The sequence below is a fragment of the Aquarana catesbeiana genome, linkage group LG02 (assembly GCF_042186555.1).
Source record: "Aquarana catesbeiana isolate 2022-GZ linkage group LG02, ASM4218655v1, whole genome shotgun sequence".
Lineage (NCBI taxonomy): Eukaryota > Metazoa > Chordata > Amphibia > Anura > Ranidae > Aquarana > Aquarana catesbeiana.
In genome coordinates this window covers 368,660,650-369,814,082 of record NC_133325.1, presented here as the reverse complement: position 1 = coordinate 369,814,082, position 1,153,433 = coordinate 368,660,650, and the positions used below count along the sequence as shown (strand labels likewise).

The 1,153,433-nt window shown below is 42.1% G+C and overlaps 1 protein-coding gene and 2 long non-coding RNA genes across 3 annotated transcripts; 1 reads left to right on the top strand and 2 right to left on the bottom strand.

Annotated features, from left to right (window-relative positions):
* Positions 1 to 196,997: 196,997 nt before the first annotated feature.
* Positions 196,998 to 1,012,306, bottom strand: GALNT17 (polypeptide N-acetylgalactosaminyltransferase 17). Its single transcript, XM_073615091.1, has 11 exons — positions 1,010,921 to 1,012,306; positions 811,499 to 811,682; positions 778,092 to 778,258; positions 617,147 to 617,321; positions 564,330 to 564,527; positions 414,921 to 415,038; positions 274,355 to 274,540; positions 274,132 to 274,269; positions 248,385 to 248,480; positions 207,449 to 207,616; positions 196,998 to 206,430 (listed from the first exon to the last, which is right to left on the bottom strand). The coding sequence occupies exons 1-11, from the start codon at positions 1,011,156 to 1,011,158 to the stop codon at positions 206,302 to 206,304; spliced, it is 1,797 nt and encodes a 598-aa protein (XP_073471192.1). The 5' UTR covers positions 1,011,159 to 1,012,306; the 3' UTR covers positions 196,998 to 206,301.
* Positions 226,337 to 227,486, bottom strand: LOC141128047 (uncharacterized). Its single transcript, XR_012241633.1, has 3 exons — positions 227,351 to 227,486; positions 227,103 to 227,247; positions 226,337 to 226,970 (listed from the first exon to the last, which is right to left on the bottom strand). It is a non-coding gene; the product is annotated as an uncharacterized lncRNA (long non-coding RNA).
* LOC141128046 (uncharacterized) lies at positions 235,865 to 237,014 on the top strand. The gene is made up of 3 exons (XR_012241632.1): positions 235,865 to 236,000; positions 236,104 to 236,248; positions 236,381 to 237,014. It is a non-coding gene; the product is annotated as an uncharacterized lncRNA (long non-coding RNA).
* Positions 1,012,307 to 1,153,433: the final 141,127 nt, after the last annotated feature.

The window sequence follows — 1,153,433 nt, the reverse complement described above, 5'->3', positions numbered from 1 at the left end:
GATCCATGAGAAGGGGAGTAGAAGTGGTGGTGAATACACTAGAGCCACTTTGCTGAGTTTTTTTTTTAAACCACAGTGGACAGGCCTGGCTGCAGGTAGCACTCATAGGCAGCTCCTGAACATGATTGCTGCCAATGGGTCTAAGACAGATGTTAACACTCTCATAGGTGACAGCTGCATTAAATATTGGTTTTCCAGGCTGGACAGCTGGCCGGAGTTTACACAGTATAATGTGAAGCTTTTGGTTTGTCCCGCAGCCTGTCTGAAAAGACATTTAGTGTAGCAGGAGTTTTTTTTCAAGGAGAGGCAAATCTGCCTGTTCCTTAACAGCATAGACTGACTCACTTGCTAATTAAAATAAACCAGTCTTGGATTACCAATGACTGCAAAACCCCTGCCACTGATGCTATAGACTAAACTTTTAAGTGCCATCTGGTCATATCAACTGCTACCTGGTGTCAGGGTTTCTCTCATTTTAACTGAAAATTTTTTCTTAATGAATTGCATGAAATAAACTTTTGAGGAACTCATCACCACGGGTGTATAGGTTTGAAGAGTAAAAGAGCCTGAGAGTGTGCTGTACAAGCAAAACTTGTGAATTTCTCAGTCAAAAAACATTGGGTTGTCTCTGTACACAAACAAGCCTGGATAAGGGATACTCACTCCAAATTAAGACTACTTTTCTATGTTTACAAGACCTTCAGAAACCAGCAAGTGTTATTACTGTGAAGAGACAGAATCTATTTGCCCAGCTGACTGAGACAAGACAGTTTTGTCAATTTTGTGCATTGTTTCTTTGGAGAAAAAAATGGTAACAGAATGAGAAGGTTCACAAGAAATGTTTAACAGGTAAACCCTCTGTAATTGTGTTACAAAGTAAATTGAACTCCTGAGAATAGTCAAGCAAAAGAAGTCAAATTATATTTTTCACTATTTGATCAGACAAAGCAGTTTTACCTATGCAACAAATTTGCAAATAATGACTTTAAAATAAATTATAATTATAAATTATAAAATTAAATTATGCATACATCAGTCATCTAAAGAACCATATGATCATGCCAAGAGATATAATTTAACCCTTTCATGACTAAGCCTATTTTTGAAATTTGGTGTTTACAAGTTAAAATATGTATTTTTTGCTAGAAAATTACTTATTACCCCCAAACATTATATATATTTTTTAACAGAGAATCTAGAGAATAAAATGGCAATTGTTGCAATATTTTATGTCACTCTGTATTTTTGCAGCAGTGTTTTAAACACAACTTTTTGGGAAAAGGGACAGTTTCATGAATTAAACAAAAAACAAACAATAAAGTTACCCCAATTTTTTTGTATAATGTGAATGATGATGTTACGCCGAGTAAATAGATACCAAACATGTCACACTTTATAATCGCATGCACTCGTGGAATGGCGATAAACTACGGTACCTAAAAATCTCTATAGATCCAAAGAAAAATCTCCATAGCTCCAAAAATCTCCCATTTTTTTTTTACGGTTACCAGGTTAGAATTTCAGAGGAGGTCTCATGCTGTAATTATTGCTCTCGCTCTGACGATCGTGGCGATACCTTACATTTGTACATTTTTTTTCTTATTTATTTTATTTATTTTTATATTTATAAATTGTGTTTAAAAAAAAAATGTTTGATCACTTTTATTGCTGTCACAAGGAATGTAAACATCCCTTGTGACAGTAATAGGTGGTGACAGGTACTCTTTATGGAGGGATCGGGGTCTAAAAGACCCCCAATCCCTCCTTTGCACTTCAAAGTATTCAGATCGCTGAAAACGGCGATTCTGAATACTGTATATTTTTTTAAAACCGGCGCCATTGGCAGCCGAGTAAACGGTAAGTGACGTCATGACGTCACTTCCGTGTTTACGATTAGGAGGCTGGAACGAAGCTGCTCAAGGCTTTATTCCAGGCCGTCCCCAGCCGCTGGAGGTGGCCGATTGGTCATTGGGCCTCCCGATGGAACGGGAGGCCCGGTAAGAGTGGCGGGAGGCGGCGGGAGGGGGGGACGTCCCCTCCTGCTCCTCCGGTATAACAGCCAAGCGGCTTTTAGTTGCATCAGTTGTTATAACTGAATAGCCGATCACCAGCTCTAAAAAACAGTACGGGATAATACCTGCAGCTGTGGGCATTATCCCGGTATAACCCCAGAAAGCTGAGTATGGAAGGGGATAATATATACGTATGACATGATACAGAAAAGCGGAACTTGTGTTTTTATAATATATATTACTCAGAAGTAAAGTTATAGTGCAAGATTCATACAGAGAACTTTTGAAGAGTCATGAAATTGATCCCTGGATAGATCACGCCTCTGCCACAACACATCACATAATTAAAATGATATGAGTTCTATAAGAGTAATATCACAAATAATATCATCCACTTCATAAAATTCTGCATCCTATTAAAAGTAAGATAACATATTGAGAATAATCTAAAATATAATAGCATATTCTGTATAAGATTGGATTGAATAAAATCCAATTTTATTCTCAGAAGACCTAATATAAGGATTCCTAGTCCTAAAGCGCCATCTAGTGGACAGGTGAAACCACTGACTAAACACCTGGTTAATCTGTAATGTTACTCCCCAAACAGGAGCGAGTAAATATTTTAGAATAAACCCTCTTAGCTAGCCCTTAGATAAGGAAATTGTGGGGATAAAAAGGGAGACTGAGAGAGAAAATGGGGCTCTCTTCTAATTCTCAGCTCTCCATAGTCCATCGATTTCTCTGCTGATCGCTACAACTTAGATCATCATTCCAGATCTCGTCTGAACATCATCATCAATCCATCGATCTAACTCTTGCAACTTCAAGGATATTAGGACACACACTCTCTACCATCCTTGTTCTGCGACCTTTAAAAGTCCCCAGGCATGGTTCCAGATGCAGCACCAATAACTTTATTGATAAAGTTTTATTTGATAAATACCTTGAAAAACTTCCCTCTTATTTCTGAATCTAACTAACCACATATTTCATTATTTATGTAATATAGTTTTTGGTTTTGTTTTTGTTTGAGATAATATCCCCTTCACAGTATCATACCCATTGAGATTAAGTAATTAAATTGAAGCTGTTTTAACACAGCCTGTAGCATAGATTTGCTGTAGAAGAATCAGAGGGGATGATCTGATAGTGGCTGCTGGTTTAGTCAAATTGTTGGCACTTTGTACAGTAGTTATGATACCTATGAGTGGAAAGTAAATTATCCAATTAATCCTAGTTCCTAGGCATATATCCTTAGCTGTATGAATTGTTTTATTTATGAACCAATTGTTTTTATTTCATTTTTATTTATTCTTCTTTTGCCATAGTTCACACTTTCAATTTTATTGTGCTGAAAAATATCTACATAGAGGCACGAATTCAAGTCAGTGAATTTATATCTATTCATTTTATTTTAGGCTGCAACACTGGGGGCACTGTTGTACAGTATATTGATTGATTAAATATCCAATACTACTGATTTGATTCATCATATAAACTTCCTGACACTGTACCACAAACTGTGCTTTTGAACCGTTGTGCCAGTCGGGATGTAGGAGTTTGGTAATGTTGGGTTGCAGTTTTGAAGGGTTTTTTTTGCATTGTACACTAACTCGCACTAACTCCAATCCGGGCTCTCTATCTCACGAAATTGATCACCGGTAAAGGAAGGAGGCTTCATCTCCCGGCAGCAGAGGCGATCCCGTCACCTCTCCCTCCCACACACGTGGAGCCCCGCGCCAAAAGAGGCTCGCACAAGGCCTCTCAAACAGCAGCAATGGAAGAGCCTGATGCCAGACCTCCCTGACTTGTGGAGGTGATGGCTGTTATTGCCACCTGCCAATCTTCATTACCTGCGAAAATTGAAGCTGTTCAACTTGACATGGGCCTAATGCGGCAAGACATGGACAAGCTGTGGTCTCGCGTGACAGAGACTGAGCAGTGAGTTGGCATCGCAGAGGACGACATTCTGGAGCACTCAGCGGCCATTCGGTCCCTTCAGACCACGGTAAAGGCACTGGAATACACAGCCAAGGATGCGGAAAACAGGAACAGGAGGAACAACCTCTGCATCCTCGGCCTGGCGGAGGGAGTGGAGGGGCCCCTTCAGACTGCCTTTATTGAAGATTTGCTACACTCCCTTCTCCCGGATGCACGCCTGTCCCCCAATACGTGGTGAAAAGGGCCCCACCGAGAACATTCATACTCAAGCTCCTGAATTTCAGGGACAGGGATGAAATCCTCAGAGCGTCCCGGCCATAGGAGGCCTGCGCTTTCAAAATGCCAAGCTGCTTATCTTTCCCAATTATTCTATGGAGATGCAGAAACTCCGAAAATCATTTGATCAGGTCAAGGCAGCCATGAGAGCATGGAACATCCATTACAGCATTCTTTTTCCAGCATGCCTGAGAGTCCAAGATGGCGAATCCACACGCTTCTTCTCTACGCCTCGTGATGCTGCAGTATGGCTTGAAACCCTGCCAAGAGCCCGTTGATGCCTGAAACTGTGAGTTATACCTCTCTGAATATATAGATGCCTCTCTGGTTCCCTCTTCGGTCTGCTTGCTGCTGAAGCTTTCCCCTGTGCCTGTGTCACCCTATTGCTCTGGGCGGACTGTGAGGCGGATGGGAGCCTCAGCCGGGGGTCCCGCTCCACTCAAATATTGTGGGAATCAGTGCATTGCTCTGAGCCTCAGAATCACGCTATACCCTGTCCTCACTAAGTCCTTGGACACAGGGATGTACTATAGACTCATGATGCCAGCGGTGACTGCTTGGTGAGAGCCTAGGGGGGCCTATGAGAGAGGTTTGGTTGTGCCTGTTGTGCTAGGTTATGTTCACTTTTGCAACACATGTCTGCTCCCCTGACGGTGTCAGGAGACTGAAACTACACACTTCACCTGCATGTTGCGGTGAGAAACTGCATATATACTGTCCGTTATGCCTTGGATCACACTTTGATTATGCCTTAGCCTGGAGGGGTAGCCGAATGGTACTACATCTATCCTGGCTACATCTGACTCCCCTCCTGTGCCTCTGAACTGTCCCAGCGGAAGCCATGGAGCAAGACTTATTAGCCCACCTGTACCCTCCAGATACTTTCCGGAGGGGCAATATGGCCGCTTGCACAGGCCCCTCACTTGATGGCCGGCATGCCGTAAAGGGTTATGGGTTACAAGCCTTCCTCAGTTTCAAGGGGATGGGTGGGGGGAGGGGATGTTGGCCTGTTAAAGGTCACTCTGTTATTGGGGTTATTGACGGTTTTTATTTTTAAATGGTTTTTACCTTTTACTCAGATAAATGTCATTTCAGCATTGCATTATGTTCACTTGTGTGCACCCTGGGTCTGGGGATCATGTTCGGGTGCCGGGTTAAGTTGTCATCCTGAACCCCCTAATGACTTTGTAGCCAAAGTCTACATTTAATGTCCTTTCCTGGAACACCAGAGGGTTAAACTCCCAGACCAAATGCTCCTTGGTGTTCCAATTTATTAAATCTTACAACCCCCAAATATGTATACTGCAGGAAACACACCCCATGGGTAGCAGAATTCTCTCACTTAAAAAAACATGGGTGGGCTACCATTACCATTCCACGCACTCCAGCTTTGCCAGAGGAGTCAGTGTACTGGTGCTCAAAACTCTCCCGTTCTGGCTCCTGGACCTGGCCCTTGACCCGGATGGTAGGTTTGTCATGATACATGCCACAATTTACTCCCTAACCTGGACAATTGTGGGTCTGTATTTGCCTCCACCAGCCTCCTTATCTCTATTGAAACAAATAACATCCAAAATGGCTGAATTCGCTTCTGATAACAGTATGATCCTAGGTGACTTCAACCTTGTCCCTGACTTGGCCATGGATCGGTTGACATTTGTGGGTCATCCCTGCTCTGGGCTAGCCGAGTGGGCCGACACCTACGGGTTGACGGATGTCTGGCGGTGGAAACACCCCCATACCCGAGCTTACACATGCCACTCGGCCTCCCACAGGACGTTCTCTCGCATAGATCTGGTATATGTGGGAGGTCCGGTCCTGCCGAGAGTCACAGACGTACGAATATTACCCAGGGGAATCTCTGACCATGCACCACTGCTCATGACCCTGGATCCCTCTGTGGGCTCCCCTACCAGACTATGGAGGCTATCCAGATTCTGGATCTCAGACATTACAGTAGATAACCAATTTCACACTGAACTGACTGGTTACTGGGCAACCAATGCCGGCACAGCTGACGCCACGACGGTGTGGGACGCCTTTAAGGCCACTATGAGAGGACAGTACCAGACCATCATAGCCAGAGTCCGTAGGAAGCGTAAGGCAGATTTGATGAAAGCTGAGAGAGATGCAGCTAGTGGCGAAGAACTTTTTATTAGGACCAGGGACTCCCAGCAGTATGCCCACCTACAACTGTTGACTAGAGAGGTCCTTAACTCTGGTATCCGAATCAAGTGGGACCGAGTCAGTTCTGTTCCCACTATGCTCCACAGCACCGAGGGCCGGGGTACAATCGCAGCTTAAATGGGTGGAAGAATTCACCTATTTGGGCATCAAGATTAGCGACAACACAGGCAACTATGTGGGGAAAAATATACAACGACTTATGACCCAACTGGTAGCTAAATGTGCTGTGTGGTGCTCTCTCCTCCTTACATCGGTAGGGAGAGTCAACCTTCTAAAAATTTAAATCTATCTCCCAAAATTCCTATACTTTTTCAGAAACACCCCCTCACATATCCCTAGGTCATTCTTCAAAAGGCTAGAGAGTTTACTGATATCCTTTGTGTGGGCTGGGAGGCCTCCCTGGGTGGCGAGACAAATACTGTACTTCCCTCTGGCTGGAGGGGGATTGGCACTCCCGAACTTTCTACTCTATTATTGGGCAGCTGTCCTGGTCACTGTAAGGTGGTAGTCCTCCTAGCCTAGACAAAATCCAGCGGTCACCCTGGAGGCGGCAATTCTGGGTTGTTATGCAACCTTAAGTAACTTGCCAGTTCTGAGTCTTAGGGCCAGCCCCTGCATGACGGCCCTCATGCGGACCACAGTGGAGGTATGGCAGGAGGCCCGGACAATTTACAGGTGCCCTAACCATTTGTCACCACACATGCCCCTGTGGGGTAACCCTATGTTGCCCCACCTGAATAGAATTCTGGACCCATCTCTCTGGGCAAAGAAGGGGATCATCACCTTGAGACATATAGTACTTGAGGGTAGACTGATGCCTTTCCAAGAACTGAGATGATCTTATGCTTTATCACACTCCTTCCAGTTCAGGTACTGGCAGCTGAAACATGCCTTTGAGGCCCAATTCCCTGAGTCCTTAACATTGGAGTCGGACTCCATAGAGCGCCTCCTGATTTCTAAGGAAATGGGACGTCCTCTCTCATCCTTATACCTTTATCTTGAAGGGCTGATATTCCGTCCCTGGGTGAAGAGGATTGGGAGGAGTGCCTTTCCTCTTATATTCCATCTATGATCGCAGCGAGAGATAGATTCATACAATTAAAATTTCTTCATAGGGCCAATTGTACCCCAAAGAGGCTGGCACGTATCTACCCGCAAAGATACCCCAACTGTCAAAGATGTAAGCAAGAAATAGGTACGTTCTGGCACATGGTCTGGTCCTGTCCAAAGCTCTGACCCTATTGGGAAACTGTAGCCTGTAAACTGACAGACGTAACTGGGACAAGTATACGGGTTGACCCGAGTATTCTGTTGCTGAGCCATATGGAAGATGTAGCTGGAGATAGGTATAGTAAATTGTGCCTGACTTTTTTACTGTACTATGCCAGACATGTAATTCTCTTGAAGTGGAAATCAGAAGATCCCTCTACCTGTGCCTCTTGGCAGGGCTCAGTAAATTCGGTACTGCCCCTGTACAGAATGGCTTACAAGGGCAGACAGTGCCCCGGGAAGTTTGATAAAATCTGGTCCTCCTGGTCAAACGCGTGCTCAGATTCTGACCCCTCTCCGGTTTGACTAACATAACATCCCCACCTGCTGGTTACTGCTCCCCCCCCTCACCCCCCCCCCTTTTTTAGGATCCTGCACTATACCACGGTTAAGGGCTGAGAGAGAAACCTTGAGGAATTGCTAGTGATTGTTATTGGGTATAACTATCTCTCCTTGATTTGATTGGCACCGGCAAGCAGTTATTGGTTTGCAATCCATGGATAAGATGCACACTTTTGATGATTTGAACTATGTACTGTAAGTAATTGCTGTAGATAATTGAACTGTAATGCTGATTTGTCTAATAAATTTTTCTGTTAAAAAAAATGTATTTGAGATTCAGAGATTTGTATTAAGAGAGATATGGACTCCAGAGGGAGCGAGATATCATTTTGCCCCTGTACAAATCGTTACTAAGACCTCATCTGGAATATGCAGTTCTGTTTTGTGCACCACTTCACAAAAAGGATATCGGGGAACTGGAGAAAGTTCAGAGAAGAGCAACCAAACTGAGAAGCGGCATGGAGGAGTTCATCTATGAGGAAAGATTAGAGGAACTAAACTTATTCTCTCTTGAAACATTTATAGGTGGGGTTGATCCAGGGAATATCTGATTGCCTCTCGTGGGATCAGGAAAGAACTTTTTCCCATGCAGGAGCAAATTGGTTCATGCTTTGCTGGGTTTTTTGCCTTCCTCTGGATCAACTGTGGGTATAGGATTCTGAATATAGGATATGGTTATTATTTATTTATTTATTTATTTATTTATTTATTTATTTTAATTTTTTTATTGGTTGAACTAGATGGACTTGTGTCTTTTTTCACTCAGACTAACTATGTAACTATGTAATTTGGATGTATCCAAATTTCTGAATCACAATAGGAATGAGTTTCAATGAATCTGAAATAAATTATAACAAAACAATATAACATAACAAAATAACAAATTATCCCAATTCGAATGGGAAAACTAATTTGAGTTCAAAAATAAATTTAAATTAGAAAATGGCAATAAATACATAATAATAAACAGAATATAAGAGAATAGAAAAGAATACGGGGGCGCATGCGTGGCTCTTGATCATGGCGGACGCCTTCTGAGAGAGGTCCAGGCTCTGTCCGCTCTCCGCGACCTCCGTGCAGTGCAATTAGCATCCAAAAGCAACGGGGGTAAGCCTGATCGTACGCTCTTCTCCTAGGGCACTCCATGGGAAAGATTGGCCAGCAGCGTCACTGCTATACTCCTCTATTTTTGCAGCACCAGGGATCCAACATGGATCGTTATGTCACTGGGCTGCAATCCTCGGCCTCGAGTTCCCCCGCTGATCCGTTCGCAGCGATGGATCCCTTGCTGGGGACAGAGGACGCAGGGAATCTCCCTGCTTCTGCAATACAGGCTGCAACACAGGCCCTAGGCCTCCTATCCTCTTCTACACCAGCAATTTTAACCCCAGACATCCTGGATGCCAAATTGGATGCTAAACTGCAGCTTCTGCTCCAGCAAATTACCCAATCTATCTCAGCTGCTGTAAGCAAAATATCTGCAGAATTGAGGGGGGAAATCACTCAAATTGGGGAACGTACGGACACACTGGAACATAAATTTGACGAAATGGTGAATTATGTGCAGGCCATAGAGGATGAGAACTCCAGCCTTAAACACTCAGTCTCCCAGCTACAGTTACAGCAGGAGGACTTAGAGAACAGGGAAAGAAGATAAAATCTATGATTCCATGGTATCCCTGAAAAGGTGGGTGACTCAGCCTTATGCGCCTATCTTCTGGGGCTCTTTAACACTTTGGCTCCCTTGGTGGTGGATGTGGATTGGCGCCTAGACAGGGTTCATCGTTCTCTGGGTCCGAAACCCCCGGCTGGAGCTAGGCCCAGAGATGTAATTGTGAGATTCCACTTTTATAAAAGCAAGGAAGCCCTGACATTGGCCACATGCAACAAATCTCAGATCATGTACCAGGGGGCCAAGCTGCAGATATTCAGTGATCTCTCCCCTATCACATTGGCGAAACAGAGAAACCTGCGACCAATAACAGCACATCTGCAGCACCACCAGGTCAAGTACTACTGTGGATTCCCCTTTCGTCTCATTGTGTCCAGAGATGGGGTTCAACACAGTCTATGGGATCTTCAGGAAGGTGATGCCTTTGTGAAAAGTTTAAATCTCCCCCCATTGCCTGAAGAAGATTTGTTGCCTCCTCCTGGACAGACCCGTCCGTTTCCTACTACTCCCAGCCGCATTTGGACCCCTGTAAGGGACCAACCAAGGAAGCAAACCTCCACTCCTCAACACTCATGTTTCTCCAAACAACCTCCTTGATCCTCCTGGCAGGATTTTTTGGCTCATTTATGTCTTTTTTACTCCTGAAATTTACAGGGTCCACAAAGCTAAGTGCTGGACTTCAGGTATTTTGAGCTTTCCTGACAATTTGTTTCAGGGGCTCGCCTTTTCCATGCCCATGGGGTATTATAGGTAAAGTTACTAATATTGTTCAGTTGCTTGTTAATGACTGGTTTTTGAAGAGTTAACTTTGCCAGATTCATACCATGACTGCCAAGTTCTTAAGGGGAGCGGGCAGTCCCCTCTCCCTTTCTCCTGGAACCTCCTTGCTGGAGACCCCCATGTGCCCCTACACAGTCTCTGCCATGATGCGAGACCTCCTGAGATGCCAGTGGATCGATCTCAGGTCTCCAAACTTTGTTTTTCTTTTTTTTTTTACCTAAATATTTTGTTGCTTCTATTTTTGTTCTCATTTATATTTTTATTTTTGTTTTCCTTTTTTTTCAACATGTCCACGCCTATGTGCCAGCTTTGTAGGATGAGGTTGCAAGGCTTTGTTCTATCCCTACTGTTAAGGGTTTTTGTTCGAGAGATATATATGTTCTTTCACAGATATCATTGGGCTAGGTTCCTTTATTATGCTCCTTATTGCTCATTCAATAGTTATCATGCTTTTTATGTTTTGTTTTTTCACAGGGTCTACACACCAATGTTAGCTACCATTGACGATTTGTACTCATGGTGCTGAGAATCATGTCAATATAATGTAAAGGGTCTGGGCTCCATTCGGAAGCCTTGGATGGCTCTGAAGGAGTTCAGATCCTTGGGGGCGGATGTAGTCATGCTCCAGGAGACTCACTTTCGAGCGGGAGGTACGTTGAAATTTGATTCCAGATTTTTTCCCACCTCCTTTTTAGCTTCAGATTCCACAGGAAAAGCTGAGGTGGCAATTTTAATTAAAAAATCATGCCCTATTAGAGTTCAAAAAGTACATGCGGACCCCCATGGGAGGTATCTTATCCTGGAGTGTGGCTACATCGCCTCTTCTTTTACCCTAGTTAATTTAGATGCTCCTAATGCTGGACAGGTTGATTTTCTCAATAAGGTTTTTGACTCTCCTCAATATCGCTCTCAACCCTTTATGATTGTAGGGGGAGATTTCAACCTGATCATGTCCCCCTCTAGAGATAGACAAGCCTTAACTAGAGACGTTCCCTCACGAAGGGTCATTTCCCAGGCTAACTCTTTTCGCAAATGCATTAGGTCACACCAACTTTTTGACTCCTGGAGGATTAAAAACCCCATGGTTAAACAGTATACTTTCTTCTCTATGGCCCGCAAAATGTACTCTCGCCTAGATCATTTTCTTATTTCTGCCTCACTCATAACTTGCATTGTAGATTCTGACATACTCCCCATTACATGGTCAGACCATGCCCCTATTGTACTGGATGTTATGCTATCCCAGACCCCCACCAGGACATGTCACTGGCGCCTTAACGACCATATTCTACAATCCGAGATCTCACGCACAAAATTGGCTACAGACCTAAAGGAGATTTTTCAATTTAATCTGGGGTCAGTTTCAGATTTTTCCACACTGTGGGAGGCGCACATGGTGGTCTTCCGTGGCGCCTGTATCACGAAGGGTTCCCGCATACAAAAAGATAGAAATAGACTTCTACAGTCCTTGACGGACGCCCTGCAGAAAGCTGAGTGCTGGCTGCTGCGTGCACCTACAGTGTCAAAACTGCGTAGGGTGACCTCCCTCAGGGAACAGATAAAGTCCTTACACCTTGGTAAAGCGGCCAAATCCATACTCTGTATGCTGGTTAATAAACTGTGTCCATGCCCCTTCAACTCTTTTCCTTAATATCTTCTACGGGCAGATGGATCTAGAACGCATTGTCCCATGGAGATGACCAGGATTTTTGGCAATTACTATCACGTTATTTAATTGCCTTACTCCTGATAACCATTTTAACTTCACCTAAGTAAAATTTGACAAATTTTTCCCTGCTCTTAATCTTCCAAAACTTTCCTCTTCCGATCTGACTGTTCTAAATTCAGCTATAACTGCAGAGGAACTTCAAAATATAATTAAGGATCTCCCACTTCATAAATCACCAGGCCCAGATGGACTGCCTTATTTTTATTATAAGACTTTTTTGGAAATTTTATCCCCCCACATGCTAACTTTATATGGTACCCTACATCCCCAGTTTTCACATTCATATATCTCAGTTATCCATAAATCGGGTAAAGACCCTTCCGTCCCAGATAACTATAGGCCTATAGCCCTCCTAAACTCAGATTACAAAATATTCACAAAAATTCTGGTGTCTAGACTCTCCAAATGTATTCCTAAATTAATTAACAGGGACCAAGTGGGTTTCGTTTCAAATAGGCATGCTGGGGACAACACTCGTCGCACTATAAATTTGATCAATTTATTGAACAGATCTCCCCGCCAGGCTCTGATTCTTAACCTGGATGCTCAAAAGCCCTTCGACAGGCTGAGTTGGCACTATATGTTTTCCACCCTATGTGAATATGGATTAAAAGGCCCTTTTTTCAAAGCTTTAGAGGCCCTATATTCACAAGTCACGACTCAAGTTCAGATGTCATCCTTTTTGTCGCCTAGCCTTCCCATGACTAATAGCACTCAGCAGGGGTGCCCCTTATCCCCACTGCTCTTTATTCTGTGTCTGGAACCGCTTGCTGAGTCCATTCGTATCCATCCTGATATTCGTGGGGTGGGGATGCGACAAAGGGAGTACAAGCTATTATTGTTTGCAGATGACATCTTGTTAACTATTACGAATCCGTTGTTGTCCTTACCGTCATTACACAAACTTCTGTCCTCATTTGGTGCTATTTCTGGTTATAAGGTTAACACTACAAAAACTGAAGCCCTTCCTATACACATACAACCCCATTTTCTATCTCAACTCAAAGAATCCTATCACTATAGATGGTGCTCCACCTCTCTAAAATACCTGGGAATTCATATTACTTCCACCTACTCCTCCCTTTACTCAGTAAACTATCCTCCCTTGATTTCAGATATCAATAAGTCTCTACAAAGTTGGACTGGGTACCCCCTCTCCTTCCTTGGCATTATCAATGTATGAAAATGTCCATCCTACCTAGACCCTTATGCCCTATACACACGGTCGGACTTTCCGACGGAATATGTGCGAGCGGAGATTGTTGTCGGAAATTCCGACCGTGTGTGGGCTCCATTGGACTTTTTCCATCGGAATTTCCGACACACAAAGTTTGAGAGCAGGCTATAAAATTTTCCGACAACAAAATCCGTCCACGTAAATTCCGACCGTATGTGGACAATTCCAATGCACAAAGTGCCACGCATGCTCAGAATAAATTAAGAGACGAAAGCTATTGGCTACTGCCCCATTTATGGTCCCGACGTACGTGTTTTACGTACACCGATCGGATTTTCCGACAACTTTGTGCGACCGTGTGTATGCAAAACAAGTTTGAGCCAACATCCGTCTGAAAAAATCCATGGATTTTGTTGTCGGAATGTGCAATCAATGTCCGATCGTGTGTACAGGACATAATACTGTTTTGAAACCTTACCGGTTGCTATCCCCCTTTCCCAACTTAAAGCTATTCAGAGAAATTTATTTGGAATGGTAAGGCACATCGCATTGCAGGTTCGGTGGTCCTGGGAGCGCTGGATATTGCTAAATACTATTATGCCTCACATTTAAGGGCTATTGTCTCCTGGTCCAACCCACAGGCTTTTAGTCACTGGGCTGACATTGAGAAGGTGGTGTTGTACCTGGCTCATCCATGCTCCCTAGTCTGGTCTCATATGCCCAATATAGACCCCATTTTCAGACGCCAATGTACAGCTCCAATGAGTTTCACAATAACCATATGGCGTAAATGCCTAAAGAATTTTTCTCTTTCCTCTCATTGCTCTCCTCTTACGAATGTGTTATTTAAACCCATCTATTCCTGACAGTTTGTCCTTGGGACGTATCCTCCCTTGGATAAACAATTCCCTATTTCAGCTCCGAAATCTGGTCCACCCAATCTCCCGTAGGTTCCATTCTTTTGATTACCTTAGGGAAAAGTTTGACCTACTTCTGCACTAGTTTAATTTTTATTTGCAAATTAGGCACTTCTTCCACTCTAGGGCTTCGAACCTGTCTCTTGAGAAACCCACCCTCTTTGAACATATATTCACACAGGGCCCTTGCCAGTCACATCTAGTCTCGTCCATTTACCACATTCTCCAGGAGTCAACCTCCCTCACTGAGGACACACATTTGTATATGAGAAGGTGGGCCCACCTGATAGGTCGGCCCATCAGTTCTCAGATGTGGGATAGGATATTGTCCTCTGTTTTCAAGTCCTCTAAATGTGTTATACAGAGCGAGACATCCATTGAGATCCTCATGCACTGGTACAGGACACCAGAGGTCATACATAAATATGATCCTTAAAGCTCAGCTAATTGCTGGCGATGCGGAAAGGCTGTGGGATCTATATTTCATATCTTTTGGCAATGTGACTTGATACAGCCCTTCTGGCAAGAAGTGATGTTGTTAATACAGAAAGTGGTGGGGGTGTCTCTACCGCTTGACCCACTACATTACTTACTGGGCCTTCCTTTTTCTGGTATTACTAAAAAAAGTAATAGGCTAATCTCTTATATCTTCCTTGCTGCTAAGAGACTGATTGCTTTATGCTGGTTATCCAATTCCCCCCTACCATGGTCTAGACTTCTTCAGGTTATTGCAGAGATTCGCAGAATGGAATATATGACAGCCATTGTGCAGGACATCATACCCCAATTTGACAAAATTCGGGAGCCTTGGGACTGTTGGAATATGGAACGCAAATTCAGTCCATTGAGTCCTGAAATCTTCAGGCCCCACTCTTTGACTCTCCCTTCAGGGACCCATTTTCTTACCACTCGTCCCAGGTATATAGTAGTTTGACTTCCTCTGGAGTTTCTGACCATACTTATATACTCTAATTCAGCTTTGCTCCATATGTATGACCGCTGTATATGTTTTTGATATGCTTATAAGTTGATGCATACTCTTGTATTGAGATGTGCAGTACACTTTTGTGTCCTGCCTTTGTGGACTTTTTTTTCCTTATGTTTTGAACTTTCATTTCACTCTGTACTCAAATGTTCTGTAATCTTTTCATTGAAAAAAACTTTAATAAAAATACAATTAAAAAAAAAAAAACAGAATAGAATAGAATAAACAAAAACAGAATATAATAGAATATAAAATAATAAAGTAGAATAGAATAGAAAAATAGATTTGAATAGAATAAAATAGAACAACTATACCCATCTTCCAAAATACAAATCAATTTGAATAGAAATAAATAAAATATCCTCCCTTTTAGATTGTAAGCTCTAATGAGCAGGGCCCTCTGATTCCTCATAACTATACTGTCTGCCCTTATGTTTTAAAGTGCTCTGCAAACTGTTGACGCTATATAAATTTTGAATAATAATAATAATATTAGAATAAAAAAAATAGAATAGAATAGGATAGAATCAATATAGTCATCTTCTGAAATTCTAATCGATTTAAATTACTAACTTAACAAACAAATCCGTAAGTAAACAAATTTTTCCATCATAAACATTTCTATCCCCTGGCATTTTTTTTTTTTTTTATTTATGAGGAAACCTTACAGTAGCTTTTAGATCTGTTGTGGCTAATACTTCTAGCAGTCAATTCAGGTGTAATACTGCTTGATAACGTTGAAATATATCAGATTGGTGTGCTGCTGCTGTATTTAAGCCAAGCTAAATTTAAAAGGGAAAAAAATAATTCACATCCAAAATATGTGATGCCAGAATTTGCTTGCTATGAAAATTGTATTCTGTAACACTGCATACAGTTAACTGCATCTCCCGTGTACAGTATGCAGTTTAATGGATTGGTGTTTTTTCCATGTCACCCTTGAAGCTACATTAAAATAACTCTTTCCCGATTTTATTTTTAAATCGATTTCTTTGTTTGCTTTGTTAAATGTCCTTGATGGCAGTATATCCATGATGGCACCCTAGTTTACCTACTAGCCCAAAAATTGGTCAGACTTTGACAGCAGGAATTGCCCTCCAAAGTGGATGGTTCATCTATCACAAGTGGTGATAACTTGGATTTTTGGAGTGATGATAAAATAACATTTTTAAAGATAGATTTAGGTGAAAATAGGGCTTTCATCAAGTACATGTTCATTTCACATGATAAAAAAAAAATATTGGTGACATGTATGTTTGTAAATTGAACATCATTAGGAGATTATGATCTTGAGATAAAATTGTTAGTGGTGTTATCATAATTTATCTCTATCAGTGAACCAAGCCAAGTGTGTAAAAATACAGACATAAAAAGTATTGCCTTTGAATTTTAATCTATTCAAAATGTGCTTAAATTGTATGTCAAGGCAAAATTGAAAACAAAAAGCAAATGCAGTGCATCTCTGTAATGCATGCACATTTCCCATATGTTATCCCTTTCATGTCCCAGCAAGCACATACAATTAACTAGATACAGGAAAAAAAAACAAGAAAAGGTTGGCTAGACTCCCAGAGAAAGTCTCGAGATTATGACGAAACCGGTAGGAGGAGCTTGATCGGCTGACGAGAGAGGTACTGGGAAGTGTTACAGAGCAGGCATAGGACAGGGGGAATGCCGTGAAACCAGGGCTGCAGAACCGGACCAAAGGTGACTCTATCACCCCTCAGCACTATAGCACTTTGAAGGCAATTTTTATTTATTTGAAATGTGAGTTGTATGTATGTGGAGTTCTGTTTGAAATTAAACCTTTTAAAACGTTATCACACTATTGCATGCCTCTGTCATTTCCCACATGTGATGTATATGAGGAGAGTCTCTGAACATACCAGGAGAAAATAGCGGCCTCTGAGCTAGGCTATTATCGGGAGAGCAAGTGGCCTGTGTTCCATATCAGCGTTCCATGAGCCTGCATAGGATAAAGGAAACAAAGGAGGATCTCTGCAGGCAATTGCTATCAATTACAGGCTTATTTTTTAAGCCCCTAAGGTGAGGGTACACTGGGGGTTGTGTGCACACCATATGAAGACACAATTATCACATGGTTGATGTTAATATGGATTTTTGCTGTTTAGTTTAAATACCTCATCGAGAATTGAGTGTAAGTCACGGAGCACGAGCACTTTATTTATATATATGGACTTTTGCTGTTTAGTTTAACCACTTTAGCCCCGGAGGATTTGGCTGCTCAATGACCAGAGCACTTTTTACAATTTGGCACTGCGCTGTTTTAACTGGTAATTGTGCGGTCATGCAATGCTGTACCCAAACAAAATTTGCGTCCTTTTTTTCCCACAGCTTTCTTTTGATGGTATTTGATTGCCTCTGCGATTTGTATTTTTTCCGCTATAAACAGAAAAAGACCGAAAATTTTGAAAAAAAATTACATTTTCTACTTTTTGCTATAACATTTTTCTTTTAATAAACTCAATTCTGGTCATACATTTAGGCCAAAATGTATTCAGTCACATGTCTTTGGTAAAAAAAAAAATGTCAATAAGCGTATATTTATTGGTATGCGCAAAAGTTATAGTGTGTACAAACTAGGGTACATTTTCTGGAATTTACGCAGCTTTTAGTTTATGACTACCTATCTCATTTCTTGAGGTGCTAAAATGGCAGGGCAATACAAGCCCCCCCCCAAATGACCCCATTTGGAAAGTAGACACCCCAAGGAAATTGCTGAGAGGCATGTTGAGCCCATTAAATATTTTATTTTTTTGTCATTGATTGAAAAATGACAAAAAAAAAATACACAAAGTTGTCACTAAATGATATATTGCTCACACATGCCATGGTTATGTGTGGAATTACACAAAATACATTCTGGGCTTCTCCTGAGTATGGGGATAACTCATGTGTGAGACCTTTTGGGAGCCTAGCCGTGTACAGGACCCCAAAAACCAAGCGCCGCCTTCAGGATTTCTAAGGGTGTAAATTTTTTATTTCACTCCTGACTAGCTATCACAGTTTCAAAGGCAATAACATGCCAAGATATCACAACCCCCCCCCCCAAATGACCCCATTTTGGAAAGTAGACACCCCAAGCTATTTGCTGATAGGCATGTTGAGTCCATGGAATATTTTATATTTTGCCACAATTTGTGGGAAAATTACAATTTCTTTTTTGCACAAAGTTGTCACTAAATGATCTATTGCTCAAACATGCCATGGGTATATGTGAAATGACACATCAAAATACATTCTGCTGCTTCTTCTGAGTACTGGGATACCACATGTGTGAAACTTTTTGGGAGCCTAGCCGTGTACAGGACCCCGAAAACCAAGCACCGTCTTTAGGCTTTCTAAGGGCGTAAAATGGTGATTTCACTTCCTTATTATCTATCACAGTTTCGGAGGCCATGAAATGATAAGATAGCATAACCCCCCAAATGTCCCCATTTTGGAAAGAAGACACTTCAAGCTATTTGCTGAGAGGCATGCTGAGTCCATGGAATATTTTATATTTTGCCACAAGTTTCAGGAAAATAATTTTTTTTTTACACAAAGTTGTCACTAAATGATATATTGTTCAAACATGGCATGATTATATGTGGAATTACACTCCAAAATACATTCTGATGCTTCTCCTGAGTATGGGGATACCACATGCGTGGGACTGTTTGGCATTCTAACCACGTACAGGACACTGAAAACCATTTTTTTAAAAATGGCGTGGTGGTCCCCCTAAAAATCCATACCAGACCCTTATCCCAGCATGCAACCTGCCAGGCCGCAGGAAAAGAGGGGGGATGAGAGAGCGCCCCCCCTGAACTGTACCAGGCCACATGCCCTCAACATGGGGAGGATGTCCCCATGTTGATGGGGACAAGGGCCTCATCCCCACAACCCTTGCCCGGTGGTTGTGGGGTATGCGGGTGGGGGCTTATGGGAATCTGGAAGCCCCCTTTAACAAAGGGACCCCCAGATCCCACCCCCTGTGTGAAATGGAAATGGGGTACAAATGTACCCCTACCATTTCACAAAAAAAGTGTTAGAAATGTTAAAAAAGACAAGAGATGGTCTTTGACAATTCCTTTATTAATGTTTTCTTCTTTCCACGCTTCTTTTTCCATCTTCTTCTGGTCTTCCTTCAGATTTCTTCCTCCATCTTGTTCTTCCCCCGCTTCTTCCTCTGCTTCTTCCTCTGATCCTCCGCATCTTCCTCTGGCTTCTTCTTCCCCGCTTTATTCTCCGGACGATCTGCATCCATGGGAGCAGGGGTGTAACTGGAAATCACAGGGCCCCATAGCAAAATGTTGTATGGGCCCCCCCTGCAAACAGGCCCCGACACAAAAAATGGCGGGGCTTAAATTAAATAGTGGGCGTGGCATAAAGAGCGTTGCTCAAATGGGGTGTGGTTAGAGTCCGAGATGAATGAGGGATGGAGGAAGGAAGGAAGGAAAGAAGGAAGGAAAGAAAGAAGGGATGGAGGGACAACAGGCCCAGATCCTACACCACAATAGCAATATGTGTATTCCAGAAAGTTTAACAACAACAGATAAAGATACTCCAAACACCTAGTGTTGGTGCTTCAATCACCCTCACCTGTGCCCAATGCAGCGTGACCAGTGCCCAATGTGGCCTGTGTGTTCCTAATGCAGCGTGGCCTGCCCGTGCCCAATACAGCCTCACCTGTGCCCAAGACTGCCTCACCTGTGCCCAATGCAGTGTGGCCTGTGCCCAATGCAGCCTCGCCTGTGCCCAATGCAGCCTCGCCTGTGCCCAATGCAGCGTGACCTGTGCCCATTACAGCTTGACCTGCCTGTGCCCAATGCAGCCTGTCCAGTGCCCAATGCAGCCTCACCTGTGCTCAATGCAGTCTCACCTGTGCCCAATGTGGCCTGCCCATGCCCAATACAGCCTCACCTGTGCCCAATGCAGCATGACCTGCCTGTGCCCAATGCAGCATGACCTGCCTGTGCCCAATGCAGCCTCACCTGTGCTCAATGTGGCCTGCTTGTGCCCACTACAGCCTCCCCTATGCCCACCTGTGCCCAATGCAGCCTTACCTGTGCCCAATACTGCCTCACCTGTGCCCAATGCAACCTCACCTGTGCCCAATGCAACCTCACCTGTGCCCAATGCAGCCTCACCTGTGCCCAATACTGCCTCACCTGTGCCCAATGCAGCCTCACCTGTGCCCAATACTGCCTCACTTGTGCCCAATGCAGCCTCACCTGTGCCCAATACTGCCTCACCTGTGCCCAATGCAGCCTCACCTGTGCCCAATACTGCCTCACTTGTGCCCAATGCAGCCTCACCTGTGCCCAATACTGCCTCACCTGTGCCAACCTGTGACCAATGCAGCATGACCCGTGCCAAATGCAGCCTCACCTGTGCCCAATGCAGCCTCACCTGTGGCCAATACAGCCTCACCTGTGCCCAATGCAGTGTGGCCCTTGCCCAATACAGCCTCACCTGTGCCCGCCTGTGCTGCCTCACCTGTGCCCAATGCAACCTCACCTGTGCCCAATGCAGCCTCACCTGTGCCCAATACTGCCTCACCTGTGCCCAATGCAGCCTCACCTGTGCCCAATACTGCCTCACTTGTGCCCAATGCAGCCTCACCTGTGCCCAATACTGCCTCACCTGTGCCCAATTCAGCCTCACCTGTGCCCAATACAGCCTCACCTGTGCCCAATGCAGCGTGACCCTTGCCCAATACAGCCTCACCTGTGCCCGCCTGTGCTGCCTCCTTTGGGACAGTGATGGCAGCTGTCCATTGGGATGTACGCATTCCGATCAGTGGTTTTGAAAAAAGCAGATGTAGACAAAACCCCATCCTCAATGGACAGTGTGAGATCCAGGAAGTGTATCTGAGACTGACTCATCTCATAACTCAAACGTATGCCACGTTCGTTCAAGTTAACAGAAGACATGAATTCCTGTAGGTCATGACCATCACCATCCCAAAGGAGGAGGATGTCATCTATATACCTGGCCCTTTATTTTTAAATAATATTGGGCTTAGCCTATCGAACTATGGGGTTTCTATCTTTACTCATGGGGATGGTTTGGACCAGGCCCTCTTCTTTTCTTCTTTTTCTTCTTTTTTTAACCTTAATTTATTTTTACTCTTATTTTATAAACATAAATAGTCTTTTGGGCTCTTCTATCACCACTTTCTAACATTCACATTAATTAATCATTTGTTTTAATGAGTTCGATTTAGGTGATTACAATTCAATTGATTCCCTATTGGGCATATTTATTTTCTATTTTGTTATATTTATTTATTCATATAAGAAAATTTACTACACGTATATTTACATTTTTAATAGATAAGCAATGGTAACTACATTGTCTTATTTTATTTAATTAATAAATTATTATATATATTTTTCACTTTATATGTATAGTACTACACTTTTATTATTGATCGGTGATTTACACATTTATTATTGTTATTTTTATTGATTTATTTATCTTGCTTTCGATCACTTTTTAATTGGACACTTATTGGTCTAATACATATATATATATTTATACACAAGTGTTCGGGTTGGTTTTGAGTATTCTTTTACTCCTATTCACCACATTCACTTTGATTATTTATTGTTGTTTTATTTTTGGATAATTTTCCGTTATCCAATATTTGCAACATTCTTTAATACACTTAGTTTGTGTTACTCCTTGGCTATTATCGCATTGTCAACACTGACATTGGATACACACTGGTATTGGTTTAGTGTTGTTTTTGTTTTGTTTTTCTATTCCCTTTTTCTTTCATTAAGAAAATAAATTCTCTTTCGGTTTCCCTTACTTTCCTCGTAGATTAGGCACTGTTGCACAAGCCTAAGATGGCGCCTCGTGACTCTGTGTGCGGGACTCAGAACGAGGCTTGGTAACAATATAAAGATGGCGATTCCCATTCCCCATTGATAACGTCATCTATGACGAAACGTGTCTGGGCGAGGACACGTGTTGACGTCACCACGCTCCTACGTTAGGAGGACGGGAGTTTGTTTGCAGCCGGCCGGCTCTGATTTTATCTGTGATATTTTAACTTCATGTAAGTGCATTACTTTTTATTAAACTAGCAATTGTGACAGTATTATGCTATGGATGGTCTTTCTTCCTCTATATGTGGCTGGGTCTCGTGGTCTGTATAAGGTCTCGTGCTGCCAGGAGGAGTTTGAATATCCAATCCATTTCATCCTATATCCAACCTCCGGTCCGTCAGTGAATCTCCCCTGTGAGGAAAGGCCCCGGCTGGGTATAAGCCAACTTCCCAACTTACCTGCCAGCTGGTAAGCAGGTTTTCCTTCAGGTGGTGGCACAGTTGATTTAATTTCTGATTCACCTGGGTGATCAGCACTAGATTGAATTATTATCGTCCATCCAAGAACTACTGTATGGACTTTCCATTTGTAGCGCGGCCTTTTTTTTCCCTTTATATAGTTTATTTGTGTTATCACATTGTGAGCTGCTGCTTTTTGGACTTTATTTTTTATTTTCAGTTTATGTTTTTTTGGTTTATAGTAATGTGAACTTCACAATTATTTTTACATATATTTCAATGTATATTATTTTCTGACTTAGCGCAGTTTTTCTCTTACCAATCTTGAACTACATAGTTGATGGCAGATCAAAAGGAGATTGTATGATCAGACTGTATGGTGCATGGTGAGCTTTACAGGCTTCCAGGGACACACTTCTGTTTTCAATACTACAGCTCCGCTCCACATGGGCTCTTATATGATTAAACAATAAAGTCCATCAATTATAAAAAAACGGATTGAATCCAAATCTTCATCCAACAACAGAAAGAGTGGATAGAATAGCCACCACCAACACCCAAATCAACTGACCCTTACCGTCAGTGTGTAGGGTACACACAAAGTAAGTATTGGTAAATGGCCCCAGCAGTCCCTCTGCATCGATCAATCCACTCAGCTAGCAGTTAAGCTTAATCCTCTCTCAATGTTCAGATCACTTAAACTTCCACGGAAAGGTCAAGCATCCACATATATATATGAGGAAATAAAAATGCTCATTGCTCAGACATCCAAAGATAGGATTTATTATAAATAAAAAGAGGCTGGTAAACTCACAATATGAAAGGACCACCAAGCACATGGAAACATAACGGTGTTTCCAACCAAAAAGATGGCCGCCGCGTCTCCAATCAGCATCCCGCGTCACACGTCCTAGGCTCCACCCGATGCTTCGACATAAGGATGTGTCATCAGGGGCCCCTGATGACGCATCCTTATGTTGAAACGAATATACATTTGATAGGATGTTTGGCAGTGACATCTTGAAATTTCAAGACTAATAAAAAAAAGACAATATTTGTTGTTGAGATAACACATCAAGAAAAAGAGATGTTCAAGGATGTAGGAACATTGTCCTTATAGCCATACCAAAACTATAGCACCAATGTTCACCTTATTGGGAATCCTTTGAACACTATGTGGGACCTCTTTTATAGAGCATGCACTCTGTGTACTGCAAACTCAAGTAGGAATACCTTAGGTATACGGAAGATGAAACACATTCAAATCCAGCACCTTGCTGGAGTTTTTTCTTGACCACATTGAACCTACTTTTTGGAGGTAGCAGGGCTAACATGCAAATACATTGTAGTGATGCATGACTGGTACAGCACACTTTTAAAAGGTGCACTCGGTGTTAAAGAAAAGCAAAAGAAGGAATAGTAACAGTGCCTAAGGAAATTAGAGTCAGATAGTTAGGGTTGCAGGTAATGACTGTATACATACAGTATAAGCAGCATATATAACAGCTGTTAAGGCAGGTTGGCTGAGTGAGGCTAATTCAAATACAGATCTCACTCTAGGACTGGATGAATTTCTATATTTAAAAAATATATATATGAAGGAGCAAATTGAAGGGGGGAGGGGAACATGGCTTGCCAATGGCACTAGAACAGGCAGCATGGGGCTCCTTCCCTACCTTAGCTCTTCTTTCATCATTCATAGGCACCCCGAAAACCTGTAGTTTAGTTAGGACTGGAAGCAAAAGGAGTAGAGCAGGAGCTATCACTAAGAAACCACTGGAGGAATCTATAGGGCTGCTGGTTCAAGAGTGAGAGATGCGTTGGTTAGAATGTCAAGCGTCATGTTCATAGGAACTGGACTGTCAGATTGTGAAAGCTGCCAGAGTGGCAGGTATGTGGGTGAGAATAATGAGGGTCGTGTTCACTGGAACAGCTGGAGATGTGTGTGAGAAGTACTGTGAGTACTTAGGAGTACTGAAGGGCACTGTATTGAAAGAATATTGTGGGCACTGTGACTGCTGAGGAGTATTGTGGGTACCAAGGGGTACTGTAAGTACTGAGGAGTACCAGGGGCACTGTGATCACTGAAGAGTATGGAGGGTACTGTGAGTACTTCTGGGGACACTATAGGTATTGAAGGCAGTGTGATTACTAAGGAGTACTATAGGCAGTGTGAGTACCGAGGAGTACTGTGAGCACTGGGGGTACTGTGAATACTGAGGAGCATGGGAGTAATGAAAGCACCTAATGTATTTAGGAGTGCTGTGAGTACTGAAGGGGTGCTGTAAATGCTGAGAAGAGCTTTGAGTACTGAGAGACACTGTGAATCGTGAGGGACACTGAGTACTGAGGGGGCACTGTGAGTAAAGAGAAGGGTATTGTTTGTTACTGAGGGGCATTGTGAGTACAGTGGGGTTACTTTTACATTCTCAAAGCTTTTAAGGCAAACAAATTGTGCACAAAAGAGAGAAGAACAAAATAAATAAATCAAAGCTACTGTAAATTATTAAAAATCAGTCTATAAAAACATTTGGTTTTTCTCATTTATGTAAGTGAGTAATAAGTCTTATAGGATCGGTGATGCGACCTGATACATATCTTGCTCCATGTATACATTTCATAAACAGCCATTTAAGGGCAAATACTGCTGTGTGAGGTGTGTGCAAGTTGTTTGTTTGGAAGCTCAGATCCTGGATCTGTAGAGAATCAACTGGCAGCACGGTGAAGCATTAACAACCTGGATAGGAGTGTACACTATCTGGAAAGTGCAGACTAGGGCCAATAAAGAGGAGGGTGGTGATATAGAGGTGAAGACACCAGAGGCAGGTAGCTGGGTTACAGTTAAAAGGAGAGGTAGACGGAATAGGGTTAGAGGGATTAGTCCTAAGTTGATACATCCCAATAAATATGGTATGCCTGTATGCTAGTTGTGTAATGTTGGAGATATCTCAGGAGTGGCATTGGTGGAGCAGACTACCTCCCCTATTTGCCAGGGGAACACAGACTAGAGTAGGAATGGAGGCAAAGTTACAGGCAAGGAAAGACAAATACTGGCGGTAGGGGGCTAAATTAATAAAAGGGCAGATTGGGCAACTTACTTCAAAGACTGTGATTGCAGAACAGTATATTGGCACAAATGACAAAGTCAGAGGAAGACTGATCTTCCTGAAAAATTATTGGAGGCTTTTAGGTGCTATATTAAAGAAAAAGATGTCCAAGGTAGTATTTTCAGAAATACTGCCTGTGCTTGGAGCCACATCAAAGAGGCCGCAGGAGCTTAGAGAGGTAAACAAGTGGCTGAGGAACTGGTATAAGTAGGAGGGTATTATGTTTGTGGAGAACTGGGATGACTATGTGATTAGTTACTGGCTCTATAGCAGAGGAGGACTGCACATAAGGGGGAAGGATGCAGCTTTCAGATGTTGATGGTGCACTGGTGGTACCCTGTGACAGATGTGCATGGGGCACTGGTGGTACCCTGTGAAAGATATTGATGGGATGATGGTACACTGTGACAGATGTTGATGGGGCATGACCATTATATTCTTTTTATTTTATGCTATTGTTTTTCTTTCTATTCTATTTTTTTATTATCTATTCTATTGTATTATTTTCTATTCTATTCTATTCTAATCGTTTCTATTCAAATCCAATCTATAATAATATTATTATCTTTTTTTTCTTTTTCTTTTGTTGTTGTTGTTGTTATTGTTGTTGTTATTTGGGTTATTCGATTTTTTGAACGAGGTGGAGGTCTTGTGGATGGACACAGGCACAATTGGGTTGGTTTCAATACAGGGGGGGTGAATGTGGGGAGTGGGAAGTGGTTACTCATGAGATGTGGGATTGGAAGGGGACACTATGATATAAGTAAAAGGGTGAGTACAGGATATAACACAGACACAAAGTACGATAAATTACACTGAGATAGTAGTACAACTTAATACACTAATATATAATATAAGGTGAGACTGTTGGGGAAGTAGGAGGGGGGAGATAAGAGGGGCAGGAAAATGTAAATAGAAGAATCAATGGAGGGCTGGGAGTTGAAGCACTGGGGAGGTTTGGGGGGGGTGGAGGGTGGGAGGAGAAGGGGGGGAGATTCCCCTGGTGGGTTGTTTTTTGTTTTGTTTCTCCCCTCCTCCCTAAGTCATACTCTCCGGAGATGTAAAAAGAGGGGAAAGGGGGAGGGAAGGGAGGGAAAGTAATCCTTTTAATTTTTCTTTTTTTCTTCCCCTTTTGCCTTTAACGGTTGGTTTTCTTTTTTCTGTTTTGGTTTGTGGTCTTATGATTTTTATGATTCACAGGTTGGGTTTTTTCAGGTTAAAGTAATAAAAATGTATGTGTATATGTAGGTATACAAATATATATGAAGTATGGCTACGTAGAAGTAATTAGATATATAGTAGCTAAATAACATCATAAGGATCGTAGGTAGACTAGAGGAGCTGGCGGAAGTAAGCCGGGGACTCCCTCCTCTAGGACATGCTCAACCACATCCCCCCCAGTAGGTGAGCACTCAAAGTATAAGGAATTTAGGTTGAGTGCATAAAGCTGATTTGCTTTAGATCCCCCTGGGAGAGGTGCCCTCTCTAGGAGGACTTAGTTGACAGGGGGCTTTTTTACCTCCTGTTTAGATCTCTTTTGTGTTTTTTTTTTTTTATTTTTTATTTATTTTTTTTCCGTGTTAGGCCCTCTGAGGGTTTTTTCTCTGTGTTAGGCCCTCTGTAGGGGTGGTAATTTATTTATTTATTTATTTTTTTATTTTTTTAATTTGTAATTTTTTTGTGTTAGGCCCTCTGTGGGTTTTTTTCCGTGTTAGGCCCTCTGAGGGTTTTTTTTCCCTCCATGTTAGGCCCTGTAGGGGTGGTATTTTTTTTTTTGTGTGGGTTTTTTTCCCCTCTCCCTCCCCATCTCCTCTCTCCCCCTCTCTCTTGCCTGGGTTCCTCCTGAGTTTAGAGATTTACCCCCTTGTTGGGGTGAGAGGTAAAAGTAATGGGTACCATTTCAATAATGTCAATTAATGCTAAAGGACTAAACATCCCCGAAAAGCGACGTATACTTCTTCAGGATTTGAAAAAATCAAGGATTGACATAGCATTTGTCCAGGAAAAGCATTTTAAAGAGAATAGCCTCCCTTTTCGAAGGAACAGATCTTTTCCAATAGGCTACCACGCTACTAATCCTGTTGCTAAGACAAGGGGGTGTCTATATTGATTTCGAACAAGATTCCATGGTCATGAACAGAAACCTTGTTGGATGCCGAGGGGCAATACCTGCTCCTAAAGGGTAAGATTGGGTGGACAAGAGTAACCTTGGCTGCTTTTTATGCCCCTAATATACAACAAGACACCTTTTTTAAGACATTTTTGGATAAAACTATGAGATTTACGGAGGGTCAATTGATTATGGGGGGAGATTTGAATGCATCTCTAGTTCCAGGTGAGGATACTTCTTCAGGGGTCTTAGCTGTATCCTTGGGTGTTCGGAAGCGAATTGTTAGGTCACTTTACGGAGCAAGATTAGTGGATACATGGCACCTCTTCCATTCTGGAGAAAGAGATTACTCTTTTTTCTCAGCCCCACACAAGACATACTCTCGTATAGATTATTTTTTTACTCCGCACAGTCAATTGCATGCAATAGAGGAAGTAAATATTGGGAAGATAACCTGGTCAGACCATGCACCAATTTTTTTGAAGTATAATCTCTCAGATATTCAACTACCCGGTCATGCGATGTGCAAACTGAATGAAAGCCTCCTACAAGACCCCTCTGTGATAGAGGAGGTACGTAAAGAGGCAAGGTGGTATTTTCAGACTAATGACACTCCCGAATGTAATTCGGGAGTGATTTGGGAAGCCCACAAAGCAGTGATGCGGGGAGTTTTGATCAAGCACGGGGCTAGGATTAAAAAAGAGAGAGAAGCCAAGATAACATCTCTAATGGCAGATATACATCGCCTGAAGATGCTGCATAAACGAACCCCTACTTTAACCGTGGAACGGGATCTTTTGACGACACGCAGACAGATCATAGATTTACTTCTGTATAAAGCTAAAAGAGCAATACATGTAGGAAAAAAGCAGAACTATGAGTATGGGAATAAATGCGGTAAACAACTCGTTGACTCTCTGAGGGAACAGCAATTAAGGACCTATGTCCCAATGATTATGGGAATTGAGGGTGAAAGATATCTGCTGCCAAGAGAAATAGCGCAGAGGTTCAGGGACTTTTATTCAGCTTTGCACAATTTACACTCGAACCCCCAAAATCAGACTGCGGTAGAGGAATATGTGTCAACTTCTGGTTTGCCTAGCCTGGCGTCTATTGCAAGGCAGGAATTGGAAAAACCAATCACATTGGAGGAAGTTCATGAAGCGGTGAATTTGGCAAAGATGGGGAAGGCCCCGGGCCCAGACGGTTTTACTGCCCAATATTATAAGCTGCTCTTTCCTATTTTAGGACATTATTTGGTTAAAATGCATAATGGATTGGGAGATTCAGGTTCATTCCAGATGGAATCCCTGAAAGCGTTAATCACGATCTTACCTAAGGAAGGTAAAGCCCCATCACAATGCGGGAGTTATAGACCGATATCCCTTTTAAATGCAGATCTGAAGCTTATCTCTAAGATCTTGGCGATGTGGCGCCAACAGTATCTACCCTCCCTGGTCCATTTGGACCAGGTAGGGTTTGTCCAGACACGGGAAGCACGAGATAATACGATTAGGACTTTGAATTTAATTCATATAGCTAATACTTCCAAAATCCCATCCTTATTTCTGGGAACAGATGCAGAGAAAGCTTTCGATCGCATTAATTGGCAGTTTATGTTTGCGGTGTTAAGACAAGTAGGGAATTTTCTATTCAAATTTTTTCTATTCAAATTCATTATAATCGAAATGTGAAATTCCAAAGGTGGTTATATTCTTTATATTTTATTCTATTCTATTGTTTTTCTATTATATTCTGTTCTTTTCTATTATGTTGTATTATCTTGGATTGCATTGTTTTGGATTCTATTCTAATATATTCTATTCTAATTCAAATTTGATCTATTCGAAATTCAAATTTCTGAAGACGGTCATATTCTATTTTATTTCATTCTCTCCTATTAAATTCAATTCTATTCTTTACTATTCCTTTATTTTTACTTTATTGCTTTATTATTTTCTATTTTATTGTCTTTTTTCAAAAATCAATTTTGAATTTTTTCTAATTTGATTTTGATTCAAATTTTTTTTTTTAATTAGATTCAAATTTGTTTTGTAATTCAAATTTGAATCCAATTTCGTCCGAATTACGGTTCATTATTTCAGATTTGTTTACATTTGTTAGTATTGTAATTTGGTAATTCGAATACATCCGAATTTCCAAATAATGAAAAATTTGTCAGAATTTTGATTTGGAATGAAACAAACTGCACATGACTATTGGTACACCCTGTAAAGAAGGAGCAGGGTAGGTAGAGGAGGGGGAGGGTGTGTCTGCATGTCAAGAGTGATTTGATAGTGAATATGAGGGAAGACATTGCTAATGGAACTAGTGAGGATGTTGAGTCTTTGTGGTTGGAGTTTCAAACTGACAAAAAAAAAACGGTACATTAAAAACATAGAAAAGTGATAGCAGAAAAAGATCGAGTGGTTCATCGAGTCTGACCATTTTTTTTGTTTGTTTTTTTTGCATTTTTTTGTATTTTTTTTTGTTATTCGTTAACTTTTTTGTCTGAGTATAGATCTATAATTGTCCCTTGCTCCTGCAGGGACAAATATAGTCCCCCTCCTCAAAAAGACACATGTACAGGCCCATCTGAAGTTTGCCAATAAGTCAGCCAAGAAACCTTGGGGATTTAGAGAAGATCTTTAAAGAAGAGTGGACCAAAATCCCTCCTGAGATGTGTGCAAACCTGGTAACCAACTACATGAAGCGTCTTACTTCTGTGCTTGCCAGCAAAGTTTGTTCCACCAAGTACTAAGTCATGTTTTGCTCGTATATCAAATACTTATTTTAATCACTGAACTGCAACTTAATTTATAACATTTATATCGTGTTTTTTCTGGGTTTCTGGTTGACATTCTGTCTCTATCATTTAAAATACACTGTAGATAAAACTTACAGACCCTTCATTTCTTTGCAAACTTACAAAATCTGCAGGGGATCAAATAATTATTTTCCTCACTATATATATATATACATATATATATATATATATATATATATATATATATATATATATATATATATATATACACATAGTATCTCACAAAAGTGAGTAAACCCCTCACATTTTTGTAAATATTTTATTATATCTTTTCATGTGACAACACTGAAGAAATTACACTTTGCTACAAAGTAAAGTAGTGAGAGTACAGCTTGTATAACAGTGTAAATTTGCTGTCCCCTCAAAATACCTCAACACACAGCCACTAATGTCTAAACCGCTGGCAACAAAAGTGAGTACATCCCTAAGTGAAAATGTCCAAATTGGGCCAAATTAGTCATTTTCCCTCCCCAGTGTCATGTGACATGTAAGTGTTACAAGTTCTCACATGTGAATGGGGAGCAGGTGTGTTAAATTTGGTGTTATCGCTCTCACTCTCTCATACTGGTCACTGAAAGTTCAACATGGCACCTCATTGCAAAGAACTCTCTGAGGATCTGAAAAAAGAATTGTTCCTCTACATAAAGATGGCCTAGACTATAAGGAGATTGCCAAGACCCTGAAACTGAGTTGCAACACAGTGGCCAAGACCACACAGCAGTTTAACAGGACAGATTTCACTCAGAACAGGCCTTGCCATGGTCAACCAAAGAAGTTGAGTGCACGTGTTTAGTGTCATATCCAGAAGTTGTCTTTGTAAAATAGACATATGAGTGTAGCCAGCACTGCTGCAGAGATTGAAGGGGTGGGGGGGTCAGCCTGTTAGTGCTCAGACCATATGCCGCACACTGCCCAGCTGTCATCCCAGAAGGAAGCCTCTCCTATAGATGATGCACAAGAAAGCCTGCAAACAGTTTGCTGAAGACAAGCAGACTAAGGACATGAATTACTGGAACCATGTCCTGTGGTCTGATGAGACCAAGATAAACTTATTTGGTTCAGATGGTGTCAAGCGTGTGTGGCGGCAACCATGTGAGGAGTACAAAGACAAGTGTGTCTTGCCTACAGTCAAGCATGGTGGTGGGAGTGTCATCGTCTGGGGCTGCATGAGGGCTGCCGGCACTGGGGAGCTACAGTTCATTGAGGAAACCATGTACTGTCACATACTGAAGCAGAGCATGACCCCCTCCCTTCAGAGACTGGGTCACAGGGCAGTATTCCAACATGATAACGACCCTAAACACACCTCCAAGATGACCACTGCCTTGCTAAAGAAGCTGAGCATAAAGGTGGTGGACAGGCCAAGCATATCTCCAGACCTAAACCCTATTGAGCATCTGTGGGGCATCCTCAAATGGAAGGTGGAGAAGCGCAAGGTCTCTAACATCCACCAGCTCTGTGATGTTGCCATGGAGGAGTGGAAGAGGACTCCAGTGGCAACCCGTGAAGCCCTGTTGAACTCCATGCCCAAGAAGGTTAAGGCAGTGCTGACAAATAATGGTGGGCACACAAAATATTGACACTTTGGGCCCAATTTGGACATTTTTACTTAGGAGTATACTCACTTTTGTTGCAAGTGGTTTGGATAATAATGGCTGTGTGTTGAGTTATTTTGAGGGGGCAGCAAATCTACACTGTTATACAAGCTTGACACTCACTACTTTACAATCACTACTTTGTAGCAAAGTGTAATTTCAACCAAAAATGTAAATGTACAGTATTTTATTGGGATTTTATGTTATAGACCAACACAAAGTGGCACATACTTGTGAAGTGGAAGGAATATGATAAATGTTTTTTAACATTTTTTACAATTAAAAATATGAAAAGTGTGGCGTGCATTTGTATTCAGCCCCCTTTACTCTGATACCCCTAACAAAAATCTAGTGGAAACAATTGCGTTCAAAAGTTACCTAATTAGTAAACAGAGTCCACCTGTGTGTAATTTAATTCCAGTATAAATACAGCTGTTCTGTGAAGCCCTCAGAGGTTTGTTAGAGAACCTTAGTGAACAAACAGCATCATGAAGGCCAAGGAACACACCAGACAGGTCAGGGATAAAGTTGTGGAGACATTTAAAGCAGGGTTAGGTTATAAAATAATATCCCAAGCTTTGAACATCTCATGGAGCCCTGTTCAATTCATAATCCAAAAATGGAAAGAGTATGGGACAACTGCAAACCTACCAAGATATGGCCGTCCACCTAAACTGACAGGCCGGGCAAGGAGAGCTTTGATCAGTGAAGCAGCCAAAAGGCCCGTGGTAACTCTGGAGGTGTTCTGTCTCTAGGACAGAGAGCTAAACCTCCTTGCTCCATAAACTTCATATACCATATTTCTTTGATCTTAGATTTATTAGAACAAGCCAGGTGAAACTACAAATTGATAAAACAAACATCAGTACAATATTGCATATAATAAATAAACAATGCTCTATAACACAGAATGGGAAAACAAAAACTTACTTTTTAAGCTCGCTAAGAGGTGCTGGCAAGAGGTGGCTGACTCACGAAGTGGCTGACTCACTTCTTCTAAAGAAATCTCCTAGGATGCACTGGTTCCTAACAACTTTATTAACACATTCAAAGAAATTACAATATGTAACTATGCAAAACAGCAAGCTATACCAGAAAGGGAACAGTAGGTGGCGCCTGTGCTCTGCATAACTAGCTTGGTGCAAATCAAGAAACCCAACATGTTATGTATGTACATGACACAAGTAACTGAATAAAGGCTTGGTGGGCAGAACAGGAGGAGCTGCAGTGATCCGCAGCTCAGGTGGGAGAATCTGTCCACAGGACAACTATTGGTTGTGCACTCCACAAATCTGGCCTTTATGGAAGAGTGGCAAGAACAAAGCCATTGTTGAAAGAAAGCCATACGAAGTCCCATTTGCAGTTTGTGAGAAGCCATGTGGGGACACAGCAAACATTTGGAAGAAGGTGCTCTGGTCAGATGAGACCAAAATTGAGCTTTTTGGCCTAAAAGCAAAATGCTATGGGTGGCGGAAAACTAAAACAGCACATCACCCTGAACACACCATCCCCACTGTGAAACATGGTGGTGGCAGCATTATGTTGTGGGGATGCTTTTCTTCATCAGGGACAGGGAAGCTGGTCAGAGTTGATGGGAAGATAGATGGAGCCAAATACCGGGTAATCTTAGAAAACCTGTTAGAGTCTGCAAAAAACTTGAGACTGGGTTGAAGGTCCCCTTTCCAGCAGGACAATGACCCTAAACATACAGCCAGGGCTACAATGGAATGATTTAAATCAAAGCATATTCATGTGTTATGCCGCGTACACACGAGCGAACTTTACGGCAGACTTTGTCCAGCGGACTTTGTCCGTCGGACTTTTCAACGGACTTTCCGACAGACTTTCCGAATGAACGGACTTGCCTACACATGATCAGCCAAAGTCCGACGGATTCATATGTGATGACGTACGACCGGACTAAAACAAGGAAGAAATCTTTCCGATGGACTTGAGTCCGGTCGAAAAGTCCACTCGTCTGTATGCTAGTCCGACGGACAAAAACCGATGCTAGGGCAGCTATTGGCTACTGGCTATGAACTTCCTTGTTTTAGTCCGCTCGAGTGTACGCGGCATTTCATTTCTAGGTCCATCAAACTCCATCGTACAGTCCGGTCGTGTGTACGCGGCATTAGAATGGCCCAGTCAATATCCAGACATAAATAGAAAATCTATAGCAAGCCTTGAAAATTGCAGTGCTTAAGCTATTTTGCAAAGAAGAATGGGCAAAAATTTCACTCTCTAGATGTGAAAAGCTGGTAGAGACATCCCCAAAAAGACTTGCAGCTGTAATTGCAGCAAAAGGTGGTTTTACAAAGTATTGACTCAGGGGGGCTGAATACAAATGCAAGCCACACTTTTCACATATTTATTTGTAAAAAAAAAAAATTAAAACCATTTATCATTTTCCTTCAACTTCACAATTATGTGCCATTTTATGTTGGTCTATCATATAAAATCCCAATAAAATAAATTTACATTTTTGGTTGTAATGCCGCGTAAACACGAGCGGACTTTATGGCAGACTTTGTCCAGAGGACTTTTCGAGGCACTGTATATGGGTAGGGGATTGTTGTGGCTATAGGAATGGTGGAAGGATTTTTAGTTCAGGGAATGAGTTATTGAATATTATGCACACTTTTCATTTATGTATGTTGGAAAGGATAGGGGCTTTACTTTTTTTTAGTGAGTGGGGAATGTAATGTCTTGTATTCATTTGTGTTTTTTGTCTAGGGGCCTTGAAGAGATATTTCTTGTGGCACGGAGGGAACCTTTCACAGACAATGGCAAACTTGAGTGTGTAGTAAGTATAAAAGATGATGCATTGTATGGGAGAAGAGTGTGGGACTTGAATGAGTCTGCTGGAGGATAAAAGAGTAAACAATGAGTCTGTGAGTTTGTTTAGTGAACGTCCGCTAGGTTCACACCTATGCGTGTAGCTGAGGGTGTGGGAACCACAGATGCAGGAACCGCAGGGAAACTACATGGTCAAGATGACCATGCAATTTCCCTGAGGGCCGCATTTTGAAAAGGTGCATGCACATTTTTCTGTTGGAAACGCAGGCACAGCAGCCCATTCAAAAAACTCAAGGGTGTGAACTTAGCATAAAGAAAAGGATTATTGATTAATTTTAAGAATGTGATAGAGAGTTAGGAACGAGTGGAAGAACTAATACTTATTTTTCTTCCTTAGGAAGGAATGTGAGAGTGCTAGAAAGGAAAAAATGGTGTCATATTTATGGCAGCAGAGGTCTAAGTTTCTGAAATGTTTGAGAGATGTAGCTAAGAAAAAGTTGTGGGAGTGCATGGAAATAAGTGAAAATACATTTTTTATACGAAGTAAAAGTGGTTTGAAAAAAAAAAGACAAAAAATGTGCAAAACATACAGTATCTCACAAAAGTGAGTACACCCCTCACATTTTTGTACATATTTTATTATATCTTTTCATGTGAGAGCACTGAAGAAATTACACTTTGCTACAATGTAAAGTAGTGAGTATATAGCTTGTATAACAGTGTACATTTGCTGTCCCTCAAAATAACTCAACATACAGCCATTAATGTCTAAACCGCTGGCAACAAAAGTGAGTACACCTCTAAGTGAAAATGTCCAAATTTGGCCCAATTAGCCATTTTTCCTCCCCAGTGTCATATGACTCATTAGTGTTACAAGGTCTCAGGTGTGAATGGGGAGCAGGTGTGTTTAATTTTGTGATATCACTCTCCCTCTCTCATACTGGTCCCTGAAAGTTCAACATGGCACCTCATTGCAAAGAACTCTCTGAGGATCAGAAAAAAAAAATTGTTGCTCTACATAAAGATGGCCTAGGCTATAAGAAGATTGCCAAGACCCTGAAACTGAGCTGCAGCATGGTGGCCAAGACCATACAGCAGTTTAACAGGACAGGTTCCACTCAAAACAGGCCTCGCCATGGTTGAACAAAGAAGTTGAGTGCATGTGCTCAGCATCATATCCGGAGGTTGTCTTTGGGAAATAGACATATGAATGCTGCCAGCATTGCTGCAAGGTTGAAGGGGTGGGGGGTGGTCAGCCTGTCAGTGCTCCATACGCCGCACACTGCATTTAATTGGTCTGCATGGCTGTCGTCCCAGAAGGAAGCCTCTTCTAAAGATGATGCACTAGGAAGCCTGAAAACAGTTTGCTGAAGACAAGCAGACTAAGGACAGGTCCTGTGGTCTGATGAGACCAAGATAAACTTATTTGGTTCAGATGATGTCAAGCGTGCGTGGCGGCAACCAGGCGAGGAGTACAAAGACAAGTTTGTCTACAGTCAAGCATGGTGGTGAGAGTGTCATGGTCTGGGGTTGTATAAGTGCTGTTGACACTGGGGAGCTACAGTTCATTGAGGGAACCATGAATGCCAACATGTACTGTGACATACTGAAGCAGAGCATAATCCCCTCCCTTCAGAGACTGGGCCGCAGGGCAGTATTCCATCATGATAATGACCCCAAACACACCTCCAAGGCGACCACTGCCTTGCTAAAGAAGCTGAGGGTAAAGGTGATGGACTGGCCAAGCATGTCTCTAGACCTAAACCCTATTAAGCATCTGTGGAGCATCCTCAAATGGAAGGTAGAGGAGCTCAAGGTCTCTAACATCCACCAGCTCTGTGATGTTGTAATGGAGGAGTGGAAGAGGACTCCAGTGGCAACCTGTGAAGCTCTGGTGAACTCCATGCCCAAGAGGTTTAAGGCAGTGCTGGAAAATAATGATGGCCACACAAAATATTGACACTTTGGGCCCAATTTGGACATTTTCACTTAGGGGTGTACTCACTTTTGTTTTTATTTTGAGGGGACAGCAAACTTATACTGTTAAACAAGCTGTACACTCACTACTTTACATTGTAGCAAACTGTAATTTCTTCAGTGTTGTCACATGAAAAGATATAATAAAATATTTACAAAAATGTGAGGGGTGTACTCACTTTTGTGAGATACTGTATCTAGAGGAAAAGTGGAAATCGTGAATGTGTTGAAGGAGGATGGGAAACAAGTTGGTGGGAGAAGGAGGGTGAGAGAAGAATTACAGATGTATTATGGAAATTTATTTTCAGACTGAACCATAGAAATACATAAAGAATCTATATTAGAACCATTATTGAACTCTTCTCATGGAGTGACAACATGACAGCAGTTACAGTATTTTGTATGCAAAGTGGATTTAGCATAAAATGGACAGTGGATAGATAAGGATGTGGGTTCTAGGGGTGTTCAAGGAGTATGAAAGAATTGGGATTAAGATTTAACAACAAGTGAAAGTGTGTCTTTGTTTACACTTCCCACATTTTTGTGAATTAGTAGGGGTACTGCATACCCCTTACTCATTTACATAAGGGGTGTTATCTGGATGTCCACTTATTTTTAAGGTGGAACTTTAGCCCCAAAATTAAGTCCTGCTAGATCAGTTTAGGCTGGCCCCTTTTGCTATGTAAAACATTAGAAATAACTGTCTATATTGTTTAAAATCCAGTAATACACTGTCTCACCCTGCTCTGCACATGCTCAGTTGCTCTCTATTTGTTGGCACTTTGCCGAAAATTAGGGCCACTAGCGGCTGATCCACCGACAGTCTAAAGATTTTCTGCTGCTCAGGGGCTCTGGGCTTAAGCACAATGGAAGCTTCCATCAAGAAGAAGCAAGAGAAATGCTGAAGGCAATTTACAGCACAGACTAATTTTGGTAGTATAATTATTAACGCAGGGTCTTCCTTGCTAAAAAATATAATTTTTTTATCAAGGTGTTATGGGTAATGTTTCACTTTAATGGGGTCTTCCAGTTTCTGCTAAGCCCCTGCCTACAGACCTAAGAACCACTGGGTCAGGGCTGTGGAAAAGAGGCCATTGTCTTCATTAACCTGCAGCTATCGGGAGAGTGTGTACACTCCACAAATTGACTGTAGGCATTCTAATAAAAGTGATCCAGTGATACAGCTACCTGACCACTTTCTGAACCCTCCCCTCTAGTGCAACCCCACCATGCTTCCCAAGCTCTGCTGTTCTGGCTTCCTGAGTGGAGAGAAGGGAGACCAGCAAACTTAGTTAGCTGATCTCACCTAGCTAGAATGAACCTAGAAGTGATGCAGCCATGAAAGAAGTTAATATATAATTCAATCTGCACTCAATTAGCTTTAATCGAAGGCATTTGAGACATCAGGGACCTAAAAAAAAATATTATATCACAAAGAAGACTTTTTTTTCTCCTATGTGATATAAAATTTTAGTGAAAGGGGCAATTTCTTAGTAGGGATGGGCCAAACGGACCCCTGTTCGGTTCGCACCAGAACTTTCGAAAAAACATGAAAGTTCGGACTCAAATAACGAACCCCATTAAAGTCAATAGGACCTGAACATCAAAAATCAAAAGTGTCGATTTTGAAGGTTTATATGCAAGTAATTGAGCATACAATGGTTATAGTGATCCGGATCCTGCCCTGGGGGACATGTATCAATAAAAAAAAGTTTGTGAAAAACGTCATTTTTAAATGAGCAGTGATTTTTTGATTTTTAAAGTGAAAGCATAAAAATGAGTCTACCTGTAAAGTGGCAGATATGTAGCATGTCTAGAATCTGCTGCAGCAATAATTGCATTTATAAAGCCAAAACAAATGACATTTTCCCTGCAAGCTGCCTTTATTTTGCTCAGCAACAGCTGGGGAGCCAGTGTGTATGATGAGGCCACAATGTAGTTCACTGGGAACAAGATTAGAGATTATTAGGATACATTCTGGCATCACTTTGACTTTGGATAGAAGTAACGGGTGCATAAAAATTGGTCTTTGGGTGTTGGTGGTGCCTTCCCACCATAACCCTATAGAGGTACTCTTGATGAAAGCAAGAATTGGCCTTGCTGTAAAAAATTGCCTTGATATGCACCTGTCAAACAGGTGCTGAAAAATTGGTCTTTGGGTGTCAGTGGTGCCTTCTCACCATAACCATATAGAGGTACTCTTGATGAAAGCAAGAATTGGCCTTGCTGTAAAAAATTGCACTGATATGTACCTATCAGACAGGTGCTGAAAAATTGGTCTTTGGGTGTTAATTGTTGCCATGAAACCTATACCAAAAACATTCTTCCAGATGAAATGATTGAACACCCTCAAAGCTAGGCAGCCTCGAAGTCCTGCAGAGATTCCACATCCCAAAAAGACCTAATCAGTGATATCGCCATCAGGGGCTTCATAGCTGGTAATCCAGGACTGATTAATTTTTATAAAAGTCAAATGGTCCACAGAGTCTGTGGACAGATGCGTTCTATGATCAGTAACGAAACCTCCTGCAGCACTGAATGCCCGTTCTGAAAGCAAGCTGAATGCAGGGCAGCCCAACAACTCAATAGCATACTGGGCAAGTTCTGGTCAGTGGTCTATTCTCATGACCCAATAAGTCAGTGGATCATCAGCTGGAAAGCTCTCCACCTCTGTTTTGGCCCCCCGAGGTAATCATCCACCATGTGATGCAGACGTTGCCGAAAAAATTCCACCACACTGTAACCTACTGGAGTCAGGAAAAAGGTTCAATAAAATCCTCTTTAACGTGTCCTCAAGAGATTTTGTCTTCTTTTCTGTGGGGACGGGATGAGTTCTGAGACTTTTCCCTTATAACGGTGGTCAAGGAGGGTTTCCAACCAGTAATCATCCTTCTCCTTTATGCCACATATTCTTGGGTCCTTTCACAGGGTTTAAAACATGAGGTTGCCCATGTGCCTCAAATTTGCCGAGGCTTGATAAGCAGACTCCTCGGGGTCACTCAGGATGACAGCATCTGGAACTTCCTCCTCCCAGCCACATACTACTCCCAAGAGTGCTGGGGTTGGAAAACCATTGCTTACAGATTGACGCATGTCTTCCTCTTCTTCAAAGCCTATAAAAAGTGCCAGAATCCTCCTCCTCATCCTCTTGCCCTCTCTCCTTCTGTGTGTTCTGTGACTTAGGAATGATGGTGTCTGGATAAAGTGGGCCTTGAGAGGAAAGGAAGTCCTCCTCTTCCTCCTGCTGCTCTGCCTCCAGTGCCCTGTCCATAATGCCACACAAAGTCTTCTACAGCAGGAACAACAGGGATTGTGTCACTGATGCATGCACTGTCACTGCTCAACATCCTTGTTGCCTCCTCAAATGGTGACAATACAGTGCATGCATTCTTAATGATCAGTCATTGGCGTGGGGAAAAAAACCAAGGCAGCTTGAGCCTGAGCCTGGCACAGATACTCGTTGAAGGCCCTCTGCTGCATGTATAGCCGCTGCAGCATTCCCAAAGTTGAGTTCCACCTGGTGGGCATGTCACAAATCAGGCAGTTTATGGGCAGGTGGAATTCAGCTGAATTTCAGCCATCTGAGCACTGGCTGTGTATCTTGCTGTAGGCATGGCACATGTGTCAACTTTCCCTGTCTAAGGTCGGACAGGAGGTTTGAGCCACTATCGGACACCACCATTCCTGGCTCCAGTTGGCATGGTGTGAACCACCTCTGGGCCTGTCCCTGCAGAGCTGCAAGAATCTTTGCTCCGGTGTGGTTCCTGTCCCCTAAACACACCAGCTGAAGCACTGCATGGCACCTTTTAGCCTGGCTCTGGAAATAGCCCTTTGAACACTTAAGGTGTACCTGATGTTCATAGGACAATTCTGCAGAGGAGAACATGGAGGTGGCGGAGGAGGGGTGTAGAGCTCACAGGTCTGGCATCATCACCACCAGCTGTATGAAGATGTGGGGGCACAACAAGTTGCAGCACCGAGCCCTGTCCTGCATCCTTTTGAGTTGCATGCAGCGTTACCCAGTGTGCTGTGAACTAAATATATCGACCCTGCCCATTCTTCCTGGACCACGTGTCAGCAGTAAGGTGGATTTTACGGCTGACTGCCTTGCCCAAGGATGCCAGAACATTCCCTTCCACGTGATGGTAGAGAGATGGAATGGCCTTACTTGAAAAGTAATAGCAACTGGGAACCTGCCATTGTGTTACAGCACATTGTGTGAATTAATGGAAGGGGGCAGAATCCACCAGGCTGAAAGGCAGAAGTTGGAGAGCCAACAGCTTTGACAAGCTTGCATTCAGGCATGAGCATGTGGGTGGCAGGGACTGTATTTTTTTTTCCGCTACAGCAGATGGGGCAGAGAAATTTGCCGGCTACAGTCTACAGCTGGGGACACCCTGTGCTATACCATCATCCCTGTCAGTGGAGGCTCCTGAAAGGTAATGACTCGGTATCGCAGAGGCACACTGAAGTGGGTAAGGAGGAGGGACAGATTTGTGCCCCTTTTGTGTGGCTTTTAGGTGCTCTTGCCAACAGGCTGAGTGGTTGGACGTTAAATGCCTTGTTAGGCATGTGGTACCCAAATGGTTGGTGTTTTTGCCATGTTTGATGTGTCTGAGACACAGTTTGCAGATAGAAACAGTGCGATCTGTTGCAGATGTGCTGAAAAAGGTCCAGACAGCTGGGCTTTGGGGAGTGGGCTGGGAGATAACAGCTGCAGAATGTGATGGAATAGGGTGGCTGCTCTCTACTGTTTCTTGATGTTGGCCTCCTTGGTGTTGTACCACCTCACCGTCAGTTTCCTCCTCTGCTCTATCTGGCACCCAAGTCACATCAGTGACCTCATCATCATCATCATCATCATCATCTCCATCTCCATCTCCATCTCCATCATCTCCATTTCCATCTCCATCATCATCTCCATCATCATCTCCATCATCATCTCCATCATCATCTCCATCTCCTCCATCTTCATCATTACTACTGGAGACAACTTGACAATGCGCTGCGGCTTGGGGAACATGAATGTCAATTTGTCATCCTCAACCTCAGAACCAGCATCTGAATCCAGTAATGGCTGGGCATCATCAAGGAGCAAGTGGCTGACGCTGTGGTCAAATAACTCAGCTGACTCCTCAATGGCTGATGTTGGGACTATGGCAGGAATAGATGTGGACAAGGAGGCAAGTTAATCCACTCTGGAAGCTGCAGGGGACTGCACACTTGTCTCTACTTGCGTGACAGAGGATGAGGAGGATGAGGAAGGTTTAGTAAGCCAGTCCACCGCCTCCTCTGCATGCTGTGGCTGGATAGCACGGGCAAGCTCACTAAACAGAGGAAATGATGCCCTGCCTGAAGACTGACCACCACGTCCACCTTTGCCTGTGGACACATTTGTTGCTGGTCCCCTTACAGTTCCAAGGGAACTTCTGCCTCTCCTTGTTGTCCTCTCAGACATTATTGGGAGGGAGGGGGGCGGTGCTTATAAGCAAATGTAAAGAAGAAGTTAAAATCTGTATGTAAATGCACTTTAATCAATGTAAAGAGGTGTTTGGTGCACTTTAATTTGAGTACTCACGCTACACAGACACACTCCATGGATACACTATAATATACTGCAATATAATGTGCCAAACATACAGTGACGCACAGAACTATATGGTGTTAAACTAGCAGTAACGCACACAAAACTATATGGCGTTAAACTGCCAGTAACGCGCGCAAAACTATGTGGCGTTAAACTGGCAGTAACGCGCGCAAAACGATATGGCGTTAAACTGGCAGTAACGCACACAGAACTATATGGCGTTAAACGGGTATTAACTCACACAGAACTATATGGCATTAAACTGGCAGTAACGCACACAAAACAATATGGCGTTAAACTGGCAGTAATGCACACAGAACTATATGGCGTTAAACTGGCAGTAACGCATGCAAAACTATATGGCGTTAAACTGACAGTAATGCACACAGAACTATATGGCGTTAAACTAGCAGTAATGCAAGCAAAACAATATGGCGATAAACTGGCAGTAACGCACACAAAACGATATGGGGTTAAACTGGCAGCAACGCATGCAAAATGATATGGAGTTAAACTGGTAGTAACACACACAGAACTATATGGTGTTAAACTGGCAGTAACGCACAAAACTATATGGTGTTAAACTGCCAATAACGCACACAGAATTATATGGCATTAAACTGGCAGCAACGCAGAAAATGATATGGCGTTAAACTGGCAGTAATGCACGCAAAACTAAATGGAGTTAAACTCACAGTTATGAATGCAAAACAATATGGCGTTAAACTGGCAGTAACGCACACAAAACGATATGGCGTTAGACTGGCAGTAACGCACACAGAACTATATGTTGTTAAACTGGTAGTAACGCACGCAAAACTATATGGCGTTAAACTGGCAGTAATGCACACAAAACTATATGGTGTTAAACTGGCAGTAACGTGCACAAAAAGATATGGCATTAGACTGGCAGTAAGGCACACAAACCGATATGGCGTTAAACTGGCAGTAATGCACGCAAAACTATATGGCGTTAAACTGGCAGTGACACACACAGAACTATATCGCGTTAAACTGGCAGTAACGCACAAAACTATATGGCGTTAAACTGGCAGTAACGCACACAGAACTATATGGTGTTAAACTGGCAGTAACGCACGCAAAATTATATGTCGTTAAACTGGCAGTAATGCACACAAAACGATATGGCGTTAAACTGGCAGCAATGCACGCAAAACTATATGGCGTTAAACTGGCAGTAATGCACGCAAAACTATATGGCGTTAAACTGGCAGTAATGCACACAAAACGATATGGCGTTAAACTGGCAGTAACGCACACAGAACTATATGGCGTTAAACTGGTAGTAACGCACAAAACTATATGGTATTAAACTGGCAGTAACGCGCGTAAAATGATATGGCGTTAAACTGGCAGTAACGCACACAGCAGTAAATGACGCTAAACTGGGAGTAACGCAATCAAATATACGATGTTCAACTGTCACTACACTGATGCTATCTGAACTGTCGCTACTCTAATGTTAAGATTACTGACACGGTCTCACTACACTACACTGAAACTACAGTATCTCATAAAAGTGAGTACACTCCTAACATTTTTGTAAATATTTTCATGGGACAGCTCAGATAGTTTCACTGTATTGTAGCGAGACCGTGTCATTCATACATACATTAGTGTGGAGAAGGGACAGCTCATTTACAGTATCTCACAAAAGTGAGTACACCCCTTACATTTTTGTAAACATTTTTATTATATCTTTTCATGTGACAACACTGAAGAAATTACACTTTGCTACAATGTAAAGTAGTGAGTGTACAGCTTGTATAACAGTGTAAATTTGCTGTCCCCTCAAAATAACTCAACACACAGCCATTAATGTCTAAACCGTGTGCAACAAAAGTGAGTACACCCCTAAGTGAAAATGTCCAAATTGGGCCCAAAGTGTCAATATTTTGTGTGGCCACCATTATTTTCCAGCACTGCCTTAACTCTCCTAGGCATGGAGTTCACCAGAGCTTCACAGGTTGTCACTGGAGTCCTCTTCCACTCCTCCATGATTACATTACAGAGATGATGGATGTTAGAGACCTTGCGCTCCTCCACCTTCTGTTTGAGGATGCCCCACAGATGCTCAATAAGGTTTAGGTCTGGAGATATGCTTGGCCTGTCCATCACCTTTACCCTCAGCTTCTTTAGCAAGGCAGTGGTCATCTTGGAGGTGTGTTTGGGGTTGTTATCATGTTAGAATACTGCCCTGCATCCCAGTCTCCGAAGGGAGGGAATCGTGCTCTGCTTCAGTATGTCACAGTACATGTTGGCATTCATGGTTCACTCAGTGAACTGTAGCTCCCCAGTGCCGGCAGCACTCATGCAGCCCCAGACCATGACACTCCCACCACCATGCTTGACTGTAGGCAAGACACACTTGTCTCCTCACATGGCTGCCGCCACACACGCTTGACACCTTCTGAACCAAATAAGTTTATCTTCGTCTCATCAGACCACAGGACATGGTTCCAGTAATCCATGTCCTTCGTCTGCTTGTCCTCAGCAAACTGTTTGCAGGCTTTCTTGTGCATCATCTTTATAAGTGGCTTCCTTCTGGGACAACAGCCATGCAGACCAATTTGATGCAGTGTGCGGCATATGGTCTGAGCACTGACAGGCTGACCCCCCCCACCCCTTCAACCTCTGCAGCAATTCTGGAAGCATTCATATGTCTATTTCCCAAAGACAACCTCCTAATATGACAGTGAGCACGTGCACTTAACTTCTTTGGTCGACCATGGCAAGGCCTGTCCTGAGTGGAACTTGTCCTGTATGGTCTTGGTCACCTAGCTGCAGCTCAGTTTCAGGTTCTTGGCAATCTTCTTATAGCCTAGGCCATTTTTATGTAGCGCAACAATTCCTTTTTTCATATCCTCAGAGAGTTCTTTGCCATGCAATGCCATGTTGAACTTCCAGTGACCAGTATGAAAGAGTGAGAGCAATAACACAAAATGTAACACACCTGCTCCCCATTCACACCTGAGACCTTGTAACACTAATGAGTCACATGACACCAGGGAGAGAAAATGGCTAATTTTGCCCAATTTGGACATTTTCACTTAGGGGTGTATACTCACTTTTGTTGCCAGCTGAATGATGGTCCACCTCACTACACGCGCACTATCCCTAGACTGACACTAAACTAATATTCTACACTGACAATTGAAGTAAAATAGCACAGTATAGCACACTTACTAACGGATAGCACTGAACAGAGCCCTGTTCTATCTCTCTCCATGCCGAAATCACACTGAAAATTGCTGCCATTGAAAGAATACTTTTATACTGTGGGGCGGGAATGAGCCATGATTGAATAAAGTCATGATGACAGTGTCCAATCATGACTCTGACAGTGCTCTGTACCCTGATTGGCTGAAGCATTCCCTGCTTCAGCCAATCAGGGCTTGCAATGCACTGTTCATGCATTGTGGTCGGTTTGGGGGGGGAGAACAAACGGTCGAATGATCCGTTTGTTCGGCTGTTCACCGAACAGCCGAACAAAGAAACTTATGCTTGGGCCGAACCGTTCACCCATCCCTATTTCTTAGGTTTATTATGTGTTAAAATGTTGTTAAACCCAGGACCCTGCATTCACTATACCTGGTTTCCCACAGTACAGGAAGTTGCTACTAGCTACGTATTTAACTGATTATCATTATCACCTTGTTCCAAACTTTAACCTGACATTTTACACTCAGAACTAAAAGCATGACAGATTTAAATGCAAATGCATTAATAAAGATGTATTATATTAAAGTTATCATGGTGCTCATAATTAAATCCTTGAATGAAGAGTTGTGGGGCCTGATAAGTTTTCTGGCAAAAGAAAAGAGGGCAAACTAATTAATACTGTTTAATTAAATGTTAATAATTCTACTAGTATAAAAGCTGTCTAGTGCATGTCTTGCATTTCCTCTAAGATTAAATTGTAAAGCTAAAATGTACTGTATGTTGCTATTTTTTTAACAGTTCTCTCTTTCTTTTTTACAGTTTACTGTAAAAATATGTTGCCAAAGAGGATACATGGCTACTTAACTATTAAACACAAATACAAGGGCTAGGGGTGAGGTACCTGTGTGTGTTTTGGCAACCATTTTCAAAGTTTGGTGCCCAAATCTGAACCTCACTGAAATCAATGGAATTCAAATGCTAGATCTCAGTAATGGCAATTTTCTAGAATAAAAGTCAAGTGATTGTCAAACAAAGGGCATTAGGAGTGGGGCAGTGGCCCGGGGAACATCCACCAAAGCAAAACATATTGAAGAATTATTGTTCCATGGGTAGAGGGGCTTTTTATGTAGCTTAAATAGTAGCATTGAAAATACAAAAATCCTTTAAGTTACATGCTTGGGGATGCCTTAAAGCTGTCTGTAATTTTACAGAAGATTACAATTCACAGGGACGGTATCAGCTGTAGCAGAGAAGCAAAGACAATACACCTAAGATCTCCCTAAAGGTTTATACTTTGAATATGCTTTAAAAAATTAAGCTAAAGCTATGAAATTCATCGCAATTGCAAAACAGTGACAAAAAAGTCCCATAGCATAGTTTGTGATATACTTTTTCTATACCACACTGTATTGTGCGCAAAGTTTAACAAAATGTCAACCCCTGAGTGCACCAAGCACTAAAGCCTAAACTTACATTCCAGAGATGAGGTAATTGTTATTTCGAACTAAAAAAAAAACAGAGCCATGTTTCAGAGACAACCGCCAATGGAATGATGCAGCCCTGTGACACAAGTTTCGCATGGGTCTTTCTGAAAACCTCAAAGATTAATTTGCCCGAGTTGGTATACCCAACACCCTTGAAGCACTGATCACCCCAGCTATCCAGATCGATCGGCGACTCTGTGAGCGATCCATCCAGCAGAGCCGTCCAATAAGGATGACCCCAAGAGCCCCAGTTCCTGCCTCACACTACCTCACACCAGCCAGCTCAAGCTCTGCCAGCTCAGCACCTGACACTTCTGAGCCTATCCAATTAGGATTGATGCGACCAGCCCTGTCTCCTGAAGAGCGAGCACCCCGCCGGCAGAACAACCTTTGCCTCTACTGTGGTGAGGCCGGCCATTACGTGCGCAGCTGCCCTGCCAAGACTCGTAAGTGCCCATCTTCTGTTCCTGCTAACCTGTTAAAGTTGTCTGCCAATGCAACTCACCTTACCCTTCCACTCTCTTTCCAGCTCCCAGAAAGAATAATCTCAGTCAACGCTATCATTGACTCCGGAGCGTGCAGCTTCTTTATTGATTCAACTTTCGCCAGCCAACAACACATTCCCCTGCAACAAAAGACACATGGCATTTCTGTCTACCTGGCTGATGGGACGAGTAACCCAGGAAACATCCCATTGCTAATGAGCCTTGACGCCATCTCTTCCCCATTGTTCCCTGTGATCTTGAGCCTACCCTGGCTTCAGGCCCACAATCCCCAAGTCAATTGGATATCAGAAGAGATCTAGTTATTGTCTTCTTACTGCCAGAAACATTGTATATCAAGAACCTCTGATTCACCAGCTACACTGCTATGCATAGACTCTGATTAAGACATACTACAGTCAGTGCCTGAACCATATCACAAATTTATCAATATTTTCAGTAAACGAGGGGCAGACACACTTCCATCCCATGGCCCCAATGACTGCCCGATCGAGCTTCTCCCTGGAGCTGAGATGCCCTTTAGGCACATTTTTCCACTGTCAGAACGGGAGCACGAGGCATTAAAGGAATGCATCAACGGAAATCTGGAAAAGGGGTTTATCCGCCCTTCTACATCTCCGGCAGGTGCCTGAATATTCTTTATAACAAAAAAAGGACCAGAGTCTTCATCCATGTGTGGACTATCATGAATTAAACAAAATCAAGGTCAAGAACCGCTACCCTTTGCCCCTGATGCCTGAGCTGTTTCAGAGATTAAGGTCTGCCACTATCTTTACCAAGTTAGATCTGAGGGGAGCTTATAACCTGGTTTGCATCTGAGCTGGGAACGAGTGGAAGACAGTCTTTCATACCCGATTTGGTCACTATGAATATTTGGTCATGCCATTTGGACTCTGCAATGCCCCTGCCACTGTCCAGAATTTTATCAATGACGTGTTTAAAGACATTTTTAAGACATTTTTGTAATCATCTACTTGGACGATATCTTAATTTTCTCAGGATCACTTGACCGGCACCGAGAACATGTCTGCAGGGTGTTATGCCGTCTTCATCAACACGGATTGTATGCAAAGGCAGAAAAATGTGAGCAGCAGAGCATTCAGTTTCTAGGGTTGGTGATTTCCACGGCTGGAATTAAGATGGACCCCCAACAGGTGACCGCCATATTATATTGGCCTGTGCCTGTGGACAAGAAAGGAGTGCAACGTTTTGTAGGCTTCGCAAATTTTTACAGGAAGTTCATTAAGGGGTTCTCCGGCATAATCACTCCCATCACGCAGCTGACCAAGCAAAACTACTAATTACGCTGGAATCTGGAGGCCCAAAATGCTTTTTGAGACACTCAAGAGACTTTTTACCTCAGCCCAAATCCTCAGTCATCCTGATCTGTCACTGCCCTAGATCTTCGAAGTGGATGCATCCGAAATAGCAATGGGGCGGTTATTTCCCAGCGCCAGGCTATAATTGATTTAATGCATCCTGTGACCTTTTTCTCGCGGAAGCTTTCCCCTGCAGGAAAGAAATTATGACATAGGAGATCGGGAATTACTTGCCATCAAGGTAGCCTTGGAAGAGTGGAGATACTTGCTGGAAGGTACCATATATCCAGAACTAATATACACTGATCATAAGAATCTAGAATACTTAGGATCTGCTAGGCGGCTGAAACCACAGCAAGCTCAATGGGCCCTGTTCTTTTCACGTTTCTCCTTCAACATTACCTACCACCCTGGATCAAAGAATGTTAAACCGGAAGCATTATCTCGCATCCCCAAGGATCTATCTGCCTCAGACACTATCTTACCCGCAGGCAACTTCCTGCTTCTACAAACAGATCTCCTCTCCCGAATCAAAGAAGACTCCACTAACATTTCTAAGCCCTCTGGGATCACTCTGACATCTAGGGATGGCTTACTTTGAAGGGGGAGTCAAATCTTTGTTCCAGAAGATTTACGAGCAGAGGTTTTGAAAGCTACTTCATGGTCATCTGCTGGCAGGTCACTTTGGTGTCCATAAGACCCTTAAAGGGGTTGTAAAGTTATTTTTTTTTTTTTTTTTAAATAACAAACATGTTATACTTACCTTCACTGTGCAGCTCGTTCTGCACAGAGTGGCCCCGAACCTGGTCTTCTGGGGTCCCTCGGCGGCTGTTTCAGCTCCTCCCCGCAAGCATTTACCACCTTCATGCGAGCTCCCTCGCACGGTGGTGAGTGCTTGCGGGCGCGCTCCCGTGATACAGCCGGCGGCTATAGCCGCTCGCTGTATCACTCGGCCCCGCCCCCCGGCGCACCGCGTCATCGGATGTTATTGACAGCAGCGCGAGCCAATGGCTGCGCTGCTTTCAATCCATCCACTGCAGCCAATCAGCGACCAGGCTGAGCTGCAATGAAGCTGACGAGGACGAGGAGCGAAGATTCGAGGCGTCAGGTAAGTAAAACGGGGGGCCTGGGGGCGGCGGTACTGTCAAAAGTTTTTTCACCTTAATGCATAGAATGCATTAAGGTGAAAAAATTTTTACCTTTACAACCCCTTTAAGCTGGTACAACGCACATTCTGGTGGCCTGGTCTGGAGGAGTTCTGCAAAAAGTAAGTAAACTCATGCCCTGTCTGCACTCAAAACAAAATGGCAAGAAATCGTGCCTGGGGGCTATTGAAACCCTTACCTGCTCCTGATCTCCATGGATTTTATAATAGAGCTTCAGTTTTCTGAAGGATGTACTGAAATCTTTCTAGTTGTTGATCGATTGTCCAAAATGGCCCATTCCCTGCCGCTAAGAGGCACCCCATCTGCTATGGAAACTGCCCAAGTATTTATCAAAGAAATTGTCATATTACATGGAGTGCCTGCAAACATTGTGTCGGACAGAGAAGTGCAATTCACTTCTCGCTTTTGGAGAGCCTTATGTGAGATCTTGAAGATCTAACCAGCTTTGTCCTCAGCCTACCATCCCCAAACAAATGGGCAGACAGCGAGGACTAATCAGATCCTCGAACAATATATTAGATGTTTTATGTACTTTGTTCAAGACGATTGGGTGTCCTTACTGCCCCTAGCAGAATTTGCCTACAATAATGCCAGTCATTCAGCTTCTTTGCTAACTTTGGCTTTCACCTGTCATTTCTACGTGACTTTTTTCCAGAATCTTCAGTTCCAGCAGTCCAGAGCACCATGGACTCCCTGAGTTGCAATAACCAGGTTTTACAGGAGGCAGTGACAAAGGCCCAGGCAGACAGCAAGAAGGCTTTCAGTAGAAAAAGGAAGAGGGGAACTGAATCTGCAGCTGGGCGACCAGGTATGGCTCTCCACGACTAACCTCAGGTTAGCACCCAAGTTCATAGGACCATTCCCAGTGAAGAGGCGAATTAATAAGGTATGGTATAAACTATCGTTACCTGACTCAATAAGAGTTCAACCTGTATTTCACATTTCATTGTTAAAACCTGCAGTACCTGACCCCTTCCCTGACAGAGGTTCTAGACTACCAGAACCTGTTCTGGTTGACGGAAGTGAGGAATACGAAGTAGAGGCCATGCTAGATTGTAGGAGACAGCGAAACCAAGTACAATACTTAATAAATGGGAAAGGGTACAGTCCAGAAGACAACTCCTGGGAACCCGAATGTAACATCCAGCAAGAAGGTTGATTTGTGCTTTTTTTCTTGCCCATCCAGAAAAGAAAGGCCAGTTAGGTATCCAGAGGCTGCCCATTAGGAGGGGGCAATGTCAGGGACTTGCTATAGCGAGACTGGGGTGCGTGCGTACATGCGCACACGGGTTCCAGTCCAACGAGCTGGGCAGCAACATGTGCATGCACACGGGGGAACGCACCAGATTCGCGTGCATGCGTGCTAGACACTGCTTGGCATCAATGGGCCTTTAAAAGAACAGCAGCTGCACTTGTGCAGTGCTGTTTGATCTGCAGCTTAGTGTGTCCTGAAACCTGTACCTGCTATCTGATTACCTGTATTGACCTGGCTCTGCTGACTTACCTGATATCTCCAATCCTGACCTCGGCTTGCCTTGACTCTGCTTAATGACTTTCTGCTTGATATCCTGTTGCCAACCACTGCCTGTTCATCCGACCCTGCTCCAGCTGACTGCCTTGCCCTGTCTGATTACCTGTGTTGACCTAGCCTGTCTGACCCTGCTCCAGCCTGCTACCTTGCTCTGTCTGATTACCTGTGTTTGACCTGGCTTGTCTCACCCTGCTCCAGCCCGCTGCTGATCCTGCACCATCCAGCTCACCGGGTCTCTGACCTGCATCTCTTTCTGCTGTCTTTCGCATACTGGTCTTTCCTGGTGGTTCATCATCCATTCATCTGTGCCAGCAACTACGGATCTCACAGGCACTCCTACCTTACTGTGCTCTCGAGGCCACTGTCCCAGCTCCAGTGGCTCCTGAGCCAGGGCTGTAAGGAGGTCTCCTCCTAAAGGTCAGGCTCTGCTACAAGGTACGTAACACCTGGATGCTGGAATGAGGAGCAGGAGCACTAGATGTCCTGACATTACCCCCCTTCTGAGGAGGGGCCCCTGGACCTTTTTAAGATGAGCTGGACATCCAGCACAGGACCATCAGACCAGGCAGAGGTCAGGGGATCCGCAATGTCAGGTTGGTTAGCAGGTGACATGTCACAAGAGTCAAGTCGGATAGCTGAAACACAAGTAGAATACAGGGAGGCTTGAAAAAAATGTTGAAAGCCCCACCTGACCGAATGAGGCAGTCTATGCAAAGGATGGTTTGAACTTCTTGGACAGGTTTGAATGGATGTAGTAGTAATAGGGTGCGGCCAGGTTACAGAAAGTCCCGAATAAGAAAAAGCAGGAGACTTAATGGGCATGGGATGGACCGGGATAACTGGTCCAGAGGACGACTGAGCCGCATCGCCAGGTATAGCAAGTGACTGGACCGCATCGCCAGGTGTAGCGACTGACTGGATTGCATCTCCAGGTGTAGCGACTGACTGGATCGCATCACCAGGTGTAGCAACTGCAGAACTTGAGGACAAGTTAACCTGGATGTGCGTCCCAGGGAGTTTAGGAACAGGCAAGGGTGGGAGTAGTCTAGAGAGTTTGACTTCTGAGGACTTAGAGGAAGTTTCCAAACAGGGCTCAAGGCTGCAAGACAGCGGGTAAGCTTGGCTTCTAGGAGGAGAAGATTCAGGCTGCTGCAATTGGCAGGAGAGGTAGCCTGTAGAGAATTCAATAAACTTGTTAGTCTTTTAATATAACAGAGTTATATAAAATTAACTGGTTATGTAAACTAGTTACACTTGGAAAAATTGTCATGATCAGGATCCGAATAGGACTGTAATAAAGGCACATGACTGGTACTGGCCACACAAGAGTTATAAATGGGCAACCGGTCAGCTGTTTTAATGCAGTTCTGGATGCAGGTCTGGGACCAGGTCCTAATCTCCCCTGTAGCCCAATCTATGTGTGGGTTATGAAGTTTAAGCCATGGATATCCTAAGATAAGGGGATAAGCAGGAAATTAGATCAAGTAGAAGCTGATTCTCTCCCTATAAAATACCCCAATGGTCAGAGTAATAGGTACTATGCACAAGGTGATCAGGTCTATGGACAAGGGAGAGTTATCAATAGCTAAGACTGAAGAGGGTCTGTGCACCTTAGTCACAGGAATCTGTAAAGGGTGTGCTAGGTCCCTATCAATGAAATTACTATGCATTACCAGAATCTATGAAAGCTGAGAGATGATAAGAAAACTTGGCAGAACTAAGTTGTGCAGGAACAAATAGTTTATCTCCAAGGGAAACTAACACAGTAAAGTCTACAGAGGCAGACCCCACCCACACTAGACTCTTGGCATTTCTCTGCTTATTATAGCAGCTGGCGACAAAGTGGCTGTGGCACAGTATAAGCAGAGTCTCTGAGATCTTCTCCTAGCCTTTTCCCCAGAGGATAAATAGGTAGTGCAAATTTGCATGGGCTCATCCTCCAGGAGAGATTGAGAGGGCTCATTAAGGGTTGATGAAGAAGAAGAAGTAGGCGGCGTACGGGGGGGGAATAAAAAACCTGTCTGTACGCCTTTCTTGTAAAGCCTGTCTATACGAATGGCTACTTGCATTTCTTCTTTCAATGACTTTGGTTCAGGGTAGTGTACTAAGGAGTCTTTGATGGAGTCTGGTAAGCCTAACCTGAACTGGCTTCTTAGACCTGGGTCATTCCACCCTGAGTCAGGTGCCCAGCGGTGGAGGTCAAAACAGAATTGTTCAATGGTGCATTTATCCTGATGTAATTTCCTAAGGTTAGTTTCAGCTGAGTGGGCACGGTCAGGATTATCATAGAGTAAACCTAGTGCCTTGATAAAAGCTTGATAAAAGCTTCAACTGACCATCTGGCAGGCAGACTAAAAGCACAAGACTGGAGATCCCTCTGCAACCATGTAATAACCAGGCTGACTCGCTGTGCTTCAGAACCAGAGGAATGTGGCTTAAGCTTAAAGTATAGCATACAACTATTTTTAAAGTTGAAAAACACATGGGGGTCACCAGAAAAACAATAAGGCAGGTTAACTTTGGGCTCTGGCTCCTGCGTTACTACTGAAGGCGCTTTTACATGCACAGACATCTTCTGGGCTTGGCGTGTCAGTTTGCAAATTTCCTCAGCAAATAAACAAACATGTGTAGAGTCCATCTTCACAAAAAATGTTTTTTGTTAAAGGCTTGTGATAATGTCACATCCCAATGCAGGTGGTCAGGCACTATAGCTGGCTACTGTGTTCTTCACCTATAGCAGCCCCTTTTCCCGTAAGGCAATCAGGCCTACCAGTACTTGATTGCCCCCAGGTCTTATACACAATGCTATAGTACCTGGCCACCACGCCAGGGCAGGCGCAAACTGAACAAAGCAAACAGGTACTTGTGATTGGCAAACAAGCAGAGTGGTTCTATGACAGTCCAGGTAAAAAGGCAGGCTAAGTTCAGCGAATAGTCCAAAATCCCATCCAAGGTCATACACAGTGAAATCCAGTCTAACAGAGAAAGACAGGCAGACAGGGGGCTTTATCAGGAATTACACACATAACACTCCCTATCACAAGCATGCAAGTGAGGGTTTGGCTAGCTTATAACAGGTCTGGTTTCCAGCCAGAGACTGATCATATTATTCACCTTGCAGGTGGACAGACAGACAAGGAGAGTGCCATAGCCAAAACCCCGGATGCTGAAATGAGGAGCAGGAACACTAGATGCTCTGGATAGCGCCACAGTTTCCTGAGGACCGTAAGGTAAAGGAATATAGTTCCTTACCTCGTGTTATTTTGTAAAATATGTACTGGGGCTTTTTTTTTGGATGTCCAATAGATTTTCTGGGAGGGATGGACTCCCAATTCTATAGACCACATTTTGGTTGTTGCCAACGGGTTCTAATGAAGACAGCTGTATCTAGCTGTATGTCAAGGAGAGTTTGATGCAGAAACAGATCCAGATGTGGCCAAGAGGACACTGCAGATGAAACGTACTATCACTGTATGCAAACGGGTGCAAGCAGTGCTATCAAAAATGACCAATGAGACTGAGTTCCTTACTTATAGTCTTTAGGAGAGTGGGGATCATTGGTGGGTTTAGATACTCCCCTTTTCTGATTGGGGAATGGGGATCTCCAGAACGCATATTTTGATTTAAGCGCTACTGAGGCCAAGCAGCATATGAAATCTAGAGTGGAGCATCTGGTCCACCTCACGGTAACAACAGCCCTGAGAGAACAGATCATATTTTATTGGGCATTTATTGAGGACAATATAATAAACAAAAAAGTTGCTTCTTCAATATATGAACCAAAAAAGTATGAATTATAAAGTGACACAGTGTGAATCAATATCAGTTATTTTACACAATAATAAACTACATTGAAATTAAAACGTCCATATAACATCCATATGAATGTGATCCAGACATTGCTATGTGAGTTTGATTCCAATGGACATATTCCCCTAACACCAGCATGCTTCAGTGATCCATAGAATGCCTCTTCACTTACCTTACCCTAAGTTGTGCAGGAACAAATAGTTTATCTCTGAGGGAAACTGACACAGTATAGTCTATAGAGGCAGACCCCATCCGCACTAGACTCAGTTGTCCCTTGACCCAGGAACTAAGAAATGTGATCTCAACAGGCAAAAGTCTCTGGTAACTAAGCCAGATTGCACTACTCCAGAGAATGACAAGAATGGAAATCAAATATGTACTATTAAAGTGTATGGTTGCAAGATGACTGCCTTCCTGGACTCTGGTGGTCTGGCTGCTATGGTGCACACCATAAAGCAAGATAAAAATAATTGCGCAGGTAGACACTAGTCCTCCAGAATATAATGTACAAAGCCATTGGCATGATTTCTTGTTTCCCCTATAGATAGAGACACAGAAGCCAGTCCAGAGTTGTGCTTGACTGACCTACCCTTACCTTGGGATACTTTTGAGACAGTTCAGTTAAGGAACCCCACCCTAAGCGGTGCCTGTGAGCAGGTAAGAGTAGTTAACAGGGAGCTCTAAGAGTCGGGGGAAGAAACTACTTTGACAAATTTCTCCTTGGAAAATGACTTGTTGTACTGAGTGGGTGCAAGACTCAAGCAGCTGGTAGTACCACAACCCTACAGATACATTCATGTGTTGATAGGATATCTGAGATATGATAAAACCAAAGAATGGATGTTGCATCAGTTTTATTGGTCATGGATACATAAAGATGTGAAAATGTATTGTCCTGTCGAGTGTGCTAGAATACCACTCCCATTTGAAATTATCGCCAGGGAGCTGGTAAAGTTGCTAGGGGACACCAGCATATTCCTATGGTCTTAGAATATGCCATTGGGTACCCAGAGGTGATCCATTTAAGGAACTTCTCAGGAAAAAATATTTTTCTAAAGAGCTGTTTCTCTTGTGTAGGCATCCCTTGTGAATTATTGACATACCAAGGCAAGCCCCTTATGGCAAAGGTTACAAAGGAAATGTGTAAACTGCTGATGATCACCCAGCTGGGTACTTGTGTACCATCCCCAAACCAATAGCCTGGTAGAGATGTTCATTAAAACTCTGAGGGAGATGTTGTAGCACATGGTAGCTACCAATGGTAAATAATGGGACTGTTTGCTGCCCAATCTCATGGTTGCCATACATTAGGTAGTGGAGTCCTCCAATATATTACAACACTGGACCTCACCAAATGTTATTGGCAGATATCCCTAACAGACAAAGCCAAAGAGAAAACTCTATACCATAAGGGCACTGGCAGTATAAGATAATGATATTGGATTGCATGGGGCCCTAGCTTTCTTCCAGTGGATGATGAACAGTACTTTTAAGCCCCATCAGAACGTTGCATCCTATTATTTAGGTGATGTGGTCATTTTTAGTCCAGACTGGGAGAGGCCCAAAGTACAGGCTGCTAAAGACACCCTCTGGGATGCTGGAGAGATGGTCAATCCCCAGAAATGTGAGATTGGGTTAGAGAAAGCCTGTTCTTTGGAGTACATCATCGAGAGAGTGGTAGTGAAGGCCCTAGCCACACAAACAAAAGCCATTCAGATATAGCCCAGGCAACTTAACAAAAAACAAGTAAGAGTTTGTATAGGATTGAGTATTACAGGAGGTTCATACCCATTTTTTCCATGTTGGCAGCTTCACTCACAGATCTTACAAAAGGAAGTATGACGGAGGCAGAGAAACCATTTCAGGACCTGAAAACTGCCATATGTACTGTAAAGGCATAACATTGGCTAGAAATTTGTGGGGTAAATGTACTTATCAGAGGCAGTTTTGTCACAAGTTGTGAATGGGAGATGTTAAGATACAGAATACCTTGAGTCTGGAATTATGAAAAAACTCATGAGATGCTGATACAGAGTTCCCCCTTACAAAGAACTATGTTCTCCTAAAATATTATTTAATAATCTGTTCTAAATTTTTAGGTATTACACAACTCTGTTATTGTGTTATAGTGGACAAGGTTGCAATGTATTGCCAACATTTGTGCTAATTGGCTGTACATTGCTCTTTTTCTGGGAAAGAGCTTTTAACAACAAAACGTCCCTTTGGATAACCTCCCCTGTTTTGTAATCACAAGTTTGATCTATTATGACAAGTACCTTTACTCATAACCCAGAGGTCAAGATGACCATATGTAATGTTGAAGTAATTAGTTTTTTTTTTTCTCAAACAAAAAGGTTTTTATTTCAGCAAAAATTATTACATACAGTTCCGGAACACATATGTCAGTATACAAAATGGCGGTACAATCAGACATGAAGACAATAAATATTGCATCACTTCTCCCCCATACTTTTCCAGTAAAGCATATTATAATGTTTAATCCCTCCCATTACACCACCACCTGCGCACCTATATCTTCAGTAAAACACAATACAATCGCTTATTCTTATTTGTTTGGAACAGCACAATTAACAGACTCTCTAAAATAAACGGTCAGTCACTAGGTCTACTGGCGCAAGTCCAGGGACCTCCAGCCACTGTGCCCAAAGTTTCTCAAATTTTTTTGATGTTCCCCTGTGTTGAAAGATAATTTTTTCCAAGCGGATAGTGTTCCCCATTTGTATGATCCACTCCTGCTTTGTAGGAGGGTCTTCAGATTTCCAATGTCTAAGAATTAGCATACGTGCCTGAAACAAAGTTCTGTTGATGGCTTGCTTAAGGATGTCTCCTGTCAATAAGTCATCTATTATCCCTAACAGGCATGGTTTGGGGTCTAATGGTATCTGTAGCTGGAAGACCATATTAATGGTATCCAGTACAGTTTTCCAATATAAATGGAGTTTGGGGCATCTCCAGAGGAGATGAATAAGATCTCCGTGGTCTCTGTGACATCTTGTACATGTGGGATCTGTACCAACCCCCATACGGACAAGTCTAGCCGGTGTATAATGTAACCTGGAAAGTATATACAACTGGGACAGTTTTTGAGCAGCATTCAATGAGCACAAGGGGACCGCCTGCAGAGCCTCGTCCCACTGTTCCTCCTCAAATGTGCCAACATCCTGCTCCCACCTGGCCATAACCTTCAATGGCGAGTCCCCCCAGAACCAACTTCAGAAGCATAGCGTATCAGTCCGATATGAACCCTTTATATGTATTTATTTCAAGGAGGAAGTTAAAGACGGGTGCGCGTTCTAGAGTCCAAATATCTGGACCTCCCTGGGCATCTATCGCATGTTTAAGTTGTTGGTAATAGAAGTTCATGGAGAGCGGTAACCGGAAGGCCTCCCTGAGCTCCGAAAAGGATCTCAGCTTGCCATCTTGAAATATATGTGTCATGTGTGATACCCCGTACTGCTTCCATTTCACTCCATATGGTATTTTTGCTATTTCCATGTAGTGATTATTTTCCCAAATTGGGCTATATTTAGTATACCCTTGTACTTTCTGTAGCATCCTGGCCTTGTTCCAAATCTTTTGCATAAGAGCATAAGTTGGAAAAAGTTTGTTGGATTTGTTATATTGCAGCGCCTCCAGCCCATCCAGGGCCCCACACTTGACTGTGAAGCGAAGTAGCTGGGTCGAGGAGTCCCGCAGATTTAATTCTATTTCCTGTTTAGGCCTCAGAACTCTGGCAATTTGTTGTAGCTGGGCGGCTAAGTAATATACCCAAGGATTAGGCAGCGCTAGGCCACCGTCGTCCTTGGGACGCTGGAGTTGCTCAAGTTTAATTCTGGGTGGTTTTGATAGCCATATAAATGATCGGAAGAGTGAGTTATTAATTCTGAACTTTTTTAAAGTAATGACCATTGGGGAGTTATGGAGTATATATAAGAGTTGGGGCATAAGGATCATTTTTATTAGATTGATCCTACCAACTTGTGATAGCTTCAATTTGCTCCATACTTTGACCCGATCACGACAACGATTAATAAGAGGGGTTAGGTTTAAGTTAACATATTCTAACACACGGGGGAGTGACTTGTATGCCTAAGTACTTAAGAGATGTCGATACCGGGATGTCCAGTATACTGTTTTGAGAGGAGGATAGCTCATGATCTAACAATAGCAGGGAGGACTTGGTCCAATTAATAACTAGACCCGAGTACTGCCCGAATCGGCCAATGACTCTCATTGCCTCCGACAGTGACGCTGATGTATCTCCAAGAAGCAGCATGGTGTCATCAGCATACATGATAACTTTCTCCTGGACATCTCCGTATCGAAACCCCTGTATTAAGGGGTTACTGCGTATCATAGAAGCTAAAGGCTCTATGGCCAAGGCGAATAAGAGGGGAGACAGGGGGCAGCCCTGTCTCGTACCTCTGTATAAATTGAAGGGTGCAGAAATCCGTCCCCCCTCTCTAATAACTGCCACCGGGGAAGAGTATAATAACTGTACCCATTTAATGTAGTTATCTCCAATCCCAAACTTCCTCATTACTGCCCATAGGTAGTCCCATTCAACGCTATCAAACGCCTTATGGGCGTCCAGGGAAAGCAGGGCTCTATCACCCCTATTATCTGACTGGGAGTGGATATTGAAAAAAAGTCTGCGCAAATTTATCGCGGTCGATTTCTAGGGCATGAAGCCGGATTGGTCTGAATGTATTATGGTGGATATGACTTTGTTCAGACGCAACGCCAGTACCTTGGCGAGAATCTTCACATCAGTTTGTAAAAGCGAGATCGGTCGATACGATCCCGGGTCTAGTGGGTCTTTGTTGGGCTTTAATATCAGGACTATGCTTGCTCTGGTCATTGACTGGGGGAGGTCGCCACTTTGTTTTGCTGCATTAAATACCTTCAGCAGGTGTGGAAGTATACATTCCCCATATTGTTTGTAAACTTCAATGGGGAGCCCATCGTCCCCCGGAGCTTTAGAGTTGGGGAACAAACTGGTCGCCACCTGTAGTTCATCAATAGTGATAGGGTCATCCAGCTCAGTGCGAGATGCCTCAGATAAACCGGGCAACTGGATTTCATCTAAGTATTCGGTGAGCGAGTCCTGTGAGTGTGTTTGTTTAGATTGGTATAAGGAGGAGTAGAATCTCACCAATTCTGCTAGGATCTGGTCTGGGCTATTGGTTAGTCCTCCCTGGTGAGAGCGTAGTGCTCCAATCGAAGGAGAGGTCTGATGGGAGTGGGCAATAGTTGCTAACAGGCGACCAGTGTGCTCTCCCTCCTCATAGTGTGCAGTTTTTTGAAAAAACCTCTTTCTCTCCGCTGTAGATGATGTGACCTTATATAGTGCCTCCTGTGCCGAAAGCCATGCATCTTTATTAGCTTGGGTTGGATCAGCAATAAATCATCCCTCTAATTCCTCTGCCATATGTTCTATTCCCTCCCTCTGAGCATGTGTTTTCCTTTTAACTGCTTGGATTTCAGCGATAAAAATGCTTTGAAGGACTGCCTTAAAGGCCTCCCAGGATAAAGCAGATGAAGCTTCATTGGCATGAATCCGCCAGTACTCTGCAATATGGAGTTCTATTTGCTCATGGGAAGGGAAGAGGTTCAGCCAAAATGCATTCATCTTCCACAGAGCCTTAGCCGTCGTGGAAGGGGGACGCACCTCTAGGGTCACAATCAGTGATGAATGATCAGATACACTTCTAATAGCATATGTCACTTTTGAGATGTAGCGGTCCCCTACCCCCGAACACAGGCAAAGGTCTATCCTTGATAGAGAGGAGTGGCCCTTGGAGAAATAGGAGAACTGACGCACCTCTGGATTCCCTGCTCTCCAAGGGTCTTTCCATCCCACCTCCTCCATAAACTTACTGAGTGCTGTACAGCCCCCACCCCACCCACCCGCTGCTGGTGGGTGCTTGTCTAGAAATGGATCAGTGTAGTTATTAAAGTCCCTGAAGGCATACAGTGGAACCTCAGGATATTTAACTTGGTATGCTAGCAGGGCTCTCACTACTTGGTTGTTATACGGAGGAGGCACATACACAAAGGCTAATATACATTTAAGAGTAGATAACTTACACAAAAGGAATACATATCTCCCTTCTTGATCAATTTCGGAGCCTAGCTCCTCATATTCTATGGAACTATGCACCAACACACTCACACCACGAGAATATGAGGTATGAGTGGAATGATATGCCTTACCCACCCAACGAAAACCAATACAAGACAATAAGTCCTTGGTGAGGTGGGTCTCTTGCAAGGCGCAGATAGCCGAGAGACATTTCCGAAGTAACGATGATACCATTGTCCTCTTCAGGGGGTCATGTAACCCTCTGACGTTCCATGAAAGCATTGTTACTGTTGTCATCTCGGATTGAACCAAAAGGGGGCTGCTATGTGACATCTGGGTGGGAATGCTGGATACGTGAGTATCTTGAGGGAGAGAGAAAAGGCCACATCTTCATCCGCATGACAACTTAGCTTTACAGTTCCGGAGTAAATCTGTATAGAAGAAGAAAAACCCAAGACGCACAACGGTGCGTCAAACAAAACATGGGGGCCTCTTCTGAGCCAGGTTAGGCACCTGTAACAGCTCAACACGTAGAAGGGCCCACTTGCTTTGTAATCCAGGACTCCAACACGTCAAAGTAAATGACAAACCTTTGTGGGACAACTGGTCCCACAGGCCATCCGGGGGATCCTGGACCTCCTGCCTAAAGTACCTTATGGGTACTGACATGTACTTCATCAGGGTTTAACTTGCATCCGAGCTCGCATTACTTGATGAAGAAATCAGTGTACGTTTCCGGCCCTACCCCCATCCGGGGGAGAAATATGAAAAAGACCTGTACTGGTAGTAATGGCGTCAATCAAGTTCCATCCCTGGTCTCCGCTCTTGTCTAAATTCGTTTTCGTTGGCATCCAGCCAGTCAGAGGCCTCAGCCGGGTGTTCAAAGAAGTGTGCTTGACCCCTTAGAGTAATTCTAAGTTTCGCTGGATACAACATTGCATAGGAGGCTTGTAGCTTTTGTAAGCGTTTTTTAATCTCAGTGAATCGTGCGCGATTTTTCTGAACCGCAGCGGAGAAATCGGGGTAGAAGGAAATTCGGGTACCATTGTATTGGACATTCCTTTTCTCTCTGGCTAGCCGCAATATGATCTCTCTATCCTGGTAGTTTAGAAGACGAGCCAGGATCGGACGAGGAGGGTGCCCTGGGGGGAGGGGTCTGGTGGGTACTCTGTGCGCCCGTTCCACAGCATATAGGTGGGTAAAGGCATCCTTGCCAAACACATCCATCATCCATTGTTCTATAAACTGCGTGGGATCACAGCCCTCTGCTTTCTCAGGAAATCCCACGATGCGCACGTTATTGCGTCTGAGGCGGTTTTCAAAATCCTCAGCACGCGTGTCAGTGGCTCTTGCTAATCGTGTGGTAGCTTGGGATTCTCTGATCATATGGGGAAGCTTATCCTCTATTTCACTTATTCTGCTTTCTGCTGCAGTGGTCCGTTCTCGGATCTTCTGGATGTCTTGTCTAAGGAGGCTAACCTCCTCTTTTAAGCCCCCAAATCGTGCCTGCAAGTTATTGACAGAGGCTGTGCATTTGTTCACTGCTCTCAGTATAGCTGCAAGTGTGGGCTGTTCACCCCCCTCCTCTTCCTCACAATCATCAGGCTCCTCAGCTACATCGCTGTTAATGTCTTCCTGTGTTATAATGGCGCCTGCCCCCTGTGTTCTCTCCCCCTCCTCCTCATGGGGATCATTGTGTATACCAAAGTCACAGTGAGACTGAGCTGCCAGCAGGCCGGATTTATCATTAAGTTTCTGGGTATAGTACCTCATGTCCTTAGGGTGTTCAGCGGAGCCGTCCTTCAGGCTTTTCTGCTGTTTGTTCTGTGCCTCTTTCGTTTTATCAGCGCCACGCTTCTGTGCTGATGGCGGAGCGGCGCCATTTTGCTGATCCATCCTCGATCCTTCTCCCTTCTGTCCTCGGGTCATCATACCCTCTGCACGGACCGGAGCAAGCGGGGACTTTCCCAGGGCTGGTAAGTAGCTTTTGGGTCGGAATTAGCGCCGGAAACCGGATCAATTCAGGATAACTGTGGGAGCTCTGTGACTAAGCGTCTGCTCACATGCCGCGCTGGCCACGCCCCCGTCTGAAGTAATTAGTTAAGGATGACTCGTGCTTTGGGATCATGCCATGCATAAACAAACATTCTGTAATTTCTTTATAAAAACTGAACTCACATTTGTATGATTACCACACTTCCTTCAGCTGTGTATATTCTCGAGTAAACTTGAACAAGCAAGGATGCAATCAGATTGGCTTCGATGTCTTTCATTTCAAAGGCGAACGTAACAATGGTGACCCCCAATCGTGTCTTCTTGACTGCATCTCCACTTCCGGCTCTCGAACCACTACCCCGCCACCTCACTTCTGCACTGTCTTTGCTGTGCAGGAGTGAGGTGGCGGGGGAGGAGTGCAGTTACAGAAGGTAGCACATTTCCTTTATTTCCTTGTGCATGATTACTGAGAATAATTATTTCTAGAATATTCTGATAAATTATAAATTAAATAATTGCATGTATCAATGTGTCAGAGTACTAATTTTTCCTTACCCTTTGAAATGACATATATATATATATATATATATATGCTTTGATTAAGGGATGTACTTAAGCAGGTACCACAATTTCTAAGAGTGAATAAAAGTTGTTGAATGTTGAATTTTTTGCATGATTTTGTACATCTGTGGTCCTAGGACGAGTTGTCCTCAGTGGATAGCCACAGTAAATATATGACTTGCTGTATGTTCTTTGGAGTAGAGAGTCTAGTCAGGGACTAGCGTATTGCCACTATTGCCACTAAGAGAGGAGCCGTCCCTCTGAGAATAGAACAAGTGAGATATCTCAAGATATATTTGGTTGCTGGTACACAGTCATTGGTTTAAAGAGTGGAACTTTTGGTTCAAAACGTTGTCATTTCTTAAAGAGGTAACACAACATTTCTAAAAGAGGTAATGAAAAATTTCTTAAAAATGTAAAGAAAAAATAAACAAAAGAAAATGAGAAATATTTTTAATAAAATCATCTCACCCATACTGCCAAGCTATGGTTTAACTAGGGAAAATGCTAAAAGCCTATTAAAGATAGCAAAAGCCACAGGGCTAAGCATTGCTAAATTACACCCAAGTGCCTCCATTGTTAAACTGATGGTAAGCGGAGAGCCACAGGCTCTTAAACATCATGCAAAATGGTGTAAAATCACCTGTAAAAAATATAAAAAGGATCCTGCTAAGTGGTGGCCACCCAAAGGATCTCTAGATACCCCAACCACAAATGCCCTATTCAGTTTACTTTTTAAAGTGTCTGATTGTGGAGGTATTGAATGTCTGGCTGCATGGGAAGAGGTATCTAGAAAAGATAAAAAGCCTCCTCCTTATAAAATGTGTTCTGTAAAAGCTTCTTTGCAATTAGAGGAGGAAGAAGAACTGACAAATGCATGGGCTTCCCCTCATGTTGTATTAAGAAGAGAATTGGCTGCTGTTTCAGCAAAAGCCTCTGCCCCGGTATTAGCACAGTCATGAGCAGTGGGAGGAGTGCATGAAATCTCTTATATGCAAGGCACACCTATGCATCAAGATGTTCAAGAGATGACATATGAGACCCCTCAAGAGGTAAAAGGAACTAGATGTATGCCTGAGTGAAGGCATAGTATAGGACCATTGATTGCTACCGAGGGAAAACAGTTTTTTGATAAATATGGGGATCCATCGCAATACACTTTACCAGGGTGGAACTCCTTAGCCAAATATAAGAGATTGGATAAAACTACAAGCCCATTAGCCCAATTTTCCTCACCAGTCCTCACTTGGTATAAAGCAAAAGAGAAAGCCCTCCGAGAAGCAGGAGTTAATCTCACACCAGCAGATAAAAGGAAAGGTAGAGAATATTTTGCATCCCAAAGGCGAGATACACCCCTAGAACAAATGCCTCTGAGGGAGGTTGCTCTTCCAGGAGTGACAGATGCTGAGGGACACTATACAGCACATATAGGCAAAGTCTATGTGGAAGCCCCCATGAGATCAGAGCCATAGTAGCAGATTTGCCAAATCTTGAAAAGTGTCCAAAAAAGTGGTATAAAAAGGTAACATGCGTACAAAAGACCCAATAGGCTACCTACGGTGATATGTGGATTCTGACTGATTGTGTAATGCCAGAAAAGTACGCGGATGTCTGGAATGTGTTTGCCAAAAATAAGGGTGCTTATGAACTGGGAATATTAAAGATAGAAGTGATGAGTTAGCTAATGGTTTAATCTCTCCCAATCTGTGTGCACTGGGACAGCTAGCAATTGCAGCTGCTCCTACGGCTCCCGAAAGGGAGGGGTCAGTAGGATCTGTGTCAGTGAGTGAGAACACAGAGCAGGCAGACACTGCTGCTGCAGTTTCCGACTTTATCAAATTTATCGAACAACCAAAAAGAAGAAATAGCGTAGATGATGTGGACAAAGATTGGTGGAAATATGTTGTTATGTGGAATGTGGAAGCAAGAAAGAATGGTACTACTGAAAATGGTATAGTGAAGATAGAAAATAATCTTATGAATGATTAATGAAGGTGGTCCAAAGAAGGTATGAGGATGTATGTGGATGTATTATACCACTGGAATAGGTTCAAGGATGCGGTTAGAAAGCATATGGATTGGATTCCAGTAGATTAAACTGATTTGTCTAGACATAATATGGTTAACAGTTTCATAGGAGGATTGTTACATGAAGTAAGAGACAAAATTGAGCTTCACACTCCTGAATGGATTAAGAAGCCAGCACCAGAACTAGTGGATATTGCTCAAAGAATCTTTGAGATTAAAAAGGGAAAAATAAAGAAAGAGGATAAAAATAAAATAGTGAATGTACAAGTTCCCGTACCTGAGAAAGCAGCACTGTATAGGGAGAGTATTGAGGTGCAGGTCTCAACTATTCAGGTTTCTGTGGCTACACCCACTTACCCACCTTCAGGGGTAGGGTATGTTTCAAACTATGGAATCCCTGATAGACGGGGAATGCAAGCTAAGAATAGCAGAACTAAAATGTATGTCAGAAATGCCTCAAGGGTGGGGGCTCGGTTTCAGCAGATGATACCACAGAGAAGGGAAGCTTTGCTTCAAGTGCGGTAGGATGGGTTATCTTGTGTGTCATTTAGGCTAGGATGAGATGGAGTATGGTGATCTGATTGATGAAAATTTAATTCCTTCCCCTGAGCTTGCTGTCTTGAATATGGGACAAAATACAGAACCAATGATTGATGTGTCAGTTAATGGCTTACCTATCTTTAATAGATAAAGGCACTTCAAAGAGTTTGCTAAATATATGTGATGTCAATTTTCCCACTTCGAATCAGCAGGTATCTTTGGTCGGGGTAAGTAATTATATAATTACTGCCAAAGTCGCTGAATCTCTACAGGTAAGAATTGGAGGTCAGTATCATAAACATTCATTTGTTGTATCACCATACTACCCTGGAAGACAGAGATCTACTAACAAAAATAAGAGTAACTATAGCTTTAACCCCTGAAGGGATGGAAGTAAACATACTTGAATCAGTACAGAGGGAGGCTTCAGATTTGCTATTTATGCCAGCACTTGCTTCACCCCCAACAGGAGGGATTACAGAAGCCCACAAGGGGCTGATTGATCCAGCAGTCTGGATTACTGGAAATTATCACCAGACTATATGGAAGTTGCCACAGTGAAAAGTCATAGGGATTTAATCCTGCCAGTACCAAGAATTCCTTGGTGTCCTTTTGACCGCCCTGTGATTAAAGAATCACTGGATGAAGGAGACCCAATACAACACAAGGATATAGTTACAAGACTGTTGACAGCAATCCAGTCTCCTGCTGCGGTAGCAGTAATAAAATATAAAGCCCATACAAATGCTGATGGCCTCATTTCATGTGTAAATGCATGGGCGGATGAAGCTGCAGAAGCTGTTGTCCTGGATACACCTCCTCAACTACTCTGTATGGCAATTTTGGCACCTGTGATTGACCACACAATCCTCATTGCCCTACAGAAATTGTGTAGACGTGTGCACGTGTGGCACACTAGGAAAGCCACATGCTCTTCTGAGGGGATTTGGTTGATGAATGAAAAGCCATTGCCCCCAGCACCTTATTTCCTTCCCTTTTTCTCTTGAGCCATGGGCTTTGCAATGACATAATGTCTCAACAGGAGGGATGGTTAGATCAGTAAATCAATGTTGGTAGCCCCCAGGTTTGTGTGTAGACATTTTTTCATCCTGGGTAGAATGATACCCTGTGGTGAAAAATGATGATGCTAGAACTGTAGTGAAGTGTCTCACTAGGGAACTAATACCTAGATTGTGAATAGGACAGGTGACTTTTTCAGATAGAAGCACACATTTTGAAAACAAACTAATGACACAAGTAGTACACTCCTTGGGGTTAAAACAACAGTTGCATACGCTGTACAGACCCCAAGCAAGTGCAATTATGGAAAGTGCTAACAAAACCCTGAAAAGATACCTTGCAAAACTAAGCTAATGGAATGGGAACTTGGGTTGACATGTTTCCCACAGCACTTTCTGCTATGCAAACTACTCCAAAAGAAAAGCATGGTATGTCACCCTTTGCAATTTTGCTTTCCAGTTCAAGCTGCTATACTGAGAGACAATGTAACTCTGACTGGACAGGATTCTGTTATAGACTATGTAACCAAATTTGCAACTATATTTGCTGACACTTTTTCCAGTTCAAACAGTTCAACCGACATGAAGGCAAGGATCAAGCGCATGGACTGAAACCTGGAGACTGGGTGTATGTAAAGAATCATATACCAAAAACTTCATTATCACCAAAAGGGAAAAGTCTTTTTCTTATCATACTGATTACTCCAAGTGCTGTGAAAGTCAAGGGATGCAAGCCTTGGATACACGGATCCCACTACAAGAAAGCTGAAGAACCCCAGCGAAGGGTAACTAATAAATTGTTTTGCCCTGACGAGCCTACTGCTGTTCACTCATCCCACAGGTCCCCTCCGCTTACTCGTACATGAACTAAGGAAAAGGAGGAGGCTATACAGGCTGTTGAGCCCCAATCAGATAAAGCACTGTGGGAGTTATCCTCAGAGGAGGATTGTTGGTAATATTCATCTTCTTTGTTTTGCCCTGGCTGATTGACATTTCTGTAGGTCAGGAGAACCAATGGAACATCACTAAGTAAGTTGATGTCTTGGTGAAGACTGAAAAAAGAGTTACTAGAAAGATTGCTACACACCTTATGGTGCCATACCAAAATTACTTTGTATCTATGCACATGCATGCTGCTAAAAAAATTAAATTTGTCCAATTGTTGGGTCTGTGCACACTCACCTATTTCACATAGAGCACTACCTTTGCTGGGTGTTCCAGGGTTACTCAAGGAGATAGAAGCACTAGCCAATTTCCAGAATGTGAGTAAGGAAATTGAAAACAAAATGGAATCTCTATTCCTTTACTTTAACTTTTCCCTGGGTAATGTGCAAATGTCGTTTGAAAATGATCACAAATACTTGTACTAATACTGGTCCTTCTGAGCCCTCAAGGTCACACATGATGACTGCTTATGAGATGGTGACCCGTATACCTGAAGGACGACCTAAAGATACAGAGAAAGTCTAATGCCCTGTACACACGGTCGGATTTTCCGAGTTTGAGAGCAGGCTATAAAATTTTCGGACAACAAAATCTGATCGGTTAAATTCCGATTGTGTGAACACAAATCCGACGCACAAAGTGCCACGTATGCTCAGAATAAATTAAGAGACGAAAGCTATTGGCCCCGTTTATAGTCCCGACATACGTATTTTACGTCACCACGTTCAGAATGATCGGATTTTCCATCAACTTTGTGCAACCATATGTATGCAAGGCAAGTTTGAGCCAACATCCGTCGGAAAAAATACATGGATTTTGTTGTCTGGATGTCCGATCAATGTCCGATCGTGTGTACAGTGCATAATACCGAAGAATTTGAACTACAGGAAGGGATGTTAAAATACAGAATACCTGGAGTCTGGAATTATGAAAAAAACTCATGAGAGGCTCATACAGAGTTCCCCCTTACAAAGAACTGTGTTCTCCTAAAATATAGTTTAATAATCTGTTCTAAATTCTTAGTTATTCAAGGTTGCAATGTATTGCCAAATGACGTGTGTACTAATTGGCTGTACATTGCTCCTTTTCTGGGAAGGCGCTATTAACAACAAAAAGTACCTTTGTATAACCCCTCTTTTTTGTAATCACAAGTTTGATCTACAGTGGGGACGGAAAGTATTCAGACCCCCTTAAATTTTTCACTCTTTGTTATATTGCAGCCATTTGCTAAAATCATTTAAGTTCATTTTTTCCCTCATTAATGTACACACAGCACCCCATATTGACAGAAAAACACAGAATTGTTGATATTTTTTCAGGAACCTTAAGTGCAGTAGATTTTTTTTGTAACCTTGGCCAGATCTGTGCCTTGCCACAATTCTGTGTCTGAGCTCTTCAGGCAGTTCCTTTGACCTCATGATTCTCATTTGCTCTGACATGCACTGTGAGCTGTAAGGTCTTATATAGACAGGTGTGTGGCTTTCCTAATCAAGTCCATTCAGTATAATCAAACACAGCTGGACTCAAATGAAGGTGTAGAACCGTCTCAAGGATGATCAGAAGAAATGGACAGCACCTGAGTTAAATATATGAGTGTCACAGAAAAGGGTCTGAATACTTAGGACCATGTGATATTTCAGTTTTTCTTTTTTAATAAATCTGCAAAAATGTCAACAATTCTGTGTTTTTTGTCAATATAGGGTGCTGTGTTTACTTTAATGAGGAAAAAAAAAATGAACTTAAATGATTTTAGCAAATGGCTGCAATATAACAAAGAGTGAAAAATTTAAGGGAGTCTGAATACTTTCCGTCCCCACTGTATTATGACAAGTAACCTTTACTCATAACCCAGAGGTCAAGATGACCATATGTAATGGTGAAGAAATTAGTTAAGGATGACTCGTGTTTTGGGACCATGCCATGCATAGACATTCTGTAATTTCTTTATAAAAGCTGAACTCACATTTGTATGATTACCACACTCCCTTCAGCTGTGGTCCAGTGTACACTGTATTATCTGTATATTCTTGAGTAAACTTGAACAAGCAAGGATGCAATAAGATTGGCTTTTATGTATTTCATTTCAAAAGGGAACGTAACAGGAAGAATACCCTGCAGTCTTCCTTAGCAGAAAATTGACCCATGCAGAACATAAACATGCTATTGTGGAGAAATTGTCAGGGCTGGGCTCAGCCCTTCCTTCTCTGAGATGGCCTCTCAGTTGTTGGCTACTTGCCAGCTCCCATCTCTCTCCACAGTTACCCACAGTTACCCAGCTGTTAATGATCCTGCTCATCAGTCCTGCCTACTTAATCCATCCAGTCCAGAGGAGCTCTGTCTTGCAGAGGAGCTCTGCCTTTGCCTTGGTCACATCACAAGAAACTCTCCTGCGTTCCTGTTTAAAGACTAGCTTTGCTGACATCTCTTCTGGTTACAGATCCTGCTTGCTATTCCACTATTTTGATCCCTGACTCCTGGCTTGGCTTACTATCTGTTCTGGTTACTGAACTTTGGCTATGTTTTAACTTCATTTGTTCTTTTAACTTTTATTATTAAACAAGTGTGATTTCATTGTACTTCTGTCTCATCTGATTTCATGGTTTCTGACAGAAATATACTGGGCCAGTAGATGGCCCAGAATAAAAAAAATTCAAGATGGTTCCTGGCATTGTATAACTTCACGTTTGTGGTAGAGCACAGACCAGGGTGCTAACAAGGTAATCCTGACAATCTCTCCAGAGTTCACACTCTGCACAAATTATTCAATCGCACAGTCCTCAGCAGAAGGGGACGAAGGGAAAAAAGGAACAGACATTTTTGTTCAGTATTGATTAAGCAGGTATATTGCATATTTTTTGTATTTAGAAGACCTATAAAAAGTGCAAACACTCCAAAATGTCCCATGAACCATGTCCCATTGCAAGATGTAGGGCAGCCCATAAAAATCAATGGTCTTCCCTATGCGTGTTGTGGGAAAAACGAGACAAAAAACATGTGCTACCATTTCGCTCGGTGTGAGTGGGGTCTGAATATAAAATTGGTGTGTTTACATAAGAACAATGCAGCTCCACTCACATCTGTGCATTTCTGAACGCATGGCAGACTGTACAGGAAATGCATGCTTGGCTGTGCATTTCAGAAATATGCTGCAAATGTGCATCATGCTTGCATTATCATTAAATGTTAATGACACCCCAAGCCGTGTAGCAGGCATGCGTTTGCCGTACTACATATGAACTGCAAATGCACAAAAAAACGCAGTAAAAATGCACCACACTCCACTCCAAAAAAAGTGTGAAGTGTCTTTTGGGCATTTGTTGTGTGTAGGGCAGCCCATTCAAGTGAATAGGCTGCCCTACACATGATGATCGTAAACCACAAAAAAACATGTGTGGAGACGTGAGTCTATAATTTCCTTTAGATTTACCAAAACTATGGAAAAGGAAGACCCACTTAGCCTTTAAATAGCAATGTTCCACCCATCTTAGGACATATAGATTGTATTAGAAAGCCCAAGCTAGGCAGAGAAGTCTTTTGAATCTAAAACTATGTATTATGCATCTACTTTTCATTTTCGCTTCAGCAATCAAACTGTTACTGAACCACAATGAGTTTGAGCTTCCATGGCAGGGGGATATGTAATACAGTGTCTGAAAACCCTACTGTGCTGGCAGAAAAAGTGACGGAAAATATATTGCTCCATAGTTTCTTAAATACCTGCTTTAAGATGAAACCAGTAAAGACTCTGAAGTTAAGCAATACAGTTCTTTATTTTGCTCACTGGAGCTGAGCTGGTTTTATTGGGAGTCCAGCAGAGTTTCTGGCAGCGATAGATTCCCAATTCCATGGACTGCATTTTGGTTGTTTCTTGATGAATCCTGATGAAGACAGCTGGACCTAGCTGTGTGAGTGATGCACAGCAGTGATGCACAGCTGTGTGTCTCAGCATAGAGAGATGCACGTGGAGATGCGATACCACAGACTGTTGAATCTAAATCTGTCAGGGTGACAGGAACCCATAGATAGACTAGATAGGTGCATCCCATGATTTATAAATATAAGTACAGTGTCCAATTAAAATAATATGAAATGTGACTTACCTGTAAATTCCTTATCTTGGCGTACAGTACAGTACACTGGCCCTGCCCTTCTGTGCCTTGATCATGAGCAGGGTTATATGGTTGTGCTATAGGGGTGGTCCAAGCATTTTTTTTGCCAGTGTCTAATCATCTGAAGACAGCCTGCAAATAATCCATGGTCTATGAATACAAGTCAAAAGTGTTATTTTTAAAAGGTTGGACATGTGGTCCATTTTAAATAAAGATGTATGAATGGTTTTAGTAGCTATTATGCTCAATATAATTCTAGACTTAAACTACAATAAATCCAGACATCTGATGTTAAAGTATTGATCTAAAATAAAATTATATGATTGTTAACAAAGGAAAACCGTATTTGGTTTCCATACATTGATCAGAATTAGAAGATAGTTTATTGAACATTTGACAAACCAGAGATTGAGTGTGAACGTTGTTAATGAGCCATATAATGCAAGGTAGATTTTCCTGTATCTTAACCTATACGGTATTTAAAAAATATAAACAACTGATTTGACCTACATATTTCAGTGCATATTTGAATTTAAAAAATAACAATCCAATGCATTATGTTTTGATTTTGCTTTATTAGCATTCCTTATTGAACAATTAAAATAAAAAAGATTTATTTTAAACTCACTGATTATTTTACTGGCAGCTACATTTTGTATGAGTCATTTGTTCCATGACCAGTATGTGGGGGTAGGGCTGTACAAATAAAAAATTACTGGTTATATTTGTATGTGGGTAGTTAGAAAGATTGCATATGGTACTAAGCATGCAATTTAGAATTAATTTGTGATGGAAAAAAAAAATATTTTTTAAACCATTGAATTACTTTGTTTGCATTCATTTTGATAAATTGTTTTCATTTCACTGCCTACTTGTGTTGTCCTAACTGCATCAAATTCTAGGGAGTCATTTCTATTGTGGATATCTTATAAACTTAAATGTGCATCGATACACATGAAGACATATTTGTATAGGCTTATGAAAAAATGGTACTCCTGAAGAACAATCATGATGCTGTACAAGGGCATGCTTTGGAAGTCCTGGAGGCATAAATGCAATATATTCTGCTTAGAACTTCCATTTTGGAACCGCATATCAAAGAAAAAAAAATTAGCAGGCCAAGCTAAAAAGTTAGTTAAATCCATTAATGCAGTTTACTTGCCAACACTATATTAGTCTTCAACACTTGAAGAAATAAAACTTGCCAAGATGCCAAAAATAAACTAATGAAGAAAATGTCAGTCTTTGGAGTCAGGCTAGGAAACCAGTGGCTGTAGCAGTAGAGAGGTTTGAAAGCATTCATCTGGAAATGTACAGACAGATTCCCCTAGCAGATGATGCAGGCTCACCTGAGGAGTGGGGTCCAAGCACTAACCAATATTCAGCAGAGCTCCTACTGGTAAAGAAGGCCAACAATCCCTGGAATTATTCCTTATATTATCTAGTTAAAGCATGTGCATTTAGGAATTAAGAAATGCATTTGTTAAACAATCAACTGATCTGGCTAGAACTAGTTTCTAAGGTAGTCTATTCTGCATTTTTATAGCTCTTATTGTGAAAAGCCTTTCTGTATGCTGAAGTTAAAACTCTTTTCCTCCAGATGCAAAGAGTGCCCCTTGACCTTTGCAATGACATTAAAATGATTGACTTTGCACCAAGATAACTTAAAGTGGTTGTAAACCCCCCTAAAAAAAAAAATCCTGTAAGACAAATGTATAATGAGCTAGTATGCATTACATACTAGCTCAGTATGAAATACTTACCTTAGATCAGACCGCTGTGACCGACGACATGTCTCCCAGAGTTACTTCCTGGTTTGCGGGCTCTGCCAGAGCCTGATAACAGCACGCTGCTGAAGAAACGGCACAAGCGAGCCGTTTCTTCAGTTCGCATGTGCCCATGGTGTTGGCGCAAGGGTATATGATACATATCTCCTAAACGGTGCAGATTTAGGAGATATTTAAAGTACCTACAGGTAAGCCTTATTATAGGCTTACCTGTAGGTACAAGTGGTGTAACAGGGTTCACAACCACTTTAATGTTCCATTTATGTATATACTGTACATATATAACCTCTTGATAGCCTGTTTTGAAGCAAGAATAAATTTAGTCACTTTTTCCTCATAACTGAGGGCCTTCATGCCTCTCATCAGATTATTTGCACTTTTCTGCACTCGCTCCATTTCCCCAACAAACTTTTAATGAACTGGTACCCAAAACTGAACTGCATATTCCAGTCAACGTTCTTCTAATGCTTTGTACAGGGGCAAGAATCCCCCCCCCCCCTGGAGTCTATGCATCTTTTAATAAAAGAAAGTATTTGCTTGCTTAATAAAAAAAAATGCTGCTTGGCATTGCATGTTATTATTAAGTCTATGATCTGCTAGATTTCCCAGATCAGTCTTGATTATTGAATTCCCAAGTTTTTGAAAGGGTCTGTGGACTGTTTATATATTGGAAATAGACGTTAACGCTGCCAAAAGACTACACAACATAACTACAATTGTACACATTTTATAGTACACAAACATAACAATATCTGTATAAATAACAACAATTGAAACGTAAATAAAATATCCTCCCCAAAAGTATGGTATATTGTTTAAGCAGGTTTACAAGACTACCTCCTATTAACAACATTACAATGTGAATATAGCACATACAGTATCTCACAAAAGTAAGTACACCCCTCACATTTATGTAAATATTTTTGTCAGGGCTGTGCTCATCCCTTCCGTCTCAAAGCTGGCCGCTCAGCTGTCTGCTAATTGCCAGCTCCTTTGTCTCCATGTCATGGTTATGCAATAGAGTTTTCTCTGTCAGCTTACCTGTCTCCATGTGTTCATCTCTAAAGACCAGCTGCCTCTCACCTGACTGGTTTTATAACCTCTCCTCTAAGCATGGCCCCACCCCAGGCCCTATCAGGGAACCCTATATTAACCTGTGCACTGCAAGCCAGCAGTGCTGATCAACCATTGTGTGTTAGCCTCCATGTGTACTTGCTGTGTTTCCTACGTCTGATTCCTGTTAGCGACTTTGGCCTGTTCTCGACTCTCCCTGTCTGCTTGTTACCCTGACCTTTGGCATGTTATGTTTATCCTTGTCTGCTAGTCACACTGACCTTTGGCTTACCCCTTACTTCCCTGTCGTTCCAGTCTGCTGCCTCCTTCCTCTTCACCTGTAGTCTACGGTGAGCGTGAGCTGTGAGACCCTGGGGGCCGCGACCTGGAGCCAGACTGCAGCGCAGTCCATCCTCACCACTACAGGCTCTGGTGAACACCCGCTGACTCTTAGACTCCACGCCCTGGGGAATCTATGCTCTACTTCCCACTGACATCCATGTTAGTTATCCTGTAAACCTGCTTCCTGAACCTTCCAGGGTTCAATACGCAGCAGTCACTCCTAGGGTCCACTACCTTAGCGGTGCACTTCAGACTCCTACAGAGTGCATCTGTCACCTGGTCCCAGGTGACCTGACACCCCACAGTGACTCATCTGTTGATGATATCCTGCTCATCAGTCCTGTCTACTTAAGCCGTCCAGCCCAGATGATCTCTGCCTTTGCCTTTGTCACATCTCTAAAGACGCTCTCCTGTGTTCCTGTTAAAGACTTACTTGGCTGACATTCCTTCTGGCTCCAGATCCTGCTTGCTGTTCTACTATGCTCATCTCTGGCTCTCTGACATTTTGGCTTGTCTAACTATCTATTCCGGGTCCTGAACTCTGGCTATGTTTTGACTACATTTACCTTTTTATTACTATTATTAAACAATTGTGATTTAACTGTACTTCTGTCTCAGTCTGACTCATGGTTTCTGACAGTAGGCGAAGGCCATGAATTCAGAAGATGCAGTCAATCCACTTGTTGGTAATATTTTTTCCAGATTGGATGAGCAGGATCACCGCAGGGATCAGTTTGCCATAGCGTTACAAATGCTCTAGAGTCGCACAGCTCACCTGGAATCTTCCACTGTGGCTGCTCCGGTACAACCTGTGTTGTAGGCCGTCCCTGCTGCTGCACCAGCCTCTGTGCAGGCACCTGCCTCGAATATTACCTCTATAAGGGGTTGTCTGGTTCCACTCCGCTTCCCCAGCAATTTGGGGGTGATCCAGTCCAATGCAGATGGTTTCGCAACCAGGTTGAGATATACTTTGAGATGCTGCCCCAGGCGTTTCCCACGGACAGAAGCAAAGTAGGTTTTGTGATATCTTTGCTTTCTGAGAGAGCCTTGGCCTGGGTAAACCCTCTATGGGAGACCCAAAAACCTGTTGTCTTGAGTTACCCAGAGTTTGTGGCTTCTTTTAAAAGGGTATTTGACGTTCCCGCATGCTCTGCTTCTACTGCCAAGTGCCTCATGTCGATCAAACAGTGAACGGGATCTGTTGCCGATTATGCCATTGAATTCCTTACTCTTGCAGCAGAGGTTGCTTGGAACAATGAGGCGCTCATGGCTGCTTTTTCTCATGGTCTCTCGGATACCATCAAGGATGAGAAGGCAGCCCGAGATATACGAGCTGGAGAAGTTGATCACATTTGCCATTCTCATTGACTCCAGACTCAGAGAAAGACTTCCTCTTAAGGAGCACTTTCAGAAGCAGGCTGTACATTTGTCTCTGAACTGTGCAGTCCCACCCGTGCCTCCCTCACCTCCCATGCCTTCTAGTACTGAGTAAGTCTGTATAGATGAACCCATGCACTCAGGCTTCACGCATCTCTCTGCGGATGGAGGAGGGAGAGATTGTGCCTTTATTGTAGCCAGGCAGGTCTTTTTTTGAAGTCTTGTCCTACCCATCCAGGAAATACCCGAACCCTGAGGTCCTGTCACAGACAGACCTTAGTTGGCGTTGTTTGGTCGCCAGTTATCTTGAAGGATAAGCCCCTGGTTTTGGTTACCCTTTCTTGGGCTGGGTCATGCATCGAGATACAGGCTCTAATCAACTCTAAAGTTGCAGGCCTGTTCATTGATGCTGCCTTTGTATTGAAGCACTTGATTCTGCTGCAGCTGCTTGACACCCCACTTGCCATTGAGGCCCTTGACCGGAGACCTCCACAGCCTGCCCATGTGACTCATGAGACTGTTCCATTGTCCATGGTCGTAGGGGCTCTTCACCATGAGATAATCCAATTCTAATTTATTTTCTCACCTAAGTTTCAGCTGGTTATTGGTTATCCTTGGTTACAGAGGCACAACCCATCTTTTGATTGGCTCTGTGCTGAGGTTCTCTCCTGGTTGCCACAATACAATAAGTCATGCTTCCAGAAGGTAGTCAAGGTCCTGTGCACCTCTTCACTCTCCTCCCTGCCGGAGGAGTACCGCAATTTTAGCAATGTCTTTGACAAAGGTCAAGCCGGTAGTTTTCCTCCACACCGGTCATATGATTGCGCAATTGACCTTCAACATAGTGCTATACCCCATCGTGTCCGGGTTTACCCTCTGTCGGACTTGAAGGATAGGGCCATGGAGGAGTATGTTGCAGACGCACTTTTTCGAGGTTTCATTTGCGGATCCTCATCTACTGCTGGTGCTGGTTTCTTCTTTGTGAAGAAGAAGAGTGGTAAACTGAGACCTTGTATTGATTATAGGGGTCTCAATAGTTTCACGATTAAGAATGCCTATCTGATTCCATTGATTACAGAGTTATTTGACCGCCTCAAGGGAGCAACGGTTTTCACAAAGCTTGATTTGAGAGGGGCATTCAATCTTGTGAGGATTATGGAGGGCGACGAGTGGAAAACTGCGTTTAATACCAGAACAGGTCATTATGAGTACCTCATAATGCCTTTTGGCTGTCAGAGAGGTTACCTGGTTGGGCGCCGGGGCGCGCCGGGGCGTGTTGGCGCTCGCGTTTCTGTCCGTGCTGGGGCGCGTGTCCCTGGGGGCGCCGGTGTGTCTGGGCTGGCCGACCGTGGCGTGTGGGGTGGCGTCCGGGCGTTCGTGCGTACGCGCGTTCGCGCTAGCGCGCGTCCGCGTTAGCGCGCGTCCGCCTGTGGGCGCTGCTTGTGGCGCGACCCGGTTCGGTGGGCGTGCACGCCGGTGTCGGGGGCGCGCTCGGGCGCGTGCGGGGGCGCGGCGCGCTTTGGCGAATCGGCGCGCGCACGTGCGCGGCGTTTTGGCGCCAATCGGCCTATTTAAGGCTTGCCTCTATGCTGACCCAGTGCTGCCTGATCAAACAGCTCTGTACCTTGTCCGTGATCATCCTGAGTTCCTGTTTCCCTGTTGTGCTATCCGTTGTGACCCGGCTACCCCTTGGACTATCCTTGATTGCTGCCTGAACCCGACCCCGGCTTGTCTGACCTTGTCTTCGCCTCACCCTCTTGTACCGCTGCTGCCAGCCCGTTGCCGACCTCTGCCTGTGTGTGACCAGCCTGATCAGTTCCTGCCCAGCATCTGCTCTACCCAGTCTGAAGACCTACCGGTTGCTTGCCAGACCATTGTGCTCCAGGATCCTACTACAGGCCCTCATACCACTCCGCATTCGTGGCCTCCTGTCTACTCTATCAGGGGCCCCGAATCGGATACGTAAGGGAGCCTACCCTCTGCCCAAGCGGACTCACCTGTCTGGTAAGTGTGGGACCTGACAGTATCAGGCAGCCATGACTGAGTCCGGGCAGGGGGCCTCCCCCATGGATGAACTGTGCAGGCACCTAGCGGGCCTCACTCAAGCCGTTAAAAGTCTGCAAGAAGGCTACACTAGATTGGAAGGGCAGGTCCAGGCCCTCTCAGCCTCTCCTTCAGGAGCAGCGTCCAATTCGGCTTCGGCACCCTCTGTAGTGATGCTTCCACCAGAGCCCAGAGTACCTCCACCCGAGAAGTTTTCAGGAGATCGCAGTAAGTTCCAAGCGTTCCGCAACGCTTGCGAACTATATTTTGCCCTGCAACCCCGTACATTCTCCCTGGAAGTTACTAAAGTGGGGTTCATCATATCCTTGCTGACTGGTGAACCTCAAACCTGGGCCCACAATCTGCTGAAACAAAAGGCTCAATCCCTTGATTCCGTGAATGACTTCTTCCTAGCCATGTCCCAATTGTACGAGGACCCTCAGCTAACGGCAACGGCTGAAGCCACTTTGCACTCCCTCCAACAAGGTCGCAGAGCGGCAGAAGATTACGCCGTGGAGTTTAGGCGTTGGAGTGCCGACACGGAGTGGAATGACGCTGCCTTGCGTCACCAATATCGGCTGGGATTATCTGACCCTCTAAAGGACGGGCTGGCACGAGTGGGGGTTCCCCAGACACTAGAGGAACTCATCAATTTATCTATCCAAATTGACCGTCGCCTCAGGGAAAGACGCTCTGAAAGATCAGTTGGTCATCCACGTCTTACCTGGATGTTGCCCAGGGCCCCTAGTGCCCCGCACCAAGCTCCATTGGTCTCATCCGCTTCCGCCCAGGAAGGCTCGGAGCCTATGCAGTTGGGACTGCTCCGTCCCTCTCTGACCCCAGAAGAGAAGACCCGAAGACGCACACTCAACCTGTGCTTGTACTGTGGAGAGCCCGGTCATTTTGCAAGAGCATGCCCCAATAAGAGGCGTAAGTGTCTACCGTCTTCCTCATTGTGTGCACCTGTCCTACCTAGTACCGGTAGCCATTTAACTCTCTCCATTGTCTTGCAGTTACCTGGAAGGAGCATCCCAGTACCGGTCATCGTTGATTCCGGGGCATGCAGTGGATTCATTGACCGGACCTTCGTTGAAACTCACCATATCCCCACTCAAACTAAAGCCCAAGGACTGGCAGTCTTTCTAGCAGACGGTTCCACCCTCCGTTCCGGACCCGTCACCCAAGAAACGGTTCCTCTTTTGGCCACCATTGGCCCGGAACATCAGGAACTATTACGCCTAGATGTTATCTCCTCTCCTCTCTTCCCAATTATCCTAGGGATACCTTGGCTACAGGCCCACAATCCTAGCATCAACTGGGCTACGGGCAAGGTTCAGTTTTCCTCCGAATATTGTAGACAAAACTGCTTACGGGGAACCCCACCAATCTCTTCCCAATGTCTGTGCATGGACTCTGAAACTAAACTCTACCAAGATCTTCCTGAACCCTACCGGGATTTCCTAGACGTGTTCAGTAAGAAGGGGGCAGAAACCCTTCCAGCACATAGACCCTATGACTGCCCAATAGAACTTCTACCGGGTACCGAAGTCCCCTTTGGTAGGATCTTTCCCTTAACTGAGCAGGAGCTGGGCACCTTGAAGACTTACATTGACGAAAACCTGAAGAAAGGGTTCATTCGTCCTTCTACGTCTCCAGCTGGGGCAGGCATCTTCTTCGTAGAAAAAAAAGATCATTCCCTACGTCCCTGCATTGACTACCGGGAGCTTAACAAAATTACCATAAAGAACAGATACCCGCTACCTTTGGTTCCTGAGCTGTTTCAGAGGTTAGGATCTGCTACCGTGTTTACTAAACTAGACCTCCGTGGAGCTTATAACCTGATCCGTATAAGAGAAGGAGACGAGTGGAAGACAGCTTTTCGTACCCGATTTGGTCATTATGAGTACCTTGTCATGCCTTTTGGTCTGTGCAACGCACCGGCAACATTTCAGCACTTTGTTAATGATGTCTTTCATGATTTACTGGATTTATACGTCATCGTTTATCTAGATGATATCCTGGTCTTCTCTGCCTCTCTGATGGAGCACCGCAGACATGTACGAACTGTACTCTCCCGGCTAAGACAGCATGGGCTCTACGCCAAACTTGAGAAGTGCGAATTTGAGCTCCAATCCATCCAATTCTTGGGTTTAATCATCTCTCCTGATGGCATTAAAATGGATCCTCAGAAAGTATCCGCCATTCTGGAGTGGCCTGCACCGACTGACAAGAAAGGGGTACAACGTTTTATTGGCTTCGCCAATTTCTACAGAAAGTTCATCAGGGGATTTTCTTCAATCATAGCTCCCATTACAGAACTCATTAAACAAGGGTGCCGGTTCCACTGGACCCCTAAAGCACAAGAGGCCTTTGGAAAACTCAAAGCGTTGTTTACCTCAGCCACTATTCTTAAACATCCCAATCCTGCCTTGCCTTTCGTCCTGGAGGTGGATGCCTCCGAAGTTGCAGTCGGAGCTGTACTGTCTCAGAGACAGGGTGCCAAAGCACTCCTGTATCCAGTGGGATTCTTCTCACGTAAGCTCTCTCCGTCCGAGAAAAACTATGATGTGGGTGATCGGGAACTTCTGGCCATTAAAGCAGCTCTGGAAGAATGGCGTTATCTCCTGGAAGGTGCAGCACATCCCATCTTGGTCTACACAGACCATAAGAACTTAGAGTACCTAAGAACGGCCAAGAGATTAAAACCCCGGCAGGCCAGATGGGCACTTTTTTTTTCGCGATTTATTTTCCACATCACGTACAGACCTGGATCCAAGAATGTCAAATCCGACGCCCTTTCCCGGATGTTCCTTGACTCTGAAAGAACCCTGTCCCCAGACACCATTCTTCCTTCTGGAAATTTTCTCGTTCTACAGGAAGACATAATTTCTCAAATCAGGCGAGCTTCCTCGAGAATGCCCCCACTTGCTGAAGCCTGTGCCAAGGATGGACTGCTCTGGTTCAAGAATAGGATTGTGGTCCCTGAGGAGCTGAAAGCACGGGTACTAAGCTTGTGCCATGACCACAAACTTGCGGGTCACTTCGGCACACGAAAAACAATTGACCTTGTCCAACGCTCCTTCTGGTGGCCTCATCTTACCAGGGATTGTAAGGCATATGTGGAGTCCTGTGATACGTGTGCCAGAAATAAGACTAGCCGGTCAAGAGCATGGGGCCTACTGAAGCCATTACCAGTCCCAGAGAGACCTTGGGCTATGATCTCTTTGGATTTTATCGTGGAGCTCCCACCATCAGAGGGTTTTTCATCCATTTTTGTTGTAGTGGACAGGTTGTCTAAAATGGCCCATTTCCTCCCCATGAAGGGCACCCCCTCAGCCATGGAGACCGCCGCTATCTTCATCAAAGAGATCGTCAGACTACATGGAGTCCCGACCAATATAGTCTCGGACAGAGGCGTCCAGTTCACCTCCAGGTTCTGGAGATCCCTTTGTGGTGCCCTTGAGATCGAGTTGTCCTTTTCCTCGGCCTACCACCCTCAGTCCAATGGACAAACCGAGAGGACGAACCAAACCTTGGAGCAATACATCCGCTGTTTTTCAGCTTTTTCCCAAGATGACTGGGCCTCCCTGCTTCCCATCGCAGAGTTTTCTTATAATAACTCTTTACATTCAGCGACTAATCAGTCTCCGTTCTATGCCAACTACGGTTTCCACCCATCCTTCTTACCTGGAGCATTTCCTGAATGCCCTGTTCCTGCAGTCTCCGAGACCTTGAATTTTTTCACCAATAACAATAAATTGCTACAGGAAACCATGACCAAGGCTCAGGAAGACTATAAGAGGATCTTCGACAGAAAGAGGCGAGGAGAACTTATGCTAGAACCTGGCAATTCTGTCTGGCTGTCCACCGCAAACCTCAAGCTAGCTTGTCCATCCAGGAAACTGGGTCCCAAATACCTGGGTCCTTTTTTGATCAAAAGGAAGATCAACAATGTGGCATTTGAATTGGACCTCCCCAATTCCCTGAAAATTCATCCAGTATTCCACGTTTCTCTCCTAAAACCGGTCACGCCTAATTTCTTTCCTGGTCGTTGCATTGGTCCACCCAAACCGATCAAGGTTGATGGCGAAGAGGAGTTTGAAGTGGAAGCAATTCTTGATTGTAGAAGAAGGCGCAATCAGGTACAATATCTGGTGAAGTGGAGGGGCTACGGTCCCGAAGACAATTCGTGGGAACCAGAAAACAATTTGCACGCTAACGATCTCCTTCAATCCTTCAAAACCTCTCATCCCGCAAAGATGGCCCAGCTGGGCATCCGGAGTCTGCCCTTGAGGAGGGGGCACTGTCAGAGAGGTTACCTGGTTGGGCGCCGGGGCGCGCCGGGGCGTGTTGGCGCTCGCGTTTCTGTCCGTGCTGGGGCGCGTGTCCCTGGGGGCGCCGGTGTGTCTGGGCTGGCCGACCGTGGCGTGCGGGGTGGCGTCCGGGCGTTCGTGCGTACGCGCGTTCGCGCTAGCGCGCGTCCGCGTTAGCGCGCGTCCGCCTGTGGGCGCTGCTTGTGGCGCGACCCGGTTCGGTGGGCGTGCACGCCGGTGTCGGGGGCGCGCTCGGGCGCGTGCGGGGGCGCGGCGCGCTTTGGCGAATCGGCGCGCGCACGTGCGCGGCGTTTTGGCGCCAATCGGCCTATTTAAGGCTTGCCTCTATGCTGACCCAGTGCTGCCTGATCAAACAGCTCTGTACCTTGTCCGTGATCATCCTGAGTTCCTGTTTCCCTGTTGTGCTATCCGTTGTGACCCGGCTACCCCTTGGACTATCCTTGATTGCTGCCTGAACCCGACCCCGGCTTGTCTGACCTTGTCTTCGCCTCACCCTCTTGTACCGCTGCTGCCAGCCCGTTGCCGACCTCTGCCTGTGTGTGACCAGCCTGATCAGTTCCTGCCCAGCATCTGCTCTACCCAGTCTGAAGACCTACCGGTTGCTTGCCAGACCATTGTGCTCCAGGATCCTACTACAGGCCCTCATACCACTCCGCATTCGTGGCCTCCTGTCTACTCTATCAGGGGCCCCGAATCGGATACGTAAGGGAGCCTACCCTCTGCCCAAGCGGACTCACCTGTCTGGTAAGTGTGGGACCTGACATTGGCCTTTGTAACGCCCCGGCAGTTTTCCAGGAATTTATTAACAATGTCCTCCAAGAATTGTTGCAGTTATGTGTGGTGGTTTATCTCTATGATATCCTCATATTTTCCAAGTCCCTGGAGAGCCACCACACAGATGTCTGTTGTGTGCTTCAGAAACTAAGAGAGAACAATCTCTATTGTAAACTGGAGAAGTGCGAGTTCCATCGTGAACAGGTTAAATTCCTGGGCTATGTCATTTCCACTGCTGGTTTTTTGATGGACCCAGAGAAACTTTTAGTGGTCCTACAGTGGCCTGGACCCATGGGTTTACGTCCTCTGCAGCGTTTCCTGGACTTTGACAACTATTATCGGAAGTTTATTCATAACTTCTCATCTCTGGTCAAGCCCCTGGCTGATATGACCATGTCAGAAGCTAGCCAAGGTCCTGTGCACCTCTTCACTCTCCTCCCTGCTGGAGGAGTACCGCAATTTTAGCGATGTCTTTGACAAAGGTCAAGCCGGTACTTTGCCTCCACACCGGTTGTATGATTGCGCAATTGACCTTCAACCTGGTGCCATGCCCCCTCGTGGCCGGGTTTACCCTTTGTCGGTCTTGGAGGATAAGGCCATGGAGGAGTATGTTGCAGACGCACTTTCTCGTGGTTTCATCCGCAAATCCTCGTCTCCTGCTGGTGCTGGTTTCTTTTTTGTGAAGAAGAAGAGTGGTGAACTGAGACCTTGTATTGATTATAGGGGTCTCAATCGTTTCACAATTAAGAATGCCTATCCCATTCCGTTGATTACGATGTTATTTGACCGCCTCATGGGAGCCACGGTTTTCACAGAGCTTAATTTGAGAGGGGCATACAATCTTGTCAGGATTAAGGAGGACGACGAGTGGAAAACTGCCTTTAATACCAGATCAGGTCATTATGAGTATCTCGTAATGCCTTTTGGCCTTTGTAACGCTCTGGCAGTTTTCCAGGAGTTCATTAACTATGTCCTCCAAAATTTGTTGCAGTTATGTGTGGTGGTTTATCTCGACCATATCCTCATATTTCCAAAGTCCCTGGAGAGTAGGGATGAGCTTCGAGTTCGAGTCGAACTCATGTTCGACTCGAACATTGGCTGTTCGCAAGTTCGCCGAACAGCGAACAATTTGGGGTGTTCGCGGCAAATTCGAATGCCGCGGAACACCCTTTAAAAGTCTATGGGAGAAATCAAAAGTGCTAATTTTAAAGGCTAATATGCAAGTTATTGTCATAAAAAGTGTTTGGGGACCCAGGTCCTGCCCCAGGGGACATGGATCAATGCAAAAAAAAGTTTTAAAAACGGACGTTTTTTCAGGAGCAGTGATTTTAATAATGCTTAAAGTCAAACAATAAAAGTGTAATATCCCTTTAAATTTCGTACCTGGGGGGTGTCTATAGTATGCCTGTAAAGGGGCGCATGTTTCCTGTGTTTAGAACAGTCTGACAGCAAAATGACATTTTGAAGGAAAAAACTCATTTAAAACTACCCGCGGCTATTGCATTGCCGACAATACACATAGAAGTTCATTGATAAAAACGGCATGGGAATTCCCCAAAGGGGAACCCCGAACCAAAATTAAAAAAAAAAATGACGTGGGAGTCCCCCTAAATTCCATACCAGGCCCTTCAGGTCTGATATGGATATTAAGGGGAACCCCGGCCAAAATTTAAAAAAAAAAATGACGTGGGGTTCCCCCTAAATTCCATACCAGACCCTTCAGGTCTGGTATGGATTTTAAGGGGAACCCCGCGCCAAAAAAAAAAAAAAAAAAACGGTGTGGGGTCCCCCCAAAAATCCATACCAGACCCTTATCTGAGCACGCAACCTGGCAGGCCGCAGGAAAAGAGGGGGGGACGAGAGTGTGGCCCCCCTCCTGAACCGTACCAGGCCACATGCCCTCAACATTGGGAGGGTGCTTTGGGGTAGCCCCCCAAAACACCTTGTCCCCATGTTGATGAGGACAAGGGCCTCATCCCCACAACCCTGGCCGGTGGTTGTGGGGGTCTGCGGGCGGGGGGCTTATCGGAATCTGAAAGCCCCCTTTAACAAGGGGACCCCCAGATCCCGGCCCCCCCCTGTGTGAAATGGTAAGGGGGTACAAAAGTACCCCTACCATTTCACTAAAAAACTGTCAAAAATGTTAAAAATGACAAGAGACAGTTTTTGACAATTCCTTTATTTAAATACTTCTTCTTTCTTCTATCTTCCTTCATCTTCTGGTTCTTCTGGTTCTTCTGGCTCTTCTGGTTCTTCCTCCAGCGTTCTCGTCCAGCATCTCCTCCGCGGCGTCTTCTATCTTCTTCTCCTCGGGCTGCTCCGCACCCATGGCATGGGGGGAGGCTCCCGCTCTTCTCTTCTTCTTCATCTTCTTCTCTTCTTCTCCTCTTCATTTTCTTCTCCGGGCCGCTCCGCACCCATGCTGGCATGGAGGGAGGCTCCCGCTGTGTGACGGCGCTCCTCGTCTGACAGTTCTTAAATAACGGGGGGCGGGGCTACCCGGTGACCCCGCCCCCTCTGACACACGGTGACTTGACGGAACTTCCCTGTGACGTCACGGGGAATGCCACAGGGAAGTCCCGTCATGTCCCGTGCGTCAGAGGGGGGCGGGGTCACCGGGTGCCCCCCCCCGTTATTTAAGAACTGTCAGACGAGGAGCACCGTCACACAGCGGGAACCTCCCTCCATGCCAGCATGGGTGCAGAGCGGCCCGGAGAAGAAAATGAAGAAGAGAAGAAGAGAAGAAAAGAAGAAGAGAAGAAGATGAAGAGAAGAGCGGGAGCCTCCCCCCCATGCCATGGGTGCGGAGCGGCCCGAGGAGAAGAAGATAGAAGACGCCACGGAGGAGATGCTGGACGAGAACGCCGGAGGAAGAACCAGAAGAGCCAGAAGAACCAGAAGAACCAGAAGAACCAGAAGATGAAGGAAGATAGAAGAAAGAAGAAGTTTTTAAATAAAGGAATTGTCAAAAACTGTCTCTTGTCATTTTTAACATTTTTGACAGTTTTTTAGTGAAATGGTAGGGGTACTTTTGTACCCCTTTACCATTTCACACGGAGGGGCCGGGATCTGGGGGTCCCCTTGTTAAAGGGGGCTTCCAGATTCCGATAAGCCCCCCGCCCGCAGACCCCCACAACCACCGGCCAGGGTTGTGGGGATGAGGCCCTTGTCCTCATCAACATGGGGACAAGGTGTTTTGGGGGGCTACCCCAAAGCACCCTCCCAATGTTGAGGGCATGTGGCCTGGTACGGTTCAGGAGGGGGGGGCGCACTCTCGTCCCCCCCTCTTTTCCTGCCGCCTGCCTGGTTGCGTGCTCGGATAAGGGTCTGGTATGGATTTTTGGGGGGACCCCACACCATTTTTTTTTTTTTTTTTGGCGCGGGGTTCCCCTTAAAATCCATACCAGACCTGAAGGGTCTGGTATGGAATTTAGGGGGAACCCCACGTCATTTTTTTTTTTAAATTTTGGCCAGGGTTCCCCTTAATATCCATACCAGACCTGAAGGGCCTGGTATGGAATTTAGGGGGACGCCCACGTCATTTTTTTTTTTTAATTTTGGTTCGGGGTTCCCCTTTGGGGAATTCCCATGCCGTTTTTATCAATGAACTTCTATGTGTATTGTCGGCAATGCAATAGCCGCGGGTAGTTTTAAATGAGTTTTTTCCTTCAAAATGTCATTTTGCTGTCAGACTGTTCTAAACACAGGAAACATGCTCCCCTTTACAGGCATACTATAGACACCCCCCAGGTACGAAATTTAAAGGGATATTACACTTTTATTGTTTGACTTTAAGCATTATTAAAATCACTGCTCCTGAAAAAACGGCCGTTTTTAAAACTTTTTTTTGCATTGATCCATGTCCCCTGGGGCAGGACCCAGGTCCCCAAACACTTTTTATGACAATAACTTGCATATTAGCCTTTAAAATTAGCACTTTTGATTATTCATGTTCGTGTCCCATAGACTTTAACGGTGTTCGCGTGTTCGAACGAACTTTTTTCCTGTTCGCATGTTCTGGTGCGAACCGAACAGGGGGGTGTTCGGCTCATCCCTACTGGAGAGCCACCAGACAGATGTTTATCGTGTGCTTCAGAGACTACGAGAGAACAATCTCTATTGTAAATTGGAAAAGTGTGAATTCCATTGTGAACAGGTGAAATTCCTGGGCTATGTCATTTCCACTGCTGGTTTTTCGATGGACCCAGAGAAACTTTCAGCGGTCTAAAGTGGCCTCGACCTGTGGGTTTACGTCCTCTGCAAAGTTTTCTTGGCTTTGCCAACTATTATCAGAAGTTTATTTGTAACTTCTCGTCTCTGGTCAAGCCCCTGACTAATATGACCAGGAAGGACGGCAACCCACAGAGTTGGTCCATTAAGGCCTTTTAGAGTCTCAAGGTTGCCTTTGTTTCTGCTCCTGTGTTGGCACACCCCGATCCTACGTTGCCTTTTATCCTAGAAGTTGATGCTTCTGAGACTGGAGTTGGCGCCCTTCTGTCTCAACATCCTAACTCTGAGTGCGCTATGCATCCATGTGGCTACTTTTCTAAGAAATTGTCACCGGCAGAGTGCAATTACGAGATTGACAGAGAGCTGTTGGCGATCATTTTAGCCCTGAAAGAATGGATACATCTCCTTGAAGGTACCACCGTGCCGGTTCTCATTCTTACTGACCATAAGAATCTCACATATTTGTCTGAGGCTAAGCGTCTCTCTCCCAGAAGGGCGCGATGGGCTCTTTTCTTGTCGAGTTTTAATTACATTGTCTCATTCTTACCCGGTACTAAGAATGTAAGGGCTGACGCCTTGTCACAACAATTTTCCTCCACTTCCAAGATGGAGTCGGTTCTGGTTCCTGTGATTCCCCTTGATCGTATTCTGACTACGGTTCGCACCAGTCTTACTTCTCCTTTGGGTGACAAAATTCTTGCTGCTCAGTTCGATGCTTCTCCTGAGAAACCTTGTGACTGCTGCTTTGTTCCAGAGAGTCTCCGTACTGCCGTGCTCCAGACTTACAATTCTTCCAAGGCTGCTGGCCACCCTGGGAAGAATCAACTCTTTTGAGCCATGTTCCCAACAATTCTGGTGGCCTAGTCTACGTGCTGATGTAACCGCCTTCATAGCTGCCTGTTCCCTGTGTGCTCAGAGTAAGACTCCACGACACGTTCCAGTGGGCCTTCTACAACCCATACCCAATTGAGAGAGGCCCTGGACCCACCTGTCTATGGATTTCATTGTGGAGTTACCCAACTCCCAGGGCAACACAGTTATCCTTATGGTGGTTGACCGGTTCTCAAAAATGTCACATTGTATTCCACTCAAGAAGTTGCCTACTTCTAAGGAACTGGCTTCTATTTTTGCTCGGGAGATCTTCCGCTTACGTGGGCTATGCAAGGTGATTGTCTCAGACAGGGGTAGTCAGTTTGTGTCCCGGTTCTGGCGAGCCTTTTGTGCCCAGTTGGGTATTCAGCTTGCTTTCTCCTCTGCGTATCACCCGCAGTCTAATGGGGCTGCAGAAAGAGCCAATCAGTCCTTAGAGCAATTCCTACGTTGCTATATTTCTGACCATCATAACAACTGGTCAGACCTCTTACCGTGGGTGGAGTTTGCTCACAATAGTGCCTTGAATTCAGCTTCCCGTTTGTCCCCGTTTATGGCGAACTATGGTTTCCAACCTTCCGTGTTGCCTGCCTCATTTGTTCTGCAGAGTATTCCTGCGTTAGAGGAGCATCTCCATGGTCTTCGTTCCACTTGGGCACAAGTCCAGGAGGCTTTGTGACATGCTAACAATAGATACAGACTCCATGCTGACCGCAGACTCCTGCCTGAACATTCCTACCAGGTTGGAGACAGAGTCTGGCTGTCATCTTGCAACCTCCGACTTTGTGTTCCTTCTTTGAAGTTCGCACCTCGGTTTATTGGGCCTTTCCATATCCTTCACAGGATTAACCCAGTGGTTTACGCGTTGGACCTTCCTCCTAATATGCGCATCTCTAATATGTTTCATGTCTTCTTATTGAAACCTTTGGTCTGCAACCGCTTTACCACCCTGGTGCCACATCCTCACCCAATACAGGTTGAGAACCATGAGGAGTATGAAGTACAATTTATTGTTGACTCCCATAGGTTCTGTGGGCGCATACAGTACCTGGTGCATTGGAAGGGGTACGGTCCGGAGGAACGTTCTTGGGTCTCATCCTCGGACGTACATGCCCCTGTCCTCCTCCGTATTTTCCATAGATGTTTTCCTCTCAAGCCCGGTGGTCCTCTGAGGGGGAGGGGTCGTTGAGGAGGGGGTACTGTCAGGGCTGGGCTCAGCCCTTCCTTATCTGAGCTGGCCGCTCAGATGTCGGCTAATTGCCAGCTCCTTTCTCTCCACAGTGACTCAGCTGTTGATGATCTGCTCATCAGTCCTGCCTACTTAAAGCTGTCCAGCTCACTTCATCTCTGTCTTCGCCTTTGGTCACATCTCTGAGACTTTCTCCTGCGTTCCTGTTGAAGACTTGCTCAGCTGACGTCCCTTCTGGCTCCTGATCCTACTTGCTGTACTACTACGTTGATCTCTGGCTCTCTGACATTGGCATTGGCTGATTACCCGATCTGGTTACTGAACTCTGGCTATGTATCGACTACGCTTACTCTGTTTACCTTTTTATTATTAATAAACAAGTGTGATTAACTGTACTTCTGTCTCGGTCTGATTCATGGTTTCTGACAGACCAGAAAGGATGGTAACCCACAGAATTGGTCTCCAGAGTCCATTAAGGCCTTTGAAAGTCTCAAGTTTGCCTTTGTTTCTGCTCCTGTGTTGGCACATCCTGATCCTACGTTACCTTTTATCCTTGAGGTTGATGCTTCTGAGACTGGAGTTGGTGCCCTTCTTTCTCAATGTCCTACCTCTGAGAGCGCTTTGCATCCTTGTGGCTACTTTTCCAGGAAATTGTCACCTGCGGAGTGCAGTTACGAGATTAGTGACAGAGAGCTGTTAGCTATCATTTTAGCCCTGAAATAATGGAGACATCTCCTCAAAGGTACCACTGTGCCGGTTCTCATTCTTACTGACCATAAGAATCTCACATTTTTGTCTGAGACTAAACGCCTCTCTCCCAGAAGGGTGCGATGGGCTCTTTTCTTGTCTAGTTTCAATTACTTGCTACTCAGGTCCATGCTCCTCCTGAGAAACCTTGCTTTGTCCCAGAGAGTCTCCGTACTGCCGTGCTCCAGACTTACCATTCTCCCAAGGCTGTTGGCCACCCTGGGAAGAATCAACTCTTTTGGGTCATTTCCCAACAATTCTGGTGGCCTAGCCTATGTGCTGATGTAACCGTCTTTTGTAGCTGTCTGTTCCATATGTGCTCAGAGTAAGACTCCACGACACCTTCCAGTGGGTCTCCTACAACCCATACCCAATGGAGAGAGACCTTGGACCCACCTGTCTATGGATTTAATTGTGGAGTTACCCAACTCCCAGGGCAACACAGTTATTCTTGTGGTGGTTTTCCGGTTCTCGAAAATGTCCCATTGTATTCCACTTAAGAAGTTCCCACTTCTAAGGAACTGGCTTCCATTTTTGCTCAGGAGATCTTTTGCTTACATGGGCTACCCAAGGTGATTTTATCGAACAGGGGTAGTCAGTTTGTGTCCCGGTTCTGGCGAGCCTTTTGTGCACAGTTGGGTATTCAGCTTGCTTTCTCCTCTGCTTATCACCCGCAGTCTAATGGGGCAGCAGAACGAGCCAATCAGTCCTTGGAGCAATTCCTATGTTGCTATATTTATGACCATCATAACAACTGGTCAGACCTTTTACCATGGGCAGAATGTGCTCACAATAGTGCCTTGAATTCTACTTCCCAATTGTCCCCATTTATGGGAGCTGGCAATTAGCTGACAGGTGAGCGGCCAGCTCTGAGAAGGAAGGGCTGAGCCCAGCCCTGAAAGTGTCCCCTCCTCCATGACCCCTCCCCCTCGGAGGACCACCAGGCTTGAGGGGAGAACATCTATGGAAATCACAGAGATGCTCCTCCAACGCAGAAATACTCTGTGGAACAAATGAGTCAGGCAACATGGAAGGTTGGAAACCATAGTTCACCATAAACAGGGACAATCAGGGCTTGTCAGGGCTGGACTCAGCCTTTCCTTCTCAAAGCTGGCCGCTCACCTGTCGGCTAATTGCCAGCTCCTTTCACTCCACAGTGACTCACCTGTTGATGATATCCTGCTCGTCAGTCCTGCCTACTTCAAGCCATTCCGCCCAGATGATCCCTGTCTTCGCCTTGGTCACATCTCTAAAGACGCTCTCCTGTGTTCCTGTTAAAGACTTGCTTGGCTTACATTCCTTCTGCCTCCAGATCCTGCTTGCTGTTCTACTACGCTCATCTCTGGCTCCCTGACATTTTGGATTGTCTGACTATCCGTTCCGGTTCCTTAACTCTGTCTATGTTTTGACTACATTTACTCTGTTTACCTTTTTATTATTATTATTATTATTAAACAAGTGTGATTTAACTGTACTTCTGTCTCAGTCTGATTGATGGTTTCTGCCAATTTTATTATATCTTTTCTTGTAACAACACTGAAGAAATGACACTTTGCTATGTAAAGTAAATGTAAAGTAGTGAGTGTACAGCTTGTGTAACAGTGTAAATTTGCTGTCCCCTCAAAATAACACACAGCCAATAATGTTTAACCACTTGAGCCCCGGACCATTATGCTGCCTAAGGACCAGAGGTCTTTTTCCAATTTGGCACTGCGTCGCTTTAACTGCTAATTGCGCGGTCATGCAATGCTGTACCCAAACGAAATTTGCGTCCTTTTCTTCCCACAAATAGAGCTTTCTTTTGATGGTATTTGATCACCTCTGCAGTTTTTATTTTTTGCGCTATAAACGGAAAAAGACCGAAATTTTTGAAAAAAAATGATATTTTCTACTTTTTGTTATAAAAAAAATCCAATAAACTAAATTTTAGTCATACATTTAGGCCAAAATGTATTCGGCCACGTGTCTTTGGTAAAAAAAATGTCAATAAGCATATATTTATTGGTTTGCGCAAAAGTTATAGCGTCTACAAACTAGGGTACATTTTCTGTAATTTACACAGCTTTTAGTTTATGACTGCCTATGTCATTTCTTGAGGTGCTAAAATGGCAGGGCAGTACAAACCCCCCCCAAATGACCCCATTTTGGAAAGTAGACAGCCCAAGGAAATTGCTGAGAGGCATGTTGAACCCATTGAATATTTATTTTTTTGTCCCAAGTGATTGAATAATGACAAAAAAAAAAAAATATTTACAAAAAGTTGTCACTAAATGATATATTGCTCACACAGGCCATGGGCCTATGTGAAATTGCACCCCAAAATACATTCAGCTGCTTCTCCTGAGTATGGGGATACCACATGTGTGGGACTTTTTGGGAGCTTAGCCACGTACGGGGCCCCGAAAACCAAGCACCGCCTTCAGGATTTCTAAGGGTGTAAATTTTTGATTTCACTCTTCACTGCCTATCACAGTTTCGGAGGCCATGGAATGCCCAGGTGGCACAAAACCCCCCCAAATGACCCCATTTTGGAAAGTAGACACCCCAAGCTATTTGCTGAGAGGCATATTGAGTCCATGGAATATTTTATATTTTGACACAAGTTGCGGGAAAGTGACACTTTTTTTTTTTTTTTTTTTTTTTTGCACAAAGTTGTCACTAAATGATATATTGCTCACACAGGCCATGGGCATATGTGGAATTGCACCCCAAAATACATTTAGCTGCTTCTCCTGAGTATGGGGATACCACATGTGTGGGACTTTTTGGGAGCCTAGCCGCGTACGGGGCCCCGAAAACCAAGCACCGCCTTCAGGATTTCTAAGGGTGAAAATTTTTGATTTCACTCTTCACTGCCTATCACAGTTTCGGAGGCCATGGAATGCCCCCAAATGACCCCATTTTGGAAAGTAGACACCCCAAGCTATTTGCTGAGAGGCATGGTGAGTATTTTGCAGCTCTCATTTGTTTTTGAAAATGAAGAAAGACAAGAAAAAACTTTTTTTTTTTTCAATTTTCAAAACTTTGTGACAAAAAGTGAGGTCTGCAAAATACTCACTATACCTCTCAGCAAATAGCTTGGGGTGTCTACTTTCCAAAATGGGGTCATTTGGGGGGGTTTTGTGCCACCTGGGCTTTCCATGGCCTCCGAAACTGTGATAGGCAGTGAAGAGTGAAATCAAAAATTCACGCCCTTAGAAAGCCTGAAGGCGGTGCTTGGTTTTTGGGGTCCCGTACGCGGCTAGGCTCCCAAAAAGTCTCACACATGTGGTATCCCCGTACTCAGGAGAAGTAGCAGAATGTATTTTGGGGTGTAATTTCACATATTCACATGGCATGTTTGAGCAATATATCATTTAGTGACAACTTTGTGCAAAAAAAAAAAAAAAACATTTGTCTCTTTCCCGCAACTTGTGTCGCAATATAAAATATTCCATGGACTCAACATGCCTCTCAGCAAATAGCTTGGGGTGTCTACTTTCCAAAATGGGGTCATTTGGGGGGGGTTTGAACTGTCCTGGCATTTTATGCACAACATTTAGAAGCTTATGTCACACATCACCAACTCTTCTAACCACTTGAAGACAAAGCCCTTTCTGACACTCATTGTTTACATGAAAAAGTTATTTTTTTTTGCAAAAAAATTACTTTGAACCCCCAAACATTATATATTTTTTTTAAAGCAAATGCCCTACAGATTAAAATGGTGGGTGTTTCATTTTTTTTTTCACACAGTATTTGCGCAGCGATTTTTCAAACGCATTTTTTGGGGAAAAAACACACTTTTTTACATTTTAATGCACTAAAACACACTATATTGCCCAAATGTTTGATGAAATAAAAAAGATGATCTTAGGCCGAGTACATGGATACCAAACATGACATGCTTTAAAATTGCGCACAAACGTGCAGTGGCAACAAAATAAATACATTTTTAAAAGCCTTTAAAAGCCTTTACAGGTTACCACTTTAGATTTACAGAGGAGGTCTACTGCAAAAATTACTGCCCTCAATCTGACCTTCGTGGCGATACCTCACATGCATGGTGCAATTGCTGTTTACGTTTGACGACAGACCGCCGCTTGCGTTCGCCGTGAGAGCAGGGGGCGACAGGGGTGCTTTTTTTTTTTTTTTTTTTTTCTTTATTATTTTTTTGCTTTTTTATCTTATTTTTAAACTGTTCCTTTCATTTTTTTTTTTTTTTTAATCATTTTTATTGTTATCTCGGGGAATGTAAATATCCCCTATGATAGCAATAGGTAGTGACAGGTACTCTTTTTTGAAAAAATTGGGGTCTATTAGACCCTAGATCTCTCCTCTGCCCTCAAAGCATCTGATGACACCAAGATTGGTGTGATAAAATGCTTTCCCAATTTCCCAATGGCGCTATTTACATCCGGCAAAATCTAAGTCATAAAATGCTTGTAGCTTCCGGTTTCTTAGGCCATAGAGATGTTTGGAGCCACTCTGGTCTCTGATCAGCTCTATGGTCAGCTGGCTGAATCACCGGCTGCATTCTCAGGTTCCCTGTTGAGACAGGAGAGCCAGAGAAAAACACGGAAGACGGTGGGGGGGCATTCCCTCCCACGGCTTGTAAAAGCAGTCTAGAGGCTAATTAGCCACTAGGATTGCTTTTACATGAAAGCCGACCGCTGGCTGAAAAGAATGATACCAAGATGATACCTAAACCTGCAGGCATCATTCTGGTATAACCATTCAAAGTCATGAATGGCGTACCTGAAGACAAAAAAATGGTTAACAATAAAGCACAGTAAACGGTAAAGTATAAAAAATTGCATACCTGAAAAGCAAACATGATAAAACATAATAACAATAAAACATTGCAGAATAGAATACAGTAAAAAAGAGCAGAACAAGAGAGAGAGAATAGAGAGAGAGAGAACAATAAAACGACAACTATTTTTTTTTATTTTATATATTTTTTTTTTTTTTACACTTTTTTTGTAACTAACTTTTATAACGGTAACCGGTTCCAGGTTCGGGTCTCTCAAAATGCAATGGCATCTTGGGAGACCCTGTGAAAGTGTGCCTAGTCTGTGCAATGCTGTACCCTACGCTAATACTCAACTAATGAATGGTAGCGTTCAAAACATTCACCAATGCAAAGACCAGGATTGTCAGGACAGGAGGGACAATAATAGAGGGTGTCACGCCTATATTCGCGCTTGCTGCAGACACGACATCTTTTTTGGGGGTTCGTTGGGTAGGGGTACTCGGGAGGACATAAAGAAAATGCCTCTCATGCAGCCGACTGCATTTGGTTGGGGATGTGAATGGGGGAAGTACGGTCGCTGCAGAAGCGGTGGGTTCCCAATTAGGACTGGCGAATGCAGCAGGAAGGGCACTATGGGCACGACGGGCCTGTGTTTGTCTTCTTGGTGGCAGCGGGACACTACTTGTGCTTGCCACCTCACCAGCTTGAACTGCACTTATGGGACTCGCCACGTCACCAAGTGTTACTGCAGTGCTGGTTTGACTACGACCGGGGTGTACTAGGCCGCTGGCGCTTGCCAGTTCAATAAAAAGCTACCAAAAAAACTGTTAGCGATCGCAGGGATCAGGCCTGACTCTACGAATGCTGCAGTTATGCGTTAAGTGTTTTGTAAGTGACAGTGATCGATCGATACTGCACTTGGGTGGGCTGGGCCGGGCGGAGGGGCAAAATGCAGGTGCTAGCAGGTATCTGGGCTGATCCCGCTAACACTGCGTTTTTGGGAACCCTAAACTGCTGGGGACGCCAGTATAGATCTGATCGGATCAGATATTGATCCGTTCAGATACTATACCACTAAGGGAGGTGTACGGTGCGTGCGTGGGTGTTAGCGGTACTGGCGCTAATCTGACGCTGCTTGGGGCTGGTGCTTGCTAGTTCACCAAAATACTACCAAAAAAACTGTTAGCGATCGCAGGGATCAGGCCTGACTCTGCGAACGCTGCAGTTATGCATTTAGTGTTTTGTAAGTGTCAGTGATCGATCGATACTGCACTTGGGTGGGCTGGGCTGGGCCGGGCGGAGGGGCAAAACGCAGGTGCTAGCAGGTATCTGGGCTGATCCCGCTAACACTGCGTTTTTGGGAACCCTAAACTGCTGGGGACGCTAGTATAGGTCTGATCGGATCCGATATTGATCCGATCAGATACTATACCACTAAGGGAGCTGTACGGTGCATGCGTGGGTGTTAGCGCTACTGGCGCTAACCTGACGCTGCCTGGGGCTGGTGCTTGCCAGTTCACCAAAATGCTACCAAAAAACTGTTAGCGATCGCAGGGATCAGGCCTGACTCTGCGAACGCTGCAGTTATGCGTTTAGTGTTTTGTAAGTGACAGTGATCGATCGATACTGCACTTGGGCTGGGCCGGGCGGAGGGGCAAAACGCAGGTATCTGGGCTGATCCCGCTAACACTGTGTTTTTGGGAACCCTAAACTGCTGGGGACGCTAGTATAGATCTGATCGGATCAGATATTGATCCGATCAGATACTATACCACTAAGGGAGGCGTATGCTGCGTGCGTGGGTGTTAGCGGTACTGGCGCTAATCTGACGCTGCTTGGGGCGACGCATATCACCGCCGGGCGATCAGGGGGCTAAACCTTTATTCGGTAATAAGCGGCGGGTGCCCTGACACTATAAAAAATAAACAAACTAACCAGCGTCACCCGTAACAGTTATACGGTGATCAGTGGTGAAAGGGTTAACTAGGGGGCCATCAAGGAGTTAAAACATTTATTCGGTAGTATATGGGGGTCCCTGTCGCTATAAAACGCTGACGGCGAACCTAAATATTTAGGTCCCTAACTAGCGTCACCAGCGACACTAATACAGCGATCAGAAAAATGATCGCTTAGCGACACTGGTGACAGGGGGTGATCAAGGGGTTAAAACTTTATTAGGGGGGGTTAGGGGGGTATCCTAGACCTACAGGGGGGTAATACTAACTGTCCCAACACTGTAACTGTCACAAACTGACACCAATGCAGTAATCAGAAAAAAAAAAAAAAAAACTGCTGGTGTCAGTTTGTGACAGGGGGGGGGGTGATTGGTGGGGGGATCGGGGTGTTTTGTGTGCCTGGCATGTTCTACTGTGTGTGTGTAGTGTTGTGCACTCACATACCTGTCTTCTCTCCTCGGGCCGGAACGGAAATTACCGAGCCGAGGAGAGATGACATCATTTCCTTTGCTGCTGTTTAGCATACAGCAGCAAAGGAATGATGTGATTGGCCGGCGGCGATCGCGAGGGGGGGGCCACGAACGGATGGCCTCCCCCTCATCTCCGATCGCCGTGGGAGAAAAAACGACCGCCTCGGACACCGGGGGGGGGTCCAATCGGACCCCCCACCCGCGGAAGGCAAATCACGTATATGTACGTGATTTTGCCTGTCCGTGCCACCTTGCCGACGTAAATCGGCGTGAGGCGGTCGTCAAGTGGTTAAACCACTGGCAACAAAAGTGAGCACACCCCTAAGTGAAAATGTTCAAATTGGGCCCAAAGTGTCAATATTTTGTGTGGCCATCATTATTTTCCAGCACTGCCTTAACCCTCTTGGGCATGGAGTTCACCAGAGCTTCAGAGGTTGCCACTGGAGTCCTCTTCCACTCCTCCATGATGACATCACGGAGCTGGTGGATGTTAGAGACCTTGCACTCCTCCACCTTCCTTTTGAGGATGTCCCACAGATGCTCAATAGGGTTTAGTTCTGGAGATATGCTTGGCCAGTCCATAACCTTTACCCTCAGCTTCTTTAGCAAGGCAGTGGTCTTGGAGGTGTGTTTGGGTTTGTTATCATGTTGGAATTCTGCCCTGTAGTCTCCAAAGGGAGAGGATCATGCACTGCTTCAGTATGTCACATTACATGTCTGTATTCATGGTTCCCTCAATGAACTGTAGCTCCCCAGTGCCGGCAGCACCCATGCAGCCCCAGACCATGACACTCCCACCACCATGCTTGACTGTAGGCAAGACACACTTGTCTTTGTACTCCTCACCTGGTTGCTGCCACACACGCTTGACACCATCTGAACCAAATAAGTTTACCTTGGTCTCATCAGACCACACAGGACATGGTTCCAGTAATTCATGTCCTTAGTCTGCTTGTCTTCAGCAAACTGTCTGTGGGCTTTCTTGTGCATCATCTTTAGAAGAGGCTTCCTTCTGGGACGACAGCCATGCAGACCAATTTGATGCACTGTGCGGAGTATGGTCTGAGTGCTGACAGGCTGAACCCACACCCCTGCAACCTCTGCAGCAATGCTGGCAGAACTCATACGTCTATTTCCCAAAGGCAAACTCTGGATATGATTCTACACATGTGCACTCAACTTCTTTGGTCAACCACGGCGAGGCCTGTTCTGAATGGAACTGTCCTGTTAAACCGCTGTATGGTCTTGGCCACCATGCTGAAGCTCAGTTTCAGGGTCTTGGCAATCTTCTTATAGCCTAGGCCATCTTTATGTAGAAAAAAACGGTTGCTTGTGTAGCTGCGCTGGCCCTTTAACCACTTCAATACTGGGCACTTTCGGCCCTTTCCTTCCCAGGCAAATTTTCAACATTCAGTGCTCTTGCACTTTCAGTAAGAATTGCATGGTCATGCAACACTGTACCCAAATGAAATTTTTATCACCAAAAGAGCGGAAATTTAAAAAAAAAATATTTTCTATGTTCTGTTTTAAAAGTAATACAATACAATCTAATTTTGTCATAAATTTAAGCCAAAATGTATTCTGCTACATGTCTTTGGTAAAAAAATCCAGTTAAGTGTATAATAATTGGTTTGTGTGATCACAGACATATGTACACAGATGATGTACAGATGTACGCAGATGATCACGAACATATGTGTGCAGATAATCATTGGGACATATGATTTTACTGTTGCATATGTGGGGGACAGGTGTTTTTACTGTGTGGGGACATGTGTGGAGACATGTGTGTGGGGACAGTGTTTTGGGGACACTATTTTGGAGACATTGTGATTTTATACTGTATGGGGACACTGGGCTGGTGATCGGTGTGTAAAAAGCTGTAAAAAACAGCTCATACTCACTTATCACTGGCTGGCTTCAGTGATCCGCTCACTGACAACTTCCGTGTGAGAGGAGAGCCGATTTGCCTAGCAACTGGCTCTCTATTTACATCACATGACAGCTGTGATTGGACACAGCTGACATGTGATCAGGAGGGCCAATCACAGAGACCTCCTGCCGATCGGAGATGTGCCGTGTTCGGGTGACATGAGCGCATTGGGATCGCACCACTGTACGGGCACGCACACGTGCAATTCCCCTCCTTCTGAAGGATGTTCCTGAACATTCACTCAGAAGGAGGAAGCGCCCACCCAGCTATATATGTGCAGTGGCCAGGTGGGAGGTGGTTAAATATGTATATCAAACAGTGCATCAAAATTCCAACTCTGTCATATAAATGTGTCTTATTATGTGCTAATGATTTCCATCAAAGACCATGTTTAGCAAGCCATAAAAAGTCCCAATAAAAAAATAATTAAATAAAAATAAACAATAAAGTCCACATGAATTGATCCACCATGCTGAACAAAAGGTGACTTCCAATGCAATCATGTTGTGATTCACCACCACCATCCAATCTATGTGCTTACAAAAAATCAGTATTAAACAAGCCTGTATGATGCCTTTCTTTAATCCTACAAGCCGGTAAGTAAATGGGTTTCTACCAGATCACAGCCTATTCTCTTATATTTCACCAAATTGACATGGTTCTCAAAAAACAAAATTGGCCATTTTTGCGCAAAATTCCACACTTTAATGTTTAAAAGATCATAAAAAAGTTTGCACTCACATGTATTTGTGAGTGCAAATTTTCAGATCCCCAGAGAGTTCTTTGCCATGGGGTGCCATGTTGAACTTCCAGTGACCAGTATGAGCGAGTGAGAGCAATAACACCAAACTTAACACACCTGCTCCCCATTCACACCTGAGACCTTGTAACACTAACGAGTCACATGACCCCGGGGAGGGAAAATGGTTAATTGGCCCAATTTGAACATTTTCCCTTAGGGGTGTACTCACTTTTGTTGCCAGCGGTTAAGACATTAATGGCAGTGTGTTGAGTTATTGTGAGGGGACAGCAAATTTACACTGTTATACTGTTGAAAATAAAAAATAAAATATATATATATATATATTTTTGTTTTTTTAACTGTTTTTTATTAAGATTATTTTTGGACTACAATAGAGAGAAAAGGTGCACTGTAAAACTATAAAGGACAGTGCTCATACAAACAGCATTCAAGCATACAATGACAATTCCGGAAGGAATCCATGTGACAAGATCCATAAAACATGGTATATAGGACAGCATAGACTGAGAAATCTTACAAGAAGGTAAGAGACACAGCTGTTAAAAGCAAAGGTTTAAGAGTGAACCACTTTCTGAATAAAACATTCATAAAATACCATTGAATTACAAAAGCCACTGACGTAAAAGTGTAAAAGTGAAAAATTGTCACAGAATTAGGAATGACTAGGTGCAGCAAATAGCCAGTGGAAAGGAAAATTTATAGAAGGAAAGAAGCAAAGGAAGAAAGAACAAAGGTCAGAGAAGAAGAGGGGTAGTAGAAAGGGAGAGAGAAGAAAGAATCAATGGGGTTGATTTACTAAAGCCGCAAGGAACATTTCCACATTTATGACACTGTGCACCTGTATCAGGGGCCAAACCTACAATTTACTATTACGGTCTCGGCATACAGGAAGTTGTAAACTGTGCACCTATATGAACATGGCTTACAGCATCTCCCACTCAATATTAACAGAATATAGAGAGGAAAATGTAATGGGGTAATGCAGAGGAAGTTCATGAACAACTGCCCAAGTAATAGACGTGCTCAAAATAGGATGTGAAAGTAACTTTTGCACTGATAATCTGTTGCACCCGGAAGTACGCTTAGAAGTGCGTGAGGTTCATGTGCGCACTGCGCCTGCGCAGGCTGCTATGGCACGCATTGACATACGATTTTAATTTGAGCGCCCCGAAATCTTAGTAAAGATAGGCAACATACATTCAGCTGCATGCATTGTAAAGGTACACTTCTAATCTTGCTAGAATTACATGTAACTCAGACTTATTTTTTTTTCCAGCTCATATGAGCATGTTACCTCGCCAACATGTGACATGTACCATGTTCAAATTATGCAAAAAAAACTTTCTCCTGTAGCTCCTTTTATATATATATATATATATATATATATATATATATATATATATATATATATATATATATATATATATATATATATATATATATCTTTTTTCTTTTTTTTTTTTTAAGGCCTATATCAACATGGGCTCCCCACTCTAATCCATACTAGTTCCTTTGGCTAGCTTTTGCCTTTAAAGGGGAACTCCACACTCCACTAGATTCTCAAATGCTGTTAGCTCCCCTCCCTAATCCATACTAGTTCCTTTGGCTAGCTTTTGCCTTTAAAGGGGAACTCCACACTCCAGTAGATTCTGAAATGCTGTTGGCTCCCCTCTCTAATCCATACCAGTTTCTTGGATAGCTTTAGCCTTTAAAGGGGAACTCCACACTCCACTAGATTCTCAAATGCTGTTGCCTCCCCTCCCTAATCCATACTAGTTCCTTTGGCTAGTTTTTGCCTTTAAAGGGGAACTCCACACTCCACTAGATTCTCCAAAGGCTATGGGCTCCCTTCACCAATCAAAACCAGATCCTTTTCCAGAGCATGTAACAGGGCCAGCCAAGAAAGGGGCGAGATGAGCAAGCGCCCAACCCCCTCCTGAACCATACAAGGCCACATGCACTAATCATAGCTGTTTGGCTTTGGGGCAGGGTGGGAGCAGCCCCATACCCACCACAAAGCACCTTGTACCAACAAACTTAAAGGGGCCTTCCACATTCCGCCAAGCCTCCTGTCTGCAGCCCCCACAACCACAGCCCTGGGTTGTGCGGAAGAGGCCCTTGTCCCACTGAACATGGGGAGAAGGTGGTTGACTTTTGGGTGGCCAGAGCCCTGCCCCCAAGCATCCAACCCCCTTTCATGGGCTGGCTTGCTGTGTGTTTGGCCATGGGTCTGTTATGGGGCGTACACATGGTCGGACTATTTGGCTACAAAAGTCCGACAGCCTGTCCGACAGACTTTTGACAGACTTTCGACGGACTTTTGGCAGACTTTAAACGGACTTTCTAACGACCGGACTTGCCTACACACGATCACACCAAAGTCCGACGGATTCGTACATGATGACGTACACCGGACTAAAATAAGGAAGTTGATAGCCAGTAGCCAATAGCTGTCCTAGCGTCAGTTTTTGTCCGTCGGACTAGCATACAGACGAGCGGATTTGTGGGTCCGGCGGAGTTACGACGTAAAGATTTAAAGCAAGTTCCAAATCTAAAGTCTGTCAGATTTGTGACTGGAAAAGTCAGCTGAAAGTCCGGGGAAGCCCACACACGATCGGATTGTCTGCCGGCGTCCGTCTGACTTTTGTAGCCGAAAAGTCCGACCGTGTGTACGCCCCATTATGGTTATGGTTATGGTTTTCAAAATGTTTTACAAATAAATATATGAAAAGTGTGGTATGCATTTGTATTCAGCTCACTTTACTCTAGTACCCCTAGCTAAAATCTAGTGGAACCAATTGCCTTAGGAAGTCACCTAATTAGTAAATAGAGTCCACCTGTGTGTAATTTAATCTTAGTATAAATACAGCTGTTCTGTGAAGCCCTCAGAAGTTTTAAAGAGAACCTTACTGAACAAACAGCATCTTGAAGGCCAAGGAACGCACCAGACAGGTCAGGGATAAAGTTGTGGAGTTTAAAGCAGGGTTAGGTTATAAAAAAATATCCCAAGCTTTGGACATCTCATGGAGCACTGTTCAATCCATCATCCAAAAATGGAAAGGGTATTGCACAACTGCAAACCTACCAAGACATGGCCGTCCACCTAAACTAACAGGCCCAGCAAGTGAAGCATTAATCAGAGAAGCAGCCAAGAGGCCCATGGTAACTCTGGAGAAGCTGCAGAGATCCACAGCTCAGGTGGGAGAATCTACCAACAGGGCAACTATTAGTCGTGCACTCCACAAATCTGGGCTGTATGGAAGAGTGGCAAGAAGAAAGCCATTTTTGAAAGAAATCCATAAGAAGTCCCGTTTACAGTTTGCGAGAAGCCATGTGGGGGGCACAGTAAACATGTGGAAGAAGGTACTCTGGTCAGATGACACCAAAACTAAACTCTTGGCCTAAAAGCAAAAAGCTATGTGTGGCGGAAAACTAACACTGTACATCACCCTGAACACACCATCCCCACTGTGAAACATGGTGGCAGAAGCATCATGTTGTGGGTATGCTTTCCTTCAGCAGGAACAGGGAAGCTGGTCAAAATTGATGGGAAGATGGATGGAGCCATATACAGGACAATCTTTGAAGAAAACATGTTAAAGTCTGCAAAAGACTTGAGACTGGGGCAGAGGTTCACCTTTCAGCAGGTCAGTGACCCTAAACATACAGCTAGAGCTACAATGGAATAGTTTAGATCAAAGCATATTCATGTGTTAGAAAGGCCCAGTCAAAGTCCAGACCTAAATCCAATTGAGACTCTGTGGTAAGACTTGAAAATTGCTGTTCACGGACACTCTCCAGTCATCTGACAGAGCTTGAGCTATTTTGCAAAGAAGAATGGGCAAAAACGTCACTCTCTATATGTGCAAAGCTGGTAGAGACATACCCAAAAAGACTTGCAGCTGTAATTGCAGTGAAAGGTGGTTCTACAAAGTATTGACTCATGGGGGCTGAATACAAATGCACGCCACACTTTTCAGATATTTCTATGTAAAAAATTGGAAAACCATTTATCATTTTCCTTCCACTTCACAATTATGTGCCACTTTGTGTTGGTCTATCACATAAAATCCCAATAAAATACATATATGTTTTTGGTTGTAACATGACAAAATGTGGAAAATTTAAGGGGGTAGGCACTGTATATGTGTGGGTGTATATATACATATATACAGTGGGGACAGAAAGTATTCAGACCCCCTTAAATTTTTCACTCTTTGTTATAGTGCAGCCATTTGCTAAAATAATTTAAGTTCATTTTTTTCATCATTAATGTACACACAGCACCCAATATTGACAGAAAAACACAGAATTGTTGACATTTTTGCAGATTTATTAAAAAAGAAAAACTGAAATATCACACGGTCCTAAGTATTCAGACCCTTTGCTGTGACACTCATATATTTAACTCAGGTGCTGTCCATTTCTCCTGATCATCCTTGAGATGGTTCTACACATTCATTTGAGTCCAGCTGTGTTTGATTATACTGATTGGACTTGATTAGGAAAGCCACACACCTGTCTATATAAGACTTTACAGCTCACAGTGCATGTCAGAGCAAATTAAAATAATGAGGTCAAAGGAACTGCCTGAAGAGCTCAGAGACAGAATTGTGGCAAGGCACAGATCTGGCCAAGGTTACAAAAAAATTTCTGCTGCACTTAAGGTTCATAAGAGCACAGTGGCCTCCATAATTCTTAAATGGAAGATGTCTTGGACGACCAGAACCCTTCCTAGAGCTGGCCATCCGGCCAAACTGAGCTATCGGGGGAGAAGAGCCTTGGTGAGAGAGGTAAATAAGAACCCAAAGATCACTGTGGCTGAGCTCCACAGATGCAGTCGGGAGATGGGAGAAAGTTGTAGAAAGTCAACCATCACTGCAGCCCTCCACCAGTCGGGGCTTTATGGCAGAGTGGCCCGATGGAAGCCACATGAAAGCCCGCATGGAGTTTGTTAAAAAACACCTGAAGGACTCCAAGATGGTGGGAAATAAGATTATCTGGTCTGATGAGACCAAGATAGAACTTTTTGGCCTTAATTCTAAGCAGTATGTGTGGAGAAAACCAGGCACTGCTCATCACCTGTCCAATACAGTCCCAACAGTGAAGCATGGTGGTGGCAGCATCATGCTGTGGGGGTGTTTTTCAGCTGCAGGGACAGGACGACTGGTTGCAATGGAGGGAAAGATGAATGCGGCCAAGTACAGGGATATCCTGGACAAAAACCTTCTCCAGAATGCTCAGGACCTCAGACTGGGCCGAAGGTTTACCTTCCAACAAAGCAATGACCCTAAGCACACAGCTAAAATAACGAAGGAGTGGCTTCACAACAACTCCGTGACTGTTCTTGAATGGCCTAGCCAGACCCCTGACTTAAAACCAATTGAGCATCTCTGGAGAGATCTAAAAATTGCTGTCCACCAACGTTTACCATCCAACCTGACAGAACTGGAGAGGATCTGCAAGGAAGAATGGCAGAGAATCCCGAAATCCAGGTTTGAAAAACTTGTTGCATCTTTCCCAAAAAGACTCATGGCTGTATTAGATCAAAAGGGTGCTTCTACTAAATACTGAGAAATGGGTCTGAATACTTAGGACCATGTGAAATTTCAGTTTTTCTTTTTTAATAAATCTGCAAAAATGTCAACAATTCTGTGTTTTTCTGTCAATATGGGGTGCTGTGTGTACATTAATGAGGAAAAAAAAACAAACTTAAATGATTTTAACAAATGGCTGCAATATAACAAAGAGTGAAAAATTTAAGGGGGTCTGAATACTTTCCGTCCCCACTGTATATATGTAAATATATATATATATATATATATATATATATATATATACAGTATCTCACAAAAGTGAGTACACCCCTCACATTTTTGTAAATATTTTATTATATCTTTTTATGTGACAACACTGAAGAATTTACACTTTGCTACAATGTAAAGTAGTGAGTGTACAGCTTGTTTAACAGTGTAAATTTGCTGTCCCCTCAAAATAACACACAGCCATTAATGTCTAAACTGCCGGCAACAAAAGTGAGTACACACCTAAGTGAAAATGTCCAAATTGGGCCCAAAGGGTCAATATTTTGTGTGACCACCATTCCTCTCCTGCACTGCCTTAATGCTCTTTGGCATGGAGATCACCAGAGCTTCACAGGTTGCCACTGGAGTCCTCTTCCACTCCTCCATGACAACATCACAGAGCTGGTGGATGTTAGAGACCTTGCGCTCCTCCACCTTCTGTTTGAGGATGCCCCACAGATGCTCAATAGGGTTTAGGTCTGGAGACATGCTTGGCCAGTCCATCACCTTTACCCTCAACTTCTTTAGCAAGGCAGTGGTCATCTTGGAGGTGTGTTTGGGGTCATTATCATGTTGGAATACTGCCCTGTGGCCCAGTCTCTGAAGGGAGGGGATCATGCTCTGCTTCGGTATGTCACAGTACATACTGGCATTCATGGCTCCCTCAATGAACTGTAGCTCCCCATTGCCGGCAGCACTCATGCAGGCCCAGACCATGACACTCCCACCACCATGCTTGACTGTAGGCAAGACACACTTGGTTTTCACACATGTGAGTGCAATGGTGTGCGATGGTTTGAATTTTTAATAAATTTGCTGTACTTTATCACACTATTTGGAGCATTTTTTCATTTTCATGTGGAGCAATCACTTGGAATCTGGAGATCACAGGCGGAGCCTAGCGGAGAAGACATGCATTGTTAGAGCTCCACACCGCTGAGGAGAGAAGAGAAGGACAAAGCGGAGCCTGCAGGCTGAAAAGGTATCCATTTGAACCTTTTTGCCCCAGGGAACAAACTGTGAAACTTTGGGCATGAAATATGGTACTGGGAGGAAACCGTGGCAGAAATAAAAATCACCTCACAAAGAGCTCACAGGCACTCACTGCAGCTGAAGCAGCTCCAGTCACCTCACAAGATACAGCATCAGGGCGCTCTCACAGACAGAAAATGTCACAGCAAGACTCTCCATTTGAGTCAGATACAGAACAAATCCTCTCACAAACTTCTCCACAAGCCTCCTCAGTATCCCCAGTAATATTATTACAATTTGAAAAGATGCTTCATAAGGCTTTAAAACAAACCTCAGACCAAATAACAAAAAGCCTAACCAAAGAAATAAGAGAGCTGGGAAACCGCACCGCAGCCCTAGAAATAAAAATGGATGAAATTGAAATTACAACCCAAGAAAATATAACAGAATTGGAACAATTAAAAAAAGAGAATTTAATAATTCAAACTAAGCTCGAAGATTACGAAAATAGAGCCAGACGTTCAAACTTGCGCATAAGGGGAATACCTGAAACTGTGACAGACCTGCAATCTACTATTACTGCTCTATTACAAGAACTAAAGCCAGATATCCCTATTGAACGTTTAGAACTGGACAGAGTACACAGAGCCCTCAAAGCCAAAAAGAAAGATGGACCCCCACGTGATATAATCACAAAATTTCATTATTACAGAACGAAAGAACAAATACTAATTGCTGCAAGAGAAAAAAAGGAACTTAATTTTCAAGGACACAATTATCAAATTTTTGCTGACCTATCCCAACTTACTATTACTAAAAGACGATCCATGAAACCCCAACTAATGGAACTGCAACGCCACAACATTATGTATCAATGGGGCTTCCCCTTTTCAGTCAGATTTAACTACCAAGGTACAATTTACAGAAGCAGATCAGCAGATGAAGTACAACAAACCCTTTTAAAATTAAATCTGACAGAACCCACAAGCAGCAACACTCCCACACGCAGAAGAATGGCATCATCTTCACCTTCAGGCAGCACCCAGAAAATTTCAGAACAAAATGGGAATCATCATTCTCACAAAAGAGACCGTTATGCCACATCATAACGGTCTCTTTTGTGAGAATGATGATTCCCATTTTGGGGAATTTTGTTCAGTTATATATTATCAGGTAATAACAATAGATTTATTACTTTTAGGACAAATATGTTCAATAATCCAGAAGTAATGGAAGCTTTTTCTTTCTTTTCTTAAACAAATATATTATTACCTAACTAGTTCCTAGAATTATGTTTTTGTTTATTCTAATCTGAAGCAATACAACCTCAATTTTATGAGTTAACATATCTAAACAGTTACATATGAATAAAATATGTAATTGTTTACTCTAAAAGGGTTAAAATCCCAAAATAATTCAAACTATCTTCATCAATACCAAAGTTATTAACAGTACCTTTATAACTGAATTATTTAGCCTAGGACAAGACTAACCATATACAACCACCCTGGAATAAATAATTTCAACAAAAACTATATTCTGCACTCCAATTAATGAAACATCATTTTGATGTCTTTTGACATAGCACTTCTCTCCTGTAAGCGGAAGATCCGTGTACCCCCATTAGCCCTCCTCATTCTCCCAACCATATTATGTGGGAGTGTGACGAAGGCACTTATTCCCCTGAGAGAGATATTTATTCTCTTTCACGGGTAAATTGTGATTACTTGCAAAAAATAATTTATACAATGTATCATCTAATCTCATATGTTTTTTGTTTACTCTTTACTCCAGAATTCACTGGTTTCTTTTCTATCTATTCATCTCTTCAGTCCACACAGGTTGATCTGCGCAGTCAGCTCTGCATAACAAAAAGTAAGTCAAAACTATTTGATCTATTGCCATGGCACCACTGAATATACTTTCCCTGAATGTTCAGGGAATAAATGTCCCTCAAAAAAGGACCAAAGCCTTCCGTACTTTCCATAACAAGAAGGCTCACATAGTATGCCTCCAAGAAACACACTTCACCAAAGATTCTACTCCAAAATATATTTCTCCTTTTTATCAACAAATTTACACGACTTCTGCCTGTACCAAGCAAAGGGGAACTCTAATTGCATTTCACCGATCCACACCATTCACCTTATCATCAGAAATTAAAGACCCAGAAGGTAGATACCTGATACTCATGGGTTATATAATGGATACAGCAATCACGGTGATTTCCTACTACGCTCCTAACAAACAATCTACACCATTCCTCTCACATATATTACAAGTGATTAATACACACAAAATAGGAACAGTGATAATGTGTGGGGATTCGAACCAGGTCCTCCTCCCATTTCTAGATAAATCACCTTTTACACCATCCAAAATAACCTCTAGATTACCTTTTTCTCAACTTCTTTCCAAATACAATCTGGTAGATTCATGGAGAGAAAGTAACCCAATGAAAAAGAAATTCACTTATTTCTCGCACCCTCATCAAACCTTCACCAGAATAGATCATATTTTTCTAACAATAGGAATGATACCAGAAATTATTGCATCAGATATAATTCCGATTCCGTGGTCTGACCATAATGCAGTATACACTACTATAGCCTCAGCCATACCAAAAGCGCATGACCCAACGTGGTACTTACTGGACATAATGCTCAAACACCCACTACATCAGATGGCCATTGAACAAGCTTTAAAGGAATACATATCAATTAATAATACAACAAACATCTCCCCAATAACACTGTGGGAAGCTCATAAGCCTGTCTTGCGTGGTACAATACAAAGACAAATGGCACTATTTAAACGGGAATGCAAAAATCTAGCAAAAAAACTAGAACTCAATTTTAATGCAGCCTACATATCATTTCAAGATAATCCATCTCAGAGTACAAAATCTCATCTGGAAAAATCTAGATTGGAATACGATCTATTTCTCACTGAGTCAGTTGATAAATCCCTCAAACGCTCCAAACACAATTTCTACATGAATACAAACAAACCAGGTACATATTTGGCTCGGGCATTAAATTCAACTAACAAATCTTTCAAACCAATACGTTTGAAATTATCAAAAAATGTTTACACTTGTAATCCAGTTAAAATAGTCCATAAATTTCACTCACATCTCGCAACTTTATACAAGACAAACAATGAATTTAATCCTACAGAGGCTGAATCCTTCTTCTCAAAAATAACCTTACCTGAGTTATCTCAGAATCAAAAAAGCAGTTTGGATGAGCCTATAACTATAGATGAAGTTGCTAACGCCATAAAAGGCCTAAAACTTAACAAAAGACCAGGCCCAGACGGCTACTCGGCTTTATACTATAAAACATTCTCAGAAATACTCTCTCCCATTCTCACTGAAACTTTTAACAAACTTCTAGATGGACATTCTTTTCGGCAAGAAACACTAATGGCAATTGTTTGTATGATCCCAAAACCCCTTTCTGATGATACTTCCTGTGTGAATTATCGGCCTATCTCTCTGTTAAACCTCGATATTAAATTATTAGCAAAAATAATAGCAAAACGCCTCAATAGCATTATAGGAAAATTAATACATAGAGATCAAGTAGGCTTCATGCCAAATAGACAGGCAGGCGATAATATACGCAGGGCAGTGTTATTGACACATATTGCTAAAAAACGGAAAATCCCTTTATGTTTTCTATCTCTCGATATTAAGAGGGCATTTGACACAGTATCCTGGCAATATATGCAATATTCATTACAAAAATGGGGTTTTGGACCCCACTTTTTAACATGGATCAAAGCATTATATAATAAACCCAAAGCCTATATAAAATATGCTGGATACAAATCTGAAGTCTTTAATATCGAAAGAGGTACCCGACAGGGTTGCCCATTATCTCCCTTATTATTTGCCCTTATACTCAAACCCATGGCCCAATACATCAGAACAAACCAAACTATAACTGGCATTGAAGTAGGAGGTATTACACACAAATTATGTATATTTGCAGACGATATATTACTTTTTCTATCATCACCACAGGTCTCTGGTCCTAACTTAATACCAGCTCTTGATGGATTTGCAGCCCTATCCGGCCTTATGATTAATCCTAAGAAATGCCTAGTGCTTAATATTTCACTCACAAACATGGAATTGATCCCGGCTAGGGCTGCACTACCATTCACATGGGCAGAAAAATCAATCCCATATCTTGGAATTAATTTAACAGCATCTCATTCTGACTTATTTTCAACCAATTATCCTCCTGTATTAAGACAGATCACAAATCTAATAAAACAATGGTCGCAACTTCCTTTATCCTGGATAGGGAAGATTAATGCAATCAAAATGACTATTCTACCCAAATTGCTTTATCTATTCAGAGTCCTCCCTATTCCAATTCCTTCCTATTTTTTGAGAATAGTACAAAAAAGAGCAACTTCGTTTATATGGGGCTCTTCTAAACCACGTATACCTATACACACACTACATCTTCCCAAAAATAAAGGAGGCCTGGGATACCCTAATTTTACTAACTACTACAGAGCAGCACATTTGGCCAGTCTGTCCAAATACCATGCAAAACAGGAAATCCCATTATGGGTATTTATAGAGGCTTCAGAAAATGACCCTCTATTAATATCAAATTTATTATGGCTTGATCCTAAAGACCGCTTTAAAATTCATAATCCCATAACTAAACACTTCTTATCTCTCTGGGATAAACTAAAAACCAAATATCAGTTACAATCTCCACACAATCCTCTCCTTTCTTTTATCAGAAATCCGGCCTTTTATCCGGCATGGATCTACCCAAATTCTTTTAAAGCTTGGACAACATCAGGCATTCAGACACTAAATGACTTCATAGCATCTAAATCATTCCTTTCATTCCCATCGCTTAGAGAAAAATATGATCTACAAACTCTGAGATATTTAGATATCTCCAAATCAAAAATTTCTATACACCATTCCTAAAGGGGGATACACCATTATCCCAATTATCCATTTTTGAATCAATCTGTACAAAAGATCCATTTGCTAAAGGTACAATTTCATCACTTTATAATCAATTATATGGAGTAGCAAATCTTAATAGACCCTCTCACGTTCAGAGGTGGGAGGAGGACCTGGGACGAACTTTAGAAGACACGGACTGGTCTAACATATGGCTCACATCTAAGTCATCTTCACCCAACATCTTAGCACTGGAGACAAATTATAAAGTCCTAACTCGCTGGTACCTTGTACCCGCTAGAGTGGCAAAATATTCACCTAATACCTCAGCTCTTTATTTTCGAGGATGCCCAGAAATAGGCACATATTTACACATATGGTGGACGTGCCCAGTAATCCAAACCTTCTGGAAGGAAGTCTTCGTGATTGCATCTAAAATATTTAAAAAAATAATACAACCAGATCCATATTTAACTTTACTTAATCTAAAACCGGAATGGTTAACACTCTCTCAATTCAAACTTATGATCCAACTAATAACGGCTGCAAAACAAACAGTGGCCAAGGCATAGAAATCTCCTACATTGGTACTAGCAGAAACAATTCACAGAATGAATAATACAATGTCCCATGCTAAGATGGTAGCCATCGATCAAAATCAAATTCCAAAATTTGAAAAACTTTGGCATCCTTGGATAAAACAACAGTTCCTGTCAAACTTCAATGACTCTGTCCTGTTGCCATGGTAACAGATTAAATGACTTACAGAGACACCCATTCTAAGGCTTCAAAGAGAACTAAAAAGAATAATAAACTGACGAGCGGGACAACCTTGTGGACCATACCTCTACCTTTCAACCCTTTTTCTTCTTTCTCTTTCCTTTTCTCCACCTTACGATTAAAGCTCATTATCAGAATTTATTTGACCTATATACACTCTACTTGTAAGCAATATGTATAGTAGGTATAAATCATTTAAATACCTACAAAAGTAACTAAGGAAATGATATATATCTTTAATTTAGGTTTACGTGAACCCAATGTTTAATATTTGAAATTTCATGATATTTACCTATATAAACCCTACTGTAAAACAATGAGCTTACTTTATAGATCCTTGTAAACTTACTTTATGTATCTTTATAACATTGTATACTCAATAAACTTCTTTTGACAAGGAATCTGGAGATCACATTTTAACCCCCAATAAGTGTGGGTTGAGGTGAGTTAAGCCAAACATGAGAGTGGGCGGCAATTGTAGCTGGTGAGTGCAAATCTTTAAGTGGGAGTGGAAGCACAAACACTAAGGCGTGGCGGAAGATCACAAAGAACAGCCAAGAGTTTTCATTTATAGATTTTTTCAGATCATTCATCGTAATATTAATATTTTATGAACTTTATGTCAACACTTTATTCATTATTTTCACATCTGTCACAGGGTGTGTTGTTTTGATTATTATGTGATATGATGTGTTTGCTCACAGTGTTCACCAATAACTTTTTTTGTTAGAATATATTCACATGATATGAATTTTATGTTAAGATTTCATTTATCATTTTCACATCTGCCACAGGGTGTGTTGTTTTGAACATTATGTGATAGGATGTGTTTGCTCACAATGTTCACCAATAACTTTTTTTGTCAGATCACATTCATATTGTGACTGATTTTCAATGAGGGTATTATTGTCAATATTCTCACATATGTACTTTTACTGCTCATTTAGATTGATCATTGCTTTCATTAGCACATTTTTATTTTTCATTTTTATTTTTTCATTTTTTTAATTATTTGAGCGCTACTATTTATTCCACTTATCTCTAGAGGTTTAAATTCAGTCACGTATAAGACACACTTGTCTTTGTACTCCTCACCTGGTTGCCACCACACACGCTTGACACCGTCTGAACCAAATAAGTTTATCTTGGTCTCATCAGACAACAGGACATGGTTCCAGTAATCCATGTCCTTAGTCTGCTTGTCTTCAGCAAACTGTTTGTGGGCTTTCTTGTGCATCATCTTAAGAAGAGGCTTCCTTCTGGGATGACAGCCATGCAGACCAATTTAATGCAGCGTGTGGCGTATGGTCTGAGCACTGACAGGCTGACCCCCCACCACTTCAACCTCTGCAGCAATGCTGGCAGCACTCATACATCTATTTCCCAAAGACAACCTCTGGATATGATGCTGAGCACGTGCACTCAACTTCTTTGGTCGACCATGGCGAGGCCTGTTCTGAGTGGAACCTGTCTTGTTAAACCGCTGAATAGTCTTGGCCACTGTGCTGCAGCTCAGTTTCAGGGTCTTGGCAAACTTCTTATAGCCTAGGTCATCTTTATGTAGCACAACAACTCTTTTTTTCAGATCCTCAGAGAGTTCTTTGCCATTAGGTGCTATGTTGAACTTCCAGTGACCAGTATGAGAGAGTGAGAGTGAGAACACCAAATTTAACACACTTGCTCCCCATTCACACCTGAGACCTTGTAACACTAACGAGTCACATGACACCGGGGAGGGAAAATGGCTAATTGGGCCCAATTTGAACATTTTCACTTAGGGGTTTACTCACTTTTGTTGCCAGCGGTTTAGACATTAATGGCTGTGTGTTGAGTTATTTTGAGGGGACAGCAAATTTACACTGTTATACAAGCTGTACAATCACTACTTTATATTGTAGAAAAGTGTAATTTCTTCAGTGTTGTCACATGGAAAGATATAATAAAATATTTACAAAAATGTTAGGGGTGTACTCACTTTTGTGAGATACTGTATATATCCTGTTGTGAAGAAGCCATATTCACTTCCTCTACTCACCTTCATTTGTTTAAAGTGGATATGTCATGGCTCTGGCATCTTAGACCTGCATAAACACTCTGGCATGTCAGAGGCCTCATGCTTTCCTAAGGTGGAGGTGCCGTGTGTTGGCGAAGAGCTGTGAATTTGGGTGAGCATTCTCCTTCTCGAATGGAGAATTAGAATAATTTAATTTCACTATAAAATAAGTAATTATTAATGAATGCACAACTATCTATCTCCTACCAATTCCATACCAGGGAGCAGAGAAAGACCAAAGTAATGTTGTCAGGCGCCGCTGCCGCCTATGGAGAGATCGTCAGATCTCACCCGATCCGATCCGCCAGCGACGGATCTGGACGTAGAGCCATACGTCTGCTTTTAGCGGATCGGACGGGGTCGGATGTCAGCGGACATGTCTCCGCTGACATCTGACGCTCCATAGGCTAACATGGATCGCCCGTTCAGGTCCGCCGTCAAAACTGACAGGCGGACCTGAACGGTCCGATCGTGTGAAAGGGGCCTTACAGGAAAAATTGCAAATCAAAATAAAAGCAAACAAACTTTATTACAAGTTTAAAAACATCATAAAAAGTATTGCAGGTACATAAATGCCAAATTTCTACCGGAATTGTGACACATATCACAGCATGGCTATGAAGATGTCATAGCTCCAAAGTTACATAGTACTAAATTGGTGTGATGCGCCATTTTCAATTTGTTGACACGTGAGATCACATCTTACTTTTCAGTGGTGGTGGGACTTTCTGCCAGTGCAGATGAGGAGTTGTTTTTTAGTGGATTTTCTGTAACCCTCGGGTAGAGGATTATCTGTTTCATTCTCAAGCGAAATTATATAGAATTCACTACAGGCATACCCCACTTTTAAGTACACAATGGGGTTTATTTACTAAAGCTGGAAAGTGCAAAATCAGGCTCCCTTCTGCATATAAACCAATCAATTTCCAAGTTTTATTGCCAAAGCTTATTTGAACAAGCTGAGGTTAGAAGCTCATTGATTTCTATGCAGAAGTGAGCCTGATTTTGCACTTTCCAGCTTTAGTAAATAAACTCCATTGTGTACTTAAAAGTGGGGTATGCCTGTATTGTATTTTACAGACAATATATTTTTAAGAATTATAGAATCTGTGCTGTTGTTGGTAATAATAAGGTCCCTTAAAAATATTTGTGGAGCTATACACCACTGAAAGTATGAAGATTATTATTGTTTTATCAATATAGAGTTACATCAATGGTCATTTAATCCTGATGAAGCTACTTTTATGGTGAAACATGTACATACATGATACCTATTTAAAACTATGTGACTTCGGAGCTATTATATCTTTTTGTAGCCATGATGTGATAGGTATCATGATTCTGGTAGAAAGTTGGCATTGATGTATCTGCAATACCTATCTACTGTCTGGAGAAGTCTGGCCAGAAGTGGTCTTCATGGAAGAATTGAGGCCAAAAAGCCATACCTCTGATGTGGAAACAAGGCTAAGTGACTCAATTAAAACATAGAACTGGGTTGCAGAAAAATGACAGAAGGTACTCTGGACTGATGAGTCAAAATCTAAAATATTTGACTGTAGCAGGAGACAGTTTGCTTGATGAACGACTGGAGAGCAGCACAATAATAAGTGTTTGCAAGCAGCAGTGAAATATGGTGGAGGTTCCTTGCAAGTTTGGGGCTGCATTTCTGCAAATGGAGTTGGAGATTTGGTCACAATCAATGGTGTCTTCAATGCTAAGAAATACAGACAGATACTTATTCATCATGCCATACCATTAGGGAGGCGTGTGCAGCAGGACAGTGACCCCAAACATACAGCCAATGTCATTAAGAACTATCATCAGCATAAAGAAGAACAAGGAGACCTGGAAGTAGTGGTTAACAGAGCCCTGATCTCAACATAATTGGGTCTGTCTGGTATTACATGAAGACACAGAAGGATTTGATGCAGCCTACATCCACAGAAGTTCTGTGGTTATTTCTCCAAGATGTTTGGAACAACCTACCTGCTGAGTTCCTTCAAAAATTGCGTGCAAGTGTACCTAGAAGAACTGATGCTGTTATTTGATTTGGATTTCTCTTCTGTTCATCTACTTTCCATTTTTTAATTGATAAAATAAACCATAAACAGTTTGATTTCTGAAAGCATTCTCAATTGACAGCATTTTTTCACACCATTTTTTCACTCTACTGTGCTAAAACTTTGGCACAGCATTGTATATGAGTAGGTAAAAAGAGAGGCACAGCACTGAACAAAGTATACGGTATTATTATCTTCCAACCACACAAATATATGTAATTGGTGAAATATATCATCATATGCTGTGTTCCCCAGCCTGTGTTCAAATGAAGGTACCTTCATATACCTTCCAAATAACTAATTTGGTAATTACATTCTGAAAGTAGCCCCAACCAAGAAGTGGTAAATCAGATAAACAAAAAGGGGGATAAGCCACACACATTTAACCAAGGTGTCCTCAGCTTACATTATCCCCTCCATAGATAATATTCCACAATGTTTGTGTACCTTATTTATATATAAGAACAGGGATGCCATACTAAAATCTGTCAGCCCCACTCCCAATAAGTGAAACCTAATGGCATTTGCTGTGTGATTCCCTGCATCTACTCATGGCAGAAAGTCCTGCATTTTTACAATAATGTGATGCGATCCGTCCCATGCATATTTTTTTCATGAACAGTTTGAAATAATTAATGTTATGCAATAATTTACTTCCATGTATTGGCAATATTTATCTAAGCAGTGTAATCCCCTTTAGATAATGCATATGCAATTTCATGAAGTTTTCCCAAATCTTTTCTGTAGATGTATTTTCAATACTGAAGCTGTAATGACACCCAGAGGAGTTTTAGGTTTAAAGCAACTGTCAACACATTGCAGAAATCTTTATCTAAAAACTATGCATACAGTAGTGTATTTCACAGCATAGATGTCACATAATTATATATTTTAAGCAAAATTAAATTGTAGTTACAAACATAAGCAAACTTAGAAACATATATGAGTCTGTCCAAATATTAATACAAAAGTTGTAAATATTTAACTAGTAATAGTTAATCAAATGTATTCAGATTTGTTCTGTAATTTTAATGATGTTTAGCTACTTATCCAATCCGTATGTTTGGTTTTAATGCATGTCAGGGTCATACCCCCGCATTTACAGACACAGGGGTCACCTTTATTCCAATCGACATGGAATGTTTCAAGGTAGATTTTAATTGTTCAAGAAGATGATGGGAGGTGTGAAAATATGTGAAACTGCCTTGTTATAATTGCTATGGTACTATAAAGTTTAAGACAGGTGTTAATTGTGTATAGATGAAATATTGAATTGTTGTCCAATATCCAGGGTGTAGCTATGAATGCTAAGGTATGTTGCGCACGCACATTAAAACTGCCGTGGCTACTTGGATGAGTAGTGAAATGTCTTCAACATTACAGAACAAGCCTAGCTGAATGTCATTGACTTCTACTAGCTATGCTACAGCAAAGATAAATTACAATATTTGCATACGTATTTTAAGTATGTATATGCTCCAATAGCAATGATACTTGTGGCATTCATGATGTTGTTTTAGCCTGGCATGAAGTTCTATTTAAAATTGAGTAATATGATAATTCATATATATTTTTTTTTTTTGAAAATCTTTTTATTGAGTATAAGACATACAAACAGAAAACAACAGTAAACCCGCTACAGCATTGGGACTAGACCCACGCAGGGGCCAGTGCCAGCCGGCAACTGGGCTGTTTCCATCATTAGTGACATACAGCTGTAGCACGTCTATAAGAAAAGAACAACAAACAACCTAGTGCTGTTTTGGCTCCTGCTAAATTGAAATATCTAAGGATCAGATCATTCATTCGAGACCCAAGGGACAATAATAGATATCAAATAAACCCATATCAGTGATTACAATACAAAAGTGTCACCCAAAGTATCAAAATCACATCCACCCGTAGAGTGGTATTATGTACTTGCTCAATCAGTCTGCGGTTGCCGTGGAGGCCTCCGCCAGATTTTTTGGCCCACACTCTACGGTATTTTTTGGGGCATCCTCTATTTTGGTAGGTTTCCTTATAGAGTGGTAGTACTTTATTGACATGTGTTTTCCATAGCAATATTGACGGCGGGGCACGTTTTTTCCAGCAGAGAGTGATCATTTTTCTGGCATAGAAAATCACGAGTCCTATCAGAGTCCTCTCCGCTATCCTGAGGGCTAATGCTTCTACTAAGCCTAGAAGGCATATCTGCGGGGTTGGGGCTATATCTATTCCCACCACTTCTTTTATTACAGATATTACTTGTGACCAGTAGTTTTGAATTGCTGGGCAGGACCAGAAGATGTGTATAAAGTCGTTCGGATACCCAGTACACCTCCAACACTCCGAGGACAGGGAGGTTCTCATTTTATGCATTCTATACGGGGTAATATATGCCCGGTGTAGTATTTTGTATTGTATGAGGCGGTCACGAAGTGAGACCAGGATTTTGAAGGGGAAGTCCCACATGTCCAGTCCCGGGATGTCTTGTGTCCATCGCTGACGAAGCTTTGACAGATCTGGATAGGAAACTCTAAGGAGATGTGCATAGAGGACCGAAGTCGGTTTCCTGGTGCATTCATATATTGTGACCCTCTCCAGATAGGATTGCACTATTTGCGTGTCATTGGGTAATATTTGGGCTTTAAACGCATGAGACAGTTGCATATAGCGAAATAAATGTGAGGGGGGAACATTATTGTGGCATACTAGATGATTGAAGGCGTGTATTGCCGTGCTGGTGGTGAGGTCAGATATCAGTTTAATGCCACATTTGGCCCATATTTTGGGGTCTGGTAGTGAGTAAAGATGGGGTAAGGTCGGGTTGTTCCATAGGGGGGCGTGTGGGGATACTGCATTCCGTGGGAACTTCTCAAGTCCCAGTCCTGCCTTCCAGGCCCTTAGAGTCGTGTGCATGGAGGTGGTCAAGTCATATGGAGCCTTGGGACCTCGAAGGAGTAAATGTGTTAGGGCCTCCACAGAACGGACCACCGCAGCCTCCAGAACTGCCACGGGGTTGGACGTGTCCGGCACTAGCCACCAAACTGCCGTGACCAGCTGAGCTGCCAGAAAATATTTCTGGCAGTTTGGAAACGCCAACCCCCCTGCGACACTGGACGCATCAGTGTGGACAGTTTAAAACTAGGGGGGTTTGAGCCCCAGAGGAAGGAGGAGAACATTCGGTTCAATTTCGTAAAAAATGAGAAAGGTATCCATTGTGGGGAATTATGGAATAGGTATGTAAATTTAGGTATGATTTTCATTTTAATTAAGTTAATGCGGCCTAATAAGGATAGAGGAAGGTTCTCCCAGGCTTTTAGTTTGGCTTTGACTCCTTGGACCACCGGGTCTAGGTTAAGGAGGATAAAGCTGGATGCGTCTCTCGAGACGCACACCCCCAAGTACACCTTTTTGTCTACCCATTGCAGTTGGAGATCTGGCGGGGCTAGTCTTTTTGCCTCAGGGTTAATAGCTAGTAACTGGGATTGTGTCCAGTTCACCCGTAATCCTGTTATTTTGGAGAATTCCATCAATACTTGCAGCGCCCCTCTAAGGGAGGAGTCTGCGTCGTTCAGAAAGAGTAGGAGGTCATCCGCGTACAGAGCTACCCTCTCCTCCAGCCACGCTACTTTTAGTCCTTTTATGTGGGGCGAGACCCGCAGTGCCTCCGCCACCGGTTCCATAGCTATTGTGAACAGTGCCGGAGAGAAAGGGCAGCCCTGCCTTGTACCCCTGGACAGTGGGAAGGGGGGAGAGACGTCACCTCCCAGTCTGATGGCCGCCCTCGGGGATTTGTATATAGTTTGCAGCCACCCAATAAAAACCAATGGAAATCCCATCCTCCGCAGAGTTTCCTAGAGAAATGGCCATTCGATCAAATCGAATGCCTTTTCGATATCGAAGGGGGCAACCGTTCTAGTGCCCACATTATCGTGTATGGCATGCAAGTTGGTGAATAGTCTGCGGAGGTTAATATCCGTTGATTTATGGGCCATGAATCCAGTCTGGTCTGTGTCTATAATGGAGGGCAGAAGTGGGTTGAGTCTAACAGTAATTAATTTAGATAAGATTTTGAAGTCAATGTTGAGAAGTGCTATGGGCCTGTATGAGGCGCACTGTTTGGGATCTTTATTGGGCTTAAGGATTAGAATAACGTGCGCGTCTGCCATGGGGGGTGGGAGCGCACCCTACTCCAGACATTGGGTATACAGATATGCCAACAGGGGGGCTAGGAGGTCTGCATGAGACCGGTAGAATTGGACGGGTAGACCATCAGGGCCCGGGGCCTTCCCAGTTGCCAATGAGTTAATAATAGCATGTACTTCCTCTGCAGTGATAGGCCTGACCAGATGTGACCTCTCCTCATCTGAGAGCCACCCCAGGGCCAGGGGGTCCAGGAGAGGTGCCATCTCGCCAGGAGTCATATCCTGAGGGAACGTGGTACTGTATAGTGTCTGATAGAAGGTCTGAAACTCCTTCAGGATACCCTTTTGGGATGTAATAGATTCACCTGTAGGAGAGACCAATTCGGGGATCAGAGTCATAGGGGTGATGAGACATCATTGCTAGCAGTCTACCATTTCTATCACCCTGCTCAAAGAATCTCTGTTTGGTGTGGAATAACTCTAAACTTATGATCTCAGTGAGATGGAGTTGGAGATCTCTTTTTGTGGACTGCAGTCTATCGAAATTGGAGATTGAGGGGTCAGACCCGTAAGTGGCTGATGCCTCTTCAATCTCCCCCTCCAACCGTGTTGTGCTGGCTTGTTGATTTACCTTCACCGCCTTAATTGCTGACATATAGTGTCCTCTAGTAAACGCCTTGAAGGCATCCCAGACTGTGGGATGAGAGGATGACCCCACGTTATGTTCCCAAAATTCATGTAATGTTTGTGGGGTCTGCCCTGATATCTCGTCATGGGAGATCCAGTGGACCCCAAGGTGCCACATGGAGCCACTGCGTTTTTCTCGGGTCAGCATAGTGATCTTGAGGGGGGAGTGATCAGAAAGTCCACTAGATAGGTAGGTTGCCTCCACTATGTCAGTTAACATAAGTTGATTTGCAAATGCATAATCAATTCTGGAGGAGGTTTTATATGAGGTAGAAAAACATGAGTAAGCTTTAGTCTGGGGATGTAACCGCCTACACACCTCAGTAACCCCTGCCGAGTGTGTCCACCCCAGCAGGTCCCCCGTAGAGGACTGTAAAGGTGTGGGCCTGTCAAGATCAGGGGAGAGGGAGTTGTTGAAGTCTCCTAGGATTAACAATTTAGCTGGAGAATACAGGGTAATCCTCTCCAAAATAGTGTACAGCACTTCCGGTTTGAAAGGTGGTGGGATATAAACACCTACTATAATATACCTTTGTTGCCAGGCTGTCAATACCACAATTACAAATTTGCCATGGGGGTCTGTATGGACCGCCTCAACTTTACATGGGTAGGATTTATTTAACAGTATTGAGACCCCCCTGGCATATGAGGAATACGTGGCATGGAAAGTTTTCTGAACCCAGGGCTTTTTCAAGGCCATCAGTTTGCCACCCATCAAGTGGGTCTCCTGTAGGATCAGTACCTGCGGGTTGTGCGCCTTGACATACTGGAACATTAGTGCCCTTTTAAATTTGGAGTTGAGGCCTCTGACATTCCAGGATATCACCGACATTGTTCCCTGATCACGTGATGTCATGATCCCAGGGAGAATTGCTAACTTCAGGGTGAACGAGTCCCATCTGAGTCCCACTTGATGAGTGTTTTTAGAGCAAGAGCCAACCGCACATAACACATAGAAACCATAGAAAACAATACAACTTCCCAAGTACTGTGTGCTTTTCCTACCGGTACCCGGACCCCCCAAAAAACACTGGGGATGGGCCGGGAGCCGGTCTATACCAAAAACTGAACTCAACTTTGTAAAGCGGTAACCTGTGAATTAGGCCACACTACAGTCCTCCGCATCACCGAACAGAAGCCTCGGAGGCGAGATTGGGGGGATGTGTATCCTGTCACGGCAAGAGGGGCCTGGTGACAATTTCTCTAGTTAGATGGAGAGAACCAGGTCTCTGGCTTCTTGTGAACCTACCCAATCGTGGGGGTTCAATGTGGATCACTCGTCGAGGTACTTTTGAGGTGGCTCCGGTACTTACAGGAAGTTTTAGTAGGATGTAACGGGCAAGGATGTGGGAAATCTGTGCATCTGATATCCACATGGGATCAGGTCGTCAATGCAAGGTGGACAGCCAGTCGTCAGCATCTGCTGGGTTATCAAAGAACCGGATTGCTCCAGCATGTTGGACTCGCAGGCGGCTGGGGTAAAGCATGCTATATTTTATGTTCTTATCCCTGAGTCGTCTACGAACATCGTTGAAGGTTTTCCTCTTCCGCTGCAAATCGGCTGAAAAGGCGGGGAAAAGATGAACGGAGGTGTTACCATAACTGAGAGTGGGATGTTTGCGGGCTTCAGAGAGGATCTTGTCCCTGTCCCGATAATTGAGGAAGCAGACCAGAAAAGGTCGGGGGAGGTTCCCCGGGATGGCGCGGCCGGTGGGCACCCGATGGGCTCTTTCAACCACGTAGGTAGGAGGGACATCTGTGAGGCTCAGGAGATTTTTAAAGAACTCTTCCACAAATTCAGCCGGGTGGTCCCCTTCCTCTTTCTCAGGTAGCCCCAGGACCCTGACATTATTGCGTCTGATTCGGTTTTCGGCGTCATCTGATTTTGCGACAAGGGACTGTACCGTGCGCTGCAACTCAGCAATGGAGGAGGCATGCGTGGCGGTAAGATCTTCGGTGGCGGATACTCTGGTCTCAGTTTCAGTCATTCTCCCTCTTATTTTGTCAAGGTCATTCCTGATAAAATTGCACTCCTCAACAAGATGGTCGATGCGCACAAGCAGTGAGGTCCTACTCCGCTCGATCGCAGCGAGGATTGTGGCTGTACTATCTTGCGACAGCGGGGCTGACTCCTCTGTCACTGGAACCTCCCCGGGGCCCATCTCCATTTCAGCTAATAAGGACCGGAGTCGTCCAATCAGTATGGGGTCTGACTGCGGCAAAGAGAGTTATGGCTGCCGGGGCGATGAGCCGATCCCAGCGGCCCTGGAGTTCTTCTTCCCCTTTCTGGAGGGGGGACATCTGATGAGTCACTAAGGGGGGCCCCGACAGAGGAGCAACTCGTGCCCAGATCAGTGACCAGGAAGCAGCCGCGGTCGGCCCAATGGAGCAGTGGGTAATGAGCCAGGGAGAGCACAGTCCAGGCAGGCAGACAGCAATTCCCTGCAGCCTCCCTCTTCACAGCAATCCCCTGAGCAGAGGCAGTCCAGTAAGGGTGGAAAGCTGGGAGTGAGATCAGGAAAGGCCCAAAGCAGGGGGGACCCAGGCAGAAGGATGGCAAAGACACCAGGCCCCTGGGCACCTACACTGGCCCACACAGGCAGTCCCCACCGGTCAGCACACCAGGCCACCTCAGGGAGATGGATGGTGAGGCAGGTGGGGGCAGCAAGAGCCGTGCTCTTGATTTGAGGCCAGGCCGGCCTCGGCGCACTCCTGCAGGGTAGCCGCTCAGGAAACAGTGCCGTCAGGCAGGGTTCACTAGGCCGCAGCCGCAGCGAGTGCCCCCAGCAGACAATCAGACCAAGCCAGGCAAGTGGGGGGGCAGGCAGGAGGGGGATGGAACACAGTCTCAAGGACGGATGGCAGTCTCTTACCCCAGGCTGGGATCAGCTCGCTCCGGCTGGGTACAGGTCAGCAAGATGGCGGCCACAGGCCTGAGCAATGCACGGCCCCCGGATGACCACGGCTGAATCCCCACTCAAGATCCACTCAGGACTCAACAGGGGACAGAGAGGAACAGATTGGCAGGTTAGGTGGTCTTTTTGGGCATTTGGGTGGGTGGATGGCGAAGGATTGAGTTCAGGATACCCGCAGCTCCTCTCAGACAGTCTCCTCCGGTCAGCACACCAGGCCAAAGCTGGGAGATGGATGGATGATGAGGCAGGTGAGGGCAGCAAGATCCGCACACTTGATTTGAGGCCGGGCCGGCCGCGGCACACTCCCGTGGGGTAGCCGCTCAGGAAACAGCGGTGTCAGGCAGGCTTCACTAGGCCGCACTAGGCCGCGGCTGCCGCGAGCGTACCCAGTGGCACAGCAGGCAATCAGACCACACCAGGCAGGTGGAGGGCAGGCAGGAGGAAGGATAGAACACTGTCTCAAGGACAGATGGCAGTCTGTTACCCCAGGCTGGGATCAGCTCGCTCCGGCCTGGTACAGGTCAGTAAGATGGCAGCTGCAGGCCTGAGCAATGCACGGCCTCCCGGACGACCACGGCAGAATCCCCACTCAAGATCCACTCAGGGCTCAGCAGGGGAAGGAGAGGAACAGATTGGCAGGTTGGCTGGTCTGTTTTTGGCAGTTAGATGCGAGGATGGCGAAGGATTGAATTCAGGATACCCGGAGCTCCTCTCAGACACGTCCGCCGCCGCTCACATCCGGACACGCCCATTCTAATTCATATTTTTGCTAGTGTACAGTCATGTATTAAAATTGTCCCTTTTCATTAGAGTAGACTTAATTTTTTACAAGGAAAAAACAGAGTGGCAAGATAATAATAATAAGTTAGGGCCATCAGATATATTTTTCAGTTTTGGATAAAGTGGTTAAGGGCCAAAATTTGTATCAGAGTAAAAATGCTAACATGGTTTCTGCTCTTCTAAGTAGTCCATTGATGTAAATTTTTCCTGGTAATATCTAGATTTCTAAATGTTTTGTTAAAACCTAAATTTAGAAAAAAAAAAAGAATAAGCATTAGAAATACAGTACTACTTTTTTTCAGTAGTATGTATGCAAAGTACCCTTATCCCTGTTGCCACAATCTTCCAGTGCAGTGGGGTTAATAGAGCTAAGGGAGATGTCACATTCACTCCTCAAGAGTGCTTGACTATTCCCATCATTTCTGTCCAATTCATCCATTCATAGGAGCCAGTATTACAGCTTCTATGAATAAAACACAATCTATGAATCGAGGAGCTGGGTGGAAACGGCAGGCAATCTTGGTGACAGCTCCGTTTTAGCAACCCCTGCCACACTGGAGTTTGCTAAGGTGGGGTTGGGGGGACATCAGAGGAGGACGATTTCTGCTAATTGAGAACACAGCAGCTCTATGGACACATCGCATTGAAGGTAGTGTGAAGGAAATGTTAAATTCTGTATAAAACTGTACTTCGTTTTATATGCTTTGCTTATGTATTGCATACTGCACTTTTGTGCACACAGCAATAACAGTGTTTTGATTATGTATTTACATTCTTTGATCACAAAGATAATAAATTATCAGATTACAAAGGCTCTGATAACAACCTAGTCCACCTATGTAATGCCCCATTGTTACCTTAAAAGTACAATTGTTGTGCTTCCGGTTCCGGAAACACATGTAGCGGCAGCAAGAAACAGAGGCTCCGGCGGGAACACTGACAAATAAACCGGCTCCTTCTCTCAAGCACAGCCCAGGGTCCTCTCCTGCTCCTCGCTCTCTCCCCACTCTCTCAGAGTATGGAGTGGTTCCTCATTACAGGCCCGAGGCTCCAGAAGCTCTGTCCCTTGGCTCTCAGCAAACTAAAATGGCCAACGGCGCAACAATGTATAACAGCTCGCCTCTAGCCCAGCCAGTTCCTGCTGCCCCTGACCGTCTAGAAGAGCAATATGGAAGGATATCACAGGCGGTGGCTGCCCTGCTCTCACCCACGATCACAGCAGCTGTGGACAGGGCAGCCTAAGCTGGTATTGAGCAGCTCAGGAGGGAGATCAGAGAGCAGGCAGGCAGGATCTCTGAGGCAGAGCATCGCATCTCTGACCTGGAAAAGGAGAATCAAACCTCGCAGGCTGCAGCTCACCAAACCTCCCAAACCCAGCAATACATCCTAGAAAAGTTAGACGATTTAGAAAATCGCTCTCACAGGAATAACTTACATATAATCGGTCTACCTGGGTCTGTCAACTCTGAATCTCTGGCTGACCTCTGCTCTAGGCGCATACCAACAGCCTTCGGGCTCACAAACCCATGCACAGTGGAAAGAGCACACTGTATAGGAGCCCCATTAAATGACAGGCGGTCCCCGTGCCCTAGCATTGCATGTTACCTTAAGTATTCAGATAGGGTAGCCATACTAAAATCTTTCTGCAATGCCAAATCATTTCAACTGGAGGGTCAAAAACTATTGATCTTTGCGGATTACTCCCAAGAAGTATCATGCAGAAGAAAGGCGTTTTAGCCCATCTGTTCTGCCCTTCACCATGAAGGTGTGAAATTTACATTGGCCTACCCAACTACCCTCCGGCTCACTAACCAATCAAGGGAAATCAAGTCCTTCTCTCACCCGGATGAAGCTGCCTCATACCTCAAGACACACTTCCATATCTCTCAAGAACTAACTCCTTTGGAAACCAACCGCTATCCAGAGTGCCCTAGGGATCAACATAGCCCCCGCAAGGACTCGCCTAAAAGGTTACGCTATTCTGCCAACCAGGTACCGATCAAACACCGTTAAAACAGTTCCTTACCGGCCCCCTTCAGCTCAGCCACCTATGCATTTCAACCCAGCCAGAGCTCATGACCTCTAAATGTTTTAAATACTATGTCATTCTCTGTGATAAATATCACTGCTGTCTGACTAGTGTTATATCATACCTTTACCCGTGGATTTATTCCTTTGTTCTTATTATTGTTGCAGCCTTCAGGAGATGTGTGGCATGTTCAATTTTCAGTTTTTTGATACCTAACGGACCTCTCATAATCCTACCAATACTTCTGTCTACTCGCCTAGCAGACCTTCCCCAGCACAATTAATCACAGTCCCCTCTCTGGTAACGCTTTTATTAGATTGGTGAGATACATGTGGAAGAAAGTGAAGTCCAGGCTTCACTCTAACTGTGAGTTATCTGTTTTTCTGTTACCCTTCTACTTTATACCAAGGTTCTACTACACCCCTGTAGCTTTCTTTCTACCCATACCAGGGACCCCTCCCCTCTCCCCCCCTCCCTCCGACACCAGCAGTCTGCTCTCATATTATAATCTAACATCACCGAAGAACAGGCTACTTTCTACAACTTTTAACTCCATCCCTACCTTAACAATGAGAATCACTTAATTGAATGTTAAGGGACTACGTTCCCACCGATAAATGGATGGCAGTGCCCAGGAACTTAAAAAGACTAAAATTGGATATTGCCCTCCTACAGGAGACGCGACTTCCTATGGAAGACTTCCAGCAGATGTGCAAACTCTGGGTGGGAAAAGTGTATAGATCAGCATTGACTAAGGCAAGGCAAGGGTTCTAATCCTCATTCAGAAACATTTCCCCTTTGAGGTAATGTCCTCAGTAAACGATGCAGAGGGACATCTTCTGACTCGCCATTTGCATATCGCGTCCAGAGATCTAATTGTGACAAATGTATACGCCCCAAACTCCCCTACCAAGTCTTCCAATCAGTCTCTACCCACTTGGCCCCCTTCCTGCACTTACCCCTTGTGATAGGTAGTGACTTTAATTCAGTTATAGAGCCACTAGAGGACAAATCCGTAGTAAGACCCCTTCCTTCCCCACACCATCCCCCCATAGCACTTTCCTCCTTTGCTACTGCCCTACAACTCATTGACCCATGGCAATTGGCGCACCCTGAGGGCAAAGGCTTCACTTTTTACTCACCCCCACATCACACTTTATTGGGAATTGACTACCTACTAGTTAATGCAGCCATTTTACCATTAACCTCAAACACCCTTATCCACGCAATTGCTATCTCAGACCATGCCCCCATCTCAGCACAAATTAGAGAATTTGGTCCCTCGCCCCCTATGAAAACGTGGTGCTTCCCACAATATCTAGCCCACAATCCAGAGCTCCAAAAAGTGCTACAATAGACCTGGTCAGAATACAAACTGACAAACAATGCCCACATCACCGATACCAATCTGTACTGGGACACAGGCAAGGCAGTTCTGCGAGGCAAGATCATAGCCTTTGCAGTATCATACAAAAGAAAAGTTCTTAAACACTACAGAGAAGCCAGCGAGCCAGTTACGACACTGACAAACCCAGCTATCGCAAAACAATTCCCCAGAGCACCGTAAGTCCTGGCGTGAAGCCAAGGCTGAATTCCATCTGTGGGCGGATGCCCAAGAACAAATCTACCAGTCACACTCTGACTTACAATACCACAAATATGGTAACAAGTCGGGGAAACTGTTGGCAAGACTGTGTAAAGGCAATCACACCCCCACTCATATACCAGAGCTAAAAGATTCACAAGGTAATGTCATCTCCTCGGCGGACGGTATCAGTTCAATCTTAGAACGATTCTATACCAAGCTCTACAGCCCAGACCCCATTAATCTGACCTCCACCTAGGCCTTTCCAGCCCAACTCCCCCTTCCACAAATCGACCCAGCCTCACTGACCAACCTCAACTCGCCCATAACCGAACAGGAGATACACAAAATAATATTCTCTTTAGCAAATGGGAAAGCCCCGGGTCCAGGTGGCTACACTCCCAAATTCTACAAACTGATGGCATGCACTGTAATCCCCACACTAGCTTCAGTATATCAGGAAATATTAAAAGGTGGCAAATACCTACCTTCTGGTTACCAAGCCCACATAAAGTTGATTGCAAAAAAAGGCAAGGACCCCACTGAACCTGGCTCATATAGACCAATCTCTCCACTAAACTTGGACTCTAAAATCCTATCCAAAGTCATGGCAAATAGACTCGCTAAAATTATGCCCACCCTCATACATCCAGCTCAGGCAGGCTTCACTCCACGGCTTCTAACAGCCGAAAAGTTCTCACGGTCCTGGAATATGCAAAGTCAAATCCCAATAGGGATATAGCTATAATTTCTCTTGACGCCAAAAAGGCTTTTGATAACGTCAGTTTCTCCTGGTTATCATTAGTTTTACAAAGTTTTGTTTTTTTGGGCCCCTTTTTACACTTAATTACCACCATGTATGATTCACCCACAGCAAACATAGTAGCAGCGGGCCTTATTTCAAACCCAATCAAACTCCACAAGGGTACCAAACTGGGATGCCCCCTATCCCCACTCCTTCAATTTGGCTCTAAAACCTCTTTCACGCTACATCCTCTCTCACCCCTCACTACACGGAATAGGCATAGGCCACCACCACCTTCCTCTAGCACGATTTGCGGACAACATTCTTTTTTCCACTTCTGATCCCACTTCCGATATGGTGCTCATCCAGGAGATCTTCAGAAACTATTCCGGCCTTCGTATCAATTTCTCCAAGATTGAAATCCTCCCCCTTTTCCACTCTAGGAACCCCCCTTGGCTTAACGCCTCAATTTTTTCAATTGCTAAAAACCACATTACATACCTTGGTTTAAAGATAGGCAAGTCACTGCCCTCCTTATATAATCTCAATTTTAGCCCAGTTTTGTCAAAAGTCAAGGGTGAACTGGAGACATGGATGGATCTCGCTTCTCGGGAGGTGCCACCTGTTTAAAATGGTCTGCTTCACCAGACTACTGTACCCTCTCCAAACCATTCCACTACTACTACAACACAGTCATGTACAGAACCTACAAAAATCTTTATTCTGTGGCACGGATGGCATCCATACACAAACTTTTCCTCCCCAGAAGCGAGGGGGGAGCGAATCTCTCCAACATAAGGGTTTATATTTTGTCGACTGGCTATCTCTATGTTCTAAGTACACAAATTTTGGACTTGAATCCCACATGGGAAGCCCATACAGTTTATCTGCTCTGCTGCACTGCAAACAATGCTCTATCCCACCATGTCTCCAGCAAAACATACTAATACGGGATACATTGGTTGCTTGGAGAGAAACCAGACGAAAACTAACATTATCTCCATGGGTTTCCCGCTACCTCCCTATCCACAAGAACCCCTCTGTCCAGAACGCAAAATGGCACGCATGATACACTATATGGGCCTCCCAGAATCTATCGCACTTCGTGCAACTCTTTGACCCATCCACAGGATCAGCACTTCCGACCCATCACTCGCTGTCACACTTAAAGCTACCAGAGTGCTATTTCCTATATATTCACCAAGCAGTCCAGCTCATCTCAAGCCTGTGCCCAAATAAGCCACAAAGATTTCAACACACTTTCCTGGACACTTTATTGGAGAAACAACAATACAAAATATCTGACGTTTACAAACCTTTAAATACACATCTCAGGCTGTGTGCTGGCGTCTCCTTGTTACCTTTTTTCTCTTGGTGTCAGGAAAGCATGTCACAAATGATTCATACTTTTAGCAGAGCAATGAAGCAGCAGACAGAAATTACACTTAGTGCTCTTAATTGAGAAAAGCACATGCTCTATAGGGATATGCTTTGTTCATATATCATTGTTCATGCCTGAGGTCTACAACTACTGTAAAACTATCTGGGAATTTCTGATATTCAGCCAGCAAGGTAAGTCTGGCAGGGTATGCTCCTTCTTTGCTTACATTTGAGTTATCAGACTTTTTTTGGTAAGGACAAAGGTACAAAAGGTTTAGGACAAAAGGTACCTATTTTCCTCCTCTTAATCAAATTGTATTGATTGGTGAGTATATGTTATATTGTCACTGTCTACTCTTCATCAAATTGCTATAGATAAGGGAAGAAATAATAATGCTGTTAACAGGGTATATATAGGCCACATCTGCTGTATTATGTGTCTAGAGGCAAGAGGGTATAGGCACAAGTAGAGAAGAGAGAAGACTGATCCGTCATTATGGGCATGAAAGGGGTTGTAAACCTTCATTTGTCTGTGTCCAGAGCAGGTGCTGCGGATCCCCATCCCACTTGCTCTCTCCGCCAACTGACAGGAGCAGATCAGAGAAGGAGACACTGTGCCGTCGCTGTTATCAACGGGAAGAGGGCGCTCTGTGTTTCCTGCCCATCCCCCCTCCCTCCTCCTGTCAGAGGAGGAGAGCGAAGCAGCCAGAGATCAGAGCGGCCTTGTCTCTGAGTAAAGAGAGAGCAGCCACGGGCTCTTCTTTCCCCCTCCCTCTCCTCCTTGCGCTGCTGTACTAGTGAGTGGCGCTTGCCAGCAAAGCCTCCCACTATGTTTCTTCTCCCTCCTTCATTGAAGAGGCTTGTGGGACATGTAGTCCCGAGGACTGGCGGCCCCATTGTATAACAAAATAAAAAATACAGCGCTGTCTGAAGAATACTTCCAGGAGAGACAAGATTGTAATCACCCGTCTGTTCTAGAAGATACAAATAACGTGTTTTTGCTGCAGTTTAAAATGTGAGATACCCACAATCAGCAAAATATTAAACGAAAAAACTGAGCTATGTGGGACCAAATATAAGCTGTAATTTCACAATAGGTACTGCATAACTCATAAAAGAATTCAAATACCTAAATCCAATCCGTATACTTCGCAGTATTCTATCTCTAAAATGGTGCAAATAATCGCATCATAAAAAGGATTCACATCTTAAAGTAGCAAAAAAGTACATGAGGAGGTTATTGTTTTCAAAGAAAAGTGAGCTGGTATTACTGTTGATCAATCACTGGTCACAGTATAGGAACCTCTCTCCTTCATATAAAATAGTGACATCAAACTTGGCCCCATTGTAACCCAGAAACTGCAGCCCCCAGCATGCCCAGCTGAATGGGAGAGGGAGAGAAAGAGCCAGGAGCCTGGGAAATATTTCAGGGAAGTGCACCCAGGACTCCAGAGAGAAGACAGTGCCGAGGGGACACCATCAGAGTGAGAACCCCGCTACCCTGCGCCATAAGAGGGAAAACCAGGCAGCCTTGCACCATCCCTGGTGAAGAGAGGAACAGTCATTGCCAGAATCTAGATCTTCTGCTTTTCCCTGCCACCTCCGGCAAAGCCTTCAGGGCCACGCATGCACGGGGGTACATTTACCCACTCTGGATATACCGACATGTTTGTGTTGATGGTGGATACTTCCTATATAAAGGCAAACCTGGGGCATGAAGTACTTTACCTGTTGTTTTTTTCTTGTTTTTTGATGGTGAGCTCTTGGCACTACTTCCACCAAATAAGGATAGGTAACTACACTTTATACTCTTATTACTTTGCAGGCTCTCCTCAGTAGTGGAATATACTGGATATAGTATATTTTCGAATTTTCGGGTTTTCGGATTATCGAATTTCGAATTTATGAATTTCCGAAGTTTCGCATTTTCGAATTTCCGAATTTCCAAATTTTCGAATTTACGAATTCACAAATATTCAGAAAAATCCGTAAAATGGGTTTTCATTCATTTGGATGTTTCTGAATTAACAAATTTGTTGAAATTTAGATTATAGTCATGGACATAGAGAGGCTTTTCAAGAACACCAGACCTGTGTTAATTTGGACTGTTGTGTCTGGGTGCATGGAAGACAGGATGAATACTAGGGGTGTGGAATTTAATCGCTGCATCGATGCAACACAATTTGGGGGTCCCCGATGAGGCATCGATGCAAGCACCCCGAAAAATCTATGTCGGGTGTGACGTCATCCCGACTTGCCCCGCCCCTCCTGGAAGTGTGCTCCGAGCGTTTTTTTCAAAATGGCTTTTGTTATTAAATGCAATTGTAATCCATTAAGTGGTGATCACTGTAAGTGTTTTTTTTTAAATATATGAAGTTTCATATCTCGTTTTTAGTCTGTGTATGTAACTGTATATCCCGGTACTCATGTGACTGCTCGGTCCGGCACGCCCCTCTCCTCTCAATATCTCCTGACACCAGCCCCGCCCGCCTCTCTTCTGATCTAATAGCTACAGTTGGTGGGCGGGGCTGAGAACTCCCACTGACGTCAGGAGAGACAGAGAGACATGAGACTGAGAGGAGAGAGATGCGGGCCGGACTGAGCAGTCACATGAGCGGCTTGTACAGTTTTATACACAGACTAAAAAAACAAGGTATGAAGATGCATATATTTAAAAAAAAAACACATACACACATACAGTCACCACTTAATGGATTACAACTGCATTTATTAACAAAAGCCATTTTGAAGAGAAGAAGATGAAGAGAAGAAGATGAAGAGAAGAGCGGGAGCCTCCCTCCATGTCATCATGAATGCGGAGCGGCCCGAGGAGAAGAAGGGAAGAAGACGCCAACGCCGCGGAGGAAGATGCCGGACGAGAACAGATGCCGGAGGAAGAACCAGAAGAACCAGAAGAAGAAGAAGATAGAGGAAGAAACCGAAGGAAGATAGACGATAGAAGAAAGAAGAAGCGTTTAAATAAAGGAATTGTCAAAAACTGTCTCTTGTCATTTTTAAAATTTTTGACACTTTTTTAGTGAAATTGTACCCCCTTACCATTTCACACAGGGGGGAGGGCCGGGATCTGGGGGTCTCCTTGTTAAAGGGGGCTTCCAGATTCTGATAAGCCCCCCGCCGGCAGACCCCCACAACCACCAGCCAGGGTTGTGGGGATGCAGCCCTTGTCCTCATCAACATGGGGACAAGGTGTTTTGGGGGGCTACCTCAAAGCACCCTCCCAATGTTGAGGGCATGTGGCCTGGTACGGTTCAGGAGGGGGGGCACTCTCTCGTCCCCCCCCTCTTTTCCTGAGGCCTGCCAGGTTGCGTGCTCGGATAAGGGTCTGGTATGGATTTTTGGGGGGACCCAACGCCATTTTTAAAAAAAAATTTGGTGCGGGGTTCCCCTTAAAATCCATACCAGACCTGAAGGGTCTGGTATAGATTTTGAGGGAGACCCAAATCCATTTTTTTTTTTTTAATTTTGGCTGGGGTTCCCCTTAATATCCATACCAGACCTGAAGGGCCTGGTATGGAATTTAGGGGGATCCCCCACGTCATTTTTTTTTTTTATTTTGGTTCGGGGTTCCCCTGTGGGGAAATCCCATGCCGTTTTTATCAATGAACTTTTATGTGTATTGTCGGACAGGCAATTCATTAATAGCCGCAAGTAGTTTTAAATGACTTTTTTCCTTTAAAATGTCATTTTGCTGTCAGACTGTTCTAAACACGGGAAACATGCGCCCCTTTACAGGCATACTATAGACACCCCCCAGGTACGAAATTTAAAGGGATATTACACTTTTATTGTTTCACTTTAAGCATTATTAAAATCACTGCTCCAGAAAAAACGGCCCTTTTTAAAACTTTTTTTGCATTGATCCATGTCCCCTGGGGCAGGACCCAGGTCCCCAAACACTTTTTATGGCAATACCATGAATATAAGCCTTTAAAATTAGAACTTTTGATTTCTCCCATAGACTTTTAAAGGGTGTTCCGCGGCATTCGAATTTGCCGCGAACACCCCAAATTGTTCGCTGTTCGGCGAACTTGCAAACAGCCGATGTTTGAATCGAACATGAGTTCGACTCGAACTCGAAGCTCATCCCTAACACAGACTAAAAAATAAGATATGAAGCAGCATAAATTTTAAAATGCAGATACAGCGGTGGGCACTCAATGGATTATAACTGCATTTTTTACCACACAGGTATTTTAACAGCAGTATGTAAAGTACAAATGTGTTTGTATTCTACTTACACTGTCTCCTACACATGCTCTGTGCTGACATTATTTCTCCACCCCCCCAGTTTGCACATTCCACTGTGTTAACTCCTAGTGTGCTGGAAGGTGCAAACGAGGGAGCCCAGAGAAATGCCATCACAGAGACAGTAGTACAGGAACTTCACAGGGCTGTTTGTCAGTTGTGGATTGTAATCTCTCCTGACCTCCCAGCAGCCGTGTGTGTGAATTCCTGTACCCTGTAGTGCACTGGATTAGTGCACTACGTAAAGTGGAGTACCACCCGTTTTTTAGTTTATTAAAAGTCAGCAGCTACAAAAAGTGTAGCTGCTGACTTTTAATAATCAGACATTCACCAGTCCCACAGTCCATCGATGCGGCCACACGGAGCCTCGCTCCTCTCCCTCTCCTCTGCGCTGTCATATCTGCTGTGGGCAGTGACACCCGCCCATGACAGCTTATGACTTCACAGCCGGGCGCAGACTGCACTGCACTCTGCCATTGGCCAGCCAATCTTCTGTGACCCAGAAGATTGCTGGCAGGGAGGGGCCGCCTAGTAAAGTTTTTGTTTATTAAAAGTCAGCAGCTACAAAAAAAGTGTATCTTCTGACTTTTAAAAAAAGACACTTACCTGTCCCATAATCCAGTGGCGTGGCCACCCAAACCCTCCATTCTCTCCCCTGCCTGTCCACTGCGCTGGCAATACTACTGTGGGCATCCGGCTGTGACAGCTTGCAGCTTCACAGCCGAGTGCGCCTGTCTCACTGCGTTGTCCTACACAGCCAGGCAATCTTCTGGGAACTGTGATGTGTCCCAGAAGAGTGCAGGGAGGAAGGGCCGCCTAGGTGGCCCAAGCGGAAATGGGAGCGCATCAGTAATCGTGATGCATCGTGATGCATCGCGGAATTGAATCGTTGACCAGATAATCGTAATGGAATCCAATCGTGAGACCAGTGAAGATGCGCACCCCTAATGAACACATCCCATTTGTCTTTCCATTTCCCTGCTAGTAGTTCTTTATTGTACACACAGACTTTCTCCCCCTTTCTAAATGGGGTTTTAATGAGTCATTGGGAGAGGTCCCTGAAATTAGGTCACACAGTACCACAGTAGCCAATTTCTTTAATGAACAAAAAAGTGTCACGCTTGCATAAAAGTTGCCCACATTCAAATGGTACCCCTTATGAAAGAAGTTTGACAACAAGTCCCACACCATCTTGCCACTGCTCCCCATGTAGTCTGGGCATCTGGGGGGCTACACTTGATTGCCTTTTCCCTCATACATTCTAAAGTGGTACATATATACTGTTGCCTTCTCACAGAGCTTATACAGGTTGACCCCATATCTAGCACACTTGCGGGGGAGATATTGCTTTATTGCAAGCCTGCCAGTAAAATGTACAAGAGACTCGTCAATGTAGATGTTGTGTTGGGGTGCATACACATCTGAGAATTTCTGAGATAGGTAATTTATGAGGGGCCGAATTTTGTGGAGCTGATCATAGTCAAGGTCACCCCCGGACAACAGAGGGTATTGTCACTAAAATGCATAAAACACATTATTGTCTCATATCTTTTCTTGCCCATTGCAGCAGAGAACATGGGAGTATGATGAATCGGGTGGCCTAGCAAGGTATGAATTTGCGTTGGCAGCGATGTACTGTTGGGCATAAAGATTACTTTGGTCAACAATCAAATTATAAAGGTCCAAAAAGTAAAGGAGTATTAAGTTCTTTTTCCACCTGAACCCCAGGCTGAGCTGTAAATGGGGGGATAATGGGTGCTGCTGAATCTGAGGACAGCCAGTTAGGGTTTGCAAGCACCTCTGGAAGGCTACTATGGGCTCTACAGGCCTGTGCTTGAAATCTTGGTGGCTGTGGTTGCATTACGCTATGAGTACTAGCCACCTTTGCAGTTTGTACTGCACTGTTGGTGCTTGCCACTCCACCATGAAATTTACAGGTACCAATGGTGACTATGGGAAAAAGAGCTCCTGGCTAGCAATCAGCGACGGCTTGCAGGGGCGTAACTACCACCATAGCGACCCATGTGGGCGCTATGGGGCCCGCAGCCGAGTGGGGCCCAGTAAGGATGAGAGCACCGCCGGCATAGTCTCCCAGCCAGGGGAAGAGAGAGGAGAGAAAGAGGCGAGCTGTCCGTATCAGCAGAGAGCTGAATTTCCCGATGTAATAGCTTTCATTATAACTTCCAGTGTTCCCAGGGCTCAAGTCTCATAGCTCCACCTCTTGGCCCGGCGCCTTTGATAGACAGAACGCCGATCCAATGCGGGACATGTGACGTCATCAAAGGCATCGGGCCAAGAGGTGGGGCTATGTGACGATGAGCCCCGGGAAGACGGGAAATTCAAATGAAAGCTATTACAGCGGGCAATCCCGCTCTCTGCTGATCCGGGTGGCTTGCCTCCTACTCTGCATAGGTGAGGCTGTATGGGGCACAGGCAGACCAGGCTGTATGGGGCACAGGTCACGCTGTATGGGGCACAGGTCACGCTGTATAGGGCACAGGTCATGCTGTATGGGGCACAGGCAGACCAGGCTGTATGGGGCACAGGTCACGCTGTATGGGGTACAGGTCAGGTTGTATGGGGCACAGGTCACGCTGCATTGGGCACAGGTCATGTTGCATGGGGCACAGGTCACGCTGCATGGGGCACAGGTCACGCTGCATTGGGCACAGGTCACGTTGTATGGGGCACAGGTCACGCTGTATGGGGCACAGGTCACGCTGTATAGGGCACAGGTCATGCTGCATGGGGCACAGGTCACGCTGCATGGGGCACAGGTCACGCTGCATGGGGCACAGGTCATGCTGTATGGGGCACAGGTAATGCTGTATTGGGCACAGGTCACGCTGCATTGTGCACAGGTCACACTGTATGTGGCACAGCTCATGCTGCATTGACACTAGGGCAGCTGTGGGGGGGGGGGGTTGTTTGCAGGGGGGCCCCATACAACATTTTGCTATGGGGCCCTGCTATTTCTAGTTACACCCCTGACTGCTTGCGTGCTAAAAATAAAACAAACTGCTAGTGCTAGCAGAAATCAGGCCTGATCTTGCTAATACTATGGTTTTGTGCACAATGTATCAGAGGTGGCAGTGATCAGAAAAATTATACTGACACTGAACTTGTTAGTACAGTTCAAGATCCTGATCCGTACAGACACTATACTAGCAATGGCATTGATCAGTGACTTATAGAGTGACTGCAATAGTGTGGTGAGTAATCTACCGCTAACTGACACTGGCTGGGAGGGACACTAACTAACACTAATGCTATCTGATGTCGCTAGTGACACCAATACAGTGATCAGTGATAAATACTGTCACTGACACTGTACTAATGGCATTGGCTGGGTGAAAGCTTACCTCCCAAACTTTTGAGATTGGAATGAGGGACACCTATTAGAAAAAGTATGTATAAAATATGCAATGATATGCACCTTGGGTGAAATGTGCAGCGCTTATGTGATCATATAAACCATAACAAATAATATGAGTACAAAAAACGTGAATAATAAATGATGTGCTCAAAAATACTCCAAGCAGTCCTCTATTATGACATGCGATGTCTATAAACAGAGGAACTTGGATGTGTGATGTCCAAAAAAGAAAAACGTCAGTGACAAGTTTCAATCATGTGTGATGATAATCCTCAACCACATGTGGATATAATATAGTGACAGTCTTATACTTCAAATATGTATGAAGTAATAACAGTTGATAGTAGACCCACCACCAAAGACACCAGAAGCTGCTTACCAGAGGGATTGAACTCAAATAGGTGTACACCTAGTGAGTCAATTAAGCTTTGTGGTATAATATACCAAGGGGATCAGATGCTCTATCCAGATATGACCTCCAGATGGACCTCTGAACAGGTGTAAGGTATGGATGGACTCAGTAGATATAGGCAGTCAGCCCCACCATTAAAAGAAAGAGGAAGGCATATAGCGTAACTCCGTATGGAAATTTTAATACATGAAAAGCAAAGGAAATACACTCACGTGTTTAGCAGTAAAATCAAGCGCTTATATAAAAGAAGACAGTGGTCTCAGCATATCCTCCCGATGTGTTTCAACTTAGAAGTCATCATCTGGGGTCACAATATAGTGCACTGGGAACAAGATTAGAGATTTTTTGGATACATTCTGGTGTAACTTTGACTTTGGATAGAAGTAACGGGTGCATTAAAATTGGTCTTTGGGTGTCGGTGGCGCCTTCCCACCGTAACCCTATAGAGGTAATCTTGATGAAAGCAAGAATTTGCCTTGCTGTAAAAAATTGCAATGATATACACCTGTCAAACAGGTGCAGAAAAATTGGTCTTTGGGTGTCAGTGGTGCCTTCCCACCGTAACCCTATAGAGGTAATCTTGATGAAAGCAAGAATTTGCCTTGCTGTAAAAAATTGCAATGATATGCACCTGTCAAACAGGTGCAGAAAAATTGATCTTTGGGTGTCGGTGGTGCTTTCCCACCATAACCCTATAGAGGTACTCGTGATGTAAGCAAGAATTTGCCTTGCTGTAAAAAATTGCAATGATATCCACCTGTCAAACAGGTGCAGAAAAATTGGTCTTTGGGTGTCGGTGGTGCCTTCCCACCATAACCCTATAGAGGTACTCTTGATGTAAGCAAGAATTTGCCTTGCTGTAAAAAATTGCAATGATATCCACCTGTCAAACAGGTGCAGAAAAATTGGTCTTTGGGTGTCGGTGGCGCCTTCCCACCGTAACCCTATAGAGGTACTGTTGATGAAAGCAAGAATTTTCCTTGCTGTAAAAAAATTGCAATGATATGCACCTATCAGACAGGTGCAGAAAAATTGGTATTTGGGTGTTAATTGTGCCCATGAAACCTATACCAAAAACATTCTTCCAGATGAAATGATTGAACACCCTCAAAGCTAGGCAGCCTCAAAGTCCTGCAGAGATTCCACATCCCAAGACTTAATCAGTGACATCGGCATCAGGGGCTTTATAGCTGGTAATCCAGGACTGATTCATTATTATAAAAGTCAAACGGTCCACAGAGTCTGTAGGCAGATGCGTTCTATGATCAGTAACGAAACCTCCTGCAGCACTGAATGCCCGTTCTGAAAGCACACTGGATGCAGGGCAGCCCAACAACTCAATAGCATACTGGGAAAGTTCTAGCCAGTGGTCTATTCTCATGACCCAGTAAGCCAGTGGATCGTCAGTTGGAAAGCTCTCCTTCTCTGTTTTGGCCCCGAGGTAATTGTCCACCATGTGATGCAGACGCTGCCGATGGGATGTGGAAGCTGACAGCCCTGAAATTCTGAAATGCCTCACTTAGGCGGATGCCTTCTCCAACGCTCCTCTCTTGACCAACGCAAGGCTCAAAACAACGTTTTCCACCACACTGTAACCTCCTACAATAAAATCCTCTTTAATGTGTCCTCAAGAGATTTTATCCTCTGCACTCTCTGTGGGGACGGGATGAGTTCAGAGACCTTCCCCTTATAACGGTGGTCAAGGAGGGTTGCCAACCAGTAATCATCCTTCTCCTTTATGCCACGTATTCTTGGGTCCTTTTGCAGGCTTTGAAGCATGAGGTTGCCCATGTGCCTCAAATTTGCAGATGCTTGAGAAGCAGACACCTCGGGGTCACTCAGAATGACAGCATCTGGAACTTCCTCCTCCCAGCCACATGCTACTCCCAAGGGTCCTGGGGTTGGAAAGACATCGCTTACAGATTGACGCACGTCTTCCTCTTCTTCAAAGCTTATGAAAGTGCCAGAATCCTCTTCCTCATCCTCCTCCCCCATCCTCTTCCCCCCCTCTCTCCTCATGTGTGTTCTGTGACATAGGAATGATGGTGTCTGCATAAAGTGGACCTTGAGAGGAAAGGAAGTCCTCCTCTTCCTCCTCCTCCTCTTCCTCCTGCTGCTCTGCCTCCAGTGCTCTGTCCACGCAGAGTCTGCTCCAGCAGGAACACAACAGGGATTGTGTCACTGATACATGCACTGTCACTGCTCACCATCCTTGTGGCCTCCTCAAATGGTGACAATACAGTGCATGAATCCTTAATAAACAGCCATTGGCGTGGGGAAAAAAAGCCGAGACGGCCTGAGTCTGTCGTCGTGCCGTACTGACACAAGTATTTGTTGATGGCCCTCTGCTACATGTATAGCCTCTGCAGCATTCCCAAAGTTGACTTCCACCTGGTGGGCATGTCACAAATCAGGCGGTTTACGGGCAGGTGGAGTTCCCGCTGAATTTCAGCCAACCAACCACTTGCTGTGTATGACCGCCTAAAATGGCTACAAACTCTTCTGGCCTGCTTTAGTACATCTTGCAACCCTGGGTACATACTTAGGAAACACTGCACCACCAAATTGAGGACATGTGCCAGGCATGGCACATGTGTCAACTTTCCCTGTCTAAGGGCGGACAGGAGGTTTGAGCCATTATCGGACACCACCATTCCTGGCTCTAGCTGGCATGGTGTGAACCACCTCTGGGCCTGTCCTTGCAGAACTGCAAGAATCTCTGCTCCGGTGTGGTTTCTGTCCTCTAAACACACCAGCTGAAGCACTGCATGGCACCTTTTAGCCTGACTCTGGGAAAAGCCCTTTGAACGCTTAGGGGGTACCTGATGTTCATAGGTCAATTCTGCAGAGGAGGGCATGGAGGAAGTGGAGGAGGAGGAGGAGGAAGAGGGGGTAGAGCTCACAGGTCTGGCATCATCACCATCAGCTGTAGGGAGACATGGGGGCACAACAAGCTGCAGCACTGAGCCCTGTCCTGCATCTTTTCGAGTTGCAAGCAGTGTTACCCAGTGTGCTGTGAATGAAATATATCGTCCCTGCCCATGCTTGCTGGACCACGTGTCAACAGTAAGGTGGATTTTACAGCTGACTGCCTTGCCCAACGATGCCAGAACATTCCATTCCATGTGATGGTAGAGAGATGGAACGGCCTTACGTGAAAAGTAGTATAGACTAGGAACCTGCCATTGTGGTACAGCATATTGTGCAAATTCACGGAAGGGGGCAGAATCCACCAGGCTGAAAGGCAGAATTTGGAGAGCCAACAGCTTTGACAAGCTTGCATTCAGGCGCTGGGCATGTCGGTGGCAGGGACTGTATTTTTTTTTCCGCTGCAGAAGATGGGGCAGAGAAATTTGCTGGCTACAGTCTACAGCTGGTGGTGTGCTGCTGGTAGATGAGCTGCTAGGACCTTGGACACCCTGTGCTATACCATCATCTCTGTCAGTGGAGGCTGCTGAAAGGTAATGACCTGCTATCGCAGGGGCAGACTGAAGTGGGTAAGGAGGAGGAGGAGGAGGGACAGATTTATGCCCCTTTTGTGTGGCTTTTAGCTGCTCTTGCCAATGGGCTGAGTGGTTAGACGTTAAATGCCTTGTTAGGCATGTGGTACCCAAATGGTTGGTGTTTTTGCCACGCTTGATATGCCTGTGACACAGTTTGCAGATAGCAACAGTGCAATCTGCTGAAGATGTGCAGAAAAAGGCCCAGACAGCTAAGCTGTGGGGAGTGGGCCGGGAGATAACAGCTACAGAATGTGATGGAATAGGGTGGCTGCTCTCTACTCTTTCTTGATGCCGACCTCCTTGGGGTTGTGCCACCTCACCTTCAGTTTCCTCCTCTGCTCTGGCACCCAAGTCGCATCAGTGACCTCATCATCATCATCTCCATCTCCTCCTTCATCATTACCACTGGAGACAACTTGGTAATACGCTGTGGCTTGGGGAACATGAATGCCAATTTGTCTACCAGTGTTCCTCTCTCTCTCTAGGCTCATGTTCCTGTCATCCTCAACCTCAGAACCAGCATCTGAATCCAGTAATGGCTAGGCATCATCAAGGAGCAAGTGGCTGACGTTGTGGTCAAATAACTCAGCTGACTCCTCAATGGCTGATGTTAGGTCTATGGCAGGAATAGATGTGGACAAGGAGGCAGGTTTATCCACTCTGGCAACTACAGGGGACTGCACACTTGTCTCTGCTTGTGTGACAGAGGATGAGGAGGAGGAGGAAGGTTTAGTAAGCCAGTCCACCACCTCCTCTGCATGCTGTGGCTGGATAGCACGGGCAAACTCACTAAACAGAGGAAATGATGCCCTGCCTGAGGACTGACTACCACGTCCACCTTTGCCTGTGGACACATTTGTTGCTGGCCCCCTTACAGTGCCAAGGGAACGTCTGCCTCTCCTTGTTGTTCTCCCAGACATTATTGGAAGGGAGGGGGCGGTTCTTATAAGCAAATGTAAAGGAGAAGTTGAAATCTGTACGTAGATGCACTTTATTCAATGTAAAGAGGTGTTTGGTGCCCTTTAATTTGAGTACTCACACTACACAGACACACTCCACGGATACAATATAATATACTGCAAAATAATGCACCAAACGTACAGTGACGCACAGAAATATATCGCGTTAAACTGGCAGTAACGCACACAGAAGTAAATGGCGTTAAACTGGCAGTAACGCACAAAACTATATGGCGTTAAACTTGTAGTAACTAACACAGAACTATATGGCGTTAAACTGGCAGTAACACACGCAAAACGATATGGCGTTAAACTGGCAGTAACGCACGCAATACAATTTGGCGTTAAACTGGCAGTAACACACGCAAAACAATATGGCATTAAACTGGCAGTAACGCACGCAAAACTATATGGCGTTAAACTCGCAGTAACGCACGCAAAACGATATGGCGTTAAACTGGCAGTAATGCACGCAAAACTATATGGCATTAAACTGGAAGTAACGCACTCAAAACTATATGGCGTTAAACTGGCAGTAACACACGCAATATGATATGGCGTTAAACTGGCAGTAACACACGCAAAACTATATGGCGTTAAACTGGCAGTAATGCACACAAAACTATATGGCGTTAAACTGGCAGTAATGCACGCAAAACTATATGGCGTTAAACTGGCAGTAACGCACGCAATATAATATGGTGTTTAACTGGCAGTTACGCACGCAATACAATATGGCGTTAAACTGGCAATAATGCAATCCAATAGATGGTGTTCAACCCTCACTACACTGAAGCTTTCTGAACTGTCCCTACTCTAGCTATATACTAATGTCAAGATTACTGACACGGTCTCACTACACTACACTGAAGCTATCTGAACTGTCCCTACTCTAGCTATATACTAATGTCACAATTACTGACACGGTCTCACTACACTACACTGAAACTATCTGAGCTGTCCCTACTCTAGCTGCACACTATGAAAAGCTGAATGATGGCCTCCTAACTACACTCACACTATCCCTAGACTGACACTAAACTAATATTCTCCACTGACAATTGAAGCAAAATAGCACAGTATAGCACGCTAACTAATAGCACTGAACAGAGCCCTGTTCTATCTTTCTCCATGCCAAAATCACACTGAAAATGACTGCCATTGAAAGAATACTTTTATACTGTGGGGCGGGAATGAGACATGATTGGACAAAGTCATGATGACAGTGTCCAGTCATGACTCTGACAGTGCTCTGTGCCCAGATTGGCTGAATCTTTCACTGCTTCTGCCAATCAAGGCTTGCAATGCACTGTTCAGTGCCGCAATGCCTTGTGGTCGGTTCGGGGGGTCCAACAAATGGTCAAACGATCCGTTTGTTCGTCTGTTAAACGAATGTCCGAAAAATCAAAGTTCGGCCCGAACTTATGCTCAGGCTGAACCATTTGCCCATCCCTAGGAAGCATTAGGGATGAGCCGAACACCCTCCTGTTCGGTTCGCAGCAGAACATGCGAACAGGCAAAAAATTTAGCAGAACACACGTTAAAGTCTATGGGACACAAACATGAATAATCAAAAGTGCTAATTTTAAAGGCTTATATGCAAGTTATTGCCATAAAAAGTGTTTAGGGACCTGTGTCCCGCCCCAGGGGACATGTATCAATGCAAAAAAAGTTTTAAAAACGGCCATTTTTTCGGGAGCAGTGATTTTTTTAATGCTTAAAATGAAACAATAAAAATTAAATATTCCTTTAAATATCATGCCTGGGGGGTGTCTATAGTATGCCTGTAAAGTGGCGCATTTTTCCAGTGTTTAGAACAGTACCACAGCAAAATGACATTTCTAAAGGAAAAATTGTCATTTAAAACTGATCGCGGCTGTAATGAATTGTTGAGTTTCGGCAATATAGATAAAATTCATTGAAAAAAAGAGCATGGGATCCCCCCCAGTCCATCACCAGGCCCTTTGGGTTTGATATGCATATTAAGGGGAACCCTGAACCAAAATTTAAAAGAAAATTGTGTGGGGGTCCCCCTAAGATCCATACCAGGCCCTTCGGGTCTGATATGGAAATTAAGGGGAACCCTGCGCTAAATTTAAAAAAATGGTGTAGGGGTGACGTAATAGGATCATGTTCCTAATAGGAACACACGATCTGTCACTCCTGTTAGAACAGAACAGGGAAGTGTGTGTTTACACACACTCGTCTCGGTTCTGTGTCTCCTGGTCACGATCGATTGTGGCCGGCGGTCATCACGATCGTCGGCCACGAGCATAGGCACCCCCGCTGTGCGCGGCCTGCTATCCGGACTCCGGAAGATCACGTACAGTAACGTGGTTTCGCACAGGGGAGCCAACCTGCTGCAGTAAAACTGCGGCGTCTGGTCCGGAAGCGGTTAAAGGAGAATAAAACAAAAAGATTAGTTAAACACACAAGTGTTTTTTTTTTTTTACCACTACTATTCCTTTATACTGGCTTTTGGAATTTACAAATGCAGCTATTTAGAAGTTGGATGAAAGGTTTAGCACTGGGAACACTTTTTGAAAGATAAATAGTGCATTTTATATACAACTATATATATATCAGGCCAAAATGAGGGAAAAAATGAGGAGGATAGAGGGTCCAAGGGACTTTGTTCCAAATCCGAAACAGTCCCTCAAAATTAGGGAGCTATATTGTTAAAGGGAAATCAAAGGGTTAACTGGAGGGCAATCAAATAGGGTAAATGTGCCTAACAGGTGTACACAAGTGTAAATGTGCTGCTTTTACACTCACGGGTCTTGCTTTCTCCCCTTCCTGAACTCAAAAGGGCTGCAGAAGAGAAGAATTAGCCAGATCTTGTGTCTTGTTTGTAAACAAGTCAATCAGCAGGTTCACAGCCAAAATCATTGCTGAAACCTGCTGACAAACTTGTGCTTTTGCCAATGGAAGTGCGGATCAGCAGGGGACTAAACCCGGAAGACAGGCGGTGATGTATGGGTAGGTTGCCGAGACTGTACCTGCCGCCCACTCACAGTATATTTACTGTGAGCGGTCAGCAGGTGGTTAATATTATTCTATTAGTTTGCATTTAGTGACAAATGCAATGGGGGTTATTTACGAAAGGCAAATCCACTTTGCACTACAAGTGCAAACTACAAGTGCAAAGTGCACTTGAAATTGCACTGAAAGTGCACTTGGAAGTGCAGTTGCTGTAAATCTGAGGGGTAGATCCAAAATGAGGGGAAGCTCTGCTGATTTTATCATCCAATCATGTGCAAGCTAAAATGCTGTTTTTTTATTTTCCTCGCATGTCCCCCTCGGATCTACAGTGACTCCGCTTCCAAGTGCACTTTCAGTGCCATTTTAAGTGCACTTTGCACTTGTAGTTTGCACTTGTAGTGCAAAGTAGATTTGCCTTTCGTAAATAACCCCCATTGCATGGTAAATGGTGAATGCAAATCACAATGCGTTTGCTTTGCTACACAACCTTTAAAGAATGAAATCAACAACATTTCACCACAGGCTGCAGGAAAGAAAATTGTAAGATTCCCCCATCCACACAGCCAGTGTGGATGGAGGAATCCCTCCCATGGAGCCATTGTGTTCTCCTGGTGTGGGGGGTGCATAGGGGGTCCATCCCTGCCGGGAGAGCACAGTGATTATTGCTAGCAGCTATAGCCACTGGCAATAATCGCAAGCAAAATCTGACATGCTGGCTGTATCCAAGTTAATTGATGGATTGACTTTGGTACAATCAGCCTGCCCATAGGTGGTTAGAATCTCAGCTGGTCTCTGCTAAACCAGATTCAAACCATCTATGGCCAGCTTAACACCTCTTTGTTCATTGACTCATGCACTAACCTGGCCCAGTCCAAGAGAATTGTGTTGAGTACTTAAGAGTTTGATTCAAACCATATATGTGCAGACTTAATGTACCAAAGTTGATCGATTCATCAACTTGGGTACAACCAGCCTGCTGTTTTTTACATGCAATTATCACTAGTGGCAGTTATAGCTGCTAGCAATAATCACTGTGTTCTCCCAGCGAGTACAGCTTACTCCACCCCCCACCAGAAGAACATAATGGCTCAATGGGAGGGACTCCCCCATCAACACTGTCTATGGTTGCAGGAAAGAAATTCACTCTGTCTATGGCTGGCCTTATGTGCAACCTTTGCACAATGGAATCACCTAATTCCTCTGAAATTTACCATTTCAGCAAAACGCATTGCACTCAAAAATGAATGAAAAATAATGGTGGTTAACGTTGTTTTTAAAGATTTTAGGGTCTTTAACTGGCTCTTGAATTTTTTGTTTATATTCTAAACATAAAAAAACAAAAAAGGAGTGAAAATATTAACTTTTAACAATAGCGAATGGTTGTGTTACTGTCTCCATAAATTTAAATAAAAAAAAAACAAAAAAAAAACACACAAATGACAACAAAATAAACCAAGAAAAGGAAAATTATTTTAAATCAAAGGGACATTTTTATTAATGGCATGTCCTGTACACACAGACCATTGATTAAACACAGAAAAGGTACCGTAAATGAGGCTATGATGATTATACATCATATGGTTATTTTCCACATTGTTGATAAACAAAATCATTTAGGCCTCATACACACAGGGGGTTTTTACAGCTGCTTTTAGCAGTGTCAGACTTTTTTTACAGCTTAAAAACGCCTCTCCGTGTTATTCTATGGCCTCATGCACACACAGGCTTTTAAGAGCTGTAAGTGGCATAGGCGTTTTCAAACTATAAAAAAAACCCAGGGCCAGTGCGTTTTGAAGCAGCAGCGTTAAACTGTAAAAATGCCTGACGTGCCTAAACATGGCTAAAAGTGTCTAAAAGCGCCTAAAAGTGCCTAAAAGCGTTCTAACGCTGTATGCATCATTAAGCCGTGCCAAGCGTTTTTAAGCTGTAGTAATTGGGTTTGAGAGTGGAAAATAGAAGAGGGCAGAGAAAGGCTGCTAAACACTAATGCTGTTAAACGCGGCTAAACGCGCATTAATGCCAATGCAAAACGCTTCTAAAAGCACATTTTTACAGCTGCTCTTCCTGGCGTCAGAACTGGCTTTGCAGCTCGTTTTTGTGCATGAGGACTTATTGTTGTGGCAAAGGTTTTTCTCAGAATAATAGAGAGAAAAGTGCAATTTTGACACTGTGCTACTATGCCACTGGGCAATGGCCGCCAGTGCTTTAAGTGAAGTGTAATGCTTTAACTTCACTAAATCATAAGTCCAGTGGGTAGGGTAGCTTTATATCACATACATTTTGCTTGCAGTATTACAAGGTGAAATTAGAGGGCGGTTTTCCTGAAATTAAGTTGAGAGTTAACTCAAATTTGGTACAATTTCACTCTAATCTGTACACACTGGTATGAGGAAGGTAATGGGAGTGGACCAGGGGAAGATTTTTAACAAGCAATTACTTTTTTGAGCTTTTATTTCTGCAATATATGATGTTTGAAGAGAACACAGGTTTGCTAAACTGCTAATCCATAAGTAATTCACTGTCTCAGTGACAAAAATAATATAAAAATATTTGCACCTACTTTTCCTTTTTACTTTTAAATGCAAAATAGTACTAAGTGTGCTTTAAAATGTTACCATGCATAATTCAGTGTGCAGAATTAAACAAACCCTGCACAACTACACAGTTTGTTAAATTGCTAATCAGGTTTTTCCAAGTCTATTCAGTGATATGGAAAATGAAAAAGAATTGCATGCATAGCTTCTTTAATTTTTACAATAGTGTTTAATTACAACCTAATTATGATAAAGCACTGTGACAGAATGCAGTTCTGGGACAATTATTTAACAATTATCTTGCAAGAATATCAAGTAAAAAAATCTTCAGTTCATTATTAACAAAACGTTTCCTAGGCTGAACAAAACTTGTAAGTGTTGTTCCAAGGAGGCTATCTCATTATCATTATGACCTTGAAGTGGCTTTCAAAAGCATACTTTCATCCAACAAATAAAGCAGCTTTCATTTCTAGTTATTTCAGAGCAATTCCCCAGGTTATGCTATATGAATATGTGTTAAGGCCGCAATCTACCCATGCAGATATGCATGATGCCAGGTCAAGATGCTGAGGTCAGAGTCAGTGGTGGATCTATTGTAGCGTGACTTCTGGTCTGCTTTCTATTCATGGACCCCTCCAGTTTAATGAGTTCAGTCATAATATTCAGTGCACAAAGACAGCTGTGTTTTCCTTCTAATACAAACAGTATAGTATTTGCCAACTATTTACAGTATATGATGGCATATAGTATAGTAGCTGAGTGCCCATTTATTCACCATGCATGGATGCAGGCACAGGCCCCTTTAACTGATTTTCCCACAACTCCCTGGGGTCCTGGATACACCCACAGAAAAGAGGTTGATCAGTTTCCCTCCCTTGGTTGCTCATAGAGGCCACACCTGATAAGGCCAAAGTAGCTGTTATCTGAAGCCAGGTGAGGGGCCCTCCACCACATGTCAGAACTTCATGTGGGCAGCCTGACAAGGGCCTAGTAGTATGCAGCTTCTCCAAAAGACTAGCTATTGTGGAGAGCCACTCCTCGATTGCCAACAGAGTACTCCAGTTCCAGAGCAGTGGAACTTAATCCTTGGGCCTTGGATCCCTACAACTATGCCCCTGGTAGCTCTGAAAGCCCTAAAAATGTACCAGGGTGGGATATGGTAGCACTGGCAGTCAAGCTAAAGATGCTTAGCAGAAAAAATAGGCAGTAGTAGCACAAACCATTTTGGAAACAAAACAACCAAAATGCGACCCCATCTCCGGACCTCCAAATGATTTTTTTTTTAATTTACCTCCTCTAATGTCCTCTGAATTTTGGGATCAACTCATTATCATTACTTTAGTTTTTTCATCCTAATTATTTTTTTGTTTAAGTTTGGGATAGTGGAGTTTATTTACAAAAGCAATAGAGGCTGTTCATTAAGCAAAAAAGTGAAAATGTGTTGGACCGTCCCTTTAACCCTATAATGTCTTAATAACAAAAAATTCTTAGTGCAAATGAAAAGCTTTATATATTAATCATCAATAGTAAAAGGCTGCAATATACCAAAAAAAAAAATATGTGCATAACACGTGTTCATCAATAAATAAGTGTAAAAGCATAAAAACATCAGAGCTTTGCTCAACTTGTTTTTCCTCACAACTGACACATCTTCCAGGAGACTATACCCCTGGACAACATCAGTTGATTAGAAGTGTTGGCCAGAGCTTAGCAGTGATGTCATCATATCCGCTCATTCAAGCAATGTTTGTTGCATTGATATGCTGTTCTCATTTCATCTATGTGTGGGTACCTCTCTTATGAATAAATAGGTTATTACACACTTTACAGTATGGAGTTCCTCTGTTTTGTTCCTTAAGGCGATCATTATTCAGCCTGATTCCTATGGAGTGGTAAAAGGCTTAGACACAGAGTACATTTTTTTCTGGAGTGACTTGGTGCCATTGAGCTTTATTAGACCTCCTATTGTTTGGGATCTGAACCTCTCATAAGCTGCTATAGTATGCTATTGGTGGTGGAAACTTGTCATTGAGCAGTCACCTCACATTCTGATCATTTTTATGGACACTTTTTATGCATGTGTTTTTTCTACTTATATGTTCACTTAGCAAAGTGAATGTTCAGTTTGCAAAAGCGTATGTTTAATTAGATTAGTAAATTAAGTAAAGGTGTGTTCACTCTGAATACCAAATCATGTATCAAGGAAATACAATCCAGGATTTGTTTTCTTGAACCTGAGTGGATGATTGAAATGAACATAGAAACACATTATTTTTCTAAGCTAAGTGAACATCCATTAAAGCTAAAGTGAGCACACACTTACAAAGTTAACATTGTCTATTCCTTCATTAAATCAACTGCAATAAATACTAATCTATGGTTTTACATCACTTCCAAGATATACAAATATCCTTTTCCTGGAACACATTGTATGAATTAAACAAAAAAATATGGCATGAGTTTAGTTAAACAGAAGCTTTCTTGGCTCACTTACAGGCTTTGGAATCATCTTTTAGATCCAAGCTTCCCTATCCAGTGAGTCAAAGCATGCATATGGTAGCAATGGCATCTCCCTTCTATTCTTACAGGTTCACTATAAAGAAGTGTTAACACACATAAACGTATCAGTATAGTTTGGTTATACAGTAATTGCATCATTTGTGTTAAACTATTTGCATCTTTTAATAAAATCTGATTTGCAAGAACATGTTTAAATTTTAAACCTTGCTGCTAGTACTACCTTTAGAAACTTGCTATAGATTTATTTCCAATCATCATCTAAGGCATACTTATCCAGGCGACGCCCACTGTTTTATGTAGAGCAATCTTTCATTTTCAAAAGCTTACTAAGAATAATCATATTTCTGTGCAGAGCCTGGCAAAGATTAAGAACAAAGCAATGTAAACACAACGTTTTACCAAGGGCTTAAAGATGATTAGTGGGCTTCTGTGAAGAGGAATACCAAACTGTAAATTAATGGATTTAGTTTATATTGTGACGTATAATGCATATCCATCATGGCTAACATTTTAATAGAAAGAAAGAAATTGACATATATAATTATATATTCATATAAGTACAGTTAAAAAAATTATACGTATGCCATGTTTTGTACTTTGTACAGATTTCTAAACCATTACCACACATTCATTTTGAAATGCAATTCCAAAAATAACATTTTTATCTTATATTTTGTCATTTTAAAGTGGTTCTAAACATATAGGTTTAGAATATCTTCTGCATGAAGCATGCTGCCAGCAATTGATTTTAAAGTGGTAGTAAACCCTGTAAAAAAAAAAACAAAGTTTTCACCTGCAAGGCAATATCATATATGCACTGCATACTAGCACATTATAAAAGACTTACCTTAAAACGAAGCCCTCCAGCGGTGCGCTGTCACCAGAGTAGAAGCTTCCATCTTCACCTGGTCTTCCTTACGAGTTTGGGGACTCCAGGTGTCTGATTGGCCGAGCCACGATGCTGTCACAGAATACAGCTCTGAAAGAATGGCACGGGTATGCTGTTCCCTCAGAGCGAATGTGCTGTGGATGTCAACGGCTGCTGCTCGCAAGAATATCTCCTACTTTAAGCTTTATTTTAAGCTTACCTGTAGCTTAAAAAAAATTTCAGGGTTTACTACCACTTAAAGTGTAAACATTTAAAATATTAAATACCAAACAGCTTTTTTTAAACTTTCATTTTTGCGCTACATGATATCACAGGGCAGCAGAGGAAATCAAATCCTGGACTGGCAAGTGAGGTGGGGGGCAATAACAGGACCTGATCCCCTGTGTGTTTCTCCCTGCAGCAGTTAAAAGCTGGTGGAAGGGAGAGGAGAAGAATCCATCTTCAGCTGCTATAGAGAGAGACAAACAGGGAATCAGTTCCTGCAATTGCCCCCAACTCCCTTCCCACTGCACTGATCACCCTCTCTCCTGCCCACATCTGATTCCCCTGCCGCCAGGGCCCTCATGCTGGTTTAAGGGGACCGGTGCTACCCCCTTATCAATGGCCCTATGTTCTCCCTTCCTTTTGCATGGTCTGGGACAGGGGAAGGTTTAAGCCGAAGCAGGTCACATGGCCTGTTGACATTGTGTGTAGTGAAGTGGTCACTTTAGCATTTCATCTGCCCCACAGGAATTGTGACCCACTGCCATTCAGGACCAATCTGGTGTATATGTCTCTTGCTCAACAGATGTTTAACCCTATTGCTATTCTACTATTTTCCCCAGATAAATTATTTCCTGTTCAATTTTAACACATTTTAAATCAGTAAAATAGCATTCATGTGACTAATTTTGTTGCTTAGTATAGGGTTCTGACTTAGCATTGATTTTCATTCATTAAGTCTTTTTGCTATTCTGATTTTACATGACCAAATTGAACTGTAATTGATTGTACTTTATTTTCTCTGTTTCTTAAACAATGCCTGGTGTAAAAATAACATTGGAATGGGTGCAGAAAGTTGATCAGTCATCATGGATTATTTTAAACTATTTAAATTATTAAAGTGTGCAATAGAGAGCTAAAAGTTAGATTATTTTTCAGTTCTCTATTATATACTTTATTAATTTAAATAGTTTTAAATAATCCATAATAACAATCTTACATAATGTATATATGGAAAAATAATAAAAGATCTGTAAGTACTTTGTGGGTCATTGCTAGTTACCATTTTGCTTAACCCCTAAACCATAATAAAACCTCTATTTTTTGGTTAAAGAACTTAAACTTTCTATTGCATAACTACTGTGAATGAGGGATGTGTCTATTCAGAGCCTGCAAGATTGACTTAAACTTGAGGTCATCCTGCTGTGCAATAGTAACTGATCTGGGCTCTTATTCAGGTTTGTGATGGCCCAGATGTTGAGAATAAATGATAACATTGCATACACAGTATGATGCTTTTATTATGATACTACTTGAACCAGACTTAAAATTTAAAAGATTACTGCTCCTATGTGAACATTGTTGCATGGCAATCAGAAAGTGTAGTTATTAAAAAAAAAATCCAGCTAAAACTTTCTAGCTTTGGATAGAGTGAGTGAGCGTTAAAGCCTCTGTTAGGTATGTATTGTTCTTTTGCCCCCTTTGAAGAGATCCACTGTCACCTGCCAATCCTAAACTTTTATTCTTCCCTGTCTATTCTGTGAAAACACATAAGCTGTGGCACTCCTTCGATGCTGTCAAGGCCAAGATATATGCCAAGGCTATCAATTCAACATGATCATCTCTACCAAGCTCAGAGTGAAAGAAAATGAAATATATTGTATATAGAATAAAACAAATAAATGAATATAACAGACTGCTGCACTTTTAAAATTCCTGAATACCGGAAAATGAAATAGAATAAAATAAATTAATTCTCATCCAACTGTGCTTCTTGATAAATCAATTAAAAAGTTCAATATAAATGTAACATGTGAATGTATTGTATCTAAATCTCTTAAATAAAAAACGTTGTATCAACAAGTGTCCATTAATAAGTGTTCAAATACCAAGGTTCCTAATATGTAGCAATAAACAAATTCATAAAGTGCATCCATGCTCCACCAGTGCTCAAACAAAATTTGCCTCTTACCTGATCATCATGATATCTATATTATAGGAGATCATGAATAGCATGAGATCAAAGGTTTCCTTCTTTTACCCGAATCTCACAACACAAATCAGAAATGGATCATAGATCCATGATGTACGTCCCAACCTGCGCGTATATATGTCGGACCTCGCTGCAAGCCTTGGGTAAGCTTCGGCTTAGTCTCGAACCGCGGTATATATGTAAGAGAAGGGAAGACTCATCGTGCAATACAACAAAAAAAAACATTTTTTTTAAAATAGGGCCATTGCCCTTACAGAAAATAGGTAAAAAACAAGCAATAGAGAGAGGGATCTGACCGGCAAAATCCCTGTCTCTTCACTGAATCCTTATAAACAAGTACCCATGCTTTCTTTGTTGAGTAAACTTTTTCTTTGCTTTTCAGGGCAACATCTCCCCAAATTGTTATACATAATAAGTTGCTTGGTACAATCTTGCTTACCTCTCCATTTCTCTCTGCTCCTGTTTTGTTATGGGTGAAAACGCATCCTCTAATTCCCCAAAGTATGCAAGGCAACTGTTTGGACTTTTGTTCTTAGTATTTTTTGCTATGTTTGTTTAGCTGTAACAATCACTGCAAGTGTCCTACATTTATGCATGGATGTATTCTGCTACACAATCGGATGTGCTCTTGTCTCTGGGAAATTTGCTGCATGGATGGCTATGAATATGTTCATTAATTTAAGATTACCTAGTTCAATGTATCCCAAGTGGAATGCCCCTTCATCAGACATGAATAAGTCCTGCATGGCTCCAAAACGTTGCAATCTGCTGTAACTATGTGAACACTGAATAAAGCTCTGGACCCACTCTGAAGATCCTTGGTGCGCTGGTGACATTTGATTTCTTTGACTTGACACGGTTCCAGACATTGGTCGCTACAGCACCTGTTTATATGCACAGCCATTTCTACAGAAAAGTGTGTGTTGAGATTAGTGCGTTGGAGGAATTGATAAAATACATGAAACACATTTGTCAATGCTATCAAACAGACAGCTATACATTGTTCCCATATACTGCAATTGTCCTTTTTCCAATTACAGCATAATATCAACACTCAGTCCTGAGATCAGTAGAGTTTGTCCAGCAGGGTGCTTCCTCATACCGTATGGGAGAGTATATAATCATTCAAATACACAATTAGTGATAACTAAATCCATTATATATGTATATAATTTAATTATAGGATACGCAGATGTTGTAGCATGTGAGCATGGGAAGAGACCGCCAAGGGGATTGTAGGGGTCAAAGATGCTAGTGGAATATGCCCTTCCAGATAAAGACTAAAGTTATCTATAAAACATAACTATAAAGCTGAAAAAATGTACCTACATAGGCCCTCTCCTGTTTATTACAATTTCTCCAAGATAAGAATCTTTTACCTCTAAGTGTCCAGCTCAGCCTTAAAGGTAGGTAAAGGAGAAGTGGGATCCACAAAATCTTTGATATACAATTCCTTTTTGGGAGTTTGGTGCACTTTATAAGCTGCATTAGGAAAAAAAAGATATCATATGTTTCTTGTTCATATTGTACACCAAACTTTAGCTGCTATTATAAAGCTACATTAAAAAAAAAACTCATCCAAATACTACGTACAATAAATAAGGGTGAGCACACTCAGAGAGTGAAAATTGACTGCACTGGGTCAATATAGTTACTAAGGAGAGAATTGCAGCCATGAGCCTAAACAGCTCCCACTTCCATTTCAACATCCTAATCGTCTATTGAACAACTGCAATAGCATATACTTGCACATGGTCTATTTACAGTATAAAACATTCATTGGAGGCTGCACTTATTTTTTCCTGTATTTTCTCTAATGCCATGACTTTCTATGATGGTCAGCTCCATCTAGCAGTCAAATTGCAATATTTTCTGGTTGAGTTATTTCAGAAAAATATACAGCATTGTGGCCACCAGATGGAGCTGATGCTCATAGGAAGTCATAGTATTAAAGAAAATACTGGGATAATTCATGAGGTCTCTAAAAAAATGCTTGTGGCATTCATTTAATGGATGTCTTATAAGTAGACCCCATAGCGTTTAGTAGGTAACCCTAATGTCTGTGTCACATAAAACAGCCACAGGAGGTCAGCGTTATTACTAGAAAGCATATTAAAGTTTTAACTGCTCACATAATCCTACACACTGTGATGATCATTATATAAAACTTAAAATTATGCTTATTTTCACATCTTTCATGATACCAAGCCCAAAAGAGAAAAAGTTCCACTTCACCCCCCAACAGAAGATAGTGTGGAGGGGATCAGCCATACCTTCCTTTATCTCTCACTGCACCACTCACACCTCTGCTGAGTCTAGCCAGTGGGTGACTTCAGAGCAGTGCATGCACAGTGGGTCACACATGTGCAGTGTAAGAGTGTGCTGAAGGGAAATTCCTGCCTGCGTTCCACTGTTCTACACCCTCGCACTTCTCAGACCTACCCATCATGGAAGACACATAAAGTACCAAAAAAAACAAAACACAAAGCAAGTTCCCAGAAGCTGTATTCCACCCGTGCTAATGACAACAGAATGTGTGTGTGCAGCCCCCCCCCCAAGAGAAGCCAGTGCACATCCCCACATTATGCCATATAGCATTTATAGATGCTATAGTTATATTTTTATATGGTACTGTTACATACATATACATGTAACATGTCCAAAACAAAAAAGAATGCATGAACCATAATTTGTTCCAAAGCAGCGTTTGGTAACCTTATTTAGTCCTGAGATTTATGGTTAATCCTTTTCAGTCCTGACGTTTAATTTGTAAGAGGAAAACCTATACAGTAAGAGTAATCCTCCATAGGTCTTACTGTAGCCCTTCATTCCTGCAACCAGAGTCTAACACATTTACATAAATAATTTGTATGACAGTACCTCATTGAGGGGGTTTTGTAGCCTTTAAATACATCCTGCAAGTTTCAAGTGTCCTTATTGCCTTATTATAGTCACCTGCCCATCAGATTCTCACGTATGTGGTCTAATGTAAAAACATATGAGGGGTCAGCACTACATTACCACTTAGAGGTGTCATTATCTTACCTTTCTCAATATTATAAATATGGTAATAAAAGTGACTCCTGAATTGGGACTTGGTCTTTCCAATTTTGTAAGCGCCTCATCAGCACCACATACAATATATGATAACATGACTAAAATGTAGTAAAATGTCTTGCTCTTTTTACATTTACATTTAAAAGTATGAAAGATAACCCCTCTGCTATCTATTGGCAGTGGGTACAGGACCCACATTTAAAAGCACCCACAATATGATATAGATTCTTTATTTAAGGTGTCCGATTTTAGTATAATCTCCTGGCATACAAGGGGTCTCAATTCCAAACTTTAAGGATCATTGGTGTTTATGCATTCAAATTGTTATTCACTCCATGTATTTATACTCTAGAAATGCATTTACATAGTGGCAAGATATTGAGCCTTATTAAATCTTGGATAGCTCATCATTTTCACACTATTTTCTTCTCTCACTCTAGAGGGGCGATCATATGAATCCATGGCCTCATTTCACCTTTCAAGATGAGCCCTTAGGGGAGATTTGTTGTTCTCCATGCTAACCTATGCAATGTTGAAATGGTGATTGTCAGTTTAAATGTACCCCCTGGGCAAACCCTAGGTTTTATCTTGGGCCCCCAAAGAAATTAGATGATTACACCTAATTTCTTTGGGGGCCCAGGATAAAATGATTCCCATGGGTGACTTCATTATGACTTCTTTCTGTAAAGTAGATAGATCCCATCGTCTCCCTCAGGAGATGTTGGGTCTGTCTAAATGGGTTGAGACCCTTGGAGATGGAAGCAATTGACTGCATGTTTCTTAGCATCTAATCATTAATTTCCTAGAATTTATCTTTCCTATGCAGCCCCTTCCACCCATGGTATATTGGACCATGCTCTACTAAACCTACAACACACTCTATACACTGCTCCTACTGATACATTATGGAGACTTTTGAGGCACTGAATCACAGGCTTTAAAATAGTCCCCCACATAGAAGCTTCACCAACTAATTACTGGTCCACCAATGGTCTAAGCTGAAGTTTGTAGTCCCAATGTCCACAGTGGGTGTATCCCAGCAGATCCCAGTTATCAATTTCCAAATGATGCTAGCTCCTGGGAGTGTATTTAGTCCCCCCTCTACATTTCCCTCTTGCTTCATTGTTTTACCTGATAGCCAAATTATGCTTGCTGACTTATTCTGATCCTATATCCTGATCCTGCTCCTGCCCTGTATCTGTACCTTGTACCCTGCTGCCTTGTATTTGCTCCCCCTGTTCCCGATTCCCAGTCCTGGTTCCCTTTCACTGTTTCTTGCAACTCCAGTTTTGCCCTGTTGATCTGTGCTCTCCTTTTGTCTGTACATATTGTGTTATATATACTTTGTTAGTTAGATTTTTGGTCACTCAGTTAGGTTGCTAGTTAGGTATTTTGCCACTTGGTTTATGGTTCACTCATATCTTCATGTTTGCTGTATATTCTGCTTGCTGGTACTTGGATGTATTGTTTTGTTTCACTGTTAAGAAACTTATTTAAATTATACACAGTATCCCTGACACTGGTGCTCTTTGCCATATATTTTGTCAGAAGCAAAATCCTACTTAAACAGAAACTCCTGTCAGCCCCTTTACCATGTGGATTTGGTTACAGCACACCAGTATCAGTAGGGGTTGCCCAATTAAGTTTGATAAGGTGTGGTAAGACTTTACCTGCCCTACCCCATCTAACTACCTGTCTCTTTCTTACTGTCTGTCCTAAATAAGATCATCAATTTTGAGGGACAATAAAGAACACATGCACATGACATTTACTAAAACTGGAACACTCAGAATCTGGTTCAGCTGTGCATGGTAGACAATCAGCTTCTAACTTCAATTAAAGTGGTTGTAAACCTCAGACATGAAATATGAACAAAGCATATCCCTCTATAGTGTGAATGTATCTCATGAATCACTTCTGGCAAGTTTTCCTGACACCAAGACAAAATGGTGACAGGGGAGGGTTCTCCAGCTCATTGACAGCTTCAGCTCTGCTCCTGTGTGCTGTGAAGGGGGTGTGTCCTTTCCTCTCAATCAGCTCTCAGAGCTCTCCTTACTGAGTTTTACAGAGTGTAAAATCAGCTCTTGGCCCCCTTATTCCGGCAGCTCAGACAGGCTATTAAAAGTCTGTACTTTGAATGGATGTAGAGTAGAGTAGACTGCAGATAAACAGGTACAACGTATGTAGGAGGATTTGTTTCATCTATGCATATCACTTGAGGCCAGTTGATATACTGGATATATGTAAGGGCTTAAAACCACTTTAAAGGTTAAGTTCACTTTTTTTTTTTTAAATAATAAATGCAAACTTTTGTTGCAGGTAAGAAAATGTGCCTTTTTTTTAGCCTGTAAGGCTTTACACCAGTGATCAGCAGATTGCTGGTGCCATGCATGTCTCCTGCAGACCTGTCAGTGTATCTGTATGCCTGTACATCCTGTACAGGCAAGCAGATACACTGATAGGGAGGTCACAGGGAGGTGGAAGTTCAGGCAACAGCTGCACCATTAGGAATATGTTACATGTTCCCAAAGGTGAACCTATCCTTTAAGATTTGACAATAAATCCTGGAAGCTGATTGGTTTCTATGCAGAGCTGCACCAGATTTTGCACTCTCCCGTTTCATAAATCTCCCCCTCAGTGACATCAAACCTTTTTACTACTCTAAGCTGTACTGTATGATTAGAAAATGCTTTATCCATGTTCTTATTGTCAAGAAAATATTATTTGTATATCCTGCTGTTTTCTCCTATTTGATATGTTTCTTGCTATTCTTGCTATGTTGGTTGTGTGTCTAATGCTGTGTACACACGGGCGGACTTTTTCGACCGAACTCGTCTGCCGGAACGAATCTGTCGGACAATCCGACTGTGTGTGGACTTCCGATGGACCTTTTCGGTCGAAAATCAGACGGACTTTAGATTTGAAACATGTTTCAAATCTTTCCAACAGATTCAAGTCCGGTCAAAAAATCAGTTCGTCTGTATGCTAGTCCGATGGATGAAAACCGACGCTAGGGCAGCTATTTGCTACTGGCTATCAGCTTCCTTATTTTAGTCCGGTCGTACATCATCACATACGAATCCGTCGGACTTTGGTGTGATCGTGTGTAGCCAAGTCCGTTCATTCGAAAGTCTGTCGGAAGTCCGTCAAAAGTCCATTGAAAGTCCGTCAGAAAGACCATCAGAAATGTATGCTATGTGTATCCAAGTGTAAAAAATAAACCAACTGATTCTGCCAAGGTGCTGTGTGATAATGAAACTAATGTATACCTAACATTTACTTACCAAGAATATTGTGAAATATGCATGGATGTATGTATGTATGCATATAAAAGTGAAAATGAAAATCAAGAGTGCAAAACACAAAAAAAATGCATGGATACACATTTATGAAAGGAAAGATAATGAGCTCAACAAAAGGTGAGAGCATAACCTAAATAAAGATATACCAGTGAAAACAAGAACCACCAATTGTGTATCAAACTAATTATTTATTTATTTAAGGTACTTATATAGCACCGTCAATTTATGCAGCGCTTCACATATACATTGTACATTCACATCAGTCCTTACACCCTCAAGGAGCTTACAATCTAAGGTCCCCAACTCACATTCATACATACTAGGGACAATTTAAACAGGATCCAATTAACCTACCAGCATGTCTTTGGAGTGTGGGAGGAAACCAGAGTACCTGGAGGAAACACACGCAGACACAGGGAGAACATGCAAACTCCAGGCAGGTAGTGCCGTGGTTGGGATTCGAAACAGCGACCCTTCTTACTGCTAGGTGAGAGTGCTACCCACTACACCACTGTGCCGCCCATTGTATAATTGTATAATGTATAACTACATGACCCAATGAATCTTGTAATGGTAAGTTCTTCACTGATACCATGTGGTGTAACTCCAGCAAGAAAATTGTGCTTGTCTGCACCATACATTTACAAAAAAAGAGAGAGATCCACAAAAAAAAAAATGCTTCCTTCTTGAGTAGGAATGATAGGTCTTGAAAAATGGCTCCTACAGAGATTATCTCTCAAATTAGAGAGGGTTAATAATAGATGGTTTACTATTAGTAAACCTTCAAATTATATTTACAGTATATATCTAACAGCTGTTCCTGCATTGTATGTGATGATGTAGTAGTGCACACCAACAATCGGGCACTAGAGAGAGGAGAGCTGGATGTTTTAGGACTGCAGGTAAAATAAGCAATAATCTTTTTTCATCCCATAGAAAAATGCACAATGATTTTTGTTACTTCCTTGAGCCCAACTTTAAGTTTCATTAATAAAAACTCTCACTTATCTTTTTCTTACAGCTTACATTGTCTCTGCTTTTTTCCCAATAATGATATCACAAAAAGAAGACTGCTCCTATTTTTTTTTTAATTCATTTCAAGTCCTGCTATGCTTTTATTGTGATAGACACCCCAAAAAATCAATAAAACTACCTACAGACAGACAATCTGTATACATACTGTAATCTATATTGCAATGGAAATCAGAGCTCCTACTTTACCAGTAGATGCTGTGAAATGGTAATATGCCTATACTTATGAAAGTAAAGATACAACCAGAAATGGTATGAGAAACAATTTGGATGAAATATGGCAATCATGATTTTCTCTGAATCTCTATTGATTTCTTCTGAGAACCAAATTATGCTTCTTTTTAAATAACAAATCTTCATCTGGCATCCCTACAGTGTGGACACTTGAAGCCATCCTTGTTGGATATTCACTGTTTCTCCATTATATTTGCTGTTATGCAATAAATCTGTAAAATAAAAAATTAATAGCCCCATTGTGTGTGAAATTGAGCTGTTACAGTTAGTTTATTAAACATTTAAACAATGCCCTTTAAAAATGAAAATAAATAAAAAAACTGTTTTCACAAAAGTATGCTAATGTGAGCTTAAATATTAATCATGTTTAAGGTCATATTAATTTTACAGTTTACACTTACTTTTTAAGTTTATTCATCTCACTGCCACTAGGTGGCAGCAAGAAAGTGTTTCATTTTTCGGAAATTTTCAAGAACCTAAAATCAGCAAGGATTATGCAACAAATCTGCATTGCTTTCTTAAGGTACAGTAAAATGTACTGTAGAAAGAGAGGGACAGCACATCCATAATTAAAACGTGAGCTGCATATTGTTCTTGAAATAACATCTCAAGTTTTAAGGATTTCCAAGATATGAAAATGAATAATAAACCTGCAGCAAGAAAAGTCTTTGTTTTCCGATGAAAGCTCAAATTCAGATGATCATATGGCAATGAACTGAGATAAGGCAATGATAAACTGGTAGACAAAAATGGGATTTAAATGACCAAACCACAATGACCTTTTATGCTAATATTTTTACCATGGCACTTTTTTGCTTATAGAAAATAAGATTTATATGATGAATTACTAGATTTCTAAAAAGGTTTAAAACTAAGTATATGTGTTTTTTTTTTGTTAACAGCAAGCTTTTGCAACAAAAAATCAGTGTGGAAGGGATATCAGCCCCATAGGAGCCCTGAGGGTTTGAAGAGATGCCTGAGAAATCTGCAGACCTTTTTTTATATATATACTGTATAGATCTGGAAAATAACACACCTTTTAAAATCCAGTCTGCTCTTTCTTCCTGGAAAGAATCATGTTTATGCTAGGAATTGTGTAGTTATACACAGATTGCTTAGTTCATCTTTAATAGTAGAAGCTTTAAAGTAAAACTATCAGTACAATTCTGCAAAAATTAATTTCTGACATGTCACAATATACAGAAATTGTATGTTTTTTTTTCTTTTTTAATTGTACTGTTCACTATTAAAAATAGTTCCTGAGCAGTCCAATGAGCTAGACCTAACAGATGCATTTTGGGAGAAAAATGTCATCATTCTTTTGAAGAGGAATCATTTCCTCAGTCTGCCACAAGTCATTATTTATTGAGGCTGTTGTATAGTTTTAAGTATATTTCCCAAGGTCACCCCCCTCAGACTAGGGGGTACCTCTGAGGGCTACTGACAGCCTCTTCAGCACTGCATCACTATTTCACCCGACTGCCCCTGCTGGCATGGCTCATTTCTTTTTATGAGGTAAGCTCTGCCCCCTGCGATTCCACTCCTGGGGATTGACCTAGGCCTCCTGAATATTCCAGGCAGATCCTCCTAACCTCCACCCACTAGCTCTAGAAGTTTCTACAACCTTCTAGACCAGAGGGAGGCACTGGAGGAGCTGTAAAGAATGAGTCATCCAGCCCTGAGTCACTAATCCCTGACCCAGATGCACAGCTCAGGCTTAGCCCTGACCTAAATACATTTACTTACACCAACAGAAACCTATACTATAACTAGCACACACTAGTGGGTGATACAAATGTATAATTATTCTCGTCAGATTTTATAAAGGAAAAGGGGGTATAATAAACCAGACAATACTGTTATTAGCACAACACAGAATTTCGAATCCCAACCACGACACTACCTGCCTGGAGTTTGCATGTTCTCCCTGTGCCTGCTTCGGTTTCCCCCCCGGGTACCCCGGTTTCCTCTCACACTCCAAAGACATGCTGGTAGGTTAATTGGCTTCTGTCTAAATCTGCCCTAGTGTATGAATGTGAGTTAGGGACCTTAGATTGTAAGCTCCTTGAGGGTAGGGACTGAGGTGACTGTACAATGTATATGTAAAGCGCTGCATAAAATTGACAGCGCTATATAAGTACCTTAAGTAATAATAATGTACCCATGTGGCTAACAGAAGCCAGTGTTCAAAAAAGACTTGAAAACCTAAGCTTAGTAAATCACCATTACCATATGGTTTACACCTGAGAGTTCTTCAATGAACTCTGTCATTTTATAGCCAGACTGTTATTCCTAATATTTAAGTATTCAGAAATGGGCTGAGACCAGTAAGCCTAACATTAGCATGTAAACTACTGGAGGAGATGTTAAGGGACCATATAAAATAATTTGCTAATGAAAACAGTGTCATTACTTGTAACCATCATGGATTTATGAAAGATTGTTCCTGCCAGACCAACCCGTTAACATTCTCTGGAGAGGTGAGCTGTAATCTGGATAGAGGGAGGCCCATGTATGTGGTGTATCTGGATTTCACTAAAGCATTTGACAGTTCACTCTATAAATGGTTCATTTACAAACTAAGGTTTGGTATTGGCAATAATGTATGTATCTGGATAGAAAACTGGCTATAAGAGCTAGTGATAAATAGCAAATCTTCTGAATGGTCTGGAGCAGTGGGGTACCTCTGTCCTTCGACAAATTCTGTTTAACTTTTTTATAAATAATAATGAGGTTGGTATATATAAATCTATCTTGGTGTTTGCTGATGATACAAAGCTAAGCAGGCTGATAAATTCACAACAACAGACTAAAATGTAATTATTTAGCCACAACAAAAAGCCATATGTCAGGTGGAAATCCAAATCCAATACAGCCAGGGCCGGCCCAAGACATTGTGCTGTCTGGGCCCAAGAATGAAATGCTGCCCCCCCCCCCCCCCCCCCGAAAAAAAAATCACGCCCACCAAAAGGCCCCCCTCATTCATTATTTTATATCATGATAACTAACATTTAATTTATCAGAAAATCAGATTAAAAATGCCATAAATCTATTCCCTATTTTGTAGACGCTATAACTTTTGCGCAAAGCAATCAATAGACATTTATTGTGATTTTTTTTAACCAAAAATATGTAGCAGAATACATATTAGCCTAAACTGATGAATTTTTTTTGGGGGGGGGGATATTTATTAAAGCAAAAAGTAAAAAATATTGTTTTTTTTTCAAAATTGTCGCTCTTTTTTTGTTTATAACGCAAAAAAATAAAAACTGCAGAGGTGATCAAATACCACTAAAAGAAAGCTCTATTTGTGGGAAAATGAGGACATAAATTTTGTTTGGGTACAGCATCGCATGACCGCGCACATCTCAGTTAAATTAGCAGTGCCTGGTCATTAAGGGGGGCAAGTCTTCAAGGGCTGAAGTGGTTAATCAGGACTGGGCAAGGCAAGTCCCTCTCAGGCTTTCATGTCTCATACAACTTGTGATGTGTGACAGTGTACTTACATTACTCGGATTCGGACTCCTGCAGTCAATGCTGCTATGGGTAACTCACTGGTGGCATAATAGACAGGGTGAGGGTCAATTCTGAGCCTCCAGAACATGGACACAGTGACAGGCAGGCTGCAACACCTCAGGCAGTGGCAGGTGCTGTGCAGTTGGACTGTGGTCAGCTACTCAGCTCACACTCAGGCACAGGCAGCTCGCTTCAGACATGCTCCCTTCCCTCAGGCTCTGAGCCATTCTGAAGAAGATGGAAGAGGTGGGTGGGTGGAGGCGGAGCTAATTAACTAGGCACGGAAGCTGAGTGCTCTGAATGCTGGGGTGACCGCGGCCCTTGACGTCACTGGTTGCTGGACCCTGCTGGCAGGCGATTATAGCAACCAATGCAGTGCACAGTCGACCAGGCCCTGCTCCTGCTGACTGATCCAGCCTTCTTCTGACAGGTAGGGTACTAAGGTACAGGCAGAGGTGTAGCTTGAAGCTTGTGGGCCCTGGTGCAAAAGTTGACCTGGGGCCCCTCGACTACCTCCTGCCACTTCCACTACGCATTAAGTAACGCCCAACACCTAAACTTTATAACAATCATGAGGTATAAATATAATCACTGTGCAAATATAATAACTGTGCAAATGATGCTAGTAAACAATATAATTACCTTACCTCCATACAAATGGTATATGGCTTTAAGGTTAATGCGACTGGGGGGTCTCCCAAGGTTCACTAAAAGTGAATAGTGCCTCTCCTGGTCCTGCATTCCAAGTTCTGGCTCCCAGTTTATAAGCATGGGTGTTCACGCATAGCCGGTATATGTAGGGGATGAAAGAGAATCTCCCATAGCATAGTAACGTAGATCCCACATTGGAAATTATTCGCTGAAGATACCGATTGAATGCACCTTATGCACTTTTTGCACATTTGCACTTTTTCTTCTTTTCCTCTTTTATGGACAAACTGACCACTATCCTAGACATTTTAATAGCCTCTGATTTTGATCATCTGGGACTGAATGAACCATCCATCTGTTATTGATTAACTCAGACAGATTATTCAGTAAGAGCCATTTTATTTGTTTTGCACATTATGGTGTTATGTGCACTGTTCTGAAATTTTGCACTGAATTATTGGATTTGATTTTTTGCACAGGACCATTGGACACTGTCACACATATTTATTTAGTCACTTTATTATATTGTTTACTTGTTTACTTGCATCATTTGCACAGTGATTATATTGTTTACTAGCATCATTTGCACAGTGATTATATTTGCACAGTGATTATATTTATACCTCATGATTGTTATAAAGTTTAGTTTAATTAGTTGTGCTGATCACTTTTTATATATTTATTTGTTATGAGTGCATGGTGTACACTTTAGATCTAGCTGCAATCTTCAGATATATTATTGTCCATCTAATAGATTCACTTTGATAGCATGAGAGACTACACTTTAAAACTCCCAACACTTGCCAAGATATTCCAAGTGGCTAAAGAGTTATTTCAGATCTTTATTCACATGAAGAGAAAGTAATTCAAAAGATTCTGGAGAAATTTTCCACATTGTGTCATACCTCTCCAATTCTTTTAAATACACTGAAACAGGGGTAGGCACCCCTTGAGAGGTGGAAATCTACCTGAACAATATGAAAGAGACCAAATATCACCAAAGTTCTGCACTTTTTTTCAAAGAAATTAACTAGCAAAGCTAACTAAATAGTAAGGAAAACCTGGGAAAAATATAATAAAACAAATGTCACTGCAAAAGTCTAAACTTAGCCAATCTGAACAGTGGCTGGTGTCAGTCAGGGCAGAGCAAGGTGTCAGTAGGGCAGAGGACGGTGTTAGTCAGGGCAGAGAACGGTGTCAGTAGGGCAGAGGACGGTGTCAGTCAGGGCAGAGGATGGTGTCAGTCAGGGCAGAGGATGGTGTCAGTAGGGCACAGGACAATGTCAGTCGGGCAGGGGACGATGTCAGTGGGGCAGAGGACGGTGTCAGTAGGGCAGAGAATGGTGTCAGTAGTTATTTTATTTTTTTAAATCATTTTTTGTTTTTTTATAATTTTTTTTATTAGCCCTGTTGGGGGGGCTTTGGTTTGAGGTCTAAACAGGCCCCGATGTCTCACTTATGAGACAGAGATAGGAAATTGAGGACTCAACCTCCATCTCTGAATAAACACAGGAGTCCCCCTACTGCCTGTACACTACAAGACCCAACATGTCCAGGACTCATCCCTCCCCCATGCTAGCTCCTGTCACTCCCCCACATATAGGATGTTCCCAGTACAGGGGGAGTCAGGAGAAATCTCAGTCTCCCTCAGTGTGTAGAAGACCAACCAGCCCTGTGTCCCGCACTGCAGAATGTTCTAACATTCCCACTTCCGCCTGCCCCCGCTCCACTCTTACCAAGTCCCACTTCTTCAGCTTCAGCTAGAGAGCATGTTTATCCCCCCAGCGGGCCCCGCCATGACTGAGGACAGGTGGTGGGAGGGGCGGTTTTAAGCAAAGAGGAAGTTGAAGAGATACCAGCGGCAGCTGGCTTAGATGCAGAGGTGAGCAGAGGAGACAGGAGAGGGGGGTGGGACCAACTCACAGAGGAGCAGAAACAGGGAGGACACGGAGTTCGGAGGCAGTGGGGAGAAGGCAGGTCTGTGCACCAGGAAGGAAGAACATTCACCGCAGTACATGACCCGCCTCCTCCACTCAGCAGCCCTGTCTCACCTGTGTGAAGGGGAGTGATCTGTCCTATTACATACTGGTATCTGAGGTGATCCCCGCCACCCACACAGAGACACATTGACATTGGATCTAATGTGAGAGGGAGGCTGCACTGGTGCCCCTGGAGCAGGGGCCGGGTCGCTATGGCGACTCCACAGCTGTACCCCTTCACGCTACACCCATGGGTATGGGTACAATTTGTCACTGCTGGCTGCCGCCCCTCTAAAAATGACGCCTGAGACCATGGGCCCAGTGTGTCCCATGATAGGCCTGGCCCTGAATACAGCACACCATCCAAATAACAACATTCCTACAGTAAAGCATGGAGGTTGTAATATCCTGTTATGTGGTGTTTCTCTGTAATATCCTTTTGTGGGGTGTGCAGCAGGGACTGGAGCACTTTTCAGGATAGAAGAAAAATGGATGGGGCAAAATGCCATCAAATTATTGAGGAAAATCTGCTACCCTCTACCAGAAAGGTGTCAATGGGAAGGAGGCTTACCTTTCAACATGACAATGACCCAAAGCACACAGTAAAAATGACCACACAGTGGTTGAAGGAGAAAAAACGGAATATGCTTAATAATATGGCTTAATCAGAGCCCAGACTTAATCCCCATTGAAAATCTGTGGAATGACTTGAAGACTGCAGTCCACAAACAATCACCATCAAATTTAACTGAACTCAGGGGCGGACTGACCATTGAGGCACTCGGGCACTGCCCGAGGGCCCTAGGCCACTAGGGGGCCCCATCAGGGTTGCCAGCCTCAGTAAAACAAGGGACAGTATGTATAAATCTGTGTTTTTTTACATCTGTCTGTGTATACTGTGTGCACATGTATGTGTATACTGTGTGATTGTATACTGTGTGTGTGTATACTGTGTGGCCCCAAAATCTCTGATTGCCTGGGGGCCCCATAATCTCCTATTGCCCGGGGGCCCCATGAGTTATCAGTCTGCCCCTGACTGAACTTGAGCAGTTCTGCAAAGAAGAGTGGGCAAATACTGCAAAATCAAGATGTGCACAGTTAGTAGAGGTATATCCCAACAGACTAAAGACTGCAATTAAAGCAAAATGTGGTCCAACAAAATACTGACATAAGAGGGGTGATCCTTTTTACAATTCAGTGATTCTTATTTTGTTTTTTTTCTGACATGTTGGTATTATATATTTTAATTGGATGTTTTAAGTTGCACTACTAAATACAGCTAGATAAAACAAAAACTGTGTCTGTCTTCATTTCAGTCTGCAAAGCAACACAATGTGATTATTTTAAAGGGTGCTGATTCCTTTTTATACCCACTGTAATGGGTAGGGAGGTTTAGCAGAGATTGTGGAAGATATCATACTGTAATGTCCTTCCTCCAGGAGAAGTAGGCAGTGCAGTTGCCTTCAAACAAAAAAAATGAACTAACATCTTCTAAAACACAGGGGCTCTGGCACAGCCTCTACTCCCTCCTTTGTGTATGGAGGGAACTGGGCATCCCCCACTAAGGTAAGTCACTGACTACATTGTGTTCAGCCCAGCTTACATTCTCCTGGTAGGCTGAAGTACATCCCACACTGCAGGCTGTGTTTATTCCTCCCTCTCCTGCCCACTCTAGCGGCCGGCTTCTCCTGTTGTAAAGTCACCACTGGGGAAGGGTGTGGGTACAGTGCCTTTCCCATTGGCTGAGGAGGCAGCCGAGAGGAGGAGCAACTGTAGCCTCTGGATTTTTTAGAGGCACGGCATGATTAGCAACCCTGGTGATTAGGGTGTACCCAGGCACACCCCCTGTGCACGCCTCAGGATACAGCACACTTGTTCAACACCATAGTCAATCTGGAGATAGCTCCTGTGATTGGTACCTTTTTAAAGTATATGTAAACCCTCATCAAACAACCCATTCTGTTTAAAATAAAAATGAAAGACAAAACATTTGTGTATAGAAAAAAAACATTCTAAATACTTTTTTGTCCTTTTTTTTATAAGTAATTACATTCTCGCTGTTCTCGGCTGCATAAAAGCTAGAAGAGAAATAGAAGCACACTAGTCTTCCCGTGAATGGCTGTGCAGGAGGGTCGGGTGTCAGGAAAAGCCTGACCTGCAGGAACACCAGGTATTTCACACAAAGGAAGCAATACAAAAAAAAAAGGATTTTTTTTTACACAAGCATATGGTACAACAGGCACATATCAGGAATATGAAATGCTGTGTTTACCTATTCTTTAAATTACAAAGCAATGCTTGGTTTGGTGTTTAAGCATCACTATGCTGTAAGCTGAGCCTCTGCTGAAGTTCTTAAAATGAGCCCTCACGCCTCCTTTTTCTCCATGCCCGTACCTGGGTATCCCATGACTCCTAGCGTCCCTTTGCCTTCTTCTTTAAGAAAACCTTCCCAGTAGAAAAGTATTCTATTAGGGTTTGAGAAACGCTTGCTTTTAAATTGGCCTTGAGGAGTGGCGATAACTCCTAAAATGAATTGCCTCATTGAATCACCATTTAAATTGACCATAAGAGCCTCAGATATCTACAAAATGCCCATTATCTCAACAGCAGGCAAGCCTCTTGGTCTTTGATCTTCTCTTGTTTCAACTTTATGAATACTCTTGAACCTGGGACAACCAACTCCTGAGCTGACACACTCTCTTGTTTATTTGGTTCTCAAGATTCCAAAGCTTCTGTTGAGTTATAATATATTATTCCAACCCCTTGAATCCTGGCCCTGAGCTCTATCAATGAATCCACAATTCCTCCTGCTAAGTGCCTCTTGAGCTGGAAACTAAACACCTATATTGGGCCCATCACTCCGCATAACTCTCACATTTCTTTCCCACCTGTACTGGTGTATAGATCTCTGAAAGGATGTACAGGACTATATAACAGATTCCATTTTTGCTCAGACCATGCCTTCTACTCTTGCACCTGTATGTTCTCTTGCCCATTTCTAGAGGGCCTTGGAGCCACTTCTCTATGGATTTTATTACAAACCCCCCCTCCTTTTACTGACTGTATGGTTATTTGAGTAGTGGTAGACTGCTTTTCAGAGATGGTATGATTTGTACCCTCTCTCTCGCCACCTTCAGTAGCAGTTCTGGTGCCTGTGTTCATCAAAATTATCAGGCTTATTAGCATTGTCTTGCACTGCAAAGTCCAATTCACCTTTCACTTCTGGAAAGGACTTTTTGCAGTTTTCCTCAGGGTATCATCAAGGGAAAGTGATGTACCAGTATAGACTCTGCCCTTTGCTATGAGAGGCTGTGAGAGGTGGTAGAATCTGGTAATGGTGCAGCAGCAGGCCAGGAGAGGTGACGGTACTGGTGACAAGCTAGCTGAGGTGGCAGGAGCTGCCAGTGATAGAAGGTACGATGTTTGTTTTTGGTGGGGGGTAGATGACAAAGAATTTAGTTGGTGGTATTAGCTGAAAAGGATTTGTAATCATTACTGTACAGGACCGATTCATCTTTATGACAATGAATTGGTCCACAGTGTCAGGGGACATATTGAGTTATCTCTTTGTAACAAATTGCCTACTATGCTGCAGGTTCACTTAGACAGCCCACTGGTGGCTTGGTAAGCCAGAAGCTGTGTATTGTGCAAACACGGTCTATCGGTGTAGACTGAAGCTACGGGGGGCTAATTTTTTCCCCTTCCTAGCCAATCTATACATGTGCTGGTAGGAGGAGAGGTTCCTCTTCTTAAATAATAACCTTATCAGAAGTAATATCATCTTGTATCATCTGGTATGGTCACCTAATTATGGTTTGAAAGGTACTGAGCATACTCTGAATTAAAATAATCCTGAAATCTCTCAGAGCCTTGTCCTCATCACTTGATCCCTGCATTGCACAGTTTGTGAAGGACTCCTCAGATGCTCTGGCACCTTTTATTGCAGACATTGTCAGTATGTCTTTTGCTACCGGTATCGTTCCATGTATTCTGAAGCAGGCAGTGGTTATACCCCTGCTAAAGAAAGCTAACGTGGAGCGCACCATGTTGAGCAACAATCACCCTATTTCCAACCTGCCGTTTCTGGCAAAAATCATGGAGCGAGCTGCGGTATGGCAATTTCAACATCATCTGGAGTCTAATAAAATTTTTGATGACTTCCAGTCAGGTTTTCATCCTGGAAGAGGCTCGGAAACAGCACTGGTAAATGTCCAAGACAACCTACTCTGGGCCTTGGATGAGAATGAAGCTTCGGCCTTAGTACTTCTGGATCTGTCGGCAGCTTTTGATACCATCGACCACTCTATACTTGTGGATAGGTTAAAGATGGTGGCTGGAATGGATGGTATAGCTCTGTCACGGGTAGCCTCGTTCCTGTGAGACAGGGTTCGGAGGGTAAAGTTGGGACCATTTTATTCCTCTGATAGCTCCCTGTCTTGCGGAGTCCCACAAGGATTGGCTTTATCTCCGATCCTTTTTAACATCTATATGAGGCCGCTGCTGTACATCATTCGCCATCACAATCTCCCGTTCCATGTCTACGCTGACGAAACCCAGATCTACTTCAAATTATCCAAGAAAGGGGAGGATCAGGTTATGCTGGCCGCCTGCCTGGAGAAAATCCAATCCTGGATGGGTGCCAATTATCTAAAACTAAATGGCACCAAAACTGAATGCATCATCTTCAGTAACTAGGTGTATTCCAAACTGTTTCTGTCCTGGCCGTAATCTTTCAAACCTTTTCCCATTACGGCCACTCAGGTCAGGGACCTAAGTGTCATCTTTGACTCTAGGTTGAACCTGCGCTCTCAGGTAAATCAGGTGGTCATGCCACTTCTACCTGAGACTGCTGAGGTCGACTTTTTGCTATATTGCAGACTCTGACAAGATCGCCATGGTCAATGCCATTATCAGCAGTCGACTGGACTACTGTAATGCCCTGTATCTGGGTTTGCTTGCTTGTACCATCTACAAGCTCCAGTTGATTCAGAATTCCGCAGCAAGGTTACTGACAGGTGTTGGTTGCCGTGACCGCATCACTCCATCCCTTAGAGCCCTGCATTGGCTGCCCATGAAAGAATGGGTTCTGTTCAAAACTGGATGTCTTGTTCATAAGGCATTTCATGGACATGGCCCAGAGTATCTACCCGATCCTTGAGATCGGCGAACTTGGCCATACTGAAGATTCCAAAATTTAAAAAGAAAACATGCGGAGGGAGAACGAGTGAAGTACAAGGAGCTGAATTTCGGAAGTCCTTGCCTCTGAAACTGAGACTTGTGAATTACTTTTTGAAATTTTGAAAGAAATTGAAAACCATACTTTTTGTACAAGCTTTTGGAGTCACCTAATTTTATTTGGGGTTTGATGGACAGACTCCCTGGCTTTTATTTTGTATGTTGCCATGCTGGTTCTCTTAAGGTCTTTTAATGTCAATATCTTTTTGTTTTGCGCATTGAGGCCTTCGGGTAAGACTGCGTAGGGTAAGCATTTTAATAAATAAATAAATAAATAAATGTATTCCTAATGTTCCTCAATCAAAATAATTTTGTTAAAGGGGGCTTCCAGATTCCGATAAGCCTCCTGCCCGCAGACCCCCACAACCACTGGGCAAGGGTTGTGGGGATGAGGCCCTTGTCCCCATCAACATGGGGACAAGGTGCTTTGGGGGCTACTCCAAAGCACCCTCCCCATGTTGAGGGCAGGTGGGGGGCGCTCTCTTGCCTGCCAGTTTTAAATGACAATTTTTCCTTTAGAAATGTCATTTTGCTGTGGTACTGTTCTAAACATGGGAAAACTGCACCACTTTACAGGCATACTATAGACACCCCCCAGGCAAGATTTTTAAAGGAATATTTCATTTTTATTGTTTCACTTAAAGCATTATTAAAATCACTGCTCCCGAAAAAACATCCGTTTTTAAAACTTTTTTTTGCATTGATACATGTCCCCTGGGGCAGGACCCGGGTCCCCAAACACTTTTTATGACAATAAATTGCATATAAGCCTTTAAAATTAGCACTTTTGGTTTTTCATGTTAATGTCCTATAGACTTTAACGGTGTTCCGCAGCTTTCGAATTTGCCACAAACACTGCATAATGTTCGCTGTTCGGTGAACAGGCGAACACCCGATGTTCGAGTCGAACTTACGTTCGATTCGAACATCAGGCTCATCCCTACCAGGGAGACGTTTGCAGGGTTTGACCGCATAAAGTGGCCACACACTCTTTTTGCCACAGGATATCCTGAAAACCAGGATACCTAAGTAACAACTGCTGCACCACCAGAATCAGGACAAGTGCCAGGCTTTCTCGACCGAAGGGCGGTCAGCAGGTTCGTGCTATTGTCACATACTACATTGCCTGTAACAAGATGACATGGGTTTGGACACTTCTAGGCCTGCCCCTGAAGAACTGACAGAATCTCTGGCCTAGCATGGCTCCTGTTCCCCCTAGTTTACCAGCTGCAAAACAGCATGGTAGCGTTTTGCCTGCACAGTTGCATACACTTTGTTGTGTTCATGGGGGACTGGGCGTTCTGAGGTGTCAGAGGAGGAGGTCATTATGGAGAAGGAACTAGAGATTACTGCACTTTCAACTAGTGGTTCCACTGTTCTGCATCCCTCCCAGCCAGCAGTAGATTTACTCAGTGTGTCATTAAGAGATGTAATAATGTAATTTATTTGTTTATGCTTGCTGGACCACATGTCTGTGGTGATGTTGACCCTGCTCCCAACAGTGTGGTCCAGCAACATGGACACATTACCATCCACTAGGTTGGTGGAGGGCAGGGATGAACCTATGGAAAAAAATGGTGGCTGGGTACCTGTCACAGTGTAATACAGGTCATAAACTCATAAAAGGGACCTGAATCTACAAGCTGGTATGGGAACAGCTATAAAGCCAGCAGTTTTCCAAACTGGTGTTAAGATGTTGGGCATGGGGGTGTTGAGGGGATTTTTTTTATTCCACTCCAGTAGCTGTGCTGGGACACCTGTCTGTTCAATGATGCTGCTGGAGATAGAAGACTTTTAACAAGGTTCAAGCCTACTCTTGGCCATATTTTGCATGGACCCATGCTGACCCTCTTCCCCATTGATTGTGCAGTAAGGTAAGCATTTGAAACCCCTTGTGAGACATCCATCCCTATTTCTAGTGGTTTGCAAGTTGCAGCAGATGCACATGGAGAATCCTGTGGGGGAAGGGGGGTGGAAAGTAAGGATTCAGAAGTAAGCAGGGCTTTTGCTGGCAATCAGTGTCACTGAGGTGCTGCCCCCACTAAGCTTTGTGTTGCAGATCCAGGTATCTTCTCATGCATATGGTACATAAATGATTGGTAGTTTTACCACAGCCGATAAGCTGCAGACAGAAACTGCAGATCACAATGGTGATGTTGGCAGCAGATTTTTGAAAAAAAAAAAGACCCAGACTGCAGAGCTTTGTGTAATGAATCTGGGGATAACAACAGTCTGTACCCGTTGGTAGTGTCATCTGGTGGAATAGGATGAGTTTTCCCTACAGTCTTCTGAAAGCTGTCCTTGCTCCTCCTGGTTAACATCCTCCTTTACTGCAGTTCTGTCTCTCTCTCCCTCATCCTCTGAGTTTTCTGGTCCGCGCATATGGCCCGCCACCTTGTCATCTTCACCCTCCCCTTTGCTCTAACATACTTGCCAGTGAGCTGTAGCTGCAGTTGCATGAGCATCACTGTCAATTATTGCTTACTGCACATTGTCCTCTTGCTCTATGACTCTGATGCTCTCTCCAACATCTAATAACAGGAATTATTGTGCATCCTCCTTCAGCAAGTAAGGGGTGCTGAAATAATTCTACTAACTCCTCCATGCCACTTTGCAGGGCTATGGTGTGATTAGCAGAAAAGGAAGAATATGAAGAAGAAGGCACATTTACAGCAGTTGCAGAAAACTGTCTGCTTTGCACCTAGGAGAAGGAAATACACATGGCTAATGTGTAAGGTTAAGTCTACAGGCTTGGAAAGATCAGTTTGAAAATGGATAGAAAACTGGCTAAAAGACAGAATTCAGAGAGTAGTGGTTAATGATTCTTACTCTGAATGGTCTAAGGTTATCAGTGGTGCACCCCAAGGTGTTGGGACCTTTACTATTTAATACTTTTATAAATGATATAGGGTCTGGGATTAAAAATGCCATTTCAGTCTTTGCAGATGACTCCAAGCTATGCAGTGGAGTAATGTCCTTACAGGATGTCTCCAACTTACAAACTGACCTCAATGCACTGTTTCATTGGGCAACTATGTGGCATTTGAGGTTTAATGCTGATAAATGTAAAGTTGTGCACTTGGGGGCTAAGAATATGCATGCACCATACATACTAGGGAAAGTTCAACTGCAGAAACCCATAGTGGAGAAGGATCTGGGGGTTTTGGTAGATCTTAAGCTTTATTCTAGCATGCAATGTCAAGCTGCATTTTCCAAAGTACGCAAAGTCCTTTTGTGTATTAAGAAAGATATGGACTCCAGAGAGAGAGATATCATTTTACCCCTGTGCAATTTATCAGTAAGACCTCGTCTGGAATATGCAGTATGTGGGAATGCCACAGGGAAGTCCCGTCAAGTCACCGTGCGTCAGAGGGGGGCGGGGTCACCGGGTGGCCCCGCCCCCCGTTATTTAAGAACTGTCAGACGAGGAGCGCCGTCACACAGCGGGAGCCTCCCTCCATGCCAGCATGGATTGCGGAGCGGCCCGGAGAAGAAAATGAAGAAGAACAGAAGAGAAGAAAAGAAGAAGAGAAGAGCGGGAGCCTCCCCCCTATGCCATGGGTGCGGAGCGGCCCTAAGAGAAGAAGATAGAAGACGCCGCGGAGGAGATGCTGGACGAGAACGCCGGAGGAAGAACCAGAAGAACCAGAAGAACCAGAAGATGAAGGAAGATAGAAGAAAGAAGAAGCATTTAAATAAAGGAATTGTCAAAAACTGTCTCTTGTCATTTTTAACATTTTTGACACTTTTTTCGTGAAATGGTAGGGGTACTTATGTACCCCCTTACCATTTCACACAGGGGGGGGCCGGGATCTGGGGGTCACCTTGTTAAAGGGGGCTTCCAGATTCCGATAAGCCCCCCGCCCGCAGACCCCCACAACCACCGGCCAGGGTTGTGGGGATGAGGCCCTTGTCCTCATCAACATGGGGACAAGGTGTTTTGGGGGGCTACCCCAAAGCACCCTCCCAATGTTGAGGGCATGTGGCCTGGTACGGTTCAGGAGGGAGGGGGGGCCGCACTCTCGTGGTTAATGATTCTTACTCTGAATGGTCTAAGGTTATCAGTGGTGCACCCCAAGGTGTTGGGACCTTTACTATTTAATACTTTTATAAATGATATAGGGTCTGGGATTAAAAATGCCATTTCAGTCTTTGCAGATGACTCCAAGCTATGCAGTGGAGTAATGTCCTTACAGGATGTCTCCAACTTACAAACTGACCTCAATGCACTGTTTCATTGGGCAACTATGTGGCATTTGAGGTTTAATGCTGATAAATGTAAAGTTGTGCACTTGGGGGCTAAGAATATGCATGCACCATACATACTAGGGAAAGTTCAACTGCAGAAACCCATAGTGGAGAAGGATCTGGGGGTTTTGGTAGATCTTAAGCTTTATTCTAGCATGCAATGTCAAGCTGCATTTTCCAAAGTACGCAAAGTCCTTTTGTGTATTAAGAAAGATATGGACTCCAGAGAGAGAGATATCATTTTACCCCTGTGCAATTTATCAGTAAGACCTCGTCTGGAATATGCAGTATGTGGGAATGCCACAGGGAAGTCCCGTCAAGTCACCGTGCGTCAGAGGGGGGCGGGGTCACCGGGTGGCCCCGCCCCCCGTTATTTAAGAACTGTCAGACGAGGAGCGCCGTCACACAGCGGGAGCCTCCCTCCATGCCAGCATGGATTGCGGAGCGGCCCGGAGAAGAAAATGAAGAAGAACAGAAGAGAAGAAAAGAAGAAGAGAAGAGCGGGAGCCTCCCCCCTATGCCATGGGTGCGGAGCGGCCCTAAGAGAAGAAGATAGAAGACGCCGCGGAGGAGATGCTGGACGAGAACGCCGGAGGAAGAACCAGAAGAACCAGAAGAACCAGAAGATGAAGGAAGATAGAAGAAAGAAGAAGCATTTAAATAAAGGAATTGTCAAAAACTGTCTCTTGTCATTTTTAACATTTTTGACACTTTTTTCGTGAAATGGTAGGGGTACTTATGTACCCCCTTACCATTTCACACAGGGGGGGGCCGGGATCTGGGGGTCACCTTGTTAAAGGGGGCTTCCAGATTCCGATAAGCCCCCCGCCCGCAGACCCCCACAACCACCGGCCAGGGTTGTGGGGATGAGGCCCTTGTCCTCATCAACATGGGGACAAGGTGTTTTGGGGGGCTACCCCAAAGCACCCTCCCAATGTTGAGGGCATGTGGCCTGGTACGGTTCAGGAGGGAGGGGGGGCCGCACTCTCGTGGTTAATGATTCTTACTCTGAATGGTCTAAGGTTATCAGTGGTGCACCCCAAGGTGTTGGGACCTTTACTATTTAATACTTTTATAAATGATATAGGGTCTGGGATTAAAAATGCCATTTCAGTCTTTGCAGATGACTCCAAGCTATGCAGTGGAGTAATGTCCTTACAGGATGTCTCCAACTTACAAACTGACCTCAATGCACTGTTTCATTGGGCAACTATGTGGCATTTGAGGTTTAATGCTGATAAATGTAAAGTTGTGCACTTGGGGGCTAAGAATATGCATGCACCATACATACTAGGGAAAGTTCAACTGCAGAAACCCATAGTGGAGAAGGATCTGGGGGTTTTGGTAGATCTTAAGCTTTATTCTAGCATGCAATGTCAAGCTGCATTTTCCAAAGTACGCAAAGTCCTTTTGTGTATTAAGAAAGATATGGACTCCAGAGAGAGAGATATCATTTTACCCCTGTGCAATTTATCAGTAAGACCTCGTCTGGAATATGCAGTATGTGGGAATGCCACAGGGAAGTCCCGTCAAGTCACCGTGCGTCAGAGGGGGGCGGGGTCACCGGGTGGCCCCGCCCCCCGTTATTTAAGAACTGTCAGACGAGGAGCGCCGTCACACAGCGGGAGCCTCCCTCCATGCCAGCATGGATTGCGGAGCGGCCCGGAGAAGAAAATGAAGAAGAACAGAAGAGAAGAAAAGAAGAAGAGAAGAGCGGGAGCCTCCCCCCTATGCCATGGGTGCGGAGCGGCCCTAAGAGAAGAAGATAGAAGACGCCGCGGAGGAGATGCTGGACGAGAACGCCGGAGGAAGAACCAGAAGAACCAGAAGAACCAGAAGATGAAGGAAGATAGAAGAAAGAAGAAGCATTTAAATAAAGGAATTGTCAAAAACTGTCTCTTGTCATTTTTAACATTTTTGACACTTTTTTCGTGAAATGGTAGGGGTACTTATGTACCCCCTTACCATTTCACACAGGGGGGGGCCGGGATCTGGGGGTCACCTTGTTAAAGGGGGCTTCCAGATTCCGATAAGCCCCCCGCCCGCAGACCCCCACAACCACCGGCCAGGGTTGTGGGGATGAGGCCCTTGTCCTCATCAACATGGGGACAAGGTGTTTTGGGGGGCTACCCCAAAGCACCCTCCCAATGTTGAGGGCATGTGGCCTGGTACGGTTCAGGAGGGAGGGGGGGCCGCACTCTCGCCCCCCCCTCTTTTCCTGCGGCCTGCCAGGTTGCGTGCTCGGATAAGGGTCTGGTATGGATTTTTGGGGGGACCCCACGCCGTTTTTTTTTTTTTTTTTGGCGCGGGGTTCCCCTTAAAATCCATACCAGACCTGAAGGGTCTGGTATGGAATTTAGGGGGAACCCCACGTCATTTTTTTTTTTTAATTTTGGCCGGGGTTCCCCTTAATATCCATACCAGACCTGAAGGGCCTGGTATGGAATTTAGGGGGACTCCCACGTCATTTTTTTTTTTTAATTTTGGTTCGGGGTTCCCCTTTGGGGAATTCCCATGCCGTTTTTATCAATGAACTTCTATGTGTATTGTCGGCAATGCAATAGCCGCGGGTAGTTTTAAATGAGTTTTTTCCTTCAAAATGTCATTTTGCTGTCAGACTGTTCTAAACACAGGAAACATGCGCCCCTTTACAGACACACTATAGACACCCCCCAGGTACGAAATTTAAAGGGATATTACACTTTTATTGATTGACTTTAAGCATTATTAAAATCACTGCTCCTGAAAAAACGGCCGTTTTTAAAACTTTTTTTTGCATTGATCCATGTCTCCTGGGGCAGGACCCAGGTCCCCAAACACTTTTTATGACAATAACTTGCATATTAGCCTTTAAAATTAGCACTTTTGATTTCTCCCATAGACTTTTAAAGGGTGTTCCGCGGCATTCGAATTTGCCGCGAACACCCCAAATTGTTCGCTGTTCGGTGAACTTGCGAACAGCCAATGTTCGAGTCGAACATGAGTTTGACTCGAACTCGAAGCTCATCCCTAATCCCTAGTAACAGCTAATGCATGTGATCATAAATACTCAAAATGTGTGGGATGAATTGCAACTATGTACTGCTAGTGTAGCTCACACCATAGGAAGCGTTTGTTCAATCACAGTTGCAAGGCTAGTGTAGCCCCTTCCTAGGTAGGTGCTAGAATTAGATTTAGTGTTGGCTCACTGTGGCTTGTCGAGCTATGTTTTTGATAGGTAAATGTAGTTGCAGTGTGGCTGTTATCATACCTCCCAATTTTTTGAGATGGGAATGAGGGAAACCTATCAGAAAAAGTATGCAGGCATAGGACACACCCCTTGCCATGCCCCCTTAAAGGATAATTGTACAAAAAAGCAAGATTGGTTAAACCTACATGTGCTTTTTTTACCATCATTATTCCTTTATATTGGCTTTTGGAATTTACAAATGCAGCAATTTAGAAACCAGATGAAAGGTTTAGCGCTGGAAAACACTTTTTGATAGATAAAAAGTGCATTGTATATACATCTATATAGATTAGACCAAAATGAGGGACACATGAGGAGGAATGAGGGACAGAGGGACATTGCTCCAAATCAGGGACAGTCCCTCAAAATCAGGGACAGTTGGGAGCTATACTGTAATTGGTCTGTTTAGGTAAATTTAGTTATTCACTGTACTCAGTGCAGCTGTTTTTGATTAGTTAGATCTGCTCAGTGTGTTCAGCTGCTGACAACCTGATAGCTCCCTCTGCTTCCAGAGACCTTGATAAGTTTTTGGGTCATATGTGTGGAGTTATGCAGATGGCAGCAAGAATATTGATGCATCCCCAGCCAATCCCAGGGAGCTGGCCCTGAAGTCATGCTGGGAGAATGGCAATGCTGTGACCTGTCTGCTGTTTGAGAGGCCTTAGGACGGCAACCTGAGGGCCTGGATGCTGGGACTCTAAAGAGAGCTGACTGAGGGGCAGTCTGCTGAAGATCTGGTCTGGTATCACTGGAGAAAGGTGTCACTTGAAAGTTGGAAGGAGGCAACCAGCTGTCCTTGGGCCTTGTGTGGGTATAGAGTGTTTTAAGAGATCTTAGAGACTTTTGAGCTGCTGCCACCCATTTTATGCTAAAAAGTCAACTGTGGGTCTATTAAAGGGGACATTAGCTGGTGTCTTGAAGAGCTTAGTCACAAAAAAAGGGAAAAATAGGAAACAGACTTTTCAGTTTGCCACTATATTCCCAATAGGAAAGATAACGATCTCACATTGTAATAAAATATTAAAATTTATTGAATCACATTTAAAAATTATGATAAAAAAGAGTACATAGACATGTATTATTGGCACACTGTCCCATATGTATATATGGTGAGGCTGAACATGGAAATCCGCATAGATGGCCCATAGAATTGTATCATTGTAGTCCAAGAAGATCCCTTCTGACTGGAGGCCAAACTTGCCATGTGTGTCTGGAGATTTACCCACCTGACGTTCCGCTGCACGGAGAGGGGCCTCCTAGATTGCAGCCATTTTAGCCTATATATGGGAATTGAAGGGTTAGTCCCTGTGTACGTCTCGCACGCTTTGGGACGTATGACACAGAGCAGGACCAGCATTTTGGCTAACTCCTATTGTAAAGGTCAGTACTATGGGCTTGGATTTCTTTACCCACCCTCAGTTAGAATCACTCCTTGGGACACACTTAACTCCTTGATCGTCCCCTAGTGTTTAACCCATTCCCTGCCAGTGTAATTTACACAGTAATCAGTGCTGTATAAATGACAATGGTCCCAAAATAGTGTCAAAAGTGTCCGATGTGTCCGCCATAATGTCACAATCATGATAAAAATCGCAGATCGCGCCATTACTATTAAAAAAAAATCTCAGATTGCCGCCATTACTAATAAAAAAAATATATATAATAAAAATGTCATAAATGTATCCCCTATTTTATGGATGCAATAACTTTTGCGCAAACCAATCAATATAGGCTTATTGCGATTTTTTTACCAAAAATATGTAGTAGAATACAAATGGGCCTAAACTGAGAAAGAAATTTGTTTTTTTATATATTTTTTGGGGATATTTATTATAGCAAAAAGTAAAAAATATTGCTTATTTTTAAAAAATTTTTGTTTATAGCGCAAAAAATAAAAATCGCAGAGGTGATCAAATACCACCAAAGGAAAGCTCTATATGTGGGGAATAAAAGTACGTCAATTTTGTTTGGGTGCAATGTTGCAAGACCACGTAATTGTCAGTTAAAACGTCGCAGTGGCGTATCACAAAAAGTGCTCTGGTCAGGAAGGGGGTAAATCCTTCCAGGGCTTAAGTGGTTAATTGCCTAATTTAGTGCTCTCACGAATCAGAATTCCCTATTTAATATGTTTCCTATTTAATATGTTTTTCATCTGTATATCCTGGGCAATAGAAATAAGAGATAAAGATGAGCTAATTTAGATCCCTTGTTAATGTAAACCTCTTAGTGACATAAAACTTTAAGTAGTATGTAATTACCCATGATACATCAGGTTTTTATCAAACAAATTAACTTAATTTTCTGGCAGGCTTTCATCTATGGATAAGGCCCCTCAGGGGGCTGTTGTACATCCTTTTGGGAGCTGACTCAGTGCTCCTCTTCCTCTCCCCTATCCTTCCCTTCCCCCTACTCCTTACCTTTCCCCTCCCCTCCTTTCCTCCCCCTTTTGACTTTCCTCTCTCATGGTGCACTGTTCCATGGACTGAATGCCTTGTGTTCCTTGGATGATCTTTTAGCCATAGTACGTACAGTTTATTAGCAACTTGAAAAGTATTTAAACCATTCAATATATGTACATTTTTCCTTTTTCAAAGTAACATGTATAATGTTTTTTCTAAATTGTATACAAATCCTTAAAAGGAACTGATTATATTGTTTAGACAATGGTCGCTGATAGCATGTACTAATTAATTATGATTATATATAGAGAAAGTACATGGACATAATATGAAGTATAATGTACTCCCCAGTACCAACAGGAACAGGAACCCCTGAAGAAGCTACTGGCAAAATGTGTAGCGATCCATTGGCGCTGATACTGTGATTCTGGTCGTTTGGCCTCCAGTCAGAAAGGATCGTCTTGGACTACAGTGATACCATTCTATGGGTCATCTATGCAGTATTCCATGTTCAGCCTCCCCCTATATACTGTACATATGGGACAGTGTACCAATAAGAATCTTAAAGGAATAAAGGATAAGTACTCTTTTTTATCACATGTGTGAAATGTGATTCAATAAATTTTAATAATTTATTATAATGTGGGATCATTATTTTTCCTATTGGGATTATAGTGGCAAACTTAAAATTCCGTTTCCTATTGTTCCCTTTTTTTTGTGCTTATATAATTGGATGTGGTGCCACGCACTGCAGTATATGTCTCAAACTTTTTTCCTTGAAGAGCTTAGTGCACCTAGTTCTCTGCAATGGGACTCAGCTCTTGTGGCTGTAAGAAAGGAGTTTGCAGTTAACTACTACTGTTACCTCAAAGCTAAGTCCACTGTTTGTTTGAAACTTGGACTTTATTACAGCTTTTTCACAGAAATAATGCTTAGTCCTCAGGTTGTACATAGTTCTTGTTTTTTTCACAGTATCCCACTCAATTCCCTCAACCCTATCTAAGTTCTCCAAGAATAAAACAACAAAAGCTATAGATCATGGTCATTGGAGAAATGTGCAAATGAGCCTATGTGCCTGGCTGTGGGGTGAAGCTTTTGGGGAAGACCTGGACAGTATTCCTGTGGCTCCTATGGGAGCACTGCTACATTAGTAACACACGTTTGTTTTCTGCCTGATGTATTTTCCATTTAAATCAATAGAAACATTAAAACACTTTAAGGCTAGATTCTAATTAGTGTGGGCTGCTCGGAGGCATGTAATCACACACCTTCCTGCACCTGCAAAAAAAAAAACAACAGAGTTTAGGAGATGCGTGGAGCTACTAATGATCCTAAAAGCACTCCGATGCACTAGAAACAGTAGCATGGCTACCCACACTGGGAACCACACTGAACAATGTGGGTTCCCTGCAGATGCATTTTCTGAAAGGGTGCATGGACCATTTCCCTGCACTTTCAGTGGGTACAGCAGCCCATTCAAATGAATGAGCTGCTGTGCCCGATCAAACGCAGCTATGGGGAAACCACGTACATGTAAACCAGGCCTAAAGCACATTGTAATACATGTCAACTGAAATTTAATTGCAGCTTACATTAAAATGACACAGCAATGCATGTCAGCATGGGAAAAAATGCACCAAAAAGCAAAGGTGTGTTTCCAGTCTAAACTACTGATTTTAGTAGCATGATTGGTTTACTAAACAAAATCCTGCACTAAAGGAACTTCAGATGGCAATACAGCATTCTATAAGCATAAAGGCTAAACAGATGCTCCTGGCTATGGCAACTTATTATAACTGTGTGAGATTTGCTTTTGGGAGTGCCATAATTCATTTTAGAAGAAAGATTGCTTTTATAAATTCAAGCGTATAGTTCAGTTATGGGAATATTTTGCATGCTGTGAACACTACATTTTATGCATGCAAGAAATAATAAACCCACATATATAAAATGTAATAACAATATTAATAATAATATGAATAGTAACAGTACCGCATTCTATTTTAGGAAAGCTGAAGGTAGGACAGAAAATAAATGTCGTATCTTTGGCCCAACACAGTCAAGGATACACATTGTTGTTTGGATTCCCAGAATTAAATCCTTTCCATGTACATAAAACATTAATAAAATTAGATAACATATGGCAAATGTCTCTGTCAAAGTGATACTGCTGCAAAACTGATTATGTTTCAGTAGTGAGTATAACCATGAGCTGAACACTCTGACAGTTAATTCTCAGCTTGCAGCTGATATAAACCTTATCACAAACAGCACAGCTGTATACAGTTTTCTTAATTCTTTTCGTTTGGAGACTAATTTTGTGTTCAAAGATAGAATACATCAACAATATCAGTAACACAAAAAGGTTTGTTTAACACAAATTCTCAATGTCGTGTTAATTTTACCACACATGCTGATACATCACAGTGTGGATGCGTATTAATTATTTTACATGCATTGTTCTGTGCATATAATTGCCTAATTGATGGAGTTAAGGACTTGTACTGGAAAAATCTTTTTTTTTTTGTTTTTTTTTGGGGGGGGAGAGGGGGATTTGGGTGGGCAAACATTTGTGCTCACAGAAGGAATTTGTGCTTGGGGATGAACATGCAGGATTTTTACTAGGTGGGGGAATTTTGTTGCTTAGAGGGTAAACAAGGGAAGAGTATTGCTTTCAGGGGGGATTTTGCACTCTTCTGACCCCTACACTCTGTGTGTTAAACACCCTTAACCTCCACACTCTGTGTGTTACGCATCCTTTACTACTACACTTGCACCCCTGAAACTTGTACTCTCTACGTTATGCACTCCTGCTCCCTGAAAACTGTGTATCATATATTCCTCACCCCTGTACTCTGTGCATTTTACACTCCTGACCCCCACACACTGTGTGCTATACCCTTCTGGTCCAAGAACATTCTTGAACCCTACATTTTGAGCATTATGTAATCCTGACATCAGCACTGTGTGCATTACATACTCCTAACCCCTTCATTTTTTGCTTTATGTATTTTTAAACCTGGTACTCTGTGTGTTACTTTGTGTGCTTTAGAAGAGGCTTCCTTCTAGGGCGACAGCCATGCAGATTTTATGCAGTATGCGGCATATGGTCTGAGCACTCATAGGCTGACCCCCCACCCCTTCAACCTCTGCAGCAATGCTGGCAGCACTCATACGTTTCCTATTTCCCAAAGACAACCTCTGGATATGACCCTGAGCATGTGCACTGAACTTTTTGTATGTATGGTCTTGGCCATCGTGCTGCAGCTCAGTTTCAGGGTCTTGGCAATCTTCTTATAGCCTAGGCCATCCTTATGTAGAGCAACAATTCTTTTTTTCAGATCCTCAGAGAGTTCTTTGCTATGAGGTGCCATGTTGAACTTCCAGTGATGAGTATGAGAGAGTGAGAGCGACAACACCAAATTTAACACACCTGCTCCCCATTCACACCTGAGAGCTTGTAACACTAACGAGTCACATAACACTGGGGAGGGAAAATGGCTAATTGGCCCAATTTGAACATTTTCACTTAGGGGTGCATTCACTTTTGTTGCCAGCGGTTAAGATATTAATCGCAATGTGTTGAGTTATTTTGAGGGGACAGCAAATTTACACTGTTATACTGTTGTCACATGAAAATATATAATAAAATGTTTATAAAAATGGGAGGGGTGTACTCACTTTTGTGACATACCGTATATATTTTTTTTAAACTGTTTTTTCTTGAGATTATTTTTGGACTACAATAGAGAGAATTTGGACATTTTCAGGTCCTGAGCACTCTGGAGAAGGTTTTGGTCCAGGATATCCCTGTACTTGGCCGCATTCATCTTTCCCTCGATTGCAACCAGTCGTCCTGTCCCTGCAGCTGAAAAACACCCCCACGGCATGATGCTGCTGCCACCATGCTTCACTGTTGGGACTGTATTGGACAGGCGATGAACAGTGCCTGGTTTTCTCCACATATACCGCTTAGAATAAGGCCAAAAAGCACTATCTTGGTCTCATTAGACCAGAGAATCTTATTTCTCACCATCTTGGAGTCCTTCAGGTGTTTTTTTAGCAAACTCCATGCGGGCTTTTATGTGTCTTGCACTGAGGAGAGGCTTCTGTCGGGCTACTCTGCCATAAAGCCACGACTGGTGGAGGGCTGCAGTGATGGTTGACTTACTACAACTTTCTCCCATCTCCTGACTGCATCTCTGGAGCTCAGCCACAGTGATCTTTGGTTTCTTCTTTACCTCTCTCACCAAGGCTCTTCTCCCCCGATAGCTCAGTTTGGCCAGACGGCCAGCTCTAGGAAGGGTTCTGGTCATCCCAAACATCTTCCATTTAAGGATTTTGGAGGCCACTGTGCTCTTAGGAACCTTAAGTGCAGCAGATTTTTTTTTCTAACCTTGGCCAGATCTGTGCCTTGTCACAATTCTGTCTCTGAGCTCTTCAGGCAGTTCCTTTGACCTCATGATTCTCATTTGCTCTGACATATGCACTGTGAGCTGTAAGGTCTTATATAGACAGGTGTGTGGCTTTCCTAATCAAGTCCAGTCAGTATAATCAAACACAGCTGGACTCAAATGACGGTGTAGAACCATCTCAAGGATGATCAGAAGAAATGGACTGTGCTGAGGTCTTGCATTACACTGTTATACAAGCTGTGCACTCACTACTTTATTGTAGCAAAGTGCTATTTTTTCAGTGTTGTCACATGAAAAGATATAATAAAATATTTACAAAATGTGAGGGGTGTACTCACTTTTGTGAGATACTGTACTTCTAACTATAGCACTCTGTGTCTGTGTCAAATTTCTGCCATGTATACACTATATTGTACATTATATAGTTTTGACTGAAATCTTCATTGTATCTACAGTTGCTGGTTCTCAGCAGTCCCTGACTATTTTAATGAAGTTCAATCAGAGTTCCGTCTCCAATTCAAACAAAATACTGTAGCTGCTGCCCTTTAATATTAGGACACTTACCTGTCCTGGAGTCCAGCGATGTCAGCACTGCAACTGATGTTTCCATCGGCTGTAGGGTGCTGTCGCACCATTGCCGGTAAGAGAACCAACCCGGCAGTGAAGCCCTTCGACTTCAGGGCCGGGTCAATACTGTGCATGCAGGAAGTACAGCTGCGCTCTCCTACTAGTCCAACAGTAAGGGAAGGAGGAGGGAGGAGGAGGGGGCCGGACTTCTGACGTAACTCGCCGCGACAAAGTCCGACGGAAGTGGGGACAGGGTACCTGTCAAAAACAGGTAGCTGATCCACCCTTCCCCCCCAAAAGGTGCCAAATGGGGCACCAGAGGGCACCAAAGAGGGAAAAGAGGGAGAGGAGACAGATAAGCGAAAGTTTCACTTTTGGATAGAACTCCGCTTTAATGAAGAGGTAAACTGTGTTTTCGGTGTGTACACAAGCATATTTAAAGGGAATGTTGAATTTAAAAAAAATATTGTGCTGTGGTTTATACATGGCTGTGAAAATTTCACATATTTTATGGGTAAAGGAAGGCTTGCATTTTATGTAACCTGTAACCATACCCCATTAAGCCTCCCCCACTGTTAATGAAATGTGACCACACCACTGTTCTTCCCAGCACACTACATGTGATGGGTTATGTACATCGTTGAAGAGCCCATAAGTGCACCAGATTTTTTACAATCCTAGCAACGTCCCTGTTTGGATAAGCAGCAAAACATTTTCAGCATTACAAAACAGGTTCAAGTGAATGTGACTATCTACGTCTAGGTGTAATTGTTGGCGGTGTCTCTCCAAATAACAATGTGTGCCACCTATGTGTGCAATTGGTCTGCAGCAGCAAAAGCTGGATTCTCTTGATGTGGTTGCTAATTAACTGCAGTTTGTCCTGTCTGAACTTCTTTCAATGAAACACACATAAATAAGGAAATATTTTAAACTCCAGTGAACTCTGTAGGGCATTTGTAATTATGCCTCAAAATTTCAAGCACTTAACATTACTTTTTTGAGTGATTTGTACAAGCTTGGGCACATTCAGCTGTTCTACACTTAACCCTGCAGTAATGAGGTGGTCCATCTCTGTATCCTCTGTGCTGTTCTACACCTGTATATCTTCTTTTCTCCCACACAAAGGAGACAGAAGTCTAATGCCCTGTACACATGGTCGGACATTGATCGGACATTCCGACAACAAAATCCATGGATTTTTTCAGACGGATGTTGGCTCAAACTTGTCTTGCATACACACGGTCACACAAAGTTGTCGGAAAATCCAATCGTTCCGAACGCGGTGATGTAAAACACGTACGTCGGGACTATAAATGAGGCAGTAGCCAATAGCTTTCATCTCTTAATTTATTCTGAGCATGCATGCCACTTTGTCCGTCGGATTTGTGTACACACGATCGGAATTTCCGACAACGGATTTTGTTGTCGGAAAATTTTATAGCAAGCTCTCAAACTTTGTGTTTAGGAAAATCCTTATGGAAAATGTGTGATGGAGCCCACACATGGTCGGAATTTCCGACAACAAGGTCCTATCACTCATTTTCCATCGGAAAATCCTATCGTGTGTACAGGGCATTACAATGTCCATGTCTCTTAGCTTTAACTAGCCTAATGCCTGGTACATACGGTAGTTTCCTTTGATTCAACCCAGAGGGCTGAACAAAAAAGCTGAAGGGCTTGCGAGGAAGTCAGTGTACTAACTAACTATGCAATGTTAGTACAGCAATCTCCCTACTAAGCTATTGTGTTCTGACAGGGCCCCCCCCGGCAGAACACACCGATCAGCGCTTATAGCCACTGACTGAGAGTGCTCATGGAATACCGATCAGCTGCTGCTTTTCCAGCATGCTCATTGGACAGAAGCTGGTCATGAGATCGGCTTCTGTCAGACAAGGACCTGTACACACGGGCCGAATGTCGCTTGATTTCTACTGTACTAGCTGATTTTGCCCGATAAACGGCCCGTGTGTGCAGGCACAGGAGTAAAAAAACAGCCCAGACATAAAAAGCATAATCACCCACATCTAAACACATGAGCTAAAAAAGTTTTTTTTTGTGGTTGGACAGCCCAAGGGACTTATCAATGGCCCACAGATGCATGTAGATATAATAGTTTTTCTGGCTTATGATAACCCCCCACATTTTCTGTTATAGCCTGGTAGTACAAGTCAAATGCCTAGATTCAGTCAGATATATTAGTCACCTTTTTGGTGATCCTCTCTGATGTGTGATACATATGCATATGCATGCCTTACGCACAGGACAGCTCACAGCTGCAGTTAGATTAATAGTAATGGGATCAGCATGATAGTAGGGCATCATGTATCAGTGAAATATTCGGCCTTTGTTGAAATATTTCACCTATTATGAGTGTTATTGTCAGAATTGTAGTTATTAATTTAAGGTCAATCTTGCAAAGGGATTACTTTTTTTTGGACCGCATTTAGGCATTTCTCTGAATTCAGTAAAATGTGATCTGTAAGCTCCCTCTCTTCCAATCCAATCCAAGAGATGGTAAAACTAAGTGCATATAGCTTGCTAGCTTTTTATTATTTTCCTTGTGAATGGAAGATTCTATTCTCTTTGATGTGGATATAAAACTGTAATAGAGGAGACATTATTTGAATTTCCGTACTTTGTTATATGTTTGCCATCTGTGAGCCTTTGCTGCACTTAATTCGCTTTTGTTCATCTGGAATATATAACATGAGATGGGTTGTAGGCAATCAAGAAAGGAAAAGAATGCACGCATATACACATAACCATTCTTTATTGTAATTTAGATATAAAACTGTACAGGAGATTTTCCTGAGGGTGAACATCTTTTGAAGAAAGCTACACATATTTTATTCTTGACTTTACATTGTATTATAATAAAACTGAACTATACCCAAGATAAAATGATAAAATATTAATCTTTAAGGTGTTTGAAAGTAATATCAACTCTTGTCCATTATTTATGTCCATTAATCTTATCCCTTACCTGTCATTATCGCACAGGTCTTGCATTGCTTTATGCAGCAGCACCTGTAAATTTAAAGTGTGTGTTACCCCAAAATTACATATTCTTGGTATGTGTCTGTTGTACCATGTATTTCTGTTAGAAAGTATCCTGTTCTTTTTGCGTGGCTTCCTTTGTGTGAAATACTTGATGATCCTGCCAGTCCCCTTGCCTTCCTATTGTAAACTGATCATGCTAGGTGTGAGAGCACATCCATACCAATGTGGTCAGTTTTCTGACTGTGCTGGGAGCACAGCTTGCATATCCTGCAATGCGACATGCAATGGGCAAAATGTGTGCTGACAAGCCCCCCTGCAAAGGGTCTAATTAAGTGTCACAGAAGAAAGTCTGTCCCTATTAGGAAGAAGACCGGCAGGTTTGGTTATAGCAGCTGGGCTGAAGACAGTGGCAGAGCTCCTCTTGTCCACTCAAATAGCAAAGGTGAAAGCCTGTATTGGGGTTGAGGTGCAGGATCTAAGGACTCGCTTAGTCTTCAAAGAACTCCTGAGGGTGAGATGGGTTGGGTTGCTGACGGTTCCCAGGTTGGGGCCCTCTCACTAACCTGAGCACAAAAAGGCAGGGACAAAGTCTCTTGTAGCAAATAGACTAGGGGAACACAGGACAGATGCAAGGTGCAGGCAGGATTGCACTCGGAAACTGGAGCACTGGTAGCAGATTGCGGTGCAAGGGAACACATAAGCCTACAGAGAGCAGACTGGGATGCTGTGAGTGACACAAGGTCATTGGAAGCAGGTTGCAAACTGGAGTGCACAGTATTACACTGGAGAAGATAGTAGGCAGGGGTGCATGGGATCTCTGAAGCAGGGAGCAGACTGGCATGCACACTAGAACAGGATACAGGCTAGAAATACACAGAGAACACTGGGGTGTTGAAAGATTAAAGTCTCAGTCAGCTTTTTGTTTCTGACTGACCTTTTTTGAGTGATTCATCATCATTGTGTGTCTCCAGGGGGGACATGGGACTAATTCTGAATGTTATAGTTATCACTGGAATGGATTTAGAAAAAATGTAGACACATGTTTCAGCTACAACCAATAAAGTTGACATTACTTTTAACTTTTGGGGAGATTTTCATTATAAATGAGTGTAATAAAACATAGTTAGCACTGGGGTGGGTTTACTAATGAAGAGCAACTTGTTCTACCCCAATTCATATTTTTTGTTATGTGTACTATGTCACTGGATTTCAGTATCATTTTGAACTTTTCAAAGTTTGATTGACAGTTTAAAAGTGATTGTAGTATTTTGTAGTTAAAGTATAGGTATATGGCATTTGTAATTTCTAAATAGACACCTCTGATAAGCACATAGTGCTACTTATTTACCGATTAAAAAACTTTTTGTCAAAGCTGATAGGCTACACTTGGGCAAATAAATCATGAAGGATTACTAGTATTGACCATGAAAATGTCTGGGGCCTCTGTGGAAATCCAGCAGACAGGGATTCAGGGAGTAAAAAACATTTTTTGATGCAGAATATGGAGTAGGTAATGTTATTGTGTGAAAATACATTTTTCCCTCAGGAGGATTTTTTATTTTTGCCCTTTAGCCGATTTTCTTATGTGGAAATCAAATAATATAATTAAACACCCACATTCAGGCAGAGGAGCAATTCAATCAATACAGTGTTTCATTTTTGTGCTGGTAAAGGATGTGATCGGAGGAGTGGGCGCTCTTATGCAAGGCTCTTTGCAAGTAGACCACATGTGATGCTGAACCTCCATAACTGAAAAAAATGAAGTCTATTGAATGAAGATGTGGGCTTCTAATTCATACAATGAGAAGCTCACAGTGTGCAGGTTAATAAGAATCAATTTTGGGACAGGGGAGGAGACTGTACAAGACTGAATGTAAGACTAAAGTTCTGCTTTTGAGCTTTGTGTTGCTTGCAGAGTAGGCTTACATATGGTGTTTTTTAGGGACCAGGGTTAAAAAGAAGAGAGATAACAATTTTTATATTTATTGTGGCTGACAGGAGACTCAACGCTTCCTAAAGCTAAAATAAAATAAAAACTTTTGAAAGGTGACAGCCAGAGAAGCAAGCTATAACATGCATAGGTAACTAACTGAATGTTAATAAAGTATTGGATTCATTGTTAGCTTCTACCTGTGTTGTGTGACTTAAAAAAGAGAAACCATGGCAAAATATACATTTCAGTAGTAAGTACTGTATGAAGTTAATAGCTATGCACCTGTTTCTGGTTTTTGTTTTCAAAAGCATCCACAAAAATCCATAAAGCCTTTGGTCCTTGGAGGGAACGGAAGCCCATTTCTGAAAGCAATTTTCTTCTCCGTCTTCTGGACAATATGCAGCCATCAGTCAAAGATGCACTTTGATTTACCATAGACTCCTCCCCCATCCATTACCTTCAGTTTGGAGGATATTGATCTCAGCTAAGGTGAACACTTATTGCAAGTGTTAATGTAGCTGACAATGTGATAAAGAAACAAGGATGTGTAACATGATATTATACATTAGCTGATTTTTTTTCTATATATATATTTTATGCTTCATCATATAAGCTGATCAGTAAAAATAATTTAAATCCTAGATTCCTACTAAACTTCTCTACTGATCTTGATCTGTGATTCTCACCTTGCAGTGTTAAAACATATTGCAGATCAGACAATCTGTAGTTTTCTTTTGCAGGAAAAGGACCTTGGTTAAAATAAATTAATGGATTTAAACTGCAGGAGTGAAGTAGTAACCTGAATAAAAGGAACACAAAGCACTAAAACTATCCTTCATACTGACCTACAATAACACAATAGAGAGCCCTCATTACAAAGACACTAGAACACAGTATAGGCAGAATAGGGGAAGATGTGTACAAAAACAACATAAAATATATTAAATATATATATTAAAATTTTATTGCAGTAGATGGATACTAGTGAGCTCAATCATCATTAATTACCTTTAACCACTTCCATGCCGGGCCTATTCTGGCACTCCTCTCAAACATGTAAAAACCATCATTTTTTGCTAGATAATTACTCAGAACCCCCAAACATTATATATATTTTTTTAGCAGACACCCTAGGAAATAAAATGGCGGTTGTTGCAACTTTTGTATGTCACACGGTATTTGCGCAATTTTTAAAACACGTTTCATGAATGAAAAAATAACAAAACAGGTAAAGTTGTCCCAATTTTTTTGTATAATTTGAAAGATGATGTTACGCCAAGTAAATAGATACCTAACATGTCACGCTTTAAAATTGGGCACACTTGTGGAATGGCACTTCAATTTTTGGTACTTAGAAATCTCCATAGGCGACACTTTAATTTTTTTTACAGGTTACCACTTTAGAGTTACAGAGGAGGTCTAGTGCTAGAATTGTTGCTCTCACTCTAACACACACAGCGATACCTCACATGTGTGATTTGAACGTCGTTTACATATGGGGGCGCGACTTAAATGTGCGTTCCCTTCTGTGCGGGAGCACACGGGGACGGGGGCACTTAAAATTTTTTTTTGTTTTACTTAATTTTTTTATTTTTACACTTTGTCTTTAAAAATTTTTTTTGATCACTTTTATTCCTATTACAAGGAATGTAAACATTCTTTGTAATAGGAATGGTGCATGATAGGTCCTATTTATGGAGAGATGTGGGGTCAATACCCCCCACATCTCTCCTTCAGGCTGGAAAGATTGAGATAAAAAAAAAGAAAGATCTCTTTCTTTCCAGGTGAGCCGGGAGAAGCATCGATCAAGCAACTGAACTGCCGCTATGATTGTCCTTATGGTGCACAGAATCTGTAAAAGATAATATCTGAAAAATGCCTGCAGCTGGAGGCATCTTTCAGATAACCCCACTCAAAATCAATGATGTCATATGACATCCGTGGGCTGGAAGTGGTTAAACTACTTCTTCAGCCTTCCAGGCTGTTTCTTGCCCACTGTGATTCATTCCTCCATCTACTTTTTTATAAAATAAAATTAGCAAGAACTCTTTTATTGTGATTATGAAAGGTTAGAGGACCTGGAAATTGAGGTGCTGAAAACTCTCTGTTGGCTTGTCACAAAAACAAATAAAAGTAGTTGATATAAAATTGTTAAAGTTAGATCGATGTTCTAACTAAGATATACCTTTTGACTATTCCGACCTTTCAAACTGAGAGCTTAACTCTTAGAATTAGTGTAGTTTGAAATGTTTAACTCTCACAACCACCAATGTAGCCCTGGTAATTTGGTCAGTGAAACTTTTTATTCCTAAAGCAGAACTTCACCCTCTCATTCAACACTGACTATTTATATTCTTTATGCTGCTAGCATTAGTAAATAGATAGGAAAGTGTATCATATTTACGTGTTTATTTTTTTTTTACATTTCTTCAGTTATTTCCTGGTTTCCATGCCTAGGCAAATGATGTCATACATCCCAGGAGTCTTCAGGAGATGAGGAGGATAAGCACATTCTCCCGCAGCATGCCTGAGCTAAGGGCAGATGATTTCCAGGAAGTAAATGCTGCATGAATCATCTGTCCATACTCAAGATTGCAGAAATGGTATGTTTTTTTTTTTAATGTGATTTCTCAGCAAAATAAAGCTTGGAGACATGGATGGATGGGTGGATTTGCTCTAAATATTAAAAATGAATGAACCACTTAAGGACCAGAAAGATTTGCCCCCTTAATGACCAGGCCATTTTTTGCGATTCGGCACTGCGTCGCTTTAATTGACAATTGCGCAGTAATGCGACGTTGTACCCAAACAAAATTGATGTCCTTTTTTCCCACAAATAGAGTTTTCTTTTGCTGGTATTTGATCACCTCTGCGGTTTTTATTTTTTGCGTTATAAACAAAAAAAGAGCAACAATTTTGAAAAAAAAACTATATTTTTTACTTTTTGCTATAATAAATATCCCCAAAAATATTCTACATATTTATGGTAAAAAATATCGCAATAAGCGTATATTAATTTTTTTGCGCAAATGTTATAGCGTCTACAAAATAGGGGATAGATTTATGCCATTTTTATTATTATTATTTTTTTACTAGTAATGGCGGCGATCTGCAATTTTTAGCGGGACTGCGACATTGCAGCGGACAGATCGAACACTTTTCACACTATTTTGGGACCAATGACATTTATACAGCGATCAGTGATATAAAAATGTACTAATTACTGTGTAAATGTCACTGGCAAGAAAGGGGTTAACACTAGTGGGCGCTCAAGGGGTTAAATGTGTTCCCTGGGAGGTGTTTCTAATTGTGGGGGGATGGGACTGACTGGAGAAGGAGAGAGATCACTGTTCCTAATCACTAGGAACAGCAGATCTGTCTCTCCTCCCCTGTCAGAACGGCAATCTGTCTGTTTACTTTGACAGATCCCCATTCTGGCTCTCTGTGCAGCGATCGCGGGTGGCCGGCGGACTCGCATCGTCTCCAGCAATGTGCCTTGGGCATGTGCCCCCTAGAGCTCTTAAAGTGGCTGACGTACAATGACAGTGATTTGCCCAGGAGAGCCAACCTGCCGCAGCACAACTGCGGCGACTGGTCCTCAAACGGTTAAACAGTGTTTTTGGTTTGTGGTGCTCAGATGCAGCGTAATTCCGCTTTAAGACCACTTTAAATGAAATGTTACCCAAACTCCAAACTTTAATCCAACCTCAGAACCTAACTCTAAGCTCTCCCTTAATCCAAGCATAAAACTAAGCTATGCCCTAAAATAGACCCTTAACACTTACCAACCGTTGACCCTTTCACTGCCGCCATCACTATTATGGCTTTAGCAGCACAGGTATGTAAATAAACTTGAGTTTCTTTACATTTTTCCCCCAGGTGCCAACAAGGTAGTACTGTAGAAGCGACAGTCACCCATTCATATCTTAATGTTTGAGAACACAATGCACTTTCCCCCACTGTGTTTGAGTCCTGGGTTAATCTATCACTCCTGGGTATCTGGGATATCCATGGCAGGTGTTAGGAGGAAGATCAGCAGGAAATGTGGATAGCATAAACCCAAAAGAGCTTAGATCTGAGCAGAGAGTAGAGATGGAGTTTTATATTTTCCGCTATCATGGGTTCAAGGTGAATTTTTCGGGCTCAATTTGTGGTCAATCTGCAGGTTCAATTTGCGGTTCCAGCAAATTTTTGTGCATATTTGTTTGGGAGAATTTGTTTAAAAACCATGCCCTGCACGGCTTTGAAAAATAGCCATCAGACTTAGAAGGGCCAATAAGGGGGGTTTGGGATAAGCTAGCCCCCTTACTTTGAAAGGGGAGGCACAGATAGCATCAATGAATTGGAAGCTTTTGTAGGGAAAGCATAATGAAAGCTGACATACTGCATATAGAGATTAGGATCAGTTAGGAAATTGTAATTTAATTCTGATTGCTAGTTCTTTGGGAATTTATCTCTGCTGCTTTTTGTTCTTATTATTGGGAGCGTTTTTGTCTTTAATGTTGGTTGATTTTATTTTTGACAGATTTTAGGCCACTTTTAGCTGTTGTCCCATTACATAGTTACATAGTAGGTGAGGTTGAAAAAAGACACAAGTCCATCAAGTGCAACCTATGTGAGTAATTATATGTCAGTATTAAATTGTATATTCCTGTATGTTGCGGTTGTTCAGGTGATTATCTAATAGTTTTTTGAAACTATTGATGCTCCCCGCTGAGACCACCGCCTGTGGAAGGGGATTCCACATCCTTTGCTGCTCTTATTGTAAAGAACCCTCTACTTAGTTTAAGGTTAAACCTCTTTTCTTCTAATTTTAATGAGTGGCCACGTGTCTTGTTAAACTCTCTTCCACGAAAAAATTTTATCCCTATTGTGGGGTTACCAGTATGGTATTTATAAATTGAAATCATATCCCCTCTCAAGCGTTTCTTCTCCAGGGAGGATAAGTTCAGTGCTTGCAACCTTAATTCAAAACTAATTTCCTCCAGACCCTTTATTAGCGTAGTTGCCCTTCTTTGTACTCGCTCCACTTCCAGTACATCCTTCCTGAGGGCTGGTGCCCAGAACTGGACAGCATACTCTAGGTGCGGCAGGACCAGAGTCTTGTAGAGCGGGAGAATGATCGTTTTATCTCTGGATCTCAATATTCTGTTTGCTTTGTTAGGCTCAGCAATACCAAGCTACTGCTATCATCTACTAGGACCCCCAGGTCCTTTTCCATCCTAGATTCCCCCAGAGGTTCTCCCCCCAGTGTATAGATTGTATTCATATTGCCACCCAAATGCATTATTTTACATTTTTTTACACTAACCACTTCAATACAGGGCACTTATACACCTTCTTGCCTAGATCAATTTTCAGCTTTCAGCGCTGTCGCAGTTTGAATGACAATTGCGCGGTCATGCTACACTGTACCCAAACTAAATTTTTATAATTTTGTTCCCACAAATAGAGCTTTCTTTTGGTGGTATTTGATCACCTCTGCGGGTTTTATTTTTTGCTAAACAAATAAAAAAAGACCAAAAATTTGGAAAAAAATAAAAGTTTTGCTTTTGTTTGTGTTAAAAAAATGTTTTAAATAAGTAAGTTATCTCTTTCACTGATGGGCACTGATAAGGCAGCACTGACAGGCACTGATACGGTGGCACTGATGAGGTGGCACCAATGAGCGGGCACTGACGGGCACTGACGATGTGCACTGATATACAGCACTGATGGGCACTGGAAGGCAGCACTGATGGGTGGCACTGATATGCAGCACTGATGGGCATTGATAGGCAGCACTGATGGCACTGGGTGGCACTGGTTGGCACTGATGGGCGCTGATAGGCGACACTGATGGGCACTGAAAGGTGGCACTGATGGGCACTGATAGGGTGGCACTGATGGGCACAGATAGGCAGCACTGCTGGGCACTGATAGGGGCACTGCTGGGCACTGATGGGCACTGATATGTGGCACTGATGGGCACTGATATGCGGCACTGATATGAGGCACTGATAGGCATCCCTGGTGGTGTTGGAAGAGGTAGGCATTGGAGTGGGCACTGATTGGCAGCTGCCTGGGCACAGATTGGTATTTCCCTGGGGTCTAGGGGGCATACCTGGTGGTCCAGTGTGGTGGCCATCCTGGTGGTCCTGGGTGGCTTTCCTGGTGGTCCTGGGTGGGATCCGAGGGAGGGCTGTGCTGATAAACAATCAGCATAGACCCCCCTGTCAGGAGAGCAGCCGACCGGCTCTCCTCTACTCGCGTCTGTCAGATGCGAGTGAGGAAAAGCTGATCACCGGCTCTTCCAATTTACATCGTGATCAGTCGTGATTGGACACAGCTGATCACGTGGTAAAGAGTCTCCCTCAGAGACTCTTTACCTAGATCAGAGTTGCGGTATGTCAGACTGACACACCGCAACAACGATCACCGCGATGCGCGCCCCCGGGGGCGCACAGCAGCTTAATATCCTGATCACGTCATATGACGTTTGGTCAGGATATTGAAACCACTTTTGCCGCCATCATTTTGCTATATGGGGGGCGGCAAGTGGTTAAACCTCATTTGCCATGTAGTTGCCCACCCCATTAATTTGTTCAGATCTTTTTGCAAGGTTTCCACACCCTGCTTAGCTTAGTATGGTCCACAAATACAGAGATTGAACTGTTTACCCCATCCTCCAGGTCATTTATGAACAAAAAAAAATAGGATTGGTCCCAGCACAGAACCCTGGGGGACCCCACTACCAACCTCTGACCATTCAGAGTACTCCCCATTTATCACCACCCTCTGAACTCGCCGTTCATAGCATGTTTTTTTTTTTGCTGCAAGGCTTTCATTTTAAAAAAAGGACTTTTGTTTCAAGGGTTGGTATTTGGGGTTTTAAACTTATTTGGAGGTTTATTGGTTTTTATTTTATGTCATAGGGCCTTTATTTTAGGTTTACCCTTTTTTGGCTACATATCATCTTAAAATGTAAGCTTTGATTTCAGGGTGGTATTTTGTGACTTTTAATAATTTTGTGTTTTTTTTTATTGTATGTTGGTAAGTTTTTTCTTATGTATTTTTTATTTTATTTTTATTTGTAGTGCTTAAATGGCTTAATGCTCATTCATTAGTTACTGACCATACGTTCTTTAACTGCCTATTGTTCGTAGTACAAACGCAAACCACCTCACTTTATATCACTCACATTCAACACCCCCATTCCCATAGATAGAATAAATGTTAGACATACACCAGTCATACTGCTCCTCTAATTATTTGTTACTATGTGTACTTAGTGATTCTTGTCAAATATTAGGAGGTATGCTATTTATATTATATTATATATTTGTTTTGAATGTTATTGATATTAAATGCGCATGAATTATATGGTGTGTTAGACCAGTCTGTTCACTGTTGTACGTGGATAATAAGTCTAACTAGCATACGCCTAACGTTTATTTTATTTATAAAGATAGTTACATGAAATATTTACATTAAATCTATTTACATTAAATATACATGAAATTTATGGTATTCTGGTCCTGCCTACTTTCTGTGGTATGCTCTCGGTTGGGGCTATGAGATTAAGCCTTTTTATAGGCAGATTTAGCACACAATCATCGTACAGTGTTCTTTTACCTTACTATTTTGTAGTGTGCAAGGGAAATTCTCATTCATTTATTATCCCTGATTAAAGTTTTCTTACTACTTGCCAATTTTACACTGCTGTATACTGTGCAGTATTTTAATTTTTTAAGTAAAGTCCCAGCCTGTACTTTTTGTCTCCACTACATGGTACATTTTATAGTAATGCATTAAAAAACTGTCCTTCCCTCTGTCCCCTAATTGCACAATGCAAGGTATTGCAAGGTATTCTAAAACATAGAAGAGGCTTACGTATGAACCTTTTTCATCAAAACTGCTAGAAATGTAAGAAATATATTTTATCATTTTATAGGCATGCTGTGTGATGGATACACATACAGTAACAACATGTAGTGGGGGTTCTCAAATTTGTCTGCAAAAGGTTAAAACACTTAGAAAATTTACAAAACTGAGCTCACATAACTGGGCCAGGCAACTGTATTTGTCAAGCCCTATACGTTTACCATGCTTTAAATTGAAAAACATCAGACATCTTTTAGCACATTTAGCTTGTTTATTTTATGAGCCGTGTTTATTGTGTTCCAGTTCCACTGAATTTATTACATTTATGCATGATATGTTCATTAAAAAATGTAAAAACATGCTTAACACCACGCACCTTCTAAGCGGGCAGTCAATTAACCAAAAGCAAAGCTACCCACAGACATCAGATGATCATCCATCTGATAACAGAGATTGTGACATAATATAAGATAAATGGACAATGTATGGGGCTAAAAATAATTTATTAATGAATAATCTTGGAAGACCAAAGTAGATTGGACCTGGTTCGCTGGGTAGGATTTTTGGATCACTTCACTTCCCCTGTTTTCATCAAAGATAAGCAATGATACTCCTCCCTGAAGTTCCCAGCATGTTTCTAGATCATTTAATATACACTTAAGAGTGCATGCAGGTTTCAACAATGGTCAGCTTCATGTTCTGATTTTAGCGAATGTTTACTTATTGTTATGGGCTGGAATCTTTAAAAACATTAAAACCATTTCTTTGATGATATTTTAGGCTGCATCCATCCAGTGTAATTTACCTGGTAACAATAGTGCAAGCAGGCATTTTCACCATCTTTTAGTGGAGCATGGTTAATTCTCTACCAGGTCTTTACTGCTATTCAGGACCCTGGTAGGGAGCTATCCTTTCACCACTGGCATGACCTTGATAGGCTTAAAGCTTGGATGAAAGTTAACCTGATTATGTCAATGGAGTTCTTCATTAGATGGTGTTATTTAGGCCCTGTGCCCTCTAATCTGTGTTTGGTTCATTTTCTTTTGGGCCATGCAGTAAAAGCATTTTATTTGACAGTAAAAACCTTATTCAACTTAGTGAAATCTGTTCAGATCATTTAACTAGAATTACCACATCCCCCTCCCCCCAGAGGTCAGAGAGTGTGTCTGAGGTAACACACTTTAAGGACTACAGCTCCTGGTAATTGTTTAAAATTAAAATGTGGTGAGTGACAAGCTCCAACTTGAAAGGGTAAGAATCATCATCTTTTTCACTTTTACTGGAAAACTCTTTAAAGCTGAACTCCGGGCAGAAAATGTATTACGTGTAAATGTTGCTGTCTTCATACCTTAATCCAATATGTTCTTCTTTCCATTAACCAGGCTACTGTCACCAAGAAATCCATTAGCATTTTATGAATTGCAGATCTCAGCCCCTTAACATCCAGAATATAAGACCGATGGATGCTATTCCCACTGTCCCTCCGGGCACCGATATTCTCACTACCCCACAGCAAGCGATGCCATAATTAAGTCCATGCTTGCTGCGGTGGGTGGATCTGGAAGTCTCAGGCTCCTGGTCTGAGCTGCCCACTATTGTAGTATTTGTTTGACAGGCCAGGAGACTCCTGGTCTTTCCTGCCTCTAATGACCTCACAAAGTAACTGACAAGCCAGGAGTCTCCTAGTCTGTCTTGGCTCTCCATGCTTATCAATGGTGGGCTATGTAAAATAGCACTAAGCTCAGTGTAAGCTCCTCTCCCCACAGCCAAATGCGATATTGGTCTGTGTGGAAGAGGTAAGGTGCTTTTTGAATTAAAAAAAACAAAAACCTTTTATTGTGTTCTATTGTTAAAGATAGGTGTCATATAATTGAATATAATGTCATTTAATAATATTAATGGAATATTAAATTATTGTTTATTACTAGTTCAACTGTGGCTGACCATCGGGTGTGGGAATGAAATTTCAAATTGTGTGTCATGAGAACGATGTGGGAAAGTACACAAGCTCTTTCACTGTAATATTTTCATATATTTGCCCACAATCAAGTTCATTCACTACAATTACCATGGCATTATGGGAACTGTAGACTCTTATGGCTATGCAGTGAGAATACAGGATGGGATGTGTATGCCTGCTTTACTCCTCCTCCTGGAGCTGACAGAAGCTGTCATTTTATGAATTGGTGCTATGACATCACAGAAATTTCTTCCAATTTATCATCTAAATGGTGAGGTTTATAGCTAACTTGATAAAAGTTTATAGGTTTACTACTAAGATAGGATACTACTGATTGCTGTTTTCAGTTTGCAACCTGGAGTTCAGCTTTAAGGTATATCTATTAATATATTGATTCTGAAACATTGCACACTTTAACACATAATCAATACTTTATGTATTGAAATAAGTAATTATTGTAGATCGCTACATGTTACATTATTTTTTTTTATCTGTTTAGTTTTCCTGTTGATATTTAGGTGTGTGTGTCCTGAAAGGGTTGGTTTCATCCTTACTATTTCCCCCTTTTTTTCTCCCTTTCCAAGCGGTGTCCTACTGTAGTACCCTGCTTTGTAGTATGTGCCTAGGTCACTGTCAAAAAGGGAGTCTAGTCATCTACTGTATGTGCCTGATTATGTCTTAACTGAGCTGTAAACAGCCAACAGTCAAGATATTAAACATTGCTTTCAGTACAAGTGCAGAGATATAACTTGGGGCAGAAACCACCAAGAGAAATTAGTGAGAAGTTAAACTACAATTTACAGACATCATGACCCAGACAGCTTTACTACTACAAAAAAAAGTCCTGGGTAAAGACAAAGTGATTGAAGAGAACAAAGTATTTTTTTTTCCCATATTATACACAATTATGTTTACAACACCATAGCTATCTAATCACATTTTTTTCATGGCACAGTATTTGCCATTTTACATGTTTAAGTCAGGCAGAGTTTTGTCCTATTTTGGTCTTTCCAAGAAGGTGGCAATGCCACATTGGTTCCAAAATTAAACCATTTTATTAACAAAACACAAAGATCAAGCTTGCTTACTGTTTCATTTCATAAGTAACAATAGTCTGTTGACACATAGCGAAAAAAATCTGTAAAATCTGTAAACATAGAATTTATAGTGTTATATTTTGTGCATTGTGCCTTTAGTAATGAATGGCCATTTCCCACAAAACAAACTGCAGGCAGGTATTGCACTTGTGACTGAACAGACTACCTGTTTATTACTTTGGTGACAATTATTTTGGTGTCACTGTCTCTAGTTAAGACTCTTATAGATGGTATTACATTTTTAACATACAAAGTCATGATTTATGATAAACAGGATGTTCACATGAAGACAGAGTAAACCACGTTCAACCTTTGTGCTGCTATTCCAATTGAATTTAATAAAATCAAGCCTGGCAAGATTTTGTTTAAAACTAACCCCGAACATGCAGAATGGATGATTTGTACTGGCCCATTTAATTAATTTTCAGTGGCTCCTTTTAAATCTTGAAAGAAGTTTTGACCCGCTCCAAAGTAGAAGAATACATGACTTTTTTCTCCCAGGTTTTGGCTCCCGGTTAAATCCATAGAAATACCCAGTAAAGAAAGAGCTGAAGTCTGTACCCAATGTTTCCAAATAACATTAGGACATTGTTTCTATTTAATGAAGTTTTTAATTGTCCACCTTTGTCCTGTGCAGCTCCGAAGAATTAAGTCAATGCCTCCATTAGCTCTGCTTTCAACCTCTAGGCAACGTCCTGTGCCTTTATTCATTATTGCTCCATTCTGAAATGAGAAGAGTAACCCAAAATAATGGTAACAACACCAATTAATATTTTAATCATATGCTGAAAACTAAATTTAGACACTACAACTCCTTTATGTTCTACATATTTAAGCAGTAATTATCAATCGTTGTTCCTTGAGTAAACCTGACCTGGACTATTGCCAACCCACCTGAGTACAGATGAAATTACTTCTGTAATAAATTATAAAGCATTACATTACTGTTAACAAACAGGATTGCAACTAATAATTGGTGGTGGCAAAGTGGTTATTATCCTTTCTTCTTCACTCTTTTCACACACGTATCACTCGACTCTTAGGGTTAAAGTGGTTCCAAAGGCTGAAGGTTTTTTTACCTTAATGCATTCTCTGAGTGAAGCTCCCCTTCCCTCCCCTTCCCTTCCCCCGGCCCCCCTTATACTTACCTGGGCCCTTATACTTACTCTTGAACCAGTGCAGGCAAAATCATATACATCTACATCATGTGCGTACATTGGGTTTAGGAGTGCGCTTTGCCCCCCGTGTGACCAATGTGTATTTGTGTGAAAAAAAAAAAATTCATACAGTTTTGCATGATGGCACAATTGCCAGTTAAAGTACAGTGCTGGTCATGAAGGGGATAAAACCTTCCAGAGCTCAAGTGGTTAAAATTATAGTAATACATAATATATTACTGTAAAAATTAAGACGTTGCGATAATGCCGTTTTTGTGCTCATAAGTGCTTGGTAAGTTGTCTGTAAAAAAAAAAGATAAATATGAGGTTGGCAACTCAGTCAGTTAGGCAAAATTGGTATTCCAGTGGTAAATATGCCCCACTGGAACCTCTAAGAGATAAAAAAAAACAATGGATGTGTAGAAGATGTGATTGGAATAGGATTTGTATATTTGTAAATAAAATCTAAATGAACTATATGAATTACAAAAAAGTTATAAATAAAGAATGCTATTATATCATTCACAACATACAAGTATTTTTTCAAGCAAACAATGGATGGCCACAAAAAAAGAATTATTTACCTGTATAAAACTCCAGCGCTTGTGGAGTGTGCTTTTCACCTTATCACAGTCCATAAGCTGGGGGAATTTACTTTTCTTATTATCTACTAGACAGCGTGTATCGGGTAAGAGAATTGTGCTCCCCAGTGTTCCGAGATGGAGATATCCTTCTTTTGTGTATCTTGCAAGCTGCAAACACATAGAATTGCATTATTCAATACTATCCATTGTGCCACTGCATTCACAGGGGTATTTTAGCTTTTTCCACTACATTGCATTGTTTAAATTGCAATGCTTTCATTTTCAATGAAATTAACTTTCATTACCAGTAACTATTTATTTCATAGCTCTAATTGTGTTTAATTGTGGCCAAATTTATATTATTGTAGATATTAAACAGAGATCACATATTTTTTCTATATTTGGAGACCTTATTTGTATATAGTATATGTATTAATTTTTTTTCTTCAATATATTTTTAATAAGAATTTTATGAAAGGTTGCAAGTACAGACAAAAACACCCATAAGACAAAGAAACAGTCATAGTGTATATGACAAAGAAGAGAACTTAACTTAAGAGGTAACAGTCATAGTCAAATAGGATTGTATCATTAATAAGTACCATTATTCTTATAATGAACTAGAATACCAGTCATTCCACTTTTTTCCACCACATAGTTACCCTTTGGTAGGCGCATGGCTGATGCAAACATCAGCTCATAGGTGGCATAAGTTTGTGTGAGCTGGATCACTTTGCGCTCTGTAGAACTTTTGGAGGGTCATTTACTATAGCGCCGCAGCGCTAATTAGCACTAATTACCGCTAATCGTGCTAATTAGCAATAAATCATGCTAATTAGCACTAAAACAGTATTCACTATAGCGCTGGTAAAAAAATACTCCCAAAATCGAATTTACTATAGTTCCCTGAAAACAAATAGCGCCCAAACCCTTATGCTGCATACACACGATCGGACATTCCGACAACGAAATTCTGGATTTATTTCCGACGGATGTTGGCTCAAAATTGTCTTGCATACACACAGTTGCAAAAATGTTGTCAGAAACTCCGATCGTCAAGAACGCGCTGACGTACAACACATATGACGGCACTATAAAGAGGAAATTCAATAGCCAGTGCTTTTGGGCTCCTTCTGCTAATCTCATGTTAGTATAAGTTTGGATAGAGATGATTCGTGCTTTTCAGCCTCGTGCTTTTCAGATCATTACTGCTCTTCAGTTTGTGCTTGTAGGTTCGTATCTTGTTTTCAGTGCGTGTAGTCAGTTCACATCTGGTTTTCAGTGCGTTCTTTTATAGCAGGTATTTGATTTTCAGTGCGTTCTTGTCCGCTCGTTTCTGATTTTCAGCTCACTCTTCTCAGGCCTTTCTGAATTTCAGTGCGTTATGTTAGTTCATTCTGACCAGCCGACCGTTTTGAAGCCATGTTGTGGGTACATACTCATCGTAGAGTTCGTGCTGTGCAGGGGCTTGGTGTTGGGGTTCTTACTTTGACCCAAGCCCAGTCCATGAACAGGGCGAGGAGGAGTTCATGGACGAAGAATTGGTTGCTCCAGCGTGACCAATTCTCTCACATGCCTTTGGAGATCCGGGTGAATAAGCCTGATGATTCCAGGAATTATCTCCGGATCCCGTTTTTCACCGTTTGTTGGCTTTGCTGTCCCCTTATATTACAAAGCAGGACACCTGCATGTGGCAAGCCATCACTCCCGAACAGAGGCTAATCACCATGTTGAGGTACTTGGCAATGGGGATAAGTCTGCAGGACATCAAGTTCTCGACAGGCATCACCCTCCAGGCTCTGGGGATCATTATTCAAGAGACCTGTTCTGCCATCATACAAGTCCTGTAGAAGCACTATATTAAGGTAAGCTTTCTCCTTTAACATCACATTCTATGTATTCAATGTTTGCTAATGTATTGTACTTCTTTCATCATTCCCTAATTACCATGATTGTAATATGCTGTGAATGTCCTCTTTATCCTCCTGCATGCTGGAAGTTTGTAAAGCTCCTTTTTGTCCTTCATGCATATTTGCCTTCACTAACCTCCCCAGCATGCTATCCTGGGCCCAAACACACTTAGCCTAGTCACTTAACAATTTATTTTGTCAGCTCCATTGTACTGCTTTACCCTAAACACCCCCTAAAATGTGTCCAAGTGTTATTTGTGTGCTTAAATTCAGGCAGAGTGCCAGAGGTTTTTTTTGGGGTCCCAAAAACAATTGGAACCCTCCGTCCCCCAACCGTAAGTCAACCGATACCAATCCTCTATCTGCTGACTTTGCCAAACCCATACACACTATACCTACCTCTTTTGCGATCACATTTATGGATGAATTCACCAAAGCATGTAGTGAAAGGGCCTGCCTGAATATTTTCAAATGGTACTGTTTAAAGTTTTGCTCTCCTATTATCTTGATAGGTAATTGCAGAATGTAAAAATGTGCTTCAATTTGTACAGTGTGTATTCATATATTGTATTAGGACACTTCTTACCTGTCCAGTGGGCTGCCAATAGTATAAGTAAGGAGGGGCTGGCCAAAGTAACACACATTATTTATGCATTCAGCTCTCAATGTAGTGGAGAGGGTTACCTGTCCAAAACATCTCCCCCCTTAAATTTTTACAATGGGCCATCAGAGGGGGTGAGGAATCTGATAAGTGGACCTTAGATTTTTTTCTTTAAATACTCCTTCAAATAAATGTTATACTGATGTTGGCCAAGAATGTTTGTGTCTGATCTGCTTGCAATGTTATGTGCAAAAGTACTATTTTTTTTCTTGTTTCACTCCACAGTTTCCTTCAATGCCACAGGAATGGCAGACTGTGGCTTCCCAATTTGCCCAGTGGTGGGACTTTCCCAACTGCGGAGGGGCAATTAATGAGAAACATGTCCACATAGTCCCACTTTCCAACTCAGGGTCATACTATTACAACTATAAGGGGTTTAATAGTATTATGATGTTGGCGGTGGTGCCGGCGACATATGAGTTTCTCTATGTGGATGTGGGGAAGAATGGCCGGATGTCGGATGGTGGAGTTATTGCCCAGACCGAGTTCTACGGATGGCTCCAGAGTGGTGGCTTGGGATTACCACCTCTGGAAGATAACATGGCTGGTCTGCTGTTCGTCTTTGTCGCTGATGAAGCATTTGGGCTGGGTGATCACCTGATACGGCCGTTCCCGATGAGGACCCTCACCCCGGAGTGTTTTTAACTGCTGGCTGGCCAGAGCCAAAAGAGTGGTGGAGAATGCTTTCGGGATAATGGCCAGCCGGTTCCGCCTGTTCCTTACTTAGCCATATAATCCTTTTATGCTGCATTCTCTACAACTTTTTACGGAGAAATTCTATGAACTATGTGGCCTCAGTTGGGCCTGAGGCCGGATTTTAAGACCAAACCCTGACGGCGCTTTAAGCTGGCCCTCCTGGTTTGCCCCCACAAAGCGCCTGTGTGGTCCGTCAAAAAGTACTTTGCAGGTAGGGGGGCCATTGATATGCCAGAAAATGTTTAACCACTTCAGTACCAGGCACTTAGACACCTTCCCGCCCAGGCCAATTTTCAGCTTTCAGCGCTGTCGCAATTTGAATGACAATTGCGCGGTCATGCTACACTGTACCCAAACAAATTTTTTATCATTTTGTTCCCACAAATAGAGCTTTCTTTTGGTGGTATTTGATCACCTCTGCAGTTTTTATTTTTTGCGCAACAAATAAAAAAGACTGAAAATTTTGAAAAAAAACAAGTTTTTCTTTGTTTCTGTTAAAATTTTTGTAAATAAGTACGTTTTCTTCTTCAATGATGGGCACTGATATGGCTGCACTGACAGAAACTGATATGGCGGCACTGATGGGCACCAATGAGGTGGCACCACTGAGGTGGCACTGATGAGGTGGCACTTATGGGCACTGATGATGGGCACTGATAGGCGGCACTGATGGGCACTGATAGGTGGCACCTATGGGCACTCATAAGCGGCACTGATGGGCACTCGTAGGTGGCATTGATTGGTACATATGGGTGGCACTGATGTGTACTTATGGGTGGCACTGATAGGTGGCACTGATAGGCGGGCACTGATGGGCACATATGGGCACTGACAGGTGGCACCGATGGGCACTGACAGGTGGCACTGATGACACTGATTGGTGGCACTGAATAAACTGATTGGTGGCATTGCTGGGCATAACTGAAACATAATGGTGCCAATCTGATTGGCACAGATTGGGCACATTGGGCACATGTGGATGGCCATGGGGTACATACCTGGCCATCCACATGTTGCCCCTTCCCTGGTGGTCCTAGTGGTGATCCCTGGCGGTCCAGTGTGGTGATCTGAAGTGGTTAAGAAACCACTTATCGGGAAGTGGATAAGAAACATTTTTAAAATACATTTTTATTTTAAAATGAAATAATATTTCTTTTGATTTACTGCTTGTGTTTCTTTTAGCCGTATCCTAGGTTATCCAATGGGCTTTTCTTTTTTGACATTTTCTTCAATAGTACAAACGTAATTTCTTTGATACATGAGGTGACAATCTCTTCTTCAACTATTATGTTGTGGGTCTGCTACACACACACACACCTTGTTTTTGTTGTTAATGTATGTAATGCATTACTGATAAAAATATTCATCATTTTCAGCTCCATGAATTAATTTTTGTGACTCACGAAAATGGCCTGATTGTGGCAAATTATAAAGCACTGTGGGTGCTATTTACTAAAGGAAAATCCACTTTGCACTACAAGTGCACTGCAAAGGTGCACTTGAAACTGCACTAGTAGTGCAAAGTGGATTTGCCTTTAGTAAATAACCCCAATTGTCACTGTAAACACCAACTAAAAAAAATGCTATTGAGCATTGAAAGAAGAAGCCACACATTGTTGTGCACATTCACATGAGCATTAGAAAAGGGTTTTTGAACAAACCAACATATTTTTGGAATACATTTTTTTTTTGACATTAGAAATATCCTTTTTTGGGGTAAACAGGCATGTTTAAAACCATAAAACAATACACAACTCAGGAACTTACAAATTTCAACTTTGATAAATTGAACGCAATATCAGACATTAGTATGTCCAAACTGTGTTGATATGGCCTTCATCAGATGTGGTGATGTCACCCCTGTGAAAGCCAAATTTTTAAGATGCACACAAATTGAGAGTCAAAATGGGGATTTCCCTCCTGATCCTATGCATAATTTCAACATGCGCTAGCTCCCATCATGGGGGAAGGGGTTGCACCCACAAAACGCATACATATCCCGTGATGGCAGATAGCACATGTTGACACACTGTGTGCATCTTCAAAATTTGTCTTTCAAGATCTTTTTTAAAAAGTTAGAAAAATATAAACAAATTGAAGAATTTTGGTGTATTTTAAATTCTGCCTAAAACATCAATGATGTTTTTGAGTCTTTTTTCAACATCATTGATGTCTTCCTTGATCTTCTGTAAATCCCTATTGCACACCATGATCTCCCCGATGAGGACGTGTGCACTTGCATTGGTGAAATAAGATTCTTCTTCCACAACATCCACATCACCTAAAATTAAAAAAAAACACCATGTATTATAAATATGCAGACAATACAGCTATTTCCTGAAGCTGTGGTCTCAGACACTCACCTGTTGTGGTCACTATTTCACCCACTTCATAAACCTCTCCTTCCTCCACATCCTCAGGTTGTGGTGTGGGGATTTCCCCTTCTTTATGAGGTTGTGGGTCCCTGGTGTTCTCTGATGTCCTGAGTCTTTTCTCGTCTATGTGAATAAAAAAACAGTAAACTTAGCACACAGATATTTGAGGGCAGAAATAGTAATATGAAACATTGCTTGGAAGTGTCGAACAATTGTCTGTTTTGGCAGAGTTCCAAGCTGAAGAATTTTTTTCCCCCTTTCTTAAAGCTGGAATACTTACCTGTTTTGGTCATGTTTCACACATGGAGACACCCCTAGTATCCATTAGAGCACCTGTGTGGGACACCCTAAAAAGTTTGTTCTGGTGTCCCACACTAGTGCTCCTGCATCCAGATGTGCAAGAGCAGCTGCTGAGTGTCCTCTCCTTACGCTGAATCAAGTTTGCATTTAATTCTAGTTACAAACCCATCTAGACAACAATGTACGAAACTTCTTTTAATACAAATAGGCATGACCAAATGTGCATAGGCATGACCAAACCTGCATCTACCAAACACATTGTATTAGTGGGTGAACAAACGATGTTTACTACAAATGATTACTGTGCCCAAGAACCTGAAACTTGCCATTTTAAACTGTACAACAGTAAAGAAAAGCACATGGAGCAGCATGCAAGTAATAATAATAATAGGAACACACGACAACTACTTACTTTTTTTGCAGAACTTTCTTGATCCTTCTGTACTGATCATGCTCCCTCAATTTCAGGTCTGACCAGCGTTTTTAACTTGGGGCATCAGTGGCCTATACTGCTTAGAGATTGCGGCCTATATTGGGACAATATTATGCGAGTTTAGCCTGACATTAGGGTTTGTCTTACAGATAAAATGGATCGCTTCGACAAACATGACTTTATCCCCCTATTCATCGATAAGTACAGGGAGCTGCCTTGTCTGTGGCAGGTAAAACACACATTTTATAATACAATAAAGAGGAAGGCAGTGCTGGAATTTGTGAAGCCGCAGATCCCCATGGCAGACATCCCCTATTTGATGGCCAAAATTGGTGGCATGAGGAGCACATATAATAGGAAGTGCAAGAAGGTCCAGGATTCCCAGAGATCAGGAGCTGCAGCAGATGACATTTATGTCCCCAGGCTGTGGTACTATGACAGACTACGTTTTCTGTCAGATCAGATTGAAATAACACCATCACTCTCCACTCTTCCTTCAATGCTTCCTTCCACCCCAGCTGAGGCTTCCGACGTCCAAACTGGGCCTTCCAGCCAGGAAGAAGTGGAGGAGCCCAGCTTGAGTCAGGTATAGCATTGTTCAACATATTTATTGTCCAAAAATGTATGATGTTAACTAGATGTTATTATTGATCACTAATTTCTGATTTAACAAAATGTTTTACATATGAATAGACAGTAGTGGCCAAAAATGATTGGGACATGAATGAAAAATGCTGGGCTCAGAATGATAGTCTTTCCTATTTATTAACATTCAATTTGCAACAGTCATGAGCTGAAAATTGTGTGTGATTGATGAGCAAAAAACTAATACTTTTACTCCCATTTTTATACACAGGAAAGTCTCAGCCAGGTGGATGCTGTGGAAAGTGGCAGGCAGGAGGTGGCGAGGGGTAAGTGGCAGCCAGGAGGTGGCCGGGCCCAGTAGCCTGACCGAATCCAAGGTCCCTCCCATCCGACTTCAGAAAAAAGGCCCAGGAAGGGGAGGAACCTGGAGGTGGCAGCACTTGGGTTAATTCAGCAGGCTACTGCGGCCCTCAGAACCCCACCAATCTTCAAGAGGCCCATGCCCCCAAAATGCACAACACCTCTTCTGTGAGGAAGTGATCTTACAAGCCCTAAATAAGGGGTTGAGGGGTGAACTCACAAGCAAAAGCCATGTTTGTGAGTTTGACCATCGTCCTCCTCCTCCTCCTCCTCCACCTCCTGCCACAACTCCAACACCAGAGCCACAGTCTGGAAGCAAGCGTGGAAGAAAGCGTGGAAAGAAGACAAGAAAGTGATGGCCTGAGTTCAGTCTGGTCTGACAAAAGACACAGGCTATTGTAAGACCACAGCCTGGGGACATATATGTCATCTGCTGATGTTCCTGATCTCTTGGAGTCTTGGACCGGATTGTGCTCACTATTATATGGACTCCTCAGGCTACCAATTTTGCCTGTAAAATAGTTGATGTGTGCCCTGGGTTACAAAGGCTTCGCCAATTTCACCAGTTTATCCAGCGTTGCCTTCCTCTTTATTTTGTTATGACCCATAATAAATGTCTATTCTTTTTTCACAAATACTTGCCTATGTGTTTTACTACAAAAAGGACAGTTTGTGAGTAGGCAGGTACATTTCAAAAATACAAATTAACGTCAATTAATGTCAAATTAACAAGGGACACCAACACCAAACAACCTCCTTGAGGTTAAAAAATACAAAATAATAATGATGTTGTGGTAACGTGACACACAAAACGACAAAAAATATTATGGAGATCACTAAAAAAAAAACAGGAGATCTTGATAAAAAAATAATTAAAAAAAGATCACTATAAAAATAAAATCAAAACATTATTATGGAGATCTGATGAAAAAAATAAAAAATATTATTCAGGAGATCATGAGAAATAATAATCAGTTTGTGAGAAAAAAAACAACTTAATTATTCTAGCATTATAAAGAAGAAGAGAATGCGCTGCATTAAAAGATTAAAAACTTTGCAGCATGACGAATGTGCTATCTCCATTATGAATGCTAGTTTTACCAGACCGAGTGCTTCCGTCTCGTACTTGATTCAGAGCATGCGTGGAATTTTGTGCGTCGGAATTGTCTACACACGCTCAGAATTTACGACAACGGATTTTGTTGTAGGAAAATTTAAGAACCAGCTCTCAAATTTTGTTTGTCGGAACACATGGTTGAAATTTCCGACAACAAGCTCCTATCGAACATTTGATGCCGGAAAATCCGATTGTGTGTACGCAGCATTACTCTGCTAAAACCTGGAGTAGTGCACATGAAAATAATGTTTAGCGCATGATATAATTGCCTAAATGGTACTGAAATACACGGTATATTGTTTAAAGATAATCTGCTTTTAAACTGTGTGAAAAAGTGATTTCTACACTGAAATATCTTTAAAAGTCTGAGAAGAGATGAATTCCCCCGTCTGTACAACTAGGTGCCAACACAACTGAACATGCTCAGACCTGCAAATAGCTCTCATTTTAGCTCCAATGTCTTTTTTACAGGGCACTATAGTAAATACCAAAATGAGCACTGTGTTAAAGAGCATTTTTGGGAGTGAAAATTGGCACTATTATAGTCCAATGCAAGTTTTAGCCATTGATTCTAATGGTACAATTGTGACTTCCCCAAATAAATCCTTTTAATATTGAGATGAAATGTATCTTTCTCTGAAATAAATTTTCCTTAATCTATTTTGTTTTTAAGAATGCTAGATTGTGGAATGTTTTGATGCTTTAGTAAATTGTATTTTTCTCTGTCACTTTCACTTCTTACTCTCCATCTCACAACAATCTTTACCCAAACTCACACAGGTGGCTTTACAAACCACAAACAATACCATTGCTGATGCAAATTTAAAATGAGTCACAATTTTTGTGCTTTTTATTATTTCCAATTAATCATAATTTGAGCCCAAAAAATGTGATATGTGTACCAACCTCAGAAATCAAAATGTAATTCCCAAAAAATTGAGGGTAATATCACTATTCTACACTCACCCATAAAGAACCACCAAATATCACAGAATAAATCAAGAAGAATAACTCTTGAGTAATGTAATTCCACCACATGTATGTCCAAAGAAATGCAGTATTTATGTGTATTTACAGTATGTGTAGGAGGTTTTCACATGTGGCAGCTCAGTGGCTTAAAAGTTAGAACTTCTGCTTGGCATACCTGAGCGTTTGGGTTTGAATCCCAAACATGCTGCTTCATGTAGAGAAGTTGACTCATCTCCCAGGTCCTAAAACTATGTCTAAAGTGTAGGAGGGTTCCGCCAAGTCTTGCCAGATACACTATCTAGCCAGAAGTATTGGGACGCCTGCCTTTACAAACACATATACTTTAATGGCAGTCCAGTCTTAGTCCGTAGGGTTAAATTTTGATTTGGTCCACCCTTTGCAGCTAGAACAGCTTCTGGGAAGGCTGGGAGGAATGTCCACAAGGTTTAGTGTGTCTATGGGAATGTTTGACCATTCTTCCAGAAGTGCATTTGTGAGGCCAGGCATTAATGTTTGCTGAAAAGGCTTGGCTTACAGTCTCTGCTCTAATTCAGCCAAAAGGTGTTCTATCGGGTTGAGGTCAGGACTCTGTGCCTGCCAGTCAAGTTTCTCCACCGCAAACTTGCTCATCCATGTCTTTATGGACCTTGCTTTTAGGGATGGGCCGAACAGACTCCTCTTCGGTTCGGACTAGAACGTCCAAACACCGCGAATGTTTGGACCCAAATAACAAACCCCATTAAAGTCAATGGGACCCAAACGTCAAATATCAAAAGTGCCCATTTTGAAGGCTTAAATGCAAGTAATTAGGCATACAATGGTTATAGGGGTCTGGGTCCTGCCTTGGGGGACATGGATCAATAAAAAAAAAGTTTGTGAAAAACATCATTTGTAAATGAGCAGTGATTTTTTGATTTTTAAAGTGAAAGCCTAAAAATGAAAAATTCTTTCCAATATAGTGCCAGGGGGGTCCCCTTAGTCTAACTGTAAAGTGGCAGATCTGTACCATGTCTAGAATCTGCTGCAGCAACAATTGAATTTATAAAGCCAAAAAAAATGACATTTTTCCTGCAAGCTGCCTTTATTTTGCTCAGCAACAGCTGGGGAGCCAATGTATATGATGAGGCCACAATGTAGTGTACTGGGAACAAGATTAGAGATTTTTTGAATACATTCTGGTGTCACTTTGACTTTGAATAGAAGTAACAGGTGCGTTAAAATTGGTCTTTCGGTGTCGGTGGCGCCTTCCCACCGTAACCCTATAGAGATAATCTTGATGAAAGCAAGAATTTGCCTTGCTGTAAAAAATTGCAATGATATGCACCTGTCAAACAGGTGCAGAAAAATTGGTCTTTGGGTGTCGGTGGTGCCTTCCCACCGTAACCCTTTAGAGGTACACTTGATGTAAGCAAGAATTTGCCTTGCTGTAAAAAATTGCAATGATATGCACCTGTCAGACAGGTGCAGAAAAATTGGTCTTTGGGTGTCAGCGGTGCCTTCCCACCGTAACCCTATAGAGGTACTCTTGATGCAAGCAAGAATTTGCCTTGCTGTAAAAAATTGCAATGATATGCACCTGTCAGACAGGTGCAGAAAAATTGGTCTTTGAATGTTAATTGTGCCCATGAAACCTATACCAAAAACATTCTTCCAGATGAAATGATTGAACACCCTCAAAGCTAGGCAACCTCAAAGTCCTGCAGAGATTCCACATCCCAAAAACACTTAATCAGTGACATCGGCATCAGGGGCTTCATAGCTGGTAATCCAGGACTGATTCATTTTTATGTTATGTATTATGGACAGACGCGTTCTATGACCAGTAATGAAACCTCCTGCAGCACTGAATGCCCATTCTGAAAGCACACTGGATGCAGGGCAGCCCAACAACACAATAACATACTGGGCAAGTTCTGGCCAGTGGTTTATTCTCATGATCCAGTAAGCCAGTGGATCGTCAGCTGGAAAACTCTCCTTCTCAGTTTTGGCCCCGAGGTAATCGTCCACCATGTGATGCAGACGCTGCCGATGGGATGTGGAAGCTGACAGCCCTGGGTGGTGAGGACTAAAAAAATACAGAAATGCCTCACTTAGGCGGATGCCTTCTCCAACGCTCCTTTCCTGACCAATGAAAGACTCAAAACTACGTTTTACACTACACTGTAACCTACTAGAGTCAGGAAAAACATTCAATAAAATCCTCTTTAATGCGTCCTCAAGAGATTTTATCCTCTGCACTCTCTGTGGGGACGGGAGTTCAGAGACCTTCCCCTTATAATGGTGGTCAAGAAGGGTTGCCAACCAGTAATCATCCTTCTCCTTTATGCCACGTATTCTTGGGTCCTTTTGCAGGCTTTGAAGCATGAGGTTGCGCATACGCCTCAAATTTGCAGAGGCTTGAGAACCAGACTCCTCTGGGTCACTCAGGATGACAGCATCTGGAACTTCCTCCACCCAGCCATATACTACTCCCAAGGGTCCTGGGGTTGGAAAGCCATCGCTTACAGATTGATGCATGTCTTCCTCTTCTTCAAAGCCTATGAAAGTGCCAGAATCCTCCTCCTCATCCTCCTCCCCTCTCTCCTCCTGTGTGTTCTGTGACATAGGAATGATGGTGTCTGCATAAAGTGGGCCTTGAGAGGAAAGGTCCAGCAGGAACACAACAGGGATTGTGTCACTGATGCATGCACTGTCACTGCTCACCATCCTTGTGGCCTCCTCAAATGGTGACAATACAGTGTATGAATCCTTAATGATCAGCCATTGGCGTGGGGAAAAAAGCCGAGGCGGCCTCAGCCTGTCGTCGTACTATACTGACACAAGTACTCATGGACAGCCCTCTGCTGCATGTATAGCCACTGCAGCATTCCCAAAGTTGAGTTCCACGTGATGGGCATGTCACAAATCAGGCGGTTTACGGGCAGGTGGAATTCCTGCTGAATTTCAGCCAAATGAGCACTGGCTATGTATGACCACCTGAAATGGCTACAGACTCTTCTGGCCTGCTTTAGTACATCTTGCAACCCTGGGTACGTACTTAGGATTCGCTGCACCACCAAATTGAGGACATGTGCCAGGATGGCACATGTGTCAACTTTCCCTGTCTAAGGGCGGACAGGAGGTTTGAGCCATTATGAGACACTACCATCCCTGGCTCCAGATGGCGTGGTGTGAACCACCTCTGGGCCTGTCCTTGCAGAGCTGCTAGAATCTCTGCTCCTGTGTGGTTCCTGTCCCCTAAACACACCAGCTGAAGCACTGCATGGCCTGCTCTTAGCCTGACTATGGGAAAATCCCTTTGAATGCCTAGGGGGTACCTGATGTTCATAGAACAATTCTGCAGAGGAGGGCATGGAGGTTGCGGAGGAGGAGGAAGAGGAAGAGGGGGTAGAGCTCACAGGTCTGGCATCATCACTACCAGCTGTATGGAGACGTGGGGGCACAACAAGCTGCAGCACTGAGCCCTGTCCTGCATCCTTTCGAGTTCCAAGCAGCATTACCCAGTGTGCTGTGAATGAAATATATATCGTCCCTGCTCATGCTTGCTGGACCACGTGTCAGCAGTAAGGTGGATTTTACGGCTGACTGCCTTGCCCAGTGATGCCAGAACATTCCCTTCCACGTGATGGTAGAGGGATGGAATGGACTTACGTGAAAAGTAGTATCAACTGGGAACCTGCCATTGTGGTACAGCACATTGCGTGAATTCACGGAAGGGGGAAGAATCAACCAGGCAGAAAGGCAGAAGTTGGAGAGCCAACAGCTTTGACAAGCTTGCATTCAGGCGCTGGGCATGTGGGTGGCAGGGACTGTATTTTTTTTTCCGCTGCAGAAGATGGGGCAGAGAAATTTGCCGGCTACAGTCTACAGCTGGTGGTGTGCTGCTGGTAGATGAGCTGCTAGGACCTTGGACACCCTGTGCTATACCATCATCCCTGTCAGTGGAGGCTGCTGAAAGGTAATGACTCGGTATCGCAGGGGCAAACTGAAGTGGCTAAGGAGAAGGGATAGAATTGTGCCCCTTTTGTGTGGCTTTTAGGTGCTCTTGCCAACGGGCTGAGTGGTTGGATGTTAAATGCCTTGTTAGGCATGTGGTACTTAAATGGTTGGTGTTTTTGCCACGTTTGATGTGCCTGTGACACAGTTTGCAGATAGCAACAGTGCGATCTGCTGCAGATGTGCTGAAAAAGGCCCAGACAGCTGAGCTGTGGGGAGTGGGCCGGGAGATAACAGCTGCAGAATGTGATTGAATACTGTGGCTGCTCTCTACTCTTTCTTGATGCCGACCTCCTTGGGATTGTGCCACCTCACCTTCAGTTTCCTCCTCTGCTCTATCTGGCACCCAAGTCGCATCAATGACCTCATCGTCATCATCATCTCCATCTCCTCCATCTTCATCATTACCACTGGAGAAAACTTGGCAATACGCTGCGGCTTGGGGAACATGAATGACAATTTGTCTACCAGTGTTCCTCCCTCTCTCTAGGCTCATGTTCCTGTAATCCTCAACCTCAGAACCAGCATCTGAATCCAGTAATGGCTGGGCATCATCAAGGAGCAAGTGGCTGACGCTGTGGTCAAATAACTCAGCTGACTCCTCAATGGCAGGGCTATGGCAGGAATAGATGTGGACAAAAAGCAGGTTTACTGCAGGGGACTACACACTTGTCTCTGCTTGTGTGACAGAGGATGAGGAGGATGAGGATGAGGATGATTTAGTAAGCCAGTCCACCACCTCCTCTGCATGCTGTGGCTGGATAGCACGGGCAAACTCACTAAACAGAGGAAATGATGCCCTGCCTGAGGACTGACCACCATGTCCACCTTTGCCTGTGGACACATTTGTTGCTGGCCCCCTTACAGTGCCAAGGGAACTTCTGCCTCTCCTTGTTGTTCTCCAAGACATTATTGGGAGGGTGGGAGTGGTGCTTATAAGCAAATGTAAAGGAGAAGTTGAAATCTGTACGTAAATGCACTTTAATCAATGTAAAGAGGTGTTTGGTGCCCTTTAATTTGAGTACTCACACTACACAGACACACTCCACGGATACAATATAATATACTGCAAAATAATGCGCCAAACGTACAGTGACGCACAGAACTATATGGCGTTAAACTGGCAGTAATGCACACAGAAGTAAATGGCAATAAACTGGCAGTAACGCACAAAACTATATGGCATTAAACTTGTAGTAACGCACACAGAACTATATGGCGTTAAACTGGCAGTAACACAAAAAAAACTATATGGCGTTAAACTGGCAGTAACGCACACAAAACGATATGGCATTAAACTGGCAGTAACGCACACAAAACGATATGGCGTTAAACTGGCAGTAATGCACTCAATACAATATGGCGTTAAACTGGAAATAACGCACGCAAAACTATATGGCGGTAAACTGCCAGTAAGACACACAAAACTATATGGCATTAAACTGGCAGTAATGCACGCAAAACTATATGGCGTTAAACTGGCAGTAACGCACGCAAGACTATATGGCGTTAAACTGGCAGTAACGCACGCAATACGATATGGTGTTAAACTGGCAGTAATGCACACAAAACTATATGGCATTAAACAGGCAGTAACGCACGCAAAATGATATGGCGTTAAACTGGCAGTAACGCACGCAAAACGATATGGCGTTAAACTGGCAGTAATGAACGCAATACAATATGGCGTTAAACTGGCAGTAACGCACACAAAACTATATGGTGGTAAACTGGCAGTAAGGCACGCAAAACTATATGGCGTTAAACTGGCAGTAACGCACGCAAAACTATATGGCGTTAAACTGGCAGTAACGCACACAAGACTATATGGCGTTAAACTGGCAGTAACGCACGCAATACGATATGGCGTTAAACTGGCAGTAACGCACGCAAAACTATATGGCGTTAAACTGGCAGTAACGCAGGCAAAATGATATGGCGTTAAACTGGCAGTAACGCACGCAAAACGATATGGCGTTAAACTGGCAGTAACGCACGCAAAACTATATGGCATTAAACTGGCAGTAACGCACGGAATACAATATGGCGTTAAACTGGCAGTAACACACGCAATATGATATGGCATTAAACTGGCAGTAACGCAATCAAATAGACGGTGTTCAACCGTCACTACACTGAAGCTATCTGAACTGTCCCTACTCTAGCTATATACTAATGTCAAGATTACTGACATAGTCTCACTACACTACACTGAAACTATCTGAGCTGTCCCTACTCTAGCTGCACACTATGAAAATGAATTTGAATGATGAATGATGGTCTACCTCACTACACTCACACTATCCCTAGACTGACACTAAACTAATATTCTCTACTGACAATTGAAGCAAAATAGTACAGTATAGCACACTAACTAATAGCACTTAACAGAGCCCTGTTCTATCTCTCTCCACGCCAAAATCACATTGAAAATGGCTGCCATTGAAAGAATACTTTTATAGTGTGGGGTGGGAATGAGCCATGATTGGACAAAGTCATGATAACAGTGTCCAATCATGACTCTGACAGTGCTCTGTGCCCAGATTGGCTGAAGCTTTCACTGCTTAAGCCAATCACGGCTTGCAATGCATTGTTCAGTGCTGCAATACCTTGTAGTCGGTTCAGGGGGCCAAACAAATGGTTGAATGACCCGTTTGTTCGGCTGTTAAACAAACATCTGAACAACGAAAGTTTGGCCCGAACTTATGCTCGGGCTGAACCGTTCGCCCATCCCTACTTGCTTTGTGCACTGGTGTGCAGTCATGTTGGAACAGGAAGGAGCCATCCCCAAACTGTTCCCACAAAGTTGGGAGCATAAAATTGTCCAAAATGTCTTGGTATGCTAATGCCTTAAGAGTTCCCTTCACTGGTACTAAGAGGCCAAGCCTAACCCCTGAAAAACAACCCCACATCATAATCTCCCCTCCCCCAAATGATCTGGACCAGTGCACAAAGCAAGGTCCATAAAGACATGTATGAGTGAGTTTGGGGTGTAGGAACTTGACTGACCTGCATAGTCAAGTCCTGACCTCAACAAAACAGAACACCATAGGGATAAATTATAGCGGAGACTGTAAGCCAGGCCTTCTCATCCAGTGCCTGACCTCAGAAATGCACTTATAGAAGAATGTTCAAACATTCCCATAGACACACTCTTAAACGTTGTATACAGCCTTCGCAGAAGAGTTGAAGCTATTATAGCTGCAAAGGGTGGGCCAAATGAATTTTGAATCCTACGGACTAACGCCCCGTACACACGGTCGGATTTTCCGATGGAAAATGTGCGATCAGAGTGTGTTGTCGGAAATTCCGACCATGTGTGGGCTCCGTCGGACATTTTCCATAGGTTTTTCCGACACAAAAAGTTTGAGAGCAGGCTATAAAATTTTCAGACAACAAAATCCGATCGTGTCAATTCCGACCGTGTGTGGACAATTCCGACGCACAAAGTGCCACGCATGCTCAGAAGAAATTCCAAGACGGAACAGCTCGGTCTGGTAAAATTAGCGTTCGGAATGGATACAGCACTTTCGTCACGCTGCAATGTAAAAAATAGTTTAATACAGCGCACTCTCTTCTTCTTTATAATGTGCTGCTGACATTCACACAGACTTCTCACAAACCTCTTTCTTTATTATTTATCGTGATTCCCTCAATATATTTTGATTTGTCACATCTGACCAAATTTCTTTTTTGTTGTTTTATTTTTGTTTTTGTTTTTTTTCAAGGCTGTGTTTTTTTGTGTTTGTATTTTTTTCAAGGCTAATCTTTGTTTTATTTTATTTTTAGTTTTACCTCATAATATTTTTGTGTGTGTTTTGTGTGTCAAGTTACCACAACATCATTGATATCTTCTATTATTTAATCTCAAGGAGATTGTTTGGTGTTGGTGTCCCTTGTTAATTTCACATTGAATTTTTGAAATGTACCTGAATCCTCACAAATTGTCCTTTTTGAAGGAAAACACACATTGGCGAGTATAATTGAAACAAAAATTCCTTTATTAAGGGCTCAGAACCAAACAAAGAGGGAGGCAACGCTGGAGAAACAGCAGAAATTGGCGAAGCCTTGGACCCCCAGGGCAGACATCAATTCTTTTACTGCAAAATCGGTGGCCTGAGGAGTCCATATCTAAGGGGGTGCAGTCTGGTGCAGAAGTCCCAGAGATCCGGAAAGCAGCAGATGACATCTATGTCCTCAGGCTGTGGTACTACAAGAGCCTGCATCTTTTGCCAAACCAGACTGGACCCAGGGTCATCACTCTCTGGTCTTCTTTCCACGCATCCTTCCCGGCTGTGGCTCTGGTGTTGGAGATGTGGCAGGAGGAGGAGTAGGACCTGGAGGAGGAGGAGGAGGAAAAGTAGGACCTGGAGGAGGAGGAGGAGGAGGAGTAGGACCTGGAGGAGGAGGAGGAGGAGGAGGAGGACTATGTGTGAGGTTACAAATTTGGGTAGCACATGTTATTTGGCCCATCAACCCCTTATTGAGAGCTTCCAAAATTAAGGACTCACAAGGGAGTCGTTGGCCCTCCTCCATCTGCATCATTTTGCAGGCAGTTATGCCAGCAAAGTCCTCCTCCACACTGTGGGGGCTTCTCAGGGCCTCTGTAGCCTTCCAAAAGAGGCCTATGGCAGCCTCCTCCAGGTTACTCCTCTTCCTGCCACTTTGTCTTTGAAGGTGTAGGGGAGGGACCTGGATACCAGGCAGCCTGCTGGGCCCAGGCCACCTCCTGGCTGCGACTTCCCTGTGTATGAAAAAGGGACATGGTTTTATTTTTTGCATCATCAATCACAATCATAAATTAGTACTCCAAACTAACATCTAGTTAATATCATTGATTGGACAACCATGAAGATTTAGAGGAATGCTATACCTGGCTCAAGCTGGGCTACTCCACATGTTGCTGCCTGGAAGGCCCAGGTTGGGTGTCAGAAGCCTCAGCTGGGGGGAAGGAAGCGTGGAAGGAAGACTGGAGAGTGCTGGCCTGGGTTCAGTCTGACCTGACAGAAAATGCAGTCTGTCATAGTACCACAGCCTGGGGACATAGATGTCATCTGCAGCTCCGGATCTCTGGGAATCCTGGACCTTCTTGCGCTCCCTTAGATAAGTGCTCCTCAGGCCACCAATTAGGATCTTCAAATAGGTGATGTCTGCCGAGGGGATCACCGTCTTCACAAATTCCAACAAATTATCCAGCGCTGCCTTCCTCTTTGTTTGGTTCTTATATTCATGGTGGTTTATCTCCCATAGACAGAAAGGGAGGTGTCATCCCAGTAGGCACTGTAAGTTTCTAAAGGTGGGCCCCCATCCCAATTTCTAGCCAAACACAAGCACCCCCTATCGGAGTGCAATACCTCTAACGGGACTTTATGGCGGGGTCACCTCTGGTAAAGTAGAAAATAGTAGGAAATTTTTAAATTTTGTATAAAAGTATTAAAGTTTATTCATTAAACATTTCTTAAAACACATTACCATGACCTAACCGTATATACAGTAAAAATGGATGCGTATAATGGGAAGATACAATTGTAAAGGAAAATTGACCAATTGCAATGATACAGGTAAATAACCAATAATCATAGAAACCCAACGTTTCGAGGTATGTAAAAAAGTTGACCTCTTCTTCAGGGGTAACGATAATTAGTCAGAGTGGGTGTTTCATCTAAAAAGTTAACAAAAAAGCAGAACAGAAATAAGTGAAAGAAATTCTCAGATATTCATAACAGGAGGCAGTGGAAAGCATTTTGGTTTGCATTACAAGGTTCAGTTCACATTTCAACAGTTGTTAACATCATTGGTAAATTCTAGGCATCTATAAGCAAGAAATTCATACTGACCCCTTGAAAATTATGTAAAACTTCCTAAGGACATTTCCAGCATCCAGTGCGACTTAAACAAATTGCCGTCCGTCACGGCCACACAGGAATCGCAAGACCAAGGTTGAAGCAGATAGAGAAAAGACCAAGTAAACCGCAGGAGTGAAAGCCAGGGTGGGCTGAGGTTGCTTCACAAAGGATGTCCCCCAAAAGGCGGAACAGACACAGTCCTCCCCTTTTCCCCTATGAGGGCTGGAAAAACAGCCTGCTTGATGGAGTATGGAAGGTGGGGGGTAATAGCCCGCTGTAATAAAAATACTTCAATGAGGATCTCAGAGAAGAAACTAGTATAAGTACAATATTCATCTCCAAAGTAGAGGTAATATTGGGGTAAGCAGATACAGACCACCCAGAATTGTACATATCAGACACATACCTAAAAAGATATAAAGGTGAGTGGAATCAGGTCACGGATTCCAGTATTGAGCCAAAAGGAGATATTTTGATAAACCTCAAATTAAAGTGGGCCGAGGTCCAGAGGGGTCTGCAGGTTCCCTGGTTAGGTATAGGCCCGCATAAGTCTGCAGATTGAAAGGCACAACAGGGAAATGTTGTAAGTAAATCAATAATCAGACCTCTGCATGGTTAGCAAGAATCCCAGTCAAAAATAGTCCTCAGGTTTACCTGCTTGTCTTAGCTTCCTCCAGGCACGTCTGTGTGGTATAGGAAACAGCTGATGAGTGCAGCGTCAGCAAGGTTTAAATCTGTGTGTGCTGGAGTGGGAGTTGGTGCCCAATCAGTAGCCTGATTGGCTGAGCCAGGGGTGGGGGGCGGTCTAGAGGAGGGAGGCCAGGACGTGTCTGTAAAGGACATCCCCCGGGCGGAGCGACGTACAGCGTCATCTCCACGATGCACTCCCTGGAGTGGAACCATCCACAACAGGGCGGAGATGGACCAATGCCGAGGCGCAGCGCTCGGCGGGGGGCGGAGCCAGCGCGACGTGGAGAGATCCCCCATACGTCTAAAGGTCCCGCAGCGCAAAGCTGGCGTGCCCGCTGTCATGGAAACCCATGCCACAGACTGCCAGAGAGAGGGGAGGCCGGGTGCGCTCAGAAGAGAGCGCATCTCAGTCTCCCCCGAGTGCGCTGAGTGAGCTGACACACAGCCCAAGCCTGGGAGAATTGAAGGGGAGAGTGAGGGTGATGGATTGTAAAGTAGGAAGGGGGAGGAGCAAACGACCGACAGTTAGAGAGTGCAGGCATGAAGGAAGGAATGAAGGGAGAGATGGAGATGACAGTAAGTGAAAAGAACAAAGGAAAGGAAAAGGGGAAAAAAAAAAAAGGAAGGAACCAAGTTGGGACTCAGAGGAAAAGAAGGGAGAAAAGCTGGTGTAAGTGCAGGAGAAAAGAAAAGGGAAAAGGGAGGGTGTGTGCAGAAGAGGAAAAGAAAAAAGAGGAAGAAAAGAACCGAAGAGAAAAGGGAAAGGAGAGGAAAGAATGAAAGTGCATGCTGTGAGGATTACCAACACTTGGTGAGTTTATCTGTGTAGTCGAGAGGGGCAGTCCCACTGAATTAGAAAAAGGTCCTAAAATCATAAAACAAGGTTATTGTGTCATACATTGAACAATGTGTTACATCAAGGGCCAGACAGGAACAAGCATATTCAAATTAAAGATACAGTCCTAGTGGTTCATGTGTCCTGTTGGTTTTAAGGACTATCCCCAAGAACCTGGGGTATATTGATAGTCCCGTATAGATACCCGATTGCTATATTCTGAATGAGGGGTACCAAAGGTCCAAGTGGGACAAAGGGCTGCATCAGTTTGATTGAGGGGGTGATTTTATTATAAGGACTCTCATTCGGATCCTCCTGAGGAGAATCCCTCCAGGAAGGGTCTGAAGGAAGTAGTAGCATTAAGGCCAGGTGGCATGGTCGCATTTAAGCGAAAAATCCACCTTTGTTCGGCCTGCATTAATGTTTTATTAGTGTCACCCCCTCTTATGCCAGGATGTATTCTGTCTAGGATCAGGAAGGAAATCTTTGGAGTGATTCCTTCATGTAGATCTCTCGCATGTCTACCCAAAGGGAGGCTTGGGTTACAAGCCTGCATGGATAAGATATGTCGATAGGCACGTTGCCAGAAGGGCTGAATAGTTTTGCCCACGTAAAAACAGAAGCAGTTACATAGAAGTAGGTACACTACATTAGGTGTTTGGCAATTCGCATAGTGTTTAGGGCGGTAGCGTTCGCCATTTGGGAGTGTTATGTTGCGCGTGGTGTTCATAAACCGGCAGTAGTTACACCCACCACAGGTGAATGTACCAGGATATTTGCATGGATCCTGGTGTCCGGAATCATGATATTCACTGGACACCAGGTAATCCTTGAGAGATCTCGCTCTTTTGAATGTGAAGACAGGGTGTTTACTCACATAGGGGCCTACAGTGGGGTCCATTGAGAGAAGATGCCAGTATTTGTTGGCAATTTTTTTAAAAATTTCATGTTGGTTACAATATTTTGTTATAATCGAGATTGGATTTTTTTTATTAGTGTTTTTAGAGGATGGGTTGTAAAGCAGTTCTTTCCTAGGTCTCAGAATTGCCCGATTGTAGGCCTTTTTAAGGCAAGATTTGGAGTAGCCCCGAAGTAATAGTCTCTCTCTCAGGAGATCTGCCTCTCTTTTGAAAATTGTGTCGTCTGTGCAATTTCTCCGTGTCCTCAAATACTGACTGAAAGGGATGGATGCGATTAAGGGTGATGGATGAAAGCTGCTGGCATGTAATATAGTATTGCCCGCTGTTGGCTTCCTATATAAACTGCTGCTAATACGCCCCCTGTCGTCTTTGTAGATAATTACATCTAAGAAGGTTATGGAAGAGTTGTCAAAAGTCATTGTAAAGCTCAAGTTAAAATTGTTTTTGTTTAGGCATTCTAGGAAAGGTTTGAGTAGATCCTGTGGGCCATCCCAGACAAGAAGGACATCATCGATGAATCTGAGCCATAGGCTCACATACATCATGAAGGGGGCCATATCATCGGATTGGTTGATCATGCGCTCCCACTCCCCCAGGTACAGGTTGGCATACGATGGGGCACAGGAAGTCCCCATCGCTACCCCCCTGCACCTGGAGGAAGTGGGAGCCATTGAAAGTGAAGTGATTGTGCCGTAGGATATAGTCCAATGAGTCCAACAAAAAATCGCCCATTTTAGGATTGAATCTATTGTCTTGTAAGATAGCCTGTCTGATACAGCTTAGACCCTTAGTGTGGGGAATTGAGCTGTATAAGGCCTCCACGTCGATTGCCACCAAGGTCGACGTGGGGGGGATGGCCATTCCGTCCAAGATCTGGAGTAAGTGGGGGGTATCACGAAGATAGCTGGGAAGGTTGGTCACAAAAGGGCGGAGATGCCCATCGATGAAGGAACTGAGGTTCTCTGTTATTGAGCCATTCCCCGACACTATGGGTCTTCCTGTAGGTCTTTTAACACATTTATGCAGTTTCGGTAGGGCATAAAAGGTAGGGATCTTGGGTTGTTTAGTTCTAATAAATTCCCATTCTGATTTGCTAATCACCTGTTGTTCAAAGGCTAGATCTACTAGGGAATAAAATTCCTGTTTGAACTTGGTAATCTTATTGGCTGCGATCTTACAATACCATTTTTTGTTTTCAAGAATTTTCATGCACATCTCCATATATTGTGTATTATCCATGATTACAATGTTGCCCCCCTTGTCGGAGGGCTTTATTGTTATGTGTGGATGATCATGTAGTTTTTTGAGGGCAGCCCTTTCATCGTTAGATAGATTGTCGCTTTCCTTGGTATTGGTTCTAATCCTACAGATTTCCTTTCCTACCAATTTAACAAACGCTAGGACGTTGGAATTGGTATTCAAGGAGGGAAATTTATCGGATTTCTTCTTAAATTTTGGTATAGGGGGAGGTTCCGTATGGTCGAAACGACCTAACAGGTGTTCTAGGTCGATCTGGTCGATCAAATCAGGAGATTCGTTCTCCTCCAGTAGACTGACCAAAGTGTCTAGGGCCTTCAATTCCTGTGACTCAAAGTTAGGTTGAGCCGGGATTGACTTAGAGTACATCTGTTTAAGGATCAATTTGCGTGCAAACAATTGGAGATCTTTTATGGCTTCAAATTTGTTGATGTTATGATTGGGACAGAAACTCAGTCCCCGTGAGAGGACTTGCAGTTCAACATAAGAAAGTTCATATGTGGATAAATTTACCACATTTAGGACATTTAAACCTTGGTCAGACATCTTTAAGGCCCTATCATCTCCATTCTCATGTCATAGTGGGCCGGTATTATTACCGCCCGTTGCTCCACCGCGCTCATGTGTTGTGCTTGGCTGTGTTGCAGTGGTGCCTGTGGTCGTCAATTTAGGGAAGAGGGAGGTGATCTCTTGTTGGGAGGTTGAGGGTACTGTGTGTCTCGTTATTAAATTTTTTTTTTTTGGGTTCCCGCAGTGCCCTGATGTTGGGAGGGGGTATCATGGGTTTCCGTAATGCGTCTTTTGGGATATTTCCCGTTGGACCCACTTCCATTTGAGCCGCGTTTAGATTTTTGTGATCTATAAGGTCTATTTTGTCCTCCCACAGAGTGTGAGGATATTGAGGAGGCATCTGATAAATCAGACTCGTTAAAGCGTGGTTTGGTTTTAAAGTTAGACTTGGGTCTTGTTTGATTAGTTTTCCAATTGTAAGCTTTGTGTTCGGAGAACGCTGTGCGGTCTCGTAGGAATTTGTTTTCCTTTTTTATCAGTATGTTTCTGTTAAACTGTTCTAGATGTGCGTTTAGGTCATTGTCAAGTTGGATGAAGGAGGTATGAGTTTTGAAAGGTGTCAGAAGAGCATAGAGGGATTCCAGCTCCTTGTCCGTTTGTTTAATAATCCCTCTATATTCCTCTATAAGGAGTACCATCATTTCCTGTGAGCAAGCTGATAATTTGCTTTCCCAGGCTTGTTTGAAGAGTCGGAGCTATCTCAGATTTTCACAAATCTCAGAAGACTCCTAGAAAAAAAAATCGACAAATCATTGGCACATACATTTTTTTCAACTGTACATAAGGAACAATATTAATCCGTTTGGTTTGCGGATCCAGATCTTCCCCACAATGGAACATGTGGACCCGTCCTCTTCTGACACCTTTCAAAACTCATACCTCCTTCATCCAACTTGACAATGACCTAAACGCACATCTAGAACAGTTTAACAGAAACATACTGATAAAAAAGGAAAACAAATTCCTACGAGACCGCACAGCTTTCTCCGAACACAAAGCTTACAATTGGAAAACTAATCAAACAAGACCCAAGTCTAACTTTAAAACCAAACCACGCTTTAACGAGTCTGATTTATCAGATGCCTCCTCAATATCCTCACACTCTGTGGGAGGACAAAATAGACCTTATAGATCACAAAAATCTAAACGCGGCTCAAATGGAAGTGGGTCCAACGGGAAATATCCCAAAAGACGCATTACGGAAACCCATGATACCCCCTCCCAACATCAGGGCACTGCGGGAACCCAAAAAAATTCAATAACGAGACACACAGTACCCTCAACCTCCCAACAAGAGATCACCTCCCTCTTCCCTAAATTGACGACCACAGGCACCACTGCAACACAGCCAAGCACAACACATGAGCGCGGTGGAGCAACGGGCGGTAATAATACCGGCCCACTATGACATGAGAATGGAGATGATAGGGCCTTAAAGATGTCTGACCAAGGTTTAAATGTCCTAAATGTGGTAAATTTATCCACATATGAACTTTCTTATGTTGAACTGCAAGTCCTCTCACGGGGACTGAGTTTCTGTCCCAATCATAACATCAACAAATTTGAAGCCATAAAAGATCTCCAATTGTTTGCACGCAAATTGATCCTTAAACAGATGTACTCTAAGTCAATCCCGGCTCAACCTAACTTTGAGTCACAGGAATTGAAGGCCCTAGACACTTTGGTCAGTCTACTGGAGGAGAACGAATCTCCTGATTTGATCGACCAGATCGACCTAGAACACCTGTTAGGTCGTTTCGACCATACGGAACCTCCCCCTATACCAAAATTTAAGAAGAAATCCGATAAATTTCCCTCCTTGAATACCAATTCCAACGTCCTAGCGTTTGTTAAATTGGTAGGAAAGGAAATCTGTAGGATTAGAACCAATACCAAGGAAAGCGACAATCTATCTAACGATGAAAGGGCTGCCCTCAAAAAACTACATGATCATCCACACATAACAATAAAGCCCTCCGACAAGGGGGGCAACATTGTAATCATGGATAATACACAATATGTGGAGATGTGCATGAAAATTCTTGAAAACAAAAAATGGTATTGTAAGATCGCAGCCAATAAGATTACCAAGTTCAAACAGGAATTTTATTCCCTAGTAGATCTAGCCTTTGAACAACAGGTGATTAGCAAATCAGAATGGGAATTTATTAGAACTAAACAACCCAAGATCCCTACCTTTTATGCCCTACCGAAACTGCATAAATGTGTTAAAAGACCTACAGGAAGACCCATAGTGTCGGGGAATGGCTCAATAACAGAGAACCTCAGTTCCTTCATCGATGGGCATCTCCGCCCTTTTGTGACCAACCTTCCCAGCTATCTTCGTGATACCCCCCACTTACTCCAGATCTTGGACGGAATGGCCATCCCCCCCACGTCGACCTTGGTGGCAATCGACGTGGAGGCCTTATACAGCTCAATTCCCCACACTAAGGGTCTAAGCTGTATCAGACAGGCTATCTTACAAGACAATAGATTCAATCCTAAAATGGGCGATTTTTTGTTGGACTCATTGGACTATATCCTACGGCACAATCACTTCACTTTCAATGGCTCCCACTTCCTCCAGGTGCAGGGGGTAGCGATGGGGACTTCCTGTGCCCCATCGTATGCCAACCTGTACCTGGGGGAGTGGGAGCGCATGATCAACCAATCCGATGATATGGCCCCCTTCATGATGTATGTGAGCCTATGGCTCAGATTCATCGATGATGTCCTTCTTGTCTGGGATGGCCCACAGGATCTACTCAAACCTTTCCTAGAATGCCTAAACAAAAACAATTTTAACTTGAGCTTTACAATGACTTTTGACAACTCTTCCATAACCTTCTTAGATGTAATTATCTACAAAGACGACAGGGGGCGTATTAGCAGCAGTTTATATAGGAAGCCAACAGCGGGCAATACTATATTACATGCCAGCAGCTTTCATCCATCACCCTTAATCGCATCCATCCCTTTCAGTCAGTATTTGAGGACACGGAGAAATTGCACAGACGACACAATTTTCAAAAGAGAGGCAGATCTCCTGAGAGAGAGACTATTACTTCGGGGCTACTCCAAATCTTGCCTTAAAAAGGCCTACAATCGGGCAATTCTGAGACCTAGGAAAGAACTGCTTTACAACCCATCCTCTAAAAACACTAATAAAAAAAATCCAATCTCGATTATAACAAAATATTGTAACCAACATGAAATTTTTAAAAAAATTGCCAACAAATACTGGCATCTTCTCTCAATGGACCCCACTGTAGGCCCCTATGTGAGTAAACACCCTGTCTTCACATTCAAAAGAGCGAGATCTCTCAAGGATTACCTGGTGTCCAGTGAATATCATGATTCCGGACACCAGGATCCATGCAAATATCCTGGTACATTCACCTGTGGTGGGTGTAACTACTGCCGGTTTATGAACACCACGCGCAACATAACACTCCCAAATGGCGAACGCTACCGCCCTAAACACTATGCGAATTGCCAAACACCTAATGTAGTGTACCTACTTCTATGTAACTGCTTCTGTTTTTACGTGGGCAAAACTATTCAGCCCTTCTGGCAACGTGCCTATCGACATATCTTATCCATGCAGGCTTGTAACCCAAGCCTCCCTTTGGGTAGACATGCGAGAGATCTACATGAAGGAATCACTCCAAAGATTTCCTTCCTGATCCTAGACAGAATACATCCTGGCATAAGAGGGGGTGACACTAATAAAACATTAATGCAGGCCGAACAAAGGTGGATTTTTCGCTTAAATGCGACCATGCCACCTGGCCTTAATGCTACTACTTCCTTCAGACCCTTCCTGGAGGGATTCTCCTCAGGAGGATCCGAATGGGAGTCCTTATAATAAAATCACCCCCTCAATCAAACTGATGCAGCCCTTTGTCCCACTTGGACCTTTGGTACCCCTCATTCAGAATATAGCAATCGGGTATCTATACGGGACTATCAATATACCCCAGGTTCTTGGGGATAGTCCTTAAAACCAACAGGACACATGAACCACTAGGACTGTATCTTTAATTTGAATATGCTTGTTCCTGTCTGGCCCTTGATGTAACACATTGTTCAATGTATGACACAATAACCTTGTTTTATGATTTTAGGACCTTTTTCTAATTCAGTGGGACTGCCCCTCTCGACTACACAGATAAACTCACCAAGTGTTGGTAATCCTCACAGCATGCACTTTCATTCTTTCCTCTCCTTTCCCTTTTCTCTTCGGTTCTTTTCTTCCTCTTTTTTCTTTTCCTCTTCTGCACACACCCTCCCTTTTCCCTTTTCTTTTCTCCTGCACTTACACCAGCTTTTCTCCCTTCTTTTCCTCTGAGTCCCAACTTGGTTCCTTCCTTTTTTTTTTTTTCCCCTTTTCCTTTCCTTTGTTCTTTTCACTTACTGTCATCTCCATCTCTCCCTTCATTCCTTCCTTCATGCCTGCACTCTCTAACTGTCGGTCGTTTGCTCCTCCCCCTTCCTACTTTACAATCCATCACCCTCACTCTCCCCTTCAATTCTCCCAGGCTTGGGCTGTGTGTCAGCTCACTCAGCGCACTCGGGGGAGACTGAGATGCGCTCTCTTCTGAGCGCACCCGGCCTCCCCTCTCTCTGGCAGTCTGTGGCATGGGTTTCCATGACAGCGGGCACGCCAGCTTTGCGCTGCGGGACCTTTAGACGTATGGGGGATCTCTCCACGTCGCGCTGGCTCCGCCCCCCGCCGAGCGCTGCGCCTCGGCATTGGTCCATCTCCGCCCTGTTGTGGATGGTTCCACTCCAGGGAGTGCATCGTGGAGATGACGCTGTACGTCGCTCCGCCCGGGGGATGTCCTTTACAGACACGTCCTGGCCTCCCTCCTCTAGACCGCCCCCCACCCCTGGCTCAGCCAATCAGGCTACTGATTGGGCACCAACTCCCACTCCAGCACACACAGATTTAAACCTTGCTGACGCTGCACTCATCAGCTGTTTCCTATACCACACAGACGTGCCTGGAGGAAGCTAAGACAAGCAGGTAAACCTGAGGACTATTTTTGACTGGGATTCTTGCTAACCATGCAGAGGTCTGATTATTGATTTACTTACAACATTTCCCTGTTGTGCCTTTCAATCTGCAGACTTATGCGGGCCTATACCTAACCAGGGAACCTGCAGACCCCTCTGGACCTCGGCCCACTTTAATTTGAGGTTTATCAAAATATCTCCTTTTGGCTCAATACTGGAATCCGTGACCTGATTCCACTCACCTTTATATCTTTTTAGGTATGTGTCTGATATGTACAATTCTGGGTGGTCTGTATCTGCTTACCCCAATATTACCTCTACTTTGGAGATGAATATTGTACTTATACTAGTTTCTTCTCTGAGATCCTCATTGAAGTATTTTTATTACAGCGGGCTATTACCCCCCACCTTCCATACTCCATCAAGCAGGCTGTTTTTCCAGCCCTCATAGGGGAAAAGGGGAGGACTGTGTCTGTTCCGCCTTTTGGGGGACATCCTTTGTGAAGCAACCTCAGCCCACCCTGGCTTTCACTCCTGCGGTTTACTTGGTCTTTTCTCTATCTGCTTCAACCTTGGTCTTGCGATTCCTGTGTGGCCGTGACGGACGGCAATTTGTTTAAGTCGCACTGGATGCTGGAAATGTCCTTAGGAAGTTTTACATAATTTTCAAGGGGTCAGTATGAATTTCTTGCTTATAGATGCCTAGAATTTACCAATGATGTTAACAACTGTTGAAATGTGAACTGAACCTTGTAATGCAAACCAAAATGCTTTCCACTGCCTCCTGTTATGAATATCTGAGAATTTCTTTCACTTATTTCTGTTCTGCTTTTTTGTTAACTTTTTAGATGAAACACCCACTCTGACTAATTATCGTTACCCCTGAAGAAGAGGTCAACTTTTTTACATACCTCGAAACGTTGGGTTTCTATGATTATTGGTTATTTACCTGTATCATTGCAATTGGTCAATTTTCCTTTACAATTGTATCTTCCCATTATACGCATCCATTTTTACTGTATATACGGTTAGGTCATGGTAATGTGTTTTAAGAAATGTTTAATGAATAAACTTTAATACTTTTATACAAAATTTAAAAATTTCCTACTATTTTCTACTTTACCAGAGGTGACCCCGCCATAAAGTCCCGTTAGAGGTATTGCACTCCGATAGGGGGTGCTTGTGTTTGGCATCTCCCATAGACAGGGCAGCTCCCTGAACATATCAATGAAGATTGGCATTAATTCCTTATCTTTCAAGATATCCATTTTCACTGCAAGACACAACACAAGACAAACCCTAATGTCAGCCTAAAGTCTTCTAAACTTGTGCAAATACAGGCCTCAATCTAGAAGCAGTATAGGCCCAATGTTAAATCTTACCTTCGCAATCACGATCGGCGCCTCCGTTACTCCTTCCTCCGCTCACAGATCATACTTACTACGCACGCGTGTTACGCTTTATAGACACTGCGCATGCATGAAACTCCGCCCGCCCCTGACGTTCTTTCTAGACTATTCCCCGCCCCTTCTCATTCATCGCAGTGGGGAAGAGCACATGGCAGAGTCAGAGCAGGTGTGTGCTAATTACAGCAATGAGGAGGAGGAGGAAAGCCCAGAGGCAGAAACGTCCCGATCCAGAAGGAGATGATTTAAGGCATCAAATATGTCCTTTGGGGAGATGTTGGAGATGGTCGACATCCTGAAGAAGGCCAACTATGATGGAAAGTATGGACCTTACCCTAACCCCAATGTCCGAAAGGCCAAGATCATGGTGAAAGTGGTCAAAAGTCTGCACCGGAATTTCGGGGTACGTAGATCGAAAGATCAGCTCAGGAAGCGGTGGTCGGACCTAAAATTAAGAAAGCATGAGCAGTACAGAAAGATCTGGAGACTGCTGCAAAAAAGTAAGTAGTTGTGCTGTGTTCCTATTCTTTTTATGTTTATTACATTTGTGCTGCTCCATGTGCTTTTCTTAACTGTTATCCAGTTTAAAATGTCAACTTTCATGTTCATGGGCACATTATTTGTTTGTATCAAACTTTTTTCTTTCGGCCTATAAAACACCATTGTTTTGGCCATATGCATTTGCCCACATTTTTTAGGGCCTACTTGTGTGAAACTAATTTGGTTGTGTAGATGGGTTTGTTACTAGAATGAAATGCAAACTAGATTCTGTGTAAGGAGAGGACACTCAGCAGCTGTTTACACATCTGGACACTGGAGCACTAGTGTGGGACACAAGAACACCCTTTTTATTAGGGGGCCCACACAGGTGCTCCAGTGTATACTATAGGGGTGACTCCATCTGTGAAGCTTGTACAAAACAGGTAAGTATTGAAGCTTCACAAAGGACAAGAAAAAAGCAACATCTTGGAACTCAGCCAAAACAGACAATTGTACCCCACTTCCAAGCAATGTTTCATATTTATAGTTCTGCCATCAAATATCTGTGTGCTAAGTAGACCTATTTTTTTTTACATAGGGGAGAAAAGACTCGGAGGACACCCCTCATCTGAGGAGACCAGAGACCCCCCACCTCTGGAAGAAGGGGAAATCCACCCAAGACAAGCAGAGCCGGAGGAGGAAGACGTGGTGGAAATTGGCACCACAACAGGTGAGTGTCTGTGACCACAGGCTCAGGTAAGAGATGGATGCCGGCATATTTATAATACATGGTGTTTTTTGGTTTCTATCTTTTTAGGTGATCGTGATGTTGTGGATCCAGATCCTTTCACCTCGGAAAGTGCACAGATCCTGATCGGGAGATTATGGGGTGTAATAGGGACTTGGAAAACATCAAGAAAAACATCAATGATGTTCTTCAAAAAACGAAGAACATCATTGATGTTTTAGGGAGAGTTTAAAACCCCTCCAAATCCCTTTGTTTTTTTGTGTGCTACAAATTTTTGACATTTTTTGACAAATTTGAGAAAAGACAAATTTTGAAGAGGCACACAGTGTGTCAACATGTGCTATCTGCCTTCACGGGAGATCAATGGATGCGTTTTGGGGGTGAAACCCCTTCCTCAATAATAAAGTAGCTGTGAGGAAGGGGTTGCACCCCCAAAACACGTCCCTTGATCCCCCATGATGGCAGGTAGCACATGTTGACATTCGTAAATTTGTGTGCATCTTCAAAATTTGGCTTTTCCTGGGGTGACTTCACCCTATCTGAACGCAATATCAAACACAGATTTGTGTCTTTCTTGTTGGCTTTAAACATGCCTGTTTTATCTTAAATGGACATTTCTACTTTTTCTAATGTGACTCCAAAAATTTTTATACAACAAACATGTTGGTTTGTTTTAAAAACCTCTTCTAAATGCACATGTGATTGTGCTGGTATTAAAAAGATTGTTAATCAAGAATGTGTGGATTATTGTCTCAACGCTCCAACACTTTTGTGGTGCTCTAATTGGTGTTTTCTGTGACAATGGGTGTTATTTCCTAAGGGCAAATCCATTTTGCACTACAAGTGCAGTTTCAGTGCAGTTTCAAGTGCACTTTTAGTGCAAAGTGTCTTTGCCTTTAGTAAATAACACCCACCAGTGCTTTGTAAGGTTACACAATCACGCCATTTTCAGGACTCATCACATTTCTGTCAGGGTCAGCTAAAACAAACACAAGCAGTAAATGTTACCAAAGATTTGAGTAGTAATTTGTTTTTTTTTATTTGAAAAAGGTTTCAGACATTGTCTGGCATATTGATAGCCCCCCTACCCGCAAAGTATTCAAGGTATCTTAGCCGGACGTCACGGGTACTCAGGGGGGGCAAGCCAGGATGGCCACTTTCAAGCGCCGTCAGGGTTGTTTCATTTTGAAGTCCAGCCTCAGGCCCAACTGAGCCAGCATAGTTGACAGAATGTTGCCATAAAAAGTTGTGTAGAACACAGCATGCCAGGATTATATGATTCAGTTTATACTCAGCCATATGTATGGATGTAAGAAATAGGCGGAACCGGCTGGCCATGATTCCAAACATGTTCTCCACCACTCTTCTGGCTCTGGCCAGCCGGTAATTAAAAACCCTCTGGTCCGGGGTGAGGGTCCTCATTGGGAATGGCCGCATAAGATGGTCCCCCAGCGCAAATGCTTCATCCGCAATGAAGACGAATGGGAGTCCTTCCACATTGTCTTCTGGAGGTGGCAAGTCCAAGCTGCCATTCTGGAGATGCCTGTAGAACTCCGTCTGGGCGATGACTCCACCATTGGACATCCGGCCATTCTTCCCCACGTCCACATACAGGAACTCATAAGTAGCCGACACCACCGCCAACATCACAATACTATTGAATCCCTTATAATTATAATAGTACGACCCCGAGTTGGGTGGTGGGACGATGTGGACGTGTTTCACATCAATTGCCCCTCCGCAGTTAGGAAAGTCCCACCGCTGGGCAAAGTGGGAGGCCACAGTCTGCCATTCCTGTGGCGTGGAAGGAAACTGTGGAGTCAAACAAAGAAAAAATTTAGTCATTTTGCACATAAACAGGCTAAGCAGATTAGACACAAACATTCTTGGCCAACATCAAGATAACATTTATTTGAGGGAGTTTTTAAAGACCAAAGTATAAAGTACACCTATCAGATCCCTCCCCCATGGGCCATTTATAAGATTATAGGGGGGGACTCTTGAACAGGTAACCCTCTCCACTTCATTGAGAGATGAATTCCTAAATAATGGGTATTACTTTGAACAGCCCCTCCTTACTTACACTATTGGCAGCCCACTGGACAGGTAAGAAGTGTCATAATACAACGATATACTGTAAATACACATTGTACACATTTGAGCACATTTGGACATTCTGCTATTACCTATCAAAATAATAATAGTATACAGAAACTTCAAGCAGTACCATTTGAAAGTATACAGGCAGGCCCTTGCACTACATGCTTTGGGGAATTCATCCATAAATCTGACCACAAAAGAGATGGCTATAGTGTGTATGGGTTTGGCAAAGTCAGCAGATAGATGATTGAGGATAGATAGAGAATTGGTATCAGCTGACTTAGCAGTTGGGGGGAAGGAGTGTTAAAAATGATTTGGGGACCCCCCAAAAAAAGCCTCTGGCACTCTGCCTGAATTTAAAGCACAAATCACATTTTAAAACATTTTAGGGGGTGTTTGGGGTAAAGCACTACTATGGAGCTGATAAAATACATTGTTAAGTGACTACATGAGGTGAATATAGGGCCAGGAGACCATGCTGGGGAGGTAAGTGAAGGCAAATATGTATGAAGGACAAAAAAAATAATTACCTAAAAATCCAGCATACATGAGGACAAAGGGGACATTCACAGCATATTACAATCATGGTAATTAGGGAATGAGGAAAGAAATACAATACATTTGCAAACATTAAATACAATAAAATGTGATATTAAAGGATAAAAATCTTACCTTTATATACTCCTTCTGCAGGACCTGGATGATGGCAGAACAGGTCTCTGGGATAATGATCCCCAGAGCCTGGGGGAGATGCCGGTCGAGAACTTGAGGTCCTGCAGGCTTCTCCCCGTCACCAAGTACCACAGGGTAGCAACTAGCCTCTGCTCCGGAGTGATGGCTTGCCTCATGCAGGTATCCTGCCTGCTAATATAAGGGGTCAGCAAAGCCAACAAATGGTGAAATACGGGGTCCGTCATCCGGAGAAAGTTCCTGAAATCATCAGGATTATTCTCACGGATCTCACGGAGCAAAGGCATATGACAGAACTGGTCACGCTGAAGCAACCAATTCTTGGTCCATGAACTCCTCCCCACCCTGTTCATGGACTGGACTTGTGTCAAGGCCAGGACCCCAACACCAAGCCCCCGCACAGCACGAACTCTACGAGGAGTACGTATACGCAACATGGCTAGAAAACGGTTGGCTGCTCAGAACGAAGTAACAGAACGCACTGAAGAACAGCAAGGCCTGTGAAGAGCGACCTGAAAAACAGTAATGAACGAACAAGAACAGAATGACAAGAGTCACGCGTCACTTGCTGCACGCACTGAAGAGCAGATACAAACCCACAAGCACATACTGAACAGCAGAAAACGATCTAAAAACCACAAGTCTGAAAAAGCGCAAATCGTCTCTCACCAAACTTTTACTAACACGGGATTAGCAAAAGGAGCCCAAAGGGTGCCGTGCTTGGTTCTGAACTGGCCTTTTCTAGTCTCGTCGTACATGGTGTACGTCACCGCGTTCTTGGCGATCGGAAATTCCGACAACTTTGTGTGACCGTGTGTACGCAAAACAACTTTGAGCTAACATCCGTCGGAAATAATCCATGGATTTTGTTGTTGGAATGTCCGATCAATGTCCGATCATGTGTACGGGGAATAAGACTGGGATGCCATTACAGTTCATGTGCGTATAAAGGCATGCAATACTTCAGACAATATATTGTATATTGCTTGTGATACTGAGCATGGCTATGGACTTAGGGCTGGTTCACACCACAGAGATGCAGACAACATGTGTGAGACTGCCCGCTGGCTAAATGGGTAGCAATTCCATCTAGCAGCACTGAGGTTGCTGATTCAGTTCCCAAACATGCTAATGCTTGTGTTGAAGTTTATATGTTCTCCCTGTGTGGGTTTCTCACCACAATCCAAAGACATGCTGGTATTTTATTTGTCTACTGTCAAAATAGTCTCTAATATAAGAAAGTAAGTTTTGGACTTTAGATTGGAAACTCATTGCAGCCAGGACTGATGTTAATGTTTGTTAGCACTAACCATGCCCAGGGACTTGGACATTTAAAATTGCAGGGTTTGTGAAGAAAACTATTGCTTTGTTTAGGTGCATGCAAATGGACTTCAATCTTTGGCCTGTAGTTGGATATTTGATGCAAATAGCCAAGGGCTAACACAGTTGCAAATAGTATTATGTGTTCCTGCTCATCAGGTGCAATCTCTTTAGACATACATGAAGAGACAGATTGAAAGATACTAGTGGGCGTGTACTTCTATTGGGCGTGTGTCAGTGTGCTAACAATACAACCTATCTTATATAAAGGGCTGCAGTGGGGGGGGTTCATTTTGGCCTGATAAGGCCAGGTTTTTTGCTGTGATTTGTGGGGGAGAAGGAATGATATTGTTCATTTAGACAAACGCCTAACTAGGGCTGTTTGTTTGCTGAAATTCTTGTGCATTTTTTCCACCAAAAGTGGGTTTATGTGGCCATGCTGTCAATGTTGTGTGTGTATTGTTCCTGTCTGACCATGCAAACATGGTTTGGGAGCATCTGCAGACCTTCTACTCTTTGATCTCATTGCTTAATAATCATGTACACAGAAATGCAGCTTCCAGCAGAACATACTCACCAATGTATGTATATGTATGGATTGTGGGCTGGTGGTGGGTGTTATATTTTGAATATGTGCCTTTTTTTTAAATTATGTTGGAATGCTTTGTAAGAATAATGACTGTTAAGTATGTTTCTATAATCTTGCAGATAAAAGTGATGTGGGCGAGTAGTTGTAATATGAAATGTTACTCGTTATACACAATTTTTTTATAGACAAATTTTAGATTGTAAGCTCCTATGAGCAGGGCCTAAAACCCAATTGCTAACTGTTTTGCTAAATGCAGCACAATATCTCCTGTAGAATATTTTTTTAAGCTAGTAAATTAATGTACACAATTTTGTTTCTGTTGGCAAAATAAAAGTACATTACTGAGCTTTTTTTTTCTTTCTCTTTTCTTCTTTTCTTTCTTCTTTTTAATTAGTTTTGGGGGTGGTGGTTTTGGGGGAAGTGCACAGATGTCTCTGAAATTCCCCCTGCAGTCGGGACTGACATGTGGGAATGAAATTGTGTGAGTTCAGCTGAATTCTCACAATTTCCTCCCGCTGTCAGTGTGAACCAGGGCTCAAACTGGGCCTTTATCTTTGTAATACACTTGCTGCTATCCCAGGAACACCATTTCTTATCTAACTCTCTCAAGTTTACCTTCAAATATCATGTAGAAATACAGATGCGCATATCTGCAAATAAACAAAAATAAAAAAATGTGCTACTTCAAGTTGCAACAACTTCAGAGTAGTCCCTGTATTAATTTGGTGACTTTCATGTGACTTGAGGTACATAGGGCGCAATATTACACAGGCATTCCCAGAAGTTGGGACCAAGTTGCATCAGCAAATTGGCAGGAAAATAGTGTGACTTTCAGGTCGCAGAAATGTGAATGAGATTCATGGATAATACCTTTGAATTAGGCACTATTCTCACTTGTGCATCCTGCAAGTTGGTCAAATTTGTCCCAGCACTACTTTGGCTTGACTTTGTTGCGACTACACAGGCATTGGTCGCACAAGTGCAAATGGGGACTAATTCAAAGGTGTTATCAATGAATCTCATTAGGTTCCTTTCACACTTGGCTGACTTTTCATACAACTTAAGGTTCATAATGCCCCTTTCACACTTGTGCGACCTGAAAGTCCAGCAATTTGCAACGCTTTTTGCCGCAAATTTGATGTGATTTGAAGCAATGCCAGTGTAATCTTGAGGTCTATGGATGCAGGAGTTGCAGGACAAGTCGCGCAAATGTGAAAGGGGCCTTAGGGCCTTAGGGCTTTAGGCTTTAGTGCCCAGCACTGCAAATCACATGCGATGTCTGTGTGATGCAAACTCAGCCATACAGATTGTATGGTTGAATTTGCATTGCATTCAGACCAAACTCACACAGGACCCTTTTTTTTGGTCCGCAGCAGAATCGGATTTCACGCGATTTGCAAGGAATAGATTTCAATGGAGCCACACCAGAATCACAACTGTTGCGTTTGTGATGCGATTTTTGATGTGTTTTGCGGTTCCTATTTCAACACTTTATATAGCTAGTTGCTAACCGGGGGGCTGAGAAGCGTCCTTAATCGAGTCATCATCTGTCAGCGGCTTCCCCACTGAAATTTAAAAAAAAGCCAGCCAAAAAAAAAAAATCTCAAAAAAACTGCATAGGGTCCCCCCAGGTCTATACCAGGCCATTTGGGTCTAGTATGGATTTGGAGGGGACCCCCCCATGCCAAAATTAAAAAAAAATGGCATGGGGTTTCCCCCCAAGTTTATACCAGGCAATTGGGGTTTAGTATGAATTCAGAGGGGACCCCCCCACGCCAAAATTAAAGAAAAAATGGTGTGGGGTTACCCCCAGGTCTATACCAGGCCCTTCGGGCCTATCTTCTCGGATAAGGGTCTGGTATGGATTTTTTTTCAAATTTTGGTGCAAGGTTCCCCTTACTATCCATACCAGACCTGAGGGGCCTGGTAATGTACTGGGGGGAACTCACGCCATTTTTTTCAATGATTTTTATCTATATTGCCAGAATCTGACAATACAGTACAGCCACAAGCAGTTTTAGAAGACATTTTTTTCCTGTAGAAATGTCATTTTGCTGCAGTACTGTTGTAAACATGGGAAAGATGTGCTACTTTACAGGCATACTAAGGACACCAGGCACAATATTTAAAGGAATATTTAATTTTTAGTATTGATACATGTCCCCTGGGGCAGGACCCGGGTCCCCATACACTTTTTATGGCAATAACTTGCATATAAGCCTTTAAAATTTTGATGTTTCATGTTCGTGTCCCATAGACTTTAATGGTGTTCGCACAAATTTTTTACCTGTTTGCAAGTTCTGGTGTAAACATAACTGGGGGTGTTCGGCTCATCCCTACCCAATAGCCAATGGCACATGAGCGTGGTTGGTACCATAATATTAATGCCTCAAATGCAAAACATTATTGTATAGAATGACAAGAATCAAACATTAGTAATAGTATTTTCTATATATAATTGTGCTCAGCTCCATAGCGTAGTGGTATGCCCTGCTACCTTCAAATGTTCAAGCTTTGGGTTTGAATCCCACCAATGGTATCACCTCCTGAAAACGTACTTTTTACTCAGCAGCATGATTAGCGAATGCTAATGATGGTTTATTCCATCATTTTAACTCTTCAAATGTATGCAATGATATGTAATTATTCAATAATATTATGGTGTGGAATTCCAAAAATCCAGCCATTCAAAAATCAAGGAAAAAAACAGCGTAGCGTCTCCTCCCCCTAGTGCATACCAGGCCCTACCTACCAGTCCACGCCAAAATTAAAAAGGAAAATTGACATGGGGTCCCCCCAAAATCCATACCAGGCCCTTAAGGGGAACCCTGCTCCAATTAAAAAAAAATGGCTTAGAAGTCCCCCCAAAAATCTATACCAGACCCTTATCCGAGCATGCAACCTGGGAGGTCAGGAAGGGGGGCAAGCGAGCGCCCCTCCTCCTAAACCATACCAGGCCACATGCCGGCAACATGGGGAGGGTGCCTTGGGGTCCCCCCTAGAGCACCTTGTCCCCATGTTGATGGGGACAAGGGCCTCATCCCCCCAACCCATTCCCGGTGGTTGTATGGGTCTGCAGGTGGGGGGCTTATCGGAATCTGGAAGCCTCCTTTAACAAGGGGGCCCCCAGATACTGGCCCCCCTCCTATGTGAATGGGTATATATAACAACATATAACAAAAGACAATAGCCATTTTTTGACAATTCCTTTATTAGAAATGACTTCTGCTTTCCCCCTTCTTCCTCCATCTTCCTCCGGTCTTTCGGTATTTTCCTTCTTCCTCCAGCTTCTTCTTCCTCCACTTCTTTCGCTGGTCTTCTCCATCTTCCTCCAGCTTCTTCTTCCCCTGCTTCATCCTCCGGTCTTTCTCCTCTGCCGCTCCCGCCACCAACCTGCTGAACAAACAACAAACCTCCTCCAACGCTGCGGCCAGCCAATCTGTCCGCTTCCATAGCGCACATTTCATATATAACTATGGGGCATGGCCGCCGGGTGACGTCAGCAGGATACCACACCCCCTTGTGACATCACTGACCCATCATGCCCAGGTGGTGAAGTCACAAGGGGTGGAGTTTCAGAGTGACGTTATCCGCTGCATTGGAGGAGGTTCATTTTTTGAATGTTCAGCGGGAGTGGGAGAGGAGAAAGACCAGAGGATGAAGCGGGGGAGATGAATCTGGAGGAAGATGGAGAAGACTGGAGGAAGAAGCAGAGGAAGATGTAGGAATTAGCGGAGGAAGAAGAAGCTGGAGGCTGAAGGGGAAAATTGAAGGAAGTCCGGCGTAAAAATCTGGAAGCCCCCATGTGAATGAGTATAATGTACTTAGTACCCCTATTAATTTACCAAAAAAAGTCAACTGTAAATAAAAATACAATACAGTTTTTGACAAGTCATTTATTTTTTAAAAAAGTCCCCTGATGTACATCCATCATCAATTACATGGTCCAGCGTTGTAGGTCCACGTCATTCATGATGAACAACGGCCGCCGACCCACACAAAAAAAACCCAGCTGTCCACCGACACCTGATCTTTGTTTACTCAGCAGAGAGAAGCGGAGCTGTCATTCAGTGCTGGCAAGCTAGCCTGCAGCTTGTTAAGTCTAAACCTAAAAGCAGTGGGTGGAAGGGCTGCTCTAATTTCTGTGTGAGCTGGATCTTAACTAAGCCCAGCACAGGAGGACAATGTTTTTGCTAAATTTAGGGATCTAGGAATTTCCTATTTTTTGATTTATAAAGTGACATTTTATTTATAACCATAACATATAATATACTAGTTAACACCCCTACTTTACTGAGGTGACTTAAAACAGATACTGTACATTTAATGATTTTAAACGAATATGTTAAGCTAATACATAACTGGATTAAATAATGTTTTTCAATGTTCCCTCAACCCTTAACCTTAACAATTAACTGATAAAATTCTACTACTTATCCTAAAAATTAAACTCTAACTCTTTACTTAACATCTTTATCTCATCATTTTAACTCAACCCTAACTCTTGACCCTCTAACCATAACTTAATCATGTAACACTAAATTAACTTCTAAAGTAAGTACTTAAGATTCTCAAGCTAACATCTTCCAGTGCTGGGATTTTCAAACAAAATGCTTTAAAAAAAATGTCATGTCATACATTAAAATATTATTTTTCAGCATAAAAATTGTATTATTATAATTTACTTCTTGGTAAATTATTTTCTATATTAAATGCTATTATTTTAGCATTCCTAAATTACAAAACCTAACATCATGATGGTTTAAAATAAGGCCAGATAGTATGTCTACCATTGCAATATTTTGATGGAACTAATTAATCTGCTTCAGCTATGCCTGATAGTTGGATTAGCCAATAAAAGTCAGGAAAAAATATCACTTCAGTGGTTTTATGAAGGCTTACATTTAATAAACAAGCCCCAAAGTAATGCAATTACTGCAAGCTCATTATTCCAGAATAACAAAAACTATTACTGTTCAATTGTGTAAATCCTTCTAATGGCCTATATGTGGCTCTAACTGACGAACTGTGGGCCATAAAACAAATAGCGAAATATCAAACCTGGGGGCCCCATCCGTGACATGGGTACATTATAGCTGTATGATTCTCCTGTGGTCCTTGGTCTAGACAAACATCTTTAGCTTTATTATTCCGTAGCTGCAAAAACAAAAACATTTGTTTAGAAATGTTTACAAAACAAATGGATGAACTTTGTATTGTATTTAAAACTAAAAAAAAAATTAAAACATTAAAGAAAATGCATTTTTAAATAAAACAGTATACTGTAACAACAGAAACTATAATGATTGCTGAGATGTCAGGCAATCAGGGAGGTCTATTTATAGAACATTCATTGCACAAATGTCAGGAACATTCATGCAAAACTGAACTAAAGTTCATTGTGTTTTTGAATAGATTCATTCCTCTATCACCAGGTCCATCTAGTGGGCAAAATGTATATTTTCTCAGTGAGTTATATTAGAAAATTATACAGCATTTTAGCCCCTAGATCAGGGATTCTTAACCTGGGGGCCATGGACGGGTTTCAGGGGGTCTGCGAGATTCAGATAAAAATATAAAGTTTTTATTCACTATACAGCCCTCCGCTTTGTCCCAATAAATGGTTTACCATTAAGAAATGAAAGAAAATGCACCCTGTCACTTCTTCTGGTGCCAATCGCTAATCATCTTTTGACTCATTGTTGGCCCCTGTTTTCCATCTAAATTTGTATCATTGTGACCATCTTGTGTCACTCGATAATGGCAAGTGCTAATTCTCATTTTCTAGTAGCAGTTTGCCCCCTTAATGACCAGGCCATTTTTTGCTATACGGCAATTTAACTGACAATTGCGCAGCTGTGCGACGCTGTACCCAAACGAAATTGACATCCTTTTTTTCCCACAAATAGAGCTTTTTTCTGGTGGTATTTGATCACCTCTGCGGTTTTTCTTTTTTGCGCTATAAACAAAAAAAGAGTGACAATTGTGAAAAAACATTTTTTAAAATTTTTGCTATAATAAATATCCCCAAAAATGTTTTAACCACTTGCCATCTGTGCTATAGCCGAATGACGGCCACAGCATGGACCTTAATTTCTGGGAGGCCGTAATATGATGGTCTCCCCTGTGCACGTGCCCCGCGCGCCCTGTGAACACCGAGTCACTGAGACTTAGGTGATCACCGATCCGAGTAAGGGGCCGGCCCCTTACCACGTGATCAGCTGTCAGCCAATGACAGCTGATCACATGATGTAAACAAAAGCTCGGTAATCATTTTTTTTTCTCCTCACGCTGACAGCGTGAGGAGAAAAAAAGCCGATCACCAGCTTATCTGCAAGGGACATTGGTCCCGAAGAGGAAGAGGCAATTATGCCTCATCTGTGCCCACCAGTACCCCCTGCCAGTACCCCCTGCCATTGCCACCTGCCAGTTCCCACAGTGCCCACCAGTGCCACCTATCAATGCCCATGAGTGCCACCTATCAATGCCCACAAGTGCCACCTATCAATACCCACCAGTGGTGCCAATCAGTGCCACCTAGCAGTGCTGCCTATCAGTGCCCATTATTGCCACCCATCAGTGCCCATCACTGTCACCCATCAGTGGCCATCACTGCCACCTATCGGTACCCATCAGTGCTGCCTCATCAGCGTACATCAATGAAGGAGAAAAATTACCTGTTTGCAAAATTTTATAACAAAATATATTAAAAAAATTAATTGTTTAAATTCGGTCTTTTTGAATTTTTTTAACAAAAAATAAAAAATGCAGAGGTGATCAAATACCACCAAAAGAAAGCTCTATTTGTGGGGGAAAAAAATGATAAAAATTTCATTTGGGTACAGTGTAGCATGACCGCACAATTGTCATTCAAAGTGCCTTGAAAGCTGAAAATTGGTCTGGACAGGAGTTTAAGTGCCCAGTAAGCAAGTGGTTAAAAAACAAGTTTCTTCAGGCAGGCTGGGTCATACACAGGTGGACAAGTCAGGAACTGATGCAGAGGCTGGAGCGGAGTCAGGGTACAGGCTGGATCGGTAATGGGCTGGCAGCAAAGTAACAGAAGGAGCAGGCAGGTGCAGAATCAAAGACAAGCCAGGGTCGGATGCAGGCAGACGGCAGGAACATCAGGAACAATCCGGGTCAAACAACAGGAACAGATATCAGATACTGGTTAGCAGGGACACACAGGGATTGCTGTAGAGCAGGCAGCAATGAGTCTGGGTGCCGACCCAGTTTAAATAGCCTATTTTGGTGCCATGAACTGTTACAAGATGCTTGCGCACCTGCGGCATTCTCCTAACAGGAATTGAAGGTTCAGGATGTCTTCTGCGGCTACCATCTTGGCTGCTGGCATGCCCTTCCTGACACTGTGTACATGTCACTGGCAGGGAAGGGGTTAACACTAGAGGGTGATCAAGGGGTTAATTGTGTTCCCTCATGTGTGTTTCTAACTGTGGGGGGATGGAACTCACTGGAGGAGGAGTCCGGTTGCTGTTCCTAATTACTAGGAACAGATGACCTATATCTCCTCCCCTGACAGAACCGGGATTTGTGTGTTTACAGACTGCCATTCTGGCTCTCGTGCCTACGATCGTGGGTGGCCGGTGGGCATCGCGACCGCCGGCCATGTGCATCGGGTCCCCCACCATGCAGAGGGTGTGGATGTACCTATATGGCGGTTCATGCAGAGCTGCCAACCTGCCACAGTATATGTATGTGAGCCGGTCATACACAGGCGGACAAGTCAGGAACTGATGCAGAAGCTGGAGCGGAGTCAGGGTACAGGCCGGATCGGTAATGGGCTGGCAGCGAATTAGCAGAAGGAGCAGGCAGGTGCAGAGTCAAAGACAAGCTGGGGCCTGATGCAGGCAGAAGGCAGGGATGTCAGGAACAAGCCAGGTCAAACAACAGGAACAGATATCAGATACTGGTTAGCAAGGACACACGGGGGAACGCTGTAGAGCAGGCAGCATTGAGTCTGGGTGCTGACCCAGTTTTGCCTATTTTGGTGCCATGAACTGTTACAAGGTGTGCGCGTGTAGGCGCACCTGTGGCATTCTCCTAACAGGAATTGAAGGTTCAGGATGTCTGCTGCAGCTACCATCTTGGTTTCTGGTATGCCCTTCCTGACACTGGCCCCCCTCCGGCTGCCCAACTTGGCCAGTTTGGCAGGATGGGAATTTTTGAAAACCCGAATAAGCTCTTTTCAATGAATATTGCCTTTCTGTTCCCATGAGCTATCCTCTGGCCCATATCCTTTCCATTTTATCAGGTACTGAACCTGATTCCTCCTCTTGCTGCAATCTAAAATTGTTTAAACTTCAAGTTCTTCTTTCCCATTGACAATTACAGGTTCAGGTGGACCAACATTTTGCCCAGGAAAAGGATCGGGGATAGCAGGCTTCAGCAGGGTTACGTGGAACACAGGATGAATCATAAACGAGTCTGGCAATTCTTACTCGTAAGCAACATCATTGATCCGTCTCTTCACAGGGAATGGTCCCACAAACTTAGAGCCCAGTTTTTTCGAAGGGCAGGCTAATTTCAGGTTTGTTGTAGATAATCAAACTTGGTCACCAGGAGTTAGGATCAATTCTCTCCTTCTCTTCTTGTCAAAAACCTATTTGTTATAGGCCTGTGTTTTGGCCATTGTTTCCTGTAATGCCCTGTACACACGGTCGGATTTTCTGACGGAAAATGTGTGATAGGACCTTGTTGTTGGAAATTCCGACCGTGTGTGGGCTCCATCACACATTTTCCATTGGAATTTCCGACACACAAAGTTTGAGAGCTTGCTATAAAATTTTCCGACAACAAAATCCGTTGCCGGAAATTCCGATTGTGTGTACACAAATCCGACGCACAAAGTGCCACACATGCTCAGAATAAATTAAGAGATGAAAGCTATTGGCTACTGCCCCATTTATAGTCCCGATGTGCGTGTTTTACATCACCGCGCTCAGAACGATCAGATTTTCCGACAACTTTGTGTGACCGTGTGTATGCAAGGAAAAAATCCATGGATTTTGTTGTCGGAATGTCCGATCAATGTCCGACCGTGTGTACAAGGCATTACAGTTTGTTGTTAGTATCAAAGAAATCTATTGTTTCAAAAACAGCTGGTACAGGGCACTCTGGTATTGTATTGGACAAAAAAGAAGGATGGAAACCGTAATTGGCAAAGAATGATGACTGTTTTGTGGCTAGGTGAACAGAATTATTGTAAGAGAATTTGGCTAAGGGAAGTAGTGAAACCCAGTCATTTTGGGAAAAGGAAGAGAAGCAGCGTAGATATTGTTCAAGAATTTGATTGGTTCTTTCTGTCTGTCCATTTATTTGTGGGTGATAGGCTGATGAAAATGAAATTTCAATCCCGAGGGATTCACATAAAACCTCTCCAGAAAGAGGGGGCGGAGCCGGCAGCCAGAGCTCATGGACGTGTGAGAGGAGAGCTCTGACACATCGGGTGTAATCAGCAGCTCACAGCACACCAAAAACTGCCAAAAAGCATACCATCTGAGAGAGGAGAGCAGGGGGCACACAGCAGGCACGATGTACAAAAGGAAGGAGAGAGAGGGACCCCGAAAACTGACGGATTTCTTCCGCCCTGCTGAGGGACGAAAATTCCAAGATGGCGCCGGCCCCGGGAGCCGTTCATCTGCCTCCACAGCACAGCCACACAGCAATCCGACGCCATCCTCGGGTGAGTCACACTTTAATGACAATCCCTTGTCATCCTCCCCATTCTGCAGCCCTGTTAAGCAAAAAAGGAGGCTTGGGGAAGGAGGGGAGAATGAGGATGAGGCAGAAGCAGCAGGGAATGAAATGGAGGAATCCTCCACACAGGCAGAGCAGCTAGATGCATTCCCCACCTCAGGTCAGCCTATTATTGACACCACAATGAAGGAGATGCTGCAGACACTGAGGGGAGCTCTTCAATCTGATATGGCAGTGTTTATGAGCAACACAAAAAGGGAAATATCTGCTGTCAGCAATAGAGTGGAATATGTAGAGAATAAAATGGAGGAGTTCACTCTAGCACACAATGAACTGGTCGATGCTCACTTTGAGGTAGAAGACGAAATCAGAGCCATGCGCCTTAAAATGGCAGATATTGAAGATCGGGCCAGAAGGAACAATATCAAGTTTAGGGGGGTCCCTGAGACGGTCAAACCCGCAGAGATCACTACCTACCTGCAAAAGCTCATGATGACTGTCCTCCCCTCTCTAAGCCCAGCAGACATCACTATTGACAGGGCACACAGACTGCCAAAACCATCCTTCCTGCCTGAACAAACACCTAGAGATGTGATAGCAAGAATCCATTTCTACCACATTAAGGATCTACTCATGCGATTCGCAAGACAACTTCCCTCTCTCCCTGACCCATATGCTGGTATCGCACTTTATGCAGACCTGTCACAAGCCACCCTGTCAGCCAGACACAACTTGGTGCCTATCACTAAAATTCTGCGCAACAATAAGATCCTCTACAAATGGGGATTCCCTGCTAAACTCCTGGTTGACATGAACAACGAATCGCATGCGTTAACATCGCTAGAAAAGGGCCTGGATCTCCTCCGAAAATGGCGCTTGCTTCCCGCAGACGCAGTACCTGAGGACCCTAACCCACAATATAACAGACGCAACAACCACCGTTCAACTAAGAACTACAAGTAGCAACCTGCCTCAGTTGATACTACTTGATGCTATTTCTTTCAGTGAGCACTCTCCCCTAATAACTGTCATCTGGCTAGTTATGGTGCTTTGCAGCTCTCTAGGAAGCTGTTCTTTCTGATCAACCACCCGATGTTTGGCTGTTCAAGGATTTACCTTGTTGAACCCCCCTCGTTAGTTACGAGATGATTCCCGTGACCTACTATCCGCAATTCATGCGGCTTACATCTCATCATTTATCAACAGTTCAAGTTTGTTCAGTTAAACTGTTCTTTAACAAAGCTATGAGGACATTGCTTTCTCAGACCCCATGCATTACAACCATATCCAAGATCTCAATCTTCAATTCCTGGAACTACCACTAGATGGCACTGCTGCGCAACTTTCCACAAGAATGAATCTTAAACTGATGTCATACAATGTGAGAGGTTTGAACAGCCCCTACAAAAGGAGAGCCCTCTGGAAGTCAACCTTAGAAGAGAAATGTGACATTCTATGTGTGCAGGAAACCCATTTCGCCAGTGACAACTCCCCGAAATGTACACATCCCAAGTTTCCGCACGTATTTATGACCAAGAATACAACAAAGAAGAATGGAGTAATGATTGCATTTAGGGACACACTAACCTTCTCTCTCTTACAGGAACATATAGATCCCCAAGGTCGCTTTCTGATCGTAGTCGCAGAACTGGACCACATCACATATACTATAGTTAACCTGTATGCACCTAATGTTAGATCTCTAAGGTTTATTCGCAAAGGTGTAAGTATGGCTAAAAAGGTACAAAAAGGCAACTTAATAATATGTGGTGATTTTAACTCAATTATGAACACAGAATTAGATGTGTCCTCGATGGCCTCTAAGCGGCGGCCCTCTCTAGACACGCTGTGCCACGAAGAGAGGCTCTATGACCCTTGGCGCTGCCTTAGAACCACCGAGAGGGACTACACATTTTATTCGGCTGTACATAAAAGCTATTCTAGAATAGATTTTTTCCTCACTGACCTGTACACTCTGCAAAATGTCCAGAAAGCTGACATCCACAATATCACATGGTCTGACCACGCTCCAGTGACTATTGAAATTGTGGATGCCAACAAACACTCCCACAAACCATTGTGGCGTAACAATACGTTTCTTTTATCACACCCCAAAATCAGAGATGAAATTGCAGCAAAGATTACGGAATTTTTTCAATTCAATAATAATGCAGATTGTTCACCTATGACCATCTGGTGTGCACACAAAGCATTCGCTAGAGGCGCCCTTATACAGGTAGCCTCTAGGGAAAAGAAAAAGAAACAGCAGCGCATGACAAAACTACTTGAGAAGATAGCAGATCTGGAAGCGCAACACAAGAATCCTGCTACCTCCTCAAGTGAAATACTCAAAAGCCTTAATAGCTGCCGGGAAGAAGTAAGACAGGAAATTAGAGCGGACTATGATACTTTTTTTAAAAAACGAAAAGTCTCCTACTACTCCCAAAATAACAGAGCAGGTAAAATCCTAGCCTCCCAGCTTAAAAAAAACCTCAAAAATATCAGACATCACAGTACCAAAGCCCTACACCACAATCCCAAAGATATCGCCAACGCTTTTAAGGACTATTATGAATCCCTATACAATCTCCAGATGGACCCAAACACTTACCAACCCTCGGACATAGAGATTGACGAATTCCTACAGACTGTTCACCTTCCCTCAATAGACAAAACTTCCCTACAAAAAATGAACGCGCCCATCACACTCACAGAGGTTGAATCCGTTATTCATTCTCTACCCATGCACAAATCGCCAGGAGCGGACGGGTTCTCCGCTGAATATTACAAGTAGGGATGAGCTTCGAGTTCGAGTCGAACTCATGTTCGACTCGAACATTGGCTGTTCGCAAGTTCACCGAACAGCGAACAATTTGGGGTGTTCGCGGCAAATTCGAATGCCGCGGAACACCCTTTAAAAGTCTATGGGAGAAATCAAAAGTGCTAATTTTAAAGGCTAATATGCAAGTTATTGTCATAAAAAGTGTTTGGGGACCTGGGTCCTGCCCCAGGGGACATGGATCAATGCAAAAAAAAGTTTTAAAAACGGCCGTTTTTTCAGGAGCAGTGATTTTAATAATGCTTAAAGTCAATCAATAAAAGTGTAATATCCCTTTAAATTTCGTACCTGGGGGGTGTCTATAGTGTGCCTGTAAAGGGGCGCATGTTTCCTGTGTTTAGAACAGTCTGACAGCAAAATGACATTTTGAAGGAAAAAACTCATTTAAAACTACCCGCGGCTATTGCATTGCCGACAATACACATAGAAGTTCATTGATAAAAACGGCATGGGAATTCCCCAAAGGGGAACCCCGAACCAAAATTTAAAAAAAAAAATGACGTGGGGGTCCCCCTAAATTCCATACCAGGCCCTTCAGGTCTGGTATGGATATTAAGGGGAACCCCGGCCAAAATTAAAAAAAAAAAAATGACGTGGGGTTCCCCCTAAATTCCATACCAGACCCTTCAGGTCTGGTATGGATTTTAAGGGGAACCCCGCGCCAAAAAAAAAAAAAAAAAACGGCGTGGGGTCCCCCCAAAAATCCATACCAGACCCTTATCCGAGCACGCAACCTGGCAGGCCGCAGGAAAAGAGGGGGGGACGAGAGTGCGGCCCCCCTCCCTCCTGAACCGTACCAGGCCACATGCCCTCAACATTGGGAGGGTGCTTTGGGGTAGCCCCCCAAAACACCTTGTCCCCATGTTGATGAGGACAAGGGCCTCATCCCCACAACCCTGGCCGGTGGTTGTGGGGGTCTGCGGGCGGGGGGCTTATCGGAATCTGGAAGCCCCCTTTAACAAGGTGACCCCCAGATCCCGCCCCCCCCCCTGTGTGAAATGGTAAGGGGGTACATAAGTACCCCTACCATTTCACGAAAAAAGTGTCAAAAATGTTAAAAATGACAAGAGACAGTTTTTGACAATTCCTTTATTTAAATGCTTCTTCTATCTTCCTTCATCTTCTGGTTCTTCTGGCTCTTCTGGCTCTTCTGGTTCTTCCTCCGGCGTTCTCGTCCAGCATCTCCTCCGCGTCTTCTATCTTCTTCTCCTCGGGCCGCTCCGCACCCATGGCATGGGGGGGAGGCTCCCGCTCTTCTCTTCTTCTTTTCTTCTTTTCTTCTTTTCTTCTTTTCTTCTCTTCTTCTCTTCTTCTCTTCTTCATTTTCTTCTCCGGGCCGCTCCGCAATCCATGCTGGCATGGAGGGAGGCTCCCGCTGTGTGACGGCGCTCCTCGTCTGACAGTTCTTAAATAACGGGGGGGCGGGGCCACCCGGTGACCCCGCCCCCCTCTGACGCACGGTGACTTGACGGGACTTCCCTGTGACGTCACGGGGAATGCCACAGGGAAGTCCCGTCAAGTCACCGTGCGTCAGAGGGGGGCGGGGTCACCGGGTGGCCCCGCCCCCCCCGTTATTTAAGAACTGTCAGACGAGGAGCGCCGTCACACAGCGGGAGCCTCCCTCCATGCCAGCATGGATTGCGGAGCGGCCCAGAGAAGAAAAGAAGAAAAGAAGAAGAGAAGAAGAGAAGAAAAGAAGAAGAGAAGAGCGGGAGCCTCCCCCCCATGCCATGGGTGCGGAGCGGCCCGAGGAGAAGAAGACAGAAGACGCCGCGGAGGAGATGCTGGACGAGAACGCCGAAGGAAGAACCAGAAGAGCCAGAAGAACCAGAAGAACCAGAAGATGAAGGAAGATAGAAGAAAGAAGAAGCATTTAAATAAAGGAATTGTCAAAAACTGTCTCTTGTCATTTTTAACATTTTTGACACTTTTTTCGTGAAATGGTAGGGGTACTTATGTACCCCCTTACCATTTCACACAGGGGGGGGGCCGGGATCTGGGGGTCACCTTGTTAAAGGGGGCTTCCAGATTCCGATAAGCCCCCCGCCCGCAGACCCCCACAACCTCCGGCCAGGGTTGTGGGGATGAGGCCCTTGTCCTCATCAACATGGGGACAAGGTGTTTTGGGGGGCTACCCCAAAGCACCCTCCCAATGTTGAGGGCATGTGGCCTGGTACGGTTCAGGAGGGAGGGGGGGCCGCACTCTCGTCCCCCCCTCTTTTCCTGCGGCCTGCTAGGTTGCGTGCTCGGATAAGGGTCTGGTATGGATGTTTGGGGGGACCCCACGCCGTTTTTTTTTTTTTTTTTGGCGCGGGGTTCCCCTTAAAATCCATACCAGACCTGAAGGGCCTGGTATGGAATTTAGGAGGACTCCCACGTCATTTTTTTTTTTTAATTTTGGTTCGGGGTTCCCCTTTGGGGAATTCCCATGCCGTTTTTATCAATGAACTTCTATGTGTATTATCGGCAATGCAATAGCTGCGAGTAGTTTTAAATGAGTTTTTTCCTTCAAAATGTCATTTTGCTGTCAGACTGTTCTAAACACAGGAAACATGCGCCCCTTTACAGGCATACTATAGACACCCCCCAGGTACGAAATTTAAAGGGATATTACACTTTTATTGTTTGACTTTAAGCATTATTAAAATCACTGCTCCTGAAAAAACGGCCGTTTTTAAAACTTTTTTTTGCATTGATCCATGTCCCCTGGGGCAGGACCCGGGTCCCCAAACACTTTTTATGACAACTTGCATATAAGCCTTTAAAATTAGCACTTTTGATTATTCATGTTCGTGTCCCATAGACTTTAACGGTGTTCGCATGTTCGAACGAACTTTTTTCCTGTTCGCATGTTCTGGTGCGAACCGAACAGGGGGGTGTTCGGCTCATCCCTAATTACAAGGCTTTCTCTGCCATCCTTGCCCCTGAACTGGTAAAAATATTCAATATAGCAGCCTCTGATGGTATCTTCCTGAAAGAAATGCTCCAAGCTATCATTATCACTATCCCTAAACCTGGTAAAGACGTAGCGGACCCACAAAACTTCAGGCCTATTTCCCTACTAAACTCCGATTTAAAGATCTATGCAAAAATTTTAGCAAACAGACTTATGGAAATAACCCCCTCCCTCATAGGACTAGACCAGGTAGGTTTTGTAAAGGGCAGACAGGCACCAGATGGGACGAGGAGGATGCTAGACCTCCTGCGCATATCAGAATTAAGCAAGCAGCCCAGCATCTTTTTAGCATTAGATGCAGAAAAGGCCTTCGACAGGGTCCATTGGGGATACCTGTCCAGGACCTTACTCAAGTTTGGTCTTTCGGGAATGATACACTCAGCAATTATGTCCCTGTATTCAGACCCATCTGCAAGAGTCTACACCTCTAGCTTGTTATCCGACCCCTTTGCACTAACTAACGGCACCCGGCAAGGATGCCCATTATCCCCAATTATTTTTTCTTTGGTCATAGAACCACTAGCAGAATCTATTAGAGCTAATGACAAAATAGAAGGCATTAAAGTCGGTTCTGTAACCACAAAATAGGACTGTTTGCTGACGACATAATCCTCTCTCTATCAAACCCAGCCACTTCTTTACCCATCGTCAAAACGCTATTACATAAATTCGGACAAATCTCCTTTTATAAAGTAAATACAACCAAAAGCTATGCACTCTCGCTTCATATATCAAACGAGAACAAAAGCAGGTTGAAAAATATTTTTCCTTGCAACTGGGACCCACCTTCCATTACTTATCTTGGTGTGCAGCTGACTTCCTCTTCCTCCAAAATCTATTCCCAAAACTTTCCTCCATTATTAACAAAAATCGAAGAGGAACTACATCAAATTACCAAACTACACCTTACATGGTTGGGGAGGATAGCTGCATACCAAATGCAAATCTTACCAAAACTCCTATATTATTTCAGATCATTACCCATACCAATTCCCCAGAAATTTTTTATACAACTAGAGAAATGCCTGAAAAAATACATATGGGGGGGTAAAAAACCCAGAATAGCATTGGCCCACCTCTATAAACCTAAACATCTAGGGGGAGTAGGGTTACCTAATGCACAGACTTTCTATAAAGCTGCAATACTGGACCAAATGAAATACTGGTTTTCCTGCCAAACAGACAACCGCTGGTCAGACATTGAACGCACCGTAACACCAGGTCACGACCTCCCTGCATTGGCTATAGCAGCCTGTATACATTGCAGACCAAACACCCCACCTTACTCAACTATACGAGCAACGATAGATGCCTGGTCCTCCTTAGTGCATAAATACCTAACAGACACCCCAATTAGAAAACTAAACGTACCACTGGCATCCTACGAATACCTAATCCCAAACTTCTCAGTCCAACCATGGAAATCCTCGGGAGACAACTTCACCACACCTGCTCCACCTCATCAAAATGCGATAGATAGATATAGAGCGTACCAATTACACCACTACAAGAGCAAAAACCCAATACGACAGATAGCTATACCACAGATTCTGTGGGACTTCCTCTTAAGCAAGACTTCTAATAAGCGTAAGGGAATATCGCTCTTTTACAAATTCACCACCCCCCCTACTTACACTCCAAAACCCCCAGCATGATGAAATGGGAATTTGAATTACAAAAAGAATTTTCTATGCCTCAATGGCATGAAGCGATAAAATACAATCATAAATCATCAGCATGCATAGATCACTGGGATAATGCACAAAAACTCTTACATAGATGGTACATCACTCCGCACAGATTAAACAAAATGAACCCTAGTATTACACCTCTCTGCTGGAGAAACTGCCAAGCTATTGGTAATATCCTCCATATATTCTGGAACTGTGCAACTATAAAACCTTTCTGGCAAAAAATACAGTCACTAATTATAAAGGTGTCCAGCTCTGATTGTACCATCAACCCTGCTCTTGCTCTTCTAAGCTTAGGCATCGAAAACTATCCTCCTCTGAGGAGAAAGGTAGTCACCCACATTTTGTTTGCTGCACGTATAGCAATAGCCAAGGAATGGCGTTCTACTTCACCTCCAAAAATTGCAGAAGTCATAAGAGTGAATTCTCAATACACTATGGAAAAAATCCTAGCATATACAGAAAGAAGAACCCCGAGTTTCCACAAACATTGGGAAACTTGGAGTTCCTCTAAATATGCCTCCTCACATGTATGAAAACTATTCCTAATCCTCCACTACTGAAACACAACCATCAAAGGTCTAGTGGTACAATCCAATATTGGGTATGGTCATATATGATATGGTATTATACTAAGCACACAACATAGCAACACTACGTGGTTTACCTGTTATCAAAAGAATGAGAAAGTCTAACTAAGATGAATCAGTCATTTTAAGTTTATTATTATTGGTTAACGACAAATTTACAGGGAACTTACGTGATGGTATATTTGAGGGGACCCTCAGTAAGGTCCTCTCAAGGCTAACTTTGAAAACTTAAGCAGAAAGTCTGTTTACAGTGTGTACCCACAAGGGGGGACAGGCTTGACAAATGTACAATGCTTCATTGAGGATATTTCTTAGTAACCCTACCAGTTAATCTGTTTTACTCTATTAATGTAGTAAGATCCTGAATGGCGAACAATATGTACAAATGAGAAATGAAAAATCTGCTTGTATTTTGTATATTTTGGAAAAATACCAATAAAAATTTATTGTTTAAAAAAAAAAAAAAAAACCTCTCCAGAAACTGGAGGTGAACTGCACCCCTTGGTCAGACACGATATTTGCCGGAACCCCAAAAAGCCTTATAATCGCCTTGATAAAGATTTGTGCAGTTTCTTGGGCTGATGGTGTACCCTTCATAGGTAGGAAATGTGCCATCTTAGATAGTCGTTCGACTACCACAAAGATAGTATTGTAGCCCTCGGATGGGGGAAGTTCCACAATAAAGTCTATCAAAATCATCCTCCAGGGTCTATTCAGTACAGGTAATGGTTTCAACAGACCCCAAGCCCCGGATTTGCTGTTCTTGTTGCAGATGCAGGTAGTGCAGGATTCCACATATCTCTTACAGCCCTTCTCCATCCTAGGCCACCAGAATGTCCATTGCACCAGTTCAGAATTCTTACTAATGTCAAAATGCCCTGCTAGCATGTGATCATGACACAGCCCCAAGGTGGAAATTCGGAGATCCTCCGTTACAAAGACCTTGTCTTCATACCAAAGCAGCCCATCCTTTGCCAGTAAAGTGACTCCGGGTGGTGGGGAACTCCTCACTGAAGCTTGTTTAATCTGAGCCATCAAGTCCCCTTGTAGTAGGAGGAAGTTCCCAGAAGACAGAATGGTATCTGGAGGTGTAACTTCTTCAGACTTACTAAACATGCGTGACAACACATCGGGTTTTGTGTTCTTAGATTCAGGCCTGTACATTATATGAAAGGCAAATCTAGAAAAGAATAGCGCCCACCTGGCTTGTCAGGGTTTCAACCTCTTTGCTGTCCTTAAATACTCTAGATTCTTGTGATCTGTATAGATCAGGATTGGGTGTGCAGCCCCTTCTAGTAAGTACCTAAATTCTTCCAGAGCAGCTTTGATGGCTAGAAGTTCATGGTCCCCGACATCATAGTTTCTTTCCGAAGTTGATATTTTGCTGGAAAAAAAAGTGACTGGGTGCAACAGAGCCTTAGATCCCTGCCTCTGGGAAAGTATTGCTCCAACCGCTGCTTCTGAAGCATCTACTTCTAGGACGTAGGGCAGGGCTGGATCAGGATGCTTCAGAACAGACGCGGAGGTGAACAGCTTTTTTAGAGTCTCAAAGGCAGCCTGAGCTTCCGGGGACCACAGGAACCTAGTGATTTGTTTGGTTAGTTGTGTGATGGGGGAGATGATTGCTGAGAATCCCCTGATGAATTTTTTATACAAATTTGCAAATCCCACAAAGCGTTGGATACCTTTTTTATCACTGGGAGTCGGCCTGTCCAAGATGGTCGTGACCTTTTAGGGGATCCATCTTGATACCTTCAGTGGATATAATCATGCCCAGAATTGGATGCTTTGGCGTTCAAATGCGCATTTCTTGGGTTTGGCGTAAAGTCCATGTTGTCAAAGGCGGCCCAGTACACTCTTGACATGTCTGCGGTGGTTGTCTAGAGAAGGAGAGAAGATTAGTATGTCATCAAGGTATCACATATTTAATAAAGTGCTGGAAGGTAGCGGTGGCATTGCAAAGTCCAAAAGGCATTACAAGTTATTCGAAAATGCCAGAACCATGTGTGGAACGCTGTCTTCCATTCATCCCCCTCTCATATACGGACCAGGTTATAGGGACCTCGGAGGTCCAATTTCGTGAATATGGTGGCAGTAAGGAGTCTCTGGAATAATTTAGGCACTAGTGGAAGGGGGTAGTGTTTTTTTAAGGGTAACTTTATTAAGTTCATGATAATCCACACAGGGCCGTAATGACTGGTCCTTTTTTTCCACAAAGAAAATTCCTTCTCCGGCTGGAGACGTGGATAGACGGATGAACCCCTTTTTTAAGTTATCACCAATATAGTCCTTTAAAGGAACAAGTTCAAATTCAGTCAAGGGAAAGATTCTTCCAAAAGGGACTTCAACCCAGAGGAAAAGTTTGATTGGACAGTAGTAGGACCGATAGTGAAGAAGAGTTTCTGCCCCTTTCTTGCAGAACACATCCAGGAAGTCATGATATACTACTGGTACAGATTGGTAGGTTCAGAATCTGTGTTGAGGCACAGTAGGGAAGGTTGGTCACAAGGGATTTCTTGCAAGCAGTGTTGGAGGCAGTAGGGGGAGAGAAACTTGATTTTCTCTGTGGCCCAGTTGATATTGGGTTGTGGGCTTTTAACCAAGGCATGCCAAGGATGACTGGGAACAGGGGAGAAGCAATGGCATCCAGGCATATCAGTTCTTGATGGTTCTTGGTAATGGTGGCAGATAGTGGCACTGTTTCATGGGTAACTAATCCGGATTTAATGGTGGAACCATCTGCTAGGTGTACAGAAAGTCTCTGAGCCTTAGGTTGTAGTGGAATATGGTGTCTTGCAGCAAAGGATAAGTCCACAAAACAGCTGCAGGCTCCAGAATCAATTATACAGGAGTCTGGATGGTCCTTCCTGGAAGCTGCAACACAATGGAAAGAGCAAGATGAGCAGAATTGACAAGGTTGGAGTTGAAGTAGAAGTAACTGAGAGACACTTACGGAGTTTAGCTGGGCAAGACCTCACACAGTGTCCTGGTCCTCCACAATACAGGTAGAGATTCTGCTGGCGTTGACGTTGGCGCTCTTCTGTGGAGAGTTAGGAGCGAAGTAGGCCAAGCTGCATTGGTTCTGGTGCGTCAAGGGCGGATGCGGCAGGAGCTGGAGGAGCAGAATTTAAGGAACTGGGTGCTAACTGTGGTAGCATCCATACTGGGCGTGACTGACCAATGGTTCGTTCTGACCTTCGTTCCCTCAAACGATGATCAATCTCGATGGATGAGATATTAAGGGCCTCCAGGGTAGAGGGGACCCCTATCCGGGCTAGTTCATCTTTGAGGGGTTCAGAAAGGCTCATACAGAACTGGTAGCGCAGAGCAGAATCATTCCAGTTAGTGTCAGAAATCCAGCATCTGAATTCTGAAACGTAATCTTCAACTGCTCTGAGACCCTGTTGAAGTGTATGAAGAGCAGCTTCTGCGGTGGCAGTTTGCTGGGGGTCCTCATACAACTGAGCCATGGCTTCAAAGAAAGAGGCTAAGTCCGTTAAAGATGCAGCCTTTTGCTCTAAGAGACGGTGAGCCCAGGATTGCGGTTCTCCCTGCAGTAGGGAAATGACAAAGCCGACCTTAGTTGCTTCCAGGGAAAAAGTGCGTGGCTGTAGTACCAAAGTAAAGTTCACACGCATTGAGAAAGGCCCTAAATGTATTGAGTTCTCCAAGGAATCTCTACGAAGTTGGGACTCTGGGCTCAGGTGGTAGCATAACAACTTCAGGAGCAGAAGAGGTTCCCGGTGAGGTGGAGGGTGCTTGTGCAGATCACTGGGCGGCAGCTGAGGAAGACAAGGTCTGTATATGTCCTTACAGCTGGGTAGCGTCAGGCCTGCTAGATGCTGGCAAACTTCCACCATAGGAGAGGGTCTTCGCACAGGCTCAGACATGGCTGTCCGCTACTGTCACATACCTGGTGGTAGAGCTTGATATGCGGAGAACGGCCTCTCTTACACCTCTGACTCCAGGCTCCTGGTAGAGACAGGAGGCATGGGAGTGCAGAGTCGCACGAGTGCCTGCCAGGATCGCTGACAGCAGAGCTGGACTGGAACTCCTAGTGGGACTGTGGAGGAACACTGACACAGCGGAAGACCAGGAACAGTGGTAAGCAGGAAGCTGGAACAGACTGGTACTGGAAAACCACAGGATGAGGAGCAGATGCAGCTGCAGGTGGGATGGATGCTCCCAAAGGGCTGGAGAGAAGGCAGGTACAGGCAGGCCGGGTCATACACAGGTGGACAAGTCAGGAACTGATGCAGAGGCTGGAGCAGAGTCAGGGTACAGACTAGATCGGTAACGGGCTGGCAGCGAAGTAACAGAAGGAGCAGGCAGGTGCAGAATCAAAGACAAGCTGGGGTCAGATGCAGGCAGAAGGCAGAATCATTAGGAACAATCCGGGTCAAACAACAGGAACAGATATCAGATACTGGTTAGCAGGGACACACAGGGAATGCTGTAGAGCAGGCAGCAATGAGTCTGGGTGCTAACCCAGTTTAAATAGCCTGTTTTGGTGCCATGAACTGTTACAAGATGCGCGCGCACCTGCAGCATTCTCCTAACAGGAATTGAAGGTTCAGGATGTCTTCTGCGGCTACCATCTTGGCTGCTGGCATGCCCTTCCTGACACTGTGTACATGTCACTGGCAGGGAAGGGGTTAACACTAGGGGGTTATCAAGGGGTTAAATGTGTTCCCTCATGTGTGTTTCTAACTGTGGAGGGATGGGACTCACTGAAGGAGGAGTCCGGTTGCTGTTCCTAATTACTAGGAACAGACGACCTATCTCTCCTCCCCTGACAGAACCGGGATTTGTGTGTTTACAGACTGCCGCTCTGGCTCTCATGCCTGCGATCGTGGGTGGCCGGTGGGCATCGCGACCGCCGGCCATGTGCATCGGGTCTCCCACGGTGCAGAGGGTGCGGACGTACCTATACGGCGGTTCACGCAGGGCTGCCAACCTGCTGCAGTATATGTATGTGAGCCGGTCGGGAAGTGGTTAAAGGTTAAAAAATAAATTAAAAAAGACAAACATGTCATACTTACCTGCTCTGTGCAGTGGTTTTGCACAAAGCAGCCCCAATCCTCTGCTTTTCGGGTCCCCGGCCAGCACTCCTGGCCCCTCTTTTTCAGCCACTGACCCAAATAGAAAGCCGATTGCTCTGGGGGAACTGGTGCGTGCTCGTTCCTAAGCCCCATTATTTGCATCCAGGAATGAGAGACCCGGGAGAAGCTCAGCTCTAATGTACATTGCTGGAATGAAAGGGGGCTCAGGTGAGTATTAGGGGGGCTGCACACAGAAGGTTTTTTACCTTCATACATAGAATGTATGAAGGTAAAAAAAAAAATAAGTTTTTAAAACCACTTGTTTAGTTTAATGTGCACAAGTTGATTGTATTTCATTTTTGTAATGAGTGGCTATTATTCTTTAGATGACAAGGAGTGTTTTTTGTGTTAGGATGTTAAACTTTACTCAAAGTTTGTGTATGTCATACATGTATGAGACAATCACATTTTAATACAATAAAATACATATATTCATTGCAAGTTGTGTTTATGTGAACATTTTTGGGGAGGGGGTTCATAGCTTTCATCAGATTCCTAATAGGGTCTGTGACTAAAAAAAAACAACCGCTGCTCTAGATGGAGCTGATGATATAGGAGTTAGTCTTTTTGAAAATGAAATTTAACAATTTTCTGATATGTATATACAGTATCTCACAAAAGTGAGTACACCCTCACATTTTGTAACTATCTTATTATATCTTTCCATGTGATAACACTGAAGAAATTACACTTTGCTACAATGTAGTGAGTGTACAGCTTGTATAACAGTGTAAATTGGTTGTCCCATCAAAATAAGTCAATACGCAGCCATTAATGTCTAAACCGCTCGCAACAAAAGTGAGTACCCTAAGAGAAAATGTCCAAATTGTTCCCAAAGTGTCAATATTTTGTGTGGCCACAATTATTTTCCAGCACTGCCTTAACTCTCTTGGGCATGGAGCTCACCAGAGCTTCACAGGTTGCTACTGGAGTCCTCTTCCACTCCTCCATGATGACATCACGGAGCTGGTGGAGGTTAGAGACCTTGTGCTCCTCCACCTTCCACTTGAGGGTGCCCACAGATGCTCAATAGGATTTAGGTCTGGAAACATGCTTGGCCAGTCCATCACCTTTACCCTCAGCTTCTTTAGCAAGGCAGTGGTCATCTTGGAGGTGTGTTTGGGGTTGTTATCATGTTGGAATACTGCCCTGCAGCCCAGTTTCCGAAGGGAGGGATCATGCTCTGCTTCAGTATGTCACAGTACATGTTGGCATTTATGGTTCCCTCAATGAACTGTAGCTCTCCAGTGCCGGCAGCACTCATACAGCCCCAGACCATTACACTCCCACCACCATGCTTGACTGTAGGCAAGTTACAGTTGTCTTTGTACTCCTCACCTGGTTGCTGCCACACATGCTTGACACCATCTGAACCGTATAAGTTTATCTTGGTCTCATCAGATCACAGGACATGGTTCCAGTAATCCATGCCCTTAGTCTGCTTGTCTTCAGCAAACTGTTTGCAGGTTTTCTTGTGCATCATCTTTAGAAGAGGATTTCTACTGGGATGACAGCCATGCAGACCAATTTGATGCAGTGTGCGGCGTATGGTCTGAGCACTGACAGGCTGACCCCCCACCCCTTCAACCTCTACAGCAATGCTGGCAGCACTCACATGTCTATTTCGCAAAGACAACCTCTGGATATGACGCAGAGCATGTGCACTCAACTTTTTTGGTTGACCATGGTGAGGCCTGTTCTGAGTGGAACCTGTCCTGTTAAACCGCTGTATGGTCTTGGCCACCATGCTGCAGCTCAGTTTCAGGGTCTTGGCAATCTTCTTATAGCTTGGCCATCTTTATGTAGAGCAACAATTCTTTTTTTCAGATCCTCAGAGAGTTCTTTGCCATGAGGTGCCATGTTGAACTTCCAGTGACCAGTATGAGAGAGTGAGAACGATAACACCAAATTTAACACACCTACTTCCCATTCACACCTGAGACCTTGTAACACTAATGAGTCACATGACACTGGGGAGGGAAAATGGCTAATTGGGTCCAATTTGGACATTTTCACTTAGGGGTGTACTCACTTTTGTTGCCAGCAGTTTAGACATTAATGGCTGTGTGTTGAGTTATTTTGAGGGGACATCAAATAAACACTGTTATACAAGCTGTACACTCAGTACTTTACATTGTAGCAAAGTGTAATTTCTTCAGTGTTGTCACATGAAAAGGTATAATAAAATATTTACAAAAATGTGATGGGTGTACTAACTTTTGTGAGATACTGTATATGTGAAAAATCAAGCAGTGAAAGCTACCTCCTTTGCTGAGAATGTGCATAATGAATTAAAATAAATTGAATAACTTTACTTAAAACCTTAGTAACTGCTTTGTAAAGAGGGTTTATAATCATTTTAATGGTTTTATAAACATATATGATAAAGATCAATTAAAAGCAAATAAACTTATCAAAATGCGGCCCAGTGTACAACCGAACAATTTGAAGAACTTTCTAATAAAATATATATTACTATTTGTTAATGATGACAAGTTCCCTATTGTAAAGTACATTTCTAAGTCTACTATGTCTTACTATGAGTTCTGACTTCAGTATACTTTTTCTTATCCATATGCTTACTCTAAGCATTCATTTATAACCAAACTCCAGTATTCTTTAACACTTTAAAGATAAGTTGCCCATAGTTTAAAAATGTAGATTTTGCTCTGATACAAACCTACTCTTTGGTGATATCCCCTGCAGAATCACTGCTTCTTAATACAGTACTGGTCCTCTTCTGGGTTCAGTGATGCCCAGCATCATCCATCCCACTTTCTGTGAGTCCAGACTATTATGGGCACACCCCCAAGGGGGGCATCATCAATCTGGCCTAGGGTCAGGTTTCTGATGCACAAAATGACACTCACATGGCATACATGACTGCTTACAAGAAGAGGCTAGGACCTGTCATATTACGTTACTGGTTGTAGGACACCTTGAATTGAAATATGTATAAAGGGAATTTGTTTTTTTATAATAGGTTCAGTGGGGCTCAAAAGCTGGAGTTGTGCATTAAATGTAGCATGCAACATCAGATTAAAGAATCAAATTAAGCACTGTAAGAGGCTTCCCGACAGAAAAAGTCCGATGGGAGTTTTCAGTTGGACCTTTTGACCGTGTGTATGCCCCATCTGACTTTTTCTGTCGGCATTTCCGATGGACTCAGATATAGAACATGTTCTAAATCTTTCCGTCGGAAATGCCGATGGAGTTTAGACCCTTGGCAAGTCCAGCCGTGTGTACGCGGCATTACTTGTGAAGCCAATAAACAATTAGTAAAGTACAATAACCCTCTGCAATCAATCTGAAGCCGTCTTTTACAGATCTGATTTTGGATGTTGTTTAGGATATTTTGATCTCTATTGGCAGTGATCTCTCTTATTTATTACTGTATTTAAAATGTATTTTGTGCGGTTACTGAGGTCTAGACTATAGATTATAAATCTGAGAGACTGATGTGAGATCTTATTATATTATATCCCATAGCTGTCTTCACCAACATAACAGTACTATTAAAACCACACAATTTTAGCAATACAAAACAGCCAAAAGATACATGTTTCAAATAGAATTCTCATTACAAATTTAATGGAAAAAGCTGCAATATGCTATTAGAGTTTTATATATGCCCTACAGTGCCCTAGCTGTATAAAGCATGCTGAAAGCAGCTGTAAAATTGAATAATTATTGTAAAGTCAATAAAGGAGGCATACATAAAATATTTCTTAACCAAAGCCAATGTCTGCTATAGAAACAGTGGCAATAATATGTTCATATCTGCAAGGAATGCTGCTATTGCTACATTGTAGGTTACATTTTATCCGCGTAGAGTTTATGGTAAGTGCTTTAGGGATTAGGTTTTGAGAGGAGAGTATTATGCCCTGTACACACGATCGGACATTGATCGGACATTGATCGGGCATTCCGACAACAAAATCCATGGATTTTTTCCGACGGATGTTGGCTCAAACTTGTCTTGCATACATACGGTCTCACAAAGTTGTCGGAAAATCCAATCGTTCTGAACGCGGTGACGTAAAACACGTACGTTGGGACTATAAACGGGGCAGTAGCCAATAGCTTTCGTCTCTTAATTTATTCTGAGCATACATGGCACTTTGTGTGTCGGATTTGTGTACACACGATCGGAGTTTAACCGATCGGATTTTGTTGTCAGAAAATTTTATAGCCTGCTCTCAAACTTTGAGTGTCGGAAATTCCGACGGAAAAAGTTCGATGGAGCCCACACATGATCGGAATTTCCGTCAACACAATCCGATCGCACTTTTTCCATCAGAAAATCCGACCGTGTGTACAGGGCATTAGAGTAGAATTGTGGCCCAAACCTAACTACACTTAAAAATACTCTCTTCCCTCTCCTAACACCTATTCTGACTAAGAAAAGAAAAGAAAAGATCTGTATAGTTACCAATTTTCAGGCCATTCTGATCCAGTCACGTGATCTCCCCTATGTCAACCAGCAGTGACAGCAGGGGAATGAAGAGCACTCGACAATGGTAGGCAATTTCTATGGCCCACCTGTTGTCAATGCTCCCTCCTGTCCCCTGCCGCTGACAGAGGGGAGCCGATCATGTGACTGGACCAAAGCAGCCTGAAAATACAGTATACAACAGTATACAGTATAAGTATACTGATCATTTTTTACACAGATTAGTTAGTTAGGTGTTAGGAGAGGGGAGGGAGCATTTTTAAGAGTAGTTAGGTTTTGACTGGAATTCTACTTTAAAGTGGTTGTAAACCCTTACATTGACCCAGTGAAGTTACTGGCCTTAGGTGATACACAGAGATGAAACAAATCCTCTTATGTAAGTTGTACTTGTTTATCTGCAGTCTTCTCTCCTCTACATTCGTTCAAAGTCCAGGATTTATAAAGTTTGTCTAAACTGTCAGAAAAAAGTGAACAGAGAGCTAAAATTGCAGTCTGCAGAGCTCAGAAAGAAGAGCTCTCAGAGCTGATTGGAGGGAAGAGACACCCTCCCCCTTCACACAACACACAGGAGCAGATCTGAGGCTATCAATCAGCTGTCACTATTTTTTCTCTTAGTATCAAGGTCAGGAAAACTTCCCAGAAGTAACCCATGTTAATAGCAGAGGAATGAAGCAGCAGACAGAAATTACACTTAGTACTCGTAATTGAGATAAGTACACACTATAGAGCGATATGCTTCGTTCATATTTAATGTCTGAGGTTTACAACCACTGTAACCCTTCCATGCTGACCGCCTCCCAGCCCTTTCAGAGTTCTAAAGGTTGGGAAGGATTCGGGTCATGTGAGTGACTGCTGTGATTGGCTGTCACAGCCATTACATGATCAGAAAGTTCCCGATCGCAAGTATGCAGTTGGAGCTTACGGATCCCTGATGGCTATCATGCTGGGAGAGTGCAGGAAGAGCGCCTTCCATACGGTAAGTTGCTCCAACAAAGCCCATCCGCCGAGCAGCCACATATACTGTATGCATGGCCGGTACAAGGCAGGGGCGGAAGGGGCGGATGCCCTGGGCGGTATAATTTGTGGGAGGGAGGGGGGCGCAGGTGAAGTGCTGTCAGTGTTCTTCACAGTACACACTAGCTGGCGCCCCTGGCTGTACTGTACACTAATAAACAGCTCGGACAGGGGGCGGATCTGCTTGGCTCGGGCAGGGAGCATGTCTGCTCCGCTCAGCCTCAGACAAGCTACACAACACAAGCCGCCTCCCCCAGTCATCTCTATGGAGGGCTCCGTGTGCCGCTCTGCATGCTGGGAAGTGTAGTTTCCATCGCAGCAGTGGCAGCCCTGCAGATTCTCTTCTCACTAATATTGCAGACAGGAGGCGCGGAGGGGACGCTCGCCTCGTCCCAGGACAGCAACGAGGAAGAAGAGTCTGGCAGGGAGAACGCAGGCTTCAGGGAACAGACTACTAGGAGGAAGAAGTAAGAACCGAGAGGTCAGGGAGACAGTCAGAGACAAGTCCGCATGTGTAAGTGTCCCTCTGTCCATCCCACTGTCCCCCTCTCCCCTGTCCATCCCACTGTCCCCCTGTCCATCCCACTGTCCCCCTCTCCCCTGTCCATCCCACAGTCCTCCTCTCCATCCCACTGTCCCCCTCTCCCCTTTCTGTCCCCCTGTCCATCCCACTGTCCCCCTGTCCATCCCACTGTCCCTCTGTCCATCCCACTGTCCCCCTGTCCATCCCTCTGTCCCCCTGTCCATCCCACTGTCCCCCTGTCCATTCCACTGTCCCCCTGTCCACCCCACTGTCCATCCCACTGTCCCCCTGTCCATCCCACTGTCCCCCTGTCCATCCCACTGTCCATCCCACTGTCCCCCTGTCCATCCCTCTGTCCCCCTGTCCATCCCTCTGTCCCCCTGTCCATCCCTCTGTCCCCCTGTCCATCCCACTGTCCCCCTGTCCATCCCACTGTCCATCCCTCTGTCCATCCCTCTGTCCATCCCACGGTCCCCCTGTCCATCCCTCTGTCCATCCCTCTGTCCCCCTGTCCATCCCTCTGTCCCCCTGTCCATCCCACTGTCCCCCTGTCCATCCCACTGTCCCCCTGCCCATCCCACTGTCCCCCTGTCCATCCCACTGTCCCCCTGTCCATCCCACTGTCCCCCTGTCCATCCCATGGTACCCCTGTCCATCCCACTGTCCCCCTGTCCATCCCTCTGTCCTTCTGTCCATCCCACTGTCCCCCTGTGCATCCCACTGTCCCCCTGTGCATCTCACTGTTTAGAACCTATTTAGAAAATAAAAAACAAACCTTTACAACCCCTTTAAGCCATCCAAAGGTATGTAAGGTCTTTTACAATCCTATTGTCTATATAGTGTATACTACAAAAAAAAAATGCAGTGCGGTAGAAAAGTTTTCGGGTTTGCCTTGAACAACAGGTGGTAACCCTAATCAGGAGGTGGCACCAAATGACCTTGTCCCGGCACTGCATGCCACCGGCGCCAAGAGGTTAAGGGCTCACTGTACAAGTAAGAATAAGAGTAATGCTGCATACACACGATCGGACATTCCGACAATGAAATCCTGGATTTATTTCTGACGGATGTTGGCTCAAACTTGTCTTGCATACACACATGGTCACACAAATGTTGTCGGAAATTCCGAACGTCAATAACGTGGTGACGTACAACATGTAGGACGAGCCGAGAAAAATGAAGTTCAATAGCCAGTGCGGCTCTTCTGCTTGATTCCGAGCATTCGTGGAATTTTGTGCATCGGAATTGTATACACACTATCGGAATTTCCGACAACAAGTTTTGTTGTTGGAAAATGTAAAAACCAGCTCTCAAATTTTTGTTGTCAGAAATTCCGACAAAAAATGTCCGATGGAGCCTACACACGGTCGGAATTTCTGACAACAAGCCCACATCGAACATTTGTTGTCAGAAATTCCGATCATGTGTATGCGGCATAAGAGTTGGGGGGGTGTTAAAGTTAAAATTTTTAGTAAAAATTAGGTCAACAAAAACCTAGTAAAAACTCTTCAATACTGGCTTTTACAGGTACCCACTCCCACTTCTAGTTGGATCACTGCAGTGATTCCACTGGAAGTTCTCCCACCCGCAACCTTCTGGAACATGTCATAGGTCTCAGAAGACTGCAGGACTATTCATAAAGTGCAGCGTGGCTGCGTATGCACAGTGGGAAGCTGGCTGTGAAGCCATAAAGAATCAGAGCCGACTGGGCAGGGTTGATAAGACTGATAGTTTCTTGTAAATAAGCAAAAGCAAGATGCGAAGATCACTCGATTTCTGGCCAGATCAAGAGAATTTTCTCTGTATTTACATCATTTTTAAAGAAATTAAACATGGTGAAATGTGCATGCATTGCAAAATATGCAGAGTGCATACATCTGCATTTTTTTATTTTTGCTTAGATATACACTTTATTTACATTACCTCTCCATAAGCAACAGTATTATTGTATCGTCTCATTTCTGGATAAACATTATCCAAGTACCATTGAAAGTTCTTGCATTTCAAGCTTTTCCTTAAGGCAATTCTTTCTGATATATCACCAATATCAATTCCTGGGTTCTAAAGATAATGAGGAGAATGTTATTATACTGTCTGTTTACATGGTGATGACATACACTGTATTTTATTAGATTTCAGAATGTACCTCTAAAGGTAAATTCCATGCGATATATACATGAGATTTGTAATCATCCATCCAGACTTCAGCTACCCGTAATGCATTTCTTTTTGTGTAGAAATCAATATTATTGTTATAAGGCTTCCTTTTGCGTTCTATATGGGCCACTCTTGAACATGGGAGAACTTCCATGCTGCCTCCGCATAGCCACACCTATAAACACACAAAATAAAAGAAATAAAAGTATTATTATGTGTATATACAAATTATATTTTGTAACTAATACTGAAAAGCACATTATCAACCAATCTCTTCTTATCCCATACCTGGCCTAGATTAAAGAAACTTTGCCGAGTTCGGGGGGGTGTTATTCCTATTGGCCATTGAGGATACCTATTGTATGTGGGTGGGGCTTAATGGTGGGCTTGTTGTATCTTTTTCTGTAATAATGGCCCAGAATTCAAAGCAATAGAAGTACTGATAAACATCAATCCTCTCACTGCTGCATTACTAGTGAAAAGCTCGGTATTTCTGGATTTGGGTCATATGTGTAGACAACCTCCTGCCTTTCAAAAGCAGTGCTCAGTGGCCAGTTTCCAGGACAAACACTGTCATGTGTGGAGTGGCATCATGCGTTGAATGCTCCAAATTTACAATAAATACCAACATTTCATATCTTAGGAAAGTGGAGCTAATTAAGTCCAACTCTTTTTTGGTGTACAGAGGAAAACTGTCTCAGACAGATTTTGCAAATGTACCCCAAGCGCGTTTCAAAAGTGTTGTAGCATGAGCCAAATTCAAGTACATGACAGACAGGTACATTTGGCACATTTTTCACCACTTCTAGAATGCACAAGATTTTGCAGCACTTTTGCAAAATCTGTCTGCACCGGTCTTTCAGAATTCCAGGGATGGGTCTTGTGACAGACTCACCCGGGATAGAGGCTATTGGAGGGGACTGAACGCAAGCCTCTTGCCCACCGATTATGGGCCCTAGCATTTGGGGGAATGGTGCTCTCTGTGAGCTGTATGCCTGGGGACCCTGGGGTTGGTGTTACTTTGGATTCAGCTCCATGTCCCCCCAAAACACACAGACTCTGGAACCCTTTATATGCCATATTAGAATGATAAGACTGAATTATACTGTTGGGACACATCCTGTGAGGAGATGCTAATGTCATCAACTCCACTCACCTGTCTGATGTCAGCTATAATGGGTTTAATGTAAATAAGTTTAGTCTAGGTTCTAAGGGTATTCAACTCATTGTTGTTTGTTCTAATTAACCCTGTGTTGATGTTTATGGTAATGTATGTTAATTGAATGAGCTGATCACATTGCCCTCTATACAATGTAGGAGACGGGAGGACTCCTATTGAAGCTCATGTTAATTAGGTTAATTAGGTTAGCTTTGAGTCAGCCTGGTGTATAAATGTGTGTGAGATCTCAAATAAAGAAGTAGTTCTGATGTACTCCAAGACTGGTGTTGTCTAGTTCTTGGGGGTTCCTATAGCCAGATCCATTGGACTCGTGTTCCAGAACTTAGGAAGCGGTATACTGACGGAAGCACTCAAGCGAAGTGAGGGACGTTCCGTGACATTGGTGGCAAGCAGCGGGAAAGCTTCCTGCAGTCTGGGACATCCAAAACTTCCAACTGGATCCAAGATCAGCATAGCAGACTTCAGTCACCTCAGCGGAAATATGGACCTGGCATCAGAGTTCCCGGGGCTGCTGCGGATCATCCTTTCAACATACACCAGGACTGTGTCTAAGGATGAATACCTGGAGCTCAGGCAGCAAATTCGGGTGGAGCTCTGGATTGCAGCCCTCCGTCTCGCTGGTATAAAACAGGGCAAGTGCTTTCCAACCCAAGAACAACGGGCCAGTAACCAACGGGCATTGTGGATGGCATTCCTGGGAGAGCAGCCCCAGGAGCAATGGGTGACTGAGTTGTACAGGTTGGTCCAGCAGGAGATAGAGCTGGACAATCGTTATTGGGCTCTGCAATGGCACGCAGAGGAGGGATATTTAGGGGAGACAACAGAATGCTCTCCGGAGGGATATGACTTTGGCGGCCCTGGATTGCTGTGGGAGAGCCTTACAGATCTTTTTATGTTTGGCGATGAAGGGGAACCTGACCTTGAGGACCTGAGAGAATATAGAGAGTCTATGCTCGGTCTTGCAGGGGTCTCAGAGCTCAAACCTGATCTGGACTATTTGCTAAGGAAGGAACAGCATCTGGAAAGGGCATACAGGAAACTGCTAGAACAAGTTCAGCAGCATGCCAGAGAATCGGCAGTGGAAAATCCGGAGATTGCCGTCCCCAAACCTGAAGTGCTGACAACAGGGCAGAGCTCTGCTAACCTCTGCCCAGAAATGATAGCATCTTCTGGGTTCCATGGACAGAAGATGGTGAACCTCTATCCCCAGACATCAGTTGCAGAGACATGGGATTTGATAGACTTTTCTGCTAAGGAAGAACAACCTGATGAGCCTCCAGCAGAAGAGCTGCTATCAGGGCCAAACTTCACTGTGTTCTGCCCAGCACCAACAGTGGCTTCGGCCTTCTTGAGAGAAGAGGTAGTCGGCCTTTCTCCCACAACACTGACAGGGACATGTGATTTTCTGCCAGCAGCATCTATGGAGTTAAAACAAACTTCTCCAGCTGAAGATCTGGTAACTGAACAGAGGGTCCAAGACCTCTGTCCCACACTTTTACCAATTCCAGAGACAGGGGATTTAATAGACGTTTCTGTAGAGGAGGAACCACCTGGCAAACCCCCAGCAGAAGTGCTGGCAACCGGACAGAGGGTCCAAGACCTCTGCCCCACACCTGCAGCAATTGTGGAGGCTCAGGGTGAGAAGATGGCAATCACTTCCCAGCAGCAGAAACAGGGGGAGAAGGGAGAGGATGTGTGTGTTGTCCCTCCCCAACAGTTGGCCAGGGTGGAGGAAGCGGGCTTTCCTCCCCAGCAAAGATCCGTGCACCTGGGAGACAGTACCATCGACATGTCGTCCCAGCAGCCAGATGAGGGAATGGAAAAGGAAGCAGCCGACTCACCTCCCCAATGGCAGCTACACATGTTTGGGAGTGGAGAAAGCCAGCCTCCTGCCCCAACGGTTAGCCGGAGCAGAGGATGCGGAGTCCCCAGCAGAAGTGCTGGCAACAGGGCAGAGTGCTACCAATCTCTGCCCAGCACCGGCAACAACTACAGAGTTCCAGGGAGGTGGGGCAGTCGGCCTCCCTCCCCAACAGTTAGCTGGAACAGATGGTGTGGGGTTTCCAGCAGAAGGGCTGGCAACAGGGCTGAGGACTGCTGGACTCTGCCCTCAACTAACAGAGGATGGATTTCCTGTGAAGGTGGATAGGACTTCAGTCTCCACCGGTATACCCCAGGGATTCTGGGCAGTGGGCCCAGATCCCCAACAGCATGACAGAGTGAGCCCAGTCACCCTGTCTTCTCTCCAGCGGCAGAAAGGACTCCAGGGAGAAGGGCCAGTCCAGGCCTCTCCCCAGCGGCAGATATGTTCTCTGAGAGAGGCAGAGATTGGCTGGGTGAGTAATGCTTTGTTTGGAACAATTTATTTGGGGTACTGTGTGGGTACAGGCATTAGAGGACTGGAGCTACTTACTAACTTCGGAGTCAACCCATCTGGGGTCTCCTCCTGTGTTAGTCTCCTGCCGAAAGGGGAGAAATGTGACAGACTCACCCGGGACAGAGGCTATTGGAGGGGACTGAACGCAAGCCTCTTGCCCACCGATTATGGGCCCTAGCATTTGGGGGAATGGTGCTCTCTGTGAGCTGTATGCCTGGGGACCCTGGGGTTGGTGTTACTTTGGATTCAGCTCCATGTCCCCCCAAAACACACAGACTCTGGAACCCTTTATATGCCATATTAGAATGATAAGACTGAATTATACTGTTGGGACACATCCTGTGAGGAGATGCTAATGTCATCAACTCCACTCACCTGTCTGATGTCAGCTATAATGGGTTTAATGTAAATAAGTTTAGTCTAGGTTCTAAGGGTATTCAACTCATTGTTGTTTGTTCTAATTAACCCTGTGTTGATGTTTATGGTAATGTATGTTAATTGAATGAGCTGATCACATTGCCCTCTATACAATGTAGGAGACGGGACGACTCCTATTGGAGCTCATGTTAATTAGGTTAATTAGGTTAGCTTTGAGTCAGCCTGGTGTATAAATGTGTGTGAGATCTCAAATAAAGAAGTAGTTCTGATGTACTCCAAGACTGGTGTTGTCTAGTTCTTGGGGGTTCCTATAGCCAGATCCATTGGACTCGTGTTCCAGAACTTAGGAAGCGGTATACTGATGGAAGCACTCAAGCGAAGTGAGGGACGTTCTGTGACAGGTCTTAGTTAATCTACAGTAAATAGTTTAAATAACCTCTAATTATTAAAAAACAGTAGATAACATAAGGATACTTTAATGTTTTTCCCATCAGGATTGAAAAAACAAAACAAAAAAAAAAAAAAGAATAACTCCACCAAGTTTTCATAGCTCTATTTTTGGTTCCTGGGGGAGATTGCTTATGCTGTTCTGGGTCTTATTTTGGCAAATGGGCAAATCTCCACCAACTAGTGAAGTTTTCTATAGATTCCTATAAAGAAACCACTAGAGGTTGCAGGCTGAGAAGCTCCACTTATAAGCTTTCATAACTGACACTCATATGGGTTCCCAAACAGCAGAGAAATTTCCACTACACTCCCTCCATCCTAAAATAAGAGGTCTGCTTTCTCAAACAGAAGAGAAATTCTACCTCTCTCAATCCTAAAATAAGCAGTCTGCTCTTTGATGAAAATGTGTAAAAAAGTTTTATCAGCAAAAAAAAAAGATGATAACAATCTTAGGAGTTTCATTTTTATTTTATTTTTTGTGTGAGTGTGAAATGTTTTGTATTGATTTCACACCTGTTTTTAAAGGGTTGAAGCAAACACTTTTGTTTTCCCTCAACCTTGTTATTGAAATCTGAAAGAAAAAGACCTTGTTCTAGTTAATGCTAGAGGTATCATATGCTGACTAAAATGCTTCAAATAGTACAGACCAAATCATGGGTTTATAGGAGGCTAAAGCTTGAGGCAAAGTGAAAGCTGCATTTACAGGCAATATACAGTGCATCCTGAAATTATTCACAGCCCTTTTTCCAAATTTTGGTAAGTTACAGCCTTATTCCAAAATTCATTATTTTCCTCAAAATTCTACAAACAATACCCCATAATGACAACATGAAAGAAGTTTGTTTAAAATCTTTGCATAAAAAAAAATAAAAATCACATCTACATAAGTATTCACAAACTTTGCCATGACACTCAAAATTGAGCTCAGGTGCATCCTTTTTCCATTAATCATCCTTGAGATGTTTCTACAACTTTATTGGGGTCCACCTGTGGTAAATTAAGTTGATTGGACATAATTTGGAAAGGCACACACCTGTCTATATAAGGTCCCGCAGTTAACAGTGCATGTGAGAGCACAAACCAATTATCAATGAACTTTTATGTGTATTGTCGGACCGGCAATTCATTAATAGCCGCGAGTAGTTTTAAATGACTTATTTTCCTTTGAAATGTCATTTTGCTGTCAGACTGTTCTAAACACGGGAAACATGCGCCCCTTTACAGGCATACTATAGACACCCCCCAGGTATGAAATTTAAAGGAATATTACACTTTTATTGTTTCACTTTAAGCATTATTAAAATCTCTGCTCCTGAAAAAACTGCAGTTTTTAAAACTTTTTTTTGCATTGATCCATGTCCCCTGGGGCAGGACTCAGGTCCCCAAACACTTTTTATGACAATAACTTGCATATAAGTCTTTAAAATTAGCACTTTTGATTATTCATGTTCGTGTCCCATAGACTTTAACGTGTTCGCGTGTTCGAACAAATTTTTTGCCTGTTCGCAAGTTCTGGTGCGAACTGAACAGGGGGGTGTTCGGCTCATGCCTAGCCATGAGAAACAAAATTCTCTCTTCTGATGAAACAAAGATTGAACTCTTTGGCCTAAATGGCAAGCGTCATGTCTGTAGGAAAACAGGCGCCACTCATTACCTGGCCAATACCATCCTTACAGTGAAGCTTGGTGGTGGCAGCATCATGCTGTGGGGATGTTTTCAGCAGCAGGAACTGGAAGACTAGTCAGGGTGGAGGGAAAGATTAATGCAGCAATGTACAGAGACATCCTTGATGAAAACCTGCTCCAGAGTGCTCTGGACCTCAGACGAGGGGAAGTTTCATCTTCCAACAGGACAACAACCCTAAGCACACAGCCAAGATAACAAAGGAGTGGTTATGGGACAACTCTGTGAATTTCCTTGAGTGGCCCAGTCAGAGCCCAGACTTGAACCTGATTGAACATCTCTGGAGAGATATGAAAATGGCTGTGCACTGACACTCCCCATCCAACCTGATGGTGCTTTCTAGGTCCTGTGAAGAGGAATGGGAGAACCTGCCCAAAAATAAGTGTGCCAAGCTTGTAGCATCATACTCATAAAGACTTGAGGCAAAATAAAACATTTAAAGTAAAAAAAAAAAAAAAAAGACTTGAGGCTGTAAGTGGTGCCAAAAGTGCTTTAACAAAGTATTGAGCAAAGGCTGTGAATACTTATGTGATTTTTTGTTTTTGTTTTTTAATACATTTGCAAAGATGTCAAACAAGCTTCTTTCACGTTGTCATTATGGGGTATTGTTTGTAGAGTATTGAGGAAAATAATTAATTTAATCAATTTTGGAATAAGGCTGTAACAAAACAAAATGTGGAAAAGCTGTGACTAATTTCCGGATGCACAGTATGTAATGTTATCCTAACTCATTTGCACTGTCGCCATTTATTTTGAGCAGAAAGTCCTATGTTAACTACCTCTGTCTTATCCACTGGCTGGTAAAAACAAAAGAAAAAAAGAGTAGGCACTCAGCCCAATATAATGTCAAATATTAAATAACACAATTCATGTGGTCTGTGTAATATACATATAATGTACAAAAAGTGGGTTAAATACAAATGTGGGTCTGCATCTCCTTCCTTTTTTCATGCATCTCCATTCAGCCCGGCCGGATTTTCGCCAGCACATTGGTGCCCTGGAGAGGACTCAGTACACATTAGCTGCCAGTGTACAGCATTACATGTCTTCCCCTTGACTTTGTGAGTGCATTTTACACATTTTTTAATTTAATAAAATTGTGTTTTCATTTACTACACTATCGGCTCTTTGTTCTGGATTTCTTTTTCTTTTTGCTTAAAGGAGATCTATAGTCATAGCATACATGTTTCATGTTATAACATCAGCATTGTAATAAGAATACATCAATAGTAATTTTTGACAATTCAATACAAGCTTACTTATTTTTCCATCTTTTTTTTTTTTTTTTAATTTAGTGGTCACATGATCACATAGCCTCACTTTGTGTCCCTCTTTCCCATAGAGAGGAGGCATGTGGGTATAAAAGGCAGTCAGGCAGAGTATGACATCACAAACAGAGGGGAAGCACATTCCATGTTTATGTGCACTGCATTCCAGAAGGGTGAACCACATTCAAACAGGTGCACTTCCAATGTTTTTATTTTTTATGTTTCTGCTAAATACCTGGTAATCCTGCCAGTTCCCATTGGTTAATGTTTCATACTGACCACACCAAGCACAGGAGCAGATCCCTACTGGCATGGTCAGTTTGCATCTCGGGGATCGCTGTGTCAGCACAGCATACCTGTAACTTTAGTTAATTTTGTGTCCACGCTTCCTTAAAGGGGTTGTAAACCCTTGTTTTTTTAAAATAACAAACATATCATACTTACCTCCACTGTGCAGTTCATTTTGGACAGAGTGGCCCCGATCCTCGTCTTCTGGGGTCCCCCAATGGCGTTCGTGGCTTTTCCCTGCAGCGATCTCCTTGGGGTCTCCATGCAGCCACGCTCTCGAGTCTGGCTTTTGCATCCATGGACACAGAATGCCGGACTTGGCCCCGCCCCCACATCACTGGATTTGATTGACAGCAGCGGGAGCCAATGGCTGCGCTGCTATCAATCTGTCCAATCAAGAGCTGAGACAATGGGCAGAGAGGGTGAGTGCGCCTCCGGCGTGGGAACGAATGGGCTCAGGTGAGTAAAACGGGGGGGGGCTAGGGGGGCTGGTCAGTGACAGAAGTTTTTTCACCTTAATGCATAGGATGCATTAAGGTGAAAAAACACGAGGCTTTACAACTCCTTTAACAGCTGGTGAATAGCAATGTGCCTCAACTTGGCCTAAACTTTGTAAGTTTGTGCATATTGCAATAAAGCTCTTTTGAACACAGGAAAAACTAACTGGGAATTACAGGCATGCTGTGCTGACACAGAGATCCCATGGATACAAAATGACCACGACAGCACAGATCTGCTTCTGTGCCTAGTGTGTCCCGTTTGAAACAGCAACCAACAGGAACTGGCTGGATTGCCAGGTATTTAGCAGTACGGTATAAAATACAAACTTTAGAGTAATTTACTGAGAATCGTATGCATAAATAAAAACATATAAGGAATGCAATTTTTTGTGGAAATATGCAATTTAAATAAGGGCATCTGGAGCATGGTTTAAGCATGAATGGTAGCCAGGAGATGCTACACTCTGCCATCCAACTCAGCAGACCACAATAATGCTCCAAACAATACATGCTTACACATGTTTGACATGTAAAACTTGCCCCTCCATAAAGCACTCATTATTAGTTACCTGAAACACAAATATATTTATATACACCAAATATACAGTCTATGCAGAAACCCAAGAATATATCTTATAAAATTAATAATGTACAATAAAAAAAAATACTAATCGCCTAATTCTGACCATTTTCTGTATTAAAAATGAATATAAACGCAAACTTAATTCTCCCAGAGCCACTTGCACAGTCAGAAATAGAACAATCTTGTAGAATATATTCCAGCACAAGGTCCACAAAAGAAATGGGGCTACAACAAGGACTATACAAGGAGAAAAAAAGGGACTTTTTAGGTAGCAGAAAGAGTCATAAAGTGGATACAGTATAGTAAACATTGATAGTTTTTATTTAAATAATCATACAATAGTACATAATTAAGCCTCTAAAATAATCAAGCCTATCAACTTTTATTATATTGTATGCACTTTATGACTCTTTCTACTACCTTATAAGTCTCTTAGGTACCTTTCACATGGGGCGGACTCTGGCTCAATCTGCTTGCTCAGCAGGGATCTGTCCGCTGATCCCCTGCTGAGCAGGTGAATGACAGTTTCATGTCTGCTTGGCTTTTGCAGAGCAGACACAGCCCACTCTCCTTTATGGGCAGTTGGATTTAAATGGACAGGCTATCCACCCAAATGACATCTGATCTGATCAGGCCAGAGAGAAGGGGATGGACCCCCCTTCCATTTGTTTTTGCCGGATCAGAGATAGTCAGGTATAAACAGACACTTACATCTGGCTACCCATAGAGGAGAACGGAGGGTCTGGTCGAGTTTGCATTAAAAACGAACAGGTGGACCCAACTGAACCACCCATGTGAAATGGGCCTTGTTCTTTTTCTCCTCTATATTGTTTATACTTGGGATGTTGATACCATCATACACAGTGAACAATCTCAGGTCGATATACACTTTTTTTGGAAATAAGTTTTACCATTAAAGTAATTTGAAAATTACATCTAAAAATATATTAACTGCCTTTGTAAATGTGCAACTTTCATTAAAAGGATGCCTGGTGATTTTACCATAGAGATCCTTGTTAAGGCACTTTGTGAATTGGAGTGACAATGTCTCCCATTTGTGTTATTGCATTGTCAACCTGTTACATGCAGCCCTAGTGGTGATTACAAATGGCTGTGCCGACACACAGTGTGCAGGTATGATTCTGACAGTCAATATCAGGAAGACAGTCCAGAACAATGTTATCTGCAGTCGATGCTAGACCAAGTACATGTAGACAGAAAGGAGGTAATTTACTTAAGGCAAATAGGCTGGTCCCTTGGCAAGGGAATTTTCCCTTAGCTTAGCAAATGTAGTGAAACTCTGTTGACTCCCATCATCCAACCACATGCAAGAACAATTTAAAAAAAAAAAATTCTTGAGACTTGAGATTCAGCAATATTTGCAAAGTGGATTTTAACCACATTCATTAAACTAAGGCAGAGGTCTCCAAACATTCTAAGCAAAGGGCCGGTTTAGTGTCCTTCAGGCTTTAGGGTGCCAGATGGTGGCCAGTGGGAATAGAAAATACCCCTTCATTGTTTTTAATGGGAGGAATGGTGCCACATTGTTGCTATCAATGAGAAGAATAGTGGCCCATTGATGATGTTAGTAGAGGGACTGTTGCGCCATCATTGGTGAAATAGTGCCCCAAGGGCCAGAGAAAGGCAAGAAAAGGGCCACATCTGGCCACCAGGCTGAAGTTTGGAGACCACTGAGCTAGGAAATAAGGCATGCTTGCCACTAAAATATTGTAACATCTTAATAACAGTGAAATATGGGGTATTGCCTCAAACTAGGTAATTAAAGGAATAAGGGCAGGTACCATCATCCTTAGTATTAGGGTAATGGAAAAGGGGAAAAGATAGTCCTCAACACTCTTGTTGTTGTGGGGCAATATTTTGGAGTAGCCCCTGACACACCCTTTTCTGCTATCTCAATAACAGGTTTTACCAGCCAGTGGTGCTGCAAGTAAAATCTAAAATCATATTTCATAGTCCTATTTAAAATGGTTAACATGGTGGTAGGTGGGGACAATGTCATTGACATAAAATTCTCACATTTACGTTTTTTAACTGTTTTCTATAATAAGCATTTTAAGGTTAAGCACCAGTAGGTAAATAAGGGAATGCATTCCAATCGATTACCTCTCTGTAGTTACTTTTCCATTAAGGTGAATTAGAGTGCAAAATAAGTAATACTGACAACAGCAAGTTTTTAGATTTCTATTAAGAAAGGTAATATATAGACATGCCACTTACTGCTTATTTTATCAGACTATAAAGTATTCATTGCCAGAAGGTCCCTGCCAAGATATGAGCATGCAGATAATGGGATGTCTGGCTTTCAGCAGATACATAAAAAAAATGTGGTCTGTGCTAATCCAAAGAATCAATCATCAGTTCATGCGACATTAGAAACACAGTAATTCATTTTACAGCAGAAAGACAGCTGAATTAGCGTGTCTTCACCAAAACAATATGAAACATAAGCACATTAAGTATGCATGAGACGGTGTTTGTTTATGTCTAAAATGCATTGCCATAGTGTATGCATCCATTATCACAACATCATGTGTAAGTCACAAATTAAATTTTGAATAATTACAGATCAGTTTGGGCACAAAAGTAAGGATTAGTCAGAGTGTATTTTGATGATATTAATAGTGGCAGTATGAAAGTCTATGACCTTTTCTTCTGATACTTTATGTTGCTGAATGTCTTTAATCAGCCCATATCTGTCACATCAAGACAGAAAGTACAAAGACACTGGTTTCCAAGTGAACCATTGCTGGCTGATGCGTTTCGAAGGAGTACCTTCTTCCTCAGAGCCTGGCAGTGCTACTTCCTTCAGCTACTTAAATACCCAAATGTATAGCATAGAACCCATCCCAGAGAGGCCCTAGGAACCCACCCGCTAGTTGTGGGTGGTCCAGTGGGAAGCGGCAGGACTAGAGTGATAACTCCACAATATGTGTATACGTTCCCACCGTATATTACGGACATGTGGGCTCACAGACTGACATTGTCTCTCACACTGGTTATGGAGATCCACTATCAAGTGTTATGTACATAAAGATGCCTGGTGGCCGACCATAGATGTAATACTATGCTATATGGGTCTGAGTCTTACCATGTGTTGGTATGTTGATCAATACATGTACATGCTTAAGTCAACCGTCACTGTATGTGGTAGCTACCACACCAGTGTCGCTATTGTTCCATCTTAATGGTTAGATTGGCTGCTGCTGCACAGTGCATTGGAAGCCCTGATGAAAGCCTTGCCCAATCAGGGCACAGAGCACTGTCAGAGTCATGATTGGAGAAAGTAATGATGACTCTATCCAATCATGGCTCATTGCTCTTAGTCCCGCCCCACGCTTTAAAAATATTCTCCCCACAGCGGCCATTTGCAGTGTGATTTTGGTGTGGAGACAGATAGAACAGGGCTCTGTTCAGTACTACTAGTGAGTTGGTGTGCTATAGTGTGTTGTTGTGTTTCTATTGCCAGTGTAGAATATCAGTTTAGTGTGAATCTAGTGATAGTTTAGTGTGAGTGTAGTGTGACCATTCATTTTTACTTTAGTGTCAGTTTACATTGTCAGGGCAGGTTTCCTGCAGTATACAGTATATACTCTTCCTGCTGCATGCGCTCCTCTGCTGAATTATCCCATGAACCACAAGTACCCTCCCCAGGTGTTCAAGGGGCTATTCAATAAGTCAGGCTAAGAGGTGCCATGCAGTGCTTCAGCTGGTCTGTCTAGGGGACAGGAGCCACACCAGAGCAGAGATTCTTGCAGCTCTGCAGGGGCAGGCCCAGAGGTGGTTTATGCCACACCAGTTGGAGCCAGAAATGGCACAAACCTCCTGTCTGCCCTTAGTCAGGTAAAGTTGACACTTGTGCCATGCCTGGCACATGTCCTCAATTTGGTGGTGCAGCGTTTTTTAAAATAAGTACCCAGGGTTGGAAGATCTGCTAAAGCAGGCCAGAGGAGTCTGTAGCCATTTCAGGCAGTCATACACAGCCAGTGATCGGTTAGCTGAAATTCAGCGGGAATCCCACCTGCCATTAAACCGCCTGATTTAGACATGCCCACCAGGTGGAACTCGACTTTGGCAATGCTGCAGCGGCTGCACATGCAGCAGAGGGGCATTAAACGAGTACGTGTGTGAGTATGGCACAACGACAGGCGCAGGCTGGCTATTTTTCCTTACACCAATGGCTGCTGATAAAGGATGCATGCACTGTACTGCGACCATTTGAGGAAGCCACAAGGGTGGTGAGCCGTGACAATGCATGCATCAGTGACACAATCCCTGTTGTGTTCCTGCTGGAGCAAACTCTGATATTATGGACAGGGCACTCGAGGCAGAGTAGCGGGAGGAAGAGGAGGACTTCCTTTCCTCTCAAGGCCCACTTTATGCAGACACTATTCTTCTTACACCACAGAACACACAAGAGGAGAGAGAGGAGGAGAATTCTGGCAGTTTTGGTGGCACTGAAGCAGAGCAAGGCATACGTCAACCCTTAAGAGATGGTTTTCCATCCCCGGAACCCTTGGGAGTAGTACGTGGCTGGGAGGAGGCAGTTTCAGATACTATAATCCTCAGTGACCCTGAGGAGTCTGCTTCTCATGCCTCCGCAAACTTGCTGTGCCTCATTCTTCAAAGCCTGCAAAAGAACCCGAGATTACGTGGCATCAAGGAGAAAGATCACTATTGGTTGGCAAACCTCCTTGACCACCATTACAAGGGGACAGTCTCGGAACTCATCCTGTCCTCACAGAGGGAGCGGAAGATGAAATCTCTTGAGGACACCTTAAAGAGGAGTTTATATAACGCCTTTCCCAACTCAGGTAGGTTATAGTCTGGTGGAAAACATAGTTTTGAGGCTTCTGTTGGTCAAGAGAGGAGCAGTGGAGAAGGGGGCTGCCTTAGTGATGCATTCCAAAATTTTTTTAGTCCTCGGCACCCAGGGCTGTCAGCTTCCACATCCCATCAGCAGCGTCTTCATCATATGTTGGGAGATTATCTGGGAGTGAAAACACATATGGAGAGCTTTCCAGTTGATGATCCACTGGGTTACTGGGTCATGAAAATAGACCACTGGCCAGAACTTGCCCAGTATTCAATAGAGCTGCTGGGTTGCCCTGCATTCAGTGTGCTTTCTTAATGGGCATTCAGTGCTGCCGAGGTTTTGTGACAGATAAGAGACCGTGTCTGTCCACAGACTCTGTGGACTGGCTGGCACTTATTAAAATGAATCAGTCCTGGATTAGCAGCAGTTATCAAGCCACTGATGTTGATGTCATTGATTAACTGCTTTCTTGATCTTGACTATCTGAAAGACTGTTTAGGCTGCCTAGCTTTGTGGGTGTTGATTTCATCTGGAAGAAATTTTTTGGTATAGGTTTCATGGGCACAATTAACATCCAAGGACCAATTTTTCAGCACCTGTTTGACAGGTGCACATCATTGCAATTTTTTACAGCAAGACCAGTTATTTCTTTTATTAAGAGTACCTCTATAGGGTTACGGTGTGAAGGCACCACCAACACCCAAAGATCAATTTTTACACACCTGTTACTTCTATTCAAAGTCTGCGAAAGAGACAGCAGAATTTATCCATAAAATTTCTAATCTTGTTCCGAGTGCACTAAATTGTGGCCTCATCATACAGACTGGCTCCTCAAGCCATTGTTTAAAAAAAAAGAAAGCTTGAATGGAAAATGTCATTTTTTTGTTTTTATAAATGTCAGTATTGCTGCAGCATATTCTATACACGGTACCAATGTGCCACTTTACAGACAGATTAAGGGGACCCCCCAGACACTATATTTAAAGGAACTTTTCATTTTTATTGTTATTTCTCATTTTGATGATTTCACTATAAGCATCAGTAAATCACTACTCATTTAAAAATGATATTTTTTACAAAGTTTTTTTTCATTGATACATGTCCCCCAGGGCAGTACCTGGACACCCATAACCACTGTATGGTCAATTACTTGCATATAAGCCTTCAAAATGGGCACTTTTATTTTTTCCAGTTTGTGTTCCATAGACTTCAATGGGGTTCATTATTCGATTCAGAACGTTTGCGATATTTGAAAGTTCTGCCGCGAACCAAACAGGGGGTCACTTGGCCCATTTCTATTGCTGACATCTGCTTCTGAATGCCTTGAGATGGGGTGGTTTATTATATCTCAGGGTATTGTGTATTTTGGTACTGTAATGCTCAGAATTTCCAGTATGCAGAGATACATTTTAAAATTAAAATATATTTCCAGAGAGAGATGATTGTTCAACTGCTAAGCAAGTTAGCTTAGTGGTCACCCATAAAGTCAGAGAGCTGGCAACATGAATGCTTCTCATTATTCAACTTCATTCAAGCACTACAGCAATTGCAACATCATAAAATGTTAAGGCGTTTCGGTCGTAGCTTTCCTCAAAACATACAAAAAATAAAATGAAATCAAAATTATATAAGAAAAGCATTCCCTCCAACAATTGAGGGTTGGTGCATATACAATTGAAAACTCCTGTGAGTTAATAGAATACATACAAGGGGATGATAAGACCAGAGTAAAGAGGGTAGTAATTGATACACACTATAGAAGTTAATAACATTAATCATAAACATACTAAGTACATAAAAATAAATAATTTCAAAAATAGGTTTATGTCCATTCTGTCATGCTGGAGCAAGATGCGGTTTGTGTCACCCCCTCTAATGGATCTCTTGATCTGCTCTAAACCAAAAAAAAGAAAAAGAATCAAGATTTCCTCCATGCACTGTTCTAAAATGTTTGGATACATTGCATTTGTATTAAGTGTATCATTAAAATGTTCTGATAGCCTAACTCACAAATTGTGGATAGTGCAACCAATGTATTGTATTCAACAACTACTACATTCTATTATGTAGACAACCATTTTAGAATTGCAATTAATGCAATTTTTAAGAGGTGACACTTTTGCTATTTTTATGTCTTTTACACTACTTGCATGTGTTGAAGCCACATGGATAAAAGCTCACTGCCCCCAACCATGAACTAAAAGAATGAAAGTTGTAAGAACAAAAAAGGAAGGGAGACAACATAGCACCTAGAGTGTTGTAAAATATCATATAGTATCTTATCTGCATATAAGATAGGGAGGCAATGTTTAATGATTTTTACAATCTGGTTATATTGCATGGAATAGGTGGTTACAAAGTGAACCCCTCCACTCCTACCATGGAACTTTTTTTTATTTTTAGATGCCAAGGACTTGTTAATCAAAATACCTCGATCCCTCTCCTCAGCTATATTTCTGCCTCTATTAATTAGATGTCTGCTGTATACTCGTTCCTTCAACCTGTCAGAAAAAATGTTGCACTCCTGCTTAAAGTCATCCTGTGAGGAACAATTCGTCCTGGCTCTCATAAATTCCCCAATGGGAAGTTCCTGCTCAGTATGGGCAGGACGACAACTAGAGGCCAGTAAAAGTGAATTACAGGCACATTGTTTCCTAAAGGTTTTAGCAGAAACTGAGCCGTCTTACATATGCCCTGTTAACGTAACATACAGGTAATAAATCCAGACAGGAACTCTAGGTTCAATTGGTTGGTATTGAGATAAAACATGAAAGAATCTATAGCATGAACTGAACTATTCCATATAAAAATCAAAGCGTCTATGAAACGACAGTACCAATCAATTTGCATCCAAGTGATAATTGCAAGTAAATCCGGCAGGCTGGTTGTACCCAATTTGGTACATTCAGCCTGCCCATACATGGTTTGGTTCCTGATGAACCGGCTGAGATTCTAACAGTCTATGGTCAGCCTAACTTGGCTCTAGTATGTGTGTGATATAGACCTTGGTTTGTAAGCTCCTTGGGTGGAGGGACTGATGTGAATGTACAATATGTAAAGTTCAGTGTAAATTGACAGTGCTAAATACCCATAATAACATATTATAAATAATTATTTTTTTTTTCAAAAGTGGCATGTTATGTACTTGTCCCCCCCAAAAAACTATAATTGTGTGTATTCTTTCTAGCAGTTTGTAAAGGTGTGGTATAAATAATGATTTTTCCATTTTTTGGCAGTATGGTGTTTAAGATAGTTAGGGAGTTTCTAGAAGGGCTATTTTTTTTCTTATATAGGATTGAAAGATGACAGTAAGAGTGGGTATGAAACTTTTTTACAATACAAGTATTTAATAAAGCAGAGGAAACTGATTTAGACAATGTTTTACCTACTAACCAAAGATTTCTTTTTGTTGCCTATATAATCTTGATATGAGTTTGACAGGAGTTATTCAAATAAGTGTTTTTTTATAAAGTGGTATTAACCCCCCCCCCAAAAAAAAAAATGCATTTTATTGCAGTGTAACAATTCTTTGATGTGGTGGTTGCATTCCTTTTCTTTTTTAGTTTTCCATGCTTTTCCCCTGTTGCTGTTCCCTGCCACATTTGCTTTCCACCACTAGATATCCTCAGTTTCCCAAGTTTAATAATGTTCAAAGTCATTGAGCCTTGAAGAATGAGGAAATCCTTTAAGTGCAAGGCTTCATGGACCCATGCCTGAAGGGGGTGTTACCACAGCACCCTGCACTAACATACAGTGATGCATCATTGAGGACTGCCCACTGCTGGAAAAATCCAGAGGAAAATGACCTTGTGCATCATCTCACCAGCCTGAAGACATCTGGAAAAGGTAAGTATAAAAACATTAAAAATAATTGGGAGGGTTTGGCGCCAGGGAGGCAGGGAGACATTCTAGAGGCTGGGAAGCTTTATGACTAACACTGTCTAAAATAAAATCTTTTGACTGTCATCTTTGATACTTTTCACAAAAGATACAGTATACATGTGTATGAATGTTATTATGAGAAAATGTGCATTAATATTATCTAATGGTTAATTGAGTCTTCGAAAACACTTACATATAATCACCATTGCAGTGAGTGTTGTATAATAGATGTTTTTAAACTAAAGGAAACCAAAGTATGGTGAGAATTTTAGAAGATTGCAGGTGCTTTAAAGGGTAAGTTCACCTTTGTACACTTTTTTTTCCTAAATTCCAGCTCCCCTATGCACCAATATGGCATTCATGTACTTTATTTGCATAAATAGCAACTCTTTCCATTAAATTTACAGGCACATACTTTTCTTGTGTTAATCTATGAATCCAGATGTTTCCATTAGTAATGTCTTTCTTCCTCACAGACTTTAGGTCTTGACACAGGAAGGAGTTGACCAGCTGACCTCATTAGCACACACCCTGAATCATCCACCCTCCCATTCCCAGCTGCACGTTTTTTTTAAATGAAATGCAATCAATCAGTGATCACCCTTCTCACTAAATACACAATATACAATCAGATTGCATAGTGTATGGCCATCTTTATACAAGTACATAGAAGGGAGTGGACAGAAACACTCAGCTGTCAAGCCCCACTCACAACTCTTCATAGCGGGAACTCGCATTCCCACATGTGTTTTTATTTTAGCTAGGGGGGAGGCATTTTGGAGCACTTTCACTCATCACACATAGGGCAGCCCATCCACCTGAATCTGCTTCCCTACACACAGCAATCGCCCCAAAGAAGCTTCAGAACTATTTTTTAGAGTGGAGCTTGGTGCGTTTTTTACTGTGATTTCTGAAATGTAATGAAACGCACAGATGTGAATAGAGCCTCATTGTTCTTGTGTTATCGCACCAATTTCACTTTTAGGCCCCATTCACATCTAGCATAGTGGGAGCACACATTTTGTGTCTCATTTTTCCTGTGACACGCATAGAACAATGAGGCTCCAATCACATCTGTGCGTTTCCTTGCATTTCAGAAAGGCACTGCACCAAAAATCACAGTAAAATAAAATGCACCAACTCCGCTCTAGTTCTGAAGCTTCATTGGGGTAATCGCTGTGTGTAGGGCAGTACATTCAGGTGGATGGGCTGCCCTATGTGTGATGAGTGAAAATGCTCCAAAACGCCTCCCCCCTAAGCTAAAATAAAAACATGTGGGAATTCAAGTTCCCGCTATGCAGAGTTGTGAACAGGGCTTGATAGCTGAGTGTTTCTGTCCACTCCCTTCTATGTACTTGTATAAAGATGGCCATACACTATACAATCTGATTGTATATTGTGTATTTAGTGAGAAGGGTGATCACTGATTGATTGCATTTCATTTAAAAAATGTGCAGCTGGGAGTGGGAGGGTGGATGATGCAGGGTGTATGCTAATGAGGTCAGCTAGTCAACTCCTCATGTGTCATGACCTAAAGTCTGATCAGAAAGAAAGCCACTAATGGAAACGTCTGCATAGATGGATGAGCACAGGAAAAGTAAGTGGCTGTAGATTTAAATGGAAAGCTTTGATATTTTTGCAAAAAAAGTACATGAATGCCATATTGGTGCACATGGGGTGGGGGGTGGAATTTAGAAAAAAGAAGTGTACAAAAGTGAACTTACCCTTTAACCACTTCAGGTCCCGCCCATAGTCAAATGACATCCCATCCTGGGCGGGCGTCATATGACATCCTGGGCTCCCCTGCCATCTGGGGGGCACGTGCGCCCGGTGAAATCACTCAGGAGCCGATGCGCGTTCCCGGCGGCCGCGATATCCGCCGGGCATCCGCGATTGCCTGGTAAAAGAGCCGGGACATAGATCTGTGTGTGTAAACGGGGAGAGGAGACCAATCATGTGTTCCGTGTACAGAGGAATACCGATCGGTCCCCTCCCCCTACAGTTAGAATCACTCCCTAGGTAACAAAGTTAACCCCTTGATCGCCCCCTAGTGTTAACCCTTTCCCTGCCAGTGACATTTATACAGTAATCAATGCATTTGTATAGCACTGATCGCTGTATAATTGTCAGTGGTCGATATGTCTGCCGCACAGTTATGATAAAAATCGCAGATTGCTGCCATTTCTAGTAAAAAAAAAAAAAAAAATAATAAAAATGCCATAAAACTATCCCCAATGTTGTAGACACTATAACTTTTGCGCAAACTAATCAATATACGCTTATTGCATTTTTTTTTACCAAAAATATGTAGAAGAATACATATCGGCCTAAACTGAGGAAAAAAATGTGTTGTTTTTTTTTTAAATTGGGATATTTATTATAGCAAAATGTAAAAAATATTGTGTTTTTTTGTTTTTTTTTGTTTTTTTCAAACTTGTCGCTTCTCTTTTGTTTATAGCGCAAAAAATAAAAACTGCAGAGGTGATCAAATACCAACAAAAGAAAGCTCTATTTGTGGGGAAAAAAATTATAAAGTGCGACAGCGCTGAAAATTGAAAATGGGCCTGGGCAGGAAGGGGGTGAAATGACCTGTATTGATGTAGTTAAATAGAGACACCTGAGGATTATGGTATCTAAATCTACTATTGTATATACCAAATGCTACACAGAGAAAAACGCATAATCTTTTTTTTTTTTATGAAATTAGCATTCCCTAGCCATTGAGTAACTGAAAATGATGTACAGCTCCAAAGGAATATTTACTGACTGAAGAATCTATTAAAGATTCAAAACACATATTGAAGTCCCCAGCCAATAGGATTAGATATTCTGAATGCTTTTATAGTCATCTCAAAATTCTATACAGTAAGCCAACCTGACCATTATTAGGTATGTACTGTATATAGAAGCAATATAACTCATGCTTTGGATTTTTTCTTCAACAAAGACATTGCAATCGCCGGCTTTTCAAAGCAGTATTAAACACAAAAAAAAAAAAAATCATTATGTTGCAGCTTACCAATTCCTATATTTTTACCTGGTGACTTAGGCACACTTCCAGTGGATGGAGAACAAATAGAAACATCTTGGACAGAAGCATTGTCAATCTAGGGACAGGGTAGTGTTATATGTACTCACAGATTTAGATGGACTTGACTAACAAATTAAAGTTTAAATCCAGCTAACACTTTTTTTTGGGGAAAAATCTGTTTATTGATTTTTAGAACACAGAAAAAAAAACAGAACAACATACATTGGTCATTAAAGGTATCAGGGTGACCCGTGCAAGGGACATGTCATCTGGTATTCAATTATATAAAACAGAGCAGGAAATATGGGTCACTATAGTGCTTACAACAGACTGGTTCCTGGGGTTGTGAATCAGCGCAGGTCTTGGATGTACAGATCTAAGCAGGACATTAAGTTTACAGCAGTATACGACTAGCATCTGGCATGGAGTATTTTAATGCAGCTACATCAACCATTTTCTTATTCTGTTGGGATAAAGATTTTATATAAGTGAATAAAAGCTGGCCATTATAAGCACCCCTGTCAGTGTTAAATGGTCTGTCTGTGTTTGCTGGACAGCTTGGTCTGTTAAAGAAAGTTGAAAAATAATAGATTTACTGGCCAGATCAACAGATGACAATAAAGTAAATAAAAATGGAAAACAGGAAAACGAATTCAGCCACCACAAATAAGAATTGGCAAGCTGCAGTATAATGTTTTATACATTTTGTCTTTAATAAAAATAGCTATACTTAAAAAGTTTAAGCTATATGTTAAAAAAAAAAAATCTGCTAAAGTTTTGTTACAGGTCTATTTAGTTGAGCTATACTTCTCTCCGGTGCTGTGATGTCCTGGAGCTCCCCACTGGCCGCAGGCATCCTTAGCTTGGCAGTTTCTGGGTATTGATCCCCAGGCATTTTAAATTATGTGCATATCAATTTGGTTCATCTCTAAAGGAGTGCAGCATGTTCCCTAAGTGAGCTTTTACTAAGTGAGTTTTTTACTTCAGTGAGGTGAAACGAGATGTTGACCTTAATCGTCTTAATCATCTAATCATGTGCATGCAAAACTCCATTTGTACAAATAAATTCCTTGTACATGACTGGGTATTCTTTGTAAGATGGATTTTCACTTAGTTACACCTCTTTCACAAAGCTAGGTAAAAAATTTACTTTGCAGAGTGAGAATTCATTTTGCAAATTGAACATATGTGAGATACGAATTATCACATAATGTAGATCATACTGACATACCAAGATGTTTTTTTGCAATATTCCTAGTTATGTGATGCAGTACCTGAACCATTACAAAGTATTAATGCTTTTGACTGATTTTCACTGCTTGCTTATCCATAGATTACATAAAGATATTTCATTTGCTTTTCAGAGATGCCCACAATGGAAACCTGATGAATAGCCTTATTGTGTATATGCACAAACAGATTGGGTTACCCATGATCTCTAATACTTAACAGCGGCCGGCTCAACCTGAAACAAATTTGGCCAATCATAATGGAGACAGGTACTGGCTCTCCACAGTGTAGATGAGAGTATACATTTGATAGTTTGAGTCGCATACATAAGGCGATGTAGTCCTTAACCACTTCCATACCGGGCCTATTCTGGCACTTCTATCCTACATGTAAAAATCATAGTTTTTTTGCTAGAAAATTACTCAGAACCCCCAAACATTATATATGTTTTTTTAGCAGACACCCTGGGGGATAAAGTGGCGGTCATTGCAACTTTTTATCTTGCAAGGTATTTGCGCAATAATTTTTCAAATGCCTTTTTTTTGAAAATTAAATTTTTTTACATGAATTAAAAAATAACAAAACAGTAAAGTTAGCCCAATTTGTTTGTATAATGTGAAAGATGATGGTACGCTGAGTAAATACCGTATTTATCAGCGTATAACACGTACCGGCGTATAACATGCACCCCAAGTTTAGGAGGGAATTTTAAGGTAAAAAACTTTTAGGAGGGAAGTTTAAGGAAAAAAACTTACATTTAAATGCCCATCAGTGCAGCCTTGTCAGTGTCCATCTGCAGCCTTGTCAGTGTAATTGAAGCCTTGTCAGTGCAGCCTTGTCAGTGCAGCCTTGTTAGTGCAGCCTTCCCCAGTGTCCACTGCAGCCTTGCCCCAGTGCAGCCTTGTTAGTGCAGCCTTCCCCAGTGTCCATTGCAGCCTTGCCCCAGTGCAGCCTTGCAGCCTTCCCCAATGTCCATTGCAGCCTTGTCCAGATTTAAGTATGGCGCTGCGGAGATCGCAGGGACTCAGTGGAGCAGAGCGAGTGCCGCAGAGATCGCAGGGACTGGGCGGAGTCGAGAAACACATAGCTGAGTGTACTCGGCTCTCCTCGGCTCCGCTCACAGTCATGCCCAGTCCCGCCCTATGATGGACACAACACAGGTCCAATGGTGGGACTGGGCGTGACAGTGAGCGGAGCCAAGAAGAGCCGAGTACACTCGGCTATGTGTATCTCCTCTCACAATCAGCGGAGATCAGCGGAGGATCGGCGTATAATATGCACCCACGATTTTCCCCTGATTTTAAGGGGAAAAAAGTGCACGTAATACGCCAATAAATACGGTAGATACCTAACATGTCATGCTTGAAAATTGCGCACACTCATGGAATGGCGCCAAACTTCATTACTTCATTACTTAAAAATCTCCATAGGCGACGCGTTAAAAATTTTTACAGGTTACCAGTTTAGAGCTACAAAGGAGGTCTAGTGCTAGAATTGTTGCACACACTCTAACGCACATGGTGATACCTCACATGTGTGGTTTGAATGGGGTTTACATATGTGGGCTGGACTTGCTTGTGCATTCACTTCTGAGCGCGAGCTACCGGGGACAGGGGCGTTTTAAAAAAAAATTTTATTATTATTTTTATTTTACTTAATTTTTTTCATTTTTACACTTTTTTTTACATTTTTGTTTTTTTGATCACTTTTATTCCTATTACAAGGAATGTAAATGTCCCTTGTAATAGGAATCTATGTGACAGGTCCTCTTTATGGAGAGATGTGGGGTTAATAAGACCCCACAGCTCTCCTCCAGGCTGGAAAGCATGAGATCGGTAAAAAAAAATTCACCGATCTCATGCTGACAGCCGCGTGTTGACATCCGGGAACCCGGGCATGAAGTCATAACATTGCGCCCGGGCCTCCCACGGTCATAGAGATGACTGGTGACCATCTGGTCACCAGTCACCTCTATCGTAGTCATCCAGCACCGGCTGATTCTTTCTCCGGGTCCCTGATGGCACAGAGAGCCCGGAGAAGCACCGGATGGCGCTTATAAGAATGATCAAGCGGCGGAACTGCTGCTATGATCATTCTTATGGTGCACAGAATCGCTGGCTGGAAATAATGATATCTGAATGATGCCTCTAGCTGCAGGCTTCATTCAGATATCACCGCACAAAGTCAAGGACGTCATTTGACTATGTGCAGTAGGGAAGTGAAACAGTATAGAATCAGATAACTATCAGTTGAGTGGAAGTGAAAGTCAAAGACAAGCCTTCTTTTCACCAAATAACCACTTACATTGTAGAGGAAAAATATGACAGGATGACCAAAAGGTAACACAGATTGTAAAAGGCTTTTTCTTAGATACATTTATGAATATATCAAAGTGTATGTTTTGTTTTCTTTTAATATGTTCCATTTTTGATAGTACTGTCCTATTACACAACACTTAGAGAGTACTGTATATTGAATCACTGTCACTGGTTGTTTTCCAGTAGATCTCACAATTTAAAATCCCCATCAAAGAACAACATAGGGCCACCTCTGGAATCCCCTGGCTGAAATAAATACATGTAAACATTCCACACAAATCTTGCAATGTCCATGCATCCATAAGTCCCTAGTATGAAAAAATAACAAATAATTAAACTACTGCTTTGTATACAGTTCTCTATATTCTTAACGACCAACGCTAGGTTCCGGGTTAAGGAGAGCCCAGAGTTAGGCCTTAAATTGGATACCAGCATAACTAAGAAAAACACTTTAGTCTGACAAGTTCTAAAGCTTCGCATAAACAGAGATTACTTAAAGTGGAGTTCCACCCACTTTTACAACTCTTCAGCATCCCTCACTAAACTGTGCACTGTAAACTAATTGAATATTTTTTTATTTATTTTCTCAGCACATACTGTATATCTGCTGTATTCATTTTTCACTTTCTCCTCCCTGGCCGTGGCCCATCGCATCATTTCCTGTTTGCAATGCCTTCTGGGAAGGGGCGGCAACTTCCTCTGACACTGCCGTTGCTATGGAAACCTAACCTGAAACCTATTACACTGCTTGTGCTGCACTGAGCATGCGCGAGATCTGCAAGGATGAGATCCAGGAAGAAATACAGTCTGGCTTCAGATGCCCACACTTAACATGGCCACGGCCTGCTGTACGTTTATAAAATAACAAACTACTGCTATAAACTAACAAAACAGATATTAGTTTACAGACTAACTTTACTAGAATACTTTAAGCTTGTGTATTATATGGGTATTTTTATTTAAAAAGTATAATTTTGGACGGAACACCACTTTAATCTTACATAGATTGCCCTTTGCTTTAGCCTGCCTTGCTAATAGGTAAGTTCCCTACTAATGTTCTCTTTTCCTGCCCCGATATTTGCAAACAAGTAACTGGTCCCATTTTTTTTTTTATTTGTTGATCTAAATATAGAGATACAATATATTCATGGCTGTGTTTTATTTATTTATATATATATATATTTTTTTTTTTATTATTATTGAAGAATAACCATACACACACACACACACACACACACATACATACATACACACATACATACATTTTGCATGATTCACTGAGTGTTTCTGTCCTGGTCCATACCATTTCTAAATATGTGATGTTCCCATTCTTCCTGTTGCAATTTAACAGGGTGCAAGGTGTGTCTATTGGGTCTTATTGGAATATGCAAGCTATTGTGATACTTCTGATTCTGTTTGCTCTCTTGGCAACCTTCTGTTGCAGCACAAGCTAATGGGTTGCAACTAGGGATGAGCCGAACACCCCCCGGTTCGGTTCGCACCAGAACCCGCGAACGGACCGAAAGTTCGCACGAACGTTAGAACCCCATTGACGTCTATGGGACTCGAACGTTCGAAATCAAAAGTGCTCATTTTAAAGGCTAATTTGCATGGTATTGTCCTAAAAAGGGTTTGGAGACCCGGGTCCTACCCCAGGGGACATGTATCAATGCAAAAAAAACTTTTAAAAACGGCCGTTTTTTCGGGAGCAGTGATTTTAATGATGCTTAAAGTAAAAAAAAAAAAGTGAAATATTCCTTTAAATATCGTACCTGGGGGGTGTCTATAGTATGCCTGTAAAGTGACGCGTGTTTCCCATGTTTAGAACAGTCCCTGCACCAAATGTCATTTTTAAAGGAAAAAATCTCATTTAAAACTGCTTGCGGGTTTAATGTCATGTCGGGTCATGGCAATATGGATGAAAATCAGTGAGACAAACGGCATGGGTACCCCCCAGTCCATTACCAGGCCCTTTGGGTCTTGTATGGATATTAAGGGGAACCCCGCACCCAAATTAAAATAAGGAAAGGTGTGGGGCCACCAGGCCCTATATACTCTGAACAGCAGTATACAGGCGGTGCAAACAAGACAGGGACTGTAGGTTTGTTGTTAAGTAGAATCTCTTTGTAATTTTGAACATTTTTAACGTGTTTAGCTCCAGCCAAAAAATCTTTTCTAAGCTTTTTGGAAAACATAGGGAAGGGTTATCACCCCTGTGACATTTGTTTTGCTGTCTTTCCTCCTCTTCAGAAGATTTCACCTCACTTTTTTGTCCCAATGAAAAATGTTTTTTGAAAATTTGGGTTTTTTTGTGGAACAAGGATTGGAAAGCATCAGTGGAAAGGAGAAATTGTTTTCCCATATTAACTCTTACAGGAGAGAATTTCCCTTCCTAGGGGTAGATTTCATCTCACTTCCTGTTGTCTCCTTCCGTTTGCAAGTAGGAGTCGTTTGTAAGTTAGATGTTTGAAAGTAGGGTCCTGCCCTATATACTCAGCAGAAATTTGGGCCTTAGGTGTTGCTGTGGCCACAACACTGTAAGCCCTCACAGGGCCCTGCTGTGAAATATTAGATCAAGAATTGTAATTACATGCCCCTGTTGAACAGGAGCTGAAAAATTAGGCCTTAGGCACTGGTGCTGGTGCCACAACACTGCAACCCCTCACAGACACTCTAGTTGGAACGCAGGAACGAGCCCTGCTGCAAAGTATTGCTTCAAAAATTGTAATTACACGCCCCTGTTAGACAGGGGCAGAAAAATTGGGCCTTAGGCACTGGTGCTGGTGCCACAACACTGCAACCCCTCACAGACACTCTAGTTGGAACGCAGGAACGAGCCCTGCTGCAAAGTATTGCATCAAAAATTGTAATTACACGCCCCTGTTAAACAGGGGCTGAAAAATTGTGCCTTAGGCACTGGTGGTGGCGCCCAGAACCAAAAATGTTCTTACAAGCTATCAGCGTGATGATTGAGGAGGAAGAGGATAATTACTCAGGGATAGTCACTCAGCATCAGCATAGGCAGTCTTTGAAGGGATCTGAGATTTCAAAAAAAATTATTCGGTTACATCAGCATCAGGTGCTTGGTAGCTGGTGGTGATCCAAGACTCATTCATTTTTATGAAGGTCAGCCGATCGACCGAGTCAGTGGACAGACGCACCCTGTGATCGGTTACCACGCCTCCAGCAGCACTGAATGTGCGTTCCGAAAGAACGCTGGATGCAGGACAGGCCAGTAGCTCAATTGCATACTGTGCAAGCTCTGGCCAGTGATCCATCCTCAAGACCCAGTAACCCAGAGGATTTTCGGTGGGAAAGGTGTCCAACTCTGATCTTGCCCCTAGGTATTCCTGCACCATGTAAAACAGACGCTGGCGATGGTTGCTGGAACCGATCATACCTTGGGGCTGCGGACCAAAAAATTGTCTGAACGCATCGGTCAGACGGCCACCTTCTCCACCGCTCCTTCTTTGACTGACCGAAGCCTCAGCAACACGTTGTCCAGAAACAGGAGTTTGTAACCTCCCAGTCTCTGGGAACGCGTTGCACAGACCTTTCTGCAAGGCCTCCCGAAGATGTTTCATCCTCTGCTCCCTCTGCGATGGCAAGATAAGGTCCGCAACCTTACCCTTGTAACGTGGATCAAGGAGGGTTGCCAGCCAGTATTGGTCCTTCTCCTTGATACCACGAATACGAGGATCCTTACGCAGGCTTTGCAGGATCAGGGAGGCCATGCAGCGTAGGTTTGCTGAGGCATTCGGTCCGGAGTCCTCTGGGTCACTAAGAACGACATGGTCCGCAGCCACCTCCTCCCAGCCACGTACAAGTCCATGTGTTTCTTGGGACTGATCCCTTAAAGACTGCTGCTGATGCTGAGTGCCAGGCTCCACCTCCATACTGACACAATCTTCCTCCTCCTCCTCCTCCTCTTCCTCCTCGTCCTCTTCCTGTGTGATCGGCGGGCACGCAGGAACACTGTCTGGATAAAGGGGGCCTTGAGAGCTAAGGAAGTCCTCCTCTTCCTGCCTCTGTTCTGCCTCAAGTGCCCTGTCCATTATTCCACGCAGCGTGTGCTCCAACAGGTGGACAAGGGGGACAGTGTCACTGATGCATGCACTGTCACTGCTCACCATCCTCGTGGCCTCCTCGAATGGTGACAGGACAGTGCATGCATCCCTGATCATGGCCCACTGGTGTGGGGAAAAAAAACCAAGCTCCCCTGACCCTGTCCTGGTGCCATAGTCGCACAGGTACTCATTGATGGCCCTCTGCTGCGTGTGCAGCCGCTGCAGCATGGCCAACGTTGAGTTCCACCTGGTGGGCATGTCACAGATTAGGCGGTTCTTGGGCAGGTTAAACTCCTTTTGGAGGTCCGTCAGCCGAGCACTGGCATTATATGACCGGCGGAAATGCACACAGACTTTCCTGGCCTGCCTCAGGACATCCTGTAAGCCCGGGTACCTGCCCAAGAACCGCTGCACCACCAAGTTAAGGACGTGAGCCAAACAGGGCACATGGGTCATTTGTCCCTGTCGGAGGGCAGAGAGGAGGTTGGTGCCATTGTTGCAAACCACCATTCCTGCCTTAAGTTGGCGTGGCGTCAACCACCTCTGAACCTGCCCCTGCAGAGCTGACAGAACCTCTGCCCCAGTGTGGCTCCTGTCCCCCAAGCACACCAGCTCAAGCACCGCATGGCATCTTTTGGCCTGCGTACTTGCGTAGCCCCTTGAACGCCTACGGAGCACCGCTGGTTCTGAGGAAGAGGCCATGGAGGAAGAAGAAGAGGAGGGGGTGGAGGAGAGAGGTGTGTCACAATCAGCATTTTGGAGGCGTGGTGGCGGAACAACCTCCAACACTACTGCACCTTGTCCTGCATCCTTCCCAGCTGCCAGCAGAGTCACCCAATGCGCCGTGAAACTTAGGTAACGTCCCTGTCCATGCCTGCTGGACCATGAGTCAGCGGTAATATGCACCTTACCGCTGACCGCCCTGTCCAGCGAGGCATGGACATTGCCTTCCACATGCCGGTAGAGAGCCGGAATCGCCTTCCGTGAGAAAAAGTGGCGTTTGGGTACCTGCCACTGAGGAACCGCACATTCCACAAACTCACGGAAGGGGGCAGAGTCTACCAACTGAAAAGGCAGCAGTTGAAGTGCTAGCAATTTTGCCAAGCTAGCATTCAACCGCTGGGCATGTGGATGGCTGGGAGCAAACTTCTTTCGGCGGTGCAGCAGCTGGGGCAGGGAAATTTGCCATGTACAATCTGACGTCGGTGTACCAAAAGCAGATTGCCCACAAGTACTTGGCTGTGACACACCTAATTCTACACCTTCATTCCTCTCACTGCAGGTCTCAGAGAGGACTGAAGGTCTAGTGGGGTTGGAAATCTCAGCTGATGAGGAGCAAGGAGAGATCCTCTTTGTTCTTTGGTGTGGGTCTTTTAGATACGCTTGCCAACGAACTGCATGGCAGGTCAACATATGTCTGGTCAAGCATGTGGTACCCAAGCGGGAGATGTTTTGGCCACGCGAGATACGCTTGAGACATATGTTGCAAATAGCAGCGGTGCAATCTGATGCACTCGTCTCAAAAAAGGCCCACACCAAAGAACTTTTTGAATAACGCGCAGAGACTGCAGCGCCCTGCACATGTGGAGCTTTGGGGTGTGATGCAGTCAATGTGCTGCCCTTAGGCTGGCCCCTGGAGGGCATCCTGCCTCGTTGGTGATGTGCCGCCGCCTCCTCCTCCTCCTCCTCCTCCTCCTCCTCTCTCCTATCAGGCACCCACGTTGAGTCAGTGACCTCATCATCCCCTCCCTCCTCATCACTGGAGCAAACCTGGCAGTATGCTGCAGCAGGGGGAGCATGACTGCCAGATTGCTGTCCTTCTTGGGCACCCCCTCTGTCCGTGCTCATGTTACTGCCTTCATCGAGCTCAGTATCGTCATCAGAGCCTTCCAAACGCTGGGCATCCTCCTGGAGCATGTACCCAACACTGTGGTCAAACAGTTCGAGGGAATCCTCATGAGGACATGGTGGAGCTAGGGAAGGAGTCACTGATGACATTGAGCTGAGGGAAGAGGCCGCTGCTTTGCCAGACAAAGCACCCTGGGCATGGGTGAGAGAAGATGAGGAGGATGAGGATGGCTTGGTCATCCACTCGACCAAGTCTTCCGCATGTTGCGGCTCAACACGGCCAGCTGCCGAAAAAAAGGCCAAGCGTGTCCCATGGCCACGTGCTGATGAGGATGCACCGTCTCCACGACCAGCACTAGACACAGAGCCTGCTTGCCCTCTCTTATTGGCTTGTGACTGTCTGCCTCTCCTTCTTGGCCTTCCAGACATACTAATGGCCTGTAGCTGCACTAAGCTGGGATAGAACACCTGTAATTTTCTTCAAGTAGCTTTATATACTGTAACCAGACAAGCCTGCCTGTCAGTAGGAAGATAACAGGAATGGATCTAGCTGAACACTGTGAGCAGGACGCACTGTACTAAATGTAAATAGTCTAGCTGCCTGACCGTGGTACTAATAGGATCAAATAGAACACCTGTAATTTTCTTCAGGTAGCTTTATATACTGTAACCAGACAAGCCTGCCTGTCAGTAGGAAGATAACAGGAACGGATCTAGCTGAACACTGTGAGCAGGACGCACTGTACTAAATGTAAATAGTCTAGCTGCCTGACCGTGGTACTAATAGGATCAAATAGAACACCTGTAATTTTCTTCAGGTAGCTTTATATACTGTAACCAGACAAGCCTGCCTGTCAGTAGGAATTTAACAGGAACGGATCTAGCTGAACACTGTGAGCAGGACGCACTGCACTAAATGTAAATAGTCTAGAAGATAACAGGAACGGATCTAGCTGAACACTGTGAGCAGGACGCACTGCACTAAATGTAAATAGTCTAGAAGATAACAGGAACGGATCTAGCTGAACACTGTGAGCAGGACGCACTGCACTAAATGTAAATAGTCTAGAAGATAACAGGAACGGATCTAGCTGAACACTGTGAGCAGGACGCACTGCACTAAATGTAAATAGTCTAGAAGATAACAGGAACGGATCTAGCTGAACACTGTGAGCAGGACGCACTGCACTAAATGTAAATAGCAGGAACGGCTCTAGCTGAACACTGTGAGCAGGACGCACTGCACTAAATGTAAATAGCAGGAACGGATCTAGCTGAACACTGTGAGCAGGACGCACTGCACTAAATGTAAATAGTCTAGAAGATAACAGGAACGGATCTAGCTGAACACTGTGAGCAGGACGCACTGCACTAAATGTAAATAGCAGGAACGGATCTAGCTGAACACTGTGAGCAGGACGCACTGCACTAAATGTAAATAGCAGGAACGGATCTAGCTGAACACTGTGAGCAGGACGCACTGCACTAAATGTAAATTGCAGGAACGGATCTAGCTGAACACTGTGAGCAGGACGCACTGCACTAAATGTAAATAGTCTAGAAGATAACAGGAACGGATCTATCTGAACACTGTGAGCAGGACGCACTGCACTAAATGTAAATAGCAGGAACGGATCTAGCTGAACACTGTGAGCAGGACGCACTGCATTAAATGTAAATAGTCTAGATAGAAGATAACAGGAACGGATCTAGCTAAACTGAATACAGTGTATATATATATATGCAACACCTGGGATGCATATATATACACAATACACTGTAAGTGCAGCTAACTGACTGACTGTTCTGCCTAATCTATCTAACTCAAATCAAATGACACTGTCTCTCTCTCTCTCTCTCTCTCTCAGCACACCGGAACACACACTACACAGGGCCGCCGTGCAGGCGGCCTTATATAGTGTGGGGTGTGTACTAAATCCCCTGAGCCATAATTGGCCAAAGCCACCCTGGCTTTGGCCAATTACAGCTCTCTCTACTGACGGCACTGCGATTGGCCAAGCATGCGGGTCATAGTGCATGCTTGGCCAATCATCAGCCAGCAATGCACTGCGATGCCGCAGTGAATTATGGGCCGTGACGCGCCACACGAATTTAGCGCGAACGGCCCATAACGTTCGCAATTCGGCGAACGATCGAACAGCCGATGTTCGAGTCGAACATGGGTTCGACTCGAACACGAAGCTCATCCCTAGTTGCAACCTTCTAATTAAGGGTCTGTTTCTTTTTTTAAACCCACTTGAACTTACAGTTTTAGATTAGCTGAACACATTCCAGGTGCATCAAAACAAAATGTGTGCAAGGTCTTACAGCTCGTTTTCTTTAAAAATCAGACAAAGCCTGTCCCCTGGCAGCTGCTGCAGAGTGGGACCCTTGTTCTTGCTTCCTACTACTCCTGTACTGGGAGTGTCCAAGCTCCCTAAGGCAGATCAACAGTCACCAGCTAGTTGTGACATAATATCTAATTACTGACAGACATTATACTACCCTGTTTCCCCGAAAATAAGACCTAGCGTGATTGTCAGTGATGGCTGTAATATAAGCCCTACCCCCCAAATAAACCCTACCCTGTTTCCCCGAAAATAAGCCCTACCCTGAAAATAAGACCTACAAGGACTTTAACCAGGGCTTATTTGGGGGGTAGGGCTTATATTACAGCCATCACCGACAATCACGCTAGGTCTTATTTTCGGGGAAACAGGGTATTGACTGTCATCCTAATATTTTCTAAGCCCAATAAACTCTGTCTCTGGCATCATACAACTGACTAGCTCTTGACCTATAATCCACAGGAAACCCTTACTGTACATTAAAAAATATTAGCAATAAGAATGTATAACATTCAGTATTTTCTGGCTATGATTATTTGCTATGAGTGTTAATTGCTTAATGTGGAAAAACTAGAATTTATGCCTTATTTCCTACTGTAAAAATAAACTGAAATACATCCTGTGTGCATTACTATTTCTTTCTAATTGCTAGCAATTTTCTAGTAGATTTGACAAGCTTTGAAACAACATAATCCCAAATATAGAAATTAATTTTCTATATTTGTCTTTATATAACACTCACAGGCAATAAAGAAAAGTTACGTAAAAAATTTTAAAATTGGAACTTTAGTCAGAAAATAAATTCCTTTTCGACAACTTCAGGATGGCCCCTATTTGCAGGTATAACTATTTAAAACATTAAAAATAAGTGCTTAATACTGTTTAAAATCCAGGTATGCATTGTCTCACCCCGCTCTGCACATGCTCAGTTGCTCTCTATTCTCGGCACTGTGCCTAAAATCAGAGCCACTAGAGACCGGTCAGCTGACAGCTTTAAGATTTACTGTTGCTGAAGGGGGAAGAAAGCTACAATAATGGCACAGGCTGTGCCAAGGGGACACAGATTAGGGAGGGAGAAAAGCTGGAGAGGTGACAGAGCAAACTCTGCTGCCAGGGAGACACAAATGATTTAAGCTTACAAGGATAGTGTGTTATCTTATCTCCTTGATATTTTATTCTTTCTCTCTCATTACCAACCTGTGAACTTCAGCACTGTAAAGATTCTGCAGCCTTCCTCTTAAGGCAAGACATACAATTAAGGCTGGAAAAGTACGTATTTTATTTGAAGAAAGTGACGTATAGGGTGAGATTTGCTAAAACTGGTGCACACAGAATCTGGACTCAGCTGCGCATAGTAACCAATCAGCTTCTAGGTTTTAATAGCAAAGCTTAATTGAATAAGCTCAAGTGAGAAGCGGATTGGTTACTATGCACAGTTCTGCACCAAATTCTGTGTGCACCAGTTTTCGTAAATCTCCCCCTATATAGTTTTTGAGACCAAGGAGAGGGGGAGAGTTTCCATTAAGGGAGGGACTGCTCTGAGCTTCAACAAAATGGTGGCCTCCAGCAAAAAGAAACAGGAGCAATTCTGGAGGCAATTTCCTGCACGCACTAATTTGGGAAGCATATTTATTAATGTGGAATGTATGTTATTTTGTTTAAGAACATTATTTTTTACCAAATTCTTATAGGTAAAGTTCTGTTTTAGTGTCAATTCACCAATATGTGGTTTGGCACATCGCATGTGTTTTGCTCCACATTCCTGTGCAAATTATGTGCGATGTCTCTGTGGTGCAATTTGAGTCATTCATTTGTATGGTTCAAAATGCACTGCATCGACACAAAAAGGTGCAGGACCCTTTTTTCCTGCACTAGAATTGTATCACATGGGTGTTCACACTTATGTGATCCGATTCTGTCAACTGCACTACGTTTTGTGAACTGTTTTGAGGTGTCGTTAAACTTAAAATTGATACCCACTGCGGTTTGCATGGACACCCTATGATTTCAATGCGGTGTGGGTAACACACAAGATTCGCTGCATTTCCCTCACTGCATATATGTGGACCGAGGCTTATGCCGCGTACACACGAGCGGACTTTACGGCAGACTTGGTCCGGCGTACTGGATTTCGTCAGACAATTCGATCGTGTGTGGGCTCCAGCGGACTTTGTTTGCTCAAAAGTTGGATGGACTTAGATTTGAAACATGTTTTAAATTTATCCGACGGACTCTTCTTTCTAGCGGACAAACCGATCGTCTGTGTGCTAGTCCGACGAACTCAAACTGACGCATGCTCTGAAGCAATTACAAGACGGAAGCGCTCGGTCTGGTAAAACTAGCCATCGTCTTGAAGCTAGCACATTCCTCTTCTGTGGTCTTTTAATAGAGCCTTTTTTTAGGATTGCTAATGCGAGAGGAATGAAGTTGTTTTTCTGCTTTATATTCACACAGAGTTCTCACAAACTACTTTCTTCATGATTTATCTTCCTGCCATGACTAATATAATATTTTGAAAAAGCCAGATCTCCATTAATTCTAAAAATTAAATTCGATTTTGGACTCATTTTTTTTTTTTTATTTCAACACTTATCTATTTTACAATGTGTGTTAAATGATAACCACATTTTTTGGGTGTTTTGGGTCAACCCCATAGTCTTTTTGACCTGTACCTGCCTACTCCCAAAGAAAATGGCGTTTTTTAATCAAAACACATAGGCAATAATGTAAGGTAACCAAACTTTTTTTTTTTTCTACCAAAAATTAGGAAGGCAACACTGGAGACACTTTTAGAATCTGGGAAGCCTTTCGTCCCCCAGGACACACATCAAGTTTGAGGACAAGGTATCTTGCGACTATAGGGAGCACAGTCAGACCAGACAGAAGCCACGCAATCACTTTCGACTCTTCCGTGGAGCCTTCCCTCCACGCTTCTCTGCAGCCTTCCTTGGAGGTTGTGCCTCTGGTGGTGTACTTGGGGCAAGAGGAGGAGGAGGAGTGGCTTCATCTGCCAGATATGTGGTAGCAGTAAGCTCCCCTCTCAAGCCCTTCTGGTAAGCCTCAAAAATCAGACCCTCACAGAGGAGGCGTTGGCCCTTTTCCAACTCCAGCAATCTGCTGGCTATATAGGTGCCATACGCCTCCTTGGCATTGGGTGGTTTGCTGAGGATGAGGCTTGCTTCCCATATGAGGGCTAGGGATTCCTGCACAGTTGGTGTCATTCTCCTGGGCCTTTTGTGGAGAATGCGGAGGGGAGGCACCTGACACTCTGTGCGGCTTCGACTTGGCCCAGCCACAGCCTCCTCCTCTCTCCCACTGTGCAATGCCTCCTCCTCTCTCCCACTGGGCAAGGCCTCCTCCTGGCTGAGGTCATCCTGTGTTAAAAAAAAGGGACATAGTTGTAATTTTGTGTTATGCAATCACACACAATTTTCAGCTCATGACTTTCAAATATAATTACACAAAATAGTAAAGGCTATCTATTTCACACCACCATTATTTCAGCTGATCAACAAGATCTGAAGTTAAAGTATATTTTTGGCCACTACTGTCTAGTGATGTCTACATATTAATCTTTGTGTAGAAGTCATTTTTTATGAAGCACTTTCAAAATTAACACGTTAACATTATTAATACCATTTACACAATCACAAATTTAAAAAAAAAGGATACCTGGCTGAAGCTGGGCGCATCAACTTCATCAATGCTGAAAAGGCCCAGTTCATCCTGGGACTCCTCAGCTGGGGTGGAGGTGGATGGAAGGCTGGAGGGAAGAGTGGAGGGAAGTCTGGAGGGAAGGGTTGCGGGGAAGGGTGGAAAGTGATTGCCTGGCTTCGGTCTGGTCATCCAGGAATCGCAGTTTGTTGTAGTACCACAACTTGGGTACATATACTTTGTCAGCTGCTGCACCGGATCTGAGCGACTCCTGGATTTTATTGTGTTCCCGCATATACATGTTTCGCAAGATACCAATTTTCTTGTCCACAAACTTGAGGTCTGCCTGGGGGAGTCGAGTCTTCACAAACTCTAAAGGTGTGCCCAGTGTTGCCTTCCTAACATCCCTATTATAATATAGGGGGTGTTTGACCTCCCACAGGTTTTTCTTGTCCTGATAGAGCTCAATAAATTGGCACAAAAATTCTTCCTCTTTAAAGGGATTCATTTTTTCTGCAAGACAAGACAGAAGATCCAAACTAATGTCAGTCACAAATCACAGGATTAGTTTTGGTTGTAATCTAGGGGACACATACATACATACATACATACATACATACATACACACACACACACACTTTAATCTTACCTTCGTTTCTGACGCTCACTACTTCCGCACGGACATACGTAGGCCATCGTAATAGCTTTATATACACTGCGCATGTGTCATGCTCTGCCTGCGTTGCCCGCCCCTGACGTTCGTAAGTACGATTTGGCCCCGCCCCTTCACTCTTCATTGCGCAGTGGGAGTAGATAGCAAAAGATGGCGGAGAGAATCAGTGGAAGTAGCGCGGAGGAAAGCCCGGAGCTCCAAACATCCACATCCCGGAGGAGATATAAGGCCACCAACATGGCTTTTGAAGAGATGGTGGAGATGGTGTCCATATTGAGAAGGGAGGACTACGATGGCAAAAAAGGACCGTACACACGGCCCAATATGCGGAAGGACAAAATAATGTCCTCAGTTGTCACCGCTCTAGAAGAAAAATTTGGCACAAAGCCCGTCGAAAGAACAATTGAGGAAGCGGTGGTCTGACATCAAAAGTCGGGAGCCAGAACAATATTGGCGAATAAAGAAGCTGCTTAAAAAAAGTAAGTACTTGTGTTTTACTATTGAGATACTTAACTTGCATGCTGATCCTTATTTTTGGACTTTATACAGCATCGTTCGTAAAGACCGTTCTTTGTAAAATATATATGATACTTTAGAAAATGATGTTATTTTTTCGCCAAATACGATGGGACAGGGTTGGACATACATTTATGTCTTGATAATTTGTCAAATTCCCACAATTTGTTGATGTGGTGTAGATGTGTTTGAAAATATAATGCTTCTTCAAAAATGATTCAGTGTAATGTAGGGACAGGACACAGCAGCTGTTTCCACATCTGGACTCACGAGCACTATAGTGTACTATGTGACCATAAAGACATTTTAGAGGGGTAATACACATAGGAGAGCATTGAGGTGTCTGCCTCTGTGAAACTTGCCTGAAAATGTGCATTGTTTATAATTGTTGTTCAGAGGGAATGTTCATCCTGTCTTCAAAATTTATTATGATGAAAAAAGGCAATTGGCCACAACTCATAACCAACGTTTAAGTTTATTTATTGAAATCTAAAATCTCACTGTGTTTTAACTATACCTTTTGTTCAATTCTCATAGGGGAGAAAAGACTCAGACAACAGTCCAAGGATCCCAGGACCCCCCCCAAGTCACCAGCCTGAAGCAGAAGATACCCCAAGCCCCAGCCCAAGACCACGCCCACCCGACGACCTGGAGGAAGGAGAGGTGGAGGAAGTGTGCGAGGTTTCAAGCCCACCAAGTGAGTGACTGACACCCCAGCTTGAGTTAATGTATTTTGGCGTGCATATTGTAAACCTTGTTTTTATTCACTCATTTTAGGTGAGTTTCTGGTTGTGGAAGGCCAAGCGGCAGAGCCCTTCACCACAGACAGTGCGCAAAGACTGATTGGCCAGATAATGCTGTGGAATGGCCAAATCGATAAAATGCGTGACCAAATTCACAGCATGCAACTTCGCCTGGACTCCATGCAACAGGAAATGAAGAACATGATTGATGTTTTGGGCTGAATATAATCACGTTTGGCCTAAAAACATCAATCATGTTCTTCATTTCCTTGGGAAGTTTGTTTTTTTCCCAAAATGTTTTTTTAATTTTTGGGGTATCCCCAAATTTACATTCTGATGCACACGGTGTGTCATCATGTGCTATCTTCCATCATGGGTTATCAATGTACTTGTTTTGTGTTTGCAACCCCTTCATCCTGAAAATTCTTTGGTGGTGATAGGAACCAAAAAAGGGATTGCACACACAAAACACGTACATTGCTCACCCATGATAGGAGATAGCACATGTTGACTTGACCCTTTTGTAAAGCTCAATTTTGAGCATATTCTAAATGAACGATTTCCAAGCGTGACATCACATGCACCGTTCTCTAAATGTTGAACTTTGTAAGTTCTTTAATCTTTTTTTTTTGTTTATAAAAACACTGTTGTGTATGTCAATCTTTTTAGAAAGGTCTATATATTTGCTAAAATATGCCTTTACTAATTTTGTAAACAAACTATTTTTTACACAACGTAAGATTTTAAACAAAAAAACATAAAAAAAAATTTAAAAATGCACCTTTCAATGTGCACAAAGTAAAATTTTGTTCAGAATACAATGTGTGTGGCTGATTATTGAAGTCAAATTTTTTTGTTTGTTTTTGTGGGCCTGATTAACTAAAGCTAAATGCACTTGACACTACTACAAGTGCACTAGGAGACAGACATAACTAAATGCAAACAAGAATAAAAACAAGATATGTTTTAAAAATATAATTTTTTAAATTTTTGTAAGAAAATTACACCTGTTGCTGAATAGCAATGGCCCCCCGACCATTAAAATAATTGACATAACGGTCACGCACTTGACGTGCGGTTCGGGGGGCCAAGCCAATACGGCCAATTTCTAGGCCTGTCAAAGTGGTATCCTGTTCCAGTCCGGCTTCAGGCCCAACAGAGGATATATATGTTGCTGAATGTCTCCTTAAAAAGTTATGCAAGATGCAGCAAGCAAGGATGACGTAATTTAGTTTATAGTCCGCCAAATGAATTGAAGAAAGGAATAAACGGAACCGGCTGGCCAGAATCCCAAAAGCATTCTCCACAACTCTTCTTGCTCTGGCCAGCCGGTAATTAAATACCCTCCTCTCAGGGGTGAGTGTCCTTTGGGGGAACGGCCTCATCAAGTGCTCACCGAGAGAAAACGCTTCATCAGCAATAAAAACAGAGGGGAGTCCATCCACATTCTCGTCATCAGGTGGCAATTCCAGGCCACCGGTCTGGAGACGATGGCACAGCTCAGTCTGTGGAAAGACTCCTCCATCAGACATCCGGCCGTTCTTCCCCACATCCACAAACAGAAAGTCCAAATGTGCCGAGACCATCGCCATCAAAACTACACTATGGAACCCCTTGTAGTTATAGAAATAAGACCCCGAATGCGGTGGGGGCACAATCCGGACATGCTTCCCGTCAATCGCACCGACACAGTTGGGAAAGTCCCAACGGTCAGCGAACTGGGAGGCCACAGTCTGCCATTCCTGTGTACTTGAAGGAAACTGTGGAGTGCAAAAAAGAAAAAAAAATAAGATAAGGACTTTAAAAACAAAATTGGATATCAGATTACACCAAAACATTAGTGAACAACAGCAGTCAAACATTATTAAGATGTGTGTTTGTAATTGAAATGTTCAAAAACATAAGGCACACTTATAAGATTAATCACCCCCTCTGATGGCCCATTGATACATTTGAATGTGGGGGGGAGGGGTTCTAATTAGGTTAACAAACACACCTGACTGGTTCAAACATTTGTGGGGTGGGGAGGGGTTCTAATTAGGTTAACAAACACACCTGACTGGTTCAAACATTTGTGGGGTGGGGGAGGGGTTCTAATTAGGTTAACAAACACACCTGACTGGTTCAAACATTTGTGGGGTGGGGGAGGGGTTCTGATTAGGTTAACAAACACACCTGACTGGTTCAAAAATTTGTGGGGTGGGGGAGGGGTTCTAATTAGGTTAACAAACACACCTGACTGGTTCAAACATTTGTGGGGTGGGGGAGGGTCAAACAAGACAATGGAGCAGACAATATACATTGTTCAAGGGACTATAGGCTAGAGATATAAAAGGACCCAGGATTGCATGGTGGGGAGGTTAATGAAGGAAAATATGCATGTAGGTCAATAAATGATTAATGTCCAAAAACAGGCATGCATGAAGATAAAGGGGACATTCACAGCATATTGAAAGCATGGCAATTAGGTAAGGAGGGCAGTTATACAATACCTCAAAAAACATTTATCATGTAATGTAATCATGTAATCATGTAATGTTAAAGGATAAAACTTACCTTCATATAGTCCTTCTGCAGGACCTGAATAATAGCAGAACAGGTCTCTGGGATTATGATCCCCAGAGCCTGGGGGGAGATGCCTGACGAGAACTTCAAGTCCTGAAGACTTCTCCCTGTCGCCAAGTAACGTAATGTGGCAACTAGCCTCTGCTCCGCACTGATGGCTTGCCTCATGCAGGTATCCTGCCTGCTGATATAGGGGGTCAGCATAGCCAGCAGACGCTCAAAGACGGGGTCCGTCATCCGGAGATAATTCCTGAAATCCTTAGGATTATTCTCACGGATCTCACGGAGCAAAGGCATGTGCGAGAATTGGTCACACTGGCGCAACCAATTCTTCATCCATGAACTCCTCCCCACCCTGTTCATGGACTGGACTCGGGTCAAAGTATTAACCCCAACACCAAGTCCCCACGCAGCACGAACTTGAGAATGAGAACGTCCACGCGACATGGCTTCAAAACGGTCGGCTGGTCAAACAAACAAACTTATAACAAACGCACTGAAGAACAGCAAGGCCTATGAAGAACGACCTGAAAATCAGGAACGAGTGGACCAGAACGGCCTGCAAGGCAGGGTACGAACTGACCAACACGCACTGAAAAGCAGATACAAACCTCACAAGCACAAACTGAACCGCAGAAAACGATCGAAATAAGCTGAAGTGTGAAAAGCGCGAATCGTCTCTAACCAAACTTCTACTAACACGAGATAAACACGAGATTAGCAGAAGGAGCCCAAAGGGTGCCATAGTGGGGCTTGAACTTCCTTTTTATAGTCCCGTCATACGTGCTATACGTCACTGCGTTCCAAACCAGCGGACTTTTGCAGTGAGCGTGTGTGGCCAAGTCCGTCCGTTTTTAAGTCCGGCGCAAGGAGCCAACAAAGTCCGGCGAAAAGTCCGCCGGGCAAAGTCTGCCGTAAAGTCCGCTCGTGTGTACGCGGCATAACACACAAAAATCTAATCTAGAGTTTAGCACTAAGGGTGACACCATAGAAATTGCACAATATACTAATATCATACAGAGTGCAGCAAACAATCTTTCTGAAAAATATTTATTAGATCCAGCTACAGCACATCATACAAAACAAAGTATACATTTAGTTTTATGTAGAAAAGCTGAAATAATTTTTAGTATGCGTTGTTTGATTTTTTTTATGATTGCGCAGAATGGCTTATAATCGTAATTGATTTCTGCTTCTGTACATAAACATAGGATCAACCACAGATATTAGAACTTATCTGGATATTCAATTGATTTTGGAAAAAAATATCAGTTGGCAGTAATTTTCTGAATCATGCTGTTTGGCTGATACAAGTAATATAGTACATTACATTACCCGTCTGTTTAAATTGATGCTATGAGGAATTGGGAAGCATCTGGGATGTGATTCTAGATCTGTCAGCTCTGTTTACTTGCTGTGAAGTTATAATGAAAACATCCAATGAACTGGCTGTCATGTTGATGGCCGTCTTTTACACTTGCCAGATAAGCATGGAGATATGCATATAGTCTCTCTCTCCTAAGAGCACACTTATGGGCAAAGCAAATCTCTCCATGCACCTCCATTTTTAGGGTTTAACAGGGTACCAGCCATAAACATATAACCCAGCTGATATCCTCCTGAGTGGGTATGCTGAGCTCAGTAGTAGAAAAGCTGACATCATTGGAATATATGAATGATTTGTTCTACCTTTTAACAGGTAATGAAGCTAGTGACTCATGTTAGTGATAATGAGGTGCTTTCTGAAGAAGAGCACAGTGTCAGTAAATGTTCTACTATGGAGTTGATGGAAGAAAACTCTAGGAAAACCTGATAATTTGGTAATAAAAGCAATCCAGTCAACATTCATTTCTTTTTAATTAAAATTAACATTTGTCGGTTTCAGTGTTATGTTGCCCAATTATTTGCAGTAGGCATTGGTTAGGAATTTGATTAAAGTGGACAAATTAGTTTTGATGCTCACTGATTGCATTGTGCTGATGCCTTCCGACCTACCATAATAATTTCAATCATTCAGCACGATGGTAAACTTTAAGTGACCCTGCTATTCTAGCCCACATTTGCTGCTAAATCACATAAGCATTCCATTCCATTCCATTTAAAGAGATGATATAATGCAATGGTCTTCAACAAGAAATGAGAAGTATCATTCTAAAAGGAATGAAAGAAAATAGCCTCCCAACCTTTCTTGGAAGCCACACACATATATATATACAGTATGTTATACAAACATGTTTCCAATTCCAAAAAAAATCCTATTTCCTAAATCCTAAAAGAAAGCACATAAGACGGCAGAGGAATTTTTGAAGAATATAGGATAGAAAGATGTGGCAAAAAAGTCTATTGTGTGTTTTTTATGTCAGTAATAATGTTGCACCAAACATACTTTTATTCAGTCTAGCCCTGAAAAAAATGTTTCAAATATTAATGTAAAGGTTCTCCAAACTTCTAGAGCAATCAATATGCTCTGGTGAAAAATAAGTGACAGAAGGCCTTTGTAGTGGATAAGTGCTGGGGTTCTCAGTTTAAATTAGGGAAAATATATATGAGTGTGATGAGCCTGGACAGGTGATAAATACAGTATTTGTGACAACATTTTTAGTTAGTTATCTATCCTCTTGACTTTTGCCCAGAGGGGTTATGATGTAGGGAGTCTTCCTAAATGGGAGATTTTCCCTGAATATGGAAGCAACTTGTGCTACTTGCCTACTTAAGAGATATGATGCTGAACTGGCTGTATGGGAAAAGAAGACAGATCCTTCTCAACTGACATGAAAATATATAATCAAACAAATAGTGGAACTTTCGATTTGGAGGATCTAGTCTTGCCCTGCTGCCTAAAGCATGCATGAGGTTAACTTAAATAATTGCCGCACCCATAAAAGCTACATATGCTGAGGTATCTGTCAATTGGACTTGTTCTGTAATACTGAAGCAATGACATTTCTTGGATAAATAACAACAAGTTTCAAACATTATAGAACAAGTCCAGTTGAACATGACTGAAATGTGTAGCGCTAAAACTAAAAATTCAACATAAGGACAATATAATCCAACTGATGATGAAAAATGTCTAGGAAAGGCTTGGAAGGAAGTCCTCCATATATGTGAGACTCATGTGAGCTGCTAGTTCATATAAATGCAGTGACTTCATGTGAAAAACAAAGTAATTGTGTGACATCTGAAGTGAAGGCAGAAGAAACGTACCACCACCGACAATGAGAAGGCTTACCGGATCTCATGGACCCAAGAGGACATACGCCCCATTGGGTCAAATAAGGCTTGAGTGGTGGGTTGTGGTAGATGTTCCGGAAGAATAGCGGAGATGGACATCCAAGAGTAAACCACAAATAGGTGTGTCCCTCAGGATGATGTTGAACAGTGGGTGGCAATGATGTAAAGTTTTTAGTAATCCACTCTGGCCCTTCAGCTCTAGCTCAGGGAGTGCTCAACAGGCTGTTGTCCTGAAAGACGTCATATGATATCAAGACAACAGAACCACCGCCCAGCCGTCATTCTGCTATAGGTTGGGTGGGAAGTGGTTAATCCATTTAATCTGGACTGGTCACGTGATCCCGCAGCTCCAGCTCCCCTGTGTCAGTGAGCAGCTGTGTTGCAAGGCAGAGCAGGGAGCACCGAGCTGTCGAGCACTCCCTGAGCTAGAGCTGAAGGGCCAGAGTGGATTACTAAAAACTTTACATCATTGCCACCCACTGTTCAACATCATCCTGAGGGACACACCTATTCATGGTTTACTCTTGGATATCCATCTCCACTATTCTTCGGAACATCTACCACAACCCACCACTCAAGCCTTATTTGACCCAATGGGGCGTATGTCCTCTTGGGTCCATGAGATCCGGTAAGCCTTCTCATTGTCGGTGGTGGTGCGTTTCTTCTGCCTTCACTTCAGATGTCACGCAATTACTTTGTTTTTCACATGAAGTCACTGCATTTATATGAACTAGCAGCTCACATGAGTCTCACATATATGGAGGACTTCCTTCCAAGCCTTTCCTAGACGTTTTTCATCATCAGTTGGATTATATTGTCCTTATGTTGAATTTTTAGTTTTAGCGCTACACATTTTTGTTTTTCTGTACATGCTTATATCCTACCAGCCATGTTAGCTGCTTACTTGCCTTTTCTGGGCAGCGCAGAATTATTTGTTATACTTTCTTCAGCTGAACATGACTAACAAGCTTAGGTAAGTTAAAACGTTGCTGCTTTGATTATCTTTTATCCCTTTCTCCCATTAGTGCTCAGCAATAAAATCAGTTTAAACCATCTAAAGAATTTAGCCTGAGAGTGGATGTGCCTGGGAACTCTTTTAAATTGGTAGACTGGGACATATGGAGTGTACACCTATTGTTAGGTTTGTAGTGCTACACAGTGTTTTAATAGGGCTCCATAGAGTATACAGAAGGGGTTACAGTGAAGCCAGTGGTGGAATGGAGTCCTGCCATAGTCCCTGAACCCAGTGCTGATCACACATGCCTTATTTATAGGTTTCATATTCTTATAATAAGATTTTTAGGACGTATTTAGGAGTACAGAAATCTGTCACAAAAACTGTGCCACCGAGTTGAATAAACATGTGAACAGGGATTGTGTGGGAATTACATGTTAAAATTTGGGACATGGCATAAAGTTTAGGTGAGGTGTGGAGGTGCATACACAGAGAGCTCAAACGTGTAGATGCAGAATGCAGTCAGCTTACAGAAAAGCCAAACTATTTCAGATAGAAATAGAAATAGAACCAAGAAAACATGCTCCCAAGGGCTTTTAGGCAGCAGAAAAGTTCAAACTAAATCTAAAATGTATATAAAGAAATTTTATTGGTACAACATGACATAAAATATCAATGACACTTTAAAAACATATGCTCTGGTATGCAAGGCCTCCATATGTGACCAAAAAAAATGCCCTTATATACTAGCAAATAACAATATATAGCGATATCACACTTAATGTTATCGCTCAGCAAGGATCCCAACGCGTTTCAATTATACAAGTTGCAATCTTTCTCAGGGTGATAAGGACATCTAAATTATAAAATAATATCAAGTTAGAGCATTTGCAAATAGATCAATGTGTATATATATATATATATATATATATATATATATATAAGTCCACAGGATTGCTGCACTTAAAGTTTCTTTATTGAACCGATAGTTCTAAAGAAATTTTAAGTGCAGCAATCCTGTGGACTTTTGGACTTTTCTTTTTATATTTGGTCAATAATTGAAGGCTGGGTGTGGCTTTCCTTTATTTTAAGAATATATATATATATAAATGTACACATACACAGGGGGTCATTTACTATAGCGCTATGGCGCTAATTCGCGCAAATTGCAGCGAATTAGCGCTAATTCGCGGCAATTTAGCGCTAATAGCGCTAATTCGCGCTAAAACGGTATTCACTATAGCGCTGGTGAGAAAATACTCCCAAAATCGAATTTACTATAGCTCCCTGAAACTAAATAGAGCCCAAACCCTTACTCTGCTAAAACCTAGAGAATTGCACATGGAAATAATGTTTAGAGCATGATATAATTGCCTAAATGGTACTGAAATATGCGCTATATTATTTAAAGATAATCTGCTTTTAAACTGTGTGAAAAAGTGATTTCTACACTGAAATATCTTTAAAAGTCTGAAAAGTGAAAAATTCCCCGTTTTGGACAACTAGGTGCCAACACAACTGAGCATGCTCAGACCTGAAAATAACTCTCATTTTAACTCAAGTGTCTTTTTTACCTGGAGGTATAGTAAATACCAAAATGAGAGCTAATTAGAGAGCATTTTTTGGGAGTTAAAATCTGCTCTAATTTAGTCCAAATGAAGTTTCAGTCATTGATTCTAATGGAACAATTCTAACTTTCACAAAAAAAACCTTTTAATGTTGAGATGAAATGTATCTTTCTCTGAAATAAATTTTCCTTTGCAACATTGTTGCTTCTACTTAAAATATTTTGATTTTAAAAATGCTACAATGTGGAATGTTTTGATGTTTTGGTAAAATATATTTTTCTCTGCCACTTTCACTTGTTATTCTTCATCTCACAACAATCTTTACCCCAAACTCACACAGGTGTCTTTATAATCCACAAACAATAGCATTGCTGATGAAAATTTAAAATGAATCACAATTTTTTGTGCTTTGTATTATTTCCAAATATTCATAATTTGAGCCCAAAAAATGTGATATGTGTACCAACATCAGAAATCAAAATGTAATTCCCAAAAATTTAAGGGTAATATTCTACTCTCACCCACAAAAAAATACCAAATATCACAGAATAAATCAAGAAGAATAACTCTTGAGTAATGTAATTCCATCACCTGTATGTCCATAGAAATGCAGTATTAATGTGTTTTTATGTGTATCTATGTGTAGGAGGGTCTCACACGTGGCAGCTCTGTGGCTTAGAGGTTAGAACTTCTGCTTAGTATCTCTGAGGGTCTGGGTTCAAATCCCAACCGTGTTACTGCATGTGGAGAAGTTGTCTCATCTCCCAGGTCCTATAATTATGTCTAAATGTAGTAGTTATGTGTAGGAGGGTTCCACCACCATTGTAAGTCTTTTCCAGTTACACTATATAGCCAAAAGTATTGGGACGCCTGCCTTTACACACACATGAACTTTAATGGCAGCCCAGTCTTAGTCCGTAGGGTTAAAATTTGATTTGGCCCACCCTTTGCAGCTAGAACAGCTTCTGGGAAGGCTGTCCACAAGGTTTAGTCTGCCTATAGGAATGTTTGATCATTCTTCCAGAAGTGCATTTGTGAGGCCAGGCACTGATGTTGGATGAGAAGGCCTGGCCTGCAGTCTCTACTCTAATTCAGCCAAAGGGTGTTCTATCGGGTTGAGGCCAGGACTCTGTGCAGGCCAGTCAAGTTTCTCCACCCCAAACGTGCTCATCCATGTCTTTATGGACCTTGCTTTGTGTACTGGTGTGCAGTCATGTTGGAACAGGAAGGGGCTTTCCCCAAACTGTCCCCACAAAGTTGGGAGCATGAAATTGTCCAAAATGTCTTGGTATGCTGACGCCTTAAAAGCTCCCTTCTCTGAAACTAAGAGGCCAAGCCCAACCCCTGAAAAACAACCCCACACCATAATCCCCCTCCACCAAATCATTTGGACCAGTGCACAAAGCAAGGTCCATAAAGACATGGATGAGTGATTTGGGGGTGGAGGAACTTGACTGGCCTGCACAGAGTCCTGACCTCAACACAACAGAACACCTTGGGGATAAATTAGAGAGGAGACTGTAGGTCAGGCCTTCTCATCCAACATCAGTGCCTGACCTCACAAATGCACTTGGAAGAATGGTCAAACATTCCCATAGACACACTCCTAAACCTTGTGGACAAGAAGAGTTGAAGCTGTTATAGCTGCAAAGGGTGGGCCAAATGAGTTTTGAACCCAATACTAATACTGGGATGCCATTACAGTTCATGTGTGTTTAAAGGCAGGCATCCCAATACTTAGGCCAATATACTGTATATTGCTTGTGACACTGAGCATGGCTATGGACTTAGGGCTGGTTCACACCACAGAGATGCAGAGAACATGTGTGGGGTGGCTTAGTGGGTAGCAGTTCTGTCTAGCAGCACCTGGGATGTTGGTTCAATTCCCCAACATGCTAATACTTGTGTTGAAGTTTATATGTTCTCCCTATGTGGGTTTCTCACCACAATCTAAAGACATGCTGGCACCTTATTTGTCTCCTGTCGAAATAGGTTCTAATGTAAGAACATTAATTTTGGACTTTATATTGGAAGCTCATTGCAGCCAGGGACTGATGTTAATGTTTATTAGCACTAATCATGCCCAGGGACTTGGACATTTCAAATTTTAGGGTTTACACTGCACAGGTACATATGCTTAGAAAACTGTTGCTTTGTTTATGTGGATGCAAATGGACTTTGGTCTTTGTCCTGTAGTTGGAGATTTGATGCACATAGCCAAGGGCTAACAGAGTTGCGAACACTATTATGTGTTCCTGCCCATCAGGTGCAATCACTTTAGACATACATGAAGAGACAGATTGAAAGATACTGGTGGGCGTGTACTTCTATTGGGTGTGTCAGTGTGCTAACGATACAACCTCTCTTATATAAAGGCCTGCAGTAGGGGGTTCCTTTGGCCTGAGAAGGTCAGGTTTTTTTTGCTGTGATTTGTAGGGGAGAAGGAATGATATTGGGAGATTTGATGAAATGCTTGTGCATTTTTTCAATCAAAAGTGGGTTTATGTGGCCATGCTGTCAATGTTGTGTGTGTATTGTTCCTGTCTGATCATGCAAACATCGTTTGGAAGCATCTGCTGACCTACTCCTTTTTTTTTTTTATCTCGTTTAATCGTGTACACCGAAATGCAGCTTCCAGCAGAACATGGTCACCAATGTATGTATGTATGTGTGGATTGTGGGCTGGTGGTGGGTGTTTTGAATAAGTCTTTTGTAATATTATGTGGGAATGCTTTGTAAGAATGACTGTTAAGTATGTTTCTATAATCTTGCAGATAACAATGTGATGTGTTGCCCATTATACACAGAAATTAAAGCTGTGTCCACTCTAAGGTTTTGTATAATTTTAGATTGTAAGCTCCTATGAGCAGGGCCCTTAAAATCCCATTGCTAAATGTAGCACCATATATCCTGTCCAAAATTTTTTGAAGCTAGTAAATGAATGTAATTTTTTGTTTTTTTGTTGGTAAAATAAAAGTACATTACTGAGCCTTGTTGTGGTGTTTTGTGTTTTTTTTTTTTTTTTTTTTTTTTTTTTTTCCCTTCTACTTTCTTCTCTTTAGTTTGTGGGTGGTGGTTTTGGGAAAGTGCAATCTCTTATATTTTATTTCAATATGTGTTTGTGCACCAAACAACTAATCTCTTTGCCCTGGTTCACATTGATGCTACTTTGAAATCGCGCTACTTCACTTGAAGTAGCACGATTTCAAAGTAGCAAGGTCAGCCTGATTTTAGGTGCTACTTGATAGACATCCGTGTGGCTTCATACACAAATGTCTATTGAAGTCGCACCAGAAATCGGCAAAAGTAGTGCAGGAACTACTTTAGCAAATTGGTGCGGTGCCACAAAAAAAAGTTGCATCGATTGGAACAGTGCCATTGCTGCCAATAGTCATGCGATTTGATCTCTCAAATTGCATGACAAATTGCTCCAATGTAAACCTAGGCTTCTGCACACCTGCAAGTAAATGATAAAGGTAGAATCTTTATATATAACAGCTGTGGAGAATTGCAGGTAATGAATTTAGCTGGTGGATAGGCAGTGTTTGTGTCAGCTTTAGTTCACATTGGTGCGATTTGACATGTCAAAGCGGTGACAATTGCACTGTTTTAATTGGTGTGACTTTGGGGTGCAATTTGTATTGATATCAGTGCAGAAACCTGCACAGATGTCTCTGAAATTGCCCCTGCAGTCGGGACTGACATGCGGGAATGAAAGTGTGTGATTTCAGCTGAACGATTTCCTCCTGCTGCTAACCCAGGGACACCATTTCTTATCGAACGCCTTTAAATATCATAAGTAGAAATACAAATTTGCATATCTGCAAATAAACAAAAATAATAAAATTCTAATAGTGGTTGCGATCAAATATTTGCAGCAGCGATCAAAAAAGTGTAGCTTCGCCTTCTGACCCAGAAATAAGTCATTGTAAACACCCAGAAGTCCCTGTGCTGGTCAAGATCTCCATCTAGGTGGACATGGCGAGGTCCCTCTTTAGCAAAGAGGAGGTGCGGCTCATTTTCCGGATAAGGGTAAGATATGTACTTGTGCTTAATCAATGCGGGGTGGATTTGGTAGTTAGATTTGGTGTGGGTGGGGTTCATTGATTTGTTTGGCATCCCCACACATTTGCTTCTGGCCCATGTGCACACATCACTTCCTGCATTTGTTCTGCTGATGTAAATGCAAGTATAAATGAGAGCTCGTTTCTATTAAAATATATATGACTTGTTTCACAGTTGGGCGACTTTGGACTTCCGAGTTGCTTGACAAGTTGTACCCCCATGATTCTTAATGAGAACTAGGGATGGGCCGAACATCCCCCCTGTTCGGTTCGCAGCAGAACATGCAAACAGGCAAATAAATTAAATAAATTTGTGTGAACACCATTAAAACGGCTTCCCGCCCGCCGTATGCCAAATGATGTCCTCGGCTTTGAGCGGGGATATCTGAGTGATGTCTGTAGCTACAGACATCATCCAGATATCGTCTTTTAGAGCCTGCGAATCTGCATACCATAAGAATGATCATAGTGGCTGTTCCACTGCTTGATCATTCTAACAGGAGGCGAGAGGGGACGTCCCCCCCTCCCGCAACCCTCCGGTGCTTGTACCGACTTACCGCTACGATCGGTGAGTCGGTCACAGGATCTGCCAGCCCTGGATGTTTAGCATAGAGATTTCAGGTGGACCAGATGGTCGCCGGAATCTCTATGATCGTTCGGAGGCCGGGCGTGATGTTATGACGTCACGCCCGGCCTCTGTATTGAAAAAAAAACGGCGCTGCTTCGGCTGGGAAGCAGAGATCGTTTTTTTTTTTTTTTATTTCAGGCTTCTAAGCCTAGAGGTGAGATGTGGGGTCTTATTTACCCCACATCTCACTGTAAAGAGCACCTGTCATGCTTATTCCTATTACAAGGGATGTTTACATTCCTTGTAATAGAAACAAAAGTGATCAAAAAAATTTTTTTTGGAAAAAAAGTGTCAAGCTAAAATAAAAAATGTAAAATTAACAATAAAAAAAAAAACTTTTAAAGTGCCCCTGTCCCTGTGAGCTCGCATGCAGAAGCGAACGCATACATAAGTCCCGCCCACATATGAAAATGTTGTTCAAACCACATATGTGAGGTGTCGCCGCGAACGTTAGAGCGAGAGCAATAATTTTGGTCCTGGACCTCCTCTGTAACTCAAAACATGTAACCAGTAAAAATTTTTAAAGCGTCGCCTAAGGGGATTTTCAAATAGCGAAGTTTGGCGCCATTCCACGAGCGTGTGCAATTTTGAAGCGTGACATGTTGGGTATCTATTTATTTGGCGTAACTTCATCTTTCACATTATGCAAAAACATTGGGCTAACTTTCTTGTTTTTTTTTTTAAAGCCCAAAACTGTTTTTTTCCCCCAAAAAACGCATTCGAAAAATTGCTGCGCAAATACCGTGCTAGATAAAAAGTTGCAATGACCGCCATTGTATTCTCTAGGGTCTCTGCTAAATTTGGGGGTTCTATGTAATTTTCTAGCCAAACAATTATGATTTTTACATGTAAGAGAGAAATGTCAGAATTGGCCTGGTAGGCAAGTGGTTAAAGTCTATGGGACACGAACATGAATAATCAAAAGTGCTAATTTTAAAGGCTTATATGCATGGTATTGTCATAAAAAGTGTTTGGGGACCTGGGTCCTGCTCCAGAGGACATGTATCAATGCAAAAAAGTTTTAAAAATGGCTGTTTTTTCGGGAGCAGTGATTTTAATAATGCTTAAAGTGAAACAATAAAAGTGTAATATTCCTTTAAATTTCGTACCTGGGGGGTGTCTATAGTATGCCTGTAAAGGGGCGCATGTTTCCCGTGTTTAGTACAGTCTGACAGCAAAATGACATTTCAAAGGAAAAAAGTCATTTAAAACTACTCGCGGCTATACTGAATCGCCGGTGTCTTGCCGAGAAAGTTCGCTCGGCGGATAAGGTCCCCCTGTACTGCGCAAGTGCTGCGCTTGCGCAGTACCAACGACTAGCAGCCGCCGAAAATAGCCAAAGATGAAAATCTTCAATCATCTGTACATGGCGCCTGCGCCCTGGGTCCAGGCTGAAGCCCCACCATCCAAGTGGACCTAGAGGGGGAATAAAAAAGTGCCGAGCAAAGCGAGGCCATGCCCGAAGCGTGGCGAGCGAAGCGAGTCCGCGGGGGACCCTCTTACAGGCGCCGTGTACAGCTGATTTCTTCTCTATTTCGCTTCGGCTATTTCCGCCGGCTCCTGCTGCGCAGGCGCTGCGCCTGCGCAGTAGAGGGGGGTCCTTATCCGCCGAGAGGAACTTTCTCGGCAGAACACCGGCCCGACAATACACATAAAAGTTCATTGATAAAAACGGCATGGGAATTCCCCACAGGGGAACCCCGAACCAAAATTTAAAAAAAAATTACGTGGGGGTCCCCCTAAATTCCATACCAGACCCTTCAGGTCTGGTATGGATTTTAAGGGGAACCCCGCGCCAAAATTTTTTAAAAAATGGCGTGGGGTACCCCCAAAAATCCATACCAGACCCTTATCCGAGCATGCAACCTGGCAGGCCGCAGGAAAAGAGGGGGGGACGAGAGGGCCCCCCCCTGAACCGTACCAGGCCACATGCCCTCAACATTGGGAGGGTGCTTTGGGGGTAGCCCCCCAAAGCACCTTGTCCCCATGTTGGTGAGGACAAGGGCCTCATCCCCACAACCCTGGCCCGGTGGTTGTGGGGGTCTGCGGGCAGGGGGCTTATCGGAATCTGGAAGCCCCCCCAGATCCCGGCCCTCCCCCCTGTGTGAAATGGTAAGGGGATACAAAAGTACCCCTACCATTTCACCAAAAAAATGTCAAAAATGTTAAAAATGACAAGAGACAGTTTTTGACAATTCCTTTATTTAAATGCTTCTTCTTTCTTCTATTTTCTATCTTCTTTCTTCTATCTTCCTTCGGTTTCTTCCTCCATCTTCTTGTTCTTATTGTTCTTCTGGTTCTTCTTGTTCTTCTGGTTCTTCATCCAGTCTTCTCGTCTGGCATCTTCCTCAGCGGCGCCGTCTTCACTTCATCTTCTTTCCTCGGGCCGCTCCGCATCCACGATTGGATGGGAGGCTCCCGCTGTGTGATGCTTCTCCTCTTCTGACAGTTCTTAAATAACAGAGGGCGGGTGACCCCGCCCCCCTCTGATGCAGGGCGGGTGACCCCGCCCCCCTCTGACGCACGGGGACTTCCCTGTGGCATTCCCCGTGACGTCAGAGGGGGGCGGGGTCACCCGCCCTGCGTCAGAGGGGGCGGGGTCACCCGCCCTCCATTATTTAAGAACTGTCAGAAGAGGTAGAAGCGTCACACAGCGGGAGCCTCCCATCCAATCGTGGATGCGGAGCGGCCCGAGGAAAGAAGATGAAGTGAAGACGGCGCTGCTGAGGAAGATGCCGGACGAGAAGACTGGATGAAGAACCAGAAGAACAAGAAGAACAAGAACCAGAAGAAGAAGAAAATGGAGGAAGAAACCGAAGGAAGATAGATGAAAGAAGCATTTAAATAAAGGAATTGTCAAAAACTGTCTCTTGTCATTTTTAACATTTTTGACATTTTTTTGGTGAAATGGTAGGGGTACTTTTGTATCCCCTTACCATTTCACACAGGGGGGAGGGCCGGGATCTGGGGGTCCCCTTGTTAAAGGGGGCTTCCAGATTCCGATAAGCCCCCTGCCCGCAGACCCCCACAACCACCGGGCCAGGGTTGTGGGGATGAGGCCCTTCTCCTCATCAACATGGGGACAAGGTGCTTTGGGGGGCTACCCCCAAAGCACCCTCCCAATGTTGAGGGCATGTGGCCTGGTACGGTTCAGGGGGGGCCCTCTCGTCCCCCCCTCTTTTCCTGCGGCCTGCCAGGTTGCGTGCTCGGATAAGGGTCTGGTATGGATTTTTGGGGGTACCCCACGCCATTTTTTTTTTAAATTTTGGCGCGGGGTTCCCCTTAAAATCCATACCAGACCTGAAGGGTCTGGTATAGATTTTGAGGGGGACCCCACGCCAATTTTTTTTTTTAATTTTGGCCAGGGTTCCCCTTAATATCCATACCAGACCTGAAGGGCCTGGTATGGAATTTAGGGGGACCCCCACGTCATTTTTTTTTAAATTTTGGTTCGGGGTTCCCCTTTGGGGAATTCCCATGCAGTTTTTATCAATGAACTTTTATGTGTATTGTCGGACCAGCAATTCAGTATAGCCGCGAGTAGTTTTAAATAACTGTCATTTTGCTGTCAGACTGTTCTAAACACGGGAAACATGCTCCCCTTTACAGGCATACTATAGATACCCCCCAGGTACGAAATTTAAAGGAATATTACACTTTTATTGTTTCACTCAAAGCATTATTAAAATCACTGCTCCCGAAAAAACGGCCGTTTTTAAAAAAAAATTTGGCATTGATCCATGTCCCCTGGGGCAGAACCCGGGTCTCCAAACACTTTTTATGGCAAAGAACTTGCATATAAGCCTTCAGTGAGAACTTTGGATTTTGGAGCCCCACTGACTTCCACTATTCCAGCATATGTGATCTGACAGGCATTATTGCCGCAATAGCGCTGCTTTCCATTTGCATTAGCGCTGACTTTCTGAGAGTTGAAGTCTTCCTGGCCTTTTTTGAGAGTTATTTTTTGGTACTGCAGGAGAATTTTTTGGCGCTATAGTAAATGACCCCCACAGTGTCTCACAAAAGTGAGTACACCCCACACATTTTTTTTGAATATTTTATTATATCTTTCATGTGACAACACTGAAGAAATGACACTTTGCTACAATGTAAAGTCGTGAGTGTACAGCTTGTATGTGACCCGTTAGTGTTACAAGGTCTCAGGTGTGAATGGCGAGCAGGTGTCTTAAATTTGGTGTTATCGCTTTCACTCTCACATACTGGTCACTGGAAGTTCAACATGGCACCTCATGGCAAAGAACTCTCTGAAGATCTGAAAAAAAGAATTGTTGCTCTACATAAAGATGGCCTAGGCTATAAGAAGATTGCCAAGACCCTGAAACTGAGCTGCAGCACGGAAGCCAAGACCCTGAAACTGAGCTGCAGCACGGAAGCCAAGACCATACAGCAGTTTAACAGGACAGGTTCCACTCAGAACAGGCCTCACCATGATCAACCAAAGTTGAGTGCACATGCTTGCATCATATCCAGAGGTTGTCTTTGGGAAATATACGCATGAGTGCTGCCAGAATTGCTGCAGAGGTTGAAGGGGTGTGGGGTCAGCCTGTCAGTGCTCAGACTATACGCTGAACACTGCATCAAATTGGCCTGCATAGCTGTCGTGCCAGAAGGAAGCCTCTTCTAAAGATGATGCACAAGAAAGCCCGCAAACAGTTTGCTGAAGACAAGCAGACTAAGGACATGGATTACTGGAACCATGTCCTGTGGTCTGATGAGACCAAGATAAACTTATTTGGTTCAGATGGTGTCAAGCGTGTGTTGCGGAAACCAGGTGAGGAATACAAAGACAAGTATGTCTTGCCTACAGTCAAGCATGGTGGTGGGAGTGTCATGGTCTGGGGCTGCATGAGTGCTGCCGACACTGGGGAGCTACAATTCATTGAGCGAACCATGAATGCCAACATGTAGTGTGACATACTGAAGCAGAGCATGATCCCCTCTCTTCAGAGACTGGGCTGCAGGGCAATATTCCAACATGATAATGATCCCAAACACACCTCCAAGACGACCAGAAGCTAAGGGTAAAGGTGATGGAGTGACCAAGCATGTCTCCAGACCTAAACCCTATTGAGCATCTGTGGGGCATCCTCAAATGGAAGGTGGAGGAGTGCAAGGTCTCTAACATCCACCAGCTCCGTGATGTTGTCATGGAGGAGTGGAAGAGGACTCCAGTGGCAACCTGTGAAGCTCTGGTGAACTCTATGCCAAAGAGGGTTAAGGCAGGGCTGGAAAATAATGGTGGCTGCAGAAAATATTGACACTTTGGGCCCAATTTTCATATAGGGGTGTACTCAATTTTTTTGCCAGCGGTTTAGACATTAATGGCTGTGTGTTGAGTTATTTTGAGGGGACAGAAAATTTAAACTGTTAAACAAACTGTACACTCACTACTTTACATTGTAGCAAAGTGTCATTTCTTCAGTGTTGTCACATGAAAAGATATGATAAAATATTTACAATATTAAAAGTGTACTCACTTTTGTGAGATAAAATATATATATATATAATACACACACACACACACACACACACACACACACCTCATTCGTGGTCATTAGTAGACCATAGGGATAATACCTTGTAAATGAAGGTGTGTGGCCAGAGCAGGATAAAAACACCAAAGGTGGGTAATTTTCAAGAGGGAGCGGGGTGCGAGAACCCCAGAACAGACAAACCACACTTGCAAGGTATAGAAATAGAAATATGACTTAAAATTAAATACCCAAATATCTATATCTGTACAAGAGATAGCTTACTCACTGAGGGGCAAGACAATTCCATAATATGAAATATATCTTACCTTTTTGCCTTTACGTTTTATCTCCAGCTCGGCACCTGGTCAGAAATCTCAAAAGAAACAACACTCCACACAATGGAGTTCTCTCTGTACATTGTAGGCCGTGGCTCTGTGGAACACACACACATCCAGAGAGCCCTGCTGACCGGCCATGCGTCCCAGGAACAAGAGACTAAGATAGCTGTGCTGGAGCCTTTTATAGCCCTCCCAGAATGCAGTTCAGTCTCTTGATGCTCATGGGAGGTCACTAAGCATTCTGGGTAGGTCAAGTTAATGTTCCAAAGTAAACAAACAAAACACTTTCTGTCATCTTTTATCCAAAAATAAAATGCAATATGTTCCATAATTTGTCCGCTAGATGGCGCCAAATACCAAGCAATAACATAACATAAAATTATTGAACAAAAATGTGACCGCTACATATGTAAGGCCCTCCAATGGGACAGTCAAGGGAGCCTCCATTAAAGAGTGGCAGTGTTCCCTCAATGAGGGAAAGTAAGCTGCATGGGGAAAATATGAAAAAGGAATTTTCATTAAACCATAGAAGGAAATCTCTATCACAGCCAGTCCAACCTCAGATGGAGAGAGGGCTCATATGTAAAGTATATTGAGGGTTTTTAAAAAAAAAAAAGTACTTTACTAGATGTATCAAAAACTGCAGGCATCAATGTCCTGCGACCAATTCCTGTGACCAATCGGACATTTTCCGTCGGAATTTCGAACCAAACAAAATTTGAGAGCTGGATCTCAAATTTTTCAACAACAAAATCTGTTGTCGGAAATTCCGATCGTGTGTACACAATTCCAACACACAAAATTCCACGCATGCTCGGAATCAAGCAGAAGAGCCGCACTGGCTATTGAACTTCATTTTTCTCGGCTCGCCGTACGTGTTGTACGTCATCGTGTTCTTGACATTCGGAATTTCCGACAACTTTGTGTGACCGTGTGTATGCAAGACAAGTTTGAGCCAACATCCGTCGGAAAAAAAATCCACGGTTTTGTTGTCGGAAAATCCTATCGTGTACTGGGCATTAGTGTACTTATGGTCGTCTTTAGGAAGGGTGATACTTTGTCATCTTATGTATACACTTATGTATAATTAAATATAACTGATGTAAATATTTTTTAATACACGGAACATACATATTCCTTTTTTCCAAACATGGAACATTATGCTTTATGGCCAGTTAGTTATTATATTCCAATGCAACTGTATACTACATTTATATGAAGGTTTTTATTATTATTATTTTTTTTTTTAAGCTTTACACCCTGAGCACTGCATATGTCAAACACTCTTTAGGCTAGACAAGCAACAAACAAAACAGATTGTTCTCTCAAGCAATAAACAGAACATTAATTAAACATGTATGGAGCAACATTGATCTTGCATAACAGAGAAAGTGTTCATATTAATATTTTTTGTGGATGCCTGAATAATAAGTTAGGATAGTGTCTAACATCTAAAATTCACCAAAGGTTTTTACTGGGAATGCTCTGTAGTTTTTAAATAGGGCAATGTCCAATAAAGCTTTTTACAGTTATGATGAATTAAATTAGCAGCAAACATCATTGTGGCCATGAAAATCTGCAAGATAATTCTATTCACTGTGACTGCAATGACATATCCTTCTTACCCCCTTTTATTAGATGCTTTGATTATATGCCTAACAATGCTATCTAAAGAGTCACTTGAGAAAACAGATCTACTAGCATAGCAAGTTGCAAAAGCTTTTCTTTAACCACTTCCATACCGCACAAATTCCAGCACACCTCTCCTACATGTAAAAATCATATTTTTTTTTGCTAGAAAATTACTCAGAACCCCCAAAAATTATATATATTTTTTAGCAGATACCCTAGGGATAAAAATTGCAGTCATTGCATCTTTTTATGTCACACAGTATTTGCGCACATTTTTTCAAAAGCATTTTCATAAATAAAAACAAAATAGTAAAGTTAGCCCAATTTTTTTGCATAATGTGACAGATGTTACGCTGAGTAAATAAATACCTCACAAGTCACACTTTAAAATTGCGCACACTCGTGGTATGTTGCCAAACTTCGGTATTTTAAAATCTCCATAGGCGATGCTTTAAAATTTTTTACAGGTGACATATTTAGAGTTACAGAGGAGGTCTAGTGCTAAAGTTATTTCTCTCGCTCTAACGTTCACGGTGATACCTCACACGTGTGGTTTGAATGTTGTTTACCTTGTTGAATGGGTGCGACTTATGTATGCGTACGCTTTCATTTTTTTTGTATTGTTTATTTTATTTGTATTTTTTTATTTTTACACTTTCCTTTTAAACTTTTTTTTATCACTTTTATTCCTATTACAAGGAATGTAAACATCCCTTGCAATGGGAATAGTGCGTGATCTGTCCTCTTTATGGAGAGATGTGGGGTCTATAAGACCCCACATCTCTCCTCCAAGCTGGAAAGCATCAGATCAAAAAAATGAACGATCTGACGCTTTCCAGCTGAGAAAACGGCTTTGTTTAGTTTGTTTGGCCAGGACATGACGTCATAACTTCGTGCCATCTGTCCCTTGGAAATCTCTATGTCTTCCTTCCGGCACTGGTGTTTCATCAGATTAGGCGACCCATCAGAATTTGTAATGGAAGTGATGTTCCGTCGCCGCCATCTTGCTACACCCCGCACTCCTCCACAGTAAGGATACATTGAGAAGGGGGCAAGCGGACATCTTGTTACACCCACTGGAGTTTTGCATTTTACGCTTATTTTTAACAGTAAACAGAGCTTATAAGGTGAAATACAGTATTTAGAAATCCGACGGACTGTTTAGATGTTCAATTTAAAACACAGCGGCAAAACTGCTGATCGCACAGGTTTGCTAATCTGACAGAACACCTCTGATTTTATAATTCAACATGTAAACAGTCAGACGGATTTCTAAATAGTGTATTTCACCATATAAGCTCCATTTACTGTTAAAAATAAGTGTGAAATGCAAATCTCCAGTGGGTGTAACAAGATGTCCACTTGCTTCCTTCACAGCGTATCCTTACTGTGGAGGAGTGTGGGGTGTAGCAAGATAGCGGCGACAGAAACTCACTTTCGTTACAAATTCTGACGGGTCGCAAAATCTGATGAAGCACCGGTGGATTCCTTCTCCGGGTCCCCGATCGCACGGGAGAGCCCGGAGAAGCACCGGAGGGTGGCGGGAGGGGAGTATGTCCCCTCCCATCGCCGGTAAGAACGATCAAGCTGCTGAACAGCTGCTGAGATCATTCCAGTGATGTAAGGAATAGCCAGTGGAAAAAACAATATCTGGATGATGCCTATAGCTGCAGGCATCATTCAGATATCACCACTGAAAACCGAGGACATCATATGACGGCCTGCGGTATGGAAATGGTTAAAACTATATGAACGCTATGAAATTATCTTAAAATGAGCCACTGACATTAAAAGGGAAGTAAACTTTGATTTTTGTTGTTTAAGCTGACATAACAACTAAAGAAGATCCAAAGCATGTATTCAGAGAAATAAGCAAGATTGATAGAATAATTTTTATTTTTTGTCTATGCATATTTTCCCACCATAAGATTAAAGTGTATTTTTGACCAGGCTATGGATATTCAAATATGTATCAATTACTAACAAATATTGAATGATCTCAAAGCTTAACTGACTCAAGGTTGAAGCCAAGCTGGAAAACACAGTACTATTTCTTTCACTAACAGATGTGCCTGCTGGGTGCACTGTATAAACTGTATGTAGCACCAGCTACAAACAGTATGCCTTGCTGTGTTCTGGCAGTGAGAAAAGAACTTCTCATTGAGCTTCCAAAACAAAAGTGAGTTGAGTTGAGCACTGTGCAGCCATTCACAGGAAGATTGTATTCTATGAATGTAAACAAAGCTTGCTCTGATTGGCTGATGCCGAGACTGGGAAATTATCTGCCTGCCTCTCTGCCTCAGCTAATCAGAGGAAGCTTTGTAGTCATTAATTTACCACAAAGATTCTTGTGAATGGCTGATCAGTGCTTGGCTTGACTGGATTTTGATCTGTGAGCAGGATAGGAAATTGATATTGCATTCAGTTTAACTACTTCAGCCCTGGAAGAATTAGCTGCTCGGTTATACTGCGGCAGAATGGCTCCCCTGGGCAAGCCGCCATAGCTGTACGTCGGCCCTTTAAGACACTGTAGGAGGCACACATGTGACCGCCAGGCACCTGCGATCACTACAGAGGGAGAACTGGGATCTGTGTGTGTAAACACACAAATCGCGGTTCTCTCAGGGGAGAGGAGAGAGATTGTGTGTTCATACTAAGTATGAACACCAATCTCTCTCCTCCCCTAGTCAGTCCCATGCCCCCCACAGTTAGTTAAAACACGCTGAGGGAACATAGTTAACCCCTTGATCGCCCCTAGTGTTAACCCCTTCCCTGCCAGTGACATTTATAGTAATCAGTGCTTTTTCATAGCACTTATCGCTGTATAATTGTCAGTGGTCCCAAAAATGTGTCAAGTGTCCAATTTCTCCTCTGCAATATCGCAGTCCCAATAAAAAAAAATAAGAAAAAAGAAAAACAAGAAAAAGAAAAAGAAACTGAACAAACAATCCCCGTGAAAAAAAAAAAACCTAAAGAGTCAATTCTGGAATTGAATGAGCTCACTCCCCCGGCTCTATAAGAAGAAATATATTCCAATTATCTTCCATTTATCTGGTACTATTCCCTGAGCAGAGTTTTTATTTATTTGGGTCATTGTGAGTCTTGTTCAAATTTTTGCACTTATTTTTTGGTGTTTTTTTCTTCTTCTTTTTTTTTAGTTTTTTTTCTTTATAGTTATACTGAATATGCACACCGGGTTTCGAATGTGATCAGAGTGAGTTTCCTTCTATGTTAAAACAGCGAGCTGCTGAGAGCCTGAGTTGGCTGCTCCTGTCCCCTCCACAGCCCAGTGCTCCAGTGAGGGGCAAATTAGAGTGGTGCTGACAGTCAGGGGAGGGCTGGCAGCCTTAAGCCTGGGGGGGCAAGTCCAGTCGAGTGGCCCATTGTACCACCGAATCAACTCACCATCCATGCCCACCTGGTTTTATAATGGATATTGATGTTATGAAGCAAGACAAATATGACACAGCATGACCCCGCGCCTGGTAGAGAGCCGACGCGGCTCTTTACCCATGTGATCGGCTGTGTCCAATAACAGCTAATAACATGTAAATGACAGCGTGTGAGGAGAGCTGATCAGCTGCATCTCCTTGCAGGGAAGACTGTACAGATAATCAGGGCACTGATTACAGCGCAGCCCTAGCAGAGCCCAGCAAGTGACACCAGTCTGTGCCAATCAGTGACACCAATCAGTGCTGCCTTTCAGTGCCCATCAGTGCTGCCCATCATTACCACCCATCAGTGCCCCCTATCAGTGCCACCAATTAATGCTAATCATTGCCACCCATCAGTACTCAACAGTATCGCCCATACATGCCGCTTATCGGTGCCACCTATCAGTGCCACCCATCAGTGCCGCCTATCATTGCCCATCAGTACCACCCATCAGTGCAGCCCATCAGTGCCACCTATCAGTGCTAAAAGTATAGAGAAAAACTCCACGCTCAAGATAGCAACAATATTATAACAATATTATAACAGGTTGCAGCCTCCCCTAATCAGTCCCTGAGATGGAACTGAAGAAAGTGATGATGTGCAGGTGTGGGGGTAGTGACGCTACCTACTGGCTAACATATAAGGATAAATATAGTGGCAATGTGCATGCCAGTGGTGAGTGCATGTATGGGAGGGTTAGTTGCCCTGATAATGCAGGCTCCGTGCATCCATACCAACGTGTGCAAGAAAGAAAAATGGAAAAAATTATACAATATACAAATAAAAATAAATATTAAGTGGATCCTAATAAACCTCACATATATGTGTATAAGAATAGCATTAGGGGGTGCGCATGCGCTGGTCTCCCAACATGGCCGCGTAAGCCAGGAGCCCCGCTCTGTCTGAGCCAGCAAGCCGTACTAGCGCCGGATCCGTAAGGCCATAAGGCTTCGATTAGGGGAAAGCTGATCCAAATGACATTGCAAATCAAAAAAGAGAAAGCCTCTGACGTAGTAAAACTTGAAAATAACTTTGCTGCATTATGTAAGCAACACAAATCAGACCCCTCAAAGGTCAATACTGCACAATTAGATGCCGCGAGGGTGGCTCTGAATTTAGCCCTCACGGTTAAAGCCGAGGTTTCCCTGCGTTGGACCGGTGCGAAATTTTATCAGTATAAAGATAAAATGAATACTATTCTAGCCTCCAAACTCTCTCCCAAGACACGTAGTTTCACTCTACCTAAGATCAGGCAGCATGATGGCACATCCACTTTAAATCCTCAGCGTATTTTACAATCATTTCAAGATTTCTACACTAAATTGTACAAAAAGGTAAATCCCATTGAGGATTCTGGAATTGAGGCATTCTTGGCAGAACTAAAAATTCCTCGCCTCCAGAAAAGTCATGCTGATCTGATGGATGCACCTTTCTCCACAGAGGAAACCCTACAAGTGATTAAAAATGTAAAAACTAACTCCACCCCAGGCCCAGATGGTTTTCCCAACATCTATTAAAAAACATTTGCAGACACTCTAGTTCCTCATCTCAATAAATTTTTTAATTCTAAAAGAAAGGGTGAGGCCATCAAAACCCACGCAAATTCAGCCTTCATCTCAGTTATCCCCAAACCTGATAAGGACCCATCTCTAGTAGAAAACTATAGACCCATTTCCCTTATTAACAATGATCTGAAAATCCTTACCAAAATATTGGCCAATAGACTAAGCTCTTTTGTAGGACAATACATTCATAAGGACCAGATGGGCTTCATCCCAGGGAGACAGGGCCCGGACTAAATTAGGAGGGTGACTGATATTGTTTCAATCCTTTGGTCTGCCTGGGATGGAAGCCCTCAGCAGGAAGGCCTTCTGTTGTCATTCGATTTATAGATGGCTTTCGACTCTCTCTCGTGGTCATACCTGTTTGCTACCCTCCGGAGATGGGGGTTTGGTGAATATTTCATGGGGCTTATACAATCCCTATATTCAAGTCCGGTGGCCAGGGTTAAACTCCAGGGCTTCATTTCCAATCCCATCCCGATCTCCAGAGGGACCAGGCAGGGTTGCCCTCTCTCCCCAATAATGTTCGCTATAGCGATTGAAACATTGGCCATAGCAATCAGATCAGATATTATGCTCTTCGTGACTTCAATCACATCATTACCTAATATAAATAAGCTTTTAGACTCTTTCAGGAATATCTCAGGTCTACAAGTGAATTTGGCTAAATCACAAGCATTGAATGTTTCACTTCCCATAGCCCTAGCTGATCGATTGAAACATTCTTTCAAATTCAAATGGAGCGACCCTTCAATTCGTTATTTAGGGGTAAACCTTACTTCAAAATATGAACTTCTTTATCAAGCAAATTTTCCCCCCATGTATCGTAAACTAGAAAAAGATCTTCACACTTGGTCCTCATACAACATCTCCTGGATAGATAAAATTAATTCCATTAAAATGACCCTATTACCGAGATTACTCTACCTTTTCCGATCTCTCCCAATTCCTATTAGGAAAGATCATCTCAAATCATTCCAAGGCAAGATAATCAAATATATTTGGGGCAAAAAGGGATACAGACTAGCTAGAAAGGTCCTTTACAGCCCTAAAACGCGAGGAGGACTAGGTCTTCCAGATCTATTTAAGTATTATCAAGCAGCCAGATTAACTCAACTCTCATGGATCTACTTTAGACGCGAAATCCCGGATTGGATCAATATAGAAAGACAGGCGGTCCCCACATACACGTTAGACTTCCTTCTTTGGTCCTAGACCTAGACCTCCTATCATGTCCCCCACTCTACAGGGACTTCCAAGAAACCTGGGACCTGGAGGAATGGCACAGAAGAGGAATAAGAGCTCATAAAGGTATACTGAACATTTCATTAATAGAAGCTAATTGGAAAGTGATGACTAGATGGTATTTGGTTCCGATAAGACTGGCTAAGATGTTTCCCTCTTCATCCCCTCTATGCTTTAGGGAGTGCCAAGCACAGGGTTCTACGCTTCATATTTGGTGGGAATGCCCGAGAATTAGGGGTTTTTGGAATAAAATTTTTAATCTTATCCGCAAAGTTACAAGCCTCTCGATACCTAAGAATCCACAAATTGCTCTACTGAACGGGCAAATCCCCAAGATCTCTAAGTTTTCCCATCGTTTGATTACTTTCATGCTAATAGGAGCGAAAATTACGATCGCTAAAGCCTGGAAGACTCTGAAAATTTCCTTCGTAGCCGCTAAAAAAAAAATCTCTTGGATTATGTCGCAGGAAAGATTAGTTAGCAAAATCTTGGACAGCACCAAAACCTTTGAAGCAATATGGGAACCCTGGGCTAGGCATTTAGGTATATCCCTTATCCCTGGGATCACCTCGACTTGATAGTTTGACATGAGTTGAGTGTTGGCTTCTTCCTTATCAATCCCTTGCTTCCTACCTTTTCTTTTCTTTTCCTCCTTCTCTTCTTCCATTAGTTTCCAGATATTGTAAGAATAAATGGCTTTCACTTTGTAGCCATCAGAAGTTAATGTTCATCATTTATTCTGTTTTTTATGAGATCTTTCTTGTTAATCTTTTACTAATCTAAAGCGTACATCCCTAGGGGACGGTGCGGTTTCTCCGAAGCAATACGGTAGCTCCGGAGGGGTGGCACATGACCCTCAAGATACAGAGCAATTCCTCTTTAATTTATATGAGGTCTAGATCTGAACACAGTGTGATCCCATCAGGGGTGTCTGGTCGGTCCCAAGTTTATATTGCTCTTTTAAGTAATGGGATTTGCATGGATGCTGATTTTTGAATAGTTCATTTTTCTTTATCATTTGATTATCCTTATGGTACCGGAAGATACTAGTAGATGAGTTGTACTTTGCAATGTACTGTGATGGATATTCTTTGTACTGTAAGATCTCTTAATAAAAGACGTAAAATTAAAAAAAAAAAAAAAATAGCATTAGGAAAAAAACCTCATGGGGTCCATATACCATCAAAAACCCATTGTCCAAATAATAGAAAATGTATATACATTTTATACATTATAAAATGTGCAAAAAATATATATGTATAAAACCCAAAAACCAGCAAAGTCCAGTGATACATATGTGTAGTCATAAACCATAAAAGAAAAATTCAGCATAAAGATGAAAAATATTAAATGTATATAAGAAAAAAATATATATAAATATTAGTGAAGTTCCAAATTAACCAGCATAAATCAAAAAAAGTCCAAAGTGCTCAAGTGACTCAGAGTTCAGAGCCTCTGCCTCTAGCGTGGCTACGCTACTATGTCATTTCCAGTACGGAAGTAGGGGACTGGACCGCAGGTGGAGCACAAGCTGCGAACCAGTGCCCTTACATATTGCCTGTTTCATTGTGCTTATAGGTTTCCCTGCATAGGGACACCTTTTGTTTTTGTTTTTAATAAATACTACTTTTTTAAATACTACACAATGGAAGCCCTATCTCTTTCTATGAGGATCTAACTATGAACATCTGACGAATTAACTGTGGGAAAAGTGACCATGAAGACTCCCTTGGATACCCTTACTGGGTGGAGTGAGCTGCTGAGGCCTTACAGACCACAGATACCACATGCAGACTACGAGGAGAGATACCAGGAACTACCCCAGGCTATCTATACATGCCCACTACCCCTGCAGAGGTGCAGTGAGCTGGTGAGTAGGGACCCATCAGGGGAGCACAACACAAGACACAAGAATCACTTGAGCACTTTGGATTGTTTTTGATTTTTGCTGGTTAATTTGGAACTTCACTAATATTTTATATATATTTGTCTTATATACATTTTATATTTTTCATCTTTATGCTGAATTTTTCTTTTACAGTTTATGACTACACATATGTGTCACTGGACTTTACTGGTTTTTGGGTTTTATACATATATATTTTTTGCACATTTTATAATGTATAAAATGTATATACATTTTCTATTTTTTGGACAATAGGTTTTTGATGGTATATGGACCCCATGAGGTTTTTTTCCTAATGCTATTCTTATGCACATATGAGGTTTATTGGGATTCACTTAATATTTATTTTTATTTGTGTATTGTATAATTTTTTCCATTTTTCTTTTTTTCACACATTGGTATGGATGCACGGAGCCTGCATTATCAGGGCAACTAACCCTCCTGTACATGCAGTCAACACTGGCATGCACATCGCCACTATATTTATCCTTATATGTTAGCCAGTAGATAATGCCACTAACCCCACATCTGCACATTATTACACCTATACGTGCTGCCCATCAGTGCCATCTATCAGTGCTGCCCTTCAGTGCTGCCCATCAGTGCCATCTATCAGTGGCGCCCATCAGTGCCACCTAGCAGTGCCGCCCATCATTGCCACCCATCAGTGTCAACTATCAGTGCCCATCAGTGCTGCCTATCAGTGCTGCCCAGTGCCACCCATCAGTGCCGCCTATCAGGGCCACCTATCAGTGCCCATCAGTGCCACCACCTATCAGTGCCACCTTTCAGTACCCAGTGCCACCCATCAGTGCTGCCCATCAATGCCACCTATCAGTGCCCAGTGCCACCCATCAGTGCCACCTATCAGTGCTCAGTGTCACCCATAAGTGCCGCTCATCAGTGGCACCTATTACTGCCCATCAGTGCCATCTCATCAGTGTCCATCTGTGAAGGAGAACATTTTACAAAAGAAAAACTTCTTTTTTTTCAAAATTTTCTGTCTTTTTTCATTTTTTAGCAAAAAATAAAACCCCAGAGGTAATTAGATACCACCAAAAGGCCCTTCAGGTCTGGTATGGATTTTAAGGGAAACCCTGCACCAAAATTTAAAAAAAATGGCTTGGGGTCCCCCCAAAAATCCATACCAGACCCTTATCTGAGCACGCAACCTGGCAGGCCGCAGGAAAAGAGGTGGGACAAGAGAGCGCCCCCCCTCCTGAACCATACCAGGTCACATACCCTCAACATGGGGAGGGTGCTTTGGGGTAACTCCCCAAAGCATCTTGTCCCCATGTTGATGGGTACAAGGGCCCCCAGAATCCACCCGCTCTGTTTGAAATGGTAACTGGTATCCGTACCATTTCACAAAAAGTGTTAAAATGGTAAAAAAACCACAAGACACACTTTGGCAAAAGTCCTTTATTAAAAAATAAAAAAATAAAAATGTCCCACGAAGTCCATTCATCTTCTTCTCTCGCTCCACCGATGGACCAAAAATAAAAAAACCCAGCAGGCCGCCACCGATCCGCCTCCATGGGAGGCTCCTACTGTCTGACGCGTCCTAACAGTTCTTATATAACTGAGGGTAGGGCCACACGGTGATGTACCGGGGTGACCCCCCTCTGACACATGGGGACTTCCCAATGGCTTCCCTGTGCATCAGATGAATGGACTTTGTGGGACATTTTTATTTTTTAACAATGGACTTGTCCCAAAGTGTCTTGGGTTTTTTTAACATTTTGACACTTTTTTGTGAAATGGTATGGGTACAATGTACCCGTTACCATTTCAAACGGGGGGGGCTGGGATCTGGGGGTCCCCTTGTTAAAGGGGGCTTCCAGATTCCCATAAGCCCCCCGCATGCAGACCCCCACAACCACCGGGCACGGGTTGTGAGGAAGAGGCCCTTGTTTCCATCAACATGGGGGCAAGGTGCTTTGGGGGGCTACCCCAAAGCACCTTTCCCAGGTTGAGGGCATGTGACCTGGTAGGTTCAGGGGGGGCGCTCTCTTGTCCTCCCCTCTTTTCCTGTGGCCTGCCAGGTTGCGTGCTCGGATATGGGTCTGGTATGGATTTTTGGGGGACCCCATGCCATTTTTTTTAATTTTGGCGTGGGGTTCCCCTTAAAATCCATACCAGACCTGAAGGGTCTGGTATGGATTTTGAGGGGTACCCCTACGCCATTTTTTTTAATTGGCGCAGAGTTCCCGTTAATATCCATACCAGACCCGAAGGGCCTGGTAGGGAATTTTGGGGGACCCCCATGCATTTTTTTTTAAATTTTAGTTTGGGGTTCCCCTTAATATTCATACCAGACCCAAAGGGCCTGGTAATGGACATGCTGTTTTTTTCAATGACTTTCATCTGTATTGCCAGGACAGACAATTCATTATAGCCACGAGTACTTTTGAATTACTTTTTTTCCTTTAGAAATTTCATTTTGTCCAGGGACTGTTCTAAACATGGGAAAAATGCGCTACTTTACAGGCATACTATAGACACCCCCCAGGTACGAAATTTAAAGGAATATTTCACTTTTATTGTTTCACTTTAAGCATTATTAAAATCACTGCTCCTGAAAAAACAGCTGTTTTTAAAACTTTTTTTGCATTGATACATGTTCCCTGGGACAGGACCCGGGTCCCCAAACACTTTTTATGACAATAACTTGCATATAAGCCTTTAAAATGAGCACTGTTGATTATTCATGTTTGTGTCCCATAGACTTTAACGATGTTCGTGTGTTCTGCCGAATTTTTTGCCGGTTCGGTATGTTCTGGTGCGAACTGAACTGGGGGGTGTTCGGCCCATCCCTAGTGACCACCACTTTCCATTCTATTAAAACTTTTTTACTATCATACTTTTACTTATGTTTGAGCAATACTGGGATTATCCAGATACCGCCAGGTTGAAGGGAGACCTTAAAATCCCCATGCCCATATTGACCACCTATCATCTAGTGGTCAGTGGTGCTGAAGTGGCCATTACAACATTGATGGTGTATTTTGTGTATGTTGCTGGACATACCTTGTTAAGAGAAAAAAATTAAGTGGTTGTAAATGTTTTTATATATATATAAATATATATATATATTTATATATAAAATATTGCCTAATAACCTTGCAGCAAGTAGGTGGCAAGTAGCAAGTAGTATGTTTCTAAAAATTACCAAATGAATCAGTGATAGTACTCACCACTACCATCTCTCCTATTATAAATGAGTGCATGTTAAAGATGAGTTTATGCTATTATGAGTGACTGTTATAGATGTACTCTGTAATATACAGAAAAAACAAGGGAGGGGGAGGCGCCTCTAAGTGTAGTATTTAAAAGGTTTATTAAAAATCATTATACAGGCAACTCACATTTAGTAAGGTTAATTACGGCATGTAATAAAATCCATGAAGGAAGTCCCTCAGGTCGGTCACAGGAGTCCTAGCTGTCTGCTGTGCGTTCGGCTTGTGTTGGAATACCGCTCGAGCCGGCTGCGGTGATGTTAGATTCCAAAACGAGGCCTGGGGCGCTGGTGGAAGGCAGGCGCGGAGCTGTGATGTCACTGGAATGCGACGCGTTTCATAAGCGTACGGGCTACGGTGATACAGTAGCTGCGCTCTTTCATCAGGCGCCTTCACTTGCATAGTACTCTGTAATATACAGTGGGGCAAAAAGTATTTAGTCAGCCACCAACTGTGCAAGTTCTCCCACTTAAAAAGATGAGAGAGGCCTGTAATTGTCATCATAGGTATACCTCAACTATGAGAGACAAAGTGTGGAAACAAATCCAGACAATCACATTGTCTGATTTTTGAAAGAATTTATTTGCAAATTATGGTGGAAAATAAGTATTTGGTCAATATCAAAAGTTCATCTCAATACTTTGTTATATATCCTTTTTTGGCAATGACAGAGGTCAAACATTTTATGTAAGTCTTCACAAGGTCATCACACACTGTTGCTGGTATGTTGGCCCATTCCTAAATGCAGATCTCCTCTAGAGCAGTGATATTTTGGGGCTATCGCTGGGCAACACAGACTTTCAACTCTCTCCAAAGGTTTTCTATGGGCTTGAGATCTGGAGACTGGCTAGGCCACTCTAGGACCTTGAAATGCTTCTTACGAAGCCACTCCTTCATTGCCCGGGCAGTGTGTTTGGGATCATTGTCATGCTGAAAGACCCAGCCACGTTTCATCTTCAATGCCCTTGCTGATGGGAGGAGGTTTGCACTCAAAATCTCATGATACTTGGCCCCATTCATTCTTTCATGTACACGGATCAGTCGTCTTGTTCCCTTTGCAGAGAAACAGCCCCAAAGCATAATGTTGCCAACCCCATGCTTCACAGTAGGTATGGTGTTCTTTGGTTGCAACTCAGCATTCTCTCTCCTCCAAACATGACGAGTTGTGTTTCTACCAAACAGTTCTACTTTGGTTTCATCTGACCATATGACATTCTCCCAATGCTCTTCTAGATCATCCAAATGCTCTCTAGCAAACCTCAGACGGGCCTGGACATGTACTGGCTTAATATAGTTAAGTGGATTGCGCTAACTTTTGTGTATAATAACCACCACAATTGTCCAAAATAAAAAATATTTCTATATTGATCCTATGATGAAGTGTTTTTCTCTGCCATCTATATTGGTATATTGATATTTTTCTCTTTATTTCTGTATTTATTTATTTATTTATTTATTTTGCCTTTGTATCAAAAAACTTATCTTTCCCATATATTATTTCTGATCAAAATGTATCTAGGTAAAATATCTTATAGTGTTACCAACCACTGTGTAAAGTGCTAGTGCTAACAAAATATATAGGTATATATATATATATATATATATATATATATATGTGAGAAATAAACTGAAAACTAAAATCAAACAATGTGCCAATATTACTTCACAGAATTCCCATATCAATGTATATATGTGCTGCACAGTGCAAGTAAATTTGCAGAAATTTTTTTTTGAAAAATGTCCCCAACATGTGCACCACAGTACACTAGATGTCCTCAGTGAGTGATCACTCCTGTGCAGTAATAACGTGTTTCTTCACTATAAAGTGCTCCAAATTCACCACTTATTGTGATATCACCACCACCTGTTGCAATGGCCACTCACCAGATACGATAAAAATATGCGCCTTTGGTTCATTTAGGATAACCACTCCATTTATGATGGGTCCAATCGCAGCCTGTTCAAGCAGTACAATAGTGTCTCTTGCTCTATATAGTGCTCACAAAAACATGTGGATAGCCATCATGGTGTAGTATGTAACTCATTTATTAAAAAAATTAAAAAAACATAGTCAAACTCACATGTTTTGGTGCCCCTCAGCCGGCACCAAGCTAATACAGCAGTGTATGTGGAGAGCGGAGTCTCAATCTGTCCTAGTGTCTCCTCACAGCGGTGTGTATTCCAAGCCTCACACCCGTATGATCGGACACGGTAGGAAAGTCCCCAGCAGACTCTAAGCGTTTCGCAATAGGGTTTGCGTCATCAGGAAGCTTCAGGAAGACCATTTTCCAAAACATTAAACAATGTGCAAACAGTTTATGGCTTTTGCATGTTTCATGTCTAGGACTGGTTTTAGATTTTACCCAGTACAATTTCCAGTTAATAGGGAAACACATAAAAAGAGAGTATCACGATTCAGTGTTAGAGAGGGAGCCAGTGAGTCACTGGGAGTCATTTTTACCCATGCATTGTTAACTGATCCACTAATAAATTGCCTTTACTAACATTTCCCTTGGAAGCATTTTTTAGTTTAATTAATTAATGAATTAATTCATTAATTCATGTTCTATTCTTCCCCTGTTACAGATCTTTATATGATTGTATTTTTGTAAATGCACTAAATCTACATTACATACTTTATCCTACATAGGATAGGGCATTTTCCTCCATTAATACAATATTTGGATATTTCATGTACTGTTCCCTCTGTGTTTACAGCAATGGAGCAGTGTATTAATTTTATGTCAGATGTAATAATGCACCTTATATGCCAAAAGTGTTAAAGGCAAAGGCCATGCAAAACTATTTAACATTTTGGAAGGAGTGTGCAAAAATTAGCGCCTCTGTTGGTTTTAATTGCTGGTTATGTAGAATGTAGCAAGGGTGTCACACCAATGGTAGTAAAGTCCAGAAAGATATTTTATTGATCTATAATATTAACCGCTTGCCGACCAGCTGCCACAGTTGTACTGCGGCAACATGGCTCTGCTGCGCGAATCGCCGTTATGTTACGTTGCTTCCTTTTTTGGCCACTAGGGGCATGCGTGCGCCCCCTGCTCGCCCACAGAGCTGATGCAAATTCTGGGCTCCCGCGATCGCTCGGGGCACACCGAGAACCGGGATCTGTGTGTGTAAACACACAGTTTCCAGTTCTCTGAGGGGAGAAGAGACAGAGTATGAACAGCGATCTGTCATCTCGCCTACACAGTCTCCTCCCCCCTTCAGTTAGAACACACACTAGGGAACACAATTAATCCCTTGATTGCCCCCTAGTGTTAACTAGTGTGTCCCTGCCAGTGACATTTTTACAGTAATCAATGCATTTTTATTGCACTGATTGCTGTATAAATGCCAATGGTCCCAAAAATGTGTCAAAATTGACCGACGTGTCTGCCATAATGTCGTAGTCCCAATAAAAATCGCAGATTGCCGCCATTACTAGTATAAAAAAAATTAATAATAAAAATCCCATAAAACTATCCCCTATTTTGTAGATGCTATAACTTTTGCGCAAACCAATCAATATACGCTTATTGCGATTTTTTTTTTTTTTTTTTTTTAACCAAAAATATGTAGAAGAATACATATCGGCCTAAGCTGAGGAAAAAAATGTTTTTTTTTATATATATTTTGGGGGATATTTATTATAGCAAAATGTAAAAAATATTGCGTTTTTTTTTCAAAATATTTGCTCTTTTTTTTGTTTATAGCGCAAAAAATAAAAACCGCAGAGGTGATCAAATACCACCAAAAGAAAGCTCTATTTGTGGGAAAAAAGGACATCAATTTTGTTTGGGTGCAACGTCGCATGACTGCGCAATTGTCAGTTAAAGCGACGCAGTGCCGAATCGCAAAAAGTGCTCTGGTCAGGAAGGGGGTAAGATCTTCCGAGGCTGAAGCGGTTAACAAGCCAAAGCATTTCAGGGATTTGCATGGTCACTCTTCATCAGGGCTGGAATGCAAATAAAAAACATTTGCATATGAACATTTGCAATTTCATAAGGGACAATATTATATAGGAAGTGGTATTAATGTTACTAACATGTACATAGGTGCTGCCATCATCCATTTCAAAACAATGCTAAAGTTTATACAGAATGTTTATGATACAGCACTTTAGAACATATAATTAAGACTAAACATTCTAAAGTTCATAAGGTGTATAAAACTCTACAATTTAAAAATATGTAAATAAAAGGTTTCATGTTGTAAAAGAAGAAGAGACTGAAAACATCAATATTGTTAAAAAACAATTTAGTGCCGGTTCACACAGCGGTGGCTTCAATGTCATCCTACTCTGAAGCCGCCCCACACAGCGCGACCTCAGTGCAGCTTGCAAATTACTTCTTTAATAGAAGTCAATGCAAGCCGCTCCGAAGTCACCCTAAAGTAGTACAGGAACCTTTTTTTCTAAGTCAGAGCAACTTGAGTCACTCCTATTAGAATGGTTCCATTGCACTGAATGGAGCACGACTTGTCAGCCTGACAGGTCTTCCCTGTGTGAACCGGCACTTACAGTGGTATGTTGAAGAACAAAAGCAAACTGATGCCCATTTATGTAAAAAAAAGACATACAGTACATATTTGGAACTTCAGTTCTCAAAAAAAAACATAACAGAGGCAAAATGAATGCTCATAATTCTATCTGATGTATATAGCATTAAGTAGAGCAAAATGTACATGGTCCTGAACTTCAACAATAATAAAAAGAAGAAAAAAAATAACAAACGCACTATATACTTAATGCTATACAAATAATGTTAAAAAGCATTATATTGAACAAGTAAATGAAAATATATATATATAGTTAGGAAAATACCGTCATGATAAAGTGACTTGAATAGCAAATAAATATGAGATGCATAAACCATGAAAAGGTGGAGATCAGAGTTGAACTTTGAGTTCCCACCCAATATGTTCATAGTTTAGCAAACAGGCAAGCATATTAGCATTATTTTGTTTGTTTGCGAACAGGAGCCAGCCGGGATCTGTCATTTTGCAATTGTAGCTGCCACCGCAATATGGCATAGCCCTGGCCAGCTGCTGTTTGTAAACAAACCAGCCAAGAATCTGTCATTTAGAGGTGGTTGTACTACCACCATGCTAATATTAGTATTAGCATGGTACTAATTCTACCACCACTACGTGACCGTAACTAGCACTGAAAAAAATGACAGATCCCATGTGCTTCTGTATGTAAACAAGCCAGTGAAAATCCTTGGTGATATCATTCCCCAGCTTGTTTACATATAGAAGCTAGCCAGAGATCTGTCATTTAAAACAGAAGTAGCGGCAGGGCAGCATCATCAGTTGGCAAATCAACGCGGTGGCTGGTCAGCTTCATTGGGTGGATCTCATCATGATTGATGTGGATCTAAATCACTGGATGACATGATTGATGTCCCCATCTCATTTCAATAGCCTTTCCTTCAATCAGTTGTATCCTTCAGTTCCTTCTGCTCAGTCTATTATATTTTTCTTTCTGGTCCTGCTCTCTGATCTCTGCCTGCCTCTCATTTAATCTCTTCTCCTCTGGATTCTCCTTTATTGCCCCATTATTTGCTCTTCTCACTTGTCAGTTCTTTTTCCTCCCCTTGGTTTCTGCTCTACTATCTTCTAGCCTCATTGCTCAGTCTTATGGGGTGTACACACGGTCGGACTTTTCGTCTACAAAAGTCCAACGGACGCCGACGGACTAAAGCTGGCTGGTAATCCGATCGTGTGTGGGCTTCTCCGGACTTTCAGCAGACTTTTTCAGCCTCAAATCCGACGGACTTTAGATTTGAAACATGCTTCAAATCTTTACGTCGTAACTACGACGGACCCCGAAATCTGCTCGTCTGTGTGCTAGTCCGACGGACAAAAACCCACGCTAGGGCAGCTATTGGCTACTGGCTATGAACTTCCTTATTTTAGTCCGGTGTACGTCATCACGTACGAATCCGTCGGACTTTTGTGTGGTCGTGTGTAGGCAAGTCAGTTCGTTAGAAAGTCTGTTGCAAGTTCGCCGAAATCCGCCGGAAGTCTGTCGGACAGGCTGTCGGACTTTTGTAGACGAAAAGTCCGACCGTGTGTACGCCCCATTACAGTCTCATCTGACGCTATCTGTCACTTCTAGCTCCTTCCCTCCCCTCAGTTCCTATATATATATATATATATATATATATATATATATATATATATATATATATATATATATATATATACATGTAATAAAACAATTTATGTGAAACTATATTCTCTTTTGTGAACTGGTGTTGTGGGATGCCTTATTTTACAACCTTGCCTTGGTACCACAACATGTTATTCTAACTCAGCTTTCCAGCTTAACCACAACCACTAAGAAAGTTAAACTACTCTATGCACAAATGGAAAAGTCTATGCAGAAACATAGCTAAACTTTTTTAAGTTCATTACTGTCTTTTTAACAGGCAATATAAAAAGCATCAAGTCCCTCTGGATTAAATTCTTTTTTATGTAATTGTAATGTTCTGATGAAACTAGTATATTTTTCTTTTTTGCGTGTTAAATCTACATTTTGCTAACGTTGCTTTCCCTTGGTAGTTAATTTAATAACTACTGTTCTTTTCTAGAAAATAACTTCTTTGCAAGTGTAGACAAAAGTGCAAAAAGTTACTCTATCATTGCCTGCAAATGAAACGTGGTTCATTTTAGTGAATACAGCACTATAGCAAGGGAATAAATGGATCGTCTGGCATCTTTTAGTGCCGGTTCACACTGGTGCGATGCGAGAACACTGCGAATCCACTGCGTGTTCCCGCATCGCATGTCAGTTCACACTGCCATATGTGAATCGCTGGGGAGTGTCAATACATTGTTAACGACATCCCCCAGTTCAGCTCGCATATCGCACTGCGAACTTACAGTTCGGACATGAATCGGATCGCATGTGTGTGTGAACACACATGCGATCCGATTCTGGTCCGAACAGAAAAAAGGGTCCTGTGCGTGTTTGCACCGAATGCGGTGCGATATCAGCCATACTATCTCTATGGCTGATATTGCACCACACAGACATCGCATGTAATGTGAACGGCAGTGCGCTGCGAATTACATGCGATGCCTGTGCGATGTCTGGCATCGCACCAGTGTGAACCGGCACTTAAGATCTCACTAAACATTTAGATGTATAGAAAATGCAACATTGTCTTCACTTACTAATAATGTTGAAAAGTCATATATTTTATATGCTACTTTAGCATAAATAAGGTAAATGTGCACTTTGCAAAGTGATTGTTAATGAATAAAGTTGTGCTTGTAATATCCAATTATTTGGTAGAAAAAAAAATACTGTTTTTAACTTCTCTGACACATTATTGGGTATTCAATATAAACACAGCTTCATCTTATTCTCTGATATATACTGTTCAAAGTAAATATTCACTTTAAATAAGGTGGACATGAATGAACAATAGATCTGCTTTAAAACCCTCAAGCCACCATAGCACAGTGTGTATATATATATATATATATATATATATATATATATATATATATATATATATATATATATATATATATATATATATATATATATATATGCATTTATATATACATTTTTCACTCTTTGTTATATTGCAGACATTTGCTAAAATCATTTAAGTTCATTTTTTTCCTCATTAATGTACACACAACACCCCATATTGACATAAAAACACAGAATTGTTGACATTTTTGCAGATTTATTAAAAAGGAAAAACTGAAATATCACATGGTCCTAAGTATTCAGACCTTTTGCTGCGACCCTCATATATTTAACTCAGGTGCTGTCCATTTCTTCTGATCATCCTTGAGATGGTTCTACAGCTTCATTTGAGTCCAGCTGTGTTTGATTATACTGATTGGACTTGATTAGGAAAGCCATACACCTGTCTATATAAGAACTTACAGCTCACAGTGCATGTCAGAGCAAATGAGAATCAGGAGGTCAAAGGAACTGCCTGAAGAGCTCAGAGAGAGAATTTTGGCAAGGCACAGATCTGGCCAAGGTTACAAAAAAATTTCTGCTGCACTTAAGGTTCCTAAGAGCACAGTGACCTCCATAATCCTTAAATGGAAGACGTTTGAGATGACCAGAACCCTTCCTAGAGCTGGCCATCCGGCCAAACTGAGCTATCAGGGGAGAAGAGCCTTGGTGAGAGAGGTAAAGAAGAACCCAAAGATCACTGTGGCTAAGCTCCAGAAATGCAGTCAGGAGATGGGAGAATGTTGTAGAAAGGCAACCATCACTGCAGCCCTCCACCAGTCGGGGCTTTATGGCAGAGTGGCCCGACGGAAGCCTCTCCTTAGTGCAAGACACATGAAAGCCCGCATGGAGTTTTCTAAAAAAACACCTGAAGGACTCCAAGATGGTGAGAAATAAGATTCTCTGGACCAAGATAGAACTTTTTGGCCTTAATTCTAAGTGGTATGTGTGGAGAAAACTAGGCACTGCTCATCACCTGTCCAATACAGTCCCAACAGTGAAGCATGGTGGTGGCAGCCAGGGGCGGAACTACCCTCATAGCGACCCATGCAGGCGCTATAGGGCCCGCAGCCGAGTGGGGCCCGGTGAGGATGGGAGCACCGCCGGCACAGTCTCCCAGCCAGGGGAAGAGAGAGGAGAGGAAGAGGCGAGCTGCTCGTATCAGCAGAGAGTGGAATTGCCCGCTGCAATAGGTTTCATTAGAACTTCCAGTGTTCCCGGGGCTCACGTCACCTAGCTCCACCTCTTGCCCGGCGCCTTTGATAGACAGAACGCCGATCCAATGCGGGACGTGTAACGTCATCAAAGGCGTTGGGCCAAGAGGTGGGGCTATGTGACGATGAGCCCCGGGAAGACTGGAAATTCAAATGAATGCTATTACAGCGGGCAATCCTGCTCTCTGCTGATTCGGGCGGCTTGCCTCTTCCTCTGCACAGGTCAGGCTGTATTGGGCACAGGTCATGCTGCATTGGGCACAGGTCACGCTGCATTGGGCACAGGTCACGCTGTATGGGACACAGGTCACGCTGTATGGGACACAGGTCACGCTGTATGGGGCACAGGTCACGCTGCATTGGACACAGGTCACGCTGCATTGGACACAGGTCACGCTGCATTGGGCACAGGTCACGCTGCATTGGGCACAGGTCTTGCTGCATTGGGCACAGGTCACGCTGCATTGGGCACAGGTCACGCTGTATGGGGCACAGGTCATGCTGCATTGACAATAGGGCAGCTGTGGGGCGGGGGTGTTTGCAGGGGGGCCCCATACAACATTTTGCTATGGGGCCCTGCTATTTCTAGTTACGCCCCTGGTGGCAGCATCATGCTGTGGGTGTGTTTTTCAGCTGCAGGGACAGGACGACTGGTTGCAATCGAGGGAAAGATGAATGCGGCCAAGTACAGGGATATCCTGGAAGAAAACCTTCAGAGTGCTCAGGACCTCAGACTGGGCCGAAGGTTTACCTTCCAACAAGACAATGACCCTGTCCTCCAACGTTTACCATCCAACCTGACAGAACTGGAGAGGATCTGCAAGGAGGAATGGCAGAGGATCCCCAAATCCAGGTGTGAAAAACTTGTTGCATCTTTCCCATAAAGACTCATGGCTGTATTAGATCAAAAGGGTGCTTCTACTAAATACTGAGCAAAGGGTCTGAATACTTAGGACCACGTGATATTTTAGTTTTGAAAAAAAATGTCAACAATTCTGTGGGGTGCATTAATGAGGAAAAAAATGAACTTAATAATTTTAGCAAATGGCTGCAATATAACAAAGAGTGAAAAATTCAAGGGGGTCTGAATACTTTCTGTCCCCACTGTATATATATATATATATATATATATATATAACAAGTGTCATATTTCACAGTAAATCTCTAAAATTCCTATTGCCTTACAGCTGGCTTTACTTCAGAGGGGACCCTACCTCCAGAGACAACAGGTTGCAACAGACATATTGTCAGGAAGGCTCTGTCAGGAGACAGAACGATGCCCGCAGACAATTCTCTGATTCCCGAGCTTCTCTACGAAGAGGCGTGTTAGCGCATGCTAACCAATATGTGCCAGAATGCAAATGGATATGCACGCACCAATGTGGGTGACAGATAAGGGTGCCAAATGAGCTATTTAAGCTGGATCAGCACCTAGGATCAGTGCTGTCTTGTCTACAGCTTTCCCGTGATTGACCCGTTACCTGTTATCTGCATCTGCTCCTGCGCTATTGACCCCGCTTGCTCCTGACAACGTGGGATGCAGAAGACCAAAGCCCTCCACTCAGACATTTGGCAGATTACATGGCTTTTTATCTACATTCCTTTATTCTCCACTATCATGTGAGTGTACCTCTTTTAAACGTCTACTTTTCTTCCTAATACTGCACTTAGAGTGGTGCCACTTGTTCCTCTCTCTTCCTATCTACAAAGCGGCTTCTTATCTGAGAGCTGGCTGCCCCTCCATCAAAGGGCTCTTCATCAGTGCATATGGACATTTTTACTTTGAACTATTTATATCCTCTTATATATATATATGAATATGTACTGATTGTTATAATGCTACCGCCCTACAGTTCCCCCCTCCATAGCACTCAACAAATATATCTCTCCTGACGATTCCTGATCTCCACCTGCACCAACCTCAGATTGTTCTTTGACCATTCTCCTGTCTCCGCATCTGTACCTGATCTGATCGCAGTGTGTATGACCCGGCTTATCTGACTCTGTTTATGTTCCAGTCTATTCGGAGCTACCTAGCTACTAGCATCTGTCCATCTGCCACTGAAACCTACTCTTCCGCTGACTTTGTCCAAGTACTAGCATGTTTCTGCCCTCGGGACATCTGTTGCCACCTTGCATACTACTCAACCAGCAGCCCAGCAGATAGCACGGCTATGGGCACTCATGTGACTCTGCACTCTTGCGCCACATGTCTACTCTACCAGGAGCCCTGAGTCAGGTGTAAAAAATGCCTTCCTCTGCAAAAACCAGGCTCTTCCTACCATGTATGTGACACATATAGTAGAGCTGTCATTGCAAGGATGTGGAGCATTCATAGAAGCTCCATAGGTGTAGCCACTGAAGACAGACTGAAAACGTAAAAAAGGCAAGGATTCTGCATTTATTTAGGATACATACTGGCAGAGAAAGCTTTGTTTGAGTTATCTGAATAGCTTTTATAACCTAAAGGTTTAATGTAACAGTTTTACATTGGATCTGGAGCATTTGTGTGAACTCTATTGCTGTACCTCTGGAAGGGCAGTTGTTGCTGAATACAGAAATAATCTTTACTTGATAAATGTGAAAGTTCTCGTTTAGTCAGATCATGATATACTGTATCTAGTAGTATTTAGTCAGCATCAACTATGCTTGTTCTGTAGCTTGTCAAAGCCACTTCCACAGTTCTAAAAAGTGTCAGGAAAATACCCTAGCATTTATATACAAACAGGTTGCACTGATGCCTTGATATGATTACCATGGAAAAGCAGATGTTGTTGTCTCAGAACAGAATAGGAGATTGTGAAATTGTGAAACCATCCTGTTCCAAACTACATATTGATGTACTGGTTCTGGTATTTAGGTCAAGAATATAGTTTCCAACACCAGAACATCAGTCGGATCACAAAAGTCCTATCACCTCATGGCTGTCATGAGCAGGTTCCATACAAAGGTTTTGTGGATCTCTCAGAGACTCTGTACAACTGACACATACCATTTTATATAATACCAGTATAGTTATCCAATTATCCTTAAACCTTGCTCTATTGACCCCCATTGCACCTTATGTATAATTTATAATTATTCTTTCACATATTGACTAATATTTATTTGCCCTTCACACTCCTTGCCCATACCAGCGTTTACACTATGCTGGTTTATTTACATGTACATGCATATTATTTTACTGCATTAGGCTTATTCGCATTTGCAGGGTATATATATATATATATATATATATATATATATATATATATATATATATATATATATATATATATATATACTCTTTTACTATATTTTTAGCTATCATCCAATATGGACAAGTTGAGACTCTCAGGGACACTCACACGCACCAAAGCCATGTCGGCCCTCCGCTTGTCCCCCTTGTGGGGCTACCTTTTGCTCCGCTTCCTCAGCTCCTGGGCTGGATGCCTGCTGCTGCCGCTGCCTGGGAAGTCGGTGAGAGATGATCTGGCCAGTCCATTCGTAAGTATGTGGTCGTACTCTAGACCCCTCTGACCATTTGCCTCCATGCCAATTTTGTGTAACATACATTTACTTGGTTTCTTACTAGTATTGTAGATACATTTAAGCATCTACCCCTGAAGAAGCGAGCGTGGTCTTGCGAAACGCGTCGTGTACTATGGATGCTTGTATATACTTTTTTGATGCCTGTACACTGCTATTTATTTACCAATGTATGTGGATTGTTTTCTTTTCACACTGCGTGTATACCTCATGGGCCTGCCTATTACTGCTGTTATAACCAACATGCATGTTAAATTGCAATAAATCTGTATTTTTATTTACCCTTGGATTATTGGTTAACCATATGCACCTCATTTAAAGTCCCAGGGGGATTTCTTTGTATATTTGTATTGTATTGGGGATGGAGGTGATGTTGGGGTGACACCAGACCTTGCATTATTTTTTCATACCATTTTATATGTACACATAGTAAGTGTATTTTCAGAAGGATATATTTTCATCTCTCTCCAAGTAATATTTGAGATTTTATTAGAGATAAAATATTTTCCTTCTGATCTTTAAGAAAAGGAGTGTTATAGTACACAGCCTTTTGCCTTCCATCTGGGATAACACCCCCCCCTGTTGATTCTGCAGATGAAAGGTCTGGTGAGTTGACAATTTGCCACTGTTACCTGAACGCAAACCTACAGAAACTACTTGACATTTGTCTAATATTTCTGGTCTCCAGAAATATTGGTCTCTGGCTCTTTCCTTTCAAATTCTAATTTGCCAGCATATGTCTACTGCTGATGATTGGAATTAAAAATACCTGGGATATCAGCTAACTACTATAGTTTATTGTCACATTTCCACTATTTGTAATAGCACCCCACTTTCACTTTCATGTGCTTAATGTTACATTTCCTCTAGATGATGCATAATTGAGCCTAAATAGGTCACCCAACACGTCTGCATGGAAGGTCTGCATGGCAGGACAAACCATCAGCAGTCCCTTGATTGATGCTTTTTTTCTGCTGAATGGTATAATTATACTGATGGAGAGCTAGGCTCCAGTGCAACAATTTCTCATTGTCCCAGCAACTCTGAAACCAGCTAAGAGGGTTGTAGCCAGTGTTCACTGTGAATTCATGACCATAGAGCTAGTGCTACAATATCTGTTAGGCCCATACTATTACCAAGCACCCCTTCTCTGTGAGGGCATAGACTTACCTCCCTGGGCAGCAGCTTCTGGCTGGGGTACAGGATATGGTGCTCCTTTCCAGCCTGGTTTACCTGGCTCAGCACAGCAACCAGGCCATAAGCCAAGGTAACCAATCCACAAACCTGCAGTGGAACTCTGAGATCTACATTACTGAAGAGTTTGCCAGAGCATTCTTAAGAACTGTGAATGCCTGGCCACAGTCGGGTGATTAGATGACATGTTTTGTCAGATTTTTTTCTTTGTCAAATCTGTTAAGAGCTTAGCCAGAGTAGTATATATACTGTATATAACATACTACTTATAGTAGAATTCATCAGCGCTCAGCATTGGGTAGGCATTAAAAAAACTGCAATCACATTCAGTTTCTGATAGTCTATACAAAACTCTGTGGTTTGGTCCAGTTTGGGTACTAACGCTACAGGAGATTACCATGCACTCTGAGACTTCCGGATCACACCCAATGCTAGCATTTCCTCTATCTCCTTTTGTTTGATATTATATATAATCTTACATAATCTTTTTTCGTTTTTTTTTTTTTTCTTTTTGGTGATGAGGCAGTGATATTGTGCCAAAACTTGATGTCAATCTACTTAACTATACATGCTCAGCTTTTTACACTACCCTCAGTAAAGTTTAAGTCTGCATTCACACCTGAGCAGAGCATATTCCTGATGATTTCTAAGTGTTATTTTTCTGGTGTTTTACAGCTTATTACTGTACAGGTGTTTTTGCATACTGTATGTATCAAGTATCAGGAGTTTGTTTCCTGGGCTGGCCAAGTCGGGGGGAGCAGTTCTATAGGAGGAGAGGAATTCTTCAGGCATAAAAATTGACAGGGTTGATTTACTAAAACTGAAGAGTGCAAAATCTGATGCAGCTGTGCATGGGAACGCCTGTATATGCACACTATGGGGTTGGTTTACTAAAACTAAAAAGTGCAAAATCTGGTGCAACTCTATATAGAAACCAATCGGCTTTTAACTTCAGCTTGTTCAATTAAACTTTGACAAAACAAACTGGAAGCTGATTGGTTTCTATATAGAGTTGCACCAGATTTTGCACTTTTTAGTTTTAGTAAACCAACCCCATAGTGTGCATATACAGGCGTTCCCATTGAAATCTATGGAGCCACAAATGCTTGACTAAGCTTGAAAACTTACATAAGCTTTTTTGGGCATAGTCAGGCATTTTTGAGCATAGGACAACTGAGCATACATGTGTAAACAGAGACAGTTAGAAAGAATGAGATTTTTTGCATAATCAGACATAGTCAGGCATAGTGAAGCATGGGGAAACAAGCAGAAAAACACTCAGGTGTGAATGGGAGCTATCTATGAGCCACCTACTGTAGAATGTCATTTAATCATAGCATTTTTAAACATCACTTTATTTATATGTAAATAAAACCAGCAAACATTCAGGTATTGCTTAAGTGTTTAATATGTTTTATCTGTATTCTAAAAAAAGCAAAACAAAAAATGCTTAATTGCATGAATACCAAAAGCTATATACTAAATAGTACAGTGATATAATGACATCATTAATAGTGCAGTAACAATCAAATAAAAAAATATTGCTTTCAAGTATGGAAAAAATAAAAAACATATTTTCAGTACAGGATGCAGCATTTATTGCTTTGCACTAAGCATTTGGATTGAATTTTAGAAGGCCAAACTATAGGACAGAATGATTCCAAGCATTAGAAATTCCATCTGATTATGTGTTATCCAGATGTCTGTAATAAGACACATATTTCTGATTTATACATCATACTAGCCTTTGTTTCACAATCTTGGCAAAGAAGGGCTCTGCAGCTCAGGCAGAAATCATGAAAATAAAAGTAAGGGTATTTTTACTTTTAGATCCAGTGTTATCTGGAGATCATTTTTAATTAGACTGCAGTCTAATACACAATAAAGTGAGAAACTGAAGATTACTATATATGATGGAAATAATATATTGAATATACTGTATAACAATCAAGGTTTGTATCTGCTAAGTGTAGGTCCAACATTGTAATGTGGATAGATTACAGTGAGGAAAACAAAGTAGTGTTCATGCTTGCAGTGCAGCAAAAACTGATTCTGAATCAGCCTGTGTATGGATAGTCTCGAGTTGTCATGTTTTGCTTTAATTTACATAAAGTAACATTGACACTCTGTTTATGCTTTCTTTTTCAGCTTATTCTATTCGATTATGACAAACATGATATTTGACAAAAGTGCTTTAAAACTTTGCTTTCTGCAAATGTCATTTTAAATATATCTTTACATTTTTAACAAATAGTATATAAGGTGTATTAAAGTGATTGTAAAGATAAATAATAAAAAAAAAATAACAAACATATACTTACCTGAATGAATGAATATATAAAGACAAGAGAGAGTGCACGCCAGCCCTAGTGTGTTATTGTTTAATAGATGAAGATAAGTGTATAAAAAACAAGGGTTGCACTCACAAACGTCCAGCGTTAAATGGCATAAACAGCTCCATAATAGCCTCCTCTCCTGGTCTGTAAGGATCAGTTAGCTCACAGCAACTAGCAGCGTGGTAAAGTATTTCAGTAAGCACACACCACCCAAAGCACTCGCACCGACCAGCCGGCGCTGCCTGACGTCACTCGTGGCCGGGGAGGGGATGCACAGTGATGAAGCTGACTCCTCCCGTAAGCTTCATGCAATTGCTAGGACAACATGTTTGGCCGGCTGGTCCGTGCGAGTGCTTTGGGCAGTGTGTGTTACAAGGAAGCAGGCGGTCTGTGCTTGCTGAAATACTTTACCACGCTGCTAGTTGCTGTGAGATAACTGATCCTTACAGACCAGGAGAGGAGGCTGTTATGGAGCTGTTTATGCCATTTAATGCTGGATGTTTGTGAGTGCAACCCTCGTTTTTTATACACTTATCTTCAACTATTAAAACGATAACACACTAGGGCTGACGTGCGCTCTCTCTTGTTTTTATACATTTTCAGAATCATGTCTACCACCCAGTGGACTTTTGGGAGAGCTGCAACACCTTAAGCGAGGAATATACATACAGACTGTTCATTGTTGGAATAGGTATAGTGGGGACAGCGCTAAACTTGGTTTGTTGTGTGTGTTTGGACTGAATGAATAAATGAATGAGTGACTTGTATAGCGCTACCTATGTGAACTGAATTGCCTCAGGGCGCTTTGCCACCGATGTCCATCTGCGGTATAGCACGGTCCTTTACCCCATGGGGTCCCGACGCGCTTACAAACACATACACATACAACATACACATATTTGGCCAATTTTTTCGACAGGATCTAATTAACCTACCAGCATGTCTTTGGAGTGTGGGAGGAAACTGGAGTACCCGGAGGAAACCCATGCAGGCACAGGGAGAACATGCAAACTCCAGGCAGATGGTGTCGTGGTTGGGATTAGAACCAGCGGCCCTATTGCTGCTAGGTGAAAGTGCTACCTCCACTGTGCAGCTCGTTTTGCACAGAGTGGCCCCAAACCTCATCTTCTGGGGTCCCTCAGCGGCTCTTGTGGCTCTTCCCCACATCTGATAACCCCCTCGGTGAAGCACATCCCTGACGGGGTTACCTTGAGGGTGTGCTCCCAAGTCCAGCATTTGGCGTCCATAGAGGGCGAATGCTGGACTCGGCCCTGCCCCCCGGTGCTCGCACAACTGGATTTGATTTACAGCAGCGGGAGCCAATGTCTGCGTTTGCTATCAATCCAATCAACAGCCGAGAACCCCGGGCAGAGAGACAGCGCATCCCCGTGGGGGTCAGGTAAGTAAAATGGGGGCTGGGGGGGCCGGTCACTGACAGGTGTTTTTTCCCACTAAGGCTCGAGTCACATCTATGCATGTTGCTTTTGAGCAATTCTGCAGTGCTTTTTGCGGTGCTTGCCACATTTTTGGACACGCGTTTTTACCACGATTTTGCCGGGATTTGCGCTTTTGCGTTTTTTTTTTTTACACTGTATATAGCTGGTTGCTATGGAGAATTGCTGGCTAAAAAAAATCAAGAGAAAAAATAGTGTGGGGGTCCCCCCCCCCCAGGTCTAGAATGGATTCAGAGTTGGCCCCCCATGCCAAAATCTAAAAAAAAAATGGCATGGGGGTCCCCCCAAAATGCATACCAGACCCTTAGCGCCCCCCTGAACCATACCAGGCCGCATGCCCTCAACATGGGGGATGGGTGCTTTGGGGCCCCCCACCCGAAAGCACCTTGCTCCCATGTTGATGGGGACAAGGGCCTCTTCCCGACAACCCCTGCCTGGTGGTTGTCGGGGTCTGCGGGCGGGGGGCTTATCAGAATCTGGAAGCCCCCTCTAACAAGGGGGCCCCCAGATGCCAGCCCCCCATGTGAATGAGTATGGGGTACATTGTACCCCTACCTATTCACTAAAAAAAGTAGTGTACTGTTAAAAAATACAGTAGACAGTTTTTGACAAGTCTTTTATTAAAAATCTTCTTCTTCTCCACCTCTTCCTCCATTCTTCCTCCATCTTCTCCCGCACCTTCATCCTCTGGTCTTCTCCTTCTCCCCCTGCTTCTTCTTCTGCTCTTCTTCTGTCTTCTTTGTCCAGTGTTCTTCTTCCTCTGCTGCTGCTCCAGCTGATGACCCTCCTCTGATGCTGCGTCCCAGGACGTGGCAATCGGGTTACGTCATCCAGAGGCCACGCCCCCTTGTGACGCCACAGACTCATCATGCTCCAGGTGGTGACGTCACAAGGGGCGTGGCCTCTGGGTGACGTAATCCGATTGCCACTCCCCCATCGTTATTTAAGAAATGCAGGACATCGGCGCCGACAGATCAGCGGGACTGTATGAATGAACACCTAGGCTATACTGTACATTAACATTGAATTCTAAAAGGATCCAAGTAATGCAGCTTAGTAATCCTTAATACATCATTTTAAGTATTTCTTAAATGCAAGCAGTATAAGTACCTGCATTTGACCTGGTACAGCAGGGCTAAAAAGTCAAAGGAAGAAGCAACACGAGGAGCCAATCAAGCAATGAGCTGACAAGAAGCCTGCTAATAGGAAGATAAAGCAGAGTGACAGAGATGAGCTCATTATGCATCTCTGCTTCTTCTTTCACGGTTCACTCTGAGGCTGGCAGGCTGGGAAGGGTCCAGGGTAACCTGGGCTTTGAAAAATTGTGTGAAAAAATGGTGGGCATCAGACAAGGAGCATTTAGTGGCAGGAAAATAGTATTGTGGAGAAGACCCTTGTTTGAAGGTGAATATTACAGCAAAAGCTGGTTTTGTTGATTTGTCTATTAATTTTGTCTATTAATGTTCAAATTGTTATGCAGTATTGTAATGTTTTCACCATACCTTCTCTTGGCTTCAGTGCTGGTACATACACTTACCATGTTCTCGTTACACTGCTCCCCTGAAAAGAATGCCTAAAGGGGTTGTAAAGGAACACAGTTTTTTACCTTCATGCATTCAAACTAATACTTACCTGAACACCTCCTCGATCCAGCGATGTCTGGGAGAGCCTTGCCTTTTGGGGGACTCACACTCCTGATTGGCTTTGGGTAGCAGCGGTCAATCGCAGTCAGTGAGCCATTCAGGAGACAGAGAGGGGGCAAACCATGGCTCCGTGTGTGAATGGACACACAGAGCCAAGGGTCGGGAGTGTGCCTGCTTGTGTCCCCCCACAGCAAGTTGCTTGCTGTGGGGGCACTCAGCAGGAGGGAGGGGGCAGAAGCACCGGCAAGGGACCTGAGAAGAAGAGGATCCGGGCTGCTCTGTGCAAAACCATTACACAGAGCAGGTGAGTATAACATGTTTTTATTTGTTTTTAAAAACCCAAGGCTTTAGTATCACTTTAAATGCAGCTCAGTGCCATGCTATGATGACCGGGAATCAGTAGATCAATTTTAGGAGCTTAGTGTGCATCAAAAGTAAAACCACACTCCTGCAATTCAGTAGACTTTTTTTATTGACCACAGCAACAGGAATACATGTATTTCAGTTGCTGTGATCAATAAAGAGGTTTCCTGCATTCCAGTAGGGTGGCATTCCTTTTGTTGCATACTAGCTTTATCCACCAAGAGGAATTTCCCTTGTGTTAAACTAAACCCTAAGGTGAAAATTCTATATCATTATACCTACTTGTTAGAAATCAAAAGATATTTATTTTCCAGCCTGTTTTTATTTCGTTGTTATTATGGCAGAATCTATTTTTACTAACAGAGCTATGTCTAAACACGTGACAATGTTAAGGAGTGATTTTGAATATCTGCAAGCAGTTCAAGGGGACAGATGACAAAGAAGCCTGTGCCTTGATGGAGTTAAAAGCCACCTCTGGTCCCTTCGGATCTGGCCGTGCATGAATCCACTCCAATCCAGTCCAGTGGATTGGCTGTTGGGACATGCGAGTTTCCCCATCCATGAAAGTGTAAATTTAGAGAAGTTTGTTAAGTCAGATTGTAGGGTCTTTAGGTAGGGAATGAAGTTTTCCTGGAATAAAGACCTATGATTAGCTGTGAGTTGTACTCCCAAGTATTTTAAAGATTTATCAGCCCAAAGATATGGGAAATGGTCAGTAAGAGTAGATTGGGATTGGGATATTAATGCCCAGAATATACGATTTGGAGTCATTGACCTGTTAATAGGAAATGGAGCTAAATTCTTTCAAAGTTGAATATACATTTTCAAGGGAAGAATGTGGGTCTGACAACATAAAAATCACATCATCTGCAAATAAATTAATTTTATATTCCTCATTTCCAATTTTGATCCCTGAAATGCCTGGATGAGAGCGAATCTTGTGTGCTAATGGTTCCATAAGATTAAAAATAATAGGGGATAAAGGACATCCCCAACCGGTGCCGTTCGATATAGAGAAGGTATTGGATAGTACTGCTGAACAAAAAACTTGGGCTGAAGGTTTGGAGTAGAGGACCGATATCACAGAAAGTATGGGGCCTTGAAATCCAAATTTCTGTAGGGTCATATTTAGATTTGACCAGTGGATTCTGTCAAATGCCTTCTCTGCATCCACAGCTAGAAGCAGAGAAGGCATTTCTTGTCGGTTGGCAAAGTGGAGGACATTGATTAGACATCTTGTTGCATCTGCTGTTTGTCTCCCTTTTATGAACCTGGATTGATCTGGATGAATTAAGTGTGGAAGGATATCAATAATCCTGTTCACTATCACCTTTGCAAAGAGTTTGAGGTTGTGCTTCAATAGTGATATGGGGAGGTAATTCTGATGGGAGGAGGGATCTTTGCCAGGTTTTGTTAGTGTGATTATTAAAGCATTTAACATATCATCTGGGTAAGAGGAAGAGAGTGCAGCCGCATTGAACACTGAAGTGAGAGGGTCAATTTAAAATAGATGAAAACTGTCTATAATATTCAGCAACGTGATAAAATTGTATGCGTAGAATTACATAGCATGGAGTGGTGTTGGGTAGATTTGTTGGTTTGGGTAGACGGTGGATACGGTCTATCATCAATTCACTAAGCCCTTTTACATAGCCTGCTAACTCTTGGGGTTGTACAGTTTCGGCGACTCACCTAATCTTTATGTTGTTGTGGTGTAATCTGTCTTCCAGGTCTGCCAATTTGCGATTAATCCAAGCGTGATCCTCAAGATTATCTTCATGTGCATCCACTAAATCATTTATGGTGGATGCAATATTCCCCATTTGGTTTTCAATGAGAGATACTCTGCCTGAAACTAAAGATATATCAGAATATAGGCTCAGCCTGATGGATAACATGTCTGACTGTGAGGAGTTTCTCAGTGTGGATAGCATTTCTTTCAGAGTAGTGTCTATAATGGGCTGATTTCTGGTAGGGAAGCTGGCAAATGGATCAGGAGCACTGCAGGGGTTAAAAAAATTCACATTGCTTAGGCTCACCTCTGCACCTGAAGTGTGGTCTGTGTCCAGCCTCATTCTAGCCTGAGCAGGGATGCCTGTCAATGGAGTACCTGGGGATAATGCAGAACCTTGCTTGGTGCTGGTGAGTTCCATGGCACCATCCCCTCTGTCCTCTATGTCTGGATGGTGTGAGTGTGGTGGGGGGAGAGAAGCAGGAGCTGCAGCCATGGCGCCATCTTGGATTTTTCCGGCGGCCGGTTGTACCGGGAAGGCAGTTAATTTTTTTAATAATTAAGCTCAGCCAAATATAAAAAAAAGCAATGAACTTATGGATTTTTTTCTAAAAAAGCCCTGATGAGGAGGGATTGAGCTATCTGCAGAAGGTAGCTAGGTTACAAACATCATATGTCAGAGTATACACAAGGTGATTGTAATTTAGTGGTCATGTTTTGTAAAAGTGTACTTTGTAGACTATTGGATGCATTCTTTTTTCTGCATGTGTACAGAGTGGCATGGAAATATTATAACACTGCATATAACATACAGTGGGGCAAAAAAGTATTTAGTCAGCCACCAATAGGGATGAGCCGAACACCCCCCTGTTCGGTTCGCACCAGAACATGCGAACAGGAAAAAAGTTCGTTCGAACATGCGAACACCGTTAAAGTCTATGGGACACGAACATGAATAATCAAAAGTGCTAATTTTAAAGGCTTATATGAAAGTTATTGTCATAAAAAGTGTTTGGGGACCTTGGTCCTGCCCCAGGGGACATGGATCAATGCAAAAAAAAGTTTTAAAAACGGCCGTTTTTTCAGGAGCAGTGATTTTAATAATGCTTAAAGTCAAACAATAAAAGTGTAATATCCCTTTAAATTTCGTACCTGGGGGGTGTCTATAGTATGCCTGTAAAGGGGCGCATATTTCCTGTGTTTAGAACAGTCTGACAGCAAAATGACATTTTGAAGGAAAAAACTCATTTAAAACTACTCGCGGCTATTGCATTGCCGACAATACACATAGAAGTTCATTGATAAAAACGGCATGGGAATTCCCCAAAGGGGAACCCCGAACCAAAATTAAAAAAAAAAAATGACGTGGGAGTCCTCCTAAATTCCATACCAGGCCCTTCAGGTCTGGTATGGATATCAAGGGGAACCCCGGCCAAAATTAAAAAAAAAAAATGACGTGGGGTTCCCCCTAAATTCCATACCAGACCCTTCAGGTCTGGTATGGATTTTAAGGGGAACCCCGCGCCAAAAAAAAAAAAAAAACGGCGTGGGGTCCCCCCAAAAATCCATACCAGACCCTTATCCGAGCACGCAACCTGGCAGGCCGCAGGAAAAGAGGGGGGGGCGAGAGTGCGGCCCCCCCTCCCTCCTGAACCGTACCAGGCCACATGCCCTCAACATTGGGAGGGTGCTTTGGGGTAGCCCCCCAAAACACCTTGTCCCCATGTTGATGAGGACAAGGGCCTCATCCCCACAACCCTGGCCGGTGGTTGTGGGGGTCTGCGGGCGGGGGGCTTATCGGAATCTGGAAGCCCCCTTTAACAAGGTGACCCCCAGATCCCGGCCCCCCCCCTGTGTGAAATGGTAAGGGGGTACCTACCATTTCACGAAGAAAGTGTCAAAAATGTTAAAAATGACAAGAGACAGTTTTTGACAATTCCTTTATTTAAATGCTTCTTCTTTCTTCTATCTTCCTTCATCTTCTGGTTCTTCTGGTTCTTCTGGCTCTTCTGGTTCTTCCTCCGGCGTTCTCGTCCAGCATCTCCTCCGCGGCGTCTTCTGTCTTTTTCTCCTCGGGCCGCTCCGCACCCATGGCATGGGGGGGAGGCTCCCGCTCTTCTCTTCTTCTTTTCTTCTCTTCTTCTCTTCTTCATTTTCTTCTCCTAGCCGCTCCGCAATCCATGCTGGCATGGAGGGAGGCTCCCGCTGTGTGACGGCGCTCCTCGTCTGACAGTTCTTAAATAACGGGGGGCGGGGCCACCCGATGACCCCGCCCCCCTCTGACGCACGGTGACTTGACGGGACTTCCCTGTGGCATTCCCCGTGACGTCACAGGGGGACGCCCCCCCGTTATTTAAGAACTGTCAGACGAGGAGCGCCGTCACACAGCGGGAGCCTCCCTCCATGCCAGCATGGATTGCGGAGCGGCCCGGAGAAGAAAAGAAGAAAAGAAGAAGAGAAGAAGAGAAGAAAAGAAGAAGAGAAGAGCGGGAGCCTCCCCCCCATGCCATGGGTGCGGAGCGGCCCGAGGAGAAGAAAATAGAAGACGCCGCGGAGGAGATGCTGGACGAGAACGCCGGAGGAAGAACCAGAAGAGCCAGAAGAACCAGAAGAACCAGAAGATGAAGGAAGATAGAAGAAAGAAGAAGCATTTAAATAAAGGAATTGTCAAAAACTGTCTCTTGTCATTTTTAACATTTTTGACACTTTTTTCGTGAAATAGTAGGGGTACTTATGTACCCCCTTACCATTTCACACAGGGGGGGGGCCGGGATCTGGGGGTCACCTTGTTAAAGGGGGCTTCCAGATTCCGATAAGCCCTCCGCCCGCAGACCCCCACAACCACCGGCCAGGGTTGTGGGGATGAGGCCCTTGTCCTCATCAACATGGGGACAAGGTGTTTTGGGGGGCTACCCCAAAGCACCCTCCCAATGTTGAGGGCATGTGGCCTGGTACGGTTCAGGAGGGAGGGGGGCCGCACTCTCGTCCCCCCCTCTTTTCCTGCGGCCTGCCAGGTTGCGTGCTCGGATAAGGGTCTGGTATGGAATTTAGGGGGAACCTCACGTCATTTTTTTTTTTTTAATTTTGGCCGGGGTTCCCCTTGATATCCATACCAGACCTGAAGGGCCTGGTATGGAATTTAGGGGGACTCCCACGTCATTTTTTTTTTTTAATTTTGGTTCGGGGTTCCCGTTTTTATCAATGAACTTCTATGTGTATTGTCGGCAATGCAATAGCCGCGAGTAGTTTTAAATGAGTTTTTTCCTTCAAAATGTCATTTTGCTGTCAGACTGTTCTAAACACAGGAAACATGCGCCCCTTTACAGGCACACTATAGACACCCCCCAGGTACGAAATTTAAAGGGATATTACACTTTTATTGATTGACTTTAAGCATTATTAAAATCACTGCTCCTGAAAAAACGGCCGTTTTTAAAACTTTTTTTTGCATTGATCCATGTCCCCTGGGGCAGGACCTAGGTCCCCAAACACTTTTTATGACAATAGCTTGCATATTAGCCTTTAAAATTAGCACTTTTGATTTCTCCCATAGACTTTTAAAGGGTGTTCCACGGCATTCGAATTTGCCGCGAACACCCCAAATTGTTCGCTGTTCGGTGAACTTGCGAACAGCCAATGTTCGAGTCGAACATGAGTTCGACTCGAACTCGAAGCTCATCCCTAGCCACCAACTGTGCAAGTTCTCCCACTTAAAAAGATGAAAGAGGCCTGTAATTGTCATCATAGGTATACCTCAACTATAAGAGACAAAATGTGGAAACAAATCCAGACAATCACATTGTCTGATTTTTGAAAGAATTTATTTGCAAATTATGGTGGAAAATAAGTATTTGGTCACCTACAAACAAGCAAGATTTCTCGCTCTCACAGACCTGTATCTTCATCTTTAATAGGCTCCTCTGTCCTCCACTCATTACCTGTATTAATGGCACCTGTTTGAACTTGTTATCAGTATAAAAGACACCTGTCCACAACCTCAAACAGTCACACTCCAAACTCCACTATGGTGAAGACCAAAGAGCTGTTGAAGGACACCAGAAACAAAATTGTAGACCTGCACCAGGCTGGGAAGACTGAATCTGCAATAGGCAAGCAGCTTGGTGTGAAGAAATCAACTGTGGGAGCAATAATTAGAAAATGAAGAACACACAAGACCACTGATAATCTCCCTCGATCTGGGACTCCACGCAAGATCTCACCCCGTGGGGTCAAAATGATCACAAGAGCGGTGAGCAAAAATCCCAGAACCACACGGGGGTACCTAGTGAATGACCTGCAGAGAGCTGGGACCAACGTAACAAAGGCTACCATCAGTAACACACTACGCCGCCAGGGACTCAGATGCTGCATTTCCTGACATGTCCTCCTGCTTAAGCCAGTACATGTTCAAGCCTGTCTGAGGTTTGCTAGAGAGCATTTGGATGATCCAGAAGAGGATTGGGAGAATGTCATATGGTCAGATGAAACCAAAGTAGAACTGTTTGGTAGAAACCCAACTCGTTGTGTTTGGAGGAGAGAGAATGCTGAGTTGCAACCAAAGAACACCATACCTACTGTGAAGCATGGGGGTGGCAACATCATGCTTTGGTGCTGTTTCTCTGCAAAGGGAACAGGACGACTGATCCGTGTACATATAAGAATGAATAGGGCCATGTATCATGAGATTTTGAAAAATTGACAATTTTTATTAATTTTTCCAGAAGAATACACAAATAATAACATAGAGTACAAGGTAATACAATATAAAGCGTAGTAGGTACTTCTGAAGTAGAGTCCAAACTTGATAGCACTCATAAGAAGATGCTGATCACTATGTGCATGTTGATCTGTTTGTTAAGAACATATTACATTGCCAAAACATTACCTTAGTCATATATTACTGGTTATATACCTTGTGCAACATAACGAAAATTAAATAGATAAAAGGGAAAAAAAGACTATAAGGTAGAGAGAAGAGTAGAGAAGAGGGGGAGTTAGCAGAAAGTTTAAAATGGGGTGAGTAAGAGTGAATAGAGAGTAGGGAAAAAAGATGAAGGTAATGGAGCCACGCCCCGCCTCTGAAGCCCAACCCTCCACCACCAGAAGAGGAAATCAACAACCCTAGGCCCGTCACATGGAAAATTAGGTTATGGGATTTTCAAATGAACCCACAGCTTCCATATTTGATTATGCTTCTCAAGATCATCATTTAAGGAGGCTGTGAGATATTCCATTCTCTTGACATCCCTGATCCTGGAGTGCAATTCCGATATCGAAGGTGGTTCCCTCTGCTTCCATTTTAATGCTACCAAGCATCGTGCGGCAGTTAATATATGTGACAAAAGTTTCTTGGACCTTTTAGGGAGAGAGGTTGGTGGGAGACCCAGCAAGAAAACCTTCGGATTGAAAGGCACCCCAGCATCCAGGATGGACCCAAGCAGGGAGTGAACCATTTCCCAGTATGGGGCAATCAGAGGACAGGTCCAGTAAATGTGAAATAACGTCCCTCTGTCATTATAGCATCGCCAGCAGCGAGAGTCAGACAATGGATACATGGAGTGGAGTAAGTCCGGGGTTTGGTACAAATGGAACAAAATCTTATATTGGTTCTCTTTATATAGCGTGCACATAGAACTTTTAGAGGCCTGTGACCATATAAGCTGCCATGTGTGTAGAGGGAGGTCCGCACCCAAGGCTCGCTCCCACTTACCCATATATGCATGCTGAGGACCCTCTGGCGAGAAGTCATGCGTTAGGAGCTGATAGGTCTGTGAGATCATGCCTTTAGGAGATGAGCTCTCTAAGCACAACTTTTCAAAATCGGTTAACGTGGAGAATTGAGGGTTAGGAACTAGAGATTGTGCATAATGTCGTATTTGTAGATAGCTAAAAAAAAGCCTGTTTGGGAATATCAAATTCTTTTTTGTAGATCTTGAAATGATCTTAGTATGCGGGTCCTAGGGTCAATCAGCCGGCCGTAATGGAATAGATTCCTTTCCATCCAGAAATGGGACATCTGTGAGGTCAGGCTGTCCGGGATGTTGGGAGTAAATAGGAAGGACGTAACCGGTGAGGAAGGGGTGGTAAGTGGATATGTCGGTTTTACACGTTTCCACAGCTGGCGTAGAAGGGACATTGGTCCCAGTAGCCGCGAGCTTTCCAAAGATACATCCGAACTCCATAACATGGAGTTCGGATGTATAGGGGCCAACCAAAGCTTTTCGATCTGTGTCCAACGGTTATAAGCATGGAGGGTACACCAAGAGGCTACAGGGCATAATTGAGCTGCCAAATAGTATTTGGCAATATTAGGGAACGCTAAATAAAGAATAAAGTGTGGCGCTGAAAAAGACTTGTTCTTTATTAAGCAAGACCCACCAGAATAGCAGTCTGGGGGCCAAATATAGCCCAATAAGGTGTTTGATGGAACAGGACTTTCACTAATCCAGTGTATGAACAATAACTATAGGCAATGGGAAGAGGGTATATCTGTGAGGTGATCACCCGTATATTCCTATATATAAAGTGTATATTCCAAAACAAGGTCCAATGGAACACAATCAAAAGGGAAATTAATTGCGTCAACCCCAAAGGAATATCTATGTGAGATTATGTCAATCAAATATCCTATAAAAACATAAAAAGAAAAAAGAAAACAATGTGCCAAATTAAGTATATGAAACACTAAAAATGTAACAGTCCTGTTCCATCAAACACCTTATTAGGCTATATTTGGCCCCCAGACTGCTATTCTGGTGGGTCTTGCTTAATAAAGAACAAGTCTTTTTCAGCGCCACACTTTATTCTTTATTTTTTGATTCACAATTTGTCTGATTGTTGTGTTGGCAGCTTTTCATATTTTTGGATTGGCGCAATATTACTTCCAATTTATATTAGGGAACGCTAGGCCACCTTGATTACGAGGAGCGTAGAGAACCGATTTAGCAATCCGGTGTCTCTTATAATTCCAAAAGAAATTAATCAGGTCGCCCTGGAGTCTCTTTAGATGTGAGGCTGGCATAGGTATCGGAAGTGTCTCAAATAGGTATAAGAGCTGGGGTAAGATCGTCATCTTCAGGGTCGCTAGTCGCCCAAAGAGGGATAGTTTCAGGGATTTCCATTTAATCAATGAGGCTCTAATAGTAGTATATAAATGGGGAAAGTTAGCTTTATATAGGGAATCATATGTGGTTGTGAGATGGACCCCGAGGTATTTTAAGGAGGAAGTTTTCCAAGAGTAGTTAAATGATTGCAAAAGAGCTGCCTGTGTCTGAGGAGGCATATTAAGGGCAGAGCCTCTGTTTTTAGAATTGTTTATTTTGTATCCAGATAGGGCACTATATCGATCTAATTCTACTTGTAGGTTCGGCAAGGAAATGTGTGGTTGCGTCAGTGTAAGGAGAACGTTGTCAGCGTATAGGGAGATCTTAAAGTCTCTAGTACGGACTGGAATGCCATGAATATTTAGGTTCTCCTTAATATGGGCCACTAGGGGTTCTATACAAAGGGCGTAGAGTAGCGGTGAGAGCGGACAGCCTTGCCGCGTTCCGTTTGATATCGGAAAGGTGGTAGATGTTGCGTGTAGGGTGCATACAATGGCTGACGGGGGTGAATATAGATGATAAATGGCTCGCAAAAAGGGGCCTGTGATTCCAGCTTGTCGTAGGGTCACAAACAGAAAAGGCCAACTTAGCCTATCAAAAGCTTTTTCTGCGTCAAGACTGAGCAGAAGTGCTTCTACTTTAGTCCTGTTTGCCACCTCCACTAGGTCAATAACCTTACGGGTATTGTCCCCTGCTTGCCGCATGGGTATAAAGCCTACCTGGTCTTTGTGAATCAATGACGGCATAAAATTGTTTAACCTGTTAGCTAATAATTTCGTAAAAATTTTGAGGTCTGCATTAAGTAGTGCAATAGGTCTATAGTTTGATGGTAAACTGTGGTCCTTTTCAGGCTTGGGAATCAGCGTGAGATAAGAATTTTGCATATCTCGTGGGATAGGTGTCTCAGAAAGAAATGAATTAAACAGTGTTGTCATAAAAGGGAGTAAGTGCAGTAGGAAGGTTTTGTAGTACTGGTATGGAAATCCATCAGGACCCGGGGCTTTGTTGTTTGGAAGCGATTTAATTGTGTCCGTGACCTCCTCCTCTGTAATGGGGGAGTTTAGGGTGGTCAGGGCGGAGGGAGTGAGTCTCGGTATTTCACATTCCTCTAGATAAGAGTGGATTTTTTGGGACAGGTCTTGTGGGGGAGGGTTGTGTGGAACATTCGGATTGTTATACAAGGTCGAGTAGTAGTCATGAAAGATCTGGGCAATCTTAGTGGGATGGGTTTGGGGAATGCCACTTCCATCATTAAGATGGGCAATTGAGGCGATCGCGACTCGGTCCCGTAATTGTCTAGCTAATAACGTATGTGGTTTGTTTGCCTTGTCATAACAGGTTTGCCTTAATCATATTAGCGCCTTCTCAATTTTACCTAAGTCTATATCTCTTAGACCAGCCCGTACCTGTACAATCTCTCTAAGAGTTTTTAAGGATGGAAAGGAAAGCAGGCGTGTTTCCAATTGTTTAAGCTTGTCTAGTAGAGCTATACGGGCAGTGTTAGCATTCCTTTTGAGTGCCATGGATAGTGAGATACATTGGCCTCTGAGGACCGCTTTATGACCCTCCCAGAGAGTGGCAATGGAAACCTCTGGTGAATTGTTTTCTGCAAAATATAATTTCATGGTTTTTTCTAAGTCCTCCCTGGAGGGGTCATGTTTAAGCAGGAAATCGTTCAAACGCCAATGACATTTACGAAGGGTTCCCAAGGACAGTGCCAGAGACAGTGTGATTGGAGCGTGATCCGACCATGAGATTGCTTGAATATCTGAGCTCTTGCAAGCTCTCAGGGTTGGGGCATTTACAAAAAAGTAATCTAGGGCGTGAATGAGATTTATGCGGGTGAGAGTAAAAGGTGAATTGTTTAGCTGAGGGGAAGGCAGTCCTCCAACAATCAAACAGAGCGTATTTCCTAGTTAATTGACGGAAGAGAGATGATCTTCTATCAAGGGCCTTGGGGGCCTGACTCTGTCCAAGGGAGTGTCTGTCTAGGCAGGAGGAGAAGGTCAGGTTAAAGTCTCCTCCGATAACCAGGTATTGATGGGGAAATGCAAATAGTCGTTTATACACTTTAGATAGGAAAGAGGTTTGGTTAGTGTTAGGGGCGTATATGTTACAGAGTGTGAGGTTAGTATCTTTCCATGTACCTCTCAAGATAATATAATGTCCCTGGGGGTCCGAAATTATCGATTGTAACTTAAAGGGGGAGTCTTTTTTAAACAGAATAGCCACTCCAGCTCGTTTACGAGAATTAGAGGCTAGGTATATCTGGGAGTAATACTTGGTGGCAAATGCCATATTGTCGGTCTTAGCAAGATGTGTTTCCTGAGTGAAAATGATGTCAGCTTTAGATCTTTTGAATTCCCTTAAGGCTAAGCTTTGTTTAGTGTTGGAGGTAAGGCCTTTCACATTTAATGACAGTATGTCAATCATCGGGTGGTAAAAAAAAAAAAAAAAGAGCATTAGCTTACCAAGACGACTGAAGTGGATTTGGATGTGGAGGACGGTGAACGGCTGAGCCTTCAGATAAGGCACGTACCTAGCAGGAAACATGCTTCTACAAACTGGACCTGGGCTCCAGAGGCGGGGGGCGCCCACAACATGGTAGATAAGAAGGGAATAGTGGAGAGAAAAGCCAGTAGTAAAAGAGAAGAGAAAGATGTGGACGACAAAGAGAACAAAAATGAGTACAAAATCAAATAACAACCAAGTGTAGTTTAACCCACCTATACAAGGTGGTGGGTCGGAAAACCTCGAGGGCCCCCCCCATGTAGGAGGTAGAAACAATACTCTCCAAGGGGGTTAAATGGGGGGCCACTTGATGGTCTCCCGGGGGAGGACAGGACAGCTCCAGGCCGGTCATCATCCTCTCCCAGATCCGCCTGCAGTTAAATAATTATGCAGCACACCGTAGTAAAGCAGCTAGATAAAGAAAAACTTATATTTAACAACTAGTAACTAGAATACCATTTGGTCTAAGCTAAGGCAACAAATAAAGTCAGCTAGTGCAGTTTTGCACTCAGTATTGGACAAACCAGAATAGCATAGGGAGTACTGGTCAGCAGGTAGGCCTAGAGGCCCCTCCAAATATCCTTTTAGGAACCTAGGGAGGGTGAAGGTAAATAAGTAAACGTAATAGTATACCCTAGTGAAGTACGGGTGAGGGGGCAGGGAGAGATTGGGGGGGTAGGGAATGGTGAATATGGGGTGGGGGGGATAAAAGGGAGGGCGGGGATAAGGAGATGGAGGGGAAGGGGGGGTAAGGGAAGGGGGGACCCCATTGATAATTTGGGAGAGCTTAAACATGACAATAGTATATTATCGATAGTATATATGCTAAACTTGTAGAAATGCAAGACCATAAAACCGTAATCCCACATAATGGCAATTAGGGTCTAGCCCTCTATAAGGCAGGAAGAAAAACAGGATAATTCCTAAACTCTTAGCATGATAAGCAGTAATAGTGACTCCTATACTAGTGTCTCATCGTGGTCTGGTGCCTCTCAAGCAGCAAAAAGTTATCTCTGATGGGCAATTGCCATTGGAATGCGGCCTCTGTCGCTTTCTCCCGTTCACCTGAACCCAGGGCTCTGGGCGAGGTGGTGGGGTTGGTAGGGGGTCCCACCCTGGAGTGGGCGGAACCGGAATGTCCAAATCTCTGCAAAATGAGTGTAGATCTTCCGGGTATTGCAGAGTGGTGGATCTCCCATCCTTCTTTGCTGTAAGGCTGAATGGGAAACCCCAATGGTATCGGAAGTCATGTTCCTTCAATGTTGTGAGGAGTGGTTGCAAGGAGCGTCTTTGCTGAAGGGTGATCCAGGACAAGTCCAGGTATAGCTGTATAGGAGCACCATCGAAGTCAATGGTATGCATGTTGTGCGCTTTTCTCATTATGTCCTCCTTCAGTGCATAATTATGAACCCTGCAAATAACGTTTCGTGGTCTTGGACCTGGTCCACGGGGGTGAAGTGCGTGATGGGCCCTGTCCAATTTAACTCTTTGATTTTCCGGGCGACCCAGTACATTATTGAAAATAGCTTGTAATGTGACTTATAAGTCCTCGTCCTGGGTCGCCTCTGGGAGGCCTCGGACTCTAATGTTATTGCGTCTGCCTCTATTATCGAGGTCCTCAAGGTGGCGTTGAAACTCTCTGAGGGCCGAGGCTTGTGTGGACAATCGATCATGTATATGGGAGATTTCCATCTTTGTATCATATGCTTCTTCTTCTATGGAGTGGACTTTAGCAGCCAGGTGATGTAGATCAGTGCGGAGCATGTTAATTTCAGATCTGCATGTATCACGTACCTCTTGAATTAGCATGCAAAAGTCCTGTTTCGTAGGCATACAACGAACATAGTCTCTCCATGAAGTACATGCCTCAGGTTTAGGGTCAGGGTCCATTATGACATGGGAGTGTGAATCCCTCACAGTAACGGAGGGGGTGCTTGGCGGGGGGAGTCTCCTCTGAGATGCTTGCGGGGGGGTCTTGGAGGTAGGCTGTATTGCTGGGTCAGTGGAGTTTACATGGGCTGCATGTGAATATGCCCCCTGCAGCTCATCAGGCTGTGGTGATGAGGAAGGCCCTGCGGCTTTGCTGGACTCCCTGCGCTGCGGGGATGAGGATAGTGTCTTGTCCCTTGGGGCCTGGAGTCTTTGAGGCAGAGAACCTGGGTCCCACTCCTGAGCTGAGGTTTCCCACAGAGGGGAGGCTTGGCCTGCGCTCGGTGACTGTGTAGGCCCCACTAAGCAGGGAGGAAACGGCTGGGACAAGCTGCCTAATGTGTCCCCCATAAGGGAAAGTGCAGGACCGGCCTGGGCGCTGGTTGGTGGGAGCGGTGGGCGACCGGGCAACAGATCCCCTTCAGAGGCATACCTGTCAGTTCGCTGTCCCGGGGAGAGCCGCGGAGGAGAGGAGGTGAGGGCCGCTGCGTATGTTGGTGGAGCCGGCACCATCTTGGCCTTGTGGTGTCCCGCCGGAGCTCCAAGGCCGAAGTACTCCGTAATGAGAGGTGGGGGAGCGGAGGAGGATCTTGTGATGTGTCCCTTAGGTTCTGTGTCTTTAGCCTTTCGAGGTTTGCCCATGATAGCGGTGCTTTTTTGCTGCTTTTAGCTTTATGCAGGTGGATCTGGTCAGGAGCTCTAAGGAGACACGTCCGCTCCGGAGGCCATCAAAGCCACGCCCCCGTATCGTGAGATTTTGAGTGCAAACCTCCTCCCATTAGCAAGGGCATTGAAAATGAAACATGGCTGGCTCTTTCAGCATGACAATGATCCCAAACACACTGCCCAGGCAACGAAGGAGTAGCTTCGTAAGAAGCATTTCAAGGTCCTGGAGTGGCCTAGCCAGTCTCCAGATCTCAACCCCATAGAAAACCTTTGGAGGGAGTTGAAAGTCTGTGTTGCCCAGCGACAGCCCCAAAACATCACTGCTCTAGAGGAGATCTGCATGGAGGACTGGGCCAACATACCCGCAACAGTGTGTGACAACCTTGTGAAGACTTACAGAAAACATTTGACCTCTGTCATTTCCAACAAAGGATATATAACAAAGTATTGAGATGAACTTTTGATATTGACCAAATGCTTATTTTCCACCATAATTTGCAAATAAATTCTTTCAAAAATCAGACATGATTGTCTGGATTTGTTTCCACATTTTGTCTCTCATAGTTGAGGTATACCTATGATGACAATTACAGGCCTCTCTCATCTTTTTAAGTGGGAGAACTTGCACAATTGGTGGCTGACTAAATACTGTTTTTGCCCCACTGTATATCACTAACATTTTTATCTATGAATGTTCCAATGAAATGTATATAGCTTATGCAAGAAAGTTGGATTTATATATTAATTTCTATTTTGCAAAATCTCATTCAAAAACTTGGCTTGGAAAAATGTTTAATGTAAACTGAATCATTACATTTTACTACCCAAAAATGTAAGAAATTTTGAACATGTACACTACCTTGATATGAAACTCTTCCTGTTTTATTTAAGAACAACAGACAAAATCAATTTTTGTTTTACATTTTTTTATCAAGGATAGTAAAGTAGACTCAAAGAGATCTGGGAAGCAATTTATTTTCATCACAGCTTGCAGTGACCATCTGCCTTGGTAAATCATTAATTCTCAGAAAATAGTGAAATACAATTTTTTTATTTACTTTTTCTTAAAAAATAAAAAAAGTATGTTTTTGTAGTTTAATACTCAAAGAGTTATATCAGTTATGTCAAGGAAAATTCACATAGATGTGAAAAAAAATCTTAGTTTTACTAAAGGGGCCCGTGGTCCCTGCCTGCAAAAGGATATTTCTAAGATCTGGCAGAAGCAGGGGCAAGCCTAAGCACCATGTGGTAGCTGTTCCTGGAACCACTAGATAGGAAGTGAAGAGTTGTGCTGGAGGAGTCTGGAGAAGTGTACAGAGAGTGTACATAGTTGTCCCTAGCAACTTTGCTATTACTTCACTGGGCATCCCATATTTTTCCACACCCCATTCAAGTTACATTCCCTCAATAAAAGAAAACAAAACAAAAAAACAAAGCTTGGAGTGTCTGGGAAGTGAATGCTGGGCCGGGCAGGGTGACAGGTGGGCCACATCACTTACAGTAGCAGCCCCTACTGGGGTACCACTACATAGTGATACAACACACAGAATAAGCAATGTGAGGAACACGATATTGCTCATAATGTACAATGTCAGTATTAGATACTAAGAACGGCCCAGTATTTATAGGAGCAAGCAGTATTCATATGTGAAAATGGACCATTCAACTGTAGCATAAGCCTGAGTAAACTATTAAAGTTCAGTTTAAACAGCTGTCAGAGAACGTAAAGAAAAAGGAAGAAGGAATAAGAGAGAAGAGGCACTGAAGGGAAGAAAGGGGGAGGGAGGGTAGAGACTGGGTAGGGAGGGTTACCAATAACAGGCGATCAATAGTACCTTGCGTAAAAAATAAAATTAATGGTCAAAACCTAATTATCTAATGGTGTAGGTTTAGGGGAACCCGAAATAATAAATGTGTAGGCTCCAGAAGACTTAAACCCGAACCAACAGGCCCATATTTTGGAGTGCCAAGCTGTAAACCCTTTAGCCATATGTGTAAGTTCTTTCATAAGACATATCTCATCAACTTTACATAGCCATTGTGCCATTGAAGGGACAGAGGTTTGACCCCACATAGCGGGAATAACAGATTTTGCAGTATTCAATAGATGAGGGGTTATGTACCGCCTATATTGGCCTGTTAGATCGGTTGTACAATGGACTAATACAACCCAAGGATCACATTAAACAGTACAACTTTGAATCAGGGCTATTAAGCAAGGCACCTCAGATGGGGGGATGAATCAGGGGACATTCCCACCAAATGTGAGCATGAGTAGCTAATGCAGCACATTACCTCCAACAAGTGGCTCTCCAGGAGCCAAAACTTGAAACCTCGATCCATAGTTCCAGGCAGGAAGTAACAGTGATTCAACAGAGGCATCAAAGGCAAGTTGTAGTTCCAGGAATAATGAGTATGTAATATATCCCAAATGGCTAAAGACAAAGTTGTCAAAGGACGAAGAAGTCAATGCCTTGAATGAGAGCAGATCCAAGGACCACAGATCCTCATCCCACATAATGGATTCCATACTCACCCAAATCTTGGAACCTTTAGCATATTTCCAATCAAAAATTATAGAAAGAGTAATAGCATGGTAATAACATGTTTTGAAATTAGGGAGAGCTTTTTTTTGGGGGGGGGGGGCTGTTTTTCTGCTATACAAAGAGAGGCTAAGTATCCTTGTGCATTATAAAGGCTTGCATAGAAATATCTAAATGTCTGTGCAATATGTGGAGAAGCATGTACCAAGTCACCTAAGGGGGTTTTAATCTTTAATCAAGATAAACAAAGTTGGTTTCTTATCTCTTAAGGATTGAGCAAGCTGTCTAGCTGGTTTATCACCCCATACATATATCTTTTGAGAATCTAGTTGAAACTGCCTCTTGAGGTCCAGATCAAGTAAGGATTTCAATTGCTCTCTTTTCTGTGTCAGCCTCTCAAGGTTTTATGTAGAGAATGTTTACGTGCCTTTTCCAGTTCAGACACCTGCTGCACTAGACCTGAGAGCTGCTGTCTATGTCACCTTTTCTTCCCAGCTCTTAAATTAATCAATTTACCCCACATGGTAGTTTCCCAGATAGCAAGGATAACTGGCCACAAATTTGGGGCAGTGTTGAATTGTACGTCTTGTTAACTTGCTCCAAGTTGTTACTGACAAGTTGTACACATGCAGAGCACTTGAAGCACAAATTCTAGTTGACATTTTTCCAATTCATAGCACATTTGTGTGGAAAGTCTCTTACAAGAGCAAAGTTGCAGTGGTAAGTCTACAGCAAGAGCTCTGCAAGTCACAGTGACTCCTGTGGTGGGATGACTTCTGCACAACATAACTGAACCAGAACTTGCAGCAGACTTGCAGAATATTTGCAAAGAAAGTTGATCTGGAGTCATGCAGTGCAGACTTGCTGCAATTGTACAACAAACATGTGAAGCCTGACAAATCTAGCAATAGCTTAGCAAGTCATTTTCATACTTGCTGCTCAATTGCTTGCTATATGGGTTTCTGAGCTACCTACAGTACTACTGGGGTAGTTGCAGAGGTAGCATTATCGGCAACAAATTGGACTAGGGTGGCTGAGAGAGGGGAAACATCAACAGTATTTGAATGCAAGAAGTTGTTGAGCTTCCAAATATTTGGATGGGGATAAGGAGTAGGTAGAGTCATTCATTCTGAAACAGGTGCATGATCTGAAAGGGATGTCTCAATAGAGGCCTAATGGAGAAAAGGGAGGTGATCCTGGAATAGGAATTGTGTTTTTGAGTAATATGGATGGAGGGTTTGTCAGGTGTTGAGCAGCTGGGCATCATGGAGGTATTTTTTGACATACGACTCTTAAAGGGGATAGTGGTATGGCCCTGTGATGTATCAATCATTGGGTCCAAAGGTATGTTGATGTCACCAGCTAAAAGAACAACATCTGCAGCAAATTTTTTCAACTTAAGAAGCACCTGGGATAGGTAAGTGGTCTGATTCTGGTTAGGGCAATAGAAATTGGCGAGGGTAGATTGGGTGTTGCCTATAAGACCCTTGAGAAATAAGAATCTCCCATGAACATCCACTAATATCTGTTCAAGCAAAAAGGATATGTTCTTATGGAAACCAATTGCTACCTCTTTGGCTTTGTTGATTTCTGACAGGCTGTAGTGCCAAGTAGGTAAATAGGGTTGAGCCTAGCAGACGTGACATGTGTTAGATGGGTCCCCTTTGGAAAGGAGACATAGCACTGATTTATGAATATATATAGATATATAGATATCTCTCTAAAAATAAGTAAGATATATGTACCCTAGCACTTTTTAACCTAAGCTAATCTTGTCTTGTCTTTTCTAATGCTATGTTATGTGCTACAAAAGGGAAACTATGTAATAAAACTGATCTATAAAATTAAACTGTTTTGGTTCAAGATATGCAGTATGTATTTTTCTGCACTAAATTCAAATTTTTATATAGGGTAAGTCAGATTATAAAATGCAATAAAAAGCAATGAAATGTGATAATTTCACATCTGCAGGCTTATAACTGTTCATAAAGATGCTTAAAGCAAATGCCAAGTGTTTAAAACCTATAAAAAGCTACATTAACAGGAAGAATAAATCTCTCATCCTTGGGATGTGATATTAAATATAAGTATTATTCCGGGATTTACCCTAGCTAGCATTTACCAGCTTTTACTGAGATATCAGAAGTAACCCATTCACTTTTAATTAAGGCAGATGGGAGAATTGGCTCAAAAATGAAACAACAGGCTGTCCTTCTCCTAAGGACAACGGCATGATTTAGAAAAGAAAAAGACTCTAAACGAAATGCAGAAAAAAAGACAGATACCGTTCAACAGTTCTTGAATGGATAAAACATTGTTTACTTGTGGTAAGCATTTTTTCCATATTAATAAAACCAAAGATATTCAACTGTAAATGGTTAATACAGACTACAGCAAAGATACCCATGTAAGCTTCAAACATTCAAACAGGCCCAAGAAAGATTTCTATTTTGTTAAATATCATTGACTTTACTTATTTGGTAAACTATTACTTGATGTCTTTTTTTTTTTTTTTTGCTTTTTTAATAATCTAAAGGCTTTTTAAACTGTATAAAATGTTTATTATATTAGGTATTATAGGAATACTAAGGGGGATACACTTAATTACTAATCTAAAACTTAGCTAATGAAACCACACAATGTATGTACTTTTTTGTTAAGTTTTGTACACAAAACTAGAAGCAGATGGTAATGGAAGAAAATAGAAGAATATGTACTTTTGTCCTCTACGAAGAAACAAATTATATATTTCATATAGCAGCTAAGCAAAAATCTTTTAGGAGAGGGGTGGAAAAACAAAGATCCACATGGTTTAGTCAATATAAGTATTTTAATAATGACTTAGAATACTTTCAGACTGGGGTCTTGTGGGCGTTGGCGGTAAAGCAGCGCTATATTTAGCGCCACTTTACCATCATTTTAGCAGTGCTATTCAGCCGCTAGCGGGGCGGTTTTAACCCTGATAGCGGCCGAATAAGTAAACCGCCCACAAAGTGCCGCTGCAGTGACGCTTTGCCGGCGGGTTTGCGGCGCTGCCCCATTGTTTTCAATGGGAAGGGGCGCTTTAGGAGTGGTACAAAGATGCGGCTTACAGGACTTTTTTTCCCGTCCTGCAAGCCCACCGCTCCAGTGTGAAAGCCCTCGGGCTTTCACACTGGAGACACAGTGGAGGCTCTTTACAGGCTCTACACAGGCGCTATTTTTAGTGCTGTAGCGCCTGGAACGCGCCTCAGTGTGAAAGTAGCCTTAGGGCCAATACACATAAGAATTACACAGGAATGCAGTTTGCATTCTTGTGCAATTTCTGTGCATTCCCCTGCAGTGCAATTTGGCAGCACATGCATTTGAGTAGCACGGGAACCTATGAAAGTAACGCATATATCATGTGGCACTATGTGATCTGGTGCCTGCAAATGCACTGCGCTTCCGATCTGTGTTTGGAGTCCAGTTAACAATATATCGGCACCTGTAGAAGATAGCAAAGGCTATTTTGAATGCGGTTCAGGAAGTGCACACAGAACATGCCTTTCCTGCACCATGTTCTGGTATGAACTGGCCCTAAAGGAACATCTGTGAGCTGTAGGTGTTGTGTGTCCATATCCAGGTACATACTTACATATATAATTAACCCCTTGGTGCTGGCCGCATGCAAATGGGGCTGGGCCTTGGCGCCAAGTGTCCGCATATTTGTGTGATTTGGGATCAATACAGCTGTGCCGAGAGGAAGCCATCTGTTTGCTCCTGACACAGTTACCGCCAGCTAACTGAAAGCTCCTGATCACTACTTGTTTTCCGGTCATGTGACCAACATAATTGGCTTAAACCCCGCCCCGGCTCCTGGCATCCTAAACCTCTTAAAGGGCTGGGAGGCATTGGCACTAAGAGGTTAAATTAAAGACTTTGTTTATTACCTTAGAAAAAAAACTTGGTGATTTGAAATGAAAAAGGCTTTTTAAACCACAATGTGAAAATATACTGTTATATATTGTTAGAAAACTCAAGAGAGCATTTTGAGATCTGCCTCATTGAAAGCTGAAGCTTAGCAAAAAAAAACCCCACAAAAAGAAATTGAGGTAGAATCAGCACCATACACACTAAGTATGTGTAATGATGTATATCACATTACCTGCAGGTGGCTGCTTCTGTTTAAAATCTTCTGTGCTGTTTACCCTTCAAAACCACTGGATTCTGCCCCCAGTGGCTGTCTTCTGGTGCTGTGAAGGTTGCGTGAACAAGAAAATTAAGACATACCCTGAAACCCAGCTTTGAGCTCTGCCCTGCAGAACTCTACATCTTCATATCGTATGATGCCCATGGTTCTTTCCATTTTCGGATCTTCTTCAGTGGAGATTTAATTCTCTGTTTTTTCGATAGACACAAAAATCTGCTTTATACAGGTAAAGGAGGAGCCTTGGTTTCCATGTAAACAGAGAAGGTTGGTTAGGTACAAAAAGTTAAGTTGGAGAGGAGCAGTGAGTCAGAGTGCTGTTCATCCATCATGCCATCATCCATCATGGATCTGTTTGAGGTTTATCTCCTAAAGCACTATTGGCTTTTCACTCTTTTGAAAGCCAAATAGTTACAGTAAGCAGCCAAACTCACTTTCACCCTCACTGGACTTCTGGGGTGTTTTCTCTCTGGAGTTTGCCCTCATGGATTAGTGGGTGTTCTTCCTTTTTTGATAATTTGAAGCGCTTTTTGCACAATGGTGGACTTTATTATATTTATTTTTTCTCAACACTTAAACACAGACATTTTTTTGGAAAAGACAGATTTTTTTTTCTGTTTATTTTCACCATTTATTGACTATTGTTTTATGATAGCGCTGCACTTTGTGTGGAAAGGTTTATGGATACATATATAGACCTATCATTTTTGCAAAAGTTATTAACAAACCAGTTAAGACAATACATAATTAAAGTTTATTAAAATTGATTTATCCCTCTTTGGAAATCCCTGACTTTATATGGTGTACACCTATCTTACATATATTGTATCACACTGTGTCAATTTGTATATCACAACATGAATGTATATGGGGTAACCAATGGCCTCAGTGCATTTTGCACAAGCTCACCTCCTCAGGAGGGTTTCCGGGATGTTTAATAAGAATCCATTTACAGGGGGCAAGTGCCAACAAGGCCCCCGGGGTGACAAGCAGAGAGACACCCCACCAGTGTTAATTTTGGCAGCAAATTTCAATTTAGTTTTAGTCTAATGCCCCGTACACACGGTCGGACTTTGTTCGGACATTCCGACAACAAAATCCTAGGATTTTTTCCGACGGATGTTGGCTCAAACTTGTCTTGCATACACACGGTCACACAAAGTTGTCAGAAAATCCGATCGTTCTAAACGCAGTGACGTAAAACACGTACGTCGGGACTATAAACGGGGCAGTGGCCAATAGCTTTCATCTCTTTATTTATTCTGAGCATGCGTGGCACTTTGTCCGTCGGATTTGTGTACACACGATCGGAATTTCCGACAACAGATTTTGTTGTCGGAAAATTTTATATCCTGCTCTCAAACTTTGTGTGTTGGAAAATCCAATGGAAAATGTCCGATGGAGCCTACACACGGTCGGAATTTCCGACAACAAGGTCCTATCACACATTTTCCATCGGAAAATCCGACCGTGTGTATGGGGCATTAGTCTTAGGACTAAAATGGCATTTTAGTTTTAGTCCCATTTTAGTCTTCTGCAATTGTTTTAGATTGTCATATTTAGTCGACGAAATCTCCAGTACATTTTAGTCGACTAAAATGTCCTACGTTTTAGTTGACTAAAATCTCCAGTACATTTTAGTCGACTAAAACTCATTTTAGTCATCTAAAATCTAATGGGTGTAATTAAATTGTAATGCATTAGTTAACATTTCTCTACAATTTCCAAACTCATTATATACTGCGGAAGTGAAAAATCTCATATATTATTTAAGGTATTGAGGCAGGGCTGGACTGGGACAAAAATGTGGCCCTGGATTTCATCCAGACCGGCCCACTTTAATTTTGCAAACACGCGCAAAACAGTATATAAACTATACGCAATTACGCAAAAAAAAATAAGTAAAAACATTCCACTATAAGTATAAATGGCTTTTTTTTTCAGGGTCCCCAGAGAACCCCCCACTTACATCAGGGTTCCCAGAGAGCCCCCCTTTTACATCAGGGTCACCAGAGAGCCTCCGCCTTACTTTAGGGTCCTCAGAGAGCCCCCCCTTACATCTGGGTCCCCAGAGAGCCTCCCCCTTACATCAGGATCCCCAGAGAGCCCCCTCTTACATCTGGGTCCCCAGAGAGCCTTCCCCTTACATCAGGGTCCCCAGAGAGCCCCCCCCTTACATCAGGGTCCCCAGAGAGCCCCCTCTTACATCTGGGTCCACAGAGAGCCCTCCCCTTACATCAGGATCCCCAGAGAGAATCCCCCTTACATTAGGGTCCCCAGAGAGCTCCCCTTACATCAGGGTACCCAGAGAGACACCCACTTACATCAGGGTCCCGGAGAGCCCCTCCTTACCTCAGGGTCCCCAGAGAGCCACTTCTTACATCAAGGTCACCAGAGAGAGGGCAGGCAGTGAGAGATGATGTAATCTCTCTGCTGCCCGTGGCTGCACAGTAAGGGCGGAACAGCGGTGATGCAGGGCGAGCGATGGGAGATGATGTCATCTCTCTGCTCTCTCGCCCGCCTGGCTCTCCCGTGCTGCCTGCCCGCTCGCTCTCCGGCCCTCCCATGCTGCCCGCTGCATGGCTGCAGAGTGGCCATGGCTTGGTGGTGGGCCGCGGCTCTGTGGTTGGGGACCCCTGGGACTAGGGCTATGGGACCCAGATTCGGGGCTATAGCACCAAAAGCCACCACTAGTGACGCCACTGCCTGTCACTGAATCAGGCCCACTGAGCCATCGGCCCACCGGGAAACTCCCTGTAGTCCCGATGGCCAGTACATGCCTGTATTGAGGTATGAACATGCACTACAGACCAGTGTTAATTTTGAAGTCAAATTTCAATTTGGTTTTATTCTTAGTCTTTTTACTAAAATTCCATTTTAGTTTTAGACCCATTTTAGTCTTTTGACTAAAATGCCATTTTAGTTTTAGTCCTATTTTAGTCATCCCAATTGTTTTAGTTTTAGTCATATTTTACTCTACTAAAATCGTATTCATTTAGTCGACTAAAATGTTTTAGTCGTTTTAGTCGACAAAATTAACACTGCACCCCACTAAAGCAGACGATATGAGATGAGTTGTTGGTAAGTTCAAGCAGAGACCATAGCTATCATGGTGTCAGAAAAGAGGGATATTTCCTCCAACCACACATTACAAAAAAGGGAGGATGCACAATCTTATCTCGAGTAGACTGTCAGAAATAACATAATTCCAAATGACCACAAAAACGGCACTCAGGAATTTTCCAAATTAGGATGGCACTTTTTCCGAATTAGGTGTCTCAAACACAGTCCATCTCATAAATTGACAGCATCAACATGTGCATCCTCCTGGTCTCCATTAAAATTAAATCAACTAAAGGAAATCAACTAAACAACTAAATTAAATTTTAATTTTTGATGAAATTTGTCATTTAAATAATTTACACCTCAAAATACATTCTGCTACTCCTTCTGAGTATGGGGATACCACATGCATGAAACTTTTTCGCATCATGGCTCCACATAAGGGTCCAAAATCCAAGGAGCACATTTAGGCTTTCAAGAGGCATTATGTACATATATGGTTTCCTATCTATCACACTTTAGTAGTTCCTTTGATGCCGTGTAAACACAGGCGGACTTTTCGACCAGACTGGTCCGACGGAACAAATCCGTCGGACAATCTGACCGTGTGTGGGCTTCATCGAACCTGCAGCGGATTTTTTCGGTCGAAAATGAGATAGACTTTAGATTTGGAACATGTTTCAAATCTTGCCGCCGGACCCAGTTCCTATCGAGAAATCCGCTCCTCTGTATGCTAGTCCGATGGACGAAAACCAACGCTAGGGCAGCTATTGGCTACTGGCTGTGAACTTCTTTATTTTAGTCCGGTCGTACGTCATCACGTACGAGTCCATCGGACTTTGGTGTGATCATGTGTAGCCAAGTCCGGCCGTTCGGAAGTCCGTCAAAAGTCTGTCGAAAGTCCGTAGAAAAGACCGTCGGACCTTTGATGCCGAAAAGTCCGCCCGTGTGTACACGGCATTTGAGTACCAGGACAGTAGAAACACTTACACACATTGACACTGGCTGTGAGCAGCGATCCTGGAAGAGCTGGCTTTGATCATCAATGCTGGAGTTGCTGGCACTCTCTGCAATCAAGGATGCTGGCTGTGATATATGAAGCTGCAAAAAACTGGTGCTGTCTGTAATCAGCAGAAGAAACTAGTGCTGGCTGCAATCAGTGATGCAGGAAACACTGGCACTGTCTGTTATCAGCTGCACTAAAAAACTGATGCTAGTTGCAATCAGTGATGCTGGAAATGCTGGCACTCGCTATGCACAGCGACACTAGAAAAACTGGCACTGGCTGCAATCAGATGTGCTGGTAAAATTGATGCTGGCTGTTGGTGCTGGGAATCCCTGGCCAAGTAAGCAAATAGGCAGGATCCCAGCGATGCAATTGACCATATATGGTAATTTAAATATATGGTCAATGATGTCATTGGTAGACCTCACCCCCTTGTATGTAACAGCTATATCACAGGGGGACCTCATGCATTTTTTTTTTTTCCCGTATAGAATACCATCTTAAAAGCTATACCAGACTAAAAGGGTCTGGTATACATTAGGTGGTGGGGAAATAGGCTATACATATGTTTGTTTTTCATTCTTGCAGTTGGATGTGCTGCAGCAAAAAAATGAAATTTACAAAGAAAAAATTAAACAGTATGAATTATATTACAAATTATATTAAATGCAAGCTTTAGACCCCTCCAAATATCCCTCAAAATACATAGCAGATCCTTGGGGGTTGAGGGGGTTGGTGATGGTAGCTGTAGTCATTTGCCAGGAATTTTCAAACTTTTTTTCTTTGTAAGTATCAGTGCTAACAAAATTGCTTCTTCCAGCTTCATGGAATTTTGTAAACATTTTTTTTACTGCAATGGTACCTGTTCCCCAGAGAAGACCCCCCCCAATAATATTTTTGACACCCCTTTGCCCATTAGCCTAAAAACATGCATTTTTAATTTGACATATTCTGCTCACATTCATTTCAAGGGAGTTCGGGGTCAGCATCTGAACTTGTTTGCAGAACCCCTTTGGCTCATTGCTAACAATTAGCTAAAGATGGTATGATTAGTTGGGGCACTGCATTCAGTACCCAACACTCCTTTTCCTCCCACAATGGCTTTGTGTGTATGCCCAGAAAGAAAGAGCTAGCTGCTCACTTCAACCAGTGGTTACACTTGTGATCGTTGTGATTGGTCACAGCTATCACAAGGTACAGAGCAACCCTGATTGCAATACAGCAGTGCAGTGGTGGGAATGGTCTCTAAACTCGCTCCAAGCAAGCACAATAAATTCTAGTGCAATAAGCCATTATCAGTACTAATGCTACCCAGTATACAAAAATGTATGTACAGTCAGGTCCATAAATATTGGGACATTGACACAATTCTAATATTTTTGGCTCTGTACACCACCACAATGGATTTGAAATGAAACAAACAAGATGTGCTTTAACTGCAAACTTTCAGCTTTAATTTGAGGGTATTTACATCCAAATCAGGTGAACGGTGTAGGAATTACAACAGTTTGTATATGTGTCTCCCACTTTTTTAAGGGACCAAAAGTAATGGGACAATTGGCTGCTCAGCTGTTCCATGGCCAGGTGTGTGTTATTCCCTCATCTAAAAAAGCCTTCACAGTTCTGGAACAACATCCCATGGACAGATGAGACCAAGATCAACTTGTACCAGAGTGATGGGAAGAGAAGAATATGGAGAAGGAAAGGAACTGCTCATGATCCAAAGCATACCACCTCATCAGTGAAGCATGGTGGTGGTAGTGTCATGGCGTGGGCATGTATGGCTGCCAATGGAACTGGTTCTCTTGTATTTATTGATGATGTGACTGCTGACAAAAGCAGCAGGATGAATTCTGAAGTGTTTCAGGCAATATTATCTGCTCATATTCAGCAAAATGCTTCAGAACTTATTGGACGGCACTTCACAGTACAGCTGGACAATGACCTGAGGCATACTGTGAAAGCAATCAAAGAGTTTTTTAAGGGAAAGAAGTGGAATGTTATGCAATGGCCAAGTCAATCACCTGACCTAAATCTGATTGAGCATGCATTTCACTTGCTGAAGACAAAACTGAAGGGAATATATCCCAAGAACAAGCACGAACTGAAGACAGTTGCAGTAGAGGCCTGGCAGAGCATCACCAGGGATGAAACACAGCATCTGGTGATGTCTACGTTCCAGACTTCAGGCTGTAATTGACTGCAAAGGATTTGCAACCAAGTATTAAAAAGTGAAAGTTTGATGGATGATTGTTAATCTGTCCCATTACTTTCGGTCCCTTAAAAAGTGGGAGGCACATATACAAACTGTTGTAATTTTCCTCCATGATGTCCCTGTACCAAGGTAATATAAAGCAACATAAACATTATGCCTTGTTTTATCTTGGAGTTGTGGGTAGGTAACACTGATAATCATTTCATATATTGTCTTTACCAGATTAGGACTCAAACAGCTATTATTAGAATAATGTATTATCATAGCATTTGTACTGCATAAAGATAAATCTAGATTGCAGGGCAGAACAAAAATCTCTGATAAATATAGAATTTGTTTTACTGGTTTTGATTTTGCCTTCTCTGTGATGGTGTCTGATCCAAGTCATAAACTTTCTACAGCCTAGCAAAACATTTAGTAGCTATTTTTATGCTAATAATAAAAATTATGAATAAATATGAAAGAGAAAAAGAAGACTAAGAAATTCAAAATGTTGTTTTACCTCAGTGAACAAGCCCAAAAGACGTAGCTTGATGATATGATTTTATGATAATGAATAAAACAGGATATAAATGGACATTTTATATGCGCAAATTAATTTCATCCTGGATAATATCATAATCATGAAAATATAAAAATATGTTTAAAATTAGAACAATATGCATTATGTGTTTTGGTAAGGCAATTCAGTATATGGTTATACCAACCTTAGGAACTAAATATTTAAGCAGCAAATGAAAGCATTGTTCTTAACACTTGATTAAACCACAAAATTAGGGCTAACAGCCTACCAATAAACAAAACAAAAAAAAAGTTAAAATTACAATCCAAAAGCCCTTTTGCACTTATAAAATGTGTATTTTATAATGTAAATAAGCTCAGCCTTTTAGTGAGTACTAAGGTTGTTAGTTTACATCTCTATCCACTGCGCCAATTAGAAAGTATTTAAGTGTTGCCATAGGGAACTTTGGAGTGTCAAAACAATCATTCAGTGGCCAAATAACTGATAACCATGTTGCAATGAACATCCCTTCCATGGCAACAAGTTACATTATTTATGTCTGCTATGTGTTAATGTGTTTTACAAGTAAATATTGCTCATTTCACTTTATTTCTATATAACTCTAAGTATGTATTAAAATGGGAAGAGGGGCTCATATACAGAAATATTAAAAGAAAAAAAAACACAGATTCACTGGTATAACTAAAGAAATACTATCTTGGTAAATTCAATTTAATAGTGTTGCAGCTGTGTGCAAAATAATTTGTAAAACTTAATCTTGAGAAGATCATTTAAACTATTATACATTCCCCTTGCTATGTGTGATTATCCATAAGGTACTAGTACAAATCCCCAAATCAAAGATGTAATAATGTCTTAACTGATTGGAAAAACCCAAATCAAAGATGTAATAATGTCTCTATTGATTGTATAAATTTCTAAGAACAGATCAAACAGGTTAATTATTTATGCACAAGACTAGTTCAGGACACACTTTCCTTGGCTATTTGCAGTACATATACAGCAGATAGGTTACCAATCACAGGATTCTGCTGTTCAATAATATAACCTAAAGCATTGAATACAGTGATTGCTAAATATTTTAAAGCTGCAAAAATATAAGTATTTCACCACCTCCCAACTGGCTCACGTAGATATACTGCAGCAGGTTGGCAGCCCTGCGCAAAACGACATACACTTATGTCGCTCGTGCACGCGGGCAGGGGGCGCGCGCCTCTGCTGTGCTCATGGTGATCAGGTTCGTTACAGAACTGATCAGTCTTCAGGTCCAGGTCAATGATTTCTGGCCTGGATCTGCTGATCGGTTCTGATGAATGAAATGCTTCCTCTGCCTGTAAATGTAAACATAGGCAGAGGAAGTGATGGAATCCTTTTCGGTTCCAGAGTGTGGAGAGAGGAGTGAGTTCCACCAACACTACACTAACACAGTACACATAGGCACACGTTTCACCCCCTGATCACACCCCGATCTCCTTCCAGTTAACCTCCTCACTTCCTGTCACTGTGTCACCAAGTGCAGTTTTCAGATTTTTCACTGATCACTGTACTGGTGTCACTTGTGACACTAAATAATGTTAGGGCAGTTAGTAGTAGGCCCAGGCAGCTTTACCCCCCAAATAAAGGTTTAACCCCTTGATCGCCCCAGTTAACCCTTTCAACCCCTGTTACCAATGTCACTAGTATAGTGTACAGATCTATTTTCTGATCGCCGTATTAGTGTCACGGGTGATGCTAGTTAGCTAGTTGGTTAGTTTCAGCATCCGTCTTTTATAGCATCAGGGTACCCCTATATATTACCTAATAAAGGTTTTAACCCCTTGATCACCCCCTAGTTAACCCTTTCACCCCTGTCACCAGTGATCACTGTATTATTGTCACAGGTGACGCTAGTTCGTCTTTTATAGCGTCAGGGTACCCACTGTATATTACCTAATAAAGGTTTACCACCTTATCACCAGGTGGGTGACATCAGTTAGGTTTTAGTGATAGTTAGGGTCATCGTCAATCCCAAGCAGCGTCAGATTAGTGACAGTATCGCTAACACCCATCACACACATCATACACCTCCCTTACTAGTATAGTGTCTGAACAGATCAATATCTTTGATCTGATCAGGTCTATACTAGCGTCCCCAATAGTTTTGTGTTCCCAAAAAGCGGTGTTAGCAGGATCAGCCCAGATATCTGCTAGCATCTGTGTTTAGCCCCTCCGCCCAGCCCATCCAAGTGCAGAATCAATCAATCACTGTCACTTACAAAACACAACACACAAAACTGCATTGTTTGCAGAGTCAGGCCTGATCCCTGCAAATGCTAACAGTTTTTTGGTAGCGATTGAATCAGGCTCTAAAAATCAGGTGCTTCTTTGCCTGTGAGTCACACTAGTTTTACCTATAAATTTAGAGGCCAAAATGTCCAGAGGTACACTAGTGAAGAGGCCTACACATTGCTGAGCATGACACATGAGAGTGAAGGGGAAGCCGCCTCAGTCAGATTCAGGCTCAGTATACGAACCCGTAGAGAGCAGTGACACCCTGACAGATAGCTCTGACGACTGAGTAGTGGTCCCTGCTAAGGTCAGGTGTACCCGACCCCTTTCTTCTGTTGAGGTGCAAGAACCGCAGGGCTCTCGTATGGAGCAGAGAGACAATACTAGTGCCGCTCATCCTTCTGGTAAACTGGCAAGCACCAGCGGCCTAGTACATCCTGGTCATAAACAAACCAGCACTGCAGTAACACATGGTGACGTGGTGAGTCCCATTAGTGCAGTTCAAGATGGTGCAGTGGCTAGCATAAGTAGTGCCCCGCAGCCACCAAGAAGACAAACACAGGCCCATAGAGCCCATAGTGCCCTTCCCACTACATATGCCAATCCTAATTGGGAGTCCACCACTTCTGCAGCGCCCGTACTTCCCCCATTCACTGGCCAACCCGGAATTCAGATGGAGACTGTTGATTTTACATCACTTGATTTTTATTCACTGTTTTTCATGGAAGATCTCTATAGATCTACTGTGGACCAAAGCAATTTGTATGCTGGTCAATTCATCACCACTAATCCCCAGTTGACCCTTGCCAGAGATTGGAAACCTGTTACGGTTTCCAAATTTAAGACCTTTCTGGGCCTATCCCTCCTCATGGGCATAACTAAAATAAAGTGAGCTGCGGTCATATTGGTCCACTGACCCAATTCACCATATGCCCGTGTTCTCTGCTTCCATGACCAGGAAGTGATACGAGCAGATCTTGCGGTTCATGCATTTAATGACAATCACGGCTTTTTTTCTCAAACAATAGGTGCTGGAATTTAACCATGGCCCACGAAGCCCCTCCCCCTACACATACCCTCCAAATCACATCAAATAGTGGGTGTGTTCAGTCAAATTTCACGAAAACAGTAGGAGGGTCTTAAAGGGGCATTAAATACCAGGATTGCATTACATACAGAGTGCAGAGCTGTCACTTGTAAACACAGAAACCAGACTTCTGTGTTTACAAGTGATTGTCGTGAGCAGGCACCAAGGGGTCTGAGTCAGAGGTGGTGGAACTGAGTTCCACCAAGTTCCCCCTGAAAAAAAGCCCTGATGACCATGATATCTGTCATGCTTGTGGTGATCCTGAATTTGATCAGCTCCACAAAATTCAGCCCCTCTTAAACCACTTCAACCAACAGTTTGCAGCCTTGTTTATTCCTGATCAAGTTGTCTGCATTGACGAGTCCCTGATTAAGTTTTCTGGCCGCTTGTCTTTCAAACAGTATATCCCCAGCAAGCATGGCAGAAATGGGGTCTATACATATAGTTTTATGGTTTATGAGAGAAAAGACAGTCACGTGAAGCCCCATAACTGCCCAGACTACATAGGGAGCGCTGGCAAGATTGTTTGGGACTTGGTGTCACCCTTATTCAGAAAGGGGTACCACTTGCACGTGGACAATTATTACACAAGCGTGACACTTTTTAGTCACCTTTTTCATATTAGAATAGGTGTATGTGGCACCATGCAATCTAATCACTGGGGCTTCCAGCAACGGCTTGTAGAGTCCTGACTTAGACTTAGACAGGGGAGAGAGCCTGCTTGAAATGTAATTTGCTCACAGTGAAGTGGAGGGACACGCGGAATGTTTTTGTTCTGTCCTCCCTTCACGCAGATACGACAGTCCAAATTCCAACAGCGACTGGTGTTGTTGAGAAGCCCCTCTGTGTCCACGAATACAACCTTAATATGGGAGGGGTGGACTTCAACGACCAGTTCATGGTACCGTATTTAATTGGCAGTAAGGCCAGACACTGGTACAAAAAAGTGTCTATACCTATTTCAATTGGCTCTGCTGAACGCTTATGTGCTATACAAAGCATCAGGATGAACAGGATTCTTCCTTAAATTCCATGCAGAGATAATCAAAGCACTTCTGTTTCGAGAAGGTGCTGTGGCCCAACTTCCCAATGCAAATGCAGTGAGCCGGCTGCATGAGAGGCATTTTCCATATGTCCCCCCTGGTACCCCTACCCAACGAGCACCCCAAAGAAGATGTCATGTCTGTAGCAAACGCGGATATAAGCATGACATCCGCTATTACTGTCCCTCCTGTCCTGACGAACCTGGTCTCTGTATCAGTGAATGTTTCCATCGCTACCACACACTAGTGGATTATTAGTGTAGGGTACAGCACTGCACAGTCCTAGGGCATACTTTCACTGGGTCTCCAAAGATGCCATCGCATTTTGAGAGGCCCAAACCCTTTACAGTTACAGTAACAAATAAAAGTGAAAAAAGTTATAAGAAAATAATATATAAAATAAAAAAGCCAAAAATACTTTTCTTGTTCTTCTCTATTGTTCTCTCTCTATTGTTCTGCTGTTTTACTGTATATTATGCTTAACTGCAATGTTTTATATGTTTTATCATGTTTGCTTTTCAGGTATGTAATTTTTTTTTGTTACTTTACTGTTTACTATGTTTTATTGTTAACCATTATTTTCTTTTCAGGCCATTCAGCTGCAGCACCGATTTATTTATCTCAACAGCAATAGCGTTTGGTCTCATGATACCTAAATCAGCGACTCCAGTGCTGTAGGAGGTGATTTCACCACCACAGTTAAATAAAAAAAGAGCATATATGCCAAAGCATGGGGGCAGGAGTGGAGGGGCGATTTGCCCCTAACTGTAGGGGCGGATTGCCCCCATGCATATATTTTTTAGGCACAGATTGCAATAAAAAAAGTTGTTTTATTGAGTTAACGTTTTATTGTTATCATTGTTTACTTTTCAGGTATGCCATTCAGCTGCAGCACAGATTTATTTATTTTGACAGCAACAGAGTTTTCTCTCAGGATACGTAAATCAGCAACTGCAGTGCTGTAGAAGGGTGATTTCACTACCACAGATAAAAATATATATATATATGTATTTATGCCCTATCATTAGAAGTGGGTGGAGGCAGGGTGGTATTCTAATGTTGGACATATCCACCGATCAATATTTTTTTTGCTCAGCCCACAGGCTGCATGAAACAAAGGACATTACAATATATACCCAACAAGGACCAGCGACGTATGTTGCTGGAATTCCAGTGATTATACCAGAATGATGCCTGCAGGTTTAGGTATCATCTTGGTATTGTTCTTTTCAGCCGGCAGTCAGCTTTCATTTAAAACCAATCCTAGCAGCTAATTAGCCACTAAACTGCTTTTACAAGCCGTCTTCTATGGTTTTCTCGAGAATGCCACCAGCTGACCATAGAGCTAATTGGAGACCAGAATGGGTCCAATCATCTCTATGGCCTAAGAAGCCAGAAGCTACAAGGGATGCCGCCAGGACCACCAGGGATACCCATAAAGGATGCCCACCGGGTATGGCACCCTGGACCACCAGGGATATGCCAATCAGTGCCCAGGCAGATGCCAATCAGTGCCCATTAACAATGCCTGCCAGTGCCAGTGCCACCAGTGATGCTTATCAATGCAATCTTACAGTGCCACCAATCAGTGCCCATCAGTACCCATCAGTGCTGCCCATCAGTGCCCAACAGTGCCGCCTATCAGTGCCACCCATAAGTACCCATCAATGCAGCCTTTAAGTGCCCATCAGAGTCGCCTATCAGTGTCCAACAGTGCCCACCAGTGCCCATCATTGCCGCCTATCAATGCCCATCAGTGCTGCATATCAGTGCCACCTATCAGTGCCAATCAGTGCCGCCTATCAGTGCCCATCATCAGTGCCCATCAGTGCCACCTCATTGGTGCCACCTTATCAGTGTCTGTGAGTGCAGCCTCATCAGTGACCATCAGTGAAGGAGAAAACTTACTTATTTACAAAATTTTATAACAGAAACAAAAAAATTATTATTTTTTTCAAAATTTTCGGTCTTCTTTTATTTGCTTAGCAAAAAATTAAAAACCGCAGAGGTGATCAAATACCACCAAAAGAAAGTTCTATTTGTGAGAACAAAATGATAAAAATGTTGTTTGGGTACAGTGTAGCACAAATGCACAATTGTCATTTAAAAAGTGACAGCCCTGGAAGCTGAAAATTGGCTTGCGCAGGAAGGGGGGAAAGTGCCTGGTATTGAAGTGGTTAAAAATGTATGTAGTTTGTTGACGCTGCACGGTTGTGCATAATTTTAAAACATGTCATGTTTGGTATCTTTGTACTTGGCATAAGATCATCTTTTATATTTTACCAATATAGTGTTGGGCAATATAGTGTGTTTCAGTGCATTAAGATTCAAAAAAGTTTTTTTTTCCAAAAAATTGCGTTTGAAAAATTGCTGCGCAAATACAGTGTGAAAAAAAATTGAAACGCCCACCATTTTAATTTGTAGGGCCTTTGCTTCAAAAAAATATATAATGTTTTGGGGTTCAAAGTAATTTTCTAGCAAAAAAAATATATTTTTTCATGTAAACAAAAACTGTCAGAAAGGGCTTTGTCTTCAAGTGGTTAGAAGAGTGTGGCATAAGCTTCTAATTTTGTGCATACAATGCCAGGACAGTTCAACCCCCTCATGACCCCATTTTGTAAAGTAGACACCCCAAGTTATTTGCTGAGAGGCATGTTGATTCCATGAAATATTTTATATTTTGCTACAAGTTTCGGGAATTTTTTTTTTTTTTTACACCAAGCTGTCACTAAATGATATATTGTTCAAACATGCCATAGGTATATGTAGAATTACCCCCTAAAATACATTCTGCTGCTTCTCCTGAGTACAGGGATACCACATGTGTGAGACTTTTTTGGGACCTAGCCTCATACAGGACCCTGAAAACCAATCACCGCTTCAGGATTTCGAAGGGCATAAAATGGGGATTTCACTTCCTCACTACCTATCACAGTTTTGGAGGTCCTGAAATTATAAGATAGCACAACCCCCCCTCCCCAAATGACCCCATTTTGGAAAGTAGACACCCCAAGCTATTAGCTAAGAGGCATGGTGAATATTTTGCAGCTCTAGTTTGTTTTGGAAAATGAAGAAAAAAATTCTTCCAAAACTTGTGGCACAATAAAAAATATTCCATGGACTCAACATGCCTCTCAGTAAATAGCCTGGGGTGTCTACAAAATGGGGTCGTTTGTGGGGTTTTTTGCTATCTTGACATTTCATGGCCTCCGAAACTGTGATAGGTAGTGAGGAGTGAAATCAAAAGTTTACGCCCTTAGAAATCCTGAAGGCCTTGATTGTTTTTCGCTGATTGATTCTTCATGCGGCTAGGCTCCAAAAAAAGTCTCACACATGTGGTATCCTCGTACTCAGGAGAAGCAGCAGAATGTATTTTTGGCATGTGTGAGCAATATATAATTTTTTTGTCATTTTTCAATCACTTGCGACAAAAAAAAATAAAATATTCAATGTGCTCAACATGCCTCTCAGCAAATTCCTTGAGGTGTCTACATTCCAAAATGGGGTAATTTAGGGGGGGAGTTTTGCTGCCCTTCCATTATAATACCTCAAGAAATGAGATAGGCAGTAATATCAATTTTTTTTTTTACCCAAGACATGTGACCGAATGCATTTTGGCCTAGAAGTATGACTAAAATTGAGTTTATTGTATTTTTTTATAACAAAAAGTAAAAAATATAATTAACAAAAAAAAAAAAAAAATCTGTCTTTTTTTATTTACAGTGGGGACGGAAAGTATTCAGACCCCCTTAAATTTTTCACTCTTTTTTTATTTTGCAGCCATTTGCTAAAATCATTTAAGTTCATTTTTTCCTCATTAATGTACACACAGCACCCCATATTGACAGAAAAACACAGAATTGTTGTCATTTTTGCAGATTTTTAAAAAAAGAAAAACTGAAATATCACATGGTCCTAAGTATTCAGACCCTGTGACACTCATATATTTAACTCAGGTGCTGTCCATTTCTTCTGATCATCCTTGAGATGGTTCTACACCTTCATTTGAGTCCAGCTGTGTTTGATTATTCTGATTGGACTTGTATAGGAAAGCCACACACCTGTCTATATAAGACCTTACAGCTCACAGTGCATGTCAGAGCAAATGAGAATCATGAGGTCAAAGGAACTGCCTGGAGAGCTCAGAGACAGAATTGTGGCAAGGCACAGATCTAGCCAAAGTTACAAAAAAATTCTGCTGCACTTAAGGTTCCTAAGAGCACAGTGGCCGCCATAATCCTTTGATAAAATGCAAAAAAGGGTGTTGGATTAAATAGTCATGGTACTAGTGAGTGTCTGCACACATCCCCCCATGCTGGCTGGGGTTAAAACACATCCACTGAATCACTCTGATAAAATATGGCACATATATAAATATACTGACGTGTGCAAACAAAATATCTTAGTGCTGGTGCTCACCATAAAACGCCATAGTGACAATATAAATAAATAACAAAAACATAAATAAACAACACTCTGATGTGAGTTGCCAACCTTTCAGGATGGAGATGAGTTAATCCGGAGTATAAATAAAATTGTCCCAGCAGTTCATTAGTTACTAAGCTGAATTAATTAATTAATTAAATTGTAGTGTTAGATGGTTGTTCATGACTGTTCTAGCGTCCCACTTCAGCCAAAAAATCATTGCGTGGTGAACTTATTAAAAGGACACAAGCAAACTGCTCAGAGATACACTCACGTGCGCCCAGTTAGGTACAAGCATATAAGTATGCAGATCGCAGTCAGCCGCTGTGGACGAGACTTCTCTCAAAAAGCCGCTGCCGTTCAACTCCGAGTGTCAAACTGCAGTGAGCGTCCTAGGCTCCTCCCATGCGTTGCGTCACTGTCACGTGACTTTCTCAAGACTTGAGAAAGTCACGTGACTTTTTTTGTTTTTGTTATTTATTTATATTGTCACTATGGCGTTTTATGGTGAGCACCAGCACTAAGATTTTTTGTTTGCACACATGTCAGTATATTTATATATGTGCCATATTTTAGCATAGTAATTCAGTGGATGTGTTTTAACCCCAGCCAGCACGGGGGGATGTGTGCATACACTCACTAGTACCATGACTATTTAATCCAACACTCTTTTTTGCATTTTATCAAATTTTTTTTTTGCACATATTTTAATAGTTGGGTTTATTATTTGCACATTTTGCACAATATCCTTTGCGGACTAATCATATATGAGAGTGCATCAATTCTACATGTTTTGTATTTATTTTTTGGGATTCTGATTACCTCCTATTGATAGCAGCTTCATTTTTATTGATTGGTTTGCAATTTTATTTAGATTGTATTTCACGGATTGATTCATTGTATCCATCACAGCGCTTGGTTTCTTACATATATTTGCTTCCTAGAGCTGGCCGTCCGGCCAAACTGAGCTATTGGGGGAGAAGAGCCTTGGTGAGAGAGGTAAAGAAGAACCCAAAGATCACTGTGGCTGAGCTCCAGAGATGCAGTCGAGAGATGGGAGAAAGATGTAGAAAGTCAACCATCACTGCAGCCCTCCACCAGTCTTTATGGCAGAGTGGCCCGACGGAAGCCTTTCCTCAGTGCAATGACACATGAAAGCCTGCATGGAGTTTGCTAGAAACCACTTGAAGGACTCCAAGATGGTGAGAAATAAGATTCTCTATTCTGATGAGACCAAGATAGAACTTTTTGGCCTTAATTCTAAGCGGTATGTGTGGAGAAAACCAGGCACTGCTCATCACCTGTCCAATACAGTCCCAACAGTGAAGCATGGTGGTGGCAGCATCATGCTGTGGGGGTGTTTTTCAGCTGCAGTGACAGCACGACTGGTTGCAATCGAGGGAAAGATGAATGCGGCCAAGTACAGGGATATTCTGGACGAAAACCTTCTCCAGAGTGCTCAGGACCTCAGACTGGGCCGAAGGTTTACCTTCCAACAAGACAATGACCCTAAGCACACAGCTAAAATAAGGAAGGAGTGGCTTCACAATAACTCTGGGACTGTTCTTGAATGGCCCAGCCAGAGCCCTGACTTAAACCCAATTGAGCATCTCTGGAGAGACCTAAAAATGGCTGTCCACCAACGTTTACCATCCAACCTGACAGAACTGGACAGGGTCTGCAAGGAGGAATGGCAGAGGATCCCCAAATCCAGGTGTAAAAAACTTGTTGCATCTTTCCCAAAAAGACTCATGGCTGTATTAGATCAAAAGGGTGCTTCTACTAAATACTAAGCAAAGGGTCTGAATAGTTAGGACCATGTCATATTTCAGTTTTTTTTTTTTAAATAAATCTGCAAAAATGTCAACAATTCTGCGTTTTCTGTCAATATGGGCTGCTGTGTGTACCTTAATGAGGAAAAAAAATGAACTTAAATGATTTTAGCAAATGGCTGCAATATAACAATGTGAAAAATTTAAGGGGGTCTGAATACTTTCCATCCTCACTGTATATAGCAAAAAATAAAAACCGCAGAGGTGATCAAATACCACCAAAAGAAAGCTCTATTTGTAGGAAAAAAGGATGCAAATTTTGTTTGGGTACAGCATTGCATGACTGCACAATTACCAGTTAAAGCAGCACAGTGCCAAATTGTAAAAAATGCTCTGTCATTAAGGGGTAAATCCTTCCAGGGCTGAAGTGGTTAATTAAAATAATAAATGCATCATTGTTATTACAAAGTACATCTATCTGTATATCAGTCAGTTCAGTTTGTATTCTTGCCAAATGACTGCAGGAATAAAGATACAATCATAAGGCATGATAAAATACTGGCAGGTTCAAGAATTTAGCTAGCAGGGTGAGGGAATTCTGTATGGTTAGCACTGCAGCGTATGCTATGACTAAGGATGGCATCTGAGTGATAAGCTTTTAAGTGCCCTTAAAGTGATGAACCACCATCTGTAACTAATAAAACGCTTCTGGTAATAGTATTAATGCTGATGTTACTGGCGGGATCTCCTTCAGAAAACAGTGTACTGTGAGGCAAGATGCCAACTTGCAATCAATAGGAAAGTCACCTACCTCTCTTATACACCACACTTAGTAGTCTTATGCCCCGTACACACGGTCGGACTTTGTTCGGACATTCCGACAACGAAATCCTAGGATTTTTTTCCGACGGATGTTGGCTCAAGCTTGTCTTGCATACACACAGTCACACAAAGTCGTTGGAAAATCCGATCGTTCTAAACGCGGTGACGTAAAACACGTACGTCAGGACTATAAACGGGGCAGTGGCCAATAGCTTTCATCTCTTTATTTATTCTGAGCATGCGTGGCACTTTGTCCGTCAGATTTGTGTACACACGATTGGAATTTCCAACAACGGATTTTGTTGTCGGAAAATTTTATATCCTGCTCTCAAACTTTGTGTGTCGGAAAATCTGATGGAAAATGTGTGATGGAGCCTACACACGGTCAGAATTTCCGACAACAAGGTCCTATCACACATTTTCCATCGGAAAATCCGACCGTGTGTACAGGGCATAAGGCTGCTGCCCCTTTAATAGTGCAAAATAAACACTACACAAATGGTTAAATTAAAAAGTAAGGCACTGCCTTATGTATCCCAAAGGGGTTTTTTATATCAATCCGTGTGATATCAAGTAATCAAACATAACATAAATTAATATCAAATCTCCCTATATAATGATAGAAGACCAATCACTGTGCTCCTCAGAAAATTATAATCTGTGCCCAAATCTTCAATAGACAGTGCCACACCACATGTATGAACAAAATGGGCCAACCAAGTGACCATCAAGCAGGTGGCATCTTAATCCTCCTCCTAGGGACTTAGGGCAGAATCTTCTCCCAACCCTCCCTTATTTTCTCTCTCCAACTTTGTGTCACTGTAAAAATATGCTCTGCAGTCAGTGAGTATTGTTCTGTTCTTTGGCTCAGTGAACCAACACAGCACAGCAGAGAAGTGGCCAAGTCCAGTGTTCCTCCACACTGATCCTCAGCGAATTCCCTGACAGGTACCACAATCAGTGGAGTTCTCATATCACTCCACTGTGACAGGTGCCACTGATTGTTGCACCTGTCAAGGAATTCCCTGAGGATCAGTGTGGAGGAACACTGGACTTGGTGACTTCTGTGCTGTGCTGTATTGGTCCACTGAGCCAAATATCTTCAGCCACAATCCCAGTAAACCACTTGTAAACTGCAACGTATATACTGTATAGGTGCATATATATAACATATACTGTATACACACATATATGGTTTTAATGAAAATAGATTTAGGGTTTACATACATTATAAAAGGAGAATACTCCACTGATCAAATTAAACTAAAGCTTTGACTATAATTACGTAATATTTATCAAGAATTTTGTGTAGGGATCTAGCTACAACACTGTTTTTTTGAGTGTCTCTACTTCACCTTTCAGTGTAGAATACTGTGATATACACTGATCAGCCATGACATTATAGCCACTGACAGATAAAATAAATAGCATTGTTTATCTTGTTACAATGGTATCTGAAAGTGGGTGGGATATATTAGGCAGCAAGCGAACATGGTGTCCCTGAGGTTGTTGTATTTTAAGTAGAAAAAATGGGCAAGGGCCAAATTGTAAGAGCTAGCCAACTGGGTCAGAGCATCCCCAAAACTGCAGCTCTTGTGGAATGTTCCCAATCTGCAGTGGTCAGGACTTACCAAAACCAATGAATCAGTGACAGGGTCATGATGCCTGTGAGGAATGAAGGCTAGCTTGTGCAGTGCGATCCAATAAAAGAGTTATGGTAGCTCAAATTTCTGAAAAAGGTAATGCTGGTTCTGATAGAAAGGTGTCAGAGCACACAGTGCATTGCAGTTTGCTTTGCATGGGGGTGCATAGCCTCAGACTGGTCAGCGTGTTCATGTTGACCCATGTCCACAGCCAAAAGCTCCTACAATGGGCGTGTTAGCAACTGAAATGGACTAGGAGCAATGGAAGAAGATGGCTCAGACTGATAAATTCAAGAATAGTTTGAGAAACACAACAATGAGTTTGAGGTGTTGACTTGGCCTTCAAATTCTCAAAATCTTAATCTAATGAAACATCAAACAAAGATGTGCTGGAAAAACAAGCCCAATCCATGGAGGCCTCACCTTGCAATGTACAGGACTTAAAGGATCTGCTGCTAAAGGCTTGTTGTCAGATACCATAGCATACTTTCTAAGGTCTAGTCCATGCTTTGATGGGTTATGGTGGGTGGTCACAATGTTATAGCTGATCATTGTAAGTCTTAAGTAACCTTCTTTCTACATTGCACTCTCTTGTGCAGGACTAATGAATTGGTCCCCAATTTCACTACTGTACTTTGGCAAGACTATTCTCCTTCTACTCATCATCATCATCACATCAGTCAGTTTCCATGTTCAACTTACACTGCATACTGGTAGCTACTTTTAGCTCTAAAGATCTTATGTTGGATCTAAGCTAATTTTATCTTCATGCCATACCACATGATAGATTTGTGAATGGGTAGTGACATCCAGCGAGTTTCAAGGTCCCTCAAACCTTTCCTATGTTGTGTTCTGATTTTGTTGTCACTTAATGGTGATTTATGTTATGATTCAATTGTGTGATTCTGTTATCACTCATGGATTCATAGATGCATGGTTACATTCAGCAAGTTCCAAGGACTCTATTTTATGGTGTGTCTTGATTCTTCACTTAATGAATCCATGGGACAAGTCATGACACATAGTGGTTTGCTCTGCCACTTCACTTTTGAGTCATAATATAACCATCCTTGCTACTTGCAATTGAAACATGGAAGCAAACTATAACACTAGCTTCTGTGCTGCTGAAGCCCAAAGAAAATGCATATAATTTTTTTTTGAGCTGTGCTGTGATAGTGCCAATCCCAATATTTCATTGCATTTACAGAAAATTACAGCGGCTGCAGATTGAAAAGGAAAAGTAATTTTTAATAGGATTCAATTAAAATATTACTTGTGTCACAATTGTATATGCTACAGTAGGTGACCGCGATATTGTGTCAATCTCGCCTCAGTTATCGGCGAGATTTGACACCTACGAGCCCCGTCGCGGGAGCCAGTGCCAAGATGGCTCACTCATCATGAAAGGAAAATTTTTTTCATTTCGCGATGAGCGACAGGCAGTGCTGACAGCTGTCTGGTATGAATCCTGAGGGGGAACGCCGTGCCAAATTTTAAATGAAAAAAACGGCTTGGTTTCCCCCCTGGGGCATACCAGGCCCTTAGGTTTGGTATGGATTGTAAGGGGAACCCCCTATGCCGAAAAATCGGCATGGGGTCCCCCCAAAATCCATACCAGACCCTTATCTAAGCACGCAGCCTGGCCGGTCGAAAAGGGGGTGGGGACGACCGAGCGCCCCCCTCCTGAGCCGTACCAGGCCGCATGCCCTCAACATGGGGGGGTGGGTGCCTTGGTGGATGTGGGCGCCCTGCGGGCCCCCCCACCCCAAAGTACCTTGTCCCCATGTTGATGAGGACAAGGGCCTCTTCCCGACAACCCTGGCCGTTGGTTGTCGGGATCTGCGGGCGGAGGGTTTATCGGAATCCGGGAGCCCCCTTTAATAAGGGGGCCCCCAGATCCCGGCCCCCCAACCTATGTGAATGAATATGGGGTACACAGGTTTTAAGAGTAATTTATTAGGCAGCTTTGGGGCCTTCTTCCGACTTCAGGGGTCTTCTTCCGACTTCGGGGGGTCTTCTTTCGACTTCTCGTGTTCGGTCTCTTCTCCCGGTGTTCCGCCTCTTCTCCCGGGCCCCTCGGCTATCTTCTTCCAGCTCTTTTGCCAGCAGGGGACCCGGTCTGCTGCGCTGTCTTGTCCCGTCTTATCCCGTCTTGTCCCGTCTTATCCCATCTTGTCCCGTCTTCTCTTCTTCTTCTCTTCTTTTCTTCTTCTTATGATGTTGACACGACGCTCTCTCCGGCTGGAATGCTGTGTGCGAGCTGCGGAGCCATTTATATAGGCGGCGACCCCGCCCCCTTGTGACATCACAGTTCCAGCATGCGCAGGGACTCTGGGATCACGCCCCCTTATGACGCCAGAGTCCCTGCGCATGCTGGGACTGTGTAACGTCACAAGGGGTGGGGTCACCGCCTATATAAATGGCTCCGCAGCTCGCACACAGCATTCCAGCCGGAGACAGCATCGTGTCAACATCGGAAGAAGAGAAGAAGAAGAGAAGACAGGACAAGATGGGACAAGACAGCGCAGCAGACCGGTTCCCCCACTGGCAAAAGAGCTGGAAAAAGGGAGTAGAGGCGGAACACCGGGAGAAGTCGGAAGGAGACCCCCGAAGTAGGAAGAAGACCCCCTGAAGTCGGAAGAAGACCCCCGAAGTCGGAAGAAGACCCCGGAGCTGCCTAATAAATTACTCTTAAAACCTGTGTACTGTGTTTTTTTTTTTTTTACACTTTTTTCCCTAGGTGAATGGGTAGGGGTACGATGTACCCCATATTCATTCACACAGGGTGGGGGGCCGGAATCTGGGGGCCCCCTTATTAAAGGGGGCTCCCGGATTCCGATAAGCCCTCCGCCCGCAGACCCCAACAACCAACGGCCAGGGTTGTCGGGAAGAGGCCCTTGTCCTCATCAACATGGGGACAAGGTACTTTAGGGTGGGGGGACCCGCAGGGCGCCCCCCTCCCCCCAAGGCACCCACTCCCCCCATGTTGAGGGCATGCAGCCTGGTACAGCTCAGGGGGGGGCGCTCGCTCGTCCCCACCCCCTTTCCTGGGATCGCCCTGGAAACACAATCTGGCAGTCAGGTACTGTATATTATTTTTTTTTTATTTGCTATTTTTTTCCCATGAAAGTGGAGTTACCCTTTAAATCAATATTTTTTGCTGGAAAATTACTTATAACCCCCAAAAGTTTTTTTTAGCAGAGGCCCTACGGAATAAAATGGTGAATGTTGCAATTTTTTCTGTTACACGGTATTTGCGCAGTTGTTTAAATACCCTTTAATGCAGGGGTAGGCAACCTCGGCCCTCCAGCTGTGGTGAAACTACAAGTCCCATGAGACATTGCAAGACCCTGACAATCACAGGCATGACTCCTAGAGGCAGAGGTACGATGGTATTTGTAGTTTCACCACAGCTGGTGTGCTGAGGTTGCCTACATCTGCTTTAATGAATAAAAAAACAAAGACAAAAAAAAACCCACAATATATACCCTAATTTTTTTTATGCTATAAAAAGAATGTTTTGCGCCAAGTAAATAGATATCTAACATGTCATGCTTTAAAATTGCGCATGCTTGTGGAATAGTGACAAACTGGTACTTAGAAATCTCCATAGGCAACGCTTTAAATGCATTTACAGGTTACCTGTTTAGAGTTACAGGAGATGTCTAGCGCTAGAATAATTGCTCTCGCTACCCCAGTAAACCATTTGCTAACCACAACATATATGTACTTACTGCGGTCAGCAAGTGGATATATAAAATCTATGGTCAGGTAAAATAGGGAAGGAGGAAAATGTAAAATGTACATGCACACTTAATAGGGAGCATTTTGTCTCTTCTTTTTCACAAGAAAAAACTACATTCAAAAAGTACATAGTGTGAACATTTACAAATCGTTGGATTTCTCAGGTCAGAGGTGAGTCAAGAAAATGAGTAGCATGAATTTTCAGATTTCACGTACAACAACTTTACTAATTACTTTTCTTGATACAGAGTTGTATGCAATGTTTATGTGCAAAAAATGCTTTCATTATTTGATAATATTTTTTATGTGGTTTCCTGAAATAAAATTGTACCTTCTATTGTCTTTTTTCATATTCAAGATATGTTCCAGCAAAATCGCTTTAATAGCAAAAGTGGAAATACACATTTGAACCATTTGCTTGCTTTGACATTCAATTTGGCATCAAGCATTGACTTATCAAGGGTCAGATCCAATGTAACAAAGAAATTGTCATGGTGAATGAACTAGCAGAGCAGTGCATGTCAAGTCTTTTGTACAATCTTCACTCTTCAAAGCAAAGTGACAGAAAATTACGAGATGTGAAGAAAAAGAAGAGCATACAAATCACAGAACATTCTGATTTGTATTATTACTGTTCATGTCTTTGTTTTTAAAACCATTGAAGATCCATTATAATATATAGGTACTATATAGGGAATAATAGCAAAAGCAGCAATATATTGCTTTTCTAATGTTCAGATGTATCGCTTGCAGAAGTCAGCATTTGTCTAGTTTTAGCCTTGTTATAGTGGGTGGCTGGCACATAAATGCTGTTGTAGATATAAACAAGATTTACCATCTGCAACAGGGTAACAGTGACAAGCTTCATTTGCAAGCATACCATATTTTCAGTCCCTTGCATTTCTGAGAAATGATTCTTTGTAATCTGTGTTGATCAAATGTATTGGTTTCTTTTGAGAGTTTATCATAAGTGTATCATGGTTCAAAATTCCAGAAGCAATTGATATCATAAAGTAGATATCAAGCACAGGACTCCAATTAAAGGTTTGTAAAATGAGGTATATATTTAAGACTATTAACCCGATTTCTAGTTATATGCATATTATATAATTTAAGTGAGTAATACTAAATGTTTTTCTTAGAGTGGGGATGTGAGATAAATGCATCATTTTAAATAGGGCTTACATCTGTGCAACTATTATTAAAGCCCATTCCTTGAAGCAATTTTACACCCTATAGTATAGCCATATTACTAATCCTGCCTGTATGTAACATTTCTCATAAACTTCTTTTGGTCTGCATTTTTTTCAGGCATATAGATCTGGATGCCAACAGAACAGAAAAGTGAGAGGGGCTTGAAAATGACAGAACTAGGACACAAATGTGATTTATACACAGCAGATTCACCTCAACCCCTCTAGTGAAATCTTTTGCACTCTAAGTTTAAACTTTACGTGAATTGATTGCCAACTAGGTAAGCTCTGAGTTTTTTGCAATAACCACTCAAAGTAAACCACAGGTGCATGACTGAGGGGTCTGTTTATTAATATGGTCACCCAAGATTCAACCAACTTTTACTCATAATTCATACATTTTCTTAAATGAATCCTATGTAAAAAATGTGTGCATCTTGTGTAAAGATCTGGTGAATCTTAGGTGATAACAGTGGTAAATGGGCCTCGAAGTCTTATATAAACCCATGAGCAACTGCAGAATATGTGATTCACACTCATGTGCATTTATCGTCAAATCCAGAATATGAACATCTTATACATGCAGTGGTCAGATGACTTGCTAAGTTTCACAAAAAGTTTTGCTTAATCATCGGATGGGTTTTACCCAAAGATGAGCTCAGTTACAAATGATTGAGTGTGCCTTTGTGTGAAATGCATTTGAGTTTTCTGACCACTGGATTAATGCTGTAGGTTTTACAATAAACATTTGGTTTTTGTAATTAGATTAGTGTGAATTGTGTGCTTTCCAAGATTAATTCTAGACTTGCTAATTATTATGTATATGCAGTAGTCATTATAAAGAAATCTGATTGACATAACTGAATTTGCCTGTGTAACCAAGGCTGAGCCAGAGCAGAACCGTGAAGGGGGGAGCTGGTTCTCCTGCAGTTTATAACAGGAGGGCCTCTCTCACATTTACAGCAAGACTCCACAATCTGTGTAGAAGATACACTGGCAGTGGCTACTGCATTCATAGAGCCTACAAACGGAAGTTCCAGGTACCATTTATTAATACATTGTAAACATTTTTTTACATTGTATTTTTGGTTTTCAGGCTATATGAAGGAAGCTACACTGCTTGCAGACTCTATTCATAAATATGTAAAAAATATTGTTTCAATACACTTTTGTCAGTGCTTATATGCAAATCAGATGTTCAGCAAAGATGTTTTTTTTAAAGTGCACACAATATCAATCCCAGCAAACCTGTAAAATATATATATATATAATTATATAAAAGTTGTTCCTATTAACTCTTGGTTAACTCTAGTCATGCTTATTAATTTATTTATACCGATTTTCATTTGTTGACTTTTTTTTTTTTTCATAAACTGTATTTCTTCCTCAATTTTCCACAATTTATTTTTAGGGACAAGTTGCAATTTCCTTGTCAATAGAAGTTTATTGAGTATACAATATTATAAAGATACATAAAGTAAGTTTACAAGGATCTATAAAGTAAGCTCATTGTTTTACAGTAGGGTTTATATAGGTAAATATCATGAAATTTCAAATATTAAACATTGGGTTCACGTAAACCTAAATTAAAGATATATATCATTTCCTTAGTTACTTTTGTAGGTATTTAAAATGATTTATACCTACTATACATATTGTTTACAGGTAGAGTGTATATAGGTCAAATTCTGATAATGAACTTTAATCGTAAGGTGGAGAAAAGGATAGAGAAAGAAGAAAAAGGGTAGAAAGGCAGAGGTATGATCCACAAGGTTGTCCCGCTCGTCAGTTTATTATTCTTTTAATTCTCTTTGAAGCCTTAGAATGGGTGTCTCTGTAAGTCATTTAATCTGCTACCATGGCAACAGGACAGAGTCATTGAAGTTTGACAGGAACTGTTGTTTTATCCAAGGATGCCAAAGTTTTTCAAATTTTGGAATTTGATTTTGATCGATGGCTACCATCTTAGCATGGGACATTGTATTATTCATTCTGTGAATTGTTTCTGCTAGTACCAATGTAGGAGATTTCCATGCCTTGGCCACTGTTTGTTTTGCAGCCGTTGTTAGTTGGATCATAAGTTTGAATTGAGAGAGTGTTAACCATTCCGGTTTTAGATTAAGTAAAGTTATATAAGGATCTGGTTGTATTATTTTTTTAAATATTTTAGATGCAATCACAAAGACTTCCTTCCAGAAGGTTTGGATTACTGGGCACGTCCACCATATGTGTAAATGTGTGCCTATTTCTGGGCATCCTCGAAAACAAAGGGCTGAGGTATTAGGTGAATATTTTGCCACTCTAGCGGGTACAAGGTACCAGCGAGTTAGGACTTTATAATTTGTCTCCAGTGCTAAGATGTTGGGTGAAGATGACTTAGATGTGAGCCATATGTTAGACCAGTCTGTGTCTTCTAAAGTTCGTCCCAGGTCCTCCTCCCACCTCTGAACGTAAGAGGGTCTATTAAGATTTGCTACTCCATATAATTGATTATAAAGTGATGAAATTGTACCTTTAGCAAATGGATCTTTTGTACAGATTGATTCAAAAATGGATAATTGGGATAATGGTGTATCCCCCTTTAGGAATGGTGTATAGAAATTTTTGATTTGGAGATATCTAAATATCTCAGAGTTTGGTAGATCATATTTTTCTCTAAGCAATGGGAATGAAAGGAATGATTTAGATGCTATGAAGTCATTTAGTGTCTGAATGCCTGATGTTGTCCAAGCTTTAAAAGAATTTGGGTAGATCCATGCCGGATAAAAGGCCGGATTTCTGATAAAAGAAAGGAGAGGATTGTGTGGAGATTGTAACTGATATTTGGTTTTTAGTTTATCCCAGAGAGATAAGAAGTGTTTAGTTATGGGATTATGAATTTTAAAGCGGTCTTTAGGATCAAGCCATGATAAGTTTGATATTAATAGAGGGTCATTTTCTGAAGCCTCTATAAATACCCATAATGGGATTTCCTGTTTTGCATGGTATTTGGACAGACTGGCCAAATGTGCTGCTCTGTAGTAGTTAGTAAAATTAGGGTATCCCAGGCCTCCTTTATTTTTGGGAAGATGTAGTGTGTGTATAGGTATACGTGGTTTAGAAGAGCCCCATATAAACGAAGTTGCTTTTTTTTGTACTATTCTCAAAAAATAGGAAGGAATTGGAATAGGGAGGACTCTGAATAGATAAAGCAATTTGGGTAGAATAGTCATTTTGATTGCATTAATCTTCCCTATCCAGGATAAAGGAAGTTACGACCATTGTTTTATTAGGTTTGTGATCTGTCTTAATACAGGAGGATAATTGGTTGAGAATAAGTCAGAATGAGATGCTGTTAAATGAATTCCAAGATATGGGATTGATTTTTCTGCCCATGTGAATGGGAGTGCAGCCCTAGCCGGGATCAATTCCATGTTTGTGAGTGAAATATTAAGCACTAGGCATTTCTTGGGATTAATCATAAGGCCGGATAGGGCTGCAAATCCATCAAGAGCTGGTATTAAGTTAGGACCAGAGACCTGTGGTGATGATAGAAAAAGTAATATATCGTCTGCAAATATACATAATTTGTGTGTGATACCTCCTACTTCAATGCCAGTTATAGTTTGGTTTGTTCTGATGTATTGGGCCATGGGTTCGAGTATAAGGGCAAATAATAAGGGAGATAATGGGCAACCCTGTCGGGTACCTCTTTCGATATTAAAGGCATCAGATTTGTATCCAGCATATTTTATATAGGCTTTGGGTTTATTATATAATGCTTTGATCCATGTTAAAAAGTGGGGTCCAAAACCCCATTTTTGTAATGAATATTGCATATATTGCCAGGATACTGTGTCAAATGCCCTCTTAATATCGAGAGATAGAAAACATAAAGGGATTTTCCGTTTTTTAGCAATATGTGCCAATAACACTGCCCTGCGTATATTATCGCCTGCCTGTCTATTTGGCATGAAGCCTACTTGATCTCTATGTATTAATTTTCCTATAATGCTATTGAGGCGTTTTGCTATTATTTTTGCTAATAATTTAATATCAAGGTTTAACAGAGAGATAGGCCGATAATTCACACAGGAAGTATCATCAGAAAGGGGTTTGGGGATCATACAAACAATTGCCATTAGTGTTTCTTGCCGAAAAGAATGTCCATCTAGAAGTTTGTTAAAAGTTTAAGTGAGAATGGGAGAGAGTATTTCTGAGAATGTTTTATAGTATAAAGCCGAGTAGCCGTCTGGGCCTGGTCTTTTGTTAAGTTTTAGGTCTTTTATGGCGTTAGCAACTTCATCTATAGTTATAGGCTCATCCAAACTGCTTTTTTGATTCTGAGATAACTCAGGTAAGGTTATTTTTGAGAAGAAGGATTCAGCCTCTGTAGGATTAAATTCATTGTTTGTCTTGTATAAAGTTGCGAGATGTGAGTGAAATTTATGGACTATTTTAACTGGATTACAAGTATAAACATTTTTTGATAATTTCAAACGTATTGGTTTGAAAGATTTGTTAGTTGAATTTAATGCCCGAGCCAAATATGTACCTGGTTTGTTTGTATTCATGTAGAAATTGTGTTTGGAGCGTTTGAGGGATTTATCAACTGACTCAGTGAGAAATAGATCGTATTCCAATCTAGATTTTTCCAGATGAGATTTTGTACTCTGAGATGGATTATCTTGGAATGATATGTAGGCTGCATTAAAATTGAGTTCTAGTTTTTTTGCTAGATTTTTGCGTTCCCGTTTAAATAGTGCCATTTGTCTTTGTATTGTACCACGCAAGACAGGCTTATGAGCTTCCCACAGTGTTATTGGGGAGATGTCTGTTGTATTATTAATTGATATGTATTCCTTTAAAGCTTGTTCAATGGCCATCTGATGTAGTGGGTGTTTGAGCATTATGTCCGGTCCCTGTGTGCCAACTCACAGATTAACCAATACTGTGAACAAATCAATAATATTGTGCAGCACTAAACCGTGATATGTATAACCAAAATCAGTAGCATATAAGGGTCCATATTAATAAAAAGCTATCTTCAAAAACTTTGGTCTCGGTGTGATGAATCAAGTGAAGAGTGACCATGCAATGGCAAAGTTCAATCTCAAAATAACTTGTGCAGTTGAAAGGCAATTCTTCTTATTGGTGACCAGATGTGTACCTCCTCCAAGCACCACACATGTGTAAATGAATCTGCTCACCCTAAAGTGTTACTAAACCCACAACAGTAAAATCAGTCAGTATATGCAGTAAAGCATGCTTGTCATACTCACTGTGGAACCTAAGGGGTTAATCCTGGGCATTGTGTAAAAAGGCTGTTTGATCCTGTTTTCTCTGATGCTTCCCTTATTCCACTGTCCCCAGTTCATCTGCTGATAGCACAGAGCCTTGGGAGCACTCTTCACATTCACAGTTTGGTGTGTATTGCTAGAGAGTTTTGTTTTTTCTGGGAGGGTGCATGTGATCAGCATAGGGCCAGTCAGCACTGTCCAGACAGAAAGTCAGGGGTCATGCAGTTTCGTAGGACAGTCCGAGGAGAATGAATACTCCTCCTACAAGCTTTAACCAGTGCCCTATATTTTTAAAAATCTTTTAGAATGGCAATTTATAACGCACCATTTTAGAATAGTGGTTGGTGTTCATTTTTCCACGAGGTGGGATGCACTGTTTCAGAACAGGTTTATTTTAATTTTATTCTCTTTAATATGCATTTTTATGCTAGAATTTAGCCACCCAGGTTTAACTTTAGTTCTTTTATATTTGTTGCCCATCGGAATGCACTGGCTAATGTCATTATTTAATATACTCTAAATGCACTCCCATTTTCCCTCAGTGTTCTTTGTTACTAGAATTTGATCCAATTTAATGGTATCTAGTATGGAGATCACTTATTGTCACCGCTGACATCCATCGCTACATAGAGGTGCATTGAGCTTCCATTCAGGTCCACAAGAAAAACTGACAGGCAGACCTGAACGGTCCGTATGTGTGAAAGGGGTCTTATCACAGAAAATTATATAACAATGACAATCAAAAAATATTATTAACATGATTAATCAACAAAAAGTAAAAATACAATAATTTTATCTGTTACCATTTAGACATACTTTATCTCTTTAGATTACAGTATATACCCTTTCAAGAATATGCAATACAACTATTAAAAAAAAGTCACTAACCTTTATACCAAGTTCAATGTTCTCTCCTCCATACACATCCATTCCAGGATCTAGTAAGCCAATCTCCCCAAAAAATTGTCTGTTGACCACAAAGGAACAGCCAATCATTGCAGGTGTTCTATGTCATAGAAAAGAAACAAGTTTAGAGAAAAAAATTATGAGAAACAAAACACATTACAAAAATATATGCCACACTCTTGTTTTCACATATAAAAATATACTTTTATGAAAATAAATTACAAATAATAATTTTTTTGTCAAGTTAGTTATAATGTTCTTTAAAGAACTAAAGTATCTTTTATTTAATCACGCTTCTTTTTTTTCCCCATCAACCATATTTCTTTTAAAATTTTAAAAGATTAAATTATAAACCAAACAGTAAGGTTGGGTTCACACTTATGCAAATTGGATTGAGGTTTGCCCCGCATCTAATTCTCATGACAGGAGACTGTGACTGGCTCTCAATGGAGCCGGTTCACACAGCTCTGGGGCGGCCGGGGTCCATGGTAGAAAAGGATCCTGTGTGTCTTTGGCTCCTTTCAGGTCCAAATTTAGGCAAAAATTCAGACCTGATTAGCCCCTGAACTGGAGAACAGGGATGCACCAGATCCCTCCTGTGAGCCATGGCCGCAGCTATTGTGCACCCAGCCCCAGGGTGCACAATTAAATAGGGTGGGTTCGAGGCACAGAGAATGCGAACCGAGCCCACCCAGGTATATTACAATAGTGAATGAATATTCGCTATTAAAACACTGATCCTCCTCCCGGCCAATCAGGAAGCAGGTCTTGAGATCTGTCACCCAATTGGCTGAAAGGACAGGCAATCCTATTGGACAACTAGGAGGAGGGGAGGAGATGCTTGGCGGAAGCAAGGAGGCAGGGAGGACACAGGAGCCACTGTCCACTGCCCGAAGCCTGCTGCCGGATGCTCACTGCCTGCTGCACAATGCCCGATGCCTGCCACCTAGATGGGGTAAGTGCCAGACCGACCGGCAGCCAGTGAGCAGGGGGGTTTAAGTGCCACTGAGGGGGGATGGGGGTGTGGTTGTTTGCTGCCCCCCCAAAAAAAACGACACCAGCTGCCACTCCCCAGCCCACTATGTAGATGGTTGCATTCATAAATGACATGGTCAAGATGAACAATACAAAACAAGGGGGGGAGAAAACAAATCAAACTTTTTAACAACCTATCAAAGTCTATCAGGAGTTACTGGCTGATGCTCAAGACCCGAAGTCAACCCAACATCCCAAATGGGAACAAACTGTGGCAGGTTCAGGGCTAGTCAGTCAGCATAACCACAACGACAATATAGTAGATACAACAGAAAATAATCTTAACTGAAAAATAACCAGAATGTAAAAATGATTCCTGTAAAGTTAGTACATTTTACTATAATCTCCTAAGTAGACCTTTCTTGTTCACCACTGAAAGAGAGGGCCTGTTAATTTCATTACACCTTAATGCATTCAGAAGCTTTAGGGTGACTGAGCCAGAGTTTCCCCAAATTTAAGGAATGTTGATATTTTAAGCTCTTTATAGGCTAATAGTTTTTCATAATGACACCACATTTAAGTGTGCTATGACCTCATCCAGCTTAAGAGGTGGAGGAGATTTTCAATGGCTAGTAATACCAATTTTAGCTGCAAATAGTATATGAGCTACTACTATTCTATGGGACATAGGGTATGTCTCAAGTCCTATATTCAAAAGTGCCAGTTCTGGTTTGATGGGGGAATTATTATCAGTTATATCACAGATCAACTCTGCTACAGACTTTCAAAATGGTTGGATATGGGCACAATTCCAAAGCATATGGTCAAAATGTCCCACTTAATTACAGAGTCTCCAGCAAAGCTGTGATGTGTTTATGTTGGATAACCCATAAGGGGTCATATACCATTTATAAAATATTTTTTGGAATATATCCCAGTGGTCAATGCATGAAGAAACCTTGTAGCTTAAGTAGATAGCCTTTCTCCATTGAACTAATGAGAAGGATTGTGAAAGATCCTTTTCCCATTTTAACTTATCAGGGTCCTTAGCCATTTCTGGTTTAGTGGTCAGAGAAGAGTAAAAGAAGGATATACCTTGTATTCCCTTCTTAGTCATGCCTAGAAGATAATACCAGATAGATCTAGGATTCTCTATCTTTTTTACAGCTACTGGATAGGTGGAAGTACTTAATCTGTTTAATTCTATAAATATCTTGAGGCAGTGAGCTGTTTTTAATACTGCCCACAAAATTGTATCTAAAGTATCTTTTTTGAATGAAAATGCTCTAAAATTGCAAGCCAAAAACTGCATGCAGGCTACTTTTAAATCTTTGTTACCTTTTACATTAAATATATTTTTTATTATCAAGATGCCATCTTGTCTAACCTGTTCATCAGAACTAGTAGGAGGTAATGAAGAGGTGCTACCATTTGAAGGAAGTAATGTAATCATTAGAAGTTCTCTTTGGGAACCACCTTAATCCTTTGCTGAAATTGAGCATTTAATAAGGCAGTTCTTCCCTCCCTTCTGTTTTTTAATGTAGCTGTAAACAGATTAAAAGGGAGAACAAAGAATAGGGTTGAGAGGGGACAGGCAGGGCAAGGCTGGGAGGAGGCACGCTATTCTATGCAGGGATAGTCGTTTCACCTTACACAATTATAGAATTATAATAACATACTAAGAGGTTTTGAGGCAAGAAGAGCTGAAACCAAGAGATCATAGAGAATGCTAACTCCGGTTAATATGCCTACAAAAGAGCTGTGAGATCTGGATAAGCCACAGGATCCATTGTTTAACTACTGCACATGCATGAACAATTGTATCTTGTAATTTAGAGTGTTTAATGAAAAACAAACTTTAGTGCTGCTTTAAAACCACAAACTCTTTTTGTTTTTCTATGAAACAAGATTGAACAAGTAGCACTTTCATAACAGGGACACCAAGTGTGTGAGCAAATGATTCAAAAGAGAAACACCGTCCCTCAAACTTATACAGCCTATTTCTACATCTGAACATTCCTCTGATGAATGAATAAACACACCCAAGGAAGCCAAATAGAGTTTAAGGCTAGGTTCACATTTATACAGGTTGCAGTTGATGCATTTTTCAATGCGTTTTGCGGTGCATTTTGTGTTTTTAAACACACGTTTTTGCATTTTTTTTACTAATCTTTTATGTGTTTTACATTTTGCCTTTTTTGCTAATAGGAATGTATGACAGTTCTGTTCAGGTAGTGCAACTTTAATGCTATCACTCGCTTTACCCTCTCTGGCACCCAAGTAGCATCAAAGTTGCATCAAATGTTAGGGTTAAGTGCTAGGCTTGGGGTTGAGTGCTAGGCTTAGTGTTAAATGCTAGAGTTAGGGTTAAGGCTTAGGGTTAAATATTAGGGTTAGGGTTCACGGACTAGGATTAGGGTTAAATGTTAGGATAAGATTCACGGGCTAGGATTAGGGTTAAGGGCTAGTGTTAGGGGGAAATTTTAGGGTAAGAGTAATGCCCCGTACACATGGTCGGACTGTGTTCGGACATTCCGACAACAAAATCCTAGGATTTTTTCCGACGGATGTTGGCTCAAACTTGTCTTGCATACACACGGTCACACAAAGTTGTCGGAAAATCCGATCGTTCCAAACGCGGTGACGTAAAACACGTACGTCGGGACTATAAACAGGGCAGTGGCCAATAGCTTTCATCTCTTTATTTATTCTGAGCATGTGTGGCACTTTGTCCGTCAGATTTGTGTACACACGATCGGAATTTCCGACAACAGATTTTGTTGTCGGAAAATTTTATATCCTGCTCTCAAACTTTGTGTGTCGGAAAATCCGATGGAAAATGTGTGATGGAGCCTACACACGGTCGGAATTTCCGACAACAAGGTCCTATCACACATTTTCCGTTGGAAAATCCGACCGTGTGTACGGGGCAAAACTCTGACATATAACTTTGGACACATACTGCACTACTTTGATGCTACTTGAGTGTCAAAGAGTGCCACTGCATGCACAGAACTGTCATGCTTTCCTATTAGCCAAAAATAAACCGTGAAATGGAAAACATTTTTGGTGTGGGTCCACTGAAGTATATTATATGCAAAACACAATCTGCTGTGGGAAAAAAAGTCCTTGCCCTTTTCAAGAAACAGACCGGCTCCAAATGCACAGATGTGAACTAGATCCATAGAAAACCATGTTAAGTGGACTGTAGTGCATTTCTGCAAAACACACTAAAAATCGCATTGGTGTGAACCAAGGGTAATACCGAAAGACAAGTACTGTGAAATCAGCACTAACCAATAAAACACTCCATTGAAAAAAGTTAAAGTGGTACTAAATGATATATTTTTTTGCTAAAATAAAACAGATGTTATAGTTTGCACCTACCTGCCCTGTACAATGATATTGCATAGAGAAGTCCTTTATCTCCTCTTCTGGATGTCCCCTGCCAGTTCTGTCTGCCCCTCCCTCCTCCAGGTGCCTCCTTAGCAAGTTGAGTAGTATGGAGGCACCTGTGCATGTAAACTCTTTAGCTGAGTTGTGTGCATCCATAAACATGCACAGTGTCGGTAAGCCACACCTCTTTCTTCCTCCTCACAAGACTTTGACAGCAGCAGAAGTCTATGGCTCTCATTGCCCTCAGTGTCTCCTGTGAAAGCAGGAAGTAAGGGGAGCAGTGCTGCAGAGGAGACAGTGCTGGAGCTGTGACAGAAGCCAGGTAAGTATTCCGGGATGGGAGTGTGTAGAACAGGTAGTGGGGTTTTTTTTTACCTTAATGCAGAGAATGCAGTAAGGTAAAAAAAATTGACTTTAGAACCACTTTAATTAAATCAGTATAGCTCACAATTATTTAGTGTAGGCATTCACATTTTTTTCAGAACACGACATGGTCCTCAGATAATCTGGTTTTATATGTCTACTTTTAATTGATTTTTTTTGTTAAATAAAAAAATATGTAGGATACATGCTTTCAGCTTGCAAGATAGATGTGTTCTAATAGCTTTGCACCAATCTGGGAACCTACGGGTCAGCGCAGCTATACGGTATCTCACAAAAGTGAGTACACACCTTACATTTTTGTAAATATTTTATTACATCTTTTCATGTGACAACATTGAAGAGATGACACTTTGCTACAATGTAAAGTAGTGAGTGTACAGCCTGTATAACCGTGTAAATGTGCTGTCCCCTCACACAACCATTAATGTTTAAACTGCTGGCAACAAAAGTGAGTACACCCCTTTCTTGTGCATCATCTTTAGAAGAGGCTTCCTTCTGGGACGACAGCCATGCAGACCAATTTGATGCAATGCGCAGTGTATGGTCTGGGCACTGACAGGCTGACCTGTCAACCTCTGCAGCAATGCTGGCAGCACTCATACGTCTATTTCCCAAAGACAACCTCTGGATATGACGCTGAGCACGTGCACTCAACTTCTTTGGTCGACTATGGCGAGGCCTGTTCTGAGTGGAACCTGTCCTGTTAAACTTCTGTATGGCCTTGCAGCTCAGTTTCAGGGTCTTGGCAATCTTCTTATAGCCTAGGTCATCTTTATGTAGAGCAACAATTCTTTTTTTCAGATCCTCAGAGAGTTCTTTGCCATGTGGTGCCATGTTGAACTTCCAGTGACCAGAATGAGAGAGTGAGAGTAATAACCCCAAATTTAACACACCTGCTCCCCATTCACACCTGAGACCTTGTAACACTAACAAGTTACATGACACCAGGGAGGAATAATGGCTAATTGGGCCCAATTTGGACATTTTCATTTAGGGGTGTACTCACTTTCGTTGCCAGCAGTTTAGACTTCAATGGCTGTGTGTTGAGTTATTTTGAGGGGACAGCAAATTTACACTGTTATACAAGCTGCACACTCACTACTTTACATTGAAGCAAAGTGTAATTTCACCATGAAAAGATATAATAAAATATTTACAAAAATGTGAGGGGTGTATTCACTTTTGTGAGATACTGTATATATATATAATTTTTTTTTTTAGATACTGTCACCAGAGCAGTGCAGTGTTACCATAATGACACTGTACTGCTCTAGGGGGTGATCAAGATTTTTTCATACACTATGATTGCTTAAACAGTTATGATCTCTGTATAAGCAATAATTTCTAATTGTGTTTGGCTTCAATAATGATGTCATTGTTTATACACTGAGATAGCTGTGGTTGGCTGCCACTATCACATGGTACCGGGACCGCAGTGATTGGCCTCATACTATGTAATCAATGTGACCAATCACAAAGATCACATAGTAGTAAACAATAGCATCATGAATGACAGCCTTGTTTACTACTGCTGTCTGTGATCACTGTGATTGTGAGCGGTCACATGGTACAATCACAGACCCGAAGCCATACACAAACACCTGTTCTAGGTGGATGTACGGGTATGTCCTCCCAGAACAACGCTTGAATGACCTGACTGTATATATACCATAGAAAAAGGCCAGATGGGAAGTGGTTACGCAGAAAATGAAGTGTGAAAGAAAGCCTTCAGTTATATCAGATCACACCATGCAGACATTGTCTGTTTACCAAGACACTGAAATCTCTCAAAATTTAATCCCTACCTTTCTGAATTTTACATACCCATAGTTTTACACTGCATCAGCTAAGATGAAACACAGAGGAGTCCTGATAGCTTTCTGTTCCTCTGTCCTTTTTTCCGGTAAAACAAATCAAAGATCCAGGAGGCAGATATTTAATCTTTGTGGGCTTGATCCATGATGTCCCCCTTTTCTTTTTTACTTACTATGCTCAAATTTGGGACAAATGGGTTTGTTATCAAATCTATTTCAGGTGCTGGTTTCAAACGATTGTTAAGTGAACACTCCAACTTGGTGAAATATCTTCATATTGATTACCATGACCACTGCCACACAATTTACAAACTTATTGGCTTAATAAAATCTTTCCGATTTTGGGAGAAAAAGACACCCCACCAAAAAGAACTACACATTCTATTCAAACCCTCATGATACATTTCTCATATTGACTACTATATATATTCGTGTAAAATCCTTATCCCAGTAACGTCAGTTGTGATTTTCTTAACCTCATGGTCAGATCATGACAAGATGGGCTTGACATTAAAACTGCTTGATTTTAAAACAAAGATGAACTTCTTTGGTCTCTGTAAGACTCTATGCAAAATGACCCATTTACAATATTTTCTCTACAAGCAGCCCCAATCAAATACTTTAACTTGAACATCACATCGCCATATATTAACTCTATTACTATTGCGAGAAGCCCTTAAATCCATTATCCCAAAGATCATGATACAACTGGCCCTAAACTACTTGAAGTGGATCTTCTTATAGCCCTTCAGAAGATCAAAGATCATCCCACCCCACTATTCAGACCAAACAGCCATTTTTGCTTTTTCAAAAGTTTGGTGATTGGTTGAACAGAATGGGTGTTTGGCTGGATTTAACTGCCAGCTGCAATGTGAATTGAAACATTTAGTGGCAGTATTACTATCGCTACTAAATGTGACAGCTTCCTGTTCAGGGCTCTTGGCTGTTAGGGAGCCAGTGGCTGACAGCAACCTAATGACCATGACTCGTACCCACACAACCCAGTCAGCTGTCAGCCGGGGATTTCCTAATAATAGTTAATTATAAACAAACATGGTGAGACAATGTAGGAACATAAAGAAAATTTGGGTGTGGGTGTGGCGCTATGCTGGTGTTGTGGCAAAGTGCTGTAATACTGTGGTTGTCACCTCTATTTAGATCAGTGTAAGTGTTTCTATAGCTGGAATTCCTAAAAATCTTTATCCCCAAAAAAAGGGAATTTCTTAAAAACCAAAAGTGATGATGCTAAAGAATATGTTAAATAAAAGGTATTATGTGATTTTCTTCAGGTAGTGGCTGACCCTTTGCAGGTCACCTTCTGTCATATGGTGCTATACCAGCAAAAAGACATTCATATCGTGCAATACTTAAATTACTAAAATAGATAATAGGGGAGGGAGGGGAGGAAAGAGGGAAGGGAAGAAAGGGGGGGGGGTGCTGGGGGGGTTAGAGGGGGGAGGGAAAAAGAAGGGGGAGGATGGGAAATATGCAGTCAATAATAATGTGACTTGTGCTCAAATTGACAAGTATTGTCCAAAAAAACAATGTTTCAAGTAGTCAAAAAGCACGGATAATACTGTGCTTAAAAAACTGGTTCCTCTCGATAAAACAATATTGTTTGGTGCAATCTTCTTATTCCAGTGCTCCTTAGTGACTGTGCTTTTTATCATGCTCCTACTGTGCAAACACTCACCGGATACTTTCACCCCTGCAGGGGTATTGCGCGGGCACAGTTTGTGCCACTGTGCAGCAGTTTCTGGCAATCCGGATCATGTTGTATTACCATAAAAAAGAAGGGGTGCCCATAGTGTAAAAACGTTTAAAACTTTTTATTCCAAAGGTAAACAGAATGGTACTCACATTGTAAAAGTTCTATTCAAGCATGAAAAGATCTGAATTTAAACCGTCAAAGAATCCTGTGTTCGATTTGTTAGGAGATGACGCAAGACGTCAGGCCACGCCTTGCCAAACGTCACTGTATGTTTATTAGAACTTTCCAGGAAGGTGGGGAGGACACCAGATGGGCATACTAAGCCCCCCAAATAACACATATCACACACACTGAGCTCTCACAGCCATGATATGTGTTATTGGGGGGGGGGGGGTTATTTAATGTCCAACTAGCCTTCAAATTATCCTATTGTACAAGTTCCTTTATTCTTCCTAAAGCCATCTTGTGTGCTTTGTGTGGAAGGAAACCTCTAATTGGGAAAGATAATTACAAAGAACCATAACAGAAGCCTGGAGTCAAGTATAGCTTAGCACTGCCAAAAGTTTATCTTATGTTGTTGCAATTGATACAAATTACAAACTGTCCCTGTGCTAGTATTTGGTCCCCTTGAGGATTTTTCATTGCATCCAATAATACCCATTGTCATGTGTTTTGGGGCTTCTGAGTAGAAGGATTGTACTTACATATTTGTTGGGATTGCCTGAAAAATAGGAGGTTCTGGTTGCAAGTTTACCAACTCCTGTACAAGGTTACAGGTATCTCTTTTCATTGAGAACTTTATGAAGCCCTCTAAAATAAAAAAGCCCAAGATAGGCAAATTTACAAAATTTAAGTTGAATTATTCATATCCTTACAGCAGCCAAAAGAGCAAAAGCTTCCTGTTGCAGAGGTAAAAAACAAAGTATCTCAAAGAATGTGTTTTGAAAAACTTACTGCTACATTGAAAGATACTGTCAACATTTCAAAAAAAATATGGGGCCCATGGAACAAGTTTTACCTATCCACTGCCTTACATTTGGACTTCTTGACTGTGTGATCAATGCAATGCACATTTATTGTAATTTGTGCATGATGGGGTCTCATGTTGAGACTCCCACCATTCAGGCACTGCAGGAGACTTACACCTCAAGCTATATGGGAGTAGCTAGCCATATGCCCCCCTTACAATTTTGTTCTTTGTCTCTGTTTCCCCCTACACACAAACTTTCCTTCCCCTTTCTTCCCGTAGATAAATTCCTTAATCCTATTCATCTAAAAACCATAATCAACCCCTAATGACCCTATAGACATTTGAAACTTGTGCCGTGAGGATGCGCTAAATCACTGTGTCTGCACTAAGGTGTGGAGAGTCAATAGGTCTTCGAAATAGTATATCCTTAAAGTATTGCATTTTTGGCCTTTCGATTTTCAAGCATGCTATTTATAAAAGTCTGTTTGAGAATTTATGTTTTTACCTATACATTTTGACTTGCTATATATGTATTGCTATATTACTGATATGTCCAGACATTTTCTTTCATTCAATCTTTTTATTGATTTTCAAAGGTATACACATATAGAGATTCTGAGCATTAGATAGCAAATAAAACAAATTGTGTAGCGGTACTGTTAGGTATTACAGGTCTAATGAACGAGGTGCCAAGTATCAGGTAAGGTTATGGAGAATAAAAAAGAGGTGATCCAACTGGAGAATTTTGGTAGATGGTAGATGGTGTTTTTTTGCAAACAGAAAAGGTAAGTGGTGGGGGGAAGAGAGGGAGGGGGATGGAAGCCAGTGTTTCGTCAGATTAGGCGACCTGTCAGAATTTGTAATGGAAGTGACGTTCCGTCGCCGCCATCTTGCTACACCCCACACTCCTCCACAGTAAGGATACACTGAGAAGGGGGCAAGCGGACATCTTGTTACACCCAGTAAACGGAGCTTATAAGGTGAAATACACTATTTAGAAATCCGACGGACTGTTTAGATGTTCAATTTAAAAAGCAGCAGCAAACCTGCTGATCTCACAGGTTTGCTAATCTTACAGAACACAGCTGTTTTTATAATTCAACATGTAAACAGTCAGACAGATTTCTAAATACTGTATTTCACCATATAAGCTCTGTTTACTGTTAAAAATAAGTGTGAAGTGCAAAACTCCAGTGGGTGTAGCAAGATGGTGGCGATGGAACATCACTTCCGTTAAAAATTCTGACGGGTCACCAAATCTGATGAAACACTGGAACCAAAAAGGAAAAGGGTTGTGAACAACATCTCCTGAGAAAGGTCATGTTTGTATAGGTATATTTATGAGATTGTAATTTTTCAAATACTTTTAAACCAATAAAAATTTATTAAATAAAGATGCATTTAAAAGTGATTATGGATTCCATAATACTCTTGTGCATTTATTACTTTTCATAATTTTAGGTACAACAATGCTGTTGTTCTCAAGAAAGAAAGAAAGAAAGAAAGAAAGACATTGGAATTTTTAAGACATATTAGCAGCTACAACTTGATTAATTCTACCATATTCAACCTATAGCTGATATTTATTTATAAGTTATCAGTAATATTTGAAGCAGGATTAAAATAGGATTAGCTAAGAGCCCTTTCACACTGGGGCGGGGGCGGTGTCAGCGGTAAAATGTCGCTATTATTACCCCCCGCTAGCGGCCGAGAAAGGGTTAAATACCACCACAAAGCGCTTCTGCAGAGGCGCTTTGCCGGCGGTATAGCCGCGCCGTCCCATTGATTTCAATGGGCAGGAGCGGTGAAGGAGCGGTATACACTCCGCTCCTTCACCGCTCCGAAGATGCTGCTGGCAGGACTTTTTTTACCGTCCTGCCAGCGCATCGCTCCAGTGTGAAAGTCCTCGGGCTTTCACACTGGAATGAAAGGGCATTTTCGGGTCGGTTTGCAGGCGCTATTATTAGCGCAATAGCGCCTGCAAACCGCCCCAGCGTGAAAGGGCTCTTAGAGGCAAGAAAAACAGTGTTACTTAGACTAGACTGCTGAGAACAAAAACAGATGAAATCCGTCATAAATTTGTCAGCTTGAAGTTACTCAAGTTCAAGATTCTAGCTTCAACTATTGTCACTTTTTTCAAGTAGCCATTACCAGATAATGACCACATGTGTGTAAAGAGCAAGCATTGCTGTTATCAAATTCTAGCAGAAGCTACATGCAATGATTAGTTTGCAAACATTAATCTCCTTCTCAGAAAGACTTGTTTCATGGATTCACTATAACAAACAAAACTGAACACCTTCATGGCCAGAGGCTGTACCCTATTGGATATTAATTATGTCCTTTTTTTCCTTTAAATTAATCTTCGCTGCTGCAGATTTCTCTGGCTGTCATTTAAGATGACCATATCCATAAGCACAAATTATCCCTTGCCAATTATTTTCTTGATTACCTTAAAGTCTAAACTTAATGAAAAACCATCTAAGACACTGTGGTGCATGATTGCTTCATGCATGATCAGTCATGATTGATTGTGAGACAATTGTCACAACAAGCAATTGAGAGAGATCAAATTATTAACCAAGGGGGTTGACATTAGACTGATCAGTATTATAATTTGTCTAAGGCAGATCACACAACTAGAAACTGCACTAAAATATCTAATAAAATTGAATCCCCATTGAACTCCTTTGCATCCTTGAATTTTATTTTTTGTAGAATGGAAAATACATTAGGAACTACATCTGCTTTCAAACCAAAGCTCAGCTTATTAAAGTGAAAGTTAAGTCCACTTTTTAATTTGTACCTACAGGTAAGCCGTAATATAAGTTTACCTGTAGGTACAGTGAATATCTCCTAAACTTGCACTGTTTAGGAGATATTCATACAGCATGCAGGTGGTATAGTCACTGGCGCATACGCTCTGAAGGGATGCCGAACCTTTAGAGCTCTGTGCCAGGGCTCCGCATGCATGCACGGGAGTGACAACATTGCAGCCTTAGTCTGGTCATACAGCTGGGGTCCACGAACCCAGAAGGAAGACCGGGTGAAGATGGAAGCATCAGGGAGCCATGACAGTGCTGCGCTGAAGAGATCAGTGTCCAGGTACGTCTGACATTTTTTTACAAATAAATGCAGTGTTAGTTTTCTGTCACACATAGCATTTTGCTTTTAGACCATAAAGTTAAATTTTGGTCTCATCTGACCAGATGCGGCACCTTGTTCTGCATGTTTGCTGTGTCCCCCACATGGCTTCTCGCAAACTGCAAATGGGACTTTTTATGGCTTTCTTTCAACAATGGCTTTCTTCTTGCCACTCTTCCATAAAGGCCAGATTTGTGGAGTGCACAACTATTAGTTGTCCTGTGGACAGATTCTCCCACCTGAGCTGTGGATCCTCTGCAGCTCCTCCAGAGTTACTATGGGCCTCTTGGCTGCTTCTCTGATTAATGCTCTCCTTGCCCGGCCTATCAGTTTAGGTGGATGGCCATGTCTTGGTAGGTTTGTTGTGAAATACTCTTTCCATTTTCGGATGATGGATTGAACAGTGCTCCTTGCGATGTTCAAAGCTTGGGATATTTTTTTTATAACCTAACCCTGCTTTAAACCTCCCATTAACTCTGACCAGCTTTCCTGTCCCTGCTGAAGGAAAGCATCCCCACAACATGATGCTGCCATCCCCATGTTTCACGGTGGGGATGGTGTGTTCAGGGTGATGTGCAGTGTTAGTTTTCCATGCTCCGTGAGATGTTCAAAGCTTGGGATATTTTTTTATAACCTAACCCTGCTTTAAACCTTTCCACAACTTTATCCCTGACCTGCTGGTGTCTTGGCCTTCATTATGCTGTTTGCTCACTAAGGTTCTCTAACAAACCTCTGAGGTTTCACAGAACAACTGTATTTATATTGAGATTAATTACACACTGATGTACTATTTATTAATTAGGTGACTTCTGAAGGCAATTGGTTCCACTAGATTTTAGCTAGGGGTATCAGAGTAAAGAGGGCTGAATACAAATGCATGCCACACTTTTCTGATATTTGTTTGTAAAAGATTTTTAAAACCATTTATAATTTTCCTTTTGCTTCACAATGATGTGTCACTTTGTGTTGTTCTATCACATAAAATCCCAATAAAATAAATTTACGTTTTTGGTTGTAACATGACAAAATGTGGAAAATTTCAAGGGGTATGGATACTTTTTCAAGGCACTGTACATACACATGTAATGTTGTAGGGCCCATAATCATCCCAACTGCACCCATTTGAGACTAGCATTGGGTCTCTTTAGCTGAATAATAGCCTCACTACCTACCACTTCACAGTGGATGTTGTCCTATTTCACAGTCCATACTCACACTGGCACAGTTACATGTACAACTTTTGCATATATTGCACATTGGCAGACATGATGTCACAAACCTGATTCCCCCCATTTTTTGGGAGGGTTCAAGCAGAGGATTGGCTCCCTGATAGAAGCTCCCACCCTGATCCCCTTTATAATCAGTCCTAATGTACCTTGGCTTGAATATCCCCTTGGACTGCATTGATCTAAGACACATCAGATACTTGGTGTGATAGGTATGATCTATACAAAATGCACTATATATATCTATAGTTTTGTTTACGTTAATTGCTAGCATGCTCTTCTTTTTGGGGCATAAATTCCTGCAACTATACTTTATTTGCAGATATTGTAGAGTGTCATTGTTATGCTTATAAAAGAATGTATTTCATTGTATTGTTTTTGTAATATATTGGTCTTTTGTAGAAAATTGCCCCTGCTGCATTACCCTCTGAAGAAGACTATTGAAGTCGAAACGTGTCAGCATGCATCTTCACACTTGCTGCACATAGTTTAATCCTTTGCAGTATACACGTATCTATATATGTGACTAATGTATATATTTAGTGTACAGTTTTTAATTCTATGTGTCTGCTTTTAAAAGTTCTGTATAATAAACTCTTTGTATTTTCCATGGTTGAATAATTTTTCTGGCGCTGTTAAAATCCCACCATTATATTCCCCATTTTTAGTGTTGCGTATATTGGGGATTATCCCTTTTTGATAAAGCATTACTATATATTCTGTGAAATAGGATGTGTACCATTCACAGGAAGCATTGTACTAGAATACACCTTATATGAGATTGTTGACACTTCTGTTTACATGTACTTTACATGTTTATGGTCAATTAGGTGGATGGGAACATATATCAGAGACTCATTTTTAAAGTGTTTTTATGTTGTTATATTAAAGGAGATGGCTTTGGATGTGGTCACATACAGCATGCTAGCTAAACTTGTTCTAAAGTAGTACTTGTTTGTTTATTTACATACTGTACAAATACTATTTCGTTTGACTGGCCTTGAGTCCCTTAGAAAAAATGCATGCACTGTCACTGCTCACCATCCTTGTGGCCTCCTCAAATGGTGACAATACAGTGCATGCATCCTTAATGATCAGCCATTGGTGTTGGGAAAAAACCGAGGCGGCGTGAGCCCCATTGTTGGCATGACGTACTGGCACAGGTACACGTTGATGGCCCTCTGCTGCATGTATAGCCGCTGCAGCATTCCCAAAGTTGAGTTCCACCTGGTGGGCATGTCACAAATCAGGCGGTTTACAGGCAGGTGGACTTCCCACTGAATTTCAGCCAACCGAGCACTGGCTGTGTATGACCACCTGAAATGGCTGCAGACTCTTCCGGCCTGTTTTAGTACATCTTGCAACCCTGGGTACGTACTTAAGAAACACTGCACCACCAAATTGAGGACGTGTGCCAGGCACGGCACATGTGTCAACTTTCCCTGTCTAAGGGCTGACAGGAGGTTTGAGCCATTATCGGACACCACCATTCCTGGCTCCAGCTGGCGTGGTGTAAACCACCTGTGGGTCTGTGATGAGTCATGATTGGATAAAGTCATGATGACAGTGTCCAATCATGACTCTGACAGTGCTCTGAACCCTGATTGGCTGAAGATTTCACTGCTTCAGCTAATCAGGACTTGCAATGCACTGTTCAGCACCGCAATGCATTGTGGTCGGTACGGGGGCCAAACAAACAGTCGAACTATCCGTTTGTTCGCTTGTTCGTCGAACGTCAGAACAGCTAAAGTTTGGCCAGAACTTATGCTCGGGCCAAACCATTCGCCCATCCCTAATGATTATTTGGACAAAACTCTTTGCCTTCCTGACTTCCACTTTATACACCCTTAAAAACCTCAATTATAGTAGATCTATCAAAATTTTTGAAGAAATTCAATCCCTTCAGATGCGTGAAGTAGAGGTGGTATCCAATTCTTCAATGCATTTTGCAATGCACTTCATCAGGAAGAGCCGTAGCCGTTAGAGAAAGTGTGCTGTACATGTTAACCTGGAAAACCAGAAGATGCCACAAACCTCAACCAAAAGGCAACCCAGTTTCCCTATAGGATCACCATTGGGCCGTAGAAGGAGAAACCTACCTGAGGATATGCTGTCTGTTCTGGTAAGATAAAAAGATAAATAGTGTGGATGGAGTTAGCTTGCAGGAAAGTGCATGCAAACAGTTCCTGTTATCTGGTATTATGATACAAAAATATATGCTACCAGATATTGCATATTAGAGGTGACTACTGCAATCCATAAACCTGTAAAAACAATCATATACACCTGCCGGAATACATCTAAGGTATATATCAGGATGGCTGCCTAGTTGTATCCTCCTTATCCACCAGTCAGATGACCACTGTTTGAATGCATCCCCCTGTGTGTGTATGTCTCATCCACATTCACCAACCTTCACCACCAATATTATTTAATGAAACACTTGTCTACCAAGGTACATTTATAAACAGCATGGTAGAAAAGTAGTTACATCAATCTCACAGTTGCTACTGGAGCTGTGAGGTTGTTACCGGATTTAAGAGCCAATGAAGGACTTTCCGATAAAAGTGGTTGGATGGCTCTACAGTTGCCCAATGAGGTTCACAGCCCCCATGCTGGCAGCACTCAAGATGGTTCCCAGGCTCTCCTGTCTTGGGAGCCTGGGATTGTGGGAAACCATTTTCCCGGTGAAAGCAGGAGGAACTCCGGGAACATCCATTTCACAATCCCTTATGCGACTGATAAAACTGCTTGTATTACAGCAATTCTGGGGTCACAGCTGTCATTCCTCAACGAGTGTAGTTAAGGATACAACTATTCAAACATGATCTGTTTTTGACTAGCTACACTGGAGGGCAGAGGGTCCCCCAATATCTCCATAAAGAGGACCTGTTACCTGCCCCTGCTATCATATAGGGGGCTTGTTAGCACCATTGTGATAGCAATACATTTAAAAAAATGCAATAAGTGTAAAAAAAAAATTTAAAAAAATGAATACATTAAAAGAAAATATTACCCCCATCACCCCTGCACACACACCCCATATAAAAAGTGCAGCGTAGGGTGAGTACATGTAGATAAACATGAATTGCATCACACACGTGAGGTATCGTCACAAATGTGAGTGCAATAATTCTAGGACCATAATTCATGGTTAACTCTAAACGGATGGCCTGTTAATTCTTTTAAAGTGTCACCTATAAAGAATTCTGGGCGCCATAATTTTTTTGTGGTTTCATGTGTGTGAGCAATTTTAAGGTTTGGTATGTTTATCTTTTACTCAATGCAATCTTTTATATTTTACCAAAAAATTTATATAATATTGTGTTTATTTGCACCAAAATTCTTTTTAGTGTATTTTTTTTATTGAAAATATTTGTTTGATACAATAACTGCACAAATATCATGCAGTTATTGTATCAATGCATAGTCACATAATTGGTAAGGTTTAATAAAAACACAAGTCCATTCATTTCAGTCTGTGTGAGCCCGGGTTCACACCATAGCGAACACAGACATTGCATGTGATTCGCACACGCACTGCTGTGCCAATCACATGCGATGTCTGTGCAATGCGAGTTCAGGCATACTTGCATTGGATTCACAGAAAAAAAATGTTTTTTTCCCCCTCAATGGAATCTGATCTCACCAATGTGATCTGATTCCTGTCTGAATCCACAGTTCGCACTGCGATCTGTGAACTGAAAAAAATTTACATTGTATTGACACCTGCAGCAGTTCGCAGAGGGCAGTGTGAACTGCCTGCGGGATAGATTCAATGTGGGTACCAGTGCTGGAATCGTGCTGGTTCCCGCATCGCTACAATGTAAACAATGTGGGTGTGTGGATATGGGGACCCTTGGGCAGGTAAACTTGAGTAGTTGAGAATTTTTATGCAAAAAATGCTACCTGCCATTGTACAAGGACATATTTTGCTATAAGTTGGGGTTATGTATACCAGAGCTCAACAGACGGTGTATTGAATTTTAAATCAATTTTGTATCAATAAAAAGCTTTCTTTCTATACATAATTTGAAGTATGGGTCTGACTTTTTGCTGCAAAAAGTCCCTGGGAGCACTTCTTGTTTTGTAATAAACACTCCTCCTACCCAAGCGTGTGGGCATTTTCTGAGTTATAGAATGCCATAGATTGGCTATTACTCTGATGCAGTCATATAAAAAGTAAATACACCCAATTAATTAATTTTTTTAACATATTGTAACAGGCAAACATTAGATTCAAACAGTGCCTGTAGATAAAGGTTATAACTATAACTATTAAAGGTTATAACTATTCCCCATGCCACATTTGGTGGGTAGCACCTCTGTCAAACATGACATTATCAAGTGAATAAGGCCAACCATGGGCCAAATACTTTACCCATGATTGCAGTAATACCATTCCCATCTGGCTGCCCAGAAAAAAAAACAGGCGTTGAGGAAGCAGCAATTGCCTGTCAGCTAAACCTGCACCACTCTGTGAAAAGTGATCCATCATGTATTGCTCTTTACAAAGAGACACAGGTGTAATTAAGCCCTTTAGAGAGTATGCAGGAAAAGCTGGTCTCATTTAAACCTCATATATCTGGTGTTCTCTTTGCATTTGACTTGTGTGGTGTCATTATGCCAAAATCAAAAGCGCTCTCTGAGACCCTTAGAAAGGAGGTTTAGAATGTCTATGATTCACTATGGTTAAGGATTAGAAAAGATTGCTAAATTATTTTATAGAAAAAAATCTACAAATTATGTTGATTTTAAACAATTGCTGATTTATCTAGAACTGGCAAGCACTGCAAATTCAGCTCAAGAGCTGACCACTTGATGCTGTAACACATCTCCAAGAACACCAAAATTTAATCGGGGGATCTGCAGGTAACTCTTGAGACAGTTGGTGTCAGAGTATATGCATCTACAATCAGAAACAGATTGCATCAATTTAAAGCCGAGTTCCACCCAAAAGTGAAAGCTCCACTTATCTGCTTCACATTTGGCACCTTTTGGGGGGGATCGCTTACCTGTTTTAGACAGGTACATGTTCCCACTTCCCAGAGATCTTGCAGCGGTGAGATCCCTCAGAAGTTTGGGCCCTCGCCGCCAGGCCATTCAGAAAAGGCTTTACTGCCGGTTTCGCTTACCAAGAATGGCGGTGGCAGCACCCAAGAGCCGATGGAAACATCAGCTGGGGTGCCAACATCGCTGGATTCCAGGACAGGTAAGTGTCCTAATATTAAAAGTCAGCAGCTACAGTATGAGTAGCTGCTGACTTTTATTTTTGCTGGGGGGGGGGGGGGGGGGGCAGAACTTCGCTTTAACCTGCATCGGAGGTGTGTGCCAATAAAACAGACCTTGTTTTTAAAAAAAGAACAAAAAGCACAAGATTACAGTTCATTGGACAAAGATCTGGCCTTCTGGAACAATGTGCTGTGGATTGATAAACTAAAGTGTTGTTTGGCCACAGTAATGGTAGACATGCTTTTTGCAAATGGAAGACAACGTTTGATAAGAAGAACATCATACCAAATGTAAAGCATGTGATGGAAATATCATGGTTTGGGGATGTTGGAGCAGCTTGTAGTCTTTAAGGCTAGGTTCACACATAAGCAATGCGGGAACCAGCGCAATTCCAGTGCGGGCTCCTGCATCGCATATCACTTGCAGGCAGTTCACATTGCCTTCTACAAATCGCTGCAGGTATCAATAGAAAGATAATGACACCCCCAAATCGGCTTGCAGTTCACAGTGCGAACTGTCCAATGGCACAGTGAACACCCATGCTATCCGATTCCAATGCAGACCAAAAAAAGGGTCCCGCACCATTTTAGTGTGAATGCGATTTCAGCATACAGTTTGTATCGTATTGTATGTGATACGACATCGCATGTGATCTGCACAACAATACGGTGTGCATAACATGCAATGTCTGTATTCGCACCAGTGTGAACCCAGCCTAAGTCCGCTATAAATTCTGCATGATATCAAAGTGTGCTTGATGCAAGGGTGTTTCTAGGGTTGTGAAAGACCACAGGCACCTTTGGCACACCCAGGAGAGGAATTGTGTGTTTCTAAGTTGCATTAAACAATGGAAGTGGCTCAAGTGCGGACTGTTCAATAGTGTAAGAGCCTATTCTTCACATATTTAATTACATATGCAAGAATGTAGGTGAGGATAAACCAAACACCAGTATCCACATTTCAGAGAGCTTTTATTAAAACACTGACAACATAATAGCATACAGCATGTCTCTGCCTCTTTAATTCACCAACCAACAGGCTTAATTGTAAGAATGCTTTAACACATTACATTATATATGCCATTTGCTGCACACAGAATAATGGCATAGAATTAACACTTTGCTGAGCCTACATTAAAGAGGAATTATGCTCACTTGTGCTCCAGTGACACCATGTCCACACTAATCTCTCACTAATCCTGACATCTTGCTGTTTTTTTTCTGGGTTAAGGCTCTTCATCCATCTTGATTGGTCATGCTCCCATGCACATGCATTATTCATACCAGGCACTCAGCAGTTGCCAGAAATGTATACTGAGCTGCACCTGTGCAACATAGCATATAGTGTAAAAAGCTTTCAAGGAGGTAAGGTAAGAATACTTTATTGCAGAAGACACACAACATGTCTTTTTTTCAATAAAAAAATACCTTGCTGCTTACAAGTTTTAAACTGTGACCTAAATCCCCCTTTAAAGAACTTTATTAAAATGTTTGAGGGCTAGTTAGCCTATTTCATTAGGGTGTGCACCCCAAAGTAGGGTGACCAGACATCCACGGTTTCAGGGGACAGTCCCCGGTCTGAAGACACTCTTCCCGGACCAAACCTGTCCCCGGCTTTGTCCTCAGATTACAGTGGCATAGTGAGGGGGGATGCAGCCGATACTCTTGCCCTGGGTACAACATTTAGGGGGGGGTGCAATATTATTACTGTGCCCCCCAAGTGTGCTGTGTTGCAGCCATGTGCAGCATGCCTCCCCGGCCCCCTATTCCTCCGATGAGGCATGTCCCGACTCCTGGGCATTGCTCTGCAGCACCTTCCCCCCTGCCCAGGGACTCCTGTTGTTCAGCCTGTCCCCCAAGATCCCTCTGGTGTGGGCGGCCCATGTGTGTGAGAACGGCAGAGGGGGAGGGGTGGTGCAGAGCGTAGGGCGGCTGTTGGATCAGACACTGTATTCGTGCCTGATATTTTCTGTGGCAGTCCACACATTTCTGGTCACACTGGTTACTAGCAGCCACATACAAGGGTCCAAAATTCAAGAAACACCTTCAGGTTTTCAAGGGGCAAAAATTAAGCATCTAATTTCCTGACTACTTGTCACATTTTTGAGACCTTGGAGCACTAGGACAGTAGAAACATTTACAAAATGACCCCATTTTGGAGAGAAACACCCAAGGTATATTTTAGGAGGAACAGCAAGTCTTCTGAAGACTTGATTTTTTGGCACTGTTGAAAATGAAAATGGATTTTTTTATAAAAAGTTGTTAATGTAATAAGAATTTTACCCCCAAAAATTCTGCTACTCCTCCTGAATATGGGGAGTCTTTTTCAATGTTTAGTTGATTATGTACCGGACACTGTATCTTGTGTATCACAGAAATCAACCAATTGCATCAAAAAAGAGGGTACTGTAATGGTTTTTTCTACATCAGGTCAAGGAATATAGCTTAGTGTAGCATCACCTACAGCAGTCCCCATTCCTATAAGCCAAGAAAGCCTAGCTTACGAGTATGGGACTGCCACCAGGAATGTTCACTAGCCAAGAGGTACAGGAGGCAAAAGAAAGAAAGAAAAGGAGTTCCTGTGGTTTCAGGAATGCAGTTGTTCACAGGGGATGGTCGGGACTGGTATCTTACAGACATAGTCTGTAGAATATGCAGATGGGTCAATTCAGGCAGCAACCAGAGACATGGTCAGCAAACAAGCAAAGGATCAGTCCAGGCAACAGGAAGACACATAATCAATAAACAAACCAGGGTTATTACAAGCAGCAGTCAGAGGTAGTACTATACTTATGTGGCGGTGGTCAGGGGCACTATTGTTGGCTGGCTTACGCTGGTCTGATGAAAGAGGGACTGGTGTAATAGTACTGATGTGGTGGTTATCAGGGACACTTCTGCTGGTTTCACTGGTTTGGTGACACTGGGACAGGTGTGGCAGTGATCAGGAAAACTGTTGCTTGCATACACTGATCAGGTGACATTTGGGACTGGTGTGGCAGTGATCAAGAACAGTGTTGTTGTCTTACACTGACCTGAAAATGACACTGGGACTGGTGTGGTGGTGGCCAGAACACTGTTGATGCCATGACACTCAGACTGGTGTGATGATAATTAGGATCACTGTTGATGGCATACCTGGTGACATTAGGACTTGTGTGGTGAAAATCAGGAACACTGTTTTTGGCTGCACTGGTTTGATATGGCAGCCACCAGGACACCGTAACTGATGTGGTGGTGATTGGGGACACTGTGACTGGCTGCACTATTATGGTGACACTGGAAATGGTGTGGTGGTAATCAGGGACACTGTGCCTGACTGCACTATTAGGGTGTTTTCACACCTGCAATTGCAACTGCACTCCAATTAGATGCAATAACACAAGAGTGGGGGTTCCCGCGATCAGCTGCGAGAGGCAGCCTCTATTATAAGCAATAGGAGGGTGATGGCTCCTGCAGCTAATCATGACCACTCACATGTAATCTCACATGCGAGTGATTGTTGGTCTCAGTCTGTGTCCTGTGCTGATCAATCACACATGACCTCTGCATGAGCGATTACAATGTAAATGGCCACAATTAGCTGTGGGAGCTGTCATATAGTGGCGCTAGACTGATGACAGTATGTTAAAAAAGTAATTATAGACACGTTCTAGTACTTAAAGACACTGGTTGACTGCACTGGCATACAGTGACATTAGTGCAGCCAGCCAGTGTCTCTGATCACTAGGACAGCAGTACAATGTCACCATAGTGATAGAATGCTTCTCGAGGGGGGTGTGATTGCTTTTTCTTGTTTTTTTTTACATGGTGAGGGTTCCCTACAGTGCCAAGCACTGTTCCCCCTCACAGATGATCACTGCAAGAGAAAACAGTTCAAAAACTGCATCTTGCAGCCTTTGTTTACAAGTGTAATCACAGTGATCATATGGTACAGGGCCAATTTCATTAGCCCTATACCCCAATTTGTGCTCCGCCGTGTCCAAAGGACACAGTGATCACACAGTGCATCCAGGAAGCAACTGTCTGGCCAATTATGTACAATGGCTGGATGGAAAGCAGGTAAGTTAATACTTTGCCAGTTTCACGTGATATGATGGCTCTACTGTACTCTAGTATATTTTAGCAGTCATGCACATTTATATTTATCTGCAACAATTTAAAGACTAACTCAACTTTTTCTGACAAAAAACAATCCCCTTTGGTTGATCAATGTTCATTGCATGGATTATAAAAACTTTGCTGCAGAGCCTTACCTATTTTTGCTCTGAAGAAATTGCTCTTTGTAAGATCATGTCTTGTGCAGGATTAATTCTGCATGGGGATGACTTTCATTTTTAATCAGCTGATGAACTTACAGGACTCAACTGACAAGAGTGGCAGGGTCTGCATTCCTTTAAAAGTGATTAACCATACATGAACATCTCACCAAAACTGAATTTTTGTGCATTGAATGCCTAAAATCTGACTTGTATCTTAGTGCAGACTTCTTGAGCCAATCACACAAGCAAGCAATTAAATCTTTAGGGAAGTAATGTTCACCAACTGTGTACAGACGGCCCTAAGCTGCCATATTGCATTAAATTTTACAGAAAACTACAGTGCTGCAAATTGATAAGGAAATATAATTTTTGAAAGCAATAAATTATAATATGGCTTGTGTCGCAATTGTATATGCTATGTACTTTTTTCATTATTTGCAATATTTTTCTTGAAATATCTGTTTATTATTTTTTTCAAAAATTCCAAGATGATAAAACGATATTGCAATATTTTTTTCCCAGGAAAGTTGAGTTAACATTTAACTACTGTAAAAAAAAAAAAAAATTTATAAAAAAAATAGGAGAGGATGTTTCTCATCTGCAATCCATTCATGTATTTTGCCTATATACAGTAGGTAAATCTTTAGATTTTTTTGTAGGAGACTCAGTATAAGAGAGGAGTCTGTACAACTGTGCAAGGCTGAATGCAAAGCTTGAGTTCAGATCTGAGGTTAGTGCAGGTTAAAGTGTTAATCTTCGGGGAACAAGCTGTGTTATGTTGTGGATTTTTATGTGATAAGGGTTAAGTGGGAAGGCATTAGGTTATGTTCTAGGGCTTGTGAGAGGAAGGTTACGTTTGAGGGGTAGCCTAAGAATCAGATAAAATAAAGATTCAGGAGGTAGGACATTGTTGCACACTTAATACCAGAATCACATTTTACAGTGTCAAAGACCATTATATAACCTTTTATGTGTTGTAACCTTCCATAGGTGTCAGCAGGGGGTGTGCCGAGTGTGCCTGGGCACAGCCTAATCACCCTGTGCACCAGGGCAACTGTTAAGGCAGTACCGGGCCCAGGTCCTATCAGTTCAAAAGGGGGGCTCAGGCAGCTTCTGAGCAGGAGGACCAGCTGTACTGCCTTATTGCAGACACCGATCCTCTTGTGCCTTCCACTGCAGCACTGCCAGCTTCTAATCATCTTTGTCCCTCCAGCTGCACTGCAGGGGGATGGGGGGGAAGGGGTTGGTAAATATGTAATTTACTGGCCCCTTCCATTTCTGAATGAACACAGTGAGCGGTAGTTATCAATCAATCCTGTGTCTATTCATCACTGGATTATAATAAAGTGCGTTTACTATGCTTCAGTTTGTGAATAAATAGGATGCCTGTTTGTGCTTTATATTTATTCATCTGTGCAGCTGAGGCTCAGTCTTAAATGTGAGACATCAGGGGTCTGTTTAGACTCCTGATATTTCACCAAAGCCCCCCCCAACAGGGCACTTAAAAAAAAAAAAAAATATATATATATATATATATATATATATATATATATATCTATATAGATAGATATATATATAGATATAGATCTATCTATATATAGATATAGATCTATCTATATAGATAGATCTATATCTATATATATATCTATCTATATAGATATATCTATATAGATAGATATATATATATGTTTTGCTATCTATAATTTCTGCCATGGCATAGCATCACAGCCATGTGCATACCCCTAGCCACTGACTCTGTTGCCCTGTGTTTGAGCTTTGGGGTGCACACCCTAACACCGTAGGCTGCACACACCTATTTAACCTTCACCAGATTTAAAGGCTCCACCAAGCATCATTACTGTTATATTTATATTGGAAAATAATATATGCCTTAAACAGTATTCAAAATTCAGATTCAGTTGCAAATCATTAGTGTAGGTCACTAATGTAGGATATCTCCTGATCCCCTGCTGTGCTCTGTGGTTTCTCCTTCCAGCCCCCATTTTACCTCCTATAAAGATAGAGCAGGTGCCAGTGTTGAACGCCTCTCAATCTCTCTTCATCCCAGCACAAAATAAAGAATGTTCAGTTAGTTCAGATAAATAAATAGATAAATAAATATATAAACATAATGTAACGCTTTAACAAAAATAGTGCACTGTCCCTTACAAATGTTAAATCATTCACAAAATCATTTCATAACAGCAAAGTGTTATAAATTGATTTTGTGAATGATTTAACATTTAAAGGGACAGCACACTATTTTTGTGTTAGGTTTGTTATTGCTCCAGTGTTATATAGGCTGCAGCAGTCCAGTTAATTCATTTTAATTTGTATTCATTTATTTTTGTTTTGGGTTGAACTAAGCACAAGAGTTTCTTTTATCTTAAATGGCCTCATACACACGGATGTTTTAAAAAACGAGCTGTAAAGCTAGTACCGATGCCAGGAGAGAAACGGTGTTAAAAACACGATTTTATCTGCGTTTTGCATTGGCGTCAATACACGTTTAGCTGTGCTAGCTTTCAACTGCGTTTCTCTGCCTCTATTCAAAATCAATGGTTCCCTGTGGGAGCCCATTGATTTGAATAGAAGTCGCACCAGAAGTCGGATCAAGACTTGCGGTGCGTCTTGTGTGCTGAGAATCTTGAAGGGAAACCCAGCCAAAATGTAAAAAAAAATATTTGCGTGAGGTTCCCCCCAAGACGATACCAGACCCTTCGGTCTGGAATGGATCTTAAGGGGAACCTCCTTGCCAAAAAAAAGTTGTGGGGTCCCCCCAAGATCCATAACAGACACTTATCCGAGCACGCAGCCTGGCAGGTCAGGAAAGGGGGGATGAGCGAGCGCCCCCCCCTCCTGGACCATACCTCAACATGGGGGGTGGGTGCTTTGGGGCAGGGCTCTGCACCCACCACCCCAAAGCACCTTGTCCCCATGTTGATGAGGACAAGGGCCTCTTCCCAACAAACCCTGGCATTGGTTGTCGGGGTCTGTGGGCGGGGGCTTATCGGAATTTGGAAGCCCTCTTTAAGAAAGGGGCCCCAGATCCCAGCCCCCCACCCATGGTGAACGAGTAGGGTTACATCGTACCCCTACCCATTCACCTAAAAAAAGTGTCAAAAATAAACACACTACACAGGTTTTTAAAGTATTTTATTAAGGCAGCTCTGGCTCTTCTCCCTCTTCTGGCGACATCATCTCCCTCTGCCGGTCCTTCTTCCCTCTCCAGTTCTTCTCTCTGTGCTGTCTTCACCCGGGGCATGATGGGGTGAAGGTGTCACAAGGGGCTTGGCCTCCAAATTACATTATTGGGTGGCATACGGCGGACCCAGCATTACACCAGGAGATCACGTTGATATCGGAAGAGGAACAGAGGGAAAAGACCCAGCAAAAGAGCGAGAAGACCCAGCAAAAGAGCTAGAAGACAGCAGAGAGAGGAGACCCGGCAGAAGAGGGAGAAGAACCGGCAGAGGGAGAAGACATCGCCAGAGTAGGGAGAGGAGAAGAAATCTGAAGAGACAAAATTGTAAGAGACGCCGGAGCTGATTTAATAAATTACTTAAAAAACCTGTGTAGTGTTTTTATTTCTTAACACTTTTTTGGAGTGAATGGGTAGGGGTACAATGTACCCCATACTCATTCACCTAGGGTGGGGGCCAGGATCTGGGGGCCCCATTGTTAAAGGGGGCTTCCAGATTCCGATGAGCCCCTAGTCAACATAGGGACAAGGTGCTTTGGGGTGGGGACACAGAGCCCCCTCTGCCTCAAAGCACCCACCCCCCATGTTGAGGGGATGTGGCCTGGTATGGTCCAGGAGGGGGGCGTTCACTCGCCCCCCCCTTTCCTGATCTGCCGGGCTCATGCTCGGATAAGGGTCTGGTATGGATCTTAGGGGGAACCTCGCGCTAAATTTTGGTGGGGTTCCCCTTCAAGATTCTCAGCACACAAGTCGCACCACAAGTTGGATCATCTTGATCCGACTTGTGGTGCGACTTCCATTCAAATTTTGAATAGAGACAGAGAAACGCCGGACGAGGCTTAACGATGTGTATACAGCGTTAAGCCTCATTAAATTGCGTTTAACACTTTAACATTTTTACAGCTCTAGCGCTGGAGCCTCAGAACGTGCTGGTCCTAGGTTTTTTTTGGAGCTTAAAAACGCCATGAGGCCATAGGCTAACATGGAGAGGCGTTTCTAAGCTGTGAAAAACCCTCCTAAAAGCGGCTGTAAAAACGTCCATGGGCATGAGGCCTTGTGTAATTAAATGAAAAGCCAGGTAAGCAAACATACCTCTCCTTTTCTATATTTACGTAGCAAAATATTTGTTTATTTAGTTGCAAAATGGGCTAAACTTTTTTCCTATACCTCTCCCATCTGACAGGGCGATTCCTCACAAGAAGGTACTCATCCATAGTGGAACAACTAAAATAAGTGGAACAACTAAAATAAGGGAAATTATAGCAGCTTACTATGAGGTTCACAATTTAGCTCTCTTCTATGGATGGAAACTCTTAACAGAAACACCATTTTGCCCCATTCAACAGATAGGCTGGTTAACTGGATCTTGGCGAGTGGAACTTCACTCTCTTAATCAACATTGACTATTTTTAATCCTTATACTGCCACCATTAGTAAATTGATAGTAAAGTATATCATATTTGCTTGTTTTAAACTTTTTTTTTTATATTTCTTCAGTTACTTCCTGGTTTCCATGCTTAGGCAAATTATTTCATACATACCAGGAGTCTTTAGTAGGGAAAAGGGGCTTTTTCAGCTAAGCCCACCCTCTCCTGCTTACATGCCTGGCTAAGGGCAAGTAGATTCTGGGAAGTAAATGCTACATAAATCTTCTGCCCTTACTCAAATTGGCCATGGTCAGAAATGCTAGGGGGTGTTTTTCAAAGTGATTTATTAACAAAGTAAAGCAAGGAGACATGGATGGATGGGCAAGTTTTCTTTGAATATTAAAAATTAATTAAACAGCATTTTTTGTTTGGTGCACATATACTGTGTAGTTCCACTTTAAGGGGCCTAGCACATCTACCAAAGGGATTAGAAATGTGATACTTCCAGAAGTGTCCAATTCTAAAAAGTCTGACTGATTTCTCCTCATTACAGTTTTGTTCAGATGGGTCAGATGCGGGAGAGTTTAGTATACTTTCTTTTGGTTTTCCCAAACTGGCATATAAAGATCTCGCACATAAGCTTCAATTGAACATTATACGTTAAATGATACTCCCCCTTATATAACTCAATCTTCCTTTGGAATCCTTGTAAAATGCAACACTAAAAAAAGTGAATAGGACATTACTTTTTGGATAAACTACAGGATTTAAGATAGTATCTCTAGAGAGAAACCCAAAACTACTTACATTTAACCAATCTGCTATGGGGAAAAGCTAAAAGTTCAAAGAACAACCAGTACATTCAGATTAGATCTTCATAATATTGCCTAGACAAGACATTGTTTTGCTAATGGTTTTTATCCAAAACAAAATTCACTAGTTAATAATTTCATGATTGGTGACAGATTCACCAGTGAATACTATCAGCACTTTAAACATGTGATCTCTCCATTTTTTTAAGCGCTTAAACTCAGTGGCATCCCTGGTTCTTTCCCAAAAGAGATATTCCTAGTTGTTATAATAACCCTGTCCAAACCTGAGAAGGGTCCCCATATTTCTGGCAGCCTCAGACATTTTTAGCACATTTGAAAATGTGTTATAAAAATTAGCTTACCGATTCCAGAACTCCAATCATTTAAAAAACCCTAATAGATTTGAATGGGGAAGAAAAGCTTCAGATGGTACCAGAGGTAGGATCAATCTATTTTAGCATAAAGAAATGTTTTTCTGCTTCTAACTGTGGATGTACAGAAGGCATGTTTCAATGGAGTCCTGCAGAAATTTGGCTTTGCAGGATTGATACTATCAGACAATAGCTTTATGCACCAATCTCCCAAGCCAGCCATAGATGGAGTGATTTTCTTTCCTGCAACCAAGGGTTGATTCTCCCATCAACACAGTCAGTATTGATAGGGGAATCCATATCCCTATCCCTGTGTTCTCCCAGCTGGGGTGGGGGGTTGCCATCCCCGCTGGGAGAACATAGGGAATACTGCTAGCAGTTATAATAGCCGCTAGCAATAATGTAAAATCCAACAGGCTAGTTGTAGCCAAGATGATCGATCGATCAACTTAGGTAGATTCACCTGGTTTGAATCTTGCCCGGTCCCTGCTGAACAGGCAGAGATTAGAACCCACTGTGGCCACCTTAAGTGAAAGTCTGCATTTATTGTACAAATACTATGTATTGTATATCAATTATGGAACCCAAAGCTTAACCTATCTAACAAAGGTAAAAAAAAGACAAACTCCTGGCACAAGGTCTTTCATTTAAATAAATTGTGGCACCACCATTATAGTGTAATTTGTTATTATGCTTGGTGTGTGCCCTGTCTGTACTGATGTTACTACAGCTCTTTTTTGACCTTTTAATCTCTACCTTCTTTGTACATTTTACATTTGCTCTTGTGATGGAATTTACTTAGGGGGTGTTTGGGTTGGAAGGGTTGTTGCTTTTTATCTGTGGTCAATAGGGATTGAAAACATAAATATTGCTGATGTGGACCAGCCCTTGTTTCTAGGCCTGTGAGTGCACTTTGGTTATTGTTCCATATGTAGTGTTCAGTCTACTGCTTGGATACTCTGTAACCTTGAGGATTGAATTCTGATTTAAATATACATTTGTTCTTGTGAGGCTATTTAAATGAATTGGAATGCCATCTTCATATATCTATATATATCTATATATATATATATATATATATATATATATATATATATATATATATATATACGCGCACACACACATACACACACACATTGGCCACTTTATTGAGTACACCTTGCTAGTGTCGAGTTGGACCCCCTCTTGCCTTCAGAACTGCTTTAATTCTTTGTGACATAGATTCAACAAGGTATTAAAAACATTCCTCAGAGATGGTTGTGCATGAAAATCTCAGCAGATCAGCAGTTTTTTAAATGCTCAGAACAGCCCGTTTGGCACCAACAACCATGCCATATTCAAAGTCACTTTCTTTCTTTCTTCCCCACTATAATGCTTGGTTTGAACTTCAGCAAGTCATCTTCACATGTCTAGATGCCTAAATGCATTGAGTTGCTGCCATGTGATTGGTCGATTAGCAATTTTTGTTACCAAGCTATCGAACAGGTGTACCTAATGAAGTGGCTACTATAAGTGCTTATAAATGAACCATAAGTACTTATCAAGATGGTACATAACACCCATCAAAATACACAAATTCCAACCAGAAAAATCACCGCTTTCTAGTGCATCATCTTTAGAAGAGGCTTCTTTCTGGGACAACAGCCATGCAGACCAATTTGATTCAGTGTGCGGCATATGGTCTGAGCACTGACAGGCTGACCCCCCAGACTTTTAACCTCTGCAGCAATGTTGGCAGCACTCATACGTCTATTTCCCAAAGACAACCTCTGGATATGCTGCTGAGCACATGCAGTCAACTTCTTTGGTCGACCATGGCGAGGCCTGTTCTGAGTGGAACCCGTCCTGGTAAACTGCTGTATGGACTTGGCCACCGCGCTGCAGCTCAGTTTCAGGGTCTTGCCAATCTTCTTATACCCTAGGACATCTTTATGTAGAGCAACAATTTTTTTTTCCGATCCTCAGAGAATTCTTTGACATGAGGTGCCATGTTGAACTTCCAGTGACCAGTATGAGAGAGTGAGAGAGATAACACCAAATTTAACACACCTGCTCCCCATTCACACCTGAAACCCTGTAACACTAATGAGTCACATGAGGGAAAATGGCTAATTGGGCCCAATTTGGACATTTTCACTTAGGGGTGTACTCACTTTTGTTGTCAGCGGTTTAGACATTAATAGCTGTGTGTTGAGTTATTTTAAGGGGATGGCAAATTTACACTGTTATACAAGCTGTACACTCACTACTTTACATTGTAGCAAAGTGTTATTTCTTTAGTATTGTCACAAAAAAAATAATAAAATATTTACAAAAATGTGAGGGGTGATATATATATACACACACAGTCATTGGCCACTTTATTAGGTACACCTGGTTGGACTCCCTTTTGCCTTCAGAACTACTTTAATTCTTCATGACATAGCTTCAACAAGGTGTTAAAAACATTCCTCAGAGATGGTTGTGCGTGAAAATCTCAGTAGATCAGCAGTTTTTGAAATACTCAGACCAGCCTATTTGGCACCAACAACCATGCCACATCCAAAGTCACTTAAACCCCCTTTCTTCCCCATTCTAATGCTTGGTTTGAACTTCAGCGAGTTGTCTTCACCACGTCTAGATGTCTAAATGAATTGAGTTGCTGCCATGCAATTGGTTGATTAGCAATTTTTGTTACCAAGCAGCCTCCAGTGTTTGTTGACATCCAATGCCACAAATATTCTCACCCTGGCTGCCCCTGCACAATAGGGCCCAATAGAAGCCTTTAAGGCTCATCTCCTTGCATTTCCTGGCTTACAGATGGAAATAGAAGAGCACTATAGAAGTCTTTGATGCCCAACTGTGCAAGCTCTGCAAGGGAGCAAGGGAGAGAAGACTTGCAGTGTGCCAATCTTCCCTTCGTTTTTCCAACTTTTTTCCTCTCACCCTCTCACTTACTTCTCAACTCTCTCCCTCACTGCCAACTACACTACAGTATTCCCCTCTCTTATCTGCTCCTTTCCTTCTTATGCTGTCATATCCTCCTCTCCCAAAACATCTCTTCTCACTTCTGACAGTACTGTAGGTTCCTCAGTCTATACTGAGATACTGAGCTAAACTGTACCCTTTATTAGCTGAGCATGCCAGCGTGCCTTATTCAACACTACCTTACATTACTGATGTGGAATCAATTCATAATCCAGTATTAGGTTAATTGGTTGTTTCTAAAGGATTTTACTTTTTTTTAGGCACCCTAAATACCTGAGTTTTGTTATTTATAACTGAAAGCAATTTCAGATACAAACATTTATTTTTATGCTCTTTTTTGTGTGAATCACAAATAAAGAATAGAAACCAGGTCTGGAACTGAAACACTCCAAATATATGGGTTGTGGGAGGGTAGGTGTAAATTTAAATCCCCCATAGACCCACCCCCTAATATTTGATTAATTTTAAAATTTAATTTAGGAGCACTGGGATAATAAGAGCACTGGGATAATATGATTGGGAATTTATAGACAAGCCCCCATTCCCCCCTCTTCCTTCACTTCTAACTCCCTTTTTTCCTCCACTCCCCCCCCCCCTCCTCCTCCCTTCCCCTCTCTTCCTTCATTTTACCCCCCCTGCACTTTCCTTCCCTCCTATTCTCTCGGTGTCCCTCTTATTGAACCCAGGACCCTGCATTCACTATATCTGGCCTTCCACAGTACACAGAACATGGAGATGCAATACTTTTAGCAAATATAAATTGCTAAACACCTTTTCTCATCAGCAGTATATAGCAGTCTTGTGACTTGTATCAGTGTCCAGCCAAGCACTGGTTAAAGCTTGTAGGAGGAGTTTTCATTCTCCTCTGACTGTCCTATGAGGCTGCAGGACCCCTGACCCTCTGTCTGGACAGTGCTGATTGGCTCTGTGCTGATCACATACAACCTCCCAAGAAAAAAAAAGCTCTAGGCTCTAGCAATACACACCAAACTGAGCATGTGCAGAGTGCTCCCAAGGCTCTGTTCTATCAGGAGATGGATTGGGGACTGTGGAAGAAGGGGAGAATCAGAGAAGACAGCATCAAACAGCCTTTTTACACAATGGACAGGATTAACCTCTTAGGTTCCACAGTAAATATAACAAACATGCTTTACTGCATATACAGACTGATTTCACTGTTGTGGGTTTAGTAACACTTTAAAGTGAATATATATCCTTGTTAGGATTTACTGCAATCCAAGACTCTTTTGGAGAGATTTCTTCACTTTCTGTCTGTGAAAAGTTTTTTCCCCAGGACAGGAAGTGACTGAAAATCTAACAGCAAACCAGACAAAAGTAACAATTGCAGATTTTCCCTTACTTCCTGTCTAGTAAAGGAGCCCCAGATAGCAGTACAATTTGAGAGGAGTTTAATCTTTCCCCATTCTATCTAAATCCAGTTTTGGACACTTTAAGCAAAGTTTAGGTGCTTTGCTTCCTGTTAAACTTACTAAACAGCCATAATAAATTAGACCTGGAATTGATTCTCACAAAACTCTGATAAGCCAAGAGATTTAACATATGCATTGATTTTAACTATTGACAACAGAGCTTGATTTAACCAGCAATATACCCAGCAATTTAACCAGAAATATAACAACGGTTATATAGGTATGTCATACATATGTCATTATTTTATATTGTTACACAACTTTATAATTTCAACAATAATTACTAAAACTAAATTGCAGCAGTAATATCATATTTAATTCTCAGGGTGCTCTTCAATGGCTTTACAATGTTTAAATGGCAAATTCTTTAAACATGTTACTTTATTCATTATACTGCTTTATTCATTACCAGAAGACAAAAATTGCAGCTATGTATACTATTTGTTGTGTGAATGTTAATTATTCATAAGTATGTTTAGCAATTAAAGCACTGGAACACACTGAACATTAGACAGAACACAAAGCCGTAGCTATTACTGTAACAGCAGGTAAACTTTGAAATAGTTGTATCAAGCAAGCACTTGTCTTTGCTATCGTACAAATGTGAATAATTTAAAAAAGAAGAGTAAATGGTAATTTAACAGGCTCTGTATGGTGAATGAAGATGAGGAATAATGTAATAGGTGTTTTGTTGACAGTAATTGCATGCTATGAAGGACTGTGGCAAATATCTCTGTTTACCTATTAGATCTTTATCTTAGCTTTATTTGTTAAAATATAAAAGAAATTGTACTATCTAATCTTTTTAAGACTAATTGTGCATACTGAGGGGTCAAAAATGTCTTGTTATTAACAGAGGACATATACGGTAACAAAAAAAAAAAATCTTGAAGCAACACACAGATTTCTTAGCCATTTCTTGAAAGCTTGTAATCTTTGGAAGTCACATAAGGACTTTATTGTCATGCGACAGTAGACGGCCATTACTAATTAGGATACAGTGTGACAACCACCAAAACTTTATTTTACCTGGACACTTAAATATACACAGTAATATCCTAAAGCTATATATAGCTGAAAACATTGAGGTGAATCACACAGCATTTTTAACTTTACATCTCAAACTTTAATTCCATAGTATTTTGTCAAGGCATAAAATCAATAATGGGAAAGCTGCTTCTGGGGTCTCACAAGAAAAAAATCAAGTTACTCGGTATGACAGATTTAAAATGGTAACTTCTCAACACTGTTGTTATAGCTTTGCTTAATAGTTGGTTTAATAGTACCATGTTTTTTTTCTCTTTTATTAACCACGTCAGCCCTGGAAGGTTTTACCCCCTAATGACCAGAGCATTTTTTGCGATACGGCACTGTGTCGCTTTAACTGCTAATTGTGCGGTTGTGCGACACTGTACCCAAACAAAATGGACGTCCTTTTTTTCCCACAAATAGAGCTTTCTTTTGGTGGTATTTGATCACCTCTGTATTTTTTTTTTTTTTTGCGCTATAAACAAAAAAGACCGACAATTTTGAAAAAAAATTTTTTTTTTACTTTCTGCTGTAATACATATCCAAAAATATATATTTTCTTCTACGTATTTTTGGTTAAAAATTGCAATAGGCGTATATTGATTGGTTTGCGCAAAAGTTATCACCTCTACAAACTACAAGATAGATTTAGGGACTTTTATTTATTTTATTATTTTTTACTGGTAATGGAGGTGATCTTCCATTTTTAGTGGGACTGCGACATTGCGGCAGACAAATCTGACAATCAAGGGGTTAAGTGTGTTCCCTCAGCGGGTTCTAACTGTAGGGGGATGGGCTTACTGAAACATGACAGAGATCATTGTTCCCGACCCCCGAGAAGCAGTAGATCTCTGTCATGTTACTAGGAAGAAAAGGGAAATGCCTTGTTTACATAGGCAGTTCCCCATTCTGCCTCTCCTCACTGAGATCGCGGACCTCCAGCGGACATTGAGTCTGCAGGTCCCACGTGCATGCTCCCGTGGTGCGTGGCGGGTGCGCGTGCCCACTATCCTGCTTTTGCGGACTGACGTATAGGTACGTCAGCTTGAGCAGGAGAGCCAATGTTCTGCCAAAATCTCCAACCTGTCAAATACTCCAACCGCGTCATAGGTGGGTGTATTGCCCATGCGCGAGCCCAAGAAGGTATTTCTTCTGCACGTCAGATTGTCACATAAAAGCCATAAAATACACCAACTGCTCTTGCCGCTGCAGCGTGCCTGCACGGCCTTTGTATCACATCCTAAGACAATCCCATCAAATACTCCAACTGAAATTGCAGCAGTGCACCTGTGCTGGAATACTGACATCCCCTGTCAGATCTTCTGATCATCTCTTTTACACATAAAACAAAGGAGATACATGGAGAGTGAAGAAAAAATACAGGGTTTTATCATACGAGATGCAAAGCAATTAACATGATGAACTGTCAAGATAATCTACGGAACAATGTTGTTCCATAGATTATCTTGGCAGTCGCATACATATCCACACATTGTTCCATAGTTTACCTTGGCAGTTCATAATGCTGGAGATCTGACAGGGGCTTCTATCATTGTTCCTGCGCAGGCGTGCTGCGGCAAGTTCAGTTGGAGTATTTGATGGCATTCTTTTAGTCTGTGATATGCAGGACACGCAGGTGCGCTGCGGCAGCGAGAGCAGATGGTGTATTTAATGCCTTTTATGTGACAATCTTGTGCACGCGCCCACGGTGCTCTTGCGCATGGGCAGTACAGCCAACTCATCAAAAACTACTTCTGGAAATGACACGGTTGGAGTTTTTGATGGGTTGGAGATTTTGACAAAACACTGACCTGCCGCAGTATATCTGCGTGAGCAGGTCGGCAAGTGGTTAAGAGGCCCTAATAGCTTGATAATTCTGTCAGAATTTTGATAAGTCATGATGTTTCACTTTCTCAACCAATCCACCATAGTACTACACACATGCTTTTCTCGAAATAAAATCTCACCATTAAGACACCATTTGGAAAAAATCCCAAAAATAAGGGTTATAAAAAAACAAGGAATGAATTAAGGTAAAAAATGTTTAGGTGCCAGAATCCTCCCTCACCCCCCCTTATTCGATCCAGCGCCGTGCAGGTCTGTAGCTCTTCTCTCCCCTCACTTCTGGGTCTCGCTGGCTTTGCTGGGGCACTGGGAGCCAATGTCAATCAAAGCCAGTGATGAGTGAGTGGGGGGGTGGGGCACTGGACAGAGAGGAGGGGCCAGAAGTGCCAGCGGAATAATCCGAAAAGAGGAGATTCGCTGCCGCTTTGTGCACTTCCATTGCACAGAGAAGGTAGGTATAGACATGTTTGTTATTTTATTTATTTTTTAAATTTACCTTTACAATTACTTTAACCTTTAGTTCAGTCGCAGAAAAAAAAAACACTCATTACCTCTGCATAAAAAAAAAATTTTTTTCGTACTTAACCCTCCCTTGATTTCAATCTCAGGTACAGGCTAGTATATCCACATTGTATATGTGACATTTGCTCCAAGGTCATAACCTATAGCTGGCAAATGTTACATCACCTTAAACAGCCCCTGTTTTCATAAGGCAAGGCCTACTGTTACTTAGTTGCCCCCATGTCTTGGTGCACAATTCTGTAGTTTATGGCCTATTGGCATAAGGGACCTAGCACTGGTAACATAAAAGAGTATCTGAGAACTTCAAGAGGATCTGGCATGAGGCGTAGCATGGTAAGACAGTAACCATACAAAATTCCACATGTGGTGTTGGTCAGGGAGACTGGTGGATAGTTAGCTTTATCCAGAGACAATCCAAGACCAGGGCAGGCAGCAGGCGCAATGTTATCTAGAAACAGCCCAAGGTCAAAACACAAGCAACAATCCCAAGGGGTAGTCCTTATTCCAGACAGGGGGTCAGTAACAGGAGAATCCAATGACTAGGCAGGGAGGTGCATGGCCATAGGATATTCAATGCACATGAGTCTAGGCAGATGGAACTGACGCACTGCCTAGCAACAAGTATGCCTTCAGAGATCCAAGCAGAGCATGTGTCATGCTCCTAACATTACCTCACCTCCCCCATGGATTAGAACCAGGGCCCTTTGGGACTGGTCAGTTGGCATTAAAGTAATGACTGATAATTCGACTGGTCGAGGTTCTGGATAGAATTGATGATACCTCTGGAGTCCAAGATGCTGGTCATCTCATATTCCTCTTGACTGCTGAAAGTCAGTGGTGACTGAGAAGAAACAATGATATCCCCATGAACCAGTTGCAGCAGAGAAACAGAAAAAATGTTGGAAAAAGGCAGAAGTTGTAATTTAAAGGAAATTAGGTTAACAACTTAAGTTCCAGAAAGTTTTACACGGTCATGACCAGCTATGCCATTAAGGTTTCTTAGCGAGGCAGGCCCAGATTTTTCTAGACTTTTGTGTTATCTGGCTTATTGGGGCACTTAGAATTAAAGTGGTCATGGCCACTGCAATGTAGGCAAAGTCACTGCATCTTTCTGCTGGTCTTCCTGAGCTAAGGGTCCAGATATTTACTTCATACTGCGGCATGAATACAGTTAGGGACCTAGGAGACTGGGAACCAGTTTCTCAGAATGTCTTTTCAGCAGACATTGGTCTACCTTATGGCCTCCTCCAAAGTTTTGGGTTCAGTGTAATGCACTGAGAGTCCTTTATGGAATCCACTAATCCCAGCCTAAATTGAATTCCCAAAGCTGGTTCACTTGATTCAGAGTTGGATGACAATCAGCAGAATTCATAGCAATATTGTTGTGCTGTGAGCCTCCCTTGCTGCCAAGGTCTGATATTAGACTCTGTAGTGTGGGTGCATTCAGGGCATTAGCAAATGCCTCAACAGAAGAGAGAGCTGGGTCATCCACAGGCAGACTAAAATGCCAGAGCTGGAGATCTTCCTGTAACAGAGAAATAATTTGAACTTGCCTGGCTTTGGGGACAGAAAAGCAAGGCCTGAACTGAAAGTAAAGTTTACAAATATGAATAAAAAACAGGAAGCAGTCTCCAGAAAAATGATGAGACAGGTGGACCTTAGGTTCAGTAACTGAAGGGTCAGGTGAAGGGACTTGCTTCTTGGTGTGTCATTTTGCACAGCTCTTTTGTAAACAAACAGGCCCGTGCTGCATCCATCGCACTACCAGTAGTAAATCTTTTTTTATTTGTGATAATGCAATACTTGCCCCATGACAAGGTCAAAAACTATAGCAGGCGCTTCTTCACCTTTAGTGGGCCTTCCACCACACTTAGCGTGGCCTTTTGGCAGATAGGACACTCAATGAACCAAAGGCTAGAAGAACATGAACTGCTGCCTAGCAATGAATACCACTTCAGGAGGCCATGCCACCACTGGCCAATAGGAGTGGTGGGGGACCTATCTCTATTGCAAACCAACAGAGATGCAGGTAGGGATGAGAATGTACAGGCAGTGGGTTGCTGAGTATGAGTGTAGGCAGGTCTCATGCTGCTAATAGCAACCTTGTGTGGATAGTTGGACTGGGTATTTTGTTGTGTACAGCCTGAATGAACCATGGGCAAGGGGCAGGTTGATGCAAAAGCACAAAAGATGCCTGCCTAGGTTGCTGCAGACGGAAGTGTATATAATAGCTAGGGTGCTGCATGAAGAAAGAGAGTCATAAGTTTAGTCAATCTGGCTCTGTGTATAAGAGACTTGCAAGCAGATATTTGTTTACAAACTGCAGGAATGAAGCCTTCAAACAGGGCAGGCATAATATTAATAAAAACCTGGCTCTGTTTCACCATGGTATTTATGACTAAATTACACTGGCTACCTAAGATATGCCATTCCCACTGTACAGTATATAACAGTGTGCTATGTGCAGTACATGCTTTACAATAAATTCCTTCTTCTATTTTTCTATGGACCATATGATAATAACCATAGTAATGGTGGACAGTGGCTGTATCAATTTAGGTCACTGTGTGTGCAGAAGTGCAGGCATGATCATGCTATCTGAGTCATTTTTGTTTAAACTGGCTGAAAACCTCTGACATGAAAAATGTCAACATATGTTTCTATAGTGTGTACGTGCCTCAATCCAAAGCACTGAATGTGATTTCTGTTTGCAATCTGGTTCCTCTGCTATCTGCATTTTTGACAGACTGTGTGCCAACTTCAATGGAACAAGGGGGTGGGGAGGGGAGCTCCAGCACACAGCATGTGATTGACAGCCTCAGCTTTTCATGTTTCCCTATATGAGATTGCGTAGAGGGGGTGTATCCATTCCCTTAAATCGGGTCTCAGATTACACTCGGCTCTCCTCTATGAGCTGTGCAGTGTTCAACATCAGATTCCAGCTCCCTGCCTTCCGACGATCAGAAATTCTGTGTAAACTGTACATTTTAAATAAAAAAAAATAGTAATATCCATGCTCACAACTTATATATTAAGACCTTAACAAAACAGTCCCAGATGTACAAAAAAACACAAAACAGCAGCCAGTATAAACATTGTTGATCACAATATAAGTAATAGTAGAAAGTTAATATGCAGCGCTTAAATTGATGTATGAAACCCAAAAGGACAAGTGGAAAAGAAAAAAGAAGGAGGGTCTCCTGCACCGACTTCAGCGTGTGAGCCCACACACCACACCAACATGCTGATATCAAATGCCCTTACCAGAAAGTTGATTAAGTCAGGCCTCACAGGGAGCTCAATCCTTCTCCAGTGAAACCTACCAGAACAATCCAACTGCACGGCCAGGCATCAAGGTATCCCTCCAATGCAGAGCAGATAACACAGCCACAGGATAGACATCAGGATTCCTCCTCCTCTTTCCAGGACTCCAGAGTTTTCACAGATCATAAAAAACTTGACAGATCAAAGAGTCACCACCATAAAAATAAAACTCTCATGGTGAAGTATGTAGGGATGAGCAACTTATTAAAATCCAATGCAAAATACAGCTGTCTTCATAAAAATCACAGATAAAAGTCCAAAAATACCACGGTTCGTAGCATGCTTATGGCACCAGCAGACCACCTTATGCATTTCAGCCAATAGGCCATCTTCAGAGGTGTGTACACTAAAAGACGACTGAAGATATCCAGGTACAACGTAGGCAGGACATACCTGATTCATTTTCTTTTGTTCAACCAGCGAGTTGAACAATAGAAAATGAATATATTCCTTCATCCCTAGCTCGTTTCACTGAATATATGTTAGGGTTTACAACCACTTCAAAGCTTTGGGGAGGTGAGCTACAAACACTAATCATCAAGGATTCATACACTATTCTGAAGCTCCTTGAGGGGAGTAGTCACTTTGGCATCTTATCCTTGGGTGCTGTCTCTAATGTTATGGTAGCATAGTATGATGGGAAATAAAATTTCATTATATGCACACAGTAATCTTCATTCATATATTGTGGCAATATTTTTTTCACCTCTTAGATATCATGAAGCTGACAAGTAAAAATTCTGCTTGCAATCCTATAAGGAATAAACCTTCAGTCTCAAAACAATCATGGAAAGTCATTTTATACACACATCATACTTAATAATTAGTTAATTACTTTTTCATTATGAAATGAAAAGGGTGCAATTTAAAGGTTTGAACTTTTAAAAGTATGCCTTGAGTAATTACCAGTGCAGTTTATCACTAGGTTAACATCAGATGACCTTCTTTCTAAGCTTTACAATTTCTATTAATTTATACCAAGATAAGCTAATTGAAGCAATTATGCTCAACGGCTGATATTTTCATGGTGGGATTAGAAATGACAAAGGTAAAAGAACCGTATAACAGACTTGAATGTCTTTTATGTAACATTCCAATCAATGTACAATTTAGAGACAGTGTGAAAAAAGCAAGTTGTAGACTGCTGTGTCTTTTTATTTTTTCATTGTCAGTTATTCTTCTTTTAACAGAGTGAATGACTGCTGTCCATGCTATTCAACAAGGTCATTGTTAAAGAAGCCCTGTATTCTGATTATAAATTGATTATGTATAATATAGTTTGGAAACGTGAAATATTAAATTATTTTTTATGTTGCAATTTGCTTGTCTAGTATTTCAGACAATATTACAACCTAACAAAATTGAACCAGGTGTCAGCATTGGGATAAATACATTTCATATATACTACAAAAACACAAAAACAATCCATCTGCATTTTAGTGAAACAGGTATGCATCAACAGTAGTGTCATACAGTAAATTGCCAATTATGGCCTGTTGAGTCATTAAAATTGATATACCATGTCACCAAGTACAGTTTAACACCCTCTAAAACATTTTAGGGGGTATGTATGCCTTATTAATCTAATATCGCATGCTTACAGTTGAGCACCCATGTATGTCTTCTTATTTTTTATATCCTAAGAGCCTCCTTTTTTATTTAAATTGCAACTCATGCCACTTTTTGGCTAAAGTAGGCATAGTAAGAATCTGTTTTGCATTTTCTTTGCTGCCTGTGTCCCTCTTGGGGAACTTTCCTTACATTTCCTGTCCCAGAAATTTTTACTCAAAATAAGAGGCAATCCAGTCTGACATTTGTCACTTAAACAGTTGTTGCAATTAGGAGATTTTCTTTCTACTCCTTCTATGACGACAACTGTAAAACTAAGGGTTTATGTTCAATATCTCTTAAGGTGGCAAATGTCATTTGAACGAAATGAGGCTAAATGTTCCCAATTGGAAGGAAAAAATGGAACCTGACATAGGTTCTCAATCTTGGCATCTATTCTAAAACTTTAAACTGTTCCTTGTATTTTAGGAACTATTGTCATATCACTCATGCACAACCCAATCTTTTTTATTGATGATATACAGCCAATACACCTGAATAGGCATTTGTCTATGCATCAAATATGGCCAAAATGGATTTGATCAATGGTGATCATATAATTTCTTAGTTCCCGATCTCTTAAAATATTACACAGTTAAGCATTAACTTTAGCATTTGTACTTTGCTTCTTTAGCTGTGTTAATACCATTTGAATTATTTAAAAAGCACAAGGTCCTGGTGCCATTAGGACAAGCTGGTGGTGGCTAGACACTTTTTATCTAAATGGCTAACAACAACCTTTGTGTCTGGAGCAATTTTTTAACTTTAATTTTTTTTTACACACATGCTATAAAATTACTTAGAATGTTCTAATATTATATATTTTCTGAAATCAGAGGCCCTGGACAAATGCATATTTTCAGGAAAAAATACACTGAAATACATTTTAGTATACACATTATAATATCCAATTTCTGGTACAATGTAAAAGATTGTGTTGCATTTAGTAAATTTATACCAAACACATCAAGACTCAAAATTACACACAACCATGAAATGGTGACCTTTAGAGTTTATCAATGTAGAATTAACCACAAATTATGGCTTTAGAAATACTGTTCTCGCTCCAACTTTGCTGGTGATACATCACATATGGCGCAAACCCTGTTTACATACAGAAGAAAAACCTATGATTGCATTTGCATTCGCATGTATGCACAGGGGAGTTGGGGGTGCTTTTAATTTTTTACATTTTTTATTACAAATTACATTTCTGTGCACTTTTTTTAAACTGGTTGTTTTTATTTAACTTTATTGCTATCAAATGGGGGCTAACAAACCCCATATGTGATAGCATGGTCAGATGGCAGATATGTTTCCTCTGCCCTCCAACGCAGATAATCAAGCACAGATCATATAAAATTGAAACTGGATGTCATGAAATGTTTGAAACGTATGGGTTCATTGGTTTCAGAGGAGATCAGAGAATCAATGTTCCTCAATTTCCACCTTATCTCACTGTCTGGTCTGTTTACCACAGCCCCAGTCTTCCCAGAGGGACAGGAGAGCCTGGGAACCACCGTAGGTGCCAGCCCTTCTCACTACTGTAAAAATGATCGGGTAGCTGTAGAGCTGCCCATATCAATTTTACTGAACAGCCAATCACTCAATGAAAAAAAATTACTCCAGGCTAATGGCTGCAGGTGAAGCCTTAGGCTTGTTTTAACCAGTTCAGGTCTACTACATTTTAAAACAGCCCAATAATGTGAAGTAATTACATTCACATATAGACATAAATATAAAAGGGAACCGTATACCCCTCCAACTGTTGAGAAACCATAAGTCTCAGCTGTCACTTGTCAAGGGGGCTTGTGTCTAATGACTATAAAAAGTGTTAAATCATTTTATTTATTATTCTTTATTTATTTGCTTGCTTTCAGTTATTCTCTGTTGTGCTCAGTTACTTGTATCTTATTAGATCTGAATCAACTTTCATTTTGGTTCTATTTAAAATAAATGAATCTAAATAATACCAGATCAATTGGCATCTGAATTTGGCCCTTGATTTTGGAACTGGTTCATAAAATAAATTAGCCAGCACATCTCTAGTCTGTGACTAAGAGCACAGCCTGAGAACAAAGTGGGAGGATATAAATCTCCATGGCTTCTCTGCTAGGAGAGCATCCAATTCTCTCTATGGAGACAACATTCAAGCTTGATTGGAAAAATATTTTAAAGCCATGTTTATTATTTCAGATCAGCAGCATGGCTAGCACAGGCTCCTTGAAAATGCACAAAAAATTACATAAATTGTCACTATAAGAAACACCTAACAGGCTTGTGTAATGGTATCGCGCACTGGACACACGAAAAGCTGTAGCTAGCGGCCATGTTTGAGAACCTTACGTCAGCCATGACAGCTTGACTAACAGTTACACATTGCAGTAGGAATCTGAACCCCCTCCCTCCTCCCTTATTTTCAGGAAATCATAGGCTTATACTTCAAAAGAGCTGTTATCTCAACATAGAGAAAGCAGAACCAGGCTAGGTCTGTAAAAACAACTAATGTCGGCCTGGCAGGATGTCCAGGCCTGTCATAAAACTGTCACGCTCTCAATTCAGAGAACCAACATATACCGGTCATAAATACCCTAATGCACATAAAGCTTAAACAGTTGAGGATAGTTCTGAAGTTTCAGCATATTTCATAACTTGCAAATTAATAATAGCACAGCCATAATATGGACATATTTTCTTTCCTCAGATAATTTGTAACGTTTCAAGTCCAGACACCCCTATGTAAGATCATATGGGAAACCACTGGTACCCCTTATTCCTCCTAGGTAAACTAGACATTGGAGACCTGGCATGTGTGTATTTGTGTTGAAGCTAATGTCACGCTGATCAATAATATGGATATTCACACTCTGTAAACAGTAAAGATGCAGAGCTTTGAATATGTATCACAACATGTACCTGGGACATGGTCATGAATGTAGAGATCTCCCAGCAACCAACCCCTAAACAAGATGACCACACGATTGGTCCCTGGTCGCTGTCACCCCTTTGATCTGACAGAAAAGAGGAGATGCCAAGACAATGGTCAGTTCTCCTTTTAACATCGAACAGGAACATCTGCCAAGTTTTAGAACTGATTACCCAGCTCATCAAGTAAACTCTGATCAACCCTTGGACATTAATTGCAAGTATTCTTCCTCCCCAATTCTACCTTATTTCTTGGTGGCTGTATATTATCTTTGTCTCTTTGAAACATCTTCTCTGTAAATATCTTATTTGCACCAACTTTGACCTTTTCATATTAAACCCTCATGTTGAAAAGTGTTAACCTTGTCTCTAAATCTCCTAATGCAAGCTATAAATGAACTTGCCTCTTGAAGAGAGCTACTGTTGTAGAAGGCCTCTGAGCTGACCTGTCTGTGGTGGCAGTGTGTGTTGCAGACGCTTATTCTAAAATCATAATTGGTATTGCTAAATTGATGGAAGTCTTGACCCTTCCTAATCAAAGGTCGGTGGTGCAAGTTAAAGGGTTAATTGCATAATTAGCCCAGTGATAATCTCTCTCAGGCTGATGGCATATAAATTGTGGTCCCACAAGCTGGAAAATCTTTGTGCTGGGCGCAGCTGAGAATGGCATTGTTTTACGTAAGTGACAGCATGGTATGAGGTTGGCCGGTCCTTCGTTGTGAGTTAGCGAGGAGGGCAGGGATCTGTCACAGCTGGGTCATAGCAGAGTTCATAACATAAAGAAATTATAGCACTTAACATTTTAATATCTTTCTAATAGACATACTATATACAGCATGTTATCTTTTATGTGTAACCTTTCTCTAATTGCTGATGTTTTAGCTTACCCTTTAGTTGCATCTGAAACCAGTTTCAGACATTCCACTGGAAACTATTTCTACTATGCAGTCATTAAAAACCCTCTGTTTAGTTTTGCTTTGTTATAATCTCATACTTTTAAGAAACATCTGAATTGCAATCCACAACACATGTAAGGGAAAATAGTAGAGTAGTTTTGAATATTCTATTAGACCTGTTTTCAGCAGGGAGCGATCTAATGTCTGCTTTTTGCTGACATCACCAGGATCAGACCAGGCATCATGTCATCCCGACTTCGGAAGTCTGGAGGTGCCTGGACTGATGGTAGTCTTAGCCTCTCAGTGAGCCGCTGAGACGGCCGCTCTCCACCCCTCCACAGCTCAGCGCTCCAATGAGTGTGGAGGAGCAGAGCAGGAGAGATGATGACTGACAGGCAGCAGCTCTCCACTCTGGGAGGTGAGAGAACCAAGCTCAGTTCTCAGTGCAGAGGCGGCAGGGGACAGATGCAGCATCGGTCTGATGCTGCATCCACCTAGGTAAGTATGAATATGGTATAAAAACTAATCCCATACTTCTCTTTTAAATTTTTTTTTGCCCAGACTGGAGCGCCTGTATAAGTTGACATTTAGGGTACAATTCACTTAACTCATATCCTGAAGGAAAAGAGTGGGGAGCGAACAAATTACGAGATTCACAGTTGAATGTCAAATTCTGCTAACCCAGTTTAAGCTAACCCCTATCACAACCCAACTTGTGATACAACCTTATAATTCAGGACAGGACCTTAATCGTGCATTCCTTATTAGGCCAAAAAACAAATCAGATGGTCCAGACATAAATATTACTTTAAAAATGGATAAAGCTGATAGTATTCTGGCCACGCCATAAAACCTGAAAAACTTTGTCACACCTCTGTTATGGAACACTGACTCCCTTTTTCGATTCATCCCATTTAAAATAGTCTATAGCAGTGATGACGAACCTTGGCACCCCAGATGTTTTGGAACTACATTTCCCATGATGCTCATCTACACTACAGAGTGCATGAGCATCATGGGAAATGCAGTTCCAAAACATCTGGGGTGCTAAGGTTCGCCATTACTGGTCTATAAGAATGATCCCCACTTCCCTGATATAATTACATTCCTATACCTCTCTACAATTTCTACAAGAGTTTAAACCTGTTCCAGCTTACTTGCAAGTGGGAAGAAGAAACCTGGCCAAACACTGTCATCAGAAGGGAGAAATGTGGCTGGCCGTCTCCAAATCCTTGATAAATTTCTTCACCTCTGAGACCAATTAAAAAGATATCATGCACTAGTACCTTGTACCAACTCCTATTACCCAGATGTCACCTCAGAATCCCAAGCCTCTATACCCTATTCAAATTCCCCCTCCCTCCCCAAATTCTTTATCTTTTATCTCTCCCTTCTTCTCCTTCCCTCTCTCTATTCCTCCCTTCCGTATCCCCCATTTTTTTCTTCCCTTTCCCTGTCCCCTCTGCACCCATCCTCTTTACCCATTCCTCCTTACCTCCCCTTTTTTTTTTCATTAGCTCAAAATGCACTACTGATCACCAACTACTAATCCTAGATGTCCTGTGCCACCACCAACTATCCCATTTTGCTGCCCCTTGTGATACCTCACATGTCAGTATGGTTGTACTGTTTATTATCTTTACTTTAAATAAGCCTTATTGTTCTTCAAACATTAGCCAGCAGCGGTTCGTATGTCCTCCTCCTAGGACCTGGAAACTGCTACCAGTGGACCAATCGCCTTGTGACTGTATATAGTGCAATTTTTTTTTTCCTACCTTTGTAAGTAGATTTTAATCTTGGTTTTAATAAATTTACCTTAGGATAATGCACTAGGCTGGTGCGCTCTCTCTTTTTTCTTATTGTTCACTACTAGGATAATCCCATCCTAGAGAGCAGCAAGGCTGAAATTCACTGTCCTTTCTGAACCCTTTGGATCATCTAGCTTACACACCTGTGCGCAAGAGTATTTGTTTCTGTAGTATTGTTCTTCAAACACTTTTATTATCAAATGTTCCATTTGTACATGTTTGTGCATATCTGTGCCCCCTTCATAAAACCTTTAATAAAAATCATTGAAAAGAAACTAAATTAAAATTACTTTAAGGCAAATACTACATTAATAATTCAACATATTTTATTAATGCAAAACACACTTCCCTTCCCTTTAAGAAATGAATGAATAATAAAACATTAGTTTTTCATTTTTCTAAAGAACACCCTGGCATAGAACTACAATGTAACTGACCTTGCATAAAAATGCTTTCCATGGTAAATGTCAGAACTAAATTTCAGTTTCACAAGTGCACAGGGACAAAGTTCTTTCTATTTCTTGGATGCAATGATTTAGAAATATAAAAACTGGTGGAGTTTCTTACTTTACATAGTTACACTTCTCCATATAATGTTGTCTCTATTAAAATGTTATAAAATTGCATAAAGATAATCGTATAAAGATAAATGTTTGTTGTTAGCAAAATATGTAGATTGGCTACTTTTAGGAACTTTACATTATTAATGACGACATGTATATCAATATAATATATAACCAGTAACTTTAAGCATCCTGTGTTCTTTACTTTCTCCGAAAGCGACAGCTGTTCTTAAGCATAAATGTTGTTTAAGCAACCAGTAAGACCCCTTTCACACTGGAGGTGTTTTTCAGGCACTTTAGTGCTAAAAATAGCGCCTGTAAAGCACCTGAAAAGTGCCTCATCTGCAATCCCAGTGTGAGAGCCTGAGTGCTTTCACACTGGGGCGCTGCGCTGGCAGAACATCAAAAAACGTCTTGCAAGCAGCTTCTTTGAGGTGCTTTAGGAGCGGCGTATACACCCCTGCCCAGTTAAATTAATGGGCAGTGCCACGGAAGCTCCTCCAAAGCACCTCGGAAGTGCTGCTTTGCGGGTGCTTTTCACCCTTTATTCGCCCGCTAGCAGGGGTTAAAAGTGCCCCACTAGCGGCCGAAAAGCGCTTTCAGTGTGAAAGGCTCTTAATAGGAAAAATATTATAAGACACAAAGGGGGTTATTAACTAAAGGCAAATACACTTTGCACTACAAGTGCACCGAAAGTACACTTGGAAGTGCAGTCACTGTAGATCCAAGGGGGACATGCAAGGAAAATAAAAAAATGCATTTTAGCTTGCACATGATTGGATGATAAAATCAGCAGAGCTTCCCCTCATTTCAGATCTACCCCTCAGATTTAAAGCAACTGCACTTCCAAGTGTACTTGCAGTACAATTGTAGTGCAAAGTGGATTTGCCTTTCGTAAATAACCCCCAAAGTTTCATAATTCCCAACAAACTTCTGATTACTTCTCTAATCCTAAAATATACACATCAAATGAATTTCCAAAAGTGGTATTAATTTATTAAATTAAACTGTGGGTATTGATCTATGGGGTTGCTGATATAGACTTGTCATTAAAGTTGAATCCTTTAATATTATCCTATCCTAGATTACAAGAGCCAAGCCCAAGATCAATAGTATTCGCTGGCTATATGCTTGCTCCACATCAGTAATTAAATCTGAACTTCAGACTGAACACCAAACAAAAAAAAAAATGTATTTAAATGTGTCTTTTTAAATTTAATAACAAGGGAGTCCTGCTTCAATGTGGCTGACAGACAGTGACTGTGCAGAGAAGAAAGGACCTTGTTCTGGTCCTGGGATGCTGCCTCCCTGATAGATTCAAAAGAAGACATACAATATGCTTTGGTGTTCAGTTCACTCCTCTTTTCTATTTTGTTCTGAACCATCGCCCTGCTATTTCTATCAATCTCTCCAAATTTCCCACCCAGGTACTCCTTTTCTCCTGTACTTCTTAAACTGTCTCCTATCACACTGTTTATTCTGCTGCTATAGCTGTCTCACCCGTCATTTGTTAGCCTCTCCTTCCCAGACACTGGTTCTTTCCCCAAGTCACTCTCTAATCCACTGCAGCGGCTTGGTTCCATTGCAGTCCCACTGCCTCCTGACACCTTTAACCAGTGCTGTTCAGTGCCCTGAGTCTCACTGCACTGCCCATTATTCTCCCCCAGTCTGTTCCCCCTTGTTAAGCATTTTACACAATCTTTAGCATTATCTCATTTATTGTAACAAACCTCAATTCTGCCTGTTAATTTGTATCACATCCACCCCCCCCCCCCCTTTTTCTGTCATCACTCATAAGGCTCAGTTACTTCTGCAGATCTCAAGGCTATCAGTCATACACAGTGAACAGGTTTACAGGAGGGGACAAAAGATGATACACAACATGACTTGTACTTAAATGTACTGAAGGTCCAGCATCTGAGTGTGCTGTCTGCCAGGGGTGCCTGAATCATTAGGCAAGCTGAACAAAACTACACATCTTTTCGAAAGCACAACAGTTTATATGTAGGCATGTATATTTACTGTGTGTTTAGCTATATGAATGTAGGTGACATTTTTTACTAGCATGCCTTACAACAGAAGAGAACATATGGATTATTCATCATTGTATTAGCATGGTGAGGATGTGACCTGGACCAAGCTGTACTGCTTAACTCAAGTTATAGATCTGACTTTGCTGTCTGGAGGGGTGTTTGGATCACAAGGCTGGCTGAATAGAACTACAGATATTTTAGCAGGTATGACAGTTTGCACATATGTATTTCAACAGTATTTAAATATGTATGCATAGTGCTGCTTTAAGCTTTTGTAATAATTATGCATTACTGTCCCATAGTCACCAAACAAAATCAAATTTTCATTCTTAAACTAAAACCATCTAAATTGTTTCTATGGACAGTATATCATTCACTTCTCAATATGTTTTAGAACATGAAGTGAGGAGAATTCTTCTCAATGGACACAGTTAGCAAAAAAAAAACAATTTCATCCTTAGCCCGGGGGTGGAAAATAAGTACAGCATCTATTTTAGTGATATGATTAGAAGTAGCTAAAGGAGTTCTATGGTCACAGTGTGTACTTTCATTTTTTAACATGAGCATTGTTATAGTAATACAAGCAATAGTTATTATTGACAATCCCATATAAGCTTACTTGTAAATTTTCCTTTCATGTTGTGAGTGTTGTCTATCTGCTAGCTATCTCTTTCCACAACTTCCTGGATCCCCTGCATGCTTTGCAGCTTTTCATCTGCTGTTTACTTTCAATTTGTAAGGACCACACATCCCATGGTACCCTGTGCTTGCAAGCAGTGATTCCTGTACTAACTCTGCCTCCTGAACCTCCTCCTCTCAGCTCCATAGTCCAGAAGGCAGGCTCTGTGAAACACAATGGGGTTTATTTATTAAAGCTGGAGAGTGCAAAATCAGGTTCACTTCTGCATAGAAACCAGTCAGCTTCTAAAATCAGCTTGTTCAATTAAGTTTTGGCAATAAAACCTGGAAGCTGATTCTTTGCAGAAGCGAGCCTGATTTTGCACTCTACAGCTTTAGTAAATAAACAAACATGTGGGGATCTTCACAAACTTCAAGATCAGGTTTATAGCAGTAGGCTAGAAATAATTGAAATACTATGTGGAAATGAATGTATGATTTTTCATTTTGACTATAGATATACTGTAATCAAAACTTGGTAAAAGTAAAGCAATAAACATACATGAAATTGGCACAAAATACGTTTTGATTATGGTACATGGTTGTTAATTGTAAAAAAAACCTTTGTAGGTAGTGTGGATTTTTGTATAAGTGAATATTCTATTATTTTGTTGTTTTTGTCCTACTTTGAACGGTAAATATGCCAACAAGCATGTTAGCATGGGGTGTATTGCTGCTTGTAAAATGAAACTGCAAAATTTAAATTTTGCTTTGCATTTTAGGATATTCCAGTACATTTTAATGTAAAAGCTTTTCACATGAAAAAATGAACAGTGCTTCAGGCTGCTGGAACAGTGTTTAAATAGCTAAGCATCAGAGATCCTTTGGGAAGTGTCTTCAGTCTCAGAGTATCACTTAAGGGCAAAGAAGAGTTCATTGAAGAGGAAATCACTTTAATGTGAATTGAGAACATTTTATAACTCTCACCTTTTTATGTGGTGTATGGTTATTAATATAATTTTTAGGGTTCAAGGAAAATGCTGCAACATTGTTCTGTTATTGCATTTTTACAAACACATTCAATTGCAGATAAAAATCAGGGACTCTTTGATTTGTATCAGTAACAACAATATCTGAGGAACACTTGGGTTACTTGGATATTTTTTTTTTTCTAATTTGGAAGGTTTAGATATATATAATTGGAAATGCTTCCTAATAGTAAGGTACCAGGGAGGAGAGTGATCTTCCAGCACAAGTATACAAGACTTATTAAAACATAAAAAGTCTTGCCATCATTTTTAGAGTCTATTAATGCATCTTTTAGACAATGCATTACTGGCCTTTATGTATAAGGTAACACTGGTGGCTATATTAAAACCAGGTAAGAAGGTGAGCCATCCAAATTAACATTCCCCAATATACTTGCTTACAATAAATGTTAAAATAACAGCTAAAATGTTAGCAAATCAGTTGATTGTGATAATAAATATAATTCTAAACCAAACAGGCTCCATGCCTAATGATGCTTTAAGCCCGCTCACCATCCAGAACTTAGGCTGAGTTCACACTAGTGCGAATTGGATGCAGGTTTCCCCGCATCCAATTCGTATGGGAGGAGATTGTGATCGACTCTCAATGGAGCTGGTTCATGCATCCCTGTGGCGGCTGCAGAGTGGATTGCACATGGGTCCTGTGCATCTTTGGCTCAGTTTCAGGTCCAGATTCAAGCAAAAAATCAGGCCTGATTCTTCCCTGAAATGTAAAACAGAGACACACCTGACCCCTGCCATGAGACATATGTGAAGACAATGTGAACCCAGCCTTATACAACTTTTAATTCACAAAACACAAAGGGAAAATCAGCACACATCCCTCACATCCTGGTCATTATCAGTTTTAACTGCCTCCTCTTTTAGGCTGGGTTCCCACTATTGCGAATTGGGTGCAGGTTTCTCCGCATCCAATAATTGGCATGTCAGGAGCCTATGACCAGCTTTCAATGGAGCCAGTTTACACAGTTCCGGGACAGCTGTAGAGTGAATTGCACAGGAGTCCTGTGCATCTTCTTGTTCATTTCAGGTCCAAATTCAGCCGAAAATTTGCTCCGAAATCAGACCTGAAACACGCACCGGACCCCTGCTGTGAGAGATGTGAATCCAGCCTAAAGCATTATAGATCACTGTTAACCAGGACAACCAGACATAAGAACAGTCAAGCTATTACACCTATGAATACTTGAATCCTCACTTACACAAATGCCATTTTGTATTGTTTGTATTTTTTCAGATTTTAGATGTTTTCAGATCTCACAGTGAGGCATTGGGGTTGATTTACTAAAAGTAGGATGTTCACATTGCAAGGGAATTTTCCCTTAGAATGAAACAAATTTTAACTCTGTAAATGTTAGACCTAATATATAAATAAGGAATAGAAGTCAAATAAATTTAAAATACCTAAGCTTTTAACACACTCATGTTTTGTCTAAGACACAAACACTTCCATTTCTCTGATATTCTGACATAGTGACTTGGTTTGTCAGTAAAGAGAAGGCCATGCTTTACAATAAAGAATACACAGGCAATAAGATTTTTTTTAAACAATTATAACTGGTTAACAAGTTAAAAACATTAGCTTGAGAGAACAGCAAACATTATTGAACATATTTGTTGTGTTCAATGCCTTACTGGGGCAGTTGGAGGTGAGCAGGAATCATAATAATTCCCCAGTACAGAAAAAGTGAGCATTGCAGCCTAACTATAGAGGCTATAATATGTTCTATTTTGGGTTGATACATGGTGTAAAGAAAGAACGTTCTACGTGCATGTGTTCTTTTGACACCGTATATCATCAGCATCTACTGTATATCTTATCTAAGTTTAGTTAAAAATACTGAAAGTGATGACAGACCAAAAATAATAACAAGTTTCCCAATGCCCTTGGCAAGCAACAGTTTTCTTCTGGTAAGGTAAAAAGGCCTGGAGTATTTTTTGTCAGATTTTTTTTGCCGAAGACAAAGTTTTTCCATGAAATCATGAGTTAATATAGGCTTAAAATATCTGTTTGATTAAGCTTCAAAATTATTATTATTTTTTTGTTTCCCAAAAAGAAAAGCTCTACTGTATTTGAGACTCTGTTGCACATCTCATTGCATGGTTGGCATTACAATACTTTGCCTCAGAGCTTAGTGAATGAGGTGAAGCTCTGCTGATTTCCATCAACCAACCACGTGCCAGCAGAAATGCTGATTTTTATTTCCCTTGCACATGATTGGGTATTCTATGCTAAGTGAAATGTCACTACATACAGTAAGTTCTGGGGAAAATTCACTTTGCAAAGTGCAACATCCTTGCAAAGTTAACAGCCTATTTACCTTTGGTAAATCAACCACATAGGAGGAGATTTACTAAAACTGGTGCATGCAAAATCTGGTGCAGCTGTGCATAGTAACCAATTAGCTTGTAGGTTTTATTGCCAAAACTTAATTGAACAAGGTGGAGTTACAAGCTGATTGGTTACTATGCACAGCTGCACCAGATTCTGTGTGCACCAATTTTAGTAAATCTCCCCCATAATGTCCTGTATTCATTTATTTTTAGTATTATTCTTGTCTTATGCATGTGAGTCTTCATTTTTTTAAGATGTTTAAAATCCAAGAAGTGAACAACATTTAAGTGATTTACCAACAGAAAAGCCAAGGAGGTTAACATTAACTTGAAAAAAATGATGGCTCTGGTGTTCTGGACTTTTTTTAGACATTACAAGTTACTTAATACAGAACTGCTAAGGAAAAGCACGATAAGCATACTGTATATTTGTACAAGTGGTGCATATCCTCTCTTAGGGTTTGATTATGTATTCCCTACTTTAACCACTTCCCGCCCGCCCTATAGCGGATTGACGTCCGGGAAGTGGTTCTGTTATCCTGACTGGACGTCATATGACATCCAGCAGGATAACATGCCCCGGGGGCGCGCATCGCGGCGATCGGTGGAGCGGTGTGTCAGTCTGACACACCGCTACACTGATCTTGGTAAAAAGCCTCCGGCGGAGGCTCTTTACCACATGATCAGCCGTGTCCAATCATGGCTGATCACGCTGTCAATAGGAAGAGCCGTTGATCGGCTCTTCCTCACTCGCGTCTGACAGACGCAAGTAGAGGAGAGCCGATCGGCGGCTCTCCTGGCAGGGGGGGTCTGCGCTGATTGTTTATCAGCGCAGCCCCCCCGCAGATCACCACACTGGACCACCAGGGATCGCCACTAGGACCACAAGGGAAGGGGCAACATGTGGATGGCCAGGTATGTACCCCATGGCCATCCACATGTGCCCAGTGTGCCAAATCTGTGCCAATCAGTGCCCACAAATGGGCACTGATTGGCACAATTATGTTGCAGTGATGCCCAGCAATGCCACCCTTAGGGGCATCACTGCAAATAAGCAATGCCATCAGTGCCACCCATCAGTGTCCATTCATGCCACCTGTCAGTGCCCATCCGTGCCCATCAGTGCCCATCTATCAGTGCCCATCCATGCCCATCTGTGCCAACTATCAGTGCCACCCATAAGTAACCATCAATGCCACCTATAAGTGCCCATCCGTGCCACCTATGAGTGCCCATCAGTGCTGCATACCAGTGCCACCTATCAGTGCCCATCAGTGCCACGTATCAGTGCCCATCAGTGCCGCCTATCAGTGCCCATCATCAGTGCCCGTCAGTGCCACCTCATCGGTGCCACCTCATCTGTGCCCATCAGTGCCGCCATATCAGTGCCCGTCAGTGCAGCCATATCAGTGCCCGTCATTGAAGAAGAAAACGTATTTATTTACAAAAAGTTTTAACAGAAACAAAGAAAACGTGTTTTTTTTCAAAATTTTCGGTCCTTTTTTATTTGTTGCGCAAAAAATAAAAACCGCAGAGGTGATCAAATACCACCAAAAGAAAGCTCTATTTGTGGGAACAAAATGATAAAAAATTTGTTTGGGTACAGTGTAGCATGACCGCGCAATTGTCATTCAAATTCCAACAGCGCTGAAAGCTGAAAATTGGTCTGGGCGGGAAGGTGTCTAAGTGCCTGGTATTGAAGTGGTTAATTTGCAAATGTAGAAGTTACAGTTTACAGTAGAAGGTAAGTTGGATCTTTAAAATTAAAGTGGATGTAAACCCGATTTTTTTTTTTTATATCATACTGTAGAGTATAAGATTTCCTATCATTTGAGCCCCGTCTTGCCACACAGAGTTAATCCATCTCTGAGCAACCTCTTTTATTGTTCAGTGAGAAAAATCTTGACAAACTGAGAAAAACTTTGTCAAATCCTCCCCCTTGCTGTGAGTGACAGGTGATTTACATCTTGTGCACTAGCCTAAGACATGCATTATTTTTTAATTCCCTCCCCCACTCCTTTCTTCAGCAACTCTGCAAGGATTGGCTGTTCCACACCTCAGCATGATTTGGCATGCTGAAGTCATGTGGTTACTTTCCTGTCTTTTCACTGGATGTTAGAGATCATAACAGAAGTTCAATGTTAGAAATACACAGGAGAAAATGCATATTGACAAGGAGTGTAGAGGTGGGCGGGGAGTCTACTGACATCATGACTCCACCCACCAAGCTCCAGACAACAGACCCACCCACAGAATATGCAGTTTTTCGGGTCTAATAACAGACAGAAGGGAGACATTTGACAGGTAAAGATACATGCAGGAGGCGTGTATATCCTTATATATAACCCCTATGGCAGTAGTTTAGAAAGGATGACATTGGGTTTACATCCACTTTAAAGATAAACATGGGTCAGTTGTTTCTTACCATTTTTTTTAATGAATTAAAAAATTAAAGTAAAGGTTTGACACATTAAGTGATTGGATATGTTTTAGATTATTAGTGCAGCATTATTTATTTTGACATATATCTTTTGCACATTTATATTGGGAGTGTGTTACTTGCTGCCAGCTCAAGATAAAACATTTACATCCTTTTTGCTCCCAAGACTTCCATTTTTATTTTACAAATGTATTAAATACCTTCTTCAGCTTTGTGTATACAAAGGAGCATGGGGGAGCTCATGTCCATAATGGGCATGATATTGACACAGCCCCAAATGATCCACAATGGCTCAAAAGTGATATGGTCCCGAAATATATAGACAGAATAAAGGTGAATAAAGCACCTGGACCAGATGGCATACACCCACAAATCCTTAAACAATTGAGCTTGGTCATTTCAAAGCGATTTTCTTCTAAATTTTTAGGGACTTTTAAATGACTGGCATAGTATCACTGGATTGGCATAAGGACAATGCGGTGCCTATATTTAAAAAGGGATCAAAGTCTTTACCAAGTAACTATAGACCTGTAAGTTTAACTTCTATAGTTGGGAAGATACTGGAGAGTTTAATAAAAGACCACATAGATGAGTTCTTGCTGGAAAAAAAAGTATTTTAAGCAACCGACAGCATGGGTTCATGAAAGACAGAAGTTGTCAATCAAATCTGATTTCTTTTTATGAAGAGGTAAGTAAAACCTTGGACAGAGGAGTGGCTGTGGACATGGTATACTTGGAATTTGCAAAAGGGTTTGACACAGTTCCCCACACATGGCTAATGTGTAAGGTAAAGTCTACAGGCTTGGAAAGATCAATCTGTAAATGGATAGACAACTGGCTAAAAGACAGAATTCAGAGAGTAGTGGTTAATGATTCTTACTCTGAATTGTCCAAGGTTATTAGTGGTGTGCCTCAAGGTTCAGTGTTGGGACCCTTACTTTTTAATACATTTATAAATGATATAGGGTCTGGGATTAAGGATGAGCTTCAAGTTTGAATCGAACCCATGTTCGACTCGAACATCATCTGTTCGACCGTTCGTTGAATTGCGAACGATATGGGCCATTCGCGCCAAATTCGAGTGGCGCGTCACGGCCCATAATTCACTGCGGCATGGTAGTGCATTGCTGGCTGATGATTGGCCAAGCATGCACTATGACCCGCATGCTTGGCCAATCACAGTGCCGTGTGTACAGAGAGCTGTAATTGGCCAAAGCCATGGTGGCTTTGGCCAATTATGGCTCAGGGGGTTTAGTACATGCCCCATACTATATAAGGCTGCCTGCGTGGTAGCCTTGTGTAGTGTGTTGTGGCGGCGGAGAGAGATAGACAGAGAGACAGTGTCATTTGATTTAAGTTAGAGTAGGCAGGTCGAGTGAGTTAGCTGCACTTACAGTGTATTGTGTATATATATGCATCCCAGGTGTTGTATATGTATATATATATATATATATATACACATATATACACTGTATTCAGTTTAGCTAGATCCGTTCCTGTTAATCTCTTCCTAATATACTGACAGGCAGGCAGGTGTTTTTACAGTATTTACAGTTCATGTACTGTGTACCCTGCACAGTTTCACCTACAGTATAGCTACCTGAAGACAAGTGCTTGTGTTCTTCTGATCCTATTAGTAGCACAGGCAGGCTCTTGAAGTATTTACAGTTAGTGTACTGTGTACCCTGCACATTTGCACCTATAGCTACCTGAAGACAAGTGCTTGTGTGCTTCTTCTGATCCTATTAATAGCACAGGCAGGCTCTTGAAGTATTTACAGTTAGTGTACTGTGTACCTTGCACAGTTGCACCTACAGTATAGCTACCTGAAGACAAGAGCTTGTGTTCTTCTTCTGATCCTATTAATAGCACAGGCAGGCTCTTGAAGTATTTACAGTTAGTGTACTGTGTACCCTGCACAGTTGCACCTACAGTATAGCTACCTGAAGACAAATGCTTGTGTTCTTCCTCTGATCCTATTAATAGCACAGGCAGGCTCTTGAAGTATTTACTGTTAGTGTACTGTGTACCCTGCACAGTTGCACCTATAGCTACCTGAAGACAAGTGCTTGTGTGCTTCTTCTGATCCTATTAATAGCACAGGCAGGCTCTTGAAGTATTTACAGTTAGTGTACTGTGTACCCTGCACAGTTGCACCTACAGTATAGCTATCTGAAGACAAGAGCTTGTGTTCTTCTTCTGATCCTATTAATAGCACAGTCAGGCTCTTGAAGTATTTACAGTTAGTGTACTGTGTACCCTGCCCAGTTGCACCTACAGTATAGCTACCTGAAGACAAATGCTTGTGTTCTTCTTCTGATCCTATTAATAGCAGAGGCAGGCTCTTGAAGTATTTACAGTTAGTGTACTGTGTACCCTGCACAGTTGCACCTATAGCTACCTGAAGACAAGTGCTTGTGTGCTTCTTCTGATCCTATTAATAGCACAGTCAGGCTCTTGAAGTATTTACAGTTAGTGTACTGTGTACCCTGCACAGTTGCACCTACAGTATAGCTACCTGAAGACAAGTGTTTGTGTTCTTCTTCTGATCCTATTAATACCACAGGCAGGCTCTTGAAGTATTTACAGTTAGTGTACTGTGTACCCTGCACAGTTGCACCTATAGCTACCTGAAGACAAGTGCTTGTGTGCTTCTTCTGATCCTATTAATAGCACAGGCAGGCTCTTGAAGTATTTACAGTTAGTGTACTGTGTACCCTGCACAGTTGCACCTATAGCTACCTGAAGACAAGTGCTTGTGTGCTTCTTCTGATCCTATTAATAGCACAGGCAGGCTCTTGAAGTATTTACAGTTAGTGTACTGTGTACCCTGCACAGTTGCACCTATAGCTACCTGAAGACAAGTGCTTGTGTGCTTCTTCTGATCCTATTAATAGCACAGGCAGGCTCTTGAAGTATTTACAGTTAGTGTACTGTGTACCCTGCACAGTTGCACCTATAGCTACCTGAAGACAAGTGCTTGTGTGCTTCTTCTGATCCTATTAATAGCACAGGCAGGCTCTTGAAGTATTTACAGTTAGTGTACTGTGTACCCTGCACAGTTGCACCTATAGCTACCTGAAGACAAGTGCTTGTGTGCTTCTTCTGATCCTATTAATAGCACAGGCAGGCTCTTGAAGTATTTACAGTTAGTGTACTGTGTACCCTGCACAGTTGCACCTACAGTATAGCTACCTGAAGAAAAGTGCTTGTGTTCTTCTTCTGATCCTGTTAATAGCACAGGCAGGCTCTTGAAGTATTTACAGTTGGTGTACTGTGTACCCTGCACAGTTGCACCTATAGCTACCTGAAGACAAGTGCTTGTGTGCTTCTTCTGATTCTATTAATAGCAATAGCAGGCTCTTGAAGTATTTAAAGTTAGTGTACTGTGTACCCTGCACAGTTGACCTATAGCTACCTGAAGACAAGTGCTGGTGTGCTTCTTCTGATCCTATTAATACCACAGGCAGGCATTCTGCTAGCTGCTGTATAATCAGTATATATATACATCCCAGTTTTGTGCAGCTACATCTCACTGCAGTGCAGGCCATTAGTATGTCTGTAAGGCCAACAAGGAGAGGCAGACAGTCACAAGCCAATAAAAGAGGGCAAGCAGGCTCTGTGTCTAGAGGCTACAGTGCTGGTCGTGGAGACGGTGCATCCTCATCAGCACGTGGCCGTGGGACACGCTTGTCCTTTTTTTCGGCAGCTGGCCGTGTTGAGCCTCAACATGCGGAAGACTTGGTAGAGTGGATGACCAAGCCGTCCTCATCCTCCTCATCCTCTCTCACCCAGGCTCATCAGTCACTCCTTCCCTAGCCCCACCATGTCCTCCTGAGGAGTCCCCTGAACTGTTTGACCACAGTGTTGGGTACATGCTCCAGGAGGATGCCCAGCGTTTTGAAGGCTCCGATGATGGTACTCAGCTAGAGGAAGGCAGTAACGTGAGCCCAGACAGAGGGGGTGCCCAAGAAGGACAGCAATTTCCCTGCCCCAGCTGCTGCACCGCCGAAAGAAGTTCGCTCCCAGCCATCCACATGCCCAGCGGTTGAATGCTAGCTTGGCTAAATTGCTAGCACTTCAACTGCTGCCTTTTCAGTTGGTAGACTCTGCCCCCTTCCGTGAGTTTGTGGAATGTGCGGTTCCTCAGTGGCAGGTTCCCAAATGCCACTTTTTCTCATGGAAGGCAATTCTGGCTCTCTACCGGCATGTGGAAGGCAATGTCTTGGCCTCGCTGGACAGGGCGGTCAGCGGTAAGGTGCATATTACCGCTGACTCATGGTCCAGCAGGCATGGACAGAGACGTTACCTATCTTTCACAGCACATTGGGTGATTCTTCTGGCAGCTGGAAAGGATGCAGGACAAGATGCAGTAGTGTTGGAGGTTGTTCCGCCACCACGCCTCCAAAATGCTACTACTGGTGATTCTGACAAACCTCTCTCCTCTCTCCTCCACCCCCTCCTCTTCTTCTGCCTCCATGGCCTCTTCCTGTGCTCTGTCCTCAGAACCAGCGGTGCTCCGTAGGCGTTGAAGGGGCTACGCAAGTACGCAGGCCAAAAGATGCCATGCAGTGCTTGAGCTGGTGTGCTTGGGGGACAGGAGCCACACTGGGGTAGCGATTCTGTCAGCTCTGCAGGGGCAGGCTCAGAGGTGGTTGACGCCATGCCAGTTTCAGCCAGGAATGGTGGTTTGCGACAACAGCACCAAACTCCTCTCTGCCCTCCGACAGGGACAACTGACCCTTGTGCCCTGTTTGGCTCATGTCCTTAATTTGGTGGTGCAGTGGTTCTTGGGCAGGTACCTGGACTTACAGGATGTCCTGAGGCAGGCCAGGAAAGTCTGTGTGCATTTCTGCTGGTCATATAATGCCAGTGCTCGGCTGGCTGACTTCCAAAAGGAATTTAACCTGCCCAAGAACCACCTAATCTGTGACATGCCCACCAGGTGGAACTCAGCGTTGGCCATGCTGCAATGGCTGCACATGTAGCAGAGGGCCATCAATGAGTACCTGTGCGACTATGGCACCAGGACAGGGTCAGGGGAGCTTGTTTTTTTTCCCCACACCAGTGGGCCATGATCAGGGATGCATGCACTGTCCTGTCACCATTTGAGGAGGCCATGAGGATGGTGAGCAGTGACAGTGCATGCATCAGTGACACTGTCCCCCTTGTCCACCTGTTGGAGCACACGCTGCATTGAATAATGGACAGGGCACTTGAGGCAGAACAGAAGCAGGAAGAGGAGGACTTCCTTATCTCTCAAGGCCCCCTTTATCCAGACAGTGTTCAGCATTGTGTCAGCATGGAGGTGGAGCCTGGCACTCAGCATCAGCACCAATCTTCAAGGGATTATTTACCATCCCAAGAAACCCATGGACTTGTACGTGGCTGGGAGGAGGTGGCTGCGGATCATGTCGTCCTTAGTGACCCAGAGGACTCCGGACCGAATGCCTCAGCAAACCTACGCTGCATGGCCTCCCTGACCCTGCAAAGCCTGCGGAAGGATCCTTGTATTTGTGGTATCAAGGAGAGGTATAGTTACTGGCTGGCAACCCTCCTTAAACCACGTTACAAGGGTAAGGTTGCGGACCTTATCTTGCCATCGCAGAGGGAGCAGAGGATGAAACATCTTCGGAAGGCCTTGCAGAAAGGTCTGTGCAACGCATTCCCAGAGACTGGGAGGTTACAAACTCCTGTTCCTGGACAACGTGTTGCTGAGGCTTCGGTCAGTCAAAGAAGGAGCAGTGGAGAAGGTGGCCGTCTGACTGATGCGTACAGACAATTTTTTTGTCCACAGCCCCAAGGTATGATCAGTTCCAGCAACCATCGCCAGCGTCTGTTTTACATGGTGCATCAATACCTAGGGGCAAGATCTGACTTGGACACCTTTCCCACCGAAAATCCTCTGGGTTACTGGGTCTTGAGGATGGATCACTGGCCAGAGCTTGCACAGTATGCAATTGACCTACTGGCCTGTCCTGCATCCAGTGTTCTTTCAGAACGCACATTCAGTGCTGCTGGAGGCTTTGTAACCGCTCATAGGGTGCGCCTGTCCACCGACTCGGTTTATCGACTGACCTTCATAAAAATGAATCAGTCTTGAATCACCACCAGCTACCAAGCACCTGATGTAACCGAATAATTTTTTTTGAAATGTCAGATCCCTTCAATACTGTCTATGCTGATGCTGAGTGACTATCCTGTTATGCTGAGTGACTATCCTCTTCCTCCTCAATGATCATGCTTATAGCTTGTAAGAATATTTTTGGTTCTGGGCGCCACCAGTGGCTAAGGCCCAATTTTTCAGCCCCTGTTTAACAGGGGAGTGTAATTACAATTTTTGATGCAATACTTTGCATCAGGGCTTGTTCCTGCGCTCCAACTAGAGTATCTGTGAGGGGTTGCAGTGTTGTGGCACCAGTGCCTAAGGCCCAATTTTTCTGCCCCTGTTCAACAGGGACATGTAATTACAATTCTTGATCTAATATTTCACAGCAGGGCCTGTTTCTGCGCCCACCAAGAGTAACTGTGAGGACTTACAGTGTTGTGGCACCAACACCACCACCACCACCAAAGGCCCAATTTTTCTGCCCCTGTTCGATAGGTGCATGTAATTACAATTCTTGATCTAATATTTCACAGCAGGGCCCATTCTAGCGCCCACCAAGAGTAATTGTGAGGACTTACAGTGTTGTGGCACCAACACCACCACCACCACCAAAGGCCCAATTTTTCTGACCCTGTTCAACAGGGGCATGTAATTACAATTCTTGATCTAATATTTCACAGCAGGGCCCATTCCAGCACCCACCAAGAGTAACTGTGAGGACTTACAGTGTTGTGTTAACACCACCACCACCACCAAAGGCCCAATTTTTCTGCCCCTGTTTAACAGGTGCATGTAATTACAATTCTTGATCTAATATTTCACAGCTGGGCCCGTTCCAGCGCCCACCAAGAGTAACTGTGAGGACTTACAGTGTTGTGGCAACACCACCACCACCACCAAAGGCCCAATTTTTCTGCCTCTGTTCAACAGGTACATGTAATTACAATTCTTGATCTAATATTTAACAGCAGGGCCCGTTCCTGCGCCCACCAAGAGTAACTGTGAGGGCTTACAGCGTTGTGGCAACATCAACACCTAAGGCCCCAATTTCTGCAGAGTATATAGGGCAGGCCCCTACTTTCAAACATCCAACTTACAAACGACTCCAACTGTACTTGCAAATGGAAGGAGACAACAGGAAGTGAGATGAAATCTACCCTTAGAGTTAATATGGGAAAAACGTGTCTCCTCTCCACTGATGCTTTATCAACAATCTTTGTTTCACTAAAGAACCCAAATTGTCAAAAAACATTTGTTATTGGGACAGAAAGTGAGGTGAAATCTTCTGAAGAGTAGCACAGACAGCAAAACAAATGTCACAGGAGTGATAACCCTTCCCTATGTTTTCCAAAAATCTTAAAATAGATTTTTTAGCTGGAGCTACAGTTTAAAAATGTACCAGTTCAAAATTATAAACAGATTCTACTTCTACTTCAACATACCTACAGTCCCTGTCTTGTTTGCACCACCTGTATACTGCTGTTCAGAGTATATAGGGCCTGGGGGCCCCACGCCTTTCCTTTTTTTAATTTGGGTGCGGGGTTCCCCTTAATATCAATACAAGACCCAAAGGACCAGGTAATGGACTGGGGGGGGTACCCATGCCGTTTTTTTCTCACTGATTTTCATCCATATTGCAGGGACCCGACATTACATTAAAGCCGCAAACAGTTTTAAATGACTTTTATTCCTTTAAAAATGTCATTTTGTGCAGGGACTGTTCTAAGCACGGGAAACGCACGCCACTTTACAAGAATACTATAGACACCCCCCCAGGTATGATATTTAAAGGAATATTTCACTTTTTTTTTCACTTTAAGCATTATTAAAATCACTGCCCCCGAAAAAACGTCAGTTTTTAAAACTTTTTTTTGCATTGATACATGTCCCCTGGGGCAGGACCCGGGTCCCCAAACCCTTTTTAGGACAATACATTGCAAATTAGCCTTTAAAATTAGCACTTTTGATTTCGAACGTTCGAGTCCCATAGACTTCAATGGGGTTCTAAAGTTTGCACAAATTTTCGTTTCGTTCGCAGGTTCTGGTGAGAACCGAACCAGGGGGTGTTCGGCTCATCCCTATCTGGGATTAAAAGTACCATTTCAGTCTTTGCAAATAATACCAAGCTATGCAGTGGAATAACATCCTTACAGGATGTCTCCAACTTACAAGCTGACCTCAATGCACTGTTTAATTGGCAAAGAATATGCATGCATCCTCCATACTAGGGGGAGTACAACAGGGGGAATCAATGGTGGAGAAGAATCTGGGTGTTTTGGTACATCATAAGCTTGATAAATCGCAAATAATGCCAAGCTGTGGTTTCCAATGCGAGCAAAGTCATTTCTTGTATTAAGAGAGGTACAGACTCCAGAGAGAAAGATATCATTTTACCCCTGTACAAATCATTAGTAAGACCTCATCTGGAATATGCAGTTCAGTTTTGGGTACCAGTTCACAAAAAGGATATTCAGGACTGAATTTATTCTCTCTTGAGAAGAGGCGATTAAGGGGGATATGTTCAACATGTACAAATACATAAGTGGTCCATATAGTGAACTTGGTGATGAGCTATTCACTTTAAGATCATCACAGAGGACAAGGGGGCACTCTTTATGTACGGAGGAAAAGAGATTAAATCTCCAAATAAGTTTCTTCACAGTTAGAGCTGTGAAAATGTGGAATAGACTCCCTCAAGAGCTGGTTCTGGCTAGCTCAGCAGCTTGCTTTAAAAAAGGCCTGGATTCTTTCCCAAATGTACATAATATAACTGGATACTAACATTTATAGGTAAAGTTGATCCAGGTAATATCTGATTGCCGCTCGGGGGATCAGGAAGGAATTGTTTCCCCTGCTGGAGCAAATTGGATTGGATTGTTTTTTTTTTTGCCTTCCTCTGGATCAACTGTAGGTATAGGATTGTGTATATGGGATTGTATGTATTTTTTCCCTTTTATTGGTTGAACTAGATGGACTTGTGTCTTTTTTCAACCTGACTAACTATGTAACATTGTTTATACTGATAATCAGGGCCCCATCAGTGCCAATCACTGGCAATCAGTGCCGCCTTATCAGTGCCCATCAGTTCTGCCTATGAGTGCCTCCTCATCAATGCTTATCAGTGCAACCTATCAGTGCTGCTTATCAGTGTCGCCTAACAGTGCCCATTAGTGCTGCCTCATCAGTGCCTCCTCATCAGTGCCCATCAGTGTCGCCTTTTCAGTGCCCATCAGTGCAGCCTATCAGTGCTCATCGGTGCAGCCTCATCAGTGCACATCAATGAAGAAGAAAATTTCTTTTTTGAAAAATTATATAATAGAAACTAAGAAAAACATTTTTTAAAATTTTTGGTCTTTTTTATTTTGTCTAGCAAAAAATAAAAACCCCAATAATGAATAAATGCCAAAAGAAAGCTCTATCTGTCTAAAAAAAAATCTAAAAATTGAATTTGGGTACAGTGTTGCATGACTGTACATTTGTTATTCAAAGTGCAATGGTGCTGAAAGCTGAAAATTGGCCAGGGCAAGAAGAGGGTGAAAGTGCCCAGTATTGAAGTGGTTAATCCTTGTGCTGAAGTCAATAATAATACATTCAATCCTACTTTTTGTACATGCGCTATGCTTATTTTAGCTTCACCTTTGAGATCAGTCATAGGCAGATCTAAGTAAATAAAATTAGGCGTGCATATGGGGGCATCAGTTAATAATCAGGGTTTGCCAAAAAGTAAAGGTGATTCTATATCTGGCCCCAGGTATATCAGGTCTAATATGCTAAACTATCTCAGAACACTTTTTTTTTTTTCTTCAGCCAATAGGGCTTGATTTAGTAAAGGCACATTGGCTGTTCACTTCATAAAGGAAATGTTCTCTTGGCTTAATGAATCTGGTGAAAATCAACTTTGCATAGAATACCCAATCACATGTAAGAAAAAAAAAATAGCTTGAACATGAATGGATGATGGAGGTAAGAAGAGATTCATCCCATTCATTAATCTAAGTGAACATTCCCTGGCAATTGGAAAACCTATGGCAAATAAATTATTGCTGATATATTAACACAAAACATAATAAACATATCGTGCCATTCCCAATTATTTTACTAATAGTAAACTCCCCCAGTGTATTCCTATCTGCTTGCTCTAAGTTACAGTTTGGATTCCATTGTCTCTACAGCTAGATAACTTTAATTAATATTTGCATGAGGGAATGTTCTCTTGTCCACTGTTGTTATTTGAATGTTTATCTTATTGAGGAGAGATAACAACCATTGTGTACATTACACTGATATATTTGTATTTTTTCATGGCTATCAATGTGTAATTGCTAAAGGATAAAGTGTAAGCATTATTAAAGGGACAACAATTCAAAAAATAGTTATTACAATAATTCACAAATGTTAAAGTAGACCTTTGCCTTGACAGCATAGTGTGTAACAGAAATTACACCTACTAATTACCTATATTCACTTTACTGCTTTACTGATCTTTTAGCAATTTGGGGTTTTTAAGAAGCTGAAAGCAATGCCCTTTATTAGGGCTACTGGGCAGGGCATCAATAGTGTGTATCAAATTAGTTCATTTAAATGAGCTAACTGCTGTTTAAGAAACCTAAAGCCTGGTACATGCAGGCCGAATGTCAGGAGATATTGGCCAGTTCAAAAAAAAATCCAACATTCGGCCCATGTGTATGTCGGTCTGTCCGACAGAAGCTGGCCATTTGGCCCCATCTCCCTGTTAGAACACAACAGCTCAGCTGGAAAGATCCCTGCCCTAACTTCGCATAGTTAGTACAGCAGCTCCGACCGGAGCTGACAGTTTTGTTTCATTCAACCCGCTGGGTTGAACTAAAGAAAACCCATACTGTGTACCAGGCTTAAGTGATACATAGTGAGATAAAATTAATTTAGCACTATTATTGCTGTCTTAACATTTTACTGAGATTAATATAAGGGATAATATAAGCAACCATAGCAAAAAAAAAATCATTATTAACAGCTATACGTAAACATTTTTCACGGCTTTATTTGATTCCTGGTACAATATGTCCCCTCTGTGACGTTGAGGTATCCTGGAAAAATACATAGAGTAATTGGAAGAGCTATCTCAAAATCCTCCAGGCTTGACTAATTTAGTAGAAAAAGTAATCAGCCAAAAATATCTGGCAAGGGCAGCTTGTATCACAATTCATATAGATAGGACAAGTATCATCTCATATCTATAGGTATTTTTACTTACTTTTATAGACCCCCTAGACGGTTAATAAGTGACAACATACCCACAGTAGTTTTGTTTGCAAATCCACCACTATAGATAACTGTGGGTGACTGTTATACATTTGTACTTGTGTATATACAGTATCTGAATTCACTACTGTTTATATGTTGGCCAGTGATTCGCGCATAGGTTTGCAACTTTAAGAGCCAACACATGTAAAGTTATCAGAAAAGACTAAAAACATTTACAAACTGATTTTCTGCATGAACAGAGAATAAATGGAACTCATTTTCAAGTCTAGATAGATAACCGTATTTATCAACCAGCACATACAGCATTTTATATTTTAAAATGTAATTGTGAACTAACACTGGACAGCCTCACCACCCTCACCACCTCCTGGTGCCAAATGTACTTACCCCCAGCAACCCTGAGCCATCAAGGCTTCCACAGCCACTACAGGGGTCCAGGGTTTTGAAATCCCCACTTTCCATTGTTAGTTTTTGTAAAGGTGAACTAACCCTTTAAACAATTAAGGCCAACAAGCGTCACATTTTAGGACCAAAAAATTCACATTCAAGCATAATTCAGGATCATTCCTAACTATTTTAACACATCTGCACTAGAATTTCAGATTAGACTTCAGTTTAGAACACCGATTTCCAGGTATCATATTTTATAGCCTATATATTGGCTTTTGTCTCTTAACTTGCCTGATTTCACTTTGCCTTTGCTGTAACATTAAAACTTTTCTTTATGCATTACACTCTCCATGAGTTGCTAGTATTTGCAAAAAGTATTTTTCATTAAAACTTTGCAAATATCACAAAAAAATGTGCAAAGTACTGCAAACATCTGCAACAACTTGATTCAGTACCTACAAACTTTCCTTAAAGTGGCTCCAAAGGCAAAACATTTTATTTCTTTATCGTACATCATGGGACACAGAGCCTTAAGTAATTACTTAATGGGTTATAGGCCACCTTCAGGTGATGGACACTGGTATACCCAATCCAGGAAGTTCACTCCCTTTACAACCCTTCCTCCTTCCAGGAGCACATCAATTTTTTCGCCAGTGTCTAAGGTGTTGGTCATGAGTGAAGATGTGCTCTGAGGAGCTCCAAGAGGGATCCATGCTGGATTTAAATAGCCTCCATAGACCAGATCCATCCAAAGTGCCACTGAGGCCAAAGTGGATGGTACCTGGGCCTCGTATACAAAGCACAAGGTTTTGCCTGTAACGCCTCTCTTTGTGGGGCTGGACCCCGGGACCCTGGGCTTTGGTCATGCTACATTACCTAAAGCTTTCCTGGTGGGGTGCTTTTTACAGGTCCAAGGGAGTGGAACCCCGATATAAAGGGACCCGGTCCACGAAGGTTTGCTAAATGCAGCCTGCCGTTATGGGTGAAGGTTGGATTGTTTGTTAATTCAGCAAATCCTGCAGCTGGGATAAGGTAAGGGAAGAGACTTAGGAACTGAAAAGTCCACCTATGCTTTCTTCTTTAAGGGAAAAAAATTTTGTCATGCCTTAATTCTCCACTAGAGGGAGTCTAGCACATACCTTAATCTGTTGTCTTCACTGTAAATCTCAGTCAGTCTGTGTGTGGCCGTAAGCAGCTTGCACAGGGGGATTGTCAGGAAAGAAGCAAGTACCAGTCTCACCAATATCGCTGCCTTCCTTCGCACATGCGCGGTAGAGCAGCACTCTGGAGCATCCCTGGGCACAATACAGCAGAACGGCTGTGTGTGTGCAATTCAGCGAAATGGCTAATGCATGTGCGTAATTCAGCAGAACAGTAATAACGCGCACAACATAAACCTCCCACTGGCCTATAAAGCCACTCTGTGCCATGACCAGATTGCTAGTCTTTCAGCTCCCTGTGTGTTTCCTGCTTGTATCTTGATTCTTGATTACCAGTTTTGACCTGGATTGACCTTGACCTACTCTGATCTCTTCCTGCATCTGACCCTCTCGGACCTCTCTACTTGCTTCCTGTGTTTGACCCTCAGCCTGTCTACGGATATTGCTTCCTGTCTCCAGTGATTGACCCTCAGCCTGCTCCTGGACTTTGCTATTTTCTTCAGTGCTTGACCCCTGGCTTGCTCACAGACTTTGCCTCCAGTTATCTGTGTTTGACCCTCGGCCTGTTTTACGGACTTTGCTATCAGTATCCAGTACTAAATCATCAGCCTGCTGACAGACCTGCTAACAATCCTTTGCACTAGACTGTTTTGCCTATCTAAGAGACTCTTGCCAGTCACCAGTGTTTGACCCCCGGCCTGCTGTTGGATTAGCTGTTCGTCTTCCTTCTTGAGCTTCAGCATCTTCCAGTCCTGCACAGCTGTCTCCCTGCCGGTGACCTTCACGCAAGACCTGCCCTGCCTGCTGGTGACTTGTGCCTCTTTGTGCCCTTCACCCTCTGTACCATCTCCAGGAGCGGAGTGCGCTTAGTCGCAAGAGGTTACCATTCTCAGCATCTCGGCCTTGGTGAGTACCCTTATCTGACAAGGATTCTCTCAGGTAAGAAATCTGCTAAAATGCTTTTTTCTCCCCCCTGAAGGGACCGGAGGGTTAGGGGAATATCAGCAGTGTACCCCCCTTGCATTACCCCCCACCTAGAAAGAAATATCACCGCTCTAGGAAAGTCAATCAGGAACAGACCTCTCCTCCAGGCTGGACGACACAGGTGCCGGCAATTCTTATAGCAATGAAGTTTTGAGAAAAATCCTGGACAGCCACACACAAAATTATTTTCGCCTTTATTAAGTAAAAATCAACAAAAATACATGCCACAGCATAACGTGCAGGAAAGCTGACGCATTTTACACTACAAACAGTGCTTAATCATAGCTATGCTGTGGCATGTATTTTTGTTGATTTTTATTCAATAAAGTGGAAAATAATTTTGAGTGCGGCTGTCCAGGATTTTTCTCAAAACTTCATTATTATCCCCCCACCGTGGGAGGTGCGAAGGTCCCGAAGTTATTGCTCAGTCGGTTATTATTGTTTTTTATTTTGCCTGCTGCTGACAGGGCTCTGCCTTTAAAATGAGAACATTTTAAAAAATGAAACAGGGGGGCAGGTTTACGGAGGGGCGGGGCCTAGGCACAGCGCCACGCAACGTCCATGAGGATGCACGGCAGGCAAGGATAGTAAAGATACAGCTGGGACAGTCTCTCATCAGCTGACGAAGAGGAAGCAAGCAGTCTGCACACAGGGACGCAGGAGCTGTGGGACACGTGAGGGTTTCAATTGGCATTTCCTGATACAGGAAGGACTTTTTTCCCAGCACTAGGCTGAACTTAATAGCTGCTTTACTGTCATCATGACTATGTTCAGCGATTAAGTGCAAATTAATAGTGCCTCTATTTTTGTGCTTAGGACTATGCCTACCAAAAAAGACACCACAAAGACCAAAAAGGTACCAAAGGTTTCACCCCCAGGCATTAGGATATCGAGTCACATCTCCACGCTGTCATCCTCGCCTGAATTACCAATTATGGCAAGCCAGGGTGAGCCATTGGAACAAATTGATGGTGCAACTGCTTCTCACATCTCAGCCCCTGTATACATGACTGAAGATGTCCTTTCCTCCACCCTGCAGGGTCTGCAAGGAAGATTATTGGCTTTAATTGTATCCTCCATTCAAATGGATAGGAAGCGTGCTAGATCCCCCTCCCCCACTTCAAACCCCTTGCAAGGGGAACAGTGGGCACAGGATGAGGTGTTACCCTCAGGTGATCAGGAGGAAAAACAAACCGATGATTCCTCAGCGGAGGAAACAACGGTAGATTAACCTTTTTCAGACTCACAATCTGAGAAATTGCTGATACAATCTCTTACGGAGATGGTATGTCTTTCATGCTACCCCCAACGGAGTCTCCTGAAAACTCAGTTTCTTCCTTGGGTTCTTTAAAACCTTTACAGCCTTTGCATGCGTTTCCTGTCCATGCATTACTAGAACAGCTTATTTTTGCTGAATGGGATCACCTGGATAAGCATTTTCTCCCTCCAAAGAGATTCTCAGTTCTCTATTTCATGGAGGAGAAAATCACCAAAAAATGGAAAGTACCAGCAGTTGACCCTGCGATTTCCAGTCTGAATAAAAGCCTAACTTGTCCAGTAGACAATACACAAATGCTTAAGGATCCAACAGGTAAAAGGTTGGAATTCCTGTTAAAATCTGCTTTTTCCTCGGCAGGTGCCGTTGCTCAGCCTGCAATCGCTGCAATAGGCATCTGTCAATCTCTAAAGGACCAATTTAGACAGGCCCTTAAAGAGGTTCCTGTACAACAAGCCCGGGAATTGCCTGAACTACCAAAAGCATTATGCTTTGCCATAGACACCATTAAAGATTCTATTTACCAGGCGTCCCGCCTTATGCCTATGCTAGTACATATGCATAGAATTCTGTGGTTAAAAAATTGGTCAGCCGAAGCACCATGTAAAAACCTCCTAACTGGGTTCCCTTTTCATGGGGAGCGGCTATTTGGGGAAGATTTGGACAAATATATCCAGACAATTTCTAGTGGGAAAAGTACTCTTTTGCCAGTCAAAAGAAAGTATAAACACCCTTCATTTAAACGGGCTCTTTCCCCTGCACCAGGGGCTTCCGCCTCTAGGCAGTGGCCACTGCTTCCCCCGTCAGACTCTAGAGAAAAACCTCAGGGTCAGACCCAGGCTCAAAAGAAGTCCTAGGGCCGGAAACCTGCAAAGCAGAATCCTAAAGCCTCATCATGAAGAGGCAACCCCCCACACCAAGGTGTGGGAAGACTTCTGCAGTTTTCAGAAGTCTGGCAAGAGGAAATTCAGGGCAGATGGGTCATCTCCACGGTAATGCTGGAGTACAAGGTGGAATTTCGGGACTTTCCACCGTCTCGTTTCCTGAGGTCCAGCGTTCCCAAAGATCCAGAGAAAGGACAATCTCTGTTTCAGGCACTAGACTGATTAATATCTCAAGGGGTGATCATACAGATCCCCACAAAATAGCGAGGTTTGGGGTTTTATTCAAATCTTTTTATGGTACCAAAACCAAATGGAGATGTCAGACCCATTCTAGATCTAAAAAATCTAAATCAGTTCCTGAAGATCTGCTCCTTTCGCATGGAGACGATCAGGTCAGTAGTTTCTACCCTTCTAGGAGAACTTCTGGCATCTATCGACATCAGGGATGCATATCTGCATGTCCCTATATTTCCTGCTCACCAAAGGTTTCTGCAGTTTGAGGTAGAACAGCAGCTTATCCAGTTTATAGCCCTACCCTTAGGGCTAGTTACAGCACCCCAGGTTTTCATAAAAGTGCTGGCCCCACCTCTAGCCAGGTTAAGGGCACAGGGCATTACAGTCTTGGTGTACCTAGACAATCTATTGCTAATAGACCAGTTGGTTGCTCGTTTGGAGCAAAGCGTACGCATTACAACCAGTTACCTGGAAAGTTTGGGTTGGATTCTCAACCTAGAGAAATCTTCCTTAATACCGCTAAAAAGGCTGGAATACTTGGGTCTGATCATAGACACAGCCCAGGAAAAGGTGTTCTTGCCTCAGGCAAAGATCAACTCCATAAGAGAGCTGGTGCAGATGGTCAGGTCAAAAGGCGATCCCTCCATTCGCCTTTGCATGAGGTTGCTAGGAAAGATGGTGGCTTCATTCAAAGCGGTTCCCTATGCTCAGTTCCATTCAAGACTGTTGCAAAACAGTATCCTGTCTACTTGGAACAAAACAATTCAAGCTTTAGACTTGCCAATGCGGCTGTCCCCAAAAGTGTCCCAAAGCCTCAGATGGTGGTTACTAGCCCAAAATCTGCTGAAAGGAAAATCCTTTAGACCAGTCATCTGGAAAGTAGTAAAGACAGATGCCAGCCTTTCAGGCTGGGGAGCAGTACTAGAAAAGACAACTGGGACAGTGGTCAAGAACTGAAAGAACCTTGCCCATCAAAATCCTAGAGATTCGGGCAGTGCGTCTGGCTCTGAAGGCCTGGACGCCCATGTTACAGGATTGTCCTGTCAGGATCCAATCTGACAATGCCACAGCTGTAGCCTATATCAATCACCAAGGGGGCACCAAAAGTCTCTCAGCGCAGAGTGAGGTGAACCATATTTTAACTTGCGCAGAAAGGAATGTTCTGTGCCTTTCGGCAGTCTTCATTCCGGGAGTAAAGAATTGGCAGGCGGTCTACTTGAGTCGCCAGCAGTTGTTCCAGAGGGAATGGTCTCTTCATCCTGACATTTTTTGGACTATTTGCCAAAGATGGGGGACTCCGGATGTAGATCTTCTAGCGTCCAGGTTCAACATGAAGTTAGTCAACTTCGTGTCCAGGACAAGGGACCCACTCGCATGCGGAACAGATGCATTGGTGACCCTGTGGGATCAGTTCTCACTGATCTAAGCATTTCCCACTATTCAATTGCTGCCTTGACTTCTTTGCAGGATCAAGCTGGAAAGAAAACCAGTAATCCTGGTAGCACCAGCATGGCCCAGAAGGTCATGGTATGCAGAAATCGTAAAGATGGCAGTGGAGGGTCCATGGTCCCTCCCACTATGGCCAGACCTACTCTCACAGGGTCTGATATTCCATCCTACCTCACTGTCTCTAAATTTAATGGCTTGGCTATTGAAATCCACATTCTGAAGAAACGTGGGCTTTCCGGGTCAGTTATCTCTACCCTGATTAATGCAAGGAAGCCAGCTTCCAGAACTATATATTATAGGGTCTGGAGGGCTTATGTTTCCCGGTGTGAATCCAAGGGTTGGCACCCTCGGAGATATATCATAGGCAGAATTCTTGCCTTTCTACAATTAGGGGTAGAGATGAAATTGGCCTTGAGTTCTATTAAAGGCCAAGTGTCAGCTTTATCGGTCTTATTTCAAAGACCGTTTGCTACACATTCTTTAGTCTGGGCTTTTATGCAAGGGGTGATGCGGCTTAATCTGCCAGTCAAACCTCCCTTGAACTCTTGGGACTTGAACTTAGTTTTGTCTGTGTTACAAAAACAGCCATTTGACCCGATACAGCATATTCCCCTAGTCCTTCTGACAAGGAACTTGGTATTTTTGGTTGCTATATCCTCAGCAAGGAGGGTTTTGAGATTGGCTGCTCTTTCTTGTAAAGAGCCATATTTGATTATTCATGAGGGCAGGGTGGTGTTACGCCCTTGTCCAGACTTTTTGTCAAAAGTGGTTTCAGGTTTTCACCTGAACCAAGGTATTTTTATAACAGCTTACCTGTAAAATCCTTTTCTTGGAGTACATCATGGGACACAGAGGTCCCTCTCCTCTTTTTGGGATTTAAGTATATTGCTTTGCTACATGTCCATCACCTGAAGGTGGCCTATAACCCATTAAGTAATTACTTAAGGCTCTGTGTCCTATGATGTCCTCCAAGAAAATGATTTTACAGGTAAGCTGTTATAAAAATCCTATTACTTTAATGCATCCCCTGCATTAAAAGTGTTGTAAAGGCAGAAGGTTTTTTATCTTAATGCATTCTATGCATTAAGATAAAAAAAACTTTTGTGTATAGTAGCCACCCCATCACCCCCTAATTACTTACCTGAGCCCCATCTCTCTCCAGCGATGTCCACGGATGTCTAAGCTGTCGGGGTTACTCCTCCTGATTGGCTGATTGGCTAAGACATATCAGCGATGCCATTGGCTCCTGTGGCCGTCAATCAAAGTCAGTCAGCCAATGAGGGGAGAGAGGGGGCAGGGCCAGTCGGGGCTCCGTGTCTGAATGGACGCATGGAGCTGTGTCTCAGCTCCAGTGCCCCCATAGGAAGTTGCTGACTGGAGGGAGGGGCCAGGAGCAGCAAAGAGGGACCAGAGAAGAGGAGTATCCGGGCTGCTCTGTGCAAATCCACTGCACATAGGAGGTAAGTGTAACATGTTTGTTATTTTTTTTTTTTAACAAGACCTTACAATCGATTTAAGGTAGAAAAAAATGTTTTACAGCTTGCTGTCTTCCCCACCTCCCTAAACACTTACCTGAGTCCTTAATCGATCCAGCACTGTACACTGCTCGATCTCCTCTCTCATCTCTCCTATCTTACTCTTCACTCAGAGACTTGGACAGCAGCTACTGCTGCTGCCAATCAAATGCTTTGAAGAGGAAACTGGGAAGGGGGGCAAGCCACGCTATGTTTGTCTTGTGGCTTCATTGACACACATAGCTTGGGAGCAAGTATACACATGTACCCCCAGAGCAGGCATCTCAGAGAATGGAAGGAGTTGAGAATGGCAGAGTAGGTTCAAACTGCTCTTTGCAATACTATTGCATAGGGCAAGTAGCTATAACATGCTTATTATTTTAATCAAAAAAATGCCATTATTAACATTTTCATTTTTTTCATGATACTCTATATTGTACATTAGTCGAGACATTCATGTTTACCATTAGGTTAAAATCCTAACATATTCCAAACTATTATCACAAAAAGCTAAGGTGAATTCAATTTAGGAAACATTAGAGCTTCCCTATTAGTTTATGAAGTGCTAAAGCTCATTTTTAATTGGAAGCTCAATCTCTTTCATAATCGTTTCTCTACCTAAAGGATTTTCAGTTTTTATTTCAAAAGACCTGCAAAACTTCGTTAGAGAAATCCGGTTTTGCTAAAGTTCCGTTTAAGATATACTCCCAAAAACAGATACACAAATACAATAAACAGGTGTGTGTGTGTATCTCTTTACTTAACCATCCAATAAGTAAAATTAAACAGCGAACAGAGAAACTTGTCTTCAAGATGTGTTTAATTGGATGGCACCAAATTATGGGACAAAAGCACCTGTTGTGAATGGATGCTATGAACTATATGTAATATCTTGCAAGTTTCCTCTGGAGATAACATATTTTTGGCTAGTTATGCATGGGATGATGCATTATGATGATACACATCCCATCTAGAAGTTTAGATTATAGCGGGCAAGTTTGGTAATAATCACCCTGCACTAGTATGCAAATGTGTCAAACAAATATTCTTTCTGGATTAGCATGGTTTGCCAGCATAAAAAGAAAACATAAAACATATGGCATGATATACTAAAGTAGTTGAGAATCTTTGGGGTTTGCATTGCTAAAACGGGAGAGTGCAAAATCTGGTGCAGCTGTGCATGGTAGCCAATCAGCTTCTAACTTCAGCTTGTTCATTTAGGCTTTGACAAAAATACCTGGAAGCTGGTTGGTTTCAATGCAGAGCCGTACCAGATTTTGCAGTCTCCAGTTTTATTAAATCAACCCCGTTGTGTGTATATTTGTGAAATTACACAATTATGTAAAAAAAATTCTGGTTTACATATTTTATCTGCACATGATTGGAAAATAAATATTTATACCATTTATTGTATGACATTTCTTAATTCAATTTGAATATTTGTCTATATGCTTTTGCTCCTGTTTTGTTTGCTGTATACATTTAAATTGGCCACATATGATGGATCACATTGTTAATAAATGGTACTAAAGCACAGCCATGCACATAATGTGTGTTACCATATACAGTCAGGTCCATAAATATTGGGACATCGACACAATTCTAATCTTTTTGGCTCTATACACCACCACAATGGATTTGAAATGAAACGAACGTCTTTTTGTTTGCAGTAATAATCTGTTGCTTCTTTTATTTTAAACACAATATAGGCAAAGATTGAATTTCTGCGCTTAACTTGCACAATATATTAGCTGATATGAAAATGTACTGTACATATCTAGTTATAAATTGCAACATACAGTCAGGTCCATAAATGTTGGGACACAATTCTAATCTTTTTGGCTCTATACACCACCACAATGGATTTGAAATGAAATGAAATGCTTCAGAACTCATTGGACAGCGCTTCACAGTACAGCTGGACAATGACCTGAGGCATACCGTGAAAGCAACCAAAGAGTTTTTTAAGGGAAAGAAGTGGAATGTTATGCAATGGCCAAGTCAATCACCCGACCTGAATCCGATTGGGCATGCATTTCACTTGCTGAAGACAAAACTGAAGGGAAAATGCCCCAAGAACAAGCAGAAACTAAAGACAGTTGCAGTAGAGGCCTGGCAGAGCATCAGCAGGGATGAAACCCAGCATCTGGTGATGTCTATGCGTTCCAGACTTCAGGCTGCAATTGACTGCAAAGGATTTGCAACCAAGTATTAAAAAGTGAAAGTTTAACGGATGATTGTTAATCTGTCCCATTACTTTTGGTGGGAGGCACATATACAAACTGTTGTAATTGTTGTAATTCCTACACCGTTCACCAGATTTGGATGTAAATACCCTCAAATTAAAGCTGAAAGTCTGCAGTTAAAGCACATCTTGTTTGTTTCATTTCAAATCCATTGTGGTGGTGTATAGAGCCAAAAAGATTAGAATTGTGTCGATGTCCCAACATTTATGGACCTGACTGTATGTTGCAATTTATAACTAGATATGTACAGTACATTTTCATATCAGCTAATATATTGTGCAAGTTAAGCGCAGAAACTCAATCTTTGCCTATATTGTGTTTAAAATAAAAGAAGCAACAGATTATTACTGCAAACAAAAAGACAGTTTTCAGACTTGCAGTACTATAATGAAATGAAGAATGCTACCTGTGTCAATACAATCTAATCCTGTCCACTAAAAACAAACAGAAGGGGATCTGTCCTCCTCCATCTAGGTGGATTGGAGGGCAGTCGGATGTAAATGGACAGCATATTCCATTTACACCTGCCAGTCCATAGAGCAGAGTGGGCTTGATCCATGTCCGCTCTGCATAAACTGAGCAGACACGGACGTGTCATCCACCCACTCAGATCGGCAGAACATCAGCAGACAGATCCCCTGCTCCCCTGAGTCTGCCCCGTGTGAAAGGGGCTTAAATGTATAATTTACATACTTCAAAAACAATAGCATACATATAGTTCCAGGATCACAAGAACAAAATTACATCTTACCAAGGTATTACATGGAGTTCCAAAAGATAAAGAATGTGTCTTTCAAGTAAGAAAGAACTGGTAAAAAAACAAACAAAAAAAAACAGTTTTCTAGAAGAAAACTACTCTATCACAGTTCTAAAAATATACAGTCGCTTTCTATAGGTTTTAGGTTTGAGCTCTGGTATCATTGTTTACCGGTAATAAACTGAAGAACAGGACTTAAATCATATTATATTGTCTTTTTCTATGATAACTTTGATAAACAGCTAAACTAAGTTTTAATTTGTATTTTACAGCATTGATGTGGACATACTTGTTGAGTCATTTGCTAATTATGTGAAAACTAGGTGGACAAATCTCTGATTAAACAATTAGCATATCCTTTATACACATTAAGTAGAGATTTGCATATTTTCTTAGATGTTCTCTGTAAGAGATCTGTGAGTAATTTATGAAGAGGCAATGCAATCTTCAATTAAAGTTTTTATTTTTTTTTTCAAATCGGAGACTAAGCCTGCATAAATCATACTGTTAGCCATTGCTATTCTACTACTTTATTTTCTTGCATAGTTTTCACTGGAGATAAAGGGAGAGAAAAAAACTAACAATAAATGCTTACAACCCAGCCCAGAAATGATAACATCCTACCAAACTATTAGCTACTATAAGCCTTTATTTTTAGTGATTTGACAATTATATCAAATATTTTGTTATTGTTAGGTCTGTCAATGTCCTTAGTCAATGTTATAATTCTTGCTAAAGTCAAACACTGTTATAAAAAATTGACCAATCTATCACTCTTGCAAAAGGCACCCTTTTGTCCTGAACAAAACAATACTATTGAAAGGGGTGATATTACACTCCTGGTCAAAGATGAAACATCAGTAAGATTCCACAAAGGATATTACTCACTCAGTTGTTATCCTATATTATAGTGAAAATTTACTAAAATAATAATTACAATACTTTTATTTGTTGGGTTTTAACGTCATATAGCATCTCAAGTAATTTTGTTTTCCTTCACCTATATATTTTAGCTAAATTTGATAACTTCCACATGTTTCTTCTTTTTTGTCTCTATAGCTTGGTGTGAACAATATGCACAGTATCTCACATACTGTACATTTGCATATTTACAGTATTGTTTTCTTAGCTAGGTTCACTACTGGCAAAACAGATTTATACATTAATACTAATGAGTGCACATTTCAGATTATTCTCCTAGCATAAGTCTAATGGTAAAACTCTTTACGGAGCTTACACAGAACCTTAGAAGTGGCACTTAACTTTAGAAGCCTCTTTAATTCTGTTTTAATTCAATTACATGAAAAAAGAAAGCTGCTATGTTAATGTGAAGGCAAATATTAAATAAAAGAACATAAATGAAGTGAATGATGAAAATGGAGCTTGGTGCTATTGTAAACAGAGCTCTGTTAAATTTGGGGTTAACAATACTAACATTATTGGCAACATGTACAGTATCTGTGTAAAATTAAAGTGGCTGTAACCTTAAAAAACAAAAACAAAACATTGAACCTGTGCTTGTGCTGTCCAATCTGGCCATCATCTAAAATACCTGACTGATCCTGCCTGGTGCTGCCCTCCCCTCTGTAAACTGACCACATTTGCATGCTTCCGTCATCAGCTATCTCTCCTCTTTCCTCTCTCCCTGCCTGTCAGCTCCAATTTGCTCCCCGATCCTCCCCTCCTGCTGCTAAAATATCAGTGTAATATTGCTATAAGCCACTGTGTTACATTAAATAATGTGCCCAGTGTATGTGTTTTTGTAAAAAATATGCCCCTGTATACCTTTTTTCAGAGCGCTACTCTGCACTGACATGACTTGCCTCTCTCCTCCTCTCCTTTACTCCCAGCTGTCATCAGAGGGGGATTCTCAGCCCCTCCCGCTGTAGTTATGAGACCAGGAGAGGAGAGAGGCGGGCAGTCACGAGAGGGCCGCTATGAAATAAAGTACACAGGGGCATATTTTTAACAAAACACATACACTGGGCACATCATTTAATGTAAGACAATAGTCTTAACCACTTGTTGACCACCGCACACCGATATACATCTGCAGAATGGCACGGGTGGGCAAATGGGCGTACCTGTACCTGCACAATCGCGCTCCCCCGTGCCTGCGGTGGTCGGATTTATTAGAGAACCGATCAGTCCTCAGGTCCAGGCCAATGATTTATGGCCTGGACCTGCTGATCGGTCCTGATGAATGAAATCCTTCCCCTGCCTGTGTAAGTGTAAACACAGACAGGAGGAAGTGATGTCATCTCTCCTTGTGGAGTCTTTTTGATTCCAGTGAGGGGAGAGAGGATGTGTAAATGTGAGTTGCACAACACTACACTAACACCAGTACACATAGGTACACTTGTCACCCCCCGATTGCCCCCCCCAGTTAACCCCTTCACTCCCTGTCACTGTGCCACCATTTGCAGTTTTCAGATTTTTCACTGATCACTGCATTGGTGTCATTTGTGACTGTAATAAGTGTTAGGGCAGTTAGTAGTAGGCCCAGGTAGGTCTAAGGTACCCCCCTAATAAAGGTTTAACCCCTTGATTGCCCCCCAGTTAACCCTTTCACCCCCTGTCGCCAGTGTCACTAGTAGATCTTTTTTCAGATCGCCGTATTTGTGTCACGAGTGATGCTAGTTAGCCAGTTAGTTGATTAGTTTCACCATCAGGTTTTTATAGTGTCAGGTACCCCCATAAATCACCTAATAAAGGTTTTAACCCCCTGATTGCCCCCTAGTTAACCCTTTTACCCCCTGTCACCAGTGATCACTGTATTAGTGTTACGGGTGATGCTGGTTAGTTAGTCTTTTAAAGCGTCAGGGCACCCGCCGTATATTACCCAATAAAGGTTTAACCCCCTGATCACCCTTGCGGGTGATATCAGTTAGATTTTAGCATCAGTCAGGGTCTGCATCCCCCAAGGCAGTGTCAGATTAGTGCCAGTAGCGCTAACACCCATGCACCATACACCTCCCATAGTAGTAAAGTGTCTGAATGGATCTATATCTTTGATCTGATATTATCATCCCCAATAGTTTAGGGATCCCAAAAATGCAACATTAGCGGAATCAGCCCAGATACCTGCTAGCACCTGTGATTAGACCCTCCACCCAGCCAGGCCAATCACGTTCAGTATCAATCGATCACTGACACTTAAAAAACACACATAACTGCAGCGTTCACAGTCAGGCCTGATCCTTGTGAATGCGAACAGTTTTTTTGGTAGCGTTTGAAGCAGTCGCTGACAGTCAGGAGCTCTTTTTCCTGTGAGTCTCACTACTGTTCCAGTAAATTTAGAGACCAAAATGTCAAATCAAAGGTACAGTAGTGAAGAAGCCTACACATTTCTGAGCATGACAGACAGTGAAGAGGAAGTCGCCCATCTGTCAGATTCAGGCTCAGAATGCGATCCTGTAGACAGCATCGGCATCCTGACAGATAGCTCTGACGACGGAGTAGTGGTCCCTACCAAGGTCAGGAGTACCCAACCCCATTCTTCTGCTGTTGTTAAGGTGCAAGAACCGTGGGGCTCTTGTATGGAGCAGAGAGCCAGTACTAGTGCCGCTCAACCTTCTGGTGAACTGGCAAGCACCAGTACACCCTGGTCGTAGTCAAACCAGCACTGCAGTATCACGTGGTGATGTGGCGAGTGCAGTTCAAGCTGGTGAGATGGCTAGCACAGCTAGTGTCCCACAGCCACTAAGATGACAAAGACAGGCCTGTCAAGCCCATAGTGCCCTTCCTGCTGCATTTGCCAATCCGAATTGGGAGCCCACCACTTCTGCAGCACCTGTACTTCCCTTATTCACTGGTCAATCCAGAATTCAGGTGGAAACAGTTTGATTTTTATTCGCTGTTTATCATGGAAGATCTCTATAGATCTATTGTGGACCAAAGCAATTTGTATGCTGGTCAATTCATCATCGCTAATCCCCATTTGACCCTTGCCAGAGAATGGAAACCTATTATGGTTTCCCAATTCAAGACCATCCTGGGCCTATCCCTCCTCATGGGCATAACTTAAAAGGAGTGAGTTGCGGTCATATTTGTCCACTGACCCAATTCACCATATGCCTGTGTGGTCAGGGCACAATACGAGCAGATCTTGCGGTTCATGCAAGTCAATGATTATGAACTCTGTCGTCCTCGGGGTGACTCTGGATACGATCAGCTCTACAAAATTCGGCCCCTCCTAAACCACTTTCACCAACAGTTTGCAGCCTTGTTTACTCCTGAGCAAGTTATCTGCGTTGATGAGTCTGTGATTAGGTTTTCTGGCTGCTTTTCTTTCAAACAGTATCTTCCCAGCAAGCGTGCCAGATATGGGGTCAAGATGTATAAGCTCTGTGACAGGGCCACAGGCTATACATATTTTTACTTTCAATATGTTTTTATTTTAATTGACACTCACAGATTAAGCAATAACATATTTATACGCTCAGGAGGGAATGCCTCCTAGGGCAAAACACTTAATATTTACAAACAGAAATATATTTCAATAGTCTGCTCGGCCTTGGAAACTTGTGGGGAGGCCCACTAACGATTATCAGGACCCAAATACAAACATAACAAGGTCCAGGCTCTTCCCCTAAAACTTTTGGGATCCCTTCCCTGCCCCCAGCACCCCCGATGGGAACTAACTGTGCCGGGCGAGGGAAATCTCCCTTACTATACTGCCCATATGGGCCGAGTAAACCGGTAAGATAGGACGATTGTGCTATACATATTTTTATGGTTTACGAGGGAAGAGATAGTTCCATAGACTTGGAGAACTGCCCAGACTACACAGGGAGCGCTGGTAAGATTGTGTGGAACTTGGTGTCATCCTTATTCGGAAAGGGGTGCCACTTGTACATAGACAATTATTACACGAGCGTGCCACTTTTTAGTCATCTTTTTGATTATGGAATTGGCGCATGTGGCACTGTGCGATCTAATCACTGGGGCTTACCTCAGCGGCTTGTAGATCCCCATCTTAGGCTGGGGGTGAGAGCCTGCTTGAAGTGTAATAATTTGCTCACTATGAAGTGGAGGGATAATAAGAATGTTTTCGTCCTGTCCTCCCTTCACGCAGACACGATGATTCAAATTCCTACGGTGACTGGTGTTGTGGAGAAACCCCTCTGTGTCCACGAATATAACCTTAATATGGGAGGGGTGGACCTCAATGACCAGTTGTTGGCGCCGTATCTAGTTGCCCGTAAGGCCAGATGCTGGTACAAAAAAGTGTCTATATACTTATTCCAATTGGCTCTGCTGAACGCTTATGTGCTATACAAAGCGTCAGGACGAACTGGATCCTTCCTTAAATTCCAGGAAGAGATCATCACAGCCCTTCTGTTTCCAGACAGTGCTGTGCCCCACCTTCCCAATGCAAATGCAGTAAGCCTGGTGCATGAGAGGCATTTTCCGTATATCCTCCCTGGTACCCCTACCCAATGAGCCCCCCAAAGAAGATGTTGTGTCTGTCGAAAGCGCAGATATAGGCGTGACACCTGCTATTATTGTCCCTCCTGTCCTGACCATCCTGGCCTTTGTATCGGTGAATGTTTTGAACACTACCACACACTAGTGGGGTATTAGCCTAGGGTATAGCACTGCACAGACTGGGGCACACTTTCACAGGGTCTCCAAAGATGCCATCGCATTTTGAGAGACCCGAACCTGGAACCGAACTGTTACAACCACTACAACTGTTACAGTTGCAAATAAAAGTGTAAAAAAAAAAATGATATATATATATATATATATATATATATATATATATATATATATATATATATATATATAAAATAAAAACAGAAATAGTTCTCATTTTATTGCTCTCTCTCTATTGTTCTGCTCTTTTTTACTGTATTCTATGCTTAACTGTAATGTTTTATTGTTATCATGTTTGCTTCTCAGGTATTTAATTTTTTTATACCTTACTGTTTACTCTGTTTTATTGTTAACCATTTTTTTGTTTTCAGGTACACCATTCAGATGGTATCCATATACTCGGCGTAAGATCATCTTTTTTATTTCATCAAACATTTAGGCAATATAGTGTGTTTTAGTGCATTAAAATTAAAAAAGTATGTTTTCTCCCAAAAAATTGCGTTTGAAAAATCGCTGCGCAAATACTGTGTGAATAAAAAAAATGCAACACCCATCATTTTAATCTGTAGGGCCTTTGCTTTAAAAATATATATAATGTTTGGGGGTTCAAAGTAATTGTCTTGCAAAAAAAAAAAAATTTCATGTAAACAAAAAGTGTCAGAAAGGGCTTTGTCTTCAAGTGGTTAGAAGAGTGGGAGATGTGTGACATAAGCTTCTAAATGTTGTGCATAAAATGACAGGACATTTCAACCCCTCCCCCCCATGACCTGTTTTTGGAAGGTAGACACTCCAAGCTATCTGATGAGAGGCATGTTGAGTCCATGGAATATTTTATATTTTGCAACAAGTTTTGGGAAAGTTACACTTTTTTCGCACAAAGCTGTCACTAAATGATATATTGTTCAAACATGGATGTGGAATTACACCCCAAAATACATTCTGCTACTTTTTTGGAAGCCTAGCTGTATACAGAACCCCAAAAATCAATCACTGTCTTCAGGCTTTCTAAGGGTGTAAAATGGTGATTTCACTTCCTCACTACCTATCACAATTTCGCAGGCCATGAAATGTCAAGATAGCAGAAAACTCCCACAAATGACCCCATTTTGGAAATAAGACACTTCAAGCTTTTTGCTGAGAGGCATGTTGTGTCCATGGAATATTTGATATTTTGCCACAAGTTTTGGGAACATCACATTTTTTTTTTTACACAAAGTTGTCACTAAATGATACAGTGGGGCAAAAAAGTATTTAGTCAGCCACCAGTTGTGCAAGTTCTCCCACTTAAAAAGATGAAAGAGGCCTGTAATTGTCATCATAGGTATACCTCAACTATGAGAGACAAAATGTGGAAACAAATCCAGACAATCACATTGTCTGATTTTTGAAAGAATTTATTTGCAAATTATGGTGGAAAATAAGTATTTGGTCAATATAAAAAGTTCATCTCAATACTTTGTTATATATCCTTTGTTGGCAATGACCGAGGTCAAACATTTTCTGTAAGTCTTCACAAGGTTGTCACACACTGTTGATGGTATGTTGGCCCATTCCTCCATGCAGATCTCCTCTAGAGCAGTGATGTTTTGGGGCTGTCGCTGGGCAACACGGACTTTCAACTCCCTCCAAAGGTTTTCTATGGGGTTGAGATCTGGAGACTGGCTAGGCCACTCCAGTACCCTGAAATGCTTCTTACGAAGCCACTCCTTCATTGCCCGGGCAGTGTGTTTGGGATCATTGTCATGCTGAAAGACCCAGCCACGTTTCATCTTCAATGCCCTTGCTGATGGGAGGAGGTTTGCACTCAAAATCTCATGATACATGGCCCCATTCATTCTTTCATGTACATGAATCAGTCGTCCTGTTCCTTTTGCAGAGAAACAGCCCCAAAGCATGATGTTGCCACCCCATGCTTCACAGTAGGTATGGTGTTCTTTGGTTGCAACTCAGCATTCTCTCTCCTCCAAACACGAAGAGTTGTGTTTCTACCAAACAGTTCTACTTTGGTTTCATATGACCATATGACATTCTCCCAATCCTCTTCTGGATCATCTAAATGCTCTCTAGCAAACCTCAGATGGGCCCGGACATGTACTGGCTTAAGCAGGGGGATACGTCTGGCACTGCAGGATCTGAGACCCTGTCGGCGTAGTGTGTTACTGATGGTAGCCTTTGTTACATTGGTCCCAGCTCTCTGCAGGTCATTCACTAGGTCCTCCTGTGTGGTTCTGGGATTTTTGCTCACCGTTCTTGTGATCATTTTGACCCCACGGGGTGAAATCTTGTGTGGAGCCCCAGATCAAGGGAGATTATCAGTGGTCTTGTATGTCTTCCATTTTCTAAATATTGCTCCCACAGTTGATTTCTTCACACCAAGCTGCTTGCCTATTGCAGATTCAGTCTTCCCAGCCTGGTGCAGGTCTACAATTTTGTTTCTGGTGTCCTTCGACAGCTCTTTGGTCTTCACCATAGTGGAGTTTGGAGTGTGACTGTTTGAGGTTGTGGACAAGTGTGTTTTATACTGATAACAAGTTCAAACAGGTGCCAATAATACAGGTAATGAGCGGAGGACAGAGGAGCCTCTTAAAGAAGAAGATACAGGTCTGTGAGAGCCAGAAATCTTGCTTGTTTGTAGGTGACCAAATACTTATTTTCCACCATAATTTGCAAATTAATTCTTTCAAAAATCAGACAATGTGATTGTCTGGATTTGTTACCACATTTTGTCTCTCATAGTTGAGGTATACCTATGATGACAAATACAGGCCTCTCTCATCTTTTTAACAGGGAGAACTTGCACAATTGGTGGCTGACTAAATACTTTTTTGCCCCACTGTATATTGTTCAAACATGGCATGGTTATATGTGGAATTATACTCCAAAATACATTATGCTGCTTCTCCTGAGTATGGGGATACCACATGTGTGAGACTTTTTGGGAGTCTAGCTGCGTATAGGACCCCAAAACCAAGCACTGCCTTCAGGCTTTCTAAAGGCGTAAAATTCTGATTTTACCCCTCACTACCTATCACAGGAAGGCCCTGAAATGTCCAGATAGCACAAAACTCCCGCAAATGACCCCATTTTGGAAAGTAGACACCCCAAGGTATTTGCTAAGAGGCATTGTGAGTATTTTGTAGCTCTCATTTATTTTTGAAAATGAAGAAAGAAAAAAAAAGCTTTTTTTTTTTCAATTTTCAAAACTTTGTGACAAAAAGCGAGATCTGCAAAATACTTAACATGCCTCCCAAATAGCTTGGGGTGTCTACTTTCCAAAATTGGGTCATTGTGCTATTTGGGCATTTCATGGCCTCCGAAACTGTGATAGGCAGTGAGGAGTGAAATCAAAAATGTACGCCCTTAGAAAGCCTGAAGGCGGTGATTGGTTTTCAGGGTCCAGGACACGGCTAGGTTCCCAAAAAGTCTCACACATGTGGTATTCCCGTACTCAGGAGAAGCAGCAGAACGTATTTTGGTGTGTCATTTCACACATGCCCATGGCATGTTTGAGCAATATATCATTTCATTTAGTGACAACTTTGTGCAAAAAAAAGATAATTTTCATTTTCCTGCAACTTGTGGCAAAGTATAAAATATTCCATGGACTCAACATGCCTCTCATCAAATAGCTTTGGGTGTCTACTTACCAAAATTGGGTCATTTGGGGGGGGGGAGTTGTGCTATCTTGGCATTTTATGGTCTTTGAAATTGTGATAGGTAGTGAGGAGTGAAATAAAAAATGTACACCCTGAGAAATCCTGAAGGCAGTGCTTGGTTTTCGGGGTCCTGTACGCGGCTATTCTCCCAAAAAGTCTCACACATGAGGTATCCCCATACTCAGGAGAAGCAGCAGAATGTGTTTTGGGGTGTAATTCCACATATAACCATGGCATGTGTGAGCAATATATAATTTAGTGACAACTTTGTGTAATTTTTTTTTTTCATTTTTCAATCACTTGTGACAAAAAAATAAAATATTCAATGGGCTCAACATGCATCTCATAAATTTTCTTGGGGTGTCTACTTTCCAAAATGGGGTCATTGGGAGGAGGTTTGTACTGCCCTGCCATTTTAGCACCTCGAGAAATGAGATAGGCAGTCATAAACTAAAAGCTGCGTAAATTCCAGAAAATGTACCTTAGTTTGTAGACGCTATAACTTTTGCACAAACCAATACATATACGCTTATTAACATTTTTTTTTTACCAAAACATGTGGCTGAATACATTTTGGCCTAAATGTATGACTAAAATTGAGTTTTCTTGGATTTTTTTAATAACAAAAAGTAGAAAATATCATTTTTTTCAAAATTTTCGGTCTTTTTCCATTTATATCGCTAAAAATAAAAATCGCAGAGACAATCAAATACCATCAAAAGAAAGCTCTATTTGTGGGAAAAAAGGACACAAATTTCATTTCGGTATGGCATTGCATGACCACACAATTACCAGTTAAAGCAGTGCAGTGCCAATTGTAAAAAGTGCTCTGGTCATTGAGCAGCCAAATCCTCTGGGGCTGAAGTGGTTAATATAGTCATAATATTTTTTGGTATTTATATTCCCTCAGACCAGAGCTTATTACTGTCCTAGTGTAAATTTAAAGCTGAACTCCAGACCCATAACAAATATAGCCCCAAGTCTCCACCCTCTTATGGAAGGCATGGCACAGGACCAATTTTTAACTTACTCTTTCCTGTAGATAGATATTCCTATTCATCTTCCCTTTGATGTTATCACAGTGCTGCAGAAAATCTTCGCACCAGAAGCAGACAGGAGGAGAGGTCTGCTGGGCACTTTCTTGGTGACAAGGGTGCCCTTCAATATTACTTATTCCAAGAGCACTTCTGCCTGCACACAGTCCTAGCTTGGCTCTTGGTGGTGGAGAAGGTACTGTGGACAGGTGTATGGGTGGTGACAGAGGAGTGGATGAACCCCCTGTCATTACTAAAGTACACTAGCCAGAAGCATCCTTCATCCCGGTGCCACACCTTGTACACAATAAACACAATAAAAATAACCCCCTTACACATGGAGGGTACAACAAACAACAGTGGCACTGGAGGAACAGAATTAGCACATCTGAGACAATATTTTGTCAGTTTTCAATCTGGAACTATAACGTACTGACATTTTCTGATAATTGAAATGTACAAAAACCAATTACCAAGAGGCAGGGCTACCCAGCCCGCAAAGAACTCCAGGGATGACCAGTTACCTCAACAGGAAGTTCTTGTGAAGAAGCACAAGAAGTAAACGAGATTGACTGGACATGAAACAAAGAAGATTCTCTACAAGGTAAGCTTATTTATGCATTATTTATGCATTATCTTCTACAGCATTTACCCATAGTTAAGCTTTAATAAACTGTTCTTTAAAATAATACATTTAAACACACTGGAATTTTTAGTTCTACTGTTCTGTGTGACACATAGCAAATATACTTAAAGGACGATAGGTTAACTCCATCTATTGGGTTAAATGTATAAAAGGATATTTCAGTTCTCCTTAACACATTACTGTAATTTAATTATTAGAAAGTTATCACCAGAATTTTATTTACAGACATAGTAATACATCAGTATAAGCTTAAGATTCATCATTCTAGATCAATCTAATTGATGAGGCACCATTTATTGCTTCACTACACCTCAGCTCGCAAATGTCAGCAATCACTTCGTATGACATACTAAACTAGTACTGACATTTAATGTAACTGTCACACAAGAGATATAAATGGCTTGTTCTGCTAACATCAAAGAAGTGTTATTTTGCATTTGCTAGCTTGTAAAAAAAAGTATTGGTAAAAAAAATATTAAAGGGTATAGAATACATCCATAGGCTAAAAATGAAACATTGTCCTCGGTTCTGTTGTAGCCAGAATGTCATAATATCAAATCCCTAATAGTTGAATGGTATTCAGAATAGGATTGGTGGAATCAGGATGGAATGGGGGAAGATGGGGGGCTATTAAAGGTGATAAGGCGTTTCCCTTTTACAAACATCTATTGGCAATAGTAGTACTATTTGTATTACAAAAAAATATGCAAAACACAAGTGCAAATGCAACAATGTATTAAAGTGTTTGTTCACCAATGTCAGAAGTCTGCCAGGCAAAATAGTTGAAAGCTTTGGTGCATGAAGAGAACTGGGATTTATTTGAAAAGTAATCTCAAAGTCAGTGTGAAGGATGACCTTGTTGATGGAGAATGTGATGATGATGAAGCATTATGGATGGAAATGCAAATGGATGTGTGTACTTATAGTGCCTTGAAAAATGTTCCACTTTGTCATGTCACAACCGAAAATGTAAATGTATGTTATTGGGATTTTATGTGATAGACCAACACAAAGGGGCACATAATTTTGAAGTGGAAGAAAATGATAAATGGGTTTTATTTTTTTTTACAAATAAATATCTGAAAAGTGTGGCATGCATTTGTATTCATCCTCCTTTATTCTGATACCCCTAACTAAAATCCAGTGGAACTAATTGCTTTCAGACGTCACCTAATTAGTAAATAGAGTCCACCTGTGTGTAATTTAATCTCAGTATAAATACCCCTGTTCTGTGAAGCCCTTAAAGGTTTGTTAGAGAACCTTAATGAACAAACAGCATAATGAAGGCCAAGGAACATACCAGACAGGTCAGGGATAAAGTTATGGGGAAGTTTAAAGCAGTGTTAGGTTAGAATGCTTTGAACAGCTCACGGAGCACTGTTCAATCCATCATCTGAAAATGGAAAGAGTATGGCACAACTGCACACCTACCAAGACATGGCCGTATACCTAAACTGACAGTCCAGGCAAGGAGAGCATTCATCAAAGAAGCAGCCAAGAGGCCCATAGTAACCCTGGAGGAGCTGCAGCGATCCACAGCTTAGGTGGGAGAATCTGTCCACAGGACAACTATTAGTCATGCACTCCACAAATCTGGCCTTTATGGAAGAGTGGCGAGAAGAAAGCCATTGTTGAAAGAAAGCCATAAGAAGTCCTGTTTGCAATTTGCAAGAAGCCATGTGGGGGACACAGCAAACACTGTGGAAGAAGGTGCTCTGGTCAGATGAGACCAAAATTGAGCTTTTTGGGCTAAAAGCAAAACGCTATGTGTGGCAGAAAACTAACACTACACATCACCCTGAACACACCATCCCCACCATGAAACATGGTGGCGGCAGCATCATGTTGTGGGGATGCTTTTCTTCATCAGGGACAGAGAAGCTGGTCAGAGTTGATGAGAAGATGGATGGAGCCAAATACAGGGCAATCTTAGAAAGAAAACCTGTTATGCCACGTACACACGGTCGGATTTTACGAGGGGAAATGTTCGATGGGAGCTTGTTGTCAGAAATTCCGACCGTGTGGGCTCCGTTGGACATTTTCCATCTGAATTTCCGACAAACAAAATTTGAGATCTGGATCTTAAATTTTCCGACAACAAAATCCGTTGTCGTAAATTGCGATCATGTGTACACAACTCCGACGCACAAAGTTCCACACATGCTCGGAATCAAGCAGAAGAGCTGCACTGGCTATTGAACTTCATTTTTCTCGGCTCGTCGTACGTGTTGTACGTCACTGCATTCTTGACGTTCGGAGCCAACATCCGTCTGAAAAAAAACCCATGGATTTTGTTGTCGGAATGTAGGATAGTGTGTATGCGGCATAAGAGTCCGCAAGAGACTTGCGACTGGGGCAGAGGTTCACCTTTCCAGCAGGACAACGACCCTAAACATACAGCCAGAGCTACAATGGAATGATTTAGATCAGGGATATGCAATTAGCGGACCTCCAGCTGTTGCAGAACTACAAGTCCCATGAGGCATAGCAAGACTCTGACAGCCACAAGCATGACACCCAGAGGCATGATGGGACTTGTAGTTTTGCAACAGCTGGAGGTCCGCTAATTGCATATCCCTGATTTAGATCAATTCCTCTGCAACCTCGGCACTCCAGCTGTGGTGAAACTACAAATCCCATCATGCCTCTAAGAGTCATGCCTGTTATTGTCAGGGTCTTGCAATGTCTCATGGGACTTGTAGTTTCACCGCAGCTGGAGGGCTGAGGTTGCCTACCCCTGGTCTATCACATAACATCCCAATAAAATACATTTACATTTTTGGTTGTAACATGACAAAATGTGGAACATTTCAAGGGGTATGAATACTTTTTCAAGGCACTGTATTGGAGTTTACTATAGGCCACCCAGTGTTAATGAGGAGGTGGAGACTTAGCTCTTTGCACAGATAGAAAGGGCTGCATGGGCTGGGATAGTGATAATTGAAGGACATTATAACTACCTAGATTCTGGCTAGCAGTGACCATAACTTGATGTAATTCAATGTAAACTTTAACCACTTCCCTACCGCGCATAGTGATATGATGGCAGCGGGAACCCTTTGTCCCTCCGGGCCACCGTCACATGACGTCTTTTACTTTCTGAGCCTCTAGGGGGCGCGTCGCATCACTAGGCACCCGATGCGTGTACCCGGCGGCTGCGATGTCCACCGGGCACCTGCAATTGCCCATGAACACAGCAGGACCATGGATCTGTGTGTGTAAACACACAGATCCACGTCCTTTCAGAGGAGATGAGACTGATGGTGTGTTCCCAGTACTGAGGAACACCAATCGGTCTCCTCCCCTTGTGAGTCCCCTCCCCTACAGTTAGAATCATTCACTAGGATACACATTTAACCCCTTCCTCGCCCCCTAGTGTTAACCCCTTCCCTGTCAGTCACATTTACACAGTAATCAGTGCATTTTTATAGCTCTGATCGCTGTATAAATGTGAATGGTCCCAAAATAGTGTCAAAAGTGTCCGTCGCAATATCACAGTCATGATAAAAATTGCAGATCACCGTCATTACTAGTAAAAAAAATAATAATAACAATAAAAATGCCATAAATATATCCCCTATTTTGTAGACGCTATAACTTTTGTGCAAACCAATCAATATATCCTTATTGCAATTTTTTTTTACCAAAAATATGTAGAAGAATACATATCGGCCTAAACTGAGGAAAGCATTTTTTTAATGGGATATTTATTATAGCAAAAAGTAAAAAATATTGTGTTTTTTTCAAAATTGACGCTTTTTTGTTTATAGCGCAAAAAATACACTGCAGAGGTGATCAAATACCACTAAACGAAAGCTCTATTTGTGGGGAAAAAATGATCAAAATTTCATATGGGTGTTGCATGACCACACAATTGTCATTCAAAGTGTAACAGTGCTGAAAGCTGAAAATTGGTCTGGGCAGGAAGAGGTGAAAATGCCCTGTATTGAAGTGGTTAAACAACAAGCACAAGCTTGTTAATTTTTAAAGGACACATTTTCCAATGCTGATGCCCGCCTACCAAGAATTAGACATTTAGAACACAGAACAGAACACAGAACAGAAATGGAAATGTTTCAAATCAAATGTATGCAAACACTGCAAAATATAGTCCTGTGGGCAATACGTTTAAAAGGCTAAAAATAAAATCTATGTGATTCATGTTCAGGTAAACGGTAATTCCACTTTTGTGGGAAAAAAATATTATAGTGTATAGAATTGCAACACAAGTAATTGAATGTTGTTAAAATTTACCCTTCCTTTTTAGTCTGCAGTACTGTCATTTTCTATAAATTTTGTATAAAATATCAACCTAATCGCCATCTCCGTTCCTCCCAAGACCTCCTGCTCTCTAGCTCCCTCATCACCTTCTCTCATATCCACCTCCAGGACTTCTCCCGAGCCTCGCCCATCCTCTGGAATTCCCTACCCCAATCTGTCAGACTGTCTCCAAATTTATCCACTTTTAGGCGATCCCTGAAAACTTTCCTCTTCAGAGAAGCCTATCCTGCCTCCATCTAACAACTGCACTATTTTCTCCATTAGCTCATCCCCCACAGCTATTACCCCTTTTGTATAACTTGACCCTCACTCCTAGATTGTAAGCTCTCTGATTCCTCCTGTATTGAATTGTATTGTACTTGTATTGTCTGCACTAATGTTGTAAAGCGCTGCGTAAACTGTCGGCGCTATATAAATCCTGTATTATAATAATAATAATAAAAATATAAATTGCAATGCAATATGGCTACCTGGAGGCGTTCTGTACCCAGATACAGTTTGTCATTTTTTGTGAGATACTCCAAATCACTAGGCAAATCACTAGTGTTGAACAGTTCGGCCCGAGCATGAGTTCGGGCCGAACATTGGCTTTTCGCCCAGTTCGGGGAACACCCAAATTTGCGAGGTGTTCGGCGAGTGTTTGCCCTGCAATTCATTGCACACCGCACTGTGCATTGTGCGCCCTGATTGGGCAAAGCTTTGTCCAATCAGGGTGCAGTGAAAAATGGTTGTTAAGGAGTGGGCCTGGGAAGCCGGCCGCGGCGTCCTTAAAAACCGATGAACCTTCAGCTGTGAATGGGCTTCCCTGCTGACAGCTAAATAAAAAAAAAATTTGCCGGTAAAAAAATTGTAAAAAAAAGTGTAAGATCAAAAATGAACAATTATTTTAAATATAGTGCCCGGGGGGTTCCCCTTAGTCTGCTTGTAAAGTTAAAAGAAAGCAAGTCAGCATTTAAATTGACTCGGCATTGCAATTGCCGGCACCTGGCTATTGAAAAGAAAGAAAGAGAGAAACGGCGTGGGCCCCCCAAAATCCATACCAGACCCTTATCCAAGCATGCAGCCTGGCAGGTCAGGAAAGGGTGGGGGACAAGCGAGCATCCCCCCTGAACCATACATGGTCACATGCCCTCACCATGGGGGGTGCACTGTTCGCCCCGCCGAAGGCCCTGCAATGCACTGTGCACTGCACAGTGCATTCTGCACTCTGATTAGGTGAAGCTGAGGGTGCAGTAAAATTTGGTTGTTATAGAGCGGGGCCAGGAAGCCGGCCGCCGCGTCTTTAACAGCTGATGACTCATCAGCTGACAATGGGCATCCCCGCTAACAGCTGAGTAAAAATATAGTAAAAAAAACAAATGGCGTGGGGTCCCCCCCAGTCCATCTAGCATGGTATGATTTAGGAGGGGGGGGGCATCTGAAGGGTCTGGTAAGGGACTGGGGGGGTGACCCCACACAGTTTTTTTCTCAATTTTTTTTTTTTAATAGCCGGGTGCCAGAAATTGCAAGTCACTTTAAATGTGATTTAACTAGTGACTAGTTTTTTTTTCTTTAGAAATTTCATTTTTGCTGCAGCATGTTTTATGCATGCTACAGATTCGCCACTTTACAGGCTAACTAAGGGAACCACCCAGGCACTATATTTAAACAAATTTTTAATTTTTATTGTTGCATCATTAAAATCACTGCTCCTGAAAAAAAGATGGTTTTTAAAAAAATGTTTTGCATTGATACATGTCCCTCAGGGCAGTACCCGGACCCCTATACCCCTTTTATGGCCAATTACTTGCATATAAGTCTTTAAAATTGGCACTTTTTATTTTTCCTGTTCAGCTCCCAAAGACTTCAATGGGGTTGGCCATTTGGGTTCGAACTTTTCCCCTGTTTGGGAGTTCTGCTGTGAACCGAGTTTTTATTTCTTATCTGTTACTGAGTGGGAAGGCAATATTATTTTGGGGTGTAGTGAGACCTGTTCCTTGTGCCCTTGAAGCATTGCTGCGGTGTTATAACCCAGGGATCTGGGAAGGCTATGTCTGACCTTACCATTGTGTGGGTCTTTTTGTGAGGTAAGAGGCAGCATGAATAGGTGGAGCACAGCGGTGAAGCATGTTCTTCTGCACATACATGTAGATTGAAGCACACGTTTGATGCACTTTTATAAGATTTGCATTAATAATTAATTTATAAATTCATTAATCACCTAGTGTTATTACACATTTGGAATTATGAATCGTGGGATTGCTATACTTCTTATTTATAACCACTTATATAAATTATATATGGTATTTATATAAGTATATGGTATATATTTTTATTAGTTAATTGAATGCTATTTATGTGTTTATGAGATGATTTTGGTTGTGCTGCACTGTTAGTTTATATATATGGTTGGATGTGGAAACACGTCAGTGGCTAGCGGCAACCTTTTATGTTTTTGCACACTTTTTATTGGAATTAATTAATTCACTTTTGTTTATATATATATATATATATATATATATATATATATATATATATATATATTGTTTTGAATAAATTTGTTCAGCCTGAACCCACAGAAAACTGTCACAACAGGCTGCTGTCCCAATAGGTTGTAGCTGTGGAATTACCTGCACCCACACATAACATAAGAAGTGGGGATACTAGTGGCATCATTTACCTCATTGCCACATGGTTTGTGTGGGGGAAGGGGGGAGTTGAAGATGTAAGTGTCCATTCACTAAAAACACACCCTCACCCCCCAGAACAAAAACCCCTCCTACAAAAAAAATACAAACAATACTTTATGTTTGTGAAATATGACAAATAGTTCCCAAGGGAAATAAATCAACTGTATGGTCTAACTTAAATCCAAACAACAAAGAGCCATTTATATCCAAAAACGAAATTCTATCGTAATGACAAGTTTGCAGGTAAGGGAACAAGAAGAGAGACGTCCAGCACATCACAGCTATATCAGCCTAATATTAATTATGAAGTGGGACATACCTGCTTTAAAAATGCCATAGTTTGGGCAAAAGAAATATACACCATTGTACTCCTTTATATAAGATAGTGTTTGGAGATGCTATACTGCGTTTGGCACAAAATTGTATGGTAATGAACACAATGATGTTAAATAAGATACTAACATACACTAGTGAGACTGACACATTTGCAAGATATACCTTTTTTTTAATCTAGATCGTAACCTGGATGTTCTGGATTTTTTCTGAATCACACCTTGCTGCTCTTTGTTGTAATTTGATGCAAGTGATATGATAGATGAGCTATCACATTGTAGACTAAGGAACAAGTGTACAAAGAGTGAAATGGCCTTTTTTTTTGGAAAGAGTAATGATATTTGGATTGCTGTTTTTTCCATTTTAGAAAGATTCGCTCTTTATATAAGAAAAAAAAAATCAAATGCTTCATTAGATGTGCATGATTTTAGATCCAGTTAGGTCATCACTGACCCTTTGTGTTTCTCTATACAATAAAGGATGATCATGGCTGGTCTAAAGGACCAGCAGGATTAGGTACATAGCTCCCACAAAACATCACAACACCCTGATCACTTACTTTTTTTCAAAACAAATTAGGCACCTGCATAACGTAGAAAGCAAATGAGGAAAGTCCTAGGTTCTTGACAAAGGACATCTGGTCACAGTTTAGGATTACAGAAAAAGATGTTTAAACTGAAATTGGTGGAGGGTTCTTTACAGTCAGAGCAGCAATAATGTGAAACTCCAAGTATTGATATCATCTAGGAGTATTTACAAATTCTTGCTCGATGAGCTCAAAATACAGGGCAATGTACTGTATACTCTTAGAAAACAAACTGACATACACGGACAGACACACACAAAGGTTGGACTGGGTGCGCCTTTTGCCAACCTTATCTACTAAGTAACTTTGAAAAAGCCTAGATTGTATAATACAAATGTATAATATACAATTCCCATAATTATGGATGCTGACATTACTTGTCTCTCTAAGTTGTCTAAATAGAAGATAAAGTAAATCTTTTTTAAATTAAGATTGCAAAAATAACAGCTCCTGGTAATTGCTATAGGTAATGTGCACCTCAAGCAAATGTCCATATGTCAACATGTCAAATTTCATACTAGCATTAATCCAGAGACTTAACATGAGATAAAGGCATGGCACAGGCATAAAAAGTGTAGCTTTTACACTGTATACTATATATATATATATATATATATATATATATATATATATATATATATATATATATATATATATATTAACAAGGTGATGGCTGGTTTATCTAGCACAAAGGGGCCAAGGGTGGAATCCATGCTCAGCAAGAAGAAAAAGAACAGATTCGACGTAGGGGAGAAAAGATTCGACGTAGGGGAGAAAAGATAAATAAAAATAATGATGATGATGAATGTTATTGGTTGATTGTAACCAAAGAGGAGGAGCAGTAAAATAGCTAGAACTAAGTACACACGTACTTTGGCTTATGATGTCTGTTGAAAGTTCTAAGAAGATTCGACGGAGCAGGTAAACTATACGGTGTCATACAGTTTAGCTGCTCCGTCGAATCTTCTTTGAACATTCGACAGACACCATAAGCCTTCAATGACAGATTCGACCTTAATTTGGAATTTCGGACGAATGCAATTTTTAACGAAAAACGAAATAAATAAAAACGAATTTCCGGAGTAACTAAATAAATGTATTTTTCGGCCGAAAACGAAATTCCGAAACAAAATATTTCAGTGTGCACATGTCTACCATTTATTGCTTCAACTCTCCCCTATTCTCAGATGTTCACTATTTGAAATCTAATCATAACTAGGAGACTTTGTATGGTTGCAGTTATTGTGTTCACTTATGCCCGGTACAAATGATAAGATTATCGGACAAATGACTGTCTGTTTTTTTTTGTATGATAATCGCAGATCGAATCTGATGAGTTTACTAATGTCAAGAATATTCTCGTACAACAGAATACAATTCAGAAGTGATTTCATGTGTTGTAATGCATTTGTATTGCATTTTCGAACAACAGCTGTGCTGATTAAACAAAAATCGTGCGATCTGGCATCGTACAGGAAAAAAATTTCATTTATGTCCGAATAATATTGGATGAACTGCCATAATCGGCTCTCGAAAGCTCTGTCCTCACGACCTGACTATCGTATGATCACTTCAAAAGCGGTATTTTTCGTACAATTTTCTGATCGTGTCTACGGGGCTTAACCATGGACTTTTCTACAAAATTATCTACCCCACTGGACCCTCATCAGGGTACCGCTAGAGCTCCCTAACCTTGCCACATCCTGAGCCTGATCACAGTATGTTCCCATTAAGAGTGGTAGGCTCTCCCCCATGGAGGGTAATATCTCAATATATTTCAGGGACCCTTTATGTTGATCAATATTGTTTAACCTATTGTTATACATAATGTGAAATATAAAGAACATGTACATCTGTCTATTTTTTTGTATTTACCTCTTTTGAAGTTTAATTAAAATCTATTGTTTAAAAAACAAAAGAAAAGAAAAACAAAACAGCCACATACCTACATACCTGCACAGTATATGATGAAAATATGTATAACCAAAACTTTAGTAGAATACTAGAATATTTAATAGATCCAGAGATAGAGGCATCTCAATAGTTTCTGTAAAAGCTAAGCTTGGTAATGACCTTACAACCTCCTAAGCTTCCATATTGGCCCTTTAATGTGATAGACAGCTGCAAAAAACAATTTGGAAGCTTATGAGGAGGTGAAGCTAAGTGCAACAGAGGTACATATTTGAATAGAGGACAACACATAAATTCTAAACAAATACCCCAAGTCAAGTTTTCTTGAAATCTGATAAGATAGGAATATAATAGGTGTCATTGAGTCCCTGCTTTTGAAGGAATCTGTTTGCATTGTCTTTATACCCGTACCCAGGGCTGTGTTTTGGCCTAGGCCGACAAGGCCTAGGCCTAGGGCGGCACTTTGCGGGGGGCGGCAAAAAAAGCCGCCCCCCGTATGAGAGAAAGTCCCCCCACCCGATTCCCAGCTCCCGCGGCCTCCCCCCCGCACACATGCAGCCCACGGGGGCCGCCTTGCTGTAGCGAGCGGCGCTGCTGTGTATGGGCGTGCTTGGCAGAGGGTGGAGGGGCGTGTGTATGGGCGTGCTTAGCAGAGCTCACGCCCCTCCACCCTCTTACAAGCACGCCCATACACAGCAGCGCCGCTCGCTACAGCAAGGCGGCCACCGTGGGCTGCATGTGTGCGGGGGGCGGCCGCGGGAGCCGGGAATCAGAAAGACGGGTGGGGGGACTTCCTCTCATGCGGGGGGGGCGGCATGTGACTCATGCCCACATAAGCGGCCGATGACTGGCGGAGGTGGAGCCTTATGCTCCACCTACCCTCCTCCACACTGCTTGACCCTTCTCCTCGGCACTGGGGCAGGGTCTGGCAGTGACGTCAGGAAGAGAGAGAGAGGCACAAGGGAACCCCAAAGAACAGCAGGTAAAGTTATTGAATAAATCAATTGATGGGCACAGTGACAGCGTTTGATGGGGCACAATGGCTGCATTTTAAAGGCACAGTGGCTGCAATTGATGGGCACAGTGACTGCAATTGATGGGCACAGTGACTGCAACTGATGGGCACACTGACAGCGTTTTTTTTGGGGCACAATGGCTGCATTTGATGGCACAGTGGCTGCAAATGATGGGCACAGTGGTTGCATTTGGTGGGCACAGTGGCTGCATTTGGTGGGCACAGTGGCTGCGTTTGGTGGGCACAGTGGCTGCGTTTGATGGCACAGTGGCTGCAAATGATGGGCACAGTGGCTGCATTTGGTGGGCACAGTGGCTGCGTTTAGTGGGCACAGTGGCTGCATTTGATGGGGCACAGTGGCTGCGTTTGGTGGGCACAGTAGCTGCATTTGATGGCACAGTGGCTGCAAATGATGGGCACAGTGGTTGCATTTGGTGGGCACAGTGGCTGCATTTGGTGGGCACAGTGGCTGCGTTTGGTGGGCACAGTGGCTGCATTTGATGGCACAGTGGCTGCAAATGATGGGCACAGTGGCTGCATTTGGTGGGCACAGTGGCTGCGTTTAGTGGGCACAGTGGCTGCATTTGATGGGGCACAGTGGCTGCGTTTGGTGGGCACAGTAGCTGCATTTGATGGCACAGTGGCTGCAATTGATGGGCACAGTGGCTGCGTTTGGTGGGCACAGTGGCTGCATTTAATGGGGCACAGTGGCTGCGTTTGGTGGGCACAGTAGCTGCGTTTGATGGCACAGTGGCTGCAATTGATGGGCACAGTGGCTGCGTTTGGTGGGCACAGTGGCTGCGTTTGGTGGGCACAGTGGCTGCGTTTGGTGGCACAGTGGCTGCAATTGTTGGGTACAGTGGCTGCAATTGATGGGCACAGTGTCTGCGTTTGGTGGGCACAGTGTCTGCGTTTGGTGGGCACAGTGTCTGCGTTTGATGGGGCACAGTGGCTGCAATTGATGGGCACAGTGGTTGCGTTTGGTGGGAATAGTGGCTGCATTTGATGGAACAGTGGCTGCATTTGATGGGGCACAGTGAGGCTGCAATTGATGTCTTTTTTTTTGAATTTCTTAGTTTGTTTGCACCCCCCCAAAAATTTTGAGCACCAGCCGCCACTGGCATGTGCAAAGTGCTCCATGCATGCTAAAGTCAATGCAAACCCTTTAAACAGTCCACATTTAGTTGCAGTCTCCAGGGAGTGGGGAAGGGTACCTGTCAAAAACAGGTACCTGTTCCCCCCTCCCCCCTGAAAGGTGCCAAATGAGCCTAAAAAGAGGAAGGGGTGTGGTTTACAGATGATAGGGTGGGTCTTAAACAGGAAGGGGTGTGGCCTCGGCAGCAAGGGGTGGGTCATATTTAAATTAGGGGGGTGCATGAGTTTAGTCAGGCCTAGGGCAGCACAAAACCTAAATACACCACTGCCCGTACCACTAGCTGGTTATCTGTAATAAGCACGCTGACAACTGCATTAGATCATGTTGGTTACAGATCACTGATTCTCTAAATATAAAGCAAATATAAAGTTTCTAGCTTTAGGAAATTTGAAATCAAGTCACCAGTTTAACATTTTGAAGCTTGCAAACTCCTTGTACTTTCTTTGTCCAATTATGTTAACACTTTTATATTGCTTTAAACTAACACGTAAATTGTTCATTTTAGATCTAGTCGGCATTTTTCTTCTATTATCATTGACTCACTTGCTGGTGTACAGACTTTGTTTATTTTAGCCTGGGACTTTCGTTTAAATGAATGTGCATTAATTAAATACATTATCAGCTCAGAATCATGAAATTCATATGCTAATTTTTCGCAGTTCTAATAAGGAATATACAATTAAGCGATTCCCTTTGATTGTATCAGCTGGAGGCTTTATTATTCTTGCCTTTAATCACTGTCAAAATATTTTAGGCTGCATCTTGTATACTTCTACTCATTGCTGAATCGTGGTGCATGTATCTCACAAAAGTGAGTACACCCCTCACATTTTTGTAAACATTTTATTATATCTTTTCAAGTGACAACTCTGAAGAAATTACACTTTGCTACAATGTGAAGTAGTGAGTGTACAGCTTGTATAACAGTGTAAATTTGCTGTCCCCTCAAAATAACTCAACACACAACCATTAAAGTCTAAGCCGCTGGCAAGAAAAGTGAGTACACCCCTAAGTAAAAATGTCGAAATTGGGCCCAATTAGCCATCTTCCCTCCCCGGTGTCATGTGACTCCTTGGTGTTACAAGGTCTCAGTTGTGAATGGGAAGCAGGTGTGCTAAATTTGGTGTCATCACTCTCACTCTCTCATACTGGTCACTGGAAGTTCAACATGGCACCTCATGGCAAAGAACTCGCTGAGGATCTGAAAAAAATAATTCTTTTGCTCTACATAAAGATGGACTAGGCTATAGGAACATTGCCAAGACCCTGAAACTGAGCTGCAGCATGGTGGGCAAGACCATACAGCGGTTTAACGGGACAGGTTCCACTCAGAATAGGCCTCGCCATGGTCGACCAAAGAGGTTGAGTGCACATGCTCAGCGTCATATCCAGAAGTTGTCTTTGGCAAATAGACGTATGAGTGCTGCCAGCATTGCTGCAGAGGTTGAAGGGTTGGGGGAGGGTCAGCCTATCAGTACTCAGACCGTACGCTGCACACTGCATCAAATTTGTCTGCATGGCTGTCATCCCAGAAGGAAGCCTCTTCTAAAAGATGATGCACTAGAAAGCCCGCAAACAGTTTGCTGACGACAAGCAGACTAAGGACATGGATTACTGGAACCATGTTCTGTGGTCTGATGAGACTAAGATAAACGTATTTGGTTCAGATGGTGTAAGGCGTGTGTGGCGGCAACCAGACAAGTGTGTCTTGCCTACATTCAAGCAAGGTGGTGGGAGTGTCATGGTCTGAGGCTGCATGAGTGCTGCCGACACTGGGGAGCTACAGCTCATTAACCACTTGCCGACCGCCGCACGCCGATGTACGTCCTAAGTTTGGCAGCGGATATCATTGTTATGGCAGCAGCTAGCTGCCATAACCCCGGTATCCCCATTTTCGTGCAGCGGTCGGCTTTCAGATAAAGGTGGTCTCTGCGGCGGATTCGCCTTGAGATCACTTTTATCGGTGGTGGGAGAGGGCCCTTCCTCCCGCCGCGATCCGGTGCCCTCCGCCTCTACCAACAGCGATCGCGTCTGTCCCCTTGTTGTGCCTGGAGACGAGTGAGGGGAAGATGGTGCCCACTCGTCTCCATGACATTGGAGGGCGGAAGCGACGTCAAAACGTCACTTCCGCCCATACGCCTTAAAGGCACATATTTTTTAATGTCTTTTTTTATGATTTTTTTTTTTTTTTTTTTTTTTTTGCATTTTAGTGTAAATATGAGATCTGAGGTCTTCTTGACCCCAGATCTCTTATTTAAGAGTTTCTGTCATGCTTTTTTCTATTACAAGGGATGTTTACATCCCTTGTAATAGGAATAAAAGTGACACCATTTTTTTTTAAACAGTGTAAAAATAAATAAAATCATGTAAAATAAATAAGAAAAATTTTAAAAAATGTTTAAAACCCCCGTCCCGATGAGCTCGCGCGTAGAAGCGAACCCATACGTGAGTAGCGCCCGCATATGAAAACGGTGGTCAAACCACACATGTGAGGTATCGCCGCAATCGTTAGAGCGAGAGCAATAATTCTAGCCCTAGACCTCCTCTGTAACTCAAAACATGCAACCTGTAGAATTTTTTAAACATCACCTATGGAGATTTTTGAGGGTAAAAGTTTGACGCCATTCCACGAGCGGGTGCAATTTTGAAGTGTGACATGTTGGGTGTCAATTTACTCGTCGTAACATTGTCTTTCACAATATAAAAAAAAATTGGGCTAACTTTACTGTTGTCTTATTTTTTTATTAAAAAAAGTGAATTTTTTCCAAAAAAGCGTGCTTGTAAGAGCGCTGCGCAAATACGGTGTGAAAAAAAGTATTGCAATGACAGCTATTTTATTCTCTAGGGTGTTAGAAAAAAACAATATATAATGTTTGGGGGTTCTAAGTAATTTTCTAAAACAAGGCTAGTCCTTAAGTGGTTAAAGGAACTATGAATGCCAACATGTACTGTGACATACTGAAGCAGGGCATGATCTCCCTTTGGAGACTGGGTTGCAGGACAGTATTCCAACATGATAACGACCCCATAAACACCTCCAAGATGATCACTGCCTTGCTAAAGAAGCTGAGGGTGAAGGTGATGGATTGGCCAAGCATGTCTTGAGACCTAAATCTATCTGTGGGACATCGTCAAACAGGAGGTGGAGGAGCGCAAGGTCTCTAACATCCACCAGCTCCGTGATGTTGTCATGGAGAAGGAAGAGGACTCCAGTGGCAACCTGTGAAGCCCTGGTGAACGCCATACCCAAGAGGGTTAAAGCAGTGCTGGGAAATAATGATGGCCACACAAAATATTGACACTTTGGGCCCAATTTGGACATTTTCACTTAGGGGTGTACTCACTTTTGTTGCCAGCGGTTTAGATATTAATGGCTGTGTGTTGAGTTATTTTAAGGGGACAGCAAATTTATACTGTTATACAAGCTGTACACTTACTACTTTACATTGTAGCAAAGTGTCATCTCTTCAGTGTTGTCACATGAAAAAATATAATTAAATATTTACAAAAAGGTTAGGAGTGTACTCGCTTTTGTGAGATACTGTATATATTAAGTTAATAATGATAAGTTAACACTTAGCAAAACTATTGATGTTTGATTTAAACCATGGTTTCTGGGTGTTATTTGCCAACAGGTATTTATGGGTCTGTACCAAGGGCAGCATTAAAGAAGACACCATCAATGCACTAGATTAACAGTTTACGTTTGGATTTACCTTTATTTTGCCTTGTATATGTAAATGAGTTGAAGAGTTCTAGTGGATTTTCTATTTTATTAGTGTTTATTAGTATTAGAAATAATACAAACAATAAGCATTCTGGTTAGCTGAGACCACTCTCAGACCATTGAGAAACTGAAAGTGCAACTGCGATAATACTACTGCAAGAAAAGCAACGAAGAATCTTTCTATACGACTTTCTATTCCATTGTTGCCAACTCCTAGATACCACAGACAACCTCTTTTTCACAACATATATAAAAGACTACTTGAATCAAAGTGCTCTTCCTTAACTAAGTAACTCAGGCATTAAATAATTTTAATTGCCAAATAAAACTAGGATACATTTTGAACACTATGAAACACAAAGATTTCACAGACCCTACATACAGTCATTCTCCCACACATACATGACAAATCTGCACTTTTATGAACAGTGACCTGATACCAGATATAAGGTTTCATTCCTATATAATGGTATTTTCCAAACCAAAAATCCCCAATATCCCCAACTAACTACTGCGCTATAGCACAATTTAACGTAGATCTCAAAATATTTACAAGAATTCTTACAACTAGTTTGTGCTCCCTCCTGCGATACATTATACATAATGATCAAGTAGGATTCATAATGCTTCACGAGGCAGACAATACTAGGAGAACTATAGATTTTGCACCGCTATAAAAACAAAAGCACCGCTACTAAGCTTGGATGCTGAAAAAGCCTTTGATCGCCTAAGCTGGACATTCCTCATCCCCACCCAACAACATACTGGCATCTGATGCCCATTTCTTTAGGTCATCCATGCATTTTACCCCACTCCTACTGCAAGGGTTAAATACCCACACTAATTCTCATCATAATTTCTCATTATTAATGTTTTGAGTTTTGAGACAGGGATGCCTGCTATCCCTATTCCTCTTTGCACTTTACAGAGCTCTTAGATTCTACCATCAGAATGAACCCCAATATATCAAGAGAATAAAACCTTTACTACACTTCTTCATGCGGATGACATCCTGCTGACTGTCATGAACTCCTATTAAACACTACCTAACCTCCATGAAATATGGGATGAGTTGGGTTCCCTATCAGGATACAAAATTAAATAAAAACCTAAGCGCTTCCCATCAACATCAATGCCTAATGTGTTGAACTGTTAAAATCTAACTACAACTACAGTTAGAAAACAGAATCCATTAAAGAAAACTCTGGGAATTCAGCCACTTTGTTATATGTGCGAGCATACTAGGGGGTAAGTCCAATGAGGTGCACGCCACCTCCTGAAATTATATCTTTTTTTTTACATCTGATAGTTTTGTGGTAGCTTGGGAGTACACATTCCTGGGGCCTTGAGAGGAGAGCTGCTATCTTCTCCACACAGCAGCTTTGCCACCTCGCACCTCTGCTGCCCATTCATAGAAGGCTTTGTGTTCTGTGAATGGGTTCACATAACACAGATCACTCTGTGATTGGGCAGGAGGGGGCACAGCAGCTGCAAATAACTTTGCAGCTACAGAAGCTAAGACCAGAATGTCCATCCAGTAGCAGGACACTGAACAGAACTTGAAAAAAAAAATGGTTTGCCCCAATTCACCTTAACACAATACTCAAACAATATGATCCCAAAAACAGATCACTAGCTCTGCTGCATTTCACCAGTGGCGGCTCGTGGTTTCTTGTATGGGGTGACGGCAAACAACAACCTCCCCTGTGGCACCTCAAAGACCCCCACCCCCCCGCTCACTATCTGCCAGTCAGTCCATACCCCATCTAGGTGGTGGGCATAGAGCTGCGGTGGGGATCAGGCAGAGGCGGGCATCAAGGAGCGGCAGGGATCGGGGGGGCATTGGCGGACATCAGGCTGCGGCGGGCATCGGGGCATCGGGTAGTGGCTCCTGTGTCTTCTCCTCCTCCCTCCTGCTCGCTTCTGCCATGCGTCTCCTCCCCTCCCTCTAGGCGTCTAATAGGATTACCTGTCCTTTCAGCCAATCGGGTGATGGGTATCAGGGTATTCGCTGTTGTAACACCCTATTTTGAAGCCTATTAGAGCCTCCTGCTCTAATCAGGTGCTTCAAAAAAACACCCCCGCCGCTGTAATTCAGGCACCCAGCATCCTGAAAGGGGCCGGACGCATGAAAAGGGGGTGGCGGCACCACATCGTTAGAAGGTGGAGGGGGTGGTGGCCATGGTACGTTTGTTGCAGTCGGTCATTCCTACTCAATTCTGCTATCCTTGTTTTTGCCTTTCTGATAAGTCTACTTTCTTGCAATCTTCTCCAGTGGCACTAAATCTGGCCACTCACCATTTTCTGTCTGTCATTTCTCCCTTAGGGCAGTTGAGTTCAGGTTGGTCCATCCTGCACCAGGTTTGGACGTTAATTCTTCAGGTAAAAAACAAAAAAAAACCTTGACACAGGGTGCACTTCTTCACCAGGGGCCACTCACGCTCCAGGGGGGGGTCAGGCCAATTGAGGGTTTAAAGCTGGACTTCAATGTCACCTTACTACAGGTTCCAGGTTGACTGAGTTTTCGACCCCCAACCAGGACTTCGCAAACTAGGGCATTGAGTCAGGTGTGTAGTACATGGGTTCCTTTCTTTACATCTTTCAGCACCCTTTCGCTAAATGGTTACTTCGTATATACGGTTTGGGTGGCTCATCAGGTGTTAGTTACTGTCACACGTTTCTTGCACGACACTCTGTTTTTAAAGTGCGACCCTTCACCTAAACAGACATGGCCGCTATACATCAAGCTCACTGGTAGTGCAAGCGTTAGCAGGCCGAGCACATGTCACAAACTACAGATCGCAACATTCCTACTTAGGTAGTGCCAGAATTCAGCTTCTCAGCCCAGTATAGGGCTCTGGTTCACAGGTTTGTGCTCAGCACAGACAGGCACTCGAGCTAGCGGTTACCTGGCCGGTCACCTCCTGGCTCACCTCAGTTGTCACGCACTCTTGAGTTTTCTAAATTTCCACTAATCCACTAAAATTGAACGCAAACCGGCTTCTTCATTACGCCTGTCGTTCCTTTTTCTGCCCGTCTTGTTTTTTTTCCCCTTTTCCCTTTTCTAGACATAACTCCTCCGTCCCCTCCTACCTTTTCAATTTATCTTAACAACATGCATTTCCCCTCTCCTTGTCTTTTAGCTGCAGCCATGTCGCAGGCCGGCAGTGAAGGCCTCGCCTCTGGCCCACCGTCACCCTCCGCGGGTTCAGAGAGAGGCCGCATGCGGTCCCCCGGGGCTTGGACCATCCCCAAGCTCACAGCAGAGCTAGCTGCAGCATAGGGGTATTTCCTACCCCACCACAGTCAGAAAAGCCAAGCTTTTTAGGCTGCTTTTCCCTCCTGCAGTGGCAGCCCATCCTGGCACCCAGGCATCCCTGCAGTCGATCTCCTCGGCTATCGACCAGCTCCACTCCATGGTGACTGTGCTGTCCACAGTAGTCACTGATGTCCATATCAGGGTGGGAGTTCTGGAAGTGCGCCCAGCTGCAGTCCTGCCGGACTCGGCCACCATTGTCGTCCCGACGTCTCCACCGACAGGTACACCAGAGATCTGCATTTTGATCTTCCCTGATCGTAGTGCATCAGGAAGGACATCTTGAATGGCAAGGATGTTAACCTGGCTTTCCTCCTCATATCAGTCTACGATGTGGCCGAAAATAAATCAAACACCTGGGGGGATGTCTCAGTGGTACTTAAAGCTAAACATCCCAGGTTTAACCGCAAGCTTAGCGTCACTGAGTTTGTGCTGGCCTTCAGGATGGTTAGGGATGTCCTTTTTGCTGCCAACCCCAGCAGGAGGGAAAAGCTGGACTTGTACCTACACGCAGTGGTGGACCTAGGTTACAAGTACAGAGGGTTTTCATTTTACGAATACCACTGGTCATTTTCAGCCAAAGCGGCAGCCAGACTTTCACAGTTTCAGGCCTGCATCAACTGGAGTATCATCGATACAGAACTGTTCTGCCACCACTTTTCGGGGCTATGCTCCCCACTTTGTGCCATCTGTCAGTCCTCCGCCCATATGTCCAACTGGTGCTCCGACACAGGCGCTAGACGCCTCCCCAACCTCTCCTCCACCTCTGGTTCCAGACACAACATGCTGGCCCTCACACAACCACCCTAGGTGGACAAGTTGGGATGGCCTATCCTGTCAGTTGGGGGTGTGTCGATCTGCAACAATTACAACAACAGGACTTGCAACTATGGTCTGTGCTGGCTGCTCCATGTCTGTATCTCATGTCACAAAGTGCACCCAAACTCACATGCAACATCAAGCAACAAGGTACATCCTGACTAGGCTGAGAACATGTCGGGTGGCTCGGCTTTTACCTTTCCTCACACCTGACTCCCTCACTGGCCACTTTCCTCATACGCGGATTCACGTCAGGGTTCCACACCGGCCTCATGACGCTGCCTCTCTCGACCCAAGAATGCAGGAACCACCTTTCAGCTGCCACCGACGAGCTGCCAATTGATACCTTGTTACAGTTCGAACTGGACCGAGGGTACATCATCTGCCCCTTCACTGAGCCACCTTTCAATGTCTGAAGAGTCAGCCCTATTGGACTTGTCAAGGGAAAGTTTTCTAATAAACTTTGGTTGGTGTACGACTTGTCCACGCCTCATTGTTCTTATGTCCCAAGTATGAACTCCTTAATTCCCTTCAAGGAGTTTTCCCTTAAATATGCATCAGTCGACCAAGCTATCCAAGCCATTATTAGTATAGGCACGGGCGCCTGGCTGCAGACATCTCAGATGCAAATTACTGCCCATTGAGCCATCCCTCTGACGGTGGCATGGCATCAGATGGAAAGGTTTCTATTACTTTGCCACCGAGTTGACCTTCGGCTCTAAAAGCATCCCGTGGCTGTTTGATATATTCGCCCAGTGCCTTTCCTGGATCTTGTCACACCAAGCACAGTGTCAGAAAGTCATTCACTACCTCAATGACTTCCTGCTCATCGAGAAACCCGGCAAGCCCCCAGGAGATTGGAAATACTAAGAGTGGTATTCGGCAATCTCAACATGCCCATAGCAGAGCATAAAGTTGAAGACCCGTCACAATCCATCACCTTCCTAGGCATTACTCTCGACACACGCTCCATGCAGGCTAGCCTACCTCCCGATAAGTTGACCCGAATCAGGTCGGTTATTCACACATTTACCCTTTCACAAGGGTGCACCAAGAGACAGCTACAGTGCCTGTTATGGATGCTAAATTTCGCCATGGGGATCATCCCTCAGGGGCGGTCCTTCATCTCATGGCTCTTGGTTTTCCTCTCGTAGGTGCAAGATCCCGACCAAATTCTCAGGCTAGACCCAGCAGCAATAGCGGATCTGTCAATGTGGGACGAGTTCCTTATGGATTGGAATGGTATATCAATGTTCATTCTGTTAGCATCAGCTTCATCGCCTCGGGTACTCACAGACGCCTCAGCCTCTACAGGCTTTGCTGCAATTTTTGGCCATCACTGGTTCACAGGACTGTGGCCACCAGAAATCCTCCTGATTCCCGGATTAAGTGAGTCATCCTCACTGTTTGAACTCTACCCCATTGTGGCAGTGGCGCAGGTCTGGGGCCGCACCTGGACAAGGCAAATAGTGGTCTTCGCCACAAACAATCAGGCCATGGCCGAAATCATAAACAAAGGCAGGTCCAAATCGCTGGCCATCATGTCCTTCTTGCACAGGCTGGTACAGTTGTCCTTACAGCATCACTTCAAAGTACACTGCATGTATATCATGGGCAAGTACAATATGGCGGCCGACACACTGCCCTGCTATAACTATACATCATTCTTTTTGCAGGATCCTGGAGCTGACCTGACCACTTCTCTCATCCCTCCTTGGTCACAGCTTACGCTGGGTTAAAAGAACAGCTGCTCAATGTGACCCATATCATTAACCACTCATTGTCCCGCAACACCCTGAAGGCCTACCACACCGCCTGGAATGCCTAAGCCAGGTTTCTAGCCTCTTTCTCGGGGCGGCTACAGGAGGCATCAAGCACGTCCTGGTCTTTATATTGTATTGCTACACGCAGCTGGCTCTATCCCATAACACCGTTAGGCTCTACTTAGCTGCCATCCAGCATTTTTTGTCCTTACAGGACCCTGGTATGCGTCCCTGTTTGCAGCTCACACAGTCAAGTTCATCCTACGCAGCACCCAGAGACAGCAGCCCGTGGCCGTGGCAAGCATTTACACATCACAAGTACCATCTTCAGGGGCATGTCTAATGCCCTGTGACATTCTCTGTTTGGGTTCTTACCCAGCCTGATCATTTAAGCGGCCATCTACTTGGCCTTCTACAGCTTTGTACAACCTGGCGAGTTCACCATTAATGGCCCCAGCTGCCAGGTACTGCACAGAGGTGACCTGGCATGCCTTCAAGATCACTTTGTTTTACACCTCCCAGGGTTCAAAACCCAACAGTCCAGTCTCAGGGTCGACATCAAGCTTTTCCAGACCCACAACACCTGGTGCCCGGTAGAAATCCTCGACCGATTGTTGTCCCATCTGCCCAACCAGTCAGAATCCAGCATGCTGCTACCTTTCCTCTCTGGCCCTCTGAGTGGCAGTCAGTTCATCAGACACATCAGGATCCTTTTGGTTAATCTAGGCCTTGACCCTAGCTGCTATTCGGGATACTCCTTTTGGACTGGAGCTGCCTCAGCTGCATCACAACAAGGGGTTCCGAACCATGTCATCAAGAAGTTAGGCAGGTGGAAATCCACCCACTTTGCTCGGTATATCCCTAACCCTCAGATAGAAATGTTGCAAGCCTTCAGCAAGCTTGCTCAATAAATGTTACCAGACCAATAAAAGAGAATTACTTCCTTACCCAAGTATTTTTGCCCCTTTTTGGTATACCGTCCAGCTGACCAGGGCACACTTCAGGTCTACTTTATGTTGTAAGTCTTGTGGCGTGTTTGTGTGGTTCATATCTGAGTCCAAATTGGCCCATAGGGGCCGCTGCTAGAGGTGAGAGGCTGGGGGAACAGGTGGCGCACTACGGATGGGGATTGGATGAAGTAGACATTAATTGCTCTTTTTGCACATCGATTGTTTTTTGCACTCTGCACTTTCTTCACATATGAACTAATTTGAAGATACTGTACACATTTATTTCAGGTGATAGTAATTTTCTCAACACTGGGTTTAAGGAAATGATATTGAACATCATTGATTGTGTAATGTCCAAAAAGGATGTATTTACAAGCATTTCTTGTGCAGAATAAAAGCTTCCTAAATCTGGAGGCAGAATGATTGCACAGCTTGTATGTGGCCCTTTTCACAATAAGTTGGGCACACACTGAGTTTTTTTCATTCGACCAGTGGGCTGAATGAAGTAAAGCTCACAGATTCCTGCATCCAAACACAGGATGTGGTTGCAGGGATCTCCCCTACTGTGCTATGATATTCTGACAGTGGGGACTTGCCCCTCTATCAGAATGCACAGATTAGCACTGCAGCCATTGGCTGATCAAATGCTGGTTTTCCAGCAGGACCATTCAACAGAAGCAGGTCTATCCATCAGCTTCCATTACACAAAGAGGGCTACACACAGATCAAAATTATGTCAGTACCTGCTAAACTGGCCAAATTTTGATACATGTGTACCCAGCTTAATATGGAACATCACAAAGTTTTCATAAAGCATGGCTTATGCTGGACAATATTTCCCATCCTGGTGAGGACAACTTTTATTCCATGTCCCAGTGCTGCTTTTAACAGCCTGAGCCATAATATATTGTATGCCTTTGTTTTGCCTTTGTTGAACTTTCTGTGTAGAAAGTTACATAATTGACTGCAGTATGTATTGGCATATTTACTATGTGTTGTTATTTATTCTTATAAAAAGCAAAAGGAAACAACCTGACTGAAGCTTAGAATTAAGGACAAGTCAAAAATGAATAAGTGGCATTATAGAAATGCAATAAGAAAATGTGGCAAGCTGATGTTAAGTTGTTTTTTTTTGCTTTCTCTGAGAAGGATTTGAGTTGAATACATTATGCACATTTATATCATATGATTGCCAAAAGCTAAAAAGGAAAGTATGCAAAAGGGGAAATTATTTTCTTTCTTGGAACTTAGGTTATTTATTCAGTTTTTTCATTGTACTCCATACTGTCCAAAACATGTTGTTGCACCCAGTGACCCGAATAAGCACATCTGTACATGTTTACTGTCTAGTTTTATCATACATAACCATACATAAATATTGCAGCTCCCTTGTGCTATCAGTTCATATTAGACATTATGCAAGGTCACCCTAGGATAATTGTTTACCAATATTCTCATAGTAATATTTTAATTGTATAACAGATACATGGATGAAACTATTTTAATTTACACATTAAAAAATTCTCCTGCATGGGTTTTAAAATTAGAAAAATAAATAGCTGGGTAGCCGCATGCTAAAAAATTCACCTTTATTGTTTAAAAAATGGATATCAAAGCATCATGAATGGGTACAGACTAACTGCACAGCCGCTGACGTGTTTCACACCGCACACGGTGCTTAGTCACAGCTGAATGCTATATATACAAATATATATATATATATATATATATATATATATATATATATATACACAACTTTAACAATTAGACAAATGGCCAAAACATGTGTGCCATTAGTACAGTAGTTAAGTTGAAAACACCTGTGAGCATCTATAATCTACAACTTCACCACTAAACTGAATAAAGAGAACCCCCCCCCCGTACTGGAGAGTCTACAAAACAAAATATATGATGATAAAATTCTAGAAAAACAGACACCAAGTGCAACAAACAAAACATAACATAGATGAGGGAGATGACCAATATGCCTACCACCCATACATGAATGTCGGTGCGTGATCCTCAATGAATCCTAATCTGCTAAAATGTAAACCAAACTCTAATTTGAAAGATTTATGTTGAAAATATAATTATTATTGTTAGTTAATGTTTAATAATATTATAATCGGGTACATAAATACATATATTCTTCCAAACTACCAATCTCTGTCCTGATTCCATAAGGAAGCCTCCCTGTTGAATCACCAAAGGTAAACCGCACTTGAATGATGGAATAAATCAGTCGCACATACAGAACCTCCATATATCTAACCATGTACATACACCAACATGGGCATATGTCCATAAACAGATGAAATCACTAAAGAGGTAAACTGCATCTGTAAATGTAGACAGATGCACCCATTAGAGGAACAATACACAAATATACAGTATAATAATGTTATGGACAAATATGCATATTAAAAAGAAAAACTAAAGAGAGGGAGAATGGTGACTTGTGGAATATCTCCAGTGACACATATATGTGGCTCTAAAAGAGAGTCACCCTTTCACAAAAAGATGATAAAAACAGGAGAAGCAAAGAAAGTTAATAGAATAAGGAGCGATAAGAAGAACAAAGAAGAGAAAAGAGAAAAACATAGCAGAATCAGAAGCATTGAGTGAAATAGAACTTGGAATTTTACAACAAACAGCAGACAAAGTAAAATACTAAATACAAGCACCCATCAAGAAAACACCATAGACCGAGTAACCGTTCTAGAAAGGAAAAATTCCCATATCAATCTCAAGCCCAATGCTTGCGAGTCTACACAGATAATATGGAGCATCCTATGTGCAGATCAAGAGTGTCACTCATAGAAATGTGTGATATCCCACTCAAAATTGAGGCCAATCGGCCGCCTAGTATTGAGGTGGAATATCCAGTAAACCTAAACCTGTCACCTCCCCTTCTTGGTACAATGATTTTCTCAACACCCTGGATGTGTAGGCTGCTGACATTTCTATCGTGACACAAGTTCCAATGCATAGCTACATTAGTAGAGTGGTTCTTAGAAATATCATACAGGTGGTCATACAACCGATCCCTCAACCTTCGGGTCGTACGTCCCACATATTGAATGGAACATTGTTCACAGGTGACTACATATAACAAGAACCTGGTGTTACAATTAATAAAGGAAGACACCTTAAAGTCTTTATTTAAGGAACTAGAATGAATAGTGTCACCTCTTAATATGTGGGGGCAAGTTAGTCTGTACCCATTCATGATGCTTTGATATCCATTTTTTAAACAATAAAGGTGAATTTTTTGGCGTGCTGCTATCCAGCTATTTATTTTTCTATTACTCCTGTTGCAAACTGAGCCTGCACCCTGTCTGAATGTGGAGACTGGGAGAGGTAAATACCTTTGAGCGGTGAACTCCTTCATGGGTTTTAAAATTGTTTGACAAAGTAGCTTGGGAATATATATGAGAAATTATTGATTAACCATTCCAAGCAAACACATGATAAAAAAAGTTGGAAGAAATAAGTTTCTCTTTTTATCAGTGCTTGGCAACTATAGAACTGTTAAAATACTGCACTGTTTTCTATATTGGATTAAAAAGGTGTGAATATCTCTTGATTTTCTCCAAATAAGGTCTCCAACACATTCCAAATAAATGCAATGGAGCACATTAATGACTACAGTCATTAATTTATAAAGCATCAGTACTGCCTTTAGCAATGTTTAATTGACTATATATAGATCAATTAATAAAAACACTGAACAATGCTGATGTGAAAAATACCACTTTCAAAGACACCTGTATTGCCAGGTCAAGGAGGTCAGGCACTTTGCACAGTCTTTACTCTGTGTCACAGATATGCTGTACCTGTTATATTTTTGCAAGTGGCTCTGCCTGTCTACCCTACTTTATCTCTTCTGAGATCCCTGCAATTAATTCTCAGTGACTTCAAAATCCCAGTTAATACTAGTATTCCTGCTACTTCTAAATGTTACAGTCTAATCTCCTCTTTTGACCTGAAGCAATGGATACATGCTTCTACTCAATCTGACAGCAACACCCTTGCCTTTTTTTCTCCCACCTTTGCACTCAGTGCAACCTCTCCAACAATCTTTTCCCTTTCTCTGATCACTATCTTATTAGTTTCACTCTCTCCCACTCTTCCACCTAGGGTTGCCACCTTTTCTTCAAGCCTAATCCGAACACTTTAGCCGCCCAAGGCTATATTTTTTTTAAACTAAGGTTGCCACCTGTCCAGAATTCACCCAGACAGTCCAGATTTTAAATCGCGTCTGGGTTTCAGTCCACCTGAAACCCAGACACATGATTCAAAACCTGCACTGTCCGGGTGAATCCTGGACAGGTGGCAACCCTACTTCCACCTTCTCTCCCTCCAAACTTCGAACAATTACCAATAGAAACCCTTGTCACCTTTACCCCTCTCTTCTCTATTCTGCTATTGACAACTTCTATGACAAAATCTCACCTGTGTCCTTCCCCAACCTAGCCACTTCTACAACACTTCACTGGCATGCTCCCTGGACACACTGCCTCCCCCTCACTACACTTAGAATCGGGCCCTGACCCCTAAAACCTTGGCAAACAGATGACACCAGAAGTCTGAAAAAATGAAGCCACGTTCTTGAGCCCCTGTGGTATAGGACTAAGTCTCAGAAGATTTCAACCTATATAAATCTGCCCTCAAAAATGTAATTGTTACCTCCTCACTGCCAAGCAGAACTATTTTATCACTCTCATTACCAACTTATCATCCCATCCCAGTAAACTCTTCCCCACCTTTAACTCTCCATATTTCATCCTCCACTGCCTCCACCCACTAACTCACTCACTGCCCAGGAGATTGGCAATTACGCAAAAAAATAAGATTGATACTATTCGAAAGGAGATCTCCACTGTACAGATACTTTCCCCACTTAACACTCATCATTACTTCCCTCATTTAAACCAGCCACTATAGACCAGGTTGCTAAACTTTTTTCTAATGTCCACCTAACCACCTGGCCCCTGGACCCTGTTCCCTTGCAAATGCAATGGTCACTCTCTGGCTCTAGCCTACACTCTCTAACTCACATCTTCAATATCTTCCTCTTTTCTGGCATCTTCCCCAACTCTCTAAAACATGCACTAGTCACCCCCATACTTAAAAAGCCCTCATTGGACCCCACCAATCTTAACAACCTATGCCCCATCTCCTTGCTTCCCTATTTATCCAAACTCCTTGAATGTCTAGTCTACAACTGACCACCTCCTCCTCAAAAAAATTCCCACCTTTGGTCTCCACGACTGTCGTTTTTGCTGGTTCTCATCCTACTTATCCAACCACACCTTTAGCATTACTTACAATTCTACTTCCCCCTCTTTCTTTCTCTGTCAGGGTCCTTCAAAGTTCTGTTCTTGGACCTCTCCTATTCTCGATCTACACCTCCTCCCTAGGCTCCCTAGGTCAGTTGATAGCCTCCCATGGCTTCCAATACCATCTCTATAATGATGACACCCAAATGTATCTCTCTACCCCTCAGGTCACTGCCTCAGTCTCCTCACGTATCACAAATTTACTAATAGACATATCAGCCGGGATGTCACACCACTTCCTCTCCTCAAACTCAATCTATCCAAAACTGAGCTCATAATATTTCTTCCCCCACATGCCTCTTCCCCTGATTTCCCTGTCAAGATTGATGGCACAGCTATGAACCCGTCCCCGCATGCCAAAGTTCTAAGTGTGATCCTGGATTCTTTTTTTTTATAGTGTCAAAAAAATTCACAGAATAGTTGACAGGCACAATGTCCCGTCCCTCCAAACACCAGTTTTTGCTGGATTCTGAATTATCCTTAGAGCCCCACATCCAATCACTGTCCAAAGCTTGCCACCTCAACCTACACAACATCTCCAAAATACACCCCTTCCTAACCAATGACACCACTAAGCTTCTAATTCATTCCCTGATCATCTCTCACCTCCACTACTTGTTTCATAATTTATTGGCATTTTGGACTGAATGATCCAAGTAATGCTCTATTGAAGGCAATGTGGGATCGACCTACAGAAAATTAAAAAAGCAAATTTTGGCTGGCAGAAGTTTCATTTTGGACTTGTGATAAAGATTGCTAACATTGAACAATTCATCTTTAAAAATGAAACCTCTGAGCCTGGAAATAGAAAATCCTGGAGTTATGTGGATTGGAGCACCCAGGGCATACCAAGCTTTACTATCAGTGAGATGGTGAGAAATGTGATAATGTCAAACCGTAGATTGGACTGTGATATCAGCTTGTCTTTGCACAATATTCAAAATCTTGGTGTGATATATTGAACAAACTAACAGCTATATGGGCCATTGATGTTTACCAAATCCTTTTCCAGTCATGGTCTGAAGTTACAGTATATCATCCAATAACTGTTTCATGTGGATATTTTGGAGGCTGGTGAAGAGAGATGTAACCAGTTTTCAATTCCATATTTTATATGAGTCATTGTGAAGCATTCAGTACCTCAAATTGCAATGATATGATTGTTGTTTGATGTATGGGTCAGTTCTAGTAGTTAGAACCGACCCAAGTGGGGGTATATGTTGCATAATTCATGTAGGATATTTTTGTATATATATATATATATATATATATATATATATATATATATATATATATATATATATATATATATATATATATATATATATATACACATACACATACACATACAGTATCAGTGGTGTGTTTAGGTTTTGTGCTGTTCTAGGCCTGACTAAACCCATGCACTCTCTAATTTAAATATGACCCACTCCTTTCTAGAAAGGCCATGCCCCTTCCTGTTTAAGACCCGCCCTGGCATCTGTAAACCACACTCTTCCTCTTTAGGCTCCACCTTTTCCTCCATGAGCTCCACCTCTTCCTCTCTATACATTTAAAGTGGATACCAAGTGCCTACTTGTATATTTTGTTGCTTTTTATACCAGTTCAAATGTTATATCTATTATTTTAAGAGATAGTCATCATCAAATAAAATAATGAAAAGTGCAACCTTGTCAGTACCCATCATTGCAGCCTTATCAGTGCCCATTAGTGCAGCATATCAGTGCAGCCTCATCAGTGCCCATCAGTGGGGCCTCATCAGGGGCCACCAGTGCAACCCCATCAGTGCTGCCTTATTAATGACCATCAGTGCAGCCTCATTAGGGGCCACCAGTGCAGTCTAATGGGAAAAAAAATGCAGCGCTAAGAAGTATTAGAAAGTTAGGGTGTAGTGAAACAATTAAGTAAAAGATGCTGTACTGAACAGTAAAGCATATGTGCAAAAACCATAAGTGAAATGAAATGAACAAACACAGTATAAAGTGTCCACATATGGTAAATGGATGATTCCAAACTCAAATTATTAAGAGGAACTGGTATGGACCAAAAAATTATGTGAAACTAGAAAATAAAGTCAATGGTGCACGGTGTGGATCTGTGACTGTGAGTCAACAACGGGGTACAGAACTTCCGTAGCTATAAACCAACATCTCGATATGGGGCATCAAAATGAAAACATCAGGAAGTAAGATAAGATGGGTACTCTTACCAGATGACGTGGACTCCACTGTCATATGACATGGAGTCAATGGTGCATGGAGCCAAACCTAGGCTGGAAAATTATGTCCAGAACGGTGGAACCTCTGTCTCACTTCTCGACTTCTCTGGTGGGGTGAAGAAACATCAGGAAGGGCCGCCAACTGGATATCAGCCAATAGACCTCAAGGATGTGTTCCAAGGAGAAGCCGGGGACAGATTTGATCCAGACCCCGTGATGGAAGTAGGGCTACTGGAAGGCAGTTTCTTGCATCGGGGTAATATGCAAATAAAAAATAAAAAGCTTCTGCATAGTGCAGGTAAACCAGGGATTTTTATTTCTAAAAATACCATACAAAAAATGGATAAAAGGCATGCCCCTGTTGAAGACCCCCTTGGTCAAAACGCGTTGGACGATCTCCCCATCCTTACGCTGCTAAGATTTTATTTCAATTGTGATCACTTTTATCCATTTTTTGTATGGTATTTTTAGAAATAAAGATCCCTGGTTTACCTGCACTATGCAGAAGCTTTTTATTTTTTATTTGCATATTATCCCGATGCAAGAAACTGCCTTCCAGTAGCCCTACTTCCATCACGGGGTCTGGATCAAATCTGTCCCCGGCTTCTCCTTGGAACACATCCTTGAGGTCTATTGGCTGATATCCAGTTGGCGGCCCTTCCTGATGTTTCTTCACCCCACCAGTGAAGTTGAGAAGTGAGACAGAGGTTCCACCGTTCCGGATATCGTTTTCCAGCCTAGGTTTGGCTCCATGCACCATTGACTCCATGTCATATGACAGTGGAGTCCACGTCATCTGGTAAGAGTACCCATCTTATCTTACTTCCTGATGTTTTCATTTTGATGCCCCATATCGAGATGTTGGTTTACAGCTACGGAAGTTCTGTACCCCGTTGTTGACTCACAGTCACAGATCCACACCATGCACCATTGACTTTATTTTCTAGTTTCACATCATTTTTTGGTCCATACCAGTTCCTCTTAATAATTTGAGTTTGGAATCTTCCATTTACCTTATGTGGACACTTTATACTGTGTTTGTTCATTTCATTTCACTTATGGTTCAGTACAGCTTCTCTTTCATATATATATATATATATATATATATATATATATATATATATATATATATATATATATATATATATATATATATATATATTATATTATATATATACTAGAAAAGGTACAATTTCTGGGGAAATTGTGAAAAGTGTTCTTGCCTCTACAACTGGAGTGGGCGGAGTAAATGGGTGGAGTGGCTTGAGTAACTGTTGTGTGGTTGGAGTGGCTGGAGTAACTGTGAAAAGTGTTAAAAAGCTTAATATTTTAAAAAGTATAAATAGTAGTAAAAAAGTTGAAGTCTCATCATTAGCTGAAAGAGCTAAACATTTTTTTCAAAAATTATGATTTTTTTTTTCAAAAATGATTTTTTTTTTCAAAAATATATATTTTTTTTTACATGGGGCGCTCATAATGTTTTGGCTGATCATGGGGTGGTCATAATGTTTTGGCTGATCATGGGGTTGTCAGCTTTTGTCACCTCCCACTCTAGTTTTGAACATTTCGCCATTCATTCCTATGGGACCAATTTCGCCGCAAAAACGACATTTCGTGGACCATTCGGCGAAACGTTCCACAAAGTAATAGCACACCAATCGGGAACAATCCGCTCGTTTCGGTATATTACTTGTCTCTGTAGTGTAAAAACTGTGGGAGGAGTCTACAAGCATTATCAAGTCTAGCAGATGAAGTCACATGCATTTGGGGTGTCTCAGCATCTTGTGTTTACAACCACTGTTTCCTAGCAACGCTCATGCCCTGTTTATGCTTCCCAAATACTACTTCATCAAAACTGCCCCATCAGAATTACCCCATCAAAACTGCCCCATCATATTCCTCTATTATAAATCAGTACATGGTGTGTCTGTCCCCTCCCCCAGACTCTGTAATCAGCTGAGATGCTCCAGCCACCTTCCCCCCTGTGTATAACAGAAGCTTTGGTAACCATGGCAACAAAACAAACACTAACAGTACACTCTGATTAATGGCTAAAATTTCCTGAAATGACCTCTAAACAAATGGCCGTATTTTAAAAACTATACATCCTACAGCGAAGATCTTTATATTGTGAGAATCACAAGACCCAGACCTAGATTTTGATACATAGTATGTCTCTGAAATATTAAAATTGAAGGCACGGTCGCAGTTTAGAAATTGCCCTTCAAATTTGAAGGGGCTAGAGTGTACTTTCAATGAATGTCAATGGACGGCGTGAGTTGCAAACAAATGGTCATATTATGAAAACTATCAGGACTATGGCTTAGCCGTGGACATGTTTAGTGGCAGCAGGGATAGCTGAACGTTTTGATATAAGATTTGTGTAGGTGGGCTTGAAAATGAGGGAGTGGTGGCAGTTTAGAAATCATGTTCTGATTTTCCAGCTTTTGTCATCTCCCACTCTAGTTTCCCCATTCATTCCTATGGGACCAATTTCGCCGCAAAAATGACGATATTTCGTGAACCATTCGGCGAAACGTTCCACAAAGTAATAGCACACCATTCGGGAACAATCCGCACGTTTCGGTATATTACTTGTCTATGTAGTGTAAAAACTGTGGGAGGAGTTAGGGTGGTAAATTTGGCTATAATAATAATAAGAACTAGAAAAGGTACAATTTCTGGGGAAATTGTGAAAAGTGTTCTTGCCTCTACAACTGGAGTGGGCGGAGTAACTGGGTGGGGTGGAGTGGCTTGAGTAACTGTGAAAAGTGTTAAAAAGCTTAATATTTTAAAAAGTATAAATAGTAGTAAAAAAGTTCCATCATTCGCTGAAAGAGCTGAACATTTTTTTCAAAAGTAATTTTTTTTTTCAAAAATGAATTTTTTTTAATCAAAAATGATTTTTTTTTCTTCAAAAATGATTTTTTTTTTCAAAAGTAATTTTTTTTTTCAGAGGTCATTTTTTTTTTCAAAAATGAATTTTTTTATTTCAAAAATATTTTTTTTTTCGAAATTATTATTTTTTTTAAAGTAATTTTTTTTTCAAAAATAATTTTTTTTTTTCAAAAATATTTTTTTTTTTCAAATATATTTTTTTTTCAAAAATAATTTTTTTTTTAAAAGTAATTTTTTTTTCAAAAATATGTTTTTTTTTCAAAAATAATTTTTTTTTTTTCAAAAATATTTTTTTTTTTCAAAAATATTTTTTTTTTTTTCAAAAATGATTTTTTTTTTTCAAAAATTATTTTTTTACTTTTTTCAAAAATAATTTTTTTTTTCAAAAATATTTTTTTTTTTACATGGGGCGGTCATAATGTTTTGGCTGATCATGGGGTGGTCATAATGTTTTGGCTGATCATGGGGTTGTCAGCTTTTGTCACTTCCCACTCTAGTTTTGAACATTTAGCCATTCATTCCTATGGGACCAATTTCGCCGCAAAAACGTCATTTCGTGGACCATTCGGCAAAACATTCCACAAAGTAATAACACACCAATCGGGAACAATCCGCTCGTTTCGGTATATTATTTGTCTCTGTAGTGTGAAAACTGTGGGAGGAGTCTACAAGCATTATCAAGTCTAGCAGATGAAGTCACATGCATTTGGAGTGTCTCAGCATCTTGTGTTTACAACCACTGTTTCCTAGCAACGCTCATGCCCTGTTTATGCTTCCCAAATACTGCTTCATCAAAACTGCCCCATCATATTCCTCTATTAAAAATCTGTACATGGTGTGTCTGTCCCCTCCCCCGGGCTCTGTAATCAGAGCTGAGATGCTCCAGCCACCTCCCCCCCTGTGTATAACAGAAGCTTTGGTAACCATGGCAACAAAACAAACACTAACAGTACACTCTGATTAATGGCTAAAATTTCCTGAAATGACCTCTAAACAAATGGCCGTATTTTAAAAACTATACATCCTACAGCGAAGATCTTTATATTGTGAGAATCACAAGACCCAGACCTAGATTTTGATGTATAGTATGTCTCTGAAATATTAAAATTGAAGGCACAGTCGCAGTTTAGAAATTGCCCTTCAAATTTGAAGGGGGCTAGAGTGTAGTTTCAATGAATGTCAATGGACGGCGTGAGTTGCAAACAAATGGTCATATTGTGAAAACTATCAGGACTATGGCTTAGCCGTGGACATGTTTAGTGGCAGCAGGGATAGCTGAATGTTTTGATATAAGATTTGTGTAGGTGGGCTTGAAAATGAGGGAGTGGCGGCAGTTTAGAAATCATGTTCTGATTTTCCAGCTTTTGTCATCTCCCACTCTAGTTTCCCCATTCATTCCTATGGGACCAATTTCGCCGCAAAAATGACGATATTTCGTGAACCATTCGGCGAAACATTCCACAAAGTAATAGCACACCATTCGGGAACAATCCGCACGTTTCGGTATATTACTTGTCTATGTAGTGTAAAAACTGTGGGAGGAGTTAGGGTGGTAAATTTGGCTATAATAATAAGAATAATATATATGTGAGATAACAGTAAGTGGTCTTGCTATGCAAGAACACTTAAAAATTTGGCTATAATAATAAGAATAATATATATGTGAGATAACAGTAAGTGGTCTTGCTATGCAAGAACACTTAACTAGAAAAGCTACAATTTCTGGGGAAATTGTGAAAGTGTTCTTGCCTCTACAACTGGAGTGGGCGGAGTAACTGGGTGGGGTGGAGTGGCTTGAGTAACTGTGAAAAGTGTTAAAAAGCTTAATATTTTAAAAAGTATAAATAGTAGTAAAAAAGTTCCATCATTAGCTGAAAGAGCTGAACATTTTTTTCAAAAGTAATTTTTTTTTTTCAAAAATGAATTTTTTTATTTCAAAAATGAATTTTTTTTATTCAAAAATGATTTTTTTTCTTCAAAAATGATTTTTTTTTTCAAAAATGATTTTTTTTTAAAAGTAATTTTTTTTCTCAAAAATAATTTTTTTTTTCGAAATAATTTTTTTTTTTAAGTAATTTTTTTTTCAAAAATATTTTTTTTTTTTTTTCAAAAATAATTTTTTTTTTCAAAAATAATTTTTTTTTTTCAAAAATATTTTTTTTTTCAAAAATAATTTTTTTTTTCAAAAATAATTTTTTTTTTTCAAAAATATATTTTTTTTTTTCAAAAATATATATATTTTTTTTCAAAAATATATATTTTTTTTTCATGGGGCGGTCATAATGTTTCAGCTGATCATGGGGTTGTCAGCTTTTGTCACCTCCCGCTCTAGTTTTGAACATTTCACCATTCATTCCTATGGGACCAATTTCACCGCAAAAACGACGATATTTCGTGAACCATTCGGCGAAATGTTCCACAGAGTAATAGCACACCAATTAAATGACATTGAGGCCGGATTCACACTGGTATTTTTCAGCTTTTCACAAAGTTCCACAAGGTAATAGGACACCAATTAAATGACATTGAACATTTCGCAATTCATTCCTATGGGACCAATATTGCCGCAAAAAACTACGATATTTCGTGGACCATTCGGCGAAATATTCCACAAAGTAATAACACACCAATCAGGAACAATCCGCTCGTTTCGGTATATTACTTGTCTCTGTAGTGTAAAAACTGTGGGAGGAGTCTACAAGCATTATCAAGTCTAGCAGATGAAGTCATATGCATTTGGGGTGTCTCAGCATCTTTCGTTTACAACCACTGTTTCCTAGCAATGCTCATGCCCTGTTTATGCTTCCCAAATACTACTTCATCAAAACTGCCCCATCAGAATTACCCCATCAAAACTGCCCCATCATATTCCTCTATTATAAATCAGTACATGGTGTGTCTGTCCCCTCCCCCGGGCTCTGTAATCAGAGCTGAGATGCTCCAGCCACCTCCCCCCGTGTATAACAGAAGCTTTGGTAACCATGGCAACAAAACAAACACTAACAGTACACTCTGATTAATGGCTAAAATTTCCTGAAATGACCTCTAAACAAATGGCCGTATTTTAAAAACTATACATCCTACAGCGAAGATCTTTATATTGTGAGAATCACAAGACCCAGACCTAGATTTTGATGTATAGTAGGTCTCTGAAATATTAAAAATGGAGGCACAGTCGCAGTTTAGAAATTGCCCTTCAAATTTGAAGGGGCTAGAGTGTAGTTTCAATGAATGTCAATGGACGGCGTGAGTTGCAAACAAATGGTCATATTGTGAAAACTATCAGGACTATGGCTTAGCCGTGGACATGTTTAGTGGCAGCAGGGATAGCTGAACGTTTTGATATAAGATTTGTGTAGGTGGGCTTGAAAATGAGGGAGTGGCGGCAGTTTAGAAATCATGTTCTGATTTTCCAGCTTTTGCCATCTCCCACTCTAGTTTCTCCATTCATTCCTATGGGACCAATTTCGCCGCAAAAACTACGATATTTCGTGAACCATTCGGCGAAACGTTCCACAAAGTAATAGCACACCATTCTGGAACAATCCGCACGTTTCGGTATATTACTTGTCTATGTAGTGTAAAAACTGTGGGAGGAGTTAGGGTGGTAAATTTGGCTATAATAATAAGAATAATATATATGTGAGATAACAATAAGTGGTCTTGCTATGCAAGAACACTTAAATATACACACACACACACACACACACACCCATTAATAAAATTAAGCCTGCTCTTTTGCTTTTACTAAATTACGTATGTTAATAATTGGCCTGCTAGTGAACTTCAAGCATGTATCTTTAAACATTTATTTATGACAGATTGTTAGAACTCAAGATTTTTCATACATGCAAAACATAAAAATTGACTTATCTAGTAAGGCAAAAAAGTAGTAAGTGGTCTCTTTATGAATGTTTGCACACAAGTTTCACATAACTTTCAGGATTCATTTATTTCTTCAATGAAACTAAATAAGAGAAATGTGTGAATTTTGAGTGAAAGTTGTGAATCTTGTTTGAAAACATTTATAAATACACACCCTAGCAACTAATTAGGATGTATCTTTCTGATCTAGTTAGCACACATCTTAACTCCCTTCAATTTGTTTTTTTTCTATCAGATTTATTTTTATGAGACCTCCACTAAGTAAGCATTATTTTTTCTAAACTGACCACATAACTTAGGGCAATTTTAGAAAAGTGAAAATAACAATTATTATTTTTGGGATATCTATGCCTTATACACACATTCAAAAATAATTTAAAAAAATAAACTGTGTATAGCCATTCCTTCTCCTCTACCTTTAAACATGTAAACGTTCCAAGTATTGACTGATCAAATCAAGTTTACAGCCCTGTCCAAACAATTTTAAAAATATAAATAGTGGCTCTTATCCAAGGTGGCTGTATTAACAAGCACAAATTAAAACTGCATTCATAAGGCTGCCATAAGGAGAATCTAAATCTTTGAGTTTTTAATAGAACATAAATAGAAGGGAAATATTTAATGGGGAGGGAAATTCATTCAGTTTAGAGAGATTTCCTCTTTAATGGAGGATTTAGTGAATAAATGAATGAATCCAATAATTAAATTCTCCAGCTGCAGAAGAGAAGTGCTGTGATGGAAATTGGATGAAGGGGTTTTAAACGGCTTCTGACCACCAATTATTGTGGGGTTGTTTTGGAGGGTTTAATGAGCCACTGACCACAAAGGAGAATTGTGGGATTCTTTAAAGTGTTTTGGGTTTATCCATGGCATTTAAACACAAAGCATTTTCAGTACAATGCAATTCCAACATTCCATCTTTCTTCCATTAATAATGAAAGACTTGCAATTGGCTTTTAAAGGTCAAGCACACCCTCATTTATTTTTACCACTTCATTACCAACATGTTTTTTTGCAAAAAAACTGTGGCAAAAAATGAGATCATTGAGGGAAATGTTTTTTGCTTTTTTTTTCTTTGTTTGCCTTTTTTCTTTAAATTTATAAAAACCCAGGGGTTAAAGTGTTACTAAAACCAGTAATATGAAAATAGTTCATCTGCCCCCCTCCCCCCCCACAGTGCCCACAGCTTAAAAAATCTTCTTTTTACATTAAAATATTGCCACTATATACCTTTTTGGCTGACCTGTATACCACAGTCAGTGATAAACTGCACAGTTTCTCCAGTGATGAGTGTTCAGGTAGAAGGATATTTCCACTGCAGCCTGTATACACGCCCACATGTGTGATGTTAAATCATGTGACTTGGCTAGCTCTGAGAACAAGTAACTGTTCTCTCCAGCATACAGGACACAAGCATGTGCAGATTGTCTACCCTGCCTGTGTTAGCTGGCTTTCTCAAGATAGACAGTGCAGGAGGGGAGGATCTGTGCTTACAGGATCAAACAGCCTTTTTACACAATGCAGAGGATTATCCCCTAAGTTCCACAGTGAGTGTAACAAGCATGCTATGCTGCAGACAGATTTTACTGTTGTGGGTTTAGTAACACTTTAAAAAATACCACCAAAATAAAGTAGTAGAATTCTCAATAAATTATGTAAAATTCATTTAGGTGTAGTGTTGCATAACCAAGTAGTTGTCATTCGAACTATCCCAGCACTAAAAAGTAAAAAAAAATGACCTGGAAAGGAGGGGGTTGTCATGTGCTAGCCCTGAAGTAATTAAGTAACATAAATTAAATTGCTGATTTTTTTTTCTAATATTTCCATCTTTCTTTCTATTCTAAACCTATAAAAATAAATATTTATGTTTAAATCTCTAAAGCCTCACAGAAAAAAAAATACTCTGTTATTATTAAACTGATTGTCCTTAAGTGGTCAAAGTGGGTAAAAGCTGATCGGACAGAAAACACATTTTTCTAGTGTGGCTGAGAAATTCAGCTAGTTTACAGATAGTTAAACTGGTCATAGACTGATTGAAATTATCACCAGTTAAGAAAGACCACCCTTGCTCAACAGAAGTTAATCACTTGACTGATTTCTATTGAGGGGATATACTAGAAAACATTTAAAGATCAGAAACTGCAGCAACTGGCTACGGCCACTAATTTAGTGTATTCTGACAGCGGTGAGTCCCACTGTCAGAATACATTGTCCCAGCAGTAGGGATTTCTCCATCCACCTCATTTGTATAGATAAAGGAATCTGAAAAAAGCTTTTATCCATCATTAGTCCCAGCATGGTGCCCTTTCCCAAATAGACTCTGGGTTTTTTTAGGGGAGGGTGTCACAGAGGGGTCAGGTGGAATATAGGTTGGGAGGAAGGGTGAGCCAATATCATGGGGAGGAAATTAGGGCGGGGGGCTTCTTGTTTTTTTGCACTGGAATTGTTATATATATATATATATATATATAATGTTGTATGTAATGTTCTTTGAAATTAATAAATATTTTTATATTAGCCTATAGCAGGTGTCATATCCGTATTTACTTTGTTTTGGTTTGCAATTGAGCTTTGGAAACGCCTATTATGCCCCGTACACACGGTCGGACTTTGTTCGGACATTCCGACAACAAAATCCTAGGATTTTTTGCGACGGATGTTGGCTCAAACTTGTCTTGCATACACACGGTCACACAAAGTTGTCGGAAAATCCGATCGTTCTAAACGCGGTGACGTAAAACGTCAGGACTATAAATGGGGCAGTGGCCAATAGCTTTCATCTCTTTATTTATTCTGAGCATGCGTGGCACTTTGTCCGTCGGATTTGTGTACACATGATCGGAATTTCCGACAACGGATTTTGTTGTCGGAAAATTTTATCTCCTGCTCTCCAACTTTGAGTGTCGGAAAATCCGATGGAAAATGTCCGATGGAGCCCACACACGGTCGGAATTTCCGACAACACGCTTCGATCGGACATTTTCCATCGGAAAAACCGACCGTATGTACGGGCATTAGACTTTATTGATTCAGAAATTGAGGGAGGATTTTTATTAGGTTACTGTATATAGTGCTGTCAATAGTTCTGTCTCTAGAAAAGTTAGATATCATTAAAAAAAAAGTTCCTCTTTACTGTGATATGCAACAAGAAATTGAATTAATATACCAATGTCAGAATCACATATCAGATATTTCTACAATGCAGTTATTCATTTTACTTTTTCACAAACATGGTTCAAGGAACAGATTTTATTCACATTTGCTTTATCTTACTATATAATGAGCTAGAACATTGCAGCTGTGATTCCGGGTATATTACAATGACAATTTTTCTATCTTCCTCCAGTTATTGATATGATAGGAATTACTCACACATCCTAAAGTCAAGATACAATTCATTAAATTTAATTGTAATCATTTTTTGGATTTTCTGGCCTGTAAAATGCAACAAGCTAATATTAAATTCCCTTCAACAGCTGAACTCACAAACAATGCTAGGTTGGAATGTAACATTTCAGAAATTGTTTAAAAAAAATAGTTAGAACTATATTTCTGCATTTATTAAGAAGAAAGTTTGAACAGATCTTTATGGGAGTTTACAAATATTAATGAAAGTTTTATTATTCCAATCATGCACAGAAACACCCCAACATTTTTCACATTGCAAAAAAGTATTATTGAATTAAAATTTCCAATGCAGAAAGTCTGAGGTTTAAGTGAGACACTTTTATTGGATAATTTAATGCAAACTTTCCAAACATTCCTTATACAAGGGAGTTACAGAAAAAAATATAATCAGAAAATGGGACTTTAATAGTACCAAAATCAGAGTTAGAGTAATTGTACCCATGATAAATGGGGTATATAAGAAGGGGAGGGAGAGATGTCCTCTACCTTCTGCTGTGAGGTGTAAGGAGGTGAGCATTTGACAAGTAAAGTCTAATTGACATCTGAAAGTATAGAGGAGATTCTTTATAAGGGATTTTCAGTGGAGGGGAAAATGGAAGCACTGTATACCTATTGGGCATTATTGTGAATATGATATTATCCTAATATAATTTTGCAGTCTGTCAAATGTGTAGAGATTGTATACTCCTTCCCACCACTTTTGTAAATATACATTTTATCTGTCTATGGTTAAAAAAAAATCATGTGATTTGTGGATACAGGCTTAACAATTTGTGAGGTGGGAGACATGGGAGATATAATTTAACAATGCTAGTGATTAATATATCTGTACAAATATCACATTTTATTAATGTTAGGTAGTTGCCAATATATATGAATATTTAACCGTAAATTTAAGTGTCTGTTGACTTTGATACAATTAAATCCTATTTTCTGATTATGTTTTTTTTCTGGAGTAAACGTCTTAGATATCAGTAGTAGTATAGGGATATACAATCCCCAAATATGTAATACTTGGGTTTCTTAAACAAGAGTAAAATAATCCAGACAAAAATCCCCATGTGCATAAAAGTGATGGTTCTTTTAAAAAAAATTGAGGGATTTTTATACCTGCATAGCCCTTGTGACATTATCAAGTACTATAAGATCTACCCTGCATTGTGGCAGCTGTGATAAGAGTTTGGCCAATATGCCAAAAAGTATTAATGGGCAAATCTGCATGGGTTTAATTTAATTTTTATAGCACTGATCGCTGTATAAATGTCACTGGTCTCAAAAATGTGTCAAAAGTGTCCGATTTGTACTCCGCAATATCGCAGTCCCCATAAAAATCTCAGAACACCGCCATTACTAGAAAAAAAAAAATGCCATAAATCTATTCCCTATTTTGTAGACGCTATAACTTTTGCGCAAACCAATAAATATACGCTTATTGCGATTTTTTTTTTACCAAAAATATGTAGACTAATACATTTCGGCCTAAACTGAGGAAAACATTTTTTTTTAATTTGGGATATTTATTATAGCAAAAAGTAAAAGATATTGGGGGTTATTTACGAAAGGCAAATCCACTTTGCACTGCAAGTGCACTTGGAAGTGCAGTCACTCTAAATATAAGGGGTAGACCTGAAATGAGTGGAAGCTCTGCTGATTTTATCATCCAATCATGTACAAGCTAAAATGCTGTTTTTTATTTTCCGTACATGTCCCCCTCAGATCTACAGCGACTTTACTTCCAAGTGCACTTAAAAGTGCACTTGCAGTGCAAAGTGGATTTTCCTTTAGTAAATAACCCCCATTGTGTTTTTTTTTCAAAATTGTCGCTCTTCTTTTGTTTAAAGCGCAATAAATAAAAACCGCAGAGGTAATCAAATACCACCAAAAGAAAGCCTTATTTGTGGGAAAAAAAAGAACGTCAATTTTGTTTGGGTACATCGTCGCATGACTGCGCAATTGTCAGTTAAAGCGACGCGGTGCCATATCGCAAAAAATGGCCTGGTCATTGAGCAGCCAAATCTTTCAGGGGCTGATGTGGTTAACTGATGTGATGTGGATCAAAGGGTTAAATGTGTGCCTAGCTAGTGTTTTACCAATTGTGGGAGGTGCTTGTACTAGAGGAAGGCAAAGATCTGTGTCCATGCTTTGCAAGAACACAGGATCAATGCCTTCCCTACTGACAGAACGGCAGTCTGCCTTGTTTACATTTTCTGCCTGTGTAACAAACGATTGCTGGGTGCCAGCGGACATCAAGTCCATGGTACCTGGCGATCAGCTTCTTCTGTGTATATTTACAGTGGAAGTGGACCACCGGTTGGGTGCCTGCACGCCCCTGTTGCCTTATGAGTTTATGTGAAATCTCCATTAACAGCTGTAAATAATATTGCAATTAGAAATATATTTTAGTTAGAAGGAAATATATTTAAAGTATTGAGTGTTGTGTTGGTGTTTCGGTAATTAGTTCAACTTCAAAGCTTGGCCTTTTGTTTTCCCTGACAACATCTCACCTGGGTAGTAAACAACAGCCTTCTTTGACTCATCCAATCAGGCTGTGCCCAATATACATTTACTAGGTACAGTGACCAATTAGGGAGAATTTTATTAGCCACAGTACAGAAAGGAGGTGGGGGGATATAATGCTTTGTGACCAAGCTAACTCTCTCTTAGGTGTGGGGACAGAGAGCAGTCACCATGGGCTGACCTGAAGTTAACAGGTAATCTAACACTATACTTGCATCTTGTATTGTAAATATGGTTGTTGTGAGTAATTTGTAAATATAATGTAAGCCAGGGGACCTACGCTGTACATTGTGTTGTAAATACAGTCTAGTGTGTAATTTGTATATTATTATGTAACCCTATTAATAAATGTGTATTACAGATGGAACTATCTCTTTTGTGTAAGATCTCTCAGATCTAGATATGTATATGTCCATACTACTACTACAATGATTGAGGTGTATGGACATAATCACAGAAACTAGGCAACACCCCCAACCCAGACATGCTGGATCACGTACTAGGTTCGTGATCCAGTGCAGTAGAGTTGCTTTATATCTAAGTGATACGGTCCACAAGCGGTTAAAAACATATTCATTTCTACATTGTGTTTAAATTATTTCTAGTATACCATTGAACCTGAAGATCCCACGTGTTTACTTCCTTGATTTCTGTAACACATATTCACTATGTCCTGTGAGTAGGCACTGCTGTGTCAGAAAATTCACATAGCCTGCCTTGTGATCTACAGGGGTGCTGAGAGGAAGGCTTTCAGAAGGCAAAATCAGTTCACGCCTGCCTACTTGCAGGCCCCCAATGAACCATAGAATATGTAGTCCTTACTAATCAAAAGTAAACATCAGAAGAATTATGGAAAGAGATGGACAGTAGACTGGCAGCACTCACAACATGAAAGGGGATTTTTCAAATAAGTGTATTTTGGATTGTAAAAAAATAACTATTGTTTATATTGCTTTTACAATTCTGATTTTATAAAAATGAAAGTGTATGCTGCGATTATAGAACTCCTTTAAACAACAATAGTGTTCTAGAGGGTGGATTGCTGGTACTAGGACCTGGAGTTTCCACCCAAGTCCCAGATTGTGAACCCCATACTCTCTTGATGAAGGGCATGTGGTCAGGCCCCCAAAATACATTGGTAGCTGTACCCAGCTGATTTTTGGAATAAACATTATATCAGACTCAAACATTTGGGTGTGGTGTTTCATTCTCCAGATCAAAGTTTTAACAATAATATATAGTACATAAACTGGCAAATAATTTGCTAAGGCTGTCCTTTTTCTCACTAATGGAGTGCAGCTTGGTGTTTCAATTCAAGAATTAAGAGACTGCAGATGACAAAGTAGTGTAAAATTGGCAAGCACATGGACAATTTTAATTAGCAAGGCTACGTCCAAGATTACTAGACACAAAGAGCACATGCTGGCGTGTTACCACAAGTATTAAATAAAACTTCATAAGGTAGAGTATTTCGAAATTGGCTAGCAACAGGGCAGTTTTATGCAGGGTCGATGGGCCTAACTGGTGTATGACTAATTTTAATTGCATCTGTGTAGATATTAGGTAAGTGTGAGTACAATAATGTTTTTTTTTTTTTCTTTCAAATGATGCAGCAGCATGCTGCAAACAGAAGGCAGGTCCAAAAACAAATTGTCTGTAACAAGAGGATGCTGCACTTTGAGCACCCCAAAACTAACAAAAGACCATCAACAAATTTTTTTTTTTTTTTTAAAGAATATAAAACCCCCAAAGCACCCCTGAAACAAAAGTGCATTTTTAAGAGAAGCATTGCAACCACATTATGAAATTAAACACAAACAAGTCCAGATAATAGGAATGAAAAAAAGCAGAAAAAGGGTTGATTTCCCAAAATTGAAAACTAAATTACAGTTTATTTAATGACTATAATTGTCTCATATACAGTTTTTAAACTTTCCATACAGTAGCTTCCAATGCATTGTTACTATGGATGCACTGTGCCCCCTCCCTTTATAGTCAGGGGGGGTGGGTTTTCCAAAAGTCCTCTTATTGCCCTGCTAAGACTGATGACCATCGTTCAAAGGCCATACATTGCATTACAGTTTAAAAAAATATCTTGGGTGAATCTACAGATAAATTGGGGCTGATAATTGCAAACTTGCAGTATTTCCCTGAAACTTATGGTAGCAGCAAACTTGAACCTCATCCCTACTGGGCAGTGTTCTCAGCAACTGAGCACACATGCCATCAAACCAGTGAAATCAAATTAAAAAAGACCATTGTGTTTTACTGCAGTGGTCATCTACGCAAAACAAAGATGATGTTCTTATGCCACTGCCTTGAGAAAGATGGGAAAGGGGTGGCTCAGAACATATTAAAGCTGCAGTGGTGATCATTTTCCAGAACAGGATGACGTTTCTATTTTAGCATACATAGAGGAACCTGCTGTATGTCTGACATCTGACTGATCCCTCACACAGTATATGAAGTGACAGTCAGAGCTCAAAATTTACTACATTTACAGGCATATCTTTTCAGGCCCTTTTATATGCTGTATATTTAGGACTGAGCATACTGGGGCAGATGCATAACGTGCCTTATTCTAAGGAGCTGAATGAACAGTTCCCACACATGCCACATAAGTATGTCTTGGCTTTACAGTGTTTTGTATCTGCTGAAATACTTTGCAGAAAGAGAGCAGTGTTTACAAGAGGAGTGAGGCTCAGTGAGCTAAAAGTATACAACATGCATAAAATCTGTCCCAGTCCTTTCACACGAGTCATAAAGGATAAACATGGAGGCAAAGGGTGTCAAGCATAGACCAGTTCAGGATATAGGCATTTGAAGAGCTTTATGGTACTTCACATGTGTCAGTATTTTGGATGCAGATGTTTGTAATAATAATGTGGGGTTGTATGAGTTTGAACACAACACGCCATATTAATGGAATAACAATATTTTTTGATAGTTTCAATTGGATCACTATAAATGCTTTAACTGCCTAGTACCTTATACAGTACTTGTTACCCCCTTACGAATTTACAGTAGCAGATATACAACCTTTTAAGGAGATCTTTACAACATTCATACCAGGTCTGTTCACATGTTAATAGTTATATATGTCTTCCTTTTCATGAGAACAGGACTGCACAGTCAGGAACATTTACACCTGCAATAACAAGGCTGGTACCATATTGATTCTGTAAGTGTATTAGCTACTTGGCTTTAGAAATTTGTCCAGTGTTAACAACACATTATCTGTTAACATGTTCTCCACCCACCCCAAGTCTCTAATCCAAAGAAAAAAAAAAAAGAAAATACATTTAATATATATATATATATATATATATATATATATATATATATATATATATATAGAGGTTGGGCTTGGCCTCTTAGTACCAGTGAAGGGAACATTTAAGCCGTCAGCATACCAAGACATTTTGGACAATTTCATGCTCTCAACTTTGTGGGAACAGTTTGGGGATGGCCCCTTCCTGTTCCAACATGACTGCACACCAGTGCATAAAGCAAGGCCCATAAAGACATGGATGAGGGAGTTTGGGGTTGAGGAACTTGACTGGCCTGCACAGAGTCCTGACCTCAACCCAATAGGACACCTTTTGGCTGAATTAGAGCAGAGACTTCGAGTCAGGCCTTCTCATCCAACATCAGTGCCTGGCCTCACAAATGTGCTTCTGGAAGAATGGTCAAACATTCCCATAGACACACTAAACCCTGTGGACCGACTTCCCAGAAGAGTTGAAGCTGTTATAGCTGCAAAGGTTGGGCCAAATCAATTTTGGACCCTACGGACTAAGATTGGGATGCCATTACAGTTCATGTGCATATAAAGGCAGGCGTCCCAATACTTAGGCCAATATATTGTATATTGCTTGTGACACTGAGCATGGTTATGGACTTAGGGCTGGTTCACACCACAGAGATGCAGACTACATGTGTGAGGCTGCCCACTGTCTGAGTGGGTAGCAATTCCGTTTAGCAGCACTGGGGTTGCTGGTTCAATTCCCCAACTTGCTAATGCTTGTGTTGAAGTTTATATGTTCTCCCTGTGTGGGTTTCTCACCACAATCCAAAGACATGCTGGCAGCTTATTTGTCTCCTGTCAAAATAGTCTCTAATGTAAGAAAGTTAGTTTTGGACTTTAGATTGGAAGCTCATTGCAGCCAGGGACTGATGTTAATGTTTGTTAGCACCAGGACCATTTTAAGGCAGGGCAAATAGAGGCAGCATTTATATGTGTATCATATCCCCCTGAGGCCATATCTACCATCGCTTCTGCTGAATGCTGCCCACTGGGAAGGTAAAGGAGCATGCTTGAAAGTCCTGCCTACAGCTATATTCATTAAGAGTGCATGAAAATATATGAACCCTACTCATTGAAATATTTGTACATTATGCATGTCCACATGGATTTCTATTATATTCATATTTCCATGCCTTGTTTATTGGGTACTTGTTGAGCCTGCCAGTCAGTTAGGTGTTTATGTCTGTTTAATGTTTTTTCTAACTAGCATATTTTGTATTTTTTTTTTATTGAGTTGTCCAAATCTCTCAATCCTTTTCTGATATTGGATATGGGTACAGTGGGGGTCCTCCCTTTCTATATTAATTATGACTAACATCAGCCTGTTCTGGAGGTGGAACCCTTCTTCAAAATAACATGGTGCCATAGCACCCTTAATTTTGGTGCATGTGAATATGCACATCTCAGCCGATGCATGAGGGTGTCATTAGCAATTAATGGCATTGTATCTTCTAAAGGGCAGGATGTTTATGTGGTGTTAGGAAAGCAATTTTGCATGCATTCCCGCCACACACAAATGTGAACGCAGGCTAAATGTCTCAATTACATTGGTGGTCAGTGTAAATCTTCTCATTACATTGGGGCTCGATGTACAATCCTTTCATTCACACTAGTGGCCAGTGTGAAGGTCCTCCTTACATTGGTGGTCAGTGTAAATCCCTCTTTACATTGGTGGTTACTGTGAATGCCCCTATTACATTAGTGGTCAGTGTAAATCCCCATTACATTGGTGGTCAGTGTAGAAACTCCTCTTTTTATTGGTAATCGTTAAAAAAATCCCAACTTGCATTTGTGGTCAGTTTCGAATCCTCCCTTACATTGGTGGTCCACGTAGAAGCCCCCTTGAAATTGGTGGTGAGTGTAAACCCTCCTTACATTGGTGGCCAGTGTAGAAATTCCCCTTCATTGGCTGTTGATGTAAAATCCCCCATTACATTGGTTGTGAGTGTAAATTCTTCATAACATTGGTGATCAGTGTACATTTCCCTTTACATTGGTGGTAAGTGCAGAATTGCCCTTACACTGGTGGTCAGTGTTAATCCCCCCCCCCTAACACTGATGGTCGTCTAGAAGTGTCACCTTATATTGGTAGTCAATACAAATCTCCTCGACAATGGTTGTCAGTGTAAATTCCCCTTTACATGGAGGTCATTTTATATTCCCCATTACACTGGTGGTTGGTCTAAATGCTCTTATTAGATTGGTGTCAATGTAGAAATCCCTCATTTCTATTGCTGGGTGGCGTAAAATCCCCCCGTTACATGGTGGTCAGTGTAAATCCCCCCTCACATTGGTGGTCATTGTAAAATCCCCCACTATATACTTGCCAAAGATTTTCAGCTTTGCTCTACATGATTCAGAATTTGCCACAGTGTACTGCCTCCTAACTAATCCCATCCCCCCACCGGTGCCACTGATCCCATCAATCTCCCAGCATTGCCACTGAACCCAGGAGTCCTAGGATTCCTAGGAGTTTTCTGTCTACTGATGGGTCCCCTCACCTCCCCAGTCCATGGTGTGCAGGCAGTGAGGAGATGATGTGCTGTAACCTTTAGCAACCAGTCAGTGAGAAGTAATGCTGTGCACTAACCTCTTGCAACCAATCATTGAGCGGTAAGGATATGCAGTAATCAGTGAGCACTATTAATGTGCAGTAAACTCTAACAACCAATTAGTGAGTGATATAGATGTCCAGTAACCTCTAGCAATCAATCAGTGAGCAGTATTTATGTACAATAATCTCTAGCAACCAATCAACAAGCAGAAGTCATGTGCTGTAACTCTAGAAAATAAACAGTGAGCCATAATGTGTGCTGTAACCTCTAGAAGCCGGTCAGTGAGCAGTAATGATACACTGTAACCTCTGTCAATCAATCGCAATCACTGCCTGATCTGAATCAGTAAACTGATTTTGAGTCTAGCTGCTATTTATTGTATGCCTCAGAGCAGATATAGAGTGAAATTGCATGGAAGAGGGGGCCCAAGAAAATGTTTGCCCAGGGTCCAGTCAATATTAACCACTTCAGCCCCAGAAGGATGTACCCCCTTCCCGACCAAGCCCTTATTTGCGATACGGCACTCTGTTATTTTAACTGACAATATACAGCGATCAGTGCTATAAAAATGCACTGATTACTGTGTAAATGTCACTGGCAGGGAAGGGGTTAAACACTAGGGCGATCAAAGGCTTAAATGTGTTCCCTGGGCATGTTCTAACTGTAGGGGGGATGGGCTCACTTAACATGACAGAGATCACTGCTCCCAAGAGATCCCTGTTATGTTGCTAGGCAGAACAGGGAAATGCCTTGTTTACATAGGCATCTCCCCGTTCTGCCTCTCTGTTTCATGATCGCAGGCCACTGGCAGACATCGAGTCCACGGGACCCGCCTGCATGCTCCCGCTAGCCGCCGATGACACAGTGACGTGCGGGTACGTTGTTTTGTGCACCCGTGCCACTTTGCCGATGTATATTGGTGTGAGCCAGTCGGCAAGTGGTTAAAGACAACCCTGGTTAGCACTAATCATGCCCAAGAACTTGGACATTTAAAATTGTAGGGTTTACACAGCACAGGTACATATGTTTAGAAAACTGTTGCTTTGTTTATGTGTATGCAAATGGCCTTTGATCTTTGGCCTGTAGGAGATTTGATGCACATAGCCAAGGGCTAGCACAGTTGCAAATAGTATTATGTGTTCCCACTCATCAGGTGCAATCACTTTAGACATACATGAAGAGACAGATTGAAAGATACTGGTGGGCGTGTACTTCTATGGGGCGTGTGTCAGTTTGCTAACAATACAACCTTATATAAAGGACTGCCTGATAAGCGGGAAGGATTATTGCTGTGATTTGTGGGGGGGGAGGGATGATATTGTGCATATTGACAAATGCCCAACTAGGGCTGTTTGTTTGCTGAAATTCTTGTGCATTTTTTCCATCAAAGTGGGTTTATGTGGCCATGCTGTCATTGTTGTGAGTGTAGTTCTGTCTGAACAAGCATTTATGGTTTGGGAGCATCTACTGACTTCTACTCTTTGATCTCATTGCTTAATCGTGTACACAGAAATGCAGCAGAACATACTCCCCAATATATGTGTGTGGATTGTGGGGTGGTGGTGGGTGTTATAGTTTGAATATGTGCCTTTTTTAATATTATGTTGGAATGTTTTGTAAGAACAATGACTGTTAAGTACGTTTCTATAATTTTGCAGATAAAAATGTGATGTGTTGCCCGTTTATACACTGAAAGTAAAGCTGTGTTCACTAAGGTTTAGAAAAATGTTTAGCACTATACATCCTGTAGAATTTTTTTTTAATGTTAGTAAATGTACATAATTTTGTTTCTGCTGGCAAAATAAAAGTATATTATTGAGCTTGTTTGTTGTTTTTCTCTTTTCTTTCTTTTTAATTAGTTTTGGGGGTGGTGGATTTAAGAAAGTGAAATATCTTACTTATACCCAAAGAAATTCTAAGATATAATTGTAATAAAGGTATTTAGGTGTCTTTGTATATAACAGTGGAGAATTGCAGGTAATGAATTAATCTGGTGGATAGGCAGTGTTGTATGTGTCAGCCCTGGTTCACGTTGGTGCGATTTGACATGTCAATTCGATGGCAATTGCACCGTCTTTATCGGTGCGGCCCTGCAATTTCCAAAAGTAGTTTCTGTACTACTTTTGGTGACTTCAGGGTGCGATTTCCATTGACATCTGTACAGAAACCTGCACAGATGTCTCTGAAATTCCCAGGAACTGACATGCGGAAATGAAATCATGTGAGTTCAGCTGAACTCACATGATTTTCTCCCACTGTCAGTGTGAATCAGGGCTCAAACTGGGCCTTTGTCTTTGTAATTCACCTCCTGCAATCCCAGGGACACCATTTCTTATCAAACTCCCTTAAGTTTGCCTTCAAATATTGTTATATGTAGAAAATACAGATTTGCATATCTGTAAATAAACAAAAATAAAAAATACTAATCGTGGCTGCGATCAAATATTCGCAGCTGCGATCAAAAGTGCATGGTTTCACCTTCTGACCCGGAAATGAGTCATCATAATCACCCGGAAGTGCCTGTGCTGGTCAGGATCTCCATCTAGGTGGACATGGTGAGGTCCCTCTTTAACAAGTAGGAGGTGCTTCTCATTTGCCAGGTAAGTGTAGTATATGTACTTGTGCTTAATCAATGTGGGATGGGTGAGGTAGTTAGATTTGGTGTGGGTGGGGTTCAGTGATTTGTTTGGCATCATCACACATTTGCTTCTGACCCATGTGCACACATCACGTCCTGCATTTGTTCTGCCGATGTAAATCAGTAAGGACCATGCAAATATATATATATATATATATATATATATATATATATATATATATATATATATATATATATAAATTTGTATGACAAGTTATACCACATGATTCTCAATGATAACCATTCATATCTGTGCTACTTCAAGTCGCACCAACTTCAAAGTAGTCTCTGTACTACTTTGGTGTGACTTTCATGCGACTTGAGGTACATAGGTCACTATATTACACAGGCATTCCCAGAAGTTGGGGCCAAGTTGCAGCGGCAAAGTGGCAGAAAAACAGTGTGACTTTTAGGTCGCAGCAGTGTGAATGAGCTTCATGGATAACACCTTTGAATTTGGCCCTATTGTCACTTGTGCATCCTGAAAGTGGGGCAAATTCATCCCTGCACTACCTTGGCTTGACTTTGATGTGATTTGAGGTCCATACACCACTAGATTACACAGGCATTGCTTCAAGTCATGGCAAAGCTGTGCAATTTTAGGGTCGCAAAAGTGCAAATAGGGCCTAATTCTAAGGTGTTATCAATTATTCTCATTGGGTTACTTTCACACTTGGGTGACTTTTCATGTAGCTTCGGACCTCAGAGTTGCATGAAAAGTTGCCCCCCATGATTTCCATTCATATCTATGCAACTTTACCCATATTCACATAGCTCTGAATTGACATGTCAAATTGCAGGCCAAATCGGCGCCTATTGACGGCAATGGAACTGTCCGAATTGGTACGATGCCGCACAGATTCCCAAAAGTAGTTCCTGCACTACTTTGGGCGACTTCAGGGGATGATTTCTTACCTCCCAACTTTTTGAGATCGGTATAAGGGACACCTATTAGCAAAAGTATGTAGGCATAGAACATACCCCCTAAAACACCTCCTTAAAGGAGACTTATTCCAAAAAAAATACAAATTATTAGTTAAACCCCCAAGTGCTTTTTTTTACCAATAATATTCCTTTAGAATTTACAAACAAAGCAATTTAGAAATTAGATGAAAAGTTTAGCGCTAAGAAACCCTTTTTGAAAGATAAAAAGTGCATTTTATATACAACTATACAGATCAGAACAAAATGAGGGACAAATGAGGAAAGAGGGACCGAGGGACTTTGTTCCAAATCAGGGACAGTTGGGACTTATGCAATTTCACTTGACATCTGTGCAGAAAAGTGCACTGTCTCTGAAATCGCTCACAAAGTCAGGCAGAGGCCCCTTTCACACTTATGCAACTTTTCCTGCGACCTTGGACATCAGAGTCACATGACAAGTCATACCCCATGATTTTCAATGAGTACCATTCATTTCTGTGCGACTTCAAGTCACACTGACTTCAAATTAGTCCCTGTACTACTTTGGTCCAACTTTGATGCCAGTTGAGGTCCATAGACCTCAAGTTTACACAGGCATTCCCTGAAATCGCGGCAAAATTGCAAACACAAAATTGCAAGCGCAAAATTGCGTGACTTTCCCTGGACTCCTGCATCCATAGACCTCAAGATTACACAGTCTTTGCTTAAAGTTGCATCAAAAGTTGCGCAACTTTCAGGTCGCACAAGTGTGAAAGGGGCCTAAGTCATTGTGCTGAGTACTATTATACCTAGAATATAAAGTAGTCCCACCATCAAACACTAGTAAACATATGTTCTCAATATAATTGTGCTCAAATGGCTGAAAATCACACAGATGGTATTACCTACTGAAAACTTGCATTGTACTCAGCAGCATATGCTGAAAAGAGGCGAACGCCTATTAGCCAGTGCCACATCAGCATGACCATGGTTGTTACTATAATATTAATGCCTAAAATGAAAAACATTATTGTATAGAGTAAAACATTAGCATATGCATTTTCTATGTAGGTATGTGCTCAGCTCTGTAGCATAGTGGTGTGCCCTGCTACCTTCAAAGGCTCAAGCTAGGAGTTTAAATCCCACTAACAGTATCACCTCCTAAAAACATGCATTGTCCTCAGCAGCATAATTAGCCAATGCACATCAGTTTGGTTTATTCCATATTTTAACTCTACAAATGCATGCAATGATATGTACGTATTCAATAATATTATGTTATGGAATTCCAAAAATCAAGGAAAAAAAACATTGTAGGGACCCCCCCCCCAGTATATGCCTCATTTTGGAAAAATCAAATGACTATTAGCCAATTAGCCAAAGCATATGCTGAAAGTAGGCAAATGCCAACTAGCCAAAGCACTTTAATTTGGCTGATTCTATTATCTCTTCAAATGCATGCAATGGTATGTAAGTATTCAATAATATTATGGTGTGGAATTCCAAACACCACACACTAGCTAACAGGCAGTTTACATTTCTTTGTTTGTTTATTTTAATTTGCTTCTGCACTGAAAAAATAAACACAGCTGGTGGATGGTAGGTTGGCTGGAGATTTGAACTCATACCGTGAGTGCTGTGGAGACATTTGAGCAGACCACCAAGCCTTTGTGCCAAGTACGCTGAGATGTGCATAATAGTGTAGTATGATTAAAGAATGAACATAAATAATTAACACTTATAGTCACCTAAATAAAAAAAATAAAAAAGACATGAAAAAAAACAACATACAACAAATAGGTAACTTAAATGTTCAATACATGTAACTTTACAGAATAGCAGACATTACTCTTTAATAACCATTTATAACTGCATTCGTTAGCAAAAGAAGGTAAAAAAATAGGAATACTAATTGCAATATACATCAATAGATGCACACGAGGTAGAGCACATCTCGCATAAAAAATGTTTCTTTCACATACTGTACATGGATCATGGTTGCAGTGCAGTGCTATATAATAACTTAGTAAAAATTAGCTTTTGCATATATGCAGAATCTCTAATTAGCACTGATTTCTGAATTCACTAACGTATGTTCACCGCTAATAGCGCTCTTTTTCATTCGCATGTTCGCCTGTTAAAATCTTAATTGCCTAAAATGGGCGCTATTATACAGTGGGGGCGGAAAGTATTCAGACCCCCTTAAATTTTTCACTCTTTGTTATATTGCAGCCATTTGCTAAAATAATTTAAGTTCATTTTTTTCCTCATTAATGTACACACAGCACCCCTTATTGACAGAAAAACACAGAATTGTTGACATTTTTGCAGATTTATTAAAAAGAAAAACTGAAATATCACATGGTCCTAAGTATTCAGACCCTTTGCTGTAATACTCATATATTTAACTCAGGTGCTGTCCATTTCTTCTGATCATCCTTGAGATGGTTCTACACCTTCATTTGAGTCCAGCTGTGTTTGATTATACTGATTTGAATTGATTAGGAAAGCCACACACCTGTCTGTATAAGACCTTACAGCTCACAGTGCATGTCAGAGCAAATGAGAATCATGAGGTCAAAAGGAACTGCCTGAAGAGCTCAGAGACAGAATTATAGCAAGGCACAGATCTGGCCAAGGTTACAGAAAAATTTTTGCTGCACTTAAGGTTCCTAAGAGCACAGTGGCTTCCATAATCCTTAAATGGAAGACGTTTGGACGACCAGAACCCTTCCTAGAGCTGGCTGTCTGGCCAAACTGAGCTATTGGGGGAGAGGAGCCTTGGTGAGAGAGGTAAAGAAGAACCCAAAGATCACTGTGGCCGAGCTCCAGAGATGCAGTCGGGAGATGGGAGAAAGTTGTACAAAGTCAACCATCACTGCAGCCCTCCATCAGTTGGGGCTTTATGGCAGAGTGGCCCGACGGAAGCCTCTCCTCAGTGCAAGACACATGAAAGCCCCGCATGGAGTTTGCTAAAAAAACACCTGAAGGACTCCAAGATGGTGAGAAATAAGATTCTTTGGTCTGATGAGACCAAGATAGAACTTTTTGGCCTTAATTCTAAGCAGTATGTGTGGAGAAAACCAGGCACTGCTCATCACCTGTCCAATACAGTCCCAACAGTGAAGCATGGTTGTGGCAGCATCATGCTGTGGGGGTGTTTTACAGCTGCAGGGACAGGACGACTGATTGCAATCGAGGGAAAGATGAATGCAGCCAAGTACAGGGATATCCTGGATGAAAACCTTCTCCAGAGTGCTCAGGACCTCAGACTGGGCCGAAGGTTTACCTTCCAACAAGACAATGACCCTAAGCACATAGCTAAAATAACGAAGGAGTGGCTTCATAACAACTCCGTGACTGTTCTTGAATGACCCAGCCAGAGCCCTGACTTAAACCCAATTGAGCATCTCTGCAGAGACCTAAAAATGGCAGTCCACCAACGTTTACCATCCAACCTGACAGAACTGGAGAGGATCTGCAAGGAGGAATGGCAGAGGATCTCCAAATCCAGGCGTGAAAAACTTGTTGCATCTTTCCCAAAAAGACTCATGGCTGTATTAGATCAAAATACTGAGCAAAGGGTCTAAATACTTAGGACCATGTGATATTTCAGTTTTTCTTTTTTAATAAATCTGCAAAAATGTCAACAATTCTGTGTTTTTCTGTCAATATGGGGCGCTCTGTGTATATTAATGAGGAAAAAAATGAACTTAAATGATTTTAGCAAATGGCTGCAGTATAACAAAGAGTGAAAAATATAAGGGGGTCTGAATACTTTCTGTCCCCACTGTATGTATTAGTGCCAAGTACTCCCCGGCTCTATAGTAAATGACCCCCACAGTGGTTGTCATTTGTGACTCACATTCCTGTTAACAATAACCTTCCCCTTTAGCAATGGCTGTGGTCATTTTAAATTGTTTCCCTAGGAATGATGATACCAAAAATTGAAAAATGATAGGATTGTCTGTACTTTGCCATTCACATTGATTAATAATGGGATATTTCCTCAAGCCAGTAGTGCATTTTACATATTACTACCTTTTCGGAACATACTGTAAAGTTTCCCTTTACAAAATTATCCCTCGATGAGTAAGATATTTCCAATAAATGAGTCACTATCTTGACAAATAATGGATCAGCCATAGATGATTACAATCAATAAGCAGTGTTGCCATTTGCTTTGGCACCCTTTTGGAAACAGGTAATACAGGAGGAAAAAGCCAAAAGAAAACAGATCTGGAAATAATTAAGCCTGCAAGCTATGTATGTAAATATTCAAAGTAGATGAACATGGCTTAAGGCTAAACTCCAGTCACAATTAATAATCCTTTTATGTAAAAGGTATGTGCATGCCTACTTAATAGGATGTAATTCTAACTGTGGTGACTTGGGTGCAGAAAAACATAGTGGTGTAATTGCAGATTAGTGAACCAATGAACCACCACATGCTAAACTAGTAGTGATTCGTTTCAGAAAATTCCCATATACTATACTTGAAAAGGAAATATTCTGAAACATGCAGAGCTGTCTAAAGTAATGATGCTCAGTACAGGGCATTAAAAGTGTATGATCAGCTAAATCTTTTTTTTTTCTGTAGTCTTGGATAAAGCAGAGAAAAATTTAAATCATTGACAAGTTTTTCCTGTTGATTGAAGGTAGATTAACTGTCCTGGTGACCATTAATTGAAAAAAAGAGTAAGGGGAAATCCAACATGTTACACTTGTCAGAGAGTAAATCTTTCAAAGGGGACACCTGTTCCAGTGACAACCTTCTAAAACTGGCCATAAACAGTTTGAAATGTGGTTGGTTTAGCAGGGACTGGCCAAATTTCAATCAGTGTGTGGCAGTCCCTGCTCAACAGAACTCCATCGTTTGATGGACTTCTATTGAACTGATGGGTTATAATACTTTCATCAATCAGCACCTGCAGCCAATTGGTTGCAGCTACTGTTCAATGTATTCTGACAGGTACAAGTCCCGCTGTCAGAATACAATGTTTCAGTGAGGGTATTCCTTCATCCACCTCATTGTGTGGATGAAGCAATCTGATTACTTGCTTTGTTTAACCAGACGGGTGAACAAAAACAAACAACTAACTAAATAAATAAATAAATACATAAACTGCTCATCTATGGCCAGCATAAGATGGGAATGGGATGAAGGGAAACCCCCTCCCAAAAAGAACACAGACAGAATAAAGTAGACCGACAGTTCTAACCCTTTCATGTGATACCTAAAAAAATGCTTTTTTATTATACATCCACATTAATGTTATTTATTACTTAAACTGATTTAAATTCTGTAAATTAATTCATTAATGTGGCTAGATTTTTAAACACTCTTATTTAATTTGCTAATACAGAAATACAATAATTATAAAACGCAGATACACTTAGAAGCAAGAGATAAAAAAAAACCTCTTACTACTTTGGACTTTGGTCCTGGTACCAGCTGCCATATAACAAGGCCATATAACACAGCAAATATCCTGTAGCATCAAGTGTTAAAACCAATTATGTAGACACTAGTGCATTATGCAGATAATCAAGATTTTTGTGCACTATGTAATGGATGCACTGTTTCAACCCCAAAGTGCCAATGTCTAAATCTACCATTGTGGTGGTGAAAATTCAACCTCAATCAGAGAGAAATATTATTTTTTATAAGTCAACAATCCAGTCTACAGAGATGTTAAGAAACAATCACATAAAATATATATGTTTGTGAGGCAAGGCAGGTATAGCATACCTGTAGCTCCTTCATTTCAAATAAATTAAATACTTATTTATCTTTCACTATTTCCTACTAAACTCACACCTATGTATCATGTGAGCATTTGCTTCTAACTAAAATACTTGACTTCAGAATTAATCTTCTACAGGTTTGACATCAGAAGTTTAAATTGTAAATTAGTTTCTGGGGGTGACTGTGTTTAAAATGAATGCTTGGCTCCTTGCCAATTTTTTCTAGATTAATGAAAAAATATAAACTGACCTTGTCATATTGGTATAAAAGTAATAAGATATGGCAGGCTTCTCATTAGGTTTGCATGTAGACTAATCTTAAGTGTCAATAATTAAATGTGCAGCTACATGCATTTATAAGCTATACATATAATGATCCTATGTCTCCTACAAAGGTTTTCTGAAAACAGCTGCCACATATAAATGCAGTGGTTTGGCAGTGGTAATGGTAATTGGTGCTGTTATATCACATCTGCTGTGCCCTGTAAAACCAGTGTTGCCATCTATTTACCGCCCACCAGTAAAAAATGCCATTTGCTTCCCAAGTCATTATTAGTTGGGAGACTTTGTCTCAGCAATGGTGGCAAACTTACATACAACTGTTTTGTGATTATAACTACTAAACTGTATTTATTAAAAATTTCAACCAGTCACCCAAAGCCTACCATGTTTCTTCAAAGATGCTTTACTGGGGTGTCTTGACTTATAATTAATTACTTGCTTCCTCTGAAAAAACACAACAATTCTATTATCTTGGTGATGATCATATACATAATCCACACACTTATGATCATGCTATTTTTAAAGCATGTGCTTTGTAAGGTGATTACATGTAAAACAGGTATAGACATGGAGATGCTGCATGTCTCTGCTTATGTAATGATAGAATATCCTTTATGCATACTAAAAGGTACTCCGACCAAATATTGGAGTTATTATTGCATGAGCAAAATAAATTGCAATGTTTCAGGGCCATGCAGGGTTACCCAAACCTGATGATGGGCACTGAAATGTCCTTAATGCAAAACTAAAGCCATACTGAAAGGAAACAAGGGTGTGCTGTTAACACACTCCTGTTGCTTGTTTATGATGGTGCAATCCATTGGATATTTGATCTAAGTCCTCCCACTTTCTGCGTATGTAGTGGCATATACTGAAATACCAGTGGGCCCACTTCAACTGCAGGCATGGACCTTACATTTTTTTTGTCTCTGTGTGTATATTGTACTTACAGTATAATATTATATATATATATATACACACACACACATACATGTATATACATTGTAAAAACTACTGAATACTGGGTTTGTAAGGCACCAGAAGCAAGACACAGCAGAAAAGAGCATGTACTGTGCATGCATTCAGATTTAAGTAATAGTTAGTGGACTCCTTATAAAGTTTAAGAACTCAGAAAATTATGAATATACAGTACAAGTTAATTATGTACATTGGATAGCAAAGTAAAGTGTTAATCTTATTCAAACTCTGAGCGAAATATTGCTGAATATTTTTAGTTGGTGCTCAGTATTTTTTGCCCAATGCTTTAATGTCTAAAATTATTTGTAAAAGTAGTTTATATTTTTTTTATAACAGAAGTTGCAAGCTTTTATGAATTGGCACAATTCAGTCGTTGGTCATTGTAATCAGCATTTTAATAAACGTTGTAATCACCTTTTGAATTGGGTTAGTTGTTCATTTTTCCTGAGATTTTGTTAGGCTGACCTGCATTTCTTATGTGTGCAACTCACAAGCCTTTTAATTTCTACCACCACTCATCTTAATTCTGATTTTCTGGAAGCTAATATACATTCTTTTTTCAGGAAACCTTTCACGTTTCTAGACTACTTTCTATAAATCTTCCCAGTGTATCAGTTTCCAATATTTCAGAAAACATAGAAAGTAGAGAAGCACTTTATTATTTATGGTAATTTATCATTACATGTTGTCATTTGGAACATACGTTATAAATGAAAAAAACAACAAAATGCATGGTAGCATTCACCAACCTTATTGGTAAAGATGGATCCCCTGCATCCCACCAGTCTTTAGGAGGACTTATGTACATGCACCAAAGTTCCCAGCTGTATCCATGTGCTGAATTTTCATATCGCTGAACTTCAAATGTATCCTGTTTAATATTGTCTATGGATGGTAATATGACTCTTTTCCTGTTTTCTTGTATCCGGGAAAGAACTGGCTCAGCCCTTTAAAAATTGTAAAGAAATAAAAATACAAAATATAAAATTTGATGTTATATATTTTTTTTCATTTAAAAATCTCTGCAAACACAGAATTTTCAGTCACAGCACAGGTTATGAAAATCCGACATGAGTGTAAAATAGTTTAGGTCAGTGGTGCTAAATAGGGTTTGGTTGAAGGCAGATTTTGTGAACATGACTGAAGTTCATATGCCAAACTTGAACCCCACTGAAGACAATGGCAGCCAAATGGTACAAAACAGTAATGGCCATTTTCTAGGCTAATTGGCAAGGAACTGTCAAACAAATGGCATGGGGGGAAACACACTGCCTTGGGGAATATGTACCACAGCAAAAAAAAAAACCAAAAACCTAGTTTCGGTGGGGAGGAGCGATTTTAATAATGCTTTAGGGATGACATGCTAATTCCAGTAACATGCCTGAGGGATGCCCTTAACTTGCCTGTGAAGTGCCACATTTTTATGATGAATACAACTTACTATAGCAAAACTGACATATATATAAAAAAAAATAAAGGCTATTCAAATTGGCAGCAAATTGAAAGCTTCTGGCTACTTACTTCTGTTATTTCATGTATACCACACTCTTATCCTAGATTAGGGTCTGATATAAAAGGAAGATGTCAATGGGGAACCCCCACAAAAAAAAGCAGCATGGGCACCCCCTAAATTGATATACCAAAATGCTATCCTTGAGGGAATGGATATCAAAGAGGATCCCATATAAAGACAACAAAAAAAATGGAATTGGTGCCCCACCCCCTATTTTATGCAGGACCGTTTGAGTCTGGTATCAATTTTAGGGGAGAAAAAAAAAGCACCTGAACAGCCAACGTTTAGTACGAATTTGTGTTTGGACCAAACTTTGCGCTCATGCATAGTTCTAAGTCTATAATACTTGAACTCTTGGATCAAGGTGATTAGAACTGATTAGAAATGGGCAGTATAAAAGTATGGGTATTTTTTGTATTTATGCTTAACCTTTCATACCCGTACACAGCCTATGGACAGCCTATGGACCAAACCAATTTATTACATTTCTGCTATAGATTTGTTTATTTGACAATAAGTTTGTCATTACTTAAGATAACAAGGTAATACATAAATAGTTTTTAAGGACAAACAAGTTTTTTTTTTTCCATGATATTGTCCTGCAAAAATTACCTATTTATGCAAACCCTAGACAAAAATGTTTTTTTATAATAATACCAAAACTAAAAAAAAACTCACTTTTTTCTTTTTTTACCAATGCTAGTTTTTTTTTTTTTTTTAAAGTGTTGTATTAAATAAAATGTAACATTTCAGTCTATTTACTGGCAAGAATTGAATCAGAGTATATACAAAAGTAAAAATATTAATTTATATCTATTTTTAGTCTGAAAGGTGTACACTGCTTCAGGCAGCCTTTTTTTGACAGCAGCAGCTTCTAGAGCTGCTGTATGTATACATCAACTCTTGGCTTCATTTTAATACATAGAAATTGCCGGAAACTGTGGGAGGATGCAGCAACAGGGCAGAAAGATTGGGTGTACTACACACATCCTGTGTACTTTGAAGACGTTTTTTGGGTGTGTGCAAAATGCCCAGTACCCCAAGCTAAAGTTAGCAAAAAAATGTATATAACTATAGCATTAGAAGTTTTGAGAATTTGATTTAGTTATGACACCAATGATTAGATTTTTAAAGAATGGAGAGAATACTAATGATATAGTAACTGATCAAATGTGAGCTGGTAATTTAAAATGTAGAGCTCCTAATACTAAATCTCCCTGTAACCATAACTCTAATGCCCTGTACACACGGTTGGACTTTCCGATGGAAAATGTGCGATCGGAGCTTGATGTTGGAAATTCCGACCATGTGTATGCTCCATCGGACAGTTTCCATCGGAATTTCCGACTCACAAAGTTTGAGGCAGGCTATAAAATTTACCGACAACAAAATCCGATCGCGTACAATCTGATCGTGTGTAGACAATTTCGACACACAAAGTGCCACGCATGCTCGGAATCAAGCAGAAGAGCATCACTGGCTATTGAACTTCATTTTTCTGAGCTCGTCGTACGTGTTGTACATCACCGCGTTCTTGACGTTCGGAATTTCCGACCAACTTTGTGCGACCGTGTGTATGCAAGACAAGTTTGAGCCAACATCCGAAAAAAATCCGATGGATTTTGTTGTCGGAATGTCCAATCAATGTCCGATCGTGTGTACAGGGCATAACACTAATGCCTAGCTGCAACCATAGGCAATACAGAGAGAGATGCCTTACCCCAAATATCTCCCTGTAATCATACCTCTAACAATAAACCTTCCTGTAGCCATAACTAACCCACCCATAGCTATGGCCTTAACACTAAACAGCCTGTAACCATACTTCAAACATTAACCACTTTGCAACCATATTCTTAACACTAAACCTACTCATAACCATGACCATGACAATAACCCTTTCTGTAGTTTGTATACTTAACTTTTCTGTAACCATAAATCTTATACTATACTTTTGTGTAACCAAAGCCCCAGTACTAGACTTATCTGAAATCACAACACTAATATTAAACTCCCCTGCAATTATAACCCTCACACTAAAAACTTCCATGTAATCCTAACCATACCAGAAACCACTGAATTAGTATCACCTCAACACTATATTTCCCTGTAATCATAACCCTAACCCTCCACGTAGCAATAATTCTAATAAGGGGAAATTCCCGTTCCGCTGCCAGAACACAGTGCTGTATACTGTATGTAGTTGTAACTGTATGTAGCTACATACAGTTTATGGAGGACACAGAGGGTTCATCAAAAAGTGAAGGTACTATCTCAATTGGATCAACTTGGTTCAAACCAACAATTTAAACCTCACTAAAACCTGAAGATCTGCTTTAATAAATCAGGAGACCATTTCCTGTTGTCTATTCTGCTAACCCACCGCTGTAGTCAGAACTTGGTATAAGCTTGCAGTGGCTGCTACCCATTACTAGAGCATTTTAGAAAAATCAGCACTTATGCCCCGTACACACAGTCGGATTTTCCAACGAAAAATGTTTGATGGGAGCTTTTTGTCGGAAATTCCGACCGTGTGTAGGCTCCATCGAACATTTTCCATCGGAATTTCCGTCACACAAAATTTGAGATCGGGATCTCAAATTTTCCAACAACAAAATCCGTTGTCGGAAATTCCGATCGTGTATACACAATTTCGACGCACGAAGTTCCACGCATGCTCGGAATCAAGCAGAAGAGCATCACTGGCTATTGAACTTCATTTTTCTGAGCTCGTCGTACGTGTTGTACATCACCGCGTTCTTGACGTTCGGAATTTCCGACCAACTTTGTGCGACCGTGTGTATGCAAGACAAGTTTGAGCCAACATCCGAAAAAAATCCGATGGATTTTGTTGTCGGAATGTCCAATCAATGTCCGATCGTGTGTACAGGGCATAACACTAATGCCTAGCTGCAACCATAGGCAATACAGAGAGAGATGCCTTACCCCAAATATCTCCCTGTAATCATACCTCTAACAGTAAACCTTCCTGTAGCCATAACTAACCCACCCATAGCTATGGCCTTAACACTAAACAGCCTGTAACCATACTTCAAACATTAACCACTTTGCAACCATAGTCTTAACACTAAACCTACTCATAACCATAACTCTGACAATAACCCTTTCTGTAGTTTGTATACTTAACTTTTCTGTAACCATAAATCTTATACTATACTTTTGTGTAACCAAAGCCCCAGTACTAGACTTATCTGAAATCACAACACTAATATTAAACTCCCCTGCAATTATAACCCTCACACTAAAAACTTCCATGTAATCCTAACCATACCAGAAACCACTGAATTAGTATCACCTCAACACTATATTTCCCTGTAATCATAACCCTAACCCTCCACGTAGCAATAATTCTAATAAGGGGAAATTCCCGTTCCGCTGCCAGAATACAGTGCTGTATACTGTATGTAGTTGTAACTGTATGTAGCTACATACAGTTTATGGAGGACACAGAGGGTTCATCAAAAAGTGAAGGTACTATCTCAATTGGATCAACTTGGTTCAAACCAACAATTTAAACCTCACTAAAACCTGAAGATCAGCTTTAATAAATCAGGAGACCATTTCCTGTTGTCTATTCTGCTAACCCACCGCTGTAGTCAGAACTTGGTATAAGCTTGCAGTGGCTGCTACCCATTACTAGAGCATTTTAGAAAAATCAGCACTTATGCCCCGTACACACGGTCGGATTTTCCAACGAAAAATGTTTGATGGGAGCTTTTTGTCGGAAATTCCGACCGTGTGTAGGCTCCATCGAACATTTTCCATCGGAATTTCCGTCACACAAAATTTGAGATCGGGATCTCAAATTTTCCAACAACAAAATCCGTTGTCGGAAATTCTGATCGTGTATACACAATTTCGACGCACAAAGTTCCACGCATGCTCGGAATCAAGCAGAAGAGCTGCACTGGCTATTGAACTTCATTTTTCTGGGCTCATCATATGTGTTGAACGCCACCGCGTTCTTGACGTTCACGATTTCCGACCAACTTTGTGTGACCGTATGTATGCAAGACAAGTTTGAGCCAACATCCGTAGGAAAAAATCCATGGATTTTGTTGTTGGAAAGTCCGATCAATGTCCGATCGTGTGTACGAGGCACAAGAGTTAATAAAGGGTAAAGAAAGACAAAATCAATCTACCCTAACTATTTAAACACGGTGACAAATGCCAGCTTTGCCAAAGGATGATATAGGTCAGGGAGGAAGTGTTATTTCTTGTGACAATGTGCGGGAACATTAAGGCAGCTTAAACAGATACATTGAGTTACAAAGGAAAAAAGAGATCAGTGCTCTGGGTAGATAGTTAGACTGAGAAAAATACTGTAGCAGAAGGAAATAATGGAATCATCTATTAAAGTATGCCTTGTTACTATTTGTTATGTATGCAGAGCAGTGTGTGCCTTTTAAACAAAACTCTCCAAAACTGAGCAAGCACATTGACTGAGATTAAAATTTTCCATCTGGAAGCAGAATAACAAAGGAAGTGCTTTCTTCCGCTTTCCAATTAGATAAGTCACATTGAAATTAGCACTCTCAGCCATCTGGGACCCTTTCTAAAGAGCACAAATCACATCTATATGGAAATGATTAATTTTTATCCACGTAGCATATTCACTCGAAAAAAAAAAAAGTAAGTAAAAGTAAAAACTGTGACATATGCTACATTTTATTTACACATAGGTCATCAGCAGCTTTTATAGTCGATATGTGTGGTATATATTCAATAACATTAACCCTATAATCACTGGTCACAGGAGTTTTTTTTCTGTCGGTTCCCAGCTGTAGTTTAGTCTAGCAGAATGATTTGTCGGCATGAGATCAAAGCTTTTTTTTTTCTAAATTTATAATATTATCTGCAGAGTGGATAGCATGTTGGCCTCAAACAAAAACATTTTGTTCTATAACCAGGCAGTTACTGGTTTAGGCATTTCATAAAGTGAAAATCCTATTTTGTTGATTAAAACACAATCTTCTCTAATGCCTTGTACACACGATCGGAAATTCAGCCAGCAAAAGACCGATGAGAGCTTTTGGTCGGAAAATGCAACCGTGTGCATGCTCCATCAGACTTTTGCTGGCGGAATTCCAGCCAGCAAAAGATTGAAAGCATGCACTCAATTTTTCGGTCGGAAAAAATTCAGATCGGAAATTCCGATCGTCTGTACCAATTCCGATGCGCAAAATTCCTACGCATGCTCGGAAACAATTCGACGCATACTCGGAAGCATTGAACTTCCTTTTCTCGGCTCATCGTAGTGTTGTACATCACCGCGTTCTTGACGGTTGAAAGTTCAGCGAACTTGTGTGACCATGTGTATGCAAGCCAAGCTTGAGCGGAATTCTGTCGGAAAAACCATCTAATATTTTTCCGACGGAAATTCCGCTCGTGTGTACGTGGCATAAGTCTTCTATGCACATTGTGAGCAATATAGCAAACTCCATTACAGATTCGTATATATGCTTTAGATAATGGAATATGCTTTGCCAGTGAGTGGAAGGGTCTGTAGACTATGGCCACATGAGCTGACCTACTGCTGGTATAACAGAACAATACCTGGCATCTTTGTAGACATGTTGAGCCCTTGGTGGACTATTATGTTAGGTAGGGATGAGCTTCGAATTTTATGGGGCGTTCGCGGCAAATTCGAGCGCCCCATAATGCACTGCGGGATTGCAATGCAAAGCTGTATGATGATTGGCTAAAGCATGCAACTGACCTGCATGCTTTGGCCAATCACAGCACTCTCCTCAGCGAGAGCCATAATTGGCCAAAGACAGGGTAATGTAAATCTTAATGTAAATTTAGATAGTCACGAGGGTGTGATGTAACGCGTAGGATGCAAAAACTTAACCGGAAGTCGTTTACCGCGAACCAGAAGTTTACCGCGGACCGGAAGTGACATATGAGGTTTCTGGTCTTTGGCTTATCCTCCATCTTTTTGATGCACATTTTTAATTTCAATAAACTGTGTTTTTTGTGGTAATACACTATTGGAGGCTTTTTTCCATGTGGATTCGGATACGGGGTTGGAGGTGACCATTGCTATTTCCATCAAGTACCCATCCCCTACCCTAATTGAGTCTGGGCCCCGACATCGAGGTGATCGTCCTAGCAATGGACTAAGGCATTTATTTATGCCCTCGAGGTAAGAGCATTGAGAACACATTGAAGGGGTGTTGTTACCATCTGAACCACAGTCAACATGCTATGTTTTCTTCTATCTGATGGTGAAGATTCCTGAACCTTTTGCACATTGGATTTTTATGTTAAACTTTGGTATCTTATTTGATACACTTGCTGAAACTCGCACACTTATTTGATACACTTGCTGCAACTTGTACACTTTTTTGATTATTATTTTTTGAACACTTTTGCACCTTTTATGGAATATTTTTGCACATTGTAGCACTTTGTTGCAATAGTTTGCTATCGGGGTGAAGTTCTATATCAACCTGTTTTTGGTCTCATATACACGTGGTTTATTTAATTTATTTTTCATTATTATTATCATTAGCTTTTCTTCCTAGTCAGATATTGTTTTTGTACAGCTACGTTAGCTAGTAAGGTTATGCGCATGATCACATATAATGATGATCACTAATATATATATATATATATATATATATATATATATATATATGTTATATATATATTGTAAAGTTTGGGGGATTGTAGCTCCACAGGACCGAGTGCAAAACCGTCAAACTTTAAACAAAAAGGCTTTTATTTTCAACAAGCAAATAAAAAATAAGGCTTCCAGCAGCACACAAGCAAAAATACAAAATTAAGTCCGCTTATCTTCAGCACAAAGTAAAAGTAAAAAGGCACATACAGTTTTGTGGATGGGTCTCTACCACAGCGTAGTTTTTCTCCACTGTCGTCAGCTTCCTACTTAGAAAAACTACTGGGTGCTCTTTCCCATTGACCTCTTGAGACAATACTGCTCTTAAGCCCTCACTTGAGGCATCTGTCTGCAACACAAACTCTTTTGCAAAATCAGGAGCCACAAGCACTGGATGCTGGCACAATGCCACCTTAACTGCTTAATATAGAGAAAATAATGAAAGAAACTGCGCTAAAAACCAAGTACAAAAATAAAATACAGTGAAAAGCAGCAATCCTCACAAAAACATCAATTGTAAAAAAGCATAAAAAAATAAGAGGTTGCGCTAATGCTAGTGGAACACAATAAATAATTTACAGTGAAGAAAAAATTCATATGGGAATTATAAATAAATCAATGTGCAGAACTTTAGTAGTAAAGAAAAAAAGTCCATAAATTAAAACCTCAATTGAGTGTTATAAAAAGTCCAAAGAAAAAACCATCAATGAAGTGTTGTAAAGCGTCCAAATCACCAACAGAAAATAAAAATAAAAGTAAAAAAAAAAAATCCAAGTGGTAAGCAATGAAGATCAGTGATAACGAGGAAGGGTCCACCACCAGGTATTGAAGGGGTTACTCCTTACCAGAAGGCCATGACCCCCCACTACAGAGGATCACAGCAAGCAGAGATCTTTTAAAGCCAGAATGGGGATTAGCAGCGGTGTCCACCAGGGGTCATCTCGTCAGCAGCCACTCCAACAACCCAGGGCATTGATACCATAAAATAAAAAAGGGCTCACATAGTGTAAAACCACTTTACATTTTATTAAAATAGATAAAAAACAGATATACACTTACAAAGTGTCAGATGGATAAACAGCCTTAAGTCCGGCTCCGTGGCCACCGGAGCTCGGACAAACCCGTCCTACTGGGAAGCAACTCGCTTGGGGGTGACGTCAGCGCGTCGTCTGGCTCCGCCCTACGCGTTTCGTGACATCATCACGTCTTCCAGGGGCAGTGCTTGGGGGTGACGTCAGCGCGTCGTCTGGCTCCGCCCTACGCGTTTCGTGACATCATCACGTCTTCCAGGGGCAGTGCCCCTGGAAGATGTGATGATGTCACGAAACGCGTAGGGCGGAGCCAGACGACGCGCTGACGTCACCCCCAAGCGAGTTGCTTCCCAGTAGGACGGGTTTGTCCGAGCTCCGGTGGCCACGGAGCCGGACTTAAGACTGTTTATCCATCTGACACTTTGTAAGTGTATATCTGTTTTTTATCTATTTTAATAAAATGTAAAGTGGTTTTACACTATGTGAGCCCCTTTTTATTTTATGGTATCAATGCCCTGGGTTGTTGGAGTGGCTGCTGACGAGATGACCCCTGGTGGACACCGCTGCTAATCCCCATTCTGGCTTTAAAAGATCTCTGCTTGCTGTGATCCTCTGTAGTGGGGGGTCATGGCCTTCTGGTAAGGAGTAACCCCTTCAATACCTGGTGGTGGACCCTTCCTCGTTATCACTGATCTTCATTGCTTACCACTTGGATTTTTTTTTTACTTTTATTTTTATTTTCTGTTGGTGATTTGGACGCTTTACAACACTTCATTGATGGTTTTTTCTTTGGACTTTTTATAACACTCAATTGAGGTTTTAATTTATGGACTTTTTTTCTTTACTATTAAAGTTCTGCACATTGATTTATTTATAATTCCCATATGAATTTTTTCTTCACTGTAAATTATTTATTGTGTTCCACTAGCATTAGCGCAACCTCTTATTTTTTTTTATTTTTTACACCTTAACTGCTTGCCGACCTCCGGCTGTCAATTGACGGCCAGGCGGCGCGGCTCTAGTTGCGGGAGGGCGTCATATGACGGCCTCCCATTTAAACAGGGAATGCACCCGATCGTGTGCGCGCATCCCTGTTCCTTTGGTGGCAGCGTGTCACGGAGACGCCGCTCGCCACCGAGAGGGGTGAACAGCCATTGGACATGGCTGTTTACCACGTAATCAGCCGTGATGAAGTCACGGCCAATCACAGATAGTTCCACCCCAATGTGCATGGCGCATGCGTGGGATCGCATTGCACGTAGGTGGCAGTGGGTTCCCGGGAACACTGCTCGTCACCGACACCGGTAAACAGCCATTGGCCGGCTGTTTACCCACGTGATCGGCTGTGATCCTTTCACAGCCGATCATAAATGTAAACACAGAGCGGTAACTAGCTGTTACCATCTCTTCTCTCCTCACACACCGTTTTAAGTGTGAGGAGAGAAGAGCCAGAAGCAGTGAGTTACCGATCTGTGTTCTGTAGTGTCTGCACCAACACCACACCTGTCCCATCGCCCCCCCCATTGTCATCTGCCACCCAACAGTCACCACAGTCACCCCATAAAGTGCACCTGTCACATAAGGGACTGCCATCAGTGACCGTCAGCGGTGCACCTGTCACCCATCAGTGACCGTCAGCAGTGCACCTGTCACCCATCAGTGACCGTCAGTGGTGCACCTGTCACCCATCAGTGACCGCCAGCGGTGCACCTGTCACCCATCAGTGACCGTCAGCGGTGCACCTGTCACCCATCAATGACCATTAGTGGTGCACCTGTCATCCATCAGTGACCATCAGCCATCACCCATCAGTGACCGCCAGCCATCACCCGTCACCCATCAGTGACCGTCAACCATCACCCATCACCTGTCACCCTTCAGTGACCGCCAGCCATCAGCCGTCACCCATCAGTTACCGCCAGCCATCAACCATCACCTATCAGTGACCGTGGCCTGTCACCCGTCTGTGACCATCACCCATCAGTGACCATCACCCGCCACTGTCCGTGGCCTGTCACCCATCAGTGACCATCGCCTGTCACACCGTCATCACCTATCAGTGAACATCAGCTGCCACCCATTGCACAGCCCATCAGTGACCGTCACCTGCCACCTGTCACACAGCGTCATGTCCAAAAAAGTATACAGCAGTGAGGAGGCATTCCAGATCCTCTCCATGACCAATGAGAGCAACGGGGAGTTCTCATCATATTCCAATTCTGATTCTGAATCAAATTCGGCATTTGAACCAAATAGTGAATCGGCAAATGATTCGAAGGAAGAATGGGTCCCTCCTAAAAGGGCACGACACTCTGGAAACCAGGATTATATTCCCAGGCCCAGTACCAGCGCTGCCACCAGCAATAGGCCCCAAGAACAAATTCCCATGCCCAGTACCAGCGCTGCTGCTGGCGATAGGCCCCAGGAACAAATGCCCAGACCCAATACCAGTGTTGCCACATCATGCCTGAGTACCAGCACAGGAAATTCCAATCCAACTACTGGAGTGTCACACCTGCCAAGAACCAGGGCCTCTACATACATGCCAGATGGTCTTGCCAACCCAACATGGCTGCCTTACAACTCGGCATCACCGATTATTCCCCCTTTCACAGCACTGCCAGGTGTGCAGACCAACACCCAAATTTTCTCAAAGATTGATTGCTTTCACCTGTTTTTGCCCAACACTATGCTGCAATTTTTTTGTGGACCAGACAAATATATATGCCCAGCAGTAAATTGCCAACAACCTCCAATCTTCATATGCCCGTCCGTTTGAGTGGAGAGATCTGAATTTGGAGCAGTTCAAATAGTTTATGGGCCTCACTCTAAACATGGGGATTACAAAAAAAATGAAGGACCTGCCTATTGGTCCACCAACCCTATCCACAACACGCCCATTTATTCTGCTGTAATGTTCAGGTCCCGATACAAGATGATAATGTGCTTTCTTCACTTCAGCGACAACACCCAGTGCCCTCCCCACAATCATCCAAATTACAAGTTATACAAGATTCGCCCACTGATAAATTTCTTTTCCCAACAATTTGCAGAATTCTATGTCCCCGATCAGAAAAGCAATATATTTCTAGCAGATACGGAGTAAAATTATACAAGCTCTGTGAGAGAGCCACGGGATATCTGTATGCGTTCCGCATATATGAAGGAAGAGATTCCCAGCTCCAGCCCCCTGAATGCCCAGCCTACATGGGCACAACTGGAAAAATTGTATGGCACCTGGCATACCCACTTCTGAACAAAGGATATCACATATACCTTGACAACTTTTACACAAGCCTGCCCCTTTTCAAACACTTATACAATGCAAAAACCCTGGCCTGTGGAACCTCCAGAAAAAATAGGAAGGGCTTCCCACAATCTCTAGCGAACAAAAAGCTGTGAAGGGGGAAAGAGCATCATTGAGATGCAACAAAGTGCTGGCCTTGAGGTAGAAGGATAAAAGGGACATGCACATGATGTCCACCATCCATGACGACACTACAATTGAGGTACAAAGAAGACGAGGTCCCATTGAAAAGTCAACATGTGTCCAAGATTATAATCTCTATGTGGGGGGGTGGATTTCAATGATCAAATGATTCAGCCCTATTTGTCAATAAGGAGGTCCTGATTCTGGTACAAGAAGGTAGCAATTTATCTCATCCATTCGACCATTTACAATTCCTACGTAGTCTACACCAAATCCATGGAAAGCCCCGCCCCCTTCCTAAAATTCATAGAAGAAGTTGTCACGTTCCTCATCTATCACCAAGGACTCCCCCCAGAAGTTTTTCGCTCTGAGGCTGTTTGCCGACTTCATGAGCGCCACTTCCCCTTTAGCATTCCACCATCTGAAGCAGGCCCGAAGACGGCAAAAAAAAGTTGCGTGTGCACCAAAAGAGGATTTAGAAAAGATACCAGCTACCATTGTCCCCAGTGTCCCTCCCAACCTGGCCTTTGTATTGGTGAATGCTTCCAACTTTATCATACATACCTAAAATATTAGCCCATATTTTTAACCATTTCCCCAATTTCATCATCTGTGCTGACCATTTTCCATTCTTCCCCAAATAATCATGCCACTGCCTTCCACATGAACTGACCCTGGCCTGTTTTTTGACTATGCCTCTGCCTACCGTTTGGACTGTTTCCACGTGAACTGACCCTGGCCTGTTTTGTGACTATGCCTCTGCCCACCGCTTGGGCTGCTTCCACATGAACTGACTCATGAACTGACTCTGGCCTGTTTTATTAACTACGCTACTGCCTACCGCTTGGACTGCTTGCATTTTTTTCCACATTTTCCAAAAACTTCCGGGAAAAAAATGAACCATTCAAAAGACTCATTATGCCTCATAGATTATGTGAGGCTTTCCAAAATGGAGTCATTTGTTTGCTTTCCAAAATGGTGTTTGCTTTCCAAAATGGGGTGTTTGCTTTCCAAAATGGGGTCATTTTGGAGGCAATTTCATTGTCCTGGTGCTCCAGGGCCTTCAAAAGTGTAATAGGTGGTTGAGAAATGAGATGTGTCATTTATGCTCGTAGAACGCCTGAAGATGCTACTTCAATGTTGGGCAATTGTATGTGGCCAGGCTGTGTAAAAGTCTCACACATGTGGTATTGCCATACTCGGGAAGAGTAGCAGAATGTATTTTGGGGTGTAATTTGTTGTATGCATATGAGAGAGAAATAACCTGTTAATATGACAATTTTGTAAAAAAATAAATAAAAAAATAAAATAAATCTTCATTTTGCAAAGAATTGTGGGAAAAAATTACAACTTAAAAAAATTCACCATGCTACTTAATACCTTGGAATGTCTACTTTCTAAAAAGGGGTCATTTAGGGGGTATTTGTACTTTCCTGACTTGTTAGTGTCCCAAGAAATGAAATAGACCATCAGTACATCAGGTGTGATCAGATGTGATCAATTTTCAGTGATTGGCACCATAGTTTGTAGACTCTATAACTTTCACAAAGACCAAATAATTTACACTAATTTGGGTCATTTTTACCAAAGATATGTAGCAGTATAAATTTTGGCCAAAATTTATGAAGAAAAATTACTAATTTGCAAAATTTTATGAGAGAAACAAAGAAAAAGGCATTTTTTCACAAAATTTACGGTCTTTTTTATTTATAGCACAAAAAATAAAAAACCCACTAGTGATTAAATACCACCAAAGGAAAAGCTCTATTTGTGTGAAAAGAAAATTTTATATGGGTACAGTGTTGCATGACTGAGTAATTGTCATTCAAAGTGTGAGAGTGCTGAAAGCTGAAAATTGGTCTGGGCAGGAAGGGGGTGTAAGTGCATTGTATTGAAGTGGTTAAAGCGGAGTTCCACCCAAAAGTGGAACTTCTGCTTTAAGCACTCCTCGCCCCCTGAGATGCCACATTTGGCATGTCATTTTTTTGGGGGGGAGTGCGTACCCTCTTTTTAGTTGGACTTCCTGTCCCACTTCCTCCTTCCTGTTCTCGGCCACCTAGGTGACTCCTCCTCTCATCTTAGGTGGCCCCTCCGTGCCAGCAATCTTCTGGGATACAACACAGGTCCCAGAAGATTTGCTGGCCATTAGCAGAGCGAAGCACGACTCGTGCATGTGCAGTGCGTGCCCCGCCATGAAGCCAAAAGCTGCCATGGCCAGGTGCCCACAGTATCAATGGAGGCTTTGGGCAGCCGCATCTCTGGTCCGTGGGACAGGTAAGTGTCAGTTTATTAAAAGTTAGCAGCTATGCTTTAAGCTTCTGAAAGGCTTCTTCAGTATCTCTATTCCATTTGATCATTACGGACTTCCTGCCTTTTGTTAAGTCAGTCAATGGTGCAGCAATGGTGGCAAAGTTGGGGACGAACCTTCAGTAGTAACCAACTATGCCCAGAAATGCTCTGACCTGCTTTTTGGTTAGTGGACGGGGCCAGTTCTGTATGGCTTCTACCTTATTTAACTGAGGTTTCACTAGCCACCTACCCACAATGTAACCTAGGTATTTAGCCTCCTCCATCCCAACTGCACATTTCTCAGGATTAATTGTGAACCCTGCTTTCCTCAGAGAGTCTATTGCAGCGCGCACATGATCGGACATTCTGACAACAAATGTTCGATGGGAGCTTGTTGTTGGAAATTCCGACCGTGTGTAGGCTCCATCGGAAATTTTTTGTCGGAATTTCCGACGACAAAAATTTGAGAGCTGGTTCTCAAATTTTCCGACAACAAAATCCGTTGTCCTAAATTCCGAGCATGTGTACACAATTCCGACGCACAAAATTCAACGCATGCTCTGAATCAAGTACGAGACGGAAGCACTCGGTCTGGTAAAACTAGTGTTCGTAATGGAGATAGCACATTCGTCAAGCTGCAAATTTTGAAATCTTTCAATGCAATGCATTCTCTTCTTCTTTATAATGGTAGAATTATGAAGTTGTTTTGCTGCTGATAGTCACACAGAGTTCTGACAAACTGATTTCTTTATTATTTCTTGTGATCTCATGAATAATCTTTTTTATATTTTCACCAGATTTCCAGAATAATGTTTATAATTTTTGTTTATAGTGATCTCCTTTTTTTTTTTTTTAAATCAAGATCTCCTGTTTTTTTATTTTTTTTCTAGTGATCTCCATAATATTTTTTCTCGTTTTGTGTGTCAAGTTACCACAACACCATTATTATCTTGTATTTTTTAACCTCAAAGAGATTGGTTGGTGTCCCTTGTTAATTTGACATTGTATTTTTGAAATGTACCTGCCTACTCACAAACAAACTGTCCTTCTTTAATTATAACACATAGCCAACGATTTAAGAAAAAAACAAACATTTATTAGGGGTCATAACAAAATAAAGAGGAAGGCAACGCTGGATAAACTAGTGAAATTAGCAAAGCCTTTGTACCCCAGGGCACACATCAACTATTTGACAGGCAAAATTGGGAGCCTGAGGAGCCCATTTAATAGGGAGCACAATCCGGTCCTGGACTCCGAGAGATCAGGAATAGCAGCAGGTGACATATATGTCCCAAGGCTGTGGGCTTACAACAGCCTGCGTTTTTTGCCAGACCAGACCAAACCCAGGCCATCACTCTCTTGTCTTCCTTGCACGCTTCCTTCTACGCTTGCTTCCAGGCTGTGGCTCTGGTGTTGGAGTTGTGGCAGGAGGTGGAGGATGGTCCAACTCACACAGGTGGGTTTTGCTTGTGGGTTCGCCCCTCAACCCCTTATTTAGGGCCATATACATCACTTCCTCACAAAAGAGGCGTTGGCCCGCCTCCACTTCCTGCATTTTGTTGGCAGCCATGTAGGCATAGGCCTCAAGAAGACTGGGGGAGTTCTGAGGGCTGCAGAAGCCTGCTGAATTAACCCAAGTGCTGACTCCTCCATGTTACTCCCCTTCCTGGGCCTTTTTTGTTGAAGGCAGAGGGGAGGGACCTGGCATTTGGTCAGGCTACTAGGCCCGGCCACCTCCTGGCTGCCACTTTCCCCTGCCACCTCCTGGCTGCCACTTTCCCCTGCCACCTCCTGGCTGCCACTTTCTACAGCCTCCTCCTGGCAGAGGATATCCTGTGTATGAAAAAGGGACATAGTTTTAGTTTATTGTTCATCAATCACACACAATTATGAGAAATATGTTGAACAATGCTATACCTGACTCAAGCTGGGTTCCTCCACATCTTCTTCCTGGGTGGAAGGCCCAGGTTGGACATCGAAACCCTCAGCTGGGGTGGAAGGAAGAGTGGAAGGAAGGGTTGAGAGTGATGGCCTGATTTCAGTCAGGTCTGACAGAAATTGCAGTCTGTTGTAGTACCACAGCTTGGGGACATAAACTTCATCTGCTGCTGCTCCTGATCTCTGGGAATCCTGGACCTTCTTGCGCTCCCTATTATAAGTGCTCCTCAGGCCACCAATTTTGCACTTCAAATAGTTGATGTCTGCCGTGGGGATCTGCGGCTTCACAAATTCCAGCAATTTATCCAGTGCTGCCTTCCTCTTTAGTCGATTTGTATAAAAGGGGTGTTTTGTCTGCCACAGACAGGGCAGCTCTCTGTACAAATCAATGAATTGGGGGAGGAAATCATGATCGTTGAATCGATCCATTTTATCTGCAAGACACAACACAAGACAAACCCTAATGTCAGGCTAAACTCGCATAATCTTGTCCCAATATAGACCTCAATCTATAAGCAGTATAGGCCACTGATGCCCCAAGTTAAAACTGTGCCTTCATTAGAACGATCGGCGTTTCCGCGACTCCATCCTCCGCTCACAGAATGTACGTACGACACACGCGTGTTACCCTTTATATACACTGCACATGCGTGAAACTCCGTCTGCCCCTGACCTTCTTTATAGTATATTCCCCCACCCCTTCTCTTTCAGCGCAGTGGGAGAGCACATGGCGGAGAAAGAACAAAAGCACGAAGACAGCAGCAATGACGAAAACCTGGAGCCACGAACATCCCAATCCCGGAGGAGATTTAAGGCCTCGTGTATGGCCTTTGTAGAGCTGGTGGACATGGTGGACATCTTGAAGAGGGCCGACTATGATGGGAAGAATGGACCTTACCCAAACCCAAATGTCAGAAAGGCCAAGATCATAGTTAAAGTTGTGAAAAGTCTGCACAGGAATTTTGGGGTACGGCGATCCAAGGATCAACTGAAGAAACAATGGTCAGACCTCAAATTGAGGGAGCAGGATCAGTACAGAAGAATCAAGAGAGTGCTGCAAAAAAGAAAGTATTTGTCCTGTGTTCCTATTATTATTACTACGTTCATGCTGCTCCATGTGCTTTTCTTTACTGTTGCACAGTTTAAAATGGCAAGTTTCAGGTTCGTGGGCACAGTAATCGTTCATAGTAAACATCGTTTGTTCGCCCACTAATACGATGTTTTTGGCAGATGCAGGTTAACTACATTTGTTCATGCCTATTTGGATTAAAAGAAGTTTAGTACATTGTTGTCTAGATGGGTTTGTAACTAGAATGAAATGCAAACTTGATTCAGTGTAAGTAGAGCACACTCAGCAGCTGTTTACACATCTGGACACAGGAGCACTAGTTTGGGACACCAGAACAAACTTTTTAGGGTGTCCCACACAGGTGCTCCAGTGGATACTAGGGGTCTCTGCATGTGTGAAACTTGCACAAAACAGGTAAGTATTCCAGCTTTAAGAAATGGGAAAAAATCATGTCTTCAGCTTGGAACTCTGCCAAAACAGACAATTGTAGGACACTTCCAAGCAATGTTTCATATTACTATTTCTGCCATCAAATATCTATGTGCTAAGTATATCTTTTTTTATTCACATAGGGGAGAAAAGAATCGGGACATCAGAAGACACCAGGGACCCACAACCTCCTAAAGAAGGGGAAATCACAAAACCACAACCTCAGGATGTAGAGGAAGGAGAGGTTTATAAAGTGGGCAAAATAGTGACCACAACAGGTGAGTGACTGAGACCACAGCTTCAGTTAATAGATGTATGCCTGCATATTTATAATACATGGTGTGTTTTTTATTTTAGGTGATGTGGATGTTGTGGAAGAAGAAACACATTTCCCAAGTGCACACATCCTCTCCGGGGAGATCATGGTGTGCAATCATGATTTACAGAAGATCGATAAAGACATCAATGATGTGGAAAAAAGACTCAAAAACGTCACTGATGTTTTAGGCAGAATCTAAAAAAAACACACCAACATTTTTGTAATTGTTTTTTTTTTTTTATAACTTTTCTAAAAAATGTTGAAAGCCAAATTTTGAAGATGCACACAGTGTGTCAACATGTGCTATCTGCCATCACGGGATATCAATATACGCGTTATGTGGGTGCAACCCCTTCCTCGCAACTAAAGTAGCTGAGAGGAAGGGGTTGCACCCCCGAAACACATGATGGAAGCTAGCACATGTTGACCTTAGGCATAGGATCAGGAGGGAAATTCTCCATTTTGACTCCCAATTTGTGTGCATCTTCAAAATTTGGCTTTCACAGGGGTGACATCACCCCATCTGATGAAGGCAATATCAACACAGTTTGGACATACTAATGTCTGTTATTGCCTTCAATTTATCAAAGTTGAACTTTGTAAGTTCCTGAGTTGTGTATTGTTTTATGTTTTTAAAAACATGCCTGTTTACCACAAAAATGGATATTTCTACTGTCCAAAAAAAAAAAAAAATGTATTCCAAAAATATGTTGGTTTGTTTAAAAACCCTTTTCCAAACGCACATGTGAATGTGCACAGAGTAAAAAATGTTCTACTCAAAATGTGTGGCTTCTATTTTCAATGCTCAATAGCAGAATTTTGCAGTGACACACAGTGTTTACAGTGACAATGGGGGTTATTTCCTAAAGGCAAATCCACTTTGCACTACAAGAGCACCTTTCAGTGCAATTTCAGTGCACTTTCAAGTGCACTTTTACAGTGCACTTGTAGTGCAAAGTGGATTTTCCTTTAGTAAATAACACCCATAGTGCTTTATAATTTGCATCAATCAGGCCATTTTCCTCACTCCAAAAAATTAATTCATGGTGCTGAAAATGATATTGAATATTTTTATCATTAATGCATTACATACATTAACAACACAAACAAGGTGTGTGTGTAGCAGAACCACAACATAATAGTTAGCTGAAGAAGAGATTGTCACCTCATGCATCCAAGAAATTACGTTTGCACTATTGAAGAAAATGGCCAAAAAAAGCCCATTGGAGAACCTAGGAGACAGCTTAAAGAAACACAAGAAGTAAATCAAAGGAAATATTTTTCAGTTTAAAATACAAATTTTTTGAAAAAATACATTTATTTAAATACATATAATGTGATGTTAAAGGATAAATCTTACCTTAATATAGTCCTTCTGCAGGACCTGAATGATGGCAGAACAGGTCTCTGGAATAATGATTCCCAGAGCCTGGGGGGAGATGCCTATCGAGAACTTGATGTCCTGCAGACTTCTCCCCGTTTGCAGGTGTCCTGCTTCATAATATAGGGAGACAGCAAAGCCAAAAGACGGTAAAAAATGGGGTCCGTCATCGGAGAGATAATTCCTGAAATCATCAGGATTATTCTCACGGATCTCCCGCAACAAAGGCATGTGTGAGAATTGGTCACGCTAGAGCAACCAATTCTTGGTCCATGAACTCCTCCTTGACCTGTTCATGGAGTGGGCATGGGTCAAAGTAGGAACCCCAACACCAAGCCCCTGTACAGCTCGAACTCTACGATGAGTACGTACCCGCAACATGGCTTCAAAACGGTCAGCTGGTCACAACGAACTAACAGAACGCACTGAAAATCAGAAAGGCCTGAGAAGAACGAGCTGAAATTCAGAAATGAGCGGACAAGAACGCACTGATAATCAAATAGGTAATATAAAAACATGCACTGAAAACCAGATACGAACTGACTACACGCACTGAAAACCAGATACGAACCCACAAGCACAAACTGAAGTGCAGTAATGATCTAAAAAGCACAAAGCAGAAAATCGTGAATCGTCTCTCACCAAACTTCTACTAAGACGAGATTAGCAGAAGGAGCCCAAAGGGTGGTGCACTGGCTATTAAACTTCCTCCTTATAGTGCTGTCGTACGTGTTGTACGTAAGCGCAGGTTTGATGATCGGAATTTCTGAGAACATTTGTGCGAACGTGAGTATGCAAGACAAGTTTCAGCCAACATCCGTCAGAAATAAATCCCAGGATTTTGTTGTCGGAATGTCCAATTATGTGTATGCGGCATATGACTGCCTGCACACGGGGAAGATGGGATTCCCAATCAGTGCTAAAAATTACAATATCATCCAGGTAGACAGATGTGTATTGTTGATGGGGTGCGTAACGTTTTGTCCATTGACCTTTGGAAGGTGGCAGGGGCAGAGTGTAAGCCAAATGGCATTCTCTTATACTGGAAGTGGCCTTCGGGAGTGGAAAAAGCAGTTTTCTCTCTGACTACTTTGGTTGGGGGAATCTGCCAGTACCCTTTTTGTGAGGTCCAATGTGGTGATGTACTGGGCGGGACCCAACCTTTCAATTAACTCATCTACCCGGGGCATCAGATAGGCATCAAATTTGGACACTTCATTAAGTTTCCTAAAGTCATTACAGAAACACAGGGTGCCGTTGGGTTTCAGTACCAAAACGATTGGACTCGACCATTCACTCTGCGATTCTTCAACAATGTCAAGTTCAATGAGGCCATCTGTCTGAGGGTGATAGACGGATGTCCGCAACTGCTTGATCTGAAATGGTTTGCACAAGTCTGCCATCACCTTTGACATGAAAAGGGTGCCCTGGTCCATCAATATCTCCTTGGGGAACCCAGTTCGTGAAAACATTTGAAACAACTCCCCGGAAATGGCCTTAGAGAAAGTGTCAGGAAAGAGGCAAGTACCAGTCTCGCCAATATCGCTGCCTTCCTTCGCACATGCGCGGTAGAGCGGAATGGCTAATGCTTTCGTGCACTTCAGCGGAATGGCTAATGCGCGTGCGCGATTCAGCGGAACGCAATAGCACGCACAACATGAGCCTCCCACTGGCCTATAAAAGCCACTCTGTGCCATGACCAGATTGCTGGTTTGTCTTTCAGCTCCCTGTGTGTTTCCTGCTTGTATCCTGATTCTTGATTACCTGTTGTGACCCGCATTGACCTTGACCTGCTCTGATCTCTACCTGCATCTGACCCTCGGCTTGCCTCCCGGACTTCTCCACTTGCTTACTGTGTTTGACCCTCTGCCTGTCTACGGATATTGCTTTCTGTCTCCAGTGATTGACCCTCAGCCTGCTCCTGGACTTTGCTACTGTCTTCAGTGCTTGACCCCTGGCTTGCTCACAGAATTTGCTTCCAGTTACTTGTGTTTGACCCTCGGCCTGTTTTACGGACTTTGCTATCAATCTTCAGTACTAAGTCATCAGCCTGCTGACAGACCTGCTAACAGTCCTTTGCACTAGACTGTTTTTGCCTATCTAGAGACTTTTACTAGTCAACGGTGTTTGACCCCTGGCCTGTTGTTAGATCAGCTGTTCATCCTCCTTCTTGAGCTTCAGCATCTTCCAGTCCTGCACAGCTGTCTCCCTGCCGGTGACCTTCATGCAAGACCTGCCCAGCCTGCTGGTGACTCGTGCCTCTTTGTGCCCTTCACCCCCTGTACCATCTCCAGGAGTGGAGTGCACTTAGTCACAAGAGGTTACCGCTCTCAGCATCTTGGCCTCGGTGAGTACCCTTATCTGACAGGAAGTTTTACTTATAGGGACCGCTTCAGGATATCTAGTTGCGTAATCGAGGACTACTAATATATATTGGTGTCCCTTAACTGACTTTACTAAGGGCCCCACCAGATCCATGGCAATCCGTTCAAACGGCACCTCAATTATGGGCAGGGGTACCAGGGGGTTTCTGTAGTGGGACACTGAGGCAGTTAACTGCCAAGTGGGCAGGATGCACAGTACCTTTTCACCTCAGCCTTTACCCGTGGCCAGTAAAACCTGTCAGTTATCCTGGATTCCGTTTTTTCATCCCCCAGGTGTCCCCCCAGTGCATCGTTGTTGGCTAAATTAAGGTGCATCTGCCGATATGACTGGGGAACCAGCAACTGCTCCACAGTTTCCCCTCGGCTTTCAGTTACTCTATAAAGCAAGTCCCCGTTCAATGCAAAGTGAGGAAACCTTTGTTCGGCACCGGCACTTGTGGGACTCCATTAATATCTGATACCTGCTCCTGAGCACTGAACAAAGTGGGGTCCTGTAGCCGCACGGTGCCAAACACACCCCTGAACACCCCCAAATATGGGTGCACTAGCCTAGATAGCCTAGAGGAAGTTTCCTCCTCATTCTCCTCAATCAAGGTCTGCAATGGGGAAGATTCCTCTTCGTCCTCCCCAACATGACCTGTAGCAGAGAGATTTCCCCCCCTCAGAGGTCAACTCGGTTTTGAGATCTGAAAGATGAACATTATATTCATGTTTTCTGCAACGTCATTATCAGTGACAGGTATCTCAACATTATGGGTGTGTGTTGTGGGTGGTTCTGGACCAGGCCCCTCAATGTTTGGCCCCAAAAGGTCCAGTGTCCCCAGTTCTTCTGGCTGTCCTGGCAGCCCCGTCTGTACCTGGTTCCACAGTTCAATAAACAATGGGCAGTCACAACCCAGTATGATGTCATGTATCAGATTTCTTACCACCCCAACCTCTTGTGTCACTGAGGTACAGCCATAGGAAACAGTCACCGGAACCAGGGGGTAGTCCCTGGTGTCCCCATGTATACACACTACCCATAGAGTCTTACTTACAGTGCCGAGTCTTCCGATCACCCTGGCATGTACCAGCATCACCATGCTACCAGAGTCCAGTAGAGCCCTGGCAGGAAGGTGGTTCACCCACACTTCACACTCAAACCGTCCTGGAGCCAGATCAAGATGAGTGGCAAATGCTCTTTGCACATAGAAGGAGCTTCTCCGACCGGTCCCGCAGTCCATAGGCTCCTTCTGAAGTAGGCATTGTGCCCTGGTATGCCCCCAGGACCAACATCACCAACACTATTTGTCCCCCATCCTTGGGACAGGGACCAACCTCCGTGGTTCTGCAGAAGGTGATATAGGTTTGCGAGTTCCAACGTCTGGCAGAGCTTCTCTCCTAGGTCTTGTGGCTGGCCTGGTTGCCCTTGTTGTGGGTTCCCATCGCTTGGCAGGCCCGAGCAGGTCCTCCACCACGGTGTTACTTTTGACCAACTCTACCAGGTGGTCAGCAGTTGCAGGGTCTCCATGGCTTACCCAGCGTAGCTGTAGGTCATCTGGCAGGGACCACAGGTACCAGTCCATCACCACCCTTTCCACCATTTGTGGGCCTGTCAACTTCTCTGGTTTCAGCCATTTTTTTGACCAGCTGTACCAGTTTGTGCATTTGGGACCTGGGTGGTCGGTCAGGTTTATACCTCCAGCAGTGCACCCTTTGAGCCACACCCTTTGATGGATATGGTCACTCCCAGATGGGCCAGGATCTCTGCCTTTAGACACTCATAGTCGCTGATGTGCTCAGCCGGGGGGTCAAAGTAGGCCTTTTGTGGGTCACTGGTAAGAAAAGGGGAAATAATTTCAGCCCATTGGTAATGTGGCCATCCCTCTCTCTCCACTATTCTCTCAAAGGTGGTGAGAAAAGCCTCTACATCATCGCTGAGTGTCAGTTTTTGCAAGAAATGGCTGGCTCTCACAGATACCTGGTTGCCAGGTTGTCTCGTCCCTGAGCCAGACGCTGTACTGCCTCCTGCAAGGCAGCCACCTGTGCTTGAGTGGACTCCTGCTGGGCAGTAAACTGAGCGACTAGCAACTGTGTGCTTTCCTGTTGTGCCGCTGCAGCCTGTGCCAGGGCCTGCTGCTGCTGAGCCATCGCTTTCTCATGGCAATGGTTTGCCTCTGCTGAGGCTTGCTGCTGGGTGATGGTGGCTTGTGCCAATGCCTTGATGACCTCTTCCATTTTTTTTTCTCTGCTGTTTGTAGTGTCTGAGCTAATATCACCCAAGACATGCCATAGGTACACTGTCTCTTTAAATGTCAGTTTTCAGTTTTAAACAGCTTTTGCAGCTGTAAATGCACTTCTGCCAGCATCCAAGACACCAGTTGTTAAGTTGGGGGATTGTAGCTCCACAGGACCGAGTGCAAAACCGTTAAACTTTAAACTAAAAGGCTTTTATTTTCAACAAGCAAATCAAAAATAAGGCTTCCAGCAGCACACAAACAAAAATACAAAATTAAAAGTAAAGTAAAAAGGCACATACAGTTTGTGGATGGGTTTTTGCCCCAAGGTTTTAACAGTCCTTGTTAAATCTTTTAGCAACCTCCAGCAAACTACAGCTCTCCAAGACAGGTGTATTCACCAACTCCTCCTCACCACCACTCCTAGCACTACTTCCTGTCTTTTAAGGGCTGCTTCCTGGAGGCTCTTAACCCCATGTGTGCGGAATCCCTGTAGTCAGGGGTGGAGGCTCTTTCCCACCTGAATATCACTTCAGAGCCTCCGAAATTCCGGGTCCCAAATATCTCTCTATTAACACAGAGAGAACTGTGAGTCAGTCCTCTCCTAATAAAAGCTATTCCCGGGAATTCCTCAACCAACCTGGGTGACCCTCTGAATACTATCACACTTCCCTTAAAGGGACCACAACCCAAATATTGGTGATATATAGTACCCGTCCAGGACCCAACCTTGGCGTCCTGTTCAATATATATATATATATATTTATATATTCTGCATTCAGCGTAGCCTATATACTGTATACAGTGTAAACTTTATATTCAGTCAGTACAGGCAGTGTATTTGATATAGTCAGTCAGTACCGGCAGTATATTTGATATATATATATATATTTGATATATATATTTGATATATATATTCAAATACACCTTTGGGGCTGGTATGGATTTTGGGGGGGACCCCCATGCCATTAAAAAGAAAATTGATGTGGAGTTCATTTTAATATCCATACCAGACCCAATGGGCCTGGTATGGACTGGGGGAGGGGACCCAAGCTGTTTTTTTTAAATTATTTTTTATGTACATTGCCGGGATCTGGCAATACATTACAGCCATGAGCAATTTTTAGTGAAATTTTTTCCTTTAATGTCCTTTTGCTGCAGTACTTTTTTTTGTTATGTAAGCTTGTATAATGTATTTGTAAATTGACTGATGGTATGATAATGCCATTAATGTATGAATATTTGTCTATTTGTCTAATAATTTTCCAAAAAAATTAGGATTGAACACAGTACTTTTCTAAACATGGGGAAAATGTGCTGCTTTACAGGCAGGCTAAGGGGACACCCCAGGCACAATATTTAAAGGAATATTTAATTTTTATTGTTTCACTTTAGGCATTCTTAAAATCACTGCTCCTGAAAAGTAGGCTATTTTAAAACCTTTTTTTTGCATTGATACGTGTCCCCTGGGGCAGTACCCGGGTCCCCAAACACTTTTTATGGCAATAGCATGCATATAAGCCTTTAAATGAGCACTTTTGTTTTTTCACGTTAATGTCCCGTGGACTTGGACACATTTCACATTTTTTGTCTGTTTGCAAGTTCTGTTGCGAACCGAACCGGGGGGGGGGGGGGGGTTCGGCTCATCCATAATGTAATAGTAGTAGGGTTTTTTATTAGATGACACTCAAATACAAATGCTAGGTGTGCTAATATCCCAAAACTAATCAACACTCACTAAATCTTCATAGTGAAGGGTCTTTTAAAGGTATTTTCAGGATACAGTAATATTAACCACATGTATAAAAAAAATCTATTTTGTTGAAGACAGCTCAAGTCCAAATAGAAATGACCACAGATATATTACAATCCACAGTGATATTTAGGCATGACCTAGCTCTGGCTTAAGATCTAAGATGGATCCCCATGACTAAGCTTTGGAGGGGAGTAAAATGCGCTGGGGGGCGTGGCCTGGTTGGAAATCAGGCTGAGGTTGCCACTCTACTCATCACTTCAGGACACCTAGATGTGAGACTTTTAGGGGCCACCACCTTGTTCTCTGAGGCCTAAGATGGATGCTTGAGTTGAGAGCATCCAGGGCACATTTCAAAGCTTCATTAGTGGGAGAAAGCAACTGAGGCATGGGATCGGGAGGAGTGCCTCGGCATCCTGATCACAGATGGACACGGGTACATGGCTGAGCCGCAACATTCCGGAGCTGTTCCAGACTCAGTACACAGACACCCAGGTGGCCTCACAGGCAACGACACCCCGTTCTATCAGCCACTCATCTGAGCCTGAGACTTTCCAGGCATCCATGAGAGGGGACATTGGAGTGCCATTACACTAGCTTCCTCACCAAGAGGACCTGCAAACGGTCAGCTGCTATATCGGATCTGAAGATGGACATCAGAGGTATAGCCATGAAGCAGGAGACAGTGGAGAAGACTACAGTAAAGTAAGCATTACAGAGATACAGATGGTGACTAAATCTTATGTGTTTCAAATCATGGCGATCAGGCATATTGAAGACTCAGACAATGAGGGCTGGAGGTAAAAAGTTAGTAATTCTTAGCAATTCCAAATGATCTCCTGGGTAGGCTACCCGAATCCCCCATAGACATGGAATAGAGCCTTGAGGCCTAGGGGCAGATATACTGATCTTCCATGTGACACTATTTGCTGTTTAGTTAGCTTCCACTTGAAAGAGGAGATTCTGAGAAAAGCCAGAGAGCAGGAACATATCACATATAAAGGTTTAGAGATCAAGATCTTCCAGAATCTCTCTAACATAACTCTGCAGCTCAGGTTTCACCCCCTGCTTATGGTTCTCCAAGCTAGGGATATACTGCATTGTTGGTGGTTTCTGTTTTGCCTTATGGCCACGGTGTCAGGCTACACAGTTCATCTACAAATACCTAGTATATTCTATCAGCCGGAATTCTGGATTGCTGTGCACCCTACATACTCATTTAGACCACAGGGGATACATTTTATTACATAATTATAACAATTTAAAAACCAAGTGCACTTCAAGTACACTTCCATGTACAACTAGCCCCACTTGTCAGAATTATTTCACAGTCAATATTATAATACAAAAAGAGAAATGATTCCTTAGAAGCAGACAATGAGGTAATAACAATTGTTGCCCTAAACAAATAAAAACACAATTTAATGTATACATTTCAATCTAAAATAATTACAATATTTGCATATATTAATAAACATGCATTGCTTAGGAATACTTAAAGTCCTCCAGGAAGATGGCATATACAGCTCCAACGATCCAAGGGGAAACCCCATAACAAAGGGCAAAAGTGTAACCCACCGAGCAATCATAAACCACCTCTAACAGCACCCCAGGTAAGTACACTGCTATAGTGTTTTTTTAGTGGCTGGACACACCTAGCCTGGACTAAGTTCCATCAGGATATGAGGTTACACTTCTGCTAGAGAATCTCAGGGACCTGTGAATCTCTCTTTTGTGACAAGAACAGAAACTCATGTCCAGCAGTGCACCTTGGAACCTGGTCAATATTATGATAGGGGGTCTTCACCTCTCTTTGTTGGCTATACCTTAGTATGGTATGAGAGTTATACATATCATATGTAAATATGCATAACAGCTGAATGTGATTGTACAGCACAGAGGTTGCATCACACTGAGAGGGAGGTTAACCCAGGGCGGCTTTGATGCAGGGGCTTCGCTGGAGGCACAGTTATCTATTAGAATTCTGTTCCCTGCTCCAGCGCTCCCCAGGATTTAAGAATAACTCTCTTATTACTTGTTCGCAAGCTCTGTATTGCTAGATATCACCCCAGGATGCAGTCCCACCCCCCACTCTCCCTCTTTTTCTTTTGCTTTTTTTGAGCACCCACTGGGTTGAGTCATGTGCTTTGTTTTTCCCCTTTTATTTTGTACATGGTCATTTTGTAATGAGTATGCAGTAGTACTGATATGCTGGGATATTGTGGACATTTGTTGGAAAAGTATGTACAGTATCTCACAAAGTGAGTACACCCCTCACATTTTCGTAAATATTTTACCATCTTTTCATGTGACAACACTGAAGAAATGACACTTTGCTACAATGTAAAGTAGTGAGTGTACAGCTTGTATAACAGTGTAAATTTGCTGTCCCGTCAAAATAACTCAACACACAGCCATTAATGTTTAAACCGCTGGCAACAAAAGTGAGTACACCCCTAAGTGAAAATGTCCAAATTGGGCCCAAAGTGTCAATATTTTTTGTGGCCATCATTATTTTTCAGCACTGCCTTAACCCTCTTGGGCATGGAGTTCACCAGATTAAGAACATCATGGTGCTAAGGATTATGGTGGGGCTTTTTATTAACCACTTCAATACCCGGCCATAGTCAAATGACGTCCACAGATGGGATCTCCCATCCTGGGTGGAAGTCATATGACGGCCTCGGCTTCAGCAGAGCGGCGATCGGGGTACCGTTGTGTCCCTCAGGGGGTATTAAAGCGGCGGCGGGCGGCGGAGCAGCGGTAATGGCGGATCTGTCAACGCTGAGCGGCATTGGGAATCGGCGTGTATCGTCTCCTCCAGCGGTTCCGGTGACTGCAGAGCGGTGATCGGGGCTGAGGCTTTTCCCCTGGATACAGCTCAGCCCCGATCACTGTAGCCAATGACATGGCTCTTCATCACATGACCGGCTGTGTCCAATCACAGCCAGTCACTAATGTAAACAGCAAAAACACTGTCAGTAACTGCTGTTGCTGGGCTCTTCTCCTCACACACCGATCCAGTGTGAGGAGAAGAGATCAGCAAACAGTGAGTTACCTAATATATGTACTACTGTGCCCAGATCGCCCCTCCTAAATAAAAAGAGTACCTGTCACCTCAGAGTACCTGTCACCTCAGAGTACCTGTCATCTCAAAGTACCTGTCACCTCAGAGTACCCGTCACCTCAGAGTACCCGTCACCTCAGAGTACCCGTCACATCAAAGTACCCGTTATCTCAGAGTACCTGTCATCTCAAAGTACCTGTCATCTCAAAGTACCTGTCATCTCAGAGTACCTGTCATCTCAAAGTACCTGTCACCTCAGAGTACCTGTCACCTCAGAGTACCTGTCATCTCAAAGTACCTGTCACCTCAGAGTACCTGTCACCTCAGAGTACCTGTCACCTCAAAGTACCTGTCACCTCAGAGTACCTGTCATCTCAGAGTACCTGTCATCTCAAAGTACCTGTCATCTCAGAGTACCTGTCATCTCAAAGTACCTGTCATCTCAGAGTACCTGTCCATCAGGAGTACCCGCCACCTCACCACCTGCCACCAGAGTACCCGCCACCTCATCACCTGCCACCAGAGTACCTGCCACCTCATCACCTGCCACCAGAGTACCCGCCACCTCATCACCTGCCACCAGAGTACCCGCCACCTCACCACCTGCCACCAGAGTACCTGCCACCTCACCACCTGCCACCAGAGTACCTGCCACCTCACCACCTGCCACCAGAGTACATACAGCCAGTCAGCCACTATGTCCAGAAAGATGTATATGTCCAGAAAGATGATCTATGCCCAGAAGAGGCATACCAAATACTGTGTCTGACCGATGAGAGCAACGGGGAGCTCTCACCGCTCAGTTCAGATTCTGGTTCTGATTCGGAATATGAGCCCCCTGAAGGCAGCACATCAGGATCCGAATCAGAGGAGGAAGTAGTCCGTCCAAAAAGACGACGGTCTGAACACCAGGCAGCTACCAGCAGTGCCTGCGGCGGTAGACCCCAGGAGGAGGGGCCCAGTACAAGCGCTGCTAGACCCCAGGAGGAAAGGCCCAGCACAAGTGGACACCAAAGATGTAGGGCCCAAACCCATCTTCCAGATTCCTTGGCAAACCCATTGTGGCTGCCTTCTACCACAGGGTCAGCCACGATCCCCCCTTTTACAGCACAGCCGGGTGTGCAGGTCAACACTGCAGGATTTTCACAAATGGATTTTAAAAATTTATTTTTCCCTAACGAATTGATTCAAGGCATCGTGGACCAAACTAATCTCTTTGCCCAACAATTCATTGCAAACAACCCCAGTTCCAGCTATGCCCGCCCTTTTGAATGGAGACCCCTAACAGTAGTGGAGCTAAAATTGTTTTTAGGCCTAACCCTCAACATGGGGCTTACAAAAAAAATGAAATTCATAAGTATTGGTCGACCAAACCCATCCACCATATGCCAGTTTTTTCATCAGCCATGTCCAGGTCCCGATACGAAATCATAATGCGCTTCTTGCATTTCAATGACAACTCACAGTGCCCCCCCCCGAAATCACCCAAACTTTGACAAATTATATAAAGTTCCCCCCTAATTAATTTTTTTCCCCAGAAGTTTGCCGAAGTTTATGTCCCTGAAAAAAACATATCTGTGGACGAATCCCTGGTGCATTTCACAGGCCGGCTGGGAATCAAGCAATATATACCCAGTAAGAGGGCGAGGTATGGCTTGAAGCAAAGGCAAAGATTCCCAGCTCCAGCCCCCTGAGTGTCCCTCATACATGGGAATAAGTGGGAAAATTGTTTGGGAGTTGGCATTCCCACTAATCCAAAAGGGGTACCATATTTATATGGACAATTATTATACTAGTTTGCCCCTTCTCTGCCACCTATATCTCAAACAAACTTTGGCCTCTGGTACAACAAGAAAATACCGAAAGGGCTTCCCACAGTGTCTTGTCATCAAAAACATTCAAAGGGGGCAATCGACAAGCTTGAGGAATGAAGAAGTGTTGGCTGTGAAGTGGAGGGATAGAAAAGATGTGTACATCATGTCCACCATCCACGATGACACCTCGGTGGAACTTCACAGAAGACACGGTACCGTTCGCAAGCTTACCTGTATCACTAAGTACAATAAACACATGGGGGGTGGATTTAAACGATCAGTTGTTGCAGCCCTATATTTCAACAAGAAAATCCTTATTCTGGTACAAAAAAGTAGCAATTTACTTTTTTCATTTGGCCCTTTTAAATTCTTTCATAATCTACCAAAAATCAACAGAAACACCCACCCCCTTCATAAAGTTCATTGAAGACATTGTCATTGCCCTGATTTATCAGCAAGTATCCCCCCCAGAAAGCATTCGCTCCCATTCTGTCAGCAGACTACATGAGCGCCATTTCCCGGACCATATTCCACCAACAGGATCCGGAAGACGACGCCCAAAAAAATGTCGGGTGTGCACCAAAAAAGGAATTAGGAAAGATACCAGCTTCCATTGTACCGACTGTCCCTCCCAACCTGGCCTTTGCATCGGAGAATGCTTCAGGCGATATCACACTCTGGAAAATTATTAGTCATTATTTCTAATACGGCCATTTCCCCGTTTTTAATTTCTGTCCTGAATATTTCCCTTCCTCAACCAACCATATAATTGCCTTCCATGTGAACCGACCCTGGCCTGTTTCTCGACTATGCCTCTGCCTACCGTCTGCATTGTTTTTCCACCATGTTTTTGCCTTTCACGTGAACTGACCCTGGACTGTATCAACTATGCCTCTGCCTACGTCTATTTCTGCCTTTTACCTGCACTGACCTCGGCCTGTTGACCATGTTTTTGCCTGCCCCTTGGATTGATCTTTCACGCTGCTAAACAGGGGTCTCACATATGTGAGGGGCTCCAGAATAGTGTTCGGAGTTCAGAAAACCAGTTTTTGGTTTTCTGTGTTCCTATAACAGGGTCTGGTTGCTCGGAGGCTTCAAAGTGATTTGGGTGGGAGAAGCCTCTACCCCTGTCCCTATTCTTTCCTGACCGATGCCCTAAGCTTGATGGTACTGCCTGCTCCCTGGATAAATACTCTGGCTGTGCTGACCATACCTCTGCCTGCTGCATGTACTAACTATGGACAGTATTCCTGCCTGCTGCATGGACCATCCTTTGATCCTTTTGCTGCTGCTGACCACATCCCTGCCTGCTATCTGGACTAATGCTTTGGCTGTGCTGACATCTCTACCTGTAGTGACTATTTCTGCCTGCTGCCTGTTTTGCTGTCGCTGTCCACGTTCCTGCCTGCTGCCTGGACCGATGCTCTTCTCTGTGGACCACTGCACTACTAAAACTGCAGGTAATCTTTTCTTTACCCTTTACTCAGCAGAATGTATTTTGGTTTGTAATTGTTATGTACAGTACATGCTATGTGTTAGAAATATGAAGGGCCTTCAACAATGTGATAGGTTGGCAGGAATTTGTGTGTAATGTGTGCTCCTAGAACAACTGACAGTGCTACTTGGATGTTGGGCCTCTGTATGTGGCCAGACTATGTAAAAGTCTCACACATGTGGTATCGCCATACTCAGGAGGAGTAGCAGAATGTATTTTGGGGTGTCATTTTTGCTATGTACATGCTATGTGTTGGAAATTTCTTATGAATGGACAACTTTGTGTAAAAAAAAATGCGTTTTCATTTTTTTTCCACAGTTTCCAAAAACTTCGGGAAAAAATGAACCATTCAAAATACTAATTATGCCTCATAGATTATACGTTGGGGTGTTAGCTTTCCAAAATGGGGTCATTTTGTGGGCGTTTCCATTGACCTGGTGCTCCAGGGCCTTCAAAAGTGTGATAGGTTGTCATCAAATGAGATGTGCAATTTATGCTCGTAAAACGCCTGACGGTGCTAGTTGGATGTTAGACCTCTGTATGTGGCCAGGCTGTGTAAAAGTCTCACACATGTGGTATCACTATACTCAGGAGGAGTAGCAGAATGTATTTTGGGGTGTCATTGCAAGTATGCATGTGCTGTGTGAGAGAAATAACTTGTTATTATGACAATTTTGTGCAAAAAAAAAAAAAAAAAATTCCAAGAATTGTGGGAAAAAATTACAACTTCTAAACTCACTATGCCTCTTACTAAATACCTTGGAATGTCTGCTTTCCAAAAGGGGGTAATTTGGGGGGTATTTGTACTTTCCTGGCTTGTTAGGGCCTCAAGAAATGAGATAGGCCTTCAGTACATCAGGTGTGATCATTTTTCAATGATTTGCACCATAGCTTGTAGACTCTATAACTTTCACAGAGACCAAATAATATACACTAATTTGGGTTATTTTTACTAAAGATTTGTAACAGTATACATTTTGGCCCAAATTTATGAAGAAAAATTACTTATTTGCAAAATTTTACAATAGAAACTAAAAAAAGTGTTTTTTTTCCAGAAATTTCTCTCTTTTTTCGCTTATATTGCAAAAAATAAAAAAAACAGCAGTGATTAAATACCATCAAAAGAAAGCTATGTTTGTGAGAAAAAAATGATAAAAATTTGGTTTGGGTACAGTGTAGCATGACTGAGTAATTGTCATTCAAAGTGTGAGAGCGCTGAAAGCTAAAAATTGGTCTGGGAAGGAAGGGTGTATAAAAGCCCTGTATTGAAGTGGTTAAAAAAAATAAATAAAAAAATAATAATTAAAAATGCAAACAATTTTTTGTTATAACAAATTAAATAGAGAGAGGGAGGATGAGAGAGGGGTGAGGGGTAAGGGAGAGAGGATGAGAGATAGAGGGGGGATGAGAGAGAGAGAAAGAGAGAGAGAGAGAGAGAGAGAGGATGCAAATGAGCATGCGTGGAAGTGACAGCAACACAGCCCAGCTAAGGCAAGTGACCGAAGGCACAGAACCCGGAAGGAAGACAGGGTGAAGATGGAACAAATGTGTGCCCATTCTAGAGCTGGTAACATTGAGGATATTCAATATCATTTTAAAGAACTGTTTTTGTGTGTAAGAGGCATAGTGGAGGAGTATGGATGGTATAAAAGTGGGAAGTATGTGCAGGTGAGGGAGAAGAATGTGGAGGGTATAACAGTGGGCACTATGTACAAAAGAGGAGTGTGGAGGGTATGCCAGTGGACAGTATGTACAGGAGAGGCGTGTGGAGGGTATGATGGGGGCAGCATGCACAGGAGAGGAGTGTGGAAGGTATTATGAGGGTGGTATGTACAGGAGAGGAGTGTGGAGAGAAAGATAGCAGTTGGCAGTATGTACAGGAGAGTAGTGTGGAGGATATCCCAGTGGGCGGTATGTACAGAAGAGGAATGTGGAGGGTATGACAGTGAGCAGTATGTACAGGAGAGGAGTGTGGAGGGTATGACAGTGGGCAGTATGTACAGGAGAGGAGTGTGGAGGGTATGACAGTGGGCAGTATGTACAGGAGAGGAGTGTGGAGGGTATGACAGTAAGCAGTATGTACAGGAGAGGAATGTGGAGGGTATGACAGTGAGCAGTATGTACAAGAGAGGAGTGTGAAGGGTATCACAGTGCGCACTATGTATAGAAGAGGAGTGTGGAGGGTATGACAGTGGGCACTATGTACAGGTGAGGAGGATGTAGAAATCTGGGAAGGAAAAATGTAAAGGTTAGTGGAAGGATGTTTAGGGACTGCGTAGTGGTTAAGCGGGCCATACATGAATTGAAATTAAGCCAATTAAGCAGAGACCAGCTATAGTCGATCTATGTATGGGCTAGCTGGTTGTACACAAGTCAATCTATTAATCGACTTGAGTACAACCAGCCTGTCAGGTTTTCCCAAAACAGTCAGTGCTGCCAGCTATAGTTAGCAACACTGATCATTGTATTCTGTGGGTTTGGGAAGGCTCCCCACTGGCAGAACACAATAACACTGCGGGAGTGATTCCCCCATCTATAGGTAAGCAGGTAAGTGGGTGTGTGGGGACAGGCTGGGGAGAAAGGTCTGTCAGCAGTGGGGTGTGAGGTGGTCATGGAGGGATATCAATCAGCGGGTGAGGGGAGTAACTGGGAGTGATATCTTTTGGAGTAGGGTCTGTCATGTGCAGGTTGGAAAATGGTCACCTGTGATATAAGTTGAAGGGAGGTGGCTAACAAGGAAAGTGGCTGGGGAGTGACCTGGTTGGTGGTGAGTGTGAAATGGACGATGTGTTTCAAGTTTCTTTCACATTTGCAGTAATGCTTACTGCCCTCTGAAAAGTGATCTGTGGTGTATTGCTTTTTAACGAGTGGTATAGCAGCAGCTGACAGGCGTTCATGAGGTGCTACTGCTACCTCCTTTTTTTTTACATTGCTGAATGACAGTTTTACATTGTTGGACTATGCTGCTACTGCGAGTGAATTTGACAGGCAGTGCTGCCTGTCAAACTCTGCAGACTCCAACCTATCCATTGAGCTCAGTGCCTCTGACAAGAAGTGAGGAGAGGCACTGTGAGCTCATCCTCTCAGTCTGCTGCAGAGTGTGCCAGCTTGCATTTAAACTAGCTGCTCCGTATGTAGCTTCTGACAGGCTGCACAACTAGCCCCATATATCTCCAGGACCATAGGTGATAGGAGCCTCAAATTGACCAGTAGTGGGGTAGACCTTCAGCTACCCACCCCCTAAATTTGGGCTCTATGTGACCCCTGGTCGCGGAGCCAGGACCGTCAAAGTCAATCGTTTTTGTTTTTTTTTGTTTTTTTAAATGGGCCTATCTAAAGGTAAGGCGCCTGGAGCAGCAGCTCCAATAGCCCCTAGGTTAATCCACCCCTGCCACTGGAGTCCTCTTCCACTCCTCCATGATGACAGCGCAGAGCTGGTGGATGTTAGAGAACTTTTGCTCCTCCGCCTTCCATTTGAGGATGCACCACAGAGCTCAATAGGGTTTAGGTCTGGAGACATGCTTGGCCAGGCCATCACCCTTACCCTCACCTTCTTTAGCATGGCAGTGGTAGTCTTGGAGGTGTGTTTGGGGTCATTATCATGTGTCAATACTGCCCTGTGGCCCAGTCTCCGAAGGGAGGGGATCATGCTCTGCTTCAGTATGTCACAGTACATGTTGGCATTCATGGTTCCCTCAATGAACTGTAGCTCCCCAGTGCTGACTGCTGACTCCCACAAGACACACTTGTCTTTGTACTCCTCGCCTGGATGCCGCCACACAAGCATGACACCATCAGAACCAAATAAGTTTATCTTGATCTCATCAGACCACAGGATATGGTTCCAGTAATCCATGTCCTTAGTCTGCTTGTCTTCAGCAAACTGTTTGCGGGCTTTCTTGTGCATCATCTTTAGAAGAGGCTTCCTTCTGGGATGACAGCCATGCAGACCAATTTGATGCAGTGTGTGGAGTATGGTCTGAGCACCCCTTCAACCTCTGCAGCAATGCTGGCAGCACTCATACGTCTATTTCCTAAAGACAACCTCTGGATATGACGCTGAGCACATGCACTCAACTTCTTTGGTCGACCATGGTGAGGCCTGTTCTGAGTGTAACCTGTCCTGTTAATCACTGTATTGTTTTGGCCACTGTGCTGCAGCTCAGTTTCAGGGTCCTGGCAATCTTCTTATAGCCTAGGCCATTTTTAAGTAGAGCAACAATTATTTTTTTCAGATCCTCAGAGAGTTTTTTGCCATGAGATGCCACGTTGAACTTCCAGTGACCAGTATGAGAGAGTGAGAGCGATAACACCAAATTTAACACACCTCCTCCCCATTCACACCTGAGACCTTGTAACACTAACGAGTCACCGGGGAGGGAAAATGGCTGATTGGGCCTAATTTGGACATTTTCACTTAGGGGTGTACTCACTTTTGTTGCCAGTGGTTTAGACATTAATGGCTGTGTGTTATTTATTATTAATTATTAATTATTTTGAGGGGGCAGCAAATTTACACTGTTATACAAGCTGTGCACTCACGACTTCACATTGTAGCAAAGTGTGATTTCTTCAGTGTTGTCACATGAAAAGATATAATAAAATATTTCCAAAAATGTGAGGGGGTGTACTCACTCTTGTGAGATACTGTAAATCATCAGGCCTGCCATGGACAGCCACAGCTTCTACCTATTACAGTTAATGAGTAACCTCTCGTTGAACCTGTGGTTTGACTTATGGCAGGCTGGGTGATGTCTGTCCATTAATGTTTTGTTTTATAATGATGTTGCAGGACTGGGGTCCTTATTGGGGTCCTTCAAGACTGGGATCATAATTCTTGGTGTGGACTTCAATGTGCCCCTTCTCAGTCCCATATAGAGCCCGGTGACAAATCCGACTTCAATTATCTATATTAACTTTACATGACTTATGACACACCTTACATCCCAATGAAAAACACTAAATGTTTTTTTCTGCACCCCACCAATGGTATTCTCGAATAGACTATCTATATGTAACCCAAGTGGACCTTGCATTCTTACACAAAGCAACTACAGACAACATATTGCTCTCTGACCATCAACCTGTGACTTTGACTTTTCCCAATAGGGATTTTAGAACCAAAACCTGGCACATGGACGCATCGTTAATAGCGGAACCCTGCAGTCTTGAATCCTTGCAGGAATCCTTGCAGAAATACATTTACATGAATGATACCCCAGAGACCTCCTCCATGACACAGTAGGAGACCCACAAATGTGTGGTGAGGTGGCAACTCTTGGTTATGGCTTGGAAATAAAAAAGGGAGCATCAAGATGCCATACTGAATCTTACATGCTTTTGAGTATCAACATAAACATTCCCTGGCTCTTGAAATGCTTACAGATCTGTCAGACATCAGAGTCCTCTTGTTAGAGTAGCTAAGTAAATGTGCAAAGTGGAACTTTGCGCTCATGCAAAAGTTGTTCTGCAAACAAGGGAAAAAAAATTGTAGGTTCCTAGCACAGGCCCTGCAAGCTCAGGGAGCGGGAGCTACTATTCATCACATTCTCAGAGGTCTAATACCTTCCCGGACGGCAGACAGAAGTACATGATTCAGGTGTATCTCTCCTTATCTCCAGCAGGCGCAAAAAAACTGGAAGGCCCTCTCTCGCTGGAGAAAATTAAGGAAATGAAACCAAGGAAGAGTCCTGGACCGAATGGTCTCCAGTGAAATTTTTCAAAAGCATTACTTTTTTCATCACAGTTTCTCATGGCCTTTAACTTTTTAGTGAAAACACCTCATCCTTCAGAATGTCTCCTGGAGGTGTATGTGAGAGTTATACCTAAGGAAGGCAAGGACCCTTCTCAGGTTTCCAATTATCGACCCATTTTCCTCCTTAACATAGATATAAAAATCTTCACAAAATATCACCTTCAATGGGAGGCGGAGTTGGGGAGGAGATTGGACCCGGAGGACTGGCAGATCATGACCATCTCACGCTCCAAATGCTCCAAAAATGTACTCTTTTTGGAAAATGCCTATAAAGTACTTTATAGATGGTATTACACTCCAGCCAGATTGGCGAGTTTTATCCCAATATATTCCCTGCTGTGCTTTCATGGGTGTTCTCATGAAGGTACAATGGCACACAATTGGTGGCAGTGCCCTAGGGTCTGTAGGCTATGGGTCAGAGTTTATGCATTGCTTCGTAACCTCTTCAATACCAATATAAAGAGGGATCCTTTTGAAGCTCTATTGGGGAAACCGATAGCTGAGTTATTAAGGCCAGAACGCCACTTGGCATCCCATATCTTTACTGCAACTAAATTTACCATAGCAAGGGCCTGGAAGACTCCGGTTCTCAGCTTTGAGGCTGTTAAAAACCGGGTAAATGATATTATGGTTAATGAGAAACTGACGGCCGTGGCATCCGATACACATGATAAATTCCTCCGAGTTTGGCAGCCGTGGGTAGTGTACTCCCATCCATCTCGGTTTGATTCCAATCTACTCTCTCTCTAACAGAGCTCCATCCTCCCCACCCCGTGGATTTCCCCCTTTTCCTTCTTTCCAACTACCTACATTTTTCTTTATGACCTAGCTTTCTATTTTATTCTTTCTCTGGTTCTCCCTCTTCTTATTCTCTCCTTTTTTCCTTTTCCCTTATTCAGTTTCTATAGCCCACAAGATATGTTCTGTGGGCCATTGACACATATTGTGAGCCAATATGGAAATATTTTTATTTATTTTATATATTTTTTCCCTTTTTTTTTATTACAATTTGTTATATTTCAAATATAATTATCTCTTTTTACGGTTCTCACCACATTTGCTATATAAAATTAAGCATTTAGTTTTATAACAGTGGAGCAATCCAGCATCTCGCTTTAGATATGTTTATTGTTGTTACCACAAGCAGCCAATTGTAGTTTGGAGATTTGATACGGATCCTAATGCCGTTCACTATTATGTTTGTAATGCTATAAGCTGTTTCAGTATGTTCACATAATGTGTCTTCCATTATTTACTTGTACTGATATGTTGATATTTCTGTTCAATAAAAACATTTGTACAAGAAAAAGTAAAAAAAAAATCTTCACAAAAATCTTAGCAAAACATCTGGCCCCACTTCTCCAATCCTGAATTTATCTCAACCAGGTGAGCTTCATCCCTGGGGAGGAGATGATGCATAACACTGTGAAGGCCCTGAACCTATATCATAGGTTTATTTTAAACAATCATGAGGGCTTTTTCATGTCTATGGATGCTGAGAAAGCATTTGATAGGGTGGCCTGGGACTATGTTATATGCTTGCATTTTTACAGTCTTTAGGGCTCCAGAAGACTGTGTGGTCTAATATTATGTTCCTTTTGCCAATCCTGTGGAAAGAGTTAGGGCTAATGGCCACATATTGAATGCCTTCTGCATCGGCAATGGAACCAGACAGGGCTGCCCACTCTTGCTACTAAATATTTTGACATTGGAACCCTTCTTGCACCGACTGCGATTCAGAATATTAAGGGCATATCAGTAAGAGACCTGGAACTTAAAGTGGCAGCATGTACAGAGGATGTCCTTCTCTTTCTATCAGTGCCTCATATGACCCTCCCAAACTTGATGCGTGATCTTGAATATTTTTGCTCTATTTCAAATTTCAATATGAACTACACAAAATCCTTCACATTAACCAGTTAAGGACCAGCCACCGCAGTTATACTGCGGCAGGTTGGCTCCCCTGGACGAATAGCCATAGCTGTACATCATGAGCGCGGCCACCTAGGGGGCGCACAAGCACCCAGTGCACCTGCAGCGATCGGATTTGTTTCAGAACTGATCAGTCTCAATTCAGAACCGATCAGGCCAATGATTTCTGGCGAAATGCAGACTGTCCTCTGCCTGTGTAATGTAAACACAGGCAGAGGAAGTAATGTTACCTCCCCTCATGGAATCCTTTTCAGCTACAGAACAAGGAGAGAGGACATCCAAATGTGAGTTGCACCAACACTACACTGACACAGTACACATAGGCACACTTTTCACCCCCGATGGCCCCCAGTAAACCCTTTTACTCCCTGTCACTGTGTCACCAAGTGCAATTTTCAGATTTTTTTACTGATCACTGTACTGGTGTCACTTGTGACACTAATCAGCATTAGGGCAGTTAGTGGTAGGCCCAGGTACCCCCAAAAACTCCCCTAATAAAGGTTTAACCCCTTGATTACCCCCCAGTTAACCCTTTCACCCCCTGTCACCAGTGTCATTAATATAATGTACAGATCTATTTTCTGATCACTGCACTTAGTGTCACGGGAGACACCATATATTACTAAACAGAGGTTTAACCCCTGATTGCCCCCAGTACAGGTTTTAGCGTCAGTTAGGCTCAGCATCAATCCCAGGCAGCTTCAGATTAGTGCCAGTAGCGCTAACACCCACACACACACCATACACCTCCCTTTAATAGTATAGTGTTTGAACAGATCAATATCCTTGATCTGATCAAATCTATACTAGCATCCCCAATAGTTTAGTGTTCCTAAAAACATGGCGTTAGCGGGATCAACCCAGACACCTGCTAGCACCTGCGTTTAGCTCCTATGCCCAGCCCACCCAAGTGCAGTATCAATCACTGTCACTTACAAAACAACACACATAACTGCAGCATTCACAGAGTCAGGCCTGATCTCTGCGAATGCTAACAGTTTTTTTGATAGCGATTGAAGCAGTCGCTGACAACCAGTTGCTCTTTTTGCCTGAGTCGCACTAGTTGTACCTGTAAATTTAGAGGCCGAAATGTCCAGAATGAGGTACACTAGTGAAGAGGCCTACACAATGCTGAGCATTACAGATGAGAGCGATGGAAAAGCCACCTCAATGTGACATTCAGGCTCAGTATACGAACCAGTAAGGAGCAACCGCACACTGACAGATAGCTCTGATAACAAAGTGGTCCCTGCTAAGGTCAGGCGTACCCGACCCCATTCTTCTGTTGTTGAGGTGCAAGAACCGCAGGGCTCTCTCATCCTTCTGGTGAACTGGCAAGCACCAGCGGCCTAGTACATCCTGGTCATAGTCAAAGCAGCACTGAAGTAACACGTAGTGAGGTGGCGAGTCCCATAAGTGCAGTTCAAGCTGGTGGCTAGCACAAGTAGTGCCCCGCAGCCACCAAGAAGATAAATAAAGGCCCATAGAGCCCATAGTGCCCTTCCTGCTGCATTTGCCAATCCTAATTGAGAGCCCACCACTTCTGCAGCGCCTGTACTTCCCCCATTCACTGGCCAACCCAGAGATCAGGTGAAAACAGTTGATTTTACGTCACTTGATTTATTCACTGTTTTTCATGGAAGATCTCTGTAGATCTATTGTGGACCAAAGCAATTTGCATGCTGGTCAATTTATTGCCACTAATCCACAGTTGACCCTTGCCAGAGATTGGAAATCTATTACGGTTTACGAATTTAAAACCTTTCTGGGCCTGTCCCTCCTCATGGGCATTACTAAAAATTTTGTATTGCGGTCATATTGGTCCACTGACCCAATTCACCATATGCCCGTGTTCTCTGCTACCATGTCCAGGACACGCAGATCTTGCGATTCATGTATTTCAATGACAATGAACTCTGTCATCCTCGGGGTGACCCTGGATATGATCAGCTCTACAAAATTCAGCCCCTCATAAACCACTTCAACCAACAGTTTGCAGCCTTGTTTATTCCCTAACAAGTTGTCTGCGTTGATGAGTCCCTGAATAAATTTTCTGGCCGCTTGTCAAGTTGTATAAGCTCTGTGACAGGGCAACAGGCTTTAGATATAGTTTTTTGGTTTGCGAGAGAAGAGATAGTCAAGTGGAGCCCCACAACTGCTCAGACTACATAGGGAGCGCTGACAAGATTGTTTGGGACCTGGTGTCACCCTTATTCGGAAAGGGTTACCACTTGTACGTAGATAATTATTACAAAAACGTGCCAATTTTTTGTCATCTTTTTGATTGTACAATTGGCGCATGTGGCACCATGCGATCTAATCGCCGGAGCTTCCCCCAACATCTTGTTGATTCTTGACTTAGACAGGGGAGAGAGCCTGTTTGAAATGTAATAATTTGCTTGCAGTGAAGTGGAGGGATACATTGACTGTTTTCATTCTGTCCTCTCTTCAAGCAGCTACGACAGTCGAAATTCCAATGGCGACTGCTGTTGTTGTGGAACCCCTCTGTGTCCATGAATACAACCTTAACATGGTAGGGGTGGAATTCAATAACCAGATGATGGTGCCATACTTAATTGCCCGTAAGGCCAGACGCTGGTAAAAAAATGTGTTTAAAAAAGTCTGTATATTTATTCCAATTGGCTTCCAATTATGTGCTGTACAAAGCGTCAGGACGAACTGGATCCTTCCTAACATTCCAGGAAGAGATCATCACAGCACTTCTGTTTCATGACGGTGCTGTGCCCCACCAAATGCAGTGAGCTGGCTGCATGAGAGGCATTTTCTGCATGTCTTCCCTGATACCCCTACCAAAAAAACACCCCAAAGAAGATGTCGTGTCTGCAGAAAACGTGGATTTAGGCGTGACACCCACTTTTATTGTCCCTCCAGTCCTTACCAACCTGGTCTCTGCATCGGTTTCCATCGCTACCACACACTAATGGAGTATTAGCGTAGGGTACAGCACTGCACAGTCCTATGGCACACTTACACAGGATCTCGGAAGATGAGATGGCCATCACATTTTGAGAGACCCTCATCTGGAATGTTTACAGTTAAAATAAAAGTGCAAAAAAATTTAAAAAATTTAAAAAATAAAAAAACACAAAAAATAAATAATAAATAAAAAAGCCAAAAATAGTTGTCATTTTATTTTTCTTCTCTCTCTCTCTCTCTCTCTCTTGTTCTCTATCTATTGTCCTCTATCTAGTGTTTCTGTATTTTAGAACTGTAATGTTTTATCTTTACTGTCTTTTATTGTATTTGCTTTGCAGGTGTGGTATGTCTTACTGTTATACTGTAATGTTACTTTGTTTTATTGTTAACCATTGTTTGCTTTGCAGGTACGCCATTCAGCTGCAGCACAGGTTTATTTATTCTGACAGCAACAGGATTTGCTCTCACAATACGTAAAGCTGTGACTCCAGCACTGTAGGAGGAGTGTCAGGTCACCTGGGGCTAGGTGACAGATGCACACCATTGGAATCAGGGGTGCACCGCAAGGTAGTGGACCCTACGGCTAACTGCTGTGGATGGGAGTCAGGGTAGTAAGGAAGGCAGGGCCGCTGGAACACCAACACGGATCCCACCGGGGTTAAAGCATAAGATTCTCTAGGGCACGGAGTCTAAGAGCCAGCAGGTGTTCACCAGAGCCTCTAGTGGTGAGGATGGACTGGGCTGCAACTGGCTCCAGATCGCGACCCCCAGGGTCCCCTAGCTCACGCCCACAGTAGGCAACAGGAGGATAGGGATAGTAAGGAAATAAGCCAGGGTCGGGGCCACAAGCAGACAAGAACAACAGAGACACGCCAAAGGTTCAGGGTCAGAGGCAAACAGGAATAGTCGAGGACATGCCAAAAGTTCAGGGTCATGAGCAGACAGGAATAGTTGAGAAGACACCAAGGTCGGTAACAGAAAACAAACGTAGAGCACACGGCAGCAGGAAACAGGATGCCAAACACACAAAGGTTGATCAGCAGTAGGGATGAGCCGAACACCCCCCTGTTCGGTTCGCACCAGAACATGCGAACAGGAAAAAAGTTCGTTCGAACATGCGAACACCGTTAAAGTCTATGGGACACGAACATGAATAATCAAAAGTGCTAATTTTCAAGGCTTATATGCAAGTTATTGTCATAAAAAGTGTTTGGGGACCTGGGTCCTGCCCCAGGGGACATGGATCAATGCAAAAAAAAGTTTTAAAAACGGCCGTTTTTTCAGGAGCAGTGATTTTAATAATGCTTAAAGTCAAACAATAAAAGTGTAATATCCCTTTAAATTTCGTACCTGGGGGGTGTCTATAGTGTGCCTGTAAAGGGGCGCATGTTTCCTGTGTTTAGAACAGTCTGACAGCAAAATGACATTTTGAAGGAAAAAACTCATTTAAAACTACCCGCGGCTATTGCATTGCCGACAATACACATAGAAGTTCATTGATAAAAACGGCATGGGAATTCCCCAAAGGGGAACCCCGAACCAAAATTAAAAAAAAAAAAATGACGTGGGGGTCCCCCTAAATTCCATACCAGGCCCTTCAGGTCTGGTATGGATATTAAGGGGAACCCCGGCCAAAATTAAAAAAAAAAATGACGTGGGGTTCCCCCTAAATTCCATACCAGACCCTTCAGGTCTGGTATGGATTTTAAGGGGAACCCCGCGCCAAAAAAAAAAAAAAAACGGCGTGGGGTCCCCCCAAAAATCCATACCAGACCCTTATCCGAGCACGCAACCTGGCAGGCCGCAGGAAAAGAGGGGGGGACGAGAGTGCGGCCCCCCCTCCCTCCTGAACCGTACCAGGCCACATGCCCTCAACATTGGGAGGGTGCTTTGGGGTAGCCCCCCAAAACACCTTGTCCCCATGTTGATGAGGACAAGGGCCTCATCCCCACAACCCTGGCCGGTGGTTGTGGGGGTCTGCGGGCGGGGGGCTTATCGGAATCTGGAAGCCCCCTTTAACAAGGTGACCCCCAGATCCCGGCCCCCCCCTGTGTGAAATGGTAAGGGGGTACATAAGTACCCCTACCATTTCACGAAAAAAGTGTCAAAAATGTTAAAAATGACAAGAGACAGTTTTTGACAATTCCTTTATTTAAATGCTTCTTCTTTCTTCTATCTTGCTTCATCTTCTGGTTCTTCTGGCTCTTCTGGTTCTTCTGGTTCTTCCTCCGGCGTTCTCGTCCAGCATCTCCTCCGCGGCGTCTTCTGTCTTCTTCTCCTCGGGCCGCTCCGCACCCATGGCATGGGGGGGAGGCTCCCGCTCTTCTCTTCTTCTCTTCTTCTTTTCTTCTTTTCTTCTCTTCTTCTCTTCTTCTCTTCTTCTTCATTTTCTTCTCCGGGCCGCTCCGCAATCCATGCTGGCATGGAGGGAGGCTCCCGCTGTGTGACGGCGCTCCTCGTCTGACAGTTCTTAAATAACGGAGGGGGGCGGGGCCACCCGGTGACCCCGCCCCCCTCTGACGCACGGTGACTTGACGGGACTTCCCTGTGACGTCACGGGGAATGCCACAGGGAAGTCCCGTCAAGTCACCGTGCGTCAGAGGGGGGCGGGGTCACCGGGTGGCCCCGCCCCCCTCCGTTATTTAAGAACTGTCAGACGAGGAGCGCCGTCACACAGCGGGAGCCTCCCTCCATGCCAGCATGGATTGCGGAGCGGCCCGGAGAAGAAAATGAAGAAGAAGAGAAGAAGAGAAGAAAAGAAGAAAAGAAGAAAAGAAGAAGAGAAGAGCGGGAGCCTCCCCCCCATGCCATGGGTGCGGAGCGGCCCGAGGAGAAGAAGACAGAAGACGCCGCGGAGGAGATGCTGGACGAGAACGCCGGAGGAAGAACCAGAAGAACCAGAAGAGCCAGAAGAACCAGAAGATGAAGCAAGATAGAAGAAAGAAGAAGCATTTAAATAAAGGAATTGTCAAAAACTGTCTCTTGTCATTTTTAACATTTTTGACACTTTTTTCGTGAAATGGTAGGGGTACTTATGTACCCCCTTACCATTTCACACAGGGGGGGGGCCGGGATCTGGGGGTCACCTTGTTAAAGGGGGCTTCCAGATTCCGATAAGCCCCCCGCCCGCAAACCCTCACAACCACCGGCCAGGGTTGTGAGGATGAGGCCCTTGTCCTCATCAACATGGGGACAAGGTGTTTTGGGGGGCTACCCCAAAGCACCCTCCCAATGTTGAGGGCATGTGGCCTGGTACGGTTCAGGAGGGAGGGGGGGCCGCACTCTTGTCCCCCCCTCTTTTCCTGCGGCCTGCCAGGTTGCGTGCTCGGATAAGGGTCTGGTATGGATTTTTGGGGGGACCCCACGCCGTTTTTTTTTTTTTTTTTGGCGCGGGGTTCCCCTTAAAATCCATACCAGACCTGAAGGGTCTGGTATGGAATTTAGGGGGAACCCCACGTCATTTTTTTTTTTAAATTTTGGCCGGGGTTCCCCTTAATATCCATCCCAGACCTGAAGGGCCTGGTATGGAATTTAGGGGGACCCCCACGTCATTTTTTTTTTTTAATTTTGGTTCGGGGTTCCCCTTTGGGGAATTCCCATGCCGTTTTTATCAATGAACTTCTATGTGTATTGTCGGCAATGCAATAGCCGCGGGTAGTTTTAAATGAGTTTTTTCCTTCAAAATGTCATTTTGCTGTCAGACTGTTCTAAACACAGGAAACATGCGCCCCTTTACAGGCACACTATAGACACCCCCCAGGTACGAAATTTAAAGGGATATTACACTTTTATTGATTGACTTTAAGTATTATTAAAATCACTGCTCCTGAAAAAACGGCCGTTTTTAAAACTTTTTTTTGCATTGATCCATGTCCCCTGGGGCAGGACCCAGGTCCCCAAACACTTTTTATGACAATAACTTGCATATTAGCCTTTAAAATTAGCACTTTTGATTTCTCCCATAGACTTTTAAAGGGTGTTCCGCGGCATTCGAATTTGCCGCGAACACCCCAAATTGTTCGCTGTTCGGTGAACTTGCGAACAGCCAATGTTCGAGTCGAACATGAGTTCGACTCGAACTCGAAGCTCATCCCTAATCAGCAGGGCTGGCTTGTAGTGCACAGGTTAATATAGAGTTCTCTGATAGGAGCTGGGGTGGAGCCATGCTAGAGGAGAGATTATAAAAGCAGTCAGGTGAGAGTCGGCTCGTCTCTAGAGATGAACACATGGTGATAGGTAAGCTGACAGACAAACTCTATTGCTTAACCATGACAAGGTGATTTCACCACCATAGTTAAAAAAAGAGCATATATGCTGAAGCATGGGGGCAGGGGTGGAGGAGCAATTTGCCCCTAATATTAGAGGCGGATTCCCCCCATGCTTCGGCATATATTTTTTTACTCTTTTTTGGTACAGATTGCAATAAAAAAAGTTGTTTTATTGAGTTAATGTTTTATTGTTACCATTGTTTGCTTTTTAGGTACGCCATTCAGCTGCAGCATGGATTTATTTGTTTTGACAGCAACAGGGTTTGCTCTCACGATACGTAAATTAGTGACTCCAGTGCTGTAGGAGGTGATTTCACCACCACAGTTAAAGAAAACGGTGCATGTATGCATCATTAGAAGTGGGTGGATGCAGGGCGGTATTCTAATGGTGGGAATACCCACCGATCAATCCCTTTTTTTTTCGTTCAGCCCACAGGCTGCATTAAAAAAGAACATTACAATATATGCCCAACAAGGACCAGCAACGTAGTGGTATGTTGCTGGAATTCGAGTGGTTATGCCAGAATGATGCCTGCAGGTTTAGCTATCATCTTGGTATTGTTCTTTTCAGCCAGCGGTCAGCTTTTATGTAAAAGCAATCCTAGTGGCTAATTAGCCGCTAGACTGCTGTTACAAGCAGTGGGAGGGAACGTCCCCCCGCGCCGTCTTTCATGCTTTTCTTGGGCTATCCTGTCCCACTGGAGAACCTGAGAATGCAGGTTCCCCAGTGGGACAGCTGCCCATAGAGCTGATCAGAGACCAGAATGGCTCCAATCATCTCTATGGCCTAAGAAACCGGAAGCTACAAGCATTTCATGACTTCGGTTTTGCCTGATATAAACAGCGCCATTGGGAAATTTGGAAAGCATCTTATCACACCGATCTTGGTGTGGTCATATGCTTTGAGGGAAGAGGAGAGATCTAGAGTCTATCAGACCCCAATATTTTCAAAAAAGAGTACCTGTCCTACCTATTGCTATCATAGGGGATATTTACATTCCCTGTGATAACAATATAAATGATTTAAAAAAAAAATGAAAAGAACAGTGTAAAAAAATAAAAATAAAAAAGCAAAATAAATAATTTAAAAAAAGCACCCCTGTTCCCCCATGATCGCGCGCAAAGGCGAATGCAAGCTCCGGTCTCGTGTCGTGTGTAAACAGCAATTGCTCCATGCATGTCAGGTATCACCACGAACATCAGATTGAGGTCAGTAATTATAGCAGTAGACCTCCTCTGTAAATCTAAAGTGGTAACCTGTAAAGGCTTTTAAATGCTTTTAAAAATGTATGTCGTTTGTCACCGTTGCAGGTTGTGCGTAATTTTAAAGCATGTGTGTTTGGTATCTATGTACCCAGCATAAGATCATATTTTATATTTTTCCAAACATTTGGGCAATATAGTGTGTTTTAATGCATTAAAATTCAAAAAAGTGTTTTTTTTCCAATAAAATTGCGTTTGAAAAATCGCTTCGCAAATACTGTGTTAAAAAAAATTGCAACACCCACCATTTTAATCTGTAGAGCCTTTGCTTTAAAAAAATATATAATGTGTGGGGGTTCAAAGTAATTTTCTAGCAAATTTTTTTTTTTCATGTAAACAAAAGTGTCAGAAAGAGCTTTGTTTTCAAGTGGTTAGAAGAGTTGGTGATGTGTGGCATAAGCTTCTAATGCTGTGCATAAAATGCCAGGACAGTTCAAACCCCCCCAAATGACCCCTTTTTGGAAAGTAGACAACCAAAGCTACTTGCTGATAGGCATGTTGAGTCCATGGAATATTTTATATTTTGCCACAAGTTTTGGTAAAATGACAATTTTTTTTTTTCTTACACAAAGTTGTCATAAATGATATATTGATTACATATGCCATAGGTATATGTGAAATTACACCCCATAATACATTCTCGTGCTTCTCCTGAGTACGGGGATACCACATGTGTGAAACTTTTTGGGAGCCTAGCTGCGTACAGGACCCCTTCAGGATTTCTAAGGGCGTAAAATGGTGATTTCACTTCCTCACTACCTATCGCAGTTGTGGAGGCCCTGAAATGTCAATAGCACAACCCCCCCTAATGACTCCATTTTGGAAAGTAGACACTTCAAGCTATTTGTGGTCATGGGGGGGGGGTTGTGCTATCTTTTCAGGGCCTCCGTAACTGTGATAGGTCCCTTAGAAAGCCTGAAGGTGGTGATTGGTTTTCGGGGTCCTGTACACAGCTAGGCTCCCAAAAAATACCAAACATGTGGTATATCATTTAGTGACAACTTTGAGTAAAACATTTTATTTAATTTTTTTTTGTCATTTTTCAATCACTTGTGACAAAAAAATTAATATTCAGTGGGCTCAACAATTTTTGGTCTATTTTCGTTGTTTATCGCAAAAAATAAAAAATCCCAGAGGTGATCAAATACCACCAAAAGAAAGTTCTATTTGTGGGAAAAAAAGCACGCAAATTTTGTTTGGGTACAGCATTGCATGACCATGCAATTACCAGTTAAAGCAGCGCAGTGCCAAATTGTAAAAAGTGCTCTAGTCACTAAGGGTGCAAATCCTTCTGGTCCTTAAGTGGTTAAATTTGTCCCTTCCTTTGGAAGTGGTCACCAGTTGCCAGGCTAACTTTTCTTTCGTTGAAAGCTGGATGCTATAACTTACCTGGGAATTCAACTTCCAACAGATCTATCTGAACTCCATACTAGAAATTTTCTCTCCAAATTAAACAAGATGCGTGCCCTTCAACAGTGGAACGAATTGACCTTTTCTTGGTTCGGGAGAGCATCCATATTAACCGCTTCCATACCGGCCAATTCTGGCATTCCTCTCCTACATGTAAAAATCAAAACGTCTGGAGCCACTGCTTCAATCCTGAATTGATCTCAACCAAGTGAGCTTCATCCCTGGCAAGGAGACGAGGGATAACACTGTGAAGGCGCTGAACCTACTTCATAGGCTTACCTTGAACAATCAGGAGGGCTTCTTTGTGTCTATGAATGCTGAGAAGGCAATTGATAGTGTGACCTGGGATTATATGCCTGCATTTTTACAGTCTTTAGGGCTCCAGAAGACTGTGTACTCTAATATTATGTTCCTTTTGCCAATATTGTAGTGGTGGATGGGGAACTCATTTTAATGCATTTTGCAACTCTGCTTCCTTAGAAGAACAAAAGAGAATAGATAGGACCATATTCATCCAGAACAGATATTTAGGGTTAGCAGCCTAGATGGAAGCACACATGCACATGAGGATCTGTGTGCCAGCTGATTAGCCCAGGCCTTCAGACAAAAGGAAGTTATAGCCTTTGGGCCTTCCTTATCTTTGGTCTCTGGAAGATTTAGCAAACATCGCCTTTACAGGCCTGCAGTGCAGGAGAGACTGTGGGGGAGGAAATTGGGTTCCAGTAGAATGTTTGGAGATGTTATGTCTGGGCTGGAGTTGGTGGGATGATTCAGATGATTTTTAAGTTGATGGTTCTCTGTAGTGCGGGGGAGCGGGTTGGGGGATGTTTTCTACAGATCTATCCACACTAGCCCTGAGTCATTGATGGAAAACATAGTTTTCAAATCATCAGCGTAAATATGCATCGCTGTTCTGATCTCTTTTCTCAGCATGTTTCTGGCCTGGGTGCACAGAGTTCTGTCCCTTTATCTGTAGGCTGCCTCCATAGCCTGCCTGAGCTTTTTTGTTGTAAACCCGGGCTTGTTATTGTTGAATGTTCAAAAAGACTTGATAGGCACACATATGCCCTCACAAAAGTTGAGATACTGTCAAAATGTCAGGGAGTTCATTCAGCTCTTAGTTGGTGCAGTCAAAGCAGGTCTGTAGCTCCAGCTTTGTCTCCAGCTTTGTCTCCATGGTCCATTTCTTTGCAGTCTTAACTACAGGCTTTACAGATTTTATTTTTTGGCTGTAGATTGGAAGTAGGTGAGCCATGCTGTGATCATACAGATCCAAGGCTGCATGGAGAACAGAGCGGTAAGCATTCTTTATTGTAGTGTAAATGATACAAGCAGAAAACAGGGTACAGAAGTGTATTAGTAAAAGAAACATTTTAATGAATAAGAAATAATATCTACTCACATGTAATCTGTGAAGGCAACCAAGGAAGGTTCCCCGCAGCTCTACAATGAAAGACATCAGCAGTCCGGATTTTAAAATCACCCGATGCTCTGTCAAAAACCAGTACTGTTGTGCTGGATCCAAAGCTATCAATGTGAGTCAGCGGCGTCAGCAGCCGCAGGGAGCACACATAGAGAAAAGGAATGGGCTGGCCAAACAAGGCAATTTGTTTCTGAGAATATCAACACTTTGTGAAGCCTATTTGTAAATAGTTGGCAGGTTTATATCAATAAGGGAGGTGAACTACAAGGCTTAGCATGACAATCAGTGAGCACACAAAAAGGAAAAATAAGTGCTAAAAACAGCATATAAATGTAAGACCTATGTGGGGAACACAAAGAAATAACAAAATAAGGGGGCTCAATAGGATCACAGAGGGAATTGGATTACAAGGAACAGCATAGCAAACCACATATGTACATGATCTAGCAAATAAATGCTGGGGACAATATTTCCTTAAAAAAATCAAGAGGGAAATATAAACGTCAGAGAAAATCAGTTATCTAAAAGTGAATAAAAATTAATTTTTATAAAATGATGGACATATAAAGATATTGTAATGATAAAGGGATATATAACCCATTTTTGCAAAGAGGATCAAAGAAAACACTGTCTGGCAAGAAATGATAGAAAGTAATACAACATGATACAAAGCTAATTTATTGCCAAAAAACAATGTAACTAGGACAACTATAGGAAAAAAAACAAAAATAAAAATGTATTCAAATAATAAACATGCTACTAATTGTAAAATGAATAAAGGAAAACTTACAAATATAATAAAAATATTATCCTTATCTTATCCTTATTCATGGGTAAAAACTGAAAAAAATTTCAGTTGGACATATTTCTACTTGGACATACAAACAAGAACAAATATAAATAATGATGATAACAACAACAATCATATATATTGTAATTGAATGTTATTAAAATCTCCTTTCATTTTCAATCTATAACATTGTAATTTTCTGTAAAATTTAATGCAATATAGAAACCTGAATGTTTTCCGAATACAGTCAGATTTTAGACATCTTCTGCAACAAAAAATGTAATTGTTGGTGAGAAAATCCCACTGGGTAGTCATGTCTAAGGCTGCTTTCAGACTGGGGCATTGTGGGCGTCGGCGGTAAAGTGGCGCTATATTTAGCGCTGCTTTACTGTCACTTTAGCGGTTGCTATTTGGCTGCTAGCGGGGTGGTTTTAACCCCCGCTGATTGGCAAAAAAGGGTTAAAACCGCCCGCAAATCTGCGCTTTGCCGGCAGGTTTGGGGCGCTGCCCCATTGATTTCAATGGGAAGGGGCGCTTTAGGAGAATACACTGCTCCTCTAGCACTGCAAAGTTGCAGCTTGCAGGACTTTTTTGACCATCCTGCAAGCGCACCGCTCCAGTGTGAAAGCCCTTGGGCTTTCACACTGGAGACACAGGAGAGGTGCTTTACAGGCACTATACAGGCGCTATTTTTTGTGCTGTAGTGCCTGTAAAGCGCCTCAATGTGAAAGTAGCCTAAAGGAATGCCGACCCTACCACTCTTCTCATTAGAACCCTGCAAGTGCATCAGCTAATTAACAATTAAAAAAGTCTCCCATTCAGATTCACTTAACACATTGACATAGACAAACGAACATTTATTTCTTCGGAGTAACCAAAGGCAGGACTCTGCCACAAAGTTTTTTTCTCAACAAAGTGAGATTACTCTTTACATATAAAGGCATTTTTTTTGTGGTTTCAGTTTAATATCTAATTAAGCCTTAGTTTAATATTACAGATATTCTGTTTACCTACCATCCAGCAGTAAATTCCACATGTGCATCAAAAAATCCAGTGATTTGTCCTGTTGCAACTTTCCAGCCCTCTATCCGAGCTCGGATCAAGCCTTCTCTTTTATGATTACGAACAACTTTAACCAGCCCAGGATACCGCTTGTGAACATATTCTTCTAAAGGTCCTTTCAGCTCCTCTGAAAAAACAAAACAAAAACAGCAGAGGAAATTAAAGACTACTTGAAAATGTCTGGGGACTGATTTCATTGAACATTTTTATTAATAAATCAAATAATTTCCAAAAATGAACATTATCATAGTCAGTGCCACTTTGTTTACAGAAATGTACTACATATATTATAGTCCCAGGTTAATGAATATGTAACCTTAGCATTTCATATTTCTGATATGAGCCTGTTGTACCATGTACTTGTGTTATAAAGTATCCTGTTCTCTTTGTATTGCTTCCTTTGTTTGAAATACCTGGTGTTCCTCCCAGTCCCCCTGCTCGCCTATTTCAAACTAACCACAGTAGGAATGAGAGTCACATCCATCTTAGCGTGGTTTAGTTTTCTGGCCGTACTAGGAGCACAGCCTGCCTGTCCTCAATCATCAGACTTGTGCTGACATGCCACTCTGCACAGCCATTCACTAGGAAGATCAGGGTACATCTGTTTCTTTGCCCCTAGCTCTCTAAGCTCCCTATGCAGCTTCAAACAGAAAATATGCAAACACCGATAAAAAGAAAAAAAAGAGGTGTATATATAGGCAAGGGTAAAACTAACTGTATGTATCTATGCATAAAATATGCCATTTGTGTAATTTTCATAGGACTACAGCCTCAATCTGGGTAATTTTTCTTTCTTTAACTCAAGTTAAACCTATATGATTTCCCTTCCAGCATGAATATGCAAAAAGTGATTTCACCCCTACCATATATTTTAAGTTCTACATCATTTGAAAATCCAGTATAAAATATACACATAGAAAAAATGCTATCAACACAATTCTGAAAATGTAATGAAGGTATAATTTCTTTGCAAAATAAAATGCAATATATTGTAATGTCCCAGTGTTTCTTTTCTGCACTGTACTTTTTCTGCAATTCCAATTTCTGTATTCATGTTAGCAAGCAAAATACATGAACTTGGTACTTTAATCAGCACTATGTCTGACGATTTACATTCTCAACCTCACCATGCACAGAAATTTTCCAGTTCATGAGACAACAATCTAAGCACCAGCTGACTGAGAGTGACTGATATTGAGGGCCAGGGAATAAGGCATTTAACCACTTCAGCCCCGGAAGGATTTACCCCCTTCCTGACCAGAGCACTTTTTACAATTTGGCACTGCGTCGCTTTAACTGCTAATTGCGCGGTCATGCAATGCTATACCCAAACAAAATTTGCGTCCTTTTCTTCCCACAAATAGAGCTTTCTTTTGATGGTATTTGATCACCTCTGCCATTTTTATTTTTTGCGCTATACATGGAAAATTTTTGAAAAAAAATGATATTTTCTACTTTTTGTTCTAAAAAAAATCCAATAAACTCAATTTTAGTCATACATTTAGGCCAAAATGTATTCGGCCACATGTCTTTGGTAAAAAAAATGTCAATAAGTGTATATTTATTGGTTTGCGCAAAAGTTATAGCGCCTACAAACTAGGGTACATTTTCTGGAATTTACACAGCCTTTAATTTATGACTGCCTATGTCGTTTCTTGAGGTGCTAAAATGGCAGGGCAGTACAAAACCCCCACAAGTGACTACATTTTGGAAAGTAGACACCCCAAGGAAATTGCTGAGAGGCATGTTGAGCCCATTGAATATTCATTTTTTTTTGTCCCAAGTGATTGAATAATGACAAAAAAAAAAAAAATTACAAAAAGTTGTCACTAAATGATATATTGCTCACACAGGCCATGGGCATATGTGGAATTGCACCCCAAAATACATTTAGCTGCTTCTCCTGAGTATGGGAATACCACATGTGTGGGACTTTTTGGGAGCCTAGCCGCGTACGGGGCCCCGAAAACCAATCACTGCCTTCAGGATTTCTAAGGGCGTAAATTTTTTATTTTACTCCTCACTACCTATCACAGTTTTGAAGGCCATAAAATGCCCAGATGGCATAAACCCCCCCCAAATGACCCCATTTTGGAAAGTAGACACCCCAAGCTATTTGCTTTGAGGCATGTTGAGTCCATGGAATATTTTATATTTTGACACAAGTTGCGGGAAAGTGACAATTTTTTTTTTTTTTTTTTGTACAAAGTTGTCACTAAATTATATATTGCTCACACAGGCCATGGGCATATGTGGAATTGCACCCCAAAATACATTTAGCTGCTTCTCCTGAGTATGGGGATACCACATGTGTGGGACTTTTTAGGAGCCTACCTGCGTACGGGGCCCCGAAAACCAATCACCGCCTTCAGGATTTCTAAGGGTGTAAATTTTTGATTTCACTCTTCACTGCCTATCACAGTTTCGGAGGCCATGGAATGCCCAGGTGGCACAAACCCCCCTAAATGACCCCGTTTTGGAAAGTAGACACCCCAAGCTATTTGCTGAGAGGCATGGTGAGTATTTTGCAGCTCTCATTTGTTTTTGAAAATGAAGAAAGACAAGAAAAAATTTTTTTTTTTCTTTTTTCAATTTTCAAAACTTTGTGACAAAAAGTGAGGTCTGCAAAATACTCACTATACCGCTCAGCAAATAGCTTGGGGTGTCTACTTTCCAAAATGGGGTCATTTGGGGGTGGGTTTTGCCACCTGGGCATTCCAATGGCCTCCGAAACTGTGATAGGCAGTAAAGAGTGAAATCAAAAATTTACGCCCTTAGAAAGCCTGAAGGCGGTGCTTGGTTTTCGGGGTCCCGTACGCGGCTAGGCTCCCAAAAAGTCTCACACATGTGGTATCCCCGAACTCAGGAGAAGCAACAGAATGTATTTTGGGGTGTAATTTCATATATTCCCATGGCATGTTTGAGCAAAATATCATTTAGTGACAACTTTGTGCAAAAAAAAAAAAAAAATAGTCTCTTTCCCGCAACTTGTGTCACAATATAAAAAATTCCCTAGACTCGACATGCCTCTCAGCAAATAGCTTGGGGTGTCTACTTTCCAAAATGGGGTCATTTGGGGGAGTTTTGAACTGTCCTGGCATTTTATGCACAACATTTAGAAGCTTATGTCACACATCACCCACTCTTCTAACCACTTGAAGACAAAGCCCTTTCTGACACTTTTTGATTACATGAAAAAAATATTTTTTTTTGCAAGAAAATTACTTTGAACCCCCACACATTATATATTTTTTTAAAGCAAATGCCCTACAGATTAAAATGGTGGGTGTTTCATTTTTTTTTTCACACTGTATTTGCGCAGCGATTTTTCAAACGCATTTTTTGGGGAAAAACACACTTTTTTAAATTTTAATGCACTAAAACACACTATATTGCCCAAATGTTTGATGAAATAAAAAAGATGATCTTAGGCCGAGTACATGGATACCAAACATGACACGCTTTAAAATTGCGCACAAACGTGCAGTGGTGACAAACTAGATACATTTTTAAAAGCCTTTACAGGTTACCACTTTAGATTTACAGAGGAGGTCTACTGCTAAAATTACTACCCTCGATCTGACCTTCGCGGTGATACCTCACATGCATGGTGCAATTGCTGTTTACATTTGACGCCAGACCGACGCTTGCGTTCGCCTTAGCGCGAGAGCAGGGGGGACAGGGGTGTTTTTTTTTTTTTTTTTTTCTTTATTATTTTTTTGCTTTTTTATCTTATTTTTAAACTGTTCCTTTCATTTTTTTTTTTTAAATCATTTTTATTGTTATCTCAGGGAATGTAAATATCCCCTATGATAGCAATAGGTAGTGACAGGTACTCTTTTTTGAAAAAATTGGGGTCTATTAGACCCTAGATTTCTCCTCTGCCCTCAAAGCATCTGACCACACCAAGATCGGTGTGATAAAATGCTTTCCCAATTTCCCTATGGCGCTGTTTACATCCGGCGAAATCTAAGTCATAAAATGACAAAAAAATGGTTAACAATAAAGCACAGTAAACGGTAAAGTATAAAAAATTGCATACCTGAAAAGCAAACATGATAAAACATAATAACAATAAAACATTGCAGAATAGAATACAGTAAAAAAGAGCAGAACAATAGAGAGAATAGAGAGAGAGAGAGAACAATAAAACGACAACTATTTTTTTTTATCTTATATTTTTGTTTGTGTTTTTTTTTTTTTTTTACACTTTTTTTTGTAACTGTAACTTTTATAACTGTAACTGGTTCCAGGTTCGGGTCTCTCAAAATGCGATGGCATCTTGGGAGACCCTGTGAAAGTGCGCCTAGTCTGTACAATGCTGTACTCTACGCTAATACTCAATTAGTGAATGGTAGCGTTCAAAACATTCACCAATGCAAAGACCATGATTGTCAGGACAGGAGGGACAATAATAGCGGGTGTCACGCCTATATCCGCGCTTGCTGCAGACACAACATCTTTTTTGAGGGGGTTCGTTGGGTAGGGGTACTCGGGAGGACATAAAGAAAATGCCTCTCATGCAGCCGACTGCATTTGGTTGGGGATGTGAATGGGGGAAGTACGGGCGCTGCAGAAGTGGTGGGTTCCCAATTAGGATTGGCGAATGCAGCAGGAAGGGCATTATGGGCACGACGGGCCTGTGTTTGTCTTTTTGGTGGCAGCGGGACGCTACTTGTGCTTGCCACCTCACCAGCTTGAACTGCACTTATGGGACTCGCCACGTCACCAAGTGTTACTGCAGTGCTGGTTTGACTACGACCGGGGTGTACTAGGCCGCTGGTGCTTGCCAGTTCACCAAAACGCTACCAAAAAAACTGTTAGCGATCGCAGGGATTAGGCCTGACTCTGCGAACGCTGCAGTTATGCGTTTAGTGTTTTGTAAGTGACAGTGATCGATCGATACTGCACTTGGTTGGGCTGGGCAGGGCCGGGCGGAGGGGCAAAACGCAGGTGCTAGCAGGTATGTGGGCTGATCCTGCTAACACTGTGTTTTTGGGAACCCTAAACTGCTGGGGACGCTAGTATAGATCTGATCGGATCAGATATTGATCTGTTCAGATACTATACCACTAAGGGAGGTGTAAGGTGCGTGCGTTGGTGTTAGCGGTACTGGCGCTAACCTGACGCTGCCTGGGGCTGGTGCTTGCCAGTTCAACAAAACGCTACCAAAAAAACTGTTAGCGATCGCAGGGATCAGGCCTGACTCTGCGAATGCTACAGTTATGTGTTTAGTGTTTTGTAAGTGACAGTGATCGATCGATACTGCACTTGGGCGGGCTGGGCCGGGCAGAGGGGCAAAACGCAGGTGCTAGCAGGTATCTGGGCTGATCCCGCTAACACTGCGTTTTTGGGAACCCTAAACTGCTGGGAAAGCTAGTATAGATCTGATCGGATCAGATATTGATCCGTTCAGATACTATACCACTAAGGGAGGTGTACGGTGTGTGCGTGGGGGTTAGTGGTACTGGCGCTAATCTGATGCTGCCTGGGGCAACGCATATCACCGTCGGGCGATCAGGGGGCTAAACCTTTATTCGGTAATAAACGGCGGGTGCCCTGACACTATAAAAAATAAACGAACTAACCAGCGTCACCCGTAACGATTATACGGTGATCAGTGGTGAAAGGGTTAACTAAGGGGCAATCAAGGGGTTAAAACATTTATTAGATAGTATATGGGGGTCCCTGTGGCTATAAAACGCTGACGGCGAACCTAAATATTTACGTCCCTAACTAGCGGAAGCAGTGACACTAACACAGCGATCAGAAAAATGATCGCTTAGTGACACTGGTGATGGGGGGTGATCAAGGGGTTAAAACTTTATTAGGGGGGTTAGGGGGGTACCCTAGACCTAAAGGGGGCTAACACTAACTTCCCTAACACCTCTAACTGTCACAAACTGACACCATGCAGTAATCAGAAAAAAAAAAAACACTGCTTGGTGTCAGTGTGACAGGGAGGGGTGATTGGGGGGTGATCGGGGGGGCGATCGGGGGGTGTAAAGTATGCCTGGCATGTTCTACTGTGTGTGTGTGTATGTTTTGTGCACTCACATGTCTTCTCTCCTCGGCGCCGGAACGGAAACTGCCGAGCAGAGAAGAGATGACATCACATCCTCTGCCTCTGTGTACTATACAGAGGCAGGAGATGTTTCTCATTGGCTGGGAGGGATCGCGAGGGGGGGGCCACGATCGGATGGCCTCCCCCTCATCTCTAAACGCTCCCAGACAAATGCCGACCGCCACTGGCACCGGGGGGTCCCGCCCGCGGGAAGGCAATCACATACCAGGTACATGATTTTGCCTGCCCGTGCCATTCTGCTCACGTATATATGCGTGAGGCGGTCGGCAAGTGGTTAACCATTTACACACACAAGTAGTAGCTGTTACCTTGCATTTTAAGACAGAAACAAGAACACATTTCTACAGGAAAAAAAAAAACATACTGACTCCAGGTCTAAAAATAAAGGTTCAGAGTCTTGTGGTACTGAATCACCTAGACCAGTGGTTCTCAACCCTGTCCTCATGTACCCCCAAGTGAATGGCTTGGTATATTGGACAGCTATTTTATCTAAAAGTAATTCCCAAAACAGGGCCTGTTGGGGATACTTGAGGACAGGGTCGAGAACCACTGACCTAGACCAACCACATAATTGACCTAAATAGCAGTCTCTACAGACCAAATGACCATCTCCTCATGTATCTAAATGTATTAATTACCCAGACTCTACTTCAAAATCAAGACGGACTGTTTCACCTCCTTCCTGCAGAGGCAATTGTCAGAAACCATGAAATCAAACCGAGACAGAAGTACAGCTAAATCATACTTGTTTAATAATAAAAGTAAATAGAACAAACGTAGTCAAAACATAGCCAAAGTTCGGTAACTAGAACAGATAGTCAGCCAAGCCAGAAAGTCAGGGATCAGTGTAGTGGAACAGCAAGCAAGATCTGAAGTGAGAGGGCGGGGATGTGAGAGAGAGTGAGTGAGTGGATGTGTGCGGGCTGAGCTCCGCTCCAACCATTCATCCTGAAATTTCTCTGGCATTGGCCGGGCTGACTCTCTGACTTCCAGCGACTCTCAGTTCCGATTCTCACCAGACCCGTTCGTATACAGGCACCCTGGGAAAGAAAAAGGCTTCCGGTGCACCGCGAGGTCCCACCATATCTCCGGGTAGGCTCCGGTCCTCCACAGTGCCTGCGGTCTCCACCACCACCCCTGCCGCCTCTGCTGCCTCTGCTGCTGCTGCTCTTGGCTCTGTTAAGCCTGCTAAGCCTGCTGCTGTTGTTGTGCCTGCTGCCGCCGCCGCGATATTACCTCCAAGGCTTCCCATACCAAACATGTCAGTTAGCACGCAGACGCTCCCTGATCCGTCTCCACCTGTAGCCTCTCACGCGGCCTCCCATGCTGAGCTGCTGGCAGCAATTAAAGCTGGAAATGAAAAGGTGATGGTTAAAATAGACCATTTGGCATCAGATATCAGCTTAATTCGGCATGATATGGACAAATTTAGATCCCGCTTCGTAGAGGCTGAGAGTCGGATCTCACAACTGGAGGACGTTACCAGTGCAGACTCCAGGAACCTTCGCGCTTTGCAGCTGCAGGTAAAAGCCCTACAAGATAAGTCGATAGACACAGAAAATCGTATGAGGAGAAACAATCTAAGGATCATAGGCCTACCGGAAAAAACAGAAGGTAATAAACCAGCCGAGTTTGTGGAATCCTTTCTTATATCATTGTTGGATTTACCTGCTATGCCCCCTACATTCGTGGTAGAGAGGGCGCATAGGATTCCACCAACCCCTCCAGCCCCTGGTAATCCTCCCAGACCTCTTTTATTGAGACTTTTAAATTTCAGAGACAGAGATAAGATATTAGCTGCAGCTAGAGATAAACAAGAACTGCGGTTTAATAATGCAAAAATCATGTTGTTTCCTGATTACTCCTCTGAAGTCCAGCAGCGACGCCGGGCCTTTACAGAGGTCAGAAGACGCCTAAGGGATAAAGATCTTAAATTTAGCTTATTATATCCCAGCAAGCTTCGAGTTACAGACGGGGACCGAACATTCTTTTTCACCAATCCGGAGGCCGCTATATCCTGGTTAGATGGCCGTGGGTGACGCATGTGTTTTTTTTTTTTTTTTTTTTTACCATCCTTACTACTATAGTCCATTATAGTGCACCCCTATAGTGTCTAAAATTTTCTTGCTATTCTGTGGTCTCCTAATGAATGCTTAGATAAATGTATTTTATTTGGAGTTGGAATGCTCAGCCCTTTGGACTTGGACTTGGACTTGGACTATATCTCTTACACTAAGAGCCAAGAGTTAGACAATTAGAACCCAACCCCACCTCAATTACTCTCTGTTGCTTCCTTTTTTGTCTCCTTTTTTGTCTCCTTTTTTTTTTTTCCCTCCCCCTCCTGCCCTTTTCTCCCCATCCCGTCCCCTTTTTTTTTTTTTTTTTTGGATAGGTATTGGATAGGTTTTTCCTTTTTTCCTTTTTTATATATTTGTTCGGCTATAGGGTGCCTGAACAAATAGTAGTAGTAATACGATATCCCCTTCTAGGGGTATATCTGCAATATAGTTGCAATACAGTTGCAGCTTGCGTGTGTGTTCTTTTTTTCTTTTTTTTTTTTTTTTTTTGGGAGAAAACTAATCCCAACTCTCCTCCTCCTTTTTTTGTTTTTTGAGAGGAGATGGGACTTAGTCGGATAAGCACTTTGTGCTTGGGTATATATATTTTTTTGTTGTTTTATGTTGGTCTTTGTCATGGTTTGTATAAGCTTGTTTCAAAAATTGCCTTAAAAATTAACATTGCTGGTACATGGTATATTGTAAAAATCTTGCTGCTTGTGAGTTACCCCAAAGGGTGTTCCCCTAGTCATTTTACTTGGCCATGGCTTCTTAAACCTATATGGCCACTTCCTTAGCTGAAACCTTTTCGGTCCTTTCATGGAATGTGAGAGGTCTTAATTCTAAATTTAAACGGGCACTGTTGATGAGATATTTAAAAACCCACTCTCCACATTTTATTCTCCTACAGGAAACCCACCTCACAGGCAGCAAGGTTTTAACTCTAAAAAAACCCTGGATTCAGAGGGCCATCCATGCGACTTACTCCTCTTATGCTAGAGGGGTCTCAATCCTAATACACAAGAAATTCCCCTGTGTTATTGAGGACGTGTGCACGGACCCCCAGGGCAAGTTTGCAATGGTGGTGTTTTCACACTGGTCTCAGCGATATATAATCATAAATGTTTATATTCCTCCACCTTTTACACACGATTTATTATATAAGGTTTTGGAAAAAGCAGCTCCTTTTTATCCAGCGAAATTGCTGGTGATGGGGGATTTCAACTCTACTATCTCCCCAGATTTGGACAGACCAGTCCCATCAAAAAACTATAGCTCTGAACTATCTATATGGGCACAGGCAATGGGGCTACAGGAGATATGGAGATGGAAACACCCGGCTATTAGGGCATACTCATGCTTTTCGGCCTCACATAGGACTGCCTCACGGATTGACCTAGCCTTCTCTAATTCAATCCTGTTGACGGATGTAATAGGGGCTAAATACCTACCCAGTGGGTTGTCCGATCATAGCCCACTGGTAATCGAGCTTCGCTCGCCTGCACGCCGAGATGCGGCCCTGTGGAGGCTGGGGGCACAGTGGATCTCCCACCCTGAGGTGGCTGACACTATCCCACCCAGACTAGTTGAGTTTTGGGAACTTAATGAAGGCTCCTCGACCCCACAGACGGTCTGGGACACCTTCAAGGCCTATACAAGAGGGCAATATATCTCTATTATCGCTAGTGTCAAGAAACAGCAGGGCCGGGAAACTTACAGGTTACAACAGATGGTAGAGGATCAAACATTAATCTATAGTACAGATCCTACAGCAGCTCATTTTGACGCATTAAATGCCGCCCGCAGTTCACTAAATTTACATTTAACGGAAGTTACAAGATTGGATATGCATAAAGGTAGACAGCGACTATTTGAACAGGGGGACAAGAATGGTCGTTTCCTGGCCATGTTGGCACAGCATGAATATCCATCCACAGTGGTTTCGGGCCTGCGGTCTTCAACTGGGGATAAGGTGACCTCTCAGGAAGAAATCTTACAAATGTTTAAAGCCTTTTACCAAACTCTTTATACCTCTGCTCTTCCCCCCGACTTCCAGCCAGAGATGTTGCAAAACCTTTTAGATCCACTAGCACTTGGCTGGCTGTCGAATGAGGAACGAGAATCGTTGGTACGCTCTATTTCGGCCTTAGAGGTTTTAAAAACTATACGGTCCTTCCCTTTGGGCAAGGCGCCAGGGCCGGATGGTCTTCCTATAGAATTTTATAGGGCACATGCAGCATTTTTGGCACCCATCCTGGCCCAATTATACACCCTCTGCCTATCCAAGGGTGATCTGCCCCTTTCAATGCACCAGGCCTATCTTACTTTGATCCATAAGGACCTTAAGGACCCAGAGCTATGTGCCTCATATAGGCCAATAGCCCTATTGAATAATGACCTGAAAATTTTAACCAAACTGCTGGCTACCCGTCTATATCCATTATTACCTTCGGTTATTGACTCTGATCAAACAGGATTTATGCCTAAAAGGTCAACCGACGTTAATCTTAGGAGACTCTTTACCAATATTCATGCCCAACACAATAACTCCGGTACCAGAGCTATTGCCCTACTAAATATAGAAAAGGCATTCGACACTGTGGAGTGGCCCTTTTTGTGGGAGACTTTACGTCGAATGGGTTTTCCACTACGGTTTATATCATGGTTGCAGGTGATCTATAGGTGTCCCATCTCATCGATCCGTTTGGGCTCCAGACTCTCAACTCCATTTCAACTGTTTCGGGGAACTAGACAGGGCTGCCCTCTTTCTCCGGCTCTATTTGCTCTAGCTATAGAGCCAGTTGCAGAGGCTCTCCGTACATCGCCTCATATTAAGGGGCTTAGGATAGGCATGCTGGAGGAGAGGGTAGCCCTGTATGCTGACGACATGGTTTTATTTTTGGGGGACGCGGGTCCATCACTTCAGGGTGCTCTGTCACTCCTCAATACTTTCTCCATGGTAACGGGCCTCCGGGTAAACTGGCCAAAATCTACTCTATTTCCAATAGATCAAGCAGCCAAATTGACATCCTCTCCAGATAGCCAGATAGTGGGTTGACTCCTTTAAATATCTTGGGGTTTGTGTCTCTGCACAAGCCTCAGATTTTCTTAAATTAAACTTGGATCCGGTAGTGGGGGATATGAAAGCTAAACTCAAGGCATGGAATAATCTCCCCCTATCGGTATGGGGAAGGGTCAACTTGCTTAAAATGAAGGTCATCCCCAAATTCATATATTTATTCCGCCATTCCCCGCAGTGGATTCCTAAATCCTTCTTTACTAAACTAAACCAACGCTTTTCAGAGTTTCTCTGGGGCTCCTTACCACCGAGATATAAGTTAACTACATTAATGAGGCCACTATCGCAGGGTGGTATGGCCTTTCCGGATTGCTATAAGTACTTTTTGGCGACACAGCTGGTGACAGTGGTCTGGTGGCTAAATCCTGATAAAACCAATGTGGCCTCCGCTTTGGAGGCCACCGTGGCAGGCTCCTGGGAATCTCTTCAATACCTAATTTACAGAGGCCCATGTGCCCCACACTTATTATCTCCGTCTATGCTTACTACTTTACGGGCCTGGAAAATGGGCCTGGCTATTGAAAAACACAACCAGATGGGAATTTCCCCTAATACACCCCTATGGCTAAACCCCAATTTACCACATTTTTACAAATCTATTGACCCCCAGATATGGACTAGATATGGTATAAAATTAATCTCACAAGTGGTGTCTTGCACCTCACTGCTTTCTTTTTGTCAGCTTTCCTTCCAGTATAATCTTCCGCAGCAATATCAGTTCCGTTATCTTCAACTTTCGCATGCTTTCGAAGCCCAATTCCCACGTTCGTCCTGTATATTAATACAGCCTAAACTGGAGACTACTCTTAGATCCGGTTGTACAAAAAAACCTATATCTCACATATATCAGCATTTAATCTATGAGTCCTTGCCTCCGTTGGACGGCCTTTTGTCCCGTTGGCAGCGTGATATTCCAGCTTTGAGTGGCGAAGATTGGGATGGTGTTTGGGACTTCCCTTTTAGTTCGCTAGTCTCTATACGTGACAAGTTAGTCCAATTTAAAATAGTCCACCGGGCGTATTTCACTCCCCACAGACTTCATTTGATAAATCCTGCCCACTCCCCTAAGTGTTGGAGATGTAGCTACACCCCCGGAGATTTTTCCCATATCTTTTGGCATTGTCCAAAGATACAACAATTCTGGGGGGAGGTACTAGGCCTAATCAATAAAATTGCATCCACTAATCTACCACTGTCTATGGAGATTTGTATGTTGGGCCTTATAAAAAAATTAGTTCCTGCTGTAGCTAAACGCACGATGATTGGTTTGCTTCTATTTTATGCTAGGAAAACCATAACATTTCAATGGAAGAAGCCCTATCCCCCCACAAATGTCCAGTGGAAACGTTTGGTTAACGATAATCTTCCACTATATAAAGATACCTATCTTAATAGAGGCTGCCAATTGAAATTTAATAAGGTTTGGAGTGGGTGGCTGGAGGAAATGAACATTGCTTACTAATGTTGGACTAGCTTCAGTTACGATACCAAGAATCGACGATTAAATGTAATTCCTAGTTAATAGGTATAGGCCTTTATGGGCAGTGGGGGGGCGGCCCAAAAATTCCAAAAATCCCCTTTTCACTTATATGTTAAAATTGTATTGCATGGATGTATTCCTCTCTTTTTCTTTTTTTTTCATTTTTTTTTTTTTTTTTACCTGATGTACTTGCGATATTATCTGTACAAGCTAGACAACCAATTTGTATATGTCTTTATGTCTTTGTGTCTTATAAGGAAAATTTGAATAAAAATAAATTTAAAAAAAAAAAAAAAAAGATCTGGAGCCAGAAGAGATGTCAGCCAAACAAGTCTTTAAACAGGAACGCAGGAGATAGTCTCTGTGATGTTGACCAAGGCGAAGGCAGAGATCCTCTGGGCTGGACGGCTTAAGTAGGCAGGGCTGATGAGCAGGATATCATCAACAGGTGAGTAACTGTGGAGAGACAGGAGCTGGCAATTATCTGACAGCTGAGCAGCCAGCTCAGAGAAGGAAGGGCTCAGCCCTTCCAATCTTTTAGATTTCAGCGCTGTCACACTTGCCAATTACTCAGTCATGCAACACTGTACCCAAATTAATTTTATATAATTTTTTGAGACCATCTTTTGATAGTATTTATTCACCACTGTTTTTTTTTTTATATGAATATAAAAAAAAACAGTTGAAAAGTTTTGAAAGAATAAAACAGTTTTCTTAGTTTGTGATACAGTATAGTATTTTGCAAATAAATAATCTTTGTTCATAAATTTAGGCCAAAATATAATGCTACATGTATTTGGTAAAAAAAAAAAAAAAAAAAAACCTAAACAAAATATCATATTATTTAGTCTGTGTGAAAGTTATAGAGTCTACAATCTATTGTATATATGTAGCACCCTCTACCTATGTAGGTGCTAGAGGTGAGGACTTGTGTAGTGCAGGTAAATTTAGGCAGGTAGCTAGGCCTGTTTGTTTTGGTCTGTGTGGGTTGGGAGTGGCTCAGAGCAGCAGCTGTGACTCACAGACAGCATCACTCCACTGTCACCTCCCTCTTTCTTCTGGAGGAATCTGGAAGAGGAGGGGAAAATGTGGAGCTGTCTGGTGTGTCTCAGGGAGCCCTGACCAATCTCCAACTAGGATTAGCAGGGGGCAGGCCTCCATAAAATACCTAGAGTCAGCCCAGCTGGGGAAAAGTTGTCGGGTGGAAGAACTGAGGATGGAGTACTAGGCTGTCGGGGCCTTTGAGGGAGCTCCCCAGTCTGGGAGGGGGGGTGACCTTGGGCCAGGGACTCGGGTGCAGGATGGAGCCCTTCAAGAAAGCATGAAGGATCTGCACAGGAGACACAGGAGGAGTCAAAGAGGACAGCAGGAGCTATTACTGCCAGGCAAGTTTTCAGGAGGGAACCACCGGTCGCAGCCAGGAGAGCTGGTGAGTGACATGTACAGTCGGGAGAACTAGAGAGGCATGCCAGAGAGGACTGAGAGGAAACAGTCAGAGCTGGGTGTGGAGCCAGTAGAGAGGATTGCAATGTCAAGGGCAGTAAAGTCAGGCAGCTGCAGCCAGGAGGGCTGGCAGGGCCTGAAGGGGACTGACTGGGAGCAGTAGTCCACCAGAAGGACAGCTAGCACTAACAGGATATACATATTTCCTGCTACATTATAGAGACCCGCAGTCAGTGCCTGCAAAGGGCAATTCCTAAGGCCTGGCTGAGCCCGTGTCAGGCCCAACCATGTGCTAGCTGCTGCTAAATGAGAGAGAGAGAGTAATAGTCTGCAAGCAAGAGCTGTGCAGGAGGAGTTTGAAGGAGTGTACAAAGAGTGTACATAGTTGTCCCTAGCAACTTTGCTATAATTCTAATGGGCATCCCATATTTCCCATACCCCATCCAAGTTGAATCTTTCCAATAAAATAACAAAAACAAAGCAATGGACTGTTCAATGTCTTGGAGTGTCTGGAAAGAGAATGCTGGGCCGGGCAGGGTGACATGTAGGCCACATCACTTAGCAGCCCTTACGGGGGGTAATGCTACATTTGGGGGGCTCGTTCCGGGACCACCTGTTCAGGGGTAACCTGCCAGCCATTGCCCCTAGCAACCGAGGTTGAGCAAGCCGGGGAACTGTGCTTTGTTACGCCATTCTTGAGGAATTGAACCTGGGGGAAGGACTTATGTGCTCTGCCTGCTATTCAGTACTACAAACATAAATGCTGTTGCCCATAGCAACCAGCGGGAGCCGTTGATAATTACTGCTGCCTGCTTACCCAGTTGTCCCAACCAGCGCTGGGGTGGACACTTATACTAATCCTGCAATTCAGTGACTTTTCACCATGTGCTGTCACCCATGGTAACCACGGCGGGTGACCGCGCCCATGGATTTCAAATATGTCCAGCGAGCTGCTAATGCTGGACATCTCTCATTGGATTATAAATATGCCCAGCGATCTGCTAAAGCTGGGCATATTGAACATATGCTTCAAACTCCTGCTTTAAACAGTAAAGTGTGCCTGGAAGTGTCTACTGTTGCTCGGGGTGATCGGGGTCAGCCTGTGGGTTCCTGTGGGTGGGACTGTGCTACAAGTGTCCCTTTCAGTGAGGCATTGGTTACAAACTTTATTGCTGCTACCGGCAACCACCAGAAAAGTCAGCATTCATTAGTTCTCAGTTGCTCGGGCACAGTCGATGCCGAGCAACATGCCTGGACAAGTTCTGCTAGTATCAGCATGCCTGCTAACTTCAGTTCATCTAACAAGGGATTACAGAAACACGCCATGGGAGGGGCCTGCCTATCAGTTTCACAGACGCCAACCCATCTGGAAGCGAGGGGGAGGTGCCACGCCCTAGAGGAGACCCAGCGTTCCCTACTAGCAGACACCTTGAGGCAGAGGAGCTAGATGGCTGCGGGTGGACGTGTATACCCAGCGCTGACCTGGTTGCCTGATCTGCAGCAACGGACACTGCTGGACACTGGTGTCAGATTGGAGCATTATGGGGAAATCGTCCGTAGGGATGGTGGAGAGGACAGAACGGCTGTGCCTGCTTTGCCCAGAGTGCCGGATACCGATTGCGGTGGTCAGTGCATGGATCCGGTGTGGCCATTGCGGTGAACTGCTTACCCAGCTTTCATCCAGCCAGCAGGAGCCACATATAAGGTGGACTTGCACTCAGTGTCACGTGCAGCCGTGGAAGTCCCAGAAGGCCTGAGAGGGCCTGGAGTCATCCATGAAAGGCAGAACGGTGTTGGAGCCTGGTGACTCCCCTGCGAAAATCAGTGACATAAAGGAAGAGGAGTCTGCCATAGCCTGTGGCCTGTTGCCTGGTCGGGGACCTAGTGACTGTGAGTACTGCCATGCAGGAGCCAGAAGTCCCTGAAATTCTGGCTGCCCCAGTGCGCGTTGCTAACCTCTTCTGGAAGGAGCCAAGGCTGGAAGGGGATGTACCTTCAGGTCAGCCGGAAGGGGAGTGCGAGGGTAGGGGCATAGATTGGGTTCCCCCATATTGCAAGCGGAGTTTGGGTCCCTGGAGAGGCTGGTGGAGTGGTCATCCCATAGCAGCAGCTCGGAGGAGGAATGGGAGACAGGAGGTTCCCAGGTCCTTAAAATCTAGTCCGAGGGTGGAGATGTGCCAGAGCCAGTTTTGGGAACTGACGACAGGAGCCTTTGTCAGCAGCAGACAGCTCTTTTTAAACTGACCTTCCGCCACCCAGACCAGAGCACCTGCATACAGGCAATGGGTTGTGAGGTCCCAGGATGCTTGAGCCATTCAGTCTCCATCAGGTAGGAAGGGGGAGGTAGGCAGAGACTGCCTGACCCACATTTCTACGTGTGAGAGACTGCTGGTTTGTACAGCCCATTTTTGAAATGTCCACTGCTGTGGCGGTTCCAGAGTTATGTGGTCCTTCCATCCCTGAGTTGCAGGATCAGACTGGCCTGCCATCCTAGTTGTGTCTATTGGATGAACTTTCCCTATTGCAAGGACACTGGGGGTGAGGTCTGATCCCTACTTTGACTGTTCTACGGAGCCTGTTGTTCAGGGAGGGGTCCCTCCCATCAGGAACTCCGGAGAAGAACTGTCCATCTTGCATATATGTTTTTTTCCCTTCTTTCCCATTATTTCTGTTTTTGTTGTAACCCCCTCCTGACAGAACCAACAAAAAAAATGTGTGTGTTGGATTGCGTTCCTTTTATTTCTGTTGGCAGGATGCTAACCCCCTCCTGACAGAAATTGTGTACAGTATATAGTTAGATCTGAGTGTAGGATGTTGCTATATTTCCCTTTTTGTCTTCTCTTAGGATCTTCTGGGATGGGACGGCTGTCCATCCCCTCCGGCTGGAGACAATAAAATTCCTGCGGGCAGAGTATCTCTCTCAAGGGAGAGATGCTCTGGCTCAAATGTGTATGATATGTTACTGCTAGTTACAGGAACCTGTAGCTAGGAGTGTGTTACCTTTTTTGTCCGGATGTAAATACCTACTAGAAATCTTTATATATTTTTATATGTAATTTTTTTGTACAGTTCCCCATCCAAGTTGTTTCCCTTTCCCCCTTCCATTTTATCATATGGGATGCCCTTGCTGGACCCAGGAGCCATTTTTTGTACATTTTCCCAGCTGAAAGAGCAGCTGGATTTTGGTGGGGGGGGGGGGGGGGTGAATGTAGCACCCTCTACCTGGGTAGGTGCTAGAGGTGAGGATTTGTGTAGTGCAGGTAAATTTGGCAGGCCTAGCTAGAAGCTAGGCCTGTTTGTTTTGGTCGGTGTGGGCTGGGAGTGGCTCAGAGCAGCAGCTGTGTCTCACAGCATTACTCCACTGTAACCTCCCTCTTCCTTCTGGAGGATTCTAGAAGAAGAGGAGGGGAAGAGAGGTGGAGCTGTATGGGGTGTCTTAGGGAGCCCTGACCAATCCCCCAACTAGGATTGGCAGGGGGCAGGCCTTCTTGAAGGTTTCTTCCCAGTAAGAGCTGTGAAAATGTGGAATAGACTCCCTCCAGAGGTGGTTCTGGGAAGCTCAGTAGATTGCTTTAAAAAAGCCTGGATTCTTTCCTAAATGTACATATTATAACTGGGTACTAACATTTATAGGTAAAATTGATACTGAGAAATACCGATTGCCTCTCAGGGGATCAGGAAGGATTTTTTTTCCCCTGCTACAGCAAATTGGAGCATGCTTTGCTGGGGTTTTTCATCTTCCTCTGGATCAACTGTGGGTGAAGGATTGTGTATATGGGAATGTATGATTTTTATTTTATTTTTTTTCTGGTTGAACTAGATGGACTTGTGTATTTTTTCAACCTGACTAACTATGAAACTATGTACTGTAACTATGTAACATGCTCCTAAAGATGAACCTGGCCTTTACGAATGAAAAACAGAGTTTGGAGAACAGTTGATGAAGTGGGAAATAATGCCTGGAAGAGCAAGGCACATGCTGCGAGGGTTCCTGAAATTGACCAAATCCCTATTGATAATCAATAGGGATGGGCCGAACATCCCCCAGTTCGGTTCGCACCAGAACATGCGAACAGACAAAAAATTTGTGCGAACACCCTATTAAAGTCTATGAGACACGAACATGAAAAATCAAAAGTGCTCATTTTAAAGGCTTATATGCAATTTATTGCCATAAAAAGTGTATGGGGACCTGGGTACTGCCCCAGTGGACATGTATCAATGCAAAAAAAAGTTTTAAAATTACCGTTTTTTCAGGAGCAGTGATTTTAATAATGCTTAAAGTGAGACAATGAAAATGAAAATAAAAAACACCATGGGTACCCTCCCCCCCAGTCCATACCAAGCCCTTTGGGTCTGGCATGGATTTTAACCAGTTCTGGACCAGCCGCCACAGTTTTAATGCAGCAGGTTGGCTCAGCTGGGTGAAGCGACTTTACCTTACATTGGGCACGCGGCCGCCTAGGGGGCGCAATGATTGGACTCGCTTCAGAACCGATCAGTCCCCAGGCCTGGACCTGTTGATCAGTTCTGGCGAATGAAATTCTTCCCCTGCCTGTGTAAATGTAAACACAGGCAGGGGAAGTGATGTTATCAACCCTCGTGGAAGTCTTTTCGTTCCAGAGAGAGGAGAGAAGACATCTCAGAGTAAGTTGCACCAACACTACACTGACACAGTACACATAGGCACACATTTCACCCCCGATCACCCCCCCGATCGCCCCCCCCCCAGTTAACCCCTTCACTCCCTGTCATTGTGTCACCCAGTACAGTGTTCATATTTTTCTTTGATCACTGTACTGGTGTCATTTGTGACACTAATCAGCATTAGTGTACTTAGTAGTAGCCCCAGATAGGTCTAGGGACCCCCCTAACCCCCCCTAAAAAAGGTTTATCCCCTTGATCACCCCCTGTCACCAGTGATTACCATATTAGTGTCACGGGTGACACTGGTTAGTTAGTTTTTTTTTAAAGCGTCAGGTTACCCGGGGTATATTATCTAATAAAAAGTTTAACACCCTGATCACCCGACGGGTGATATCAGTCAGGTTTTAGCATCATTTAGGGTCTGTGGTGCCCTAGGCAGTGATTAGTGCCAGTAGCGTTAACACCCATGCACGCATCATACACCTCCCTTAGTAGTATAGTGTCTGAACAGATCAATATCTTTGATCTGATCAGAACTATATTAGTGCCCCCAATAGTTTAGGGTTCCCAAAAATGCAGCGTTAGCGGGATCAGCCCAGATACCTGTTAGTACCTGTGTTTAGCCCCTCCGCCTAGCCCAGCCCAGCCCACCCAAGTGCCGTATCAATCACTTACAAAACACTAAACACATAACTGTAGCATTCACAGAGTCAGGCCTGATCCCTGCGAACGCTAATGCAGCGTACACACAAGCGGACCTTCCGACCGGACTGGTCTGACGGACTGAATCCGGCGGACAATCCGACCGTGTGTGGGCTGCATCGGGCTTCCGACGGACCGTTTCGGTCAGAAATCCAACGGACTTTAGATTTGAAACCTGCTTCAAATTTACGTTGTAACTCCACCAGTCTCAGTTCCTAACGGAAAGCCCGTTCGTCTGTATGCTGGTCCAACGAACCAGATACGACACAAGGGCAGGGTACTACATCTCACGCTCGCTGCAATAGGAAAAACAAATTTTCCTATTGTGGCGAGCGTGAGGGGGAGGTGACGATGTCAATTAGGTCTGGTATGGATTTTAAGGGGAACCCCCTACGCCTAAAAAACGGTGTGAGGTCCCCCCAAAATCCATACCAGGCCCCTATCTGATGTTGCCCATGCCCCCTTATGACGTCACAGTCCCAGCATGCCCAGGGACTGTGATGTTATAAGGGGGCGGGGTCACCGCCTATATAAGTCATTGCGGAGCGCTCACACAGCATTACAGCGGGAGAGAGCGTTGTGTCAACATCGGAAGAAGAGAAGAGGGAAGAAGACAACGCAGAAGTCCGGGCCACCGCTAGCAAAAGAGCAGCAGAAGATAGCGGAGGAGCTGGCAGAAGAACCGGACACCGGGAGAAGAGGTCGAACACTGGGAGAAGAGGCCGGAGAGCGGGAGAAGAACCGGACACCAGGAGAAATAAATTACTTTAAAAACCTGTGTAGTGTGTTTTTTTATTGACACTTTTCCCTAGGTGAATGGGTAGGGGTACGATGTACCCCATACTCATTCACATAGGGTGGGGGGCTGGGATCTGGGGGCCCCTTATTAAAGGGGGCTCCCAGATTCTGATAAGCCCCATGCCTGCAGACCCCAACAACCAACGGCCAGGGTTGTCGGGAGGAGGCCCTTGTCCTCATCAACATGGGGACAAGGTGCTTTGGGGGGGCCGCAGGGTGCCCCCCTCCCCCAAAGCACCCACCCCCCCAATGTTGAGGGCATGTGGCCTGGTACGGTTCAGGAGGGGGGGCGCTCGCTCGTCCCCACCCCCTTTCCTGACCGGCCGGGCTGTGTGCTCGGATAGATGTTTGTTATTGACTTTGGGGGACCCCACGCCGTTTTTTTAGGAGTAGGGGGTTCCCCTTAAAATCCATGCAAGAACCGCAGGGCTCTCGTATGGAGCAGGGAGCCAGTACTAGTGCCGCTCATCCTTCTGGTGAACTGGCAAGCACCAATGGCCTAGTACATCCTGGTTGTACATCCAGCACTGCAGTAACACTTTGTGACGTGGTGAGTCCCATAAGTGCAGTTCAAGCGGGTGAGGTGGCTAGTACAACTAGTGTCCTGCAGCCACCAAGAAGACAAAGACAGGTGAGCCCATAGTGCCCTTCCTGCTGTATTTGCCAACCCGAATTTGGAGCCCACCACTTCTACAGGAGAATTCAGGTGGAAACAGTTGATTTTATGTCACTTGATCTTTATCCACTGTTTTTCATAGAAGATCTCTATAGATCAATGACCCCTGATGATGTCAGAGTGTGCTGACAAAACACGTAGGGTGGCTTGAACGTGATACGCCACTTCCGTCCAGGCCGATGCTGTGGCTGTGAGGATTTTCCATTGGCATTATTCACAGGCGCATATGACTACCTGTAATGGGTGTCATGGGATTCTGGTGAGTAGGATGTGTGGCAGGTGATGGTGGTGGAAGATCTACTCTTTGTTGTTCATCAAGACTGGGAAGATTCACATGCATATTTTTGATTATTCACTTTGATTGAATACTCAATCAAATATTTTGTGGACTTCACACATAATTTCACACAATATGTATATGATTGCATATATATGCCCATAATTAGAAGTGGGTGAATGAAGGGCAGTATTCTAATCGTGGGCCTACCCACCGATCAATCTCTTTTTTTCATGCAGCCCACAGGCTGCATGAAAAAAAGAACATTACAATATATGCCCAACAAGGACCAGCAACGTACTGGTATGTTGCTGGACTTGAATAGTTATACCAGAATGATTCCTGCAGGTTTAGGTATCATCTTGATATCATTCTTTTCAGCCAGCAGTCATCTTTCATGTAAAAGCAATCCTAGCGGCTAATTAGCCTCTAGACTGCTTTTACAAGCAGTGGGATGGTAGGTCCCCCCCACCGTCTTCCATGTTTTTCTCTGGCTCTCCTGTCCCAACAGAGTGCAACCGCTGGTTCCGTCAGCTGACCATAGAGCTGATCGGAGACCAGAACGACTACAATCATCTCTATGGCCTAAGAAACCGGAAGCTACAAGCAATTCATGACTTTGGTTTTGCCTGATATAAACAGCGCCATTGGGAAATTTGGAAAGCATCTTATCACACCGATCTTGGTGTGGTCATATGCTTTGAGGGAAGAGGAGAGATCTAGAGTCTAATAGACCCCAATATTTTCAAAAAAGAGTACCTGTCACTACCTATTGCTATCATAGGGGATATTTACATTCCCTGTGATAACAACAAAACTAATTTAAAAAAAAATGAAAAGAACAGTGTAAAAAAAAAAAATAAAAAAGCAAAATAAACAGCGGATATAAACAGCGCCATTGGGAAATTGGGAAAGCATTTTACTCGGCATAAGATCATCTTTTATACTTTACCAAACATTTCAGCAATATAGTGTGTTTTAGTGCATTAAAATTCAAAAAAGTGTTTTTTTTTCCAAAAAAATTGCGTTTGAAAAATTACTGCGCACTGTGTGAAAAAAAAATTGCAACACCCACATTTTATTCTGTAGGGCCCTTGCTTTAAAAAAAGATATAATATTTGAGGGTTCTAAGTAATTTTCAAGCAAAAAAAAAAAAAATTTACATGTAAACAAAAAGTGTTAGAAAGGGCTTTGTCTTCAAGTGGTTAGAAGGGTGGGTGATGTGTGGCATAAGCTTCTAATGTTGTGCATGAAATGCCAGGACAGTTCAACCCCCCCCCAAATGACCCCTTTTTAGAAAGTAGACACACCAAGCTATCACGCTATTTGCTGATAGGCATGCTGACTCCATGTAATAGATTATATTTTGCCACAAGTTTCAGGAAAATTACAAACTTTTTTTTTTTTTTTTTGCACAAAGTTGTCACTAAATGATATATTGCTCAAACATGCCATGGGCATGTGTGGAATTTCACCCCTAAATACATTCTCCTGAGTACGGGGATACCACATGTGTGAGACTTTTTTGGAGCCTAGCCGTGTACAGGATCCCAAAAACCAATCACTGCCTTCAGGATTTCAAAACTTTGTTGCAAAAAGCGAGATCTGCAAAATACTCAACATGCCTCTCAGCAAATAGCTTGGGGTGTCTACTTTCGAAAATGGGGTCATTTGGGGGGGTGCTATCTGGGCATTTCATGGCCTCCGAAACTGTAATAGGCATTGAGGAGTGAAATCAACCATTTACGCCCTTAGAAAGCCTGAAGGCGGTGATTGGTTTTCGGGGTCCTGTACGCAGTTAGACTGCAAAAAAGTCCCACACATGTGGTATCCCCATACTCAGGAGAAGCAGAAGAATGTATTTTGGGGTGTTATTCCACATATAACCATGCCATGTTTGAACAATATATAATTTAGTGGCAACTTTGTGTAAAAAATAAAATTAAGTTTCCCAAAACTTGTGGCAAAAAATAACATATTCCATGGACTCAACATGCCCCTCAGCAAATAGCTTGAAGTGTCTTCTTTCCAAAATGGGGTCATTTGGGGGGTCTTGTGCTATCTTGACATTTCATGGCCTCTGAAACTCTGATAAGTAGTGAGGAAATTAAATCACCATTTTACGCCCTTAGAAAGCCTGAAGGCGGTGATTGGTTTTCGGGGTCATGTACACGGCTAGGCTCAAAAAAAGTCTCACACATGTGGTATCCCTGCACTCAGGAGAAGCAGCAGAATGTATTTTGGGGTGTAATTTCACATATGCCCATGGCATGTTTCAGCAATATATCATTTAGTGACAACTTTGTGCAAAAAAATAAAAAAAAAGGTTTTATCATTTTCCCGCAACTTGTAGCAAAATATAAAATATTCCATGGACTCAACATAGCTTGGGGTGTCTACTTTCCAAAATAGGGTAATTTGGGGGGGAGGGGTGCTATCTTGGCATTTTATGGCCTTCAAAACTGTGATAGGTAGTGAGGAGTGTAATCAAAAATTTACGCCCTTAGGGGCGTGGCCGGCCGGAGACTGTGATGGACGCCTAATCACACAGCTCGTCAGCCAGGGGAAAAGCTAAACGACACAGGCCGCACCAGAGATCCCATCCACAGCCATCCTTGCTTCTGCCACACTGGAGAACAAAATGCAGGCCTCCAGAAAGAGATTCACGGACCATAAACACCAGAAACTGACTGAATTTGCCTACAAGCCGGCGATCAGTGAGCAACAAGATGGCGCCGGCCCGATCGGACCGCGGGACTCATACACAGACCTGCCGGATGAGATCCCGGAGCATCATCAAGATACAGGTACTCAGGCTGAGACCCCTTGCTCCCCAGAAGGTGACCCCCTGCCAGACAGCCCAGCAAAAGCTAAAATGAGGCTAGATGCGCCGTCGCTGCGGCCGCAGCATCAGCTAATTGAGGCCCAGGCTCCAAATCCCTTCACTATGCACCAGGCCTTGCACTCATCCATGGCCTCTTTCCCCACCTCAGGCCAGCTGATCATCGATACCACCCTAAAGGACATGCTAATATCCTTGCAGTCCTCACTTATGACTGACCTATCCTCAATGTTTCATAAAATCACCTCTGAATTACACTCACTAGATGACAGAGTGCATAATACTGAAAGAGGCCTCACTGAATGTACCACCACAATTAATGAAGTCATTGATTCATATGAAGCTGTAAAAGAGGAACAATCGTGGGTGCGCGCCAAGCTGGCCGACTTAGAGGACAAGTCACGCAGGAACAATATTAAGTTGAGAGGCATCCCTGAGTCCATACCACCTGCAGACCTTCCAAGGTACGAAAAAGAGCTGATGCACACCATTATACCTGAAGCATCTCCGAGAGATGTTATAATAGACAGAATACACAGAATCGCTAAACCATCCCACTTGGCAGCCTCGGTCCCAAGAGATGTCCTCATGAGGGTACATTTCTACCACATTAAAGAAAAACTCCTCATGGGAATCAAAGCTAAATCACCTCTTCCTGCTCCATACACAGGGATTCAATTTTTTCCAGATCTCTCCAAGTTTACCCTCCAACTGCGACGCCAGATGAACCCGGTCACCAAGAGCCTCCAGAACCACAAGGTGCCCTACAAATGGCGTTATCCAGCCACTATCCTTGTTGTGAGGAATGGTCAATCTCATTCGATTGTGGACCTCCACAGAGGTCTCAAGCTCCTCCAATCATGGGGCATAATACCAGAACCTCCTTCCACAGCTCCAAATGGCAGAGGATCTAGTCCAGCTCAAGGTAATATAAACCGCAACTACACCTAAATGGCACACAGTCACAAGTCTAAAGGCCGAACGACGCCATTACAGCTCCCCTGAGCTCTGACACCATGCGAACCCCTGTTCTCACTCTCCCAAGTTAATAACTTTTTGAACCCCAATACAGAGGCTTTCAAGGTGCTACGCACCTCCTCTATATTCTTTGCAGTATATTGCTCTCATTAGTTCAGCGACTCTACCACTGTCAAAGCGGTTAACGAACTTCCTAACCTCACACATTGTGCAGTGCTCTTTGTTCTTTTTCTTCTTTGTTATCTCTAACGTATTGCTCTATTTGCAGTTTTTTGGGCAATTTACTTCCAGATAGTGATCTTCCGTCTTCCTGCCTCCGAACACAGCTGCCAGGTATCTTGAGACACAGAATCCATCGACGAACTGTAAGTGTTATATAATTCACTCACCAACAAGACATTCACAAGATGCCGATCAACATACTATCGATAAACGTCAACGGACTCAACCACCCCGCCAAACGTCACTCACTATGGAGAACCGCTTCGGCTCTCAATAGTGACATTCTGTGTGTCCAGAAAACCCACTTGCTAGCATCACACGCTTCCCTTTGCAAAAACCACCACTTTCCTCATGTCTTTCACGCAACGCACTCCACTAAAGCTAGAGGAGTCATGATAGCGATCAAGGATTCAGTAGACTTCCAATTACTAAATACCACAACAGACCCCGAAGGTCGCTTTATTATCTTAGTATGCAACATCAATAGAGTGACATACTCTATAATAAATCTGTACGCACCAAACTCCCATCAAATGAAATTCATACGCAGAGTCATGCGTTCCGTCAAATCCAATCAAAAGGGCCACGTAATAATATGCGGGGACTTTAATCTTGTACCGGACATACACATGGATTCCACATCACCAACCAAAAGGAGAGACTCACCCTTGAAAAAATTCATCTCTTCCCAAGATCTTTATGACGTATGGCGCTGTCACCATGGATCAGAACGAGACTTCACTTTTTTCTCCTCCAGACATAGCTCGTATTCGAGAATAGATTTGTTCCTAACCGACAAATACATTCTCCAAAAAATATCAAACTCTGTGATCCACACCACGGTATGGACGGACCATGCCCCTATCTCAATTACCATACAAGATTCTAACCTAGGGCAAAACGCATTTATATGGAGAGCCAACAACTCCATTATCCAAAACGACACATACGCCACAGAAATAAAAGATCACATTAACGACTTTTTCATGTTAAACAAAGGCTCGGTCTCCGACCCTGCCGTGGTGTGGAGTACGCACAAAGCGTACATGAGAGGAATGTTACTTAAAATGGGTGCTTATCACAAAAGAAAGAGGACGCAGCGTGTGGACGAACTCACGGCCCAAATAGAGACCCTAGAACTAAAACATAAAATTACCCCACATAACCCACTGACAAACCAATTACTCTCCCTAAGACAGGAACTAAAGGTTCTATTACTTCACTCCTACGAATTCCTTCAAAGGAAATTCAAAGCGACTACCTATTCCACTTCCAACAAAGCGGGGAAAAAACTCGCACAATGACTTAAGGGTAGGCGGGTGAAAATTAAAATACCTCTTCTAATCCACCCGCACACGTCAATCCCACTAAGTAACCCTCAAGACATAGCTGACGCTTTTAGTGCCTACTACGGCGACCTCTACAACTTACACAGGGACCCTCACACCCCGCAACCTACACAAACTGACATAGACCACTTCCTCCACAATCTCAAACTTCCTACTCTGACTGACGACCAACTGACTGAACTAAATGCCCCCTTTACAACCCAAGAGATTAAAGCCATCATAGACTCACTACCTGACGGTAAAGCACCGGGACCCGATGGTATGACAGGGAAATATTATAAACAATACGCACCTCAACTGATTCCCCACCTTACCGAACTCTTCAACCACGCTGCCTCCTCTTCCTCTTTTTCAAAGGAATACCTAACAGCATTGGTTATAACATTACCGAAGCCAGGGAAAGCATCAAATGTCCCCCAAAATTTTCGCCCGATATCCCTACTCAATCTCGACCTCAAAATATATGCTAAAACGATTGCAACAAGACTAATCAAAATCATGCCAATGCTAATCCACCCTGATCAGACAGGGTTCACTAAAGGCAGACAATCTTCTGACGCCACCAGGAGAATGATTAATATCATACACCAAGCTGAAATTACAGGAACGCCTTCTCTGCTCCTATCCCTGGATGCAGAGAAGGCGTTCGATAGAGTCCATTGGACTTACCTACACACGGTTCTCAGGAAATTTGGATTTCAGGGTAACATCTTGAACGCCATTATGGCACTATATTCAAACCCAGAAGCCCAAGTGTATACGGAAGGCATGTTGTCCCGTCCGTTTCCCATTACCAATGGCACACGCCAGGGGTGCCCATTGTCACAGATCATATTCAACTTACTCATGGAACCTCTAGCGGAACACATCCGTTCCCACCCTAGCATATCCGGCCTACTAATTGGCAATGTACATCATAAAATCAGCCTGTTCGCTGATGACGTTATTCTTATCCTTACCAACCCGTCTGGCTCCCTGGCTGAAGTACAAAAATTACTAAACTGGTTTAGCTTAGTATCGTACTACAAAGTTAACACTACCAAATCCTTTATACTAGATGTCAACATAGACGCCACTTTGAAAAATTTACTACAAACGCAATATCCATTTATTTGGGCAACTACAGATATAACATACCTGGGAATTCACTTACCAAGAACGACTAAAAACCTTTACTCATGCAACTTCCCACCACTTCTCCAGACCATCCAAGCGGCCTCCCAGCAAATAGCAAAACATGAATTGTCTTGGACAGGTAGACTAGCAGCCTTCAAGATGATTTGCCTTCCCCAATTGCTTTACTACTTCAGATCTATCCCAATCCCATTACCAACTAAATTTTTCAGATCCCCCCAAACACTGTTTAACAGATTCCTGTGGGATGGCAAGCGCCCCAAGTGTGCCCACTCCAAACTGATTAAACACAAACTAGCCGGTGGTATGGGCTCCATAGATTTTGAAGATTACCACTTGGCAGCTATTCTAGCCCAATTACCAGGGTGGTTCCAACCCAGTCCAACAACACTATGGGGACAAATAGAAGAATCATCGCTCATCCGCCCTAATCTAAAAACCTGGTTACTCAGTATCCCGTTGGGTTCCATAGTACCGACATATTTATCTCCTACCATGAAGGCCTCGGCCCACGCATGGTCGAAACTAAAAGCCTCCCACACATATGCGTCTGTCACCCCACAATCCCACATACCCTTAAATGTTCTTCAACATTTAATGCTAGACCTCTCACTAACATCTTGGACTAGGAAAGGTATACAATCACTACAAGATATACTTCACGACAACAGCATTAAAACATTTCCCCAATTACAATCTGAATTCAACCTCGCTACAACCGAATACTTTACTTACCTACGCATACGCCATTGCCTACGTACCATTATTCTCCCTAATTATACCATCCACCCAAAGACCTGGGAATACCTCACTAATACTGACACAAAAACCAAGGGCATCTCATATTTTTACAATACTTTCCACCAAAAACAGACCTTCTCCACAACAACTGAACATCATAAATGGGAAAAAGATTTAGCCTGCATATACACAGAATCCCAATGGCAGCAAGCACTTAAAACTGTCTACAAAGCCACCAAATGTGCAGCCCTCTGGGAGCTCGTGCAAAAAATTTCCTTACGTTGGTATCTAACTCCAGCCAAACTGTCAACCTTTAATCCCAGAACCCCCAATACCTGTTGGAGATGTAAATCATCCACAGGAGACATGCTCCATGTTTTCTGGTCATGCCCCTCCCTTCGAACCTATTGGGAAAAGGTCTTCCGACTAATATCGACGATAACCCGAATCAAAACCATACCCTCACCTGCACTAGCAATCCTAAACCTAACTATTGAAGACATTCCCTTCTCCTTCAGACATGTCACTACACACATACTCCTGGCAGCGAGACTCAACCTGACTAGACAATGGAAGTCGGACAATCAACCTACACTAACCCAAGTAGTGGACATAGTTGCCCTACACTTCAGCTACGAGATCACATCAGTAGCCCACACGGGCCACGCAACAAAAACACACACTTACTGGCAACTCTGGAAAGACTGGACTGATACTGCATCCCCCATATGATCACCTGGTGAAACAATACTATTTCTTGACCGAGCAATACTGTACTCTCTCCTAGCGTTATCTCACAAAGGTTCTGCTTAATAACTTTAAGACGTACTCAGTTTTATAAAAGTTGTACACCGGCGCTCTGCGCTGGGGTGACACTAAGGATCCCAATTGGGGTGCCACACCAGGGTAGGGGGCTACTAATGATAATAACGTGAAAAATTTCTCTTTCCCCTTTTTAGGATAATTGAAACTTGTTCATAAATTGTTTCATATGTATACCGCGAACAAACTATTCACATCCTGTTAAAGTATATCTATACCTTGTTAAAACACTTTGACGTCGTTGCACGACGTACAGTTCTAATTGTACAATGTATTTCCTTGCAAAAATCTAATAAAAATATGTAAATAAAAAAAAAATTTACGCCCTTAGAAATCCTGAATGCAGTGTTTGCTTTTCAGGGTCCTGTACGCGACTAGGCTCCCAAAAAGTCTCACATATGTGATATCCCCGCACTCAGGAGAAGCAGCAGAATGTATTTTGGGGTGTAATTCCACATATAACCATGTCATGTGTGAGCAATATATAATTTAGTGACAACTTTGTGTAATTTTTTTTTTTTTAATTTTTCAATCACTTGTGACAAAAAAATAAAATATTCAATGGGCTCAACATGCCTCTCAGCAATTTCCTTGGGGTGTCTACTTTCCAAAATGGGGTCATTGGGGGGGGGGGGTTGTAATGCCCTGCCATTTTAGTGCAAGAAATGAGATAGGCAGTCATAAACTAAAAGCTGCGTAAATTCCAGAAAATGTACCCTAGTTTGTAGACACTATAACTTTTGTGCAAACCAATAAATATATGCTTATTGACATTTTTTACCAAAGGCATGTGGCTAAATACATTTTGGGCTAAATGTATTACTAAAATTGAGTTTATTGAATTTTTTATAACAAAAAGTAGAAAATATAAAAGTTTTGGTCTTTTTCCATTTATATCGCAAAAAATAAAAATCGCAGAGGCAATCAAATACCATCAAAAGAAACCTCTATTTGTGGGAAAAAAAAGGAGGCAAATTTAGTTTGGGTACAACATTGCATGACTGCGCAATTACCAGTTAAAGCAGCGCAGTGCCAAATTGTAAAAAGTGCTCTGGTCATTGAGCAGCCAAATCTTCGGGGGGCTAAAGTGGTCAAGGGGAACTCCACGCTAAAATTAAAAAAAAAAAAACAGCGTGGGGTCCCCCCCAAAATCCATACCAGACCCTTATCCGAGCAAGCAGCGTGGCAGGCGAGCGCTCCCCATCCTGAGCCATACCAGGCTACTTGCCCTCAACATGGGAAAAGCACCTTGTCCCCATGTTGATGGGGACAAGGGCCTTGTCCCCACAACCCTGTCCCGGTGGTTGTGGGGGTCTGTAGATGGGGGGCTTATCGGAATCTGGAAGTTTTTCACAATTCATTTTTTTAAAAAGAAAAAAAAGTGTTTTGCGATGTACATCCATCATCAATCACATCACCCCACGGACCAGAAAACTAGAAAAAAATAATAAAATACTCTGCCTACATGGGAGGCATCCCACAGACTGCTGTGACAGCTGTTATATAGGCAAGGGCGGGGCCACCCGCTGACGTAACTGGATGACCCCGCCCCCCTCTGACGGCACATGTCAGAAGGGGCGGGATCATTCCGTTACATCACCGGGTGGACCCGCCCTTGCCTATATAACAGCTGTCACAGCCAAGAGACAGCAGTCAGCAGGACGCCTCCCATCGAGGCGGAGCTTTTTTTTTCTATTTTTCGGGTTCGTCGGGCAGTGTGATTGAAGATGGATGACATCGCAGGACACTTTTTTTTCTTTTTTAAATAAAAGAATTGTCAAAAACTGTCTATTGTGGTTTTTACTTTTTGACACTTTTTTGGGTGAATTCAAATGAGGGGGGCGGGATCTGGGGGCCAGATTCCAAAAAGCCCCCCGCATGCAGACCCCCACAACCACCGGGCCAGGGTTGTGGGGACGAGGCCCTTGTTCCCATCAACATAGGGACAAGGTGTTTTGGGGGGGGGCCCAAAGCACCCTCCCCATGTTGAGGGCAAGCGGCCTGGTATGGTTCAGGAGGGGGGTGCTCGCTTGTCCCCCCATCCTGGCTTTCTAGGCTGCTTGCTCAGATAGGGAGCTGGTATGGATTTTGTGGGGGACCCCACGCCATGTTTTTTTTTTGGCGTGGAGCTCCCCTTAAAATCGATGCCAGACCCAAAGGGCCTGAATGGATTTTGAGGGGGACCCCATGCTGTTTTTTTTTTAATTGGTGTGGAATTCCCCCTAAATCTATACCAGACCCAGAGGGCCTGGTATGAACTTGGGGGAACCCATGCCTTTTTTTTCTTAATTCTGTCATAGGGTTCCCCTTAACCACTTCAAAACACTGTATTAAATATTGTACACTGACTGCACTGTATATATATATATATATATATATATATATATATATATATATATATATTACAATATTACACTGCCTGCACTGTATATATAGTTTACACTACACTGACTGTACATATATATGTGGCACAGTGTTGTAGTGGTGTAGTGGGTAGCACTCTCGCCTACCAGTAAAAAGGAGAAATATTATATTTTCCCCCTGATGTAGATAAGGAAGTTCCCTGTATCGATACGTGTTGGGGAGGGGACAGGACGGACGTTCAGCAGGTGACCTGTCAGGAAAGAACCCCATACCATCCCAATACCGATCTGGTATCTTTACATGCTATTTGCCTGATGCAGATGCACTGACGCGCCTATACTATGTGAGTACCCCATAGGGGGTTTTATGTGATTAATAAACTGTTAAAACATTATTACACCATCCAGTCCTTTTTTACTCAACCGAGGTATAGTGCGATGGGTCCAGGAGTCTGGTTAAAACTGAAGAGGTGGTTCACAGGCGTGTATTGACTAAGCTTAAGTGCAAAGTCACGCGCTCAGAGGAGCGCTTAATACCTAGGGGAGGAGCACCCGAGTGTGCTCACCATGGCATGTTTTGGATTATCTACACAGCAGTTTCCAAATCGCATGGATCACTGTGGCTTGTTTTGGATTTTCTAAACAGCAGTTTCCAATTTAGAAGCACTTTCGAATTGAAATAATTGGATAACACATATGCACATAGAAGCACTTTTTATTCATCTATATGTTTTAGTGGATTGAGTCTACTACATGTTTTTATGAACACTATATGATTTTATGAACACTATATGATTTTATGAACAATAATTTTGATACAACCAATCACCATATGGATGCACGTTATAGCACTACGTACTAGTGTGATTATTTATTTTCATTTATATGTTAATTTTTAAGTATTAATAACTATTTGTTGCGCTATTGTTACTTTTTACAGTCACTAGTTACTGGATGTATCACGGTGTGTGATTCAGACGCATTTTCGCACTTTGGATATCACATATATATATAATGTGAAGAGTATATTTGAAAGCTCGGTGTATATTTATTTCTGCTTTTATCTGCATGTTTTTATGAGATGTGTTTAACACTTGCAGCTGTTTCACGGTGCCATTTAGGCAATTTATAATCAGAGGAGGCTCACAGGATCTTTTTTATATACTAGCAGTAAAAGGATTGCTGGTTTGAATCCCAACCACGACACTACCTGCCTCGAGTTTGCATGTTCTCCCTGTGCCTGTGTGGGTTTCCTCCGGGTACTCTGGTTTCCTCCCACACTCCAAAGACATGCTGGTAGGTTAATTGGCTTCTGTCTCAAGTGGCCCTAGTATATGAATGTGAGTTTGGGACCTTAGATTGTAAGCTCCTTGAGGGTAGGGACTGATGTTAATGTAAAATGTGTAGGTAAAGCGCTGCGTAAATTGACGGTGCTATATAAGTACCTTAAATAATAATTATATATATATATATATATTAAACTGCCTGCATGCAACTAACTAACCTACCTCTAGCTAACGTTCTCTCATTCATAAGCATAACACTATATACGGCCACCGTGTAAGCAGCCTTATATAGTTTGGGGCATGAACTTAGCCCACGGAGCCATGATTGGCTAAAGGCACGCTGCCTTTGGCCAATCATGACTCTCACAGCAGAGTGTGCTGTGATTGACTAAAACATGCAGGTCAGGTGTATGCTTTGGCCAGTCATCAGATATCAATGCACTGCGATCTTGCAGTGCATTATGGGGCATTCCGCGGCACTCGAATTTTCCCCAAACGTCCCATAATGTTCAGGCTTTGGTGAACGGGCGAACACCCATTCACCAAACATCAGGACCATCCCTAATAATCAAGTGCTATAAAATAGAAAGAGTGAGCCAAATGATTAAGTTCCTTAGAGGGAAATGTAATTAATATATTACTTTGTATTCCAGTTCAGTATTTCAGTTTGTGATATGTAAAGACACTAAAGAAAAAATCAGTCACTGGCAGTCTGTACACATAAATGAACCACAGCTCTTGTACTAACTCAAGTGGCAAATAAACTAAACTTAAATCTTTCCATTTGAGACAGATTGTGAAAAGAAAACACAAAATGCCACTTTGCAAGCATCCTTTTGGTTTATCTAATGACTTTTAGAAAGCTATTTGTGCCATACACGTGCTCAATATTCATTTCCCTCAGGTACTGTATCCATCTACTTAGAAGTGGGGAAATCCAATTTAGAGTCAGCAGCTTCACATGCAGGATGGATATTACTATTGTTATAACGCCAATCTTCCATGTGTATGTGTTCTGCAAGAGTCACTGATTTGCAAAGGATACTATTGCCCCTAAGGTTCTCTTTCTTATCTAATTGAATGCTTTTAGGCAGCATTCATTGCATTTTAGAGTACCTTCAGACAAGTCTAAATGGGTTTAGATTCAGCCCTACAGACTGAGAAAACAATAAAAAGGAAATCACAATAAAATCATTTTCTAGCGAAGTGATAAATCACTGCATGAAACAGCATTATATGTTGCAAGTGAGTCTTTAGTGTACCTGCTGTGTACACATATTGACAATGGGTTTGGAAATTTAAATATGGGACAGTGGTTCAGTTATCTCTACTGGTTACAGAATATGAACTGAATGAAGGACCTCATTATCAATAAAAGTCTAAGTTATGATATTTTGGAAAACACAAAGGTATTAATGGGTTAGTAATAGCTAAATATTTACTACATCCATCTTTATCCTTCACCTAAAAGCAACATTGGTGCATAATGGAGATCACTCTTTGCCACACCAAATGAATTGCTGTAGTTTTCTATTAAGCAAAGAGAGTCAAAAAGTTAACAAAACCTAGCTGATATCACATATTATTGTATTTTTTAAATAAAAAAATAAAATTAATTGTCATGGCCTCAGGAGATGTTAGTGAATTCTATTATCAATCCAAAATAATGTTAAATGGAGAAATCACTCCCTTAAAGTGTTTGTAAACCTCTGAGATGGAAAATAAAGAAAGCATACCCTTCTACAGTGTGTACTTGCCTTGTGGTGTTGCCACACCAGTGTAGCTATAAACCATATTCCTGATCACCTGATGCATGTGGCTGGCGGCCGGGATGTCTGCCGGCCACCTGTGATTGCTCCTGAGAGAGACAGAATGGGGATCTGTCAATGTAAACAGACACATCCCTGTTCTTTCAGGGGAGGATAGACAGATCGTCTGTTCCTAGTGCTTAGGAACAGCGATCTGTCTCCTCCCCCAGTCACTGCACTGCCCGCACAGTTAGAAACACCTTCCTAGGGAACCCCTTGATCGCCCGCTAGTGTTAACCCCTTCCCTGCCAGTGAAATGTATACAGTAATCAGCAGCTATTTTTAGCTCTGATCGCTGTATAAATGTCAATGGTCCCAAAAAAGTGTCAAAAGTGTCCGATCTGTCCGCCGCAATGTTGTAGTCCCGCTAAAAATTGCTGATCACCACCATTACTAGTAAAAAAAGAATTAATAATAAAAATGCCATAAATCTATCCCCTATTTTGTAGACGCTTTTGTACACTTTTGCGCAAACCAATCAGTATACGCTTATTGCAATTTTTTTTACCAAAAATATGTAGAAGAATAAAAATCAGGCTAAACTGATGAAGAAATTTGTTTTTTTTACATTTTTGTGGATATTTATTATAGCAAAAAGTAAAAAATATAGTTTTTTTCTCAAATTGTTGGTCTTTTTTTGTTTATAGCGCAAAAAAAAAAATGCAGAGGTGATCAAATACCACCAAAAGAAAGCTCTATTTGTGGGAAAAAAAACATCAATATTGTTTGGGTACAGCGTCGCACGCCCACGCAATTGGCAGTTAAATTGACGCAGTGCCGTATCGCAAAAAATGGCCTGCTCATTAAGGGGACAAATCCTTCCGGTCCTTAAGTGGTTATTGTCTAAACTGCTGGCAACAAAAGTGAATACACTCCTAAGTTAAAATGTCCAAATTGAGCCCAAAGTGTCAATATTTTGTATGGCCACCATTATTTTTCACCACTGCCTTAAACCTCTTGGGCATGGAGTTCACCAGAGCTTCACAGGTTGCTGCTGGAGTCCTCTTCCACTCCTCCATGACGACTTTACAGAGCTGGTGGATGTTAGAGACCTTGCGCTCCTCCACCTTGAGGATGCCCCACAGATGCTCAATAGGGTTTAGGTCTGGAGACATGCTTGGCCAGTCCATCACCTTTACCCTCAGATTATTTAGCAAGGCAGTGGTTATCTTGGAGTTGTGTTTGGGGTTGTTATCATGTTGGAATACTGCCCTGCGGGCCAGTGCCCGAAGGAAGGGGATCATGCTCTGCTTCAGTATGTCACAGTACATGTTGGCATTCATGGTTCCCTCAATGAACTGTGGCACCCCGGTGCTGGCAGCGCTCATGCAGCCCCAGACCATGACACTCCCACCACCATGCTTGACTGTAGGCAAGACACACTTGTCTTTGTACTCCTCACCTGGTTGCAGCCACTCACGCTTGACACCATCTGAACCAAATATGTTTATCTTGTTCTCATCAGACCATAGGACATGGTTCCAGTAATCCATGTCCTTAGTCTGCTTGTCTTCAGCAAACTGTTTACGGGCCATGCAGACCAATTTGATGCAGTTTGTGGTGTATGGTTTGAGCACTGACACACTGACAGGCTGACCCCCCACCCCTTTAACCTCTGCAGAAATGCTGGCAGCACTCATACATCTATTTCCCAAAGACAACCTCTAGATATGACGCTGAGCACATGCACTCAACTTCATTGGTCGACCATGGTTAAGCCTGTTCTGAGTGGAACCTATCTTGTTAAACTGCTGCATGGTCTTGGCCACGCGCTGCAGCTCAGTTTCAGGGTCTTGGCAATCTTCTTATAGTCTAGGCCATTTTTATGCAGAGCAACAATTCTTTTTTCAGATCCTCAGAGAGTTCTTTGCCATGAGGTGCCATTTGAAATTTCTAGTGACCAGTATGAGAGAGTGAGAGCGATAAAATCAAATTTAACACACCTGCTCCCCATTCACACCTGAGACCTTGTAACAAATGACATGACACCGGGGAGGAAAAATAGCTAATAGGGCCCAATTTGGACATTTTCACTCAGGGGTGTACTCACTTTTGTTGCCAGGGGTTTAGACATTAATGGTTGTGTGTTGAGTTATTTTGATTGGACAGCAAATTTACACTGTTATACAAGCTGTATACTCACTACTTATTGTAGCAAAGTGTCATTTCTTCAGTGTCACATGAAAAAGTATAATAAAATATTTACAAAAATTTGAGGGGTGTACTCACTTTGAGATACTGTATATATGCATTATACCTTTCTATCCAGCAGGTGGCACTGCAGTGTTATAGTGTGTTATTCTATTGTAATGTTATAACAGGATGTTCTGTCTATGTTCAGTGCATGTGCTTGTAGATTCCTGCTTCCTGTTTTCTCTCTCAATGATAAGGAGAAGATGTAAAGACGTGTTCTGATATTTGTCCATATTCTCTCCATCCAAGATGCTTCTAGCTCTTAATTGCAATACTCTGCACAATAGGTTATGGGCCCAGGCATTGGAGAGGATATTGCAAGCCCAGGTACTGGAAAGAATTCTACAGTGAATCAGTGAGTACTGTATGCAAGCTACTGAAAGATGGCAAAGCGGTTCAGATGTGAAGTTTGCAAATGCAAAGCTGAACAATGCCAATTACCAGCTGTGGAAGTTTAAATTGGAAGTGTTTATCATCAAGGATGACTTGTGGCAAGTGCTGTATCCAGACAGACCCACAGACGGAGAGAAAGAGGACAGGGATAGGAAGGCAGAAAGGCAAAAGCAATTATAAGCTTACCAGTGGAAGATGACTAGCTTATCCACATAAGAACAGAGAAAACAGCCAAAGGTATTTGGACTACATTACAAAAGCTGCATGGCATTTAAGTCTAAACAGCAAACTGTTTTTGCTATGAAAGGTATACAAGATAAGACTTGAAAGAGGTGCTAGAGAAGATGCAAGAGATCATAGAGCATACAAACAAGGGGATAATATGGCACATTCTGGATAAGGCTGTTTGTAACTAAAGAATGGGTGTGGGATAAAAGATGACCTGGGTAATAAAACAAGTTGAAATAATCAATAAGTCTGTGTAGGGAAACACAAATATGCTGTCCTTGGAAAGGCTGCCAGTTCAAAATGATAGAAGAAACTCTGGAACATAGGAAAGATAAGAACAGCGCCTTCTAAGTGTAGCAGGTTAGTAGTTTAATGGATAAAAAAATGAGCATAAACACTGACAAACGGGCAAGATTATTTAGTGTGGTATATACTGTGTTCATCCGCTCTGTCTCCGGGTGAAGCCGGACGTCACTGGCTGTGATGGTAGTGGTCTGTAATCTAGCCGCAATCCGGCTGTTTTTCTGGCTCACAACGCTGCCGGGTTGCTTGGATGAAAATCGACAAGTGCACAGTGACAGCGTCACTTCCGTCAGATCACGGAGCAGCTACGCGCCATTGGAGAGGACATCAAAGATAACCATATTGTTGCCCTGCTCCTCTGTAGCCTTCCAGAGACATATACTGCTCTTATTAACGCTTTAGAAACCAGACCAGAGCAGGAGCTGACACTGAAAAATGTCAAAGGGAAATGAATAGATGAATATGACAGAAGGAAAGAAAATATGCACCATGATGACAAAGCTCTAAAGATGTACAAAGGCATAAAGCACAACAAAGAAAGGAGAGCCTGTTTTCGCTGTAAGAAGACTGGTCACTTAAAAAAGGAAAACTGCAGACATATCATGGAGTGGCACCTTTAAATTAACACAAGGTGGCAAGCCACGCAGCTGGGGCAGACTCAGGTGCGACAAGCCACATGACTAGCGATGAAACCTTCTTCACAAACATTGATTACAGTGCAAAAGACAAAGTTTTCCTAGCAAACAGGAAAAGCATCACTTCAGAAGGTAAAGGCCAAGGCTTCCTAAACTGGATTACACCACAAAGCAAACTCAGTATCTTTGTAAAGAAAGTGCTGTATGTTCCAGAACTAGAAGGCAGCCTTCTATCAGTATAAAGTTTTGTAAACAAAGGTCTCACAGTTAAATTCCAGGGTGATGAATGCACAAATCACAATAATAAGCAATGCCTCGCAAAAGGAAAACTGCATGATCGCCTATATAGGCTCATCACCACAGACCAGCAAGCCAATATAGTCTCTAATGACATAAACAACAAATATATTCACTTTTGGAACAGGCGGCTAGGAAACAGAAGTCCAGAAGCTATACAGGACAATATAAAAAGAGGTTTATCAGAAGATTTGACAATAATGCCTGGCAAAGTGCTTATGAAATGCAAGTGCTGTATTAAAGAAAAAGCCACACGTGCTCCCCTTCCACAGGTATCTCAAAGAAAAACTACCCACCCTCTGCAGCTCATACACAGTGACGTATGCAGTCCAATGGAAACTCCCACGTCAGACATGAACAAATATCTACTGAATTGCATTGATGATTATTTGAGGTACACAACTACTTATCTGATGAAACACAAGATTGAAACATCAGAGAAACTTCAAGAGTTTGTTGCCATGTCTAGCAACAAATTCCAATGCAAACCAGGAATATAATGCACCGACAATGGAGGAGAATACATAAGCAAAGAAGTGGCCTCATACCTGAAGAGACAAGGAATAGTACACCAGACAACCACTCCATACACTCCTGAACAAAACGGTGTAGCAGAAAAGAAAAATTGCACTCTTATGCCCCGTACACACGGTCGGATGTTCCAATGGAAAATGTGTGATAGGACCTTGTTGTCGGAAATTCCGACCGTGTGTAGGCTGCATCACACATTTTCCATCGGATTTTCCGACACACAAAGTTTGAGAGCAGGCTATAAAATTTTCCGACAACAAAATCCGTTGTCGGAAATTCCGATCGTGTGTACACAAATCCGACGGACAAAGTGCCACGCATGCTCAGAATAAATAAAGAGATGAAAGCTATTGGCCACTGCCCCGTTTATAGTCCCGACGTACGTGTTTTACGTCACTGCCTTTAGAACGATCGGATTTTCCGACAACTTTGTGTGACCGTGTGTATGCAAGACAAGTTTGAGCCAACATCCGTCGGAAAAAATCCTAGGATTTTGTTGTCGGAATGTCCGAACAAAGTCCGACCGTGTGTATGGGGCATAACAGAAAATGGCCTGGTGCATGTTGTCAGATGCCAACCTACCTCTCAAGTACTAGGGAGAAGCAGTTATGACTGCAACCTACCTACAGAACAGACTACCCTCAAAAGACATTAAAAGTACTGCATTCGAAATGTGGCATGTGTAATGATATCACATACTAGACACCCGAAAAGCTGTAGCTAGCGGTCATTTTGTTCAGGGATCATATGTTAGCCATGACAGTTTGTCAGAATAGTTACACATTGTAGCAATAATCTTAACCCCCTCCCTCCGCCATTATCTCAGCTTAGAGATATCAGAAATCAACGCTTTGGCCTGTGCAGGGCTGTAAACAGCTAAATGAGTTCTAGCAGGATGTCTGTTCCGCTGTCCAGGCCTATCGTAAAACTATAACCAAATCCATTAAGAATACATAGCATGCTATCAATGGATACCCAGAATCAATGATGATCGTAAAAGGCATTCAGAACAGAAGTGACCTTTCAGAGACCTCTGCCCAATTCAAAACTTAAGAAATCCACACACGATTCATAAACTCAGACAGGAGCATGTCACATTAATAAAAAGTATATATTTGAATGCGGAATTTCATACTGAATAAATCAAGTTCATACATGACCACACTAAAACATACAAAAGGGAAGATAGCTGTCAGGTATCCCCTGGATGACACGTTTATCTGAGCTAACCTGTGTTTGGTATCCCTGGACACAAAATTCAATGCTGAACAATAATCTATCAATTTCAAGAATGCAACTGGTACATATTGGGAGATATGAATAGTGGTATAAAACTGTGTGTAATGGAGGGTTGTTATACTGTCATAAACCCCAGACAGCCCATGGCCACTCCTTACCTGTTTTATTGGTCAGGGGCAACTGTCACCACCCCTTTGACCCCAAAGAAAAAGGAAGATGCCAAGACAGTTGTCAATTCTCCTTTACCATCAAATCAGAAACATCTGCCAAGTTTAAGAACCATTTTGACACCTGGCTCATCAATTGAACTCTGTTCAACCCAAGGACATTGATTACAAGTATCCTTCCTCCTTAATTTTACCTTATCTCTCTGTTTCTGTATATTGTCGTTATTTCTTTGAAACACCTTTTTCTGTAAATATTTTATTTGCACCAATTTTGACCTTTACATTACTAAAACTTTATTTTGAAAAGTGTTATCCTTGTCCCTAAAGCTCTTAATGCAAGCTAGAAAAGAACCTGACTTTTGAAGAGTGCTACTGTATAGGATAAAGCCTCTGAGCATACCTGTCTGTTGTGACAGTGTGTGTTAAAGACGATTATTCTAAAATCATAATTGGTATTGCTAAAATTAGGAGTCTCCTCCTGATCGGTCGAAAAGAGGGGGTGGTGGCAGTTAAAGGGTTAATTGGTTAATTAGCCCAGTGACCATTGCTCTCAGGCTGCTGGCACCTAGATTGTGGTCCCGCAAGCTGGAAAATCTTTGTGCCGGGTGCAGCTGAGAGTGTAGTGTAAGATTTGCCGGTCCTTTGTCACGAGTTAGTGAGAAGGGCAGGGATCTGCTACCCGCGTTCGTCACAGCATGGATCAAAGCCTAGCATAGGGCACATCAGAGTGTTTGGATGTAAAGCATATGCCTATATTCCAAGTGAAAAGCGATCCAAGCTGAAGAACAGAGCCATAGAGTGCATTCTAGTAGGCTACAGTGAGCAAACTAAGGGTTACAGAATCCTACAAGCAAAGACTGACAAGGTGTCAATAAGCCATAGTGTCTATTTTGATGAGAGCCCATCACCAGAAGCACAGTTTCCTGAAAGCTGTAAAGTCAATATACCCATCAAACCAGAAGAAAAGGTTGACCAAAGCCAAACTGTACAGGAGTTAGAAACAAGAGGTGGAACTCAATGCCTAAATCAAGTTTCCCACCAAATTCTGCTGAACTGCCTGAATTCAGAAGATCCACTCAGACTACAAAGGGGATACCACCTCGCAAGTTGTCATGCACGGTCAAAACATACAGCATACTTGAACCAACATCCTGGGAAGACATAGAAAAACTGGCAAAAAGTGAAACCAATAAATGGAGAAAGGCAGCAGAAGAAGAATTAAAGTCACTTCAAGAAAATAAAACCTGGATACTCACAGAGCTCCCTCCTAACCGCAAAGCTATAGGAAGTAAGTGAACTTTCGAAGAAAAGTCAGACGCAGAAGGGAATATCCACAAATAGAAAGCCAAGTTGCCAAGGGTTACTTCCAGAAATTCGGTGAAGATTACGATGAAACATTTGCTTCTGTCGTAAAACACTCCACCATCAGAGCGCTTCTTATGCCCTGTACACACGGTCGGACTTTGTTCGGACATTCCGACAACAAAATCCTAGGATTTTTTCCAACGGATGTTGGCTCAAACTTGTCTTGCATACACACGGTCACACAAAGTTGTCGGAAAATCTGATCGTTCTGAACGCGGTGACGTAAAACACGTACGTCGGGACTATAAACGGGGCAGTGGCCAATAGCTTTCATCTCTTTATTTATTCTGAGCATGCGTGGCACTTTGTGCGTCGGATTTGTGTACACACGATCGGAATTTCGGACAATGGATTTTGTTGTCGGAAAATTTTATATCCTGCTCTCAAACTTTGTGTGTCGGAAAATCCGATGGAAAATGTCAGATGGAGCCCACACATGGTCGGAATTTCCGACAACACGCTCCGATCGGACATTTTCCATCGGAAAATCCGACCGTGTGTACGGGGCATTAGTGTTGCAGCCGAGAAAGACATGCAAGTCAAACACCTAGACATTAAAACTGCTTTCCTATATGGAGACATTAAGGAAGACCTCTACATGGAGCAACCATCAGGGTTTGAGCAAGGAGACAACCTTGTGTGTAAACTTCAGAAGAGCATCTACGGTCTTAAGCAATCTGCAAGGATGTGGAATGAGAAAGTGAACAAAGTACTTACCAGAGAGGAATTCTCAAGAAGTAAAGCAGACTCCTGTCCCTACTTCAGGAATCAAGAAGACAGATGGATATACAGTATCTCACAAAAGTGAGTACACCCCTCACATTTTTGTAAATATTTTATTATATCTTTTCATGTGACAACACTGAAGAAATGACACTTTGCTCTGGTGAACTCCATGTCCAAGAGGGTTAAGGCAGCACTGGAAAATAATGGTGGCCACACAAAATATTGACACTGTGGGCCCAATTTGGACATTTTCACTTAGGCGTGTACTCACTTTTGTTGCCAGTGGTTTAGACATCAATGGCTGTCTTTCAAGGGGACAGCAAATTTACACTGTTATACAAGCTGTACACTCACTACTTTACATTGTAGCAAAGTGTAATTTATTCAGTGTTGTCACATGAAAAGATATAATAAAATATTTGTGAGGGGTGTACTCACTTTTGTGATATACTGTACATCCTTATCTATGTCGATAACATTGTAGCCTGTTTTGAAAAAGAAGGGGATAACAATCAGAAAGTTCACAAGCTGAAAGAAAATTTTGAAATCAAAGAGCTTGGGAACATTAGCTACTATCTGGAAATCCAAATAGAGAGAGAAGAAGATGGAAGTTATCTCAGAAAATCTCAGAAATCTTGGAACAATTCCATATGCAAGATGCAAAGTAAGTGAAAACTCCTATGGAGCCATGCTATCAAAAAAGCAATGAAGCAGAAAACGTGCTACCCAACAATGATACGTATTGTAGAGCAATCGGTAAGCTGCTATATGTTGCTATTGTGACAAGACCAGACATAGCCGTAGCAGTGGACATACTATGCAGGAAAGTTTCAGATTGGAACACATTAAAAGGAGTGATGCAATACCTCAAAGGAACAATTCAGATGAAGTTACAGTTACCAGCAACATCACATCCAAAACTGGTCTGATATGTGGATGCTGATTGGGCCGGGGACTGCACAGACCGCAAATCCACAAGCAGATTCATCTATGGGGAAGGAACCATAAGTTGGTCTAGTCGAAAACAAACAACTGTCGCTCTATCTTCAACTGAAGCAGAGTACATTCCAGCAGCATACGCATGTCAAGAAGCAATATGGATTTGTCAACTTTTTGTGGACATCAGAATAGACATGTCAAAACCAATTCCCATTTTTGAAGACAACCAGGGTTGTATAAAGCTTACGCAATCAGAAAGGGTCAATCCTAGGACCAAACACATTGATGTCAAGTATCACCTACTGAGGACAATCAAGAACAAGCTGTTATTGACATTCAATACTGTCCATCAGAGGAGATGACTGCCGATGCACTCACAAAGCCTTTTTTGAAGGAACGTCATAGTTATTTTCAGAGGAGGCTGAATATAATTTGACAAAGCACATGCTGTTGAGAAGGGGTGTTGGAAGAACAACAACATGTAATGTAAAGTTGCTTTATAATGTGAACTATATAAATGCATTATGCCTTTCTATCCAGCAAGTGGCACTGCAGTGTTATAGTGTGTTATTCTATGGTAATGTAATAACATAATGTTCTTGCAGATTCCTGCTTCCTGTTTTCTCTCTCCATGAAAAAGACATGATGTAAAGACATGCTCTGATATTCCTCCTTAAGGTAAAGTATTAAAGTATTCTCTGCATCCAAGAAGCTTCTAGCGCTTAATTGCAATACTCTGCACAATACTAGCAACAGTTTACCTTATCACTGCCATACTAGTGCAGTGTTGCCTCTGCCTGTCGCCTGTACTGACCACCGTTTGTGTATTGCCCACATTTCTGCCTGCTGTCTGAACCGATCCTTGGCCTGTTTACTGACCACATCTCTGCTTGCTGCTGAACTTTCCTATTTGCATTGTTTCACTGACCACATTACGGTGAGTTGCCAGTCCCAGCCTTCCTGTCATGGTTATGCAATAGAGTTTGTCGATCAGCATACCTGTCTCCATGTGTTCATCTCTAGAGACCAGCTGACCCTCACCTGACTGCTTTTGTAACCTCTCCTCTAAGCATGGCCCCACCCCAGGCCCTATCAGGGAACCCTATATTAACCTGTGCACTGCAAGCCAGCAGTGCTGATCAACCATTGTGTGTTAGCCTCTGTGTGTACTTGCTGTGATTCCTACATCTGATTCCTGTTACCGACTTTGGCCTGTTCTTAACTATTCCTGCCTGCTCGTGACCCTGACCTTTGGCGTGTTCCCGACCATCCCTGTTTGCCTGTGACCCTGAACCTTGGCGTGTACTCTGTTGTCCTTGTCTGCTTGTGGCCCCGACCTTGGCTTGTCCCTTACTTTCCTTGTTGTTCCAGCCTGCTGCCTCCTTCCTCTTCTCCTGTAGTCTACCGTGAGCGTGAGCTGTGAGACCCTGGGGGCCGCGACCTGGAGCCAGACTGCAGCGCAGTCCATCCTTACCATTAAAGGCTCTGGTGAACACCTGCTGACTCTTAGACTCCGTGCCTTGGGGAATCTATGCTCTAGTTCCCAGTGGAATCTGTGTCAGTGATCCTGTAGACCTGCTTCCTGAACCTCCCAGGGATCAATCCGCAGCAGTCAGCCGTAGGGTGCACTACCTTGCGGTGCACTCCTGATCCCAACGGTGTGCATCTGTCACCCAGCCTCTAGGTGACCTGACAGTTTGATCAGCCATGGACCCGGCTGATGTGCCGATCCCCGGAAATGATCTGCTGAAGGGTTTAGTTCGCAGACTTGAGATCCAGGAATCGCATCAGACCCAAGTGAAGCGATTCCTTCAGGATTTGGCATCCCGTTTGGAACAGGTTCAGGCCTCATTAAGACCCCCAGTTCAACAACCTCAACCGCTATCTGCTGCTGCACCTATCGCACCAGTCGCAGCCACACATTCACTACAACTGCCAGCTCCGGCCCGTTTCTCTGGGGACTCCAAGGATTGCAGGGGGTTCCTTAGCCAGTGCATGATTCATTTTGAACTTCAGCCCCAAAACTTCCTGTCCGATCGGGCGAAAGTAGCCTATATTATATCCCTTTTGTCCGGCGAGGCGCTAGCTTGGGCTGCCCCTCTGTGGGAACTGAATGATCCAGTGGTTTCTAGCCTGTCTGATTTCTTGAAACTTTTTTGGAATATCTTCGAGGAACCGGGTCGTGTCTCCTCAGCGACTAGCGCTCTTTTACGTCTTCGTCAAGAGTCCGCTTCTGTGGGACAGTATGCTCTTCAGTTCCATATCCTCACAGCTGAATTGAGCTGGAATAATGAGGCCCTAGTTGCAACCTTTTTACATGGCCTCTCTGATAGAGTGAAGGATGAATTAGCAGGAAGATCCCTTCCTGCTGATCTGGACGGTGTCATCACCTTGTGTAACCAGATCGATATTCGCTTTCAGGAGAGGGCCCTGGAAAAAAGATGCCAGCACTCCCCGTTCCTTAGGCAGCTTGAGCTCCCAGTCCCTTCTCTTCGATCCGAGGAGCACCCCCTGCCCGCTGAGGAACCTATGCAGCTGGGCTGGACCAAGTTGTCTCCTGAAGAACGCACTAGGCGCAGAAATCTGGGCCTGTGCCTCTACTGTGGGGTTAAAGGTCATTTTCGTGACACTTGTTCTCTTCGCCCAGAAAAACGATCGGGGCTAATACATCTGGAAGGTGGAGTATTAGACCCTGAAGTATCATCTTCACCTTCTCGTCTTCTTCTTTCTGTGTTCCTTCATGTTGGCGCTTCCTCTCGTTCAGTCTCGGCACATCTGGATTCCGGAGGCGCTGGCAATTTAATGGACTGGGGAACTGCGTCTTCCATGAGATTTACCCTTTTGCCCCTTACTACGCCTTTGGTGGTCTTGGCGATTAATGGCACTGTTCTCCCAGGGGGCCCTATCCGCTTCCAGACCCTCCCTGTTAAGATGTCGGTAGGGACACTCCACCATGAGTTGATATCCTTCCTTGTCTTACCTAAGGCTTCGTCTCCTGTCATATTAGGTCTTCCTTGGTTACGGCTCCATTCTCCACATGTTGACTGGACTGCTGGACATATCTTGACTTGGGGTTCCTCCCGTTCCTCCTCCCGCCTACTCAAGGTTACTCCAAAAGAGAATACTCCTGTTGCCACCATCCCAGTATCTTCTGCTCCTCCCGCTGCGTATAGCGATTTCTGGAATGTCTCCTGCAATAGTCGGGCTGAGGCACTCTCTGGGTCATGTGGTACTCTGGATGAGAAGCCTACCTGTGAACCTGAGCCGATCAGTCACTCCAGTTTGCATGGCCATTTCTCTTTGCCTGTCCCTGGACCCCCTTGGACACACACCCAGGCTGACTCGTCCACCAGTTCCACAGTCACTACGCCCTGCGATGCAATTCTGGTGGTCGCTGCACCTGGCAATGCTGTTCAGTTGGCCTCTGCACCAGTCCAGCCTATGCCCAGTGAGCTTCCTGCTTCTTGTTCAGGACCTTCTGTAACCTGGCCTCACCCTACTGCTACTACGTCCGTTCAAACCTGTTTAAGAAGCTCAATCCATCCTTTGGATAGACTGCCTCATTCGGCCAGGTGGGGTTTTCAATCTTTTGCTCAGGGCTCTCTGCATTCTGTTTGTGTTTCAGCTATCCAGCTTAACTCTTGTGACACGTCACCTTTTAACCAACCTGACCTCAGGTATCCACTGACCTCTACCCAGTCTGATGGTCCTGTTTTGGATGTCCAGCACATCTTTAAGGGTCTGGGGGACCCTGCTCAGACTTCTGATGGTCTTCTCGTGCCCTTACCCATTTCTAAAAAGCCTTTAGTCCTCAATAAGTCCTTTCATCCTCTTTCTTCCCCCTTACCTCGGTTCCGGCCTCTGAGGATAATCTAAAGTACGAGGTTAGTCAAGTTTTGGATTCCCGGCTCCGTAAAGGCATTCTTCAGTACCTCGTACATTGAAAAGGGTTTGGTCCTGAGGAGAGGTCTTGGATCACTGCATCTGAGGTCTTTGTTCCTCGTCTATTGAGGAGGTTCCATCTGGAGTTCCCCTTTAAGCCTGGGCACAGGCGGGGGAGGTCTTAAGAGGGGGGGTACTGTCATGGTTATGCAATAGAGTTTGTCGATCAGCATACCTGTCTCCATGTGTTCATCTCTAGAGACCAGCTGACCCTCACCTGACTGCTTTTGTAACCTCTCCTCTAAGCATGGCCCCACCCCAGGCCCTATCAGGGAACCCTATATTAACCTGTGCACTGCAAGCCAACAGTGCTGATCAACCATTGTGTGTTAGCCTCTGTGTGTACTTGCTGTGTTTCCTACATCTGACTCCTGTTACCGACTTTGGCCTGTTCTTAACTATTTCTGTCTGCTCATGACCCTGACCTTTGGCGTGTTCCCGACCATCCCTGTTTGCCTGTGACCCTGAACCTTGGCGTGTACTCTGTTGTCTTTGTCTGCTTGTGGCCCTGACCTTGGCTTGTCCCTTACTTTCCTTGTTGTTCCAGCCTGCTGTCTCCTTCCTCTTCTCCTGTAGTCTACCGTGAGCGTGAGCTGTGAGACCCTGGGGGCCGCGACCTGGAGCCAGACTGCAGCGAAGTCCATCCTTACCATTAAAGGCTCTGGTGAACACCTGCTGGCTCTTAGACTCCGCGCCCTTGGGAATCTATGCTCTAGCTCCCAGTGGGATCTGTGTCAGTGATCCAGTAGACCTGCTTCCTGAACCTCCCAGGGTTCAATCCGCAGCAGTCAGCCGTAGGGTCCACTACCTTGTGGTGCACTCCTGATCCCAACGGTGTGCACCTGTCACCCAGCCTCTAGGTGACCTGACACATCCCCTGTGGACAACTGCAGTCCTGGAACCACTTTGCAAAGGATACTCAATCACATGCAAGGAAAATAAAACACAGCGTTTTTGTTTGTACATAATTGGATGATAGAAACCAGAAGAGCTTCCCCTCATTTCAGAGATTCCCCTCCAATCTAGAGCAAAAATGCATTTAAAGTGCACTTGGAGTGCCTGCCAAAGTGCACTTGCAGTGCACAGAATATTTACTTTTAGTAAATCAACCTCCCTGTGTCATTATAAGGACTTGTTCCATGTTTGGATAGCTCTTCAGAGAGCATTTGACAGGCAGTGAGGAGACATAAACATAATAAAATAACATAAAATAAAATGTGTTGTGTTGCTGAAATTAAACAAATAAAAAGTTTTTACAAACTAAATAGATATACTGTACGTCCTTAATTTCGGTGCAGCCTATTTTCTAAATAGGTCAAAAATAATCATCAAATATACAGTATATCACATATAATATACATTATCTCACAAAAGTGAGTACATCCCACACATTTTTGTAAATATTTTATTATATCTTTTCATGTGACAACACTGAAGAAATGACACTTTGCTACAAGGTAAGGTAGTGAGTGTACAGCTTATGTAACAGTGTAAATTTGCTGTACCCTCAAAATAACTCAACACAATGCCATTAATGTCTAAACTGCTGGCAACAAAAGTGAGTACACCCCTATGTGAAAATGTCCAAATTGGGCCCAAAGTGTCAATATTTTGTGTGGCCCCCTTTATTTTCCGTGCAGTCTTAACCCTCTTGAGCATGGAGTTCACCAGAGGTTCACAGGTTGCCACTGGAGTCCTCTTCCACTCCTCCATGACGACATCATGGAGCTGTTTGATGGTAAAAACCTTGCGTTCCTCCACCTTCCATTTGAGAATGCCCCACAGATGCACAATAGGGTTTAGGTCCGGAGACATGCTTGGCCAGTCCATCACCTTTTTCCTCAGCTTCTTTAGCAAGGCAGTGGTCATCTTGGAGGTGTGTTTGGGGTTGTTATCATGTTGGAATACTGCCCTGCGGCCCAGTCTCCAAAGGGAGGGGATCATTCTCTGCTTCAGTCACAGTACATGTTGGCATTCATGGTTCCCTCAATGAACCGTAGCTCCCCAGTGCTGGCAGCACTTATGCAGCCCCAGACCATGACACTCCCACCACCATGCTTGACTGTAGGCAAGACACACTTGTGTTTGTACTCCTCACCTAGTTGCCGCCACACACGCTTGACACCATCTGAACCAAATACGTTTATCTTGGTCTCATCAGACCACAGGACATGGTTCCAGTAATCCATGTCCTTAGTCTGCTTGTCTTCATCAAACTGTTTGCGGGCTTTCTTGTGCAAAAGACTCAAGTCCATCAAGTCCAACCTATGTGTGTGATTATATGTCAGTATTACATTATATATCCCTGTATGTTGTGGTCGTTCAGGTACTTATCTAATAGTTTCTTAAAACTATCAATGCCCCCCGCTGAGACCACCCCCTGTGGAAGGGAATTCCACATTCTTGCCGCTCTTACAGTAAAGAACCCTCTACGTAGTTTAAGGTTAAACCTGTTTTCTTCTAATTTTAATGAGTGGCCACGCGTCTTGTTAAACTCCCTTCTGCAAAAAAGTTTTATCCCTATTGTGGGGTCACCAGTATGGTATTTGTATATTGAAATCATATCCCCTCTCAAGCGCCTCTTCTTCAGAGAAAACAAGTTCAGTGCTTGCAACCTTTCCTCATAACTAATATCCTCCAGACCCTTTATTAGCTATGTTTCTCTTCTTTGTACTCGCTCCATTTCCAGTACATCCTTCCTGAGGACCAGTGCCCAGAACTGGACAGCATACTCTAGGTGCGGCCAGACCAGAGTCATGTAGCTTCTTAAATTAAGCTTTGACAATAATACCTGGAAGCTGATTGGTTTCTATGCAGAGCAGCACCAGATTCTGCACTCTCCAGTTTTAGTAAATCTCCACCAAAGTATCCTCTCTAACGCCGAACTTCTGGTTTACAGTGTTGATACGTGCCCAACACCTGTCTTCACCTGTCACATTACTTCATCTGGGAATCGGACATTGTATCGCCTCCTCACCACCTGCTTTAACCCCCTTGGACAACTAACAAGCAACCCCATTCACTTGCATAGGTCACGATTGGCAGGCAAACGGGGTATAATTCTTGCCACAGCTGCAAAGCTAAGCATCGCAGCTGTGGCAGGTTTACACCCCTAGCCGCTGCCTCTGCAGCTAAGGGGGTAACGGTTGATGGGTGGTAAAACCATGGCTCAACAGCAAGGTTTTACTGTCCCTCAACCTCATGTGTGAATCAACCCTAATAGTGCCCTAATAATGCAACCAGTCACAGTCCTCTGATAACCACCACACCGCCATAGTGTTGCCAGACCAGTGTAACTAGAATCAGTGTTCCTGATTTGCCTGTTAATTAACCACTGCCTGTTGCCTGGACTGATCCTTTGCTCATATGATGACCATGTCTTTCCCTTCGCCTGATCTAATGCATCTGCATGTCTGATTGACTATGTTCCTGGGGGACACCAGTCCCAGCCATCCCCTTGGACAACTGCACTGCTGGAACCAAAGGAACTCTTTTGTTCTTCCTTTCTTTAGCCTCCTTTGCTTACTAGGCTAGGCTTGCCTTATAGGACTGGGACTGCTATAGGTGACGCTACACTAAGCTATATTGCCTGCCCACTTGTATAGAGGCAATCATTACAGTACATTGGTTTTGATGCAATTGGCTGATGGTACATAATCAGTCCAGACAGTAAAAAAGTCTAATATGTGGTATTACCATACTTGGGAGGAGAAGCAGAGCGTGTTTTGGGTTGTATGCCCATGCTGTATGTGAGAAATATCTTACTAGATTGACAAAAAATACTATTTCATTTTATTTTGGCATTTTATAAAAACTGGTGGCAAAAAAATTAAGTCTTCAAAAGACTCCTAATGCCTCTTAGAAAATACCTTGGGGTGTTTGCTTTCCAAAATGTGGTCATTTTATGGTGGTTTCCACTGTCCTGGTGCTCCAGGGCCTACAAAAATGTGATAGGTAGTCAGGAAATGAGATGCATAAATTAAAACTCTAATGCCCCGTACACACGGTCGGATTTTCCGATGGAAAATGTCCGATCGGAGCGTGTTGTCGGAAATTCCGACCGTGTGTGGGCTCCATCGGACATTTTCCATCGGATTTTCCGACACACAAAGTTGGAGAGCAGGAGATAAAATTTTCCGACAACAAAATCCGATCGCGTCAATTCCGACCGTGTGTGGCCTGTTCCGACGCACAAAGAGCCACGCATGCTCAGAAGAAATTCCGAGACGGGACAGCTTGTTCTGGTAAACTTAGCGTTCGCAATGGATACAGCACTTTCGTCACGCTGCAATGTTAAATATGGTTTAATACAGCGCACTCTCTTCTTCTTTATAATGTGACAAGAATTAAGTAGTTTTGCTGCTCATATTCACACACACTTCTCACAAACTTATATGGTTAATATTTATCGGGATTCCCTCAATATATTTTGATTTCTCACATCTGACAACATATTTTTGTATATTTTTTATTTATTTTTTGACTTTAATGTAGAATCTTTTTTTGTGTTTCTATTTTTTTTTTTTTTTTTTTGCGATTTTGATTTGTACTCCAGAAAATGTTTGTGTGTGTTTTTTGTGACAAGTTCCCACAACACCATTGCTATGTTGTTCTATTTAATCTGTAGGAGATTGTTTGGTGTTGTTGTCTCTTGTTAATTTCACATTTTATGTTAGAAATGTACCTGAATCCTCACCAACAAACTGTCCTTTTTGGATGAAAACACACACAGGAGAGTAGAATTTACCCAACAAATTTATTAAGGGCTCACAACTAAACAAAGAGGGAGGCAACGCTGGAGAAACTGCAGAAGTGGGTGAAGCCTTGGACCCCCAGGGCAGACATCAATTATTTAAAAGCAAAATTGGTGGCCTGAGGAGTCCTTATCTAAGTCTGGTCCAGAAGTCCCAGAGATCCGGAAAGCAGCAGATGACATCTGTGTCCCCAGGCTGTGGTCATACGAGAGACTGCATCTTCTGTCAGACCAGACTGAACCCAGGGTCATCACTCTTTGGTCATCTTTCCACGCCTCCTTCCACGCGGTGGCTGTGGTGGTGGAGTTGTGGCAGCAGGAGGAGGAGGAGGATCGTCGATCTCAATGACATCCGTCTTGGGTGTTAGTTCCCCACTCAACCCCTTACGTAGGACTTTATAAATCAGGTCCTCAGAGAGCTTGCGTTGACCCTCCTGCATGCCCTGCAATTTGGTGGCAGCCATGCAGGCAAAGGCCTCTTCAGGAGTGGGTAAGGCTCGTAGGGACACCGAAGCCTCCTGAATCAGCCTGTACGCTGAATCCTGCATGGGACTCGGAGTCGCGTTCCTGGCTCGTTTATGTGGCAGGCGGAGGGGAGGAACCTGAGACTCAGTCAGGCTGCGACTGGTCCCAGGCTTCTCTTGGCTGACACTTAGCCCCGCCTCCTCCTGGCTGCCACTAATCCCCGCCTCCTCCTGGCTGCCACTAATCCCCGCCTCCTCCTGACTGCCACATTGCACAACCTCCTCCTGGCTGAGGTCTTTCTGTGTATGAAAAAGGGACATAGTTTTAGTATTGTTTTCATCAATCACACACAATTTTCACCTCCTGACTGCTGCAAATTGAATGTTAACAAATATAACAGACTATCCTTCTGAGCCCAGCATTTTTCATTCTTGTCCCAATTTTGGGTGCCCACTACTGTCTATTGATATGTAAAACACTTTTTTAAATCAGCAATTAGTGATCAATAATAACATCTAGTAAACATCATTTCTTTATTGACCAGAAATCTGTAGAAGAATGCTATACCTGACTCCAGCTGGGCTCCTCCACTTCTTCCTGGCTGGAAGGCCCAGGTTGGACATAGGAAGCCTCAGCTGGGGTGGAAGGAAGCATGGAAGGAAGAGTAGAGAGGGATTCCCTGACTTCAGTGTGGTCTGACAGAAATCGCAGTCTCTCATAGTACCACAGCCTGGGGACATAAACGTAATCTGCTGCAGCTCCGGACCTCTGGGAATCTGTGACCTTCTTGCACTCCCTAAGATACGTGCTCCTCAGGCCACCAATTTTGGCTTTTAAATAAGGGATGGTTGCTGTGGGGACCACCGGCGTCACCAACTCCAGCAGTTTCTCCAGCGCTGCCTGCCTCTTCTGTTTGTGATTATAGTGGGGGTGTCTCACTTGCCACAGACAGGGCAGCTCCCTGTACTTGCCTATGAACAGGGGCAGGAAATTGTGGTCGTTGAACCCATCCATTTTCTCTGCAAGACACAACACAAGACAAACCCTAATGTCAGGCCAAACTCTCCCTAATCTTGTTACAATATAGGCTTCCATTTCGAAGCAGTATAGGCGCAAGTTTAGATCTTACCTTCGTTATCACGATCGGCGTCTACGATGCTCCTTCCTCCACTCACAGACCGTACGTAATACGCACATGTGTTACGCTTTATACACACTGCGCATGCGTATAACTCCGCCCGCCCCTGACGTTCTTTTTAGTCTATTCCCCGCCCCTTTTCGTTCGGCGCAGTGGGGGAAGAGCACATGGCGGGTAGACAGCAGGTGCGTGCTAATTGTAGCAACGAGGAGGAGGAGGAAGGGCCGGAGCCTGAAACGTCCCGATCCAGAAGGAGATTTAAGGACTCAAATATGTCCTTTGGGGAGATGTTGGAGATGATGGACATCCTGAAGAAGGCCGACTATGATGGAAAGTATGGGCCTTACCCCAACCACAATCTCAGAAAGGCCAAGATCATGGCGAAAGTGGTCAGGAGTCTGCACCGGAAATTCGGGGTACGACGATCGAAAGATCAGCTCAGGAAGCGGTGGTCGGACCTGAAATTACGAGAACATGAGCAGTACAGAAAGATCTGGAGAGTGCTGCAAAAAAGTAAGTAGTTGTGCTGTGTTCCTATTGTTTTTGTGTTTATTACGTTCGCGCTGCTCCATGTGCTTTTAGGAACTGTTGTACAGTTTAAAATGGCAACTTTCATGTTCATGGGCACATTATTCATTCGGATCAAACATTTTTCGTTCCAAATATAAAATAACATTGTTTAGCCCATATGCATTTGGCCACCATTTTGACGCCCTATACTTGTCTTAAAAGAATTGGGTTGTGTAGATGGCTTTGTTACTAGAATGAAATGCAAACTAGATTCTGTGTAAGGAGAGGACACTGAGCAGCTGTTTTCACATCTGGACACTGGAGCACTAGTGTGGGACACAAAAACGCCATTTTTATTAGGGGGCCCACACAGGTGCACCAGTGTATACTATAGGGGGGTCTCCATCTGTGAAGCTTGTACCAAACAGGTAAAGTATTGCAGGTTGACAAAGGGCATTAAAAAAGCTACATGTTGGAACTCTGCTAAAATAGATAATTGTACCCCACTTCCAAGCAATGTTTCATCTTTATAGTTCTGACATTAAATATCTGTGTGCTAATTATACCATTTTGTTTGACATAGGGGAGAAAAGACTCGGAGGACACCCCTCATCTGAGAAGACCAGAGCCCCCCCCCCCTGGAAGAAGGTGAAATCCCCCCAACACAAGCTGAGCAGGAGGATGAAGACGTGGTGGAACTAGTCACCACAACAGGTGAGTGTCTGCAACCACAGGCTTAGATAAGAGATGGATGGCGGCATTTTTTTTAAACCAAATTTATTTTGGGGTTCCTCTCTTTTTAGGTGATCGTGAGGTTGTGGATGAAGATCCTTTCACATCCGAAAGTGCCCAGATCCTGATCGGGGAGATCATGGGGTGTAATTTACAATTGGAAAACATCAAGCAAAACATCATTGATGTTATTCCAAAATATAAAAACATCATTGATGTTTTGGGGCGAGTTTAAAACCCCTCAAAATCACTTTCTTCTTTTGTGTGCTACAATGTGCTAAATATTTTTGTGATTTTTCCCAAAGCCAAATTTGGAGGATGCACACAGTGTGTCAACATGTGCTATCTGCCATCACAGGAGATCAATGGATGCGCTTTGGGGGTGCAACCCCTTCCTCAATAATAAAGTAGCTGAGAGGAAGGGCTTGCTCCCCCAAAACACATCCCTTGATCCCCCGTGATGGCAGCTAGCACATGTTGACATTGGGAAATTTGTGTGCATCTTCCAAATTTGGCTTTTCCAGGGGTGATTTCCCCCCATCTGAACGCTATATCAAACACAGTTCCTAAATACTCATGTCTGATATTGCCTTCAAGTTCTACCAAATGTGAACTTTGTAAGATCCAGATTTGTGTCTTTCTTGTTGTTTTTACACAGGCCTGTTTTCTATAAAATGGACATTTTAATTTTGGATAATGCCACCACCAAAATTGGTATACAACAAACATGTTGGTTTGTCAGCAAAACCTTTGGTAAATGCACATGTGATTGTGCAGGTATTAAAAAGATTGTTAATCAAGAATGTGTGGATTATTGTCTCAACGCTACAACACTTTTGGGGTGATGTAATTGTTGTTTTATGAGAAAATGGGTGTTATTTCCTAAGGGCAAATCCACTTTGCACTACAAGTGCAGTTTCAGTGCAGTTGCAAGTGCACTTGTAGTGAAATGTGTTTTTGCATTTAGTAAATAACAGCCAACAGTGCTTTGTATAAGGTTACACAATCACGCCATTTTCTGCACTCAACACATTTCTGTCAGGGTCAGCTCAAACAAACACAAGCAGTAAATGTCCAGAAAGATTTTTTTTTATTTTTTATTTGAAAAAGGCTTCACATATTGTCTGGCATATTGATAGCCCCCCTACCCGCAAAGAACTCCAGGTAGCGTAACCGGACATCACGGGCACTCAGGGAGGGCAAGCCAGGACGGCCACTTTTAAGCGCCGTCAGTGTGGTTTGATGTAGGATTCCGGCCTCAGGCCCAACTGAGCCAGCATAGTTGGCCAAATGTTTCCGTAAAAAGTTATGGAGAACACAGCACGCAAGTATTATATGGTTCAGTTTATACTCCGCCATATGGATAGGTGTCAGAAATAGGCGGAACCGGCTGGCCAGGATTCCAAATGTGTTCTCCACCACTCTTCGGGCTCTGGCCAGCCGGTAATTAAAAACCCTCTGTTCCGGGGTGAGGGTCCTCATCGGGAATGGCCGCATCAGGTGGTCCCCCAGCGCAAATGCTTCATCAGCAACGAACACAAATGGGAGTCCTTTCACATTGTCCTCTGGAGCTGGCAAGTCCAAGCTGCCATTCTGGAGACGCCTGTAGAACTCCGTCTGGGCGATGACTCCACCATCGGACATCCGGCCATTCTTCCCCACGTCCACATACAGGAAGTCGTAATTAGCCGACACACAGCCAACATCACTATACTATTGAACCCCTTATAGTTGAAATAGTACGACCCCGAGTTGGGTGGTGGGACGATGTGGACGTGTTTCCCATCAATTGCCCCTCCGCAGTTAGGAAAGTCCCACCGCTGGGCAAAGTGGGAGGCCACAGTCTGCCATTCCTGTGGCGTGGAAGGAAACTGTTGAGGAAAAAACAATAAACATTACTATTTTTACTCTGAAACATGGCAAGCAGATTAGACACAAACATTATGGGGCAACCTCCAGATAGCATTTAGTAAGGGGAATTTAACAAGGCCAAAGTATAAGGTACACCTATCATATTCCCCCTCCCCCCCCCCTCTTTTGGGCCATTTCTAACATTATAGGGGGTGTGTGTAAATCTTGGACAGGTAACCCTCTTCACTTCATTGAGAGATGAATGCCTAAATAATGGGTATTACTTGGAACAGCCCCTCCTTAGTTACACTATTGGCAGCCCACTGGACAGGTAAGAAGTGCCATAATACAAAGATATAAATACACATTGTACACATTTGAGGACATTTGGACATTCTGCTATTACCTATCAAGATAATAATAGGATACAAAAACTTTAAACAGTACCATTGGAAAGTATACAGGCAGGCCCTTGCACTACATGCTTTGGGGAATTCATCCATAAATCTGAGCACAAAAGAGATGGATATAGTGTGTATGGGTTTGGCAAAGTCAGCAGATAGATGATTGAGGATAGATAGAGAATTGGGATCAGCTGACTTAGCAGTTGGGGGTTGGGAGGGTTACTAAAAATTATTTGGGGACACCACAAAAAAAAGCCTCTGGCACTCTGCCTGAATTTAAATAAAAAATTACATTTCCAAACATTTTAGGGGGTGTTTTGGGTAAAGCACTACTATGGAGCAGATAAAATACATTGTTAAGTGACTACATGAGGTGAATATAGGGCCTGTAGACCATGCTGGGGAGGTTAGCGAAAGGCAAATATGTATGAAGGACCTAAAATAATAATTACATAAAAATCCAGCATGCATGAGAAGAAAGGGGACATTCACAGCATATTACAATCATGGTAATTAGGGAATGAGGAAAGAAATACAATATATTATCAAACATTAAAGACAATAAAATGTGATATTAAAGGATAAAAATCTTACCTTCATATACTCCTTCTGCAGGACCTGGATGATGGCAGAACAGGTCTCTGGGATAAGGATCCCCAGAGCCTGGGGGGAGATGCCTGTCGAGAACTTGAGGTCCTGCAGGCTTCTCCCTGTGGCCAAATACCGCAAGGTAGCGACCAGCCTCTGCTCCGGAGTGATGGCTTGCCTCATGCAGGTATCCTGCCTGCTGATATAGGGGGTCAGCGAAGCCAACAAACGGTGAAACACGGGGTCCGTCATCCTGAGAAAGTTCCTGAAATCATCAGGATTATTCTCACGGATCTCACGGAGCAAAGGCATATGAGAGAACTGGTCACGCTGAAGCAACCAATTCTTGGTCCATGAACTCCTCCCCACCCTGTTCATGGACTGGACTTGTGTCAAGGTCAGGACCCCAACACCAAGCCCCCGCACAGCACGAACTCTACGAGGAGTACGCATACGAAACATGGCTAGAAAACGGTCGGCTGCTCAGAACGAAGTAACAGAACGCACTGAAGAACAGCAAGGCCTGTGAAGAGCGACCTGAAAAACAGCAACGAGCAGGCAAGATCACACAGAAAACTCCGATACGGACTGACTGCACGCACTGAAGAGCAGATACAAACCCACAAGCACAAACTGAACGGCAGAAAACGATCTGAAAGCCACGAGTCTGAAAAAGCACGAATCGTCTTTCACCAAACTTTTACTAACATGAGATTAGCAAAAGGAGCCCAAAGGGTGCCATGCTTGGTTCTGAACCGGCCTTTTCTAGTCTCGTCGTACGTGGTGTACGTGACCGCGTGGTTGGCGATCGGAAATTCCGACAACTTTGTGCGACCGTGTGTAGGCAAAACAAGTTTGAGCCGGAATGTCCGAACAAAGTCCGACCGTGTGTACGCCCTATTAGAAAGCCTGAAGTTGCTCCTTGGATGTTGTGCCCCTGAATGTGGCTAGGCTGTGAAAAATCTCACACATATAGTATCCCACATTTTCAAAAACTTGTGGTAAATATGACATTTTTAAAAGACTCATTAGCTCTCTCAAAAAACACCTTGTAGTGTTTGCTTTCTAAAATGGGGTCATTTTGTAGGTGTCTCCAATGTTCTGGTGCTCCAGGGCCTCCAAAAATGTGATAGGTAGACAGGAAATTAGATGCATAGTTTACATGTAATTTATACTCCTTGAAACGGTGCTCCTTGGATTTTGCCCCCCTCTATGTGGTTAGGCAGAGTGTGTTTTGGGTGTAATTCTAAGTATTCCTATGCTGTGTTTGAGACATAACTTGTGTGAACAAAATAAAATGTATTACATTTCCAAACAAAAAAATACAACCTCAATAAACTTAGCATGCCAATTACTAAATACCTTGGACTATCTACTTTCCAAAAAGGAGTCATTTTGGCGGTACTGGTGCTACCCTGGCATTTTAGGGCCACAAGAAAGCAGCTAGGCCATCAGGATTAGTCAATTTTCAAATATATGTACCATAGCTTGTAACTTTCACACACCCTTTTTTTTTGGCTTTGTTTTTTTACCTAGCACATGACTATGTAAAATGATCACAAGTTCACCTTATTTACTAACATTTACATTGCAAATTGACCATATGCATTACAAGTGACTATTTACTTTACTGAATGAACAGCCTCAAATCAACCCCACTGAGCCAAGAAATATGAAATGTCTCAGAAAATAGCTACATAGCATACATTAAATTAACATAATTTATACATCGTTCATGTTGTGCATAAAATAATAAGCAGTGTATTCCTTGTACTAAAAACTCATAAATGTGATGCTATGTTTGTATGCCTCTGTGATCTGCACTTTTCAAAACTACTAGCAACTATATTTTAAATGATTGCATTGCAGATATTCCTCCATTTCCTGCCTTCAATATGCTTTTAATAGTAATATTTGTAATTTGTGGACAACAGGAAAGTAATTAAAGAGAGTGCATTATTAATGAAAAACTGAAGAGTAGGTTGTAAGCTTGATATATAGACATAATATTGAGAATACAAGAAAACTCCCAAGAAACCCAACCTATTTTTCCATTACTCCACTCGGTCCAGTACAAATTGAAACTACAACATTTACCATAGATATAATATCCAAGAATAACCTGTTTTATAACTGCAGATATGTTTTTTTAAATATACTGTGCAACTAAAATTTGCATATAAGACAGTTGTATCCAAAACGTTAAGCAAAATGCAGCACTAGGGTCATTTGTTCACATTCTGGCCAGGACACTATCTGAATGGAATTTGCATGTTCTCCTTGTGCTTGTGTGGGTTTCCCACACTCCAAAATCATGCTAGTATGTAAATTGGATCCTGTCTAAATTGGCCCTGTTATGCATGAATGTAAGATAGGCATCTTAGATTGTAATCTGCTTGTGGCTTAGACTGATGTAAATATGCCAAGTGCTATAGATTAGCTGAGTGTTCATTCCAAAAGCAAGTTTGAACTGAAAAATATCTGGTTGGATATTAGACCAAATTCTGAACTTTTGAGTACACCCAAGCACCACATTTTACAGTACACACAAACACCACATCTTTCAATGAGTTCAAACCATACAGCTCTTCCAATAGCTGCAAATAAAACTAGGGAATAGGCCCAGCCTTATCAGCATTATGTCTGTCAGTTCTATAGGAAGAATAAAATATTCCCATGCAGCTATGAGGAGACAAACCTCTGTTTCAACAGGCAAAAGTGGTAGTCATAAACATGGTTCATTGTCTTCAGACAGGGTAGGGTTACAATACTTTTGGGGTTGCTGATCACGCTATACAACCAGAGCACATGGAGGAGTTGTTGGAGTGTCTAACCAAGCCTTCATTGTCCTACTCATCTGTCACCCACGTGCAGCTGTCATCGAGGAGTCGGATGAATTATATGGCAATTAATGGGCTCTGCAGTTGAGGAGGAGAGTAATAGGAGCCTAGAGGGATTGGACCCCAGGCAGGAAAAACCCATTGGTAGGTATGTTTCTGCAGCCACAGCATACTCCAAAAGTATGCTAGAAAAATGAGGGTGGAGGAGATGATGATAAGGTCTCTAACTATAATTTGGTCTCCAATAGAGCAGAGAAGGAAAATGAGGGAGAGGCACAAAACCAGTAAGGCCATCTGTCATCCAGGGGCAGCTCACAAAGAAGTGGAGGGAGCAGTCACCCTATTTCACAGGATTGCAAAGCCCCATGGGTGTAGGGCACTGTTGTCCGTTGTTTCACTCCCCAGAGCTCACCTGTGTGGGCCTTTTTCAGCACATGTGCAGACATCTGACCTCTCATCATACAGCTCATTGGGAACAGCACCAGAATGCTAGTCACCAGGAAAAGGGCAATGCTCCTCCTCCTTTCAGCTCCTTCTCCACCTCTACCCCATTATAAATGATTCCCTCTCAGTGACCTCTAGGGACAAAGATGACAGTATATTAAGGGATGTCAGAGATCTATGCTACGGTTTTCTCAGCAGGAAAGGAGGACTGCATGGGACCATGTGGAGTAGCAGCAAGTGTAGGTAGCAACCTTGCTCCAGTTTAGTCAACTCCACTTTACCAGCTGTAAAATTCAGCAGGCAGGTTTTACTGCCCTAGCTGCTAGAGTAAGAAAAAAATATACTCCAAGCCACCCCCATGCCCAGCACTTAAAATTCAGCCAAAATGCTAGATTTTTTTTTTTTTCTAGATTTACAACGTCTGCCTTTTCAGCTAATAGATTCTGCCTCTTTTCAGGACGTTGTGGCCCGTGCTGTACATCAGTCACAGGTTCCCTGCCACCACTTCTTTGCCCATAAGGCCATCCTTGTCCCTCCCCACCATATGGAAGGCAATATTTACACTTGACCACGTGGTAAGCAGCAAGATCCACATGACCACAGACATGTGGTCCAGCAGGCATGGGCCTGAGTCCCACTGAGTGACTCTGCTGGCAGCTAGGAGGGATGCAGGACAATGCACCACACTAGAGCTTGCTCATCATCTCCACCTTTTCTTCCTCTTCCTCCCCAATGCTCTCTTCCACTGCATCATCCTCTGATCCACCAGTTTACCTTGAGCATTCAAGAGGCTGTGCAACAGTTCAGGCAAAAAGATGCCATATGATGCAGCTGGTGACAGGAGCCACACTGGGGCAGAGATTATTTCAGCTCAGCAAAGGTGGTTAACACCATGGAAACTTGTGCCTAGAATAGTGGCATGCCACATCACATCAACCTGCTTTCCATCCTATTGCACGAAAAGTTGACACATGTGCCTTGCCTGGCAAATGTCCCCCAATCTGATGGTGAATGGTGACTGAATAGGTATCCTGGGTTATAAGGTCTTCTGAGGCAGGGCAAAAGAGTTTTAAGCCATTTCAGGTGGTCCTAACCAGCCAGTGTTTGTCAGGGAAAGACAAGGAATAGGGGCACCTCTGAGAAATTATCATAAACACTTTATTTTAAATAAAATATCCACTCACATGAAAGTAGGAGAAGGCATGTACAGGAGCGTGGTGAAGGCTGGAGAGCTGAAAAACACAAGGCTGTAGGTAGAAGCTGTATCAGTGTAGCTGGAGCACAATCCAGTCCAGGCAAGCAGGGGTGCAGATGACTGAGCACATACACACACCGGTGTAATGCAATGTCCCTGGAGGATGGTGTCAGTAGTCCAGTGGAAGAGGAAGGAATCAGTCCAATAATAGCATGAATGTCTGTGGAAAGGAGGAGAAAGACGTCTGGCTGGATGGCAGGGCTGCGCTGTATCTCCACAGCGATCGTACTGTCCCTGTATGGTGAGGGGAGAGACACGGCCGTGTGTGTGAGATGGAAGCGAGGCTTGGAGAGCAGACACAGGCCGTCGCCGAGCCGTGACGTCATCAACATGCGGCGCGTTTCTGAAATTGCTAGCTATAGATGGATGGAATAGCCGCATTTCTTTTTCAAGCATGGATACACAATACATGGAGGGGTTTAATATAGGCGGAACGAGGGGTGGAACCAAAAACATGAATGGAGACACAGATTAATGAAGAGGGGAAGGGGAGGAACTAAGGGAGACAGGAAATGGGGCAGAAAATGGGACAGAAAACTGTGTATATAAGAAACACAATTTAAAAATGGTAAAGAATAATGGAGAAAATATATATATATATATATTTTTTTTTAAATTAATAAATAAAAAATGATGATGAAAGAATGACAAGCTGAAAGTAGAGATAAGTATATGAATATTGTAAATAATATAAATAAATATATGGTTGGGGAATAAAAATAAAAATAAAAGATTGATTCATTAAATAAAAGACACTATGTGACAGGAGAGATATATGATAAATATGGGGGAAAAAAGTATGCTAGAAAATGAAAAAAATATAGAAATAAATATACATGTATAAGTATAATAAATGGATATAAACAGAGATAGATATAAATGAATGTATGATTGGAGAATGTGGAGAGAACAAAAAATTATAAAAAATCATGTAACGGGAGAGGTATGTAATATATGGGACTGAGGATGTAAGCTGGATGCCATATTGGAGAAAAGGAGACGGGGGGGGGGGGGGAGGGAGGGAGGGAGGGGGGGAGGAAGTATATGTATGAGTAAAATAAAACATTAATACAAGGTGTATATGTGCACATATGCATACAATTGATTGCAAGAGGGAAAAAAAGGGGGGGGGGGAGAAAAGGAAGGGAAAGGGGGGGGGGCAAAGGGAAAAAAGAAAGAAAAAGAAAGAGGGGGGGTGGGGGGCAAGCATATACATGTATATACACATACACACACGCATATACACAAGTATACACATACACACCCATACACAAGAGGCATCACTTCACCTCCTGGGTTACCAATACTTACTGGAACGAACCCGCCACCCCCCAATAAAATATATAAAACAGGTGGGAAGATAAAACCTGTGATAAAATGACAGAACTATATATACCTATAAATATGGACATATAACATTTCAAAATACAGTATCAGAGTAATTAGTAAAGAAAATGTAGGGCAAGAAAGACTATAGTACTGTGGCTATTTCTATACCTTCATTGAGGCCACCGGGCGAGAGGACGTCAAGGCAATATATCCAAAACGTCTCTCTGGCACACAGTTTTTTAAAACGTTCAGCTTGACTCATGGATTTAGAGATTTGTTCGATAACCCACACTTCGAGACCAACGGTGGATTTTTTGTGATGTTCGGCAAAGTGACGGGGAACACTATGTAGGTCTTTGCCACCCTCAATGAGTCGTCGATGTTGTCCAAACCGTTGCCTCAAGGGGCAGATGGTGCGTCCAATATAGATCAACCCACAAGGGCACTTTAGGCCATATACAACGAACTCAGATGAGCAGTTGTAAAATTGATCCAATAAGTATGTTTTACCTTTAGAAACAAAAGATTTTTTTACCATGCTGGACAAACGAGCAAGTTTTACAGCGAATCTTTTTACACTGAAACATGCCCACTAGGGGTATAAGCTGGGTGGGGTTGGTAGTAATATGATCTGACGGAAATTTACTTGGAGCAATTTTATTTTTTCAAAGATGGGGCCTTCCGGTAAGTAATCCTAGGTATGTTTGGGAGAATAGTTTTAAGGAGGGGATCTTGTTGAAGTATGTTCCAATGTTTTTGCAAAATATTTTCCATTTTTTTATGTTGAAAATTAAAAGTAGTTAAAAATCTCATCGAGTGGTCTGATGTGACTTCCCTTTCTTTTTTGGTGGGTTTTCCTTTTGAATAGTAATTACAAGCTTGGTCCACTAACTCTTGGGGATATTCTTTATCAGCAAACTTCTTTTTTAGTAGGAGACTCTGGGTGTCATAGTCAGTGTCTCGAGTACAATTTTGTCTAAGGCGGCAGAACTGGCCTTTGGGTATGTTATTGGTCCATTTTGGGTAGTGGCAACTCTTATAATGTAAAAAAGAGTTGCCAACTGTGGGTTTGATGTAATTCTTTGCAATGATACTTTCATCTACATGACTCAATTCGAGGTCCAAAAAGGCCAAGCAATTGGGATCAGAGACGTGTGTGAAAGATAAACCGTTGGGATTGTGGTTGCAGTGATCTACAAATGAAGTAATGGAATCAATAGGACCATCCCAGATTACAATTAAATCGTCTATGTATCGGCCAAAAAATACAATATGGGATGAATACGGATTGTTATATTATCTTCCCCCCCTTTTTTTCCCTCTTGCAATCAATTGTATGCATATGTGCACATATACACCTTGTATTAATGTTTTATTTTACTCATACATATACTCCCCCCCCCCCCCCCCCGTCTCCAATATGGCATCAAGCTTACATCCTCAGTCCCATATATTACATACCTCTCCTGTTACATGATTTTTTATAATTTTTTGTTCTCTCCACATTCTCCAATCATACATTCATTTATATCTATCTCCGTTTATATCCATTTATTATACTTATACATGTATATTTATTTCTATAGTTTTTTCATTTTCTAGCATACTTTTTTCCCCCATATTTATCATATATCTCTCCTGTCACATAGTGTCTTTTATTTAATTAATCAATCTTTTATTTTTATTTTTATTCCCCAACCATATATTTATTTATATTATGTACAATATTCATATACTTATATCTACTTTCAGCTTGTCATTCTTTCATCATCATTTTTTATTTATTCATTTAAAAAAATAAAATAAATATTTTCTCCATTATTCTTTACCATTTTTAAATTGTATTTCTTATATACACAGTTTTCTGTCCCATTTTCTGCCCCATTTCCTGTCTCCCTTAGTTCCTCCCCTTCCCCTCTTCATTAGTCTGTGTCTCCATTCATGTTTTTGGTTCCGCCCCTCGTTCCGCCTATATTAAACCCCTCCATGTATTGTGTATCCATGCTTGAAAAAGGAATGCGGCTATTCCATCCATCTATAGCTAGCAATTTCAGAAACGCATCGCATGTTGATGACGTCACGGCTCGGCGCCGGCCTGTGTCTGCTCTCCAAGCCTCGCTTCCATCTCACACACACGGCCGTGTCTCTCCCCTCACCATACAGGGACAGTACGATCGCTGTGGAGATACAGCGCAGCCCTGCCATCCAGCCAGACGTCTTTCTCCTCCTTTCCACAGACATTCATGCTATTATTGGACTGATTTCTTCCTCTTCCACTGGACTACTGACACCATCCTCCAGGGACATTGCATTACACCGGTGTGTGTATGTGCTCAGTCATCTGCACCCCTGCTTGCCTGGACTGGATTGTGCTCCAGCTACACTGATACAGCATCTACCTACAGCCTTGTGTTTTTCAGCTCTCCAGCCTTCACCACGCTCCTGTACATGCCTTCTCCTACTTTCATGTGAGTGGATATTTTATTTAAAATAAAGTGTTTATGATAATTTCTCAGAGGCGCCCCTATTCCTTGTCTTTTCTTAGCTATTGGAACTCGCTTTTGGTTTCTTGGTGGCTGCCCTGACTGAGACTGCGGTTTTATATTACCAGTGTACACATCTGTACATCCACATTCCTGGACTATTAGGTACTATATTGTAAGGTATCTGCATATTGCGCCTTGTTACTTGTTTAGTGTCTTATGTCAGAAGCCATAAGTGCTGCATGCCCAGATTCTTGCACTGTACCCATATTTGCCATTTTTTATTGCACCTGAATGTATTTTTTATCTTGTATTTTTTATACCATCCGTTCTTTTTAATATGTTTTAAACCTTCCTTCCCCTTTTTCCTTTTTCACCATCCTATGTTCCCCTCTCCTTCTTTTTTATAATGGACATTCTAAAAGACATAGAAACCTATAGACATAATGTTTTAGAAGAGCTATATACCTTACTACCACAAAATATTTTTTCCAACGATGCCAAACTCTCTGGTGCGACTAGATACACCCTTTGTGGAAAATTCTAACATCTAGAGAGAATAATTAAACATACTAATCAACATTGGTGGGATAGATTTTTCCTAGAAAAATATATCTGTGCCAAAACCTAACCCTGAGGCCTTAGAATCACCAAAGAATGTCCGTTTTTGGACGCCACCAACAAAAAAGAATGGGAAAGTATTTCAGAATTTTGTACCTCCAAATGGATGGAAATTCTCATCAAACATAGAACAGATCTTTTTGAAAAATTTCGACTTCAAGCTAGTACCATAGTTACGGCTATTATTCACCATAGGGTTACTGTTCCCTCTTCCTGGCTCGGTATTCTCAAAAAGAACACCAAATCAGATGAAGATCATCTGATCAAAACTAAATTGGGAAAATTTAGACGAGACCTTGATGACTTCAATCACAATAGAATTTTCAATTGGAAGCCCAAATCTGTGTGCTCAACATCAGATCAGAGACCCACACGTCTCCCCCCTCCACATCCTTCCCCTACTTCTGACAATAGACCCTCAGCCCCCCCATCCTCTTGTTCCTTTCCTCCCCCTTCCCTTCCCTTATCGTCCTCACACCTCCATCCGCTTCAACCCCTCCCTTCCCTTATGGACATCATTCTCCCTCCACGCAAGAATTTTCCAGGTACTTTTACTCCCCATTCCAGTCTAGATCATTATAGGAAAAAACTACCAGGACTAAATGTTTGCTCAATGATCTCAACAAATTTTACAATAGACCTTCCCATAAAGAAAGGGTCTCAGATCCCATTACTGGGACTAATACTTCCCAGAATAGTTCCACTAAAAATCCCTCGTCCATTTCCTCATCTCTAATTAGAGGTCAAACCAATGACCCCAACACACATAAACCCAGTACCCTTAGGTCCATTAATATGGAACCTATAGATACTCAAAGTGTGACCCATAATCCGATTCACACTGTAGAACTACATATCCCCATCCAATCATCCGATTCCACCTCTGCTAACATTGTAGATGTTCCTTCTCTTCTCCCATCTTCTTCTTCCATCACCTCGGATCCTGTGGTTTTTTTAGCCTCAAGTTCTCCTCGAACCAACCGGAGAAAAAGAAAACTCACCGGAGAGGTTGCAGAGGAGGACGTAACAAGTCCAAGACCATACACACCAAAACTCCGCAAACTGTGAAAATTTACAATCTATCTTCCCTTCAGCTTTCCCCCACTGATACCAGCTTACTTAGTAAAGGACTCAATTTTGCTTCCATTAATAAGCCCAACCCTTTTCTTTTCTTTAAAGATCTTAATAGGTATATTCGGAATCTGACATTAAAAAGATTTTTTCTTGCCAAACAGAATAAACCCAATACCAATACTATTGATCTTCCTTCCGTTATTCCTTCCCCAGATCTTTTTGAATATGATGGTGACATCATTGATGCTTTGGAATCTCTCACTGGAGAAGGAGACACACTCAGTCTTCTCACACAACATCTCGCCACCTCTCCACCCATTTCATACTCATCCCTCAAACCTAAATCGGTTTTCTATCCTGCTCAATCCAAAGGGCCCTATCTGGAAAGTTTCTACAGAGTAGTCTATGCCGACTTTCTCAAACTTTGCCAGTCTTCATCTTGTGTACCACCCCACATACACAATCTTTCCCCCTCAGAAATTCAGGCCTTAGATTCTTTAATCCACACGTCAGATGTCATTATCAAATCCGCTGACAAAGGAGGAGATATAGTTTTGCTTAACAAAGCAGACTACATCAAAGAAGCCAATAGACTCCTTTCTGATAAGACTACATATCGGAAGCTCAAAAAAGACCCCACCACAGATTTTACTATTGAGGTTAATGTTATAGTTAAGTCAGCTCTTGAACGCGGAGTGATTAACAAAACTGAAGCCTCTTTTTTCACTAAAAGTTTCTACCAGACCCCATATTTTTATTACTTGCCCAAAGTACATAAAAACCTTACCTCTCCTCCTGGCAAACCCATTGTGGCTGCCATGGACAGTGTCACTACTGGGTTCAGTCAGTATATTGACCAATTTCTTCAACCGATTGTCCAACAGTTACCTTCCTACATCAGAGACGGTACACACCTCCTAGAATTACTTACACCTTATAAGTGGGAGTCTTCCTACATATGGTTGTCATTAGACGTTACCTCACTCTATACCTCCATTCCCCATCAATTTGGCCTATTAGCTTTGGAATTCTACCTTGCACAAGATCCCCTGATGAACCCCAGACAAGCCGCATTTATCTTGGAGGCTACCAATTTCTGTTTGACTCACAATTATTTCGATTTCGATGGCGAATTCTACCTGCAAATACAAGGGACTGCCATGGAAGCTAACTTCACTCCCTCATACGCCAACTTAGCCATGGGATATTGGGAAGAACATTACATCTCACATAACAATCCGTATTCATCCCATATTGTATTTTTTGGCCGATACATAGACGATTTAATTGTAATCTGGGATGGTCCTATTGATTCCATTACTTCATTTGTAGATCACTGCAACCACAATCCCTACGGTTTATCTTTCACACACGTCTCTGATCCCAATTGCTTGGCCTTTTTTGGACCTCGAATTGAGTCATGTAGATGAAAGTATCATTGCAAAGAATTACATCAAACCCACAGCTGGCAACTCTTTTTTACATTATAAGAGGTGCCACTACCCAAAATGGACCAATAACATACCCAAAGGCCAGTTCTGCCGCCTTAGACAAAATTGTACTCGAGACACTGACTATGACACCCAGAGTCTCCTACTAAAAAAGAAGTTTGCTGATAAAGAATATCCCCAAGAGTTAGTGGACCAAGCTTGTAATTACTATTCAAAAGGAAAACCCACCAAAAATGAAAGGGAAGTCACATCAGACCACTCGATGAGATTTTTAACAACTTTTAATTTTCAATATAAAAAAATGGAAAATATTTTGCAAAAACATTGGAACATACTTCAACAAGATCCCCTCCTTAAAACTATTCTCCCAAACATACCTAGGATTACTTACCGGAAGGCCCCATCTTTGAAAAATAAAATTGCTCCGAGTAAATTTCCGTCATATCATATTATTACCAACCCCACCCAGCTTATACCCCTAGTGGGCATGTTTCAGTGTAAAAAGATTCGCTGTAAAACTTGCTTGTTTGTCCAGCATGGTAAAAAATCTTTTGTTTCTAAAGGTAAAACATACTTATTGGATCAATTTTACAACTGCTCATCTGAGTTCGTTGTATATGGCCTAAAGTGCCCTTGTGGGTTGAGCTATGTTGGACGCACCATCTGCCCCTTGAGGCAACGGTTTGGACAACATCGACGACTCATTGAGGGTGGCAAAGACGTACATAGTGTTCCCCGTCACTTTGCCGAACATCACAAAAAATCCACCGTTGGTCTCGAAGTGTGGGTTATCGAACAAATCTCTAAATCCATGAGTCAAGCTGAACGTTTTAAAAAACTGTGTGCGAGAGAGACGTTTTGGATATATTGCCTTGACGTCCTCTCGCCCGGTGGCCTCAATGAAGGTATAGAAATAGCCACAGTACTATAGTCTTTCTTGCCCTACATTTTATTTACTGATTACTCTGATACTGTATTTTGAAATGTTATATGTCCATATTTATAGGTATATATAGTTCTGTCATTTTATCACAGGTTTTATCTTCCCACCTGTTTTATATATTTTATTGGGGGGTGGCGGATTCGTTCCAGTAAGTATTGGTAACCCAGGAGGTGAAATGATGCCTCTTGTGTATGGGTGTGTATGTGTATACTTGTGTATATGCGTGTGTGTATGTGTATATACATGTATATGCTTGCCCCCCACCCCCCCTCTTTCTTTTTCTTTCTTTTTTCCCTTTGCCCCCCCCTTTCCCTTCCTCTTCTCCCCCCCCCTTTTTTTCCCTCTTGCAATCAATTGTATGCATATGTGCACATATACACCTTGTATTAATGTTTTATTTTACTCATACATATACTTCCCCCCCCCCCCTCCCTCCCTCCCTTTCCCCTCCCCCCCCCCCTCCGTCTCCTTTTCTCCAATATGGCATCCAGCTTACATCCTCAGTCCCATATATTACATACCTCTCCCGTTACATGATTTTTTATAATTTTTTGTTCTCTCCACATTCTCCAATCATACATTCATTTATATCTATCTCTGTTTATATCCATTTATTATACTTATACATGTATATTTATTTCTATATTTTTTTCATTTTCTAGCATACTTTTTTCCCCCATATTTATCATATATCTCTCCTGTCACATAGTGTCTTTTATTTAATTAATCAATCTTTTATTTTTATTTTTATTCCCCAACCATATATTTATTTATATTATTTACAATATTCATATACTTATATCTACTTTCAGCTTGTCATTCTTTCATCATCATTTTTTATTTATTCATTTAAAAAAAAATATATATATATATATATATTTTCTCCATTATTCTTTACCATTTTTAAATTGTGTTTCTTATATACACAGTTTTCTGTCCCATTTTCTGTCCCATTTCCTGTCTCCCTTAGTTCCTCCCCTTCCCCTCTTCATTAATCTGTGTCTCCATTCATGTTTTTGGTTCCACCCCTCGTTCCGCCTATATTAAACCCCTCCATGTATTGTGTATCCATGCTTGAAAAAGAAATGCGGCTATTCCATCCATCTATAGCTAGCAATTTCAGAAACGCGCCGCATGTTGATGACGTCACGGCTCGGCGCCGGCCTGTGTCTGCTCTCCAAGCCTCGCTTCCATCTCACACACACGGCCGTGTCTCTCCCCTCACCATACAGGGACAGTACGATCGCTGTGGAGATACAGCGCAGCCCTGCCATCCAGCCAGATGTCTTTCTCCTCCTTTCCACAGACATTCATGCTATTATTGGACTGATTCCTTCCTCTTCCACTGGACTACTGACACCATGCTCCAGGGACATTGCATTACACCGGTGTGTGTATGTGCTCAGTCATCTGCACCCCTGCTTGCCTGGACTGGATTGTGCTCCAGCTACACTGATACAGCTTCTACCTACAGCCTTGTGTTTTTCAGCTCTCCAGCCTTCACCACGCTCCTGTACATGCCTTCTCCTACTTTCATGTGAGTGGATATTTTATTTAAAATAAAGTGTTTATGATAATTTCTCAGAGGCGCCCCTATTCCTTGTCTTTTCTTAGCTATTGGAACTCGCTTTTGGTTTCTTGGTGGCTGCCCTGACTGAGACTGCGGTTTTATATTACCAGTGTACACATCTGTACATCCACATTCCTGGACTATTAGGTACTATATTGTAAGGTATCTGCATATTGCGCCTTGTTACTTGTTTAGTGTTTGGCAGGGGGAAATTTGGTAGTTATCCCATTTGGCCACAATCCACTGATCTTTGACTACACTGCAGCATCTGCACATGCAGCACAGGGCCCTCCATGAATACCTACTCCAGTAAGGCATGGGGCAGGCTCATGGTAGCTGTGGTGTGTGGTGTGCCTTCTGCGACATCTGGTGTTATTATGTTTACGATTGAATATTTGTGTGTCTGCTGTACACATCCCTGGGGTGGAGAATGAGGTGGCTGATGTGCTTTCTAGTTTACAGTGGGAGAGGTTCCGTCAATTGGCGCCGGGAGCAGAGCGGCTGGGAGTCCCGTGCCACAGGCACTCCGAGGGTGTCGGTTGCCGCGGTTAATAGGAAGATGTCGGGCCTTGTGTTCATGTTCCAGCTGAATGGGGTGTAGGATGTCACGAAGGCATTTATAGTGTGGAAGGCTTTGAGGGGTAACAGACGGGGCAAAGTAAGCCGGATTCCAGGAGGCCAGTGTTGTTGGGGATGTTAACTAACTTGGTGAGTAATCTGCCCCAGGTTTGTTTTTCTTCATTTGAAGCACAGCTGTTCAGGACCCTCCAGAGCCCAGGGCCAAGCATCCAGCCATGGCTGCTGCCGCTGGGGCTGGGAGGAATCACTATCGTGGGCGGGACCCGGCCGGGAGGGCCCCATCAGCATCCCCCTCCAGGCCTCCTTCTACAAGGGATCAGGACACAGCAGCACGCAGGGCAGGGCATACCCCTGTGTCTGGCGGCGCTTGGCGTAGATGACTTGTGGTTACTGGAGTGGGCTCCTCCCCCGAGCGACTGCGTCCATTGCTGGGGGAAGCGGAGTTTGCCATGGGGTCGGCGGCAGTGGCAGACTGGTGCCTGCCAGCCGGCAGCACGCTCGAGCGCGGGGCGATGACATCACGGAAGTGTGATCGGGACCTTCTACGTACTCAGTGTCCTCTGTTGGACAGGGGGACCAACGATTGGAAGGTGAACTGTCAGATTCCAGATCGGATAGGCCTGGCACGGCGCCAGTTCGGGTGGGACATCTGCAGGGATCTGGATCAGCGGCTGGTCGGTCGGTTTCCCCTGGGCAGCCTGGTAAGTCTCTGTTCCTGTCAATGTGCCTGTTATGTCTGTGTCCCACCCTCCCCTTGTTAGTTCCCCTTCTGGGTTATTGGTGGGGGGTCCGGTTAGCTCCCCCACTGAGATGTTGGTGGGGGGTGGTCCGGCCGGGCTGGTGGCTGGGCCTGTGGGGACTATGGGAGTGCCGCAATGGGGCTTCCAGGGTATGGGCACCGGTGACATGCTTGTACAGCATTTTCTGGCTGTGCTCTCAGGATTTAGGGGTCCTGGAACAGCCACGCCTAGGGCTCTTCTCTCCCCGGTTGCAGCATGGACAGCAGGGGGTGGGCTGGGGGCGTTACGGCACCGTCTGGTGTCCTCCCAGTGGTGGGGTCACCTCCGCCACCATTGTCGGGGATGGCAGTTTCGCCATCGCTGGAAGTGGTGGTGCCCACGCCTCCGCAGGCGGTGGTGGCGGTTCCGCCGGCTACTGCGGTGGTGACAGGACCGTGGCCATTAACAGTGGAGTCGTCAAAGGATGGGGTTCCTGCAACGGTGGCGGTGTCTTCGCAGGTGAGTACGAGTACAGGGACGCCAGGGGTGTCGGTGGTGGACGGAGTGTGGCTGGCGGATGCAGCATGGTGTGAGGTTTACTTTTGCTACGAGGGCCCCCTTGGTTCCCATCTAAAAACGGAGGTTAGGGAGAGGATCTGGAAAGGGGAGTATGTAGAGATCTACTCGCTCCTTTCCCTTGAAAAAGTTTAATCTGGACAAAATTAAGCCGGACAAGAGCATAAAGGAAGAAGAAGAGAAACAGCGTTATCGACTGATCCCTAGAACGTTTGCAAATTGGTCGCAGGCGTTTCACATTTTAGCGAGCGTCATTGGGGAGAAGGCCCTGGAAAATTGTTCGGGGCTGTCCTGTTACCTGGATTCCATCAGTGAGGCACAAAGGGTTTATGGGGGGGTGGCCTGGCTTAGGTACGATGAGCAGTTCCGGCAGCGGAAGGCTTTTCGGCCGTCGTTGCGGTGGGATCAAAAAGATATTAGTCTGTGGATGAAGCTCATGACGCAAGCCAGGGCGGTGCCGCCGCCCTTTCATAGCGGGGCCGGGGGTGCCAACACCTCGTCACCATCGGCCGTTAAGCGCAAGGGGTTCTGTTGGCAGTTCAATGAGAGAACATGCAAGTTCAGGGGAGCCTGCTGGTTCCGACATGAGTGTTCGGGATGCGATGGTGCCCATCTGTGGTCTAAGTGCTTCCGGAAAGGTAAGAAACAGGCCAACGCTGGAAAAAGGGAGGACTCCGGTGAGGGTGGAAAAAATGACGCCGTATCTAAGTAGGTACCCTAACAGAGGGGCAGCCTGGATGTTGTGGATGGGTTTTAGGGATGATTTCACCATTCCGAGCACGTTGGATAAGGTCCCCCCTGTTTCTCCTAATCTTAGATTAGCGTACGAACACCTGGAGGTGGTGGGAGGTAAGTTGTGTAATGAGGTTAAGTTGGGGAGGATGGCAGGCCCGTCTGAGGAGCCGCCGGTGGAGGACTTGATGGTTTCCCCGTTGGGCATTGTGCCCAAGAGGGAGCCAAATCAATTCCACCTGATTCACCATTTGTCTCATCCAAAAGGGGGTTCAGCAAATGATGCGATTGATCTGGCGCACTGCACGATGTCTTACACTTCGTTTGACGAAGCAGTGCGGTGGGTACAGAAATTCGGGAGAGGGGCACTCATGACCAAGACCGACATTGAGTCGGCTTTTCACCTATTGCCGGTTCATCCGGATAGTGTGCGTTTGTTGGGTTGTTGCTGGGAGGGTCAGTTTTTCGTGGACAGGTGCCTTCCTATGGGTTGCTTTATCTCTTGCTCGTACTTTGTGTTGTTCAGTACCTTCCTGGAATGGGTCATTAAGGACTTGTCCGGCCTTAGTTCAGTCTGTGATAGGTCTGCCGAGAGAGCGGGCTTGTTCCATTTTGTTGGCCACGTTGCAACATGTCTTTCAGGTTTTTGGGGTTCCCCTAGCTAGAGAAAAAACGGAGGGCCCAACCACAGTCCTGAAGTTTTTGGGTTTCATAATTGATACTACACTGATGGAGTGCAGGTTACTTAGTGATAAGCTGGAGGATCTTCGATCGACTGTGGCTGCGGTGGCTAGGCGGTATAAGGTTCAGCTGAAGGAGCTGCAGTCCTTACTGGGAAAACTGAACTTTGCGTGTAAAATTATGCCAATGGGGAGTGTCTTTTGTAGGCGCCTGGCAGCCGCGACTGCGGGAGTCAAGGCGCCACATCATTTCATTCGGTTAAGTCAGGAGCATCGGGCAGATCTGCAGGTTTGGGATTCCTTCTTAGAGCAGTATAATGGTAGGTCTTTTTGGTTGGGGCCGACGGTTCAGGCGGCTGAGCTGGAGTTGTTCACGGATGCGGCGGGGTCGGTAGGCTATGCTGCTTATTTCAATGGGAAATGGTGCACGGACCGGTGGCCAGTGGAATTGGCGGGGTCGGCGCTAGTGCGTAACCTCATGCTGTTGGAGTTGTTTCCAGTAGTGCTTGCGGTGGAACTGTGGGGCACGGAATTCACCAACCGGAGGGTTCGTTTTCATTGTGATAACTTAGGTGTGGTATAGGCCATCAATTCCCTGTCGGCTTCTTCTTTGCCAGTGGTGCGCCTGCTGCGACATCTGGTGTTAATATGTTTAAGATTGAATATTTGTGTGTCTGCTGTACACATTCCTGAGGTGGAGAATGAGGTGGCTGATGCACTTTCTCGTTTACAGTGGGAGAGGTTCCGTCAATTGGCGCCGGGAGCGGAGCGGCTGGGAACTCGTCTTGATACCATGATGGCTTTGGTGCGGTGCTCGGTGGAGGACGATATGTGGCGAGGGTATGAGCGGGTATGGCAGGAATGGCTGGAGTTGGTGAGTGATATCGGCGGTTGTTCCAACAAAGAGGAAAGGCTTCAGGTACTTTTGTATTTGCTGGGTAAAAATTGCGAAGAAGGGGTGTCGGTTGCCGCTTTTAATAGGAAGATGTCGGACCTTGCGTTCATGTTCCAGCTGAATGAGGTGGAGGATGTCACGAAGGCTTTTATAGTGCAGAAGGCTTTGAGGGGTAACAGATGGGGGTGAAGTAAGCCGGATTCCAGGAGGCCACTGTCGTTGGGGATGTTAACTAACTTGGTAAGTAATCTGCCCCAGGTTTGTTTTTCTTCATTTGAAGCACAGCTATTCAGGACAGCTTTCGTGTTGGCCTTCTTTGAGGCCTTGAGGGTGGGTGAATTGGTGAGCCCCTCGAAGTCGGTGGTTGGGGGTCTGGCACTGTCGGATGTATCAGTAGCGGATGATTCGATTACATTGGTCATCCCTAGAGCAAAAACTGATCAGTTGGCTAATGGGGCTAAGGTGGTGTTGGGTGCACTGACTGGGCTAGAGTTATTCCCGGTAAGGGTTATCCATGAGTGGCTAGGAATACGGCCTTCCGGTGGGGTTTCTCTTCTGGTACATGACAATGGTTCGCAGTTGTTGCGATATCAATTTGTGTCCGTGTTCATGAAGTGTTTAGTGGCAGGGGGTTTCTCCCCTTGTGACTACTCATCTCATTCATTTAGGATTGGGGCAGCTACGGAGGGCAAGGTGGGGTGTCAGTGACCAAATCTTGCAATGGATTGGTCGCTGGGAATCTCAACGATTCCGACTCTATGTTCGCCCTCATTTACTTTGAAGGGCTGTGGGGAAGGGTCTGGGGATGGAGCCCGGGTAGACAGGTCCTGTCTGGTATTGTTTGTAATGACTTTATGTGGTGTGGTATGTTAATAATGGGGTGGTATGAATGAAGATTGGTGTGTGTGTCTCTGTTTTCCTTTGTGTCTTTCTGTCTTTCAGGCCCGGTGATATGGATCATGGGGCACTCATATGTCTATTGTGGAGCAAGAAGGGCCTTGGTCAGACGGGAAGGAAGGCAGTTGGGTTTCCCAAGGGAGGAAGCTTTGGTGCGGTGGATTGGGAATCCAGGCATGCTGTGGGCCCGCGTCCTTCCTGAAGTGCAGCGGTACGTGAGGCTGGATAGGCCCTCGGATGTGCTGTTGTTGCATGTAGGGGGTAATGATTTGAGTATCAGGGTCTCGAGGGATCTTATTCGGGATGTCAAATGGGATTTCTTATGTTTAAGGTTAGCATTTCCGGAGACAGTGGTGGTGTGGTCAGATATGATTGGCAGGGCAACTTGGAGGGGTGCCCGGTCTGTTGAGCGAATCAACAAGACCAGGATAAAGGGTAACAAGGCTGTGGCCAAATTTGTGGTTCGCAATGGTGGATTGGTGGTCCGGCATTTCGAGTTGGAACAGGACATCGGTCTGTACTTAAGGGCCAATGGGGTACATCTGTCAGCCGTCAGGATTGACATGTGGTTCCTGGGGCTCCAGGATGGGCTGCTGCAGGCCTACCGGCTGTGGTGGGCCTCCCACGCGTGAGGTGGTCACCGGTGGGAGTCTGTGGCATGGGTCTCTGGTTCATGTAGGTTGGAATGGTGGAAGGTAAACAGGATTAGGTGTGGGGAGGGTTGGACCTATCTTGGTATGGTACCCTCCCTAACTGGAAATAATGGGCTATCGGTCATCGGGCTGCAGTGGTATGAAGGTGGCAATGGTTCATCCCTGTGCTAGTGGGATCACAGTTAGGGGCCAAGGATACTGTGGTGGTGCAGCCGATGCAGTAGATATACCTTCCTTCACGAACCTCAGACAGACCACGAGTTTAAAAAAGTTGGAGTTTATTATAAGTGAGGAAATTCTGCCAGCAAAAGTCCGATGAGAGCTTTTGGTCCGAAAATGCGACTGTGTGTATGCTCCATCGGACTTTTGCTGGCGGAATTTCAGCCAGCAAAAGACTGAGAGCATGTTCTCAATTTTTCAGTCGGAAAAAGTTCCGATCGGAAATTCCGATCGTTTGTACCAATTTCGACGTCCAAAATTCCTACGCATGCTCGGAAACAATTTGACGCATGCTCGGAAGCATTGAACTTCATTTTCGCAGCTCGTCGTAGTGTTGTACGTCACCTCGCTCTTGACGGTCGAACTTTTGTGTGACCGTGTGTATGCAAGCCAAGCTTGAGCGGAATTCGTTCGTCCCTGTCCCTGTTCGTCCCTGTGCTAGTGGGATCACAGTTAGGGGCCAAGGATACTGTGGTGGTGCAGCCGATGCGGTAGATATACCTTCCTTCACGAATCTCAGACAGACCAGGAGTTTAAAAAAGTTGGGGTTTATTATAAGTGTCGAAAGTTCAGCGAACTTTTGTGTGACCGTGTGTATGCAAGCCAAGCTTGAGCGGAATTCATTCGTCCCTGTCCCTGTTCGTTCCTGTGCTAGTGGGATCACAGTTAGGGGCCAAGGATACTGTGGTGGTGCAGCCGATGCGGTAGATATACCTTCCTTCACGAACCTCAGACAGACCAGGAGTTTCAAAAAATTGGGGTTTATTATAAGTGTTGAAAGTTCCGCGAACTTTTGTGTGACCGTGTGTATGCAAGCCAAGCTTGAGCGGAATTCCATCGGAAACACCATCCAAGATTTTTCCAACGGAAATTCTGCTCTTGTGTACGCGGCATTACAGAACACAGGAGAGACTGATCTCTAAAAAGCTGAATCCTCAGAACACTCATTAGCAGCAACTGTGACCAATCCCTCCTGGCTCCACTTCCTCCTTTGCATAATTTGTGCACAAACTACATATATACAAAAAAAACTAGAACCCCAAAACAAGGTAATCCCAAATGTGACAAAAGAGTCAACAGATCCAGAAGCATGGTAGATAAAAAAAAAAACAAACAAAAAAAACATCTCATGCTACAACAGCATTAGATCCATTAACCCTCCTCACACTGGATATCTCCACCAATGCCTTACTAATAAAACCAACAGCACAAATTCTATACAGGACTCGGAAATTGCTACAGGACTAGACTGCTAGATACATAAGTACACAGCTTTAATTTCTGTATCATCAGCTCCATCCAGTGGTCAAAATGCTGTACAGTTTTCTGAAATGCTTAACCACTTCCGGACTGCCGCACGCCAATGTACGTCCAAACTTTGAAGGGGGATATCGTTGTTATGGCAGCAGCTAGCTGCCATAACCCCGGTATCCCCGTTTTCGTGCGGTGGCCGGCTTTCTGATAAAAGTGGTCCTTGCAGCGGATTCACCATGAGATCACTTTTATCGGTGGCGTGAGAGGGGCCCCCCTCCCGCCGCGATCCGGTGCCCTCCGTCGCTTACCGGGGCCATTGCTAGAGGCGGAGGCGATCGCATCTGTCTCCCTCCTGTGCCTGGAGACGAGTGAGGCTAAGATGGTGCCCACTCTCCATGACACTGCTGGGCAGAAGCGACGTCAAAACGTCACTTCCACCCACTCCTCTTAAAGGGATATTTTTTTCAATGTTGTTTTTTTAAATGACTTTTTTTTTATTGCATTTTAGTGTAAATATGAGATCTGAGGTCTTTTTGACCCCAGATCTCATATTTAAGAGGTCCTGTCATTCTTTTTTCTATTACAAGGGATGTTTACATTCCTTGTAATAGGAATAAAAGTGACACAATTTTTTTTTTAAAACAGTGTAAAAATAAATAAAATAATGTAAAATAAATAATTAAAAAAAAAATTTAAACCCCCCCGTCCCGACGAGCTCGCGCGCAGAAGCGAACGGCATATGAAAACGGTGGTCAAACCACACATGTGAGGTATCACCACGACCGGTAGAGCGAGAGCAATAATTCTAGCCCTAGACCTTCTCTGTAATGCAAAACATGCAACCTGTAGAGTTTTTCAAACGTCGCCTATGGAGATTTTTGAGGGTAAAAGTTTGACGCCATTCCACGAGCGGGCGCAATTTTGAAGCGTGACATGTTGGGTATCAATTTACTTGGCGTAACATTATATTTCATAATATAAAAAAAAATGGGCTAACTTTACTGTTGTCTTATTTTTTCATTCAAAAAAGTGATTTTTTTCCAAAAAAAGTGCGCTTATAAGACCGCTGCGCAAATACGGTGCAAAAAAAAGTGTTAGAAAAAAAAACATATATAATGTTTGAGGGTTTAAGTAATTTTCTAGCAAAAAAACCTGCTTTAAACATGTAAACACCTAAAATCCAAAACGAGGCTGGTCCTTAAGTGGTTAAATGTGAAAATATTAAGCACTTTGGTCACTAGGTGGAGCCCATGATACAAAAAAAATATATTAGAAAACATACAGTAAAGTATTGTTCAGCTTGTATGAATGTTTCTGATATTTATTCAGCTAATGTTTTTTAATGGACCCCTAATTGTTTAGGGGGCTCTGGTTCGCAATGTGGGTTTTTGTAGTTTGAAAATGTTTCAATGCACTCTGGGTTGACATTTGTTAAACTTTGTACAAAATACAGGGAGATTGATTTACTAAAACTGGAGAGTGCAAAATCTGGAGCAGCTGTGCATGGTAGCCAATCAGCTTCTAACATCAGCTTGAAAAACTGGAAGCTGATTGATTTCTATGCAGAGCTGCACCTGATTTTGCACTTACCAGTTTTAGTAAATCAACCCCAGTGTGTTACTGAATAGTAGCTAACACTGTTTGGTAAGTTTTATATGATGTTGATAACATTTTACATCTGCTGCTTCTTCTAACACTCAATTAAGGCTTATTACTGCTACAAAAAAAAAGAAAGAAAGAAAAGAAATGTTGTTTTTGCAAAACTACCTATTACAAATTTGTTTTGGGGTGGAAATCAATCATATTGGGTTTCTGTTGCTGTATGTGAAATGAGAAATTATTGAAAAGTATAGTAGACATGCATTATACACTATATTACCAAAAGTATTGGGATGACTGCCTTTACACGCACATGAACTTTAATAGCATCCCAGTCTTATGCCCTGTACACACGGTCGGACATTGATCGGACATTCCGACAACAAAAACCATGGATTTTTTCCGATGGATGTTGGCTCAAACTTGTCTTGCATACACATGGTCGCACAAAGTTGTCGGAAAATCCGATCGTTCTGAACGCGGTGACGTAAAACACGTACGTCGAGACTAAAAATGGGGCAGTAGCCCAGTGTTTCTCAACTCCAGTCCTCAAGGCGCCCCAACAGGTCATGTTTTCAGGCTCTCCATTGTTTTGCACAGGTGAATTGATCAGTTTCACTGCCTTAGTAATTACCACAGCTGTTTCATCTGAGGGAAATCCCTAAAACATGACCTGTTGGGGCGCCTTGAGGACTGGAGTTGAGAAACACTGCAGTAGCCAATAGCTTTCGTCTCATAATTTATTCTGAGCATGCGTGGCACTTTGTGCGTCGGATTTGTGTACACATGATCGGAATTTCTGACAACGGATTTTGTTGTCAGAAATTCCTATGGAAAATGTGTGATGGAGCCTACACATGGTCGGAATTTGAGACAACAAGGTCCTATCACACATTTTCCATCAGAAAGTCCTATCGTGTGTACAGGGCATTAGTCTGTAAGGTTCAATATTGAGTTGGCCCACCCTATAGGGCCCACCCTATAACAGCTTCAACTCTACTGGGAAGGCTGTCCACAAGGTTTAGTGAGTGTGTCTATGGGAATTTTTGACCATTCTTCCAGAAGCGCATTTGTGAGGTCAGGCATTGATGTTGGACGAGAAGGCCTGGCTTGCAGTCTCCGCTTGAATTCATCCCAAAGGTTTTCTTTCAGGTTGAGGTTAAAACTCTATGCAGGCCAGCCAATATCCTCCACCCCAATCTCGTTCATCCATGTCTTTTTGGACCACAATGAACCTATAACTGGTTGGTTGATAAATGAATTAACCTATAGATGAACCTATAATTGGTTAGTTAAAAAACAAATCTGCAAACAGTATCTCAACATGTTTCGCAGGAACTAAGACCTGCTTCCTTAGGAGAGAGAACAGTGGTGAAGATAAGATAAGCAGAGTAATCAAACAACCAATATTATTATGTATAACTATGTGTGTGTGTGTGTGTGTGTGTGTGTGTGTGTGTGTGTATATATACAGTATATCTCACAAAAGTGAGTACACCTCTCATGTTTTTGTAAATATTTTATTATATCTTTTCATGTGACAACACTGAAGAAATAACACTTTGCTACAATGTTAACTAATGAGTGTACAGCTTGTATAACAGTGTAAATTTGCTATCCCCCTCAAAATAACTCAACACACAGCCATTAATGTCTAAACCATTGGCAACAAAAGTGAGTAAACCCCTAAGTGAAAATGTCCAAATTGGGCCCAATTAGCCATTTTCCCTTCCCGGTGTCATGTGACTCGTTAGTGTTACAAGGTCTCAGGTGTGAATGGGGAGCAGGTGTGTTAAATTTGGTGTTATTGCTCTCACTCTCTCATACTGGTCACTGGAAGTTCAACATGTCAAAGAACTCTCTGAGGATCTGAAAAAAAGAATTGTTGTTCTACATAAAGATGGCCTAGGCTATAAGAAGATTGGTAAGACCCTGAAACTGAGCTGCAGCACAGTTGCCAAGACCATACAGCGGTTTAACAGGACAGGTTCCACTCAGAACAGGCCTTGCCAAGGTCAACCAACGAAGTTGAATGCACATGCTCAGCATCATATCCAGAGGTTGTCTTTGGGAAATAGACATATGAGTGCTGCCAGCATTGCTGCAGAGGTTGAAGGGGTGGGGGGTCAGCCTGTCAGTGCTCAGACCATGCGCCGCACACTGCATCAAATTGGTCTGCATGGCTATCGTCCCAGAAGTAAGCCTCTTCTAAAGATGATGCACAAGAAAGGCCACTAACAGTTTGCCGAAGACAAGCAGACTAAGGTCATGGATTACTGGAAACCATGTTCTGTGGTCTGATGAGATAAACTTATTTGGTTCATATGTCAAGCGTGAGTGGTGGCAACCAGGTGAAGAGTACAACGACAAGTGTGTCTTGCCTACAGTCAAGCATGGTGGTGGGAGTGTCATGGTCTGGGGCTGCCTGAGTGCTGCTGGCACTGGGGACCTACAGTTCATTGAGGGAACCATGAATGCCAACATGTACTGTGACATACTGAATCAGTGCATGATCCCCTCCTTTCATAGACTGGGCCGTAGGGCAGTATTCCAAGATGATAACAACCCCAAACACACCTCCAAGACAACCACTGCCTTGCTAAAGAAGCTGAGGGTAAAGATGATGGACTGGCCAAGCATGTCTCCAGACCTAAACCCTATTGAGCATCTGTGGGGCATCCTCAAAGGGGAGGTGTAGGAGCGCAAGGTCTCTAACATCCACCAGCTCCTTGATGTCATCATGGAGGAGCAGAAGAGGACCTCAGTGGCAACCTGTGAAGCTCTGGTGAACTCCATGCCCAAGAAGGTTAAGGCAGTGCTGGGCTGGAAAATAATGATGGCCACACAAAATATTGACACTTTGGGCCCAATTTGGGCATTTTCACTTAGGGGTGTACTCACTTTTGTTGCCAGCGGTTTAGACATTAATTGCTATGTGTAGCGCTATGTGCTTGAATATAGAATATACAACAAAGTAGGATAAATATATAGCCAATATTAATAAATTGCTTTGGTGAAGTAAAATATATAATAAAGTAATAATCACATATACCATACCAGTGAGTATAACAATGAACCCCACAAATGGATATAAACTAACATGCTGTGAAAAAATACCCCACAAACAAATGTGAAAGTACCCATGCTGTGAAAATCGCTCAATCAAAGAGGGTATATTCAGATTAGTATGCGCATATGAGCGCAGATTTAAACCAAATATATCAAAATAAATTTGTTATTCACAAGTGTTACTCTTCAGTGTTGTCACATGAAAAGATATAATAAAATATTTACAAAAATGTGAAGGGTGTACTCACTTTTGTGAAATACTGTATATTGTGACGGAACCGCTTGGCACCCCGACTAGGTGCTTCCGTCCACCTCCTGCCCTCCAAACCGTTCCAAGCAGACCGAGAGCTAATACCAACACTTTTTATCCCAAATATCGTACACAGACAAGATGTGAGGTAAATTGAAAAGGAAAGACTCTTTATTGAAACTCAGATACATACAGTGCTGTGAAAAAGTATTCCCCCTCCTTTCTGATTTTATATTTTTTTTGTATACACACGTAAATGATTCAGATCATCAAACAAATTTTAACATTTCACAAAGATAACCCGGGTAAATCCAAGATGCAGTTTTTACATTATTATTTCATTTATTAGGGGAAAAAAGCTGTTCAAACCTGCCTGGCCATATATGAAAAAGTAATTGCCCCCTCCCATGCTGAATTACGAATGAACTGTGATTAACCACTATTATTTGGAAAGCCGAGTTACATTTCACTTGCCACACCCAGGACTGATTACTGCCAGACCTGTTGAATCAATAAATCATATGAATAGAAGCTGTCTGACAAAGTGAAGCATGCTAACAGATCATAAAAAGCCACACATCATGCCACAATCTAAAATCTAAAAAAAATAAAGAACAGATTAGAAACAAAGTAAATTACATGTATCGGTCTAGGAAGGGTTTCAAAGCCATTTCTAAGGCTTTGGAACTCCAGTGAACCATGGGTGGAGCCATTATTCACAAATGGAGATAACTTGGAACAGTGGTGAACCTTCCCAGGAGTGGCCGGCCTACAAAAATTACTCCAAGAGCATGGCGACTACTCATCCAGGAGGTCATAAAAGAATCCAGAACAACATCTAAAGAACTGCAGGCCTCACTTGCCTAAGGTAAGATCAGTGTTCATGATTCAATAATAAGAAAGAGACTGGGCAAAAATGGCATCCATGGGAGAGTTCCAAGGCCAAAGCCAGTGCTGACCAAAAAGAACACAAAGGCTCATCTCACATTTACCAAAAAACATCTTGATTATCCCCAAAACTTTAAGGCAAATATTCTGTGGACTGATAAGACAAAAATGTAACTTTTTGGAAGGTGTGCGTCCCGTTACATCTGGCATAAAACTAATACAGTATTTCATAACAAGAACATCATACCAACAGCCCCAGACCCTCACGCTAGCACCACCATGTCTGAACATCGTGGTGCTAGCGTGAGGGTCTGGGGCCGCTTTACAGCTTCAGGACCCGGATGACTTACCATAATTGATGGAACCATGAATTCTGAGCTCTATCAGAAAATCCTAATGGAGAATGTCCAGCCATCAGTTTGTGACCTCAAGCTCAAGTGCACTTGGTTTATGCAGCAGGACAATGATCCGAAACACAACAGCAAGTCTACCTCCAAATGGTTCAAACAAAGCTAAATTTAGGTTTTGGAGTGGCCTAGTCAAAGCCTGGACTTAAATCCAATTGAGATGCTGTATCATGACCTTACGCAGGCCGTTCATGCTGGAAAACCCTCCTATGTGGCTGAATTAAAACAATTCTGCAAAGAGCGGGCCAAAATTGCTCCACAGCAATGTGAAAGACTCTTTGCCAGTTATCGCAAATGCTTGATTGCAGTTGTTGCGCCAAGGATGGCACAACCAGTTATTAGGTTTAGGGGGCAATTACTTTTTCACATAAAGCCAGGCAGGTTTGGACAGCTTTTTTTTGCCTTAATAAATGAAACCATCAAAAACTGTATGTTGTATTTACTTGGGTTATCTTTGTGTAATAATAAAATTTGTTTGATGATCTGAATCATTTAAGTGTAAATATAAAAAAAAAAAAATCAGAAAGGGGGCAAATACTTTTCACAGCATTGTGTATATATATACAGGCATACCCCACTTTTAAGTACACAATGGGGTTTATTTACTAAAGCTAGAAAGTGCAAAATCAGGCTCACTTCTGCATAGAAACCAATGAGCTTCCAGGTTTTATTACCAAAGCTTAATTGAACAAACTGGGGTTAGAAGCTTATTGGTTTCTATGCAGAAGTGAGCCTGATTTTGCACTTTCTAGCTTTAGTAAATAAACCTCATTGTGTACTTAAAAGTGGGGTATATATATATATATATATATATATATATATATATATATATATATATAAAATTGTAAACGTAACACTTTTGTGTTTGCCCCAAGAGGCCTATTTCTCTCAAATATTATTCACAAATCTGTATTAGTGAGCACTTATCCTTTGCTGAGATAATCCATCCACCATATCCATCCAGCATATCCAGATGCTGATTAGACATGATGCTAGAGCATGATTATTGCACAGGTGTGCCTTATGCTGGCCACAATAAAAGGTCACTCTAAAATGTGCAGTTTTATCACGCAGCACAATGCCACAGATGTTGCAAGTTTTGAGGGAGCATGCAATTGGCATGCTGACTGCAGGAATGTCCACCAGAGCTGTTGCCCTTGAATTGAATGTTTATTTCTCTACCATAAGCTGTCTCCAATTGTGTTTCAGAGAATCCAGCTGGCCTTACAACCGCAGACCATGTGTAACCACACCAGCCCAGGACCTCCACATCCAGCATCTTGACATCCAAGATCGTCTGAGACCAGCCACCTGGACAGCTGCTTGCTGTTTGCATAACCAAAGAATTTCTGCACAAACTGTCAGGAACTGTCTCAAGGAAGCTCATCTGCATGCTCGTCATCCTCATCGGAGGGTCTTGACTGACTTGAGTGGGCAAATGCTCACTCGATGGCATCTGGAACTTTGGCAAGGTGTTCCCTACACTGATGAATCACAGTTTTTACTGTACAAGGAAGATGGCAGAGAGCATGTATGGTGTTGTGTGGGTGAGCAGTTTGCTGATGTCAACATTGTGGATCGAGTGGCCCATGATGGCGGTGTGGTTAAGGTATGGGCAGGCGTATGCTATGGACAATGAACACAGGTGCATTTTATTGATGGAATTTTGAATGCACAGAGATACCATGATGAGATCCTGAGGCCCATTGTTGTGCCATTCATCCACGACCATCACCTCAAGTTGCAGCATGATAATGCACGGCCCCATGTTGCAATGATCAACATGTCCTTGCTTGACCTTTTTTTCAGTTGAGACATGTGGCCACACATGGATCGAATTTTCGGCAGGTCCCCTCTGAACTGGCCAAATTTCAATTCATCTATGGCCATGTTTACACTTTTCTCCCTTGAGTCTCTCCTAGGATAATCCAAAATATTGTACACAGCTCAATAATTTTACAAAACGACTGGTTTGCCATTGAACAATGTTCAGGCAGATTAGTATTGTAAAGTTCCCTGTGACTGGCTAAAACACCATAGCACAAAAAAGTCTGAAGAAAAGTTTATGCACAAAAAAAGTTTGCTTGATTTTTGTCACTCTCAACACTGTGAACCAAACAGGGTTGGGAGAAGAAAAGGTGAGGCCAGGGGAAAATGAGCAGACCAAAAGTGAAGCAGGTCGATTGTATCTAGAAAATAAGAGGGCAGCAGGGGTAGTCAGGCTACTCAGGGTAGTGACGATTCTTTCTTCTCAACTAATATGCCCCACTTTGACAAGGAGCAGAGGGGATAAACATAATGGTAATTGTAGATCATGATGAAGAAAAGCATGCAGGGCTGCAGAGCCCTCTCTGGAATTAGGACTAGTGAAGAGGAGAAGTCCAACGCTGCAGGTCAGTAATGCAGACAGGAGGACATTAAGTCAGTGAAACCATACGGAGGAGCACAAAAGAGTGGGGGATATATGTGTAGCCTATAGGAACTGGGGCAGAGAAAATACAGGATATCTAGCCTGTCAACACATGCCCTGTCTGCAGAGGCGTATCTAGTGAAAATGGCGCCTATGGCAAACACTGAAACTGCGCCCCTGTCAAAACATTTTAAAACATTTTAAAACCCATTTTTCAGATAACCTAAAGGGGGTGTCGTTAGAGTCTGAGAAGAAAGAAGGAGAAGGGAAAGGAAGAAAGAAGGATGGAAGGACAGCAGGCTCAGATCCTAGAACACAATAGCAATATGTGTATTCCAGATTTACAAAATCCCCCTAGGCAGATCCCATCAAACAGATACAAGAGATGGTTAAAAAATGTGCAGAAGACAGTCAGAGACTGCAGACATGATACAAAGACCAGAGACAACAGTTTCTGTCTTACTAACAGTCCATTTGCCAAGTACAGTTAGTAAGACCATAAATGGTTAATAAGTCTGTAAAGATCCAAGCCTGACCAGCCTAAATTCTGAAAGGCAATATAAAAACAAACAAATCATGCAGAGCACACTGGACTTTGGCACCAAGAGCTCTTTAGAAACAGTTGCAAATCATCATGAACACTGTCACACTCTTGGGTCTTCCAGAAGTCTAATCTTTATCAGTGTGCTTATCCCGTCCTGTGTGCAGTGTAAATAAATAAAGAGAAGAGCAAGGGGAATCATTTCCTAACCAGTGTAAGCATTGGCTGATCTGTATGTAGGACAGGTGAGCTGCTGCTGCTTAGACGTCTGCAGCTGGCATTACATGTGTGTGACACAGTGTGAGAGAGAGAGACTTAGCGCTCCTCCATCCTCTTTAGGTGTCACAAACAATGGGAGCTTCTCCTGGTATCAGCTCTGTAATGAGCTCCCACCTTCTCCTACCATCACATTATCTAGCAAAGCTCCATCCCTGTCCTCACCTCTATTATCTCCCTCCCTCCTCCAGTCAGCCTGTATTGCTGTGTTGCTCACCCGTTCTTCTGCTTGATGGTGTCCTTGAGTGCAGCTCAGGCTACAGCGTCCCCCTACTCGGTGCCGAGGCTCCCGAAGAGCGGATTCTGGATAATGGACACCTCAGGGCTTAGAGAACCAGCAGCAGGCGGCGGCCATCTCTATTGTCATGTGACAGCAGTCAGCTGACACCTGTGAGGGTGGAGCCTTCTGTACCCCAGGCACTGATTGGCTAGGACATGGTGCAGCCCCTGCTATCTTTTTAGCTAGTAGCTGGCTGTTACATCTCTCCCAGCATACTGTGTGGGCGGCACCAAGTGACGGCGGGCCTGGATTGGTTCATCTTTTTTAAGGGGGGAATCACACAACTCGGCCCAGTTCATCCTTACCTAGGACAAAAACAATTTTTCGAAAAACTACCCGGGAAGGCCACAGCCCAGGAATATCCTAGCAAAATCGTGACTGTTGGCAGATATGTCCTGGGAAGTGCCTTGCTGCCCAGCCACTCACAAGTGCCCCCTTCAGGTGGCGCCCTCATGGCACTTGCCATATATGCCATACCCTAGATACACCACTGCCTGTCTGTATAACTTGAAGCAGAAAACTAAGATCTGGCCCACATGGAACTCCAGCCAAAACCTTTTTTATGACTGCATAGCATTGGGAAAAGTAAGAACCTCTGTTAGGTTCCTATTGCAGTTTGTGTGCCAATAAGGATGATGTTCCATTTCTGCTTGTCCAAGTGATTTTATCGCCACAACAGAAAATGAGCAAAAATCTAGCATTGGCACATAAACAGCAAGAGATAAGGTAATCATTCCCCAGTCTGTCCCTAGTCTGTCCAAATAAAAAGGTTTTGGTTGGATTTATACTTTACCTCTAATTTATATAATTATGATAGTTTTAGCCCTGGTATGGGTTTCCATGTAACATTTTCAAAGTGAACATAGCATTTTATCAGTATGGACAAGTATCCTTTTAAATGTTACCTTCTAAGGCATAGTTAATTCGCTATAAAATATATGTAAACTGTACAGCGGAAAGACTTGTAATTGATCGTGTTCATCTGGCATTTCATCCTTTTAACATATTTTTTTCCAAAAAATAACATTTGTTTTTGTTATAAAATCTCAGAAGTACCCTACTTTATTCAGAAAAGTTGGTTAACTTTTTACCTTTCTGAATATTAGAACAGTGTGACAGGAGCTGGAATTGTTGTTTGTCTTGTTATACAGATAATTAGTTACATTTTCCATGCTTCTGAAATAATTGTTTGGCTTTGTATTTTATAACCACGCTAAAGAAGAGAAACAGAAGGAAGCAAAATGGTATACTGTATGTTCCTATCTGTCATTTATCAGGCAATAAAACATGACAGGGTATACGTTAAACAAATAAAGATAAACAACTAAGTGGAAATCAAACTATTTAATTGCAGGTGTTCTCTGAGGCAAATTGTGAATTACTGCATGAAGAATGAAGGCAGTGTAGCGAGTCGGAATGGCAATTATTTGTGTAGGACAGTTAAGCATGAATGTTGTTTCTTGTTAAATCTCAATGCAGTACATTGATTCATGGATAGAAATTATGGATAGCTAAAAATTAGGACAGGAAAGCTATTTACATTCATTGCAGCGTTTACTCAAATGTCTCTAAACTGCTTAATATATTGATATAATGAATTATAATTGTAACCTGCAAGACAGCATTGTTTCATGTGGAACAATTACTGCTGGACAGTTGTCTGATTGCTTATGTGGTGAATATAGTGGCTATTGTGTAGTATAATATGCTACCAGCACTATTTTATAGAGGTGTTACAAAATAACAAGATCTAAATGACAGTGCCTATTATTTCTCCTAATTACATGAGCTTGTATTCCTTAGTGTTACTTGTAAAAGCTAACTTTTACAGTAAATTGAAAAACAATACTGTGCAGTATTATAGCCCTGCATTGTCCATGGCTGATAACCAGCGAGTGAATAATGTGCCTGTCCCCCTTCCTTAGTTCCCAAGGATGTTTAAAATTTTGGTACAATATATGGGTCACTGGTCACTTCTGTGAAAACATGGTGGTTATTTAAGTAAATAAACATGGCCTCAGCATCATCAACCTGCTGATGGGAAACAGGTTTAGTAAATCTCTAAAGCTATTGTGTTTGTGGAGGCAATTAAACAATAAAAGGGTCTATGCTTTCCTCTTTAAAATTCCACCAATTCCAACTTCTTTTTAAAAAAAAAAAAGATTCATAAATGTGGGAGGTAAAAAGCCTACAGACCTAAAAAGAGTATTTAAAAAAGCGTTAAAAAACCCTTAAAGATAAGTGTGCATGCCTGCAGCTGGCTATGGCAGATGTGTGAGAGCCCTGCCCCGCTCCACATCGGCTGAATATCACTGAGACCAGCTGATTTGGGAGCCAATCCTGCCCAATCACGGCCTCATCCATCTCCCCAGCAGCCTAGGTGAGTGCTTCTGGCAAAAGGAAGACCAAAATCTCACTCAGTCACCCCCAGACAGACAGCTCTTACAGACCAGCAATATGGTGCTGGCTCCTCAAGTACAACAGCTGCAGCTAGCAGAGACACAGGCACAACATCTAGAGCCACTCCAGATATCACAAGACAGTGAGCAAACCAACTGCCTGTCTGTATAACAGTGGTATAGTAGATAGCACTTTCACCTAGCAGCAATAGGGTCGCTGGTTCAAATCCCGACCATGACACCATCTGCCTGGAGTTTGCATGTTCTCCCTGTGCCTGTGTGGGTTTCCTCCAGGTACTCCGGTTTCCTCCCAAACTCCAAAGACATGCTGGTAGGTTAATTAGATCCTGTTGGAAAAATTGGCCAAATATGTGTATGTTGTATGTGTATGTGTTTGTAAGCGTGTCAGGACCCCATGGGGCATAGGACTGCGCTATACCACAGATGGACACCAGTGGCAAAAGCGCCCTGAGGCGATTCAGTTCACATAGGTAGCGCTATACAAGTCACTCATTCATTCAACTACCTTATGCACCAGCTGGCAGAGATATTGGCAGAACATCTACAGCCACTTCAGACATTACAGGACAGTGAGCAAATCAACTCTCCTATGAGGGAGACTTCTTATATTCACAATCTTCAGATTTTGAAAGGGCACTGTGTGATATAATGACCAGCCAGGGGAGTGTGGAAGAAGGCACAGCGGGGCCCAGGCACCCCTGTCACAAAAGTACTCGGGTGATCTCATTATCCTCACTGAATTCACTGCTCTCCTTAAACAGGGCCTTGAGAAAGCCAGTAAGCGCATCACCTTCGAATTGAAGGGTGGATTTAAAGAGTAGGCCTTCAAATTGAGGCCGTTAAAGCAAGCTAGATGCTATCATTGGTAGGGCTAAATACAGCCCTTATTCAGGACCTACATCAACTTGATGAGGCCCTTAACAAGATCGACAACTCAGAAAACAGATCTCATCAATTTAATTTCCCGATTTTCAGGGTGCCAGAATGCTTTAATAACTTGGAAGAAGTGATCTTGAAGTGGGACTTGATCCAAGGACAGAGCCCATAGGGCAGTGATGGCGAACCTTGGCACCCCAGATGTTTTGGAACTAGGTTTACCATGATGCTTAACTACACTGCAGAGTGCATGAGCATCATGGGAAATTTAGTTCCAAAACATCTGGGGTGCCAAGGTTCGCCATCACTGCCACAGGGCCTTCATTGCTTCACGTTCTGACAGCAACTCCAAGAACATTATTGTTAAAATAATGGTCAAAGAAAGAGTTATGTTCAAAGCCAGAGAATGCAGGGAACTACAGCTGATAGGCCACCTATGGTTCAACAATGCAGATCCTTGGAACTGTTGCTGCAACCTCTCATTGGCAGGGGAATCAAGTACTGTTGGTTCTTCCAATTACATTTCTCTTTCACTATGCAAAATAAAACACATACCTTTTCCATGCCCAGGAGGGGGAAGCCTTAATCCAACAATTGAATCCAAATGGCCATTCCCATCACTCACCTAGACGCAGACCAGAACTGTCTGTACAGTTCTCTGATGACCAAGTACACTTTCTTTTTTCTTTTTCTTTCTTTATATTTCAGAGTCCCCAATTACATGATCTTTTTTTATTTCCTTTTTTTATGATCACCAATTAATAACTCCTTAGTTTTTGCTTATCTCCTTTTAACATATAGTTATTATCCTTCTTCATATTTTTTCCTGGTTAGGATTGATGTTTTAATTTTCTCATCCATGGTTGCAACCCTCTGCTCCCACTGACTGAGTCCTAAACTCTGAGGTTAAGCCCATTGTTACCCAGATTTCATATTTGCTAGATCTTTTTTATTGTTTGTCCTTGGATGGTATTGAGACCATGAAGGATCAATGCGCTTTTTTGCTCTGAAACAGATCAATGGGAGCTGTTCTTTACATAGTCATGCTAGCTGATTCATCCATCTAGCTGATCTATCCATCTAGTCAAGGCCATTTGTGGTGGTCTTATGCACTTGTTTGACTCCAATCCCATTCTCAAACTTGGTGTCAAATCTTAAGCCAACACCAATAATTGTATTTTGTACTGGATTTTTTCCACATCATCAGATGTTATTTTTATTGTATATTTTTACTAGTTGTTTCTTGTTTTATCTGTTTGTTTCAGGTAACACCTGTACATCTCTTCTGCTAGTCCTAACTCTCACTTCTTGTTTTTCATGCTTTTCTTTTTTCTTCCTCTGACTCTGTGCTCTTGCTCCTGCTGGGCCGAGCCCTGCTTCCTCCACTGGCCACCACCTCTGGAAGCTACTCCCTGGCTCATCTCACATCAGGTATGTATATATTTTTACCTTTTTGTCCATAATGGCTAATCCACTGGTCACACACCCCCTTACCATTCTCACCCATAATGTGAAGGGCTTAAATTTCCATGTGAAGAGATGCAAAGCCTTTCAACGCTATTATTCACTCCATGCAGACATTCTTCTTTTGCAGGAAACGCATTACTTTCCCTCTAACAACCCAAAATTCCTACATAAACAATTTCCCCAATTTGTTTTGGCAAACAGTCCTGACAAGAAAGGGGAGTAGCTATTTGTTTTTCCAAAGCTTAATGGTTCATCTGATGTCTACGGTCTAGGAGACCATAATTTAATTAGCCTCTACACTGAAAAAATCCTGAGGCCCATATCAAACAAAAGGAACATATCCTATTGGAACTTCTCAAAATGCACAAGAGTAATCACCATATTGACCCTAGGGACTAGATAGACTCAACCAGACTAGATGTTTGAATGACAAAATAGGTGGAAAAAAGCCTTCATCAGACCTCTGAAAAATTGTATACCTAAAAGGACCGTCTCTGGACTTTAGTGGCTAGGAAGATTACTCCCTGCCCTTAACGAACAGCTATCCTTAAATTAATTATTCACTCAGAATCCCAACCCCTCTCACCCAAAAAGGATTCTACAAATGTACCTCCATTCTTACTACTCAACTCTACATGGCAACTGATAGGATTTAAGAGAGCAAATTGACTGCTTTCCTGGATAATCTCCTGTTACCTACCCTATCTGCTTCACACTGACAACTCCTTAAATGAGAAGTGACTGGGAGGAAATACTACAGGCCATAAAACAGGCTAATGCCTCCAAAGCACCAGGCCCCAACAGGGTCTCAGTGTTGCATTATAGGAAATTCACCCCACAATTACTCCCTCATTTGTGAACATTATATATTGCCCTGAGGGAAGGCCTGCTTCAAACACACTATATATAAAACCTATGGCTATTATAAATATCAATAGATATAAATCTGAGCATATACATATACAGACAAGGACGTGGCAAGGTTTCCCCATCACCATTATTCTTTGTGATCACGATCCAGATGCTAGCAATAGCAATACACATAAATCCCAATGTACGGGGGGTTCAGAGTGCAGGCAGACAACACAAATGCATTGAATCATTTATTACTGTTTATTTATTACTGTTACTTCAATTATCACCTCACTACCTAATTTATTTTGAATCCTAACAGAATTTGGTGAGCTATCAGGTTTTAAGTTTAACCAAACCCGAAGCACTCTTTCCAGACCAGATCCTCAACACAGGCCTCATTCCCTTTCAAGTGACAGCCCCATACTTTGCCTTATTTAGGCATTAAACTTACCCTGGAGATGATGTCACTGTACCTAATTATACACCTCTTTTTACTGCTGTGGAGGAGGAGCTGAAGATATGGTTGATGTACTCTCTTTCATGGATGGGCAAAATATCAGCCATCAAAATGAACCTGCTCCCCAAAACATGATATTTCATTACATTACCTATCTCTATCTTCTTCCTGCACAAATTTCATTCCAGCATTTTTACATTTATTTGGGGATCTAAAGGCTGTAGGGTGGCTTGCATTACATTATACAGCCCCAAATCATTGGAGGTCTGGGGGTACCCCTCCTTCTACAATATTACAGGGCAGCACAACTGATCCAATTATCCCAAATTTGTTCCTCCTCTTATAAACCCAATTGGTTCAAACTCAAATCCCAAGTGGGACAACCCCAATCAATGGATCTCCTAATGTGGCTTCCTTCTAAACACCACAGAGCGATATTGTGCCCAAAAAATCTCCCACCCACAACTCCACCAGAGTGGTGGGAGAGGAGAGAGGAATACAATGGGATTTCAAGTGTGCCACCAAAGAGAGTGCAAACAATATACTGTATGTACAAATATTAAAAACACAAAGCGTTTTATAAAATAAGTGCATTATACATATTTACACAGATATATTTATCTCAGGATCCCTGCCACTCGATACTGCATTAACGATCACCCTCACAGCAAGGTGGAGAAGGAGCTTAGCACCCTGGAGGGGAGGACGAGATGACCAAAAAATAAATAGGAAGACAATCAAATTCGCTAAAGGCAAAATTAAGCTAGTTGTTAGGTAATTTGGACAGGGTATAATCCCCAATCCTCATTAAATTTAATTGGTACGATTGGTTGTGGAGAGGCGACTCATTATACATCTTGCAGCATTCATGCGTTCCTTGATTATCCGATCGAGGGTGAATACTGCTGTGCAAAATGTAAGCTCATTGTTTCCCTGGAAGCCCAGGTTCTGGGTAAGCAACTGTCAGCACTGAGAAGTCCCTCCATACTAAAGGAGAGCCAGGAACGTACATGACAGGTACCGGCTGGGGCCAGCACAGAGGAGGGTGGAGACAAAGAGGGGCAGGCACTAGCAAAGAGTTGATGGGTGACAGTCAGGAAGGGTAGAGGGGGGAGTGCCAGGGAGGCTGATCCAGGGCTGGAGCATCCCAATAAGTACACTCCATTGGGTGACATTGGTGAAACCAGTCAGGGACCAGCACTGCTGGAGCTGAGGGACTCTCCTAGCTGCCAGGGAAAGAACTCCTCCAGGGAGAGTGGGGGGGAGCAAAGGGAAAGGAAAGACAGACTCTGGTGGTAGGGGACTCAGTTCTTAGAAGGAAAGAGAGGCCAATCTGTAACAAAGTCCTGAAGCACCAAACAGTATGTTGATTATCGGGCGCTCGGGTTCGGCACATCATGGATTTGGTGGACAGATTACTGGGAGGGGCTGGGGAAGACCCAGCTGTTATGGTGCACATTGGCACCAATGACAAAGTCAGAGGCAGATGGAGTGTCCTAAAGAACGATTTTAGGGACTTAGGAGCTAAATTGAGGGAAAGGACCTCCAATGTAGTATTCTCAGGAATACCGGTACATCGAGCCACACCAGAAAGGCAGAGGGAGATTAGGGAAGTAAACAAGTGGCTGAGGAGCTGGTGTAGTACGGAGGGGTTTGGGTTCCTGGAGGAATTGGCCGACTTCTCAGTCGATAACCCTTACTATAGAAGGGACGGACTGCACCTAAATGAGGAGGGTGCAGATCAGCTGGGAATGAAGATGGCCAAAAAGTTAGAGGGGTTAGTCAGCGCGGAACATATTCCAGAGGGTAGTATTGGGGGCATTAGTGGTAGGTTGACCAAAGCACATAAACCCAAGGTAAGTATAGTAGCAAGTCCTAGTTGCAATCTCGGAACACCCAATAAGAGGATAATATGCGACCCGTCTAAACTACGTGGCATGTTCACCAATGCCAGGAGCCTGGCGGACAAAATGGGTGAACTAGACATACTGTTGTACGAGGAGGATTTGGATTTTGTGGGAATTTCAGAGACCTGGTTCAACAGCTCTCATGATTGGCTGGCAAACATTTAAGGGTATACCCTTTATCGCAAGGATAGAGAGGGTAAAAAAGGGGGAGGGGTATGCCTATATATCAAGAATAATGTACAAGTGAATGTGAGAGATGACATCACTAAGGAAGCTAGGGAGGAGGTGGAATCCTTATGGGTAGAGCTCCAAAGGGATGAAGCTAAGGGGGAAATAATACTGGGAGTATGCTATAGGCCCCCTAACCTGAGGGAGGAAGGGGAGACAGATCTCCTATCACAATTTGGATTAGCAGCAAGGATGGGTGTTATCATAATGGGGGATTTTACTGTATCTACTGATTACCAACAATAGAGACCTGATCATGGATGTAGAAATACCGGGCAATTTAGGTAGCAGCGATCACAGGTCAATTGGGTTCAGTATAAATCACACAAATAGGAAACATAAGGGGAATACAAAGACACTGAATTTCAAAAGAGCCAACTTCCCTAAACTACGAGCCTTGCTAGAAGGCATAAATTGGGATAAAATCTTAGGAACAAAGAACACGGAGGAGAGATAGGTTTGCTTTAAGAGCATATTAAATAAGGGCATTAGCTAATGCATCCCATTGGGTAATAAATTTAAAAGAGCGAACAAAATGGAAGAGCCAGAAGAACCAGTAGAAGAAGATGAAGGAAGATAGAAGAAAGAAGAAGCATTTAAATAAAGGAATTGTCAAAAACTGTCTTTTGTCATTTTTAACATTTTTGACAGTTTTTTAGTGAAATGGTAGGGGTAAGTACCCCCTTACCATTTTACAAGGGGGGGGCCGGGATCTGGGGGTCCCCTTGTTAAAGGGGGCTTCCAGATTCCGATAAGCCCCCCGCCCGCAGCCCCCACAACCACCGGCCAGGGTTGTGGGGATGAGGCCCTTGTCCTCATCAACATGGGGACAAGGTGTTTTGGGGGGCTACCCCAAAGCACCCTCCCAATGTTGAGGGCATGTGGCCTGGTACGGTTCAGGAGGGGGGCCGCACTCTCGTCCCCCCCTCTTTTCCTGCGGCCTGCCAGGTTGCGTGCTCGGATAAGGGTCTGGTATGGATTTTTGGGGGGACCCGATGCCGTTTTTTTTTTTTTTTTTGGCACGGCGTTCCCCTTAAAATCCACACCAGACTGGTATGGAATTTAGGGGGAACCCCACGTCATTTTTTTTTAAAATTTTGGCCGGGGTTCCCCTTAATATCCATACCAGACCTGAAGGGCCTGGTATGGAATTTAGGGGGATTCCCACGTCATTTTTTTTTTTTAATTTTGGTTCGGGGTTCCCCTGTGGGGAATTCCCATGCCGTTTTTATCAATGAACTTCTATGTGTATTGTCGGCAATGCAATAGCCGCGAGTAGTTTTAAATGGGTTTTTTCCTTCGAAACATCATTTTGCTGTCAGACTGTTCTAAACACGGGAGACATGCGCCCCTTTACAGACATACTATAGACACCCCCCAGCTACGAAATTTAAAGGGATATTACACTTTTATTGTTTGACTTTAAGCATTATTAAAATCACTGCTCCTGAAAAAACGGCCGTTTTTAAAACTTTTTTTTTGCATTGATCCATGTCCCCTGGGGCAGGACCCGGGTCCCCAAACACTTTTTATGACAATAACTTGCATATAAGCCTTTAAAATTAGCACTTTTGATTTCTCCCATAGACTTTTAAAGGGTGTTCCGCGGCATTCTAATTTGCCGCGAACACCCCAAATTGTTCGCTGTTCAGCGAACTTGCGAACAGCCAATGTTCGAGTCGAACATGAGTTCGACTCGAACTCGAAGCTCATCCCTAGTTATGAGGAAAGGTTGCAAGCACTGAACTTATTCTCTCTAGAGAAGAGACACTTGAGAGGGGATATGATTTCAATTTATAAATACCGTACTGGTAATCCCACAATAGGGATAAAACTTTTTAGTGGAAGGGAGTTTAACAAGACACGTGGCCACTCATTAAAATGAGAAGAAAAGAGGTTTAACCTTAAACTACGTAGAGGGTAAGGATGCAGAATTCCCCTCCACAGGCAGTGGTCTCAGCGGTTAGCAGCGATAGTTTCAAGAAACGATTAGATAAGCACCTGAACAACCGCAACATACAGGGATATACAATGTAATACTGACATATAATCACACACATGGGTTGGACTTGATCGACTTGTGTCTTTTTATAAACCTCACCTACTATGTAACTATGTAAAATATCTGCTTAACATAGGTCCATGCACCAAATTCTCCAATTTTTATGTTCTCTCATGTTCTCTCATGTTTTATGTTCTCTCAAACAAAAGTCAAATGGCATTACATCAAGAATTTTGTTCAAGAACAGATGCATGAAGGATGAAGGCTCCAGGGGTGGGTCCAATCCTCACCTGATATTTCTGAACCCAAATCAGAATCCCATGCCAGTTTATGGGTTAATTTAGTTAGTATTGTCTGAAAAAACTGATATAGTATTGAGACGTGAAAGAAGCAACTTACCAACCTGCCTTTGTACTTTCTTCTCTTTACTTCACTTTGTGTTTTTCCTTTTCCTTTCTTTTGGCTTCTTTGTTATTGGGTGTGACATTTTCATAACTGATATGTATTGTAAACTTCTGCTCCCTTTTAATTATATCTGCTTTGTCATACACACAACTGACAACTATAAGTAGTCGGGGGGGGGGAGGGGGTTCTATTCAGACTTCAGACTACAGAAAATGACTGGGCTATGCTTTACTCCAACATATTTCCTATGGACCAGTAATTTAGGCCTTTGGTATTTTAAACATTGTAGACAATTTTTTTGGCCAATATATTTTGAAAATGTGCACCCACATGTCACTTACCTTATCTTATTTCATCCTCTGATCTAATCAAATGTTTTTACATCTTTTTATTGACAATAAAATACAAATATTGTAAATAAAAACAAGAAAACCTTAAAGTTGATTCCACAGGACCAGATGAATTGAAGACAATATAGCCTTCTGTAACAGAGATTCAGTGTAAATATATGTTGCTATGGGCTGATTGGCTTAAAAGTATCATTATTAAAGTCCATATCCAGATTCTTTTTTTTTATGAAATGTCCCTCTCTGCCCTGCAGTTATGCCACCCTCATCCTACTCTGTGGTCCAATATGAGTCCTCTTAAATTTAGACCTCTAAAATGTTTCAATGTTTACATATTGCAGGGGACGGAGGAAGAAAAAAGAGGTGGGGGGAGTGTGGGGCAAACATTTTATTTAAACTTTTCAGTCAATGAGGAGGCTCGTTTCTAAGTTTTTTTTCTTAGAATCCAGAACTGTAATGACAGATATTTTAGTGACTGCTGGATAACAGGTATTTAAAAGGGCACACTTGAAAAAGTAACAGGTTCAGCTGGAACATTCATGTACCTTTCAATAACCTACTTTGAGCCAGAGAAATACCTGGTACTTCTGAGTATGAAGGAAATTCATGTGCCTACTGACAAATACAGCATTCAGTACCTTATCAGATATTCATGGGACACTGTCAATAAAATTTGTTCAAGGCAAAAATATTGTAATATATTGTATTTCCTGTGTGGTCAAAGTGGGTGAAAGTGAGTAAAATCTCCCCAGTGGGGCCGAATTCATCTGGAGATAGTGGAATAAGAAGTAGGTTGTCCCCTATGAGAAGCCCCAGGAATGACAAAAAAAGTTAGTCTGTCTTAAAAAGCTAAAAGATAGCCCTAAATAACACATACCGCATCCAGGCAGTGGAGGAAAAACACCTTGAGATGTTGTGGAGAATGACATAGAGATGGAAGAACACTGTCCTGTTTAAGGTGAAAGGAAGAAACCATCTTGGGAGGAAAAGAGGCCTTAGGCCTCAAGACATTCTTGTGTCTGTGTATTACAATAAGGGTTTTTTTACAGGATAAGGCTGCAAGCTCAAAAACTTGCTCAGCAAAGGTTATGGCAATGAAAATGGAAACCTTTTGAGTGTAGATGGGGTAAATTCCTGGTAGGTTAAAATGGTCGTTTCTGGAGAATTAACTGGATCGGGATGAGTTCCCAGGGAGTTACTGGGGAGCATACAGGAAGCATAATATGGGTGACATCCAGTACAAATGATTTCACAAAAAAATAAGAGGCAGGCAGCCTTTGAAAAATAATTGCTAGAGCCAAGATTTGACCCTTGTTGGTACTCAAGGTTGATTGTCAATCCAGATGGGAATGGGGAAAAGACAGTAGTCATCATATGGAGTAGTTCCTGGAATGGAAATTCCACACTGTGCACCATGAGAAATATGATTTTCAGGTGCAATAGTAGGCATTTCAAGATCTCAATTTCTTTCAGAAGTGTAGGGATAATTAAATCAGACTGTCCCCTGGGTGGAAACTAATCCCTGGGACTGAATATCTGGCTGAAGGGCCCATGCAGAGTCTTCCAGGAGTCTGACAAGGTCTAAGTACTACTTCCACCTAGAAATGTTTCTGTGAAAGGAAGAAACCATCGTGGGAAGAAAAGAGGCCTTAGGCCTCAAGACATTCTTGTGTCTGTTTATTACAATAAAGGGTTATATACAGGATAAGGCTGCAAGCTCAAAAACTTGCTCAGCAAAGGTTATGGCAATGAAAATGGAAACCGTTTGAGTGTAGATGGGGTAAATCCCTGGTAGGTTAAAATGGTAGTTTCTAGAGAATTAACTGGATCAGGATGAGTTCCCAGGGAGTTACTGGGGAGCACACAGGAAGCATAATATGGGTGACATCCAGTACAAATGATTTCACAAAAAAATAAGAGGCAGGCAGCCTTTGAAAAATAATTGCTAGAGCCAAGATTTGACCCTTGATGGCACTTAAGGTTGATTGTCAATCCAGATGAGACTGGGGAAAAGACAGTAGTCATCATATGGAGTAGTTCCTGGAATGGAAATTCTATACTGTGCACCATGAGAAATATGATTTTCAGGTGCAATAGTAGGCATTTCAAGATCTCAATTTCTTTCAGAAGTGTAGGGATAATTAAATCAGACTGTCCCCAAGGTGGAAACTGATCCCTGAATATGACTGAATATGTGGATGAAGGGCCCATGCAGAGTCTTCCAGGAGTCTGACAAGGTCTGAGTACTACATCCACCTGGGCCAGTAAGTGCTATGAGAGTCACAGGAATGCCCTCTTTCTCAATCATTCAGAAGGAGTTTCAGAGGAGGAGCTTGAACTCATTCCATTAAGTCACCAGATCATTAACTGCAAAGGCTAGGGTCTATTATGTAATCATGGGGAACCTTTGGGGTCCGTGTGCCATTTTTTTCTTTAAAAGAGTTGTTATTTGCTGGCAATTTAGAACTCTTTCTTTGTAAATGTTAGTGCTAAGAAAACCACTGCTCCCTGGTTTTGCATCAAAACATGATCCCCAGAGCTGTGTCCATGCCCCCCACCCCCCACCCCCATGTTATTTTTTTGACACATCCTTACCTATTAGCCCAGAAAATGGTCATTTTTAATTTTAAAGATTTGTCTCCCTTTGATTTTAATAGGGTATGTGTTCGGTATCCATACTTCTTTAAAGTTCATAGAACCCTGCTCGAACCGAAACCAGGGGAGTTCATTACTAATTCTCATTTGCTAAAAAGCTTCTCGTTAACACATCTATGTCTGCTATTACTAGTACTTGTGCAGCAAGCATTGCTATAGTGAGCTCTGCACCTGTTCTGCATGAACTGATTTTGCAGCCTTTTTAGGGGTCTATGATTCACAAACTGGCCACATTATTCTGCTGTGAACATATTCCCTTATTACAATTCAAAATGTTAAGTCCCTCATTCCAAAATCCTGATTCCAATTTGATTCATTTATGCTTTCCAGTGACCTTGGCCTGCCAATCAACATAATCCTGTTTACTGCTTTGGTGCACTGAGCTTGTCTTTGGATTATTCCCTGAAACTGGTATACTGTATATCCTTAGAGCCTTCGCTATACATGTTGCTATGCTGCTTATGAGGGAATCCCTACATATAGGCTTGCCACATTTGACCCAACATGGCCATCCTTCATTCATGATAGCAAGACAATGGGCAACCAATGGGTCTGTAAACCAAAAGGGCTTGAAATGTAATATGTGGGTTTCCTTACGTAGTCTTAAACATTCTGCACTCCACTGAGTTTTTGTAAATATTATTAAAACTCAGTGGCGGCTGGTGAAGTTTTAGGATGGGGGGGCTAGACCCCGCCCCTTGTTTTGATCCCTCCCACTTCTCATAAGCCCCACCCCTTATAGAATCCACCCACTCCGTCCCCTGTATTTCACTAGCTTCCACCCATAGTGTCAGGAGTATTTAGCTCAGCATCATAGGACAGAGTATACAGCCCCAGCACCGCAGGACAGAGTATACAGCCCCAGCACCGCAGGACAGAGCATACGGCCCCAGCACCGCAGGACAGAGTATACAGCCCCAGCACCCCAGGACAGAGTATACAGCCCCAGCATCACAGTACAGAGTAAACAGCCCCAGCATCGCAGGACAGAGTATACAGCTCCACACCACAGGACATAGTATACAGCCTCACACCTTAGCACAGAGTATACATTCCCAGCGCCATAGGACAGTGTACACAGCCCCAACATCACAGGACAGAGTATACAGCTCCAGCATCGCAGGACAGAGTATACAGCCCCTGCCTTTGGCCCATAATGGCTCTCACAGCACATCGCGCTGTGATTGGCCAAAGCATGCAGGTCAGGTGCATGCTTTGGCCAATCAGCAGCCTTCAATGCACTGCGATCTTGCGCCCCATATGTTTGTTTGTTCTACGAACAAACAGCTGATGTTCGAGTTGAACTTACGTTCGACTTGAACAGCTAGCCCATTCCTATACAGCAATAGCCAGATTTAAAAAAAACACTGATTTACACTGCATAGGCCACAGCACCTATGTGAATGAGCCCCAATAATTCATTTACACACATAACTTATATTTAAAATCAATACAATTTTATTTTAGATTAGCAAGAATTTTGTAAGTTATATTATGTTTGTGTCTGCTAATGATTGTGTATTTTTAGTGAAAATATATATTTTATATTTTTGGGGGGTGGAGGCTGTCAAGTAGTCACCCCCGCCCCAATCAGGGGGCCCCATGATTTCTAACAGCAGCCCTGGCTGCAATAGTTATTTTTATGAAACCTATGTAAATGTTTCTGTGGGATTGGTCCTTATAAATATCAAAGAGCACATGACTAATGTAGCACGCCATTTCTTTTACATCAGGTTAAACATACAGTACACATAAGATTAAACCTTATTCATCCCTGCACCATCAGTAAGTGCTCTGTATTTCTCAGTTGTGAAACCCATATGCTATGACTCCATTTGGGGTTGCCATAGGCCATTATCATTGCAGATATTATTACTAAAGGAGAGATCACATTGTGTTAAAGCAGTCCTAAGGGAACACTTCTTTGCAGTCTGATGATGAGTAAGTGTATAGATGAACCTGTCCAACATGCGTGTTCACTGCTGAAGACCTGTTAAACATTGCAGCTTTCGCCTCTGTGTGTTCCATGCTGACTAGGAAGTTCTGGGGATCTCCACTACAGCTGGCTCAGCGGGTTCATGATGCATTCAGGCGGGATGGTGCAAGAGGTGTTCTACATGTTTGATTAGATATTTGATGTTTTTCACTGCCTTATGTGAGTTGTGTATATACAATACACTATACAATATGTGTCAAGAAACACTGTGTGTCAAATACTACACTCATATGGTGCTGTTTCCTTCTCCCCTTGTGTCCACAGTGTCATCATATGACTGTTGTGACCGTGATCGGGGATACTGACTGGTTAAAGTTTGTAAAATAAATAAATAACTTTTATTCCATTTTTAAAATGTTTTTCTTTTTTTTAATATTTAAATTTTTTTTTAAATACTCTCATCAGAGTAGTTCAGTGTCACCATAGTGACACTGTGCTACTCTGAGGGGGTGATCAGAGATGTATTTATTTTTTACACTGTGATTGCTTGTTACAGTGATGATCACTGTAACAACAATCATTTGAACTATCATGAATGGCTTTCATTCATGACTCATTGTTTACTATTGTGATGCTGTGATTGGCCCACAGCTATTACATGGTACATGGTGCTGTGATTGCCCCAGGTACCATGTGATCACTGGTGACCAATCACTGATGACACGCACAGTAGTAAACAATGATGTCATGAATGGATTCTGTTCATGACTATTGTTTAGTAGGTGTCATGTAATCGCACAGCGATCATGTGGTATCTGAGCCGCTCACCACAGCTTAAAACCTAGCAACGCAATCCTCTGTGTTGATTGCGGATCACGTCTGTGTCTCCCAGGGGGCATGCCAGTGTGCATGTGATCAATGACATAGGGGTATGATGCTGAGCCTAGGGAAGCCACCCGCCAGCAGTAAATGTACTGCTGGTGGTCGACTAGTGGTTAATAAAAGTATTTCTTTATGTTGAAGTGTTTATCTATCTGTCAGCTCTATTCTTAGTGTCTGTCAATCTTTAATAAGCTTAAAAGCTTGCGCCTGTTATGGAGTAGCAGCCTGTATGTATTATCTATTTCTTCTCTATCAGTCTTTTATGCCCCGTACATACGGTCGGATTTTCCGATGCAAAATGTGTGATAGGACCTTGTTGTCGGAAATTCCAACCGTGTGTAGGCTCCATCACACATTTTCCATCGGATTTTCAGACACACAATGTTTGGGAGCAGGATATAAAATTTTCCGACAACAAAATCCGTTGTCGGAAATTCCGATCGTGTGTACACAAATCCGACGGACAAAGTGCCACGCATGCTCAGAATAAATAAAGAGATGAAAGCTATTGGCCACTGCCCCGTTTATAGCCCCGACGTACGTGTTTTACGTCACCGCGTTTAGAACAATCGGATTTTCTGACAACTTTGTGTGACCGTGTGTATGCAAGACAAGTTTGAGCCAACATCCGTCGGAAAAAAGCCTAGGATTTTGTTGTCAGAATGTCCGAACAAAGTCCGACCGTGTGTACGGGGCATTAGAGTTTGTGTTCATTCACAGACTGTGTCAACACTAATGTCAACATTTAACCATTAACATTTGCCAGTATATATCTGTCAATGTAGTTGATGCTTTGAATAGACTTCCAGCAGAGGTAGTGAGTCAGTTAACAGTAAATGGATCCAAACATGCCTAGGGCAAACAAGGATCTATACTCCTGAACAAAAAAAATGGGGCAAATTCAATGGATCACTTGCCATTTTTTTTGCTATTAATTTTCTATGTTTCTATGTTTCAGTCAATCTGTCACGTTATTTACTTATCTTGGTTTGTGTCAAGGTATGTGTTGGTCTGGTATATGCAGTGATGATCAAATGTGCTTGGCTTCAATTTGCAAACTATTCATCAAAATGGAAAATATAAATCTGTAGTTTGCACTGTGGTGCAAATAGGATGCTAGCAAAAAAGATAGAGTTGACATAGAGATCCCAAAATATGTAATAAATAAATAAGAAGTGTATCAAAAACCAACTAGTGAATACAGATAGATCAAGACCCGGGTCTGAACCTGTAACTTCTGCTGAGTCTGACAATCTCTCTTTTTGCTGAGCCACCTGAGATGCTGGACAGCACCCTTTCTGATCCATTGAACAATCCTGCTTCTTTCCTTGTTTCTGCTGAACCTTGAACTCCTTTCTTCTCCCATGAACTTCCCATTTAAGCCATGACTTTGCACTTGTTTGCCATATTTTTGTGCACTCTCTCAACCTTTGACTTGTTTACTAGCTATGCTTATGCTTGATCCCTACCAGCTACTGAACCCCAGCTTGCTCACCTCCTGGTGGGGTGAGCCTGAGAACCATGACTTGGTACTAAAACCCAGCAAAACCCATCTCTACCACCAGGAGCTCTGGTGAACATTGGTTAGTGCTTAGGCTGCACCTCGGGTGAGCCCCTGTCATCCACCTGGGTAACCTGCTGTTGAACTTATCCAGTTGTTGGGTAGGAGCCCCTCTGCTGCTACAGCTACTGGCCTCTGAGCCTGACCCCTGACAGTGATAACATATGTGCAAAGAAACAGTTCATAGAGTTAAAGTTCATCCATGTGCATACAAAAAACAAATTCTCCACCAACAGAAGAAAATCAGAATAAGATCTTCCACCCAGTGCAATAGACACTCACCAGAAATCAAGGTTACAACCAGCGTAGCAAATACAGCATATATTTTAAGGTAAATAAATGATCAAATATGCTATCCATGTCACCTCTCAATCACCTGCTCTACCCAGTCCTGGATGCTGGTATGGTCTGTAGCAACAAAGCTCATAAAAGGAGCAGACAGGATGTGGCAATAGTGCAGTATTTTTTATTAAATAAATGCATAAAATTCAATCAACGCAATAAATCTTCCATGGAACGAAAAAAGCAAAGAAAATAGAGCCGCTCAAAACTTATATCTGAAACTGCTGCAGACAAGATCATCAGCACATAGACTCTGCCTTGACGCATTTCACCTAATTGGACATCCTCAAGGGGCCTTTAGTGCTGACTGCCGCCATGTTTTTGCAGTCAACTTCACTCCACCCATAGGGTGAGATCATGGGGTGGGAGCATGCACCCTTTAGCCATGTTCTCATAGGCAAAAAACTTGTATGACACAGGGTTCTCATACAAACAGGGTCTATATTTCATCACCACTTTACTGAAGCCTCCTATGAGAAATATTATAATATAATTAGCAGCCACCATTTTATTGAATAATACACTATACTTTTCGTCATCAGGTGCAGAAAAATTGGGCTTTGGGTGTTGGTGGTGCCTTCACACCGTAACCCTATAGAGGTACGCTTAATGAAAGTAATAACTGGCCTTGCTGTAAAAAATTTAAATTATATGCACTGAATGCCCATTCATTATAATTATATTAAATTATAAGCATGCTGAATGCAGGGCAGCCCAGCAGCTCTATTGCATACTGGGCAACTTCTGGCCAGTGGTTTATTCTCATGACCCAGTAACCCAGAGGATCGTCAACTGGAAAGCTCTCCATGTCTGTTTTCACCTCTAGATAATCTCCCATCACATGATGCAGATGCTGCCGATGGGATGTGGAAGCTGACAGCCCTGGGCGCTGAGGACTAAAATAATTTTGAAATGCATCACTGAGGCGGCCCCCTTCTCCACTGCTCCTCTCTTGACCAGCAAAAGTCTCAAAACTAGCTTTTCCATGAGACTATAACCTACCAGAGTCTGGAAAGGTGTTACATAGAATCCTCTTTAAGGTGTCCTCACGATATTTCATCCTCTGCTTCCTCTGTGGGGTGAGTTCCGAGACTTTCCCCTTGTAATGATGGTAAAGGAGGGTTGCCAACCCATAGTGATGCTTCTCCTTGATGACACAAATTCTTGGGTCTTTTTGCAGGCTTTGAAGAATGAGGGAGTCCATGCAGTGCAATTTGGAGGCATGAGAAGCAGAGCCCTTAGGGTCACTGAAGATTAGAGTATCTGGAACGGCCTCCTCCCAGCCATGTACTACTTCCAAGGTTTCTGGGGACTGAAAACCATCTCTTAAGGTTTGACGTATATCTCTTCCTCTGCTTCAATACCTTCAAAACTGTCAGAATCCTCCTCCCACTTCTCTTGTGTGTTCTGCGGCATCACAAGAATGATGTCTGGATAAAGTGGGCCTTGAGAGGAAAGGAACTCCTGCTCTTCCTCCCACTGCTCTGCCTCAAATTCCCTGTCCATAATGCCATGCAGAGTCTGCTCCAGCAGGAACACAACAGGGATTGTGTAACAGATTCTTGTCACAGCTCACCATTCTTGTTGCCTCCTCAAATGGTGACAGTACAGTGCATGCATCCTTTATCAGCAGCCATTGGTGTCTAGAAAAACAGCCCTGAACCTGTTGTGCCATACTCACACAAGTACTCATTGACGGCCCTCTGCTGTACTTGCAGCCGCTGCATTATTGCCAAAGTTGAGTTCCACCTGGTGGGCATGTCACAAATCAGGCAGTTTACGGGCAGGTGGAATTCCCGTTGAATGTCAGCTGAGCACTGGCAGTGCATGATCACCTAAAATGGATACAGACTGTTCTGGCCTGCTTTAGCAGATCTTCCAACCCTGGGTACCTGTTTAAAAAATGCTGCACCACCAAATTGAGGGCATATGCCTGGCATGGCACATGTGACAACTTTCCCTGTTGAAGGGCGGACAGGTGGTTAGTGCCATTATCACACACCACCATTCCTGGCTCAAGCTAGCATGGCGTGAACCACCTCTGGGTCAGCTTCTGCAGAGCTGAAAGAATCTCTGCTCTGGTGTGGCTCCTGTCCCCTAGACAGACCAGCTGAAGCACTGCATGGCATCTTTTAGCCTGATTCATTGAATAGACCCTTAAACGCATAGGGGGTACTGGTGATTTATAGGACAATTCAGTAGAGGAGGGAATGGAGGAGAAGGAGGGGTTGGAGCTGACAAATCTCATCATCACCACCAGCTGTATGAAGACATGATGGCAAAACAAGCTGCAGCACTGAGCCATGTCCTGCATCCTTCCGAGTTGCAAGCAGAGTTGTTGGAAGAACAACAACATGTAATGTAAAGTACTGTGAACTATATATATACATTGTATGCATTATACCTATCTATCCAGCAGGTGGCACTGATGTGTGTATCTATGGTAATGTATTTAGAGGAAGTGTTATCTCTCTAAGTGTATGTATTTGTATGCTCCTTGTTCCTGTTTCTGTCTACATGATGTAAAGCCATGATAAAGATATCCTCCTACGTGCAAAGAAATAGTGACTGGGAACCTGCCAGTTGTGGTACAGCACATTCTGAAAATTCACGGAAGGGGGCAGAATCCACCAGATGGACAGGTAGGAGTTGTAAAGCCAGCAGCTTGGGCAAGCTGGAATTTAGACGCTGGGTATGTGGGTGGTAGTGACTGTATGTTTTATTTTCTTTGCAGCAGCAGCTGGGGCAGAGAAATTTTCCTGCTATACTCTATAGCTGGTGGCGTGCTGCTGGCAGATGTGCTGCAAAGACCTGTGACACCCTTTGCTATACCATCATCCCTGTCAGTGAAGGCTGCTGAGAGGTCATGAGATATAGTGGGGGTAGACCCCAAAGGTGAGGAGGAGCAGAATTGCATCCCTTTTGTGTGGCTTTCAGATGCTCTTGCAAATGGGCTGAGTGGTGGGAGGTTAAATGCCTTGTCTAGCATGTGGTACCCAAATGGCTGGTGTTTTTGCCATGCTTGATCTCTCTGAGGCAAAGTTTGCAAATTGCAACAGTGCGATCGGCTGTACAAAAAAGGCCCAGACAGCTGGCCAGGACATAACAGCTTAACAATGTGATGGAATAGGGTGGCTGCTCTCTAATCTTCCATGATGGCCTCCTCATTGGGGTTGTGCCTCACCCTCACTTTCCTCCTCTGCTCTGTTTGGCACCCAAGTCACGTCAGTGACTTTATCATTATCATCATCCCCTCCATCCTCATCATCACTGGAGCCAACTTGGCAATGCATGACGGCTGGGGGAACATAACTACTGATGTGTTTTTTACCTAGTGTTCTTCCCTCTCTGTAGGCTCATGTTCCTACCTTCCTCAACCTCAGAACCAAGATCTGAATCAAGTAAGTTCAAGTGTTCAAATAACTCAGCTGACTCCTCCATGCCTACTGTGGCTATGGCAGGAGTAGCTGTGGACAAGGAGGCAGAATAAACCGCTCTGGCAGCTGCTGTGGACTGTGCACTAGTCTCTGCTTGGTTGACAGAGGATGAGGAGGATGGGGATGGTTTAGTAAGCCAGTCCACCACCTCCCCTGCATGCTGTGGCTGGATAGCACGGACAACATCAATAAAGAGAGGAAATGGTGCCCTGTCTGAGGATGGACCACCTCCACCTTTACCTGTGGACACAGACGATGCTGGCCCCCTTTACAGTGCCATTGGAACATCTGCCTCTCCTTGTTGGCCTCGCAGGCTTATTACCGAAATGTAAAAGACACAGGGAAATATGTACTTGGATGCACTTTAATGAATGGAAAGTGGTTGGTGCACGTTAACTTGAGTACTCACCACACAGACACACTCCATTGACACACTACAATATACTGCAGTAAAGCTGCACTGACGCACTTCAATATACTGCAGTAAAAGTGCTTTAACGCACTTCAATATACTGCAGTAAAACTGCTATATTCACACTACACTGATACTTTACATTCACAATAGAATCACAATAGCACACTATAGCACTGACTCGCTAGCAGCAATGAACACAGCCCTGTTCTATCCATCGCCACTCCAATATCACACTGCAAATGGCTACTCTGGGAAAGAACCTTTTATAGTGTGGGGTGGGTCTATGAGCAATGAACCATGCTTGGAGAGAGTCATCATGACTGTGTCCAATCATGGCTCAGACAGTGCTATGTGCCCTTATTGGGCAAAGCCTTCATTGCTTCAGCCAATCAGGGCTTCCAATGCACTGTGCAGTGAAAAGTGCATTGTGGGTCATTCAGCAGACCGAACAAACGGTCAGACGCTTCGACAATGCGGGTGTTCACCGGAAGGGGCAAACAAAAATGTTTTTGTCTGTTAAAGATTATATATATTCCAAATTTAGTATAGCATGGATGGAAAACCTGATGCAAAATGAAAACATTAATAAAAACCAATGGTATCAAACAGAAAATATAATACAGGATCATAGAAAATACAGAAAATGTAAAATCAACATAATCAAAGGTATATTGCATAAAAAGATTAATTGACATAAAATAGATAATACTAAGAGGGAGGAGAGTTAGATCCAAAGTTACAATATGTCCCATTTAATTATAAATTAAAAAAAGAAGCGCTACCTATAATAACATATATTGAATAAGAAGATAATGCTTTAACAATTAGAACGATGGCACTCAATGCCTAGCTGCAAAATAGCAATAATCATTACATGTACACCAATAATGTTGAGAACCTCTTAATGGAGCAAACTAAAATAAATTAATAGCAAAACAATATAAATTATGCCACTTGGTGTGATAAAAGTGAAAGGAAAACATATAAAATAGTCCATATGAAGTGAATGCACCAAGTATGTTGGTGCTAACAGTGTGATTTTCCCATGACAAGATGGATAATCTTCAGAGTGACATGTACCCTCCACCAGTCAACTTATGCGCTCACCTCCCCATAAGACCCGTGATTGGGTCTAGTCACGCCTTCCCCTCAGGGATAAAATCCTTTAGGCTGACAGCTGCTTGGATATCCCTTAAGCTCTCATAGATCTCAGACCATGGAAATTCCAATTGGCACATGTGGATGGAAGGAACTTACATAGTGCTTTACCGTTTAAAATATTCAATTTATTTTAAAAAATAATAAAACTCACATTTACATGTCCACAGCCTCCGGTGCACTTGGGCAATAAGCTTAGTACATCTGGGGTGCAGAAACCCCTATCAACCACTTTTTTTGGTTTAATCACATCATTTTTATTGAAAAAAAGGTTTTTTTACAGTTTACAACAAAAACTAAAACAAACATACATTCCTACTAAACAAAAAGAGAAAGAGCAAAAAAGAAAAGAAAAAAAAGGCAACTTAATTTTATGCTAAAAACAGATAAATTATGCAACTTCCAGATTGTACAATCACTGTTACTTATACTTAAGATCTTCTAATCATAGCAACAAATTGCCAGTTATATTCATATATAAAATTGGCAGCACTATAGAGCAAACAGACATACTCAACCAAGAAATTACATCAAAATGGCATATGTAAGTGATTATCTCAAACCTGGAACCTGTTCCACTGCTAGCTTTCCACAACCTCATCAATAGACACAGCATATTGCATATTCAGGTTGGAATCTAGCCACCAGGATCGCATTCTCTCAACTTTTTTGGAGCATTTTCTATGTTTGTTTGTCAACTCCTCCCTTCATAAGTTAAAATTACTTGCATCAGACCATTGGAGAGTTGTTGGCAGAGAGTTGGTGGAGAGTTTGATATCCACTTCTGCAGTATGAGTTTATGAGCTATATACATAGACCACAACCACATCACATGCATTTCATATGGAAGAGTAGCTTCCGATATAATCCCTAATAAAGCTATTTTTGAATCAGAATGGACATGCATAGAGCATAGAGTATTTAATGTATCAAATATAAACTCCCAGTAACGGTGGAGTTTAGGGCAACACCATAACCCGTGGCAGTAGTGCACCTTGGACAGTTTGGTTTGACTGCTTTGCCCCAAGAATGTAAATTTAGAGAAGTGTAGTGAGAACTGTGAATAATAAATAATTGAGTCAAACACTGTGAGAAGGATAAAGAGACTCTGGTCAAATTCTCCAGAGCTTGCTCTCACTCCTCATCACAAAGAATCTCCAGGTCCCTACGCCACTGCCCAAGACTACCAATCTGTATATTAGTGCTAACTGTTGTTCATAGTGACACATATATGTCACCAATAAGTCCCTATTTGGAATAACTTGTAGATGCTGTTTTAGCTAGAATTGGAGAGGAATAGAGGAATTATATTTTAATGAAAAAGTCGCTGCCTGACTCTGCAAAGCCTGTCGTAGCCGCAGGTACTGAAATGTTTCTCTGCCAATTTGTCAAATGGGTATAAAACCCCATTATCAAAAAGCTGGTATAAAAATGCAATGCCAGTCCTTTTCCATGAATTCAAGTTTTCAAGCTTCGCTACCTCTGGTAATCGTGGGTTAATCCATATTGGCATATATTGAGTATATCCTTCATGAGAGGTAAGTTGTTGAACAGTAATGCAAACTTTATAAATTAAATTGAATGTAGGGAGATGACTTTATTATAAAAATTATAAGCTACTATTAATTGACTAGTGGCCCTACTGGAAGCTGGGAAAATAGAACTTGCTGTATATGCTGGTGATGTAAAGCTAAATAATACATTCTAGCATTAGGGACAGCTAATCCTCTCTATCCTTAGGTAACTGTAGAATTTCCCATCTAATCCGTGGATGCTTGTATCTCCAAATAAGGTCTCTAAAAAGGGTGTCTACCTGCCGAAAAAATCTCTGAGGCAGGCATATAGGACAGTTATGTAAAAGATACATCAATTGTGGCATCCAACCCACCTTTACCAGATTGGCCCTACCAACTTCCGTTAAAGGTAGCTTATTCCATATTTTTCCAGTTTGTTTAAGGCATTTAAGCAGTGGATTTAGATTCCTCTCTACATACTCATTCACTTGTGGTTTAACTTGGACTCCAAAATATTTAAATGCAGAAACTACAACTATTTGGGATGCTGAACTTGGCAGATTGGTCACCAGATGGTCTAACGGTAAGAAGACCGACTTGTCCCAATTTATCGTAAAACCTGAAAAGGAGCCATATGTGGTAATTAAAGACATCACTGTTACTAGGGAAAACAGAACAACTCCCAAGAATAGGAGCGTGTCATCAGCTTATAAAGCAATCTAATCCTCTAAGGATCTACAGAATCCGATAATATTAAGTGACTGATGTATAGCAGCGGCTAAGGGTTCAAGAGCCAAAGTAAAAAGGAGGGGTGAAAATGGGCACCCCTGCCTTGTTCCTCACTGTAATAGAATGGAGGCCAGTACATGTCCATTTACCTCAACCCAGGCTACCCGGATCAGCAAAAAGAAGCTGTATCCAGCATATAAACTGGGGTCCATATCAAAATTTCTGTAAACAATACCATAATAAATTCCACTCTATACTGTCAAAAGCTTGGCTGTCAGATCAAAATACTTGTCTCTCTAGGTAAGGACATGCACTTCGGTTCCTGAAAAAAAAAAATATATTTTTTTTGTTTTGTTAGAAAAAGAGTGCTTTTATGTTGTTACCTTTTTTGTCTCAGCCCTATACGCCAAGATAAGGCTAACAGGACTTCTGGCCACCATGGAAGTCATTCCCATCCAAGCCCTGAATGCAGTCGATCATCTAGATCACGTCATTTGGATGACAGATCTTCTTCCAAGAGACATTGATTGACAAATTCTCTTAGACAAGAAGGTTCAAAAAAGTGTCACGCATGTGGTGCCATTCCTATGGCAGAAAAACTGGTCTGCAAGGATTGTTTTCAAAGCTATGCCACTCAAGGGGATGCTGAAGCTCAGCAAGTTACAGACTTGATCAAAAAAGTCGTTAAGGACTTACTTGCAGAACTAGTGGGAACAACGCTTCCCCAGCAGATTGCGGCAGGTGAACAGGAGGAGACAGCAGATGTAGTACTCCCAGGTCCCTCTGCCACCGGTTCTGGTTTATCCACATCAATACCTCCTCCTATGACTGGAGGTAACAATGATAAGTCAGAAGAAACAGCAGGTGAGACTGACCCATCAGGGTTCGGCTTTTCTTTAGTCCAGCCGTGTGTGTCAGCTATGAAGCAGGCTACAGGCTGGGAGGAGATCAAGGAAGCTCCTAAGAAGTCAAGGTCTTATTTTCCCTTTTTGAAGAAAAGACTTTCCTTTTTCCCGCTTATAGAGTAAGTGAAAGACCTCATCTTGGATGAATGGAAAAAAACTGAGAAGCCTTTTTCCTTAAACCGGTTGCATAAACTTTACCCTTTAGCCGAATCAGACTCAGCCCTTTTGGACACCTCCCCGGTGGTTGACGCCTCAGTAGTTCGCCTAGCCAAGAACATCACCTTGCCAATGGAGGACTCAGCCTCTTTTAAGGATCCGTTAGATGGGCGCATTGATTCAGACCTTAAGAAGGCCTACCAGTTGGTCGGAGGCGCTTGCAGACCAGCAGTGGCATTGACATCAGTCTCAAACACCATTAGGGTCTGGACGGAGAACATAGAGATGGCCTTACGGCAAGACGTCCCAAAAGATGATGTTATTAAAGCACTGGAAGAGCTCAAGATGTCAGCTGATTTTGTGGGGGAATCAGCCATCGACGCAATAATATTTTCAGCTAAAGCCATGCTGCATACAATTATGGCCAAACGGGCCTTGTGGCTAAAACCATGGGTGGCTGATGCAGCCTCTAAACAAAATTGGTGCAGGATCCCCTTTGAAAAGGCGATCTCCCAGGTAACTGGGGGAAAGTCGGGTTTACTCACTCAAGACAGGAGGATGAGAAGGTCTCGAGTTTTTGCCTCCAAGTTTCATTCTTCCAGGAATAGGAATTTCTCTCAGTTCCGTCAAAATAGAGATCTAAAAGGAACTGGAGAAGCACTCAAGCTACCTTCGTAAAATCTAATAAACAAAGAAATATTCCAAACCCCTAGGATGGAGCGAAACCTTTTTGACACAAGGTCATCCCAGGGAATGCGGTAGGAGCCAGACTAAGCCGCTTCTCCGGGGTCTGGGCCAGCCACTGCAAGGATCCCTGGGTGATATCCACTATCCGTTTCAGACATTTTTGGACATTCTCAAATCATCCTCCGCAAGATTCTTTTGCACTAACCAGAATTCCGGTCTCCCCGCAGAAAGCAGAGGCACTGCAAAAATTTCTACTATTATTACAGATCCAACAAGCGGTAGTCCCTGTCCCTCCCTCCGAGAGGTTCACAGGATTTTATTGAACCCTTTTTCTGATCCCCAAAAAGAATGGGGATTGGAGAGTGGTGGTGGATTTAAAGCGTCTGAATAATTTCATTCATCTAGACACCTTCAAGATCGAATCCTTGCCAACAATCATCCAGATGGTACAACCGGGAGATTGGATGATCTCAGTGGATCTCCAAGATGCCTACTTCCACGTGCTCATCGCCCCTGCCTTCCAAAAATATCTAAGGGTGGCAGTAGGGCACACACATCTTCAGTTCCATTGTCTCCCCTTTGGCCTCTGCACCTCACCGAGGGTATTTTCGAAGATCCTAATTCCAGTTAGAGAGGGCTGAGAGTTTTTCATTATCTAGACGACATCGTGTTACTAGCTCTCAGCCCAGAACAACTTCTGGAGCACAAGAAGATCTTGCTGTCCACCCTAGCAAAGTTTGGGTGGCTAGTGAATGGGGAGAAGAGTCTTCTTACACCAACCCAGACAATTATCTACCTAGGAGCCTTGTTCAACGCTTAGACTGGTACAGTGTGTCTTTTTCCCCAGAAAGTGGCAGCTATTTCCCAGAAGATGATCCAGGTCAGATCACTGTCCCACCTATCTGCATCAGGTTGCCTGAGTTTAATCGGGATTATGTCATCTTGTATCCCAATGCTGCCTTGGGCCCATTGGCACCTAAGGTTTTTTCAAGTAGGCTTTCTGTAGCAGTGGAAGAAACAGTCATTGCATCAGTGGATTTTCATCTCGATCCCCATGAAGAGAAGTCTTCTTTAGTGGATGAAGAAAGATCGGATCTCGAAGCCACGCCATCTGCAGTGCCACCCTTGGATTATACTTACTACCAATGCAAAATCAAGAGGCTGGGGAGCTCACTGCGATCATCTAGAGGTGCAGGGGAAGTGGGACTTTCCCACGACAGGAATAGTCTCGAACGTCCTGGAAATATGGGCAGCCTATCTAGCCCTAGTGACCATCTACTTTAAAAACCGGTCTTTTTACATGACAGGGGAGAACTCACAGCATCCAGTTGTTGAAGGAAGTGGAGCCCATTATGTTGTGGGCAGAGAGGAACTTGCTGGAGCTCAAGGTAGTTTACCTTCCCGGCCACCTGAATGAGAAGGTGGATCATCTGTCCCTGAACTTTCAAGACAGCAACGAATGGTCCCTTCACCCCTTAATATTTAGTTGGATCATGGGTCTCCAGAATACCCCAGAGATCGATCTCTTCACCTCAGCAGAGAATGCCAAAATGCCAAGGTTCCTTACACATCTGCCTCATCCCCGGGCAGAATCAGTGGATGCCCTTTTGAGTTTATGGCAGTGCAGGACAGCTTATGCGTTCACCACTAAACCTTTACTCTCGAGATTTCTCCTCAGAATACTGAATGAGTCAATCAGTGTGGTGGCAATTCTTCCATACTGGCCAAAGAGGCCGTGGTTTCCTTGGGCAATGCACCTCAGCACTTGTCATCCTGTTAAGATTCCAATCCTACCTCAGCTTCTCACTCAAGGGAGATTTGTGCACCTAGCACCTCACAAACTGAATTTTCATGTTTGAATGTTGAAAGGCAAAAAGTCCAATCTCTGGGTTGCTCATTGGAAGTGATCTCTACACTGCTAAAGGCCAGAAAACCATCCACAAATGGGGTATACACCAAGATCTGGAACAAATTCAAAATGTTTGCAGCCGGCAGGTATTCAGACCCCGTGGTCCCTTCCTCCTCGCTGCTCTTAGACTTCCTTCAAGCAGGCCCAAACCTTGGTCTCGGTTTAAGTTCCCTGAAGGTTCGGGTGGCAGCCATTTCAGCAGCCACACAAAAGAGATGGGCAGAAGACGTTCTTATCATCCAATTCCTCAGAGCGGTTAAAAAAATTAGGCCACCAGTAAAGCGTGCTTTTCCTGCTTGGGAGCTGTCTGTGGTATTGGACTCTGACAACTCATCCTTTTGCCCCATTGGAATCTGCTTCATTATGGAAACTGACGCTCAAGACTGCCTTTTTGATTGTAGTGACTTCATGGAAAAGGGCCTCGGAACTACAAGCATTAGGGGCAGATAATGAGCATATATCCTTCTTCCCAGACAGAGTGGAGCTTCGGACAGTTCCAGTATTTGTGCCCAAAGTGTCTTCCTGACCCCCTCTCACAGAGGCTTGGGCTCTACCTACCTTTGCAGATCCACAGTCAGGGTCTTTACGTGAACTAGATGTGTCCAGAGTTCTAAGATGTTACCTTCAGGCCACAGCATCTTTCAGGGCATCAAATAAGCTATTCATTCTACCTTGGGGCAAAAATAGATGAATGGAAGCAGCCTCAAGGACGATTGCCTCCTGGATTTGCAAACTAATCCAAAGAAAATATAAGGCTAGAGGACTGGATCCTTTGGCGGTTAAAGCCCACTGAACAAGGGCAGTTTCTTTGTCTTCGGCGGCAAGGGCAAATGTCTCTCTTGAAACAATTTGCAGAGCAGTTTCCTGATCTTCTTCAAACACATTCATGCGACATTATAGAATTGATCCAGGAGCACTCACTTCAGTGGAGTTTGGAAGAAGGGCAATTGAATCAGCTCTGACATTTACTTAATAAAATTTCTTTGTGACCATTACCCACCCAGTTTTTCAGCTATTTATTGTATCACAGGTATGCTGCCATGGAGGCACCAGGAAAACGGAAAACTGTATCATACTTACCATAATTTTCCTTTCCTGGTGCCTATCCATGGCAGCATATATGCCCTCCCTTATTATTCGATATGACAGTAGAATGTTGGGGGGGTATTGGTCTTTCTTTTATAATATATTCACTATCCTGAAAGGAGGAGCCCGGGGCAGAGCTTATCACAGGTATGCTGCCATGGATAGCCACCAGGAAAGGAAAATTACGGTAAGTATGATACAATTTTCATTTTTTTTGTTTTAGATTGGAAAGGGATTAGAACACCTGTCAGATTTTATTGCTGTCTGTGCCCCCATTAAGGAGATTCACCCTCTCCACTTGTCCTGTTTACTATTATCATTGAAACTAAAATTAAAAGAAAATCACAAATTTTGATTTCTCCCCAGAAAAGTAACGGGGAGGGGATGTTCCAATGGGGACACTAGTTCTGGGGACTTGGGGGACCCCAAGGAATTCTCTTAATTTGCAGGGATTTTCCTCTCACTTCCTGTTTGGCTATGGGACAGGAAGTGAAGGGAAATCTCTGCACTAGGACACAGTTGGTGAAGAAAAATCTGACGGGGTTATAACCCTCCCTTACTTTCCAAAATGAAAAAAAAATAAAGTTTTCCTATAGTTCTACTTTAATCATATTTCTACCCATTCTAAGGCAACTTTGCATATATATGTGCATTATAAAAAATGTTTCCAGCAAATAATTTAAAATATAAACATGGAAAAGGAGATGAAACTGTTAAATAGTGATTATACAGGTTGAAACGAAAGTGTTAAGTAGTAAAAAAAGAGCATTTCCAGCTTAATAAAGAGTTAATTCCATGTGCACACAACAAAAACTTTCCTCTGTCAGCTGCAGCTCTCTCACTTAGAAATCTGTCTGACAGGCAATGCAGGAGATAAGATAGATACTATGTTACTTGTTTGTTGTTGTTTTGGCTTAAAATGTTACATTGAATTCTCAATTCTGAGATTGTCTGTCAGAGTGATCATTCAGTAAGGAAGGCATCTGACTAGCTCCCAGTCGTAGGATCTCATGGGCTGTGCACAGTAGCTGAGCAGAAGGAGATAAGAAAAGATAAAAAAGTGCAGGGAGTGCAAGACACGTTCTGTGTACAGAGGAGGGGGTTTTATGGACGTTTGTAAGATGCCCAAGGTAGGCAACTGGTTAAACCAAATGTTCCAGCTCCTATGATCAAAGCAGAGGACTTCCCTTTGTGTATTTATTAAAGCAAAATATTTTTTGTTTTGACAGACAGTATATGTAGGCCAAAATCCTAATGTTTCTTGAAAACATGAGTGCAATATGTGGTAAAGTGATAAAAACAGACCTTTTGCACTCACTTTGTCATTAAAATGTATAAAATTTTGAAGCAGTATATAATGCTATCACTAGTGCATTTTCCTTGGTATAACAGATAAGCAACTAGTTGGATCTAATATAAGAAAATACCAAGAACAGACATTAATTTTTTCAGCAAAACAATTTGACATCTTTACATTATCATAATGATGGCTGATGACTGAAAGATTGATAGAGCTATAGGTATTGGAATCACTTATGATTTCAAATAAAACTATATGTACTTTTTTAAGGCTTCCCTACAGTACAGATTTGCACTTAATATTAATGTTCTGAATGAAACTGCCTCTAAGTATAATAGTTTATTTGACAAGACATACAGAAAAATTGTTGCAGAGAGTAATTTTTCCAGTATGTTGATCAATCAATACAGTACCTGCTATTTTCCATGGTTGTATTTGCAAACTGTGGTTAAATGGTATGAAAATTAAATTGTTCTATGGTTGACTTATTAAAATTATCAATAAGCAATATAGAAGTTTTATAATTGCTGTTGTATGTAGAAATTGTGCCCAAATTAGAATGAAACTGTCAGCTGTAAGATCATGCTAAGTATTGTCATTCTTGTCAAATAAATTTGCAATTACATATGTGGCTATTTGACATCATGAAATTATATTCAACTTGTGTGAACCAACTAAATTATGGGTCATAATCAAAGCTTAAACATTTATAAAACTGCCATTCTGTTCTAGAGATGATTACATTTACAACTCAAAACAATATCAAGGAACAAAATTTAAATGTAGAAGCTTCTTATAAAATTAATTATTAAAATGTTTCTTTAACCCAAATTCACTCTTCTTAAATGCAGATTATAGAGTATATCTACATGAATAATACAGTTTGCTTAATCTTGGCAGCTGCAGCAAAAAACACTCATTCAAAGACTTACACATGTGGGCTTATTGATAACAGCAGGGATGTGTAGTAGCCCACAGCAAGAGATTAAATGTTCACCTTTCATCATTGTAGGATAGTAAAAACAATAGGAAATGATTGCTGGCTTATTATTATAGGCTACTGCACTTTGTGCATGATTTTTTTCTGATGAATTCAGAGCTAATAGACTTTATAAAGAAAATGCAGCAACCAACCCCTAAAGCTTAACTCAGCTAAGCATATAAATACACAGTGGAAATGTATATGTGTTAAGTGTTTTATCTACCAAAATATTTGTAATTTTGTTTTATTCTCTTTTGTGATTCAGGCACCCTTTGTCACACTGGATAGGCAAGGAAGAGCCTCATATTTCTCTTTTACAGATAAGCAGCACTGCTTTGTCACCACCCTACCCACAGCCTACTGATTGGATAATAAAGGAGAAGCAGCACACTGATAAGGTCATTACAGTTCTTACCTCTCCAGAAGAAATACTCAATGTATTAGAATGACAACAGCGATGCCCATTGACTAATGTTGGCCTATCTGCTCTCAGAATCAGAGTGCAGGGAGCACTGAAAATACAGTATCCAGGGCACTTATACTAGCAGTACTGAATAGAATACATAACTGAAATAATTTTTTTCTTGGAATCTATGCTAGCAGTTTTTCAACACATTGTTAATGAATACATAAATGGACAAAACAGTATTTTTTTTTTCTTGGAGTCTAACTCTGTACTAACAGTATTCAGAATGTTAACCCCCCCTGGCGGTATTCCCGAGTCTGGCTCGGGGTGGATTTTCAATACCAAAAGCGGTAACCCCGAGCCAGACTAGGGATCGCATCGCAGGATCCATGTAGAGGTTACTTACCTTGTCCCCTGGATCCTGCGATGTCTCCTCACTGTCATCTGCGAGCCACCGTGTCTCGCTCGATTCACAGTGCCGAGCTCCGTTCCCTGCGAGCGTTGCGACGCACGGGGACGGAGTTCGGTGCCAAATTCAAAAAGTAAAAAACACAGTATAGATATAGTATACTGTAATCTTACAGATTACAGTACTGTATCAAATAATTACACATCCCCTTTGTCCCTAGTGGTTTGTCCAGTGTCCTGCGTGCAGTTTTATATTATATATATTGTTCTTTCTGCCTGGAAACTGGAGATTGTCCATAGCAACCAAAAAATGTCCGTTTACATCAAAAGTGCTTTTAGACCAGCTAGAAAACAATAATAACAATAACGATAATAAATTAGAATCACTTGCAGAATTGAGCGATAGTGATTTGTGCGGAAATCCATCATCAAACACTGAAAGTAACGAAAGCGACAATTCTGTAACTGAGCAAATTTCAGTGTTTTTGATTTGATTACATTATTGAATAATTGTTATTATTATTATTTGTTATAATTATTTATAGTTATTTATTATATTATAATTTTTTATTTCTTTTTTCAAACTTTATCATACCCGGGATGTCTACTAGACTCTTGTTTGGACAGATTTAAGTGAGTTATTCCTAAGAATTCAAGACCTACAATATACAATGCCAAATTTCCGTGCAAAATAATTGTACCACTTTCAGCATCAAAAATCTGAAATAATCATACCGCCAGCGAGGTTAATGGATACATACCTAAAATAAATAAAATACATTTTCTTGGAATCCAGCCTAAATTGTACTGTGCTAAACTATATTAAAATGTTAAATTGTAGGCTGAGCTGAAATTTTCCTTACTCAATCAGATATACAAACATCAAGACATAAATAAATACACCTATGTATAATAATAAAGAGAGTTCTCTTTTCCAGGTACTTATTCAAGACATCAAAGAATGAGAGATAAAAAAAACTATGTTCAGTATCCCTCCCTCAGCGCACACAGAGAAAATATTGATAAAACAATAGTCAGCAGCTGCTATACTAAAATGAGATGCATCAAATATATGTCAAAGAAAAAATTCTAAAACATAACATGTTTTAGAATTTTTTCTTTGACATATATTTGATGCATACTTATTCAAGATAAATGCATAACTGGACAAAAGGGTAACTTTGTAGATTTTTCTTAGAGCCCAACTCTAGACTAACAGTATTTATCATATTTAATAAATAGATTAATTAAATAAAGGGCGCTTTTTAATTTTTTTCAGAGCCCAGCCTTAAAGAGGAAGTAAACCTTGATGGGTTTTACTTCCTCTTTTTTCCCCTGCAAAATAAAAGCATAATGTGCTAGTATGCAGCACATACAGCCTGTGCCATCCCTGCTGGTGGCCGTTTCCATCTTCACCCCTCTTCCTTCCGGGGTCATGGACTCCAGCTCTGTGACTGGCCAGAGTCTTGTGACGTCACGGCAATTGCTAGTGAAGAAACGGCGTGGAGGTCCGATCCTTCACAGCGCATGAGCCAAAGACATCATTGGCGTACTACAAGGTAAATGTCTCCTAAACGGCGCACATTTAGGAGATATTTACAGTACTTATAGGTAAGCCTTATTATAGGCTTACCTATAGGTACAAGTTGCACAGAGGTGTTTACAACCACTTTAATTTCATTGTACTAAAACTATATTGAAATGATAAGCAATAGGCAAACCTGGAATTTTCCTTACTCTTTCAGTTATAGAAACAATAAAACACAAGATATAAACTTACATATACTGTACATACAATCAATATATGGCAAACAGTCCTTTTATGCAAGCACATACTCAAAATAAAACACTAGACATATAGGTGCTGATTTACTAAAACTGGAGGTTGCCTAATTTGGTGCAGATGTCCATGGTAGACAATCAGCTTCTAACTTCATACATAAAGAAAAAGATAAAAAATCACTGTGTCATCACCTCAGCTGGAGATATAGAGGATAGTATCCTATAAGGAATCAGATACCTCAGAGCCAGTTCACACATCTCCGCAGCGGTTCCAATGCGAATTGCACAGGAGTCCTGTGCGTCTTTTGGTTCATTTGAGGTCCGAATTCAGCCTAAAATTTGGGCTGAAATCGGACCTGAAACGGTGAATAGAGACGCATCGGACTCCTGCTGTGAGCTGCTGCGTTCTCTAGTGTGAACCCAGCCTAATGCCTGGTACACACGATGAGATTATCGGACGAATGATCGTCCATTTTTTTTCCCATGCTAATCTCAGATAGAATCTGAAGAGTTTACTAAAGTCATGAAAATTCTCGTACGATAGAAAAAAAATGGAAATGATATCATGTGTTGTAATGTATTTGTATTGCATTTTCAAATGACAACTGTACTAATTAAACGAAAAATCATACAATCTGCCATCGTACGAAAAAAAAAAAATGCACATGACCGATCAAATAATATCGAATGAACTGTCCCAATCAGCCCCTTAAATGCTCTGTACTAAGGATCTGATTATCGTACGATCTCTCCAAACTTGAAATGAGAAGATCTGGATGCCGCACACCGGATGTGGTAGAAAACTTGACTTTATTAGAAAGATGGGATCATCAAAAATACAAGACCATCATGCAGAAAGTACAGGATGAGTTGACGCGTTTCGCACTCGGAGCTGAGTGCTTACTCATAGCTAGCAAATATTAAAAAGACTAACTCTTATATAACAAAGAGGATATCACATGACCACCTAATTAGGCAAAAAATAGGTCTCAGCTGAAAGCCAATTTAATAAAATCCCGGCATCTGCTGACCAATCAGTGTACTAACCAATAAAAAAACTTCAAAACAATGACATATGAATTAATGGGGAAAAAATGTGAACATGAATGTGTGTTCATGTGTGTATTAACGAAAGATAATGTGTATCCTTCCTTTATATATTTTTGTGTATTAGTAGGTTTGTTACTATTAATATAATTGTGTATATAGTAGTGCATGTAGGAATATTTATATGGAAGAGTTTAAAATGGAACGTGAAAATATAAAGTTATACGAACAAAGTGCAAGGGATGTGAAAACATGAAAAAAAAGGTGAAAAAAATGTATACATATATACAGTATATGTGTATATATAAAGTAAAAAGAGAAAAGAAAAAATATATGTGAACAAATGATGTGTGCGGTAGGTGTATGTAAAATGTGTATAATCAAAATAATATGTGTGTATTGCATTGGAAAAGTGAACATTCCAATGGGTAATCACATGTAACAATAAATATGACACAAAACAAAAATCATGTGGTCGATAACGAAGATGTGAGTGCCATTGGTATTGAGAAGTATAAATAAACTAAGATATAATGAACCGCCGAACAAATGAAAAAACATATGTATATATGTATTATGTGTATAGTAAAAAGATTAGTCCAAGAAATATATATAAAAAAAGTAAATAAATTAAATTTGACTAAGCTCAAATGATGTCCTGGTGCTTGTGTCTGCCGACCGTGGTAATTGATGATAAGACGAGGTCGGTCTGTGTATGGGAATATCAAAAGAGTTGGGGTAGAGAAACTCTCTGCAATGTGCCGGACTAATAAAGATGAAGTTTACAACAATATGGCATGAAGTATTATGTAGTAAGCCCGGCTGCAAGCGAGATATATGTGAGACCCTGTAATATTAAGAATGAACGGCGGGATTCAAAGCCATGGAATTCCGCCGATTAAAGTTACCACGATCTGATCCAATGGTGATGGTGTGTGCGGGGTCCCGGTGGACAATCATATGGCATACAATCTTAGATAATGAACCTGGCTGCAAGCGGGGTATGTATAGGACTTTGAAAATGAACAGCGGTATTCAGTGCAATAGAATCCCGCCGATCAGAGTCACACTAAATGGTCAAATGTGGTTGTAAAAATAGTAATGGTTTGTGCGGGGTCCCAGCCCGTCACCCGAGGATGAGGTATCGCAAAAAAACACAAGTGGAGCCCCACAGACCAGACAAGAGTAGTACTGGACTGGGATGATTGACTCCATCTAATGTAAAGATGAACTTGAAATATGATAATGTATAACCAATATCGGGTGCCTCATGTGAAGATATGTCTTTATATGTGCATGTCAGCAAATGCCAAGACCACCAAATGACTAGTCATGTTGTTGTCCATATTAAATGGTACATATTATAAACCTACTAATACAATGCTCATATGTTGATACCGGCAAATAAAACAATTAAAAACAAGCACATAGTGGTCGAAGTGGATCCAATCTATAAAGATGATAAAAAATGTGTCATAATGCTGAGCACTAAAATGAAACAAATTACATGTTCATATTATGACATTGGACTAACAAAACAAATACTAAACACCGACAATATAATATATGCAAGCTTGTATGCATGAATGTAAGCTCCGTATATCTAAATAGTAATCCCAAGGTATCTATATAAATATAAGCAACTATGTGTACAAAAAAGTAAAAGAATGTGCATACATTTACATGAAAACCTTATATGTGTATTGGATTATTCCTACACTGCTGAAAAAATATATAAAAGGGTATATATATGTATAATAAGAGTGAATAAAAGATGAATGAAAGCAAAAAATGAAAGTAAAATTATAAATGCTAATAATGCGATCATAAAAATGGTTATCAAAGAATAATAAAAATAAAAGTAAAAATAAAAATAAAAATGATGACACAAAAATGTGTGGAAAAGTAAAACTTTTGCTCTTAATATTGTCGTGATATACATCCAAGGGTAAAGCAAACATACTTTTTGGTCAAATGTATATAACATTTGAACAAAATGGATGTCACGAAGCAATATTAAAAATATTTTTATTTTTACATACATCTACTACTGACCATGATTCATTGAAAATTTCTGCTCTACCATGATTTGTGTAACAGGTATATTTAGCAGGGGTCCATATCAAGCATATAAACCAATCAAGATAGTGAAATATTTTCTGCTTATATATGAGATTAGGTATGTCTGTGTATGGACCACAATGGTCGGTAGATGGAAAAACTCATATCGTGGCACCGTCTGACTGGAGTATGGGACAAGGGAGATGGAAAATGACTGAGAGGACATAAAAAATGAGAAATTATGGACACTTGTGGTGGTGCTAGTGTTACGAATATGTCCGAGCAGTGTATTTAGACAATTACTCATAAAAATAAGAAACATCCCATTCGAAATTGAGGCCCAGGGGAATTCTCGTGTTTAGAGAGAATATCCAATATACTTCACGTTTGTAAAGCAATTGGAACCTGTCTCCTCCTCTGGTAGGGGTTACAACCTTTTCTACACCCTGAATATAGAGACTTGATACGTCTTTCTGGTGTACAAAGATCCACTGTTTTGCCACGTTAGTTAATCTATCCTTTTCAATGTCATATAGGTGGTCATATGGACGATCTCTAAGGCGGCGTGTTGTCCGCCCGACATACTGGATCTGGCAAATGTCGCAAGTGATCACATATATTATAAACTGAGTATTACAGTTTATAAATGAATTAATATTGAAAACTTTGCCGTTTGTGCAAGATTGAACTTGCTTGCCCTTTTTTATGTGACTACAGTAGTTGCATCCCTTTTTACCACATTTGTAATTGCCCTTAAAATTTAACCAATTAGCTTTCGTTTGTTCAGATGCCACTAGACTGGGTGAAAGGGAACTCCCCAGGGTAGGAGCCCTGCGGGAGACCACTTTAATACCCTTGGAAAGTATGTTCTTATATGCAGCATCATTATACAAGATAGGAAGATATTTAGTGACTATTTTCCTTATTTGGTTAAATTTCGCACTGTATGGTGTGCAAAATACTGGGGTACTGATAGAGAAGAGACTGGTATGGGGTTTGTCTAGTAGTAATGTATGTCTAGGGATAGCGCTCGCTCTGTTGAGTGCTCTGTTAACTAGGGCAGTACCATATCCCCGATCCTTAAACCGCTGGGCCATGTGGTGTGCTTCTCTGTGGAAGTTTTCAGGGGTACTACATAAGCGTTTGAGCCTCAAAAATTGTCCATACGGTACACCTCGTATGGTATGTTTGGGATGTGCTGAGTCTGCTCTAAGAAGGGCATTCCCCGCAGTGGGTTTCCTATATAGGGTAGTATGAATGGAGTTGCCTATACCAGTAAGTTTGACATCTAAGAATTCGATGCTGTGAGGTTGTAAGATACCTGTAAATTTCAAATTAAGATTGTTGTTGTTGAAATATGAAAGCCAGGTTTCTAAATTGGCATCTGCATCCGATATGATGAACAGGAGGTCATCAATAAAACGGCAGTAAAAAACCGTATCTAGTCTGCGGGGGCTATCATGTCCAAAGATGCGAGACCTCTCCCACCAACCCATGAAGATGTTGGTGAGGGAGGGCGCTAGTCCGGCACATTGCAGAGAGTTTCTCTACCCCAACTCTTTTGATATTCCCATACACAGACCGACCTCGTCTTATCATCAATTACCACGGTCGGCAGACACAAGCACCAGGACATCATTTGAGCTTAGTCAAATTTAATTTATTTACTTTTTTTTATATATTTCTTGGACTAATCTTTTCACTATACACATAATACATATATACATATGTTTTTTCATTTGTTCGGCGGTTCATTATATCTTAGTTTATTTAAACTTCTCAATACCAATGGCACTCACATCTTCGTTATCGACCACATGATTTTTGTTTTGTGTCATATTTATTGTTACATGTGATTACCCATTGGAATGTTCACTTTTCCAATGCAATACACACATATTATTTTGATTATACACATTTTACATACACCTACCGCACACATCATTTGTTCACATATATTTTTTCTTTTCTCTTTTTACTTTATATATACACATATATATATGTATACATTTTTTTCACCTTTTTTTTCATGTTTTCACATCCCTTGCACTTTGTTCGTATAACTTTATATTTTCACATTCCATTTTAAACTTTTCCATATAAATATTCCTACATGCACTACTATATACACAATTATATTAATAGTAACAAACCTACTAATACACAAAAATATATAAAGGAAGGATACACACTATCTTTCGTTAATACACACATGAACACACATTCATGTTCACATTTTTTCCCCATTAATTCATATGTCATTGTTTTGAAGTTTTTTTATTGGTTAGTACACTGATTGGTCAGCAGATGCCGAGATTTTATTAAATTGGTTTTCAGCTGAGACCTATTTTTTGCCTAATTAGGTGGTCATGTGATATCCTCTTTGTTATATAAGAGTTAGTCTTTTTAATATTTGCTAGCTATGAGTAAGCACTCAGCTCCGAGTGCGAAACGCGTCAGCTCATCCTGTACTTTCTGCATGATGGTCTTGTATTTTTGATGATCCCATCTTTCTAATAAAGTCAAGTTTTCTGCCACATCTGGTGTGCGGCATCCAGATCTTCTCATTTCAAGCCTGTTCCACTTAGCATTTAGCCAGCACCTGGAACTCTTCTACTCTGGAAATCTTACATCAATCTCACACCTGGGTCTGTGTCCACCTGAGCGGTGAAACACCCTCTCTGCCTTGTCTGCATCTAATGATCGCTCCAAAAACTGTATTTTTCATACGATTTTCTGATCGAGTATACAGGGCTTAAAGGTCCGAAAATACATTTTGAAAAAAGATCAATCGGTCAATTATAAACAGATTTATTAAAGTATACTTAGTAAAAAAAGCTTCTAACTTCAGCTTGTTAAAATAAGCTTCTAACTTCTGCTTGTTCAAATAAGCTTTGACAAACAAACCTGCAGGCTGATTGGTTTCTATGCAGAGCTGCACCAGATTTTGCACTCTCCAGTTTTAGTAAATCAACCTCATAGTCTAGACTTTTTCTGCATGCTCTGTGGATTATAATGCCAAATAGAGCACCAAAATATGTTTTTGAGGACACCAGGTTCATATAAATTATTAAATTAACATGGTGTCTCAAACCAATGACAAATCTACTGCTGCAGTCCATGCAAAACAGTGCATTGTCATAGCATAGCATAGCATAGCATAACAACATATATATTACAAATGGTTGCCATGTAAAATAGTTTGAGCAGCTCTCATCTAAACTATTAAAATCTATTCAAAGACATAAAAATAAAGCTTATTTCTGTAGCCATAAATGACCTACAGTGTGAAAGAAAGCCATGGTTCGAATTTCCTTGTTCTTACACAAGCTGGTGTAAGAAATACTCAGGTCCATTACACTGACAGCAAATCCTTAGTTGTAAATGACCTGCATAAATCTTAGCATAGGTGTGCAGATATGAATATACATTTGTTAATACAAACTGCCTCTCTATTTTTTCTATTATCTGTTCTCCTGAAGACAACATGATTTATTCTCACTTTCGCTCTTACTGAAAATCTGTGTATGAGGATGGGCATTAAAGCAAATATTAATTAGAGCTAATTGTCGTAATGCTTGGGGGGTTTATTTGATATTTCTGTGTGTGGCTTGCAGTATAAATGAAAAATAGACTATAATTGTATACTGTGATACAATTTAAAAGGGCCAACTTATAGCTTAATTTTCAGCATCCAGAAATTTTTACTTATCAACTTATATGTAAGGACATTCAACATCCCAGACTCATGTTTGATGTACGTAACTATACGTGTACAGTATACATAGATGTAAATGTAAAATGTTCACAAACAGGCCATTGACCAACAGTAATCAATAGATAAAGAGTTACTTGGAACATTGCTGTGCATGGACGACTATGTATAAGTAATTTTCTTGTGAAAAAATATAGTCTTTAATATTACAAATGTTCATTTATCTCTCTCTGAAATTAGACATGTTAATTTATCTACCCACACCTTGGGCGCTTGCAATTTGGAAGATATATGGGAAGTTACTGCATTTACTGTCAGAACTATATAATAAATAACCTTGTTGTCATCTGTATTGTTAATGATTGTAAGATTAGTGCATTGGAAAGAAAAAAATTGAATTGCACATTAAAAATTCAGTTTTCAACTATATTAAATGAGCAAATTCTGATCCATGGGCTCCCTTAGTAGGCCCTCAAGGCCTAGGCAACAAATGTGGACCTACGGCTTGTACCCCTAAGTCGCTCAGGGGATGTCTTGTATTTCTAAAATACTTAGTTGATCACATTCTTGCCCATGTTATTAAGATATGTTTGATGTGCTGTACCCCTGCGTGGGTGATTGACTGTTTTATTATTGAGCTTTTTACAATAAGGATTATTGTACCAGAAATTAGCAAATTTATTAATCTATGAAAATGAAAGCTAAAAGTAAAAACATACATTTATTGTACTGGTTTCATATTCCTTTATTTAATCTGATGTTGCACAAAGGTGGCAATTCTTTTTTTTATAGTATTCAAAGTAAAAATAAGGAGCAGAAAATAGGGTAGAATGTGAAGATGGCTTTCCACATTATTGCTGCTGTAGTGTTTTAGTCACATCCTGGTCCTAAATTTTAAACAGTGGGGTTGATTTACTAAAACTGGAGAGTGCAAAATCTGGTGTAGCTGTGTGTGGTAGCCAATCAGCTTCTAACGTCACCTTGTTCAATTATGCTTTGACAAAAAAACCTGGAAGCTGATTGGTTTCTATGCAGAGCTTCCCCACATTTTGCACTTGTCAGTTTTAGTAACTAAACCCGTGTGTGTTATTAAAAAAAGACGCAATTGGGGGGGCAGGAGGCGGAGCCTAGCTGAGCAGACATGCATTGTTAGAGCTCCACACCGCTGAGGAGAGAAGAGAAGGACAAAGCGGAGCCTGCAGGCTCAAAAGGTATCCATTTGAACCTTTTTGCCCCAGGGAACAAACTGTGAAAGTTTGGGCAGGAAATATGGTACTGGGAGGAAACCGTGGCAGAAATAAAAATCACCTCACAAAGAGCTCACAGGCACTCACTGTAGCTGAAGCAGCTCCAGTCACCTCACAAGATACAGCATCAGGGCGCTCTCACAGACAGAAAATGTCACAGCAAGACTCTCCATTTGAGTCAGATACAGAAGAAATCCTCTCACAAACTTCTCCACAAGCCTCCTCAGTATCCCCAGTAATATTATTACAATTTGAAAAGATGCTTCATAAGGCTTTAAAACAAACCTCAGACCAAATAACAAAAAGCCTAACCAAAGAAATAAGAGAGCTGGGAAACCGCACCGCAGCCTTAGAAATAAAAATGGATGAAATTGAAATTACAACCCAAGAAAATATAACAGAATTGGAACAATTAAAAAAAGAGAATTTAATACTTCAAACTAAGCTCGAAGATTACGAAAATAGAGCCAGACGTTCAAACTTGCGCATAAGGGGAATACCTGAAACTGTGACAGACCTGCAATCTACTATTACTGCTCTATTACAAGAACTAAAGCCAGATATCCCTATTGAACGTTTAGAACTGGACAGAGTACACAGAGCCCTCACAGCCAAAAAGAAAGATGGACCCCCACGTGATATAATCACAAAATTTCATTATTACAGAACGAAAGAACAAATACTAATTGCTGCAAGAGAGAAAAAGGAACTTAATTTTCAAGGACACAATTATCAAATTTTTGCTGACCTATCCCAACTTACTATTACTAAAAGACGATCCATGAAACCCCAACTAATGGAACTGCAACGCCACAACATTATGTATCAATGGGGCTTCCCCTTTTCAGTCAGATTTAACTACCAAGGTACAATTTACAGAAGCAGATCAGCAGATGAACTACAACAAACCCTTTTAAAATTAAATCTGACAGAACCCACAAGCAGCAACACTCCCACACGCAGAAAAATGGCATCATCTTCACCTTCAGGCAGCACCCAGATAATTTCAGAACAAAATGGGAATCATCATTCTCACAAAAGAGGCCGTTATGCCACATCATCCATGGACCAAGAAGATTCAATGGACTGACATCCTAATTCCTGATATCTCTTCATTTATTATACTAAGAGATGGTTCTCTATAAAAAACCTATATTTATAACTGAATGTAACTGCATTCTGATAGTCACACACTGTGTGGGATCATGTTACATTCCAGTTATATTTCTTATTACTTCTGATTCATATAGCCTTAGAATATATAAGTGAAATAAGGAAATTCTTGTTCAGTTATATATTATCAGGTAATAACAATAGATTTATTACTTTTTAGGACAAATATGTTCAATAATCCAGAAGTAATGGAAGCTTTTTCTTTCTTTTCTTAAAACAAATATATTATTACCTAACTAGTTTCTAGAATTATGTTTTTGTTTATTCTAATCTGAAGCAATACAACCTCAATTTTATGAGTTAACATATCTAAACAGTTACATATGAATAAAATATGTAATTGTTTACTCTAAAAGGGTTAAAATCCCAAAATAATTCAAACTATCTTCATCAATACCAAAGTTATTAACAGTACCTTTCTAAATGAATTATTTAGCCTAGGGCAAGACTAACCATATACAACCACCCTGGAATAAATAATTTCAACAAAAACTATATTCTGCACTCCAATTAATAAAACATCATTTTGATGTCTTTTGACATAGCACTTCTCTCCTGTAAGCGGAAGATCCGTGTACCCCCATTAGCCCTCCTCATTCTCCCAACCATATTATGTGGGAGTGTGACGAGGGCACTTATTCCCCTGTGAGAGATATTTATTCTCTTTCACGGGTAAATTGTGATTACTTGCAAAAAATAATTTATACAATGTATCATCTAATCTCATATGTTTTTTGTTTACTCTTTACTCCAGAATTCACTGGTTTCTTTTCTATCTATTCATCTCTTCAGTCCACACAGGTTGATCTGCGCAGTCAGCTCTGCATAACAAAAAGTAAGTCAAAACTATTTGATCGATTGCCATGGCACCACTGAATATACTTTCCCTGAATGTTCAGGGAATAAATGTCCCTCAAAAAAGGACCAAAGCCTTCCGTACTTTCCATAACAAGAAGGCTCACATAGTATGCCTCCAAGAAACACACTTCACCAAAGATTCTACTCCAAAATATATTTCTCCTTTTTATCAACAAATTTACACGGCTTCTGCCTGTACCAAGCAAAGGGGAACTCTGATTGCATTTCACCGATCCACACCATTCACCTTATCATCAGAAATTAAAGACCCAGAAGGTAGATACCTGATACTCATGGGTTATATAATGGATACAGCAATCACGGTGATTTCCTACTACGCTCCTAACAAACAACCTACACCATTCCTCTCACATATATTACAAGTGATTAATACACACAAAATAGGAACAGTGATAATGTGTGGGGATTCGAACCAGGTCCTTCTCCCATTTCTAGATAAATCACCTTTTACACCATCCAAAATAACCTCTAGATTACCTTTTTCTCAACTTCTTTCCAAATACAATCTGGTAGATTCATGGAGAGAAAGTAACCCAATGAAAAAGAAATTCACTTATTTCTCGCACCCTCATCAAACCTTCACCAGAATAGATCATATTTTTCTAACAATAGGAATGATACCAGAAATTATTGCATCAGATATAATTCCGATTCCGTGGTCTGACCATAATGCAGTATACACTACTATAGCCTCAGCCATACCAAAAGCGCATGACCCAACGTGGTACTTACCGGACATAATGCTCAAACACCCACTACATCAGATGGCCATTGAACAAGCTTTAAAGGAATACATATCAATTAATAATACAACAGACATCTCCCCAATAACACTGTGGGAAGCTCATAAGCCTGTCTTGCGTGGTACAATACAAAGACAAATGGCACTATTTAAACGGGAACGCAAAAATCTAGCAAAAAAACTAGAACTCAATTTTAATGCAGCCTACATATCATTTCAAGATAATCCATCTCAGAGTACAAAATCTCATCTGGAAAAATCTAGATTGGAATACGATCTATTTCTCACTGAGTCAGTTGATAAATCCCTCAAACGCTCCAAACACAATTTCTATATGAATACAAACAAACCAGGTACATATTTGGCTCGGGCATTAAATTCAACTAACAAATCTTTCAAACCAATACGTTTGAAATTATCAAAAAATGTTTACACTTGTAATCCAGTTAAAATAGTCCATAAATTTCACTCACATCTCGCAACTTTATACAAGACAAACAATGAATTTAATCCTACAGAGGCTGAATCCTTCTTCTCAAAAATAACCTTACCTGAGTTATCTCAGAATCAAAAAAGCAGTTTGGATGAGCCTATAACTATAGATGAAGTTGCTAACGCCATAAAAGACCTAAAACTTAACAAAAGACCAGGCCCAGACGGCTACTCGGCTTTATACTACAAAACATTCTCAGAAATACTCTCTCCCATTCTCACTGAAACTTTTAACAAACTTCTAGATGGACATTCTTTTCGGCAAGAAACACTAATGGCAATTGTTTGTATGATCCCAAAACCCCTTTCTGATGATACTTCCTGTGTGAATTATCGGCCTATCTCTCTGTTAAACCTCGATATTAAATTATTAGCAAAAATAATAGCAAAACGCCTCAATAGCATTATAGGAAAATTAATACATAGAGATCAAGTAGGCTTCATGCCAAATAGACAGGCAGGCGATAATATACGCAGAGCAGTGTTATTGGCACATATTGCTAAAAAACGGAAAATCCCTTTATGTTTTCTATCTCTCGATATTAAGAGGGCATTTGACACAGTATCCTGGCAATATATGCAATATTCATTACAAAAATGGGGTTTTGGACCCCACTTTTTAACATGGATCAAAGCATTATATAATAAACCCAAAGCCTATATAAAATATGCTGGATACAAATCTGAAGCCTTTAATATCGAAAGAGGTACCCGACAGGGTTGCCCATTATCTCCCTTATTATTTGCCCTTATACTCGAACCCATGGCCCAATACATCAGAACAAACCAAACTATAACTGGCATTGAAGTAGGAGGTATTACACACAAATTATGTATATTTGCAGACGATATATTACTTTTTCTATCATCACCACAGGTCTCTGGTCCTAACTTAATACCAGCTCTTGATGGATTTGCAGCCCTATCCGGCCTTATGATTAATCCTAAGAAATGCCTAGTGCTTAATATTTCACTCACAAACATGGAATTGATCCCGGCTAGGGCTGCACTCCCATTCACATGGGCAGAAAAATCAATCCCATATCTTGGAATTCATTTAACAGCATCTCATTCTGACTTATTCTCAACCAATTATCCTCCTGTATTAAGACAGATCACAAATCTAATAAAACAATGGTCGCAACTTCCTTTATCCTGGATAGGGAAGATTAATGCAATCAAAATGACTATTCTACCCAAATTGCTTTATCTATTCAGAGTCCTCCCTATTCCAATTCCTTCCTATTTTTTGAGAATAGTACAAAAAAGAGCAACTTCGTTTATATGGGGCTCTTCTAAACCACGTATACCTATACACACACTACATCTTCCCAAAAATAAAGGAGGCCTGGGATACCCTAATTTTACTAACTACTACAGAGCAGCACATTTGGCCAGTCTGTCCAAATACCATGCAAAACAGGAAATCCCATTATGGGTATTTATAGAGGCTTCAGAAAATGACCCTCTATTAATATCAAATTTATTATGGCTTGATCCTAAAGACCGCTTTAAAATTCATAATCCCATAACTAAACACTTCTTATCTCTCTGGGATAAACTAAAAACCAAATATCAGTTACAATCTCCACACAATCCTCTCCTTTCTTTTATCAGAAATCCAGCCTTTTATCCGGCATGGATCTACCCAAATTCTTTTAAAGCTTGGACAACATCAGGCATTCAGACACTAAATGACTTCATAGCATCTAAATCATTCCTTTCATTCCCATCGCTTAGAGAAAAATATGATCTACCAAACTCTGAGATATTTAGATATCTCCAAATCAAAAATTTCTATACACCATTCCTAAAGGGGGATACACCATTATCCCAATTATCCATTTTTGAATCAATCTGTACAAAAGATCCATTTGCTAAAGGTACAATTTCATCACTTTATAATCAATTATATGGAGTAGCAAATCTTAATAGACCCTCTTACGTTCAGAGGTGGGAGGAGGACCTGGGACGAACTTTAGAAGACACGGAATGGTCTAACATATGGCTCACATCTAAGTCATCTTCACCCAACATCTTAGCACTGGAGACAAATTATAAAGTCCTAACTCGCTGGTACCTTGTACCCGCTAGAGTGGCAAAATATTCACCTAATACCTCAGCTCTTTGTTTTCGAGGATGTCCAGAAATAGGCACATATTTACACATATGGTGGACGTGCCCAGTAATCCAAAGCTTCTGGAAGGAAGTCTTCATGATTGCATCTAAAATATTTAAAAAAATAATACAACCAGATCCATATTTAACTTTACTTAATCTAAAACCGGAATGGTTAACACTCTCTCAATTCAAACTTATGATCCAACTAATAACGGCTGCAAAACAAACAGTGGCCAAAGCATGGAAATCTCCTACATTGGTACTAGCAGAAACAATTCACAGAATGAATAATACAATGTCCCATGCTAAGATGGTAGCCATCGATCAAAATCAAATTCCAAAATTTGAAAAACTTTGGCATCCTTGGATAAAACAACAGTTCCTGTCAAACTTCAATGACTCTGTCCTGTTGCCATGGTAACAGATTAAATGACTTACAGAGACACCCATTCTAAGGCTTCAAAGAGAACTAAAAAGAATAATAAACTGACGAGCGGGACAACCTTGTGGACCATACCTCTACCTTTCAACCCTTTTTCTTCTTTCTCTTTCCTTTTCTCCACCTTACGATTAAAGCTCATTATCAGAATTTATTTGACCTATATACACTCTACTTGTAAACAATATGTATAGTAGGTATAAATCATTTAAATACCTACAAAAGTAACTAAGGAAATGATATATATCTTTAATTTAGGTTTACGTGAACCCAATGTTTAATATTTGAAATTTCATGATATTTACCTATATAAACCCTACTGTAAAACAATGAGCTTACTTTATAGATCCTTGTAAACTTACTTTATGTATCTTTATAACATTGTATACTCAATAAACTTCTTTTGACAAGGAAAAAAAGACGCAATTTAAGACTAAATCAGGAGCAAACCCATGAAACTGTCAAGAGAAAATGGAATGACAAATGTTAGACTCTGTACATTTGGCTTTACTCTTACTGAATAAAACAGGGGTGGCTGTTTTCATCTGTACATTGGTGGTATAGCTCACTTTTGCTCAACATTTTTATTTATTTTATTGTTTCTTAATAGAATTAGCCTTTGTTTCAGGCTTCACAAAAAGTATATTGTTTGGTTATAAGATGGCGTAAATCTGCTGACTTGCTGGGGTCAGTATTGGCCTCAAATTTTAGGTATATGTATATTTTAGTCACAAGATGGCACACATTTGCTGACTTGCCGAGGTCGCAATAAATCAAGCTATGGCGTGTTTTAATTTGTGTTTTAACCTCTTCTCTCACACTATAATATGCGCAACGAGCACCGCCCATCCCAACTCCTGGTGACATCAGAGTGTGATGAAATGCATGGGGTGGAGCCAGGACAGGGTGACATCATCACATGTCAGCATGGCCAATGGAGACTGCTGTTTGATTTTATATTGATGAGCGCTACTGCAGTAGAATAATGTAAGTGTTTTTAACCTATTTTATATAAAGAAATTTTGCTGGATTTACATTATTGGGCATTTTTCTCATATGTTTTTTTACCTATTACGGTTACGAGTTGGATATCTACAACTGGAGCCGCTGGGGGAAAGGTTGCACTGAGTGTTATGATCCCTATACTCATTGTGACCACTCTATTCATTGTGATCACTCTAAGTGAAGGACATGGAGTTTTGGTAAGAGTCTTGACATTTGGGCATGTGGATTGCATCACATTGGGAAAAATTGCACTAAGAAGCATTTATTTTAGATACACTTTTCCACCAGGACTTGTGGCATTTGTACTGTTTGCTCTTGTATATTGCTGTACTTGGGACTTTTTATACTTTGTTGGACTTTTTGGTCACATATATTGCTTTTAAGTGATATATTCTCTTGCACTGACTGATTTGCTTCACAGTAACCAGTTTTTACACTGTTTATTAACTACATCTGTATGCTGAATTTTGATAAAATATAGTTATCTACATATAAGTTTATCTGCACAACTAATTTATGCTTTTATATGTATGCATAATTTATTTTAGTTTTTCACAATAGATTTTTTCATCTATAATAGTATTTTTTGATTTAATGAAAAGGAAATATTTTCTTACATGGATGCACAATGAATTTTTTTTTTAACACACATAGTTCATGGATTAATTAATTTATGTGACTTAGCGCTGCCGCTTATTCCTTTACTAAAACATGTACAATTTTATAAAAGTCAGTGCTTACCAAATCATGAGTAAATTTATGTTAATAGCACTAAATGTTGATAAATGCTGCCCAAACAATTCATTAAAGTACAACTAAAGGCAGCCTATATATTTTTAGGGAACCATTGACATAGCTCATGAAATTTATACATATTATTAAATATAATAAATACAATTATGGCTACCTCATGTTACACCTGCAATTGCTTGCTCTAACACCCCCCCCCCCCGAGCCTATACCGCTGTATTCAGATAGTGCTGCTGGGAGGAGTCTTGCAGAGATAGCACACCATTGCCCTCCACTATGCTAGCGTCTATGTCTTGCACAGGGAAAATGAGGAAGATGTGTTGTCTCTACAATAAAGGATGCTGGCAGCCTGGAGGGGGAGCAGGTCAATTTCTCTATATACTTGCATTTGCTTAACAAACAAAGACAGACGTATTTTACATCCTACTTAGTTTTATCACATATTGTTTTTTTCATTTTTGACCTTAGTTCTACTTTAAGGGCCCTTTCACACTGGTGCAATTAAAAAAAACAGAATGCATTTTATTCAAAAATGCATATCACATTTTTAACACACTTTTAATGCATTTTCAGTGTGCTTTCTGGTATCCTGACTCCCAGCATGCACCTGTTAAACATGGACATGTGACTCAAAAAGCAACATGCTTTTGATTTATTTCCATTGATTTACAATGGAAGGTGAGTTTATGGTGTGCTTTTGAAAAACTACACCAAAGATACAGCATGCAGGACTTTTCAAAACGCAGCTTATGGCTCATTTACATGAACGTTATCCTCTGAAGAGCATTCTGCGGTGGGTCAGTTTTCATAGGGCATTTGACAGGCGATGAGGAGGCGTTATGCTGCCTGTTTTAACCCCTAAAAACCTGCACCACTGCACATGCAACTGCGTTCAATGCGGTTGTGGGGTGGCTGCAGCATGAACGTTTTAAGTTGAATAGGTCAAGTTTGAGGCGCAGCATTGTCCACTGAATGTGACAGGGAGGATACATTTTGCATGGCACATGTACACCCCTGTCTGCTGCCTTAGTAGCTTAAGGGGGAGTGGTTGATTTGTACTACCCCCCAAGTGTAGGTGTAAACATAGCTTTACTTCCTTTATGTATGATTTGTTATTTTCTATAACTATATTGTTTCAGTAAATTTACAAAAAAACCCTTAAGTACCAATTAAAACCATTAAAAGTACCCCTAAGTGTACATTTGGCTGATAACCTGTTATCAGTGTCTGTACATTTATTGCTCATAAAGACTGACTGCAGGCCAGTATACTGAGTACAATTTTCAAACAGAAGTATCCAATAAATTGGTAAAAAACACTTATACAGTATAACTGACTGAAAATTTTACCGCATGTCATTATATAGTTACATAGTTACATAGTTAGTCAGGTTGAAAAAAGACACATCCAGTTCAACCATAAAAAATAAATAAATAAATAAAAAATAAAAATATCATACACTCCCATATACCCAATCCTATACTCAGAGTTATAAAACATTATTTTAGGTTATAGATAACCTGAACCATTGCTCTATACCAGATGAATCTCTAGCTCACCTAGAAAGTCTGTCTGCTGCAGTACTGGCCCAGTGGCTTTTCATTTGTTTTGCTAGCAGTTGAGCAAGATTTTTTTTTTTAATATACATTTTTATTGTTGCTGGAAAATGTAGTGTTTTTTTACCAAAAAATTCTTATTAATATTGTTGACTCTATTAGAGGCTAACTGCTAAAGATAAAGATTTCAACACATCAACATCATATGGCAGCAATCTACATAGAGTTGTATAGTTGTAATATAATAAAGTATTAGCAAAACGATCTTATCCAACAAGTTTGGGGGATCTAGATTGTAAAGAAAGCAGAAAAAAAGGGGGGGAGATGAAAGGCATCCAATGGGGAGACGGCCAAGCCATCAGTCCTGGTTTATTCTTATAGGAGGGGAAGGCTTTTATATCTGTACCTTTACATATATGGAACTATAATAAAAATAAAGTTGTGCTATATGTGAATATGAAAAAACATACATAGTATGTACACAATCATAATATAGTGAGCAAAAAATAGTGACGTGAGAAATTACGGAATTAGGAAGACGCGAGGTATTGCGAAACATGTGGGGCGGTGCGTTGTGCTGATGCCATCACGCCACATGTGACCCCGCCATGCGGGTGTTTTTGTATTTTGTTTGTTTAGCCGGCTTTTTATTTTGTTTGTACATGTCTTTTGCGGTTATCCGCATGTTTTAATAAAGTGCTTTCGATCTACTACACGATCAGCGTCCCTTGTCTCGCTTTTTCACTCGGGGTCCGGAGCCCGAGTGGTTTCATTTCAGAGTCAGACAAGCCTTTGGGTTTTTAATCCACATCCCAGCATGACACTTCCATCCAACATCTGAAGCGATCCAGAGATCGGAGACACTACCCATCAGGAGGTCCTACAGTCCCCCACAGAGGGTTATCTGTCTGCTTGAATGACCCTGCTCTGGAGGGGGTCCACCTTTTCCGGTAAGGGTCTCTACACACAGACGTCCATTCTGACACTGTGATCCATCCTTCCACCATCCATGCCCCAGGGAGCTCCATAACATTTCACCTCCCGATTTGGAATTTACTCACCTGTGCACATTCATTTATGTTACACTCACTACTCAATGTGGACATTACGTTGTTTTTTATACTATTTGGATGTAATTTCTCACGTCACTATTTTTTGCTCACTATATTCAAGTGGCTGATCAAGTGGCTTAGACGGAATATGGCGGACCAGTATGATTTTATTGTTGGGCAAGACCACCACATGTGTAGATGTGTATCACCAGGCTCGCCACATCTCCAACATAGGTCTGGTATAGCTGGATTGATTTTATTTAATAGTGCCTGGCAACGATACCATCTGGTTATGATTTTATAGTTTCTTTCTTGCGAGTGAGAAGAAAAAGTTGATTTAAATATAAGAAAAAAGACTTTATCCCATTCCCCCACAGCCAAATTAATACCTAGTTCTTGCTTCCAGTCTCCGATATAGAAGGGACGGTGAGGAAATGCATGAGCTAAGAGGATTCCGTATATTTTGGAAAGGGTATGTATGCATTTTTGGTCAGAAAGAGACAGCTCCTCAAACCTGGTAAGATCCCTACAAAGGCTCTCTTTGCCTAATCCGTCATACAAGTGACGTAGTTGGAAATAATGAAGCCAAGCTCCTCGTTCAATACTAAATGGAGAGCTAAGTTCACTCAGTGGTTTTAAGCCCTTCAAGGTGATTTCATATAGAATAGGAGCTGGTTGTGATAGTTGCCAGGATAGAAAACCCTTGTCAGGCCGCTGCTGAGCAAGATTTAGCACCCTCTAGATGTAAAAATGGATCTTCTACCTGAGGAATCATAATAGTGTCTTGCACTGAATTTTCTACTCTTTTATATCATTAAAGATGTCCAAAATAAATCTGCCATCACTGCTTTAGTAAGTAATTGCCACCTGAGAAGACATGCTAACCATATCTCACATATGTTCTACCTTACAACAAAACAGACCTAGCACCTGAACTTCTTCCTTAGTGTGTCCTGTAGATGAGCCAAACCTCCTTCTGTGACACCTGTCTGTCTAACATTGTTTTTTGGTGGCCTTTTCTGCATGTTTATGACAAGCTTTGTCATTTTTTTATTGCTTACCTTATATAAACCTATAGCATAAACAATCAAGGGATATACATCAAAATAAAGGACAACTATCATCAAACACAAAGTGTTCTCTCTGTTTATTATTATAATGTTGGCAGGCTACTTGTGACATGTACAGTATCTGTGTGTGCCATGCTTTCTGTCTCTAGGTGCTGCTGTGTTCTCTTAAGGTCCTCAAGCTACATATCTGCCATAATTATAACAGATGTCAAGGGGGAATATGAATAAGGAACCGACATTGCAGCTCCCTTATTTGATGCTGTCACTCGCAATTCCCTGTCATCTATAAAAAAAAACAGACATGGAGAAGTACATTAAACAATGACAGCTTACTGGATAGAAACTCTGATAATGCTATACATATTTTTGAGGTTAAATATATTGTGATAGGTTTTTCTACAGTAGAAATCCTAATAAGATCCTATTTTTTAATTCAGTTATTGTCATGAGCTGCAAATGGGGTCACAACATCTTTTTTTGATTTAATGACTAGTGCAATTACTGCTTTAATTCAAGACCTTATGGACCATGCCCGTTTTTTTCTCTTTCAGACTCTGCGCATGTGCAGAATCTTTTAAATTATGAACAACAGTAAATAGAGCATGCGTATTCCTTTAAATAGAACACATTTTTAGAACAAAAATCAAATGCATCAAATTAACGATTTGATGATAATTTGCTGTCTTTTCATTACAGATTGTCTGAATATTCGCTTGAAGTGATTTTCTACAAGACTTTGCAAAGTTAAAATATATTAGTAAATAAAGTGAAACTCTATTAATACCAATCAATCAATCATGTGCCAGGAAAAATCATGCTTGTTTTAAAATTCACTTGCACACGATTGGGTGTCCAAAATGAACATAGGGGGTTATTTACTAAAATTGCAGAGTGCAAAATCTGGTTTAGCTCTGCATAGAAACCATTCAGCTTCCAGGTTGTATTGCCAAAGCGCTAAAACTAAAAGCTGCCATGCACAGCTGCCAAAGATTCTGGGTGCACCAGTTTTAGTAAATCCCCCCCACAGGCTCAACTTTTTTTACTAAAATTTTTTTTTTTTTTTTTGAAAATCTTTTTATTGAGTATAAGACATACAAACAGAAAACAACAGTAAACCTGCTACAGCATTGGGACTAGACCCACGCAGGGGCCAGTGCCAGCCGGCAACTGGGCTGTTTCCATCATTAGTGACATACAGCTGTAGCACGTCTATAAGAAAAGAACAACAAACAACCTAGTGCTGTATTGGCTCCTGCTCAATTGAAATATCTAAGGATCAGATCATTCATTTGAGACCCAAGGGACAATAGATATCAAATAAACCCATATCAGAGATTACAATACAAAAGTGTCACCCAAAGTATCAAAATCACATCCACCCGTAGAGTGGTATTATGTACATGCTCAATCAGTCTGCGGTTGCCGTGGAGGCCTCCGCCAGCCATTTGGCCCACACTCTACGGTATTTTTTGGGGCATCCTCTATTTTGGTAGGTTTCCTTATAAAGTGGTAGTACTTTATTGACATGTGTTTTCCATAGCAATATTGACGGCGGGGCACGTTTTTTCCAGCAGAGAGTGATCATTTTTCTGGCATAGAAAATCAGGAGTCCTATCAGAGTCCTCTCCGCTATCTTGGGGACTAATGCTTCTACTAAGCCTAGAAGGCATATCTGGGGGGTTGGGGCTATATCTATTCCCACCACTTCTTTTATTACAGATATTACTTGTGACCAGTAGTTTTGAATTGCTGGGCAGGACCAGAAGATGTGTATAAAGTCGCCCGGATCCCCAGTACACCTCCAACACTCCGAGGACAGGGAGGTTCTCATTTTATGCATTCTATACGGGGTAATATATGCCCGGTGTAGTATTTTGTATTGTATGAGGTGGTCACGAAGTGAGGCCAGGATTTTGAAGTGGAAGTCCCACATGTCCTCCCAATCCTCGGAGTCCAGTCCCGGGATGTCTTGTGTCCATCGCTGACGGAGCTTTGACAGATCTGGATAGGAAACTCTAAGGAGATGTGCATAGAGGACCGAAGTCGGTTTCCTGGTGCATTCATATCTTGTGACCCTCTCCAGATCGGATTGCACTATTTGCGTGTCATTGGGTAATATTTGGGCTTTAAACGCATGAGACAGTTGCATATAGCGAAATAAATGCGAGGGGGAAACATTATTGTGGCACACTAGATGATTGAAGGGGTGTATTGCCGTGCCGGTGGTGAGGTCAGATATCAGTTTAATGCCACATTTGGCCCATATTTTGGGGTCTGGTAGTGAGTAAAGATGGGGTAAGGTCGGGTTGTTCCGTGGGAACTTCTCAAGTCCCAGTCCTGCCTTCCAGGCCCTTAGAGTCGTGTTTATGGAGGTGGTCAAGTCATATGGAGCCTTGGGACCTCGAAGGGGTAAATGTGTTAGGGCCTCCACAGAACGGACCACCGCAGCCTACAGAACTGCCGCGGGGTTGGACGCGTCTGACACTAGCCACCAAACTGCCGTGACCAGCTGAGCTGCCAGAAAATATTTCTGGCAGTCTGGAAACGCCAACCCCCCCTTTCGACACCGGACGCATCAGTGTGGACATTTTAAATCTAGGGGGGTTTGAGCCCCAGAGGAAGGAGGTGAACATTCGGTTCAATTTCGTAAAAAATGAGCAAGGTATCCATTGTGGGGAATTACGGAATAGATATGTAAATTTAGGTATGATTTTCATTTTAATTAAGTTAATGCGGCCTAAAAAGGATAGAGGGAGGTTCTCCCAGGCTTTTAGTTTAGCTTTGACTCCTTGGACCACCGGGTCTAGGTTAAGGGGGATAAAGCTGGATGCGTCTCTCGAGACGCGCATCCCCAAGTACACCATTTCATCTACCCATTGCAGTTGGAGATCTGGCGGGGGCTAGTCTTTTTGCCTCAGGGTCAATAGCTAGTAACTGTGATTTTGTCCAGTTCACCCGTAATCCTGTTATTTTGGAGAATTCCGTCAATACTTGCAGCGCCCCTCTAAGGGAGGAGTCCGCGTCGTTCAGAAAGAGTAGGAGGTCATCCGCGTACAGAGCTACCCTCTCCCCCAGCCACGCTATTTTTAGTCCTTTTATGTGGGGCGAGACCCGCAGTGCCTCCGCCACCGGTTCCATAGCTATTGCGAACAGTGCTGGAGAGAGAGGGCAGCCCTGCCTGGTACCCCTGGACAGTGGGAAGGGGGGAGAGACATCACCCCCCAGTCTGATGGCCGCCCTCGGGGATTTGTATATAGTTTGCAACCACCCAATAAAAACCAACGGAAATCCCATCCTCCACAGAGTTTCCCAGAGAAATGGCCATTCGATCGAATCAAATGCCTTTTCGATATCGAAGGAGGCAACCGTTCTAGTGCCCACATTATCATCCGTTGATTCATTGGCCATGAATCCAGTCTGGTCTGTGTCTATAATGGAGGGCAGAAGTGGGTTGAGTCTAACAGTAATTAATTTAGATAAGATTTTGAAGTCAATGTTGAGAAGTGCTATGGGCCTGTATGAGGCGCACTGTTTGGGATCTTTATTGGGCTTAAGGATTAGAATAACGTGCGCGTCTGCCATGGAGGGTGGGAGCGCTCCCTTCCTCAGACATTGGGTATACAGGTCTGCCAACAGGGGGGCTAGGAGGTCCGCATGAGACCGGTAGAATTCTTTTTTACTAAAATTTACCTTGCAACATGAACATACATTTTGCTAAATAATCAGCCTCTATTTCTTTCTTCTAAATCAACCGCAGAGCATTTATAAAATAGATTTGCAATCTGCATTAATTCTGGTTCAGTATTTTTAATTACGTTTATGAACCAAGATAAACTGCAAAAGTAGAATGTAGTATTATATAATGGATAGCAAAAAACTGATGGTGGAGCACTCAACCCCCATAAGCAGTATAACAAATCAATACAATTAGACAGATCAAGCAGTAAGAGACAATAAAGTAAAGAAGGAAGTAGGGAAAAGAGGATGGGGGATGTAAGGGGAGTCCCCAGGGGTCATTGCAAGCAAAGAAATAAACAGCCTACAGCTTTGTTGGATCCAACTAACCTCCAATGGTTCGAGGAAAGAGGCATTAACTTTGGTCGGAGGAAATAAGAGACCCAAGGCTGCCATATTTTTCGAAACAATGTCTTACAAAGTAGCTTCTATTTTGGCGTGAATCATAGTTTGCGTAATAGGATTTTTGGTCTCAACTAAACTTATAGATGGTGATTTCCAAGCCTTGGCTATTGTTTGCTTAGAAACCTGGATTAACAATTTAAACTGGGATACCTTGAGCTCTGCAGGGTGTTTATTCACTAGAGCTATCTGAGAGTCTGGTGCCATAGGGATTTGAAATAGGGTAGACACAATTCTTAAAATTTCAGTCCAATACTTTTGAACTACAGGACAATCCACCATATGTGTAGGTGAGTCTCCAGGTAGGCACAGCTACGAAAGCACAATGGAGTAAATATAGGTATATATTTAGCTATGCATGCTGGGACTAGATACCAGGGAGGTCAACGCCCTGTAAATGTACTAAAACATTTTGTGAAGCTGATTTAGCCCATGACTAAAAATCTGCCCAGTCCTCCTCCTTCAGGGAGACACCAAGATCAGTGTCCAATACTTTGAGGTTAACTTACTAAAGAAAAATACACTGTGCACTTTGCAAAGTGCAGTTGCACTCTGCAAGAGCAATTGTTCCAGAGGTTAGTAAATGAGCAGAAACTTTGCTGACTTCCATCATCCAATCATGTGCAAGCAAAAATGCATTTTTTTTTTATTTTCCTTGCATGTGATTGGGTATTGTTTGCAAAGTGAAGTTTTACTTAATTTTCTAAGCTCTGGAGCGACTGCACAAGCAGAGTACAACTGCACTTTGTAAAGTGCACAATCTATTTGCCTTTAGTAAATCACTCCCTTTGTGTAAGAGGGTACGCCCTTAGCAGGATAAGATATTAAATGTCAATATCAGTTATATATATTTTCCCCGGGGCATAGGGATCTCATCCAAAGAAATGTTTGATTTGGAGATAACAAAATATTTTAGAGCTGGGCAATTTGTGGTGATCACATAAAGTGATGAAGGGTTTTAGGACAGTGGATGTGGCCAGGTGATGAAGTTCAGTTCAATGTAGTTTAGTCCAGAATGAAATAACTTTGGCACAATAAATGCCAGGTAAAATTATTCTAGCTAACGTTCAAGAGTTCTCTATTCCTGTTTGTCCCTGGTTAGACCACCACATAGCTACTTTTATAACCTCCATGATAGGCCTTACCAACACCCCATACTTGTGGAGGCTTAATGCGACCCTAATTTCAGATCCCAGCATGCAAAAAATTGTGAGCACATATATAGACGAATATTTTAGACTCAACTCCACACCAGATATTGCAGTGACTACATTATGGACAGCCCATAAAGCTGTATTGCGTGGACGTCTTATAAAATTTGTCTCTGGTCACAATAAGAATAGATAGAAGAACATTCTCTCACTTACCCAGGAGTTAGAAAAATTATATAAAACTCATCATCATACTCAAGACCCTATAATTCTCTCACGTATCGCTATAAAAAAAAACTGAATTGGACTCCCTCCTCTCTTTTAAAATGGAAAAATCCCTACGCTAAATTCCTCCTCAGTGGTAATTTGTACACTGCAATGTTTGCCAGGAAACTAAATCAAATGCTCAAACCAGCCCATGTATATAAGTTGCGCACCCCATCAGGCCATATAGCATCTCACCCTTTGGAAATCTCTAATATTTTTCAAAATGTTTACACAAAACTGCTCTCTGCACCAACCTCCACTATACCTCCTACATCCTTTTCCTGGTTGGCTGGTATCTCCCTCCCCACCTTATCCTCATCACAACTACAATCGCTAAACTCTCCTTGTTCAGAGGAGGAAGTTAAAAATATAATTAAATCCCTTAAAACAGGATCAGCACCAGGTCCGGACTCGGCAATGTACTACAATTTGTGAATCAATTAGCCCCCAAATTGTCGTCTTTATTTAATTTCATCTTAGAAGGAGGACACTTTCCACACAAAATGTCATTGGCAAATATGTCCTTACTCCCTAAACCAGGCAAAGATCACTCTGAACGCTCAAATTTTCAGCCTTTCTCCATCATAAATAATGACTTAAAAATATTTAGTAGACCTTTAGCAAACAGGTTGGCGGCTGTAATCTCTTCTCTTTTTTCCCTGTATCAATCACGCTTTATACCAGATCGCCAAATTACGGACATCAGATTGGCCACAAATATAATTCAGGACTCTAACAGAACTTCATCCCCCCTACTCTTATTGAGCTTAGACATACATAAGGCGTTTGATAGCGTCACTTGGGAATATTTAGCAGCTATTTTACAATGCCTTGGTTTTCAGGGGGAGTTCTTCCATGCCTTTGAGGCTTTATATACCAATCTGCAAACAAGAATCCGTATCCCAGACTTTGACTCTGATTTCTTTAACCCCTTCCTGCCGAGCGCAAACAGATGTGTGTACTCGGCTTTCGGGGGTTATACCGGGATGATGCCGTAAGCGACTTCGTTCCAGCCTCCTAATGATGTCACTTCCCTTTACTCGGTTGCCAATGGTGCCAGTTTTAAAATAATATACAGTATTCAGAATCGCCGAAAACAGCGATCTGAATACTTTGAAGTGCAAAGACCCCAGATCCCTCCATAAACAGTACCTGTCACCACCTATTACTGTCACAAGGGATGTTTACATTCCTTGTGACAGCAATAAAAGTGATCAATTTTTTTTTTTTAACCACAATTTATTATTATAAAAATAAATAAAATAAATAAGAAAACATTTTTTAAAGTGTCCCCGTCCCACGAGTTTGCGCAGCAAAGAAAACGCATATGGAAGTCGCGTCCGCAAATGTAAATGGTGTTCAAATCACACATGTAAGGTATTGCCGCGAACGTCAGAGTGAGAGCAATAGTTCTAGCACTAGACCTCCTCTGTAACTCTAACCTGGTAACTTTTAAAAAAATTTAAAGCCTTGCCTATGGAGATTTTTAGGTACCGTAGTTTGTCGCCACTCCAGGCGTGCGTGCAATTATAAAGCGTGATATGTTTGGTATCTATTTACTCGGCATAACATCATCTTTCACATTATACAAAAAAATTGGGCTAACTTTACTGTTTGTTTTTTTTAAAATTCATGAAAGTGTCCCTTTTCCCAAAAACTTGCGTTTAAAACACCGCTGCACAAATACCGTGTGATATAAAACATTGCAACAATCGCCATTTTATTCTCTAGATTCTCTGCTAAATATATATATATATATATATATATATATATATATATATATAATGTTTGGGGGCTCTAAGTAATTTTCTAGCAAAAAATTACGGATTTTACCTTGTAAACACCAAATGTCAAAAATAGGCTTAGTCATGAAAAGGTTAAAGTGGGCAAAGGTACTACACAGGGGTGCCCACTTTCCCCTTATTATTTGCACTTGCTATGGAACTGCTGGTGGCAGCTATTCTCCAACACCCGGACATAACAGGTTATCATAAAGCTGGAGCCCAATATAAAATCAATATGTATGCGGACAATATGTTTTTATTTATCACAAACCCTACCATTTCTCTACCCAATCTGTTACACACTCTTTGCAAATTTTCAATCCTATCGGGCCTCACCATTAATCTCACAAAAATCACAGGGATGCCCATCAACATACCGGAAGCAAGTTTGTAACTTACTTAAAAACTACCCCCCTATGATTGCCAAACTCAGACAAGCACTAAAAGTATGGACATCTTACCATATTTGTTTTTGGGCAGAATAACTGCAGCAAAAATTACCATTTTACCCAAAATATTATATCTTTTCAGAGCTCTTCCCATTAAAATCACTAAAACATTTTTTCTCTCCATCCAGCGTCATTTAAATGACTTTATATGGGCCAACGCTCCCCCCAGATTTTCTAAGAAGGTACTATACTCCTCTACCTCTGCTGGAGGCCTGGGCGCCTCGAACTTATGGCATTATTATCTGGCCTCCAGGTTCACACAATTAGCACAGTGGCATATACTAAGATCCAAGGTTCCCTGAGTTAAATTTGAATCTGACTCAATCCACCCCTACTTTCTACCTGGACTGCTGTGGTCAAAGGGTGTTTCAATCTCCAATTTTCAATCCGTAAATTCTTTTCTAGCACAATCATTCCACCTTTGGAAAAGTTAGAATGCCAAATTTGGTCTATCATCCCAAGTTCCTCCACAGGCAACCTTTCTAGGAGATCCAGCTTTTCCCCCAGGCCTTACTAATCTGACTGATTCTGCTTGGTGGACGAACTCAGATGTAATTTTTCTACACAGGTTGGTGCAAAACTCAGAGTTTATCTCTTTTTCAACCCTCCAGGCCACGTACCTTATTCCTATCAAGGAAATATTCCCTTACATACAAATCAAGCATTTCTATACTTCTCAGTTTAAAGGGGACATACCGTCCAAATCATCTATGTACAAACATATTTGTTTACATAACCCCAGGGGCAAAGGTCTCATCTCCGAACTATATGCTCATTTAAACAATCAGATCTCTTCTGACCCCCTCACCTATAGAGTCAAGTGGGAATCGGAATGCTCACTGGAGCAGGGTACCTTAAATTGGAATAACTGTATTGACAATCTGAAGAAGTGTACAAGGTCACTTAACATTAGAGACACATCACTGAAACTTCATACAAGATGGTATCAAACCCCTGTTAAAATCCACACCATTTTTCCCGTTGTCTCTGCATTGTGTTTTAGAGGATACAATGTACCAGGCACATTCCTCCATCTCTTTCTGGGAATGCTCACACAAGCTTGATTCATTTACCTCTAATATAACAGATGCTCAACCGTCACTTACCCCATCACAATGTCTATTATTCGCCCCAATCCCGGAGGTTTCTACAATACATTTGAGATTGATCTATACGATTTGTGTTGCCATCCACTGGCCGATCGTGCTTCATTCAAAAACTCAATATGTACCTCTCTCACAAGTTACATACCTTTCTCACAATTCTGCATTGACACCATAAATAGAGTTGAAAAGATATATCACACCCTCTACCATACTGTTCCCTACTATGACAAAAAATGGTCCCCTTGGTCTAAGCATTACACTATGTTTGATAGCTCCCCTTAGTCCATGTGATATTGTTTCCTTCCTTTCATGTGAATGCTACTAAGCAGTTTTTACTTCCTCTACTCTGCATTATGGCGGTCCATGACATCACCGCACTGTTCCATACTGTGTTTACTGACTGTATCAAGAGTTTTTATACAGTTATTTTTCTATGAGTTGAATCGCACCAATTTATACTTCAAGATTTCATGCTGTTATTACAATGTGTTATACTCCTGTACCACCTCTTTATATAAAATATTGTAAACAAAAAAAAGTGGTCTCTGCGGCAGATTCGCCGCAAGATTACTTTTATCGGCAGCGGGAGAGGGGCCCCACTCCTGCCGATCTCCAGTGCCCTCTGTCTCTTACCGGAGAGAAATGGAAATTTGATCCTCTTGCGGGACTTTAAAGGGGACACCTACTCATGAGTAATAAAGTATAATAAGGAGTATAATAGGTAAAGGTTTGATTGCAAAAGTTTAGGTGTTTATTGGGGTAAGGATTTGGGTAAATTAAGGGTACAACAGATGAGTTGGCATAAAGTACAGGATAAAAGTTACAAACATGGAACATGGCAATACAACATGCAGAAGATCCACAATCATAGGACTCCAGGTGTGTATGGAGCACACACACAGAGAGTACCCGATGCGTTTCGAGATAAACTCTTCCTCAGGGGTGTCTGATAGGGATCAGCAAGCACAGAGCTATGTCATATTATGTTGCTTGGAAGGCATGTATTACTGCATTGTATCCAAAAAAGCACTCAATAGGAAGGGGTGTTTGGTTTGTTGGGGGATAAAAAGACACACCACTGGACTTCCGCGGACCGCTCGCCCCCAGTCCACGTCAGGCCCGTGACACCCAAAACCCGGCGGTGTGGCCTGAAAGAGAGCTCCCCAGCAAAGGGCGCCACAAAGCCACCGTGGAGAAGAGTAATTCTAAGTATGCTCCAATCTGGAGAGGGCCTGGTGAGCAAGTGAAATAGTCCTGTATGCTGTCCCAGACTGTGTGCATCCAGTTCCCCGTGAACGGCCTTCCGCCCCACATCGCTGCATGCCGCTGCCACACCCACCAGGTTGGACCTCCTGGCCTGGACCCCCTGTTGGAGCACTCACCTCCACTGCTCCCATATTGCCATCACCCCCCTGGGGCACCGCTACCCTCACAGGGAACTGGATGCACACAGTCTGGGACAGCATACAGGACTATTGCACTTGCTCACCAGGCCAGACCTTAAGGAAAAAACCCCCTCCCTTTGGAGACCTGCAGTCTCCTGCCTGCATGGGCCTTCTCTCGGCCCTCTCCAGATTGGAGCATACTTAGAATTACTCTTCTCCTTACCCCAATAAACACCTAAACTTTTGCAATCAAACCTATACCTATTATACTCCTTATTATACTCTATTACTCATGAGTAGGTGTCCCCTTTAAAGTCCCGTAAGAGGATCAAATTTCCATTTCTCCCTAAATTTTGGGATGTGGGTCCACCTCACTCAATAGACTAACATCGCACCACTACCCCATATTGACTCCGTCTCTTACCGGAGCCACTGGCAGTGGCAGAGGCGATCAGATCCTTCTCGGTGTTAGGTATGGAGATGAGTGAGGGGAAGATGGCCCCCACCCATCTCCATACCATTGCAGGGCAGAAGCAAAGTCAAAACGTCACTTCCACCCATATCTCTTAAAGGGACTTTTTTTTTTTTTTATCAAACGATTGAAAAATCGTTTACATTGCATTTTAGTGTAAATATGAGATCTGACGTCTTTTTGACCCCAGATCTCATATTTAAGAGGCCTTGTCATGCTTTTTTCTCTATTACAAGGGATGTTTACATTTCTTGTACGAGGGATAAAAGTGACACAATTTCTTTTTTAAAAGAACACTGTAAAAATAAAAAGTAAAATAAATAAGAAAAAATAATAAAAAATAATGAATAAGAAAAATTGCCGCGATTGTTAGAGAGATAGCAATAATTCTAGCCCTAGACCTCCTTTGTAGCTCAAAACATGCAACCCGTAGAATTTTTTAAACATCGCCTATGGAGATTTTTAAGGATAAAAGTTTGTCGCCATTCCACGAGTGGGTGCAATTTTGAAGCGTGACATGTTGGGTATCAATTTACTCGACGTAACATTATCTTTCACAATATTAAAAAAAAAAACTGGGCTAAATTTACTGATGTCTTATTTTTTAATGCAAAAAAGTGTATTTTTTCCAAAAGAAGTGCACTTGTAAGACCTCTGCGCAAATACAGTGTGACAGAAAGTATTGCAACGACCGCCATTTTATTCTCTAGGGTGTTATAAAAAAAATTATATAATGTTTCTAAGTATTTTTTAAGTATTTTTCTAAAAAAAAAATGTTTTTAACTTATAAACACTAAATCGCAGAAAGAGGCTTGGTCCTTACATGGTTAAGTTGGATCAGTTTACAATCACCATCCAGTTTATAAAGCTTAAGGGCTAATGGGGTGTAAAGTTTATTTGATTTGATGTAATAACAATGACAGGTCCTACACAACACTTTCTCAGCAGACTCCATCAATGGTAAATCCAGCTCAGTTTTATTTTAAATGTATCAGTGTAAATGTATGTGGTTAGCTTTGAAGGGATCAAATTGGAAAGAACAAAGGAGGATTGGAAGTCCTGCTCAAGCTGTTGCAGATGCAAAAGTCTGTCCCTCTAAAGCCCTGTACACACGGTCGGATTTTTCCGACGGAAAATGTGTGATAGGACCTTGTTGTCGGAAATTCCGACCGTGTGTGGGCTCCATCACACATTTTTCATCGGAATTTCCGACACACAAAGTTTGAGAGCTTGCTATTTCTGACAACAAAATCCATTGTTGGAAATTCTGATCGTGTGTACACAAATCCGACGCACAAAGTGCCACGCATGCTCAGAATAAATTAAGAGACGAAAGCTATTGGCTACTGCCCCGTTTATAGTCCCGACGTATGTGTTTTACGTCAACGCGATCGGATTTTCCGACAACTTTGTGTGACCATGTGTATGCAAGACAAGTTTGAGCCAACATCCGTCGGAAAAAATCCATGGATTTTGTTGTCGGAATGTCCGATCAATGTCCGACCGTGTGTACAGGGCATTAGGCTGAGTCACTACCGGAATACACATGCCTCGGACCACATGTTTGTTTTCCTACCAAAGGGCGACTGTCAATATTTCTGGAGAAGCAATAAATTCTAAATATTATTTCAGAGTTACTTGTATGTCAAGGCAAAAATCTGGGTTCAACAGATGTGACTCGTTCATACACCAAGTGGTGTCCTGTTTATTCAACAAGGAGGAGAAGGTGATGATGACAGTGCTACGGTCTGTGATAGGGTAGATAAAGGAGTGGAGAAGCCAAGAAAAATATGGTCTATTCTGGAAAAAGCATTGTGGGGATGAGACTAAAATGTATAAAATCTAGATTAATCTAAATTAGGGTTACACTCTTTCCACATATCCACTAGGGAGTTTGGCGTCAGGAGGGACCTGAACATTGCAGGAGTCACCTGGGATTCAGGTGTATATGTGAATTTAGCGAGATAAGGGTACAACGCCTGGTTCAAATCTCTTGCCATAATAAAGTGACCAATCTACATTAATTTTTTAATGCAAATCCTTATCTCAGTTGCATGCTTCATATTTAAATTACAAATGTCACATCTACTGGCAACAGTGGTGTTTAACCATTGACTAATTTTAAATGGCAAATCTTTTGGCAATTAACCATTAATCCCCAAAGAGACCCACCCATCACGGCACACATTTATCATGTTATGAGGATTGCAGGCTAAGACCCTGAGTTGCAATTACTTCTTTTTGCCCTCTCCATTCCATTCAGATGCTATAACTAGAATATTTAATATTGATGAAAAACTGGTATTTGCCCCAGGCCCCAATCTTGGCCTGCATTTGAAAGTTGTATTTTTTTTTTTTTTGTATAAAGTGCCCCTATGTAGTTGGTTTCTGCAATCATTAATTAAGAGGAACATTAATTCTATCACACGCTTACTGAAATTTTGTTTTTCTTCTCTAAGGCTGTTTAAATGTTATACGTTTTGTTGCCATAATTTATGTGTTTTGAAAAACAAAACATTTTAAATCATGTTCACAGCTATTAGCCTGTGGCACCTAACTGACAAAATAACTAGCAATCAAGAGGCACCAGTGAAAGCACTTTAGAGCTTGAAACACTCTTCCACATAAATTTCTAGGACATGAAATGCATTTAAATAGTTTTTATGAAACCCTAAAAGCCACTGCATAATGACAGCTTGTTGGACATCTACCACAGGTATTCAGGTTTTTGTTAAGCACTTGCCTACTGGGCACTTTTACCTCCTTCCTGCCGAGGTCAATTTTCTTTGAATGACAATTGCGTAGTCAAAACTGTACCCATATGAAATTTTTATCATTTTTTTTACACACATATAGCCTTCTTTTGGTGGTATTTAACACCACTCTGTTTTTTAGGCAGCACTGAGATGTAACACTGATGAGGAGACACTGATGGGCACTGATTGGCACTGATTGGCAGCACTGGTGGGCACTGATAGGCAGAACTGGTGGGCACTGTCGGGACTACACTGATAATTAGGACACTGATAATTAGTGCACAGGAAGCTGAAATGCCAAACCATTTAATTAGTGTCACTAGCCTGGCTTTGCAGTATGAGAGAGGTGCAAAAATGAAATGGTAGGTTGTACAGGATTACAAATCCTTTGACAGTTTAACAAGTAAACATACTCTATATTCATTTAAATTCATTATTTATCTGTTTTGGGTTTAAGTCAGGGCTCTGGCTGGGCAATTCAAGAACAGTCACGGAGTTGTTGTGAAGCCACTCCTTCGTTATTTTAGCTGTGTGCTTAGGGTCATTGTCTTGTTGGAAGGTAAACCTTCGGCACAGTCTGAGGTCCTGAGCACTCTGGAGAAGGTTTTCTTTCAGGATATCCCTGTACTTGGCCACATTCATCTTTCCCTCAATTGCAACCAGTCGTCCTGTCCCTGCAGCTGAAAAACACCCCCACAGCATGATGCTGCCACCACCATGCTTCACTGTTGGGACTGTATTGGACAGGTGATGAGCAGTGCCTGGTTTTCTCCACACATACCGCTTAGAATTAAGGCCAAAAAGTTCTATCTTGGTCTCATAAGACCAGAGAATCTTATTTTTCACCATCTTGGAGTCCTTTAGGTGTTTTTTTAGCAAACTCCATGCAGGCTTTCATGTGTCTTGCACTGAGGAGAGGCTTCCGTCGGGCCACTCTGCCATGAATCTCCAACTGGTGGAGGGGTGCAGTGATGGTTGACTTTCTACAACTTTCTCCCATCTCCCTGCATCTCTGGAGCTCAGCCACAGTGATCTTTGGGTTCTTCTTTACCTCTCTCACCAAGGCTCTTCTCTCCCGATAGCTCAGTTTGGCCAGACGGCCAGCTCTAGGAAGGGTTCTGGTTGTCCCAAACGTCTTCCATTTAAGGATTATGGAGGCCACCATGCTCTTAGGAACCTTAAGTGCAGCAGAACTTTTTTGTAACCTTAGCCAGATCTGTGCCCTACCACAATTCTGTCTCTGAACTCTTCAGGCAGTTCCTTTGACCTCATGTTTCTCATTTGCTCTGACATGCACTGTGAGCTGTAAGGTCTTATATAGACAGGCTTTGTGGCTTTCCTAATCAAGTCCAATAAGTATAATCAAACACAGCTGGACTCAAATGAAGGTGTAGAACCATCTCAAGGATGATCAGAAGAAATGACCAGCACCTGAGTTAAATATATGAGTGTCACACCAAAGGGTCTGAATACTTAGGCCCATGTGATATTTCAGCTTTTCTTTTTTAATAAATCTGCAAAAATGTCAACAATTCTGTGTTTTTCTGTCAATATGGGGTGCTGTGTGTACATTAATGAGGACATTTTATTGATTTTAGCAAATGGCTGCAATATAACAAACAGTGAAAAATTTAAGGGGGTCTGAATACTTTCTGTCCCCACTGTATATACATGTTGTTTTTACTCACTACTTTTAAGCAGTCTAGTATGTTCTTTTTGCAAAGCAAATATTTCCTTTCAAAAGTGAATTTTCACTTTGTTTAGTGAATGAGGTAAAGCAAAGTGGAAATCCATTTTTGATGAATACTCAACTATGTGCAAGGAAAATTTAAAATAAGTCAAAATTCAATTCACTTTGCAAATTTCCTTAGCTTAGTGAATGAGGTGAGGGTGCCCTGATCTCAATCATACAATTATATGTGCAAGAAGAAAAAATCATGCATTTTTCACAACTTATGATTTGTTGCAAAGTAAATGTTCAGTTAGCTCATTAGCTTTGCAAAGTGAAAATTTACTTTTCACAAGTTCATTTAATAAAAGAGTATACAATGTTCAGTTCGCAAAGTGAAAGAGCCTTTACTTCATTCATCCGATCATGTTTTTTTTTTTATTTATTTTCCTTGCATATGATATGGCATTCAAAAGTAACATAATTCCACCTATTTAATTAAGTTAAATGAACAATTACTTTTAAAGAGACCATTCTCTCTGCTCCTTTACAGCAACGACTTTGTATTTTTTTCAATGCCAGCCAAACATGGAGTAGCTGTTTAGTTAAAATGTTGGTTTGTGACATTGTAATAATATATGCTTAAATGCAGTCTTTTTTGTCTTTTACTAATTGTATAATTCCAATGTATACAGTCACAGTACCACTCCAAGTTGGTCCACCCTTGCCCGCTATAAATTGGTGCTTATCTAGTACATCACTGACATTTAATTCATACACAGGGGAAGAACACAAACAAAATTCTTTACTCATTTAAAAACATGGCATCACAGGCTATATACAGGCTGAATTCTCTTTCGTGAGGGTAACTCCACTTTTAAGTTAAAAAATATAGCATATAAAAGAAATAATATAACATATACAATTGCACCACAAGTCATATTGTAATTGAATGTTATTAAAAATTACCTTTCCTTTTCAATCTGCAGCTTTGTAATTTTCAGTAAAATGCAATTCAACATGGCTACGTAGAAGTGTTCTGTACACAGAATATGTACAGAATGCCCCCCAGAAACATTATTTCCTGCTTGTGTGATTGACTCACTGATTTTCCTACAAATCTGCACCAAGATACAAGTCATATTTCAGGCATCTCCTGCAACAAAAAATTTCATTTTTGGTGAGATACTCCCAAAAGGAAATCACGTTCAAAGGGATGTAGACTCTGCTATTTTCCTCATTAGTGCCCTGCAGGTGCAGCAGTCGGTTGATAATTATGAAACCACTCCCATTAGATTCACTTTCCACATGGACACAAAGAAACAGTGATTTCTTCAGAATAACAAAAGGTAGGAATCTGCAACAAAGTTTGTTAAAATCCTTGCAATGTACATAAATCACCCAGAGGGAAATGTTTCTTTTTCTCAACAAAAGTGGAGCTACGCTTTAAGTGTCTCAATCTTATAAACACTTAGTCATAGTCATACTCCTTCTTATGTGTTTTTATTGTTTGTACATGTCCCCTAAACCCTCAAAGCTCATTGACCTTAGCCTAATATATAAAAGCTATAAATGCATAGAGTGGTTAGGAAATGCTCACTTGCTTTAAAGGCTGCCATATATAATTTACCATTGACCTGGTTTTCAAATTATCAAGGGATATTTGTTATGTCAAACAAAAAATATTGTTTCCATTTTTCTCTCTTTTGTGTTATCTGGGACATAAGTGTCTAAAGCAAAAAGAATACAAATTCTGGTTTTGCTGATGACATGTAGATTTTCTGTTTCAGATTGCAAAACAATTAGAAGGAAGGAGTCAAGTCAAATCAGACATGCAATGCTTTTTACAGAAAATTCAAGCCTACGTTTTCTTTCTGTCACAATATATTCTGTCACTTTGTGACTTCTTAATAAGAATTCCTAACTTTTCAGGTAAATGTGGGCCTTTAAGCATGAACTGAAATTCTAACATTATATTTAAATTTTATTGGTTTTATACCAGACATTTACAGTACATGTTTCTGAATTTAGCTTACCTTCATCACTGTTGTCATCCACCAGGATAATTTCCTTTAGGAGATGGACAGGTGTGTGATTTACTGCACTGTGTACTGATCGTAGAATCACTGATAGGGCTTCGTTGACAAATATGAAAATGATTGATATCTGAGGAAGTTCCTTGGGGTATTTTAATTTCTTGCACCTGAAAGATATAAAACCATGACATATAGCATGTTCTTTTCTAGTAAAGTATTTTGTCTAATTTCCTGGATAAAAATGTATTATATTTCACACTTATTATTAACTGTAATGATTAGCCATGCCTGCTAAAACTGTTGTAAATTTTGTCAAGCCCAAAGCCACACATAATGTAGCTTCCCATTAAATCCAGCAAACATTATTGTACAAGCAGTTTACAGAGACATATCACTCTCATCATCACTGACGCATTTCTCACCCTACTAAGCCCTAATTGCTGAGCAAGAGGAGTGGGGGAAATGCACAATATTTCTGTATATATGAATAATAGCTTGTTAAAGCTTAAAGGAACATGTGTGTTTTCAAACATCTCATAAGACATTCATATGTTTATACAATTTTAACCACTTCAATACAGGGCACTTATACACCTTCCCGCCCAGACCAATTTTCAGCTTTCAGCGCTATCGCAGTTTGAATGACAATTGCGCGGTCATGCTATACTGTACCCAAACTACATTTTTATCATTTTGTTCCCACAAATAGAGCTTTCTTTTGGTGGTATTTGATCACCTCTGCGGTTTTTATTTTTTGCGAAAACAAAATTTTGAAAAAAATAAAAGTTTTGCTTTTGTTTCTGTTTAAAAATTTTGTAAATAAGTAAGTTTCCCTTTCACTGATGGGCACTGATAAGGTGGCACTGACAAGCACTGATAAGGCGGCAGCGATGAGTTGGCACCAATGAGCGGGCACTGATGGGCACTGACGATGGGCACTGATATGCGGCACTGATGGGCATTGATAGGCGGCACTGATGGGCACTCATGGGTGACACTGGGTGGCACTGGTGGGCACTGATGGGCACTGATAGGCGACACTGATGGGCACTGAAAGGCTGCAAAGATGGGTTCTTATGGGTGGCACTGATGGGCACTGATAGGCAGCACTGCTGGGCACTGATGGGCACTGATAGGTGGCACTGATGGGCACTGATACGTGGCACTGATGGGCATTGATACGCGGCACTGGTACGCGGCACTGACAGGCATCCCTGATGGCACTGGCAGTGGAAGGCATTGGAGTGGGCACTGATTGGCAGCTGCCTGGGCATTGATTGGCAGCTGCCTTTGCACTGATTAGTATTTCCCTGGGGGTCTAGGGGGCATACCTGGTGGTCCAGTGTGGCTGGTTTCCCTGGTGGTCCTGGGCGGCTTCCCTGGTGGTCCTGGCAGCTTCCCTGGTGGTCCTGGGTAGGATCTGAGGGGGGGCTGTGCTGATAAACAATCAGCACACACCCCTCTGTCAGGAGAGCAGCCAATCGGCTCTCCTCTACTCGCGTCTGTCAGACGCGAGTGAGGAAAAGCCGATCACCGGCTCTTCCTATTTACATCATGAACAGCCGTGATTGGACACGGCTGATCACGTGGTAAAGAGTCTCCGTCAGAGACTCTTTACCTAGATCGGTGTTGCGGGGTGTCAGAGTGGGGGTGCGCTGCGGCTCAATATCCTGAGGACGTCATATGACGCCCAGTCAGGATATTGAAACCACTTTGCCGCCGTCATTCTGCTATATGGCGGGCGGCAAGTGGTTAAACAATGGTAATACCCTGACATCCCCGACCCCAATATACAGTATCTCACAAACATGAGTATACCTCTGAGATTTTTGTAAATATTTTATTATATCTTTTCATGTGACAACACTGAAGAAATTACACTTTGCTACAATGTAAAGTAGTGAGTGTACAGCTTGTATAACAGTGTAAATTTGCTGTCCCCTCAAAATAATTCAACACACAGCCATTAATGTCTAAATAAATGTCTGGCAACAAAGGTGAGTGAAAATGTCCAAATTGGGCCCAATTATCCATTTTCCCTCCCCAGTGTCATGTGACTCATTGGTGTTACAAGGTCTCAGGTGTGAATGGGGAGCAGGTGTGTTAAATTTGGTGTTATCACTCTCACGTTCTCATACTGGACACTGGAAGTTCAATGTGGCACCTCATGGCAAAGAACTCTCTGAGGATCTGAAATAAGAATTGTTGCTCTACATAAAGATGCCCTAGGCTATAAGAAGATTGCCAACACCCTAAAACTGAGCTGCAGCATGGTGGCCAAGACCATACAGCGGTTTAACAGGACAGGTTCCACTCAGAACAGGCCTAGCCATGGTCGACCAAAGAAGTTGAGTGCACGTGATCAGCGTCATATCCAGAGGTTGTCTTTGGGAAATAGACGTATGAGTGCTACCAGCATTGCTGCAGAGGTTGAAGGGGTCGGGGGGTCAGCCTGTCAGTGCTCAGACCATACGCTGCACACTGCATCAAATTGGTCTGCATGGCTGTTGTCTGAGATGGAAGCCTCTTCTAAAGATGATGCACGACAAAGCACGCAAACAGTTTGTTGAAGACATGCAGACTAAGGACATGGATTACTAGAACTGTGTCCTGTGGTCTGAAGAGACCAAGGTAAACTTATTTGGTTCAGATGTTGTCAAGCATGTTTATCAGCAACCAGGTGAGGAGTACAAAGACAAGTGTGTCTTGCCTACAGTCAAGTATGGTGGTGGGAGTGTCATGGTCTGGGTCTGCATGAGTCCTGACGAAACTGGGGAGCTACAGTTTACTGAGGGAACCATGAATGCCAACATGTACTGTGACATACTGAAGCAGAGCATGATCCCCTCCCTTCGGAGACTGGGCCACGGGGCAGTATTCCAACGTGAAAAGGAACCCAAAAACACCACCAAGACGATCACTGCCTTGCTAAAGAAGCTGAGGGTAAAGGTGATGGACTGGCCAAGCATGTCTCCAGACCTAAACCCTACTGAGCATCTGTGGGGTATCCTCAAATGGAAGGTGGAGAAGCGCAAGGTCTCTAAAATCCACCAGCTCCGTGATGTCATCATGAAGAAGTGGAAGAGGACTCCAGTGGCAACCTGTGAACCTCTGGCGAACTCCACGCCCAAGACGGTTAAGACAGTGCTAGAAAATAATGGTGGCCACACAAAATGTTGACACTTTGGGCCCAATTTGGACATTTTCACCTAGGGGTGTACTCACTTTTGTTGCCAGTGGTTTAGACATTATTGCCCGGGAGTTGAGTTATTTTGAGGGGACAGCAAATTTACACTGTTATACAAGCTGTACACTCACTACTTTACATTGTAGCAAAGTGTCACTTTAGTGTTGTCACATGAAAAGATATTATAAAATATCTACAAAAATGTGAGGGGTGTACTATATATATATTTGCTCAAAAGTTTGCATACCCTGGTAGAAATTGTGAAATTTTGGCATTTATATTGAACATATGACTAATCATGCCACAAAAATGTATTTTATTCAAGGATAGTGATCACATGAAGCCATGCATTATCACATGGCTTCTTTTAAAATAATAATGATAACAGAAATCACCCAAATGGCCCTGATGAAAAGTTTGCATACCCTGGAATGTTTGGCCTTGGTACAGACACAGAAGGTGGCACACACAGGTTAAAAGGGCTATTAAAGGTTCATTTCCCACATTTGTAGCTTTTTAAATTGCAATTAGTGTCTGTGTATAAATAGTCAATGAGTTTGTTAGCTCTAACATGGATGCACTAAGCAGGCTAGATACTAAGTCATGGGGAGCAGAAAAGAACAGTCAAAAGACCTGTGTAACAAACTTTACAAAGAAGATTTAATAAGAAGTAGAAAATTTGCAGATCTCTTGATACCAAGCCAAGGTAAGGCACAGTGGGGACGGAAAGTATTCAGGCCCCCTTACATTTTTCACTCTTTGTTATATTGCAGCCATTTGCTAAAATCATTTAAGTTCATTTTTTTTCCTCATTAATGTACACACAGCACCCTATATTGACAGAAAAACACAGAATTGTTGACATTTTTGCAGATTTATTAAAAAAGAAAAACTGAAATATCACATGGTCCTAAGTAGGGATGAGCATCGAGTTTGAGTCGAACTCGTGTTCGACTCGAACATCGGCTGTTCGCAAGTTCGCCGAACAGCGAACAATTTGGGGTGTTCGTGGCAAATTCGAATGCCGCGGAACACCCTTTAAAAGTCTATGGGAGAAATCAAAACTGCTAATTTTAAAGGCTTATATTCATGGTATTGTCATAAAAAGTGTTTGGGGACCTGGGTCCTGCCCCAGGGGACATGGATTAATGCAAAAAAAAGTTTTAAAACGTCTGTTTTTTCGGGAGCAGTGATTTTAATAATGCTTAAAGTGAAACAATAAAAGTGTAATATCCCTTTAAATTTTGTACCTGGGGGGTGTCCTTAGTCTGCCTATAAAATAGTGCATCTTTCCTGTGTTTATAACAGTACCACAGCAAAATTACATTTCTAAAGGAAAAAATGTAATGTAAAACTGCTTGCGGCTGTAATGTATTGTCGGATCCTGGCAATATAGATAAAAATCATTGAAAAAACAGCATGGGTTCCCCCCAGTCCATTACCAGGCCCTCTGGGTCTTGTATGAATAATAAGGGGAACCCCACACCAAGATTTAAAAAAAAATTGCATGGAGGTCCCCCAAAATCTATACCAGGACCTTCAGGTCTAGTATAGATATTAAGGGGAACCCGGGCCCAAATTTTAAAAAATGGCGTGGGGTCCCCCCCAAAATCCACACCAGACCCTTATCTGAGGACGCAAATTGCAGGCCGCAGGAAAAGGGGGGGCGAGAGAGCTGTCTCTTGTCATTTTTAACATTTTTGACAGTTTTTTTGTGAAATGGCAGGGGTACTTTTGTACCCCCTTACCATTTCACACAGGGGGGGAGGGCCTGGATCTGGGGGTCCCCTTGTTAAAGGGGGCTTCCAGATTCCGATAAGCCCCCCGCCCACAGACCCCCACAACCACCGGCCAAGTGTTGTGGGGATGAGGCCCTTGTCCTCATCAACATGGGGACAAGGTGTTTTGGGGGGATACCCCAAAGTACCCTCCCAATGTTGAGGGCGTGTGGCCTGGTACAGTTCAGGAGGGGGGGCGCTCTCTCGTCCCCCCCTCTTTTCTTGCGGCCTGCCAGGTTGCGTGCTCGGATAAGGGTCTGGTATGGATTTTTGGGGGGACCTCACGCCGTTTTTTTTTTTTTAATTTTGGCGCGGGGTTCCCCTTAAAATCCTTACCAGACCTGAAGGGTCTGGTATAGATTTTGAGGGGGACCCATGACATTTTTTTTTTTAATTTTGGCCGGGGTTCCCCTTAATATCCATACCAGACCTGAAGGGCCTGGTATGGAATTTAGGGGGACCCCCCACGTCATTTTTTTTTTTTAATTTTGGTTCGGGGTTCACCTGTAGGGAATTCCCATACCGTTTTTATCAATGAACTTTTATGTGTATTGTCGGACCGGCAATTCATTAATAGCCACAAGTAGTTTTAAATGATTTTTTTTCCTTTGAAATGTCATTTTGCTGTCAGACTGTTCTAAACATGGGAAACATGCGCCCCTTTACAGGCATACTATAGACACCCCCCAGGTACAAAATTTAAAGGGATATTACACTTTCATTGTTTCACTTTAAGCATTATTAAAATCACTGCTCCCGAAAAAACGGCCGTTTTAAAACTTTTTTTGCATTGATCCTTGTCCCCTGAGGCAGGACCCAGGTCCCCAAACACTTTTTATGACAATAACTTGCATATAAGCCTTTAAAATTAGCACTTTTGATTATTCATGTTCGTGTCCCATAGACTTTAATGGTGTTCGCGTGTTCGAACAAATTTTTTGCCTGTTCGCAAGTTCTGGTGCGAACCGAACAGGGGGGGTGTTCGGCTCATCCCTAGTCAAAAGTATTCAGACCCTTTGCTCAGTATTTAGTAGATGCACCCTTTTGATCTAATACAGCCATGAGTCTTTTTGGGAAAGATGCAACAAGTTTTTCACACCTGGATTTGGGGATCCTCTGCCATTCCTCCTTGCAGATCCTCTCCAGTTCTGTCAGGTTGGATGGTAAACGTTGGTGGACAGCCATTTTTAGGTCTCTCCAGAGATGCTCAATTGGGTTTAAGTCAGGGCTCTGGCTGGGCCATTCAAGAACAGTCACTGAGTTGTTGTGAAGCCATTCCTTCATTATTTTAGCTGTGTGCTTAGGGTCATTGTCTTGGAAAGTAAACCTTCGGTCCAGTCTGAGATCCTGAGCACTCTGGAGAAGGTTTTCTTCCAGGATATCCCTGTACTTGGCTGCATTCATCTTTCCCTCAATTGCAACCAGTTGTCCTGTCCCTGCAGCTGAAAAACACCCCCACAGCATGATGCTGCCACCACCATGCTTCACTGTTGGGACTGTATTGGACAGGTGATGAGCAGTGCCTGGTTTTCTCCATACACAAGTTCTATCTTGGTCTCATCAGACCAAATAATGTTATTTTTCACCATCTTGGAGTCCTTCAGGTGTTTTTAGCAAACTCCATGCGGGCTTTCATGTGTCTTGCACTGAGGAGAGGCTTCCGTCGGGCCACTCTACCATAAAGCCCAACTGGTTGAGGGCTGCAGTGATGGTTGACTTTATACAACTTTCTCCCATCTCCCAACTGCATCTCTGGAGCTCAGCCACAGTGATCTTTGGGTTCTTTTTTACCTCTATCACCAAGGCTCTTCTCCCCAATAGCTCAGCTTGGCCGGACGGCCAGCTCTAGGAAGGGTTCTGGTCATCCCAAACGTCTTTCATTTAAAGATTATGGAGGTCACTGTGCTCTTAGGAACCTTAAGTGCAGCAGAAATTTTTTGTAACCTTGGCCAGATCTGTGCCTTGCCACAATTCTGTCTCTGAGCTCTTCAGGAAGTTCTTTTGACCTCATGATTCTGATTTGCTCTGACATGCACTGTGAGCTGTAAGGTCTTATATAGACAGGTGTGTGGCTTTTCTAATCATGTCCAATCAGTATCTTCAAACACAGTTGGACTCAAATGAAGGTGTAGAACCATCTCAAGAATGATCAGAAGAAATGGACAGCACCTGAGTTAAATATATGAGTGTCACAGCAAAGGGTCTGAATACTTAGGACCATGTGATATTTCAGTTTTTCTTTTTTAATAAATCTACAAAAATGTCAACAATTCTGTGTTCTTCTGTCAATATGGGGTGCTGGGTGTACATTAATGAGGAAAAAATGAACTTAAATGATTTTAAAGAGTGAAAAATTTAAGGGGGTCTGAATACTTTCTGTCCCTACTGTATATCAAGAAAGATTTTAGCCACAACTGCCCAAGAATTGTTCATGATACAAAGAAAAACCCACAGCTAACCTCACGAGAAGTACAGGCTGCTCTGGAAAAAGATGGTGTGGTTGTTTTTAAGGAGCACAATACAATGATACTTGAACAAAAAAGAGCTGCATGGTCAAGTTGCCAGGAAAAAAGCCCTTATTGCACAAGTTCCACAAAAAAGCCTGCCCAACAACATCTTGACATGCCTAATTGGGCTTTTTTTGTGGCATTGGCGCAGTAAAGCCTTCGTTCTGGTAGCTTAACCATGCAGCTCTTTTTTGTTCAAGAATCATTGAATTGTTTTGGAGAGCAGATTGAGTTTCTCCTGAGGTTACCTGTGGGTTTTTCTATTTGCGTCCTGGGCAATTCTTCTGCCAGTTGTGGCTGCAATCTTTCTTGGTTTACCTGACCTTGGCTTGGTGTCAAAAGAGTCCCAAATTTTCCACTTCTGAATAAAGGATTAAACAGAACTGACTGGCATATTCAAGGCCTTGGGTATCTTTTTATATCCTTTTCCATCTTTATAAAGTTCCATTACTTTGTTACGCAGGTCTTTACTGTTCTTTTCTACCTCATCGTGGCTCAGTGTCTAGCCTGCTTAGGGCATTCAAGTTAGATCTAACAAACTCATTGACTATTTATACACAGACACTAATTGTTATTCAAATGTGAGAAATTAACCTTCAATTGCCATTTTAACCTGTGTGTGCCATCTTCTGAGTCTGCACCAAGGCCAAACATTCCAGGGTATGTAAACTTTTTATCAGGGCCATTTGGGTGATTTCTGTTATCATTGTAATTTAAAAAGGATCCAAAAAACTATGTAATAATAAATGGCTTCATGCGATCACTATCCTTAAATAAATGACAGTTTTTTTGGCATGATCAGTCATGTTTTCAATATTAATGCAAACATTTCAATTTCTGCCAGGGTATGCAAACTTTTGAACACAATTATATATCTATATCAATAATTATATATGTCAATATTTAAATGTAACATTGTTTCACAGACAGAAAATGGCAATTACTAGCATTCCTATCTTACCCAAAGAGCATGCAAATTCTACCAACAATCCAATAAGGAAAGAGTCAAAACTCAAAAAGGGTAAACCATGGTCTTAACACTGCTTGGGATTTCAGTGAAGCAAAGGCAGAGGTGTCACTGTAAGAAGTAAGGAGCCTTTTTGGATTTTTGTAAAGATCATTAGGCATTTTTCTGTATTTGCAGCATTTTAAAAACACAAAACAGGGAAATGTAGATGTATTGCAGAGATGTACCGAACATGATATGTTTATCAAACATTCACTCTAACCACAAAGCAAAAGACAAAATGTAAAGTTTTTGGAACTGTGTGAAACATTTTTTAAAGCTCTACAAGGTTTTTATTTTCTTTTCCATTCATATATTTAAAATGCTGTAAAATATCAATATAAAAAAGAATTCACAAAAACAAAATTCCAAAAATATTACACACCACATAATATTTCAAGAAAAAAAACAAAATACATATTCCATAACATTCAATATAATAACTTCTAATAATAGTAACAATATTAATTTGTGACAATAAATACACAGTAGAAACTATGCCTAAACTAAAACCTTTCCCTAAAATCTTTAGCTTCAAACTAGATATCACACAATTGCGCTTTCCCTCGACTGCTGTCCCTCCACTGTTGTACTGCACTCACCCTATAAAAGGAAAAGAAAAAACAAAATTAATATCACACAGCAAACCACACAGTCCTTCCCAACAACCTTTAAAACTATAGAACATCAAACCACCCCCCTCCCCACCCAGTAAATCCCCAACACCCATAACTCATAAAAAAAATGTGGGTTGAACTGGATGGACTTGTGTCTTTTTTCATCCAGACTAATTATGTGATTGTAATGAAGGTTGATACCCTATTCAACTTGTACCATGCCATGCTGTATCAGTAGGTGTGTCCCAACTATGAAAACCTTGCAATTGTATGCATTGTTCAACCTCATGCATAGAATTGATGAAAGGTATTTTATATTTTTGTATACAATATATTTAAAAGAGATGGCACTTTTATATAAACACAGTCTAAAATTTTGAAAATGAACAGATACATTCAACAGCTTTTAATAAAAATGCACACCCTGTTGGTGACTGGGATTAAATAAAATGTGCAGGAATGTGTAATAAAGATTATTCGACGCATATGCCTGTGCATATTAGAGTAATCAGCAGTTTGAAAAAACTGATCAATTATGTGCTAAAACAACAGCAACTGTCTTTACAGCTGGAGATAACCATCTTGAGCTTATTGAATTGTATTGATCACTAACTTTACAGCATCCAGCTATCTCAGTCTCAGATCTTATGTCTGCTGGGTCAGGAAATTATTCTGATGTTTATTGACTCTGAGAGACTGTAACGGGATTCAGATTTCATACTATGTCTCAGCTTGATCTAGTCATAAATCTGTATCTTCCTATATTGTGAATATTCTTGTTATGTAACATAGGTGCAATAGCCATACTGAATACATGTTGTAGATAATGAAATACCAGCCATTTGGATGTAGTCACAATGCTTGTACTTAACGTGGACCTGCATGAAAATATAAGATTTATTTATGTAATTTGCAGCCCTCAAAATGCTAAGCAAAAGCAATGAAAACAATGAAATATATAACATGATAATTTCTGGCTTCTGGCCCAGGGTAGTGCAATGTCATTGTGCTTCAGTTTTCCCAGCATTCTGTAGTGAGGTGAAATGATGTCACTGGCAGCTACGAGATGTGGTGGAAAGCCAGGGTATAAGGTGAGTATTTTTTTTACATTTTTCCCCTTTTTTTTAAATCTTTTTAAAATGCTTGTACTGTGCATTTTTATATAGAGTTGGGACTGTAATTTAAGCAGATATTTCATACAAGATCCAATTTAAAGTAGCTCTTTTACCCCTGAGCTCAATGGTGGTGCGGGTGTAGGCTTTACTAATAAACACATTGTAACCCCTGGGATTGTTACAGGTGCTATATTTAAAAACAACCACAAGATGGCATGTGTCAGGACTGAGTCATTTCAGAACACAGAAAGTTCTCCCAGGGAGTCCTGGAATTTGTATGCTGTTGGAGGAAATCTTCAAGTACTTTTGGTGAAGCTGGACTACATAACACAATTACTTTGATAAAAGGAGGGGTCGTGTAAAAGGAAAACGCAGTAGTGGGCTTAGCACTATGTGGCCATAAGGTGTAACCAAATCCCCATATTTTTTAATATGTTCAGGTGTTTTAAATAGCCTTGCAGGATTTAAATGTAATTTTTATATGTGTGTGCTGTAATCTATTTTGTTATGTAAAAGGAAAAGGGCACGCACAGGAAGAGGAGAGAGGGGGAATTGCTGGAGAGGACTGCGGGTGAGAGCAAGAGAGGAGGCTGACCAGAATCTGTCAAGAGGAGAAAGAGTGACCAAGTGGTGAAGCAACAGCATCACTATGTGACGGAAGCGCGAACGCTGTGTCACTGTGTGCTGAACTGCTGGAGAGCCCTTCACCACTTGCACAGCTGAGGAGACAGACACTAGGCCAGAGCCTGCAGAGGACACTCAGAGCCATTATACTGGAGGTCGCTGCCAGACTGCTGATCAACAGAAGTGGGTGAGAACAAACCAAATATCTGTGCTGAACTGTCTGCCTGTTCACCTACATCATAGATAAATCAGAGTCCATGGAAGTATCCCCCCCTCATACAGACTTGTTCCTGCTAGGAGTCTATACTGTTTGACACAAAAGAAATATGGTGACTGTAGATAGAGAGGAACTCAGTGCACACTCCCATTATAAGTAAGACTATTACCATCTGGGATACAATTATTCAGTCTCCAGTAGTTCTGATAGATAGGAGCTGGGTTATCACCACCAGTGCTTGTCCCAATGCTAAAGAACTGTTGATTCCATGTCACCAGTTTCTGCACTCAGTTTGGATTACAAAATAGCTGCTATACTTGGTAGAAGACATTCTGCAAGTGCCTTCCTTACCCGCCCTACATATAAACAGCTACAGCTTTGAATTTCCCACACAGGAACAATTATTATTTTTTTCTTCAGATTAAATTGATATCTTTAATACCAAAAGTTGCTACGCTGACCAGGAGGTCATTAAAGGGGAACTCTGAAGTTGATGCAAGTTTTCTGCTTATGTCTTCTCATTTGCTAATAGTTTCACAGAAGAGAAAGACACTAATGACTTCAAAGTGCACCATCAAAAGAGCTCCAATGTTAGGCCAATAATATGTGTTATGTTTTACTTCTAGGTTAATGTTGCAACAGTAAACCTTAGTCCTTGGCTCAGGACGTCCTTGAGATTTAGTTTCAATATTATTTCTCTGGTTATGTTCTCAGGGAGGACCTTTTCAATACCCAGAGCCGGGGCTGAACGTTTATACATTTCTGTTCTGTAGGACTAATTAAAGGAAAAGAGGTCCTGTCTTATAACAAGCTCAGGTTTACTAGAATTACCACTGAAGTCAAATGCTTACAGCATAGAGTACCGCTTAAGTAAATTCTGTTTATGTTATGCTCATCACAGTGTAATATCAAATTGTTTCAAAACCTTGCTTTCTTTATAAAGATCTTGCTTGGTGCACAAAATCACATTGTCTGTTAAGAGTCAGTAGCAGCGTGTGCCTTTTAACCGAACGACCCTTAAGGGGGTAGCACTACAACAGAATGCATGCTTTCTACATAATTTTGAGGAATAAGATGTCCTCACGGGTAACAAATCTAAGATTATTACTAATTTTTCTCATGCTGATCCACTAAAGTAAATAGGCCACCGCTGGTGCGATTACCTTTATGTATATGAAAACTAGACTAAACCTCTATTGTATGTGTTTTTCATGTTACCAAGTACTCAGTTGAATTATTGGTTTTGAATATTCAATATTAACAAAATTGCAATGACAAATTGTGTATATTATTATTTTATATTAAACACATTCAAAATGACTAAGAACAAAGTTACAAATAACCTCAAGCAGTAACTCTACATATTAAACTAACCCTGTTCAGTTTTTCTGTTTTAGCTTTGAGTTGAGTGCAGTGACAAGGTTGAGGATCTCTTCCATAATGAAGAGTCTCTTTCCTGACACACTGCCTAGTTATGATTTTCTTCTTTCTACCCACGGCTGCCATATCTTGGTTGGCAGATACATTTTCTACTTCAAAACTCAGTGATTATTTGCTATACTCTGTAGGCTGTGTCCTTTTGTAGATTTTCCTGATAAGAAGTTGAATTCTCTTGTCAGCGTCTCTTCTTTTCACTATTACATTTACTTCAAGCTTTCACCTTGAATAGAGAAAGATCAGACTCGAACAAAGCTGATGTTATTGCAAACCTCCTTTATGTCTACTGCAATTAAAGATAACATTATTCTCCCACAAGGTAAAAGCATCTGTTTCTGTTGTGGCAACTCTCTGCTTGGTCTAGTTAATAGTTGGCAAAGAAAAGGTGAGCATACTATTTTCCACTACAAAACATTTTTTTCTTACTATTGGTTCATCTAAGGCAGAGGTGGATAACTTATGGATCCCAAATAAGAAAAGGAAGTCTATAACATTGTGAGCACAACCTCCTGGCTAATTTCAGCACCACATCCTCCATTCATGTTAATGTAAAACAATACTTTTGTAACTGTAACTGTCCCCGCCCTCTCCATGATATTTATAGCCTACAGTATGGCCCTCAGATCAGCAGACATGCTGGACCATCATGCTAGCATGGGTGACACCCTCTCCCCACTGATGTACATTAAGTAGCATGACACTTTGCATATGCTACTGTCCATTGGAGTGTTATAGATAAGAAAGGGAAAAATAGTGCTGTTCAAAGGTATATGTAGTAAATCTGCTAGATAAAGTAGTTTAGAGGCAAGAGGGTATAGGCACACGTAGAGAAGAGAGAAGACTGGCCAGTCATTATGGGCATTGAATTAAGTAAGGGAATGAAGGGTGAGAGACCCTCAAAAATGCCCAGCGCAAGAGGAGCGCTATATATGAACCGAAGGTGCGGGTCTGCCTATACTGAGCCCCTAGATTAATGGTTAGAGTGGACATGGATCCACAATGGGTAACTGGGTTACCAAGGTCCACAGGGACTAAGAATCATGCAGAGTAAACAGCTAGAGAAACAGCTATCTATGTGAGCAGGATGGATCAAGGGTGATATTAATACTAGACAGAAAGAGACATTTTCATGTTAAGTTGTGGGATGAATTTGGGGTCAGGCACTATAACTAGTAAAGTTAAAACAGAGAAACGAGAGTTAAAACAGAATACTTTATATGTTGTCAGAGAGAGAAGATGGGATGAGTACTCTGGCTGCCCATCTGATCATAGAAGCTAGATATAAAAGATATCTGAACAAAATAAGGAATGCAGAATTTAGGCAGGAAAATATTAATGAGAGTTAAAAGAAAGTGAGAGAATAATATGCATGTGTTGTGCACAAATGGGAAAAGTAAGCGATTTTAGAGAGATATTGGTGTATGTGTGTGCGAATGCTGGGACCTTTAGTTCTATTGCTTGTGTGTGTCATGTACGCAGATGTGACCCCCTCCTTTGTGCTCTCATGAAGGAATGTGGCTGAGGATGAGAGGTCAGTGATAAGCTGGAAGGACACCATGCCAATTCCAGTTTTTTAGACAAAACATTTATAACAAAATGTGCCGGGTTAACGAATCTAATGGTAAACAATGTGATCACAATTATTTTGAATCTGTTTTCCAAACATGGTAAAATGAAGGTTACATTTAACCGTGTATTACACAAATTGAATATCCTTTGAAAGTGGAAACAGGGCATTTAAAAAAGGGAAATTAAGTAATGAGTATTCATTTCTAATATGAGTTTAACAATTATATAGATATATTGAAACTGGTTTAGACAACCTTTGGTTGGAAATGAAATCCAGGTTATTGGGGAAATTTGTAAAAATGGGATTAGTTTAGATTAAGATAACAATTTTTGTAATTTTACGTTTATACAATAAGCCCTTATTGAGGGAAAAAAAGATTAAGATGAGGTTGTTATTTGGAATAAAGCTGCCATAATATTTAAAAAAGTCAAGATGGATGGGATACATAAGAAGTTTTTCTACAAAAATGATATTGTAAGGTTTTTGATGATAACTTGATGTGCGGTCCATGATGTAAGAGTAATAATAAATAAAATTTAAATATAACAGACCCATCACATCAAGTCCACACACCCTGTTAGGATAGATGCCACCTGCAGCCAGTTGTTTTATAGTTTTTGATGCTTTCTGGTCCATCATACAGATTGGTCCTTTTGTTTTTATTTATTTTTATTTTTGAAATCCAAAGCAGAATATGTGGATTGTGAAATGATGTGCCCCTTTTTCTTGTAAGTACTGTGGTATAAGCAGAAGAATAGTTTTGGATTTATGGACATCTCTCCATGACCACAGGGTATTGTTATCATTTATTATAATATTGCCAGGAAGAAGTTGTCTTTTGAAATATGAAACTGGAGTTCTTACACAAATAGCATGATAGAAAACAAGCCATTGTAATATATTTATGCAAGCTGGACCCAGTAATAAATGGTTCACCCCGATATATCAGAGCTGTAGCTTTTATGGAAAGGTGCTATTAGACAAAGTTAGATATTGTTTTGGTCAAACATTTAATTTTTAATGGTCCGACATTCTGTGCAGCAAATATACAGCTAACTAAATGTTTGTCTAATGAAAGGTTTAAAATATGAGTTTGTTTATGTACAAATCTAACAATGAAAAATGCATACATTTGAATCCAGCCACCTTATTGCCTCTATTGGAGGAGGCTGGAGACAAAGGAAGACACGTGTGTTAAATTGATGTGGGAATCAGCTGCTGTGAGCCCGGTGTAGAACACACTCCCTGAAGACCCAGATATTACATTTTTTGTAGATTTGAGTATGCAGTTTATCACCCAGAAGGATACTCTGTATTCAAAGTCATTGGATCCTTTTTCCCCAGCTCAAGAAGCAGAGCTTCATGTTTTAGCAAAGCCTGTGAGCTACAAAAAGAGTGTATATTTATATAGATAGTCGAGATATAGAGAGCTTTTGGTTCCATTTGAAGGGCCAGAAGTTTGTTTTTACTTCAGCAGGTAAACCAATAAAGCATGCCAAGTTAATTTGATTGGCTGTTTTCAGCCTTCCAGCTTCTTGCTGAGGTAGCCATATTAACTTTCACACATGGAAGCAGACCAGGTGACTAAGGATGCTGCATTTACAGCCCCGGACACCCTAGTTCTGGCCCAGTATAGCTGGGGTTAATAATTCAACTTTAAGGACCCCAGAACGAGAAGAACAAGTGGTCCACAGGGGGCAACTTCTTATGAAACAGGACTTTGGAAAAGGTGATCATTTATGTCTGCCAGCCACTCTTTTCCCTCCAGCTTGACACAAGGACCATGTCATCAGTCACAAGAAGTTATGGCTGCCTTAGTAAATGAGCGTGGGATAGAGCCAGGGTTCTCCACAGTTGTTTTACTAACATACCACTTCTTGTTTTACCTGTTACCAAAGGTGTTACCAAAAGCTGAACATCCCTTCCAGAGATTACAAAAAAGATATATCCAGATGCCCAAGTCAGGATCTTACAAGTATGCATTTTGTCTGTATGAACATGTTTTTTGGATGTCCAGTGGCAAATGCTACTGCAAAGGCCACAGTAAAAGTGTTATCAGAAGTAGTTTGTAAATATAGAGTGCAGAAAGTACAGAGAGTAACAGAGGAAATCATTTTTTATAGGAGAGTCCTTAATAGAAGTTTTGAGGTTTTATTTTTACACCCCTTACTGTCTACAACGTAGCGGACAAAGTAGAGTAAGAAACTAGAAAACTTTTGCCTTAATGTTTTCTTATATTTTATCAGGCCCCTAAGGGGGATGTTGGACTCTCTCCCTATGGGATTTGGTTTGGGAGTGTGTTACTCACTTGCTTATATTTTGTCTCAGCAGCTGAAGTCCTCCATTCGGATCTCACAGAGAAGGTTGCTGATCTTTTAAGGTTTTTTGACAAACTCATTTATGTGTTTTCTCCCCAATTCCAGATCCTAAAAGTTTGGAAGGATCTAAAACTAAAGCCAGGTGACTTGTGGATTGTTAAGAGACATTTATATATAAGGAAAAGTTTGGAGACTCAATACAGCATATATTTCATGTACAGTTTTTGCAAAACTTGAAGGAAAAGTCACCTGGATCCACACCAGACACTGCAAAAATGACTTAATTAAAGAAATCTCTGTGTTTGATTTGTTTCCCTCTTGTGATCACAGTCTAGGGTACTTTTTGATTCAATTACTTTAATTGTCAGGGATATATATATATATTTGAAAAGTAGTTTAGCCATGTTGAAGTCATATTTGTCTTTTGTACGTCTTCCATTTTATGTAGAATTGTCTGTGTTTACATATGCTGATAAGTCAGCATGCTCACAATTAAGCTAGAAGGCCATTCTGGCCACAGGAGTGTACAGCCAGTACTCTGTAAATATGTCTTATCAATCATTTGTTTTTCACAATGAAAGGTCATTTTGTAATGAAAAAGTTGTACAGTTATTATTTTCTCCACAATGGAGTTTTTTGCCTCTTTGGCCAGGACTACCTCCACCTAAGCGTGTGGAGGTTCCAGGTTAAAGGTGATAGCAGGTAGGGTTAGTGATCAAAATATTGATCAAAAGAGGGGAGACTGTAATGGAAATTTGTACGTTCTGTATATAATTGTATTCTATTTTTTATGTATTGCACACTGTCCTCACTGTGCACACAGCACTAATAATGTTTTCAGTACATGTTTACATTCTTTCCAGTCCTGATTAGAATTAGCCTGCCTATGTAACGCCTCTTGTTACCATAAACGTACAATTGTAATATTAATGTGATACCTACGTAATCATGTGCATAAAAACCTTCAATTGCGTCATAATAAGGTAGAACAGTTATTTGGAAAGATGCTGAGCGTATCTTTTGTGTCTGTTCCTTACTGCAGTAGTTATTATTAATTTGGAACCACTAATCAATATGAGGATAGGAGTTGCCTATCATCAATTTAACCGAGTCAACGCTTTTCCCTGTAAGACCTAATGCAGAAGCTATCAACTAATAGGAAACCAGAGAGCACAGTGGTGACTGTTAATTTTCAGATTGCTTCGCTCTAACTGATGTTCTGCATGGAGCCATACAGAGCAGAAAGAGTGGAGGCTAAATCACTTCCTGTTCACTTCCTAAGATTATATAGTTACATAGTTGAAAAAAGATGCAAGTCCATCTACCTGTAGTTCAACCAATAAAAGAGGAAAAAAATAAAAATAAATAAAAAAAATTAATACAATCCTATATACACAATCATATACCCACAGTTGACCCAGAGGAAGGCAACCCCCCCCCCAGCAAAGCATGATCCAATTTGCTCCAGCAGATGAAAAAATTCCTTCCTGAGAGGCGGTAAGCTATACTCTGGATCAACATTACCTATAAATGTTAGTATCCAGTAATATTATGTACATTTTGGGAAGAAACCAGGCCTTTTTAAAGAAATCTACTGTGCTGGCCAGAACCAGGGAGGGAGTCTATTCCACATTTTCACAGCTCCTACTGTGAAGAAACCTTTCCATATTTGGAGAATAAATCTCTTTCCCTCTAGACATAAAGAGCGCCCCCTTGTCCTCTGTGATAACCTTAAAGTAAATAACTCAACACCAAGTTCACTATATGGACCACTTATGTATTTATACATGTTGGTCATATCCCCCTTTCATCTCCTCTTCTTAAGAGAGAATACGTTCAGTTCATCTAATCTTTCCTCATAGTGCAGCTCCTCCATGCCTCTTATCAGTTTGGTTGCCCTTCTCAGCACTTTCTTCAGTTCTCCGATTTCCTTTTAAATGAACTGGTACCCAAAACTGAACTACATATTCCAGATTAGGTCTTACTAATGATTTGTACAGGAATAAAATTATACCTCTCCTAATACAAGAAAGGATTTTGCTTGCTTTGGAAATCATAGCTTGGAATTACATGCTATTATTAAGCTTATGATCTACCAGAACACCCAGATCATTCTCCACCATTGATTGTACTCCTCCTAGTATGTATTACCCATGCATATTATTAGCCCCCAAGTGCATCATTTTACATTTTTCAACATTAAACCTCATCGGCCACATAGCTGCCCAAATAAACAGTGCATCGGATTGACTTGTAAATTGAAGTTTTCCTGTAAGGACGTTATTCCACTGCATAGCTTGGTGTCGTCTGCAAAGACTGAAATGGTACTTTTAATCCTAAACCCTACATAATTTATGAATATATTAAAAAGTTAGGGTCCCAACACTAAACCTTGGGGTACACCACTGATAACCTTAGACCATTCAGAGTAAGAATCATTAACCACTACTCTCTGAATAGCCAGTTTTCTATCCATTTACAAAATGATTTTTGCAGGCCTGTAGACTTTACCTTACACATTAGCTGATTAGCCTTAGGAGTTTTGAACTCGTTGGTTAGAATAAATAAATCTGAAATGTCTATTTTATCATTATTTATTTTAAGGCATTGCCAAAATGTATCCCCAAACTTCACATTCCACCTCATAGCTCAACATTTATTTTTTCTTCCATCTTATTGCTATATCAAGAAATTGTTTTTAGTATACCCTGTGACATCATCACAAGGCTTGTAAATCTCAGTTTCTATTGAAATAAGTACACACCCAGAACTACATCTCTCAAGAGTCCTTTCGCTACACACAATGGGGTTGATTTATTTAAACCGGAGAGTACAAAATCCGGAGAAGCTCTGCATAGAAAAGAATCAGCTTCCAGGTTTTATTTTCAAAGCTTAACTGAATTAGCTGAATTTATTAGCTGATTGCCTACCATGCACAGCTGTACTCTGTGCTCCAGTTTTAGTAAATCTTCCCTAATGCGTAGGCAGGCTTTAGGGAATCACTGTTATGTTGACAAATAAATCAATGTATGCTTGTGAACTGGGGCAGAGAGGGGTGGGGAATAAGTGGAATTCCGTAGTCCAGTAGGCAGTGATGGTTGAGATTTAGTGCAGCAAAGACACCCAAACATAATTCTGGCATATCAACAGGTATTTGTCAGTACTTTCAGAATTTACAGAAATAAAACCTGAGACAACACAAATGTATTGCAACAATGCACTAATATACTTTTTAGTCTTGCCATCAGGGAACCAGAAGGCTGCCATTGCTGAGATCTTCTGAAAATCCTGTGAGCTTGCTTCTCTGACCCCTTGGCTTTCAATACCTAATACTTGTAATACTTAATAAACATCTCAGATTTTTCATCCACCTTTATTGACATGTACAGTATAATTGTTTGTGTCACACAAAGAATAAGCATAGAAACCAGAACATTTATTAACCAGAACATTTATTAACAAAGTCAGTAAATGTAGCTCCCGTATTTCTCTGATGACAAATCTACTTTAAATACTGATCTCATTTGTTTCACATTACATATGTTAAGGCATGTATTCTAACACTGTCACCCTTATCCTTTCTTCACTATTAAACCCCACCCCCATTCCACATTATCTGGAGTTTATGTTTAAATTATTCCTGAAATGCCTCTAAAACAGAGTTTCATGGTTTATTTCTTGCAACATTATGTCCTTCTTGTAATCATCATCTGTTTGGGATGTATTTTAGGTTACTTAATATAGATAAACATTGGCTATGTGAGGTATTATATAGGGACACATAGCATATTAATGAGATGTCATAAGCAGGGGTCTAAATGCACTGATTCAGGAAATATGAAAGGAGTGCACTATTCCTATTCTTTCCTCAGCTGCATATTAGGATTTACGTGGTTGTAAAACCCGCTTTGTGATTTTTACCTACAGCTAAGCCTATAATAAGGCTTAGCTGTAGGTAAAATGAATATTTCCTAAACCAGCACAAACCAGAGGCGCATACGCTCTGAAAGTCCAGCTTACTGTGCTGGAACTTCAGAGCTTCTTGCCGGTACCAAGGGCTCCCACGATGACGTCATTGCGGCTCCAGCCACTCACATCGAAGCCGGGTACTGCTAGAAAGGACGGGAGAAGACCGGGTACTGCTGAGTGGGCTTCATTCTAAGGTGAGTATTTTTTTATAATGTGCTAGTGTGCTATGCATATGCTATGCTATGCATACTAGCACATTATGCCTTTGTCTTTTTTTACCTAGGTTTACAATCGCTTTAAGATTTTTATAGAATCAAAATGTAGATAACATTAAGGTTAATATAACTGAAAAGAGAGGAATTGTTCATGGAAGATGGTTGTTCATAGAAATAGAATTCCTCTTTTGAATTTGCATGTTCAGTATACACATTCTGTGCGAGCAGGCCAAAAAATGTATTTATGATATTTTCTCTTTTAAATAATTAGTTATTTTTATGGGAAATAGTAAAATACTTTTTAAGCACAATAACAGTGCAACACTATTTCTTTGGTTATAATAGTAAAATACTGCATTATGGCCGCTAGATGGAGCTGAGCAGCATTGAAAAAACATATGCCTTTGTATCAAGAGATACAATGAATAGTGGGCACAATAAAGTGCCCGCATCATGGGATTGTGGTCACCAAAAAAATAAAATTTATAAAGTTTTTATAAAAAAAAAAAAAAGAGCGGCCTGGTCACGAGGCAAGGAGCGGGAAAAACATTTTTCCTCAGAATAAGAGGCTATATAAGCCTTTGCGTGACAGACCTGCTCACACTTGACCTGAGGCGGCTTAAGCTTGAGCTCCGCTGCGCTAACTGGCTGGCTCGAGCTGTGTCAGGGCATGAAGTCTCCAGTAAGAAGAGTCTTTGAAAGGGCTGAAGCTGAAGGAGGTAACAAATGGCTCCAGCGGTGTCTAGCTCTCACTGAGGAAGACACTCCTGTGGGTACTGTAGCGGCAGAACAGCAAGCTACCCAGAGTACTATGGAGCCACTTTATGAATCTCGGCCAGTCGCCTCTGCCTCAGCACAGCGCTCACCGGCTCGCAGCATTCAGCGGAGCTTTCCTTCAGAGCATTCTGTTTTAGAAACAACAGTGGTGAGTGAGGAGAGATCTGTTGCTATAGCTGAGCAAGAGGAGTCAGTTCATGGGGTTCGCAGAGGCAACCGGCGGGGCAAAAGAAATAGAAGAGTGGAGGCAGGGGCAGAACACACCGCTCATCCATACCGCTCAGGGAAACTCAGCTCACGAATGGCTCTCAATGCCTAGCTTAGCAGATGCTTCTCCAGCCTCTCCTCCGGCAAATTTGGCTCTACCCACAGTGCAAAAGTCGTCTAATTATGCTGGGAGCCATTCCAGGCAGATACCTCAGTAAGCAAATGTGGCATCACTCGCATCCAGGCCATCCAGGCTGGATGCTGTGAGGGCCCCTGTGTCTCTTTCCTCCCTTACAGGTCCAGATATTAGCCAAGTATCAGTGCCAGGTATCCACATTCCAGTCAGATGCAGTCATTCAGAATACAGCCATGCTGGTAAGTTTGCTCAGAATGATTTAATTAACCAGTTACTAGTTTCATTAAATACATTTAATGATAATATATCTATTAATAATCCCACATCTGTGTCCACAACTGTATCTCCTTCTCCAGTTAATTTTGTGGTCTGGTAACTCTGTAGCTAATATCAATCTTATTGCTATAAATGCAAGCATTCCTGTAGGCATTCCTAATTCTATTTCTGAAACATGTTTTAAAGAGGTACTCCCTTGTGAAATGTCTCTTTTAGGATTCCATTTGCCTTTAGCAGTTAAAGAAAAAATATGGAAAGGCGAATTCTTGGATTTATTATCTTTATTACCTATTGCAAAAGATTTCATTATAAAAACGGATAAAAGATCTGAAGATAGTGCTGAGGATAGGCGTAGTCCTGTTTCTAGATCCTTTTTTTATTGGCTGCAGGCGTTTTGTATATTCTCTGCAATAATGGATAAGAAGCATCCAGAAAAATGTCCTGGGCTTTTTCACCATTTGGAGCATATTCTGGAGGCATATAAAGGTTTCGGTGGCATGGGATGGTTTCGTTATGATGAATCTTTTCACCAAAAAATTGCAATATATCCTAATTTAAAATGGGGAAACAAAGATGTTGGGCTATGGTTAAACCAAATTATTTCTCAGAAGCCGGTATATACAAGACCACAGCCCCAGTCAAACCTGAACTCAAATGCGTCAGCATCAGTTTATAAAAAAGGAACATGTTACGCATTTAATAAAAATCAATGCAAGTGGTTGAATTCTTTTTGTTTTGGTAGCCACCCAGTCTCAAGATGCTTTAAAAGAACATCTAGCAATCACGTACTCAGGGATCATACAAAAAGCCTGCACGCCTGTGAGGCTAATCGAAATGCATCCATGGTTAATGTTATACCCCGACAAGGGGAAAGCACAATTACTAATTGAAGGTTTTTCAACAGGTTTTAAACTTCCTATTTTCACAGGTCCAGGCTGTCAATTATCAAATAATTTAAAATCAGTTTCCCTCCATACTGAAATAGTTAGGGATACATTAATAAAAAAAATTTCAGCCAATAGGATTGCTGGTCCTTTTATTTCCCCACTGTTTATTAATTTTCGAGTTTCTCCGTTGGGTTTAGTACCTAAAAAAAAGAGCCTAATTCTTACCGGCTCATTCATCATCTCTCATTTCCCGCAGGTCAACCCCTAAATGACGAAATTGACCCATTATCTACTTCGGTTAAGTATGCCACATTTGATGATGCTATTCAAATTATTAAAAAGTTTGGTCAGGGTGCTTTATTAGCAAAAGCAGGCATCCAATCAGCCTTTAGATTATTGCCCATTGCTGCAGAATCTTACAATTACCTTGGTTTTTGTTTTGAAGGCTATTTTTTCTACGATAAATGCCTTCCAATGGGTTGTTCATTGTCATGTTATTATTAAGTTTTTGCCTCTTTTCTTCAGTGGGTGCTACAATTTGGATCTGGTCATACTGGGATAATTCATTATCTAGATGACTTCTTGTTCATTGGTCTGCCAAATTCTATAGTTTGTGCTTTAATCCTCAGGTTATTTTTCCTTTTAACTAAATACTTCGGTATCCCCTTAGCAATTGAAAAAACGACTTTCCCATCTCCGATTATTGAATTTTTAGGCATAAAAATGAATACACACTTATTCCAATTTGAACTTCCTGCTTTAAAAATGTACAGGCTGCAGTCCTTTATTTATTTCTTCCTGTGCAGAAAAAAGATTTTATTAAAAGAGCCTCAATCTTTTCTGGGTCTTCTGGCTTTTGCTACATGCATTATGCCTATGGGATGAATATTTTCTAGGTAACCCCTGCCTATGTCAGGTCTAAAATCCCCCTTTTCCCACATTAGGTTGATTTGTAATCTTAAAAATGATCTACTGGTGTGGTCCCAATTTCTGCAGGATTTTAATGGCAGATCCTTTTTCCAAGAAGACTTTGTTTTTGCATCAGATTTAGAATTATTCACGGACACTGCTGGTTCTCAAGGTTGTGCTGCTATTTTTCTTTCACATTTGTGTTCTGGCTCATGGCCCCCCTTTTGGATTTCCAACAAGATTACAAAAAACATAGTTTTGCTGGAACTCTTTCCAGTTGGTGCTTTGGAAATTTGGGGTGATCAACTCTTAACAAAAGAATCATTATCAATACAGATAATAAAGGTGTATTATTCACTTTTAACTGCTTTTCTTCAAAATCGTTATTAGTCATAAAACTCTTGCACTATTTAGTTCTCTTATGCTTAAAATTAAACATTTGGATTAAGGTGAAACATATACTAGGCAATCTTTTTTTTTTTTTTTTAATAAATTTTTATTGAAAGGTGTAATATACAGAGAATAACATCGAAAAAAGAAAAAGACAGTATCATTGTATTTTGTGTTTTATACAAAAAAAGAGAAAATAACAAAGAAAACATCAGCTCTATACAGAGGTAGAAAATAAAGAGCAGTTGGTAAAGACAAGTAACCTGGGGAATGGGAAGAGAGTTGACCTTTTATGTGGGAAAAGGGAGGTAAACTGGATGGATCTAGGTGGGGGTGGGGGGGGGGGAGGGGTTCCCTGAGGTTGCTAGCGAAGTATTACTGGATGTATCCCCCGTAGGGTGGGGGGGGGGAGAGGGGAAGAGTCAAGTAGATGCGAATTAAACAACATCAGGGGGGGGGGTGAGAAGGAAGAGCACCAATATCAAGTTTTAGATGAAGATAAGCAGCCTGTGGGTAGAAAATGCAGGTTAAAATGATAACTATAGGTTAAGATGATAATGCTGATTGTGATTTTTGTGTTGATATCGTTTATGTCTTTTGTGACAGTTGTGGTCACCACTTTTCTGTATGTAGAGAATATGGAGTTTTGAAGAGCGTGAGGGCGTCCTGTTTTATATTGTAGTATTTGGTAGAAGTTGGATTCCATATAGTGGAGAATCTTGGTTTGGGAGGATCGTTCCGTCTGAGATGGGGGGGGAGGTTCATGGTAAAGGAAAGAGAGAGTTTCCAGATGGGCTATCTCCGTGGGGGAGAGTGCCGAGGTCATGAAAGTTCCCCATTTGTGGTGGAAGCAAGTCCTGATTCTTTCATTCGTGTAGTCCGTGTTGATCCTGTCTTTGTAGAGCAGCTGAAGGAGGTCCCTTTTAATTTGGGAGGTGTTGGGACAGGAATTGGAGATCCAATTTTTTAATATGGCTCTTCTAGCGAAGAGGAGGCATATCAGAATCCAGTCCTTGTATGAAGGGGTAGAGATTGAAGACCAGGGTAGCAGTTGGGGATCCCAGTGTCCAAAAATGAGAAGTAGGGGGTCCTTAGGTATTTTTAGCAGGGTCACCTCAAATATGTATTGCAGAACTTGGTCCCAGAAGCTGGATATGTATGTGCATGCCCAGAAGCGATGGGTCAAGGAGGGTCTGGGGTGGATGCATAGGGGGCATGTGGGGGAGGTTTGAGCTTGTTTGTTCGAGAGGAAAGGTATATGGGCTCGGTGTGCGATCTTAAGTTGGGTTTCCCTCCAGGATTCATTGGGTACCAGCTTGTGGGTAGTGTTGAGGCCTTGAAGAATTTTGTTGACCAAGTCGGCCTCCGGGAAGTCTTTTGTCCAATTAGCCACTGAAGAGGTCTCCAGTGAGGGAATGGCTTTTAGGAGGAGAGACTGATATATGTCTGAAATTTTATAGGAGCCTTTTGAGAGAAGAGAGTCCGATAGGGACGTTTTAAATCTTTTTTGATTGTCTCTGCAGACGTTTTTGAGGAAGCTTAAACATTGACCATAATGGAACACGTGTGACTGTGGAAGTTGGAATGTCTCCGCTAATGACTTGTAAGGAATGGGGCGGCCGGATTCTAAGTCACAGAGCGAGGAAAAGTTGGAGATGCCCTTTTGTTGCCAAGAATTGTATGGTTGACGTTCCAGACCTGGGGGAAAGCTCGGGTTTCCTTGTATTGGGAGATGTCTGGAGATGAATGGTGACAGTTTGAGAATTTTCCGGATCTCATTCCAAGCAATTGCTGTGTCCCGGAGTAGTAGGTAGTGTTGAAGGGGTGGAGGGATGGTTTTCCACTTGCAGTGTATGGGTTGACCATTTCGGTTTCGAGGTAAAAGTTGGAGTAGCGAGATGTTTGTGCTACCCAATCTAGACTTATCCTCAGGAGGCTAAATTATAGATCCTGACATTAGGGAGACTAATGCCCCCTTCGCGCCTGGGAAGATATAGTTTCGAGAGTGCAATTCGTGGTCGCTTGTTCCGCCATAAAAATTTGGATATTGCCTCATTTAGAATTTTTGTATCTTTATGTTTCAGGAGTAAAGGAATGGTTTGTAGTGGATAGAGTAGGCGGGCGAAGCTGACCATTTTCACTAGATGACATCTTCCCAGTAGCGAGAGAGGGAGATCCATCCAGTTTGTTAGTTCCTGAGAGATCTTTTTGAGTAGAGGTGGGTAATTGAGGTGATAAAGAGAGGAGGGTAGTTTTCCTATTCTTATACCTAAATAGGTGATGTGAGAATGTGCTACCGAGAATATGGAGTTCTGTGTCCAGGGAGGATTGGATACGGTGCCTAGAGGGAGGATTTCGCTTTTATTATAGTTTATGCGGAGGCCCGAGCATAATCTAAATTGGTCAAAGATTTGCTTAATCGTGACCATGTCAGAGGAGGGGTTTGCTGTGAATATAAGGACATCGTCAGCAAAGAGTGAGGTGCGGATTTCCTGTTTGCCGATAGGGATGCCATTTAGTGGGGCTACATGTGATAGGAACCTGGATAGTGGTTCTAACGCGATGTTAAAGAGGAGAGGTGATAGGGGGCAGCCTTGCCGAGTTCCTTTGTATAGGCGGAATTCTTCTGATAGGAGACCTGCCGCTACCAGTCTAGCGGCTGGGGCGGTATACATAGTGTTAATAAGATGGGTGAAGGAACCGGAGAATCCCATTTTGTTCATGACCAGAGAAAGCCATTCGAAGCTGACATTGTCGAAGGCTTTCTCCGCGTCCAAGGTGATAATAGCATATTTACCCTCTGAGTTGTATTTGGCGTGTTCCAGGGCCATCATTACTTTCCTGATGTTCATGGTGGCAGTTCTGCCTTTCACGAACCCTGATTGGGCAGGGTGTATCAGAGAGGGAATGATGTCCGCTAGCCTTGTGGCAATGATTTTGGAAAGGATTTTGACATCTAGGTTTAGCAGCGAGATTGGCCTATATGAGCCTGGTTCTTGGGGGTCTTTACCTTTTTTGGCTAGTAATTTGATAGTGGCTTGATTACCCGTGGGTAGGTATGTTCCTCCTGACCATATGTGTTGATAAACCTTAAGAAGTGTGGGTTCTAAGAGTAGTTGTAGTGACTTGTAGAATTCTCCCGTGAAACCGTCAGGGCCTGGAGCTTTGGAGGGGGCAAGGTTTTTAATTGTAGCGGAGATTTCAAGGGGGGATATTGGGGCATTTAGTGCTTCTAATTGTGCGGGAGTTACTTGAGCGAGGGTTACCTTTTCAAGAAAGGATTGTGCTTGTGTTGGGTTTATGGGATCTGGTCCGTATAGGGATGAGTAGTATTGCAGCATAGTTCTATTTATGTCTTTTTGGGTGGTATTTATGTTGCCTAGAGAGTCGCGGAGGGATGGGATGTGTGTCGGTCGATAGGGTCCCCTACATAAGTTGGCAAGGAGTTTACCTGCCTTGTTGCCGAATTTGTGGAGGGTGGCATCCATGTGTGCTTTTTTGGTTTTTTTCTAGAGTTTCAGCCCAGGTATCAAAAGATTGTTTTGCTGACTGCCATGCCTTCCTGTTGTCATTGGAGTTATTGATGTAGAGTGATCTTTGGGCTAGGTGTAATTGGGAGCTGGCTTGTTTGTATTTATTGAGTGCGTTTCTTTTAAAGGAAGCTGCATATGAGATTATGCGGCCTCTAAGGAATGCTTTGCCTGCTTCCCAGAATAAATTGGGGTTGTCGGAGTGTTCGTCATTGGTAGTAGTATATTCTGACCAGACGTTTTCCATGTACTGACGGAAGTCAGAGTTGTTATGGAGATATGAGGGGAAGCGCCAAATTTTAGGATTCGGGTGTAGGTCAGGGTTGTCAATCGTGGTCGAGATAGGTGCATGGTCAGATATGGCAATGTCGTGAATGACAGCGTCTGATATCAGTGGTAGAAGGTCGTCTGAGCAGAAGAGATAATCAATTCTGGTGAATACGTTGTGGGGGTTGGAGTAAAAGGTAAAATCTCTATCTGCTGGGTGTCGGAGTCGCCAGATGTCGTGTAGGTGGAGAGATTCTATCGTTGAGGCTAGTAGAGTTTGTGAGTTGGGATCAGAGGGGAGGTATATGCGTTTTGAGGTGGATCTGTCATCTATCGGGTGTATCGTGGAGTTAAAGTCTCCGCCAGCAATGTGCAGGAGGGTCGGGTCGCTGAGGAGCCATGTTGACAATTCACTATAAAATTGTTTTGTGGGGTTGTTGGGTGCATATATGTTTGATATTATCATTTCCTTTGTTCCTATTTTGATATGGGCTGAGATAAGGCGACCCTGTGCGTCTGCTTTGGTGGATAGTACCTCACATGGCAGGTTTTTGTGGATGAGAATCAGGACTCCTGCTTTGCGTCCATTAGAGTCTGAGCCTAATACTGTACCTACCCATAGTTTTTTCACTCGATGGAAGTCAGGGGTGGAAAGGTGGGTTTCTTGGAGTAGGGCAATATCTGTTTTAAGTCTTTTGAGGTGACGGAGGATTTTCATTCTCTTATTAGGTGATCGACGTCCCTTAACATTCCAGGAGACTAGTTTCATATGGGGGGGGTCACTGGGGGGGTATGTGAAGATATTGTATAGTTTTCGCCTATTGACAAGTGGTGGTGTGGTGTGGAAGTAGGCTGGGATGTAGAGGGGGTTTTTATGTTTGAACAATGTTTTGTTAGATCATTAAGGGAGTGTGTGACTTGAAATGGGGGTGCGTGGTGTAAGAAGGGATGTAAAAGAGAGGGGGTAAAAAAGAGAAACAATAAAACATATTCAAAGAACTTCACTTTTTTCCGCATGGAGTCGTCTGTGTGTTCCAGCTCCCATCGCAGGACTCAGAGGCTGTTATGTTTGAAAACCCTTGCTAAAAGGGTGAGTCGCCTTGGCAGCTTGAGTTGTGCCATAATTGGCATGGGGGGCTGGAAACACAGGTGAGCCAGGGGAGCGAGTCAAAACCTTAGTTATCACAAAAAAAGAACACATTTACCAGTTATTAAAATGTAAACTGTAAGTATAAAACATAAGAGAAAGAGAAAACGCATGGCCTACCAGTAGCTGTCATGCCTGATAAGGAGGAAAGAACAAATTTGAAAGAGAACCTTTTAACTTCGTCTCTAAAATGGGAATATCCCGTTAAGAGTCAGATCACCATAGTCGTAGGAGCGAGGCGGTAAGGGTTGGCAGTATGGGACAGTGCTTGTGGTCTTCAGTGTGGAGTGGAGCGGTGTTGGTCCGGTAGTGATGCTCTGAAGCGTTTTGGAGAGTCTTTGCGTGGGCTCCTTTGGTCTAGAGCACGGTTGATAGGGGCGGCTCTAGGAGATGGGTTGATGTTTGGGCCTGAGTGTAGCGAACGTAGGAAGGCCTCAGCTTCTTTTGGGTCTTGAAAGGAGAGTTGGTCGCCATTTGGGGCTTTGAGTCGGAGGGTAGCCGGGAATGCCAAAGTGAATTTGAGTTGTTGATGATGCAGTTCCGAGCATATCCGTTGAAAGGCTTTCCTCTTCTGAGACACTTCCATAGAGTAATCTGCGAAAATTAGTATTTTCATGTCGTCGATTTGAAGTGATCTGGATTGCCTGAATTTTTGCAGGATGTAGGCTTTATCCGAATAATTGAGATATTTTGCGATTATGGGACGGGGCGATTTACGTTCTGAGTTAAAAGATCCCATGCGATGTGCCCGTTCTACTGTGCAGGGGCCTGGCAGTCCTAGAGCTTCAGGGATGCGTCTGGCGCATAGGTCTGTGAGGGCTGAGGGTTGCAGCGATTCAGGGACGCCCACAAATCGCAGGTTGCTTCTTCTGGATCTATTTTCCAAATCGTCCAATTTTTCTAGGATATATTTGTTGGTTTTATTTAGGGCTTGTATTTGGGATTGGGAGTGGAACAGTTCTTCCTCTACATTAGTTATGCGATGTTCAGCTTCATTAAGTCTGGAGGCATGTTCCCCTAGTTGGGCTTGTAGTTGCTGCATGCCTGCGCTGACTGCTTTCTCCACCGAGGCTGTTATCATAGGGGAGAGGAGGGCTGCCACAGCCTGAGCTATCATCTCTATGTTGGATGTGCTAGGCGGATTTGTGTGTTGTGGATTTGTGTCAGCAGGTGAGGAGGGGGCCGCAGCGCCGCTTACCTCCATATCAGGCTCTGGCTCTGTGTGAGGCTCCGTGCAGGCCGAAGCCGGGGCCTCGATTTGCGGCTGTGGGGCCCGCGCCGCCGCGGCCGCGTACGATCGCGTGCCGGTTTTTTCAAGAAAACGGTCCATCCTGTGCCCTGGGGTGGCGTGGGGTAGGTGGCGGTGTTTTTTCCGGGTTTTCTGGTTTTATAAGCAGGTTTTGGAGTCGAGCTGCGGGAGCTGATGAGGAGAGCAGCTACTCCATGCGGCGCCGGAACCGGAAGAAACTAGGCAATCTTAATGTCATCGCTGATGCCTTATCTCAATTCCAGATGGCTCACTTCAGACAGCTGTTGCCCCATGCAGATCTGGTTGGGTACCATTGCCCGAGTCATCTTTGGGATCTGATTTAAATCCAGTAATTTGGGTTATTAAAAATATGATCGCTCCAAAAACATGGACTGATTATTCAGTTGCATGGGAAAGGTGGTTGAATTTCAATAAAGAGTTAGGCTCTCCTGGTTTACCCCCTTCTGAGAGTTCGATCTTAGCATTTCTTTGTTCATTAATTCAATTGGAATTTTCCTTTAATCACATTAATAAAATATTAGCAGGAGTATCTTTTTTCGTGAAACTGAATACTTTCCCAGCCTGTAACAATTTCTTTTCTGTTAAACAAGCTTTAAAAGGTTTAAGGAAGGTAAGATTGGCCCCAGATAGGCGCAGGGTGACTACTTTGGACATATTATCAAAGCTCTGTTTGGCCACTCCTTTTGTTTGCATCTCAGAGTACAAGGCTATATTATTTCATGCTGCATTTGTTTTGATGTTTTTTGCGGCTTTTCGTATATCTGAGATGTTACCAAATAACAAACACAGTTTGGAAGGTTTGTTTTTACCAGAAGTGTCTTTTTCGGATGATAAGGTCCTTGTTTTTGTCAGAAGATCAAAAATGGATAGATAAGGTAAAGGTCAATGGCTCAGTCTATTCGCTTATGGTGACTCCATCCTCTGTCCTTTATTGATTCTCAAAAAATACCTTTCAGTCAGACCGGTTTCAGGTCAGCATTTTTTTTGTTCACATGGATTCCTCTCCTATGATAAAATTTCAGTTTTCAGCAGTCTTACGATGTTGTTTTTCTCATTTAGGTCTTTCCCTTTTTAAATTTTCTACCCATTCTTTCAGAATTGGAGCCGCTACAGAAGCTGCTAGATTGGGTTTGAGTAATGAGGTCATTATGAGATTAGGTAGATGGGAGTCTAATAGATTTAACATTTACATCTGACCTAACTTATCTCTTTGATTTCTAGGTGCCAGATCTTGTATATGGATATTTGGCCATGCATACATTTACTGGGCTCATAAAAGGGCTTCACAGCGTTGTTATGGTTCCAACCTATCTTTACCTTCTGATAAGTTTCATATTCTTTGGAAAGGCATTCATAGTCTACAATGGACTAATCTTTTCCTTCATATTTCTGAATTGTTTCATTCTTGGCCTTATCCATCTATGTTAATTTTACACATTGGAGGTAACAATGTTGGTCGATTAAAAACTTTAGATTTAATGTTCTTAATGAAGCAAGATTTGCATCGTTTAAAATTAATGTTTCCGAATACGTGTATTGTTTTCTCTGAAATGGTCTCTCGCTTACATTGGTTATATTCAAAAGACAGCAGACCATTAGAAAAGATAAAACGGAGAATTAATCATTCAATTGAAAAATGTTTACCGTCAATTGGGGGTTCTCTTTCCATCACGTCGATCTGGAACGAGGTTTTCCCAGTCTTTACAGATAAGATGGCGTACATCTTTCAGATGTTGGTCTTGACATTTTTAACTTAGGTCTTCAAAATTGCATTGAACAGGCCGCGGTGCTGGGGTAGCCTGGTTTTTTGTTTGCAAAAACCCGGCTGGTGGGGACTTGGTTTTATGAACTGATTTATTTACAGCTCGAGTCCTATGACTGAGAGAGTTAGAATTGGTTTAAAGTTTGAAAGAATATTTATTTAATTGATTATTTGAATAAAGTTTTTTGTTTTAATACCAATACCAATAAAGGTGCTGCGGCCATTTTAAACACCAATCTGTTGTAGTGTGCTTATTTATTATTATATAGTGCGACCTACAATTCCATGAATAGTGGGCACAATAAAGCGCCCGCATCATGGAATTGTGGTCGCCAAAAAAATAAAATTTATAAAGTTTTTATTAAAAAACAAAAAAAAGGGCTGGTCACGAGGCAAGGAGTGGGAAAAACGCTTTTTCCTCAGAATAAGAGGCTATATAAGCCTCTGCGTGACAGACCCACTCACACTTGCCCTGAGGCGGCTTAAGCTTGAGCACCCCTTCCCTTCCACCCTTGTCGCTGGCACCATTATGTGGTTATGTCACCCTTGAATCAAGGGGGGACTTGGTTTTATGAACTGATTTATTTACAGCTCGAGTCCTACGACTGAGGGAGTTAGAATTGGTTTGGTTTTAAGTTTGAAAGAATATTTATTTATATTTCATTGAATATTTGAATAAAGTTATTAGTTTTAATTCTAATACCAATAAAGGTGCCGCGGCCATTTTAAACACCAATCTGTTATAGTGTGCTTATTTATTATTATATAGTGCAACCTACAATTCCATGTAAAAATTAGAATTTTAGAGGGAATAAATGTAACCACTGTATTTCATATGCTCTGCATCTCCATCTAGTAGCCATACTGTGGTATTTTACCCATTCCCATAATAAATAAATATCCACTTGCAAATTTGCTGCACGAATGACTACTCAAAATCTTTATTTACAGCTCTTTATGTTAAAAAACACATAGAGGGAGATTTACTAAAACTGGTGCACACAGAATCTAGTAAAACTATGCATAGTTATCAATATGTTTCTAATTTTTATTGTTAAAGCCTAATTGAACAAGTTAGAAGCTAATTGGTTACTATGCGCATCTGCACCAGATTCTGTGTGCTCCAGTTTTTGTAAAATTCCTCTATAACAAACTGTAAGCAGTGTTTTTTTTTCACACAAAGATTGTATTAAGTAAAGGAAGGGTAAGTGGTACATGCTTAAATCAACCATAAAAAACATTTACATTTTAGTAAGCAACAAATGTCATAACTTTTCAGTCTTACTTACTTTGTTGGCCTGTAGTCTGGTATAGCTCGATCCAGTGATATTTTCTCACTGAGGTAAGAATTATAGCCATATTTTTCATGTGGTCCTTTGGCTTTCTCTTCTTCTTCGGGGGTGAGTGTAGCTGGGAGTCCACCTTTTCCTCTGCCACCATAACCTTCAATAAGCCCAAGTGACTTTGACAAACCTTACAATAAGAAAGAATACAGTGTTACTCTAAATAGTCTATGTGTTAGATAGAACCTTGTTTAATCATTTCAGTATGTATGTTTGTATGTGTGTATATGTGTGCAGAGCATTCCACTCATCATATGACACACTGCAGAGTATTCCACCCATCTATTGATACACTGCAGAGTATACCACCCATTCCATACCACACTGCAGAGCATAACACCCATCCCATGATACACTGCAGAGCATTTCATCCATCCCATGTTACTGCAGAGCATTACAACTATCCCATGATGCACTGCAGAGCATTTCACCCATCCCATGATACTGCAGAGTATCTCACCCAGTGTCGGAACTACCAGGGTCATAAAGGTTGCACTTGTGACTGGACCCTGGTGTTCCGCCACCGCAAAACACGTGAAAAGGTCCCACTGTGGGGTCGTAATAAAGTGCCCCATGATGGGAGTAAAGGGGCTCGGGCCTACTCTAAATACCTAACCTTGTGAAGTGAAAAAAAGTGATTTCTAAGGATGTCTAAGTGGATGATTGCAGTAAACAGCTTCACCTTATTCGCTATTTAAGTGAACAAACACTTTTTTAATATATATTCCTTCAGTAATCAAAGCCATCATCTCATAAAACCTAGCAACGATTCTGTAGACCTTGGGGCATTATACCATAATTTTGATTGAAGGAACAAGGCATTTGCCTCTGATTGGGTGCAAATTGAAAACGTTTAATCTTGTTTTGATCTTTAGTATTTAGATTTTTCATGCACTCAAGGTATATGTAAGGCAGTGTTAATTTTGTCGACTAAAACATTTTAGTCGACTAAATGAATATTATTTTAGTCGACTAAAACTAAAACAACTGAGATGACTAAAATACGACTAAAACTAAAATGGCATTTTAGTCAAAAGACTAAAATGGGACTAAAACTAAAATGCCATTTTAGTCAAAAGACTTAGACTAAAACTAAATTGAAATTTGACTTCAAAATTAACACTGGTCTGTAGTGCATGTTCATACCTCAATACCATAATAAATAACATATTAGATTTTTCACTCCAGCAGTATATAATGCGTTTGGAAATTGTAGAGAAATGTTAACTAATGCACTACAATTTAATTACATTATACATTATATTTTAGACAACTAAAATGAGTTTTAGTTGACTAAAATGTAATGGAGAATTTAGTTGACTAAAACTTAGGACATTTTAGTCGACTAAAATGTACTGGAGATTTAGTCGACTAAATACAACTAAAACAATTGCAGAAGACTAAAATGGGACTAAAACTAAAATGCCATTTTAGTCCTAAGGCTAAGACTAAAACTAAATGGAAATTTGCTGCCAAAATTAACACTGATGTAAGGTCAATTCTAAAGTTTTATTTTTATCTATACATTTTAAGTAAATACTGTAAAACATAAAACAAAGGACTTTAATGCGTATATTGCATTGCGCGTCTGTCCCAAGTAAAATGATTTCATACAAATGCAGGTTTGTGGTTATCAACATTTATAATGGAACCTGAATAATAATGGCATTGTCATAACTATCTAACTATATTTGGGGTATTACTGTAATAAATAAATAAACATTTTATATGAAGTTACTTTTGATATGAGCTGTACCAGGAACTCATAGCTGATTTTAATAGCGTTTTCTAATTTGTTGCTTACTCTATTTCTATCTATGCCAGTCTTTGTGCCTCACACATAACATGACAAGCTGATAAAATATAAAATACATATTTTCTGTAAAACAAAGAAAGTAAGGAATGTGGTTAATAGCAATTAACTTTCTACTATTGCTAATGGCATGTATTCCAGAATGATCTGAAAATAATGTAAACCAGATGTTTTAGCTAGAAGCTATGTGCCTTGGTGCAGCCATGTAGAAAAATTGTAGAGACTTGATTATCCCTTTAGCCAAATATTTTCTGCATCTACTAAGTAATAATCGAGTAAGTAATAATTTAGACAGTTGTAGTATGGAAGTAGTAGCATACGATTTAAACAATTCTCAAAAGAAAATATATCACAACTCCTAATGTGAAGGATTGAGGGGTAGTTACTCCATAATGAAAGATTTAGCGTAACGTACATTAATAATCTCTTTATAACTGCATTCCTAGTTTTTTTTGCTTTTCTTAAAAAAAGTGTATTAGAACTGAAAAAAATAAAATATTTATCTTGTTTAATGAATCCTTGATTTATGGAGTTTTATTCTGCTGCCAATATCTTTGGACTGTGAGCTTGGTCATATAGACCAGTGGGGAAACAATTTCCTATAAAACTATAAGTATAGTTTCAAATCCTAGCTTTACCAAAACATTTCTGATTTGTGCAGTCATTTTCTTGGAATCACCTATTACTGCTTTCTATTTCATAGTCTTTTGTAAGAAATACTGCCTAAATAGACTTTTTTCAGCAGAAAAAAAACTGCTGTTTTTAGAGGTGCCTGGGCATATCTGTAGAAACCTCCAAAACCCTATATTAATAGCCATTTTGACGCTCTAACACTTCCTAATAGTGGTAAAGCTTAACTGCGCATTTCTGCATCCTGCACATTTTTACCTGTCATTGGTCCAATAGGAATGTATTGGCAGTTGAAGGTAGCTGCCCCAACAGTATTCGGGTGTTTCAGTGTCTCGCCTGGTGGAATAGTCTTAGTTTTCTCTGGGGAGTCTCTTTAATAATAAAACACAGAATGTAAAATGTGTGAGGGCAGCAATGCAGCACATCAGGTATTCTTGCTGCTTATACCCATATGGTCTTGTATCAGCATGGCAAGGAGGCCCATAGACTTGTGACCCTCCAGCCATGGAGGAATAGGGGATCATTAGATAAAAACAGGCAGACTGGTTTATAAACAATGGCAGAGTGGATGGTTACTAATTACTTGAGCGGATGAGGTTTTCTGCCTGCGGAATGGATTTTAACAGATGTTTTTCCTCTTTAAAAACAATATTACTATAATGCCTGATTGTATATCTTGCATACTTTGCTAGAGTTTAACATCTCTAAGCACAAAGGCAAATAATGATTTAACTAAACTGGCAAAATCTGCTCAGCCACATAGGCAGTGTTTTTCTTTTAAAGGGGGGGGGATTTCTAAACTTTGTAAAAAAAAGTGATAAACAATAAACATGCACAAAACAGATGCATGCATGATGCTTGTCACTTCTAGAGTATAGAGGAATTTACTGTATGTCACTGTCAATTCCAAATGCATTTACTGTAAGTAAGCTTGCCAAACCTTCCTGGAAAATTATTAGTTTTTAGACTTAAAATGAAGAGGAAACATATTGCATCAATCCAAAACAATTTTTCATTGATCCTTTCTTGAGATCAATGCTGTAATAAAACACACTGAAAGAAGCGTCATTATTTATTACAAAAAAACGACATATGGGCTAAAGGTAAATTATATCGATTTTACTATTGTGTTAAAATTGTGAAAACCTTACTGCACCTTTTCACCTCCTAGTTTTATAGGTAGAATTTCTCCTAAATTTGAAAGATGATTTTTACTATTCTAACTTTAATAATAACTTTGCCATAGTGTTGAGCCGGGCTGGGCCAATCCACAACAAGGAGAGTGGTAGACTGGTATAACTTTGGAGCCTCTCCTGCTTTCTTTTCTACCAAGGCTGACAACCAACCCCTACAGATTACCTTGAGAGTGGACAGTAGAGTCCTCCTCTGTATTGTTGTTGTTATTGACAGCAGCCCTGATCCGCAGTGTGAAACAGGGCTGCCTATCAAACTGACAGCTGAGCCCAGAAATGATCCTAAAAGCCTTGTACACAAACTTCTCTTGCATAAAAATGGCACACAATTGTCGGCCAACAAACACGAATGTAGTGACGTACTACATGGTTTTTCAGCTCTTTGGCTCCTTCTGCTAATTTCGTGTTAGTAGAAGTTGATTCGTGCTTTTCATTTCACGCTTTTCATTTTGCGCTTTTCATTTCGTGCTTTTCATTTCGCACTTTTCAGTTAATATCTGACCGGCGGTTTGTTAACAAGCCATGTTGCGGAATCGGCGGAGATAACGTGTTATTTATTATTGGCCTTGGAGTTATTGCTTTGACCCAAGTCCAGTCCAGGAACAAGAGGAGGAGGATTTCTTGGACCAAAAATTGGTTGCTTTATTAATCGTGACCAATTATGTCATATGCCTTTGCTGTGGGAGCTGCAGGAGAATAATCCAGATGATTTTTGGAATTATCCTCGGATGATGGACCCCTGCTTTCACCAACTCTTGGTATTGTTGACCCCCTATATTAAGAAGCAGGACACATGCATGAGGCTTTTATTTTATTTTTTGGTTGAATGATGATTTGATTTAGTATATTCTCTATATTTTTGGATGCATAGAATGCACTTTTTGGTTAAGTTCTATTGGCAGATAGCATGTTTAATTTTATTTGTTTTCTTTTTTAATGCAAAATAAAAAAAATGGGGAGAATAATACTTGGCTATGTGTTTTACTTCAAATGACAGTTTGGGAGTAGGCAGTTCCATTTAAAAAAAATACAATGTAAAATTAACAAGGGACACCAACATAGTTGTATCTTTGATTTTAAAAACTACAGGATAATGGTGCTGTGGTAACTTGCACCAAAAAAAAAAAATTAAAAAAATAACAAGCATAATAATATTATTCTTGATATCACTAGTAAAAAAAAGCCTTTGAAAATGTGTTTGCAACAACTCCATCAGTTTCACCAGCAAAGCTGCTTCATTATTATCCCATTAAAGAAAAAGAGAATGTGCGCTGCATTTCAAGATTTCATAATTTGCCACGTCACAAATGTTAATTCTCCATTATGAACGCTAGTTTACAAGACCGACTGCTTCTGGCTCGTTCTTGCTTCCGAGCATTCATGTTTGTACTTTGGACTTTTGTCCAACGGACTTGTGTATACACGCTCAGAAAATCTGACAACAGACCTTTGTCCGTGGAAAATGTTAAGGCCTGCCATCTAACATTTGTCCGCGAAAATCCGACAACAATTGTCCGATGGAACATACAGATGGTCGGATTTTCCGCCAACAGCCTGTCAGTGGGAACCAGCACTCAAGCACTCAAGCAGATAGTTAAGGCTTACATCAAAAACCAATAATAAGTGTAGTGCAACTATAACAATGAATAAAGTCCATTTAAACACAGTCCATAAACTGTGATCTAATCACGTCACCACAGTGCAAATTATGATAATAAGATCTTCAAAATGTGTCATGCACACCTCCACCCAGTAGGTAAATAACCTGCTGACTCACTCTCACAGAATCAATGTGACCATACATCATAACGGTAACCATACAAACAGACCCATAGTGCTCTCCATTTAAACAATTTATTAGCCCAAAAAGATGAAAAGTACAAGAATAAAAAAACAGCAAGGCTTGTATTATTAGGCATTCTCAGCTCACCACACCAAAATCAAAGATGGCCGCATGATGACGTCACAGGATCAGCTCCTCCCCCTATATGTACAATGTCATGTGATTGGACTTTATCAGTAGAGGGAGTGTTGTGGAATCACCTTCACAGTGTTTGAGCAAGCAACTAATATAATTTATTGTTTGGCCTATGATTTTGATGACTGCGCTGATTGCACTTATATTAATTTTCAATTTGGGTTGAGGCCTACAGAATACACCAAGCTGAGCATTTGCACTGTATATCTGAGGCCTGAAAGCAGTTCTTATTAGTGCTTAGAGTACATGAAAAGTAGTATTATTTCATTGTCACACAATGCCAGTTTCAGCAAATCCATAGATGTAAAAAAAAAAAAAAACATTTAAACCCTTACCAACCATTTAATTCCATATATTTGTTTTTATTAACTCCTTTCTACCCTTTTATCCTTGACTAGTGCATCTTTTTTGCACTGATCGCTGTATTAGTGGCACTGGTTCCGATGAAGTGTCAAAAGTGTCAATTGTCCTCCGCAATATTTTAGTCCCACTATAAGTCTTTGATCACAGCCATTACTAGTATAAAAAAGATCAATAAATAAAAATTCCAGTATATATCCCATAGTTTGTAGACACTATAACTTTTGCAATCAATATATGCTTATTGGGATTTTCTTTACCAAAAATATGTAGTAGAATACATATTGGCCTAAATTTATAATGAAATTCTTTTTTTTTTTTTGGATATGTTTTATAGCAGAAAGTAAAAAATATTGTTTTTTTTTTCCTTCAAAATTATCTGTCTTTTTTTGTTTATAGCGCAAAAAAATAAAAGTGCAGTGGTGTATAAATACCACCAAAAGAAAGCTCTATTTGTGCGAAAAAATGACATACATTTTATTTGGATACAGCATTGCGTGCAATTGTCAGTTAAAGTAACGCAGTGCTATATCGCAAAAAATGGCCTGGTCATGAAGGGGGGTAAATCTTCTGGAGGTCAAGTGATTAATGCAACCCGATCATGCATTCCTGCTCAGTGAAGTATGCATTTCAATAGCCTTATTCTGAAATGTCAATGTGACGTACTGTCTTTATCTACTGAAAATGTAACTAAAGAATGTGTAAAAAAAAAAAAAAATGTGAATGAGCAAACATATGGTGGAAAATCCTAAAATGCTAATGTTGGGATATTATAAATATCTAAAAAAGTTCCTGAGGTGCATATTTAAAAGGTTTATTTGTTTTACTTGAAATGCCATAATTTTTCAACTGTATTACACAAGCGAATATTAGAAAACATACTGTTTGATAAATGTACCTTGGTGGCTTTTAAGAAAAATACACCTCTAAATGGGTTTTAAAAAAGGTTTTTTTTTTTTTACATATTCTGGTAATTTATGTAATGGAAAAATAAATATATAAAATAAATATACTAGCCCTGAATTCATTTAATACAACTCATTCGCTATAGTCCATTCTGTTTCAGAATACAAGCAAAGCACTAAGAAAAAATTATTAACAAATCATTTCACCTTGTAATTCCAATGGCGAGCTTGGGTAAGTACCTTGGGACATTCCACAAAGTTAATGAAAAACATAACATCAATATCCTTCTGTAAATAGGGAAATAACAAAAACAGGGTATAGCACTGTGTATGACCTCTCTTCTAAGTGTAGATTTAAAGCTAATAGGAAGAAATTAGGCACAGAGGAGCATCAATATTTGTGTGCCATGAATGCAAACTCATGTGAATACGTTAAAATGTATACTGCAGCAGCTCAAGCTGGTATACTGTATGTGCAAGGAAATTCACAATGACTACAAACATCGTACTATTTACAGTAATGCGACTATTTAATGAGCACTGTAGTGGACCTGTGCTGTATAACATCTATTGAAAGGTATGGATTTCATATGACAGTGGCCGGTCACTGCTGCCTGCTTTCTATGTGCAAGGTATCTCACCGCCTCCTCTGCAGTTCTCTAGAGGCTCTGCTTATGTCATCATAGCCTGATACAATATTGATTGGCGTTATTTTCAGTTTAAACATTGTGAGTGTGTATTTTACAAGTTTTTTTAATAAAGAATATGAAACGGAATCACACTATGAGGCTTGCTCGTGTCCTCTATGTTTTAACCAACAGCGGTACCGGGAACATGTTTGCTGATCTGCGCTGAGTTTGGAGTATTAAGCAAGTTTTGCCAATCAGAAATGAGAGGCAATAATTAGCGGTGAGTAAGGTGGCATGCGGGGAGTGAGGCACATTACTTCACTGGTGGTGATTTGAAGTTTACTGCAAACGTTCATGGAGTGTTAATTATCTGTTTATTGACTGTTAATTGACTGTTTTTATCTTTTATATGGTAAGTGACTAAAAAAATAAATATGAATAGTGAGCGCTATGTACACTGTTACACAGCTGCTAGCAATAAAGGTGGTATACCAAAACCCACCAAAATAAGCATAAAATATATTCAGCGCTATATATATATGCAAAAAATAATAATAAATAGTCCACAGATAAAAGTATTAACAGTCCCTCTGTATCCTTTGTTAAACAGAAAATATCCTCCTGTGGTTCCAATTGACACACATGAACAGTAAGAATGTTCTTCCAGTGATTAAGATCAGAGTCTTACCAGAAATATTGGCTGCTCAATAAAGTGCAGCGAACACGCATAAACAGCATCACCCTCAGGGGACAGATGTTTCTTCTTAGTAATCCTCGATATTTAGGACTCTAATCATAAATCCAAAAAAGAAACTAATATAGTGTAATACTGCTTAATATAAGCGATAATCGCACCCATGTGAGTATAGTGACAATACGTGCAGATAAGTGTGCAGCCGTTGGTCACCAGCCTTCTCCCCCCCAGCAATGCGCACTCACCACCAACTGGATTTTTAAACAGCGTTATGGGTGAAGGAATCACTGGTAACAGGCATCAAACTGCAAATTCCTTCCCAGGCTCTCTCCTTTCTCTGAGTAGTGCAGAAATGAGTGCAGCAAACACATTCACACAGCATCACCCTCAGCGGACCGGTGTTTCTTCACAGTAATCCTCAATCATAGAACTCCAAAAATAAATCCAAAAAAGAAACTAATATGGTGCAATATTGCTTAATATAAGCATAGTGACAATATGTGCAGATAATCATCACCCTTCACCCCCTCTATGGTAGACCTGTTGTCTTGAGTTACCCTGAGTTTGTGACTTCTTTTAAAAGGATATTTGATGTTCTTGCACACTCCGCTTCTGCTGCCAAGTGCCTCATGTCCATTAAACAGAGTACAAGAACTGTTGCTGATTCGGCCATTGAATTCCGTACTCTGGCAGCAGAGGTTGCTTGGAACAATGAGGCCCTCATGGCTGCTTTTACTCATGGTCTCTTGGATACCATCAAGAATGAGATAGCAGCACAAGATATACCCACTGAGCTGGAGAGGTTGATCACATTTGCCATCCTCATTGACTCCAGACTCAGAGAAAGACTCCCTTGCAGAAGCCTCCTGTACATTTGTCTCCGAACTCTGCAGTCCCACCCTTGCCTCCCTCACCTCTCATGCCTCCTGTTACCGAGTCAGTCTGTGAAGATAAACTCATGCACTTGGGCTTAATGCGTCTCTCTGAGGATGAGAGAACCCTTAGGAGGAGGGAGAGATTGTGCCTTTATTGTGGCCAGGCATGTCACTTTTTGAAGTCTTGTCCTACCCGTCCAGGGAACACCCGAACCTTGAGGTCCTGTCACGGACAGACCTTAGGTGGCATTGTTTCATCCCCAGTTAGCCAGAAGGATAAGCCCCTGGTTTCGGTTACCCTTTCTTGGGCTGATTCGTCCGTCGAGATACAGGCTCTAATTGACTCTGGGGCTGCAGGCCTGTTCAATGATGCTGCCTTTGTATTGAAGCACTCTATTCCACTGCAGCTGCGTGACACTCTACTTGCCATTGAGGCTCTTGATGGAAGACCTCTACAGCCTGCCCATGTTACTCATGAGACTGTTCCGTTGCCCATGGCCGTAGGGGCTCTTCACCATGAGATAATCCAATTCCGAGTTATTTCCTCAAATAAGTTTCTGCTGGTTATTGATCATCCTTGGTTACAGAGGCATAAACCCTCTTTTGATTGGCTCTGTGCTGAGGTTCTCTCCTGGTTGCCACAATGCAGTAAGACATGCTTTCTGAAGGTAGCCAAGGTCCTGTGCACCTCTTCACTTTCCTCCCTGCCAGAGGAGTACCGCGATTTTAGCGATGTCTTTGACAAAGGTCAAGCCAGTTGCCTCCAAATTGGCTGTATAATTGCGCAATTGACCTTCGACCTGGTGCTATACTCCCTCGTGGCCGGGTTTACCCTTTGTTGGTCTTGGAGGATAAGGCCATGGAGGAGTATACTGCAGACGCACTTTCTCGAGGTTTCTTCCGCAAATCCTCATCTCCTGCTGGTGCTGGTTTCTTCTTTGTGAAGAAGAAGAGTGGTGAACTGAGATCTTGTATCCAATTCCGTTGATTATGAAGTTATTTGACTGCCTCAAGGGAGCAACGGTTTTCACGAAGCTTGATTTGAGAGGGGCATAGAATCTCGTGAGGATTAAAGTGGGTGATGAGTGGAAAACTGTGTTTAATATAAGAACAGACCATTATGAGTACCTCGTAATGCCTTTTGCCCTTTATAACGCCCCGACAGCTTTCCAGGAATTTATTAACGATGTCCTCTGAGATTTGTTGCAGTTATGTGTGGTGGTTTATCTCAATAATATCCTCATATTTCCAAGTCCCTGGAGAGCCACCACACAGATGTCTGTCGTGTGCTTCAGAAACTAAGAGAGAACAATCCCTATTGTAAATCGGAGAAGTGCGAATTCCATTGTGAAAAGGTTAAATTTCTGGGTTATGTAATTTCCACTGCTGGTTTTTTGATGGACCCAGAGAAACTTTCAGCAGTTCTACAGTTGCCCTGACCCGTGGGTTTACGTCCTCTGCCGCGTTTTCTTGGCTTTGCCAACTATTATCGGAAGCTTATTTGTAACTTGTCGTCTCTGGTCAAGCCCCTGACTGAATATGACCATAAAGGACGGTAACCTACAGAGTTGGTCTCCGGAGTCCATTAAGGCCTTTGAGAGTCTCAAGGCTGCCTTTGTTTCTGCTCCTGTGTTGGCACATCCTGATCCTACGTTACCTTTTATCCTTGAGGTTGATGCTTCTGAGACTGGAGTTGGTGCCCTTCTGTCTCAACGTCCTGCCTCTGAGAGCACTATGCATCCTTGTGACTACTTTTCCAAGAAATCATCACCTGCGGAGTGCAATTACGAGATTGGTGACAGAGAGCCGCTAGCAATCATTTTAGCCTTGAAAGAATGGAGACATCTCCTCAAAAGTACCACTGTGCTGGTTCTCATTCTTACTGACCATAAGAATCTCACATTCTTGTCTGAGGCTAAACGCCTCTCTCCCAGAAGGGTGCCATGGGCTCTTTTCTTGTCTAGTTTCAATTACATTGTCTCATTCTTACCCGGTACTAATAATGTAAGGGCTGACGCTTTGTCACAACAATTTTCCTCCGCTTCCAAGTTGGAGTCGGTTCCAGTTCCTGTGATTCCTCCTGATTGTATTCTAGCTATGGTTCGCACCAGTCTCACTTCTCCTTTGGGTGACAAAATTCTTGCTGCTCAGGTCCATGCTCCTCCTGAGAAACCTTGTGACCGCTGCTTTGTCCCAGAGAGTCTCCGTATTGCCGTGCTCCAGACTTACCATTCTCCCAAGGCTGCTGGCCACCCTGGGAAGAATCAACTCTTTTGGGCCATTTCCCAACAATTCTAGTGGCCTAGTCTACGTGCTGATGTAACCACCTTCATTGCTGCCTGTTCCATGTGTGCTCAGCGTAAGACTCCATGACACCTTCCAGTGGGCCTCCTACAACCCATACCCAATGGAGAGAGGCCCTGGACCCACCTGTCTATGGATTTCATTGTGGAGTTACCCAACTCCCAGGGCAACACAGTTATCCTTATGGTGGTTGACCGGTTCTCAAAAATGTCCCATTGTGTTCAACTTAAGAAGTTGCCCACTTCTAAGGAACTGGCTTCCATTATTGCTCAAGAGATCTTTCACTTACATGGGCTACCCAAGGTGATTGTCTCAGACGGGGTAGTCAGTTGTGTCCCGGGTCTGACGAGCCTTTTGTGCACAGTTGGGAATTCAGCTTGCTTTCTCCTCTGCATATCCCCCGCAGTCCATTGGGGCTGCAAAATGAGCCAATCAGTCCTTGCAGCAATTCCTATGTTGCTATATTTCTAACCATCATAACAACTGGTCAGACCTCTTACCATGGGCGGAGTTTGCTCACAATAGTGCCTTGAATTCTGCTTCCCGATTCTCCCCATTTATGGCGAACTATGGTTTCCAACCTTCCATGTTGCCTGACTCATTTGTTCCGCAGAGTATTCCTGCATTAGAGAAGCATCTCAGTGGTCTTTGTTCTACTCAGGCACAAGTCCAGGAGGCTTTATGACATGCTATTGATAGGTACAGACTCCATGCTGACCGCAGACGCCTGCCTGCACCTTCCTACCAGGTTGGGGACAGGGTCTGGCTGTCATCTTGCAACCTCCGACTTCATGTTCCCTCTCTGAAGTTCGCACCTCAGTTTATTGGGCCTTTCCGTATCCTTTGCAGGAATAACCCAGTGGCTTACGCATTAGACCTTCCTTCTGATATGCGTATTTCAAATGTATTTCATGTCTCCTTATTAAAACCTTTGGTCTGCAACCGCTTTACCACCTCGGTGCCTCGTCCTCACCCTGTACAGGTTGAAAACCATGAGGAGTATGAAGCACAGTCCATTGTTGACTCCCATAGGTTCTGTTGGCGCATACAGTACCTGTTGCATTGGAAAGGATACGGTGCGAAGGAACGCTCTTGGGTCTCATCCTCAGATGTGCATGCCCCTGTCCTCCTCCGTGATTTCAACAGACGTTTTCCCCTCAAGCCTAGTGATCCTCCGAGGGGTCATTGAGGAGGGGGTACTGTCAGGGCTGGGCTCAGCCCTTCCTTCTCAAAGCTGGCCGTTCAACCTTCGGCTAATTTCCAGCTCCTATCTCTCCACGGTGACTCACCTGTTAATATTCTGCTCGTCAGTCCTGCCTACTTAAAATTTCCAGTCCAGATGATCTCTGCCTTTGCCTTGTTCACATCTCTAGAGACGCTCTCCTGTGTTCCTGTTAAAGACTTGCTTGGCTGACATTCCTTCTGGCTCCAGATCCTGCTTGCTGTTCTACTACGCTCATCTCTGGCTCCCTGACGTTTTTGCTTGTCTGACTATCTGTTCTGGTTCCTGAACTCTGGCTATGTTTTGACTAAGTTTACTCTGTTTACCTTTTTTATTATTATTAAACAAGTGTGATTTTACTGTACTTCTGTCTCAGTCTGATTCATGGTTTCTAACAGTGCACCAGTTTCAGTGCACCAACAAATGTGAGTTTTATACTTTTAATGAGTTTTTATTAAAGTTTCTTAACAGATTCAGCACTATGTTAGTCTATTCCTTTCTAAACACTATTACTCAGGATCATCATAGGATATACTGCAAGCACCTGTCAGGATCCATTACCGCCAGAGATTACTAAAAGCACCAACAGAGGATCTAGCAATCCACTTGAGGATTTATATACCCCTTAAAGGGGAAGGCGCATGGTGACCTGTAGTAGGTCCAGAGTGGAGGTGAGCACATATGAGTGAAGGTGGAGGGACACTGGAGGTGTTTTTTTTTGCGTACTAGCACAGTACCCACAAATTTCCTTTGACTTCTTGGACTGTATTTTTCCATGCCATATATATTTACCTGATACTGGCTTACACACATGATATTCTCTACCCATGGACACTGATATCACAGTGGTGGTTTATTGTATTTGATTATCACTATTACGTTTATTCTGTTTAAAGTGGCAATGATGTAGTGCTTCCACTGCTATATTTCTATATTTTGTGTTGTTATCCTTCAAGAGGACCCACATAGAGTACTATTAATATTTATTTTGATGCTCATTAGGGGAGCACTGTACCACTACTAGTAACTTAATTATTTCACCTTTCAGGAACACTGTGGGTATTCAGCAGTAATCCCTCACACACATTATCAATCTATAAAGATAATGGGAGGGGACTTTGGACTTTTTAGGCACAGTAATACAAAGTAATTTACAAAAAAAGAGCTTTTTTATTGGTTGAAAAACCATATAAAATATGATTATTAAAAACCACAGAATAATCTAGATGCATAAATATTCAATAACGTTTACCACTGTACAAAGCCATATAAATAAATATACAAAACCCGGAAGTCTGAACATCAATTCAAAACAAATAGAAATCAGAGGATGAGGCTGGGCAGTGGATATGCGATAATTGTTTCAACTAGAAAATATGCTCAACATGTTGCGCGTGTCTTCACGCTTCTTCAGGAGAAAAGATTATTGTGGCTAGGCAAAAAATAGATAAAAACATTATGAATATACAATAATTAGAAAGTATACTAATATAGTCAATATGGTTGTAAGGCCCATAAAGGTCAGACTGTACCAGCAAGAAGTGAGACAAGGAGGGGCAGAGCAAACGGTCACCACGAGGGCGTGGAAAAAAAATAATCAAACAAATATAGCAAAACAATAAAAAAGGGGGATGAATATCCAAAGAGCATTATTATCCCACAGAGATAGCAGTGCATCTAGAAATAGCTCCAGAACAGATATTCATGCAGGGCATGTAGTACTTACTATATAATGTGGTTCAAAGTATCAATATTATGTAAAACATAATAGTTAGGACAGGGACAGTCTGGGATTGTAGTGTATAAGGTACGTGGTGTCCAGATTTAGCATAGGTATACTGCTTGCCTATAGAGGGATAAGGGTATTAAGTTACTAGTAAAGGGAGAGAAGAAACTTAAATAATGCAGGTATTAGGTAAAATCTGTAGCAACTCACCAAATGAAAAATAACGTTAAGAAAATTGAGCTGGAGGGCTGAGGTGATTGAGAGTAGGAAATTCTCAATTGGAATACTATAAAATAGCGTAGCAGGAATCCATCAAGTAGGAATCCAATGAAACATACTGGATATAGGTATATAAAGAGAACCATAGTAAACGTATATGCATTATGGGACCTAATACATGTAAATAACTATAGAAAAAATAAAGTAATAAATAAACAAAGAGAAGGAGAGAGGGGTTCTCAAAGACAGAAATTATCTGTCCAAAAGAGGGGTCACTATAAAAATAGTTTGTAAGACTGAGCCCCATTAATACCCTGGGCATGGGTAGCATTCAACCGTTCTATCCATAATGTCTCTTTTCTAAGTATCTGTTTGACCCAGTCACCCCCACGTGGATCTTTGGGGATAACCGCAAGGGCAATAAAGGAGACCATCGAGGTATCGAATTTATGGTATAGATCAAGATATCTACTTACTGAGATGATTATTTTTCCACCCGCAGAGTAGTAGATATGATCTTTGATACGAGATCGAAATTGTCTAATGGTTTTTCCCACATAGAAAGCTTTGCATTTGCAGGTCATTAGGTAGATAACCCCTTGGGTTTCACAATCCGCATGGAAAGTAGGGGTGAAAACTTCACCATTAAAGTAAAAAACAAGTACCTGTCTGGATCCAGAGGCAGAACGTACATTTGCCACATCTTGTAATACCATTGGAGCGATGGTGAGATGGTTTGATGGTCGAATAATGGCTTGAGGTGAGTCTGTCCAGTAGGGACCTAGATCTGCAAAAGGTAATATCTGGAATGGGACCAATATATTTAGCGAGGATAGGGTCATCCCGCAGTACAGACCAGGAGGAAGACCTCCTCAAACAGATTGAAGGAATGGTCATACCTCCTGATGCCCCGCTCGTGACTTTAGATGTTGAGGCCTTGTACTCCAGCATCCCTCACGAGCAGGGCATCATGACAGTACATACCTTCCTGCGTGAACAAAATCATCATCGATGGGAATACTGTGAATTAATCTTAGACCTTTTACGGTTCATACTGACACGTAACTGTTTTACCTTCAAAGAGTCCCACTTCCTCCAGGTATAGGGGGTGGCCATTGGCACTTGTTTTTCACCAGCCTATGCCAACCTGTACCTGGGGGGGTGGGAACGTACAATTTTTTCTGCTGATTCTCTATCTGAATATACGAGCCAGGCGCTATGCTGGCTACGTTACATTGATGATATATTCCTCATATGGTCAGGCACCGCTGCCACGCTGAACTTCATTGACATCTTGAACTGCAATTCATTCAATCTAAAATTTACAGTCTCTAGTGATATATCTAAAATCACCTTTCTTGACCTTACCGTTTTTAAAGACAGCAACGGATGCCTGGCCTCTACACTCTTTAGAAAAGAAACAGCAGGCAACACACTTTTACGTGCAGATAGTGCCCATCCATATACCCTCATTCGTAGCATACCATATGCACAGTATTTGAGACTCTGCCGCAACTGTACTCATACTGACGAATTCAAATTACAGGCTAACCTGCTTCGTGACTGTTTAAAAGCAAGGGGCTACAGCAAATCCCTGTTACGCAGAGCCTATAACAGGGAGCTGCGCCAATCCCGTAGCTCCCTGTTATACAAAACTAAAACTACAAAAACGCACAAACCAGTGAGATTCATAACTAGGTATTCAGAACATCATGCTGAGTTGCGTGATGTCCTGAAGGCACATTGGTTTTTACTGCGGGATGACCCCATCCTCGCTAAATATATTGGTCCCACTCCAGATATTACCTTTCGCAGATCTAGGTCCCTATGGGACAGACTCACCTGAAGCCATTATTCGACCATCAAACCATCTCACCATCGCTCCAATGGTATTACGAGATGTGGCAAATGTACGTTCTGCCCCTGGATCCAGACAGGTACTTGTTTTCTACTCCCAAATGGTGAAGTTTTCACCCCTACATTCCATGCGGATTGTGAAACCCAAGGGGTTATCTACCTAATGACCTGCAAATGCAAAGCTTTCTATGTGGGAAAAACCATTAGACAATTTTGATCTCGTATCAAAGATCATGTCTACTACTCTGCGGGTGGAAAAATGATCACCTCAGTAAGTAGACATCTTGATCTATACCATAAATTTGATACCTCGATGGTCTCCTTTATTGCCCTTGTGGTTATCCCCAAAGATCCACGTGGGGGTGACTGGGACAAACAGATACTTAGAAAAGAGACATTATGGATAGAACGGTTGAATGCTACCCATGCCCCGGGTATTAATGAGGCTCAGTCTTACAAACCATTTTTATATGGATCCCTCTTTTGGACAAATAATTTCTGTCTTTGAGGACCCCTCTCTCCTTCTCTTTGTTTATTTATTACTTTATTTTTTCTATAGTTATTTACATGTATTAGGTCCCATAATGTGTATACGTTTACTATGGTTCTCTTCTTGAAATGTTCGCTTTTAGTCCTATACTGTGATTTCTCATTTTTGCTCAAAAACAACTAGCATATATAATATACTATAGGCATTTCTGTGCTATTATAACATACTCCCCCTTTCTTATGTTCGTTCCAATATCTGGTGGTTTGTTTTTCCCCAAATGGTCAGACTGTGCGGCTCGAGTGGGCGCTCTATAGGGGCGGAATCAGGTCATCACGTGGCCACCCAGCGTCACATTGTACTTCCATCTTGATGTGACGCAGACTTTGGTCAACAGAGGGAGCCTTCTTTTCTCTCAACTGTTGACCATTGTGTGTCCACTCTGCGCGTGTCCGTTCATGTGGGGCTCTGTCATCACATCTGATGACACGCTTGCTGATTGGGCACATGCGCAGTGGACATTTCCGCGTGGTCCGGATGACGTCACATCGGCTACGGCGATTGGTGACGACGGACGGGACGTGTATTCATAAGTGGACAGGGTTGGGGCATTCCCATACAGGGGATGCTACTGACGGTTGTGGGTCACGTCCTGCTTACTTTATCTACTGCCTCTAGGTATGCATTGTCCATTTTTATGAGTTCATCTCACTTATCATTTACTTATCTCCCAAAACATCTCCCAATTGTTCAATCTATGTCTGTTTACTTTTTAGGACATTCATCTATTCCCTCTTCATTTCTCTCCTCCCCCATCCCCATTACTCCTGGCTTACCTCCTGGAAGGCCCTTTATATACCTATATCCAGTATGTTTCATTGGATTCCTACTTGATGGATTTCTGCTACGCTATTTTATAGTATTCCAATTGAGAATTTCCTACTCTCAATCACCTCAGCCCTCCAACTCAATTTTCTTATCGTTATTTTTCATTTGGTGAGTTGCTACAGATTTTACCTAATATTACCTAATACCTGCATTATTTAAGTTTCTTCTCTCCCTTTACTAGTAACTTAATATCCTTATCCCTCTGTAGGCAAGCAGTATACCTATGCTAAATCTGGACACCGCGTACCTTATACACTATAATCCCAGACTGTCCCTGTCCTAACTATTATGTTTTACATAACATTGATACTTTGAACCACATTATATAGTAAGTACTGCATGCCCTGCATGAATATCTCTTCTGGAGATATTTCTAGATGCACTGCTATCTCTGTGGGATAATAACACTCTTTGGATATTCATCCCCCTTTTTTATTGTTTTGCTATATTTGTTTGATTATGTTTTGCACGCCCCCGTGGTGACCGTTTGCTCTGCCCCTCCTTGTCTTATTTCTTGCTGGTACAGTCTGACCTTTATGGGCCTTACAACCATATTGACTATATTAGTATACTTTCTAATTATTGTATATTCATAATGTTTTTATCTATTTTTTGCCTAGCCATGATAATCTTTGCTCCTGAAGAAGCGTGAAGACACGCGCAACATGTTGAGCATATTTTCTAGTTGAACCAATTATCGCATATCCACTGCCCAGCCTCATCCTCGGATTTCTATTTATTTTGAATTGATGTTCAGACTTCCGGGTTTTGTATATATTTATTTATATGGCTTTGCACAGTGGTAAACGTTATTGAATATTTATGCATCTAGATTATTCTGTGGTTTTTAATAATCGTATTTTATATGTTTTTTCAACCAACAAAAAGCTCTTTTTTTGTAAATAACTTTGTATTACTGTGCCTAAAAAGTCCAAAGTCCCCTCCCATCATCTTTATATACTAAATTCAGGACGTGGCACTTGCCTACTGGCTATGTATCCACAGTACCACTCTGTGTTATGATACATTTTCATGTTTAAATTCACATTATCAATCTGTTGCATAACATGTATTGATTGTTATAGATTCCAGCACACATAGTAGCTCAGGGGATCAGAGACTGTTTATACATATTTTTAACCTTACTTTCATTTAATGGAGTTAAACAAATGCTCTATAACACTCAGTTTTTCAAAATTTTGGAAAATATTCTTGTGTTCATTGAGATATTGATTCAAATCTTACTTTTCAAATGGGTACTCATTTATTCTGAGCACTGCATAGATAGATAGATAGATAGATAGATAGATAGATAGATAGATAGATAGATAGATAAATAGATAGATAGATAGATAATCTATATATATATATTTATATAGAGCTATATATATCTATATATAGAGATATATGTAGATATATCTCTATATATATACATATATATACACACACATATATACTGATGTAAGAATTACTTAATTTTTGTTATGTGAGAGTGTGTTGGTAGATTTAGCGTTATATGCCAACAAACATACAGTGCCTTTTAGGGTCTGCATTTGTTAGGTAATAAGAGAAATATAGATATAAACCAAGATGTCCAATTTTGTTTTTTCCATACAATAAGGTACAAAAAAAGCTAGCAAGGAGGAAAAACTGACATGATGGAGAGAGGATTTAAGGAAATGCTTAGCTGTGTGAATAAAGACTTTCAAGGAGCAATAGCAATCTGCAGTGTAAAGCTGCTATTTGGTGTTAAGAGATGAGAGGGAAATTGGTAATGATCCTCACTATATTTTTTACAGTTGACTTTTGATAATAAGCTGTCTGCTAGGTTCATTCCTGACTCAATAAGTAAAAATGAAAGATTAAACAAACAAGCTGTAATTCAAAGGCATGCCAATTATGTTAAACCTATGCCTTCTTTAAAGCTAGTCAACCACACACACAGATGTGAAGCAAGTATGTTTAAGGATAAGTTCGCCTTTAAAAAAAATAAAATAAATGCACATTTTTTTGAAAGTAAACAAAATAGCAATTACTATTTTTTTTTTTGAGTCTGGAAAGCATCTGCTGTTTGCTGGTGCCATGCAGGTCTCCTGCAGACTGTCAGTGTGAGCTGTCTGCCTGTACCTCGACAGGAAGAATCAATAAACTACCATGGCACTCAACAGAGCCATAGTAGTTCATTGAGAATTGCAAGCCGACGGCTGCAAAGGATGTCGGTACTTGTAGTTCATTCATTCACAGTGAAGAAAAAAATTATCATTCTACAATAGATGTAGCTTTAGGATGGTGTCTTTCCATAGTGATGAAGGAGTATGGCAAAAAACAAATGGGGTTGCACCAAACATTACAAGCACCAGTCAGTAAGAATGGGAAATTAAGCTATAAAATGCATAGATGAAGCTGCAGCACAAGTGCTACCCGCTTTCTTTTGTCCTAACAATCCCTAACAGAGCTAATTGTATGCTAAAGGCACCGTTCGTTCCTCGAATACCATACTCAGGCTCAATGATACATATTGGAAGTAAGCCACAATGTATTGTAGGGTGGATGTATGGGTTGCAACTGAATAGATGGCCCGAGTAGTTGCTAAGTGTCTCCGGACAGTCTCAAATATATCTTCTCAAGGATTGAGCTGAATAGAGTGAATGGGGTGATCATTGATCCAATATTGTGCATAAATCCATGTCAGGGCTGTGGTAGTACATTAAATCCCCAAGAAAGCACCCGTGTGCTAGTCAAAGTTCAGTGTCAAGTATCCCGGTTGTTAACATGGACTCATGGGATGGACTAGGCAGTATTGAAATGCGGACAGATAAAGTACCAGGTGTAAAGCTTCATACATAAGCCACCTTCCTCATTGTGAGAGGTACATTAATTGGAGGTGTTCACTTTCCAAAGCCACATTCACAGCAGCGTTCACATAGATCAGTAGGGATGAGCTTCGAGTTCGAGTCGAACTCATGTTCGACTCAAACACCGGCTGTTCGCCAGTTCGCCGAACAGCGAACAATTTGGGGTATTCGCGGCAAATTCGAATGCCGTGGAACACCCTTTAAAAGTCTATGGGAGAAATCAAAAGTGCTAATTTTAAAGGCTTATATTCATGGTATTGTCATAAAAAGTGTTTGTGGACCTGGGTCCTGCCCCGGGGGACATGGATCAATGCAACAAAAAGAGGTGATTTTAATAATGCTGAAAGTGAAACAATAAAAGTGTAATATTCCTTTAAATTTCGTACCTGGGGGGTGTCTATAGTATGCCTGTAAAAGGGCGCATGTTTCCCGTGTTTAGAACAGTCTGACAGCAAAATGACATTTCAAAGGATAAAAAAAGTCATTTAAAACTACTCGCGGCTATTAATAAATTGCCGGTCCGACAATACACATAAAAGTTCATTGATAAAAATGGCATGGGAATTCCCCAGAGGGGAACCCTGAACCAAAATTTAAAAAAAAAATGACGTGGGGGTCCCCCTAAATTCCATACTAGGCCCTTCAGGTCTGGTATGGATATTAAGGGGAACCCCAGCCAAAATTAAAAAAAAAAAAATGACGTGGGGTCCCCCTCAAAATCTATACCAGATCCTTCAGGTCTGGTATGGATTTTAAGGGGAACCCCGTGCCAAAATAAAAAAAAAAAAAACGGCGTGGGGTCCCCCCAAAAATCCATACCAGACCCTTATTCAAGCACGCAACCTGGTAGGCTGTAGGAAAAGAGGAGGGGACAAGAGAGCATCCCCCCTCCTGAACCATACCAGGCCACATGCCCTCAACATTGGGAGGGTGATTTGGGGTAGCCCCCCAAAACACCTTTTTCCCATGTTGATGGGGACAAGGGCCTCATCCCCACAACCCTTGGCTAGTGGTTGTGGGGGTCTGAGGGTGGGGGGCTTATCGGAATCTGGAAGCCCCCTTTAACAAGGGGACCCCCAGATCCCGACCCTCCCCCCTGTGTGAAATGGTAAGGGGGTACAAAAGTACCCCTACCATTTCACAAAAAAACTGTCAAAAATGTTAAAAATGAAAAGAGACAGTTTTTGACAATTCCTTTATTTAAATGCTTCTTTCTTCTATCTTCTTTCTTCTTTCTTCTATCTTCTATCTTCCTTCGGTTTCTTCCTCCATCTTCTTCTTATTCTGGTTCTTCTGGTTCTTCCTCCAATGTTCTCGTCCGGCATCTTCCTCAGCGGCGTCGGCGTCTTCTTCCCTTCTTCTCCTCGGGCCGCTCCACATCCATGATGGCATGGAGGGAGGCTCCCGCTGTGTGACGCTTCTCTCTTCATCTTTTTCTCTTCATCTTTTTCTCTTCATCTTCTTCTCTTCATCTTCTTGTCTTCATCTTCTTTTCGGGCCGCTCCGCATCCATGATGGCATGGAGGGAGGCTCCCGCTGTGTGACGCTTCTCCTCTTCTGACGGTTCTTAAATAATGGGGGGCGGAGCCATCCGGTGACCCCGCCCCCTTCTGACGTACAGGGACTTGACACGGCTTGCCTGTGGCATTCCCCGTGATGTCAGAGGAGGGCGGGGTCACCGGGTGGCCCCCGGTTGTTAACATGGGAGGAACTAGGCAGTATTGAAATACGGAGAGATACCAGGTGTATAGCTTCATAAATAAGCAACCTTCCTCATTGTGAGAAATACATCAATTGGCAGTGTTCACTATTCAAAGCCACGTTCGGAGCAGCATTCACATACAGTAGATCAGCAATGGTTGTACATTCCACTCTGGTGGAAGTCCGATGGGGGGCACTGGAAGCAGGTCCCTAGAGGCTCCCACCGTTTCTCAGTATAGCTGACCTAGCTCTGTTTTCCTCCTGTCATTCCTGTCGTTTCCCAGCTAGCGTTGATGGCATCTTGCCCAGCTTGATCTCTCCAGATAAAAGCAGACTGCCTCTTGATTAACAACCTTTGGTGGAGACTGTCCTGTCTAATAGACACTGGCTGTTAGTAGCAATAGCGGGATGCTGGGACCGTGTATCAGATAACACCGTTCCGGTGAAGCACATAGTGCAGCTCGGCGTCCTGTGGTGTGGCTCACATCAATGCATTTTGCATACCTTGCATATGCTTCATCAGGAGGAAAAGCAGAGCTAGGTCACCTATACTGAGGAGCAGTGAGAGCCTCTAGGGACCTGCTTCCAGTGCCCCCCATCCGTCTTCCACCAGAGAGGTATGTACAGCCATTGCTGATCTATATGAGTGCTGCTGTGAACGTGGCTTTGGAGAGTGAACACTGCCAATTGATGTACCTCACAATGAGGAAGATGGCTTATGTATGAAGCTATACACCTGGTACTTTATCTCTCCGTAGTTCAATACTGCCTATTCCATCCCAAGCGTCCATGTTAACAACTAGGATACTTAACACTGAACTTTGACTAGCACACGGGTGCTTTCCTGGGGATTTAATGTACTACCACAGCCCTGACATGGATTTATGTACATCCATCCTACAATACATTGTGGTTTACTTCCAATATGTATCATTGAGCCTGAGTATGATAGAGTCAAAGGTATCAGAGGGACGAACAGTGCCTTTAGCATACAATTAGGGGGAAGTATTGCTTGGAACCTGATTACCCTATACCTAGACCTCTAGGCAAAGATACCTGGAAGTTATTAATAGGTTGATTGTGGAATGAATGCACATGTGAGTGACATCCTGTGTGTTTTGTGTTTTGGTGTTTGGAGGGGTAGGCCATTGTTCATTTTTATTACTTGAGTTATACATTATTGAACAATGAAGTTTAAATCACCTACAATTTATACAGTGGTTGGTCCTCCCTTACAACTCTTGACGGGGTGGGACGATGACACAGGCCCCTCCCTTCCCTTTGCCCCCTTTTTTCTCCCCTCTTTTCTTAGATATTGTGACTTAGTTGTGGAGGTACCCCGTCCTGAGGGACGGATCAGTCCAAAAGTATTGGTGATAATCCAGTAGTCTGAGATACATCTTTTATATGTTATTAGATTCCTAACCATCCATTGTAGGTTCCTTGCTTTCTCTTTTAGATGCTGAAATACTGGTATATAAAAGGATCACTACTTAAGCTGGCCATAGATTTTTTTTTTTTTTGAGCAACCAGAGGGTTACTCAAAAAAATGAATAGATTACACCATCCACCCATTTGAGAAGGATGAAGGAATTTTACCCACTGCGCTATTGCATTCTGAGGCTGGGTTCACACTTATGTGAACTGGATGCAGTTTTCCCCGCATCCAATTCGCAAGTCAGGAGAGTGTGGCTGGCTTTCAATGGAGCTGGTTCACACATCTTTGGGACGGCTGCAGAGCGCACAGCAGAAGAGTCCTGTGTGTCTTTGGCTCAATTTCATGTCAGAATTCAAGAATTCTGACCTAATTCAGACCTGAAATGGTAAATGGGGACTCCTGGGCCACAGGGCCGCACATAGTGTGAACCCAGCCTGACAGTGTGGACTCCTATACTCTCTGTACACTGATGAGTGCTGCAGCCAGTTGGCTGCATGTACTGATTGTATACAAATTTTTCAACATTCCCAATCAAGAGGAGTTGATCAATAGGTTGACTCTTCTTGAATGGGAAAGACCGCATAGATGGACTGAAATGTATCTGATCCCTGTCGAACTGGCAGCATTTCAAACTATTTATGGCCAGCTTAAAGTGGAACTAAACCCATTGATTTAACAGTTTAAATAAATAGTTACATTCTTGGCACATGCCACGCCATGTTGGAGATCAAACAGATGCTAAGATGGCAGCTTCCTTGGCTGAAAATGATAGGAAGGTTTATTTCCGCTTTAAGACATTTCTGACAGCAATTAACTTCAATCATGTCTTTTTAGTGCAAATATGATGTAATGCAGCAATGAAAGAGAAAGAGAGAGAAAGATAGATAGTTACATGGCACATGTTTCAGGAAGCATTCACTAATTTAATGCCAAACTTAACTTTCCAAAGGAGAGATGACTAAAACAAAGCATGCAACATCCTGAGGAGAAAACTCCTTCTCTTGCCAGCATGCTGCAGAAGAGCACTGTGTGTGGAAACAGGGGCCTCTCTGCAGACATCTGTCATTCCTGTTAATAAGGCAGGACTAGAGCTCTCCAGTAAGCAAAGTTAGATTAGATACAGTTGTGCTCATAAGTTTACATACCCTGGCAGAATTTATGATTTCTTGGTCATTTTTTAGAGAATATGAATGATAACACAAACAGATTTATTTCACTCATGGTTAGTGTTTGGCTGAAGCCTTTTATTATGAATCAACTGTGTTTACTCTTTTTAAATCATAACGGCAACAGAAACTACCCAAATGACCCTGATCAAAAGTTTACATACCCTGGTGATCTTGGCCTAATAACATGCACGCAAGTTGACACAAAGGGTTTTTAATGCCTATTAAAGGTAACCATCCTCACCTGTGATATGTTTTCTTGTGATTAGTGTGTGTGTATAAAATTTCAGTGTGTTTCTGGATCCCTGACAGACCCTTGCAACTTTCATCCAGTGCTGCATTGACGTTTCTGGATTCTGAGATATGGGGAAAGCAAAAGAATTGTCAAAGGGTCTGCGGGAAAAAGTAGTTGAACTGTATAAAACAGGAAAGGGATATAAAAAGATATTCAAGGAATTGAGAATGCCAATCAGCAGTGTTCAAACTCTAATCAAATAGTGGAAAATGAGGGGTTCTGTTGAAACCAAACCATGGTCAGGTAGACCAACTAAAATTTCAGCCACAACTGTGGGGGAAATTGTTCGGATTGCAAAGAAAAAGCCACAAATATCTTCAGGTGAAATACAGGACTCTCTGAAAACATGTGGTGTGGCTGTTTCAAGATGCACAATAAGGACACACTTGAAGAAAGATGGGCTGCATGGTCGAGTCGCCAGAAGAAAGCTATTACTACGCAAATGCCACAAAGTATCCCACTTACAATACATCAAACAGCACAGAGACAAGCCTCAAACCTTCTAGCACAAAGTCATTTGGAGTGATGAGACCAAAATTGAGCTTTTTGGCCACAACCATAAACACTACATTTGGAGAGGAGTCGACAAGGCCTATGATGAAAGGTACACCATTCCTACTGTGAAACACTGAGGTGGGTTGCTGATGTTTTGGGGATGTGTGAGCTACAAAGGCACAGGAAATTTGGTCAAAATTGATGGCAAGATGAATGCAGTATGTTATCAAAAAATACTGGAGGAACATTTGAGAAGATAAAGAGCCTCATCCACAAATACTACAAAAGACTTCAAGCTGTCATTGATGTTAAAGGGGGCAATACACGGTATTAAGAACTGGGGTATGTAAACTTTTGATCAGGGTCATTTGGATAGTTTCTGTTGTCATTATGATATAAAAAGAGTAAACACAGTTAATTGATAATAAATGGCTTCAGACAAACACTAACCATTAATGAAAGAAAAGTGTTTGTGTTATCATTCATATTCTCTGAAAAATGGCCAAGAAATCATAAATTCTGACAGGGTATGTAAACTTATAAGCACAACTGTAGCTCTGGTTCTGACTTAGCATGGGACATGCCAGGCATCTGCAGAGAGGCCACTGCAAATATATAAAGAGAGCAATGATCTTTCTCTACAGCATACTAGCAGAGGGCAGACATTTCTGTTGTGGATGCTTTCTAAAAAAAAATAACTGTAAATCTTCACTCTACTTCATTGCTTCTGTTTTGATGTACATTTTTTTTTCATACCAGCCTCTTCCCTGAATGGAATTGAGGCTTGAAACACAATAGCCAGAGCGTGGGGAGGACTCCTTGTAATGTGAGGTCAGGTGGTGGGTTTGGCGGCTCATGATTGGGCTGCTTCATCACCACAAGCCACCCCTATTTATTTAGATCGACATTGGCTGTGAGGTCCGCCCTATAGCGGTCTCTCACAGCTGATAGGACATACTTAGCCACTCGTGATTGGGTGGCTGAGCAGGTGTATGTCTTTCCTATCCACCTGGATGTTTATTGGCTGTGAGGTCCGTTTTTCAACAGCCTCTCACAGCTGATTTTAGTGTGACAGCTGAAGCTGATTTTAAATTAACTGTGTGTCTATGTATACAAGCGTGATACCAGACAAAGGACAATATGCCCCAGTAGAAGGACCTCTAGTCCGAAACATGTCGGTTTGCAATTGATTTTTTTGTTCTTGGTACCACGCTATTCTTTATTGTGATCACTTTTATCCTGGATGCTGTTATCTGAATTTTTTACCCTGTTTGGTTTATAATAAACCTGCTTTTTTGGATTTAAAGCACTATGTGGAGCCTTTTTTTTCCTTTTCCATGTCCCCTGGTTAGAGAAATGCCTGTAACTGGACTTTGAACATCTGCTGTCCCCAGGCCATTTACCATTGTTACAGAGGAACCAGTGGAACCTACCGTATACGCCTCTACATCTGTTTGGACCGATCGATCCTCAAGTCTGTATGACACCTAGCCGTACGGCAAACGTGTCCACCAGTTCCGGTAAGCGTATTTGCTCCATCTATTCTTTGCTGTGGATACTGAGTATTGGAACACCACCTCTGTGAACCACGTATCACCCTTGAGAAACCTCTCACTCATCCTACATTTACACTGTTCACCTTCATTGAACTTTCACATGACCATGATGTCTACGTTATTGGTCGTTGATATGATCATGGACTCATTATAATATTGTATTTGGTTTTTTATATTTTTTGTTTTCACATTTAGCTACACACTATCACGTTACACAGCTGATAGTCACATTTATGTGGATCACTCAATCCTGATTTTTTTTTTTAATACATTTTGCTGATTTTAGCTAAAAGTTCAGTGGGGCTTTAACATGTAAGGACTCTTTGGATTCTGGCTAAAGAGGATAAAAGAAACTGATATTAACAGCTCATTAATACCTCCTTGTTTTATTATATGTTACAATGCTGGGTTACTTATGTTATATGTTACATCCCCAATGTAGAAAAAAATCACTACATTTTATGCATTGTGATGCATTGCAGTATAGTGCAAGTGCAAGTGCAGTATAGTGCAAGTCTGTAGATACAGTGAGGTACCATTCAAACTAAATGGCAACCAATGCATTGCACCATGATTAGTGCATTAATGTGAGTGTAACTGTGCACCATCACAACTCAATGGTGTTAACAGGCTATAGGGCAAGTTATGTGATTTAACATTACCATTTCACTGAATGTAACATTACCATTTCACTTGTTTCTTGGGAGTTCCATTTGAATCAAAACACAAGGGTTGCCTGAACAAGTTGTGCCCATTATTTTCATATTGTATGAATTGCAAATATACAAGTTTCACAGCTTTCTGTTTCTAAAGTCAGTTACCAAGTAAAGATCTTAGCCAAGTTTATGAGGTCATACTTTGCTTTTAGTTTCATTGCATGAATAATCTGCAGCTGGTATAATAAAAGTATTTTGAAATAAAATGCAAGGAGTCTGACATGAAAGTTGAAGGGTGCACTCAATATCACTTTACTTGATTGGTATAGCAAAAATTTGACTTGTATTCAATCACTGTTGATCCTATGTGATTATTATTAACCCTACACAACACAGCATTATATTAGTAGTTTGTCAAATGTCCTGTTGTCATGTGTAGTGCTATAAACCTTAAGTATTTACAAAGACTGAGATGTCATAGAGAACTCTTCAGATCTTTATTGAGCTATTGTAATAGAAATTATTAAAATTTTTTAGCAATACCCCATGCCAGGTAACATGCAATCTTTGAACATAACTTGCACTGCCTGTGACTGCGGGATTATCAGCCAAAATAATAAGATGTCCAACAAAAATAAATTATCTCAGTATATTTAAAATAATTGTGTGTTTTCAGATTCAGAAATATACATATTTGCTGGGGTTTTTCACCTTCCTCTGGATCAACTGTGGGTATAGGATTGGGTATATGGGAATGTTTGATATTATTAAAGGGCATGAGATAAAAATGTCCCTCTATTACCTCTTTTATGCAGTTATAGGAATCCATTTTATCTTTTGTTTCAGTGTTTTTCATTACCATGTGTTTTGTGGCACAGCTTATTTTTACAATAAATGTTGCCTATATTTGCATACAAATACATTTTTCTACAGATATCATCTCATTTGCCCTTTTCTATCTTGCCCCTGAACTGCCATAATCCTACCCTTTAATATGGAGATTAAATAGGGAAAAAATGTACATGTAAGGCTTAACTGAATGCATTTACTTTGCTGAAGCAATATTTATCATAAACAGCAGCCATTTTTTTTAAATTTACAGCCATTTTCTTTCTATAGGCATGCACTGCAGTAAGGAATTTCTCAGAGTGGGTTTTCTGATGTGACAACGGGATAGGATGCGTGTGTACTGGTAAAAAAATCACTTCAGTAGTCTTTATTAGAAGTCCATGTGACAAGGTGAAAATGCATAAGCACACATGATAGCAATGGCGTCCAGTGGAAATTTTTTTTGGGGGGGGGACAGTATGCCACCCCTGTCGGTCGGGCACTTACCTCATAACAGAGGCTTCCCCTGCTCGGTGGCCCCCCGTTTTGCTCTCCACGGGTCATCACGGCAGCTTCCATTTCCTCCCTCCTCCTTGGCAGCCAATCGGGAGACTTCTCTTTCGTTCAATCGGAAACACGGTCTCACACCCGCTTCTGATTGACCGGATTGAGAATCAGTGTTTCAACAGCAAATATTAATTCGCTGTTGTAACACAACTGTGTGGGCTCTGGTCACATCCTCTCTGACCCAAGCCCACCCTATTTTGAAGCCTTTTAGAGCTTATGGCTCTAATCAGGTGCTTAAAACCCTGCCGCTGTAATTCATGTGCCTGGTGCACTGAAAGGGGCCAGATGCACAAATATGCATGAATCTATACATTGCATATAGGGGGTGGCCTGGGCACCCGGGGGCCCCTAATGGATGGGCCGCCAATGCATGGTAGACAAAGCATTGTATCCTCTATACTCAGAAATGCCTAAGCAAGGACCTCCATGGTAGGATCACCAGATATAATTTTAATGAAAGTTCCAGATTCAAAAAGATTAAATTAACTTTTGAAATTACATTAAAATTTCACCAAAGGCAAAACTTTTTTTTTGTTTTGAATAGAGCAGAGAGTGATTAGAACACCTGTCAGGATTGTATTGCTGTCGTTGTCCCCGTTAGGGAGATTCATCCTCTGTATGTGTCCTGTTTATAGATATCATCAAAAGTGAAATGAAAATCCCAAATTTTTGGTTGACATCAGAACAGTAATAAAAGTGAAATCTTCCAATGGGGACACTAGTTCTCGTGACCTTGCGACACCCCAGCATTCTCTCCCTTTGGAGGGATCTCCTCTTACTTCCTGTTTTGGCTATTGAAAAGGAAGTGAAGGGAAATATTCTAGTATTTAATATTTATATTTCCTAGATGTTTCCTCCTGGCAGCGTTGTTTTGGCAGAAAAACACTTGATGCTTGTAGACACATGTTTAGGTGCGTCAATTGATTGGGCGTTACTTTATTTCATTTGGCCAGAATAATAATTTATTCTGGCCATTGAAACAAATTAACACACCAGCGCTAAATACGCCTAGTGTTAACATGCATTTAGAAAAGCTTATACGCGTTTATAGGCTCCTGGACATGCTGGCAGTGGATTTTTTTTCTCCCTCTAAACTCCTCTAAATGCTTATTTGTGCATGCACACATACGGCTGACATGCAGGGGTGTTTTCCGTAGAGACACAAGTTCCTTGTCATAGTATCTTTTCATCCATCCTGCAATAGGGTACCCCTACCACTTCCTGTCATAAGGTGACAACACTACCTATCAGAGTTTGCATGCAGGAAAAGCACTGTCACCAAAAGATGTGTCTTCCTGGTGTGAACTACATGATGATGCCAGTGCTAATTCTACACATAATAATACTTACAGTTAATGTGATATGTTGTTGTTCCCCACCAAACCGAATTTCTTTTAAATTTGTTTGCTCAGATACATGTCCCCTGGGACAGGGTTCAGCCCCACATGCCATTTGCTTGACAATCTCTAGTATAATATCCTAGAAAATGGACATTACAGTTTCCTAAACATTCAGCACCAAAATTTTAGTCATGTTCACTGAACCTGCCCTGAACCAAACCCAGGTATGTTTGGCTCATCAGCATTAATGGACTATTAAGCTAGAATCCATAGATTTTCTGTGGTAATAGGTTAATTTTACGTATGTGCATTAATATAGTTTAATGTTTGTTTAATTCTTCACAGAACTTAAGGAATTAAGACATAGGGAAGGAGACAGTTTTACCACCACCTGAATGCTAACCAAGTCCCCCCAAAAATTCTGGGGTGAGGTATGGATGTTTGTGATCAAATGAAGGGTAACCTCTGGTTCACTTGGATGTGAAATTTTCTGTTACCTTTTCTATAGTCTGGTAGAGAGACTCAGACTTTATTTCAACTAGGAGTACTGCTGAGACACTTCTACCAACTATCCTATGTTCATTGAGTCCATGTACATGCTCAGTTTACTCCTGTTCCATCTATGCAATGAGCCTTCTCTTGTGTTTATTTGGTTTTGGTGGTTTTAGGAGCATTTCTTGCTCTGACTGTTCAGTTGCAACATATTTTTTTTGCCATTTGTATTTGAAAGAACTTATACAGACTTCATAGATTGACTAAAAGTACAGAATTTTCAAGGGTATTATTTATCTATTCTATAACTTAACCTCCCTGGCGGTATGATTATTTCATATTTTTGATGCTGAAAGTGGTACAATTATTTTCCATGGAAATTTGGCGTTTTATATTGCAGGCCTGTAATTCTTAGGAATAACACACTTATATCTGTCCAAACCAGAGTCTAGTAGACATCCCGGGTATGATAACGTTTGAAACACAAAATCATAAATTATAATATAATAAATAACTATAAATAATTATACCAAATAATAATATAATAATAATAAAAATTATTCAATAATGTAATCAAATCAAAAACACTAAAATTTGCTCAGTTGCAGAATTGTCACTGTTATTACTTTTCAGTGTTTGATGACGGCTCTCCCCACAAATCACTATCGCTCAATTCTGCTAGTGATTCTAATTTATTATCACTGTTTTCTAGCTGGTCTAAAACCCCTTTTGATGTAAAGGGACGGTTTTGGTTGCTATGGACAATCTCCCGTTTCCAGGCAGAAAGAACAGTTTTTATAATATAAAACTGCATGCAGGGCACTGGAGAAACCACTAGGGACAAAAGGGATGTGAAATATTTTCATACAGTAATGTAATCTGTAAGATTACAGTATACTGTATGTATTGTGTGTGTTTCACTTTTTGAATTTGGCGCCGTTCTCCGTCCCCGTGCGTTGCAACAGCTGCACTCCAGGTCATTTTAGCCTTTAGTAAATCCGGCCTAGCATTTCTTAGGCTTAAGTACCCTTAACACTTTAGTAAAATCCCATTGTAAACTTAGTTGCTGTACTAAGTATAGCAATCACAAGGTTCTTCATAGAAATGTAACATGTAGCCATCTATGTGGACGCTCTGTACATAACATCATCCTGTCTGCATTAGTCTTGCTTTAATTCTCAGTCTCTCTGCTGAGAGAGCCATAATTGGCCAAAGGCATGGCTCAGGGGGACTAAGTCTACACCCCACACTATGTAAGGCTGCTTACATAGCGACCATGTGTGGTGTTGTTGGTGTGGACAGAGCGATAGCTTGAGTTAGATTAAGTAGGCAGGTTATTCAGTTAGTGGCAGTGTATTTGCTATATATATATATATATATATATATATATATATATATATATATATATATATATATATATATATATCTCTCTATCTATATATAGATAGAGAGATATATATATATATATATATATAGATATATATAGATATATATAGATATATCTATATATATATATATATATATATCTATATAGATATATATATATATATATATATATCTATATAGATATATATATATATATATATATATATAGATAGATATACAGTCAGTCTAATATAATATAATATATATATATATATATATATATATATATATATATATATATATATATATATATATATATGCATCATCTTTAGAAGAGGCTTCCTTCTGGGACGACAACCATGCAGACCAATTTGATTCAGTGTGCGGCATATGGTCTGAGCACTGACAGGCTGACCCCCCACCCCTTTAACTTCTGCAGTAATGCTAGCAGCACTCATACGTCTATTTTCCAAAGACAACCGCTGGATATGACACTGAGCACGTGCACTCAACTTGTTTGGCTGACCATGGCGAAGCCTCTTCTGAGTGTAACCTGTCTTGTTAAAACACTGTATGGTTTGGGCCACCGTGCTGCAGCTCCTTTTCATGGTCTCAGCAATCTTCTTATAGCCTAAGCCATCTTTATGTAGAGCAACAATTCTTTTTTTCATATCCTCAGAGAGTTCTTGAGGTGCCATGTTGAACTTCCACTGACCAGTATGAGAGAGTGAGAACGATAACACCAAATTTAACACACCTGCTCCCCATTCACACCTGAGACCATCTAACACTAACAAGTCACATGACCCCGTGGAGGGAAAATGGCTAATTGGGCCCAATTTATACATTTTCACTTAGGGGTGTACTCACTTTTGTTGCCAGCGGTTTAGACATTAATGGCTGTGTGTTGAGTTATTTTGAGGGGACAGCAAATTTACACTGTTATACCAGCTTCAGTGTTGTCACATGAAAAGGTATAATAAAATATTTACAAAAATGTGAGGGGTGTACCCACTTTTGTGAGATACTATATATATAGATAATATATTTATGTATATAGATATATATATATATATATATATATATATATATATATATATATATATACACTCTGCATTCAGTGTAGTTAGCTTATATATACAGTGCATTTGGTGGTGTACTGTTTCTAATACCACTCTGCTTTGGTGTCATGTATACTTTGTGATCCTAGTTCACAAATAAAGGCATAAGAAACTTTCATCGGTGTGCGGCTGTCCAGAATTTCTTTGTCTACTTTCATATAATACAGTGCAGCCATTGTACAGTTTCTAATGCAGTGCAGGCGGTGTACACAGTACCTAATACAGTGTGTACAGTTTCTGAAACATGTCACATGGTGTATATATATATATATATATATATATATATATATATATATATATATATACTCATACTCATATACAGCATTCAGTGTAGCCTCTATATGCAGTGCATTCGGTGGTGTATAGTTTCTAATACACTTCAAGCGTTGTACACAGTATATAATACAGTGTAGTGGGGTGTTGCAAAAGAAAAAATACATCATGTCCGGAAGAGGGCAAGCAGCCTCGATGCCTACAGTCAACAGTGGTGGTTGTGGACATGGTGCATCCTCTGCAGATGGCCATGGGCACGCTTGTCCTTTTTTTCTGCTGCTGGCCGTGTTATTGAGCCACAACATGCAGAAGAGTTGATGGAGTGGATAATAAAGCCATCCTCATCCTCCTCATCCTCTGTCACCCAGGCTCAGAATAGTTTGCCTTCCAACCCAGCTGTCAAAGTGGCCTATTCCACCGCCTCCTTGTCCACAATCACTCCTTCCATAGCCCACCATCATGCACAGAGGAGTCCCCAGAATCATTCGGCCACAGTGTCAGTTGCATGCTGCTGGAGGATGCACAGCGATTTGGAGGCTCCGATGTTGGTTCATAGGTTGAGGAAGAGAGCAACGTGAGCCTAGAGAGAGGGGATGCCACAGAAGGACAAGAAACCAGCAGTCATGTTCCCCCCGCTGCAGCATAACTGTCAAGTTTGCAACCTATGTCTGAAGCGGATCAAGTATGCCTTACAAGACATATGATGACCTGCCATGCAGTCCGTTGGCAACAGCACTTGAAAGACCCACATCATAGAAGAAGGTGGACTTTTTCTTGCTCCTCATCTGGGATCTCCGACCCTACTATACCTCCAGTCCTCTCAAAAACCGGCACTGAGAGGAATGAAGGTATAGCAAAAGGTGTCCCAAGTACTTGCAGCCAATCTGCTAGCAGTACACCACCAATTGATTTTAGCAGCTAAATTTCCCTACCTCAGTTGCTGAACCATAAAAAGAAATTCGGTCCCAGCCATCCACATGCTCAGCGTCTAAACGCTAGCTTGGCCAAATTGCTAGCACTGCAACTGCTGACTTTTCAGCTGGTAGATTCTGCCCCCTTTCGAGAATTTGTGGAATGTGCTGTACCACAGTGGCATGTTCCAAAACAGAATTTCTTTTCATGGAAGGCCTTTCTGACTCTCTACTGGCATGTGGAAGGCAATGTTTTGGCTTTGCTGGACAGGGCAGTCAGCAGTAAGGTTCATATTACCACTGACTCATGGTCCAGCAGGCATGGGCAGGGATGTTACCTTTCCTTCACAGTGCACTGGGTAACTCTGCAGGCAGCCGAGAATGGATGCAGAACAGGGTTCAGTATTGTTGGAGCTTGTTCCACCACCGCGCCTCCAAAAGTGCTAGTGGTGATTCTGCCACAGCTCTCTCCTCCACCCCTTCCTCTTCTTCTTCCTCTATGGCCTCTTCTACAGATTTGTCCTCTGAAACAGCAGTGCTTTGTAAGCGTTCAAGGGGCTATGAAAGCAGTCAGGCTAAAAGATGCCATGTGGTGCTTGAGTTGGTCTGCCTAGGAGACAGGAGCCACACTGGGGCAGAGATTCTGTCAGCTCTGCAGGGGCAGGCTCAGAGGTGGTTGACGCAACGCCAGCTTCAGCCAGGAATGGTTGTATGTGACAATGGCACCAACCTTCTCTCCGCCCTCCGACAGGGACACTTGACCCATGTTCCATTTTTTTTTTATCTTTTTATTTTTATATTTATTATTGTGCTATCAAGGACTGATCTATTAGGTTTCCCAAGGGAGGCCATCAAATATTAGGAAGGTTTCCTAGTCTTCTGCAGCAGTAGAGGGTTCTGCTAACCACTTAGTCCAGACCCTGTCAAATTTTTTCGGACAGCCTCTATGTATATAGGTGTCCTTGTATAGGGGTATCACATTATTTACAAGTGTTTTCCATAGACATATAGAGGGAGGAGCCTTTCGCTTCCAGCATAGGATGATGCATTTCCTGGCATAGAACAGCAAGACACCCAACAAGGTTCTCTCAGCCACCCTGGGCACCAGTTCCCCCACCAACCCCAGCAGGCATATTCTTGGGGATGGAACAATAGAGATACTTAGTAGTTCATTCACCTCCATAAGCATTTGTGAGCAAAAAAAAACATAATTAACGGGCAGGACCAGAAGATGTGAATGTAGTCCCCGGGGGCATTGTCACAGCGCCAGCACTCCAGGGAGAAGGAAGACCTCATCCTGTGCACCCGAGCAGGAGTGAGGTATGCCTTATGGACAATCTTATATTAGATGAGGCGGTCTCTCAAGGTAACAACTATCTTAAATGAGTCAAGCCGTAAAGGGAGGTGTATAGCCCACATAGAGTTACTCTTGAGGCAACTCTGGTGCTTGTAGCAAGATTGGTAGGAGAAAACAAGTGAGGATGTGGAAAATCTATTCATCAGGTGAAATCAAGAAAAGGGAAATCTTTATCCCAAAGCGGTCAGCCAGTCATCAGCATCTGCCAGAGTATCAAAGAAAAGGACATGTTGGATTCGGAGTCGGCTGGGGTAAAGCATGGTGTACTTAATATTTTTATCTCTAAGTCGTTTATGCACGTCATTGAAGGTTTTCCTCCTCCACTGTAGCTCGGCCAAGAAATCAGGGAAAAGGAGAATAGAGGTATTGCTGTATTTGTGTGCAGGGCGTTTGCGAGCTTCAGAAAGGCTCTTTTCTCTGTCTCGGTAGTTGAGAAAGCGGACCAAAAAGGATCTAGGGATGTTCCCCGGAATGGCTTGGCCGTGGGCACCTGATGGGCTCTTTCAACCACACAGGTAGGGGGGACATCTGTAAATCCAAATAGGTTTTTAAAGAAGCCTTCTGCAAATTCTGCCGGGTGGTCCTCCTCATCTCCCTCAGGCAGACAGAGGATGCTAACATTATTTTGTCAAAGCTGGTTTTCAGCATCATCCGATTTTGCGACAAGGGTCTGCGCTGTGCGTTGCAACTCAGCAATGGAGGTAATATAGGTGGTAGTAAGATCTTCAGTAGCAGATATTCTGGACTCAGACTCTGTCATTCTCCCTCTTATTTTGTCCAGATTGTTTCATATAGGGTTGCACTCTTCGGCAAGATGATCTGTGCGCATCAGCAGTGAGATTCTACTCTGTTCACTTGCGGCCAGGATCATTAGTTGTACTATCTTGAGGCAAGGGCTGATGCCGCCGCCACCGGAACATCCCTAGGATCCATTTTCAATTCGGCCTGCAACTAAGCCAACTAAGATGGCGTCCGGCCACGGTGAAAGGGTGGCTGCACCTGATGCTGTGTATGTGGCTTAGCGGTCTTGGAGTTCTTTTTCTTTGAGGATATCTGCCCCGAGTACTCCACAGAGAGGGGTCACTAGGGAGGAGAGCAGCCTGCGACTATGGAAGCGCTGGTGAGCAGAACAGAAATACCAAGATAGCGGCTGATACTAGGCCCCAACAGACCACGACCGGGGTGGACAATCAGCTGTGACAAAACAAACCCCTATTCCACTTCAGGAATGTGGTTAAGAGGAGGAGACAGTGCAGTCCATGCATCAGGGCCCAGGATGAGGGAGGCTCAGGCAGGTAAGGGAAGCAGAGACACGTAAGATAGTGGCCGTCACTAGGCCCCGATAGGCTGTGGCCGGATTTATAATCCGTTGCAGCCTAAAAGTCCCACTATACCGTATCAGGGAGGCAAGGAGGTGAGGGGGATGAAGGAGGCTGGCAGTCCCTTGCTCCGGATCGCAGGATCAAAGAGGCTCTGGCAGATTAGGCGTGGAAAGATGGCGGCCATCACTAGGCCTCGACAGGCCATGACCGGATCTGCAGTCAGTGTCTGCCTAAAAAACCCACTGTACCATGGCAGAAAGGCAAGGAGGTGCAGGGAATGGATGGGGCTGGCAGTCCCCATTTCCAGGGCTCAGGATGGAGGAGGCCCAGCGTGCACCAGCGAGACCAAGGCCCGGAAGATGGCGGCAGCAGTTGCGAGTGTGTGCTCCCTTAGGGGCATGGATAGTGCTGTGGGCAGACAGTAACCCCTCTCAATATCTGTCCTAGGGCAAGGCAGGGGTTGAGGAGGAACGGTCTGGGTGTTTGTCTGAGCTCACCAGACCAGGAGATGCACAGATGGTGGAGGATTAAAGTCAGGATGCCCAGAGCTACTCTCCAAAATGTCCGCCGCTGCTCACATCAGGACACGCCTCCCCATGTTCAATGTTTGGCACATGTCCTGAATTTGGTGGTGCAGCGGTTCTTGACCAGGTACCCAGGCTTACAAGATCTCCTGAGGCAGGCCAGAAAAGTCTGTGGTCATTTCCGCCGGTCATACAATGCCAGTACTAGGCTGGCTGACATTCAAAGGGAATGTAACCTGCCCACCAACCGCCTCATTTATGACATGCCCACCAGGTGGAACTCAACATTGGCAATGCTGCAGCAGCTGCACACACAGCAGAGGGCCATCAATGAGTACCTGTGCGAATATGGCACCAGGACAGGGTCAGGGGAGCTTGGCTTCTTTTTGCCACGCCACTGGCTACTGATAAAGGATGCATGCACTGTCCTGTCACCATTTGAGGAGGCCACAAGGATGGTGAGCATCGACAATGCATGCATCAGTGACACTGTCCCTCTAGTCTTTTTGCTGGAGCACACGGTTTGTGGAATTATGAACAGGGCACTTGAGGTAGAACAGCGGGAGGAAGAGGAGGACTTCCTTTCCTCTCAAGGTCCCCTTTATCCAGATAGCATTCCTGTGGGCCCGCCAAACACACAGGAAGAAAAGGAGGAGGAGGATTATGTCAGCACAGTCTTCAAATGGATGGTTTTCAGTCCCCAGAAACCCAAGAAGTTTTACGTGGCTGGGAGGAGGTAGTTACGGATAATGTGATCCTTTGACCCAGAGGACTCAGAATCGAATGCCTCTGCAAACTTACGTTGCATGGCCTCCCTTGTTCTGCAAAGCCTGCAAAAGGATCCTAGGACTCGTAGTATCAAGGAGAGGGATTATTACTGGCTGGCAACCCTTCTTGATCCACATTATAAGGGTAAAGTTGCAGAACTAATCCTGCCTTCACAGAGGGAGCAGAGGATGAAACATCTTCAGTAGGCCTTGAAGAAAGGTTTGTGTAACGCATTTCCAGACCCTGGGAGGTTACCATTTCCTGGTGCTGGACAAAGTGTTGCTGAGGCTTTGTTTAGTCAGAGGAAGAGCGGTGGAGATGGCCAGCTGTCCGATGCCTTTAAACAATTTTTCAGTCCTCAGCATCAAGGTCTGATCAGTTCAAGCAACCATCGCCAGTGTCTGCATTATATGGTACAGGAATATCTAGGGGCAAGAGCAGACTTTTCCAACAGAGCATCCACTGGTTCACTGGGTCTTGAGGATGGACCACTGGCCAGAACTTGCTCAATATGCAATTGAGCTACTGGCCTGTCCTGCATCCAGCGTGCTTTCTGAATGCACATTCAGTGCTACTGGAGGGTTTGTAACAGGTCAAAGAGTGCACCTGTCCACAGACTCCGTTGATAGGCTTACATTTATAAAAATGAATCAGTCCTGGATCAGCAGCTATCAAGCACCTGATGTTGATGTAACTGATTGAAATTGCTATGGATCTGGGATACCTTGAAGACTGCCTATGCTGCCTATCCTATTCCTCCTCAATCTTGATACTGCTAACTGCCAACAATATTTTTGGTTTAGGGCATCACCACCCAAGGCCCAAATTTTCGGCCCCTGTTTAACAGGGGGATATTACAATTTTTGATATAATATTTAACAGCAGGGCCCGGTCATGCACCCAACAAGAGTAACTGTGAGTGGTTACAGTGTTCTGGTGCCACCAAAACCAAAGCCCCAATTTTTCTACCCCTGTTTAATGGGCCCATTCCTGCAGCCAAAAAGAGTAACTGTGAGGTGTTACAGTGTTCTGGTATACTAGGAAAATATTCCTAGTATACCATGCTTAACAAACCATATTCAGCAAACAAGCAGTTTAAGAAACTAAGTGTACAAACCTCCTCATAATTCATAATCATACTACCACACTTTGAGGGCTGGTTCACATCACAATTTCTGCATTCTGGGTGAGTTTCTGCATGTGCATCTTTTATGTGTTCTTCCCCTCTTTTTTTTTCTTTTTTTTTTTTCCAACTTTAGGTTTTTTGTTAAACATTTTTTGTACAAATACAAATATAACAGGTGTACAATGATGTTAATATTTGCAATAAAGAAATAGTGAAAGCACATCTGAGTAGATTAGGTTCTTGAGATAAAACAAAGAAGAACAAATGTGGAGTCTTTAATTTGAGTTGTAGTGCCTGGAAAATTTGGTAAGGAAAATAAAATTAGCATTAAGAGCCCATCACCCCTATCGGGAACACCCTGTGAACAGGCTATACGTATGTCTTTCCAGAACTGATGAATGCGACCTAGGATATGGTCGCCTCGAATTGGTCACAATTTGTTAACAACATAAGTACTTGAACCTAAAGCTATTGATACTAATACCAACATTGATTAGAGTGCAGTAGTTGTAACAGCGTTGTATAAACATTAGTTGTTTAAGCAAACCAAAGTAAACATATAACCAAACATAACTATTCAGTATTGATAAAATTGAATTTCCTGCACTGGATGTAATGCAACACCAATAGAAGTGTTTTTTTTTCCCATTATTAATTAATTGTAGAGTCATCAATGCAAGACGGTATTGTGCTTTGATAGCCAGATATCCCAGAATTTATGGTATGTATGAGCTCGACCTTCCTTGTATGCCAGCATACTTTCCATGAGGCTTTGTGAATTCACCCTGGCAATAACTTCCTTTATAACTGGGGGGGTAGTAGATTTCCATTTTGCTGCTATGGATATACGAACTGCAAATAGTATATGTACCACTACTTTTCTGTGTGTATATGGGAAGGAGTCTATCCCCAGGCACAATAGTGCTAATTCTGGAGAGGGAGTACATTGGGAATTAGTTGTGTCTGAGATTAGAGAGAATACGTCCGTCCGATATTTTTTCAGAACCTTACAGTGCCATATGACGTGTAAGAGGTTTCCGTTATTGTGACAATTCCTCCAGCATAGTGGGGATAAAGAGGAGTTCATAGACGCATGGGAGTTATGTACCATCTATGAAGAATTTTATGGGAGTTGTCTCAGTGGTGAAGATGTACTATTGTATTTATTAGCTGTGAGCCATTGTGGCAGTGTAAAGGACTTTTGTAGTTCTGTTTCCCATTTATTCATGGTTAGAAGCTTGGTTTGTGTAGTGTGGAGATTGCAGAATCTATAGCACAGCGATATACCTTTAGCAGTAGTTTTGTGCCTGTTCATTAGGAAATTCCATATAGTTAGTGGAATTTTCGTGGTAGTGGTTGGGTATTTTTTATTATATTGTTTGATTTGCTGAATCATAAAGGTGTCCACTGCTGTAGGGTTCACTAGATCTGCAATGTCGTAATGGATGCCTTTTTGTTTCCAGTGGTGGGTTGAAAAAGTTGGTATGAGGTATGCATAGGCTGTGAGAGGAATATTCAGTGTGGGACGGTTCATCTATAAATGTATTTTTAGTCAGGAGGGACCAAGCCTCGAGTGATGCTTGTACCATTGGGTAGTCCGGTGTTTCGGGTTTATGATGAATGGTGGATGCCATAAGTAACGCTGTTAGATCATGACCTGGCGTGACATGTTGTTCTATGTGGGACCATAGGTTGTCCTCTTGACAGGAGAACCAAAACTTCAGTTGGTCCAATAAGGAAGCTTGATGGTAGGCATAAGCATTTGGCAGTCCCCCGCCTCCTATTGTTCTCTGTTTATATAGAGTCGTCAGTGCAATTCTGGGTTTTTTGTGTTGCCAGATAAATTTGTTCAAGAGTGACGCCAATTCAGAGAAAATTTTTTGTGGAATTGGGATCGGGATGGTCCTGAAGAGGTAGAGTAGTTTGGGAAGTATTTGCATTTTATATGCAGCTATACGTCCAACCCAGGTTAAATGAAATTTAGAGATTTGGGAGAATTCCGTCTGTATGTGTGCTAGAAGGGGAGGGAAGTTGGTAGTGTATAATTTAGATATAGGGTGAGCCAATTGAATAGGTGATAGAGGGTGAGTCCCAATTGCAGGGGGATATTTCTTTAAGATTGACTTTACTGTTCTCAGTTATATTTAGAGGAAGGGCATAGCATTTGGAAGTGTTCAGTTTGTAATATGTTATTTCCCCAAAGTTATGTAAGAGTTCCGCGGCTCTGGGTAGGGAGTTCTCAGGGTTGGTCAGGGTAAGGATTATATAATCCGCAAAGAGCCCTATTTTGTGTTCTTTAATACCTACCCGGAGTCCTTTAATTTCAGCAGTATTTCTAATAAGTTCTGCTAAGGGTTCTATGGCCAGGGAGAATACTATAGGGGATAGAGGGAATCCTTGACGGGCACCATTGGTAAGTTTGAAAGAGTCAGAAAGTATTCCTGATGCATATACTCTGGCGGAGGGGTTCGAGTAAAGTGACATGATGGCTGAGTGTAAGAATCCGTTTAGGCCGAATTTGGAGAGCGTTTGAGATAGGTATGTCCAGTGGACTCTATCAAACGCTTTTTCTGCGTCTAGGGTTAAGAATATACTGGGTTTGCGTGTAATTTCTGCGTATCTCATTAAGTTAATCATTCTCCTAGTACTGTCCGGGGCCTGCCTTCCTTTGACAAATCCTACCTGCTCCAGTCCTATAAGGGTGGGGGTTATATTCAATAATCTGTTTGCTAATACTTTTGCGAAGATTTTTAAGTCAGAATTTAGTAATGAGATGGGTCTGTAATTATGTGGTAAGGAGGGGTCTTTTCCTGGTTTTGGTATATTCACTATAATAGCTTGAAGCATTTCACTTGGAAATGTACCAGTATTTGCAGCTACGTTGAAGAGGTCTACCAGTTTAGGGGTGAGTATTGATAAGAACGCTTGATAGTATTCGGCTGAAAAGCCGTCTGCTCCAGGGGCTTTATGTTTAGGTAACTGTTTAATCACTTCCTGTACTTCAGCTGCAGTAAAAGGTTTGTTTATTAGTTGTAGTGAATTTGTGTCTATGGAGGGGAGGTCAATATTTCTGAGGAACTCATTGATTTCAGTCTCACTGGGTTGGTGAATATTCTTATCTAGTTTAAGATTATATAAAGATTCATAATAATCTTTGAAGGTATTGGCAATATCTTTAGGATTGTGATATGATTGATTATTATTGTGGTGTTTAAGCACCGAGATGATTGTGCGATTGTGTCTCTTCTTTAGTTGAGAGGCTAGTAGTTTCCCTACCCTATTGTTCTGGGAATAATATGAAAGCTTGAGCTTTTTAAAGTAGAGGTCACAGTCAGTTTTCAATGTTTGTTTTAGTTCTTCCCGACAGGAGTTTAGTTGCTGTAATAGGGAGTGGTCATTGTGTTTTTTGTGTTTATTTTCAAGGTCAGCGATTCATTCATGAAGTCTCGATATAAACTGCATTTTTTCTTTTTTTCCCTGGCTGCTATTTGAATCAGTAGGCCTCTAGAGAAGGCTTTGTGGGCGCACCAAACTGTAGTCAGGTGAATTCCCGGTTGCTCATTAAATGTAAAATATTCTTCAAGTTGTTTATTGACTTCTTTTTGAATTTGGGGTTGGGAGAGGAGGTAAGTGTTATTACGCCATAGAGGTGTAAAATTAGACTTGTCGGTGTCTAGTAATTCGATCGTTATGGGGGCGTGGTCGGACCAGGTAATATTGTGGATATCTGCCTTTGTCACCTTCTGTAATGTGTATTTGTCTGTGAGAAAGAAATCTATCCTGGAATAAGTTTTATGGACTGGTGAGAAATAAGTGTAATCCCGCTCTGTGGTGCGGAGACATCGCCAAGGATCGTATAACTCTTCTTCTAGGCAATAGGAACCCAGGGATGGTCTGCGCCTCCGCTCCACAGAGGAGGAATCTAGGACATCATTTAAAATTAAATTAAAATCTCCACATATCAACAGGTTACCCTTTTTCAGCCTTTTAGCTTTTTGTAGAGTTTGACGGAGAAATTTAATTGTTTTCTTGTTAGGAGCATACAGATTTACTAATGTATAAAGATTGTTATTGATTTCAGAAATTAAGATAATATACCTACCATGGCTATCTAGCTGTTTATCTATCAATTTAAAGGTAACAGAATCCTTAATGGCTATAAGGACACCATTGTGTTTACCAGAGTCATTTGCTGTAAAGACATGTGTAAATTTGTTGTGGGAGCATCGAGGGGGGTTCTTATCCAAGAAATGTGTTTCTTGCACGCAAAGAATGTCACAGTTCTTATCCAAGGCCTTCTTCCATAACATACAACGTTTAAATGGGCTGTTGAGACCTCTTGCGTTGATGGACATCACTTTAATGGACATTGTTAACTTCAATGGTGCTCTGGCGACATCTAGTGGTGCATGGAGGTATTTGATGTGATCTAGGAAATGATTCCAGTGCAGTGCAGTGGACTAGTACATTTAAGTGAATGTTCCTCAAAAATGTAGGAGTGACTAACAAAAAAAAAAACAGAAATAGAAAAAAGGAATACAAAACAGTCAACTTCAATTGGATGGATTTGGGAAAATCCCAAAAACAATAGTGGGGAAAAATCATGAAAATAATTTCCAATGCAGCCGAACATCAGGCGACTAGTATGGTAGAGTATATATGTGTGTTCTCAATTGGAGAACCAAGGAAAAATTATTTCGAAAATTTTCCAGGTAGTTGGCCTCTAATGTTGATCACGATGGTGATTAGCCATCACGGTACCCTTTAGGGTTGCGGTATGAGTTAGTGCCTGATCTGGAAGTCGCAGGATCCGAGGATTCCGGGTAGGCTTCACGGGGAAGAAGTCCCCATTTGCACATTAGTTCCAAGCCCTTTTCCAGGGACGAAATGGTATACCATGCGTTATCTTTTTCCAGCATGAGCTTCGTGGGGAAGCCCCATCTGTAAAGTATTTTATGATTCCTCAGCAGTTTTGTGATTGGAATCAGGTTGTTCCTGGCCTTCATGGTGGCTTGGAAGAGGTCTGTATATATCGTGATTCCTGCATAGGGGTCTGGAAGTGTGTTATTTTGTCTGGAGAATCTCATGAGTTGGTCTTTGACGTGGAAGAAATTAATTCTAGCAATGACGTCTCTAGGGATCTTCTCAGGGAGATGAGGTGGTTTGTGCAGTCTGTGGGCTCTGTCAATAATAACATCTGCATGTGTAAGGGATGGCATCGCCGTTATCATTAATTGTTGGAGGAAAGTGCGCAATTCAGTTGGTTTTACAGATTCGGGGATCCCCCTAAATTTCACGTTATTTCTGCGTGAGCGGTCCTCGAGGTCTGTGACTTTTAGGTGGAGAGCTGTGAACTTGTCTTCTAGTTCCATGTGAGCATCCACAAGTTCATTGTGAGCTTCATAGAAATCACCCATTTTATTCTCCATATAGTTAACCCTGTCCCCCAGAGCTGTCAGTTCTCTATGTGTGGAGCGTGTAATATTAGTAATATCCTGCTGGATTGCTCCTCTCAGGGTAAGGATCATCTCCTTCATCATAGTATCAGTCAGGGGCAGACCAGAGGCAGGCAGGGCGTCCAGCTTTTGTGAATATATATCAGTCTGCTCCATGTCCTGTACCTCTGTGTCTTGCTGATTTGTGTCATCAGCGGGAGAGCTGAGTCTCCTTTTTTGCTTAAGGGGACTGTTTGAGGCTGATGGGGGTGATAGGGGTGTTATGCCTGACACAGGCAACTCACCATTGTCAGTACAGGCAGTTTCTTTGTGAGAGCGGCTGTGCTGAGGAGAGATGTCTCCCGCGCCGGCGCCATCTTGAGAGATTCTACCCGGGACTGTGGTGTAGAAGTCTGTCAGTTTCCTGGGTCCCTCTCTCTCCTTGCGTTTGGCCATTATGTGGATCGGTATCCTCTTGTGTTCCGCCGCCTGTGTGGCCCTTTTTCGGGTATCACACTCCGCTGTGAGTTGCTTACAGTCGCCTGATGTGACGGAGCTCGCCTCTCACCACACCATCAGCTCCGGCCGCCGGCTCCGCCCCCCCCTCTTTTTTTTCTTCATCTCAATTGAGGACAATTGAGACATATGCATTCTTGTGCGTTTTCCTGCATTTCAGATTCCAGAGGCCCTAGTTCACACCAGTGTAGTGCGTTCCAGTGCAGTGAACAAAAGCAGAACGTGTTGCATTTTTCTGTATGGAACGCATCTGGAACGCAGCAGACACATCAAAAATGCACTGGAATGCATATGTCCTCAATTATCCTCAATTGAGATGAAGAAAAAAAGAGGGGATAAACACACTTCACTGGTGTGAACTAAGGCCATTGGAATCCATGTTATACACTGTGCATGCATTTTTGATGCAGCGGCTCTAAGGCCAAACAACAATTTCACTTGAAGTGTATCTATAATCAAAATGTAAAATCATATATTCATTTCCACATTGCAATTCAATTATTTCTATCCCACTCCTATTATTCTTACTTTGTGAAGATCCCCACACATTTACTTCATTGAATTCTGTGACACATATTCATTATGTCCTGTAAATAGGCACTGCTGTGTCACAAATTTCACAGAACCTGCCTTTTGAACTACAGAGGTGCTGAGAGGAGTAATTTCAGGAGGCAGAGTTAGTACAGGAAACACTGTTTGCAGACAGCAAGGTATCATGGGATGTGTCGTTTTTAGAAATTTAAATAAACAGCAGAGAAGAAGCTGCTAGCTATGCAGGGAATCCAGGAATTGTGGAATAAGATGGCCAGCAAACAGGCAGCACTCACAACATAAAAGGAGGTTTTTAAAGGAAGCTTAATTTTGATTGTCATAAATAACTATTGTTTGTGTTGTTGTTACAATTATAATGTTACAAAAATAACGTGTAAACACAGAATTCCCTTAAAAACAATTGCTATTCAAGTCAGTTCACAAATTTCAATAAAATATGACTTTGCTATTTCAACTTTCATCTTCTTTGATTTTCTAAAAATGCCAATAAATTAAAAGTACTTTGTTGTATGGCAAACAAGGGAAGTGGGCTTGGTTGTTAGCTACTGCTTTCCTCAGAAGTCAGCACACACCTTGAAGTCAAATTAGAAACCTTTCCTGCTACAGAAGTTTTCTTTTTGCTGAATACTCTCTAATGCCCCGTACACACGGTCGGACTTTGTTCGAACATTCCAACAACAAAATCCTAGGATTTTTTCCAACGGATGTTGGCTCAAACTTGTCTTGCATACACACGGTCACACAAAGTTGTCGGAAAATCCGATCGTTCTGAACGCGGTGACGTAAAACACGTACATCGGGACTATAAACGGGGCAGTGGCTAATAGCTTTCATCTCTTTATTTATTCTGAGCATGCGTGGCACTTTGTCCGTCGGATTTGTGTACACAAAATCGGAATTTCCGACAACGGATTTTGTTGCCGGAAAATTTTATAGCCTGCTCTCAAACTTTGTGTGTCGGAAAATCCGATGGAAAATATCCGATGGAGCCCACACACGGTCGGAATTTCCGACAACACGCTCCGATCGGACATTTTCCATCGGAAAATCCGACCGTGTGTACGGGGCATAAGACTCTATAGACTCTATAGAGCTAAAAGTATAAGGTTAAAAAAGATACACACCACATTGCTCTCTGTCTGGCAGGCTGGTGGCTTAGTGGTTAATAATAGTAAATCTCATTTGCCATGTCATTGCCCACTTCTTTGTATTATTGGGTCTTCCTGTGAAGTTGCTATATCATGTTGTGAAGTTATTACCCTGCTTAGCTTTGTATCATCAGCAAATACTGATATTGAATAATTTATTCCAATCACTATATCATTTATGAATAGGTTGAACAGAATTGTCCCTGGACAGAGCCTTGGGGTATCCCACACACAACCCCAGACCATTCAGAAGATACACTATTTATCACCACCCTCTGGACTTGCTTCTGTAACCAGTTTTCTTTCCAAGTACATACACTATTGTCAATGTCAACAGACCACAATTTAAAAACTAAGCATTTATGGGGTACTGTATCAAATGCTTTGGTGAAATCCAGGTATTCCACTTCAACTGGCCTTCCTCTATCCAGATAACAGCACAGTTCCTCATAGAATGATAACAGGTTGGTCTGGCAATAATGATCCTTCATAAATTCATGCTGGTTACTACTATTGATACTATTTTCATCAGCAAAGTCATAGATATGGTCCCTTATTATCGCCTACAAACATTTACGTACTATTGATGTTAGGCTGACTGGGCTGTAGTTTCCATAATGCAGGCTTGGGGGGGTGGGGGGATGCACTCTTTTGGTCATATTGTCTTGCACCCACTGCAGTGGTTGTTATATTACTCAGCAAATTGCCAGTAGAAGCAGCAGGGGAAAAAGAGACAGGGTAAATTAGGTATGCCCTGTGTATGCCTTACTTCAATGATATTTTATGAGGTGTGCATAGAAAGATTAGTTAAAGTGTGACTACAATGCTCCCCCAAAGATACAGTGGAGGAGTGATTGTAGGAAAAACTGATGCACCTGTATGATTATACTGTCTTATGGAAATGTACCAAAAACTAGAACATTTGTAGTCCTGTCTTCTAGTCTTCCTATTAATCTACAACCAAAAACACCTGATATAGTCAGCTTAGTCCACAAATGGATCCCATGATCATTTGTGATCAAGAGATTGCTATTGCAATCTTAAAGCATTTGTAAAGGTTTTTTTTTTTAAATAACAAACATGTTATGTTATACTTACCTACCCTGTGCAATGGTTTTGCACAGAGAGGCCACAAACTTCTTCTGGAGTCCCCCGCCAGCAGTCTTGTCTCTTCCTCTTCTGTGTGTGCCACCATAGGAAGCATATAGTGGCACACCTGTAGGCTTGATCCTGAGCCAGGCTGTGTGTGTCTATTGACACACACAGTGCATCTCAGACCCGCCCTTCACTCCCTGATTATTGGATTTGATTGACAACAGCAGAATACAATGGCTCCCACTGCTGCCTCTGTGAGCACAGAGAGAGAGAAGAGAGCAGCTGCTGATGAGCACAGCACAGGATCGAGATAGGATTCAGGTAAGTATAAAGGGGGGAGAGGGGGGCAATACAAACAATGTGACATTTTACCTTAATGCAAGGAATGCATGTACAGGCTTTAGGACCACTTTAATTACCCACCAAAATCTTATGAAAGGTTATGTTGACATTTAGTAGTCATTCTTTGCTGAAAAAAAGACAGCTACAATCCTATTGGTTGATAAGCGGAACACAAACAATTTTTTCTTGCATTTTTTCATAAATTATGGCTATATTTTAGTGTATATTAATACTAAATGTGAAAACAAAATGATGCTATTTTAAAATGATTATGCCTAAGTGTCACATCCTTAGATATAAAAATCTCAAAATAATAAAAAAAAAAACTAAGAAGCAAGAGACTTTACATTGCCCAAACACACAAAACAAACACATAATTTAAACACACAAGACACAAGTGTGAGATTATTCAATGTTTTTGTTTTTGCCTGTGGAGCCTTCCTCTAGAATCAACTCTGTTTTATTTTATGAAAGGAGTGTTCTCAAGGGGCGTGACGACCAAGCCGAAGATGGCCGCATAAGCTTGCATCTCTGCTCGGCCGTCGGGGACACTTACAGATACAGGAGCCTCTGATGCCCGCATCAGACCCCAGACCAGCGCTCCTCTACCCTGATCCTCAGTGCAATGCCCAGGCGGAGCAATGAACCTCCACAACCCTGCAAACTGCCAGGGTTCTTTCAGCCTCCGACGAGCGGGCAACAAAATGGCGGCAGCTTGCAGCCGCACCATCACAAGCGCCGCAAACAGGCAGCAGCAGGGTAGTCATACTAGCATCAACGGGCACAGAATTGGCAACCCAGGGAGTGGGGGTTCATCAGGTATGTCCACCCCATCGACAAGGAGCCCAATGAAGTCCAAACCATGCCGAAACTGCCCTCAGAGGCCTGACCCTGACATGGAGGTGAGTGCCATACAGGCCTCCACCACTGGGCCTTCTCCCTCAGTTGCAGACCCCATAGCTGCCTTCTTAACCCTGGGCCACCAGTATCGGATACCACACGTGAGGAAATGCTGATATACTTACGATCCTCCCTGCACTCTGATCTGATGTCATGTGTGTAGCAATTTCCTACGCATTAGGGAACAGAGTTGACCATGTAGAATCATCCATGGGGGAATATACCATGGCCTTCAATACTTGGATGCTCACTCTGCTCAGTCGGAAGAAATTTCCTGGCTTAAAGCGAAAGTTTTTTCCTCCCTAGTGCCATCAGTACCAGCAGATGAGCTAGCCATTGACAGGATCCACAGACTGCCGAAGCTGGCCTTTCCCTGTTCCGAGGGATGTATTCTTAAGAGTACATTTCTATCAAACAAAAGAAATTATTGCATCCTTTAGACAAGCAAATAACATACTAGAGCAATATTCCAAGCTGCAGCTGCTCCCTGACCTTTCACAGCACACACTTTAGCTCCGTATGAATCTTTCCACAGTTACGAAAGCCCTACGGAACCACAAAATCTAACACAGATGGAAGTACCCGGCATCCCTCTCTATTACCCACAATGGTGCAACTATCTTAGTGGTGATACTGGAAGAAGGCCTGCAAGCTCTATAACAATGGGGCATACTCCCAGACTCACTTCTATCTGATCCATAACCTCCAAGACCCGAAGTCCTTGCAAATGGTTGGCAAGTCATACCTTAGGTGTTTGTCCAAAAAATACTCCAACGGAGGCTCCTGAACTTCAGCCTTTCATGTTTTATTATCGATGTGCAGTCCCCGGCCAAGGAAATGCTGATGTTCTCACTCCTGTGGTCCCCTCGAGTTACCTGGCAGACATGTCTGCTCGTGGGCCTCACATCAGGTGCTCTTTTTATACTTTATTCATTGTTTTTTCCACTGTACCTCCAGTTTCTTAGTAGACATGCATCCTTTACAAGTCACCTTACTGAATGCTCACTGCATAGCACTCCACAGTACTATCATTCCCCAAGAGATCCATGCCAACCTACCTCCTCAAGGATCACATCATTTCAGAGTAATCTCCTCCTGACATACAATGCCACCTAAATGTATCTCCATCTACGAAAAGGGCCTGAACCATCCTGCAAAGAGATTCACACTGTGGAAGGAGGAGTCCAAAGCCAAAGCTGACATAGTAAGTGTCCAAGAGACTCACTTTTAAGCCACAGCGGTTTCTAATTGCTCCCCTAGAGACTACCCTAATGTCTTCTTAGCCTGTGCATCTGAAAAAAAAAGTGAATCCTACTGGCCATTAGCAACACTTTTGCTTTCAGCCTGAAAAATTTCTTACTGGACAATGAAGGACGTTATGTTATTCTCACTTGTGATATCAATGACAATGACAACCCATTTACCCCTGTATCTATCTATGCACCAAACACTCACCAGCTCCGTTTTATGCGTAAAGTTTTCAAACTCATAGCATCTGTTAAACACGTGCATCTCTTAATGTGCAGGGATTTCAACCTGATGGTTGACCCCCATTTGGATTCTAATTCTCCTGCTAAGGGGGTGCTACATATTACTGAGATCGTTGATCCATGCGGAGAAGATCTACAATGTCTGGAGATGCCAACATGCAACAGAGAGCATACACTTTCATCTCCTCCAGACATGGTACCTACTCCAGTATCGACCTTTTTGTTTGTGACAAATGGCTGCTTCAGAGGATTTCCTCCTCCTCGATTCAGGAAATCTCATAGTCTGACCACACCTTGATATCCGTAACAATAGAGGAGCAGGCACCTTTCATTAAGGCATCAGTTTGGCATTGCAATGTAAAACTATTACAAGACACTAAATTCCCACCGCTATCTCTCAGCATCTCAGGGAATTTTTTCAACTGAACAACAACTCAGTTGAAGATCCGTGTGTTCTATGGAATGCTTATAAAGCCTTCATGAAAGTATATGTGTCCAGCAGGGCTCTAGAGCCAAAAAACAGTACAACGACACATTATCTAAGCTGCTCTCAGAAATTCATGCTCTAGAGATCCAAAATAAACAAAACCCCATGCAAAACGTCACTAACTCCCTCTCTAAACTTAGAGGTGAGTTGAGATCCCTACTAGCTGATCAGTATGACAGACACCTTAGGAGGCTTAAGCTGAATTCATGCTTGCAATCCAACAAAGCAGGGAAAGACTTGGCCAACAGAATTAAAACTCTCCAAGCCAAATCAAGAATCTCCCACCTAATACACCCCACACAAGATAATCAACCCCTCTTGGATCAGATAGTTTCTCAAATGAGTACTACAAAATATTTAACAAAATCCTTACCCTGCATCTGATAGACGTATTTACTAGAGAAACACAACTGAAATCCTTTCCCCCAAAGATGCTGAGAGCATATGTGGTCACCATCCCCAAACCTAGAAAGGATCCCATCACCCCTGCTAACTTTCAGCCTATATCCGTACTGAATTTGGATGTCAAGATTTTTGCCAAACTGTTAGCTAAGCGCCTAATGACAGTCTTACCGACTCTGATCAAAAAGGATCATATGGGGTTCGTCAAAACCTCTGACGTGACAAAGAGAATTCTCAATATTATTCAGTATGCCGAAAAGACGCAAACATCTTCTCTGCTGTTGTCCATTGATGCAGGGAAGGTGTTCGATAGGGTGTACTGGCACTATATGTCCATAGTGTTGTCCAAGTTTGGTTTCCAAGGCACTGCCATACTGCCACTCTATTTGACTCCTTCTACACAGGTTTACACTTCTGGCAACTTCTGACTTCTATCCAAAACGTTCAATATATCAAATGGCACTCGACAGGGTTGCCCCCTCTCCCCCACAATATTCAACTTAATGATTGAGCCCCTAGCAGAAACCATCAGCTCCTACCTATCTGTTACTTGATTCACATTTGGAGAACGATTAGTCGATTACTTTAAAGAAATCTGTTAGTCGACGACATCATTCTTATATTGACTGACCCTGCAACCTCTTTACCCCAGGTATATCAATTCTACTGCAATTCAGTAGCATATCATACTATAAGGTAAACAATAGGGATGAGCCTAACACCCCCCGGTTCGGTTCGCAGCAGAACATGCGAACAGGCAGAAAATTTGTTCGAACACGCATACACCGTTAACGTCTATGGGACACGAACATGAATAATCAAAAGTGCTCATTTTAAAGGCTTATATGCAAGTTATTGTCATAAAACGTGTTTGGGGACCTGGGTCCTGCCCCAGGGGACATGTATCAATGCAAAAAAAAGTTTTAAAAATGGGCGTTTTTTTCGGGAGCAGTGATTTTAATAATGCTTAACCAGTTGCCAACATGCCGATGTACGTCGGCAGAATGGCACGAGCAGGCATATGGGCTTACCTGTACGTCCCTGCCTCCCAGCGGGCGGGGGGCCCAACCGCCCCCCCCATGCCTGCTGCAGTCGGAATAGCTTCAGGAGCGATCCATGCTGAGGGAGAGGCCACTGATTCATGACCACCCTCTCACGATCGCTCCTGGCTAATGAGAAGCTTCCTCTGCTTCTGTAATGTAAACAGAAGCAGAGGAAGTGATGACATCGCTCCTCGTGAAGCCTTTTCATTCCGGTTTCCGAGGAGAGAAGACATCAAGTAAGTCTGCACCGACACTACACTTACAGTAGAACACGTAGGCACACTAATCACCCCCCAATCACCCCCGATCATCCCCCTGCACCCCCTGTCACAGTGACACCAATAGTTTTTTTTTTTTACTGATAACTGCTTTGGTGTCATTTGTGACTGTTGACTGTGACTGAAGTGGTAGGGCAGTTAGTGGTAGGCCCCTTTAGGTCTAGGGTACCCCCCTAACCCCCCCAATAAAGGTTTAACCCCTTGATCACCCCCTGTCGCCAGTGTCACTAAGCGATCTTTTTTCTGATCGCCTTATTAGTGTCACAGGTGACGCTAGTTAGCCAGGTAAGTATTTAGGTTCAGCGTCAGCTTTTTATAGTGTCAGGTACACCCATATACTACCCAGTAAAGGTTTTAACCCCCTGATTGTCCCCTAGTTAACCCTTTCACCAGTGATTACCGTATAACTGTTACGGGTGACGCTGGTTAGTTAGTTTGTTTTTTATAGTGTCAGGGCACCCGCTGTTTATTACCTAATGAAGGTTTAACCCCCTGATCGCCCAGCGGGTGATATAAGTTAGGCTTTATGGTCAGATAGGATTTGCGTCTCCCCAGGCAGCGTCAGCTTAGTGCCGGTACCGCTAACACCCATGCACGCAGCTGTCAGAGAGGTTACCTGGTTGGGCGCCAGTGCGCGTTGGTGCGTGCGTTCCTGTTCGCACGCTTCTGTGGGCACTGATGTGCATGGTCCGGCTGACCCTGGTGTGCGCGGTGGTGCCCGGATGAGCGCGCGTGTGCACGTTGGCGCGCGTCCGCCTGTGGGCACTGGTCTGCATGCTCCTGGGAGTGCTGGTGTGCGTGCCGGTGTCCAGGGGTGTGCGCGCACGGCCGTGCGCGCCTGTGCGCATCGGCGTGCGCGGCGTTTGGCACCAATCAGCCTACGTAGGCCTGCTGCACTCTCTGCTCGGTGCTGCCTGATCAACAGCTCCTGTGCCATAGTTCCCGTTGCCTTTTCCCATGCTCCTGTGTTCTTGTGTACTGATCTCCTGATGACCCGGCTTGCCTATTGGATTCTCCTGACTTCTGCCTGTACCTGACCCCGGCTTGTTTGACCCCACTTCTACCTGCTCCTATTTACCTCTGCTGCCCGCCTGTTGCCGAACCCTGCCTGTGTTGTGATCTGCCTGCCTTGCTCCTGCTCAGCATCTGTTGCCTGTGCTCCTGACTACTACTACCTGCCGCTTGAAGGTCACTTTTCCTTCCGGCGCCTGGACTACTGCACAAGGCTCTCATACCACTCCGCACTCTCGTGTCTCCTGTCTACTCTACCAGGGGCCGCGAGTCGGATACGTAAGGGAGCCTACCCTCTGCCCAAGCAGACTCACCGGTCTGGTAAGTGGGAAGTCTGACAGCAGCATACACCTCCGTTAGTGGTATAGTATCTGAACGGATCAATATCTGATCTGATCAGATCTATACTAGCGTCCCCAGCAGTTTAGGGTTCCCAAAAACGCAGTGTTAGCGGGATCAGCCTAGATACCTGCTAGCACCTGCGTTTTTCCCCTCTGCCCAGCGCAGCCCACCCAAGTGCAGTATCGATCAATCACTGTCACTTATAAAACACTAAACACATAACTGCAGTGTTCGCAGAGTCAAGTCTGATCCCTGCGATCTCTATCAGTTTTTTTGGTAGCGTTTTGATACAGTCGCTGACAGTCAGGAGCTTTTTTACCTGTGAGTCTCACTAGTGTACCAGTAAATTTAGAGCCCAAAATGGCAAATCGGTACACTAGTGAAGAGGCCTACACATTTCTGAGCATGACAGATAGTGAAGAGGAAGTCACTCATCTGTCAGATTCAGGCTCAGAATACGAACCTGTAGACAGCAGTGGCTTCATGACAGATAGCACTGATGACGGAGTTGTGGTCCCTGCCAAGGTCAGGCGTACCAGACCCCAATCTTCTTCTGTTGTTGAGGTGCAAGAACCGCAGGGCTCTCGTATGGAGCAGAAAAGTACTAGCGCAGCTATTCCTTCTGGTGAACTGGCAAGCACCAGCAGCCTAGTACACCCTGGTCGTACATCCAGCACTGCAGTAACACTTGGTGACGTGGCAAGTTCCATAAGTGCAGTTCAAGCTGGCGAGGTGGCAAGCACAAGTAGTGTCCCGCTGCCACCAAGAAGACAAAGACAGGCCTGTCGTGCCCATAGTGCCCTTTCTGCTGCATTCACCAATCCTAATTGGCAACCCACCACTTCTGCAGCACCAGTACTTCTCCAATTCACTGGCCAACCCGGCATTCAGGTGGAAACAGTTGATTTTACGTCACTTGATTTTTATTCGCTGTTTTTGACCGAAGATTTCTATAGATCTATTGTGGACCAAAGCAATTTGTATGCTGGTCAATACATCGCCACTAATCCCCAGTCCTCTATTGCCAAAGATTGGAAACCAATTACGGTTTCCGAATTTAAGATCTTTCTGGGCCTATCCCTCCTCATGGGCATAACCAAAAAGAGTGAGTTGCGGTCATATTGGTCCACTGACCCAATTCACCATATGCCTGTGTTCTCTGCTTCCATGGCCAGGGCACAATACGAGCAGATTTTGCAGTTCATGCACTTCAACAACAATGAACTCTGTCGTCCTTGTGGAGACCCTGGATACGATCGGCTCTACAAAATTCAGCCCCTCGTAAACCACTTCAACCAACATTTTGCAGACTTCTTTACTCCCCATCAAGCTGTCTGCGTTGATGAGTCCCTGATTAAGTTTTCTGGCCGCTTGTCATTTAAACAGTATCTTCCCAGCAAGCGTGCCAGATACGAGGTCAAGATGTATAAGCTCTGTGACAGGAGCACAGGCTATAAATGTAGTTTTATGGTTTACGAGGGAAGAGATAGTCACATAGAGCTGACAAACTGCCCTGACTACATAGGAAGCGCTGGCAAGATTGTGTGGGACTTGGTGTCAATCTTATTCGGAAAGGGGTACCACTTGTACGTGGACAATTATTACACGAGAGTGCCACTTTTTAGTCACCTTTTTGATCATCAGATTGGAGCATGTGGCACCGTGTGACCTAATCGCCGGGGCTTTCCCCAGCGGCTTGTAGATTCCCGTCTTAGGCTGGGGGGAGAGAGCCTGCTTGAAGTGTAATAACTTGCTTGCTATGAAGTGGAGGGATAATAAGAATGTTTTCGTTCTTACCTCCCTTCAATGGTCCAAATTACTACGGTGACTGGTGTTGTGGAGAAACCCCTCTGTGTCCAGGAATATAACCAAAATATGGGAGGGGTGGACCTCAACGACCAGTTGTTGGCGCCATACCTAGTTGCCCGTAAGGCCAGACGCTCGTACAAAAAAGTGTCTGATTATTTATTTCAATTGGCTTTGCTGAACGCTCATGTGCTATACAGAGCTTCAGGATGGACTGAATCCTTCCTTAAATTCCAGGAAGAGATCATCAGAGCCCTTCTGTTTCCAGACGGTGCTCCACCTCACCTTCACAATCCAAATGCAGTAAGCCAGCTGCATGAGAGGCATTTTCCTTATGTCCTCCCAAGTACCCCTACCCAACGAGCCCCCCAAAGAAAATGTTGTGTCTGTAGAAAGCGTGGATATAGGTGTGACACCCGCTATTATTGTCCCTCCTGTCCTGACAATCCTGGTCTTTGCATTGGTGAATGTTTTGAGCGCTGCCTTACACTAGTGGAGTTTTAGCATAGGGTACAGCATTGCACAGACTGTGCACACTTTCACAGGGTCTCCAAAGATGCCATCGCATTTTGAGAGACCCGAACCTGGAACTGAACCATTACAGTTGCAATTAAAAGTGTAAAAAATAACCTCTGGCAGCGGCCATAAGAAGTAATCCAGACATAGTAGGATTTAAACGGGGTGAAATAGAGGACAAATTGGCACTTTATGCCGATGACGCACTCTTATTTCTGGGTGACACCTCTACCTCCTTGATAAAACTTATGGAATTAATACACACATTTGGAACCTTCTCCGGCTTTACAATAAATTGGCACAAATCCACATTACTACCCTTAGACCCACTAACGGGGCCCCTAACTCAGCTTGCTGAACAGATCAAAATAGTTGATAAGTTCAAATATCTAGGTATAATTATACACCCTAATCTAGACCATTATATAAAGCTTAATATAGACCCACTACTTAAACGATTTCAGGAAAAAAACACCAGCTGCATTAAATTGCCACTCTCCATAGTCGGCAGATGCAATTTGATAAAGATGATCTGGAATCCGTAGATACTCTATGTACTCCATAATGCCCCTATCTGGATCCCTATTCACGTATTTATTTCACGTATTGGGGCTAGCGGTACCCCACTCTACTCAGCGGCCCCCCTTTTTGGGACCGGGAGAGGAGAGGGATAGCACTCTATTAATAGGACACATATGTTATTTAATAAGACTGAAGAAATACAATCACAAATGCTTTATTATACAAACGTATCTTTTATTTCTGATATGAAGTTACAGTACATGTTATATTGTATGAGTAACATAATGTACAGGCCCGTATGGTCAGATAATTTTGTGTCCCAACAAAATTGTGGAAAGCCTTTTGTATGTTTTTGTTCTTGTTTTTTTTTTTTTTTTTTTTTCAATAAAAATTATCTGATTAAAAAAAAAGTGTACAAAATAAATAAATAAATAAAAAATAAAATACACAAAAAAAATATAAAATAAAAAACAAAAATAGTTGACGTTTTATTGTTCTCTCTCTTTCTCTATTTTCTCTCTATTGTTCTGCTCTTTTTTATTGTATTCTATTCTGCAATGTTTTATGTTTTATCACGTTTGCTTGTCAGGTATGTAATTTTTGTTTATACTTTACTGTTTACTGTGTTTTATTGTTAACCATTTTTTGTTTTCAGGTAAGCCATTCAGCTGTAACGCGGATTTATTTATCTTGACAGCAACAGCGTTTGCTCCCACGATACATAAAGTCATGACTCCAGTGCTGTCGGAGGTGATTTCACTACCACAGTTAAAAAAAGAGCATATATGCTGAAGCTTGGGGGCAGCAGGGATGGAGGAGCGATTTGCTCCTAACTTTTGGGGCGCATGCCCTCATACTTCGGCATATATATATTTTAGGCACAGGTTGCGTTAAAAAATGTTTTATTTTTTCATATTTTTTTTTATTTGCTTTGCAGGTATGGTAAGTCTTACTGTTATACTGTAATGTTACTTTGTTTTATTGTTAACCATCATTTGCTTAGCCGGCACGCCATTCAGCTGCAGTGCAGATTTATTTATCTTGCTCCCACGATACATAAAGCCGTGACTCCAACACTGTCAGAATGCCCAGATGGCACAACCCCCCCCCCCCCCAAATGACCCCCCTTTTGGAAAGTAGACACCACAAGCTATTTGCTGAGAGGTATGGTGAGTATTTTGCAGATCTCGCTTTTTGTCACAAAGTTTTGAAAAATTGAAAAAAGAAAAAAAAACTATTCTTTTCTTTTTTCATTTTCAAAAACAAATGAGAGCTGCAAAATACTCACCATGCCTCTCAGCAAATAGCTTGGGGTGTCTACTTTCCAAAATGGGGTCATTTGGGGGGGTTTTGTGCTATCTTGACATTTTATGGCCTTCGAAACTGTGATAGGTAGTGAGGGGTGAAATCAAAAATTTACGCCCTTAGAAATCCTGAAGGTGGTGCTTGGTTTTCGGGGTCCCATACGCGGTTAGGCTCCCAAAAAGTCCCACACATGTGGTATCCCTGTACTCAGGAGAAGAAGCAGAATGTATTTTGGGGTGTAATTCCACATATGCCCATGGCATGTGTGAGCAATATATCATTTAGTGACAACTTTATGCAAAAAAAAAAAAAAGTTTGTCATTTTCCCACAACTTGTGGCAAAATATAAAGTATGCCATGTACTCAACATGCCTCTCAGCAAATAGCTTGGGGTGTCTACTTTCCAAAATGGGGTCATTTGGCTGGGTTTTGTGCCATCTTGGCATTTTATGGTCTTCAAAACTGTGACAGGTAGTGAGGAGTGAAATCCAAAAATTTACGGGGGGGGTTTTGTGCTGCCCTGCCATTTTAGCACCTCAAGAAATGAGATAGGCAGTCATAAACTAAAAGCTGCGTAAATTCCAGAAAATGTACCCTAGTTTGTAGACGCTATAACTTTTGCACAAACCAATAAATATATACGCTTTTTTTTACCAAAGACATGTGGCTGAATATATTTTGGCCTAAATGTATGATTAAAATTGAGTTGTTTGGATTTTTCTTATGACAAAAGGTAGAAAATATCATTTTTTTTCAAAATTTTCTGTCTTTTTCTGTTTATATCGCAAAAAATAAAAATCGCACAGGCAATCAAATACCATCAAAAGAAAGCTCTATTTGTGGGAAAAAAGGACGCAAATTTTATTTGGGTACAACATTGCATGACCACGCAATTACCAGTTAAAGCAGCACAGTGCCAAATTGTAAAAAGTCCTCTGGTCTTTGGCCAGCCAAATGGTCCGGGGTTTAAGTGGTTAAAGTGAAACAATAAAATATGAAATATTCCTTTAAATTTCGTACCAGGGGGGGTCTCTAGTATGCCTGTAAAGTGGCGCATGTTTCCCGTGTTTAGAACAATCTCTGCACAAAATTACATTTCCAGCAATACAGATAAAAGAAGTCATTGAAAAAAATGGCATGGGATCCCCCCAGTCCATTACCAGTCCCTTTGGGTCTGGTATGAATATTAAAGGGGAACCCTGAACCAAAGTTTAAAAAAAAATTGCGTGGGGGTCCCTCAAATTCCATACCAGGCCCTTCAGGTCTGGTATGGATATTAAGGGGAACCCTGTGCCAAAATTAAAAGAAAAATGGCGTGGGGGTCCCCCTCAAAATCCATACCAGGCCTTTATCCGAGCACGCAACCTGGCAGGCTGCAGGAAAAGAGGCGGGATGAGAGAACGCCCCCCCTCCTGAACCGTACCAGACCACATGCCCTCAACATGGGGAGGGTGCTTTGGGGCAGCCCCCCAAAGCACCTTGTCCCCATGTTGATGGGACAAGGGCCTCATCACCACAACCCTTGCCCGTTGATTGTGGGGGTCTGCAGGCGGGGGGCTTATCAGAATCTGGAAGCCCCCTTTAACAAGGGGACCCCCAGATCCCGACCCCCCCGTGTGAAATGCTAACGGGGTACAAATGTACCCCTACCAATTCACAAAAAAAGTGTTAAGATTGTAAAAATGGTAAGACACGGCTTGGGACAAGTCCTTTATTAAAAAATAAAAAAATAAAAATGTTCCACGAAGTCCATTCTTCTTCTCTCGCTCCGCCGATGGACCGAAAAAGCAAAAAAAAAGCCGCACTGACCTGCCTCCATGGCTCCCGCCGTATGACGTGTCTCCGCTTTGACAGTCCCTTTATAACTGAGTGACCCCGCCCCCCTTTGATGCACGGGGACTTCCCTATGGCTTTCCCGAGTCGTCAGAGGGGGGCGGGACCACCTGGTTATGCCCTGGGAAAGCCCGATGTTCGACTCGAACATCTGGCTCATCCCTAGTTAACAACTCAAAATCTCTGATCTTAGACCTGGGACTAAACACCCATACCAAATGGCTCCTCCAACAACAGCTCCCTTTCTCCTGCAGCAAGGAAGGCATATCATACCTGGGTATCACCCTTACGGCCACCACAAGTAGCTTAGCGATCTCTAACCTTAAACCCTTGATCACTAAAAACACCACAGAACTCGTGGCGTATATCGCAATGTAAATTATTATGGTATAGTAGATTGGCGGCGTTTAAAATTAACATCCTACTGCAACTTCTGTATTTATTCAGGGCTTTGCCTATCCCAATTGCATCTCGCCTGAAGGGCCTGGTATGGAATTTAGGCGGACCCCACGCATTTTTTTTAAATTTTGGTTCGTGGGTTCCCCTGTGGTGAAATCCCATGCCACTTTTGTTAATGAACTTTTATGTGTATTGTCAGACCGACAATTCATTAATAGCCGCGTTAAATGACTTTTTTTCCTTTGAAATGTGATTTTGCTGTCAGACTGTTCTAAACACGGGAAACATGCGCCCCTTTACAGACATACTATAGACACCCCCCAGGTATGAAATTTAAAGGAATATTACACTTTTGTTGTTTCACTTTAAGCATTATTAAAATCACTGCTCCTGAAAAAACGGATGTTTTTAAAACTTTTTGCTTTGATACATGTCCCCTGGGGCAGGACCCAGGTCCCCAAACACTTTTCATGACAATACCATGCATATAAGCCTTTAAAATTAGCACTTTTGATTTCTCCCATAGACTTTTAAAGAGTGTTCTGCGGCTTTCGAATTTGCCGCGAACACCCCAAATTTTTCGCTGTTCAGCGAACTGGCGAACAGCCAATGTTCGAGTCGAACTCATGTTCGACCCGAACATAAAGCCCATCTCTACTAAACACCTTTTAGACTGGCAAGCTTTTCTACTTTCCATTCCCCCTAATGTTGGCGTGAGTGCTGCCAAGTGGGCTATCTATTACACATTCTTTGGGAATGCCCAAACCTAACCAGCTTCTGGAGACAAACCTTCAAGCTGATTTCAACACACACAGGGATAATAACCTCCCCCTGTCCTGCCCTAACCTTACTTAACATGGGTATAGACAAGTTCCCACCCATGTTCCAGCCGGTCATCGCCTAGATACAGCTAGCTGCATGCTCTGTAATCCTGAGACAATGGAAATCACTTCTAGCCCCAAAACCTCTCTGAGGTAATAAACCTGACACACCAAAACTACACATACGAAAAATTGCTAGCCATCATAAATATGAGGCCTTCCAAAAAAACTTGAATTATCTGGTTGTCGAAGTAGGAATCTCTGAAGAATACTACTGTTTCCTTGAAATAATGCTGGTAGTTGTTTCTTGTTAAATGATATTAACTACTAAATTTATGATGTATATCTGTACTTTGTAAGTTGTATGGTACATTGTTCTTTATGACATTGTTGTACCTTCATTACCTTGTTATAAACTATAAAAATTATTGTTTAAAAAAAAAAGAAAGAAAGGAGTGTTCTCAAACATAGCAGCACATCTATAATTGAAGAAATTAAACTCTTGTGCTGTGCTTAAAGTAGGTCAGCATCAGTGCAGAAAAACCAGCAAGGCTTCATGTAAACTCAGATTTAATTCCCCTATTTTACTATACCATTATAGTTCAAATAAAATATATTTGCTTAATTATATACAGTATTTGTATGTATGTATGTATTATATTTTCTGATTTGAGATAGCTGTGATGATCTGTAATATCAAAAATGTTCCAAATAAGTCATAATATGTTTTTTATGGATAACCAAATAGATTTATGTACAACTTAGATTCAACCAATATCATTTAAAACATGTACATAATAATCTTATTGAATTGTGAGCACATAAAAAGGGGGTCAGCGCTAAGGAAAATAAAAGAAATAGGCAGCTTGCAATAGGTAAATATACAGTACTCAAACAAACCAACAAAGAAAATAATGCAGAGCCTACAAATATAGAATAATATAAACTTAAAGCATGTGCTCATAGGTGGGTGCAGCCTATTGCATTAGGGTGGGGACCCCAAAGCTTAAACACACTACAAATCACTCACAATGTTCATTCAAAAAGGCAGGGGGCTGGTGAATTACATATTTACCAGCCCCTTCCCCCTCTCATCCTCATCCTAAAACATCCCCACAGCAACAGCCAGCAGGAGAGGAAAGGAGGGAAGCCAGCAGTACTGTGGGTGTAAGGGGGGTGGGGGGAGCCAGGGCAGAAGGGGCAATCTGTGCTGCACATGGTGATTAGGGTGTGCCTGGGCACACCTGGCACACCCTATGTGCACGCCTATGCATGTGCTCTTAACATAGCACTCAATCTTATTGAATTATTCTTCAAGGAATCACACAATATGATAAAGTCTATGAATTATTGAAAAGACACATACTCAGGTTGCTTTACTAAAACTGAAGAGTTCAAAATCAGGTGCAACTGTGCATGGTAGTCAGCTTCTAACTTTAGCTTGTTCAATTAAGCTTTGACAATAAAATCTGGAAGATGATTGGCATAGGTGTGAGCAGCCTATTGTATTAGGGTGTGCACCACAAAGCTCCAACACATATGCCTTTGTGACATATTAACCGGTCTCTTCCCCACTCGTCATCCTAAAAAAATGGGGGGGGGGGGAGCAGGTGAGCACACAGGGGGACCTGGGCAGCAGAAAGAAAAGGAACTGGTTCAAGAGGGGTGGCATACATTGGTACCAATCACCTGTATTTTCCTCCCGTGGCAGCTGAATATCGGCAAAATGAGGAGAAGCCTACTTACAGCTGCTGCAGAAGAAAATACAGATCGGTCCCTTAATTTCCACTCCAGCCGCCTATCCTGTCCAGGTTCTGGGGGTCGGCAAGTAAGGATCGCGGCTTACCTATCACTTGCCCACAATTAATGGGTTGCCAACTCCAGGATTAGGGTGTGCCCAGGCACACCTGGCACACCCCTTGCGCACGCCTATGATGATTGTTTTCTTTGCAGATTTGCAGTAGATTTTGCACTGTCCAGTTTTAGTAAATCAGCCCCACTGTGTCATTGATCACTTTTGAGCAAAACCAATCGTTTTTATTGAAATTATTCTGATTTGCATGGTTGGAAAATGCAATCATAAGAAAGTAGTTAGATTGGTATAATCATTAAGTCTAATGCCGTGTACACACGGTCGGACTTTTCAGCAACAAAAGTCTGACGGCCTGTCCGACAGACTTTCGACGGACTTTTGGCGGACTTCCGACGGACCTTCTAACGAACGGATTTGCCTACAAATGATCACACAAAAGTCCAACGGATTCGTACGTGATGACGTACACCGGAATAAAATAAGGAAGTTGATAGCCAGTAGCCAATAGCTGCCCTAGCATCGGTTTTTGACTAGCATACAGACGAGTGGATTTCTGGGTCCGGCGGAGTTACGACGTAAAGATTTGAAGCATGTTCCAAATCTAAGGACCGTCAGATTTGCGACTGGAAAAGTCCGATGAAGGTCCGGTGAAGCCCACACATGATCGGATTGTCTGCTGGATTTGGTCCATTGGCGTCCGTCGGACCAGTCCGGTCGAGAAGTCCGACCGTGTGTATGCTGCATAAGGCACATGAAACAATCGTATTGCTCCTCCCATCATGTTTCTCTACTGGACAGTAAATCAATATACACTAAAATCCTATGGTCACTATTAGAGGTGTGTGTAAAGAAATTCACATCTTGAAACCCATGGGGCAAACCTTCTATCCTCTCCTTTTCTTTTCCTATACTGAATTTGATAGAACCATGCCGGAACACCTCCAAATTAAGGATGAGCCAAACACCCCCCGGTTCGGTTTGCACCAGAACATCCGAACAGGCAAAAAACTTGGAAGAACACACAAACACTGTTAACAACTTCAATACCAGGCACTTAGACACCTTCCTGCCCAGGCCAATTTTCAGTTTTCAGCGCTGTCGCAATTTGGATGACAATTGCGCGGTCATGCAACACTGTACCCAAACAAATTTTTTTATCATTTTGTTCCCACAAATAGAGATTTCTTTTGGTGGTATGTGATCACCTCTGTGGTTTTTATTTTTTGCGCAACAAATAAAAAAAGACCAAAAATTTTGAAAAAAACAAGTTTTTCTTTGTTTCTGTTAAAAATTTTTGTTAATAAGTACGTTTTCTTCTTCAATGATGGGCACTGATATGGCTGCACTGACGGGCACTGATAAGGCGGCACTGATGGGTACCGATGAGGTGGCACCAATGAGGTGGCACTGATGAGGTGGCACTGACGGGCACTGATGATGGGCACTGATAGGTGGCACTGATGGGCACTGATAGGTGGCACTGGTATGCAGCACTGATGGGCACTCATAGGTGGCACTGATGGGCATTTATAGGCAGCACTGATGGGCACTCGTAGGTGGCATTGATGGGTACTTATGGGTGGCACTGATGGGTACTTATGGGTGGCACTGATAGGAGGCACGGATGGGCACTGATAGGTGGGCACTGATGGTCACTGACAGGTGGCACCAATGGACACTGATTGGTGGCACTGATGACACTAATGGGTGGCATAATTTGCACATGTGGATGGCCATGGGGTACATACCTGATCATCCACATGTTGCCCCCTTCCCTGGTGGTCCTGGCGGCTTCCCTGGTGGTCTAGTGTGGGCAAATCAGACAATCAGCGCATACCCCCCCGTCAGGAGAGCCACCAATCAGCTCTCCTCTACTCACGTCAGACGTGAGTGAGGAAAAGTCGATTAACGGATTTTCTTATTGACATCGTAATCAGCCGTTATTGGACACGGCTGATCACATGGTAAAGAGCCTCCGCCGGAGGCTCTTTACCAAGATCGGTGGATTGGTGACTCCACCGATCGCCGCGATGTGTGCCCCCTAGGGAGCGCGGCGGCATGTTATCCTGCTGGACGTCATATGACGCCCAGTCAGGATAACTGAACCACCGCCTGGCCGTCAATCTGCTATAGGTCGGGCGGGAAGTGGTTAAAGTCTATGGGACACGAACATGAAAAATCAAAAGTGCTCATTTTAAAGAGTTATATGCAAGTTATTGTCATAAAAAGTGTTTGGGGACCTGGGTGCTGCCCCAGGGGACTTGTATCAATGCAAACATTTTTTTTTTAAACTGACGTTTTTTTGGGGGCAGTGATTTTTTTAATGCTTAAAGTGAAACAATAAAAATGAAATATTCCTTTAAATATCATGCCTGGGGATTGTCTATAGTATGCCTGTAAAGTGGCCCATGTTTAGAACAGTACCACAGCAAAATGACATTTCTAAAGGAAAAATTGTCATTTAAAACTGATGAATGAATGTAATGAATTGTCAGGTCTCGGCAATATAGATAAAACTCATTGAAAAAAGGGCATGGGTTCCCCCCAGTCCATTACCAGGCCCATGGGGTTCCCTTTAATAATGAATATTAAGGGGAACCCCAAACGAAAATTTAAAAAATAATTGTGTAGGGCCCCCCAAAATCCATACTAGACCCTTCTCTGAGCACGCAACCTGGCAGGCCACAGGAAAAGAGGGGGGGATGAGAGAGCACCCCCCCGAACTGTACCAGGCCACATGCCCTCAACATGGGGAGGGTGCTTTGGGGTCTGACTCGGGGGGACAAGGGCCTCATCCCCACAACCCTTGCCCAGTGGTTGTGGGGGTATGAGGGCGGGGGGCTTATTGGAATCTGGAAGTCCCCTTTAACAAGGAGACCCCCAGATCCCAGCCCCCCTTATGTGAATTGGTAACAGGGTACATTGTACCCCTACCATTTCACAAAAAAAGTGTCAAAAATGATAAAAAAGACAAGAGACAGCTTGGGACAAGTCCTTTATTAAAAAATTAAAAAAATAAAAATGTCCAGCAATGTAAATTCACGTCGCCCGATGGACCAAAAAAGAAAATTAAAAAAAGCTGCAACAGTTCCGTCTCCTTGGGAAGCTCCCGCTGAGTGTCGCTTCTTCTGGGTGGCAGCTGTTATATAGCTGAGGGCGGGGCTACCCGGTGACATAAACAAGGGACCCCACCCCCTCTGATGCCACGGGGAAGCCCTCAGCTATGTAAAAGCTGTCACCCAGAAGAAGCGTCACTCAGCGGGAGCCTCCCAAGGAGGCGGAACTGTTGCAGCTTTTTTTTACGTCACCGGTCGCCCCCACCCTCAGCTATATAACAGCTGTCACCCAGAAGAAGCATCAATCGACTAGAGCCTCCCATGGAGGTGGAACTTTTTTCTTTTTCGGTCCGTTGAGCAGCGTGAATTTACATTGCTGGATATTTTTATTTTTTTAAAGAAGGACTTGTACCAAGCTGTCTCGTCTTTTTTTACCATTTTTTACACTTTTTTTGTGAAATGATAGGGGTACAATGTACTCCGTTACCAAGTCACATGAGGGGGCCGAGATCTGGGGATCTTCCAGATTCTGATAAGCTCCCCGCCCGCATACCCCCACAACCACTGGGCTCTCTCGTCCCCCCCTCTTTTCCTGCAGCCTGCCAGGTTGCATGTTCGGATAAGGTTCTGGTATGGATTTTGGGGGGGACCCTTCACCATTTTTAAAAAAAAATTTGGTGCAGGGCTCCCCTTAAAATCCATACCAGACCTGAAGGTGTTCGCCGAACATCCGAACAACCAAAGTTCGGCACGAAATTTTGCTCGGGCCGAACCGTTCGCCTATCCCTACTCTAAATCAATTTGGAACTAGATAGTTTTGCTTAAAGTGTATGCAAACCCAAAACTCTCACATTTTATAGACTGCAGCATATATGTTGCCAGATGTAGTGACTGCAGTCGTTTTTTTGGGGGGAAGTCCTGGGGCAGCAACACTCACTTACTGTACTGTATCTATAAAGGAGCAGAATTATCACCATAAATTGCTCTCTTCATTTGGACTGGAATAACCACCAACATCTTTGCTTTCCATTACATAGGAAGGTAGGGTTTTGTAATTCACAGAAAATTATTGGGAAAGCTAATACCAGAGGCGTAGCTTGAAGCTTGTGGGCCCAGATGCAAAAGTTGACATGGACTCCCCCCACTACCACCCACCACCTCCACTGTGTGTGTAGGTACACCCACCATATGTCAAGATACTCAAAGTGGCTTAAGAGTTTTGAGTTCCCAGAGTTCCTCCTTACATCAGAGGACAGGGATCACCGCTGGAGAATCAGAGGACAGGGACCCCTGGCAGGTCACTTGGCAGAGCTCCTTTCCTATCCCAGCACTGTATACAGCTCCTCCCTTCCACACTACACAGGGATGGAATCACATTCCTTTACACAGAGTCTGTCAGCCTTCACAGGGTGTATCTGGCTTTTATGTTGCCATTCTGACCTGTGAAATTCTCTGGTCAAAACAGCAGTGTAGTTGCAGTAGGCAGATACATCCTGGGAAGATCATGGCTGACTGGCTGTGTTGTAAAGGAATTTGATTTCAGTCCTGCGGAGGAGGATCAGTATAGAGTGCCGTAATGGGAAAGGAGCTCAGCAGTCGGGCATAGCATCCAGGGTGGGGTGGTCAGGGGGCCCTCAGGAGGTGTTAAGGTATTTGTTTTAGCAATTTATGAATGTTTCTTTGTCAGTGTTGGGGGAAGGTCACCTCCCAGAGTTGTGTGTCTTTTCCCCAGTTTTCAGGGAAGTGGGTTAAGCAGACATCCCATGGGGGGGGTACAAAGAATCCCAGCTGGTGACATCCATCCCATCGTGGCTACAGGACGGCACTCTTCTCCTCTTAACTCGCTGAGCTCGGTTACCATTCCAGCACACAGCACAGACACTTCCCCATCCTGGGCTGTTCTCACCCCATGCTCCCCTCCATTCAGGAAATGGCTCACAGCTTCTCCCCAGCCAATGAGAACAGAGGGGTGTGGACTGTGGAAGGCAAAGTAGAAGCCTATATTAGAGCGTGGCTGTGGGGCCCTTGGGCAGATCGGAGTTGGACTTTGTGGAGGATATGATAATATGACAGGGAGGCTGCAGAGGCCCCCTGGAGCTAGGGGCGGGGTTGTGATTGTGACCCCTGCAACCCCTTATGCTACACCCATGGCTAATACTATTGTTTAGGATGCCAGTTCAGTATGTTGTTTAAAGTGTTACTAAACCCAGGACGCTGTATTAACTATATCTGGTCCCCTACAGTACACAGAACACAGAACATGGAAATGCAATTATTTCAGTAAATATAAACTGCTAAATACCTTTTCTCATCAGCAGTATATAGCAGTCTTGTGACTTCTATCAGTGTCCAGCCAAGCACTGGCTAAAGCTTCTAGGAGGAATTTTCTGACTGTCCCATAAGACCGCAAAACCCCTGACCCTCTATCTGGAGAGTGCCGATTGGCCCCGTGCTGATCACATGCACTCTCCAAGAAAAAAAAAACCCTCTAGCAATACACACCAAACTGAGCATGTGCAGCCTGACTCCATAGACTCTGTGTTATCAGAAAATTAACAGGAGACAGTGGAAGGAGGGGAGGATCATAGAAGCCAGGATCAAACAGCCTTTTTACACAATGTGGAGGATTAACTCCTTAGGATCCACAATGAGTATAACAAGCATACTTTACTGCATATACAGACTAATTTTACTGTAATGGGTTTGGTAACACTTTAAGATTCCAGTTCAGTACACAGGAAAATACAGGACAATGTATTTCCTATCAGGATCAACATGTATTTTTCTGTACCTTTGTAATGCAGCCACCATGTCTAAGTACCAGTTGTCTGCAATATATACATTTTTTCCTTAGGTTTATATATACTTTAATGTTGCTGAGAGCCTTAGTCAGTCATTTAGTTAAAGTGCTTCGTACTTACAGCATGTATTGAGAAAAGTTTTCACTCTTCATTATCCTAGTCATTTATTAAAATACATAGGCCACTGCTAACGGCATTAATTCCTCTCAGTGCCATAAATGATCGTTATCATCCTCATCCATCTCCATCACATTAATTACAGTGCATTTACAAATGTTGTGTGTCCATTTATATTTATCTCTTATTCTTCTAATTACCGTACTTGCCATTAGCTCTTGGTTGGTGACATCCCCCTTGTCACATACAGTACATGAGCTAACAAAAATACTGTCATTTTAAAGGTGAGAGTTAGGGAGCTAAACTGGAGGTTGTGGAGACAGAAATCAATCGTATATTACTTTTATGTGTCAAACAGCTTTTTTTGCACTGTTAATAATGCAGCTAGCTTTAGGTAATTAAACTTTTCATTTCCTAGGTATCTTTTGCCAATATATATGTGTGTGTGTGTATATATATATATATATATATATATATATATATATATATATATACTCACAGTATATACATTTATTTTATAACCCTATTACAAGCTTCTTTAGCCACCTCAATACCAGACACGTAAACCCCTTTCCTGCAAAGGCCATTTTTAAGCTTTCAGCACTGTCACACTTTGAATGAAAATTGAAAATTGTGAATAAAAACATGTTTTTCTTTGTTTCTATTAGAAAATTGCAAATAAATACTCTTCATAAATATAGACAAATACATTTCTTTGGTATTAATAACACAAATCAGTGTATATTATTTAGTCAGTGTGAAGTTATAGAGTCTACAGTCTACTGTATTATAATATATATATATATATATATATATATATATATATATATATATATATAGTCCAAGGTATTTTGTAAAATGCATGGGAGGTTTTTACAATTTTTCCTCAAGTTTTGGAAAATGAAGAATTTAAGTAAATGTTTTTTTTCAAGTTATCCTTTAACAAGTTATGTCTCACACACAGCATATGTATACTTAGCATTACACCACAAAACACATTCTGCTATGCCTCTTGAGTATAGGGATACCACATGTCTGAGACTTTTTCACAGCCTAGCCACATAGATGGGCCCAAAATTCAAGGAGCACCTTGGAACTTTAAAGAAGCATACATTACACTTAAATTATGCAACAAATTTCCTGACTACCTGTCAATGTGATTGGCGCACCAGGACAGTGGAAACACCCACAAAGTTACCCAATTTTGGAACGCAAACAATACAAGTTATTTTCTAAGAGGCATAATGAGTCTTTTGAAAATGTAATTTTTTGCCCAAAGTTTTTGGAAAATGTAGGAAATAAATATTTGTTTAAAATTTTTACACAAAGTTGTTAATTAAGTTATTTCTAACACACATCATAGGCACATACTTATAATTACACTCCAAAACACATTCTGCTACTCCTCTTAAGTATGAGGATGTGTGAGACTTTTTCACAGCCTAGGAGAACCTTCAGACTTTCTAAGGGCTTTAATTTATACACCTAATTTCTTGACTAACTATCACATTTTTGAGGCCGTAAGCACCAGGACAGTGAAACACCCATAAAATGAACACATTTTGGAGAGCAAACACCCTAAGGTATTTTCGAAGAGGCATGGGGAATCTTTTGAAGACTTCATTTTTTTTGCCACAAGATTTTGGAAAATGCAGAATGAAAATGAATTGACTTTTTTTACACAAAGTTGTCCATGTCATCCAAACATGGATGGCTCTTCAGATCGCATCACACATGTGAATAAGTCCTTATGGTGACACAACAATTTCTGTGGCAGTAATCAGGACACTGACTGCTGTGGCGGTGATCAGGGACACTGTAACTGGTGTGGCGGTGATCAGGGACACTATAACCACTATGGTGGTGATTAGGAATACTTTAACCGGTGTGACAATGATCAGGGACACTGTAACTGCTGTGGCAGTGATCAGGGATACTGTAACCGGTGTGGTGGTGATCAGGGACAATATGACTGGTATGGCGGCAAAGAGGGACTGTCAAGGCTGGGCTCCTGCTGCGTAGCCACCCTGGCGATATGATTATTTCAGATTTTTGCATCTCAAAGCGGTACAATTGTTTTGCATAGAAATTTGGCGTTTTATATTGTAGGCCTGTAATTCTTAGCAATAACACACTTAAATCTGTCCAAACAAGAGTCTAGTAGATATCCCGGGAATGATAAAGTTTGAAACACAAAATCATAAATTATAATATAATAAATAACTATAAATAATTATAAAAAATAACAATATAATAATAATAAAATGAATTTCCCCACGATTCACTATCGCTCAATTCTCCAAGTGTTCTAATTTACTATTGCTGTTTTCTAGCTGGTTTAAAATCCCCTTTGACGCAAAGGGACACTTTTTAGTTGCTATGGACAATTTCAAGTTTCCAGGCAGAAAGAACAGTATATATAATATAAAACTGCATGCAGGGAATTGGACAAAGCACTGGGGACAAAAGGGATGTGAAATGATTTCATATAGTAATGTAATCTGTAAGATTACAGTGTACTGTATGTGTTATGAATTTTGTACTTTTTGAATTTGCGACACTCACAGAGAACGGAGCCCAACACACAGAGGCATCAGGCGGAGGACACAGCCCACAGACACAGAGGGGGGACATTGCAGGATCCTGGAGACAAGGTAAGTAACCTGCACCAGGATCCTGCAATGCAATCCCGAGCGTGGCTCGGGGTTACCGCTAATGGTACTGAAATTTAACCCCGAGCCATACTCGGGAAAACCACCAGGGAGGTTAAGAAACATCTCTTTTCTTTCAGTGCTCAGAAGCTGCTCAGCTGTCAGTTAATTACCAGCCACTAGTTGTTACCACAGTGACTCAACTATTTACTAGCCTACAGCCAGCCCCTCTTTGCTATTTAAGCAGCTTAGTTAATTTCCTCCTTGCCCTTGCGTGGTCTATGATCTCTAAGTGCTTCCTTCCTGTGCTCCTGTATATGATTTGATCTGGCTGACTTCCCTTCTGATTCATGTTCCTGATTTTTTTTCTCCTGACTAAGCTGACTTCTGGTTTCCTGACCCCAGCTCGTCTGATTACCTGCTCTGGTGTCCAAACCATGATTTCTGTTTTTTGACTGCGTTCCTCCCTTGTGTTATTTTTGCATTTTAATTAATGGTGTGATTTTAACTGCACTTTCTGTCTCCGTCTGGTTTATGGTTCCTGACAGGGACTCTGCAACTGGTGACAATTTTTATAAATTTTTTTTACAATTTGTATTATTCTTTATCATTATTTTTATACATGCTGTCACCAGAATAGTGCACTGTCACAATAGTGACACGTGGCACTGCACTACTCTGGGAAGGTGATATGATTTTTTTTTTTACACTGACTGCTTGTTACTGTAATGACCACTGTAACAGCAATAATTTTACCTGTCATGACTAGCTTTCAGTCATGACAGCTTGCTCAGTATTGTGATTCCTGTGATTGGCTACAGCTATGACAAGGTACAGGGCCACTGTGAATGAAAATGTACTATGTGATCACTGTGATCAATCATGGCAATCACAATAGTAAGCAAGCTCTCGTGAATGATAACCATGCATGACAGTTGTGTTTACACATGGGCCACATGGGCTGTTATGGCTATTGGTACAGCACTAATCTTAGGATATTCACTACACACTAAGATTGAGGCTGTAATATATGCATTTTAGTTATGTTCACTGTGCACTACAATTCATGCTGTGAAATATGCCATTAGGAAGAGTGCACATTTTTAATGGATTTGTTTTAAGATCAAAATCTCTAGCTATGCAAATATCCATACACTCATGCAAACTCACAACACAAGCATTCCCTGGCAGTTTTAGTTATGCAGCTAGGAAAGTGTCTCAAGGTAATTAAACCCTTAATTTCAAAAATTCACTGTGTCAAACAAAATATATAAAATTATGTAATCAGCCAGTCTTATTTGTTTGCTGTTGGCTAAAAAAATAAAGACTATTTGTATGTGCGAGTTCAATCACACCTTTATTGCAGTGAACCCTTTCTTGAAAGACCCTGGCCTGTATCATTAATTTCTCATGACTATGTACAACATATAAAAACCATAACAATGAACTTCTTAAATTTGCTTCCATTGGGAAGCCAGGTGGTCCTAGAAGATTCCTTCTGGCTTAAGGGTCAAGCATACAAAACTTCAGTATCAGCACCAATGGATCACGCGTGGCTTCCCAGTCTCATAGGCCATCCATCCCAGTTTCAGCTTCCTCACCTGTTCTCTTGCATGAGACAATGTACCTTTTCAGATATGTTTATGTATATATATTCCAAATACATGTGTTTTTTAATGTGATTTACATAAATTATATATTTTTACTATATACAAGACCATTCCTCTCTCCCATTTGGGATCACAGTGGAAACCTTCAAAGTACGTTTTCTCCTTTTTTTCTCAATTATTATTGGATGTGGTGCCATGTACTGCAATATATGTCTCAAATCCCCTTTTTCTGCAATCTCCAAACATACAGTAACCTATTGAATTATGAACTATTAATTGGTGAAAATTATCTAACAGAAAATTAATCAGCTTCTCAATAATAGTTAGATCATTAATTGCATAAATTACTGGCTTAAAGTGAAGACTGGAGCCACTGGAATCCAATATATATATATATGCAGCTGCACATATTCTGCTTAATAAGAAGTAATTTAATTTGTCGTAACAGTACATGAAAATGCGGGCATCACCATAAGGAAAATGCACCACACAAGCAATCTTAAAAATAAATAACAATATAATAATTAAATTGCCACTAAACAATTGGATAAAAATATGGATGTGACCCTTTACTATTGGCTTCAACTTTAAAGCATAACACATTAACAGTCACTCATAAATACTGTATGTAAAATTAATCATAGCAAAAACAACTTATTCACTGAAACTCAAGTTATCATATACTGTATACACAGTAAAATATATAATCTATACATTTTGATAACTGGATTCTTCGCCCCCCCCCCCCCCCCCCCAGCTTGTTGCCAGCTGACACCTGAAGCGAGGGAGCCAGGTCTGGAAAGACCCAAAGCTACGCCGCCAGACAATACTAAAGGTGTATAAGCAGGAGGGAGGAAACTAAATCAGGGTTGCAGCATTCCCATAAGATGGAAGACGATTATTGTTAGTTTCCTCCACTAGTCTTTTTATTTTATAATTCTTTATTTTAAAGGGTATGCCTCATAACAAACAGACAAAATGAAATTCACATCTGTTAAGGTCATAAGCGATCATGTACAATGTAGGCCAAAGTGCCATAGACAGAAAGTGACTGCATAGGTGAAATAATAGGTCATATACAATGTGGCATGATATATGATAGTATGATGCTACCCAGAATTTCCCTGCTTCTAAAAAAGAGGACAAGCATAGGGTGTCCAAGGGGATACCCCTGAACGGAGGGAAATAAGAACAGAATTGAGAACAAAAAGAAAGTGGTATGCGCGTTTCTTCCCAAGGGAAACTGCCCATAATTGGAATGGGGGAATACAAAAAAATGTAAATAAAAAAATAAAAATCAACAGTATTGAGAACATTTCCCAGGCTATCATTCCAGCTCAATCCAGATTTGTTACAGGGCCAAAAGACAGGACATTGACCCAGCATCTTTAGCCGATTTTACCCAAGTAACTATTGGTATCTACAGGGGAATTTAATTTTGTTCCAATAATACCATTTTTTGTTTTGGTCAGAGATCTTGTTTTTAAGAACTGCTGTAAGATTCTCCATCTCTTGAATGTCATTCACTTTAGCAAACCACTGTCTCAGCGATGGTGGGGATTACCTCTTCCAGAAGCTAGGGATACATGCTTTGGCTGTGTTTAGCAGCTGGAGCACTAGTCTTTTTTTACATTTTTTAAATATGTCTGCTTTTAAAGTAAACTTGTTCTCAGAGAAGCACAAGGGGTGCTATTTCTGACCTCTTTCTGAAAATGCTAGTTGCCTAGCTGGTATAGTGGCCCTCTAATACTATAGGTTAATGACCTGGTATAAGCATTCAGATCAGAAATGTCAGAGAAATGTGTTTATCTGCATATCTGTTCAGGGTTTATGACTCAAAGAATTTTGTTACAACCAGGGAATTAGCATTTTTAGCAGCAGAGGACAGCAATGACACCCTTGATGTTTCTCTTGTGACAGCTTTCTTGCAAGAAAAAAACAAACTCCTGGTCCAAATCTGTAGGGAATTGTAAATATTTGCTTGTGTTTAAGCACACAAATATTATGTTTTCAATACAGAACCAAAAATGAATTACTGCATGCAATAAAGTATTATGTCACTTGAAATCCTATCTAGAAAATGACATTCTAAATATTGTTAGTAGGGATGAGCCCGATGTTCGAGTCAAACGTAAGTTAGACTCGAACATGGGGTGTTCGCCTGTTCTCCGAATAGCGAACAATTTGGGGTGTTTGAGGCAAATTCGAAAGCCGCAGAACACCCTCACTCAAAAGTCCTAATTTTAAAGGCTTATATGCATGGTATTGTCATAAAAAGTGTTTGGGGACCTGGGTCCTGCCCCAGGGGACATGTATCAATGCAAAACATTTTTTAAAAACGGCCGTTTTTTCAGGAGCAGTGATTTTAATAATGCTTAAAGTGAAACAATAAAAGTGAAATATTCCTTTAAATTTCGTACCTGGGGGTTGTCTATAGTATGCCTGTAAAGCTGGTGCATGTTTCCCGTTTTTAGAACAGTCTGAGAGCAAAATGACATTTCTAAAGGAAAAAAAGTCATTTAAAAGTACCCCAAAGCACCCTCCCCATGTTGAGGGCATGTGGCCTGGTACGGTTCAGGGGGGGGGCGCTCTCTTGTCCCCCCTCTTTTCCTGTGGCCTGCCAGGTTGCGTGCTCAGATAAGGGTCTGGTATGGATTTTGAGGGGGACCCCATGCCATTTTTTTTATTTTGGCGCGGGGTTCCCCTTAATATACATACCAGGCCCTGATGGAATTTGGTGGCACCCCCACGTATTTTTTTTTAAATTTTGGTTCGGGGTTCCCCTGTGGGGGAATCCCATGCCGTTTTTATCGATGAACTTTTATGTGTATGGCCGGGACTGACAATTCATTATAGCCGCGAGTACTTTTTAATGACTTTTTTTCCTTTAGAAATGTCATTTTGCTCTCGGACTGTTCTAAACTTGGGAAACATGCGCCATTTTACAGGCATACTATAGACACCCCCAGGTACAAAATTTAAAAAAATATTACACTTTTATTGTTTCACTTTAAGCATTATTAAAATCACTGCTCCCGAAAAAACATCCGTTTTTAAAACTTTTTTACATTGATACATGTCCCCTGGGGCAGGACCCAGGTCCCCAAACACTTTTTAAGACAATAACTTGCATATAAGCCTTTAAAATTAGCACTTTTGATTTTTCGTGTTCGTGTCCCAATATACTTCAACGATGATCGCATGTTCGAACAAATTTTTTGCCTGTTCGCATGTTCTGCTTCAAACCGAACCGGGGGGGGGGGGGGTGTTCGGCTCATCCCTAATTGTTAGTAATAGGGTGATTTAATAAAGGCAAAAACTGAAATGAATATGAGTCTACTGGACTAGCACAAACATTATTTTTCCAGTTAACCACTTAAGGACCGGAAGATTTTCCCCCTTAATGATCAGGCCATTTTTTGCCATACGGCATTGCATCGCTTTAACTGACAATTACGCGGTCGTGTGAAGCTGTACCTAAACGAAATTGATGATCTTTTTTTCCCACAAATAGAGCTTTCTTTTGGTGGTATTTGATCATCTCTGCGTTTTTTTTTTTTTTTTGCGCTATAAACAAAAAAAGACATACAATTTTAAATAAAAACAATATTTTTTTACTTTTTGCTATAATAAATATCCCAAAAAAAACAAATTTCTTCATTAGTTTAGGCCAATATGTATTCTTCTACATATTTTTGGTAAAAAAAATGCAAAAAGCATATATTGATTGGTTTGCACAAAAGTTATAGCATCTACAAAATAGGGGATAGATTTATGGCATTTTTATTATTATTATTTTTTTTTTTACTAGTAATGGCAGTGATCAGCGATTTTTAGTGGGACTGCGACATTGCGGCGGACAGATCAGACACTTTTGACACTTTTTTGGGACCACTGACATTTATACAGTGATCAGTGCTATAAAATGCAATGATTACTATATAAATGACACTGACAGGGAAGGGGTTAACACTAGTGGTAAACAAGGGGTTAAATGTGTTCCCTGGGAGGTGTTTCTAACTGTGGGGGGGTGTACTGACTAGAGGAGGAGAGAGATCGCTGTTCCTGATTACTAGGAACAGACGATCACTCTCTACTCCCCTGTCAGGACAGGGATCTGTTTGTTTACATTGACAGATCCCTATTTTGGCTCTCTGTGGAGTGATCGTAGGTGGCCAGCAGACATTGCGGCCATCGGTTATGCGCATCGGCTCACCCGCCGTGCAGTGTGCGCATATGCCTGCTATAGCTCTTAAAAGAATAGTGTAACAGTTTATAAAGTATTAGCTGGAGTTCAGCATCAATTTTTTAGTGTGTTTAAATCTGCTAAAATATCTAACACTCCCCTCCCATCAGATTAACAATGCTGCTGTCCAAAGGTACCCCCTGTGTTCCTTTATCCAGAGTGTAAGCACTCTTATGCCGTGTACACATGGTCGGGTTTTCCCATGGGAAATGTTCGATGGGAGCTTGTTGTCCGAAATTCCATTCGTGTGTAGGCTCCATCGGACATTTTCCATGGGAATTTCCGACAAACAAAATTTGAGATCTGGAATTTTCCGACAACAAAATCTCTTGCCGTAAATTCCGATCGTGTGTACACAATTCCGACGCACAAAGTTCCACACATGCTCGGAATCAAGCAGAAGAGCCACACTGGCTATTGAACTTCATTTTTCTCAGCCCGTCGTACATGTTGTACGTTACCGCGTTCTTGACGTTCACCGTGTTCTTGACATTTGGAATTTGTGTGACCGTGTGTATGCAAGACAAGTTTGAGCCAACATTTGTCGAAAAAAAAACATGAATTTTTTTTGTTGGAATGTGCGATCGTGTGTACGCGGCGTAATAGTGGAAGCATGTTACTGAGCAGATCACCAGGTGAAAAAACCCTAAAAAAGAAAACTGATACAGCCGCCACATCTAATGATTGGTAAGCTGCAATATAAGACATTTTCGGTTTTGGGTTTATAACCGCTTGAATTATTCAGTGTGCAAAAATTATACTTTTACAGATTTAAAAATGAATAACTTCTATCTAATCTGTACAAAGCTGGTTTGTCTGACGTAGATATTTTCTACTGAGCACTCTTTTCTACTTTTCAAATCAGTGGTAACATTGATATGCATCCTCACGAGGGAAAGCTTTATTGACAAATGCAACATATGCAAATTGCAGCATGTATGCATCACAATGTGTGAATTATGCAATAAAGAAGAATAAGCAGTGACATCCCACTTAGCAAGAACATATGTCATGAGAATCACATTAGAAAATCACTGGTGAGAAAGACACTAAGCTTATCTATGGACTATTGATAAAATTATCATATATAATTATAAAAAGAATTAAGATGTTTTAGGCACAATTGTAAATTCAATTACTAAACTGTCAAATAAGCTTTGGTCATTGGAATTTCAAAAGTAATTTCCATATTTGTTTAATCAGCAGCTTGCATTGGAATAATACCTGATCCTGCCATAAAAGTCACAAAAGTTCTGGCTTATCCTGTTATGGAGTGATAAGGCTCTTTCTTGGCCTACCAACTGCACTATCTTACTATTTGCGCTGTTAGCTGTATACGTATCACAAGCCTGATGAAGGGCCCCTTAATGATCCAACAATATTGCATTTTCTATGTTAACCCTTAAACAAAAGCCTTTTCATTCTGGAACAAGTTTATGTGTTTGCTAATCACACATTGCATTTATAAAGTACATTGTAATCCCGACACATAGTAGTCTGATGAAAATGACCAAGGACCAATTTAAGACACATTACTAATCCATGGTCCACTGTTGTCACCGTCAGGAAATCTGCCCTGAGAAATGGCATACAAAAATCACTCAAGTGCATGAATGTAGACAGTACTTGGATGTAAAAAAGAATCAAAAATACATATTTAAAAAGTCAGTTGTTGATGATATACAGTCCTTTAGCTAAATAAATGCTGTCCAATTAGAACTTACATCTTTAACTGAGTGCCCATTTACTCACCATGCACATATGCCTACATTTCCCACAAATCTCTGGATTCCTGGACACACGCAGGAAGTATGAATTCCTCAGCTTTCCTTCCTCTCTCCTAGGAGCTCAAAGAGGTTACACCTGATCAGGGCCGCGATCAGGGGGTGGCAGCCGATACAACTGTAAGGGGCCCCGGGTCCCGCCTTGGCCAGGAGAAGGCAGGAACGGGTGAAGCGGAGCCATGTTGTGCAATACAGAAATGATCTCGGCAGTTTCTGCTGCTCTGTGTCACTGAGCTCAGACATCAAGCTCTTTACTGCCACCTCCGGCTACTATTTGCATGTGCACCCCTCTTGTGAGCTGCCTGTACTGTGATCAGCTGAATCTCTTCTGTGTCCCAGCAACATGTCAGCTTTGTGGAAACAAGAGTTGGGCCTAGGTAGGAAGATCTCCTTTACAGGTAGGGGCTGTGAAGGAAAGGGAGGGGGCTGTTTGTGTACATGGAGGGGGCAGAGCTGTGTGTGTTCACTAATTTGTGTATGTGGAGGGCTGACATATATACAGGTGTGAGGCGGGCTGACATATATACAGGAGTGAGGGGGATTGTATACAGGTGTGAGGGGGGGCTGACATATATACAGGTGTGGGAGGATGACATATATACCGGAGTGGGTGGGGGGCTGACATATATACAGGAGGGAGGAGGGCTGACATACTGTATATACAGGAGTGAGGGGGGCATACATATATACAGGTGTGAAGGGAGCTGACATATATACAGGAGTGAGGGGGGCAGACATATATACTGGTGTGAAGGGGGCTGACATATATACAGGTGTGAGGGGGCTGACATATATACAGGATTAAGGGGGGGGGGGGTTGATTGCATACAGGTGGTGGACCATGGCCAGTGTTCGGATTCGGTGGAATGGCCCATGGGCAGGCTCTGGGGAATGTTGGTGGTGGGGCCCAGGCCCAAAGCTGTTTAAGGGCCCCAAAAATTTCTGATGGCTGCCCTGCACCTGATAAGGCAGATGTAGCTGGGTAAGTCCTGTAGCTGTGTGTGTCTTTTGTGACTTTTATCTACATGATTTCATAAATAAAGAAGCCATATTTTGCATGTTGGAATGCCGCCATCTCTGTTTTTCATTCCTAGCTGGGTAAGTAGTCTATAGCCAGGTAAGAGGACCCCTATTGTCAGGCATGCAGCAGGGCCAGAGCCTAAAGCATGCAGCTTTTCTGGAGGACTGCATACTGTGGGGAATACCTTCCTGAGTGCTACCAGAGTACTCCAGTACTTTAACCTTGGATCCCCCTAGCTATTCCCCTGTATTACTAGAACTACCCTGGACTTGGCTGTGTTTATGAGGACATTCACAAGCTTGTGTTGTGGACTCTTAAAGAGACTATTGGAAATAGGAGGCAATGACCCTATGAGTAAGCTCTGATAAGAGTGAATAACATTAGGGCTTGTGCTTTACCAGGAGGAAATGTCTTATTTTGGATCGTTTAAATGAATTGGACTAAAGGTTTTCATTGGCGTGGCTCCCTCTCAGCTAATGGCGGTGAGTGCTGATCAGAGTGTTCTGGCGGGGGGGGGCATCCCTCTGTAAAAACAGCTCAGCAGGGGAGATCACTGTACTAATTTTGCATAGTTAGTACAGCGGTTCCGATCGCAGCTGACAGTTTTTTTTTTCGTTCAACACGCTGGGTTGAATGAAAAGAAACTCAGATGCCCTGTACACACGGTCGGACATTGATCGGACATTCCGACAACAAAATCCATGGATTTTTTCCAACGGATGTTGGCTCAAACTTGTTTTGCATACACACAGTCACACAAAGTTGTCGGAATTTCTGAACGCTAAGAACGCGGTGAAGTACACCACGTACGACGAGACTATAAAAGGGCAGTTTAATACCAAGCGTGGCACCCTTTGGGCTCCTTTTGCTAATCTCATATTAGTAAAAGTTTGGTGAGAGACGATTCGCGCTTTTTCAGACTCGTGGTTTTCAGATCGTATTTCTGCTGTTCAGTTTGTGGTTGTGGGTTTGTATCTGGTCTTCAGTGCATGCAGCGAGTTCTCATTGACTTGTCTTTGTGTACTTGTCCGTTCGTTACTGATTTTCAGGTCGCTCTTCACAGGCCTTGCTGTTCTTCAGTGCGTTACTTCGTTCTGACCAGCCGACCGTTTTCTAGCCATGTTGCATTGACGTACTCATCGTAGAGTTCGTGGTGTGTGGGGGCTTGGTGTTGGGGTCCTTACTTTGACACAAGCCCAGTTAATGAACCGGGGCGAGGAGGAGTTCATGGACCAAGAATTGGTTGCTCCAGCATGACCAATTCTGTCACATGCCTTTGCTCCGTAAGATCCGTGAGAATAATCCTGATGATTTAAGGAACTTTCTCAGGATGACGGACCCCAAATGTATTTCACAGTTTGCTAGCTTTGCTGACCCCCTATATCAGCAGGCAGGATACCTGTATGAGGCAAGCCATCACTCCGGAGCAGAAGCTAGTCACCACCCTGCGGTACTTGGTGACAGAGAGAAGCCTGCAGGACCTCAAGTTCTCGACAGGCATCTCCCCCCAGGCTCTGGGGATCATTATCCCAGAGACCTGTTCTGCCATCATCCAGGTCCTGCAGAAGGAGCATATTAAGGTAAGGTTTTTATCCTTTAACATCACATTTTATTGAATTTAATGTTTGATAATATATTGTATTTCTTTCCTCATTCCCTAATTACCGTGATTTTAATATGCTGTGAATGTCCCCTTTGTCCTCATGCATGCTGGATTTTTTTTTTTTTTGATCTTCATACATACCTTCACTTACCTCCCCAGCATGCTCTCTTGGGCCTATATCCACCCACGTCTACTCAATTAACAATGTATTTTGTCAGCTCCATAGTAGTGCTTTACTCTAAATACCCCCTAAAATGTGTAAAATTGTGATTTGTGCTTTAAATTCTGAGTGCCAGAGGTTTTTTTTTTGGGGTCCCAAAATCATTTGGAACCCTCCCTCCCCCCAACTGCTAACTCAGCTGATACCAATCCTCTATCTGCTGACTTTGCCAAACCCATACACACTATACCCACCTCTTTTGTGGTCAGATTTATGGATGAATTCCCCAAAGCATGTAGTGCAAAGGCCTGCCTGAATAATTTCAAATGGTACTCTTTAAAGTTTTTGTATCCTATTATTATCTTGATAGGTAATAGCAGAATGTAAAAATGTGCTAAAACGTGTACAGTGTGTATTTATATCTTTGTATTATGACACTTCTTACCTGGCCAGTGGGCTGACAATAGTTAAGTAAGAAGGGGCTGGTCAAAGTACTACACATTATTTAGGCATTCATCTCTCAATGAAGTGGAGAGGGTTACCTGTCCAAAACATCCACCCCCCCTAAAATTTTTAAAATGGCCCATGAGAGGGGGGGAGGAATCTGATAGGTGGACTTTATACCTTTGTCTTTAAATACTCCCTAAAATAAATGTTATACTGATGATGGCCAAGAATGTTTGTGTTTAATCTGCTTTCCATGTTTATGTGCAAAATGATTAATTTATTTTTCTTGTTTGACGTCACAGTTTCCTTCCAACCCACAGGAATGGCAGACTGTGGCCTCCCACTTTGCCCAGCGGTGGGACTTTCCTAACTGCGTCGGGGCAATTGATGGGAAACACGTCCACATCGTCCCACCCCCCAACTCGGGGTCATACTATTACAACTACAAGGGGTTCAATAGTATTGTGATGTTGGCGGTGGTGTTGGTTACTTACGAGTTCCTGTATGTGGACGTAGGGAAGAATGGACGGATGTCAGATGGTGGAGTCATCACCCACACGCAGTTCTACAGGCATCTCCAGAATGGCAGCTTGGGCTTGCCACCTCCAGAAGACAATGCAGAAGGACTTCCATTCATCTTCATTGCGGATGAAGTGTTTGCGCTGGGGGACCATCTTATGCGGCCATTCCCTATGAGGACCCTCACCCCTGACCAGAGGGTTTTTAATTACCGGCTGGCCAGAGCCAGAAGAGTGGTGGAGAACACGTTTGGAATAATGGCCAGCCGGTTCTGCCTATTTCTTACACCGATACACATGGCGGAATATAAACTCAATCACATCATCCTGGATTGCTGTGTTCTCCACAGCTTTTTAAAGAGAAATTCTTGGAACTATGCTGGCTCAGTTGGGCCTGAGGAATTCATATTAATGAACCAACCTGACGGCGCTTGAAGCTGGCCGTCCTGGCTTGCCCCCCCATAGTGCCAGCGAGGTCCATCTAAGATACATGGAATACTTTGCGGGTAGGGGGGCCATCGATATACCAGACAATGTCTGAGACATTTTTTAAATAAAAATATATTTTAACCCCCATTGTCACTGAAAACACCAACTTTACTACAAAAAATGCTTTTGAGCATTGAAAGAAGAAGCCACACATTGTTGATTCTCAATCTTTTTAATCAAAGCACAATCACATGTGCATTTATAAAAGGTTTTTAGAACAAACCAACATGTTTGTTGTATAACAATTTTTTAGGTCACATTAAAAGTAGAAATCGCCTTTTAAGGTAAAACAGGTATGTTTAAAACTAAAAAGAAATACTCAACTCTGGAACTTACAAAGTTCAACTTTTATAGAAAGTGAAGGCAATATCAGACATGAGTATTTATAAACTGTGTTTGATATTGCATTCAGCAGATGGGGTGAAGTCACCCCTGGAAAAGCCACATTTTGAAGATGCACATAAATTGCTGAATGTCAACATGTGATAGCTGCCATCATGGGGGATCAATGGACATGTTTTGTGGGTGCAACCCCTTCCTCTCAGCTACTTTATTATTGAGGAAGGGGTTGCACCCCCAAAACGCGTACATTGATCTCCCGTGATGGTAGATAGCACATGTTGACACACTGTGTACATCTTCAAAATTTGGCTTTTCTATAATATGTCACAAAATTGTCTCTAAATTGTTAGAAAAAAAAACACAAAGCAGAAATAAGTCAGGGATTTCTAGGGGTTTTAAATTCTCCCTAAAACATCAATGATGTTCTTAATTTTTTTTTGAACATCATTGATGTTTTGCTTGATGTTTTCCAAGTCCCTATTACACCCCATTATCAGGATCAAGTTCTGGGCACTTTCACTGGTGAAATGACCTTCTGCCACAACATCACGATCACCTAAAATATTTAAAAAAAAACACACCATGTATTATAAATATGCAGGCATCCATCTTTTACCTGAGGTTGTGGTCGCAGACACTCACCTGTTGTGACTATTTCCACAACGTCTCCCTCCTCCTCCTCTGGTTGCGTTTGGGGGATTTCCACTTCATGAGGTGGGGGGTCCGTTGTCTCCTCTGATGAGTGGTGTCCTCTGAGTCTTTTCTCCCCTATGTTAAAAAAAATAGGTATACTTAGCACACAGATATTTGATGGCAGAAATAGGAATATAAAACATTGCTTGGAAGTGGGGTACAATTGTCTCTTTTGGCAGAGTTGCAAGATGAAGAAATATTTTTTTCCTTTGTCAAGCTTGAATACTTACCTGTTTTGTACAAGCTTCACAGATGGAGACACCCCTATAGTATACACTGGAGCACCTGTGTGGACCCCCTAATAAAAAGGGTGTTCTTTTGTCCCACACTAGTGCTCCAGCGTCCAGATGTGTAAACAGCTGTTGAGTGTCCTCTCCTTATACAGAATCTAGTTTGCATTTCATTCTAGTTACTAACCCATCTAGACAACAAAATTATTTTAAGAGAAGTAGGCCATAAAAAATGTCTTGAACTGCATCTGGACAAAATATGGTGTTTTATTGGCCGAACGAACAATGTTTCCTACGAACGAATAATGTGTCCATGAACATGAAAGTTGCCATTTTAAACTGTACAACAGTAAAGAAAAGGACATGGAGCAGCACGAACGTAAGAAAAATAAAGAATAGGAACACAGGACAACTACTTACTTTTTTGCAGCACTGATCCTTCTATACTGATCGTGCTCCCTGATTTTGAGGTCTGACTGCCGTTTCCTCAGTTGATCCTTGGATCGCCGTACCCCAAAATTCCTGTGCAGACTCTTCACAACTTTCGCCATGATCTTGGCCTTTCTGACATTTGGGTTGGGGTAAGGTCCATACTTCCCATCATAGTCGGCCCTCTTCAATATGTCGTTCATCTCCACCATCTCTACAAAGGCCATATTTGAGGCCTTAAATCGTCTCCTCTGTGATCGTGACGTTTCTGGCTCCGGGCTTTCCTCCTCGTTGCTGTTATTATCATGCACCTGTTGTGTTTCCGCCATGTGCTCTTCCCCACTGCACCGAATGAGAAGGGGCGGCGAATAGACTAGAAAGAACGTCAGGGGCGGGCGGAGTTTCACGCATGCGCAGTGTATATAAAGCGTAACATGCGTGTGTCGTACGTACGATCCGTTAGCGGAGGAAGGAGTATAGGAAGCGACGATCATGATAACGAAGGTAACATTTAAAATTGGGCCTATACTGCTTATAGATTGAGGCCTATAATGGGACAAGATTAGGAGACTTTAGCCTGACATTAGGGTTTGTCTTGTGTTGTGTCTTGCAGAGAAAATGGATATATTGAATGATCAGGACTTTATCCCCATATTAATTGATATGTACAGGGAGCCGCCCTGTCCGTGGCAGGTAAACCACCCACATTATAAGAATCAAACAAAGAGGAAGGCAGGATAAATTGCTGGAATTTGTGAAGCCGGTGATCCCCACGGCAGACATCCCCTATTTGAAGGCCCTAATTGGTGGCATGAGGAGCACTTATCTAAGGGAGCACAAGAAGGTCCAAGATTCCCTGAGATCAGCAGCTGCAGATGCCATTTATGTCCCCAGGCTGTGGTACTATGACAGACTGCATTTTCTGGCAGGCCAGACTGAACCCAGGCCAGCACTCTCCAGTCTTCCTTCCACGCTTCCTTCCACCTCAGCTCAGGCTTCTGACGCTCAACCTGGGCCTTCCAAGCAGCAACATGTGGAGGATCCCAGCTTGAGCCAGGTAGTATAGCATTCTTCTAAATATTTATGTTGGTCAAATTAATGAGGTTAAATCTAGGTTAGTTTGGATTCCTCATTTCTGATTGTGATTGATGAACCAAAAACTAAAACAATGTCCCTTTTTCATACACAGGAAAGTCTCAGCCAGGAGGTGGCTGGGCCCAGTAGCCTGCCTGATACCCAGATCCCTCCCCTCTGCCTTCAACCAAAAAGTGTCAGGAAGAGGAGTAACATGAAGGAGGCAGCAATTGGCCTATTTTGGAAGGCTACTGCGACGACCCTCAGAACCCCTCACAGTGTTAAAGAGGACTTGGCATACATATAGCCTGCAAAATGCTGGAAATGGAGGAGGGCCAACGCCTAATATGTGAGTATATCATCTTCCAAGCACTAAATAAGGGGTTGAGGGGCCAACTCACAAGCCAAAGCCACGTTTGTGAGCTCAGCCATGGTCCTCCTCCTCCTCCTGCCACACCTCCAACACCAGAGCCACAGCCTGGAAGGAAGCGTGTAAGGAAGACCAGAGAGTGATGACCTGGGTTCAGTCTGGTCTGACAAAAGATGCAGGCTCTTGTATGACCACAGCCTAGGGACATACATGTCATCTGCTGCTGTTAATGATCTCTTGGACTTCTTAACCAGATTCTTAACCAGATTGTACTCCCTTATATGGACTTATATGGACTCCTCAGGCCACCAATTTTGCAGTAAAATAATTGATGTGTGCCCTGGGGGCCAAAGGCTTCGCCAATTTCTGCAGTTTATCCAGCGTTGCCTCCCTCTTTGTTTGGTTAGGACCCCTTAATAAAGGTATTTTTTTTTCTATTATACTCGCCTATGTATGTTTTCCTTCAAAAAGGACAGTTTGTGTTCAAAAATACAATGTGAAATTGACAAGAGACACCAACACCAAGCAATCTCCTTGAGATTAAATAATACAAGATAATAATGGTGTTGTGGTAACTTGACACACAAAACACACCCAAAACTATTCTGTAGTAAAAAAAAAAAAAATTACAAAAAATAACAGGAGATCAGGATTTCAAAAAATAAAAACAAAAACAAAAAAAAATTCTCAAAACATCCAAAAATTTAATTTTTTTCGGGAGATGTGACTAATCAAAATATTATATTCATGAAATCATGATAACTAATAAAGAAGGAAGTTTGTGAGAAGTCTGTGTGAATATGAGCAGCAAAACAACTTCATTCTTCTAGCATTATAAAGAAGAAGAGAGTGCACTGAATTAAACAATTTAAAACATTGCAGCGTGAAGAAAGTGCTATATCCATTACGAATGCTAATTTTACCAGACCGAGCAGTTCCGCCTCGGAATTTATTCTGAGTAAACGTGGCACTTTGTGCGTCGGAAATGTCCACACACGGTCAGAATTTACGAGAACGGATTTTGTTGTCGGAAAATTTTATAGCCTGCTCTCAAACTTTGTGTGTCGGAAATTCCGATGGGAAAAGTCCGACGGAGCCCACACACGGTCGGAATTTCTGACAACAAGCTCCGATCGCACATTTTGTGTCGGAAAATCCGACCGTGTGTACAGGGCAATAGTGCAGCGTACCAGACTTTCATTCTACATTTACACTGACGATTAGGGCCGGTGTGAATAGTAGATCAGAGATTCCTGCTGAGGTTCTCAATGGCTAGGTGCAGCCGCAGCTATACCTGGATCTCTGCACAGCCAACAAATGCCTGCAGTGATTGCTCCTGGACACAGCGAATAGCTGTGGCCAGCGCCGACCTGTCATTATAGTGAACAGGGCCACCGCACCTCCCAGCTGAGAGCCGCAGAAGGTACTGCTGCTACAATACGCACCAGCCTTAATTGCCGCTGTGCATTTAGCCTTACAGAAACATGAAGATTCCATGTTTCTGCAACATTTCTATGTTTGTGCAGTTTTCATTATTTCGCAGCGTATGCATGTTCTTTGCCATCCTGAATCTGTTTTTGCATTGTCGCTTTTACCTATACATCAGTCTCATTCGACTGATTCTCTATTCTGTTTTATTTCTATTTTAGTATATCATTTGGTATATGAATGCACTGCAAAACATATTGCTCTGCTTGCGTTCATCTATATCAACTGGGTTTTATTAATGCAAATAGCTTTGGCATTCTACTGGGTGACGGTGCCTACTTAGAATAAATGAGTAGCAGCATCACAGGAGAAGCTTATGATTTAACACAGGCAAATCCTTTTAGATCAATTCTTCATGATTCACCTTGTTCTGTGCACATGCCACACACACTTTGCAGATTTTACATGACAAAATTACAGTATTTTTTATGCTTATATTCTCACTTTGTCTTAATTAGCTTCCCTCTCTTTTATAGTCTGCCTAAACTAGTCCCTTAGCAACTGTCAGAAATATAACACTTGTTATCATTTCATTGCACATGATTTAACACCAGAATAATTTAAAGAACTGAAGCTGTTAAATCTAATGTAGCTTTCAAATAGCTTTCAAATTATGTATAATTTCTATTAAATAGCATCAGATCTGTAAACCAAAAATCTTTGACCTACATACTTAGGTTTAAAATACACTTTAATTATAAGTCATATTTGTAACATTTTGCTAAAGTCAAACGTGGAATAGATGGGCTACTGCATGTATCCACCCAAAGTCAAGGGACCTGTCTGTGAAATCATGATCCCATGTCCCTGACAAAAGGATAAGTTGACTGTGTATTATTTGCAAGGTAGCAATAGAGTACATAATATTGTACTAGAGAAGATGCATTATGGATGTACAGAACCAAAAAAAGAAAAAAAAAACTGAAAAACACTGGTTTATTTAATCAACTTCATAATATTGACACGTTTTACAAAATCAAGAATATATAGCATCAGGGTCTGTTATAAAAGCATAGAGCCAGCTATCACAAATTCTGACTCTTGATATTACGATTGAGTATTGCGTTCAATCAAAATCAGTATAAATCTTGTTGACTAAATAATCCTGTAGAGTAAATAATTCTTTAAATACAGGTTACAGGTTTCCTGAATATTATTACAAATTTATAAATGCTTTTTTAGCCCGGTGGGAAATATAAAACATCCATATATCCCAACTATTTGAGTGTGTTGCAAATAAGTGCACATAAAAGCTTTTAGTAGAATGTTTGAGAAAAAGTAGGCTTTTTATGGCATTAAAAGAGTGAAGAACTGAAGTAGGGGTGGAACCTAGCAACAGCTCAGGAAACATACAAGGTGTGTCCCACTTTGAGTGCCTTTTTAAAGGGCCAGGCAATCAGGATTCCTGAAAGATTCTCTGCAAATCAGATAAATCTGTAAGTACTTATTCAGGCAAATTACAAACTTGGAATTGTCAGGTTTCCCTGACTAGCATTATCAATTTAATTTAACAATAACAATGTTCACCATAACTGCAAAGCCTACTTAAAGATAACCTGTACTGTGAAAATAATGATGGCTGCCATTGCAGGATTCGCCATTGAAAATGCTAGCTGCCTGCCTCTCCTGCTTATCCAAAAAACTTTGATCAAGCAGCTGCAAATTTTTTTGATTTGCTGATCCAGTATGGCGATCAGGTCTCTTCCCCTCTTCTTCTCATTATTTTAATTCATAAATTTATCACCTTCTAAAAGTCCCATATCCACTCAAAGTCCGTAGGAGTTTTATGACATTGCAGGAATTCTTTATACATTATCATTATGATCATCACCATGTTTTATCAGGTCATGCAATATTACAGAGTGCCACAAATGGAGACAAGGACAACGGATGAGGGAATCCACAGAGGGATTCATTTAAGCTGCGTCTAATACATTTATAACGTTCATAATACATTTTTTGTCACATAATTTTCAATATCAAATAAGTATTTGTGACTAACACATTAGAGACATAAACATGGTCACATTCTTTAGTGTTTATCCACTGACAACTTGGGCTCAGGCTATCCGAACAGCATTGGATGTCTACTAGCTTTGGTGGTGACATGGTGTGACATGGCACTCAATTCTTTTGTGTCATGGAGGGATGAGCTACCTGGGGCAGATAGGGGAGAGTTCCCCCTTACAGGCTCCTGTGAAATTCTTTTTTGAGTGACCCTGCCCCCTTTTGATGTCATGTGACATCATGCAACATCAGAGGGGGATGGGGTCATTCGGTTCTGTTAGCAGATGGCCCAGCCCTTGCCTATATAAAAGCTGTCAAAGCGAAAAGACAGCAGTCGCCAGGAGGCCTCCCATGGCGGCTCTTGTCCCCATCAACATGGCCATAGGGGCCCTTGCCTATATAAAAGCTGTCAAAGCGAAAAGACAGCAGTCGCCAGGAGGCCTCCCATGGCGGCTCTTGTCCCCATCAACATGGCCATAGGGGAAGTTATACAGCCCAGATAACTTGCAAAGACTTCAATATCAGAGGAAGGAAAGAATGGTGAGAGATATGTGTGGGCAAGGGAGTGGAGACACAAGGTGATTTTTAGTGAAAGCTACAGATTTAAAAATATTGAATATGAATTTTGAAATTACCTTTGTGATTGGATTTACATATATATTTTTAACTTTAGATAATAATTTATCATCACATACATTTGTAGAAATGGTAACATGGTCATTTGTGGAAAGGTATCAATGCATTGACTTCAAAAATACTATACAATAAAGTCCAGCTCTAGGATAAGATTAACCCACCTCCTACCCGTCTATCCTGCTAGGGTCCTGCCTGTCTGACATGGACAATTTATAATTGTTGTCCACCAGAGGTGTCTCCCATGATCCAGAAGTCTACTGACATTGATCTGAGGGGTGTGAAGGTGAACAGACAGTGAGGTTAATCTTAAATGGTATAAGTGAGGGATCTGAATAGGGCAACTCAAAAAATGCAAAAGGAGAAGCAGCAGACCAATGAGATCATCTCTTTCTCTCACTTTACTTGCTTTTCCTATTTAGCACTGATATCTTCCTCTGGAACACGCCTGATTGGCTTCTTATGTTGCTTCTTCTTCTCTTCCCTGAACTTTGCTTTAAAAAGGCTACAAGCCGCTGATACAAAGTTAATTTCCTGGTACTTACACTGCTTGCATTAAAAAAAAATACACTTAGAGATGTATTAATAATTACAGAGCTGCATTCATTTGTGTCTTTTATATATTCCTGGAGATCAGTTTTAAATGGAAGCTCTCAACAAGAAAAGACTGCTGCGATATACAGCAGTTCATTAATTAGAGTATCTTGTCACCACTGAGCGTATCTGGATAAATGCTGCAATGTAATCCAATATTCACTTTGTGCACAGCCATGTTGAACAATTACATACAAAGGCAAAGGGGCTGACATACTAAATCATATGCATGTACAAACAGTGAATTTACTAAGGAGTTTAATTTTTTTATTGGCGTGTACACTTCTGCATCCGAATGCACATCACTTAAGCATTGGTATGACCAAAATAAATATGCTAGTGCCAACTGTGATATGGGTACCACATTGCACATGCACAGATGTTCCCACTGCGGCCAAGGCACTTGTGCATAGATGATTATTGCTTCTTTCTAAGTAAACTCCAATGAAAACTACCCATTTTTCTTCTTTTTTTTTTCCCGCAACGGCACAGTGTATTGATTTCTTTTATGTAATGCAGTGTTTGTACCTATTATTGCTGAGCTGTTTATATTGAGGTGTATTTATCAATATTTTCATCCAAAAACCACATATTTTTCACATATTATTTAATAACAAAATGTGAAAATTTTTAAGTGAAAGTTGGGTGAATTCTTGGTGAAAAACATTGATAACATTGATTTTTTTTTTAACAAGTAAAATTTTGACACTTCAAGAACAGGATGCACAAAAACAGCATTATTTGGATGTTTAACAAGCATGGCAAACCACACCCAGTGTATGCACTGAACATGAACATCAGTTTACAATTTGCTTCACAGCTTCAGAGATCATGCTTACTATGCACACTTACATCCCCACATCCACATGGGCCCACAATGAAAGAAAACCATAGGGATTTATCCCTGTTCTTGGTCATCAGTAAATTAGGCCCAGTGGGTAGACTCTACTTAAAATGTATGCATTCTCAATTAATATTTTGTAGTGTCAGTGAGTTGAATAAAATGCAATAAAACCTCTGATTTTCCACCACTAATTATCTAGCAATGCAAGCATGAGGTTCAAATACTGAAGCAAACATTATGACATCTCAGTCAATCTACAGCATTATAACCTGCCCTCCCTCTGCTTTAGAAGTATTAGCATCCTTTTACCCTGATACAGCATTTGAGTCATGTCACTACTTTATTAGCATGAAGCTAAGCATTGCTTCCATCCCTTGATATTCCTAAATGCCTGCAAATACTCTCAGTTCAAACCAGTCCTGGTGAAGTGAAAGAATTACTGCGCTGTAAGTTTGGGTCGGGACAGCTATACTTTTCTAGCAGTCTGGTTGATTTCTTGACGTGTACCATGGGCTAGTATTCCCATGCCACAAAATATGTATTTGCGTCTGAAGATAAACAGACTATCTCAATATCTATCTTTGTGTTCTCAAATGTTTTAATGTAAACATTCAATAACAGTTTTTAGCAGAATGCTTCCATGCTTGTTTTCCTCAAACCGATGCTATTTACATACAGTATTTAACTAGTTATACTCAATACATAACCAAAGGGGGTTTATTTCTTTGCTAGTAAATCATGCAAATTTTTCCTTTATGTGCCATCAGCCAATATTTAGCCAGAATCACACACACACATATATATATATAATATATATATATATATATATATATATATATATATATATATATATATATATAGCCTGATGAAAGCCTGAAGAGCAATCAGATAAAAAAATATTTTGCATTGAAGAACATGTCCCGTTGTCTTTTTCTACTGAATTTTGGTGGAGGATTGGGAGCCCACTGTGACACTGAACTCCAGAAAAATAGAGGAACAGAGGAAGTAACCCACCCTATTTTTGTATATATATATATATATATATATATATATATATATATATATATATATATATACAGTTGTGCTCATAAGTTTACATACCCTGGCAGAATTTACGGCTCAAGCCATTTATTATCAATCAACTGTGTTTATTTTTTTTAAATCATAATGACACAAAGGGGTTTGAATGGCTATTAAAGGTAACCATCCTCACCTGTGATGAGTTTGCTTGTAATTAGTGTGTGTGTATAAAAGGTCAATGAGTTTCTGGACTCCTGACAGACCATCTTTCATCCAGTGCTGCACTGACCTTTCTGGATTCTGAGTCATGGGGAAAGCAAAAGAATTATCAAAGGATCTGCGGGTAAAGGTAGTTGAACTGTATAAAAGATATCCAAGGAATTGAGAATGCCAAGCAGCAGTGTTAAAACTATAATCAAGAAATGGAAAATGAGGGGTTCTGTTGAAACCAAACCATGGTCGGGTAGACCAACTAAAATTTCAGCCAGAACTGCCAGGAAAATTATTCAGGATGCAAAGAAAAACCCACAAATAACTTCAGGTGAAATACAGGACTCTGAAAACATGTGGTGTGGCTGTTTCAAGATGCACAATAAGGAGGCACTTGAAGAAAGATGGGCTGTATGGTCGAGTCGCCAGAAGAAAGACATTACTACTCAAATGCCACAAAGCATCCCGCTTACAATACGCCAAACAGCACAGAGACAAGCCTCAAACCGTCTAGCACAAAGTCATTTCGAGTGATGAGACCAAAATTGAGCTTTTTGGCCACAACCATTAACGCTACATGTGGAGAAGAGTCAAAAAGGCCTATGATGAAATATACAGAGGTGGATCCTTGGTGTTTTGGGGGATGTGTGAGGTACAAAGGCACAGGAAATTTGGTCAAAATTGTTGGCAAGATGAACGCAGTATGTTATCAAAAAATACTGGAGGCACATTTGCATTCATCAGCCAGGAAGCTGCACATGGGACGTACTTGGACATTCCAGCATGACAATGATCCAAAACACAAGACCAAGTCGACCTGTCATTGGCTACAGCAGAATAAAGTGAAGGTTCTGGAGTGGCCATCTCAATCTCCTGACCTCAATATCATTGAGCCACTCTGGGGAGATCTCAAAACATGCAGTTCATGTAAGACAGCCCAAGAATTTACAGGAACTGGAGGCTTTTTGCCAAGAGGAATGGGCAGCTTTTCCATCTGAGAAGATAAGGAGGCTCATCTACAAATACCACAAAAGTGTCAAACTGTCATTGATGTTAAAGGGGGCAATATATGGTATTAAGAACTGGGGTATGTAAACTTTTGACTTTTGGGTATGATTCAAAAAGAGTAAACACAGTCAATTGATAATAAATGGCTTCAGCCAAACACTAACCATGAGTGAAAGAAAAGTTTTTGTGTTATCATTCATATTCTCTGAAAAATGGCCAAGAAATCATAAATTCTGCCAGGGTATGTAAACTTATGAGCACAACTGTAAACAGGTGTGAGGGGGGCTGACATTATACAGGTGTTGGAGGATGACATATATACAGGAGTGGGGGGGCAGACATATATACAGAAGTGAGGGAGGGCAGACATATATACAGGTGTGAGGGGGGACTGAGTGCGTACAGGCGGTGGACCGTGGCCGGTGTGCGCATTTGGTGGGATGGCCCATGGGCAGGTCCTGGGGAATGTTGGTGGTGGGGCCCAGGCCTAAAGCTGTGTAAGGGGCCCAAAAATACAGGTGTGGGAGGATGACATATATACAGGTGTGAGGGGGGCTCACATATATACAGGAGTGAGGGGGGCTGACATATATATAGGTGTGAGGGAGGCTGACATATATACAGGTGTGAGGGGGCTGACATAAATACAGGTGTGAGGAGGGCTGACATATATGCAGGTGTGAGGGAGGCTGACATATATAAAGGAGTGAGGGGGGCTGACATATATACAGGTGTGAGGGGGGCTGAACTGCACGTATTGAGATCTCCTCAGAGTGGCTCAATGATATTGAAGTCAGGAGACTGAGAACCTTCTACCACTCTAGAACCTTCACTTTATTCTGCTGTACCCAGAGACAGGTCGACTTGGCCTTGTGTTTTGGATCATTGTCATTTTAAAATGTCCAAGTATGTCCCATGCACAGTTTCCTGGCTGATGAATGCAAATGTTCCTCCAGTATTTTTTGATAACATACTGCATTCATCTTGCCAACAATTTTGACCAAATTTCCTGTGCCTTTGTAGCTCACACACCCCCCAAAACATCAGGGATCCACCTCCGTACCTTTCATGATAGGCCTTGTTTACTCCTCTCCAAATGTAGCGTTAATGGTTGTGGCCAAAAAGCTCAAATTTGGTTTCATCACTCCAAATGACTTTGTGCTAGAAGGTTTGAGGCTTGTCTCTGTGCTGTTTGAGTATTGTAAGCAGGATACTTTGTGGCATTTGCCTAGTAATGGCTTTCTTCTGGCGACTCGACCATGCAGCCCATCTTTCTTCAAGTGCCTCCTTATTGTGCATCTTGAAACAGCCACACGACATGTTTTCAGAGAGTCCTGTATTTCACCTGAAGTTATCTGTGGGTTTTTCTTTGCATTCCGAACAATTTTCCTGGCAGTTGTGGCTGAAATTTTAGTTGGTCTACCTGACCATGACTTGGTTTCAACAGAACCCCTCATTTTCCACTTCTTGATTATAGTTTAAACACTGCTGATTGGCATTCTCAATTCCTTGGATATCTTTTATACAGTTCAACTACCTTTAGTCAGAATCCAGAAATGTTAGTGCAGCACTGGATGAAAGATGCAAGGGTCTTTAATAGCCATTCAAACCCCTTTGTGTCAACTTGTGTGCATGTTATCAGGCCAAAATCACCAGGGTATGTAAACTTTTGATCAGGGTCATTTGGGTAGTTTCTGTTGCCATTATGATTTTAAAAGAGTAAACGCAGTTGATTGATAATAAATGGCTTCAGCCAAACACTAACCATGAGTGAAAGAAATATTTTTGCGTTATCATTCATATTCTCTGAAAAAATGGCCAAGAAATTATAAATTCTGCCTGGGTTTGTAAACTTATGAGCACAACTGTATATATATATATATATATAATATATATATATATATATATATATATATATATATATATATATAGGGCCTTTTTCTTCGGGAACACAGGAGAACGCGGGGGAACACCAGGGAACGCGGTTGTTGGAGGTATCTATTATTGCTGGAGGGTCTGTTGTTGCTGGTGGTATCCATTGTTGTTGGGGGTTTATTGTCTACAGAGGACTTTACTGCCTTTCATTAGCAAATTCCATGCAAACTACTTAGTAACAAAAAATAATACTTGGTTCTGTATTCTCTAAAAGGAGCGGTACTGGGAGGAGGGTGGGGGTGAAACCAAGGGATGTGGCTAAGAGGTGGTCAGGGACAAGGGGTGACCCAGGAGGGGGGAGTACCTGCACCTATTTTCTGAGAAAAAAGCTATATATATATATATATATATATATATACACACAAAGTATATAGAGCACATATACTGTATGTTGAAAATTGTGGAGCTACCTTAACTTGAGTTTGAGTTATTCATCAACATTGACTACAGCCACAAATATACTAGGGAAATGAAAAGTGTTCACATGTAATAGTGGATGTTCATTTAGATTGCTTAATTTAAGGGAGTGTGGAATATGAAACATTGAACATTAATAGAATAGTGTCTTCTATTCAGTTAACAGATAGAGATATAGTCTCCTTTACACGTTTTACATATACACCTTAACCTCCCTGGCAGTATTCCTGAGTGTGGCTCGGGTTAAATTTCAGTACCATTAGCGGTAACCCCGAGCCACACTCGGGATTTAATTGCAGAATCCTGATACAGCCTACTTACCTTGTCCCCAGGATCCTGCGATGTCCTCCCGCTGTGGCCTCCGCCGGATCCTCTGCCCGATGCTCTGTGTTCTGGGCCCTGTTCCCTGCGAGCTTTGCAACGAATGGGGGCAGAGCCTGGCAAATTCAAAAGGTATGAAAAACATAACACATACAGTACACTGTAATCTGTAAGATTACATTACTGTATCAAATCATTTCACCTCTTTTGTCCCTAGTGCTTTGTCCAATGCCCTGCATGCACTTTAAATACACTGTTCTTTCTGCCTGGAAACTTGAGAATGCCCATGGTGCAAAAATTGTCCCTTTACGTCAAAAGTGGTTTTAGACCAGCTAGAAAACAGCGATAGAAAATTAGAACACTTGCAGAATTGAGAGATAGTGATTCGTGGGGAAAATAATTTTATTATTATTAGATTTTTTTTAATAATTATTTATAGTTATTTATTATATTATAATTCATAATTTCGTGTTTCAAACTTTATCATACCTGGGATGTCTATTAGACTCTTGTTTGGACAGATTTAAGTGAGTTATTCCTAAGAATTACAGGCCTGCAATATAAAACGCCAAATTTCTATGCAAAACAATGTACCACTTTAAGATTCAAAAATCTGACATAATCATACCGCCAGGGAGGTTAAAGTCAAATTCCAAGAAAAGCTTAACTAACCTTAAAAATACTCTCTCCACCATACTAACACCTATGCTTGCAAACTTGTGTAAGAAAGATGTATATGCTTACCTATTTTTATTCAGCTCCAGTCATGTAATCTCCCTTGTGTCAGCTAGTAGTCAAATGCAGGAGAGAGGAGAGAGCACTCAACAGTGGCTGGTAAAGCCTGGAGCAGTGACATCATCCATAGGATTCAATGACCTATCCAATGTCACCGCTCCTTCCTCTACCCTGCAACCATTGCTGGCTGAGAACAGGGAACCTAATCACGTGACCGTACTGGAGCAATATGAAATTAGTTAAGTATATACATCTTTCTTACACAGGTTAGTAAGCATAGGTGTTAGGAGTGGGTAGGGAGTATATTTAGGATTAGTTAGGGTTATACCCAAATTCTTTTTTAATTCTTTCATCAATAAGTTTGAAAGGTCAAGCTAAAATGTATGTACAAGCGAGTGACTCAAAGCAGTTACTCACCCCTTATAGGACTGCTATGCCCAAGTTTTTGATCAGACACATTGGCGGTTATGTTCAAGGAACCCCTCAAGGGCGGTAAGGGCGTGCCCGACATCGCTACTTTACTGAGGGTGTGCTTTGCTTGTAACTGCATCCGCAGGACATTGGTTGACAGAACTGTGGACTCTGGCTGTAACTCCATGTCCCGTTTTTTCCTCCTGCCTCTTTGGAGGACCCTTGGATGGGACAAATGGGACAGCTCCATCCCTTACAACTGGGACACGCCTTGGTACTACTTGGACACCTTCAAGTTTATTAAGGAGCTGGGGCTACATGGAGTGAAGCCCGACTTGTGGAAGCCAAAAACTATCCACAAGTTGATCAGAGCATCGGACATTGTTGAGACTGTTCCAGGCCTCCCTTCAGCCACTTGTAAAGTGGTCTGGAGGAATGTTTCTTCAAAGAGACTCACCAACAGGCACAAAGATCTGGCATGGATGGCAATCCAAGGGGGGTTGCCACTCAGGACATTCATGCATGCCAGAAACCTGTGCAGATACAGGCACTGCCCCTTTTGCATTATCCAGGAGGAAACTGCTCTGCATGTTTTCTGGGAGTGCCCCTTTGCACAGGACCTGTTGAGGGCCTTGGAACCTGAGCTCAAAGACTTTGTGCCACAGACTGCAATCACACACTTTGGTGTGTTGAACGGACTCTTCTGTGGAACTCATTCACAGGAGGACATTGACGGTGCCTGGCGGGTGCTGTGTTGCTTTAAGGACGCTTTATGGTGCGCCAGAAAGCGCCTCATCCACCAGCGGGAGAGGATGTCCATCGAGGACTGTCGCAGACTGGTTCACAGTCTGCTCAGAGACTATCACCTGATGGACTTCAAGGAGGAAGAGGAGGTCTGAAGATTTCCCCATCCCCCCCCTCTCCCCCGTGTATCCTTTGGCAGTTCAAATAAAGCTTTGGGCCTGTGAACTCTTTTACTCCCTCCCCTACCCCACCTTCTCCACCCCCCCATCACACCCATTGCCCATTTGAATGTTATTTGACTGTATGACCGGATTTTTTGTGAAATGGTTTTGAAGTACTGCTTTCAGGGTCATGCATGATGTGATGTTTCGGGGTATTATTACTCTGCACAACACATTAGGCATCATACCGCAGGATGAATGTAATTTATTTGTATGCTTGGCAATGTACTGTTATGTAGTGTATTTATGCGCTGCGTCGCAGTACTGAATGTACCCTGTTTAAGTATTTGTTTTTTGTATATTTTCTTGCAAAATAAAGTATACATTTTCAATCAAAAAATCAGACACATCTTGGACAAATGTCAATCTCCTGTAATTTTTGTAGTGCTCTTGGAATCCATTACAGCACATTAAATGTTTATTTGTTAACAAAGCTTGTAAATAATGCAAAAAATATAAAAATCAGTTTAAATACCATACATATATACCTTAATAACACATTAGAATCAAATATAGACCAAAACCATTATACCTTTCTTTAGGTGAAATTATATTATCTTTGAGTACCCAATGTATAGGGGAGTTTAAATAAAAACAGCATAAACAATTACTGCATGGCTCACACACAAATAGTTAGTGCAAAGATAAACATAAGAGGAATAAATAACATTTGTAACAATAAGGCAAGACACTCGCTCTATAATTCCAGCTGCATGTTGCCTCTGAGCTATAACTGTATTGCTTCAGTGTTGTTAATATATAGGCAGGATGTGACATCACCAGTACAGGGTCATTGTTGTAGAGTGGGGGGTCGGCAACTTGTCCGTCGACCGTGGGCAGATGACAGGTAGATCATGAACAGGACCCCATGTTGCCGACCCTGTGTTTTCCCCCATGGCTGCAGAGCACACAGGTGCATGCTCAACCACTACACAGCTATGAGTTCTAGCTAGCAGAGCTCCCACTGACCTATTCCACGAGTATTGTGACATCACTTCCGGCTGTGTCACTTCCTTTGGGTGGCCCCTTCCCCAGGACTTTGGCAGCTACTTACAGTGGCATTTCCTCCAGGGGACACCTGCCCATAGTTTTGCTTTTGTTTCTTGAGCCGGGTACTGAGTAATTTTATGCTCCAAGCCAAGGGGATACACTAACCTCTCTGCCAAGCTACATGTAAGCTGCAAACTTGTATTCAAGCACAAGTGGATTTGCATGTGATTGTTTTATTTTAATAAATGGAGGGCTGGCGGGGGGCTCAGTGCCAGAACATGCAGCTCTACAGTGATTTCCCTATGCCACTCTCCACAAGGAAAGGACTTTTTTGCCTTCTTGATTCCTGATTTTATTTTACTGTTTACTTGTTTTTTCTCGATTTCATCGTTTGAAATAAATCAACAAAATAAATCTCGACAAGGAAAGGACTTTTTTGCCTTCTTGATTCCTGATACTATACCCGCCTGACCTCCCTGCACCATGCCCTCCTGACACCCAGGTAACATACCTTCCTGACCCCCCAGTACCGTAGCCTTCTAACTCCCCTGTACTCTTCCCTTCTGAGCCCCAAGCACTCTGCCCTCCTGACCCCTCCCAATACCATACCCTCCTGACCCCCTCAGTACTGTGCCCTCCTGAACACCCTGCACCATACCCCCCTAGCCCCTCCCCCCACTTCATGCCCCCCTGACCCCTCAGTACTGTACTCTCCTGACTTCACTACACCATACCCTTTTGACCTCCTTGCACAGTGCCCTCCTGACCCCCAGTATTGGACCCTGCTGAGCCCTCTGTACTGGGCCCTCCTGACCCGCTATCCTCTGTCCTGCTAACCTCTGACCTGCTCACCCCTGTCCTCTACCCTACTGATCCCTATACACTGTTCATACTGCTGGCATCTGTACACTTCTCTTCACCCTATTGACCTCTGCACACTGCCCTAACTACTACTGAGCCCTGGACGCTGTCCTACATATTACTGACACTGACCAGAAATTAAAACAGATAGCCAGGCCTAAAACTAATCAGAAAAAAAATTACCAGTACCAGATGGACTCTGGCATCAGACTTTTGGGGTGCCCAATTACTCCCCAGACAAGAACAAAAATTTGAATGAAAGTGAATGCTGAGTTTCTCACTCAAGCAAAATTTTACGTTTATACTTCTACAGTGACATTAGTTTTATAAGATTTTTCTTTTTCTTTTTTTCTAAAGTTTTCTTTATGCCGTCATTTTATTGGGGGCTTGCTAGTTTATTTCTTTTATAAAAAAAAAAAAAAAAAAAAAAAAAAAAGCAAAAGGGCGATGCACCCCGGAGAGCTTTGATCTCTTCTATATTGTCCAGGTAGATCTCCACCTCTCAAAGGTTGCCTACCCCTGTTGTAGAGTGTGCACTGTCATCTGTTTAGTGAACTAGAGTTTTTTTTTTTTACTATCAGACAGAAGCCTGGTGTTAGTGGCTGGGACCCAGCTAGTTTGTCTTAAATTGATTAGAGCTCCCTTTCCCTTGCTATGCTCCTAATGAACCTGTCATCAGGCACACACATGCTTGCACTGCAATAGCAACATTGAGGCAAATCAGCTAGAGCTTGGAAGTGGATGTTCAGCTGGCATTATAGAGAGGGTGTCTTATTTTATTTGTTACAAATGTTATATATTCTTCTTATGTTTATTTTTGCACTATGGATTTGTGTGTGAACACTGCAGGAATTGTTTATAGTGTTTGACTTGTGCTGCTTTTGGGGGATTTAAGCTGTCTCCTAGCCAGCTGCTACACAGATCTTTTTTACTTGTTGCTCTCCTTTTTGCTCCTGAGTAATTTATTGTCAGTTAACTAAAAACAGGATGTTGTCTTGAATAATTGAAGTTAACATATTCAGTAAGTTAAGTGAACATTATCTACTCCTTTAGTAAAGCATCCCTCTCATTTCCGTGGAGAGGTAAATGGGGAGTTATTCGATGAATCATTTTATTCTACTGTTTACTTGTTTTTTCTCGATTTCATCATTTGAAATAAATCTGAAAAAAGTGTTTGTGCACAATAAATTGAATTTCATAGAAAGGCCCAGTTATGTCCTTGAAGGAAATCAACAATAAGGCTCTAACCTCTTTTATTTTTAAACTTACAGATTTAATAGCCTTTCAAATGAACCCCAACTTTTTGCACCTTATTTTCAAAGAGGTTTAGTGATGTGAAGTGACCATCCAACCATGTGCAAGAGAAATTGTGTCCTTACATTCTCCTAAAAGCTCCATGCACATTCGCGTTTTTCATAAGCTCAATAAAAGCTAGAAAAAAAAACAAAAAACAAAAAACGGTGGATGTAAAATGCTGATAAACTATTTTTTCAAAAAATGCTAATAGCCTAAAGTATTGTGCATGGACACATAGGATAACACTATTTAGCTTCTAGGAGCAGAAAAAAATGCTAATAACAGCTTTTAGGAGCTTAAAAAAATGCTAGTGTGCATGGTGCCAAATGACTGGATGATTAAAGTGAACACAGGCTCAGGCTACCTCAATTCACATATTGTTAAATCAGACCCTCAATTAAGATTATTTATCCATTTCCGCTCTTGCACCTATATTCCCCATTGTGGAATAGAGCAAATTTGATATTTCTATTACGGGCCTGTTTTTTTCAGCGATAACTTGTTATAATTCTTTTGAAAAAAATGTCTGAATCATATTTTTTTAACAATAACTTGTCAAAATGTAGCTTTAAAGCAACAGTATTACTGAATTTTATTTTATTCTATTACATATTCTATGTTTCTTGTTTATATTGACTTTAAAATTATGTTTTTGATGCAAACCATGAAATTTTTTTAAAGAATAGAAAGTGTTGCTTGTATTATCCTGTACTCCTCCATGTGTACATTGTCTTACTGTAGACTTCTTAATAGATTTTTATACCGTATTTATCGGCGTATAACACACACTTTTTTCCCCTTAAAATAGGGGGCAAATCACGGGTGTGTGTTATATGCCAATAGTGTACCTTGGAGGGGAAGGAGGGGGACGAGCGCCGCCGGAATTCACTGAGCCATCATCTCCTGTTTACTCGGCTCTCACGTCACACACACAGTCCCGCCTCTGCCACCGGCATTGGTCCAGTGTTCTGTCTATCACATGAGCTGGTCCAGTGCCGATGGCGGAGGTGGGACTGTGTGTTTCTGCCAACTGACAGCCAAGTGAGAACCGAGTAAACAGGAGATGACGGCTAGATGATTTCCTGCATTGTTCAGGCTGCATTAATAAAAGATAGTGAAGCTGCAGATGAGCATTGCAGCTAAAAATGGTCATTAATCAGGCTGCATTGATGAGATGGGCTGCAGATGGTCATTAATCAGGCAGCATTGATGAGATGGGCTGCAGATGGTCATTAATCAGGCTGCATTGATGAGATGGGATGCAGATGGTCATTAATCAGGCTGCATTGATGAGATGGGATGCAGATGGTCATTAATCAGGCAGCATTGATGAGATGGGCTGCAGATGGTCATTGATCAGGTTGCATTGATGAGATGGGCTGCAAATGGTCATTAATCAGGCTGCATTGATGAGATGGGCTGCAGATGGTCATTGATCAGGTTGCATTGATGAGATGGGCTGCAGATGGTCATTAATCAGGCTGCATTGATGAGATGGGCTGCAGATGGGCATTGATCAGGCTGCCTTAATGAGATGGGCAGCAGATGGGCATTGATCAGGCTGTATTGAGGCTGCAGATGGGCATTGTTCAGGCTGCATTGATGGGAGATGAGGAGGCTGCAAATGGGCACTAATCAGGCTGCATTGATGGGCACTGACCCTTATTTTAATTCAAAGTTGTTTATTAAAAAAAAAAAAATCCTGAAACTTCCCTCTTAAAATGAAGGTGTATCTTATATGCCTGTGCATGTTATACGCTGATAAATACGGTAATTAACATTACAAAGGCACAAAGTGAGATGTTTTAAAGGTGAATTGAGTGAACCTTTGTCAAACATCAAATAATATGCAGGGGAATAACAAAACAAGAACTTTCTCTTTATGTGATGAGATTTGATATGTTCAATTTGACATCACATATTTTAACTCGCTTAAATTGCAAACAGCAAGACACATGCCAGAGGATTTGTATTTCTCTCCATACAGTCCTGAGATTTACACAGTTCTGCTACAGAGCACAGCTCTGTCTGGCAGTGCAGAATACTTGATTGTTCTCTGCTGCAGCTACGCAACAGTTACAGGTCTTTTCTCTCCTCCAGTTTATGACTGGACAGTAAAGCAAACTAATCTTGATATCATTCTGCTCTCTCCTAATATTAGCATTTCTTTCCACTGCAGCAAAACTGATTTGCATCTTGTGCTGTTTCTCTCTCTCCTAGTTTGAACTCTTTTATATAGGGACTCCATGAGGCTGATACAAAGACGCATTTGGGTACTTAAACTGCATGCACTTAGGGCCAGTTCACACCAAAAATTGCACAGGAACGTGAATTCCTATGTGATTTGAGTGCAGTGCATTTTCAGCCTATTTATATGAATCAAAGTAACTGCATGCTCTACTTTTCTGGAACCTTTAAAAGTTTAAATCAGTATTTTTTGCTAGAAAGTTACTTAGAGCCCCCAAATAGTATACATATATTTTTTAGCAGAGACTCTAGAGAAAAAAATGGCAGTCATTGCAATATTTTATGTCACAATGTATTTGTGCAGCAGTCTTTCAAACGCAATTTTTTTGGGAAAAAATACACTTTAATGAATTAAAAAAAAAACACAATATTTTCCCCAATTTTTTTAATGTGAAAGATGATGCTACGCTCAGTAAATAGATACCTAACATGTCATGCTTTAAAATTGTGCACGCTTGTGGAATGGCGTCAAACTACGGTACGGTACATCTCCATGGGCGACGCTTTAAAAATGTTTACAGGTTACTTGTTTAGAGTTACAGAGGAGGTCTAGTGCTAGAATTGTTGCACTTGCTCTAATGTTCATTGTGATACCTGACATGTGTGGTTTGAACACGGTTTACATATGCTTGCGCAACTTATGTATGCGTATGCTTCTGCGCACTAGCATGGAGGGATGGGGGGCTTTTTTTATATTATTATTTATTTTACTTTTTTTAAAATTATTTTTACACTGTCTCTTTATTTATTTTTTGATCACTATTATTCATCTTACAAGGAACGTAAATATCCCCTGTAATAGAAATAAGGATGACAGGTCCTCTTTATTTGGATCAAAAAGACCCAAATCTCTTCTTTACCTTTAAAAGCAAAATATATATATTTTTTTAAATTATCACTTTAAAAAAATGTTTTTATTTAATTATGGCCCGAGAACCAGAAGTGACGCCAGACATCGCTCCAGTCCTCCAAGGGCATAGAGACAAGTAGGGAAGGCTCCCACCACTTCTAAAAGTGATCCCACGATGAATTCATCAATTTTATCTGAAAGAGAATCACCCATAGTATAAAAAAAATACTTGGATTATGGCAGCTAGCTGCTGCCATAACACTGGTATTAAATGTCAAGCAAATGACGTCTTTTTACTATGGGCTGGTCGACAAGTGGTATTTGTGTCATATATCTGCCTGGAGTTTAGGTTTAGTAAATCACATTTTAGGCACATAAGGAATTTTTGAACTGCTTAAAGCGGAGTTCCACCCTGAAATTTTTTTTTACAAATTCACAGGCCTTTAACAGTATTAAGAAACATTTGGGGGAACATTTTTTTTTTTTTTTTTACTTACCAGAAACGCCCTGTTGATATGTAGTGGCTCCTAATCTGCCACTTCCTGGTCCGCGGAGCTCCTCGTCACTTCCTCCCTCGTCTGTGCTCCTGGAAAATGTGAGTCATCATTTCCCAGGAGTCAGTAGGCAGCACTGTGAGCAAAAATCGCGTTATTTCCCAACAGTAAATGATGCGATTTAAGGCGGTTGCCATAACAATGGGGCAGGACCTTCCTCCATCGCCACCCATTGTTATGGCAACTTTCTAAATAATTGGCGCTTCGACCCCTGGAGCATCGCGCATGCGCAATGTCGAGAGTAACCAGCATGCACCTCTCCATCTGTAATCCAAGAAGAGATTGCAATTGGGCTTCACATGCCCACAATCATCATGGCAACGGCCAGAAGAAGGTTTTACTAAGTTGTGAGTATAAAATATATTATCAACATCCACTAGCAAACATATAAAATTGTTCTTTATGTTAATAATGCATTATGCTCGGATACCTGAAAAAAAAAAAAAATGTGGCCAGAACTCTGCTTTAACAAATAATATTACTATTTTGTATTTCTGTATCATTTCATGAGATTATTGTGTCTTCTAAGGCTAGCAACACAAAAAGTGCTTCTAAGTGGCCCCAAAGGGGCAATGCTTCTGATCTCTTGAGATTTATACTGTTTATATGCACAGAACAAAATCTGACTTTGTTCAAGGTATTTGTCATTTTTCTTGAGGCTGTTAATCGATAGTCCTTTAATTCTGAGAGCTTTTGCTCCAAGAAGAATAGCAATAAGCAAATCTACACATACAGATGCTGTATTATATTTCACTATCCCTGCCCCCTCTAGTTAACGTACAAAGGGGCAGGTCTTACTTAGAAAGGCACATCCTATGGGACGGCTGCTTAATTGCACAGTGTAGCCCAGAGGAGCACTCTCCAGCTGTACATACATCAATGCTTATTTTTTAACAATACAGAATACATTTTTACAAAAGCATAAAATATTTTCAATAGTGTTTGATATAACACAGACAGCACACATTTTTTCATCTAAAGAACATCTGCTTTCTACTTTATTTTTGCAGCAGTCAAATAAATTAAAGAATTAGCAGGTGTCTCTGATAATCATCTTCTGCAGATGTCACCATAACTGTAAATGGTAAACTTTCATAGAATGCACAGAATGGAGTACAAAATAACCACAGCTCCTTTGAGCTGCATTGCTCTGCATAAATCAACATAGGCTCAACACAAGCCACCTAGAAAACAATTGTCTTCTAGAAGCCCTGTTCACACCATAATGCTGCATTAAGAAACATTGTGGTGCAGCATGCATTTTTACACAATGTAACTCACCGCACCGCATGTCCCTGCGCGGCAGCATATCGGAATCTGCTACAGTGCATAGACTTGAATGAAGTGCTATTTTGTGACATTTCAAATAAATTTAAAAAGACAAAAGTGCCCCTTGTTGTAACAATGCATTACACTGGCCCTCACTGCCTCTACACAATGTACACCACCTCACATGCATTTTAGCATCACTTTTTTCCTTATTTAAAATATTAAGAAGTAAGTCTAGGTTCACACCTTTGCAGCTCTGCAAGCTACATTTTGCATGGGCACGGCAGCTCATTAATTTGAATGTGCTGCCGTTCCTCCTGAAATGCAGGGAAACGGTCTCTGCAGCATTTTAGAAATCGTAGTCCGCAAGGGAACTGCAAGTGCAGTGCAGTTCCCAGTGGGGTGCAATTTCCAGTGCGTGCGACATGTCATTAGGATTAATGGCACCCACAGGCATCCAGCATGTTTTTCTGTGCAGGTGGTTGTGGCTGCGAGAACAGGTGTGGACCCGTAGCGGGAACCACCTGCACAGATGTGAACCTAGCTTAAGGATTGATCACATAGCATCTACATTTTTTGCTTGTGTGTACCCTCCAGATGCTGAAAATTGACAATTGCATGTTTAGTTTACTGAAGCATACCTAAAAGCAACATACTTGGAGACTTATTTAAGTACAGCTAAAAGTGATATTTTGCATATAAGCTCATTTTGGCAGTTAGAATAGGTATATCAAATTGGTTTACCAGTAAGTGGAGCTCCACCCAAAAAAGGAAGCTTCTCTTGTTTGCTGCCACACTTGGCACCTTTCGGGGCAGAGCAGGTACCTGTTTATGACAGGGACCTGTCCCCACTACTGGGAGACCTTGCCGCAGAGAGGTCTCCTGGAGGTTTCGGTCCCCCCTTCTCATTCCACCACAGCCGGGCCATTCAGAAAGTGCAGCGCACTTCATGCATGTGCAGAAGGGAACTGGCTGTGAAGCCGCAAGGCTGGCTCCCTTACAAAGAATGGCAGCGGCAGAACCCGAGACCCGATTGAAAAATCGGCTGGGGTGCTGACATCGTGGGATCCTTGGACAGGTAAATGTCCTAATGTTAAAAGTCAGCAACTACAGAATTTGTAGCTGCGGACGTTTACATTTTTGGTGGGGGGCTGGAGCTCCTCTTTAATGGTTTATTATCTGATGTATGTATAGAAAAAACCCAAACTATTAGCAACTAAAAATGTGTTCTAAAATAGTGATCTGTGCAGGATCTCAATATCCAGTAGTGGCCTGAGGGAGGCTTTTGAAGTGACCTAAGGTTAACAAAAGCGCTGTTTGACTTTTTTTGAAACATAAAGAGGTCTAATATTTCTGGTGAGTGGCCTTGTGTTTCTTGGAGGGGAGAGTGAAGAACACTGATTGGAGAGTTGAAGATATTTTGCACTATTCACTTTAGGAAACATTTGGACACTTTTGCAGGGTTTATGGACACTACTGATTTTGTACTTTAAGCACTTTAATTAGCACATTACACTATTTTTTGATGTAGTTATTTATTTATTGAATGATATAGGAAGTCTGAGCGCTGGTTATTTAATTAAGAGAAATTGGTCTACCAGCTTTCTCTATTACTCAGGGATTGTGGTAGCCAAATTTCTTCAGCTAGATTCCCATATCCATGTGTCTTTGCCACATCATAACATCGTAGCTTAAAGTTAAAGCGGTATTAAACCCGAAACCAAACATTTAATATATTGCAGCTTACTAATCCTTAGATATGTTGACTACGTTAGTTTTCTTTTTTTTTTGGGGCTTTTTTTTCCCGTTTTTACCTTATGAACCAGTGAGTAATGCACTTTGGGGGAGATTTACTAAAACTTGTGCACACACAATCTGGTGCGGTTATGCATAGTAACCAATCAGCTTCAAGGTTTTTATTGTCAAAGCCTAACTGAACAAGCTGAAGTTAGAAGCTGATTGGTTACTATGCATAGCTGCACCAGATTCTGTGTGCACCAGCTTTAGTAAATCTCCCACTTCTTGTATCAGAGTGCTCTCAATCTGGATGAAAGAGCAACTGGGACACTTTTGCACAGCAGCATTTTTAATCTAGGGGTTATTATGGGGGAAGGGGAGTTTTCCATGTACTAGCAGATTTAGATGCAGTAACAAATTGAAGCCAAACTCAAGCTAACACTATGCAGTTACAGCAAACACATTTTTTTCTGTTTGGGATAAATGCTTTCCATAAATGAGCAAAAGCTGAATATTGTAAGCTCCCCTGTCAGTGGTAAATGGTTTGTCTCAACCCTTTAACTGCTACATCTACAGAACAGCTTGCTCTGTTAAAAAACAACAGACTTAGGGCCCTTTCACAGGGGATGTCTGATCAGGTCTGCCTGTCAGTTTTTCAGGTGGACCTGATTGGACACTGCATTGTCCTCTATGAAGCAGATGTCAGCAGACACATGTCCGCTGACACCGTCGCCAACCGAACCGATCCTGTCCGCCAAAAACAGATGTTGGTCCTATTTTCAACCCGTCCCCATAGAGGAGAGCTGAACTGTGTCCATGTCCACTCTGCGCATAGGAGCAGACACGGACCTGTCATCCGCCTGCTTAGCGGGGATTAGCGGAGAGATCAAGCGAATTCGGTTAAGTGTAGGCACCTGTGTGAAAGGGGCCTAACTGGCAGGATTACCAGGTGAAAATAAAAGATAGCAAGCCAAAAGAAAAAAAAAATGAATGCAGCCACATCATCTAATGCCGCGTACACACGAGCGGACTTTTCGACGGATTAGTTCCGGCGGACTGGACTCCGTCGGACAATTCGACCATGTGTGGGCTCCAGCCGACTTTTTTCTCCCAAAAGTCAGACGGTCCTAGAAATAAAACATGTTTCAAACCTTTCCGACGGACTCGAGTCCGGTCGAAAATTCCGCACGTCTGTATGCTAGTCTGACGGACAAAAAACTACGCTAGGGCAGCTATTGGCTACTGGCTATCAACTTCCTTATTTTAGTCTGGTCGTACATCATCACGTACGAATCCGTCGGACTTTGGTTGATCGTGTGTAGGCAAGTCCGTTCATTTGAAAGTCCGTCGAAAAGTCCGTCGAAAAGTCCGTCGAAAAGTCCGCCAGACCTAGTCCATCAAAAAGTCCGCCCGTGTGTACGCGGCATTAGAAATGGTAAGCTAAAGTTAAATAAATGTTTGTTTTTTCGGTTTAATACTACTTTATTTAAGGTCAGGAAAAATAAAGCAAATAGAGACTCTTGCTGTGTGTGACTCTATAGTGTTTGTCTTGGCTGAGCTTCAACTAATGCCTGACAAACGATGGAAAATTGCCTACATTTTTATTCCATGTGGCAACTATTTAGCTCACAACTTGGTATAAGAGAAGTGAAAAGGAATGGTCTAAAAGACCATTTACCATTTCACTTTAGTTAGGCAGCTAAGAATGCCAGTGTGACCCACTTTATAAATCATGTCTGTATTCCAAGGGACCCTGATTTTACCACCCACACACTCTAATGTACAAAGCCTAGGAAGTATTATACTTCTATATTACATGCTGTCCTAAAAAGAAAGTAGAGAAAGTCACAGCAGCATGGCTGTCCTACAAAGAAGTACTTTGTGGCGTCTGATACCGCTCTGTAATACTGGGAGTGAATGAAACAGTACTTTGAACAGTTCCAGTGACAGCTCAAATTTCTGAATGTTCCTTGACTTTCAGTCTCTGGGACAATGATCATCAGGACAAATAGGAAGAGTGAATCACCCCAGCAGAGACACAAGGACTTTTTCTAGGTTTCACAATTAGGCCCCTTTCACACCTTTGTGTGACTGGAATGCGCATTCCCGCTTCCATTTTTTTCATGCTTTTCCATACATCACACACATAGGGGAGTCTATTCACTTAAATTTCACACTACTTCACGCACCAATAAAGCTAAACAACCTTTTTGTGCATGGAGCATTGCGCCAAAATTCGCATTTCTATCGTGTCTGCCGCACAAAAAAACATGCATCTGCTAATTAACAATTAATGGCACCACAAGCGAGATGCACATTTGCAGTGACAAAACACACAACAGAACAAGCGTTTACTGTGTGTTTTGCTGTGTGTTCTTAAATGTGCAGCGTGAATGGAGCCTTAGGCTCGGTTCACATAGGTATGATGCCAGGAAACGCTGCAAATCCACTGCGGGTTCCCGCATCGCACACTGCCTTATGCAAACCACTGGGAGTGTCAATACAAAGTTAATGACACTCCCAGATCGCAGTTTGCATATCGCAGTGCGAACCGTCAATTAGGACATGCGATATTCAAACTGCGATCTGATTCAGGTGTGGACCAAAAAAAGGGTCCTGCACGACTTTGGTTCAAATGCGATGCAAATTTAGCCATACTATCTGTATGGCTGAAATCATATTACACTAACATTGCATGTGATTTGCACTGCAGTGCGGTGCGAATCACATGTGAGGTCGCACAGCGCACCTATATAAACCGAGCCTGAGTTTTAAATCTTGTGCAACTGAACGTACACAACTTTTTTTTAATTTAGTCTTATTTAAGTTGACTAAAAAATATATTTTAGGAAATCTTTGTGAGCGACTACCCACCTTCTTTATAATCTGTAAAAGGTATTTACCCAATACTACATGCTTTGTCATTATCATTTGTACGTGGGTATTCATGCTTTTGATAGTATATATATGAACACCTTTCTGTCTATGAATTGAAGTGTATTACACTTAATTTTACCATCTACGTGTCTTATGGGTTCCATATCCCCATAGCTACCTTATGTTGATCGGGTACCCCTTGTGAAGTTCCTGTGTTACCTGCCTGCCTCACCTCAGTGGCAAATTTATACTTTTTCTTCTTTACACATATGTAAGTAAACAAATCATTGGTATGAATATTGGCTTTATGTCATGTCATATTTATGTTTTTGTCATTTCCTCAACCAAGTATGCCTTTTTTGTCTCTGGACAATAAATGTATTAGTTCATGTATATTTATTCTGCTTTTTTTTTCCGTACTCTAATAGATTCAGGGCCAGTTCACACCACATGCAGTCCAGTGCGTTTTTTTTCTGCATCAAAAAGGCATGGAAAGTAGGTTATATGGTTTTCAATGTCATAGTTCACATCAGTGCAGTCAGTTCCAGTTCCAGAAAAAAAAAGTAGATCATGCTGCATTTTTTCTGTACTGGACTGTACTGGAACGCTATAAAACGCATCAAAAACGCACTGGAGTGCACCTAAATGCACCAAAAATGCACTGCAACACACTTTTTCTTATTTAAGGTTAAGAAAAAAAAGGGGGGAAAAAAAGCACTGGACTGCACCAAAAACACATCAAAAATGCAGTGGAACGCATCAAAAACACGCATGTAGAAAAGCTCCTGGAACGCATCCGGACTGCGTTTCTATGGTGTGAACTGGTCCTCATATAGCTCCAGAAGAAGCGCGTCCAGAGCGTGAAATTAGTCGAGCAAATTTTGAATGTACCCTTTGAATTTTGAAGCAGAATCCATCTATTCTGGCTTGGCTCTATTAACCCCTTTATACATGATTCCCATATGACAAATGATTAGGTCATCCTATATATATATATATATATATATATATATATATATATATATATATATATATATATATATATGTATTATCCTTTAGGGGTTCATTTGCCAAGCCATAGGAACCTTTTTGTCAATCTACCAACCCAGTCCATCTAGGTTCAGGCTGAACTCTGGACTGTTTGGTTGGTCACTGAGACATGTTTTTAAACCACATTTACTTACTGTATGTAAATGTTTTTTATTCTTGTCCTAGTCTTTTTCATGAATGATTTGTAATAAACATCGTTATTTTTTAACAAATAGTACAATATGCCTGAAAAAGAAATGTTTTCCAATTCCTATATATACCATTATTTACTACTGAAATAAAGTTATTTTAACACAGCAACTCAATGAATTTTACATTTTTGTTTAGTTTTCAGGATAAAAATAACTGAGCTGTTAGAACCCACACTTTGGCTGTTATTGCATAATTATTATTTCTACCATGAATCTTTTTTTTTTTTTTTTTTTTTTTCTTTTTCTTTTTTTTTGCCACCTCAGCAAGAAGATTTACCATGGGAATACGTTTTTCAAATTGATATTCAAAAATTCTTCCCCTTAATCCTCACATCATTGTGGCTTTTGGTCTATTTCCTTAATTGGAATATTTCATATCACCAAGAATAAAAGATAACATACCCCCCCCCCCTGTTTCTACTATTTATTATTACTTTCTTGCTCCCTACCCCACCCCCCCCCTCCCCCCCTACCCACCCCGAGACCGTACCTCCTCCCTCCTCGCAATTTTCCTTTTATTTCCCATATCTCCCCTGGGTTGGGATCTACCCTCTCTACTACTCAGGTTGTCCATATCTCAGCTGCTTTTATAGATTTTTTAAATTTTTCCCATACTCCCCACTTTGTCCTATAGGCCTCCATTTTTGTCCCTTCACTGAACCTTAAGTACTCCAAATCCTGTATCTCATTTATTTTATTGATCCATTCCCTTATGGTTGGTCTTTCTTTTCTTTTCCAATTTTTAGCAATTAGGCTTTTGGCTGCATCTATAAGATGGGGCAGAAGTGTTCTGAGATAGGCCTTAGTGGGCATTTCGCTCAAATGAAATAGAAGAACCCTGGGATCTTTTGGCAAATCAAAATTTGTAATCTCTTTAGTGTATTTTTTAATCTCCTCCCAGAAGACTCCTATCTCAGGACACGACCACCACATGTGAGCCATCGTCCCTATTTCATTACTTCCCCTCCAACATAGCTGGGATTTTTCCCCATCAATTTTATGCATCTTGTCCGGGGTCATGTACATTCTTGTTAGGCATTTATAGTTTAAATCTAATAATTTATAGTTGACTGACGTAATCGAGAGTCGCTTCAGTATCATATCTGCCTCTGACTCGGTCAACGTTAAACCTAACTCCTTCTCCCATTTACCTATAAAAGCCAGGGTGTCTTTCCTCCTCAATTCCACCAATATTTTATATATACGGGAAAAAACACCTCTTTCATCTGTTTCCATGCATATTTTCTCTAATGGAAGTAAATTTTTTGTTGTCCTGATTGGTTGAGGTAGGGATTCCACAAAGTGTTTTAATTGACCATAGCGCCATGGATTGATATTTATCCTATCTCTTCTGTTCTTGAGCTCTTGAATTGAACATATTTTACCCCTATCCACTACATCCTTCAGTTGCACATTCTCATCTAGGAGCCATTTACCAAACCACTCTTCCTTCCCCGGAGGAAAATAATCTACATCCTTTAGTGACATTAACAGTGAGTAAGATCCCATATTCTAAGTGCGTGCCTAGTGATTTCATGTGATTCTATGTTATACTTTCTTATTTTTGGTGGGCACCATATTATTTTGTGTAGTTTTGCCTTACTAATTTTATTTTCAATTTCTACCCACTGTTATTTTAACACAGCAACTCAATCAATTTTACATTTTTGTTTAGTTTTCAGGATAAAAATAACTGAGCTGTTAGAACCCACACTTTGGCTGTTATTGCACAATTATTATTTCTACCATAAATCTATATATGAGTACTAGGTCATGTCAGACAGCATCCAGATTCTTACAAGTTCTGTCCCTTTCCCAAGCTTACATCTACTTTTGTTATTGCAGCAGCAGGCATGTATCCCTTTGTTCTGACCCATACAAGGAAAAGAAGCTGCCCTTTCCACCAAAATGTCCCCTTATACTATTTACATTCCAAGTCTAGGATAAAAATTCAACATCTAAGTAAGCAAAGTTTTATTATTGATAAAAAAAAATAACAAAGGCCTAAGTTTGGTTGAACTATAAATGAGGATAAATAAGGAATACAAAGACAGCATTATACTACTTTGAAATAAATAGAAACTACCAGGCCCATCTATAAATCTCAGTGCCCTGAAGATACAAAGCCTCATAAATCAAATGATTGTATAGTGACTATAAAACAAGAAAGTGAAAAGACTGACTTATACTTATAACTTTACAATGTGCTCCCTGGTGTATTCCGCTTTGCCAATAACCTAAGAGCTATATTTCTGACCATAGGACTCTTTACGGCCACATAAATAACAATATCCATAAACATTTGATTCTGTTGAATTTAGATTTTAAAAAAATACCACGCTGCATCTAATTCAGCTTTGGAAATGGAACAGATAAACACAAGGACCATGAGTTGTATACCATTAAAACAAAACAAAAAAAAGGACATTTATGAACAGCTTTTTATAACTAGCCACTAAGTTGCTTTGCAATAGAAAAATTTCAGTAGGTTTGCCATTATTACACATTTGGCTTTATTTGATGACACCTCAGACAGCAAAAAAAGACTGCTATGTATTTAAATCAGAAACAAATACAGATAAGTGATTCTAAAAAGCCTGATTTGCCTGTGATTTGATCAGAGTCAGATGATTTTGAACTAGCATATTTTTTGTGCTCATTTTCTAACTCTTTTTCTTCTATTTTTTAGTCAAACCCATTTCCTGAAAGTGAAATAATAAATATGTTTCTCAAACTCCTTGTCTGTTAATTTCAAAAAGTCCTGGAGTAGGATACTCTTACTGGATAAGTGAAATAGCTGTGTTGATTTAATTAAATCATCATGTAGTGCCATCTATTATAGCCATCTATCTATCTATCCAAGCATCTATCTATCAATCACCTGTCAAGAAAGCATACTACTCCTTAGGTTTAATAATGACAATTAAAATCAATTAACTTATATAATCACATTCAATCAAGTACCTATTAAAACTCAAGACTTCTGATGTGGGCTGCACAGATAAGGAAAAGGAGGAAATGAAGAGCTTAGAAAGGAACTGACACAGAGCATGCTCCATAGAGGACACCAGTTGGTCTCTACAATCTCAGGTTGCAGTGGGTACACAGAGAAGGTGGGAGAGACATTTGAAGACAGTGATCTACTCTTTTTGACCCCCAGCCTTTTTTTGGACTCTTTTGGGCCCCTTGGATAGTCTCATTGACTCTTGGGGATAGGTATTGACCACTGGAGAAATCTGCTAATGAGTACAGGTTTGGGAAGCAGATGAGAACATCAGCTCATTAAAGGACACATTGAATTGTGCTATTATAATGCTATAGTCCTATTTTAAAGCGTATAGCTTTTATAGGTTGGTGCATATGATTTCTGAAAATAATGGCTTCTACTAACATTGTGATATTTCATATAGAACTAATTTCACCTACCAACACTTTATGTTTTCACATATTGCTAATACCTTAAATAAATGTCTAAGGATAAAGTATCAATAATCAGGCTAGATATATGCATGTTTACATTTTCCTTTAAGTGTATCTAAATGCCGAACTTTAGGAAAAAATTGGATAGAGTGATGGGTAGCTTAGAATACCTATAAGGTTTAAATTGTTGCCTATGTCCATTCAAGGGAGACTTATGCCGCATACACACGGCCGGACTTCCCGACAGAAAGAGTCCTATGGGAGCTTTCGGTCGGACATTCCAACCGTGTGTATGCCCCATGAAACTTTTTCTGTCGGCATTTCCAACAGATTCAGATATAGAACATGTTCTAAATCTTTCCATCGGAAATACCGACGGAGTTTAGCCCGTTGGCAAGCCCGGCCGTGTGTACGCGACATTAGTTTATCTGTTTGTCATGGTGGCCATTGTCATCTGGGCAAAAAGTGATCGGTAAGCCAACATTTTGGATTGTCACCCAAACAGGAAAGGGAAAATCTTCCAGAGGCACCACAAGCTTCTTTGACAGCTGTCTAAGACTGGCCATACATTACACAATTTTCTTGTACAATTTTCCTTTAGATTTACCAAAACCATAAAATATGAGGTCACACCTAAACAATTTTGTATGCAATCAGACAGGCCCTTGCACTACGAAATTGAAAGTAAATCTAAGGCTGGGTTAACACTGATGCGGCCGCGGCTCATAGCAGGGGGTCCAGTGCATCCCTGTTCACCGATTGAGGTGCGAATCAGGTTCGAATTTCTGCCTGAATTTGCACCTGATTCAGAGCCAAAGATATACAGGACCCTTTCCAAATGCAGACCGCGACTGCCCCAGAGATGTGTGAACTGGCTCCATCGAGAGTCGGTCACAGTCTCCTGTCATGCGAATTGGATGCGGGGAAAACCACATCCAATTCGCATAAGTGTGAACCCAGCCTAAAAGAAATTGAACAAGAAAATTGTATAATCTACGGCCAGCCTAAGAGGATATTGTGTTTCACTCTGGAAAGTTTTATTTTCACTTCCTATAATATCTACAGAACAGGAAGTGATAGTGAATCTTTTAAATGGGACACAGAAGGCAAAATAAATACATGAATTTTAATCATTCCATATTCTATCAAAAAAAAAAAAAGTTTTCTTCTCACTTCCTATAATATGTAGATAACAGGAAGTGATAGTAAGTCTTCTAAATGGGACGGAGAAGGAAAAAAGAATTGCAATCATTCCATACTTCATCCAAAACTAAAAAATGGCTTTAGATTTTTAACCTTATTTTTAGTCACAAGAAGAAAGGACGATAATGCTAGCTAACTGCAGTAATTTCCAGCACCAATCAGATTTCAATATGTCACTGAAGAGATGATTGCTTGTTGGTCTATGTTGGTTGTTGAACTTTGCTATTAATTACTGCACTTTACAATACCATAGTACTGTTATGAAACTTCTTAGTTGAATATGCTCATCCATGTAACCAAAACAGGTGGAACATATTGTAAAGCTGGTCACCTACATGACCTTGTTCACATACTGCACTTAGATAATGCTCACTCAATATCTTGCGATCCTAACCTATTGACACAAATAGGCATGCCTGCATGATACTTCATTGATGTTACTGTGCAGGCATGATAGTAAGATAGGGTCTTAAGTCCATACATGTTTCCATATGTTGTTTGGTAATGGAAGGGTTATGTCATGCAGTTACATTGGCAAGATCAGTGTCTCCACACTTTGAAAGAGGCTCTACTGTTAAAATTATTCAGGTGGGGCTTCAAATCACAACACCTATTACACATCATACAACATGAAATGCTTCCACAATGTTTTTATACTTATGTCATGAAGGTGTGCAAAAAAAGTAATATGGGCAAATGTTACTCTTTTTATACTTCCTACACTTTGCTCCGTAAACATTACCCAATATGTGATTTTCATATCCATTTCCCTTACATGATCTGCTTGCAATTTATTTTCATATTTGTGGCGATATAAATTTTAAAAAATAAGTCACATTGAAGGTTTCAATCATAGTTTTATATTACCATAAAATAAATAACTGAAATGAAGTATAATTAGCACCATTGTAGAGGACTCAAAATATGGTCCTCCCACATGGAAGGACTGTCACTGACCACCAGCCTCCTTTTATTTACCTGTGTTGATAGACTTAGGCTGGATTGAGACAATACATTGTCATTGGATGATACTAGGACTAGAACCTGTAATTATGGGAATGTTTAGGCAACATTTTGGGATAAGGTCCTCCTTTAAGGATCCTTGACCCATAACCATTATATGAGCTGATTTATTCCTTCCAGAAGACTGCAGTTGTTGGCCATATTTGTTGCTTTGTTTTCTGTTAATGTTTCATATGTGTATTACAGAGCTTGACTGTAGTTATCGTCCTGATAAAGTGAGCATTGACCCATGAAATGTGTCAAAGTCTCAGCAAGCAACCCATAACCCAATTGTAGTCTTACGTACATGTATTATTTTAGCTTTTTAAATGGTTAAAGTGTTTTAACATTTGTACAAATACATTTTTTTATATTTTACAAAATTCTATGTGGTGGCGTTAAAGTCCTGTCTTCATTTGTTTTTTTTGTACACTTACAGTCATTGCACAGCATTGCCAGCAAAAGTTTCACCACTGGGTCTCTTCCCATTCAGGGTCAGGGTCTGCAGGGTCTCTTTCTCCTATATCCAAAGATCTTAGCAGTGTACCATATCCAGCACCACACACATTTTCAAGCAAAAATTTACCCTGCTGGGTCAATGCTCTTCCCAATAATTCCTAGGGGTAAGCTGTACTCATGGTTGCCTCCAGAAGTCCAGGAGTGTATAGGAATGAATGGGACCACAGCATGTGTGATTTCAGGAATAACACACATTATAGCTCACTACTTTCACAATTTCCACCATCAAAAACTAAGGACAGTATGTGTGTCTCCCAGTCCTCTTTACAGAATCACAGGTAAAATATTTAGTATAGACAAAAATGCTGCCTGTTTGAAAGTCTGGAAACCATAACTGTTAGCGGTTCTTGACAAAGGTTTATGAAATGCTGGTTTAGAAAATCAAACAGAAAGGAAGCCTGACATTTAGCAATCATGTCATATGTCAGATGATAGATTTTATTTGACATTTAAATGTATCTACAGCATGATACTCTGTAAAAGAAAAATCCTGCAAAATACAGCTACTCCTACTGCGCTGTTAGAATTGATATAACTATTTAAATTACATATCTACATACAACATTCACTTTTTCAGATATTTAAAATTTTAGAAACACAAAAAATACACACAATATATACTTTGTAAAACTAATACTGTATTATATTACTGCTATTCCTTCCTCAACTGCAAATGTCAAAATTGTGACTAAGATTAAAAAAAGAACTGTGACGTTATTGTATGTTAAGATATTAAGAGAAGAAGACATTTTGCCACATTCAAAACACAGTTTTAGAACACTAGAGGGAGAAAATTTGCCAGTGCTTGTTAGATTTTCTAGGGCACATGTCATTCTAGAAGACATTTTTGTAGCAACACAATGCATGTAAATAGATAGTGGATGTACTGTATTTACTAGATGATGCATAGTGCTTAATATTTTCACTTATTTGACTCTAATACATACAGTACAGTATTGTGGCTAGCTGGGCATATCATTAAACTGCAGACTGGGAGATGGTAACAAATATAAATACAAAATGTTGTTTTCAAAATTGGAAGCACATCTGCAATTTAGGTATGTTGTTGTAAATAATAAAAAAAAGTGTAAATATATATATATATATATATATATATATATATATATATATATATATATATATATATATATATATATATATACTGTATATACACACACATACATACATACACTATATTACCAAAAGTATTGGGGCACCTGCCTTTACACACACATGAACTTTAATGGCATTCCATGAACCACCTGTGGACTGTTTAGGCTCCCCTTTAATTTGGCCGTGTAGCAGTAGTCAGAGGTAAAGACTGATTTATAAACCGCACCAGTGAAAGGCAGCGTGTATGTCAATCTGTGCTATGACTAGACCAAACAGTCTGCTAGGCCTGGTTCACACCTATGTATTTTTAATGCGTTTTCACTTTTACAGAAACACACTATTATACAGTCCATTTAACATGGTTTCCTATGGGTCATGTTCACATCTGTGCATTTTATGGAAAGGGCCAGGGACTTTTTTTCTGGTTTTCAGATCAAAAACATGTATTGCAAAACGCAAAATGCACCTGGAATATGCAAACTGCAACCTGCATAAGTGTAACCCAGGCCTCAAAAACCCAGCAGGCACCAATTGTGTTGTGAAATATTCATAAAAAAAACAAAAAACCCTGCAAGTGGGGGACCTTGATGATTGTTTTGCTCTGTGGATGAAATAAACCAGGCAAAAAGCCCTAAAAATGCAACCTGGCATGCACACTGCCTTATTTCACATATTATTTATTCACATATAAAATATTAACGTATATGTGAACCTTTAACTTGTAAAACAACCCATTCAGTTTAAAATGGACATGAAAGGCAAAACATTTGTATATATATATATATATATATATATATATATATATATATATATATATACTTTAAAATACAATTTTTATTTGTTTTTGTAAGTGATCACATAATCTCTGTTGTCAGCTGCATAAGGGGCTTAGAGAGCTGGGGGTGGAGAAAGAGCAGTACTTCCCATTGAATGGTTGTGCAGGGGGGCATGTCAGCAGAAGCCTGATCATTGGAGGACAGGTGGGCTGTTCTCCCAGCACAGCCAGAAAACTGCCCACACTAAGATATATGTGCTCTCATGCCTAATATGGTCATTTTGAAAACACTAAATATTATATATATATATATATATATATATATATATATATATATATATACAGTATCTCACAAAAGTGAGTACACCCCTCACATTTTTATAAATATTTTATTATATCTTTTCATGTGACAACACTGAATAAATGATACTTTGCTACAATGTAAAGTAGTGAGTGTATAGCTTGTATAACAGTGTAAATTTGCTGTCCCCTCAAAATAACTCAACACACAGCCATTAATGTCTAAACCGCTGTCAACAAGTGAAAATGTTCAAATTGGGCCCAAAGTGTCAATATTTTGTGTGGCCACCATTATTTTCCAGCACTGCCCTAACCCTCTTGGGCATGGAATTCACCAGAGCTTCACAGGTTGCCACTTGAGTCCTCTTCCACTCCTCCATGACCACATCACAGAGCTGGTGGATGTTAGAGACCTTGCGCTCCTCCACCTTCTGTTTGAGGATGCCCCACAGATGCTCAATAGGGTTTAGGTCTGGGGACATGCCTGGCCAATCCATCAGCTTTACCCTCAGCTTCTTTGGCAAGGCAGTGGTCGTCTTGGAGGTGTGTTTGGGGTCCTTATCATGTTGGAATACTACCCTGCGGCCCAGTCTCCAAAGGGAGGGAATCATGCTCTGCTTCAGTATGTCACATTACATGTTGGCATTCATGGTTTCCTCAATGAACTGTAACTCCCCAGTGCTGGCAGCACTCATGCAGCCCCAGACCATGACACTCCCACCACTATGCTTAACTGTAGGCAAGGCACACTTGTCTTTGTAATCCTCACCTGGTTGCCACCACACACGCTTGGCACCATCTGAACCAAATAAGTTTCATCAGACCACAGGACATGGTTCCAGTAATCCATGTCCTTAGTCTGCTTGTCTTCAGCAAACTGTTCGCGGGCTTTCTTGTGCATCATCTTTAGAAGAGGCTTCCTTCTGGGACGACAGCCATGCAGACCAATTTGATGCAGTGTGCAGCGCTTGGTCTGAGCACTGATAGGCTGACCCCCCACCCCTTCAACCTCTGCAGCAATGCTGGCAGCACTTATACATCTATTTCCCAAAGACAACCTCTGGATATGACGCTGAGCATGTGCACTCAACTTCTTTGGTCGACCATGGCGAGGCCTGTTCTGAGTTAAACTGCTGTATGGTCTTGGCCACCGTCGTGCAGCTCAGTTTCAGGGTCTGGACAATCTTCTTATAGCCTAGACCATCTTTATGTAGAGAAACAATTCTTTTTTTCAGATCCTCAGAGAGTTCTTTGCCATGAGGTGCCATGCTGAACTTTCAGTGACCAGTATGAGAGAGTGAGAGTAATAACACCAAATTTAACACACCTGCTCCCCATTCACACCTGAGACCTTGTAACACTAACGAGTCACATGACACCAGGGAGGGAAAATGGCTAGTTGGGCCCAATTTGGAAATTTTCACTTAGGGGTGTATTCACTTTTGTTGCCAGCGGTTTAGACATTAATGGCTGTGTGTCTTTTTGAGGGGACAGCAAATTTACCCTGTTATACAAGCTGTACACTCACTACTTTACATTGTAGCAAAGTTTCATTTCTTCAGTGTTGTCACATTAAAAGATATAATAAAATATTTACAAAAGTGTGAGGGGTGTACACACCATCCCTTGGTTCCATCCCCTACCCACCTCCCATTACCGCCCCTTTTAGACAATACAGAACCAAGTATCATTTTGTGGTGCTAAGTAATTTGTATGGAATTTGGTAATGATATCAAGAAAAGCTGTAAAATAGATCCCCTTCAGCCAGCAACAATAGATCCCAATAGATCAGTGAGCATCAATACCCTGCAGCACACCCCAGCACCCCTTGCCATTACATACCTCTGAAAAAAGCCCTGTATATATATATATATATATATATATATATATATATATATATATATATATATATATATATATATATATATATATATATATATTTATATATATTCATATACAGTGGGGATGGAAATTATTCAGACCCCCTTACATTTTTCACTCTTTGTTATATTGCAGCCATTTGCTAAAATCATTTAAGTTCATTTTTTTCCTCATTAACGTACACACAGCACCCCATATTGACAGAAAAATACAGAATTGTTGACATTTTTGCAGATTTATTACAAAAGAAAAACTGAAATATCACATGGTCCTAAGTATTCAGATCCTTTGCTCAGTATTTAATAGAAGCACCCTTTTGATCTAATACAGCCATGAGTCTTTTTGGGAAAGATGCAACAAGTATTTCACACCTGGAATTGGGGATCCTCTGCCATTTCTCCTTGCAGATCCTCTCCAGTTCTGTCAGGTTGGATGGTAAACGTTGGTGGACAGCCATTTTTAGGTCTCTCCAGAGATGCTCAATTGGGTTTAAGTCAGGGCTCTGGCTGGGCCATTTAAGAACAGTCACAGAGTTGTTGTGAAGCCACTCCTTCATTATTTTAGCTGTGTGCTTAGGGTCATTGTCTTGTTGGAAGGTAAACCTTCGGCCGAGTCTGATGTCCTGAGCACTCTGGAGAAGGTTTTAGTCCAGGATATCCCTGTACTTGGCCGCAGTCATCTTTTCCTCGATTGCAACCAGTCGTCCTGTCCCTGCAGCTGAAAAACACCCCCACAGCATGATGCTGCCACCATCATGCTTCACTGTTGGGACTGTATTGGACAGCTGATGAGCAGTGCCTGGTTTTCTCCACACATACCACTTAGAATTAAGGCCAAAAAGTTCTATCTTGGTCTCATCAGACCAAAAAATCTTATATCTCACCATCTTGGTTTCTTAGCAAACTCCATGCAGGCTTTCATGTGTCTTGCACTGAGGAGAGGCTTCCATCGGGCCACTCTGCCATAAAGCCCCGACTGGTGGAGGGCTGCAGTGATGGTTGACTTTCTACAACTTTCTCCCATCTCCCGACTGCATCTCTGGAGCTCAGCCACAGTGATCTTGGGGTTCTTCTTTACCTCTCTCACCAAGGCTCTTCTCCCCTGATAGCTCAGTTTGGCTGGACAGCCAGCTCCAGGAAGGGTTCTGGTCATCCCAAACGTCTTCCATTTAAAGCGGAGCGGCACCGAAAAAAAATTTTTTAAAAGTCAGCAGCTACAAATACTGCAGCTGCTGACTTTTAAAACATGGACACTTACCTGTCCAGGGCGCCCGCGATGTCGGCACCCGAGGCCGAAGCGTCTCTCCGTCCTCGGGTGCTGCCGCCTCCATCTTCGGTAAGGGAATCAGGAAGTGAAGCTGTGCGGCTTCACTTCCCGGTTCCCTACTGCGCATGCGCGAGTCGCGCAGCGCAATACGAATGGTCCCTGCTGCCTCTGGGACCCGTGTGTTTCCCAGCAGGCAGCGGGGGGGAACAGGATGTGGCGTAAATACCCGCAGATTCTGCGGCTATCTACGCCGGAAGTGGGTACAGATACCTGTAATATACAGGTATCTGTACCCCCCCTCCCCCCTGAAAGGTGCCAACTGTGTCACCGGAGGGGGGGAGGAATCTAATGAGTGGAAGTTCCACTTTTGGGTGGAACTCCACTTTAAGGATTATGCAGGCCACTGTGCTCTTAGGAACCTTAAGTGCAGCAGAATTTTTTTTGTAACCTTGGCCAGATCTGTGCCTTGCCACAATTCTGTCTCTGAGCTCTTCAGGCAGTTCCTTTGACCTCATGATTCTCATTTGCTCTGACATGTACTGTGAGCTGTAAGGACTTATATAGACAGGTGTGTGGCTTTGCTAATCAAGTCCAATCAGTATAATCAAACACAGCTGGACTCAAATGAAGGTGTAGAACCATCTCAAGGATGATCAGAAGAAATGGACAGCACCTGAGTTAAATATATGAGTGTCACAGCAAAGGGTCTGAATACTTAGGACCATGTGATATTTCAGTTTTTCTTTTTTAATAAATATACAAAAATGTCAACAATTCTGTATTTTTCTATCAATATGGGGTGCTGTGTGTACATTAATGAGGAAAAAAATGTACCTAAATGGTTTTAGCAAATGGCTACAATATAACAAAGAGTGAAAAATTTAGGGGGATCTGAATACATTCTGTCCCCACTATATATATATATATATATATATATATATATATATATATATACTCACACACACACACATTTATAAATAAATGTAAACAACATTTTAAAATGTATTAAACCATGGGTGGTGTCAGTAGGGCAGTGGATAGTGTCAGTAAAGCAGTGGACATTACAGTATGGCAGTGGATGGCGTCAGTCAGTAGAGCAGTCGATGTTTCAGTAGAACACTGGATAGCGTTAGTCATTAAAGCAGTGGATGCTTTGGTCAGGCAGTGAACTTTGTCAGTAGGGCAAAGGACTGTGCCAGTAGAGCAGTGGACGGTATCAGTAGGGCGGAGACTAGTGTCAATAGGGCAGTGAATGGTGTCAGTCTAGATGTAGTCTAGGTGTCGATATTCGTTATACTGAATCTCGAATCATGACGAATTCATTCGTTATATCCGCTATAATTTCTTTCGTATCAGTTGAAATTTGATATTTATGTATGTATATATATTCCTGATAATGATTCGTAGTTTGGAAAGTCGTTTGTTTATTGAATCTATTAACACACACAATGACAATATCTCTTCTCCTCTGCTCAAATACAATACAACACCCTTCTCACTCAGTTCTCAGGAATGCACGTTGCCAGTAATCCAACCTCCAGCACAAAATTAATCAGCTAATTGGACTGTAAGATTTACTTTGAGTTGACCTTTTGTTTCATTAGATCTTTAACGAACTACCAAATCATGTCGAATTCATTCGTTATATTCACTATAATTTATTTTGTATTAGCTGAAATTCCTTATTTTTTTATTGGGACGTTCAGATGCATCCGAATGTCCGAAAGATGCAAAATTCAGTCGAATTTTCGATTCATTACGAAACGCATTGCACATGTCTAGTAAATATCAGATCAGCTCCCAGCACTTAAGTTATACCTGCTTGTCATATGTTTGTTTGTTTGCTGTTTCTATTTTGATGAATATACTCTGTATTCTTTTATTTTAACCTAATATTTTCTTCCTTGGTGTAGACTATAGATAGATGTTTGTGTATTAGATAGACTTTCAACTACTCACCAATAAATGCTGTTATTGTGTTAAAGCTTTCACTCTTGGTCAAAGAACTCTCATTTAACCCACATCATATCTTTGAGATATTAAATCTTAAATATAATAAACGGATAACACCCCTTTCTCTGCAGCCTCAGCTACTTGACAGTGAATGAATGGGAAGTGTTCTGTGCTGAACCGCTTTACTATGCTTCAGTTATGAATGAACACAGTACCAATCACTCAGTGTGTTTATTCAGAAAAGGAAGGGGCGGTAAATGGCATATTTACTGACTCTTTCCCCTGTTCTCAATCCTGAAACATCCCCCTCCAGCAGCCAGCAGGAGGAAACAGAAGAGAAGCTGGCAGCAGGGGGGGTTGGTGTTGGAGGGGGAATCTGCACACCGCACTGGATGATTAAGGTGTGACATAATGCGCATGCCTATGTAAGCCCAGGATATGTCATAGTATGCCCTTGCTTTTTACAAAGTGGCTGAATTCTTGGAATTCAGCTTTAAACAATAAATATATCACATTTTCACCAAATAACAAATACGATCTGCTCCTACTAAAGTGTGATACATTGAATGCATTGTTACTGTATTCAAAGCATTTAACCAAACTGCAAAAACAAAAGGAAACAAACAGGAAATACGCCACCAAGCACATGACTGCATTTTGTTATAAAAGAGGGAATAGAAAAGCAAATGCTTATAAAATCCTTAGTTGCAAAAGCAGAAAGCTTCAAGTATATTTTTGACTTTAATAAACAATAAATTGGGGGTTATTTACGCAAATCCACCTTGCGCTACAAGTGCAAACTACAAGTGCAAACTACAAGTGCAAAGTGCACTTAAAATTGCACTGAAAGTGCACTTGGAAGTGCAGTCGCTGTAAATTTGAGGGGTAGATCTGAAATGAGGGGAAGCTCTGCTGATTTTATCATCCAATCATGTGCAAGCTAAAATGCTGTTTTTTATTTTCCTTGCATGTCCTCCTCGGATCTACAGCAACTGCACTTCCAAGTGCACATTCAGTGCAATTTGAAGTGCACTTTGCACTTGTAGTTTGCACTTGTAGTGCAAAGTGGATTTGCCTTTCGTAAATCACCCCCTCTGTGTTTACCTATATGTCAAATGAGTATAGTAAGTAGAAAACAACAAGTTTGGTGGCATTGCACTGTTATAGGTGAGTTAACATCTTGTTACTTCCCACCCCCTCCAAAGAGATGCCAACATCACATGCAAAGCATAAAGGCTATACAAAGGATTCAATAGATATGTAACCCTGCTATGCTGATTCCAGTTATGTCTCGCTTTACTAGAAGGGTCATTTTAGTAGGCTAAACCAGACCACATTTTATAATAGATCTTGAGTATCCATTTTCCTACTGATTCAGGTCTTCCTTCTTTCATTATTTTATATCAAATTTCTCCTCTGTAAAAGCACTTTTGCATTGTGCTATGTACTGGCATTTGTGACTTAAGGGCTAAAAGGCATGGCTCCTAGCCATTAGTGTGATGGCAGGAAGATCAGAATTATATAATAAGAAATTTGTCTTAAAAAAAAAATTACATATAACAATGTTGTCATGTTGTGTCAAAATGTATAGTCTTCCAGCTTAAAGTGGTTGTAAACCCTTAGAGACCACTTTGTGCTACAGGTAAGCCTATAATAAGGCTTTTTATTGCTGAATTTCACCGCCTCAAGAAGAGAGTTCTGAGTTTACTCATTACAGGAGCCCCGACCTGTCTGGTTCTCTCTATATAATATGTTACGCTGTTACCTTACAGCGGTAAGGTAAGGAACCATCTTATACAGAGGTGTAATTACACTGAAGAAACGTATCACTAAAGTCACTTTATTCACTACCTGATTTTGCACAAATCGCCATTAGGAGCAGCACTTCACATCTCCAGCTCACTGTTAATAGACATTGCTCTATTAGCACTTGAGACTTATTTGCACAAAGCTGCCATTGGGAGCAGTACTTCATGTTTACATTATAAAAAGCCAATAAAGTACTCACATAGGAGTGTAAAACATGAACACAGCTCCACGAGCGACGAGCCCGTAACCTGACGTCACTTCCGGTGCCTATCTCTTCTGCCGCGTAGCGTCACAATCACGTGACTTCATCAGGAAACTGATCTGAAGAGATAGGTACCGGAAGTGACATCAGGTTTACGAGCTCGCCGCTCGTGTAGCTGTGTTTATGTTTTATTTTTTAATGTTTTTATTTATTATTTACTCCTATGTGAGTACCTTTTTGGCTTTTTTATAATAAACACATTTTAGCCCTTACATACTTCAGAATTGTGGACTTCCTTCCTTCCTTCTCCTTTATACACCGCACTCGAACTGGAGTTCCCACTTTTTTTTTTTTTTTATCGCTGAATTTCACCGCCTTTAAGAAGAGAGTTCTGAGTTTACCCATTGCAGGCGCCTGGGTCCATCTGGTTGTCTCTATATAATATTTTACGCTGTTACCTTACAGCGGTAAGGTAAGGGACCAACTTATACAGAGTTGTAATTACACTGAAGAAACGTGTCACTTTATTCACTACCCGTCAGAAACCATGAATCAGACTGAGACAAAAGTACAGTTAAATAACACTTGTTTAATAATAATAAAAAATCGTAAACAGAGTAAACGTAGTCAAAACATAGCCAGAGTTCAGGAACTGGAATGGATAGTCAGACAAGCCAAAACATCAGGGAGCCAGAGATGAGTGTAGTAGAACAGAAAGCAGGATCTAGAGCCAGAAGGAATGTCAGCCAAGCAAGTCTTTAACAGGAACACAGGAGAGCGTCTCTAGAGATGTGACTAAGGCAAAGGCAGAGATCATCTGGACTGGACGGCTTAAGTAGGCAGGACTGACGAACAGGATATCATCAACAGGTGAGTCACTGTGGAGAGACAGGAGCTGGCAATCAGCTGACAGCTGAGCGGCCAGCTTTGAGAAGGAAGGGCTGAGCCCAGCCCTGAAACTACCTGATTTGCACAAAGCACCATTTGGAGCAGCACTTCACATCTCCATCTCACTGTTAAATGAACATTGCTCTATTAGCACTTTAGACTTATTTGCACAAAGCTGCCATTGGGAGCAATACTTCACGTTTCCAGCTCACCGTTATATGGACACTTTATTTGCATTAGTATTAATGTGGTTTTCAGCATTAGCACTTTATTATTACCTACTTGAAGATTGTATGTCACTATTGTCATTGTTATCACTTGCACTTTATTTTATTTACCCATAGTGTTTATATATATTTATCTGAATAATGAGCTTCTAGCATTTAGGATTGATTCCATATGTGTGTAGCTGTGTTCATATTATTTGATTATTAATACTTAGAGCGCAACACCACTCATTGATTTTTTATTTCAGTAAAACTTCACTAACAGCTTTTATGGGCTCCTATAAAAAGTCAACAGTGAGTGGCCTGGACATGGCTGAATGAAGACACGTTCTTTGTGAGCTCCTGGCCTCCCCTGCCTGTCTCGACGAAACCAGCCGTATGCAGTCTTCATTACCGGTATGCTAACCGCAAAGCGATACCGCACAAGATCGTCGACACAGGGGCGTCGTCCGCGCAACACACAGGGGGAGATTCAACACTTTTTTCGGAACGTTATCAATACCTCCCCGGGCGCCATAGTTGCGGCTCTGCGTGGCATAGGCCTGGATAGACAGTCACTTACAGGAACATCTTCCTCACCCAGCCGCTCTCCTATCTCACCATCCCTCTCGGAATCCCCTGCTATAACCCGCTCAGCAATGTCGGTAACGACAGACTCGCACTCTCACCCCCGGCGCGATACGGCCCACATTGATGGGGAACTTAGGGCTCTCCTGCAAGCCTTACACACAAAGCAGGATATTGAAGCACTGGTACTGAGAGTGGAGGAGGCTCATCGTAGAGACATACAAGAAGTGAGAACAGAGATACACTCTTTGGCCGATACAGTGGACAATGGAGAGGCTTCCATCTCCACAATAGAAGCCAGATTGGGTGCCTTAGAACAATCACAAGCAGAGCAGGTCGAGTCAATGATTGCAATTCAACTACACATGGAAGATTTGGAAGACAGAAGCCGCAGGAACAACCTGCGGCTTCGTGGCATCCCGGAAGCTACAGGAACTGAAAACCTCCCAGACACAGTGACGGCTATCTTCCGACAAGTTCTGGCCTCACCACAGACCGTCATAGAAATGGACAGAGTCCATAGGTCTCTGGGACCAAAGTCCTCAGACCCCAGCCGCCTCAGAGACGTGATATGCCGCCTCCATAAATACACCTTGAAGGACATGATATCACGAAAAGCTTGGGAACATGGAGAGGTGGACTTTGATGGGGCGACTGTAAAGATTCTCCCGGTCTCTCCAGGGCTACCCTGCAACAACGCGCCAGACTCCGCCCTCTCCTAGATTTGGCGAGAGAAAGGGGGTGTACATACAGATGGGGGTATCCACTTTCAGTTACATTCAGAAAAGAATCTGCGTTCTTTACACTGCGCACACCTGCTGACCTACCAGACCTGTTCTCCTTCCTTGAGGCATCTCCCATCCAGATACCTAACTGGCTCCAACTTCTACCGAACCCTGGGATTCTTCCAGGCCCTGCAGCATACCACATCTGGAGAAAGAGCTCAGGAATCGTAAGGATATCAAGCTCCTTGTTTGAGGATCTGTCACCACAAGGCTCTTTCTTTTAGTTTGTGTTCTTTTTCCCTTTTGTTTGCCGAATTGGAAGCAGACATTCTGAGTAGTCCCCGCTCATTGTTATACTCGGCAAGAAATGGGGTTAAGCGGATGTCAGAAGATTCTCCTATCTAAGCCGTCTGAACTCGTGCTAACGAAACAGAAACGCTATATCTCTGACGTTCCCATATAAGGTTCTACTAGGATAAGATTTGGGAGCCGCTCGAAGATACCCCTTCTGCTGACATCGGTGACATGTAAGACAACATACCCACACTTGTCCCCGCATATAGATATACAGAGCTGTTAGCGCTATTTAAGTATACTTCTAAATGTCAGGACGGCAGTAACCCACGGTTTTACCTACAAGCTCAGTTTGAACCTTTTTTTTATTTTTTTTTATTATTCTTATTGTTGTTCTTTTTCATACCAATAGAGGTTTGTGGGCATTAAGGTTGGTCGTCCTCGCCAGATACAATAGACGGCAATTCATATATGTTGTTGTTATGTTATAGAATGGATCTTAGAACATATAGATTTACCTCAATATAAATGTTCTCCCACTAAGATATCTCTGACCTATTGTCCCTTTATAGCTTACTCCCCTGAGCAATACCCAATCCCGTCCCTTTCATATCATGATTGCTGGTTACCCATTATCATCTCCTCCCCTCCCAACCCATCCCTATAAGTAAAGTCATGTATCAACATATTCCTTCAGGGCTTCAGGATAGCTCTGTGACCCCCCCATAGGAGAATATTTCAGTTTACAGAGTCACCAGTAACTACTTTAAACGGTCCTTACATCTGGAGAGGCAGTGGAGACTAATGAGAAAGGGGTATTAATACATAATACCTAGGTTACTATATAAACATATCTTAATAATAAGTTACATGTTACATGTTTATTGGACTTTTATGCCCATGTTTTATTACAACCATTGTCAATCTGAAATGTTATTTGCATACTAGATATTTTGATTTTCCATTACTTAATAAGGTCGGAATAGGGGGGGATGGTCGGAGCCCTATCTCCGGCTGTGTCTATCCGCTCCCCTACATAGGCCTACGCTCAATAATCGGATTGTGTCCGACGAGCGTTCTTTAGTGTTTTTTTTTTTTTTAATTATCTTCTCTCCTTCTCTCTCTCTCTCTTCCACCTCCAACCTCCTCTTTATACCCTATTCTACCCCCCTCCTCCCTTCCCCCCACTTCCTTTTTGCTACTATTATGGAGGTTCTTAATGTGACATCATTGAATACCAAAGGCTTAAACATCCCAGAAAAAAGGCGCATGTTGCTGCAAGATCTTCACCGCATGCGAGCAGATATTTCACTCTTACAGGAGACCCACTTTAGGAGCGACAAATTGCCTGTACTTAGGAATCGATCATTCCCCCTAGCTTACCATTCACCAAATCCAGAAGCGAAGTCGAAAGGAGTGTCTATCCTGATCTCCAGTAAGGTTCCATGGAAATGCCTAGATACTCTGGTAGACCCAACAGGTCGTTTTTTATTTCTAAAAGGCAAGATTGGAGATGTCAAGGTGACTTTGGCCAATTTATACGTCCCTAACTCTCACCAGGACGTCTTTATTGAAAGAACCATTGAGAAATTAATGAACTTTTCTGAAGGGCAACTGATTATAGGAGGGGACCTAAATATCCCTTTGATTCCCTCAGAAGATTCCTCCTCAAAACACTCAACCGTTCCTCCTGGCTCTCGCAAGCGTATTGACGGAGCACTACATCAGGCCCAATTAGTAGATGTCTGGCGTATTAGTCACCCTACAGAAAGAGACTATACCTTCTATTCAGCACCCCACAAGGTATACTCTCGCATAGACTACTTCCTTATACCACACTCACAGCTGCACTCGGTCAGATCAGTTACGATAGGTTCTATCACGTGGTCTGACCATGCACCAATTTCTCTCTCATATGCACTCACTGACACTCTAACCTCAAGGACTAAGTGCTGGAGACTAAATGAAAGCCTCTTACAAGATACAGAAGTAATATCGGAGGTCTCTAGAGAACTTCAGTTCTACTTCCAAACCAATGATACGACAGATTGTAGCCCCGGCATTATCTGGGAGACACACAAAGCAGTCATAAGGGGAATACTTATTAAGCATGGATCGAGAATTAAAAAACAACTGACCCAACAACTTAATTCACTGCTAGATGACCTGAGATTATTAGAGACGAGACATAAACAATCCCCATCCCCTTCTATAGAAGCCGACCTCCCTACCCGCAGATCGCAAATTAACGACCTCCTACAGTTTAAAGCTAAAGCGTCGATGCAGATATGTAGGAAAATATCATATGAATCGGGTAACAAATGCGGTAAGCTGCTAGCGAGATCCCTAAGAGACCAGAAGTTGGCAACTTACATACTGTACCTCACATACTATCTTCCCATGGAACCAGAGTTTCCAAACCCCATGACATTGCCCATGAATTTCAGAAATTCTACTCAACCTTATATAACATAGATAGAACTCCCCCCACGCAAGAAAACATACAAGAGTACTTGATTTCCTCGCAGATGTCCAAATTACCTGACTCAGCTAGGGAAACTTTAGAGAACCCTATTACAATTGAAGAAATACAGGGAGCGATAGCATCATCCAAACCAGGGAAGGCCCCTGGACCAGATGGACTTACAATCTTATACTACAAAACTTTTATGCCATCATTGTGTCCATATTTGGTTAAATTATTTAACACAGTAAGCCCCAATTCACCCTTTGCTATGGAATCATTACAAGCCCACATTGCGGTGATTCCGAAGGAAGGGAAAGACCCCTCCCCCTGCGGAAATTATAGACCGATCTCCCTGCTTAATATTGACCTTAAGCTATTTACAAAAATCCTTGCAAACAGAATCCAACAACACTTGCCACACCTGATCCATCTAGACCAAGTAGGCTTTGTTCCCACTAGAGAGGCCAGAGACAATACCACCAAAGTGCTTAACTTACTACAAAGGGTAAATACGTCCCGAACTCCATGTGTATTTCTGGGAACGGACGCAGAGAAAGCCTTTGACAGGGTGAACTGGAACTTTATGCTAACAGTACTTCAGTACATTGGGTTCGGAGATCATATGACCCAATGGATCTCATCGATATACTGTAAACCCTCAGCTCGCGTCCGAGCAAATGGGGTATTATCAGATCCCTTTCAAATCTCAAACGGGACGCGACAAGGATGCCCACTGTCTCCTCTCCTGTTCGCCCTGTCACTGGAACCTTTCCTTTGTGCCGTGCGCAAGAACCCAGACGTTGCTGGCATAACAGTTGGGAATACTCAACATAAAATATCGGCTTATGCCAATGACATGTTATTCTCCATTACCAATCCTGTGATCTCCCTCCCCAATTTATTTAAAGAAATCAACAAATACGGAACCCTTTCTAACCTCAAAATCAATTTTCAAAAATCAGAGGCGATGGGCATTAATCTCTCACAGTATCTTAAGCTACAACTGCAGACAAATTTTAAATTAAAATGGAACAACACGGCTTTGACATATCTAGGTACTATTATCCCGTCCCACATATCAAAGGTATTCGTCCTGAATTTTCCCCCGCTCCTTTCTAGGGTAAAGACATTACTAAAAAATTGGTCATCAGGCTTACATTCGTGGTTCGGTCATTGCAACATACTAAAAATGACTATATTGCCTAAATTTATATATCTCCTACAGGCTTTACCTATACATATTCCCTTCACTTACTTCCGACACATAAGACAAGTGTTTTTTGAATTTATTTGGGCTCACAAACCCCCCCGGTTGAAGAGATCACAACTCACTTTACCAAAACAATATGGAGGTCTAGCAGTCCCAGAAGTTCATAAATACTACCAAGCAGTCCATCTTGGTAGATTGGTTGATTGGAATAGACATGGATCTCTAAAACTGTGGACTCAGATTGAGCAAGGTCAAAGCTCCATTCCTCTAGCTAGAGCACCTTGGTGTTACGATTCCTTACCTAAAGATATGAAATCCCATCCCATCATTGGTCAAACGATGAAAGTATGCTCTCTCCTGTTCAAAAAGGGATCCATTTCATCCAGAAACTCGCCACTCTTCCCGATTTTGGGAAACCCCTGTTTCACTCCGGGATACCAAGAAGATCAATTTAAACAATTAATGTCCACGGGCTGTATCCAGGCCTCACATTTTCTTATACAGGAAAGATGGCCCTTACTGCAAGAACTCATGAACCCAACGGGTAAATTTGGACTAAAGTTTTGGAATGCCCTACAAATCACTCATTTCTTTAGGTCACTTCCTCCATCGCACAAATTTGCTCAACCCCTTACAACCCTAGAGGAAATATGCTCAACAGAAGGAACGCTACCTCACACACTTTCATGTATGTACAACCTTCTAATTACTCCCCCAGACACCTATTCATTAAAACACATTGCTGACTGGGAACGAGACTTAAATCATACCTTTAGTTCACAACAGAAACAACATATTATTCAGTTTACAAACAAATCTTCCATCTGCACGAAAACGCAAGAAACTAATTTTAAAATCTTGACCAGGTGGTACAGGACGCCTGAGAAATTACACAAAATATTTCCTGCATCTTCAGATAGATGCTGGAGATGCCAGGAGGAACGAGGTACATTATTGCATGTGTTTTGGACCTGCCCGAGAATACAACGATTCTGGCTAGAGGTCAAAAACATTTTGCAGAAATTCACAGACCGGCAAATACCAGATGACCCAGCCTTTTTTCTCCTCCATGTTTCAGATATGTCGGTGAAAGCCTATAAAAAGTCAATTATCCGTCATCTCCTTGACGCCGTCAAATTCTGCATCCCGCTTAGGTGGAAATCCTTACAGTCCCCGACGGTTGGGATGTGGCTTAGAAAGGTGAAAGAAATCAATAAGTTTGAAGACCTTATCCTTTCAGCTCAGAACCAACAGGAGAAGTACTCTAAGACGTGGTCACTTTGGAACACGTTTGTATACCCAGAGGAAGGCCAGACCTTACTCAGTGCCCCAGATGTAGAATAGGGGAGGAGAGATAGGGCCCTAAAAGTGATACGGGCCTCCCCCCCCAGTGGTACTATATATATACCAATCCCAGTAACTCAGACAAGATGTACTTTTTATTTTTTCCGCTTTCTATACTATTTACTTCTCCTATCTATCTTGCGCTGTATTACACAGTGGCAAGATTGACCTTATATTAAGTAAAATGATAAGGGATGTCTACATGGCTTACTTCACTAGACAATGTATTTCTCCTTGATGTTTGACAGACTGCTACATAATGATGCAACATTTACCTTTGTTTGATTCATGTTGAACATATGTTTGTAATTGTATTATGGGTCCAAGGACCTCTCCCTTTGACTAATAAATAAAAAATTTGTAAAAAAAAAAAAAAAAAAGTCAACAGTGAAAAAAGTAATGAAAGATTAAAATAAAGCGAAAATATCAGACTGCTTAAGCAAAAGGAATGGATCACCTGCTGAAGCTTTCCAAAGATGATTCATCTCTACTTTGAAATACTTTAACACGCCTCATGCTGCAGTACACTGATTAATCCAGTAGACGGAGAAAAAAAACTTTTAGAACCCCCTACTTTCAAAGTTATGACAGACTTTAAAATAAGTTGATTACACTTTACTGTTGGCGCTATATAAATCCTGTATAATAATAATAATATTCAGAAAGCATGTTTTTTGGCATTGATCTGCTGCAGCACTTTATGAAGAGACTTTCACATATTGATACATTTTTTTTTTATTTAAAATGAGAGAAACAATACAGAGCTGGCATAATTTGCAAGTGTAAAAGGAAATTTATATTGCATGTTTCCTTCACAAGAAAGCAACACTGGGCATCAAAAAGACCACTTGTAAGGGCATTTCACATTTTTTCTGCCTTTATACACCCCTCCAAGTTAGCCCACAGAGTGGATATGCTAAAGGCAAATAGACAGCACACTGTGAATGTGCAGTTGCACTCATTTTCCCCAGAGCTTAGTAAACGTGGAAAAGCTCTGATGATTTCCTATACCCAATCATGTGCAAGCAAAATTGCTGTTTCTTTTTATATTCTTCTAACCATATTGGGTTTTCAGTACAGAGTTTAACACATTTACTAAGCCTTTAGTAAATCTACCCTTACATGTCCTTGCACGCATAGGCATTTACATTCATTTATAATTCTAAAAAGAAAATTTGCGCTAGGTGTGCAAAATGTGAAGGGATGTGTGAGTAAAACAACCTGTGAGTAGGTATCCTGCAGCTGAACACTATAACCCTGATAGGGGGCACCACTAGATGTATATAGAAAGGAGTGCAGCACTGGATAAATAAAATTGATGTAAAGTAATACTAAACACCTAAAGAATTATATTAAACCGTGATAAACAATTAGTGAATAAATATAAATCATGAAAAATAATGTCCATAAATAATCAAGCAAACAAATGAAATGAAAAAAAGGGGCTTCGCTGTAGGGATATCAATATAACTACCACCACAGTGAACACCTGTCACCTTAAAGGTTAACAAAGCTTGATAAACTTTGCAGACGTATGAGTGTCCATGATAAAACAAAAAATATTTAAAGTGACTTTGCTGTAAAAGTATATGCGTGACTTCCACCGCAATGAACACCCATCACCTTAGGGAGATTAAAGGCTTACCAGACAGCCTTAAATAAAAGGCATGAAGATATCAGCTTTAAAACTTTTGATGTTTTCTCTCAGTAGATAGGTCTCATCCGGAATGATGAATGCGTGTCTGCAGACGATCACGGTCCTTGCAAGGATTACATTTTTGGATGCCTGTTTGGCAATATTTTAAATAAAAGGAAGCTCTGCACTATTGGAGTCTTTTCTTTCTTTTGGACACCCACTACCGTTGGGAGCGGTCTCTTCTCATCGGACCGCCATTGGAGGCATATGGCTTACATACAGTGATCGTCTGCAGACACGCATTCATCATTCCGGATGAGACCTATCTACTGAAAGAAAACATCAAAAGTTTTAACTATAACTCCCATCCTGGACACAACCAGCAGTTTTTCCTGGCCTTCTGTAAAAAAAAAAAAAATATATATATATATATATATATATATATATATATATATATATATATATATAAAATTGTATTTTAATTTTCTATTATAGGAAAAAGTATTGATTCATTAATGCTTCTTTCTTTTTTCTCATAAGGCTAAAGAACTAACTTTAACCATTGAGCTGGCTAAAGCAAGATGCGTACCCTGCCTCTTACTTTGAGCTAATGGGTCCTTTTCTTATATTATGTGCCATTACCACACTTAGAATTAATTGCTTGATGCACAAAGTACACTCAGCAGTAATAGTCAGCCACCCAATGCACAGTTGTAAAGTCTTAAATTATATCTCTCCTCTGCCTCATAGCCTCCTCATAGCTTTCTCTTTGTGTGTCAGGGTCCCAACATTCATCTTCTCTCTTGACTCTCTTTTGCTCTATACAGCTCTCTCACATCTGTCATTATGGGTAGCACTCCAGCTGCATTCATTCTAAATGAAGCATCTCCTCCACTGTCACCTGAAGAAGTCAGAATTGGACCAGGCTGGTTGCTGATACACTGGACTTCCAGTGCTTAACTGGCCAGCAACTGAACCTCCAAGTCTCCAAGCACCACTGCCCAATCGATATAAAAATTACATAAGATCTAATATAAAAAACAGATATATAAAATATAATAATACCATATAAGGGTTATTAAAAAAATGTCATAGAGGATTAACTTCCTTCATAAATGTGAAGAGTCTGAAATCTTCAGATACCATCTGAAAATTCCAACCAACAAGAAAAATCCTGGTCATAAATGACATAACCCTTTATTATTATTGGGGAAAAAACAAAACTTTGTCATCAATTTAGATTTCAAAATGTCCAATGTTTAAAAAGAACATAATATATTGTATTTGCATTAATCCCAAGCAGGTGAAGAGAAAACTACAATTAAATGAGTGTTCCGGCCGAAATTATACTTTTTAAATAAAAATACCCCTATAATACACAAGCTTAATGTATTCTAGTAAAGTTAGTCTGTAAACTAAGGTCTGTTTTGTTAGTTTATAGAAGTAGTTTGATATTTTATAAACTTACAGCAGGCCGTGGCCATCTTAAGTGTGGGCATCTGAAGCCAGACTGTATTTCTTCCTGGATCTCATCCTTGCAGATCTCACACATGCTCAGTGCAGCACAAGCAGTGTAATAGGTTTCAGATCAGGTTTCCATAGCAACGGCAGTGTCAGAGGAAGTTGCTGCCCCTTCCCAGAAGGCATTGCAAACAGGAAATGATGCGATGGGCCATGGCCAGGCAGGAGGAAGTGAAAATGAATACAGCAGATATACAGTAAATGCTGAGAAAAAAAATAAAAAAATATCCAATTCGTTTACAGTGCACAGTTTAGTGAGGGATGCTGAAGAGTTGTAAAAGTTGGTGGAACTCAACTTTAAGGATGCTTCTGCCATGAATTAAAAACCATGAATAGCTTTCATTAGCATAACAAAATGAGAAAGGATATAATGATAAGAGTAAGCCCTGGGTCACATATATGCAGCTCTGTGTGCTGTGGGGAACCCGGGCACTGTGTCTATGCTTTTTGCAGGGAAAAGGTCCGAGCACCTTTTTTAGAACACCCCCATTGTGTTTAGCTGGTTAGAGGGCATGGAAGTGACAGGAAGGAGTGGGCTGTCATTTAATCAGAGTGTATATGGCGACATGTCTGACTCTGTATGATACATATGATAGAGAGGAAATGCTCAGCATAGAAACTCATTGAAAACTGAACACGTGCAGAGCTGCTATCACTGCTCTGCAAAATTCCTAGCTGCATTGGGGACTTGGACAAATAGGGGAGATAGAGAATGCAACATCAACCAGGTGTTTTTTCAGCATACTGAAATTAATCTCATAGTAAATGAGTGAGTATAAACAGCGTGTAAATGCAAAATTTATTGATAGCTTTTTCATGATGCAGGCTAATGCCATGTACACACGACCGGACTTTTCGACCGAACTGGTCCGACGGAACGAATCCGTCCGACAATTCAATTGTGTGTGGGCTTCATCGGACCTTTTCTGTCGAAAAATCTGTCGGACTTTAGAAATAGAACATGTTTCAAATCTTTCCGACAGACTCGAGTCCGATCGAAAAATCCGTTCGTCTGTATGCTAGTCCGACAGACAAAAAAGGACGCAAGGGCAGCTATTGGCTACTGGCTATGAACTTCCTTATTCTAGTCGGGTCATATGTCATCACGTTCGAAACGATCGGACTTTGGTGTGATCGTGTGTAGGCAAGTCCGTTTAGTTGGAACTCGGTCGGAACTCCGTCGAAAAGTCCTTCGGGGTTCAGTCCGACGAAAAGGCCGGTCGTGTGTACACGGCATTAGTGACACTTTAAAGTATGATTTTAAAAATACATCTTTTTAAATAGCTTCTTTTTATGTGATATACTCATGTGATTGAAGCAAACCTAAAAATCACTGATAAAAATTACTCCTCTTTTAACAAACTTCCTGGCATATCCTTACCTAATTCTGCTCTGCAGATACTGAGACAGGCCAGTCTACTAACTTCCTAAAAGTGAAGGAAGTGGTACTGCTAAAACCTCTAAATCCTCGTACACACGATACGAAAATCAGAAGGGAAAAGTCATAAGACGAGCAGTCTGCGGATTTTCGGATCGTGAGTACGGTGCATTCGACAGCCGATTTGACTTTTTCGTCAGACAAAAGCTGGATGTGCAGGCTATAACATTTTTGTTGGATGTGAACTCAACGTCTGATTTTCGGATGGTCAGTACATAAATCTGTCACACAAAAGTCGAAAGTACAAACACGCATTCTCGGAATCAAGGAACGAGCTGGAAGAATTCGGTTTTGTAAACCACCGTTCATAATCTAGAATTAACATTCGTGATGCGGCAGCTCATGAAATGTCGAAATGTAACGCACATTCTCTTCTTCTTTAATGGGATAATAATGAAGCTGCTTTGCATGTAGTTATGGCAAACGTATTTTAAAAGGCATTTGTTTTGTACGATCTGAAAATTGCGAATCAACGCTCACCAAAATTCTACTAACATGAAAATAGCAGAAGGGGCCTAAAGGGTGGCGCTTGAGAAATGAACTTCCTCTTTATACTCTCATAGTACGTCACTACGTTTGTGTTTGTCAAACGACAATTTACGGATAGTTAGTATGCTAGACAAAATCCTGCACACGCCCCTTTTGACAAAAATCAGACGCTCGATCGTACAACAATCAAATCATGTGTACGAGGCCTTAGAGTAGCAGAATCGGTCACAGGAAATTCCATTTTTTTGCTGCCATTCTATACACAAGCAGTGTACAGATAACCTTAGAGTTAACATATGAATTTAAGTTGCAAGGAAGTGATATATGAATTGTTTTAGAAAGTCATAGCTGCTTGTAGATTGAATAAACAATATTATTTTAACATTATTACCTTACAAAAAGGCAGAGTGGATAAAAATCATTTTTTTTTATTTAAATCTGATTTTTTTATTTAAATCTGCATTTTTTTATTTTTATCAAATTTATTTCAATAAAATGCTTTTGGAGTAAAAATCTATCTAAAGATAGTTTTCTGTTTAAGATAGATTAACCACTTGACCACTGGGCACTTAAACACCCTTCCTAACCAGACCAATTTTCAGCTTTCGGTGCTCTCACACTTTGAATGACAATTACTCAGTCATACAATACTGTACCCATATGAAATGTTTGTCCTTTTTTTCACACAAATAGAGCTTTCTTTTGGTGGTATTTAATCACCGTTGGGTTTTTTATTTTTTGCGCTATAAAAGAAAAAAGACTGAAAATTTGGTAAAAAAATGAATTTTTCTTTGTTTCTGTTATAAAATTTAGCAAATTAGTAATTTTTCTTCGTAAATTTTGGCCAAAATTTATACTGCTACATATCTTTGGTAAAAATAAGTACAACTTGGTGTATATTATTTGGTCTTTGTGAATGTTAGAGAGTCCAAATGCTATGGTGCCAATATCTGAAAATTGATCACACCTAAAGTACTGACGGCCTATCTAATTTCTTGAGACCCTAACATGCCAGAAAAGTACAAATACCCCCCAAATGACCCCTATTTGGAAAGAAGTCATTGCAAGGTATTTAGAAAGATGCATGGTGAGTTTTTTTGAAATTGTCATCTTTTCCCACAATTCTTTGCAAAATCAAGATTTTTTTTTTCTTTTTTTTTTTTTTCACAAAATTGTCATATTAGAAGGTTATTTCTCACACACAGCATATGCATACCACAAATTACACCCCAAAACACATTCTGCTATTACTCCCGAGTATGGCGATACCACATGTGTGGGACTTTTACACAGCCTGGCCACATGCAGAGGCCCAACATGCACTGAGCACCTCCAGGCGTTCTGGAGCACCCAGGTCAATTCTTATATTTCTCTCCTACATGTAAAAATAATAATTTATTTGCTAGAAAATTACATAGAACCCCAAAACATTATATATATATATATATATATATATATATATATATATTTTAGCAAAGACCCTACAGAATACAATGGCGGTTGTTGCAACTTTTTATCTCGCACGGTATTTGCGCAGCAATTTTTCGAACGCTTTTTTTTTGGAAAAAAAACAGTTTTGTGCTTTAAAAAAAAATAAAACAGTAAAGTTAGCCCAATGTTTTTGCATAATGTGAAAGATTAAGTTATGCCGAGTAAATAGATACCTAACATGTCACCCAAAATTGCACACTCTCGTGGAATGGTGCCAAACGTCGCTACTTAAAAATCTCCATAGGTGACGCTTTAAAATTTTTTACTGGTTACATGTTTTGAGTTACAGAGGAGGTCTAGGGCCAAAATTATTGCTCTCGCTCCAACATTCGCAGTGATACCTCACATGTGTGGTTTGAACACCGTTTTCATATGTGGGCGGGACTTACGTATGTGTTCGCTTCTGCATGCGAGCACACGAACATGGGCGCTTTAAACATTTTTTTTTTTTTTTTATTGTTTATTTTACTTTATTTATTTTAGTTTGACACTTTTTCCCCCCAAAAAAAATTTTTGATCACTTTTATTTCTATTACAAGGAATGTAAACATCCTTGTAATAGGAATATGGCATGACAGGTCCTCTTTACAGTGACATATGGGGTCAATAAGACCTCACATCTCACCTCTAGGCTGGGAAGCCTGAAATTAAAAAAAAAAAAAAAACGATCTTGGCTTCGATCGTAGCGGTGAGTCGGTAGAAGCACCGGAGGGTGGCGGGAAGGGGGGGGCGTCCCCTCTCGCCTCCCATAAGAACGATCAAGCAGTGTAACAGCCACTATGATCATTCTTATGGTGTAGGAAATCGCCGGCTGAAAAAGCTGATATCTGAATGATGCCTGTAGCTGCACCCATCATTCAGATATCCCCGCTCAAAGTCAAGGACGTCATATGACTGTGGGCGGGAACTGGTTAAAAATTGCGGGGTATTGCAGAGTATTGCGGAGTAGTGCAGGGTATATTGCTGGGTATATTGCAGAGTATTGCTGGGCATATTGCAGAGTATTGTGGGGTATATTGCAGAGTAGTGCCGTGTATAATGCAGAGTATTGCGGGGTATAATGCAGAGTATTGCGGGGTATTATGCAGAGTATTGCGGGGTATTATGCAGAGTATTGCGGGGTATTATGCAGAGTATTGCAGGGTATTATGCAGAGTATTGCGGGGTATTATGCAGAGTATTGCAGGGTATTATGCAGAGTATTGCGGGGTATTTACGCAGAGTATTGCGGGGTATTACGCAGAGTATTGCGGGGTATTACGCAGAGTATTGCGGGGTATTATGCAGAGTATTGCGGGGTATTATACAGAGTATTGCGGGGTATTATGCAGAGTATTGCGGGGTATTATGCAGAGTATTGCGGGGTATTATGCAGAATATTGCGGGGTATTATGCAGAGTATTGCGGGGTATTTAGGCAGAGTATTGCGGGGTATTACGCAGAGTATTGCAGGGTATTATGCAGAGTATTGCGGGGTATTATGCAGAGTATTGCGGGGTATTATGCAGAGTATTGCAGGGATGGCTGAGCATGGAGGGATGGATGGATGTGACTGCAATTGTCACTGAGCACCGCTGTGGGCACTACACATGCAGCCCACAGCGGTGCTGCCATCCGATCCCTCCCCCTCTCCCCTCACACTGTACCGATCGGTACACAGAGGGGAGGGAGGAACCGGCGTCATGACATGACGCCGGTCTGTTGACATGTGATCGCTCCGTCATTTGACGGAGCGATCACATGGTAAACGGCCGCAATCAGCGGCCGTTTACCGTGATCCGTGATGCGCCGGGTCCTCTGGACCCGGCGGTCACGGAAGTTCTCGGGTGCGCGCCCCAGGGGGCGCGCGAGAGCAGTATTCTGGGAGCACGTCCCACGGACGTCCACCCAGAACTAGCCGACCGCGCTGCAGCCGTCTTTCGGCTATGGCCCGGTCGGCAAGTGGTTAATAATGCAGTTTATTCAGCATGTAGTTATGTAGAATGACTGTATATTCTGAAATATTTACATTATTGGCAAACCCATTCAATGAATCCAAGCTCTCCAAGCTGAGATAACACGCAGCAGCAATGTTATTGTTTTAATTAAATAAAATAATTTGAGTAGTTCTCCAACTATGTGTGATTAACCTATTAACCTAAAATCGGTTCTGATATTGCGATTTTACTAACCTGACAGTTTATTATACTAAATAGGAAACCTTCATTTTGTTTGCAAATATTAACGATTCTAACTACCAGCAAAAATGAGTCCTTACATTTAAAGAGCACCTGTCATTTCAGATCCATCACGACAGCGCTGTTAGCGGGCATCCACTCACCTGCTGCGGCAACATCCCTCACCTTGTTGTGTCACTGCCGCATCACCAGCCATCCCATTAAAGTGAATGGGACTGTCAGTGAGTCAACAGCGGGTCAGAGGAGGTGGGACAGAGATGACAGTTGCTTTTTAAAAATGATGATTTAAATCGAATCCACCCTGTAAAGGCATTTGTAGCAATTAAACATGTTTTTTTTTTATAATATTTATATTTTACATATTTTTTGCCTATACTCTGCAATAGGTATCTCTAAGCCCTATTTATTTTATGTGGAGTAAAGGAGAAAATATAAAGTGTACTTAAAGCATAACTAAAGGCAAAACTTTTTTTTTAGTTTTAGAGAGTGTGGAGAGGGATTAGAACGCTTGACAGGTTTTTATTGCTTTCTGTTTCACCCTCTCTGTTTGTTCTGTTTACCATTAGCATTGAAAGTGAAAGTAAAAAAAGCTCCCAATTGTTGGGTTGTCCCCAGAAAGGAATACAGGGGAAATCTTCCAATGGGGACATAGTTCTGGTGACCTGTGGGGGGCCCAAGGGATTTCCTTAATTTGCAGGAATTTCTTCTCACTTCCTGTTTGGCTATGGGACAGGAAGTGAAGGGAAACCTTCGCAATAGGACACAGATGGTGAAAAAAAATAGGACAGGGGTTGTAACCTGTCAAAAACTATTTGTCCCTATAGTTCTACATTAATTGATCGGTTTATACTTATTTACTTTGTTCTTTAATAATATCTCTGTACCTGAGAAACAACGATAGATCAGGTCTAATAATAGAATAGCTTGAGGTTAGAAAATTGCGCAATTTTATACTGTGACAGACCTAGCCGGGAGAGAGACTTTTGGAGGGGACTGTATGCTAGCCTCTTGCCGATCGATCGGGGGCCCTTGCATTTGGGGGAATGGTGCTCTTTGTGAGCTGTATGCCTGGGGACTCTTGAGGTGGTATTACTGTGGATTCGGGTCCTGGTCCCCCAGGACACACAGACTCTGGGGACCCTGGATTTGCCATATTGGAATAGTGGCTGATTCATAATGCTGGGACAGATACTGTTAGGAGATGCTGATGTAAATTCCAACACCTGTCTGTCTATTGTCTGCTAAAATGTGTATTGTAAATAAGTCTACTATGGGATCTAAGAGTCATTAGATCCCCATTGTTATTTGTGTTAATTAACTCTGCTATTGTGTGAAGAAGAGTCTATGTTGATTGTGATAATGTTGATTGGATTTCCTGAACTACAAGATGGCCAGTCTGGCCTAAAGGTCATGTCTGAGTCATCTAGGCTGTCTAAAGGGATTAGTTAATTAGCTCATGTTAATTAGGTTAATTAGGTTACAGCTGTATTGTTAGAGTAATATGAGCAGGAGGTCTGCACCTCCACTTTGAGTGTATAAAAGCCTGTATCTTGTCAATAAAGAGAGATTCCTGTTTGAACTTACATACAGCCTGCCTGGTGTTTGTTCTGAGCTATCACAACTGGGTTAGAACGGCACATAGCTGAAGTTCTAATCCCGGAGCATTGGATGACCGAACCATCAGACGTTGCAATCTGATTCTATAGCTGCAGAGGAGTGTCGGGAGAGTGGAACCGAGCGAGCAAGGGGCTCGTTACATATACTATTTTTCATCATAAAGATGAGGGATTGATAAAGAGTCCAGCTTTAAAGTACAGTTATCCAATTACAATACACGTCTTACAAACCAGGATGTGCATTGAGTATAATGGTCAATCAGAAGTTGGTATATGCTCCATCCTTGTAAGGCAAGCACACTTATTGCTGCCTGCTTAGTAAAGATGTGCAGCAATGTTTAGTCTGGAGAACATTGCTTTTTATTCGGACACCACAAAAAGAGTTGTGTTCATGTTGGCTGCAGTGGCTGCAGTCAAATACTATGCCATCTGTAAGGATAATCAAGCCTGGTAGATTTAACAAGAAGCGTAGAACTGCATTATAGGCATGCAAATATTTGTATATCACATTTTGCACATTTTTCGACAGGCTAGTTGAGGTAATCTGTTCAAATAAAAAAGATATTAAGAACTCATTAAAAATTCATATTTCAATTTTCACGATTTAAGTTTTTATGAAGAAACTTCAGCACAGAATTATAAAAACACGATTTCCCAATGTGCTAAAAAAAAAAAAAAAAAAAAAAAAAGAAGAAGAAAATAAATGAATGTTAAACCCCCTTGAGCCTACACATATGAGGTTTCACGTTAGTCACGTTAGACCGCCTGATCACAATAAAAGCTTTTTTCAAAGACTGAAAGAATTAAAGCAGAATTAAAATAGGAAAACATTTACCAGCAGGGATCTTTAAAAAAAAAAACTCCTTTACCTGTCTGCTAGCAATTTTTCCACATGTACAAAATGTACACTACCAATTATTGGTTCATTATAGTGCATAAATAACAGTACTAATGCACTTTATGTTTATGCAAAGCAAAGTCCAAATAGTTTTGTGCTATATTTTCAAGGATAAAGTGCTCAATGTCCTTAATCCTTCATTCAATGTCATTGTGAAAAGATCAGTGGATGGGTGGGGGGGTGCGAGAGGGGCCACCGCCCCGGGCGCAAAATTTAGAGGGGTGCTGTCATGAGTATGGACCATCTAGCACGGGAATAAAAGCCCCTTGTTAAACTTATGATGCAGGAGAATCCACGTTTCTCAGCAACAGCGGCCGTTCTTGGAGTGCGGACAGATAGGTTGGCTGCCTGAGAGCCCAGGACTGGGGAGAATAGTTCCATCACGGCCGCCTCCTCCTTGACTTAGCCCCCCTGACCCCGCCCCCCCAAGAGATGAGAAGCGGCGGGCGCAGCATCTCCCGTGCCTCCAGAGCATGGATTGTTCGAACTTCCTCTCCGCACTAACATGAGGCCTGGAGAACAGGCTGACTGAGGACCCAGACAACATGCAAGGAGGCGGACGTTGCCAGGGAGCCGCTGGAAGGATCAGAAGAGGAGACGCGTCACACAGCAGGAGCCTCCCTCCATGCCAGCATGGATGCGGAGCGTCCCGGAGAAGAAGATGAAGAAGAGAAGAAGAGAAGAAAAGAAGAAGATGAAGAAGAAGATGAAGAGAAGAGCGGGAGCCTCCCCCCATGCCATGGGTGCGGAGCGGCCCGAGGAGAAGAAGATAGAAGACGCCGCGGAGGAGATGCTGGACGAGAACGCCAGAAGGAAGAACCAGAAGAGCCAGAAGAACCAGAAGAAGAAGAAGAAGATGAAGGAAGATAGAAGAAAGAAGAAGCATTTAAATAAAGGAATTGTCAAAAATTGTCTCTTGTCATTTTTAAAATTTTTGACAGTTTTTTAGTGAAATGGTAGGGGTACTTTTGTACCCCCTTACCATTTCACACAAGGGGGGCCGGGATCTGGGGGTCCCCTTGTTAAAGGGGGCTTCCAGATTCTGATAAGCCCCCCGCCCGCAGACGCCCACAACCACCGGCCAGGGTTGTGGGGATGAGTCCCTTGTCCTCATCAACATGGGGACAAGGTGTTTTGGGGGCTAACCCAAAGCACCCTCCCAATGTTGAGGGCATGTGGCCTGGTACGGTTCAGGAGGGGGGGCGCTCTCTCGTCCCCCCTTCTTTTCCTGCGGCCTGCCAGGTTGCGTGCTCGGATAAGGGTCTGGTATGGATTTTTGGGGGGACTGCACGCTTTTTTTTAAAAAAATTTGGCGCGGGGTTCCCCTTAAAAACCATACCAGACCTGAAAGGTCTGGTATGGAATTTAGGAGGACCCCCACGTAATTTTTTTCTTTTTTTTTTTTTTATTTTGGCCGGGTTCCCCTTAATATCCATACCAGACCTGAAAAGCCTGTTATGGAATTTAGGGGGACCCCCACATCATTTTTTTTTTTAATTTTGGTTCGGGGTTCCCCTGTGGGGAATTCCCATGTCGTTTTTATCAATGAACTTTTATGTGTATTGTCGGACCGGCAATGCAATAGCCACGAGTAGTTTTAAATGACTTTTTTTGTGTCATGTCATTTTGCTGTCAGACTGTTCTAAACATGGGAAACATGTGCACCTTTACAGGCATACTATAGACACCCCCCAGCTACGAAATTTAAAGGGATATTACATTTTTATTGTTTGACTTTAAGCATTATTAAAATCACTGCTCCTGAAAAAACGGCCGTTTTTAAAACTTTTTTTTGCATTGATCCATGTCCCCTGGGGCAGGCCCCAGGTCCCCAAACACTTTTTATGACAATAACTTGCATATAAGCCTTTAAAATTAGCACTTTTGATTATTCATGTTCGTGTCCCATAGACTTTAACGGTGTTCGCGTGTTCGAACAAACTTTTTTCCTGTTCACATGTTCTGGTGCGAATCGAACAGGGGGGTGTTTGGCTCATTCCTAGACTGGAGCTAGCTGAAAATAGGTAAGTCTGTGGGTCAAGGGGGCGCAAATTACTTGCCTCGTCCCGGGCGCTGACAATCCACGCTACGCCACTGGAAAAGATCACCCAAGTGCCATCACCTCCATGTAAGAAAATTCACCAGCCAATTTTGACCCTTTTCTATCTATGGGTCATGGAGCGCTTTTTAAAAAAATTTAAAAGTGTAGCGCTATAAGCTCAGTAAATATATGTAATGAATAAAATATGTCAAAACAATATAAGGAATTAATAGCCTTATGTAAGTAATCAGAGAAACTACTCGGTGTGAACCGTTGTGCACCAAATAAGCAAATGTGACAGTGACTGATATAAAAGAAGCAATAACACTTATATGCATTCAACACCTCAAATAGTAAGTGAAAAACATCAAAAAATTATATATAATAGTCCATATCAAAATATGTGAAATATTTGTGAAAAAAACAAAAAAGTCTATGGTAGTAGTGCATAGGCAGTAATGAACGAATGCCTCCCAAACGTATAGGGGGATTGTTAGACCCAATCTGGCAGGTAAGTGGACCGTGGAGAGACCAAAGGTGCACGGAGGATTGAGATCAGTGCCAGGACCATCACCAGAAATTGTGGAGGCTTACCAGAGTTAATGACCTGAAATGGCATACGCCATACAGGTCAAAAAAGCTTGATGACCAACAGGTCTGGATAATATATCTGGTCAGATGTCATCACCACACGGTAGGAGGGAATAGCAGCATGGCTTCCACATCAATAGATATACCACCATAGGCCAAACGAATAATTCGTATTGCATGCGAGGAGTAAATACTCATTAGGCGTATATAAATGGTCTTTTTGTTATCCAATAGGACACAGACAAACACACAGGGGATTTTTTCAGAATAACAAAAAGACCATTTATATACGCCTAATGATTTTTACCTCATCCGTCTCTGCATCAAGGTAAAAACCTTCTGTGTGCAGATTCCCTCACCAACCCCACTTATACTTACCTGAGCTTGATATGATCTTGATGCAGCACTGTGCCAGATAGTAGCAGCTCTCTCCACTCTCTCCCCCCTCACAGGGCAGATTGATAGCAGCTGGAGCCATTGGCTCCTGCTGCTGTCAATCAAATCCTGTGATGAAGGAGCAGGGGCGCGGTCGAACTGCTTTGTCTGCGACTATGGATACAGGCATCACGGCTCAGAATCAATCCCGCAGCTGTGCCACAATAGAAAATGTCTTCCTATGTTGGTACACTGAGAAGAACAGGAGCCAGAAGCGCTGGCGAGGGACCCTAGAAGAGGAGGATCAGGGTTGCTCTGTGCTCTGGGTATATACTACTGTATAACCTTTTTTTATAAATAAAAAAAAAATGCCCTTTACAAACACTAGACTATGTGTACTATTGTGTATAAAGGGAAATTTACTGCCATGCTGTGCACATATGATGCAACCATAAACTCAAAATTTCTATATAGTACATGCCTTCAGTAAAGTACCTGGAAGCATGTAGAATAGAATTGTGCTAGGAAGAAGAAAGGGTGAGATGTTCTGGTGTTTAAAAAAAACAAAACCTCCTTGCTATTAGAGATGGGAATGCTCCTTGTTTCTCACTGCAAGGCAAGCATATCCTAGCCTAGAAAGCATGCACGTCTAAAGGGATTTGGTTATACCCAATTTCACATAACTGGATGCAAGGGAAATAGTGAATGTGTAACTATAAATTTGCTTTAAAGAGAGCTTATAGTCAGTCTTAAAGCTGAACTCTAGGCAAGTATAAATACACATATTAATGCAGCTCTGTATTCATTTATTTGTTAAGCTGTGTAAGTGTGATGCTATGGCACCTGATCTCAGAATTGAAATGATCAGATGTTGAAGAGATCTACAATTGCTCGCCACTGTTTACTGTAAGCTGACCATATACTATACAATCTGATTGTACAACATTTGTACAATTTTCTTCAGAGTTACCAAAACGTTGTATTATGAGGACAAACCTAAACAATCCACATATACATCAATGTAGGCAGGTTTTTGCTCTACATATTTGATGGTAGTTATAAAGGAGATTGTACAATCAGATTGTATAACATATGTGTATAACATATGGTCAGTTAGAGTTTATTTAAAATGAGTCAGAGAATGCTGATTATATGTATGGTATATTAAAGGGTAACTCCACTTTCGTAGGAAAAAAATAGCAAATAGAAAAAAAAATATAGTGTATACAGTTACGACACAAGTCCTATTGTAATTGAATGTTATTAAAAATAATCTTTCCTTTTCAATCTGCAGCGCTGTCATTTTCTGTAAAATGTAATGCAATATGGCTAGCTGGAGGTGTTGTGTACACAGAATGTTTAAATAACACCCCCCAGAAACATTATTTCCTGCTTGTGTGATTGGCTCACTGATTTTACCAGAAGTCTGCACTAAGATACAAGTCAGAATTCAGGCATCCCCTGCAACAAAAATGTCATTTTGGTCAGATACTCCCAATAGGAAATCACATCTAAGGCTGGTTCACACCTATGCAGGTTGCAATTTGCATATTGCAGGTGCATTTTGGGTTTTTCAATATTTGGGTTTGGGTTTTTCACATACTTTTCGTCCACTGAAGTCTATGGAACCAAAAACCAGAAAAAAGTCCCTGGCCCTTTCCATAAAATGCACAGATGTGAACGTGACCCATAGGAAACCATGTTAAATGGACTGTAGTGTGTTTCTGCAAAACTGAAAATTCACTAAAAAATGCATAGGTGTGAACCAGGCCTTCAGGAGGGAGACCCGGCAATTGTCCTCATTAGGCTCGATTCACATCTATGCATGTTGCTTTTGAGCGTTTCTGCAGTGTTTTTTGCAGTGCTTGCCGCGTTTTTGAACAGCGTTATTACAGCGTTTTTGTGGCGTTTTTTGCGTTTTTTGTTTTTTTTTTTACAGTTTTTTTTATACTGTATACAGTGTAAAAAAAAACGCAAAAAACGCAAAACGCGCCAAAAACGCAGCAAAAACTCTGTAAAAACGATGTGCTTGCGTTTTTGATGCTGGTCCATTGAATTCTATTACACGCAAAACACTGCATTTTGCATGAAAAAAAGTTCCTGACCCTTTCCAAAAACGCAGAGGCACAAGAATGCATTGATGTGAACATGTTCCATAGGGTCCCATGTTAAAAAATTCCCATGCATTTCTGCAAAATGCATCAAAGAACACATTAGTGTGAATGGAGCCTGAGAGCCCTGCAAGTGCAGCAGCTGATTGATAATTATGAAACCACTCCTATTAGATTCACTTTTCCACATGGACACAGACAAACACACAGAGATTTCTCCAGAATAACAAAAGGTAGGAATCTGCAACAAGATTTGTTAAAATCCCTGCAAGGTACTCTTTAATCCTTAACAATCTTACCACTGAAAAAACACACACATTCACTTAAATCGAATAAAGAATAATTTACTTAACTGCTATCAGATGGTATATTACAGAAATTAACATTCTCCGGTTCTGTCCATCTCAGTGTGGGGGACAAACCTGCAGACATTTCGCACTGCAGGCTGCTGAGTTTTAATGGTCATTATGGCATTTCTTCCATCATAAAGAACCTCCGTCAGCACTTTTTGAGCCTCAGTCCTATAGTGTTAAAAAGTACAACTCAGCAGTGTCGGCTCTAAATTTGGGACTCCACTCCAGAAGCTTATTATAACACTTACCTAGCAGCTAATTGTGTTACTCTGTAGGAAGCAAGACCATCACTCTGTAAATTATATTCCTTGATTTAGTAGAATGGAAAATAATAACCTAATAGGAAGATTATATAATAACCTAACAATGCAGTAAGTGAATGAACTCGACTTGGTGTCAGCCTCTTGCAGTCCCTGTACAGTACAGCTCAGATTGGGAGAGGGACAAGCAGCAATCAAAAACATGCTGACAGGAGCATAGAGATGACTACAACAGAAATGTGATCATCAGTGTGCTGCTTCTCTTTTCACTGTCCAAACACAGGTTGGGGAGGATATAAACAAAAAAGTCAGTGCTACTACCCATACATCACATAGAAAGCAGAGATCCAGGGTGATCGATCCACAGTTGCTGGCTGAGTAGGGAAGTGAGGAAAAGATAATCCGCACTCCGGTGATTGCGTTTAAAAAGTGTAATATTTATTGACAAGCCACAGTGACCAAACACAAATGTGAACAGTTGATGTGTTTCAGCCTATAAGGCCTTAGTCATAACAGACATGTGATCATCAGTGTGCTGCTTCTCTTTTCACTGTCCAAACACAGGTTGGGGAGGATATAAACAAAAAAGTCAGTGCTACTACCCATACATCACATAGAAAGCAGAGATCCAGGGTGCTCGATCCACAGTTGCTGGCTGAGTAGGGAAGTGAGGAAAAGATGATCCGCACTCCGGTGATTGCTCCTAAAAAGTGTAATATTTATTGACAAGCCACAGTGACCAAACACAAATGAGAACAGTTGACGCGTTTCAGCCTATAAGGCCTTAGTCATAACAGAAATGTGATCATCAGTGTGCTGCTTCTTATTTCACTGTCCAAACACAGGTTGGGGAGGGACAGGATCAGTAAGTGTTACTTGACTGCAGAAGAGAAAAGTCAGGCCTGCTACCCTGCCAGACAGGGCTGTGTTGTGTGTCAGAGCTGTGTAAATCTCAGGACTGGGTGGACTGAAATGCAAATCCTTTAACAGATAACACAGAAATATTATTTGTATTTCATATGTGTATTTAATGAATAAGTTCACTTTTCTAAAAAAAATTATAAATGCACATTTTTTTTGCAGGTAAAAAAATGTGCATTTGTTTTTTTTTGTTTTTTTTTGGAGCCTGTAAAGCAGGATATGCAATTAGCGGACCTCCAGCTGTTGCAGAACTACAAGTCCCATGAGGCATAGCAAGAATCTGACAGCCACAAGCATGGCACCCAGAGGCAGAGGCATGATGGGACTTGTAGTTTTGCAATAGCTCTAGGTCCGCTAATTTCATATCCCTGCTGTAAAGCATTGCACCAGTAATCAGCAGATCACTGGTGCCATGCAAGGCTCCTGCAAATCTGACAGTGTATCTGTGCGCCCTTACATGCCGTACGGGCAAGCAGATACACAGACAGGAAGAATCAATGAACGAACGAATGACGCGGCTGTGTGGGCGGACCCCTGCATGGCCACGCTAATTTCAAAAGGAAGGGGTCAGTCTTTGGCTGCAGCATTGGGAACATGTTACATGTTCCACCCTAAAAAATGATGGAACTGGGGGGGGACTCCATGCCACACAAGAAAACAAATTGCTTTCATATTAATACCTGCCAAAATAGCTATTGCAAGATAGTGAAAATCCTTGCCTATCCCATTTGAATTGGTTAATTCCAAACTCTCCTGGGTAATGATAATAATACAATAATACAATAACACAACAGATTGTTTGTTGAACAGAAAAAAAAAAGAAATGTTAGCTGGAGATAATTATATTATGTGACTTAAGTGTCAAGATACCCTCAGAAAATGTAATCTCATTGCACTTTGAAAGTATCACTGTACATTATAACTGAAAATTCAATAAAAATTACTAGAAAGGAAAAAAAATTGTAAATGAAATTTTTTTACAGAAGATGTTATAAAAAGACAATAAAACAAAGATAATAGCAACAGCAAAATAAACAGGAATAAGACGAAAAAATAACCTAACAAGGATTTGCCTGATCTAGGGTTTTAGCAGAGTCAAGTTCAATAAACGTAAGTCTGATTTGGTGTATCTGGAGTTGGAGTTACTAGCCCTCAGAGATGACTACTATGCTATTTATAAAAAAAAAAAAAAAAAAAATGCTATGTGCATGTCTTAACATTCACACAGCCATGTCAAATAATTCCAATCATTTTTCTTATATGTGCAAGATCCTATGATTGCCAGTTTCAGGGCCGTCTTTAACACAGGGCAAAAGGGGAAGCTGCCCTGGGCCCAGTCATTGTTGTGGGGATCAAGGCAGCTTTCCCTTGAGACTGCACTTCCTGCAAACAGTTGATAAGTGGATTCGGGAGGGCCCAAGAAAATGTTTTCCCAGGGTCCAATCATTATTAAAGATGGCCCTGGCCAGCTCCATCCAGTGTCCATAATGTCATATTTTTCTGATCGTGCTATTTCATGTAAATACTGCATTATGGCCACTAGAGAGAACTGACAATCATAGTAAACTCATGAAAATTACATTTTACACATATTAAACACATTACTGGGATTGTTTAAGATTGCTGTGTGAATGCTAAGATATTTGCACAGCACATTTTTTAATAAAAGGACCCTTTAGCATTCATGCATTGTTTCAATGGATAATTAGGCTCCATTCACACTAGCGCGTTTTTTGATGCATTTTGCATTTTGCAGAAATGCATGGGAATTTTTTAACATGGGTTCCTATGGAACATGTTCACATCAATGCTTTTTTGTATCTCTGCGTTTTTGAAAAGGGTCAGGGACTTTTTTTCATGCAAAAAGCAGCGTTTTGCATGTAATGGATTTCAATGGACAAGCATCAAAAACGCAAGTGCACCGTTTTTGCAGCGTTTTTGCAGCGTTTTTGGTGCGTTTTTGATGCGTTTTTGCCGTTTTTTTTTTTTTATTTTTTTTTTTTTGTAATTTTTTTTTAAGACTGTAAAAAAATGAAAAAAAAAAAACGCAAAACGCAAATCGCGGCAAAAACGCCGCAAAAACGCTACAAAAACGCTGCTCAAAAACGTGCCAAGCATGAAAAAAAACCCTCCAAAAACGCTCAAAAGCAACATGCATAGGTGTGAATCGAGCCTAAGGCTCGATTCACACCTATGCATGTTGCTTTTGAGCGTTTTTGGAGGGTTTTTTTTCATGCTTGCCACGTTTTTGAGCAGCGTTTTTGCCGCGTTTTTGCCGCGATTTGCGTTTTGCATTTTTTTTTTTTTTTTACAGTTTTTTTTACAGTCTTAAAAAAAATTTTAAAAAAATTAAAAAAAAAAAAAACACGGCAAAAACGCATAAAAAACGCACCAAAAACGCATCAAAAACGCTGCAAAAACTCTGCAAAAACGCTGCAAAAACGGTGCACTTGCGTTTTTGATGCTTGTCCATTGAATTCTATTACATGCAAAACGCTGCATTTTGCATGAAAAAAAGTCCCTGACCCTTTCCAAAAATGCAGAGAAACAAAAAAGCATTGATGTGAACATGTTCCATAGGAACCCATGTTAAAAAATTCCCGTGCTTTTCTGCAAAATGCAAAATGCATCAAAAAACGCGCTAGTGTGAATGGAGCCTAAGGCCTAAGGCTCCATTCACACCTATGCATGTTGCTTTTGGGCGTTTTTGGAGGTTTTTTTTTCATGCTTGCCACGTTTTTGAGCAGCGTTTTTGCTGCGTTTTTGCGGCGTTTTTGCCGCGATTTGCGTTTTGCATTTTTTTTTCTTTTTTTACAGTGTTTTTTACAGTCTAAAAAAAAATTTTAAAAAAATTTTTAAAAAACGGCAAAAACGCATCAATAACGCATCAAAAACGCTGCAAAAACGCTGCAAAAACGCTGCAAAAACGGTGCACTTGCGTTTTTGATGCTTGTCCATTGAATTCTATTACATGCAAAACGCTGCATTTTGCATGAAAAAAAGTCCCTGACCCTTTCCAAAAATGCAGAGAAACAAAAAAGCATTGATGTGAACATGTTCCATAGGAACCCATGTTAAAAAATTCCCGTGCATTTCTGCAAAATGCAAAATGCATCAAAAAACGCGCTAGTGTGAATCGAGCCTAAGGCTCGATTCACACCTATGCATGTTGCTTTTGAGCGTTTTTGGAGGTTTTTTTTTCATGCTTGGCACGTTTTTGAGCAGCGTTTTTGTAGCGTTTTTGCGGCGTTTTTGCCGCGATTTGCGTTTTGCGTTTTTTTTTTTTTTTTTCTTTTTTTTTTACAGTCTTAAAAAAAATTACAAAAAAATAAAAATAAAAAAAACGGCAAAAACGCACCAAAAACGCACCAAAAACGCTGCAAAAACGGTGCACTTGCGTTTTTGATGCTTGTCCATTGAAATCCATTACATGCAAAACGCTGCTTTTTGCATGAAAAAAAGTCCCCGACCCTTTCCAAAAACGCAGAGATACAAAAAAGCATTGATGTGAACATGTTCCATAGGAACCCATGTTAAAAAATTCCCATGCATTTCTGCAAAATGCAAAATGCATCAAAAAACGCGCTAGTGTGAATGGAGCCTTAGGCTCCATTCACACCTATGCATGTTGCTTTTGGGCGTTTTTGGAGGGTTTTTTTTCATGCTTGCCACGTTTTTGAGCAGCGTTTTTGCGGCGTTTTTGCGGCGTTTTTGCGGCGTCTTTGCCGCGATTTGCGTTTTGCGTTTTTTATTTATTTATTTTTTTTTTTACAGTGTTTTTTACAGTCTAAAAAAATTTTTTTTAAAAATTTAAAAAAAAACGGCAAAAACGCTGCAAAAACGCTGCAAAAACGCTGCACTTGCGTTTTTGATGCTTGTCCATTGAATTCTATTACATGCAAAACGCTGCATTTTGCATGAAAAAAAGTCCCTGACCCTTTCCAAAAATGCAGAGGTACAAAAAGGCATTGATGTGAACATGTTCCATAGGAACCCATGTTAAAAAATTCCCGTGCATTTCTGCAAAATGCAAAATGCATCAAAAAACGCGCTAGTGTGAATGGAGCCTTAGGCTGGATTCGCACCTATGCATTTTTAGTGCTTTTTGCATTTTGCAGATTTGCACAACAGTCCATTTAACATGGTTTCCTATGGAACACGTTCTGTAGTGCAAATCTGCAAAATGCAAAAAGCACTAAAAATGCATAGGTGCGAATCCAGCCTAAGGCTCCATTCACACTAGCGCGTTTTTTGATGCATTTTGCATTTTGCAGAAATGCATGGCAATTTTTTAACATGGGTTTCTATGGAACATGTTCACATCAATGCTTTTTTGTACCTCTGCATTTTTGGAAAGGGTCAGGGACTTTTTTTCATGCAAAATGCAGCATTTTGCATGTAATAGAATTCAATGGACCAGCATCAAAAACGCAAGTGCACCGTTTTTTCAGCGTTTTTACAGCGTTTTTGCAGCATTTTTTAAGTGTTTTTGGCGTTTTTTTTTTTTTTTAAAAACTGTAAATAAAAAAACGGAAAACGCAAAACGCTGCAAAAACGCTGCAAAAACGCTGTAAAAACGCTACAAAAACGCTCAAAAACGTGGCAAGCATGACAAAAAAAACTCCAAAAACGCTCAAAAGTAACATGCATAGGTGTGAATCGAGCCTAAAAAAGGGTTTTTTTGTGGAATCTCAAGAGGATTCTACTAAGCCAACTTCACCCAGTCAGAAATGCTGAGCGGCACTTTGGTTCACCAGGTGAATTATACTTAGTTTATTTCATCACAAATTGGGCATATAATGCAAATTTTGCTTATTTTTATTCCACCTAAAACACAATGACACCGATACTAAATTACAGTTTTTTTTTTTTTTTAAATCATACCTAAATACACTATCCCCGACCTTTGACTCTGACCATGACATTTGATCCTAAACTTGTCCCTAATTCTAACACTGACCTAGATCAAACCCTAATTTAGCTATTTTATCTTTATTTTTTATCATTTATATAATTGCATACAGTGCCTTGAAAAAGTATTCACACCCCTTGAAATTTTACACATTTTGTCATGTTACAGCCAAAAACATAAACGTAAACAAACAAATATGTTAAAAGTGTGGTGTGCATTTGTATTCAGCCCCCCTGAGTCAATACTTTGTAGAACTGTCTTTCCCTGCAATTACAGCTGCAAGTCTTTTTGGGTACCGTATATACTTGAGTATAGGTCGATCCAAGTATAAGTCGAGGCCCTAATTTACCACAAAAAAAGGGGAAAAACTTATTGACCCGAGTATTAGACGAGGGTGAGAAATGCAGCAGCTACTGTAAGTGGAAAAAGAGGGTCAACAATGTCCTTCTGTATACCTCCCTGTGTCCTGTGCATATGTGCATGTGTCATGTGTCCTGTGTATATGTGCATGTGTCCTGTGTATATGTGCATGTGTCATGTGTTCTGTGTATATGTGTATGTGTCATGTGTATATGTGTCATGTGTATATGTGCATGTGTCATGTGTACTGTGTATATTTGCATGTGTCCTGTGTATATGTGCATGTGTCATGTGTTCATGTGTCCTGTGTATATGTTCATGTGTCCTGTGTATATGTGCATGTGTCATGTGTATATGTGTCATGTGTATATGTGCATGTGCCATGTGTACTGTGTATATGTGCATGTGTTATGTGTATATGTGCATGTGTCATGTGTCCTGTGTATATGTGCATGTGTCATGTGTCCTGTGTATATGTGCATGTGTCATGTCTATATGTGCATGTGTCATGTGTCCTGTGTATATGTGCATGTGTCATGTGTATATGTGCATGTGTCATGTGTATATGTGCATGTGTCCTGTACCTGTGTCCTGTGTATGTGTACCTGTGTATGTGTCCTGTGTATGTGTACCTGTGTATGTGTGCATGTGTCTGTGTGCATCCTACCTGTGTCCTGGGCATGCCTCCGTGTGCCGCTCTGCAGCGATCAGCGTGTGCTATTACTATTCGGTGGCCATTCACTGTTCAAAAGCCATGCCTCCTCCTCGTCCATGATAGGCAGAAAACTCCATTTCCCAGCAGTCAGTGTACAGCCTATCACGGACATTCTCTCATCCTCATACCATGGACGAGGATGAGAGAATGTCCGTGATAGGCTGTACACTGACTGCCTATCACAGATGAGGAGGAGGCATGGCTTTTGAACAGTAATTGGCTGCCGAATAATAATAGCACACGCTGGCCGCCATCTGCCTGCATGACACACTGATCATGTAGGCAGACGGCGGTGACTCGAGTATAAGTCGAGGAGTCGAGGGGGGCACTTTCAGCCCAAAAGAAGGGCTGAAAATCTCGACTTATACTCGAGTATATACGTTATATCTCTTTTAGCTTTGCACATCTAGGAAGTGACATTTTTGCCCATTCTTCTTTGCAAAATAGCTCAAGTTCTGTCAGATTGGATGGAGAGAGTCTGTGAACAGCAATTTTCAGGCCTTGCCACAGATTCTCAATTGGATATAGGTCTGGACTTTGACTGGGCCTTTCTAACACATGAATATGATTTGATCTAAACCATTCCATTGTAGCTCTGGCTGTATGTTTAGGGTCGTTGTCCTGCTGGAAGGTGAACCTTCAGCCCAATCTCAAGTCTTTTGCAGACTCTACCAGGTTTTCTTCTCAGACTGCCCTGTATTTGGCTCCGTCCATCTTCCCATCAACTCTTAACAGCTTCCCTGTCCCTGTTGAAGAAAAGCATCCCCACATGATGCTGCCACAACCATGTTTTACGGTGGTCATGGTGTGTTCAGGGTGATGTGTAGTGTTAGTTTTCTGCCACACATAGTGTTTTGCTTTTAGGCCAAAAAGTTAAATTTTGGTCTCATCTGACCAGAGCACCTTCTTTCACATGTTTGCTGTGTCCCCCACATGGCTTCTTGCAAACTGCAAACAGGACTTCTTATGGCTTTCTTTCAACAATGGTTTTCTTCTTGTCACTCTTCCATAAAGGCCAGATTTGTGGAGTGCACGACTAATAGTTGTCCTGTGGACAGATTCTACCAGCTGAGCTGTGAATCTCTGCAGCTCCTCCAGAGTTACCATGAGCCTCTTGGCTGCTTCTCTGGTTAATGCTCTCCTTGCCCGGCCTGTCAGTTTAGTTGGATGGAAATGTCTTGGTAGGTTTGCAGTTGTGCCATACTCTTTCCATTTTCAGATGATGGATTGAACAGTAAACTATGAGATGTTGAAAGCTTGGGGTTATTTTTTATAACCTAACCCTGCTTTAAACTTCTCCACAACTTTATCCCTGACCTGTCTGGTGTGTTCCTTGGCCTTCATGATGCTGTTTGTTCACTAAGGTTGTCTAACAAACCTCTGAAGGCTTCACAGAACAGCTGTATTTATACTGAGAATACATTACACAGAGGTGGACTCTATTTACCAATTAGGTGACTTCTGAAGGCAATTGTTTACACTAGATTTTAGTTAGGGGTATCAGAGTAAAGAGAGCTGAAAAACCATTAAAAAAATTAAAGACCATTTACAATTTTCCTTCCACTTCACAATCATGTGTCCCTTTGTGTTGTTCTATCACATAAAATCCCAATAAAATACATTTAAGTTTTTGGTTGTAACATGACAAAATTTGGGAAATTTCAAGCGGTATGAATATTCTTTTAAGCCATTGTACACTTTTTTTGTTTACAGTGTTTTCCTCTAGCAAAGAAAAACATATATAATGTATCTTTTTCTCCATTCAAGAGGAGAAAACAACACGGGGGTGGGCTGTTCAGTGACTTATCACTGTGATAGCCAGTCATAGGCTATCACAGCAATCAGGTGATCAGGAACTGGGCCTCCTGGTTCCTGATTAGTAGTACAAGTACTGGACCTTTCACTCAGAGCTTGGTCTCTGCTGAAAGCATGCTCTGCGGTGTATTCTCAACACAAACACAGCAGCACATATATGCACCACCACAGAAGGTACTTTCATGAGGCTGCATATACGTATGCTCAATGGGAAGTCGCTTCTTGAGTTTTATTAATATTTTTACAGGACCATAGTTTACATACCATAGTTTACAACCAACCTATTATTGCACAGAGTGAAATCATAGTTTTATAGAGACTAAACCTTAAATGAATCAGATTCCTGTAACACATAAAAGAGTTAATGTGACCAATTGTCTTACTGTACATTTTAGCCTATACATGTATGAAATGAATAGGAATTTACTTTAGCATTTAGGTGGACACTTGTTATTACTATCATTTTATCAGATCAGGAGTTATAGATTTGTTGGACTTTGAAAGCTGAGAATTTGAGAGACAGCATTTTCAGGTCAAGTGAGCCAGAATTTAAATGCACGTTCCTGCCAAATTCCTGCTAAATAAAGGTGTCGGATTTTTGAGCCTTCACTAAGTGCTGTTATGATTGGCATTAGCCATTTATGACCAGCTAATTAAAGTCTCTGCTTATCAGTGCTCTTGCTTCCCAGATACCCTGCTAATGGATTTAAGTTAAGTACATTCAATTAGCCATTCAAAAAATAAAAAGACCAATGAATGCTTAATGACCATTTTACAATAGGGCTTACAGATTCTAACTAAACAGAATTTATAATGATCGGCTTTGTTTCTTGAGCATATTGTTCAATCTGAGAGATTGGATGCTGACCCAATTCAACTGGCTGCTTATTCGGTTTGAGGATCCTCAGACCTCATTATTGTCACAATCCAGCCATTTACAGTTATCCCTAGTATACCATAATCAGCACTTCCAACACTGGAAGCATTCATTATTGCTCACATAGATTGCCCAACTTATTATAAAATCTCCTTGCCAGCAGGCCAAACTTTTCCTGGCCTCAGTAAGGACAAGTGGGTAAGCTATTGACCGTGCTGTCCCCTAATATTAATATTTCAGCCTACACGAGAGAGTTTCTCTGATATATATACTTGCACATTTCAGTCTTACGTTTGAAGGCTGCCTCGTGTTATTCTCTTTAAAAATAAAGCACACAAATGCCCAGAACATCTACTGCTCCAGATCAAGATCAAGAGTGACAATAGCTCGGAATAAGAACTGAAAAAGGGTCTTTCTCCACGTTTTGAAATGAGAAATTATGGTACAGATGCACAGTACAATAATTAATCTGCCAATTGCGGTTATTTAATATAACTGTCTTTGAAAATGCATTGTTTTACCTCTGCAATAGATACTAGCACTATTGAAATGATTTATGTATCTCATTAGACAAAATAATACTTAATTTGGCTTTATAATAAAAGGATGATACTAATTGCAGGGCAGGCTAGTTTAACATGGTAAGGTCCAGTTTAAACAAATGTCTGCTACAAAAACAAATCATTACATAATTGTTAAAAGAACATCCCTATTGTATATTGTTTGATAGCACAAATTATACTAATGTAGTGCCAGTAAATGTAGTATACTTGATTAAATTATATTTTGTACTTTACTACCTTCCCATCAGAAGTTAAAAGACAAGTAATTCAAACGGCACCTATGTTAAGAGGAACAGGTAGGCTGCTAATACTGACCTCTGATGATAATTACTTAGACCCATTTCACACTGAGCCACGGTGCTTTTCGGCCACTAGCAGGGTGCCTTTAACCCCTGCTAGGCCGAAGAAGGGGTTAAAAAGTCTGTGTTGCGCCGCTTCCAAAGGGCTGCCCGTTAATTTCAATTGAGAGGGCGTTTTGGGAGCGCTGTATACAGTGCTCCCAAACCACCCCAAAGATCCTGCTTGCAGGACTTTTCCTAACCTCCCACAAGCACACTGCCCCAGTGTGAAAAGTCACACTGAAGTGAATCGGGAGGCGGTTTTCAGGCGTTAGTTAGAGGATATTTCTGCCACTAAAATGCCTGAAAACCGCCTCAGTGTGAAATGGGTCTAAGCTGTCTGTGGCATCAGTAGTTTCTGGGACACTGACCTAGAGCAAGCATGCTGTTTGAAGTTAAAACACATGGTTTGTTCCACACTAATTACTCTAATTACTAACTTTTTAAAAGTTGTATTAAAGCCATAACCAAAAATGTAATATATTGTAGCTTACCAATCATTAAATGTGGTGGCTGCATTAGTTTTCTTTTTTTTAGTTTTTTTTTTCCCTCTGTTTTCACCTGGTGATCTGGCCAGTAACACCTCCTGTATTAGAGTGCCTATACTCTGGATAAAGGAGCAACAAAGACACCAGCATTGTCAGTCTCGGAGGAGGTAAGTGGTGAATGTATTAACAATGTACTAGCAGATTTAGATACACTAAACAAATTAAAGCCAAACTTCATCTAACACTTTATAAGCAGTTATAGCAACAGTTTTTTTTTCCCTTTTGGGATAAAGGTTTTACATAAATAAATAAAAGCTGATCATTGTAAGCACCCCTGCCAGTGATACATGGTTTGTCTCGATACTCTAAAACCCCTTTCACACTGGGGCGCTTTGCAGGCGATACAGCGCGCGCCTGTAAAGGGCTTTCACACTGGAGTGGTGCGCTGGCAGGATGCTAAAAAAAGTCCTGCTAGCAGCATCTTTGGAGCGGTGAAGGAGCGGTGAAATCAATGGGGCAGCACGGCCATACCGCCGGCATAGCGCTGCTGCAGCAGTGCTTTGCGGTGGTTTTAACCCTTTCTCGGCCGCTAGCGGGGGGTAAAAGCGCTCTGATATTGGCCGAATAGCGCCACAAAATTGACGGTAAAGCACTGCTAAAAATATCAACGCTTTACCGCCGATGCACCCACCGCCCCAGTGTGAAAGGGGCCTAACTGTTTCATTTCTAAGACAGATTGTTCTTTGGAAAAACAACAGACTCACTGGCTGAAAAAATAAATAAAAGAAACAAAGCCTAAAAAATAAGACTAATGTATCCATCATATCTAAGAATTGGTAAACTGCAGTACATTAAAGTTTGCTTTTGGGTTTAATGCCACTTTAAGTTTTATGAACAATATGAAAGCCAAACAAGTAGTTTAGATTAGTAGTTGCTTAAAGTGGAGTTCCACCCAAAAGTGGAACTTCCACTCATGGGATTCCTCCCCCCCTCCGGTGTCACAGTTGGCACCTTTCAGGGGGGAGGGGGATGCAGATACCTGTATTACAGGTATCTGTACCCACTTCCAGCATAGATAGCCGCAGAATCTGCAGTTATTTATGCCACTTCCTGTCCCCCCCCCCCCACTGTCTGCTGGGAAACACACGGGTCCCAGAGACAGCAGGGACCATCCGTATTGCGCTGCGTGACTCGCACATGCACAGTAGGGAACCGGGAAGTGAAGCCGCAAGCCTTCACTTCCTGATTCCCTTACCGAAGATGGAGGCGGCAGCACCCGAGGACCGAGAGACGGTTCGGCCTCGAGTGCCGACATCGCTCCTCTCCCCCTCCTCTCCGCGGTACCATCCTTGCAAGTGTGGGCACCCAGCTGTGACAGCTTGCAGCTTCACAGCTGTCACATGCACAAATCACGCTGCGCTCTCCTAGTGGCCAGGCAATCTTCTGGGACCTGAAGATTACAGAGATCATGCATTAAGATAAAAAACCTTTTGTTTGTAGCAGCCATCCCAGCATCCCCCCTAATTAATTACCTGGGCACCATCTCTATCCAGTGATGTCCACGAATGTCTAACCCATCCAGGACACTCCTCCTGATTGGCTGAGACACAGCAGCGGCACCACAGGCTCCCCCGGCTGTAAATCAAAGTCAGTCAGCCAATCAGGGGAGAGAGGGGTCGGAGCCAAGTCAGGGCTCCATGTCTGAATGGACACACAGAGCTGTGACTCGGCTCCAGTGCCCCCCGTAAGCGACAATATATTACATTTTTGGTTATGGCTTTAATACGGCTTTAAAAAAAGTTAGTAATTAGAGTGATTAGCGTGGAACAAACCATGTGTTTTAACTTCAAACAGCATGCTTGCTCCAGGTCAGTGTCCCAGAAACTACTGATGCCACAGACAGCTTAGACCCATTTCACACTGAGGTGGTTTTCAGGCGTTTTAGTACCAGAAATATCCTCTAACTAACACCTGAAAACTGCTTCCCCATTCATTTTAGTGTGACTTTTTACACTGGGGTGGTGCGCTTGCGGGACGTTAGGAAAAGTCCTGCAAGCAGGATCTTTGGGGCAGTTTGGGAGAGCTGTATACAGCACTCCCAAAACGCCCTGCCCATTGAAATGAATGGGCAGCACTTCGGAAGCGCCGCAACACCCCCTCAATTCTGTAAATAGAAAAGCCAAGAGTGAACAAAGCATTAAAAAAGCATTAAGCAGCTTTCTTGAACCTTCGAAGTGCCCTGCAGCACCAGTCTTGGAGTATGACCGCCATGAGCATGTTGGCTGTCGCATTAACAAGCTTCAGCAGGCATTTAGCAAGCTCTGGGAGACCACAGGACAGATGCTTACCAAATCCTTAGTAAATGCCTTATGACACTTGCTAAATACAATTCTTTGGATAGCTGTCTCTATCCCCATTAGAGACATATCCCATTACTTTCTGTCCCTCTGATCCCCTATAACAGTGACATGAAGGGGGAGAAAATATATACAGTGGGTCACAGGTAGCAAAAAAAAAAAAAAAACTGACAGAAATTCTAATTCTGCCCTAAATCAGGCTGAGTTTGAGTTTTGCCACCAATGTCTAAATAAACTCAACCTAGGGGCATATGCACTACCAGCTCCAAATAAAACATGACAGTGTATTACTCAAAGTGCGCCTTTACTAAACATTGACCTTTACTACAAAAACCCCCACTGTAAGGTAAAAAATACATCTTTTTAGTTTTTAGTTTTAGTACTTTTTTTTTCTTCCTTCTTGTCTAGAACGATGTGTCCCTGCTCCAGCAGCTTCACTGGTATATCCCTGACACATATTCCAGGAGGCTGCAGGAGCAGGGACACACAGTGAGTAGAGGGTGGACCTGAGGGCATGTCATGGAGGGCCAGTTGCAAGATAGCTGAAGACCAATGATGTTGAATAGACGATGGATGCGTGGGACCAGGCATTGGAAGTAGAGCAATGGATTGCAGCGGGAAAATGCTGGCCTAATTGAGAATGTGAGTATGTGAACTGGAAATAACCCTGCAAAAAAAAAGGAAGAGAGGATAGTGTAGGCAGGTGCAGTTAATTTTCTACACTGTAGGTGGTGCTCAACTGCAGCAGCTCTGCAGCTGAAGAGAGAGTCAGGAGGAACCCTGGTTTCCTAGGTAACTGGGGAAGCGATCCGGTTGGATGCTGTAGCCCCATGTGACTCTGGAAGTAATATTGGGTCAGCCAGAGCCTATTTAGGGCCCTGGCCCCCAGGTTTGTCACAGGGAAAGGTACCCTGTCTGTTAAGGACAGTTCTAGTGATAGGGAAAGGTTCCTGATGAGGAGGGAAAGTGTAAGGATGCATCCTCTTGGACATCTATCAATTGGGCACGAAGTTTGCATGTCTGTTGACTGTAGGGCTATAGAGTATAAATTTGCAGAGGAGAAAACTGCTAAGAACTGCTAAAAACTGGCAGCTTTCTCCAGATTTTGCTTTTTCCGGATGGGGCTCTGTAGTTTGGAGATTCCTAAGAATCTTCGGTGGGACGAAATTTCCAGATATGAGAGTCTGGGAGACTGAGGAAGCCAGTGAGTCCAGGGGGCTGGAGGGAATCCAGAAGTCTGTTGGGAGCAAGCAGTGGTACTGCTGACAAGAGAGCTAGGTGACTCGGTATGTTTTTCATTTATGTGTGCTAAATGAAGTTGAAATCCCTGCAAGGGAATCCTGGATGGACTTTTTAATTTGTTTTTCCCTTTTAATAAAAATGGGCTACAAGCCCCCTAACAATATCTACAACATCTACCACTAAGCTAAACACCCCCAATAAACACCCCCAATATCACAGTATATACGGTCTAGAAATTCTTCCAAGCCAGTAATTAAGCACATGCTATAGCCAAACAGGTGAAACTTCTATTTCCTGGTTCAGCAATGCACCTTCCTATATCTCCTCTTTGCCTGTTAATTTAGCAAAAAATCAGCATCTCTGTTTATCTCCAATGAGCAGGGGGTGACCCAAGGACCTGTAAGACTTAACCTGGAAACATGAAAGTGAACTGCCTGGCTATGCAGTATGACAAAAAAGGACATAACAAAAGAATTGCTGACCAGAATTGCAAATCTTTTTTGCAGGTGAAACTATATATAAAAAAAATAAAAGAGGGTTACAGCATAAATATTTGGCTCTATCAAATATAGTATAAAATTAAAATATATAATATAGCAACTAAAGGCATCCCTACCCTTTTAATTACAACCTGCACTATGCAGTAGAAATTGAGATGTGTCTGAGCTCAAGTTCTGAATGGTGTCTATACTGTATGCACTAAAAGTAAAAATGAGCTTAAAGTGATTGTAAGAGCCCATTCACACAGGGGCAACACGACTTCCAGCACGACTTTGGGAAGCAACTTGGACACGACTTGAGTATGAATCACAGCACGACTTGGGGCAACTTACAACACAACTTGAAGTCGCCTCCAGGACAGGGAACTTTACAAGTGGCCAATCAGAGCTTATCAGCTGTGTGTGAGAAGGAGGGGGCTGGCTGTTTAGTGGAGGAAATTACTTTCTGTTTCTTTTCTGCTTCCTGTAAAGTTGCCTCAGTACGAACAGTGATCAGACTTGGAGGCAACTTCCATTGAAATCAATGGGTACAAGTTGCCTTCAAGTCGGATTGAAGTAGTACAGGAACCTTTTCTGAAGTCGGAGCGACTGCTGTAGTGTGCATTAAGACAGATCCATTCACTAACATTGATTTTTTCGTGTAGTGCGACTTGAGGCGACTAGGGGCGACTTGGGGCGACTTGAAGTCGGATCCAAAGTTGCCCCTGTGTGAATGGGCTCTAAAGCTTTGATTATTTAAAATAAAAAAAAAATAACAAACATGTCATACTTACCTCCACTGTGCAGCTAGTTTTGCACAGAGTGGCCACCGTCTTCTGGGGTCCCTCGTCGGCTCCTCCTCACTTCAGATAACCCCCTAGGAGAAGCGATCTCCCGGGGGCTTACCTTGAGGGCGCACTCCCGAGTCCAGCATTTGGCGTCCATAGCCACGGAATGTATGACTCGACCTTGCCCCCCGGTGCCCGCGTTATTGGATTTGATTGACAGCAGCGGGAGCCAATGGCTGCTCTGCTATCAATCTATCCAATCAAGAGCCGAGAACCCCAGGCAGAGGGACAGCGCGTCCCCGCTGTGTGAAATTCCAGGGCTCAGGTAACTGGGGGGGGGGAGTGTTTACTGCTAGGTGTTTTTTCACCTTAATGCATAGGATGCATTAAGGTGAAAAAACACGAGGGTTTACAAGCCCTTTAAACATGTATTGCAATATGTGTGAACTAAATATCCCTATTTTTTATTGCAAAGTTTGCTTCAAAGGTTAAAGCAGTGTGCAGAGGGTTCAACCAATAATTTTAGTGTTAATATGTGGTCACCCCTTTAGCACCTGGTAGTTTATATGCATGGCACTGGCTATTGGGATCTGAGCACAGGTATATCTTGTTTATATCATACTGTAATTACAATACATAAGATACTAAAGCGGTCTAACCACGTTAACCCTTACATCTTCATAGCAAGCCTTTGCTTAAAAACAGGGATTCTTAGTTATATATTGCAATACATGTTCAAGCTGTTCAACTGCATCAAGGTGATCCCTCTCTGGCCACACCCTACTCTTGCAGATTGTCAAATTCTTACTTGCTAAATAGCAAACTCTTCTTAGGCAGACTATAGATTCTGCCAGTGGTGTCCCGTCCATTAGGGGCGCAGGGGTGCCGCCCCCCTAATCCATGCGACCGGGCCCTAATCTACATGCAGGGAGATGGACGCATGGATTTCAATAGGGTTTTTTTTTAGCACTTGATTAGAGCCTGAAGCTTCAAAAAAGGGTGGGCTTGGGAGCGCAGAGCACTGCGCCTTGAGCCCACCCATGTGTGTGATTAATATTCGCTATTGTCTTCCTGATTCTCCTCCCGTCCTGCTGGCCAGGACGGAGAGACTGACACGGACTTTACACCAGCGCTGTCTCAGCACAGCATACCGCACCAAACATCCAGTGATTTTGCATAGAAAGCCGTTATAGTATGGTGCACTGATGCACCAGTGCCATGTGAGTACCCCGGTGTGGGGAGCGTTTTCTTTTAATAATCTTTTCATTCTATGTATGGAGCCACATTGTTTCCAGCTGGAGGAGTGCAGCAGACACTGAGACTGAGGCCAGGGGTGGCTCCAAAGCATATTTGGACTCAGGGTAGAAGTTGAGTCACACGCTCTGAGGTGAGCACATTAGCTTAAGGGGGTCACGAAGGAGCACAGGAGCATGTTTTGCAGCACTCAGGATATCTTCGGCATGATGTCGGATTGTTGTCACAGCTGAACACCACCTGCACGCATTGTTTTATTATCACTGCTGGACATTATTTGCACGCACTATTTAGAGTGCCAAAGAGAACTTTTTTTTCATTATATATTATTTATTAATTTTTTCATTTAAAAAAGCAGGATACTGTATATTGAGCAATAAGCACTTTTTATGTTGATTAAGACACTATGTATGGTGTAACAAGCACTATTAAGCACTAATTTATGGTGTAACAAGCACTTGTTTTTTCACACCTTGTTTATTTATTCAACATTCATATTATTTGTATTTAATATTATCGCACTAGTAAGCACAGATTTGGTTATTATTAATTTTGTTTTTGGGGTCACCCAAGCGCAGCGCATAACTTGTAAATTTGATCCATCTATGACCGGCTTTAGGAACATAGACATATAGAGGTTGATTAATAAAGGCAAATAGACTGTGCACTTTGCTCTGCAAGAGCAGTTGCTCCAGAGATTAGTAAATGAGTAGAAGCTCTGCTGACTTCCATCATCCAATCATGTGCAAGCAAAAATGCATTTTTTTAATTTTCCTTGAAAATTATTGGGTACTTTTTGCAAAGTGAAGCTTTGCCTCATTTACTAAGCTCTGGAGCAACTGCACTTGCAGAGTGCAACTGCACTTTGTAAAGTGTACAGTCTTTTTGCCTTTAGTAAATCAACCTCACAGTTAGGGCTGCCACCTGTACGGGAATGACCCGGACAGACCGGGTTTTCACACTTGTGCCTGGGTTTCTGTCTGTTCAGTCCCAACTGTCAGGTATCTGTCCTAGGGATGGAGGGATGGATGACTGAAGCCAGTGTGGGAACTCAGTGGGGGTATTCTTAAATGCAGCGATAAAATCCTGTGGGCTCTGGCTTCACTGCTATGCACGCTCTCCCTCCCTCGCACTCCCCCAACTCCCCCCCGTGCTGTTGCTGCCACCAGCTTGTGAATGCTCTCTCTCCCTCCAGCTAATGGCTGCTTGGGGTATCTCGCTATGCTTGCACAGTGCACCTCCCATGGGATCACCCTGGCGCCGCCCCCCGGCTCCCGAGTATGGTGAACGCCCACAGGTGTTACTGGCTCCTCCCCTGGGCTCACTCCGCCTGGCTCCAGAACACAGTACACGCCCCCAGGTGTTTCTGGCTCCTCCCAGATGGAGGTATGCTCTCCCTCCAGCAACACATCTGACCCGGTGTCCCCATCTCCACTTTCTCCTGTCCAGGGAAGGATGCTGGGGACGTGAGGGTCAATGAAGTTCCACCAGGACCTGTCCTTCCTCTCCAGTACTAAGGATTGCCCTCCCCCGGGGTGCGGCACTGAGGATGGGGAAGGACCAGGAGCTGCTCCAGGCTGTCAAGGCTGAGGACCCAGGCATGGTGCAGAATCTGCTGTAGAGACCCAAAGCAGGCAAAGTCAGTAAGTACACCCACCTACCCACCAATCTACCCACTGAAAAATCTACCTACTTACTGTGATGATGATGGATTTAACAGGATCAGTCATTAGATCAGAGTATACCGAGCAGGGAGAGGCGGATCAGGACAGGCTGTGGTCAGGGGCGGATTGACCATTTGGGCAATTTGGAAGGGTAGAGGAATGGTTCTAGAAAGGATGGGTTGGAGGTAAGGGGGGGGGGGGGTTCTGCTAGAAGGGGGAAGAGAATTTGCTAACCAACCATTAGATCAGCAGTCAGCACTCCCCATTAGAGACCCCAACTATATCAGTGTCACCTTATATCAGCACCCCCTTCCCCCCCTTAGAGACTCTCCTCCATTAGCTCAGAGTCCCCTTATATCAGTGCCCCCCTCCCACTTACAGACCTCCCATTAGATTAGAGTCTGGTAAATGTGTGTGGTATTGAAGTGGTTGTTGGGCTTTAACCAGAAGAGCTTTAATAGAAAGCTCTATTTGTATGAAAAAAATATAGAAAATTTAATTTGGATACAGTGTTGAATGACACCCAGCATCATTCAACCCACTGAGCCCAGGCTGTCAAAGGTACAACTCCTGATTGTATGTCATCATGGGCTCTTAATACACCTGCGCAGAATGGCGGTTTTACGTCATTACATAAATTCTGCATTGTGTGCGGGAGTAAGGACCACCCTAGATTCGAATTTTTGTATAGTGTACAGTATATACTAGAAAAAAAAGAAAAATGCCATGCACCTCTAAAATGTTCGGGTTTGGCTTGAAGAAAAGAGGGCAACCCTAGTGCTAATATGAAGTAAACACGTAAAACTGGAAGTGGAGTACAGACCAAAATCCAGCAAAGCATGTCAACAATGCGTGAAAACACATTGTTTTAGGGGGTAAACATGACCTACTGGAAAAGACAGAAATCTATGCACATAACCAGGCATTTCTGGGGAAACGCCTTGATAATTGCAAAGATTACTATCTTTACCTGTTGTTGCTGCCCACCCTATATCTCTATTTCAAACATGCATTTAAATATTTGTGTGGAGTTTCATTGCAAAGTTGGAGCACACGCAATTTTACAATGTTACCAAGTTTAACAGCAATGTTCCTATTTGTGCCATGCTTGACAAACTATGCAGCAAAAGCCAGATTAACATGTTACTAAAGGTTCTGTGTTGAAAAAAAACACAGCTTCTAAAAGGAAATTGGAACACAGCAGCAAAAAAAGGAATTTGGAGATTTAGAGGAGGCTGAGAAAGTACTTTTCTGAGTTACCTATATATATTTGAATAGAATATAAAAAAATAAACCGAGTTTAGTGTCGCTGTATGGTAACCCAAGTAGAATTGCTGCCTAAGTTTATTGTATAGCTTTAATAGCTCACTGAGTACAAATAACAGGTCTAGTACACACAGCAGACAATTGCAGCATATGCCTTGGATACAAGAATAGAGAGAACCCACTCCAGACCTTGTGCACTAATAGAAGACATGCTTGTATTACAGCCATTCAATGGGAACAACTCAGTGGAAAGTAATAGTGAAAGAGCCACTTCATAAACTTGATGTCAGAGTATTTGAATGGTAACAAATATTATGAACTTCATAACAAGATTAGTCTTGATTTGTTCTGTATGAGTATATTAATTCAAAGGTGAATGCAGAGTGTTTTTTCTACTATTTGCGCCATACACCTTGCATTTAAACACTTTTGGAAAGCCCTGTTCAGTCAAAATACCTCATACACACTATTCGATTTTCTGCAGATTTTTGTCTTCAGATTTACCAAAACCATATAATATGAGGTCAAGCCTTAAGGGCCCTTTCACACTGGGACGGTTTTCAGGCGCTATTGCGCTAATAATAGCGCCTGCAAACCGACCCGAAAGTGCCGCTGCTTTGTCTCCAGTGTGAAAGCCCCGAGGGCTTTCACACTGGAGCGGTGCGCTGGCAGGACGGGAAAAAAAGTCCTGCCAGCAGCATCTTCGGAGCGGGGAAGGAACGGTGTATTCACCGCTCCTTCCCCACTCCTGCCCATTGAAATCAATGGGACAGCGCGGCTATACCACCGGCAAAGCGCCTCTGCAGAGGCGCTTTGCGGTGGTTTTTAACCCTTTCTCGGCCGATAGCGGGGGTAAAACCGCCCCGCTATCGGCCGAATACCAACGGTAAAGCGCCGCTTACAATAGCGGTGCTTTACTGCCGACGCCGCCCCGCCCCAGTGTGAAAGGGGCCTAAGAGTTTAAATTTTTATGCAATTAGGCAGGCCCTTGTGCTACATGGTTTTGGTAAATCTGAAGACAAAAATATGCAGAAAATCGAATTGTGTGTATGGGTTCTTACAGGGTTTAATTACATAAATCACAAACTACGGTAAACTAAGCAAACTTTTTGACTTTAGTGCAGTTGAAATCTGCTATAAAACACATAAGCAGCTCACTATTGTGAACTGCTTATGTATTTCAGCCCTGGGGCACCCAGCAGGAGTTTGGAGGCATATACTCTGGATGTTGAGCAGAAAGGAGCTGTACCAAGTCTCCTCTACTGAGAAAAGGCAGACTGCCAAATGGAAGCTTACAATCTGATCAGAAATCAGCATTTAGTTCAACAGAATATGCAATCATCAAAATGATTGAAAACAATGGGGTTAATTTACTAAAGGCAAATCCACTTTACACTACAAGAACACTTGGAAGTGCAGTCACTGTAGATCTGAGGGGAAGATCTGAAATGAGGGGAAGATCTGCTGATTTCTATCATCTAATCATATACAAACAAAAATGCAGTTTTTTTATTTTCCTTGCATGCCCCCTCAGATCTACAGCGACTGCACTTCCAAGTGCACTTGCATTGCACTTGTAGTGCAAAGTGGATTTGCCTTTCATAAATAACCCCGTGTGGTTTACTAAACAAGTGCAAAGTGAGAAGCAGTAATGCAGAACAGGTTCAGGATGGCACCCATACCCTGCAGAATAAAGAAAGAAAGCTGCACAAACATAGACTCTTCAACACCTTGTCTCTGTGACTCAATCAGGGAAACATGTGGCTGCAAAGAATACTCTCTATAAAACAACAGAGAGTCAAGCTGAGAATCACTAATTCAGCAAAACAGCACTTCTGCAAAAAAACCACAAAAGCCTCTAACCTCAGCCTGTTCAATTAAGCTTTGGCAATGAAACCTGGAAGTTGATTGGCTTCTATGCAGAAGTGAGCCTGGTTTTGCACTCTCCAGCTTTAGTAAATAAACCCCACAGTGACATAGCAGGGCCATTTTTATACACCTGGGAACATTTGCACATCATATTAATGTGTTTATTACTGCTATGGAGGCAGAATGTTGCCTGGTTTATATACAGGGCAACATTACAACTGACCATCCAACGACAAAAAGTGTAAAAAAACAGAAAGTTTAAAAAAACAAATTTTTTAAATGTATTTTTGTTATATTTTACTGTGAACATGTCTTTAAAAAAAATAAAATAAAATAAAGAATGTTTAAAAAAAATAGAAAGGAGAGATAGTTTTAAGTTTTATTATATCCTATTGACACCCAAAGAACCCCTTTACCCACAAATGTCTAGAGGCAAACAGATTTTAAAAAGTTATCACAACTTGTAATGTTTGAAGCATGGTGCTACCCCGTCTAACTTTGCTGCCCTAGGTATTGGCCCACAAGTGTGATAATGGTATATCCAGTCCTGAAGGCAAGCATTTGGAAACCCAATACACAGTGGTTGAGCAGGCATCTGATCCAGAAATGGGTCAGATGCCAAAAATTCTTCTGCCAGTGAAGGTTACCAAAACAGAAAAAAACTGTGTCATGGGTGGTGGGACAGGCAAGTATTAATACTTTGCTTCACCCATTACTTTGGTGGTGAGGTTTTTTTCTTTTTTTTTTAGATTTTTTAAACATGTGCAGAAGTCATTATAAGCTGTCGTACAGTTACAATTAAAGCCTAACTCCAGAACATAAGGGGGAGGAGGGAGGATAGGAAAAATAGCTTTTGGATGGAGTTGGGCTTTCAGTAAGAAAAAAATTCAGTTATGTCATAAACTGATTGTACCTTTGTGACCAGCTCTTCCTAACTGAACTACTCACTTTCATGTTGATATGTATGTTTGCTACACTATCCTACCATGGGTGAAACCATCTGGCATCCAGTTATCAACCTCAAAGTGCTCAGGTTAAAAAAAAAAAAAAGTACACTGTGTCTGAGACTGATTATTGATAGCGTCATCCCACTTCCATAGAATAGTATTTTCCTCCCTTAGTGAATGCTTTCTATTTCAACATCTGCTCTTTCACAGTTGCAAAATATTCGATGTCATCTGCAGTTCTGTTATTGCTGTTTTCTGTATAGCGTCGTTCATTGCACATATGAAATAAATATTATAAGATTATCCATACCCTTAACCTGTCATAAAAGATGAAGAGCGTTGCTCTGCTCTAATTAAATCAGTACAATAACATACTAATAAATTTACTACAGCAACCATACAAAGAAACTAATAATAGCTATAACACTTAATTTGCTTCACAGTACTTCCTGCAAGTCTGCAGTCCTTAAAGAAATTCTATTCCTGTAAATAATATCTTACAATAAATCTCTGTCACTATTGCCCTTACAAGCTCAGCCAATATTACGCTCACGTTCAAATAAATGTATGCTCATTGAAGATATCAGAATATCAGTGCCAGAATCAGACTAAAAAAAGCCCTGACCTGTAAAGCCAACTAGCCCCTATCTTCTTATGTTGTCATAGTTTACTAAGCCCAGTGGAGCAGCAATACCGGCTTAACTACAGGTAATCCCCGAGTTACAAACAAGATAGGTTAATTGTAAGAAAGATATAGTGTGGACTGAGACTGAAATGTCATATCATATCGTGTTCTCATTGGCATCACCCCAAATTGAATGGAGGAGAGAAAGGACACAGGTAAAAGGGGTGGGACTTTACATATGCCTTTGAGAACATATCACACAATGCATATCGATTGAAAAAGTTCTTTGTTAGGTTTATACAGATAAAAGATGCCTAATAGCATACAACAATGCATTTGATATTATGCAGTATATATCGTGAGAGCACAGAGGTATATATTCAATGAGAGCTTGGTCCGGTCGATACGTTTTGCAGAACTCCCGCTTCTTCAGGATTATTCAAGCATGTATAATATGTAACTCTTAACTTTAGTGAGAATATGTAGCTCCTACAGGCATCATAAAAATAAAATAAAAGGTTAACATGAATCTCCTGATTGGGATAGCGCCTACCGGCCCATGGGAATAGCCCACCACATCCAGATCTGAGGAACAGGTATAATATATGTGGGATCAGAATATGGGACCAGGAATTCTGGACACAGAAGGCAGCAGACACTGGTATTAATCTGCATACATAGAAAAAAAGAAGAAACCAAGTATTCCTACCAGGATTCAAAAGATAGCTACTTCTGCAACAGAAGATCTATGTCAAGTTGGTTCTATTAAAATTACAAAATTTATTGAATATGCTAACACTGCTAGAGGCTAAGCCTCCCAAAATCAACAAGTACAAATGGTATAAAAGTGCACACAACTTCACGCATCATGCTTTCCGGGTCCCCTCCATAGGAGGGATCACCCCGAAAGGAATCGGTGCTGGTAGACGCACAAAAATTGAGGACAACACATATACAACACTACACATACATTTAAACAAATGTATGTGTAGTGTTGTATATGTGTTGTCCTCAATTTTTGTGTGTCTACCAGCACCGATTTAATAGAATCAACTTAACTTAGATTTTCTGTTGCAGAAGTAGCTATCTTTTGAATCCTGGTAGGAATACTTGGTTTATTCTTTTTTTCTATGTATGCTTAGTCCTTAAAGCTACAGCAACAGTACCTTAAATAGGTATTATATACCAAGGATTAACAAACTACTGTTGGTTCTTGGTGCAGCGGAATTAGCTTTCCTTTTTTCTTGTTACTGGTATTAATCTGCATATATAGTCAGTAATGCTAACGTTCCCAAAGTGGTCAGGGCCCTGTATCCAACTGTCTCCCATGAATCACACCATTAGCAATCAGAGTCCATATCAAACAGATGGGAAATGAGGGAAATAATGTTCTGTAGGTTTGTTCTTAATTTGAATTTGTATGTAAGTTGGAATAGGTAAATTTTTTAAGTGAAACTCCAGCCAAAAAAAATATTTTTAAGTGTTTTGAATAGAATAGGGAAGGGTTAACACTAGAGGTCGACCGATATATCGGCCGGCCGATATATCGGCCGATATTTGGCGTTTTTTACTTAATCGGCATCGGCCGATTGTGCTGATAAAAAAGGCCGATTATAACTTCAGCCGTGACTTGCAAATGACTTCTGTAATAGAAGTTAATGCAAGTTTCCCTAAGTTATCTGTGGAGAGGATTCTCCACTCCTCTGGGCAGCCTGCCAAGTCTGATAAGAAGAAACATTTGTATCTCTTTCAGGTTCTTTTTATCAATAGACTGAACTCCGTGTGTAGAAGTTTTCAGTTTAACCATTTAAAGACTAAATCTTTTCTGACACTTGTTGCTTACAAGTAAAAATCCTGTATTTTCTGCTAGAAAATCACTTAGAACCCCCAAACATTATATATATTTTTTTAGCAGAGACCCTAGGGAATAAAATGGTGATTGTTGCAATATTTTATGTCACACGGTATTTGCGCAGCGGTCTTTCAAACGCAATTTAAAAAAAAAAATACAGTAATGAATTAAAAAAAAAAATAAGCAGTAAAGTTAGCCCATTTTTTTTCGTCCAAAAGTTTTGATTACCTGTTTTTGTGTATTTATTATTTAAGATAGGGTTTTTTTTTTTTTTTAGGTTTTTTTTCTAAATTATACATACAAGTGAACTGATTGGAGGTTTGTTTTGTTTAATGTTTAAATGAAAAAAAATTTCTGTATTACTTAAGGCTGCTTTCACACTGGAGCGGGCAGGCGTTGATGGTAAAACGCTGCTAGTTTTAGCGGCGCTTTACCGTCATTTTAGAGGCGCTATTCGGCTGCTAGCGGGGCGCTTATAACCCAGCTAGCGGCCGAGGAAGGGGTTAAATGCGCCCCTGAAGCGCCGCTGCCAAAACGCTTTGCAGGCGCTTCGGTAGCGGTGCGCATTTATTTCAATGGGCAGGAGTGGTGGAGGAGCAGTATACACCGCTCCAAAGATGCCGTTTGCAGGACTTTTTTTTTACATCCTGCCAGCGCATCGCCTCAGTGTGAAAGCACTCGGGATATCACATTGAGACTGCAGGGGAGCCGTTTTACAGGCACTTTACAGGTGCTATTTTTAGCCCAAAAGCGCCTGAAAAACGCCCCAGTGTGAAAGGGGTCTAACTGTTAGATTTTATGAGATGAAGGGAAAAAAGAAAGGAAAAAAAAAAATCGGCCAAATATATCGGCCCAAAAAAATCGGCATCACATATCGGCCATCGGCCACCGCGATTTCTAAATATCGGCATCGGCATCGGCCAGAGAAAAACCCATATCGGTCGACCTCTAGTTAACACCCCTGTAACATTTGTTTTGCTGTCTGTGGCCTTGGTCAGAAGATTTCACCTCACTTTCTGTCCCTGTGACAATTGGATTTTGAAAATTTTGGGTTGTTGTGGAAGCAAGGATTGGTGATAAAGCTTCAGTGGAGACACCTTTTTCCCATGATAGCTCTTATAGGAGTGAATTTCCCTTCCTAGGGGTAGATTTCCTCTCCTGTTGTCTCCCTCCGTTTGTAAGTAGGAGTCATTTGTAAGTCGAATGTTTGTAACTCGGGGACTGCCTGTATTTGGAAAAGTAAATCGGATGAAATGTGAGTTACCACTTTACACTACCCGGACAAGTCATTTTGGGGTAGAAAAGGGATCCTTTTGACCTTTTCTCAGTTCATTTTTGCATCCGGTAACCCTTTCTTATGCCAGCTATAATAACACAAATCAGCTATAATTCCACAAATCTGCCCATAATCCCCTGCACCCTCTGCTTGAAAAAAAAATGTGGGATACCCGTTAGCTCATTTTGCTGCTCATAGGGCAGCAGTGAGGGGTGGAGGTCCATGCACCATCATGGAGCCCGGGTTCTTCATAATTTATGTCAGAGTATAGTGAATATATTTACTCCGCTAAGCAATTCTCTGTGGCTGTTTCACCAAATCATCAACAGAGCAAAACCAACCTGCTAATCTCCAATTACTTTTTGTATCTCTACAGAATTGATAATCAGGTGCAAAGGCTGCACTGCAATGTTTTCTTATCAAACAGTATTGACTGAGGTTAATCAGCCCAAGGAATTAACATCAGTCTACAAAATCAATTACCACGCTGGCAAATGACAGTGCAGCCAGATTACCCTTGCAGGCCTGAAGAAGTTACCATTTGAATTTTAGACTAAAGTATTTTTACCAAGGAACAAAAAAAATTAATTACAATGTAGTTAACAAAATTTTAGGCCAAACTACATTTCATCATGGTGCATTATTTCGCTAAATTCTATGGGATATTACAGCAGGGTTCGTTTTGGCACAAGTTACCCTGTTCTGTCTACAGTGGCAGTAGTGCATTAAATGTAACTTCTACAAAGCATAGGTATTGTACAAGGGTGATTTTTAACTACACTGTTATGCAATTGAATATATAAAATGCGCTATTCCTTAAAACAAATTAAGGTAGGTGTTACATGCTAGCAAGGTTACTGGCACTTATGACCAGCAACAGTTTATTGCAGTACTTTGATTAAAGTATAACTAAAGGCGAAGCTTTATTACGTTTTGGACAGAGTGGAGCTGAATTAGGACACCTATTATGTTTTTGTTGCTGTCCATGTTTTTGGAAATTCACCCCTCTATTTGTCTGGTTTACCATTACCAAGTAAAAGAAAATCCCATATTTTGGGTTGTTCCCAGAAAAGTAATACAGGGGAAACCTTCCAATGGGGATACTAGTTCTGGTGACCTGGGGGGTCCCAGCGGATCACCTTAATTTGCAGGAATTTCCTCTTACTTCCTGTTTTGGCTAGGGAACAGAAAGTGAAGGTAAATCTCCCCAATGGGACTAAGATGGCAAATAAAAAAAAAACCTGACAGGGGTATAACCCTCCCTGACTTCATCCAAAATGAACAAAAAATGTTTTGGCTATAGTTCTACTTTAATTGTGGGCTCCAGTAAACAGATTAAACTAACATGATATCGCTCAATAGGGCATCTGCAGATTACTTATGGAATATATCCCCAAGGTTAGATATTTATTTGTGATTAAAGTTGCAACTGACTACTGCTGCTCATTAAAGGGATTTCGGAAGACTTTTCAAATCGTTTTTGTAAATATATAAAAGCTTCTGGTGTATAAGGTTCTCATGTCCTCTAAAATCATTAAAAAGATATCAATATGTCATTGCACTAGATGCTATTTGTTAGCTACATTTCAATTTTATGAAAAAAAAAAAACTGATGTTTAGAATTTTAGATCCATTGAGTACCAGCACCCTCCCAAACTGCCAAACAGTTTACAGAATATTAAACTCCAAACAAGGTCGAAAACATCAAACCCGGCAGCACCTCTCAACATCTTGATGCCAACATGACAATCCACAAACACAATCAAGAGGCAGTTCCCAAAAGAGCCCATTCTCACTCGATGGTATATTGACAGGATATAATGGAGCCATATTTTAGTAGCATCATCTGGTAAACTTTTATTCAAAGCAAGAGGGTTTGCTACATTTGTCCCCATCTATTAGCTATGCCCCTCTGATGCATTTCACACCAATTGGGATTATCTGTAGAGCTTGGGGTGAAACACATCAGAAGGGCAAGGCCAAAGGGCTGGGACTGGTGGAGCAATCTGTCTTGGTTTGAATAAAAGTACCTGCTGATATTACCAGAGTGCGGCTCTGTTTTATCCTGTCAGTGTATAAAAAGATTGTTTTATTCACTGAGCCCCCTCCTTTGCCAAAATTTTGCATTAAAGTGAAAAAAAAAAAAAAACTTTGGTGGAATGAATATTGGAATGAACCTATCTGTAGCTACTGTAATCTTTCTGCACTGCAGGTGGTGATGTCACCATCCTGCTACTAAAATCCTGTAGAACAGTCTTTTTCAACCAGGGTGCCCAGACACCCTGGGGTACCTTGAGGTTTCTTCAGGGGTGCCTTGGGAAAATGCCTAAAAATTGATAAAAAATAGTATAAAAGCCAGCAGGTGGATCAAGCCTGCCTTTTATATACACAGGTTTTCATTATGCACCATTACGCCTTTCTAGACCAGCCTTTCTCAACCAGTGTGCCACGGCACACTGGTGTGCCATCAGAGGTTCTCAGGTGTGCCGCGGGATCAGGGGAGAGAAGGGCTGTCAGATGAGCCCGATCTCCCGATCCCCTGCCGAGCTGTACATCGGCACTGTGAGAAGCTCCGTCAACCATCAGCAAAGTGAAAGTAAAGTGCAGGGGAGTGTTCTCTGCTCTCTGCTTCCCCCTACAGTGCAGTACCTGGCTGAATGAGGAAACTGGAAAGGTACTGTGCTAGAAGCTAGATTCGTTTTAAAAGGGCTTTATACATGTGTCTGTGTGTGTGTGTGCATGTGTGTACATGTGTCTGTATGTGTGTTTGTACATGTGTGTGTGTGCATGTGTATGTATGTGTGTGTGTGCATGTGTCTGTATGTGTGTGTGCATGTGTCTGTATGTGTGTGTGCATGTGTCTGTATGTGTGTATGTGTGTGTGCATGTGTCTGGTATGTGTGTGCATGTGTCTGTATGTGTGTGTGCATGTGTCTGGTATGTGTGTGCATGTGTCTGTATGTGTGTGTGTGTATGTGTGCATGTGTCTGTATGTGTGTGTGCATGTGTCTGTATGTGTGTGTGTGTATGTGTGCATGTGTCTGTATGTGTGTGTGCATGTGTCTGGTATGTGTGTGCATGTGTCTGTATGTGTGTGTGTGTATGTGTGCATGTGTCTGTATGTGTGTGTGCATGTGTCTGGTATGTGTGTGCATGTGTCTGTATGTGTGTGTGTGTATGTGTGCATGTGTCTCTATGTTTGTGTGCATGTGTCTGGTATGTGTGTGCATGTGTCTGTATGTGCATGAGCATGTGAGTGTCTGTCTGTATGTGTGTGTGTACGTCTGTATGTGTGTTTGTTCATGTGTGTGTGTGCGCATGTGTCTGTATGTGTGTGTGTGTGCATGTGAGTGTCTGTCTGTATGTGTGTCTGTATGTGTGTCTGTATGTGTGTTTGTACATGTGTGTGTGCATGTGTCTGTATGTGTGTCTGTGTGTGTGTGTGCATGTGTCTGTATGTGTGTGTGCATGTGTCTGTCTGTATGTGTGTGTGTCTGTATGTGTGTTTGTACATGTGTGTGTGCATGTGTCTGTATGTGTGTGTGCACGTGTCTGCATGTGTGTGTGCACGTGTCTGCATGTGCGTGTGCACGTGTCTGCATGTGCGTATGTACAAGTGTCTGTATGTATGTGTCTGTATGCGTGTGTGCACGTGTATGTGTCTGTATATGTGTGTGTGCGTATGTTACTTTTAATCCTGACACCCCCCCCCATTCCTGTACCATCAGAACTGCTTTTGTAGGTCTTGTTTGTGATAGCAGCAAGGACTGCTTCTCCTCTGAAAAGCAACCTATGCGCAGATCGCTTTTCGGAGGCATTTGACAGGCGGTAAAGAGGCATTATGTTGCCTCCTCACCACCTGTTTTAATGCAGCATCACTAGACCGCAACCGTGCAATGTACACAGTTGCAGGGTAGTTGCAGTTCAGCCCCATTCACCCTGGGTATACCTCCAGCTGCAGCCACAACATGTGTACACCCCCAGCTGTTGTCTCTGCAGCTAAAGGGGAAGAATTTGGGGGTGGTAAAAACAGCTTAACCATGTGCTTTTACCACCCCTCCAACCCGACATGTGAACAAGCCCTTGGTTCACATCTGTGTTGCTGCATGCTGCGTGTAGTGCAGCCCATTCATTTCAATAAGCTTCCCTAACCCCAAAAATTCAGGGAAGGAAATCCCGACCTTTTTTTTTTTTAAATTGCACTGCACCAAAAGCACCCCACATTTTCTAATGTGTAAGGTACCATTAAGATTTAATGGCACCCCTAAAGAGCAGAGCATTTGTCTGTGTGTCAGGAACGAGTGCGATTTTGAGCATGTTCCGCGACACACAGTAACGTGAACAAAGCCTTGGACTGGGGTGCCTCAAGACTGAAAATACTTTTTAAGGGTGCCCCGACTGGAAAAAGGTTGAGAAACACTGTTCTAGACACTGGCATCGTAACAACCAACAACATCATCAGTTAATAAGGAGGATGTCTTGCCTGCACAGCATCCTTGTTTGACCCTCCTTTGCCCCTCTCCATCAGCACTGGGGTGACATTAGCTGACTGATGGAGAGAAAGTAAAGGAGAAGAGAAACATTGGAATACTAGTCAGTGCCAGTGTGCAAAAGTGTATTTGCTTCAGAAGAATAAATCACCTCTAATGTTGAGAGTCCTATGTGTGGATAATGTTGCATTATGTGAAGCTATTAGACTTGTTTTTTACATTTTAGAATGGGGTGCCTCAAGACTGTCCATAATTTTAAAGGGTGCCTTGACTGAAAAAAGGTTGAGAAACATTACTGTAGAATATTGAGTAGACCAAGTGAGAAAAATTAGCTGCGCAACAACATCCGTCCAACAGGTTTATTAAATGACTGCCACCAGGACTAAAACAACGAACCAACGGACGGTCTGTTGTTTTAATCCCTTTGGCGTCCAACAGGTTTATTGAAGGACTGCCACCAGGACTAAAACAACGGACCAACAGACAGTCTGTTGTTTTAATCCCTTTGGCAGTCTTTCAATAAACCTGTTGGACGGATGTTGGTATGCAGCTAATTTTTCTCACTTGGTCTACATGTTAAGCCGGAGCTAGCACCCTGCCCTTCCTTTTTGGTGGATTATTATACCCACCTGGAGCAGTGATCTGTCTCATTTCTCCTGTCAGAATATTGTGCAACCCAAATCTTGCAGGATGTCCAACACAATGTAGTAACATCTAAAATTCGGGCTTCTCAAAATGTTCCCTGGGATTTCACTGGAAGTTGTGCCTCACCTACCTAGGAGTAGTATGAAGAAGCGTGGGTAATGTAGGTATATTGACTAACAATTTTCCCTATAGATTTTTTATTTCAGTGCAGCATTTTGGCAAAGGGTGGAGGCCCTCACTAAATAATAGATTTTTTTAGTGCAAGGTCCACTTTAATATATTCTAAAACTACATCTTTACCTGACTGTTGCTTTCCAAGTTATTTTGCAATATTATATGACTAAAAGTTAGGTAATAGAATATATATCTATGGCATGCTATGTTTGGATTACAGTGGGTGACTAGGCAGCTTGAAGCAGTCTAAGGCTCAAATTAGCACTGTCATAGCAATTAACATTATAATGTGACAAATGGGTCTCAGCCTGGCAAACATGCTGATGGCAAATATGCTTTATAAATGCAGTGAATGATCTAATGGACAAATGTGTGGCAAATAGATGTCAAATGATTGATGAAATAATTGTGTCTTTGGATCAATTACTGCCACAGATGTTCTCATTGAGGGTATTTTTAGGCCCTGTTCACACCGGCATTTACTTGTACGATAGCAGTGTGTACTGCAAACTTTTAAAAAGCATCCTCAAAGCTCCTGGCAAGCTTTTAAAGTACAGATCACTTTCAATTTGGTAATGTTAAAGTGCATCTGGGGTCAAAATGTAAAATTATATATTCATTTCCACATTGAATTTCAATTATTTCTAGCCTATGCCTATTGATCTGATTGATATTGAAGTTTGTAAACATACTTTGTGAAGATCCCACACATTTACTTCCTTGAATTATGTGACACATATTCACTATGTCCAGATGGCACTGATGGGAACTGGTGGCACCGATGTGGCACTAGTGGCACAGATGAGCACTGTAGTGGCACTGTGCACTGGTGTGGCACTGACGGAGTACTGACGTGGCAATGGCGGCACAGATAGGCACTGAAGTGGCAGAGGTGGCACTGATGGGCACTGGTGGCACTGATATGGCACTGATGAGCACTATAGTGGCACTGATGGACACTTTAGTGGCACTGATGAGTACTGTAGTGGCACTGGTGGCACAGATGGGTACTGTAGTGGCACTGATGGGTAGTGTAGTGCTACCAGTGCCACTACACTACCCATCAGTGCCACTACAGTACCCATCTGTGCCACCAGTGCCACTACAGTACTCATCAGTGCCACTAAAGTGTCCATCAGTGCCACTATAGTGCTCATCAGTGCCATATCAGTGCCACCAGTGCCCATCAGTGCCACCTCTGCCACTTCAGTGCCCATCTGTGCCGCCAGTGCCACGTCAGTACTCCGTCAGTGCCACACCAGTGCCCAGTGCCACTACAGTGCTCATCTGTGCCACTAGTGCCACATCGGTGCCACCAGTTCCCATCAGTGCCATCTGTGCCACTACAGTGCCCATCGGTGCCACCAGTGCCACTGCAGTGCCATGTCAGTGCTCCATCAGTGCCACGCCAGTGCTCCATCAGTGCCACTACACTGCCCAGTGCCACTACAGTGCTCATCAGTGACACATTAGTGCCAATACAGTGCTCATTTGTGCCATTAGTACCACATCAGCATCACTAGAGTGCTCATCTGCACCACTACAGCGCTCATCTGTGCCACTACATCGCTCATCAGTGCCACTACAGCGCTCATCGGTGCCACTACAGTACCCAATAGTGAACATCAGTGCCCATAAGTGAGTGCTCATCAGTGCCACCATATCAGTGGATCCTCATTAGCGCCATCAGTGATACCTTATCAGTGCACATCAGTGCCAGATAATCAGTGCATCCTCAGTGTGGTGCATTAGTGTACATCAGTGCAACCTTATCAGTACCCATCAGTGCACCCTCATCAGTTCCCAGCAGTGCACCCTCATCAATACCCAGCAGTGCGCCCTCATCAGTACCCAGCAGTGCACCCTCATCAGTACCCAGCAGTGAACCCTCATCAGAACCCAGCAGTGCACCCTCATCAGAACCCAGCAGTGCACCCTCATCAGAACCCAGCAGTGCACCCTCATCAGTACCCAGCAGTGAACCCTCATCAGAACCCAGCAGTGAACCCTCATCAGAACCCAGCAGTGCACCCTCATCAGTACCCAGCAGTGAACCCTCATCAGAACCCAGCAGTGCACCCTCATCAGTACCCAGCAGTGAACCCTCATCAGAACCCAGCAGTGCACCCTCATCAGAACCCAGCAGTGCACCCTCATCAGAACCCAGCAGTGAACCCTCATCAGAACCCAGCAAAGCACCCTCATCAGAACCCAGCAGTGCACCCTCATCAGAACCCAGCAGTGCACCCTCATCAGAACCCAGCAGTGCACCCTCATCAGAACCCAGCAGTGAACCCTCATCAGAACCCAGCAGTGCACCCTCATCAGAACCCAGCAGTGCACCCTCATCAGAACCCAGCAGTGCACCCTCATCAGAACCCAGCAGTGAACCCTCATCAGAACCCAGCAGTGCACCCTCATCAGAACCCAGCAGTGCACCCTCATCAGAACCCAGCAGTGCACCCTCATCAGAACCCAGCAGTGCACCCTCATCAGAACCCAGCAGTGCACCCTCATCAGAACCCAGCAGTGAACCCTCATCAGAACCCAGCAGTGCACCCTCATCAGAACCCAGCAGTGCACCCTCATCAGAACCCAGCAGTGCACCCTCATCAGAACCCAGCAGTGCACCCTCATCAGCACCCAGCAGTGCACCCTCATCAGAACCCAGCAGTGCACCCTCATCAGAACCCAGCAGTGCAGCCTCATCAGCACCCAGCAGTGCAGCCTCATTAGACCAGCCTCATCAGCACCCATCAGTGCAGCCATATCTGTCCAAGTGTCCCTATCACAGCAGTTTGTCACCACAGCCCACAGTCACCAGTGCACCCTCATCAGAACCCAGCAGTGCACCCTCATCAGAACCCAGCAGTGCACCCTCATCAGAACCCAGCAGTGCACCCTGATCAGCACCCAGCAGTGCAGCCTCATTAGACCAGCCTCATCAGCACCCATCAGTGCAGCCATATCTGTCCAAGTGTCCCTATCACAGCAGTTTGTCACCACAGCCCACAGTCACCAGTATGGCAAAAGAAAATGTTTCCTCTGAAGAGGCATACCAACAGCTTAGCTTGACCGACGAGAGCAGCAGGGAGCTCTCTGAGCCTGCGTCTGATTCTGGTTCAGAATATGAACCCGTTGTAAGCAATGGGTCTGATACAGAATCGGAGGAAGAGCTAAGAGTTATGAGTTATATCATTCATTCCTTTTTATTACTGTTTGTGTACCCGAGATCTCCCCTCATCCTCTCACAGTTATAACTTAATAGTCTCTGGGACAGGAGGTGAGGGGAAATCCCTGAATAGGGGCATAGCCACCAATAAAAATCTTACAACGGGATTAGCAGGTCTATTTCAGGATCCACAGATTATATGCCAAATGGAGTGGGTTGTCTGGATGGAAAACTGAAATATGCATCATGTAGAATGTGTTCCTTCCCTCAAGGTTTAACTTTCAGTATATGACTAAATTGTACTATTAACACAATAATCATAAAATATTGCTGGTCAATATTTATCTGCCAGTGCTAACTGAATTGAGCACGAGAAATAAATAAGAAATACTGTGTGTGTGTATATATATATATATATATATATATATATATATATATACACACACACATATATACTGCATATAAATATATATATATATATATTTACCAAAAGTATTGGGACGCCTGCCTTTATATTGAGTTGGCCCACCCTTTGCAGCTAAAACAGCTTGAACTCTTCTGGGAAGGCTGTTCACAAGGTTTAGCAGTGTATCTATGGGAATGTTTGATCATTTTTTCAGAAGCGCACTCCTAAAACCTTGTGGACAGCCTTCCCAGAAGAGTTGAAGCTGTTATAGCTGCAAAGGGTGGGCCAACTCAATATTAAACCCTACGGACTAAGACTTGGATATCATTAAAGTTAATGTGCGTGTAAAGGCAGGTGTCCTAATACTTTTGGTAATATAGTGTATATATATAGATCTATCTATATATATATATATATATATATATATATATATATATATATATATATAGATAGATAGATAGATAGATCTATATATATCTATATATAGATATAGATATCTATATATAGATATCTATATCTATATATAGATATATCTATATATCTATATATATATAGATATATAGATATATCTATATATATATATATATCTTCAACAGTTTTACCTGCCATATACTTTGACAATTTGTGCAATCAGTCTTGTGATCCAGGCAACCCTGCCATACAGCATAGTCAGGTCTGTCACTGACCATAATTTTCTCCACAGCAGTCAACCAATTCAGCTGCCTTTCCCATCCCCACCCTGTTTTACAGACAATGAAGTAGCATCACCACAGCGATTAGGTCATATTCAGCTCCTTTTTGTTAGCAAGCTCCCAGTATAAGTATAACACTCTTAAAAATGCAATACAGCCTAACTGACCTACATCAAACCTCCTTCTCCCATTATGAGAACTGCTCTGAATAGAGATTACAGGAAGATTACACAAATACAGATTTGGCTACACATACTAGCTGTTTTTCACAGAATAAATGGTAATTATGTTTTCTCCCTAGTCTTTAGCTTTAACTTGTTTGTTATAACCCCATTTATGCATCATTCTCTGAACCTTTCTAGATAAACTATTCTATTATAAAGTCATGGGGATCATTTGTATAGAGTTTTTAGGTGCACACATAATAAACAGGACAGCATGTATGGCATATAGTACATTAGTTGCATATGTTCTTCACCAAGGCTGACATATAGAGCTGCCCTTTAAATGCCATATCAAAAGGTACATTACATTTTGACAACATTTGTAAGTAAGGGAATATTTGTATATGTGAACAGATAGTTAGCCATGTATAGGTAAGCATTTTTCCTCATGTACAGAATTAAAGTACTGTATTTATTGGCGTATAACACTCACTTTTTCACCATCAAAATTGGGTGTAAATTATGCGTGCGTGTTATACGCTAATACTTCAATTTTAGCTGCCTCGGAGGGGACAGGGAGGGGGTGCAGGACGAGCGCCGTCAGATTACATACAGTGAGAATCTCCTCTTTACTTTGTGGCCTCTGTAATAGGAAGTCCCGTCTCCTGGGCCGCCATTGGACCACTCACTGTTCTGTCTATCATATGAGATTCTCACTGTATGTAATCTGTCAGCACTCGTCCTGCCCCCCTCCCTGTATCCTCTGGGCTGCAGATGGGCATCGATCCGGCTGCTGCATTGATGGCAATGGTGAGGCTGCATTGATGTGGACTGATGAGGCTGCATTTATGGCACTTGTGAGGCTGCAGATGGGCATTGATCAGGCTGCATTGATGTCAATGGTGAGTCTGCAGATGGGCAATGACCCTTATTTTGCTTCAAAGTTCCTTATTTAAAATTTAAGTTTTTTTCCTGAAACTTCCCTCTTAAAATGAATGTGCGTGTTATACGCCTGTGCGTGTTATACGCCGATAAATACGGTATATTACGTTGTATGAGATGTGGCTCATGCTAGCTTCGATTTACCAGTATAAATATCTTTCAATACTTGGTTTCACCTGCTGGCTTGAAAAATGTTAAGTTCCCAAAAACAAGTTTCAAGAAAGAGCAGAGGAAAGCATAGAACAAGGGTATTGTGGAATTCATCTCAGTTGTTCTATTAGGTAGGGACAGTGTTGTAGTTTCTAGACGGGGGTTATAACAGGGGTTATTTTAGGGTTGCCACCTGTCTAGGATTCGGGTTTGGAATCATGCATCCGGGTTTTGGTCTGCCTGAAACCCGAACACATTATTCAGACAGAACTACAGCTTCCCAGTAGGGTTGCTGGCTGCAGTTGTCTAAACTGAGAGTGTCTGTTATGCTTTCTTTCACGCTGCCCAAAGCCAGCACTAACTCGATCTGTTCCTCTTCCTCCCACCCCTCTGTGTCAGCCCACACTCCTCAGAAAGTGGGGTCCGGAAATGTGAAGTTCAGCAGTCTCAAATACATCTGAATGAGAGGCGCTGACTGCCAAGGGGTGAGTGAGCTCACCATTCATCATTAATCATTCTCTCTCCTGCCTCTGAGTGAGTACCTTAAGGTAAATCAGGGTTCTCAGAGCACCCCTTACATCAGAGTTCCCCTTTACACCAGAGGCCACAGTGTTCCCCCTTACATGAGAGTCCTCTCCGTTCTCAGTGTTTCCCCTTAAATCAGAGTTCCCAGAGCATCCCTTATGTTAGAGTCCCCAGAACTCTCCCTTACATCAGAATCTGCAGAGTCCCCCAGTGAAAGGCTACTCTGAGGATTCAGATGTAAAAGGGGAACTCTGTGGACTCTGATGTAAAGGGGGACTCTTGTGATTAATGTCATATGATTAGAAATGTTATTTAATTGCAAAATATATGTATAGTTTATACTGTTAAAAAAAAATGCTGTGTGCCGCTAAAGTGTTCGGGTTTGACTTGAAGAAAAGGTGGCAACCCTAGGTTATTTACGAAAGGCAAATCCACTTTGCACTACAAGTGCAAACTACAAGTGCAAAGTACACTTGAAATTGCACTGAAAGTGCAATTGGAAGTGCAGTCGCTGTAGATCCAAGGGGGACATGCAAGGAAAATTAAAAACAGCATTTTAGCTTGCACATGATTGGATGATAAAATCAGCAGAGCTTCCCCTCATTTCAGATCTACCCCTCAGATTTACAGTGACTGCACTTCCAAGTGCACTTTCAGTGCAATTTCAAGTGCACTTTGCACTTGTAGTTTGCACTTGTAGTGCAAAGTGGATTTGCCTTTCGTAAATAACCCCCAATGTTTCAGAAAGTTGTAAGCACATTCATATACACATATGTATTTACACATCAATAACATGCACCCTTTCTTTAAAGTAGAGGTAAACCTCAGGTGACATTTACTATGCTAAAGAACTTTGTATCATGCACAATACTCATTTTCAACTTTTTCCATCTCTTTTCACAACTCACTCTTGCTGCGGCCTCTTTTCAATCATCTCTTCATATACAGTACATGCATCCCAGTAATGGCTGCATTACATTTCTCAAGGTCGGTTTTCTGATTAGTAACAAAAGGAAACGTACCTACCTTTTGTTACTAATCTATCAATTAAAGGACGTGGTTCTGATAACTCTCAGACATAACTCTCTCTCTTTTCAATGTTGGTTTTCTGATGGTGATAAAAATGGATAGTGCCTACATATTCTGTGTTTAAATGGCCTCTTGGAAACCTTTTAGGACAAAGTGACAATGAAGCTGGTAAATGAACAATTCTTTTTCTTTTTCTCACAATTGTGAGAAAAAGACAGGGTGTTGCCACTCTATAAATGGAAGTGCTAAAGTAGGGCCTTCATGGCAGGATCGCCAGGTACTATTTCTAAGAAAGTTGCAGATTTAAAAATATTCTGTCTTTCGAAATCGCATTACCATTTACCAGCTTAAATAAAATATATAAATTAGTTTTACCTATATTTTAACTTTAGAGATGATCATACTCTAACATGAATGCACCTGCCAATAGAAAAAGACACTTTGCTAACTACTGGATAAAAATTAAACACATTAAAGCAGTACTTAACCTCCCCCCATTTTTTTGGTTACCCTTCTTACCTGTGTTGTGTGTTCTCTTCTAAATACATACTCATCTGCACAGTGACTCCAGCACAGTCAGGCTACAATCCACTATTTGGGTTATAAAGACCTAGGCTTGTCCTGCCATTTTGATCCTCTTTAGCTAGCTGCCTCTTCTGGGTTAAGGCAGCCAGCTACCGATGACGCACTGGGTCCACCCTCCAGTTTGCCCTCCAGCCACTGTTTGCCTGATCCTGCAGCCTTCTGGGAGATGTGATTTAAGTATCCCAGGAGCCTGTAGGACCAGGGCTGGTCTAGGATGGAATGATGGCCAGGGGAACAATAGCAAAAAAAAAAAATAGACAAACAGAACAAACTGCCTTTTATAAGTTAAGTTCCGCCTTAAGAAGTACATTTTATTTTAAATGTGTTTAGCGTACACTTGGTCACCACTGAACATTAGCACATTGGTCAAACTAAGGCAGCCCATAAATGCTGATCGAGTAGCAAAAATCCGACAGGGTGGTTGAACAGAAGTTGATCGGTATATCGACTTTTGCTCCACCTTCCTCCCCATACATCGAACAAAATTTGTCCGGTCCGTGCTAAACCGGCCAAATTTTGATCCATGTTCGGGCAGCTTAAATTATAACTAAATACAAAACTTTTTTTTTAGTTTTGGCTGGAGTGGAGTGAGATCAGAACACCTGCCAGTTTTTATTGCATTTGGTGCAGACAAGACAGAGAAAATGAATCACCGCTCAGGAGAACTTGCTTTCAGGTGTGTGTTAGTGAATCCTTCAGAGGAGAGGAGTCCCAGGTGCTGGCTAAATGCAAATTGAAGCAGGGTTTGAAACAGGAAAATCTGGATGCCGCACACCGGATAAAGTTGAAAACATCTTCTTTATTGTAAAACTTGGATCATAAAAGACAGGACAATCTGGCGGGTGGTACAGACACAGCTGACGCGTTTCGCGCTCTAGTTCGAGCGCTTACTCATAGCTATGAGTAAGCGCTCGAACTAGAGCGCGAAACGCGTCAGCTGTGTCTGTACCACCCGCCAGATTGTCCTGTTTTTTATGATCCAAGTTTTACAATAAAGAAGATGTTTTCAACTTTATCCTGTGTGCGGCATCCAGATTTTCCTGTTTCAAACCCTGCTTCAGTTTTTATTGCAGTCTGTGCGTTAGGGAGGTTCCACCTCTCTATTTGTCCTGTTTACCACTATCATTGAAAGTGAAAGTAAAAGAAAATCCCCAAATTTTCGGTTGCCCCCAGAAAAGTAATAGAGGGGAAATGTTCCAACGGGGACACTAGTTCTGGTGACCTGGGGGTCCCCAAGGAATTCCCTTAATTTGCAGGGCTTTCCTATAACTTCCTGTTTGGCTATAGGACAGGGAGTAAAGGTAAATCTCTGCAATAGGACACAGATGGTGAAAATAAATCTGACAGGGGGTATAACCCTCCCTTGCTCTATTCAAAATGGAAAAGAAAAATGCCTTTAGTTCTACTTTAAGGGTTATGTATTACCTGCGATGACAAATGCTCCCACTTAGCATGGGACTGCTTTGTCTTTGGATGGGTATAGCAAGTAATATCTATCAATACAAGGCCCTATGAAGAAAAGTTTGCAGCTATTTTACATTTACATTGCATGTTCTGTCTTTTCACATTTCACAATTAAAATTTAATCATAATGTAACTGTTGATGCTTAACATAATAACAAATGTAATACAATTTATTGCACAATCATGCACAATGGCCACCCAGAGATTAGTATCAAATATTTAGATTTTAAAACAAGCCAGCATGATTGCTTGTGATCAGACATATATGCAGACACTGGAACAGATACTGTACAGTAGGGTAGCCATTGCAAGTGAACATAATGTCATACTCAGCTTTCATTTGCCTATAATGTCCTATTTCACAAGGTTAAATCCAAGATCACATTGACAAAGAAACTCTGATATGTATATGTGTGGATGCCTGTATGGCCATTAGAAGATAGTTCTGGATAGAACATCATTTCCAAAGACTTGCCTGCACAAATGATGACCTATTTGCTTATCATGCACAATTTCTATTGTGCATAGTATGCATATTAGGAAGAATATGTAAATGCTATTGTAAACTTCACACAGCTGCTCAAAGAAAGACAAGAGCGCAAGAATATCGTGAAAGAAAAACTGTGCGTTGTACTTCCCAGCAGTGTTTTATTTTCAGCCACCACGATAATATCCCGCTATTATCAATATAGTAAATATTGAGTTCCTGGAAAGCCCCATATGCATATTTCATGATTACTGCACCTGCAAAGTAGTCTTCCTGGGATGATTTAAAGTCACGCAAAATTGCATGCATTTCTCCCACTGGAGACTACTGTGGGCAAACCTTAATATTGCCTTTGCATTATTGCAGTTTATAGGCAAAATAAAACAAATAGAACACTATTAAAGTGGCTTACAATGCTAGAATACAATTAACTGCTCATAAAATTATGCTATAATGATTGTGATGTTACTAAGATGTTATAGCAACTGATAAGGAAAACCGACCATTTAGCTTTACAATGGTGCATAATAAGATTTGCAGCTAATAGCACGGCCCTGCTTTAGCTGTTGCTTATTTTTCTATATTTCCAGCATCTTTCTTCTGCTCACACCTACAACACAGATTCCCTGTGTAGTTTTGGGAGTGATAGATAACAGAGGTTAGAGGCATTTCTGAAATGTCATGGAGCTGGGGCTAGAAATGAGAGAGCCCCTGGCAGATTATAAGCAACATTCAGCTTGGTTTTAGGTGTCCGTAACAAATAGGACAATGTCATTTATCAAAGCAGGTGATGTTCAAGAGAAATCAGGTAACCTGGTTAGATGCAATTTACACTTAGCCTTAAAGTCAGCCAACTGAAAATGTTTTTCCATATTGCATAATCTTACATAATCTTTGAAGCATAATCACATCATGAAGTGTACCTATAAAAAATGCATGAACCAGACAAAGTGACTTCTATACTTCACTAGTAAAGCCATCAGAAATGGATTTTGTTTTCATTATGGCATTTACTATAAATGTAAAAGCTTCCGCTCCTTATGTAATGTTGTGACATTATCGCTGTATTGCCAGATTTTGTGAATTTCTATAGAATTCATGCATATATATATGACATCTCAATTTCTGCATATTAAGTTTCTCTATGCACAATATATTCCATATATATATATATATATATATATATATATAAATATATATATATATTGGTCTATAATGAGATTACTAACTACCAATGCTTCACTGTAGTGGGCACTACTTCACATTATAAATAATGAGGGGAATTTACAAAAACTGGAGCAAACAGAATCTGGAGCAGCTGTTCATAGTAACCAATCAGCTTCCAACTTCAGCTTGTTCAATTAAACAAGAAGTGTGGGCTACATAAAAAATAAATAAATATGGTGGAAGTGCGCTATTCCCTTTTCCTTTAAAACTGCATATGCTGGTGAGGGGGTGGGGTGGGAGCAGCTGGCTTAGGCTCTCAGTGGTGGATGACCACTGCTGCCAGATTGGGATCTCAGTGGATACCGACATTGTTGGTAGGATCTTTCCAGAGCCTGGAGCATCTCTGTAATGTCAGTTGGGAGTGGGCTTTAGCCCACTGCCCTCTGATTCTGGGCCATAGGAGTGCAAACCTAAGAGCACTCCTGTGACCCAGAAGAGAAGTACGGCCAAAAGAACTTTGGCGATACTTTTCTTTTAAGCTTTGAAAATAAAAGCTAGAAGCTGTTTGGTTGTCATCACAGCTGCTGCAGATTCTGCCTGCTACAGTCTTAATAAATGTCCCCCATACTCAGTTAGGTCATGTGGGAGTTCCATCAGGGCTGGCGCTACCACTAGGTGAACTAGGCAGCCGCCTAGGGCACACTGCTCAGTGTGCAGCCATGGCCATTGGTTTCCCTATTTTCCTGTGATAGCAGGAGGAGAATATATTGTAGTCTTCTCCGGGCGGGCTGTGGCCAGCACATATCTGCAGTGCCTGCTGATCTCCCTTCACTCTCTCCCAGGATTAGGTGTGATCGCCACTGCTTCTACTTTTCAGCCCTACACCTACCGATCAGTGCCCAGGAGGGCTGCAGATCCTCCCTGCACTGCTGCTTTCTGGATCCTGTCCCCCTCCTGGTGCAGGGTGGCCCCTTTGCTGGGAGGCAACAGTGGAGGCCCCCTGCAGGCTAATACGCTGATATCACTGACTTCCGCCTGCCCTTCCATGGGGGGGGTGATGTCACCATCCAGAGCCCCTCCTCCCATCCAATGCCACCCGCATCAGGCGCTGCCAGTAACTGTCCACTTCCAGTGATTCCACCCATCGCCATAGAGATTACCCCATATTTCCCATCAAACAATCCCAGCACTGCACCCCCAACCCTCACCTGTCATCTCTAACATGGCTTCTCCTGCAAATCAAAAACTGGCCGATCAATGTCACAAATCCTAAAGTCTCATCACCGCTATCGAAATCCTCTAAGATTTTGATTGTGGTGCTGGACGACACCACCCCTTACCATCACTCCTATCTATGTTTTAAATCTGCCAGGATAGGTCATCTTGGCGTTGTCTGCATTCACAAAATTATTTCTGATTATCAAGAATGTTTATTGGATGTCATATCGGCAAAAAATTGGCACCTCTGTGCCTGGAAGCTCAATTGTCTGTGGTGATTGTGTTTCCTTTGGAGGAGTTGATTATTATTTCTATGTTATATTATTAGTGATCTGCTATAAATAGCCATATGCCATAATAAAAGACAATATGTGGCAAAAGGGGCTTATGTGGGGCTTATGTGTATGGTTGTATAAGATATACACAGGATTGCTCTGTCAGCAGTAAGTGGTCTGTACTGCGTCTGAACTCACACTAGACCTAAACGCACTTATATGCGTATGAACTGAGGTGTGTACACTCCACACTGCAACTGATGATTATACATTGTTGGTGTTTACATTTCCCCCGAGTGCGGGCCTGGGGACCACGGCTGAAAAAAAAGGTGGAGAGGCGCCGCAAAAAATCCCACGCCCGCCACCTCCACCGTATACATGGGCAGGGCAAAGGGGTTGAAGTCAGGGGCGGAGCCAAGATGGCAGCAAAATTAGGTTTCAACCTAGGATGTCAAAAATCCTTGCACCAGCCCTGAGTTCCATGATCTAAAAGCATTTCCCCCAGTACCTTCTGAGGTTAATTTACAAAAGACAAATAGGTTTTTCACTTTGCAAGGGAATTTTCCCCAGAGCTTTGTAAATAAGTGAAGCTCTGTTGATTTCCATTATCCAACCAAGTGTAAGCAAAAACCCTTTTTTTTTCTTATTTATTCTTGAATGTGATTGGGGGATCTTTGCAAAGCAAGTTTTAACCACATTCACTAACCTCTAGAGAAAACTTTTCAACTGCAAAAGATAACAGCCTATTTTCCTTTAGTAAATCAGCCCTTGTGTGTCATGTCAGAGCATGGAGCCCCTCTCTCATCTATATAGATACAATTTGCCCTATATCATCTATATTACCATTACTATATTGGCATGCAGTCCTACCATTGAGTTGTCTGTAGACTATATCCTCTAAAAGGGAAAGTCTTTTCAGCACTGCCTCTTGGATAGGGCTGACCCCATGGTTAGTCAAGTTGGTCACCTCTGCCCTTGGATGGACCTCATGGAAGGTCTCCCCACCTTTCACAGTAATTGGTCTACACTTGGCCAAAAACAGCACAAATCCAGCGACAGCAATCAGGTTCAACACCAACAGGATTTTAACTCTTCTCAAAGAAGCCATCAAACTCCACAATCCCGACTCTTTAGTGTATCCTTGAATATGTGTGACTCCTTAACGTAGTGCCAATGTCTCTGCTGATCTGGAGACAGGTAACCATCCCTGTGTGTGTCAACTTTACACCAGGGAGTTATATTCAGAAGAAACAAGGTAACCAGTGAGAGATGAAACCTCCCAGCACTACTGATGGTGAGAAGAACACCATCTGACATGAGTCGGGACCGACTTCAGATCTGGAATCCAAGCTGCCCAACCAATCAGCGTGCAGGAAGTAGGAGCTGGTGCCTGTAAAAACATTTGGTGAGGACCATCTGCAGACCCAGCATGTCCACAAGCAGATCCAATGAAAGTTTACAAAGTGGGGGACAATTCCACGGATCGTGCTTAGATGATGGATCCAAGCCAAGCAGTCAGCGTGGCATATGTGTCTTAATAGTCCAGAAAATGGGAATTATTGACTTGCAGGATCCAGACACTTCAGTGCCATTGAGCAGCAGACATTGGAAGCACAGCTCTGGAATTGCTATTAGAAATCCCCATGGCAGAGAGATGCAAAGCAGGAGCCGTCCACATCCCCAGATCGTGTAGAAATGTAAAGTTTGTCAATAGCGATGATCGTGACAAGTGGAAGGAATCCCTGGCAGCAGTGGCTTGGCAGAGGACACATCACCTCTGATGAGCGATCATCAGGCAGAGATCTTCATCATTCACAACACACAAGGACAAGTGTGAATGTGGGAAGTGAGGATTGCAGGGGAAATTGACAATGCGGCAAAGCTTGCTGACCGCACTTCCCTGAAAACTGAACTCCTTGCTTCTCTCCCCCCCTCCACCCCTGAGCAGATCCTGTGGTCTTCCTTCTGATGATCTTCACATCCCTCTGCTGTCACATCAGCAGCAGCCTTCCCCTGTCACTGTGCAAGCCTTGGTAAGCCTGGCAGAGGCAGCAGGCTCAGGTGATGGGGAGAGTGGTGTCTCTGCTCTGCTGCTGCAGCTGCTGCTACTGATACTGGAAGAAGCTGATCCTCTCTCCTGTGCTCCCATTTCTCTTAGCTGCTTATTTCTGTGCTGAGACATCCTCCCGTGTGCTGCCTGAATCCCAGTTTACATGCCTACTACAAGGCTGCAAGGAAATTGTGGTCTGGATAAATGGATCTGCAGCTGGAGACATTCACTACTGCTGGGAACAAGGCATTACTGTCCTGTGTACACTATGACAGTGGCCATTCAATGACAAGATCAGCGCTGCTTTTTAAAAAAAAAACAAAAAAAACCACACACACATATGTATATATATATAGATATAGATCTATCTATCTATCTATCTATCTATCTATCTATCTATCTATCTATCTATCTATCTATCTATCTATCCGTCTATCTGTCTGTCTGTCTATCTATCTATCTATCTATCGATCTATCTAGATAGATAGATCGATAGATCGATAGATCGATAGATAGATAGATAGATAGATAGATAGATAGATAGATAGATAGATAGATAGATAGATAGATAGATAGATAGATAGATACTTATATATAGATATCTAGATATCAATATATATATAGATAGATAGATACTTATATATAGATATCTAGATATCTATCTATCTATATATATATGATGTATATGTAAGTGCATCATTCATGGGGATGTAGAAATTGTCAGCTATCATTGATTCTTTTATAATAATAATATGTACAGCAAAAAGATAAAACATGGAAGATGCTCTATGTAACTATATAGTCTAAAAATACTTTTTGGTAATTTAGAAAAAAAAAAAAGCATCACGTGTGCAAAGTGTTTTTATAATGGGGTTGATTTACTAAAACTGGAGAATGAAAAATCTGGTGAAACTGTACACGGCAGCCAATCAGCTTCTTCACTTAAGCTGGGTTCACACCTATGCGAATTGGATGCGGGTTTTTCCCCGCATCCAATTTGCATGACAGGTGATTGTGACCGATGTTCTACCGAATAGTGCCCGCCGTCAAAAACTGCCCGCGCACTCCAGCTGATTTCCCGCTCAGGTGGCGTGACGTCACCATAGCACATGTGCACATTGTAGGAGGCGTTTTTTGAGGGGAGATACCATTTGACGGGCAGAATTGAAAGCTATGCAAGCAGCTGAGAGAGACTGTAGATGTGAGATTGTGCCTTGCTGTTGCAGGATGGGTATTTTCTGTGTTGCAATCCACTCTTAGACACAGACAAAACCTGCCGTTCAACACACCAAACCAACCCTGCAATACAAAGCCTGACCTTAAGCACACTATAAACCTACCCCACAACAGCGAGGCACAATCTGACAACTACGGTCTCCTTCTGCTGTTTGCATAGCTTTCAGATCTGCCCATCAAATGCTATCTCCTGTCGAAACATGCCTCCTACGGCGTGCGCATGCGCTATGGTGACGTCACGCAAGCTGATCGGGAAATCGGCTGGCGTGCCCCTCCGTACTGCCTATGTGCAGGCACTTTTCGACAGCCAGCACTATTCGATAGAACACCGGCTCTCTATGGAGTCGGTTCACATATCTTTATTGCGGCTTCGGAGTGGCTTGCACAGGAACACTGTGCATCTTTGGCTCAGTTTCAGGGCTGAATTAAGGCAAAAATTCGGCCCTGATCCATCCCTGAAACAGAGAACAGGGATGCACCGGACCCCCTGATACGAGCTGCATCCATCGGAGGTGTGAACTCAGCCTTAAAGAGGAGGTCCAGCCGCCCCATGAAAAAATTTAAAGTTAGCAGCTAAAAATACTGTAGCTACTGACATTTAATATTAGGACACTTACAGTACCTGTCCTGGAATCCAGCGATGTTGGCACCCCAGCTGATGTTTCCATTGGTTCTCAGGTGCTGCCGCCGCCATTGCCGTTATGGGGGACTGGCAGTGAACCATCAGCCGGTTCCCTACTGCGTATGCGTGAAGCACGCTGGGTTTTGTGAATGGCCCATGCTTTGTGCTCTGGATAAATGGATCTGCAGGTGGAGACATTCACTACTGCTGAGCACAAAGCATTACTGTCCTGTGTACACCGTGACAGTGGCCATTCAATGACAAGATCAGCGCTGCTTTAAAAAAAAAGTATATATAAGTGCATTATACTTGAATATAGAGATGTAGACATTGTCAGCTATCATTAATTCTTTTATAATAATACTGTAGTATGTACAACAAATATAATATTCAATGTATAGGGAGAATAAATCGACAGTGATCGACATAGCGCAATACCAATGATTTAAAACCACATAAAAAAGATAAAGGTGTCCACTCACATGTAAAAGTGCCATAACCTGGCACCAGGAATAATCTGCCAATAAATTGTTGTAAACTACCGCTGCTCCGCGATCCTCTGGAGCCAGCGTGCGTTAGACTAGGAAAAAGTGACGAGACACATTACCGAGGTGCCCGCCTCTATGCGTTTTGTCAACCAGACGTCATCTGGATGAATTACAAAACTTATTAGACCGACCTAAGTATAAGCCTCTAGGGGGATATCCAGGGTGTGGACTTTGTAGTGGAAAATTGCATGCACACAGAGCACTTTATCTGGAAATTTTTGGACGCAAATCCATTCACTACTTTCACTGGGAGCATTTTTGTTTTTATGTTTACGGACTGTCTATTAATTTCACATACAATTTTAAGGTCTCATATTAATTTAATGATTTACATGTATTTATGATTTAGTGGTCACAAGACCTATTGCACTTTATTAGTGCAATTCACATATGGTATATTATTTTAAGGGTAGCACAGCATTGTTTTAAAAGGATTACATGCATGGGTAGCACACACTATTAAACTGCAGCAAACTATGCACTGTTTTTTTTTTTTGGTTTAATGTTAATTTAACTGTCTTTACCTTTGCATGAGTGACACATAAGAAGGCCAGTATGGTGGCCGGAATTTATGGGAGGAGCCCGGGGGTATATAAGCATTCCACTCACCTGCATCCCTTGTCGGTTCCAGTGCACGATACCCTCCCACCCATTCCCCTTTTCAGGGCACATCCTTGCATATCCCTCTTCTACAATCATCCATTACTTATCTTGAGTATGCCCCCTTTTTTGGCATACCGACCAGCTGACCAGGGCACACCTCAGGGCTGTGTTATCTTGTGAGTCTTGTGGTGTTTTTATGTGGTTCCATGTCTGTCTCGGTTGAAGGACCTCGACCATAAATAAATACGATCTATGCAAAGCTGCATGAGATTTTGCACTCTCCAGTTTTAGTAAATTAACCCCATAGTCTTTTAAAGCTTTTTAAGTCAACCTTTATTGTATCAAATGTGCATTTCCATCCCACATATTGTTTTGGGGCAGGGGTAGGCAACCTTGAACAGGTGGAGATGTACCTGAACAACATGGAAAAGATCAAAGATAACCAGGGTGCAGCGCAGAGCCGTAATTAGAACCTTAAGGGCCCCGGTGCAAGAAACTATAAAGGGCTCCCCAGACCCCTGGCCGGTGACCTTCCCTGTGAGGTCGGTGGCAGAACGCCAGGGCACAGTCGCAAGTGTGACCTTTGTGACCCTGGTAGTTCCACCACTGTTGTCAGTGTTTTTTTATTTTTGTTATTTTATTTTTTATTATTTCTTACCATTTTAGTTTGTTATTTTTTTGCACAATTTTATTTTTTAGTATATTTTACAATTGTTTTTAAGAGCCCTGTTAGTTTAGTAGTCAGTAGTATGTAATGCACAGTGCAGGGGTCAAGAGTAACACAGAGTGCAGAAGTCAGCAATATGTAATGCACATGCAGGGATCAGCAAGTAATGCAGAGTACAGAGGTCAGTAGTATGTCACACAGTGCAGGGGTCAGAAGTAAGGAAGTCAGAATGCAGATGTCAGTAGTATGTAATGCATGGTGCAGGGGTCAGATTTAAGCAATGCAGAATGCAGTGGTCAGTAGTATGTAATTAACAGTGGAGGGGTCAGGAGTAAGTAACATAGTATGCAGAGGTCAGTAGTTATTGCACAGTTCAGAGGGCAGTAGTAACTAGCACAGAATTCAGAGATAAATTTTAAGTAACACAGAATGCAGGGATCAGTAGTAGGTTAAGCAACCTACTTTTTAAGTTTAGAGATCAGTAGTATGTAATGCAGAGTGCGGGGGTCAGTAGCAAGTAATGCAGAGTTCAGAGGTTATTAGCAAGTAACACAAAGTGAAGATATCAGTAGTAAGTTATACAGGGTCTAAAGATCAGTAGCATATAATGCAGAGTGCAGGGGTCAGTAGCAAGTAACACAGATTGCAGGGGTCAGTAGTAAGCAATGCAGGGTTCAGAGGTTAGTAGCAAGTAACTGTCAGAAACCTTGAATCAGACTGAGACAGAAGTACAGTTAAATCTCACTTATAATAATAATAAAAAAGATAAACAGAGTAAACGTAGTCAAAACACAGCCAGAGTTCAGGAACCGGAACGGATAGTCAGACAAGCCAAAACTTCAGGGAGCCAGAGATGAGCGTAGTAGAACAGCAAGCAAGATCTGGAGCCAGAAGGAATGTCAGCCAAGCAAGTCCTTAACAGGAACACAGGCTAGCGTCTCTAGAGATGTGACCAAGGCAAAGGCAGAGATCTTCTGGGCTGGACAGCTTAAGTAGGCAGGACTGACGAGCAGGTTCTCATCAACAGGGGAGTCACTGTGGAGAGATAGGAGCTGGCAATTAGCCAACAGCTGAGCAGCCAGCTCAGAGAAGGAAGGGCTGAGCCCAGCCCTGACAGTAACACAGAGTGCAGAGATCAGTAGTATGTTATGCAGCATTTAAAGATCAGTAGCATAATAGGTTAGTAGTATTTATTGCAAAGTGAAGGGGTCACTAGTAAGCAAGTCAGAGTTTAAAGATCAGCAGTATGTAATGCACAGGGGTCACTGGTTTAGGGGTCACTAGTAAGCACGAATTCCCCCCCTCTCTCTTTAAATTTCATTCACCAGACCTTAGATGCAATGGCACTTGGCAGAGAGAGGAAAGTCTTCCCAGGTCTCCCCTTGGTTGTGTCATAGAACATGTCAGAGCTGAGTAGAAGCCTAGGACTTCCCCTGGCTCTGCATTCACATTGCAGATCTGATTTAAGGCTGAGAGGCATCAGAGGCATGGCGGGGTGGCAGCCTATGTGGTCTAAACATCTCTTTGGTCTATGTTGTCACCAGAGCAGTGCAAGAGGAAAAGTAAAGTATAGTTACTCATAGCTAAGATGATCACTGATTGGTGGCAATGGATTGTTTGAACGTGAAAAAAAAAAAAAACAGCTGGAAAAAGTCATAGTGCGAATAGACTCTTCAAACCAACCCATGCTATGCCACCTTCAACCCCCCATGTCACTCTGTTTGGCCTTCAGGAACCAAGTAAAATACTTAGTATGGGGGAGCATCTGTAACATGGTGCTAGGTCTTCCCTGCTGTGGTGGCCAAATTGATTAGTGGCAGATCAAAGAAGATCATCTCTATCTGGAGGGCTGCAATTAAAGTGAACCTGCTGCTTTGAGGTCCATGGTTCATTTTAATGTTGTCAGCATTCTTAGTCAAACGTAGCAACAGTAAGCTGCTCTGTTTTCTGTTTTGTCATTCCAGTATGTTTAAGCTCTTTAAATTAATAAACAAAAAAGACAATATTTAAGTAAAGTTCAAAGTACTACAGGGAAGCATTAAAAATACATACTTGTTTCTAACATATCATAAACATTTGCTGTGAATGTTATAGGCTAAAAGCAAGTTGTTGCATAATGAATGATGATGCATTATTATGACAACACTTTGTCGGCATACAGATATAACAAACACATGTATTCTCTGTATCTACTGATTATAATCTGATGCAATAGTGCCACTATGAAACTAAAACAATTAAAAATGTCCAGAGACAGGGTTCCTTGCTGGTCTAGAAGCAGTCTAAAATATCTACAAGAAGGGGCGTTAAAAACATGTAATATGTAGAAAAATATATATTTTTGGGATAACATACATTATTCTGACAGTTTTAAAAGCGAGGTTATATTTCTTGCATTTAGTAGGGCAATTGCTTGTCAGCTGAGTGAGAAATTATCCTACGTGCATTCATTTGACACCCTAATGAATGCAGGAACCACATTTTATATCATATATATATAGTGGAGTCCCTCCTTACTCACCTATTTCAGTGGTGAATGCAGGTCCTTTTCATTTCTTTTCCCAACAGTCGAGTGAGCTTCCACATTCCTCTGGGTTCCTAAAAATCCCAGGACATGCCCATGAAATATAGGCTTCAAAGATTCCTGCCCTTGTCAGTCCTGAAAGGCTGACAAGGGCAGGAATCAGAGTTGACAGGGCATAGGATCTGTTACCAGGTGTTCCGCCTTTTTATCTGCCTGGTGGGACTGGTTTGGTGTGAAATAAGCACAGAGCTTCAAGAGAAGATCCAATCACTGCAGAAGGCACTACTTTAACATTCTCTGGGATGCTTCCAAGGGGTGGTCCTGAGCCTTTACTCAGGTGTCCAGACCAAAGACTTTTCATGCCACTTGTCTGTGGAACAGGTCCAGGGGACCCTCCAGCCTGCCACCTCAACTATCAGAGACAGTCTACCTCCTTGTTAGAGAGGGATTGCCCCAGGTGAAATGCAATATTTTGTAATAACCTCAAAAAAAGTGCAGCGCAACCACAAGCATGCTAAGATTACATAATAAAAAAATATAGTGATAATCTCCACATAAATTGTAAAACAACTTAGTAACATATATACCTATACAAAAAAAAGCAATAGTGTACATGATGTGAATATTTCTAAAATAATAGTGTCACACTCAATGTCTTTTTTTTTGCATAAGGCTTCAAAGTAACATATAAGAGCAATGCTCTCTCAAAGTAATTGTGAATACATTTCATCAGTCTTGCATATAGGAAGTGCTCCAAAACTACACTCTTGCACCACAGTGTACCACCACCTCACATTCTGGCCCCTTGCCTTACATTTAGACCTACACAATGGTAAGGTCTAAAAATGTGTATACCCAATAATGAGTGTAAATCCACAGATATCGAAGATCACAAGGGTCATAAAGGAAAATAAACTCCCTTTCTGTAGAATCCCTAAAATGCTCATATTCTCACAGGCACAGAAGAGCTCTGTACCATCACATACTGGTGGAATCTGTTGGTACGCATTTCTAGTTACCCCTTTTGGAAGTCTCCTAGTATTGTCTGGACCATTCATTGGTTAATGCCTGTGTATTGCTGCTTGAAGCTTTATATACTATCCCAGCAGTTAGATATTCTCACATTCAGTCTGTTAGCTTACTCTGTTAATAATGACTTTGCCGACCCGCTTTCCCCATTATCTTTTGCTTTGCCTTGCTATCCCCAGACTTGTTCTACTGTTCTCTGTTAGACACAATCTTGATCTGCCCCACACAGTTAGGTCCCAGTCTAGTCCTGCTCTTCTTGTTTCTGACAGTAGTGAGCCCCATTTATGCATGTGATTTAGTCTGCACATGTTGCATAGGTTTAATTTGCTCTTAACGCTGTTTATAGGCCAATATTGTATAATATTTGCTGGCTTGTTTATTAACTTGCCTAACACAGTGTTTCTCAACCTTTTTTTAGTCAAGGCACCCTTCAGAATTATTGTCAGTCTCAAGGCACCCTTTAGAATTATGGACAGTCTCAAGGCACCCTTTAGAATTATGGACAGTCTCAAGGCACCCTTTAGAATTATGGACAGTCTCAAGGCACCCCATTCTAAAATGTAAAAAACTATTCTAATAGTTTTACATAATGTGTCAGCATCAACACACGTAGGACAGTTAACATTAGAGGTGATTTATTCTTACAAAGCAAATACTGTACATTTTTGCACACTAGTACCCACTATTATTCTAGTATTTCTCCTCAACCTCAGTTTCTCTCCATCACTCAGCTAATATGACCCCAGTGTTGACTGAGATGTTGACAGGGGAGAGTCAAACAAGGATGCTGTGCAGGCGATCAACACCCTTCTTATAAACACTGACATCACTGGTTGTTAGAATGCCGGTAGCTGGAAGGTTGAAATGGTGCACAATAAAAACCCGTGGCTTTGTATAACTAATAGATAGGCTTGATCCACCTGCTGGCTTGTATACATTTTTGGCAATTTTTAGGCATTTTGCAAAGGAACCCCTGAAGGAACCTCATGGCACCCCAGGGTGCCTGGGCACCCTGGTTGAAAAAGGCTGGCCTAACATTTTGCTGTTGTTAGTACTTTAATATGCCCAATTGCACAGCAAAAGTGTTACACTTATTTCCGTGACCATCCTGATCAACTTCTGTACAACTGCCCTGATGATTCAGTGGGGGGGATTCCCCCATCCACATCGAATGTGTGGATGGGGCAACTGAGCCATTTATTTTGTTCTACTCCCTTGTTGAAAAAAAAAAGAAAAAAAGACTCACCTATGGACTGCCTAATGCCGCGTACACACAGCCGGACTTGCGAACGGTCTAAACTCCGTCGCAATGTCCGACCGAAAGCTCCCATCGGACTTTTTCTGTCGGGAAGTCTGGCCGTGTGTACGCGGCATTACTGTACCTGTCCCGCTACCTTCCATTCATCAATTGGATATCAGTTCTTTTAACCATGGAGGCTCAGCATCACATGTTAACATTAAATAGAGAAGTGTGCATGCAAATGCAGCTTGCCGGAGGAATGTTAACTCCTACAAACATCCACCTCTAAAGGCATTTTTTAATTTGTATAAATCATGAAAAGAGCCAGTCCACTGCTTGGATCAAGCACTTGAGAGGAGTACTAAGGCTCATGCAGGGCGCCGCTCCCCTAATCCATGCGCCCAGCTCCTAATCTGCATGCAGGACGCTGGACACACGGATTCCAATTTTTTTTTTTTTTTTTTTTAGAAGCACATGATTAGAGCCTGAGGCTCTAATTGGCTTCAAAAAGGGTGGTCTCATAGTGCAGAGCACTGCTCCTGGCGCTCACCCAGTTGTGTGACATTAGCAAATTAATATTCATGAATGTCTTCCTGTTTCTCCTCCCGGCCAATCAGGAAGCGGGCCCTGAGAACCGATTGTCCAGGAGTCCTAATACTCAATTGGTCACGAGTATTAATTCCTGATTGGCTGATTGGCTGGAAGGAGAAGCGACCGCCGGGACTCGGGAGGAGACGCAGGGGGGGGCACCACCAAAGCCGTGGCCTGCATGGGGTAAGTGCGGAAATCGAGCGACTGGGGAAAAGCGGCAATCGATCGATCGAGCATCAGGAGGGCTTGGTTGGTTGGTTGGCTGCCTGGGGGGGGCGACCCCTAAGAAAATTGAGCACCAGCCGCCACTGTTAATGAGGGGAAAAATGTGGAACCAGGGAAGGCACAGAATAAACAGATTTTTTGGGAAAATTACGTATAAATATAATCTTCTTCAAGCGTTCTTGTACACTGTTAAGTCAGAAAACAGTTACTAGACAGTAATCATGCGTGTCTGCTGAGCTACAAATAATTATTCTAGCTGAAAACTGCAAAATATGTTGAATTTCTAGCTAAATCCTGCCGTATACGGAGAGGTGTGCCAGAAAGAACCTAAAAATTGCAATGCTGTGAAGTAAAAGATTGCTTTAAAACACAGAAAAAGTTCACATATCTTAACTTCTATTACAAGATGCATTTTTTTGAATATTGTGGAGGAGGCTAATAATTCACATTGGAATAATAGAAATGTTAATATACAAATATGTTTCATTTTAAGTGGAACCTATCAAGATAGAAACATAGAAGATGCCATTATTGACCTGTTTTTAAAACTTTAAAGAGAAACCATTATCTTGCCTTTGCAGGACAGAGTGACAGTTCCTCTAGAAAGGCCTACACTCAGAACACCCGAACCCCCTTACCCTCTTTATCCTCAACCGATGCACCTCACAGCTACTAGTTTAAAGCGAGCAGTGCCGTTATTTGTGGTTATATGCTCCACTCTATGTGTACTACAATTCCCATAGAGCGGAATGTGTCTGCATGTAGCTGGGTAGTCCATCTCGGGAGCGAGTAGTTAAGAGTGACTAGCTTCACATACACGAAGGAGGCATGGAGAACGAACGTAGCAAGCCTAGAAAAGGAAGTCTGAGAATAACAGAAAAAAAGCTTGCACTTGAGAGATTAAACAAAGAAAGAGAGAGATAGAGGATACATTCTACATATATTTAAACATATTGCATTTATTTTAGTTTTTAAAAAATTGGAGTTTAGTTTCACTCAGTGTTCTCTTACTGCTCCTTGCTCCTCCACAGCTGACACTGAAATGACTGATATGGGATTCACTGCTAAACCCGAACACTCTCATAGGGGAAGAGATCATGCTGTTCCATACTCTGAGAAGCATGGTTGCCTGTGGAGGAGGAACCAGCAAATGATTAGAGCTAATAAGGTGAGTGTTGGGGGAGAGGTTTCTTTTCACACGCACTGACACTTTGATGACAGCGTCTCAATAACCACTTCCTGTCCAATGTATGTATAAATGTCCTGATGGGAAGTGGTTAACGCCTGCAGCCAAGATTCTGGTAGTGTTCTTTTTGTTCAACTGTCAGGTAAAATGGATCCACGAGGCTTTACAGCCACCCGATCCCTTTTGCAGAGCTTGTAAGGACCCCTGCCTACTGCCGGAGAGCCCAGGACCACTGTGATGAATGAAGCCAGAAGCAACAAGGATTTAATCACTTCTGGTTTCCGAGTTGTCTTTCCCTGGCTATTTTAACCAGTGATGCAGTTGATCAAACACAATCTTTTTTGGTAACAGAGTTTGTTGCCATTTCACAGGAGTGCAAAGTTTTAAATTTTGTAATGTTTAGTATCTATTTACTCAATGCAACATCATCTTTTATATTTTACCAAAAAAATAAGTATTATATTGTGTCTGTGTGCACTAGAACTCATTTAAGTGTATTTTCTTCTGAAAATTTGCATTTCATAAACAGATGTGAAAAAAATGTGTGACATAAAAAATTGCAAAAGTCGCCATTTTGTTTTCCAGAGTCTCTGCTTTCATAAAATATATATAATATGTTGGGGTTTAAAACTAGCCGTAATCCTAATCCTTAGGTTGGCAACCTGTCAATGGTGAGCAGGTGACAGGTAAACCGCAATCCTTCCTTGCCAACTCTCAGAACCTGGACTGGAGAGGTGGCAGGGGTGGAATTTATTGAAGCCGATCTGTATTTTACTCCTGCAGCATCTGAAGCTAGGCTTTTCCTCCTCTCCCTTTTGTCAACATTCAGCTGCCACAGAAGGAATATATAGGGGATCTATATTAATATATGCCACCCCTCCTTTTCCTGTTCCTCTTCCTTCTGTTGCCCGGGTCCCCCATGTGCTCCCTTGCTCCCCCTTCCTCCCGTTAATTCAGGCTGGAGAGGGGGGAAGAAGCCTGTAAATATGTCAAACACATATGCGTTGAAGCTTTGGGGTGCACACCCTAATGCAATAGGCTGCGCACACCTATGGAACTATAAGAACGCTCACCAGTGCCCTCACAGTTTATTGAGAACTAGAAGTCGTCGGCTGCAGTGGACGACGGTACTTGTAGTTCATTCAGTCACAGAACTCTTTGAATAAATGATGCGGCCGTGTAGGCAGAGTCCTGCACGGCCGTGATGTTTTTAAATTGTGACAACAGTTGTAGTGAGAAGATCCCCCTGCCTGCTGTCACAGGGAGGGGGGAGTGGGGGGGAGAGGAGGCAGGAGCTTGAACATGTTACATGTTCCACCCTAAATACGGTTGTAACATGTTGAGAAATGTGAACTTAGCCTTTAACATGTATGTGAAAAATATAAAAATTGCCATGGACAACTAATGGTTAAACTCCAAAGCAATCCTTTGTCTGGCCACAATTTTTAAGAGGGTAATTCTATACTTATACTACTGAATTTCCAGGAAAGTGTTAATAACTATTGACACTTGCCTTGACCATAAAATAAAACTGTCTCTATGGTGACGCTTGCATACATTGCTCCATTAAGCCATCAAATAAAGGATCACTAAAATATAGGCAGAGCTGTTTTACACATAAACCCAGATAATGCATCTCAGTGAGCAATTTATCAATCAAAAACCCAGCACTGTACTTTTTAAAACTATTATAAATAAAATATTACTCTATAAAATGGTATTATCATGTTAAAAATGTAGCTTTTTGTTTTTTTACTTATTTACAAAGCACTGACAATATTTCCATAAAGCTTAAAAGAGAATATTGAACCATTAGCATGTGATGTTTTGCATAATTCTGTCATCTGCCTAAAATGACACAATTCTCAAGCTTTCCAATACAAGAATCCCTGAAAAGTATACTGAAAACACTTGGGATGTGTCCAGTGAAAGCTTGTGCTGCACCGTTTTTCTCATGCATCGGTTTCTTAAAAACCCTTTCCTAATGAACTGCATGGCTTTGTCACACAGATCAGATTTTCTGCTCTGATGGAAAAGTATTTTTCTCAATCTGTCACATGAACAGTTAAACAGCTGTTGGAAAGCTGCTTAGCTGCAATGGAGAATTCCAAGGAACTCCTTTTAGCCAGCTGGAAAAATCTACTGTCTAATGAAAAAAAATGCTTTCTTAAAAATGCTAAAAAGTGCAGTTAAGATAAGGTACAGCAGAGCCTTCTTAAAACATCAGGTGTGTATACAATCTAACTTCCATCACATTACTTATATAGAGACCATTCACACATGCATGCATGTTAAATGAGTCCTGGCCTGGTGAATGTTGTGCAGGGGCAGTGCCTTGTGTTATTATCACAATGCAAGATATCGTTGACCTATTTTCTTTTTTTTTTTTACTCTATTAACTGCTTGCCGACCGTATAACTTACATATACAGTGGCAAGGCGGCTCTGCTGCTCAGGGTAACGTACCTAGTACATGATCCTGCACCCCTGGGTCTGGTACGCACATGCGCACCGCTGGTGACCCGCTCCTACGGTGATTAAACACAGTGAGAGCTTATCTGTGGCTACCGTGGACACAATGTCCACTGGCACCCGCTGATCATTAGACAGAGAGCCAGAACTGCGAGCTGCCTATGTAAACAAAGCAGATCGCCGCTCTCTCAGTAGGGAAGGCAATGATTCAGGAACATGGATCAATGCCTTCCCCTAGTAAAAGTAAAAGCACCTTCCACACAGTACACAAGTGCTGACTAGGCACACGATTAACCCTTTGATCGCCCCTGATGTTAACCCCTTCCCAGCCAGTGTCATTAGAATATTTTTGTCACTGATCCCCAAAAAGTGTCAAAAGTGTCAGTTAGTGTCCGATTTGTCCAAAGGCAACATCGCAGCCCCGCTATAATCCGCCACCATTACTAGTAACAAAATAAAAAAAAATTCCATAAATCTATCCCATAGTTTGTAGACGATATAACTTTTGTGCAAACCAATCAATATACGCTTATTGGGATTTTTTGTTACCAAAAATATGTAGCAGAATACATATTGGCCTAAATTGAGGAAGAGATTAGATTTATTTACTTTTTTTTGTTTTGGAATATGTTTTATAGCAGAAAGTAAAAAATTAAATTTTTTTCGAAAGTGTTGTTTTTTTTATTTATAGCGCAAAAAAAAAAACGCAATCAAATGGCACCAAATGAAAGCTCTATTTGTAGGAAAAAAAGGAAATCAATTCTATTTGGGTACAGTGTCGTACAACCGTGCAATTGTCAGTTAAAGTAACGCAGTGCCGTATCACAAAAAATGGTCTGGTCATGGGGGGGGGTTGACATTACATTTATTTCCATGCACTGCAGCTGAGGTATGATAAGCAAGGGTGACTTCAAGTGAGCTGCAGTGCATTGCGAAAAAATGCGGCACATATGCAATGCAACCCACCAAAAAGCAGCAATGTGGTTTGAATAGGGCACACAGAAAACAATGGTTTTCTGTGTGCCCTGGCATTGAACCTGCGCTGAACTGTGCATATCAACACAGCTTAACTGAACAGGTGTGAACAATCTCTTGCGTCTATGTGACAGCTCGGATGGCGGTGGGGGTGTCAGCGGACACGTTCATTTACATCCACTGCTCCATAGAGAGATGGACCGATGGGGTCCGCCTGAAAAACTGACAAATGGACCCAATCGGTCTGCCAGTGTGAAAGGGACCAAACACATATGTGCTCTGGACCCACTTGATGTGCATCTCCAATCCCCAGCCCATCTCTGTACCCTCCTACACACACACACACACACACACACACACACACACACACACACACACCACACACACTTTCCCAATACACACAACAGTGAACTTCCAGCACCACTCACCTGATCAACAACTATGTGGTGCCTGCACCATCTCCCCCTGCACCTCTGGCTGTCAGTTCGCTAGGGGGGCTCTGACCTGGGCAGGTATTAGCTTCACTCTTCACTGTATAAGCAGAGTGACTCACTTGTACACTGAAGCCTATACCTGCCCGGGTATGGGCTTCAGAGCCCTCCCTCTCCACTCTATACAGGGAAGTGAACTGCTAGCCGGAGGGGGGTCCCGCAGGCACCACAGAGCTTCCAGTCACCCCCCCTAATGCTTAGTGAACTGACAGCCAGAGGTGTAGGGGGGAGATGATGGGTCCTGGGGCCCCACCACAGTGACGTAACGCCAGGGCCAAATCGCAAGTGCGACTGCTGTGACCCTGGTAGTTCCACCACTGATGTAGGGTAGGCAGGTGGCACCTCCATTATGTTCCTCTCCTCATTGGTTGCCTAGTATGGGTCACATAGGAGGCTTACTCTGGGGTGGGTTCTTCTGGGCTACACTAGGCACCTTGAACAGGGTCACTATCTTACACATAAGGTACCTTTGCTTGATCGGGCAACTGAACGCTAGTTACCGTATTTATCAGCATATAACAGGCACTTTTTTCCCCTGAAAATCATTTTGTGTGATCGGATCCGATCACACAAAATTTGCGGGTGTCAGCCTATAACACGCACCCACGATTTTCCCCTGATTTTCAGGGGAAAAAAGTGCATGTTATATGCCGACATACATAGCCGTGTATAAATTCAAATATGGCGCAGAGACTGCAGAGACTCGTCGGAGCCGAGATTCACATACCCGAGAGTCCTCGGCTTTTCTCGGTGTCGCTTACAGTCCCGCCCAGTCCCGCCATTGGACCTGTGTGATGTCCATCATAGGGCGGGACTGGGCGGGACTGTAAGCGGCGCAGAGAAAAGCCGAGGACTCTCGGGTATGTGTATCTCTGCTCCGCCGAGTCCCTGCAGTCTCGGTGCCATATTTGAATTTACACACGGCTGTGTATGTCGGCAGGGATCGCGGCGATCACACAAGGCTGCACTGAGGCAAGGCTGCACTGGGGCAAAGCTGCACTGACATGGCTGCACTAACAAGGCTGCACTGACATGGCTGCACTGAGGCAAAGTTGCACTGACAAGGCTGCAATGGACACTGGGGCAAGGCTGCACTGACAATTCTGCACTGGGGCAAGGCTGCACTGACAATTCTGCACTGGGGCAAAGCTGCACTGACAAGGCTGCAATAGACACTGGAGCAAGGCTGCACTGACACTGACAAGGCTGCAGATGGACACCGATAACGCTGCATTGATGGGCATTTTAATGTAAGTTTTTCTTCCTTAAACTTTACTCCTAAAAGTTTTTTTCCTTAAAATTCCCTCCTAAACTTGGGGTGCATGTTATACGCCGGCGCGTGTTATACGCCGATAAATATGGTATCTAGCTTCATGTTAACCACTTCAGCCCCGGAAGATTTGGCTGCTGAATGACTAGGCCATTTTTTGTGATTCGGCACTGTGTCGATTTAACTGACAATTGCGCGGTTGTGCGGCGCTGCACCCAAACAAAGTTGCAGTCCTTTTGTTCCCACAAATAGAGCTTTCTTTTGGTGGTATTTGATCATCTCTGTGGTTTTTATTTTTTGCTCTATAAACAAAAAAAGAGCGACAGCTTTGAAAAAAACACAATATTTTGTACTTTTTTGCTATAATAAATATCCCCATTTTTTTTTTTTTTAAAAAGCAAATTTTTTCTCAGTTTAGGCCGATATGTATTCTTCTACATATTTTTGGTAATAAAAATTGCAATATAAGCATATATTGATTGGTTTGCGCAAAAGTTATAGTGTCTACAAAATAGGGGATAGATTTAAAGCATTTTTATTTATTTATTTATTTTTTTACTAGTAATGGCGGTGATCTGTGGGTTTTTTTTTTTTGGGACTGTGACATTATGGCGGACACATTGGACACTTTTGACACATTTTTGGGACCATTGGCATTTATACAGCGATCAGTGCTAAAAAAAATGCCCTGATTACTGTAAAAATGTCACTGGCAGGGGAGGGGTTAACACTAGGGGGCGATCAAGGGGTTAATTGTGTTCCCTGTGTGTGTTTCTAACTGTAGGGGGAGGGGAAAGACCTAGTGATTCCTAGCTATTAGGAACTCATGATCTGTCTCTCCTCACAGAACAGAACAGGGATTTGTGTGTTTACATACACACGTCGCTGTTCTGCTTCTCGTGCCCGCGATCGCTCGTGGCCAGCCACGAGCATCGGCACCCCCGCAGTGCAGCGGGGGCTTGCCTCCAGCGGCATGAGCGCATCTGCTATCCCGCTTAAAGCAGCCGACGTATAGCTATGACGGCTCACGGAATCGTGCCAACCTGCCGCAGTATAATAACGGCAGCTGGTCGGCAAGCCGTTAAAATACACCACTACGGTCACTTGTTGCATTTGGGAGGGACACGCAGAGCCGATGTCAATCTGCCCAACTACCTTACTCCCAGTAATGGAGAGGGGTCCCGCCATGCATGTAGCGCGGACTCCATGCATGCACTCATTTAACTCTTCCTCTTCTGTATCTGTGTACAGGCGGTGCTGATCCGCTCCCGTTGATATGGAAGACAGACTGCTCACAGCAACTCCTCCTGCAAGAGGCTATCCCACCTGCCACAGAGACACACTTTTGACAGGCTGCTTGAAAAACCTTTGTTATCCTTGGTAACCACTTGTGTTTTCATACCCCAATGTGTTTACCTGACCCAGGCTATGTATGCCAGTTACTTGCATTGCACCCCGTTAGTAACTTCAGACCAGACAAGGACAATGTTTCAAAATCTTTACTTAAATATCTTGGCATGACAAAATAAACAAAGGCAGCTGTCTTTCCCTAAACTAATCCTTTAACTCAGTCTTGTGTCTGCCCAAGCATACCTGCACAGGTAAGAGTCCATTTTTGGCAAAGTCCAAGGTGGCAGTATCCAGGGTTGGCATCTTCAGGGTAAACTGCAGGTTTCAGAAATTCCGCTTCACTGTTGAAGGTTGCACTAATAGGCACTCCGGACTCGCCATGTTACAGCAGGCAGGCAGAACGGACTCCAGCAATGGCATCAATAGTCAAGAACTCTCGAAACCCCAGAATTCTCTCGGCAACAGCGGCAAACTCCAGGATCTGGATCCCTGTCTCTTTTATAATCACACAGGACCAGTGGGTCAGACCCAAGAATCCCACCAAGAAAGACCTAGGAAATATAATGAATTCTAACCCTCTCGGCTGTAGCAGCACCTAACTAGGCTGAAATAGGTAACCTGCCTACAAGCGCATTGCGCTGCTGTACAGTGATATGAATTTTTTGTACTTTTGTACACTTCAAATAAAGTTCAGTAAAAAAAAAAGGGAGCTATGTGATGTGCTGAATTGTGTTACAAACCACCCCCTGGCGCAGCTGGAACAGACAGCTCCCGGATAGGGAACTGCTGTGGTTTACCTCTCTGGCAGATGTCCATAGCCTTAAAGTAAGGTTGCTTGTTTTGGAATTGTTTGCTTTGTTACATATTTGCCAGGGCACTGCCCAACTCCCCATGCCATTTGTTTGACAATTCCCTGTTAAATATTCAGCTCCCATTGACTTTATTATTATTACACAGGTTTTATATAGTGCCAACAGTTTTAGCAGCACTTTATAATACAGGGTATGGATTTGACAACCAAAGTTTTGTCATGTTCTGCAAACATGTCTCAAACCCAATCTAGATATGCTCAGCCCATTCCTAATCTGCAGTATATAGAGGGCCTATAGAATCTGATAATGCTATTTGATATACTGTATATCAGGGGTAGGCAACCTCAGCCCTCCAGCTGTGGTGAAACTACAAATCCCATCATGCCTCTGCCTCTAGGGTTCATGCCTGTGATTGTTGGGGTCTTGCAATGTCTCATGGGACATGTAGTTTCAAAACAGCTGGAGGGCCGAGGTTGCCTACCCCTGCTGTATATACTATGGGAGATTTCAAGATTCCCTCTACTCTGGGTAAAGCTTATTTAAGGCTTCAATTCTTATGCTAATTTCTTGTGGGTAACATGTTCAGCCTTACTGCAGGTTATGTGGCCTTTCCAGAATAAACATAGGCATTTAGGACATCAAAATACATAGACAAAAATGGCTGGTTTGCTTACAGGGCACATGATTTTCCATGCTCTTTATTAAGTGGAAGCAGAACGATCACGGTTTTTTACCTGCAAGATAAAAGCTACCTTCTAAATCTGCATTTTCATTTCTCTGCATAATATAATCCACCAGCTTCTGAAAAGTACATCAGCTTCAGTGATGTGGTCGATTAGTAACCTAACCTGCAGGTTGTACTGGAACTAGATGAGTGGGGGAAAAAGCATACACACTGCAGCTGAATGCTAGGATGTTTTAAATAAAAGCATAGCAATTTGAATTACCATATGGAGCCAGTAATAGAGTTAATGGATAATTTTATACTCAAGTGCAAGACTTAGCTCAGAAAGGCTATTAGGGCCTATGTAGATGCATGTGTTACTATATTGCTACTGCAGTAACCTTATTTGAATTTGAATTCTGGTATGTAACCATAATGTCCTAGTAGAATTTTTTTTATTCTTTTGTATCCTTATTTAGTTATTTAATTCTTATTTAACGTCCCCCACTGGGATTTTGTAGTATGACAGCAGGACTGTCAGAATACAGCGATCAGCGGCTGCAGTGGATCGACTGCAGCTGCTTATCGGCAAATGTTTTACCAACATTCCAACATTCCTGTTTGACAGAAGTCAATCTAACGAACAAACAGCAACAGTCACACATGGATCAAAATTTGGCCAGCCCCTGCAGAAATGCTTGAATTTCGATCCATCTATGGCCAGCTTTGGTAGATTAAGTGAATTTAGATCCTTAGGATAAAAATTGTGTATAGGACACATATAGATAGCTAGAAAGATAGATAGATAGATAGATAGATAGATAGATAGATAGATAGATAGATAGATAGATAGATAGATAGATAGATAGATAGATAGATAGATAGATAGATAGATAGATAGATAGATATAGATAGATGTGCATGCCTATGGACATATTGTATCCTCCTGGACAGTGACAGCCTGTTTTGAGGGTCCTACATCTGTATGAGTGTGTATGTGGATTCATTTTTATGGGTGGCTTTGCACAGAACCTGTGGCTCCTAGGTGGTGAAATACCCCCAAATGTTGTATTGTTTGGCCCCAGATGTCCATTTGCATGAGGCCTAAGTCTGTAACATATGTGGTAAGCATATGGGTGGACAGAATATGGCTCAGCAGGGCACCACTAGATCTACCTTAGATCTATGTTAAGTGTAAATTAGAAGGACATTTCAAATTTGCTACTTGTAGTGTTATCTAGAGAAGTTTGCTTTTTCTTTGTCAAAGAGCATTGACCACTGATATTCTTATCAAGTCAAACACTTTCTGTAAAGTCACACATTTTAAAATTGACTGCAAATTATTGTCTTGTCTTCAGGTTACATTTAAAATTTGTTAAGCAATTTGAGCTTTGTTTTTTAACCTGTGCTATTAACACACATTTTTCTATAATGAAATACAGTTAGACCCCATTCACACAGGGGCAACACGACTTGCAGGTCGCCTCAGCGAGGCGACCTGCACACGACTGCCCGGGCGACTTGCAAAACGACTTCTGTATAGAAGTCTATGCAAGTCGCCCCCGAAGTCGTACAGGAACCTTTTTCTAAGTCGGAGCGACTTGCGTCGCTCCCCTTAGAACGGTTCCATAGCACAGAACGGGAGGCGAATTGTCAGGTGACTAGGTCGCCTGACAAGTCGTCCCTGTGTGAATGGGCTCTACGGGTATTTACCACATATTTTTGCATCATGTATAAATATATAAATATCACCTAGCTACTAAGAGCTATATTTTGCATTTACTTTTTCTGTCTGTCTTATTGACATGCAAATTGATACAAATTGGTACATGTCCAATGGTCCAATGGGGGGGGGGGGGATTCACTGAGGCGAGAGCAATGATTGCCCACGTACATTCAAGGTAAGTAGATAGAAACGGTCCAGCAGAAGAGGCACTTTTAAGTCTTGAACTGAAGCAAGATAAACATATTCAAGAAAGACTGCCTGTCTTTCTCTAGAGAAGTAGTGTCAACCAATAAATCCCGTAATGGTATTTCAATACAAGACCCACTACTCCACTTGGCTGTACTGTATGTGTATACATATATATTTGCTTATGGTGAACATGGTTTTCCATCCTCTTTATTGCGATAAAAGCTACCTTCTAAATCTGAATTTTCATTTCTATGCATAAAATAATTCACCAGCTTCTGAAAAGTACATCAGTTTCTGTAATGTCAATCATTAACCTGTAGGTTGTACTGGAACTAGATGAGTGGGAACAAAGCATACACACTGCAGCTGAATGCTAGAATGTTTTAGATAAAAGCATAGCAGTTTTAATTATGCCAGCTTGCCATATGGAGCCAGTAAAATAGTTATTTGATAATTTTATACTCAAATGCAAGACATGGCTCAGAGAAGCCATTAGGGCCTATGCAGATGCATAAGTTGCTGTATTGTTATTGCAGTAACTTTACAAATTTATAATACCAATACCAATAAGTCTAAGGCCCCTTTCACACTTGTGTGACTTTTCCTGTGACTTAGGACATCATAATCACATGACAAGTCATACCCCATGATTCCTTAATGATAACTACTCATAGCTGTGCGACTTCAAGTCGCACCGAGTTCAAAGTAGTCCCTGTACTATTTTGGTCCAACTTTAAAGGGAGTTGAAGTCCATAGACCTCAAGTTTACACAGGCATTCTCTGAAATCGCGTGACTTTCAAGTCGCGGCAGTGTGAAAGGGACCTAATACAAGTGACATCATCAATGTGTGTCCTGGTGCTTAAATGTAATAAGAGATCGAGTAGAGATTAGATCCCTTAGGCTTGCACTTGGTATGCCTGGAGTTAAGAGGGAGAAATGTTAACTGAATAGGTATGGAGAAGCACCCAGTGTCCAGAATAACACAACTCTTGATGGGAGAATACAATTGTTTATTGAAACTTAAAAAAAAAATACAGATCAAGCCATTGCATTTCAGGGGAATTGCATCCCCTTCTTCAGGGCTGTTGGTATGCCCTAATGGAGAAGTGTGGGCTCCATGGTGGTACCAGAATTTCTTGTATTGGCAGAATGCAGGTTTGTGTACATAATTATTGCCATCTTCCCAACAGGCAGTTAATGTCCAAGTAACTTGCAGCTTGGATCACTGTATCCTTTCAAAAAAAAACATTTTTACTGTAAAATTGCATAATTTTCACACTGAATTATTAAAAGTATAACCAGAAAGAGAGCAGTTCCATGTAAACACAATTTCAGAAATCAAAAGAATATCCATGATATATTTATTGTTTGGTTAATCAGTGCTCCAGGCACTAAAGCTTAGTCATGTAGTATTAATAGCAAGCTGAGCAATAGTTCACATATCACAGCTCTATGAACAAAAGTATTCCTTCCACAGATAATAATTTTGGAACAGTTGCTGAGGCCCAGATTATTAAGGAAAGGAATAACAAATTTATTGTACTGATAAGCTTGTTTGTGGTACAGTATGTCATACTGCTGTTTGAATGTGTTGTTTAACAGTTTTGCCCTAGGAAAAAGCATCATAAAAGAGACATAAATGAGCATCCAGTATACATTTTGCTTATGTTGGGTTTTTGTGTGATTTGTGCATGTCCTTTTTGGACATGCTAATAGATTGTACTCTGAGAAATTAAAGGAAATCTATGGCTACTATTGATGAGCCTAGGTTCTGACCAAACTTTTGCTGTTCAGGATGAACACCCAAACATGTTTGGGCCCCCTGTTTAGTAGGAACAGTGCAATTTGTCTCATCAATAATGGTCACAGTATATTTGCATTTTATTGTAAAGGCAATAAAAATAATAGTTATTATTGACAATCCAACATAAGTTTACTTGAAAAATTTACTTTCATGTTCCGAGTTATGTTTGTCTGCTGGCCATTTCTTTTCATCTGTTTTTCCTGCATGCTTTGCAGCTTCTCCTCTGCTGCTTTTCTTTCATTTCTAAGGACTACATATCCCATGCTACTTTGCTGCCTGCAAGCAGGGATTCCTATACTGACCCCACCTCCTAAAACGCCTCCTCTTATCACATCTGTAGTTCATATACAGAAACAAACAGACCAAAAAAATTGGAGGTTTTTCCCTCACAAAAAATGTTGATGGTGGCTTTTGTTTCTTATTTTTTTTAAAAGGCAACACCTTTAAAGCCCCATCTTTTGGTCTTTTCTTATGTATACAATGTGATGTTGCTTTTATCCATGGACACACCTTAATATTTTCAGCTGTGTAGTTCAGAAGGCAGGCTCTGTGAAATGTGTGACACAGCAGTGCCTACTCACAGAGCATAGTGACTAAGGGGTTGATTTACTAAAGGCATAGACTAGACTGTGCATTTTACAAAGTGCAGTTGCCCTCTGCAAGTCAAGTTTCTCCAGAGTTTAGTAAATAAGGCAAGGTTTTGCTTTGCAAAGAGTACCCAATCACGTGCAAGGAAAATAAAAAAAAACAGCATTTTTGCTTGCACATGATTGGATGATGGAAGTCAGCAGGGTTTCTGCTCATTTGCTAAGCTCTGGAGCAACTGCACTTGCAGAGTGATTTGCACTTTGCAAAGTGCACTGTCTGTTCCCCTTTAGTAAATCAACCCCTAAGTGTCACAGAATTTAGTGAAGTAAATGTGTGGTCATCTTCGCAGAACAAGTTTACCAACTTACAGGAGTGGTGACCTATTTCTAAAAAATGCTAGGCAGTTATTTTGACCTACTGACCTTAGACCAGTGTTTCTCAACTCCAGTCCTCAAGGCGCTCCACCAGGTCATGTTTTCAGGATTAGGATCCCTCAGATGAAACAGCTGTGGTAATTACTAAGGCAGTAAAACTGATCAAATCACCTGTGCAAAAAAATGGAAAGCCTGAAAACATGACCTGTTGGGGCGTTTTGAGGACTGGAGTTGAGAAACACTGCCTTAGACCACTCATCCGGAATGATGCATACAGGAAAGTAAGAGTCATTATCACTACATATGTTCGAGGTAAGGGAATAGACAGAATGCCAATATACAGCAAGAACACACATGTGTAAACCAGGAGAGTATACAGACAGACATAAACACAGGCTAAAGTAATTACAGAGGAACAGGATCAGAAGCCAATGCCAATACAAATGAGACCAGAATGGACCTGAGAGAAGGGTCTAACCCAAATACAGGAACAGACAGAGGCTGAAGTGCAAGAGTCTAAGGGCCTGTGTTGATGGGCTTTTTTTTTTGCTTCAAAAAGGTTTTGGATTCGCATACAAGTCTATGATATAAAATATACTTGAAACAGGTCAAATGCAGGTAAGAAGATCAACTGCAGGTCAGATGCCCACATGTGGATGAATTCTGAATGCTCTCAAAAGCTTCTTTTTGATGTGAATCTGATACTTTTGACACAAGTCTTTGGACTTGCCTTTTGATGTAAACCCTAATTTGGACATGTGCACCAGCTCTGGCCAGTAAGAAGGGAGACCCTAAATAGCTACAAACCCAAAACAGATGAGACATAGGCAAATTTGGGCAACAACACAGAGTGGTTGATTTACTAAAGGCAAATGAACTGCGCACTTTGCAAAGTGAATAGGATAAAAATCAATGCGTGATGTTGCGCTCTAGGTATTGGCTAAGTAGATATACAATAAAACACATATGGAATAAAATCCTAGGTAGTAATCACACAGTGCTAAGGAGTAGCCAATAAATTAATAAATTTAAAGTGCAGGTGCTAAAAGTGACAGTAATGAAAGAAACGTTGTGTAAACTAATGTTACAATAATGAAAAAAAAAACACATAGGTAATTCTTCAGATAAATATTAAAGCGTTAATAGTATAAAGGAAGTCCATATAAGGGTGAACTAGAGTAGTGACATGCTATTACAAATAGCACTTAGTGCAGATCCAGGAGAAATTATTCGTGACTTAGTGATAGAATTCTTCAGTGTAAATTACACCTCTGTGCAAGGTGGTCCCTTACCTTACCACCGTAAGATAACGGCGTGAGAGAATGTAAAAATAACGGAGGCAATCCGGGTTCCTGCCATAGGCCAGTAGTAATCGTCTCTCCTCACCTCACACTGACAGAGTGTGAGGAGAGGAGAGCCGATCAGCGGCATCTCCTCACAGGGGGGCATCTAGGGATGTAATCAGGGCACTGATCATCAGTGCCCTGATTATAATAAATAAATACAGTGTCACAAACAGTGCCCACCAATGCCAGCATATAGTGCCCACCAGTGGTAGCTATCAGTGCCCACTACTGCCCACAAGTGCCACCAATCAGTGCCCATTAGCAATGCCAGTCAGTGCTGGCAATCAGTGCCACCAATCAGTGCCCATTAGCAATGCCAGTCAGTGCTGGCAATCAGTGCCGCCTATCAGTGCTGCCCATCAATGCCCATCACTGCTGTCGATCAATGCCCATCAGTGTTGCCCATCAGTGCCACCCGTCAATGCCCATCAGTGCCCATCTGTACCTTCTATCCGTGCCTCCTACCCTTGTTGCCTAACCGTGCCCGCCATTGCCACCTATCAGTGCCCACCAGTGCCGCCTATTAGTGCCCATCAGTGCCACCCAACAGTGCACATCAGTGCCGCCTATCAGTGCTCATCAGTGCCACATATCAGTGCCAACTATCATTGCCCATAAGTGCGCCATATTAGTACCTCCTCATCAGTGCCACCTCATCAGTGCCCATAAGTGCCACCTCATCAACGCCCACCAGCTCAGCCTATCAGTGTCCACCAGTGCCGCCTCATCAGCGCACATCAGTGAAGGTGAAAAATTACTTAGTTACAAAATTTACTGACAGAAAAAAGTAAAAAACTTTTTTTTCAAAATTTTTGGTCTTTTTTTTTTGTAAAAAAATAAAAAACCAAGCATTGAATAAATACCACCAAAAGAAAGCTCTATCTGTGTGAAGAAAAAAAATTTGTTTGGGTACAGTGTAGCATGACCGCGCAATTGTCATTCAAAGTGCGACAGCGCTGGAAGCTGAAAAATGGCTTGGGCAGGAAGGGGGTGTAAGTGTCCTGTAGGCAATTGGTTAAAGAAATTCCATTAGTTGTACAGCCAGATTCAAATACATTATAGCAGAACTTACAAAGTCCCCAAGTACTGTCATGGTGCAAGCCAGTATTCAATACTTTTTGTTTCTGCCAGAAATAACGTAGGATGCAACCTGCATAAACTCCAGTTACAAATGTAAAGAAGTATGGAAAATGTAGAATGCGTTGGCTAAAATCCACACAGCATGTGTCATAATATTTAGGCATGTCTGCAACTATACACTTTTTTTCTCCCTCCTTGTGAAAATATATTTAATTCAGAGCAAATGCCTTATCCACTACAAGAAATGATCAAAGCGTTTCGGCTGTTTATTTATGGTTCACAATTACCGGGGCAACTCAAGCTCAACAAGCCCAAACAGTGCACTTTGCAGGGGCAATAGTAATATATTAGAAAAAAGGGACAGGCAGTCCAAATGCAATTACAGCTCGCATTCCATTTTTTGTTTTTTGCATATTGCAGAGACACTTCAAAAGAAAAGCTTTATTTCAGCATTTCAGGGGAACATGTGTTTCCTGTGGTGATGGTATTTGGAATGTGAAGCACACCTTATTTCAGTGCATTTGTTGTGCTTGTTGGGCAATAGAAAATGACAGCAGTGTGTAACATCAATACACCAGCACAACTTCCACTCCATTGACAAGGGAATCACACGTGTATCATTCTCTGAAGCTACATGAAAAGTAAATGCACAGTTACACAATATATTTTTTAGATTCCAGAAACAGAACAGAAAAAGCTGCCTTTATATTCATGACGTGTGCATAAATACTGTATATATAGTGCAAATGATCCCTGCAATCTATTTGAAAGTGTTAAAAGTTAAACTGTAACTTGTCTCTCAGATTTTCTTCTCCTTACTATGATATTGTCCTGAGTGGATACTGCTGGCATTCATAAAGGTGTACTGTGCATTTTCATCTGCTTTCTGATTGGTGTTGAGTAAAAAAATCTCCGGACAACATTTGGAAGCACGCTATAGAACGCTCTTGAATTGGACAGTGGTACGTGCTTGCTTGCTAGATATGTTTTAGCATGGGACGGCAACAGTTAACAGCCTGAGACCAAGTAAATAACAGCAATACTGCCAACCAGGTCTTTTTTATTTTTTGGAATCTATCCAAAACTAAAGGAAGAAAATCCCGAGCTGTACTCAGTTGTAGTGAAACTTTTTTCTCAATATTGTTTATATTGTTCAGTGGATCAATCTCTGTTTCTTAAAGTGCACCCAAACCGAAATAGTGATGTGTTGGTATCAGTGGTGGCTGGTGCTCAAAATTTTTGGGGAGGCGCAAACAAACTGAAAAATTCTGAAAAAAACCCCATCACTGTATCATCAATTGCCACCACTGTGCCATCAAACGCAGCCACTGTGCCCATCAATTGCCACCACTGTGCCATCAAACGCAGCTACTGTGCCATCAAATGCAGCCACTGTGCCATCAAACACAGCCACTGTGCCTATCAAAGGCAGCCACTGTGCCCATTAAACGCAGCCACTGTGCCATATCAAATGCTGCCACTGTACCATCAAATGCTGCCACTGTGCCCCATCGAATGCAGCCACTGTGCCCATCATATGCAGCCACTGTGAAATCATATGCAGCCACTGTACCCATCAAATGCACCCTCACTGTGCCCCATCCAATGCAGCCTCACTGTGCCCCATCAAATGCAGCCTCACTTTGCCCCATTAAACGCAGCCACTGTGCCATATCAAATGCTGCCAGTGTGCCCCCCGCCCGCTGTCTGTACTTACCCTGTCCTAGTGGCGGTTGGACAGCTCCTTGATGTCTTCTCCTGTCCTCTCTTCCCGTCCTCTGCTATGATTGGACACCTGATAGGCCCTTATGGACGCACCGTGCGCCTATATGGACACACCGCCACTGGTTGGTATATAAAGAGCATATATTTTAAAAGAGTACCGTACCTTTGTCTTGAATTGCTCCTGAAAAATAGTGGTGCACTTCCAGCCCCTAGGCACTCCTACTCTTATAGCCTCATAGCTGTATATCTGCTGTCTAAATCATGTAAGGCACTGCTGCCTCTGACTACCAATTTCATGGGATTTGGAGTAATATTTAGGGCCCAGTTTACACCTGAATCGGGCAAGAACATGGTCCACGTTCCTGTGCGATGCCTATGCAACTCCGTGCAGTGCAATTTCAAACCCATTTATTTTAATGGGCTGAAATCACACTGGAGCGCACCAAAAGTAGTGCATGCATTACTTTTCAAAAACGCATTATACCTGATGTGTGGTACTATGGGATACGACACAGGCAAACACACTACGTCCGCAATCTACAGTATGTTTGGGGTATCATTAGTGCAGCACTAAGAAAGATGACTATTTGAACAAAGGACAGTCCATATAGAATGAATTCCAAATCGGTACTCCACAGTCAGTGCCTCCTGATCAGTGCCCATCAGTGCCACCTATCAGTGCCGCCCATCAGTGCAGCCTATCAATGCCCATCAGTGCTGCCTCATCGGTACCCATCAGTGAAGGAGAAAAATTACCTGTTTGCAAAATTTTATAACAAAATATGAAAAACTTTTTTTTTTTCAAAATTCTCTGTATATTTTTGTTTGTTTAGCAAAAAAAGAAAACCCCAGTGGTGATTCAGTACCACCAAAAGAAAGCTCTATTTGTGTAAAAAAAATGATAAAAATGTCATATGGATACGGTGCTGCATGACCGTGCAATTGTCATTCAAAATGTGACAACTTTGCTGAAAGCTGGAAATTGGCCTGGGCAGGAAGGGGATATAAATGCCCAGTAAGCAAGTAATTCATTTAAAGTGGAGTTCCACCCCCCCCCCCAAAAAAATTAGTAATGTTCTTAAAAAAAAAAAAAAAAAAAAACATTTGGAGAATTTTTTTTTTTTTACTCACCTCTAAATGCCTGTTGCTAGAGGGTCCCTCGTAGTCTGCCTCCTTCGGTGCCTGGGCTCCTGACATCACTTCCCACGGTGCAGGAAGGAAGATCGCCTCTCCACCCTCCCTCTTGTCAATCATCTGGGATACGTGACCGGTCCCAGATGATTGCGGGGCCAGTGACGGCGTGCAGCAGGGCTCGCGCAGTGGGTGCTGGGCGCCCACAGTTGAAATGCCGGCGCCGTCGAGCGGAGGGGGGCATCGCTGGACACTGGGACAGGTAAGTGTCCAATTAAAAGTCAGCAGCTGCAGTATTTGTAGCTGCCGACTTTTAATTTTTTTTTTTTTTTAAATGGGAACCCCACTTTAAGGAAGCAAGGACCTACACCTTCACTAAGATGGCCTCCATGGTAGGTCAGTAGTGTGGAAAAATCAGATGCTGTTATACCACAGACAATCCTTTATTCTCTGCTTGCCTTTTTTGCAACAGTTTTCACAGTTCAGGTACTTTTTAATTGTCCAGACACATTACAATCTCCTTTAGATTTACCATTAATTATGCAGCACAGGAGGCTACCTGTTTGGACATAAAGCAAATGGATAAAGAATGGGGGTTTAAAAGGGGATTCTACAAACCGACCATAATGTGTAGTCAGCCTTGGACAAAAGTAAAACTTATAGGTTGTCTTTCTATCTGAATGGATGAATTTCAATATCAGATTACATTCACAGGTGATGCTGCAGTTCAAGAAAAAAATGGAAAACTACAAGGTGTGGGCTCCCAAACACTTATAATATAAAGAGAAGTCAGAACTAGCTGGCAGATTTTGAGCTGAACATTTCTAAATCACAACCATTCATTTCTCCCTAGCTATGGTACTTGTTTTTGCTGCAAACTAAACTGCCCTACTAGAAAGCATAGAAAGAAACTGTAGCATTAAACTGATGTATTCTCTAGCAAAAAAAAAGAAATATCTGCTCATAGAACAGAAATTAATTTATAGGGTAGCTGCTTCATATGGTTAAAATTTTCCAATTAAAGTACGTCAGTGCTTTGCCCATGCAACAAACAATAGGTTTACTTTATTCTGTATATCCCCACAATATACATTATTCTTTGCTTTACCACTAATTCCTGGGACTTCCAAGTATGAGAGTTATTCCCCTACCTTTCACAATGCAAAACTGAGTGCCACAGCAGCCAATCAACAAGCACTTGTGGAAGAGGAGCAGAAGCAAAGCATAGGTTCACTTGAAAGTGTATTTTCATTTTTGCAGTCACATGGGGATAACACCTACTTTATATTTGTTACATGTTATAATTCACATAGTAAAACTAAAAAAAAAAAAAAAAAAAAAAAAGAAAAGAAAGGCTTACCTTTTTTAGATGCTCTACTCTGGGCCCTCTGGACCCTCCAGCAAGGAAATATCCTACCATATTCTTTTTGTTTATGAGAGCCTTGGGAAGCTGTGTTTGTCTTAAATTAATCCTGTCTGTATATTTTTGTTAGTTTCACACTGTTCATTCTCTATGTATTACATTTACCTCACTATATGCACAACTGAGTTTAATATCACAAAACGGCACTGGTAACAAAGTGCAGTCATTTTTTACTTATCACATATATATATGCTTTCCCCTAATACAAGTCTACTAGGTTAATTTACTAATAAAATGGAAGTTGCCCATTTAAGCATTGTACTGTATACTTACATGAATGTTAGTAAATAAGGTGAACCAGTGTTTCCTTTAAATACCCAGTTATCATTCCAACTCCTTTAGAAAATAAATCTCTATTAAAGCGGTAGTAAATGTTGAAGAAAAAAAGATTCCCCTTGCAAGGCAAAGGCATAATGTGCTAGTATGCATTGCATACTAGCACACTATAAAAGACTTACCTTGAAACTAAATCCTCCAGTGGCTTCCATCTTCACCCGGTCTTCTTTCCGGGTTTGTGGGCTGCAGCCTTGATTATGTCACTCCCGTGTTACCTTTAGCAGTGTTTCTAGTTAATTGATAGACATTATAGAGAAATTACAACAAGAGGTAAATAGCAAAAAGTCGATTCCCAAAAAATGTAAAAAAAAATGCACACAAGTTTCTATCTATATTTCACTTAAAAGCTAATAAATATATTTAAGTAATTAAATAAATTAAAAAAATGAATGCATATATATCTATATATTATGCTGCTGCTGAAAGGGTACTTTTTTAATCAAGCTAAATAATATATTAGTACGCTATATGTTATAACCAGCCCTCAAAAATTCCACTCGCCTGCTCACATTTGGCGAGTGGATTTTAGTTGAGGGTGAGTATTGCGGCTGGGGGGGGTCAACTCGCTTTTCTGCTTGGCACAGGCGCTTAGGCATGTCCGGTCAGCTCGGCTGGCTCATGCGGGGGGTGGTCTGCTCGGCTCAGGTGGGAGGCAGACCGCTCTGCTCGGGCAAGTTTGGCCTGGCTTGGGCGGGGGGGCAGATCCACTCAGCTCGGGCGGGGGGAGGGCGGGTCTGCTCAGCTCGGGCGCTTAGGCAGGCCTGCTCGGCTCAGCAGACTCGGGCAGGGGGCGAGCCATTCGACCCGGACAGGGGGCAGATCTGCTCAGCTTACACAATCCACCTCCCCCAGTCATCTATACAGAGGGCTCCGTGTACCGCGATGCATGCCAGGAACTGTAGTTTCCAGTGCAGCCCGCGGATTCTCTCCTCACCAACACTGTGTAGGGATGGGCAGAACACCCCCCTGTTCAGTTCCAGAACATACCGAACAGGTAAAAAATTTGGCAGAACACACGAACACCGTTAAAGTCTATGGGGCACGAACATAAATAATCAAAAGTGCTCATTTTAAAGGCTTATATGCAAGTTATTGTCATAAAAAGTGTTTGGGGACCCGGGTCCAGCCCCAGGGGACATGTATCAATGCAAACAAAATTTTTAAAAACGTCCGTTTTTTCGGAAGCAGTGATTTTTTTTTTTTTTAATGCTTAAAGTGAAACAATAAAAATGAAATATTCCTTTAAATATTGTGCCTGGGTAGTGTCTATAATATGCCTGTAAAGTGGCACATTTTTCCATTGCTTAGAACAGTACCACAGCAAAATTACATTTCTAAAGGAAAAATTGTCATCTAAAACTGCTTGCGGCTATAATGAATTGTCAGGTTTCGGCAATATAGATAAAACTCATTGAAAAAAAAGCATGTGATCCCCCCCCAGTCCATTACCAGGCCCTTTGGGTCTGGTATGAATATTAAGGGGAACCCCGAACCAAAATTAAAAAAAAAAAAATGCGTGGGGGTCCTCCTAAAATCCATACCAGGCCCTGCGGGTCTGATATATAAATTAAGGGGAACCCTTCGCCAAATTTTTTTAAAAAATGGCATAGGGGCCCCCCAAAATCCATACCAGACCTGAAGGGTTCCTCCTGAACCGTAGCAGGCCACATGCCCTCAACATGGGGAGGGTGCTTTGGGGTAGCTCCCCAAAGCACCTCATCCCCATGTTGATGGAGACAATGGGCCTCATCTCCACAACCCTTGCCCGGTGGTTGTGGGGGTCTGTGGGCGGGGGGCTTATTGGAATCTGGAAGCCCCTTTAACAAGTGGACCCCCAGATCCCGTCCCCCCTGTGTGAAATGGTAACGGGTACATTGTACCCGTACCATTTCACAAAAAAGTGTCAAAATGTTAAAAAAAACAAGACACAGTTTGGGACAAGTCCTTTATTAAAAAATAAAAAAATAAAAATGTCCGACGAAGTCCATTCATCTTCTTCTATCGCTCCGCCGACGGACCAAAAAAAAAAAACCCGCCACCGATCCGCCTCCATGGGAGGCTCCCGCCGTCTGATACATTCTCACAGGGGACAGTTCTTATAAAACTGAGGGCAGGGCCACACGGTGACGTACCCGGGTGACCCCGCCCCCCTCTGATGCACAGGGACTTCCCCATGGCTTTCCCGGGGCGTCAGAGGAGGCAGACCCACCCGGTTACGTGGCCCTGCCCCCCTCTGACGCCACGAATTGTCACCTGCGAGGACACGTCAGATGGTGGAAGCCTCCTATGGATGCGGATCGATCGGTGGCTTTTTTTTCGGTCCGTCAGCGGAGCGATACAAGAAGATGAATGGACTTCGTGGGACATTTGTATTTTTTAATAAAGGACTTGTGCCAAGCTGTCTTGTTTTTTTTACATTTTGACACTTTTTTTGTGAAATGGCACCCTTCCCATGTTGAGGGCATGTGGCCTGGTACGGTTCGGGGGGGGCGCTCTCTCATCCCCCCTCTTTTCCTGTGGCCTGCCAGGTTGCGTGCTTGGATAAGGGTCTGGTATGGATTTTGGGGGGACCCCTGTGCCATTTTTTTTAACTTTGGCACAGGGTTCCTCTTAAAATCCTTTGGGGGGGACCCATATGCCATTTTTAAAAATAATTTGGCACAGGGTTCCCCTTAATTTCCATATCAGACCCGAAGGGCCTGATATGAATTTTAGGGGGACCCCCGTGCAATTTTTTTTTTACATTTTGGTACTGGGTTCCCCTTAATATTTATACCAGACCCAATGGGCCTGGTAATGGACTGGGGGGGATCCCATGCTCTTTTTTTCAATGAGTTTTATCTATTATGCCAAGACCCGACAATTCATTACAGCCGCGAGCAGTTTTGAATGACAATTTTTCCTTTAGAAATGTCATTTTGCTGTGGTACTGTTCTAAACATGGGAAAAATGCGCCATTTTACAGGCATACTATAGACACCCCCAGGCACGCTATTTAAAGGAATTTTGAGCATTAAAAAAATCACTGCTCCTGAAAAACGTCCATTTAAAAAAAAAAATGTTTGCATTGATACACGTCCCCTGGGGCAGGACCCGGTCCCCAAACACTTTTTATGACAATAACTTGCATATAAGCCTTTAAAATGAGCACTTTTGATTATTCATGTTCGTGCCCCATAGACGTTAACAGTGTTTCAAATTTTCCCCGAACACCGCATATTGTTTGGTGTTCGCAGAACATCCGAACAACCAAAGTTCGGCCCGAACTTATGCTCAGGCTGAACCGTACGCCCATCCCTATTCCTGAGCGGGTCATGTTCCTTTTCATGTGAATTGAGAGGAGGTAAGAGTAGAGTGGAACATGTCGACACTGCTGGAGTTGCATATCTCAGGGGGAACAATAGCAATCATTGCAGGTTTTCAGACCTGAATTATCAACTATCCTCCCACAAAGTGACCGACTGGCAGGATCATGGACATGCAATCTCCATTTTATCTGGCCAAAAGTGTCTAGATTGAGCCACTATCATCTCGTGTCTATGGGTACCCTAAACCAGCCCTCAAAATTTCCACTTGCCTGTTCGCATTTGGCGAGTGGGAATAAGATGAGGGCACGTGTTCCGGTTTGGGCGGGGGATGGCTTCCCCCAGTCAAATACACAGAGGCATCCATGTGTCGTACTGCATGCCGAAAAGTGTTAGTAATTCTCTTGTCACCAACATGGTAGACAGGAGGCGGCGGAGTAGACACCGTCCTAGGACAGCAAGGAGAGGGAAGAAGAGTCCGGCAGCAAGAGCACGGGCTATGGGGAACAGCTAAGCCTACCAGGGAGAAGTGAGAACTGAGAGGTCTGGAGACTGTCAGAGACCGAGACAAGTCTGAGTATGTAAGTGTGCACAGGCCGGCAGTGTACAGGGATGGTGGGAGCAGGAGCTTTTGTTGCATTCAGTTTTGGGTGTTTTTTTTTATTTTTCGTTACCACTCATTTTACAGTGTTTGCACATTTTTGCATACAGACAAACCTATGTCAGCTTGCAGTGTTTGGGATGCCATTAACAATAAATGGCACAGCAAACATTTGATTTGATTTGATTTGATTTGATATGGGATTTGTACTACGCCGAATGAGCTCCATTAGGACATGATATGGTTTTAGCTTGTTTTATAAATGCATGCAAAAATACACAACTTTGCATGTGTTTACAAAATGCGCAAGTGTGAGTGGAGCCTTAGGGATGGGATCGGTGCGAACCCAGAAAGAAGGCGTCACTCCCACAAAGGCACCTAGTGTAGCGCACCTCTCAACCCTGCAGTCTCTATGTATTTACTTAACAGGGCAGTTATGATGTGTACGGTGCCTATAGTAGTCAGCCATATTTTATCTTTATTTTATTTATCACAGTCAGAGCAATGAAATATGCCTTATGTTAATACTGTTAAAGTTGTTGTTGTTAATATTTATTTTTGTAACTTAATTCTGCATAAAACATTTAATAGTGTCATTTCATGGGATAATTTAAGAGGGTGTGTTTAGGGGCGGGGCAGGGTAGGGGTTGGGTGGGGCAACTGGTTGCGAGTAACTCTTAGGGTCGGTTCACACTACAACGACTTGATATCTGACTTGTCAGCTCTCAAGTCGCCCCAAGTCGCTTGACTTTGGGAAATGCATTATAGTCAATGAGAGCGTCTTAATGTACACTACTGAAGTCGCTCCGACTTCAAAAAAGGTTCCTGCACTACTTCAATCCGACTTGTACCCATAGAATTCAATGGAAGTCGCCTACAAGTCGGATCTCCATCTATATTGAAGCGACTTTACAGGAAAAGAAATTAGTTTACCCAGGCAAACCCCTCCCTCCCAGAGAGCTGATTATTCTGTGATTGGCCACAGCCAAAGTCGCCTGTCGTGGAGGCAATTTAAAGTCGCGCTGTAAGTTGCTTAAAGTCGTGCTGAAGTCGCCTTGCAAAGTTGCGCCTGTGTGAATCGGCACTTAAGGCCTGGCTAGTAGCTCAGGACTTGCAATTTTGAGCCCCGTATAACATAATATTTTATTATTTATCTATTTATTGTGAAATGACTGGTTTGAAGTTATAACTTCAAACATCAGTAATTTGTCCGTTAAGCCACCTGCTTGAGTGCAGTTTTTTAAAATATGGTAAATTACCTTAAAAACAATACATAATAATTTTTTGTATATTACTTACTTATGGTAACTAACCCCACTTGCCACCCAGGCCAATTCTGACACTTCTCTCCTACATGTAAAAATCATATTTTTTTACTAGAAAATTTAACCGAACCTCCAAACATTATATATATATATATATATATATATATATATATATATATATATATATATATTTTAGCAGACACTCTAGGGAATAAAATGGTAGTCATTGCAACTATTTATGTCACACAGTAATTGTGCAGCAATTTTTCAAACGTGTTTTTTTTTTTTTTTTTTTTGGAAATAAACTGTTTCATGAATTAAAAAAAAAATATTGTTTGCAGCATCAACAAAAAGGGTGACTGAAAAACATCTTAAAGAGACAGCATTTGTAAATATTTTTGTTAAATGAGTATAACTAGTATAACTAGTAGAACTGCAATCACCTGCATAATGAGAATCAAAAACGTAACTTGTGAATATGTCACCTGTGTGTACCTGGCTCTGATACTAGCCAGTGCCTCACCAGCCTTGTGGCCTTATTGTGTTGTGGGTTCCTTGTGGAACTCTATTGTGTTTAAAATATGTGACTTTTAAAGATGTACCTCCACTTTGTAATAGTATAAAATAAATATGTTTATAAAAAGTCCTGCAATCCTTGTTCCATATTTATGCTAGCTCTTCACAATGTTCACTTCATTCATTCTGAATAAGCCTTAGGAATATGATACAAATTTAATTGGGTTTAATAGGAAATAATAATAATAATTAAAAAAAAAAAATTGCCTATGGCAATTGTCAAAACAACTAAAATCTTGTCAAAACAACTAAAATGCCTATATACAGTATATATATATATATATATATATATATATATATATATATATATATATATATATATATTTATATATATTTATGTATAAATATATATATATATATATATATATATATATATATATATATATATATATGTATATATATATATATACATATATGTGTTTATATATATATATATATATATATATATATATATATATATATATATATATATATATATATATATAATCTGTAAATGAAAACAAGACAATAAAGAAAGCAAAAAATAATAAGTATGAAATGAGAAATAAAGTTCCTAATAATAAAACCAACTAATTATGCTAAAGATATGATCTTTAATCTGAATGCAAATGACATAGGTCAAAAAGTCCTTCAGTTTTTAAAGTACCATTAAAGTGCAACAGCAATGTATCCTGCATAAAAATCACACCATACTGCTAGATTTGGGAGCATGCTGTAAAAGCACTTGGCTGCACTAAACTGCTTATATGTGAATAAGTAATAAGAGTATGCAGAAGTCAGGGCGCATGCGTGGCTTTCCAAGATGGTGGACGCGTGACTCGTGATCTCCGATCCCGTTCCATGATCCGTGGCCCCTGACCAGCTTCTACAGCCACCGACAGATCCAGGGGTAAGTCTCCATGCCTCCTCAGCCCCCCCGACACTTCATGGGCAAAATTGGGGATCAGCGATCCTTCCACCGAGTCTCACAACCTCCGCATCCCTCCTCTACCATGGATCGCTTTCTGACTAGGCCTCAGTCCCCGGTCTCAATTACACAGGGAGATCCGGAGGACTACGTCAGTACCTTGATGGCAGAGGATACTTTCCAGCAGGCTCTCCCCCTACACATACCCCCCTCTCCTCAACGGATATTAACACCTGAGATGATGGATCCCAAACTTCAGGCCCTGGCTCAACAAGTTACCAGGGACATTGCTCAGGAGATAGGAAAGATTTCTAGAGAACTTAGAGGGGAAATAGACGAGGTGAGCGTACAGCAACCCTGGAAACAAAATTTGACAAGACTTTGCAATATGTACAGGCTCTTGAAGAGGAGAATGCTCTCCTTAAAAAGTATGTATCCCAACTGCAACTGCAGCAAGAGGACCTTGAGAACAGGTAAAGGCGCCAAAACCTTAGAATCCGCGAAGTCCCTGAAAGGGTAGTTGACAACAACATAAGGCCATATCTCCTAGGCCTCTTCAATGCCATGGCTCCCGAAATAGTGGACATAGACTGGCACCTTGACCGAGCTCATAGGTCCTTGGCCCCTAAACCCTCTGCAGGAGCCAGGCCCTGAGATATAGTGGTACGTTTCCACTTTTATTAAAGTAAAGAGGCTCTGACCAGGGCCACTTGCAACAGGTCCATCATTGAATACAAAGGAAATAAAATCCAACTATTCAGCGACCCCTCTCCAATCACACTGGCCAAACGTCGCTCTCTAAGGCCCATCACCTCCCACCTCCAACAGCACAAGATCCCTTACTATTGGGGCTTTACTTTCTGCCTAAACATCACTATGGAAGGGGTCCAACACTTCCTACACGATCCCCATGGAGGGAGAAGCTTTTGTTAAGCGCCTAGGCCTACCCCTGCTCCACGCAGAGTCTGACCAGGCCTCTCCTGTCACCCCACATCAACGTTCGGCCCCATCCAGGATTTGGACACCGGTGAGAGGAAGAGGATTGAGGGCCTACTCCACACCTCAGCGCTCTCAACATTGGAGGCCACCAACTTGATATGCTGAAGGTCATCCTTTTGTTCTTTTTTCTTCCTTCCCACATGGGAACTCGACTCCTTCAAGGGACTGTTCTGCCTTACCACTTGCCTTCACAGGGAGGCATTTTGAAATGTTTTTTGCACTGTTTATTTTCTTTGTTTTTGTACTGTTTTTTATTGGGTTCCACTCTGCTCATGACCCAGAGGCTTTGAGGAATGTTTGAACTGTTAACAATATTAGTGGATCATCACGACGGGATGTCGCATGTACTGCCTTGCTCCCCTACATGTCCTCAGGCCGAGGACCCCTGAGACGCACATGCCTCACAGGCCTTTTTCTGATATTCTTTTTTGTTCTAACTTTTGGACCATACTGGCCTTTTTGTTGCCACGCTACATATGCTTCAATAGTCTCTTTTTTGGACCGCCAAACAATATTTTTCACAGGACTGTTCTACTTTTTATTTTTTTCATTTATTATTTATTTTTATTTTTATTATTTTTATTTTTATTCTCATTCTTGCTCTTAGTTTTACCCTTATTTATTTTTATTTTTAGTAATAATGTTGATTATCTCTTTCGCTGTAAGTTCCATGGCAGATTAGTATCTGTCACCTGGCTACATATATGTGTTTATATAGCTAGGCTACTGCCCATGGTTTTGAAAGTTCTTTGGCTTAATTGTATTGCTCTTTTATGGCTTTGAAACTGTTGTCATATAACGTAAAGGGTTTGAATTCTATAAAGAAGAGATGGATGGCTTTGAAGGAGTTCAGGGCCTCCGGCGCAGATGTAATCCTTGTTCAGGAGACGCACTTTCGAGCTGGAGGTTCCCTGAAATTCACCTCTAAACACTTTCCGAAGTCTTACCTGGCGTCTGACTCATCCGGAAGGGCTGGTGTTGCAATATTGATCAGACGCTCTTGCCCTCTCCAGATCAAGTCTACCCACTTAGACACCCATGGCTGTTGTATAATTTTACAAGGCACTTACTTGTCTAATCCTATAACGATCATGAACATCTATACCCCTAACGCATGTCAGATTAAATTTCTCACTGATGCCTTTGAACGCTTACAAAGATTTTCCCAACCCTTCATGGTAATAGGAGGAGACTTTAATGCTGTCCTCTCTCCCACTCGAGATAGGAAATCTCTGTTTTATGCCACGCCATCCCCCACTTCATAATCTCTGGCCACCTGCTTCTGCAAACTGACCCAAAGCCATCGCATGTTCGATGCATGGCGGATTAAGCACCCCACAGGTAAACAATATTCGTTCTACTCCCCCCCTCACAAGATGTTTTCCAGAATAAAAAAAGACTCAGTCCTTTTGAAATCTTCTTTATTATCTGCACTCTTAGATGCTGAACGTTCTGCTTTTCCATGGTGGGCCGGCTGCGCACCGTGACCTCACTACGCAACCGAATAAAATCTCTAGACATGTGAACTATAGATAAATCCCTCCTCTGGGCTAAACAAAAATTCCACGAATTTTCAAACAAACCACATAGGATGCTAGCCTCTAGGCTTAACCCTAGGCCCTCCCTCTCCTTTCCGGACCACCTCAAACACCACGACAGTACTTCCACCTATTGCCCACACACTATGACCCAGGAGTTTGGCGAGTTTTATGACAAATGATATAATTATCTTACCCCCAACCACTACCACCCCATTTGACCTGCCAGCTTTCGAGATGTTTATGTCAGACCTACGGCTACTCAAGCTATCAGAGTCAGATGTACAACCATTAAATGCCCCCATTAATGAGGAGGAGCTGACTAGTACTGTCAAGACCCTCCCGTCCCATAAGTCCCCTGGCCCAGACGGCCTCCCATATTCCTGCTATAAGACATTCCTCCCAATCCTCTCAACTCATCTGATATCCCTATATAACTCACTTCTCCAGGGCAAACCCCCCCACCAACAGTTTCTCCATTCCTACATCACAGTCATACTAAAGCCGGACAAGGATCCTTCGCTCCCTGACAATTACAGGCTAATTGCACTCTTAAACTCAGATTATAAACTATTTACAAAAATCCTGGCCAACCGCCTCTCCCAATTTCTGACTAAATTGATAGACAGAGACCAGGTGGGTTTTGTCCCTGCTAGAAATGCAGGAGACAACACCAGGCGAACTATAGACCTTATTGACATGCTGAATAGAGTTTGTCACCCTGCCCTGATACTTAGCCTTGATGCCCAAAAGGCATTTGATAGATTAAGTTGGCCCTACATGTTTGCAACCCTTACTAAATTTGGGCTTCATGGTCCCTTTCTCTTGGCCCTAAAAACCCTCTACTCCAACCCCTCATCACAGGTCCAACTAGCCTCCTTCACATCCCGATCATTCCCCATGTCAAACGGTACCAGGCAGGGCTGCCCCCTATCCCCACTTCTCTTTATTCTCTGCCTGGAGCCCTTGGCAGAGGCTATCAGATCCCACCCTGACATACGAGGGGTTCCCATGTGCCAAAGGGAGTATAAACTGTCCCTATATGCAGATGATGTACTTCTTACCCTTACTAACCCCCACACATCTCTCATGTCTCTGCATGCTCTATTATCCCAATTTAGCTCCCTATCTGGATACAAGGTTAACATGTCAAAAATGGAAGCCCTGCCCCTACACCTAACTCCCAAAAATCTCTTACTGCTTAAAAATACATATCCTTACCGTTGGTGCACCACATCTCTCAAGTACCTAGGGGTACATCTCACACCATCATATCCTTCCTTATACTCAGCCAATTTTGTCCCCTTGTTCATGTCAATCAATGCCATGCTGACTTGTTGGAACCCCCTCCCCATATCTTGGATAGGTATGATCAATGTGTTGAAGATGTCCATTATCCCAAAATTATTATACTTCTTCGAAACACTACCAGTCCCTATTGCAATGGCCCAATTAAAACTGCTTAAAAGCTTGTTCCTCAACTTTATTTGGAGAGGTGGGGCCCATAGAGTGGCCAGCTCGTTAATCTTTTCCCCCAGAGGTCAGGGAGGCATGGGAGCCCCAGACATTCATAAATATTACCTGGCTTCTCACCTCTGAGTATTGGTGTCCTGGTCTAGTCTGAGGTCTCCGAACCGGTGGACGGAGATAGAGATGGGTTCCCTGTTCCCGACTCATCCATGCTCCCTCGTCTGGTCACCTGCATTATTTTCGGACCCTAAACTCCAAGACCTCTGTCTGGGCCCTATGCGGTTCTCACTCAGGATATGGCGCTCTTGCCTCACCAAATTTTCCCTTTCATCCCCATGCCCTCCCCTCTCTAACGTACTTTTTAACCCTTTAATTCCCAACAGCCTTTCCCATGTCCAAATGTTTCCCTGGGCACAAGAGGGCCTGTTCCAACTCCGCCACTTTGTGAATCCAGTCACATGCATATTTCGATCCTTTCAAGACCTCCAATCTAAAAGCCAAATTCCAAATTCAAAACTTTCTTACTCCCTTACCCTTACCAAACCAACATCCTTTGAAATCATTTGCTCCCAGGGACCCTACCAACCGCGACTAATATCTGCTCTATACCAAATACTCTAGGAAATTTTCCCGCTCTCCTTGGAGTCTCACTCCTATATGTGCAAATGGTCTCAACTCACACAACAACAAATTTTCACCCCTCAGTGGGCTAAAATGTGGTCCTCAACCCCCAAAATATCCAGATGTGTGGCACAGAGAGAGACAGCATACAAAGTGTTATACTTTTGGTATAGGGCCCCTGAGGTTTTACAACACTACGATCCATCCCTTTCACCTCTCTGTTAGAGGTGTAGGAAAAACAGAGGGACTCAATATCACATTTTTTGGCAATGTGAACTGATTATCCCTTTTTGGTTCATGGTGATAACAATACTCCAGCAGATTTTTGAAACCCCTATCCCACTGGATCCAGTACATCTCTTTCTAGGTCTCCCACTCCTTGGACTGGGAAAGGCCTCGAACAAACTGGCTTCCTATATTTTACTAGCAGCAAAAAGAGCTATTCCTTTATGTTGGTTATCTACTCAATCTCCAACCCAAGCTCAGCTTTTACAGGGTATCAAGGAAATACGCAGAATAGAGCACATGACAGCTATGGTAGAGGATTGGTCAGGTTGGACAAGATATGGGCTTTATGGGATAATTCGGTGTATGGCTTACCTCTTTAGAAAACCCCACAAGAAACCTACATGTAACCCCTTGCCATCCTGTCAACTACTAACTCTTATGCCCCGTACACACGGTCGGATTTTCCGATGGAAAATGTCCGATCGGAGCGTGTTGTCGGAAATTCCGACCGTGTGTGGGCTCCATCAGACATTTTCCATCGGATTTTCCGACACACAAAGTTGGAGAGCAGGAGATAAAATTTTCCGACAACAAAATCCGTTGTCGGAAATTCCGATCGTGTGTACACAAATCCGACGGACAAAGTGCCACGCATGCTCAGAATAAATAAAGAGATGAAAGCTATTGGCCACTGCCCCGTTTATAGTTCCGACGTACATGTTTTACGTCACCGCGTTTAAAACGATCGGATTTTCCAACAACTTTGTGTGACCGTGTGTATGCAAGACAAGTTTGAGCCAACATCCGTCGGAAAAAATCCTAGGATTTTGTTGTCGGAATGTCCGAACAAAGTCCGACCGTGTGTACGCCCTATTAGCCTCTTCTGCAGTCCTCATTACTCACTGTAACCCACTGCATGTACATCCCCCTAAATACCCCCCCACCGGGGGTCTACCCAGCTTATATCCAATTGTTATTAGTCAGAGTTTCTTCTTTGTAAGTGATCTCCATTGCCTGATAAGCAACATGTGTTATTCTTTTTTTGTTTGTGTTGTTTTTGTTCCAATTTCTAAATTTGTCTATATGATTTATTTATTTTTGTCTACCTTTTTCTTTTACCACTGAATGCATGATTTCTCCTACTCAGCATACATATATTGTACTTCATATTTTTATCTGATTCTTTTCAATAAAAATACAATTATAAAAAAAAGAGTATGCAGAAGTATTAAAGCAGTAGATTTGTTCATTTATTTGCATCATATTATTACTTATTTTATATACCAAAGTAGACTTAATTAAAATGCAAGGTCTGCCTTTCTGGGAGCCTTCTGCTCACTGATTAAAAAGTTCCCAGTAAAAAGGATTTAAAGGAATTGAAAGAAAAATGAATTACTGTACACCTTGGCATCTGGCCATTAACTATGCATGCTGGTTATATTACTTGACCTCACTGCAGGATGCTAGGAAAGTTAAGGACCCCGAAACTTACAGGAACCATACTGTGCATTCTCCCAGTATCTATTTGAGATCTATAGCTTTGCCAAGATCCTGCAAGAAGGTCCAATGACACTGACCTTGCCTGGGCAAGACCTCCATAGCCCAGGGTATAAGGCAACATTGTTTTTTTTTTTTTCATTTTTCTTTTCTTTTTTTATATGACTTTCTCTGAGGGGTTTTTAATCAGGAAGTAGGGGACTCCTAGATTTGTGAACCTTGCCATCTAATGTATTAGTAAAATAAAGTACCAAAATGAATGGTATCTAAAGCTACAGTAGGTAAATTTTGTTATGAACAAAAACTTTCAGAATCTTGCTGCCTATTCCACAGACATGTTGTATTTCACATTTTGTTATATTATATATAAACATCAATTCAACAGAGATTATCATATAAGTGATTTCTACTTATAAATGCCACTATCTTTTAATTGGGTAATGTGTGAATTACAGTGAGGCATCTATTGAGGACAGTTAAAAAGAAGCCATATTTTAAATGGTTAAAAAAAAAACAATTCCACATTCTAATACTTCAATAATGATCCCACAGATAAGTGATACTAATATTTGTGAATTGTTTATCTTGATGAGAAAATTGATTTTTCTTGGTAACAAATTAACAGTTCTAGTTATTGTAACCTACATCTGCATTAATCCACACTCCAGAGAACATGCTGTGTTATTTAGTGAACTTGCATCTCCAAGCACTTCTTCTGACATGTTTCTTTAATGGGAAAACCATTGGCGTTGTCTATTTGATAATGCAGCATTGTTAATAACTAGTAAGGGGTTTTAAATAATATACCAGCCACCCCCATCAAATCATTCCCCATATCTATTACCTTTTGTACCACCACCCCCTCCCTTTAGAATGTAAGCTCTATGAGCAAGGCCCTCCTGTCCCTTCTGTATTGAACTGTACTGTAATTGTGCTGTCCCCCTCTATATTTTAAAGCGCTGCGTAAACTGTTGGCACTATATAAATCGCCTATAATAATAATATAATACCAAGATTAGATATACTTCTATTGCATAGTATACAGTTGAATAAGGAATACTATTCTACCAGCAGACCACTGTTGTTAAAAATAGAAAGCATATTGTGAAGATAAGGGCTGTGGGCTAAGCAGTCAGTCAAATGTAGACCAAATGATGCATTTTTCTCTTTACTGCTAATAATGTAAAGCGTGGGCTCTTAAAAAAACCAAACAAATTATTCAGAATTTTGCCAATAAAGCTTAACTGACGGAAGCACATCTGTATCTCTACCTCCTGAAATTCCAATTATTATATGACTTCTTATAATAAAGATGAGTTAGTTATGTGGGTGAGTGACTGTAACCTTATAGCACCACATCCCTTAAAAAGGAGAACTTGAGGACAGTTTGTGGGACTTTGAAGGTGCTCAATGTAGTTATAGACTTGAGAAAATATAAAATTCAAAATGTATCCAAACATAAACATTATTTTAAAGAGTTAAGTCTCATTATTAAGGTGAGTTGCAAATAATTGAAATAGTTACTATATGTAATACAGATTAAATCATATAGTGATGTGAAAATTTCGCTATACGCTGCGCGTAATCCATGTCACTTTCAGCCTTTTGGTATAATGCATCTTAATACGACCCTGTTTCCTGTATCTTCCCAAGTAATACAGACATACATGACCACCATTCTTACATCCTTAACTCCGCACCTCGACTGTCCCTCCAGAGACTGTGTTCTGTTTATTTAGAGTACTTAACCACTTAAGGACCGAGCCTCTTTCTGGGATTTGTTGTTTGCAAGTAAAAATCATTTTTTTTGCTAGAAAATTACTTAGAAGCCCCAAACATTATAATTTTTTTCCCTAACACCCTAGAGAATAAAATGGCGTTCATTGCAATACTTTCTGTTACACCGTATTTGTGCAGCGGTCTTACAAGGGCACTTTTTTTGAAAAAATACACTTTTGTGAATTAAAAAATAAGGAAACAGTAAAGTTAGCCCAATTTTTTTATATTGTGAAAGATAATGTTATGCTGAGTAAATTGATACCCAACATGTCACGCTTCAAAATTGCGCCCACTCGTGGGAATGGTGACAAGCTTTTACCCTTAAAAATCTTCATAGGTGAAGTTTAAAAAATCTACAGGTTGCATGTTTTAAATTACAGAGGAGGTCTAGAGCTAGAATTATTTCTCTCGCTCTACCGATTGCAGCGATACTTCACATGTGTGGTTTGAACACTGTTTTCATATGCGGGCACTACTCATGTATGCGTTTGCTTCTGCACGCGAGCTCGTCGGGACGGGGTGCATTTACATTTTTTTTATTATTATTTATTTTACCTTTTATTTTTTATTTTTACACTGTTTTTTTTTTTTTTTTTTAAATGACACTTTTATTCCTATTACAAGGAATGTAAAACATCCCTTGTAATAGAAAAAAGCTTGACAGGACCCCTTAAATATGAGATCTGGGGTCAAAAAGACCTCATATTTAGACTAAAATGCAATAAAAAAAAATTATAATTTAAAAAAATTATTAAAAAAAATGGCCCTTTAAGAGCTGTGGGTGGAAGTGACGTTTTGACGTCACTTCCGCCCTTCAATTGCATGGAGACGGGTGGGGGCCATCTTCCTCTCACTCGTTTCCTTACCCAGCTACCGAAAGGACGTGATTGCTGCCGCCGCTGCGGCTCCTGTAAGCAGCGGAGGGCACCGGATCGCGGTGGGGGGGCCTCTCCCGCCACCGATAAAAGTGATCTTGCGGCAAATCCGCCGCGGAGACCACTTTTATCTTGTAGCGGACCGCCTTCTGAAGATGGGGTTACCGGGGTTATGGCAGCTAGCTGCTGCCATAACAACGATATCCTCCTTCAAACAGCCGCCGTATAACGACGGCGGGTGGTCCGTAGTTAACAATAGAGCTTGATGGTTTCACAATCGGCCAATCAAGCACAGGCATTCCTTCAAACAGGAGGAGTTATACAAATCTCAACCAATGAACAATGACTAGGGAAGTCTTATGAGCGTGTCTAGGCAGGGGCAGTGTATATGATTACCCTCCCCCTTTCTTCAGCTAGACAAAGGAAGTTGCATGGCTGGTCTTGAAATCATGGACGCTGTCCCCAGTCAACGCACCCAAGAATCACATTTTTACTGTTTGACGTGAATCCTTATTCTGCATTGTTCAGAGAACAATGCATACCTGGATTATACTACCATTCCTGTGGATGGGAGATTATCTGCAGGGCAGAGGCGAGTTGTAGGTAATGTCCCTCGGTCGGTGTCCCTGTCTTCCCCGCCCAGGGGCGGACTGTCACTGACCACTGCCCGAGGTCCCAGGGTTAGTGGGTGGCACCATATACTCCTCTCCCCTGCTCCTCCCTTCCTGTCATGCACCGTGGATCTCCGGCTATGTGCAAAGCTTTAATAATGCCCGCAGTGGCTGAGCAGCTCCCTGATCTCCTCTGCAGGATGGACGATGTGAAATGGAGGACCTGCCACAGCTGACGCCTGTCATCCAGGAGCCAGTCTGCAACAGCCTCAAAGGTCCTGCCTGTGCCCAACAATGACATATCCCGTGACGTTACCTCCTGACTGAGGGCATCCTGAGAATTACCGCTGCCTTCTGCCCGTGTGACCTCACACACAGCCCTGAGTGATGATATGCATGCCATCCGGCATATGATATCCACTTACTGACTCCATGCCATCATCATTATCCTCCTCATCATCCACCTGTTCCACCTGTTCCAGTAATCTGAACTCTAGGTGTATATATATATATATATATATATATATATGATGATGGTAGGGTGGTAGGATTCCTGGCATCCTACCACCCTACCCCCTGTAATATTTCCCACTGTCAGCTTCCTACCAACTTAACCCTGTCATCAACTCCATCCTCATTCTAACCCCCCTATTCCTGGCATACCACCACCCTACCATCATCTCTGCTGTACTCCACTGCCAGCTGCCTATCACCTCACCCCCTGTCATCATCGTCCCCTACCCCACCTCTGACATCCTACCACCCTGCCTCCTGTCATCTTCATCCCCATGTACCCCACCTCTAGCATCCACCACCCTACCCCATTATCATCATCCTTATCTTCAACCTCCCTGTACCCCACTGTCAGCTGCCTACCACCCCACATCATCATCATCATCCCCCCCCTGTACCCCACTGCTGACATCCTACCACCTCACCCATTGTCATCAACATCCCCATCATTCCTCTCTATCCCACCTCTGGCATCCTACCACCCTACCCCCTGTCATAATCCTCATCTTAATCCCTCCTGGTACTCCACTGCCAGCTTCCTACCACCCCACCCCCTGTCATCATGATCCCCCTGTACCCCAACCCAGGCATCCTTCCACCCTGCCTCCTGTCATCAACATCCCCATGTACCCCACCTCGAGCATCCAGCACCCTACCCCTTTTATCATCCTTATCTTTATCTCCCTGTACCCCACTGTCAGCTCTCGACCAACCTACGTCATCATAATCTCCATCCTTATCATAATCCCCCTGTGCCTGGTATCCTACCACCCCACCCTCTGTCATCTTCATCCCCCCGTATCCCTCTGCCAGCATCCTACCACCTCACTCCCTGTAATCATCATCCCCCCATACCCAACCTCTGACATCCTACCACCCTGCCTCCTGTCATCATCATTCCCATGTACCCCACCTCTAGCATCCACCACCCTACCCCCATTATCATCATCCTTATTTTCATCCTCCCTGTACCCAACTGTCAACTGCCTACCACCCCACTTCATAATCATCACCCCCTGTACCCCACTGCTGATATCCTACCACGGCACCTATTGTCAGCAACATCCCCATCATCACTCTCTACCCCACCTCTGGCATCCTACCACCCTACCCCCTGTCACCATCATCCCCCAGTACCCCACCTCTGGCATCCTACCACCCTACCTCCTGTCATTATCATCCTCATCCCTCCTGTACCTCACCTCTGGCATCCTATCACCCTACCTCCTATCATTATAGGGGGGATATGATCTCAGCCTCTCCCCAATACTGCCACCATCACCCCAAACTGCATCCTGTCATACAACCAACTTTACCCCAACAGTTGCATCACACACCATAATATCACCCTGTCACCCAGTGAGCAAACAATCAGTGAGCAATAATGATAAGCAGTAGCCCATAGAAACCAATCGGTGAGCGGTAATAATGTGCAGTAACCTCTAACAACCAATCAGTAAGCAGTAATGATGTGCAGTAACCTCTAGCAATCAATCAGTGAGCAGTAATGATGTGCAGTAACCGCTAGCAACCAATGAGTAAGCAGTAACGATGTGCAGTAACCTCTAGCAACCCATCAGTGAGCGGTAATAATGTGCAGTAACCTCTAGCAACCCATCAGTGAGTGGTAATGATGTGCAGTAACCTCTAGCAACCAATGAGTAAGCAGTAATGACGTGCAGTAACATCTAGCAATCCATTAGTGAGCTGTAATAATGTGCAGTAACCTCTAGCAACCAATCAGTAAGTAGTAATGATGTGAGCGGTAATAAAGGTGCAGTAACCTCTAGCAATCCATTAGTGAGCTGGATTAATGTGCAGTAACCTCTAGCAACCAATCAGTAAGCAGTAATGATGTGCAGTAACCTCTAGCAGTCAATGAATAAGTGGTAATGACATGCAGTAACCTCTAGCAACCCATCAGTGAGCGGTAATAAAGGTGCAGTAACCTCTACCAATCCATCAGTGAGCTGTAATAATATGCAGTAACCTCTAGCAACCCATCAGTGAGCATTAATAAAGGTGCAGTAACCTCTAACAATTCATTAGTGAGCTGTAATAATGTGCAGTAACCTCTAGCAACCAATCAGTAAGCAGTAATGATGTGAGTGGTATTAAAGGTGCAGTAACCTCTAGCAATCCATTAGTGAGCTGTAATACTGTGCAGTAACCTCTAGCCACCAATCAGTAGCAGTAATGATGTGCAGTAACCTCTAGCAACCAATGAATAAGTAGTAATGCCATTCAGTAACCTCTAGCAACCAATCAGTGAGCGGTAATAATGTGCAGTAACCTCTAGCAACCCATCAGTGAGCGGTAATAAAGGTGCAGTAACCTCTTGCAATCCATCAGTGAGCTGTAATAATGTGCAGTAACCTCTAGCAACCCATTAGTAAGCGTTAATAAAGGTGCAATAACCTCTAGCAACCAATCAGTGAGCAGTAATGATGTGCAGTAACCTCTAGCAACCAATGGGTGAGCGGTAATGATGTGCAGTAACCTCTAGCAACCAATGGGTGAGCGGTAATGATGTGCAGTAACCTCTAGCAACCAGTGGGTGATCGGTAATGATCTAATTCCACACAACAGAGAAAACATTTACCTTTGTGTATTGTGGCAATGTGTTCTATGCATTAACTTGCATTTTCATAATGTATGGCAATGCACCCCACCTCTGGAATCCAACAGTACCCCAACAGTTGCATTACACATCGTAATACCACCCTGCCACCCAGTGAGCAAACAATCAGTGAGCAATAATGATGTGCAGTAACCTCTAACAACCAATCAGTAAGCAGTAATGAAGTGCAGTAACCTCTAGCAACCAATCAGTGAGCAGTAATCATGTGCAGTAACCTCTAGCAACCAATGAGTAAGCAGTAATGATGTGCAGTAACCTCTAGCAACCCTTCAGTAAGCGGTAATAATGTGCAGTAACCTCTAGCAACATCAGTAAGCAGCAATGATGTGCAGTAACCTCTAGCAACCAATGAGTAAGCAATAATGACGTGCAGTAACCTCTAGCAACCCATCAGTGAGTGGTAACGTGCAGTAACCTCTAGCATCCCATCAGTGAGCGGTAATAAAGGTGCAGTAACCTCTAGCAATCCATTAGTGAGCTGTAATAATGTGCAATAACCTCTAGCAACCAATCAGTAACCAGTAATGATGTGCAGTAACCTCTCGAAACCAATGACTAAGTGGTAATGACATGCAGTAACCTCTAGCAACCCATCAGTGAGCGGTAATAAAGGTGCAGTAACCTCTAGCAATCCATCAGTAAGCTGTAATAATGTGCTGTAACCTCTAGCAACCAATCAGTAAGCAGTAAATATGTGTAGTAACCTCTAGCAACCAATGAGTAAGTGGTAATGATTTGAAGAACCTCTAGCAACCAATGAGTAAGCGGTAATGATGTTCAGTATCCTCTAGCAACCAATCAGTGAGTGGTAATGATGTGCAGTAACCTCTAGCAACCAATGGGCAAGCAGTAATGATGTGAGGTAACCTCTAGCAACCAGTGGGTGAGCGGTAATGATCTAAATCCACACAACAGAGAAAACATTTAGGGCCCATTTACATTTGTGTATTGTGGCAATCTGTACTACGCATTAACTTGCATTGTCATAATGCATGGCAATGCACCTGCTCTATGTGCTGTGCGATGCAGTGCCATTCCTTCTAAATGGTGCCCCTGGGGTGGGTGTTAATGTGCAAATTCTGTTGGGGAATGTATCATCTGTCTTTTTATAAATAACAGTGAATTTTAAAGAAACCAGATTTTATTTTGAAGAAGGCAAGAACCCTTGTTGAGGGCAAATGTCATGCTATAGGTTGAAAATACTGAGAAATCTAGAGTCTAGGTTTTTACCTTATTGAAGAAAATACATATTATGTTTCTTTTGCAATAAAATCTTCTTGTATTTCTTTTCACTATTTTCATTAGTGTGTACACACAGCTCAGTTTACAATGCCAGCACCTTCCGTGTGTTGGGATGAATTAACTCCTATGCCGGTCAATCAAGATAGCCTAAGATGCCAAACCTGTGCAGTAACCTCTAGAAACCAATCTTTAAATAGTAATATTGTGCAATAACCTCTAGCAACAATCAGTGAGCGGTAATGATGTGCAGTGACCTCTAGCAACCAATCAGTGAGCCTGGAGCAATCAGTGAGTGTGAACCAGATATATGTTTACATTATTAAAGTTGTTTTTAGATAAGTCTATGTGCGTTTGTTTTTTGGAATGGGGAGCGAAATTGCTAGGAGTGGGGGCCAGGGAAATGTTTGAATTATTTTTCACATTATGGGCGTGAGTGGGGCCTCATGTCTAAGATTTGCCTAAGGCCGCGCATCCCCCCTTAACATAATGTCTTTGCAGAGTGAAAACATCCCCCCAGACGATCGTCTGTGCATCACACAGGGGCCCTTCGCTGGCGGATACATCCCCACTCTACAAACACTTCTCTGCATCCTCAAGAAGCTTTTCACTACCAGACGGATCTTAACCACCATCAGTCTGCCCCAGTCCGCTCTTTAGAGCAGGCTGTGGGAGAACTATCACTGGGAGACACTGTGACAATACATATTAAATACATCTTAATAAAATTTCCACAAAAATAGCAATTAAACATCCCATTAACATTTACTTTAATGTAATATTAGAGCATATGCAAAACCTAAAAAAGTTCTTTAGTCATCAGAATGTTTTATAGATGATCAAATACTGATATCTTTCCCTTAATGCTCAACCTGATATGCTGTTAAATATTTGAAGAGTACAGTTGAGCAGCAGCCCAAGATGGCCAAAAAAATCAGTTTGTGAACTGCTATTGTTATCCAGAAAGATAATGTTAAAGCTAACTGGTCTAAGACTCACACATACAGTACTTGACCAGCTACTCTTGGCTTATCCCACGCTATTATATGTCCAGTTTCTGGGTGGGATCCATGTATCCTGTCAATGTAAGTGCCTCTTAAATGGCAGCATAAAGGACTAGACACTAGGAGTATACATGTGGGGCCAGGAGCAGAATTGTGGGCAATGCTGGTATGAAGAATGGGGGCTCGTAAGAGCAGATTGCAAGAAAGTTGTTAGAAGCAGGAATGGAGTCAAAATGTCATAGTGGAAATGGTTGTCTGAGGATGATTCAACTGATATGAAGTAAATCCTAAACCTCTTACAAAGAATGTGATGCATAGTGCATGAGATGAAGAATACCCATGACATTTACAGCCTTACATTTGACTAAAATATGTCTTTAAAGCGGAGTTCAGCATAAAAAAAAAAATAAAAGTCAGCAGCTACAAATACTGCAGCTGCTGACTTTTAATAATCGCACACTTACCTTTCCCACAGTCCAGCGATGTGCGGGAACAAAGCCCCACTCGTCTCCCCCTCCTCTCTGTGACGCCGGCATAGTAACTGTGGGCGCCCGGCTGTGGCTTCACAGCCGGGCACGCACTGCGCATGCTCGAGCCGTGTGGTGCGCTGTGACTGCCCGGGCGATCATCTGGGACCTGTGACGTGTCCCAGATGATTGCCGAGGGGGGGGAGAGGTGATCTCCCTTCTGGTCCCGCTGTGCGCCGGGAGGAAGTGGGAGCTGGAACCCTCTAAAAAGAGGGTTTCCGCCCCCCCAAAAAATGACATGCCAAATGTGGCATGTCAGGGGGTCACCTTCCCTTGAAGCGGAAGTTCCATTTTTGGGTGGAACTCCGCTTTAAGATTATTTACTGGTAATGCTGACAGACAAACATTTTGATTCTGAACAATTATTTATTTGCACAGTATGAACAGTACGATTACAATTTAAAAAATTGTTATTTATCGATCTGGTATTTATAATTCTCAGAACAGTTATATTGATGCTTTACATTCCACATTGGTTACATTGTCAATCAATAAAGTAAAAAAGCAGCATCTCTATTCTACCTTGAATAGGAGTTTATGTTACCATGGCAGCAGAGCTGGTGACATTATTAAGTACAGTTCTAAGATTATTTCTTTACTGATTAGGTGTGGGGGTTTATATCTAATACCAACCAAGTGAACAAGGAAATATGCATTGTTAAATGTACATGTATCACATACTGTTTGAAAAAAATATTTAAATAGGATATCATTTTCTATTAAAACAAGTTCATAAATAATCAACTAAATGTGTGTTTGGAGGCTGTTTATAAAGAGGTGGTGCACTGACATTTGTACACTATTTCCCCATATGTCACTTTTGGGAGCATGTACGCCAGAGCTTTTTTCAGCATTTTAAGGAATCAAATGTGGCCACATATTTACTTAATTTTAGCAGGGCCTGAGACACGTCATTTGATGCTGGCCAGCGATGGGATCAGATGTGTCTTTCAGCTGGTGGGATGCTACTCTTTTGGTGGGTGTAGGTGTCATTCATAATAACTGAAATGGATCTGCATTGATGGATGAAGTGATTGACAATGGATGTACATTGCAAGACTTTTTCTGTCTTTCTTTCTTTCTTGATATTGTTCGGTGGGGGAGGAGGCACATTTTCATTTTCATCCCCCCTTTTCTGGCCTACCAGGTTGCTGATTCAGATGAGGGTCTGGTATGGATTTTCAAGGGTACACGCCATGCGGTTTTTCTTTCCAACTGGTTTACCCATGCAAAAAAATTCCCATGCATTAAAATTCATAAAGGGTCTGGTCTGAAATTTAGGGGAGATCCTATACTGTTTTTTGTTTGTTTTTTTGCATTGGGTTATGCTTGACATCCAAAGAAGACCATCTTTAGGTATAAAGGCTTGGTATGTACTTTTAGGGGGAACCCCATGACATTTTCTTATTTTTTTGTGGGGTCCCTTATTAACATGTATACCAGACCGTCATATCGAATTAGGGTCTGGTATAGATAAAGAGAATCTACAACCAGTTGCTTACAAACAGGAGTTTCAAGTAAAGGCTTTGATTTAATACTTTTTAAGTGTTAGTTTTGCTAATGTATAATGTATATGTTGTACAGATGCACCCCTTCATAGACAGGTTAAGAGCACCCCTTATTTAATAGAGTTAGGCATTTTTAATATTGACCCTAAAGCACACAAATACATCCACTCCTGCCACTTCTCTACGATTAGCATTTTTTTGTCTGACTATTGGATTGTAAACAAAGGGGTAAAGGATGATGATAGATGTCAATGACCAGAAATCTTCATGGAAAGTTGACATCTGTGGTATGTTAAGGTTATGTAGTATAGTTCGGGGGCATGCTTGTCCCCCCTTTCCTGCCTTGCCATGCTGCACGCTTGCATAAGGGTCTTATATAAATAGAGGGGAAACTTTTTTTTTTCTCTGCATAGGATTCCCCCTTAAAACCCCTACTAGACACGCAGATAGAAAAACTCTACTCCAAACAAATCTGTTCTGTATGTAGGTGTGTGTGTGTGTGGTGGTGGTGGTGGTGGTGGTGGTGGGGGGGCTGACAAAGCCCAAAGCTGGGCTTTTAGGTAAGTTTTTACTTGCTATGACTTCCAGATAAGTAGTTTCTAGCACACTTACAGTAATATGTTTTACATGAAAACATAATTGATTGCTGAATTTACTTAAGCAGATAATCTAAAGGACAACTGACTTTAACTATTTTAACAGTGTACAATGTACAATATTTTTGGCAAGCAGTATATGATTCATATAAAACAAAAATGTAATCCAAATATATTAATTGAATAGACCAGATAAGTATTTTCATTCTATTTACTTTAATTACCATTATCACCTGCAGGCCCATTCAAATTCCAAATCCTAAAAATGAATCTGTAATATAGCGTGTGACAGAGTAACATTTTAGGGATCTTTCCTCACAAAAGCTGGTTATAAACAATTTGGGGTTGATTTATTAAAAGCAAATAGGCTGTTTACTTTGAAAGGAATTTCTACTTTGCAACGGAATTACTTAAAAGATTTCTGCTGTTGTAGATTGGAGGTCAAAATATCACATTGCATACACTAGGAAAGAAATGGTTACCACTTCCTGTCATTCTGTGAGTGCTATGCATGGAAAAGAACTAGTGACTGAAAGAAAAGGACAAGCAGGTGTTATTTAGCTGTGTGTTCCCAGCCAAGTTGATGTAATCGCAATGCAATCATTTCAGCTACCGGTGAATGCTATATATGGATGACTGCATACACTACTGAGTATTTATGTCATTCAGTTCATTATGAGATTTTTGAAATATCACTGTGTAATTACATGAGAATTCATAGCCTGTGATTGAATTACACTACAGTTTACATTATGTTCACAACAAGCATAAAAAATAGAAAATAAATAAATAAAAATTGAAAACAAAAAAAAAACAAATTACTAAGTGATAACTCATCAAGCCATAATTTATAGTAAACTGATTACAAACACTGGAATATACTTTAGACAGGCCATAGCCAGTGCAAATTTCTTTTCTGCAACCACGGGTGGCTGGAAAGAAATTTGCACGATTCCCCACCAACACAAATAGTGCCGACAGGATAATCCCTCCTGCCGAGACATTGTACTCTCAAGTCGGGGTGGTGGGGGAAGCAGTTCAAGCCAGGAGAAGACAGTGACCTGGCATGCCAGTTGTACCCACGTTGCCTAATCGATCAACTTGGTACATTCAGCTTGCCCATACACAGCTTGAATCTCGGGGTATTCCTGCTGAATCAAACAAGATTCAAACGGTCAATGGCTGGCAAAATGATGATTATATTATGTATTTAAAAGAATTTAGAACAAACACAACTGAAGACTTTAAGGCTGGGTTCACACTGGTGTGATGTTAGACATCGCACTGCTATGCAGATCACATGTGATGTCTGTGTGAGGAGATTTCTGCTATACAGATTGTGTGGCTGAATTTACATCCCATTCGCACCAAAATGGTGCAGGACCCTTTTTTTGGTCCGCACTGAAATCAGATCACATGGGTGTTCACACTCAAGCAGTCTGATTCACACTGAGATACGCAAACTGATCTGAAGGTGTCATTAACAGCGGTTCGCATAGGGCAGTGTGAACTGTGTTGCCTTATGAGTTTATGTGAAATCTCCATTAATAGCTGTAAAATATTGTAATTAGGAATATATATAATTTAGCTTGTATCTATGCAGGCCGGAAGATAGTATCTTCACACATATATCTGAGAGGACTAGACAAGACGATGCCCAGGCTTTTGTGTACAAAAAATGGGATTCAAACCTCATTGTTTTACACATACTCACTTCAAAGGATCCCATGCTGGGATATGTAATGAAGGGAGGCCAATACTTAACTTCCCGGGAAAATTCAAGTCAATCTCTGGCTCACAAGGATTTGCATTAAAGGGGGCTGACTTATGCAAAGTATAGGGAAGCTAACCAATCAGAAGTCACACTATTCCAACCAATGAGGCATCAGCCTGTATTGATATACACAGACTAGATGAGAGGAAACTTTCTCTTTATGGTAGAGCAGCCATCAGAATGGAACCTTGGTGAGAAACGGGTAATTATGGGAAAGGTCTGCCCTTTTACTTGTAACTAAATATGTTTGTAGATTAATGTTTTAAGGAATATACTGTGTATTCCTTCATGTAATTCCTTATATTATTTTAACTTAATATTTTCTTCCTTGGTGTAGACTATAGATAGATTTGAGTATTAGATAGACTTTCAACTACTTACCAATAAATGTTGTTATTGTGTGAAAGCTTTCACTCTTTGTCAAAGAACTCTCATTTAACCCACATCATATCTTTGAGATATTAAATCTTAAATATAATAAATGGATAACAACTGCCTGCGAGTCCTATACAATGTGAGAACAGGCATTGGAATTGCGCTGGTTCCCATATTGTGCTAGTGTGAAACGGCACTTAAGGTATCCATGCACTTAAAATCCCTTTCATCCAACACTGACCATTGAAGATTAGAAGTTAACTGTGAAACCTTCACATTAGAAGAAGTCTTCTCAGTGGTAATTGTTGGCTAATAGACCAGTGTTACCATTGTTTTTCCATTAAGTTGGACACAAAAAAAGCAATAATGGATTGGTTGGTAAGAAGTGGGATGATAGTAATAGCTCAAAAATGGATGGGAGTATACCAAACATATCTACTCTGTTGCCAATTTTCCTTGATTCTAATCCTAATTTGTTAGGTTCTTATGAACCAGAGGTTAACCAATTTTATACATATTTCCCTGTTTTCTGATTGATTATCAAGTTAATTTGTTAAATCATTGTAAGCCATTGTGGTTTTAATATTTATAATAAACAGTTGCATGCATTCACAAACTTCTGTGACACTGTAAGTGATCTACTAAAGAAAAATAAACTATTCGCAAGGGAAGTTGCATTTTACAAGAGAATTTATATCAGAGTTTAGTAAATGAGGTGAAGCTCTGCTGACTTACATCATCTAATCATATGCAAGCAAAAAGGCTTTGCTAGACGTGCACACAGCTATTTTGCGTACAGTGATGTCATCAGCTTCTCGATGACAAAATGCGTAAGGCTGAAACGCATGTTGCGCTGCATCACATCCTGGTGGAATGAACGCTGACTTTGGTGTGGGTCTTGTGGTTTTCCACAGCCTCCACTGGTTATTGCGGTTGCTCACATAGGAGGTCCATAGATTGTTTTCAATCTGTTACTTGCTGTAGCCATTTGAGGCTTTAATAAAACTACATATACAGTTTCACACTGTGAGGAGTCTGTCCTCTCTTTTTTCCTACTCATATCGCTGGTGACACCCCGCTTGAAGATACGTCCTACTCTGACGAGGAAGAGATCAGATGAATTGCTAAATAAGATCCAAGGAGACCGGGGAGACCCCACAAGCCCTTTATGATCCTTCCTGTCATAAGGCAGGGGGGTCGACAACATCTGGTGAGTGTACATCTACACCAAATCTTTCAATGTATGATCCATGTAGGAGAAACCTTTTTCATTGGATTATTCTAAAGATTTTTTTGGGGACTTTATTTATTCACAATTTAATTCACACTTTTATTCAACATCATGCACTTGTTTGGACTATATTTACTTTTTGGGCACTTCATGTTTTTACAGTCTGGGGTCTGTTTATCAAAACAGTCCCCCCTTTGCTCTATATTACTGTTTGCTATTTTTTTGTTTGCACTAAGTACGTGCAGTTCACATAATTTATTCATGTGGTATTGGCAATCACTGTTTGCACGATAGCTTTGTGCACGTCTAGTAATTCACTTATTAATTTTGGAACAGCAGCTGCCATTTAATTTAATTGAATCACTTTGGAGCAGAGGTATTGATTTACATAGTAAGCAAAAAGGCTTGTGTTTTTATTTTTCTTGCATGTAATTGGGTATTCTTTGCAAAGTGAAACATTACCACACCCACTAAGCTCTGGCACAATATCCCTTGCAAAGTGCAACTTCAGTTGCAAAATGAATAGCACATTTGCTTTTAGTAAGTTAACACCACTGTATTAAGGTGCCTTTCTAATTTGTAGTCATACTCTTATGCCACGTACAAACGACCGGTTGGGCCGTCGGAATAAACTCAGAAGGTTTCTCCAACGGAACTCCAAGCGGTCTTGCCTACACACGGTGAACCCAAAGTCCGACCATCCAGAACGTGGTGACGTACAACACTTACGACGGGACTAGAAAAAGGAAGTTCAGTAGCCAATAGCTTCCGTCTCACACTTGCTTCACAGCATGCGTCGTTTTTGGTCTGTCGGAACAGCATACAGACAATTGGTTTTGTAGATAGGAATTGGTTCCGTCGGAAATATTTAGAACATGTTCCATTTCTAGGTCCGCCAGAATTTTCGAAAAAAAAAGTCCGATGAAGCCTACACACGATCGGAACAGACGATGAAAAGCTTCCGTCTGACTTTTTCTGTTGGACATTCCGCTCGTGTTTACAGGGCATTAAAGTGTATTTCCACTTTTTCATCCAAATTGGGAAAACACCTACTTTATATCTGTTATATCTACATATTCTCATTATTATAGCTTCATTAAAAAAAAATTCCGATTACCTTTTTACTTGCTTAATCACTTCAGCCCCAGAAGGCTTTACCCACTTCCTGACCAGGCCATTTTTTTGCGATACGACACTACGTCACTTTAACTGACAATTGCTCAGTCATGCGACACTGTACCCAAATAAAATTGATGTCCTTTTTTCCACCACAAATAAAGCTTTCTTTTCGTGGTATTTGATCACCTCTGCGGTTTTTATTTTTTGCACTATAAACAAAAAAATACTGACAATTTTGAAAAAAAACTATATTTTTAACTTTTTGCTATAATACATATCCAAAAAAAATGTAAAAAAGCAAATTTCTTCATAAATTTAGGCCAATATGTATTCTGCTTCATATTTCTGGTAAAAAAATCCCATTAGCATATATTGATTGGTTTGTGCAAAAGTTATAGCATCTATAAAATAGGGGATTAAATTAGGGACTTTCATTTTTTTTAATTGTTTTTACTGGTAATGGCGGCGATCTGCGATTTTTAGCGGGACTGCAACATTGCGGAGGACAAATTTGACCCTAAGTGACACTTTTTGGGGACCAGTGACACCAATACAGTGATTTGTGCAAAAAAAATGCACTGATCCCTGTATAAATTACACTGGCAAGAAAGGGGTTAACTACAGGGGTGATCAAGGAGTTAAATGTGTACCCTGGGAGGTGTTTCTAACCGTGGGGGAAGTGGATTCACTGAAGGAAAAGAGATCGCAATTCAGCTTAGCTGGAAAACGATCTCTCTCTTTTACTCCCTGATAGAGCAATGGTGTGCTTTGTTTACATCGGTTCACCGCTGCTCCGTCTCTCCCGTGAATGATCGGCAGGTCGTACCAGCCGTTGTGGCCGCTGGACCCGCTTTTTGGCTCCCGCTGTGTCCAAACACAGCGGGAGCGGCACGTCGGTGGCGTGCGCGTGCCCCCTAAACCGGGTACGTACAGGTAAGTGATTTTGCACACCTGGGCTGCCCTGCCACAGTAAATGTATGTGGGGCAGTCCAGAAGTGGTAATATTTAGTAGGAGGCTGTGCAGTGATGTTTAACATAATTACCTTGTCTGTACCATGTTTGCAGTTCTATATTATCAGCTATAACCTATATTTGAGCACTGTCTGTCCTAACAACAGGTTAAACATTTAGAAACCATTTTCTAGCCAGCAATCAGTACTTTACTATGGTCAGGACCATGGTAATGCAATCACTGAACACTGGCCTGCCTTTTATTACCCTGCTGCTTGTCAGTCTTTTGCTCTTTAGCGCATTTGCTGGTGCCCTTGGGCTTTCTAAGTTTTACTTCTGTCTCTAACCTTGGACCATCTGCAGGGTATAACAAAGTCTTTGTTCCAAGAAAAACATGCAGGCAATAAAAACTTACTTTTAGATGCTCTGAAGGGACTGAATACTCATTGTCTGTGTCTTCATGTAGGCCCTACTATGCACTAGCAGTTCTGGTGCCTAGCTGACTAAGCCAGAGCTTCTCCATGCTACATTATAAATACTAGATCTGTTCCACTTTAGAATATCTAAATAACCTTGCCACCTATGACATTATTTGCCATTCTTCCACCTGGACACCCTCTGTATCCAACCTCTGAGGTTCCTAGACTAAAAACATTTAGAAATTTTGGCCTTTGAAACTTTGGCTACTAAGAAGGCATGTGATAGTTTGTGCATGAATTTTGGCTAATTTGTGGCTATATTGTCCAGATTAGTGCCCTGGGAAAAGAATTATGGCCCGGTGGACCTCACATGAGGTCTCTTCCATGCATCTCCTGCATTCCTATCTCCATGCCAGACAAGGTAAAAAGTTCCAATTCGATGACTCAAATGGACTGGCTAGCCTTTTCTTTGGCTATATCTGCTTATGTCTGTGTGCCATAATTGTATAGTTAAAATGTTCTCAAGTTATACGGCAATGACATAGCACAGAATAATGTCAACATCTGTAGCCTAGCCTCTAATGATGGAAGAAGATGGAAGACATAAAGCAAAGGTGAAGCATATAAGAAGGTTTTAGATTTCTAAAATAGATTCCTATGTTATCTTTTACATAAAAGCAAATATCAAATCTTTAATGCAATAGAAAAATAAACCTTTTGTATTTAGTTTTAGAAGTATTTAGTAAGAAATAAGATTTTTGTGTGGATATAATTCTCCTTCCAAGTCCCATTCTGTTATTATAGTTTCATATCTATACATTCAGGACTAGAAGATTGTATGTAATTATTTTTAATATAGTCAGTGAACAAGGGATACTAGGGTCCTAGAGACACAATATCTGACATTGCTTAGACAAAAAAGAGGCCAGGAAAATGTTGTATGAAATATTTTTTCTAAGACTTAACATATCTTAAAATTGATGTTTTCAATGGAACTTTAGATTGTTATAGCCATCTATCTGTATATGCTATTCAGAAATCACTAATACTATTTTGAAATCACTTAATTTACCTTAAAAAGAGCACTACATAACCCACTACAAACAGATTCACAAAGTTTTTGCTCTGTGCCTGTCTGGATATGCAAGCTAATTTAAAGTGGTTGTAAAGACAGAAGATTTTTTATCTTATGCATTAAGATAAAAAGCCTTTTGTGTGCCTCAGCCTCCCCAAAACTCACCTGAGGTCCATCTAAATCCAGCGATGTTGCAGGAATGTCTTAGCTGCCCGGTGTCTTGTCAAATACAGTCCCCTATCATATAGTGTCCGCCCTGTACTGCGCAGGCGCAGTACGGAGGACAAACGAGACGCCGAAAGTCTCCGAAGTTTAACAGCTGATCATCAGCTGTACACAACGCCTGCGCTTTTATTCTCACCCTGTGTCCAGGTTCATTCCCTATTATCCAAGTGGACATAGAGTGAGAATAAATAGTTGCCGAGCGCAGCGAGGCCGTGCCCGAAGCGTGGCGAGCGAAGCGAGCCCGCGAGGGGCCCTCTTACACTGCCATCGCTAAGAAGTGCCGAAGCGCCGTGTACTGCTGATGGTCAGCTGATCAACTTCGGACACTTTCGGCAACTCCTTCTGCTCCGTACTGCGCAAGCGCTGCGCCTGCGCAGTACGGAGTGGACACTATTCGATAGGAGGACAGTATATGTCAGAACACCGGGACTCCCCTCCTCATTGGCTGAGACAGCAGCGTGGTGCCATTGGCTCCCGCTGCTGTCAATTTAAGTTAGTCAGCCAATAAGGAGAGAGAGGGGGCAGGGCGGGCTGCGGCTCTGTGTCTGAATGGACACAGGGAGTTGTGGCTCGGCTCGGATGCCCCCATAGCAAGCTGCTTGCTGTGGGGGCACTCGACAGGAGGAAGGGGCCAGAAGCACAGAGGAGGGATCCATGAAGAGGAGAATCTGGGCTGCTCTGTGCAAATCCACTGCACAGGGCAGATAAGTATAACATGTTTTGTTTAACATTATTTTTAACTTAAAAAACAAGACTTTACAATCACTTTGAGTTTAAGTTCTAATACTTCAGCCAATCAAAATCCACTCTGTAATTGCTCTACTTTGGAATAGTGAATTTTGATTGGCTGTAAGAGTTACCACACTTAGGAATTAACACTTAGGAATAAAAGTTATTTATAGATTAAGGTTGAGCATTGATGCATATCAATTTGTCAATGGTAAGTAATGTTTTAAAAACATTATCTTTATAAGTTTTAATAATATATGTACATAGGGACAGTGATATTTGCTTGTGATATATGCATACTGTGCAGTCTGCTTAGATTGACTAATGATGGACCAATAACTCACTGAGAGCTACTTGAGTAGGTATAAATATTTCTGTTTTGTCATACAGAGATTTTTTTTACAAATTTTTTGTACATATTTTCACCAAAGCAGTGCAGTGTCACCATAGCACCACTGTACTTCTCTGGAAAGGTGATCAGGGATTTTTTTTTACATTCAGATTGCTTATTACAGTGGGGATCACTGTAATAAACCATCTCTAACACTGTTCAAAAGTTTAATTCATGATACTACTGTGATTATGTGATTGGTCACAACTATAACATGGTAAAAAGCTGCTGTGATTGGCCCTGGTACCATGTTATCCCTGTGACCAATCACAGAGATCACACAGTAGTAAGCAAGTCATCATGAATGACAGTCTTGCTTACTACTGTAAACTGTGATTGCTGTGATTGGCCACATCAATCACATGGTGCCAGGGCTTCCCACAACAGCCCAGTACCATGATCGGTGATCCACTGTGTCTGACCAGACACAGCAATCACTGATCGTGCTTTTGAACACCAACCCCATCACCCGGCACCATATGTGTTTTTAGGTACTAACTATATGTATGGGGATGGGCATGATGCCGTTTCCAATGATAGCCATTTTTATCTACTGGGCTTTACAGATCACCATTGCTCACTGTGCACTATTTTATGGAAGAAAAAATGCAAAGCAATTGGGTTGATTTACCTAACCTAGAGAGTGCAAAATATAGTGCTGCTCTGCCAATAAATCAATCAGCTTTCAGGTTTTTTGTCCAAGCTTAATTGAATGAGTTGAAGATAGAAGCTTATTGGCTACCATGCACAGCTGCACCAGATTTTGCACTCCTGTTTTAGTAAATAAACCCCAATTTTCTAATTTACAAGTCCTGCAAGTTCTAGGACAAATAAGGAATATGATTCTGTTTTGATATAACTCACATACAAATAAACTACTAGGTTTCTGATAAAGGACAAATGTCAATTAGTAATGTACAATAAACCACAACAGTAATGATTTACGAATCATTATGGATTGGAATCTCTCATGCTGGGGGGATTAAATAAGGATTTTGATTTGGGATGTTTTCTAAACAACCAATAAAGGGATGTTGACTCATCATCATTGGGGTTAAGGGTACAAGTGTGCCATTGGACCCTTGTGGTAATAAATCACACATCACCTTGGACACCGTGACATAGGGCCAGAATGATGGGAGGGCATATATTTTCCATACCCCATAACCAGGTGTCACTGTGCTTATCACTAGATTTAGGAGTCAGCAGGCACATGTGACACATAAAGCCCTTTTTTTGGTTAATAGCGATACACTAGTTTACACTTAGGGGTTCACATACCCCATCAGGAGGTATTTTGTAACATTGGGTTGGATGTCTTGTATGTTTATCAATGTAGATGAAATGCAGAGAAGAGTGAGTACAATGATGCACCTACACATGGTAATGTTTTTTACGGATGTCTCGGGTACATAGGGGGACTTATTTAGAGTTATTATAGTATATAAAGGATATCAAAGTAGGATATTAGAACAGGGAGCTAGGAGGGGTGGGAGTTTATGTCATGTTTATATATAAACATGTGTATGTTTTTTATGGGTGATGGAGATTTATTTGTATTTATTGTTGTATATATGTTGTCAAGTATCAACTAGAGATGCACACCCACACAGGAATTAGGCACTGCATTGTTTATAGCAAGATTGACAGTAAAGGATCTTGACTAGGTCACTGGGAAAATGGCGGTGCAGCCGATCTCCAAACAGATGTATGTAAGCTTATTTGGATCACAATAAAATGGCGCCTATCCGATATACATATTATTACAAACGAGCTGAATTGTACCACAACAAAATAGCAGAGGCCTGGACCACAATAAAATGGTGCCAAGCCGGTTATGAGTAAATAGATGTATGCCACACCATCCAATAGAAATCCCCCTGAGGAAGACATGTGACCATGTGCCGATGCACGTAGGGGAGAGGTTAGGACGGTGCTGGCACCTGGACCTTTACGAGGAGAGAGCAGTCTGTGGGGAGAAATACTAGTCACACCTAAATATGATCAAAATAGATGTGAAACACCGCACTGACTGGTGGGGCTAACAGGAGCTGCTGCATACAGTCTGACAAAAACAGTGAACTAATATATGAAAAAAAATGCAGCGCATATACATAAATATATAATAAACTCATACAGTTGTGAAGAGGTACTAGAAAAATATTAACAAGCCAAGGGTGAATAATAGTGTCATAGATAGTGTATAATAGTATAATAGAACATAGTGTCCATAAACAAATGTGAATGTCCCACTACACAGGAAATGGGGGTACTCCAGGGGATGGTGGTAATCTAATGGTTGTCAGAAGTCACCTTGCATCATAAACTGGCCTTTCAACAGGATGAGCCAATAAGCAGAGATAAAAAAGAGACTCTTACCAGATCCCATGGATTCCCACGTCAGCAACAGGGAATCGCATGCGAAGTGTGTCACCAAAGATGTGGAATGGAAGGTGTGGATGCCCAGATCCTGTAGACTGCGGTCTGCATAGATTACCAGGAACAACCAGATAGGTCCTCACAGGGGACAGCCAAGGCGTGGATCAGGAAGGTCCAAAAAACGCTTGTGGAGCAGTTGGAAGCACTCGACCTCATATGGTGGATGTAAAGACAAAAAAGATGTGCCTCCACATAGTGCAGGTAAAAAAGGGTGTTTTTATTGATAAAACAGCCGTATACACATAAAAACGTGATCACGATAAATAAAAACAAGTGGGCAACACGGAGAGTGGTATATGAGCCCGACGCGTTTCGACCTAGGGGGTCTTCAACAGGGGCATAGACCACCCACTCCAGGTTGCCATATATATATATCTAAAATAATCTAGAAAGGACCAATCGTAAAGAGTGAAAAACAAGCCATTTGATTGGGTGAGTATAGTCACCTGACTAGATTATACAACACACCATAATATTCATTCATTGTACCTATAAGTAAATAGAATATCACTTTAGTGGGTGATGGCATATAAGAACAAATCGCCCAAAAAGTGAAAAATGGCCTGAAAATCTCTTTAATAACATTGAAAAGACTTAATAATCAGCTGATTATTTAAGTTACTCCTCTGCTGACAGTAAAGAACGGTGTTCCGCCCTGTCTGTCAGAGGAGCCAATCTTGAGGGGATTAACAGAAGATACTGGATAAGGCAGCCAATAAACGGCTAGCTATGAACCGGCTCCTGTCACCGTCACTCGGCATATCAAACGTGCAGAGGGAATGACATCACGTCCACAGGTGTGTCCGACATCACCGCCGCACGTGACTAGCATAACCAATCAGAGAGCCGGTGCCGAACTCCGCTCTACAGATTGTGCCGTGCGTGTACAACAGACAGATGTGACATAGAGCTTGGAGGTGCGCCAAGCGTCCCAGCTCTTTCACATGACAGCCCACGGATGCCTACTAAGGCCAAATAACTACTCTAACATGTCGGTTCCGGACTATTCTGTTGTTAACCTTCCGGATGCGGACACAAAAGTCACTGAACAGGAAACTCATCAAATGGGGACACAAAAATACATGAAAAACAAAAAATATCATACTTAGCGCATGAAAATTACAATATCTGGAAATTAATAATATATGTGTGAAAGGGATAACACCTCCCACATATATCCTGCTCTCTTTATAATGTGAATGTATACAATAAACCATAGTCTATCAAATTTAAAGAACGGGATCCTGAATGGATATCGGACTTTTAAGCAAAAATTATTGGGATAGAAAAAAATTAAATTAAAAAGTGTGAAAAAGTAAAAATTGTGGAAAAGTAAATATGGGACAAAAAAAATAGTAATTCAAGATTGGTTAATAAAAGAGTTGAGGTCCCACTCCACGTTCAAACCGAACGGGAAGTAGGACCTCAACTCATATATCCAGTAGGTCTCGAGGCGTGAAACCCCTCGGAGACGGGACTCTCCCCTCCAATGAGGGACAAATTTGTCGATCACTTGGAATAAAGTCCCCGTAGGGTCTTTGTTGTGACATTCCAAGTAATGACGAGGTACTGTATGTTTGCTTTTACCTTTCTTGATGCCTGCCACATGTTCATTGACTCGGATGGAAAAAGTCCTGATGGTGCGGCCAACATGCTGTTTTTGACAAGGGCAAGTTACTAAATACGCAATGTATTGTGAAGAACAGGTTGTAAAATGTTTCATATGATATATCTGAAAGGTGACCATAGATTTAAACGTGGTACTTTTTTGTCTACCTCCGATGTTGTGGAGGCAGACGTTTCATCTACGGTAAGGGTAATAACCCTTGCATTCTTGAAAAAAGGATACATTTTTAGGGGGATCTATTATATTCGGAGCGATCTGTCCTTGAATGGACCGTGCTATCCCTAAATATAACAGCCGCCCATTCGGGAAGAACTGAACCTAGGAGGTTGTCATTTAGAAGCACTTTCCAATGTTTCTTGAATATAGCCTTGACTTGTTTAGATTGAGTGGAATGAGTAGTGAAAAACAACCATTTGTACATAGGTTCAGCTGTAGTTTTCGCACATTCTATCAGAGTACACCCTCTATCCGTGAGTAATGCTCCATTCAATTCCTCATCTAGGTGGTTCGGATCATGTGCATGTGGAGGCACATCTTTTTTGTCTTTACATCCACCATATGAGGTCGAGTGCTTCCAACTGCTCCACAAGCGTTTTTTGGACCTTCCTGATCCACGCCTTGGCTGTCCCCTGTGAGGACCTATCTGGTTGTTCCTGGTAATCTATGCAGACCGCAGTCTACAGGATCTGAGCATCCACACCTTCCATTCCACATCTTTGGTGACACACTGCGCATGCGATTCCCTGTCGCTGACATGGGAATCCACGGGATCTGGTAAGAGTCTCTTTTTTATCTCTGCTTATTGGCTCATCCTGTTGAAAGGCCGGTTTATGATGCAAGGTGACTTCTGACAACCATTAGATTACCACCATCCCCTGGAGTACCCCCATTTCCTGTGTAGTGGGACATTCACATTTGTTTATGGACACTATGTTCTATTCACCCTTGGCTTGTTAATATTTTTCTAGTACCTCTTCACAACTGTATGAGTTTATTATATATTTATGTATATGCGCTGCATTTTTTTACACCTAAATATGAGACCTAACTATGTCTGTCCACCAACGTTTCCATCCAACCTGACAGAACTGGAGAGGATCTGCAAGGAGGAATGGCAGAGGATCCCCAAATCCAGGTATGAAAAACTTGTTGCATCTTTGTCAAAAAGACTCATGGCTGTATTAGATCAAAAGGGTGCTTCTACTAAATACTGAGCAAAGGGTCTGAATACTTAGGACCATGTGATATTTCAGTTTTTCTTTTTTATTAAATCTGCAAAAATGTCAACATTTCTGTGTTTCTCTGTCAATAGGGGGTGATGTGTATACATTAATGAGGAAAAAAAATGAACTTAAATGATTGTGGCAAATGGCTGCAATATAACAAAGAGTGAAAAATTTAAGGGGGTCTGAATACTTTCCGTCCCCACTGTATATATATCTATATGTATATATCTATAGATATATATATCTATAGATATATATAGATATATATATCTATAGATATATATATATATATATATATATATATATATATATATATATAGTGCATGTACCAATGCAAATGAAAAAAAAATGTAGACCAGTGAGCAGCACTTTTAAAAAGGCTAAAAGAATTGGCAAGGCACCTTGTCTCCATGCTAGTGCAGACAAGGGCCTCTTCAACACTTTTCTGGCCCAGTAGATGTGGGGGAGAATTATTTGAATTTTGGAAGACCCCGTTAAAATAAGGGGGCTTCCAGATATTTGCCCCCTTAATACCTGAATTGAATGAGTAAGGACAAAGTATACCTGTGATTACAGATTCACCAATAAGTATAATAGTAAATAAACACACAACACCATGATAAAGCATTTTTTTAGGAACTACTTTATTGGTGTAAATCCATCATCGATCATATTGTTCAGCAATGTACATACACGTCAATCATGATGAACACTGCCCACAGACCCACTGAAACAAAACATGCTGACTGTCAAGATGATTTCCTTCCATCACACTCTTAATCACACCATGTCAATGGACATTTCTCAAGCTGGCAGCTCAATGTAAACATAGGGATAAGGATCTCAGGTTATGTCATTGACTACATTTGGTCATAAACATATTTGGTTAATGACATAATCTAGCATCTCCCACCCCTTTCTTTACATTCAGCTGCAAGCTAGGGAAATTGTCATTCATAGTGAGAGTCCATGAGACGTGGAACATCAGGAGAGTCATCATGTTTTGTTTCAGCAGGTCAGTGGGTGTTGTCTATAGTGACTGCCACTGATCTACATCATTTGACAATATTGATTAATGATTAGCCAGGGGGTTGAATGGTGTACTTAACCAATATTTGGCCAGCTTGTTTACAATTTGAAACAGTGGCAGTGGTATCCTTGTTTGCTAGGATGCTGGCAGGCAAACAGGACAAAATGGCCATTTAGTTTGCCTGTGCCATGAACACAGCAAGAGTTTAGAGTGAACCCTATGTCATGACAAAATCAAACCTAGCAAAAAATAAATAAATAAATAAATATATATATATATATATATATATATATATATATATATATATATATATATATATATATATATCAGAAATTGGCTAACACCTGATATGCACATACTTGCTATAAGTGCCAACCTTTGGTGAATATGAATGCTCCTAAAAAGCTGCAAAATAATGGATGTCTGAGATGTCTGTTATTGCTTTTATGTTGTTGAAGGGAAGAAAGAATCAGCCCTTTAGACTGGACCAGCACATGATTTTGCAGCAGTAGTGCAAGGACTTACAATCATCTTTTCCAAATTTTACATATTGCAGGTAAAATTCATTCAGCTCTTTGCGTTCTCCTCTCTCAATATGCTCTTGACATCATCATGCATCTAGTGTGCTGTTAATAAGACACTAAGGGGGTCTTTTACTATAGCGCTAGGAAGTACTGGGCACTATTGCAAATAGTGAGAAAAAATAGTGTGTATCTCGCGCCTATAGAAATATATATATTAACTAGAAAGTGAAAATCAAAAACTGCTAACCCCAAACTAAGTGATAGTAGCACTAGTACAGTTGAAACAAAAAAAGGGGGAGCTAATCCAGTGTCCAGTTTCCCTTACTGCAGCAAGTATTATCTTGCTACCTCCTGCTTGACCTTTTTTTAAGTAATTAGGTCAACACCTTCTGGTAAGCTGACACTCGTTCATTGAGCACATTTGGGTGACCCTTTAGTTGGTGAAAGTATCATCTTCTGACTTGGAAGACTTGTCCTCAAGGATTCACTCTGAATTGGACCTATTGTATATTCCTTTGTTTCACACTATAGAGTTTACACTGCCTCAATGGCAGGGCAGACTGTTTTGCTCATTTATATATTTTTTTTGCTGTGTTGTAACCAATCACTGTTCATCACGGTATTGTGAATTGTTATTGATTGTGTCTACTTGCACTATCTTTATGATATCACTACAGAGGTAGGGTAATGCATGTATGGTTCACCTTGACCAGTTATTCATTTTAGTTCACATTCCAACTAGGTAGGCTGGTGTTTCATTTTTTTATATACATATTTTTCAATAAATCGTTTTTTGGCACAAAAGGAATTATTCTAGCGCTCCCCCCCTATTTTGTTTCAACTGTACTAGTGCTACTATCACTTAGTTTGGGGTTAGCAGCTTTTGATTTTCACTTTCTAGTTAATATATATATTTCTATAGGCGTGAGATACACACAATTTTTTCTCACTATTTGGGTTCCATTTTAGAACTCCAATTAGAAATGGAGAAGCAAGTTAGGCTTTGGTGGGACATAGCCTCTTTTGAGATGTACATCGGGAAAAACCTCACTCCTAGGAGGTTACGATGGGATGTGAATCCAAACGATGGTGTAGAGGATTTAACACTTGTAGATGAGTGGTTCCAGTTTTTCAACACTTGTGAACAGAAGCTCATGCAATTAATGATTAGAAGGCATCAAGCCAAAAAGAATCTATTGGAAATTAAAATTGCTGAGCTCAAAGAAAAAATGGAACCATTCAAAGGAACTAAGGAATTTTTGGATAAAGCTCAACGTTTGCACACTCATTTATCTAAATATGATGGAGAAATTAAACAGAAAACACTTAAAAAATACCAGAGGGATGTCAAGGATTTTCAAGAAAATTAAGTATGTAAGTGGCAAGAAGAATTTAATTTAGCCAGTTCTAAAGAATCCTCAGTGGAGAGAGATATGAAGGTCCATAATGCTGTTGCACAGCTAGCTAAGAGTTTTAAAAACAATTCCCATACCCCAGTAAAAAAATCAGTTAAGCCTTCTTCTCAGCCCAAGGATATTCCACCACCCAATGCTCCTATCTATCCTTCTCAAAATAAAAATCCTTATCCCTATCCAGCCCCATATTCAGTACCCACCCAGAATAGGTTTACCTCACTGGACGCTAGATCATCTAATTACAATTACCAGTATTACAATCAAAGGCCAAATTATTATCAATCTAGACCACCTAGAGGTAACTTTAGAGGTAACCCCAGAGGGAGACCCTACCAGAATCACAATCAGTCAGGGGGGGAAAGGAGAGGATGGAAAGAACCTTACAGGATTCCATCTACTGTACCCCAATATTCCAAGGAACATATAGAAAAAGAGGTAGAAGAGGGAGAGGTAGAAAGAAAAAGAAAACGGACAATTAAACTCAGGTATTTTTAATCTAGCTGGAGTAGATCTTTCGGAAGAGGAACTACAAGTACTAGCACAAGGGTTAAAATTTGCACCTGACAGAAATGTTAACAAGTTTCAATTATTTGTCAACATAGAAAAATATATCAGGAAATTAAATATAAAAAAACATATTGCTGCCCACTTGAGTACTTTTTCACCATCATCAACGAACACTATATATCAACATAGTGGGTTGAAAAATAACTTGACTTTCAACCCCAAGAAGGGTACCCATCATCATGTTGAAGTTTTTAAAAATATGTTCCAAAATGAAGTAAAACAATTACAGGTTAAACAGTATGGAGCCAATCCAACAATTCTGGAAGGGATTAAAAAATTAGAACAGAACAAATAGTAGTTCGGCCAGCAGACAAAGGGGGAGGAGTGGTGGTTCTTACTAAAGAAAGTTACAATACTGAGATCCAAAGATTATTAGAGGACACAACCACCTATAAATTACTTCCAGCAGATCCCACAGCACAATTTAAAAATCAATTGACCAGCTGGGTGACCAAGGGTCTCCATACTGAAATTCTAGATAAGTGATATGCCTGATTTCTGATTGGGACTCTAAAACAAAGTTAATACTGCAGCTGCAGGAACATATTCACAGTACTCAATCACTGTGTTTAAAATGTCCGTTCAGTGAAAATGTATTATTACATGTTATTTTATACATAGATAAGAAAGGGGTGGTGTGAGATGTTATTAAAAACTAACAAATAGAAATATGTTATTAAAAGCTAACAAATTGAAATATATTATTAAAAACTAGCGAATAGAACAATTGCAAAAGTAAAACCTTGAGAAAGGAGGGGGGAGTAGAGAGCGTTTAGTAGAAGTGTCTGCGTGTTAGGTGAAGGTTACAGAACACATTTCAACAGTGAGAACAAAATGGAGTCTCTTGTCCTTAAATGAACAGTACAGTGAAAGTCCATGTAATTTCCCCCCTTTTGTTTATTTGACACCATTCTTCTCCGTGTTACATTCAGTCAATTGCTGGTAACTCCTGTTACATTGGCGCAGAGAGACGGCATCCTGTTCAGCTCTCTCCAAGCTTTCTCACAATAATGGGTTCATCAGGGCTGGTGGTACATTTGTTGGTACAGCGGGTAGTCACACAGAGGCATAGCCTGATGAAGAAGTAAATAACAAATATGAGAAATAGGAACATCACAATGTAAGCGCCTAGTTTCTGTAACCATGTTGCTATGCCATATCAAAAATTACCAAAACCTCCTAAACCCTGAAAGGGGTTCCATCCATCTTTAGCAATATCCCTGGCCTTATTCTGTAGTTCTCTTATCTTAGCAAGATGCCCTTTAATAATGTCCTCATTATCAGAAATGTATATACAACAGTCAGTGCCAAATACCTTATACATCCCACCTTGAGCTGCAGTGAGATAATTTAGCGTTAATCTGTGCTCTAATACTACTTTTTTAAGCTGAGCCATTTCTTCATTTAATAAACCTATATCAGTGGTAGTAAGGTTAATAATCTCATCTACAATTCTAGTGTAATTATTTAGTCTTTTCATTGCTTCAATTCCCCATCCTGTCCAGGAAGGGAACCATGACCATGCCATGTCACCTTCAGTGAACAGCTCTCTTTTGAACACTAAAGGGTATTCTGGACTTTGATCTGGTCGCACTGTATCTTTGCAAACAGCCAAAGCAGGTGCTAACTTCCCAATATAACATGTACCTGTAACATTAGTAGGAAGCCAGGCATAAGCTTTATTTCCACATATATATTATAACCCTCTATGTATGGACGGTATGCCTGCTCCTAAAAAACTGGAAGCAATAGCATGGAATCTCAGGTAACCGATATTTTCACATATTGGGAACTGTGAGCAATTTGTACTATAAAGGGTTCTTTTTAGTTCTGGATCTGGGATATAATAATATTGACCATAGTTTCCTCCATAAACTGTAATTTTTGCTCCGGTGCAATCTGAATTGCCCAACCGTGGAGACGATGTATGAGCCATTTATTCTGGTCCTGTTTAGATCAATGAAATTGAGAGGCATTGCTATCATGGGTATTGTTCCTGTTTGGGGATCTTTTTTTTTTTTGTTTGATAAATTTTTATTAAAGAAAAAAGTTGAGCAAAGATGTACATATATTACAAAATAGATACATTCTTGGAGATAGGCCAACATAAGTTTCAGTGCTCACATAATACAACAGTTATGTATAAGCCAAAAAATCCAATAGATGTCTCTGGAGATATACACAGTGCAAGTGTGATAACTAAATTAACTAAGGATTCTTTCTATGTGAGCATTTGAATCAAAACATAATTAAGAGAAAACTTTGCTTTGGTTTAAAGATAGTAGAGAAGAAGAGAGAACAGCAAAGAAGAGATTGAGAAAAGTGAATGATGGGAAAGGAAATAAATGAGAAAAAGAAAAGTAAAGAAGGTAGGAGAAAAGATGGTGGGAGATAGGGGAGGGGGTGGGGGTTGCTGACATGTATGTCAATACATTGAAAAAGGTTGAGTTATTGAGATTTAAATGGCCAAGCTTGATTGAAATACTTAAGGGGTTTGCATTATAAGGTCCTTATAGGAGGAGGTGGACTGAAACTTTATCCAGGAAGCCCAGGTGAATGTTTCTTGGAAGTATCTCTAATATTGTGGGTAATACTCTCCATAAGGTGTACTTCATCAACCATATGTAGCCATACTTTTATAGAAGGGGTTGTTGGTTGGCCCCATAAAGAAGGAATTAAAGCTTTGGCAGTGTTCAAAAGATGAGGAATGAGTGAATGTCTGCATAAACTTATGGGAGTTTTCGTAGCATGGAAAAGGATAGTCCATGGGTCATTAGGTATATCGACATCCGAGATCTGTAAGATCAGATCGCGAATGGCATCCCAAAAAGGTCGAATGAGTGGGCAAAACCACCAGATATGTGCATGAGTAGCTTTGTTCCCACAGTTCCTCCAACACAACGGGGAACTGGCGGGGAACATTTGGTGTAATCTAGCTGGGGTGTAATGCCACCTGGTAAGCAATTTATAGTTGACCTCTGACATTTTTGAGGCCAGGAAGGAGGTACGGGCTAACTGTAGGATCTAATCTTTTTGGTTGTCAGTGAGGGAGGAGTTCAAGTCTATTTCCCATTTAGTCAAGAAAGGTGGAAAGTCGGGATTTTGAAGAGCAATAAGAGCTCTGTAAAATAGAGAAATACCATGTAGAGAGGGGTCTTTTGACTGAAATATTTCTTCTATACCATTTAAATCGCGTATATCCCTAAGCGGATTGGGGAGGGAGCTTAAGAAGTGTTGTAGTTGGTGGTACCTCCATTTATCTAAAAATGTGACAGGTTTAGGAGCAAGGATCAATTGTAATGGTTTAAGTGCGTTGCCACGAAGAACATGATGTAACAGGAGAGGCTCTTCCGATCCCCATAATTTAAAGCCGGGGTCCAGTAAACCCGGTAGAAAATAGTTATGGTTGAGGAGAGGTAATAAAGGAGAATCATAATTCCATGAGAATTTTTTATGCAGGGCATCCCATATATCTAAAGAGGATATGGTAAGAGCTGAGGTAGTTCGAGCAAAGTTCCTACAAGAACGGGGTATCCAGGGTACTATTGAGAAGTCTATTCCACTTAAAAATATTCAAGTTGTACCCATAATTTTGATTTGAAAGCATATATCCAATCAGCCAATCTGGATAGAATAACCGCCTGATAATATGCCTTAAAATTAGGAAGTGCTAGACCTCCTGAGCATTTGGAGCGAAACAATAGCCCTCTAGATATTCTGGGATGACTGTTCTTCCAGATAAATTGGGAAATCAGGGTTTGTAAAATAGTCAAGAACCCCACCGGTACACCTAGTGGGAGCATTTGAAAGATAAATAGGATGCGGGGTAATATATTAATTTTAATGATATTTACTCTCCCCAACCATGTGTGAGATAAGTTGGACCATTTTCGTAAGACATCTCTAATCCTATTTAGCAAGGGGATATAATTATGTCGAAAAAGGGACAAGAGATTAGAAGTAAGATAGATACCTAGGTATTTCATGCATGTCGTTTCCCATTTAAAGGGAAAAAGGGGTTTAAGGGAAAGTACCTCGGACTTGGGGATATTAATGTTTAAAATTTTGGATTTGGATAAGTTTATTTTAAAGTTAGAGATTGAGTGAAAGGTAGAAAATGCAGACATTAAGTTGGGGAGTGAAATGCGTGGTTGCTGAATAAAAAATAGTACGTCATCAGCATAAGATGCGTATTTATGGGATCTTTTGCCTATTTGTATGCCTTTATTCCTAATTGTAGCTAGGAAGGGTTCTAAGGTAATAGCAAAGAGGAGAGGGGACAGGGGACAACCCTGCCTCGTACCATTATGTAAGACAAAAGGGTCACTCAACGTTCCATTAATTCTAATTTGTGCTGTGGGGTTAGAGTAAAGGGATGAGATATGATGAAACCTCTTAGGTCCCAATCCAAAGTGTCACAAGGTCAACTTAAGATAGTCCCAGTCCACCCTATCAAAAGCCTTTTCTGCGTCAGTGGAAAGGAGCAGGGTGGGCTGGGCACATCTTTGAACATATTGGATTAGGGAAATTGCTAGAAGGGAATTGTCTTTTGCTTCTCTATGTGGTATGAAACCTGATTGGTCGGCTGAGATCCAGCTGGGTAGTAGGGGAAGCAAGCGATTTGCCATTACCTTAGCAAATAATTTAATGTCAACGTTTATTAATGATATTGGTCTAAAACTATTACATAGGGTGGGGTCCTTATCAGGTTTAGGAATGACAGAGATATGAGTGGAAAGGGATTCTGGGCGTAGGCCTGAAGAGTGAGAGACAGAGTTTGCATAAGCAGAGAGGCGAGGGAGTAAAATGTCGCTGAATGTTTTATAATATAAAATAGTGAACCCATCCGGTCCAGGGGCTTTCCCGGATGGGGAAGACTTCAATGCGGCCTGGAACTCTTCGACCGAGAAGTCTTCCTCTATTTCTTTGAGGACAGATAAGGGCAGTTTAGGTAGGTTGGCTTCTTTCAAGTAGGAGAGCATACGGTTTCTTCTCTCTTTTTGAGGTAGAGAGGATAAGTCGTTTTTAACATTATAAAGGTCTGCATAATACTCTCTAAAGGCCTTAGCAATATCTGGAGTTGCATGGGCAAGCTCTCCTGTAGAAAGTTTGATTTTGGAAATAAATGACTGCGACTGTTTATTTTTTAATGATCTAGCTAGTAATTTACTGGCAAACAAAAAACACAACGACTCCTGCGCACAGGTGGATCACCATATAAAAGATGCGTCAACACAGGCCTTGCTGCCCTCAGGGATGGGGAATCCTAGTGCAAACCGAAATAAAAGAAAAACAAGGGCGCACCAGCCTTGTGCATTAACTTTTTTTAAAAATATTTAATATAAAAAGATAACATGAAATGACTCACAAGCAATAGATGGAGGAGGCACAGCATATAGTGTACCGACAGCTAGTCCCTTCTTCATCAGAGCTGTGCTAACAGCACAGCTCTGATGAAGAAGGGACGTTCCCTTCGAAACGCGTAAGCTGATTGTGATAGCTGATTGTGATGTTTGTGCGTCTCTCCGCGACTTTTGGAAGGCATCGCTCATCCTAAGCTGCATGCTAGCTGTCGGTACACTATATGCTGTGCCTCCTCCATCTATTGCTTGTGAGTCGTTTCATTTTATCTTTTTATATTAAATATTTTTTAAAAAAGTTAATAAACAAGGCTGGTGCGCCCTTGTTTTTCTTTTATTTTAGTAATTCACTGGGTTTGTTCCCCCACTCATAAAATTTCTGCGATAGGCGTTGGAATTTTCTCTTAGTGTCTAAATTGAGAAGGGATTTTAATTCCTCTCATTTAAGTGTGAGGGATTGGAGGTGCTCAGTATGCAGAGAGAGTTTGTGCTGTTTGTCGAGAACCGCTATTTGTTGTAGAACCTGATTAATTTGTTGACCATGTTCCCTTTTTTTCCTAGCTCCAAGCTCAAAAAAACAGCCCCTAGTAGTAGCCTTATGAGCTTCCCAAACAATGGAGGGAGAGATATCAGAGGGCTTGTTTTCCTTAAAGTATTGTGATAAATGAGAAGCTAACAAGGAAACCTCAGCTTCATTAGTAAGAAGGGAGTCATTAAGTTTCCAGTTGTTATTACGCCGTGGTAAGGAAGACATGGTCAACGTCATTGACACAGGTGCGTGGTCTGAAACGGATGCGGTGCCTATGTGGGTAGATTGTAGGAGGGGGAGGTGAAAATGATATAGGAACATATTGTCTATTCTGGAATAGGACTGGTGTGTTGTGGAAAAATGTGAAAAGTCCTTCTCCTTGGGATGGAGGAGGCACCAAACATCCATTAATTGAAGGTCCAGAAGCCTTTTTTTGACAAATTTCAGTCGTTTGAAAGAAATATTGGAGCGGCCTTGGGACGTATCCAATATTGGGTCTAATGCCATGTTTATGTCTCCCGCTAGAAGAGTAAGACCCTTGGCGAAGTGTGACAATTTAGTTAGGATTTGTGAGAAAAAAGTAGGCTGATTTTGATTTGGACAATATACATTTGCCAAAGTACATTGAGTGTTACCTAGGAAGCCCCTAAGGAAAAGAAAACGACCATGGTCATCCGCTAACATATCAGATAACCTAAAGGATACATTTCTGCAAAACCCAATGGCTACACCCTTAGCTTTATTGGTGTCCGATAGGCTATAGTACCACTGCGGAAAGTGGGGTGAAGTCAATTTAACAGGTGTTGTGTGGGTTAGATGCGTTTCCTGAAGAAAGGCAATGGAACATGCGGCCTGTTTTAGTTCACAAACTATTTGGTGTCACTTAGCAGTGACATTGAGACCCCTGACATTGTATGATATAACCTTTAACGTAGCCATTGTTAAAATAAAATGTGATCCTTCAGCTTATCCTGACATGCATGCCAGCGGGGGGGGAGATTATTTGGAGAGAGAAAGAGAGAAAAGAGGAAGAGGATGAGCATATATAGAAATTACATACATGAATTAAAGAACCTGTGGGAAACAAAATGATTATGATTAACACGCAGAAATCTGCAGTGGTCCCATTGGGGAAAGAGAGAACGAGAGGCCATCCCAATCCCTGAACAGGGATTGAATAGGACAGCTTAAGGCCGTTCGCACTCGCCAACCCCAGAAGGAGGGGGGGGGACGGGGTTACGCTGTAGGAAAGGGGTAGTGAGGGAAGTACGCCCCGACAGCTCACGGCCTGTAAAAAAAAAGAACAAATAACTTATAACTATAAGTAAATAATTAGTTCCAGTTAGAAATATGAAGAACATTTATGTAGGACCAGGATCATTTCAACCAGTATGTATCCTACCAGGTAACATAAGTGTAGACCAAACTGGAGCATGAACCAAATAACAAAAGAAAAAGAAAAAATAGAACATTGGTCAGTTCAATGATGAGTCAGCTTTGGCCATGTATAGGCAGACAAAAGTAGAAAAAAACTGTGGCCAAAACCTGACTCTGTACTGACTCTGACTGACTCTGTACAAAAAATCCTGTAGGAGAATGATTGTCTACATTAACCACTTCAGCCCCCTTCCTGACCAGAGCACTTTTTACAATTTGGCACTGCGTCGCTTTAACTGCTAATTGCGCGGTCATGCAATGCTGTACCTTTTGATGGTATTTGATCACCTCTGCGGTTTTTATTTATTGCGCTATAAACGGAAAAAAAACGTAAATTTTGAAAAAAAATGATAATTTCTACTTTTTGTTATAAAAAAAATCCAATAAACTCAATTTTAGTCATACATTTAGGCCAAAATGTATTCGGCCACATGTCTTTGGTAAAAAACAATGTCAATAAGCGTATATTTATTGGTTTGCGCAAAAGTTATAGCGTCTACAAACTAGGGTACATTTTCTGGAATTTACACAGCTTTTAGTTTATGACTACCTATGTCATTTCTTGAGGTGCTAAAATGGCAGGGCGGTACAAATCCCCCCAAATGACCCCATTTTGGGAAGTAGACACCCCAAGGAAATTGCTGAGAGGCATGTTGAGCCCATTGAATATTAATTTTTTTGTCCCAAGTGATTGAGTAATGACAAAAAAAAAAAAAATTACAAAAAGTTGTCACTAAATGATATATTGCTCACACAGGCTATGGGCATATGTGGAATTGCACCCCAAAATATATTCAGCTGCTTCTCCTGAGTACGGGGATACCACATGTGTGGGACTTTTTGGGAGCCTAGCCACGTATGGGGCCCCGAAAACCAATCACTGCCTTCAGGATTTCAAAGAGCGTAAATTTTTCATTTTACTCCTCACTATCTATCACAGTTTTGAAGGCCATAAAATGCCCAGGTGGCACAAACCCCCCCAAATGACACCCTAAGCTATTTGCTTTGAGGCATGTTGAGTCCATGGAATATTTTATATTTTGACACAAGTTGCAGGAAAGTGACAAATTTTTTTTTTTTTTGCACAAAGTTATCACTAAATGATATATTGCTCACACAGGCCACGGGCATATGTGGAATTGCACCCCAAAATACATTTAGCTGCTTCTCCTGAGTGTGGGGATACCACATGTGTGGGACTTTTTGGGAGCCTAGCCACATACGGGGCCCCGAAAACCAATCACCGCCTTCAGGATTTCTAAGGGTGTACATTTTTGATTTCACTCTTCACTGCCTATCACAGTTTCCGAGGCCATGGAATGCCCAGGTGGCACAAACCCCCCCAAATGACCCCATTTTGGAAAATAGACACCCCAAGCTATTTGCTGAGAGGCATGGTGAGTATTTTGCTGCTCTCATTTGTTTTTGAAAATGAAGAAAGACAAGAAAAAAAAGTTTTTTTTCTTTTTTCAATTTTCAAAACTTTGTGACAAAAAGTGAGGTCTGCAAAATACTCACTATACCTCTCAGCAAATAGTTTGGGGTGTCTACTTTCCAAAATGGGGTCATTTGGGGGGGGGGTTTGTGCCACCTGGGCATTCCATGGCCTCTGAAACTGTGATAGGCAGTGAAGAGTGAAATCAAAAATTTACGCCCTTAGAAAGCCTGAAGGCGGTGCTTGGTTTTCGGGGTCCCGTACGCGGCTAGGCTCCCAAAAATCTCACATATGTGGTATCCTCGTACTCAGGAGAAGCAACAGAATTTATTTTGGGGTGTAATTTCACATATTCCCATGGCATGTTTGAGCAATATATCATTTAGTGACAACTTTGTGCAAAAAAAAAAAAAATTGTCTCTTTCCCGCAACTTGTGTCACAATATAAAATATTCCATGGACTCGACATGCCTCTCAGCAAATAGCTTGGGGTGTCTACTTTCCAAAATGGGGTCATTTGGGGGGGTTTGAACTGTCCTGGCATTTTATGCACAACATTTAGAAGCTTATGTCACACATCACCCACTCTTCTAACCACTTAAAGACAAAGCCCTTTCTGACACTTTTTGTTTACATGAAAAAATTTTTTTTTTTTTGCAAGAAAATTACTTTGAACCCCCAAACATTATATATTTTTTCAAAGCAAATGCCCTACAGATTAAAATGGTGGGTGTTTCATTTTTTTTTTTCACACAGTATTTGAGCAGCGATTTTTCAAACGCATTTTTTGGGGAAAAAACATACTTTTAATGCACTAAAACACACTATATTGCCCAAATGTTTGATTAAATAAAAAAGATGATCTTAGGCCGAGTACATGGATACCAAACATGACATGCTTTAAAATTGCGCACAAACGTGCAGTGGCAACAAAATAAATACATTTTTAAAAGCCTTTAAAAGCCTTTACAGGTTACCACTTTAGATTTACAGAGGAGGTCTACTGCTAAAATTACTGCCCTCGATCTGACCTTCGTGGTGATACCTCACATGCATAGTGAAATTGCTGTTTACATTTGACGCCAGACCGACGCGTGCATTCACCTTAGCGCGAGAGCAGGGGGGGACAGGGGTGCTTTTTTTTTATTTTTTTTTCTTTATTATTTATTTTTTGCTTTTTTATCTTATTTTTAACTGTTCCTTTCATTTTTTTTTTTTAAATCATTTTTATTGTTATCTCAGGGAATGTAAATATCCCCTATGATAGCAATAGGTAGTGACAGGTACTCTTTTTTTTAAAAATTGGGGTCTATTAGACCCTAGATCTCTCCTCTGCCCTCAAAGCATCTGACCACACCAAGATTGGTGTGATAAAATGCTTTCCAAATTTCGCTGTTTACATCCGGCGAAATCTAAGTCATAAAATGCTCGTAGCTTCTTAGGCCATAGAGATGTTTGGAGCCACTCTGGTCTCTGATCAGCTCTATGGTCAGCTGGCTGAATCACCGGCTGCATTCTCAGGTTCCCTGTTGAGACAGGAGAGCCAGAGAAAAACACGGAAGACGGTGGGGGGGCATTCCCTCCCACTGCTTGTAAAAGCAGTCTAGAGGCTAATTAGCCGCTAGGCTTGCTTTTACATGAAAGCCGACCGCTGGCTGAAAAGAATGATACCAAGATGATACCTAAACCTGCAGGCATCATTCTGGTATAACCATTCAAAGTCGTGAATGGCGTACCTGAAGACAAAAAAATGGTTAACAATAAAGCAGAGTAAACGGTAAAGTATAAAAAATTGCATAACTGAAAAGCAAACATGATAAAACATAATAACAATAAAACATTGTAGAATAGAATACAGTAAAAAAGAGCAGAACAATAGAGAGAGAATGGAGAGAGAGAGAGAGAACAATAAAACGACAACTATTTTTTTTTATTTTATATATTTTTTTGTTTTTTTTTTACACTTTTTTTTGTAACTGTAACTTTTATAACTGTAACCAGTTGCAGGTTCGGGTCTCTCAAAATGCGATGGCATCTTGGGAGACCCTGTGAAAGTGTGCCTAGTCTGTGCAATGCTGTACCCTACGCTAATACTCAACTAGTGCATGGTAGCGTTCAAAACATTCACCAATGCAAAGACCAGGATTGTCAGGACAGGGGGGAAAATAATAGCAGGTGTCACGCCTATATCCACGCTTGCTGCAAGCACGACATCTTTTTTGGGGGGGTTCGTCGGGTAGGGGTACTCAGGAGGACATAAAGAAAATGCCTCTCATGCAGCCGACTGCATTTGGTTGGGGATGTGAATGGGGGGAAGTACGGGCGCTGCAGAAGTGGTGGGTTCCCAATTAGGATTGGCGAATGCAGCAGGAAGGGCATTATGGGCACGACGGGCCTGTTTGTCTTCTTCTTGGTGGCAGCGGGACACTACTTGTGTTTGCCACCTCACCAGCTGGAACTGCACTTATGGGACTCGCCACGTCACCAAGTGTTACTGCAGTGCTGGTTTGACTACGACCGGGGTGTACTAGGCTGCTGGTGCTTGCCAGTTCACCAAAACGCTACCAAAAAAACTGTTAGCGATCGCAGGGATCAGGCCTGACTCTGCGAACGCTGCAGTTATGCGTTTAGTGTTTTGTAAGTGACAGTGATCGATCGTTACTGCACTTGGCTGGGCTGGGCCAGGCGGAGGGGCAAAACGCAGGTGCTAGCAGGTATCCTGGCTGATCCCGCTAACACTGTGTTTTTGGGAACCCTAAACTGCTGGGGACGCTAGTATAGATCTGATCGGATCAGATATTGATCCATTCAGATACTATACCACTAAGGGAGGCGTATGCCGCGTGCGTGGGTGTTAGCGGTACTGGCGCTAATCTGACGCTGCCTGGAGTGACGCATATCACCGCCGGGCGATCAGGGGGCTAAACCTTTATTCGGTAATAAACGGTGGGTGCCCTGGCACTATAAAAACCTGTAACAGTTATACGGTGATCAGTGGTGAAAGGGTTAACTAGGGGGCAATCAAGCAGTTAAAACATTTATTAGATAGTATATGGGGGTCCCTGTCACTATAAAACACTGACGGCAAACCTAAATATTTACCTCCCTAACTAGCGTCACCAGTGACACTAATACAACGATCAGAAAAACGATCGCTTAGTGACACTGGCGACAGGGGGTGATCAAGGGGTTAAAACTTTATTAGGGGGGGGTTAGGGGGGTACCCTAGACCTAAAGGGGGCTAACACTAACTGCCCTACCACACTAACTGTCACAAACTGACACCATGCAGTAATCAGAAAAAAAAAACTGCTTGGTGTCAGTGTGACAGGGGGGGAGGGGTGATCGGGGGTGATCGGGGGGGTCGGGGGGTAAAGGGGGTGTAAAGTGTGCCTGGCATGTTCTACTGTGATGTGTATGTGTTATACAGTCACATTACAGTCTTCTCTCCTCGGCGCCGAACCGGAAACTGCCGAGCCAAGGAGAGATGACATAATTTCCTCTGCCTCTGTGTACTATACAGAGGCAGGGGAAGATTCCGATTGGCTGGGAGCGATCCCGAGGGGGAGCCACGAATGGATGGCCCCCCCCTCATCTCTGATCGCTGCCAGACCAAAGCCGACCGCCTCGGTTACCGGGGACCTCCGATCGGACCCCCCGCCCGCGGGAAGGCAATCACGTACCAGGTACGTGATTTTGCCTGCCCGTGCCATTCTGCCGACGTATATCATCGTTAGGCGGTCGCAAAGTGGTTAATGAAATAAGTATGGATGAAAAATACACAATTCAACTATGCTTTTGTGTAGAGCCTGGGTGAGAAGTACGTCTTTTCTTTGAGGGGGTTTTTCTCCAAAGTGCATCCATTGCACTCGAAAATTTGGGGATTGGATCCTGCCAGCCTGGGAGCTCCATGGACGGAAGGTGAAGATCCTGCTAAAAGGTTAAGTTCCTCAGGAAATCTTAGTGTATGGGAACGGCCATTTTTTGTAGCAATCAGACAGGCTGGGAAGCCCCATCTGTATGTGATCCCATCTGAATGTAGTTGATCAAGGAGCGGCTTTAGGGCTCTACGGCGGTCCAAAGTGTCCTTGGAGAGGTCCGGATATATAGTGATGACTGCCCCGTCAAAGTCTATGTTAGGCAAGCCCCGCATCTTCATCATAACAGCATTTTTATCCTCAAAGTAATGCAAGCGACAGATAACGTCCCTGGGCTGGTCTGAGTTAGCATTACGGGGTCTTAGTGCACGATGCACACGGTCACAGCGCAACGGTGCAGTGACAGGGTTGCCCAGGATGGCATTGAAAATGCCTCTTATAGATGGTTCAAGGTCATTATTTCCAGTCGCTTCCGGCAGACCTCGAACACGTATATTATTTCTACGGTTACGGTTTTCAAGGTCTTCAAGCTTATACAGAGAGGCACGATGGGCAAATGCTAGCTAGGTAACAGTGTCCTGTAATTCTTTAATGGCTAGGGCTTGTGTGTCCTGCCGTTGCTCCATTTCCTCTACTCTGACCAGGATATGTGATATATCAGACCTAACAGCAGTTATTTCTTTTTTAATGGATGTCTCCAAACTGTGAAACATACCTGCGAGTTCTTTTTTGAGACCGCTCATTTGTGTAGTCATTTTGGAACCAGCGGGAAATCCATAAGTCCATAAGGTCTGAGCAATATGAGGAGGCCGGAGAGCTCTCCCTAACAGAGGCAGCGTGAGATGATGGAGAGGCGCTCGTTCTCGAAGTTCGGGCCTGGTCGCCACGGGCTAAGTATTGCTGAATGGAACCTGTGGAAACTGGAATGGACAGTGATCTCTTGCTTGATCTTTTACCAGAGGCAGACCGGAGTTTAGGCGTTTTGGCGGGCAAAACTGGAACTATAAGGCTGATAGCTGCAAGGGGCACCTCTTACTCACATCTGTTCAATGCCGTGCATACATCAAAATAAAGTTATCATGCAGAAAGATTCTCATGCAGGTAGTATGCAGATAGTATTTGGAGCACCAAGATTGCCGCTGGCTTCAAGAAGTAGGCCGAAGCCGCGGACCTTCCTAGCGGTTATGGCCGACTGGGAGCTACAGTATCAAGCAGGTCTCAAGAGGCTCTGTAAGGACCTAAATTCGGGGTCACGGCTCTAAGTATATGTCCCAATACTACACTATATGGGGGAGCTTATTGATGGATAGGTTATTTGAAGGAGCTTTGGTAAGGCAGACAGTGGAGCAGACTGATAAGGGGAGTATTTGGAGCACCAAGATGGCCGCCGTCTTCCAGAAGCAGGCCCAAGCCGCAGACTTTCCTGAAGGCAGTAGCCGGCCGGGAGAGCGCCGCTCCTTACCGGCCCGGAATGTCTCTATAAAATACAAAATTCGGGGGCCCAGTGGTACAATAGTGTGGAGACACTATTAAGGGAGCCGGCAGAGGAAAGAATAGGCGGATGCCGCGTTACTCACTGTGTCCTTGTGATGCAAAGGCCAGAGTGGCAGGCCACAAGATGGCGTCTGGTTGAGGGGGGCCGGAGGCAGAAGAGGGGATCCCCAGGTAATATTACTCCACCACACGAGCCCTCTGTGACAGCCGATGGCGACCTGGCCTAGGAGCCAGGACAAAAGTCCCTTGTGTCTTCCAATCCGCGGGAGAGGAGAGCGGCAGGCTCTGGGAATACAGCAGGCCCCAAGATGGCGGCAGGTGCACAAGGTTCAGGTCCGGCTGCAGGCCAGGGGCTAAATAATGCAGCAAGTTCAGCCAATACCCCGCAGAGACAGCAGCAGAGGGAAACTAGTCTCTCTTGTTAGTGAAGTGAAGCTTGAGAAAATATAAATGAGCTAGGATGGCTGTGGATTCTCTGAACGGAGCTCAGCTTCCACACATCCTCTTTGTTGCTCTGTTTGGGGATCTAAGTGAGAACACACCCAGCAGTTACTAGCGTTGCTGTGGGTTGCATACAATTTTAACATTTGGATGAAAGGGTTGTTTTTCCATGTCTCAGTTCTCACAAACAACAAAAAGAAAAGAAACCCTGACAGCGGAACCGGTTGTCAAAAGCACCTAATGCGGTTCGTCAAATTTTGGTTCTAGTGGCTTTCTGACGTGTCGCTTGATGAAGAATATTATTAATATCTAATATTCTTGTATCTCAGAGGCGCTTCTGGATGAATAGCATTGATAGCCAAACTGACTTAAAACAAAGTGTGAGTTTATTGTCACACAGTTGGCATCATAAATACAATGTAAAAAATATAATAGTTCAGTTCAATGTAGGTAAAAATATATGAAATAGAATAAAAAGTTATAAAGCTGTATTAAGCTTATGAAAGCATGTATGCTTCATGGATGCTGCCCTCCTGTCTCCATGCTGTCTTGTGTGTCATTAAAGAAGAAACAGGAAATGACGTTCTTAGACCTCTGGCAGAATTCAGCTGTCCCAACTTATCAAAGTGTCTTGTATACATGTCAATGTCATCTAATGACTGTGAGTGTGTGTGTGTGTCTGTCTGTGTCTGTGTGCCCTTCAATATGGAAGCATTGGCTTTATATGTTACATGTGAACGTGTGAACGTCATAACCTCACACCAACTTAGAACCTTGTATGGCACATATTCATTTCTGCTAGCTTCAGTATGCACTCATAGTCATATATGGCATATGATTGACAAGCCCACATGTAACACTCCATATTTGAAGTAATATGCTGATCATGTAATGTCATATAACCAAACATCTATATAATATGAACACATATTATCAACTTTACATTAAGTAACTATATACTAGTACTTATTAATATGACTGGAACTACAAACTAACTTAACTTAACAGGATATAATCCACAATGTATATTCCTTTAGCTATGTGGACACGTGTCTATTTTCGTCTGACATTCTATACCAAAGAACTTTAAATGTCATACTCAAATTGGCTACACCAGAAAAATCCAGCAATGCTCAGCTTTAGAAGAAGAATCATGTCAAATCTATTGATCAAGGTCATTCACACATACTCTATTTATCATGATTAATCATAAAACCAAATATGTTTTGCAAGCTTGCCATGAATATAATATAACACCTATAAGTGCCGAATTATGAATTTGGAATAATATTCTAACAATCCCCCCTGAATTATGATTAATCATATCAAAATATTCTAATACATTCAAAACATCATTCGTGTCACATTTACACATCCTTGTATCAAATGATTGAACACAATATTCCTCAGAACTGAAGCAGCTAGAAATAACTTTCCTTCTAATCGCTTTTCTCTTTACTTTAACTCCTCCTAGATCCATCTATTCAAAATCTTAAAATAATGACATAGAATTTAAAAATGTATAACATATTGATGACTCATATCTATAATTACTATTATTAATAATAATAACAATTATTATTATTAAAATAAATTATGCAATAATATATTTCCATATTTGTGCTCAAATAATATTTTAGCTCTTTGGAAATATACTTTACACTCTAAAACTTGTCATAACTTTCCATAGTTCTATTAAGAGTGATATGTTTCTTAAGTTATGAACAAAAGATGTTCTATAAACTAGAATGAGTGTGCAGTTGTTACCTAAAAATATTAAATATATGAATAAGGAAAAATAAATAAAAATAATAATGATAATCCTAACTTAATATGAACATTAATATCAGAATAATCGGATTATCAAAAAATGTATATGTGGACAAATGTTTGAGTCCCAAATTGTTTATCTATAGTAGATAAAGTTTCTTCTGATTAATTTTTTCTTCATGAAATGTCTTTAAAGTTTCTTCTTCAAGTTCTGTTAGATTAGAAAATTCTTGTTGAATAAGATAAAACAGTCATAAATCTAAAGTATAAATCTTTTGTCCAATATTCTTCCCTAGAGGATTCCTTCTTTAACTTTGATTTTTCCTGATATTCTCTTTGCTCTTCATATGTGCTTGTTATCTTCCATATTTATGTGATTTTAGATGCCATTTCTGTAAAAGAAATGCAGTATCATTAATCAGGCATAAAATATTTTCATTAAATTCTTGTAACTTTTTTCCAACAAATGTTAAAACATTATGAGACAATAACTTTGTGAATTTGTTAAACTATATGTAAAATAACACTATCTTATATTTTCCTACAAAGAGAACTTCTGTATGACAATGTACTGTCCTTATCCTGTCTAAGATGGCCTAAACTATAAATCATATGTACGGTGAAGTTTAGGTATGACAGGACGCAACACCTCCTTTGGTCATGATGCAAATCTCTGTTTTCACAAACAAAATAAGAGTTTTGTACCACCCAGAGATGACAATGGACTATGCCTTTGTTCTCATCTCTAAAGGATTAGAAATGTGCGTAACTGTATTCTGTGTTGAAGCTCTTATTCTAGTGTTAGACTGTTCTGTAGTAACAAATACTGGCTCTATGTTCTTCTCTGTTCTTATGCTGGAAACCTGAGATAAAGACTCCTCAGATACAGCTGTATAAACATGTGCTGGTGTACATTCCTGAAGATGTCTTCCTTTTACATCTATCTGAATGTGTTTGGATGATAAAGCTCTGAACCATAGAGGATATGTTTTACGACATTCTTTAAAACTATCTTCCTCAAAAATACCTTTTAGTGAGCAGTCAGGTGTCTGTACAATGATTTTGTTTGATTTCACTATTCTCTCTGTAGCTTTAATTCCATAGTAAACACTTAGCAGTTGCTTTACACCTGACTCAAAAGTTTTTTCCAAAAATGATAAAACTCTGGAGAAATAGGCAATTATTTTCTCCTTACCTTCTTGTAATTGAGACAACGTTACTGAGATGGCATTCTCAGATACATGAGTTTTCAAAACAAAAGATGCTTCAGAACAAACCTCTATTGTACTTAATGCTGGAGCATTCTGCAAATCTTTTTTCAACATTTCAAAAGCATTTTTCTCATTTGGACCCCATTGGTCAACTATATTACCTTTATTTCTCAAAAGATTATATAGTGGATTAACTTTTTCTGCGAAACAGTGTAAAAACTCTTTGCAATGATTTATTTTATGCAAAAATTGACGCAATGCCTTATGAGTTGTTGGAGTTGGGATTGCAGTGATCTCTCTAACTGTTTCTTGCAACAGTTGTCTCTTTCCTTGACTAATTTGCATGTGAAGGTATTTCACTTGACTTTTCATCAGCTGGACTTTTGTCGTGTTTAATTTTAAACCTTCAGCTTGTAACATCATAAACAACTCAGACAAAAGAGCAATATGTTCATCGATATTCTGAGTACTCAGCAGAATCGTATCCACATGCTGACAAATGCAGTCTGGCCTAGAAAATTTTGAAAGTATTTTTGCTATAGTTTCATGAACTATACCATCACCAATACCTAGGCCAGGTATTAATCGAGTGAACGTATAAGTCTCTTTTCTGAATGTGAATGCGAATTTGTACTGGCTGCTATTCGCTAAAGAAAGGGAAAAATGGCTATTCATAATTTTTAATACAGAGAACACTTTGTCCTCAGCATTCAAATTTAACTTTAAGTTAGATTTATCAGGAAGAACTGGGTTATTTGTGATATGTTTATTCAATGTCCTTAAGTCAACTGATAAAGAATATGAATTATCAGTATTTTTTATAGGCCAAATACAGTTATTTACCACTGATTTAGCTTTCTTTACAATTCCAAGTTGTACAAACTCCTGAATAATGGCAGAAAGTGGACCAATTGATTCTAGTGATAACTCATACTGATTAAGGGGTTCTGGATCTTTTCCCTCAATATTCAATTCAGTATTTTTCAAAGTTCCAATGTCATTTTTGAACTTTGACCACAAACTTGGAAAACGTTGTACCACTTCCTTTAAAGCACAATTACCATCAACATCAGGCCATTTTTGTTCTGTAGACATATTGGTAACGGAACCAACTTTACTGTATACAGAGGGATCAATAAGCACTGATTTGGGCCTAGATGGATCTTTCCAAATACTTTTATTAGCCAAATCAATCACCCATTTTTGTTCATTGATTACATCAATGCCAAGTATATTCTCTGCTTTGTGACATACCCAAATGTTAATGTTAGTTTTCACTAATCCAGGTACTTCAAATGTTACATTAGATACCTGTCTAGCAGTGGAATTACCTGTATTATTAAAACCCACTATATTACACATAGGAGAATTTGGTTTCACAGGTATGTTTTCTTTGGTAAGGCTAATCTCAGATCCACTGTCAATGAGACAATTAATGTTTTTACCATTAAGCAAACATTGTATATATGGCCTACCATTCTCATCCAAAATAATTGGTGCTACATATTGTAATGGCAGAGAAATTGAATCCCGATGTGATTCTATTTTTGGCAATGGCAATAAACCCTCTCTTTCAGTGACAGTGTTGTCTGAACTGCTGTTAACAGTCAAATTACTGATCTGTTTGACTTCAGTGGCATAAGGCAATTCGGTCAAAATGTTATCTTGACATGAAAAAACAGGTTGTACAAAAGCTGATTTTTCATTCTCTATATCTTTAGTTTTTATTTGTGAGTCTCTCTTAAATTTACAGCAATGTTTTCTCATATGGCCAGATCTATGACAGTAAAGACACGTGATAGGCTCTCCTTGCCTCACTTGTCTGCAGCTGTCCTTGTCATTCCTGCCAAGACCTGTCGTTTCTGACATGTCTGCAGCCTCACTATTTTTGTCACATTGAATTATAGCTATCTCGTGTGTGAGATGGCTTTGATTCAATTGTCTCCTAATTTTATCAATGAAGCTTACTACATCATTTAAATTTTGACGTTCCTGTGCTATAGCTACTGAAGTTGGGTCAAGGTATTTAAATTTTTTTATGAAAGCTATTTTTAAACCTGGGTCATTGTCATCATCTACTCCAAATATCATTTGATAAACTTTGCAAAATTTAATTCTAAAGTCAATTGGATTTTCTTCTGCAGTAGTCTGTAAAAGATCTAACATTTCTATGGTCGGTATTTGCTCACCGGTCATACATAGCAATAATTGTCGCAGTCTATCTGTCGCGTCATTTTGTTTTTCCTGACCTTCGTCATCAATAACAGGTGTGTTAATTCGTTTAGCGAAATTAACAGGAACCCACAACTGAAATATGTAATTGCGTTGATCATTTGACAGATTAAAACGATCCGCAAACATTTCAAATAAATCCCAATTGGAAAATACAGTTGCCTCAGTGTCATAAATAGGAAAATCTTTTAAAACTTTCATAAGTTGGTCATGTATTTGCAACTTTAGTTTTGCAGTTCTACATAATAAGTTTTTATGTTTCATTTCTTTTTCATCAGTAGCATCAACATTCTCCATATCCGAACTTTCCGGAATATAAGAGGATTGTTGCTTACATTTAGATTCAGTCTTTTTGTCATCTGTAGTTATTACAGCAATCTGTGTCAATCTACTGTCATTCTGTAGTTTTTCCAAAAGATTTGTTTTGGAGTCAATTTGTTCCTCAAGATTCTCTATATAATTACAAAAAATCTCACAGTTTGGACAATTAAGAGAATCTTGGGACACATTTTCATGTTTCCCTGTGTTCTGTACAGTGTTACATTCTGTCTGCTGTAATGTACACACATTTTTAGCAGGTAAATCAACATTAATAATCATTTTGTTAAATATTCTCACTAAACTTAAAATATTAGCTATCTTTTTACGTAATTTATGTACAGTGAACCTGGATTTATCAATCTGTGTATTGGCATTTAAGCATTCATTGTACATATATCTCCTACCTGGCTCGCCAAAATGAAGAATATTATTAATATCTAATATTCTTGTATCTCAGAGGCGCTTCTGGATGAATAGCATTGATAGCCAAACTGACTTAAAACAAAGTGTGAGTTTATTGTCACACAGTTGGCATCATAAATACAATGTAAAAAATATAATAGTTCAGTTCAATGTAGGTAAAAATATATGAAATAGAATAAAAAGTTATAAAGCTGTATTAAGCTTATGAAAGCATGTATGCTTCATGGATGCTGCCCTCCTGTCTCCATGCTGTCTTGTGTGTCATTAAAGAAGAAACAGGAAATGACGTTCTTAGACCTCTGGCAGAATTCAGCTGTCCCAACTTATCAAAGTGTCTTGTATACATGTCAATGTCATCTAATGACTGTGAGTGTGTGTGTGTGTCTGTCTGTGTCTGTGTGCCCTTCAATATGGAAGCATTGGCTTTATATGTTACATGTGAACGTGTGAACGTCATAACCTCACACCAACTTAGAACCTTGTATGGCACATATTCATTTCTGCTAGCTTCAGTATGCACTCATAGTCATATATGGCATATGATTGACAAGCCCACATGTAACACTCCATATTTGAAGTAATATGCTGATCATGTAATGTCATATAACCAAACATCTATATAATATGAACACATATTATCAACTTTACATTAAGTAACTATATACTAGTACTTATTAATATGACTGGAACTACAAACTAACTTAACTTAACAGGATATAATCCACAATGTATATTCCTTTAGCTATGTGGACACGTGTCTATTTTCGTCTGACATTCTATACCAAAGAACTTTAAATGTCATACTCAAATTGGCTACACCAGAAAAATCCAGCAATGCTCAGCTTTAGAAGAAGAATCATGTCAAATCTATTGATCAAGGTCATTCACACATACTCTATTTATCATGATTAATCATAAAACCAAATATGTTTTGCAAGCTTGCCATGAATATAATATAACACCTATAAGTGCCGAATTATGAATTTGGAATAATATTCTAACAATTGACCACCACCCAGTCACCTGGTTGGATTCTGTGAATACCTGAAACAGAATCTGGGTCAGGGATAGATTTATAAACACCTTCATGTATTTCATTCAATGTTCTTTGCAAAATCTGAACATATTCTAACAGATTAGAGTGAGAAGCCTGCAACTGTTGGGGAAAATATAGCCCTGTTTTGGGTGGCCCTCCAAATAAAATCTCATAGGAGGACAGCCCATGTGGTTGTTTAGGGGTAGTTCGTACAGAATATAGGGCTAATGGCAAAGCTTCCACCCATCCTTTTCCTGTATCTGCTTTAATTTTTGCACATCTGTTTTTCAAAATTCCATTAAGTCTCTCAACTTTACCACTACTTTGTTGATGATAAGGTGTATGGAAAGCTTGCTGTATGTGAAGGACTTCCATTACCTCTTTCATTACTTTCCCAGTAAAATGGGTTCCTCTGTCACTCTCAATAGTTTCAGGAACTCCATATCTACAAACTATTTCATTCAAAATTTTCTTTGCTGTTGTTTTTGCATTTGCTTTAGCTACTGGCCAGCTCTCGAGCCAACATGTCAACACACACTAAAGAGAACTCATAGGTGCCTATTCTGGGCATCTGAATGTAGTCTATTTGAATTCTTTGGAAAGGGAAATCTGGCTTAGGAGAATGCTTTTGGGGAACATGGACAGGCCTCCCTGCATTGTACAGAGCACAAGTGAGACATGAAGCACAAAACCTGGCTGCAAATGCACTAAATCCAGGTGTTATCCAATAGCAGTCAGTAAGTGAGGAAGGGTTTCCGCGCTCACGGACTAAGGTTTGCAGCCTCCCCTTGCACGCACCCCCCAAGAGGTGAGGTTAATGGTATGAAAGATTGTAAAATCGGGGTATGTGGCGCTGCCTTGTCAGGGTACCTAATAAAAATAAAAATAATCCGTGCTCATAAGTGCAGAGCAGCAATCACTTAGCCAGATACCATGTGTATGTGAATGTGGGTATACACCTTTTACACCTTAGTGCTAGTATTACAAACCCATACCATACTCTTACATATATCTATAGTGCAATTGCCATCCGTGCCAATAGTATTAATTAATTAAATAAACAATATATATAAAAAACTCTAATCACCACCACCTCTTGCTAAGAAAGGAATCTATCCACTAGAAATCCCCCCTGCAACTAATGTGATATCCAATCTCAAAAGTGTCAATTAATCAATACGTACAGATATCCAAATTCCGTGTTAATCCACTTTTCCATCCACATTCATAAGTGGATGGGAGACATAAGTCTTATATCAGTTCATCAAATGTGCCAAAGTACTGCAAAAATTGTTGTAAAAAATATATAGAAAATAAATTGTGAAAAATCTGCAAAAAACTGTATGGTTCCAGCATAAGCACAAAAATAAAATATATATATGTATAGGCAAAGTTAGTGCATAAGTTCCAGCAAAAAGCAACAGTCTGTGATTGGTGACTTTCGTGAAGCAGGCAACTGATATCCGGTGACTTGCGGTGCTCCCCCTCAAAGATCCCCACTCACCAGCTCCCTACACCCCTGCAGGGGTAATAGGCATGTAGTACCAGGCAGAAGAGTAGTCCCAGTGGGCCTGTCCCCAGGTGCTTCCGCTCTAGATGTAGTATGTCCGTCCGTGGGTTTTAGGTCATCTTTTTAGACCTTTTTAGACCTTTGGTCTACCAGTGTCCATTAACCTATTGATGAAGTATAACCCAGCAGGATGACCTAAAACCACGGACGGACATACTACATCTAGAGCGGAAGCAATTGCACTATAGATATATGTAAGAGTATGGTATGGGTTTGTAATACTAGCACTAAGGTGTAAAAGGTGTATACCCACATTCACATACACATGGTATCTGGCTAAGTGATTGCTGCTCTGCACTTATGAGCACGGATTATTTTTATTTTTATTAGGTACCCTGACAAGGCAGCGCCACATACCCCGATTTTACAATCTTTCATAGCAGTCAGTAAGTGCCACCATCGCGCCCTTAGCAACATGACTCACACCATGTGCCAGTTGTGCTAAAACTGGGTACAAACTCCTGGGTAGACACCACCTGTTGTCAGCGCTCCACAGGCCCTGCTGATTTTGGGTAGCATTACATTTGATCCACTTATCCTTCTCTTTATCAGGGGCCTGGTTCTGCAACTGAATTAGAGTTTCTACATCCCACTGCTCTTGATAAGGGGAATCTGTCCCCGCTACCTGGTCGACCCCTACAGTGGGTGTGACTCCAAATGCCATAAGGGCAGCATCCTTTGCCGCTTGGTCCGCTAAAGCATTTCCTCTGGCTGTCATGTCATTTCCCCTTGCATGCCCTTTTACCTTCAAGATGGCAACTTCTGCTGGTTTCTGAAAGGCCTCAAATAGCCGCTCTATGGGTCTTGCATGTCTCACTGGCTTCCCTGTACTAGTCAGAAAGTTCCGTGCTTTCCAAATAGGCCCAAAATCGTGGGCTATTCCAAATGCATATCTGCTGTCAGTGTAAATGTTTCCCCTTTGATTCTCTAGGAGATGACATGCTTTGACTACAGCACACAACTCCGCTTCCTGTGCTGACATCTGGGGTATCAATGCTTCCTGATGTAAAATGGTGTCTGTAGTAGTTACAGCAAACCCTGTGTGTGGCTGACCATCATCAGTGTAAAATCTGGAACCGTCTACGAATAAGTGTGTGTCACAATCTGATAAAGGCTCATCTTTAGCTGGTGTGACAGAGGCCCTTTCTACCTCCATCAGAGCCATACAATCATGAGAAAAACTCTCAGGTTCTACATCAGTACCATTTGTTGCATCTTCCTCATCAATTATAGGAAGAAGAGCAGCCACATTTAAAGTAACACATCGTTTGATTGTTAAATTCGATGGAGCAAAAAGAGCAGACTGGTACTTATCAAATCTACTGGCAGACACATGTCTGGTATTTACTTGATTCGTGATTTCCTGTACTGCATGTGGCACATACAGGATCAGAGCAGAATCTAGTACAAGCTCTGTTACTTTGTCTAGCAGCAAAATGCAGGCTGCTATGGCTCGCATACAACTGGGGGAGCCTTTTATGACAGGGTCTAATGAGGCTGATACATACATCATACATGTAGCTGGATGAGTACACCTGCAGCAAATCCATAGACTTCATGACAGAACAACCAGAAAGTCTTAGTATAGTCAGGAAGTCCAATGAGCTTCAGACAAAATTTTAATAAGCTCCTTCATCTGCAATTCATTCATTGTCCCATGTGAGTTTGAAAGAGTTTCTAGTGGTAGCCTCATATAGAGGAGCCATAAGTTCTGATGCATTTGGAATCCAGTCCCTACAATATCCCACTAACCCCAGGAAGGCATGTAGTTGCCGTACATTTCTTGGCTTTTCAAAGTTTTGTAGAGTTTTAACTCGATCTGGGGTTAGGTGACGGATTCCATGTGAAATGCAGTGACCCAGGAAAATCACTGTCTCTTGGCAGTATTGTAGCTTATCTTTGCTAACTTTGTTGTTACTGTTATAGAGAAACATGAGAAGACTTACTGTTTCTCTGCTACAAATGTCCTTTGTATCAGAACAAATAAGCAAATCGGTTATGTACTGAAGCAAAACTGTGTTTTGGGTGTGAGGGGGACCATTGGTCCAATACTTGCTTTAATACAGTATTATATTCAGAGGGGCTACTCACACAGCCTTGGGGCAATCTTGTCCATGCTAACTTTTGGGCATCATGGGTAAATGAAAAAAGGTGCCAGCAGTCTGGGTGCAGGGGCACCGAAATGAAAGCATTTGCAAGATCAATTACTGTAAAGCAGGGGCTGGAGGCAGGTATTCCACTTAGTAAAGTGTGGGGGTTGTGCATGATCGGGGTATCTGCCTTTATTATATTGTTAATGGCTCTCAAATCATGCACCATGTGGTATGTCACCTGCCCACCTTTCTTGTCTGGCTTCTTTGCAATTGGGAACAGGGGTGTATTGACTTGGGACTTAATTGGTACAACAACCCGTGCTGCTTTCAGTTGAGTGATTTTATCCTTTATCCCCTCAATCTAAGCAATACTCAGTGGGTACTGTTTAATCTGTGGGAGATGGTCTCCTGGTTTAATTTTTATCATGACTGGGGTGCAATCCAGCAGACCTACATCATATTTGCTGGTGGCCCATAGTTCAGCAGGAATCACTTTCAATTCTGGTGGAAATGGCGGAGTGGAGTCTTGAATTAAAAATACTACTCGGGACCATTGTCTCCCCTATTTAACATGATTGATACTGGCATGCCATTCTCCTATGCCTGATCCACTGCTTTTGGCAGAGAACTGGGATGAGGTGCCTCTAAGCTCTTTTCCAGTCTACGGTCAGGAAGATGGCAGAATTTGGCTATGTGTCCTTCCCCATCACTATTGTAGCATATAATTGGTCCCCGATTGCCATGATTTCTGAAATTGCCTTTGCCTCTTCCTTTTCTTCTTCTTCTCTGCTTCCCCATGTACATAACCTTGGGTTTGCTGTCTTTTTGGTTAATCCTTTTTTCTATGGATAACAGGATAGGCAGGACGTCTCGAATAGACATATTGCCTGCCTCAGGCCTTGTTGTGAACAACTTTTCTTTCAACTAGGGTATTAAACCATCAAGAAACCTTTGTTTCAATAGTTGTGTAGATGGACTTGCAGTTTCTCCCGCCTTCTCTTCCTCTATTTTAATGCCTGCTTCCTCAGCCATATCACTTAACCGCCTCCAATAAGCCCATGCTGCTTCCTCTTTCCCTTGCTTAGCATTCATAAATTCAGCATGTCTGGTTTGTCCATATATTTGGGGCAATTTTTCCTTCAATTTCTTACAAACCTCCCGTCCACTAACCATCTTACCTAGATTTTTGACGTCTACACCACATTCTTTAAGTATATAGCCAGACATGTTGCTTCCCACTGCTTTAATAAGAAGCTGATGAATGTCAGTAGCAGAAGCCTCATATGCTTCCTGTGCAGAGCTAAGTTTGTTTGCAAACCCAATTGGATTCTTTCTAGGATCTCCCAATACCTCTAATATGGCTCTCATATCTTGGGGACTAAAAGGTACATGCCATTTAATTTGAGACTTACTATCAACATTACCTTCAAAAACGAATTGGGTTCTGACAGGTTAACTGCAACAGATTGCTCTGTGCCAGAGGCAGAAGGGGTGGCCTCTCCCTTCCTTCTCTTTTCATCTTGCTGCCACAATTTGGAAATTATGGTTTTCTCTGGAAGTTCAGACTATATCTCTCTTTCTATGGCCAAAGCCTTAAGTTCAGAGAGATCTAGTTTTGCATATGTGCTTTTTGATTTATGCCAATCATCTGTTTCTAGGATACGAGCCAAATCCCTCTTTGTAGGTTGATATGGGGCTGTTAAACCTCTGCTCTCTACTATATTGCATAGCTCATCTTTTGTGTGTTCCATGTAATCTAATTCTTTTGCTTTTGTGCGTGGACCCCTTAAAGCCAAACTGGCAGCCACATAAGGTGGGGGGTCCTCCTCTACAGAGTCTTCTGGCCAAACGTAGTAAATTTGGGCAGTACTTTTATTAAACATCTCCATCAAGCCAGTTTGATTTGCTACTTTAGCTTCTGTTTCCCATGTGCAAGCTATTCTCCACATTCCTTCACTGCACAGTAGTGGGCCATAATCGTGCAGAAAAGTTTGCCATACTTGTAAATCAAAAGTCCCTTCGGATTTTAAAGGTTTAGCTGTTCCCTTTGTCCATTCTACCCATTTATCTTCGGTTCATATATTCTCTAGCGCTCGTCTTGAGCTGGGCATTTTCTGAAGGCCTCTCTCCCTTCATTCCCAATCCCTTCAATCAATTTAATGCCCATAATGACTGGCCAGTCTTCTCTACTTGTGCCTATACCCTCTTGCCTCTAAAACAAATAGTACAGCAAATCTGCAGATTTACAAGAATAGTCTCAAACTTATCTACATGGATAGAAGGGGTTTATGACAATAGACAAAACACTCATTAAGAGACCCTCCTCGTTTCTTCTCTTCTCTGTGAGTTTTATCTGACCCTACCATGCGCCTCTGACCCAGGTCGCCCACAAGGCATCAACGCAGGGAACTGCAGAGGATTTTCCCTATCCACACACAGTTCAACCCATGAAGGGTTGACACATACACATTCACACACACACACATTACCCAACCAGAAAGGTCCTAGAGTGGTCTGATTTCCTTGAGAACCGACAGATAGGATACATAGGAAAAGGTAGAAATATAGCAAAAGCTTAAAGGCAGCTTGCCTAGCCGGCATTTGAGGTCTGCGTTTCCCGATGACCCCGATCGAAGCATGGTTCCTTCTGGAGACTCTGCCAAACTCCTGATATGACTCGCCAAGCTGATATGACTGATTTCTGATTGGGACTCTAAAACAAAGTTAATACTGCAGCTGCAGGAACAGATTCACAGGACTCAATTACTGTGTTTAAAAGGTCTGTTCAGTGAAAATGTATTATTACATGTTATTTTATACATAGATAAGAAAGGGGTGGTATGAGATGTTATTAAAAACTAACATATAGGGGCGTGGCTTGGCAGCGGATGTCCGCACAGAAATCCTGCAAATCTTTGCTGACAAACCGAACCTTGCACCAGACTACCCCCCGGTACACCAGCTACGATTGCCCGCTCACAGAGATATACCAGCATGGCTGCTAAACACCCCAGACGCAGCTCTACAGTCCGCTCCGCTCCGGACCACGAGGCCCAAGATGGCGGCGCGGCATTCAAGTCGGCTGCAGCGAAACACAGGGAGGCCGTGCAGAAGCTTTTCCCTCAGTCTGAAACATGGGACTTACCAGAAACGAACGGCAATGGAGCGGAGAGCCGAAGCGGTTCGCAATCGGAGGCAGATGACACTGTTCCCCTGGAAGATATTTACCTATGCCCCAAAGATCACACAAGGCCCAAACCGCGAGCTCGCCTGAACAGGAACCCACATTGAGAGATATCTTCTCCGCTGTCACTTCATGTAATCTCTCTATCACGGCACTTGCATCAGAGGTTAAGGGAATGAAGACAGAGATGTCTTTCCTGCGCCAGGATATGCAAAGATTAAGGGATCGGACCTCTGCCATTGAGGGATGTATTAGCATCATAGAAGATGACTGGGCCCCCATGCAAAGGGACACACATGCTCAACAAATAATGTTAGCTAAACATGCTGCGAAACTCGATGATTTAGAAAACAGGCTACGCAGAAATAACATCAGAGCTATTGGCATCCCTGAAAAAATGGAGGGCAGGAACCCGGTCGATTTTATTGAAAAATGGCTGCTGGATAAATTTGGGAAAGACTCGTTCTCCCCCATGTTTGCAGTGGAGCGGGCGCATAGGGTTCCATCTAGGCCCTTGCCCCCAGGCAATCCTCCTAGAGCATTTCTTTTCAAAATGCTTCATTACAGAGACAGAGACATAATTCTATCAAAAGCCCGCACTCTGGGAGATGCCCTGGTGATTGAAAATTCCAAAATATCACTGTTTCCAGACTTCTCGGCTGATGTACAAAAGCAGAGGGCCCAGTTCAATGATATTAAAAAGAGACTCCGCTCTCTGGAATTACAATATTCTATGCTTTATCCGGCTCGTCTTCGTGTAGTAGCCAGGGACGAGGTGCATTTTTTTGAGAGGCCCGCGATGGCGGTGCAATGGCTGGACAGAGAGGAAAAATCCTTACGAGAAGATCTGGGCAGAAGACGCAGAAATACCTGAAGATCAATACCCTGAGAGGAAAAATTTCTTTTAGTAAAGCAATGATGGTGCAATTATTATCCGTTCATAATAGTTCTAGTCACAAGATGGCAATATTTGTTTCAAGGCGGAGGATACCGCACGGACAGTTTACTGATGGTAGCTAAGTCTACGCAAGTAAATCAAGGCCTGTTGCCTTTTGGCTCTTCAAAGCCGGCTACTGAATTTAGCCCCCCAGATGCGGGTCCTTCGTGGACGCTACAGTTTCTGTTTTATTCTGTTGTTTTCTTTTTGATTTTTGTCCCCAGGGACATAGTTACTTCATTGGTCCTGGTACTGCCTCAACGATTTTTACCTGGCCTGAGGAAGCTACACCAAAGACTGCCTAATTTCTATGGTCTTGTTAGACATAATAATGGCGGCTCTCTGGAGCATTCTCTATGTGTCCTATATAACTTACCTTCATTTATTTACGTTTTAATACTTTATGGCTAAACAGATAATACTTGCTAGTTGGAATGTTAGGGGCCTGGGAGACAGAGTGAAACGCCTAGCTGTATTGCATATGCTCCAACGCATGGGATCCTCAGTAGTGTGTCTTCAAGAGACACATATGTTACCTGCTCAGGAATCCCCATTCTCTACAAAATTATTTACCGTTTACCGTTCAGTTTCACTCTGTCTTCTCTTCATATGCTAGGGGTGTCAGTATTCTGATAGGCAAAAATATAAGTTTTACTCATACATTATCGATTGTTGACCCTCACGGTCGCTATGTTTTTCTGGTATGTTCATTAGATGGGTTACAATGTATTATTGGAAATATATATATACCACCTCCCTTTTCGATAGAGGTAGTTAAGACGTTGGCCTCCTTCCTCTCACAACACCCGGGGATACCAGCAATTATTGTTGGGGATTTTAACAACTATTTAGATGCAGAGCTGGACAAAATGACCGCAAAGATCCCTTTGGGTGGGGTGAGGGGAGGACAAACGTCCTTTGCCCGCCTCATTGCGGAACTAGGATTGAGGGATGTATGGAGGATGAGTCATGCGCAGACAAAATGTTATTCATGTTTCTCTGCTACACATAAAGGTCTCTCCAGGATTGATCTCGGTCTGGGTAATGATTTGATGCTCCCATTAGTAACTTCTACAAAATATGAAGTACGAACTGTCTCTGATCATTCTCCCCTATGCATAGAGATTTCCACATCGGGTGTTCTAAAGAGGAACTACTGGAAACTCAACCCTTTTTGGTTGTCATTGTTTCCTGCGCCTGACCCCATTTTTGATAACTTAGAATCTTTCATTAGGTTTAACAAACCTTCATCTAGCCCGGGAATTTTTTGGGACACATTAAAAGCATTTCTGAGAGGCCAATTTATCAGATCTATTAACACCATTAAGACCGAGACCAAGAACTGGGAACAAACTGTGTTGAAAGAGGTTAAGAGGACTGAATCTGCCTTTATCGAATCTCCCTCGGAGAACACCGAGAGGTCTTTTCTTGAGGCTCAGCATATGGCCAACCATCTGATATTAACCACTGCGGAAAAGAAAAGGTTTTTTCTTCAACAAAAATATTTTGAGGAGGGAGAAACCACAGGGCATATGCTTGCTATGACGATACGCTCCCAAAAGGGATCATCCCACATAGAATCAATCATGAGCTCATCGGGCACTCTGGTTTCTTCCCATACTGAGATATTATCCACGTTCAGGGATTTCTATGCTGATGTGTACTCCACGAAAGTCAATCCTACCCTGTTGGAAATTAATTCTTTTCTAGATCACTGCCAATTACCGCAGCTCCCGCCTCAGGACGTAGCACAGTTGAACGCTCCCCTTGGGGTTGAGGAGCTCCTGGAGGCGTTGGCGCTTTCCTCTCCTGGTAAGTCTCCGGGATCGGATGGCTTGCGCTACTCTGAAACTCTAATAGTACACCTAAAGGAAGTATTTGAAGATGCCAAAAAAATAGGAAGTTTACCCCAATCCATGAATGAAGCAATTATTGTTCTTCTCCTTAAACCTGGTAAAGAGGCCCATCTACCTGACTCGTATAGGCCCATATCTTTATTGACAACAGATGTTAAATTGTTGGCAAGGGTGCTGGCCACAAGATTTGCTAAAGTCATACACAAAGTGGTACATAGGGACCAATCCGGGTTTATCCCGTCGAGATCCACAGCCCTTAATATAAGAAGACTTTTTCTTAATCTCCAGATCCCTGTCGACAATCCTGGCAAAAGAGCAATACTATCATTGGATGCTGCCAAGGCTTTCAACAGCGTCGAATGGCCGTATCTATGGGAAACCTTGAAGCGTTTTGGCTTAGGAGATAATTTTATTCAATGGGTTAAGCTGCTGTATTCGGCCCCAACAGCTAGGATCCGCGTAAATGGCGATCTCTCAGATTCATTTCCTCTTTTTAGAGGTACAAGGCAGGGGTGCCCACTCTCACCCCTGCTATTCGCACTGGCCCTTGAACCACTGGCAGAGGTGGTAAGATCCTCACAGTCTATTGTGGGCTTTGTCAGAGGCCCAATTTCTGATAAGATCTCTCTTTATGCGGATGACACTTTACTTTACTTAGGGGATGTGGAGGCTTCACTTACGAATGTGATGGAGATAATACAACATTTTGGTTCATTGTCGGGATTCTCCATTAACTGGAGTAAATCCGTCATTCTTCCGGTAGATGAGCCAATGGTTGATCTGCCGGTTAGTGCAAGACCGCTTAAAGTGGTCTCCTCATTTAAATATCTATGAATACATGTGTCAGTCAACCCAAAAAAATACTTAGAAGATAATCTACTACCTCTTTTCAAAAGACTTCAAATGACATGCAATACTTGGTGTAAGCTCCCCTTATCAGTAATTGGTAGAATAAATTTAATTAAAATGGTCTGGGGACCTCAGCTTCTATACATTATGCACAATTCTCCACAATGGATACCCCGTCAGTGGTTTAATCGTATTGAGACATTGTTTAGATCCCTAATTTGGAGGAAAAAAGTTGCTAGAATAAGTCTTTCCACCTTGCAGTATGGTAAAGATTGGGGTGGAGCTGCGGTTCCCAACCCTAAACTATATTTTTATGCCTCTCAATTGCAACATTTGAGTGGTCTTGGATTGCTAAACGATTTTGACTCGGTTGAAAGCATGCTGCGAACTGGAACATCAAATACATCGGTGCTGGCAATTTTGGAGGCGGGATTGTTACACCTGCCACAAACGGCCCCCACCATAGTTCTTCTCAAAAAATTATGGTCTACGGTCAAATCTAAATTACAAGTTCTGGGCTTCCTAGCAGAGACCCCTCTATGGAACAACCCAAACCTAGCAGAAGTCTATAAACTGGAGGGTTTCCAATTGTGGAGAAATGCCGGAATTCATAATATTTCTCAATTATTTCACCAAAATATTTTAAAACCTTTTATGGAGTTGCAATCGGAATTTGGGCTTCCCAGACATCAATTTTACCGATATCTTCAGTTACGCCATGCCCTTCAGATTCAAAGCCGGTCAGCTGCTCTTGTACTTATTACCCATCCCCTAATAAATGGTATTTTCTATGGTCAGGAAAAAAAGGGTCTTATATCTCACATTTACTCACATTTGCTCTCTGCTATACAAGACACTGCAAACTTACCATGCAGACGTAGATGGATAGAGGACCTGGGAGAGGTGAGCGAAGATATCTGGGACACATGCCTTCAGACAGGGCCATTAACTTCTGTATCACAAATAGGGATGAGCTTCGTGTTCGAGTCGAACCCATGTTCGACTCGAACATCGGCTGTTCGCCCGTTCGCCGAATTGCGAACGATATGGGCCGTTCGCGCTAAATTCGTGTGGCGCGTCACGGCCCATAATTCACTGCGGCATCGCAGTGCATTGCTGGCTGATGATTGGCCAAGCATGCACTATGACCCGCATGCTTGGCCAATCACAGCGCCGTCAGTAGAGAGAGCTGTAATTGGCCAAAGCCAGGGTGGCTTTGGCCAATTATGGCTCAGGGGATTTAGTACACACCCCACACTATATAAGGCCGCCTGCACGGCGGCCCTGTGTAGTGTGTGTTCCGGTGTGCTGAGAGATAGAGAGAGAGAGAGACAGTGTCATTTGATTTGAGTTAGATAGATTAGGCAGAACAGTCAGTCAGTTAGCTGCACTTACAGTGTATTGTGTATATATATGCATCCCAGGTGTTGCATATATATATATACACTGTATTCAGTTTAGCTAGATCCGTTCCTGTTATCTTCTATCTAGACTATTTACATTTAGTGCAGTGCGTCCTGCTCACAGTGTTCAGCTAGATCCGTTCCTGCTATTTACATTTAGTGCAGTGCGTCCTGCTCACAGTGTTCAGCTAGATCCGTTCCTGTTATCTTCTAGACTATTTACATTTAGTGCAGTGCGTCCTGCTCACAGTGTTCAGCTAGATCCGTTCCTGCAATTTACATTTAGTGCAGTGCGTCCTGCTCACAGTGTTCAGCTAGATCCGTTCCTGCTATTTACATTTAGTGCAGTGCGTCCTGCTCACAGTGTTCAGCTAGATCCGTTCCTGCTATTTACATTTAGTGCAGTGCGTCCTGCTCACAGTGTTCAGCTAGATCCGTTCCTGCTATTTACATTTAGTGCAGTGCGTCCTGCTCACAGTGTTCAGCTAGAGCCGTTCCTGCTATTTACATTTAGTGCAGTGCGTCCTGCTCACAGTGTTCAGCTAGATCCGTTCCTGTTATCTTCTAGACTATTTACATTTAGTGCAGTGCGTCCTGCTCACAGTGTTCAGCTAGATCCGTTCCTGTTATCTTCCTACTGACAGGCAGGCTTGTCTGGTTACAGTATATAAAGCTACCTGAAGAAAATTACAGGTGTTCTATTTGATCCTATTAGTACCACGGTCAGGCAGCTAGACTATTTACATTTAGTACAGTGCGTCCTGCTCACAGTGTTCAGCTAGATCCGTTCCTGTTATCTTCCTACTGACAGGCAGGCTTGTCTGGTTACAGTATATAAAGCTACCTGAAGAAAATTACAGGTGTTCTATTTGATCCTATTAGTACCACGGTCAGGCAGCTAGACTATTTACATTTAGTACAGTGCGTCCTGCTCACAGTGTACAGCTAGATCCGTTCCTGTTATCTTCCTACTGACAGGCAGGCTTGTCTGGTTACAGTATATAAAGCTACCTGAAGAAAATTACAGGTGTTCTATTTGATCCTATTAGTACCACGGTCAGGCAGCTAGACTATTTACATTTAGTACAGTGCGTCCTGCTCACAGTGTTCAGCTAGATCCGTTCCTGTTATCTTCCTACTGACAGGCAGGCTTGTCTGGTTACAGTATATAAAGCTACCTGAAGAAAATTACAGGTGTTCTATCCCAGCTTAGTGCAGCTACAGGCCATTAGTATGTCTGGAAGGCCAAGAAGGAGAGGCAGACAGTCACAAGCCAATAAGAGAGGGCAAGCAGGCTCTGTGTCTAGTGCTGGTCGTGGAGACGGTGCATCCTCATCAGCACGTGGCCATGGGACACGCTTGGCCTTTTTTTCGGCAGCTGGCCGTGTTGAGCCGCAACATGCGGAAGACTTGGTCGAGTGGATGACCAAGCCGTCCTCATCCTCCTCATCCTCTCTCACCCATGCCCAGGGTGCTTTGTCTGGCAAAGCAGCGGCCTCTTCCCTCAGCTCAATGTCATCAGTGACTCCTTCCCTAGCTCCACCATGTCCTCATGAGGATTCCCTCGAACTGTTTGACCACAGTGTTGGGTACATGCTCCAGGAGGATGCCCAGCGTTTGGAAGGCTCTGATGACGATACTGAGCTCGATGAAGGCAGTAACATGAGCACGGACAGAGGGGGTGCCCAAGAAGGACAGCAATCTGGCAGTCATGCTCCCCCTGCTGCAGCATACTGCCAGGTTTGCTCCAGTGATGAGGAGGGAGGGGATGATGAGGTCACTGACTCAACGTGGGTGCCTGATAGGAGAGAGGAGGAGGAGGAGGAGGAGGAGGCGGCGGCACATCACCAACGAGGCAGGATGCCCTCCAGGGGCCAGCCTAAGGGCAGCACATTGACTGCATCACACCCCAAAGCTCCACATGTGCAGGGCGCTGCAGTCTCTGCGCGTTATTCAAAAAGTTCTTTGGTGTGGGCCTTTTTTGAGACGAGTGCATCAGATCGCACCGCTGCTATTTGCAACATATGTCTCAAGCGTATCTCGCGTGGCCAAAACATCTCCCGCTTGGGTACCACATGCTTGACCAGACATATGTTGACCTGCCATGCAGTTCGTTGGCAAGCGTATCTAAAAGACCCACACCAAAGAACAAAGAGGATCTCTCCTTGCTCCTCATCAGCTGAGATTTCCAACCCCACTAGACCTTCAGTCCTCTCTGAGACCTGCAGTGAGAGGAATGAAGGTGTAGAATTAGGTGTGTCACAGCCAAGTACTTGTGGGCAATCTGCTTTTGGTACACCGACGTCAGATTGTACCAGGCAAATTTCCCTGCCCCAGCTGCTGCACCGCCGAAAGAAGTTTGCTCCCAGCCATCCACATGCCCAGCGGTTGAATGCTAGCTTGGCAAAATTGCTAGCACTTCAACTGCTGCCTTTTCAGTTGGTAGACTCTGCCCCCTTCCGTGAGTTTGTGGAATGTGCGGTTCCTCAGTGGCAGGTACCCAAACGCCACTTTTTCTCACGGAAGGCGATTCCGGCTCTCTACCGGCATGTGGAAGGCAATGTCCATGCCTCGCTGGACAGGGCGGTCAGCGGTAAGGTGCATATTACCGCTGACTCATGGTCCAGCAGGCATGGACAGGGACGTTACCTAAGTTTCACGGCGCATTGGGTGACTCTGCTGGCAGCTGGGAAGGATGCAGGACAAGGTGCAGTAGTGTTGGAGGTTGTTCCGCCACCACGCCTCCAAAATGCTGATTGTGACACACCTCTCTCCTCCACCCCCTCCTCTTCTTCTTCCTCCATGGCCTCTTCCTCGGAACCAGCGGTGCTCCGTAGGCATTCAAGGGGCTACGCAAGTACGCAGGCCAAAAGATGCCATGCGGTGCTTGAGCTGGTGTGCTTGGGGGACAGGAGCCACACTGGGGCAGAGGTTCTGTCAGCTCTGCAGGGGCAGGTTCAGAGGTGGTTGACGCCACGCCAACTTAAGGCAGGAATGGTGGTTTGCGACAATGGCACCAACCTCCTCTCTGCCCTCCGACAGGGACAAATGACCCATGTGCCCTGTTTGGCTCACGTCCTTAACTTGGTGGTGCAGCGGTTCTTGGGCAGGTACCCGGGCTTACAGGATGTCCTGAGGCAGGCCAGGAAAGTCTGTGTGCATTTCCGCCGGTCATATAATGCCAGTGCTCGGCTGACGGACCTCCAAAAGGAGTTTAACCTGCCCAAGAACCGCCTAATCTGTGACATGCCCACCAGGTGGAACTCAACGTTGGCCATGCTGCAGCGGCTGCACACGCAGCAGAGGGCCATCAATGAGTACCTGTGCGACTATGGCACCAGGACAGGGTCAGGGGAGCTTGTTTTTTTTTCCCCACGCCAGTGGGCCATGATCAGGGATGCATGCACTGTCCTGTCACCATTCGAGGAGGCCACGAGGATGGTGAGCACTGACAGTGCATGCATCAGTGACACTGTCCCCCTTGTCCACCTGTTGGAGCACACGCTGCGTGGAATAATGGACAGGGCACTTGAGGCAGAACAGAGGCAGGAAGAGGAGGACTTCCTTAGCTCTCAAGGCCCCCTTTATCCAGGCAGTGTTCCTGCGTGCCCGCCGATCACACAGGAAGAGGACGAGGAGGAGGAGGAGGAGGAGGAAGATTGTGTCAGTATGGAGGTGGAGCCTGGCACTCAGCATCAGCAGCAGTCTTTAAGGGATCAGTCCCAAGGAACACATGGACTTGTACATGGCTGGGAGGAGGTGGCTGCGGACGTTGTTGTCCTTAGTGACCCAGAGGACTCCGGACCGAATGCCTCAGCAAACCTACGCTGCATGGCCTCCCTGATCCTGCAAAGCCTGCGTAAGGATCCTCGTATTCGTGGTATCAAGGAGAAGGACCAATACTGGCTGGCAACCCTCCTTGATCCACGTTACAAGGGTAAGGTTGCGGACCTTATCTTGCCATCGCAGAGGGAGCAGAGGATGAAACATCTTCGGGAGGCCTTGCAGAAAGGTCTGTGCAACGCGTTCCCAGAGACTGGGAGGTTACAAACTCCTGTTTCTGGACAACGTGTTGCTGAGGCTTCGGTCAGTCAAAGAAGGAGCGGTGGAGAAGGTGGCCGTCTGACCGATGCGTTCAGACAATTTTTTGGTCCGCAGCCTCAAGGTATGATCGGTTCCAGCAACCATCGCCAGCGTCTGTTTTACATGGTGCAGGAATACCTAGGGGCAAGATCAGACTTGGACACCTTTCCCACCGAAAATCCTCTGGGTTACTGGGTCTTGAGGATGGATCACTGGCCAGAGCTTGCACAGTATGCAATTGAGCTACTGGCCTGTCCTGCATCCAGCGTTCTTTCGGAACGCACATTCAGTGCTGCTGGAGGCGTGGTAACCGATCACAGGGTGCGTCTGTCCACCGACTCGGTCGATCGGCTGACCTTCATAAAAATGAATGAGTCTTGGATCACCACCAGCTACCAAGCACCTGATGCTGATGTAACCGAATAATTTTTTTTGAAATCTCAGATCCCTTCAAAGACTGCCTATGCTGATGCTGAGTGACTATCCCTGAGTAATTATCCTCTTCCTCCTCAATCATCACGCTGATAGCTTGTAAGAACATTTTTGGTTCTGGGCGCCACCACCAGTGCCTAAGGCACAATTTTTCAGCCCCTGTTTAACAGGGGCGTGTAATTACAATTTTTGATGTAATACTTTGCAGCAGGGCTCGTTCCTGCATTCCAACTAGAGTGTCTGTGAGGGGTTGCAGTGTTGTGGCACCAGCACCAGTGCCTAAGGCCCAATTTTTCTGCCCCTGTCTAACAGGGGCGTGTAATTACAATTTTTGATGCAATACTTTGCAGCAGGGCTCGTTCCTGCATTCCAACTAGAGTGTCTGTGAGGGGTTGCAGTGTTGTGGCACCAGCACCAGTGCCTAAGGCCCAATTTTTCTGCCCCTGTCTAACAGGGGCGTGTAATTACAATTTTTGATGCAATACTTTGCAGCAGGGCTTGTTCCTGCGTTCCAACTAGAGTGTCTGTGAGGGGTTGCAGTGTTGTGGCACCAGCACCAGTGCCTAAGGCCCAATTTTTCTGCCCCTGTCTAACAGGGGCGTGTAATTACAATTTTTGAAGCAATACTTTGCAGCAGGGCTCGTTCCTGCGTTCCAACTAGAGTGTCTGTGAGGAGTTGCAGTGTTGTGGCACCAGCACCAGTGCCTAAGGCCTAATTTTTCAGCTCCTGTTCAACAGGGGCATGTAATTACAATTCTTGATCTAATATTTCACAGCAGGGCCCTGTGAGGGCTTACAGTGTTGTGGCCACAGCAACACCTAAGGCCCAAATTTCTGCTGAGTATATAGGGCAGGACCCTACTTTCAAACATCTAACTTACAAACGACTCCTACTTGCAAACGGAAGGAGACAACAGGAAGTGAGATGAAATCTACCCCTAGGAAGGGAAATTCTCTCCTGTAAGAGTTAATATGGGAAAACAATTTCTCCTTTCCACTGATGCTTTCCAATCCTTGTTCCACAAAAAAACCCAAATTTTCAAAAAACATTTTTCATTGGGACAAAAAAGTGAGGTGAAATCTTCTGAAGAGGAGGAAAGACAGCAAAACAAATGTCACAGGGGTGATAACCCTTCCCTATGTTTTCCAAAAAGCTTAGAAAAGATTTTTTGGCTGGAGCTAAACACGTTAAAAATGTTCAAAATTACAAACAGATTCTACTTAACAACAAACCTACAGTCCCTGTCTTGTTTGCACCGCCTGTATACTGCTGTTCAGAGTATATAGGGCCTGGTGGCCCCACACCTTTCCTTATTTTAATTTGGGTGCGGGGTTCCCCTTAATATCCATACAATTTCATCAGTATTTCAAATTAGGGTCCCCTTGGATCCCCTGATATGTATTTTGGGAGCAATTGATGAAGAAATATACCCCCCTCCTAATAATATAGCAATAATCAGATTATTATATCTGGCCCGTAAGTTGGTGGCCAGATTCTGGCTATCTGTAAATGTTCCAACCAAAAAACAATGGATAGAACAGGTAAATTATATCCTTATCAGAGAACATCTAACATATCAGCATAGAAATGCATCTCGAAAATTTAATTCTATATGGCAACCTTGGTTGGACTCCCCGGGATTGGCACCCCCACAATTAATTATGCACAGAATATTTCAAGTTTAAGTGTATACTGCTTGTTTGACAGAGGCGGTAACTGGTGTATTTATGCTGTGTATCCGGGAGACTGAACCTAATTGTGCAGACCAGGAGCAAGGTTTATGGTTAGATGACCAGTTTGTCATCTGGTAGCTGTGTTGGGTGGGAGAATTTTTGTTCTCTTACGCAATACGGTTTGTTGTTATATAAATGTAAAACCTATTTGATGCCACTGCTGTAACAATCTTTATTTACATTGAATACACATGGTCAAGAAAGCATTGAATGATCTGAGTTCACAACATATATTATGTCATATTTAATGCTTGACTGTCTACTATGTAACTTGTCTTTTGTGGCTCAATAAAGAATTTTCTGATTTAAAAAAAAAAAAAAACTAACAAATAGAAATATGTTATTAAAAGCTAACAAATAGAAATATATTATTAAAAACTAGCGAATAGAACAATTGCAAAAGTAAAACCTTGAGAAAGGAGAGGGGAGTAGAGGGCGTTTAGTAGGAGAAGTGTCTGTGTGTTAGGTGAAGGTTACAGAACACATTTCAACAGTGAGAACAAAATGGAGTCTCTTGTGCTTAAATGAACAGTACAGTGAATGTCCATGTCAATAAGAAAGAGGCAAGTTATCTTATTCCTTGTGCTCCACAGACTCCAGTTTTATATATAGTGCCTAAAATTCATAAATGCAGAGTGAATCTACCAGGACGGCCCATAGTTAGTGGGAATGGTTCCCTCTACTCTAGGGTAGGTGAATATCTGGACATTTATCTTCAGCCCTTGGTCACCCAGGGCAGATCCTACTTGAAAGATAGTCAGGAACTTATCAAATCACTTCAAAATATTGAGGTTTCAGCTAATACCTTTTTGGTGACTGTGGACATTGAGTCACTTTACACCAATATCAAACAACAAGATGCCTTAGTTGAGGTCAAAATAGCTCTCACAGACGAGTCTAAGTTGAAACAACCCCAAATCAACTTTTTGGTTGGAGGACTACAACAAGCTATGGGGAACAACTATTTTTGGGCACAAAATCAATTCTATAACCAAATCAAAGGAGTTGCAATGGGGGCACGTTATGCCCCCAGTGTAGCCAATATAGTGCTCAATAAATGGGAGGGGGAAACCATTTATAAAAAATCCAACAAGGCACTTATATATTACAAAAGGTACATTGATGATGTCATTCTTTTTTGGGACGGTTCCCAGAAAGAATTAGAGTTTTTCTTAATACATCTGAATAATAACAAATATGGACTTAAATTTACTGCTGAATGGGACTTGGAGACTATCAATTATTTGGATCTCATCTTAGTTAAAAATGTCAATAGAATTGGTACGAAAACCTTTTTTAAGGCAACCGATAGAAATGGTTTCATACCAACCACTAGTTGCCATCACCCACAATGGCTGGGAGCGATTCCCAAAGGCCAATACATGTGCATTAGAAGGCATTGCAATAGCCTCACAGATTACCACGTACAATCAGAGGTACTTTCCAAGCGATTCCAAGAAAGGGATATTCCCAAGAAAATCTCACCAAGATCAAAAATCAAGTTTCAATTATGGACAGAGAATCAATGCTAACTATTAAGAAAACAACTCCCTTTCAAGGAGATTTAGCATTTGTTTCAGGCTTTCATAGACAGTACAGGAATGTGGAAAAAATATTTACTAAATATTGGTCTATACTTTTAAAAGATAATGATTTACAAACTATTTTACCTTCAAGACCAAAATTTATTTACAGAAGTGCTCCAGGACTAAGGAACACGATAGCCCCAAATGTCCCAGATCCCCCCCAAAAAACCTTCTACTTTTCTTGATGGATCAGGGTTTCATTATTGAACGAGATGCAAGGCATGCCGCACCACCAAAAGATCAGGAAAGAAAATCGCCAAATTCCGTTTGAATGTCACACGACAAGAATTTACCATTAAACTCTTGATAACTTGCAATTCCAACCACGTAACATATGTGCTGGAATGCCCCTGTTCCCTTCAATATGTTGGTTGAACCACACGGGAACTAAATGTATGGATTAATGAACATGTTGCAAATATTTCTAAGGGGTTCTTGAAGCATAGTGTCTCACGACACTTTCGTTTGTTTTATGGAAGTGACCCCCGCTTACTTACCTTTTATGGGATAGATAGGAAAACCCAACATTGGAGGGGCACAGATCTAAAGAAGGCCATTTCCCAGAATGAAACCCAGTGGCTGTATCGCTTGCAGACGATGCAACCCCAGGGCCTCAATATTGAGCTGGATCTCAATTGTTTCTTAGCCAATGAATAAAGCCTTTTAGGTGAAATTATATCTTGGCTCTCTCTTTTACCATTGTAGGGAGTGACCCATGTGTATAATAGGGTCTTTTTGTTTTTATTTAATCCATATCTATTTATGATTGGATACTGACTAATTTCATATGAATTTTATATGCTCCATTTTGTATTTTTAATTTTTTCAAACAATTTTTTCATACAAAATTGGACAATCCTTATAATAAAAACAAATAAACGAAAACTTGAGTATGACTAACACAGTAATTAAAAATTAATAAAGATACTTTCCACACACAGATCTGCAGTAAAAAGGCTAGGACAATTTGAAAAAATTAAAAATACAAAATGGAGCATATACAATTCATATGAAATTACTCAGTATCCAATCATTAATAGATATGGATTAAATAAAAACAAAAAGATAATATTATACACATGGGTCACTCCCTAGAATGGTAAAAGAGAGAGCTAAGATAGAAGTTAACCAAAAAGACTTTATTCATTGCCTAAGAAACAATTGAGATCCAGCTCAATATTGAGGCCCTGGGGCTGCATCGTCTGCAAGCGATACAGCCACTGGGTCTCATTCTGGGAAATGGCCTTATTTAAATCTGTGCCCCTCCAATGTTGGGTTTTCCTATCTATCCCATAAAAGGTGAGTAACCGGGGGTCACTTCCATGAAACAAACGAAAGTGTCGTGAGACACTATGCTTCAGGAACCCCTTAGAAATATTTGCAACATGTTCATTAATCCATACTCTTAGTTCTTGTGTGGTTCGACCAACATATTGAAGGGAACAGGGGCATTCCAGCACATATGTTACGTAGTTGGAATTGCAAGTTATCAAGGGTTTAGTGGTAAATTCTTGTGTGACATTCAAACGAAATTTGGCGATTTTCTTTCCCGCTCTTTTGGTGGTGCGGCATGCCTTGCATTTCGTGCAATAATGAAACCCTGATCCATAAAGAAAGGTAGAAGGTTTTTTTGGGGGATCTGGGACATTTGGGGCTATCATGTTCTTTAGTCCTGAAGCCCTTCTGTAAATACATTTTGGTTTTGAAGGTAAAATAGTTTGTAAATCATTATCTTTTAAAAGTATAGACCAATATTTAGTAAATATTTTTTCCACATTGCTGTACTGTCTATGAAAGCCTGAAACAAATGCTAAATCTCCTTGAAAGGGGTTTGTTTGCTTAGTAGTTAGTAATGATTCTCTGTCCATAATCGAAACTTGATTTTTGATCTTGGTGAGATTTTCTTGGGAATATCCCTTTTCTTGGAATCGCTTGGTAAGTACCTCTGATTGTACGTGGTAATCTGTGAGGCTATCGCAATTCCTTCTAATGCGCATGCATTGGCCTTTGGGAATCACTCCCAGCCATTGTGGGTGATGGTAACTAGTGGTTGGTACGAAACCATTTCTATTGGTTGCCTTAAAAAGGTTTTTGTATCAATTCTATTGACATTTATAACTAAGGTGAGATCCAAATAATTGATAGTCTCCAAGTCCCATTCAGCAGTAAATTTAAATCCATATTTGTTATTATTCAGATGTATTAAGAAAAACTCTAATTCTTTCTGGGAACCGTCCCACAAAAGAATGACATCATCAATGTACCTTTTGTAATATATAAGTGCCTTGTTGGATTTTTTATAAATGGTCTCCCCCTCCCATTTATTGAGCACTATATTGGCTACACTGGGGGCATAACGTGCCCCCATTGCAACTCCTTTGATTTTTGGTTATAGAATTGATTTTGTGCCCAAAAATAGTTGTTCTCCATAGCTTGTTGTAGTCCTTCAACCAAAAAGTTGATTTGGGGTTGTTTCAACTTAGACTCTTCGGTGAGAGCTATTTTGACTTCAACTAAGGCATCTTGTTGTTTGATATTGGTGTAAAGTGACTCAATGTCCACAGTCACCAAAAAGGTATTAGCTGACAGCTCGATATTTTGAAGTGATTTGATAAGTTCCCGACTGTCTTTCAAGTAGGATCTGCCCTGGGTGACCAAGGGCTGAAGATAAATGTCCAGATATTCACCTACCCTAGAGTAGAGGGAACCAATCCCACTAACTATGGGCCGTCCTGGTGGATTCTCTCTGCATTTATGGATTTTGGGCACGATGTATAAAACTGGAGTCCGTGGAGCATGAGGAATAAGATAACTTGCCTCTTTCTTATCTAGAATTTCAGTATGGAGACCCTCGGTCACCCAACTGGTCAATTGATTTTTAAATTGTGCTGTGGGATCTGCTGGAAGTAATTTATAGGTGGTTGTGTCCTCTAATAATCTTTGCATCTCAGTATTGTAACTTTCTTTAGTAAGAACCACCACTCCTCCCCATTTGTCCGCTGGCCGAACTACTATTTGTTTGTTTTGTTCTAATTTTTTAATCCCTTCCAGAATTGTTGGATTTGTTTTATACTGTTTAACCTGTAATTGTTTTAGTTCATCTTGGACCATATTTTTAAAAACTTCAACATGATGATGGGTACTCTTCTTGGGGTTGAAAGTCAAGTTATTTTTCAACTCACTATGTTGATCTATAGTGTTCGTTGATGATGGTGTAAAAGTACTCGAGTGGGCAGCAAAATGTTTTTTTATATTTAATTTCCTGATATATTTTTCTATGTCGACAAATAATTGACAACATTTCTGTCAGGTGCAAATTTTAACCCTTGTGCTAGTTCTTGTAGTTCCTCTTCCGAAAGATCTTCCCCAGCTAGATTAAAAATACCTGAGTTTAATTGTCCCGTTTTCTTTTCCTTTCTAATTCTCCCTCTTCTACCTCTTTTTCTATATGTTCCTTGGAATATTGGGGTGTAGTAGATGGAATCCTGTAAGGTTCTTTCTATCCTCTCCATCCCCCCCGACTGATTGTGATTCTGATAGGGTCTCCCTCTAGAGTTACCTCTAAAGTTACCTCTAGGTGGTCTAGATTGATAATAATTTGGCCCTTGATTGTAATACTGGTAATTGTAATCAGATGGTCTAGTGGGGCAAACCTATTCTGGGTGGGTACTGAATACGGGGCTGGATAGGGATACGGATTGGTATTTTGAGAAGGATAGATAGGAGCATTGGGCGGTGGAATATTCTTGGGCTGAGAAGAAGGCATAACTGATTTTTTCACTGGGGTATGGGAATTGTTTTTAAAACTCTTAGCTAGCTGTGCAACAGCATTATGGACATCTATATCTCTCTCCACTGATGATTCTTTAGAACCAGCTGAATTAAAGTCTTCTTGCCACTTATATACTTTATTTTCTTGAAAATCCATGACATCCCTCTGGTATTTTTTAAGTTTTTTCTGTTTAATTTCTCCATCTTATTTGGATAAATGAGTGTGCAAACTTTGAGCTTTATCTAAAAATTCCTTAGTTCCTTAGTCTCCTGTCGCCGCTGTCTTCTCCTGCTGATGTGTTCTTCCGTGCAGCCGGTTACCCGTTAATAAAATAACAAGCCGCTCTTCTTCTGTGGTGGTCTTCTGTGGCCAACTGATAATGTCACCCAGAGAGTCAGCTCCATGGCTATGTAAGAGACGCCACACAGTGGGTGACAACACAGCGGAGGAAGACCGCCACAGAAGAAGAGCGGCTTTTTTTTTATTAGCAGGTAACCAGCGTTGCAGAAGAACACAGCAGATGGAGAAGATGGCGGCAGGAGAGACGGCTCTGGGATTATACAGCTCGGGGAGAAGATGGAGGTGGGAGGGACAGCGTCTGGAGAAGACGGCTCAGGGAAGAAGACAGCTCGGAGCTATTTTACAATAAAGGACTTGTCAAAAACCGGCTATTGAATTTTTCACATTTCACATATTTTTGGTGAACAGGTAGGGGTACGATGTACCCCATACCTATTCACATAGGGGGGCAGGATATGGGAGCCCCCTTGTTAAATTCTGATAAACCCCCTGCCCACAGACCGACAACCACCGACCAGGGTTGTCGGGAAGAGGCCCTTGTTTGGGGCATGTGGCCTGGTACGGTTCAGAAGGGGAGGGTGCCCGCTCATCCCCCCATCCTGGCTTTCAGGCTGCATGCTCGGAGAGGGGTATGGTATGGATTTTGGGGGGACCCCACATCAATTTTATTTTAAATTTTGGTGTGGGGTTCCCCTTAAAGTCCATACCAGGCCCTTCGGGGCCTGGTATGTACTGGGGGGGGACCCTTCAACATTTTTTTCTTTGATTTTTGGAATTCCACACCATAATATTATTGAATAAGTACATACCATTGCATGCCTTTGAAGAGTTAAAATATGGAATAAACCAAACTGATGTGCATTGGCTAATTATGCTGCTGAGTAAAATGCACACTTCAGGAGGTGATGCTGTCAGTGGGATTTGAACTCATGGCTTGAACCTTTGAGGGCAGCCCGCTATGCTACAGAGCTGAGCACATACCTACAGAGAAAATACATTTACTAATGTTTGATTCTATACAGTAATGTTTTGCATTTCAGACATTAATATTATAGTAACAACCATGCTCATGCTGATGTGGCATTGGCTAATAGGCGTTCGCCTCTTTTCAGCATATGCTGCTGAGTCTAATGCAAGCTTTCAGTAGGTGATACCATCTGTGTGATTTTCAGCCATTTGAGCACAATTATATTGAGAACATACGTTTACGTTTGATGGTGGGACTACTTTATATTCTAGGTATAGTAGTACTCAGCACAGTGACTTAGGCCCCTTTCACACTTGTGCGACCTGAAAGTTGCGCGATTTTGATGCGACTTTAAGCAATGCCTGTGTAATTTTGGGGTCTATGGATGCAGGAGTCGCAGGGAAACGTGCGCCATTTTCCCGCAATTTTCCGTGGGCAATTTTGCTTTGGCAATTTTGCCGTGATTCCAGGGAATGCCTGTGTAAACTTGAGGTCTATGGACCTCAACTCGCGTCAAAGTAGGACCAAAGTAGTACAGGGACTACTTTGAAGTCGGTGTGATTTGAAGTCGCACAGATATGAATGGTACACATTGAAAATCGTGGGGTATGACTTGTCATGCGACTCTGATGTTCAAAGTCACACAAGTGTGAAAGGGGCCTCAGCCCGACTTTGTGAGTGATTTCAGAGACATCAGTGCACTTTCCTGATTTGGAACAAAGTCCCTCTGTCCCTCTTTCCTCCTCATTTTGCTCTAATCTGTATAGTTGTATATAAAATGCACTTTTTTCTTTCAAAAAGGGTTTCCCAGCACTAAACCTTTCATCTAATTTCTAAATTGCTTTGTTTGTAAATTTTCAAAGCCAATCTAAAGGAATATTATTGGTTAAAAAAAAAAGCACTTAGAGGTTTAACTAATATTTTTTTTTTAATAATTCTCCTTTAAGAAGGTGTTTTAGGAGGTGTGTCCTAAGCCTACATACTTTTGCTAATAGGTGTCCCTTATACCCATCTCAAAAAGTTGGAAGGTAAGAAATTACCCCCTGAAGTCATCCAAAGTAGTGCAGGAACTACTTTTGGGAATTGTTGTGGCGTCTCACCAATTCGGATATTTCCATTGTTGTCAATTCAGAGCTATATGAACATGAGTGAAGTTGCATAGATATGAATGGAAATCATGGGGGACAACTTTTTATGTGACTCTGAGGTCCAAAGCTGCATGAAAAGTCACCCAAGTGTGAAAGTAACCTAATGAGATTAATTGATAACACCTTTGAATAAGGCCCCATTTGTGCTTGTGCGACCTTAAAATTGCACAGCTTTGCCATGACTTGAAGCAATGTCTGTGTAATCTTGTGGTGTATAGACCTCAAATCACATCAAAGTCAAACTAAGGTAGTGCAGGGGCGAATTTGCCACACTTTCAGGATGCACAAGTGACAATAGTGCCAAATTCAAAGGTGTTATCCTTGAATCTCATTTACACTGCTGCGACCTGAAAGTCACACTATTTTGCTGCCACTTTGCCGCTGCCACTTGGCCCCAACTTATGGGAATACCTGTGTAATATTGCGCCCTATGTAAATTAGCAGCACCTCCTCTTTGCTAAAGAGGAACCTCGCCATGTCCACCTAGATGGGGATCCTGACCAGCACAGGAACTTCCAGGCGCATACAATGTCTTTGATCGCAACTGCGAATATTTGATCACAACCAAGATTAGTATTTTTTATTTTCGTTTATTTGCAGATATACATATCTGTATTTCTACATATATTTGAAGATAAACTTAAGGGAGTTTGATAAGAAACGGTGTCCCTGGGATAGCAGCAGGTGAATTACAAAGACAAAAGGCCCAGGTTGAACCCTGGTTCACACTAACAGCAGGAGGAAATCGTTCAGCTGAACTCACACAATTTCATTCCCGCATGTCCATCATGACTGCGGGGGCAATATCAGAGACATCGGTGCAGGTTTCTACACTGATATCAATACAAATTGCACCCCAAAGTCACACCAATTAGAATGGTGCAATTGCCACCGATTTGACATGTCAAATCGCACCAATGTGAACCAGAGCTGACACATTCAAACACTGCCTATCCACCAGCTGAATTCATTACCTGCAATTCTCCACAGCTGTTATATATAAAGATTCCACCTCGATCACTTACTTGCAGGTGTGCTGAAGCCTAGATTTACATTGGAGGGATTTATCATGGTATTTGAGCGATCAAATCGCTTGACAAGTCACAGCCTATTGGTGGCAATGGCACTGTTCCAAACGATGCGACACCGATTTTGCGGCGCTGCACCGATTTGCAAAAGTAGTTCCTGCACTACTTTTGCTGATTTCAGGTGTGACTTCAATAGAAATCTGTATGAAGCCACGCAGATGTCTATCAAGTAGCACCTGAAATAGTGCTGACCTTGCTACTTTGAAATCATGCTACTTAAAGTGAAGTAGTCCAATTTTCAAAGTAGCATCAATGTGAACCAGGGTGAAGAGACTAGTTTTTTTGGTGCACAAATACATATAGAAATTATAAGTTATAAAAAGATATTGCACTTCCCCCAAACCACCACCCCCAAAACTAATTAAAAGAAAGAAAAGAAAAAAATAAAAAACAATAAAAAAAAAACACCACAACAAACAAGCTCAATAATGCACTTTTATTTTGCCAGCAGAAACAAAATTATGTACATTCATTTATTAGCTTAAAAAAAAAAAAAATTCTACAGGATATATGGTGCTACATTATGCAAAACAGTTAGCAATTGGATTTTAAGGACCCTGCTCATAGGAGCTTACAATCTAAAATTTATCTAAACCCTAGAGTGGACACAGCTTTATTTTCAGTGTATAACGGGCAACACCTCACATTTTTACCTGCAAGATTATAGAAACATACTTAACAGTCATTCTTACAAAGCATTCCAACATAATATCAAAAAAGGCACTTATTCAAAACATAACACCCACCACCACCCCACAAATCCACACATACATACATTGGTGACCATGTTCTGCTGGAAGCTGCATTTCTGTGTACATCAATAAGCAATGAGATCAAAGAGTAGAAGGTCAGCACATGCTCCCAAACCATGTTTGCATGGTCAGACAGGAACAACACACACATAACATTGACAGCATGGCCACAAAAACCCACTTTTGATGGAAAAAAATGCACAAGAATTTCAGCAAACGACCCTAGTTGGGCATTTGTCAATATGCACAATATCATTCCTTCTCCCCCACAAATCACAGCAAAAAACCTGTCCTTCTCAGGCCAAATGAACCCCCCTTACTGCAGCCGTTTATATAAGAAAGGTTGTATTGTTAGCACACTGACACACGCCCAAAAGAAGTACACGCCCACCAGTATCTTTCAATCTGTCGCAGTCGCTGTAGATCCAAGGGGTACATGCAAGGAAAATAAAAAACAGCATTTTAGCTTGCACATGATTGAATGATAAAATCAGCAGAGCTTCCTCTCATTTCAGATCTTCCCCTCAGATCTACAGTGACTGCACTTCCAAGTGCACTTTCAGTGCAATTTCAAGTGCACTTTGCACTTGTAGTTTACACTTGCAGTGCAAAGTGGATTTGCATTTTGTATATAACTCCCATTAACATTAGTCCCTGGCTGCAATGAGCTTCCAATCTAAAAGTCCAAAATTAACTTTTTTACATTTCGACAGGAGACAAATAAAATGCCAGCATGTCTTTGGATTGTAGTGAGAAACCCACACAGGGAGAACATGTAAACTTCAACACAAGCATTAGCATGTAGGGGAATTGAACCAGCAACCCCAGTGCTGCTAGACAGAATTATCTACCCACTTATCCAGCAGGCAGCCTCACATGTGGTGTCTGCATCTCTGTGGTGTGAACCAGCCCTAAGTCCATAGCCATGCTCAGTGTCACAAGCAATATACAATATATTGGCCTAAGTAATGGGACGCCTGCCTTTAAACGCACATGAACTGTAATGGCATCCCAGTCTTAGTCCGTAGGGTTCAAAATTGTGTTGGCCCACTCTTTGCAGCTACAACAGCTTCAACTCTTTTGGGAAGGCTGTCCACAAGATTTAGGAGTGTGTCTATGGGAATGTTTGACCATTCTTCCAAGTGCATTTGTGAGGTCAGGCACTGATGTTGGATGAGAAGGCCTGGCTTACAGTCTCCACTCTAATTCGTCCCCAAGGTGTTCTGTTGTGTTGAAGTCAGGACTCTGTCCAGGCCCATGAAGTTCCTCCCCCCCAAACTCACTCATCCATGTCTTTATGGACCTTGCTTTGTGCACTGGTCCAAATCATTTGGTGGAGGGGGGGATTATAGTGTGGGATTGTTATTCAAGGGTCGGGCTTGGCCCCTTAGTTCCAGTGAAGGGAACTCTTAAGGCATCATCATACCAAGACATTTTGGACAATTTCATGCTCCCAACTTTGTGGGAACAGTTTGGGGATGGTCCCTTCCTGTTCCAACATGACTGCACACCAGTGCACAAAGCAAGGTCCATAAAGACATGGATGAGCGAGTTTGGGGTGGAGGAACTTGACTGGCCTGCACAGAGTCCTGACCTTAACCTGATAGAACACCTTTTGGCTGAATTAGAGTAGAGACTGCGAGCCAGGCCTTCTCATCCAACATCAGTGCCTGGCCTCACAAATGCACTTCTGGAAGAATGGTCAAACATTGCCATAGACACACTAAACCTTGTGGACAGGCTTCCCAACCTTCCAGAAGCTGTTCTAGCTGCAAAGGGTGGGCCAGGTCAAATTTTAACCCTGCAGAATGAGACTGGGCTGCAATTAAAGGTCATGTGTGTGTAAATGCTGGTGTCCCAATACTTTTGGCTAGATAGTGTATCTGACAAGATGGTGGTGGAACCCTTCTACACATAAATATTACATTTAGACATAAATTTATTATCAAATACTTACCGTAATTTTCCTTTCCTGATGGACTCCATGGCAGCCTACGTGTGGGTTAACCCCGCCTCCTCTCCAATGCTATAGGACCCCATTCCCATAAATGAGCACTCACCACTAGCTGCTGCATTCCATAACTAGCCTACTCTTTGACCAATGGGTGGGAACTCCGTCTGCCATGGAGTCCATCAGGAAAGGAAAATTAGGTAAGTATTTGATAATAAATTTTCCTTTTTCCTGACAGACTCCATGGCAGCCTACGTGTGGGAAATAACTAGCCAACCACACAGGTGGGTATGCTGAACAAAACATAATTTTAATTTGTCCTATCAACCGATAGGATTTTCAAACCAAAGTTTACAGAAAACAGTGAAGCTCTCTGCAGTAATGAGACATGAATGTATTAATAGAGGCCCAAGAGGCCGCTTTGCAAATGGTGTCTGGAGCCATATGTCGGGCCGCCACCCACTAAGCTGCCGTTCCCCTGGTGGAGTGAGCTGTCACCGCCTCTGGAGGAGCCAAGCCCTTAGCCCTGTATGCTTGCTGGATGGTCTGCACTATCCAGGCCGCAAGTGTCCTGGTTGAGGCTTTCTTCCTTTTGTTGCTACCAGAATGCAGGATAAAGAGGTGATCAGAACGTCTAAAGGAAGAAGTAATTCGTAGATATTCCTTTATAGGTTGGCCTACATCCAGGGGGTGAGTTTCAGTGGACCCTGGGGACCTGAATGTAGGTAAGACGATCTCCTGATTCTCATGGAACACCGAAGAAACTTTTGGGTTTGAACCCAGCATGGGGATGAGAACTAAACGGTCCGGGAAAAATTTCAAGAAGGGTTCTTCATGACCTAGTGATCCAATCTCAGAGATCCTTTTAGCTGAGGTGACGGCTACTAAAAAGGCTACTTTTGCTGAAAAGTCCTTGATGGAGAGCGGGGAGGACCCCGTGGTACTGAGTCCAGAGATTGAGTCGAGGACAAGTGGACGGTCCCACTTGGGAAACCTGGGTATTCTTTGGGGCTTGAGCCTTGAAGCTCCGCAGAAAAATTGCCGAATTAAGGGATGACACGCCCATGAAGTACCGGAGAAGGCCGATAAGGCAGACACTTGGACCCTAAGAGAGCTGATAGATAAGCGTAGATCTAGACCAGTTTGAAGGAAGCTGAGAATATCCTGCAATTCCGCGTGTCTGAAAGACCTATGCACAGAAGAGCAAAATTCCACATTCCATAGTCCAGATTCTCCCATACACCTTATTTGTGCTTGATCTTCTTAAGCTCATAAGGGTGGAGATCACTCTTGAGGCACAGCCAAGGGATTCTAGCCTCTCCCTCTCAAGGACCAGACCATCAGTCTCAGTATTGCTGGACAAGGGTGTAGGACTGTGACCTGAGAAAGAAGGTCCGGCCTGAGAGGGAGAAGCACCGGGTCCCGGAAACTGAGTTAGATAAGATGGGGGAACCAAGGCCTGTTTAGCCAATAGGGAGCTATTGTCACCACTGACTGCTTCTGCCCAGAGCCTCTGCAGGAATCTCAGGATAACTGGAAGTGGGGGAAAGGCATAAGCCCTCCTGAACCTCTACTGATCCATCAGGGCATCTGTTCCGAAGGCCTGGCTGCAACGGCCTCGGGTGTAGAATTTCTTCACCTTGAAGTTGCAGGGGGAAGTGAACAGATTCCCAATGATATGATCCATTTGAATGCCTGTGCATGAAGGGACCACTCGTTGTTGTCCAACTGAGTACGTGATAGGAAGTCCGCTTGAGTGATCTGGACTCCTTGGATGAAGACTGCTGAGATGTTGGATAGATTCTGCTGTGCCCATGATATAATGGGTTCGACTTCTCGCAGGAGTGTGGAGCTCTGAGTACCCCCTTGCCTTTTCACATAGGAGACCGCCATGGTGTTGTCCATCCTTAATAACACAGATTCCCCTTTCAGAAGGTGAGAGAAGGACTGGAGAGCACACCAGGCCGCTCAAAGTTCCAGGACGTTCGAGCCCGGATCAGGGAGGCGAGTGTCCCATTTGCCCTAAGCAAGGTTCGATCCGCAGAGGGCTCCCCAACCAGTACCGCTGGCATCGGTCGTGACCGTGACCCAAGAGATGGGAGCAATGGAGTGGCAATTCAGAAGGTTCTTGCGTTGAAGCCACCAGAAGAGGCTGTTCCTCACCGACGTAGTTATGTGGATTTGATTCTTGTCTCCCGACTTCCATTGCCTGAGGAAACCTGACTGGAAAGGGCGTAACCTCCACAAGGCCCATTTGACCATGGGAGTTGTGAAGACCATCCTGCCGACAATCTCCAGGTGGGGCGTATAGGCCCCGAGAAATTCTGTCTCAAACAGTCGGGATCTTCTCTATTGGAAGGGAGATGGTGTTTTCCACTGTATCGAACTGAGCCCCTAAGTATATTAGACGTTGAACTGGATCTAAATGACTTTTTTCCAGGTTCAAAAGCCACCCGAAGCTGGACAGGGTGGTGATCACTTGCTCCCGGTGGACCAGCAACTGCTCTCTGTTTTGAGACAACACTAGGAGGTCGTCGAGGTAATGGTAAAGACGTATTCCTTTTAATCTGATGAGAGCCACTGTGGCCAGGAGAACCTTGAAAAGACCGGGGGGGATGTTGTCAGCCTGAAGGGGAGGCAGATAAATTGTAGGTGATTTTGCCCAACTTGGAATCGGAGATATTTGTGAAATTACTTTTCCACCGGGACATGGAAATATGCGTCATTTAAGTTGATTGAAATCATCCAATCGCCTGGCTGTATGGCTTGCTGGATGGTTGACAGGGTTTCCATTTTGAACTTCCCATGTTCTATGAATTTGTTGAGGTAGGTCAGGTCTATGACTGGGCGCCAAGAGACACTCTTCTTTTGAACTAGGAAGAGAAGGGAGTATATCCCCTGAAACCATTCGTCCTTTGGGACATGTACCACTGCTCCCACTCCCACTCCCACTGAGTCTTCAGTAAGTCCACGTAGGACAGTAACACTTGTCTCTGTTTCTCTGAACGAGGAAGTAGAGTGGGAAAGAATCTGGGGGTAGGAGTACTGGAGAAGGCCCATCTGTGCCCTGACGAGTCTGTCCTTACGACCCAGTAGTCCGAGATTGAGGCCACCCAGACCAGAAGAGGAGCAGACGAGCACCCACCTGACTCACCTGGGCGGGCGCAATCTCACAAGGACTTGGCTTGCTCAAGTCCGCTGGATGTCTGGCCTTTAGGGGGCTTACGAAACGATGCCTGCCATCTGCTCCAATTTTTCCTGAAGTCTCAGCCAGGCTTGTATGAGCCGGACTGCGTCTTCTATACTGGGGTTTCTTACGTCCAAGCAGACGCCTGTCCTGGGGGAAGAAGCCTGACTTACCACCCGTGACACATGTTATTGTATCATCTAATTTGTTGCCAAACAGTAAGGACCCCTCAAAGAGGATTTTACACCAGGCTTGCTTGGAGACCGGGTCGGCGAGCCAAGGACGCAACCTTAAAGCCTGCTTGGCCGTGACCGATGATAACATAATTCGTGCCAGTAGGCGGATCAAATCGATAGACGCCTCCCCCAGGAAGACTGCCACTAGTTTTAGTTCTGCAGCTGCTGAACTTCCGGCCAGCTCCTCCGAAACACCCCTGAAGAAGGAATCTACATTCTCCGTCCAGGCCTCCATGGCCTTTGACATGGCTGCTAGTGCCAGGGCCAGTTTACAGGCCATGCTGGCAAGACTGTAAATTTTCTTCAAATCCTGATCTATCCTTCTTTCAAGACCATCCTTGAAGGACACCGCATCTTCCAAAGGGAGAGTAACATGTCTGGCCAGACGCATTAAGACTGCGCCCACAAGGGGAGCATTTTCCAGATACTTCACCTCTTCTGACTTAAAGGGGTATAATCTGGAGGTTTTATTTGACATGGAGGACTTCTTGTCTGTCTTACTCCATTCCTCATCAATGATGTCCTTTAATTCAGAAAGGAGCGGAAAGTTTGAGCATTCCTTCCGCAGATGTTTAAAGAAGTTTTTCTATTTAGCTGGGGGGGGGTGGAGGAGTCTTCCCACTTAAGGGCCTCCTTGAGTGCCTTGATTAATGGCGAAACCATACTGAAGTCAAAGCCTCCGATGTCCTCTTCTCCTTGAGATTCATCATCTGAAGAGTCAAGAGAGGCAACGTAGGGTTGGCAAGTGCATGGACCGTCACGGGCCTCGTCAGCCGGAGGGCCAGACAAAGTAGTAGACTGTCTCAACGTGTGGGGTGTATCCATCTCTTTCAAGGATTGTTGCAACACATTTCACGAGAGACTCCAAACCCTGGTTCTCCGTCTCTTTTTCCCTAACCACACGGCATAGCACAGGTCACACAGTGACTTGCCCTCCGGAACTCGTGTTCCACATCCCCATCAGGCTCTCCGATCAGAGCAGCTGTCATGGCGGTGGGAGCGGTGTCTGGAGGAGGAATGGGAACATCTCCTCTGGTGGTGGTTTCCAGACGGAGAGTTTCGTCTGGATCTAGAAGATGAGTGGTATTGTGGCCTGGCAAGGTCTCTGTCATTCTGGACCATGATCTTAGGGTCCGATCTAGATGTGCTGGAGAAAGAAAACAAAGGGGGAGGGGGGGAGGCGAGACATAACATCAGAAAACGCAAGCATTTGCGACTGTACCTCAACCCCTCCCCTCACAAGCACATACTTTGTGCGTGAGGGCTGGCCTCTTAAAGGCGGTGACCTGTCCATGATTTCTGGATGAAAAGCGACACAGTACGGGTGGTCTGCAGACAAAAAATGCCCTGAAAAAGCCAAGGCGCCAGTGAGGGGAATTATATATATACATGCCAAATATTATATATATATATATATATATAATATTATTTCTCTCTTTTTGTTTTTTTTTTAAATAAAAAATCATATCCCAGGTAGAACAACATAAATACATATTTGCTTAACATAGTTCATCAGGCACTCACCTGAGCTAAACCAGACCAGGGCTGGGGGAAACCGCTCCGCTCCCTCTCACTGCCAGGGAGTTCCCATTATGCAGGAGCTAGGAGCGGAATTTAAATCCCCCGCCTGTGATGTCATCGCCCCCACCTCCTGCCTGCGCTGTAGGGCGGTGGCCGTACTGCGCATGCTTGGCCGCCGAGCGATCCGCCGCTCTGCAAACGCGTGAGCCAAGCCTCGGTCCCGAGGAGGCTACTGCGCATGTGCGAGCAGCGAGGACAGCCCGTGGCGAGCTGGAACGCACAAACGCTCCAGCTGCCATGAGGGGTAAAACGGCCGAATAACGACCAAAATAAGCCACTAAGCAACTTGGAAAGCTTTTAGAGGGGGAGACGGATTACACAGAGACAACTGCCATGGAGAGAAAACAAAAATCGTTGCAGACCTTGCCAGCCGTTGATGCGTCCATCCATCCAGCATACAGAGGCGACCATCCCTCCACCATAGGGGTATTACTCCAGCCTCTTAATGCTACTCGCCCGCCCGTGGCTGGGCTCTGAGCTGCACCACATGAAATATGCCAACATCTTGGATCCATCCGATCGGAAGTGAACAGCATGTGTAGGTCCATTGGAGGAAGACAAAACAGGAATGCAGCAGCTAGTGGTGGGTGCTCATTTTTGGGAATGGGGTCCTATAGCATTGGAGAGGAGGTGGGGTTAACCCACACGCAGGCTGCCATGGAGTCTGTCAGGAAATATATTTTACCAAAACATCAAAACATTCCACATTCTAGCATTCTTAAAAAAACATATATGAGAAAAAACAAAATAGAAGCAGCAACATTGTTGCAAGGAACATTTATTTCAGAGAAAGATACATTTAATTTCAACATTAAAAGTATTTATTTATTGTACCATTAGAATCAATGGCTGAAACTTGCACTGGACTATAATAGCGCCAATTTTCATTCTCAAAAACGCATTTTAGCCAAGCGCTAATTTTGGTATTTACTATAGTGCCTGGTAAAAAAGACACTGGAGCTAAAATGAGAGCTATTTGCAGGTCGGAGCATGCTCAGTTGTGTTGACACCTAGTTGTACAGAAACGGGGAATTTATCTCTTTTCAGACTTTTAAAGATATTTCAGTGTAGAAATCACTTTTTCACACAGTTTAAAAGCAGATTATCTTTAAATAATATAGCGCATATTTCAGTACCATTTAGGCAATTATAGCATGCTCTAAACATTATTTCCTTGTGCAATTCTCCAGCTTTTAGCATAGTAAGGATTTGGGCGCTATTTAGTTTCAGGGAACTATAGTAAATTCGATTTTGGGAGTATTTTCTCACCAGCACTATAGTGAATGCAGTTTTAGTGCTAATTAGTGCTAATTCGAGCAAATTTGCGCGAATTAGCACCACGGCGCTATAGTAAATGACCCCCTTAAAGGTGTAAATTGTATTTCATATGAAAAAAATTGAACTTGTTTAAGATATTAGTATACTGTTAATTATCATTCGGCAATGTACAGACACGTCAATCATGATGAACACTGCCCACAGACCCACTGAAACAAAACATGCTGACTGTCATGCATCTAGTGTGCTGTTGATAAGACACTAAAAGGTGTAAATTGTATTTTTTTTATGAAAAAAAAATACACTTGTTTAAGATATTAGTATACTGTTAATTATTCCTGTGCTATGGTAAGTGTGTGGATACTTTTATATATTGACTGCCGCTGAGGAAAAGTAGACAAGATGTCCTCAATGTTAAATAATATATATGATCTCAGCGCTGTCTGTGTCCCAAACAAAATAAAACTACTAGTTAAAATTACTAGTGACATGATCATTCACCATCCCTTATGAACCAAGTGTAACACAATTCACATTTAAACAAAACATGTTACTACATTGAATAAACCAAAACATGAAAAATAAAAAAATGTCCGTAATTTGACAATATGCTGACATTTTTCACAAAGTGCAGTCCGTGCTGATATTATCTTGATAATAGTGAACAAAGAGTGCAAATCCTTGCTCCCCTCCTTATGTGCTCTCACTCACCGACTCCAGGTGGGTCATGCGCCTGTAATATGTATATGAGGTTCCTCTGGATGTCTGGCAGATTTTCCCAGCAAGTTAGTAACTCGGGCAGGTTTACATGGAGGAGATTAGAGAGTATTCATAGTGTGAATCTGCTTTTATTAAGGTTAAACATGTGTTAAAACAGTAAGTATTACACTCACGTTTAATACTAAGTTATCAGGTATAAAAAACAGGTTAGCAATCCAGTACTCGTGATTTGCATTCCATTGAATGGATATGACGTCACCAGAAAATCCACCTTAAGATATACAGTGCATTACTGAACTAAATGTCATCCATTTAGGGCTTAGATCTACCTTAACTACATGTATTGACAGATGTGAGAATCATGCAACCTAATTTTCTATCTGGCTTTCTAATATATAAGGAAGGGCTGTGGGAGCAATTTTGACCCCTAAGGGACAATAATCCATTCATTATTACCAAGGCATGGGCTTTCCAATATGTGATTACATTGTGGTATTTACAATAGTATACTATTATCAGCTAAAGGCCACTTTAATGATAGAGATCAAACTAATTGTGCTAACATAAAATTCTCTAGAACTAGCACAGTTTGTCCCATTAAAATTAATTAGCTTATCCATTCTGGTTCATTGTATTGCTCCTGCTGAACTAATCAGAGATAAAGCAATCTCGAAATCACAAGAAGAATTGCAAGAATTGTTATGGTTTGCTTATACAGTGATTGCTTCAGAGCCATTAGAATTCTGGGAGCATTGTTGGCAAATTTGTATATTAAGCATGAAACTACTTTGCTAATAAATGTATGTGCTGCTTGGCTTGGTTTTTCAATCAATAGGAGTGGGAAGTTTTCAAAAATGATTTTAAGACATTTAATCTGTAACCACAAGCAAAAACGTTGGCATCCATACCAATAACATTGATACAGTTCAGTTTGCTAAATGTAAATGATGCATAGTGGACTTTCATTTGTGACACCACTTCAGAAATCATTTTTTTTGTAAGTGTGGCTACACAAGGGCTAATTAAAATGAGCGTTTTCCAGATTAAGGGTCATGTTAGAATAGCAATTTTAAAGCAGCAATCCCTCGCCATTGCAAATCTCAAATTCCAGTGATTAACAGCAATTTATAGTTAGTGGTATAATTCTTGTATACGCTGACAATGTGTCGCTAAGAAACAATTTGTTGATGCTATAGCTACAAAATAATGCTACATCGTTAGATTGGCATGCTCTGCTACAAAAAGCTCTCCTTCAGTGATTTGTAGCTAAGCTATAAAATACAATTGTGTGGCAGGGGAGATTCCTGTATCAACATTGCTTGTGTGGGTGCTGGGATCTGTGAGTGCATACTCTATGTGTACAGCCAGCTTACAGCATTTTTTTCAAAGACTGGGATATGCAATGGTTAACATGAACTTTATACGTGTTTTTAAGCATATTAAACCAATGCATGATTATCCTTCTTCAATGCAATGTATACAGTATATAAGCCAGGCCAGGAGGAGGACGTATTATTGTGTTGATTTGAGCACAAATGGGCCGATCTCTCAGTTCGAGGTGTTCTGTTTCTTACTAAATACTAAGTCATTAAACTATTTTAACTCAAAGAACAGTTTGCAAAGAATAAAATTGCATTAAAACTCAAAAATTCTGAAATGTTTCTATGAAAGCCAAACTCCAAATAACAGGCAAAATTACAGTTATTTATCACTCCATAGATAGGTTTGTATTTACAGCAAAGATTCCCAATGTGATGGAAAAAATATGCACTTACTTTTAAAGTTGTAATTCAGCCATTTTTTTCTTGTTTTGGGTAGACTAGTATTTTTTTGTTTTGTTTTTTGCTGAACATTTTCTTTTTGTGCATACTGACTCTTATGCCGCGTACACACGAGCGGACTTTCCGGCATACTTGGTCCGGCACACTTTCCGACGAACAATCCGACCGTGTATAGGCTCCGGCGGACTTTTCTGGCGAACTTTTTCCCAAAAGCCCGCCGGACCTAGATTTGAAACATGTTTTAAATCTTTCCGTTGGACTCAGTTTCTGGTGGAAAGTCCGCTCGTCTGTGTGCTGGTCCGACGGAAAGCCCGCTCGTCTGTATGCTGGTCCAATGGACCAGATACGACGCAAGGGCAGGGTATTGCATTTTGCGCTCGCTGCAATAGGAAAAACAAATTTTCCTATTGCGGCGAGTGCGGGGCATACCAGGCCCGTAGGTCTGGTATGGATTATAAAGGGAAACCCCTACACCGAAAGAACGGCGTGGGGTCCCCCCTAAAATCGATACCAGACCCCGATCCGAGCATGCAGCCCGGCCAGTCAGGAAAGGGGGTGGGGACAAGCGAGCCCCCCTCCTGAACCGTACCAGGCCGCATACCCTCAACATGGGGGGGTGGGTGCTTTGGGGGAGGGGGCACCCTGCGTGGCCCCCCACCCCAAAGCACCTTGTCCCCATGTTGATGAGGACAAGGGCCTCTTCCGGACAACCCTGGCCGTTGGTTGTCGGGGTCTGCGGGCAGGGGGCTTATTGGAATCTGGGAGCCCCCTATAATAAGAGGGTCCCCAGATCCCGGCCCCCCACCCTATGTGAATGAGTATGGGGTACAAGGTACCCCTACCCATTCACCTAGGGAAAAAGTGTCATTAATAAAACACACTACACAGGTTTTTAAAATAATTTATTAAACAGCTCCGGGGGGTCTTTCTCCGGCTTTGGGTGTCTTCTTCCGGCTTCGGGGGTCTTCTTCCGGCTTCGGGGGTCCCTCCGGTTCCTCTTCTCCCGGAGTCCGGTTGGTTCTTCTCCGCTCTCTCCGGCCTCTTCTCCCGGTGTTCCAGTTCTTCGGCCGGCTCCTCCGCTGTCTTCAGGCCGCTCTTTTGCCAGCGGAGGTCCGGACTTCTGGGCTTCTTGGCTTCTTGTCTTCTTCCCTCTTCTCTTCTCCAGATGTTGACACGACGCTCTCTCCAGCTGGACTGCTCTCTGAGGGCTCCGTTGTGACTTATATAGGCAGAGACCCCTCCCCCTTATAATGTCACAGTCCCTGGGCATGCTGGGACTGTGATGTTTTAGGGGGCGTGTTCATCGGGTGATGTTGACCACGCCCCCTAAAACGTCACAGTCCCAGCATGCCCAGGGACTGTGACATCATAAGGGAGCGGGGTCTCCACCTATATAAGTCACAACAGAGCCCTCAGAGAGCAGTCCAGCTGGAGAGAGTGTCGTGTCAACATCTGGAGAAGAGAAGAGGGAAGAAGACAAGAAGCCCAGAAGTCCGGACTTCCGCTGGCAAAAGAGCGGCCTGAAGACAGCGGATGAGCAGGCCGAAGAACTGGAACACCGGGAGAAGAGGCCGGAGAGAGCGGAGAAGAACCAACCAGACGCCGGGAGAAGAGGAACTGGAGGGACCCCCGAAGCCGGAAGAAGACCCCCGAAGCTGGAGGAAGACCCCCCCGGAGCTGTTTAATAAATTATTTTAAAAACCTGTGTAGTGTGTTTTATTAATGACACTTTTTCCCTAGGTGAATGGGTAGGGGTACAATGTACCCCATACTCCTTCACATAGGGTGGGGGGCTGGGATCCTGGGGCCCTCTTATTATAGGGGGCTCCCAGATTCCGATAAGCCCCCCGCCTGCAGACCCTGACAACCAACGGCCAGGGTTGTAGGGAAGAGGCCCTTGTCCTCATCAACATGGGGACAAGGTGCTTTGGGGTGGGGTGTCCCCGCAGGGTTCCCCCTCCCCCAAAGCACCCACCCCCCATGTTGAGGGCATGCGGCCTGGTACGGTTCAGGAGGGGGGGGGGCGCTTGCTCGTCCCCACCCCCTTTCCTGACCGGCCAGGCTGCATGCTCGGATCAGGGTCTGGTATGGATTTTAGGGGGGACTTCCCTTTCTAATCCATACCAGACCTAAGGGCCTGGTATGACCCGCAAAGGGGCTCGCAAGGTGTCAATCTCGCCGATAAAAGCGGCAAGATTGACTTCCTTTTCTAGTCCCGTCTCACCTGAGTCAAGTTCAAAATGAACAGACTTCTCCATGTGTGGGCAAGTCCGTTCATTCTGAAAGTACGCCGTAACTCTGGCGAAAGTCTGTCGGAAAGACGGGCGGACTTAGCCCGCCAGAAATTCCGGTCGTGTGTGGGCAAGTCCGTTCGTTTTAAAGTCCGGCGCACCTGGCGGACAAAGTGTGCCGGACCAAGTATGCCAGAAAGTCCAATTGTGTGTACGCGGCATTAGTTTCCGGAGCTGGGCAGAAAGGGATGAAAAATATAATTTTTTTTTAACGTAATGTTAGACAACCCTCACAGGAATAGGTCTGGAGAGTATTTTTTTCAGTCTAACTAATCTATTGAGATCTATCTAAGGCAGAATGTTCACTCCCTTCCTGTTGTGTCAACAAGACAAGAAATGAGGGGAACCAAATGAATTAGGAAGCAGCAATAAAAAAGCCAAGGTTCTAATTCTTCCCAGCTCTATTCAGAATTAGATGAAAAAGATTTTGACTAGAATTCCATTTTTATCAATTTTCTTTATAATATAATTATAAAGAAAAATGTCAGTAGGTAATGCATTGGATTACTTCATATGGGGCCTAAAAAGAGTGTGTAAGGCCTTGATAAGTGAACTAAAAAAAAACTAGGTACCCTGGCAAAAAAAAAAAATCCTAACATTTAACCCTTTGCTGTCACCATCATAAAACAGCAATGAGCCTGTTTTAAAATGTATAATCTAGGTTTCCCCTATTTAGTAGAAATGATTTGGGCTGACCCTTCTTTCCCCTCTTTTCTCTTGTCAGACCCTCTGTGAATGTAATACACTTGAGCATAAAAAATATGAATAAAATGTATAAAAATGGTAAAATGATAAAAAAATTAAAAAACATTTAAAAAAACACACACACACAATAATTTGTGCGTAATGCGTAATTCTAAAAACTGGACGGATGATCTGAATAGGAGCTCTATAAAGAGTTATCCATCAACCTTTCCCCAATTGGTCCATCTTGGATCTACGGAGAAAAATCCTAATCGAATCTTCCATAACACTAAGAAAGAGGAAGAAGCTTTATTTGGTGCTGTGAACTCCCCGATTCTAAAAGCACCAAAAAAGGCAATAACGAAAGCTGTCCTGAACAGTGAAGTCTCAAACGAGGAGAAGAAAACTAATTCCAGACATAAGTTTTGCCAATAATTCAGAAGAAATTGGGCGTCTACTGTCTATAGCTGCGGAAGACCTTGAATAAGGATGAGCTCAGGCGTGCTCGCACAGCCCACATGCAGAGCCCGCCAGGAAGTCGGCACTGCGCTGTGCTAAGCACAGGCAGTGAGACATTTCCCAATCTCTGCAGATGCGCATCGGGACAATGTCTCACTGCTTGTGATTAGCGCAGCGAAGTGCCGACTTCCTGGCGGGCTCTGCACGTGGGCTGTGCGAGCATGCTGGAGCTCATCCTTACTTCTGAAACTTGTTTGATTGGAAAAAAGGAAGAAAGAGGAGGAAGTCCAGAAAGTTTAAGAAAGAATGAGGCTCCCGCTAAAATCTTGTTAACCGAAGCAGGACTAAGTTTAGCTTGGAACAGAGAGGAAACAAAGCATAAAGCTGTTTAGGCATTAACTGAATTGAAAGAAAGATTAGACTCTGAACAAAAATTACACCATTTAGACCAAGCTTGTAAGTATTCTTCCCTAGTTTTTGGAGTGATGAAATTACTTAAATTAGCCTTGATTAGTCCCAAATCAGGCCCCAGAGAAAATTCCGGGCATGGAAATCCTTCCTGATCTGCCTCTAAAGCGAGTTCCCGAAACCTCCGGAACTGAGAACGAGATAATGAATCGGCGATCTCATTAGTAAAACCAGGGACATGCTTTGCTTTAAGCCAAGTGTTGTAAGTCATACATTGCAAAACCAAAAAACCTGAGTAATTTTATTACTAATTCAGATTTTGATGATAAACAGTTTACAGCAAATAATACTCCTTTATTATTCGTATGAAGGATAACACGTTTATTCAAAAAAATTTTGTGCCAAATATCAATAGCTACCACCACAGGGGATAACTCTAATAAAACCAAATTACGGTTAATATCTAGTGACCTCCAAGACTCAGAACATTCATCAGCACACCAATGACCATGAATGAACTTGAGCTGGACCTATGAATAAAAAATCATCTAAACAATGGATGGTGCCACCCTAGGAGGAATTCTGTGACAACACCCACTGTACAAAAGTCAAAAAGGCCTAAAAAAGGCCAGCACAGAGGCGGGTAGGGACAACGAGGTGCAGGCACTAGGAAAGAGTAGATGGGTGACAGTCAGGAAGGGTAGAGGTGGAAGTGTCAGGGAGGCCGATCCAGGACTGGAGCATCCCAATAAGTATGCTCCATTGAGTGACATTGCTGAAACCAGTCAGGGACCAGCACTGCTGGAGCTGAGGGACTCTCCTAGCTGCCGGGGAAGAACTCCTCCAGTGAGAGTGGGGGGTAAGCGAAAGGAAAGACAGATTCTGGTGGTAGGGGACTCAATTCTTAGAAGGACAGAGAGGCCAATCTGTAACAAAGATCTGAAGCACCGAACTGTATGTTGTCTACCAGATTACTGGGAGGGGCTGTGGAAGACCCAGCTGTCATAGTGCACATTGGCACCAATGACAAAGTCAGAGGGAGTGTCCTAAAGAACGATTTTAGGGACTTGGGAGCTAAATTGAGGAAAAGGACCTCCAAGGTAGTATTCTCAGGATTACTACCGGTACATCGAGCCACACCAGAAAGGCAGAGGGAGATTAAGGAAGTAAACAAGTGGCAGAAGAGCTGGTGTAGTAAGGAGGGGTTTGGGTTCCTGGAGAACTGGGCCGACTTCTCAGTTGATAACCAGTACTATAGAAGGGATGGACTGCACCTAATTGAGGAGGGTGCAGATCAGCTGGGAATGAAGATGGCAAAAAAGTTAGAGGGGTTTTTAAACTAGGCGATGGGGGGAGGGTCCAAAGGTAGAGATAGTCAGCGTGGAACATATTCCAGAGGGTAGTATTGGGGGCATTAGTGGTAGGTTGACCAAAGCACATAAACCAAAGGTAAGTATAGTAGCAAGTCATAGTTGCAATCTCGGAACACCCAATGAGAGGACAGTATGCAACCGGTCTAAACTACATGACATGTTCACCAATGCCAGGAGCCTGGCGGACAAGATGGGTGAATTAGAGATTCTATTGTACGAGAAGGATTTGGATTTTGTGGGAATTTCAGAGATCTGGTTCAACAGCTCTCATGATTGGCTGACAACCATTCAAGGGTATACCCTTTATAGCAAGGATAGAGAGGGTAAAAAGGGGGAGGGTTATGCCTATATATCAAGAATAATGTACGTGAATGTGAGAGATGACATCACTAAAGGAGCTAGGGAAGAGGTGTAATCCTTATGGGTAGAGCTCCAAAGGGGTGGAGCTAAGGGGAAAATAATACTGGGAGTATGCTATAGGCCCCCTAACCTGAGGGAAGAAAGGGAGACAGATCTCCTATCACAATTTGGATTAGCAGCAAGGATGGGAAGTGTTATCATAATGGGGAATTTTAATTATCCAGACATAGACTGGGCAGAGGGAACCACGCATTCATCTAAGGCTCACCAGTTCCTAAATGTCTTGCAGGACAATTTTATGGGTCAGATGGTAAATGCACCATCTAGAAATACTGGAGTACTGGATGTACTTATTACAAACAATACAGACCTGATCACGGATGTAGAAATACGGGGCAATTTAGGTAACAGCGATCACAGGTCAATTGGCTTCAGTATAAATCACACAAATAGGAAACCTAAGGGGAATACAAAGACACTGAATTTCAAAAGAGACAGCTTCCCTAAACTACAAACCTTGGTAGAGGGCATAAATTGGGATAAAATCTTAGGAACAAAGAACCTGGAGGAGAGATGGGTTTGCTTTAAGAGAATATTAAATAAGGGCATTAGCCAATGCATCCCATTGGGTAATAAATTTAAAAGAGTGAACAATAGTCCTGGATGGCTTAACTCCAATGTAAAAATGCATATAAAAGCAAAGGAGAAGGCCTTCAAAAAATACAGGGTTGAGGGATCATCATCGGCATTCAGACTTTATAAAGAATGCAACAAGAAATGTAAGGGTGCAATAAGGACGGCTAAGATATAACATGAAAGACACATAGCGGAGGAGAGCAAAAAAAATCCCAAGAAATTCTTTAAGTATGTAAACAGTAAAAAAGGGAGGACAGACCATATTGGCCCCATAAAAAATGAAGAAGGACATCTGGTTACAAAGGATGGGGAGATGGCGAAGGTATTGAATTTATTCTTCTCCTCAGTCTTCACGAGGGAATCGAGAGGCTTCAGTAACCAAAACTGCAGTGTTTATCCTCATGACACATCACAGGAAGCACCTCCATGGTTAACAGAGGACAGAATTAAAATTAGACTTGGGAAACTTAACATAAATAAATCACCCGGACCAGATGGCTTGCACCCGAGCTTACTTAGGGAACTCAGTCAAGTAATTGCTACACCATTGTTCCTAATTTTTACTGACAGTCTACTGACTGGAATCGTACCAGCTGATTGGAGAAAAGCCAATATAGCATCAATATTTAAAAAGGGCCCAAAATACATCCCTGGGAATTACAGACCAGGTAGCCTAATATCAATAGTATGTAAACTCTTGGAGGGGATGATAAGGGACTATATACAAGATTTTAGTAATGAGAACGATATTATTAGCAGTATTCAGCATGGATTCATGAAGAATCGTTCTTGCCAAACCAATCTATTAACCTTCTATGAGAAGGTGAGTTGCCATCTAGATAAAGGAAGGCCTGTAGACGTAGTGTATCTTGATTTTGCAAAAGCATTTTACACAGTTCCCCATAAATATTTTCTGTAAAAAATAAGGTCCGTTGGCATGGACCATAGGGTGAGTACATGGATTGAAAACTGGCTACAAGGGCGAGTTCAGAGGGTGGTGATAAATGGGGAGTACTCAGAATGGTCAGGAGTGGGTAGTGGGGTCCCCCAGGGTTCTGTGCTGGGACCATTCCTGTTTATTTGTTCATAAACGACCCGGAGGATGGGGTAAACAGTTCAATCTCTGTATTTGCGGACGATACTAAGCTTAGCAGGGCAATAACCTTTCCGCAGGATGTAGAAACCTTGCAAAAAGATCTGAACAAATGAATGTGGTGGGCAATTACATGGCAAATGAGGTTCAATGTAAAAAAAATGTAAAATAATGCGTTTGGTGGTAAAAATATGAATGCAATCTATACTCTGGGGGGAGAACCTCTGGGGGAATCTAGAATGGAAAAGGACCTGGGGTTCCTGGTAGATGATAGGCTCAGCAATGGCATGCAATGCCATGCTGCTGCTAACAAAGCAAACAGAATATTGGCATACATTAAAAAGGGGATTAATTCCAGAGATAAAACAATACTTCTCCCGCTCTACAAGACTCTGGTCCGGCCACACCTAGAGTATGCTGTACAGTTCTGGGCACAAGTCCTCAGGAATGATGTACTGGAAATGGAGCGAGTACAAAGAAAGCTAATAAAGGGTCTGGAGTATATGATAGTTATGAGTAGGGATGAGCTTCGAGTTCGAGTCGAACTCATGTTCGACGTGAACACCGGCTGTTCGCCAGTTCGCCGAACAGCAAACAATTTGGGGTGTTCGCGGCAAATTCGAATGCCGCGGAACACCCTTTAAAAGTCTATGGGAGAAGTGACAAGTGGTGAAATGTTTTTTACCTCAATGCAGGGAATGCATTAACTGATTCCTGTCCAGCCAATGTAAAAAAAAAAAAACAGCCAGGTGGGTGATTTGTTAATCTGGGAGGATGCAAAGGTATGTCCTTCCGTTCGCACACCTCAAGTGCACCCCCTGGGCCACTGTCATTACTGAGCTGCTGTGATTGGCTCAGGTACCATGTGGTCACTGTGATAAATCACAGAGTTCACATGTCCATAGTAAACAACTGTCATGACTGGCATCCATTCATGACAACATTTTTTACTATTGTGATCTCTGTGATTGGTCACAGTGATGACATGGTACAGGACCAATTAAAGCAGCCCAGTACTGGTGGATGCCGGGGCTACGGGTCAGGTGTGCGAGCAGGAGGACATACCTACATGTCCTACATGTCTACATGTAGCTAATCACAATAGTAAACAATGAATCATGAATGAGAGCCCTTCATGACATTTAAAACAATTGCTTTTACAGTAATCATCACTGTACTAAGCAATCAAAGTGTAAAAAAAAATCCGATCACCTCCCCAGAGTAGTTCAATATCACTATGGTGACAGTTCACTACTCTGGTTTAAAAAAAATATTTTAAAAAAATTGTAAAACAAAAAATAAGAATTATAAAAAAAAAGTAAAATAAATATGCAGTATACATATATCTATATATCTTTTATATAGATAATATATATATCTTTTTTTTACATACTAGTAAGTATCATCACTGCCCCCAGAGTTATATTGTCCCTGATCACCACCACATATGTCATATTGTCCATAATCACTGCCACACCAGTTTCCCTGATCACCGCCACACCAGTTACAGCATCCCTGATCACTGCCCCAGTAGTCATTGTGTCACCATAAGGACTTATTCACATGTGCGATGCTCTTTAAAGAGCCATTTGTGTTCAGATGGCTCTTCAGTGAGTATTTTACAGGCAGTGAGGAGGCATTGTGCCTCCTCACCGCCTACTTTAACCCCTTGGATCCCACACGATCAACCCCATTCACTTTAATGGGTCATGATTATTGGGCCTACAGCGGGGTATAATCCCTGCCACAGCAGTGAAGAAAAGCATTGCAGCCACAGTATGTGTACTTCCCCAGCTGCTGCCTCTGCAGCTAAAGGGGGTAGCAGTTGAGGGTAAGTAAAACCACGGCTCAACCAAAAGGTTTTATCACTTCCCCAACCACATGTGTGAACAAGTCATAATAATGCAGCCAGTCACAGTTCTCTGATCACCACCACACCAGCCACAGTGTTACCAGATCAGTGCAGCTAAAATCAGTGGTCCTGATTGGCCAGTTTGTTGACTACTTTTCTGCCTGTTGCCAGAACCGATCCTTGTCCTTTTTGCTGAACATGTTTTTGCCTACTGCCTGAACTGACCCATCTGCACATCCGGCAGACAATGTTCCTGCGAAACATCCCCTGCAGACAACTTCATTCCTGGAACCACAGGACATCCTTTGTTCTTCTTTTCTTTCACTTCCTGTACTTCCTGGCTAGTGAACATGGCATTCCTGGGGACAGCCATGTACCAGTAGGCTAGGCTTGCTTGACTTATAGGAATAGGGACTGCTATAGGTGACACTACACTAAGCTATTATCCCTGACCACTAGTATAGAGGAGACAATTACA

Excerpts from the sequence above, each read along its gene's own strand:
- GALNT17 (XM_073615091.1), bottom strand. The coding sequence starts at position 1,011,158 with ATGGCTTCTTTGAGAAGAGTTAAAATCCTGTTGGTGTTGAACCTGATT. Across the intron at positions 617,322-778,091 it reads GGATGACAACAGTGATGAAG|AGGAGCTGAAAGGACCTTTA; the intron begins GTAAGCTAAATT and ends TTGTTTTTTCAG. Across the intron at positions 274,541-414,920 it reads ACATTGAACTTGGTATAAAG|GTGTGGCTATGCGGAGGCAG; the intron begins GTTAGTGACTTT and ends GTGTGTTTATAG.